We start from the raw sequence: 1,143,871 nt of genomic DNA, 5'->3' as shown, positions 1-1,143,871 counted from the left end.
ATTAAACATTTTGAAAAGCTTAACGCGATTAAAGTATGTTAAGAAAATCAATGAGATGTATGTCAAGTGTCTATGAAAGTTTTGAAGTAAAAAGTGGAACGTAGAAGTTCATGAAGTACTCTTCAAAATTCCTTAATCAGAAGTTCTTAATTGGGAAACTTTTGTTCATTATCGAATCAAGGTTACGAAATATTGTTAGGGACGAACCAAACAGATATAGATGATTGATTGTTGTAGAGTGTTCAGAGGTAGGTCTTACATTCGGTAATGAAATCTTTAATTTTCGAGAACCTTGATAAAATTCATGGTTTATTACACTTTTTAACTTGAGTTATAATATTTCTTCTGTTTATTTCGAAAATGATATCAACATAAACAAAGTCTGAACGTTTTTTTATAGGGAAAAAACCATTACTTTCCTGGCTATATACTTAGACGAATATCGATTTATATCTTCTTTGAGAAAATGTGACCTTACGTCGATAAATTTTTTTATAACAGGTTTTTTATACTTTCACACTTCGACCTGAATTTGACCTTTATCAAACTATTATCTGACATTAATAACCTTGATTTATGAATAACGTTTCACATGAATATCAAAACACATCTGACTTCAATTTATAAGACTTTAGACTTAATTTCTAAATTTACTGAAGACGAAATTAATTATAGATACTTTGAAATTAAAAAATTATATAAATTGCTTACATCTTTTCTTTTATTGATAGATTTTTCATTTTTAACAAGCTTTTATTAGGTACACCTGTGTGTTTGTATGCTTGTATGTTTGTATCTCACTTTTCAACGGTTACCAATCCAAACAGAAAACAGGTTTCTGGAGTTGGCCATTTTTATAACAAAGATATCATTACTCAGCTCTAGTCAAGTTATGTAGCATTGATATATATCTCCAGTCATTGCATATCGGAGGGAAGCAATCCAATTCTGGGATGTTCGAAACTCATTTGTTGTTTTGCGTCCAAATTCAGTTCATAGTTTGATGTTATTATAAATACATGTAAACTTAGCAGGTTCTCAATAGTTTTCAAAATAAGAGGGATATCCATTAATTTATGGTTGTGCACGAATGTGATGATGCCCAATTAAAAATATAGTTTAAAAACACTTAGAAACATGCTTCTATAGTTAATTATAATAAAAAGTAAAAAATAAAACTGCAAAACACGGTTTCAACAATAATCAAACTTGAAAGTGAAAAATAATTCTTGGCTTAAAAATCAAATTACGGATGAGAAAATTAATGTCACTAATATATAAAAGCATAGGGTGCTTTGTATGATATTTATAACAATAGTTATAATAGTTTCATCATTACCATATCTATCTTCCAAAATAATAATCACATAATTTTTTAGGTAAGATAGGATCGCATGAATTGAACTCAAATATGTAGCTGATTTCTACGTTCAAACGTTCCCAGCTTTGAGAGAATGTTGACACAGGTTTCATCTTCTCTGGAACAAAATCTGCAGGTAGCATAATCTGCTAAGTCTAGCGCCTTAAGATGTCTATTAAGGCAACAGTTTCCCGATAGGACTCCTGTTAGTATTCGTAGATTGTTCTTAGTTAGGTTGATACATTCAGAAAATCTTCGTTGGTTATAGTTTCTCAGGAGAGTCTTTGCCTGTATTAGCCCCTGTAGGTTGTCCCAATAATTGGTTTTGCTCCTATACACCTTCTTTTTCTATTGTTTTGTAGCTGATACCACAGAAGGTTTCAAGTCTCATGAAGGGCTTGTCTGCTCCCGCTTTAGCGACCTTAACAATTATGAAGCTCAAGAAATATATGGGCATAACTTTGGCCTATATCAAAATTCTTGTTTATGAATTGTTGGTTGAGTGGACTGTATTTTTTCGTTCTAGCAATGTAAATAACTGAAACGTAAGTTTGTATTCCAATTGAAAAGAAAAATCGACTAACAACGCTATCACTCAATCAAATATCAAATAACGGTCAAAGATACATCAAAATTTTAAAAAGCTTTCTGTACACATTATTCATTAAAACAGATAGGTGCTCCGCGATTGATGAGGGTAAAAGAAAAATCAAAAATATTTGTTAAGACTATATTTCTAACGACAGTCTGCATAGAAGTAACAAACTTTCTTATATATCTAAGGTTGATATAAATAAAAAATATTCAGGAATTGCTATATCTGACAATTCTCAATTTTGTGGCGCTGACACCTACTGAACATAAGAGAATGTGCCGCTGAAAACAATTAACCCCGATATACAGTAGTAATAAGTAATTAAAAGTGGAAAAATATCGCTACAGATCATTATTAATCCAAAGTTATATTCCCTCTATTGGGTATTGGTCTCGATTTCCAAACCGATTATTATGAAAGTATATGAGTAGTATTGAATTGAATTATATCTTCTTCCATTCTGTTGGCCGGTGTCAGTTACGATTTTTGAAAAAATTATCAACTGTTTTACGAGTACGCTCGCTCTGCTGGTGGTTATGAAAATGTTTAGTAACGGTCTATTTGATGAATGCAGTACAAAATATTTTTCGAATGCATCATCTTATTACGCATATGAAAAATTTCTCCATAAACTACTTATTGACCTGGTAATATATGAGTACAATAAGTAGGAAATTGGAATGGTGATTAGAAAACGTGAAACAGTTAAATTCAAAAACACTTCTACTATGGTTTTTATTAAATTTAGTGGGAAGGTTCATAGCTTGCGTTCTCGTCAAATTATAAACTAGCTTGTTCCACTGTATTTCCCTGTGTACTAGCGGATTACTAGTATTTCGTTTTCTTTACCTTCATTTGTGAGTTGATTGATTTTATGGCCACTTGATTTTCGGAAGACTGCTAGCAATTAGTTTCTATCCAAATAGAACCACTCACACCTTTTGTAATATTCATTTGGCAGTTGGTACTGTTGCCACTGATTAAGAGTATTTGGTTCTTGACCCTTATACTCATACCTCATTTTATATTAAGGTTTTGGAAGCAGATTGAGAGTAAATTATCTTCAATTCAGTCGGCTTCGAAATACACAAATAAAATATTCCAATTTGAGACACTGTGTTGACTTAGAGGTAGTTTCTGTATTACTAGCGATAATTATATAGATATTCTATATTTTCACTGCATTCGATTGGGTTCATTACTATATTCAGCGGCCTGACTACTACTATGTTTTCCATGCAAATTAAAGATTAGATTCCAAAACATCACATATTACACATATTAGTTTAAAACTTATTGAATAGACAGTAAGAATATATCTCCAGCTCTCTAATTTGAATAAAACATTTGATAAATAAATCTGAACTATATACAGGGCGGAGTATTTACTCTATTACATATTAATCTAATTGAAGAAAACACACATATCTATACATTATAGATATCTGAGTATCAGATGTGACACATATTAAGTATATTTTTACTGAAAGTAGTATTCTTTTGGACTTTGAAAAGACGAAATTGACTAGTACCTACTACGGGTTTCATTTTCTCAACATATAAAAATGGATAGTTATCAAAATAGCTAAAATTACATTATCTGATTTTATAAAAAGTACTTAATATGTCACTCTTGATTAAAAATTCGAAGACTTCCTTACCAACAATATTTAAATGACAGGAGTGAACTGGTTAACTCGTAATAAATAAAAACTAATAACTATGTAAATATGTAGATGACATCTCGTTTTTATTATAGTTGAAGAAATATTTTATTATTTTGTGTGTGTACGTTGCATGGAACCAACTGGTTCCAAGTAAAGTTAACGTTTGATATCAATATATGGGTGAACAAAATGGAAGGTTCACATAACAATTATGCAACAGAGAAGAAGAAGAACCAATTCGGAACTACCTTTATTAGAAAGGGTAGATGTCCTTAAGTCCCACATTTCGTGCGGAAGTCAAGGCTAGGACGGATGTTTTATTTCGCGATTTCAGATTATTCCATTCATTTAAAAGATAAAAAAAACTTTTGTCGTCGAATATTACAGTTTAACAACTTTATTTAACAAGAATAGTATAAATCTACATATTTACTGTAAGTTTTCTTATTTGCGCTCACAAATATAGTAATATGTTAATATACGGTTATAACCAGATTTCTCCTGAAATCATTAAACAGATGTCTTCATTTTTTATGATATATTCAGACATCTCGTACGTCTGTTAACATATTCTTCAAAAATGGTATATAGTTAGTATAATTTAAAGGGCAGTGTTAATAAGACGCTAAAACTTTATAACTTAGTTTTTTACAATTTGCTCAACGATTAAGTATTAAGTCAGATACTAGTTAACCAAATTAGAACTGGTATGTAAAGGAGTGTTGTATTGTAGGATTGGCTGGTTGACATATTTCTTTCATTATATATTCATCTACCTAAACTTTTGTTAGGTTGGTGTATATTTTGCCAAAAATAATTGCTGTATATTAGAAGTAACGTTTAGCCCATTTAATTTTTTGTGAAATTTGATAATTACATTTATGATTAATAAGAAATATTTTATTATAAAGCGAAATTTGCTTTTCAGTAATAAATATCATCAAGAAAACTTATGTTGCAGAATTTCAGCGACTTGAGTCATATTTGAAGAATGTGTTATCAGAAATGTTAGCAAACAATTAAATCTTAATTAATACACGACAATTTGCAGGAACTATTCTAATTTTTTAAATTTTAAATGAATATTTTTGTGCTTATAAGTATCTTATATCGCTTAGAAAACATCAAGTAATAAATAAATACCTGTACATATTTTCTGTTTATAGATATGTTTGGTATATAATAGAATTGAACCTTGGAAAAAATTACAATATGCCTGCTGTATAACGTCTCCGGGTCTTTTGTTAGTAAACTTTTTCTAAAATAAATTCCATTTATATTTGCAACTTTATAAATAAATAATTGCTTGACTAGTATTTTTAGTATATAAAACATCTTAAAAATATATAAATATTTTTCTTCGTGAATTTTCAACTAAATATCTTAAAAATGCGGAGGTGAATAAAATATGAATGAATGAATCTGTTCATTTAAGGTAGAGGAGTGGTGCCAGTTTTGGGAGCTGTAAGACCTTGAAGTTGGTGGAGTGGCTCAGTAACTTCCTCTCTTCTCGTGCCGTCTTGACGGACTGGTGGACAGAAGTGAAGCTAAGAAACAGCTCAAAAAATCCAAAGGATTAAGTGTTGTACGCTGATGCAATGACAATTTGTTGTCCTCCCGGCGTACGACACTCCCAAGGATTGAGGAGGGTGGTTTAGTGGGTGAGAGTCCCACACAAACTCACAGCATTTGCACCCGCCCGTTGTGAGGAAGGCATTAGCTTCCACCTCACCTCTGGGCAAAAAAAAGGTAGATCAAAGTCTGAACCACTATCAAGTACAGAATAAAAACTTCTCACATACGTCTAAATTTGCTTTCTCAGAAAGTATTTCTATTTATACGTTTAGCAATCAGGCTTCTCTTAATTGGCTTCCCTAGCATATTTGGTTCGTATGCGACGGCGGTGCTGAACTCGTCGTACTAGGTAAAATGGTCGCCGAATTTCTATATCGGAACCAAAAAAAAAAACATTTGAATTGATACTAACATCAAAACTTCGTCTTTTTACATACGTTTCAATTTTCATTCTTTTAACTTCTTTCAAGAAAGACATATATGGATAGATCTGTTACGTAAAAAGAAAAATTTAATTTTGCATGAGAAGATTCACAATAATTAGTCGTTCTTGTAACTATAGCCCTCTTTCGCCCACATAATAGGAGGAAAGTTTGCGTTTTCAACGGAATATATTTTCAACAAATAGTCACAAAGTTCACTTTCTGGTTTGTAATTCTGATTCATAATCAGAACAGATCTTAATTGTTCGATGTCATGCTTGATATGAATAGAATCGGCAACCGCTGATATTTACACCTGGTCAAACCCAGCTAAATGCCTTAATGCTAGGTGGATGGCGTTTTCAAAATAAAAGAAAAACTGCCTTGGATCAAAATTGAGTACATACTTTTCATAACTTTTGCGTATAGTATGTTTTATAGCAGTCAGTTGTCTCACTTGTCAGCAAATAAAAACTAGTGAATTATCATAATGTCCATTTTGGAGTCCGTATATAGTGAAAAACTGTAAGACCTTTACACAAAAAGAGAACGTTTCGTTCACATACAGTATATTTATACATGCTTTTACATGCATGTAAGGAAAATGATATTTTTTTCCATAATGTTAATAAACAATGTTATAAAATCTTATGAAATTTCATTAGAAGAGCCAAAATGAAGCCTATTTGATTAAATTGTTGATAAATAATGTTAAAATAAACATCATATGCGAATGCTCGGTTTATATTTTTATGAATGATGTTTGTTTCGAATCGATCATCATCTGAAATTTATTTAGTCTAACATTTATTAGACACCTACTGGATATTTGAAGAAGTATATTTATATATATATATATATATATATATATATATATATATATATATATATATATATGTTATAGAATTATGTGAACATTTACGGGCTCCTTCCTCAATTGAACAGATCCAATAGTGGTAGTAAGATAGTGTATTAGTAACATGTACAATGTACATAGGTTGCAAGCTAAAGATAGAAGTTAGATAAATATTACTTTTCGATTATTAGAATTCAAAATACTATCTCGTTGTAGCCTTGTCATAACTATATATTTGCTACTTTAGTTTGTTTTATATTTCCTTTAATCCTTGTAAATTGATTTTTTCAGTCACTTCTTAATTTTGTTGGTTTTTCTTTGAAAATTTCATTTACTATTCTATCATTTATTTAATTACTTTCCTTATCGCTCTCAAGACTGGTATAATTCTTCATTTTAGAAATTCTTCCCAAACACTTTCTAAATTACTGTATCACATTTGCTATTTTCCTACACATTTCTATCAGTTTTTTGTTCCTTGATACAAATGGTACTATTTCCAACCATTTCTTTTTGAACTGCTTTTTAATTTCTTCCGACCAGAAAAATAATTCTTTACAAAAAACCTTATGTACATGTACATTATATAGAAAAAAATGGCTAATAATCTTTAAATATATGCCTATAAATCTATTGAAAGTAAAAAAATAACACTATAATACATACAGGAGGATTACATTTAAACAGTACTTTGAGCAAAGAGAACGAAGAGATCTGAGTTAATAAAAGGCAAAATAACCCACAAACGATTTGATGGTGTGAATGTGCTTAACGGTAAAGGTTAGTAAAATTGGTCTCACAGTAAAACATTGCATTGTCTAACTTACATTTTTCATCGCCAATTTTTTTTTGTATAAACAGTCGAAAATAGTGTCGGTAAAAAAACGAAGGATCACATTACTCTCGTGTGATCTCAGCCAGCAAACACATCTATTTTATGAAGGAAGCACTACTTTTTTTACATTTATCCACCTTATTATATATAGTAATATCTTATTTTCTAATATATCAATAAATTTGAAATATATCAAAAAATATAATCGAATACAAATAATGAAATTACTTTCATATGAACGTCAAGTATTTGATTTTACTTTTTCACTTCCAATCCAGTGCAACAGATCTTGGCAATTTTTCCTTTCAAAACTAATCTACCATGTTTTCCTGCTCATTTAGGGTATTTTCTTCCAGTTTGTCATTTTCAACGTCCTAAGTTATCTACTATTGTTTTCTTCTCTCTTCTTTAGCCATAATGGTTTATGTATAGGGTAAATGTAAATAAAATGAAGAAGGTAAAATATCCGAAATTATTCCATATTTAATATTAAATATTTTCAAAATTCAATATTAGGAATGAATGAAATGCAGTGTTATGATATTGTGGAAATTAGGAAGAATTTGCAATAGTTATCATCAGTGTGTATGATTAAAAATAATTATCCATCTTTTTTAAATGAATATTATAGAATTCCATGCACGTTATGATGTAAGAATTATTTATGGAAGAATAATTTCTTATTCTGAATTATTAATATAGAGCTGCTAATTGCTAAAATGATTTCAAAATGCTCGCTTTTCACCTTTGATGTTATTTTGGTTGTGCAATAATTTCTCTTTGTCGTATACTTTCCATTTTGCGTTCATTAGATACCTTTAACCTGCCCGGGTTTATCTAGCTCTACAAATCAGTTAATTATAAATTTCTACAGCCAATATTTTGACACAGTGTTCATGAGGTCCATGCTTAATTTTTATCTTGATCGTAAATATACAGCGGTGTCAACAGATTTGATAAAACTATTATTTTATTAGTAGAAATCTAGTCTTTAATTTAATGAAATTATTTAGTGACAACTTATTTACCAGTAACTGCTTAAAACGCAGCTACTATGTAACTGAACATTCTTACCTTATCTCTATATATTTTTAAATACACCATCAACATAATACGATTTTGTAAAACACGTATTTCTATAGTTTATAATGTAAATCGTTATATATAATTTTAAATGTCTACTTAAATTATTAGTGCTATATCTCCACCGATGTGTTTGCTGGGAAATATTTAGCTCGAGTTTGAAAAAATGTCATCATTGAATTATTAATCTAAACTTTCTCATTCAAGTCGTGGTTTATAACTAGTTTTCCAAATTTCCGCTAATGCTACAGCTGAATGGAATCTGTGGAAAATGCAAAGTGGCAGTGTTAGTCTTTGAACCATGGCCCATGTCAAGTACCCGTAATATTTTAGTTGGACCGGATTCTCTTCAACTTTTTTCATTTCGAAAGTATATATTATCCAAATGGTTATATTGCAAATTAATAAGAACGTGACAACTTGACGTCCTGGTTTGGACCTATCATGTTCCGGTAGGTGAACTCGACGACGTGATACGTCAGCGATGAAGAGCAGCTGAAGAATCACCTGAGTGTATAAAAAATATTATCCTTAATTTGTTATATTATAATAATGGGAGTAATAAAAATTTTAATGAATAATGTTGGGCATATATATAAAACTATAAATAGCAGAAGAATGGAGAGTTATGTAAGTCATGGAATGGACCTTTTATTTCAGCATACTTGGTTACTTTCAACATGAAGAATATAGCGGCTTCTATTCCAAGAACTTTCATTAAACGATCGCTAAGTACGAAATTCAAAATTAAAATTCCAAAAACTATTTCTGTAGTAGTTACAGTAAATGAAGTATTCATACTTGAAAACTTATGAAAGCAGATAACCAATTACAAATTATTACATTAGACTGAACAATTTCAGGATAATATTTACGTAACTTTCCTTCAGTTTTTTTAAATGCTGTGAGTTTTAAAACTAATATGTCATAGGTGAGTGAAATTTTGACTTGACATCGGAAATAATTATCACCTCGCAGGGTGTACAAGTCTAACAAACTCATAATAAACTCGTCTTATTTGTTTATTATAATTACAATTGGAATATAATTTCAACTTACTTGAATAACTACTAGAATTCCTGTAATCATTGCTAATAAATTAGCGTCTTGGGAAAATGCATGTAAGTGTCCTGCGATCACGCTAAAAACTGCATAGAGAAAAAGTCCAAATGCTGAAATTCTTAGCAATATGTCATTTAAATCACTTTGCTCTTCTTTTTTGAACTTCAATGATTTCACTCTAAAAATTATATTTATGAAAATTTGAAAACAATGAATGAACTCTTATGTGATATATGTCTAGGTTATATATTCTTTCATAATCTGTGCAATGAGTATATATTCATAGATATTACTAACCGTATAAATCCAATCAAAATTGCTATGATACTCAATACCAATAGAGCGCAATGGGAAACTTCGGCCAAATACACCGCTAAAACTCTAAATGTATTGTTTGAAACTAACACAAAAAACAGAATAAGACATATCAAGGATCCCACTAGCATCAACAATCCGAAGAACAATCCTTTAGAAGCACCAACACAATCGACACGACCGTGCTGTTGTGCTTGGGCTAATGCAACCGCTCTTCTAGATAACATAATCTCCAAACGATGTTCTAGGTTCTCCTGATTCACATATCTAAAATAGTGAAAATCATCTTAATATTTGCATGATATTAATTATTATTCACAACGTGTGAAAGGCTAGATATAAGGAATATTTTTGACTGTACACTGAGTTCTATGATGTTAACTTACGAAATGATAAAGGGTGGTAAATAACATAGAACAAGTAAAATCTATTTGTGATGCGCAATGGACTTTTTTATCGAATTATTGGTTTTGTAACAAAATTTTTCTCAAGCGGATCGGACAATTTGCACTTCTAGTTATGTTATTGAAAATAAACTATAGCTTAATTGTTTATTTTCAAAGCTTTGGACAAAAAACTGTTAAAATTTAATCCCAAGTAGTTAGCTATTTCTGAAGATATACATCGTCTAAGAAACTGTTATTATGTACTAATAAATTCTGCGATATTCAACATCTGACGATAGTTCTTTAGTTAGTGAGACAGAGGAGAAAGAATTTATATGTCTAGTTATGCAGTAAACATAGTTGAAATCACTTTTTTATCCTATGTTCTCAAATAATGTAACATGTGGAAATTTTTTTTCACTATTTGAGAGGCAGTTGCAGAATCCGACTGTAAGTATTGGAAAGCAATATAATCCACCTGAGTTGCTAGCCCAAAATAGTACAATAAGAAACCCATTTAGTTATTGAATGAACATTATTTGGGTAATAGTTTTGGATATTTAAAATAGAATTTGAGCAAACGGAAATAATTTGGAAGGAACTTTCTACATTATTATATTTAGATACTATAATTTATGAAAATTGGTATGAACTTATTCAAGGTTTTTGCCGTTTTTATAGTGGAGTCGTTCATTGTTCAACGAACAATAAAATAGTTGTTAGGTAAGATTTGAGGTGATATAAATTATATATTTTCTCACTTTGGATTTCGTCCAATATGCTTCCACATAACAAAAATGACAGCTGCTCCAATTAGAGAAAATTCTATAATAAATGGATATAAATAGGGTCCGGAATCTTCAACAATTGTTCCCATTATATTCAGTCTACCACAATGATCTGAATTATTAGATGTTCTGTTATACAACGACGTAAATGTAAATGCTTGTGGAATTATGTCGTTCAAAAACTCCGTTTCATTGTTTGTATGTGTATTACCAATTTCTGGAAATAGATCCGCTACATTATTCTCTGAAATTAAAGAAACAATCTAATTAGAATGATTTCACGTGAAGCCATTAATAAAAACTATATACACTAATTGACAAGTCTTAAAATAACTTTTTATTGAAGCTCATTAGTTGCAATTTAATGATTTGTAAATAATGAATTAACAATTAATAATTTATTGTAAATAAACAGTCGAGTTCAACTAATATTGTTACTCCACTCCTATTATACAAACTAGAAGATTTATTAATAATAACTTCAACAACTTTACCAGAGGCACTGTTGATATTGTCAGCCGTAATACTTCGAACTAGACTAGAATCGAATAAATTGTGAAAAGAAATTGTGGTAGGTAACGCAGTAGTGGTTGGAGTAGTGAAAGTAGCTTTTGAAGTAATAGGAGGAGTAGTACTAGTTGTGGTCGTAGTAGCACTAGGAGTGGCACTTGAACTCAAACTTGTTGTGATAGCTCTCCAAACTCTAGCTACTGTTGTTTTCGGAATGATTCTAGTAGTTGTAGGGGAAGGCGTAGTTGTTGTAGTTGTAGTACTGGTTGTTGAAGTGGTAGTAGTGACCATTTTCCATAAGTTTCCAGGACTGTTCTTAACAGTTGTGGTTATTGGAAAATACCCTAATAAATGTAAATAATAAATCAACAATTCAGAAAAGTAATAAAAACACACCAAAGGTATTTTCTTGACACTTACATGGATTTGGATTATGTGGGGAAGGTCTCAATGTCGTAACTATTTTATTGAAGAATGTTGCTACGGTCGTAGAAACTGGAGGTAACGTTGTAAAGGAAGTGGTTGTTTGCAGTACCTTATCTGGTATTGCTTTGTGACTTCCTAGAACAGTGTTCACATTTCGTAAGTTATGTGCCTTTACACTTTCTGAAATAAAAAAAAACGCAAGCAATGAAGTTGGTCATCTTAAGAGAAAATATTATCGTGATATTTATTATGTATATCAACTTATAGAAGTTCGACTGTTCAGAATAAACTTTCCAATATAGAATGTATTTTTGAGGATTCGTAAATTATTTCCAATACCACCAAGATTTTCAACATTTACTACCGGTCAAAGTTTTTTGCCCACCCCATAATCTATTCATTAAATTTCAAAATTATACACTTCAAGAACTTTTTCTTTCACGCGAAGGTCGAAACGGTGTCTTACAAATCAAAGATACTAGTGTCCGTCATTTGTTCACTTTATAAAAGCTCATGCGAATGCTAGATCCATGTGTTATCCCGACTACAAAACATGATGGAGGCTCGGTAATGGTTTGAGTATATTTTGAAGGAAGGGCGACTGGAGACCTGGTAAAAATTGGGAAATTTTGAAGAAATGCTATAAAAAATATTAAAAGAAAATGTAGTATTTGGAATATGCTGAGAAACGAATGGAACCAAATAGACGATAATTACAGGCTGTAATTATATTATTACTATATTTTTATCTATATATGTTTTTCTAAATATAAATATCAAAATCAAAATCGACCGTATTTATTTATTGTGTATCACGCAAACTATAGGGTGAGCAAAATCTTTTAACCGGTAATGTAATATATTTTCGAAATATGAAAAACTTTTATATACTATGTATAATTATTTTTGTACAATCGTAATTTATTATAGTATATGTAACAAGAAAAGGGGCAATTGATAATTCGTTATTGTGCTATGGTGGATCGGTTAAACAGTATGAGAAGGTCAAAGAATTAAGCTACACCAACATAGGATCCCCTTGCTCAACCGTCGGGGAAAAACCAAACACAAGCATTTTAGCGCAGGTTCTCTTACTGTAGTGTGACAGCTAATTTTTCGTCGGGACTGATACACATTGCTTTGACCACTCAACTCCTCCTTTATACCACCAAGAAGATAATCAAAAGTTTCTCTATTTATTCATGATATTCTTTGAATTTAACATTGTTATTCCTCCTTGTTGTAATAAAATCTCCTGTAGATCTATCCAAATTAAAATCAAGAACCCAAGGCTTCCTCTTACGACTCTTCAGGATGACCTTTTTTCTAACCTAACACAGCACAATAACTTGTCGCCAGAACCACTGATCTTGACTCAACCGTGAGCTCCAAACTAAATCGGATCGGTCAGGATTGGAACCAATGTAGGCACTCACGTCAGACGACGTCGGCCGTGATAGAAGCCAGATAACGGATCGGATCGGGGGGAATACGGATCCGATGTAGGTGCAGCCTAAGTCAATCCAAAAATGGGCAGAACAAGAATATTGCCAATTGACGTTACTAGGCCTTAAACAGCAGAAGATCAGTGGAAATATTTTTCTGGTAGAAATGTACACAGACTTATAGTGCTCCACATACGCACTTTTGATTTGAAGTTTTATTACCTAGTTAATTCTACCTTCAACAATTTATCACCATGCTCGCAGTATAGGATAAATTTCTTTTGTCAGTTTTTATATTCGAGAGATAACTTATATCTACCTTACCTATGGGCATTCAATAATACATTTTTCTCTCCTTTTCTGCTGAATCAGCAGATACATCGCTTAAAGAGCTTATTCAGATATGAGTAGATAAGTAAGTTCTCTACCAAACTCCCAATGACTTTGGCACAGCCAATTGATCTCGTACAATCAGCTCGAATTAAATTGGGGCGGATTCATTCAAATGATTTTTACTTATACACAATCGTCTGTTGTTTATGCGTTAAGTAATTATTTATAATTAGGAATACTTCCATATATTTTTGACAGAGAATAGACATTATATTTTTGAGATTATTGATAAAAGTACAACTTCATTGAAATCATTTCTTCATGAGTAAGAGTTTCCGTTTGCTTTAATTAGTAAGTAAACATTCTTACCTGAAAATGCTTCTTCGCTGGACAAGTTTGTAGAATTGTTAAATTTTAAATGATATTTTGTAATATCTTTCAAATATTCTATAAAGAATGTTCGAATCCATACACAAATATTCGTAGCGACTATATGCATCAATCCAAACCGTGCTATCACTTTAAAACGATGTATATTGAGCTGAAATAAATAAAACAATTTAATCAATACAGGAGGGTATTATACAGAGTATTGTAGTACATATGCCTCATAGTTTTTAGTATTTCCTATGACTTTGATAGAATAAATACAATATATTTGCTTTCTTATAAATTCCCTATTGCTATTATCCAACCTTGAAAAATATCAATTGTTTGTTAAGTACCATAACACGTTTACCTTAATTTATACTGTTCTAGTATTACTGCGGATACATATGTTCTAGGTCCATCGAAATATTATTTGTAGATGACTCATTTACCCACTGAAAGAATTATGATAGTTACTTACTATACTATTGGCAGAGAGAATTGCACCTAGACATCACAAAATTACATATCGAACTGAATCCATAATCTTAAGTAGGTAGATTTCTTTCACACTTAAGTATGCTTCCCCTTAATTTGAATATGTACTGTACAGTTTTTAAGAGATGCATTCACACACTTATAAACGAACAATTTATTTTTTAATGATCTAATAATGAACTTTAGGCCAATTTAAACGAACGTTACAAAGGATCAAAGATCACAATCCATTTGAAATTTGCTTCAACAAAAATTCAACGAGATGTCAGAATAGATTTAGTTTGTGATACTAGTTCAAAGATCTTTTGGAAATATCTGCACTGCTGCACTCTTTATTCACTAGATATTCATTCTTTGTAATTAAAATCTGCAGTTCTCTGTTGCTCTCTCTCGTCCTTATCTATTCATTAAAATTACTTTATGACAAAATCTCCAAATGAAGATTAAGATGAAATATCTGTCAAAAATAGTGAAACAATAAAGTTGAATTACAAAGACCACTGAAAGATTCAACCAGAAAGAATGAATACTATTAGAACCAAATACGAAGAACATATCTAAAATTACAGCTATGATGGTTTCCAACATCGAAAACGAGGATCTGTATGAAACAAATCTTGTCAAATAACAACGTATCGACTTCCATGCTCTCAGTTTTTACTAGCAGGTTTAGTAAACTGATTCCGTATTAACAATATCTTTATTGTGCTTTATTGCGAGTAATTGAATATTATTAATTAAATGTCAATTCATAATTACCCGTGAATTCATAAAAATGAAGTACATTTGCATAAAGGTAAATATCATCTGCAACGTAGGATTTACCCCCTTTAGGATCATGTAACATGGAGAGTTGAACGGTACCTCGAAGAATACTCCAAACTCCAATCCGATGTAAATCATAGTTCCCAACCCAAAAGCTGAAAAATAAGAATACGTCAATGGAAAATAAACATCGAAAAAAACTTTTATTTAGGTTATACATGCCTTCGAGAATGATTTAATTTTTCTAAATTTCAATATTTACATAATTTAAATTATTCATATAACAAGAGAGTTTCATTCAGTAGTAGTGTAATTGAGGCTAAATCCAATTTATATGAAAAAAAGAGCCAGGAAATTCCATATGATACAAATATGATCACATGTTTTTAAATGTGTCATTCAAGATTTAAAAGTTTCATAGATAGTCCATTTTGTTATAAGATTTTTCTATTTTTGCTATTTAAAATTAACTTACCTATTGCACCAATTCTCAAGAAAAAACTTCCGTGACTGTGATCGTTCTGTGAAGTCTTGCGCTTACATTTGATCTTCGAATCTGAACTGGATTCTATGGCTACGGAATCGGCAGGTGGAGTAGGCTGACGAGTAGTTTGTTGTGCAGTTGTAGCACCAGGAGCCGCTGGAGCTGCTGGAGCGACAGGAGGCTGTTCCTGTGATACAACAGTAGCAGCTTGAGATTGAGTTATTTCTTCTACAGGCACAGGCACGGCTGCCAGGCCTGCGTCAACCACCCCTTCAGAGTTGCGCCGGTAGGTGCTCTACCCCCACAAATTAAAAGTAAATAATAAAAATGGTGAATAATTTTAGCAGTCAGGAAGAAGGGTCCCAGAACTATCATAATTTAGTAAGTATGGCCAGTTTGACTCCCGTTTTTCAAACCTGCATTTTACTGTGTTTCATTTAAAATGTATTACGTAACAAATATCTAATAAATAGTAGTTGAATTCGAATTTTTCTGTTATAGCAGAATACACTAAAATATATCCAAGCAAAAGTAACATACGTAAAAGCAAAGGCAGTGATGAATGTCTTAACTGCGTGTTAATATCATTTTTTTTAATTCAAATTAAGCAATTCTTCTCTCGAGACTGATCACCTATGAATTAGCGGTAGGCTTATTGGCCGGAATAGAGAATTATCCAATAATAAAGTTTTATTTTATTTTAGGAGTTTGATAAACAATTGTAACTACGTCATATTATTGTCGAACAATTATAATTTTCGTATTAACTTAAAACTATGGAAACAATTAGCCTTAAATACAGTGGAATTATTCAATCAATATAAAAACCTACCAACCAAAAAGTTTTTGTTAAGAAACAATAAGAAGTACGATATATAAAAGAGTATATTACATAGAAAGATGATACAACTCGCATGATATCTTGCGTTTCACAATAATTATCAGTTTTCTACAATCTTTATCGTGATATTGTGTGATATATTATATGTGCTCCCTAGCCAACCATTTAAGTTCCTTTGATAGGAATCCATAATTTAACACTTGATGCTAGCAAGTTTTACCACACGATTACGAACGATTACGTGAATATCTTGTGAATTATGAATAATGCTCATAAACTCTACCTTGTTGCGACATCCTCGAGAGCTTTATACAGTATGTAGGCCTTGTGTAAAACTTGTTAAATGTTAAAAAGTTGCTGTTAGTAAAATGTTTTAAACTTTTAGTTTTACGTCTAAAATAGGTTTTGGATGAATATTGTCAAATATTTTGGATAATATTTAATATGATGGAAATAGATAGGTCTTGTTGATAATAATTTTTTATGCATATACAAGGGTTCATTGTTTCCAAAATTGTGTTCAAAGTTTCGTTAGGTCTAGAATACGCCAACAATAAAGTAGGTGTAAGTCATATTTTCATAAAAATTTTTTTTCGAATCACAGATAGATTTTTGAAGTAATGAGATGAGTATAATTTTTAAAATGGGTAGAGAAAAAGTTATTGATGAAAAAATTCGATTAATCATTTAATCAAAGTTGTAAACATGTCAAAATCAGTGTTCGAAATATATTTCGCTTGTATAAAGCAAATGATTCGATTGTCCCTAAACGCCGATACGTAAGAAAATCGAAATTGCCAGACAAAGATAAAAAAGAATAATTCAAAAAAACAGACGTGCTAACTATGGTCAACTAAGTGTACTTTGGAGTAATGCAGTGAGTAGGCGGATTTCAAGATCCACATGTCACAGAGAGGCTCAAAAATTAGGATTTCGGACATACAAGGTGAATTTTGTAACACCTTAGTTTAATACACATTTTTCTAAATTTAAATTTTCTTAACATAGGCCAAGAAAAAGCCATTATTGACTCAAATCCAATAGAAAAATAGACGTAAATGGGCCAAAGAGCCAAAGTAGAGTTATTCGACAAAAATATGAAGCTTCTCCAGATTGTTTGAAGCGGAAAATAAAATTTCCGGCATCTGTAATAATTGTTGCTAACAATAGAAGTATCTTTAACCGCTTGGAAAGCCTTTATTTTTCAGCAAGATGGAGCAGCATGCAATAAGTCAAACTTAAAATGGTTCTCAGACAACAATATTCCACTTTTAAAGTGGGTTTCAAGTAGTCACCAATAGAAACCCTTGAAATGAAATGAAAAAGCAGTTGCGTGCAAATCCAGCTAGAACTGTCATGGAATTAAAAGAAAGACTACAAGAAATTTGAGATGATTTTACTCCCGAATACTGCTAGAATTTAATAAACACCATGCCTCAAAGAATTACGGCTGTTATTAAAAATAAGGGGATGTTATACAATGGTAACTTTTAAAAGTATATTTAATATTTAAGCTTTTCTGATTACATTATTTGGTTTTTGTTTTTTTTTTCATTTGTAATTATAACATATGTTAAGACTTGTAACTCCTATAAAAGTATCTAAAATGTTTATAGAAAATATAAAGTGCTCAAAACGAAACAATTTGTCGGTTTTTAACAGCTGAAAAAGCAATAATTAGTAATTTTTTTCAATTGGGCCAACTGAAATGGGACGGGGCTCGTATATATTGATTGATCCTCGCATTATTGTCTCCTGCCATTGATATTGGAAGAACTGTGCTATATACCTATACAAATAAGAAATATATAATTACCATAAAATGTGCAAAGAGGAGAAACTCAAAGGCTTTTAAAGAAAACTGGGATAGAATATAGATTAACAAAAAAGCAGACGGTAAAAAAAATTAACGTAGTTAACAGGAAAGAAAACGGAACAAAAGTGGAAGACAAACACCTAAACCTAATAATATATTGGAAATATGAAGAGACGAACAGAATAAAAATTGAAGAAAAAATTGGAAAAATACAAATAAATATATCTTTAGTGAACAAAGAAAGATTTTATATTGATATCATTGACAGACAAAACTTTTCCTAGTTTTATCTTGCCCAGAAAAAATCTGTGAAGTATATAAGTTGAAATTAATGGAATAAATGTTTGACTTTCAACCTAAAACCTAGTTTTCACAGAAAACATTTGACAAATTGTAGCGCCTTGGTATCTTTTTTTCCCAGAACTGCACCATTTTCCCGTACATTTGTTTGATTTTTGCTTTAATGAACGTTTGTTGCTTGTTTATACTTTCTAGCTAAAGGTTCAATTTTATACTTATAAAAATGAGAAAAATATTTAATGAATCACTCATGTCAAAATACTAGGAAATTTCTTACACCTAAAGCTTACCGCTACTCCACTTCCCTAAACTCAACGATTTGAAGGCCCAATACTCATTGTCTGCTAAAAAATTGTAACCAGAGTTGAGTACAAAAAATTTTTATTATTGATTATGCTTGTGAAAGGGGAAAACGCTGCCCCTGGAGGGGTAGTAAATATCTAAATTTTGTCTACCTACTCTTAAAATTTATTTACAGTATACCGATCACGAACTTTGAATTTTCAAATAATCTTACCGCATCAAATTGCCATTGTACAGAAATAGGCTGGTTGGATTCCTCTGGCTGTAAAAAATTACATTCGATGAAAACAATAAATGATCAAATACTTCCAATCTTAAAAGAATCAAACTAAAATTTGGTTTGGGCCTCTTCCAACAACTGCTTTGAAAAATCATAAATAATAGTATGATGAGTAAAAAAGTAGACCAGTATGTATATCGTGCGTATAAGTTGGTTAGAATATTATAGATCAAAAGCCATTGATTCTCTTTAGTATCATTTCAAAAAGTCATGAAAATGTTTCTCACGTGAATAACTACCTTGAAATTTTGAAGAGAGAATAGTTTGATGATTCGCGAAAATATACCAAACCCATGAAAAAATTTTAAAACATTTTTATTTTCTCTAATATTTGATATAGGTACATATTACTAACAAAGAATTCATACTTTCAGAATACTATAGCGAACTATCTGAATATTATTATTTACCCTCTTAAAAAATGTAGGGAGTTAACCCCGACAGGTTTTCAATATTTATTGAGAAAGTTTGAATGACTTTCAAAATGATAACTGGAAATATATGGCTCTTCTTCTATTAGCTTTATATCGATAATTCAACACATGGTTAAAACGCCACTGTTTGAGTATAATTAATGTTTCAATCATTTTAGTTTGTCCTTGTCTCACATGATTTGTGATTCTCTTTATACCTGATGACCTTATGACGTAGAAATCATGACGTGTTATATAGTTATATTAGTTATAAAATAATCGATTGAAAATGAAGTTTTTGATTTAGAAAGACAAAATTTTTTTTTAAACTTGTTCTGGTTTTGAATGAGAAATGAATTGAAATCTTTACAATGGTCCTAAAGTTGTATTTTCAAGAGTATTTCTTTCCATCTGAAGCTTTGACTGAATAACATCAAAATCAATTATTAACAGTAGAAGGCACTAATCTTACTGGATTACTACAAAAAAATAGTCTGTGAACTCTGTGATTATTAAACTTCATCTTAAAAAATTTTGGTCCACCTACAAATCAAATGAACCATTCCAAAAGACTATTCTAAGCTATAGAGTTTTAATTTTGCGTGAAACGTAATTAGATTTTTACTTACGTTCTATATCAAGTTATGGCACAATTGCTGCTATTTCAATATATACGCCGAAGCATTAATTACAACTCTTATTTCCGAGACTTTATAACCAAATAGTGAAATACCGACAATTAATCTGAACAATACCAAGAAATGTTATATTTGGCCACTGGATATATTATTACACTATATTTTTCAAGATAAAAATAAATGGAAAATAAAAGATGCAATCAATTACCATTTTGAAAATTCGATATTTAGACAAATAGGATTAAACATGTGATTAATTCTCCTAAAATTTGAGAACTTCTAGCAAAACGAGTGTGAGAAAATTTGTTTTTAGATAATCAATGATTACAGAGAGAAACAAAAGTCTAAATATTTATATACTGTTTGATATAATTCTAAATTTCTTTCAATAGAAAGATGAGTTTGCCAAATGTAGTTAATGATAATAATAAGTATAATGAATAATTATATAGGTGGGAGGATAATTGAAACATACATTATTTATATAATAAATAAATTGTAATAAACAGGTTTTAATATCTTGAAAACTTACTACAATACAAGAACTTAATTTTGAAATATTCAATCATTTTGTTTCGAATATTCAGATGAACTCTAATCAGAGCCAGGTCACAGTATTTTCTTTTTTCCTCTATTATATTTCTATATTCGTATATACATGAAATTTTCCATGGCTCCCATTTCAAAAGTATTTCTATATCCTGCTATGTACAAATCCTTTTACATGAGCTAACGCCATTTGGCCTGACTCAATAGTAACATTTTAGTCCCTCACATGACACAGACAATTCAATTTATGAATTGGTCTATGTGTTATTATTCATATTATATAAGATAAATAAAATTTTACTCAGAATAATATTATTATAATGTATAATAAATACTAACTACAAACAAAGTGATTCAAGTTTATTCAAATTACATATAAATTTTTGATACCTTAAAATAGCTTTTTTGAAATTAAATTGATTTCATCTCTGATTTTCTAATACCTAAGTATATGATTTTTTTATTTTGAAAAGCTGAAACTATTATAAAAAACAATCCAAATTTTTCAGTTGAAACAAATAGTAACAAAAATAATTTTTTCCCTAACAACTTTGGAAAACATTGATACTTTTCCAATTCGATATATGTGTTTGTATAAAATAAAAATTCTTTGTAGGAAGAAACACTTTTCTAGATGTTGAAAAATAGGCATGATAATTTTTGAAGTGGTGAGATGAAGAACATTTGGAGCACCATCCATGGCATCTCTCAGGTGTTTGAGTTATATATTTACCTGTTTATAAACCAGTGAAAGTCTTGAAGAAATATTGGATTGCATTATATGAATAACAAATATCGCATAGTTACTTTAATATATCAAGAAACCAATTTTTTCATAGGTTTCTGTTTCATGAACGAATATACAATTCTTTTAGGGTGTAAATACTTTTTAAATACTATGAGATCTACTTTTTTATTTCTATTGATTCGGATGAAAAAATATAGCAATAATTTCTCCAGAAATTCTCTTGGGTTATTTTTTCTAGATTATACATTTAGAAAATAAGAAAGTTGTCATTTAATGTAGGAACGCTTTAACAAATAAGAAAATAGAACATAATATTCAAACGTATTTGGAGTATAATTTTATAGATAAAAATAGAAGAAAATATCCACCAAAAACTCAATTCAATGTACAATAATATTCCACGATTAGACGAGGAGCTGGCTACAAAAAACAGGGTCGATAAGGTGCGCACCATCGCCAGACGCCACTTCTTAAGGTCAGCACAGGTTTGATATGAAAATGCTAGCCGGTTTTCCCGAACGAAAAAATTGGCTGAAAAACCTCATAACGGGCGCGCGTGAAACCTTTTGTAACGTGGGGCTTAAACCTCAAATAAGAGCGGTGTAATAGCGCAAGAAGTTTTGCAGGCCGGAAAACCCTCGTAAGAAGTGACCGAAAGTGCCGGACAACTCATCTAAAAAACCTCATAACGTGCGACAAAGAATGTGTGCAAAAAGTCTGTGAAAAACTGTTTGTGCCTTATTTTGCACGGTCCGTCAAAATGTTTCTAGCCAAGAAAAGCATTCTAGTGTTAGACCATCCACCTTGTTCGCTAGAGCTTACATCTTGCAACCTCTACCCCTTTCCTAAGATCAAGATTTGAGTCTTATCTGGCATTAAATTGGAGATGATAATAAAGAAATATACATAAAATGAAAATAAAATATTTTATATCACCAGTTTCATTATATAATAGCCACACTACATAATACTCTATATACATCCTCCGATTACTTTATAAATCAAAACTAAACTTTGTTCAATCCAACATACCTATAGGCCACGAAAATTAAATAATTTGCGCACCATCCCGGTCCAACATATAAAGAATTAAAAAAGGTATTTTAGCTAACGTAATCAAACATTAATAAGAACAGATAGAAAAAAAGGCTAATCGATAACTCAATATCTGTTGATAAAAAATGCAAATCTGAACAAGTGATTAAAACAGCCCCTTAAAAATTGTGATGCTCAAAACAAAATCACCCGTCTCCATATTATCATGAATTGTCCTATAAACTAAATCAGAGGAATACTTTTTCTATGAAGCATTGAATTTTTTAAAGTAAATATCGTTTTTATATATGTTCAAGTCTCAAATAAATAGAATAAAGAGAAAAATAAATACAATTTTATATAATTCATTGTTATGAGAAACAACACCCATATTTTTTAAAAAGTAATCACCCTGAAATTTACTTGGCGTGAAATGAATCAGTGCTTATGCTTAAAAAATTTTAGTTCACTTGTAGAAACATAAGCATAGACATGCCATGTTTCAACGTCTTTATAAGGTTTTTAAGCAGGTACATATTATTACGTTAAAAGAGGATCAATACTAATACCACTGCAATCGCAAACATATTTAACTACTTACATACTGCGGATAATAGAAAATAATTTAGTCTTTCTCACCTTAATCAACTCATTTCAAAAAATGGAAAGTTTTTCTACACGTATATGTTTGAAATAATTTCTTAGTTTATTTTCTTGTACCAAACTGAATTTTCAAAGGAAAAGAAAATCAAAGAACTATCAAAACAAAAATATCTGTCTTATAAAAGGTTTTTTACATTACGATTCCCTCGAAAAATAATTTACTTGAAACTTTGTGAAAGTGTAACAATTTAAACATTTTTTTACTGATAATGTGTACTTCTTAACTATGGTTGTTACAATCTCCGGTATTGTTAATTTAAACAAATGAACTAGGCCAATTACTCTCTCACGGTAGTAGTAGTAATGTGAAGAATTCTCGGTCTAGTTATCTCAGTCTTCCTTGACACTCTATAGTTTGCTGCGTTGTAGTTGATGGAATATAGTCGTTTACAATTGTTTTTTCTTTATCTTATATGTACTGAATTTTTACAATCGACTGAAATACAATCAGAAGAGTTGATTATGGGTGTACGTCTAAATTATATTTTATAGTTTTTATTTGATACGTCTCCGCAGTACCTACATAAAACTTTATTTTGAATTAGAAAAATATCTGAAAGTAATAAATAACAATTCTAAATCCTGTGGAATATTAGACAATACCCAATAAAGCAGAAAAGAGAGAAGATTGAAAAGTTTTGAGAACTGAACGAAATAAAATTGAAAAATGCACCAGTACCGTTCCAGATATATCAAGTAGATTTAAGATGACACAGAATGACAAGACTCCATGTTAATTTATTCGCCATTCTGTATGCATAATTTTTAGAAACTTATTCATTTAGCTTCAGCTACTGGTGCTTTCAATTTGATCTTAATTATCTTTTGTAGTTTAGTCTAAATTGTTCCTGTAAATGTAAGACAAAATGGACGTATCTTTAATTTCAACAAATTCTTGCAACGTTTTGTGTGTGGCACTACTGACTACGACTGAAATTTCAGTCCAAATAAACAGGCTCCAGGAGACTACTTTATTCTGTACTATATTTTTGTATCTCTTCCTATCCCATTATGACCTGCGTCAAGAATTTATTACCCAACCAATATCGAATTACGCTGCTTGGTCGCTTTATTTGTAAAAACTGTTGTAAAATCATTGTTAGTGATTGTTCCTTGTATCCATACCATATCATACTATACTTTAGATCAACTTTTCTTAACCTTAAGTCCCGATACGAAACGGGTACCCAGAGGTATTAGAATAGGTCGCCAGAATTTTTAAAAAACGTTGTGAGCGCCATAATTCTGACTGAGAGCTGGAAAAGTTTATATGGCAATTTGTATGGCAGCAATTCAGTGTCGTTAAACATCAATCGCTTAAACTCAACAAATCAGACAAATTCATCCTAGTCACAAAAATAAGCCACTTGTCTTTTGAAAAGAGAAAGAAGCGCAAGCAAAGCGTTCGAAACTTGATGCACTATCCAGTTTCGTTGGAAAAACTATTTGTCTGTGGAGACGGAATAGCTAAGAAGGTGGGGATGGTGTCAATTTTGAGCTATACCGTAAAATTAAACTAGACTTAACGCCATTAGATATTTTAGAACAATTAATAACAGATATCAAAACAGCAATGAAATTTTCTATTCAAATCGATAAATCAGTAGATATGTATGTGAGATACAGAATTCAAAATTTCAATAACAAATTTATTTTGGTAAAAAGCTTTTGTACCGAAGTCAATGAAAAAAATAACAAGAAGTCTTTCTTCAAAAACAGAAATAGATACAGTTCTGACTGATAGAGAACAAGGATGTGGTTTCATTATAAGTGGATGGCGAAATTAACATATTTAAGCGATGTTTATCACTTAAATCAGCAGAACATAAAGTTAAAACCACACCGTAATAGACACGTGTGAAAAAATTATTGTTTTTAAAAATGAAACAAAACTATAGCCATAAAAAATTGTAAATTCGCGCCATTTTCTAAATTAAACTTGTTTTTCAAGATCTAGGTGGCAATCATATTTTTCAAAACAATATCCTTCTATTTTCAAAACGTTTCATCATCTTGAAAGTCAAATTTCACAAAGTGTCTATATCGACTAATACAGATGAGTAAGAAATTCCTTGGGTTTAGATATAATAGGGGTTGGAAATTGTACTGCTAAATTACAAAAAGAATATCTAATAATTACAAGGTCATATGGTATTAAAAGGAAAATTTGCAAAGTTTTGGACAGAAGGAAGCTGGGAAGGTTCTGCTATCATTTACTACTATAAATTTTTGTGAAGCATGATTCTCATCCTTAGCTCTTTAGAAAAAATACAAAAATAGATCTGCAACATGACATAAGATGTGCACTTCAGTTTACATTTTATACATATTTTTTTGTTAAAATAAAATCATAATTTCCGTTCATGGATCATATTTTTAGTAATACTTAAAAATTCAATAATTAAGGCTTTTAGGTCACTACGTCAGTTTACTAGAATAATATAACGTCTGGGTCGCAAATTTCAAACAAATTTATATTTTGGATGGCCAAATGGTGACAGTATTTTGGAAAGCAGTTGTAGAGGCTTGAAGAAATGAAATAGTAGAACTGGAAAGTATGGAAGAACTAATATAAATGTGATAAACATGATATAATTATGAAACGATAATTATTTCGGAAAAATGGTGACGATTGACAGGTAACCAGAAGAGCTGATGATAATATAAATACAGTAGTCATACTACTGAATCATAAAAAACCAATTGTATCAAAGTCAGTTAAAACTGTCTGCATGTGTTGTTCTTTTGACTTTATTAGTATTTTTTAGTTCTAAATAAAAATTTAAATATAAATTTCAGATATCTTTCTAATAAAACCAAACAATTAAAACTATAAAATCAAATACCAATGATTTCATTTTTTCTTCTCTCACACAACAAAACAAATCTGTAAAATTTCAGTAACGTACTATTAAAATTACAATGCAAAGATATTATCTTGTACGCATACTTTATTGAAAGAGCGGTGCACCACTTTAATAGACTAAGACCTTGCTGCTGAGTCGTCCAGGTCATTTTCATTCTATTTTATCTATTGCACAATAATCCCCACCCGTGGACAATTTAGTTCTTCAAACTTTCATTTGATTACAGTGTAATTTTCTAACTGCAATTGTTTCCGGTCTACAAAAATTTTCTACGAACATTAAATATATTTTTTGTTACAAACCCATCTCATTTGATTACTGGGATGAATGGATTGTGCATTCTATACTTCTATTTATATAATTATCATAAATGAAAAAATGATCTGGAGAACCTGCATTTCGTTCTTAATCCGTCAAACTTTCAGGTACTACAATAAAAAAGCTATTCTAAAAATCCAAAGTTAAAAGAGAAATAATAAAGTTAAGAAGAAAACAAAACAAATATTCGAAACTGTTTGATGTAACAAATGAATTTAAATAGCAGCTAGACAATATTGATAATTTGTGATTCATAATTTGTCAACATCTCAGATATCATAGAAACAGGTCAATATAATTCCCGCGTTTGAGTAAATTTCAGCAATTAGGGCTACATCCAAATGGATAAAAATGAAAGAGAGGATGGATCCCAACTAAAAACGTAAAAGAAAGAAATAGATAGTCAGAAGAATTATGAAACAATGATAAGGAAATGTCTATTCTGAAAATATATGGAAAAATAGTGATGGATAGCATCAGAGAAATATAATATGAAGCAGCTGATTGTCGTATCATGGACTAGGTACGTGGAACAGAAATGCAATCAAACAAGTAAAATAGACTATAAGAATTTTGAAATCAAAATTTGAATAGACCTAAACAGATACTTCCAAATTATACGTTCATTGAAAGAAAAGAGAGAGGACAAATTAAAATACCCAAACATCAAATAAAACCAATTGTGATGAAATTATATTAGAAGCAAATATGAATACAGGCATAACCAATAAATGAAGAAACAATAGAAGCAAAAATGGCTTAATATAATATTATGAGAATCTATAGCAATTATCAAGATAGGGCGGTAAAAGCAGAGAGATAAATTATGCAATGAAAAGTATCATGACGAAAAAATGTCTAAGATATATATTCAAAAAAGCATAGAACGAGGATAAAAGAAAGAAATTCAATAATTTAAAATCTCCAAATATCTATATAACTTAACACATATTTTATATTGACTCGACTTCACTATTGACTTGGGTTGTAATATTCATCATATTTACTTCCATTTGTTGATCTTTCAAATTTGAGAGGACTTTTATAATTTATTGTCAAATCCAATTGCTGGTATTGTTAATAAATTGATTGTACCGTATTCTGGTGACAATAGATCCCAAATTAATATCAGTGGCCAAGGAATTCACATATATTTTCAATTGAAAAAATCTAATTTTACACGCACTCTGCAATTCAAACCCAGATAGGAAACAAAATTGTGATATGATGTTATGAAGAAACTAAAACTGTTTAAATGAAAATCAAACAAACTGCGTTAAAATAAAGCTGGTTAGAACAAACACCGATCTACTGATTACAAACATTGCAAGAATTAGTAGCAATAATAAAGTCCAGATTTATACAGTTATGTCGTAATATTTGAAAATTCAATGGTGTGTATTAAATCGAACATAAATTCTTACATTTCTATTGATAAAGAAATATTTATAATATCCGAAATTAATTTAGAAAACAATAGATGTAATGGAGATCGAAAACGTTTATTCAGGCACGTTAATATAACAGGACGGAAGAATAAATTACATTATTCATGTGCACTCTGATAAAAACCATTAAAAATACTCGATACAGATCAAATGATCATGAGATAGAAACGACGTATGTTGTTTATACAAATGTCACACAGACTTTATAAATGTGTTATTGCATGGTTTCAAGCTACACCAGGCTCGATTCGTGACTATTAAATCCATATTTTGTACTTTTGTCAAATTCCTATGTACCATAGTAATAGATTGGGATGAAATATAATTAGTAATAAATTTTAGATAAGAATAGACCCGAAACCAGAGGACATAGAATAAGAAATGAAGTGTGCTGGCAAAACGAAACGTAAATTTTCATAAAAAGGTATTTGAAACGATAAATAAAGAGACAAGTAAGAAATGAAGAAATAAAACTACAGCTCTAACTTTCCCCTCACGATGATAAAATACAAATAATTTAATAGAAGTTGCATGAAGCTCTCAAAAATATGATCTTGTTTTCAATATCCTACCTTATTTACCTCAAATTAAATTTAAAACATCCAAATTCAATTGGTCTTTATATAATTATCATTTTTGGTTAAATGGGAAATAAATAATGATTAAAAATAACTATTTTGGGATTTAATTTTTGTTTTGATTAATATTGTTCAATATCCAAATAGAAGACGTGAAAATAATGCTGTGACATAAAAACAAATTCTCATACGACCCCTCCTTTCTGAGTTAGGCATTTAAAGTTGTGCAATCACAACTATTTTTTAAAGAATTCATTCGAACATTATAAATTTTTAATGGATGGTTACGTATTTCAATTTAGTATGTCTGATGGAATAAATAATTCTACACTACTATCTGAAGGCCAGGGGCGGCTCATGACCAATGCTTAATAACTTTTACAGGGAAAAACTGTACAATTTAAAGATAGCAAACATGAATTTTACGCTATAAAAGTTCAAAGACATATCCTTCGAAGAATCCAGGAATGTGTAAAAGTGCAAGGTGCCCACCACGATTATTAAGTATTGTTTTTATTTGATAAGTTGTAGACTGACCAACTAAATTTTTCTAAATTTATTAAGAAATTCATCTTTGGATTGTACAGGTTATCCCTGTGAAAGTTACGGATAGTTAACTATTGGGCATGAGCCGCCCCTGGCCTTCATATAATTGTGCAGAATTATTTATTCCGTCAAGCTCACTACATGGACATACGTAATCATCCGTTAAAAATTCATACCTAATGTTCGAATGTATAATTTAGGATATATACTAAAAAATACTCTTATTATTTACTATTTCTATTCGTGGGGTTAATTTGGAAACACTTTTTCTTACGTTCTAAATTTATTTAAACACTCTACACTACACTTAACTAACTTAATAATAATTAACTTATCATTAAAATTTAACTAACCTATATTATATATAATTTATTTAAATTTTTGGGTTACTTTTCTATTTCGTTGTGTTCACTATGTTTAATTATTATAAACTAAACTAACTGCGCTAAACAAACTCGTTTATGTATTCAGGGAAATTCTCAAAAGTTCTAGAAAATAAACAAACAAAACAAATAAATAAATGGACTTTCCTATAAATTAGTTCAAAACAAGCAATGTATACAAACATCAGACGTATTCCGCGGTCTAGAAAAAGAATTTTAGAATTCTACTATAACCGGATAGGACCGGCTCCAAGGTCCATATAGCGGACTTGTTCCTAATAATACGTTCTGATTTTGCAATATCAAAAGCATATAACTCAGAAACGAGGGGTCTTAAAAGAAAATTTTTTCACAGTCACTCCTGTATAACGACAACTAATTAGCGTTAATTCCAAAAAAGTGTCTATTCAGAGATCTGCGTTATTTAATAACTGATCAGTGCGTTGGAAAAATGTTGCGGGTTTACTAGCGTATTGTCGCACGTAGAGTAAAAACAGATAATTTATAAAGACCAATTATCTACATAACTGTATAAAAGCAAACTTCAAACTCAAACAAATATAGTTTCAACAATTCTACCTTCTCCTGCTTCTTATCCTTTTTATCTTTCTTTTCTTTCTTCTGCTTTTTTTGTGCTTCGGCTTCTTTTTTCTTTTTTTCTTTATCATCTTTTTCCTTTTTATTTTTAACTTCCTTGTCTTTCACATTCTTTTTCGGAACTGGCTTTGGTTGTTTTTCATTTCCAGAACAACAAGAGCTTTCTTGCAATAAAAAGCAGAAAACGTACAGTAAGAAAAGAATGCTAAAACCGTAAAGGTAAGTGAAAAATCCTTCATAGTAGTACGGGGGTATGTTGTGCGTCACTATATCCGAAATGACGTAAGCGATGCATATTACGACTAGAAGTTTGGCGTAGACGAAACTTGTTACAATGAACAGGGATGTCCTGAAACAAAAATCAAAATTTTAGTATATATAAAATAACAAAACATGATTATCTAAGAATTGAGTTGTTCAAGTTCGACAAATTCATTATTTATTCTACTTCTTAATGGAATTTACACATCCAACTTCCTACCTATTAATTAAACACGATGTTAGTAATTTTTAAATGCAATTTAATTCTTATCTAATTTCTGTTGGAAGTTACCTAACAATTAAAGTTCTTGAGTTAACTTATGCACGTGATAAGTTCAAAAGATAACACCCATGTATCAAATAACAGTTATTTTTTAAACACGAAAAGGGAACCGGCAGAACATTTGTCATGCTCTAATCAACTAACTAATCCTGTGAAGTTTTATATTGAAATATTCTCATCGCACTCCTATTCAGATCCAAATGAAAAGCATTCATTTCCGGTGTATACGAGACTTCTCTTTATAATGCCGTTAATCATATAAAAGCTCTTGCTTCATTGCTCGATATTGCTCTTGAAAGATTGTGGAAAAAATGGAATAATACAGTTGTAATAGGTATTTTCTATTGGATATTTCAGTACAATTAGAGTATATTATTCTAGATAGACTTAATTGATACGACGTAACTCAACAATGAACTGTTTTTGGTTTTCGGTATCAGCTACAATGAACCAAAATAAAATTACAACAGTTTATTCATTACAAGTTTAAATAATTAGCTAGTTATTTAAAGCTACGTAGGGTGTACTGTCAGGGAAGTCAAGGAAGGTGATAAGCTGTAGCAATTTAGAATAAAAAAGTGTTTGGAATAGCTAGTAATGTAGAGTTTTGAAACGAATGTTAAAGATCGAGATTCAATATTTGAAGGTCTAAGAATTGTCTAGATAACATGCAACAAAACCTAGACACATCATACAAATTCAGGACGAAATTACAAATTAACATCTAGTGGAGAATTTTGTATCCCAATAGGAAAACTTGATCAGTATTGAAAAATACATCCAACCGCGACAGGAAGCTGAAACATTGGAACCTACTGAGTTAACGGTACTAAAAGACCACATAAGACAAACAAATATGCAGCATATACAAAATTCATATTATAATGAACCACAACAACAAAATTTCCATGGAAATCAGTACCATGTGCAAATTCTTAATGGACACTATAGATGAAGATGCTGAAAAAAGGATACGTATATGGGAAATTCAAAAAAGTTTCGAGTACCGGCAAAGAAAAAATAAATAAAGAACCAATGAATATATAATCTGAAGGAACTCTCAGTTAAAGCGCATGTACAGGGTGTCCCAATAAGAATGGCTCTCGGCCATATCTCGGGAACCGTTTAACTTCCATAATGCAGTTTCCCTGTGACAGCATAAGTAATATTGACATAATAATTGGAACTATTATTAATAGAACAAGGAAAGACAATTTTGAGAAGTCAAAAAATGTTAAAATCCGTTCAGTTGACCCGGAGTAATTTATGTTTAAAGGAAAATCCTTAAAATTTACACATTTCTTAGGATATCTAGTAATACGAAAAAGATTTCGACAAGCGGTTTTCGCTATTCTGTTGCTAATTTGGTCTACTTTTATATTTCTTAATTAAAACTGCATGTTTCCATTTAACATTTTTCAAGGATAGCTAGATTGAAAAAAATAAATAAATACCTCCCTCTAGCGTATACGTTACTCATTAGGTGGTTTAGAAATTATAACTCTTACATTTGTAGAAAGGAACTCTCTTCAAAAAGACCAAGTTTGCATAGATAGGTTAAGTAGAACTGGACTTACAGACGTTTTTTCATAATAAAGTTCCCGCTTCCCCCCACCTCTTACTTGAAGAGATAGACTAAAACTTGTAAAATCAAATATACGCTGAATTTCTTGAAGAATACGATAATCATAGTTTAAATGCATCTTAATCCAGCAAAATTTGTAAATTATTCATTTCATAATTTATGGTATTTAATTACGCCCTCTAGCGGTGGACCTACAACTCTTTAAATAATTTCCAGGTTTTTCTCGAGGTCACTTTTGTTGTAATTTTTTTTCCGAAGCTGTACTATAAACGGTTCCCGAGATATGGCCGAGAGCCATTCTTTTTGGGACACCCGGTACACTGCACGTAAAGAGGTAATAGAGATACTAACAGAAGTAATATTAATTTCCTCAGTTGTATTTAAAGAAAGAGGAAAAACTCTCGTATGGCTCGATAGAAAATTGCTAAAGAGATATTCGATTTGTTGTTACACATGTATATCATTATCATAATTTATACTATATTCTTTCTTTAGAGCATAAATATTGGGAAAGTAGATTCGGCCAAATTAATTACCTGACATATGATTTGACAAAAGTCGTTTCGAATTAATCGGTAACTTCGGTTTGTCAAATTGGTCGCTTGGTTTTATGCCGTGTAAATACAGTTATATACTTCACAGTGTTCAGTTTTTATTTGGTTATTTTTAAACTTCTCAAATTTTATTTTATTTGTATGAATATATGTACATTTTTGAAAATATAAATTTACGTATACCTATCTGATAGTTGTATACTTCAATTTTCCTGACTCTGACGAGTTTACATGTACAAATTTGGCTCCCAAATTTCTCTGGACGAATTTACGACGGCCCCGATCCTTTTTTTGAATAGACAATTACATACCTATTATTTAAATTAATGTTTTTATAGACGTCCCCTTAAATTCATATTATAACAATGCCTCTATTATAATATTAAATTAGTATCGAGAATCTCTCGACCTACACGAAAATTTTTTCACACGCAGGTTAACATGAGCTATGTAATAAATGTTTTCGATTTACAATGCAAAGTGTTTTAATAAATAGAAAGTAATAATGAATCATAACCCTAATATGTAGCAAAGGTTTGTGGAATAAGTGTAATTTTGAAGGAATCCGAAAATGAATTCTGAAAATTGGAGTAGACAAAATTCAAAATTTTGAACAAATACCTACCTATTATTAAGGTGCAGTTTCCTGAAAAATAATAAATAAAAATTCAAATGAAGTGCCCATTTCCAATGAAATTATATATAATGGAGCACAATCCATTAACTGACTTGTTTTGGCTACCAACCTTTATCAGGTCAAACGTAATGCCAAGTACTCGTCAATAATACATTGAGATCTGTTTGTGAAAAATATTAAGTAAATAATATTAACGTTAAAATGAGTTATACATTGAAGTGCAAAGGTTACGGCTAACATTTATTTTTGGATATAATGTTGCCTCAAATTTTTCAGTTAATTCTTTGATAAGATATTCTTGAAGAATAGTCAAGAAGAGTGAAATGATTGATTTGTAATCGTCCATTTGATAAAAGCATCTAAAGCAGGATTATAAAAAGTAATCATGTTCTGGAGTGTTACTCTTGGAACCCTTAAGACACAGTACGTCTAAGTATTTCCACTATTGACAATAATTGCTCCCTAGCGATTATATACGTGGAAGTTAAGTACCAATATTCTCTTCTCCAAATACTGTTCCTCAGATTATATTTGACGAATAAATGAAGAGGTAATGGAATATTTGTATACTAAATATTCATCGTTCTACCTTCTGCTCCTATCCTATTTATCTTCTTTACTTTGTCTAGCTTGTAGTGCTTTGTTTATTATCTTTTCCTTTTTATTACTCACACGTTTTTCACATTCTTTTTCGAGTCTGGATTTAGCAACAAGAATTTTCTTGTAATGGAAAACATACAGTAAAAATTATCCTAAAACGGAAAGGTAAATAAACAGTGATGGAAGATTTGTACTAGATCAAAACTTACACAAGAAATCAGAACATAAAATATTACCAGACGGAGACATATTCATTGCAAGAAGGATGGATACTGAACATACTATTTACTGCTACCACTAGACCAACATTTACTGACGGCCGTTTCGACAACAAAGCTATCGTCTTCAGAGAACGTGATGTTTTGCTCTATTTAATACGCAAATGTAGTGTATTTGCAAACTATAAACTCTAAATGAAAAACGGGAGGAACTAATTCTAGTACCTTTAAATCATTTTTATAGAAAAGAAAATAAGACAGTAGATTTGAAATTGAACAATCATTGGGTATTAGGTAATTGATGAAATACTAGATTTAGAACAGGGTGGTATTTATGAAATTAGCCGTAATGATTATGACTGAAAGTACGTTGGACAATATATGTTGATATCCTGTTTAAAGAGCATTCATATCATTTAAAATATGGATAGTTCAAAAAATACTCATGCAATGAGTATCAATAATGTAATTTTTTTCAAATGTATTCAACAATAGATGGTTGTATACATTTGGAAGTATTGCTACTATTGTATGCAATAAAATGTTAATGTAAAGAAATACAGTACATATTCCTTACGGTCTACTTCATAGTTTAGTCAGTCATAATCAAGCAATAAGTAGAAATAATGTGTAACTGTTGAAAATGTATCAAAAAATAGATTGCTGGATGCATTTGAAAGTATTAAGATTGTTAGATATGGGAATAGTTTGAATAGAATTCAAGTATTCCTCGTGGTCCACTTATTAGAGAGGAATTGAATGTGAAAATCATCACTAAGGTAGATTTTCCCGCTGTAATCGTTTCTCGTGGGAAAATTTCCTTCACAGGAAATGTAGTATATAAAGGTTATCAACTTAGTAAGTCATAGTCTACCTTCAATTTCTGAAGAGAATTCTAAGTGTATGTGTGAGTAATGGTATATTGTGTTCAGTATAAATATCACCACGGGTTGCAAAAATTCCAACGTAATTGATTTGTACGTCTACACTATACAAAATATTATTTTATCACTCATATTGACACAATTAATGCATTACTACAAGTATATTATTATTAAAACAGACTTTCAATTATTGATACTAGTTTTCTCGTTAAAATTATTTACGAGAAAAAATTTACATTATTAATGAGTACAGAATTGTATATTTGCCTTAATAATTTCAATATTTCCGTGATTGATGCTTTCTTCTTCATTTTGAGAATTTTCTTTCTTTTATTCGATTCTGCTTTATGAGCATTATGGGAAATAATTTGAATACGATTCCGATTACTTCTAAATTTTTCTGGCTTGTTATATTGCATTGCAATAAGTCAAAAAATGAGAAAATTTCATAATTCTTCAATTTTTCCCTTTCACCTTTTCTTTCTGTTACTATTAAATAAGAAACGAGAAAATTCTTCCAAAATAAACAAGTTCTCAATTAACGAAGAAGAGGAATAATATTTTTGTAAACACTACAATAGATTACAATTGAAAATACTTACAATTGATTCATTATATTTTAAATGAATATTAACTCAAAAAAATATATTTTTCTGATTCAAAACATAAACATTAGTTAACACAGATGCACAGTCACAGACACAACTAAAAAAACATATGTTTGATCATGAGATTTCAAAACATTCAATTCTCTAGTTGTTCTAATTTCGTGCCTATTGCAAAATATGAAATATCTGGATACTATCAATATTTTAGGCGAGTAAAATTTAAGTTCACTAAAATTGTTAAAATACGATATAGTGATAAAAACGTTGAGATACTGAAATTTACAATTTCACAAAAAATGCTCTTTTGATTTGCTTTCCTTTCATGTTTCATGTTTTACAAATAGTAACGAAGAATTTTTATATACTTACTCAATAATATCAACATAATATAAAATCCGACTTGCAGTAATCTCTTTCAAATACCTATGCTATATAAAAAAATTTATTTTAATTAGACGACAAAAGGCTCACATGATAAATTAATAATAAAACTATATTTTGCCACAAAAATTTATTAGATATTTCATTATGGAGACTTATTGAGATTGATTATTTCTTATTTTGGCAGTATAATACTTCCATGTGTTTGCTTCACGACAAATTATAAAATCTAGTTTTTTATGGATGTAGAAGAGCCTTGGACTTTGAATTATGCTTTTATGGAATATAGAAACGATCTTAACTCTCCAAATTTGTCTTTGGAATTACATCATATATAGAATGAACTTCGTAATATTATTTATTCAGTGCATAGAGACCTTTTTTTCCAAAATAGTATAGGAGGAATGACAATAACTCGGTTGTGACATGTTTATTTTATCCACAAATACAAGAAAAAACAAATGTGTGTATTCTATTATTAAATGTCTATTAATCATTATAAATGAATACCTATTTAAACATGCCACGACATTGTTCGAAAATGTTTATAAGAAATTTATGATATATTTTTGCCTTCACTCATTTTAAGTTTTATTTATTGCTCTTATATTTGTCTATGAATCTATATTTATTATGTTGTCCAAGATATTACTTGATAAAGGATCAAAAGAGAAAATTAGAGTAGATTAGACTTTCTACAAGCCTAAAAATGATATCGCTAGGAACTCGTTTCAATAAAATCCTTGGAGATCAAGAATTGAAAGACTTGCACAAATAAACGAAATACAAGCGAAGAGCGGATCAAAAAAGAAGTCAGAAAAGTTAAAAATTGGACATGTTCGCCTGATCTTAGATTCAATAATATATTTTTTAATGGTAGTTAAAGTTGACATAATTAACTTCCACTAGGAAAAGCGGATGTGTACATGTTATCTGTAGTCTGTAAGGACTTTCATAACTTAACTTTTTTCAAGTGGAATATGTAGTTGTGTCTAATTTAATTTAACTTTAATGTCAGTTTAATGAGATATTAGTTTTTCTACAGTTCTTGACTTCTGGTGTTTGTGTTTACTTGATAATGATGAAATTTCTCAAATCTATAAGATCTGTTTCTTCTCATGTCCTGCATATTTCACGCGAACAAGATCAATTCAATGGAGCTAATCACGAGCCATAGTCAGATTCAATAAATTGAATTTAGTTTTTGAGTAAATGGCTTGCAGTTTTCTGAAACAGTAATTATTCTACCTATAATACTATTATCATGTTCTCATTTATTAACAATTCATTTTATTGAAAAGGAAATCTGATTTTGTAGACTCCATATACCAACTATAAACCTGATCAAAGTTCTGTTCATGTTATATCAAAACAACCACCGAAATCAAGAGATACCTATTTCGCAAATTTTTGTCTTAAGTTATTAGACAAAAAATATATATACAGAATGTGATAACTATCCATGATCCATTTAAAAAATATGCATCTGCCTATGTGTGACAATTTTGGATCTATGTAAGAATAATTTAGGTCAGAATTTTATGAATAATTGGGTAAAATAAATAATTTCGGTTCATAAACCTGTATCTTATTACAAAGAAAACGTAGTAGTAATAAAGGCCGGTTCAAATTCCGTAAATTTTGATGTTTGAATATTTAATCTTTCATATACTTTTCTTCTAGCAATATAAAGTATTTCGCTTCGAAACTATCTAGATGTATTCAAATTTAATCCCCGCTATCTAATTATTTCGTCTTAATTCGTTAAAACTTAATTTCTGTAATGTTTTTTATAAAAAATAGAGCCTTGTTAACATGCACAAGGTATCGCGGTATATCTCTTTTTGCGCACCGTAAATAAAATATTTACATCCATCCTAAGCAAAAGACTATTCCCATATGTAGAAGAACTCGTTGGCGAGTACTAAGCGGGGTTTCGGAATGTGAATTTGTTATTATTATTATTATTATTATTATTATTATTATTATTATGAAATTTACATAAACTTTGTTTAATAATTCTATTAATTTAATATAATCACGAGCTAAATCAAAAATACGGCCGCCGTATAGTATTATTGTCGAGAAAGGCGCTTGATTCCAATTTTGAAGGATTTAGGGTCAATTGCAAGAGCTCGAAATAGGTGGCAAGAAGAATTCGCAGAAGATGCAATCAATCTTTGTAAATACACAATTGGAAGAGGGCAGCTCTGGACAGGATCAACCGGGGAAGAAAACTTAGGATGGACAAGTTCTGCAATGGGCTGTAGAAGAAGAAAGAGATCATTATAATTTTTCGTGCAATATTGTTAAAAGTAAAGATTACATTGTTAAGACCAATTGTGGAGATCTTCTAATAGCAATAGTTTTTCCATTCTATGCTTCTCTCTTGTAACTTGATGACGTCGTAGACGCTGCAAATATCGTCGTGCTCAAATCGGTAGATTGTTGACTATACAAAGCACTCATATTTGAATAAATTTTAATTCTTTTGGTAGATCATAGGAAGAGTTTTGAGTGACTAAATATTTCAGATTCTTGAAATTCTTTGGAAAAGCTTACTCTGTAATATGTACACCCAGCAAATTGAAGAATCTTAGATGTATCCTACTAACATTATTCGGTAACTTGTATATTTCTACCTCAACTTTTCACTAGCCACCCAAAGTGTTGTATACTAACCTTCTAGATCTATGGGATTCGGCAAATACCACTGTGTACAGTTTAATCATTTATTTGTTTTCAATTTTAATGTTGCACAATCCTTTGTCTTGTTAACTGTAATAAATAGACATTATATTGATTAGCACTGGGCACTGAGAAATATTTTGCCAGTTGCTTACCACAGCCAAATATAAAATTGAAAACTGCCATAAAATGTTTTATCACATATCACAATTTTTATCAATAACGTATAATTGTAATTTTTCATTTAGTTACGCGACGATAAATATTGTTAATCTAATTCCGTTTCGTAAGCTCGAAGCAAGAGTTGTAACCAAATACTTCAGCTAATTATTCGTTAGGTAATTAAGGGAAGGTAAGTCGCAACTAATTATGGGGTATTCCGAGTTATGCAAATTATGTCAAGAGCACGCCCACTTGACAAAAAATGCTTATATTTTTCTAGAAAAAAACAAAAGCACAAGGATAAACTTAATGAAAGATATACTCGTAGTATTATAAATATATTATTTTTAGGAACTGAAGATTTTTTGTGAACTTATGTGGCTTCAATTTTTTTGTCGTAGCGATGTTCACTTCCGGTTAGGAATTGAATTAAGAATAATCATACAGTCATACCTCTTATCTGGTTTGGGCTGAACGTGTTTCAAATCCATATCCCTAATTGCGTTATTTTTTTCTGCATCAACATCGTTGTAAGTCTTAGATACCGGAAGTGTTGCCGTATTATCCGTGGACTCCATCTCGACGGTGGCAACCTTCATTTCAGTTAAAGTCATTACCGAAATTCTAAGTATACGATTTTTTCACAAAACACTAAATTTTGATTACACTCGTTGCATTTGTAGCATTATTATGCGTAATTTGAAAGAAACGTCGATGTGCTGAAACATTGGATGGAATCCTGATTTTCACATTTAATTGAACTATATTTTTATAAATAAATAAAAAGACTTTTTATCGCGACTTCGTTTTTTCTCATTACATTATCCTCCCGAATTTAACAGCAGAGATTCGACGAGAGGGCTTTAGAAGCACTAACCGAATCTCCTCCTCTTGGTATATGAGGAAGGGAAGCTGCAGAAAATCACATGGCCTTTTTAGCAGCGACGCTATTGGTTCAAATGACAGCTTCCCGGGATTTTGACCTAGTAAACCCTTAAAATTCAACGACCTCACCCAAAATTTAAAATTATTATTTCATTTATTCATTTCAATCATACATTTAATTAAATAAAAAATAGCAATTAATTATGTGCTAGACGATTCATGCTTTCATAACTGCGAAAATACCTATTTAAACCCTTCTATAATCTCAAAAAAATAACACTTATTCAATTAACAGTCTTAAAGATTGTTTATTAATTTGTTGCGAGAAAAACCTTTACCGAAAAAAATGTGGAAACCCAAATAAAATCGGTGATGTGTTAAAAATACAGTAGCTTATTGATCCACTTCAGCATCCCTTCCAGAGTTAAGGGTGGTGCAATCGTGGGCTATTGGATGCTGGGAAATGTACTCGTCAATGTTGCCACAACACTGTTTTTCTGTATTATAGGGAAATATCTGTATGTTTTGTTTTGGGAAACAGGATATTTAAGAATATATATATATATATATATATATATATATATATATATATATATATATATGTTCTTGATTTCAGGTTTCTTCTGTTACAAAATTAGTTTTTTTTTGATAATTCTTAAAGGATAAATAAAATTTGACGCTCCGACTTTTCTTTAAGTCTTTATCAAAATATGACTTAATAACCAACTTTTGATGTATTAGATGGTTGTGTGTATGGAGAAGGTGGAGTCTACAAAAAATGCCAAATTTGTTGATAATTTTGACAAGCATTCATAAATAACCGATTTGTCGAATAATGAACGATCCACACCACATCAATATATAGTTAATTTTGATAGTGATGATGTTGACTATGAAGTGCTTTTTGAATCCACTCTACTTGCTTAACATTTATCTGTGATTTCAGACAGACGTCTGTGATTGAAACATTTAATGGAAAATAATGTATATTCTATTTTTTTACAGTTTATGCTCTGGATTGTTATATACATTAACTATGTCAAATTTTGCTACCCTCTGTTCTTGGTAAGGTAGTACTGAAGCTGAAAACATACTGACAGATTTCAATCTCAAAATCTTAATAGCATATATACCTATAGCTTTTATCACATCTATATCTTCATGATAATCCCTAGTCTTACTACAGAAATCAATGCAATAACCTTTACTATCTATATGAACAGTGCTCTTAACCATTTTGGGCAGAAATTCTGCTCATTTTAAAAAATCTTTCATATTGTACGTAATCTTTTCGTTATAGGCTAGTAACAGCATCGTAATTGTTTTAATAAACCTCACAAGTTTCCTATCATGTCTTACAGCTTACGTCGACTCAACTTCGTTTTACTATACTATATACAGTGTTGCCAAAGACCAACAAACATATTTCTGTGAAAAATACGTTAATAAATTACAAACATACATACAAAGTTCAGAAAAGCATAAATATAAAAAAGTTATATAGTGCTCTTTCCCAAACTCAAAAACAACTTAAATACTTAAACATATCGTTTTTTTTAGTAAGTGCACATTAGTCATGTCAAAAAGTTTTTAAAATAAATATCTAACAATAGGCAAATGTGCATGCACCTGTTTTGTTACGAGTACAATATATATACTATAAATATATACTATGAATAGTGGAGATAAAATATAAAGTTTGGTCGAAACGTAACATCATCAAAATACATATTATTTATTCAAATAGACCTAAAATCAAGAACAGGTATTAATAAATATGAATATGAAGAGGCTAAGAAGCAAAAAATCGACTAAATTTAGGTGTATATTGATTTATTAAGCCTTTTCCATCTGATTTCCATCTACCTATTATGTTCTCAATTTAAATCAAACTTATCTTCTACATCGATAATTTCTGGAATTAATCTTTACAAATCTTTCAACAAGGTCGTTTATAATATTTTCAAGTCACGGACAAGGAATATTTTTGCTTTTGGCAACACAGAAATTCAATTTGGAATTCATTCCGTAGCTATGTTATCTCTTTGTTCTCCATAAACATAGCTAAATGACTAAATGGTTCCAATTATATTAATTTATAAAAACAATAGTACGTATAAGAACCCGTTGCTTATGTAATTAGTTTCAAATTATTGTATAATGCATATAAACATTAATTTTATTAATATTAAATAAAAAAACATTAAAAAATAAGAGAATACGAAAATAGAGTAGAAAGTTCATAATGCAAGTAGAACTGCACCTAACCCATTTAATCATATTTAATAACACTGTTGTGAGTTTATACTGTCTATTTTTTGATAATTATCTATTTTATCATATTCCAGGATACAATATGATCGAAGCAGGTTTTGATATAATCTTCCAACACTTCTAACGATGTGGTCTCTATCTGCTCTATCAGCGACAAACGCTGTCTCTAGGGTCTTCCATCATAGGTCGATTTAGTTTTGAGGAAGGAAACAGTTGCAGTGGAGCTAATTTCGGTAAATATGGTGGCACTGTTATTTCTGACTAGCAGTTAAGAAAAAAAAAAAATGTCTGGGCTCGTATTCTATCACCATGCAAAAGGCATGAATTTATTTGCCACAAATCCAAAAATGATTCATTATATATTCATACAATATTTAAGCTCATTTCTTTCATGAATGTATGACTATCTGACAAGAGCTCAAAATACACCACACCATTGAGGTAAAAAAATTAGTGAAAAACTTTTTCGACCGCGTTTTTCGACATTGGCACTTCTGGTTTATTCTTTTTAGATATTTGAACTTTGACTTCCACTTTCTAGTTATATATTCATGTTTTGGTACAATCATGACTTTTTTTGAGAAAACATGGTTCGAATTTGACGTCATTTAACAGATTCTGAGCGATGCTCTGATCGAGATTAACATTTTTCGAACAAATTTCGAGTTTTTATCATAAAACCCATAATTTATATGCCAATATGATCAACTTTCATAATAATCGTTTCTCGGACTTCTGCAAAAGGCATTTGTTCGTAGTAGAATTAACAGATTTTACATTCTAAGGATGTCAGTGCCCCTAATTTCATTTTGATATGGATAATTGAATAAATATTCTTCGATCAATTTTATCGCCAAAATACTTCGCATTTGTATGTTTCAAGAACAGAAGAATTATGCAAAATAGCTAAGATATACGAGTATGTAAGTACCACCATATAAAACTAAATCCTGCAGGAAGCCTACATATGTCAGATATTTTTTGATAATATTAATTGTTACTTAGTGTGAGAAATTATCAAATAAAAGTTAGTATCCATTCTCCTGCTTCTACTAGTGCTAAACGTATCAAGGAAAATGTTTTATTAATGAAATATACTTACTTTGCATTTTTTGGAAATATCTTCTGACAAATGGGGAAAAACTTGCTTTCCGGTTTCTCGGGCACAAGAGGGGTCTGATCGGCAGTGCAGTGCGTTGGGGTAGTGTGTGTTAGCCCAGCATTATCTATCTGGAAAAAGTAAAACAAAGTTAAGGTTATGTATCTAAATTACTAGATTGGATCCAATTATTCAAATGTTGTAACCTATGATACTAATTATATATTTTTCAAACAAAAAAAGGACAAAATTCAGAAATCATTAATACTGCTTAGTCAAACTATTTCTCTAAATGAGTAATCCACTCATTTTTGCAGATATAGAATGGATCTATACTGAAATCTTATATCAATTCAGATTACTTCACGGAATTTTACTTTGGTATGAAAGCATGTAGGAAAACGTTTCTATTTTCATTTTTTCGGATAATATAATACGAGGGTTATTCTATGTGAATATAAAAGATCGGCCACCTGTTGCCAGTCTCTCACTACGCCGACATTATGTTTCACATCTCTACATCGATGTACCGGTTTACATCAATCAACTGTAAACATTGTTCAATTATTTGGTTTCTAAATGAAAAAAAAGTCCGTACTTAAGGACAAATGTTAAAAACAAAGAACGATCTAGACGTCATGACACAAAAAGTTCAAGCGGTAATTTGTCCAAATAATCGTTTCACTATAGACGTGAACCTCAATCTGTGAGCGTTTGAAGAAATTGTCATGAAGGTGTTTGAAGGAAACGCGAATAATGGAGATCATTGATTTATCGCTTTGTAGATCCTGAACAAATATAGTACAATTGAGCTGACAATTTCTGAATACAGACGGTTGATTGCTTTTTCCCACTTTTCATTTCACCAATTTTATCTAGGTCTTCCTCTTTTGTTTATCCTAGCAACAGATGAATGAAAATGAAGCGTTTAAAAAAAATATGGATTTGTGGCAAAACAATTCGCCTTACAACATAGACTATAAATAAAGTCGGGAAGATATTAAAGCGATTTGGAAGATTAAAATAGTGCGGAATATATTCGTAGCAGGCAAGATAAAGCAATGAATTCATATGAGCAGAATATAGGGAAACAATAAAAAGTATTGAAAACGCAAAGATAAAGATTTAAATAAGTTTCGCTAAATCAACAAAATTAAAACAAACACTGGTAAATAAATAAATTAAAAAAAACGGAGAGAAAATTGTGAAATGAGGTAGATCGAAATACACATGAAAAAAAGTGGAGCAAAGCACTTAAGCCATGAGCCAAATAGGTCTGCAATAATTTATTATTATAATATTTAAAAAAATATATATCGAAATGTATTCACTCAAAAATAATTTTTGTTATTTATGAGTAAATAATATACAGTTAACCTTCACATCAAAATCTTGAAATCAACATCAGTTATTAATTACTTTTAAAAGACATAAAAATAAATTAAAATAATGCTCGATGTTGAAATTTGAAAATAAACGAAATCAGTTGTATGGACTCGTTCCAATAACTTTTTGTCATGGTCTCAAAATAAAATTTATTAAAAGCTAGTACAACTTTTCGCGTGTTTAACAAAAACTTTTTATTGCGATTTCAAACATTATCAAAGGATTGTTTGTAGATATGGAAAATGTGATATTCTTATACATTTTTGAATGTATGGGAAGCTGAAAAACAATAATTTTGAAACATAAATTTGAATAATGTAAGTTTTTCTTGAAACAACTGAATATAATAAATGGTAAGATGAGATACAAGTGATGGATCTATTGTCTAATAACAGAAATAAATTAAGAACAATCTAACAAGATCTGATTATTAAAATTGGTAAAGGATGGTAAAAGCTAGAAGCCAGAAAACTCCAAAAAAATTTCTCGCCATTTGCTTATTTGGAATTCACTATCACACTATAATATGTTATGTAATACTTGGTATCTCGATTGGATAAATAACCTGTGATACAATGAAAGTTTTTGTAATTTATCAGAACTGATTCCTGAAATCTAATCAAGAAATAAATGAATACTTCAAAGTAGCAATACACACAGTGTCCCAACGAAAAGTAGCCACTGCAGAGCAAATAAAAAATTGAAAAACGTGAACATTGATTTCAAGGGAGGCATATTTTACCATAATACATAAGTTTAATTCTCGATCCTGCACAGTCACATTTAAAAAAATTTAAATTGTAAATAGGGTTGAATGGTACCTGTTTCAATCGATTATTGTTATAATTTTCCGGAATTTATGAATGGGTATATAACTGGTTCTAATTTCACATTTTAACAATAAAAACACATAAAATAGAATTTGTATTATGCTATAAATTGATTAAAATGATCTCCTTTGATTACTCCCGTATAATAATATAATCTATATTCCAATTCTCCCTTTGAGCACTTATGGAGATTATTAGCGACATTCTCAAACTAGTCGTTGACGTAGATATTCTAGAGATTCAGATTGTATTACAAATGATCCCAAAGGAAACGATCTAAAGGGTTTTAATCGGGTGAAGAATAATTTACCTCCAATGCATAGACCAGAAATGTGATTTTTCAGAAATTGGGGGACCGTACAGAAACATGTTGTTTTGCACCATTTGGTTGAAAAAACAAACTCCAAAAAGTTATTGTCGTACCTAGGAAATGGGATAATTTCCTGTTGCCATATAGGTTATCTAACATCAATAGCGTTCCCACAATGTTGGACTTATAAATAACCAATCGTACTGTACGTATATGATTGGGACTTCTAGCAACTACTTTGCGATTTTCCTGTCTTGGTATTATCCATCTACAAATGATTCACAACTGCCGCAGCGACTGCTTCATTACTGATACCTTTTAAGATTAGTACTATTTGCTTTCAACAGAAACCTTTCACATATAATAGAGTGAGTTTCACCATCATAATAACTTTTAAATAGCATATGGTTTCTTGTTATAATATATTAATTTGGAATTTCTAACAATATTAGTTTATTGAACTATTCTAGAACCGATTATCTCAACATAAATATTATTGAAAGCTATTACTGTTCCCATTAAAATTCGTATAAACACAAATTGATTAAAACTCCCCTAATTAACTCCTCGATTTGCAAAAGCGAATGAACTCACTGTTTAAATATGATGAAATACACACACCTGAAATAAACTCAAAACTAAAATTATATTTTAGAAAATTCAGAAAATAGTTCGGAACTACAGTTTCCTGAAAGCATCTGTTCATGTTAGAAAAAATATATATTATTTATATTAACTCATTCCAATAAAAATCTTCTGAGTAGAATCTGTATTTCATAAACTTCTATAATTATAAACACCGTGTGTATTAGTCTAATGGAATGATTTGATTAGCGTGACCATGTTCTAGTTAAATCACATTATTATCTAACATTTCCAGTTGTTTTCATACTACACTCTTCTATTCGTCTAGTCAGTATAGTTTTATGGTAATGTATTCAAATTTTTTTGTTTTGCAATATCTCAATGTCTTGATTAGAATTACGTTAACCTCAAAATCAAAACGACAACTTAAGGAAAAGATATTATAGAGAAAAGCATACAGAATGAAAGGATGTAGAAAATAAAAGCATGGAAGATTAGAGGACTAACCGGAAAGAAAAATGAAATGATACAAGAATTTGAAACAGATGAAATTGAAATTGAATTAGATGGATATTTGTTAATATTCAATGGGGTAAATACAAAAAGTAGAGCACAGAAGGAATTGAATGTATATTAAGAAAAGAACATGAAAAATATTTTGAAAACTGAACTGCAATTAAAGAAAGAATACTTAAAGTAGAACTGAATTCAAGGAAAAACAAAACAATAATTATAGTGTAAGATCCAAATGAAGATACAAGATCAAAATGAAAGAAGCATTTTGGGACAAAACGAGGGAGACAATTGAAGAAGCCGGAGCTAGGTCATTAATAGTGGGAGATTTTAATAGAAGATTTGGGAAATAAGACGAGCAAAATAGTGACGTAATTAGGTTAGAGAAGGAAAGAAACGGCAATGGAGTAAGGCTAATAAATTTATGTATATTAAGCCACCTAATAGTGAGTCAAAGGTGTCACCAAAAAAGGTCGAATAAGAAACGAAAAGATAACAGAAGACTTGATTGTACAATCTGTGATTGAAACAATTAAAAAGCAACAGCTTAGATGGTTAGGACACCTTTGTAAAAAGAAGACAAACAGACTGGCAAAAAGTATTTGTAAGTTAAAGAAAAAAAGGACGCCCAAAGATGCTATGAATAGAAAGGAGTGGCAAAAATTTGTGTATCAATAAAAAGAAAGACACACACATCTGACGCCTATAAAGGATAATTTATTGTTATATATGTGAAGACAGGTGAAAATTTAACGTTCAGTCTTCATCACAATATTATTTGACACAATTTGTGTATTTATATTAATCAATAGATCACTTACATCGTGATTATCAAAATAAAATAGATTTTTAAATTGATTTTGATATTCAAAGTAATCGAAACGTCAAATTTTTACCTGTCTTAAAAAATATAAAAAAGAATACAGTTTAAATCAGAAGAGATATAAAATCAAGAGGATTTAGAAACTAGATTCACGAGTTAAACAGCGTTGAAATTTTGAAAATTCCCGACGTTTCGTCTCCCACATTGAAGCCATTATAAAGAGAGGGGTCGGGGCAGGGTGGTTATTCGTTCAATGGCAATACCAGCAGTGATAGTAAAAGTGTCCACGGTGTTCTCAATAGTAAGCTTACTGTTTATTTCTATTTAAACATTTTATATTTTTTTGTTTCAGCTTTTTATTCCCTCACTGAAGTAGGGAAATTGAGGCCTTGGAATCAACCAAAAAGAAGGTGATTTGTTACGTGTAGTGGACAGATTGATTTTTTTATGAATAAAAAGCCTATATAGACGTATTCGAGCATTTTCATTTTCATAGAATTATTCCATATTTTGTCTGTACAGATCATCATTCATTTATTTCTCTATCCTTGGAAACGAAAAAATTGGTTTTTGAAACTAAATTACTGCAATGAATATATTTCTCATTTATCACTAAATACACCATAGAATGATCTGCTTTTACAAACAACCCCATACTAACCATTTTATACTTCATATCTTCCTATAAACACATTGTATAAAAATTACCTAAAAAGAAGTATGGAAGGGAGTGTATATAATCTATGTGTTAGTTAATGAGTTCACAGTAAGAGAATTCATGATGAAAAGCGATTATAAAAATTCTCTGGTTAGATAACATCTTTTATAAATGTGTTACCTGAATACTGAATACATATTTTCTTGTGAAAGTTTCATAAACAATCATTTAGCCATCAGGTTATCTCTTTTATTTGCTTGAATGTTCTAAAAATACAAATATTTTGAATTGATAGCCAAGAGAAACTCGTTCAGACATTTTAATTAAGTTCTTGATTGGGTATATATCTCTTAATGACGTTCTTCACCATACTAGTAAATCTGAAATTGGTACGTGACGCAAATACATGAACTTGAAATTGTGATAAATATCTCTCTAAGTATTTCACGTAAAGATCAACTATTACAAGCCCAATGTATCCTGCATGCATTTATACGCAAGATACTAAAATTTTCGAAAAATTTTAGAAGATTTTCTTCAAGTTCAAAGAACTTGAAACACAGAAAGAGCAGTCTAAATTCTTCAAAAAGAAGAATCCAAACCATGTTTGAACAACCTGAAGAGAGCATTTTGTAAAATAGTTGGATTATAAATTATTACTAACAAACTCCGTTGTTAACCTGTATTAAGTATTTTTAAATGCAAGGTCACGTGACGTGGTCGCCACGAGTCAATTGAAATGTTAGACACGAATTTAAAACAAACAGCAAGATTAGACGTTAAACAGTCACGCTATGTTACTGATCTTGGTACTAGGCAAAAATAATTCATTTAAATGCTATTTCCAATAATAAAAAAATGATGTAAACTAGACAATACTTTCTCTTTTCCATATGTTTCAATTGCTGTTATTATATATAATAATATAAACGCTCTTGTTTTTGCTTGATTCACTTTAGCAATCGAAACGAAACCTTTAGACCACCATCCATCTCAGCTCTTACTGCTATACAAGCTATTTGTTTCACAAGAGAAAAAGCTTATGCTTGAATGCAGTCTGACTATTCTAATAAGATTCACAGAATAAATTGGTAAGTAGCATAGAAAACTAATTCCGGAAAACAAAAGTTTTCGTCCCTGACAGTTCCAGTTCAAAAAACTCCGTTTGAGGATTTGACTGATAAAGGATGCTTAGTATCTGAAATTTATTCAGCTTCAAAGCTGTAAAGAAACTAGCAAAATAGATGGTATTGTTGGATAAAGGAAACGTTTGGGACGATAGTTATAATCAGCAGGATAATATTAATTATGGACTATACGCAATTCTGTCATCTATACTAAAACAGCTAAAATCCAAATTTCATTAAGAAATAAAACATTTTATTTGTAATATTCTCCGTATCGATAACATTTTTATGTGATAAGTATAATAATATATTCTTTTTATATTAAAATATGGAAAATATTATGTAGACAGTTCATATGTCTATTGGTAGCATGAAACTTTTATCTCCATTTTCAATATTATTATAAATCAGTGGAGATTGATTATTTTCAATATAGAGGTTGAATCGCCGGTAAGAAGCTCTCACAAAACATTTAGGTTAAGCCAGCTTCCTAAGTAAACGATAAAATTACACATTCTTTACATATTTTTTTTAAGCGATTTGTATAATTCCTATTGTTTTATTGTTCCAATGAATACATATACTATATTGATTTTTTAGAATTTAGAGCTGTTTATGCCTGTTAAATAATAATTATTTCAGCTACTTTTTCTTCTATTCAAACAAATTGTTTGTTACTCCATCCCTTCAGTGAATGTTATTTCCTACCCTCCAATAATCGAATTCCACGAGGTTAATTACCTTTTCGAACTATGATTATTAATGTCTGTACTTTAGGTAAGTTCTGGGTATAACATAACATTTATATTATATATTTATAGCTTATTTATAAGCTCAAGTATGGAAAAAGTATGTTCAGGTTAAACGAATTACTAAAATGAGCAGACAGGAAGAATAATTCTTAATTCCTTATAAAGTAAATAATAGTAAATTAAAATCAGGATATTTTGATGTACTGATTAATAGCTATCTAGAGCAGTTGCATCTTCCTTGTTTCAAAGGTTACCAAATGTAACAATGCTTCCGTCACAAACGTAATGTTCCAACGTACGATGTTGGATTATCACCCTTTATAATTACCCCCCTTATTATGAGAATGTACTTGTAAAAGAGTGTATGTCATATATGAAAGAAGGTAATTGCGTGTGTTAGGGGGAGTTGCGAAGCAGAGGTATTTGTGTGTCTACTTCAACTGTTCTAATCTATTACAGGGTTCCTATTGTTAGAAGTGACATTGTATTTCCATAAGTAGCTTCATTGAAATACGAAGATTTTTGTCACTTGTATAATTATCAGTTAAAGATAATTAAAATAAATAGCGACTAGGTTCAGACGAAAAGATAATCCCAAATGTATTTAATACATTTTTCTTCTATTATTCATAAATTGTTGCTAGAAATATAAAAGGCCAAATTAAATTTCAAAAATTTATCAAGGTCTCAATAACTGTTAGCTTAAAATCTTCAAATAATCAGTCCATTCAAGCAAGTGACGAAATACTCAACCAATTTTTTTACAAAATTATTTTCGAATTGTCTGTATACTAATTTGGTATCTAATAAAGGAAATCTATGCTCAATAACAAATACTGATACAAGATACAAGAGATATGAAAAAATAAATTTCGAAGTTTTTTATTTTGTTCATAATTCAGTAATCTTGAATACATCTAGAAGATTTGGTATTTATAAAAGATTGATTAAATATATTTCTTACTTTGACTATAGTCGCAACTGGCTTATGCTGAACGATGAGTGGTTGTTGGTCCTTTGGTAAAGGAGGGCATGGTGGTGGAACTTCTTTGGGCATGATTATTTTCATAGGAATTGTGTCCTCGAGCAGTCTTTCTTTCATCTCGTAGAGATACGGGCAACGCTGCATAGTTGCACTACGATTCTACTGAAACCAAAATTCATTTTGGAATCTCAGTCATTTCATAAAAAAATGGTTTCATTTAATCTGAAAAAAAAATTCAAAAAACGTTTAACCAAATAAAAAGGTCTCTAATTGTTTATAATAAGTTTAATGTGTGAATAAATTATATTAAATATATTGAAATGTTTTTTTATGTGGGTAAATATTTATATTTCAATTTATCTGGAAATATGAAGAAATTAAAAAAATATCTTAGAAAACATAGTATGTTAATCAAAAATTACACATAACTTACTAGAGTAATGAGTAACAAGAGCCATTCCAATATACTTATACCATAAGATTTTTAGGAAACCGAACATAGAAAATCCTGTGCTGCCATTTAAACTAAACTATATGTTGAATTTAGATCTGCCACCTGCGCTGGTGATCCCCGAGTGCCCCCCGACGCTCGACCCTTTCCGGACCTTCTGTGTACCTGCTTTTTATTACTGTAATTAAGTACTCATTTAAAAAACAAGGAAATATGTTTTTAAATGACGAAAATCAGAGCAGTTTGAAATTTTTTGTTAAATTTACGATGATTTTTCGTGCAATAATATTTTTTGATCAATAACTACGCAAAAACAATAAGTAGGGCATAAATAATAGTTTATTCATGATATTGTATTTCTTGTGAAATAGTAATATTCTCAAAGTGCTCCGATTTTTGTCATTCTAAAACGTATTTCCTTGTTTTTTAATCAGTACTCATTATTTGCTGTTGTAATAATTTGAAATTGTTAATAAAAAAATTGTTTTTCCCTGTAACAGTTACACAAAAGGTACGGAAAGGATTGAGCGTCGGGGGGCGCTTGGGGTTCACCAGCGCAGGTAGCCCAGTGGCCCACTATTCGGTTTCCTCAAAATCTTACGGTATATTACAATGTCAAACCGACACCTTAGAGGAGTTTGGCTAACCATAATAAAAAGCCCAAGGGTAGTTGCAAAAAATTTTGTTTTTTAATCTCAGAAAAAATGACTGAAATGGGCATCATATCTATTGAAATTCCGGATATAACTTTTGAGTGAATAGGGGCCAACAGCCAAAGACGAGAATCTGTTTGTAGCATTCAAGATTCTCATCACAACTTTGCGATTTTTTATTGATTTGGATTTTTATATTCGGTTTCCTTTATATTTCCAATCACTCATAATATCCTTTCCATTATAGCATTTATGCTTTCACATTTACCACTGATCTTCTTCAAATTCTCTAGCAATTATCAGAACCAAGCTTTGCAGACGAATATTGCCGAGGCTCTGACTACTGTTCTGTGTACAATATTGTTTTCAATTTTTTAAATTTATAACCGTTTTATCTTATTTCATGGAGCTGATACTAACAATATTTTTAAATCAAGCTGATGATATTGCAGATGAGCTGCTATTACCAGTTACGAGCTTGTATACAAAATTGGTTTCAACACTTAATGCAGCTACGAACAAAGTTAATCTAATAATATTTTTGGTGGCTAAGTGGATAATTGATATGTATTTTTGTACTTCTCATAAAGTTATAAAAAAATTTTCTTTAATATCTAAAATAATAGTACTTTTATAGTTTAGGGTCTTCAAACTAAAGTAATTATGAGATTGAAGTTCATATTAAAAAAATATGTTTGTTTAAAATGATTAAAGATCCAAATACAATATTCGAAAACTGTTAAAAAACGTAAGAAATACCTCTCTGCGTCAAATTAATGATGAAAAGATGGAATAATAGACGAAATTTTTGCAATATTAATACTTACATTTCGAAAATCCTTATATAAACGAATAACTGCGACTAATTTTTCTGGTACAAGATAAATAAATACACAATAATGCTCAAAAACTTTCAACTATTATTTTGAAAGTATAAAACTACCCCATCCAGGCAATGACTCTGTTTACATCGCGAGGCCATTACTCTACTTGGCAACAAGTTTGTTTATTTTGAAAACGCACTGAAAAAGTCCCTAATCCGTTGACTAGAATTTATTTGTCGATATATAAAAAGAAACTATCATTATCTTAAACCTTTTAAAAATTCGAGTTATTTCTGTAAACACAAAGACTCTAGATGCGTCCGAGAATGAAAGCAGAAACTGCAATCGTAAACACTAGTGCACACACTACTGCAACTTCAAAATAATCACATCGATTTGTAGGTAGCAGCTTTATTATTATTCTGAGACCGCACAGAAACGCTTACGTTACTTTTTACACCAAAACAGTTACAAAATAGAATGCAGAACTATTTTAAAACAAGGAAGTGTCGAAAAATAACAGGAAGTAGAAGTAGTGTTGCAGGAAGATATACGCGCCTTAAGAATTTATATAATAAATATACAAAATATATATGTACTTACCGTTTTATTTTTTAAAGATATGAACACATTACAAATCACAATAAATTTATAGAAAACACTAATACAGGTACGTATGTATCTACATCTAGAGATATCTGTAAATGGAACGCTCTACTTTGCACCGAAATATAGAATGAGTTTTCCTGATTTTCATATCATGCTACTGCGCGTGTTTGAAACGATTTCGACCCTACATCAATTCTATATAGGGTGTAAGCCAAAGGCGTACGAAAAGGGATTATATTCAAACTGTACTTATTTAAATATTTTTCAATAATAACACATCAATTTTCCTATGAGGTAATACAACACTTTGTTTTAAATTTTGCGCATTATTGGATGATACAAAAAAGTTCGGAACCTATCATCGGGTTAACCCGTTTATGATCTGAATGTTCGAAAAGTAATCCGGATCACGTTCTCTGTTGTTCGGAGATTGATTTATATAATTGATTGATAGCCATATAATCCTATAATATTTTCTACCCTAGAATACAAGTAGGCAAATCACTGGCAGGTTGTTTTTGTTACTTTGAACTTTAGTACTTATTAATTCCCTATACGTGGTTATGCTTAATTGTGAAATTGCTCAATAACTATTATTTAATAAATTGAAACTATTATACAACTGAAAAAAGTTTCAGTTGTAAATGATTACAAGAAACTAGAGTAAGAAAAATTTGTGATTTTCATAGGTTGAATTTTAAATATGTAGCTAAAATCGAATGCGGAAATTTTTATGAAAATCTCGTTCCAGGTTCAGATCCATAATCAGCTGATAGTAGATCTATAGCACTATAGTTTCTGAAAAGCTCTAAAATAAGACGTAATAAGAGTACATAGAAAATGTGGATTGTTTGTTGAAACAGGATGTTTTCTATTACATATTTTGTAATGAATTACTGTCCTTAGTAGTTACAACATAATTAGCGAATAGCTTTTAATACCACATAAAAATATACAGTAGGTTTCCTTCAATTGACATCATATGTAAAACTTATAGATACAAAGATATAATTATAATTAAATTTTCAATTATTTCATGGATTATTGTCTCTTTTTTAATTATTTGAATAATATCCTACATGAAGTGCTTAATAAACTCGTGTCTCAGTTCTGGAAGAGAATCATGAGAATTATTTTTTTCTTCATATCGACCATATTCAAAAAGAGAGAGAAAGAGAGCGAAATGCTTTATTGTCAAAAAATTGTTACAATTTGTAGACAAAAGCTTGTAAAAACAAAAAAAACATAAAAATAACTAAATAAAGATACAAATAAAATAAATTTTCTATATACACAATGAGTAATAAAATTTTAGGTAATAATAAGTACATAAGTCGTATATAAGTCCATAGCAAAAATTAAACCTGTATGCTGCATGCCCGAAATCAAATATTATTATTAGAATACAGAGTAGAAGGCATTTTCCAGTAAATATGCCCTCATATTATTGCGGAATGCGGGAGAAGATGATATCGATTTAATTTCAATTGGCAAGTGATTGTGCACTTATTTGTATTGTAAAATATTGAGCCCTTAGCTAATTCTGAACGTTGAGTAGGTAGGTAAAGGTCGTGTCCCTGCAGTGATACCTGCTGTTTGATACGGGTAAATATCTAACAGCTCTCTTTTGTAGTTTGAAGATTCACTCGAATTGAGTCGCACCACACGTGTCCCAGAAGGGAAGATTGGAAATACAATTTTCTCAAATATCAAGCAACTTACCTATTGCGATCAATCCTTTGAGAAGATATTTTTTCTAATAAAGAATATACTTGCATTCACTCTTAAGAAAAAATTAGAAAATAATAAATTTTGAGCAGATCAAGAATATAGTTAGAAATACGAAGGGGACTATTTTTTATTACTACTTCAAAATTGCGACTAAAAAACGAAGCCATGAATGTGATATTATATGTTCCAAAGTAAATCGTAGGCATTTTGAATACCTACTTTGAAGATTATCAATTGTTATTCACAAACATTCAGAGAATGAACTTGTTGATACATTCAAAAAGCATTCGAAAGGCATTAAATTTTTGGAAGCAAATAATGCCAAAACTTATTGAATCAAACCCATTGATCTGTTTTTTTTTTCGAGAATTGAACATAAATTTCGTAATATTTTGATCATAGTTCAGGAGAAATAAAAATATGATTATTCACATGGTGCATTATCCATTAACATAATCCAAATACATAAAATTTTCGTGTCAGAGTACAATATATGAAAAATTGAGCTTGTTTCAAAATGATCCCTTGAAAATCTGGAGATGTTACCACCCTGTAAAGCAGGATTGTAAAAGGAAGTGATGTCGACGTCGCGGGTGTATCAGACTGCTGGACGCCTTCAGTTGCATGGATGGGGCTCGCTTTCAACAAAGACGGAAGTTAAACTTCCACCTGTATGTATGGTCACGAATTATATTCAACTATTATTTGTTGTTGAAGGGATTGTATATTTGAGAGAATTTAAACTTCATAGCATCAAAAGTAAGTAGTAGACGATAATCCAATTGAAAATATGATAAAGTAGTCATTGGGTTTTATGACATTCTTATTCCAGTGGGTTGGAAATTTTAACTACAAAGCTTATATTTATAGAACTCAATTATGAATTGATATTTTTAATGATATTCACGGAAATAAATTTGATTTGAAGAGTTACGTAAACAGAATTGCATTGCTAATTTGTTCGAAAAAATCGATAATTCTGCTTATGAAATAATAAAACAAAACATTTATTGTCATGGAAGACGGAGCTCATTAACAATAGTAAATAGAATAAAAATAAAGACAAAAAAAGATCTCAGTTCCTCAAAGTTTACGAAAATGTAACTTCCAATTTTGATTTATGCAAAACTTACAATGCGTAATTCGCAAAACAGATTTCATTAAAAGATTGGTGATTAGTTAATCAACAAACTAAAATGATTATTTTTTCCTAGCTAATTAGCAAATTACGTATATGCTTTATTTAGAAAATATTAAAAAAGGGCTATTTAAAAACAACAAAGCTGCAAAGCTACTAGCAAACTACTACAGTGACATCTGTTCAAGTGAAACTATCACCCAGCGCTAAAACATACCAATGAACTTATAAATGGAAGATTTGACATAAACAACACAATATACAACTTTGAGTAGGTATTAGGTATGTTTTAAAAAAATACTAATAAATAGATGCCACCGCCACTATAGGTGATATTAAACAAGCTGGTACAAAATGTTATATATACGGAAAGTAGAGACAAGGAGAACAATCTGTATATATGAAAAGTGCCCGTCGAAATGTTTAAAAAAGAGTGATGCCACATTAGCATCTGGGTAAATTTTAGAGAAGATTATTTGCGCCCAAGACAACTTTTCACACTTTTGTATAAAGCAATTAGTTGAAATTTTCAGCATACTTCAATTCATCTACAATTGCTACATTCATACCATACCCTCTGCTCACAACAGCGCCATTCTGGAAGGTTTTTGAGCTGTCATGTATCGTATACAGCTAGATACTTCTCAACTTTTCTACCATATGAAATACTCTTCTCTCCCTTCTCTCTACCTACTAGAGTTATGTAGAAGACAGATTTTTATAAATTAAAAAGGGTACAAAATTTGGTAATTCTGAGCACTAAAATGCATTTTGAAAAGTGTATCTGGATTGGTCAAAAAATGAAAATAATACCGGAAATGCGTTCAATTTTACTACTCGGGGAATTCCGAGATTACTCAACACGAATATCATGATAAGAGAGGTCTACCAGGTACCTAGTACCCAAGGTGGTCGACCTCTTCGTCATTAAGTGGAATCCCGTGAAAATTCTTTGTGAAATTGACCGAATATATGCATCCTGGGAGTTTTAGAGATATCTGAGCACGAATATAAAGCCTGCGATGACCTCTAACGCACCCCGGAATGTATATATTTGGCCCATTTAATAACGACTTTCACCCCTGGCACCAGGTAATCCGAAGGTCATCGTTATGAAATTGGCCAAATATATACATTCTGGGGGTTTTCGAAATCGCTGAATACGAATATCACGACAAAGATGAATACGAGGTACCTGGTGCCTAAGTTGTTTGGTTTATACGATGTCTCTTACAGACCCGTGGAAATTCGTTATTAAATTGACCAAATATACACATCCTGGGGGTTTTCGAGGTCATCGTCGAAATGATAATCACGTTCAGAGATTTTTAAAACACCCCCAGGAACTCAGTTCCGATGATATTTTTTATCACTTATTTCGTCGACTAATTCTTGTTGAATGTAAAGAAGCAGTTCCAATGCTTTAAGTATACACGTCGTTTTAACTAGAACTGCCTTTTTTTAATATACGAAATAACTTTGACGGTATTTGGGATTAAACTGATTTATTAATTAATTAATATATAATTAACGAATTAAATTATCAAAATGACTTAGGGTGACCTTCATACAAACTACGTGCTAATTCTAATTAGCTGCATAAGTGCTAACATCAATTCTTTGATTTAAGAATTGTAAATGACTGATTGATCAAATAATTGTGAACGCTTATGAAAATATATTCTTATAACAAAAGTTAGAAGTTTCAATCCACAAGAGACGTTAAACACAAAAACTGGGATAACTAGGCAGTTGAAGTGACGGTATTGAGTTATTTACAAATGAAAAATCGACAAACTATCTCGAGCATTTGGTGTATCAGCATATTGTGTTCATCAAACTGTAAAATCCCATAATTTCACCCTTATTAAATAAAATTAGCACGTGAATAAAATAAAGATAATCCTGATCAACGGCTTCAATTTTGTGAAACATTTATTAGCTTATTTAATCACAACCGATGGTAAAATACGTGTTTTCCGAGGACCGTACCTTTATGTTAAATTAAGAAGTTTATAGACATAATTGTCATTATTGGATTGAGGATTATCCTCATTTATTCATAGTAACACATACCCCTCAGAAATCCAAACATTATTGGAATATTTATGATTGACGAAAATCTCAATAGAACTATTTATTTAAATTTTTTGAAATGATTGAACCAATGGAACACGTTGGAATAAGAAAATAAATTTTTAGATTGCCAACTAACTTTGCAGCAGGACTTTTCCTCATTATAATAGACGCATAAGACTTTGAATTGACAGAAGGGTAAAATAGAGTGTGCCCAGTAAATATTAATGCAGAGTAGTGACAGAAAGTTGTTACAAATTACTAATATCGGAGATATTTGCGTAAGAAAAAAATTTCAATGTTGTATCACTATACCACACTTGCGGTTAAAAATTGGGGTATGAATTTTGTATAAACTCTTGGCTTGTGAGTTTCAGGGAGAAGGAGGAGATTTCGTTGTCACATCGCCTATGTTCTCTGTTAACAACTTAGTGCCCTCAATTTTAATGCTGACGCATGATTGGATCCTTTGCACATAAAGATGATTTTTTCTTGTAAAATACTGGATATAGTTAGTAAAACTCACAGAGCCCGAAGTGACCATTAAAAACTGAAATGCAACGAACTATCACAAAGATAACTCTGAATAACTCTAAAAATACTACGAAAGTTCGTAAATTAACAAACGGGGGTAGTTAGTTCAGAATTCCATATTTATCAAAGGTACCAGAGCAAATTTTTCTTGTTTTTAATTTGGATTTTGGAAAAGGTGGTGTCACATAGAGATTTCTTAAACCTACGACGGTTAATTAAGCTATTTACAATTCTCTTATAACTGCTAAGTACAGCCAGATCCTCAATAAGGAAAAAACGTTTATTGATCAACGTTTCTCTGCTTCTCTGCTTACCAATGAAACAAAAAGTTAAACCCGATATTCATAAGAAGGTTACCGAAAATAGGCTCGTATTTATATAACCAATGCTCTATAACAATTTCCATTTGGACGAATTCGAATTCCTCCTAAAAATGTTTCTTTTATTGTATCTAGAAGCAACAAAATTATAATTAAACAAATATGGAAATACTAAATGGATACACTATGTATGAGTGAGTTTTTAAATGTGTTTAAGCGGTTTCCTGAAACTTTTTTTATTATTAGGCCTGTAACCGTCCCTGGAGGACTATATATAAACATGATTTACCCTCGCTTGTTGGTGATCAAACACAAATTGAGGTTCAAAGGGGATACATTGGATAAGGGTGAATTGAACTAGGCGGAGTCGCGGGGAATTTAAGATATGTGCTCTATCAACACTTAAAAAGGTGTTTCGTTTAAGCTCATCTCTGTCGCGACTATGGTAAAAAAACTTACTTGCTTTATTGCCGATGGGGACTCGGTCAAAAGTGAATGCCATCATATCATATTTGAATGGTTTTATTTGCGTGTTATCTACCTTCATACTTTGTTGCTCTTATAAGGTGATTGAATATTTCAACATTAATGAACAACTCATTTTATTTATTAGTGTGCATATTTTTAATTCGTCAACGAGGTTGAAAATCAATCAATTTTCAATACCTCTTCGGATTAACTAATTTCACTTATCTAGTTTTGATACTAAGGTGCAACTTTACAATTTAGCGTGAAACTAAAGATTAAACTAAAATTTTGGCTTCGTATTAAACTCTAGTTTAAGTCAAGAATAAACAAAACTGTTCTATTTTACAAATCACAGTTGGACCCATATTTTTTGTCAGCTCTTACCCATACAGAAATAAAACCTAACTTTTCAAATTCTATAGTCTATTTCAGAAAGGTATAAAGTAATAAAATGGGGAATTCCGTCCAGTTCGGCTCCATTTCGGTGTCGGCCATAGGTGTAGGTCTTGAAATAGTATTGTTTGTAATATTAAAATTTCAAGTAATTGTGTTGATTAATGAAGGTTATACAGTACCAAAAATGTGGCAAGACAAAAATATAACCAGTGCTCGCCAAGCTTTCATTGAAGGCCTGTCAACGGGCATTAAGGTGCCTTCGGGTAAAGGGAAAATACTGATAATCGTCCATATTGGAAGCGAAGAGGGATTTTTAAAAGAAGGTTTACTATCCTTTCAGTCGTGTCATTCGGGAGATTACCACGAGAACATGGATTCGGATGTTTTTGAAGACTATTTTGGTTAAATTATAAAATATCTTCCGGCTGATAGTAGTTATGGATAACGCAAATTATCATTTTCGACGCATAGAGAAGACTCCAACTTCATCTTGGAGAAAACAAAAAATTATTAACTGGTTAATCACCATAAGTATTGAATTTGAAGATAATTTGATAAAAAAAGAACTATTAGCTATAGCAAATTTACACAAACATCGTTTTATGTGATAAGCCGTGGAAGATTGAGCAGAAAAACATAGTGTAACTGTGCTCCGCACACCGCCATATCATTGCGAACTAAACCCTTTAGAACTTATATGGGCGCAAGTAAAAGGATTTGCATCAAGACACAACACAATAATCAAAATAAAAGACGTTTAATCGAGCCATTAAGGAGGTGACACCAGAGAACTGGCGAAAAGCAATCCAGCATGACATTAAAGAAGAGGAGAAAATGTGGGATCTTGACTACTTGATCGATCAGACCGTCGACCCGTTCATTTTAACGTCAAAAGGAGATAACAGTTCTTCAGATGACGAAGAATATTATGATTTTTCATAATTTAATTTCTGTATAATATATTTTTTGTATAATGTTCAATAAAAAATTAGTGTACCTAATACTATGTACATAATACCTAATTTTCATTCTGTTAAAATAAAATTCTTTCCTTTTTTACGAGTATCTCACCGACATGCCTTTGGCATACTATTTTCAGTATTTGTGATTGGATAACAATAGGATAAACCCATTTATTGACCCCAACCCGGGTGGTACTACCTGCACTTGATAAAAAGAAAGAATTTTACAATGAAATCAATGCCAAACTATGAAAGTGGCTTAAATATTCGTTGGGTTACTCTGTGGTCCCTTTGCATACCTAATGAGCTTTTATTACTCTATACCTTTCTAAAATAAACTATATTTTTTTAAGAAAGTGTATGAACAAAAAAAAAATATACAAGTTCTCTGACGAATACTGAGAGTTGAATTCATAAAACAACGATGAAGTGAAAGGATATATATTGGAAACATTTGGCAAGGAAATTTAATTATATGAATTAGAAAAAAAATTCCTTTGATAGAATCACAACAAAATTATAAAGTGAATGTGATTGAATCGTAAAAATCTTGTAACCGAATTTAGACAGCTGCTACAATTAACTTGAACTAACCAAAACTTTATTTACTTGTTTATATTGTATCAGCATTTACTGTATCGATAATGTTGATAATTTCTTCATCTTCGTGGAGGAGTTCATCAAATATGAATATATATATATATATATATATATATATATATATATATATATATATATATATTCAAACCCTAAATCACGAATTTTTTACATGGCAACATGATACCTATTTGTGTGCAAGGGCGTTGTCCTGCAAAAACAAAACACCTTTAGAGAGCTTTCCGCGTCTTTTCTCTTTAATTTTTTCTCGTATAGTGGTCAGTAATGTCGAATACTAATCTCCAGTCATTGTTCTATCCTTATCCAAAAAATCAATCATGATTACTCAATGACAATCCCAAAATACTGAAGCAGGAACTTTTCCATTAGATTTTTGGAAACGAAACTTCTTAGGTCTTGGAGAACCAGAATGTTGCCATTCCATCTATTGTTGGTTTGTTTCTCGATCGTAGAAATGTACCTAAGTCTCATCCATAGTAACAATTCGATTTAAGAAGTCTACATCTACAACATTCAAACATTTGGGGATCCATCTTGTAGCAATTTTCTTCATGTCCAAATTGACGTGGACTATGTGATGATCGCGTTCGTATGATTCAACATTGATCACCAAGGGTATTAAGCATATCGTCGTAAATCTGCTTACCTCTTAACACTTTTAAGTACAGGTACTTGATGATGGTTCGATACTCCAATTTTTCGATTTTCACAATTTCGCTGGACATATTTTTTCCTTTAATTTATTACCTAACTTTGGTTTACTTTTTGGACGTCAAACTTTACACTGGCACTTCTAATAAGTTATTGTTCGTATATGGTAACGCAATATTTTGTTTATACATGGAACTGGTCTAGGCTAACTAAATATCAATTGATATCTAGTGGAATGGGTTCTTAGTAAATCATGAAGTGTAGTATGAACGTGTTTCCTCAAAAGTTATTTATATTTAAACCTCAAAACAATCACACAAGTTTCACTACACTCTATATATCAATGATAGTCCACCTAATAAAATTATGCTTGTACGTTTTTTTAGTAAAAATGTTTTCATTTAAGCGCGATAAATCAAAATAATTTTACAGTAGATATTATATATAATTCTACTTGTAGACATCTAGCTATAGATATTTATATCATTTACTGTAATTACAGTTAACTTTAGAATTTATGGTTCCAGATAATGTCAATAGATGGCAAAAGCACTCGTAATAAAATTTGTAGAGTTAGTTGGTCAATTTTGAATTATCAAAGATAATCGGCTATTGATTTTGACTTTTAACAAATTCTGATACAACTTTATGCTCTGTAATTGTAATTGGACGTATATTTCATACACGTGCCTTTGACGTAAATGTCAAAGCAAACGTCATCGATCTGCCATATGAAAAACATCAAAACAAAACCAGTTTTTTACTTAGTGTCAAGTCAAAGTACTAAGTGCAAATTATCTAAACCTCATTAACTTGTGGAACAATAAACTAATTGTTGATGTCCTCGGACACGAACCTCCCGTTAAAGTCCGCATGATTACCTGGTATCTACTGAAATTTATCATTTGTTGTCGGAATGAGCTAGCAGTCAGTGAGTGTGTGATAAGGTACATTTCATTGTGATAAATTCTCGAGTAGTGTATTTTGTTAAAGTTTCCAATCCAATAATAGTCATTCGTTCATTGATTTTTTAACGTATTTAAAACGTGAAAAAGTTTTAAAATGGCGCAAGAAGGACTATTAAAAAATTATAAATCTCCACATGTGAAAGTGCAAATATTCCCTAGTCAAACAAGAAAATTAACTCATCTTCCACAAAGACCAAAGGTTGATTTAGCATTTTCAGATTTAGAATACATAGTCAAGCAAGGAAAAAGTAAGTACACAGCCATGGACTAAAGTAATGTAAATTCATTTGTAGAAGACTATTCTACAGGATTGTGACATTATTATTTTACACTTGAATACAATCAAAAGTACCTTCGACCCCAATAGGTTAACTTGTTTGAAAAAACAATATTCATTTATGTATTTTCAAATTACCTATTGAAATAGTGAGTTTCAGTTTCTCTTTTAAGCAATATAATATGTGTAGAAATTGTGAAATTATATATGCTTTACCACAAAAGTTATAGGTTCTATGTAATTATTTAAACATTGGTCTTGTCTAATTACAAAAAGCTATCATGTTTATTAATAACAAAGTTGGTATGAATAAGATGCTAAAAATTTTGTTACAATAATTTTTCTTGTAATATTTTAATTTTAATTTGGATAGGAAAATTTGATTGGAACTTTGTAGCTGCTTTCCCTGGGAGATTTCTAATTCATAAATTATTTATTTATATTCCTCAGTAGTTATTTATCACATTGTTATAAAACTACCCTTCATGATAAAATACAGATCCCATTTTTTGTTAATGATTCATTATTTAGCATTACAAATAATATATAATGATTAGCCTACAAGTAACAAAAATGAAAACAAGTTTAAAGCAGAACTTAAGTAAAATCAAGGTATAAACTATATCAGAAGATAAGGGGTAATAATATAGAGTTTCTAACAAGTTTATAAAAGAACTTGTACCTAAATAAATGACACAGTATGAAAGAAAAACCTGAGGTAGTTTGATAGAGGGCGATAGAGAGAGAGGGAGAGATTCGTTGGTTAAAGTTTGGTAGGATAAGGAGGATTTTTGTAAGGAGGGGGGTTTATTGGAATAGGCTCTGATATAGGAACAGCTCATCTACACAGCTGGGGTTACAGAGGTTGCATTGGGTTGTGTTTGTCTAACTATTTATTTTTTGAAAATTTTGTGTTTTTTTCTGTTTATTTTAAATTTAAAGGAGGGCGGGCGGGTACAGCTGCGGCTGCATTATTCCATATAGTCGGTCATTTGGCTGGATAACCGGTTCACCAGGTTGCAGGGAAACCTGCAACACCAATGATTGATAGAGTATTCAGATGCCATTTATATACATTGATACATTCATAAGTGAAAGGTAGGAGAAAAAACACTAGTCAAATTAATAACAATATGATGATGATATTACATCTGCTGCATATGAAAAGGAGTACTAGAAAATATTGTGAAAATAATAATCCATGATCCAAATAAGATTATGAGAATTATACAAATTATATTTAAAATGAATATAATCATCTTATGAATATATATATTAGGAAAGTTTGATGTGAAGCTTTACTATAACGTTACCCCCAGTCAATATTAAATTGATATGCAGAAAGGTTAATTCCTTTAATAAGATTGATAGCAGACATATGTATTTTCCACCCATAAAACATGAGTTAATGAAGAAAAAATGGAACATGAGGATAAGTTTCACAACAGAAGCAAAATAGGCAAATAATTGATACAATAGTTGATAAGAGAAATAATGAAAAAACACCAAAGCTACCAAAGTAAGTGTATCAAACTGTTGTCTGACTTACTATAAGCATGGATATGAACATAGATACTAATTTTATGTAGATGGGAACAAAAAATATTTGTAAATTTTTTTGCAGGAATATATTCACAAACACCATATATAGACTAATTGAGAGTCTCGTATAGCTAATATAGTGGGATATAAAGGAGATGTCACAATTATATCTTGGGTTTATAGTAAATTGCACTCTTTTAAAGAAAGGTTAAATGAGTACAGTATATTATTCTTAGATTTTGAAACGTTAATTTGTTTTGAGAAAACATTAAATGTGAAATACCTATATCAATTTGAATTAATGTGAACATTAGTTTTTTCCCAGGCATAATGACAGAAAATAATATATTTTGTTATAAATAGGTATTCTATGTTCATATGTAGTTACATATTGGATATTTATGTATATATGTACACATTTTGTACACAATTACATTGATAATATTTATATATATATATAATATTTGATCCTGATTCTCATTAAGCTTGTTGCCTAAATCCATGGAAGCCAAAATGTATTAACTTTTCCATTTATACACATTATAGATTGTGTAGTTTCCATTTAAAAAGCTATTTAAAACAACTATTTATCTTCATTACCTGTAAATATGAAAAAAATATTTTTCTTGTGATAAGTGGAATTTAATTGCTCGCTTAATTACCATAAAGTTTGAAGTAAACATTAAGAATCACTTGCTTAATTTATACTGTACTGTGATTTTTACTTTTGTAATAATATAACCTTTATACATTACATATATACATTCATAAAAATACATTCTGTTGATTTTGAAACTTTGGCTGATTTCAACAGTTTTTCATTTTGTTGATAATATATTCCTGCATAGGTCCATATATTGGGATAGTTTATAAATTAGATAACTACTTATTTAGTTAGTTCTACAATATGTCTATTATTAATTGGTTTTCTTAATTTGATTATTGAATGAGAAATTTGCTAAGATGGGAAATAATTGAATGTAACTTTCACTCAGAATTTTAGTATAGGTACTTGTCTTATTAATATATCTTTTTCCAAGTGTCACTATTCCAATACACTGATAAACAAATAATTTAAAAAGAATAACAAAGTTCTCTCCTAAACATTTCAAAGAGGAGACAGAAATTATCTTCTAAACCTATGGTGTCAACTATGATTTCATGAAAAATAAGAATAATTAAGAAATTCGAAGTAAGACACTGACATATAGTGTATTTTGAGATCTAATCACCTTTATGTTTATTAAATCAAAATCAATGAATATGCTTCTTTGGTGACAAATGAGTACTAATTTAAGGATTTTTTTTTAAATGATAAATCCTCCAAAACAAATGAAAGTAGTACGCACATAATTGTGCTCTTGTTGATTATCTGTTCAAATTATTCAGATTTTTTACATGTTAAAGAAATAAATTGAAAACTAAGAAAGCTAGAATCACTATGAGTCCTTCAAACTTTCATTTTTACAATTAAATTATCAACAATAAGCTTACCAACTTTCCAACTCAAATTTATTTTTAAACCATTTTTAAACTTTGAATTTAAGGTAGATTTTAATATTTTGATCATTGTTAATATAGAAAATATTGTTCGGCTAAATTTTTTATGTCAATACATATATATTAGAATAATTGTTAGTCATCATAACCCATCCATACCGCTATATAATTCAGTAGATGTTTAAATTTACTTTGTAAAACCTTCTTAATAAGAAAAATTGCAGTTTAATAATACACATTATATGTAGTTTGGAAAAATATATTTACATAAGTTTCCAATAATGACTTGATTGGCAGAACTCAATAAACTTCCACGTATATATATATATATATATATATATATATATATATATATATATATATTTGTTTTTAGGTTTCTTCTGAATTAAAATTATTTTTTTTATAATTTTTTAAAGACAGATAAAAATTTTACTATTAGACCTGTTGGGGTCTTTATCAAAATATTTAAATATATCGATAATATATAATTGATAATGGATATAAAGTAGGAAAGTGCCTATGGATGGAGACAAGATAATGAAAATTATCGAGACATTAGCTCAAATACCAAAGAGATCAGAGACGTATTAAGTAAGATGCAGAGGCTTACCAAACAGCTTATGGGTCATGAAATACAGCGGGTACTGTAATGTACATTTGAACAAAAAGCTTGTAACCATAAAACAACAAATGAAATTAGCACGTAAACGGAAACGGAAACCAGAGTGTACAAAAACTACCCAAACTGAAGAATAGGTTTCGAAGGTAAAGTTTTTACTCTTTGGCATAAAGTATAGATTAAAGGAGAACCTCGATGTAGAATCACTAAATAAGCTTGTAGAAAACGAATGGGAACCAGACGTGTTTACCAAAAACGGATTAACAAACAGCATCTTGAATTTGGCGATTAACAAAAGCGACCTTGTTGCATTTATAGACATAAAAGAAGTAGAAAAGTCTATACTAGTTAGGGGACTAGGAGAAAGAGTGGTACAAATTGGAAACTTTATCTAAAGAAATATGTCTGAGCCAGGGAAAGTAATCTATTCTGTTTTTAGTGAAAAGCTGAGAGACATTTCGTTACAAAAAAGAAGACACCAACTGTCGTGTGTATTACGAAAGAAATGAGATCAAGTGCAGATGCAGAAAAATAGCATATTGCGCATATAAGGGTTCTGAAGCTGTGGTTGAATTAATATTTCGAATCTCACAAAAAGAATCAATAAATATGAAACCAAAAACTACCTTCGAGGCTGTACTAATAGAGAAAGTAGACAGAACATAGGCAGACCCTCCTTAGACTTGTTAAGAAAGAAGTAGAAACAAAACAGCTTAGTGGTATCAATTCTGCGAGATAAACTAAAGATGTAAATCTGATATTAACAGTGGACAAAAAGGACAGGGACAATTAACATGCCCTAATAGGTATAAATGGAGATGCATTAGTCAAAACCACTGGAAATGGATCAAGCACCTTACAACATATACAAAATTTGGATGCTATGTACAGAAGATATTGAACTTGCCTTAAATATTCATGTTGTCAGAAAATATAAAAACTAAAGTTAGAGTTAGCAACATAAATCACTCGTATGGATAAACTCATGCGACAGTTACAGTCACAAATGAGGTAGCCAAATCACTTACGCAAATGGGAAAAGTTAGAATTCGACTTTCCAGTTGTCCTATACAGGAGAGGATTCAAATTAAAACATGCTACCGTTTCTGGGGTATGAACTATGAAGCTAAGCAATACCGTGGCCCGGATAGGACAAAAATTTGTATCAACTGCGGCGAAGAAAATCATCACAGAAAGGATTATGTCAACAAAGAATACTGTACCATAAGATCATAAACATCTAAGACTAAATGTTCAGTCTATAGGAAAGCAGTAAAAACTAGAACACTGCTAGTACAGACAGAAAATAATTAAAAAATGTTTAAAACTGGACAGGTAAACCTTGGGAGGAGATATGCAGCTCACGATATGCTTCAATACGTGATAAAAAGCGAGGACGCCCGAATGGTCATTCTCAGAGAATCAAACCAAAAACTGGTTATCAAAGAAAAATGGTTTGTTGATGATAACGTGGATACTGGAATATGGTTACCAAAAAACGTCGGAGGTATACAAAATCATGTGGACGACGAAGGCTTTGTATGGTTGGAGCATAAGGACATGATCATATATAGCTGTTATATATCACCAAATACAGGTAATGAAACCTTTAATAGAATAATTTCTGACATCAAAACCAGCATTCAAAGCCTAAAGTAACAATGTCTAATATGTGGTGATTTCAATGAAAATTCAAGGATGTGAGACTCTCCTATCACAGAGGAGACAATCTTTCAGAGTGGGTCCCTGACCTGAACCTTCAGGTACTCAATAGGGAAACAGTAGCGAGTCTTTTATTGATGTCACTTTCGTAAACAACGGTCTTACAGAAAAAAGTCTGTACTGTCTGTAAAATCTGCATCATCTGCACAACAGTATCATCGGAAACAGTAGTACTACAAGCTGACTTGATAACTATAGACTTGCTGCTAAGGGACAGAACCCTGATCTTATGTTTAAACAAATGTTTTTCATACGAAAATACTCGAGGTATAACATGAAAAAATATTTTAACTGTCCACTAAATATGATACGTGATACGCTTATGGCTTACGAATGCTTCACCATTTTATTACTCCCTTATTCATAAAAATATACTATAACGTACAATGTGATAAAGATAAAATTATTTAAAAAATTGGTGTAATATGTGAACAAATAGTTAAAAAGTAAAGTATACAAAGAGAATAGATATAGGAATGATCAAGTTTCTTAAATTTTAGGAGGTTTGCCAATGTTAATATATTGTAATTTGAATCTGTACTATTGATAATAAACCATAATTATTGAGTTCATTTAAATTTATTTATAAAGTAACTTTTACAGAAAAAGGTATTTCATTGAATATAAATGTTACGACTATGCTAAACTTGCATGAATCACCTCGAACTTTGAAATTTGAACAGTCTATAATTAAATTTGGCTTTTCTTGTCATTTTTTAGAATAAGGACACGTATAATTTTATGTCATAGCTGGTTTTCATATAATATCTACATAATATTTGTCAGTATATCATTGCATTTTTAGTTTCTCCTACACTTATGCATCGTTAGGAAACAGAGTATGTTAATGGTTAATGTATTCCATGAGTTAGACTATGAATGATTGGCGTATACCCATAAACAACATAATATTACAATAATAATATGTATGTATACCATATTTTTTGTAAATTATTTTATGATCATTAAGATGATGACATACATAGAATTTTATCAGTTGTAGTTTAAAGTTCAAAGTATAAAATAGAACCATTTTGTTTTAAGCGGAAAATTACACACTAATAAAAAGTTTAACATCATTGAATCTCCAATTTTTAATGAAAAGATTCTAATATTATTAATTAAATGAATGAAGACTTATTTTGAATTTTCTCGATTGTAACAAAGTTGTTCAAAGTTTAATAACAGTAATAAAACTAAGTTTGTGTTTTTTTTTTGAAATAAAGAAAATTTCAAAGATTTCAGTATTCAATTTTCTTGTCTGATAGTGTTTATAGCTAGCGTGGGTCATAACTATGAACATCTTATAAATTACTTAGTTGATTGTTGATAAGCCCCATTCTTCTGTTTTGTTCTCCTAATAACCTATTTCTAGTCCCTTTTCAACCCTCAGCCAAATAACTCCAGCTCTCACTCTGTCTTCTTGGTTAAAAATTTCTATATGTAGTCCAACGTCATGATTCTTATATTATTTGAAACTCCTGGGGTCACATTTATCTACATTATGGAACCGAAGTTTATCATGGCTGGATATATTCCATTGGAGACATATGATAGACTTGCCCATATGTTGATATAATCTATACAAATGTACATATTTTTAATCGCTTCCTTTTGTTAGTTCTTTTAGTAGATATTTATATTTTTCTCTTGTTTCCTGCGATTCATATGTTAACCATAAACTTTTCTGTTTCCTATTATTTCTTAGCTGCTTTAAACAACACCTCCTCAAGATGACTATACTTTTCTTCAGGAGATGCTCCTTTTTCTACGTAAAGTGTTTTAGTTGTCTTGTTATCTGTAGCTTCTGTTTTTTATTATCGCTGCATGGTACATATTACATATAAGACTTTATGACTTATTTTCTTCAACTTTATGCTTGTCATACATTTTTCAAGTCAACTTCATTTGATTTCCTCATTACTTTAAGTTTTTTTGCAAATTTCAAATTTCTGATAGGTTTTTGTATATCTTCACGATGAAAGTAACTTCAATGAAGTATACAAAAAAAATTCAGGTATTTTCTTTTGTCTTTTATTCAAAATAAATTCTTTCTACTTAATTTCCTGTAATAAGATTGTTATCTCTTCCAATGATTATTCCATTTCTTTATTCAATTGACATAAATATGTGTCCCATTTTCTTGTTCATTATTGTTAAAGTTAATGTTTCGAAACTCCACTCCAAATCTTCTTCGTCTCAGTTAATACAATTAGTTATTGTTAAATGGAATAATATTTTTGCTTTTGATCATACAATTACAATTTGACCTCCTATTTATGAATTAATAACTTAGTTTAACTGATTATGAATATTCTTTATCTGTATAATAACCAGTATAAGTTTACTGAATTTTGTTGAAGTACAAAGCCAAAGATTAAAATACTCCAGAAACCTTATCTACAGATTTGAAAATCTAATTCTTAATAACAATAGAAAATAAATAATTCTTAAGTACTTGGAAGAATTACGAAAAAAAAGATAATTTTTAACTATCAAATTTAATATATTACTTAAGTATTAAAACTTGATAACATTTGCTTAAAAAATACGAGTAATATATACAGGATTCATACAAAAGTTGTATGCATTTTGTGAAATTTTGCTGAAAATCGACTCGAAGAACAGATCTGAAGGGGTAAAAAATATGAGGGAGACCTTGTATATTATCACATTTTGAACAAGGTTTCACTCGAATAGTTACATACATATTCAGTAGATCTTGATATTGTTTTGTATTTATATATTTTTATCTTGTTTTGTCTTCAAAAATGCTTTTGGCCAAGGGCGTACCCAGGATTTCAGCTAGGGGGGGCAGCTCATACCTGTTTCGAGAAGATGGTCGGTCGGGTATATTGAAACAAAAAATTATTTTGACTTTTATTAGTTTGATTATGATATATATATATATATATATATATATATATTAATTTAACAAAATCTTCTTGGATTTGTCGAAAATTTGTTTATGACAGTCTTTTCAATAAACTCACTGTTTTCTTTTAAATAATTGCGATGTACGCTCATCAGACATACAGACATAAACTTCTAAGCCACGTTTTAACTCTTCGCAGCATACTGAAGGACCGTTCTACGGTCGCCGTGGTGCTTAAAATAATCAATGCCTTTCTGACAGCAGGGTAAAAAATGTTGTAAACAGATCAACTACTTCTATGTCCCCTAATTGATCATATGATAAAGCCTTCTTCACACATAAATTATGCCAAAGATTCAGTTCTCCGATGATATCCAGGTAATAAAATTCTTTGAAAGATTCTGCGTTTTTGTGTAAGTCTGTAATGCTGGTTTTGGTGATATACAAGGGATGTAGCTTACTTAAAGCAAACGCCGGAGTATTTTCTTGGGAGAATCGAATATTCAACGATGAAATGAGTGAATCAATGTATGGTATTATCAGATAACGCCGCCAATAATCGTTATCATTTTCTGATGGCGGATTACTTCTATGTGTTTGCTTGTGAGCAAGACATGGAACCGAAATTTCTATGTTGAAATCCATTGCAACAGCTCGCGCTGTTCGAAGCGTTTCATTACTTATTCTATCAGGAAACTCGCGGTCATTTTTGAGAATGTCCTTGATACTTTTGATGTGCTCCCCCACCGAGATCATGTCGATCGATTTAGTTTGCAGTGCGTTACCTACTGGTTCAAAAACTGCTGAATATTTAGCTATTGTTTGTAGAGCAACAATAAACACTGGTTTTGTAACGACTGAATGCAACTGATATGCAGATTTTCTGGTGGCATAATTTCCCTCTACGGATAACGTTTCTATATATTTCACAAGCTCACAAGGGAAATGTTGAGAAAACTTTATGATTGATTCATATTTTTCGGACCATCTCGTCTCACACAATCGTGATAGGTTTGGAGCGTAGTTTCGACGTGTAGTCGATTCTCTGGAAAACGTTATAACATCCTTTACAGTGGCGACAGTATTTCTAATTTCTGGCACTGCGTTCCTATCATTCACAACAAGGTTGAGTTTGTGACTTGAGCAATGAAAATATAAAACACGAGGATATTTTTATCTCAAAATGGCTTGTACGCCACCCTCTTTCCCTGCCATTGTAGAACAGCTATCGAATCAAAACCCTACGCAATCTTCTGTTGGGAAGTTAGAACTAATTAAGAAATTGTCAATTGCTTCGGAAATTACTGAAGCATTTTGTGCTTTTAGTTCGACGAAGCCTACAAATTCTTCTCGGATTTTTCTTTGACTTAGAACCGCACGCCTATTGACAGCTGTTCCTTCCCAGCTACGTCTGCTGTTTCATCAGCTGAGACTGCGTTAGCCATGGTCTACTGAACCTCACTTATCATTTTCTCCTTAATAACTTCGCCACATAAATTTTATCGATGTGTAAACTACATTGCGATGGCACTTTTCCAGGTGACTCTTTAATTTGTCGTCCCCTGATATAATCTCAACTTCAATAAATCTAATAAAACACCTTGACTGTGGAAAATTTTGACGAACCCACCCCTCACCTTACTTCATATGTACAAAACATACATCCGCCTCATAATCTAATATAGAACAAACGTCTACAGCGCCCATTTATCTCCTTAATAAACTCCTGACTTGCTATCAGTCCATTCTCAGATACTGCCAAAACAGAGTTCATGTCAATTCAGACATAGCCACCTAAATAACCTCCAAGCCCGCTATATGATTCGTACCATCGAATCAACAACTCCGCTGCCAAAGAACCCCTTGGCTCATCGATAGACGGCCCTCTCCACAAAGCCCAAAAAGAAACTTTCCTATCCGCCCCTCCGGCTGCTAATAACAGTATTCGAAAACCTCCCTGAAATCTACCTCAACTTCCTAGACAATTTTCCCATATACATCAGATAAAACCCTACCACATACACTTCGTCGATCATCGGTGTTGCAGGTTTTCTGCAGGTTTCCCGGGTCAGAAAAATAAGTCATTGACAGTCACAGAAGACGAGATTTTATGTAATTCTGGGTGCTATGTGAAGTTACCAAATAAAAGACTGTATTTATTTAAAATAATGATGTGCCGAAAATTCTTGCAGAAAGGATAATATGTACATATTTGAAGCGATACTTCAAAACGTACATTCCAAAAACATTACGGTCGAGATGAGCATTACAGTGTCGACGAAAGCATGATATCAGGGAAAAGTCCATAAGATTTGGCTACAAAAATTGGGTTCTGTGTGCCAGTACTGGTAACATGGCGGCTTTTAGTTTGTATACAGGGAAAAGGGAAATTAGCCAGCCCAAAGTGACATAAATATATACTTCAACATTTTATTCACGTCGTTGTCATACGTAGCAATACCCCAGCCTTCATTGATTGTCAGCTATAAGAAGGCACGATGGGTGGGTAGATAAGTGTGACGAAGTGTTAGGAAAGCGTCTTATAAAATATTGATGGCCATTATTTGCCTACATGTCGTTGATGAACAGTTGCTTACTCGCGAGAAAAAGTGGATGCAATAGACACACTCTTCACATATGGAACTACATCACACCAAGGACAAAAGCCTGCCAAACCCTTACCCACCGCACGGTATGTCGGTAAACAGCATTCCCATTAGTACAGAACGTCGATGTTTAAGTCAATATGGAGGAAAAGCCAAGTTCAAGTGCCTGAAATGCGGTGTGGGCCTGCATTCTAAGTGTTTTATGAACTACCATGTAATAGGCTGTTCATCATAATATACATGTTTTAGTCATTCAATTACTTTTTAAATAAACTTTGATATAAATTCAACTGGTGTGTTTATAACTATGGTTCCGCTGTACGTTCGATATATCGGACGGGTCATAAAATCATAAATATAAATAAATGCATCATTTTTTTATCAAATAAATCCTTAATTTGACCACAACTGTTCATTATTTATCATAGTAATCAAATTAAGATTCGATTAAGATAACGCACAAATGGTTAGTGATCAATGCGAATTGATGAAGGATTTTCGCCAGATTTCAATAAAAATAGAGTTACGACATGTTGCTTATGATTGAATGACACCACTAAAAGAGATTCGTAATGAAAATACGCACTAAATACAAACCAAATGTATTATTCACTTTTTATGCAGATGTAGATAAAGTGACGCAGTTCCTGACCTATCACTAAATTCCTTTAATTGAAAAACGTCGTTTAACATAAAATTTGGTTTATAGTCCATGTCTGACAACTAAATTTTGTTCTATATTTTCCGCTTCACAGCCCAGTTATGAGGTAATCAATAATATGCAATTATACTGTTGAAATCTTTTTTAACTTTATGTTCATTTCTCTTTTTTTGTACTTAAAACGTTTAACCTAGAAGATGTGTTATACAAAAGTCTTTATCACGATCATTCTATTAGTTTAACAATATAAGATAATTGAAGTCATACTGACCTAGACATCCATTTTTGTTTTCTTTAAACGGGTCGGGGTCAAAAGAGCAATTGTAAATTGTTTATTTTTGTGAAAATATTATTGTTGTATCGTCAAAACAATTCTCTTATTCAGTTAAATAGAAAGAGATCATGCTCCAATAACGGGAAATGCTAGATAATAGATGTTTTGCAATGGTGAAAGTTGTTCTTGCTAAAAATATTTTAGTTAACGAGATGATTTTCGCGAATTGGCAAAAAACGTGAAGACCACTAGTTTATTTCAGTGAACAATTTTCATATTCTAAAAATTAAATGAATATAGATAATCAGTTAATTGCCCGTATTCCATAAAATTTTAGTTTAGATAATTGGAACGAGAAGAGTGACGAATACAAATATTTCAATACACCTTCGCTAAGACGCAGAGTCCCTGGTTGTAAACTATAGAACGGTCTACTTTTATTAACCCCAATTTTGTGCGTTACAAATTATAGTAAGCATGCTGCCATCCTATGGATGCCTTCATTTTGGTGACACTGACAAGAACAAAGCTCATATTAAGTCTAGATAATATTTCTTCAATCTTTTGATTCGACATCTTGCTCCGTTTCAATTTCTTAAGTACGTTTTTCATGAATGTCTTATAATTTTTTTCATACTTGCATTTTATTCACTTTATAAAGTGAGGTTTGCATGAAAGAAACCACAGTATTTATTATTATATTGTTTGTTCGCATTTTATTATAAAGTGAGGTAATTTCGAGTAATTTGTGGCGTCAGGAGACAGTCTGACAGGTTTGGTTAGATAAACCATCCTATTATTTGTGTAAGAGTCCTTGGTCTACAAAAGTGTTTCTTAAACCTGGAGTCGAGCGGTATTAAAATGAGTCGCAAAAACTTCAAAAAAACGTTTTGAGAGCCATAATTGAGCACACCGATCCAAAATTGTGTCTTCACAGAAGCAACACCAGCAACGATAAAAAATCGCAGAAGTTTTTGTGTCAAACTTCAAAAATTCAGAGGTTGTTACACAGAGAAAACTTCAGGTTATATGCAGCCCGATCTAGGCCAAATATCAAAAAATATTGTAAATTTTATCGGGGGCCGCGCATTGAATTCCCGGATTTCGATTGATATTGTCTCATTAAAATACTCGATGGTTCTCACGCAGTATTTTATCAAGAGTGAGAAATAGTTATATTTTAGTCCGATAAAAAAGACGAATAAGTGGATAAACAAATTGACACATTTAAGCGATATTCACCACTTAAATAAGTTAAACTCATAAATGCAACATCAAAATCTGACACCGTCAGACATATATGAAAAACTACTATTACTATAGAAAAAAGCTATGGAAATAAAAAATTTCTCTTAAGAAAGCCCTGTAAAAGACAAGTAAGATTCCTGCATCAGCTCCCTATTTTGTTTTAGAAACAGTTCGAAGAACATTCAAACCTTTCTCACATTTATCTTTCACAAATCTAACTTGATGAGACCAAAGCAGTTTTTTGTCTAAGACAATACCTAGATATTTATAATAATCCACTATAGGAAAGGAGGTGTTATTGATTATTATTGTGTCTGCAAGATGAAGCCGGTGTCTCGTAAAGCACAAAACCGCCGATTTCTCTGGTATACAAGACTAAAACCAAGATTGTATAATCATCCTTTGATACTGCATGATGGAGCTCCCTCACGCATCGCTCATAAGTATTATGGGAGATGTATATGCATATATCGTCCGCGTATTGAATTATTTTTATATTATCGTCCATAATGTCATGCAAGTCTGTGGTATAGATATTAAAAAGAATAGGGTTAAGAATAGAACCTTGAGGTAAACCATTATTCACTATTGTAGGGCCGTGTAATACATTACTGTTATCGCGAATAAATATCGGTTTTTAAAGAGTTCCAAAATATTAGTACATACCTTTTTGTTTATACCCATCATATTCATTTTAGAGAATAGGATGTTAAGATTTATAACATTGAGGTCCTTTGAAGTCAATAAAGAGAAATAACAAGTATTCGTTCTTAGAAAAAGATAATTGGATATCTGAGACAAGTTGTGCTAGAGCGCCTACAGTTCCTTGACTTCTACGAAAATCATATTGACTTTTTGGTGCCAAGGAGTTACTTTCTATAAAAATCTCCAGCCGATTCTTAATCAAACGTTCAAAAGTCTTTGTTATGCATGAGAGTAAAGAAATAGGTCGAAAAGATGTCGGTGAATCAGGTTTTTTATTGGGTTTTAGTATTAATGTTAAATAATCTCTTTCAATTTATCTGAATAATCCGATTTTGACTGAATGAAAAATTATAATTTTCTGTTGACAAAAATGGAGGGCTTAAAACTGATGGTGGAGCTAAGGAGTTTAAATTTGATCTATTAATTCTGGAGTTAAGTTTGGTTTTTTAGTTTGGTGATATTTATTATTAATACATTTAACTTTGATCTATATATTAGACAAACGAGTTATTATTTAAATATTCAAGCCAACATTGCTTCTGCTTTTTCTTGAATATTAATGTTGGCTTGGCGGCAACATTTTTATAATATAGATAGTTTCTCTAAATTAGCCAGACGTTTATATTTATTCAATGCCTTTTTCCGTTCTATAGATGCTGATGAACAGGTAGCATCCCACCAGTATGGTCTAGGATGAAACTGTTTGTGAGATTTTTTTATGGGCATCGCTTGATTTGCGAAAGTGGACAGTAGTTCAAAGAATAATGATAGTTTGTCCTCATTTGAAGACAAATTTCGATCACAAGATTTAAGTTTTGATTCGATAATATTTTTGAAAAGGTGCCAGTCTGCACGAGAGTCTGTCCATTTAGTTAAAGGGTTGATTAGAGTATACAAAGATACGGTTTGCAATTCCATAATTATTAGTAGTGGTCCGATTCCATTGTATCATCAATTACTTCCCAGTGTATTTTATTTGCTAGAGAAGGGGCTGTTATAGTTAAATCAACTGCTGATTTATATTGATTCGGGGGGGTTACTCTAGTGGGAGTACCGTCATTGAGTATCACTAGATCTAAATTGTCTACCACGTCGGCTAACATTATTTCTTGTAGAGTATCCGGATGACGACTCCACATACTAAAATGTGCATTAAAATCTCCACAGAAGATCGTAGTCAAAGGGAATTGTTGAAATAATTGTTCCCAATCTTTATTATTCGCATAAACATTCGGTGGTTTGTATATTGACACAATGGTGAGATTGCAGTTAGTTAATTCTACTGCACAAACTTCGATGTTTTCATTGAAATAGTTTTTTACTTCTAATTGCTTACAGATAATTGAATTTTTGATAAGAATTCCGACACCGCCATAACCGTCACCTCGACATTTTTTTAAGAAGTTATAACCTTTCAATTGAATTGTACTTTATGGTTTCCACCATAATTCTGATAAAAGAATAATTTCAATATTCTTCTCGTTTAGAAATTTTTCGAGGCTTCCTTTGTTTTGAAGCAAGAATCGATTGTTCCATTGGAGAATTTTCATATTATGGTTAGTACTCATCCTCGCTATTAATACTTATGTAATCCATACTATTCTCATAATTTGTATCTACCTTGTTGAACGTATTGCTTCTATTATAAAATATTGAATATAGATGATCTTTAATCTTAATTTCATCGGTTGATTCTGGTTTTTGTATTAATTCTTAAATAATGAAATAATTTGGGCTATGATTTGATTGGAGTCGGGAGTAGTATTATATATGGATGAAATGGGGGGTGGGGCAGATTTGTTGGTCATGTTGGAATGATTTTCATTGGAATTAGGTGAAGTGGGTTGTGAGGCCTGTGCATAATGCCCGATATGAGTAGATTCGAGAATATTGGAGTTTGGTGACAGTGGAGGGGAAATGCATTTTCTTTTCTTGGATATTTTGGAGTTAATTTTAACCGAGGAGTTTGAAATTTTGGGGTTTCTGAGGAGGTTGTTCGCACCTCTAGATGACATTTCTGGAAAATTTTCATCGTTTTTCAGTAATTCGAATTTATTATACGTGGTTATTTTTGCATAAGATGGGTGTTCTACTACAAACTCATCTTCTTTGAATGTTGCATTCTGGTGAGCCATTGTTTTTGGAATTTGGGTATAAATGCGATTAGGTTATTTTTTATCAAATTGTGATTGATTAAAGAATTAGCAATCTGATATGATTTGAATTCTATTCTGACTCATACTTATGGATTTGATATCTAAAATATCATTTTTAAATTATAATGATTCCCTCAAAAAATAGCCTATTTGATAGGAAATAACCTGTCTAAGTTCTTATCTACATGTTCAAATAAGTCGAGGCACCATTCACTGGGATTATGCTCAATATCATTTCTTTTTCTAAAGGTCGTAATTTTTGTCTCTTTGGCTAACAAGTTCTATTCCTTAAGACGGGAAGCAAGAAGTTCAGACTGTAGCTTTGATAACTCCAAATCATGTGCTAAATTATTCAACTCACTTTGAACAATCAAATGTGGCTTGCCGAAACTGCTACTTAGAGCAAAAATAGGGTTGGTGCATTGTTCTTCAGAACTTCCTGATGAGTCTTTGTCACCAGTATCTTCTAAAACAATATTTTGCGGATCTAAAGGCGCAATCGATACTGGTAAATCTTCGTTATGGGGAACAGGTGGTATAGAAAACGGCAAATTTGAATACTCGTTCTTGTGCTTTCCTTTCTTAGATTAACCTTCAGTCTTTGTTAGTCAAAAATAGCAGTCGTCAAAATGGTTAGTAGGTTCCCGCAATACTTAAAGTACCAAAAGAACTGAAATAGGGTTTTTTTCAAATTTTCGGAAAATGGACTGGCATGCGATTTCACCATAAATTCTCCACAAACGTAGCAAAATTTGTCAGAAGAAGTTTTGCAACTACGGCGCGTTTGACTCGACATTTTCGTCTTTATAATCACTTTTTTCACTATGAACAGAGAACCACTTACCATGAAACTCAACAGAATACTAAGTTTTAATGTTATTTTTATGTTTATTATTCTGAATAATACAGTGGAGGTATTTTTTGGGCCATAAAATTTACCGATATTAACCGCCCCTTTATAAAATTACCTACCTGCTAGTGTAAACAGGGATAATTAAGCTATTGAAAAGTGGTACGTGTTAGGGCTTAATATTTTTTTTTTTTCTATTATTGGACAGGTATTTCCATTTTAAAAATAAAGATCTCGCCTGTGTTACGCAAATCTTGTCGGCCAGTGTTATATGTAGTAATAAAATCATAATGTTGTTTTTAAAAATCTTAAAATCAAGTGAATACAGCCTTTTAGTCAATCTTTCATATCATTAACAATGAAAGACAAATATAACCGCAGATTCCAATTTATATTATAGAACGCCAACCAAAAAGGTCAAAAGGCACTAGGTATTCTTTCAAATTAAGCTGATTTTTGTTGCATTTTTTCCCTTCTACATCAGTTTATTGTATGAAAAATAAGATATTCTAACAATAAAAGTATTCAAACAAAAAGTCTCGTGATTATGTTTTTTGATTGAAAATGCGAATTAATAATTAAGAATAGTAGTATAATTTAGGTAGAAGAGAAGTTTCTTGTACTCCTAGAATATTCAAATGTCTCACCCATTTTACTCATATATAATTTTAAAATTAATATACCAATAGTATGGACGTAGACATTCAAAAATTCAGTGTTTACGTGTTTCGTGTACTTTTAAAAAGGATTACAATCAATAACCGCCTCAGCGAAAGTAAAGGTACCTCTACTGACACTGCCAATATCAACTAGTCGCAATCATAGAAATAAGAATTCTTAATCAAGAAATGTGCATTATTTTTTACTGATTTTTGTGGAAATAACAATTTTTCGATATCGTGTAAAACCTCCAACACCAATTTATATAGAATAAATACTGCCGAGAACATAACCTCTTATTTGCCTCTATATTAGCTAATTAGAAACATTCACATGAAAATATTTCGTATATTTTAATCAAGTACATCAAAAAACAAATTTTACTTGCATGCATGCAAAAGTATATTGATCTGAATGGAGAATATTTTGAGAAACAATACAGCCATATCCAATTTTAAATATTTGCTTTTATTTGTATATCTTAAAACTTAAACTCGTGAAAGGCATACTCGAATTTCATTGATTGCTTTCGTGACTCATCATCAGACATTAATTTAAAGAAAAAAATTAGATCCTACAGAGACAACCTCAGAAGGGTTAAGTTAAGTTAGGTTTGTTTCAGAATAATTATGACTTATTATGGTATCCAGAAACACTTTATTCCATAGTTTGAAAAAAACATGCTCTAAGTTTATTCTTCTCCTGAATTATCTCTAGAAATTTCTTTATCGGTAAAAACTTAAAATCTCATAATAGAACCAACCTGATCTGAGACATTAAGCAACAAATATAACGGCACTTGAAGTGTGGGAAAATTATTTCTAAATTGATAATTGTCTTTATATATATTTAAAATAATCAACTGTATAATATGTAATGTAATAGTTTGAGATGTACGAAAGACAATGTGAGCATAGTTAATTATTATTAATTCTACCACATTCTTTATATATTTGTTGCTACTATAGAGACTATTAAAATTTCGAGCATGCCTTTCATTTTTTTTTTATTGAATTAAATGTTTCTAAATTCCATAAACTGGTAACAATTATTTTGATTTGTTGATTTTGTGACATCTAAGTTTTTTCGATAAATAAATATCTGTGGAGGTTTCAGGAGAATAATCAATAAGTTTTGAGCATGCCTTATATTTTTTTTATTGAATCAAGTATCTATAAGTGCTAAAATGATAAAAAAAGTTGAAACGAAATATGTCTTATCAATCGATGTTTTCTAATCAATATCAATGTAATTCGAAAATAAGATACAGACGTAATTAAATTTTTAGCATATTTTGACAAAGGCCTTGTTTCTGCCTTGGGCTCTTTCGCTTCATGTATTTTGAGATACTGAGAGCACTTTTATGTCAATTTAAATCCAAAATTACATAAGGCGATAATACTGGGAAAGTTTGGTAAAGACGGTCTCTTGCATCTGTTTAACGCACCCAGTAACAGATCTCCTATAGCACAGGCTTTCAATAACTGTACATCCACCAGCTTCTTCGGGATGGGCAACCAACAATAACCAGCTGTTTCTAAAAGTTAAGGAACACTACTTCGGGTAATGAAGTCATATCATATAAATGATATTATATATATTATCATATACTCCTTTCGAGACGCAGTAGAAATGATAGAACATCGATCGGAAAAATGTTTTAACCTTAATGGATACTATATTGGAAAATAAAAATATTTTTGTAGGAATTCGTAATATTGACCTTGCATCGACAGGAGATAAACAACTAACTTTTGACTAACCTATAATTAGTACGTTTATCCCTGTCATTTTTCTTATTTTATCTGATTAATTTATTATTAATAAAGAATGATGAGATTTTTTGCTTAAAATCGCTTTTAAATACAATACATGAAGTGTCATTTTATCTTTATCCGATCTGTTGTGAACACAACATATACTTATATTTACTGATAACAACGAGCGGTCGCTGGCCAGATAGGAAACAATAGCTATGTTTTTAAATAAAGTAACCTTTGACCATTAAATATTAATATTCTAATTTGGTGACTAATAATAACAACGCAACAGAATTATTTTTTCTCTGCATGGATTTCCGTCGTAGATTATTTATTATTGAAAACTATTAAACAATGTTCGTATTATCAGAACTATTTTATCTAACTGGATGTAGTTACTTCCCAATATCAGCCTCGTGCATACAAGAAGATATTTTTTTGTTCGTTGTTGAATTTAATGCAACATTCGACCTTGGATCGAGATGAGCGATTGTATTTAAATATTAAAAGTACTTAAGATAAAAATGTAGAGGAATCACAAACTGAATAAAAAACAAGGGATGTTATAAAAGAATATTATTGTTGTCTTTTCAAGAATCTTGAAACAATACATCCTGAATTATAACAAATTTGTAGATTCTCAAAAAATTCTAGACAAACTTCTTATTGGACAATGGCACAACTTTCTGTGCTATTGCAAAAATCAACGTCAAGATATTATTTAATCATAGTAATCACACTACTAATTCTAAAGGATACTTTTTATTGCTTATTAAAATAAGAGACCAACAATAATAATGTCAGTGTAAGAGGATGCTAAATAAACTCTCATCACGAACGTCTTGACGACATTGTTATCTCAAATAGAAATATTTTTAACTTATCAACTACGATCAATCAATCAGAAATAGATTTGTCAACTAGTTACAATTTGAAGCGACTCCGGAAATATTTGATAATCAATTCAGCATCACATGATCAATTATGAACCAGTTCAAGAATTAATTTTACCATGAATGCTTTGAAGACCGTATTCATTTATCGCCGAATTGATCTATTGAAAGGAATTTGCACTGGTCCAATTTTGATGAACAATCCAAAGCAATCTAGAGTGATTATTTTTTAACTTTCACTACGGTGATTATATTATAATGTTTCTGATCAAAAGCTCGATCGCATTGTTTGCATACCGTCAAACTTTAAAGTCGATATGTCACAGTAGATGAAAGTCCGGTACCCATTATATTCCAGAAACAAAAATACAGTCGTAACAATAGACTTCTGCCAAGGAAAGTGTTCCCAGAAAGCATAAAACCGTTTTTCGGTCAATAAGGTCATGGCTACAATGTTTTTGTATTACAGAATTAATGTGAACTCATTGTTTTTGCAATGGCTGTCTCAGTTTTTTAACAAAACGTTCGTGGTTTAAAATTGAAACTTACGCAACATTTTCAAAATCTCTTTAAATTGTGATACATGGCTTGATAAAGTAGTTGCTTCTGCTGAAGTTTTGTATGATTTCTCCGCAAATTTCACAGTCAATCGGGAAGATTCCGGCACTACCCATAAGAAGGAGTGAGAATTAAAAATAACTTTCACCATGTAGTGTATTTTGAGAAGTTGTCTAATACTGAATCTGATATCTATATATTCCATGTTGGTACGTTCACTTTTTCCAATTTGTTAAAAAAGGTTTTGGTGTACTATTATCAATCTATATTGTATTATTGTTTGTGAATACTGTATTTGGGTCTGTCCCGTTTGTATTCCCTTTTATAATTGTTCTTCAATTTTGAGAGTAGCCATTTGCCTACATAAATGAACGTTCTACCTCTAGTGGCGTCATAGCTAGGGCTGCCAAATTTTTTTACAAGAAATAAAATATATTTAGGTCCATGAAAATTATTAAACAGTATTTTAAAAAAATGAGCAGTATTTTATTTATTTATTGTTTCAAATATCTACATATTTTTAGAGCTTTTCGCACAACCTACTATAATACAATCTTTTGTAAAAACTTCATACGCCCCACCATAATTATAACTGAAATTAAAGTAAATGAAGATCTCATTTTTTATTCAATTAATAGATGCTCTATTTCTATCCTTCCGCCATTTAGCATTAATTACTCAAAACAGAAACGGAAACAGAAAGCAGATATGAGACAATTTAATTATGTTCCTCAATTCTTCTGAGGTGTTTACTAATAAATGGCTCCTCTTTTGGCCAGTACCCAGAAAGTCTTCTGATATGTTTGCATAAATTACTTTGAAATTTGTTAATTCCGAATATAAATCATCCATACCAATATTGAGTCTATACAAATTTAGATTATCTATAATTTTCTCAAGATGATAAAATGTGAACTAAGACTTTAATGACAAACAGCTAATTGCAGAAAGCCAGTTAGTCTGACAGAAATCGAATTATTTCTATAAATACAAATTTAGCCTAATCAATGAAAAGTATGAAATTATTAATAGTCTACTGAATACAATGTTTACACCAACACTCATAATTACACTGTCTGAAACGCGTTTCGATAACCAAGTTATCGTCTTCAGAGACTGAAGTTAAACAGTTTTCCTTCATTGTGAGTGTTGGTCTAAACAATGTATTCAATATGAATATCGCCAGCGGTTCCAAAAATCCCAACTTAATTATTAATAGTTCTTTTAAAAAAACTTCTTGGGAATACTCTGTAATAGTATTTAATACTTTTTTGTCTCATGGCCAAAATACTTATCATTTTTTCATTGAATAGGCTCAGTCTTTAAACCAGTCATAATGTTATAAACATCTAAAATAGTTACATTATTTCCTTCTTATTTTTTGATTGTTTTATTGAATTACCGGAGGATTGAATTTAATGATTTTTTATTGGAGGCTTCAGTTTGTCGACAGTAAAATACATTGTCTTTATTTAATGGTCAATAACGGACTGCAAAGAGTGTGGGCCAAGAACTTCGGTCTAAATCGGTCACTAAATAAAAACTTTACATATATATGTTTGCGGAGCTATAAGTATGTAAAACTTTAGTCTACATTGCAAATACATGTTTTATTATCGAATATATTTCATTAAACTTCTTCCTGTGGAGGTTTTTGCTTAATATTCGAGAATTTACAATCAGATAATATTGTAATAACTTGGTTACCATATTAAATCAACAAAAAAAAAACATCTAAGGAAAAAAACTTCCTTAACATATTCAGTTTGCGTCAATTCTAAGATAAAAATTTCTTTGAATAGCATATTTAAACATTAGTATTCAACGAGAATCTTAATGCCTGAATATTAACTGTAATAACCTTGCAACTATTATTATAAAGACAAAAAAGTGTATGCTTGAAAAAATTTGCATATAACAATACAGATCTCAAATACACATTTACAATAAAACTATGAAAAATCTATTGGTTCTTTGCAAAATATTATCAAGGATGAATATCAAATCAGACGACTTTATGCAGTACTTTATGCAAACGAATAATGGATACTAAATAAATCGGACGAAAACAAAATAGACATATGGGAGAGGAAATTAGTTAGGAGGGAAAAAGAGACATATGGAGAAGACTAGGATAGCAGGGAAACTTGGAAAAAATGCCGGAAACAAGAGCGGCAAAGTAAATATAAAACTGGCAGGAACACAAAAAAAGGATTTCAGGATTGGAAAGAGAAGACATTAAATAAGAAATGATGGAAAAAATATCACGCTATAGGCCTAGATGGCATATGTGTAACAGAATATATCAAATGTGTATACGGAAAATTCCAGGGAGTTATATAAATAAAATTTCGGTTACTGAAACAAGCAAGAATGACACACTCTGTTATATTTTCGCATAGCCTGAATCAATTGATCTTGTTTCTTGTTATTATAAGATTCATTATAATTTTTGTTAGATGATCAAGTAAGAATATTTCTAGAATTGGGCTAGACAAAAATACAACGAGCTATATCTAGCAGCTACACGGTCGGAGCTATTTGGTTTCTATTATAACAGCAATAATAACGTTTATCCTTCTAGGTCATAATAATAGTCAAAGTGAACTGGAACTACTCTGTTCTTATTTTCTAGAAAACTGATTGATAAAAGTCGAATACATACGTTACTAACGGAGGGCTAGATATGTCAAATCCCTTAACTACTAACATAACTTTTATGAGTTCTTAAACAAAGCATGTACGATATAAACAACTAGCATTGCAGAAAGGATAACTACAGAAATGGGAATATTTTCCATTCGTTCTAAGTGACCTAGCCATTGTAACCTTCTTGTATTGATAAGCGCGCTGATTGGTGACTCACTGAAAAGTGTGTTATTTTCTTGATTTGATCTTCTCTCCCATTCTAACTCTGTCTGCTTACTTCCAAAAATTATTCTCAGTATTTTTCTTTCTTATATTTCCAATTTCTATTCAGTTTTATTTGTCATTATCCAGGTTAGACAGGCGTCAGGGTGGGTCTGAAAATTGTTTTATAAGTTCGAACTTTCGTAGATCTGGATATCTCTTTTGATGTCAATATTCTTCTAAAGTTGCCAGCTGTTACTTTTGCTTATTTCGATTTCCTTTTCTTCTTGCCATTTATTATCTAGTAGTACACACAAATAAAGAAATTTTCAATTTCCTCGAATTCTATTAACGTCTCATCGTATTTATGTACTCCGAAATTGTTTTTTGTCTTGCTTCCACATTTATTCTTTGTTTCCATAAACTTTGTTTTATCATTATTAAAGTGTATGCCTATCTTTTCTACTGCTGTTATTAGTTGTTTAGTGGTTTTTTCAAGTTTTCTTCTGTTTCTTGCTATCAACGTCACATCATCACAATAAGCTAAGCATTGATGACTTTTCGGTTTCGGTTGATACTGGCTCTTCTTATTATGCGTTCCTTGTTGTGTTTTAAAAGGTTCACTTTTCTTGTTATTAATTTTTATTATATTGGTTGTGTCCTCTAATGTCATTTCAACTAGTTGAATTAGTTTGGAATTTTTAATTCTCGTAATATTTGGATTAACTTTTTCTTCACAATATCATAACTTTTGAAATCAATAAAAAGACTTATAAACCAAAAAATATTGATTGAATTTTTGAATAAAAAAAAGTTCTTGTCCTTGGAATCTAACATTTTTTTATATTTCATACTGAACCAATTCTTTATTCAACTGATCTTCATTTCTCATATAGCTCAATTTTCGAAAAAAATAAAAACATTCTCTGCTTTCTGAATAATTTTACATTTGATTAGAAACGACTCAGATATTATCATTATTTCAAAATTTATTAAAAACTTCACGTGCCACCAAATGTGACAATTTGACATTCTCTATAGATTTAATTTTACAATTCGTTAGATTTTTTTGTCGTTTTCAATAATATGCATTCCTTCTTTACCATGTGGCTATTAGGTTGAGTATTATTTAATTTGTAGTTCATTTTCAGACTGTATAATTCTAGTTTTATGTCATTACTTTTCTCGTGATGTGATTCAAGTTTCCTAAAATGGTCCTCCTAATTTAAAAAAGGGTATAGACATACCAGGTTTTGAGCATTATCAATAAAAATCGAAGTGTTTCAAATTTAACCCTGTACTTACCATAATAAATCATACGTATTGAAGATCGTTCCATTAAAATTAAAGAGTGTATTATATTATTAAAAACAAAGTATAAAGGTAACATTAAATTTAAGTTAATCTACTTCAAAGTACTTGGTAGCAATTCACTTATCCCAACGTTGATTATCTGACTGTAAAGCTTCTTTTGGAATGCCATTAATCTGCTCTGTCGTGGACTGCTCAATATCAGGAATGGAGACGAAACTTATCACTTTTAGTATACCTTTTTTCCCGGAAGGGTCAGATCCAAAAACACGTGGATTAAAAGGGACTTGTGATCCAATAAATTGTCTTAATGAAGAAGAAAATCAGATCTCCTTCATACATCGTTTCGCAAACGTTCCCGTACAATAATCGCTTGTTTACATGAACAAGTTTCTCCATTGCTGCACATTTTCTTCTTTTTTGAGTTCGATCTAGGTTGTTTCTAATATTTAACTGACACATTTTCACTTTTAAAGTGCTTTAAATATTCAAAAACCTAAAATGTATTTTTGAAATTGTTGTTTACAATCGATAATCATAAAAAGAGGTTTTAGTAATAAACAAAATAATGCTGCATTATCTACTTATTAATGCTTTAAGTATATATATTGAGACTATAAAAATAATCAACATAGAAAGTTGTTTATTCAACACAAGTTACAAATTCCAATGTTCTTTTACTATCATCAACGTAAAGGTTATAGCTACGTAGAATTATCAAATAAATAGTAAAACTAAAGACGGGCAAATTTTGTTTGATTTGGAGAAATAAATTATTTTTCAACCTTGACGGCAGCCGTTGGCAAATATGAATAATAATTATTTAGATGTAATTTAATATAAAAATATGCAACGACTACTCCGAATTTGACTAGATGTCATCACGTACCGTTGGACAAATATATATTATTCATTTTAATATCCCTATAAATATTCAAAGTAACCCCATCTATATTTTTGATTTGTATATATTTTTATGAGCAACTTTAGTGAGTAATATAACAATTTTATTACAGGCCAGAAAACTATTTTGAAAAATGTCAGTGGCCGACTTCGCTCTGGAGAATTATGTGCTATTATGGGACCTTCGGGTGCGGGAAAATCCACCTTACTTAATATTCTCACAGGATACAAGTGAGTTTTTTATTATTATATTCAAGGCAATCTTCTAGTAATAATAAAACGTATATACTATAGTTACTATGCACCATTGAACACCAAATTAAAACAAGTTTAGTTATTTTAATTAGGGCAAAATCCATAAATAAAATAATAGCCTGTGATCCATATTAAACTCAGCTTAAAGGGGAGGCTAGTCAAAATAATATCGTTATATCACCGCCATTGTTGCCATATCCTTTTGAGTATTAATTTTTAAGAGGAAATGCTCAGTAGAGAATCCTCTGTTCCCAATGTATCCTTTCCATAGTATATATCGTAAATTTGGTGGTTTAACCTGCTAATTTTTCGTTTTTCCAACTTGCTATCGAATAATTGAAAATACGTAGACACGTGTACTAGTTTATTTAATAACAATAAAATTATCATTCTAGTACTGTACTATTTGTATTTAGAACAAAAAAAATAAATATATAATCAAAGCCTTTTCATATGTGTCTATCCAAAAATATTTATAAACAAAGCAAATAGGATATGCAGTTAGTTAGTTAGTTAGTTAGTTAGTTCTCAAAAACTCTAGCTTAGAGAATCTAAGCTGAAATGTTTTTATCGGAATATCAATACGCTTTTAATGAAAAACGTATATTTCCATTTCCTCTCTCAGTTCACAAAGTTCAAACTATAAACTAGTTGCCAGAGAGAAAAAATGACCTTCAATTTGTTACAAAATGATTGGCATTTTTTATAATACTATATGTGGCAGTTTCCGTCGTTATTCTATTTAAAATCCTTTCGTGACTCTTAAATCCAGGCTACTTTTTTTAATAAGAATATGAATTATTAATTAATTACTGATTAAAAAAATATCAGATGTTCTAACAAAGTATACAGTATGTCTATCTAAACGGCACCACCTCAGTTTTAAGGTACGTTGACACTTGTATCAAAACATAAGTTTCAAATGTCTGAGGTAAAATTGCATTTAATGTTTACATTAATTATACACATTACTCGACATTTATAGCTTACATATCTATTGGACATGTATGGTTACGTTTGCAATAAATGTATGAACAGTTTCTTTAGGATATCTCTCAAGGTTCTCATACTATGGAAATATCAAAAAGAAAATGTGCAGCAATGTGATTATTATTATGAACGGTTAAAAAAATAAAAGAAAAAAGAAGAATAAAAGATCCGTGTGGGTTTGAGAGTGAATTTTAAGACTAGAAGTACATGCTGCATAAAGCCAGTTAATGCGTTTGTGCAATCTCATTTAGTGACTCTATTCAGGTTTATTGTGGTTCATATTAATTAATTAATTCATCAATTCACACTTCTGCAAATGTAGACGACTAGTCAACTAATGCAATCATTTCGTTTACATTATAGGTATAGATATGTAGGTACTCGTACATATTACCCGACACCGATACATCTCAGAAATATTTTTTTTACTATCTACATGAACAAAAATCACACCTTGACACAAACGTTATGCAATAAATGTCAGATGTAAACGTACTTTTAGTTTTATTTTTTATCAGCCTAATTCCATTCACTAAAATGTACCTTCAGCATATGCTCATGCCTCTTCGCGGTAAAATAGTAAACTACTACACTTCAAAATTGTTTAGAATCAATTAAATAAGCTGAATCCAAAATGTCATTATTACAAACAAATTTTTTTTAACTTACGAGGGCGAAAATATTTTTGTTTTTCAATATAGCCTCCTAACCACTGATTTACCGCACGTACGATATCGTTACCACGGAAGTATTTTTCAAGTTTCGGAAATTGCCAGTAATTAAAGAGTGCCAAATCTGGGAAATATGGATATTTAACTAATTCGAAGCCTGCTGTTGCAATGGCGAACGTGTGACTGTGAACGTTATTCTGATGCAAGAGAACGTCTTTACGCAACTTACCCGGTTTTATTTTTTTTTGTCTTTCGTAATTATGGATCGAAATTGACATAATACATAATAATGGATCTTTTTTGTAAGTAATCTAATAAATATACGCCTTCAGCATCTCAAAATAGTTATTATAAATTTCCCAGCCGAATGTTGAATCTTGATTTTTTCGAAGCTTCCACTCCTAACTCTCTATTCTATCTCTACACCATACTAATAAATCCATGACTCATCCATTGTTATTAATCTAACAAAAAAAGTTCTATCTTGTCTACACTGCATTAAAGGACAACTGCAAATGTTTTTTTCAGTTTGTGTGCATCTGTTAATATTCGTGCATAACCATCGTGCAGCCAATTTTTCCATGTTAAATTCGGCAGTGAATGTACCGCATGCTATGACAAACCACTTTCTTCAACTGTTTGTCTCACAAGACTGCTGGTACATGTGTATTATAGAAGAGTTTAGTATTTACTCGAATAGGTTAATTATCATATATTTAGATCAATATAGACAATTCTTCCTGCATTGGCTTTCCCTTTGCTCCATTATAATGTTCCTGCAAAAAAATTTTGTTTGTCTTGTCTATACGTGGTAGTGGTTCATCAGGTTCAGACTAGTCAGTTTCTATCGAGTTTGTACATAATAGGTTATAATATGATGTGATGATAAACAATTGTTTTGATTTATAAATGGATCGGGGGCGAAAAAAAGGAATCAGAATATAAAACCTCACACTGATGAAACAAATTATTTAATCGTACTGGAAACGTGACAAAATAGGTTACAAGGAATTATTTCATGAAAACCCTACATTTAGCGTATGAAGCATGCCCTATGTTTAAAGTTTTTAAAGAATAAAATTTAGAGGTGTCTTCGTAGACATAATAAAATACTTTTTAAGCCATAATTTCTACATACTTTAAAGCTTGGCCTAATGAAAGGCGGTGAGAATATTTTTCAGGGAATTCTTCTTTTCCCCTTATTGAGTAGTTTCATCTTAAAATTGTAGATGTTGGTCTGCAAATAACCCACACTGAATAATAAATTGTAAACACCAATAAGCTCTCTTACGTAATTAGACTCTTAATTGAATCTAAAGAGAGTTTAAAAAATGATAATTGTTTCGATATTTATTCCTCGTCACACTACGTGTTTCTTGTCAAAATAAGAAGTATATTTACATAGTAATATTGCATTAACTATTTAATATGATCCGTTAGCTTTCACTGAAAAAATGCTCAATCCATAAGTAAAAGTAAAAAACATGAAAAAGTAAAAGTATTGGTAGCACATTGGTTTTTTTGTTATTACATACTATGTACTACTTACTGAGAATAAATCTTTTGATTTTATTTTCATAGTTATCTTTTTATTTGTTTTAGGTTGCGCTTATTTTTTTTTTTTTATTTAACATAATTTATTGTTATTTTACGGACACGAAATTATGAGAATGATTATTTACTTTAAATTGATAAATAATGATCAGCAATATTGTGGGAAGTGGGGATTATTCGTCAGTCACATATAAGCTAAAATTTTTCGACTTCAAAGTGATTTTTGCAGCTGAAGCAGCGGCTTAAAAATACCACGTGCTCATTGTATCCAAACGTTTGATCAACTACCTGATTTTTACGTTCACAAACATTCAGGTCACCAGGTGGCGATGATTTATATTCCTGTGGATATGAAAATTATACTTTCTGTCAATTCCAATAGATTATATTACTTACCTTACCATCCGACACTACAGCCCTGCATAACATTCTGTCCCTTGACTTAGAGCTTCTGTAATTTGCATAGTTCGAAGATCTCCCGTGACATTGTCCAACCATCTCATTATTGACCTCCCTCGTCTCCACTATTGTATACTTTAACAGTCAGAACATTCGAACATTCATGAAACGAACAATGTCTTGTTTTTTTACTACCATACACCAATATACACTGAAGACATTAACATGGTTATCGCGCCTAAGCCAGTGTAATTGTAAGTGTTAGTGTAGAGGAAATGTGAACAGTGTGTTCAGTTGGTTTATTATTTTGTTTTTCAGTAGACTCAGATTTGCATTGTAAACCCTGAATCCAGCTTGTATTTGCTCGTTGATAGATGTTGAGTAGTTTGGATTGTTGTCTATCAAATGCTCAAAGGTATTTGGAGTTTGTTACTCCCTAAAAGGTTCTGTTTTCTACCGCAAGGTTTACGGTATTGGAAGCTGTGACCATATACTGCGTTTTACTTTCGTTGATCATGAGTCCTACCTGTAGGTTTCTCTTCTATACCTTCGAACAACTCCACTAGTCTTGTTCAGATATTATATCAAGCTATGGATTTTTGAACTGTTTGTAAACATTTAATCACTGACTGCTTCAAAATATCTGATTTTTTTCCTTTTCTATAGAAAACGGTATTGAAAGGCATAAAATCCCGCATAAAAGGTTGTCTTCATATAATTCACTGATCTGATCTGACCTTAATTCATATTTTCATAACTAACATAACATAACCTGAAATGATATTTTTTGGTAACTCTAAATTGTCCATAACTTTTTAAATCGTGTTTTTGAAAATCATTCATTTCTATTCGCATGTTTGCTTATTGCGTCGTAATAACTGCGGTAAGTGATATTTTCTCCTTCGATCGATATAGTTTTCAGTTAAACGTCCAGAAAACTAGTCCTAAAAAGTTTTTTCCCGCCGGATGATTTTTTAGACTCTTAAGAGTGAATATACAGTGCTTCTCAAAAGTCCCCTCCTCCCTCTTTTCTTGTAAACGATGGTATTTAGACTGATATTTGAAGACTGATAATGAAATATCATTAGAACATGGTCTCTTAGAAACTATTTCAAATACATATACGCCAACATCTCATTCTTCGTGAAGACTAACTTGCGAACTTCAAAAGATATGCCTTCTCTTATTTTAAGTGACTCTCTACAAAATGACATAGCCACTTCTCACGCATATACTTGAAACTGTCAGTCATAATACCGATTCATAGAGAAATAATAAGGGACTGTAATTTGCTTTAGTATTGTGAGAAATGCAGCTCTAGTTCAATAAGATAGGCAAATTATCACCATACAGTCGCCTCCAGATAGTCATAGCATTCAGCGTTGTTTATCAACGTGTATTTCATAAATTTTTCAGAACCGAAGGAGTAAAAGGGCATGTTTTGATGAACGACAGCGATAGAGATTTGAGCCAATTTCGTAAGTTATCTGCATATATAATGCAAGATAACCAACTCCACGCTAATTTGACTGTCGATGAAGCTATGGCTGTTGCAGCTAAACTAAAAATTGGTCCCAGTGGCATAGAGCACAGAGAAGCGATCGTAAGTTTACTCAATTCAAATTCACATCAAATTATAACTCTTAAAATTTATTTTATAGAAAACAACCCACATAATGTTGGGGGTATCTTTATAATTTCTTAATATGCTAGACTTGTTTGGTTTCTCGATATGGAAATATTTTGTGGAAAACATATTAAAGAATAACATTTTTTAGATAAATGAAATCTTAGATACACTTGGACTGATAGAGCATAGGACAACAATGACCAGTGGATTATCTGGCGGACAAAAAAAGAGATTATCCATAGCATTGGAATTAGTTAGTAATCCTCCAGTTATGTTTTTTGATGAACCTACAAGTGGTTTGGACTCATCTTCTTGTTTCCAATGTATATCACTTTTAAAAACTTTAGCGAAAGGTAAGTTCCCATGTTTATTTTGTTGTGTCTAAGTAAATATCAAAAAAATAATACAACGAAATTTTTCAAATTAGAAGAAGTTGTTCCCCAGTATTTAATTGAGTCCCTTTCAAAGCAATCCTTAGTTAAAAATATACTTGTCTCACCCCTTTCCTGTTCTAAAAACACTTCTGATTTACACTTATCAATTATGGAAAAACTCTGCCCTTCATTAAGTCAATTATAAAAACAGAAAATAGTCGCTATAATTCTATTGATATATTAATTGAGTCATTATTATCATGATCTTGACCAAAAAATCATCACGAATCAGTGACCATCTATGCTTCTTTCAAAAAATCTCAATCTTCATTGTCTGAAATTATGGATGCTCATACTACTCTTCTTTTAGTCCAGATTTATTAATTTTCGAACGAATTCCGTTCCCACACGATTCCTATTCAAATCATCGAAGTTCAGACATAAGTCAACCGATTTATAGGCATAATTAGAAACTCTCTGGTAGTGTTTTATAACAGGCCATTATTCTTTAATGGTTCCATCGCTTGCTGGGTGCTGTATTCGTCAACAATACTTTCTTGGTCTTCAGTGAAGAGCTTATCACACTCAATATATTTTTTTTCAGAATTGCAGTAAGTCAATGATCAAATTCTATTATACAAAATTTCTTGAAAAGAGCAATAAACGAAATGGTTTATAACCTATCGACAATCTGGATACAATTTACATTCAAGTAAAGTTTCATTTCATGGCTCCTGCTCTCATTGTATACTGTTTATACTATATTCATAATACTATTAATTTATTAATTTTTCAGGAGGTCGAACTATAATATGTACCATTCATCAACCGTCTGCCAGATTGTTTGAAATGTTTGATCAACTTTACACTCTCGCTGATGGTCAGTGTGTTTACCAAGGTTCCACCACTCAGTTGGTTCCTTTCCTGTCACAATTACAGTTGCAGTGCCCATCATACCACAACCCTGCTTCTTATATAATTGAAGTAGCTTGTGGGGAATATGGAGACAATACGAAAAAGTAAGTTTTATTATATGCAATGTAGAAGTCAAACAACTGTTAAAATTAAACGAGTACAGAAAGATCAAAAATGAAAGTAGTGCTTATCAAAAAATTTACTTCTACCATTTACTAATTAACTTCTGTGGAATTATAATTTTTTGAAATTTTTCTAGTAAACTTATGATGAAGACATATTAAATGCCATTTCTCAATAACCATATATTAATGAATAATCGTTTTTTTTTTCAAGATTGGTGCATGCTATACAAAATGGAAAAATGGATATTCGTGATGACAAATCTATGAGTGAATTTAAAATAAAAGATGGTCTAAACAATGGATTTCAGTATGGAAATGACAGCGTAAATACCCTTATTGCCGAAGAATTAAGGAAAGAAACTAATACTTTCAAAGATAATTCAAACGGAAATCCAAACGGAATTAATGAGGATACGGGTGTTGATCTAAAAGATGTGGAAAAGGCGAATGTTAACAGTGCATTATTGGAAGCTACTCCTAAGGTAACTGTTAGACAACCCAGATATGGAAATACGCAAATTCAACAATTCTTCATTATTCTGAATCGTGCCTTACTCTTTAGTAGAAGAGATTGGGTAAGTATGTTTTGATAAAATAACTTTTTTGGGGGAATTGTTAAATGTCATATTTGTTGTGATTTTAATTTTTAACTTTAAAAATATGCGAATTCATGAAAACGCCTGAAATATTTATGAATCACTCTTCTCTTTTTTTTTGAGTCAGATAAATTTATCTCAACAGTTTCAGATTAATAGTAATTTGAAAAAAGGTCAGTGATCACATACCCGTGGAAGTACCATTTCATCAAAATCAAATTAGTCACATAAAATTAATTTTACTAGAGAAGGAGAAATATGCTAGGGGACTTGGGTGCATTGAAATAATTTGAAAAAATATCAATTGGCTACAACTTAATTAGACATAATAATCGTACCAATAATGTAAATTTTTATAATTATATACTACTATCAGTAAACTGAACAGAAACCCGCAAACCAAATGCAATGTTTTATATGAAACAATACAAAATGTTTGCTATTATCAAAAACCTACAAGGATAACTTTGATTTGTACTCCAGTTTTCGCAATAACTTGAATTTTTTATACAGCTATCTATAACTTTAATAGAGAAAAGTAATTCTCCACAAAATACATTGAAGCTGTACTACCAAATTGTAACACATAGGCAGAAAAACAGAGTATAATGACATAACATTAAACCTCAATGATTCCCCAAAATCACCAAACGTACGTCTTAAATGCAAGCATGGAATAAACTAGTTTTTAACATTATCAGAAATTTTGTTGAATGCCAAAATTGAGCCAGAATGTAAAAAAATATTTTTATGAAAAACACGGCATTGAAATAGGCCAAATATCAATTTAATCATGAAATTCTTGTAGAATAAATTGTAATTATTTATTTTTCAGACATTGATGTATTTACGTTTATTTGCCCACGTTTTGGTTGGATTGCTTATAGGTGCCTTATATTTCAACATAGGTAATGATGGTTCCAAAGTACTCAGTAATCTTGGTTTCCTATTTTTCAATATGTTATTTTTGATGTACACTTCCATGACTATTACCATTTTATCTTTTCCATTGGAGATGCCAGTTTTATTGAAGGAACATTTTAATCGATGGTATTCCTTAAAATCCTATTATCTGGCAATTACGATATCAGATATGCCGTTCCAGGTAACAAAAATTTAATACATATTATCAACGATTATCTTCTTATTTCAATTTATCTGCTGACTTGTGTTTCACAGATGTAAAATCATACTGATTTAATCTTTCATATTTTTTAAAAATAAACCAAGCATTATTGCATGCTCATACAATTGATGTGTAATGTTTCTTTATATATTAATTATAACAGCCCGAGAATTTATTCATAGGTTGGAATATATTTTATTCTGATTACTGATAAATAATAAAAACAAAATTAATTAATTCATTAATATACCAAATTTTGTGGTTTCAGACTATTTTCTGCATTCTATATGTGATAATAGTTTATTTTATGACATCACAACCATTGGATCCTGCTAGATTTGGAATGTTCTTACTGTCTTGTATACTAGTTTCCTTTGTGGCACAAAGTGTTGGACTAGTTGTTGGTGCAGCTATGAACGTTCAGGTGAGTTTTACCTTATATATCAATGAAAATCAAAGTAGAAATGATTGATTTGTAATATTTATTTTAAGTCCAATAGTTGTTGGTAAAAAAACAATATATACATTTCTTTAGAATCAGGAACCAATTCCTAACATATTCTACATCTATCAATAATATATATTGGAATCGGAAATAACTAGACTTCATGCTATACATTTATACTGATATTAAATTACATGAACAACTTTAATAATAAATCTCAGGAATTCCAAAGAAAAATTCAATTGAATATCAGTTAATAAATCTAAGATAACAGAATACTTAACTTTGAATGATGCTATGAATTGAATTGAATTATAAATGAAGTTATGATCATATTACTGTCGTCTTGTAATAGTTACGAAAATGGTGAACTTCGATCTGATAACTTTATTCCACCAGTCATTAATCATCACATAATTATACTATGAGGACGGACTTGACGGACTTTTACCACATTCAGTTGAGATATTTTTTAGATTATCTCAATTTCCTGGAAACCCTCATCAATGTTTTCAAAAATTTTACATTTTTGTTTCAATCTATCCATGTGCAATGACTTTTATCGTTTTATTATTGTGTCAATTTTTGTTTCAGAACGGCGTGTTTTTAGCACCAGTGATGTCAGTACCATTTCTTCTGTTTTCTGGATTCTTCGTTTCTTTCGACGCCATTCCAATATACCTTCGCTGGATAACTTATCTATCATATATAAGATATGGTTTCGAAGGTACTGCTCTCGCTACATATGGTTTTGACAGGCCCAATTTGGATTGTTTCATGAAATATTGCCATTTCAAAAAAGCAAAAACAACTCTTGAGGAGTTGGATATGGATAAATCAAGCTATATGATTGATATTGTAGCACTACTTGTGATTTTCTTTGTTTTGAGAATTTCAGCCTTTCTATTTTTGAAATGGAAGCTTAAATCTAATCATTAAGTTCAATTAGAGGCTTTAGTTAATTAGTTGTTATATTCAATGAATTTTTGGAGGTTTTTAGGACATATTTTCATTAACATGAACTTTTGTGAAGCAAAGATTTATATCTCGTAGCCTCAATAATAAAAAAACTTATTACAGCCTTAAACCTTGAATAATTAGCAATATCAAATACTCCGAATTTAAGAAATTCTTGCCAAAAAAACCTACTCAATTATTGTTTCCATATAGTATATTATATTTTTCAAGAAATTATTCCAAGAATAAGGTGACCAGTTTGAATTTACTTATGTTATTTAACTTAAAAGTTATATATTCATATATGTTATACATTTATTGAATCGCTTATGTTTAAATTTTTTGTAATGTTGGTATTTGTATTTTAATGTTAAAAATATTTAAACCTGAAATAGCCCAATCAAAAATATGATATAAATATTAACCACTTGACTTCTAAAAGTATTCCTGATTATTTTCTACGCAATAACTAAAACATTCCATAAATCCCATTTTCCCATTGTTAATATTTCTTTTATTTTATTTATTACACTCAAATATACCAATTACTTTATTTTTAACCCTAACAAAAAACAAGTTATAAGTACAGTACCATATAAAAAGATAGTTGATTTGAAAAGCTAAATTTTACAAATTGAATATTGTACCACATGATTGATAGCAGATGACAATACAGTAATTGATAAATTATATAATAATATTTCTTTTTATAGTCTCCAATTCCATTCTGGCTGTATTTCTTCTCTCTTTGTTTCAGTCTCCAGACTTTTTTACATCCCTGGCCATTTAATATTCCAACTCTTAAATCCGTTCAATATTGAAACATAAGGTTTCGTAATCATATGAAAGAACACACTGGTCAAGATGTTTTAGTGTGATTCATAAATCATAATTCTTTTAGTACATCCCGAGTGTTGATAAAATTGCCTCCTAAACTTTTTCTGGATAACATATGCGTCCAGCTATGCTATATAATATTCCATTCTCTCGACTAATTTTATAGCATGTTTATTGAGTGAAATTAAGTTGTTACGAAGTCTGATATGTATAATAAAAGCCTGAATCTGTACAGTTGATCAAATTAAACTCTAGTGGACTTTCAATATATTTCCAACTGCCGTAATATTCCCAGCATTTAAACAATGTTTGTTACTATTTTTTATATATAAAATGTGTGATAAACAATGATTCAAGTTTCCTAAAACCTCTTTATAATCAGTGAGATATTTGTTTACAATAGTGAAAGGAGTGATGATATAAAATAAAAAAAAATTGGGATATTTCGGGTTAATGACCTTAACATGCAGTAGGGTGGTCAGTTTTAAAAAAATAGTTTTATAGAAATAGTAATTTTGTAAACATAATCATAGATTTTTTTTTAATTTAAACAAGTTATTTTGGACAAATAATTTGTGTTGGTGCAGTGATTTCAATATTTCAGAAATAAATATTTAGAAAGTTTAATCATTATTTTCTTTTATTTAAAGTTTTTCCTATTTATCATCAGTAAAAACAAATCAATTCAACTGAAATGATCCCATAAATAAAATTTTTATAAGGCAATAAAGTTTTAGAAAATGGTATTTTCAGAACAATTTACAACTCCTAGGGGTCTATTCTGTAGCTTTTCCTTATTTGTAACATTGGGCTATTAATATATTTATAACTACATCGATATAATATTAAACTGGTTGAGTATTCCTCATTGTTCAGTTTTAACTACCTGGTTAAGTTTCAATTTTCAACGATACGGTTATATTTACGTACCGAAGGTACAAGCCTTGCAACGCTACAAAATATTGAAAATGCAATAGCTCTGTGTTCTACGATCAAAAACCATCCCGCCACCTGTCAAATTAAAACAACATACATAACCAAACTCAGAGGCATAATCACAATTGTTTAGTTTTATTTGTGATTAATATTGAGAAAAAAAGAGATAGGTCAACCAAAAAGCAATTATTGGCGTTAATAAATTATGTTGAAGAACATGTAGATATGGTTTACCCTCCAAAGGAAGCTGCAGAATATCAACTGTACAAAAGAAATTGGGAGTAATCGAACTACTTAATTCAATTGATGGCCGGTAAAAAATGCCAAACAGTGGAAATTAGTAAGTTTGTAGTAATTAAATAAAACTTGTCATTGAACTTAAAACATGTTTTAGCTATTTGCTGATCTCGAATCAAATGCTAAAAAAAATCCGAAAAATTAGAGTAGAGCATATTCAGACTGGAGGAGGGACCAGCTAACTGCTTAATACAGTTGTGGTAAATGGGTTAAATATTCCTGAAGCTGGGCTTCAGTGTGAGCAAGAAGAGTTTGTGGTCAATGATGAACAATTTTTGGAGCCAGTTTTAGAAAGTCGTGATAGTACAACCAACATTTTTATTTATATTATAATGGCAAAGACAAATTGTATGAATGAAACCTAAAAATGGAATAAAATAATAAAAATGAAATACCAGTTAATAGGAAAACAAACAAAAATACAAAGAAAAAAATGGAGTGTATGGGCAAAAGCTTTAAGAGAAAATAATGAGTGAAAGATATGTAGTGATAATAATACTGAATGTAATAGTATTTATAGCTTTTTATTTCCTGACCGATATAGTATACAGAGCAATATTACATTACAAAAACAATGAAGTGAGAGTAAATTTAATATAATAATTGTTTTCTTGTACCTTGTATATAAAAATTATGATTCAATCACCATCTTGTGCAATGAATACCTCTTCAACAGTCACTTTTTCATCAGCAAGGACAGCATTGAAATGCAATGCCATATTGTGTAAAACACAAGAGTTGACCAATCTAAATCTACCTTTTAGAATTCCACTAACATGTACTGTGATAACTCAGGCTATTCTTAAATGTGTATTAAATCTTTCTTCTGGACATTCATGAGGAAGTTGGCCTGGATATTGTGTTAATAACCAAAGTGACAAAGGATACCCTTCATCTCCAATTAAATGATATTGCAAATACACTTGTTCTAAATGTAAATTTATGCTTGACATTTTCCATATTGTTGTATCGTGTACTGATCCAGGATACCTAGCGTTAATATTAATTATTTTTAACGCAACATTTGTAATTTTCTGAATATTTATACTGTGAAAACCCTTTGTTTTAATATGGACCTGAGGGATATAATGGATAATGGTTTGGTTGTGAAATAATGGCTATATGAGTGCAATCAATACACCCAATAATTCCAGTAAATCGATTCTGATTATAAAACATTTGAATATTTCTATTAAATAGTATCTGTTGCTGTTGGAAATCTTACCCACTTATTTCATAAAACATTATAGCATTACACACCTACAACGACTAACAAAGGGTTGTCTACTGTGGAAGTAAAACTATCCATTTGATAGCATCCATGTCCCAAGAAGTTGAGTGTACATAGAACTTTCAAATGTGTGGGGATACATGTAATCTTTATACCTTCATGTTTATGTGCAAAAAGATTTTCAATAAGAAAATGAACGGCACCTTTAATTAATTTCAAAAGTTTTGAAATGTTAAATTTTGAAAAACATCGCTCATATCTCACAAATTTCTTTTCATTAGGCGTGTTTCGTTGTTAAAAGTTGATGTGGAAAATACACCTCAAGATTATATACATTATAAAATTTATTATTTTTAGTCGTATCTCCCTCAAAATAAAATGATACTGTAGTTAAATATTATATATTCTTACACCTTGTTGATCTAAATAATACTATAACCAACACTATAATTCCTGTTGGTTTAATGTACGACCACAGTTTAGATTATAGAATACGAACAACGGTTATACACTGCGGTTAAATATAAACATTGGTTATTTTTAACCAAAAAAGTTCAGAATAGACTCCCTAGAGTTTTGTGGTAGACAACCGACACCTATTCTTAATAGACTGTCTTAAAAGCTAATTTTTCAGTCTGTAAAAACAGAGAAAATCTTGCAGAAATGTCTATGAAAATTTATTGTTACGATAGGAAGAAATAAAACTGCTACATAATCTTCAAAGGATCGATTTATTTGTTCCCAAATAAAAATAATCAAACAGGCAAGCTTAATATTTTCTCTCTTCTTTCGAGATGATTTACATAGAAATATATTTGCATTTTAATATCATTAATAATTCATTAGTAATTGTTTCTTCGAATATAAGGAGTATCAGCATAAAAACCTTATAGAATATCGAAGGCAATTTTGATTTTTTTAAGTTGAGGTAGATATCTGAAGAGATAAAAAACAGAAGCCACATAATGAAAACAGTGAGGAAATTCAAGCGTCCCATAAGCCTTGATGTCATATAGAATTTTCACAGTTTGTACTTAACTTATTTTACTAGTTTATTCCATTGGAGACAAATCGATCAACTTTTACAAACGTTCAGAGTTAAGGGATTAATACAAACTGAAGGTAACTTTTAATTCTCACATCTCCAAACAGGGAACAAGCCATTATTTGTACATTAATTGATGATACTCTCCTGCCAAATTGAACCTAATATTTGACACAAGATGCATCAAATGTATTTATAAGTAAGTCCGGGTGCAATGGTGTCCTCCAGTAGATATAGTAGAAAATCACCTATTCAAAGAAATTTGGAACGCAACAATATAGAATATCAGGCTTGTGCTGATTAAAATCATGATTTAAATCGCTTGATTTTTATGATTTAAATCAATTTTTTTCTTTTTTATTCAAAACCAGATAACAACATAATGTAACATAATGTAAATGTTTTCTCAAAAATCAAAAGAAGTATCTGCTTTTAGCAAAAACAACAAAAAAGAAGTACATAATTCCAAATTCTTAAACTAAACGTAACACCTCAATTTATTTATTACTGTATATTTTTTGTCTATTGATTTTCGTTATACAATTTAAAAAAAAACAAGAGTTATTCTCCCTTTTTGTATGCTTAATCTGTTTCTAATATCCGAGTGTACAAAACCAAAAGAGATAAATACGGTTCTACTGAAGCTGAAGAAGCAGTTGCTCATCATTTTGTGATAACCACCATGGTAGTCCGTTTACATTTTTTATTACTTCCGAAAACATAACTTGCTTAAATGGAGCACTGCGGGCATTTAACTTTATTACTAAAGGTAACAGTCCAGTGTTTTCATATAACTCGTTAATTGTTTCTGAAGCTATATTCTTTTCTTCTGATGTTAACTGGTATATTGTTTTTTGTGCATTCAACATATACGCTATAAAATAATATGGCGTTAGTGCTTGCTTACATCTATTATTAAATTGTTGTGTTTTTTGTAATGGTAATTCCACAGATTCATCAAAGATATATCGTAAATGTTTCCCCTGCTCTATAGCATCTGCGATAGTAGCATTTTTCCTCTACACAGTATCAAGAGCAACTGATATTTTAAGGTTTTAAAATATTTAAATAATCTTGCGCTGCATGTTTAATCGCAATATTTGAAACTTTTTGGTAAATAGTGGAATCAATCTCCTTTTTATTTTCTTCGCAGATTTGATGATGTCCCATTGAGTAACATACATCTCTAAGTAGTCGTCAAGGCTATTCCATCGCACATCGCTTGGAAGGACTAAAGCGCTGTCTCCTGCTTGACTGAATTTAGCTCTAGCCAAATGGTTATTTCGAAAATAGTTAACAATTTGGACCCAACCTTCTTTAACGTCTTTAACTTGAAAGCCCTTGCACAGTAAATTAAAAATATGTGCAGAGCAGCCATAAGTTATAACTTTTGCGTTCGTTTTTTCTTCTGTTTTTCTCATAAGTGTCATATTTGCGGCATTGTCTGTCAAGATTTTACGGTATACTTGTATTTTAATTCACATGAAGAAATCAGGTCACAAACTATTCGAGTTAAATATTCTGAAGTATGTGGATTTCCTGATGTGTCTATAGTTTCGTATAGGAGGGCTTGTCCATCTTCAGTGGTTATCACTGCACATATTCGCTGGTTCGTTGTGCACGTTTGACCACCCATCAATTGTCATATTTACGGACTGTCCTGACCTGACAGGGACGAGAAACATGTTTTTCCTCTTCATAGATTTCGTCCAAAAGACTTGTTGCTACCGTTTTCTCGAGGGCGGTGTATAACCAGGCCTTAATAACTGAATGGCTTTTTTTTCACCTCTAAATTCTCAATATATCTGAAGCTCGAATTAGTAGCAAAAATAGCCTTTGCTATTGGTTTGTCAATTTTATGTTTTTCTGCAGTTGAAGTCCGCATTACAAAACCACTCATGGTAGGCTGAGTTTCAATCATAGAGATATTACAGATAGAGTAGGCATGCTATAGGCGCCCATACAAGAGGGAGCGTCTGGCTGATAGAAAGAGAGAGAGAATAATTTATGTATTGCTGTCTCTGTCTAATGGCGCATGCGCGTTGATTAGATTTCGTGTAAGCACTTTACCGTTGCCCGTTGAATCAGAGACACGCATGCGCAGTACGCAACAAAAGAAAGAGATAGAAATACATAAATGATTCTCTTTTCATTCGCGAGACGCTCTCACTTGTAGGCATGCCTACTCTATGGTAATATCTCTATGGTTTCGATTGCTTTCTTTTTTTGGACTGGCTCAAAAGTTGTTGGACTTGTTGGTACTTTCGGTGGAGTGAACTATCCGTCATGAGTGAACTACAGCTTGAGGCAGATGATGTGCTAACAAAACTGTCAAGCGACATTCGACTCTCTGGAAAGAGAAAAAACATAATTGAAAATTGATGATATATTGATATAGTATTGAATTATTGATTTTAAAATAAAGTGATAATGTTCAATAGAAATGTAATAGCAAATTTATTTTTTTAAGTTGAAAAAAATTAAAAATTAAGTAAGTATAGAAGAGTAAAGATGTCGCATTACAAAAGTTAGATTAAAAGCCACGTTTTAGATTTAACCTAACATTTAAAAACAATCCTAATGCCTAAAATCTATATCCTAAATATCTATAAATGAATACTTAAAAATTATATTACCTTTGTTAAAAATAATATCTATCAAAAAAATTTTAAAATTATCTCAAAAATGTATCTTATTCTTCTCATTGCCTTTCAGACCTCAAAGTCTCCCTATGGGATTCCAAAACTCATTTTTCCGGCAGCGGTCGCCAGCCGCTTGGCCAACCCTACTGCTTTAAATCAGTAGGTAGTTTGTAAATTCGGTGATTTAGTTTCTGCTCTGAAGTCTGTCCTTTGCTTTTGCTATTCTTTTCCATTCTAACCGGTCTTTTGCTTTGTTCTTCCCGTCATTTATTCCAATTTCTTGAAGATCTTCTTCTACATCATCCAACCATCTAGTTTTCGGTCGTCCCCTTGCTCTTCGTCCTTGTTTTTTAGTTTGCTGTATTTTCTTGACACACCTTTCATTACCTAGACGTTGTACTTGTCCTGCCCACCTTAATCGTTTACTTCTTATTTCAATTGTTATTTTTGGGCTATTGAATTTTTGATTAACTTCGTAGTTTCTTAATATTCTTCATACTCCATTTTCTTTAATTGGGCCGTACATTCTCCGTAGTATTTTTCCTTTCCCAGATTTCTAATGTGTTTTTCTTTTTTTTTTGTATATTTTAATTTTTGTGATGGTAGACAATATTTTTGATGTGTTTTTTAATGCATAGACCCTGTTGTATTCTGTTATTTATAAAAAATGTATCTACTTATAATATAATACGTATTTATTTAAAAAATATTTCAAAATATCTGAGAATATATAATTAAAAATAACACTATGTTACTAAACTTATAATTAATATTTACGAGGATGTATTGATATCTAGTTAGCCTAGACCAGTTCTATGCATAAAAAAATATTGCGTTACCATAGCAACGAACAATAACTTATTAGAAGTGTCAGTTTGTGTAAAGTTTGACGACAAAAAAGTAAACCAGAGTTACGCAATATATTAAAAAAGATGTCCACCGAAATTGTGAGTATCATCAAGTACCCAGAAGGGTTAAGAAGTAAGCAGATTTACGGAGATAGGCTTAATTCCCTTGGTGATCAATGTCCTTCGTATGCGACCGTGAAAAATTGGACTGCAAGTTTCAAGAGATGAATTTTCCATTGAAGATGATGACCGAAAGGTGTTTTGTTTTTGCAGAACAACGCACCTGTACACAAATCTCATCATTTTTATGCAGAGCAAGAAGAAACATTTTTTTAAAGGTCTAGAGACGTTGCAGATTTGCTGTAATATGTTGAGTAATAAAATATTGAAATTTTGTTTGGTTCTATAGTAGGCTAATAATTTTTCAATATATCCTCGTATGTCTCAAAACAGTTACTAAATTACCTTAAAAATAAAATATCAACTGCCTGGAGAATCAACAGAAAACAAAAAATCTAACCACGCTATCATTCCCGGGTTAATAATAAAAATATTTATTAAATATAAATAAAATTAAATTAATAATTTAATTACCTGCATTCCTCTTTTGATAATTACAAACATCATGGTGCGCTTTCAGTCTTTGGACTAACCCTTGAATATATTTCTTACACTTTCTACAAATAGCCCTACACCCCAATTTATTTTTTATCTTAGATAACTGGCAAATTGGGTCCTCTTTTCTTCCACTCATTTTACTTTATTTATATGTTTTCACCTCACTTAACTAACCTAACTAGCGAAATGCGTGGAATTGTTGGGCAACGTCAATTTATGGGTTGAGAAGGAAAACAAGCCTCGACAGGAATATTCTTGCAAAAAGCACAACTAACGCGTTCGTACCTCACTCGACAGTACTCGGCACTGTATAGTGAGTGTATAGGATAGAAGGAAAACAAATCGCGACAAGATTTTTCTTGCAAGAAGCGCGACAAATGCGTTGTCACAAGTATTTGAGCCGCAAATTGTATTATAATTTTTAGACTTTACATATACATTATAATAAATAACAATAATTTCAAAGAAAAAAATGTGCAAATTTTATATTCAAATTTAAAAAATCAAAAAAAAAAAACAAATAAATCGTGATTTTAAAAAAAAATCAATGATTTTAATAAAAATCAGATTTTGCCTCACCCTGAAAAATATACCAATAATTCAAAGGAAAAAGCAACTGAAATGAAATATGTTAAAACGAAATAATTATATTATTGTCATATAGATAGTAATTTCCTATTATCTTAGCTATGCACTTTTCTAGGGACTCTCCAAACGATTTTAAAATTGGCAATGTGATTCAGACCCCGTACTTTTTTCAAAAGAAATTCCGCAAGTTTCCTGGTACTTTTAGGGTAACAAAATCTATGCCTTTTTCATAACAAAATAAATTACCTGTATGACATATTTCTCAGAACTAAACCAAGCAGAACAAATGGTAACAATGATATTAACAATAATTATTTGTTACATTTGATGTAACTCTTATTTCAGAAAAACCTGGTGACTGGTTCACCAGCTAAATGGTCGACAACAGTGAATAATAAAGCCATATCTGTATCCCCTTACTCTTTCATTTTTCCTTCTTTCTTTTGCCCTTTCATTCCCTTATATTTGAACTTCGTTTATTAAGTTATTCCTTTAGATTAATTATATTGTTCGGCTCTTTTATAATATGCTTTCAAATAATAAGCCAATATTGGAAAACTACTTATAGAAACAATGCAAAACGCAATTTAATAATTAATTTGATAGCTGTCCTATTAAATTCGAAACTTCTGTCATGAGTAGACATAAAAGATGAATTTGTACTCGATAGTTCAAATTTTTATCTGGATGTTATTTATTCAGGTACTACTAATAAAAGTGGATACTTAAAATAGATTTAACCCATTACAATCTATTTTTTCAATGCTCTCCATTTAAATATTGTGGAATTGAATCCAATACATGCTAAAATATCTAATCAACAGATTTGAATGAAACAAAAATTCTCAAAATGGGTATAGACAAACCCTTTTGTAAAATAATATAACTATTACTTTTGTCGGAATTACTTTTGAGGAAATAGCTAAAATCGGGATCAATTTTTTTCCCAATTATAAGCTTGTTACCTAGTGAGTTTGAATTCTCGACATTGGTTATTCAAAAAGTTTTCCAAATCTATTCAGTCGAGATCAAAAACCTCTGGATAGAAATTTTCAAGATGAAATGTCTGTCCCAAAGCTTGAACGTTTTCGTATACAATAAAAATTCACTACATTAATGGGATATACCTCGTAATCAAACTAGCATAACTAGGAAAAAATCGTAATTTGGGATTAAATTAGTAATAAATGTGGAAACTTGAAAAAAAAATTGCAAGAAAGTTTTGTAGCAAAAAAGCTATTTAAGGTTATGTAAACTTAAATAAATCCTGAAATAATGAGCCAATTATAAGCAAGAACAAAATCATATTTTCCTGAGCAAATTGTTATATAGTCTTAATTATATCAAAGATATCAAGTCTCGTATTGGGATAATATGCTCAAATTTCACTCAGCTTTAATTGAGAGATGCATATTTGCAACAGAATTTTGTAATCTTGAGAAATTATTATTTTGTTAATTACAATAATTTAATATATTCAATATTTGTAAATGGTACAATACAAATTCAGGTAATACAAACATATATATATATATATATATATATATATATATATATATATATATATATTATATACATATATATATATATATACATATATATATATATATATATATATATATATATAATAGATATATATGTTAAAATTAATGTATATAAACTACAACTGTATATAATATAAACAACAACAGTTGAAAAATTAGTATTACAGACATTATTATTTAATAAAACAATTCAATGATTGTTGGTTAGTGCAAACAAATAATGATGGAAGCAAACCTTTTCCTTCATAAAAGAAGAAAAGGCAGGTTATTTTGGTTAGTTCATTTTAGTGTTAGTTACCACTATTTATTCCAAATTTGGCGCGGGTAACTCACAAATTATTAATCAATTAGCAAAAAATAACATATAATGGTTCACTGTATCTGCTTTATTAAATAATAATTCGGGAAACCTTCTTATTTTTTAAATTGGTTGAGAATCCAGTGTTAAAAATTATTAATAATTAAATGTTATATTTTTTGTGTATCTACTTCATATCAATTATTTTTTTTTCAAATGTGACTTCTAATCCTATGATATTTAGAATGAATATGAAAATTGAATTTGTATATTATAAAAAACCAATTTCTTACTACTTAATCCAAGCAATGAAATCTTAAATTTGAAACCATACAAAAAATTTAGGTATATGGGAAATCCATAGCTGTATTTTTGACATAAAATTGTGAATGACGAACTTTGTTTATACCCTTCATTTGAATACCAGTTTTTTTAATAAAAACTAAAAGTAATCACCAAAAGAATCATAAACCGTTAACCAATATGTTACACCGGATTTTAAACTCAGTACATTATAAACATAAGAAGGTTTTTTATTCAAAGTGGATGTCCTAATATTTTATTATATAAATATTTGGATAAAGATTATTGTAAAGGTCAATAGAGAGGTCGATTCACGCTTCACTTTCTCCTGCCAGTTGATAATGATGTTTTCTGAGTCTGGAGAATCTATAGCGTTCCTGTTCCAATTCTTTTTCTAATTCGAGCACTCTAACTTGTGAATCCATTTCAAGTCGCTTAGCTTGATGGAGAGTCAAGTTTGAAACATCCAGATCTTCTGTAAAACGACAAGTATATTAAATATAGGTCTAATTTAATGAATTAATTTTTATTTCAATTAATACAAGTAGGTGTAATGATTCTTTATCCAACAGATTCTCGTTTTCAAAAGATTTCCTATATAATTTAGAATATGGTACAAAATAAAATGTATAACATGTGTTTCAGAGAAAAATATGTTTTTAATACGATTATTTTTGTCAAGTATTATATAAATACATTAAGAGCTGAGACTGATAACAGATATACTAAATAATGAGTTACATTACACTGCAACTTTAAGTATTATCCTCCTATTAGAGTTGTTTTTTACATGTACTGCTCGCCTTTCAGTTTGAAAATTTGAATGAACACCAGTAATTCCTAGTTGGTGTATAGATTCATGGGGAGACGTTCTGGATCCATATAAACTATCTACTGAACCTGCACAGCTTTGAGTTGATAATACTAGAGCTCAGTGCATTGATAACTGTTTGCCTCTCAAAATAAATTTATATGTCATATTTCTGAGTATTTTTATATTCACTTCCATGTATTTTTCAATTGTAAGTATTTCTATGTATAAAACACTCAGACAGGAGCCTAGCGTTAGTGAGTATTTGGTACTAGTTACAAATACTCCAATGTCAACTCCTGTGGTAGTTCTTTAGCCACCTCAGACCCTTTATATTTTTCTCAAGGTTTGGATAGTGTATTTTTTTCCTGCCTTCTTTCTTCTCATTATAAATGTCTTCTTTATGCTCATTGTCTGGAAGAACAAGTATAAGGCAATGTCTAAATTACACTATTAAATGTTGGCGTTAACATTTGAGTTGCTCTGACGATATATGTATACTATGGATCTACCCTATTACATTATAAAAGATCTTTAATCAGATATTGTGTAACATACATTTCATTACTTGGTAAGATGATTATAGTGAAAGAACACTAATAAAAAAAAAATTAGATGAATTGGTTATTATACCTGATTCGTCGATAAGTTGACTACAATCTTTAACAGTAGCTAGAACAGCTCCTGTCGCTGTGGTAACACTTTTAGATGCTTGAGTCAGTTGCTGTAAATTTTGACTATTTCTGTCTGCTTTAACTCGACTGGCTACAACTAATTGAGCTGTGGATGCTGCAATTTCTTGAGCCGCTACTACTAACTGTTCTAATTTTCCATTTGATTGAACAACTTTATCTGCAGCCATTCTGGAAAAGAAAATAATTACCATCTTTTAATTTCATCACTGCATTCCAAGATATTAATGAATGATTTTATGAACAATTGATTCCTATGGATAACCAAACAAACAAGGTGGTCCAAAATAATGTACATTAATTTCAAGAACTAATAGAATATCTAAAAATAAGGATGCTTTTATATATATAAATATATATATATATATATATATATATATATATATATATATATATATATATATATAAGATTTAAATTTAAAAATCATTTTCATCTAATATCTGCCAAAAAATTGAGCTCATATTATAGGAGTGAGTAGAAGACATTAGGATAATTAATTTCATGTCACCACCATACAAGAGAATTTTTCAAATGGCAGAAATATAAAATTTAAAAGTGCTTTTTGCATAAAAGTGTCTAGGAAAAACTTTTTCTACATAATTTATTCAAATAATATAATAAAAACTTGGACGTAATAGGTGTCTTATTATCACTCCCAAAAATGAACTGTATAATCATTTAGTAGATATTTGAAAAAAATTAGAATTTTCTTCTTCTCCTGAAGGGTTGTATCTCCCTTAAAATCAGTTTTAAAAAAGTAAAATCACGTACTATTAGCTATACAAATTAATATACAATAATCTTAGCCACTTCATAAGTAAATTAACTGTCGACGTTTACAGTAAAATTAACTTCTGTAAGTAATAAAGGAAATGAAGTCACAAAATTTATTTTGCGTTCTATCAATAAATTTCTTAATGAATGTAAAAGAACCAAGCAATAATAATAAAGCATTAGGTACATCTGTGAAAATAGAAAAAAATATTTCAACTATTATTATTCATGAATGTAGAATTAGGAGCAAGACAGAAAAGAGAGGACAATTTTCAAATATTCCAATATTATTATGAATTTTTGCTTAATCTGCCAACAATTTTAGACTTACAATAAAAATTTTGCTGCAAGTGCTACTGCTTTAGCAGCTGATATAAATCCATCAGTCCATTGATGATTCCTTTTGTAAAACTCTTTTGCACTTGCCGTTCCCTGCAAAATACAGATTGAAAATCATGAGAAAACTACTAAATAATATACTATAATTTTAAGTGATATTGGTCATTCAATATCTATAATCAAATTATACTGAAGCCATTTATAAGGTATATTGTAGATATTATATATTATTGATACTTTAAAAAAAAACTAAGGAGTACTTAGTTTCTAATATATTAGGAGTTTTCAGTATATTGGCAGACAATAAAAATATTCGATAGTTTATTCAAAAATAAGCTGCTACTCTACTAATTAGAAATGATTGGATCAAAATATATTTGCAGTGTCAGATTTTTATGTCAATAGAACTATAAAAAGTAATTTAATATTGAGTTTAACATATCTACCTTCAATATAACTCTATACAGTTTTTTTATAATTATTATTATTATTATAGGTGATGTTGGTAAAGGTTTAGTTTATCTATTTAAATAGGAATGCAGCAAAGTGGAATCAAACACTAAAAATAAGCAACTTACTTAATACCCATTAACGGCGTGTATCTAGGAAGTTTTTAATTTATGGATAAATAAAATCGAGAGGAATTAGCATCAGTACAAATATTGTGAATTATACCCAGCATATTTTTATATTAAAACTCCTATAAAGCAAAACTTCTTACCCGGCCTTGAGCAACAATTTCGGCTTGTAATAATTTCGATTTTTGAACCAAGATTCTAATAGCTTGCATCAATGTGGTACAAGAATCTAATATCTTTTCATTTACTTCTAATTTTATACCAGAATCGGCAGCCCTTGAATTAGTCAACATGTCCTAAAATATTAGAAATATTGAAAATAATAATATCGTCATTTTAGTAAAAATGAATACCTGAATTCGATTGGCCGCTTCTTCGATGGCCTTGTCCATTGCTATCATTTCACTTTCAAGCATATCAACTAGATTTTCTGCTTTTTCTCCAAGAATAGATATACCTATATTATCAGCTAACGAATTTAATTCTTCTAATTTGTCTTTGGCTTCTTTGACTACATCTTCTGTATTTTCGTTCAGTTTTAAAACATCAATAACTTTTAAAATTATTTCACCCAATTCTTTACATGCTTCTGCTACCTCTGAAAATTATTTCATTCACAAGTTTTTATGTCATGTTTAAGTCAATGGAATATTTTTAAATCAATAACAAATTTCCTGCGCAATTTATTAATTATTTTTGAAAAAATATCTTGGTATGCTAACGAACTTATTCACATTATAGAAAATGGATTACCCCCATGAAAGTTGTTAGGGGTGGATTAAAAGTTATTTGGAGGCATTACTATTAGAAGTGCTTATTCCCATCAATGATATACCTAATTCGGAAATAGAAAGGTATTCATAACAATTCTCCCCTATTATGCCATAAATCATATCAGTAACTGTAAACAGAATTCTTAAAGAAATTAAATGTTCATATCCTACGGAAATTCCTGATGTGGTGAACACCACCTAAACTTAGTAGAAATAATGATCCTGAAATAAGACAAAAATTCAGAAAACCCTTCATATTTACAAATAAGCTTGCTACAAATATTGTGAAAGGTATCAAAGAATAAATTCAATCCAAAGTATTGAGCAATGCATAAGATTACCAGTTTGGATAGAAGAAAGAACATTTTTCAGAGACATTGAAATAATACAAACTATTTATACACAAGATTTCCATAGACATATCCATAAAATAATAATATGTGTTTTTATTACTATGAAATAATAATAAAAAACTTACTTTCTCCAAATGAGATATCAGGACTTGTATTGGAAACAGCTTTTCCTTGTAATATATAATATGTAAGCCTATGAACAAGTTTGTTTGCAACAGTGATAATACTAGCATAATCCTCTTCTGCAATGTTTGAACAATCATCTAAAGAACTTATACATCCTTCTGTTAAACCCCTAAAATAATCTGATGAGCAGGTAACTGCTGTTAAAGCGGGATTGTCAACTTCATGAATGGCATGTCTAATCAGATCTTTAAGATTTTCTAACAATTTCAACACAATATCTTTCAAACTATTTTGCGACTGATTCTGTTCTAAAATGAAGAAACAAGATATAAGTTTATAAGAATGAACATTGACTGGTCGTTTAGTAGGATATGAGCCAATAACTTATAGGGGGAGTTCAAAAAACCAGACAGTGTAATTGTGAGTGTTGGTGTAGTTGTACTGAACAGTGTGCTCAGTTCAACTAGAAGTATTTTCATTTGAGTACCATTTTGACCATCTGATGACGACTAAATCTATAAACCCAATAAATTACTTGATAAATAATTCGCAAATTATGACAACTAAAGACCCTAAACTATTATATTTGATAAGATTCTCAACATTTCTGAAATAAATTAATATATGCTAAATATTTCTCTTTCCTGCAACAATATATACTTTTGTGATTGATTTCCTTCAAACAGAAATCGGCAATACTGAATACACTATTTACTACCCCTACATTAACATTACTAAGTTGTAATTTCTGGCTATGGCGCAGGTGTAAAACAGCGTAAATAGTGTGTTCAGTACATTAATATTCACAAATACAAAACTTCAATATGTGACTGTTTCGCGTGTGACGCGTTTCAATAATCAAGGTGTTTTTAAGACCTAAGACAAACTCTCTAAACTTGGTTATTGGAACTCACGTCAAACAATGTAATTGTGAGTGCTAGTGCAGTATAAATATTACCATGGTTCTAGAAATTTCAAGGCAAATACGACAATAGTGGATATTTAATTTTTCAAACATGTTAAAATATTTATTCACCTTTAGTTAATTGACGTTCCAAATCCAACAATTTGTAAGATAATTCGTCAGATGTTTTTTTAAACTCATCTTTTTCTTGAACTGTCATAGCTAATTCATTTTTGACATCATCTCTTTCACGACATGCATCCATCACACTTTTTTTGAGTATCTACAAAGTTTAAAATTTTGTATAAACATTTGGTTGAATTTTAAAGATGAACCACTTACTTCTGTTTCCATAATAAAAAGTTGTTTATCCTTTTGCAATGCAGAGAGCTCGGTAGATTTTTGTTTGGCATCTTCTTGTAATTCTTCATTTAGCAATTCTAATTCAGTCAATCGCTGTATACTTTTAATGGCACTTACTAATTTTTTCTCTATTTCAGCTTTCTAAAATTAAAAAGGTAGAACATGAAAATAAAAGGAATAGAGTAAATAATCTAAAAATATTTATGAACAAATTTCTCTGTTTACAACCATCAACACCATTCTAGAGAATTTGAACTAGATCATGATCATACCGACATATTAAATCAAAACCAAAAAATTTAGGACACAACAGGAAAGGCATAGACGTATAATAGAAATAATATATTTATTTTAAAAAATCAACTATTTCCAATAATATTAAATTAAGAGAAACTATACAAAATTCAAAATCAGATTAGAAAGACAGACAGACAAGTATGATGTAAATTTATTAGGGATATATCACTGGAGAACAAACTGCAATAACATAAGTGACTATGAAGAAAATACAGATTTTATTCATAATCAAATCAACAAATTTTAAACACGAGTATTTGGATAAAATAATTGGTTGTAATAGGTTATATTGTGACTAGTTTCCAATTTCCAATGGAAAAGTTTTTTTCTACATTAATAAACACATACCACATAAATTCTTTCATAGTTACACAATTACTTCTTTAAAGCTACTTTTAATTGACATAAGAGCACACAATAGTTGGATACATACCTCTCTAATTTTTTGAATGTGTTCATCTCTCAATTTAACATAAAGTTCTTTAAGTTTGTCGAATTTTTCATTTTTCACTTTTTCTGTAAACAGGTTAATAAAATTAGTAACTTTAGTACTTCTATGAAAAAATGGGCTTTATAATATAAGAATGAATTCGGTTTTTTAGAAAAATACTGAAAGAATAAATTGCTGTGAACCACCACAATCTGAAACAAAACTAAAAAACGTTTCACCTGAATATTTACTATTCATCTTAGGATTTAATTTTTCTGATATGATTTAGAGTTTAAACTAAATTGATTTCTGGATTTCAATTTTGAAAGTAAACTTTCTCTAATTACTAATAATTGAATACTGTTCTACTAGATTTTGAACAATAGTTTGAATATTGCAAAAACTTTATATATACTTAATTTTCTTTACTCAGATAACATTTACATATGAAGGGTTTGCAATTTATAGTCATACAATATTTCATGTGTAAACAAAAAATATCTCAATTTATTTTTAAAAATTTTTTGATATCACTTACGTTCAGAATCTTGTGTCTGAGCCACAGTAAATGACTGATGTAATAAATCTTCTTTTACTTGGCGTTCTTGTAATAGTTCGCTTTCTTTGGTTGCAAGTTCAGTCTCTAATTCCACTATTCTATTTTGTAATTTTGTAACTTCTATTTCATTTTTGGCCATCATATCAGTTAATTGTTGCCTGTTAATTATAAAGTTTAATAACTAAGCATTGACAAAATATCTATTTTTTTTATTACATTAAGATTATGAAATAGGCGAATTCTTCTATATCTTTTTTTCAGTCATTGTGTATTTATACCAATAGAGATTCAAAATTTATTCATATATACCATAATAATTTGTATCCTCAAAACTCCTGCTTACAATACATGTATAGCATAGATTTCAATATATGAACAATGAATAATTTTTATGTATCTTTTCACATGTTCTATTTTCCAGTTTTCTACAAGTACAATATTTAATTTTAATAAATGTGGTTGGAATAGCTAACTATAATTAGCTACCAATGCTAATGCAGCACAGACTAAGTTATAATACAGAGCAAAAATTGAATTTCCAGAAAAAAATTGTAGAATACTAATTGGCCACAATATAAAACAGATGTATGTGAATATAAATAGTAAAATCGTTTAGCTAACAGTTGCAATGAGGTATTCAAATACCAAAAATCAATAAGTATTCAATATATCTCAAGAATTCAAACTAGAGTATGTTAAAGTTAGGTAAATATCATAATACAATTAGTATGTTTGTTCCAAGTTGTTGTTTAACCCCCAAAATGTAGTAGATCATTAAAACTTTAATACTTACTAGTAAAATCATGAGTGATTTGATAAATACCTGTTTTCTTAAAGCCTAGTAAGAAATAGGAGAATTTTTATTTTATGTCCTAATTACATAGAAAATGTAACTATCAAAATAGTTTTTATTATAAATGCTGATGAATACTAAAAGGAAAGGTTGGTATATATTTTAAAATCGTAAGGGAAGGATGGGCAGAAACGTATTCTGTTATGTAGTAAGTATCACAAAATAATTACATTTACACTTAGTAATATCAGTGGCAGATATATTGTGGACAAAAAAACATATTGTTTTATTACCGTATCAATTCCCGCTGTGATCTTAACATTTTTCTTTCTTTCATCATTTCTTCTTGAAGTGCTGAAATCACAGCATCATTACGTGCTTGTATACTATCGATTTCTGATGAACTCTCTTCTGTAGTATCAATCAAGTTTGCTTCACTTAAAGGTTCTTCTTCATGTTCTGGTTCTTGTGGAACCACCACTTCTTGTGTTACATATGTTCTAAAATCGCCCATTATTAGAAAATTTGGAGGATTCTGTAAAAAGTTTATTATCTTTGATTTTATAGTCGATATATGAGACACCGAGTTTGTCAAATAATATACAAATATTACTGGAAATTTGTACTGTTTACTTTAAAAAATAGTTTGTACAAAATTGAGGCCATTCTAAAGAACTAAAATTCACTTATACGTGTCCAGACATTTTTATACTCACAGTAGATACTATAAACTAATATATTGTTAATTGTATTGTGTTCAAATAAAAGTATTTGAGAATCTACATAAATGACAAAATGTGTCCATTACGAAAAATACTTATGTGATTAAGAGATTACCAAGAAGAGATGAGGTAAATGTTTTCAATGTGATATATGTCCCAATATACTCAGTTGGAAGTGAAACATGAAAAACTCATCAATAGATTTAGGACATTCAATAAAATTAAAAAAATATCGTTTCAATTTTTTCAAATAAAACAATTTGTGGGTTTTCACATTTCAAGATTTGATATATAATATTGATCCAAATTTGTTATCTAAGTTCAATTGTTTTTAAATTATATTTCATTAAAATTTTTAAAAACTATAGTGTTAAGTTGATCAACAATCAGAATATAAATAAAAATTTATTGACATTATCTTTCAAGAATTAAATTCTTAACATAATTAACAATTTTCTGACGTAAAAACATAATAAGAATTATTTGGGTACACAACATGATATTGATGATCATTTTATTGCACTATATAATGTTTGTATAGTGATGGTAATTCTTAGTTCAGATATATGATTTAAAGAGTAGTGATACTTCATGAATATATCTCTTAACAATTGAGGCATTTGGTGTATTAATAAATAAAACTAGATCAGTGACTCTTTAATTTGTTACGTATATTTGTCAGTCTAATATTTTTCAATTATAAGCGTATATGCTGAATGTACACTAAAGAATGATATGAGATTTGAAAGGAGTGTAGCACGAGTTACAATAAATAGTCTGTTTTCTGGACATGGAAAAATTCAATATTCTTATATTCCCAAACGTCTATTAGGGCTACTTTTAATTTTTTACATTTGTCTAATCTTGTTATTAAGTTATAAATGTTGCGTTATGACGATTAAGTAAGTATGTTTTCTACTCAACCCATTATTAAATTCAAATCAAGACTTCACAATTGCCACGAGGATTCGAATATTAATTTCATAAGGTTTCTCACTGTACTTATAGACCAAATGTATTAAATGATTTGAAACAAACACCTCCACATAATATTTTTTATCCAAAATCGAATATTTCCTTTTAAGAGATAGTTCTAAATTTGTCCAATGCATGATTCGTTGTGCAATAAAATCCCATATGGTTAAACTAGCTCTATTTCAGTGCCTAATAATGGTTGGAATAGAAATTCAACTTATGAGAGTTGATCTTAACCTGTAATTTTTTATTTCCCAATGACTGTATGTGAAAGAAAATTTGACTCCTGTCTTTATTCTATTCTGATCCGATTTTCAATTATTTCAACATGAGACTAAATTATGTCTGATGATAACTTGTTTCATATTCTCTCCATCTTCTAGGTTTAAAACGCCCATTATTGATAAAATGGCGTGTCTAATATATAGTAATATTAGAATATCATTCCATCAAACCCATTCATAAAACATTGAAAAATGTGAAAACTAGTTATAGGATTTAATTGGTTCCACACAATTATTCAGATAAACAACAAATCCAAAAATTTCCCTTCAACTATATACCTATATATAAATATGAGAAGTATAGAAACTAAACTGAAAACTATTTTGTCTCCAACAAATCGACCTCCATATTTTTTCGCTATTTTGTTTCAAAATTTTTTTCTAATAAATAATTTCTGAGAAATGACTGGTAATAACTGTTTTTCACGGACAAATGTACAGTAAAAGTTTTCCGGAGGTAGTGTTGATGATAAACAGTATATTATAAAAATATGCAAATATTGGCATGGACATATTTATATTGTTTACCAAATGTCTGGCACAAATAAAACCAAAAATAAAGTAAAAAAAACATTTTCCCAATAATATTCATATATAAAGGTTTATTTATTATGTAATCAAATAGAGTCCATATAAAAACACATGCATTGAAATAAAACTTTATTACTATAATTCATACATTTGAAAAGCAGTTATCAGAGTAAGCTGGAATATATTTGTGGACTATTTGTCATCATTTAATTTTAATAAGTTTGTATAATTATAGTCATCTCTTACAGTACAGAGTGTACCTTTGGTGAATTCATTGTGTTAACTAAACAGAACAAAGCTAGTGCTACAATTAATCAATAAAGAAAATTTTATTTCTTTTTGACACTAATATACGTCCCAAAGTTAATGAAATGGAATGATAAATCATTTATAACAATTTATGAGATTATTTTGGAAACGCCTTGTATATTTGAATATTTATACAAAGCTTTCTAAAAATAGATATTTGTTGTATCTTAAATGTAAAGAAATGTTCTGTAGCAATTTCCACTTTTGTTTTGCTTTTATAACCAAAATGAATTTTAAAAATGGGCTTGAAAGTTTCAGCTTTCTTGAAAAATCTAAAAATATTATACGATACATAGGTGCCGTTTGACTAAAAAGTTACAAAACTACATCTCCACGTCCATTCTATGAAATTGTCAAAATTAATAGCCCACAATGTTGGGCTTTACCCCAAAAAAAATATAGGAAAATAATACATTGATTCCTTTATACCTGAACACTTGTCTGTCAGGTGTTTTTTTGTATTTAGAATAAAATCAAAATTTGTATAATCATATTCCTTTATAAACAACACAATTAGTATTCAAATTCATATTTTAAAAACACGACAATTTTTATATATGCTTTAATTATTCTAATCAAGATCTATCAAAACCCCAACATGTTCATCGTTAGTCTGCTCTGAATTGCTAGCACTATTATTTGTATTAATATTATCTAGTTCTACTACTTCTATACTATTAACATGCATTTCTTTCAAATATATACATTTAATTAAATCTTCTTCTAAATCCATTACCTCTGGTAAAGGTGGGATCGCTATAAGATCCTTAAAATACTGCATATTACTGGTGCTTTCATAAAATTTCTTCAATGACCTAAATTGCTTCAAAAATCTTTCCCTGTGTCCAGATAACGTATCGGGCGGTAACGTCATATGTAGTTTAAACATAATTTTTACACAGTAATCATACAATTTTGATGCATCCTGTATACAGGGTATTAGAGGGGAAAGTCGACACTGTCCTGCACTTGTCATTGAATTGGATCTAGCCATATTCAGCGAGCTAAACACTAAAACAACCAAAAACTAGCATTATCAGCTTTTGCATTTAAACAAATGTGAAATAAATAGGGTTAATGAACACAAAGATTCTAACACAGATTCCTTCATTTAAACTTTATTCTCATTTATAAATTTCAATTGTTAATGACAATTTGTAGGTGAAAAACATGTTTTGGAAAAAAGTTGTACTACCGAAATAAACATAGTTTATTTTAACTTTTCACTTGATCTCTTTTTATACGTTTTTCGTGGTGAATTGTTTTGATTTTAGGTCTCTTTTCTATGAAAATAACAGATAAAAATTTGGCGTTTCGACCTAATTCAGTCTATACTGAAGTAAGTAGCAATTGTCAATTTAGCATTACTTGTTGGATTAGTATCTCTGCATTTTGTCCAGTTTTAAAATTTGTCAAGTTAGACTTGAGGTTTTCACTTATTTGTTGAGAACTTTAAGTATATAACACACTATCGCAAAGAACTTCTGTTTAAATTAGATAAATTCGTACTATTCTTTGTTGAGGAAGGAAAACTCAAGTGTTACTATTATGTGAAGGGAAAAAACTAATTTCTGAGCGAATGTGGCACATTACCACAAGAAAACGCTATATATATTTATTTACAATCTTACAGGATGTTCCATAATGCTGTGATATATCAAAGTTTTTCAAACGAATTATGTTTCATTATACAGGGTGAGTCGGGAGGAGCGCGCCAAACTCTAAGAGTGTATTAAACACGTGAAAATAATGTAAAAAAACTCATATGTTCTTATCCGATTTGCATTTGTTTTCAAGTTATGGAGTAATTAAAAATGTTCATCTAGCTTATATCTGAATTTTAACATTATCAAAGTATGCCATGTTCGAGGCTTAAAGGCATTTGATCATTCTGACGTTTTGATGAACTGTCAGTGTACAGTGAATAGTAACTGAACGTTTAATTTCGAATTTATGTGAGTGTTAGTGTTGCAAAATGCCAGATACTTATTCAAATTTAGAATATGCAAATATAGTGTTTGTTTATAGTTTCTGTGATGGAAATGCTACATCTGCTGCTAAAGAATATCGTCAACGTTTTCCACACCAAAGATATCCTGATAAAAACGTATTTATTAGAGCTTTTAACAAATTGTGCGAGACTGGTAAGCTTCCCAGTGCTAACATATCGTCTGAATGCGCTACTCGACAAGGTTTGGTAAAAGTAAAAAATATTCTGCAACTAGTAGAAGAAGATGCAACTACTATAGCTCACAGAGAATTGTCACTCAATTGGGAATTGCATAAAAAAGGGTGATAAACACACTGCACAAACAAGGCTTATATCCTTATCACGTACAGAGAGTACAGCACCTACAACTCTCTTTACGAATGAAGTTACATTTACCCGTGATGGCATTAATAATACTCGTAACTATCATGTATGGTCGGACGAAAATCCCCACGCAACAGTCGAAAGCAATTTTCAACATCGGTTTTCTGTAAACGTGTGGTGTGGTATGGTTGACAATTATTTAATTGGCCCTTTCATTTCATTTTACAAAATTAATTACAAGGCCTACTAGAGGATGTTCCTGTAAATATTAGAATGCAGATGTACTATCAGCACGATGGAGCTCCTGCACATGTGGCTCGTCAGGTCAAGCAGCATTTGGACGAACGTTTTCCAGTGCGTTGAATTGGTCGTGGAGGTCCCATTAATTGGCCTGCAGGATCTCCAAACCTCACACCACTAGATTTTTGTTCATGGGGCTGGATGAGAAATGAAGTCTACAAAATAAAAGTGGACACACGGGATGCACTAATTAGACGAATTGAGTATACTGAAGCCCATATTAAAGAAGAAAGAAATGAATCAATTGGGAGAGCAACAAACGCTCTTCGTAGACGAAGCAGAAAATGTTTAGAAGTCAATGGCGGTATTTTTGAACATTTAATGAAAGAACGCTCTGATTAAGAAAATTTTTATGTGATAATTTGTTTATTAGTTAATATACTATAACTTGAAAACAAATAAAAATCCGATAAGAGCATATGAGTTTTCTTACATTATTTTCACGTGTATAATACACTCCTAGAGATTGGTGCGCTCCTCCCGACTCACCCTGTATATTTGGAATCGGCTTGACTTCCCCACTACACTAAAATTGGGTTGTGATGTGTTCTAAGGGATATTTAAAAAGTTATAACCAATTTTGCACAAAAATCGTAACAAGTTCAATACCCTGTAGAATATAAGTGAAATTCGAGAATAAAGATCTGTTGCTGCCTAAGCATTTGAATAGAAGTTAAAATTCTGGAAAATTAATTATTTCGTTAATATCAATTGAATATGATACAGGGTGAATCGAAGTACTAATACATTTTCAAGGATTTTTCGCAAAGTACTGCCTACTTTTTTTATCTAGCATTCCCTAAAATTATTACTTCTTGAGGTATTTCGATTTTATGTCATTTAACAATTAATTATGAGTTGGCTATGATTTATTTCTCAAAAACTAATATTTGACAATGATATGACAACAATAGGAACATTATTACTTTTTGATTAAGCGATTTGGCACATTTTTTAGTGTTTTGAAGAATAATTGATATGACTTTGATATTGGAAGAATGTAATAAAAACATACGATGAACGTTTTCCAGAAAGACGGTAATTTACAAAAGCACACTTGGAGAGATTGATGGAGCAGTTTAATCGCACGGGTTCAGTTAATTATGAAAAGCTTGAACGATTAAAAAATGTGGCAGAAGAAAATGAAATTAATGTTTTATTGGCAGTTACTGATAACCCACACACAAGTGTAAGGTGTATTTCCAATAAACAAGAGCTGAACTACTAAGGCGTGCAAAGAATCATTGATAAAAACAAATTGCAACCTTACCACATTTACTTCCAACAGAAAATGACGGAAGTTGATTTAAAAAAAAGACTAGCATTTAATAGGTGCGCTTTACAAAAAGTTGTAATCAACAAAGAGACTTTTTCTACTGTTTTATTTGAAAATTATTCATCAACTAATCCATATCACATAGTCTAACTAGATGGTCGTTTTTAAATACCCCGTAGAACACATCATAACCCTGTATAATTGTAATGGGGAAGTCAAGTTGATTCCAAATATGCAATAAAATATTGGGTATATCATTTTAAAAAATGTAACTCGCGACTAACTAGTTAAAAAACAATTTTCTGCAATACAAAAAACAATTTTTCAATCATGGGGGAAGCAGTTATGGGAGAATTTTTTTAATTTAGTGAACTTTTTTTATATTGTACCAAGCTTTCGAACAGCTTTGTATCTATTTTCAAGGCTGTAATAGATACCAAAAGAAACTGGTTAAGAAAATAATAATTTTCGAAATTGTTAAAACTCACTAGTATATTAAGATTATGAAACGAAACTAATATCGCGAATTTTTACAGGAACACACATAATTTAAATTTTCTTGTGAACTACATTATCTTTGTAGCAATTCTGAAATTTGGTTTTGGATGGAAAAATTTTGTCCTTCTGAAGTATTTATAAAAAGTGATATTACTAGTTTCTGTCGATTTATTGCACACAATTGAGTTGATTTTTAACTCGTATACGGGGGGTAATTAGAATTTAAAATAAAAGATTGGAAGTTTGATGTCAAAATTTAAATGATGTGTGTTCCTGTGAAAATTCCCAATATTAGTTTCCTCTTAGAACCTCTTAGAACCTTAATATCAGCAATTTAGAAAATTAAGAACCAGTTACCTTTGGTATTTATTACAGCCTTGAAACTTGAAAATGGATGCAAAGTCGTTCGAAAGCTTGGTATAGTATAAAAAGAGTTATTACAAAATTACAAAAATTCTCCAATGACCGCTTTCCCCATGATTGAAAAATTGTTTTTTGTATTGCAGAAAATTGTTTTTCAGTTTGCCAGCAGCTGTCATTATTTGAGAGCTAGTTCGAATGAAGTTTAAATCTTTTTGTATTTGTTCAATTACGAGTTTGATCATAACCTTTTATTAATATTATTTTTTATTGTCGAAGTAGAAACGAGATTTTTTCATATTAATCGGAGTCTTTTGGTCACGGAATGTCAGTATTTATCTCAAAATTGTTTATTCTATACAGGGTTTTATATAATTAATTTATTAAACCCTGTTATTGAAAAATTACATTTTATCAATATCTTATATTAACAGTATATAGTTAATACCAATTTAAATTCACATCACAATAATCATATAAAACCAGTTTCAAATTCCTCAGACACCAATAAAACTGTTGGCTTGAATAAAAAAGTTTTATGTATCTTTGTTTTTGTTTTCAAATATTTGTGATTTACTACTACCATTAACAATAAAATTAAGCTCGTAGAATTACAATAATCAATAAACATAATCTAATCAGTTTAGGATTGCTATCTCAAATAAAAAATATTTACCAATTTCACTTACCTGCCTCTTGTAAATCTAAAATGTGATCCAAATAATCAAACATTTCAACTGTCATTTCAAAACTGAAAGAGAAAAAAATTAAATAATTTTCTTCACATTGACCTACAATGATTAAAGAATAAATTATCCCACAATTATTCACGAAAAATTCAATGAAAAGAAGATTTTCACCAAAAATTGCTTACCTCTTACATTGTACCAATTTATAGAGAAGTGAAAGTTGAAAATTGTTACGTTCGAATATTACTATGGAAAGTCCCTCTGTATCAATCCTGTGGGCGATGTAAATTAGAAATACTTCTAAGGAGTGAACGACCCCCCTTTACAATGCAAGAAAACAATATATCAAAAGATCGGTCATCTCAACCGAAAGAAGACATTTATTTCTTTGTAAAATAGGACAAAAAATTCTATCAACATTTTTTTTTATGTAAAAATCGAACACAAGAGAGTAAATCCCATTACACTCGAGTAGTTCGAGTGTTGCCCGCCATGTGGAGATGCCTGTGGATATTGATCTTGAACTTCTGTAGGTTGTACTGTTCAGGAAAGACGTGCCTTGGTAACTGATTCCACAGGCTTGCATTTCTGCAAAAAAAGTCCGATAAATTGACGTGCTGGGCACCTGCGGGCGAAATACTGCTCTAGGTGGTATAATGTTGAACAGCTCGGAAGAGCATCTGCGTAGTAGTATTAATAAAACAGAATCAGGTCGAAGACCTTTCTTCTAAGCTGACGATGGATGAATATGAGCGTTGTAGAGGTTTAAAATTGTAGCAGAGTATGTTGCTTTTTGGTCTTAAAGAGGGCTTCAAGTTTTTGTGAAGCTGCCTTAGCAGATATTGCTAACAACCTCAACACCCAACAAGTGAATTTGCGATGATGGTTATATTTTATGTCCAGAGAGGACCAACTCCTGAGCTGCAGTACCAGCCTTCTTTGTAAAAACAGCAGCCTGGGTCTTTGCTGCATTAGGACTCAATCATATTGCTTCCACCCCACTCTAGAATGTTTTCAAGATCGGTATTGATGATGGTGATCAGTTGCTGCCTACGTATTTGTGTGTTAGCCGAGTTTATTGGGGCGGTAGATTTGAACGGCGACACCAGTGAAAAAGGAAAGCAAAGTAACAGATGATACAAGAATCTAAAGAAAAGTGAGAGTCTCATAAGAAAGGGGAGATGGATTTTACATATTTGATATCGAGACATTTTGATTTATTTTTTGGTATCTGCTAGATACCACCGCGTATCTATATGTATATAGCCATTATGACATAAACTTGAATAGTTAGAAGGCGATGAAGGATACTTACTAGTTATTTATATCATTTCCAGCTATGGATTCCAATTCTTCAGCTGTTACACCCAAATGCCCAGGAAATCGTGGATTTCTCATGTGAAATTCCAGCTTGTTTATCAACAAATAAGTGTATAAACGGATCATTTTTCCGTAACCTTCTTTCAAATGCCCCCATAGTTTACCTATTTCATCTAAATCGTTTTTATGTCTCTGACTGTCGACTAAACACAATGGATGTCCTTCTCGTAGCACTTTGTGAATAACATGACATAATTTCCATGCTACAATCCTGTCATCCATAGCTGGTAAGCGTAAAGCGTAGGCCCAAAATATTTTAGCGCTTTGTGTATGGAAAGTACCAATAATTGCTGAACGTACATGTTTTTGTTTGACAGGAGTTTCATTGCTATTTATTGCTTTTTGAAGCGCTTGAGCCTAGAAAAAAGAAGAGACCTGTTACCACTTTTAAGAGGATTTGAGCGTCCCAGAATGTTCTTATTAATTTTTGTTTTAATCATAGGCAAATTACTAGCAAAATTCACCTAAGAACCTCAACCTTTTATCCTTTCATATAAAACCAACACATTTGTTATGTGCAATTCAAGTAATGTAGCACTTACTTTTTTTATCATTTTAATAGTGACACTTGTTCTTCATACCTCTCACATTGTTTGAACCCTTAAAACTCTATGGTATTCGATTTTACAAATAGAATGCTAACCTCAAACTTATATAGTTGCCGCAGCAGCATTTTGCTCATTTTAGAATGATTTTTATTTATAAAATTATATACAAGATGAATGTTTAAAAACGTGGTATTACAATATTGTGGCATGATAATTACGAATTTGGGTTTCAATTTAGGATTGTTAATATAAGGCGCTTGTTACACCTTGTTATTTCAGGAGACCTAAGCATATTCATCTTCGTTCAACTGTAATTAAATATGAAGGAACGTTCAATTCAATATAAAAAGCACTATTCGAATCAAGCCGACATTAAAACATGAAAAGTTATAGTGAAATCAAAAAATATGTAGTTTTAATAATGGATATTTTTCAATACTCCTAGGGTATATTACAATAACAAAAATATTCAAGTTTCTTTTATTTGTTTATAAGGTCTTCAAGGATAGAGTAATTGTTCAGTAATCAACAAGTGCACACTAATTATTTCCAGTTTATGCTAAAATTCACTAATAGATGTTGCCAATATACTGACATACATTTAACTTCTCAAAGTTTTTGTACAAGGAAAGTGTAGGAATTTCAATGAGAGAAAAACTTCATTTTCAATGTGGCCCAATAATTCCATAAAATCAGTGTAAATCAAATGCGAACGGCCTTTATCAATTTTCAATTGAATTTATTTGTGGAAGTTTAGCGTTGGTCATTAAGGATTAAACTATTCTGAAAATAATTCGAAAATCAATCGAGTTATATGAATACAAAATAATTTACATAACTATTAGTTATTTTAATCATACTACATTAGAAAAAAGATTATTTGGTATGCCTCTTCTTCTTGTTCCTTCTCCTTACTATTTGTTAAAATTATTATTGACTTATACCTTCTTGACTTGTGAGTTTCTTCTATTATCCTTTAGTTTATTTAATTCCACCATTCTTACAGATTTTCTCTGCAAACTGAGTCAATACTAGGTTAAAATCCATATAAAAGACATTCCCTACTTTTTCACATAAGTGTTATTTTACATCACTTTTATGGTAAGAAGGTTTCTATGGTCTATTCTCATTTTGATAGAATCTTATCACACATGTCCTTGTAATTGTTGTTCTTGCTAATGTATTTTAACAAAAAGAGTTACATTTGAATGTGATGAAAAGACTATAATGAATGTAAATATTAGATTTCGGGTTGCCCACACTGTACTTACCTCAGTATTTAAAGGGATAGAGATAGAAAAATATAAAAATTTCATAATAACATATTTAACTACAGTAGATAGAAAAGTGAAGCAATAAATGACAATAGCGAGACCAAACCAGTTAAAATGAAGTTATTCAAAATACACCTTATATACACACACACCTGTTTTCCTATATCCCTTAGCAACACTGAACACTTATAAATTGTTTACACAACCATGATATATTCTAAAATAAAGCAATCCACCTATACAAACAGATAACATTAAACAAATGAAAACAACCAAGATTACTCACATATTTTTCTAAATCTCTAGGTGAATACTCCTTTGCCATATTTTTGTAATGTCTCTCTTTCAAACATACATGCAACTTGCAAACTTTTATAAATCAAAGTTGTTAAGCGCTATAATATGCATGCAAAATCTGAAACCAAAATGTTTGACGGGGCAATTAGATTCGCTTATTAAATTATGATGACAAGCTGATAATATTGATAACAAAATATATAACAGGTCTGGAGTAAGATATATCATAATCCCATTAATATGTTTTCTTTTATTTTCAAAAATTCTCTTTCAGAATGTCTAATAAAATTTTTTCTTCTATTTTTTTTCAAGGTAGGAAAATATTTAAAGAAAAAATTATTACAATGATATAACATAAATCAGCCAAAATTTAAGTATATTTCATAAGACTCACAGCCTTAACAAACAGAAAAGTTTAAGGAAAAAATTTTTAAAATATTTTTTGAATAATTAATAAGTTGGAGAAAGGTGGCTTATCACCCTCACTCACTCTTCAAAATAAACTGTATTAATATAGGACGTAGAGGGTAATTAGATGAAATTAATTACCCCGTTGTCTTATAACCACTCCCAAAGTATGAACTCCATAATCAAAATCACTCGGCAGATAATTATATAAGTTTAAAAATTGTTAAGAGCCACTCACTGGATTATTATTTTAATTTATTTTCTCATTTTTTTATATAGAAATACAATTGTATGTTGTGTCTCAAATAGTAATTTTTCCTCAAGGTCTTTAGCTAGAAGTTTTGATATGATTTCTTTAGGGGATCTGTCTAGCATTATGTGGCCTATAGTACCTCTCTATCTTGCATTTGAATTTATTACTTTTTAGAAAAAACATTTATTTTTCAATTTTCCCAATAATAGAATCGTTAAACTCTGAGCTACCAGAGTTTCTACTTTGAGATTTTTAATAATAATTAATAGAAATACTTCTCTGTAACATTAATAGCATTTCGATTAGATTATTTGATGTGAAATAAAGATGTTCTTTAAAGTCCACTTAAATTTTCATTAACAAAGGATTACAAACTTACCAATACCAAAAAATTACACTACAGGATTTAGGATTTACTGACCACCGACATAGAAACATAGAACTGTTGTAAGATGCAGAATTTGAAACATCCAAGAGAGACAAATTTTGATGTTTCGACTTTTCATCAAGTATATATATATATATATATATATATATATATATATATATATATATATATATATATATATATATATATATAGCAAGGTTCTCTAATCTCACACTTATCATTACATTTCAGGCTATCAGCTGGAAATGTTAAAAAACATTTACATCTGTAATAGACACTGAGACATTGAGATCTCAGATTAAAACATGAATTATAACTATTTCTATAATTAATTTTTGATAGAGACGTTTCAAGTGATACCTACTTATATAGTATGCAAAATTAAAGTGTAAGTTTATTTTTACCTCTTAGAATGTAAATAATTGTATTAATTTTGATATCAAATCTAAGATAAAATGTCCCATTAGTTGTTATTTTTCATATACATTTGAAAACTAGTTGATTATTGTCCTATAAACAAAACAACTAAATGATTCCTTAGTATTATACAAATTATTATTGGGAAGTTTCTAGTATATTACTGTAAACATAGGAATATTCTTTGTTCTTTATTATAAAAACTATGTTTTACTAAAGACAACTATTCTATAGTTTATATTAAATTCTGTTGAATACTCTACATTCAAATATGTAATTAGATCTAACACATTATTCATATTTATAAATGAGGTCGATAATAAAGTAATATATATAAACATAAATCTAGTATGAGTAGGTATGAAACTGATTAATTTCCAAAAAAAAATTAATGTAATTTTTATAACACATCAAAGTTCAAACTCGATGAATCAGCCTAATTATAAACAAAGGATACATATAGTAAAAAAAATTATTATTCGCAAAAGTATAACATCCTTTTCGGGTGGGAATTACATTGACATTATCAATAACAAAGTGTTTCCTGCTAACTTTTAATATAGTAACAAGTACGTTTACATGAAAGTATAGTTATTTGTAAATATAAATACCTGTGATTTTTCGAAGATTTCTCTTTCAATTTCTAAGCTCGTTTTTCTTGGATGAAGCACTCTAGGCAAAGAAAGAGAAGCCATGTCAATTAGACACACTTTTGCACAAAGTTTATCACATGTAGGATTTTTTTACGTACTTTTTTATCCAGTCTTTGAATAACTAACTAAAACCTTGAATGTTGACGTTAAAACAAGAAAATCAGGAAAAGCATTCAAAACAACACTGACAAACCGACAATCAAGAAAACTCTCATTTCATTTAGCTTATCGCACGATTTGAAAACGCGTACAGATATGTGATATGCATTTTATTTTCAACCAATAGAATGATTTGAGCACAAATAAGTGGTTAGAATCTTCATAGACATCTGGCATTGTAGACTATAGAAAGAAGAAGAAAAACATGTAAATATAACCAACACGTCACAATATTTGTATCTTATCTCAATATTAACATATTTATATTGATAAATCATCATTTTTCATCAACATTTTCGTACGTGTAATATTCCAATTGAAAACGTGTATAAAATTATAAAGAGATTTGTAAGTTTTATTTAGATATTATTACGCATAAAAAGTTTTCGATTTACCAAATTATAAGAATATATTAAGATGACAGAAGGCCAAAGAGCGTTGATTCTAGTTGGTGGATATGGTACAAGGCTAAGACCTTTAACTTTGAGTAGGCCTAAACCTTTGGTGGAATTTGCTAACAAGCCAATTCTTCTGCATCAAATTGAAGCATTAGTCGAAGCTGGTGTTACAGAAGTTATATTGGCAGTTTCGTACCGTGCCGAACAGATGGAACGAGAGTTAAGGAAGGAAGCTGAGAAGTTAGGAGTTAGTATTCTATTTTCCCATGAGACTGAACCTTTAGGAACAGCAGGACCAATAGCATTAGCAAAGGATCAACTTTCTAGGAGTACTAAACCTTTTTTTGTTTTAAACTCTGATATTATTTGCGACTTCCCATTCCGCGCTCTAGCCAAATTCCATGAAAACCATGGAAAAGAAGGTACAATTGTTGTTACAAAAGTAGAAGAACCATCTAAGTATGGTGTTGTTGTTTATGGGAAAGATAATTGTATTGAGAGCTTTATCGAAAAACCTCAAGAATTCATATCAAATAAAATAAATGCTGGTTTATACATTCTCAATCCCAGTGTCATTAACAGGATTGAATTGAAACCAACTTCTATAGAAAAAGAAGTATTTCCACACATGGCAAAGGATAAACAACTATATGCCTTTGAACTGGAGGGTTTTTGGATGGATGTTGGACAACCTAAAGATTTCTTAACTGGAATGTGTTTATATTTGAAACATCTACGTCAAACAAATGAACAAAAATTATATAAGGGACCTGGTGTAGTAGGTAATGTTTTAGTTGATCCTTCAGCCAAAATTGGAAGTAACTGTCAAATAGGCCCCAATGTTACAATTGGACCAGGAGTTGTAATTGAAGATGGTGTCTGTATTAAACGTTCTACAATTCTCAAAGACGCAACAATTAGCTCCAATTCGTGGTTAGAGAGTTGTATTGTAGGCTGGAAATGTTATGTAGGAAAGTGGGTAAGAATGGAAGGTTCTACTGTATTAGGTGAAGATGTGATAGTTAAAGATGAAACTTACATCAATGGAGGACAAGTTTTGCCCCATAAAAACATTTCAACATCAGTTCCAGAACCTCAAATCATTATGTGAATGTGGCAACTAAATATTCATATATAACTATCATAAGATAATTCACAACAAGTGTATTGTTATTATAGCAACAAAATATTGTGAATATATTCAATTATTGTGCAATATTTTAGAAGTAAAAATGAGTGGTAAATTTATAATTTCTCAAGTGAAGGTATTAAAGAACAAGTATCATATTTCAAGCTCTTGAAATTTATGCTGTATATTTGTACTAAGTCTGTGTAATGAAAAATTTTTATATTTTAATATATCTGCCTTTATCATTAACCTTTATTTTATAGTTGAGTCAAATCTTATTAATAATTAACAAATTAATTCAACATTTGATTCTAAAAACATAAAATAGAAATGGCACAATAATTACTTGGAACATACATAGTCTGCAATATTCAATAGAGGTACAAACTACTATACAGCAAAACACTCCATTTTTTCCAAATCTATCATTTTGTGAAACATTTAGTAGAAAATATGAAAAGTTCAATCTAATTCCATTATGTTTAATTCTTAAAAAAGGTAAATCATTCAAACTGTAATACACATGTGAGATCTTCATATTTAGTTTTGTTTATTTCCTCTAATAGCATTCAGTTTGTAATAGCAACTAATTCTTGTTTAGTGTGGAATTCTCATTTCATTATATCTCATAAATGTTCTAGCTTCAAAATAATATTCTTACCATTATCTGTAAAAAAAGCAAACACCTACTTTGGTACGTACCATGACATACATTACGTTTTCTCATAATTCATATAAAGATCGTACTTATTGTGGATTCACACAATCGTTTTTCGCTTGAAATCAAATGGAGAATTCATCACTTGTAGACTGGTTTCAGTGTAATTGCCTCTCATCAGTATAACGTATTACTTTTTGATTGGGAGTATAATCTCAATAGAAGACAAAAATAATATATACATGAGACAAATTGGTCAAGACTCGGGCCAATCCCCTTTACTGCGAGTGACTGAAGTTTTTTTTTAAATAGGAGGTTGCCATTAGAAACGTGCACTTACTAACGTTTCAACAACAAAGAGGTATATTGCAAAAGCTTAAAACATTATTTTTTAAAATTATGGATCAGTAGTACATACGAAAACTATGGAATATTTTTCAGAGAAATAGTACATATTTATTAGCACTCCCAAAGAATAAGTATGCAATAAACTATCTATTTTCTGTTCACGAATTCGTACACAAGAAGTTCCATTGGAGCTATACTATATCATTATATTTTGTAAACCAACTTTTGATTTACAAACAAAAATATTTATATAAAGTGCACATTGATAAATGTAAATTTAGTATGAGGCGACCCTTTCAAAATTTCTGGTATTATTCGCTCATATGAAGAAGTGTTAGCTTTTTTAATATTCGTAGTATTATGACGTAATTACGTTGACGTAATTAATTGTCAATGTCAACGAAAAGGTCATGTTTTGTAATTCGTCCAAATTTTTATACTTTGTCGTTAAATTTAAATAATTTTTAACGCAACTTGCCAGTATCGAAAAATCAGCGGGAGTGATAGGTAAGTGTGTGTTTTATGAATGGAAGTTTGTCTTATTTCGCTTTTTAATTACTTGATATACATTGTTTTTATTGATAAAAACAAAAAGGATTAAATTTTGACATTATTTATTGATTTTATTTAAACTACCTTACAGCCAAGTATAATTCTCAAGTTTCATTATTAACATGCTTCTTCTATGGACCAAAGTAAAGACATATTTGGATTAACTTCTAAATGTAGTATTGATTTCCATGAAGTTTTACGATTTCCTAACGAAAAAAGAGTGGTGGCTCGACGTCGTTGGGCTATTTTGGCTAAAGCCCTTAAGGTACATCGTTTTAAAACATAGAAATATACAATTTTGCTTTATTATTTAATAGCCCCTTTGCATGTGCTTTTTTTTTATTCGTTGATATTTGCTTGCTTTATTTATATTTTGCTCTATATATTTCGCGCACAACTTGAACAAAAAAATATCAACATTAATTTTTTTTTGTAACACTAAATGAATATATTAATAATTACAAATATAAATTATATTAGCTTATTCAAGTTTTTATTCAGTAGGTAGATAATCTTCGATTTGTTAAAAATATATTTTCGCAATCCAAACTTTTTCCATATGAACATTAATTTTGAATTAAAACATTTGAAAAATTTTGAAAAAATCGGCATTTCCTTTAATCTATTTTTTACTATTCAAACAATGAGAAAACACTTTTATCATATCTTTGAAGCTCATTTTATAAATGTCTGCTTTTTCGAATTATTTTTGCTAGAAACGTTTTTATCGATTTTGTTAGAATTAAATTTTGTAAGATAATAGAAAACTAGTTTTATAGATTTATATTTCGGAGGGAGATTTTGTGTTTTGTTGATTATCGAAAGTAGTTTTATTCATAATCAATCGAGGATATTGACGGGTGATTTTGCTACCTGCAAGTAGAAAATGAAGGGAAGATTGTATCGAGAATTTTTTGCGGTTTGGTTCGTTTGATTTTAGAGAATTTCTTTTCAATTTTAGACTATTTCAATAGATATTGAAAGAACTGTATGGTTCAATAACTCGGGTCATGATATTCTTATTGAAAAATACATATCATTAGTCCGTCGTGATATTAATCATAATTATATTCGGTTTTCGGTAATTATGCCGTTTATCCCTCTCACCTACGATTACCTTGAAATTTCAATATGTTAAGACGCAGTTATACTCATACTGATATATATATATATATATATATATATATATATATATATATATATATATATATATATATATATATATATATGTTGGGAGCGGAAAATATGCCTTCACATAGTTTTTCAGCTTTGAAACTCTGAGAAATATGTGTGCGAAGAATTTGCACAAAATATCATATCCCAACCAAACCTAACCTAATCTGTGTTAAAAAACTAGTCAAATAATCATTTTCCAGACAACTTTTGAAATCTTCTACCAATGCCGCCCGCCCCTACTTACAACTTCCTTTTGCATCAGACATTCGTGAAGTATAAGTGACACACTAACATTTTTCAACCATAGAAAAAATATGTAAAGTTAACGTTTCCGTGCTCAACTTACTACAACTAACTTCAAAGATTGCAAATGGAAATGGAACATTAAAAAATGTCAATAGTAGACTTATCCATTGTGATTATGACTATACGACTACTTTAGTTTATATCAATTACTGAACAGATCAATAAAATATCTTTTTACTCAAGATGCTTGGTTTTGATATATATCCGCTATTAAATGTCAACAATTTTTATTTTTGGATTCATCGATGGTTATAAATTTATTCGTTTATTCGTTTCCTTATTATAGCATAGTTAATAAATCGCGTCTGATTTTTATTTGCATTCCATCAAAAATATTGTATTTTTTTTTGTCTATACCTATCCTGCTATAATGCTTCTTTAAAATTTTTAAACAGAGTTTGAAAATGTATTTTGTACTAGCAACATGATGTTTATATTATTATTTAGGCGATACCGTTTATAAAACAAATAATATACTAGTTTTAATATTCATTTTTACTTTTAAACTTGAGATTGCATTTTAAAGAAAACTTCGATAAGTAGAACTTGAGAAATATACCACATAACCAAAATATGGTAGAACAAACAATACTTGTTAATGTTCTAGATAATATTAATAAAAACATTTTAGTATCAAAAATTAGCACCGAGGAAGAAAATGAGTTTCCTCGATTTTATTTTCATTACAACTCCTTATACCTTCTATTTGGTTTCTCCATCACCCTCATGATTTTCTCCAACGTCTATTCCTGTCTCTTTTTATTTACATCATTTTTTGGTATCACGTTCTTGATAATATATAATTATTCTTCTTAGTATCTATTTTTTTGAGAACTTTTTTTGGTTTTCTTATGCTAGTTTTTCTCATTCTAGTTTTCTTCGCCGATCCTTCCACTTTGATTTTTGATTTGCTTTGAAAAAAGTAACCATACTAGTTGCCCAGTCTTTTTTCATTGATTAAAAAATTTCAGATGATGAAAACTTCAAAAAACAAATTTTAGGAAAGATTCAAATCAAAATTTAACGGTTTTAGTTTGAGAGATGGTACTTCACGAAAAAAATATAATTTGTCATATGACCTTTATCCGTCAGACCGATTGATCGAAAATATATATTTTCAAGATTTTATATATTTATAATATAATTTATTAGGTATAATTTTTGTACTCTGCTTTGTAACGTAATAGTAGTCTTCTTCGTATAGGATTATGCAAAATTAGGATAGAAATGAACAAATGGAATATAGGAAAAATGATTTGGAATCTAACAGTACACTTAAATATGCAATAACAAACTAGGCTTCTCTGTATAACGAGGGTTGTTCCAAAAGTAAGGTTTCCAATAAGCTACAGTGTCGAAAGAAGGTGCAAGGCTAAATCCGACAACGGTTCCTTGCGAAGTGGTTTTCCCCCTCTGAGCCCACTACAGTGTTCGCTCGCCGTCAGAGATGGAAATGTTGATCGCTGCTCCCGCTATGTGTAAGGTTCGAGCAGTAATCTTCATACAAGGAAGTTACCGCCCGTGGAGATTCATCGGCAATTGACAGAAGGTTATGGTAAAGAGTGCGTACCCGCAAATGGTGCAGAGCTTTTCCTAAAAGTTGCAGAGAAGTTCACGATGAAGAAAGGAGTGGAAAACTACCGGTTTTGGATGCGATTGTCCAGAATTTCAACAGTTCAAAGACAGGAGGGTTGCTATCCCTGGATTTGTTAAAAGCATTCCTAAAGGATTACATGGGACAATTGAAAGAACTTTAACAAAAAACGTTGGGTTATCTTGAGTGCTTGCTGGGTCCCCGGGATGCGACTGATGGACACAAGGATTAACGTGTTGACTGTGTTTGCAAGTTTTTTTTAAAAATGTGAGGAGTAAATAACAAGGAGAAGTTTGTGATGAAACGTGTTCCATTAAACCCCCTAAACACCGATACGATACTAAAGAAATTCAATCAAACGCAGTCGATAGGAAAGGTTATGACGATTGTGTTATGGGATAAGAAGGGAATATCCTCTTCGATGTGGCAATCTGACAAAATACACTCACATAGATATTTTGAAACATTCCCAAAACTCTGCCGAGCAATCCATAATCGCCGGAGAGAACGACTGACGGAAAAAGTACTGCTTCTTCATGACAATGATGGATCCCACTTCGCTCATTAAACACAGGAGCTTTCGAAAAAAATTAAGTTTACTATTATGCCCCATCCCCCGAGTAGCTCGGTCTTAGCCCCAAGCGATTATCACGTCTTCCCCAAGCTAAAGGAACACTCGGTGGTCGATCAGAGGTAACAAGCTTCCTCAACGGATTGTCGGGAGACTTCTTCGACTTAGGAATACAAAGCTGAAGTACCGTCTTCAAAAGTGTGCCAAAGAAATGAAGACTATGTTGAAAAATAGAAAACCGTATAAGCTTTTTAACGAGGTATAAATCAGTAAAATAAACAGAGTTTTTTATTATAGTATAGTTAGTTAACATAATTTAGGATTTTAATAACTAAAAACTATATTTGCAATACAACATGTTATTGCCAATTTCAATTCTATCACTCTCTTACATCAGGAAACATAGTACCTATAGTTTTTTTTCAATTACATGATTTTGTGAAGTGATAGGTTTTAAGTTGTTGAATTGAAATAAATCTTTTCTCTATTAGCCATTCAATCATTTTATCTTTTTGTAAATCGTTTTTAGGTGGTGGATTATAATCTTCACTGAATTATAAGATGCATTGTCACAAACGATTACGGTGTTAGCAGGTGGATTTGGTATCAATTTGTCTCGTATCCATTTGCTGTAATTCACTGACCTCATTTTAGAATAAACTAATCTCTTTTTGGTACCTGACTTGAATATCAAACAATCATTAGAAATAAATTTGATTTTATTTCCAATATGAATTATTATCAATCACTGTCCTTTTGAAATTGAACAAAGTCTAGATTTGTTAGACCTACAGATAAGTCTATTTGGTACCCTAATATATTTGATTTATCTTAAACATTTTATTCTTGAAGCCCTTATTCAACTTTTTCCAATAAAAACTTTGTTAATGAAGTGTCCAGTCACCCTTATTATCTGTGAAATAATTAAACACGTGGAGTTCTCTAATAACCTCTCGCTTTTTCCACTCATATTGTAAATACTTCGGCCTACTGGTGTTAACAATATTAAATATGGACGGAGCACGAAATATTTCAGGCTCTGTGAATTTCTTCCTAGTTGGCGTATGCTATATCTACGTTGAAAAAATGTGTGAAATTTTAATCAAAACTCTTCATAAATATTTCAGCTCCTTTAATTTTTTGTGTACCTTGAAAACTTGTTTGTTCTAGTCCAAAATTGTTGTGATTTATTATATTAGAGTGAACTACTAATGAAATCTATTTTTAAGTTTGTTTATTGTTCGTCTGAAGTCAACTAATATTGCTTTTCGTGAATTTGACAAAAAATATATTGAAATGAGAATTTATGTTGAACTATTTTTAAAAGACATTGAACCAGTGGAGTCTTTCTAAAGCTATTAATTTTTGAGGTCTTTTGACGGAGGTTGGTCATAAATTAATATTGATTATAAGTTGTATTTGTACTATTACAAATAGGTTATAGGTATTTTTGATTGTATACTTTAAAATTACGTTGATAAATTTTCCTTTAAATTATAAGATGAAAATAATGGAATACTTTAAATGACTACTAATGATGATGGAGCTGTAACCGCACAGTTATTCTAGAAAAAGTTTTAAGAATGTGAGAGGACTAGTTTTTTTTTTATTTTTCGTATTTTGAATGAAAGGAATACTGCTGAAGTTAAATGCGAAGAAGGAACGAGGCTTTGAATTTTCTATAGTTTGTAGATTATGACACCAATATTAAAATATTAGCATACCTTTGTATCATTTTAAAATGTTAGTTATAGATCGGTTTATCGTCAGTGTTTCGTAGATTGAATTGAAAAAGATTAAATTTAAATGCTGGTCCACTGGTATGAGAATCTTCTTCAGCTTAAATCCTATATTTAGACTATGTAGCTGTTGTAATTTATATTTCTTCTATGTTTTTGTTCATGTAAACCAATGATCTTGTTGGAAATCCCAACCCATAATTTGGTAACGATTCAGCTTATAGATTTTTTCAAAGTCTAGTTAAACAGATTCATTTTTTGACGTGATATGGAATTTGTATCCAGTAGGATATATTGCCAAATTAGTTAATTGTTTCATCAAGGCGGCAGTTATTAAACCCACATAAATTTAGATAATAAAAGCTTTCATTCATACATAAATATTACAATTATTCATTTTCCTTGAGTTTATTTAAGATTAATACAAAAAATAAAGAACTGAAACATAAATCTTTTTTAACTTAATTAAAAATTCATATGTATAAATTGAGACATATGAAATATAACGTTGCTGTAAGCATTCGACCGATCTTTGAATGTCTCTTCTGGAGCATGCGATAACATATACGAACCCAGTCTCAGCGAAGTTTTACTATGAAAGCTATGATTCACCTATTAACGAAAATTAATTGATAACTGTCACCTATTTCTGATGACAGAGCTGATAAACAAACCGTTCAACTGAAGTTATCACCTACATCTATTTTGTTACATACTAAATTTTTTAAAGACCATTTCAGCATGAAAACTCTTCTAAATCACAAGTAACGCTCACATCATGGTGATTTATGGTGTAATATTCAAAAAAAATGAAAATTAAATAATGTAAGAAGTTTGAATTGCGTTTGTCAAATTGTTTCTGCGAGTTTACCAGTGGTGAAAATAATATTCATATCTCTACTTTAGTTGGAAACACATACGTGGAAAAGATTTTATTATTAAATTAAAATACCTCATTTTGGAAATACCGATAATTATTATATGAAAAAGTAGATCAGAATTAAATGGTTCATTCAGGTAAGCACTAATTTCCATTATTAGTATTATAGGAGGACCAATCTCTTTGTTTCAAAGCTTAAAATGTACATCGTCGTAAAAAAGTTTTAATCATAATGAAGACTATATTGTAGAAGAAAAATATGTTTGCCAATTTTTTATTGCTCAGGGTCAGTTTCGGGACAAAGGGATCCGCCCTCGTATATACATTTCCATTCATTTTATTTGTTTAGTTAATAACGCAGCAAGTTGGAATCTATTTTAATACTAACCAACGTGCAATAACCAAAACGTTTTGAGGTTCATTGTCAAACAATAACTTTTACTCCTAACATTAATAATAAAAAAGTTACGATTCCAACTAAAGTAGACAAGCTATATAATTTTTTATGCTTCTGTAATTTATTTGAGAAATGTTGGCACTCAATCAAATATGCTTTAAATAGTTCTATTCTAATTAATATTTAACACAGGATATAATCCAAGAACAATAAATCAGTGATATAAGTGGATTCCAAGAGATTTAATTGCTTTAAATATAAATCCAGATATTAGCATGCTAAGCGGATACTCCAGATATGAACACACATGAATTATTTATTACCATCATAAACTTCAGTAAATTCGACAATAATGTATTTTATAATAAATTCATTTGATTTTAACACTCTCCAGGTTTATATTCAATACATCGAATCTTTTACAATAATAGTGAATAACACTAGTTTACAGTACATCTGTTACCTAAGAAATCTTTACCTGGTGCTGACTACATATGATTTTCTATTTTGAAAAATATAATTACAAGATTTTTATCTTGTTTCTGAATTTCAATTATGTAGGTATAAAACCGAAAAAACCATGTATTTACTTAGACAACCTTTACGAAAAAATTGTAAACATTTAGTTCTAACAACCTCTGTTTTAATACTCTTCTCCTATGTATAAACTTTGGAAAATAACGTATCAAAGACCAACAATACTCAGACATCATTTATTCGAATCCCCGAAACCCTGGTAGCATTCTTCCATGACGCGTAAGTCCTGATGTTTACTATAGAGGAAGTGGAGTTATATGTTCATATTGCACTCAATATTTTTTAATTGTAGCAAAAGGTTTTCTTAAAGTTCAATATAATTTTAAGATTGTTCATTTCCGATAAAATTCTGCTTCACAGAGACAAAAAACTGCCAAATCCTGTAGTTCTAGAGTTTCTAAATTCATTATCTTTCATAAGTTGTTGGGCCACCAAAAATTCTTGCTTAAATCTTTTCCATGGCGAGCTGAGTACATTTTTGGGAAGAGAAGCAGTTCCCGTTTTTATCCAGTGATTTAACAAACTGTTTCATGTAGCCCAGTTGTATATGTAATGGTGGAAGGATAATTTCGTCACAAGCTACTAATGAATTCTGGACCATATGTTTCTTTCTAGACTCCATATTTTCTTTCAAAGGCTGGTTTCTTCGAACCCAATGCACTTGTTTAGCTCTACTGTCCCAAAGGGATAAAAAACAAGGAAATTAGTTTAACCACTTGGTTGACCGAGAAGAACGTTCACTATTTTTAAATCGATTCAAATTTGCCATTCATGGTCATTGTATTTTATTTTGTTTGAGAGTAGCGAAATGTTACAATATTTTTCGTTGGGCAATAGGTGCCTCAGCGTATTTATTTCCTTTATGTAATAGAATACATTTTAGGCTAAGTTTTGAGCTGTCAGTGAATAACCGCTAGTCGTTTGGTTCGTATTGTTTCAAGTCAGTTTTTATTAACAAGTTTTTTGATATTTGAACAAATTTTTTTTTCTTTCAGTCTTGAGATTATCTAACCCTTAATTGTCTTGTCATAAGGTTTCAGATATATTTTTTGGTATTGAACAGTTAGATGAACGCTGCACTTGCCGTTTAACAATACTAGTGCTTGGATACTATCATTTAGCTGGATTTTTAGTGTTTAAACCGTTTACGTTCATACTACAAAAATAACAGGCTTCGAGATGATTTCGTCATTTTCGCCAATTAGTATTCCAAAGGTATTTTTTACCACTTTTCTATAATCTTCAACACATGATTTACAAACACAATGAGAAGCCCAAGACTTTTCATTTTTATCAAAGAGCATCCCAAAATCCTCGAAATATATATTTCTCACCAACCCTGATACAACTTTTCTACAATCTTTATACACATATCCTCTGCATATATAGCAGAAAGGATCTGAATTTAAACTACTCATGACGAAAAATTTTAGATACCAATCTTAACACAGTAAAATACTCCTGTTAGTGATTAATAAATTGGCTTGAATGGTTAAACTCAAAAACAAAGTAACTCGAGCTATTAAAAAAAAATGATGAGGGTAGATTTGACAAAAACAAATCAAAAGTGAAAATAATCAACTAGAAAATTGTTACAGACAAAAAGTTACATTTTGTAAACTAGTTACTGAAATTAATTGACAAGTTAGTTAATTGCTGTAAAATGGTTACAATTGTGGGGAGGCTAAATCATTTTTTATAATTTCCAGGAAAAATTTGTACTTCATGGAAAGTCCTTCATTTGTAGACCAGTAGTCCTCCTCCGTTTATTCTATGACTTTTCAACACAACAACAGAAAAGATATAAATATCTCATTTAACGAACAAAACAAAAGTAAAAAATCAATGAGATCTCGACTTATTTCCAAATAAATTTTCCCTCACAAACTGAATGACGATAGTAGATAACCATTTCTTTCTTGATATTGCAGCTAGGTACACAATAGTCATTGCGCGAGGACACTATTTCGCATTAATAGATTAGAAAATTTGAATGAAATTTGAAAGCAACAAACTAAGCATCGAATAATGAATATCACTGTTATTATTACAACTTTGCAAAAATTAGAAATTATAGTACCTAAATGAGATAGATCAATCAGAAATGTCATTTCACATAATCATATTTTTCGTATTCAGACTTTTCATTTGCATTGTAGAAGAAAAATCTCGTCTATTTAATTTGTAATAGAATTTTTAAGATTTTTTAATGTTTCTATCCTAGTTATTTTGGTACTTTTATTAAAAAATATTCTTTGGTGAGCAAGAAAACCTAGTGTTAGCATAGGTATCAACGTTCCCTGGAATTTTGTGCTTCCATGCTTTGGTGAAATTAACAAGGACATCGACAAAAAACATAAATAACGCCAATGTACACCGCACCAGGAACATAAACAGAACATTATTGTGTTTTGTTATTGCTCTTGCACATGTGTGTGTACCTGGATACCTGTTTTCATTGACGAGGCGCTGGAACGCGTGCATCGAACTTAAATGTTGGCCATCATCCAGCGCGAATTTGAACGGAGTCGTTTGTAATTAATTTATCTTCTTAATTTGTTTAATTTATACTTAACGCGAACGAAGGCGTTAGCCCGGACGCTAGTGTTGAAGTTTCTAAATTGACATTTAAAATTCAACATGTATTATAACCAAATGATATACTTCTATAGGTATGGACAGCTTAAACGGGAAGTCATGTCCCACTATTAAGATGTCGATAATATACTATTTTCTCTCTCGTTCCTGATACCTCGTACAATTTACGAATTACGAGAGTCTTCAAATTTATAACTTAATCCTGACGCGTTGGAAAGTGAAAAATACACTCCTAAAAACTTATATCAAACTCAATACTAACATTGATACTTTTAGCTTAGACGCATATTGAGCTGTGTGGCATGGTCCGGGCAGCGCATCACAACACAGGGCAGCATCGGGAAAAGTTCTGCGTCGCACAGTTTATCGCGCATATTGGAGCACAATGTGTCGTGCACGCACCAATTCAATCAACTTTTTTTCTTGATCCATTGCAAAACTCTATGAACAATGTAACTTAGTTTCTGTGCCTCGGCCACAAGTACGAAGCAGTCCACGTGCTGGACTGCACTGCTCCGCTCTAACCTGCGCCACAATTTCTGTGCGCTTTAGCAAACACGTAAGTTTCAAAAACTACCCTGCCCTGCGCTGCTCTGACTGCGTCTCAATATGCGATTGGCTTACCGTCAGTAACAACGATCTTGGCTTTCTATGAATCACCACAGCAAAAACTGATTCATAGATTAAGAATTGAACAATTTAAAAACGATTAAGTATTCATGAGAATTTAGGTATTATAGAAAAATGTGAGAATATATAGGATGTTGATCATTAATATGAACGTGAGATGGTTGATTATATTATTTTTGATTGGTTTCAAGAAAACATTTGTTGGAATCCTTGTACACATTCTTTCGTTTATACAAGGGTTTTTCTGAAACTATGATCCGGGATCAGGTAGATCACCTATCGGCTTAATGCAGAGCCCAGAGTTTCCGAACGTCGCGATATGTTTACGTGATTTCAAATTTGAAACTCAATAAAAACAAACCTTTTAAATTTCATCATTTAAGTTTGGTGCGTTAATCTTCAGCTTCATTTTTCTGTGTTTAATTCAGTTGTGTAATAGATTTGATGTTATTTAATTGTGCACTTATCAGCGATTTTGCAACACATGCGTATTTTACAACAGATTTTTATGTTAATAAACCATTTTCATGAAGTAAAGCCTCCAAATTGTGAGTTTCAGTAACCTGTCAATTACGCTGTTCATAAGAATTAAGCAAACTAACCACATACGGGAGATTAATTATTTTATGGAATCAAAAAAAAAAACAGAAATAACTCGTCAGTTGATTACATTTACCTTTGATATACTGAAGTAGAAAGGATCCTACCATATGGCTATGATCCGATTACTTTGTTCAGTTTTCTAACGACAGTGAACATTCAGATCGGGTTATCTCCATCGTAGTTTCCGAAAACCCCTATAATCATAGACAATACATTAGTGTTGTTAAGTAGAAAGTTAATTTAGGTCAGTGTCTAGAAGTATACAAGATTGAGAATAATGTGAATATAAAACATAACAATCGCTGGGATCAAGATCAGGGTGTATAATCAAACAACTCCCAGTCAAATTCCATCAAAATAGCGGCTGTGAATCATGCCATATATAGACGAGGTAAGTTTTGGAGACTTACAGTAAATATTCCACGCCTCGTCGCAATTGCCGCGGTCTTTGACGTAATGTTTTGTGCATTTCAGAATTTTACGTGGCGGTAGAAGGAATAAGAGCTTCCATTTGTCCTCTGTCATATAGTTGATACATCATGGATTTGTTATTCTCATGAATTCTCTCTCATATTCTGAATTCTTATTCTATTCGTTATTTCCATAGTTCAATTGTTCACTTCATGATAGAATTTTTCAATCGTGAAGGAATCTCCGAAATACAGTAACACATGAATATTCATATATTAAATTTGATTTTTCTGATATACCTGCTAATAAATTTATGTAATTTATTCAAAGTATCTAATGTTGGGTAGTCGACTTTCTTTTTTTTAGCATTTTGTCTTTCAGTAACATGGGCTCTGTTATTTTTTGGTCTCCCTTATTATTCTTATACATTTTCATATACTTTTCTTCCGAATATATACTTTTAATGTGCTATCATCTCATTTAGCTTATTATTTTTGATCTTGGTCTAAAATATTAATCGTTATCCAATAAGAGTAAATTTTCATTATTGAATTGAACGGAAAATGTATTTTCAAATTGTTTAGTTATTTTTTGAATAATTGATGCTGACTGTATAAAGTTGGTAACGGTTTTCACTGAGCAACGTTGATCTCCACTGATATTGAATGTACATCCTTTATATTAGTGATTGATAAACATTTATTTGTAGCAAGCTGATATGCACAAAGAATCAATAATCCGCGAGGCGAGTGGCCGTTAATATATAATCGAATATCTCGTTCAAGATGAATATTATCTAATTTTGCAATAATAATGAATGTATAGAAATTGAAATTTCCGAAAAGTGTAGTTGATGCTTATATTTTGAGATATTCATTTTCAATTACCAGCATTTCTCAATATTTGAATTGATCTTATAATGATCTGTTCATTTGTATAAACTTACATATTACACACTCTGTTTCCAATTGCGAGAGAGTGATGGTGAGACCTAATGAATACACCATCCACTCCACATTTCATTAACTAGCTTATGTCATTCATTTCATATTCAACTAATGGCTTCGGAATGATACTTTATTACTCTGTCACATTAGGAAACAGATAATGAATAGAACCTCAATTTTTGACTTCAAAATAGTTTTTTTTTAATTTAGAGCCCCACAGAAAGTCAGCCTTCCAGTCCAACTGATGAATGTTCCGTACGTCGAATTTCCTCCTTCATGCTATTGAAAACACAGGAGCTTACCTCATTGCCTCTAGTAATTAAAGAAAACCAAAACATTGACCAATTAAAAAAATATACATGGTATAAATATTCTATATGTATAAATGGTAGCGACTATTTTTTAGATATAGCTCATAGAAACCGCACTTTTTCCGCTGAAGATTTAATGGGATTTAACAACACTGGTAACATTTGTATATGGCCATCTGAAGAAACATTAAGCTACTTTGTTTGCTCAAATTTAGAAATATTTAGAGACAAAAATGTGATAGAGTTGGGTGGGGGTATGTCTTGCTTAGCGGGACTGTTCGCTGCCAAATATGGTCGTGCTAAAAGTGTTCTAGTGTCCGATGGAAATAAAGTATCCGTAGAGAATGTTCAAATTACACTCAAATGCAATGAGTTTGGAAGTGAAGTCAGCTGTGCGATTCTCGAATGGTCTTCCTCCGTTATAAAGGATCAGTATGACGTTGTTCTTTGTGCTGATTGTCTATTTTTTGACGATGCGAGAACTGATTTAATCAATTGTCTGTGGTGCTGTCTGGCCAATAACGGTACTGCGTATATAATGGCTCCACAAAGAGGTACTACCTTAAATATGTTCATCAAACAATCTGAAGAGAAAGGCTTCACTTGTAAAATGATTTTAAGATATAGCGATGTTGTTTGGGACAAACGATTAGCACTTCTGGATAATTGTGATTTTGATGATAATATTCATTACCCTATACTCATAGAAGTGACCAAAGAATAAGTGTCCTTAGTATTTGGCATATTATATATTTATACCAATAACGGTAATTTATTATTATTATTATTATTATCATTATTATTATTATATAGACGACCATATTCCTTATATATATCTAGTCTGATATTTACCTTATCTGTGATAATTAATACCAATTTCCTCTGAATGTTAGTATTTGTTAGAAAACTATATGTTAATTTATTATATTGTCAATATATTTACATAAAAATTAAATTATTCACCATAAAAGAAACTCTTTTCCTTTAATTTTTAGAATGTGACAATACTGAATAAGAAAATTATCCAGTAGCATTTCAACTATAATGTACTTACTATTTTTATTAGTTCTGTGGTACTTTTCACATAAAATTGTAGCTTTAGTTAACACAAAGTGAACTCAAATTAAATTTGAGATAGGTTACAAATCGAAGAAAGAAATCTTTATTAAGCTAAATTTTGGGGTCCTCCCCATCTCTTCAAAAAATTTTCAATAATTTTTCTTCGTTTTATTTGTTTTATCGACGCATTTGAGATAAAAATTAGCTCCAAGCTTAGAAATCAAAATTTCAACAATTTTTTGGTTGTTAAAAAAAGATGAAAATTATTAAGTATTAAGTATATTATTAATCGTACCATTATTTTCATTAACAAGAAACAAATTGTTATACACTAATTAAATCATTATGGGATTCACGCAACGTTACAAAGAAAGCATGAAGAAAGAGAATCCTAACCTAACCTAAAAAGTTTTTAATAATTTGTAAAAATTCTTTAAATTTGGACATTAAATTGTTTTTTTTAATTGTTCATTTTTGCACATACTTTCCAAAAACATACCGATAAAAATACAGCTTTCAGACAAATGGCTCTTGGATTTTTTATCTTTAATGTACCTAAAAATAAAGAAAATGAATTAGGGTGTACTCCACTTTTAAATAATAACCTCAACATGATCACCAAGTCTATTTATAAGAATTTCGTGCCAAGTCTGGACTGTATGGGGGGTAACTCCGACCCGAACCGTCTCAACATTATATTATTTCTTAGTCTTTCTATGACACAAGGGGGTCGCCAGAATTTTTCCACTTGTAAATGGGTCGCAAAATCAAAAAGATTGAAAAACACTGCAGAAAGATGACAAACTCATTAAACATGATCTAGACACACTCTAGATAAGACCTGAATCCCAGAAAATAGCTGCTACAACTTTACCGGTATTTTTATAGAGTGCTATTTCAAATTTCATTGTCATTGATGGTTTTGGGTGTTCCGTGCCGTGTTGATTTCTTTTGTTGAATAACTTGGCCGGTTATGGTCATCCTGTCTGCCTGATTGAAAATAGCTACATAATTTCGCTACATATTGTTTGCTCGTTGCTTCTTCGTAATGAACTTTCACGATTTGATAGTAAATATATAGTAAATTTGTAAAGCGGACACATAATTTTTCCATAAAAATGGAATTATGCATCGCACTTCCATACTAGACCAATTTTTTAAGCGTTTCAACATTTACAGGGTCTGAATCGGCAACTTTCACTACCTACCTCACCAGCTGTAAGCACTATGTGCCTCCAATTTGGGTTACCTTTTTTTTTATCATCGCTCATATTTCGAGATTTGCTTGCACGATTTCTAATTTGGCGAGATACTATATAAATTTAAAAACAATCATAAAAATCGTGTATGCAAAATAATTAGGATTTCCATACTTTCTACTAATGATAAAACGCAGTATATTAGAAAATTAAAGGAATATACCAGTATGGACACGATTTTGGGTAAAGGTGACGGATTATCAGAATTAGTAACTGGTAACAAGTGTTCTTTTGCACTAATAGAAATACGTCGATTTGTCTGGCCTATGTAGAAACGAAGGCAATCTAAGCAAGGTCTAGATACTTCTGGGACCATCCTGGTAACTGTTTATAGAACGTCGTGATAAATTATTATAAACTTTACTGTTTGACAATCCTACTTATTAGATTCGAAATTAATCACTATTAGCATACTCGCCGTTGATAGCTTTTCCTTTTTCACGTCAATGAAAACTATCCCACGCGCATCCCAAAAAACCGGTATTTTAGATCAGTTTAGTGTATCAAAAACCCCATACGTAAAATTTCTATATCTTAGTTATATTGGAGGAACACGTTTAAAAAAATTGATTTATAAGAGATGGAGAGAGAAAAAAAACAAGTGGTCATCAGTCGTTTATAGTAGCATTTCCTGTGACCTTTTATATTAAAAATTATCATTACTAGCACACAAATTAATGAAAAACTATTAAAAAAATAAAAATTCTTGGAAAATGCTAGGTCACATAGTTTCTCATTATATTAGTGACAAATGTATCAGAGCAAATATTCAGGAAATGGAATATGTTTCTTTTGTCTGTTTATAGCAGTTTTATTTGTCTTTTCAAATTGACCTCTTGGGCATTGGTTACGAGAATTTCATATATCAATTTACTTTGGTCATTTGAATTAATTCAAGAGATTGAAAAAATTAGAGATCAGAACCTACTTCAATACATAAAGATTAATTGTGTTAAAAATATATAAGTGGTATTAGGACGCGTACACATTTTTAGTCCGTTTATTTTCTCTTATACTGTAATTCAAATCATATGAATTAACTGCTAAATTTACTGTTTTATAGATTGTTTTATAATATAAATATTTTGATAGCTGAAATATTTTGTTTAATTTTTGTTCTTTACTCGCAGGTTATTAATTTTTAAACGTCGAAAAAACTAACACAAGGGAAAGAAACCCAAACAAACCATCACCTTTGTATTTATAAATTTTATATACATTCCGAAATTATGTAACAAATATAAATGTATTGATTTGAGTATAGAAGTGGCAATACATAGTTTTATTTTAACATATGTTATAAAAGTGAAAAATACAAATTATTTTGATGGTAATCGTTCCTTTAATATTAATTGCATTTGATGTTTTCAAACCTATGTGAAAAATTTTAACATAAACGTCTTTAATGATTGAAATATTCATAAATACTCATTAAAATGGCGAAGCAAGTATGTTTTACTATAATCTTCTTTATCACTAATAATCAAGACTTTCTATGCTTTTTATTACAAACCATCAACCATATACTGGTTATTAGCGTATATAGTACAAGTTGATTAAGCTATGATCAAGATTTGTCTGAGGTTAGTTATATTGTATTTATGTATTGTTCCAAGTGGTAAATTGTCCATCAAAAGATGGACACTGTGATTATGTGTTTTATAGTCAATTTGCATGGTTTTAGGGAGTCATTTATGTGGACGTTGGCCATTTTTTCTCCCATTTATTGAGAACTTTATGCTTTAGAGTTGATTTGATATCGGCACTAGTAAGATTTATAGATTCCTTAGCGACCAGGTCTGCAACTTCGTTTCCTTTTATTTTAGTATGTGAGGGGATCCAACAACACAATTTTTTTGTTGTTATCTTGTAGATATTGTAGTTCCTAATTTTGATTGCCAAGGAATTTGTGGTGGGAAGAGTTTGGATTGAGCTAAGGGAAACGAGTGAGTGAGGATGAGATGATTAGGTCCGTTTAACGAAGCAGCGATGTGTAGCTCCATATATAATTCAGTAGAGAAAGTGTAGATAGGATTGGAGGAGCTTTGAGCACATATTTCGAGGTTGGTGTGATAATAGCGATACCCTTACCATTTTGAGATTTGGATGTGTCTTTTTAAATAACTACAAGTTTTTGTATTTGACGATTATGTCACTAAAGTGTCTTTTGATTAGCGTATGGTTGAAGCGATGTTTGTTGAATGAAGTAAACTGGGTAATAATTTTGATACTTTTTATTGTACTTGTTGGATTCTGAGAATATTGGATAGGAAAGCATTTAAGAAGGAAGAAATTTCCTTCTAGCATAAAATGATTCTGGCTGTATGTGAAAAAAATTTGGGAATTTATTAGAGAAGCAATTTTGGTAGGTAGAATTGAAAGGATTGGATTTTAATTTGGCTGCGTACGTATGACTCAAAAACGTTCTTGTGTTCCTCTAATTCTCAGTACAGACTTTGCACTGGTGTTGTTTTGAATGCACCGGTTATCAAACGTAAGGCTGGATTGTGAAAGCTGTCGACTTTTTTTAGAAGGGGTTTGTAGCTGTTAAATATACAATTGATTTATAGGCTAGTTTTCCTGGAATAAGAGTAAGAATACATATTTAAAAATTTTTATTTTTAGTGCCTTGATTACGAAAACCATTTATGTCAATTAAAAGTGTGTTCATGTTATTACTGTTACTATTATTCACTATTATTCATTAGAAATTGTTCACGCAATCAATAAATTATAATTAATATAATGCAATTGATAATAATAAATATAATTAATTCATTGCGTTATATTTTATATAGTCGCCTACCATTTCCAATGTTGTGTAGAAACAGTATTTTCTAATTCATAATGAAAAAATGCTCTTAGATATAGTAGTGAAAAAAAATTACAGAATGAAGAATGTAAATGTAAACACCAACCAATCTACCACAGAAAACTTTGTCGATAAATTACTATAATGAAGTTACTTTTCAAAAAGAAAACATGACAAGCATAATAGAAATAATTTATTAAATTCAATAAAGCTGCTAGGTATTTTTACTCTGATAAGAAAATTAAGTAGATTCTATAAAATGAATAGGAAAGAACAATAATTTAAAATAAATAGAGATAAAGAAACACCAAAAAACAAAATTATGAGATAAATGTGGTCTTACTGGAATCTAATCTCCTCAAAGTTAACAGGGATTGATAGAACTGTAGGAACTATTCAATTTTGTTAATATTTTTAGTTTGAATTAATCCTGAATAGGCATACAATCTAATTCTCCAAAATTTCTGTCCAAGCGTTTTTGGGTTGTTGTGTCCGTATCATGATGCTCAGGTAATTATATTTCGGTGTGAAGAAAATGTTTACAATCGATCGAAAACGTAGATTCTGTGAACATATATATTTTTTATTAAAATTTTCATTTTTATTTATCACCATAGATTAAGAAAATTCCAATCATTCGGTTTGTTCTCTTGAGTTGTTTCTATTTTATAACCATTTCGAAATATACTGAACAGTTCCTGACGTACACTTCCCTCTTCTTCTTATAACGGTTGATTTCGATTCTAATAAGTATGTTTTATTATTTAGATAATTTATCGCGAAGTTTTATTTAAATTTACACAGGTAAATGGGAGTATATTGAAATTTTATGTTTCGTAAGTTTTTTTCCAGTTTTGCTTTCCGGATTTGACAAATGAAGCACATACAAATATGGATTTCCATTATAGGGCTTTTCTATCTATTAGTTATCATGAAAAATTTTCTAAAAATACAAAACGCAAACCTTAGTTATATTATTGACATTAGCTTCAACAAATGATGATTGCATGAGCCATACAAATTTTCAATAGTTTTGACAATATGGAGAAAAGTGTAACTTTAATTAGATTGATTTTTCTATAAAATCTAGCAGTGATAAAGTTAAAAGAAGTTGTATGAGTAATTAACATATGTTATTAAAAGTTATAGGAGAAGAGTTGATACATTGTTCAAAATAAACATATTCAATTTTCAAATTTTAACAATATTAATCTAATGAGGGTTATTTCAAAGATATATATTTATACAATTATAAAAAAACCAAATTCTACATATCACTTTTAAGATAACTCTACCAAGTCGCTAATACTGCAAGAAGTGGAATAAACAAGCAATCCATATGTTCCAGATTAAATTTTAGTTTCCTATGTGCGTTCCACGATTCCACCAGCTTCACAACATAGTAGACTACAAATATCTTGTTATGATATATTGCTCCATTTCTCGATTAGAGCTTCTTGTAGAGTCTAAAGCTCCGATAACGTCTGTCAAGCATATCCTTTTGAAATTCCATAAGTTGAAAACAGTGCTCAATCGGTGGTGGTTTAAATTTCACCGTTCCGAAGGAAAATGATACTTTATATGCATAACACAAAATTAGATCGGACGAAATAAAATTATGATTAATATTTATAACAGATATTCGTGCGACTCTTCTTGATCTCATGTTGTCTTTTCTTAATCTATTTCAACTGTAAGTGGCTGTAAGTCCTATTCGAATATCTTTTCTATCTATCTATTCCAATGCGTATCTTATGTCCCCCGGGGTTCCACTTAATATTTTCAAATTCGATAGATATAACGGCAGGGGTGCTGTTGAAATTACGTACCATTTGTCGAATGCTGGTACTATTTTGTAAAACTAGCGTAAGTCTTAATAATTTATGTGTTTCAGAAATTACTTTTCTGAATTAAAATTTTTATTGCTCACCCCACTGCAGTTCTTTCGTATTGTTTATATTTACAAAAAACATGTATGTGTTCCTCTGATTATTTTGAGCAGTGTATTTGTAATGAATTACGTTTAGTTTCGTAAGTTCGACTAGTAATCATATCATTAAATTAGTGTCTACTAGTTGTTCTTATTGTAGAGTAACTGAGAGAATTGATTTTACTGTATTTTCATAACTTCAAATGATAAGTTTCGTGTGAAATAGTAGTTGTAAACAGCTGCAACTATCCTCAATAAATGAATATTTACTTGAGTTTCTTCAGTAATGGTTATAATTTTATGATTTTAAGGTTAAAAATAACTACGAGTTGGAGAGTCGGAGAAGGCTTCAGATTTAGTAGAATTTTTTTCATCAAAAATTTCAAAATGTTCACTGTAATTCCAATCAAAGTTAGTTCATAATTATATTTAACATTTATTTGAGTATCTAGGTACTTACTCGTGTATTCTCTATAAACTGTGCACGGTGTGTCTGAACCAAAGTTAAATGAAATGGCTCAACACTTTGGAACTTGCTTCAGATATCGAAAGTAGATTACTTATAGGTAATAAAAAATCTATTTCCAAAATAATCTGTATAGCACTTTTCAAAAAAACTGATTTAAAGAAAAAAATTTTTTTTTTCGTTTTATTGACCAGAAATAAATAAAAAACTAATGAAATATGAAATATCTATCAAAAAATGCTTATTATTATTATTACGTATGAAAACTATAAGTACAGCTATTACTATTCTCTTATTACATGGTTAATAAAAAATTAGAAAAAGTAAATAGTCTTTTTCAAATATGAAATGCATTATAACTACATAGGGCACTTAACAGTTTTGTAGAATACTGAGGGTTTTGCACATCAACTTTAGTTTTGAGCCACCAAGCGTTGAAATCGAAATGCACCGATTCCATTGCTTGTTCACTAAAAAATCCAAGCCCAGTTTGAGTTTTGCGGCAGAACTGTTCAACGTGAAAAAAAACGGCATGAACCTTGGGAGTGATGTTAATACCTGAAGATATATAGCTGTTTTTGAAACTTTGTATGCACTTCACGTAATTTTCATCTAGACTGTTTCCAAAACATGCAGAAACTACATTATGGAAAGTAGCGAACACTCCAGGAATGTTTTATCTCCAGATGCTGTGATTAGAGGGGGGTGGATGCCATTAAAATAATTTTTTGCCAGGCTCTTCAATCCTTTTCCTTCAGTTAACCACTTTTCATAATTATTTAAAACATTTTCCCCAGTTCTTAAATCACCACAGGTGTGAAGCTCATTACTTTTTGCATAACAGTACGTACATGGGTACGTGCTACTGTGTGCCATAATACCTACCAAAATATTTGCCAATTTTAGATCAGTCGCTATGGTGCCATTGAAAGTACTAATATTCAATTCTGAAAAAAGTTGCTGCACATTTTCATAATTTTCTTGAGCTTGTGAAACGGCTGCTAAGATAAATAATCGCTTAACACCAGAATCCTTGAATTTATTTGCTGCAATTTTTGTTTAAAAATAGACTACATCGTCATATAAAGCACTTTAAATGGAGTTGAATTTCGTACCGTATAAAAGTAAATAATACCTTCAATGTATTTTGCTCGCTTCTTATTTGCACTTTCAAATTCCATATTTGATTTTGATTGTACTGAAAGGCATATTTTTAAAAATCCATCTCCTCCATCAATACCTAACTTCAAGTGGTCTTCTGATAAATTGCGCTCTTGTCTCACATACTCAACAAACCCTGGCACATCATTGCAATAAACTACAACTAAAGGAGTGTTCGAAACTTCATCACCTTTCACTTTAACAAGAGGAAATTCTTTGTAAGAAAAATATTCATCTAGTGAATGAGCTTTGGTAGTGAGCTTCTTTTTCAATCCTGGTTCAACAGCTTTTCTATTCTTTGTACCGGCTCGAATGGAAGCAGCCAATTTCAATGTGACTATTTACTTTTTCTAATTTTTTATTAACCATGTAATAAGAGAATAGTAATAGCTGTACTTATAGTTTTCATACGTAATAATACTAATAAGCATTTTTTGATAGATATTTCATATTTCATTAGTTTTTTATTTATTTCTGGTCAATAAAACGAGAAAAATATTTTTTTCTTTAAATCAGTTTTTTTTGAAAAGGGCTATACATATTATTTTGGAAATAGATTTTTTATGACCTATAAGTAATCTACTTTCGATATCTGAAGCAAGTTCCAAAGTGTTGAGCCATTTCATTTAACTTTGGTTCAGACACACCGTGTGTGATAAAAGATTGAATCTCCTCTGTAGGTATATAATTTCTTAATTCTCCAAGAGTTGGAGCTAGCAGGAAAGAACGTCTTCGACTATATTGTGTTCATAATCCGGTCAATTTAGAATATTAAAATAGTGGTCAAATAACAAAAATTCCCAACGGGAACGCCAAATATAGGTGGAGACTTGTGGTTTGCTATTTCAAATAAGTTTTTAAAATCCCAATGGATCATATATGTGTCCTACAAAAGTTACTCAGTGTTAATGATCAAAATATGAGGTTTTTTGGATTTTTCTCGAAAACGGTAAGTTCAATTAAAAAAACCTCAAACAAAGTTATACAAAAAAATGGTCCCTATGATTTTTTCCAGAGAGTTACCATTTTTTCGCGATTCTAAGAGTCACATTATACATGATATGCACATATATAAGCCACGTATATACATTTTAGGCACTTAAGACAAGTATAAATGTTTATTTGTATATTATACTATTCTAAAAACATCTATTCAAAAGATAGTCAGTCCCTAACTGAATCCTCTCTACCCATGTGGCCTTAGAAAACAACTAAAAACTATTCTGTTGTCCGTAGGTCTCGTTTTATTGTTTGTTTAGTGTTAAAGGTTAAGTTTAAGTGAATATACGTACTTATTACAAGCGTCTGCCATTTGTGCTATTTTATAGCTCGAAAAAATTGAAAAAAAAAGATTTGACTGACTGCACTAAACTATTTACAGACATTTATTCCACATCTCAAACAAAAATTACGAAAAGAATTCTCTTTCTTCTTGCGGTTTATGGAGCTTACTTGCATTGATAAATACCGAAATTTAACTTTTGTAAAAAATAGGCGGAACAAGAAACAAGTACAACTATTATGTCTCCTCCAACATCGGCATCAGAAAAACTTCTCACTAGTATTTTTTGCAAATGCAAAAAAGGTTGTAATGCCAAATGTCGCTGTAAAAAAGTCGAATTGCTGTGTTCTCCAGCGTGTACCAATTGCCAAGTTCAGTCTTGCTGAAATGTCCAATTCAGTTCAATAAAGGAAGATTCCTCTGATTTTAATGAAAAGACCAATGACTCAGCCATATTTGAATAATTTTTGAACATCCAGCAAGAGGAAGAAGAAGAAGAAATAACTGTTGAAAGTAGACATTCAAGATTATGAATCTGATTAAAATATCTAAAGAAACCAAAACAATATTTTACCCAATAATCTAGCTAGCAATATTAATAATCAATATCAATATCAATATCGAATATCAAAATCAATATCAATATCAATATCAATATCAATATCAATATCAATATCAATATCAATATCAATATCAATATCGAATATCAAAATCAATATCAATATCAATATCAATATCAATATCAATATCAATATCGAATATCAAAATCAATATCAATATCAATATCAATATCAATATCAATATCAATATCAATATCAATATCAATATCAATATCGAATATCAAAATCAATATCAATATCAATATCAATATCGAATATCAAAATCAATATCAATATCAATATCAATATCAATATCAATATCAATATCAATATCAATATCGAATATCAAAATCAATATCAATATCAATATCAATATCAATATCAATATCAATATCAATATCAATATCAATATCAATATCAATATCAATATCGAATATCAAAATCAATATCAATATCAATATCAATATCAATATCAATATCGAATATCAAAATCAATATCAATATCAATATCAATATCGAATATCAAAATCAATATCAATATCAATATCGAATATCAAAATCAATATCAATATCAATATCAATATCAATATCGAATATCAAAATCAATATCAATATCAATATCAATATCAATATCAATATCGAATATCAAAATCAATATCAATATCAATATCAATATCAATATCAATATCGAATATCAAAATCAATATCAATATCAATATCAATATCAATATCAATATCAATATCAATATCAATATCAATATCAATATCAATATCAATATCGAATATCAAAATCAAAATCAATATCAATATCAATATCAATATCAATATCAATATCAATATCAATATCAATATCAATATCAATATCAATATCAATATCAATATCAATATCAATATCGAATATCAAAATCAATATCAATATCAATATCAATATCAATATCAATATCAATATCGAATATCAAAATCAATATCAATATCAATATCAATATCAATATCGAATATCGAATATCAAAATCAATATCAATATCAATATCAATATCAATATCAATATCAATATCAATATCAATATCAATATCGAATATCAAAATCAATATCAATATCAATATCAATATCAATATCAATATCAATATCAATATCAATATCAATATCAATATCAATATCAATATCAATATCAATATCAATATCAATATCAATATCAATATCAATATCAATATCAATATCAATATCAATATCAATATCAATATCAATATCAATATCAATATCAATATCAATATCAATATCAATATCAATATCAATATCAATATCAATATCAATATCAATATCAATATCAATATCAATATCAATATCAATATCAATATCAATATCAATATCAATATCAATATCAATATCAATACCAATATCAATATCAATAATAAGGTAATATCTAAAACGGGTATTCTTCCCTTAAATTATACTAAAATTATCATGACAGTTAGTGGGGTAGGGAAACCACGGTATGTGCATATCATGTTACTATGTGACTCTTAGAATCACAATATTTCAGGAATGGTAACTCTTACAAAAAAAATCATGAAGACCATGTTAGTACAGGATTTTAAGATCTACAACTTTGGTTTGAGATTTGATAAAACTTGCCGGTTTCGAGAAAAATCCAAAAACCTCAAATTTTGATCTTAACCCCGAATAACTTTTGTAGCACACATATGATCGATGGGATTTTTAAAACTATATTTGTAATGGTAAACCCCAGCTCTCCACCAATATTTGGCTTTCCGGGACTTCTTGTTATTTTAAATGTCTATATTGATAGGACAATTAGATAAAGCCAACATTTTTTTTGAAAATATCGTTGTCATAATAGGGGTTGAATTTAATGCAAAAACTTTTAATTACTAAGCGGTAGGTAATTTTAAGAAAACTGATATTTATATGAAAAGATATTTTAAACAATCGGCTAGTTAATTTTTACTTATCGGAGGGTATATTGCGAGTGGGATTGCACTTATATTTAGTTTTCTACTACCATTTTAAAAATATATTTGTTATATAAAGAGAAATTAGATTACATCACCTTCTCAATCATAAGAAAATATCTTCTCTCAGATACTCACAAATAAAATCAAAGAATTTATTAGTGGTAGTGGTTTGTCATGTGCCTGGAGATCTAATTTTTTGAGATTTTTAGATGTTCTTTACCTTGACCTATATCAGTTTTTAGAATGAATATATATGTTTGTTTCTCCAGAATATCAACTACTAGTAAATTCTAGATATTTGATTAATATTTGTATTTTAATATTTTATTGAATTTAGATGAATGTAATGAATTGCACTTTTCAAATCCCAAACAGAGCTGTGCTAAATATATTTAGTAGAAAGTCGTTCTTCCTAGATCAAAGGGTAGTTCTAATATTATTTTCCTTTCTTTCACTTTTCGGGTTTGTATTTAAAACTCAATATATTAGTAATTGGGAATAAGAGAAGCGAATATCGGATTCGAAAAAAAGTACACAAAAATAATTTGAAACTCGACAGTGATACAACACTACATTGAGTCTGATTTTGATTTACATTGGTACAGTAGCATTACTGGCATTTCACTGGCACTGGAATCATCTCATTTACACGCGTCCAGTAGCCATTTCTACTTTGTTGAGGTGACTACAGGTTTGCCTCCTTAAAAAATGGGCGTTTCACATAAAAGAAGGTAAATTGAAATATTTTTTAAAAATTTGCGTTATTAATAATCGAGCTGATAGATATATGACTGAAAAACAATTGATTCGGAAGAAGCCAATATATGTGAAAAAATGGATAAATGACAGATATATTTTACCCATGAACCAGCTTTGATCAGAAAACACCAATGAGTACAAATCCACTATTGGACGTCAGTCCATTTTTTAGATGAGATTTGATTGTTGGACAAATAAAACGTGTGGTAACTATACGATTTAAGGTACATTTCTAATGCAATTCGTGGGCGAATTGGAAACACAGTACACTTGAGTGGCATACGAGAAACAGTGTTAACATTTATAATGCTAAAAACCTTGCTGATTGTCGACAGAGGATGCAAACTTCAAGGTTTTGAATTTCGTGCCATGCATGGCACATGCGCACCAGGTCGGATTGTCATATTTCGCGTTTTGATTTCATATAATCTGAAGAAGAAATTCAACGTTTATTTTTGTATCAATAACAAATAACAAAAACTGGTGCAAAGGCGCATATGCAAGCACTTTTTGCAAAACCGTTGACAAAGTTTATTAGAAATGGGCTAATTTCACGTCAAGTGCGGTCCATCTCGCAATTCGCCCACGAAGTGCATTATTGGAAATGTACCTTTACTGAAGCTCACATTTCTAATCTGTGTTCTTTTACGTACTTGTAATTAAAAAAACGTGGCAATTACCTTTGTACTTACTAATTTTAACAACAATTTTGCGATATCAAATAAGTTCATAATTCTTAGAGGAATTCATGCTCAGAATATATTCTGAACAAGAGTGCGCATTTGAAACGTTCAGAAGATATTCAGAATGTGTTCAAATTAACTACCGCCAACAAAGTTATTATTAACTCAACTGAGATATTAGCCTGATAGATCAAAAGCAGCTTAACAATTTCGGTGTAAATAAATTGATTGATGAAAAGTTTTTTAAATAAACATAATTAGTATTGTTATACCTTTTTGCATAGACTGACTACTACCTACGATATTGATCGCGAGTCAAAAAATATTCACAAATTATGGATTCGAATCTTACCCACCTATTTTTATTATACATTGTTAAGTCAATTGTAACAGCCATGATTCTAACAAATTCATCTAAATTTCATGTAGATTATAAAACTAAGGTAATAAATCTACAGCGTGGTTTTATTTTTAACACAATACCTACTTAATTACATTTACTTGGTTATGTTTGGATTGTTATTATTAATTGAAGATTTCTTCTGTTAACTTGCCAAAATTAATAAATAAGTAAGTTAATAGGATTTCTAAATAGTATTTCACACATGCGTGTCGTCAAATTTTTACAAGATGTCATCTACAATGTCAGGTAGCTTTTAAATTTATATGTAGTAAGTGGATACCGATGTGTGTTCAATTATTAACTAATAATAACTGCTTAATAACATAGAACCAGAAACAATAAAATATTAAATATGTTAAATCTTCAATAAAGATCAAAGACTCCGGTAGTTATATTTTATTGGTTAGAACAAGTATAAAATGAATTCTGACGCCTGCTAATTTTCCGCACGAGTAATTAATTCGAACAAATGTGGATATCTTCTTACATCAATACAATGTAGTTTTAACTTAAAATATTAGTACCAAATAGAGTTTATAAAACTTTTCCTTGGGAGCACTCAAAACTTGTAAAATTAATGGAACTCGGTCTCAGTCGTGTGATTGTATATCACATTTTAAATATGTTACTTTTTTGCATGATTATTCATAGTAATTGGCATTTTTGAACGAGGATGAGTCAATAAAGTACTTTACTTTTTGAATGAAACGCAGATTTATAGATAAACAATTATTTTATTTTTCTCCTTTGAGCTCTATATACCTTTTCCAGCTTTTACCAAAAAATAAATTTTGTCGTGGTAATCAAAATAGATATTATATGTTGTAGTCACCTTTTCTGTCAAATCTTTTCTTTACGTTTGAAATTAAATAATCACTCGGAGCTAAATCCGCGGAATTGAGTGGTTAAGGGTACAATTCTTAGCGTGATGCATGAATTTTTTCTATAGAAAATGCATGTGTGTGCTTGTACAAAAAAACTTTTTCTTGGCAAAGTGTGATCATTTTTTTAGTTCCTCATTAAATCAACCTTTCAAATTCAGTTGATAATGAGCATAGGTTATTTCACTAATTTGAAGATAGTCACTGTAGATTATACCATGACCTTATTCGTGGTGCCTATTCACCTGAGAAATCACTGTTTTGACTGACCTTTAATTCCGGTTATGTCATGGTACATCCACGGTTCGTATAAGGTTGGTTACACAATGGTTCAAAGTTGTAACAAATTTGTTTTGTGAGCACCTATCCTGCGATAGCTTTCTCATTCTCAATTTAAACAGCCATGTAAGACGACTTTATGTTCCACCATCTCTTTGACATCTTCCGGACTTATACGGCAACAATGAAATTCCCTTAAGAATATTCTACTCAGTAGCTATGACATGAACACGATCAAAATGATTTTTTATCTAATCACACATGAAACATCTGTCAATTTAGCAAAGACTATAAAAAGCCATTTAGATGTGAATTTTAGTCAGACGTTTGGGATGATATAGTGTGAAATGTATTGACATTTGTTGATAATATTTCTTTGGCTACTAATCATGTTCCTATCGGTGTTCACTGTCTACATAATAAATTAAACATAGCACCTTATTGAGGTATTAGCTGGGATTAACATTTTAAAATCATTTCAGGCATAAGGCAACCGCGACGATTCTTGATAAAACATATGTACGAACAATGTTGCCCTCGAAATCGTCAATTGTTTCTGATTTATCAACATAAATTCGTGACTTCATATGACCCTTTAGAAATAATTGAGAAGTGTCAAATCGAAAGATCAAATGATAGGTCCATTACACAAAATAAAATTATCGCCAAAGTTTCAGTCCACGTAGTGCCGTGCTGTTGAAACCCCACTTCACCAGGATCAATGTCATCTATATTTTCCAACGAAAAATTATTGATCATGATACGGTATCGATCTTCACATTGCCAGTAAGTTTCGCCTTTATTTTTAAAAAATCAGGTCCAGTGATGCAACCAGCGTGTAAACTGCACCAATTGATACATTTTTTAAATATAATAGAATCTGTAGAGTTTGCTGCGATAATTTTGTTTGTTAAAAAGCCCGCTAAGCCACAAACACTTCTCTATCTCACACCATTGGGTCATTTTAGCCTAATCAATGAATAACGAACGTATACGACGGTCTCGTGGCTTTAATTCTGCACCAGCTGGATCTCATATAAATGTAGGCAAAGATCATTGCTCAAAATTTTCTATATAATAGACAGGCAGATTCCCAATTCCTAGGATACACGACAGATAGATAAAGTCTTCCACACTTTCATTCACAAGTTTGATATTGTCTACAGTAAGTACATTTTGACATTAAGTATAATTCAGAGAGTATGTGGGATAAAGTTCGACGGATAGCTCCGATAATTATATGTACCGTAAGTCTAAATAATTTGATGATGTAATTAGTTAAAGCCATACGATGTTAATACGATTCTTTCTACTCCAGTATATCGTGGGTAAAAGCAATCAGCTGATTCGTTTGTTTTTGTTTTTATTAACTTGAAAATATTAATCCCCTTATATGGTTACCTATGATTAATTCTTGTGAGCAGAGTAATAGGCAGATTACTAAAGCTAACGATTTTCATACTATTTTGGCAATTCAGCATCAGAATATCTTATCGGTATAAACATTAGTTTTGTTTATGTATGTATGTATGTGTGTAAGTGTGTGTTTTTTTATTATAAAGGTTGGTGTAAAAAATACTGTTACGTATCTTCAGGACTTGATGTTCTGTCTAGAATATAGGACTAGGGACATTTCCCTACCGATTCAAAAACCTTTATGTCTGGTTTCTCATTCCTCACCGGAAACGCCGTTAGGCATTGAATCGCGGTGAGGAGGTCTAGCTATACAGCTCTTCCATCAGTTGCTTCTTGTGTCTCGATTTTGATCGTTCCTCCTTTTATTCCCTTCACAGCGAAATTTCCTCAATACCTTAGCATTGAACGTGCTCGTTGCTGTCCTGGTAGTCTCTGTTGATAACATAGCCTTAATCATATTTTCATGCGTGACTACTCATATTTCAGCTTCTCAGGTGTGATGATGATGAAGCATGCTGAAGTGTGGGCATACGAAGAATACGTGCTCAGCACTTTCGTTGCTTCCTGCATAGATAAGGTAGGAACATGTAAAAGTATTCTCTGAAGCATCCGTGTGCAGAGAGCGTTTGGTTCAAGTAGTCATCTACCTCTCCATGGGAGCGGCTAACCCAAGTGTTCACTCGCGGAATAAGTCGGTGGGTCCATCTTTCTTTAGTCGGGGCATCCCATAACATTTTTCAACGACCTATGCTGTTTCTCCGTTCATCTCTTCTCAACTCTTCTTTCCTCGCTGCAGTTGATTTTCTCTGTCGGTGGAAGAATATTCTTTTCTCTGCTAATGCACAAACAGGCAGCACTCCGATGATTACACATACTGCCTCCTCGAACACTGTGCTGGCAACTATCGAAACACTGAACAATGGACTGAAGCGACCCTCCTTTCTCTTTCCTGTTTCTTCTCTGTTTTGAACCTCCCAGTTCCGGCATAAGCCGAGATAAGCAGTTTCCCACTCCCTATCCTTTTTCGCTCACGAGCTCTTCTTGTTTCTTGAAATTCAGTCTGGCATCAATCAGCACTCCCAGGTTTCCCACTTTTTTATTGCTAGTAATCAGTACAGCCTTTATTTTGTGTTCCGCTGTTTTCAAACTTCCTGTGTCCATCCACTTGGAGATCTTTTCCAAGACCATATCAAAAGTGAAGTTGATCTCTTCTAGGTGCTTTCCCACAATTACTAAGGCCACTAAGGCCAAATATTAGCTTTACTAGTCCATCATACATGTTGTTCCACAGTAGACAGCCTAGGAAGGAGCTGTAAGGTACCCTCCAGTGACTTTGTACTCTTTCGGACCATTCTATGTATCGTATTTGAGGATTCTGTCTGTAAAGTAACTAGCTACCATCTTCTGTAGGTAATTTGGTACGTGTATTTTGCGAAGAGCCCCCATAATGCAATCTCATCTGGCTGTGTTGAAGGCGTCTTTTCTGTCAAGCGTCATCACTAGACAGTACTTATTTGTTTTTCCCTTCCATCTGACTCATGAGATCGATTCTTTTGCAATGCCGATGACGAGATCAATGACATAAAGTGTGGAGCGACTTTTCGAAAGCCGTATTGACTTTCTTCTAGTAGCGCTTCTCCTACTATTTCTATGCTTCTATGGAGTATATGTTTAAGGATTTTGCCGGCGGCTTTATCCAGCATGCAAAGGGGACAATAGAAGCCCCATTCCTGCAACTTCCACATGACAAGAAAGGTTCCTGTTAATGGGTATGATGTGTATATGTGTGTGTGTGTGTGTGTGTGTGTGGGTGTGTGTGTGTGTGTTACTTAATAACAACAAGAAACTGAAATAATAAAAATATGAGTTATAAGTTGACTTTCAAATTTAAAACTTCCCAACGAAATGGAACACTATATTTGAAAATTGAAAATTTGAAATCTTGTTAAATGTTTGGATCCGCAATCAGTTAATAGATTGTCTATCTGATCCTAAGTTCCAAAAAGTAGTAAAGTATATTGCTCATAAACGTCAAAAAGTGATGATGGCAGTAAGCTAGTCCGTTTGACATTCAACTATCCAAACGTATTTCTGGATTATTTATAAATATTTTTTCTAAACAAAGTTGATTTTTTTAAATTTAGAACATATTCAGGTTAGGTCGTGAATCAATTACTATTACTTGTGACTATTAAGTGTAGCAATTTTTGTATTTTGCAACCTTGGTATACAAATAACCATTAGATTTGAAATAAATATATCGCACATAAATTAAATCTAAAATTAATAGGTTTCATTTTAATGAAATATCTAACAAAAAGCAGATCGTAAAGTTTACAATTCATTTATTTTTGATTAACTATGTGATTATAAAACTTCCTGTTAAAATTCCTCGAATTTATAGACCATTCGTTTATTTGTTATTGAATTTCATATTTATCATTAGTACATAATATGATTTCACATGAGTTTATATAAAATAAAGAAGAAAATTTCTAAAAACCTGATACCACGAATAGGTATTGATGAAAACTAGATATTAGTCTAAAAGCCCATGAATGGCTACCTTTATGCATTTGACCAGACCTTGTACGTTGACACCCCTATACCGATCATGCATTACGTCGTAGGGACTCACAAGCTGTAAGTGGTGAACGTGACAAGCACTCAAGTAAGAGAGGTATCGATTTTTGGCTAATTTAAATTTGAAACTGCCATAAAAAATACACAGATACACAAGTCTACTTGTGAAGAGGAACTCTCTAAAAATTGGAGGAAAACATCAAGAGATTGAGTTAAGTGATTTTTATTCGGAAGTTTGCTGGAAAATTCTATGTACAACCAAATTGACGATTTAAAAACTTTATCGTATCCAATATTTCCTGTACCTCTTCCTCTTTGTCATCTAGATTGTGGTTTTTGTAATTGTAACAAAGCTGTTCTGTAATGTTATGAACCGCCTCATAAAACAAATGATACTTAATTAATGAATTTTCCATTCTTCGTTCAAAAAAAGAGATTCCCAAAACATTCGGAAGTATTTCAAAGAAATTTCTTCAAATGATAACAAAATTTTCGGCCGAATTGATGTCTTGTTTGACCGATATTCTTTTATACCTTTATTGAATATGATTTTAATCCAGCTTTCCTCAATAAAGTGGAGAAAAACTTCTTATTTTGCTAAATAATACTAAATATCAGCATTTTTTAATCTTGGTGAAAAAAATTTAATAGAGAACCAGCTACAGGGGTATTAAAATCATTCAACATTTCACATGTCCGTTATATAGTGCCAAAAAATCTAATAATGTAGATGATGGCAGGTTCCAACCATTCGTTAGCAACTATAAAGCCTTAAACATCTTTTGGAAAGAAAATGAAAAATGTTAACGTGAGCTCAATACCATCGTGTAAGAGTGAGCTTTATCAACTTTTGATGGCCCACTATATTTTTACTTTTTGGAGAAATGCGTTCAAAAAGCAACCTATTGGAGTATGGTTGAATTGAGTAGGACAACTCATATGCTTCTAGATAGTCGCTATAATTTATGATTATTCCATGAAAAATCTACTTCTTTATTGTCTTATGAGTTCTCATCCTAACATAGATAACAAAACACACTTTTCAGAACGTCTGACTGAAGCTTCTATACCACTCTAGAAATGCGTTTTATGGTTAAAACTTTTGTACATCGCCTGTTTAATTTGATCTTCGCTGTTAAATATTTTACCCCTTAACTGGACTTTTATCTTTTCGGACAAAAATAGTCGGCTGGGGCCAAGTCAGAGCTATATTGTGGGTGCTTAATCTCTGTGAAACCACATTCGTGTATAGTAGTCTTGGAAAGCAAAGCTGGACTGAGGTATTATCATGAAGTAAGCGCACTGTCTTAGTAAATCAGAGTAATATGCCGCGTCCAAGGTTTTATGTGATTTCTTGTCAATCAACAGGATATCCTTGCAGCCCCAAAATATTATTAAACTTATTTTTGTCATATTCAAATGCTCATGTAGAATCTATAAAACATTTTTATTGGACATACCGGACTGTGCTCAAATTTCTTTTGTTTTTGAGCGCCGGTGACAATTTCTTACACTAATTTAATGTTTTCGTAGATTATCTTCTAATGTTTCTCGTCCCCAGCTAAACAACTTGGACCAATTTTGAATTGTTGAAAATGATGGACACAAGTCACTCTAAACAACATCTATTCTGTTTTTGATTTGCGATGGTGGTAATCTTTCTTAAACTGGATCGGAGCAGTGTGTTGAAACTTTATGTAAAACTTGTCGAGACTTGTCACTGACGAGTACATAACGATTTTCGCGAACGCATTCTATTTACTATTTGAGGCCAAGAACTCATGGACCGCACAACGTACATTTGACCAGGTAGTAGCTGATTATTCCATCATTTGTTAATGTTTGTACGCAATATAGATGTCTGCCGTGATCAAAATTGTTTTGAGACTATAATAAATAAAATATATCAATGGTAGATCTGATCAGTGACTTTCAAAATTTTATTTTTTTAGTATTTTCAATTGTCAATTGTCTGCTACAAAGTAAAATTCGCGATAATGGTCTGCCATTATTATTTTGCGATAATATTTAATAAAATTTTTGAACGGCAAACGTGGTCAAATGGATTTAAAACTAATCAAAAATCGATACCAGTCTTACCTAAGCACTTGTCGCGTCCACAACTCTGATTTTAATGAGTCTCCATCTAATGCAACGTAGGTATAGAAGTCTCAACGTACAAAAATCAGGTCTAGTCTAATAGTAGTACGTGCTAGAGATAATGGTTATTTTCGTTTAAATGTAACTTTTGTGGATAAGTTTCTATTATAAATTACATAAAGAAATACAACGTATATTTACAAAATTTTTTTATTGGGAACTATAACTCTGGAGGAACATGTTTTCACCATATCTACTTTCGGTTTCCATAACCAAACTTTATTTCTCATGTTTTTTTTTTATAAATTATACATATTTATTCCATAATTCTTTGTATTATTTGTAATTGCTAATTATTCTTTCCATTACTAACATTAGAATAGTTTGTAACAAGCTACAATGTCTTGAGAAAATTTATACACATTTCGAATGCGCCATTACACGTGAATAGGAATTAGTTTATCGAAAATATGAATTATTTTGATAACAATTAGGAATTCATTGTATTTGTAAGGCACTGTATTCTCATCTTCCGATAATTTACTAAACTTTATAAACGCCTATATCTCAAAATACTTATTAGTATTGATGACCAGTGGTAATAAAAACATAAATCCGAAGCCACATTGAAACAGTATGCCATCACTATAAATTCACTTAGTTTTTTAATACAAATCCTAAACTCCTCTCTAACAAAACAGGAATATCTTTATAAAAATTGACGAAACTACTCCTTCCAACCCAGAATACCATAAGGGTCAGTATTATCATCTTTAATATACTCTGACCACGCTGGACGACACTTGTTTTGTAGCATAGTTAAAGAATCCCGATGGTGCTCCAAACACTTCACAAGAGCATATAAACAACAAGTTCTCCCATATTTACTAAATAATAATATTATCAATAAACAGAATACTTGTTACTCAGAAAAATCGCTGGGATAAACAGCTAATTGCAGTCGCATCTTTGTATCGAAGGGCAAGTTACCCCTAGTAGTGCAACAGATATAAACACCAATGTACGTATCACTGAATAAGTGCAAAAGCTGAAATTGCAATAGACACATTATATATTCCCTTTTTTGCAAAAATAGCCAACTTCATATAAAACACAAACTGATTTTATACAAGCAGATGTAAAACCTATTTTAACTTTAGCCCAGTCGGTGGAGGCAATTTTTCACCAAACGAATAAGCAAAAAGGTTGATTTTTTTACAAGAGCTCCAAAGTATATCGATTGATGTGAGAAAAACTTCAGAGGTCTATCGAAGTCAAAACAAATTTCGAAAATCATTTTGATTTTCAAAATATCCCATTATTTCAGTCTGTGATGAAGAAGAAAAGAAAAAATACCACCATACCAAGTTTTTCTCGATAAAAAAAGGCGCTTAACTTTTTTTGTAAAAGCTATAGTTTTCTCAGAAAAAATTCGTAAATCTATCAAGTCGTTTTTCTAAGGCAATCAAGCTTATAAATTAATACCTCCTATAGACGCCAAGATTATCAATTTTCATTGAATCATTCATAAAATTACTTTCGTAGAAATTATTATTTCTGTCTTTTTAAGTAAACAATTGAAAATTTTGGAAAAATTTCGAATTTTCCGAAAAAATTTCAAATAATTTTTGTTAAATTAATTGTAGGTAATATGGAAAAAATCAATACATATTAAAATTTCTTATTATGTAATATTTTTTTGAAAACACAGAAAAATCATCTAGAATCTAAAACTTCATCAATGTCTGTATCAGAATTTGATTTTTCACTCGCAGATTCATCGTCACTTGACTCATTTGAGAGTTGTGGAAAATTATGGAGCATCAGTCTGCTACACCGGTACCAAACACAAATTACTCTCCCTGCAGGTGGTACAAAACAAAGTATACGAATGACAATAGATTATTCCTGGTATCAGAAAATCCCACATTACTCTTGGTTATATGAAAAAGCTGCAAAAAATCTTAAGCACTTTTATAATTATTATCTGGTTTCCAAGATAGTGAGAGGCTTTTGCATAGATCGCTTAATAAGATTGTTACAATTGAATCTCCCATTAACTTCCAACAAAGGTAAATTCCATCACGGCTAATCAACGGATTTGCACTACCCCTAATCAAACAAAACCAACGGTAACATTCTCGAAAAATTTACACGTTCGATCCTTAAAATAAAGTTTTTCAGCTTGTCAGGGGTAGCCCAGTCAAAATTAAAGTATCACACTGAACTCGTGGATTATTTTTTGGTTAGCCAAGAGCCTCAAATACTGCAACGGACGCCAAGAATCACCAGAACATCGACATACTATGTATTCTTAGCTAAGTTTGTTACTAAGTAACAAAAAACTTTGATTAAAGACATTTTTAATAATAATAATAATAGTATGCTATCAAATTTTACAGGTGAAAAAAGTGTAAGTTTTGATCATTTCGACACATCTAATAAATGAAGAAAGTAACAATTAAATGTGTTGATAGCATAGTTCACATCAAATCAACAGTATAGCGTCGATTAATAATATTATTACCACTGGACAATATACTAATATAAACGCAACAGCTACTGTATGTTTTCAGACAAATCTCAGGCTATTTATCAATTAAGTTAATTAATCTGAAGGTGAAAATAAAAACCCTAAATGGATAAAATCAAACAAATTGCTCAAACATGTAAACGTTTTGTTACACTAGCACCGCTCTGTTTTATAGCATAATTTTTCTCTACAAACATATCAGAAATATAACTATATTAGAACGTTACATGTTTTTAAGGTATTATTCTTGAAAGTATTTTCATTCTCAAGTTCTTGCCAATTATAAAAGGTATTACTTGTTAGCCCAATGTAAAGCAACATCAAGTAGATATTAAATTTGTTATAAAAACAGTTTTGTTTCATTTCCTGTTTCCTCTTTCTTTGCCGACAAAACGTTTAATATAATAAAAACTTCAAATAAAAAACAAATAAATAGCTGATATAAAATATTGATGACTTAAGCCTATGAAGTGGACGTAAAAGAAGAATTTAATGGTCTCAAAACAGACGTTGAATATATATATATATATATATATATATATATATATATATATATATATATATATATATATATATATATATGTTCCATGAATTTATCAATAAAAAACAAACAACCAAAGTTTCATATACATTTTTATTATTGAACTTTACAATAGTTGGAATGTATTTTTTACCAAAACTCTTGCACAATCAATGGTAAATGCGCTAATTCAATATGGATATGCAATATCTACCCAGCTTGGCGAGTATGAGTTGCACGCGGAAAATCGTCCGCTCCAAGACGCTATTTAATATATTTATATATATATTTAACTGTACAGTCATTATTTATTTACTATGTTTTATATTTCTACCAAAAATATACGTTTTCCGAGGCATGGTATTTTCTTCGCTGTTTTAGGGAAGCGCAAATTATTTAAAGTATTTACTGGTAGTACAAATAAAAATAAAGGTAATCGTGTGCAATTTTTGTATAAAATCAAGTATTATTCTGCCAAGGTCATTCCGATGAGCTAATACCTACTATCTGCTTTAATAGTACATAAATGTTTTGGTTACATACCACTTGACGTCACACTTAAGACCTAGGCTTAAACTTGAGAATATTTACATTCTACTATAGGAATAAAATATTATACTAATATATAACACAAGATTTGTTGAATATTTAGTGTAATAAGAAGAAATGTAAAGAGCTGTTGTTTTTTGGATATTCAAATGGCTCAAAATAAACCTAATATTTGGAACTAATTTTTTTTAAATTGATTAAGCTTACTGCAAGTTATAAATTTTAGAATTTGGTCCAGACTTATCACTTTGCACTCGAAAATACACACAAATATTGTTAATATCCAAAATTTAGATGTAAATTTTTTATTTTGCAATAGTTTACACAAACCCATAAAAAGTAGAGTTACTCCATGTCTACGTTTACCCAGATTTGTCTTATTTTAGAGGGCATCCGGTAGCGTCCGAGTAGGGTTTCTTTTGTAGTCTAGGCTAGTGAAATTTGGAACTAACAATATTTTTCACTAGTTGAGAGAATATCTAAACTAAACATGGTTGGTGAGGGATGCTCTGCACATGTTTTTAACAACGTAATGCATCAAGGATGTTATTCACTGCCAGTAGATGTAGAATCCATTATTTTAAAAATTTATAATTTTTCTGCCACTTACACAGTGTAAACCGAAGCTCTTAAAGAATTCCGTGAAATGGCTGATGATGAAAATTTAAAGAAGATAATTGTTGAGTTGAATAAATTATAAGACTTAATACTAAAATGATCTAAGGACTTTTGAGATTTTTGTTTCAGAATTTTATTGGATTTTGTTATGTGCAATCTTTTCATGAAGTTTTGTTCTCATAACGGAGTATATTAATAATTTATTTTTGATTCCAAGAATAAAAAACTCCTATCTAATTATTAAAACAATTCATAACGAACTGTAAAAGTTTTTAATTACATAGTGGGCGGCCAAGGAGCCTTTAAGCACAAAGGCCTTCAGATAGGCGCGTCGTGCCCCACTTGACGTTACCAAAGGCCAATTTCCTTCGTGAAGCCGATCAGGCGCTTTGGCTGAACCCTTTGATATCATTAGAACAAACAGAAAAATAAAATTCTGTTAAAATTTCAACTGTTTTTTATTGCACCGACTATGTTTTAAAAACTTGTTGACCTGTCCGGGTTCTGGGCTCTAAGTTCGGAAATTTTCAAACGTCTTGTCCAGGGTGCTAAATTTTACAAATGGCAACCTTATCCGTGCTCCAATATCATCCCATATTTTGTATAGGCAATACATTTTACATATTTTTCGCAAATTTAAGCAAATCAAATATCTCAGAAAATATTGAAGAAGGAGCAAAATCAGAATGACTATTAATTTTGTAGTTTAAATAATTACACTTTAGTTATAAGTATAGTCAATATTTTTCTACCATGAAACTCTCTCATAATTTCACCTCTAATCTATCTGATAGTCGTGAACAAAGTATAATGTTCTACTCGCATTTAAACTACCCGCCAGCGGCTGGTCTTGTGAACTGATCGTTAAATAATATACTTACTTGTTCATAACATTGAAGTTTTAATTTTTTTGTGAATAGATATTTGTTCAAATTAATTTCATTATCTAACAGTATGATTTAAAGTGCTACTAACTAGCACAAGAGTATGTTTAAATAAAATAATTCAAAATGAATAATTCATATAATAATATATTAAATCTAGAAATTTTTTGTAGTTCCACATATACATTTTCCTAATAAATTATAATAATAATTGATAATCACAGATGTGTGTATCAAATTAAAAACAAATGGTTTGTTTTTTAAGGCCGCACATATTGTATTTTTACTTTTCTAAAAATATAAAATCAAAACCACACCTATTCAAAGTGCCGTTCCAATTTGTATACAGATTTATAGCAAATTATTATAAAGTTATTCGAAAAAACTTACAAATATATAGTCCATGTAATAGACTTTTATAATGAGCAAATTACTATTTACTTTTATTTTAGTACTTTCAATCGTTGTAGCAAAAACTAAGTATCACATTAGAAGGCTAAGGGTTTAGAAAAAATATACAATAGAATCACCAATCCTATTAGCATCGCTAATTTTAAATTTATTTCGTGCCAAAATGAGGTATTTTCGTAACATTATAATACGTTGAAATGACGGTATTTCAGTTAGTAAAGAATTCTAAATCAACAAAGTTAATTAATTATACTTTTTTAACTTGTAATACGGTCTTTAAAATGGAAGTATTAAGAGTAAAAAAAACTTGAAATTAAATTGAAAAATTATTAGAAGTAATTATATTATAATTACTTATTATCTAAAATACTATTTACTACCACTTAGGCAGCTATTTAATGGTTACAAGAAATATTTTTAAACATCTTACCATGTCTTACAAATAAAGAAATGCATCTAACCAATAACTTTAGCAAAATACTAAGAAGTATCAATTAAATCACCAAAAAGAGAAAGAAAATATGGATAGGATATTTGGAAGATCAACTAAGATGACGTAGAACAACAGTTTAAAAGCTTAAAGCGAAAGCAGGGGTAACAACCACATATGTAGTGGAGAAAAGTGAACCAACATACCAAACAAAATCATAAGAAATAGGTCAAAAAACACAAATTAGAAATATGTTAAACAAACTATACAGACATTATGTAAAAAGAAAGGGAAACGATTCAACAACGTTGATAGTAATTAAAATTAGAAACGAGTGGAATTGAATATATAAGTATATTAAAAATACCTTATCATCCAACCCTGCCTAACACTGCATACTTGCAAATGAGATTGAGGAATAAGTAAAATGGTTCAAAATTATTATCACTATCTCTGCAGAATGAAGATTCCTTAGATATAACCCATGTTTTTTCAAGAACTCTTGTTTTGGCCCCAAATGGAAACTGGAATTCCAGCCATCTGTGTCTGTGTTGTGAAATTTATCACAAATTATTTTAAATATTTTCAACTTTTCATATTAAAATAGTAGTATACTGCAGGGCACTAAAATCCTAAACCCTTGAAAACAGTAGCGACTTTTTATTCAAAAAATCATTTGTGCTACTGCAGATACCAGAATAATAGTTAGTCCAATATATGTTTGTAATGTTTTCAAAGTGTTGGTATGGCATGTGGTACTTTTGGTAATATCGCCTATTTAAATTCACTATGTAGAATATGACACATAACATGTGTACAAATATTTAATATATCATTATTTTGAATCTTAAACTCCAATCAGCTTTTATATAATAGTATTCAATTTTTATCATTTTTTGTGATTCTGCTCTATTTTTTGATAATTTGAGTAAGACAAGTACCAATAGATTTATTGGATCAAATTCTAAAATATATGAATATACTTATATTTGTATTTAAAGAAAAATAAACATAGATAGACAACACTGTAAAGTGAACACAAACGGGAGACCGCAAAATAATAAAAATAAACAACAAACGGGTTTGAAATTCAAAAAATAGATTCACATAATGGGTGCTTTCGATTTGTTATTTTACTAATGTATTAACCACATCCCACAGATCAAAATTGGTAGTTTGTGCCAAATTCGGTGCGTACCTATGATGTCTTCACACTATTGTCCTATCAAATACTAAAAGTTATTTCACCACTAATTCCTAAAACTTTACAACAATATTTATTATTTATTACTTGCTGTCTAAAATTATATATTATAATATTGATCAACTTGATGATACCATGGTGTGTATCTATGTAAGTTGGAATACCCAGTATAACATAATAACAATTGTTAGTAAACAGTAAACAGACCCATTAAAACTGAAGTTTACATTTTTCATTTATTAATGAGAATGAGTTTTTTATCACTGTACTGATAATGAATCAATGTTTTTATTTTACTGATTCACCTTCCATATCAGTAATGAATACTAATAAAATATTTTGGAGTTGATAAAAATAATTGTATGTGTTGGTATTTAAATAAGCTGTTAACATTCTGTTCACTTTTGTAAAATAAAATTTCCTTAATTTCCTTTTGATGTAATGTATTCAAATAAACAATAATTTTATTAAGTTACAAAAGAAGTATATAAAACATTTAATATAAATACAAACTTGTTCTGACCAGGCATTTTGAATATATGAATCATGTGTTGCTATTCTTTTTAATAAGAATATAAAAATTTTTATTGTATTCAAGAGCAATCTTTAGTTAATACCAATTCAAGTCAGTTGACCTAAGATCATTTTAGATTAAAATTTATTGAAAATTGAAATTTCACAAGGCTGAAATAAATAATCAGATGACGAGAATAAAACCAAAAGTATGCAAATATAATAAGTTGAATGGAAAAAATGTGCACATTTTAAAGCTTCTTAAATCTTTTGCTCAGATTATCCTAGAAAAACAAAAAAATGCCAATTTTCCTCTGTGCTGCCTATCATCTTTACTCCAAAAACTGTCAAAAAGGAAAAGGAGTATTTTCTTTATAGTCTTCTGTAATAGTTTTTTTTTAAGGCAGCCATCAACTATTAGGTAACATATGAGCAGAGAATATAAAGTTTGTCTGTTGGTTGCACCTTCCTTTTTTAGGAAATATGAGGACATTATGTTGATTTATTAGTATTTACATTCTCTGTTCATAACTTCAATTTCAAAAATAGAAGTTGGTGGATGCTCCCAAAAAAATTCATGTCATGGTAAGCTGTCACAGAAAATTGAGAAGAAAATCCTCTCCTTTAATTTTGATTGTTTTCTTAATAATGAGGATAGACGGAACGGAAGAAAATTCACATTGTTTTGATAACGTGCTCTAAAAGATACAACTTTTTCCATTTATCACACTCTCTATCTCTTTAGTTTTTAGATCTAGAATGTTATCTATTCCTACAAATAATTTTGTATTTTATTTTTTTTAATATTGACTCTATTTTTAAAGCAATACCTGATTCATATACATTACACACATATTAAAAAGAAATATTACAGAAGTAATTGTGATGTAGTATTTAAAATAATATTATGTTTTTTTTGCATGTGCATATTTAATTTGGTTTTCATACTGTAACTTTTGTCACAAACAGTACAATAATGTCTTACAGGTGTACCAGTGTGTTTTTCTGATATATGTCTTGTTAATGTAGTTTTATTTAAATAGGCTACACCACATACGTTACAAATGAAATCCTTGGTTCTATTAAATGTATGCTTACGTGTGTAATGTTTATCTAACCAAGATTTAACTTTAAATGTTAGATCACACTCTGGACACGGGTAATTTCTTTCATTGGTATGTTTTAATTTTATGTGAGTTTTTAATGTACTTTTGGCATTAAACCCCTGACCACAAGTATCACACATAAATCCTCTGAAGTTTATATGAATATTCCTATGCACAGATAATCCATTTCTATATTTAAATTTTTTCCCACAAATATCACAGGGATACCGTTTTTCTGATGTATGAACTAAAAGATGATCTCTTAGATAAGAATTCTTTACAAAAGCTGCTCCACAATGTTCACATATATGATTCTTGTGTGTATTATAATGTTGTTTCAAGTCTTCAGCTGTTTCCAAAGATTCTCTACAAACCTGACATTGAAAATCATCTAGTGTTTTGATGTGCTTTTTGGTATAACTTTTTCTTGCGAAATTTACAGGATCTCCAATAAGTGGAGGTATCTTGATAGTTATTTGGGTACTATACTTTTCGTACATGTGATTTTCAATATAAATGTTGTGTTTTTGAACCATATGTGAGCAAAAACCAACTCTAAAAAGAAATGAATCCCCACACTCATGACACGTATATTTTACAGAAGAAATAACTTCATTTCCCATTTCATCAATAACTCTGGGTTTTGTTTCTTCTTGAAATTTTAGAGAACTTCCTATATAATTTGGAAATGTTGATATACCGTTTTCTTGGTCATTTTCTGGCCATTCGGGGGAATGACTTGAATTTTGATTGTCTTCGTGATCACTGTTTTCTTTATAAGACACTGCTTCACAGTCTACATAATTGTCATAATCTTTTTCTTCTAAAAAGAATACTTCTTCCTTCTTGTCAACATCGGTGAATAACGTTTGCCCTGCTTTATATCTTTTTACCAAATTGTAAAAACTTAATATTGTATTTGTACATTCTTGACAGACATTTGGAGATGGTACTTTATTTTCCTCTATCTAAAAATTGTTAAAAATGTTCAAGAGGACTATATCTTGAAAATAACTAGAAGTATAGAGTAGTTTATTGTGAAATTTAAATTAACGGAAATAAAACATTACCTTTAATGTTGAAATAGAATTTATCATATTTGCCAAACTCAAACCATCAAATATATGTTGAAAATATGGACTCATTGTCAGGATTTCGCCTTTTTGAAAACATGTTAAACATACTACAGACATATTTTAAAACACAGCTAATTTAGACTTTTTCTTCCAAAGTTATTTGTAACAAAATAATATAATTACTGATGTCAAAAATTTAACTATAATTTTCTACTTCTTTCCGGTGTTTGCTACTAGCCTACTTCAACTTTGTTATAATATAAATTATGTATATATGGTTGCCTACTATAACGAAAATAATTTGTAGCACCTATTTCAATGTTAAAACAATTCAATAACTATATTTATAACACGTTGGAGAGTTATATTTAAATTATAATTTTTATTAAATTTTCGGGCGTCGCCAATCTAAACAGAAAATTTGCTTTTGTATGTGTTGTATCTCACTTATCACAATAAATAAACTCATAAGCTGGTCTTTGTCAGAAGAAATTCTACTGATAATAAGAAATGTATACAAAACGTTTCAGCCGTTTTTTTAAAACATATTTAGAAAATGATAGAAGAAATTTTATAAAATTGCCTAACTTTATCATTTCATAATATTTAAATGAATTTTCATCTCATAAGGTAGCAATAATACAAAAAAATTCATTAGACTAACATGTATTTCCTATATTACAGCAAATATTGCACAGGTACAAAATTGACCTTTCAAAATATAATTATTTCTCTATAGAATAGGTGTGAGTTTTAATGGTTTTTTATCAATTTCAAAGCAAAAACAAATATAAAATGCTACTCAATCATTTAATATTTATATGTATTCACGTTTTTCTTATCGTTCATTCGGATTGGATCACTAAAACTGTCTGGCATGGAGGAGCATCAGACACCTCCAAAACAACAAAAAAAAACCGTTGCCTATGGGTTTAGTCGTTGAGTGAAAGAACCAAGATAAGGAAAGGTTGTACCGTATGTCTAAGTGAGAAGTGTTAGTAATTAAACTCAATTCTTGGTATACATTAATTAAAGCATCTCGTTTTAAATGGTAAGTTGTTTTAATTTAACATAATTTAGTATACTTGTGGATCTTCTTTTGGACATGTAAGTAACTAAATTTTCTTTTCAGATTAACAATTTTTACCTGATTGTGCCACTTGTTGCAAGTTACTAACAAATTAGATACTTCCTGTGTAGACTAGTTGAGATGTAATCACATAAGACTTGTTTATTATAAAATAATGTATAGACCTCCCATCAATAATAACAGAGTGAAATCAATTCGGAAAAAGTTTGAAAATAGTGAAAATAATAAATCCCCTGAAAGAAAAAATGGAAAAAACTGTGATAGTGGTGACAGGAATCCAAATAAAAATAATGAAAGATTATTGGCCGATGAAGGAACTAGATTACAGGTAATTTCTTATCCTAAAAATGATTCCAGACTCCTGGCTCTGACAATTTGATAGTTTTGGTTAATGCCACATTTGCTTAGTTGCGATTTGCAACTGTGTAAAAAGTAATAGGTACTGTAAACAATTATTAAGTGCACAACCCAAAATCAAAGCCTAAATATTCTCCACACTCTAATTTCAATTTATCAAAGAGTTGTATTGAAATATTCAATATGTTATTGATAGTATAACTTCCAAAATTGCATATAAACATTATTTATTATCAGTAAGACATGATTTTGTGGTGAATATACTATTTATATCACAGAATTGATTATACCATTTGTACCTTTTAATATGTTTGACCAAAAATGAAAAAACCAATTTTATCAACAAATGATAAATCTTGAAGGATTTAATCAATTGATTTTAAAATTTGAATTTGAAATTTCTTTTTACATGTTATCATTGCAAAAAAATATAGAATTCTATACCATGGAACCATGTTTCCATTGTTCGGAATTTCCTAACAAGTTTTTATAATTGATCGATGTAATTAATTCATAATTAATATAAAGCTCTAAGACTGATAAGATTGTTATAAATCTTTTCAGTATGTTAATTTTATAATAGTCGTATCCAGGTTTCGCATAAAGTATTAACATTAAGATTTTATGGTGCAGTTGAAATATTTTTATTACAAAATGTAAATTGGATGAGAAATTACCTGAATCTTTTATCTTGTAGTTTAATAACAGTGGAGAAGTTGTTGAGAGAAAGCAAATTGAAAAAGACCTTCTGCAAAGGCAATTGAGTGATCCTGCCAAGAGAAACATTAAAAGAACACCCGCCTTTCGTGTAGATAAAAGCGCAGAGCGTACCAGTGCTTTCCAAAGAAATAGCAATCAAAGTACCTTATATGAAAGTAAAGTTAAACAATTTAGTGCCGTTAAGAATAACTGTGATAATAACAGCAATGTTTTGACAAAAACTAGCGAGATTAAGCCTTTACTAAATATTGAATCTGATAAGTCTAATAACATTAAAAAGCCTGTGCTTTTAAAATCTCAAAGTTCTATTGAATTTCAATCTGTCAGAAGCAAATTTAGTAATGATATTACAAAGAATCTCTGTAATGATTGCCACGACAGTACAAAAAATAGTCCTGAAAAATCAATGGATATATCATTGTTGTATACTGAACCTATTCCTAAAGCATTACGTAGAAATAATTCAAATTGTACAGATATAACTAGTCTTCCTGTTTCTGCCAAAAAAGATTGTATTTACAGTGTTAGTACAATGAAAATTGAGGAAAAGCTATTAGATATTAAAAAAAGAGTTTCATTGACTGATTCTTTGAAAGTAGCATTAAGTAGACCTCTGCCTAAAGGACCTGCCCCTAAAAAACCACCTAGAACATTCCAGGCATTAAATATACAAGAATCAATTGAATTACCTAAAAATATATCATTTTTACATACTAAACAAATAGAAAAAAAGCCTCCATCAAGAGCATTTAAGAAGGCAGATCCAAAATATATGCTCATTAGGCTTGAAGATGCTGTTAGGAATAATAAATTAAAAGGGCGAAAGCAACTAATAGATAAATCTTTAACGTCTGGGGAAGATAGTGATGATAGTATGATTGTCCATACTAAATCAAATAGAACTCTTCCAAAATTACCCTGTTATGAAGAAAATTCTAATACATCAGCACTTAATTTTAATTGCTTGAAACCTCTGAGATTTGCCGTTACAAATTATGAGAAGATAAGGGAACCAAATTCTTGTTTTTTTGTTGGGAATCCTCATGAACCTGTTTATGCAGAACCTTTTCACTACAGAAAAGATTCGCTGGATTCTGTTCTTCTAAAGAGAGAGGGGTCATCCAGGAGTAAACAGAGTGCAAGGAATAGCCTTTACTATATGGTGAGTACACTGATTCAAATAATAGATTTGTTTTAGTTTTCCTACTTCAACTTATGAATTCTATGTAAAGTTTGTTCTTTACCATATATTACAAAAGGTGTTAATATTTTAACAAGAAAAGTAGGGGAGGGAAGTGTTCATATTTTTGTCTTGAAATAAAAGATATAAGATTATAAGAAGAGCTTCAGAATTATATACAAATATGTTGGTGGTTAGCCAGGAATTAACAAAAATAATCATATAATCTTATGAGCATATCAGAACTTTATTTAAGGAAGACCATGTAATGGTATTTCAATCAGTTAATATTTTTACTTTGAGATTAACTGGCCGGTATGGTGGAAAATATTGTACATCTCATGTGAGAATAGTATGCTGCTAATTGTAAATTAGATTAATTTGCAAAATGGGCTTATTTTCTGCAATGGAGTAAACTTGGCAGGCAGTTTACTCTAATTGCATCAGAACTGTTCTTCAACCTATCTTTGTAGGATTGAGAAGAGAGCTGAATTTTTGAATTAATTTGGAAATAATCTTGAAGAGCTGTTACATTCAAATTGAGTCTATGATGCTATCTTATATGTTCCAGTTATACAAATTCAAATTCCTTTTATTGATTTCACAGAAGTTATCACTTGTAATGTATGTTATAAAAGGTTAATTTAACTGTAAGAATCTGTAATTATATTCAATGTACTACATTGTTATAATTAATCATAACTTTCTCACAATTGTTGATAAGTAGTAATTAACAAAGTTTTTACTGCTAAGATTTTAATGATATGCATATTATTACTGGTATTCAGATTTAATTGTTTATTAAATATTATTTCAATCAGATAATTATTGAACTGCAATATGTGATAATTCAATTTTTTTTATTCACAGTAATTTGTTACAATGCTTACCAGCAAGTATTAAAAAATTAATACAAATTATATAAATAAAATTTTGCTTTTGAAACTAACACTAAAAGGGGTCGAGAAATGGAAATATTGAAAAATTAGTGGTATTTCTTTTCATTCAGTTTTATTAATTAAATGTGGAGTACTTTTTGAAGAGATAAATGTTCTGAAGCACTAGAAATAGATTTAACTCCAACATAACTTTCATTATCGTCTTCAAATATATTTTGATTGTAATTGGCTTAGGAACAGACTGAACATATACAATACTCGCATTATTTTTTGTATCGAATCATGATTTCGTAACACCAAAAGAATTGTCATTCATGATTGCTAGGTTCTCTCTGTATCATTGGTGATCAAATAGAAGGTATACATTATATCCGGCTGACCATTTTAGTAAAACAATGCTATAGCTTTCACAAAGAACATATGGTACCCACTTTTCATCTTAATATGCAATAGGAAATCCAAAATAATATAAAGTTTTAAAGAATCTATGAAGGGTTTTCTATTCTTTGAAAGTATAAACTTCACAAACATAACAAAAACGATCAGAACTTTCTACTCAACATTTTATTTAAAAATGAGTAAAGTATTTAAACAAATTAATTAATACTTCTAGGTTTAAGGAAAATATTTGTTTTGTGGTATTTTAAAAAAATCCGAATATGGAAACTCGTCTAATTGACAGATTAGTTTTAATACTAACACAAAGAAAATTGTTTTCGTTAAGTAAATATAGAGACATATTTCCAGTTTTTATTAAATATTATTTTTTACTTGCTAAAACAATTGAATAAATTGAGGAAAAGTTACATAAACATTATCCTGAAGGTGCAGAGTTTCATGGGATGATTTGTAAGTGGCTCTCTGATTTTATGAACACAGATGATGTATAAGTATAAGTAATTTCTTTTTAAAAGTTTCCATAGTATGCTGCGACTCAGTTCATCTCATCAGTTATCATCTCGAGCCGTGACAAGAACTTTGTCTACTGTTGGAAATTCTCTACTAAAGAAGAATGCTTCATATGTATTCTTCGATATTAGCCAATTCTGTAAATATTTTCTCAACCACTTAGAGTGGACAACTTTTCTTGAGTTTCTTTAGTTTCTCATTTCTTTCATAATTCTTAGGTAATTTCTTTTCCATACTACAATATAGTTTCTTTCTGGAACGCTTTTACCAGCGAAAACCTATTTCTTTTCAAAGTTTTTATAGTATAGTGTCGGAAATTATTTTCTAAATAAGAACGTATGTGCTTTCTTACGAAGATTTCCTTTCAAATGATTATCTATTTTGAATTTTGGTTTTCCTGGAGCTTTACGTGCTGTTTGGAACCCGCCACATTTCTTATCAGTAATAACTCTGTAAATCCATGTGTCATCCAAGTATCATCAACACTATTACATAAATGTTAGTCTGGAAATGATTCAAAACAATTAAATATGTTTTGTTCATTAACCGTTAAAGGCCCTATTTTTCGGCGACTACGCGGCCCTTACAATTTTCCACAATCACATTAGAATTCACTATAGATTGCACACTGCACTATGCAAGTTGTGACTGAAAATATACAACTTGGACCTCCTTACTATATGAAAAAAGCTGAAATTGTAATTTCGGTGAAATTTTTTTGGAATTAAATTAAAACAAAAAAACTTTTATTGGAAAATAGATACCTATAAATCTTTAATAGATATGACTTTTGGCCACTCCAAACTTTTTTCTATTGTTCTGTACAGCTTATGGTTATAATAGGCCGAAAACTTGAGTAAGCTTAGGAAAATTTAGGAAAATTTCAGGAAGTATTAAGATTATTCTATAATATTTGAAATTTCTGAAATATTATTTTTCGGTTTGTTTGCAAAATTTGGAAAATCGGTAGATATGGTATAGAGTTAGAAGGATATTATATTTTCCAACGAAATATTTGTACTATAAATTTTGAAAAGTTCATATACAGTGATATGTATCGAAAAAATATTCATGTTAATTTGGTTCTTAGTAGTAAAAGGTCATCATTTTCAAACAAACTTAATATTTATATTAAACCTAGCATCGATAATTAGTATCTAGTTATTTCTTTGTCGTAGATCTCATAATCATTTTTTAGTAACAACATCTAAATATAATAGGCACTTACATTAGGAACCCAACTCAAACTAATCTATAGTTAACACCTATTTTTCAAAAATTTGCTTGCTGTTCTTCCACATTTACAATACCGTTTCTGGTTATTTTAAACAAATGCAACTTATTTTTGTAACCCCTCATTTTCGGACACATTTTCTTTTGTACTGTTCATTGTCTATTCTGATTTTCACGGTTTCAGCTCTCCTTCAAATTGATAGATTTATAAGTGCCTTGGTTAGATGCCGTAAATTCTCAAAAATATAACTTTTCTTTGATAATGAACACTGCACTAAACAAAAATATTTTTTCAAGCATTGTACGAGGTTAGTGAAACTAGAACTTAAATACACCGATTGTAAAACTCTTAAAAACGATTTACAAAATTCATTTTAGAGAAACATTGAAGTTGTTGTGCAAAAATAGGTATATCTCGATGGTCCATTGTATATTTTTTCACAATTTTTGAATGTTAAATATGTAATTAATACTGGCTAACATTGTTTTAATTGAACCTATGATTACTAAAAATATTTCAAGATATTTGGGACACCAATTGATTGAATCTCCCTTATATTATCAGATTATGAAATAGATTATATTTTGGACTTTGCAATATATGTTTTACCCTTCAAAGTATTCTTGATTAAAAAGTATGTAAATGACATAATGTTATCCCTTCCATATAATTAAATTGATAATTTACTATTTTACTTCAATAGTTTTGATCCTCATATACAATTCACTATAGAAAAGTAAAATACTGAAATATCGTTACTTTTCCGAATTTTCTGTCACATATTTATACACCTTACCATATATAAGTTTCTTCTAAACTTTCTGAAATGTTTAAACAACACAATATTAAGATAGCGTACAGTCAAATCCTTAATATTCAATATATTTCTACTAGAATAAAAGATAAAAGTCCAACCAATAAATTGCTTAACAGTATACGAAATTCCTTGTTTAAATTGTGACAAGTACATTGGTCAGTCGAAGAAGTCACTCACCAGTCACTCAGAACATAATATGAATTATGGATCTGCCAAAATATCTAAAACTGACAAAAATGACAAAAAACGTCTATTTTTAGAAACAACATTCATTATTGTTATATTTTTATATTGTACTTTACCATAATTTCAGTCCCAGAAGATGAATACATACATAAGTATTCGAAAGCTCGGAATATATTACAGTTAGTACACTTTGGTGTTTCGGTGTTTCATTGGCCACATGCCCACAACGAAAATGCTAATATATATACTTATGAAAAGCTGCAATTCCGCCTTTTTTTAGCTCTGAAATACAAGAGTCATTATGAAACTGAATTTTGAAATAAATTATGTAAACGTTTTACAGTGGTAGTATTCTTCAATTTTAGTTTTAATTATCTCAAAATATAACATTTTTTACGAAAAAACATACGAGGCTATAGTTATGCTCCTCAGTTAATTATTTCAATATTGTTCAATATTTTAGTTAGTAATTAACGTGCAAATGAATGGTGAATGTTACTTCTATTTGTAAAACAGTAGTTCTCTGATTCATTCTTGATATTTGTTACAGAGCACACCTGTTTTGACAGCAGGCTGCAAATTTTTTGACAATTTCACCGAAACTTCGGAGAAACAGGTAGGATTTTTTTTTGTTTCTGATAAAACATTATTTCCGTTAAAATAAATATTTATGTGTATAAATTATTATGTCTAAAAACAAATATAGATTTTGAATGCAGGTTCACTGAATGTATAAATATTTACGTTGATTTTGTGATAAAAATTTAAGAAAAACTAAAAAACTAAAGTTTTATTGCGATACTTCGTTTATATTGCTTGTATAATTAAAATTCCGCATAACTTAATAAGGATTAAGCATTGAAATAAGGTTGATATATTTATTTTGAATAATTGCTTAAAAATTATATTAAAAAAATCTATTTATCTATCTACAACAAAATGTTGCGTTTAAGCTTATACGATATCCTATTTAATTTGATAGTGGAATAGCTGCAAGCAGTTCTATAAATAGTTGTACCCTTATACAATTTACATCTTCTTATTTTGTTTGTTCTTCCAATTTTTAATGACCAAATTAAAATTCGATTATAATATTTGGTCCCATGTACATATATCGTCTTTACTTGGTGTTAAGTTTTCCCAAATGTTATCAGACATCTATAGAAAATTGAAAATCTAACTGTGACATCACGCTCTTATAGCGAACTACCAAATTTGTTTCTGTGCGATTTTTTCGAAAATTTCTGGCTAACAAATGCTGATGTACCGTTCTTAATCGACCGTTCTACGTTGCTTTAATGGAGAGGACTTGTCCAGACGACAATTTCTTTTGAAGTGCTTCGTGCGTGAACAACTTTTGTTGTATTTGGCTCGTTTTGATTGTTGTTTAACTTCGGGTTCATATGGATAGATCCATGATTCGTCGCCTGTCACGATCTTATAGACGTCTTTTGAAGCACCGCGATTTATTTTTTCCGTATTTCTTTGCGCCTATCAACACGAGCTTTTTTGGGCGATAGTCAATTTATGCGGTGTCCAACGCGAATAAAAACAGAAATGTTTATGCAATATTGAATGTATGCGAATGAAACTAATACTCAAGTATGCCTCAGTCTCACGGTATGTCACATAACAATCTCGCAATATTAGTTTACGCAGAGCATCGATGTTTTCTGGCACAACAGTCGATTCACAAAATTCATCCTGTAGCGATCGGAAAACCGGCGAAATACGGTGGCCCCAGGTGGTGCTACATCACCAAAAGTCGAAACGAATTGATCGGCACACTGCTGTTGGTTTAATCCACGTCGAAAGTCATAGAAAATTATCGCACAAAACGTTCTCTTCATCTGTACTAGTTCATTCGGGTTTAGTTTGCAATGGTATGGTGGAGATCTAACCACCATCATTCCACGATTTTCTGCAATTTTATCAAACTCATATTTTTTGGATTTCTGTTTATGAAAGTTGCATAAAGAATACAGTTTTTTTTTGTCACCATACCGGGATGAAACTTAATACTCTTCATTAGCCTATTCTGTAAACCTTTTTTTAACCACTTTTCGAAAAGTTTCGGGGGATAACTTGCATTATCCATCACTATTATACAGTTCTGAGGAAGAAGATATATCATTAATCTAACCATTATTCAAAAACATCAAAATTTATGCCCTCATGGTAGTTACCGGAAGGAATTCAAAATTTAATGAACCATCTTTAACAAATAATCCAGTCAAAATAGACAAAAATAAGTCATAACTTAGCCAAAATTCGCATAGAGCTGAAAATTGACAGAGACGTTAAATATATCATTATAAATGAAATGTCAAAAGTCCCCTTCGATCCTACTTCTGCAAAAATTTTATTCAAGGTCAAAAGTACAAAATTAAGGTTTTTTCCATTTTTCTCGAAAATAGTAAGTATTATCGTGAAAGTAGGTCAGACAAAAGTTGTAGATCGTACAATTCTCTACAAAAATGGTCCAGTCACTTTTTCTCTTACGACTCACCATTCGTGAGATATCGCGGTTTTAATCATTAGAAAATTCATATTTTACATAATATGCACTAAAATGCCGCCTGTATACGTCACCGGACGTTAAATATAAATGAAAATAAGAAACTATTGGTTTGTGTTACTTACACAATAAAACTTATATACATTAAATGAAGATTTTAAAATATACTCCGAAATTGATAACACAAATGCTATCTACATTATCAAAGGAGGGTATCTATTACACCGTGTTGTATGGGATCGAGATGAAACATTTCATACTACTTTTGAAAAATATGTTCAATATGTACAAAGACATTTTGGTTATAACAGTACGACTGTATTTGATGGCTACTAATCATACGAAAAATATTAAAGCTGCAGAACAACGTCGTCGGACTACAAAAACATCTTCATCTGTTGATATCGTTTTTGATCGATCTATGAAAGTTCCAACAAACCAACAACAATTTCTTGCAAATACTCACAATAAGTCTCGCTTCATTTTAATGCTATGTGAAGAATTTACAGCTGCTGGTATATCAATAAAACAAGCTGATAATGATACTAATGTTGTTATAATTGAAACAGCAATAGAACAATGGATAAGTTCAAATACAACTGTCGTTGTTGGGGAAGATGTTGATTTGTTGATATTACTGACTGCACGGACTCCAAATGATAAAATTATTCACTTTTTAAAACCGTGAAAAGCTCAAATACAATCAACAATATATTCATCACAAAGTCTGACTGCATATCCGAAAGTTCAAGCTCATATTTTATTTTTACATGCAATAACTGGTTGCGATACTACATCAGCAATTTTTAAAAGAGGTAAAACATCAGTATTTAAAGTGTTTGAGAAACGTAATGATTTAATTCATTGCGCAGAAGTATTTACAAAGATTGACTCTTCTCCACACGACATCGTTACAAATGGAATTCGTTTTCTTCTTGCAATATATGGTGCTCCAAAAAAATTTATTCCATAGACAAATATAGATATTTGAAGTTTGTAAAATCTGCATGGAACAATAAAACAGTACAATTGTCTTGTCTGCTTCCAACATCTGCTTCTGCCTTTCAACACTTGTATCGGATGTATTATCAAGTTCAAGTGTAGATAGGCAATGAGCTGGACCCAGAAGAATAGAATTGGAAATTAACAGATAATTATTTGGAGCCTGCTCCAGAAAAACTGCTCAATACTATTTTTTGTAAATGCAAGAGGATTGTAGTAAAAATTATGGCTTTCAAAAAGTGGGATAATTTTGTTCGCCAGTATGCATTAATTGTCAGGGTCAGACTTTCTCCAATATTGAAACAAATACAGCAGATGAAGATATTTATGATATTAATGAAGAGACTATTGATGAATCCCTTTTCTTAGAACAGTGAATAGAAATTTTGCAAGAAGAGAATGAAGACGAAGAAATAATTATCGAAGTAGAATTAGACAATCATCTTATATAATGACATGTAGAAAAAAACAACCTATTCCACTTTAATCATTAGCAATATTACTATTCTTTCAGTAAATAGGATACGATCTGATCAAACTTTCTTTATTGCAATAGATCATGGAGTATACCTACTGGGGAAACCACGTTAAAAAAACTAAAAATCGTGAACTGCCGTTGTGCACTATTAACAGTCTGCGGCAGTTTCCTGTTGATTTAACTAGTAGTTAAATTATTTGAGAATGTCTGTCTTCGACTTGTTTCATCTTGCCAATATTTTTTTTTTGTGTGTCCCTAGTTAAAATATATTTCCTCTTTGCTCTTTCATTTCTTTTATAGTTCTTTATAGGTAATTTATTGTCCAAACTACAATATCGTTTCTTTCTGAAATGCTTTTTCTAGCGAAAACCTTTTTCTTTTAAGAGTTTATTTAGTGTGCTTCAACTCAGATCAGCGTAATCCTTATTGTCTGGAACCTTGAAAAGAACTTGGTCGAAAATTCTTTTCTAAACAAGAACGCATGTATTTTCCTTTCCTTTCAAATGATATTCTATTTTGAATGTTTAGAACCCGCCACATTTCTTATCTTTAATAGCTCTGTGAATCGTAGATTATCCATGTCAACCAAGTATCATCAACACTTTTACTTTGTTAATGATTTAAAATAATTTAATATTAATGTTTTTTCATCAACTGCTTAAGGACCGATTTTTCGGCATCCTGCTTACTGTATGAAAAAACTTAAAATCGTATTTTCTGTGAAATTTGTCGGGAAGAGATTCATAAAATAAAACAAAATTTCTAACTTTTATTGGTAAATAGGTACTTATACATCTTATGATACGGCTATGTAATCGGCTAATACACAGGGCTTTTGACCAATCCAAACCTTTTTCTCATATTCTGTTCAGCTTATGGTTATAAAAGACCAATAGACGTTTTGAATTAGTATGTAGGTTTTATTACTCTCTCATACATAAAATAGACTATACATGATGCTCTGCTTACTAATTGAGCTAGCCCGGGCTCAAATCCGTGGTGCCACCTATCTGAAAGCAATGGTAAACTACCGACAGTATAATGCCTAATATGGTAAATGGAGAGCACAACACAGGTAGGAGTGGGAGGTCGCCGTCGCCTTCGGCCATGGATATGGAACAAGAAGAAGAATGGTTCCACATAGTACCATTAACTTACTTCCATTAATTCAAAATTGTCTTCAAATGCGAAATAATATGTTGTCCTATCGGTTTTCATCATTGTAGAAGTAGCTTACCCTTGTCTGTACGGTTCTCTCGGATAGTATAATTTGCGATCGAAGTTGAGAAAGAAATATTTGGATTCAATAGCTTGAATCCAAATCGCACGGTTCTTCCCTATATACATATAACATTTTGCACAACTATTTCCTAACTTATGGTACCTTTTTGTAATTTATTGAAAGATTGTGGGAAAAAATTTCTAATTGAAGATTTTTCCCGTTGACAAGTCTCAGCTTTGGAAATCCATCTTTATTCAATTGATTGTTACCAGACAACACTTTCTTCCAACACCTTCGAAGTCATCAACAATTTTTGTTTCAAAACAAAATTATAGCATAACAAGTTTTTAATACCTGGAATAAAACACCGAAATAGTATATTTCTCGATTTTTCAGGACCTTTCAATAGAAATTGCACCTAAGTTTAGTTGATGGAAAAATAATTATGTTGAAAAACCAGTCGTAGTGTTTTTGTAACTACATGCCATAACAAATTAATTAAAATTTTTAATTCAATGGCATATCTGTAAAATGTTACTTAGATATATGTGCATTTGGTAATTTAATTTCTTCTTGTCAGTAAACAATCGAGAAATTGAAAAGTATGGGTATTTTATTAACTAAATGGAATTTCTGGAATCGTTAGTGATATTCATAATGTACACAATGTTTTCACTACCACCACACCAACACCAAATTTTCCCACCAATGAAACTTCCTTCCGCGAAAAAATAATTCCAGCGGGAAACCCCTCTGTCGGGAAATTTCACATTCACTCCTCAACCAATAATCTATAGACTGAGATGTAAGGAAAAAAGCCTATGCCCCCATTTAAACTGCTATTACATTTAATAATCTCAATGTTTTCAAATGCATCCAACAATTTATTATTGGATACATTTTAACAATTTTACATTATTTATTTCATGATTATGATTACCCGATTTTTCGGTTTATACATGTTTAAATGAGCTAGGAAATCCACTGATATCTTAGTCTAGTTTTAATAGGTAGTCCCAAGGATAAAATACCAGATCTGGAAAAGTATGATATCAATGAAATTAGCTGTAACGATTGGGACAGGAAATATTTAGACAGACTAAGAGATCCTTTAATATCCAGTTTTAAAAGCACAGGTAGATATGGACAGAGCGAAAAATCGGGTATCTCCGAGGACACGCTACCAGTCATGTTATGAAGTAAATATAATTAATGTGAAATTGTTAAAAATGCATCCAATGTTAAATCGTTGGACGCATTTATAGCATAAAATAGGTAGGTTATGTTAATAGGTTCCAGTTTACCTTCAGCTTCTGAAGACAATAATTTGGTTATCTAAGCGCGCGTCAGACAGTGTAATTGTGAATGTTGGTGTAGTTGAAGTGTAAACAGTGTGTTCAGTAGGTTAATTTTATATTTCTGAACACTTTAATTCATTATTTGTATCCCTCTTATTCTATTGGTACCATGACTTGCTATTTTTCTATGAAAATTTCTCATTATAAAAATTTCTAAAGTTACAACATTAACTATAAAGTTTGCACTGAGATATATTACTATATGTTTTTAAATGGTTACTGGAGTTGGTGGCACCGTTCCAAACTTTGAATACAGGAATAAATCTATACTACTCATCTACATAAAAGCTTCGTTAATATTGATTAAAACACGCCAAAGAAAATTATAACACAGAGGTACTTTACTCTACGTTATTATAACAGAAGATGACTGACAAAGACAATTAAAATAACTTAAACATATGCAATTATTATGAAAATTTCCATTGAAAAACTTAAAAGAGTTAGTGGGAGCCTCACAAACCGGGAAACAACGGGAATATTCAGTAATTTTGAGTGAACCAATCAGACATAGCAGGTTGGTGTTGGTAAAGGTCAAAAACCTTCCGAATTATCTGGAAAATCGCATCATCCAATCGAAACAACATGTTAAACTTTCCTTGTAACTGCTTTTTTACGGGCCCACGTATCTATGATTGCCTAACTTGAGGGCATGTTTCTATTTGTTCAAAAACAGGAATGTTCTTATCCATTATTGGTTGCTCTGAGCTCCCTTCGAAATTCTGTTCAGTACGATGGCTAGAAAACATGCCTGTTTATAAAAAAATTAGTTGCTATATCCGCACTTGAAAAAATTCATATCTTCTCCGCAAAACACGAGGAGGAAGCCACCATGTGAAAGTTTTAAAATCGTGGAAAAGTATCTGGATAATAAATTATCATTTACTGAACTACCATTCTTTTAGTCCTTATCCGAAGAACTAGAGCCATTCCTTAAAAATTGTAATTGGACACTAACTCATTGTCTTTACGAAGACCTGATTTCGGTTCTGAATAACTTAATGAGGCAGTTCATTGCAGGCAAAATTCTTCAAAGCTCTCATATTTATAAGATAGACATTTTCAAAAAAGTGTTTATCTTTCGCAAGGATTCTAAAAACTGTTTGATGTATTCGGTTTCCAAACTTTTAGAAAACTGCCCCTTAGCATTCAAATTAACGAAACCAGTAAGTTTATCTAATCCTAGACTGGCAACGATACATAACAATTGATGTCTGAAGCATTTGACATTTTGTTGACTACAAACAGATGCAACGCCATTACTTGGAAGAAGCATACAGGGCTTTTAGAGATATTTCGACAAATTAGATCACTCTAAATAAGATGAAAAATTATTCGAGATGTGATAGAGTAGATGATTTTCGGATTATCGAAAACGATAGTTTAAAAAAAGTGTTGCAACTTCTTCTAATAGCTTCTCACGCCAATGCGACAGCAAAGAGAGAAATGTCTGCCAATAAGAAGATTTTAATGTAAAATTTAAAAGAAGAATCTCTTATAGGCCAAAATTAGTGTACGGTTCTCTACAAAAAATTGGTGGACTAAAAACTGTAGATATTTCAAAATCTATGATACTCTGTATGACGAATGCCTACTCAAGATATGGCGCACACAAATCACAAGATTTGTTGAAAACTGAAACAAAAAAAAAAACAGAGCGAAAAACTGGAAACAAAAATTACAGAGAAGACTCTCAAAACAGCTTGCAGCAGTGGAGCTTTTGTAAAATAAATATTCATCATCATGAACTAGTACATTCATGAAATTTCAACCGGGAAATTGTGAAAACCAACCGGGAGGAGTACGGGAATTTGATTTTCAATTTTTACCAGATACCCTGGATACATGAGAAATGAACTATCTACCCATAAAAAAATAGGTGAAGAAGTAAATAATTGAATAAATAAATGAGTGGAAATAGTAACTAAAAGGAGATGAAGGGTATCAACAAATAAAGGATGGCCTAAAACAGAGTAGTATGAGCGGAAAGATGACACCGAAAAAAGGTGGGCAAGATAATACCAATCAATGTCAAATCAGGGATTAAAGGGTAAATTTCCATAAACATAGTATTAAAGAGAAACATTCTATTTTATTATTCCTCCATTAACCAACTCCACATATACAAGCTAATTAATTGAGAATTGAAGTTGTGCTGTAAAGTATTGAGATACGCTTACAAATTTGAATAAGAACTTGACCTTATTATTCAGTGATTTGTTACCTGTTTGTTAATGTTTATTGTCATTGTTTTTACACAACTATTCGTTTCAAATTAATTACTGTATTAAAATAACAGCGAGTTAAAATTGAACGGTGCGGCATATAAAATATATTTATAGTAATAATCCTTTTCATACAACCGGCTAGATATGTATGATAAAAGTATAAAAAAAGTACTTGTTAATATCATAGGTCTTTTCATTAACCCCGCCTATGACTCTATTAGTGATAACTGTCCGCCATAATCCAGTGTTTTTGTTTAGTCGTTTCCTTTTAATTATGATATACCATTTATTCTTGACCCGTGCCAGAGTAAATAGTTTTGTAAGATTTGTGAAGTGATGTGATATTGAACGTTTCAACGACTGAACTCCTCTTAGTTCAATAGCGGCGGTCCTCATTTGAAAAGCTTAGATTTTGTGATTGCCATTAGAATTTGTCTTACAAAAATTACAGCAATACTTTGTTTAAAAAATTTTAGAACTTCAAATACAATTCCTCTTCGCCAGGGGTTCACGGTCGTTTTCACTTTTCGTTGTCATCGAAGCACTTCCCGCCAAGATGTTGTTTGAAATACCAATGAAGAAGTGGTTATCGTTTTCACAACTGCATGCATCAAACCAACAATTATTACAAAGGACCCGCCTGAGCGTTCTTCGTTATGGTAGTTCGTATGCCCATCTTTAAACTCCCAGCCATTTTTGGACTTCACTATCACTCTTGATTCGGTGCCGTAAACTTCTAATATCTGGTAATGCGTATCGCATACTTGGTAGGCAATTCAAGAAGTTTCTACAGTTCAAAGACGTATAGCTAAGCTTACACGACTGCTGCACAGCTGAAAATTTATTTATGAACGTATATGCCTCGTGGTCCATCTAATGTCATCTTATGGTCCGCAGACCTAAATCTTCTAATTATATATGCCGACACAAAATAACTTTAAATAGCACACGTGCAATATCAGTAACTAATAAAAATTCTTACAGTAGAAATTCCATCAGGCTGGCTTGGAATGGTTACGAAGGCGGTTCAACGCAAGTGTGGCTTTTCAAATTCTTATCACACTTTTACTACGATGATTTGTCAAAATTTTACTTAAATTTGGCAGATGGATTAGTTTTGATACTCATGTAGAGAAAATTTGATATGAATGATACTCAAACATTTTGTACTTGGAAAAGCAAATAAACCGAGAAAAAGTTAATATTATCCTCAATGTGCTTCGTCCTGTAGAATGATTTTTAAGTGGTTGTCTGTTTTCAAAAGAGGCCATATTATCACGGAAGCTGCTGGATGGCCTGCTGTCTTTACTGTAATTAAGCCAAAAACGCCATAAACTAGAATATTTGAAAAAATGGACTTCATCCGAGAAACACTGTTTTTTCGACCAATAACGTCATGGTCACAATGTTTTGGGATTCCAAAGGTCTTACCTTTATGTATAAGGAGGTAAAATAAGAACTAACCAATATTATGCTGATTTGCTGACATGTTTTGATGCCGACCGTAATAATTCGTCCGCTAATGTTTAAGAAAAATTTGCCGCCCTCCGTTGCGATTAATTCACCACATTCACGTACCATCAACTTGTGGAAATTAACATTGATGCACTTGGTTCTGCCAAACTTTGTTAATCATATATCTTACCACTTGGAATTTATCCAAATTAATAACTTAATTTTTACATAGCTTAAACTAGCGTTTCCCAAAATGTAAGACATGGCACCGGGACGCTGAAAAATTTAGTTGGATCATGGCAAAAATTATACAAACAAAAATATCTATAACATTTTGCTCTAAATATTTTTCGAAACTTTTTGGTAACCCATTACTACCGTTTCCTACCGAATCGTTTAAATTCGGAGGCTCTTTTGGCTTATTTATAGGAACTTCATACTGGTAAGTAATAAAAATACTTATAAATAATTAATTAACAAATTCTTTTTCTTAGATAGTTGAAGTAGTAGTAGATAAATGGTTTACTAAGATTTAAATGATGATCAACGAAGCACAAGTAAAGCTTATCATCATAATTGTGAAGAAACTGCACCTAAAACAGATATATAACTCCAAAATAACATGCGTAAAGCTATTTAGACTATTGTGACGAATATTTATCCCTTTGTTTTGCTGGCGACGGTCAAAATAATTTACCACTATTTGTTATTAACAATGAGGAGCAACTTTCAATGAATTTATGAAACCGTCAAAATTGAAACTGCATTTAAACACATTCCACTCTGATAAGCCAATTAACTTTTCACTGATAAAGAAAATGAATCGATTGCTGCTCAAAAAAAGTGAAAAAAACACTTTTCAAATTAATAGCTGAAACTGCGTATCCTCATAAAAATTAATTCGCTTTAAAACTTGTCGGCAAATTATGGAGAATAAATAAAACATGTGTTTTTTGGCAATATTTTTATCAAATGATACATTTGAACGCAGAATTGATTATGCGCGAAATATTTAGAAGAACTAGTTACTCAAGTAAAAGAGCAAGTTTCTTTCTTTGCAAATAGATGGAAGCACAAACATCGAGTATAATGTAAATCATGTTTCATAAGATATATTGGCGAAGACACCATGCCAGGAAATTTGTTGTTTTGTAAAAAGCTACCGAAAAGAACGTGGGTCGCAAAAATATTGTAAATTTCGTACAGAGCCGCGGTCGAAAAAGTTTGGGAAGCGCTGGCATATACAATACTTGTAATTCACACATACATGCATTTTCGTCAGCAAATTAACTAAATATTATGATAAATATCGAAGCTATTCGATTTCTGTTATTGTGAATTTACTCAGGTCATAACTGTATTAATTTGAAATGCACAAATAATGAAATATTATCTCTCAAAAAATTATTTATTTTCCTATTTACGTGTCAACTATATAGTACAGGTAAAATAGAATTAAACCCGAAATTAAATTGGGCGGTACTGATTTGCTAGATTCTTAGAGGTTTTCGGTTGTTGAATAAGCCTAGCAACTCTTAACAAAATGACGGGCACGGGTTATCAAAATTTTGGAACTTGTAACTGAAAAAAGGTGTCCAGTCATTTTTTCGTTGGAGCTACTGTTTCTAAGTAAATCTCCCTCAACTCCGAAAGCCGGAGCATCCGCTCACCAATTCACGCCAGTGCGAATTCAAGGCAATTTACGTTCTAAGCGCACATGAAAACTGCTCTAACTCTTGAAAAACTACTTTGTTTTCAAAAAATTAAAATGCATCATGATGGTTAAGATTTCTATTTTCTACTTAGGGAAGCTAACATAATTTTGGACTTTTCGAAAATCTTGCGAGATGAAGAAGTATATTGGCCACATAAACACTTGAAGTTTCAATGGATATATTTCATCACTCGCCATATACAAGCAAATCCAACGAGAGATCTGTCGTTCGTGTTATTATCAATATTTTCTTCATGTATATAACACACATGAACTTGGTTTGAAATGAACTAACTTTTAAAAAACGTAATCATGAACACTATCTTAGTTCTTGTGTCGAAATCCGCATAGTTTTCGAGTTATCCGCAAATCAAAATGTTTGTGTACATGAACCCATTTTAGGATGATAATTTAAGGTTAAAAAAATGTTTAGAAACCGATTTGTAGAGAATATTGTGATGTATATTTTTTGCGAATGCCTCGGAGTTTTCGAGTTATTCGCAGTTAACAATATTTTTGAATGTATAAACCCATTTTAAGGTGAAAATTTTGAGGTTATGAACAAATACCTATAATTTTTTTTGTAGAGCATTTTGTTTTCGTTTTCGCGTTTTAAAATTTTTCTCGAAAATCCATACCCGTTATTTTGTTAAGAGTCACTATCCCAAAACCTACCAGTACCTGTAAAATCAAAACCGCCCAATTTAATTTAAGGTTTTAGCTCCAAATTCAGACTTTGCCCGATTTATCTAACTGTGGACTAGTCAAAATATTGTAAGATTGCAGGAGTCCTTCCGAAATAATTAAAGCGTTCCATACTTAACACTCACTCGGTATGTGATTATAATATTAATCTTATAAATATTTGTGACTTATTATTGAATATTCCAAATAGTTTTATACTTTATCATATACATAGTTCTGCAAATTGAAATGCGTCAGAAAAAATCTGAAAAATATTTCGTTGGTATACGAACACGTGCTTTTTTTTCGTGAATATTTCACATTATTTTCATAGTTCGAATATGTGAATGTTTCAACAGTCAAGGTTAAATCTATATACAAGTGAGTATTATAATATCGATTTCAAATAGTGTAGTGTAGTTCTAGTTTTAGATCTTCATAGATCCCTTTCTCTTTCTATATACATTCGCTAAGCAACAAAATTTGCATGTTCGATTTATTTACATAATAATATTTACGAGGATGTATTGAAGTAACTAGTTTCTATAACATACCAGAACGTATTAAGAATGTTACAATAATTTTCTACTGTCAAAAAATTCATTTAAAAAAGAGAAATTTAACTCCAAGTAATACAAAATACATTTTTGTATTATCAAAAATCAATTACTGAGATTTATTATCAAGGACAACAGTAAATGTAATATGGTACGGTATCACATAAAATCTTGATTATGTGATAACTTAAAAGTTAGTAAATCCTACAAGCTGATATTTAAGTTCCTTTTAATAATAATCTCGGCATTAGAAAAGTTTTACGGAACATAGTTATTCAACAGTTTAACCAACTTACCTACAATCTATCAATGCAAATTTCAGTAAATAATATCTAATAAACCCAACTGTTCCACTCGACTCTTTGAGTACTCTACTTATTATAATCAATATTAATAAGAATAAAAACAAGAATGGGGAGGTAGGTCAAGTCCACAAAAAACATTTATTTAATTGAGAAGATTATTAATTTACACATTTTGACTTTTTTTATATACCCCAAAACAAATTTTGCACCACGTCACATTTTTTATTTCAACCAAATTAACTTTTTAATCTACGTGGTTTTATGGAGTAGAAAGTACAAAGTTCTGATCTTTTGTTACGTTTGTGATGTTTATACTATCAAAAAAGAGAAAACCTTTCTTAAATTCATTAAAAACTGCATATTATTTAGGATTTCTTATTGCGAAGCAAGATAAAAAGTTGTCAGCAGAAGATAACGTATACCTTCCATTTGGTTTACCAATGTTATGGAGAGAAAAATTTTCTCCTGACAACTTAGAAAGTATGAGTGACGAACAGGGAGAACGTTAGAGAGTTAGATTTTTGAAGAAAGTTATAAGGAATTTTAGGATGTTGGTCAATAATAAGAGAAACTGACCCAAAAAATATAAAAATTTCCGTACATACATAATCCGTGTTTACTTTTCCGAGAGCAATATCTTGAGTGGACGATGTGTAGAAAACTTTGATTCATCTACAAATAATATATTTTTTGGAAAAAATTCGTTTTCGTTTCAATTTTCTATTATAATTTCACGAAAATCGTGTCTACGTTGACTGACACATTTTCAATTTTTTATTTTTTTGCCAATTTCTCATCAAATATATCTACGAAAGAATCATTCCTAATAATATCTTTCAATTACTATAATTTCAAACTGTTATGTACGAAACAAGTCTTAATACTTTCTAATACAACCTCGTAAAAAGTTAGTTGTATTAACATAACTGCTTTTACTTCCTTTTCTTAATACATTAATAGTTACTTGAATATAAAAAAAATAACTTGAAATCCATGACACTACAAAAATAAAAATTAGTTTAGTTTAGCCAATTTCATGTAATTAAAATAATAGTCGCGACTAACCTTCCTATTTATATACAATTTATTTATAAACCTTATTATGTTACTTAACCACAAAAAAATCAAATATACTCCTTTTACCTTTTGATATCGGTTTTGGAAGATTTGAATTCCTCATTAATTACCTCCAATCTATACTGTTTTCTTCCCCTTTTCGTTAAGTAGTTTTTACACTTTTTCTTTGTTCTATTTTATTGCTTCGAACATTTGCTACATAATTACGAGTTCAATCAGAAGTTTAGAGAACTTATAAATAAAAAATAAAAAATTTCATTACCGGCATTCACAATAGTCTTAAACTATTCCAATGTTGCGCCCACGATTCAAAGCATCCTTGGCAATTGTCAAAAATTAACCCGTTTAAAGCCATGGAAGCAGTTTCTTTTATTTCCTCAACATTATCTTGAATTGAGTGTAGCAAGGTTTGAAGGTCTTTTTTGCCAAAAAATTTTGCGCAATCAATGAGGAATAGGTCGGTGCGTTATCGTGGTGCAAATTCCAGCCTGTCAGGTCTCAAAAGGAAAACGCTTTCCATCAAATTCTCCCGGGTTATAATGGATGGATATTAAAAAAAATGCAGGTCTCAAATCCATAGTTAAATGCCCAGGACTCATTTTCAGGGTTAACCTACTCATCTAGCTTCTGCCGTCGCTCGGGATGCAGCAAATCTTCGCAGATTGCTTTTCCCATTTGATTTTGTTGGTAGATGAGAACTTTTGACACTATTTGCATAAATCTCTCACACGAATTGTTATGCGCCGATCAGATAAGATCAACGTTAGCGAGAGATCGAAATGATGTTCCGATTATTGAATAAATATATTATTTCCTATTACCTCTTTTTTTATCTTAACTCAGCAAAGAATGTGTGAAGATGATAGAGGCATTAGTGCCTTGTCATTAATGAGCAGAATTCCCAAAATAGTGAATAGAAGATATCATGGATAGGAAAATAAGGGAATTTCAAATAGGCTTCCCGATAAGGAAATATTTTATAGATATCAAATACACAAAACATTTTACGGCTATATTTTCGGCTTAAAACAAAAACTAACCAAGTCAAAAATTGAGATTTTTTCACAAATTGGGATTAAAGTTTAGACATAGTTATACAATCAGACACAACAAGTGTATTTTTCTTTATGAATATAGAAAACATAGTAGTTTGTAATGAATAAATTAGGTTTTTTCTCAGTGCCGGATTAAGATTTATAAGGACCGGGGCTAAAATAATGACGGGGGCCCCTTAAGGAATTCGAAAACCCGGAAAAATTCACAAAATAATATCAATACGTTAGATTTGTGGTATCAACACATCAAAAAATACAGAATTATATCCAAATGATGGGGCCCTCTTGGACCTGGGACCCGGGGCTATAGCCCCCCCAAGCCCCTAGCTTAATCCGGCCCTGTTTTTTCTGTTTTTCGGAAAATTTTGATGTTGAGGATTTTTAGACTAGAAAATCCGGAAATTTAAATTCTTCCACGTGATAAGAACTACTCTTTTGCTGCGCAGTCTTTCAGGACGTACCAATTTAAAAATGTTAAATAATTCATTCACAGTATAAAAGGCAACATTATTGAGGCGTTTGCTTCATTCCTTCGCTGTAAATGCTGCTCAGTTTCCTCTTATTAGTTACTTGGTCATATTAACTCCAACTAGCTAATTTTTGACTTGATCGGTTTTGGTTGTAAGCCCTTGATATACAGGAGGACGAAAAGTGAAAATAATCCAACGTAAAAAGAATTCCTTTTCATAACTAGAAAGTTGCTTCAACGCCGATTGAAAAAAGAATATAGAAATATAGGAACATAAATGACTACCTGGTAACATTAAGTTTACCAAACGGCTAGGTAATTACCTCTAAGGATGAGACTTTAAAAACAGAGAGTTAGAGAAAAAATTACTATACATAAGCACCCTCTATAACAAATTCAGTCAGCCCCCAAAATAATTTACTAATAATATTGCCGGTAGTTTTTTAAAAAATTAGTATAATTTTTTTAATACCTCGAAATACACAATTGGTAAGCTACAAACTATCCGATAAATATATACACTCAATCGTCACCCTAATGCTGAACACAAAATGTGAGTTCTTCGAAAGAAGATAAATAAAAATTTGATGCTGTGAATGCATATTAAACAAAATGAATTCATAAATTGACAATTTTAGTTAAAAATTATTGTGATTGGTCGTCATAATTTTTATGGCTACCAAAAATCGAAAAAAAATCACTTAAATTTATGGATTACTTTCTGATAAAAGCTAAGTTTTTCATCCAATGTCATTTTGAAGTTCAGATTTCATGCAGTGCGCGATTAGCGTAAATTAACGGTTCCTTTTTAAAGCTATATATCATTGCTATAAATTAGTAAAAGCAAATTACTTCTTATGGATTCCAATTCCAATAATTAATTTTCAAGAAAAAATGATGGAAAATGGATTTTTACAATAAATAATTAATTTATAGCAAATTCACACATCATTGTATTTGTAGTGAAAAAACTTATCGGAATCTGCGAAGTTTTCATTAATAACTATAACTAACAATTTTTAATTGCAAAAAAATTATAACTTAAATTTAAATAATGATAAATTGACGAAACGAATAACCTCTAGTTTTGTAGGTTTCTTTGATATCTTTAACTTCTTGCATACATTCAAGTTTATCTGAGCTTTAGTTTATCTAGTTTTTTTCCAAAATAAGAAAAACGATATTTTAACCATTTAGTAAGTGATATAAATAATTCCGCCAAAAGTTATGACCTTCATTTTTCACAGTAGCTCTGTATTGGCGTATTGAACAAAAATAAAACGTAGCATCCATTAATATTCCTTTGACTGGACTAATAATTTTATGTGGGGTAGAGTTGGGCATTGGTATTAGGATGAAAAATTGGCATGTTTTTGAAGATACAATAGTTCTGCATTAGAGTAACGATATACTTATCTATGTATTGTATACAAACTAATAAAGAAATTGAAATAATTACTAACTTTAATAGATTTGAAACAAAAACTGACCTCATTAATAGTTCGCTTAAATTATTTTTTATAATTTTATTTCATTCATAGATCTTTCTAATTTCATGCATGTAAATTAATATTTAACAGATCTTATGGAATTGGTTAATAAGTTCACTTATTGTATTCATATTAAACATTACGTTTTGTTGCAGGTTTCAAGCTTGAGTACGTCTTCATTATTGTAAAGTCCAGAAATAGGAATTGACGGAATATTAATTGAAAACGCTATAGTGATTAACGTTTATTGTAAATTAGATTTCAGTGTAGTTATTAGTTTCCAGATTTATTGTTATTGTACGTAAAATCACATGCACTATTTATTTTACTTTGATTCGACACAGGTTTATTCACCTATTAGCCTAATATATCACCAAATAAGTACCAGATCTGTTACTCGCTAGAAGTATTCTTAAAAGATCATTAACGTTCTTGATAGTATATGTATATTAGGGTATTATGTACACTGCGACCCAGAGGATCTATTGTGTCCCCCTTTCTTGCTGCGGTACAGTGTTTCCAGCTGATCTATTAATCTCACTCTTCTTAGAAAGTTCGGAGTATGGGATGGCTGTTTCATACGCTCCCAAGTGTAGTGCTCTAGAATTCCATAATGTTTTCGAGAAAATGTGCATAGAGATTTACTTTCCTGCGCAGTAGAATCTGAAGGCTGCATTATCTGCTATGTCTAGCGTTTTCAGATGTTCATTGAGGCGACAGGTTGCTCTTACTTAAGGTGATATATTCAGCAGATCTTCTCTGGGTTTAGTTTTTCCTATCTACCTTCTTTTTCAATGCTTTCTTTATTGTTCTGAAGCTGATACAACAAAAGGTTTGTCAATGACAACGACGACTCACAGATATAGTAAAATGGTTATTGAACCAATTATTTTGAAATTTGCGAGTACAATTGTCAAAATTTCGTTTCAGAATGAAGTAGTTTGCCTGTTATCCAGACATTAACTGCTTAGAACGTATTTTGACCGTAATTTCTTGACAAATAAACATCTTAGAGAACCTCATCAATGCAATTAATGATTTAGCAAAAAGACGACAAGAAATAACACAACTAAAACCATTCACGAATTGAGAAATAGTTTATCTAAGATGAGTCCTGGTTCTATCTGAGTAACTGCAATGGACGTATCCTGGTATGGATGTACCTTGAAAATTGCTTTTTATAGACGTTTTAAAAACTTTTTGGGGCGAAATTTATTTAATAGTCTTGGTAGCATAAATCATTACAATCAATAATCGCTGACAGATATAGAATCGGGGTTATTAATCATGGTCAAAAATTTCGTTTCGGTTAATGACATTACAGATATGAACTGTCTAGAATATCTCTTAAATTGATAGAGATTTTAAAAACTTTGAGGTGAAATTTTTTAATAGCCATCAATAATAATATCAATCAATACCACGGAGAAATAGTCAGAGTTCTTCTCAACACAGAATGATTTGAAGGTATTGGAAAAAATTTTATGAAACTGGAATTTTATTTCAAAATCTTAAACCAACTTTCAGATGTATGTAGAGTCCACACGAATTTTTCGTACTTAGTGATATGTCCTCTTAGTTAATTCAAATACAGTCCACTTTTGATTGCCTAATAGTAGACGACCTATGATTTCGGTGCTACTCAAGAATCTCTGTAGACTCTCGAGTGATGGCAGGAAGGAACAATGCGTCGAGAACGAGCACGCATGTGAAGAGAATTTTTTGAGATATAACCGTATTGTTTCTATATATAAATCACGTTCAATTGAATAAAGTATTTTTAGTTTTCTCAAACAAAATAATCGACGAATGACTACAACCACCACACCGTATTTTACAGTAGTCTCTGTTGACAGTAGATTAGTTGTTGGTTAAAGTGTATGCATTGAGTTTCCTATGTTTCATAAAACTTTTTCTAATACTGTATGTGCTTATTGTCAATCTGATGTTTACATTATCTATGTATGTATATAAGTTCAAATTATTATTATTATCTAATACAGGGCAGGCAGCCTAAGGCTGTTAGCGCCCCCTTAAGATTAATGAGTACAATTAGTTTATTATTGTTAAAGTTTTATATATATTATACGTATTGTTATTATAGCCAGTAGTTTATATCACAAACGAGTGCGCAAATATGAGTCAAGTCTATTTTTGAATTGATTTATTGTTTCTGAGTTGATGACTTCTTCAGGTAGCATATTCCACTGTTCCACTATTCGGTTGCTGATGAAATGTTTTCTAGGATTGGAATGACATCTGTCTTTTGATAACTTTGAGCTATGGCCACGCAGGTTGGTGTTTTGATTAAAGGCATAAATATCTTTTAAAGCACTACTCTTGTATATTTGTTTCACAATTTTAAAAGTTTCTATAAGATCTCCTCTTAAACGTCTGTCTTCTAGTCTAGGTAGATTCAGTCTGATCAACCTTTCCTCATAGGACAATCCATAAAAACCAGTGGGTAGGATTTTTGTGGCCCTTCTTTGCGTCTTCTCTAAAAGATCAATATCTTTTTGGAAGTAAGGTGACCAGATCTGGAATCCAAACTCCAAAATAAGCGTATGTAAGATTTGTACATTTTGACGAAGAGCTCTGTTGTGATGTGTACAAATGCTTTTTTTATTAGATAAATTAATGAACTGGCCCTTTTGACAATTTTGATGATTTGTGACTCCCACTTTAAGTTGTCGGTAATAGTGACACCTAAATCTTCTTGAACAGACACCACCTTCAGTGGGCTACCATTTATTAGATATTCTATATTTGGATTGGTTCTTCCAATGTGAAGCACAATACATTTTTGTATATTTAGGTTTAATAGCCACTTTTTGGTCCAGTTGAAAATGTTCGTTAAATCATTCTGTATGGTTTCACCACTTGTAAGAGAATTGTTAGATATCTTGGTATCATCGGCATATGAGCTTTTTGTTGACTGAATTAATGACAGCAGATCTGTGGTGTACAAGATAAAAAGTACTGGGCCGAGCACTGAACCCTGTGGTACTCCGCTAACAACATTTCCAAATTCTGATACTTTTTGCCCAACTCTAACGTAGAATTTTCTGTCAGTCAAAAATGACTCAATCCAGGATAACAGTTTTCCTCTAATTCCAAGATGCTCCAGTTTTATCAGAAGTCGTTTAATTGGGACCTTGTCAAAGGCCTTCTCAAAATCGAGATATACAGCATCAATTGGATTTCCTTTGTCCCATTCCTTAGTCCAAACGTCTAAATTAAGAAGCAGATTAGTGGTGACTGACCTTCCAGGGGTAAAGCCATGTTGTTCGGCAGGCAGAATATTTTCTTCATCCATGAACTTCAGTAACTCATCCACTATTATTCTTTCCATAATCTTACATAGGACTGATGTAAGGCTAATGGCTCTGTAGTTGGAGGCTATCTTTTTATCACCTTTCTTGTGTATGGGGGTTACTGAGGCCATTTTCCAATCTCTTGGTAGTTGTCCAGACTCAAGCGAAGTCTGCATTAATAAACATAAAGGATGGGGCAGGCTCTGCCAACAATTTTTTAGGAAATATGGACTGATGCAGTCTGGACCTGGTGCTGAGTCGCTTCTTAAATTCTTCAAGGTTTTTTCCAATTTTTCAACTGCAAACTCGATACTGTCAAAGGACCTCTCTACTCTTGGCAGTTCATCAAAGGCTGGAAGTTCATCTAGCGCTTCAGTAACATACTGCTTACAAAACCGGTCTCTGAATACATTTGCGACAGCTGTCGCGTCTTGTACTGTATGATTCTCATCAGAGTTGATAACGCAAGGAACAGATGATTTTGAACAGATTTGTTTCCTGATGTGACTGTAGAATGTCTTTGGGCTTCCAGTAGCAATGTTTATTTCATACTGTCGCCGAGATTGTCTTATTTTGGTTATTATTAAGTCTGTAGCGAGCAAAACTTTCTTCTGATCTGATTCTGGCATCTTCGTCCCATAACCTACGCTTTTCTTCTATGACTTTAATTATCTCTCTAGTTATCCTAGGTTTGTTAAGTGACTTTTTACTTCTTGATGCCCTAAAGGGTATATGCTTATCTACTGCCATGTCAATTATTGTTTCCAATTGATTCCACTTATCTTCGACCGACTCTGCTACTAGAATATTTTCAGGATTGTAATTGCTAATAAATTGATTGATAGAGTTAAAGTCTGCTTTCCAGAAATTTCTTTGTCGCTGTTGAGGCAAAATTCCTTTTTGACACTGCACTTGTAGGTTGACGAGTAACACCGAATGATCACTTTTACCTATTGGTGGACAATATTCAATTTTGGTTACTAAATTTTCGTCGTTACTGAGAACTAAATCCAGTAAAGAGGGTTCTTGCATTCCTCTGTATCTAGTGGGCCTGTCAACATGCTGGAACAAATTACTTTCAGTATACATAGAAGTAAAGAGACTGTACGTTTCATTTCTGGGCTCACCTAGTATTGGCCAGCTTAGGTTTGGTAAATTGAAATCCCCCATGACAAGGATGTTCTCAGTAAATGATGCTGCCTTAATACTTTCATAAAATTGCCTATCATTTTCTAGCAAAGAGTTTGGTGGTCTATAAACTCCTACCATCATAAGCCTTACCTCAGCTATTTGAATTTTAATCCATAGTGCTTCGTATGGGCTTAAATTTTCAGTGCTGTCATCACTCGAAATAACTTGGTAGCATTTCGAAACATATATGGCGACCCCTCCATAACCATCAAAGCGATCCTTTCTGAACAAAGAGTAGTTATCAACATTTACTAACGTGCCTGGTATTGATTGATTTAGCCATGTTTCTGTGAGAACAACTACTGCTGGTTTTTTTTTCTCTATTTCTACTACTAACTGATCAAATTTAGTCATAAGTGCATTAGTATTGGTGTATAATATTGATATATCCATAAGTTTCTTTGTGATTTCTACAAGTTTTTTGAGACTATTTTGGGCATGCCTCTCACATATTTAATAATAAGGTTCATTTCACCCTCCTGGATTCGCTCTTTCAGACTTTCACGCAAGTCCCTAAGATACTGCCTTTGCGCTGGGGTTTGGTCGGAGTATATACGTAGTCTATTGTTTTTGACCTTGTTCTTATTCTTAAGTATTGAAATCGCTTGTTCTTTTGTTTCCAGCACAACTTTTAGAGGCCTTACCTTATTGGCTTCAGAAGTCTTCCCCAATCGGAAGCACTTTGTGTTTATTGTGATGTTACCTCCAACGGTCTCTTGCAATATTTCCTTGACACTATTAATGTCTTCCTCTTGCTTAGCTTTAACATCTCTAGCTTTTGATTCTGGTAAGTTAAATATAACAATGTTTTTGGCACGCTCTTCGCGCTCCATCATTTCATTGATGAGCTCTTCTCGATCAAAGATTGATGCTGGTTGCACATGTTGGCTTTGAGATGTTTTTGAAGCATTTGTCTGAGGCTTTTCATCTCGTCTTGCAACACAACAATCAATTGTTTAAGATCCGGGATCTGGCCGATATTTGCTTTAGAAGCTGGACAGTAGAACGTTTGATGCCTGGTTCCTTTTAGGGCCATGCAGCGAGTCTCAGTAGTAGATAATTTCGAGCAGGGGCCACAAAACTTTGTGGCACAACCATCACACTTAAAAATTTCATCCTGTCCATAAGTTTTGTTGCACTGGGAGTAGTTATTCAATTTGTCCTAACCTCAAAACTACAAACTTCTTTTGCCACGAAAATTGGAATTTTTTCAACAGAACTATAACTGTTTCGAGCTTTAGAATGCAGTTATTGACGGTAAACTTCAAATGTCTCTTTTAATAGTAGTTACAACAGTTGTTTTTTGGAATTGCAATTAAAACACGTGTACTCATGTAAACATAACCTAATAACAAATTAGATTTGTTATTAAATTCTAAGAGTATGTATATATTGTATGTATATATGTATGTATATTGTCTGTACTCTGGATTTTTCGGAAATGTCTATGCTTTTATTATCATTTTATGAAGTGCAAATTAAAAGCTTTTATATTTTATTTAACCTCTCAAAATCATAGATGTATTTCTGCTGACAACTGGTAAAATTCTTTTCGGTCTGTTTGTTAACTGCTATTGTTTTCTCACAGTGCTTTTACTAACTAAGAAAAACGTAAACCCGGAGTAAAGATTGATTTTATTCTGTCCAGTAGATATTCGCAAATTAGTCTGGAATACCATATTTTATCCCGAATGTAGAAATATGAATAAAACTAAATTGTAGTTAGTCAATATTATTGAAATTAACTTATTACCTTCCATATCGAATATTTATAACAGCAGAGTTATGGTTATATTTTCGTCGATATCTATATCTTTTAAGGCGGTGTACCGTGAAGCGATGCAAACAAGCTTTAACGCAAGTGTGGATCGGTTTCACGTGTTTATCCCTGTCCCTCAATAAGACTTGGTATCTTATCCTGCGAAAAAGAGTTCGCGCTGCACCGTGCAGTGCCAGTTTACTCGTGACCAAAGACATGTACCGACGCCTGCAGTAGCCAGTACCTTATAATTTGATATAACAAAACTAGTACACGTCAATTATCAAATATATTGGACTCCAAAAATCCTTATTACAAATCTTTCATCCTAATATTTATCACATGGTTTCCGCTTCTATCGAAGACACCTTCAATACAGATTAGTAACCAACCATCCATATAACACAGTTTTAATGTTTCTTTTCTATATACCTTAACTTCTCTTTTACCTCATAATTGTTTAATCCATTACCAACACGTTCAATAGTGGGCTTAAGATATATCCACGTTTTACCTCCAAGGTTTCTGATTACACAATTAAGATAATTGTGTGTTGTTCATATTTTCCGATAAATAGTCTATTTTTACATGCCCAAAAGCTTTTGTTTAGGTCTATCAAGCAGCAGTTTATTCGTTCTTTTAATTTGCTTTTTTTCCTGTCTCAAAATGAAAATCGCGCCAGTTGCCATCTGTTTATGTCCCACTTTTTCTCTACCTTTTCTCCAAAATTCCGACGTACCCTTTAGCCTCTGTGATGTCTCTGTAAACTCGACATTTTCTGTATTTTCTCTATAACGAAATTGATAAAAATATAAAGGGAACCCAAAAGAAATGTCGTTTTTACGCATATCAATAATTGATTGCCAATTTTGTACTTCGAAGTCGTTTCAAAGACATTTTAAGTTTATTGTGACCTTCCAAATAATTAAATATTATACTTTTTTGCAATTACCAAAAAAAGCATGTCCGAGAGGGTACGCTTTTTGAATTACGATGGTTATTCAAATGCATTAAATGCTGGTAAGTTCTTAACATGGTTCTCCAAGTTTCAATCCTGTAATTTTAATCTCACTAACTCCTATCGATCAGGGAAACTAACATTAGACAACGGCATACTAAGGGCAGAAGTGGAGGTAAATCCATGTTGAACAATCGAGGAACCCTTAATCAACTCGATCGATAATCCAAGAACATTTGCAGCATATTGGGAAAAGAAAATGAACGGAGAAGGTGATTGGTTACCCCATAATCTGTTCGAAGAGAACAAAGCCAACCGATCCATTGTATGCAACGTATTGCTTCGAAGTACTGAAACATGGACAAACCGTTATTGCGGATCTTTAGTTGGAACAATCGTAAATTGAAATAGGACGATGCCTGACGGCACTGTGGAAGATGAACCTATCTGAAAAAATTAATGAGTTAGCTAGGGAGGTACTGCCGTACCCACCACATACGGATTTCTATTTATTCTGATTGGTACAACATTCTCTTGGTGGCAAAAAGTTAGAAATTTGGATGATGTCCAAAATGCCATCTCCTAATATTTTACTAAAAAATCAAATTGATTTTTATCGTTTCAGCATTGAAAATTTGAACACCAAATGACAAAATGTTGTTGTTAACGAGGTTAATGAGATTTATTATTGATATATAATAATAATTTCAGTCGATTAAATACAGGTAAAGAAAGTGAAATTACTTTCCGGACCCCCTTTGTATGTAAAAAATAATACCTCCGATGTACATTAGGAAGCAATGCATATTTCACTATAATGTATGGTTGGTTGTCTATATCAAAATGGTTTGTTAACAATATTAATATAAAAATGATAAGTTTGTCTTTAGACGATAGAATTGCGTCTGTTTTTTTTATAGTCCAGGAAGAATCGGCGCATGAGTACTGGAAACTATTCCACCTCAATTTTTTCATGCGATGGTTTTCAAAATTGCCCTAATAATTATATAAATGCCTGTTGCGAAGGGGCAACATCTTGCCATATTGCTTAAACAATTGCAATAAATTGTTATTTTTCAACCGGACAAATTTTTTTATATGCTTTATTGAAATACAAATAAAAAAGGCCTTATGACTTTTTGCAATAAGGTTAATATTTTTAGAGGTATAAAGTTATCGACAGAGCTCAAATTTGGGTACTTTTGACCTATGAAAAATATATTGAAAAAAAGGATAAAATGTGAATATTTTTTCTGATTCTTTATATGATAGTTAATAATATTCTTACTAGAGATGTAAGAAAATTTCATTGGTTGTACATGATTTTAATTGTTAATTTCGCGTGCTCACAGGTATGCCTTCAAGTATCGCCGTCCCTCTCTGACTCATGCGCTGCATCAAGATTGTTGAGAAGAGCAATGTTATTAATAATTAAATTGTCTACAATATTTTTTGTCTGGAATCAATTGTTCCATCAAGAATCGGAACATGTAATTAAAATTACTATCAATTCATCATTTTTTTGTTACTTTCATCGTAATTTATACATTTTTATCAACAATACTAAGATATAATAGTATTTGAAAAAAGTTATTGATACGTAATTATGAGCGCAAAAAATTAACGATTAAAAAAACAGGTTTAACCATTGAAATGTTCATAAATTTCCATTTTTAACTATTGTACGAGGTCTGGCTATTAAATAACAAGACTGGTTACGAAAAAGGGTTTTATCATAAAAATTATCGTACCCTCGAATGCTCCCCTTCAATATACTCCCCTCCCCTCGACCCACACCTTTCCATACGTTTTTTCCATTGATCGAAGCAGCGCTGGTGAGGGCCTTTAGGAGCTCTACCGTTTTTTGCTTTATCGCTTCCATCGACTCAAATCGGGTCCCTTTCAAAACAGATTTTATCTTCGGAAACAAAAAAAGTCGCACGGTGCCAAATCTGGTGAGTACGGTGGGTGTGTGGCTGGCAAAATACTACTTCACAGATAGCGCGTTATGGACAGGTGCGTTGTCCTGGTGCAAAATCCACGAGTTGTTCTTCCACAACTCGGGCCGTTTTTTATATTTACGAACTTTTTCTCGCAATGTTGCCAAAACTGAGTAAGTCTGGTTGACAGTCTGACCCTCTGGAACTTATTCAGTCATCACGATACCGTTAATGTCGAAAAAAACTATCAACATTGCCTTGAATTTTGATTTGCTCTCTCGGCCCTCACTAAAGCTCTTACACCACTCATAAATACGCGCACGACATAAAGAATTGTCCCCATAGGTATCTTATAGCACTCAGTCGCAGTTTTTTTCAATTTAACAAGAAGTTTGAGATTGATACGTTGCTCCTGTTTTTTGTCACACACGGTTTTTGACACGAGAAAAAAACACGTTCGTTTCAAACCGCTACTACACAAATACTATAATAATGACGGAAACGTGCTTAGACAAGATATCTAGATACCCAAAGCTCTACTCGTTTTTTACCCAACCCGTCTAGGGCGCCCTCTAGGCGCGCAGTCTCATTATTCAATAGCCAGACCTCGTATTGAGAATTAGAAAAAAAGTAAGATTTATATTTTATTTTTTTTTAAATATATTTTTGATGGGTGAAAAGTACCCAAATTTGGGATTTTTCGAACGTTCAAAAATACATATCTCTAAATATATTTCGGTTTTAACAATATGGCACGGGGTTGCCCCATGGCAACATACGTTTATATCATCAGTAGGGCAATTTGAAGAGGATCACATAAAAAAATTGAGGTGGAATAGTTTTCGGTACTCATGCGCCGATTCCTTCTGGACTATTTATATATTATTGTAATAACACCTGCTATATCTCTAACGTGCTGTAAAAATTATAATTTTTAACATTCATCTTCTCTTTGTTGATTTGATCAATTTAAATTTCTACCGGGATGATCACATGTAGTTACATCTATTACCAAGGATTTGAGGAGTCACTGATGATGAAATATTTTGATACGAAATATTTAGAAGTTTACTAGATTTTATAATTGAATTATATAATTATAATAAGGATTTCCAACTTGATTAATCATAATGTTTACCATTCTCGCATGGCACTAACCGTATTGTGAGGATAACTCAGTGGTATTTCCCAGTGAACATAATAACACCTTCAATGCTTTTTAAAAAGATATTCTGATATCGCTCAGTCGTAAAAATATCTTTATCCGGTTTGCAAGTACAGTACTAAATAAATGTACGGTGCGTTTTTTCACTTTTTGTTTTATATAAACAAGTTATAGCTATTTTCAAATTTTCCCATTCCCAGCAAATTTTTTTCGAGTATTGCGTTTATCTAATTTGCTACAAAAGCTGGGCGTGTGTTTCTGTGATTTACAAATCATCTTGTTTCTTTCAATGCTATGGTGGAGTCAGTCCAAACAATTTATGTGAATCAATCGTTTGGTTTATCATCCAAACATGTGAGTATTTGAATACATTTGATTTCTTGTTGGAGTTTTTTTTGTTCTAAATGTGTTTTATCTTAACAGGAAATGTTCTGAAACATTTTGATAAATATATGTGATTTCAGTTCTTCTAAAATATCAGTTGAAATATTATGTTTGTAGGTAATGATTATATTATTTCGCATACATTTTTATATAATAAATGGGTAAGTTAAATATGTGTTTAAGCAATTAAACAGTCTGTACATTGTTATATTCAACATTAAGAAGATCAGAGACAATTATTATACAAATTGGTATAGAATAATATTCATACATTAATTTCTATATAGAATTAATGCAGGAGAAACTTTTTTGTGTATGATAATCTAAGGAAACTAACTCAAATTAACAAGAATAATCATAAAAATATAACGTAATAACTCTTATTTACACCGAAAAAATACTGTCTTTATGTGGGATGAGTTAACATAAAAATGATTATCCAAACGAAGTGAAAATCTTTTGGTAGATATTTAATATATGTAGATAATTCTGGACCACCTTGTACTATTAAACTCTTGAAAACTATTTGTTTAAAATTCATAATTCGCTTTTAACACAAAGGGATTACTCATATATAAAAATAACCTTTAGTAAATGCGATAATTTCATAAATTTTCCATATTTTATAAAAAAATCTTCATACAGGGTGTTCCTCATTTCACTTTTTGAATCGCCTCAATTTTTTCTGTGACATAGTATCTTTACTTCATTTTCATGTGCTATACCCGGAAATTTTGTGTTTCTAAAAACGAGTCCATTCATATTAAGGCAAACAGACATTGCAGTATTCGCGAGTATTCAACGATAGCTAGTTAATTTTTTGGTACAGAATCCGAAATAACCTTCAGATATATTACATCTAGTATTTTTTATTTTCAACTTTTGTATTTTTCCAGTTATAAATATTACTACAGAAACCCATGGATTATTTCTTTTTCTTCTTTCATATAAAATAGGTTATTTTCTAAAAAGGCAGCAAATTCTTATCTCTTTGACGACAAAATTTGAAATAATTATTAGTACGTGTATAAAGTAATTCATTTTCATTTAATCTAGATGCAAGTACTTCGGCGAACTCGTTTGAGTTTTTCATGAGTCTTACTAGATTGTCCGATTCTTTTTATTTGATACATTGTAGAGTTGTTGAATGTGTCTCAAATTCTTCAATGTCAAAATTTTTCAACAATTGCACAACGGTTTCGTCCGCTGAATGCGACCAAAACTTCTCAAAAACGATCATCTTTCGGCAGGCACGGAGGCAACGTTTCGCTTGAATGTCGATTTATTTATGTAGCACTTTACGAAAACTTTTTTTTATATTACATAATGGTTTTAATTCGCGGTCTACGGTATCTTTAGAAGGTCCAAGGGGGTCTGATAATCGACGAGTGGACAACCTTATCAAACGATTACACAATCGCTGTGCCGTTCGCTCATTAACTGTGTCTTCTCATTCAATTTCAAATATTTTCCTTGATATTTATCGTTCTCTATAGTATTATAATAACGTTCTGCTTCGTCAATAAAGAAAGAGAGAATTATTATAAGAAAATGAAGCGGCTGTTCTCTACATAGAATTAGAAACTAGTCTTATTTTAAATTGAGGCTTAGAAATTTTCACATATGAAAACTGACATTACTTATGAAACACCTTTCGTAGTTCAGTTCTTTAATATATATAAATTGACGGAAATTCCCTCAAAATAATTGCAGAGCTCAATAGCGGCTCGTGGTAAAAATATATGGTTGCTATGCAATATTCTGCCTTATTGGAATTTTGCCCTCTTTGTCTAATTTCTATTTATTTTATTGGCCTCATGCTTTTCTACTTCAACTTTTATTATATTATTTGCAATGTTTCAATTTGCGAAAATATCCGTAACAACTGAAACAGATTTAACACTTTAACACAATATAATGCATGTTTTACTACCACAAATCATTTTCGACATAAATATCTTAAGTGAATTTTCTTCTATAGGTTTTTCTTCTACTACTTACAACAGTTTTTTTGTAATAATATATGGTAATGGCTGACCTTCCATTTTTAATTCTATCTTTTCTTTGTATGAATTTTTAAAACATTTCTTCGAATACGAATAATAATAATGTAACAACGTGAATCGGAAAGTAGATGGATTATTTATTCAACTGGTCAACTGATTCGTTTATCAAGGTATTCCAAGAGATTTCGAAGTAATAATATGTAATTTTTGAAGTTCTTAATCGATTTGACAGCACTTCGACCTTTACGAACTATCTGCTCCAACACAATAAAATACTAATTCCACTACGACCAACGATATACTGACTTTCAAGTGGGCTTTACGCAGATACGGAAAGGGAAGTGATAGTTAACGTTTTTTTTGGTTCTAGTAATCGTATCAATTTAGAGGACAACGTTGTAATAATTTAAAGTAGCTCCGGCTTTCTACCTATTACGCTTAAAATTCCAAACCATTCAGAAGCTGAAAAAGATATTGAAATATTGACAGATAAATATATATTGAAATTTTATTTATTGTACTAAATCCCAATAGAAATTCTTAGTTCTACCATGGAAGGTTAGATTAGGTTAGGTTAGGTTAGGTCACTGACTAAAATTAAAAACAAGTAACTTTCAAAATTTTAACCTAATATTTTAACTTACAATTATACGACTAATATTAAAAAATTAGCCTCGTATATGGGAACCTAATAATAATTTATAGCCCGAAAATATGAATTATATAAAATTTGAAATTTTTAATAATTAATCACCATTAAATAGTCTAGTTTATACCCATAAACCAAATTGATTTGCACCCCTTAATGCAAACTATAAAATGATTAATCCAAATTCTAGTCTAGTTTATCCCCATAAACTAAATTGATTTGCACCCCTTAATGCAAACTATAAAATGATTAATCCAAATTCTAGTCTAGTTTATCCCCATAAACTAAATTGATTTGCACCCCTTAATGCAAACTATAAAATGATTAATCCAAATTCTAGTCTAGTTTATCCCCATAAACTAAATTGATTTGCACCCCTTAATGCAAACTATAAAATGATTAATCCAAATTCTAGTCTAGTTTATCCCCATAAACCAAATTGATTTGCACCCCTTAATGCAAACTATAAAATGATTAATCCAAATTCTAGTCTAGTTTATCCCCATAAACTAAATTGATTTGCACCCCTTAATGCAAACTATAAAATGATTAATCCAAATTCTAGTCTAGTTTATCCCCATAAACCAAATTGATTTGCGCCCCTTAATGCAAACTATAAAATGATTAATCCAAATTCTAGTCTAGTTTATCCCCATAAACCAAATTGATTTGCGCCCCTTAATGCAAACTATAAAATGATTAATCCAAATTCTAGTCTAGTTTATCCCCATAAACCAAATTGATTTGCGCCCCTTAATGCAAACTATAAAATGATTAATCCAAATTCTAGTCTAGTTTATCCCCATAAACCAAATTGATTTGCACCCCTTAATGCAAACTATAAAATGATTAATCCAAATTCTAATCTAGTTTATCCCCATAAACCAAATTGATTTGCGCCCCTTAATGCAAACTATAAAATGATTAATCCAAATTCTAATCTAGTTTATCCCCATAAACCAAATTGATTTGCGCCCCTTAATGCAAACTATAAAATGATTAATCCAAATTCTAGTCTAGTTTATCCCCATAAACCAAATTGATTTGCGCCCCTTAATGCAAACTATAAAATGATTAATCCAAATTCTAGTCTAGTTTATCCCCATAAACCAAATTGATTTGCGCCCCTTAATGCAAACTATAAAATGATTAATCCAAATTCTAGTCTAGTTTATCCCCATAAACCAAATTGATTTGCGCCCCTTAATGCAAACTATAAAATGATTAATCCAAATTCTAGTCTAGTTTATCCCCATAAACCAAATTGATTTGCGCCCCTTAATGCAAACTATAAAATGATTAATCCAAATTCTAGTCTAGTTTATCCCCATAAACCAAATTGATTTGCGCCCCTTAATGCAAACTATAAAATGATTAATCCAAATTCTAGTCTAGTTTATCCCCATAAACCAAATTGATTTGCGCCCCTTAATGCAAACTATAAAATGATTAATCCAAATTCTAGTCTAGTTTATCCCCATAAACCAAATTGATTTGCGCCCCTTAATGCAAACTATAAAATGATTAATCCAAATTCTAGTCTAGTTTATCCCCATAAACCAAATTGATTTGCGCCCCTTAATGCAAACTATAAAATGATTAATCCAAATTCTAGTCTAGTTTATCCCCATAAACCAAATTGATTTGCGCCCCTTAATGCAAACTATAAAATGATTAATCCAAATTCTAGTCTAGTTTATCCCCATAAACCAAATTGATTTGCGCCCCTTAATGCAAACTATAAAATGATTAATCCAAATTCTAGTCTAGTTTATCCCCATAAACTAAATTGATTTGCACCCCTTAATGCAAACTATAAAATGATTAATCCAAATTCTAGTCTAGTTTATCCCCATAAACCAAATTGATTTGCACCCCTTAATGCAAACTATAAAATGATTAATCCAAATTCTAGTCTAGTTTATCCCCATAAACTAAATTGATTTGCACCCCTTAATGCAAACTATAAAATGATTAATCCAAATTCTAGTCTAGTTTATCCCCATAAACCAAATTGATTTGCGCCCCTTAATGCAAACTATAAAATGATTAATCCAAATTCTAGTCTAGTTTATCCCCATAAACTAAATTGATTTGCACCCCTTAATGCAAACTATAAAATGATTAATCCAAATTCTAATCTAGTTTATCCCCATAAACCAAATTGATTTGCGCCCCTTAATGCAAACTATAAAATGATTAATCCAAATTCTAGTCTAGTTTATCCCCATAAACCAAATTGATTTGCGCCCCTTAATGCAAACTATAAAATGATTAATCCAAATTCTAGTCTAGTTTATCCCCATAAACCAAATTGATTTGCGCCCCTTAATGCAAACTATAAAATGATTAATCCAAATTCTAGTCTAGTTTATCCCCATAAACCAAATTGATTTGCGCCCCTTAATGCAAACTATAAAATGATTAATCCAAATTCTAGTCTAGTTTATCCCCATAAACCAAATTGATTTGCGCCCCTTAATGCAAACTATAAAATGATTAATCCAAATTCTAGTCTAGTTTATCCCCATAAACCAAATTGATTTGCGCCCCTTAATGCAAACTATAAAATGATTAATCCAAATTCTAGTCTAGTTTATCCCCATAAACCAAATTGATTTGCGCCCCTTAATGCAAACTATAAAATGATTAATCCAAATTCTAGTCTAGTTTATCCCCATAAACCAAATTGATTTGCGCCCCTTAATGCAAACTATAAAATGATTAATCCAAATTCTAGTCTAGTTTATCCCCATAAACCAAATTGATTTGCGCCCCTTAATGCAAACTATAAAATGATTAATCCAAATTCTAGTCTAGTTTATCCCCATAAACCAAATTGATTTGCGCCCCTTAATGCAAACTATAAAATGATTAATCCAAATTCTAGTCTAGTTTATCCCCATAAACCAAATTGATTTGCGCCCCTTAATGCAAACTATAAAATGATTAATCCAAATTCTAGTCTAGTTTATCCCCATAAACTAAATTGATTTGCACCCCTTAATGCAAACTATAAAATGATTAATCCAAATTCTAGTCTAGTTTATCCCCATAAACTAAATTGATTTGCACCCCTTAATGCAAACTATAAAATGATTAATCCAAATTCTAGTCTAGTTTATCCCCATAAACTAAATTGATTTGCACCCCTTAATGCAAACTATAAAATGATTAATCCAAATTCTAGTCTAGTTTATCCCCATAAACCAAATTGATTTGCGCCCCTTAATGCAAACTATAAAATGATTAATCCAAATTCTAGTCTAGTTTATCCCCATAAACCAAATTGATTTGCGCCCCTTAATGCAAACTATAAAATGATTAATCCAAATTCTAGTCTAGTTTATCCCCATAAACCAAATTGATTTGCGCCCCTTAATGCAAACTATAAAATGATTAATCCAAATTCTAGTCTAGTTTATCCCCATAAACCAAATTGATTTGCGCCCCTTAATGCAAACTATAAAATGATTAATCCAAATTCTAGTCTAGTTTATCCCCATAAACCAAATTGATTTGCGCCCCTTAATGCAAACTATAAAATGATTAATCCAAATTCTAGTCTAGTTTATCCCCATAAACCAAATTGATTTGCGCCCCTTAATGCAAACTATAAAATGATTAATCCAAATTCTAGTCTAGTTTATCCCCATAAACCAAATTGATTTGCGCCCCTTAATGCAAACTATAAAATGATTAATCCAAATTCTAGTCTAGTTTATCCCCATAAACCAAATTGATTTGCGCCCCTTAATGCAAACTATAAAATGATTAATCCAAATTCTAGTCTAGTTTATCCCCATAAACTAAATTGATTTGCACCCCTTAATGCAAACTATAAAATGATTAATCCAAATTCTAGTCTAGTTTATCCCCATAAACTAAATTGATTTGCGCCCCTTAATGCAAACTATAAAATGATTAATCCAAATTCTAGTCTAGTTTATCCCCATAAACCAAATTGATTTGCGCCCCTTAATGCAAACTATAAAATGATTAATCCAAATTCTAGTCTAGTTTATCCCCATAAACCAAATTGATTTGCACCCCTTAATGCAAACTATAAAATGATTAATCCAAATTCTAGTCTAGTTTATCCCCATAAACCAAATTGATTTGCGCCCCTTAATGCAAACTATAAAATGATTAATCCAAATTCTAGTCTAGTTTATCCCCATAAACCAAATTGATTTGCGCCCCTTAATGCAAACTATAAAATGATTAATCCAAATTCTAGTCTAGTTTATCCCCATAAACCAAATTGATTTGCGCCCCTTAATGCAAACTATAAAATGATTAATCCAAATTCTAGTCTAGTTTATCCCCATAAACCAAATTGATTTGCGCCCCTTAATGCAAACTATAAAATGATTAATCCAAATTCTAGTCTAGTTTATCCCCATAAACTAAATTGATTTGCACCCCTTAATGCAAACTATAAAATGATTAATCCAAATTCTAGTCTAGTTTATCCCCATAAACCAAATTGATTTGCGCCCCTTAATGCAAACTATAAAATGATTAATCCAAATTCTAGTCTAGTTTATCCCCATAAACCAAATTGATTTGCGCCCCTTAATGCAAACTATAAAATGATTAATCCAAATTCTAGTCTAGTTTATCCCCATAAACCAAATTGATTTGCGCCCCTTAATGCAAACTATAAAATGATTAATCCAAATTCTAGTCTAGTTTATCCCCATAAACCAAATTGATTTGCGCCCCTTAATGCAAACTATAAAATGATTAATCCAAATTCTAGTCTAGTTTATCCCCATAAACCAAATTGATTTGCGCCCCTTAATGCAAACTATAAAATGATTAATCCAAATTCTAGTCTAGTTTATCCCCATAAACCAAATTGATTTGCACCCCTTAATGCAAACTATAAAATGATTAATCCAAATTCTAATCTAGTTTATCCCCATAAACCAAATTGATTTGCGCCCCTTAATGCAAACTATAAAATGATTAATCCAAATTCTAATCTAGTTTATCCCCATAAACCAAATTGATTTGCGCCCCTTAATGCAAACTATAAAATGATTAATCCAAATTCTAGTCTAGTTTATCCCCATAAACCAAATTGATTTGCGCCCCTTAATGCAAACTATAAAATGATTAATCCAAATTCTAGTCTAGTTTATCCCCATAAACCAAATTGATTTGCGCCCCTTAATGCAAACTATAAAATGATTAATCCAAATTCTAGTCTAGTTTATCCCCATAAACCAAATTGATTTGCGCCCCTTAATGCAAACTATAAAATGATTAATCCAAATTCTAGTCTAGTTTATCCCCATAAACCAAATTGATTTGCGCCCCTTAATGCAAACTATAAAATGATTAATCCAAATTCTAGTCTAGTTTATCCCCATAAACCAAATTGATTTGCGCCCCTTAATGCAAACTATAAAATGATTAATCCAAATTCTAGTCTAGTTTATCTCCATAAACCAAATTGATTTGCGCCCCTTAATGCAAACTATAAAATGATTAATCCAAATTCTAGTCTAGTTTATCCCCATAAACTAAATTGATTTGCACCCCTTAATGCAAACTATAAAATGATTAATCCAAATTCTAGTCTAGTTTATCCCCATAAACCAAATTGATTTGCACCCCTTAATGCAAACTATAAAATGATTAATCCAAATTCTAGTCTAGTTTATCCCCATAAACTAAATTGATTTGCACCCCTTAATGCAAACTATAAAATGATTAATCCAAATTCTAGTCTAGTTTATCCCCATAAACCAAATTGATTTGCACCCCTTAATGCAAACTATAAAATGATTAATCCAAATTCTAGTCTACTTTATCCCCATAAACCAAATTGATTTGCGCCCCTTAATGCAAACTATAAAATGATTAATCCAAATTCTAGTCTAGTTTATCCCCATAAACTAAATTGATTTGCACCCCTTAATGCAAACTATAAAATGATTAATCCAAATTCTAATCTAGTTTATCCCCATAAACCAAATTGATTTGCGCCCCTTAATGCAAACTATAAAATGATTAATCCAAATTCTAGTCTAGTTTATCCCCATAAACCAAATTGATTTGCGCCCCTTAATGCAAACTATAAAATGATTAATCCAAATTCTAGTCTAGTTTATCCCCATAAACCAAATTGATTTGCGCCCCTTAATGCAAACTATAAAATGATTAATCCAAATTCTAGTCTAGTTTATCCCCATAAACCAAATTGATTTGCGCCCCTTAATGCAAACTATAAAATGATTAATCCAAATTCTAGTCTAGTTTATCCCCATAAACCAAATTGATTTGCGCCCCTTAATGCAAACTATAAAATGATTAATCCAAATTCTAGTCTAGTTTATCCCCATAAACCAAATTGATTTGCGCCCCTTAATGCAAACTATAAAATGATTAATCCAAATTCTAGTCTAGTTTATCCCCATAAACCAAATTGATTTGCGCCCCTTAATGCAAACTATAAAATGATTAATCCAAATTCTAGTCTAGTTTATCCCCATAAACCAAATTGATTTGCGCCCCTTAATGCAAACTATAAAATGATTAATCCAAATTCTAGTCTAGTTTATCCCCATAAACCAAATTGATTTGCGCCCCTTAATGCAAACTATAAAATGATTAATCCAAATTCTAGTCTAGTTTATCCCCATAAACTAAATTGATTTGCACCCCTTAATGCAAACTATAAAATGATTAATCCAAATTCTAGTCTAGTTTATCCCCATAAACTAAATTGATTTGCACCCCTTAATGCAAACTATAAAATGATTAATCCAAATTCTAGTCTAGTTTATCCCCATAAACTAAATTGATTTGCACCCCTTAATGCAAACTATAAAATGATTAATCCAAATTCTAGTCTAGTTTATCCCCATAAACCAAATTGATTTGCGCCCCTTAATGCAAACTATAAAATGATTAATCCAAATTCTAGTCTAGTTTATCCCCATAAACCAAATTGATTTGCGCCCCTTAATGCAAACTATAAAATGATTAATCCAAATTCTAGTCTAGTTTATCCCCATAAACCAAATTGATTTGCGCCCCTTAATGCAAACTATAAAATGATTAATCCAAATTCTAGTCTAGTTTATCCCCATAAACCAAATTGATTTGCGCCCCTTAATGCAAACTATAAAATGATTAATCCAAATTCTAGTCTAGTTTATCCCCATAAACCAAATTGATTTGCGCCCCTTAATGCAAACTATAAAATGATTAATCCAAATTCTAGTCTAGTTTATCCCCATAAACCAAATTGATTTGCGCCCCTTAATGCAAACTATAAAATGATTAATCCAAATTCTAGTCTAGTTTATCCCCATAAACCAAATTGATTTGCGCCCCTTAATGCAAACTATAAAATGATTAATCCAAATTCTAGTCTAGTTTATCCCCATAAACCAAATTGATTTGCGCCCCTTAATGCAAACTATAAAATGATTAATCCAAATTCTAGTCTAGTTTATCCCCATAAACTAAATTGATTTGCACCCCTTAATGCAAACTATAAAATGATTAATCCAAATTCTAGTCTAGTTTATCCCCATAAACCAAATTGATTTGCGCCCCTTAATGCAAACTATAAAATGATTAATCCAAATTCTAGTCTAGTTTATCCCCATAAACTAAATTGATTTGCACCCCTTAATGCAAACTATAAAATGATTAATCCAAATTCTAGTCTACTTTATCCCCATAAACCAAATTGATTTGCGCCCCTTAATGCAAACTATAAAATGATTAATCCAAATTCTAGTCTAGTTTATCCCCATAAACCAAATTGATTTGCACCCCTTAATGCAAACTATAAAATGATTATGCTTTATAGTACAGTAAACTAAAAGGTTTTTTAAATTTTTAAAATAAGCGAAGAGCAATAATAATTGAAAAATTGTTTTAAGCTTATTTTAAAAGTTATTTCTAACTTTTTATTTTGTGCTTTTAATGCGTGTTTTTTTAGTTTTATTAACTATATATATTTATCAATTTTTAGTTTAATATGATATGAAAGCGTGTTTGGATTTTTTAAACTATATTCAATTAATTGATACCACCCTCGTATAATGGCTTCGGTGCTTATATACCTACATCTCCTCCAAAGTTGTATAGAGCCGTAAAGGTTAGATAAGTAAGGTTGTCCAAGTGCTTGATTTCCAACACGGAGATCAGAGGTTCGAATCTTTTATCGAACGAATTTTTCATTAAATCACCTGCATTTTAAAAAATACAGCTAATGACACCTTTGAAATCAACCTAATGAAAACATCCAACAGTTCGGATATCCAGCAGCATTTTTCTCATTTTGTTAGCCTCTCTATTGTGTCCATAATGTTCCTGTTCTTCGCACTTATCCATGTACAAATACAACCTTATTTCTTAATAGGTAGTGTTGACACTGTTGTAAATATTTATTTTAAGTATAATTGGGGAATGTTTAACAATGAGATAAATTAGCTTGACATCTTTGAAGCTTTTGTATGTATCAGAGAAAATTTGAGATAATTTGATTTGTATCTTTGTTAGACCCATTTACTTGATTGTCTTCTATATTATTAGCTTCTATACCAAAGAGACACCAGTGACTATACTTCATATCACTGTCAAATACAATCAGCATATCAATTTTCGTTTCAGAAACCAGCTCTTGCAAAAGAGCCTTTTACTTACGTAAAAAGCAAGGAATCTACGGAACGTGGATTCCAGGTGAGTTTTTGGTCTAGAATTATTTCTAGATACCTGGCGCCCTGCGAAAATAAGGTTGTATGATCGGTCGTTAACAATAATATAACTAACGTAACTTAATTTATTGGCTACCGTTATTCTTTTTAACACATATCAAAGAAATATACCAGCATTTTCAACAATCTATCATTCCCCCAAACTTAATCGCACCCCATAGGCATTGGAAGTTGAATATTAGATATAGAACTCTGTTCCGTACTACTTTGACATATTCAGTAGGTTCCCATATTATCATAAATTCGAAAATAATGTTCTATTATTTACGCTAATAAAAATTAAAATAGAGACATACAGTAATTGTAGAAGCTTAGAAACGATTTACATGATTTATTATAGATAATATCAAAATCTGATGCAAACTATAACGCGTTGACTTTGGTGCGAAACGAATAATACCATTGTTGTTATTAACTATACCAGCCTCGTGACAGTCAGATGAAAATCCCTGCTGGAACTTGTTTTTCTGAACTAGAAAAAAGTGAAATTGAACGTTTCTTAAGGAAGGGCCGAGTCGACAAAAACAGTTCGAAGAAAAGTTGTATTGATTATTGAAGAAATCTCGTTCAGTATAGACCAAACGGAGAAGATTTCAATAACTGAAAAAATAATTTTTTTCTTGAGAAATCAATACCTTAATATGTTGTAAAATAAATAATTGCGAGATGTGAATATTTTCAATAAAGAAAGGTCGGGTATGTGAGACACAAACTGTATTCATTTATCTTATTCCACAGTTGGGAAAAAAAACAAAAAAAAATATATTTAATGAAAATAGTGAATAATTGATAAAACTTGAAAAATTCCGGGAAAGTAAAAAATTTTTATCATTTACATTTACAGTAAACAGTTTAATACTTTGTATGACCTTCCCTGGCTTCTTTTGATGCTGTCGCTTGGGAGATTCATTATTAGAATCATTGTTAAGGTTTTGCTTTCCACAATGGTTGCAACTCATTAGCTAGTTGTGAAGTTTGGGAAGGCTGTGGAATTCGGTTCTACTGTCTGAGTATTTCAGCCCAAAATGCTCAATGCCTAGTCTTCGTAATACGAGCTTAAAATTCTCGAGTCTGGCTGGCTATGAAAAACTATGGAGCAACGGTGATCAAACTCATCAAAACTTGTTTTCTCTCTTTAAACAATATTTTTTTTAAATTTTGTTAATTGAAATAAGACATTTTTGAACAATGACGATGAAATTTGTTGCCCTGCTCAGCCTGCTGGTAAATTCATCACTGAAAAGGGTGAAACATTAAAAAAAACAGGTAGTGCTACTACAGTTATTCTCCTCAAATCAGATATGGTCAGATTTATTTCACATAATCGAAGTTCCGGGATCTTACTCGTCTGGAATATTAAATAAGTATATTTAATTTTTCGGAGAAATAATTTTCTTCCTTCATTTTGAAACTTACACATGAAATAAGTGTAAAAAAATCTACGTAAAAATAATATGTTATGTACTTTATTGGAAGTCGTTTCTGAAATGCTGATATTTGGGTTGCACTGATCATACGATAATTATTCTGGAAGTCATTTTACCTATTGGGTAGGTATGACTAATACAAATTTACTAAGCTTTAGGTATTCTTGTGTGACGAGTTTTTATATAGTGATTCATCGACGACCGAACTCATGGTTGGTTGCAATGTATCGTGATCCTTCGATCTTATAAAATTTCCATAGGTTCGCGAAATAATAGGACCTGTGCGTTTGAACGTACCAGTTTCAGTGAAAGGAAATTTAAAATTATCCCTTATAAATGCCCAATCGATATTTTCAATATTAACTCAATTTTTAATATAATAATATTTTTAAAAATGTCGGATATTTCTTTTGTTACTTACCTTTGGATCATAATTTTATGTGGTGTTTGCCTCAATTTCAATTTAAGTGTCTATGAAAATTGTGTATGTACTTAAAATTAAAAATTATGCTGTGGTTCTACAGGTTTCGACGACAGGTATGATATTAGTATAATAAATTTAGTTTTAATTAAAAGCTTTTCGTACGAGGGCGGTTTGACGGATTGACAATTCCGCTCCGTGCACTTGTACTTGACGATCTTCGAATAAAAATAGTAATCAAGTAAATATAGAGGGTGTCTCATAAATAATGTCAGTTTCCAATTTCCACTCTGTTTATTGAACAATCACACAAAAAGAAAGCATTAATATTCGAAGTATAACCCATCGTATTCCACGATTTTAACCCACTGCACATTTCTCCAATTAAACCCAATACATGCTAATCAGCTGTCCACTATATAACTCAGCATTGATAGCTATACCATATGGAATGTTTTCGAAGTACATTTAACCTTCATAAATTCCACCAGACACATAAGACTTTCCGCTTGAATCGACCTCTCTTTGCGAATAGTTCTGATAATTGTCCTTTGATTTTCTATGTTCTGATTGTTCAGATAGATCCATTTTCCATCACAAGTAGCCATGCGTCTAATAAAACGATCATTCACGGCAGGGCAAGAGAATATTTACACACCTCAAGTCAACGTTTTGCTTGAATCTCAGTTAATTCGTGTGGTACTATTCGACAACTTTTATAGATCTTAGCTAAGGATTTTAACTGGCGATGTATGGTATCTTTGAGGGTCCAAGGGTGTCCGATAATCGGCGAGTGCTGATATATCCTTAATATCCCACGCATATGGATGACCTGGGCGCGATCTTCAAGCGTCAAATATTCACTATTAAAACGATTAAACCAACGCTATGCCGTTTCTCTCAATAACTGTGTCTTCCTCTTGAATTTCACATATTTCCTTTATTGCCTCGGCTGCTTTAAACTTTTGTTTCCAATACAAATTTAGACAAAACGTTTCACGTTTCATTCACAATCCAATACTATTTAAAAGCGGCTACACTATTTTCATCTTCATTAACAAAACTTAATTTGCTTTTATGGAAATTAGGGGAAAATTAAAAGAATCCATTATACCAACTTATTCACAGCAACGCGTGGCTGTCCAGTTAGTTTAATTACGTAATAATAAGTTATGAAATTTAATCTAGGCTGATCAAAACAACATCTGAATTATAGCCTTCGAAATGGGTTCCTTTCGAGCCAATTCACACAATCCAACGCTTATTTCATTTTTTTATACTCTTGTAACTTTCACACAGCTGACACATGTGACATTACACTGTTTCGCCTCCCGAGTAACATGACCCACGAATTCCAGCCCATGGACAAAGCTATTTTCAAAGCTTTGGATCTTACTAACAAAACAAAAATTCCGCTAGGGGGATATATCCATTTAATCTCGAAACGATTTCTGATCTCGCTTTTGCTCAAAGTACTTTAACAGAATTACCAATTGAAGAGATTTTTTTAAATGAACAGCTACAAAAAACTTGAGAACAAACAGGGTTTTTGAAAATTAATAGCAGGAGACTAATTAATAACTTTGAAGATAGTTCACCACAACCAGGGCCCTCAGGATCATGTCAGCGAAAGAACTACCAACAAGGTTTCAAAGAAAATATACCTCCAAAGCTAGCAAAACAACAAAAACGAAAACCTGAGTAAATGTGGACCTCATTAATTAGCAATAGGGACAGTGCAAGCGATAACATATATTTGTATAGTGCCACGTTATCTGAAACATTTACATCAGTGGAAGAGAAACAAATGGTAAGTAAGGAGAATAATATTAACAATACGGAAGAAATAACTCGGGAAGAAGATGAAGTTTAACAAGGAATCCTAAAAAAGTGGTACAGTTGAAAAATAAACAAAGTAAGAAAGATTTTATAAAACAACAAGATGATGATGATAAATTACATGAAGAAATAGCAAAGAGACGACATGGAGCTGTGCTCAGTTTGCTTCATCTACGTTCAAGAGTAATGAGCAGGCCTTTCCAAAACTGTTAAAATTAAGTTTGTTTGTCCAGACTATCTATCAAGAATTGAACATTTTTACGGAACAAGCTCTACTTTTATTTAATGATTTATGTATATAATTTGCAAGATACCTTTTCAAATATTTGTATTGATCCACGATTTTATTCTGTTTCCTACCATATCGCGAAGTTGTAAGCAATGTTATAGTACAAAAAATATTTACTATTTTCTACAAACTTTACTAAGTATACTAGGAATGCATTTTGAAATTCGGTGCTTATCACCAGATTAAATTATGGTCAACATAGTCGATTTTTTTCTTCTGCATATAAATATCTGTTCAGCTATAGTATAATATCCATCGTACACTGTTGAAAATTTCTGTGGTAATTTCACCAAAAATATGTAGTAAGTATAGTAAATTTACCAAACAAAATAATTCAGTTTGAGAGAATCACAAAACGTTTTATAAAATTTACTAAACAGTTATATAAAATTTGATTAGAAATTTTACTATTTTATTTTCTAATTTTAGTAAAATATTTATCATAAGAATACTTAGTTAATTTGCAATGCATAGTTATAACTACACCATTCGATTAACTTGAACTTACAAAATATTTTTTTTAATTTAGTACGCAGTAAACAAAATATCTTTTTTATAATTTTACATTAAAACAGTATATCAAAATATTAAGTTTTGTGAATCTTCCAATTACTATCCAAGTGAGATTTGTACACAAAGATCGTAAAATTAAACCTCATCTTAGTTAATTTCTCAATTGTCAAAGAAAACTACTTAAATTGTATTATAATTTGAATTCGTAGTAATTTTTGCCAGCATATGTTGTGCAAAACACTGGCAATTTTACAAAACCAAATTTTTTGTATGGGTTAATTGCAAATGCTATAGACTTTGCATCCGTAGAAGTAACGATAGCCAGAAATTTTCTTTGTCGAATAATCTCGCACAATGAATAGTCGTTCTTTACGTGCCAGAATATACCGAGAGCATGTTTCTTCTTCTCAATCATGATGGCGTCTCTAATGTTATTTTCACATAAGTTTATTATATTAGTTTCAATTTGTTTTTATGTTTTCTAATGCCCTACCAAAGAGAAGTTTCTTGTTCTCTATGCATCAAGAAGTAATGGCATATTTCTTTACGAAAGCTGATCATGTGGTAACTGTGAGATGAAGAGGAAAAGTTAAATCATTTCACAGAATAAAAAATACGCCACAAAGCGGAGTTTTACCACCAAATAATTTCTTTTTACTACTACTAGTTGAAGATCGACTTTCATCCCCCAAGAAGCGGTTAATTCATCCAAAAAATGTATATACCTCAAAGGCTGACATTTTGAAAAGCAATAAAATATTTTTAATCAAAGGTATTTGTTTATTTTTCCTATTCATCATACACGAGTAGCAATCCTCGGAGTGAATATTATGAAATTATTTAAAATTTTGTTATATAAAATAATTTATACTTTTATTTCTATTTTTCATAATTGATTTTTTAACACAATTTTTTGAAATTATATTATGTATTTAAGATGTCTGCTGAAAATTCGTCCCTCTCATCGTTCACATCAGATGTCGATACATCACCCACAGAAGAATCACCTAAAATTAGAAGAATCATAGAATGTTACGAATCAGGAGGCACGACTTTTCTACATAACGGTCAAATTCCTTCAAATAGAGTTGATAATTTGAGAAATTCACTTCAACAAACATTGGATAACACTTTTAACAATATCAATGCAGTGAGAGATTCGGATTCCGAGAATTATGAGAATGAAAAAGTATCTGAAATTATTAGAAAATTTGAAACATATCGGCAAGCTATGCCAAAGTATTGTACTACTAAAATTAGTAAGGATTCTCTATTTTATTGTTGTCTAATTATAGAAAAAGGAAAGGATATAGCAAGGATTAAATTCAAATACCCGTCCAATGTAAGTTAATTTTTTGTATTATTATTAGATTAGGTACTTTCATATTACAGCGAATTCCGATATTTCTGGTTTAACTGTATTAACTAGGATGGTCCCAGAAGTACCTGGTCTCTCAAAGAATACACGAAAATTTTGGAAATATATTTATTTTTCAACGTAATATCCTTTTAGCTCCATACACTTTTCCCAGTGATGTTCAATAAATTCGATACCATTTTTATTAAAAGAATCGTCAAGCTGCCCAAATAGCCATTAACGGCCAACATCAACTCTTTATTGTTGGAAAATCTTTTACCACTGAACCATTTTTTCAAGTCTTGAAACAGAAAATACTTCGGAGGTCTAAATCAGGTAGCAATTCAAACTTTAATTCATTAATTTTGGCCATTGCAATAACAGATTTGTGAGCTGGTGTATTGTCTTGATGAAACAACACTTTCTCCTAAGCCAAATGGGGTCGTGTTTACTTGATGTCTTCGCTCAAACGTTGCCATAAGTTCGCATAATACTGACCGTTGAGAGTTTTTCCTTTTTTAACATAGTCAATGAACTATGATTATCAAACGCGCATCCCAAAAAACCGACGCTATTACCTTGCCTGCAGATGAAACTATCTTTCCCTTATTTGGAGTCGGTTCTCCCTTTTCTAGTCAATTGTTTAGATTGTTCTTTTGTTTCGGGTGTGAAGTGATGGACGCACGTTTCATCCATGGTTATGAAACAGCGCAAAAATTCGGCTTTATTAAAACATTGCCAAACACTCGATGGAAACATCTTCATGACGCTGTTTTTGTTCCATTGTGAGCCAACGCGGCACCCATCTTGCGCACAGCTTTCTCATATCTAAATTTTCTGTTAATATGCGATGTACCGCACTTTTTGAAATGCCTACTATGTCTGCTAGCTCGCGCACTTTTAGTCGACGATCATCAAGTACCGTTTTGTGGATCTTCTTAAACATTATTTCTGGAGTCTTCATATTATATGGTCGACCACTGCGATGCTGGTCTTCGCAGGTCGTACGACATCGTTTAAACTCTGCTACTCAATATTTTACTGTTGATAACGATAGTAGCAGTCTCACCTAGAGTAGAGTAGAATCTAGCTTTTATATTGGTTGGGCTAATGCCTTTCAAATAAAAGTGTTGTATCACATTAGGATGACCAATTTCATCGATGTTTACAAATTCACTAAAAACGTTCACTAGTGATAGCTGCCAAACAAATATTAAACAACGTGGCGTCTTCAAACTTGAAACATATGATGTATAGATTGTGTACTTTCTAATACAGTGGTATTTTTCAAGCAACTACCGCCATCTCTAGGTAAAGCCAGGCGCTTCCGCTTCTGGGAACATCTTTGTAATTTCATTAACTATTCGAACAAATTTTTCTGTTCATTTTAGGCTGTTATCCCTCAAAATATTGAACATCTATGTTTTCCCGAAAGTGACAGCATACCCTTAGATATGTCAGATCTTTCACAAAATTATTCACTACTCATTACCGATGACAAAGGGGAACGTACATATGGCTACTGCAGAAGAGTTCTCCCAGAAGGTTCCAATTGTTGTTTGCCATTGACGTACTGCATTCTAAGTAAATATAGAGCTCCAAGGTAAATTTTTTTTTCATATTTTGGTAATATGATAAAACTTAATACACTAATTCTAATAGTAACGGTAATAAGTAAAAATTAATATTATATCGACGTGAAAATAAATAAACCATTAAATAGTTTGCTTTGGGTAATTCAACAGTTAAAGATGAATAAGTGGACTCACAATTCTTCATAAACAAAACGACCAATCAGATATTTAGTAAACATATTATGTTTTCTAATGAAACCATAGTTTACCTCAATGGCTCGACCAACCGTCTAAATAGTAGATACCAAAGAAGGATAATCTTCACTGGATGACTGCAGGTCATATTTAACATACGAAAATTAATATCCGGGTGGGAATAATTAGTGACACAATTGTTAGTCATTAGTTTTTCAAATAAAATCTTATAGATTAATGTAACTTATGTCTCCAAACTCGAACAATCTTAAATTTAAAAAAACTTCTAGTAACTGGTTAGAACAAGATGGTACACCTACGCATGATGCACGTGAAGTTTGCGTTAGATGACCATCCCGATTTCACACTTCTACTTTAGATTTTTTTCGATATTCAAAATCAAAGGTTCATATAGATAAACTGAAAAATCTACAAGAATTGCAAGACCGAATTAGACACGAAGTTGTTCGTATTGTGCAAGAAGAAAGTGTTCGTCAATTTGTTCATTGTCAAGACACCCGTAGATGACATTTTGAGCATTTAATTTAGCTGAAAAGTGTTTTATATTAATTAATTAATAATGATTATTTCCTCTGTACAAGCATTAGTTAAGTATGATATTGCTTATTACATTATTAAAAGACCTTTTAGATGAGGTATTACCAAACCCACATTTCAATTAAAAAAAACACCGATTACATTAAATAATGAATTTGTTCCATAATTTAGCCGCTCGCTATATAAGAGGTGTGTGAAAATCTTCCCACCCCAATATGAAAATGTCCCCACTCACGTTGGGAAATATATTTACGCATGCGTTGAGAGCAGCGATTTTGGGCGCTTGGTTTCTAACAATCATGTGAATCGTTGTAAGGATTTTTCTATAAGTGAAAAAATTCGTTCCTTTATAAGCTTGACTGACGACATGCTTTTGGAACGGTAAAAACTGCGACAACCAGCGATATCATCAAAAAATTTCACTAGTCGATTATAGGGTCAAGGTTAGAGGCATATCATTCAGCCATATTGACATGGTTTAAGCAAAATGAGTCGGATTTTTTACATCGATTCATAACTGTAGATGAAAAGTGGATCCACTACTACACTCTGGAAACCAAATAAAAAACTCATTGGATTGTAAAGGAAGAACCTACTCCGAAAAAGGCAAAGACATTTGTATCAGCTGGAAAAGTGATAGCGACCGTTTTTTGGGATAGTCATAGAATTGCCTTCATCGACTATCTTCAAACAGATGAAACAATAACAGGGGAGTATCTCGCATCATTGCCTGAAAAACTAGGGGGAGAAATTGCAAAAACCGACTGCATTTAAAGAAAAAGAAAGTGCTTTACTGCCAGGACAACGCACCTTCCCACATTTCGGTGATTGCAATGGCTAAAAGTGACAAATCGCACTTCGAATTGATTTATCACCCACCAGATCTGACCACAAGCGACTCTTTCCTAGCAACTATTATTTGGCAGGCTTAAACATGTGAGAGCATCGGTGGACTAAGGAAGCGTTACACTTAGAAAAGGAGGGGACTATAAGAAAAAAAGAAAATGATTATGAAAGAATGTCTTGTTTCTTTAGGTCGGAAACTTTTCAGAAAACCCTCGTAATTAATATCATTGAAAATAAATTGAACAATTATAAAAAGAAAACATAGTATCGAATCGATTTAAGATACGAATGAATAATTAAGATAACAATAACTTCTAAACAAATGAGTTCATAATTCATAATTATATTTTTACACACATCCTCTCCTCTTTAGTGACAAATTCAATGTATGAAATGAAGTGTTTAATAAATAGTTATAATTTAGAAAAGTAAAAAATCGAACAGTGATGGTTCTCCATTATTAAAACATAGCTAGAATGAGACAAATCAGGATGCGACTAATAATTCGCTAGCTTCGGGGAAAATGATCATTCCTTTCCAGTCATCAATTCAAATCTGACATGGGAGTGCCAAAGAAATAAGAGAAATAGCAGCTTATCTCAAGATAATGCAGGAATCAGAGGAAATGTATTCACCAGAAAATTTGTGGCATAAAGAAATTATTTTTTTAAAATAGAAGGAAGAAACCAAAAAATCGTGCTGGAGACTCAAAAAATTTCCTTCTTAAGGATCTAAGAAGTATTTGGATTTTAGCAAAAACAAACTACACCCCCTCACTTACTTCCTTACAGAACAATGTATCATCATAAAGCATGAGATTAGGAATAACAACTGTCGTGGTATTATTAGCATACTTATGCAAAAAATTTTCCACGGAGACCACAGCAAATAAATGTTCTATCATCATTCATTTTGAATGTAACATTATACTTATTGACACTACCTAAAGGTCACTTGACATGGATCAAGGCGCAATATGCAATAGAAGCATCCGCAGATGAAGCTCGACTGATTGATTCATGCAAGATCTCTTGATGTTCAGTTTGATGCCATTTTTATTCCACGCCAGTTATATTTCCACGAAGAAAAGTCTAGTTACTTTTAGATTAACAACCAACTATATGTCAATTAGCTAATCGATTAAAGCGCTTTTGTAAAACTAACTTGCTCGCCTCGAATCTATTTGGTGCTGGTATTTATGTACTTTTAAATCTGGATGATTGGTAACTACTTTGCAAGAAGTTGCATGTTGCCTTGCTCTTATGTTAAACAGTTTTAACAAATTATATATTACCTCAAATATTACACCTTATGAAAATCAGGGTTTCTCTGGAAGAATTCTGGAATTTGGCCCTCTGTTCTGGAAGTTCATTTTTTGTCCTGAATTTATAATATTTGGAACTTCAATTCCTCTATTAAAATTTTAGGATTTACAGTTGTTCTAATTGCAAAATTATTTCATAATATCTTACCCCTTAGGTGCCCAACAGAATTAAAACAGTTTGTTTTACAAATCAGGTTTTATTTCAAACATAGTTTATAAAAAAGGCTGAGCATAATTCTGTTGCTGTAATGGTTTATAGTTTGCAGCATTAAATTAATTTCTATTAGAGCAGAAGATTGCTTAACCTTAAGCATATACAGAATTTCAATTCTTAACAAAAAACTATGAGACTGTTCCAATTTTTATTTGCTTAAATACTTTTATGGTTAGTATTTTCTTTTTTACATAACAATAAAAAATTGATGATATAATTATTTTATAATAATAAATGCTAATTATGAAGAGATCAAAATTAGAACGAATATTGAAAAACACCTTGGAAAAGTTTCTAATTCGTAAACTTATTAGATTAAAATTCTGAGACTTCATAAACAAAGTTAACTTTTGAAAGGTTATGTCAGATTTTAAAAACTTATATTTAATTGTTTTTTATATAAAATAAAAAAAATTAACAAAATAATGACTTTCTCATTCTGGCATTACTGTACTACCACAATTGTCTAATATAAAAGTTGATGTTATTGTTGTTTTTAGGGTGGGTTCAATAAGGCTTATAGTAATATCAAAGAAATGACTCTCCTCTCAATAAATCAGCTAAAAGTGGACAAGAATATTTAAATGTAACAATCGATAAAATTTCTAGTTATCATGAAGCCATAAATACAATTGTATAATTAATTGATGTCATTTATTCTGTCGTCTATTATTCTTGATCAAATGTTGAAAAATATTTAAAAATGGTAAAATATTTGATATTAAATCCTTGTTCTTATACGGCTTATCATAATTGAGAATTTTTTAAAAAATTAAACCACATTTATCAATATGTGTACCAATAAAATAATTAAATTAAAAGTAATAAACTTGGAATTTTAATTGGTTTAGGAGTGGAAATCATCATTTTGTGCTGGAAATATCATGGAATTGTTCTAGATTTTTTTTTCAAAAAACCTGTGAGAACCCTGCAAATGATGCACGCTCAGAAAACCCTATTACTAATTAAAATTGTTACAAGTATGTCGCTCTGCGGTTGTGTTTATTATTTATACTAAACATGCACATTTTTAGATAATATTGTATTTTTATCAACGTTTTCAATGTAATTAGCAATATCCGCACAACTGATTATGTTGTCCTTATATTCCATAATGCATAAATCACGAAATCAAGACGTGAGTGATTGAATATTGAAAATCTGCATTTTCGAATTAAGTTATAAAAAATCACAATTCTCCTCTTAAGGTTGAGCATATATTGATTTTGAGAACATGGAATGTAATAACGAGTTTATTATTTGAGGTTCATACCAAGAAATATACACAAAGTTGAAAACGCATGGAAAACTGTTCCATTTCATTATTATTAATTCATTATTTATTGAATAGTTAAAGGAAACTATGACATATTTTCAATAGACATCAAATTACATATAATTCAAATGCTTGGTAATTGTACAAAATAACAATGTCTGTAGATTATATAGAAAGCTTTTAGACGATTTCGATAAAATTCTTGTTTATTGGACTGGCAGTGCCACACTAGTTTAGGATGAAAGTACCACCATACTTTGCACATAAAATTCAAAATTCCTAGGTGTCTTCAAAACGGAGTAAGCCATGATAGAAGTTGAGGTTTATGAATTATGATTCATATTGAATGTGTATGTTGTAATTTTTAATTTGGTTAAAAATTTATGAATATGTAAAAATATCTAAAAATATGTAATTAAGATTGACATAACTGTTAAACAATACACATATTGGTTTGTAACCACTGACTAGTTTCGACTGTATTACGTCTCATCAGAGTGGCATAAGAAACTGAAGACAACGTAATAGAGCGCATCTATTTGGTTCTTGTAGTTGAACATTTCCTATCCTGACTTCCACCTTAATTCAATTACGTAAGATTTTAAGTGTGTAGTAATTAGAGTTACCGCGATTTGCCAACGCACACTGATTCAAGACCAAATTTTAATACCAACTTAGATGTCGAAACATCAAAAAAGAAACTGCTGGTCTCAGCAACGAGTCAAAAAGTCCTCACAAGCCAATGAAATTGTGATGAGCTGTGATCAACTGTAAACATTATTTATAACTGTATATTTTTTTCCATTTTCTTTGAAGAATTCGGTCTCCCTGTAATGATATTCTAAGAGCCGATTAAAAAGTGATATTGTGTTTATTTAATTTTTGTAACGTCTCCTGATAAAATTTTACTGGTCTGGAAGACGTTTATTTATAATTAGGACAATTTTTTAACCTATAATTAGATCTATTTTATGTTTGTATAATATACTTCTTTTTTCCATTTACTTATCTAAATTTCTGTTTTATGTTGAAATTTAACACAATTGGAATAGAACTAAATGTAGGATATCAATTGTCAACCAATTTTATAAAATCTCACTCACTATTAATGTTTTTTGCAACCCAGTTATAGAAAATATTCTTCAAATCCATCAACATTTATGATAGTCTTCAGTCATTTTTTATTCAAATATTAATGCGCCATCAACAAATCCTTTTTTGCTACCAATCCGATTAGTTATATATAGTTGACTTTTACTTAAAGGTAATTTTTTTCCAATTGGTTATCCTTTTGATCAAAGCTTTATAAATTTTGCCATATTTTACCAACGATATATCCTTCGATGGGCCAATTACATAATTCCATTCAGACGTTATTTTGTCAAAGGTATTTCTGTTTTAAGTAAAGTTCATAATTTATGGCCTCGTATGCAAGTCACATTTCGATGTTATTCCATCAATCACATTTTTACTTCTATGAATTTGAATTTCATTCTGTTAACAACTACCGGAAAGTTACTAAACATTTTAACAATAATATCGTAAAATTTAAAAATCTCGAGAGTAATTATGTATTATTTGCAGATTTTATCGCAAAATTTTGTACGAATTAGAATCAAGACATGGAATTCAAACCAAGTATAGAGATGAATTGATTAGTCAGTTCTATAATCAAAAATTTCCAAAACCGGGCGAATCTATAAAAATAAATCTCACTAATATAGAACCAAATATTTACAAGACTGATGATAAAGAAAATAGTATTAAAGATATAGAAGAATCAGTTGATGTCGGTTCTTTCGTTCCAGTAAATAGGACAGGTGATTTTATACCAGGAAAGAATCATCCGGAACAAATTTTTGTTAATAAAACTGATATTAAAACTAATTGTACAATACCAAGTTATATAGTACAAAGTAAAGAAAAAAACGAACTCATTTTAACACTACATCCTGATACTAGATTTGAGGATTCTGATCTGAAAAAGTTACATCAGTTGCCTCCAGATATTTTATTGAAGATATTTTCTTCAATGTTACTAGAAAGGAAAGTCGTTCTTATCAGTTCTATGATAAGGTGAGCATTTTAAAATAATTAATGAATTAGTATCTCAGATCATGAGCCAACTGTTCTTATCATAGTTTCCCTCTTAATACCTTCTTACCACTACTTTTGGAAAATATAGATTTATACCACTGATAATAACAATACATCTGATTTATTTTTGACTAACAAGCTTCCGTTTATTCTAGCAATCTTTCTTCGTGTATAGATTCCCTTCAAAGTATACTCTATCCTTTTACATGGCATCACACTTGTATACCAGTACTACCTGAGCCGTTATGGGATATTGTTGAAAGTCCAACTCCAGTACTTTGTGGAGTACTATCCAATGCTGTGACTAAAAATTACCAAATTGAGAATGTAAGTTTTTAACATCCTTTCCAGATTTTTTATTACACTCCTAAATATTCAAAAGTAAGCCAAAATTGGAAAATAACTTTAAATTGTTTTAGGGCATTGTGGTAGATTTAGATTCAATGACCATTCAAAGAGAAGAAGGCGATGAAAATAAAATTTTAGCACAAAGTATGAAAAAAGTATGGAAGAGAAGTCTTGATTTAGCAAATAAAGCAGCAACTTCTTTAGAATATGTTCATTCTGTTTATTTGAGTGACGCATACCTACAAGTGTTTATAATGTGCTTTAAAGATTACAAAAAATATTTTGAGGATGGAGTCTTTCATGTAAGTCTATAAACCACTAAAAAGTGACTAAAGCGGAAAAACAGACGATGTTTGTGTCTTAACAAAAGAATCAGTTTTTACAATTAACGCAATAAACATTTCACAATGCGTTAATTAATTAGTGGAATCATGAAAAACATGTATGCAACATACACATTAAACAATCAAAAAATAATAAGTAACAGGTGATATTTTTATTTTAAAAGAATTCAGATTGAAATCTCCACTGGTAAAATAATGTTAGTATACCATTATTGCCCAAACCTGTAGGACGTTGTAGTAGTTAAAAATAACTATTCATATAGTTCAGCATTCTCTTTGACCTTTGATATATCAAACTCAACTAGCGATTTTCGATTTACGAGGGTTTTCTGAAAAGGTACCTCAACCTAAAGATGACAGCACTTAGCAATAGAAGTACGGAAATATATTTGCGTTTCTGTTGAAAGATTCTCACTTACATTTTCGCCATTTTGAACGCTTAGCTTCTGTTTGACCATTGTAGAAATGAATTGTAAAGATTTTTCTGAAAATTGAGTATTGAGCTTTCATTAAATATTTATTCTTGAAAGATAATACGTATACGCACCATCATTTACGACCGTAAAATTTTCAGTAGTTGGATTCAAACGTGGTCGTATCAGCTTGACTGACGACAAGCGTTCAGTTTGGCGAAAAACTGCGATAACAAACGACATTATGGAAAAAGTTCACCAAATGGTACTGGACGACTATCGAATTAATATTAGAGAGATAGAAGAGGCTATAAGCATATCATTTGCCATACACTAACTGAAGAATTATTTAGCTGCACGTTGATTGCAGCGTTTGCTCTTTTTGGACCAAATGCGCATTCGAATGAACATTTCCCAGGCCTTATTGACATGGTTTAGGCAACATCAGTCGGATTTTTTACGTCGATGCGTAAATGTAGATTGAATCTGGGTCCACCACTACACTCTGGAACCGAAAAAAAGTCAAAGCAGTGGATCACAAAAGGCAAAAATCGTTTTATCGGTCAGAAAAGTGATGGCGACCGTTTTTTGGGATAGTCAGGGGATTCCTGTAAAAAGCCAACGGTATTTGAAGAAAAGAAAGTGCTTTTCCATCAGGATAACGCATCTTCTCATACTTCGGTGATTATCAAGTCGAATATTCACGAATTCACTTCATATTGGATGACCACCTACTGTATTCACCACTATACTGTATAGTTGGTCCAAACTTCAAATTTTCACTAGCTTTAAAGATAGACTAATTAGACGAGGACGTTATCGCAAACGTATACGTCTATTTTGAGTAGAAAGACGGCAACTATGATTTGGGAGGGTTGAAAAGGTTAGATTAGATTAGAGCACCGCTGGACTAAGTGAAGTATATATACTTAAAAGGAGACTTATGTTGAAAAATAAAAATTATTATGAAAAATAATGTCTTGTTTATTTTTTAGGTCGGAAACTTTTCAGACAACTCTGGTAGTGGTGATTACCTACTATAAACTAATATTCTAGTGCGCAGTTAAAACAGACTTTTCCTTTAACTAAAACTGCGGTTAACAAATGTTTTGGTTGGCCTGTCGAAACATTTCATTCTCGCATATAGATAGCAAGTAGAGAAACTGTTAATTTTCCTAGAAAACTATTTAAATGCCATATATACATCTCTAGAGTGAAATGATTTATTATACGCACACAAAACAATTAACAGTGCAAAAGTTAAGGCTGGCAGTTATCACTTATAGAATCATCTGTAAAAATGAAAAGACGTATACATTTTTTATAAACAATGTTACTTCATATACTCTGAAACTTGAAAACGTCTTCATTTCCTCATTTCAAAGATATTAAATCATAATTTTAGTATTTAAAAAGTTATATCATGCAAACCGTAACAAATTCAGCACTCTATATAATTTAAAAAGAGCTGAAAGTACAGTGAAGTGTTGCTGCAATACTTTCAATTAATTGTCAAAATTAAAAAACATTATATTTAACTGATTACAGGATCTCAAATCTAGTTTTATCAAGTTTTTTAATAGAGCAGTATTTTTTTGTTATTTAATTCTATAATAACTTCTTTTTGTACTTGATGTTCCATTAATTTTAAAGTCTAAAGACGAGAAAATCCCCATAAGAACTCACATATTGATTTGAAAAATAAAAGTGCCAATATTCAGATCCGTAATCTCATGATAATAACATAAATATATTTTATTTCAGAAAGAAGAATTCATCAAAAATGGAAAAACGAAGGGAATCAGAAAATTTTTGAATATGTTCACAGAAACTTATATGTTCCTTGCTTTTATTGACACTGTTCTTAATACTCCCGAGAATCTTACGGAGTTTGATAAGAAAATAGAAATGTACGGATCTGAGGATTCAAATGTTATATTAGATAAACTTTTAGAATGGAATAAATAGTTTATACAAACACATGTTTGTATTGTTATGTTTATGTTAAATGTAATAGTTATAAAAATTGATATTTTTGTATGTATTTTTAATAAATGCTCTTTTCTAAAATTGAATCCTTCACTTTTGAAGTAATAATAAACGTTCAATCTAAATCACATATGCCATTTAGAAGTCAAATACATGCGATACATTGCTGAAAAATTAGGAAAATTAGAAAGAAGATAATGAAAACATTGAAAACCTAAATCCAGTGACGTAGGCAATATGACAAATGACTTCATTATTTTGACTTTTACGAGCGTTACACTTGTATGGTTGATCTCATTAAGTGGCCATTGTAACCACCTTCAAAGTCGACGAACTTTGAAACAAATAAATGCTTCGGTAATGCAACTTCTCCTACATATATGTTAATACACGCTATGCTTCTTCTAAAACTGATCTGTGTATAGAAGTTTTCTTATTGCACTTACTCATCTCTAATGCTGGTTATACCTTTCCCTATTTCTGCAATAATAAATCGAAATCGAGCTATGAATTCCTCCCCATTCCATTTAAAAAAATGATTTACTTTGTTTCTAAAATTCCGTGGAATTCTTAGAAATGGTGCTACTTATGGTAACTCTATAAAATCTTCGTCGTCGGTGAATTCCAATTTTTGAACATCTCTTTGTAAATCCATTTTGACAATTATTATTTTAGAACTTATGATTACTTATGGCAGGGTTAACCTGATCTTGATCTGGAAGTTTGGAAACTAACCCGGATCACGGTCATTGTTGTTCGGGAACTGATCGAATTAATCGGGCCGAAGTCACCAGGGAGTAAATGCGAGCAGCTGCCGGGTTGTTTCATTTGTTTACAGTTTTTTTTAACTTTAAAAGTTACTTGTTCTCCTTAAACGACTGTCTACTATTTGTTCTCATGAGCAGCGTCATTGATAGTTTACTGAGATTTGCGGTTTTTATACTTTTTAACTTATTAATATGCTTTTCAGCTTATTAATATTAAACTTTAATGCAAAATTCATGGGTAAATAATTGATAACTACTAAATAACAATTATTAAACATCTACTATTATTCAACTAAATAAATATCAAGGAAGAATTAACGGACAAAAAATTACCAAACATTAAAAGTTATTCGTTCTTATTTAACTGAAATTCTAAGACATAAGTTACATCCACAACAACATGCCACATTGACATCAGGAGCAAAAATTTAAGCATTCATAATACCTACATCATAAACTAGTTTTACATATCAGATTACGTATTAACTACTTTTATTCATAACAATTAATTACTTATCGAAATAATAACAATCATTATCAGGTTAATACAATTTGGCACCGTTAAACTGCATTGGGCATGCACTTGTCCATCTCTTGATCACAACGCCGCCTTGGCGGCCACAGAGTGAGATAATTTAGAGCCCGTGAAATAAATTGTTTCCCTCGTTTCCTGTATAAAACACTGTGTTCGGCACTACGTATATTTATTTCAGTCTATGTTTCTAAAATGTTCATTCACCTGTTGCAACATTTGAAACTGTTTTATTTCCACATTTGTGGTATTTGTTAAATTTGTACTAATCTAATTAATTGTATGTTTTAAATTAACATAAGAAACGAATTGAATTTTATTAAACACACTAGAATATGAAGAAAGAAACTCCATATAATTTCCTATAAGCATTATAAAAGAAAAGTTGACACAACAATGAAAAAAAATCAAAAATATTATATGCTTAGTTTGTACAATAACATTAAATACAAATAAGCAATTGAGGGCTACTGTCTTGATGCTCACCAGTTGGAACTGTTGTAAGTAAAATATATCTCAATTTGTTATTACGCTTATGAAAAGAGTTCAAAAATAAATAATTTCCTGATAGCGTAAGACTGCAGTTGTTTGGAAAAAGACTTCTGAACGGTATAAATTTTGTTAACCTAAGAATAATAGTTAATATTATTTCTAAGAGTAATAAATTGTTATAAATAAATGTAGTTAATAAGTAAAAGTTGTTTATGATGTAAGTATCCATCCCTAGATAGTAGCGCCGCGCCATGGATATTTCAAATGCATAAAACCCGGACAACACGAGAACCACGCCGTTTTGTAGAAATTGGTTCGTTTATGGTTTCAATATCGTTGTGGTCGCGGCGAGAATGTCACTCATGATATCATGACTAACGTTCACAACGACCCTTGTCAAGAGATGGGTCGAAGTGAACGTTGAAATAATTAGAGTTTTCAAAACTCAAGCAACGAAGATTGCAACCATGAGAATATCTTATTTGATGCGGTTTGGAATATTATAAGTACTTCTGAAGAATTCTTGTGATGCATCACCAAATATTTCACTATCGCTGCAGAAGATATTTTTGTTTTAGTTTATTTTAAATTTAATAACTTACAAATTATAACATAACCGCTTTCGCTTTATTTTTTATCTTTTGCATTCTTTAATATTTATCTCAACGTCAAAACGCCTAGTAATACACTTGGGTTTACGATTATAACGCTCTTAAATAAGTGGAACGGGAAGATCCTGGTCATGAACGTTATTATCGTGAGTGCCTAGTGGAATGCACCCATGGATAAACTTAATTGAATCTTACAGTGACATTTAACATGACACCTCAATCTACATCAGCTCCTCTAGCGACAAATGCAAAGGTGGTAGCCCTACGTTACGGTGCCGACAATATTCATTTTCTCTCTCGTTCGAGACACTTTAACTATACTGCGCATGCTTGAGAATGCGCAGAACCGAGCTGGAACCTTGCAGGATAGAAAAATCGTTGCCATTCTATCTTTCTTAGTCGGAACGGCTTCCACTTATAGAAACTGTCCTTATAGAAGTATTACATATATGTTCCATATCAGCCATGGAGTGAACTATGTCAAAAATGCATCTACGGCTTAGCATAACATAAGGTAACATAACTATGGGCATAGGACATAATAAGGAAAGCATAGATTATCGAATGATTCCTTTCCTATATATAAGTAAATGCTAAGAGCCCCAAATACAGCCGAAAGCTTTAAAGACTATCCCATTTATAGAAACCACTTCAAATGCCACACTCTACTCGTCGATAATACAATAAAATTTGAAAAAAATTCATAAGTAATAACGGAAAGATATAGGCATAAAAATGCAATCTACTGGTTGCCTGAGATAAAATCACAATTATCCTTATGTAAGTAAGATATTGTAGATTAGTAATCATTTGAGTATGGTATTAAGTAAGGTTTGACTTAGATTTGTTCAACTTTCATTTTAGAGTAATTTATTGTTTATCACGTTAAAAAGCTCATTCGCACACACACATGTTATAGTTTCAAATATCCGATTGATACATTGAAAGTGCTATAACAATTTTATATGTGGTTAAGATTTGTTAAATTATTATTGTTCTATGGTTGACATAGATATTTTACTTTTTATATAGATGTTAATTTTCAAGGTTAGAGTCCTTAACCTAAATGTTTAGGTATTAACTTTTGTGTTTACCAACCTAGTTGACAAAGAAGATAAACAAAAATTTTCAAAAATTATTTATAATAATATACCAACTCATTAATTTTTACTGAAAAATGGATTCGCACAAATCTCGGTAAGGAAATAATACTATTTTGGATCTTTCTGATTCCTGTAAAAGGAATGTCTCTTAATTCAAATTAATGTGAACATTTTCTACATTATCGTTTAGTGGCAACAGTAGATTATCTAACAATAATAAGATAGGTAAAATTCACTTGGTATTTCTGTAGAATCTACTGATTTTACTATGAAAGCTGTGGCTACAAATTTTCTTCTTTGAAAATAAGATTTAGTTGTCATATAAAGTAAATAACTTGTTGATAGATTCAATCTTGAATTATTTTTGGTTTTCTTCTATATTATTTGGAAGTAATAGCAACTTTTTTAGAGGTTTAAAACATGTGAAAGATAAACGAAAGTACAAAGGTAATAGTACTAAAATTTCAAAGTATGTCCCTACAAAATTACAACCGAATTTAGAATCAAATTGGCATAGATATGAAGATGATCTAGAGAATGAAGTTGGTGCAATGGAATATTCAACTCTTGCCGGTGTACCGATATCTAAAGTATGTGGAATTCCTAGATATTATGACAATGTGTAATTCCAATATGTTTGGTAAATATATATGTCATTGTTTTTTAGGGTACCCAGTTTCAAACTAAAAGTGATAAATTGTTGACTAATGAAACTGAATCAAGTACTTTTGATGGATTGTTCAGTTTAAACTTGGAAAAATTGGAAGAAAATTTAATGACTATTCCTTTTTATAAAAGAGTAGGAGTTGATGAAAATTATTTTTCAGTAAGTCATTTCAATTTATAATGCAGATTTTTCTCATGAATAATATGAAATATATATAACTATCAATACAAATTTGTCAAAAACGTCTAATCAAATTCTTCATGCAATTTTTCTTCAGAAAAAATTTAATAAGTTTTCAAAAATACTAATCATCTGTTCCAATTATATATTAACAATTTGTCTCCTATGATTTCTTCAGTCAAATATGTACATTGCAAGAAGTAGTTTGCCTAAGTTCAATCTGGGACCTTTGTTCAACACATTTATTATTTATTTAAGCTCAATAATTCATTTCCTCAGACCAATAAGTAGTATATTTACATGTCACTATTTCAAATAGTGACAAAGGTATTTCACTTCAAAAAAATTATTTACAGAATTGGTTTATATGTAATTATGAGAGAATACTTTATATTCAGAATATTAGTTTATACTTATTATAGATTACATTAATGTTACCATTTATTTTTCAGAATCGTCAAATTCATGATATGAATAGTGAATCTGAAAATTTTTTGAAAAAGTGTATAAAACCAAATGATGGATGTAGTAGTCCGTCGAAACAAAGTCATCAAATATCAACAAATAATCATACAAAATCAAAAGATGCTACAAAAAGTGAAACTACACAAGATATAGCAATTTCAATTCAGGAAAACTTAATTCTTGAAGAAACTCCAACAATTGTTGAAAAAGAGAGTACTGAAACTTCGGAAAATCATGAAGAACTGGAGAAATGGTTAGACGATTTTTTAAATACATGAGTTTGTACCTCCCTTAGTTTAAATATATTTTTATTCATTTGTTTAATTTTGATTTTTTTCATCTTTACCTTTTATATACATTCAGATAGAATTTCTCAAATATCCTGAGACAGAGCCACCTTTTTAGAAACGCTCAAAAAAATCGATTGGTTTAAGGTCTGAAAATCATGATGGTGACTTACAAAATGATACACTGTAGTAAATTGGCTCAACAAATGTATATCAGTTTTAATACACATAGTAGTCGAAATGTTTGATGTAGTTACCATAGTATTTAAGTTTCGAATCATAGAAGTTTTTAAGGCCCTTGATCCCTAAATTATTAGATGTTTTTCTACCCTTGCTTGAAACTTATGACTCTATTCTTGGACTTTTGGGTGACCAGACGCTCTCAAAAAGTGCAAGATAGAATTTTTACATCCAAAATATCATTTTTACAACATTCCCAATTATATTGGAATTTTCATTTCAATTTTGCAAATAATTATTTTATAAATTTTATATTTAATATTATCATATACTGCTCTACCAATTATATAGAGCATAAATACTTTTATCCTGTTTGGTTATGAGTGAATTTGAATCTACAATATTTCTAAGTAACCAATAAGGTCGAGTGATTTAAATCTCGATTATTTATTCCCCATTTCATAGTTGCCTTTAGATTTGTTCTATCCCATCCTTCAGAGCCCTAAAATCATTTTCAACATTTTTCTATCTCGAACGCTCAATATTACTGCTCTTTTTTCCATTTTATTGTTTATACTGAATTTCTTCAGCATTTAATTGTGGAAATGGGCCAAAATACCTGACTGGTTATGTAAGTTTGCCTTTAGTATTTATACATATAATGAAAGTAATAAGATTTACCAATTATGAAGAATATTCCTGGAATTATAATTCATTAAACATTTTTAGAATTTTTGGAAAAGCTCAAGAATTACAGTATTACTATGCGATACATTCCATCTGTAAATTTTTGTATTGAATATGTTTTTTGTTCATAATCTGTATCAATCAAACAATGATGAATGATAATCTTAGCAATGAAAACTGGGACATGCTATAGTTAAGCAATGTCTAAGTCCACAAATAAATATATTTTCAATTTGACTCATGCCAAAATTAACTTATGAATTAATAGAATATTATATTTTTTTGAAATTTAAAAGATGAGGTGATCAATTAAAAAATAAACATAAGGATTACATAAAATAAAATTACTTGTCAATATGTGTATATTAGTTATTTATAGTATACTAATTACACAGATATTTCTGGTATATCTTTTGATGCTTGTTTTATAAATGTACTTGCCATAACTTTTGTTTTTAAACAACAAAATTTAACATAAAAATAATATACATATGTAAAACTATTAGTAATAATTAGTGGTAGTTCCTATTCAACAATTATCACTCACAATACTTAATTTCAGAGAAGATGGTTTTTCACTATTCTCATTTCTCACTTTCCAGTTCCACTTTCTATTCACATTTTACCTAGGTGGGTATGTGTTTACCCTACTTTTGTCATATTCCTTGTCAAAAAATATAATAAAATTTGCTAAAATTATTTCCCTTGTACTCAGAAATAAAATAATGACAGCGAATTAAAATGATTGTATTTAGAGTACTTTTGTTTTTTATTTGTTGAAAAGTGAAGTGCAAAATAAAATAAACTAACTCTTAAAAAAACTTGATATTATATAAGTATGAAAATTTACAACTTGCTTATAGAAAACGTACATTGATACTTCGTTTTGTTTATATCATCTTCCAAAATCTTCATGTTTTGTTTCTGCTTTGTGCCTTCAAGGTTTTTCTAATCTACATTCGGTTTTCTCCGTATATTCGTATGTGACGTCACGGATGACGACGGACGCTGCGTCACGACATTTCTTCCGGAGTTCTCAAGCCAATGATATTAAGGGATTCAATCATGTGATGGTGGCCGGCCAATGAACAAATAAACAGGTTTTATTAGACAAGAGAATTTCTGACAAGCGTAGAAAAAGTTTCAACAGCCGCCATTTTGCCTGTTTGAAGTCGCGTAGAAATTCAGATGATTTTCTTCTCTCATACTGTCTTATGTTCATTATAAAGGTTCGTTTTTGTAAAATCAGTGTTAGATAATATAATAGTGTTTTAATTTTGGTGACGATTTTTGACAGTTAGTGAAAAAGTTGAAAAACTTGCTTGATTAAATTAGAGATCATTGTGCAGTTCCGATGGAAGATGGAGAAAGGCAGTCGCGAAATATAGTCGACCATTCGCATTAGTCGATACTCATAATGACTGATGGTTGACTTTTATTCGATAAATATGTGCCTTGTGAGATGCATCGACTCTCGAACACTCGGTACATCGACTGTTTTGCTATGTTTCTTTCATATTTTTGCCCACAAATCATGCATTTGTTACTTGACTTACAGTAAATAGTGGATTACAGTGCTGCTAGTTTGGTCAGCCGTAGCATTGGGCCAGTGCTCGGTTTTGGCTTGGTAAACAGCAGAGTGCACCGATTTTGCCATGGCCGATCACCTTGTAGATGGGCCGCCTAATGCAAAAAGGCAAAAATTGGACCCTTTTCAGGGGCCATCGGATTCATCCGGTAAGTTTTTCAGATTATATCTTTCCAACATAGTACTCTACTTGTGTTTATTTATATACAACAGCATGTTTACGGACGAAAGCGGGAGAGGCGTTTCTTTCTTAGTTTGACAATTAAAAAATTTTTATTGTACTTATTTTTATTATAAAAGAAGTGTACTAATTGCATGAAGATGTTTTAACCTGCTCCGCATGTCATATGTAAATGTCTTTTTGTGTTGATCTCACAAAGAACTATTTGCCCATTCCATCATTATTTTAAAACTTCGATATTTTAGAATTTTCTATTTATTTTTACTAGAATTTAACAATTTTGTACCTGTTTCTGTATACATTTATTGTAACTAAAATGAAAGCTTAGTAATAATGTTTGGAATTGAGCCTTAAAAATATTAACAAAGATGTAATAGATACTACACTTTTATTATTTTATTATTTGTTGAAATACTTACATACATGAGCTATCAACCTGTTGGTACCCTTTTTAATATTAAGATTATTTTTGAGCTTAAGAGTTTTTTTTGAGATTCTATCACAATCAATCTTCTTTGATTTTGAGAGTACCAAGTTACCAAATAACAAAGATTTTTGATGTTATTAGGGAAGTTTACTGATATTTTACGATTTTTAGATGTTTTATCCAATATGGACATGCTGGACTTGGAAAATGATCTTCCAGATGAACTTATGTCATCATCACCATGGGGAAGTATTTCTGATAACATGACAAGTACTAAACCACCTGCTCAAGGTCCAGGACCAGGTAGTTTACAAAATGGTATAGATAACACTGACAGTAACAACCTTAGACAACAAATGCAGCTCAATCATCTCCTACAACAGGTATGTGATGTACTTATATAAAACTAAACTAAATTTTAAGTAAATTTCGCTATTTTTAAAATTCTGAAAGGTACTTCCTGCTGTTTTGTCTGAATTTGATTAATACCAATTTCTTACTTCTAAAATATATTTCCTAAATATTTACCTTGTTCCTGAACAAAACTTTCATGCTAGACATTATATTGTGATATGACTTGATTTCATATTTTATTGCTGTTATTTATCAACAAATATTATAAAATTGTTTCCTCTTCACTATTCAATTTTTTCATTATTGCTTTTTTTAGTACTTGAATATTCACAATCAATAGTTGTTTATAAAAATTGTCTGTCTTTCTTTATAATAGTTCTATTGTTTAATATTGATTAGGTTGGGGTTACACTGTATATACATTGTTGCATATGAAGTTTGATAAAAGAATTTGGTGAATGAACTTCTTTAGCAGTAATTACTTAGACTTCATCTATTTCAACTAGTATGTCTCATACTAAGACTAGCAGAGAGAAGCTTAAACATGCTCTGTCTTGCCAATCTGCTATTATAGCCTTCTCTCTACTGTTATCATGTTTGCAGAGTTTTGTTGTAAAACATTGATCTTGAACTTCAAATTGAAAACACTGTTAAAGAAGCTCAAAATGCTAAAATCTTTCCGTGGTGATATTGTTACTAACTTGGAAGACTGTTAACAAGCGGTATTACCAATTTAAAAGTGGAAATGAGTCTGTTAAGGATGAAAAACAAATTGGATGTCCTTGGTCCAAAAATTTTTAATGGAGATGCAAGGTGGCTTTATGGCAATGCTGCTGAGATAAAAATTTATAATTATGAAAGGAAAACTAGTGACTTGCATATTTCTGAAAAATTCTATCAATCAAAGTTGATCATTATTTTCTTCAAGTGTGGGGGCATTATGCTATAAGAATTTGTTACAAAGGAACAAATATAAACTTCGAATTTTACAAAGAGGTAGTGGAACACTTTGTTAACGATTTGCAAGGAAACATTTGAAAAGTAGGCATTGGTAACCAATGGCAGTAATTTGAAGGAGATAATTCCAATTGTTGGTACCTTCTTATTCTGTTTTTAATAAGATAATTTGCCTTTTTTATACTAGCTATTATTAATATTTATCGAATCCAAAAATCTTTTGATATAAAGTGCATTTATTTTGTTCCAGAGCAATAAGAGTTTAGCTGGGCCACTCCTACACACTACTGGGCCATTGGGTAATAAGAGCCCAAATCTTCAGTCACCACCTAATGTATCGGTAGCAAAGGGTGGTGTAGTAGAAATGAATCTAGGTAGTTTACCATCCAGCATCGCAACTAATACAGGTCTTCAGTCTATGGCAAACAATGGTAATTCTACTCAAGTTATGAGTTCAGTTCAAGGTAAGTAATATTTCATCATATACTAGCAAATATCCAGCAAATTTTTTCAAATACTATATACACTATAAACAGAATATTTGACTAAGGTGATATTTTGGTAAATGTATAGATAGGAATGTTTTTCAATGAGATAGAGCTTGAGAGGAAATTGTTTACTTGATTAATGAAACCATTGTGTAATACCTACATTAAAATTTCATAACGATACAAGTTTATTCAATTTTATTTGCTGTAGAATACTAGTCAAATCCTCTGTCTAAGTTTTTAAATAATAATTAGCTATTATGATTTCTTTCTGGGGAATGTAATTTTTGAAATTTCTTGATACCAGTACTTCCCTTTCATTCAACCACATCATTTGAGCTATATCCTTAATGTTTTTATTTCAGTACATTCATAGTAAAAGGTTTGTTAAGCATGCTAATAGATCCAAAACTTTCAACAGTATAGAATCATGTAATATGTAATGATTCCATTTGTGTTTATCAAATCTTCAAAATTCTTAAATTTATAATCAACATATCAACACAGAATGTGAAAAAGTACTGAGAACAAAATGATAATTGACCAGTTTCGAAGATATATGCTTGCTGTTCATGCCCTGTAATGGTCTAAAATTCCTTTATTCTATTATGAAACTGTTTCTCTCATATCATTGCTCCTTTTCTACCTATCATTTCCCCCAGCTATTTTATACTCTTCAATTTTCCTCAATCTGGTCCCTTTTTTTTCTTTAGTTCTATTGTTTTCATACTTTTTCACACTGTCCTTATTTTTCAATTAGTTTTCTATCTTGCACTTCTGTCTCCCACTGCTATTTCTATATTCCATGTTGTTCTTTTCTATTTAGGGATATTACATAAAAAATTAGTTTTCATATATTTTATCATTATTTCCATCCAATTAGTACCAGTACTACTTAGTAGGGCTAAATACTAATTATTAGATTACTACTGGATTTATTGAATAAATAGTTTGTCGTTGAATTGTGAGATCAATGATTGTCACCATGATCTTTAGGCATCAATAACAGTGGTGGTAACATGATAATGACAAGTAGCAATATGAGCACAATGAGTGGAATGGCAGGAGGAGGGCTGGTTGTGAGCAGTACCATAAACAAACCACTGGCAAATGCTAACATGTTTGCACCTGGTCATCCTCAACATCCTGCCAATCATAATGTAAATCAAGTTTTACCAAATGGACCCATGATGAATAGAGTTGGTATGCATTTAAATCAACGTGGGCCTCCAATTCACATTGGTGGACCGAGACTAGGGGTTGGACCACCACTATGTGGACCTCAGGGCATGACTGGCAATCCTCAATATGCCCAATATGCAAATCAAAATTCTGCTAATCAAGGTGTTCCAGTAGGTGAGTATGGTAAGAGTACTTAATTTTTATTTATTTACCGTAATGTTGCTGAAATACAATTATCAGGAATTTAACATTTCTGTTATAATGTAGTGGTTAAGGAATATTTGCAGTATTTCATAATGTAGTAGGTTAGTACTATTTGTCAGCTTGAAAATGTCCAAATACACAGTTCACCAACACTCACGATTACACTGTCTGATGTGCGTTTTAATAACCAAGTAAACTGGTGTTTACCTTCAGTCTCTGAAAACGATAACTTGGTTATCAAAACGCGCGTCAAATACACAGTTCTCCTTAATTAGTAGGAAATGAAAACTTGATAGAGGCGCAATTCTACTAATTTTTACCTCAGTGCTTTAAAAATATGTATTAAGTTTCTCTCATATTCTCCTTTTTGTTCCTGAAAAGCCAGTGTTTCTAAACTTACTGCTAGTTAATGGATTTCGTAAAAAGTAGATAATTTTTATTTTTAACGCCCTCCATTAAAACATGAACAGCTTGAATTAGTAAAAGATCAGAAAAATGGATAATTACTTTTCAATTGGATTAGCCATTTTCATACAATTTCATATAAAACATCAAGTGATAAAATCATCATATTTAGCCACAAGTCTGGATAATTGAGGGAGTTATGAGAACTTAATCCATTTTTTGTTATTTGAATGTTGCTAAAGCTGTAATTCTACTAGAGAGAACATATTCTAGAAATTGTGTGATTCTTCACCTCTATTAGTTAATTACCAAATAAAAATTTTAGCGTCACTAAATCTCCTACTGCATAGAAATTGGTTATTACATTACACTAACAATTGAAATAATTAATAGTTTAATAAAGAGTACTAAAGATTCCTCAGTTCCTTGTACTCAATAAATGGAATCACTGTTTAGTAAATTTGCAAATCCAAGTTATTAAAAGTTGCAAAAGGTGATTAGAAGTATTAATTTATCTGTAAAGTTATGCAGACTTGCTTATTGGTTATTTAGTTTTCATTATTGGCATAAAACTTTAAATAATAAAAGTTATCAACGTATTTTTAAATTTACTTATTAAAAACAGATTAAATATTCAATTTGTTAAACAATAAAATAATGATATATTCAATAGCAAATATAACCTGTAGAAATGCAAACACTTCTTAGAATTAAAAATGTAATTTAATATCTAAGCTACATAAAATATGCTATCAATATTCAATAAACATTGATAACTATATCTTACATTCAATATTACATACTAAAAAAATTCAAACCTTTCACTAATAACCAATAGTTTTCTAAGTATTAGAGACAATCTAAAATAATTAATCTCGATATTCTGTAATAGATAAAAATCCATTGATATTACTTAATTCGTTGTCTTATATTTTTTAAAAGTAGATGTTAGATTGACCTTTGTTATTTTTGAACTAAAAAATCTACACTTTGTAGGTGTAGTAACTCCACAACCAAAAATGAATCTTCAAAATCCATGCCCTCGGTTTGGCACTACTCAGACAACAGCAGGAACGGGAATTGGTCCTCCTCCAGGTTGTGGTGGAGAAGGTGGCATAGTTCAAACCCAACCACCTGCTCCATCACCAGCTCAGCCACAATCTGGAGCTCCAAGTGGTACTCAACCAGGACCCCAACAAGCAACTCAAAACCCCAGTGGACCTTCTGCACCGCCTCCTCCAGCACCTTCAACTGGTAAATATTGTTGAATTATCATAATATAACTGACTACCGTGCTTGAGCTCCTCTACTACTTTTCATTATTAGGTATATACAGAATAGTTAGTAAAACACTTGATAAATTATTATTGGTCAATTCTCCTTTATGTATCAGTTAATTTTTTTATATGGAAAGGGCTTCTTTCAAATATTTATTTCAGACATATCCCTAACATAATATTTTTCTAAATCAACCTTCTGATCTATCATTTGAGGAATTCAATATAAATAAGATCAAGTTACTATTTGTTCTGGTTTAGATTTATAAACAAGTGTATTATCAGACTACTCAAAAAGCTGTAGTCATCATTTTTGGCTACTGTAACATGAGAAGATTGGTAGTTATCATGAAATAAAATGCTATACACAATATAAATTCAATATAAACAAACAGTGTTTGCATAAGATTATGCAAGTTTACAAAATGGTCAAGTATTTTATACAGATTGGAAGAATATGGGAAAGGAGGGAAAGAACTGCTCTTATATTGCTCTTCCTTGAGAGATTAAATTTTAAACCAAAATTATTGCTGAGCAAGATACAAATAAAAAATTGAAGAATTGTAACTGAGTACTTCGTCACTAGATCACAAATAAAATGTCACCAAGTTCATGAAAAGTTCTGAAAAACGACTTTAACACCATGATTGTTGAGACTCGTGAAGCCAAAGACCTTTGAGTAGGTTAATTTGTTACAGTGATATAGTATATTGTAAAATTACTTTGCTAGTGTTAGTGCTCATTTGTATTGAAATTGAATAAGCATAGATTAGTTCACAGATTAAAATTAAACTTAAACAAAAAAAATTCTGGCATCACCCATATTGCTTTACAGTTAACACTCAAGTTTATTATTATGGCTATAACCAGTGCTTGCTACGTTTGACAAAGATTAATTCAATTAACCATTTACATCCAGAATAATTGAATATATATCTCCGTTGCACAAATTTGAGAATAAACTTTGAATGTTGTTAAAAGTGTAGTTTCAAATAATTTTCTATATATAAAAAATTAGTCACATGAAAAAAAACTTCTCTTAACAATGTTGATTAGACGGGGCTTCAAGCACCAATTTTAACTTAAGCATTAAATCGCTTCATTAATTAGATCCAGAAAAACGGAAACTGATACAACAACAATTAGTACTTCTACTTCATGCCCATAAATGCCAAAGGAGGGAGTCTCAGGCAAATGGAGAAGTGTGGTCTTGTACATTACCCCATTGCAAAACCATGAAAAATGTTCTCAATCACATGACTACATGTAATGTGGGGAAAAGTTGTTCAGTGGCACATTGCAGTTCATCACGACAAATAATTAATCATTGGAAAAATTGTGTGAGGACGGATTGTCCTGTTTGTTTGCCATTGAAACAAGCTGATAAAAATCGAAATAATCCAAATGGTAAGTTACTGTCAAAATGTATATCACATTTTTAAGGCTTAATTCATTTCCACTTCAATTTGTCTGTAGACTGGAATTATTAATGCAATAAACAATATATATATATATATATATATATATATATATATATATATATATATATATATATATATATATATATAATATGTGGGGTTGTGAGCCTTAAAACTGTATTTTAAATAGTTGTCCTATTTTTAAGCTTAAATTTTAATTTTTTATCTGCAGCTGCTGCAACTGCTGCACTAAACAATCAATCTTCAAATCCTTCCGCAACAGATATGCGCAGAGCATATGATGCCCTTGGTATTCAGTGTCCTACAACAGCATCAGGACCAAGTCCTACAGGTTTGATACCAAATCCAGGCCAACCAAGATTGAGATTATCTGTTAATTCCGGGAATGCTTTACCAAATATTGGTAATAACATGCAAGGTGTTAGGGTATTAGGACCAACAGGACCTGCTGCACCCAATGTTTCTCTACCCTTGAATAGTGATCCTTCCAATTCTGCTCAAGCTCAAGGAATTAGTCAAACAGCTGCTAGTATCCAACAAAGTGTTAATAATGTTATGTTTGGATTGGCTAGTGGTGCAGAAGCTGCAAATCAAGGTTTAGTGAATCAATTACCTACAGGTTTACAGCCAGGACAAGTAACAGCTTCACCTGTAACAGGAACAAAAGAATGGCACCAACATGTTACTCCAGATCTCAGGAACCATTTAGTGCACAAGCTTGTGCAGGCAATATTTCCTACGCCTGATCCTCAAGCTTTATTAGATAAGAGAATGCATAATTTAGTGGCATATGCTCGGAAAGTTGAAGGTGACATGTATGAAATGGCTAATTCAAGGTCAGAATATTACCATCTCTTAGCAGAAAAGATTTACAAGATCCAGAAGGAATTAGAAGAAAAAAGACTGAAAAGGAAAGAACTGCAGTTGCAATTACAACACTCATCACAGCAGCAGCAACAAATTAGACCAAATATACAAGGTATGATCTATTTTATATTTTATATTAATATTGGTCATAAACAGGATTCTTTAAAAATAGATAATCAGCTTTTTATGCTTAACTTTTATTAGCAGGTATTGTAGCGCGACCAGGTGTGCCTGTGAATGTTATGCCTTGTCAACAACAACCAAACCAGCAGCAACCGGGATTAAGGAGTGGTTCGCCTGCTCTAGGTGGGCCACCTATTAGTGGTCTAGGAGTATTAAATGCACCAGGTAACCGACTCATGTTTCCAGTTCAGCAGCAAAATACTCAACAACAAAATCAACAACAACCCAATGCAGTTGGTTTACCTGGACCAAGTCCAACGACATCAAATCCAGGCCTTTCACCATTCGGAAATCCTCTTTCACAGGGTAGCACGCATAACAGTACTTCAAATAGCCAATTCCCAGCTACCAGTAATGGACCAGTTAGTTTGCCCCAAGTATCCCCAGCTGGACAAAATTCTCAAGCAAATCCATTTAGTGATATGTTAAAACAAAGTCGAATCCCGCCATCACCTTCTAGCTTTGTTCAACAACCACAACAAAATCTCTCACAATCAAATCAACAGAATGTTGCTCAAAACAATACCTCTCGAATACCAACAACTTCATCTGATTCTTCAACAATGCCTCTAAATACTAACGCTGGACCAAAATCTGTTAGCTCCTCCAGGGGTACATCACCTGCACCTGCTACTCCTGTACAAGCTTCTCCTTCAGCTTTAGCAGCTAGCATGGGTGAGTTTTGACTATTTCAGTTTTTAATTAAACTAAGATACAATTTAATATTTAGTAAAGGTTTGGTGTAAACATACATTTTCTATGGATAGTTTCTTTGTTACATAAATACATTATTATATTTCTTATTAGGTAAAGGTATGAGTAGCTCAGAAAGAGCTGCATTGAATGCTCCCAGACAGAGTTCATTATCTTCGCAAATGGCGGCTATTACTGCGGCTGCAGGACGAGATGAGGATTCTCCTTCTCCACCAGCAGGGGGTAGTAAAGGGAAACTTGATCAAATGAAAATGGAAACAGATATCAAACAAGAAGAACCTGAAGTACATGAAAATTTCATGGAAAATCACAGTGGTAAGACTATGAAACAGGAGATTAAACAGGAAATTAAATCAGAATCTATAGATGGATCAATGTCAATCAAAGAGGAACCTGGATTAATCAAAGAAGAACCAAATATGTCTGAAAATTCTACTGATATTAAGCCTTCCATCAATGACACTGCCAATGCAATTGCTACAGGAGGTGATAAGAAACAGAAAAGTAAGTAGAAAATTGTGATTTTGTTAATAATTGTTTGCATGTCATATCCAGCATGTATTTATGCCCAATTGAATTTTCAGTGTTCAAACCGGATGAACTACGTCAAAAATTGATGCCTACTTTGGAAAAATTGTTCAGACAAGATCCAGAAAGCATACCATTTAGACAACCTGTAGATCCTCAAACACTGGGTATTCCTGATTATTTTGATATTATTAAGAGACCAATGGACCTCTCTACTATTAAAAGAAAATTAGATATAGGTCAATATGCCGATCCTTGGGAATATGTGGATGACGTGTGGCTAATGTTTGACAATGCTTGGCTTTATAACAAGAAAACTAGTAGAGTCTATAGATACTGTACAAAGGTAAACTAAGTTTGAATTTCTCTTTTCTAAATATTTACATTTAAATTTTTCCAATTTTTTTAGTATTTTGATTTGTAAATTGTCTTATTAAGCAGTTAACTATTAAAAATAACGAATTTTTAGGACTGCAAACAAAATTTAGTGCTGTCTTTGTTATCTCATGAATTCTTTACAAAAAATTTAATTCATTTGAGTTATAAATTATATTGTCAAATGTAAAACTTCTTAGTGACCATGATAACGTAAATCAACTTTTCTATAATTTTCAATATGATAACACTGAACTAAAAAGCCTAAAATGAGATGCTTTAATAAATATCAAGAACTATTATTAAAAATTTCAGTTATCAGAAGTATTTGAACAAGAAATAGATCCAGTGATGCAATCAATGGGTTATTGTTGTGGAAGAAAATATACCTTTAATCCACAAGTTTTATGCTGCTATGGAAAACAACTTTGTACTATACCAAGAGATGCCAAGTACTTCAGTTATCAGAATAGGTAAAACGTTTTAATGAATTTTGCTTATTTTAGTATTAAAAAAAAATAAAGCATTGTTACACCCTGAAAGAGTATATCAATCTTTTTATTATCAACATGTAATCACCAAAAACTCATTGTTTGACTATTTGGTCTCCTGCATGATGCTTTGTCGATCAAGATAAGAAATTTTCCTTCTAGGTGTAAAACTTTGTCACTGAGTATATACATGAAAGATATAATTTTAATACATTGTGGATACATTTTCAAAAATGTTATTTTTTGTTATCTTACTTCTGCTTTGATTTATATTGACGTTATTTTTATCTCCAATTTTAGTAGTTTGAAGGCATATGGATTAGCTTCTGATAGATACACTTTCTGTCAAAAATGTTTTAATGATATTCAAGGAGATACTGTTACTTTGGGAGATGATCCAACTCACACTCAAACGTAAGTACACACCAACAGTTTTAAGAAATTTTCTATCATCTTACGTTCAATTACTAGTCACTTACTCAATTTTTTTGTAATGAAGTCTTGAAACTTGATAATTTCCCTTTAATTTTATTTTTTTTATATGCTAGGTGTCAGATTCAGTTTTACATAAGTCTGCAATATACCATGCAATCATTATTTTATTTATCATTAGGCACACATCAAGATAATATACAGTTCTTCTCAATGTTGATCAGTACCTCCCTTGCAGTTTGTGCACTTGCGTAAAACGAATCATGTTCTTTGTAATGCTAGTTAGACGGCTGCTGAAAAATGGAAATTTCTTCCATTTGAGAAAACTGTAGCTGTAGAGTATTAATTATTAATAATTAAGTACCAGATACAGTTACATCACTATAAAGAAAGAAGCATGAGGTTTCTGCTAGATAATGTTACAAAAACCATTCAATTTAGCTGAGTTTGGTTGCTCTTATACCACCCCGTGAAGATTTTCTAAACCCCAGATCCGCTCATTATTAATAATAAAATGTACAGTAATGTGAATAGTCAATTCATCACTGAATATTAAATGATCCATAAAATCTTTGTTACGGGCGCAACATTTTGTTGGAAAGGTTAGCATGTAAGCTATAGAGGGCCTGTAACCAATGTTCAATATTCTCTTTACTTAAGCTTCATGCCATACTCTTATGCTGAAAGCAGCCAATATCTTCAAATAATGATGGCATCTACGGATGCTATTACTTTCTTGAGAATTACAACTGAACAACACAAAAAGCTTTCTGTTCTCTTGTCGTCACATTTGCTACTAGTGCTCTCTAACAGATAGTGTCAAAAACATTGTGTGCGCATATTCATTGGTGTTAACCTATAGTATTTATTTGATTAGATAGTTTTTTTTTGTTACCACATTTTTCTATTTTTTTATATATTTATTAGCACTGTAATTTCTGGAACTGTCGGTAATATTTGTAATAAATACCACTACAACTCTCAGATGGTGTGTTAGTGTTGGAGTTGTGGTAGTAAACAGTGTGCTTAGTAGTTTCCACATTTCTAGTATAATTGCTTATTATTTTCACCCGATTGTGGATCTTTTATTCTATAATTTGTTGTCTTCTGATCTATATATTTGATACTAATTTGAATGTACTATTTACAAATATAATTTCTTAATGTAATTTTGTTACTGCAGTGCAATAAAGAAAGATCAATTCAAAGAAATGAAAAACGACCACCTAGAGATGGAGGCATTTGTGCATTGTACGGATTGTGGGCGAAAACTCCATCAAATATGTGTTCTTCACATAGAAGCAATTTGGCCGCAAGGTTTCACTTGTGATGAATGCTTCAAGTTTAAAGGACAAAAGAGGAGAGAAAATAAGTTTACCGCGAAACGTTTACCTACCACAAACTTGGGCACATATATCGAAAATAGGGTTAACATATTTTTGAAAAAGAAAGAGGCCGGCGCGGGTGAAGTGTCGATACGAGTAGTTTCTAGTTCGGAAAAAGTTGTTGAAGTTAAACCGGGAATGCGTGGTAAATTCGTAGAAAGTGGTGAACTAGCTGGGGACTTTCCTTACCGAGCGAAAGCACTTTTTGCATTTGAGGAAATTGACGGAGTCGATGTATGCTTTTTCGGTATGCATGTGCAAGAATACGGTTCCGAGTGCCCACCGCCAAATACGCGACGAGTTTACATTGCGTATTTGGACTCTGTTCACTTTTTTAAACCGAGACAATTTAGGACTGCTGTTTATCATGAGATTTTATTAGGGTATATGGACTACGTTAAACAATTAGGTTATACAATGGCTCACATTTGGGCTTGCCCTCCTTCGGAAGGTGATGATTACATCTTCCATTGCCATCCTCCGGACCAAAAGATACCAAAACCTAAGAGATTGCAAGACTGGTATAAGAAGATGTTAGATAAAGGAATTATTGAAAGGATAGTTATGGATTATAAGGTTTGTGAATATTAATTATGATTAGAATTTTATTGCAACAGCCAGATTTTCGTTTTTAAATAGTATTATTGTATTATATTATATATACATTATAATAAATGTAAAACATAATATTGTTTTGTTTAGGACATTCTTAAACAAGCCATGGAAGATAATTTAAGATCGGCGGCAGATCTTCCATATTTTGAGGGTGACTTTTGGCCAAATGTTTTGGAAGAGAGCATAAAAGAATTGGATCAAGAGGAAGAAGAGAAGAGGAAACAGGCTGAAGCTGCAGAGGCTGCGGTAAGTACAAAGAAAAGTCAAAGAATGCTTATAAAACTATCCCCTATTCATTATAGCTTGAACAAAATATCTCAGTAGGAACAGTTAGAGCACAACAGATACCTCAATTAGGGTACATAATAAGTACTATTCTTATTCTCACAAAAACCTTGAAAGTAGTGCTAATGATTCGAGTATGAATAAAAAACGGGAATAAACAGCAAAATAAATAGGAAAAAGATGTGGAAAATGTTATGACAAATTAAAATATCACTCATTGGAAATAAACTGTAAATGTCTGAAAAAGATGGAAAAGAGTACATGAAAGGGACAAATTATCAGATGAAGGCGAGCTCATAAAACCTATTGTAATCTAGTCGCAATATATACTGAATAAAAAGTAAAATGTGGTATTTAATAATAATTCAAAAAATGAAAAACCAAAGTAGATACAGATGTATACAATTAGAATGTAATCCGATAAAAATGGTGAGTGAAATAATAGAAAAATACTGTCACGAGAGGAGATAATGAATGGATTATTAGATTCAGGAAACACGTGATGGAAAAAAGAGAAAACTGAAATCCAAAAAAAAACGGGCTAGCACTGCACTTTAAGGAAATATAAAGCAATATATCTAATCAAAAATATTTGCATATAAAACTGCAGCTTTATTGTAGGAAGTTTTGTTGCATTTACCATTCTTTGGGTACTATTATTTATCTAAAACTGTTAATATTTGACCTCAAGTATATTTAAAGATCAAAGCATCAACAATTTGTTTACTTAATCTCAAAAGTACGTAAAGTACAATCATATTTTGACAAATTTGATATGTACTGATTTGCTACATAGATATTGATAATTTGTCTGGACAAATTTTTTTGTATTTATTTGTGTTTGTGGTTCATGTTTTCATTATCTTTCAGATATTTTCCTCGATGGAGGAAAGTGAAGTTGGTCCTGATGGCAAGAAAAAGGGCCAGAAGAAAGCCAAAAAGAGTACAAAATCAAAAGCAAATCAAAGAAAAAACAGCAAGAAATCCAATACTCCCCAAACTGGCAATGATTTGTCTGCCAAAATTTTTACTACTATGGAAAAGCATAAAGAAGTTTTCTTTGTTATTAGGTTACATACTGTACAGTCCGCTGCTAGCTTAAAGGTAAAGTGTATTCAATTTTACAAATTTGTCAATGAATTTTGTCATTATAACATCCTATACTAAAATTGATCATATTTCTTTTTAGCAAATAATGATTTTCACACTTATAATGTTTATAAGAATATAATGAATAACTACTTTTTGCTAATGAACTTAGTTGATTTTGTATGCAAAAATGTATCCACTCAGACCATTGTAATTTCTTTCAAAATCTCACTATATCACATTTATGAAAAAACAAAAATCTTTCAAGAATTAGATATGCGAAGAACATATTTTTCTTGCTCACTATGTTACTTATCCTTAGAAGAAATTTTTTTTATACATTAAGTGTATGTGTCCCCAAATTTTGAGAATTTATCTTGTTATTACAGCCAATTCAGGATCCTGATCCTTTTATAAACTGTGATTTAATGGATGGTCGAGATGCATTCTTAACGCTCGCCCGAGAAAAACATTATGAATTCTCTTCATTGAGAAGAGCCAAATACAGCACTATGTCTATGTTGTATGAATTACATAATCAAGGTCAAGATAAATTTGTATATACTTGTAATAGTTGTAAAGCACATGTGGAAACAAGGTATCATTGTACCTTATGTGAAGATTTTGACTTATGTATACAATGCTATGAAAAAGAAGGTCATCCTCACAAAATGGAGAAACTTGGTTTGGACATAGATGATGGAAGCTCCCCAAGTGATAGCAAAGCCAATCCTGGAGAAGCACGAAAATTATCGATACAGGTAGATAAAGTTTACAATTATGTGTTGTTTCAAAGAATAATATCTGTTACTCTGGAAAAATTCAATTTCTAGAATAATTCTGATACTAATGCGTATGATTAACTCCCTAGTATTATTATCACTTATGTGATGTTTTTACATAGTAATTTTACTCGTTAGTATTCAATGTTTTTCAATGTTGCAAGTAAAAAAATAAAGGATTTTATAATAATAATTTTATCAACAATGTTTCTGTGAAAAATGTCCTATATAGTAGAGTTAATAATGATTTATACCTTTTTTCAGCGTTGTATTCATTCATTGGTGCATGCTTGTCAATGCAGAGATGCAAATTGTCGATTGCCGAGCTGTCAAAAGATGAAACGAGTAACAAATCACACCAAATTGTGCAAAAGGAAAACAAATGGTGGTTGTCCCATTTGCAAACAACTTATTGCTCTTTGTTGTTATCATGCTAAACACTGCCCAGAAACCAAGTGTCCTGTACCATTTTGTTCTAATATTAAACATAAACTCAAGCAACAACAATTACAACAGAGGTGAGTACTATATTTTTATGAAAATATATTATATCATTGAAAAGTAATTCATTATTCAGGGAAAGGTATCTCATAAATTTAATGTATTAGTTTAAGTAATTTTTATAATTTCTCAATAGCTGAATATAATTTTTTTTGTCAGTTATAGTATTACATACACAATTAAAAATCATTTGAAAATTATAAGAATGCAGTAGTTACAGTGATTTATTTTATTACTTATGTTTGTCAAATTAATTTCCATAATTTCAGGTATCAACAGGCGCAGCTACTTAGGAGAAGAATGGCTGTGATGTCAAGAACAGCTCCAACAACGAATCCATGCCCAGGAGCGGCTAATATCGCAATATGTGTTGCTGGAGTACCATCGGTGGTACCTACTGCTGTTAGTCCAGCAAATACTTTGAATGCCGGTGAGTATTTTTATAATAGTTTCATATGTTTACAGTGAATTACAATATTCAATTAGAAATCTCCATATCTCTTATTTTTTCCAATTAATGCTTTCTTTCTAAATTTAAGCAGTAGTGCTTTACCAATAACATAATTTAAATAGAAGAATATTTTCATAGATCTCATCATTTTTGCTACATTGTTAAATTTTTTTTTAAATATTTTTGGAGATGATCTGCTTGAACTACCATTTTCACAATTACATATTTTTTTAGTTTACAATTATTAGTTGAATGTATAATTTATTTCAGGTTTACCTAATCCTGCAATGGGAATACAACCTCCACATCAACCTGGTATAGGTTTAAAACCAGGTGCTCAAACTCCACCAGCTAATGTACTCCAAGTAGTGAAGCAGGTTCAAGAAGAGGCGGCCCGACAGCAAGCTCCGCATGTGAGTTATGGTAAAGTCAGTCCTGGTCAAGTGCCTGTACAAAATATGCCTCCACCTCAAATTAGGAGCATGGGACATCTCGGAGCTGGGCAAAGTGAGTCACTAATTTGAGTTCTTTTATAAATCAATGTATAGTTTCAAAAAGTTTACCTTATTGTAGTTACTGGATATCCATCTGAAGGTCTATTCGGTTTTTACTAACACTATATATATATATATATATATATATATATATATCCTTTCTACTATTTTGATTGTCACTCCAAATAACATTTTCTTATTGGTCTATTTACTAGTTTTTATGGACCTTTGTGCATTTCTCTTCTATTTTTCTCATGTTAAATTGCTTGTTTCAGGTTTTAATATTTTTCTTTAGAGTTGTGATAATTTGATTTAATTACATTTTAAAATGTTTAACTTCTCCATGTATATTCTGTTCCCTTACATGAAGTAAAGCGTCCAACATGGAGTAAGTAACAAAACATTAATCATCAAAATAGAGAAGTTTAAGTTTAAACTTCTTGAATATGGAATATCCCTCATGTTACCAGTTAATTCTACTAGACAAGTATAATAATCTTATCATTAAACCATTTGTAACATGAGGCAACAAAATTAGGAGAATAGAGCTAGAAGACTAGAACCTAAAAGAAAATCTATCTGGATTTACCATTATAGTTGGAAATCCAAATAAAATAAAAGGAAGTGAAGAAGCAACTACTCCTGAAGAAAACAGTTCACAGTGCTATTGTCAGGTTTTATTGTTAGACTTAGTTGTTATTATCCATTGTTCTCCAACTGTTTCTTTAATTGTTTAGAAAGAAACTGAGAAGCTCAAACTATCCTCCAGCAATGAATAGATTATTCTGCTCTATATTTGACATTTTGGTTTCAGGTGGTGGTAACCTCTTACCTATGGAACAGTGGCAACCAAGGTATCCAAGTGCGGTAGCGCCGGGTATTAGACAACAAGGTCCACCTATCATGCAACCAGGTCAGATGGGTCAAACTCCCATGCAAACGAATCAAGCTGGTGTTCGACCAGGTGCTACACCCATTAGTGCACCAGGAAACATGATGCAGAAACAAGCGTTACAACAGCTCATGCAAACCTTAAGATCGCCGCAATCTGCTGAACAGCAACAGCAAATTCTGACGATACTTAAGTCAAATCCACAGTTAATGGCTGCATTTATAAAACAGAGACAGGTAAATTTTATTGAATATTTTATTACTTTTATTTGAACATGATACTTTAATTATTGACATTTTTCATCAAGAATGACTTATTTAGCTGTAATCAAGAGTTATTGTGTAGGCGTCTGTCTCCCAGATAAAAGAATGGACAGATGAAGGATCATATTCAATAAAAGAAATTGCTAGAGTAAATAGATCCCTTTATTTACTAGGTTTCTACATCATTTTATTGATGAAGTAGTAAAAACTTACTATTAATGGACTGAACAAAAGATGCACCATTCATAAATAATACTTTGTAAAATAAAACTTATTTATGTACCAGAGCTGTATGTACAAGATCTGGCTTTGAAGCTGCTCAAATTCCAATTAACACATGATGAAACATGCATATTTAAATACTTGAAAAGAAAAGTAGAGTTTCAGATTTAAAAAGAACCAATTAAAAATATATTGACCTATAGGCATTACATCGACTTGTGGAAAACATGATCCAACGTTTCGTTATGTTGAACTATTCTCAACCAATTTTTCAAGAAAAAAGATAATTGACCTATAGGCCTTGCATCAACTTATGGAATACATGATCCAACTTTTCATTATGATGAACTATTCTCAACCTGTCACAATGTTTAAAGTTAACTTAGATGCATCTGCTATACGAGGTCTGTGCGCTGACTTTATGGAACTTTAGTCCAAAGTTGAAAAATCATTTGGGATTGTTTCAAATAAACTGAGGTTTTGTATATGGAATGTACAAATTATGAGATTGTTAGTTTTTCTGCTAATATATTACATAAAGATGAATGAGGTAAATACTGGAGAATTTTGTATTTTGAATTTGAAATGAAAACAAATTTAAGTACAACAATATAGATTATGAAGATGGTAAATGGAATAATCAAACCTCCTTACTATATCCAACCTATAGGCACTGAATTGAGATTTTTGGTTCATCTGAGAAGTACAACTTGTGGATACCTGGATATTTAGAAGAATTTATACTTTGTATTCTAAGTGAAGAAAAAACCAAGATAAATACTCATCTTATGATTTAATTGTTTCAGAATGAAAATGTCGAGTTACAACATCAGAGTTTTATAGTTTTGCCCCAATTCCTTCAGATCCTATTGATTTTCCTTCCTTAACATGTAATTTGTAAGGTAAAAATAACCAAACTTGATTTGTTTTTTATTATACACTTTGGAGCATAAAATTGAGTCAGTTATTTTTGATTTTTTTTCTGTTACATATTTTACTAAATGATTGAAGAAATTAACTAAGAATTTTTGCCAAAAGCGTCATAGCAGGAGGGCCCCTCACATAAATTCCTGAAATCTATCATCATAGTTTTTAATTACGTACTCATAATTTAATAAATAATTATTATAATAATTCTCCCTTCCTTTGTCATTGCAAGTGTATTGGGACTGGTAGAAAACCTGTTCATGAATTACAACTTATTGTGGCTTGATGATTAGCACGAAACATGTCTCTCAATGGAGTAACTTGTATGGCAGATATAATAAAAAACTGGTCTGTTAGCTCACCACAAAAACTTCAAAACTTAACAAACAGAAGCGAGAACTTTTTCGTTAGCAGTGATTGTGTTATGTAGGATGTTATGATGGATGTAGCTGAGAACTTTAGAGATTTACTATGTATATTCATACATATGTTCTAGAAATTGTTATTAATACCAGAGAAAGGAATATTAGCCCTTAAGAAGAGAACATTTGATTCAATTTTCCCTCTGAATAAAACTTCACCAACATAAGTTTGTTGTAAGAAACAATCACTTAATAAACTATGTTGCAACAAAAAAGATATCTAATATGGCTGACTCTAATTTCATGTTTTTCAGTTATTATATCTTGAGATGACATCATATTCATTTTTCTCAAAACTGTATATTCCGCTTATACAAATTTTTCTTTTGCTATTTTTCGACAACTATCATGTTTGGAGAAACAATAGTTCATAAAAATAAATCCACACTATTCCATTCAGGAAAATGAGAGGTGGGTATTTAAGCCGCACACTATTTGCTACTTTTGTGTGGTCTCTTGATTTCTTATGTTCAATTGAATAAGTTAAGTAGTTTTAACATTTACTCTATGGGTAGATAGTTAATGTCTTAAAAATATGTTTCTCAAAAAATGATATTAAGACTTTATCCTTTGCTAATTTTTCAATATTTATACATCACAAAATTTTTAAACAAATTTTTTGAATCACTGGAATAAGTTATATTCATAATTTTAATTTTTAATAATTTTTTGTCTCATGTTAATTTCCTAGTAATTTTCATACAATTTTACTAGACACTTTATTAGATTATAAATTAAATATACTAAATTCAAACTGAAAGGGTTGTTTCAGTTTTAGTTCAGCATAGTTATTTTATACTCTTTACTTACAATTTGCAGTATTGTTTCATATTTGTATTTGCGGAGAGTTTCAGATTAAATGGGGTGATTGCATCTCAATTAATATGAATTTTTTATATAATGAAGCCTTAATATAAGATAAAATACAAAGTATAGCACAAAAATAAGATGGAATCTATTAAACGTTTTTTTAAGGTAGCTAACTTTTAAATTATGTTTTGAGACTCAGTTATAACTACAGTAACCACCCGTTTTCATTCCTAAAATGAGTACCACCTTCAAACTTATGAAAATGGTTAAATGTGAAAATAATAGGAGTGGTACCATTTAATGGCAGTATCATAAGCTTCACTGTAGCATTCATGTTTTTAAATTATTCTAAAAAGAAATACAATGTAAAATGTATTGTATCTTAAGGCTTTATTTATAAAAAGAGCTAATCAATTAGTTAATTTATTGAAATGTCAATTCTTTTCTAGCAAGCACAAATACAACAAGCAGGTGGTGCAACTCCTTCCCAGCAGCAACTGCAACATATCTTGAATCAACAACCTAATGCAACCCAACATCAAAACAGGGTGCAAATGCAGGCAGGTTTAATAAACCAAGCACAACCACAGGGCCTCAACCCAGGTCCCGGACAGGGCCAGCCCATGGCGCAACAGCAACAATGGTTCAAACATCATCAGATCCTCGCCATGAGACAACAGGTTAGATTATTACTCAGCCCTTTTGTATAGTTGATGTCTATTTTTTCTTTCTAAGGACATAATCACAAATATTATTCACTAATTTCTCCCATTTGTTAAGAAGTTTTCTCTTACTGATCTATAAAATATTTTCTTAACTGCTCATCAAGCTGATACCTTTATAATTATTTAATTTTCATTCTGAAAACCACAAAAGACACTCCATGATATTCAACACCTGTTTGTTCCCTTATAAAAAATCTAGTTCAAAATTGATAACAATTTGGAATCTTTTTCTTGCTGAAAGGTAAATTCAATAACCTATACACCACATTACTGGAAAAATTTTGTTGTGTGTATAATTTCCAAATAAAAACTCTTGAAAGCTACTTACCTTAAACTTTTCCATTTTATTAATTGAATAAAATATCCCAATATTACTAAGATTTATTTGTTTGGATCCCAGTCACTAATAACTTTATTCATCCTGTATTTAAGTTGAAAAAACTTGTGTGGATCATATTATATTTCAAAAGGACTGTCTTAAAAACTTATGTACGTAAATATAATCAATATAGATATAGGTTAAGCTGTTCTAAACGGGATGTTTTTGGCTCATAAGGTATATGAAATCGTTATTTACCATGAATTATTTTAAGAATTGAATTAAATTGATGTACATATTTTGCGATAGGATGCAAATGATGAATATGCTTTTACAAGATTGTCCAAACTATAACTTGAACCATCATTCTTTTTAGGCGGCGGCTCAACAACAGCAGCAGCAGCAACAGCCTGGTTTCCAACAACCTGGTGCCTGTCCAACTTATCAGCAGAGGCTACCGGGTATCAGGCAACCACATATGGGCTACAACAATTCGTTTGGTGACCAGCAATACCCACCCATGCAAGGTCTGAAACCAACGCCATCACCTTTACCATCGCCACAAGGCGTAATGGGACCACCTCAGGGACAAGGCATATCTGTGCAACAGCAACAACTGATGCAAAGTGTTCGAAGTCCGCCTCCGATAAGGTATAAATTAGTACTAACTACCTGATTTATTTTAACAAAAAATAGATAATCTTTTTTGGAGGATTCACACAAAGGAATCACTTTTGTCGCAGAATTTATAAAATCTCAATTATAATTTTTTTTGCCATTACAAATTTTCCTAATTTTAAAAATATATCCTTTGCAACAAGCTATCACATATTGGCTTTTTAACAAAATGTCACTGATTTCTAGTCCCTGTTCTCAACATTTACAATAGGTACAAAGTTATAACCTCTTCAGTTGTTTTCTACTTGTAAATATCGAGGAGAGTGGTGTCATCTGCAAATATGGGGTAATTTTCACTAAGTCCAGTATATAATAAATACAGTACTTATTTGTCGTAACTTCCCAATTATATTTTATAGTTCAGAATAACCAGTCCCTTAAATTTTAATTTCATATTGTAATCTTATACAATTGATTTTCTGTCACCAGTGCATTAACCTTGAAAACATTATTCAGATATTCTTCTATTGTTTTTGGACCACCCTAAAATCTTGAACACTTTATTAGTAATACTTTTTGTGATTTGTGTTAATTAAAAATATTTTATTTATTTTCAGGAGCCCTCAACCGAGTCCGTCTTCGCGCACGGCACCAAGTCCTCGAAACCAGACAGTAGCGAGTCCACGAGGACCTCAACCTTCTCCACACGATCTCGCGACAGCGTCTGAGATGTTATTGAGTCAAAATCACTCGAATTCCCTTCATCCGCACGCCTCGCCCGTTGCAGCACCAAACCAAGACTCAAATAACGAAGTGCCGACTATGACTCCACAAGACCAGTTGAGCAAGTTTGTGGAGCAACTTTAGTGGTGCAATGTACTTCTTTCGAGACGGTTATCAGACTAATAAAAGTGATAAAAAATATATTTATATATCTTATATATTTGTACATACTGTAGATTGTCAAAATATGAATTGTATTATGTTGTAATGATTATATATATACAAAATTGTACATATGTTTGATAGACAAACTGTATCATATTATACATATACATATTTAATATTTAGTGAATTACTTGAGTGAAAAAATTGAGATACCTTAAAGTATTTATGGCTTTGCGAGGCTGTGTTTAAAATTAACGGATTGTTACCTAGTGAATGGTAGACTTTGGCATAGCTACGCATCTGTTAATCATTTGTTTTATTTTTCCTTTTTTATTTTTACAATTTTCAAATAAATATGACTTGTTAGGATAGTCGAGATGTATAAAAAATGAAGTAAATCAATTTTACCGAAAAGTATAGTGTCGCGTCGGTAGCTATTGTGATGGTGGTCTTTTTAAAAAATAAAACTCCATTTGTTTTTTATATACATATATAATATATTTATAATTTATAATCTTTCGTCTTGATTTCGTATGTTACACCATTCCACGAAGTGTGGGGTGCGGTGCTGGCACAAATGACAATCCTGACGCCCACGCCAGTGCAATAACTTATTGAAAAACTCCCTCCTCTAATTTATTACTGAAAATAAAGCAACTAGATTACTTAGTGTTAAGTATTATATAAAAGAAAATAAACAGTAATTCTGAATATTACATAACTTTTTTTCCTTCAAAGGTAACCTTAAAGGTTTAAGTGAATGTCTAAAATTTGTTTCAATAATCATTTATTAATTTCCACAAAAAAATTGAAGTCTACTTATCTTTTTGATAACAAAATCAATATTCCTTGAAATTCGTTAAGTTGTATTTATTATATATTTTAAAATGGATAAATCACATGTCTGAAAATTGTAACTCCACTACATTTGTGAAGAAGCACATAAACAAAAATGTCAATTATAATCAGTAATAAAAAGTAATTTTCCAGAATGACGATTTGTATTCACCTATGTTTACTCAAAATTCATAGTCATCTTGGTATAGGATCAAAATATAACTGGTTCATTACATTCTCACCATACAATTTTCACATATATTTTGCAATCTTAGTGATAAACTGATACCATCTTGATTTTTTGATTATCAAATCTTGCTGAAATGTAAGTAGCATGATCATTTGAATCCCATCAAATCTGTTATAAACCAGTCACAGTTTAACTAATTAATAACACTATTGTGAAACTACATTACGATGCAAAATTTCTTGATTCCAGAGAACCTTTTCCCAAATACTAAATTGTATAAATAAACAGTACCTGGATGACCGAGTTTTTTCCGGTATTTTATGTTTCTTAGAAATTATATTTAAATACGAATTACATACTGATGAAATATGAATATTTTCGATCTTGTCGACATAATATTAAAAAAATTGAACTGGTTATTTAAATGAAAAATCACTAGTGCAATAATATTTTTGTCATCACAGTTTTAATTTTAAAATCAGTTCTTAATCTAATACTTTTTCTATACTATATTGCGGGTATGTCGAGGATTTTCATTTGGAGGATAAACTTTTAACGTAACTCGATGCTTACCTCTAAAAAAAGTCACATAAGCGTGTCATGCAAGAAGACCGGACTTGACTTTAAATCAATCCCAACAGATTCGAAAGTTTGCCCTTAGGATTTGTGGACCGTCGTGGCAAATGCAGATCTGGCGGAAAATTGGTGACGCTACATGGTACATTCCAGTTGTACTTTGGATGGGTTAAAGATTATCGTTGGTATATGTACTTTGCCGGATTGTTCACCAGTAACAATTTTCTCCTTTATTATGTGAATACACAAACTTGTTACTCTAAGTCTTACACCATTGCATAGTCCTTATGATACATCTAAATTACTCAACATTATTAACGCATTTTTTTTCAATCGTATGTTGGCAAGTCTGAAATGTAAACACTTTTGAAAAATTCTGTTGTAAATTCAACTGCTCCTTCAGGTTGATCTTTCAGTGAGTCATGGATAAAGTAGATTTTGTACTCTCCTAGAAGTTGGGCAACACTATATCACTAATTTTTTTAACATAATTGTTAACGAGGCGCGAGTATTGCTCTGTCTTTCATCCCCTTATAATTTATATTGGCTAAGCAGTTACCAATTAATTATTAAATTGATGCTTGAAATGGTATGCTGTGGCGATTCAATTTCTTTCATAGTATTTAGGGACAGCCTTGTCTAATTTTAGTAACTAATCAGCAAATTATGAACGCGCATATTTTCTTCTAATTTTTAAAAATCTTGAAAACGGAACCAAACTCTACCTTTTTCTTGTTATTTTACTTCCAATTATTTTATTTTCATTGCAATAAAAAAAGTTTATGCTTAAGTCTATTATTGAAAACCTGAATAAACGACATTTTCTAAAAATAAATTCTAGCTAGGTATAAGATTAAGCATCTTTGAAAATGACATAATTATCTTCTGAAGTTATTGAAATTGATGTAACTAATGAGAAGTCCTAAACAAACATTAAAATGAAATTAGTATGATTAATACAATCCGTCTTTTCAATGATTTCATGTATCTAGGTAATTTTCTAATTATTGTGGATATTGTAATTTAGAAGAATATTATTAATATAAATTAATGACAAAGGCTTTACCTTCTCACTTTTTCAAATACATTAAAAAACTTGTTTTTGATTGAATGCTTTTTAGTATCTGAACAAATATTAAAAAGAATCGTCTAATGTTTCTATAATACAGGAAATGTCCATTCTCCTATGTATGCAGTAAGGATGAGTGAGAAAAATCAATTTTGTACCTCATTAAGAACACAAACCTTAGCCAGGGTTATGGGAAGAAATCAATAACCATTCGACGCTGCCTAATGATTGTTAGAATTTTAGCTATCTGCCGCCGATATTTTGAACATCTTTTATCAATTTCAAATTCATTTTTATACAGATTGTATAATTATATATTATATATATATATATATATATATATATATATATATATATATATATATATATATATACATATAATTCACCTAAAAATAATGTGAGATTAAAGCTGAATATTTCAAATTTAATATATATATATATATATATATATATATATATATATATATATATATATATATATATATACATATATATATATATATATATATATTATACAATCTGTATAAAAATTACATATTACGCGAATTATTACATGTTTCGATATTTTCAATATTAAATTTGAAATATTCAGCTTTAATCTTACATTATTTTTAGGTGAATTGTGTTTTATTTTTCAATAACATGAATAAGACTACCACCAATTCCCCAGAACTGGATTTCTCTTTCTACTAAACAATGTATTGACCAAACCCCATTATTAACATGATTCTAAGGAGTCTCTAATCCAGCTGTTGAAATAAAAGAATCAAAAGTTTCTATTCACAAAATCTATCAGTTTCTAAAGAGTGATTTTACTTAGAATAAATTTGAAATACCAAAGTCGTACCGTCCGATTAGCCTTCTCGCTTTTTCATAAAAATTATTAAGAAAGCCGTAGAACAATACCTCAGAAGCACGGTTCTCGCAAGAAAGCCACTTCACACAAAACAATTCGCTTATCAAAAAAGCAAGTCCACTATATTGTCTAGCTAAGATATTGCTCTAGTAGCCTTCATCAACATAGAACGTACTTTTGACATAAATCCATCAAAATGGCGTTAGAAAAACGGTAGATGGAAATCCCTATTTTCAACTGGACCGAAGCGATGCTACAATAGTGTATAGTAACGGCGGAAATGAAAGGAAACACTTTCGTTATAACTACATTGACGGGCTGTCCGCAAAGCGGAGTCCTATTACCCCTACTGTGGTCTTTGGTACTGGAGAAAATTATTACTTAGCATAATATCTGCTAGAATGCAACCGGCCCTAAACACAATTAAAAACTGGGGTGATGAAGAGTAACGCTCGATCATCTCCAGTAAAACACTATAGATAGTCCCATTTACAAGGAAAAGAAAGGCAAATTACGCGCATCTTTCTTTAATGGAACTCAACTGATACTTTCCAATGAAGTAACATATCTAGGAATCATCCTGGATAAAACACTTACTTGGAACAACAATTTAGACTTCTCAAAAGCCACAGACCCATGATCACACACGCATCGCTTATTTGGTAGTCGAAAACTGAACAACCAACAGCTCTATGAAAACAAAATTCAAAGACTGATCTACCTGTGTATCATAGGGTCCATGACAACCTGTCCCACCACAGCCTTAGAAGCGCTGCGAAACCTGCCTCCCATTGACCGTATAGTGAAAAAAGAGACAGGATAATCCAGATAAACACATTGAAAACAGGAAATCTAACAGGTCACCTGAGAATTCAAGAATTAATAAAGCTAGAAAGTAGTGACATGGACATAGGCATCCCATTCGAAGTGGTAATTATCGATTCCTAGTCAGGCATCAATAACGATCAAAATTTATATCTATACCAACATGAGAATCACTCATCATTTTCAGGTACAGTTACTGGCAATAAAAAAATGTGCTCAGCAGTGTTCAGGTAAAAACCTCACTAGAAAACACATTCTCTCCGATAGCCAAGCAGTCTTGAAGGTCTGAAAGCTATTGAATGCACGTTTAAGTGCAAACAAACTCTAAAAGCACTAGCTAACAAAAACAAAGTAACCTTAATGTGGCTAACACGTCATCAAATTATACCAGGCAATTAGGAAGCAGACAGATTGGCCAACGTCTCTATACTTCTCATCTCAATGAATAGCTCAAGAATGAGATGGAGTCTCACTGGAGAAACACTACAGGCCCAGGAAACTACATCAAACTTAAGATAGGCATGGCAGATGACAAAAAAATGCGGATTTTGTGAGCAAGCATAGACGAATGTCCTGTTCATTTCATCAAAAGGCTTAAGTACCTCGAAGGAGTAGTATTAATACCTTAAGAACTAGGACACAAAAATCTCAGAAAATTGCCTCATTCAAGAGGAGTCTACGTACTGTAGAAGCATAAGAATGAGATGTAGCGTCTTGTACAAAATATATTTTAGGTATAGGTCAGAGTGGCTGAAAAGCCAAAACGACATCCCAAACAATCTAATTATAAAAATGGGTGCTTTAGTTTTGTAAAAATTTATTTAAATCTGGCTTATACCTTGTTGTATGTAGGTGATTCCTAACATTACTATTAATTGTATTATTCGTACTTGCATTTGAACATCGTCAACTCTCGAATGTTTTCTCAAGTTAATCCTTCGAGTAAGGTGTGGGTTGTTTGGTAAATTGTTAATTTGTCAAATTGGCTACTTTCCATTTACATCAAAACTGATTATTCTCAATTGTGACGTCATGACTTAGTTTAATCCACATTCCTCTTCAGTCTCACAAGTGAGGCCTAACTGATTTTTTACCAGCAATCTGCACAAGCTTGCTGGTAAAGTGAGGTTGAGGACATCACTTTGTCAGATTTTGTCATCAAAATTAGCAATTAAGTACACACTACTAAATTATTGTCATTGATGTAAATAATTCTAAATAATATTTAGAATGTCTTTTCTTTCGCTGCGAGTAACAGACGGTCGGACCACCAATGATAATTGTAAATTTTATGTGGTTATTGAGAATATTAATTCACATTACGGGTTCCTTTTATTCACTGAGCAGTGACGTCATTATCTGAGTATGATACATAACATTCTCAGTTCACTTGAATGTAAATTGAAAGCAGCTATCATCTACCATGAAGGTCTTTTCTAATTTGCGAGGTTCTAGACTTGTCAAAGATTCTAATCCATGCTGAGAAAATAAGTGATTGTGAAATTAAGTACTTTTCCCTTACTTTTTAAGGATTTCGATATTAGATCATAAATTTTTTTCATGTGAAACTATGGAGCCGCAAGTTGCCGACACATGTTATAATCTATCGTGCGTCTAACTTATTGGAAGATTCGATAATTTCTTCAACATTTCCAACTGATTAACAAAACATTCTGTAAATATATCGATTTGGTGAATTAACAATATTTGAAGTTTGTCGATGTCCGCTACAGATTAAAAAATCAGTTTTGGACTGCAGAATCTGCGTTATTTCCTATATAATATTTTGTATCTAAGGTATGGGATATGTTTAGGACATGATGTGTTAAATAATGTCACGTTTTTGATAATATTTTATTGACATTAAAACAGTAAAATTTAAATAGTATATAAACAACCCAAAATATCTCATTTTTAAATTCCTCTTAATTCTAGAGGCAATCAAAAAATAGTTAGTCGGGTTAGCAAACTATTCATATGTACCAATCCAAGTAGATAATAAATCTATGAACAAATATGTACGACAGTCATTTCAAAAACCCATAGTCCATTGGAGCAGTTCACAACTGGTTCGTTTCATAACATTGAAAAAGATTTGGATATGAGAAAATGCTATTTAATATATATTATATTATATATTGCAATATGATAAATAGTAAATAAAAGTATGCATGATTCAACCACAATATATAATTAAAAAATCAATGCTTGAATAAAAAAAAGTATACATATATATATATTGACACCCTCATAATAAGCGCCTTTAAAAACATAACAGACTTGCAAGTTTCGTTATCAGATTGTGATTATAAAATAAAACAGAAAAAAATAATTATTTGTCATCATTATACTCACATGCTTAAAAATGCATCTTGTGTAACTTGATTAAAAATTAATAAAAGCCCAGAATTTAGATCTAGTACAATATTTCAAAAAATGCCTTTCCACTCAATGTAAACATATAAAGTGAACACAAATAAAATGATGACAAATATTTCAATTCCCTGTAATATATAAACTTAAACAGGTTTCATAAACAACAAAAAATGCAAGTTTGATGTGTTTATACATTCAACTAATAAGAAAAATATTTAAATGGCATCAATGTCCACATCATCCTGTCCATCATCTTCGGCCGGTTTAGGTGCTGCTTTCTGTTGAGGTGTAACTTTCAGTTGGATTTGTGCTCTGTCGTTATATTCAATTTCCACTTCATCATCATCGTATTCACTTTCATCCTCATTTTCTGAATCTTCAGATTCAGCTTCCTTCAACCATTTTATGAATGGTGCTGCCTTATCATGAATTTCTTGGCTAACATCTTTAGCTACGTATTTTTTAGATACCTATAAAAAAATATTTTATCAGATATCATGAATTATGAAAAATAGAATACTTATATGCCTCTTACATGAATTTCCATTACATAGATATTACAAATATAACAAGCTCTCGAGAAGAAAGAGAAGAGAAATTAAAATATAAGTCAAAAAGATCATAAAACTGGAAATACTACAATAAGACGAATAAAAAAAAACTTTCAAAGAAATTGAAATAGGAGAAACTGAGAAATATATTACCTTTTCTGACCATTCGATAATGCATTCTTCTCCAAGAATGTCCATATCATACAATACTTTCAACAAACCTGGAACTTTATTCATCAGTTTATCTCTATGCAAAGCAATGACTTGTTCCAATCCGCCAATGAGATATTTCTGTGCCTTCTTATCATTCAACATAAAACGCAAGAATAGCGTGCGGTATTTTTTAGCTTGGGCCAGAATATTCTGTAGAAGTAGAACAAATTAATGATAATATGTGCAAATCAAATATATTAAAGTTACCTGATCAAATAGTAGTTCTGCTAGAATAAGAGGAGCTTTGGTTTTAATCTCCAGGCGTTCAGCTTCATTCAAAACTTCCTTTTGAGTCTGCACATTTTCCAAAAGACCAGAATCTCGCTTTGCTTTTACCAAATTATATAAAATGTCCATTCTTTCTTTTTCGGATTTTTCAAGATCATCACTAATGGTCATATTTTTAGCACCATCAGTAAGATCCTGCATTCTAGCTCTTACAGCTTCCTCAGTTACATCCACTGCCCATTCTGTTTGGTCATCATCACTGCCATCCTATTAATAAATATTTTATCGCAAAGTGAAATATTAAATTTTAAAGGAGCTTACATTGTTATCAATACTGTTTTCTACAGCAGATGATTCAAGTGTTGTATCTCCTTGATCTTCTTGATCACCATTTGATTCTCCATTACGTTTGCTGCGCTTAGAACGTTTTCCTTCAGTCAGAGATGAGCCCTGGCTTGCGGGATTCGAATTTGGTGGGTTTTTTAATATAAATGTCATTAGTTTATGATTGGATTCTAATACACCATGGTAACCACAAGCCTTACATCCCTGGGAAATTGTATTTCTTTTTAGAGATACTAACAAATCAGTTTCAGGATTGTCACACTCTGGACATAACACAAATCTAAAATGGTAAAATAATTCCTTAATAAAGAATATTTTTCAAAATTTAACTAAAACAAATCAAACACTTGAAAATAGTTTTATCAAATTTCATAATTGGCAATGCTATTTGTCATGAATAGTTGACTTTATATGGAGTATTTTATTTATTTACTTTTATCTGTGATGAAATAATTTTGCGCAATGTTTAATTGTCATATAATACTTACTTGCGTATAAACCCATCCAAAAGATCTTGAAGTTTGGAAGCATCATGAGATCCATTTACGATGAAGCGTTCATTTTTGAAATCAAATTGAGTTTGGGCGCCCAATTCGCAGCCAAAGTATTTAGTTGGGTAGGTTGGAGGTCTACCTAGTGCTTTAGCAACCTCAGCCATATTGACAATGACGGTTTTTATACCATTTCCTTTGCCTATTATAATTATAATTTTTTATTTAGTCACACAATTAATAACATGCAAATAACAAAACTAAATTAATAATTTAGGGCAAGTTTCTAATTTATGTTTCAACATCCTGTAAATGATTTAAATTAAAACTTAAAAACTGATTTTTGTAATTTTTGACAATCATTCAAAAGATCATAGTTATAATTTTTTCGTTAAAAAATGTAACTTAGACCTGACAGTGTTTATAGAACTAATTGCTAAATGTCTCAATATCACTAACGTTTAAGTTCAATACTTCAAAAGACATAGATGAAAATCATGTATTACCTTCAACTTTGGCCATGATTCGTGGCATTTTATAGCGATAGAAGACATCGCTGACATTTCTATTAACGTTGACACTCATTATGGAAGTTGCACAGGAGCGGTAGGATTGTAAGAAATATGATGTTGATTATTTATTTGGATGATCTTCGATATTGGATTAATATTACGTGAAATCTCAGTAGCCAGTCACGTTTCTCTAAATGGTTGAAGTTTTCGATGCCTATTGGATGAAAATTTTGTAGTCCTAAAATGAAAGAAAAAAATTTTTCAAATTACTGTACAATTTAGTTACGAAAATGAATGGTAAATAAAGATTTTTTTTGTTATTTTTAAATAAATTGATATTGATAAAATAATTCACTACTATAAAACAGATGTAATATGAAAAATTTTACTGATCTAATACTATAATAAATACTTTGCCTAAGATATACATCTTTCGACTCACCTATAACAGTTAGGCTCACGTCGCTGCGAAGTCATACACCTCGCTTGCTCGGGCCCAAAATTCCCAACTATGCTTTTTGCTAATAATGTCTCTGAAAAGAAAAATAAATATTTAGCTAATAAAAAATACGATCTATCAGCATAATTTGTTTTTAATAGTTAAAAAAATATATCATATTTCTCTTTTCTAAAAAATACAAGGCGGGCAATATAACCATAAATGTAATCATCATTTTCAACATATAAAACAAAACTAAATATTTTCATGAATAAAAAAAAATATTTGTGAAGATACAAATTACCTTTAATAATTGTTCCTTTTAAAATTATCACTCTTATAACACGAAAATTTGGGGCACTGACAATTTCAGTAGGGTTTTAATGTATATTTGATATTCTTGATAATAAAATTGCCAGGAAGTGACAGATGTGAATAGTAAAATTTTATAAATAAGATTTATGTCAAATCAGGTGTACCAATCAATGAACATTTTTAAATTAATATTCCTAAACAACTTTGTTATCTTAGATTCATGTTTACCTGAGGTAATATCTACACTTTAGAAAATTTGGACCTTTTCACACATGTAGAATGGATGTCACAAAAAATAATCATAATTCAGCTTTGATTGATAAATTATACAGTTCAATACAATGTATTACTCATAGCTTTGAAATGTCCTCGTACATAAGTCAGCTTTTTCAGGTGTAAAGTACTGAATCATTGTAAACTAATTTTATGAATTCAGAATAAATACCTTGTTGAGTTGTCCACTGTGTTTAATATGATGCAAATTCATATTTGAACATTTGCTTACATGAGAAAGAAAAAAAATATCAATAATAAAGAACATGTTACCAATAGATATTTAATTGTTAAATATTTATATATCAAAAGCAATGAACGTACCTAGTAACTCAGTCCTTTCAATAAAAAAAAATAAAATACTAAAAAGATATACGTATTTGTGAAAATTATCATTTTACTTGAATGGTATAATTGAAATCCGCAATTAATTTAGAATGTGTACTTAACAATAACAGTAAATACCGATTATCATTCTATGTAAAAATATCAAGTCAAGTCATACTTGTTCGGAACATTATAGATTAAAATTTTCGTTAGACTGCGTATATGTTTAAATTTTTCTTTTTCAAAATGAAAATTCATAATTAACAAACTGTTTTACATACTGTAGCAAACATTCCTGTGTAAAGTGGACACCATGAGCACTGAGGAGGCCTGGTGCCCCTTCAACACCACTATCACTAGCACGGTTATGTTGAGGGTCTCTCGTCGCGCTGTTCTACCTCGACGACTACGGGTCGCGATAATTCATCATCTACGTACACCTACAACGCTACCTCAACGACGCGTTGACGGCGTCGTAGTAGATAAAGCGTCGACTCTTTCAAAATACAGAGGCGTAACTGCGAATAGTCGCTGTGATATTTTCACGAGTTGAGTAGGAAGTAGGAAAAGTTGAGGTTGAAATATAGCTGATATGAAATAAACATACAATCATACTTGATTTTTAAATATTAAATTCACATCAAATCATTTTTTTTCAAATTTCTCTGTATTTCGAAAAGTGAAAATCAACATTTCAAAGATTTTTAATATTGGAAGTGTAGAAAAAATGTTCATATCGGAAGTAATTGCATTTATTAACGTATGAAATGAATGTACATTTTTACTGAGGAGTGTGTGTTGATAAATTTATTCTAATTTGAAGTTATATATGCCATCAAAGCCATCAACGTTTTGAATAAATCTTGAGGTAGACATCTACCAATTTACTCCAGATAAGTTGTCGGTCATTTTCGAATATCAAATTGGAATACTAAAATTTGTATTCCCAATACGGGCATCTAAAGTAACGAAGTCTCTAATATATTAAACATAAATTTATTCCGTCGAAAACAAGAAAATGTTTATGTGTTAATAGAATTATTTACGATTAACACAATCCCTAATATTATAAACAATCATGGAAGACTTGGTGGAAGAAGTGGTAGAGTATGGATTCTGCTTAGAAAATTATTTCAAGGATTATGGGGAACAACTTCGGCCCTTTTTACCGAGTTGTGTTATTCATAGGTTTATTCATATTTATGTATATTTTTTTTATATTATTTTATTTTGTGCATTGAAATTAATTAGCGATACTCTTTCTTTTTACTGTGCCTGATGCAAAAATATTAAACATTGACTGTTACACGAAAATAGAGATATGTTTATAGGCTTTTAAGTCTGTTAATATATTTTGCAAGACAGGTAAGAACATATTTTTCAGTAGTTCTTTAAGCCGTTTGCTTGAATCCGATTTTTCAGTACTTAAATCATGTTACTGTGTTTAATAAATACTATTAAACACGTAAATTATAAAATTAAATATTATTAGTGTGCTTATCACATGGGAAAAGTCAAAGACAAACAAATATAATAATATAAATATCATCAAATATGTTGGATATAAAACAATTGGAAACACTTATACCTTATGAAGGTATATGACCATTTGAAATTGTGTCTAATCAGCAAGCATGTTTTTATAATCTCAACAATCAAAATTGAAGGTAGATAAAAAGAGATGCGTATCCATTTCAAAACCATGTCTTGAACCTATTTATAGAAATATAAAACAAAATCAAGCTTAAGGTAAAACAGACGGGAAAACACATCTGGAACAACGAATATAAATTTTATTTGGCGGTATGTAATGGAAGGTCTATGATGGTTTAACGTTACTTTACGAATAGAAGGAATTAAACAGAAAAAACCAAGAGTATCCAGTTCCTTTTGGACACATTAGACATATATAACCATACAATCAAATATATGCTCATAATTGTAGTGTATATCCTAATATAAAAAATTCTTGGAACGCCGCTGAATACTAGTCATATTTTCTAAAATCGATAAGGTCGCGCAAGACCTCCTATTGCAAGTCCTGATTTTCGATCGATCGGTTGAACCGCAGCAGGAATCAAGAAAAATAATTGTTGCCGCTATGGCAAGAGATAGTTTTATAAAGAGAATAATATTTGATATTAATTTTACCGCTTTTTTACGTTTTTTAGAAAGAAAATAAAAAGTGAATTAACCAAAATTGCAGGACTTCTTCATTCCGTTACAAAAAACTTGTGATATATTTGACTCTTAAAAAATCTCTTCCTTTGTTTTCACCTACATATCTTCATTTTTTTGACGCTTCTTCTAGACCTTCCTCTTTATTTCTTCATTGCCTGATATAGAGGGTGACTCATGAATAATGTTCACTTTTTTTATTAAATTCGAAGTATAGCTCATCATATTCGATGTTTTTATGGTTTTAATCCAACGTTCAGCAACTTTTTTGAGACCTTATTCCGCGCAACTTTCGCAATATGTGGTTTAGCATTGTCTTGTTGTAAGAGTACCCGCTTTCGGCTTACTAAACTTGGATATTTCTCCAGTAAAACTAATACATTCTCATCAGTCGTCCACTATATTTTACGGCATTTGATGGCTCATCCATCTGAATTACATTAAACCTTCATAGTTCCACCAGACACACAACAAGACTTCTCGTTCAAGTCGACCTCTCTTTGCAACTGGTTCTGTCCTCTGTCTAACCAGTGATTTTTCATGTTAAGGTTGTTTAGATAAATCCATATTTCATTGAAAGAAACAAAGCATCTAATAACACGACCACCTTGAGGTATGGCAAAGAGCTGTTTACACTCCTCTACTGGACGTTTCGCTTTGATATCGGTTAATTCGTGTGGCACTATTCGACAACTGTCATATATCTTACTCAATGATTTTAAATGACGATGTGTGGTATCTTTAGAAATCCAAGCGAGCCCTTGTAACCTCAATATTTCACGCAGGTGGACGACCTGAGCGCGAACGATCTTCAAACGTCAAATCGCCAGTATTAAAATGTGTTAACAATAGTTATTATAGAAACGTACTGCGTCTTCATTAAACAAAGAGAATGATTAAAATAAATAGGCTATACATCACACATTGTCCTTTCTATTTGTAAGTCCGCAAAACTTGTTGTAAGCCAATTATTGATTAGGCTGTAAAAGGAATCTACATACTGATCAAAAAAATTAATAACGAAATTTTTACTACTTCCTCTATACCCACAGTTACTCAAAATAATTCATAAATAAGGAACAGAGGACAAAGAGTGCCAATTTCAATGGAACAGGAAAAATAATAATAGAAATGATAGTAGAACTAATAGTGAAAATTATCTAAAGCTGTGTGTGTGTGATCCACGAAAACCTGATTCACTAATCTGTATATAACTTTTGCTTCAAAAGTACAGTCATATTATTGAGAAATCTAATGTTGATGAGAAATAGAGGAGATACTATTGAACACCATTTCAGAGAGTTATATAAAATACGGTTTTGACTCTAATTATAAGCTTATTATCACCAATGGACAAGTAAAAAATGACCAGCTAGGTACTGTAGTAGTAGACATGGATGTTACTGTGCGCAACAACAATGTTGAAGACAAATACAGATAAAGTAATAAGTATACTGATATTGCTATTAAGATAGGGCAGATTTGGCATATACAGAGAGTGGAGGTGGAGGCCAATCATCATATGATATTGAACACACTATTTACTATCACTACACCAGCACTCATATTTACATAATGTACCATTTCTCTCTGAATACGACAAATTTTTTATTAAAATATGTGCCAGACAGTGTAATTATGAGTAGATCTAAATAATAATAGTTAACAGTATATTCAGTTTTAATATCACCAATGGGTCCCACAATTCTAACTTAATTGTATCATATTGGACAAATCTCATCTGCAGACTGGCTGCAAAAAACCAACAAAACAAAAAATATAAAATGATTAAAATAGAAAATAAATATAATGGTCTTGCTTTAGTTAGCTCAAGACCAGCAGTGCTTGTGTTAGTGTCAACAGTGTTCTTGATGGTAAGTAATAAACTGTACAGCACATGTAAAAATCAATATACATATAGAATACTCACTTTGATGTTTTACTAAAGTCATATAAAATATTAGCGCCCTTATGGACGGTAACTCTCAAATACCCAAAAACCGCTTTTTAAAGGTGTCTTAGTAATTACTTCACTAATATTTCAACTTTTCTACTGGAGTAGACTCTAATCTGAAACGAAATATTAAATTTATTTCAATATCAGTATCAGTGCTTATGAAGATTCAATTTCAAATTTATATTCTAGTGATAATAAAGGTCACTTTTAAAATTAGTATATGGTAATTACAAGTAGAGCCAAATTCAATAAACTTATTATTCTAGTCATAATATTTTTTTAATAGGACTAGCAATATCTATTTCTATCACAAATTGAAAAATTCATTTATTTTTAAATTAGCATTAAAATAAACAATCATTCAAATTGATATGGAAGAAAAAGTTGCCAACTCTACTTGCTCAAACTTAAACCTTTTTCAGTTTTGTTTTTTTTTTTTAAATTAATAAAACATCTAAAAATAGAAATAATTATTTCTGTTAAAATTCTTTGTAATAAAATTCTGCAAAGATGTACATTCTTTTGGATAAACTGTAAATTGACATTCAACTTCAAGACTAAAAAATTCATAAAGAGCAGATACATCTTAAGAGTGTTTGTCAAAGACCTTTGAAAGCATAGAAATAGTAAAATTGTGAAATATTTTAGTATTCTCTACTTGGAGGATTGTATTAATGATATGTATGTATTTGTAAATATGTATTGTTTACGAGTACTGATCTACAAGTTTCTGTGATCTTTTTGAATTTCCTACCTCGGCAGCACTGCATCCTGCGCCTGTTGACAGTTTACTAAATTCTGTTGTGACTTTACAGGCACAGATGATGAAGAGCATTCTGAACACCTTACTGAAGTCTATGTACCAGAAAAAATTGAAAATATTCAGTCTAGTGATAGGAGATATAATTGTAAAAAAATGGCTTGGATATTAAAGTTTGTTGCCACACAAGATGTGCTTGGACATAATTAACCACAAATGCATTTCAGTTTTTACGTCATGTCGTAAGCGTGGATTCATCACAACATACCAGGGACCACAAAGAAAAAGTGCACGTGGTATAATAAAAGGTTAGAACAATCAACAAGGAAAATGTTGCCAACTTCTTAGGTCGTTTCAATGAAGATTTGAAAAAACTACCATGTGACTAAGAAAAAAGTTCTTTCACACCCAAACATATGCATATATGTTCAGTTTCCAAGGTAAAGATCATGCATTTAGCAATGGATGTCTCTCTCATTTATCCTTTTATCGGGATGTATCCCGTTTCAAAACCTGAAGAAATTACTAGACACAGAAAGTATACAAAACAATGAAATCATCTCACAAATACCTATTTTGATGATTTCAATAAATATTTTTTGGAAAAGAAGAAAATTGAGTGAAAGTTGCTATATGACATTATTCTTTATCAAAAACCTGTGTTTCATTCAAAAAGTGACAGGTTTATTATTATTATTGTAGTACTTAATTAATTTTATTCAAGAAATTCAAATACATATTTTTTCACCAAATTTCATTTATTGATTAACTGAATTGGAAAACTTGTATATCGTTTTATTACGAGTAAAAGTGAAGCTTTACTGATGAATATATTTTAATGCTATTTTCAAATTTAAGTACTCAAATTTTTTTTATTTTATAAATATCAGTTAGCATCTTTTGAGATAATTTTTTTGCAGAAAATAATTTGGCTGAAACAGCTAGTATGTGAAGAGCTGCATTTACCAGATTTAAAAAATGTATCAAAATTACTGATTTATACTTTGTTCACATTTATGAGGACATTAATCAATCTTATTTTTAATAACAATATCAGGGGAAGTAAAAATACTATTATTGATGATGCTAATATTTTTTCTCTTTATAAAATTAACAACAATAAAAATCTAGTTATAGAAGATATATAGAAGTCTGAAGATCATCATCTTCTATGACCTGTTTTTTCTTCTTGGAGTAGCACTTTTTTTTGGGGCTACTGAAATTGTGTTGTAACATCTTGTTTGTAATACCAATAAGGACGGTCAACAATGGATCAAGATTTTTAATTATGATTGTTGAAGTATTACTTTTCTAATTGCGCTGGTCTCCAAAAAAATTTGATATTAAGAAATAAGCTATAGGATGCTAATTGCACTCCCTCATAATAAAACAGGAATGTTGAAAACCTACAAGTAGAGAATCATTTTCAAATACAACGAAACTATAAAATTTTAAGTGTCCAACTTTACTTAGGTTATTTGAAAAAAAATATTCAATATTTGCTAAGTTGGTAATAAAAATGATACCTGTGGGGTTGTTGCAAAACATACCACAATGTACTCTTCAATATATATTGGGAGCTTTCGAATATTTATATCATCATTTGGGACTAAAATATATATAAATATAGATGAATTGTAAAGAAGTCTTTGCCAGCTATATTATGAGTAGTTTTTTATTGGGAAGTGGTAAGGAAACACCAAAGTGGACTAATTTCAATATATTTTCCAAGCTTTCAAATACTTATGTATTCATCATCTGGGACTGAAATTATGGTCAAATACAATATAAGAAATATGTATAAATGTGTAATGTAACAATAATAAAATTAATTATTGTATGTAAAATTAAAATTTTATTATTGTTATAATATATTATATATATATATATATATATATATATATATATATTTATATATATATATATATATATATATATATATATATATATATATATATATATATATATATATAAATATGTAAAATTAGTTTAGTTTAATAATTTTTGTAAGATAAAATTTGACGTTTCGACTTTTCTTCAAGTCTTTATCAAAATATGATATTGACACTGACAATTTGTGCATTAATATTAATAAATAGATTACCTACATCATGAATATCAAAATAAGAATAAAATCACAATAGAAAATGTTCTAATAAGAAAAATTAATTTTTCCTTAGTCCTTATAATTACTGCTACATATTTAAGATGTTAGGGGTAAGGAAAAATTAATTTTTATATTAGAATATTTTCTATTTTTTCAAATATATATATATATATATATATATATATATATATATATATATATATATATATATGTATAATTATCATTTAATTTGGAAAATAATGACGTAGACGAATCTATTTTCTATGAAAGTTATAGAGATTGATTAGCCATTTCGAGTTGTGGGGTTATAATAATCGTAATCAAGTTAGTCTATGGGGACCTTATTTACTTGATGACAATTGAATTGAGGTACATATGTGGTGATGGCACTTACCACGTTTTTGTAGCATCCAGTTACAGTTCAATCACTTTTATAGAAAAAAAATCAAAAGATCAAATCATCAAAAAAGAAATTAAAATAAAAATGTTTCAAAAGTAACAACTGTTAGAAATAATTCAGTAAAAATATTGAAATAGTTACTGATAGTGTAATTAATCACTAATCTCTTCACGTCCTCTCGTAGAGTTTTGTGTCAACGTCATGTAGTAGTGCTCTGTTCTTGTATTTTATGCTGTACTTCATAGAAAAATTTTACTTCTCGTAGCATAGCAGCATCTATTCTGTTCTGTCCTTGAGAAACTATATATAAAGCAAATGGACAGTACATTTGCACTAAAGGTGTAGGTGATCTGTGGTTGCACAAGTCTGAAGTTAAAAAGTTATTCGAGAATAATTTAATGAATAACAAACTATATTGGTGTTATTTTAATTGTTCCAATTTATTACATTATATAATTATACAGTATAATGTAGAGTATTAACCTGTATAAATACTTATAAAAAGTATTCTCTTGGTATTTTAAGTCTTCCAATCTAGTGCAGTGGGGTACACAGAACGAAAGTATACCATTAAGTAACTGTCTCGGTCTGAAAGACCATGGTGAATCTTAAAAATAACATTGGTATGTCCAAGAGAGTAGTGAGCATATCATATTTCACTCTCTTCCAATACTACAATTTCACTTACATGTCACTTTCTCTATCTTCAATATTAACTAAAGTATACAGAATAGTATAAAACTTTTGAATTATTCAGAATATGACAGCCATTATTCCAACAATCATTCTTATGATATTACGAAATACTACTAATTCTAGATTATTGAAATTTGATCTGGACTTGTTTGACAATACAGAACATAATTGGTACTAATTTCAGAACTAGGTTAGCTATTGCATCAAATCATTCTATACTTATACTCTTATACGCTACAACGACACTTTTAGTGCAAAGCCAGTGTAGCAGGTAAAACAAACCTACTCCCATTACGCTTTTTTTCTGTACATGTGTAGCGTAAAAGAACGAAAATCAAAATATGGCGTAAATTGATGTTTTAAATGTGAGATGGTGTGGTAAGTGACTGAACGAATCGATTGACAAATTGGATGAAAAGTTGTTGAAATTTGAATTATTAGACATTTCGTTGTAAATAAAGTAGTATCCTTCTATTAACTTATAGATAGTAGTAAATGTGCTATTTGCTAGAAACATGAAATCCAATGATACTAAATCAAATGAACAGTCGTCAGAAAAAAGTACTAAGAAAAAGATAATTGATGAAGAGATATCGTTGAATAATGAAATGAAAGCAGTGCCATTGAGCGAGGATGAAACAATTAATCCTAGTGGCTCTTCTGTGGAGCAAAAACCTGTAGAATATAACACAAATGCACAAAGTGCCACTGAGCAAGCGGAGACAGATAAATTACAATATTCGACTTGTGACGTAGAAGATGAGGATGATGATGTTCCTGGTGATTTTTTTGATGACTTCTTAAAAGATGATTTCATGGCAGCATTAGATGTTATAGATGATGATGATGATGATGTTGAAAATGATGGGGTGTTTACAAATCGTAATGTAAATTTAAGTCATAATGATACGGAGGTATCTACTCTCAAAATGCAGGATGATGAAAAGAAAGAAAGAATTGTAAATACAAAATATAAAGAATCAGAACGAAAAGGTAGAAGTAAGAAATCAAATCCACACAGAAGAAACTCAAATGACATTGGTATTCATAGAGATCCAAAAAAGACTAGAAGGGATATTGAATTAGATAAAGCAAGGTGTGAAAAAAATAAAGAAATGAAGAGAATATCAGAAAAACTCAAATTAGTTGAAACAGGTATGGTGCCTCCTGGGATGGAAATGGAGACAGATATTGAACTAATACAAAAACAAAGGGTCTTAGAGAAAAGTGATATTGATTTACCAAAGGGCCTCTCTTCAAAGAAAAAAAGTAATTCTCTTAAAAGTGGTTTCACCAAGGAAAGCCTCAGGTATAGATCCAAAAGTCCAAAGAGATCCCATAGAACTATGTCCAACTCTAGAAGTCCTTTGGGTACATCTAAAAGGTTAATACATAGACTTAGAAGCCATTTAATACATAATCCTACAAGAGATAGGAATAAATCTCCATTGAACATACATGATAGACATGCATCTCCTTTAAAGTCGCGTAATAGACGAGATTCCCCGCGAAAATCACGAGATCATCGTGGATCTCCATTGAGGTCACAAGATAGACGTCGAAGTCCTCGAGAATTACGCGCTAGACGACATTCTCCTATGAGTTCACGAGACAGACATGAATCTCCCAAAAGATTACATAGACTTGATTCACCACTAAGATCTCGTGATAGGCGTGAGTCTTCTAAAGAAAGAAGAATTTCACGAAACCATGATGGCAAAAGATCTCAAGAGCGATCTAGAAGTCGTAGCCATGATAGAAGACCCAGAACATCTAGATCATCAAAAAGAAAAAGAGAACAAAAGTCATTTTTACAGGAAATTGCTGAGAAATTAAGGAACCCACGTCCCTTTGAATCACAACCAACTCCAGCATATATACATCCTACTGGCACTCAAGTTGCATCATCTCTATCTGTTCCTACACCAGTACCGGCACCTTTACTGAGCACACAATATCCTCTACAGACACAGAGTTACAATCGGGGCTTCTTTATAGGAACTCCACAGGCAAATATTTTACCAACACAATCTGCTCATTATCAAGTGGGCTTACTTGAACAAATTCAAAATCCATTACACCAACAAACTGTACATCAACCAGATTATGGTACATCTATGCCATTTAATTTCAGCCATTCACAGATTCACAACAATTTAGGACTGCATGCAATGGTTCAACTTAAAAGTGAATTCAAGGCAAATGATAACTTAAATAAAGTAAGAGAATGGTTAATTATATAGTAACAGTATTATTATTAATAAAAACCTTGTCCTTGTTTCAGTTTTGCGAAAGTAAAAAAATCACATTGGCTGATTTCTTGTCCATTACTGCTAATCCAGAAGGTAATCTATTGCTAACACAAATATTTGTAGTTGCACTTGTTCAAATTCACTAATCAAATATCAAACTAATTACCAGAGCAATCTGATAGTATTGATTCTGATATGTAATCAATTGAAATAAATAAGGAGTGTGAATGCAAATTCTTAAAAGTTTTAGTTTCAACTCATTATTTCAAGTGTTTTCTATTTTTTCAATGTTTTCTTCTTAATGTATACTTCATGTTAGTATGCTTGATCCACTCAGTTTCATAGGACTGGTTCCATTAGTTTTTTCCTCACTCTATTATCATTTTAGGATATCTTCCGGTTCTATTTTCGGTAAGTCTTCCTGCTCTATTCAGTTCATTCTCTGGTGTCAAACCTTGTGATTGAGTAGTGCCCTCATGTTAGTTAATTTTTTTTTCTTAATAAATAATTTTCACATAAACTGAAAACCACGTGATAGTTTGCAATATTGAGATCGGTTTTGTATTGAAAATAGAAATATTTTGTATGAGTGGAGTCATTTCAATGACTAAGGATGACTATTAACTATGTTATGGTATACGTTTCAACTTACTTTTTATTAACAAAAAACGGTGATCCTTAAAATGTTCAATTGACCTACAGAAGCATTTTGATATTACATATAGATAGAATGTATAGAACAATTGAGAAACTGTCAGAGTGAACAAAAATGTATTTATTTGAAATTTTCTTACAAAAACATTTTAAGTTTCAGAGAAACATGTCTAGAGTGAAATGCACTATTTTGTGAAGGGCAGTCATCAATAAGTTAACTGTGGAAGTCATTGAAAAGATCTTTATTGCTTTCTGATGTTCATCTAGTAAATATACAATTTATCCAAAGATCACAAAAAATATATATAAAGTTCCCTAGAATTATAAGCTTTAATTTCTAGAGTTGAGAGTTTGTCCAAAATAAGGGTTTCCACTTATTGTCCAAATTTTTATTTGAACGGTTTAACATGTTTTTTAAAATATCTACCAAACGGTTTTGATAACAAAATTGATATATTAAGACTGATTCTAAGACATTAATATGATTTTGGTACTTGAAGGGTAAGGGTTATTACATCTCATTTCTCCTCAATTTTCACTCTGTTTTATCTAGTATGTAATCTGAAAGTCTCCAACTGGAGACTCTTCATCTAGATAGTAGTATCCAGCATCAGATTTTTTTTCATGTAAAAAGCAAACACTTTATTGCCCTCGAGTAGTTCAAGTGGTGCCTGCCGTGTGAAGATGCCTGTGGATATTGATCTTGAACTTCTGTATATATATATATATATATATATATATATATATATATATATATATATATATATATATATATATATATATATATATATTTGGGGTCTGTTGGGTCTCCCTTTCTTGCTGAGGTGGACATGGATAGAGGTTTTGTCCTCTGTGAAACAAAATCTGCACGCCGCAATATCTGCTAGGTCCAGCGTCTTCAGGTGTTTATTGAGGCGACAGTGCCTCGATAGAACTCCTGTTAGTATTAATTAATCTTACTTACGTTGATACATTCAGCAGATCTACGTCCCTTTGAATCGCACCCAACTCCAGCATATATACATCCTACTGGTACTCAAGTTGCATCATCTCTATCTGTTCCTACACCTACACCAGTACCAGCACTTTTATTGAGCACACAGTATCCTCTACAGACACAGAGTTACAATCGGGGCTTCTTTATAGGAACTCCCCAGGCAAATATTTTACCAACACAATCTGCTCATTATCATGTGGGCTTACTTGAACAAATTCAAAATCCAATACATCAACCAGATTTTGGTACATCTATGCCATTTAATTTCAGCTATTCACAGATTCAGAGCAGAACATACAATGGTTCAACCTCAAAGTGCCACGATAGAACTCCTGTTAGTATTAGTTGATTGTTCTTACTTACATTGATACATTCAGCAGATCTATTCTGGTTATAGTTTCCCAGAAGAGTCTTTGTCTGTCTCAGCCCCTGTAGGTTGCACCAATAATTTTTTTCTATTGTTCTGTAGCTGATACCACAGAAGGACTCGGTTCCCATGAAGGACTTGTCTGCCCCCAGTGTGTCCCGGAATCCATTGTAGAGTAATTTTATTTTTCTTGCTTAGCTTGTTCAATTTTTTTATGCAATTCCAAACGTGTTTGGATTCTATGATATTGGAGGTTAGAGCTCTAATGGTTGCTTGACTATCGGACAGGATGATGATCTCCTGTTTGTGATAGTTCTTCTCTAGATTGAACTAAACTTGTAATTCTGCTTGAAAAATGCTTGGTACGTTGCCCAAGCTTTCAGAGTGTTTGGTTCTGGCCCCGTACACTGTTGAACTTCTGTATGTTGTAATATTCGTGAAAGACGTGCCTTGGTAGCTGATTCCACAGTCTTGTACTTCTCCAAAGAAAGAAGTCCCGATAAATTGACTTTCTGGGCGTCTGTAGGCGAATTTGGTGTTCATGAGCCACGTATGCCTGTCGAGTAGGTCTTGTAAATACTGCTCTAGGTGGGACTATGTTTGACAGCTCGGAAGAGCCTCTGCCGTGGTAGTATCGGTAAAACAGTTGGGCAGCGACCTTTCTTCTATGCTTTAAGTCGTCCAAGTTTCTGGTCAACTCTGGATCGCCTATAAGTCGAATTGCTCTCTTCGAAAAGCTTGAACGACCTTAATTTATTAATGACTATGAATTGGTGAAAATGTGTTTATTAATTTGAATCAAAAATTAATATTGACTATATTTAAAGAAGATAACAAATACAAAACAGTTATATAATAAAAATACAAATATAGGGCAAGGAAATGGCTAGCATCTTTGTAGCTCTGTAGCTGTAGCTATGTTGTAGCTCATGAGGATTAAACAGCAGTAATCTACCATTGAGTTTGTTATGTTATGTTATGTTATTTTTTTGACGTGGTTCAGCAATTACAGATTTCAAAAAAATATGAAAAGGAATACAGATGAAGTACAATTAAGGAAGGAAGGAATAGATTGAATAGATGTGGGTAAGAAGGAGCACACGCTCTAGCGCATACAAAAACTGAATTTATATTTTTAAATTATAACCACTTAGAAATCTGTTAAATTCTATTCGTTCTATTTTAAATAACAGAATTTGATTCATTCTATGGTTGACATAAAATATCAATTTTGTAAGCATTGCCTAAGGAAAACAAAATAAGAATAGATAAAAAGATGTATTGGAAAAACTTACGATTGTGAAACAATAATTTTTGTTATGGTTGTACCTTTGAGTAGATTCCAATCAGCGCTGCCAGTTTTTTTGCCAAGTGGGGATTTTGGAACATTTTGGATTTTTTCTTCAAAAGCGGGACATAGTAAAAAAACGGATATAATCAAAAATTTTGAAATATTTATCTCTTTATTTGAATTAAAATTATGTTTCCTTGATAATAGATAGCAAAAGTAGCCATAGAAAATGTAATGTAATAAAAATATAATAATTTAAATCAGATATATCCTATCATTAAAAAGTTGAGTCTTATTCGTTTTTACAATAAAAAAAAACAGAAATCAATATCAGAAAAGTTTTATTCGTCAAATTGCAATAAGAGAATAATTTTCATAAGATTTACTTATTCATGATATTTCTGTGAAGATCTATTTCTCTTTAATAAAGATGAAGAACTCTTTACAGGATAGCTGTAGATTAAATTGGATGAGTAATTCAGCTTTCATTAAATTTACATAGCATTTATTTCTGGCATCCGACCTTTTCAAATTCATCTTGTTCAGGAAAGCAGTCTGATGTTGGGATTCTTAATCTGAAAGACACTAGTTAAAACATATTCCTGGTATCATTGTTTGGAAACTGTGCCATTTCTATGCGGTGGTTGCAGTGGTGTCTTTGCAATTTCCCATTAATATGTCTGAGGATGATTTTAACAAGTTAAATTCGTCATATAAGTTTATTCTGAAATATTGCCTCTCAATTTTATTAAAGATACAGCATTTTCAATCAATTAAGTTTAAAAAAATATTTTCATCTGAAAAATTATAACGTTTGTCTATATATTGTTGGCAATTTGTGTAAAAATTTTTGAAGTCTGATAATTGAAAAACCCATCCTTGAGCCTTTGAGTCAACCTTGAGCGGAAGAGGCACAATGACTCATGTATTTCTGTTAAGGCAATATCATTTCCCTGAGACTCTTTTATTAATGTACCAAAAACACTCATCACATTATGAACAAAATGCAAGTAGGGTAGAGCTTTTGTTTCCTCTGCTTCATAGTAAAAAATATTTTCAATTGCTTTCGCACATGATTCTTGCTTTTCAAAGCAGGCTAAATCTTGTTTACTCTCTCAACAGCAAGACAGATCGACATAAATCTTGTATTTACCTAACCTAATAATTCTAATTTCCGCAGTTTTCCTCACGACGTTTAGCTGGATGTGAGAAATGTCCGTATACTTTTAAGATTATAGCTTTTACATTGATGTCATCTATCACATGCAAATTTGCTCATGTTATACAATATGTGAACTGAACAGTTAGCTTTTAATATTTTTTCGTTTTTGTCAACGAGATTCATGAAAACACAATGATTTGAACCTAAGTGTACATTTGCATTGTTATTTGCGATAATCTTAAGTTATTGTTTTCCAATCTTTCACAAAGTACCTTAGTTATTTGGTCGACACTTTCGTCATTACTGAAATATCGTACATATATTGGAAACATTTTCCGGTTTCCTTTATTGTCGGAATCCGTAGGAAAAAAAAATATTTTTTTAATTACGTCCTCCAAAGCCTCTTTTGCCAATAGTTCACAAACTTCTGCTTCACTTTTTATTCTACCACATTTAACGTCCTTAGCTATTTTAGAATCGGCGTACATGAGAGGTAAAACTTTTGGAAGCAATCCATACTGTTGTAGCTTAACGAATTTTGTACATAATATCATCGCTCTCACGATCAGATGTGGGAGTACCTGATGCCTGGAAATAGAAAGAGAAGCTGTCGCGGTCGCACGTACCTTCATTAAGCGCCGGGCGGGCGGCCTGTTCACACTTTTCAGTGACACCCGTCGACGCTTTCTCATCACGCTGAATGCACCGTCTAGTTATCCCCGAAAAGCGGGGCTAAGCCTGTCCCCTAATTTAAATTGATTTAAAAATCGGGAAGTCTGGCAACGCTGATTCCAATTGAACTATCCAATATTTAAGTTATCTACCCTGTTCAGTAGATTCTCCTGAAATAAATTTGTTTTTTTTGTAGTTTATCTACCGGGCTCAGAACAGATGAAGCACAAAAACGATGGTAAGTTTCTCATTTACTTTTATCCAATTTATATATCAATAAAACGTCTGGAGAATTAATATCTTTTTATTATTCTATAGTCTCCCTTATATATTCTTCAAAAAGTGAAGTTCTTGAGAAGTTGTAAGTCGTTTTTAAATAATTTTCCACGCAAAATCCGGCTTTAGAATTGATCAATTGTGTCGAGGTATTATTTATTTCTAATATAAAAGTTCAAATATACCATATTTATTATGATTATATATCTGCAATAATTTTTATGCAATATTGCTTTAATCGACAAATTATCAATTTTTCATCGATCCTGATCTAAGTAAATTGATCTTAGATTGACCTTACCTTATGTATTTGAATTCTTCGACATTGGCAGTTCAATCTTTAGTGTCCTTGTTTCATACTTTTATTCAACGACCTCAAAAGATTTTTAATATAAATGTCACGGGAAAGTGTCCAATAGTAACATGTCTGCATTGAGGGAAATAGTGCAACACAGTCATTGAAGTAATATCTCCTAATTTCAAATTAGCTTAACAGTAATTCTGTGATTTTCAATATTTTAAATATAATTTTAATTCTGTATTCAAAAGTGACAGAAGAACGAAAGTTTTCATTACATAATCTCGATTATCTCAAATTTCTAACTTTACGAGACAATTTTTATTCTCAATTTGGAGTCCACGTAAAAAATTACTTCGGAAACGACCGATGACTTTCCAAGAACAAAGCAATGTTGAACTGTGTTATTTTTTATTATCACATTATTCATAATAAATCTGGCTTGCAGTCATTATACGTTGCCAACAAGCTATTACATATCTGGAAAATAATAAAAAGCGTTTTACTGGGCCGTTGATACTACGCAAGGACGACAATATATCGAACTCGCAGCAAGAAAAATTCAAATCCCCCTTATTAAAATCTTGGGACCTAAAGCTACCGTTTACAGAGATTCCTAATACTACTGAACACAAGATCAAGTTATCTGCTTACATTGATACTCTTCTTCGAAATCAGGGCCTTTTGAACGAGGTGATAGTGATCGATGATGAACTGGAGTTAAATAGTGAATTTTCAGAGTCATCTTCTGTCCCTCCTTCTGCTCCAATAATCTCCTTAGATAACGACAATACTCGGAAATCAGCAAGAGATGGTGAAAATATTTCAGAGCAAACTGATACAACAAGGTGTTTAGTTTGTGAAAAACGTAGTAAAATTGTAACTAAATCAATTGGTGTGCAATGCGGTAATAATTTAAAGTTTTCCATCGGTACTCAAGTTCGAGAAGAAGCGTTTGCTCCTACAATTCCGAAAATTCAATCTCTAGCTTCATTAACACCTGCTCAATTATTAGCTGGATCAGTTGTAGGACCATCTAAAATTCATGACGTAGACGATTACAATAAGAACTTCAGAAAGAAGAGCAGACCATTTGATTATGCAAACCATACGATTTCTCCCCAACAGGCTCCCCCGCCCCCAAGAAATATTTTCAATAGACCTACAGGATCGGACACTATCAATAAATATAATTATTATTAAGGATTCTGTTTTTGTGTTCACGATACCATCTTTGTTCAACGCGTTTCCTTGTTTGTTAGAATTAATTTTATTTCACCTCACATCCAAGTATATTGTACAATTTAGTGTACTTTGGAAAATATTTAAATACAATTTAATTTTATGTATTATGTCTTTTATTTAATCCAGTAACGAACAAAAAAGACATGATCAAAAAAGACCAAAACATTGAATTAGATAAACAAAAAAAAATACTTTTTAAAAAATTCAAGGATCCTATTATGATTGTAATTATATTTTTACTAATTTTTGGCTTAAAGTTTCATGTTACGAACAAACACTAGCTCATTTTTTCTACCTTCACATTTTCTAATGTATTGTATTTATATTATCTTCATTCATCTTTTTATTCTTTCGTCTCATTTTTCGCCTGGTTAATATAATATTTTTATTCTTCTCCAATCTATTATTCCTAAAGTTGTGTTATCCGTTTATGTGTTTCCACAATTTCCTTTCTAATTGTAGTTTTTACCAATTCCATCGTTATATCCGATCTGTTATGTTCATCATTTGTATTTTGGTCCACTAATTCTTTAAATATTTCCACCTCTGTATTATTTTCAAAGACCATAATTTTAATTACTACTGTTTGCAAAGGAAAGTAGAAACTTTCTAGGGAATCTGAAAGATGCAGTAAGTTGTGTAAACAGGTACAACTTGGACTATTATTTTAGTAAATTAATCACACGTAGTCAAACTAGATAACCTTTTAATGCATGAAGAGGTATTGGTGGTAACTATGTTTTGGAACCATATTATGTAAACTTCATTTAAATATTGAGATCTTTTAGGCAGTCACTAACTGAAGCAGATTACATTTCCACCATAATCTATTAATTCAAGGTGATCAGTTTCCTGAAAGGTAAAATTGAAGACATAGGCTAGTGTGTTGGCCGCCCAATTCATCAGAATTTCATACAACCAGGAAACTAGCGAATGAAAAACATAAATTTAAAACTATAATTTCAAGGTTAAGGCAAAATTTGTTCTGTATCATAAGATCCTTAATTATTATTGATGGAATCCCTTAGGGTTCAGTACTATTTTACCATTACATTGTATATATATATATATATATATATATATATATATATATATATATATATATATATATATATATATATATATATAATGAGTAGTTTTTTATTGGGAACGTGGCAAGGAAACACCAAAGTGGACTAACTTCAATATATTTTCCTTTAAACTCATAGAATTCAATATTCAATATGACGTTGATAGAAATATTTCTATCTAAATTTTTACAAGCTTTAATAATATCAAAAATCACCGGCAATCTTAATTAATTATTTTCCAGACGATGAATACATAAGTATTCGAAAGCTTTGAGAAAATATATTGAAGTTAGTTCACTTTGAGTTTCCTTGTCACATTCTTAATAAAAAACTACTCATAATATAGCTGGCAAAGACTTCTTTACAATTTATATATATATATATATATATATATATATATATATATATATATATAAAATCATGAAATTCGAATAGGTGTAGATATTATGTTTTTTATGCAATATTTCCATGAATTTCTGTCATTATTCTGATTGGCTTTAACAGATTTTCTTATATCCGATTTCTGATATCGCTTTGTGCCAACTACCAGGAAAGTATTCGGGCATGCGCATTGTCTAATTTCTTTGTGATATTTACACGCTGGAAATAACTGAGTTACATGAAAGTATCAAATTTACTTGTTTGTAACTAAGATACTGTAACTTGTTGCTTTGTTAAATAGAATATAAAGTAAATTGTAAAGGTTACTTTAGGAAAAATAATTCGAGTAAAAAAATTACTTTAAAGATCAATCAAATTATTACTACGAATTACTTTTTTATTTAAACATGAACAAAATTTTAATAATTTAACACACTTTTCTTCTTACATCCCTATAATATATGTAGATAATATTTTAAGTAGAGGAACGGACGTAAGTCGGTGAATCGAATATTGTTTTAAATTTTGCATTGCAAATGGATAGATCGTGTTTCGAAGCATTAAAAATATATAAAGCTTAAGAATGAACCGTATTTGTGGCAAACAACTAACACATCCTCTTTTTTTTGTTCCTGAAATCCAAATTACCATTAATTTCTCGTTTTCAGTCCGTAGAAAACACTCGTGGTGAGTACTGAAGTCATTTCCTGAATATGCTTTTACAAATGTTTCCATTAATGGATTATTGTTGTGATAAATCTTTTGGGGCGTATTTTATAGCGATATAAAAAATAGAATAATGTATAGGATTTGTCTTATTAAATGAATTTTTTATAAGTTTATTGTTTAAAAATTTCAACTATTTTTTTTAGGCAATTCCACTTTTAGCTTCCTATGTTATGATTGGATTGTTATCGCCTCTTTTCACTGTATTATCAACTAATAATTATTCAGTATTTTTTAATACGGTGTTATGTAAATGATAGGTAAGTGAATCAGAACTCGTGTTTGCTATCTAAAACTGGGAAGTGACATTATTTAAATTCTGAGAGAATATATCGCGATGAAGGAACTTGGCTCAATTCCCAGACTTCTTGTTTAATATTTTCAGGTTTTAAGTGATGGTTATGTTCCTTATCAAGAAGAAAATAGGTCATACCATAATATGGGACCCCGTATGAATCAATGACTTATAAAACAGCAATGGTACAGTCTATATAAAAGAATAGGTGATAATTCTATCTAATTTATATAAAAGAAGTTTTATTTTTGTATTTTTTAATAAAAAACTATTAATAGCTTGCATTTTGTTTTCTTGATTTTTCTCACTTTTTCACTGAAACTTAAAGGTGCGATTTGCTAATTCGAAACAATTCAAGTGAAAATGATAAATCGGTGACATAATCAACACTGAATTTGGTAACTATGATAAATTATTTCATATTTATCAAATTCACCGATTAGTTTATAAAATCCCAATTCGTAATGGTAAAAGGAATAAATATCATGACTTATTAGCAGTGTTCGTGATATTTTTGATTTGAATCGGATTTTTTAAGATGTTTTCAAATTTAAAGTTATTTATTAACCGGTAAATTTGATAAATTTAAAATAATGTATATTTACCAAATTCAGTGGTGATTTTATATAATCACCGAATTCGTTACTTTTACCGTAACAACAACACTGATTCGGAAACAAGTTAACAAAATAATACGTGATTCTAAATGCTTATTCTAGGATGTTTGAAAATTAAAATACGTATGTCTACAATATTTTCGGTATTTTGCAATTTTATTCAAAGGCGACCTTGTTTACTGAACGTATAATTCTTTCAAATACACTGCAACATGATGTAAAGACAAGTCTTTGCATCGTGCACTACAAGGCGAAACTAAGTCAACTGACTCACGAAAGGAAATCGAGTCATATTTTGATTAGACGATAGAATATACAACAGAGTTGGAGGTCTGACTATAATAGGGACTAAGGGACATAATAGATCCTTAGGATCGCATATGACACCCTAAATAATTAGTAGCGTCCCTGTATAGGAAAGTCCAGACACTATCTATAACGGCTATGTGTAAAGGCCGAACTTGACTTTTCGTTTGCTGTTACAAAATTAAAAAAAATGAAATGCATAAGACCATTCATAGTTGCCATTTGACGGCGTCTTCTGCCATTGGTGACTTTCAACATAAACGAATTTTATTCGTTCCCGTCGTCCGTTCCTAGCAATAGAAAAGATACCCGATCCAGTAAAATATTATGCAAACAAAAAGCAGTAAATATGTCAAAAAGAATAACAAAATATTTAGGTTACCGGCAGCAACATCAAGATTATGAATAGGATCAATAGACGGCAAACGGAAAGTCAAGTTTTGAAACGTCCTTAAGAGATAGCTCTGTGTCCTTTTCTATTCTCTCCTCTCCAGAAATTCATGGTGACCAAACTTGCATTCGCTTGAGTTGTATTTTATTTAAACATTGTCATTTGACTGGTCTCTTTTTGTAATTTCATTATTTATCTCTATAAATGTTATTTTCAAGAGAGCTTTTTTGTAAAGTGTTTCATCACTGTTTTTAGCAATTTTATATACAGTGTAAATAATGCCTTTCCAATTTTCATTTACAACTTTCCATACGTCATGACCAGCAGACCATCGTGTTTTCCATAGATTTTGTAGCTGTAAAGGGTAATGCTCCCTTAGAATGGACCACCTATGTGTCGAAGTGCAGGCCAAAAAATGAAACTGCTTCCGTACAAGATTCTGTAGTATAAGAGCGAACTAAATTAAGAGAATGCGCCGCAAAAAGTACATATTCCGCCAAGCTGTCCAAATCAAATTTGTTAAACAGTTCAAGACAGTGAAACTAATTAGGTCAGCTTTATGTCCGACAATTGGGACAAAACAAATAAACCTTTCTATCCGTAGCCTTCTTTATCTTTATCAATATATCTTACCTGATGAACACGTGGAATGTCCGGTCTTGAATCCAATAGCAAAATACTTTGCTTCGCGAACCTCTAGTAACAATTATTTCTTCCAATGAATTTCAAAATCAGAATGCTTTATTAGCCTGATTTTTTAATAAATTCAAAAAAATGTTAGATTATGGCTATTTACTTTTATTTCTAAATATTGTTTTCTTTAGTGCTCCTCGTGGGAACTTGTCCGGGAAAATTGGGGAATTCAGCACTTTGGAAGTTTCCGGCTATTCTCTTCTTCTCTTCAAGGTAGTACCTTGCAATTCACTCATTTTTTCTTCAGTTCTGGCGTTCACGTTGGTGGACGTTTTTCACATATTCTAGGAGAGCAAGACTTTAAACAGTGAATCCACTTGTTAAAGTTGCCCATACTCGAGATCCCTCAGAATGGAAGAATCTCTAATAGAAGTTCCCTCTTCTTTATATGCTCATTTATTCTATTTACATGTTGATCATCGTCGAAAGTGTTTAGTCGGCTTTGGAGACCTGGTGCAGTCTTCTTTTGTGTATTATGTCAACTCCCTCAACTGGAAATTGGAGTCATCAGCTCTTGAAATCTTCTAGCGGTTTCCTGCATGATTTCTCCTATCTTCTTTTGGTCTTAATATTGGTACATCTGCTGTGTTCTAATGTGCCAAGGAACTTCTTTTCGTTTATGCTGATCAATTTACGAAACAAAAAGTTGAAAATGTAGAACGTTAGTTTATAATGAACGTTTCAACGAAATTATTTCTGAAAGCTTTTACACATTTCAATGATTTTAATTTGATTGGACATATAGCTTCACGTGCTTTTTTGAGTGTAATGATGAGTACTCTAAACTTGTAGAGCTTTATTTTACGTTTTATAAATAGTATTCGATGCAGCCACCAAATAATGATTTGAATAAACAAAGATTTGATGTTTTCCGTTAAACTGCAATTTTCATAAGCATTTTTTAATATAAAACTTGCGCCACGTCGATAATCTATCTTTTTATCTATGAAAATCTTTTAAAAATCAGTTAAATAAAACGACCGTAATTTGTGGATTTTTTATCCACATAAGCATAAAAATTCTGAATTTCAGGGCTTAAATTTTCCAAAAATTAGTAACATGCTCAAGTACAATCTAATTATTCAAAAAAGAATACAGATCGCGAAGATTTGTACCCTATGCTATTTGACAGAGACCACACGTGGTTCACAAAATTTAGATTCTTAAATTTGAAAATTTTACAGGGTTCAACTTGTTGTGACAACATATAAAAAATGTACTATGAAACTGAAACGACGGAATAAATGTGATGAAATAGAACCTACAGTACACAAAAAAAGGTAGAGGTGGGTGTAGGAGATTCTTAAAAACGTACATCCGTTCGCCGTTAATGTACAAACCGAAAAATGAAGGACACTCGAACGAATCGTCTATAAGCGCTTGCAAAACTACATAGACGAAATCAAAACTCATATATACATTTGATTAAAAGTGTATTTGTTAATAACACCACTTACCTTGTTGCGACGTTCCATTTTGTTAGTAAAAACATGGTATTGTTTTTTTCATCGAAAATTAGGTGAGTATTATAATTATAATAAGTCTCCATTTTACTAGCTTTTCTAACGTCATGTAGGTTCTTGCTGTAAAGCGGTACGCAGAAGTAACTCGAGCATGACGCGCTCTAGACGTTCAAAAATGTAAAAATTAGTTCAATTTGTTGAGAAACTGTGATAACGCACATAATGATCGTGCTTGTACACGCTCTTGACGTCGGAGTTCACAAACTTTCTTATATACGTGCTGATCGTCGGCTGAGTACAAGAAAACTAAAAGTTGGTTTAATATAGAGAATCATTTTCCCATTTGAAATTTCCATAACAAGAACTGGTGATTAACTTCCCGATCTAATCGACAATCGGGTTTTCTTATCGAATGTTTTGTTCTCCGCTCAAAAAGTTCAAAAGTTGATTATATAAACCCTGATTTATTCATTTATGTTTGGAAAATTCGTTTGAATCTATTTCGTTCATTGTAAAATATTCGTAGTGAAGTAACTGTAGATATTTTTATTCAAATTGAGGGGTCTCTTCACAATCGTTGATCACCGTTCAAATATCTTAATAAACATGCAATTTTACGGTTATGTTTAGTAGTGAACCAGCGTCATGTTCATTCTGTGCAGTTTTAAATTTGGGGTGTATTTTTAACAATTAGAAACATTTAGAGCGCGACATGTTCGCGTTCATTCTGTGCACCGCTTAAATCACGGGACAACAACGAAAACGACAGATATTATTCATATAAATTTTTAATGAAAACAGGCTTCAGGGATTTATTTTAAATATATTATCTATATATATAATAAAACTAAGTCGATAAAATGTACGTGCCGATAAAACTTAAAAAGGAGTCCCGACACGATAAAGGGACTTATGTGGTGTGATAGCCCTTTATCCCTCCTCGAACAAGAAAGTTCCCGTTTTAATCTAAAGGGCATGTTTTTAAAGATATAAGGGACTTTCCGACCCTTCAACTTGGAAATTAAGTCCAGTGGCGCCATCTGTTATCGAATGACGAGATCTTCAATGAAACACTCATTCGCTTAGAAGATAAATGTTTAGCAATAAATAATCAGGCCTTAGTAGAACTTGGAATGCCAGCACCACAAAGAAATGCTTTTAGTGTGCTAAACTACGAAATTATGGAGGAAAAAAGTTACAACATCAATGAACTACTTGAATACATTGCTCACAACAAACCACTTCTCAATGACAATCAAAAAAAAGTTTACGACGTTATAATGAGCCGGATAAATAACAATATTGGTGGAATTATTTACTTGGACGCACCAGGAGGCACTGGTAAAATGTTTCTCATAAATCTAATACTGGCGAAAATACGTGCTAAAAAACTCATCGTACTGGCACTAGCATCATCTGGCATTGCAGCCACACTTATGGAAGGAGGACGAACTGCCCATTCTGCCTTACAACTACCATTGAATATAGCCGAACAACAATTCCCGGTATGTAAAATTTCAGGAAAATCTGGACGTGGTCAAATTTTAAAACAAGCTAAAATTATCATCTGGGATAAAAAATTTATAGAAGCCATGGACAGAACATTACAAGAATTGCGAAAAAACTCTGCAATAATGGGAGGAGCTCTACTCATACTCCCAGGAGATTTTCGACAAACACTTCCAGTTATTCCCAAGTCAACATCAGCAGACGAGATCAATGCATGCTTGAAAAAATCACATCTCTGGCCACAAGTACAAATACTGCAATTAACAAAAAACATGAGAGTTGAATTATCAAGAGATGAAACAACAGCACAATTTGCTAAAATACTTTTACAAATCGGCGAAGGTACATATCCTACTGACCAAACGACCGGCCTCATCGAACTTAATAGTGATTTCTGTAATATAGCCACTACTGAAGACGAACTAATCGACAAAATTTATCCAAATATTATTCAGAACTATACTAATGCAGAGTGGTTATTTCAAAGAGCAATTTTGGCCACTAAAAATAATATTGTTGACGATATCAATTTTAATATTCTAAAGAAAATACCTGGTGAAGAGAAAATATATAAATCGATCGACACGATGGTATCCATTGAAGAAAAGTGTCAACTTCCCCACTGAATTTCTAAACTCTTTACAAGTACCAGGAATGCCATTACACTGCCTTCGTCTGAAAATTGGAACTCCAATCATACTACTCAGAAATCTCAACTCCCCAAAATTATGTAATGGAACTAGAATGATCGTAAAACAGCTATCGAATAATATCATTGAAGCTGAACTTATTTCTGGAAAGACCAAAGGACAGACAGTATTTATACCTAGAATACCTCTGATCTCTTCGGAATTGCCATTTCAATTTAAAAGACTGCAGTTTCCAATAAAATTAGCCTTTAGTTTTACAATTAACAAAGCGCAAGGACAAACTTTAAAATATTGTGGCATTAACCTCAAAGAATCCTGCTTCTCTCACGGTCAGCTATATGTAGCTTGCTCAAGAGTAGGAAATCCAAAAAATTTATGTATATATACTCCGGACAATAAAATGAAAAATGTTGTTTATAAACAAGTATTGTAAATAATGAGAAAACGTTTTCAATAAACTTTTTTTTTACTTTTTACGTCATAGTTTATTTTTTATTTCGACTCTACCACGTCATCTCATATCAACTCCCGGGCGAAGCCGGGTTTTTTAGCTAGTAAAATATAAATTTTACCACCACTATCGACGCACATTAACAAATTGTGGTGTGAGTACCTGTATATCTACAACAGTAGAAGACCAAGACAAACCACAGAACCATGTAACGCTATCTGCAGTTCCAGTCGCCCAGACAAGTTTCGCCGAACATAAATAATGCAATAACTGCACCTTTCGTTAGTTTTTGTTCTGTGGTTGTCTCTGGTGATTGACGTAACTGTCATATTTACTGAATACCTTGAAGTAGCGATACAATATCTTATGAACCTTAAATTTGAAAATTCTGGAATACAATCAACAAAAAACTGTATTCAGTATAGTCCGGAAAATATTCACTTAACTGATATATAATTTACTTTCTGTAGCGTAATCTTGGTCTACTCCATGGTAACAATTCACTGATGAATTTAACTTATAGAATTAAACAAAGGCAGATCAAAAACATAAGAATAACTACATTGTAAACAAAAAACTCTCATCATCAGAATATTGAATATTCTCTTGCGATAAAACTTTTGTACAATTGTTTGGTAAGTTTTAAATAAAACCAGTACTTAATCAATAGTATATATAAAAATATATTGCTGAAAATTCTGCATCACTATTTAATTTAACTAGCCATAAGTACACACATTTTATTCCTTACACTTTATAACAAATACCTAATTTAAAAGAAATACTGAAGCTTACAAAAATTTTTATGTTTTCATTGTACATAAAAAATTAATTATATCTGTATGAATAGCTTTTATATTTACCTTTTTCAACATTTGACTAGTTTCATAATCATTATTGTATTTGTTCCAGATTATAAAATGGAGAATTCCGATCCAATTAAAAAATCTAGAGTTGATTTATCTTCATTGCCCACAAGGCAATATTTGGATCAAACCATAGTGCCTATATTGTTGAGTGCCCTTTCATATCTTGCTAAAGAACGACCTGATGAACCCATTGCTGCCTTAGCATCATTTCTAATGAAGAATAAATCAGCTTATGAAAGTAGTTCCGAAACATCAACCTCAATTAATGAAGCAAATAACAGTGAAGAGAAATCTTGAATCATAAAGACATTCATGTGAAATCTAATACATTTCATTTATTCGAATGCTTAATGTTTAATTTTAAAAGTTTATAATCTGAATTAAAATGAATATAAAATGAAGAAGCAGTATTTATATTTATTATTTACACATTTATGTTGAATCTTCAATGGTGTTTAAAGTGACAGGTATATAGTAATAATACCAATATCAGAAAGATGAATTAGAAATTAGATAATTTTTATATGTATAAACATATATTATCGGAATCTGCTATACAATTTATCATAGGTTAGTAAATATGTATATTCTACCATGATAAGAATAAAATAAAACTATATCATATAAGTGTCATACAAATTTATATAACTAGCAAAATATATTTGTCAAAGAAACTCGATAACATATCAGGAGAAATTTGTGCTTTTTCATCCTTAGGGCCGGTTTATCAAATGCAATTTATCTGTGAGATAACTCTTAACTAACAGTTATATGGAAAGGACAGGTTTATCGATAACAGAATAACTCTTATCCAACAGTTAAACTGTCAGATAGATTGTCGCTGTGAAATCAAAGCGATATCTGCAAAATGCATATTTTTCATCAGAGCACTTTAAAGTTTTCACATGTGATATTTTCCTTTGTACATCCGTTTGGTTCATCTCAAAGCCACCTTATGCATGAATACAATTTACTCAAATACTGCTTATTGAGTAGTAGTGAAGTAGAATCAAAAATTGCTTAAATTAAGAGAAATATGCAGATATGCCGGTATGACTTTAAAATTACTGTAATATATGCTTTTGTGTCACAATGGATTTTTCTTTGGGAACCAGTGTTTTAGATAGAAAAAAAAAAGATAAGTTTGTTAATGAAAAAATAATTTATTGTTTACAACTTTTTTTGAAGAACAACTTCAAAGTTTCACAAATTTTTATAGAAATCTGAATAAATTGATGGTATTATCCCAACGGTAACTAACTTTAGGATACCCTGTTTCTTCTTCTCATCAATGGTAAGTTTCTTGGAATAAGCTTGCATCAAGACAGAATTCACGTTCCCATTACCCCGTTTATACCTTTTCTTCGCCTCCTCTCAGGCATTTGATCAGTAGGATGTTTTGAAGTAAAAGTCGCTGTCGTCTTTAATTACTTTAAACATTCGAATGTCTGACATGGGTAAAATTACTTGAGATTTCTCCAGAGCTTTTATGTCAAAAAAGTCCTTATGACTCAACTCATGAATCAAGTAAGGCTTGCCACTTTTCTTTGCCATTTTCATGGCCATGGCGTATTGGGAAGGTAAGTATATCAGTCCGCTTCTGAGTGCTCTTTTAACTTCTTTTTCAATGGTTGAGTGAGCCGAATCCCCTTCGTTTTGGGTGCGACCCTTTATTAAAAATTTGTGTTGGATAGATTCTATGCTTTTTAATGTTGAAACAGCATATTTGTACATTGCCATCATAAAGTTGTTTTTTTGTTGTCCACAACAATTATCGCTGTAAAAGACGACGTCTATTGGAGAGTCAGCTTTGTCATTTAAATCTTGCATATATTTCAATACACAGCCTAACCCAAGTTTTTACATCCATTAGCCCTATTGGAACTTCTACAGGACAGCACTTGTTGATGCACTAACTTCACATCCTAAAAAATATAATATTATAATTATATTATGGTTTTCCCCGTTTGAAAATGATGAGCAATGAGTGAGTGAGTTCTCTCTATATTAGTATTGACTATACCAATTCTCTGCAATATTCTTTTTTTATTTAAATCAACAGACCCTAAACTTACCAGCAGGTGGGGAAACGTGGTTTTCAGTCTCTAGTATATAGTTTCAATAACAAACCTGTACGCTTTTTCCTTCAACAAACAACAATATTTATAAGTATTAATCTGATGAAAATATTAAAGCTATGTCATAGTGATTTTAGATCACAAGGGTGGATTTTGAACCTAGGAAGCAGTAAAAAACATCTTGCATAACGATACGTAAAAATAAAATAAACTGGCATATCTTTACTGAACTGAATTATTGACACATATTTTGGTATAATTTAACATTTTGCTTTATTCGCTGGGAGAAAATTTACACGGAAACTGACATTTTGGCATATATGCTGGTTTGTTTTAATTGAACTGCTATAAACGTATTAATATTAAGTGCAAACCGAATTATCTACCAATAAGTCGTATCTGGGTAATAATAAAAATGTATTGAACATTCTCAGACAACAGGAAGAAGGCGAACAAATTAGAAAAAATATTTTAGAATATGAATTAAAAATAGTAAAATTGAAATACAAAGTGTTGGCTCCTGAAACTAATTTGTAATAATCAATTGAATAAATAATTTTCGCAATTAATTTCTTTATTAGTTTATTCTAATTTTATAATTAAACTATCCTGAATGATGAATGTAATATTTTTCCCTTACTTATATTCTGTAAAATTGAAATACAAAGTGTTGGCTCCTGAAACTAATTTGTAATAATCAATTGAATAAATAATTTTCGCAATTAATTTCTTTATTAGTTTATTCTAATTTTATAATTAAACTATCCTGAATGATGAATGTAATATTTTTCCCTTACTTATATTCTGTTCATATGTGTTTTTACATGACACTTTCTAAATAATTCCACAATATAATGAAAACTTTATGAAAATTCTTAAAAATTGACAGTTTAATATTGAAAAGTTTCTTTCTTAGAATTCCTTCATTATAATGCTTCATGTAATGAAGCAATTAGTTTCATTTAAAAAAGTAATATGAGTCGATTCCATGAAGTTAGAGTTGAATATAATTTTTGTTTTTTAGATTTCGTATTTGTTGTGAACAAGGTAATATAAAGAAAACTCTTTTATATAATGTCTTTTAATAATTATATACACTTAACTATAAACAATTATTACATTTCATTATTGTTATTGAACAATCCTGGAATATATCCAGCTAAAAGTTGGGCCCTATCGTTAACAAAATGTTCATGGGGATTTCAAAATTCATTTCAAAATCAATTTCATTTTGATTCAAATCTGGATCAATTGGGGGAGCTTCCTCTTTTTTATCAATACAAATATTATGCAGAACAGCTGTTGCTATTATAACAGCCATGACAGTTTCCAACTTCAACCGTAGCTTCAGTGCCAGAACTGGAAATTTTCTTTTCCAAACCCCATACTGTCTCTCAACAGGATTTCTAGTTCTGCACACTAACTCATTATACAATTCCTCATATTCGTTATGTGTATTTATCAAGGGTGTATTTGGTATTAGCATAACCACTGTCCCCAACTAGAAGGGCATTACCAAACTTGTTATTCTCAAATCTAACTTTCAGGTTTGAATTTTCAGATTTGTAGATGATACTGTTTGGACATTCAATAAGAAAAACTCTTTTTGTAGGTGTACCTCAGCCTGAGGTACACCTACAAATTAATATTTTATGAAGTTATTAAAAAAATTAATGTGTCAGTAAATACCTGGTGATAAGATGCCAACATGTGCACAATCAATACTTCCAATAACCCTTGGAAGTCTTGCCTTCATATAGAAATTTCTCTGCGCTATAGTAATTTCTTTTCCTTGTGGCATTCATATATATCTTTGTGACAAAGATGCAATAGCATGATACACTTTTTTTATGATTTTTGATGCAGAACTTTTGCTTACATTGCAGAAGTCTCCAGAGGATATAAAAAATTTGCCAGTTGCATAAAATCTAAGTGTTAGTAAGAATTGATGTATGGGTCTAATACTATTATTTCTGAAAATTAAAAATATTAAAGAATTCTACTTATTATGGTGGTGGGAATGATTACTTACCTATCAGTTTGGGATACAAGTGATTCCTCAATTTGCTCTAATATAAACAATACAGTATCTTTCTTCATTCTGAATCTTGCATGAAAGTTATGCTCATCCCATTTCTCAAAATTATCGACTCTTTCCCTCACTACGTAGGGCCTTCGTTCATGTTGAAGGATTTTCACAATATCAAAGTCCTCATCACTATCTAATCCACAAAATCCATAATATAATCAAAAGAAACAAATACACTAACCCTACAACTATTCTAAATAGCCAACAAAGACTATATACTCGATAGATCTGCCACTTTGTATAAAAATTTGACGACAAAGTTCGCTCCTCTCCATCTCTTGGACTGGCTCCGTACCAAGAAAAAGATTTCTATAATCGAAGGTTTATATCCATGCTAATTTCGCGGGAAATTTGAAAATAACTCGAGTAATTTTAAATGCTCGAAGCTAGTTGTCTCATCAAATTGTGAATGAAACAAAAGTATTATGCAAAATACTTTCATTTTGCTAACATTTCAAATTCAAATATTGTTTTTTACAAGAAAATATAAATACCTGAAACTAAAATGCTGTTTAAATAAAGTATTTTGTAAAATATTTTGGTTTCATTTACAATTTATGTGACAATTGGGTCGGACCATCTAAATTTCAGTATTAAATGGTTTATATTAGATATAGGTAGATGGAATAATGAAACACAGGATTATTATTATAAGTTTTATTTTGTTTTTGAAATTTTGTAACTATATCCACAAACAAAAAATTTTCCTTCACATTTTAGCAGGTTTAGGACTGTCAACTTTGAAATATTGGCGTGTTTAAAAAATGTTTTGTACATGGTACATACAATGGTATATAAAAAACTGATTTTATAACCATGGTTAATTAATGATTATCGTTGTCTTTCTTGCAGCTTTCCCTATATTTAACACATGCCATATTCATCACAACATCATAGTCTTTATATTGTTGATCTTTGACCTTAAAAATTTTATTAATAATACATATGTAATGAAAGATGCATATGTTAAAACTAATATTTACAAACATATTTACATAATCCTGAACAAAATATTGAGGATATGTCTGTCAAATCCTCCAAACGAAATATTTGTTTCTTTATGCCTAACGAATTGATTAACTAGGGCAATCTTTTGAAAATTTTATCAGAAAAACTTTTAAAAATATCACAGAATTTTGCTGAAAGCACACATAAAACATTTTTTTATGTTCCCTAGAATATATTAATGAATTCGTTTGACTATATTATATTTTTACACAAGTGGCATTTGAGACTTTCTTCGATACTGAACCTACCACATAAGGAGTGACAAGATCTAATCCTGTATATTTTGAGCTTCTATTGAATGGTTTACAAATTGAGACATTGACTATTGGAGGAAATAGCAATTCTTTTTCTCTGCATAACTTTTCACTAGGATTCATAAGAAATTTATTGTCACAGTAAATATAAGTACTTACCAGGTAAATATAGAGTTGGCAGTGAAAGTTTTTTTAACCTGCCATTGGGGTTTCTACAAATTGGTTCAAAATGAATATCACATATTCTATGTGATGATAATACTGTATCTGCAAGCATTAACTTGGGGTTATTTATTCTTGGCAACCAAATTCTGCAAACGTCTTCATTTGTAAGAATGGAATGTCTATAAAAAAGTAAATAAGGATAAAATCATTCAACAAAATGACTTCCTAAATAAAAATTAACGAAGTTAGGAAGAAAAGAGTTATTCTCGTATAGATATGAACTTGATTTCAATTTAAATATTTTTATGTTCATAAATAGTAAATATTACTCTCACCTTATCGCTTGCTTATTCGTGAATCCTGGCACACAGCAGGCCTTTACTCTTATTGAGTAAGTAAACACGACAGCACAATTCGCAACAAATAATAACTTTTAAATGCACAAAAATGCAAATAGCTAATAAACAAACAATATCAAACACCTTTGCAAAGAATTTATACACCTCTGCAAGATGGATGTTGTTCATTAAATCTAAGATTATATCATTCAATAATTTTGGTTGTTTCTCGATGCTTGATTGCAGCTTAGTTTCAGAATCCAGTTTGACAAACATTCAAAAATAAAAACACCAAAAAGAAAACTTATAGATGTGAGCCAGTAACAGAGATGGCGTTGGAAATTTTCCTGAACTTCTCCTATTCCAGTGCACATGCCCTGATCACCAATGACAGAAATATTCCAATGAAGTATAAAACATAGATATAGTGAAGCAAACAACCAATCAGATCTGTTATATTTATCATCCATCACAATTACCAACATTCTTTATCTGACAGTTGATAAACTAGTGGATAAAAAATACCTTAAAAACCCAACTGGAACTTTATATGCAAGTTACTTTTATCAGACAGATACCTAACTGCTGGATAAAAACTGCAATTGATAAACCGGCCCTGAGAATTATAACCTTGACTACTAGTATTTCACCCTTTATCGGTAGATAGCAGCACTAGTGTTATGTTGCCATGTTTTGTAATAATTTAAAATATTTTTTGTGACTTTATCATGTGATTAAGTGAACTGTTAAAGCGAAGAATGATTAAAAAGATCACGTTCAAAATTCTTGAAAGGAATAATTTAGGATAGTATTTAATATGGATTTTTAAGTTGGTTGGACGCTACGAACAATGGCAACGCTGGTTCTACTTAGTTGCGAGTTGCCATGTTGTTGCGTTTTAGGGGTGTGCTACACCATCAAAATAAAATTATTTATTTAATTTGAAAGTAATAAGCGGAAGTTTGTGAGAATTATACAGTTTCATACAAGTTAGTTTACATATTTAACTGTTAGTGTTACTTTTAAGCTGTCGGGAAGTGAGAATTTAACACACGTGGAGTGGAAAACAGCAATAAAGGTGAATGATCCAAATACCTACATGTGGGCCTGAAAACAGTATTTTTAGGAGTTTAACCATATGAGTGATTTATTGTTAGGCATTAATTTAACCTAAATTTGGTTTAATTTATGAATGTGCTATGTGTGCACACTTGTTATTGTTTTGCTCAGTGGTGCTTCAGAGTTTTTTCTTGTGTACAGTGAAGTGCTGTGACTGTCTTGTCGTCAATCGAGAGCGATCAGTCCATTTCAGGAGACGAGGGGAGTGAACTTTGATATATTCAATCGTGTTTAGCTTGCGGCTTTTCAGTTCATAATTAATTAAAAATGTTTATACCATGCGGCCTAACCAATATACCCCAATCGTGCTACAATATTTCCTGAAGACTCAAGAGTATCCTGTAGTCGAAGAATGTTGTGCTCGTCAGATTGACTGGTTGTTGTTTTTCTATCTTCGTCTCTCTCGAAACGGAAGTGCCTGTGTCTGTGAAAGCATAATATCGGCTGGCCTTGGAAAGCGGGAGGTTAGTGGCCTTAAGCACGCGGGATTGTTTACCCAGTGACAGCATGGGAGCTGGTTGTTATTAAGTTGGATTATTATATGTTAACCCCGGCTGCATCATACAATCAGCCGTGGGTTGAGAAAAACAAAGAAAACCAGAATCATTTTTTTCCATTTTCTACTGTCCATGGCGTGGCACAAGCAAGAACACGTAATGCTCATGGATAAAAATAAACCAAAAAGTAGGTATCTTTCATATCTTAAAATGATCTCCCCCCACATGAATTTATCAATCTTAGATATCTCATATATTTTTAGAAAATTGTGGTTAAAAAAATCTAGATGTGTCTTATGTACCACAAATTCAAGCTATAGAATGCAGTGCATTTTTGGCACAGTATTTTTAAATGAAATAAAACTGATCTGATATATATTTTTGTATATTGACTCCCACTTTCAATTTAACAATATAGGTTAAAGGATAACATTTTAATGATTGGGGGATAACTTTTTAGTGTTTCCCTGCCAACTTACCAATGATTTTTATAATAGTATTCCTATATATAAGATATATGTATATATTTCAACTTCCCATCATTGTGAGATTGGAACTAAAACACTAATTTTGTTTGGAAAGCTACTAATATATTTCATTTAGTATTAAATTATAAGAAATGAATAAAGCAGGATTATATGAATTTAAGCCAATCAATTTTGAAATTATATATGATATCTTCAAGGGAATATCAAAAACATGGAAGACTTGGAATCACATTATAGTATGTATACTATTGCTACTAAGTACTTGGTAATTAAAATAAAAATCTTTTTAAAGTAGAACAAATAATGAAACCTAATCTAAATTTCTCAATTTTATCTTTGTTTCATTTTACCATGTCTCACAATTTTTTCACAAATATTTTGTAAATTGAGCTTATTGTCACTCCTTTCTATCAAGCTGATCCCATAAAAACTTTTTCATGCCTCAAGTCCAGGCAATGTGCCATGCCATCATTTTTAGTGCCTGATGTTTTCATTCAAAAAGCTTTTTCACAGTTTAAAGATTATTGGGTGCCACAAAAAACTGCAATATTCTCTACTCTGCCTCCTTAGACCTCCTATTGTGTTTAACTGAATCTCTTTCACATTTTTGTTTGATTATTACCAGACAAAAACATTAGGATTAGAAATATATTCATAGTTTTATGTGTTGATCCTTGAAACATTTTCCCTATTTACAACTTATTGTGAAAAAAAATCTAAAATAATGATATATTAATGAAGTTCATGTAAACGACATTTCTCAAACATTAATGAAACTTTACTGTTGTGCTACATTGCTTTTAGCTTTGGAACAGCATGAATTCTTATAGACATTTTATTTATAACTTGAGAATAATTTTGTGCTGTAAAACCACATTTCTCAAAGCCCGAATTTGAGTACCTCCACTGATCTTGCTGGAGTCTATGAGGGGTGGGTTAGGACTGCTTGAGATCCATTCAAACATTGGAATATTGAACTTAAACCATTTAAATGTTTTTGATGAATGGCACACAGCCCCACTTGGAATATAAAATCCTCCTCTATAAATATTTATTTGTATTGACAATACCATCTATAGAATGTATCTACCAGACACCTTTGGCATTGATGTTTATTCCATAATGGATTCCAGAAATTCACTCTTCATTTCTGATTATCTCATTGAACTCTTATTTCTTTCATGGTTGATTCTACTTTGCTGTTACCTATACATGTCATTTTTTACTACCCAAATTTAAGTTTCTTGATTTCTCTGTGGCATGTGGATCTTGTAACATATCTCCCCATTCCATAGTAAACTCAATTAGCCATATGTAATTAACATACCAATTTTGTTTGATTATTCATTTAAAAGCTCTTGTATCATTGTGAGTTTGATTTTCTTTGTATTATTCACTAAATCGTTTTATTGTAACATTTTTTCACATTTCTAGTACTATACCTTTATGTATCTAACAGTTTGATAATATGAATTCCCTTTATTATATAGTGTTATAATAATTGACCTACTTCATTCAATAACTTCATTATACAATAATAATATTCACTGCCAATATAATAAACTAACAATAAATTGATAAAGTTTTGACATATTTCATAATTACCTCGATTTTCACCAATTTTTATCTATTGAGAATATATGAACAAATTATTATGGTTGCTTGCTTTTATCCAATATATCTTATTTGAAGCACATATTTAACATATATTTTCCAACAATTAAGAATTTTATAGTTTTATTTTTCAATTAAAAAAATAGTAACCTCTTTTCAAACAAGTTTAGGGTGAAATTGAACATTTGAATAGGTGTCCCAGTTAAAAATAAGACAGGATTCTTATGCACCTACATTAGTGTGTAAATACCTTTTCTAATAAGTACAACAAATATTTACAATTAAAGTAAGTCAATGCCACAAATTTTAGGAAGTTGATACATGAGATATGTAACAATAAAATTTTTAATTTCATAATACCCAATGTTCACATTTAATTAACAATGAGATGGTTAAAAATTATTAGGTATAAGTTCTTTGAATTAAATTAATGAAATAATTCAAAACATTATATATAACTTGACGAGACTGTGATTTGCTAGATTATAGCAATACATGTGTTGAAATAATAAAACAGTGCAAAAGCTATTTGAATTCATTTGTGTTGATATTAAAAATTGAGCCAAAACTAACTAGATAAAAATCTAACATATGTCCTGAGATAATAAGTGTCAGCTTTCATTAATATCCTATCCTACCAAAAATTTTTATAAAATATTCTTCATCTAAGGAGAAATCTGTTTTTTCTTCTCTTAAAGCAAAAATTGTTCTGGAGCCACTTGAATCCTAGAAAAAAATGTCCAAACAAAAACATGTGATTTTCACAATAGGATGTTATGATTGACAATATCATCTCTCCTTCCTTTTTATAAGTGATTGATTCATTGTTACCCAAATTGGGTTTTTTAATGGGTATGTCCTTGCGAATTATTTTTATTGTACACAGTATGCCTCATTTTGTAGACTTATTCGGGTTGTAGGTTATAAAACTAATTCTACTTTTGAATTTTATTACCAATTTGTCGACACATATATCTGATCCTGGTATAAAATATTCTTCAAATTTTAAATTGATATATTCATAAAATTGGTGATCCGTTGAATTCGTCTTCTGATTTACTTTTTTCAAATTAACACACAAAATAATCGGTTAAATATTCTTCTAGTGAAAACATTAGAAAAAAATGACATTTTGATATTTGCACCAGAAGACCAATAATCATGTACATTTGGTAAAACCATAGTTCACATATTCAAAATTACACCCATAAAGGCCAAAATGTTTCCTTATTTGTGTCGTGTTATATATGCCATATAAAATCTTTGAAAAGAGTTTTATTTGTTTTTTTTGTATAGGAATGTCGTTTCCCGTGATAAAACTCTATTGCTGCCTACAGGTGGTGTATCTTAATCCTATCAATTAGATTCAATAATTCCAATTGATCTGACTTTTCTAACTACTAATACGTTACTATCTGTTCATAAATGATCTTCTATTAGTATTTCACTTAAATCGTCGCCAAGCAATGCAAAATCATCTTCCAAATTACTTATTTCACAATTTACAACAAAATTTTCGCCTTCCATCTTCACTGCAGGAATGATTATAACGTTATACTTATGAGGAAAAGAAATTGAAATCATTAAAGCACTTATCATAATGTAAATTTATCATGAACACTTTAGATAAATCAGTAAACAATGTTAACATTTTAATGTCGCAAATACGGCGACAACGGAGTGCAAATGATTAATTATTCCAAAACTAGCACAGTCTAGTTTAGTAAGTGTACTAAAGGTCTTTTTAATGACTGATGAATGAATGCAATTATAGTTCACTATAAACTTCAATTCAGGTATGCACTTTTAAGAGATTTTCTTTCAATGAACAGCTGATGCAATGGATTATATTTATTATTTCTATAATAACAACTTGCTACAAAACACATCAAAAAGTAATCATAAAATCAAAGCTGTTTTATGGAGTAATGCTGAGAGGGGTGAAGTCGTTGACCTGTTGGAAACATTTCCATCTCACATAGGTAGAAACCATTTTAGTGCCACAGCTTTAATCAGAAAGTTTATTTAAAACTCATTTATTACTATACAAATAAAATAACTAACAATGCAACACTAGTTTATAGGGCTAGTTATTAATAATAGAAGGGGGCGTAACTTGCCCTAGATGTATCCTATATCAAAAGTTGTTATGGGCACTTCAACCCAACTGCAGAGAAGCCCAATATTTTTCACAAAGAAACAAAAGCACTGTTGTTGAACAATTAAAACATTTATTGAGTGCTTCTTATTACTTACAATAAATGCTTCTAGAAGCTATTGAGCAAAACAATTGAAATAAATAATCTTCTTGCCTTTTTTGGCAAATTTATTATTGAATCATCCATAGCAGAAAACTATTTCAGTTGTTCAAGATATTTGGCCTCTGTAGGCTAAATAGAGTAATAATTCCGTGAATTTTCTGAATTTCTGATATTAAGCATGTTTTCAAAGCAATTAATTGTTCATGCAGATCAACTGACATGTCTTTACTGTATTTAGCTGTCAGTTTTTCAGCTTTTTTTAGTATTTCACTTGAATAAAACAAGGGTTTCTACTATGTAACACTACAAATGTATTGCTCAGATCACAGAGGTTTTGAAATCTTTGTTTAGTTTAAAAAATGGAATAATTTTTTATCCCTCACTGTTTTGCTAGACCTTGGGTTTAGCAAATCTTGAAATTAATTTTGATTTCTTACTTCTCTTTCAAAAGATTGCATAGTAAGATACTAAATTTCTGTAAGTCAATATTTTAATTCTGTAGTGTCTTGAAAACAGAGTTAGTGATTTCAAATAGTGAAGGAAATAAATGAAATGCATTAAAAAACTCTAAAATGCTATTGTCACATTTGTCTTTTTTTGTAGAAGTTGAATTTAGTTGGCACACAGTTTTCATTTTTAACGAAAAATCTTTTCTAATAGTCGACAAAGCTCGTTTCTAGAAGACCATCTAGTAGAAGATACTTTTAGTAGAGTAATTTTATATGTTTGAGATCAATGATTATTTAACATTGACTTTATACTATTGGCAAAAAAAGTATATATTTTTTCCAAATTATGAAAAAATTTATTGAGATTTCAGGAACACATTTAGCAGCATTAATTGAAATTGAATTTAATATATGTGTCCCACAATTAACATAATTGGCATTTGATACATGCTCTTTTATCAGAACTTTTAACCCTCCATATACACCTGACATAACATTTGCTCCATCATAACCCTGTTTTTTACATTTGTACAAATAAATTCCATAGTCTTCAACAGTATTTTAAATTTTAGTTTTAAGTCCTTCTCCACTACCATCAACTACTAATGTAAATCCCAAAAAGAACTTGCGGATTTTCAATCCTATAGGTACATAAACATTACTTCCTATTATCAAGATGTCTTGAAAAACTACAGAAAGTTATTAAATTTTTTTCAGGATTAAGGCTTTTTAAATTTCTACAATAATCTTTTTCCTAACTGTGGTACTAAGTAAATTAATTATCTCATTTTGAATCGTAGGGCTTAAACAATACATTTTACCTTAGGCTTTAAAAGTTATTTCCAAATAGGACCAAAATTAGATAGTAAGCATGAAATTGTTTTCAAATTTCCAGATTCAGAATCATGGCCTCTTAAAGGGAAATTTCATGATCCTAAATTATAACATTAATTACATGATGTAATAATAATAATAATATACATCTCGCTTGAAAGTGATTTTGTTGTTGATTCCACTTTGCAATCAAGTATCAATGTATCAGACATAGTGTAAAATTGCTTCTAATGGAAACATCATTAAACCATGCGGAAGAGTACAATTTTTTCTACGATCTGCTAACAACCAACAGAAGAGGCAAAATGATTTGTTTAAAATATTAGAATAACATTGCCATGCTCTTGTTCATTTTATACCAGCCTTATTTAAATATGAGTAATGAAAATACTTCTAGCTTAAAATTATTTTTCGTTCGCATTCAGTACAGTTGTTATCAAAGTTTCCTCTATCTGAGGAAAATTTATTAAATTCTTCAAACTTCATAGGATCATTAATGTGGTATGATTCTACGAGGATATATTGAAAAATTCTTAGCCTACTATAGAACCAAACAAAATTTCAATGTCAAAATATTTTATTACTCAACATATTCTCCTATTAATTGTATACATTTATTACAGCGAACTTGCAACGTCTCTAGACCTTTCAAAAAAAATGTTTCTTCTTGCTCTGCAAACCAGACCTCCGCAGCTTTATTACTGTTGGAAGAAAATTTACGACCTTTAAACTTTATTTAAATTGAGGAAAGAGATGATAGTCGGACGGCAATCTTCAATGGAAAATTTACCTCTTTTGAAGCTTGCAGTCTAATTTTTCACGGTCGCATACGAAGGACATTGATCACCAAGGGTATTAAGCATATCTTCGTAAATCTGCTTACCTTTTAACCCTTTTAAATATAGGTACTTGGTGATGGCTCAATACTCCAATTTTTCGATTTTCACAATTTCGGTGGACATCTTTTTACTTTTAATTTATTGCGTAACTCCGGTTTACTTTTTTGACGTCAAACTTTACATTCTCACTTCTAATAAGTTATTGTTCGTTGCTATGGTAACGCAATATTTTTTTATGCATGGAACTGGTCTAGGCTAACTATATATCAATACATCCTCGTATTTACAGGAACTCCTTTGAACAGCTTGCACTGGAAGAATCTAATAATATAAATGAATAAAATTAATACAGCATGGATTTCCTTGGAAATTATTTGAACTTAAGGATTCAAAATATCAATAATATAAACAAATCTTAGAAATTTTTATTAGTCTTTGAGTGACGAAACACTTATTTTACACCAATAAACCAAACGTGGTACCAAAGTTTCTATGTTCAACAACAAATTAGTAAATACTAAATAAGAATTATTTTCTCAGTGTAAATAGGAACTTGTCACTGCTCTGGTTTTCAACTGAAAAGGGTAAATCCCACAATAGCTAATGTCTATTGACGCCGGCAGTGTTGCCAAAAGGTTGCTAAATTCTACAAAAAAAACAAATTTTCAAAATTGCAGGTAATTTCAGAATGACTTAACAATCAATTATATGTGAATAATAATTATTACCAATTATTCAAGAAAGTTTTATATTTTTAATTACGCTTTTATGAAGTCTTTCGATTTTCACAGAATAGGATGTCTTGTTTGTTTGTTTATTTTTTAAAAGAAGCAAGTTATAGATTTATTTTAATTAAAATAATTGGTTTCATCAACGGAGGTGAAAATAAATAAATAAAAAAATCAATCATTTTGCATTGGAAAGGACTATGAAAGATAAAAAAAAACGTTTTATTTAAATTATTTAGACTATTTGCAGATCCGCGATTACATTAATTTGTGAAACATTATTTGTTTATTTATTTTTTCTTTAAGGCATGAAGAAATAACTTTGTTGTTTCAATTTTTTTTCTTTCTTTGTTTGATCTGTTGTAAAATGAAGGGGTTTATGCTTAATATCAATTTAAAATTCTCTCACTGTCCAACTCCTAATTCGTCAAGAAAATATCTTTGTAACGCATATATTTTATTAGATTTCTTTGCTTCAGTATCGAAAACTTTTATGTAGCAAGTGATATGGTCAAGTTTGAGTGATGATGTGGGTAACATTTTACGAATTTCTTCTTAAGTGGGTTCGGGGTGCTTGTAGTTGGGGGATCTCATATTTTTGATACGGCTATAGCTACGCACCTGCTAATAGAGTCATCGAAAATACCTTATTTCAAAACACGTAAAAAATAATTTACCACTTTTAATCCGTTGAACACTTATTACCATGTCATTCACATGATAAGTAATGCTTGGTAAATCTTTTGTTGACTTATCACTTTTTAAAAGTATGCATTATGACTTGAAATATTATCAGTTTACTTCAAATATTCATTGGAATGATTTTTTTATAATGTTAATAATTTTTTCTAATGTGTGACGAAAATATACTGATTACTGGATATCAAGTATTTTGTTCTATACATAAATCAACATTCATCCATTTACTTGATACCAATAATCATTATGACGAATTAATTATGTCAAATTCTGATAATGCTTGAATGAATATTGAAAGTATAACTATTATTATATTAGCTTGATTCTGTGAATTGCAATTACCAGTCCACATCTATAACAAGTTTTTAGTGATAGGGCGACCCCTTGGGCCAGCATGTGAAACAAAAGTGGGATGTAAGCAGCCTTACAAACTTGTACATAGCTAAATTATCTCTGCGAGGTTGCTGCTTTTATAAACTAATTGTACTGCCCAAAAATATGTAGAGGAATAAATATTAATATTCTATTGATTTCAACCAAATAAAAATCTAATAAAACTTGAAAGATGTATATTTTTTCAGATAAATTTACAATCAACAAGACAAATATTAACTCGATAGTACTATAAAAATTGAAGTAATAGGCGCAGAAACATCAAGACTTCTTTCTTATATAGATGTCTTATTTTGTAAAATAATATATTTTTTTGTAAAATGAGCCATCATTATCTTGTAGTTTTTCTGAAATTCATATTAATTTTGTTATTATTAGTTTTCCAGTCTTTATAGTAACAGAAAACAATTCTTTCAAGTTAGATTAGATTTTCTATTACAATAAATTAAATTGTTAAGACATACAGATTAGTTCCTCTAATTATTGTCAGCAATGTATTTCGCGTTTTGGAAACCCCGTCTTTCCATAGAAGGATGGGATTATGTACAAAGAACATAATATTGATATACTTTTTCTACTTTATTTTTATAAGTATAAACAAGTTAAGGGCAGTTAGATAGATTTATAACGGCCAGCCATTAAAACGTTTAATATAGACACTTCTATTAAAGCTATAATCTTGTAATTTTATATTCTTTCTTAAAAATCAAAACACAATTCCATTTTGCAGCACAATGATTTGAATTTTTATATTACTTAACTTTAATTGCAACATGTTGAAATAACATAATCAATTAATTGAGCATTAAAATTCAATTTTAGTGCCAGCAACTCCTGGCGGAGGAGGAGACATGACTCTTACTCAAAGACGACATATTCCTCTATATGGTCGATTGGTAGCTGAAGATACTTTAGGAATTCCACCCATGACTAATTCATCATCTACTGACATTCAGGCAATGCAGGCGAGAATACCACCTACCTTTAGGGATTCTTCTTCAGCTCCCCTTAGGAAACTTAGTGTTGATTTAATTAAGACTTATAAACATATTAACGAAGTAAGTTATATTTAATTGAATCATTATTTTGGTGCTTCAGTAGTTCAAATGCCCTACATTTCTTGCGCTTCCTGAACTATAATGGATTTTTATTTGCTATTCGCATTCCATTTTAAACAAACCCTTCTGTGACACATCTATTTTTATGAGTTGAATATGTCAAAAATTCATATCAATCTTTTACTTTTTATATAATGATATAATCTTCCTAATTTTCTTTATTTTATTATTGAATAATACTGTTACTAACTTTTTAAAACCATAATGTGGACTGTCTAAATTTTGAAGTTTGACTAGATCAGTCTGTTTATCTGAATCTAGATATTATCTATATTTTTTTTACAAATTAAGGTTTAATTTCATTTGTCCTCACATTTTGGTTTGATATTGTTTCCAATTTTCAACAGCTACAATTCGGATGGTTTGAAACATATGCATATTTATCTAGATATTACTAGATATATTTAAATTTCTTTGCTTTACAAAATATGGTCTAATTTTAATTAAATCATCCATTTCAGTTTGATATTGTTTAAATTTTTAGTGAGATTAATTTACTAACTTAACTAGTCTCTATTTTGTTATTATCAATTATGTGAAATGACCTTTTATCTGTACAAACTAAACGCCATTATTAACTTGTTGAAGATTTGAGTGTAATGAGCATCTATTAGGAAATTTATGTTTTTCTATCCAGAAAAATATTTATTTATTTGTTGTGTATATTGAAACTTTTCTATTTATTTTATAAGTGGATAGTTAGGATGTTCAGATAAATTTTTTTTTGTAAAACAATCTGAATTTCAGGTATACTATGCTAAAAAGAAACGAAGGGCAGCCCAAATCCTAGGTGAAGACACTTCTCATAAAAAAGAACGGAAGATTTACAATGATGGTTATGATGATGATAACCATGATTACATAGTGAAAAATGGTGAAAAGTTCCTGGAGAGATACGAAATTGATTCTCTCATTGGCAAAGGTTCTTTTGGTCAAGTCGTCAAGGCATTTGATCATGTGGAAAAATGCCATGTGGCTATAAAGATTATAAAGAATAAGAAACCTTTCCTTAACCAGGCTCAAATCGAAGTTAAGTTATTAGAAATGATGAATAGAGCTGACGTTGAGAATAAATATTATATAGGTGAGTGTAATATACTTTTATTTATGAATATTTGTTATCGGTTTTTTTCATTTCAGTTAAATTAAAAAGACATTTCATGTGGAGGAATCATTTATGTCTAGTATTTGAACTTCTATCGTATAACTTGTATGATTTACTTCGAAACACCAACTTTCGTGGTGTATCATTGAATCTCACTAGAAAATTTGCCCAGCAGCTTTGTACAGCCTTACTTTTTCTTTCTACTCCTGAACTGAATATTATACACTGCGACCTTAAACCCGAAAATATACTGCTATGCAATCCGAAAAGGTCAGCTATTAAAATCGTTGACTTTGGAAGTTCTTGCCAATTGGGTTCAAGAGTAAGTAACATTAAGATTATTTAGATAGAAAATAATAGATAATTTTTTAAGATAATCAATGTATAAAGAACATCCCTATAGAAATATAGATTTTTTATTAACTATATAGAAATAAATTTTCAAAAATGTACTCTCTTTATAATCATTAAACATAAATGCTCTTTCAGTTTCAGTATAGTTGTTGGAAGAATCTAACATTCAAGTTTCATGCAAATAAACTTCATTCTTATTAAGTTTGATTTTAAAATAGCATTTCTTTATTATTTTTAATTTCTTCTTTAATATCTTGATAATATAAAATAGTCCTCAACTCTTCTACACATGATATTTCCTATCAATAGCACCAGCCGGTATTAATTTTAGAAAATATTTTCATATGTACAGCTGCCTGAATACAAATTCCTCCTATCAATAGTATAAATGAATCAGTTCTTCATTTTTTATGGTAGCAGTATGGAATTAATACTAGCTCATCAACATTAAACTACTGTCTAATTCCCCCCATATTTTATTAACAGTTAGAATGTAAAAATATTTTTTCCTCTATTTGGAACTTAATGTTGTAGTAAAAATATTTATAAATCCTATGAAATGAAGTTTACTTAACTATAGTGATAACATTCTCTTTCTAATCACTCTGGTCATCTGATGTATTTATCTATACATAGAATATGATATTTCTATAAAAAAAAATATTGAAAAAAATATTTAATATTTTAGTTCTGATTTTTATCAGATTATAACAAGAATTTCATCAACGAAAATACAATATTCTGTAGCAAATTGTTTTTTTCTTAGTGTATTTTGTGTTTGTTTTAGATATACCAATATATTCAATCGAGATTTTATAGATCACCTGAAGTACTCTTAGGAATTCCATATGATTTAGCTATAGATATGTGGTCTTTGGGGTGCATTCTGGTAGAAATGCATACAGGGGAACCTTTATTTAGTGGTGCCAATGAAATTGATCAGATGAACAAAATCGTCGAGGTTCTGGGTATGCCACCTAAACATCTTTTAGATCATAGTAATAAAACTCGAAAATTTTTTGAAAAAATTCAAGGAGAGAGAAGGTAAGTTTAAATATCCCCCACATTGTAATAATAAAAAGTTGTGATTTAAGTCCCTTCTAAATGATTTTAGTGGAGGACTCATCAGTGATCATTCGCTGCAGTAGTGTTTGCATTGTCTGGATTGTTGTTATTTACGTGCATAAAATAAATCAAGTTAGTTCAATTTCGTCACATTGATTTTGTGAGAGAATTATAAATACATTTATTTTTGTTTACTACCATCAAATGGTATTCTATAACTTCTATATGTGAAAATAAAATCTTTCAAAAGGCCAACCAATCCGTTTGAGTACCGCTGTTTTGGTTAAAAACAGTACCTAGTTAATGGTATCTTACCAATATCACTATTGGATTCCTCCATCAAAGTCATAGATATTTGAATTCAATTGGAATATAATTTTTATTAGCAAGACATAAATATTTGGAAGAAATTGATTGAAAATAAAGTAACACCAACAGTAGATGATGTTAATAGATTGTTCTATCCCTAATAGAAAACTACTGATGTGAAAATATTAATAATTTTGTTGGGGACAACTTATTTATAAAAAAGTTATCACTTTAGGCCACATATATTTTCTAATTACTTTCCATCAGTGTTGTAGTTGTATTATTCAATGAAGATGTAACTTATAGGTACATACTGAAGAAAAATAAAGATGGAAAAAAATATAAAATACCAGGTACTAGAAGACTTCACGATATCTTAGGAGTTGAGACGGGAGGTCCTGGTGGTAGAAGAACAGGTGAAATTGGACACACCATGTCTGATTATCTCAAGTTTAAGGATCTAATTCTACGCATGCTGGAATATGATCCTAAAACAAGAATTACACCATATTATGCTTTGCAGCACAATTTTTTTAAGCGTACTACAGACGAGAGCACTAACACGGCAAATAGTACGAGTTCTAGTCCCGCAGTCGCTTCTTTGGATATGTCGTCTCTGACGAATTCAGGTAGTCAGCATGGTAAGTAATACAGACGTACTACTAACTGTCATATACTATGCAATTGTAAATAATGTATACTTCAAACGATTTTATTATATGTATATATTTACTTAATTATAACACATAAAAGTTATACATTAGCTAGAACCAACTAGGAAGAGAAAGCTAAGATTGACAAGTAATTATCAGTAATAGTTTTTAATTTTTGTGCACCTTAGCAGTTGAATCCCAAAGATTGTTTGTAGCTTTTAAACTAAATTTTATACCAATTTCTAATTAGTTTACATAAATTATCAATAAATGTTATTGACAGCTGATGAATAATAATTAAATAACTAAATTTAGAATAAGAACAGTGTTTTTTTACTTTAGTTTATATATAATTGTTAATAAGCTTGTTTTCATTAAAATTAAATAGCATGAAATAAGACTTTTTATTCATTTTCACTGTGTCCACAGATAAAGTGCCAAAGGAAAAAATTGTTGCTATTCTTGACGAAAGTTTTACTTACTACAAATTTCTGTGAAAAAGATTTGACGACCTGTCTTATTTAATAGTTGATTTTAAGTAGTTGTAGCACTCAGTTCTAAAGCGTAATGGTGATCTAGTATCCTTAAAACAATCAAATATAGTATACTATTTAACTAGCTTATTATAATAACAATACTTCTATATTATGAAGATTATTTCCAGATATAATTCATTATTATTTTTAAAATTAACAGCACATGCTTGTTACTGGTGCGTTACTGACGAATCTGGAGTAGATAAAACAGTAAACCCATTTCACCGTTACAAATATCACTCTTCATAGCTGGCGACTACTATACCATTTATTTGCTTTCTAAAAAAAATAACTGGTTATTGAAATATGTCAATGTTGGTGAAGCGGTAGAAATTATGCCATTGGGAAAACTTTACACTAGTTGATAATATTTATAGAATTCAAATTATCTTTCCAGTAATTTTATGAATGCGTGATAAACAAGTTAATAAGAATGAAAGAAAATATGTAAAAATTCATCAAGTTTTTATGGAACTGCTTATATGATTTAGTTAGGGGGTATGTCTGCTATCTTATTCATTGTACATATTAAAGCTGTTTTAGACATCTACAGTTCTCCTTCCAATTCCAGCATTCTAATTAACTCTCTGCTACATGTCTCTTGTTTAAAGGATTTTGTCCATATACTTGCATTATAGAATTAGGTGAACTAGACTTTATTCCTCTACCCACAGAATCTGCAATTCTGCTAGACCTCTTCTCACTGAGTGCTTCTTGTCATTATCATATGATGAAGCCATTGAGGAGGTTGAGTTAGTTTACGTTTATATCCATTTATTAGGTGTGCCTGAGATTAATTCAAAATATACATTTTGCATAATTATGCTGCCCTTAATTACAAATCACTTTTAAACCTGTTTGGCTATAAAGCAAGTTTGGATTGGATCTGATTTTGCTGCTTCTAAAGTTCTGCCCAGTAGTCTATAACATTTTGTTAATTAAAAATGTATTTTCTTTTATATAAGTGATAATTTCTTTTTTATAATTACCAATGTTGTTACTGTTTTCCCATTGACATTGCTTGTAGTTTATTATGAAGTTCTTGATACCACGTATTTTTGATAAAATTAAGGTATCAATGATTTTGGAAATTGGAAATTTATTTGAACTATTTTTAACAAGAAGTTTTTTGACAATTTCAAAGCGGATAACAATGAATATTCTACAACATTTCGAGGTTTTTGTGTCTATTTATTAATGAAATATCCCTTTTGCAAACGGTTATAAATTTTATTTTTAGAAAGTATGTCTAAATGAATATTGTTTGTTTCAGATATTGAGATTTCTAATAATCAAAGAATAAGATATACAAAATCCCGCTATGGTATTTTGATTATTGAAAGCAATATATAATAAAGTCTTAGAAATGTCCTGGATCTTAACAGAATGTTATTAGATTTGATTACTAGGTAAATGTGACAGTTATATATAAATTTTAAATCATTACATATAATATTGTACATTTGAGCTAATTGTTTCATAAAAAAAGTATAAGTTGTAGATAATAAATGAAATTCGAGCAATTAACTCCTAATATAAAAAAATTACATATTTTCACATTGAAACCAGGTTGGTGTTGAATTTTGGAACTTTTTCAATTATATAAAGATATTTAATATAAATATTTTAATCAAAAAGTATAGAAAATGAGGATCTCTAATTTTTCAAATTTATTTAGAGCCTCCAAATGATTATTCTTGTATTTTTCCCCTTACCAATTTGATGAAAGAGAGTGATAAAGTGAAAATTTACAATAATAGGAACCATTTAACAAAGTGGACGAATAGGATGTTGTATTGTAAACTTGCAATCATACTTTTTGAAGTCTGTATTTCAATTTAATACAAAAAATTCTGAATTGGTAACAAGAGTAACATGAAACTAGAAAATACAATGTTGATTAAAATGCATTGAGAAAAAAAGTGAAAGAATTTTATCGAACATGGATTTTTGTGATTTTATCTCATTTTTGGTCGAGAATAAATTCTACATTCACAAAAGAAAAGATACAAATGTTTATCATGTGACAAATTGTTCTCAATGCTGTTACTCTCGTATTTAGTTTATTATAAAAAATGTATGGATTTTATTCACAGATATATAGTGAAAAGGGAAGTACTGGATAGAACTGATTTAGTCGAATTTACATTCTCTAGTAGCTCTTTTCAGCATATCTTCGTAAAATTATTGAAATGTTTTCTTTTGCGTTTCTTGAGGTGTTCATGAGGCCCAGGAGGAGTAACATCGATTACCTAAGGGATTCTTCAAAAATATTTGTTATATGTTATATCTACATTGTTTCATTCACATCGAGGGGGTCATTTCCATAGCTACAACCTTGATTTTTAGTTTATTGCATAATACCTAGCTGGTTTTCACTTCCAAATTTAAATATTATTAAAAATGGTATATAATTTGTTTTGTGATGAATCTGAATTATTAAAATAAAATATATTCTAATTTTTGCAATCTTTGATAGTTTATGAAGATTTGGTTTTCTTTATTATAAATGTACTTTATAAAAAGAATTTCTAATGGAATCTTTTATTTCTCTAAATAGGTCATTCATAATACCTCAATTAACATGTATGAAGTAAGTTTTTAGACATCTATCGATACTTTGCTCAAATAATAACTAGGAATGTTAATAAATTTGCGATATTCTTGGTCGAAAGACCTGGGGTATTTTTAAGACTTTATAAATCTCAGCCTATCTGAATTAAAAAGTTATTAAAAACTGGTATATCTTGGAATAGTGCAATAGGATGTTCTCATTAATGAATAGGAATTGGTATATTATAAATGCTTGAGTAAATAAGTCAATTCTATAAAATGAGTAATAGTAAGATCTAGAAATGATCTTGCAGGCCAACGTAATGGACCCCCCCTCCCATTTGACTCGTTAGGAAATTCGTCATCAAGATAATTTCCACAATTTTACGTTAATAAATATTGAAGTCTACAATTGGATATTTAATTAATATTTCTAAGAGGTAAGTTGTAGAACTCTCATGCCAAGCACGTAATTCAATTTTTACATTTTCAAATTTGGGTAGTCCCCATTTTATAGATGCTTTATTTTTTTTATCGTTATTCCTTTGTTGCATAAGAAAATTTCTCATAGAATTTTGATTTATACATTTTATTTCTAATAACGCATTTTCAAAATAATTTAACAAATGCTGGATCTTGAATTAGCTACATTCAATCAAAATTAAGAGATAGAGTTGGCTGAAAAAAATTGCAGTGATTTAAGGTAATTTACACTACCATTAACTTTTGTTTTTAAAATATAGACCTATGTAGTACTTTGAAACTATTGATATTTTCGTATCTTTAATTTCCATGTTCATTCTTTGGTTTTAACAAGATGTTCATAAACTGTTTGAAAACAGGATTATCAATAAAGATAGAAAAATATCTACTGAAAATGAGTCTAAGGTGCAGCTTTTTGTTTTCTTTTCCTTTATTCTATTATATCTGTAATTATTCTCAGATCCTTTGTTAACTTCATTTTCTAATATATGCCTTCTTCCTATTTTTAAAGTTATCCCTTTTCAATATTGTTAGTGCTATAACATTAGTTCCTTTCTTAATTGATTCTCTTCAATATCCTTGATAATCTTCTGTTTTACTTTTCTCATTTTTATTTCTCTATACCAGTTTCCTTTTCTACTTTTTTCATCGCAAGCTATGTTTTTTCATTTATTTCAAAACGCTTCTTAGAATTTGTGTGTTGTTGTTTGCTGGTTTTCATTGTTTGTAAGTCACTTATCCATGTTCTAGGTGTTCCTTATTATTCTCCTATTATTAGATTATAGTATATCTGCTTGACGTTGATGATAATTGTAATTCATGATAGGCGCCCAAAGAAAATTATTGAATAACCCTCTTATTTTTCTATTATGTTTTATATGTATATGTACAGAAGATATTTGAAGAGAATTTTTGATGAATACTGAAGGCAATGCCTAAAAATATGCTTGGTGAAATATTTTCCTGAACATAAAATTAGTATTTTTTGTTTCACTCCCAATATTTTTTTGTATGCTCTATTAGTAATCTCATGTAAACTATATCACAGATATTTGGATCGTAACCAGTATATTATTACAAAAGTTTTATTATGAACTTCGGAGATTAATTGTCATCAAATAAAATATCGATATTTACCACAGAATCATGAATCTAGAAGCTAGTTTTTTACTTGTTTATAATGTGCTTAAACCAAAAGCTAATTTGGTGTGTAATGGCGTTAAGCACCAAAATTTGAGTAAGATTATAATTGATTTACCATCAAAATAATTTCATTTTCGGACTAATCAATAATTTTTTTGTGTTTCTGAAAAATAAAACATATTGATCCTTCATCATGTGTTACTTGGATTTGCTATTTTAGTTTGTTTTCTGACATGTAAGAATAATAAAATGTTTTGTTTGCATTGTCATAACATAGGGTGAACAGGCTACACTGCAAATTTGCATAGTATTTAAAAAAAATCCGTTTTTCAGATTAACATACCACAAGCGGTTATAAATTAACTAATTTGCATGTCATAGAAGAAAGTAGCTATGAATTTAGTTAGAAAACACAGCATAATTTAAAATATGAAAATTAAGTTGGTGTTTTATGCATGTTTATATTATCAGTAATTTTATTAAATTATTTGCTAGTTTTCCATAACAGATATAGTCATCAACTTCTTTTATAGGTATTCGAGATCATCTAATTCCAATTAAAATATAAAAGCGTCTCGCTTTGTTTTTTGTAAAATTTTCAGGGAAGCTCAGCTGAAATTTCTAAGGAGACAAACCAGAACATTTATCAATTCAAATAACTTTAAATAAAAAGTTACATTGAATGCTTATTTTCTTTCAGGATTAAACTTGGTAGGACGTTCTAAAGATTTCTCCGAGCAAAATTATATATCATCCGCTTACACATCAATGGAATGTGATATGTCGCCATCTCGGTACATCCATCGACAGCGGTTTCAATCCTCTATGTTGAACCACGGCCCTCCATCCCTACAATATGTACCCTACCCAACAAATAGAATGGAAAGCACGCCCCCTAAGCACAACCCCCCAAACAAGACTAACGAACAAGAAGACAGTTCTATGGTTTGTGTTCAACATAGTCCAGTGGCTATACACTGAGATTCTACGTCTTTTCGGCCTTTTATATTAATAAAAAGAACTTGAAAATACTAACTTGAAGAGTAATTCAATTACTTATTGTGATTTGTGATTTTTGAAATGACTGATTATTGATCAATTGACATTTTCCAATTAGGCAATATACGTGTTAAGTGTTGTTCATGTCGATTTAATATGAAAAAGAGAAGACGAGATTGCAAAATGAACTGTTCGCTCGAAAGTGACAGCAACAGACATCAGCTTGAAAGTGCTTGCTCTTTTGGCATTCAGCAAAGCTAAAACCTGTATGTGTTTTATTATACAAAAAGATTTTATTACATCATTTAAGTCAGTCAAATGAAGAGTAATTTTTGAGGATTATTCGAATATATTCATAATTATACTTCCTATACATTCTTTACCGAATCTTTAAGATCCCTATTTATAAAAAAATCAAGTTGCCTACGGGTGAGCGAAATTCGTATCGTTTTTTATTGTGAGTTAGTAAGAATTGGTCAGCACTAAAGTAGATTGTACTCTATTTTCAAATCTAAAGCATATCATTTTATTTAAGGGTGGGGAAAAAATGCGAGAAAATGTATTTAAATTTACATTTTTTATGGTAAAATAGACGCTTCAAGGAATTATTTTAATAACTTGTAAAATGTTGTTTGCTACTTCTATTTTAGTGTGTTTTCGTTTATAATTTTTTATATTGTATAAACTTTCACGGATTTCTCTTCTTCTTGGTTTAACATTTCTTTTCACATTTTGCGGTCTTGGCTCTTCTAACTCCGCTAAATTACTGATTGTCATGATGTCATCACATACATTCTTCTACCAATTGTGACTCTTGAACAAATCTACATCTTTGTTGACGTTAGCTCGGGAGGGATAGTTCTTTGGTGCAAAACTTGGTAATTTCGAAAAAATATCCCTACCACATGCTTCATGTTTAAAATGTTGGAAGAAATTGCTTAGCAGGAATTAACCGAAATTGCCACACTATCAAAAACTTCACTAAAAGTAATTCCACAGTTATCTATAATTTATTATACACTACCTTCTTACCAATTGTTGACTTGTGAAAAAGTTGATAGCATTTTTTTCTGTTTTTCGTATATTTTTAAATTTATTCATAGATTATTTACATTCAGTGCTAAAAAAATAAAGGAAACAATTCCATGATCTTACTCCATTTACTACTTGAACAATTTTTTTGCTCGAATGCTTTATTGTGGTTCTCAAATTTTTTTTTGCTGGGGTTGAAAGAAATTTTAAAGATCAGATTTGCAAACTTATTGCTTCTAAGAACGTAGCTTCATCAATCTAAATTAAACAATTTTTAAAACAAAAATAATTGACAATTTTATATAAAACAAATGTCTTAATCGTGAAAATACTTTTTTGGAATATTAGTAAGAGTACTTTTGATCAGTATTGGCCAGTTCTCCTGTCAAAAAATTAGCCATGCATTCTTTATATACATCTTGTACATACGTTTGAATCAACTCTAAAACATAAGTGATCTTTTTTTGATGAATGTAGGTATTTTTAAATTCAGCATTCAGTTCTATAATATTTTTTTACATTGACACATGTTTTGTACATAGTTTTCAAAGTTGTACTGAACATAATAGATTTAAAATTTTATGTCATTGATAATTTTGTAAAAAAATATACTAAAAAACACAAACTTTTTATTCCAATTATACACGTTATAAAACAGGTACAAAAAGCGTTTATTTGAAATGCGTGTTTTATGACGGAATTAATCATGTTTATATTAATTTGTTTTTGAGAACTAAGTTACTTTTGTATACGAAGGCTTAGAGCAACACATAACATACAAGTCGGTGCTCTAAAACATTTCTCCTAAAATGAATCAGATGGAGTAAATCATAACAAACGGTTACCATCCATCTGATACCTTTTATGATGAATATTTTAGGAAACAGACTGTAACTAATTTTTTTGTTTTGACACCAGAAATGAAGTATTAATACAAAATATTGTGTCAGAGTAGTAAATGGTTAGGTTTTAGCCAAATTATGTTAATAAAAGATATTGATAGAAATTTTTTATTTTTTTTTTCAACGAGGTTTACCTTTCGGACATTTTCCTTTTCCATTTCGATCAGTTTCAATTCTTCCTTGGATAATTAAAAAACTCTTATAACATTCCACCATTGCGTCGGCCAATAGCTTTCTTCGCGTATCACAAATAGAATAAAATGATTTATATGTAAACCGCGAACAAAGAGCTGAATGACCATGAAGTACCATTCGAAACAGCAAATAAAGCTACTTTTCTATGACTACTAATAGATAAAACTTAAGGCTAAGGAATGGAGTAGGAATAGAAGCAGTTTAAAGTGTAATATCACAATCGTAACCAAAAACTTTTAGCACGATGTATTGTTTATATGACAGATCACTTCCTTTTTATGTGATAGGCCCATATTTTTTAAATTTTCTCGTTCCAATCAGTTGGAACGTGTAGTGATCAATATTGAATATCTTGCATTTTCAACATAGTCGTTTAGCGAAATATTGTGCGCAAACTTAAAATACAAATAATCTTAATTGTTTTCACAATCTATCAATTGAGACGAGGATTGCATCATAGGTTCATTTACACATAATTCTATATCTCACGTTTCTAGAGTAAGCTCAATTATCAGTCCACGCAAAATACATTTTGATTGGTCATTTAGTAATATGGCCGTCACCGTCCTTTTCATAAAATACAAAGAGTTCGATCAACGGTAAACTGTCATGGGCAAGATTTTTATAACGTTCTCATCAGCTCACTTTTGTGTGTTTGTTAGTTAAAAATTTTATATTTGAAGCATTTTCGTTAGTCGTATTGAGCTGAAACTTTTTATACGGCATTCTGTTTTCTAACAATACAATATTCGATGCTCACTCACAGCTAATTTGTTACAGAAAGTTTTTAATAAAATTCATACAAAATCTTCAATGTTGAAAGATAGCATTGGAAAGTGAGATGAGTTATGAGTAAATTTTGTTAGTCTGTTGTATTTTAATTATACAAATAATTGATCTTATCATTAAAAAAGTATGTGATACTTTTTAGCGATAGCAACACTGATGGGAATCACATACGTTTAAAGAAATCTAAAAGTTGAATTATTGAAATTTCTATGACAGCTGCAACTATACCACTTTCAGATTTCTGGGATTTCTTTAAACGAATGTAACCATGGCTAAAAAGTATCACATACTTTTTTGAATGATAAGACCAATTATGTTTGTATATTTGGGTATCAAGTACACCGCGACCCAGAAGATCTATTATGTCCCTCCTTTTCTGTTGTGTTAATGGGGTTTTTTAGTGTTTACATTTGATCTATTAATCTCACTCCTCTTAGAATGTTCAGAATGTGTGATGGCTCTAGCTCTTAGAGATTTTCGTCTCCTATTTCATAAGCTGCCAGGTGTAATACTCTGGAGTATGTCACACTTAGAGAATGTAGATAGAGGTTTCGTCCTCTGCGTAGCAGAATCTGCTCGCCGCATTATCTGCTAAGTCAAGTGTCCATTAAGGCAGTACCCCCTCGGGACTCCTGTTAGTATTCGTAGGTTGTGATAAGACCAAACTACAAATTAGCTCTCCCAAAACAGTATTTTGTCATGAACTTTCTACAGTTTTATATTAATTTTGCTTTATTTAAGTTATCTAAAGTTAATAATTTTCTTTTAGAATAGCTTGATTGCTTTTTGGCTGTTTTTCCAATTTGTGAACCTCTCTTTGATACTTATTCTCATAATATAATGAAAAACCAGCATATGCTTATCAATAAATCAAAGGATTTAAAAAACTTCAACTTACCTTCACTAAAGTAAATAAAAAAATCTATGAAAACTAAGTAAGCTACAATACATGTTTGAAAATGTCTTTAAATACAAAAAAGACAGCAAAAAGCACAATAAACCCACCAATATAGGTGACGTCAAAGACATAACCTCGAAATGCGAAAATGTATCCTATGTATTCAGCAGTTCCGATTGGTTGATTCTCATTGCCACCAGTGTAAAAATTTATACAAAAAGTGAATATTATTTCTTTAGGTTGGCAATCATTTGAACAATGTCACAACTATCGTTTTACTAACTATATTTGAAAGTAAGCACTATAAATTTTCAGTAAAATATTCATTTGAACGAACGTATCAATTGTGAAATATTAGATTAAAGGTAACAAATTTTTGACACAATCCTATAAATTATGGACGAAATTAAAACGAGTGAAATGGAGGAAGAAGTAATTGTATCACAAGAATCTCACAATGAAGAAATATCCATTGATACCGCAGAGAAAACAGGTATCCTTAATCCACAATCACGTGAAAATGTTGTGGTTTTATCCGCTGAAGATGAAATGAAGAAAGAAAGAAAGTCTTTGAGATCACAAGTTGAATTATTAAGGTAATTTCATCCGCTTCCTGGTAATATAACTAGTACGAGATGTAAGTGCCAATACAATTTGAGCTATTACTGTAAAAATATTTAATTATATAGGATTTACAATTTTTTTTATAATGGTCAATTAGATTATGTTTGGCGAGTAGAATATCTTTTTAGTGTGCTCATTAATATTTATATTAAAAATTGTTAAGATTCTTTGATGCCACATGAATTACATAATTTCTTCAAGTAATATAAAAAATTAATACACTGAAAGTTCGTCATGGATAATTTTCAACTCTTTATCTATGATGCTGACCATGCATCCTTAATGTTGAGATGTCAGGACAAATTCTTTGATTTAGGAACGAATTTTATTGTTTCAAAATTGCTTATGACATTTTCTACTTAATTTATTGCATGTAGTTTAGCCAGAGATGAATAGATAAAAACATGAATAAATGTAATACGGAATACGACCATCAAAATAACCAAGTAGTCACCATAGATTAAAAATAATGGAGTCAGTTTTCAACGCTTAATTTTTATGACACAACGTACGAAGCTGAACATCGGTTAATTAACACGTGACTACACTTTCGCGCTCTTTCTCCTCCAATTAATAAATTTCGCTAATATGGTAGATTCCCTCTAATCACATCTATTACATTTTCATAGTAACGGAATATTTATTCATTGACATATGTGTTATAGACGTGAAATAAATGATTTTATGGTAAATTATGTAAAGGAAGTAACCAAATTGAAAGATAAAGTAGCAGAATTAAAGATTAAACTTGCTACTAAAAAAAGCGAACTAGCACAAGAACGCCATTCAAAAGAAAATCTATTTCAACAATCATTTGTTATGGAACAATTTGAAGATTCTGGACGTAAGTAAAATTAATTGAATTCTCTAAATTTCATTTTTTTATAATTTATAAGTATTTTTTAAAGTTTCTGTTGAAATCTGGTGTTATTAAAATTAAAAAGTAATTTTTACCAAGAATTTTTTACTATTCAAACTATTCGTTATCCTTTAAACGTTCGTCAATTTCAGTCAGTTATAAAAGCAACTGACTGATTTGTAACTGCAGTCATGAAAGTTTATACTGTTCGAAATGCGCAAGTCAGATCCACGAAAACTGATTGTTATACCACTCAATTGTATTATTTCAGCAAACAGCTTTGTACAGAAACATTTAAAAACTCTTTCTAATACATTTTTAGAAAAAGACAAAAACGAAAAATTCCTTCGAATTAAGCAGCTATATATTAAACTGAGAGATGAACACATTCAAAAAATTCGAGAGGTAAGTATCCTATTCCACATTCATTATTCACTATAGAAGTTTTCATTTAATTGCGAGTACTTTTGAAGGAATAATTGTGGTTTATCTTTACTAATAGAGAAGTTTCTTCTATCGAAATTGTTCACTTGTTCAGTCATAACCTGTAATAACGAAATCTAAAATTTAGCTTATAATTTCTCATGACAAATCTTCCATTCAGTTACTTATTGCAGTTTTATTTCTATCTATTGATATATTTCCATAGCACTGATCCACTACGTTTATTTTCATTGGCTCTTTAGTTATTTTCCTTTTTTTGTTGTTTTGTTTTGTTTTCTTCAGTTTTTGAATTCTACAATTTTAGTGTTACTTTTAGATATTAAATTTTTTTCAAAATTTTAAATTTTTATATGTGCGCTCTTTGTGGAACCTCTAAATAAGTTGAGTATTGTTATGGAATAGTCTGCAATTTTCTTGAATTCCACTATTTTATGTTTTGTTTATTATACTTTTGGTGTTAATGGATCTTATAAAATGTTCTCAGTAGAGATTATAATTTATATATACGTTTTATATCTTCTTCTGTATCTACCTCATTATATTGATTTAATTAATTTATATTTGAAGGAACTTTTAGTTATATCTGCATGGAGGATAGTTAATGTTACATGTGTTGAATATATATTTTATTTCATTGTGTATTTTATTCTTTTTTAGAAAGCTGGCATAGAAAGGAAATTAGTAGATGCTCTTAAAAATTTACATAAATTAGAAATGAAGAACAAAAAGTTACAAGAAGATTTTGAACAAAAATGTGTTGAGATTTCTACATTGCAACAAGATAAACAACTTTTTATGATAGAAACACAAGTAAGTAAATTTATGGTTCCAGTTACTGCAATATAATGTTCCATTATAATGAAGCTAATTTTTATGTGAATTATTATAACTTGTAACTAAATTCATGTTTTAAATTTAACCCGAATATTTACATAAATTTTATAGATGCTCGATCAAATTTTGATAGAGGCTTATTATGAAAGAGATGAAGTTAGAAATGATTTAACTTTCATGTCTCTAGAAAATGAAGAACTTAAGAAAACATCTGAGCAGATGTTCTACAAAATATTGGATTTAGAACATAAATTATCTGAAGGTAAATCTTGTATGATATTTGAAAAATTAAAATTCTGTAGTAGTATAAGGAAACTATTCATAAAATAATAATTTGTATGGTCAAGGGTTTGATTTCAATTCAGACTGTGACCATAGGAAATTTCTATGTTGATCTATGTAAACTTCATAGTTAGTTTATATTACTTATTTTATAAATATTTCAGAATCCTAGGAATTGCGTTACTTATGTCTTTTATCAATATGTAACAATTTTATGGTGCATTGTGAAAGAGATTTTTTTCTTATGCTGGATGTTTCTTGACTGAATGTTTTTGCTAACTTCTGACGTCTTTCACCAGATCTAGATGAATTTATTTTGTTTTTGTTCTATAACGAAGAGAAGCTAGATAAGATATTTTATACAAGAAATATCTTTTTAAAAACGAAATTCATTTAATGTAAAATTCAAGGTAACAAATTTAGAGTTACGAATAATAATAATAATAATATAAGGTTCTTCTATCATTAAAAGCTGACACAGATATTTTTATATAATGTGCGCAAAATAACTCCACATAACTCCTCCCCCCTTTAGTTAGAATGACACCATCAAAGGGGTTGTTACCTAAGTTTCTATGGCTAATACAATGAATAGTAGATGTTCCATATTGCGGGGTGTACTGTTTGATTTTGTATTGGTCCCGTTAATTTAGCTTGGAGTTTCTTTGATTGATTGAAGGTTGATTGTTTCTAATTTAATGGGTTATTTTGTATATTTTTCTGTTGCAGAGGATTTCCAATCAAATTTTGGAAGTATCAGAGGGTTATTTCTTGAGTATTACCATTGTATAAAGAATAGGATAGTAGAACAGTGACAATGTTAAAACCATTTGAGGCAATTTTGCATGCCATCTAGTTACTTTTACGCTCGTTTTTCATAAAAATGACCCTTAGCTTAATGTCATCTGAAATAAACAGCACTATTTTTAACAACTAAATTTTTTTAGAAAGATCCCAACTAAAAGTGAAGTTTTCTTTATCTTTGAAATTCGAACCGACAGTACATTGATAGATAGGGCGTATTTTGAAATATCATGTTTCTAATAATGTTATGTATTCATCTCGAATTTAATCTCATTATTAATTATTTGTCACCAATTTCAATGTTTAAAAAAAAGATTTTTGTAATGAGTTCGTGTAGCACTAGCAAATGAAACAAATAATTTTCCATTAATCTGTTAATCACTTAAATTTGGGATAGAAAGAACGATCCTTGCACAAAGGTATATAAAATATATTTACTTTCCTTTGATGACTGAAATAATATGAATTTGAATTTTTTTCGAAATTGTAAGCTATATATTAATTGTAATAATATATCCACTTACCTTAAAAATGAAATATATATCCAAATTCAAAGATTCTCAAATAAAAAAATAATCCAAATGCACAACCAACGAAACTCAACAATAACACAACGAACACAATACAATAATGAACTCAAATTAAAACTTTGCTATGGTCACCCAAAATAAGAAACTTTGCAATAGAGCTTAATGGTTGAATATAATATTTTAATTAATTTTGGCGCCATCTGTTATTGGGGTCATTCGGCAACCAAAGCTAAGGAAACGCGTACAGTAAGAAAAGACATGCTGTGTATGATATCTTCATAAGGTTAACCTACTATCTTATTCTTTATACAATGGTATTACTGAATGTGGAATTTTCAGCACTGGCTTGACAGCCTGTAGGAATTTTGATTTGATTGAATATTTCGTTTAAACAATAGTATGTGTCTCATCGCAGTTTAATCCGATTTTGACTGGGATGGTGGTGATGCTAGTATAAGCTTTTCGTCGATTCTTTCAATCAGCGAACTGGTCAAAACTTCTGGGCTCGCTTGACAGGTCTGTTTTTCGGCTTTCAATAAGGGGATGACGCAAGGGTCTGCACTGATGTCTTCATGATTTTGGCACAAGTAGAGGCTGTTCAGCTTCGGGCACAGAATTTCCTCATTCTGGTGGCTGCTTGTACCAGGTATCAAAAAACATTTTTCAGGAATAATCATGGAATTATGATAGGGGAAGCTAATAAGATGAAAGGTTTGGTAATTATCATTTTTTGAGATAGGTAAATGTATTGCAAAGATTATATTAGTTTCTTTGATTACGTTTGTATACAGGCAAATTCATAAAAATAAAAGAGATTTTTGAATCTAATGATTTTGTTTTCTCCATAGATTTTACTTAAATGATCTACTAGTTACAATAGTTCGTTAATCGGCATTATTGAAGTATGTAAAACTCCTGAGTTAGCAAACATAATGGCATTTTCTAAATCTTCTAAAAAATTGGTTATTTGATCTAAAGAAGCATTGGACTTTTTGATATGTTTATGTTTCTAAATCTTCTTGATTTTAGGTTTTGAAAGATATATAAAATTGACTTTTCGATTTTTTTTTTAAGTCTTTATCAAAATATAATATTGACACTGTCAATTTGCGTAGATATTTATATTGATTTTATACTTTTTCTTTGAAATCCCCTGTGTTTTTGACATAGTATTTGTTTTGAATTAAATTTTTTAAATTAGTGATAATATTACAAATGAAATAAAATCAAATTGGGTCGAAAAATTAACTGATAGTTAGGTTAGGTATAAGTATAAAAGTTTCTAACGAACCATTAAATATCAAAAAAAAACATAAATTCAATTATAAAGATTCAAAAATTCTTGAAACGGAATCTAATACATGAAAAAGAGAATTTTTAGAAATTGTCCACATTCATAAGAATGCAAAAGCTATAATTGATAAAAATGACCTAAATAATTTAAGTAAAATTTATAACTCTTTTGTAAATTCTAATAAAACTACAAATAATTCAATTGGCTACTGCTATATATTTGAGATGTAAAGACTAGGGAAAAATTAATTTTTCTTATTGGAACAAAATCCTAGTTTGACTTTATTCTTATTTCGATATTCATGATGTAGGTGATGTATTGATCAATATAAATACGCAAATTGTCAGTGTCAATATCATGTTTTGATAAAGACTTGAAGAATAGTCGAAACGTCAAAATATATCATTCTTTTAAAAACTATAAAAAAAACTAATTTTAAAATAGAAGAGACCTAAAATTAAGAAGATAAACATATCAAAAGGTCTAAGAAATAAGAAATTTATTTTTCAAAATTCAGAAAAATGTTATGAATTTGTTTTGAATTAAAAGTTATATTCAAATATGTAATTATAGCCATTTATTATGAAAATTCAGGTTTTGTGATTATTATTATAATAATTTATTAATAATATAATAATAATATTAATAATAAAATTATATATATATATATATATATATATATATATATATATATATATATATATATATTATATAATTTAACTTTTAATTTAATTTATAATGTTTATAAAATTTAGGCTTGCTTCTTATTCATTTTAGAACGAAACCAGTCTCGGAATTGTTTGACAAATGTTGTATTAAAATCATTAGAAAGTCTTGAAGATATGATGAGACATGCCATCCAAGAAGTTGACAACCCTGCTTTAACAATAGTTATCTGCTCGACAGATTATTTTAAACGTTTATCAAAAGGTTGTATTAGCTCTTTAGAGTACTGTTCAAATATTGCAGAAGACGATTATGCTAGTATTATTACTGTTGCAAATAAAATTACTCACAAGCATGTAAATTATATATTACAAGGCAAAGCAGTGTGCAATACAAGTCCTGACATTTCATTTGGTGAAAGTAAGTTCATAATAATTCTATCAATAAATTAATTTGTGACTTCTATTTTTGTTTAATACAATAATAAATTTTCTTTAAAAGCTCTCCCTCGCCCAAAATAAAGAACGCACTACCTAGAGGTATCACATTGGATATGTGATGTTTTTGAATTTACAGATTGTTCAAGAGTATTTCTATACAGTAGTTCTTAAGATAATACACACAGTTCATCATTCCATATTTCTTAAAACTTTCCATTTTATCATAATTGATCTTTATAGAGTAAAAATGATCATTTTCAGAGGTAGCTGATATGTGTAAAGAGTTAGGTGCTATAATTTTAAACATCCTTGAAGCTTTAAAATATAACAAAAACCCCAAAGCAATAGTTAAAGAAGCCAAAGAAAAAATAGGAGAATTAAATGCTTCAGCAGATAATATAGATATATCTATTCTTGGAGAAAAAGAAGATACTCTAGTTAACATGCTTGAAAGTGAAATGACAGAAATGGACAAGGCTATCGAAGAAGCTGCTAATCGAATTCAGGTATTTATTTTCACAAAATTGATAATTCTATTGTTTTCAATCTTCATAATTTTTAGGATATGTTGACTAATTCACGGGCTACCGATTCTGGTATAAAATTAAAAGTCAATGAAAAGATATTAGATTCTTGTACCAAATTGATGCGAACTATTAGAATTTTGGTTAACAAATCGAAATTATTACAAGCTGAAATTGTTGCTCAAGGCCGGGTATGTATATTTGCTCGATTTGAGGATTGACCACAAAAAATTCAATTTAGAATATTTGCCCTAATGCCAATACAAACTCTTTAAATAAATAATTACGAAACTGTTTTGATTAGGAAGCTCATATTTTGGAAACGATTATGAGGTTAATTCATTTCATATCATCATTTACCCCTCTTCAAATGAATAAAAGTTACTTAGTTTTGGAGGATAAATGAGGGTTATTAACACATTTTCTCAAATAATTTGAAGAAATTATTTTTAAGATTGTTTCCTTACACCAAACAATGCTGTTGTAATATTATAGATATTACCGTTTTCGATTTAAATAAATAAAAAAGGTCTCGTCTCATATAAAAACTCATGGAATATGAACTCCACAATAAAAATCATTTTACAAGTGTTTCAATTCTCCCCTTTGAAGGTTTGTATCTACCTCATTATTCCGTTTTCGGGTATATATTTTTTTGTTTTATTGATTCTAGAACAATTTTAGACCGCTTTATATATTTATTAAATATTTGGACATATTTGGACTAGAATGGAATGCTTTTTTTATAAATTTGGCTATTAACATAGATATTTCATAATGTTGCAAATGTTCATTTATTTAGTGGTGTTTTCATGGTTTTCAATAGTTGCTTTTGTAGGGAACAGCTAGTGCAAATGAGTTTTACAAAAGGAATCACCAATGGACAGATGGATTTACATCAGCTGCTAAAGCAGTAGCACTTGCTGCAAAATGTTTAATGTAAGTTGCATGATTTTTTTAATATAATTACCAATGATACTAGGGTACAAGGTAAGTATTAAACATAATTAATGCTTTCTTTATTTAATTTTTGCTGTTAATTGAAATTAACTAATTTTTTACATTAAAAGTGTTTCAATTTTGTTTCAAAATTCGTTTCTTATATTTTATTTAGGTTACTCCTACATATGTTACTATGAACGCGTTTAGTCTTTCTCATTTGTTTATGTTCTCATAATCTATTGAGAAATATTAAAAAATTTATCGCTATTTTGATAAATAATAAGATTTAAGTTGTTAAGTATACAAATATCATTTCCTGACCATTTAGTTTAAAATATAATTCTAATTTTTTTGTTTATTAAATTGTTATTTATTATATTTTTGTTTCATAAAGCCTATAATATATAATCTTAAATTAGCCAAATGTGAATTTCTGTAACCTTTGATAAATATCCATAACTGACAATTACAACAAATAAAAAACTTCATTATCTTTTGTTTATAGTAATTTTATATTATTTCACTTGGAAATGACTGATCCAAATTGGATATTGAAAATCATTAATAATATTTTCAGAGTGGCTATAGATGAAGTTGTTCAATCGAATGGAAAATTGGAACAATTAGTAGTAGCAGCTCATGAAATTGCCACAACTACAGCCCAATTAGTTGTAGCCAGTCGAGTTAAAGCAGACAGAAATAGTCAAAATTTACAAGAATTGACTCAGGCGTCTAAAAATGTTAGCGAAGCAACTGGAGCTGTTCTAGCTTCAGTTAAAGATTGTAGTCAACTTATCGACGAATCAGGTAAAGTACATTGATATAAATGATCAAAATGTTCTCCACATAGTTTTTGGCAATACTCTGTCTAGTACAACTACATATATTCCATTGAAGGTAAATCTCCTACTTATATGATCACTTTTTGAGGGTTCTGATTATATTATACTCAACATATCTCATCCATGATCCCTCCTCTCCCAATGTAAATTAAATGATTTCAAAAAAATAGCAAATTACCATTCTTCCATTAATCATCAGTTAGTTCATGTACAATAGTCAATTTATATGATAGAAGTTTCCTTTTATAGATACACCTTAAAACGGTTGTACAGGTCATGGCTACTAAACATTAAGTATACATGTTTTTTATAGAGGATATGGATGTTTCAAACTTTACCCTCTATGAAACAAAGCGACTTGAGATGGAGTCACAGGTACAAGTGTTGGAATTAGAAAAAAAATTGGAACAAGAACGTTATAGATTTTCCAAACTAAGAAAGCATCACTACCAATTGACAGGAGAAAGTGAGATTTGAATTAACTTCCCCATAAACTGTTTATTTTATCCAAATTTTTATAAGGGATTCACTTTGAGAAGAAAATATTATTTTGGTTTCTATTTCTAGAATGTTCATTTTATTTTATAAATATATTTTTTTATTATATTCTTTTAATATTTTTTTCCCATGAAATTTTCTTCTATAAATTTACAAAAAAAATAAAGAGCTAGGTACATTTTTTATTTAGGATTGATATTAGATCAGAAATTATTGTAAAAGAACCATTGACCACATGATTAAAAAAATTAGTATACATAGTGTTGGTGAGTCAAAATAAATTTTTTAATGAATAAAAATATATTAGACTCATATTATCTGAAGATTCCGCAGTCAATATAATATCGCTCATGCGTTTTGTTTGCTTTTATATTTTTTAAAAATTTCATTAAGTATCGGACAAAAGGGAAATCTATTAAAAGCAAAATGAAAAATATTCCACTGAATGCCTCCTACTTATTTTAAAGAGGCAACACACATTCCAAGTCAGTATGAATAAAAAGCTCATCACAACATCTTAACTGGTATTCGAAAGCTAGGAAGGTAATGTGAAAATTTAAATTAAAACAAAGTATTTATAAAACTCGCAAATCTGCAAATTTTTCTAAGCAAATCATACACACCTAGCATCTCAAAAATTTTGAATCAATGAAAACTTGCAAAATATGCAACTTTTTCCATTCAACTTTCTATTTCTTCCGCTTTCTAATATTGCACTTCAATTTAAAACAATTATTGTACTTTGTTTTCATACATTTGGACTGAATAAATCAAATTCAAGTAAATTTTGTAATTTATTTAAAATAAAATCCATATTATTTATCAAAAATGTATTACTAGAAACTTGCTACAATTTTTAACGCTGTAATCTGCTGCTTCAGTTTATATATAAAATCACCTATTTATTTAATTTCAAGAAACTATATAATTTCAAATGTAAAATAATAACAGTAACTCATGCATATGCGTTTGAAAGTATCAACTCATTTATTCTTATTTTTGTATGTGAATTTAATGAGGTTTTTGGATCGTTTCGGTGCGATTATGTGGATTGTAAGGAATCTGGGAATCTGCATTTTTGCATAAGGAAAAGAAAGTATTGTTTCTGGTAATTCTGCAAGGTTTCCGTTAAAAAATGATACATTGGAATCATTAAGGATATTTAAAATCTTGATTCGGTAACATGGTTATGGTAACTTTATTAGTACATATAAGAAAAAGTTGCACTACAAATTCTTCATGACGGTATAGCTTATAATTTGATCATTAAATAGTTCGATTCTCCAAGTTTTATTCTTATCAACGTGAAATAATTTTTTTTTTTTTTTTCGATAGAAAATTTTTAATTTTGAAGCAAAATCACCAATTGCGGTATTCACAATTCCAATGGTTCTATTGGATAAATTTTCCAAAATAGTTAATAAAAACTGATAGATTTTTTATGAATGGTCGACATCAGCTGTTACATCATAATTATGTAATGTTATTTTTTCTAAGTACTCCAGTAAATCAATTGAATTTAAAATAATAAAGAGTATATATAACATTGGCATATTTTATCAATACTGAAACAGCAGGTTTTACAAAGACTAGACTACTTCAAATAATTCACAGTTTATATATATATATATATATATATATATATATATATATATATATATATATATATAAATATATATATACAGTACATACATTTAATATGGTATATAAAACAATAGTAGTTTCTGGTAAGTCGAAAAAAATAGCACCAGTTTTACACATACTGAAAAATTCGATGTTATTTGGTCTGTATCAAATCAAAAAATGGCCTTCAGTTGTTACAATGTTTTTTCTTATTAATGGAGAAAAACTACAATGTATTGAAGAAATTACAATTTTAGCTTCAAATGAAACTAACAAATATTAAACACAGACACAAAGTAAACATTTAGTAGTCAGTAAAGCACATTAGAAAATAATCTACGGAATCATAAGAATTATCAATTGTATTGGCTAGTGTGTTAGGTAGTTCTGATTAAATCTACTTCTTATATATTAATATGGGACTGACAAATTCAAAAATGTAAAATAACTAAAAAAATTGGATGAAAGCAAATTATAATAGTAATGATATATTGTAATCCAAAATGAACATAAAGAAACAGTGAAATGCAAAAAGGTAAAACAGAATATTTAATTATAAAACAAACCCTCATAAGGTGCTATTCAGAATAATAATAATAATATTATCAAGAATAATAAAAATCATACTAGGTAAAGTTTAAAAAAAGGGTCAATCAATGATTTAGCAAATGTTTTCCATGTAATACCAAATACCTTTACATTCTTAACACAAATTGACAAAATTCTTAAGGATTTGTGATTCTACAAAATTTTATAGACAAAGCAAATTTTTTTTAGTTTGCATTAATTTTTAAAAATAGAACTATTATTCATTCATATTTGTTCTTAAAAATTTGTAGTACAATAAAAAGTCTGCAATTTCTCAACACGTTGATTGACAAAATAACAAGCGATTACTATAAATATAATATAAAGAAATTAAGGTAGTGAGTGTTTGAAAAAATACTATTTTACTCAAATTTTACAAATTGAAAAGTTATTTTATTCAGATTTATTTTTCCTGACTAAATTGAACATTATAGTAGCTAAGGTGTTTTTTGCTATAGAATATCATCTTGTGTACTTTACATACATTATTTTAGAAACCTCTAACTTTGAACAAAGCATAATAGTTGTACAAACATTTTTACAAATACATTGCAGTTATTACTTTTTAAGAAAATGATTTATATTCCTATTAGTAAACTACATTTTCGATCTTAAAGGACTTTAAAAGAAGTTAGCTTGTGTCCATTTACGTTGATTTAGCTAAAATCATTGAAGATTTTGGTAGAAATAAAGTCTATAGATTGATTTAATACTACCAGACAAATAATTCCATGGAAATCAGATATTTGACTCGGTATTTTTGTGAAAAAATTTTCCTTCTTGAGAGCAATGTGTTAATAATTATTTAGCTCATTTGTGCAATTGTGGGAACATCAAAAAACTTAGTTAAGTGATATAAACCATCCAACTGTAAGTATAAAAAACATTCTGTTTATAATGATAAGAATAATTAATTATTTCGAACCCGGATGTTGAAGTACTACAGGACTCTAGTACTAGAAGTACTAGATGTAGGGAAAATGTGAAAAAAATAAATTAAGCATCTCGGTGTACAAAATTTAGTACTTTATCGCACTATGGTTGCCTAAAAGACGTAAAGAACATGAAACATATGAGTGATGGAACAGTGATTTGGTGTGTAGATATAGAGAAAAAGATTAAAGAAGTAAAATATACGAAATCAGATCACGAATTGGGTGGACTGCCAGACAAGATCACTATTAAATACCTAGAAGAGATAATAAAGCAAAAAGATATGATAATTAAAAATCAGGAAGTTGCTATTAAAAAACAAGATTTTACCATAAATTGTCTTAAGAATCAACTATCTTTATTTATAATTATTACCATCGAAGCAGTTCCTTCGCAATCAAATGTAGAGTTACCGAAAAATCCATCACAACCCCTACCATACCTTCTACCCTATCAGAAAATGATGATTCTTTAGTTATAAAATGTAATAATCCCAGGAAGAATCAGCCAGTAACAACTAATGCTACAAGAAGTACACTACATAATGAAGTACAGGTTTTGTCATGATGTAGTTAATCTGAAAAATAGCGATGCCCATTGAAGGCAGTAGTATGCTTTATAAACAGTCATAGACATTATCATGTGACGAATTTTGAACCCGAAGTAGACCCAAATGATTTGAAGGATTATTTGAAAAATTATTAACCCAATGTTATTGTTGTGAAACTAAATTCGGGTCAATCTAGTGCTTATTCATAATTCAAAATTTCGGTGACTGTCAACGCAGTGGACAGCATTCTTAAAAAGGACAGGGAAATGCCACACCCAGTTCACGTGTTGATACAAACTTTTTATGAAGACAATTATATGTCCATGGATAAGATGCTTTTTGGAAAATATGAGTACTCGGTCTAAATGTCTAAATAAAGTAAATAATTTGACTGTATTCTTGAACTAGTATCAATTTGATATACTCTGCATTAATGAGCATTGGCTCGATATAGATAGTTTAGAGAGTATCAAATTGAGAAGTTACTCATTAGTATCTAGTTACTGTAGATTTTCTAGAAAATTATATGGTGGGGTAGCCATATTCACATCTCATCTATTGATATTAGTGAATTTTGTGAACCTTTCCATGCGGAATTCTGCGCTGCTGAAATAAAACACAGACATTGTGCCTTGTTAGCCATATACGGATCAACCAGTAAAGGCAAATTAGATATATTTGTGGACCAGCTACAGAATATCGTGGATAAGTTATACACAAGATACAAATCTATTATTATCATGGAGGATGTAAATATACGCTTGAAAGATGATAGTGAGTACTCAAAGATTTTGAAAAACATGTTACGTGCATATGATGTGATACAATAGGTTCGTATGCCGACTAGAGTAACTTCCAATACTAGTTCCTGATAATACTATAACAAACTTACATGATGATAATGTGTATGTAGGAGTATACGAGCGAATAGTGTCAGGTCCTGTTGGTACTTAATTAATCGGAAATACTCGATTAATCGAGAATAATCAATTTATCAAAGATGGATTCTTTTTCATAATTTTCACACTTTTGTACTTTTTTGTGGTCATGTAACCTGTAACTCAATATTCTGTTCTGTAGGTATACTAGATCCAAAACTTGACATCGTCAACTTCTTTTTTTTTTCTTTGCAGAAACTTACCTATTAAGAATACTCTCTCTGAGAAAAGAATAATAAGAAATATTTCTATTGTTTAGTTTTATTTTGGTGGGAGTTCTCGATCTCTTTGGCCCACATTGTATTAAATGGATCACAATTATTGATTATATTAATCAATTACATAAAATTAAGTTTGAGTCCACTCCCTTTTAATTAATCTCTTTAACCAAATACCTACATATTGATAATTAGATATATAACATTTAAGTAAGTAAATCTCTAAATTTTTTACAAACCTATAATAATGGACATTACTAAAAGCTGATACTAAACGCTGACTTTACTACTACTAGAATTACTAACTCCAATTCAAAACATTTCAGAAACTCTGTCTGGAGAAAATTATGTAACGGGATCTACCATTCTACCTATTTCTTTGAAATTAGATAAAAGATTGGTAGATGAATACGATGAAACTGAAACTTGCTAGCCTAAATCTAAAACTAAAGAGTTTATTTTGAAACAAGCCCAATAAGAGCTAGTGACAAATTATAACTTTTAATTAATAATATACAAAAGAGATTGTTGCGTAAGGTGGAGCTTGTGGACAACATCCTGTGAGAATTTGGTTTTATAAAATACAATGTTTCTTGCCTATTTTCATTCTCAAAAATGAATAATGGTTTTGGTACAGTTTAATTAAATTTAAAAGAGTTTTTAAGTGGCTTTATTACAAAGTAAAAGACTGAAATAGTTATTTGTATGCTTAGGCCGCGAAATATCTTTTTAACGTACCGAAAGAACGCCGAGACCGCTTGCGGCCGAGATAAGATAATCTTGAGGTCGTTAAAAAGTTTCGCGGCTATGGCATACACACTATTTTTCGTACAGTCGTTAAAATAATATAATAATCAATTTAACGATTAAAAAATTTATTTTCTGAATTATTATTTCAACATAATTCAATATCAGAATCTTACTAACCAAATATCTTCTGTAGGTTCATTATATGGTTTGTTTTTATTGGGAATCAAACAATAATGTCTTCTGTATGTTCCTAGTGGTATACTCGCTCTTTATCTTGTTTTTTGTAGGAATCAAACCACAATCGTTCTTTTGAAGCTTTATTTCCGATTTTCGATTACTTAATCGAAAATAATCGATAATCGATTATATTTTTTGATAATTGCCCAGCCCTACTTAACAACCGAGCTGGTAAACAAGTAGATACTGTAATATATAAAAGGTAGAAACCAAATACATTAGTTTAGAAACCATGATGAGATAACAGTTCTCTATGCTATAAGACCAATGAAAGTAAAACGGAAGTTTTTAAGAATATGTACAATAGTGAAAGAGGAAAATCAATGTATAAGAGGAAATCAAAGAAATAAAATTAATCTAGAGGGGACTCACAGTTGGAGAAATTGATTTGTAATAGTCAACATAAATATATAACTACAACATATGAAAGATTGAAGGGGGAAATGGATAGTAGTAAAAACGACCTAGAGGGAAGAATTTTTTCGATTCTAAGTCCAATTTACTGAAAACCATGTTTATATAAAATATATTGTTACATTTCGGCACTATTTCTGCCTTTTCAAAATTATATTTGAAGTTGACAACTTAGACAAATATTTATTCAAATATTAGTAATGAACATAAAAATCATGTGTATTAGTTCGTTCGTTCGTAAACATTGGTTATAGAAAAGGCACCAGAAAATGTAGTTGATAATATATTTTACAACAAATGGACACATGCTTGGGTTTATTTTAGAAATAGTATGGCAAAACTATCTTAAAAATATATTTCTTTAATCTTATTGTAAGAAACAGCTTGATAGTTTCAATTCTTTGGTCCAACAGATGACCTGCACTTGTAGCTAAAGATTCATCTATGATCTACCATAAGAAACTGCTTAAGGTAATTTCAAATTGTTTTAGTTAGATTAAGCTAACATTTTAATTTACATACTAATACTTTCTAAATCCATGGACTTTTATAATGAAAAGATATATTAAAATTCTATGCGTAGTACGAGAACAGCTTAATTTGAAAATATATAAAATGTATAATATCAATGCCAATTATTTGAGTATTCAATTTCTTATAATTAGCTGCCTCTAAAGGAAGTCAAATTGATCGCTTAAACGTATTCTAGATAAGAAAAGAGCTGTGTACTGATATATAAAAAATGCCTTTTTTTCGATCATACTTCGATCATACTTACTACTTAAGTGTTTACAATATTAGATTGCGATAGACCAATTATTGAAGATACTTAATATCCCCGGATCAGACTTTTACATAAAAAAATGAACAGCTTGATTAGGTCTAACCGTCAATTGAATATTTTCACGATTACAAGGAATTTGTAAATTAATCGTAAACATGCATTTTGCTTTATAGGTTTCTACCAATCCTGGTGTTAGACCATCCTTTTTATTCGCCAAAAAATGCCAATGAATAAATATAAACCTATGTTGTAGCACACAACCTTCAATTCACTAATTGTATTCGAAGTGAGTGAATTTTTACAAATTTATAGAATTTATTTTTGGCAGTACAGAATGTTCGAGTGGAAAGTTCTTTAAATATATTAAAATCGTTGATTATTACCTAAATGAATTTGTGGATTGTCCATATTACATTGATATTTATTTATTTTCATGTAAACTGTCATTAAAATAATTATATTTAGTTCAGTTAGAATTTGACAGATTTTATCTGTGTATACAAATGTTTTCTAGATACCTATGATTAAAAGTTGAGCTTGATGAATATATTGATCTTAACAATTATAAATAGACCATGATTCAGGAAAGTTCAATAGTTCTGGATTTGGAAATTATAAAAATTGGCACAATTAATTAAGTGGAGTAGTCTATACTACCATTGTTTATAATACACTTTCTATATCATCTAAAAATGGTTTGCCTACAATATGAAAATAGAAATTACAAAATATGTTTGAAAGATTCACGCCAATAAAAAATACATTATAGGAATATTCAATAGGGAATGGATAAATATACTAATAAAAAGTTTATACACTACATTATATTCTTAGTCCTGGCTCTGTAAAACTACTTCCAATTTGAAATTTATTTCATTCACAACCATTATGAAACGTATAAAGTAAAATATCAAAAAGATTCAATACAGAAACTATAAAAACCTGCATACTATTACGGCAGTTCAGTTTTTATTAATTAGATTAGGTAATCGATAAGCATGGTTCATTTTCCAGTTGAAGCCTACGCATTATCTGAAAAATTATTGATACAGTTGATTCTCGTTTAAAAACTTTCACAACAAAATCTCATCAACATTCTAACAAAAAAACTATCTACTTATACTAAATATTCAATGTCTGACTCGAGCTGTCGGATAATTATCCACACTAATATAGAAAAACTAATTTAAATCCCAATCAATTTATAATGAACATTTTGACTTTACAACAGCACTACTATCAGCAGCCAAGAAATAATACTTAATAGTGAGGATACAAACACCTAAACCAAGGAGCTAACAGTATACCAACAAACAGTCTAGGAATCTGCAAACTTTGAATAACAAAAATATCGAGATGCTTTCAAAACATTACTATTTACCCATTCATAAGACACATCACCAGAAATTGAAATTGCATACCAGAGAATAATTGAAACAGTTTCATCAAAATAATTCTCGACTCATTACAAATGTGTTGTGATAGTTTTTGCAATGTTGTAGATTGTGGTGATTGGCAGAAATGTGACGTTATTTAGATACACTAATGGAAATTTCAACCGTAATTACCAAAAAAGTAATAGTGAACATACTCTTTACACTACCACTACACCACCACTCACAATAAAACGCGCGTTTCGATAACCAAGTTATCGAAACTAAGAGACTGAAACTCCTTGGCAAGAAACATTTATTCCTTGACTACTAAACTATAGAGTGGGCTGTAAGAAATTGCCCTTTGTCCTTACTGAGCTTTTCTAAGATTCAGCAATTTCACTGATTTCAAATGCATCTAACAATTTATTTTTGATACATTTTTTAACAATTTTACGACATTAACATTTATGCTACAAACGGTGATAGGCCGTTTATGGCTGAACTGTTCATAACTCATTTTTAAAAGCAAATCGTAGACGAATTCATTTTGGAACTCTATTCAAAATATCCATCTATAAAGTTCACCTATGAAATAGAAAATAATGGACGGTAACCATTTTTAGATACTTTAGTAATTGGAAATAGTAATAGGCTGGAATTTGATGTAATAAGCAAAAACACCGCTACGTGCAGTTACATCCTGGCTAATTCTTTTCATTGTATCCCAGATAAAGTGGCCAGTCTCCATTTCTTGGTACATCGCACTTTCCACTTAACATCGGAAGATACAATAAGGAAAAGATTTTCCTTGAAAATGTAGCTGTACTCAACGGTTATGATAAAAGAATTGTAAATAGATTAATTAATCGTCATACGTTTAAGAAATCTCTCTGTGAAACCACTATTTTCCAAACTCAAAGTGAAAAACAAGAAAAATTTGTTCTGTTACCTTTCAATCCTGTTTATACAAAGGGATTGGAAGGAATATTTAATAGAGTGGGTTTTAATTTTTTTTATAAATCCAACAACACATTAAAACAATTGTTGGGTAATCATAAGGATAAAATACAAAATTTGGAAATATATATATATGATATATGTATATATGAAATTAGCTGGGGTGATTGGACGGGAGGTATATTAGGCAGACTAAGAGATCCGTTATTGTCCGGTTTAAAGAGCACATAACTCATTTAAAATATCGACAAACCGAAAAATCGATCACGCTGCCGGTCATAATCATGACATAGATGTTAATAATGTAAAATTGTTGAATTTCAACGCATTGAAATTGCTAAATGTAATGAAAGCCAATTACTTACAGCCCACTCTATAATTTAGTGGTCAAGGAATAAATGTGAAGATTCCCATCAAGGAGGTTTTCACTGGAATTAATTTTCGCGGGAGAAGGTTTATTGTTGAAAAAATAGAGTATAAAAGAGGTAAGTCAAGTTAATAAGTTCTAGTTCACTTTCTGTCTGTGAAGACGATAACTTGGTTATCGAAACTTGTGTCAGACAGTGTAATTGTGAGTGTTGATGTAGTGGTAGTGTGAACAGTGTGTTCGGTATGAATATCACCTACAGTTCCAAAAATTCTAACTTAGACCTAAACAGTAACGAGAAATTTAGCCTGAATAATCCAGAAAGAAATATCGATGTTTTGGCAACACTAACTAGAAAAACCAATGGCCAAATTGAATATAACATTTACTTCGGTCATAAGATAACTGTTAAGGAATTCACGACTGACAAATCGAAATTTGTGTCGGCAATTTAAAATAATTCACAATTAGTTTTTTGAGAAATCAACAGAAATAATGATCATATTCAGATTGGAATAAATTCCAATAAGATATAACACAGCGTACATTGCACTACATCCTACTGTACGTACATTAATTTTGTGGGCAGTAATACCGGTAGTGATGCAGTATAGAACCATTTTTTATGAAGTGAAAAATATGATTAGGGACAGGATGGCTTCCATAATCTTATCTTTAAAAACATATGCTATCGGTATAAAATCATCAATACTATTCGTTTAAAATTAATTTTTTACCCAAGAACAAATTCAATAAAACATGTAAATGAGTACAATAAAATTGAAACTAATAACTTCTATGTGTCTTACAGAGCATAACTAAATCATACAAAAAAAAACAAATCACAGTGAATATAATAAAATTACGCGAACGTTACGAATTAGGATTCGGGATTTTTTTCAGTACTTTCCGAAGTATCATTCTCATTGTGTATTCCAGGACATGAATAACCTTCAACAGGACTTTGTACATCCAGTTCTTCGCGGCGCTTAGGCCTTTCCAGACTTCCTCCTAAATCAAAACTGGAATTTAAGGAACAAATTGTTGATTTTGGAGGTATGGGAGGAGGATTTTCGTTTTCTGCTTTTGGACTTGGACTGTTATTGATATTCATTTCAGCTTGATGTGTTCGAAAATCAAAATCCTCATAGCTAGCAGTATTAAAATTATTCATTGCAGGTTCTGTCATACTTATCCCAGAGTCACGAAGATCGTGACTATCTACATGTGTACTAAGACTGTTGTTTGACGTAACAATGTTAGTTTCTTGACCAGAATCTTCCAATGGAAGATACTCTACACTGCACATAGATTGTGTTGTTTTCTTTTGACCTCTCTTAGGAATGTTTGGAGGCGTTTCGTTTGGTAAGCTGTGTACTCGTTTATCTGGAGCTGAAAAAAATAATTTTCATTACATGAATTTAGGTAACTATCTTTTCAACATTCATTTGAATGTTCATATAACGTAGTTAAGATCAAATCAAAATTTTAACACTTACTGTGTGATCTTGGCGGAAGTGGAGGTGCTTCTTCTGTGTTACCACTTTCTGGCCAAGAATTCCTTAAATGTTGGCTATCTGTAGGAGTCATTGATAACGCATGTCTAAGCAGTCTTGGAGACGGTGGTTTTGTCAGAGACCTTTCTCTTGAATGCGTCGGTTTTGGAGGAAGTGGTAAATCACCAGATTCAGCATCCCTAAAGTGAATTCAGATATCATAATGCTCCAAGTCGATATGAAAGTGCTTTACAATGCCTATTTTAATCAAATTGTAAATTTGTATTTGGTCTGTCATGATTATTCAGAATATCAATTGGTTCTCGTTCTAATAGTTTTGATATATTTATACACAATTCATTAGGAGAATTGACGTGGAAATTATCAAATTGTATACCATAAATGATTCAATTGTATATATTTTTTTAAACTGTAATGAATAATTTTTCAACCACCATTATGTATCACATAATAGTATGAAATAGTTAAAAACAAACATAGTGAACTACAAATATTTCATTTAAGAAAATTACAAAATAATAAAATATAATCTTCTTAAAATTTCTTAGTATAAAGGTCAATAAATTCACAGAAAAAAAATAGAAATGGATATTTCATTATCGAAAAAGTCTATAAAAAACAAAAAGATAGAATATTAACATACCAAATGAAAATGGAAAATAATAAAGTAGCGAGCAACTATTCTTGAAGATTAGCAACCCTAGAAACTATTAGTCTGTCAATGACCCAATCTTCCCACTTATTTTTCAATCACAAATTTAGATAAAATCTCTACTTTTCCTGTCACTTGTTTTGAAAGCCTCAATGCATAATTGTTATGGTTGACATGTTTTCAACTAACACGTAAATCTTTTGAATATAGTAGTTCCTGTGAACCACTGCTTTAATAGATTTTTGTCTTCAGAAACTTATGTTCTCCTTTTTTCTTTAATCGCACTTTTATATTAATAAGAAATTATTTATATTATATATATTGTTTTCAGGCGTGTAGTTACAAATTTCAACTGCTGTACTCAAAGAACCCAATCGCTGGTGGCGCCAAATTAAGAGCACAAAAACGGTCATCTTCATTGGAATAATTTTCCAATTTGTAAACCAAAATTGACATATAACTCTTTGCAATGGTAGGTAAATACTGCTGCTACATATAGAAGTATATGTTTTTCATTATTCACTTCATAAATATTACTTGAAACGTTTTCAATAAATTACCTAGACTTCATAGATGGTAGACTTCCACTATTATATTCGACTGGTCCTCTTGTAGGAGTTCTTAATTCAGCAAAACTCGGATTGTTGAATCCTTGAGATCGAGGTCTGCATTCCCTTTGTGGTATCGGTGGTGCTATACTATTAATAGGCATTGGTAAAGACAGATTTTCTCTATTTAAAGTTGATCGTTCATTTTCCTAGAATGACCAAATCGTCGTTTTAGTTTCTCACATTTCACTAGAACTAGATAACTTACTGCGGGTTTTGTATAAATATTATCATATTCAGCTGTATGGTGGTCTACTAGATGTCCATAATTACCACTGGACCCTGAAGATCGGTTGCTTCCATTTTCCATTAACAACCTTTTTTCAGTAGGTACTGGGGGAAGAGGAGTACTAAAAAGAAAATTATTTAATGTGAATTATGGTAAATGGTATTTTGGTGAAGTTGTTTAGGAATTAATTGATATTATTCCCCAAACTGGGTAAAATAAATATTATTTTAGAGATATTCCAAATCTTTGAAACAATATGTTCAATTGTGATCTGTAAGAATTGCAAAAACTTACTTTACAATACTATTGGTTGCTTGTTGGTTGAAAGAGCCTAGACTTTCTTTCAACTGAATAAATCTCTCTAGAAGCCTTTGATGTAGGGGTTGAACACTCTGGGGTGCTAATTTGCCATGCAAAATCAAACCTTCTTGAATGACCTGTAAATATATTGAATTATCATTTTGAGCTGATGATAATTCATTAATACTAGTAATTCATTAATACTAGTAACTTACGCTAGTTGCGTTAATAATCAATTCTCTTAGAGTTTCAGCATACACTTTATGTTCTGGATATAGTTTTGCAAATTCTTTGGTGAAAAATGCTTGTTGGTATTTGCTTAATCCCCCTTGTACATTAGCATCTATTATACCCTGTAGTCTCATTGTAAACGGATTCAAATTTCTTTTCGGGTCCATAGAATGTATAGTTATCAACTGTCTCAATTCATTTTCCACGTTACGCATTGTTTCACAAGCATATTGAACTGGAGGAATTTCTTCAGTTTGACGATCAATAACTTCAAACCAGCGCAAAATTCCAGGAAGTACATTGCTGATTTCTAAAATTGTTCTCTCTATCCAGAGAGTCTGAAAATAGACAGTTTGTATACTTTGGAACAAAATATCTACATCCACGTTACGACTGGTATAGAAATTTATGAATACACCAATGGCACTATAATACTGAATTGATAAAAAATATATATACTCACTTTAATTTCATTATCCTTGTCAATAATACCCTTATGGACTGGACGGTCGCATTGAAATTTGCGCACATCGTTGTAATGATAAAATCTAGAAATTTTTTCGGGAATATCGGACGCCAAAATAATAGGATTCGGTTCAGGTATTGGTTTCACGTTACAAATTTGAATATCTATAAAACTGTTAAGAAAAAAGAATCTTTAGATATTAATCAGACAATGCTAAGTTGGAATTCCAAGAATTGTCGGTGATATTTATTTTGAATCCACTGTTTACTATCATTACACTAAACTAACGATTACACTCTCTGATACGTATTTTGATAATCAGTAATCGTCTACAGAGATTGATTTAGTGTAGAGGTAGTAAACAATATTCATTACAGACCATGCTTTGCTGAAATTTACATTTAATTACATTCAACACATTTATATAGGACAAAAAATATTTAAAACTGGTACAAACTCGAATACGTAGATTCTAAAGCTATCAAATATATAAACTCAAACAGAAACACTTGACCAAATCCATCTATTCCACAATGCATCTCTTAAAGAACAAAGCATTCAGGACCTATTTCTCTGAGTATCATGGAAATGTTGGGCTATCCTAGTCTTTTGGTCAAGGTAGTACTCCTTTTTCTTTTTATGACGTTTTGTTAGTTTGGTTTTTGGAGACTGTAGCAGGAGCAAATTCTTAGCAGAATTATCAAGTAAAATACAGAAATAGGATCAAAGTGTGATAACTAATGATATTTAAAAGGATACATTGTGCATCAGCATTCATAATTGTATCATCTGGAGGAGTATTTTTCATTAAAAATTGAGCGGATGGAAATTCTGTTTGTAATCTCTGTGTGAAGGCACCGATTCGTTCGTATTCCAGTCCTCTATATACAAATTGCTTATTCTGAAATCAAAAAAACAAAAAATTTTATAAAAAATTTATAATTCTCTTTTATAAATTTTAATACAACAACTTAGAAAAAAAACTATTTAATGTAATTGACAAAAGATTTTATTTTGATATTTATGTTGTAGGAGATCAATTGATTTATATAATTATGAAAATTGTCAATGTCAACATTTTATGGTTGTAAATTTTGCGAAATTTTAATTAGAAGAGACCTAAAATTAAGATAATTTATCAACAAAACCATATAAAAGAGGTCTAAGTAGTAACAAAGTAATATGTTTATATAATAAAGAAGTGAAAGTAAACTTACCCTTACAAAAAGTGGAAAACTTAAACCATAGAATCCTACTCGAAAATATTCCGGTTCGGGACGGAGTTGTGTTAAAATGTTATCATAAAATTTAGCCTGATATCTCAAAATATCACTTAATAATTTGTAGTCAAAGAAAATATTTTCATATAAATTTGCCAATTCTTTAAGTAATGGTATCCCCTTTTCCCAGCACTAAATAGAAGATCAAAATTATATATCATGAATATGGATATACACAATTAGAATATCTTACCTTTCCTTTATCAAAATAATTAATAATTTGCCTATAGAGCAATTCCTTGACTTGACATTCAGAGTGTCCAGGATAGTTAGGATCAGAAATTTGATTATTACTCCAAGCAAGTTGGTCGGCATATAATTTTAAAGTAAACGCGGCCTCGGTATAATTTTCGGCAGATAAATGTAAATCGTGTAATTTTTTTATATACCGGAGATACATTTCTTTTCTGTTTATTTCATTTTTGTAAAAGTTCTGAAAATTAATAAAAAATATATTTTCTCAATTTCACAGTCATATATTTATTGAACAAAACGAGAATACTAACCAATAAATTGAATGTACAAGACATTCTTTTATCTCTATTTTTATCTCCTTGGATTACATTTCGATAATCAAGAAGGCGTTCAAGAAGCCTTGTTATTGAGCTAATGAAAGCAACTCCACTTTCTTTCCAAACTGGTTCTTCAGATTGTACTCTGTCCAATAAACTGAAAACAAACAAAACAACTATTGTCTCGTTGAACTTTTCATTGTTATTTGAGTAAAGTAATAATTTGTGGCAAATATAAAATACTGACCGAAATGAGACAAAAAAAAACATTTTTTTCACGTTTTAACATACTGTTTTTTTGAAAATAATTTGTTATTAAAATTGGTCTAGAAGGATCAGGTTCTATCTTGTATATAATTTTATGAATTGATGAATGTCAGATATTTCAATATCATATTGAGTTTTATAATGATTGTTTTTCAGCAATTTAAATATGTTTAAAGAAGATAGAATTTCATTAGATAAATATTTGATAGCTCCTTTGGTATGCCTATGACTGATATATTTCTCCTTCTTTATTAAAAAAGAACATAAATTTAATTACTGTTTAACAAATATAATATCTAGTACACCAAAAATAATTTCTCATATCAACAAAAGAAACTAATAATATTCTTGAAATATGTGGAAGAAATTATTGGAAACATTTTCCATTAAAGATTTCAAATATGTACAAAACTTTTAATACATATGTTAATTTGGAGTTCCGATTATCTTTGAACTTAAAATCAATTATGTAATAAATATTTATAAAGGGATTAAATATAATAACCACCAAAAAATAAGTCTAAAATTACAATAATCCTAGATGATTTTGTGACGCCCGCACTTCAAATTGAAAGAATTAATTGTGCAGTAAATTAATACAGAAGACTGATTTTTAAAATGTTTATTATTAGTTTTAAAAGGACTGACTTTTACGTTTGTTTTTAATAAAGGATTATTGAAATTGTAAGAGTTTTTTTTTGGTAAAGGTTAATTAATTTAGATACATAAAAAGATCGGCGTTAGTAAAAAATGGTAAAGGGTCAAATTTTAGGAATTTTTTACTATGTTTGGGCAACTAATTATTAACCTAGAGTAATTTACTTTAACAGGATAACAACATGTTACATATTTGCATGTGATTTTAAATTAAAATGTGGTTAATAGTTTGATGTTCATCAACTATTTTTTGAGTTAACAATGGTTTGTTTGGAGTCATTTGATTAAATAGGATGGAAAGATGTAAAAATTTTGGTTATAATTTCACATAAAAATGCGATTTTAATTTTGGTGCTTATTTACTATATTTGGCTGTTACATTTTACTATATCTAGTGGTTAAACATAAGCAATTTATAAATAGACATATTCCGCATTGTGTTAGTAAAAATTGGACCATGCATACAAGAGACAATGAAAATATAAAATATTCAAGTAATTTTTTTCTCGAAGCAAAACATTTATTTGGTGTTATACTTACACTGCGCTCAAGTGTTCCCTTTTGAAAGCGTGAATAAAAAAAGAATGAAATTTGAATACATTAAAGTTGTATTAATCACTAGAAGTAAATAGAAGTACACTTTTCTTGCTATAAAAGAGCATAGATCCAAGTAAAAATTTGTTGTTAAAAACATATTTCTGAACGAAATATTACTTCCTATATCCTGACAAACTCTAACTCTAATAAATATTCTAATGATATATAATTTTATTATTCATGAGTATGTTGAGAATACACTGTGTTTAAAAGTAAGGCTACTCTATTTTATCCAAAATATAATATTCTATTTTATTAACCAAAAATTTAAATGATAAGGTGAAAAATGAGATTTTTATTATCTACAATATTTATATTGCGTCAACACTTTTGTCAATCTTGAAAATAAATCGGATGTGTTCTTTTTGGTGTAGCCTTGGACTCATGTCCTACCCTTATCTTCAATTGTGGCAAAACGTCAACCTTTCATAGATCTTTTTAATATTGTTAAGAGTCCAGTGATACCTTATTTGAGTGAGGAATGATTCGTTTTTGTGGCCAAAATATAGATTGTTTTCCAAAAATTCAGGTATAATTCTGTATTGACTCTATCACCTTCTAGTACAAACTCCGCTTCTATTGATTTGCTTGAGCTTTGGGTACAACGAAATAACAGTTTTCTTATATTTATTCAGTAGTTATGAGCCTTTTGAGCAACTCTGCATTATTTGACGTCTTTTAATACTCCTTAAGCAATAATTTCAGAATAAATCTGTACATCACATATTTCATACTCAAAACTGGGCAAATTTTAAAAATATATGAGTAAAATAGAAGAACTATTAAAATGGTATTACAACTCATAAATTTCAATTTAAAACGTATGAATCTGTAATTCTGATTAAGTTCTAGTGAAGTTAATCTGTATGAATACATAATTATATATAAATGCAATACTACTTACATTGTATTAAATAATCGTCTATATTCGTCGTCGCCCTTATTTTCTGAGATCAAAATATCTAATTTGTCGATCAGTTCGCATTCTACTTGCTTAAAATTACCTCTGGCTCGTTGTTCACATTCCATCATATCAAAAAATATGTGCAATGTAGCTTTTCTTAACTCTATTTCAGGAACCAAGGTCACTTCAAGAAATGGCCCTACCATTGAGGGAATAAAATGAAGTTTACACTCACCTAAAATGTAAAGATAGGTATGATAATCATATCCATATATATATATATATATATATATATATATATATATATAGTTTAGAAAATTACCTAATTGGGACCACATAGACAAAATTTGAAATCCCATTAGAACTCTCATATCAGCATATTTCTCTATAATCTTTTCTCTTTTAACATCAGAAAATTGTTCCAATTGTAAAGACTCTTGGGTCAGATAGTCCACACTCAAGTTGAAATAATTGGTCCATAACTAAAAAATATAAAATGCCATTTCGGTTTCTTAAAAAAGGGAATTCAAGTTTTCAAAAAATTGATTCCAATTCATGCATTCCTATTTTTTTGCAATCGATTATCAAGAGAATATAAACTTTTCTTTCTGATTTTTGTTCAGAATTCATAATCCATCTCAATTCCTTGAAAAGAATAGAAATAATTTCTGATTATTCTAAAATAATTAAAAATGTTTTCAATGCTTGTAAAAAAATTTAAAGCCATGTTCGAACCATAAAGAATTGAAAATGCTTTTAAATTATTTTGGGGTCATTAAAAGCAGCCAAGGGAATATAGAATCGACATAGTCGTTATCTATTGAATTTAGTTCTCATAATAAAATTTTTCTCAACTTATATTTGCTAAGAAGGGTAGAATGTTTCATGGAGGTTAAAAATTATATTCTTATTAGATAATGTGTTACCGAGGTACCAAAACAATTATTTAGTTCGGTACAAATTGGTTAGATTTAGAATTTCAGAGGCAGCTTTATCACAATTTGATAAATTAAAGTCATAAATGACTACTAACACTACCATATATAAGTCTCCTTACAACTCCTCATAAATCAATTAGAAAAATATATCTTACTTCTTTATCAAAATATCCAGCCCGACTATCTAAAAACTTAAACGCTAAAGGTTGAGCAAATTCTTGCAGTGCTTTCAGAATCACATTGTTTGTCAACATTTTGATGACCAACCAATCCGGAGGAAATACCTCCATCCTCACTAGGTTCCTAAAAACTAGAAAAGCTCTAAGGAGGAAATCTTTGAGAGGTTTCCTGTCCTGATGAGGTCCCATTACTACTTCCCATAACCTTTTGTAATGAAATTCGTCAAGAAGTTGCAGGATACCAATCAAACAAGCAACCAAACAGCCCTAAAAATAAACTATTAGAATAGATAATATAAACGATTTATGCTTTTATTTTTATTTAATTTTCGTAGCAATCAGAATTTTTAAAGAGTATGGTTATAATTTGATCATACCACAAAATTCCATTACTTGTGTATAAGTGAAATATTTCTGAAGTATGAACAATAAATAAAAAATTATGAGTGTACTTACAAACACCTTCACATCTTTGTCAATACTAGTGAGTATAGTTTGTATGAGGACTTCAAGTATAGCCAAACACAAGGTGTCCACGTCATGATGGATACAATTGTTGACCTTTCCTGGCTCTTCGCTAGCTTTCCTCTGTTTAAATAAATAACTCAATATTTCTCCAAGGATATCTGTACAAAGCTTCAGTTCTTCTCTTCGCATTAAGTGGAACCTGAGATGCTTACAAGTTGTTACAAGAAGAATGTTTCGAGATTCTGAAAATAGATTTTTATTGGTGTTAATGTATCAAGACGTTTCAAGTAATAAATATATAAATTTGTGATGTGATAGGTGGAAGTTGAAAATATAATAAATACGTGAAAGATTGACCATGGCAATATCATTTTTTAAACCAATATTTTATATTCAGAATCCAATATTAAATTTAAAACAATTGAACACATTTTTTGTTATCTCTGCCAATGCCCGGTTACCAAAAATTTATTACTACTACTATTGAGTCAAAAACCTTAAAAGCGTTAAGAAAAGCTGTATGGTATATATACTACCAGATACTTTACAATGACCTCAAATCAAATCGTTAAATTGGCAAAACAAAAGAAAAGGCTATAATAGACAAGGTCAGAAGATGTAAAAATAGATGAAGAAGAAAACTTTTTCAATACAGAAAGCAGAAAATAGGGAAATAAAAGATCTAACCAACTAATCTCTGGTATGTATGCAAAAAGTCCCTTGCACTTAATTAATACCTCTTAATTGATCCAAAAAATTTTTATACACTAGTATCTTAAAATAATTTTCCAATGACAACAACATCAACTGTTGTCGAAATTGGAATCATAACTTGCCTTGTTCCAGTAGTTTACAATAGCCTTGGTACAGAGAATACAATCAAAAGCCCTTAGCATATGTTCCAAGAAATATATCTAAACGGGACTTCAAATAGTGATAGTTTTAGGGATAATACAAAGAAATGTTAGTTTCACGAAAAGAGATTAGAAAAGCATACCAATGATCTAATACAATTCTTAATAGGAAAATCAAATTCTATAACTAAAATGGTCAGCAGACTGCAAATTGAATGAAGAAAAAACTTCTCAATAGAGATAGCAGAAAATAGAGCAATAAAACTCAAAATAACTAATATCATAGCAGAAAAATAACTGAAAGCATCCAAAATTCTGATTGGTGTACGCACTCAATTTATAACTTTTAATTGATTCAATAAACTTCAACTTACCATCATCTTGAAAAAGTTTTCCAGTGACGATATTTTTAATACATGAGAGTTTAGCTTGAATTAATAATGAAGGTAAATCCCGGGGTAAAGAATCCAACATATTTGTTGCAAGCTTTGTAACTTCTATTGTCGGAAGAACATCAGTTAATTGTTCATATACAGAACTTATCGTTATTAAGAGTGCAACCTGTAACGAATAAAAAATATGTTAGTTAATCCATATATACTCAAGGATCCGATAATTTGTCAAGAATAAAGCTTTGAAGGGAGTAATATAAATATACTAAAGATTTTTTTGAGAAAAATGAATCTTTCGATATACTCTTGAAAAAGAACCACTTATGAATATTGAAAAAGTATTTTATGTACCTGTGTGTTGATGATATGGTTATCACTTATTCCCAACATTTTATTTAATGATACAAAAACACTAAACAGATCCCTACGAAAACTATCTTCAAAGTGACCACCTGTGGCCCGTGAGAATAGAAGTCTACTTTGTATGATTAGTTTAAATATATACTCCAAACTTTTGAAGCACTTTTGAATTGGTTCTTGTTTTTCAAAAGATGACACCCAGTCGGCACAATGTTGCACGCTTGTTAAAAGGCCCCTACAAAAATATATAATATGTAGATGAATAGTGGTTACATAAAATGAAGTGAGGAACATATAACTTACTTATACACAAGTGCAGCTGAAAAGTGATTTTTAATATACGCCTCTAGTACAGGTTTGAAGTACTGGTATTTTGAGCCATCTAATAAATTGAAAATAGATACTAAAACGTGGAATACTGGTCCACTGTACGCAGTCGAATTTCCATCTTCAGTAGAAAAAAGTGCAAATAATGCATCTAAAACATCTTGCAAAAACTTTATGAATTCTTCGTCACCTAAGTTTAAGACCCTATGTAGCGATTCAGGTATTCTTTCAGGATGAGATTTCCATCTAAGTAACGCCAATAAATCAACTAAAATCATCAAAAATTATTGATCTGTTAAAATACTACATATTCATAATAAACTCTTACCATTCTGTGTGAGTTTTGTTGAGCACAATAGTGTCTTTATGGAAACTATTTCTTTGTGACTTCTGGAGAACTGACCGCTAGCTTCATGATTACCTTCGAAATCTCTGGCAAACGCCGGTAGGGAGAGATAACCACAATTTTCTAATTTAGGAGGATCTTCACATTTGTAAATATAAAGGTCGTGATGGCCATCTTGAACGGCAGCGCCTTCAGTATCCATAAGACGAAGAAACGAAAATCCAAAAAGCTTTTTGTCGTTTTTCTCTCTTGCTACAAAAATATACAATTTACTGTGTCTAGTTTTAAGTGGTCGCGTAATAACCACTGATCAATTTCCATTCTTGTCAAGAGAAAATTCAATGAGATTTGCAGAAAGATTTCTCAATCCAACAACTCTAACTAACATACAAAAACTCAAATATTATCATTTATAGACTTACTGAAGTCACAAATGATGTTTTCAGTTATTTCTAAATGGCTCCAAATTTATTGAGCTGTTTGAATTGTTTTTTGAATTAAATAACTATTACAACACATCAGTCATTTCTTATGTAATAGCACAAAAATTGGGATTAACAAAACTTTTGTGAGATGATTCCAGTTCTATTTTAAATTTTTTGCTCTTTGAATTGAATCTAAATTCATTAAAATTACTCTAGCATAGAAGTTATAACAGGTTTTTGTGAAAATTTCTTTCGCCACTTTACTTATGATACAGGAAAATAATTTGAACAAAAATTAATAATATTGATATTTTTCCAATGTCAATTATGGGATATAATTCAATTGATAATTCAGCTTACTTGAACAATGCCGATATTCTAGCCGAACATGAGCTCCAGCAAATTTGTCGATTGGTAGAGTTAGTCTTACATTTTCACCCCAAACAGGAGAATTATGATGGTAAATAATAACTGAATTATACTCGGAAATAGGTTCCATTCCCGAAGCACCCCATAAACAATTCTAGAAAAATGAATAATTTTTTTTAATTTTGCATTTACAAGTCATACATACATTTTATACTATAACATCCAAATATTGAATACATATAGTGAATTTGAGATCTCTATATGTATACTGTTAGTAAATATAATGTTAGTTCAGTTCTTGAATAATACAAAACTAGAAATATTCTTATTTAAAATTTGGAAACACACGAGGGATTTTAAAACACACAGATACAAACTTTACTTGATTATCCGATATTAAAAAAGTTTAATCATTAGATACTATATTCAGTTTTCAAACGTGAGAGAGTAACAAATCATCCTGCAGTTTTGCAACGTAATTGGAGAAACCATCTTTGGAAATTTTCATTAGCAACCATTCTGTTATATATTTTTGTTTGGAAGCATCGTACAGTGCAAAATATATTTCTAAATCTTCCCGATATGGTGATAGAAAGCTCCCAAGCAAAAATTTAAATGAGTCAGTTTTTTTGGTGGGCCGAATATTTTGATAATTTATTGAATGACAACAGAAAAAACTTCCATATCATGGAACCACAGGCAGCAGAACACAATGATGGAAAGGAAGTAGAAGAACCTTCGGACCCAAAGATAAAACGTGAAATATGGCAAATAGAAAATAATCATAGTGGAGAAGAAAATGGTATAACAGATTTTGAAAATAGGTGGGCGACAACTGCATAAAAGGATCTGCAGATTGATAAGAGAAATTTGGAATAAAGAGTGGTAACCAAATGATAAAACCCGCTGCAAAAACTACAGAGGTATAACACTGCTGGATGTAACCTACAAAGAAGCCGGTGAATATCAAGGTCGCTTTAGGGATGATCGAAGCTCGACAGACCAAATTTTTATCTTAAAAACAATTCAAAGCCAAGATCAAAAATTGGAACTACATCTACTGTTCATTGATTATAATCAATTCAATACAGAGAACAAAATGTAAGAAGCTTTAGAAGTTTTAGGTGTCACAAGAAAACTAATAAGAATGGCAAAATTGACTCTAGACGGAACTGAGATCAATGTATTGTGGTAAGGAAAGATATGAGAAAGTTTTCAAGGAAAAGGAGGGCTGAAGCTTGGACTCCTAATTCATTGTATTTTTCAACCTCACATTGGCAGTGATCATAAGGAAAGTACAAGGCACAGACCCAAGGTTTAATTTACCACCAGAAGCATAAAACTTTAGCCTACGAGTCGATATTGTATTAATAGCCAGATCTCGAGGTGAATTAGAAAAATTATATAGTAGATTGAAAGAGTAATCAAAAAGATTCGGGATCAAGGTAAGTGACGAGAAGACTAAATATATGGAAATGCCAAAGCAAAAAAAAAGAAGAAGGCGAAAAACAGACCTTTCAGGACGAAAAATGTGAAATATCATATTGAAAAAAAGTTGGGTCCTTCGACTATCTAGGAATGCTGATAACGAATAAGGATGATGATGATAAAATTGAACAACAAAGTGTTGTAAAGCAATGGGGTGCCTGAGAATGTAAAGAATATTCTGAGCAGCAAATATACAATTGTACAGAACGAAGATTAGACCGAGAGTGAGTCCTGGGTACTAACCAGAAGAGTGCTGAAAAAGTAGAGGTGTGGGAAAGGAAATACTGCAGACGTAAAAATGAGCAACGATACATGAAGAAAAATAACGAATACGGAACTGAAAGAAATATATAACGAGTCTAATATTGCACAAGAAGTCAGTGTCTAAACACTCACGTGGTTGGGGTGTATGTAGAGAATGAATGCAAACAGAGTTGCCAAGAGAGTACAAATGGAGGGAGAGGGAATCAGAAGAAGAGGGAGGCCGAAAAAGAAATTGATAAGAGTGGTGATATCAGATTTAAGAAGAGTGGGAATAACTCAGTGTAGACGCATTGTGAAGAGAGTAGAGGAAGAAGAAGAAAACAGAGCCTAAACAGTTTGCTTAAGTGCTGTAATATATGTATTTAAAATTTGGAAATAATACAATAATAAACACCACCTTTGGTTAACTATCTGTAATAAAAAAAAATCCATCATCATTAATTTACACATTTTCCTAATATGACAGTAATAAATCATTGTTGAACGATAAAACGGAGGGATTTTCAAAGTTTTTCATATAGTAGGAGCTTAAAATAAAAATTGATATATTTGGATAGCAAGATTATACTTATGTCAATAAGGTATATTAAAAATTGATTTAAAAAGATAAGAAAATATTGTTAAAATTGCTCTAGCCTTTACCTTAATAATTCTCTTTTCACTATCTAGCACAACTATGGAAACTTCGATATTTTTTCCTGTAGATTTTCCTCCCCTTTCAAATTCTCCTCTATCTAAATATAAATAGAGATCGTTCCGTACATCCCCGGGCATTATCACATCTGGAAAACCTAATTTACTAGTTAAACAAACATTGTTATATAATAACGGATTTTCTTCAGTTATTGTTCTTAGTTCACCATGTAACATTTTAACACTTATCATAATTCCGTAATTAATGTGACCCGACAGTGAACTGAACTTTCCAGATTGCTTTATTATAAATTCGTGGAGTTGATGGAAGTCTTTTTCCTCGGCTTGATATACCTGAAAATATAATCAGTTATCACACAGAACGCGAAATAATTATTTCTTGAATGTTATAATCCATTTACTTACCTTCATATTGAATTCTCTTTCATCAGTATCACTTTCTTTACTAGTTAAAGAATCACCCAAGTTTTGCACAGCTACCCCATGTGGCCTTTTAAATATCTGCTGTTGAGCTGCTATTTTCTCAGTCTTTCTAGAGCTATCTGAGTATAACATTCTTCCTATCCTCATTATATGAGCAACTATATAAATATCTTTGTTCAATTCTGCACTACCCAAATCCTAAAAGTTTGAATTTAATTATTTTAATTTTAAAACGTCATTTTGCATTAAAGAAAATGATTAATAAAGAAAATAACGAATGTATTCATGAAATAAATTAATTTAAAACAATTAAAAGCACTCCTGATCTCGTTATAGTTGCGTGGTAGCTGTTTATAATAAATTTTCTCAACTTTTCAATGAATGAACTGTATTTATGATTTATACGAGTACGTTATTTACTTACCGTAAAAATTGTGCAGTTACTATGTAGTTTTTCAACGTAGTTGGAAAAACCATCTTTGGAAATTTTGACTAGGAACCGTTCCGTTATATATTTTTGTTTGGAAGCGTCGTACAGTGAAAAATATATTTCTGTATCTTCACCAATGTGGTGACCAAAATCTCTCATGCAAAAATATAAGTGATGAGTCAATGTTTTTTTCTGTTCTTTTCTTTTAATTGTACCCCTAGCCTGAAACACAAAGAGCAAAACTTAAGAGAAATCTACTTTTTAGAGTCTTAGTTAAAAAAAAAAATGTATACAATTCTGCATACAATAGTTACTAGTTTCCCGATATACATTCTGCAGGAATAAATCTTTCGGGTGATCAATATTTTGTAAAACTCTCACTGAGAGTCTACAATTTTACTTAACACAATGAAAAATAGCATACGGGGAAAGTTATAAGATTTAAAATGACGAAAAAATATCTGAATTGTAGTATTTGGTAGGTAGCAGTGGCGTAGCTACTACAAAATTTTATTAATAGTTGGCCTCTCAATATATCGCTGAAGTTGGTTGTATGGTTAAACTGCTTCGTTTGTTCTCATATTTCTCAGTAGTCTTGCCTCCTGTGAAAGTAGCTCAGTTATTCCCGTCAACTCATTGATATTTGTGGTTTAATAAAGGATTTAAATGTGCGTAAAAGGTGTGAACTTCAATGAAGAAAAGACAAATATTCGCGTTGAAGAACAATCTGGAAGGCCTAGTGTCATGAATAAAAACTAAATACAAAAAGTTGATGAAGAGAGTTAAAACAAGCGCTTAACTATTGTCAAACTTCAGTATAAATTTCTAAAAGTTTCAAAATTAATAATTTATCAAATTATTACACTAGGAAAATAAAAAAACTATTACTAACTGGTTCAAAGGTTAAGCGGCACAGTTTGTTTGTGATACATTTAACGTTCATAATTAAGTCTTCTCATAAAAAAGTTTCTCGTATTAAGACTGCGAATACTGAAAGAGCGACTATTTTTCCTTAGTGCTGATAACGCCACCCTGCCTCCTCGGTAGCCTCAGGAAGTTATCGTCTTGTTAGAGTCAAATCTGTTATGTAATAGTTTCTAGTAACGTTGGGTATCTATCGATTATCGTAAATATTAATTTTTTTGTAAATACCCCACCACACGTTTGTAAGAATGCGGTATTTACAAACATAATCTGTATAGTTTCGCTTAAACATTGTTAATACTATATTTTAGTTTTGTTCACATAAACAACTAAAGAATATTTCGCTAAAGTACTTACAGAAACGCCTTGGATATTTTCAGCACTAGCCACATGTACATGATATAATTCGACGACTGACATCGAATCGGGCTCTACCATATTAGCACTTTGTCTGGGAACCAAATCTAAACCCAATTTCCTGGAAAGAAAAATGTGTTTTATTGCTAGAGATGTCAATAATTCAAAATTGTAATTTTTAGTTACACCAAGTTCAACTAGAGTTATAGCGATTCTTTTATATTTATCAGCAAAAACATTTGTAGAAATAAAACGACATTCATATCGACAACATGATTGAAGTTATTTTAACAAAACATATTTGCTTTGGAAATATTCAAAAACCATTATACATTAATAATAGGAGAACTGATCCCTTTGTTTCACCCTTGAATCTTTTTTATCAAAATTAATATTTACTATAGTATATAAGTTTTTTAGTTATCAACGGAATACTGTCATCCTGGCCAAGCTCCATTAAAATCTTATCTAGGGTGGCTATTTCTTTTTTAAAATAAAAAGAGTAAACTTTTCTTCGAATTACTCTGTTGATGTCTTCATCAACGACTTTTACTGTTCTGCCTGGACTTTTCTTGGGAGGTTCCACTTGTCCTGCTATCTTTCTCCCCCGCAATAATTTAAAAACGGTGGACTTTCCAGCCCAGTCATTCGGGAACATCGGTCGACAGTTTCTTGTACAGTAAATTATCGTATTTTATGCAATCATGTACATTTAAAATAATAAAATAAAATCATTCACTGATAGTGGAGAATTTTTTCGTTGGTGTGAATGTCAACATTTTATTACTAATCTCATAATACTGTGAACACTATTTACGGCTTAACAGCAAATACTGATGCGTTAAACTAAATAAATATACTTATAAAGGTCTAAAAATTTTGGGTAAGGCACCATTATGCGCTTACGGCGCATGGTTAAGCCGAATCTGAAATAAGGTTGGAATTAGGCAGAGGTACTAATAGAAGGTTAAACGGTACCTGTTAAACATAAAATGTAACTGTATAATCTACTACCTAAGTAATCCCTACACAATATTTCGATATTAATTGACACTTCAGGTCAGAAAACATACTTTCCTAATTCTTTTACGCAATTACTTGAAATTTTAATATTACAAACAATAATATTTCAAGACCTACACCTATGGCCGACACCGAAATGGAACCGAACTGGACGGAATTCCCCATTTTATTACTCTATACCTTTCTGAAATAGACTATAACACGTCACATTATCAATCTATTATGTATAGACACTATAAACGGATAAATTTGAACATCTTGCATGAATACAGTAGAAGTTCGGAATCCAGAGAGTCATACCTCATTATTAACTCGAAACGTGTCGCGCAAAACGCGATGATGAAAAACTTGCCTTTAAAAAAGTTAATTTCAACGCAATTTTACAAAGGTTACATACATACAATAGTGGATTCTGCCGTGTCATATGACATAGTGAAAAGGTGGTGTCGTGACTTTAAATGTGGTAGAATGTCGTATCAAAACATACATGTATGTGGAGTATCTGCAACCGCTACTCTTTCTTCAGTAATTTCCGGCTATGTTCCCGTTTCCTTCCTCATTCAATTTTTGCCCGCAGTTCTACAGCTGCCAGATTGGAGTTTCAACCACGCCCAAAGGACTCAACCGGTACACCACAAATAAACAAATTCAAATCAACTCCAACAACTGGAAATTCAGTTGTTCTTAATTTATAACTGCTTTTAAAGTTGGTGGCGTCCAATTTAAAATTAATTGATCACACAATCTGAGTACCAGTTATTTAAATACTTTAACTGATGCCGAATACCACTTCCTGAGGAAGAGCTTACTGTCGGGGAATTGAAGTTATAAATTGGCTCTAAAATCTTAAAAACAATGATCGACGTGAGACTATTAGCGAAGTAGTTGAAAAAAGTGGTCTTATAACATGTGGTACATAATGTACTTACTGCCGAACTGTGCATAAAAACATTTCCTGCACGATGGATACCAAAGAAACTCTATAAGATTTTTGCAGTTAAGACAAAAGAAAAATAATTTCCGTTTAAGATTTGTAACAATGGATAAGGCATAGGATTATCAAATTACAGTGTTCAGTAGGAAAAGTCATACTAACCGTATTTTGGGATATTGGAGGCATAATTTTAGCAGATTACTTACAAAAGGGAGCGACAAAAGAAGAAAAACGGGCGTTGCAAAAATGTGTTCTATTGTATCAGGTATATAACGCATCCGGCCAGAGGTGCATCAATGCAACAGCCATTCAGGAAGACTTCAAATTAGTTGAGCATTTCTGATAATTAACAAATTTGGTCCCCAACGATTTTTTCCAAAACTTATAAGTGTGGTTTGCAGAAGTTGAACAATATTTTTTTCGAATTTCAATTAGAACTGGTAGAAAATCTATGGAATAAATAGGATAAACAGGTTTTTCCAGAAGTACCTGGCCTGATCTTGAGATAACGGTAGTTGCTTGAAAAATACCACTGTATTAGAAACTACACAATACATAGAGCATATATTTCAATTTTTAAGACGCCATATTGTTTAGTATTTGTTTGGGAACCATCAATAGTGAACGTTTTCAGTGAATTTGTTAACATGGAAAAAATTGGTCATCGTTATGTGATACAATACTTTTATTTGAAGGACCAACCAACATAAAAGCTGAACTAGATTCTACTATGGGTGAGACTGCTCCTTCAGTATAAATAAAATACTGGGTAGTAGGGTTTACACGAGGCCGTACGACCTGCGAAGACCAGCATCGCAATGGACGATCAAATGAGGTGACGACTCCAGAAATGTTGAAGATAATCCACAAAGCGGTACTGGATGATCGTCGACTGTAAGAGCGTGAGCTAGCAGACATAGTAGGCATTTCAAAAAGTATGGTACATCGCATCTTAACTGAAAATTTGGTCTTGAGAAAGTTGTGCGCAAGATGGGTGCGTTTGCTCTTAATGGAACAAAAAAAGCGTCGTGAAGATGTTTCCATCGAGTATTTCGCAATGTTTCGCAAAAATATCATTTGCAGGCAAGGTCATGGCGTCGGTTTTTTGGGGTGCGCGTCGGATAATTTCCATTGACTAATTTGAAAAAGGAAAAACTATCAACGGCGAGTATAATGCGAACTTATTGCAACGTTTGAGCGAAGAAATCAAGCAAAAACGGGCGCATTTGGCTTAGAAGAAAGTGTTGTTTCATCAAGACAATGCACCAGCTCACACATCCGTTATTGCAATGGCCAAAATTAATAAATTGAAGTTTGAATTGTTATCTCATGCATCCTATTCGCCAGATATAACCTCCTCGGATAATTTTATGTTCTCAGACTTGAAAAAATGGTTTGGTGATCAAAGATTTTCCAACAATGAAGAGGTGATGTTGGCAGTTAATGGCTATTTTGAGGAGCTTGACGATTCTTATTATAAGAAGGGTGTCAAACATCACTGGGAAAAGTGTATGGAGCTAAAAGGATATATTAAAAATAAATATATTTTTTCCAAAATTTTTGTGTTTTCTTTGTTGGACCAGGCACTTCTAGGACCATTCTCGTAATGAGGAGGTTCAGGTTGTGTATTCAGTTAAGTTTAGGAACTATATGAATTACGATAAAGAAAATAAATCTGCATTGGATAACAAGAAAATACTTGTAAACATTCAAAAATCCATGATATAGAATCAAAAGGTGTTGCGTATATATGAAAATAAGAAATCTATCGATGATGAAGAACCAAACAATTTTTATAAATTCCAATGTAATGTGAATGATATTCATGTGGTACGTGATCTATTTATTCATATATCTGAGTTGTCAAAGTGAAGCTATATTTTGATATAGACAAATGGTTGGAATGTCAACAATATTTTCTTTGAAAAATCAGGTTATTTATTAAAATCGACCTAAAATAAAAAACATTTATTCAATAAAACTAATATGGATAGATCTAAGAAATTACAAAATAAAGAAGATTGTGATAAATATATCACATCAATTTTTCTTAGAAATAAGTATTTTTTTATTCCTGACCTAATAAAGGAAAAAATGATAGAAGTTGTTTTTATTGTTTTCAAACCAATTTCTGAAGAACTTTTTCTATTCAAATTGACGTAACTTGATGATAGTTGATCACGTATGTACATAATTAGTTGTGTTTATACGAGAATAACATGTGAGAGTCTCCTATTCCCCAAAAAAATTGATTGAGGGCACATTTAGCACTTTAAAAGTTTTTCTAGAGACCATGAAAAACACACATCAGCGCGAACTAAGAAATAGAAAACTTAACATAAACATTCCATTTAATATTTCGAAAACGGATTGAGATGTCATCAATAAAATTGTATTTAGTAAACAAACTTGGCATTTGATTTTAAAAATTAAACGCGAAACGGCGAAACAGACGACAAACTCCAGAATATGCAAATATGAAGACTTCATAAGATGTGATGAGGTGGTGATGGAATTTTTTTCTCAATTTAATCTCAATTTAAGAAAATTTCAATGTTGGGTTGGGTATTTTAAATGTTATTTATGGGTTTTACTTTGTTAAAATGCATTGAAGTAACAAGTTTATATTTCGAAGCAGTAAAACCATTGGATTGTATAGCTGATGTATCATTTTAACAATAAATTTTACAGTTATTTTTACCTGACACAATACCTGGTTTTACGATTTGTGTACCTTGTATTGAGAAATTTCAGAAACTTTATCGTTGTAATTATTGAACACATGTCGTTCAAACATTTTTTTATACTAAAACTTTATCGTATTTTAATACAAAACAGAATCATATTTTGAATAGGTTTTCCAGAAACTCACATTAGGCGATTATGTGGGACAGAGGACAAAACTCCAGTTCAACTATTCCTAGAATGCAAACATAGAGAAAATTATTTGGAAAAAAATGTGGAGCCAATTATCCAACCTACTTATAGCCAGCACAGATACTGAAGATCATTATAACTTTTGAACTGAACAGACATATACACAAAGTGACAGTTGTTATATGTTGTCAAATTTTTATATTAATAACGCATATCCATCAGTCAATTTGTTATACCTATGTGTCAAACCACTTCTTTTTACTGCCCACAAATAAGGGTTACTAGCCCTTGAAGATTGTATTAAATGAGGGCTATCATGTTTTAGATTTAGATGGATTTATTTCTTTATTTACACCATCCAATAGCCCAAGGGCCAATTAAAAGGTAAGTACGTAAGAGTTAAAGTTTAAAACTACAAATAAACAATTATAAATTTACTTGAAACGTAAATAATACGAGTATATGTATATAGTGAACCAAAATAATGATCAGTGCATGATTATCACATGAACATCCTGGGCTAAACGGGGTGCGGCATCGTTATTAGTCCAAATCAGAGGCCGCATTGCTGAGAAAGCCGCTAGATCAGGTGTAATATACGGACGGAATCATATTATCATACTGCAGTGAGATTGTTTGTATTTGTCTGTTGCGTAATGTTCTCAAACATGCCTGACACGGATACAGCTGATGGAGTTTATGACATTAGCTATACTCCGCATAAGAAAAGAGCTAAAAAGCTTCATTTTAATGCTAGCGAAAAACAAATGATTTTGAATATTTACAAAAATGAAATGCAAGAAAATGATGACAAAACTGTTGATTAGTTTATTTCCAAAACAGCAAATATTTCGGAAATATATTCTTCAAGTGTCTACAGAATCGGTTGTGAGCTAATAATTCAGTGGCAGACCAAAACAAATATCTATCAAGAAAAAAAAAATTAACAGTTCAATTGATGATTTCGACAGGAGCGCCATCGCGAAGAATTGTGCACAACTTTTTCTTTTAAAATGAATTTTTTCATTTATTTATCCACTGTAGGTAACTTTATGGGAAAAGAAAAGACAGGGCTAGATGCAAAATTTTACGGTTAATTCGATGGTAAACAAATATATAAATATATTTAAAAAAATTTTACATCATGTTGTCACGTTTAAGCTGAACAATAATATACCTCAAAATATTTTAGAAATGTGTATCTATGCAAATATAACAACTTTTATTTAAACATTTTTTTTGTATATTTTATCATAAGTTATTGCACTTCCACACACACTAATGGGCCACCCCGTATACGACCAAGACGTGCTTCAGTCTGGGATTGACGTATGAGTCATCGACCTATAGGTACCGAAATGGATGATGGACTGTACATGAAATTTGTAATTAATTTAAAGGTTATATCGTAAATCCGCATAGTTTCTTGTTTAAGAAATACACTTCTATTTGGTTTATACAAAAAAGACCAGTTTATGAATGTTAGTAATGTGACAGCAGTGTTAATTCTTATTTACTGAAGGTAGTTGAAGAAAGTAAAAGAAAAAAATCTTTGTTACAAGATACCGAGCCGATCAGTGACGTACGCAAAATTGCGAATATATATGTCTAGCAATTCAACTAAAAATTCACATTATTTATGATATAAAAGAATTTTCAATGATAAAGCGAGAGTCAGTAAGAACATGAAGTATGGTTAACTCAAAAATTAAACAGGGCTTACTAAGTCTTGATCAAGTGTTCGTACTGATCAACTTAAAATGGTTCAGTTTTAGTATGTTTTAATAATAGTGAAATAACAAATAATTTTACAATTGATCAATATACATTGAAATGTTTCATTTATTAACATTTCAATGTATATTGAGAAATTGCAAAATTATTTGTTTGTTTAAATTTAAAGGCCGCAAAGGTACCGAATAGTATGGGCCGTACTTGTTCGAGGTAACGAAATTTTTAATTATTATTGGAAGTAACTCCAAATTTATACACAATAATTTGCGATAGGCTTACAAGAATTTCTATAATAATAACTGTAGCATTAGATACAAAAAAGTGTTATCTGTTAGAGTCTAATTTTCTCAAGTTGAGGTGAGTATATTTGACATATATGTTTCCAATGTAGAAAATGCAAATATATAATATAAAAATTATAAATATCTATATCTTAGTCCCAAAAGTTCATCGTCGTCGTCATCCAATGATGGTGGTTAAACCGTTGTTTTTGGAGGATGTGAGGCCTGAAAACTGGGAAAAGGCAGCAAAATATTATGATTACAGGAGAAAAGAAAATGTGGAAGTTGGACAATATTACTGATTTCTGAATTCTGATTTAGATATCTCGTAGTTTTATGATGAGTTGTTATCTTAAAATCAATATTTAAGATCGTTTAAACCCTTATACCTATAGAACCAGTATGACACTGTTCTCTGTATACCTTGTGGAACAATAAAATCTCTTAGAAGAAATTGCATATTTTTATCTTCGGCTGTTTGGAAGTTATAAGCAAGTTAATTAGGTGAAATATAAGTGTACACCCGATATATTCATTATATTTACACAAATGTTATTTCATACGAAAATACTAGAGGTATAATTTGAAAAAAAAATTTGAATGTCTACTAACAGAAGTGATACGCCTATAGATTACATAATTGTAATACTTTGTCAATAATAAAAATAGACTATAGAGTCCAATCAAATATTTTTCATGAAAATGAATAATCAATACATTGTATGCATAACATACACAAAATATAGTCTTTTTCATAATAATATTTTATTTTTTGTTTTATTGTTTTGGCTTGTTACATAACAAGATTACAAAATTCCGATGTTGAGTTAATTGTTTAAAAATGGTCTTACATTATTCAAAGTACAACCCTGGGCAAATTAATTACTGGGCACCTTGTTCTTTATTTTACACCATTTATCTATTGCTTTTCATTACTAAACACCGTCGCAGCTGTTGGTAAAATGGTAGAATTACCGTTATCATTTTTTACTGGTATTCTGACTCTCTCTTTTGTTCTCGACATCCATCTTAATGCACTATGCACCTAGGTTTTAAATAAAAATTTCTGGTTAAAACATTAAATTTCAGTCGGGATTATCAAAAGAATTCAATAATCTATAACTTTATTATGTAGTATTTGGAAGTCAGTTCAGATTGTTGAGACGCGTTCAAACCAGAAATAAAAATTAAATAAATATATGAAGCAACAGAATAAAAGAAAGAAAATTATGAAAAACAAGTAAGGAGTAACTCGTCTTTACCAAACCCTAACACCGAAAGGTAAAGGAATCAATTAGTAAATAAGTAAGGATTTTTCTACCTGAACATACCCATAAAATAACTCAACGAACCTATTTGGTGACTTGTATATGAGAGTTTAATTTTTCTGAGAATAAAAGTAATTTTAATGATTGTATGATAGTATGCAGATATGTCAATAAATTTGAATTGCAAAAACCCTTCATTCGTGAGTTGTATTTTCGAAATATTCCGAATGAATTTAATCATAAACACAGTACGCATTTCTCAGTCGAATTCAAATGTTGTCTTAAAAAGTGACTATACCATATTAATATTAAATAAATAAGCGTTCAAGCAATGTTTTTTAGTCTAGACAAGTAAGCCAAGTCCTAGTACTACCTACCAAGCTCAGGTAAGCATCTTCACCGAGTGACAATAACCTGAGTTAAAAGAAAATCCCGAAATCCAAGAACACATTCCGGTGCTCCTCAGAGACGTAACAAAAAACATCACAACTAGTTACGAACTTTTGAAATAAACTTGGTTCTACCGTTTATTGGTTATTAAGTTGAAATTCCTCTGCCACTGGTTACACAGCTGTCGCTTACTGACCTTCTATAGTATATAAAGTCTCTGATAAAGAAAGAGAATACTAAAAACGTTCAATAAACAGAGAAAGCTGTTTCTCCTTCCTACGGCACTTTATGATTAACGAAAAGACTGGTTGTACTGAACACAGTGCTCTTAGTGGCATTTTCAGTGTGGTGTATGATGTCGAAATAGTTTGAAATAATTCCAAACTTGTTTTTAGTTATATTTAAAAAACCGGTGTCGTGTTTAAATAGATGTGTCAAATATAGGATATCGATAGAAAAACTTATTAACTGCACTGGTTCAATAAAAGGTAATATAACCATATCCTTCTTTTTCGAATCCTCATCTTAAGCGTACGTTGCATAATATTACTATTAAATGCAATTGTTTATACTACTTACAATTAAAAATATCAGATTATTTGATATTATCAACATTTTAAATATTATCCATTGTATTTGTAATGTATGCGTGTTCTATTTTGAAACAGACAAGTCTTTGAATACTAATTGATAGAAAAAACGTTAAATACAAAATTAGGTGAATGAACTATCCAAAAAATAAAAATGGAACTAATATTAGTGTGGTTGTTGGAGCATCAAAAGAGAAAATTTCAAGACAAAGACCGTTTCGGTAGGTCATCGTTATAAATGGTAGTCGATTCCAAATACTGGTTTGTGTCCATCACCGACAAACGATAAAATGTTTGAATATAGAACATTTTATCGACAAGTGTTTTTTTTTCGGAAATCAAGATAAATAGTTGTTTTGTATTTATCATTTGAATACATTTTTGATTTTATTTACATTACATTTCTATAACATTTAACGAATAATTCATTGTGTTCAAGTTTTAAAATGCGCGAATGTGTCTTTTAAAAGTTATTATTATTAGTTGAAAATCACTCAAAAACTGGAATTAATATGAGAACGACATAAAAATACTTTTCTTGAATAAAAATCTGCGGTACACTAACTGTATGGTTTGAATCTTGTGAATTTAAGATTATCCATAATTAGTTGTAAATCAAATTTCAACTTTTATCAATTAACGAGTTATAATAATTATGATTTTATTATGATGCATATGCGTTTCTACAATAAGTTAACTTTCACTTACTGTTACTGTTAATGCCCCCCATTATTTTTCATTTTGTCGGTTTGCACAACAAAATCTAGATATTTCAGGAATTCGTATGAGAGCATTTTCCAACGATTCAACTCCATATCTTTTTTATAAACGAAGTAATTCTGAACTTTTACAAATATATTTTTCAATCATTGTCAATTGTTTATTTAATGGCTTATATCCGCTCTCTTCCAAATTTAAACAAATTCAAAAGTAATCATTAAGCTGTTTAACCCCAAAAAGCCACAATTGAAGTGCAAGGAGATAAAATGATGGCTTCTTCAAACATTTTAATAGATAGAAGTAAAATTCATTTGCTCTTATTTGAGTGCCATATATTAAGCCTGACATATTTATTGTATGAACATAAAAAAAATAAGAATACAGATAATGCTTTGGGTAGTTTATGGCGTGCAGTCAGCATCTGTCTGAAGATCTTTAGCATAAGTAACCTTCTCTCATTTGAATCATGTCTATAATGATTTGAATACTATTCTCATTAACATCTTTTAGAAATCCCAAAAACATTTTTTCTGCAAACTCTGTTGTCTTATTATCAGTTATTCACGCAATTTTTACTTGTTTGACATGACCAGAGAAAAATTATTGTAGATATCTGCAAATGTGTACAAAACAAATAAAAAGTATAGAAGAAACAGTTGAAATTTCGTGATTCTAGAGTCTTAATGCTACATCTTATTCCAATTTTTTGGCGCCTGTTGATTTATTAAAGGCATTCTGCCAAGATATGCTTTGATACTTCTTATGAAATTTCAGTATTGGCAAATGGAAAAACGGTCAATACCTAATCGGTCATGCTCTCATAACTATACATAAAGTCAGATTGATTTCAGGTGACCCTTATAGCTTGATTGTAATTTTAGATAAGTAATATGAAACACATGAAACCCAAGTTTTTTAACAACGTATCTGTTAAGGAATTCGGGTGAAGGTGGCATTTGAAAGTTTGGAATGATTAGAAAATGGATAGAAGTATAATTGAATTTTGCATACTACTAATTTTATTATAATAAAATGAAATAAATCTAATTCATTAATCACTGGAAATCCGACCAGATTTATCGAGAATAGCTGGGATTGAATTGAGATTGTGCGGTAATATGAATCATATTTCTTAATAGGTAATATTCAATTTTCATTTAAATCAAATATTCAGCAATTCCCGCATATATTCTCAAAATTTTTTTATAATAGTAAATAAAAAAATTAATATTTATACCAAATCAAATTGCGAAAGACCTCGTTATTTCCAACCGAGTTAAAACCATTTACGAGGACGATTTGACGGAAGAATAGTTTTTCAAAGGTTGACAACACTTTAGCAAAGGTGATTGTTAGGTGTTTTTGATTTCATCTGTCAAAATGTCACATAAATCTGACAGATAGATTAGCCTCTAGTCTCATATAAAAAAAACTGTTTTCGTTGTTAAAATTAGAGCAAAAAGAATTTCGAGTATTAAATTGTAATCCTATGAAATGATTTGTAAAAGTGGATGTATGAACACGAATGATGCTTAATGTCCGGGACCGACTGATCCAAAAGAGGTTAATAAAATCCGTGTCCCTGTACTGTACGATAGAAACGGGTACAGCACTTACCTCAGAAACAAAATACAGTCGAAAACATGTACTTAATCCGAAAAACGTGCTCCCATGAAAGCAAAAACAGTTTCCTTGTCCAAAGTATTACAATATATAGTTAATAATTGAATAGTAAGAACAAGGAAAAACGATAACTGGATTTGCTGACACGTCTTGATGTCGAATTTAAGAAAAAACGAAATAAGGAATTCTGTTTCATTACTATAATGCGCTTGCCCATTCGTCCGCATTGTTGCATGGACATTATTCAAAACTATTTATTGCTTCATCCGCTACATTCACCCGATCCCATTCCATTCAATTTCTTTTGTTAAAAAATGACTAGGTGACCAAGGATTTTAAACAAATAAGAAGACAAAGGCGAATTTCGCGAAATTTCCGAAATATTATTTTTAGATGTTTTTAAAAAATTAGAAACTCGCTGGAAAAATTGTGAACTCCGAAAAAGATTATGTTGCTAAATAAAATATATATTCAAGTCGAGTAACTTTTTAATTGAAAAGTAGCTCTTACGTCAAACCGCCCTCGTAATATCAAATATGTTAAATTTAACCTTGCTAAAATGTTGTAGCGTTAAATGCATATCTGGCGTACTTTTTATTAGTTAATCTGCTTCCATCCTTAACGTTATGAATCGAGACGCAGAATATTGTAGTTTGCTCAACATTTCAATTACAAGATCATGAATTTTGAAATAACGCAAATAATATCGTTGATTGATAAGAAATTGTCGTTACAAATCATTTTAAATATGTTAAGAAAAGCGAAATGTTATACTCTCACTGTACTCCTTGGATACTTTATTAGAATGGAAATCAGCATCGAAACAAGGACATTCTAAGTAAAAATGTTTGCATACAACAAAGACGGTTGCCTCTATGCAATGTATTCAAGATATCTTCAGGGACAGAATATCGCTAAGAGTGCGGTAACGTTCAACAATTATGCAGATATCTAAATTATCTCCGAACTAAGTCATTAAGCATCAGATCTTAATGAGAACATTATTGCGGCTCCATTCCCTTAAAATTTTACCAGATCAAACATTCATTAAGCTGTAAGTTTCTCGAGACAAAACCTATCATGAGATCCCAAATAATTCTTCAAACTCAACCGTTTTGTTCCTTATGTTACTTATTAATTAGATTTAATACATTTCTTTCCTGATAAATATGTTCTTGGTATCTGAACGTTTTACGGAAGAAGTACAAATTAGTAAGATTTTTTCATCACAATAAAATCTTGATAGAAATGTGTCTAATTCAAAATTAATGTAATTAATTTTTAATCTGCTTGTGTACTAGCGGTATATTACTGGAATTTTTAGAGCTTTTCTTATAAATAATGTGGGTTTCCAATGTTCACTTTGTTTATCGAATAATCATACAAAAATATTCTACATATTCACAGTATAGACAGACCCCTTCGTATTCTTTGGTTTTAACCCATCGTCCAGCAATCTCTTTGAGACGTTGGTAAAACCATTCTTTGAGCTCAGATGCAAAAAAATGTTGCTCTTCTTTAGATTTACATTTTTCCCGCGCAAGAATATCTCCATGGATCTCAATAAATAGTAATCTGCAAGGTACTGACTAAATGATGGATGTGGTAGGAATTCAATACAACCAACTTCTTCTATCTTATTTCGCGTATCTTTCGCAGTAAGTGGTTTATCATTGTTTTGTTGTAAGAGAACTTGTTTTCGGTGAACTGAACCTGAATATTTCTCCGATAAAACCTCATATAGTCGCATCAGCTGTCTACAATATACCTCAGTATTGATAGCTCGAACTTTTATTGATGTTTTTAGATGTCTTTAGAGGTCCAAGAGAGTCCGATAAACGGCGAGTACAGGTACTCATTGCATAGTAGATAAAGTTGACTTTCTGATAAATTGATTTTCAAATGGAGATCAAGCATCTAATATATTTAAATCTATTAACTACAGATTTATTGAATGGCTCCATAAACTACTTTCCGTGTATGTACATAAAACAGAGTTTCCATTAACTAGTTGTGTTACTCTGACGGCCCGTAGAAACGTTTCAATATCACATAATATGCGAGATTAAAATTTATATTAAAGACAAAAAAATTAATATTTTTCAAGAAATTATTCAGGCTCTATAAGAATTTAAACGCGGCAGTTTGACCTAACACAAGTCTAGAGTAAAATTATTTATTTAATTATTTATATATAAAAACCGTCCTTGGTATGGTGACGATTCTGCACAATAGAGTTATACTAACGAATCTGTTTTGTGTTCCAACCAACTTAGGTATCTTGTAACTTGTTTTTTCGATACTTAGTTGATCGCAAGTTCTCTTACCAGAACCGTGCAAAGCCGGAGATTGCGCTGAAAATATTATTTAAACGCTTCCAATAACCGTACCAAGAACGGTCCAGATAAGCAGGTTGGAAAAAACCGAATGCTGACAAGACCTATATTAATGAAAACACCTCTATTATTATTTCAATCAATAAAAATTTTCTGTATGAAACAAAATACGCCTTTTTCAAACAAAGAAAACACAAAAATTTTGGAAAAAAATATATTTATTTTTCAACGTAATCTCCTTTTAGCTCCATAGAGTTTTCCCAGCGATGTTCAATAAGTTCGATACCCTTCTTATAATAAGAATCGTCAAGCTCCTCAAAATAGCCATTTACAGCCGACATCACCTCTTCATTGTTGGAAAACTTTTGACCACCGATCCATTTATTCAAGTTTGGGAGCAGAAAACAATCCTAGGGGCTAGATCTGGGAAATAGGGTGCATGAGGTATCAATTCAAATTTTAATTCATCAATATTGGCCATTGCAACAACAACGGATGTGTGAACTGGTGCATTGTCTTGATGAAACAACATTTCTTTTAAGCCAAATACGGCCGTTTCTTAGATTTCTTCGCTCAAACGTTGCAATAAGTTCGCATAATACTCGCCGTTTTTCTTTTTTCAAGATAGACAATGGAAATTATCCCACGCGCACCCCAAAAATCTAACGCTATGACCTTGCCTGCAAATGGAACGTCTTTTGTCTTCTTTGGAACCAGTTCTCTCTTTAAATTCCATTGTTTTGATTGTTCTTTTGTTTCGGATGTGAAGTGATGGACCCACGTTCCATCCATGGTTATGGAACTGCGCAAAACTCGATGGAAACATTTTCACGAAGCTGTTTTTGATCCATTGAGAGTAAACACGGCACCTATCTTTTGCACAGCTTTCTCAAATTTTCAGTTATTATGCGATGTACCGCACTTTTTGAAATGCCTATTATGTCTGCTAACTCGCTCACTTTTGCTCGAAGATCATCCAGTACCGCTTTGTGGATTATCTTCAACATTTTTGAAGTCGTCACCTCATTTGGTCGACCACTGCGATGTTGGTCTTCGCAGCTCGAACGGCTTCGTTTAATCTCTGCTACTCAATAATTTACTGTTGATAACGAAAGAGCTGTGTCAAAAATTCACAAACGTTCACTATTGATGGCTGCCAAAGAAATACTAAGCAACGTGGCGTCTTCAAACTTGAAACATGCTGGATAGATTATGTACTTTCTAATACAGTGGTATTTTTCAAGCAATTACCGCCAACTCTAGGTCAGGCCAAGTACTTCTGCGACCATTCTCGTAAACAATTAATTCAAATAGATGTATTTTGTTATTTGTAGTAGTCTATTTTTTATTTTATTAAAAAGCTCAATTTGGATTGTTAAGCACAAATACATAATTTTTATTCTTTATATTAAGCCTTCAACTTGATACTTGATATTTTATCTGTTTAGGATTAATTATACTTTGAGGCAACTGACATTTTGAATATTTAAAAATTCATTTATGAATAGTGTTTCGTTAATTAAAATGTTTCCAGTTTACATATGCATACGAGAGAGCAAAATGACTAAAATATTGTTTTACAGATTAATAAATATAAACTATAATAACCTAATAGAAAATACCTGGAAATAAAACATAAACAACAACGGAGTTTTTACTATAATAATCTTTCTTGGTACTACGCAGCCAGCAAATTCTTGTTAATATAAATGACAGTGAAATCAGTCAATAGAAAATAACTGTGTGCTGCATTTTAACTAGAAGTATCCACCGTTTCTTGGATTCTTATATATTTTTTAAAATATAAATTAATTTTAAATGAAGAGGGAGAGAGGGAGTAGAACAGGGCTTCGTGATTTTTTCATATACACCTTAATTTTTCAGTTCAATTTGTACTTACAGTTAAAGATGGTGAGTGTTAAACATATTTAAAGTATTAAACATTATTTACAATAACTAAAAACCATACAATCAAACTTGGCCATGTTCAATATTGTCAAAAATAATATCCCATTACTTACGAATAGAATACTACACTTTGTCTACAACTATCAGGGAAAAACCATCATATATTATCATATCCTATTTTTGTCAACCCAGAATGTTCATACAGCTTTAAAAGTTACAAGTGAACTTTCTTTGCCCGTTATAACTAGTAGGTAGTTGTGCTTGGATGTATTTTGTATTGTGTTTCTTATAAAGTACTTCTACAATTTTTATTCCTTGTAACTTATCTATATCGTCTAAGTAACTTTCGGTAACTACTATTAATTTCCATTCTACTAGTTTTTCACAGCTGTGATATCACCACCCCCGTTAACACAAATTGTTGCCGATCTACTTGCGCCAAAACAATGCATTATAATTTAATTTTGATGTAATTTTTGACATGAAGATTGAATATTATATCATCGAATTGCCAATTTATTCAGTCGACAAGAGCCAGAAATGTCATTACTTTTCCATATTCTTTTAATAATCCATAGATTATGTGACATTTTTAGATAAATTTATTCACAAAAGTGAGTGTTGTTGCATTTTTTGGTGTAGCTACAATTTGTTGAGACCATATATTGTCAGTATGAAGAAAAAGTTTCTTTCGAAAAATTACTATGCCGGAGCAAAAGTTTTCTTTTTAGTATGAGTATTGTCGACTCTAATAAATTTATTTGTTTAGTATGTACGGTAAAGTTAAAGTTGCATAATCAGAGTATATAATGTTTATTTGGAAATACCGGATTCTATTTTTTTTTAATAAAAAACCTGCATCTTAAATACATCGTATCTCTTAACACGATCATTTAGACGAATTGGAAGTAATCGATATGAAGAAAGTTGTAATATTAGTATTTAATGATCTTTTTGTACTTTGTTTATCTTTATCATTCAAGAACACGTGTTAATTTCAATATAATGAGTATGTGAATTAGACAACCTTGACTATTCATACATTATGACATTGTTTGATGTCCCTATCAAATATTGACAAATTATCAAAGAAAATGAGAACAAACATTGTAAACAATTTAGTATCGTTAAGAAATAGATCAATGAGTGACATTATAGTAAAAACCATAATTAAATGAATTTACATACAAGATATGACGATTAACTAACAAGACGTGTTAAGGATGAACTTTGAATGAAGTACTTCAAACTTCTCTAAACATGGATATTATTTCGCTAAAAAAATAATACAATAAATTAAGGACCCAGATTTCATTCTTGGTACAGCCGAAAGTATAGTTACCAAATCGCTGAGAAGTCTACTCATAAGATAGTCTCTACGGAAAGAATTGAAACATATAGCGTGAGACCAACTAAGACACACATACATCGGCCTTCTGCCCGTCTTATCAGTCTAAGACACTATCTCCTTGCTATACCATCACGGACGATCAGGATGTCGCTGGAGCTTGGAAAAAGAGGAAGAAATTGCAGACCACGTCATCTGTGAATGGTTTAAGTCAACGTGCCTGATTGACTTTTCCAAGGACATCGGCCTTTGGTAGTTTTTAGTGGGTCACGGTCTGTCAGAAGACTTATTTACGTAACGGTTCATGACAAACCACTGTTGCAACAATGTCTATAGAATAACGAATTGATATTACACAAAAATTTTGTAAAAACCTCCAGCTAAACTTATTTCGATTCCTACCTGCCTCCTAAAATATTTTATTAACCGAGAAAGAAAAATCGGAAGAAGTGCATGAGCTCCAAAGGAGCTGAAGACGATAATATTTACAGTGTTTCAGTATGAATATCACTTATACGTAACCCATAACGATTTCATACGATTCATTTGAATATATAGCAAGAAATGTGTTTTTTCTTTATTTGATTAATGGTATCAAAAATATTTGTGCGAATTGAAGAAGCGATACGAATAAATCAAATTTTTTATATATCAATCATTGTTGACTGAACGCAAAAGCATTTGCAAGTGTGTGTATATAATGAGGAAAGGGAAACCAGACTTCAAATATTATCACACTTTATGTACCGCAAACATTTGATTTGATATAAAAGTAGATTATTTGGATCTAAAAAAGCGCAGACGAATTTATTGTAGTAGTACAAGAAAAATTGAATATATACCAGGATATACGAGGGTGGTTTGACAAAACAAGAATATCGAGTGGTAATGAAACATTATTTTTCACGTAGTTAACCAAATAAACCGAGGAAAAGTTGGGTGAATATTATACTGCAAGTCCCTTGAAATTATTTGTAAGTGGTGCTCTGCTTTTAAAAGTAGCCAAATTAACAAGGATGGTGTTAAGTGTCCGGAACCGTCATGTACTGCAACTACTCCAGAAATGTTTAATAAATCCGTTCCATAGTACTCAACGAGCGTTTATGTTTTGCATAAAAGGCTACTTTTGGACAAGCTATCCGCAAAGTGGCTGTCGCGATTGCTCAATGCATCAGAAAATTATAGCAACATTAGAATTATTATTCTGACCTCCGCAGGTAGTGGAATTTAGTATGACAAGCTTAATATCCTCACCCAATGGCGAAAGCAAAAGCAATTTTGTTCTGCTAGAAGACATAACCGCACCCTTCTGATATATCCGTTAATCCACTATATTTTAGCTCGAAAAGCAAAGTATAAGAAAAATTATTGTATATTGTCTACTTAAATATACACAAAATATATAGTATGTTATCTCGACATTTCTCTACTCTCACAATTATAAATTAAATAACTCTTTTAGTACTATTAATTCTAAAGCACTTTCGGTTGAATATGTATACAGTTGTCTCCGTTTGTACAACACTGATGAAGAATTGGGATGTCGAACTTATCTCATTTCACACTTTTCTAGACTTGCCTCCTTTTGCACGCGCAGGAGCGAAATAAGCAAAAAAATAATACACAAAACAGGTTAATGACTATACCCGCCTTGGACCCGCCAACAACCCATAAAAAGTTGAGGAACAAATTACCGGAATACTATTAGAAAAGCTATTAATGATAGGCATATTGACTGCCAAACACATCTTTGCCTAAACCAGATATAGATTTGATTCTAAGCGACTCTTTTTTTAAACTTTGAATACTCGAAGCGTTTTGACACGATGTGAATAAAGTGTAGAAATGTATTATACCTGGAAAATGATTATTTTGATGAATAAGTGACAAATAATCTAATTTAAACATACATATTCAAAATTGATAAAGATTTTTGTTCTAAATGTATTTTTCTAAGTAAAAAACAAGATTTATCAGCACACGAAACATCAGATTCTTAAAAAATATTGTAACTTCTTCTCCGTATCAATCCAGGAATTTACATTTGTGCGCCTTTTGATTTTTTAATATTTAATATTCTATATGAAATCTTAATTTTGTTTCAGGCACAACTACTTACTAATTCAAGATGTCTGTTTTTGGAATGGTATCAGCCGTAGCGGGCTTTGTCAAAGTCCGTTACCTTGTAGACAAAGCGTTGATTGACAACATGGTATTTAGGGCACATTATAGAGTGACTTCAGCTATATTGTTTCTGTGTTGCATAATTGTTACCGCTAACAATTTAATTGGTAAGTAAATGTTCGGTTTCTATAATTAATAATTTTTCAACAATTTGCTCAAACTAGTATTCTTGATACCTTCATATGTTGAAAAAAGCACAGATAGATTTGTCAATCTGCTACTACACCTGCTTTAGTGACATCGTGTTCGCAGCGTATGTCGTGAAACATAAATAAAGTTGATAAAAATTGTAAAAAAAGCTCACGAAATGTTTTCAAGTTGTATAAGAAATATGGAAATAGAAATGCATCAGTTAAAGAAGAACATCCGGGACATACATCGACTCTAAAAATCGACAAAAAGTGTTCGATCAAACAGGCGATTGATTTTTCAAAATATTAGTGAACAATTCGTTGCTAAAATATGTGCGAGGAAAGGAATCTTAAAATGAACCAACAAATTCGAGAGTTTTTGGCCGAAAATGAAAAAGGTTTGACATTAAAAACACCACAACGGAGCAGTTAAAAGTCATTCCGGAAGAAGCTTTCGTAAAAAGCAGTAATGTATTTAACGTTACTTGCATTGCTAGACAATCAGACGAAGGAGATTCATTCAAATTTCATGTTACCTTTTTTTTATTGAAATAATTCACCGTATTTTTATCACACCTTGCGATTTTTAGTAAGCAATCTACAAGGTGTGGTAATCAAGTTCCGGGAATTCAGCAATAAAAAACAAGCAAATAAAGTTTCACATAAAATTTTATTATCGGACCTTCACACAACACCAGCACCATCATTTCAAAGCATATTTGGTAGTCACCTGAAGTTAACTTGTTAGAACCACGGTAACAACTTCTTCGATCTCGTCTACATCACAATTATGAATTCGTTTCAGATGTAACTTCATCTTGGGAAATAAACATGTAGCATATATCGGGAGTACAGGGTGGATGTGGCATCGTTGGAATACCAAAAATTCTTATACAAACAATGAGAAATGAGCCAGAGCGTTCTCGTGGTGCCAGATTCAGCCGTTTTTCGCTGTAATGTGCATCACTAATTTTCACGGCACCACTAAAACAGTATCTTTGAAAAAATACGCTCACACACAAACCAAACATGTATACTTAAAGCTTGAAGTAAAACTGAAATAGAGATCTCCTTTGCTAGGCAAATTTTAACGAAGTGACGCGATATACTAGTTCCTAGGCCGTGATCAAATTCCTAGAATTGCCACATCTTGAATTGATAAAAGTTGAAAATTTTCAAAAATAAGTTACGTAAATTGTAAGACGATACGATACCGTAATCGTCATAAAAAATATTTTGTAGAGGTAGTATAATTTCATCTTATCTTGAAATTAATGTATTCAGCTTTTTTTATATTTTTGTAATCTTTTATTAGGAGCGGTTATAAAATTAATTGTTTTACATGTTTTTCAAATTGCACCAAAATGTGTTCGAATGGAAACGCTGTAATCACAATGAAGTTTAGTTATAATAAAAAATAATTACCGAATTAACTATATAAAGCAAGTTATGAATATTTCATTTAAAAAAATGTAACTTTGATATGGCACAGCATTCTGGAATTCTAAGATTGCGAATAAGTTTAAAATGTTAAGACTAATATTGACTATATGTATATATCAAAGGACAAAGGAACCACTGAAATTTATCTCATTGATCAATCACTTTAAACTTTGTCATCATCCGTAACCATCATTTCAATTATTCTTAAAGACTAAGATAAGTATTTATCTCAAAAAATTTGTTTCGATTGCATTTTAAATCAAATGTGGTTTTTAGAAAAGTTTTTTTCCTTTTCCTTTCTATATCTGTTTTGTGTTCATTTGTCGTCTTTGAATCCATTTCTTTCCTTTCATCTAGTATTAGTCAGATTAGCCAAAATAATTAATGATTTCCCTAGAACTTTTGTAGAAAATATTTCTCTTCAGGTGACCCAATCCAATGTATAAACGACAGAGGAGTGCCCGGTCACGTTATAAATACGTTTTGTTGGATAACGTATACTTTTACGCTGCCCCACGAACAAGGAAAACGAATTGGAACTGAAGTAGCCCATCCGGGTCTAGGAAATGAAAACCAGGATAAAAAGTATCACAGCTATTACCAGTGGGTGCCATTTGTTCTATTTTTCCAGGTAAAATTGTATAAAATATTGGTAAAATATTAATAAATTTCACTACATACTTAACAATCATCAATATAAAGGACTTGATAGAGTGTTTTATAATGTGTTCATTTTTACTAGGGCGTTCTATTCTACGTTCCTCATTGGATATGGAAAAATTGGGAACAAGGCAAAATTCGCATGATCACAGAAGGTATGCGAGGTTCCATGGTAGGCGTAGGTGAAAAAGCGGAGAGAGAACATAGACAAAATAGATTAGTACAATATTTAATAGAAACGATGCACATGCATACTTCCTATGCATTTGGATATTTCTTCTGTGAAGCTTTGAATTTCGTCAACGTGGTGAGTGTTTTTATTTCTCAAATATTTTTAGCTTTCTTTATTTAGGATATTAACTGAAGATATAAGAATATTTTTTAATTGTTTGTAATTGTTTCTAATGAGTTTATACAATCCCTTTGTTTCGCCCTCAATCTATCACTAAAGTTTAGAGTTTATCCTAATGCAATTTCACAAAGATTTGGTGGATATATGAGGGAAAGCTGAAGTATTATATGACATAGTGACATGTGCTAAACTTGATGGAGACTATATTGACCATATTGAAAGTTTTTTTGCGGCGGAGCAAAGGAATCAGTTTTTGTTAATTTAAACTTTACGGGAATGTCTCAAATTGAAAAAGAAAATATTAAAAATTCTTATAGTGCTATGCTTAGGAAACAAAACTCAATAAAACTTTCATTAAATATGATTGCAAAGGTAAAAAAAATAAACTGTAATTATCGTGGGGTCGTAAATTACAATAACTATATTGTATTGACTATTAAAAAAATATTGTTATGATTCTTTTTAGTTTTTGAGAACGTTGGTTTATAGGAAGTTGATACGTTCATGTTAATTACTGGTTATTTAGTATTTAGATTGTTTCATTGTTTGAAAATTTCAGTTATTATTAGTCTGGTATGTGGGTTCCAGTTCAATTTCAAGACGACAATACAAAATTAATTATAAATATGAATTAAAAGCGTTTGATCTTCTTTATTTCTTTATTCTGAACCCAGTTTTTATTTTTATATAAAAATATTTGCTAAGAATACTTTTATCTCGAGATTATGAAATAAATATTTTTTTGATTTATACCGAGTAATTTACAAACGTGATGTGTTGTATAAATTAATGGTTAAAATGATGTTACAGAATTGTTATTTATAATTATAGCTGAAATTCACGTTGCAATATTCCGAGTTCTAGAAATATGTAATACATTGAACAAAGAAAGCAACAGAGACCATTTTTTCGAAGAAAAACACTATTTCTACTGATGCAATTAATATTGAATTCGTGTTTCTGAAATAAATGTTGATATAGCAAATTGATTGAGAATTCGATAGAACGAGTGTACTTGGTGAAGATTCTTTTGAATAATGATCTTATAGTAAAGCTTTATAGTAGTTTATATATTTCAAGTTTATATACAGACCATGGCTTGGGTAAATAGCAGTCGACATTGGAAAATCTGTTCCCCCGAGGAAAATCATTTCCATTTTAGCAATTTGAACAGATTTACATTTTTAGTAATCACAATTCATTCTAGCATCGCTCTTAGAGATTTCAACAATAAAAATTTTGAAAACACTCTTCAATCAAAAATCCCAAAATCTGCTTAAAATGGTTTACTTTACCAACTCTTAAAACCCGCATTTAATTTTGAATTCCCAATGACTTATATATCTTTGATTAGCGATGTCCAATATTCATGAATATTTGTCAATAGTTTTTTAATGGCACATAAAGGGTCAAATTCTGACAATCTCTTAAAATTTTTAGCGATATTGAAACTTCATACTGCGTATTTACTTGTAGTTTTTGATGTATGCGAATTTTTTCAATTTTCCAATAGTTATTGTTTCTTTGTACAAAAAATAATGAATTTGTACATTTCTAAAAGAAAACTACAACTCATTCTTCTAACTACTGTTATAAAATTACTCATTCTCTTCCTTATCTGTTATAAAGTTCGACAACCAAGTTCAAAGACCCCGCTTTTATGTCGAACCTTTTGTAATTGCTGCAAAATTATTGGTTAGGTACTACTATAAAATTTAAAAAAATTACAAAAGAATATTTAGAGTAATGAAAAATATTGTAAGTACCTGAATCTGATGTTACTAGAATAGAATCGAGTATACGTCGTGAAATCATATAAAAATATAAATAATAAATTTTCTCAAACCTTTATGTGAATTAATTTGTCTTGCGTAATTTTTAAAACATGTTGCAATTCATGTGTTTTTAAAGGAATTAAGCTCCAGTGGTTTCGTCGTTATGTCTTCGTAGATTTGTACTAGTTTAGGGATAATTTTACTTAATAAGGTCTTAATCAAAATATGTTGATAAAGATAAAAGTTAGATTTAAACGTGAAACATAATTTCTATAAAAAATTAATGATTTAAATCGAGAACATATATAATAAAAGTATAAAGATATAAGAAGATAATGGTTTCTTTTTTTTCCAGATGTTGAATATATTTATGACTGATAAGTTCCTTGGTGGAGCATTCCTCACTTATGGTACTGACGTCGTTTCATTCTCAAACATGAACCAAGAAAATCGCACGGATCCTATGGTAGCCATTTTTCCAAGAGTGACAAAATGTACTTTCCACAAATTTGGTCCATCTGGTACAATTCAAACACATGACGCTCTGTGTGTACTGGCGTTGAATATTCTTAACGAAAAAATTTATATTTTCCTTTGGTTCTGGTTCATCATTTTGGCAATACTCTCTGGTTTGGCTATAGTGTACTCCGCCGCTGTCATTTTACTGCCTAATACTAGAGAAACAATTTTGAAGAGGAGGTTCAGATTGAAGATACCAAATGCCGTACAAACTATAGTAAGAAAGACACAGGTATGTATTTTTTCCTATAATTTTGTTGTAATTTATAGACAAACAAATAGAGGTGGATTCAAAATTTTTTCTTAAAAATTTATTAAAAAAAATTATTAAATCAGTTATTATAGAGTGACCCAAGTAGAAAATGAATCAACTATGAGTAAGTTTTATCCATTGTTTGAAAAACTAAACGAAGAAGAGGAAAATATGAAATTGGAGACTGTAAAACAATGCATACAGATCCACGGCAATAAACAAATCTAGTATAATGAATATGTTTTAGAAAAAAGCAAATTTCGAAACTCAGTTAAGCTAACATAAATATCAAGAAGCAGACATTTCCATAACAAAGTGGTTGTAATTTCAAATATTCAATGAAAATAATGTAGAGAAGTAAAGAAATATTTTTAAAAAAGTTCCAATTCTTATACTAAAGTAAAAAACCAAAAAATCTCATACAAAAAGCATAGCTGTAGATTATCAAAAAAGGAAACTGATTAAATAATGAGTTGGGTTTTCAAATAAATTCTTCCACTTGTTTCGTACAGAAGTAGTATAAATATTATGGAGCATTTCTTAAAAAAAATCAAATCGAAAAATTGTTTTTGGAAGTACGGCAAATAAATAATCTAACCAATGAAAATTCACAATAATTTGAATAGCAATCAGAATGAATAAACTCAATATTTTTCAAGTGTCAATTTGAATATTGATTTTTGAATCCTATGAAAATGATAATTAAAATAAAAAACAAAATTCGAGATACCAAAATTCTCAAGAAATTAATGTAAGTTACTTTTAATATTGTTATTCTTTCATACATATTGTTACATTGCACTTTAACCATAATCTCAGACCCCGATGATTAATACATAAGTATTCCAAATCTCGGAATACATATCAAATAGAGTACACTTTGGTGTTTTATTTGCCACAATCCCAAAACTTAAACACTTATTTGTAGATAAATAATTTTATTTACTTCGAGAAAGAGGCAAATGAATTGTGGTAATGAAAAAAAAATGGAATAATGTCAAGATTAAAGTAGAAATTGAACTGTGCAAGATTACCAATAATTTCCATTTTTAATTTAATTTATATAGACATAATATTTATATTTATATAGACATAAATATTATAAAATATCATTTTATTAATACCTTCATGTTTTTGGTATGTGGCTGTGAATGAGTTATTTTTGATAACAAAGCCTTGTTTACATGATAAAAATATTCTTTAATAGGTTAATAAAATTTATAATATATTAATATAATATTCATTAATTTTAGGTTGGCGATTTCCTCCTAATTCATTTATTAGGCCAAAATACCAACCAGTTAGTATTTAGCGATATTTTGGATGAATTTGTAAGAAGACTTAGTTTTGGAACTGATGTTTTACCTTCTGCTCCCAGCACATTAGAAATGAGTCCTATTTATCCCGAGATTGGGAAATATAAGGAAACAGAAGCATAGAGCTTTTTTGAATAGTTAAATAAACTATACTGACAACGAAGTAATTATTTTTAGATATAGGATTTATGATTGAAATTTATTAGTAATGCAACTATTTTTTATTCGCCATCCGTAAATTGCAGATCTCTGATTCATATATTCTTATTTAGTAATGTGATTGTTGTGCTTATTGCGTATTTTTATACACTTTTTAGGGACCATTTTTAATATATACAATTTCATTAAGTGACCTACTATATATCTTTAACTATTAATTACAATATTTTATTAAATATAGATTTAGAGCCTTTCAATAAATATTTTTACAACTTTATACTATATTATATGTGTTGTCAATTATCCTCTAAACTCAATTAAACATTTGGGTATATTGCTAATTAATTCAATACTCGTTTCAGAGGTGTCTGTATCTGGAAATTGTGATGAACCATAAAACTTGACAACTCACTGGGGCAGTGGTGGGGAAACTTTTATGAAGACGGGCCATTTGTAATAACTAGACAATCGTAGCGGGCCAAAGAATAATGCTTAATCGTTAAAAAATTTATGTGTTCTATAAACATATACATATATTATTACAACATACACTTATTATTTTAATAGTAAAAAAGCTAAAGGTAAGAAAATTATAAGCACAAAACATAAAATGAATTTAGTGTAGTTCTTGATGTGAGGTATTATCACTTTATTTTCTGGTGTCATTACTGGTTGATGGTGTATGAGAAAAATGAAATTGAGACTGTTTCTTCAAAATTTCATCATAGTCCGGTTCCATTTGCGAAGCTGAAATTCTTAAACTGATGAAAGGTGCTCATCTGTAATTCTGTTTCTTAAAGAAGTTTTCCTAAACTTCATTGTTGAAAAGATTTGTTCGCATATATAAGATGAGCCGAACATTGTCATTATCTTCATTGCATGAGTAATTAGATTTGGGAAATTATCTGGACTTAAATTTTTATAAAATTCTAGTAATGATACTGTATGAAAAGTTTGTTTCAGGAGAATATTACAGTTCAGTTCTATTAACTCAAGTTGAAATTTTGCATCAACTTCTTCGTATTTAACGTTGAATGGGGTCGCAAAAATACTAAACTCTGGTTCCATTTTTCTAAAGTCCTGAAATCTCCTTTCAAATTCTGAAGATAGTTTTCTCAATTTAATTTCGCATTTTTAATCTTATTGTTTGATATAAGTAGTGAATTTTAAAGATTGTATTCTTGGAAAATGAGAAAAATCAGATTCAGAGATCTGATTAGCAAAGAAGAAACTGATTTTTCCCTTGCAATTTGAGATTAAGTTTATTCATGTGTCCGAGGAGGTCTGTGAAAAAAGCAAAATCAGAAAGCCACGTTTCGTTTTCTAAGACGTCAAATTGATTATAAATGTCTTTATCAAGAAGAAAATTAACAATATCGTCTTTTAAATCCCAAATTCTTTCAAATACTTTTCCAGCACTTAACCAACGAACTTTTGAATAATACAGGATATCAGAATGCTCAGCATGTATGGACTCCAAAAACTCTTGAAACTGGCGATGTAATAATCCTCTGGAACGAATCATATTTACTAGTTTTACAACAATATTAAGTATATGGTCAATATCTAATGCCGATTTACAGAGAGCATCCTTATGTATAAGGCAATGCAAAAAAAGAACATCATTTTCCGAATACTTAGAATTAAATTTTCCAACAAATCCTTGATTGATTCCAACCATATTAGGAGCACCATCTGTAGTTACATTACATAACTTATGAATAGGTAAACAAAGTTTATCGATGCAATTTTCAAATTCACAGTGACTGAAAATCATTTTTCTTTTCAGGTCACATAATATCGCACACATCTATAATGCACTGCTTTATAACTTCACCATCTGAAAATGCTTTATTAGATTTAGCAATATTATAAGCCAAGACATAACTGGCTTTCGTAGCGCAAGTTTGAGAATGATTAGCTCTCTGAAATAATTGTTGTTGACTTGATAAATGTTTTATTAAATCTTTCGATTTAATTTTTTTCACCTCTTCACTTAACGATGAGTAGAAGTGGTTTTCATGTTTGCTCTTGAAATGGCGTTGAATATTTATTCTTTTAAAACTGCAACAGTTGTATTGCAAAGTAAGTACACAGGTTTTCCTTTAAATAAAGTAAAGAAATATTTCCACGTCCATTCTTCTTTAAAAACTCGACATTCTGAATCCACTTTTCTTTTTTTAACATTCATTTTAGACGTTACCTACTACGGAGAACAACACACAGAAACGCAATTGATGAAAGCTTACTGCTAACTAATGCTCTTGTGCGGGTGTTTGTTGAGGCAGTGGGAGTTTCGGGGATTACACAACCAATTACTCGAGTGACAGCGGGTCGTTGACTGACTAAGTCGCTAACTAACTGATCTTCGGGCGGCCTCACTTGTATTTATACCTACCTGCAAGGATTGTTCGGGAATTGGATTTTTCCGGTTCTTTCGAGAAAACAGAACAATGAATCGAAAATGCGAGAGTGCCTGGAAGTAAGAACGCGTTCAAACATTCTCATGACGGCACTCTTAAACGGGCCGGATTAAACCTTTCCGTGGGCCGTTAGGGCATTCAATCAATTGGGTTAAATAGAAAATAGAAAACAGCACAAGACTAATATCAATACTATAAGATAACATAATCATGGACATTTAACATTTACAGTTTAAAAACTGCCTAGACGAAAATGCTATTTCTCTACTAAATTTTTTGCACAAAGTTTATATATTACTTTCAGAAATATAGCCCCTAACAATGGGAACAGGTAAAAGCTCTAAAAGCAACTGAAATGAAGTTTTAGAAAATGGCAGTGAGAAAATCGAGAAGATACAAAAGAACTAAGAAATGAAGAGATCTGGCAACAAATAATTACTAGATACTCTAGGGCACAACAGAAAATAACAAGTAAGCTCATTAACAGTCCTGAACTAGAAGAAAGCTATATATCTGTTCAATTTCCACCTACCAATTCCCATTTCCTGATTTAAGATAAAGGAAAATGGTTAACAAGCCTAAATATATTGCTAAGTGGTCTACAAATGGTTAACATAAAATTTTTCACTGAAGATATACTATCCAAGCATCTCACTAGGAATGCTCCGAATGCGGAAATTATGAGATCGTACCTCAAGAAATACAAATCTTTTAAAATTGCTTTGTCTTCTGATTAATTTCAAGTTATTTTAATCCTGAAACTACATTTAGTGGTTCTATTAAGAACTAACTATTCCAATAAAAACAACACCTGCATTTAGCAAATTTACCATTCTGCAACTGTTGGTGATATCACCGTTTAGAATGCTTGTTAGTGGTTTTATTGATGACTATGACTAATATAAATATAAGCGTTAATTCTGATATAAAAAGCGGTCAGGATTTGAACAATATATTGTTGGAAGATGTAGTTAACAGTATAGTACACTCACAACAATGTGATACCAAACATTCCTCCGACTTCAGGTACTGGTGTTTCCGAGCCATTGGAAACGAACTATCATGCAGTATACCTAATTACATACTTCTAGTTAACAATAACACTTTAGATAATTCTCCAAATGGTTTAATTGAAATTTAGCAGCAGAAATTTGAGTTCAAAAACTTGACATACCCTGTAATGGTTAATTTTTATTTTGTCATTGATGTCCATATTTTCTCAAACATGATGTCAAAACATCAATGAAATCAGTAAAAAATTCTGAAGGTAGTGTTTTATTTAGTGGTGACTAATTTGTCATTTTGACATCCTTTTTTATCTCCAATTCTCCAATGAAAATGCCCATTCCTCATAATCAAACTACATTTAGTATTCTTACTTAACTTTAACGTCTCTCCTGTCGTAATTATTAGGTATTGTTGATACTTGAAATTGAAACATACATGAGTCTTTTTGGTGGAGTTTCAACTGAAGAAATAACAAAAAATGAGAAAAATTCAATTCCATAAAAAGCAATAAAGCGTTTTTAAGTTGATCTGTCATTCATATATTTTGTCATTAATTATCTTGTTATAAAACCCTCAAATTTTTATTATGCGAAGAAATTTTCTCATAAATAATTTTAATCAAAAACTGAAATTTGGTAATATCACTTGCTTTTGATTTTGCAAAATTATTTCATTTCAAAAAGAAATTTAAATGAAAAATGAAATCTTGTCTTTTATTATTGACAGAACTTTTACAATTGTTGAAAATTTGTTAGTATTTCAATATCTATTTCACAGCTAAATAACTAGTTTCTTTTCCACCAACTTTTTCTATGTTCTCCTACCTTTTTTCCAATAAATAATGCTGAATATAGAATAAATGTGAATAAAATAAGAAATTCTATCATATTTAATAACTTGCACAACATGCATTCTATTAAAAGAATTATTGATAAAAATAGATGTTTATAACATAATTGAAAAATATGCTTATTTGATAAAATAATATGACACATTCATCTTTATTTCATTATCGCGAGTCAAAATAAAAATAAATAAGTACACTAAAATTAATATTTTATAGTAAAATAGCTCATTAATCATTTAAGCTGTTAATTAGAGATAGAGAGGAGAAAATACGATAATCGCAGAATGTAAGGAATACTTAACAGGTCTTGCAATAGTTCTGACTTTTGTATTAGAATATCCTTGAAATCCTTGTTTGACTGTTGATCCAAATATGTATATATATATATATATATATATATATATATATATATATATATATATATTTGATAAATGAGAAATACTTGAAAATTGAATCAATATATGTGTATAATTTAGTTACTTCTTCAAATAATTTATATATCAATATGACATAAAATTAATCAGATTTAATTGATGCTATAAAGTTTAGTATTTTGTATTATTGAGTATATTCTAGTAATCATTTAGCTTCACATTATAAAATTGGTTCAATTCGTACGTTGTTTTCCATAAGACAGTGTCAGATCAAATTTAAATTTTTTAATGAATCTTGTATTTTTCCTTAAATTCAAAACCCTATTCACTTGTGACAAAATATAAAATATGAGTCATAATAATAACTATTCAGTTTTACCAGAATTCTAAATATATTTCATGCCTTTTTAATAAAGTCCTTCAGTACCACTACACCCAAAATGATGGTAAATATATTTATTTAGTTATTAATGGTGCCAAATGTTTTGGTTCTGTTCAGTCTTTTACTGATGCTTTCATGATGCTCACGATTACGAGGATATATTAAAAAATTCTTAGTCTACTATAGAACCAAACAAAATTTCAATGTTAAAATATTTTATTACTCAACGTATTCTCCTCTTAATTGGATACATTTATTACAGCGAACCTACAACGTCTCTAGACCTTTCAAAAAAATGTTTCTTCTTGCTCTGCAAACCAGACCTCCATAGCTTTTATTACCTCCTCGTTGGAAGAAAATTTACGACCTTTTAAAGTTTTTTTTCATTTGAGGAAAGAGATGATAGTCGGACGGAGCCCAATCTGGTGAATAAGGGGGTGTTCTAGTAATTAAAACCCTAAATCACGAATTTTTTGCATGGAAACATGGCAAGGAGCGTTGTCCTGCAAAAACAAAACGCCTTTGGATAGCTTTCCGCGTCTTTTCTCTTTATTTTTTTTCCCGTAGAGTGGTCAGTAAGTCAGTATTTCGAATAGTAATCTCCAGTAATTGTTCTACACTTATCCAAAAAATCAATCATGATTAATCCATGGCAATTCCTAAAAACTGAAGCAAGAACTTTTCCAGCAGATTTTTGGACACGAAACTTCTTAGGTCTTGGAGAGCCAGAGTGTCGCCAATTCATCGATTGTTGGTTTGTTTCTGGATCGTAGAAATGTACCCCAAGTCTCATCTATAGTAAGAATTCGGTTTAAGAAGTCTACATCGTTTTCAAATCGAGCACAGATCGAACGCGATGCTTCTACCCTTGCACGCTTTTGGTCAACATTCAAACATTTGGGGATTCATTTTGCAGCAATTTTTCTTATGTCCAAATTGACGTGAACTATATGATGAACGCGTTCGTATGAAATGAAATTCAGTGCATCAAATATCCGTTTTAGCCCAATTCGACGGTCTGATAAAATCATGTCATGAACTGCATCGATATTTTCGAAAACTCACACAGAAACTGGCCTTCCCGATCGGTCATCACCTTCAAAGGAAAATTTACCTCTTTTGACATTGATCACCGACGGTATTAAGCATATCTTTGTAAATCTGACTCAATACTCCAATTTTTCGATTTTCACAATTTTGGTGGACATCTTTTCACTTTTAATTTATTGCGTAACTCTGGTTTACTTTTTTGACGTCAAACTTTATACTAACACTCGCAATAAGTTATTGTTCGTTGCTATGGTAACGCAATATTCTGTTTATGAATGAAACTGGTCTAGACTAACTAGATATCAATACATCCTCGTACATCTATATTTAATTTTGTATGTCAAGTTTTGTATGTACCTTGACAATGATTTTTTTCTTTTTCATACTGTTCGTAAAACTGGTTAATTTTCAAATGCACATAAATTTCATTTCGTGTTGACATCGTGTGAAATGTACACAAGTGAAAATAAAATATTTTCATATTGTCCAAAAACAAGATGATGAATATCATCTTTCCTGTTCTCGATGTCCTTAAACCATAAAATAGACAAATTTCCAAGGTATTCATGAATACATTAAACAAAATTTTTATTATAACGGAATTTTGGGTAAATTATTATGTTCGTTACTTATTTCCAGTTTAAATATAAAAATGATTAAATCCTCTTAAAAGACATACATGTACTGACTACCAGTACACCAAAACTCACAATAGTACTGACATGTATTATTTTCAATAACCAAATAATCGTTTGAAGGTAAACTCTGAAGATGATAACTTCGTTATCGAAACGCGCGTTAGACAGTGTAATTGTGATAAAGAAGTATTTATTCTGTGGTCCTTTATTTTTTAATCTCGGAATGATTAAATAAATCGAACATCAATTCTAATGATGGGATAAAAAATAGCAAAAAGCGTAATTTTTCAATGTTTGTAATAAATTTTTTTTCCAATTTACATCTATATACAAACAATTAAAAAGACTTACCGGTTGCCCCAATCTATTTTCTGAATAATTTTTAGTTTCAAATCAGTGGTTTGATCGTGAGTTAATGTACCCATGACGAGTTGTCTCCTCCATTCTAGAAGATCCCGCATTACTTTACCAACGGTTTCAAATTTGTAGTGGTTCCTCTCCTGAAACGTAGAATTATTATGTAATCCATAATTTTTAAATAATAAGGGCACAATTAAACTAAAATTCGTTCCAATGAGTTGTGATTAATTTTTTATAATTTAGGTTAGAAAAATCGGGTACGAGGTAAAAAAGGCTTATAAACATCGGACTTGATGAACAAGTAGTTGATCATAAGACAGAATAAAAGCACTTTTCAATATGATACAATAGGTTCTATGAAAAATTATCATTTCAAAATTAGTATTTGTCACCAATATTCGCAATATTTTTTAAAGTCACTTAATTAGGTACATTTACAGGGACCTGGCCGTAAAACTAAAATAATTTTTTCGATTTTATTAAACTTATGGGCAATAAACAAATAAAATCTCGAATATCCACACAAAATATGTCATTCCATTAGAAAACATACCATAGTCAATATTTTTTTACTATGTATATGTATTTTAAAAAAGCCTAGAAACAATAGCAAAATATTTAGGCTCAATGCGCGGCTTTCATAAACTTAGCAGCAGCAATAGTGGAATTACAGAGCTGCAAAATAAACAGAAGCAAAAAGTGTATTTTAAGAAATTGCGATTCAAGGAACATGTTTTAGCAATCATAAAAATTGATGTTTTACTATATACTATCTAAAAGCGCTCAGTACATTGTGAACACTTCTGGAAGGTTGTTTTAATTGGTGTCTATAATGGTTTATGTTTGCTTGGATGGCTTCATCATAGGAGATCTTGTTTCTCGTCTCGATAGACAAATGTATTGATGTCAAAACGTTCATTGACACATCACCCACATTGAGAAGACAGTACTGATGTAAACCTTTCCGGAAGAAACCTTCTAGAAATGCATCCAGCCATGGATTCAATATTGTAATCAATACTGATAATCAAGGACACACAATAATTAAGTAACCCGGATTTCAAATTTCAACACAACAAAACAACACCTGCTGACGATTTTCATAGTTTCCAGACTTCAATTCAATAAAATTATAATAATGTAACTTCAGGAAGATCCAGTTTTATTACATAGAACAGATGTTCAATGTATGATTCCGGTATATCTTAGTTCAGGTGTTGTAGCTGTATGTCTATGTCTAATATATTATCCTAGTAGTTCTTTGGCCTTATCATATATTTTGAAAATTATCGAAATGTCTAAATATCGGTACAGCTTTATGTAATGCCTGATATTTTTTGTCAGTCATTATACCCTATATTGTTGTTCTTTCCCTATCTCTACTCCATTATTTGCATAATTTCTTTTAACGCTATGAATTTGCGTGCCTACGAATTGCGGGTTATTTTATTTCCTTGTTCGGCAAGATTTTTATTTCAACCCTTGTTATGGTTCGTTTAGTTTGTCGATTATGACTTTTCTTCTTTACAGGATTGTAATGAGACTGTATGTCAGTTCCTGGTTCATTTTTTACTATTTTCCAGATGTTTGGGAAACTTTTTTTCTTGAACTCATAGGTACCAAATTTTGGTTACATATCCATCTATGTCTTATGTAAATAGTGTTCTAACAGTGAGTTTTGATCATAAAATGCGGTCCATATGTATGGAATACATTCAATTTTAGCGTCATTATGCATTATGTGAAAAAAACCTGAAAAAGGTCGATTTTTATTCCCAAATTGGCAACTTACAGTATGAAAATATCATTCCCCTTAATTATAAGTAACCCCTCGAAAATTTTAAATAAGAAAGGGGGCATGTTGCACCTTGTTGGAAATGGATTTTAGTCATCTGTTCAGCAATATAGTTTTTTTGAAATTTGGTGCAATCACAACTAAGAAAATTAATTTTAAAGATGTAAAATTTTGTAACTGTATCACCAAACTTTACAATTAAATTAAATGTTCAAATTGACCACCTTTCACTTCTTGACAATAACCGAGGCGAATTTGGAATTCTCGTACATTTCGACAGGTATTTTCGTATCTGTTCTGCTAATCAGGAAAAATTTTTAGAAGATACTTAAATATGAATCAAAAAGCCAAATAAACATTTCTTATTTGAAATTTTCGAGGGGTTGCTGAAGAGAGATAATATTTTTATATTGTAGATTGTCAATTTAAGAATATAATGAGACCTGTTTCAGTTTTTTTTTCAAATAGTACATAATAACGGTAAAATTGAATTTATTCCATACATAAGGACCACATTGTATATTTGGTATTGTTAATTCATGTGATTCTGCGAAAAAAAAACAAGTTTTATTTCTTTAACAAATTCATAAAATATTATCTACTTTTTGCCTTAAAATTACACATAATTTTTAAAAATGATCGTTGATTTACTGAGCGGTAATGTATCCTTTGTTTTTTTTTGTCCTTTTCAACTAATAATTGCTTTCTTCACCCGTGTCCCGGCTGTTTCTATTTAAAGTTTTAAATCGAATGCACGTGCTACTACCACCAATAATTAAAATTGTTTTCTATATAAATCGTTCAAATACTGAGGTGAAATTTTATTTTCCTCCAATTCTGCTAATATTGACCCGTGTTTTACATGAATTTTTGCTTCGAATATTTTTATCTAAATGTAATCCATTATTATTTTTATCTTTAGGTTTTTTTTTTTACAATGTTTTACTATTCTTCAACTCGATATACAATGAAAACGACCAGCACCAAAACAGCCAAACATCATGTTTGTAATTTGTATTTTGTAAGGCAAAAAAAGATGAATATTTGAGTTTCGCAGATAATGTCAAGAGTCAATAAAGTATCTAAATGAAAAATATCTGTAATATACTAATTGATTCCTGTGCGTATTTTTGAGAAACATTATCTCAATGAAACTTAATTATTTAATATATTGCCAGTTACAGAGTTGATAATTACTCAGTATGCGTCAAATAACAAAGGGTAAACAACAATGAGGTCATTTGGCGATGATTAACAGTGTAACGATAAATCAACAAACTTTAATTTTATAAGGTGACAATATACACAATACTTTAATAAATTATACAACTCAACTATTGTTTCTAGATGTAGAAAAATGAGAGATAATTATGGATTTATTTAACGTACTGAATTTTCATAGCAGGTTTTATTGAGAAAATCAAAATGAAAACAAGTTTGACTTGACATAGTATCAAAAATTATCTTCCAAGCATTTAACGTAATGGAAACACAATTCCAGAAGTGCGGTTGAATATTTCACGTTTTCAACTGTGTGAAACAATTTTCAAGGATTTATGATAGGAACACATTATATTTTACGCGAAGGGGATTCAACGAAAAAGCGATTTCGCTACGGTGATTATATCGTAATTTTCTGCCACGTTTCTTTAAAAATTCTACATAAATTTGGGGGAGGGATTGGTTTTAATACTCATAAAGTAAACTACTTTCGTTGTTGACTACATATCGAGAAAAATGGAGAAACCGAGGAAAAGTTACGTGAATGTTATCCAGGAAGTGCTCCTTTCCATGGAGTGCTTTGTAAATGCAAAATTGTGTATGGAAAAGCTATATGCAAGATATGTGTTTCTTAATGTCGATATAAAAAATCGCTCGCATTGAAATTTAAATGCAGTTCAAGTGGATTCATCTCGGTAGATGAAACTTGGGTTATACCCCACGTAGAAAAATACAATCGCAACTATGGAGTATGTTCATCCGGGGAACATACTCCCAAGGAAACAAACAGTGTTTTGGGATACCAAAGGTGTAATCTTAATTGTTTATTTAGAAACTGTTACTGATTTGGTTACACGTGTTGGTGCCGAATTAAAATAAAAATGATCGCATTGGGTTAAAAAGGAGAGTTTTCTTTCGTCATGTCCATTAGTCCTCTATTGTTACAAAACATTTATTGTTACGATTCATTTCCCCATCCACCATACTCACCCGATCTGGCTTGATGGATGCGATTTCAGAGTAATAAAGAAATGATGGTGATTTTGCGAAACTTCTAGGAGATTATTTTTTGGTTAATTCCAAAAAATTGGAAACTCTTCGTAAAAATTCAAAGGAAATATGTCGAACCATAAATTTTTTACAGTAAAGTAACATTTTTATTGAAAAGTCACTTTTGACCTCGTAAATCGACAAATACTTTCCAATAATTAAATCGTCAAGCGAATTTTCTACAACCTATCCAACGTATGGTACGAACTAGTCGTTTTCTTCGATCTCTTCAATAGTGAATTGATTGTGATTCAACCTAACGGATCAAATAAAAGTAACAATTGAATCAGGGTTTCAGAAATTCAAAGATACTTCTCCTTAAAAACAATGATTTTGAACCTGCTTTATTCTCATGTATTTGCCCCTAAAATTGTTTTTTCTTAATGGCATTTTCAACTTTAGAAATACCTTCCTCAATAGTCTTGTTTGTCAATACCATCAATATCCAAAATACTTTCTATACTGTTTAAAAATCAACACCTGAGTAGTATAAAGTACATCCAAGGTCAAAGAAAACTACCTACCCAAGGTGTCTATTTTTGGCTCACAGTTGTGTGATATAATTTCTGCTGTGTCTCGTTTCTACCCGGTGTTTGCTGACAAACTAACAGTTTCAAATAAAGCTTACTTTTTCGGAGCACATAATTCTAGAAATTCTCTAAAATAAGCCCGTAGGATTTTCCTAGTATAATCTTGAAAAATTGCTGAATAATTTAGTCTCTAGGTATAGGTACTTCATTTTTTAAAGTTTCACTATTTGCTTATTTCAATGTTATTTGCATTGAATGACTAAATTGTGAAAAATCGATTGTTAAAGATTGTATTTTTAACACGTTATCCCTTGTTTAACATTAAAACGATCATGTTATTGGAAAACAGAAGAAATTTTGATGCTATTGTCCCAGAAACTGAAAATCGTTAATTGAATGTATGACAATTATACACTGTGTCCCCGGATAGGTGAAACGTGTCTTGTAAAAGGTAAACAATTTTCGCTTTAATTTTTCATTTTTTAGAGTTTGGTTTGGTTTTGTTGAAGACTAATTTCCAACATAATTTTAGTATTTGAAGATTTTGAAATAACCTATTTCTCTCTAAAGTGCCTTTTATGTGACAAGTTATTGGGGTAGTTGTTTAGACCCCTATACAGAACTTCAAAATTATCGGTCAATTTTAATTTTTGAATGTTCATTTCACAAATTTGAGAATGATATTTGTAACAAAAACTACCATAAAAAAGTATCCATAACACTATTAATATGTTAAAATGAAGTGTCAAACCCTACTTTATTGAAATTGAACGTCTTCTAAATATAACGCTTACATTAGAAGAAAAAAAAAATATGATTCAGATGCTTTGGTTGCTTTCAATTCAATAGATGCAGATCCCAAAATGTCTCTTAATATCGAACCGTAATTATAGACATAAGTGAAACACTTACAGAGAATTTAAGTAACAGAACAAAGTCAAAATTTGTTCCATATTAGAAGAAGAGATTTGTAGTTGTTGATTCGAAATGGTTACAACAAATCCCAAATCTCTAAGAGCATCCACAAATTTTTATCTCTAACTCCTCAACCCTCATCCACTGGTTTGGAGGATTAATTGAGGGTGTTACTTCCATACATCAAAGGTGTAACAGACAGAATTTGCAGAGTCTCCAAACTCCATGGTATTCGCACAATATTCAAACTCAATCAGAAACTCTCCGATGCAATCAGATCCGTCGAAGATAAAATATCCAATGAATACTATGGAGTGTATGAAATCCCTTACTCAGATTGCCCGTTCCTATATTGGCTAGACAAATTATCGTATTTCCATCTCAATAATTGTTGTCTGTCACTGATTCCGATATTTCCTCCACCCTTGCCCAACATAGTGTCCATATCGGACACACATCGATTTCGATAGAACCAAAACCATCGCCCCACTCCGCTCATTAATTCCAGGATTATTCGAGAAGCTATCGAAATAGAGAAACGTCCAAACTATCCGAACACAAGGGACGATAGCCAGAGATCACCGGCAGCTTGGAAACACCTTCATCCACTTCGCGTCAATACCACTCCGGCCAACAATAACAACTCTTCTAAAACAACTCTCCGAGAAGCCAATCTCCACACATTTATTACCCCTCCCGATAATATACTCCCCACGCGCGCCAAAAACTCAAAACCCGCCAATAGGTCCCCTATAATTACAAGGTCCAGGCGACTGGCTCCCCAGGTAGCTCGGGACCAGCAGTGAGTTTCTTAGTGTCAACAGTATGTAAGAGTATTATTTTTATTTTATATTCCAATAATTTTTTGTTTCAGCTTCTCATTTTCTCGGTGAAATTCCAAGGAGTAGGAAAATTGAGGTCTTGGAGTTAACCAAGAAAAAAGAGTGATTCGTTGTGTGGAGTATGTAGATTGAGACCACTGAATCAGATCACTTGTTACCAATGAACGAATAACCACCTTATCCCCATCATTCTCTTGATAATGGTTCTAAAGTGGGAGTCGAAACTTCATACTTTTTTGGCATTAAATGGTTCGTTTCAGGTTAGGGTTGGACTTAGAGATTTGAGAACGATGAAAATGAACGGTTATGAAATTCATGTTCGAATATGTGTATAAGACAAACTATTCACTCAAATTGATCCCCATTTTATGGAAGGTTTTTTCACTACACCCTGCACCATGTTAGTTCGACTGTGTGAAATAAGTGGTTCATTTTTCGACCACAGCTGCTTCAATCGTGTAGTTGTGGCATGTATTCAGATAAGTTTATTGGTCTGTTATTTTTATATTATGTATTTTATTTGGAGTATTTCTATTTGAAAATGCAGTTTACATTTTATAAATTGGCGCAAACATAATACATGAAGTTTATTGTGAAAAATCTAGGCTAACCTAAAATAATTTGCATGTGGTTAGTGAATTTGTGATTGACTCTATAGAAATTTCTAATTTTCTTTCAGAATGCTTTATGTGCTTCCGGTTATTATGCAAAACTAGACATACATGTTCTTCAATAGTTTCGTCTTTAGGGGTTTCGAAATCGTATTGATAGTGTTTCCGATATCTCTGAAGAAGAAATGTATGCAGATACAAAGCAGATGTTTCGAACAAATACACAAACGAAACTTTTTCAGAGAAATTCGGACCAGCTACAAATGTTGATATCCCATCGCCATTTGTAATTTTGAATATTAATGTGTATGATCTAATTTATATTTACACAACTGAATTACAAACCATTAGATTTGACTTTTGAGTTGCAAGCATTCGTAAGTGTGTTGAGAATCATGGAGTTTCATAAATTTCCGAAAATTAGATAATATTGTTCTACAAATCCAAATTTCCAGAATTCTATACTTCATGCATTCATAATTTACAAGGCTACCGAACAACAAAAATCGACAGTCTACGGTGCAGTTGATATTGATTGGGGAATTCACTGATAGCAAGTTAAAGGTAAATGTCAGAACCCCTCGCCATTGAATAACGTAGAAAATAATTGACCAAAAAAGATACTTCATGAAGATGTGCCTATTGTTCTACTAGAGGCAAATCTAAGAGAACATGTCCGGGGCACGGCGTTTGTAATGTAGGACTCTATACCACACTTTGCTCTATATAACAGTAATGTTTAATTTTTCAACATATTTTTGAATTATACATGTTTTTTACTTCAAACACTAAAATGTAGACAATTGTCAAATAAGAGCTGTGTTTTTGGTTTATAGAAACCAAATTTTTTTAAAGATTGTGGCCCATTTTCTTTATAAATCAGTGTATAAATAATGCCAATTAGAAGCTGTATTAATCACCCAGATAGTATTTAATGTAAAAAAACATTTAGTAATAAAACTGGTTCTGCCCTGCAAGGGTTTATCATAGCAAATAAAATAAAGTCATACAAGAAGAGGGGGTTGACGTAAAAATGGCTTTTCAATCAAAATTACTTTACCTCACCCTAAAAAAGCAAAACTTTGATTTAGCTGATGCGGGTGGTAAATTGAAGGGAAAATTGTATATTGTTTGGGGAGTTGTTTTGGCTTTTCAGCCATTCTGAGAGTAGGCTACTTTTCTGAGGTTTTTATTTCCCACTTCTCAAAGTCTAAGTACTATTCATTCAAGGTCCTTATTCCTTTCAATGAATGGGCATGACATTCGCAAAGTAGATGGTCTGTTGTTTCCGTGGCTTTCTCGCAGAATCTGCAGTTGTCGTTCTCTGCCATGCCTATCGTCTTAAGGTGGTATTTGATGAGGCAGTGACCAGTTCTTCACACTTCTAACCTGATATGGTTATTAAACTTGGACTGCCTAAGACCTGGAGTGTTTCTCCAATGAGACTCCATCTGATTCTTTAGAGATCCGTTCAGTTCGTTATTGATGTGGTATTTCATAAGGCCAGAGTAGGGCTATGGTTCTAAGTATAGTGTCGTTGCCCCTGGTAAGGCTATCCCTCCCTTATTGCCTAGTATACCATAGTGGCGTGGTAGCCACATTAGGGTTACTTGGTTTCCTATAGCTAGTGCTTTTAAAGTTTGTTTCCAATTTGAGAGTATTTATCCTTGGCGCGACTTATCTGTCTATTATTATTATTCTGAATCAGAACTTTTCGCTAACGGACTATGAGGAAAACTTTAGATTTTACAAAAGAATCACATTGCTGGAAGAATATATAGTGATTTCAAATTCTAGAACAAATCAATCTCATCTGTATCATATGTATTAGTCAAAATCAACTTCACCAAACATACACCGTCACCTTTCATGTTTTCCAAACTTGGCAATGTACATTTGTCTAGTTTATAAAATCCACACTAATAATTATTATTCATGTTCAATACATAGTATCTCGTTGCTTAGAACTATCGATCGCTCTATTACTTTTAGGACAGTTAATAAAAAGATAAAATATATTGGTACTTACCACAAAAATTCCTTTCCAAATTCTTCCCCATTCTCTCAACACAAGAGTTACCTCACGAACAATAGGATCCTCCAAAGGAACCACACTTTCGAAAAGACCTTCATTATCAACTTTGCAGGGTTTGAGGTGTATGTAAGACTGTGGAAATATGCCTTTGTGCGATCGATTTTTTGTAGAAAAACCTCGATACCAACCCTGACATTCTTCTAAAATTTGCACGGTGTCGCCGATTTCCAAGGGAAGGCCGAATTTTGTGCCTCCCTTCCAATTATATATCGCTGTAATAAACAATAGTACATTACATTTCTAATTTGGAATTTTACCGACTGCGTGCCAAGAAACAACCACAAGAAATAATTGTTCTAGTTTTGTTTGTTTTATTCAGTTCAGTATGTAGTGTCTCTAATGAGTAGGGATTACCGCGAAATGTGAAAGGTTAAGCCCAATCTCCTCAATAGTTTTTTTTTAGAATTTTTGTGAACAGCTTCAGTTTTTTTCAAACATAGGGAGGAAATAATTCCATATTATTAAGCATTGTTTTTTTAAACTATGAAAAATAAAGTCGAGACAAAGACCTGATCTGAAAAGTATGATCGTGTTGATAAAGTACTAGACGGAAAAGAGTGGTATTTACGAAATCAGCTGTAATGATTGTTTAACGGTTTAAAGAGCACCTAACTCATTTAAAACATGGACGGACAAAAAAAAAGTTGTGTTCAATATGAATATCACAAAAGGTTCCAGAAATTCCAAGTTCATATTATCTTGATTCTTCTCCAAGAAAATCAACCATTATTGACAGTTATGTAGAGTTTAAACTGGATAAGCTCCAATGATATTCAACAATCAGAACATTCAAAAGTCAGTTATATTAGAAAACATAACAAAATAACGAATTTGATCAAAATAAAACCGTAACAATAATAAATTGATGATTCATAAAATTTTTGTAGCTTTTTAGGCCAAATTCTAAGAATTTTTTTTATATAAAACCTGGAGTTACAACTATCAAGTTTAATCAAATCACCTGAGTAGCGGAAGCCGTCTGAAGCGTTCAAAAATGCTACACTTGGTTGATATGACCTTAGTACTTTAGGATACACACGGCATATTGATCATGGACGTTTTGAAAACGAAAAAGATATAATAACAGTGTATTATTGTACTTAATTCCTTTAATTGGAAATGAAATGGACCTATATGCAGAAGAAAAATGATGCCGCCAAAATAATATCAAAAAAATGATGGTCAAATTTAATAAATTAAACCTCGAATTTCTTTTGCAGCTACCATAATCCCCAGATCTGCCCCCCAACGGCTACAGGTTGATTTCAGACCTGAGAAAAAATGCTTCAAGGAAGTAAATAACAATTAAATAAGGAAGTCGTTGTTGCAATTTATTTATCACACGTTGCACTGTACCAATCAGATTTTGGTTGTGAATTTGGTGATCCAGAGAAAAGGTAGAATTCAGAATCTGATGTTTATCGTTGTTTGACAAGATGGCCAAGACGATTCGAGATATATTTAGGAACATAATTCTACTGATTAACCAGCCGTTATCCAAAGAAGAGTTTGTTTCGACAACAGACAATGATGACTTTTATCAAATCCATAAAAACAATAAAAAAAAATATTTATTCGCTGTTAAATTTGAAAGTTAATAAGGAACTTTGAAGCAAAGTTGAATAAAAAAGGAAAATATACTTTTTATACTTTTCACGATACCACAGCAGAAAACAACGAAGACATTGAAGATCGTTTAGTAGAACCCAATAAATTATTTCAACGTAACATGACATTAAAAATTCACTTTTTATCCTGAGTGCCAGAGACGTGCAGCGCATTCACAAAGATATGATTAATGACATATTGCTGTTAGGCCTTAAAACGAGATGTCCACGATAACACGAAGAGGTTTTATGAATTATATTTTCTACACTTCGGTAGTATCGTTTACTCATTGATTTTCATCAAGTCTGCTATAGTATCGATATTTCAGTGTACATATATAGTAAGTGTAAACGCGTTAATTTCTCAGCAAATCAAAGTTGAAGATCAGCGGGAGTCAGTTATAAAAGGCAGCCTTGGATGTCTATTTAAAAAAAACATTATTTCCAACGTTTAGAACATTGGTAGTTATAAGTTCTGATGCATTTAAAATTAGTAAACAACCTATTTGAATGAAATTCCTTGAGCTAAAACTGAAGATAAAATAATACAAAACTAATTTTTGAAATTCACATCAACCATTTAGTTGCTTTACATTACCAGCATAGGGAATTTCTTCGATAAGCGCAATGTTATTTTCAGGGATAATGTTATTTGACAACAAATAAAGATATTTTCCATTCCTAGACTGAGTGTGAAAAATAATCATGTTTATCAAATGTTAGTCGTACGGAAGGCACCGGGCTATGATTTAATATTATGCCAAATATTGAAAAAACAACAAGCTTTTTCTATCGTCCTATTGTCCAATAATATGGAAATTTGTCGAAATTTCCCAAGTAAACGGCCCTATATACTAACTTCTCACCGACCCATCAGCCTACTTCAGACAGTAAACAAAGTTTTTGTACGGTTACTCTTGCAGAAGATTTACGCAGACCATGATTTCTCAACATTGCTACCAATACATACAGAGTGTGATTTTAGGAAAAATTACCATTTCGAAGGCTTGAAGCGTTCGAAAAAGTCTGGCACTAAGGGCTGCTTTATAAATTGAAAAGCGCACAACCCAGTAACAATTTCCTTCTAATTAAATCCTACGTAACAAATAGACACTTTTTTATCAAATTCTACGACCAACAGCCAAACCCCTGCCCCAATAACTCCGGTGTCCAAAAGTTTTTAGGCCCCTGCTCTTCCTACTCTACCGCTACTTACTTTAATTGAAGCTTGCCAAGACATGTAACATCATCTTGATATACTTTACGAATGGTACACACGATGGTGAACAAAAGTAAACAAGACAAAATTAACCCAAATAATATTTATCACTCAATACAACACCTGCGAACCTGTAGCAAGGGATAACGTACGCGTACCAACAGTAACGGACACAAGATGTCTTGATCTACATTTTGATCACCTTACAAGGAAGAAACATATTCAGACTAAAATATGACAGATTGACATAAAATACCGGTAAATATGATAGCTCTTAGGATGGAAATCAAAGTTGAATATTATCATATCATACAAAGTTGTCAATTTAAAGTGTTGAACGATGAATATTAGATGCACAATGGTACGTAAGTAATAATCAGACAGTTCACTGTGATTTTTAAGTTTCTTTCCATAAAGGATGCAATCTAACGAGACACAAATGTCACATAATGAACGCCATAACAACAACAATGGTCTCGCCAAGTATTGTGCAATGCGGGAAAAGATGATATTGATTCAATTTCAAATGGCAACTGATTGCATTTTTGTTGCATTATAAAATATTGAGCCATTAACAAATTCTGAACGTGGACTAGGTAGATAAAGGTCGTGCCCCGCGTTCCTAAGTGGATAGCTGTGCAATGATGATGATTCAAAGATGAATAAGGAACGGAGAGTCAATATTTTGAATCTTTTAAAGTAGTCCCGGTAATGAGCCCCGCTGTTTAGTCTCAGTAAATATCTTACAGGTCTCACAGCACACACAGAAAGTATACATGTCAACGTCAGATATTCTGTAATTACAAACAATGTAGAGGTCATAAGTTTTGCGGAAGACGATAGAAAATTCGAACACTTTCTCAGATATTAAATTAATTAACTGTGTGAACTTAGTACCTCCAAGAGATAAATTAGTTCTATTAAATCTGGCTACTGTGGTATAATTCTGGAAAAAAACTGGCTCATTATTATTTGAACAATCTACAGTGATTGCGATAATTTCTGGAAAATTTAGTTCCCCAAGAAAAAAATATAATTCATCTGTTTGGTATCTTAGGGCCTCAATAATAATAAGAAATTGACCGAGCATACTATAGTTCAGTTTTTCAGAGGGTGCTTGCTCCTCTGATCGTGTTATTTTAACTAAAAATTTGTAAATTTATAAGGAAAGCCACTGAAATAATATTTGCTATAACCTTCCCTAATTTTTTGAAGCTATAAAGTTTCTCCGTTGAAAAGATACACCTGAAGGCGGAAAGATCTTCGTGTGCCCTTCGAAGCACACACTGGATGGTTGGTCGTGAGATAGGCGAGGAATAGCCTAAGAGCTTTCAAGATGTTGCTATCCCTCAGCTTTTGCTGCAACCGAATCTCGTGATAGCCGTCCTATAGGTGGAGTCATCGGATCCATATGCCATCTCCATCTCCATCTTCCAAAAAGCCATTCAGTTTATTGAAACGTCTAAGTTGTTAATGTTGCTGTCATAGGCATAGAAATATATATTTTTTAAGAATTTCGAAAAAATTTGGTGATATGATTGAGAGTTTATAATATTTCCAGAAAAATTAAAGATCTGATAACGATGTAAATACCATCATAATATCGGTCATAGAAAGTTTTTGCGATGTACAAATGTCGAAACAATATACTTATCACAACAAAATTAAAATGTTTGTAGCGTCAATATGATAACGTATATTGGCTAAAACTTTACATGTTTATCTACGTCCTTGCAGGACAAAGTGTGGGTGCGGCAACTAATATTTGCAATAAAATGAAAATTGAATGAAAAATCATAAATAGCCGAGTGTTGAGTTGACCAACATTCTTTGAAGTTGCCTCTTATTGAGATATCTCTACTCTCCCGGTGTTCTTATTAGTGATAAATTACAACAGATTGAAATGTACTGTGGTAATTTTTAATTCACAACCGATATTTATTTGTTGTATGTTTCAGTCTTTCCTATGAAAACAGTAATTTTATCTGGTGGATTGATACTCATAAAGCCACACAAACACAAAACTGATATTTGTAAATATAAAGAAGTATGTAGTTTTAGTAATACAAATCATGTCTATGGCTTGTAAAATATATCAAAACCATCAAGTGAAAATCAGTGTTCGTTCTTCTTTCAAATTCTTTTAGGAGCAGTGCAAATTGGGATATTTATTTTTACAGTCATACACTAAATTTTAACACATTCTAAACCTATTTTTTTTTAAATTAAGTACTTCAAAATTCATCATATTTATAATTATTTTCTGTAAGTAATCGTAGTCGTATTAAATATTTATTTGGGTTAATTTTTCAATGACAACAGTGAAAAAACTAGTCGTAATTATTTTATTATTATTATGAATGTAAATATAACTATATTTGTGACAAAAGTTTTCGAAATCTGGTTAAAATCATAGCATTGAAACATTATCTTCTATTTAGCCAAGCAAAGGAAGTAGTTCAGGACTCTTCATAACTTTGGATTCTTCCTTGTAATCTTTCTCCCTATGAATATTGTAATTTGCAAGTTTTACAAATTGGTCTTTCACATTCAGTTGACATACTGAAAGTCTTTGTTTCTAATAGTATTATTTTAGTATTTTTCCCTGAAAGGAATCATAGATTATATTATAGGTACTTTATTTTCAATATTGTTTATAGAAGAGGGATTTCTGAAACATAAAACAACACAGAAGCCAAGTTTCTCAAAGCATGTTCGAATCCATTCAGAAACCACGCCGATTTCAAAAATTATTTCATGACAAAAATAATATTTCAAATATTTCACAAGCAAGTTAATCAGTTTCTGTTTATTGGAGCTAATACCGTGATAAAGATCTTCAATAGTTAGTTTAAAAAAGTGAAATGTATGTTACAAACCAGATGAATATGGTACAAAATTGTTAACCTTCAAAGCATGAACTACATTACTAAATGAAACACTGGAAAGCGGTGGTAACCTAATAATCTATGAAATGAGTGAAGCTGTTATCAATTTCCAGGTTGGGGTTTAACATGCCTTTTTCAAAAGCCAAAATAAGACTAAGCAGGGGTACTAGTCATCTGATTGAAGTGATCTGAGAGTTTATTATTAAATACTGTATTTAATACCATGGGACCACCAACAACGAGTAAAAATTTAAACTTTATATTTGTAGGTACTTCAAATCACTATAATTTTAAATATCCACTGCTAGAGGAATATTAGAAATTGTAGGAAGCATTAAAACAATAAAAATAAAAATTGTTATTATATCTTGGTTACTTAGTAAATCAGATACCAATAACGTTACTTTCTCAATTATTTTAGAAACGACATCGTCGATGATGTATTTGTAGATTTTATAGTTTTGGATGAATTGTTCATAAATAGTAGGTAGGTATAATAAGACTAGCAAACAGTTTTTTAATAAATATTTGGATCTTGCTACATCAAGATTATAGGAGAGTAGCTTCAAATATATTTTTTTCGGATGGTGACAAATAAAAAGTTACACAAGTGTTCTGTGGGTCAAATCATAGAATAGAAATTGTGACAAAGAAGAAATTTTTATCAGTATATTTTTTCATATACTAAACCCACTACACAAATATATTTAGTTAGTTTATTTGAGCACAAACTTCTAGTTATAAAAAATTGCTAACAGTGTAAAGTAATAATGCAGATATACAGAAATGTATTTTCTTTAGACAGCATTTTAATGATTTCATTTTTTCTAACAAAAGTATCCACTACAAAACTACATAATAAAAATGACAACTTGATTATTGGTAATCAACATTTAGGCTATTTTTCTTCCAATTATTAGAAGTTGGTAGTATCTACATACTACATACATCATGGATATTTGGACTAACTAGAATAAATATAGCAATTTAAAAATGTTTGTTTACAATAACATCTTAACACAGCTAAACAAACTTTAAAAATCGAGAGAAATTATTGAATCATATACCCAATGTAAAATAATTTCTTCAACTTAACACACATGTTTTCTAATTATAAATTCCAAACATGCATCAAAGAGGAAACTACAGTTTTAAATATTGAGATGGAAGGACAGGACAGGAAGTTGAAGTCTGCAGAGTCTATCAAAAGTAATATTAAATGCAGAGTACCGCTCCATTAGTTTAACAATAAGAAACATTACCTGCAGTTTATTCGCCTCTGAAAATTACGCAAATGTTCTGTATTTGTATTATCAAATGATGATAACAATTTTAAAAATTTTGGAAATTATATTAATAAGCTCGGTTTAGTATGTAGTAAAATTTCTAGATAAAAATAGAATTTGACGAAAAAATGTAACATTGATGAGTAACAAAGTTGTAATTTACTACTAAACAAATAATAATAATTGATAGCAAAAACACTAGATTTCTTGCCAATAATCCAATAATGATTAAATTCAAGGTAAAATCTCATTGACAGTGATAACAGAATCACTTACCAACTCCATATTTCTTAGTACTTGTTGGAATCCACATTTTGTTTATAAAAACGAAAAATTACATTATAAAACACATAAAAACACTAACACTCGCCTCAAATCGATAGTATGCTCTGACAATACGCGGCCATTGTTTAGAGTGTTTAGGTTGTCAAATATTGGACTACGAACGGGAACTGTTAAGAAAATATGTTCAGATGGTGTCTAAAGTATCCAGTGAAATCCTTATTATAGCTTTTCAAAAATAGATGGCGCGTTTCAATCAAATTATATCTACTTCAATATGTGCATAGCAGTAGAAAGTGCGGAACTATACAAGTCGTATTAAGCTTATTCTGTATTCTTTCTAATTCTTAGTACAGTTGTAGATCTGTAGCACATTAATATTGATAAAGGGAATAACGATCACATAATTAAGATTTCCTTTGACAGAGTTTAAGTTTCGTATAATGATAAAAGGGATTTTTGTTACCCGAAAACTTCCATATATTTCGACTCACTGAATATTATATTAATTATATTCCTGATATTATTAAAAATGATTATACTTGACGATTACAAAGAATATTTTTTTCTTTCAAGAATGAGCATTATTATAAAGATAATGGATAAACTTAACACGTAAAAATTAAACTTAGAAACTGTATTACTGGAAATGAATTTTAATGTCCAACTTTACCATTACATTTACCATACCAAACCACATTCAGCATATCTTGAATAAACACACCAACTAGACATAAAAAACACAATTGAAATGTTTGTCGATATTTGAAAATTATGAATTTTATATTTAGTTTTCAATTGATTCCTTCACATAACTTCCTCTATTCAGAAGTTGAACATGCTCTACTATATTTTTTGTATTTGGTACCAAAATAGACACAACCACCTGACCCTTAAAATTCGTCAACCAGTGAACAAATTAAAATAAATAACGTGAAGAAAGAATGTAACTTAACACAAGAAAACTCATTTAAGTAGAGTAAAACTGTTAAAATAGGTTCTGACAGGGAGGCTATAGCTGCTTATAAGTCCCGGGAGATAGAAAAATCTAATATATTTATGAAAAAAAAAAAAAAATTCGAAGAGAGATGATCTCCAGCATATGGATCCGATGACTCCACCTATAGGACGGCTATCACGAGATTCGGTTGCGGCAAAGGCTGAGGGATACCAACATCTTGAAAGCTCTTAGGCTATTCCTCGTCTATCTCACGACCAACCATCCAGTGTGTGCTTCGAAGGGCACACAAAGATCTTTCCGCCTTCAGGTGTCTCTTTTCAACGGAGAAACTTTATAGTTTCAGAAAATTAGGGAAGGCTATAGCAAATATTATTTCAGTGGCTTTCCTTATAAATTTACAAATTTTTAGTTAAAATAACGCGATCAGAGGAGCAAGCACCCTCTGAAAAACTGAACTATAGTATGCTCGGTCTATTTCTTATTATTATTGAGGCCCTAAGATACAAAACAGATGAATTATATTTTTTTCTTGAGGAACTAAATTTTTCAGAAATTATCGCAATCACTGTACATTGTTCAAATAATAATGAGCCAGTTTTTTTCCAGAATTATACCACAGTAGCCAGATTTAATAGAACTAATTCATCTCTTGGAGGTACTAAGTTCACGCAGTTAATTAATTTAATATCTGAGAAAGTGTTCGAATTTTCTATCGTCTACCGCAAAACTTATGACCTCTACATTGTTTGTAATTACAGAATATCTGACGTTGACATGTATACTTTCTGTGTGTGCTGTGAGACCTGTAAGATATTTACTTAGACTAAACAGCGGGGCTCATTACCGGGACTACTTTAAAAGATTCAAAATATTGACTCTCCGTTCCTTATTCATCTTTGAATCATCATCATTGCACAGCTATCCACTTAGGAACGCGGAGCATGACCTTTATCTACCTACTCCACGTTCAGAATTAGTTATTTACAAATTGAAATCAAAGCTATAACATCTTTTCCCGCATTTCGCAATAATTTAAAGGCATAATTACTGTAAAGTACTTTCTACTCTATAAAAGACTTTTATCGTGATAATAATACTTAATTCGAAGCATGCTACGCACTGGTTTAATGTTGTTATTGATTTTTTATACAAATTATTACTTATTTTAGGATTGCAGTATAATTAGTTTTATCAACTGGTTTAATTTTGACAATATATACATGTAATGTATATTACATATAAAAGTGTTCATGTTCAAAAGTAGTTTTGTTATTTATTGTAATTTTCCTGTGTATACTTTATATTTAGATACTATTTTGTTTCTTCATTTAATTATTTGTATGTTTGTTTCTTAGTTTTTAAAAGCTTTTGCCTACATATTGTAAAAAATGTTTTGACAATAAAGCATTTTTCTCTCTATATTAATGTCAAAAATTAGTTTCCATTAGAAGTATTTGCGCTAGCTACACTTTTGATACTTTATAAATATACACTAGTATAATTTAGTATCTAGAGTAATGGAGCTCATTTTTGGATAACAAGTCACTAAAAGTATTTTATAAAGAATAGTTTAGTAGAACAGTGACAATGTTAAAACCATTTGAGGCAATTTTGCACGCCATCTAGTTACTTGTACGCTCGTTCTTCATAAAAATGACCCGTAGCTGAGTGTCATCTGAAATGAACAGCACTATGTTCAACAAATAATTTTTTTTGGAAAGATCCTTCTAACAGGTCAGAGGTCGGTTGGGCAATAAACATCTTATGCCATTACCTAATGTTTGGACTTTCAATTAAATTGTAAACAGACCGATTTCAATATAAATAGAGTAGGATGAGTTAAAATTTTGTATTTTCAATACAATGTGAAGCTATGAAGTACATTATAAATAAATTGAAATAAATGAGTGTAAATAAAAAAAATGTTTGATTTTGGCATAAACGTCAGGAATCACGGATTTTTGCTCTGAGGTAATTGCATCCTTCATATTAGATAACTAAATAAAACACTCAAAGTTTTAGTAAATGAATTTATTAGAAAATATCGAACAGAAATATTAAATAAAGTAACAATAATAACTACACTTTTTATGAAATTGTTGATATAAAATTATAATAATTATAGACTGAGCGTTTGAAAAAATTATCAGAAACTACAAGTAGTACGGTCCTGTATATATTCCTTGTGCATTTTACAGCTACAACATTGTTAGTGGGAAATTCGAATGGCCAACAAATTGAGTAAATTTATTGTAATTTTAAAACTTTTTCAAATTCTCAAAATGTTTGTTAAAAAGTATGATAGTGTTGCTTCGGAGCATTAATCACATTCTAATATTTTTGTTTTCTGGAAATTATTTTTTTTATAACCAGTACCCGACCCATTTGGACTATGTGTTAACAAGAAAATATAGACAAAGTAGCTCTTAATTTTGACCACAGAAAGAAATGAACAAAATCCACTAAACAACCTGAATCTCCGTTAAGAAAACTGTAAAGCCCCAAAAATGTAGTACATGTAGAATCTACTCGCGATGACCTCTAGATATTCTTGGGTCAAGTAATCACATTTACTATTGTAACACCTCCTATAAATAAAAACGTTGATTATTATTGGTACTACTATATAGTTTGACTATATTGTCTTTACTATAAAGGTGGCTTCTAAGTTTAAATTTAGGTATGATTCAAGTACTTTTGATAAGTTTATAAGATTGAATGGATTTGGAATTTGTAGTAAATCATTGTACTTGTATAATATGCAATGCGACCATAATACAAATAAACTCATTATCAGAAAAAACTCTTGGGCGAATTATCTTTTATTTGACGATAATTAAATATCTACTTATGTTTAGAGTATTGAGCATTTGTAAACAGTCATTTATTCACATTCACTATTTTTTATTCCTTTATGAAAAATAATTGTCTTAAGAATAACTGACCCCAGTGTATGATCCATTTTTGACATCTGGTAGGGTCATTCACAGGAAATCGGTACATTTTAATTGTAGGATCTGATCTCTTACTTAGTCCACACTTAAAATAAACACACTATTTCCAGCCATTTCTAAAAAATTGAAAAGAAGAAGTGATTATTTGTTATATAAATACATTTTAGTGAGTAGTTTGCTAAATATACAGTTTTTTTTTAGAAATTGTAAGCTGTAGCATTTTTACATCTAGCGCCTCTCATAATTTGAATATATTAACTAAGAGAGTAGTGATGTATATTAATTGCAATAATATCCACTTACCTTAACAATGATATATATATCCAAGTTCAAAGATTCTCAAATAAAAAAATAATCCAAATGCCCAACCAACGAAACTCAATAATAATACAACGAACACAATACAATAATGTACTCAAATTACAACTTTGTTATGGTCACACAAAATAAGAAACTTTACAACACAGTTTAAGGGTTGAATATATTTTAAATAATTTTGGCGCCATCTGTTATTGGGGTAATTCGGCAACCAAAGCTAAGAAAACACGTAATACAAGCTACGACGTACAGTAAAAAAAGACGTGCTGTGGAAGCCAACTCTCCACTGCCATCTATTGGTGGCGTCCACCTAGTCAAATGATATCCTCATAAGGTAAACCTACTATCCTATTCTTTATACAATGCTAAAAGCCATTCTTATATATGGCTTTCATTAGACTTTCCAGGGGTAGATGGTCTGTCGGTTTTATTACTTGTCAAAATAGTGATGGTTCATGATATATTTATGTTTGGTAATGTCGCCTTTATACTCGGAACGTCTGAATTAGAATTTCCTTAGGACCAAGGGTGCATTGGCAACAGATAGTTCAAATTTCAGGTTCTATCAGGGGTCCAAAAGCGTTAATGATATCAAGGTATTTGGTGGAGCTGAATAAGTTGCAAAGCATTAGCGACTTTGTAAATGTTTGGAATATTTTAATGTAATCGGCCTGTACAATCCTAGATATAAGAAATATCTGGTATGATTCAAATTTGTATCATCACAAGTCGTAATTGTGATTGGCACAACGATTTTGGTGTACTAAATCTGTTCCTGTATAACTAAGGTTAGCTTCTTGTTCAGCATTAATGAGAATTTTCGAGCTCAAAGAAATAAAACAATCAATAATCTCAAAATAAATTTATTCACATTTTTTGTACATACCAGTGTTCACAAGTTGTATACTTTGCTTTAGATAAAAATTGATTATATTAATAATTTGGATATAGAAAATAAATAACTGAGGCACATTCTTACATAACTAGTTGAATATAGAAAGTGACTGGCTTATTTTGTAAGCTTTTCATAGTTTTGAATCAATAGACACTCACATTAAATGCATTATTCTATTATTCCAAAACACTGAAGTGTCCAACTAATGAAAAGTAGAATCAGGCAAATATGTAGCAAGCACATTTGTCTCGGTGAAGAATGGAAAGTATTGTAACGAACGCGTCTCGCCGGCCCTGTCTGGAATTCTAACGATCTTTGATGTTTGTTTTTATAGTTTTTTATTATAGTAGGCGGTTTATTTACATTGTTTCTTTTTAATAATTTCTAGGAAGGTTTATTCATTTGTTTTGTGAGTGTAACGCAGTTTAGTTTAGTTTATAATAGAAAGACGTAGTGAATAGACCGAAATAGAAAGTAATCGAAGAATTTAGATAAATTATCTTAGTTAAGTGAAAGTGCTGAGTGAATTATTATAAATTAGTGTAGTGTATAGTGTTTACATAAATTAAGAATGTAAGACATCTATTAATTCACCCCACGAATAGAAATCGTATAAATAAAGAAGAAAAACATTTTCAAAATCATGGATTAAAAGTTTGAAACGCCACAAAGTAGCGAACACAGTATAAAGATATCTTGCAAAGTTTGTATGTTTCAAACACATATCCTAGTTTCGTTTATTTAGCCCTAAAACTCTTTCTCAATTTACTATCAGTATGCCCACAATAAATGTATGTAATATACATCAAGAGTTCAAAGTGACAGGTGCTGATATTAGTTTACACTTAGAGCTAAATTGAGTGTTTCTGAAACTGCGGATTTTGTTATTCAAGAGGTTATATTCCAGGAAAATGCTTAAAAACACACCAAAACTCTTTTTGTACGAAGAAGCTTGCAGATCTTTACTAATTCGGGCGTTGACTCTAAGAAAGCACAATATGCATAAAAATGCCGCGAGCAAACTAAAGAAACTAGTAAAATCACTGCAGAGAAGTTGGAAGAACTGAAGAAAAGTGGTATCTATATCTTTACTTTGAAAAGAAAACAATACTACATCTTCAATCATACTAGAACTTTGCACAGATAAGCTCAATCATTAAACACAAAATTAACTATTGGTTAAGTTAGGCGCAAAAAGAACGCATGAATTTGATTTGAGGAGTGGAGCGGAGGGGAGGGGGCTGGTTGTTTTGTAGGTTAGCGCATCCAGTGGACCGTGGCGCATTGCGTTTTCGCTGTTGAACATTTCTTCAAAAGTGATGAATCTGTTATTACGACTTTTACGCACAGAGTTCAATTTTCCATGAAATGGTTTGATACCTGATCGCAACACAATACTACATTGGGTTGCCTCTTTTCGCACAACTGGATCAATTATGAAGCAGAAGTCGCCTGGTCGTCCTCACACGGCGCGAACTCCACAAAATGTTGATAAGAGTTAGGGCGTCGGTTCTTCAAAGTCGTCGCCACTCCACTAGGCGGCGCGCTCCAGCTCTGAACTTGTCTCGACGCTCGCTGCAGCGTATCCTGAACGATGATTGTTAAAAATAATGGAAGACTTTTGATATGTATCGACGCGGAAGGACGCCATCTGTCTGAAGTAATCTTCTAAAAGTGATCAGTTCACTACAAACAGTGCATATCGATATTCCAATGAACAAAGTCAAACATTGGTTAGGTTAGGTAACATTGTATTCGTGTGAGTCCATTTTGTATGTAATCAAAATAAAGCAAATTATACTGGTTTGAAATTCATGCGTTCTTTTTGCGCTACCTTGTACAATGAACGTCAAAAGAAGTAAAATTTATCTTACATATTCTTGACGGATAAATGTCATCTAGCACACGCTTGCACAACTTCTTCAAGGAATGGAAATAAAAGGAAGCTGGTAATTTATATGATCACCAGACTGGTTAAATTGCATTGTCCAAACTATAGAGTTATGTTTTTGATTATTATGGTAAATTAGTGCCCAGACTCTCCTTTTTCTATGTTATATTTTAATTTTAAATAAAGCAAAGTAAGTCATAATTTCTCTGAACTAAATATATTTTTTGAATATCACTTCTTATATAACTATATAACCTAGAAATAAACATCCACAATTTTGTCAAACTCAAACGGAAAAATATGTTTCTAAAGTAATCATTTTATTTCTAATGGATTAGCAAATATACTTAAAAAATAGTATACAGTGGATTTCACATGAAGATATTTTTTTAAACTATCAATTTTTTAGGGAACCGTACTTATAGAAACAATTGTTAACCAGTTAATTGAACTGGTGTGTAGAAATTAATACATAATATTACAATTAAATGCTTGGTAATAATACTTTAACATAAGGTGACAAAAATTAATATTACAATTCCTATTCTAACAAAAAAACTAGAACTCCTTGCATGTTATGTAAGATCCCTAGATCTAGGGTCCCAAATTTTAAATTATAATTTTTACCTTGGTATTAGGCTTCACAGTATACATTTACTATTATGTTGCTTTGTAGATATTTTGTTCTTACAGATTATACTAAATAATATAGTCATTTTTTAAGGAAAGCTATTTATTAGCGTCACTTCGAGTCTTGAGGTTCATTCGAATTTGGAGCAGTTCTTTATTTATGACTTTGTCATCTTCATTCTGTAAGAAAAACAAAATTTAATAAATACACCCTGTAAAATAAAGCTAGATAGGATATTCTTCTTTCTCTTTTGTAACTGGATTATTGAATATTCTGCAGAGTTCTTAAGTAAGAATTAAGTTCAAAAAAACGTCAAAATTAGAAGTAAAAGATTATAAACCTTGATTTCTGGAATAAATAATTAAAACCTCGGTGTGTTATAAGTTTAATATCAGTACCTCAAATCATTATACTGCCAAATTTTTCTATATATATAATAAAATTCCACAATTCATGTACATTTTAGAGCATATGGCAAAAAGTAATTTTCTCTTTTAGGTTATACAAATAAAATTGTAAACTTTGATTTCTGTGTGCGCCTACAGAAAACTTTTGAGTTTTGTTCAAAGTTTACAAAGAAATGAACAAAGTATGCAAAATAAGAAATATGAATAGCCAGCACTCTTGCAGTACAGTCCTACACTTACCAAATGTAGCGAATCTTGAAATATACCAGGGCGTTTTTACGGAAGGGTTTTCAGAAGTTGACAACACTTTACCTACGGTGATTATATTTCCATTTTCCGTCATGTTTCTGCTGGTATTTCACATAAATATGCAAGGTAGATTAGTTTCAATACTCAAATGTAAAAAAAAACTTTTTGTTATTGGGTAAATTTGGCAAAAAATAATTTCGAGTGTAAAACATTTTTTTTACTTGAAAAAATGATAAAAGGAAAAAAAATCGAGGAAAAGTTATTTGGGAATAAAAATACTGTCGAAACAATGGATTGCATCCAAAAAAAGTGTAAATACTAACGAATTTTGTCAATCCAAAACCATTATATAGCGTTCCCACAAATGTATAACCCTTAATTCCATAATATTTATAATTCACGTTGAGACAGATTTCGACACGTTTTTTTTTCCGTAAAACAATCATTGTTGTTTGATGGAAAGTAATGTAAATACTTTACAAATTTAAGACCAACAAGTCCACATTTGCTTACTTATTTCGATGGCGAAATTAGTAAGGAATTAACTGTATTTGTTGAGTAAGAGTTTTGTTCCATGGCATTCGTCTGCTAATGTTCCAGAAACAGTAGCCAAACTGTGTAGATTTATTGCTTCATCCACCATATTCACCAGATTTGGTTCGCTCCCCTTACTTTATCTTCCCAATATTTTTTGAAATTTGATGGAGACCAAATTGCTCTCGTACACATGACACAATCAGTATGGTTTTTACAACTAGCTCATATCAAACACATTTGAACTAATCTACAATCTTGGGAATAATGTTTTTTCCCATGACTTTACTATGCTAGTATGTTTCTACATAAACATGTTCTTTAATTAGAGAATTCTCCTAGATATTTTCCGTCTTTGTAGTGTTTGTTTTCTTGGCAACGTTTTTTGAGGTAGAATATGTAATCCATATTTATTTAAATCATCAGCAGTCCAAAATTCAGCTACCTTATCGAACAAAATCGATTGGGACAGTATTCTAATAGCCTTTAATTAGTCTGCACTGGCTCTTACTTTTTCGGGTCTCGAACCAATTTTTCAGATAGATTCTTTAAGATGTGCAATGTAGTTGAACATCGAAAGACTGATTGTGAACATTTAAAAGAAGTAAGTTTGTGTAAAAATGGAAATCACTCGTGAAGGCTTACTTTTGATGATTTTTTTTATTTTGAAAACGGCCTTACAATGCATAGAATCGCATCGTGCAACTTTTGGCAATGAATCACCATAAAAGAAGACTATTTATAATTGGTTCGAAGAATTTCGTCATGGTCGTGTGTCCATCAGTGATGAATGTCGAGAAGGTCAGTCCGAGAAATATCGATGCCGTGCGCAACATTATTAAAGATCGGCATGTTACTTACACACAGATAGAGAATATCGCAGACTGCCATAAAATCGATTTTGCTGCCAGATCTCCTAAAGCAAGTCAAATAACTGAATTCTTGAAGGAGAGAAACATAGAATTCATATCCCATTGCCTGTATTCACCCGATTTATCTATGACCTAATGACTGTGAAACAAAAAATGCGTGGACAGTAGTTTTCATCACTTTAAGAAGCTGTTAAAGACTTTCAAAAGGAAGAATGTTTCGAAAAGCAAGAAAATAGTTTGGTTCACTTAAAAGGTGTGTTCATGTTCAACAACTTTGGTTGTAAATGGTGTTCATTATTTATTTTGAATTAATGCGATGTTTGATATATACTTACTTTATCTTCATGTGAGCTTTGAAGACGTTTTGCCCTATCAGCAATCACTTTTTCGAATTCAGGGGTTTGGGCTGCTATATGGTCCTCAAGCTGCTTCTTAGCAAGATTGTCTTTTTGTTTCTCTAAGGCTCGTTGTAATTCGGTTTTTTGGTTCAAAACATTTTTACCTCTGAAAGAAGAGTAGCTATTTCAGAAACACCATAGAAAAATAAATTTTTAAACATCCTTTCCTCCTAATAAGTGAGTTGAATGAATTGAAATCGCTTTTTACATTGTAAGAAAATATTAATGATTCTGTATTATTTAACACAACATCATCAGGTCAGTACAGAATTACTATTCAAAGAAGTAATCTCCTATCCAAAGTAAAATACCAGCTAATAAGTATACAAATCTCTATAAACATTCAGTTTCGTTTCTTTTTTGTAGTCAAAAGAAAATGTATTAATCGATATTTAGTGAAAACCAAAAGTACTTAGTGAAATTGATCCTAAACGTATGATATATATAAGTGTCGAATGTAAGAGAAAACAAAAATAAATCCACTTTAAGTATCTGTTTGGAAAGTTTGAGGTGTTTAAGAATCCCAAAAATCGAATCAAAATTGTGTTGCGAGATTGCGGAATCACTCCCAAACAAACAACGAGTCAATAGGATGTAATAAATGAATATTCAGTTTGTTTTGACCATGCATATTCGATATTCTGTTAGAGATATTAAAAGTGGCTTTTTGATATAGTCCCATAAAAAGGGTGGTAAGCAATCAAATTTATCAAACTTCTAAAATAACTTTCAAATTACTCTAGTGGCATTACAATCTCATTTGTTTTATGAGTTGACGACTCAATCATTGTCTTAAACGAACCTTTTCGACAACTATCAGAAAGCGATTTCAAAAGACTACCCAAGCTTGTAATTGTTTTTAAGAAAATTCATCATTAGTGAACTTGATCATACTAATGAATAGTAAGTATAAAATTGTAGTTAAACAATATAAATGTCCAATGTATACCTAACTGATATTATGGGAAGTTCTATATGTTTTATTTACGATGTCCATGAAGTACAAAAAGACCATAGTTCAATAATGAATTATTATTCTCTCTCTTATAATAATGATGTGAGTAGTAACGCATTTAATAGCGAGGGCAGTCGACATCGAATTAATTACTGTAAACCCTGTATAACGTTATTTATAACTAAACTAGTTACTTCAAATTAAAGTCTTACATAATATACAAAAAGTGTCTTGGGTACTCAGTTTTAATTGACTTAATTTTAACATCTGTTTGGTTAAAGGGAAATAATGGAAATTTTCTCTGCCCGAGATGCAAGATCAATGCGCCTCTGTTTACAAACAGTAATTAACTTCATCTGTTCGTGTTCATACAATTTAAAATAAACAATATTTTATCTTATTCATTTTTCGGAAATACGTTTAATATTTTATTTGATTAGATCATAAACATATTTACTATGAAACAAAGCAAAAAAATTTGGAAAGAAACGTTCTAGTTGTATTATATGTTGAATATTAATGCATAATAAATTAAAAACAAGGTTAAACTAACAATTTCATCTATATTTTTATAATTATAATTCACATGAATATTTATAGGTGGGAATATTATACCCATGTGTTGAAAAGTTATGTCTGTGAAAAGGGACCAATAACGAACAGTAGAAAGGTGAAAATTGTAGAATGGCTTTACATAAAAAATATGGATAAAACAATGTCGAATACGAAATACAATATTAACAACAATGCAATGAAGTGGCGAAAGAAAAACAGAAGAAAGAAGAAGACTTTCGCCTTATTATTGCGATCCCTGTTAAGTTAGTTTGAGCTTCTAAAAATACAAGTTCCAAGTTTGGAAACAGCAAAACATTATTGCAAAAGGTAGTACATACAAAGAGTTACCGCAAAATGTAGAAAAGAAATTGTGGGAAATCGATAACATCATATTAATAAAAGTGGAATCAATTACCATAAATAAGGAAACCCAACTATATGTGTATGTTTTTCATACTACATATATGCATTTTCAGGCCGCTTGACATGAGGCAAGACAACGTGCAATACAATGCAAGACGCAATATTTCTTGATCAAAAGCATTCGAATATTAAGCTCAGCTGCAACAGATTAGCTAACTTTCGTGAAGCTTTATTTTCGTTGTTAAGATAGGAACAAAATATCAAATGAAATTATTTGAGATTAGGATTTTGATTAAGACTCTTTTCTGTCCATACACTTCAAAAGTAAAGTAGCGGAAGTTATAATTATTGCTAGTGCTGCACTGAACACTTTTTACCTAGTTTTGTTATTTTTAAATCGCACATAAATAAAATGCAATACTTATCTATGCAAAATATTGAGGGTGCAATAAGTTGCATGGAATTTCTAGCACGTTTTCTTGCATAATGTCAAGCGGCCTAGTTTAACAATGAAAATAACAAAGCTAAGTTTTTCGAAAGTCAGCTGATTTGTTGAGCCAAAAGTAACTAGATCACAACTTGTACGCAATAAAAATGGCACAAAACCGATAATTTCAAGATCTTACATGAAAAAATCAGATGAACTTCATTTGCGCATGTTTTTGATCAACAAATATTGCGTCTTGCAATGCATTGCACGTTGTATTGCATCATGTCAAGCGGCCTTTAATGTTAAGCGACGTGTAATATTTTGATCTGGGAGAAATTGCATGCTATTTCTTGCACGTTGTCTTGCATCACGACAAGCGAGATTTAGTAAATAGCTTTATAGATCTGCTATTCTGAAGCAATTATTTTTATTGCAGTTCTCAAGAAACTAATTTTAAAGCAGGTAGTCAAACGGTTCAAAGAAAACGTATGGGTAGTTACAAACTGAAATTCAGTCGTTTTAAACCCTTAACCCCGAGTTCTGTTGAGCGGTCTATAGACCAATTCGTTTTGGCTCTTATTTATTTGGTGTTATTTTATTAATTTTTATTGGTAAAATCCCTAAAGTCAGTTCGGCTTCAGTATGGATAAATCTAATAAAGAACTACGTTCCAGGTGAATCAACACTACGAAGAGAGGACGTTAGTTCCTTATATACGGAGATAATTTAGGAATTAAGGCAAAAACTCGGTATAAAGATTTTTGCATGTTTTGTGAAACCATTGATTCTAAAGGACGTTATATTGCTTATTCAATGTTAGGTGTTCTTAGCAAAGACATTCTGCCATAATCTTATCCCATTCTAGAGAGTTAGAAAAAATAAATGCATTGGTTATGGCCAGATTTGTACGAGAGACTCTTTCAACATTTTTTTTTCCTACGCCTGATCCTGGAGAAAATTTTTTACTCATTTTATCAGATGACAAAGGCTGGGCATAGGTTGCTGAAGAGATTAAGAAACATTTTCCTCTTATAATTCAATTTCAGACAAAAAAATCTTCCTTAAACCTATAAGGGTTCAGTTCTGTAAAGAAAAATTACCAAACACTCCTGTTTCACCTCAACCTATTATTATAAGTGGTTGGAAGCCGCTCTTTTTTTATTGCGAGAATTTTTCTTAATTAAAAGATTTAATTTGAAAATTTTCTGACGAATCTTCCCAATCCCTTACTGATGCTAAACAATTATTCGAAAACACATAAATTGAACAACTATTTCCGTTTAAAAAACCAATAATTGCTTTCATTTTAAAACAATAACACAAATAGGTAGAGGAATCTAATTTGCCATTAATCTGAAGTGTTAAATCAATAAATAATCTGAGGCAGTCACAGGCAAAACGGGAGGCACAATTTTTCAAAAATTCAAAATTGTGGTTTTCAATTTCTTAGTCATGTAGCTAATATTTTAGATGGAGAATTTACTGAATCCATTGATTTGCATCCTACAATAATCAACATTTATAAAAATGGTCTTATTACATCAGTTGATGTGGAGAGAAGTTTTTCCATTTATAAATTTTTATATTTAGACAAGGGATAAAATTCCTCAATTGATAACTTCGAAAAACATCTAGTGTTTTATCGTTTTTATAATCTTATACATATATTAAAAAAATTGATGATTTCCATTCAGAGTCCATTCAGGCGTTCTATCCAACCGATTTGCTTAATTTTTTTTTTCAATGAAAGGTATTGACGCACAGATCAGCCATCAACTATCGGATTTCATCTAATTTTCACCATTCTCAAGTTATACTCAAAATCGATTTCCCCTTGTACATTACTTATGGGAGTTTTTCACATACACACATTCTATCCTCAATATCTCAGGTTCTATTCAAGATAGAGACTTCGTTTTGGTTTAAGAACACTCGCTGAAACATCCTCTTTCTTTTGAGTTTTTGAACACTTAAATCGGTTTAGTTGGAGAGGAGCTAGGCGCGGACATTCAATGTGGAGTTATGGATTTTTGTAGGTTTTTGGTAATTTTTCTAGATTCAAAGATCTATATCTCAGGTTCTAATATAGCTAGAGAGTTCGTTTTGGTTTAAGAACACTCGCTGAAACATCCTCTTTCTTTTGAGTTTTTGAACACTTAAATCGGTTTAGTTGGAGAGGAGCTAGGCGCGGAGATTCAATGTGGAGTTATGGATTTTTGTAGGTTTTTGGCAATTTTTCTACATTCAAAGATCTATATCTTAAGGTTCTAATATAGCTAGAGAGTTCGTTTTGGTTTAAGAACACTCGCTGAAACATCCTCTTTATTTTGAGTTTTTGAACACTTAAATCGGTTGAGTTGGAGAGGGACTAGGCGCGGACATTCAATGTGGAGTTATGGATTTTTGTAGGTTTTTGGCAATTTTTCTACATTCAAAGATCTATATCTTAGGTTCTAATATAGCTAGAGACTTAGTTTTGGTTTAAGAACACTCGCTGAAACATCCTCTTTCTTTTGAGTTTTTGAACACTTAAATCGGTTTAGTTGGAGAGGAGCTAGGCGCGGACATTCAATGTGGAGTTATGGATTTTTGTAGGTTTTTGGTAATTTTTCTAGATTCAAAGATCTATATCTCAGGTTCTAATATAGCTAGAGACTTCGTTTTGGTTTAAGAACACTCGCTGAAACATCCTCTTTCTTTTGAGTTTTTGAACACTTAAATCGGTTGAGTTGGAAAGGAGCTAGGCGCGGACATTCAATGTGGAGTTATGGATTTTTGTAGGTTTTTGGCAATTTTTCTACATTCAAAGATCTATATCTTAAGGTTCTAATATAGCTAGAGAGTTCGTTTTGGTTTAAGAACACTCGCTGAAACATCCTCTTTATTTTGAGTTTTTGAACACTTAAATCGGTTGAGTTGGAGAGGGACTAGGCGCGGACATTCAATGTGGAGTTATGGATTTTTGTAGGTTTTTGGCAATTTTTCTACATTCAAAGATCTATATCTCAGGTTCTAATATAGCTACAGAGTTCGTTCTTTTCTATTATAATGATTTCTGATACTTATTTAATGGATTCGATGCGAGCGAAGCCGCGGGTAAAAGCTAGTTAAATATAATTTGTTTTGTGTAACAAATGCATATTTAGGTTTAGTTTAGCACCCATGTAAATAATTAAAATGTCTTTATTTTGAGGTGAATCAATAAGTTTTTTTTTTCCTACTTTCAGCATTTTTGTACTTATTGCATATTATGAGTCTTACATATTTTGCATCCAACAGTAGTAGATTCACCATACGACTTTTATCAATATCATTTTCCTAATCAGGTAAATATACACATTGTATATTTTTTGGTTCAGTAAGAGTACATGATTTGATTAAAGCATCAACTGCTTCACTGGTGACTGGTCTTTTAACCGGACAAGGTTATCTGAGACATCAGCTCCATCTTATAGACATCAAGAACGCCGTGGAGGAGGAAGAAACTGCAGACCGATCCAGGACACGTGCGAGATTAAAAAACATGGACATGCCTCACAGTTTGCTCAGTCACGTTAAGAGATTCAAGCCCAGGTGCCTGACCAGTTTTTCCAAGGGCATCGACCCTTTGATAGTTTTGAATGGGACACGTCCGAAATATCCACTTAATCCCATTCTACTTTTTAACTCGGAACAGTATTACAAGCAGTGCGGTGTACGTAGAGTAAAAAAATTTTTAATTAATTATTTTTTTATATAAAAAGTTCATTTGCAACAACACGTGTCACAAATAATTTAACTTGACGATAAACAATATAAAACAATCCACCTCTTTCAGTTAATGTCCAAACAATGTTCAAATCTATTACCAATATTTCTTAGCAGTTTAGCTGTGAATTTAACAAAAAGTTGTATAATTTTGCCCATAAGATCGTCCAAAACATTTTGTTCTAAATAGTACAACAGAAAGAAAATATGGAGATAAATCTTTTGACTTCGGTGATGTCTCAACCTTTAATGTAAATAATAGAATCGTTTTGCTGCAATCTCCTTAAAGATAACAGGAGGTGATATAGAAATAATTTTATTTTGAAATAGTTCCAAACATTCATATTCCGTTAAATTTCTATTAAACCAGAAGGGGCCTACGATATACTCCAAATTCCCATACAAAAGTTGTTCTGTACTATCTATAAAAAAGCCATAGTAATATTTCGTATTTTCACTAGAATGTGATTTATTATTTTTTGTCAAGAACTTTTTAGTTTAGTTAGTTTAGTTCTTACTAATCACAGTAAAAAGAAAAATTACGCAATATGCTCATACCATTTCATTTAATTAATGCTCATCACGGTTCAATACGTTTTAATTTAAATTTTTTCTCATATCTGCAGTTTTGTTCATAGCTCAATAAACCAGTTAAATCATTCAGAATATTTAATTCTTTCTGCTATTATTTATGAGATATTACAGAGAAAGTGATGGAAAAAATGTAGATCGATTGATTAACTATTTCATTTTAGCAGGAGATACATGGACAACAAAAAATCAAATGTGTAATGTAATTTATTGTCGAGAACAAATTTTCAACAGTGTGATTGTGGAATTCAATATACATTGTACTTTATTAGGTAGACATTTATAATCATATCCTATTCTACTTTTAAGTCTAGATGTTTTTATATTTCGTTCATAGCATATTCTATTTTTTTATTTGAATCATCTCATAAATATTCGACCAAAATCCATAGTTGGTTGTTTTAATGCGAAGAAAAGTCACAAAAAATTGCTTGTCTTGGAAATATTAACGACTAAATGGTGACGTGTTTTTTGACGAAAAGCTGTCATGTAGTTATGTCCCTCAAAAATCAAAAGACGTTTACTTCACAGTATTGTCATTTGCTTCTCAGTGGATGGAAACAATCCAAAATGTCCAAACATTACAGAAGCCAGTATTTGGATATACAAAATATAGATGTGATGGGTAATCCGCCTCACAGCTTCTACTTGGTTTTCATTGATTTCTGAAGCATGTTTAAGAGCTCTACAAACTATATCGATCTTAAAGGTGACTAAGAAGCAAAAATGATAAAACTCTCCGTTTTGTCGTTAATTATCTTTTTTTCAAACTCGTGTATACCGTTAATTAATCATTTTATTTTAAAGATTTGCTAGATCACAAATATTTAAACTCCTTTTCGTTCTCATGTCTTATTTTTTCATGGAGATGTATTTGCTTACTATAATACACATATTTCAATAATATTTAAGATGTGCTCCAGATATTTTTATCAATCATCAGCCGAGCGTGAGTTATATTAAGTCACGCTATGGAATATTCCGATTCATAGAAATATCTTCATATTTAATAGATTATATAAGGTTTTTGATTGGAACGTAAATGTACAATGAAAATTTATATTTTTTGAAACAACATTCAGTTAAAATTATGAAATATATTCGGCTGCGACCATGAAAAATTGGTTAAAATATTTGATATAAAACGCCATAGTGAACATTACAAAAAGTACTTACATTTTTTTATTAAATAATAATTCTCTATGAAGATTCTGTCTTTCAATATTCTCTTTAACAGGATTTACAGGTTTTTTTGGTATGATTAATCCATCTTCATTTAGTATAGGTTCCGAATTGCGGTCAGCATTGCCTATTGTGTCTGGTATCATTTTGTCTGTTCTTCTGAGATTCACTGGAAAGAAAAGAGTTTGTTGAAAATATCTAAGTTTATACTGATATTATGCGAAGATATGATTATGGATAAAATAAAAAAATACTAAACCAGTTTTAAAGTTATCGAAGGTATCAAAAAATTACTTATTCAAGTCATTATTCGGTGCGCCTTGTTCAAATTTTTAAATGAAAACACATACAGGATCGAAAAAATTGGAAATTTATATTGTGGTATTATTAGCTAACAGCTAACTAAATAGTTTCATTGATTATTCGAATAAACCTGTTGATCGAAGGTGGGTATGATGAAGTCAGTATCAGCAAATAAGCTATAGTTTAGTTACATACTAATTGAATTATTCTTAGTCTATTCCAGAAAAGTATAGAGTAATAAAATGGGGAATTCCGTCCAGTTCGGCTCAATTTCGGTATCGACCATAGGTGTAGGTCTTGAAATAGTATTGTTTGTAATATTAAAATTTCAAGTAATTGCTTAAGAGAATTAGGAAAAGTATGTTTTCTAGCCTTGTCAATATCGAAATATTGTGTAAGGAGTAGGAAGTGTAGGTAGTAGATTATACAGTTACGTTTTGCGTTTAACAGGTACCGTTTAACCATCCATTAGTGCCGCTGCCTAATTCCAAGCCTATTTCAGATTCGGTTTTCCTTTTTACCAGTATCCTACCAGCGTGCGCCTTTGGCACACTATTTTCAGTGTTTGTGAATGGATAAAAATAGGCTAAACCTATATATTAACCCAACCCGGATGGTACTACCTGCACTTGATAAAAAAAAAGACTTTTACAATGAAATCAATGCCAAACTATGAAAGTATTAAGTAATAAGTAATTCCGATACATTGGATCCTAAAACATCGGAAATTAAGTCAATAAAATTTGAGAATTGCAGTTTACTAGTGGCAAATAGGGAAAGTGTGTCTAATTGACGTTTCCCAAATTATGTTGGCACATTGCCAATTCATTTCAAAATCTATTTATTGTTTCAATAAAACTGAAAACATCGGGTGTCTCTTTATAAGACCAAATCGTCAATATTAGTCAAATCCCTAAGAAGAGTTAACTATCTTTGAATCTTCATTCTGCTTCAATCAGATGCTACACGAGTATATTTATTTACTGCAAACGGGCGTGTGTAAAATAAAACTTGCTTTTCAACCCTAATCATATTTATAATTCCAAATTTTCAACTTTCGCTGGTTATAACAACAGTATACCTGAATCTGTATTTGTAAAGGTCACGTTGTATATTTAAGCTGAGATACGACTAACACACCCATTTATTTCAAACTTGTGAATAATATTTTAAATAGTTCAACGTACAGGATATGAGAGATTATTAAGTTATATCGGACTTCCCGATTTTCGGATGTTGATAATAAGATTTAATATTCAATTTATTTGTACAATGTATGTACGAAATAAAATCTGAAGTATTCAACATGATTAACAATAATTAAAAATAGTTTGATACGGCGCTAAATTTGTTTCTCTAATTTGTTGTAGATTTTTTATTTTGGAAACTAAAAAATTCAGTTATATCGTATCCAAAATCATTCAATTCCGCCGATCTACCGAAACGGCTGCATAAGATACTAAAGCTGGATCTGCGGTGCTAACATTAATATGCTCTAGATAAAATTTTTATCAGTCAATTACTTCCTTTTAATATCAATATCAACGTAGAAAACGAATTTATTATTTACTTGTGGATAGTGTATATACGGCATTGGAAAAATTATATGAAACACAGGAAAACTCAACTGTTTCACTTGATTCCCACTTTACTTATTATAAAATTAATTGCAATGTCACAAATAACTCTAGAAATTTTGTTCTTTCTGTCATAATGACTTAAAAATGAAGTAGATTCTAAAAACTCGCGTAGATTTGTAGCTTTTTCAAAGCATTGTCCCAATCTGGTGATTATGGGACCCCTTGATGGCATCACGATAAGGAATAAGCTTTTGGTCATTTTGGATCTCTTCAAAATGATGTAATACCCCCTTGGTTCAGAAGCTCTAATCCAAAATGAAGACAACAAAATTCGAGGGGATGATTTTAAAATGCAAGTATATATAACATAGACAATTTACATTGAATTTCTCTTTTCCTCGCAACTTAACCATCTTCAATTTCAATCAATCTTCAAACACAGCTGGCAACAATTCGGTTGTGGTAAAGCAATCATTCTTGGCAGTTATTACATTGCATCTTTATTTTAACCACAGATATAAGATATAATATAAACTACTTAGTTCTGTGTGTGCCTGACCTCCTTAGTATATATTAAATTGTTTGTTTAGAATACTTGTGTTACCACGAATTTCCGCCGCTTCCGTATACAAATTGTAAATACTGATTTTAGTCTTAGGTATAAACGGTTTTCTTGGTAGAAATCTATTTTAAAATGCTGTTACTTATTAACAAGGCATTGACACCAAGTGTAATGATGAATTAAAAATATTAGAGCGTTCGAGCAAAATAAACATTTTTTTGTTTATTTAAAAAATGTAGTAACAACGAAACGTTTATTGATATTTGATAAATTCAAGTAAAATCTACTACAGAGTGAATTTTCAAACTCTCAATCATATACCTAACTTTTCATGATGTCCAAGTAAACTTACTGCCACGACCCAATTCAACGACGAGGAATTTCAATCACACCTTTGCACTTACATAACAGCTCGCCACCTCGATGTTTTATGAATAAATAGAATAAACTCTTATGAAAATGAAATCAAAAACAGGAACTACCCAGGAGTGCTATGAGAAAATAATTAGTCAAATTTATTCATGAAATGACTTGTGAATATAACACTGGAATTAAAAACAGTGCAATCATCCACATAGTTTAAAGACTACAATCTCTATTCGCAATCTTTTTTGGTTTAGATATGGAGGAAATAATGAGAAACAAGGGAATGAGGCTTAAAGGCTCAGGGTTCCCTGAACATAGATGACTCAGGACAATTGAATTGCCGTCGACCTAACCTTGCAGCCATTTAGTTGCTGGTAGGATCCGAACCTGCAATAAGAAATACAAAAAGGCAAGTCTCCAGTTATGGTTGCAGATATACGAAAACGTTTATAGGTAAAACAAACCCCCCAGACTGGGTGCCGGAAACACTGCAGCTAAGTGAACGGGTGGCAATAGCTCTGGTGGGCCTAACCACATCCTCTGTAAGCTCTTAATAACACCTAGTGGAAAGGATTACTTTCAAGCAACGCCGGTCGAAGGGTTCTCCAATTCTAGAGAGCTTTCATGGGCTAGGGCAATGCTGCAAAGAGGTTACCCAGGTAAGTAGGACCAACAAGGCCTTCCCATTTATATTAGGAAGCTTCAGAGCTTGGATCAATAAATTTGTGGAAATGGAATGAACAGAAGAAGTATGAATCCAATCTAGAATAGCTAAGAGTACTCAATAAATGATATGAGATGCTGAATATATTATTGAGATAAAAAACGTCTAAAAGAAAAGAAATGTCAATCATTGGTACTTAATCAAATCGAAATTACAAATAGAACAGTGGGAAAAGGATATTCTGGGGAAAAATAAAATATATTTATAATAAAGAGGGAGGAGAAGAAGAATAAGAGCTGAAAGATATATGTATAATGGGTTAAATGTGTTTTTTGAGCTTGCAAAGAATAAGATGGTTGAGGTACATGAAAAACTCTTGGAAAAAGAAATAATTCCGAAAAAACTTTAAGCTACAACAAGCAAAGTTAAACAAAAGAAAGCTTTCGAAAACTTAGTTGGCACGAATGTTACTAATTGTAATGAAAGGCGAAAATAGAGGGTAGTGGACAAGAATATATAAGAAAGTTAAGTATTTATGGGAAAATTATGTTTTTTGGGTATTAATTAGTCATTCATTCAAGTCTTTTTATTATACCATATTGTTTGAATTAAATACGTATAATAACTCTACCTTATTCATCATTTGGAAATATATATATTCAAGATTAAGATCGTGAGAAACGTTTAGAAAAACATTTGTGTGAATAGAAGTGTTAACATTACCAATAAAATTGTAAAAGCAGTAAATGGACGCCTGAGATTAATGAGTTGCAATTGGTTGGGGTAAAAAAATCTATTGCTGCACTCATTAAAATAATAGGAATAATATTCATAAGATAATGTATGTTAATAACATAGGGGTAGTTGGTTGAATCTTTTTTCCTCTATGGTACTAAGTACATCTTTTTTACCTTTAGATAATTAGATATGGTAGCATTAGTTATACTGAGTGGATGTACGTAATGCAGTCCATGAGTTTTTGGCCTCAAATATTAAATAGAGCGCGTTCGCAAAAATCTTTGTGCACACGTCAATGACAAGTCTCAAAAAGCTTTACACAAAATTTCAAATGGCTAATTCGATCCTTTTATTATGGTGAAGCTCGGACGACCACTCGAAAAATGTCTCAAATTGGGTTTCGCGTTGTTATAAAATGTTTACAAAATGGGGCTGTTTACGGTGACTTGTGTCAATAATTTTGAACAATTAAAAGTTGTATCGCTGGGGACAAGAATCATTAGAAGATAACCCACGTGTGGGAAGTCTTGTGATGGCGACTACTCAATTTTTCCAAGTGACCAGGGCGTAAAAACAATATTTCCCGTTCCACTTAGTCCAGAGCGTTATAATCGTAAAAAATAAAGCAAAAGCTTTAAGAAGTTGTGTTACAATTTGTAAGTTATTGAATTTTAAATCTTTACAGAATAAATCTGTGTTTTGTTGTGTTAAGATTAACACCTGTGTATGTTTACTCCTGGGAGGTCTTGCGCAAACTACGTTCTCTTTAAAAAAGAATAATGTGGAATTCAAATAGTCAACCACCCATAATTGGAGATATTGAGAATGCATAGATTAAAAATGTTTCGTTTGAGTATACTGCACGAGAAACAAGTTGGTAATAGCCAGCGCTATAAATTAGAAAAAAATACACTCGTACTTTTTTCCATGCCTTCAGCGATTCTTTCAAATATAAGCATAAGACATCGTCAATGCACTTAGCATCAACCATCAAACTGTTTGGACAATAATTTTAAAATGTCTCCATATACAAAACTTGATATTTGAGTACCACATGAGTTGGCTGCACGAAATTCAATTGATCCATGGAAGTCTGAAACTATAGGGAAACCTGGTTAACTTATGGTCATATTATGGCGTATTAGTCTTGACTAGTGTTTGTACAGATCACATCATGTAAAAAGATATTTAACTTTCAGTTTTCAACTTAAAAATCAGTTTAGTGTATATTTGTGGTGTTTTAGTGAGTTATTGAGAAATTGCTCAATTATTCGTATGTTAAAATTTAATGACAGGGAAAATTATTGAATAGTATGGGCCGTTCTCGATCAAAACTTACGAAATTTTTAATTATTTTACGCGTTATAATTATGTTTGCAAGAATTGCTGTAATAATAATTGTAGTATTGGAATCAAAAAAGTAATATCGTAATGAAATGAAGTTGTTTGGTTTCTCAATAGTTTGTGCCTGATTCCAGATGTTATGTCTTGTTTCGATTTCGTCAGGCTTCACATTCACATTCTGAAATTATTGTATTCTTACTCATAGCAATGAAATAGTACAATCGTGATTTTCATTCTCGATTACAAACTAGAACAAACTGATATATTATGAACGGGAATGTACAAACTCATTTTTAACACACGCAAATTCTCATACATTTCATTTATCGTTAATCCAATTTGCATAAGATGTTCTACTTTTATGAAATTAAATAATGAAACCTAGTTAGGAGGAGACTATCATGATATATTTTGCAACAGTTATAAAATACTTTGTATATAATAAAATTTTTCGTATCTAAATGCATATCTGTACCTGAGAGCCAAACTGTAGTAATACCTAAAAATTAAATCTAAGATCAGGACAATTTGGAAATTTTTATAGATCAAATTAATACAAAATATGTATTTAACAACAATCGAAAAACAAATAAACTCAATAATAAAATATGGATGTCCTTAAATTTTCCCTTATCTAATTTTGGAAAATTTTCATCATTTTTGCTAAAAAGTTAACATAATTCTATATGGCCCTAATACTTCGATTAAAAACTGTACTACTAAATGGAGTTAATATGGGCAATACTGTGGGTATATTATATTATATATTTATTATTTTTAATCATTGCACGCTCAAAAAAATGTAATAATAAACTAAAGCTAAACACAGTTGATTATTAAACATCGTCCGTCGCCTTATTAGAATGAGGAAAATTTTTATACTCGGATTCTAGAGCAATAAAGCCTTTAGGTGGTTATATTTCATTTGCTAGCTCACGAATTTGAGGTGAAAGTTCAGGAAAAACCACACACCTGCCATTTCTTTTCAGATCGATACATTGAAACGTGGTTGCTTCAAAATACAATACACCTACTCGTATATTTTTACTAGATGCTCGTAGGTGCACCACGTCTGACATAAGAAAATCTTCACTTTCCTCGGTTTTCTTACGTACAACAAACGGTGAACTATAAGAAGTGTACAAATATTTGAAATCGCGTACTTCCACATTAATAACATTAATATTTTCACCGACTATATAGCCCTGCGAGTTGCTGTCAGTAGCAGGGCATCATTACATTTGAAAATTGGGTTCGATTACGTTCTCTGTCAATTAAAGAATTATCACTTCAATATGCGTATGGCCTTGTAGCAGGAATTTGTGATCATTATTTGGTATATTTGGATACTTTTTCAAGATTCAAAAATATGCCATTACCATAATCATATTACGGATGTTCATTTGTTCCACGTCCTGACTTGAATTCGTCCTACATTATACACGTTTTAACGTTTCTAGCAGCATCTGATATCAGGTTTGTTCCAACCCATCAAAAAACCGTCCTCGGTACGGTAACGATTCTGCGCAATAGAGTGCGTGTTCCAACCGGGCGGTTACCGTTATACGAACGATTCTGTTTTGCGTTCCAACCGACTTAGTTATCGTTTGTTAACCGTTTCATGGACGGTCTTTTCGATACTTGATTGATATCAAGTACTGTTACAAGCACCGTGCATAGCCGGAGATTGCGCAGAAAATATCTATAAACGCTTCCGATAACCGTTCCAAGTACTGTCCCGACTAACAGGTTGGAACAAACCTATTGTGTAGTTTTATGTCCACGACAAGTTTGTAAAACCTTTGTTTGTTTGTTAGTAGGGGTGTTGGGAGACATTTTTGTAGATATACAGAACAAATTCTAGTTTTCCATTTTTTAAAACGATTTCCAAAAATTCTGCTTGCATTATTTGTTATTCATTGGCTAAAATATAAAACATACGTGCACTTCTGCACAATAATATATATGCACTGAAAACTGTAGAGTTTCGTTAATATTATTAATTATAATCGTTTATTCGGAAAAGGTTAATGATATAATATTGTTCAACTTTGGCTAACTTCAAAAGTGAATTAAATAGAATTTTATTCTATATTTCGTGTGAAAAAGCGAGTGGCGTTTAGTAGGAAGAAGTTTGGCTCTCAGGGACAGACACAAAGAACCACATTAGCGTAAATTTTTGCCTTGGCAAACTTATTTTTCAAGATTTTTATTAACTCGTTAGGAATTTCAGGTGACATTTTTTCTTCCGATCTTGTCTCAAAACATGATCGTACTTTGCCAGCAGATGCATTGATTGAAAGAAATTGGTATCTCCTTAGTACTAGTGTCATATTTCCTATAGCCATGTTTGCCAGAAATTGTTGAATATCAAACATTCTTCACGGAATTTGATTCCATTCCTCCAATTCCCTTGCCAATATGTCTTGTTATTCAATATCGTTTGTCTTTGTGGAAGTCTATTTTATGATTATTTCCTTATTATTATGCACTTGATACACAACTACTTTAGGATTCAATTTTCACAAAGTATTTCATCCATCAGAAGACTAAAATTTTGATTGATTTCAAACAAACTACAATAGAGTAACGATTATAAAAACCACCAGTATCGTTTCATCTAAGGTCCGTGTCCGTCGCAAGAGAACGATACCACAGTTCGCAACCTTGTCGCCTACTCAATATTGGTGGATCAGGAGGGCTTTCATCAAATCGTGACAGCAATTCAATGATGACTTTTTATAATCCCGAAATTACGTTGTAGTGGCAGCGCAGTCAGGTTTTTTTTTTTTAAACGCAACGATAAATTAAAGGGAATCCATGTTGAATAAAATTTTATCTTAATCCAAGTGAAACATGTCTACCAAACGGCACAAGCAGCCATATTAGGAGTCTACAGCCCTCAAGATATGCGTACTACCTATAACTTTCGCCTAAAATGCCCGGGGCCTATTTATGTTAGTGGAATGGGAATTTCACCGGACGCGGACAGTATGAGGGTTAAGTATGTTACCTGGGGCAATGGCCTCTCCTGCCCTCACACTCCACCACTGCTGGTGTAAAAGTTATTGTAGTATACGAAAATAATTTGTATTCAAATTTATTCCTAATTATGTATAGAAATAATGAGGTAACACTAATTAATATTTGGAAGTTATATAACTATTTTTAAATCTGGGTGGAAAGTGAAAGGTACATTACAATCACAATTTTTAAAACTACCACATTTAGTCCAATAAAGTGTTGACAGTCCTAAAGAAACTTTAGATAACTGATAGTTTGAGGTTTATAGAAATGATACGTTACATGGAAAATCAAAGATCTTATTGTTAGAAAACAAGTTGAAATTATGCTGTGTCGTGAATCGTAAAAAAAATTGAATCAATTAATGATACCAAACAAAAATATGTTCATGAATTTTCTACTTAGGTAAAGGGTGGACCAGAAAGGTTCAATTTTAAAAAAAAATTCAAACAGAATTTCTCGCACTTGAAGTGAAAAGATGTATTTGAATACTAGCAATATATATTTATGAATTCTATACAGTGTGTCGAAAAGAGAATTAAATTAATGATAATGTATTTATATATGTATATACGATTATTGCAATACTGCAATAAGCATATTCAATTATTGTGATTAAATCTCGTTTGACATTATGTAATTTTCGTAATCTCTTTACGAATTTCATGTTTATGTATGATTTCAGACCTACATACATAATAGATAAGCGAGACCGTGCCAGAAAAAACATTCGACTGGGGTTTGGTTGGGTGGAACAAGTGAAAAAAATTGTTTGAGTGAAAATGATATTATTTATTAGAAAACCATTAGAAAAATTTCAACACCCTGTTACAAAATTAAGTTGAGATTTTTAATTGGTTCCAGGACACACTGGAATGGAGGTAAATAAAATAGCAGCAGGTAAAGTAGGGGCGGATTCATAGGATTTGAGCTTTACGTGGAACTGGCTATGAAATAATCTACAAGGGTTGAAACAAGCAAATATATTTTTGAAATATATAACTAAAGAAGATCTATTGAATGTATCAACCTAAGGAAAAATAGCCTAGAATTGTATTGGCAGTCTTTTCAGGGCATTGTCACGTTAATGGGCACCCAAAAACGCTATGTTTAGCTATAGTTTTGTGTTACGTAAAGGACACAGCCTCTAGCCTCATTACCTGGTAACGCGAGAGAAAATGAAGACCTTCAGCAGCTAGAGCTATACCACATTATGAACTTTCTCAATGTAGAAGGATTGATACATCAGTTATGAACACTGAGCAGCCACAGTACGACACATGACGGGAAGAAAAGGGGACACAATAGATCCTTTAGGCTACAGTGGCAGTGTATCGATATCAATTCTACAATAATGACATTTAGCCTTTTTGAAGTTTCCTAAGTACATTTTGATGCGTTTTAGAGAAAATAAAGGCCCCTCAAAGGAGAACTTACTAAAAGAATATTTTGTTTCATATTTTTTTCGCAGTTAAGTAATATGATTATATATTCACTCAAAATTTGTACGATGATATCAACAAATTACTTTGGAAAATTTCGGCGTTTAATGTATAGATTTATTTAAATCAATTAGGGTCATTCTACACGACAAAAACGCGACCTATTAATAGCCAATCGTTACCGTAGTTCCACTTAGGATAAGCTTAGTTGCGTCCTAGCCGAAATATCAACTTTTGTTACCTTCCACTTGATTAAACAGTGTGCCTTTCTGAATTGTATAAGTTAACTTAAATAGCTTTTAAAGCGAGTGTTATGTAGACCAACGAACAATTTTTAGAGAAACAATGACGTAACTGCACGTAGAAATTGAAATTAGGGTGATTAAATCCTAATTCCATATAAATCACAATATAGTCTGTATTTTACATACTCTCAATATATAGTGGAAACAAGGAAACGTGGAAAACAAGTGGTCAGGCAATTACTTCCACCAGTCGCAACAAGAGAGGTCGATCCGAGCGGAAAGTCTTACGAGTCTGGTGGAATTATGAAGTTTTAGTCTATATCAAAATAATTCTTGATAGTCAAGCTATTAATGGTGGACTTCATATATATTGGACAGCTGAAGCGATTGTATGAGGTTTTATGGGAGAAATATCTAGGTTTAGTCAACCATGGGTTCTCTCACAACAAGACGATGCTAAACCACATACTGCGAGAGTTAAGCGGAAAAAGATAAAAAAAATGGTGGTATTGAACTCCTACCACATCCAGCAGTTAGTCCGGACCTTGCACCGTCAGATTAATATTTGTTCAGATCCAGGGCGAAATTGAAGGTCTCGAAGAACATAGGACACTACCATTATTTATGAAACACCCTCTATACCATTTACGTCACTGCTCTTCCAGAACAACGATGTGCATTGAGATGGTATCGATCGTGAGAAAACTTTGGATTTATTTCATTATAAATATGTAAACAAGATACATTTTTTGTTAAAGCGATCAAGATATTTGAGTATAGATGATATTATTTGGAATAGTTTCGAAATGTTTTGATCTTTTTTTGTAAACAAGTTATTTTTATACCAAGTTATTTGTTTTTATTTGTTATAAAATATGAATGAACCAGGTGGTTTCAAGCTGTTTTTCCGAACACATGTTTCAATTTTATTTCCAGTAGATATATTATGAACATTCGCAGTAATAAAAATTCCGAGCATTTACTTTCTTATATAGAAATAATTTTATTATTATTCTATGAATTCATTCAAGAATATACTATGTGTATATTCGCAATTATTATATATACATATTTCACTAATCTATTATAAAATTACTTTTATAATGAGTTGTTAGCGTTTTAAGTTAATCTTTAAATAATGTCGAGTAACTCGGGATACTTATTATAATCGAAAAATTATAGTTAAAGACTTTATTTGGCGTGCGAAGTAATATTCCTGTTAAAATTGTATTCCTTTTATCGTTTTTTTTTAAAATTATTTGATGAAACACGAAAAGGATCGATGATTGTATTTGTTTCATGATATTAATACGTCTAAATACGCATTTATCTGTGCTGTCACTACACTTTTGTGAAATCTCTACCAATCAAACTATATTTTTAAAGTTTGGCCATAATTAAACGAGGCATAAAAGTTGCGCAACCAGTCGCCAGTCTGGCTGTCGAAAATATCAACCTGTATAACAACCATAAAATCACCAAATTTGAAGGAAGGCACGAAAAAGGAGGACAATGCATATATCCAATCCTTTCTTCAAAAACATTAAAAGGATTATATTATACACGTCTTGATGTGCAGATGACAATAAATTTTTCAATTACTTTTGCATGTCGAAACAAGTTTTTTCGAGCTGTTAGACTTAATAAGAGATGACATAATTGAGAGAGATACTCAAATGAGAAAATGTATCTTACCAGAAGAGAAGCTTGTATTTACTTTAAGGTAAGTATTTAAAATTCATTTAGGCCCCAATAGCAGTTTTTTTAAGTAAATATGTGATTGTATAATATGAATGTATTTAAACATGTTTTTAGAACACTTGTGCACGTATTGCAAAAGAACAGAAACAACGATAAAGAGCGTAGCGATACGTACTTCTTGAGTAATGATTTGTGACTGAGAGAATTCCTGTGTGGCGACGGACGATTGGTTGCCCAGAGTAATAAGATCCGTATCCTATACAGGAGTGCATGCGGTTTCCCTGTAACCTGGTGAACCGGTTCACCAGCCAAATGGCCGACGATAGGGAATAATGCAACCGCAGCTGTACTCGCCTGCCCCCCATTGGAATTTTTTCAAAATTAAAAAAAAAATTTCAAAAAACACAATAAAAACTTTCCCAAACCGAGAAGAGCCGTTTTTGCTAAATAGGCTTTCTTTTCTTTTTCTTATGGTCAATTGTCGTTAGCTCTTCCTCCTTTCCAGCCAGGAGCTAACACAACTCCACGCAGCCTTCACAACCCTTCTGCAGAAGAGCAACTCCTATATTATGGCCAACTCCAACAAACCTTCCTCCTATACCAAATTTCCCTTATCCTACCAAAAAATTTTTCCAACGAATCTCTCTCTCCCTCTCTCAGGACTACAACCAGTGGTTGTCAGGCTGAGCAACCATTCGGAAGCAAAAACGTGGCTGCGCGACTGGCTGCCCTCGTGTAATAAGCTCCATATGAACCAATGCACGATAACGGAGTAAGAGACTGGCCTTACTGTTAGATAAGATAAGATAATAAGAGCCTTGATGTCAAACCAAGACTAGACACTGCAAGGTCAAGATAACATATGCAACACCAAGACTAATCTGGTAGGAGTCTTGTGCTTACCCATCCATAGCATGCACATTTTCGCGGTGTAACCAAACTTTTTCCTTCAACAAATAGACTTGTGTTCGGCATCAAAACGTGCCAGTTAACATGCACGGTCGGCTCTTCGCAAAGCAAACCAATCTAAGAATATCGTTTAAAAATTTTTGGATATCGTGCCCATGAGAGGCTGGCCGCGTTGCTAGTTCCAATATATCTTCTGAACTTAGTTTTCAAATAGAATAGAATTGTTAGTTTTCCCAGCGACCGATTTAGGATGATTTCCTTCAACATTGTTCGTAAACAAACGGTTAAATTCAATCTACCAATAAAATATAGCGGTCTGGTTGGGCCATCATTGAAAAAAGTTGATCGAAACATTTCTCTTGAGTCCATGCTGTTAATTCAACTAAGTCAATATAACATTTTTGTAAACATTACGAATATTTCCATATATGACAGATTTTGTTTGATATAACACTAGCGTTATACATTCTCAATATATAAATAGCGATATTGTCCTGATAGTCCAGAATTCATTAATAAATTGGATTTTCCTATGAATGAAATCGTGTTTAAATTGACACCATAATTAACGAATTAAATACATAAATAAAAACAACTTGCCTATATCATGATTTTCCAATTTGGACTTCAGGTGGTTAATGGTATTTGCTTTTATGTTGAGTTCGTCTTTTGTTAAATCCTGAAACGAAAAATATTCGTAGTCATCATCATTATTAAACTATTGGATGAAGAAAAAGTCATTATGATTTTTGTAGAAGATCCAAATGCTTTTCATTCTTCTCGATTGTCAGACAATATTAATTGGAATTATGATTGCAGCATTTTATGTACCAGAGGTTATACATTATACATGGTTATATTAAATTATAAATTAAAAACACATCCGTCATCTATTCAGAATATAGAATTGTGGATTCTAAAAATACCAAAAATTTTATTGTACAAATAAATTTCATGTTTTAAAATTGAATTTATCATTGTTTTCTTCATGAGGTTTAAGAATTTTAATGAATCACTGTATATACTATATTGTTTCCTATTAACGATTTGATTTATTTTGATAATAATTTGATACAAAGTAAACTACTTTAAATCTAAATTGAGTCGTTATCATTGAGTAAATATACATATTACAGCAATGTCAAGAATTACTGTGCATTAATCTGGTTTTTTATTTGATTAACTTGAAAAGAGTGTACTTACTACGTGGCTTGTATTTTAAATCTAAATATCAACTATTTATAGGAAATCCCATAAAACATTCAGTACGGCTTCTAAGTTGAGCCAGTTTAATAACAAACACGCATTAAATAATGTAGGGTATCAAAGTAACGGCATTTAGCAAAAAATTACGATCGCAATTTTACAGATGGCTGGTATTATACATACAGTGTATATTTACATTTCGTTATTTATAACATAGATTTGATGATTTAATAACAGTAACTACTGTCACTATAAAGTATCGGAAATACTTTTGCAGAATTCCAGTTGAACCAAACCCATTGTACCAGTGTACATTCCCAAAGAACGTCGCTATAATTTATGACAAACTTATTACGTCACTCAATAATTCGTGTGACTGACACACAGATGGCGCTGCCATTGTTAAATCCATATGACGTTCATGAAGTACCAAATTTCAACAGAATATGTGTAAAATTTCACATCAATTTTTGGCAAAAAAATGTGTTTTTCTTAGTTAGTCACACGACTTATTGATTAATGTAGGAACTTTTCCACTGGATTCTCACTTCACTTTTCCAGAGTACGAGAGTTGCTTCTCAAGTTTTAAGATATGGCAACACTGTTGTGAATATGTCAAATCTGATAATGCCATCATAAACTTTAACATTTTTAATGGTGAACGTACTCAGAACATGTCAGACGATTGCTATTGGAGTTGTTACAGATACTTGAAACATTCATTTTGGTCAAAAAATGGAATTAAAGCGCGAACATTGTCGTTCGATGATTTCTATGACATTCGACGTGGATTAAATTAACAGTAGTGTGCCGATAAACTCACTTCGAATTTTAGTGATGGAGCACCATCTCAAGCCACCGTGTTGCACTTCGCTTCAGGATGAATTTTCAAAATCGGCTGCTATGTTAAAACATCGATGCTGTGCGTAAACTGATATTGCAAGATATTCGTGTGAAATACCATGAGATAGAGGCATACTTTTGGGCATTAGTTCTACTCGCATACATTCAATATTGCATGAATATTTGGCTATCAAAACGATTTGTTCCCGTTGGATACCGCATAATTTGACTACCGCTAAAAAGTCTATTATTATATTATTTTAAACTTTTATTTAGTTTCTTTTAACTATATACATTTCGTGATATAACAGTCTCTTTTATTTGGATTCCATCGCACTGGAAACAAAACTGCAAATCTCAAAGCCAAAGAAGCCTCTACAAACTCTTCACAAATGCTAATTCAGCTGGCGAATGATTTCAATCTCAACTTCAAAAACTTCATCCAAAATTCTCAGCGCTATCTATAGCTATAGCCACCACACACAGTCATCTACCTACTTCTCACCTCTTCGTGAATTTGTTGAATAGGAGAGAAGCTATTACAATAGAAGGAATAAAGTAAGAATAATAGAAAACTTCGTACTCCGTATCAAAGTTACTCTTAGTTATTTGATATTTTTAGAGAATCGCTGCGTTTGTCAAAATGGCCATGTTCTGGTCCGTCAAACACATTATCACAGACCAAAAATTTGATCAGAAGCATAATCTCAAGGAAACCCTCAACTGCCACCAAATAGATTCAAAAAATTTTGGGGTTCCTCAAAGCTACCAGCTATACCACAAAATATAATATAATTTATTTATGCAACACATTATGTTCTCAATGCCCCGCTCTATCGAGGCACATTAAATTTAATTTAAAAAAATATTTGTGCTCCTGCTGAAACTGGTAATCCTTGCTCAAGCAAACAAACAAGTCATCATTCACTTTTTCCATACATCGTAAAACAATTCGTCAACCAAGTATTGATCTTTGGAAACAAAATTTAGTTGCCCTGTTAAATTATAATTTAAAAATTTTTATGTAAACTCGATGTAAATCTCTGGTCTCGTTTTGATACTAATCGATTCTAATGAGAACGCTACTCAAAGAGTGAAGTGGAACATAACTTATCCTGACATTCTATTGAATTTTAAATTAGTAAAATAAGTGTTGAAATTTTCTTGTAACTTTTTTCCATGCAGTACTAATAATATGTTTAATATTAATACATATATTGTACCTCACAAAGGACGGTTTTTGAGGTAATGAAAAAGTTACACAATAAACAGTGAGAGGATTTAAGTATTTGTCAGCTGCGAAAAGACTTGAGTTACCCTCATTTTACGGATCTATATCAAAAAGCATGTGGGCTCAATTTCTAAAACAATTCAAGAGATTTATTGAAGAATAAGCTTGGGTAAGCAGTATTGTTCAAATAAACAAGACACACAAAATGATTTTAATAATGTAAAACGGGATATCAAGTTTTTCTTCAAGAAACTAACGGTTGACAAAAAATTTTTTGATACTTCACTTCAGAATTTAAAAATCAACCGAACTAATACTATCTATCATATTGAATAGAACTGAAAGATGAAATAATACAAATTTATGCGTATATTATCACCACCTACAATATTTTGAGGTTTTTACGATTAAGAAATAATCACGATAGTGGTGAATTTAAAAAATGTCATTATCTTTTATTATTGTTATCATTCCGACAACACACAAAACTTTCAAAAATAATATTATAAGTAGTAATTTAAACATGTCTTTTAATCATTCTCTCTTTGTAAATATGTGAAATTGAAGGGAAAGACACAGTTGATGATCGAACGGCACAGCGTTGGTTTAATCATTTTAATAGTGTAGGTTTGACGCTTTAAGATCGTTCGCGCTCAGGTCATCCACCAGCGTGGGATACTGAGGTTATAGGGAAGCAGTAAGAAACCAACCTAGTACCAGAACTCGTCGATTATTGGACTCTCTTCGAGTTTCTAAAGAAATCATAAAGCGCCATTAAAAATTATTAAGTAAGATTCATAAAAGTGCCACAGGAAATAACCAAGATTCAAGCGAAACCTCTGTCGACTAAAGATGTGCAAACAGTTTCTTGCCCTTCTTAAAAATGTTGTTTTATTAGACGTATTGCGGTGAAAAATAGAGTTGTATAAACTACCCGAACTTGGAAAATCAGTCGTTAGACAATTACTAGAGCCCGTCGCAAAGAGAGGTCGATTCAAGTGGGAAGTCTTGTTATGTGTAGAATTATAAAAGTTTAGTGTACTCCTAAATCATTTCACAGTGTTTAGCTATCAATTTCGAGATATTTAGTAGACAGCTGATGCGAATGTACAAGGTTTTATCGGAGAAATATCCATTTTTAGTCAACTGAAAGCGGGTATTGAACTCTTACCACATCCAGCATGTAGTCCGGACCTTGCACCGTCAGATAAATTTTTATTGACATCCATAGAGAAATTCTTGCGTGGAAAAAATGTGAATCCAAAGAAGTGCGACATTTCTTTGCATCTAAGTATTGAGAAGTACTTAAATCTTGAATAAGAACTGGATATCCAAAGAAAATAGCAAAAACATAATTACAAACACAAATGTGATGGAAAAAGTGATAAACAAAAAATAAAATGGGGTAAATGCACATTAATTACAATACCTAGGGCATAACGACAAATAACAATGAAGAAATAAAGAAAAATAATAATAATAATGGAGGGGAAAAATAATAATAATACAAATATGGGTTTCCACCTAAGGATACGGAATAAATAACCAATTCCAACAATGGATACCGTACAAAAAAAGGAAGAGAAATAGTTGAAATATGGGAGATGACCATAATTATAACTGATAATAATGAAAACTGGAATAGCCAGATTGGAAGAGCAAACGGAGAATAGCTACTTGGATTAAGACAGGGTGAAGACTAAGGAAAAACTCGAAGGTATTAAAGAATATGGAAATTAAGTTATGTGGAGAAAAAAGTAAACAAACATGGAATAAGGTTACGAAGGAATTAAAGAAATTAAAAAAAATCATAAAAAGGTCAAGATATAGAGTTGTAAGAATTGAGGAAAGAAATTTGGAACTGAATACAGGGCAAATAAGTAACATTCTTGAGAATAGTACCATCCTTAAAACGAAATAAAAGCAATACGATAAAAACGAAACAAAAAAAAAAGAAAAATACAGGCACAAGTATTATCAATATTTGATAGTAGTAAATTTTTTTAAAAAAAGAATAAGAAAATTAGAAAGAAGTGTAAGAATTGGGCCAGAAATTATATGATAAAAGAGAACAAAATGCGACACGAATATAATCATTTCATTTAAAAAATGAAAGAAGTAAATTAAGAATTAAAGAGCTATATGTTTGACTTTGTATAGAAATGTGAAAGTAAATTACATTGAAGCCTTTCGTACTTTTGATATCTATAGCGTTTTTTTCAAATTGACAAATATCATTTACACAAAAGTATGACAAACAACGTAGTTAAGTGTTTAATATGAATACGAGGGTGTTACGACGAACTAATTAAAGTTGTTAGCTAATGAGGCGATAGAAAACATGGGATTTGGCTTTGTCTACATTTTTATTGCGATAACATTTTATTGAAAAGGTGAAGGTCGCATAAATACAAGGAGTTCTTATACCTGCGAACAAGACGTCTCGAGAATAAAAAATAAAACTAACAATTTTTGCAATATTATTATACAATCCTTCAATTTCAACTTTTAAGAGCCATTTCGTATTATTAATTTTAATAATATTAATTAATTAAACTAAAAACCTTGGTAGTCGAACAAAAAATATATCCACAGAAACGAAAATAAAATCGTAAATTGAAATAACGAGAAAAGTATAAAATACCCATTAGGAAAAAAAAACAAAGAAACAAATATACAGGGCCTATAATTTAGAATATATTTAATACAATTTATCATTTATCATTTAGTATTTCCAACTGCGATTTATAAATACAATTTCAAATTAAAAAACATTACATCATCGTGGATTTGTTAAATTGCAATGGTAATTTTTGTGGAGTACGACTGCGCATAACTAATAAATACCAAATATTTATTATTAATGATATTAATGATAAAACAGAGTTATGAAAAAATTGAAATCAGATGTGAATGTAATTATTTCAACTGAACAAATGCAAAGTGGTGTTCAATGCCGAAATGCGAAATGAATCCATATTCATGCCTTATTCGTGCTTAAAAATTTCTAATTTAGAATATTGGCTTCTGTGGAAAGATGTCTAAATGATTAAAATCAGAAAACTCAGTGGCCACATCTATTCATGTGGCTGGAAATACAACAACGAGACACCAGTTTTTCCGAAATGTGAAAGCGTACCATTTCATTGAAACCAGGTTACAATCCCTGTACGTTGACCACAGCCTTCCCTCATCCAACGTGGATTCTTTTCCGGCTGATATCGACGATTTTGCCGATTTATTTCACCATTTAACATAGACGAAGATTCATCATCAAACAGAATGTTCTCTACTAGTTGATATAACAGCATCATCTAGTAATTCCTGGAATACTGTTACTTTGTAAGAATACAATTTTTGGGTTTCTAGAATTCACAGTACTACCAATACTGGCTATTTCAACATCGTCAGATATCTGCCTGGTACAAACACTTCTATTTTCTTGTCGATTAGTACACCCACTTTATAGAAGTTCAAATGATATTCGTAATTTTGTGTGACTGATTTATTCACAGTTTGTTGTACTATCAAATATAATGTCAGGTACTTTACTTACTACGTAGGCAAATGGAAACAGATCCAAAGAACTAGATGAAGTACAAAAATAGCTTCAGTAGAAATATGTTTTTGGTTGTCTTAACTAATTGTGAATGTAATGGTGGTGTAAACGGTGTATTCAGTATAAATATCGCCAACGGTTCCAGAAATTCCAAATTAGTTGCGTTAACTAGATTACATTGTCAAGGATGTCTGTATGATGCTGCAGGAGTGTTAAATGTCAAAGAAATATGAGCTTGTACAATGCTAAAAGCTTATTAAAACTATATATATGTTAATGTGTCGTGAGTAGGCTGCTGTTATCAGATTTAATTTTATTTTGATATATTTATGACATTAATTATAAGATTTATGAAAAATTACTTTAGAAATAAGTAACATATTGAATTTAATACTGAGAAAACAAAATGCTAGACGATCTTGAGATAGATAAAATTTCAAAACTTGTTATATTCTATTTTGTGTTATTTACAACAAATATACATAATTTAGAATGAATTTTAGAATAAAAATAATTATTTTTAATATTATTGCTTCAGATATCGACAGCAACATGGAAGTAAGTCTTTATTAATATAAACTTCAATAACCGCAAAAATCTCTCGAGTAGAAAAAATCATTGCGATCGAAATGAACACAATAAAAATAGAAGCGTTTTGTAATGTTGGGATATTTAGTTACAGGACTATAAAGCAGACAGGTAAAAATAGAATTCTCGAAATTTTTTATGGGGGCAATTTCACCAGGTAAAAAATAACAGGTTTTCACTTGTAGCAGACGGGCCGAGGATCCCCGAATATCTGATGTAATAAAATATATGTAAATGAGTGCAAACCACAAAATTTTATCACAGCAGTTGCATATACCACATGTCCAACCAATGAATTTGTATAATTAAAGATATACAAGATGTTGAAATGTGGAAAAAGAAATATATCATGTGGTGTGGAGTTAATACGTATGTGTACACACAAAAAGAAATGAGAGAAAAACTGAAACTGGCCCAAAACTGTGTCTCAATGAATTTATAACAAGTTGAATTCTCAGTTAAAATTACGTCCGTTCATGTTCCACGATTCGCAGAATCCATAAACAAGTAAATATCACTATGCCTAAATGCGAATTTATTGATATTATTCTATCAGTAGGACATTCAAGACTTTGGAAAGTACTTCCAGTGGTCAAAAGTCTGAGAGTTTAAGTTAATATTCATAGCTTGTATCAGCCTCAAGCAACTGATACCAAAAGGGCTAAATCGTACGCTTTATAAGATGTTACTTGCTCTTTCCCTTCTTTTATTACGATATATGAAAAAAATTTGATAGTTCTTGCGTTGTTGTTGGAAACGAGCATTGTAATGATGCCAGGGGCCTTCGTATTGTAATATCATCGAAAACAGTCGGTAGTTACTTTTTTTGTGGTGTAGCCGTCTTAACATAAATGGGAAGAACGCAGCCGCAGTTTCCTCCTGATAATAGTGATACAATCAAGATTCATCACCCATAACGAAGTTAAAAACGTTTTTGCTACATCAAATTTTTCAATCGAAAATTAGCGTAATTCACCCTGGTACACTTTTTGGGTGCATCAGTAAACAAATGATGATCTCGAATAACGTTTGGTTAGTCGCAGGTGATCTTTAACAATTGTCTGTGCTGCTGCCGATCCAATATCTAAAGTCTTCTTAATATTGTCATAATTCACGGTGGGTAACCACAGTTGGCGGTCGACTAGGACGAGTTTCGCCCTTTAATGTTGTCCTCTTCTTTTCAAATACTGCCTACCAATTAAACACTGTTGGTCGCGTAGGGGAAGACTGGCCAAAACATTTCACCCAAGACTGGTGATATTCCTTTTGTTTTAGGCCTTTTTAGAAATAATGCGTGAAATTCACGTCTGCAGCGCCGTAGTGAAACTAGTGCTGAACTGATAAAAGAGATGGACACAACAAAGGTCAAGCTCTCCGCTAAAAGTACGAAATTGTTTTAGTAAGCAATGTTGTCGCGTGTTTAAAAATTGCCAGCATTACTCACGTACCTCAAGATTTTTGAAAACTTTGCGGTAATAGTGCTGCAATACATTTTCTCGCCAAAACAAGATCGATTCCATTTTCCTGTTAATTCTTAATATTTAGTGACTCTCAAACTTTCAAGTTTCCAGAATTTGTGAAAAATATTTATCAAACATTGTAATCAAGATAAAACTTGGACCCTGCGTAAAGATCTAAGATAATGCTCAAAAATAAAGAGAGCAGTTATGATATTATTGGTCATAACTCGAAAAACAAGAACGTAAAAATCTACCCCAACCCATTACATGTATTACTAAAGATTAAATGGTGTACTCAGAAAGAGCTTAGAAACTTGTCAAGTATCTGGGCTAATCGAAAGGAAAAGTGGAATTACTAGGCTCTAGACTAAAAGAACATAAGTCGTTGGTGGCTCGTGACAGCATTTATGTTAATAGGAAGAGTACACCAATTTTTGAATCTAGAGAAAAATTTAGTTTCCAGTCTGATGAATGTATTTGATATTGAATATAAAAAGGAAGACTAAAGACAATTTATAAATTCCTTCAAAACTAGTTTTAAAGCTGTTTGATTGGAAAATGGTAACATATACATTCTATTCTTGGGTAATTCTGTCCATAGAAAAGATTGCTAAGAATAGTGTTAAATCAAATAGGTGAACTCCTTGGTCAGCAAGGTGTTACCAAATTCCTATCTTGTATGAATGAGACATTAGGACTAGGGCACATCATTAATGCAGAAATAACTGGCACGCGAGGAATTTTTATAACAAGGTGCCAACAATTTTATCACTTCTAAATATAAAGTCAGCCTCAATGTTGTAAAGATGGACCTTTCACGAGTCAAACTAAAAGAAGGCATCAAAAGACTCAAAATATGCTGCTATAGTTGCTGACGTGTTGAAGTTTATAAATTTAGGATGTTTGATCAGCCTGTTTGAACAGCCCCCTTGATTACTGCCCGGACAATTTGGGAGATGTTTGTTTCACATTAAGATATTAAAGTGATATAAAAACATTACCAGGACTGCTGGAACACCAGCATGTAGAACTTCCATAGCTACTTCAACAAGCGTCTATCAAGAGAGATAATTATATAACATTAATCCACCTTATAAAAATTTCATACTACATAACTCACATTAAATTTGAAATTTAAGAGAATAATGAATAGTGCAAGATTAGTTTCAGAAATCAGGATGCACAATAAAGATTCTTCTGATATCGAAAAAGAACATCTTTAATGAATCACGGACTACTAAATTTTATTGAAGAAGACACTTTAATTAAATATAAATACAACATTAAATTATTTTGCTCGTTGGGTTATAAACAATTGCAAGTATGTAATCGACAAGAAGCTACCAGTCTTTGTCGTCATGTCCTATGGAAAAATCCGTAATGTGAATGTAAAATATCTTTAACTTTCGATGTAAATAAATATAAAAGGATTTGTAGGAAGGAATAATACTGAATAGTCTTTTAGAAAATAACTACAAGTAGAGTTTTTAACATATTCTGACCGTAACATCTGTTAAGTACTTCAACAATCGCTTGATACATTTAACTATAGTTTTTGCCCATCCCATAATCCATTCATTTAATTTCCGAATAAAACACTTTAACAAATTTCTATTTCATATTGTCAAGTGAAGGTCGAAACGTTTTCTTGTTTATTTTTATCGGTGAGTGCAAAAAGTTAAAACTTGCAAGTATTTATTATTTTTTAACTGTGATTTATTTCTTCGATGGTTATGATTATAGTCTAGTCCTAGTTAGTCCTGTGAAACGCAAGAACGTACTGTGATTTATATTTTTGGTACCAAGACCTATTTTTGTGAACTTCGTATACGAATTGTTTTCGTTCTGGCAAATTTGGACTTGTAAGTTTTAAAATGGGTGAAACCAAGAAACTATCGGTTGAAAGTCGTGCGTTAATCATGCCACTACAATGTGGAAAAATATATATCCACCATGAACTTTGGCGATAGAAAACGTTCAAGACAACCTCGAAAACCACAATCGCTGAAAATAAACGTACTGTATTGATCAGTAAACGTGATCCGACGACTCATGAGCCCAGAAATAGTAGCTCAGATGAATTAATCTAGGGATCTCAGTACATCTACGGTAAAAAGGAGATTGGGAGAAGCTGGCCTTTTTTGGAAAGGTGGCAGTGGAGAAACTTCTTCTAAGACATCAAAATAAAATTAGGAAGTTAAAGTGGGCTAAAGAACATAAAAATTGGACGTATGAATAGTGGAAGAGAATTTCGTGTAGTGATGAGTCAAAGTTTAAGGTTTGAGTCTAAGAGAAGAGTGTTTGTGCACAAGGCAAAATAAGAACGGATGTTCGATCCATGTGTATTCCAGACTAGAAAACATGCCACGACTCGGTGATTGTGTGAAAATGCCTAGTGAAAATTAAAAGGATTTTGAAGAAAGAGAGCTATAAAAAAATTAGAGGAAAATGTAGTATGTTATAGCCAGCGCCTGATCGGGATAAAACTTATCTTCCAGCATGACAACGATCCCAAGCATTTCTCGGTGCGAAGAGTATTTGAAATAATTGGAAAGAAACAAAGTACTAAAAGCAATGATTTAGCTGTCACAGTCGTCTAACCCAAGTTGTTGTGGGACAAATTGGACAGGGAAGTCAGAAAGCATATTTGAAATATCCTGAAAAACAAATGGAACCAAATAGACGATGATTATTTGTGGATATTGTTACAGAGAATGTCAAAATTATGCATAAATTACAGACTGTAGTTTTATTATTACTATATTCTTATCCATATTTATATTCTTCAAAATGTAAATATCGATCTTATTGTTTTTATTTGTTGTGTATCACGCAAACTATAGAATAGGCAAAAACTTTTGACCCGTGGTGTAGTATAATATAATTTAGAAATATAAGGTAGGTATTGTCAGTAAAAAAGTTTTTTCATCAGTAGCCTGTGTGATTAGATAGTTAACTACCACACTTGTCTGAATATGATATACAAATATAATTGAACCTAATTTGGGATCCATTTTGTTTCATGCTTTCATTGAATACAAAATTCAAACCACCCATGTCACTGTTTCATAACTGCAATGGAGAGATTACATTTGTTATTAAATACGTCAAAAAATAAATACATGAAGAGTATGATTGTCATGAATGACCTTCACACTAAACAATCATGAATTATTTACAGCACAGGTTAATGTTGGAAATCTAAAAGAAGTATAACAATAAATAGCAAGTCATACCATGTGGCCACCACTAAAAATAGTAAGTCGGAATATAAAAAATAACTTGAAACGCACAGATTCAACACGTGTATAATGCTAACTGAAGGCATATTCCGGCAGTAGCGTTTTTTTCTTAGATAATGATGTAATTTAATAATTGGTGTTTGAAAAATGATAAAGCTTTATGTAAACAATCACATATGCCGTGGCTAAAGTATGTCAATATTAAAAAAGGTTTTTAATAGGGGCATGTTCCTACGTAATATACGGCTAATTAATTTCTGGTATAATTTTTAATAGATTAGTAAACATATTATCTTTCCTAGTGACGTATACGCTGTTAGATTCAATTAATATTGGCATGGTTAACAAAATTAAGCAACATCTAACAAATTTATCAAAAATCTGAACGTTACTACGTCGAAAAATTATCAACATTATTTAAATTGAAGCGTTAAATGGAACGGAAAAATATGTATTCTTACTAGGGTGGTTTAACGCAAGAGTGACTTCATCGAAAGAGTTATTTTACTGTAAGAACAATATTATATTTTTCTACATATCGTGTTTTAATTCAACACACTTAGTCTAGGGAGTTTTCAAATTTTCCAAACAATCCCAAAATCATTTTTGAAGATCCGCAAAATACGTGTTGTTCTCTGTCATCTCTTCATGTTTGACTGAAATCGCTTCCCACTAAGTAAAGTTTAGAGACAGCAAGTAATCATAGAGAGCCGGATCAGGTGAATATCGCGGATGAGGCAATAAATCGTATTGCAGTTCGACAGACGCCCTATATAATGGAGCAAAGCTCTTTTTTTCAACCAATACGTTAGTTTTTTTAATACCTCTTAAAAACATGACAGCAAATTATCATAATATTGGCAGTTTATCGTTTTCCGTTTTTCTTAATAATTCAGGTCTAGTGCTTCGAATGTTTTTTTGCTTTTGGTTACGTTCATTCATTCGAATTTCAATACCTTCGGACTTTTGATCATCATTGAGCAATCACGGTACCCACCCTGCAGATACATTTTTGCCAAATAGGGCATACCCGTTTGGTTCAAATATTTACCTCATTAGCTATCTCACGTACTTTAATTAGTGGTTCGCTTAACATGTATGTTTTTTTTCAACCTTCAAAGGGCTATAAATAAAATACAATAAATTATTTTATTTCATGGCCATTGACGTTGTTTTAAAGATATTTTTTTATTTGGAAGCGCCTCCTTCTAACCACCTCATCAATTCTGGAAAAAGTTTTAAGTCAAACGGTGTGTGGACGACCGTTCTCACTATTCCAAAATTAGTTTCGAATGGCTCTTGACAAAAGTCGTTAATTTTCACATTTTTTATCAAATGACGTTCCTGGACATTGAACATTACTAATTCTACAAATCATTTCAATTCATTCGGGATAAAAATTACTATTTAACTGATACTTCCAATATAAAGTAAAAAATTAAATTGTTATTTAAAAACAAGTCACATTGAATAATTGAACAAAATAGATACAAATAAAATTAATTTCAGAAAAAAATATTTCTATTAGTAGAAAATAACAATTTTGAATTTCCACAAGGAAAACACAATATTTTCTTATACAAAACAATGATTAAACCCTCTTCTTTGATATTGTCCAAATTTTTACAATGTCTTCTTTCAAACAAATGGTTAAGTACCATTGAACATTGAGCGTTCAACATCGCTTTAATATCACTGCTATAACAAGACTGGCATCACCAAAGAAACGGGCAACATCGACGTACTGCGAACAACTTTTGTTGAATTTGAAACACCTTGAAAAACAAAGATCCTGCAGAGTTTATTCATGATTTGTTTCGGGATCAGATGTAAAGATACATGATTCGTTACATGTCCAGATGTTTTACACAGCCTTTGTTGATACAACTTATAAATATTTTTCTAATTATTGGTTAGCTTAAGCAGGATCCAATGGAACAATTTTTTTTATTACCAAATAATCATGTAGTCTCATCTCAACTTACATGACGATCTTGTTTAAGCATTTCATCAACGATAGATTTTGGGAATGAACAATTTTACTGATGCACTTTTGTGATAATCCGAATACTTCTTCCTTTATTACCTTCTTCGATGGCTATTAACAAGGGTATTCTTATCTTGTTTACTGCGTTTCTAAACAGATCAATAGAAGACAGTATTTTTCATGTTTTAGTATTTGGCTAAAATACTCCAGTTTCTGTTTTTTACTTCTCTTTTTCTAGTCCTTGCATAACTTCCATGTTGATGATGTGCTCCGTCCAGGATATTTTCAAAATACGCTGATGTATCCACATTTCGAAAGATTCCAAGCTTCTACACCATAGAACAAAACAGAAAGTATGTAGCACCTGACTAGTCTTAATTTTAGTTGCAGAGAAATATCTTTGCTGGTATATAGTTTGTTTTTTTGATATTTTCAAGGAGAGTCCATATTCTTCACATGCTGCCTATATTTTTTGCCATAATATTTTGTATCTCTTCATTGTTATTTGCTATAATTACTGTGTCGTCGATATATTTTATGCTGTTGATAGCTTTTTCGTTAATTTTAACGCCATCTGTTACTTCTGCCAGTGTTTTTCTAAATATTTCTTAGGAGTAAATGTTCGATAGTTGCACTCCACCATTGACAGCAATTACTCCGCTGAGTGAATCACCTACTTTTATTTTTACAGTTTGACTCTAGCATATATTAGTGATAATACGGATATTTTTCCCGTCAATGCCAGTTTGGCGATAAGTTTTTCGTGTTTGATGTTATCGAAAGCCTTAGAAAAATCGATAAAACACAAGTGTACGTCTTTGTTCATATCTCTGCATCTCTGGATGAGAACCTGTAGGCTAAAGATGACTTCTCTTGTACCTAGTGCGCTACGAAAACCAAACTGCGTTTTAGAGATGTCTGTTTCACATTTTGCGTATACTCGATTTTGAACCATTTTGGTAAAAACCTTCGACGGTACTGTTCACAGTGCTTCGCATCTGGTTTTTTAGGGATAGCGATAAAGATTGACTGCAGCCAGTCTTTCCTCTATCATAGATGGTGCTTAAAAAGTGGTCAAAATATCAAAAAACTGATATTCTGTCAATATTACACCCTGTATGTTGTCAGGACCCATTTTTTTTCGAGCAAAAAATACTAGAGACTGCAAACTCTAATTTCTTTCAAATGAAAATATGTTGGTTGATGAAGTTAAGTTCAACAATTTGAAGTTTCCCTCTGAATGAGGCAGTTACATTTTTTTGTTTCCCAAAATATTCAATTTTTATGTCAATTTGAAAAAAAATACCTTTTTCGCTGAGTAGAGGGAGAGATATAATCAATGTTACGCAATTCACAGAATTTAAACATTTGACGGACGTCAATATTAAATGGTTCTACCATATGGGTTTTATACATTATGCTGCCAGACATCAAATATTTTCACTTTTGATTAACGATAAATAATGATTTCTATAGTTTATATAGCGTCATTAGAAAAGCATTACAATATAAATAAATCACTGTGCAATTTGAAAGAAAAGAAAAACTACGCAATAAAATATCTCCATCATATGGTAACTATAAACGTGTGAATGTATATTATTACGAGGATGAACCAAAAACACTTCAATGAACAATCAGCTGTTGAATTTCGTTTCGATTATATAAAACGATCAAATTACCCAATATTATTGCGTAGAATAGAAAATATGAACATAAAAAATATACACATAAATGGCTTGATAACATGTATCTAAGATCTCAATTTAATGGTAATTTGGTCCTTAAAAGTTAACCCTAAATAGTACTTCTAAAGTATATTTTTCATTTGTGTTGCAACAGCAAAGTTATTGTAATTTTTTTTTAAAAACAGCATGTTGATTAATATATTAATTTCGCATGGAGGCAATTACTACCCTGTACATTCTATTTGAAGAAAAAATTACTATTACTCTACACAATAAGTCATAAACTTAATTTATGTGAATACGGATTTATTTATAAAACTTAATATTAGCATTAAGGTAAATAAAACTTGAAAAACTTATTTTATCTTAATAATTTAAAAATGTAAGTGATTCGGTTGTTACATACCATAAAGCAATCAACGTTGCCAGATCTGGACACGAAATTATTTCAAAATGTTTTATATACTTCCCAAAAAATTAACGTATATTTTGTTGTTGGCCAAAAGATTTAGAGAAAGAACTTTTACTGGCTTATATTTGTCCTAAAATTGATATTCTCAAGAAGTTCAATCTGATTTTGTGATCATTTGCCGATGTTTTTGAAACGATTCCAGTAAATGATCCTGAAACTGGATAGACAAATTTGCGCCTATTATGTACGTTCTGCCATCATTCAACTTAATATTCAGATTTGATTTTATTTTCATAAAATCAAATTTTATGACAAATATTTCGATTGAAGATGATTTAGAATTAGAATTAAATTATCCTAGAAATGAAAATTAACGACAGTAATCAAGTATAAAATTAGTGATAAAACAATATTTTCATATAGTTTTATTTAATGCTCTATACTTCTTTCATCAACTAAACAACAGTCATAAGACAATGGAATCGTTTGAAAGTGCTATGAAGTCTGAACCTGCATAGTCAATAGTAGTTTCTGACTATCAAAATTTTCGGTAGGAGCAAACCTTGAAACTAAAATAAACCGTACGGTCGGCTACAATCCTTAGTGTACCCCTCGAAGAGAGTGCATTCATTGGAGAAGGCTTTTCACAAGTACACGTGACGATTTGTAGAGAATTTACATGGTTCCAAGAGACGGGACAAAGTGTAAGAAGACCACGTCCAGGCCTTGTGCGTATCGCTAGATATAATTCGGACTATAGCCGAATATAATATTCTCAGACGATTTTAGAGTTTCCATATTTTCCAATGATAGACCAGATGATAGATCAGTAATATTATGAAGGGGCAATATCGACATGTTGATAATTGAAATGCATCGACTCAAGGGTACATTATTTACTGTTATTGATCGTACCATTCGTTCGATTTGTAGAAAAGTCGTAAGAATCGTCTAACATTATCCAAGCAATTTTTTATACTTATTGAAATATGGAATTTTATTGACCAAAATTGTCAGACATAAGTCCCAAAACGTGCCCAGACTGTTAAGCTAAAAATTATACCAAAGAAGTGATTAAAATACGCCTTTCCATTATTCTTTAGATTTTCCTTCAAACATTAGTTGTTTAAATTTAAAAATCAATTTTATATTTGTTTAAAGACGTAATAAACTCGATGAAAAATACCACTCCAAGTAAATTCGTCAAAAGCCATCCTCCAATAAGAAGTACACTATTTTATATTCAAAAATAGTGTACTCATATAGAATAATACGACTTCACTAAAACATCTACGAGAACAGAAAACATTAATTTCCTCCGGCCTCATTCAGATTGTGACCACAATTTGAGGGCATTATTAGCAAAAAGAAAAACTATAGTTAAAGTCAAAAGATCTTTTATATAGAGCAAACTACTATTATTATAAAAAAAATATATTGAACAGCTTGAATATGGTAGAAATGTCTGGATATGAGAAGGATAAAACTGAAATTCAAGAACAGACCAATATAGCCACTATAATTCAATTTGGCGGAACCAATATATGCGAACACTGCAGAGACGAGAAGACTTCTAATGAAGGCAGACCTGTGATGTTAACGAGAATCACTGAGAAGATAGTGACAGACAGACAGACAGAGCGAATCCGGACAATTAGGAGAACATGTAAACTGGATGTTGTGAACAGATTGATACTGAATAGAAAATAAATAAAGAATGGAACAGGAACTTCAAGAGAAGTATTCAACGACCGAAAAAAAATATAGTAACAACTTGAGACCGGAGTGGCCATGAAATCGAAGAAGCAACAGATACCTTGCCAAAATTGGAAAATGAAGAAGTTAGGTCACTGACTTACTCCAAATTCTTAAAAATTTCAACAGGTATTAATACTGATAATTTTGTTATATTACTGTAAAAACAAACTATTATTAATCCAATGAAATAATGACGATGTCTTGGTCCAAAATTGATATTATCCAAGATGATATCGTCTACAATTAAAATTCTATCACCCGGTTCGATTACCATTCTGGACCATTTATATTTTAGAACTACCAACACTTCTTAACAAATATCAAAAATTAGAGTAAGAGATTTTTTTAATTGATGAGGCATTAGAAAATTAAGCAAAATGAGATCATTTCGAGTTGTATAATGATGAATCAGATGTACTCGTTTGTTGTACAAACCAAGAAGCCTGTGAAAACAAGCTCAGTTAACAATTTTAAACTTTGTTAATGTATCTAAAATATATAATTGAAAGCATATAAAAGTTAGGAGTAGGAATAGCTAAAATAACTGATAGTACTTTCAAGTGGAAAGTAAGGAAGTTACATTTTTTTTCTTTTGACATGCTTTGGTCGCAAAAAAATCAGTATACAAGGCTTAAAATTGAGCATAGTTCACCTTCAGTCAACTTCTGATGATGGAAGGAAAAGTAGTGAGAAAATATCGTTTCACAATGTGAGAACGGCAACGATAAAAAAAGAAATGTGTGGCAATTATAAATTTTCCAATGAAAAACATGCAAATAAACGTTCATACACATTTTGTTATCGATCTTACAGAACTCTTGTTGGAATTGCTTTTGATCATGGGACTTTTGGCAACATCTTTGTGCAAATGTTTCGCGTGCTTGAATCTTCGTGTAATAATTTACGGACGATTTTTTTGTTGATTGACATCAGAAAACACATTAATAGTTATGTGATAAGCGTGCGTAAATAGTCCCGATTCACGTCGGTGCGCGTGTTTTGATACATACAACTGCAACTTGCGAAGGACTTCCGATGGGTTTTTCGCCAAATTTCACTAAAAGTTGAATCATAACACGTATCTTCCAATATTAGTTTTCATTTTCACCACACCACCAAAACATGAAACACCAATCAAGCAGAAAGAGTCCCTTTGCTAGGCAGATGAAGATGAAGTGACGCATTGTTGCCAGTTTGCGGTTATGACTAAATTCCCGGAAATTAACGCTACACCTCGTACACTGATATCAATCCCATAGATTGAAACGTGAGAAACGCAGAGATATGATTGATATTATGTGAATTTTAGCACGTACGGATATAATTTCAATGGCAATTATGCTCTTATTCACCGTAGTTTCATTTTAACAAAGCAATTCTTTCAATATCTGTCGTTGTTGGACGAAAAAAATGCAAACATAAACAAGTATGTACTGCGTTTCATTAGACAATGATATTTCACAGTTCAAAATAAATCCTCTTCGTTACACAATTATTTCGTGAAACATTTTAAAAAAAATGTGATAAAAATAGATTTCCTATCAAAAATCGAGAAGGCCTGTTTTATAACTTATAAATAACAAGTAAAGAAGCTTTAGCACAAAGCAATGAAAAATCTAATTCCTAGGAATTCTTCTGAATTTTATCGTGAGAAGACTCAAAGTCTTGGGCCTGTCACTGATCGCGATTTATCATACGACCAAGAACTGTAAAGAGAGTGATGTCACGAAAGTTAGCAGAGCAATATGAACAGACAAAAAAAAACAATAAACGGGAAATTAAGCGCTTATTAACTGCCACATTTCGAAATTTTCCACTGTGCAAGTTTTTGAGAAATTGCAATGCAAGTTAAATGTGCAACATCAATAGATAATGAAAGTAGAATGCTTCCATAATTAAATGCTAATATAATACTTCGTTGTTCAAAGATGTTGCGGAAAATATGAATTTTCCGGAGACGTGACGAAAAAAATTACTTTTTCCGAGTTTTCTCAGCAGAACATTATCATTGGCGAAGAATTATAGACTCGTGTGGCCTCGTTAGGGCTTGTTTAATGCTCGCCTAATGCCAATTAAATGCTGTCATTATCTCCCGCAAAACAAACAAAAACAACAAAAAAGTTGCCAAATTTTTTATGCTTTCGTAAAAAAAAGTATCGTATGCACATCGGAAGAAATATATTTTTGAGTCTGGGACGACAGTTGCTTCGCTCGGGAAAAACATTTCTTTCTCGACAAAAAATACCTTTTTTTTTAATTAAGTCCATAATATACTATTTTCTCAACGCACTCATAAAAAAGATAGCAAATCTTGCTTCTTTTGCGAAGCAAATTCGCTTTATATACTACTTTTTCGTGTTACTTGCGAAACATTCATTAGCATTAATGGAGCATTTAATTATTAAGAACCTATCTAGGCCAACCATCCTCATAACTTCGGCAACAATAGTGTTCTACCGAGAAAACTCGGAAAAAGTCTTTTATTTTTGTGAAGTCTCCGAAATTTTTTTCCACAGTATTTAATTGGCATTTTTCTTTATAAATTTTTTTTCTATCTATTTTTTAAACAGCAGAGAATATAATTAAAAAAGCATTCTACTTTTATTATCTATTGATTTTGCACATTTAACTTGCATTGCTCTGCGAACTTTTTTCTGAAATTAGGTTAGGTAATTTTGGCTATCAAGAAAACTATAATACAAATATTAAATATTTGGTAGAAAATAATCCGATACACTATATATTTTGAAATAATACCTATTATTGTATTTTATTATGTTTATTTATTTTTCCATTCCAAAAAACATATCATAATTGAATTACGATATTAATATACGAAAAAGTTATGAAGAAATGACAACTTGTATTGTTACTACAGAATTAATTTTACCACAAAATAGTGAACTTAAAATATTAATTCTGTTTAAATCGTTTTTTTACAACCTAATAGGATTTTTTCCTGTGTTTTAGATATAAACAATGTCAGTAACAGGAACATTATAACTACATTTCAAATAAATTAGAGTTAATATGAAATAGAGGATGTTTGATATTTCAAAGTATTATACTAAACGACAAACGATTAAATGATTTGTAAAAACCATTTCTATTTTGTATATTATTACAATTTAGCTCCTCTTTGACCAAAATATTTTAATTTTCAATTTAGAGACAAATCACTTTAGTTTTTTAATCTAAATATTAGATTAACCCTATACCTTATAATAAAACCTACAAAACAAACTAATAATTTATTAACGTATATGTAATGTGAAGAATTTCAAATCATTTAATTCGTAATAATATTATATGGGTACATAGTTTCATATTAATATTTGCAAGTTCAGCTATAAGATTAGGTGGTCATACATAAACCTTATAATATGCATGTATCGGATATTGTCTGAATTTTAGAGACTGTTGCTTTAAATTAAGTATTATATACATTCTGATAACTTTTTTCATTTCTACCTGAAGCCTCTATTAAATTGAAATATTTGAGGAATCACGTCTTCAGGTAGTTTAAATTTTTTAACCTAAGCTTCATTAGATAATGTAAATTAAAAATACGTTCATAACACCGAGTGCAATATTTATATACTATAATCAAATTAATAAAATAAAATTGTACCAATCAGCAGATTAAACGTTATTCAAAAATCGCCGAGTGGCTTGGATGCTAATGAACAATGCGAAAATATTTTGAGGTTAACTCACCAACATGAGACTACTGTATTCCTTGAACTTAAAACACTGAAAATATATTAAAATCTACAACAAAACGCGATTCACATAATACTGAATACTAAAATAAAATTATTGGCTGCGTTTAAACGACTTTCAATTCACTACAACGACAAAAACCGTACAAACATAACGAACGAAACGACCTGCTGCTGAATGCTCTTCGCGACAATACATCAACAATCCAACAGGGACGGATTCGAGCACTTTTGTATAACTGAAAATTATCTTGGATTTTTTCAATATTTTTTGGTAATAGTATTAAATAACTTTTAGTTATATCCAACGTTATATATAAAATACATTTAGTAAATTAATTTTATTTCTTAAATCAAATAATATTTAATTGAATTTAATTATTTGTATATTATTAATAATATAAAATTCAATTATTTAACATTTCGCCTTTATGCAATGCTGCGAAGATTATTTGTTACTTTATTTTTATGTATATAAACATAGATCCATGTACTTTTTGTGGGTGTCGGGTAGTATTTTTAACGGTATATAATTGAAAATCCTACTAAGCTCTTTCTTAAAATTTTCATTATATTTTTATGATTGTTAATAAGAAAAAAAATTATTGAAGAAAATGATATAGTTTGGGATTTTATTGAATAATATGAACATGTGAAAAATTAATAGTATTTTTAGTATTATTAAGAAAAATTAAAAGATCTGATATAATATACTGGAAGAAATTATTCTATCAAGATAAAGTTATGGCTGCAAAAAGATCTACAGATGACTACAGCGTTAGCAATGAGCAAACATTGCATTTGACAGGCTTTTATATGAAAAATATGCTATGCATTCGATAATACAAATAAGAAGCTTTTTCTTCTTAGCCATATTTTCAGCTATTTTAGAATATCTGTTTTATTTTATTTATTTTATTACGAGAAAAAGATACTGAACTTATTGTTTACTATTGCCACTACACTAACACTCACAATTATACGCCTGAGGCGCATTTCGATAACCAAGTAGTGAACAGTATGTTTGAATTTGTAAGAAAATCTGGACAGTTTTAAAAATAGATTTATTAGCTAACTGGCATGTTTACCAAAGGTAATTTGCAGTTGCAAGGTGACGATCTCATTTTGATTGAAACAAAATCATTAACGGCATTTGTTAGTAAATTTATCCTTTACAAACAAAATTTTCATAGACAATATAACATTCACAGTTTCTGTATTTGTCAAAATTACCAGAAATGCTCAAAGACGATGTTATTTAATCAGAAGGATTTTACTAAGAAATTTGAGAATTTTTCAAATTATTAAATTCCTCAATGAACAATTAATCCATAAAATAACACAGCAACAGAAAACGTCTTAAAGCAGCTGGTCACTTCAAGTGCACTTTGGAAGATGTAATATAACCTAAAAGGCATGTGTGGTTTTTCTTGCTGTTTTCATGTTTTCTTTTGAGAATTTTTCAATTATTAGCTGTTCATAAGAAAAACTTAATACACGAATGTGGAACGAAACTAGTGGACGTTCTCGTTCAAGAGAATGTACCATTCCCAAAACGTGTCATAAAAACATTACCTATAGAGGTGTTTGCAGAAAAAAATCCACGACCAAGAAGGGCTATACGATTTGTTAAACGGACGAAGACGACGCGTTTTGTACCTGCCAGAATCAGAGGATATTTTGCCTATAAAACTACTCAAAGAAGTTCTATTTTCTTCACAGATAATTGAAAAAAAGTTATATTTGAATGATAATATATCTGCAGTCATGCAGCCAAAGTATACTCGGTATTGCTAGTTGCTTATATGCAAGAAGAATTGACCACGGTAACCACAGGCGAGAAGTTTAACCAAGGCTAAAAGAAGCTCTGGTTGCAGCGCAATATTGAAACACAATTTCCTACATCGTCCAAAATTGCTGAAAAATATTTTATTCATTTTCCATCATTATACCTAGACAAACAAGGTTTCGGTGTGGTTACAAAAGAAAGTAACCGTTTGAGAATCGTCAAACGCGGAGGTTTAAGGCAGCAATTCACTAATATCGAAACAGACTTTGACCAAAATGTGATACCATTGGCTAATTGAACTGAAATCACATGAATTGACGTGAATAGACATCAAAAAATATCGATCAATATCGAATGACAATAGACTTTAATTAATGTCATTTGAGGTAATTTTTCAATTCACAAACAAATTATTATGAGAATTGTTAAGAAATAATGAGGGCAAAATTATTAAATGAATGATATTATTGATATTTTTCTTGTTTTATTTTTCATGGAAACTTAGGATTTTTTTTAATATCTACTGATTTTATCTCAAAATAATTGCCCATTCAAAGTATTTTCACGTAATTTCTATTAATGATTATTAAACATATTTGATATTTATTGACTTTATGTCTATCTATTTTGTTAAACTTTGGAGTTTTCAAATTGGTAAATATTTTCTATCCATATGGAAAAGAAACAGAATAAAATTTTTTAAGTCATTGAAGCTATGGAAATCTGAGATCAGCGCATCTTGGAACTTTCACGCAAAATAGCATGGGACTCCCTGGCTTGGAAAAAAACATACTACATCCAAAAAGGAATTTTCAATTTTGCTGAAAATGTAGGATCATAATATTATATCAAATACATCTACAGCACAATGCGACAGAGAAGTTTTATTATATATAAAAAGATTATTTCATCAAATGATTACTATTTTTAATAAATTTGTTGTATTTATTGGTGGGACGAAGAATTGGTATATAGAACAGACTTTTTTATTTTTTCTCAAATACATTCACTAACAATTCTTGGAAAATTGGAAGTGAAAGCGAAATATTTCCTATATAAATTAATTATACATATTACACTAGTTTTATTTGAAACATACATAAAAATGCAATTTAGTCATTAAAACTATTACATTACGATTCATTAGACATAATACTTGAAGCATTTAATATGCATTATGTTGAGGAACTAATATATTTTTATGTACAATAATTTTCGAGTTTATTACTCGATACTTGCAATAATATTTTTATGGCTTTTTACAATCTACCAGAGAAAGCTAAGAACGAAAAATACCCTAACAAAAGTAAAAGTTTTCAAGAAATTGAGGATTACTTAATTCAACGATACTTCAAGTACTAAAATAATATAAAACTATCATTATTCCGGAAAGTTGCATTTTTTTGGTGAGAACCAACGACAAATTGGAAAAGATATGAATTTTCTGCACCCATTTTCCACCACAATATAAGAAAAAAAGTTGATATACTTTACGAAGTGAATCTACCATTATCAGCAATGACTCATCACGTGTAATACTCGTAAAAATTAAATAGTACAATACTTTCTTCCAGAATGTAATAGATATTTAGAAGAAGGAGAATAAATATTGTCTAATAATTGAAAATACGAGGATGGTTCTAGAAGTACCTGGCCGAACAAAAAAAACACAAAAATATTGGAAAAAATTTTCTTTTAGCCCCATACACTTTTCCCAGCGATGTTCAATAAGTTCGATACCCTTTTTATAAGAATCGTTAAGCTCCTCAAAATAGCCATTAAATGTCGACATCATTTCTTCATTGTTGGGAAATCTTTGACCAACGAGCTATTTTTTCAAGTCTGGGAACAGAAAATAATCCGAAGAGGCTCAATCTGGCGAATGGGGTGCATGATGTAGCAATTTATTAATTTTGGCCATTGCAAATGTGTGAGATGGTGCATTGTTTGATGAATAAACACTTTCTTCTAAGCTAGATGCGGCCGTTTTGCTTGATTCCTCTGCTAAAACGTTGCAATAAGTTCGCATAATACGCGACGTTGACAGTTTTTCCTTTTTCAATATATATAGAAAAATTTAGTTGGTTAGCCTACAACTTATCAAATAAAACCATAGAAAAAACTATAATAAATGTTCTAAGTGGGAACCTTGCATTTCTACACACTTCCGGAGTCTCCAGAGAATATTTCTTTGAACTGGAAGAGCATTCCAAGGATTTGCCTTATAGCGTCACAATGGGAATTTATTTTATCGATCATTCCGTTCCTTGTGTGCATATACCAAGCTTTTAAGACATCCGCGAAAAAATGAATCTATTGTATTAAATCAGGGAAACGTGGTGGCCATGCAAATGGATCTGCCCGTCTAATCCACCTATTATCGTGCATGACTACATGTATAGTAGTGTAGAATTATTTATTCCGTCAAACACATGGACATACGTAATCATCCATTCAAAATTCATAATTTAGAAAATATATTTAAATATAAGTTCTGATTTTGTAGCTTTGGAGGCCTATAACTTAGAAAAGAGGGTTCGTATAAGAATTTGTTTATGTCACAACATTGTTTTTTTGTTTTTATGTCATTTCATTTCCGAATTTTTTGCATTAAGTCCCGGAACTATATAATATCTTGAAATGTCGATTTATAGTAGTTCTATTTCTACTGAATTCTGTCGTATTTAGCGATGGTTCATTGTTAAAATAACTAAGTTGTATTATAAGAGACAAAAATAAATATTTAAAGCTTAAAAAAGCACTTTGCAAATTAAGAAAAAATTATAAACTCGAACTAATTTAAACGTCTCTTGGAGATTTTAACATTGCGACAATTTTAAGTTCAAAAAATGGCTTTACCAAGATCTCTAAGGATTTTCTGACTATCGGGTTAAAACCATTGAATATTTTTTTCTTTATATGATCATTTAATAGACAAAGTAAACTTGGCAAACCGACACTATATATTTCAATTAAAATAAATAAATTAAATTAAAAATAATTTTAAAGGGACGCACTGTTTGAGAAAATCAGGACAATTGTGGAAGGTATCATTTTATTTTTCACATAAAACCTATTACCGCACTTGATAAAGAGCTTGTAATTTATTCTCTTCCAATTAAGATGTGAATCATTCAGCGGAGCGTGAAAAGTCGACGTATTTTGCAGTTTGAACAAGGCACTCCTGAAATATCTAAGAGTGTATACGGGAAAACGGCTGTCATGTCACGTTTACTGATTTTTAAATAAAGCTTTGCAAAATTTTTTGTTGGTACTATATAATAAAATTGCTGAGTTTGGAGAAGGAGAAAAAACGTATTCGACTAAAATTCAAGTGAGTAAACAGCATGAATAAAATTGTAGACATGAAACTATTTGAAACTTTCCGAGTGGAAATGTTTAATTGATATTTTTTTAGAATATTCTTATATGATATGAATATATTTATTCAAACCGTTCTATTTATGGAATTGAAAAATGTGTTCGGTTCAATCTAGAGAGGAATTATCACAAACAGGAGATCATCATTCTGTTTGATAGTCAAGCAGCAATTAGAGCTCTAAGCTCCAATATCATAAAATCCAAACACGTTTGAGATTACCTGGAAAAATTAAACGAGAAAAAATTACCTTACAATGGATTCCGGGACACACCAAAGAGAAGGAAAATGAAATAGCTAAAGCGGGGACAGTCAAGTCTTTCACGGGACTCGAACCTTTCTATAGTATCAACTACAGAACAATGGAAAGAGCACTGGAAAAGAAGATACATAGGAGCAAAATCAATTATTGGGACAACCTACAGGGCCTGAGACAGATAAAGACTCTTCTGGGAAACTATAACCAGAGTAGATCTGCTGAATGTATCACCGTAAGTAAGAAATAGCTAAGAAGCTCGCTAATGCGGGGGCAGACAAGTCCTTCACGGGACCCGAACCTTTCTGTAGTATCAACTACAGAACAATGGAAAGAGCACTGGAAAAGAAGGTAGATAGGAGTAAAACCAATTATTGGGACAACCTACAGGGGCTGAGATAGACAAAGACTCTTCTGGGAAACTATAACCAGAGTAGATCTGCTGAATGTAAGAACAATCAACTAATACTAACAGGAGTTCTATCGAGGCACTCAATAAACACCTGAAGACACTAGACCTAGCAGATATTGCGGCGTGCAGATTTTGTTGCACAGAGGACGAAACCTCTATCCACATTCTCTCGAAGTGCGAAGCACTAAAGAGCTCCAGAGCACTATACCTGGAGACGTATTAGGCTAAGGTCTCACCGCTTGATCTTGCAGGTATCTGTTTTTTTGATGAAACCAATTTTAAAGGAATCTTGAGGGTATATGGAATGGATTAAGGATAGGTTGCCTTGTAAAAATTAGCCGCAATTACCTGTAATTAATTTTAATGTCGTTAAAATACTAATATGATTTGTAGCTATATGCTTTTTCAGTCAATCTTACACCATTTGAAAGTGCTGTTAACAATAGTATAAAATTGTTAAAATTGAGTTTTATTATTTTTTCACTTATTATTAATTAAACATAAATTTTGAAATGAAACTACGAAAAGCCTAAACTGTGTAAGTGTCGCATCTGCCAAGCTTTGTCCTTATTCATCGCACGTAACAATGCGTGCATCTTCTCTCTTGCGCACAAAAATCATGGCAACCTCTGTTTGCGGCTATTGTGCAACTGGCAACCATGGATTTTCATGTTCAGTGTATTTAAAAATTTAAAAAAACCGGTGAATGCAGTTAATTAACAATAATATACTTGTTTACACCTGGCAACCCTAATGCTGCGGCCGACTGAGAGCTGACAACCATTTTTATTTTGATTTGTGACATAATTTTCTTTCAGATGCTGTAAGATTGATTGAAAAAACATATAGCTGCAAGTCATATTAGTAGATTAATGATATTAAAATTAATTACAGGTAATTGTGGCTAATTTTTACAAGGCAACCTATCCTTAATCCATTCCATACATCCTCAAGATTCCTTTAAAATTAATTTCACCAAAAAAATAGATACCTACAAGATCAAGCGGTGGGATCTTAGACTATATGAAATATAAGACGAAGATCTCTGGCAATTAAAGTCATCCCACATTCTAGACTTTTTAAAAGGAATGGGGTTTTCCAATATCGCAGCAAAAAGGGGGCACGATAGATCGTTTGGGTCGCAGTGTATACGATACCCCAAATCTATACATACATATATAAACCTTTCTTGATAATATAGAACCATATCATTTTCATGTAACCTTCTGCAAATAATGAGTTAGAAAAGTGATTTTCGCCGTATCGGCAATTATTATTAATAAAATGAAAATCATTCTGATAAACAGTACAATTTTCTATTTTTTAATCCTAAACCAAGAGAATGATTTGGTAAAATTTATGAATCAGTTTACATTTCTGATTAATTGGATTTGATAAAATGTGATATATTGTGGTAAAAATATCATATTCCAAGTTACCGAATGTGAAATACTTCATATGTGCATTACCTACAAAATCGTTAAATATTTGGAATAGTACTATTCATTACAATTTCATAGTTTTATCATTTTTATCCTTCCAATAGAAACTATAATAGTTTTTATTAGAATTAAAATTTATTGCCTTCAAATCATTCCGTGATGGAACAATAATTATTTGATTTATTCAATAATTTATTTCACAGCAATTATCTTTATTCAATCAATTTATATGGAATTCCAAGAAGACTCGTTTATATAGGATGATTCATTTCTAAATGTGAATAAGGGATAATTGATATTTATCAAAAATATTTTATTTCCGGAAGGACACTTTCACTCATACACGAGTGTTTACTTGGATAAATGAAATAAAAAAACTGCAAAGATATATTATTCGATATAGTCTCCATTAAGATTAACACATTTTCCATTTGATGCATTTCTAGGAAAGAAAGATACGTGAACTTCTGATTTATACACATGTGACTGTATATCAAAGAAAATCGTTTACCACGGAAATGTTCTTTAATTTTTGGAAACAGCCGGTAATCGCTTAGGCAAAATTGGCATAATACGCATCTGTAATTGTGGTGTCTACATCATAATGATGGATTCATCACTTACTCATAGTTACTGTGTTGAAAAACAACAAATGTCTTTTCGAGATTGCTTGTATGCATCTGCTAATATTCCTGTGAAGACAATTCCTTCATGTTAAATGTAGCAGTTAATATATTATGTACCACATGGTACCGCACTTTTTGAAATGCCTAAAATGTGTGCTAGGTCGAGCACTTTCAGTCTACAATCATCCAGTATTGCTTTGTGGATTTTCTTCAACATTTTTGAAGTCGTCACCTCATTTGGTCGACCACAGCGATGCTGGTCTTCGCAGGTCGTACGGCCTCGTTAAAACTCCGCTACCCAATATTTTCCTGTTGATAACGATGGAGCAGATCTTTCAGGATTTTTAATCTTCTTCAAATTCATTTCATAGCAACGCACCGCTCTACTATAAGACTTTTTTCTGAGTATTTATTATAATTTTTTATTAGTCGTATTAGAACTCCAGACACTCTGTTTTAATTTTGGAACGAAAAGGACTCTACAATATGTTTAATTTATGAACATGCACCCCTTGTAACGGAAGGTTTTGGTCAGCCCAGTAACTGCAATTATTCCGATAGTACGATTTAGAAAAAAGTATTTTTCATCCCAAAATTGAATATTGAAAAGAAAGTTTTCATTAGTATTCATTTTGTCGGTCATAGTCACAAAATTGTAGTCGCACATGTTCTTCGGCCAAGGTGCTCATGGTTGTAGGATTCTAATCAATGTGACCAAAAATTGCTTATCTTATTAAAGTTATGAAATGCCCGTTTTTCAATAATATAGGAATAATTCTAAATTGTTTTACAGGTGAAAATACGATTTTCAAAATTTTCACAAATTGTGTCGAGAAGCGGTAGGTGTCTCTTTGAAATAAAAATATTTTAGCAACTTAAAATCTAATGAACACTGCCATATATCGGTTTGAACTGTTTTCTGTGATCACTCTGTATATGCCAACTAGGAAGTTAAATATTATTTCATTAAATAACTTTCCGATGTGTTGGGAATAGTTTTACATAATTTTAACGGTAAATATCACTAATTCAAACAAACAAAAAACATTTGCATATAATTGCATTTGCTTCAGCGGAATCGAATAAAAGCTGGCACATTTATCTATAAATTGATTGAGTGAACAACATTTTTTGTCGCGATATGTAATTACTATACAGAGTTTTTTGATAAACTCACATAAATAATAATCGTAATAACATACTTGTTTGTTTGGTTATTTGTGATGAGACGCTTTGTCTATATTTTTGGAATTTGGATTAGTCCGTGCAATGCAAATTTTATGAATGCATCGCACATGAAATATTCAAAAATCTCAAGCAAAAAATGTGATAAAGAGGACCAAAATCATGTAAGGTTGATTGTGTTTTTGTATGAATTGAAATTGGTGAGTTGCAACTGATTTTCGATGATGAGCTTGAGCTTTCTCATAATATAGTTTTCAAAAATAATCTTCTTTTTAATAGTTGTAGAGCAGTATATGTATCCTTCCATTATTTATTTTTTCCGTCATATGCATGTAGTGTTGAATATTTGGTTTTATTATTATCCAGCTGAAGGGAAGGAAGATGTATTAGGCTGCAAATTGTAATAATAGAGTTAATTATTATGAATTGATAATTTATGACCCCAGTCATCCCATTGAAACAGATATGTGCAATTAGTTATTTGTATACTTACAGTAAATTATTCAAACAAAATGTATCACTGCATAATACCCACAATAAATGTATGTACAGTGCAACCTCGAGATAACAAATCGTAAGGGAACAAGTAAATATTCGTTATATCAAGTAATTCGTTGAACTGGGGTTTGTTATGTTGAGGTTAGGTTGGACTAAAATTCGTTATAAAAAGGTAAAAATAGTTTTATTCGCCTCAACATTACGTACTTACCTTGTTAAAAAAAAACAACTACTAATAAATGATAACACATTTTTATCAATGTATTTTCTATTTAAAAACAATTAGATAGGTAATTTTATATAAAGGTTTTGAGTTGATAAAATTCGTTAATTAGAGGTATTTATACTTTTTCTTGATAGTTGAAATTTCGTTATAAAGAGGTGGTTCGCAAAAAATGTTCGTAATATAAAGGTATATTTTACATTGACTCTTATGGACAGTTCAAGGGGATTACGAAGAATTTGTTAAATCGAGGAAGTCGTTATATTGAGGTACGTTATATTAAGGTTGCACTGTATATGCAGATTGTAACATTGGGTAAATTTATCTTACATACGAATTTGTTTATTTTATTTTAACTCGTCAAGCAAGTAAATCGTAAATATCAATTAAAAAAATAATATTAACGATAACATTGGTTGTAATAACATTAGAACATTTAAATTATGGCTGCTACTAATTTAGTATTTTCATGGTGCAAAGTTTTTTATCCTTATTATCATCCTCCACCTCCACCTCCATATGACTCCATATTTGTTGATTTCATTAACAAACTTTCCATACAAACGATAAATCTAATAGAGAATTTGTATTTCTAATTGGGATAACTATGGTTACATAACGTTATTGCAAAAACTAATTATTCACCCAGAGGAGGATTTAAACGAAACTGTTAAATAAGAATTTGTTAAAAATAGTAGTTATGTAAAATATATATTTATTTGTCAATTGTCATTTGTTTTTTGTTTATGTTATCGATAAAAATTAGGTTTTATTGTCTTTTAATGCCGATTGAAATTGAGCGAGACAACTCAATGCATTATATAAGGCTTCATGTTTACCCCAACCAAAACCAACACTTCCTTTTCCGTGTAGTGTAATAAACACGGATCTATTAAACAATAATTTAAAAAAAAAGAATTCAAATAATAGTAATAATAATAATTTATTATATTTATAAGAACTGTAACTATACTGTAGCTATAAATTTCTTTTACGCGTTAGGAAACTTAATCACAGAAATTTGCATTCGAAAAGCAAATTTGAACAAGTACCTACGTATTGTTAGTTGTTTAATTAATGTCATACAAAGCTGGACCCAAATAATCTATCAAGATCAGAGGGTTTTTACAAATTCTACACATCTACATATTTATGTACTTTTAAAACCATCCAATTAAATAAAACAAGCGACCTACATACGATGTGGGTCCTAGTCGACACAATGAAAAATTCGTCGATTTTGCGACCCGAATTCGAGTCGCTCCGCGGCCTCAAACGAGTCGTCTTCCTACAGCCTATGTAGTCGGGTACCCATGCAAATTTAGCGACGAGGCAAACGAAAGCCTCGAATAGTAGTGCCTTTTCGGGCGAATTGTGCCCAGTGGGTAGAGGAAAAATTCGAAAAAAGTCGAAATTTTTTTATGACAAGTTAGGTTTTTCACTGATTTAACGGTTAGAGCAAGGTTTGGTTTAATTTCATATATACTTATTAGACCTTTTTATATGTTTTTCGTAATGAATATTCTTTATTTTAGCTGTCTCTTAAAAGAAAATCAGTTTAAAATAACAAGTGAAAGTTGACGTATCGACCTTTATCAAAATATTTTGACACAGTCGAAACGTCCAGTTACCACATTAGGACGCCGATCAAAATAAAGTTAATAAATACCAGCAGCAAATATCACGAGCCAAAAATTAGGTTATATTTACCACAAGTTTTACAAAAATGTCCCAATCAATCTGATGATCTGACTTATATTTGCTTGGTTGTCCATCCAAAAGTAACTAGACTTCTCCCTGGAACTAGAATAAAAATGACACCAAAGCTTCCTCTACCGATCAAAATAAATTGCGTCTTGCATTGCACGATATGTTGCTCCATGTTAAGCGGCCTTTAAGAGTTCCTATTTCAGTCAATAAAGACAACCACTCAAATTTTCTTTATTAATGCACTTTAATAATTTACTCTATGAGTCGAGTAATAAGTAAATAGTCACTAAAGTGAGTCAGGAACCATCCATTGACGGTACTGTGAGATTATTTATTGTGGAAGATCTTCTTCAATCTTCTCTCTGCTAGTGGCTGATTGAATAGATGATTTAATTATTCAATGTTGTATATTTATTCAATTCAATGTCGTTGGATCGATTTTTGCATCTTATGGAATAGTTCTAATCTTCGATTAGTGGGATGTTGTTTGGTTAGAAACGTACCAAGGGGCTTCACTTAACATACGGAGTATTTTGGATCGAAATGTTTGAAGTATCTTCATATTTAACGGTTTACTATGGCCACATAGTTCTATTCCATATGACTACATTGGTATATAGTTTTGTAGATAAATAATTTAGTTTAGAGACTTAGTTGAGACCTTTTGTTAAGTAACCAGTGCATATTTTCAATTTCAGATCTAACTGTTTTATCTTCCTTTTGATATATGTCTTCCATATAAATTTTCCATCAATATGCAAACCTAAGTATTTGACAATTGGAATATTATTGATGCACATTTGCGGACAGATTTTCTTGTGGTAAATGTTATTTGAACTGATTTACTATTTCTGTTTCTAAAGAATACCAACACGATAGACTCTGTCGAACGCCTGTTGGATGTTTAGAAGAACACACTATTTTTTAGAGGGTTTTTTAATTATGTTTACTATCCTGTGGAATTGTTGAATTGTAGAGTGTTCGCGTCTGAAACCGAATTGGCGCTGTGGTATGAGTTCGTTTATGGGAGCAACTGTAATTTATCTAGTTTTTTTTGATATTATTTGATATAAGTGAGCTTATAAAGCGATATGAAATAGCTTCTGTTGCGGAATCATAGCCACCTGGGCATGCTTCCATTACGAAATACTGTTATTTATTTATCTAAAACCTTCTACAAGTAGTGTATCATCAGTAAAGTTAACAAAAATGTTTACGCCTCAATTTAAACATGCCGTAACTTGTTAAGACTAGTCTCTAATTCTGTGAGGAGTACTATGACTTTACTTCCTTTTAATAATTCTCTCTTTGTTTATTGACTATACGTTTATATAAAAAATTAGTATTAGATTATTGGAAACAAAAGTTTGAAGCAGCCGTGGCAGTAAATTGAAGGTGCAGACACAGTTAATGATCGAACGGCACAGTGTTGATTTAATCGTTTTAATAGCGGATGTTTGACACTTGAAAATCGTTCGTGAAATAATTAAAATACGCACTATTATTTCCACGTGGAAATAATTTTTTTTTTCAGAAATACATACTATTTAAGCTTGATCTTAAGTCTTTTATATGTGAGACATAATATATATCATAATATGTTCAGGTTAAATTCCACTTTCTTTTTCATTTTTTAATTAAATATAAATTTTCTTTTCACTGCGAAAAAATAATTTCACAAATTAATAATAGCATAACATTAAATTATTTTATGTCAGACTGGCAAAATGCTGTCAGTTTTCTCTCTAAATTCGAATATTCTCGGATCGTTTTTAAATTTAGATTTAATTTCTAGTGAAAAACAATAAAAATTTATAGGATCTTTTTCCACAATTGATTGATTACTTAAACGTCTTAAACTGTCAGTTCATACCTAATCTAATTATAGATTAGGGTAATTATACACTTTCACGGTCACCTGGTTTTTTGGCTCTAGATAATCGAAAAATGGATGGATTTTAATGATCTTGGTCTCAAAATGTTCCATTTTACGGCGGATTTATAAAAAAAAATTAGTAGAAATAGCTGGAATGAAAATTTCTCATAGTTTTACTGTTTTAAATCGTAAAAAAAACGGTTTTGCAAAAAATTATGGTAATTATACACTTTTGCGGTCACCTGGTTTTTTGGTTAGGTTAGGTTAGGTTAGGTTGGCTCTAGAAAATCGAAAAATGGATGGATTTTAATGATCTTGGTCTCAAAATGTTCCATTTCACGGCGGATTTATAAAAAAAATACGAAAATTAAAAAAAAATAAATATTTTTTACAGTTTCATGACTTTAAATGCAAAAAAAATGACTTTCTACACATACGTAACTGTTTCTGACGTCGTGGAATCAAGTTCGTATATTTTTTTTCGCAATTTACATTTACATAAATGAATATTTTGAAAAAAAAAAGTTTTTCTCCTATTTAAGGTTTAAAACTATTAAAAACCACAAATTCAGCCACTACCCCCGTGTTTTTCATAAATTCGTCGTAAAATAGAACATTTTGAGACCAAAATTATAAAATTTATCTATTTTTCGATTTTTAATGGTCCAAAAACTATTAACATTGAAGAATATAGTACAAAACTATTCACGAAAATTGATTGTTTTTCATCGATTTCATTTTAAGCTATAAAAACTGAAAAAATCATTCTTTTTGGATTTTTTTTTAAATTGTTTATTAATTTATGTAGAATACAAAAAAAATATAAGAACTTTATCTGATAATGAGATAATTTTTTGTAAAGGATTATTTTGCAAAACCGTTTTTTTTACGATTTAAAACAGTAAAACTATGAGAAATTTTCATTCCAGCTATTTCTACTAATTTTTTTTATAAATCCGCCGTAAAATGGAACATTTTGAGACCAAGATCATTAAAATCCATCCATTTTTCGATTTTGTAGAGCCAAAAAACCAGGTGACCGTGAAAGTGTATAATTACCATAGATTAGAGGTAAATATTGGTGTATATTTGTACAAAAAAATGTCGTTTTTTAAATATTTCAATATGAGACTGAATTTAGAGATCGATAAGTTCTGGAAAAATTCTCAAATGTAGAAGGTGAATTCAATTTATTTAACTGACGCACTAAGAGAAAAGAATATTTAAAAAAGTTAATTCAATAAACGTTATTCAAACAAATGAGAGAATACCGTATGAGTATTAAGTAAGTACGTCCATGAAATTAATGTTTTGATGTGGGCGAGAAGAAATAAATTATTTTCTTTATAAAGACTAATTAAATAAAAAAATTAAAAGCGAAAAATAGTAACGTTATACAATTGATCTATTTCCATTAAACATTAATATTCAAAGCGTAATTGAACCCTTCAATATAAGGATGTAAATGATGAATGTCGTTTTAAGTGAATCAGTGTATGTATACATGATATCATCGTTGTTGATAAAAATGGTGGTTTATGTGGGATATACGGGTCGAAGAAGTAACATACGGGTCTTTCTTTTTTTTACATTGCGGCTTCGCTCGCATCGAATCCATTAAATAAGTATCAGAAATCATTATAATAGAAAAGAACGAACTCTGTCAACCGATTTAAGTGTTCAAAGACTCAAAAGAAAGAAGGTGTTTCAGCGAGTGTTCTTAAACCAAAACGAACTCTGTAGCTATATTAGAACCTGAGATATAGATCTTTGAATGTAGAAAAATTGCCAAAAACCTACAAAAATCCATAACTCCACATTTAATGTCCGCGCCTAGCTCCTCTCCAGCTCAACCGATTTAAGTGTACAGAGGGAAATCGCATTTGAGTATAACTTGAGAATGGTGAAAATTAGATGAAATCCGATGGTTGATGGCTAATCTCGTTGCATGAATTCCTTTCATTGAACAAAAAATTAAGCAAATCGGTTGGGTAGAACGCCTGAACGGACTCGGAATGGAAACCATCAATTTTTTTAATATATAAGATGTACGGGGGGCTTTCTGGCTGAAGCTTTAATACTCAATATCCACAAAAAATTGTAAGGATGTGAATTCTTAGCAAAATATGCATTTTATTAGGTTCTATGGTCTTTATTCATAACGCAAGTGTATTATGTACACTGAAGGACGTACGGCGAAGGATTTCGGACTGTAAATTCACAAACACCCCTCCCCTCCCCCCAAAAAAACCTTTAATTTTTTTTTTTGTTACATACAACGATAAAGATTTAATGTAGACTCAATGTTAAACTAATATGTGATATCATATGTACGTACGTACGTAATTAATGAAAACTTTTGAGGTTAAACAACATTGAAATAGTATTTGAATTGCTTCATTATATAATATTTTGCCCTTTTAGCCTTCCCTATCCCTTTAAATAAATCTTGGATGTACCGCTGATTTTGTAAATTAATATATATATTATCTTTAGACTTTAGATAATTAAATTACTAAACAAGTTGTGTGGTATTAACTTGTATGTGTTATGCAAATAGCATAACACATACAGAAAGTTTCCCGATGTTTAATCTTTTGAAGTCAAGTAATTAGCTGTGTCAATTACGCATGTATAACATATCTATGACGTATCAATCGTGTGCCTGCTGGATAGGTCCCGTTTTATGCCAGTAGGGTGGTAGTCGTGGTGCAACCTGGAAGCTCTTATTCCTTCTGCCACCTTTGAGAATCAGTCGGTTACCGGTGACGAAGTTCTTGAAAGCACAAAGTATTGCGTGAAACATTGCCAAAATTGCGATATGTCATACAAAACAAGAGGCCTGGAATGCTCACTGTCAGTGTTGTGCTCGTCCACAGCAGCTGTTCAGAGAGAATTTGGCTAGGGGTTGTTTAATCTCATCCATTCTATTGCTATGATCTTCCTCAAGCGTTTTCTTGTACTTAAAAAATCCTTTTCTTTCCACGAGCGTTTTGATAACGAGGAGCTGTCATACGCAATAGCAAAGTGCTAAGGCAGAGGATACAAAAGTTGATCCTCCAAAAAGTGTCACGATTCTCGTGGTAGCTTTTTTGAAAAATAGCCGAAACATTGCTGTACTTATTGCCAATAAATATGTACCTGAAAGTCTTTTCTTTACATTCTGGATGTATCTCGTATATTGCGTCCTAGCCGTTGAATCAAACGTTGTGATGGTGCTAGTGAAACTTTTATTGTAATTTTTAAAACAACGGGCAACGTTATAAGAACAATATTTTGGAATGCTGTTTGTTGTACGAGCACCTTGAAGAAGGTGAGATTCGATCATTCGAACGAGAAAAATGCGTACAACCATATGAAGATGAAAATTGTTCATAACAAAAGTTAAAGTCTGAGAGATATATTCTTTCAAATTCCTCTGCTTATTATCGTGAAAAAATTGTCTTACTAACAATTCAACAAACCGTTATATTCGTCTGACATGACTAGGACATTGTTCAGCAACTTACTCAATGCACTCGTATTTGATGGACGAAAGAGATAAGATAGAAAAAATATAGAAATAGAAAAATGAAAATGTATACAACAACAGTTTAAATAAATAGATTGTTTGAAAGAGGAATGCAATTAAGATAAATAATAAAGATACACTGAAATGGGAAAATCAATTTTAAAGAAGAAGTGAATGCAGCAATAAAATCAGCTCGAAATGGAAAAGCAGATGCCTTAAAGCTAATTGAGGAACAATATCTAGCTGAGATAAGTGTCCTGTTTAATAAGATCTATGCAATCAACGTTCGTCACAATCCAAAGACACATAAAGCCCAAAAATGCGAAGAAAATCACAATATTAGTCTGATGAACCGCACGTTAAAGGTCTCTCTTGAAGTCATCTACAGTAAGATTTATAAAAAACTGGAAGAAGAGTTTGGATTTAAAAATGGTTTCGGCACAAAGGAGGCTTGGTTTACCTACAATGTCTTGATACGGTTTGTGGTGTATGATTAGAACGGAAAACCCTTCTCATAAAGAATATATACAATGAATTAAATTAAACTGCTTGTTCGAATTCAGACCAAACTGACGAATGCAGTGAAAATCAACCGAGGAGCCAGACAGGGGTCCTCTTAGAGGAAATCTTCACCAAAGCTGGGGAAAATGATGCCAGCGAAATAAGAGTTTACGGCATTCAACTAAATAATTTGCACTATGCAGATGACACTGTACTCGTCGAAACTATGCAAAATTTACTATGTTGAAAAATGTGGCGCTGACGTTTGCGGGCGTTTGTGTTTATAAATCACACTTCGCAATCTGTTGAATTTATGTTAAACGCGAACGAAGGCGCCAATACGATCGCAAGTGTAAAAGATTGTAAAATTAACTAAACAGAAGAATATAGATAAATAATCTTCGATTATAAGTTCACTTTTTGCCCGTTCTACATATTGTCGGTTACGTTTTTATCGTTTTGCTTACACTTTATTAAAATACATATACCAATAGTGAACAAGACATAAAACGAATGGGTCAGATGAAATTTTTATTTGATTTTCATTTACTCAGTGGATAACTACCTAGTTAACACAATATGTTTAATCCTAATAACCACATCATTAAAGTTTCTATTTAGTTTCTCTTAGTAAATTCAACCTAACAAATATAAAGTTGATTGTTCTCTAGTTCGGTTAACATAATTAATAAAATTATAGCATCATCATACTTAAAAAAGTATTTAAAGTGCACTAAAAATGATTCAATGAATTCTCGCGGTACAACATAATAGTTGCGTCTGAAAATCTATTTTTGGTATATTAGTGAAACAAAATATATTTCAAATATAATTATAAAACAATTGAGTGCTATAAACCTTGTTGCCGAAATATGTAAAGAAACAATGCCAGTGTCGACAATACGAAAATTAAGCCGACAACAAATGAAACGCTATTCAAGAGAGTTTGGAGAAAAAACTGTTGAGTTGGTGAGTGGCATCAATAACGATCTAGATTTGTGCAAAAAGTTTATAATGTCGAAACCAAAGTCCAATAATCCCAATGGGCCGCCTCGATCTTAAAAAGTACGTTCTCACATATGAAAGTATTTTTCGCTGGATTCTTCTAAAAGTTCAATAACAAATATTGATTTGAATTTTAACACCATTTGAGTGGAGCGCCACTTTGAGAATACTCGGTAGTTTATGGTTTTAAATCACGGTAATGCATCATCTATGCTTGTTCGTTCGTTTTTCGCCAAAAACCGGATTCCCATACACAACTACTAAAACCGCCGCAACCTCCAATTTCCAAAAATTTTGTCCAACCTCCATTTTGCCATGATTGATGAGATAAATATAGTATCCTGAGAAGAGCTCAAGAACATATCAAAAAGCATGCTTCAAGGATTGCAAAAAAATAAAATAAATGAATATGAAAAGGCGTCCTATTTTTCAACACATCATGTATATAAATAATGAATGTTTTATAAAAAAGTCAATTATCTTAACCTATTCTATTTAAATATAACATAAACATAAAAAATCGTGGAGTAAAATTGAAAATTTAAGACATATATAGACATGAATAAAAATGTTACTCACTGTATAAAATATAATCATTCCACTAACTACATATGTCATAAAAATAGAAATAAATTACTCACCTTTATTCCAACCTCACGGAAAGTATGCACATCCATGAGAAAATAAGTCGCAAGGTCACTGAAACAATTTAAAAAGCAAAACAATAGGAATTAAGACATGTAGAAACGCGGCAAAATACCACAATGCATGACAACGAACAAAACTATGCCTAATAGACTTACCGCTACAAATACGTAATTCAAATAATAATTGTAATGTACCGGATACGCGATTCAAATCTCAAACACTATACAACCGTCGAGTGTCAATTATTATTAAAAGTGCAATCTATGGTAGCCATCCACTACGTGTTACGACTGATCCTCTACTAAGGCGGTGAATACACTCCGCTTGCTGATTTTGTTTTGAAAAACATTCTTTATTATGATGACTGGATGTTGTAGCTGTCTTGCTTACTTGTTTTTAGAGCGGGCGTGTAAATCAAGAACTTTGAAATCGTTTATGAAACGAATGCACTTTCATTGTTTAGAAGAGCATGCGAGAGAACTCAACACTCATTATATGTACATAATACGCCACAAAGGGTGCATTGAAAAATTTAGGGAGATAATACTTGATTGGGTTCGGAATAAGAACACCATGAATTAATTTCAATTTATTTCATATTTTTTTATTTATTGTTCACTTATTTGTAACAATAAGAGAGAATGAAGCGACAATCTCACAGAAAAAATCAACAGCAAATATTATTTTATGACTGACGCAGAATATACGAGAATATGGTAGAAACTTGATTTTAAAAAAATTAAATACAAAGTATTATAAACCTTGGTATCAGCATTGTATAAAGAATACTATTCTTTATACAATGATATCAGTTAATAAATAATTAAAAATTATGTTTTAAATACAATACATTTTGTTTTCTTTCTGTGTACCTCGTTAGGTTCAGATCGTTAAGTTAAATCCCAACAATAATAAATTCTTCTGTTTTTGTTATGATTAAAATGTGATACCACAAATTGTTGAAGCAGCGTTTTTATCATAAAATTTGGTAAATATACTTTAAAATTATTTACGTATCCGGAAATCAATAGGACAATCACTGAGACACAGACTGTTTGGTTCTTCTCGAGCCGAGATTTATTTATATATTTGATCCGTTTTTCTTATTTTTTTTTTCAACTATTGACTATGATTTTGGCAACCAAGATCACAGCAATATGTCTAACCTTCCCTCACTACTAAAAACCAATCCAAATATTAACTCTCCACCAGCTACCTCAGCAAAATCCCCACCCCCTTCTATGCCCTCACGAAACCAGGCATTCTATCCCCAACACTGTACTATTTGACTACATTAAATCAATAGGTAGCATCGTCTCTCCTAAAAATGTCATTTTCGCATCCAGAATATCACACGGACGCATATGCATTTATTTATCATCGACGACTCAAGTCGACGAACTTCTAAAAACCAACCAAAGTATCCTAGTTAATTCCAATTTAATCCCTATACTTCGGCTGATATCTCCAACCAAAAGAATACTCATTTCCAATGTTTTTCCATCCATTCCCCATTCCGTAATCGAGAAAGCACTGCAAGACCTAGGGTTATCACTCACCTCTCCTATATCATACGTCAAATGTGGCTTACCTGATGACGAGTACGCACATGTGCTCACTGCTCAGCTTCCGCCGAGTAACTTACGTATTACCAACCAATAATGATTTTTCTCTTCAAACTTCGACTGTCATTAGTCATGAAAATACAACACACAGAATATTCATTTCTACCGACAAACCTTCTCTGCAAACAGGCTGGGCACACTGCTGATTCATGCCCCAACACTCTCATCCGTCAAGATCCCTCTCCCAAATGAAATGATTCGGTCAATCTGATCCCCACCTCCTGTACTGACCCTACTGCCACTACTAATACTTCGGTTATTCCCGTAGTATCCTCGGAGGACACACTTTCTCATTTTCCCCCTCTAATTTCCTTATCAAAAACTAGCGAAAAACGTCCCCGTTCAAATGACAGCAGCCTTGACTCTCCACAGTCTATATCTCCTACTGATCTTCATCTAGATCCAATGCCTCCCCCCGAATTTTCAACATCCAGCTCCAGAAACCCTCCAAAAAAGAAGACCAAAAAATCTAAACTGACTAAAAACGATTGTCACATCATAAGCCCTGAATCACGCTCCGTTATACATAAACAATTCAACGATTCTCCTGAATCGTTTTCCCTTACAGGCACCCAATTTATTGCGTTTCTAGAAAACACGTATGGCATCAATGACCCCCTCCCCGAGCCAACAAATTTATTTCCGACACAACCCTTCTTCTGAAGGATTTGTTCCTAATTTATCCTAACATAAAAGAAAGATCTTTAAATCAATCAATAGAATTAACTTTAAACTTCACCCCGAGCAAAAAACTCTGATGTCTATTACTGATGATGGGAATACCACTGACTCCTCGACATTATCTCAGTAAATACTCTCTCCCTTCTTCCTAAACAAGTACATTCTCCCTGATACAGTGGAACTGCGTTGATTTTATCCTCGACTAGAAAGAATTCAGAAAATCATTTCCTCCCATAAAACTGACTTCCTTTGTCTCCAAGAAACCAACTTCAAAATTTATCATAAACGCAATTTGAGAAACTTTGAAGGATATCATTACATCCGTACCAAATGCATAAGAGCCAGTTTCGGTACTTCAATATTTGTATCCAGCGACATATACTCATCCCACCTCCCATTATGAACAAACCTTGAAGTAGTAGCTATAACTACTTGGTGCCCCAATAAACTTACCATTTGCAAACAGTCCAGCAGGCCACCCCCTTGATGAAAAAGAGTTAACAGACCTAATTCGTCAGCTTCCCCAACCATACATTCTTGTTGGAGACTTTAATGCACATCACACTATGTGAGGCGCCACCCAAACTCGCACTAGAGGCAACACAATAGAAAAAGTCACACATTCAACTGGTATCTGTTTGTTAAATACTGGATCCAAAACTCACTTTAACATCTCCTCCAGGTTCCTTTTCTGCTATTGACCTCAGCTTCTGTGACCCTAAAACTGAACTTTCTCTTTCTTGGCAAGTTTCCGATGACCTACATGATAGCAACCACTTTCCTATTATTATATCCGATCCCTATATTGAAGAAACTGTTGCCAAAAGCTTCTGGCAAATAAAAAATGCAAACTGGCCTGAGTTAACCTCTCTCTCCGAAGCATACTTATCATCTTTGATCATTTCTACGAATATAAACGATACGCTAGATATGTTCACTAAGAGCATACTTGCGGCTGCCGAGGTTCACATTGATAAAACGGTCTTTTCCTCGGCATGTAGGGCTGTTCCATGGTGGAGTCCGGATTGTGCGAATGCCATACGTGGATGAAAACATGCTCTTAATAGGTTTAGGCGTCACAAACACAAGAAAACCTTATTGTACATAAAAAGCTTAAAGCTAGAGTTAAATTTATTGTCAAGCAAAGTAAGAAATTTGCTTGGCAAAGTTATACTTCATCCCTTACCCACAATACAGACCCCAGTTAAGTTTGGAAAAAAATTGCACAAATTCAAGGCAAAAAAACTAATATCAAAATTCCTTCTTTATTATCTAACGATCTGCTTATCACCGACAGCCAAAAAATCATCTCTTACACACTCGCACAACATTTTAAAGAAAATTTCAGCATCCATAATCCGGCATCCGATTTTCATAACTCACATATTCAGCCCTCCTCCACACTACAGCTAAATCCTCTCGATATTGCGTCTGACAATGCTCCTATTAATTTAAATGAACTAAAATTCGCGCTATCGTCCTGCAAAAATTCTGCTGTCGGTCCTGATGATGTCCTGTATATATTTCTCAAAAAACTATCCGACACGTCCCTCCCCAAACTCCTTGACATCTATAACATTATTTGGAATACTCACCAGTTCCCTGATGCATGACGGAAATCTATAATCATTCCAATTAAAAAAGCAGGTAAATCCACATCATCCACTGGGTCTTTCCATCCAATCTCACTCACTTGCACTGCTTGCAAACTCCTTGAAAAAATAATCAATAGAAGAGTCCAATGGTTCCTTGAAAAATACAAACTTTTTCCCGACGTACAATCGGGTTTTCGACGTAATCAATCGATCGACATACGACAACCTTGTTCTCTTTCAAACAAATATTTCCTCTGCATTAAATAACCATCAGGACGTCATTGCAATTATTATATACATGGTAACATATTATCATTCATCCATAATTTCCTAACTGATTTTCTGACTGAATTTTCAGGGTTTCCGCAAACGGTAAGCTCTCCCTTCCTCATCCTCACAATAAATGAGCTATGTGACAACTTCCCATCTCCCGTAAAATATGTCCAAAACGCTGATGACCTAATCTTTTATTGCCATGGCAAATACGTCCCCTCTACATGCCAACTGCTCCAAAACGCAATAAATCTACTACAAGAGAGATTCACCTACCTAGGATTATCATTTTCCCGAAACAAATCCATGCTGATAAAATTCTCTCGAAGAACATCTATTCACTCACCTCAAATTTTCTTTGATAACTCCCCTCTACCTATTGTGAATCAGTGCAAAATCCTTGGTATGACTTTTGATTCTCAACTCAACTGGAATCACCATATTCATGATGTAAAAGGCATTTGCCTAAAGAGGCTGAACATAATTAAAACCCTTAGCCACCTTCAATGGGGCTCCAATGAAACTATACTGCTAAGAGTTTACAGAGCTCTCATACGCTCAAAGCTTGACTATGGTTGTTTTATCTATATGACCGCTTCCAAGTCTAAAACTGACTTGTTGAACTCTGTACACAACACCGCTCTTCACCTTTGTCTTGATGCCTTTCGCTCAAGCCCCGCCGCTAGTGTCAATATTGAAGCTAATAAGCCACCACTATTCTTAAGACGACAATCTCTTCTCCTGTCATATGCCGCTAAAGTATCTTCCAATCCTTCTAATCCTGTCCATTCGCTACTTACCACCACTTCCGTACCTATCAACTCACGAACAACTGTAAATTCAATTCCTCAATTGCTCGCACTTCTACTCCAAAATACCAACCTCTCGTTGACCTTTCCACTTTATTTGTCTTCTTCTCCCCCTTGGATGAAAAATATTCCCATAGTAGATACCTCACTAACCATCTACAATAAACACGAATCCTCTAGCTTCCTTGTAGAGAATGCATTCTTGGAAATTCTGCATAAAAAATCCTTCGACCTAATTCTCTATACGGATGCCTCCAAAGCTGAATCCGGTGTGGGTTGCGCAGTCACTACAAACCACGAACTCATAAGTTCTTTCCGCTTACCCTCGACGTGTAGTGTTTACACTGGTGATTAAGTTCAAACACCTCATTAAAAAATCATGGCTCGATACATGGAGCAAGAGTACTACATCACTACATCAAATCCACCCATCTACTTCTCACATTTCCCTAAACTTTTTGAATAGGAGAGAAGCTGTGACAATAAGAAGACTTCGCATTAACCACACGAAACTTACTCACGGCTATTTGATGTCGTCAAAAAGTCGTCCTGTCTGCCGAAGTTGTCAAGTTCCTGTGACTGTTAAGCACATTCTCACCGACTGCAGAGAATATTCTACCGCATATCAACAGTTTGATATGAAAACCAACCTCAAGGAGACACTTAACTGCCCGACGGAAATAAGGAAAATCGTGCAGTTCCTTAAAGCCACCAAGCTGAATAAGAAAATATATTTTAATTTATGCATTGTAATAGATTTTGTAATAGTCCTGTATTTAACTTATCATTGTTTTTGTGTGCCAATGACCAGCGCTGTAATGATTGGTGTATTACTACTATAAATTTTTGTACTTAATTAATTCATATCAGTTTTATCTCCCCAATTTTATTTAGCATAATAATAAAACATACTCATTCGGAAGTATTTCCTCAGATATCTAAGAAATGAATAATTTGCCAAAGTACAAGTGATCAAAACTATTGAAATGTGTATATACTGAACACACTCTTTACTTTCACAACACCAACACTTATTTTCCCATCTTTAATTTCCGAATCCACATATCATAATAAATTCTATTTTTAAATGAAAAACTATCTGGTTTGATCATAAAAGAAGTCAAAACGGCAGGCAGAGGATACAGAATGGGAAAACATGAGTTTAAGATAGTTTGCTACGCTGATGACGCGGTTGTGATATCCGAAGATGAGGATAATCTGCAAAAACTGCTACACAGATTTGAAACAGTTGCAGGAAAATTCAATATGATCATATCGACACAAAAGACACAATCCTTGACAATAGCGAGAGAACCAAGAAGATGCAAACTGGTAATTTATAATAAAAGTGTAGAGCAGGTTATGTCTTTTAAATATTTAGGGGTTAACATCACGAGCAATAGGAACTTGAAACAAGAAGTCAAAACGCAAACAACAGCAGCATCTAGGATATAGAAACGAGGGCGGAGACTGCAACTACTAAGCGGATTCTTAGAACGACCGAGATGAAGACATTGCGCTCAATCACAGGGAAAACACTAAGAGACAGAATAAGGAGCAATGAAATTAGAAGAATGTGTGACGTTCCGGATATAGTGAGATGGGCCAGAACTAGAAGAAGAGCATGGAGAGATCATGTCAATAGAATGGACGACGATCGACTGACGAAAATCGCAAAGGAAGAGAGACCCAATACAAGTAGACCGCCTGGAAGACCACCAAAGCGCTGGTATAAGAGCTGGTCCTCAGAGTCACAGCTTAAGCTGCCTCTTTGAAAACACAAGACATAGTCTTAAAATAAGAAGAAAAAGAAGAAGAAGAAGAAGAAGAAGATCTGGTTTGATGGATAAACTTACAAATTCCTTTGATAACTATTTCAGAATATAGTTATGCATGGAACAAGATTCATTTCAGTACAAAAATGAATTTTATAAACAAAATGTATGAACAGCTATAGAAAATTGCTTATCACCGTTCATAACTTATCTATTCATGAGTCATTTCGAGAAGCAGATTAGTTTCCCATGGTGAGGTAATAGGATGTCGAATATATTGTTGTGATATTTGATACAAAAGATAGCAAAGTAGGTAGAATTTTATATGTTTGGCCGTTATATGCAGATATTTTTCATATTGTAATTGTTGCAATAACCTAATACTGAACACACTGTTTACACTACCACTACACCAACACTCACAATTACACTGTCTGACGAGCGTTTCGATAAACAGTTATCGTCTTCAGAGACTGAAGATAAACTGTTTCAAAAATAGCTCAATATTGACGACTTATTGTTTTCTTTTTTCTAAATAATATAAACAGACACCCTCTGAATCTCAAAACACTGTGCCATGACATTATTGATTGAAAAAATGTTTTTGTTAAGGTTAACCTATTTTACACAAGTAAATTAACCAACTGACTTTTAGAGGGTATTCCTGGGAAAACTCCTATCTAGAATATGAACAAAAATTTTCTATTAAGACAATTTTTAAAAAATCAGACATTCTAGTTAGAACCTGGTGAGAAGGTCGGAAGGTTGGAACTTTTACCTTCGTCTTGTCTCTTCTGATAATGAATTCATAAGGTTTCTTGCTAATTTATTGGGATATGATGACACTTTTTCACTATTTGATTAATAAAACTAAATAAGCAAAGTTTTAGGTCTTTGTGGATCTCAGCATTTTTTACGCACCATGGCGAGTTCACTATTATGGGTAATATCTTGTTTTGATACCTCTGAATGATATCAATGTTCGAGTTACTAGCAATGCCTCTGAGTTGTATACCATATGACCAAATTGGTTTAAATATCACTTTACGTATTATTTGTTTTCGAGTCTATGTTGTGATTTCTTTCCAAGAAGCCAATAGTGTTGTTCGCCCTTTTGGCGAAAGTGTGCTTTTGTCTCCGATCTATAAACATACTTAAATATTTGGCATGATCGAAATGATGAATTATTGTCCATTTAGAGTAATCCCTTGACAGTTTCACAGTGTATGTCACGTTAACAGATTTACTGCTATTGGCTTCCGTGCGCTTTGTTTCTAAACAACTTTGTACTTTTTCTAAGGCTATTTGAAGATTTCTTGAAGCGATTTCAATATAGTATCAGACGTTAGGAGGGTTTTATCATCAGCGTAGGTTGCTATTAAAGTTGACTTAGTTGGTAGTAAATCAGCAGTAAACAATAAGTATAACGTTGGCCCCAGGATTCTACTCTGTGGTATTCCAGCAGATAGTAGTAGTATTTCGAAGTGGAAATCTTTTATCTGGACTTGAAAAAATAAGATTTGAAAGGATATGGTAAGTTTGGATTGGCGTTGAGCCACACTTAACAAAATAATTACTTATGTTAACTACACGATGTATTTGTTCCCAGATACCGTACCTACTTCGAAATTCGAATTGATGATTTGGTATGGGTCTTCTTCCGCTCACCTTTTCTAATAATTGTTTGAGTATGATCTATTCATATAATTTTGAATGTTTTGGAAGCAGACTAATAGGGCTGTATGAGTTTACATCTTCAGAGTATTAAATATCACCAATGATTGCAGAAATTCCTTAACAAAAATAGTCATCATGAACATTTAAATATGCATAAAATTTATCGAAGTTAATCAATTGTAGCAGTTGAGATAGCAAAAAAATCAGTGGAAAGAATCATTGAAGCATTTTATTTACACAATATTCATTCATGGAAACCACGATTCCAAGATAATATTCGTCCAGTAATTAAACGATACATATATAACGAATATATATAATATAATAACTGCTTTCAGAAAGATAAATTTCAGCCTTGCTGTGGGTGGATATATGTCTATGTCACATGTCGAAACAACTAAGGCAAATTTGTATCATGTATCTATGTCCGATTAATTATACTCCAGAATCTATTTAAAATCTCATAAATATTAACCATGTTCCTCCAAACAATGTATGCTGTTTCTAGCGAAAAGGAAAATCTGTTTTTAATTGTAATCATAAAAGTCGTTTGTGACTGATGTGATATTTCCAAGTTATATTTTTCCAACTAATTAAAATAAATAAATTTCAATATTAAGTAACTCTAAAATAAATAAGAAACATTATGTATAGCTCATATTAAACCTTTTGTTTCTTCTTTAAAGAAATTCTCTTCAGGATGGTGGTCAAACGATAGTAATTCGACAAAACTTAAATTCAATTAAAAGCAAAATAATTTGTGCATTTTCTGGCCCAATATTTTATTACTACAATGTAACGGAACAGTGTGATTCATCCAGCTGAATATATTATAAATCTACTTCCCTAAATTAGTAGGTATTAGATGATAGTTCTCCGAAGAAATTCTCGACTTTCGAAAGTAAAGTGATGGTGAAAAAGTTGTTGTTTTACAACAATTTGCTCATTGTTTATAAATGATTTAAAATATTTTCCACTGTAATTTTTCATTTTTTTATTCATGTTCTTTGAATGAAGTGAACTTTAGTAAAAACTTAGTTGTTCAATTTAAATTCGGAAAAGCTATTTGTTGACCTTCCGATGAAGAATTGATGGATTGTACCCATCCAGAAAAACTACAGGCTGCTCAAGCACACGGGTTGGTACTAAAAAAAATTAAGCATCGCTTCCTTAAAGCTATTGAATTATATAGGAAGTGGTGCGAAGAAAAAAAAGTGAAGAATGCCAGTTCCGAAAGTGTACTCTTAGCATATTTTGAAGAACAAACCAGAAAAAAGAAGCCGTCCAGTTTGTGGGCAATGTACAGAATGATTCGAACGATGCTATAAATTGAAGAAAAAACTCATATTTCGAAACATGGGAAACTGTTGGCCTTCCTAAAACTACAAAATGTGGGCTTCAAGCCCAAAAAATCGGATGTATTTTCCAGGAAAAATATAGAGGATTTTTTAAACAAAGCTCCCAATGAATTTCTACCCATAAAGGTAATAAATTTATAATCTTTAAATAAGTAGTTTAAAAAAATAGTGTTTGAGCTTATAGAAGGGGACGTTATTATGGATGAAAAGAAAACTTTTCCAATTTTAATCCGGAAAAGCTATGTCCTTACAGCATAAAATTTAAAAAAGTCCAGTTTTTTCCAAACTAGAATTTGAAAAGACTTTTCTTTGTCTCAGTTTTGAATTTGGAAAACAATTTTTTATTGAATAAATTTGGAGAAGCTATATTTTGTCCATATAAAATCTGTGAATTAAAATATTAATCTCAAACATAATTATTCATTTTAGAAAAATGTAACAGCCTTCAACAGCCTTTCATCAAATTGTTTAAGTCAACATTGCAAGAAAAGGAGAAAAATTCAAATTCATTTTTTGTTATTCCAAATGATCATATTCATAAACCTCTTTGGATACGCCATTATGGAAAACAATGAAAACTATAACAGATTTACATGTTTCAATAAAACTTTTATAAAGTGGTGTGTCTACAAGTAATAACTGATATCTTTAGTCACTTATTTTAGTATTTGTTCTCTATAACCGTGCATACAGATTGAGTGAAAATGGTAAGATAACTTTATGAGCCCCGAAGAACTCCGTTTTTTAGTTTACAGACTGGGTTACTCCCATTAAATTAAATAGAATGCTTCCTACTGATAAGGTGAAATATAAGTTCAATGCTATGCCTCTAACACCAAAGGGATAAACTTGCATAATACACACTTCATCTCAGAGACGACTGATCGTACAAATTTGGTATAAAAATTCACTAAAAATTATTTTCAATTTTACTATCATTTGAAAGGATGCGCAATTTGATTATATAAAATTCACAAATTACTAAATTTTAAAGTGTGATCTCATAATATACCTATTTTACCTCGTATCTTTGTTTAGAAAATAGATATTTTGTGAGAGTTCAAAGAAAAAGTTTAAAAAATATACACAATAATAATATTAATTTAATTAAACACACTCATCAGCAAATTTCCTTACTTAATACATCTAAATCAGTTCTACCTCGATTGAATTAACACAAATTCTGCGATGCCGGACCTGGACTATAAGCAAAATTAATTCTTAAGATAGTTGCCTATTGGTTTGTGGTTGTCATGGAAACGTACGACGCCTTGTGCCACGAGACAAGAAAATGTGACTGTTGAAATTATGATTATGACAAATTAATAGTTTATAAAAATTGAAATGAAATTTCATGTGGTACCAAATCATTCATAGTTAAATGCATAAATACTACTTAATAGTGATTAATGTCAATATAAAATTGTTTAATGCTGGAATAATTGTAGTGACAGGTTACATAACCTAAAATAAAATCATGCACAAAATTTTTACGAAAATCGTGAGAAGTTGCAAAAGTATCAGTAAATTCCACTCTAGTCAAAGATATGTAGCTAAGGATAATACGAAGAATACTCCGGTAAGAGCTGGGGTTAGTATATTATTTAGCAAAAAGTATTTATTACTTTCAAACACTGTTACCTCTGGTTTATTGATGTTCATTGGAGATTTATGTCAGCAAGAGATAGAATTTCGACAAAAATTGTTAGAAAAACGTTACGATTTCAAGCGATTAAGTGAGTATCTAATTAATTGAATGTAGAGTTTTAGGAATAGTTGCATATTTGGAGTAAAACTGTTGTATCAACGAAAAAGTAGCTGCTACTATATAAACAGTCATAGTTTGTTATTTCCTAATAACAAATATTTTCAATTTAAATTTTTGTATTCTCTCAATTGATTTAAATGGTTAATTTAGAATATTTTTCTTGTTACAGCCCATATGTTCATAGTGGGATTAGCCCTGGGCCCCCCTCATCATTACTATTACATTGGAATTGCAAAAAAATGGCCACAAAGGACAACAAAGATTATATTGTGGAAGATTATGCTTGATCAATTTGTAATGTCCCCATTGTGTATAGTAGCATTTTTCTTTGGGTTGAATGCACTTGAAATGAAACCATTGAAGGAAGTAGTTTCTGAATTACAAAATAAATTTTATACTGTTTATTTAGTAAGTATATTTATATTAGTTTATTATTGCAGTAATAAATGAATCTTTCATTTTATGTCAGTATTTTGAGGCATAGATTTTTGTTTTCAAACAATAGATGATATAGTTACAATGTATTTAGTATAAAGCTTGAAGGGCTAGTCAAAAACATCACTTTAAGCTATAGAGTATAGTGCATCACTTTTGATAATTTTTTAATGAAAAAACATGTTTTCAAAATTGCACAATGAACAACTACTTTGAACTTTGAATATCTGCTTCTGGAAAATTAAAGTCATGTTGAATGCAAAATTCTTATACATCTTTTTTGCCCTACATTTTTGGTTTTTTAGGTAGATTGGATAATTTGGCCACCTACACAATATCTTAACTTTTATTTGGTACCAGTTAAATATCAAGTGTTGTACATAAATGCAGTAACCATGTTGTACAATGTATTTTTGTCTTTTATGAAGTACAAACCTGAAGATATGCTACTCAATACAATCAGCGAAGTTCCTGAAAAAGTACGAAGAGATTGAATTTTTGTTAATTTTTATATATTTTATATTTGTTATGGAATGACCAGGGAAATTAAATGATAATGACTATTTCAAGAATATATATTTTTTATTTACCTTCCTTATTTGATATATAAAATTGGTGGAGCATCATTAAGTTCATTCCATACACTTTCATTTTTTTTCAGTCGTCCCTATGACTACAATAGATTTGTTATGTTTCCAATAATGTGAAATCATGGAGTTTGCTCCATGTTTCAATTTTCTAATAATTTTTTTAATTTTCATGTTTTAGGGAAGTATGAAAATGAAAACAGGGTGCTGTAATGGTAGATACAATATAATTCATTATTGTGATTACAACATGCCACTACTGTAAATCTTAACACACGTGTTTATTCACAAAAATGAACTCTTCAGTGTAATTTTTTATTTGTGTATAACTTTAACCTTAACAACTTTAGCTTGGATTTTCTAGCTTAATTTTATTCCTGTCTCATATTTCTAGTCAAATAATTTTGCCATGTAATTAATAGTTACTAACAAGCATTAAATCTTCACAATATACACGAGAATCTTATAAGCTAATTAAAATGTGAAAATTTATGAGTGAAAAATGATCAGAAATGAAATTTGAATCATGCCCATATGCTGTCAAGGTATAATTATTGCCATAGGAGATATTTGTTATAAAAATAAAATCTGCACTGATTTCAAACTCAATTTTAGGCGGCGTTCAAGTATTACGTAACGCAATTTGGGGGAGGGTCTGGTAGGTAAAACGTTACGATGCATTACAGACTGCGGGGGCGGTTCGAACAATGCGTTACGTAATACTAATTTTTTAATTAAATAAAATAAATAGGAAAATGACATATTTAAAGTTAATAACCTTTTTCATTAATGTGTTATGGAGAATCTTGGTATTGTCAGTCACTTTTACTTTGCTCTCCCAAGTTGGCAGGCAACCCTTTTCGTTTACGTTTTACGGCGAATCCCTGGACTGTATTGTACGCCATTTTTATTTTGTTTTCGTTATTGTTTCAATGCAACTATGAGTGATTTAATAATTCCGGAATATACACACATATTGCAAATTAGAAATCTCTTGTTTTATTTATTATTGCCGCAAACGCTTTTAAGACAATAACAATTCATTTTAACAACTTCCAGATGCATTATGTAATATTTTTATGACCCCTTACACATTTTTAAAAAATCTGTATATCCTAGAATAGTTGAACTTAAAACAGGGCATTTGATCGTTATATTTCACCTCCCTATTGTAATTTTTTTATCAAATGGTTGAAAAATATATAATTACTTTTCATATATATATATTATATATATATATATATATATATATATATATATATATATATATATATATATATATATATATTAATTTATTTAAGAAAAATTTGCAAGAAGTTAACAATAGTAAAAGTTTATTCAAGGTAATTTGTAAAACAGTATAAACATATAATTTTAAATACAACTTTATCACTGTGCTATTTGACCCATTGGCTTAAGATGTTCAGCTACCTCAAAGTTACAACCTGTGGAAGCCAAAATATCTTCTACACCAACACCTTCAGCAATTTCAATGAGTTTCAGTCCAGCTTCACGATCTACTGTAAACACTGCTTTTTCTGTAATAATCATGTCCACCACTTGCTTACCAGTGAGAGGTAATGTACAATTTTCTAATATTTTGTGCCCTCCATCTTTGGCACAATGTTCCATACAAATGATAACTTTACTTCCAGGAGCAGATACTAAATCCATTGCACCTCCCATACCTTTTACCAACTTCCCCTATAAGAATATAATTTATAATATCAATAAATATCATTCAAATGTTTTTGAATTGAGTGATTGTGTGATTTAGCATGCTACCAAATTAAACATTACAGAAAAATGGCACTCACTCATAGAGAACAACTAAAGAAGTTATTTGAATGATAATATCCAAAACTTAGGGAAGAAATCATAGTCAAAAACCTTCACTTCAAAAGAAATATCTTAATCGCAGTATATGCAGTAGTAGAAATCTGAATTATGTTATATAAGCTGATATGTGCGATATTTCTAGCAGTTTTTATGATCACATACTAATTTTTTTTTTTTCGAATTTGAATGTAAAATCTATTTCATCTTTCAGAGAAAACGAGAAAACAAAACATTTTCATCCCTCATCACACTATTCAAAAATGTATTTATCAATGATGTATTTCTAGCATTTGGATAAAACAGACTGCAGATTATGTTGAGGACATGTATGCTAATATTTCTGAAAAATACTCCCAGCAAATGATAGATCTTATATCTCCTGTGCTTGTTATGGTGATGGATAATTACAATTCAATGCAATCCTATTGTATTGAAATGCTTCAAATTTAGAAAGATTAATAATAAATACTAAAGACACCCATACAATATCACAGCTAGAAATCGAAAGAATACATTTTCTTGTTTAGAAAAATATAGGAATGCACTTACAGGGATCATCCAATTTGCAAGATCTCCATACTGTGAAACTTCCATTGCACCTAGAATAGTCAAATCGATGTGCCCCCTAAAATTTAAATAAAAGTAGAATAATCTGGTTCATAACATTTATCAATTGACTCACCCTCTGATCATTGCAAAACTTTCATCACTGCCAAAGAAAGATGCACCAGGTACCACTGTAACAGTTTCTTTTCCAGCGTTAATAAGATCTGGATCAACTTCACAAGGATCTGGGAAGGGACCAAGACCTAAGATTCCATTTTCTGATTGTAGGAATACTTCTACATTTGGAGGAATGTAATTGGAGGCCAACATTGGCATACCTATACCTAGATTAACTGCAATAAAACATTAAGAAAAATGATATCTTAGTTATTTTGTTTTAGTAATATTTCACTTTTATTATTTCAGTATTAAACTGTTTCTGTTGGTGAGTAAAATGGAAAAAAGTAAAATTAAACGGAAAAATCAAAATTACAGCTCATCACATACACATTTAGAAGAGATAAATGGTTAATTTTAGTTATTACACATAAAGAAAATATTTATAATAATCCAATTTTAAAACCATATTTTTATTTTTTTAAAGGATACCATACATTCCGTCTTTAAACTCTAGTGCAGCCCTCCTTGCTATCCTTTCTCTATTAGCTGCTGCCGGATTTTTCTTTATTACAGAATCTGTACTACTCGCCTTTTTTTGAACAGTTACTTTTTCTATTCTCTTCTCATATTTTTCTCCTTGTATAATTCTGTCAACATATATACCTGGTAAATGAACTTCATCTGGTTGAATTTCTCCCAACTCTACTATTTCTTCTACTTCAACTATTGTTGTTTTTGCAGCCTTCGCCATAGGATGGTTGAAATTTCTAGCAGACTTTCTGTGAAACATATGTACTAATAAATATTTATCTACTTCATTGAGGCCCATGGAACAATTCAAGATATTCACTTAATCATTCAAGTTTAAGGGAGACCAACATTTCCAACGATATGTAATGATTGAAATAAGTCTAAAAATATTTCAAGGATTACAAGAGCAAATATTTTAGAATGATAAATATTATAATATCACTTTAATAGTTTAATCAAAGAGTTTATATCTGATACAAAAAAATGAACCAACAGAAAGTGATAAGGCTGGGTTAAATATACTGGCAGAATTAAAAATACTGAGGGTATATGGACTGGAATGTATTCAAATAATCTTGAAATGAACCACAGTTATACTTTCATATGTCCTATATTTACTGTTACCTTTATTTTTAGTAATCTTTACTCTGTTATATTATCAGTTTATGCCAAAACACTTTTAATTTGTCACAACCTGGTCCATTCTTCTATATAGATAGAATGTCACAACAACATTCGGAAGCAAATCATAACTCACCTATTTTTCAAATCAATGCTGCTGTTTCTGATCCACATAATTCTAATACTACGTTAAGTACCAAAACTGATGAATACGAGCCAGCAACTGTTGCCGCCTTTCGAAAGTGATATTACTGTGGAAGATCAAAACATCCTCAAAGTCAGTGCTTGCAAATAATTCTTATTGTGGGAAAAAGGGACACTTTAAGCAAGTATGTGACTTGAAAAGTAAGAAACAGACTAGCAAAACAAAAAATGTCAGCGGCTTTAACTGACATGATTTTTGCTGCCTCTCCTGCTTGCCTTTTGAAAGCTGTAGCTAGCATACATGTTAACCATATCCATATCCAAGACCATAAGAACTAGTTGACAGTCGGTTGCTCCGACAGTTACATATCAGCATTCTTTGTTACCAAAAATCGAATAAAAACATTTCCCCCTAAACTAAATATTAGCAGCTTATGTACTCAAGTCATCTGTCAGTGGATTCTGTTTAGTTGATCTAAAGATCCATACTAATAAGAACAATAAACTCTACGTCCTAAAGGAATTATGATCTTATTATAGGCCATGGTATTCTGAGACAAAATTATCTGCAGTTTGGCTGCGGCAAATGTAAAGCCATATCCTCTATTTGCACTGATATGAATTTCATCAAGTCAGAAATACAAAGGATGCTAGAAAAAAAACTACTGAGTAATTTTTCATGTAGAACTCAAGTTATAGTAACAAGCAAGGAAAATCATAAAAAGAAAATGGTTGTAGACTATTCATTGACAATTAACAAATTTACCCCATACTGAAGATATGGTGCACAAAATTTCACAGTATGAATATTTCAATATAATAGATCTTAGCAGCACCTACCACCAATTTCTCATTCAAGAAGAGCGAATTTATACAGCTTTTGAAACATGCTGAAATTTGTGGCAGTTTATCAGGATTCCTTTTGGCGTCAACAATGGGGTTGCTCGGTTTCAAAGAAATATTAACTCTATTATAAAACAAAAAACTTTGGAATACACTTTTGCATTTTCGGACGACGACACTATTTGTGTGAAAGCGATTTAGCTTGTTCTGAAGTCAAAAAATTGAAAATCGGAAAATGGCAGTGAGTTCCGACTGAATCACTTCATTCAATCAGGTCACTGATATGTACTGTAATAAACTACACGCCATATGAACATATGTTCAATTATCCTCGAAGATCACCAAATAGCTCTTCAGTTCATAGTACCTAACCTAACACAATCAGAATTTACAACTGGGAAAGTTGCTACTATATGCTGAATACAGGTTAGAGATATCAGTACAAGAATTAAACCTTAAAACAGATCAAGGATATTCAAAGCATTGGTGACAGATGACCAAAATTCCAGATTGCATCAGGTTTGAAAGAAGCTTTAAGTATTAACAAAGAGGCAGTGTGTATCCAGAAAGTCTATAATCTATGTCCATACCAAATGGTAACTTGGCTTTAAGAAATTATTATTGGCACTTTCTAAGGCCAGTTAACAGTTCCATTTAAATCCTCTCCTTATAATCACATGAAAGGAACATCGCACACACACAAATTTTTGAAAAGAAATATGTATGTATGATATGTATTATTATTACCTAAATAAAAGGTTTCCTACAGGATCTGCCTTCCACGCCTTAATAAGTGCAAAATCACCAGTAATTGCTTCTTCCATGATATAAGGTTTTCCATTGAACATTTGAGATTCTTTCTGTTTGCTAGCTAATTCTACTTTACCATTTTGGTCATATTTAATAGGGGCTCCACCCTCATGTACGAGAGTTCCATAAGCTGTGGGAGTATAAAAAGCTGGAATACCTGCTCCACCTGCTCTAACTCTTTCAGCTAAAGTACCCTATTAAAAAATGAGAGTTCAATATAGTATAGAATCTTTATTTGTACTTTCAGTAGTTAAATGCATTTTTAGTAGTAATTTTTATTTTTAGAATTCTTAACATTGTTTTTATATAAAAACTAAAATATGTTATCTTGCACACTAAACATAAAATAGGTGTAATAAATAGAATTGGCTATTAACTTTTAAATCAGGATGTTAATAGCAAAGTTAATATATATAAATGATAAACTCATTGTATTCAAACTAGTGCTAATAAAAGACTGTTAGTTTAATCAGTAATTATATGCTGATTCAGACCTTGAACTATAAGTAGTACTGTAGATTAACAGAATTGACCTATTAAACTAAACATATTTCTAAATACCTGTGGCGTGAGCTCTACTTCTAATTCTCCTTGTAAAAACTGTTTCTCAAATTCTGCATTTTCACCCACATAAGATGATATCATTCTCTTGATTTTTTTTTGCTTCAACAGTAAACCTAATCCAAATTTATCTGTCCCTGCATTATTTGACACAACTGTGTAATCCCTAGATTCATGTTTTAATAAAGCAGCTATAATATTTTCTGGTATACCACAGAGGCCAAAACCTAGTAGTAAATTTTAATAAACATGTGTTTTCCGAACATCATATTATAAAATATATTTATTTTGTCATATTCTAAAGCTTACCTCCAATAAGTAATGTAGATCCACTAGGTATATCCTTCACAGCTTCTTCCAATGTATATATTTTTCTTTTGTTGGGGCATTTTGTAGCAAAACAACAAATGGTAACCTATAAAACAAGCTATTAATGTAAATCCTGTATTTTATATCATTTCTTACCTTCGTAACATCTTGTGATACACATGAACTTTTCCAAATTTGTATTCCTAAGGTTTTTGTGAGTAGTCGAGATTTGAACATTTTTGTAAATAAATAACTCTTATCAGGTAAAATCTAAAACAAACTCGAACAAGTTACGTTTTCAAGAATCGCTATAAGAATTATGAATTTACAATTTGATTGAGTACTTAATTATTAATTAAATAATAAATTCAAAGGTTATCAGTATTATTATTAAAAATTATCATATGTTTTTATTTTAAATAGAAATGTATACTTGTTGTTTGAGCGTAATTTTAACTAGATATATTCACAGTACTTATGTCTAATTCGTATAAAAGTATTTTACCTTACCGGTTTTTATTGACTAAGAAATTTTTCGTACTATCCTACTACCATAATTTTAGCAAATAATTATACGTAATCCCATTCATGTTGTGGAATATTAGCCAAAAATTATAGTCAAATTTTTAGAACAAGAAGAAGAAGTCAAGGTAATGCGAGGTTAGAAGTCAAGGTAATGCTAAGGTGAAGATTGGAAATGAGAAAGTAAATAACTAGTGGGTGGAACTAAATTAATTTACAAAAGAAAAGAAAATAATACTGCTAAAAATGTGTTTTGTTAGGCAACCAACACTACAGTAAACTTTTTTGACACTATGTAATTGTCAATTATAAGCAGAAAACCTAATGTGGAGATATGTATATGGAAAGTAGAGAGGAGGAGTATCTCATATGGAAGAAGAGTTGAAAAAGTGTTTAACTAAGAAATAACAGTTTAAAAACCTTCCAGAATGATGCTAGTGTATTAAAAATTTCAATTATTTGCATTGTACAAAATTGCAAAAAGTTGTTCAGGGCATAAATAATATTTGGTGCTTCCTTTAAAATTTACCCCGATGGTAATGTGGCGTTATCTTCATCTAACGCATTTCGACGGACACTTTTTCATATACACCGATTGCCCTCTTCTCTAGAGAAGGAAAAGTTATTGAAGATGATGATAGATGTTTTGTTTCACTAAGTCTTATGAAATAGAAAACATAACGTTCGACAAGAAAGAGAAATTATAATAACTATAATCCTTATATAAATTATTCAGTTCACTTTACATTTGAGCCCGAGTAACAAACAATATCTTCATCGGAAACCCTTAGGTAGGTACAAAGAGAACTGTACTATACATTTTTGTGGACAACCGACTTTCCTTCATTTCAGTAAGATTATGGTGTACTATTTTAACAAAAGTAGTTGTGTTTTGTCTCTCCAGAGTGAATCTCTCCATTTACATAAGATTATTTACATAAATATCATGATTACAGTATTTTTTGAAACGTCTAAAACAGTGCTTAAGTTACCATATACTTCTATATGAATTTCATTAATATATAATTTTATTTTCTATTTGATGCATATTTAGCTGCACTATTCTGTATCCATATTCTAATTGTTAGAAAAAAGAACAGAATAAAATTTTAAACTCTTTATTAATTACATATAACATTCATTAAATCTTCACAATGTAATTCCTAATTACTAATATTAAAACAACTATTAGTTTAGTCAACAAACATTTGGAACAATGTTTTCTTTTTATAATATTTATTCTACGTATTTTGAAAAATGTATACTGCTTATTTTCGAATAGTAGCATTTTTAATGATTTTAATGTCAGCTGAGTAGAACAGAGTGCTTGCAATAATATGGCTTTCGTATTTCGAGTTGCATGGGGTAATTAGTTACAGAATCTTTTAGTAAAAAGCAAGTCAATAGTGGTCAGATTGTATCATGTTAATCACAAAGTTACATTTCATATTGCCACTTTATCCTCTAGAGATTTTTATCCATTTGTGTCCTATAACAAATTTTAGCAAAATATATTTAGTCCAAATGAGAAGATAAATTGGTCTTAAATGAAAGCGCTAGAATACTGATGGGGAATTTTCGGACAGACAAATTGGTTTTCTTTGTAGGATCGGAAGCTTATCTACTGATGTGTCATGATCTGAGAAATAACATAATCCACTAATCACAGACACAAAAGACTTTTTCACAGTTTTTGTCATTTAAATCGACCTTCTACATTGTTATCGAATAAAATTTGAATGATTTAATTAACCAATTTCCTGGTTTACTACGAGTATATTGTGAAATAACTTTTGTTTAAATTTGTTTAGACGGAATATTGAAAATTGTATTGTTAAGTTTAGTTGATGGTCAACGAGTAATGACCGACTATGCGGTAAAAAAACTTGTATTTGAGCTATTGTAAATAATCATAAAGTATTTTATACATAGGTTACGTTAGGGATTAATAGGGTTTAAGTTCCTATATCTGCTCAGAAAAAAGACTCTCTTTCAGTTTTACTTGCAAGTGAAACACGTTTGGTTTGTGTTTCTAATTAACTTTTCAAAGGACATTGGTAGTTCCAAGCGGGGCACGACGGGTCTATTAGAAGGCCTAAGTGCGCAATGGTCCCTGACCGCCAACAATCCTGAAACTATTGTTTGATTTTTGTGTGTATTTTTTTACAAAACTGTTTTAGTGTTGTAAAAATGAGCGACTCGTATTCAATTTTTAGTGCCAAAAAACACTCAGAAATCCTTGATAAATGTCAAAAACATGTAGTCGGAATGGGTAAATCATTTCCAAGAGGAACGTTAATTAGTACAAAACGATCCACGTGAATAAGCTCGCGTTACCACTCGTAACTATGCGATTGTCGAACTTTTAGGCGCGATGTTCACATCTGGCTGGTACTCAACCATTCGTGCAGCTGAAGAGTTAAATATAAAGAAATCGTCCGTAAAATGTTATAAAAGGAATCAAACACGCGTTTGCCGTGTTCGTTCTGAACCAGCCTCTTCCTCATTGAATATACAAGAGTTTAAAGTAAAAAGCTCTCCAATGATGCGGCAATCACCCAATAGTCTCGTTATTGCCCCCTACGACTTGTTTTATTTACCAAGATGAAATCACACTTCAAAGAAGGCTTTATCACAATGGTGTAGAGGAGATCAAAGAACCAGTAATCATGGTTTTGAACGAATTAAGTTCAGACGATTGCCAAGGATGCTTTGAATAGAGGTGGATAATAAAAGTCTGTGTGAAACTTTATTCACTTGTTTTTTATTGATAACTTCTCGGAAATGAATTGGCATCGTATATCTAAATATTATGAGTAACATTTAATTTTTATTAATGAATAGTTTTAGGATTCCGAAATGTATTTTCCAGTTTTTCATTTAATCATTCACGCCACACCTTACCAGTACAGTTCCATTGTAGTATCGTTTATTTAGAAAATGATTTTTTTTACCCCAAAATTGAAAGCGACTTACAATATATTAATTTTACTTCCAAAATTTCGTTATTGCTCAGGGTTGGTCGAACATAATCAAAAATATTTAAATGTATACTGTTTCAACAAGTTAAATAATTATTTAGGTACATGTCAACAATCAACAATAAAAAGCATTAATTAATTCGTTTGTTGACTAATCTAAATTATGATACTTTTCGAATTGCAGTACAAATATTGTTCCTGGCACATGTCTCACTTCAATCTTCCATGTCTTGCATCAGTGATTGCTCCCCAAAGCTCTATGATAATTTCATCAGTGAATTCGAATGCAGCAAGGTCTGAGTCATCAATCGATTCGGCAAAATCCATTGAATTTTGTTTGCCTACTGATAGTTCCCAAATTTGCGTTGCCAACTCAGAATCGTTGATACCCATGAATGATTCTAGAATGTTATTAATTTTTTCAACTCCTGCGTCCATCACACAATCCTGCAAAAACAAATGTTATTATTTTGTGTAGCTCTCACCACCATTATTAAAAAACTCTAGATATATCGGACTCTAATCTAAGTTTCCTGTCCAGTCGAGAAAAAGAGATTTCTATTTAGGTGATGTGAAAATGTTTTCTCATATATAAAATTTCGATCTGAATACTGAAAACTTGATAGAAGAAGTCATTCTACCTCGATAGACTTGTGATTGTGATGTACAGGTAGATTACCCATATAATTTTAACCTTGACTGATCATCTGAAAAATCTTTAAAATGGTTTATTGACTCGATCAATTTTACTCCTTAATTCTCGCCAAATGTCAGTAATGTGTTGAAATATACGGAACTTGATCAATTCAGCGTTCCCAAAGATATGAAAGGATATTTTTGGAATAATTGTCATCTGATGGTTCTGTGCAAAGCTTCTGTATATTCACCTTTTGCACCCGCTTGTTCAAGTTTGAAATTTAACTGTTGAGGCTTTAGCATCAGTAGAAATTTCCAATACTTGGTACTTCGTGAATGCGATACAAATTGCTTCTCAGTTGAACAGAATCACATATTCAGGTTATTCTGGTTTTTCGTTTCGTTTTGTTGCACCAACGAAGATAGATCCATATATCTTAGTTGGTTGAAAGTTGGAGGTAATCGTAGCAGATGGTTCAATAAATCTCATATTAACTTTTTGTTGGTCAGGTGAAAATATCGCTATTTCATATACATGTTTACTTGTTCATATCTCAGTAATTAAATACATATATCATTTCTAAATCACAATCAATTTTTTTATGTCTTCAATGACATTTTTTATACTTCCCTTTACTAAAACATTGTTAAATACTCTTACAACAACAATGGTGGCCTATAAAAAATATAACAGTGTTTTGTACAAAACCCACTCAAATGACTGTGACTGCTATTATACTATAAATTTAGCAATTTCCTCTCTATTCTAAGACCAAGGTTATAGACGTGAAAACAAAATCAGGTTTATTTGTATAATATCTAATTTTTAACAAAAAAAGTCTATATTCTATCCATTGTATTCAATCTAAAAAATGACCTTGTATATGCAATACAATTTAATTGTCATTTAAATAGAAATTGACAAATCAGAAATAGGATAATCACACTTTTTATACTAGAAAAATGTTAGAACCCCGTCAAAATCATACGAAACAATCTACAAGACGCATCATCACTTCATATTTCTTCATAATATTCATAACCTCAAAAAACCTAATAAAATCGTCATTTTGAACAATCGCTAATATACAGTCAATAAATTTTACTATTATTTTATATCTGAGGCTTACCTAAGCCATTCAATAAATTTGAGTTCAAACTAGTTTTAAAGTAACTTATATTATAGAGCTTACCTGTTCTTGTATTTCTGCTTTACCACCTGCTTTGAACCTTAAAGTTTCTTTGCCACTTCCATATCCTTTCTTATTTCCATTGACTTTACCCATTTTTGGAGCTATATTCGTGAATCCACTTTTCATTGATTCAACCAGTCGAATTGTAAACGTGGCTCCTTTTGGAATTTCTTTTAGAGCTTTTGCTACTTCGAAATGGCGCTTCCCAATCATATTTTCACCATCTAATTTTTCTATGTGGTCCCCTACCTAAAAAGGTAGAGACAAAAAGCATTAGGAAAATGTATATTAAATAACCTAATCCTAAAATGCTATTTTTGAATTTGCCTACAAGGATCATCTGGAGAGCATCGAATCTCTAAAACTGAAAGTAATTTCTTTTAATACAAATCTAGATGAAACAAGTAATCTCAAATCTCAAAACAAGAACTCCTTTTAACTTTACACACTTGGTCCAACAGACTTCTAATTTTTTGAATCCAATAATCTTTCAGAAGATCCGCGATCGCCAAACAGAAAGTAAACGATGACGGGGCAGATCAGGTGAATATCGCAAACAAGACAATCATAATGAAGATGAAAGTATGTCATTAAATCAACATAATGTTGAACAATTTCCATGGTTTTCCGTTTTTGTAAATAATCAATAGAGATTAGACCTTTGCAATGTCAAAAGTCTATGGCCATGACATTGGGCGACAAAAAAGTTTCTATGGAACTGTGACGTATCGACAGAAAAATCCACTTGGATTACGTCAGAAGATATCAAAACATTCGTTAAATTTATAATGTGAGCGAGCTTTTGATCAGCATCAAACAGTCGCGGCATCCACCTTGCAAATAAATTTTTCAAATGTACTCCATTAGATTTCTAACATACTTTCAATCGAGTCAACGGTTTTATCAACCATTCCTAGAATAGTTACAGTAAATGACGCTACCGAACGTTCAGCATAATCGTATTCATACGGCCACTTCTAAAAGTAGATCCGAATTATCCCTATTGTATAAAGTTCTAACTTCTCCATCACACTCGCTAGAATTATCATCTTATCTTCAACTGAATCCATTTTCAGACAATCAATGTCTTAATAGTAAAATTCCACATCCTAGATTGAAGAGCAGTCTTAAAATGTATCATTCCTATTGAAAATGGAAGATCTTCTACTGAACAATACCTTGTGGATCTAAAGAAAAATACCCTCATTCAATTTTTTTCCGATGTATCTATAAAAATCATAAAATCCTGAATTTCAATAATTTTTATCACTTCTAGAAACTACAGGTCAATAGAACAACACTTAAAGCAATCTTAATCGGACATTGCTAATTTTGTCAATATAATTTTGGACGCTACTGGTTTTACAATGTGCGTTCTAATTTACATACCTTACCTGTATATGGGGAATATTAGATACGACGGATCCGTCTTTTATTCGTTTTATAAATGCATATCCGGCTCCGTTGTCCGTAATTGTAAGTCCTAAAGCGTCTTCCGATTTCGTTAATTCCACTTCTTTGGGTCGACCTTTAAATAAATTTGTATTACAATAGATCTGACCTTCTGCCTATGTCTCTATAATTATCACAAGATTTATGAAACATGCTGATCAAAATATGCAAGATAAATAAAATAAAACCGGTTTCAACAGTTTATAATGTGAATGATTAAGAAATCAGTTATAGGCCAATTAAATAGTTCAGGGTCTCTCTATAAACTATTTAGAATAGAACCGATTTTTCAGACAATTATTGTGACTTGAAACTCTTTTTAAATCATAACTTTCCAAGTTCAAATGTACCGAGGGCGGCTTAAAAAATGTGGTTATTGCCGAAATATAAAATACTTTGCAACTTTATCAGCGAGTTTCAATCGGTATGATATACAAAGAAAAAACGTGTTTTTGTTTGTTTTTAAGTGAAATAACTCAATAAGTGGAACATTTATATTATGTTGACTTTATAAATTTCATATTTGAAAAGCTACTTCCACAATGTGTTTCCCAAAATTCAGCAGTGTTAGCCGTAAGTTTCGTAAGCTTGGGATATCAATCAGGCAGCACGTCTAATTCAGTTTCAGTTCTTTCTTAGTAAAAGGTATCTCAATGTACATCACATAATTGCAGTTAAAGGTCTGCTCTGCTCACATACAAACTGAAGATGTGAAAGGCTGAGTACTGAAATCTGGATTTACGAATCTTTCTACAAATGTGTTAATATATTTCAGGTACTGTAAATGTGAAACTTTTCAAATATCCATCATTTCTTTAGAACTTGAGGTAAGCTGTCTGCTGAAAAGTTTAACCAACAAATGCCAGTGTGAGGTAACAGTTCCCAACATCTACGTCAACTGAAAAATATTTCTTGAATGAAAACACCATCACCCCCTAATTATATTATTAATTTAAAGAACTACTTTCATGGCATTCATTTGAAGTGATGATTTTCCACCTACGGCCTCTTGATGAACACTTAAATGTATTACATAGTTTCTTATTTTATTTTGGGCTGTCCTGATATAAATCAAATGAAATATAATAACCTGAGTTGCTCTTTTGCTACTTTTTTTGAACCATAAATCGATAATTCGTAATGGAAAATTAATGCTTTCCAAAGATTTTTCTCGGAAAATTAACATATAAGTATAATGAAAATTATAAAAAGGAAAAGTTCAATTACTTTACTCTCATGTAAGGACAATGGTGTTAAAAGACACAAGATTTAAATTCAAAGCACTCGTGTGAAATAATTTGAAAATATCAGATTTTCTCTAAATATATCTGATAATAATACCAAAGCACTTTTAAATTGAAAGTTAATGAAAAAATAAAATTGATGGTGATATTTAAAAAAAAAATCCACTCAAAATTAAAATTAAAGCCAATTGTTTAAAAATGTACTTCATTTAGATACTCATAATAGTCCCAGAGACTACAAAAAATAGGGTTGATAAAGTGACCTCCGTTTCAGTTTGTGAACCGGAAGAACAAACTTGTACATCACCAAACGGCAGCGCAGGTCGGCCGATTTTCTAGGACGAAAAAAATGGACGGAACATCCTCATCAAGTTTGGACCAAGAATGCGCTAGCAATAGAAGAAGTTTTGTAAGTCGGAAAACCCTCGCAAGTAGTGTCAGAAAATTCATACGAAAACCCCTGAAAATTTTCTAGTTTTGGGGGTCAGAGCGATGTAATTGTGCAAGTTTTGTAGGCCGGAAAACCTATAATTGAACTATTGACCAAAATTAAAATAAAATCATCAGAATACGATGGAAACTCGCTAATTTTTTATTGCGCGATAAAAAAGTTTATTCATATGAATGTAACAAAACTAGGTTAGATTCACTAAAACATAAATAAATGTAATAAAGCAAAACATACATCTACAATCTACACTTCATGTGTAAGAAATATCATTTATTTGGGCCACGATATAATTCTCACAAATTACTTTTGAAAGTCGATAATAGAACGAAATATTCGATATTCTTGACCAAACAAATATCAACTTACCTTTCCTATGTGCAAATATAAAGTCTTCTAACCCTATTTGGCCACCCAAAAGTTTTTTCATATCCACTTTGTATGTATTTAGTGTACAAAATAGTATCTGGAACAAGAGATAATATTACAAAGGCGGATGATACGTTTTATTAATTATAGTGACATGAGGTGAACGAACTATAGGTAATGAAAGAAACATGGATGCTGCTGTTACATAAATACATGGGAGTAAACGAATATCATTAATATGAAAACATTTGGTGCATCCATCTACTATTAGTATAATATGGTATATGTTTATGAAATCGTAAATATCTAATCTGAGTATTATACATGTAGATGATGAAAAATTAGTTGGTACTAATAGTAAGATAATCGTCTCGTAGTTTTTGACATTTTTACAGTGCCATACCCCATATCCGTGGGTTTGATTTTATAATCAAGTTGTACTAGAAAGCATATTGTAACATACCCGGGCTGGATTAAGCTAGGGGCTTGGGGGGGCTATAGCTCCGGGCCCCAGGTCCAAGAGGGCCCCATCATTTGGAAATCATTCTGTATTTTTTAATGTGTTGATGCCACAAATCTAAAGTATTGATACTATTTTGTGAATTTTTCCCGGTTTTCGAATTCCTTGAGGGGGCCCCGTCATTATTTTAGCCCCGGGCCTTATAAATCTTAATCCGGCCCTGTAACATACGCATTGGCTGATACAGAAATGCGCGAAAGTCACTAATGGAGTTATATGTTATGGGAGAATTGTTTAATTCACTAAAAGATGAGGTTTCATACCAGAAATTATAAACAATCATTGGTAGTTTAAAAGACGGCTGTATACATACCAATAATAAACCAAAAACAATAAATCGACAAATCTCAGCGTAGTTTAGAGTGATTTTGATGAAATTATGGACATTTTTTCATCCACAGACAACGATAGAAAACATTAAATGCAATGAGACATTGTTATTCGTTATTGTGCTCGTGTTATGATATTCGTACAGTTTTCGATTATCGATTGTTTTTTTAAGTTAAAACGAAATAAGTTCCAAGTTCGATTTGCAAATAAAAAATGATTTTTTTATAAACATAATTTATCGTGTTATACATATCCGTACGTATCCATATTGATTTCACAACTACAATATAATCGCAATCTTAAAATTTCTCACTACAGTGGATTTCGTTAAAATGAGGACATCATCACTGGAACAAAAATCTACTTTGTTGCAAGAGGTGTGGAAATGTATTATTCATGTTTAAATTCACCGTACTATAATGTGTACCGTTACTCTTATTGTAATACAATTGCATCGCGGTGTTGTCATAGAAACTAGATACATCCTTTTAAAACACCTGTTGGTTCTGACGAGATTTCACGGTTGTGGGTAGCTGTTTTTGATTAGTTTTTCATTTGAAATATCAAATTACACCCAATTTGCTAAAAACATTTTACGGAACAAATATGTAGATACACATTCGAACGAAAAATCAAAGTGTGTAATAAAACCTATTTACTAATGGAAAACTTCATTACGGTCAGTTCAAATATTATTATAGAATAATCTAAATATTTCCTAAAATTTCCATTAATGTACCTGAGCTAATACAAGTTTTCGGGCTTTTATTGGTCTTTTATAACCATAAGCTGTACAGAGCAATAGAAAACTGTTTGAACTGGTCAAAAGCCCTGAAGATTACATTGCCGTATTATAAGATCTATTTAGGTACCTGTATATCAAAGTTAGACATTTTTTTATTTCAATTCCAAGAATCTCTTCCCGACAAATTTCACCGAAAATACGACTTTATTATGGTTATGGAAAATTTGGAAGGGCCGCGTGAACACCAAGAAATCAGTACTTTAACAGTTAATGAAGAAAATTTAATATTCAAGTGTTTTAAATCATTTAAAAACAAGCATTTATGTAAAAGCGTTAATGACACAATGGATTTAGCTATTGGTACGCTTGTTGTTGGGGAATCTCCGATTTACGAAGTTATTAAATAGCGTGAAGCTCCGGGAAAAGCAAAATTTCTAATAAAAAATAATTTGAACGGAAGTCTTTGTAGGTAATTATATGCGTTCTTCTTTAGAAAAGAATTTATGGCAGTAGACAAAATGCTTGTCACGGTTCGAGATGATAACGATTACTCTGAACTGAGTCGAAGCACACTATTGACATTTTTAAAAGAAAATAGGTCCTCGCTGGAAATGGCATTCCAGAAAGTCTATTTTAATAGAAAAAAACGATATAGTAGTAAGGAGAAGAAATTACCCGAAGACAAAGGAACTGAGAAATCAAAGAAGAAATATATTCTATCAAGATAGAACATGGATCAATGGGGGACATACATCAAATGAATTTTGGAAAGATGAAACTATTCGAAGACAAGCTTTTCCAAATAATTTATCTACTGGTTCAAATCCACCAACAGAAAAGGGGTGCGGAGTAATAATAGTAGACATCGACAGTTCAAACGGTTTTGTTAAAGATGGTTTATTGATTTTATAATCTTTTCGTTCCGGTAACCACCACGAGGACATGAATGCTGATGTTTTCAAAGAATCGTTCGAACAAATGATAGATTTCCTTCTCCAGAACTGAATAATAATGGATTATGCAAGTTATCACTCTAGACTTTAGGAAAATTGCCCACAACAAAGTGATTAAAAAAATTGCAGATTTGGTAAATTCAAAGAATATTGAGTTCCATCCCAGTTGTGGAAAAAGAGCTGCCTGGAAACCGTGAAAAGGCAGTTAATCATACGATTGAAGAAGAGAAAATGTGAAAGTTGAACAATATTACTGATAAAATCTTGAGCCATAATTGTGTAATGGAAACATAAGGATCGAAAGGAAGGATCATAATACTATTTAAAGAAGGAATTTATGATATAAGCTATGATATAAGAGAAAGTCACTTGAGAATTAAGATTAAACAAAATGGACGAGGTAAAGCTTCTTGCAACCCCAAAAGAAGAGGCGATAAAACTGATATTATTGATCAGGGGCAATAAGAAATACTCAGATAAAGCAAACTACTGACACATATAAATATGTTGATATTACAGCAAAATGAATACTGAAACGTTTATTTTCTAAATTACTTTAAGAATTGATATTGATTGATCATTTCGGAAGATAGGAAGCTAATTCCCTTCTCTAATTTTTTTTCATCTGATAAATGTTACTTATATGTAACCTATAATTAGAAGAGAGTTCTCGTTAGAGATTCGCTATAATCATGACGTATTTGGTAAATAGGTTATTCTCCTTCATCATTTAAAACCGATCTAAAAAAATTGAAGCAGTTTATGTACCACAAAGCAGTCTGCGAACCCAAAGTACATAAAAATTTCAAAATTACAACAATGTAGAAACGATTTTATGCAAAACCGTTCTACCCACATTCGCGAACATTCCAGTGCGAAAGTTGGAATTGTGAATTATCGGTCTTCACGAATGTTTTCAACCACAACATTGACGAAATCATCTGTGATCGCTGATGATTGTCCAGAACGCGGTTCATAACATCTCTGTCCTTGAAAGCTTATCGAGATAGAGTTTTTATATTATTGGTATAAGCATACAAATTTCACTTGTTCACACTATGGATCATTATAAATATTAACGTTTTGGAAATTAAAATAAAATTAATCAATCAAGTTCAAATTATTCGAAAATCTAAAGATGATACGTCAAATAAAGGTATGAATTGAATCTTAAAATGAGGTAATAGTTCAAATTTGGGTTATTAGGTATCTTTAAATGAGACAGTAGTGATTCATGAAGTATAAATGAACCTGTTTTCATATGTTAACCCACAATAATAAAAAGTAAACGGTGTATATATCCCTGTTTCCAGTAAATAGCTTGTTTTCTAATTATCTATTGGTGTTGTCGAGCCGGAACGCTCCGGAACGTCGTTCCGGTACTTCCTTTTTGGACAGATGATTTCTGATAACGAGAATTGGCTGACGTATTGAAATATTGAAATCCTGAACGTAATCCTATTTGGATAATTTTATAAAAACCATTGGTGTTTTCATGTATTTTTAAAAATATTTATGCAATATTGTTTGAGTATCTACTATGCGTATTTTATCATTTGTTACCCCCCCCCCTGTCATTAAATTTGGGACATGAGACCGCACAGAGCGGCCGCCTACCCAGGATCTATATAATTATATATACGCGTTCCGGTAAAAAAAATTAGCACAACACCACTGGTCACTACTGTTCTGTTTTCTTCTTCTATATAAGACTTGAATATACCTCCTGCAAATAAGGTAAAACAAAAATTTGTTATTAAAAATCTTTATGCACAAATGCAAATCTACCATTAGACTAAGAAAAGTTTGTTGCTTATATAATTAATAGTCTTATCTCATGCGTTAAATTCTTATATTGTTGATTTTAGAACTTAAATAAAACATGTGAGAAAAGTAACTGGAGCTTGAAAACTGCATTTCAAGTATATAATGATTTATTAGTATGTCCGTGATAAATGATTTTCAAAACTTCATATAAATAGCAGAAAACTTTTGATTTGTAATGTTTATTCAATTGCATTGGACATTTTTGAATGCCAAAGATTATCTAAGTTCGGATCCAGTAATTCTCTATCTCTATGAATGCTATCGATCAGAAAGTGAACAAAATTAAGACAACAACTTGCTAACGGCAGAATTGGGAGTAAATCGCCCATGAAAGAATATATGCAGCGGATTGGGAAAATAAGCAGTACAGATGTTAAGGTCCTTCATAATTTGCCTGAACAAATTATTGCCAAATGCAACGTATTACATGTGATGGGCACCATACAGAAACGTTTTTTGAGTGCTTGATCACTGAAGACGAAAAATGATATGATAATCCAAAACGCAATAGCGCCACTGCTCTCCAAAAGCATCAATACTGCGAGGATAGGTTTTCATAAGAAAAAGGTGTTTCTGTATGTTTTGTGGAGTATACGCGAAGTTGTTCATTTCGAGGTGCTGAACCTTAACAAGTACAGATCTTTACTGTAAACGGTTAGATAGAATAAACCCCTATGCAAATGATTGATAATGGATAATTATTGATTAACTATAAAAACATTTTAAAAATATATTCACTTGAATTTAATTCAAGAAAGCAGTTTCCGGTTTCGCTGTATATAATATGAAACTGTGGCGATGTACAATCCTTCTGCCAAAATGTTATTGAAACTATTTATAACCTACCTGGTGTAGGATCACAGGAATAATTGTCTTCAATATAACACCTGCCGCAAACATTACGTCATTACGCATCTTCTGTACAATGGTTGAATTTTCTCTGAATTAATTAAATGGTGTTTTAAAACGGATCCCGTAGAAACTAATGAGTAATGATTGACAACTTTTACAGCGATTTTAAGTCAAAACTGTATATATATATATATATATATATATATATATATATATATATATATATATAATATTCTTCAAACGTTTAAAAAACTGTACAATAAAAATTCTTTGAAACTATTTTTCATCTTATCACTCCCATTTGTAAATCTCGTTTTATATTACTTTAGCAAAATATTTTTGATCTTTATCATGTATATAAACATTATCGTTAAGTAGATATTTACAACTTGGGTCATTAAAAATTAAAACAGTTTATTATAAATGCATGTTTAATGAGGTAAAAACCATTGAAATTACATGGATGTGGCTTGTGTGGAATTATGCTTAACTCTACTTTTAATAATAAGATAATCACATTAAACTACATATCAGTTTCTCTGCAAGAGATAAAAACGTGATTCTCTCTGGTTTCCGGTATGGTTTCAATCCTGGTAAATTACAAACATTACAACACGTCAGCAAAGAAATTGTGAATAACCTTAAGTCAAACAAGTTTGATCGATTCTGAGAATGTCTTTTTCTATAATCCGAATATACAGGAAGTTACAAATAAGAAACTAAGTATTTAAGACAGGCTGAGACTTGGATTGCCACTCGTTTTTTAAATATAAAGTATTGTATTTTATTTCCGATTATTCTACTTTATGAGAACACACAATTACGCGAAAATACTTAATTTCGTAATTTTATGGCGAAATATTCTTTATAGTCAGATATGTACCTCTAAGGAGTTTGCAGAACTATCAATTGTACAAAAATGGCAGGAAGTATTTAATAACAGAGTATGATAATTTTTTAAACTTGTATAAAGCGACTTCACTTCACAAAGAGTTTTTTTGTGTGATGGCGAGATGAACGAAGCAAAGCTTATCTGAATTTGAAAAAAGTGAACTACTTATTCAGATACTTTAATTTAAATAAAGCCTGTGAAGATGCCGTGCGATTGTTCAGTAGAGGTACAAATTTAATGCAATCAAAAAAAGACAAAAATATGTTCAAATATAATGATAAATAAAAATAAATTGTATTTTATTTTGATACTATATACTTTTTTCTTACCTTTAACAACCAATATACTTTGATTGCAGAAAAAAATATGGCAGCCCTAACTAACTATCAAATTGCCATTTATCGTCTGCGGTAACACATCAGTGAGGCCACTTTTTTTGGTTCCTGATATAACGACCTCGCAATCTCATTTTAAAGGGTCTTCTTGAGATACCCATAACCTTTCAAATTTATGTGATTCTTTTTTCTAGCAAAGAGTAATGAAATACATTGATCTTATATGGTTAAAGTATTGAGTAGCTTACATTTACATTTTACTCAGGATCCCTCAACCACAGGGCTGTTGGCGAGGCTCTACATCGCCCACGCCTTACTACGCCATAGAATATAGATAAAGGTGTTGAAGGAAAGTAAGAAACATACAAGTTACTTTTAATATTTGTTTACGTTTATATACTCATTAGGAAATTTTTCGCTGGCTGAAATTTCAAAAGCTTCAAACTCTAAGATATTATGTAATATAATCTCTATCGGTCATGACATATGCAATAGAAACTAGAGCAGAGAACACAACCACTAAACGGCTCCTAAGAACAACAGAAATGCGGACTCTGAGATCAATAACAGGACATACGTTACTCGATCGGAAGAAAAATGAAGAAATAAGGGACATGTGCGATATTCAGGATGTAGTAAGATGGGCAAGGAGCCGCAGAAGAGAATGGAGAGACCATGTTGACAGAATGCCAAATGAATGGTTAGCAAAAATTGGAAAAGAAAAGAAACCAGACACAACTTGACCTCCTGGACGACCACCTATAAGGTGGTATGAAAGCTGGTCCTCAGCATCCCAACTACTCCTGGCAAACCCTTGATGAAAATACAGGACCTAGTCCTAACGTAAGAAGAAGAAGAATCTCTATTTAATGATAATAGGCATCTTTGATACTCAACCCATTTACCAAGAGCTGAGAGCCACTACCAAGTTTACGGAACACCATGCTATAGACCAATGTAATAAGTGGCGATTATATTATCATATCAACGAAAATGTCAATTTCATATCAATTGTTTATATACTTGATTATATTATTTTTCAATGAATAGGCTATGTATACTTTCTGTTTCTAATATTTTGTAACAATTGGTATATAAGAACCGTTTATATTGTTGATCATTACTCAAAATTTCATAAAAGAAAGTTCGAGAATATTAATAAGCATTCTATATCAAGCAGATGTTTGAAAACATCAATCAAAGCTAAAGTCAGTAATATCTACGATCTTTGTAATTAGTAGTTTTAAATCAGAAATTGACAGTCAACATTTGCTGAGATTACTAAAAACTTTTTGTTATTCAAATTTCACCAATAGTTACAAAACGCGAGGTATTGAAATGTAATATTTCTCATTGCTATACATTCTATTGAAAGAAATTAAATCTTGAGGACTTCACAGCTTTTTCATCCTTTGCAAATGACAAGGTATATTTGTACCATTGCTACATCATCATAATATATTAATTCTACCAATATTTGGATCAGATCTAAATCTGGACTACAACCAGACCATATTAGTATTACTCAACACATGCTGTATTATGTTTGATTAGTTATTCATCAATTAATAAAATTTATGTCATCATTTTATCATTGAATCAACAAAATTATATCATATATTGTTAATTATTTATTTATTTTTTGATTATACTAATAGTTGAAATTCAATTTCTTATTTTGAATGGAAGGATCTGTATATTTTTACAATTTTAGATTTTATGTTTAATGATAGGATTTCATATTTTGAAAATATTCATTTTTCATAACGAGCTTTTTTTTGAATGATTGTCTTTTTGACAGCCAAATGTTCATACCATATTAAGTATGCGAATGGAAGTAATGCCCTAGTATGGATCTTTTGTTGAAAATTGGCTATTATTTCGCGATACTCCGTCTTGGCCCATTCGAAATTTTTAAACCAGCCCTCCCTTCTTCCACTCCTTAATCGATGGTATTTTTATTATGTCGTGAGATATATATTTTATTCAGCAAATAATCTACATGGTTGTGGTTCTGTGGTATTGATTATATGTATGATTATAGTATAATGTTGACATAATAATTCTTCATATTACAAAAGGAAAAATCAATCAAATTATCCAGATCTAAAAAGGGCTGAGTCATCAGATTTTCAGACCGAAGCACGTACGTCGTGCGTTAATGTACAAAAATATTTTATCTTTACTATTTACTGTTCAAACAATTTATGTGTTGAAAAATTTTAGTTTACTCCGTACAAATATGAAATCTTTTGCTTGTTCGTTATTTTTTCGCCAAAAACAATAATTTAACCTTGTATCAGTTACCGGACTTAGCAGTTTGTGACTTTTTCTTTATCCCAAATCAAAAAAAGGGTCATAAAACGAAAGTGTTTGTCACGACATAAGAGACATGAACCGCATCTCTTAAAGAGTTGAAGGCCAGATTAAAAAACGCAATCAGAAGTGCTGTGAAGTTTCTAAATATCGCTGGCCTCTGAAATGGATTGTTTTTGAGCGGATAAAACAAATATGGATGAATGTTTTAAAGTCACCGGAACATAATACATCAATACATGGTAATGGCTATAGCTTTAGAACATTAAAGTTCAGTAGAAAATATTTTAATGAGTTACCTCTGAAGGTGGTATATCAAAACATTCTCCAATTTTGTCGTATAACTCCTTAACATTAGAAAATCCGGATACAAAAGCTGTCGGACTACCGTGAGCCAACTGACAATAAAATTGCAAATTGTTTTTGGACACTGGATTGACGGGAACATTATTCTCCATTTGGGAGAGTTGAGATTCGCCGTTTTGGGCAGTAGGACAACTACTTTTCGGTTTCTGTCTTTTAAACATTTTTTAACTATTATTTTAATCACCAGCACTAGCACACGCGACTGCAATATAACATATCGCAGTTATCAATATCCGTGGATGTAATGTATCGTGGAATTAATCAATTGTCGGAGGATGCGTTAACACCGAACCAAAAACTGACATCAACTGAAACTAAACATACGGGTACCGGTTGAGGTTGAGTGAACCACTAACTAAAGGTGGAATTCACTTCACAATATGAGAAAGCAGTTTTGATTACATGACTTGGTAGTACAAATAAAATAATAAAAACAAGCATTATAAAGTATTACAATAAAAACTGCAACGTGAAAAATTGATATTAATTAATAATAGAATAAAATAACGCATTGCAAAATAGTTGCAGTATATTTACAAATAATTTTATTTACATGGTGAATATATTACACTGAAAATAATAATAATAATAATAAATAGAAGCAGAAAATATAATTTATATAATAGTTCAACTGTATTCTTAAGGTAAAAGTAAGCAAAGCTTCTTTTTAAGCAACTACATTTACACTGATTGTAATAAAAGTTTCATTTCTAACACTGCACCATGCAATCGAAATATCATTTACAAACAAAATTTTTCCGCTAACATTTTAGCGTCGATGTGTCATTTATAAATAAAGAAAAAGTACTGGGGCTAAAATTTGCCTGAGAGACTCATGTTCAAGATTATTCCAGTGAATTGATACAAATTCTTTCCTGTTGTTAAATTCAGATTTAGTTTATTTTCAAAAATTCGCAAACATGAAAATGAGATTAAAAAGTACACACAACCCTGATATAGGTATTTCTCCGAAAGAAACATATGAATACCACCGTAACAGTACTTTCAAAGTTCCTCCGGTGTGTTTAATTAATATTGACAATCAGTCAAGTATTATAAAAATTGTCATAACAATTTTTACTATATAGTCAAATTAAAACTTTTCTTCCATTTATAAAATATTATCAGCTGACAGATTTTCTGATCATTTCTCTTCAACAAACTCATTCTAACCATAATTTATTCAAAAACTATTGGAATCTCTTTTATTTATTCTTCAACGAAAATTCTGAACTCGAAATATCTTCTTTCTACTCCAGTTCAGACCGGTTTTACGTAATTTTTATTGTCATTTTTTCAAATTGATTTTTTTGTTTTTATTTCTTTTTTCTCTTCTATTAGCCCCGATTTATATCCACCTCCCGAATGTGCTTCATTGCCATCATCGTTCATGTTCAATTCTCTCTTTGTAATTTACATATACAGTACTTTGGCCACGTAATACAAAACGAATCTAGATATTCTCCAAGCCAGGCAACATATTTAGAAAAAGAAATCCAGGAAGAAGAAGAGCATCCTGCCTTAAGAAATGTAGAACCTGGTTCAATAACACCTTCTCTCAACATTTTTGCATTGCTGTTGACTTAATAAAGATTGCCATGATGATCGTCAGCTCTCGCCACGGACTTAGTTCTATGCTGCTCTCTAAACGATCTTCATCTTGAATGTCCTCCATGTCACTTTCACTGCTATTGTCCTCCACTTGAATTTATGTGAAAAAGTATATTTTATTATCTTATACTGCCTTTTGCTATTGTTGAGTATCAGATATTTGTTTTGTATTGTATTTTTCCCGTTTTCTATACCATAGTGAATAGTTCGAATGATTTCTTCATCTAATTTGTTATGAAAATGTTTATCTGACAAGTGCTCTTCTTGAAAATAAAGCTCAATAATCGGCCTAAGTCCTGCGCATAATTTGTTGGTTGACGAAGATATCATGCGATTGTTGCAACAGCACGATTGCCATCATCATAAAAGCACCGATGCCGGTCGTGAATAGTGCCCCACTTTAATTGAGGATAGTAGTTTTGTGTCGAGCATTATTCGTTCGTGATGGAATATTGAAAACCGGATTTCAAGTCGATAATTTTCAGATGAATTATCAGTCTTTACTGAATTTATCCATGGCGACCTTTCTAATATATTCCAGAATTATAATAATTGTTTCCAAAATTGTATATTAAAACAGTTATTGAATTATATGTACCTGGATGTTATTTTTAATAAAGAAAGGCAAGGTGTGATTACTGTGAATCGACTAGTCTGAGCGTAGAGTATTGTTAGAAATTGGGAATGGTTGATGAAAAATAAGGAAGCTATAGTTGTAGAAGTTATACATAACTCTACTAAGATACTTGTTTTTTATTTTTCACTTGTAGAACTCATTTATTGACGTAAAAAATCACAAACTGCAATTCTTTCCTCTACGGAGTCTGACGCTCAAAAGGCTTGTGACTAAATGCAACGTCCAATGACTTCCAGTAGTTTACGTGACCTTTCTACTGAACTCTAAGCCGTCACCAAGGACACAATATTTTTGAGAGTGAGTGGACGCAGTATTTATGGACAATTAGTGGCCACCTTAGTGCTAGGGGGCAGGGGGCGCTACTATCCCCCAAATTATATATAATTTTTAATCAAAAAATTTATAAGGCAAATTGCATTAAAGTTGATTCCTTAAGCTTAAAATCTCGGTATTCATAAAAGTTTTTTATAATGCAAGTAAAGAAAATAAATTATTTAGTAACCAATATTCTTGCCGTCTCTTCTTGGTTGTTGTGCCATAACACATTTTATGACCTTCACACAACTGTGCTTCCCTCATATATCTTCACGGACTAACTGAAAAGCAGTTTAAAAATAAAACTGATCTATAAGTAACTTTGGAAGTTATTCACTCAAAGACGGCATAATCAATAATAAAATAAATAATCTCCATAATTACAAACATTCGATATAAGCGATATTTCGCACTCTTTCTAACACACATCACATGGAAGGAAGGCTGTTTAAAATTTAGGGGAGCTTAATAGTTCCATTTACAATGTTAAATATACTTAAACAATGTCTATACTGACATCAAAGTACATCTAACCGTTGTGAAAATATTAAAAAATAATGGAAGAGGTTTTGTCCAATAATATTCCTAAAGATTCATGTTCTTCTACTTTGTCACAAGAATCGTTTTACGTAAAGTTTGGGAATGGAGTAGACATAAATACAATGGAGTTGATATCGACTGAAAGAGAATATAAAAATTCTGAACCTGAAGTAAATCTTCCAAAGAAAGAAAAAGTGAAATATCCTCCTGAGTAAGTAATTTTTGAACACATAATAAATAATAATACAATTGTTTGTTATGAGAAACCAAAACTGAATTTAAAATCAGATTTAATATATTTGATTTCACAACAAGTTTACCCCAAAAGCATATGATTTCTGTTCAACTTGTCTTCTTTCCCAAAGTATATTTTTATTAGAATTCAGTCGGATCTACATTCGCTCATCACGTATGAATTGTGAAACTATTGGCTGAATTTTGAACACAAATTTTTGTACAAGTCCAATTCGGTAGTAATTTTTTCCGTAAATTTTATGATCTGCCACATTTCGCTGCAATATGTTACAATGCTTCTGAAGATCGTGTTATATATTCGTTGTTTGTTGACTTTTGATATTGTTTGGTCTCATAATATTCCATTCATTCTAGATTTCTTACCCTCTACATTTCTTTCTTTGACTGCTGTGTCGAGTGTTCTTTTTTGTGTTATTTTCATTCCTAAACTTGTATTCCTTGCAGTATTTTATTTGTTTCCCGTCCTCCAGGACGATGTCTGCTGCTGTTGCTCCGATGTATATGCATTCAGTTTTTTTCACGTATACCTCGAAATTCCATTTCTTGTACTCTTCTTCTATGAGTTTCCGAGTCATGTAACATTGTCTGCGAAGCAAAACGTGTATAGTGTAGTGTTTTCACTGAGAGTTTTCTTCTCAGATGCCTGTAGATTTTTAATAGTGTTGGCGACAGGCACAAAATTTAAAACTTTATTTCGGTTTTTTCACTTCAATTACATCGTTTAGTACTAGTTTCACTCAACTTCGATATTGAGGAGTGAGTAACAACCTTTCTTTTCCAAATTCAATCGATTCATGACCACTAGCATTAATCTCTTTGGTACAATAATTTTTCTATTCGGTATTGCCATTCGAAAATCTGTACCGAAAGGTTTTTGAGGTCGTTGAGTACGAATATAAAACTTAAAAACTACATCCTGAATTTCCAATATATCGGATTCACAAATTAAAAGTCCGCAAACATAACCTAACCTAAGCATATATTCTAAGCCTAGAAATTCCAATGCAAGATCAATCGAGACAAAGTCAGAATCAATTGAATGATGTCCTGTTTGGACTAAATTTGGAAAACTATTTGGATACATACGAATTGCATCATCAAGAATAAGTTTTCAAAGGTTGAAAATGTTGTAGCTTCGTTGATAATATGTTTATTGTTGGATATGAATTTTTCCGCTGGAATGTCACAGTATATGAAACTTGGGTACACCATTATACCCCATAAACAAAAATACAGTCGAAACAATGGACTTCTACCGAGGAAAGTGCTCCCAAGAAAGAAAAACATCGTTTTTTCGGCCTATAAGTTTAAGACCAAAGTTTTCAACGGTGTAATCTTAATTTAGAGAACTGGTAATATTTGGAACTTAAGAAAAAACGACATTTGGTGAAAAAAAGTGTTTTGATTTATCCTATTGGTTTAGAAAAATTAGCTGGATTGCGTCAGGATTTATAAGCCATATTCACTTCATCTGGCTCTCTACTCTATTCTTTTTTGTTCCTTCTCCTTAAAGAAATGGCTTAGAGGAAAGTGTTTCCAGACAAATGAAACTGTGATGACAGTGTAGTAGCTTTCTTATTGAAAAATCACTTCCCTTGAAGCTATGGTTGGTTCTATTAAATTAATAATTATCTTTGAATAATTTCTAAAGTACCTCACAATGGCTTCATTTGTTCAATCGGAGCCTAGAGTAATTTCCATGTAATTAATAAATGAAAAATTAATGTACATCTTCCTGTTGTCCATTCAGCAATAATTTTAGTATATATTTAAATGTAATCCAACTAAACTGATACACTTTTAGATTATTTTTTACTGCCCTTACGGATTACCGACATCAATGTTATTATCAACAAACGCAAAATTTTACTAGGAGACTTTCCAGAGCTGAAAAGCAAGAAGAATGGAAACAAATGGGATCGTAAGAACTTTTAATGTAATTTGTATTCATTCCATATATGTACATTCACAATCTATATAATGTATAACCTATGAACTATTTTAATGTATTGTAATGTTTTTCTTATTTATTTGAACTTTTTTCTAACGGGGGGGAGTGAATTTATACACAGTGTCTCTTACGCACTTAATTTTTTACATTTACTTTACTATTTACAATATTTTTAATAATTAACTCTTCCCTATTTCTACTTTATAATTTATTCAAATTCACCTGTTACTTTTTAGTATTTCGATCGAATTATTACAGATAAATTTAATTTGCTTATGATATCGAGATAAATGCTTTCAACATCTAAGATGAGCATTCAGATGAAATTTGTACTTGAACGTATCTACATTCGATTTTTAAGGAATTCTCCAGAATATGTGTTATAGCAATCAAAATTGAGTTTAAGTTAGTTCAGTTTAAGTATAAATAAGTCGGCAACTTATAATAAATTTCGATAAATCTAAGTAAATATTCCCTTTTCAATATTTGAGTATTTCATCACTACCACCAGCTTCCTCAACATATTTGCGTCTGTATTTCGATTCTATACGCAAATACAAACCAACAATCTTGGTATTGACTAACTCGTTTTCATTGTAGCAGCTTAATAAGTTTATCATCTAGAAACTGTTCGTGGTCAAACTAGATTAATGTTAATCAACTCACGTTCCTCATGTACATTCATGTGATTTTTATATCCTGATCAGTTATATCAAACGATTTCCATGTTACATGAAATTTTATACATTTTAGGGAAGCTTTGGCTACAGCATTATCAGCTCTTTATGGAAAACTTTTGGTAGTGATGGGGACAGCATTTCCAATGGCTGAAGTGATCTCTACGTATATCCCACCATCATTTTACGAAGCATATTATTTATATCTTTATATTGGCAGTATGTTTTTTCTACTATACATGTATATCGTATTAGCTAATAATAAACGGAGGATAAAAAAAGAAATGAAACAGGTTCCAGGTAATTTAGTTAAATTATTCAGCAAATATATATAATCATTTTTGATGTCACCTTCATCCTCCAATCACAGCACATCGGCTTATTAAGTTTTTGTTCTATTTGTGGAAACACAACTTCTGATAAATTTGACTTTATTTATCAAGAGTTCCTAATAGTTCAATAGTAGGATAGTGGGCGGCCATGGACCGTTAAGCACATAAGCCTTTTGGTAGGTCCGTCGTACCCCACTTAAAATTAGTGGTTCGATAGGTAGTCGATCGGGCGATTTGGCTTGAAACTTTTGATGTCATTAGGCTTGTTCAAGTGGTTCAACTGTGCCCGTGTGAGTGCTGGGCAGTTATTTGATAAGAGGAACTGAAGGCCCATCTATGTGCTTCTCTCATGCTAGGTGGCTCTATACATCTCTGCAGAGCCAGTCTTGCAAAGAATAGCTACCAATGGGTGCCGGGCCCATTGGTAGATTTTCCGATCCCAATCCGACGAGCGAGTCCGCTTCGTCGTTGCCGTTAGAGCTACTGTAAGTTCTCATCTAAACTCTATACTTTTCAATATATTCCGAGCAACAGCGTAAAATTTCTCAAAATAATTATTATTCATAATAACTGTGCATTTGTATCATATTGTAACATATCTGCATTGGCGATGTATATCTCAGTACCATCTGTCAAATTTTCCAATCGTATTGTTCTTATATTGACATCGCGGCTCTTCCTCCTCGGAATATATCGAAGTTGAATATATTTGGAGTTTGAATTTTATATTTTACTCTATATATATAGTTTTTGTCACGCGGTCAATTTTAATCTAAAAGTTTTTGAGCCATTTTTAATCATTCTCAAAGATATTCATATTATGACTAGTATTACTTACTTAGCTGAATTTTATATTTCACTGTAGGTATTTAGAAAAAGAAAGTAACGTTTCAGTTTTTTTGATTAGTCCTAGTTAATTCCAACCAAATATATTGCTCACATGTTTAAACTATCAAAACCACGCAAGCAAAATCGTTTCTGTTTTGGTTTCGTTCATTAACTTAAAAAACTGTTATAAAAAAATGTGTGGATTGTTCATCACCCTGTATTTCTTCAGTCGTCCGACATATTGACTATAAAAATTAACGACGTGAGATTCCACACTAGTGATTGCCAAACCTCACATACCTACACTATCCGTACTCGTTAAAGGTGAATTAACTTGAAAATGATTGGGACGACGAGTTCACAATAGTTACCTGCCATAATATTGTACCAAATGCCTCGAGAACCGTTTCTATTACAGCCTCGGAATTAAAAATTAAAATTTATCTAATTGAGAGACCTTGAAATTTCGCTACTGTCTTCTGCACAGCTACTGTATATACTTAGTTTTTCTCTCTAAACCAAAAATGGGAAAGTGTTAGAGCCCCACTATGAAAAAACACCAGTAGCTCTAGTTTTGTCAATTTTGCAAACTTGACATCTGGAATCTATCTACCGGCATTGATTATGTATGGTATGATCAACTGAATGCTCTTTATTTGAAATTTTTCCTTTCTAAAAAAATTAACATAACTAAAGTTAGTTATTGGTAATTTTCAAATAAGATCTTAAACTCCAGTAACGAACGATCACGAAGAATTTCATTCAGACGAAGATGATGACGAAGATAATGATTCCAATGATACAACTTGTTCTCATAATCGTAACCCGTACAGAAATAGGAGGATTTCGTTGTCAACCATTCATAATAAGCAGAATCATTATGGAAGTTTTTATCTTAGAATGGGTGCAGTGGGTAAGTGTTAACATTTGATCTTATTTGACTATATCAATATATAGAGGGTGTCTTATAAATAATATCAGTTTTCAATGTTCACTTTGTTTATTGAATAATCATACAAACAGAAAGTCTTGATATTAGAAGTATAACCCAACATTCAGTAAGTCCTTTGAGATCTTAGTAAAACCATTATTTGGGCTTAGAAGCAAAAAATTATGGCACTGCATTTTCAACATCTCCTTTGGATTGAATTTTTTCCCACGCAAGAATTTCGCCATGTATCTGAATATCGTAATCTGACGGAGTAAACTAGACACTAAATTCTGGATGTGGTAGGAGTTCAATACCACCAAGTCCTTCGATCTCATACCGCGTTACTTTTCCAGTTTGTGGTTTAGCATAGTCTTGTTGTAAGTGAGTCAGCTTTCGGTTAACTAAACTCTCAGATAAAACCTCATACATTCGCATCAGCTATCCACTATATATCTCGAAATTGATAGCTCGACCATCTGGAATTATTTCAAAGTACATTAAGCCTTTTTAATTCCACCAGACACCAACAAATAACAATACGTGTAATAAAACTATAACTTTTCGGCAGGGTATGGGACTCTACTCGACGTTTCGCGTGAATCTCAGTTAATTCGTGTGGCACTATTCGATCACTTTTAGAAATCCCACCTAATAATTTTAATTGGCGATGTATGATTTCTTAAGCAGGTCCAATAATCGACGACTGCTGGTACTAGGTTGGTTTTCTAGTGCTTCCCATGTAACCTTAATATCCCACGCAAGGGGATGACCTGAGCGCGAACGATCTTCAAGCGTCAAATCTCTACTATTAAAATTCGCTCATTGTGTCTAACCCTTCATTTCCACATATTTTCGTTTGTGCCACAGCTGCTGCTTCAAACTTATGCTTCCATTATCTTAACAATATACGAATTTTATATTTATCACATTCCAAACTATTATAAAATTTCTTCATATAATTAGAGACTAGTCTTAACAAGTGTCGACTTGTTTAAATTGAGTGGTATATTTCTTCTGAATAATGTTTGGGACTATTTTTATATAGGGTACAATGTACAAGTACATCCAGTTCGTATCAATGCCCACCTTAACTGGTCTTACTCCTAGCACTTTATATTCCACGCTTTCACGGCCCTTCTTGAATATTTTATGCCAACGAAACACTTGTGCACGCAGCTAGAAGATATATTTATAGTTAGAACAGGTTTACCATAGTATAAAATTTTCGTTGTTCCAGGGTAACCATAAGCACAGCAAAAAAATGAGTCTCATTACTCAACTATCAGACCTTGTATATTGCATTATCTAACGTTTGATACAATCCATTCTTTGTTTGTTTTTTTAATTTTTTAGTTTAATGTTTTATTTTTGTCCAGTTTTCTTATTCTCTTTTGTCGTTTTACTAGGTTTACCTTTTCTAGTATTTTTATTTCTTTAACCTGCTCTATAAAATAAGTAATTTCTACGCAGATACCCAGTGTCAACTAAGTTGGAATTTCTGAAACCGTTCGTCATATTCTTACTAAACACACTGTAGTGGTAGTGTAAACAGTGTGTTCAGTATTCAAATATAAAAATTAACACTATAGATTTTTGATATTTTTGACGTTAAATAGTTAATAAATAGTATATTTAGCTACTTTTGAGGTTAAATACAGATCAACAGGATTTTTTGGGTCATTATTGTAATATTATAATTTTTAGGTACATAAGTTTCTATTGAGTATTTTCTTTTAATTTTTTTAAAACAGTTTAACTTAAATGATTTAACTCAGTCTATGTCACTAGGATAAATTCTAGATCACTATTCAAACGATATGTTTTTGTAGCTTTTGGAATAGGAAGTATGATATATTCTGGCTTGGAATTTGGTCAATACTTTGAGTTAGAAATCGATACAAAATGCCATAACGTTTTACTGGCTCTTACTCCTGCAACTAGAATGGCATTCATCTTCATACAAATGTATTTTATATTCTTGAACAATGAGGTAATATTACACAACATTCGTGGTGGACGTACAGGAATTTAATCTTTTTATTTTAGCAAATTAGTGTTTACAAACAAAAATTAGCTGCAAGATTCGGTTTAATGCATATGATTGGTACTAATTTGTCTGTTTGGTTGAACGTGTTAGTGCAAGAAACAAAACATGAAATTTTAACATTTTATAATCCTGAAAATAATACTTTGAAAATATCACATCGTATCCCTTATAAAAACAGCGTCTTAGGTGAGTTTTTGTTACATTTGAAGAAAACTTCTTATCAAATATAACTTTAAATGATTGAAATAGTAGGTACACAATTTTTAGAAATGATGGTGACATTTCAGCATTATTCGGTGTTTCCCAGAGGCGTAATATTTCATAAAAGGTCCAAACAAATCTTATATAATAACATAATCGTACACTACCTCCGCCCTTATCAGCATGAGCTGAATCCAATTGAGCTGATATGGGCTCATGTAAAAAATCAATTGGCAAGAGAGAACATTTAAATGGCTGAGGTCATAGGTCTACTAGCTAAAGCAATACAAAGTATCACACCTGAGTCATGAGAAAATTAGACATACTATAAAAGAAGAATACAAAATGTGGAATCAAGATACCATAAAGGATGTTGATGTTTTATAGATTGAGCCATTAATTATCAACGTGAATACTTGACTCACAACGTTTATTGAGAGACTATTGAAATGTAGAGGTGATTTTGAAAGAATTTATATTGATATAATATTCAGGAATTTAAAAACTACAATTTCAGAATGAAATCACAGTTAATATAATATAAATTATATTCTAATGACTGAAATCAAATAATACTACAGAACCATTCTTTCAATCTAGAATTTGATATTTTACATTTAGAAAATAATCGTCAAAAAATAAATCTTGTGAGACCCGTTGAAATAAATTCAAATAAATATAAATAGAAATTCTACATGTTTAAATTTACTGTACTAGAATGAATACCACGAGGAACAATCTCTCGGAGTTACAAATACTGGCTTGCTTATGTGCAGCTGGGGCCATGAAATTCTATCCAATAGCTGCACTAGAAGTGAGTCCAAATCTCTCACCTGACCGCTTAGTTCTAGAAAGCGAGTCAGAAAAAATACCACTTAGAATATTCAGAGATGGAGTCATAAAAAAACAGTCCCTAAATAATGGCCAAACCTGGGACATACCTCAGGAAAATGCATCGAAAAAGTTTAGCTTTGAGAAAAGAAAATTTACCTCAAAACTAAGCTGTAGAAGTAAATGGGATCATAACACCATACAAGGAATGAAGAGAAATACCAAATACTATGATATGATATGATACTACTCTTCAAAATTATTTTACCGATGTTATAATATCAACTTTTCAACGTATTCCAAATGAAGCAGTGGAATTTGGACTGAATAGTTTATATGTTGTAATAGATAACCGCAGCCCATGTACCTACGATCCAATACAAATTACAAACAAATACAAACTGTAGTCTTAGAAGTGGTCGCTAAAAATACATCGCAGGAAGTACAAACATCTACATCCTGACACTGTGAGTCATAGTTTTATAACAACTCTCGAATATATCTACAAATAATTTATAATGATACGCAAAATCCTCAAAGTTATATGCTACAGGGAGTTTCGGAAACTATAATCGGGTTAAATCGATCTTGATGAATGTTCGGAAAGTAATCCAGATCAAGTTCATTAGTGTTCGGAACTGAAACAATTAATTGGGACACGAGACATAAGAGAATCCGAGACACAAAAGAATCAGTTATACACAAATATAGCAGAGGGTGAATAAAATTATCTGGCGGTCTGATTCGTTTGTTTTTGTTTTTGTTTTTTGAATTTTTAAAATTAACAATTCCCTTATCTATGATTAATTATTATGGACAGCGTAATTGACGGGATACTAATCTTGCGATTTTTGTACTTTTTTTTGGATTTTTGACATAAAAATAGCTTATTGGCATAAGAATTTGTGTGTCTGTGATAATAAATCGCTGATAACTGTTCGATTATAATTATTAAAACTGAAAACCGAAAATTTATTACACCACTGAATTAAGGGTTAGAGAAACAGAAAAAATAAAACGTTATGAATAAAGGCATGAAACCTAAGTTGTAGAAATAAAAGGTTTTTCTAGGTCGAGTTTTGAGTTTCCACCGAATCGGTGTTCGAAACTCTAATAAAAATTTCGTTTTGGTTACTTTCCAAAAAGCATTTACTATGTAATTCTTTCTCTGAAATAATTATTAATTTTGGGGAACCACTCTGGATGTATTATGAAACACAAAATGATGAAATATCTAGAGAATTTGCAAATAAAAAGTAATGACAGCGCTCTCACTATAGATTTTCTCGACTTAATCATTTCAATAGTTAAATAAACATGAAATCAAATAAGTTGAGACAATAACATCGAAATCGGTTATAATCTATAAATTATATTTTCAAATACTTACAATTGTTCAGAATGAGATTTCATCCAAATAGTTCTTTTTGTTCAGTTTGTGAAGCTGAATAAATTTCAGGTAATAAGCCCAAACCTCAAACTGAAATTGCCAGGGGCCAAAACTTATTTTTCTCCTGAACTAATTTTGCACACTGATTACAAAGTATTTTTTTGTTTCTTCTTATAGTTTAGCTTGTAAGTATTATGCGAACAGATTTCCTCTTTCTAGATAACCACAATCACTTGGTTTTCAATAGAAGACCATACACTAGTTTCCGCATAACTCTATGATTCAAAGTCAGGGATTCATTTGAATATTTTTAAATGTCTACCGAATTATATGTCCGTTTTAACTTATTTAACAAAGGTGGGTTGTTCTTGGATATCGAGGGTAATTGAAGAAGATATTAAATTGACAAGAAAAATTCATTCATATCAATGTTTTAACTTCCATGATACCCATCCTCTAGATTTGTCATTTTTGTTTCAGGCCATGGTCATCATTTTGACCACCGAACGGAGAATATTTCCCATCATATATCTACAAGGGGTTTAAAAGGCCCTCATCATTTATATGAATGCAGAAGAACAAACATAATAGGATCTTTAGTCCAAGACGCCGCACCATTTTTATTTCCTTGTACCATAGAATACAGCCTTATATGCGCAGCTATCCTCTATGTTATGTGGAAAAGTATATCGAAACTTCCACCTGTCGGTTCATCAGCTGCAAAATTCAAATTAGCAGAAATGAATAAAGTGAAAAGAAGCCCACATCTTTATTCGGTGGATTGCGCCAGAGCTCACAAAGGATTATTTGTAGGGATTCTATTACTTGTTCTCACTATTATTTCATTGATATTATTCTTTGTGCTAATATCGCGAGTTGAGTTTATAGGATTAGCTGTAATAGAAGTAAATATTTGTGAGCTTACGTTGTATGCATTGACAACATTGGCATCTATTATAGGAATGTGGCAGATGAGAAATTTAAAATATAATTTAAGTAAAAATTTACATTTAGATAACATACTTTTAGTAGGTGCCCAGACTGGCATGTTTATCTACAGTACGTTCACTATAATAGGAGGACAATTCACTATACAGAAAACTACTGTATTAGTATTAATAACGGCTTTGAGTTCTCTATTACAAACGACATGTCAAACAATTTTTATCCTAGATGCTTCTAGAAGAACGTGCTATACTCCTGAACAAATGAAAAAGAAACCAGGAAGGCAAATCGTCACATTTCTTCTTATTACAAATTTGGCTATGTGGGCAATTAATACTTTGGAAAAATCTAGAGCGGAATCCCATCCGATCCAATTGCACTTTTATGGTTTATGGGCTTGGACCATTATCACACACGTTTCTATGCCGTTAGCTATATTTTATAGATTTCATTCGACTGTGTGTCTTTGTGAAATTTGGAAAAGGACCTATAAAATGAAACCTGCTTATCTATAATGTGTAATAAACGCAAAAAAATTTAGCAATGTCGCATACTATTTGCTGCAAATTATGTTTTCATAATTTTTATTTAAATTTTATACTTATTATAGGCATCCACAATAATTGTCAATAGCTCATGTTCATTTGACTCAGTTCGAGTCAAATATAAAATAGTATATTTGTAGTTTCTTCTTTTTCTATATTAAAATTTATTCCTTGAACTTATCTGGAAAATTTATTAGAAGAAACTTCATCAATACCTTGAACATTTCTACAAGTTCTTCCACAATTTTAGGAAAACTTTTTTATTCGACTCGGGGACTTGGAAATATCTCTTTTGCTTTTCCAATATATTACCACTGGAAGTTCATGAAAAGAACGAAATAAAAACTGCATTTAAATTTTCCAACCAAATTCAGTCAATTGTAATCAAATATGTGTGTGGTGTCTTTATGGAACACAACATCCATTATATTGACAAACTAGGTTCGCTTCTATTCATTTTTTTCCTGTAATCTACTCCTTAATCGCATAGTAATTCCAATCCAATATATATTGAAACATGACTTCATTTTATTGTGTTTTAACAAAGTACCGCAAATATTTATATGATTAGTTAAAAGTTACTCTATCGGTATTACTGGATATTTCGCCACAAACACCATTTACTGTGAAAATTGGAGAAAACTTTTTAGATTCCTATTATTTATAAAACAAGTTTGTTTATTTAATATTAGTATTATTTTAGTATTAAACTTATAAATTAAAATTGATACTAATAGACTTCTATATGTACTAAACTAGTTAGAAGTTATGAATGTTTTGAGTCAGAGTAAATAAGCTGTATTTGGATTTCATGTTATTAGGTACTGCTGACATTCGCTAGGTTGCTAGTTAGAAATCGTTTTAGTATTAGATAATGAATTACAGCAGAACAAGAGTTAAGTTACCAGGAAAGCTATGAACAATATCATATACCTATTACAAACTTGTTAGTTGTCTGAATAAATACATTAAAATTATAGTTTTAAAAAAATCTGAAGTCACTTCCATAAAGATGAGAACTAAATAATAAATTCCAAAGTTATTTCTATAAGCTTAAAGTGAGACTATTAATTACAAAAATTATGTCAAAAAGATAGTTGACTTTCAACATTTTTTTGAAAACTATAATTTTATGTTCATTATTTTGGATAAAAATACAGATAGAAATTGAAGAAAATAGTTTATGTCAATAAACAATATAAATAAAAAGTAAGGGGTCTTTTCTAAAATAAAAAAGAATTAAATAGAATAGTTGTAATTTTGATGCCTTATGAACAATGAAAGCCATTCAAAATAAAATTTCATTTTAATCAAAACCTAAATAGATCGTTCCATTTGGAATAAATAAAATTGAAATTTTTTATTTTTAATCTTAAGGTGCAGTTTAATACACGTTTCAAATTGTAGAAAGAAAAACAAAAATCCCATTTTTGCTTCTACTCTGTTCCTTTAGAATATTAACCAATCAAAAAAGAAATTTAAGTTCATCGATAAATCTATAATGAGAGCTTTTATTTTACAGAGTACTATTTGAAGTACTTATTACTTTTTTAAACACATAACCATAAGCTACATTTTTCTTTGCTCTCAAAAATTAATGAAAATAAAATTTAATGTGACATAATTTAATTATTACTGTTTATGAAAATCATTTTGTGTCTCTGTTACACCAAAAAAAAATGTTCATTATAATGTCATGTAAATTTCGTTTAATTTCAGCATTAATATTTTCTCAAAATGTTCTCTAAATATTTGATCAATAATACTAAGTGATCATGCCAAATTTAAGTAAAATCACATTAACAAATTTGAACTGATGATGAACAATTTCAAAAATTTTATTTCTAGTGCACAAGTAGCAACTTTGAACAAAGGTAAGTTTACTTGAATTGGCTTATTTTGGTCAAAGGATTGTAGTAGGCTTTTATAAACACATATATATGTTTCACAGTAAATATACCAACAAAAAAGTGGAATTGAATTATATTTTTATGATCAGGTAAAATAAATAATGACTAAAATAATTACTGATAAAGTAATAACGATTCCCAAAATCAGTATCACTTTATCTTCCCTTACTCTTTTTTCTATCAATCTCATTGTATGATTACTAAGACCCAGAGTATTTGCCATATCCATTATTTTTCTTTGAGCTCCTTTCAATGTAACTCTCTGTGATCTTAACATTTCTAATGTATTACTTCCAGTGTAAATCATTTCATCTATCCCTCGATGAGAATTTTGTAAAGAATTTTGATGCTGTACTGCATAATCTATATTGATGGCAGTTACTTCTGGATTGGGTGCAAACCTTCTATTTAATAATTGTTCTCTTTCACTAGCAGCTGCCTCTCTTCGAGCTCTTTTTTGTTGGGCCGCTAATAGACCAGCTTGTAAATGCTTGCTATCATATTTTAATTGATCACATCTCATTTTAACATTTTGTCGTTGGTCAAAAGGTAGTTTTAACACATATAAATCCAATTTACTACAATTACTGTAACAAACCACATGTTAATTACTTGTAATTTAAAAAAACATATGGAAAATATTACCTATTTATAACATCAAGATTTTGTTGTATATCAGTTTCTATTTCTATGGCATTTTTAACGTTACCTTCTAGCAATTGAAAACTGGCCTGAGTCTGTTGAATTAATTTGTTGGTTTGATTGTATAAAGAATCCATTATTCAATATCATTTCCCTTTTCACTGATTTTAAATAATGATTTGTCAAACATCTGTCATCCAGACGTTTAAAATATATTTCAGTAAATACATATTCAGGTTACTTCTTTTCTTACGATATATTTGTGGGCCTCATGTAGTTGTCAAACAAGTGAGGTTGGTATCGTCAAATATAAAAAAACCCAAATTTAATTCTAAATGATCGAAGTTTTATATTTATAACAAAGCATACTATTAATGTTAAGAAAATTGAGTTTACATTTTGAACAATTGCATGCTTTTTACTTTAAGGAAATTCACTCAATATAAATTTGACATTTATAATGTGAAATATATAAAAACAAAAAAGTGAGGTTATGTAAATTTTGTATCATAAATAATTATGTTTAAATAAGTGTTCTACAAAATATGCACAATGAATTCTTTAAAATGGCAAAAAAACATGAAATGTATTATCAATATGGGGTATCAACAGAATTTTGGAGTTTCTATTTGGTCCCCTTTAGCTGAGGCATTCAATTCAAGACCTTCCTATAAATTTAACTATCAAAAGCATAATGTTGGCTTATTTGGTGTTCCTGAATTAACTTCTGCTGAAGGTTTTAATATTGTGGAAGAAATCTGCATCAGAAAAACAGATAGGCTGATAGAAGAAGCGCTAAGTAATCATAGACATAGGAAAATGGTTGAAATTTTTGATGATATGTCTGATTCTTTGTGCAAAGTTGCTGATTTGGCAGAATTTATTAGATTGGCTCATCCTGACCAAACCTACAGAATAGCAGCTGAGAATGCTTGTTGTGGAGTAAGTGGTGTTGTAGAGAAGTTGAATACAAATGTTTATTTATATAACGCTTTAAAAAAAGCTGTTATCTCAGATATTGAAAATACTAGTTCAGATAAACATGTGGGAAAACTTTTTTTAATTGATTTCGAGCAATGTGGAATACATTTGCCAGAAAAAGAAAGGAATAAAGTTGTCTTTTTAACTGACCATATTCTTAGCTTAGGCCAAGAATTTGTAGCAAATTCTACTAGACCTAGAATGGTGAAAAAGTCTGTATTGCCTCACAACCTTAGAAATATTTTGGCAAGTGATGGTGATTCTATTTTAGGTAAGTTCAATACACCTTAAAAATTAATAATTATGATATATTTATTCTAAAAAAATATGTCTGGTTGAAATTGGAAATTTCAAGTTATTTAAGATATATCACTCAATATTCAAAACTAAATAATTTTTTAATGTCCTGACTATAGTAGAGAATGCAATGAAAACTTCAAACTGCTGATTTGTGTGATTTGTCTCCTATTAATTTAATTTTTTTTATTCTTCTACACAAAGTAGTACAACTGAATAGTAATTTTTTATTTTCTCTTGAACTTCTTTTACTATAAACATTATAGTGAGACATGCAAATGCTCATATGCATTGGACATCATGGGATGGTAGTCAGGCTAGGACAACAACCTTTTAATATTGACATTAATTTTACTATATAACCCATGGTGCCATTTGTTTTAGTATCTGGTTTGTGCACTGATTCAACTGATCCCACTGCTAGAGAAATGGCTTATAGAATATTTCTACATCCTGATGAACATCAGGATCAAACTTTGAATGCACTGTTGACTGCAAGACATGAATTGGCAAATACATGTGGATTTGAAACATATGCTCACCGCGCCTTAAGAGGTTCCATTTCAGAATGTCCAAACCAAGTAATGGAGTTTCTCAATAAGCTTTCTCAAGATATATGGCAAAAAACCCAAATAGATTTTAATATTATGAATCAGATGAAATCCATTGAAAATCCTCAAATAGGGCCTTTAATGTCTTGGGATGTACCTTATTTCACACAGAAAGCTAAAAAAGATTGGTTTCGAATTTCAATGAAAGAATATTCTCCATATTTCTCTCTGGGGGCTTGTATGGATGGATTGAATAATTTATTTTCAGCATTGTTTGGAGTACAGCTAGTTAATTCAGATCTGTCCCCTGGTATGTATTTTTGAAGTACATAAATATGATAAATTTATTATTAATTTTACTTGTATTAATTTAAGGGGAGTCTTGGTCACCAGACATATATAAATTATCAGTAATACATGAAACAGAGGGTTTCCTTGGTTTCATTTATTGTGATTTTTATGAACGTACTGGAAAACCGAATCAAGACTGTCATTTCACTATTAGAGGTGGTAGACAACTAAATGGTGATTATCAACAGCCAATTGTGGTACTTATGTTAAACTTGCCAACACCTCGTTGGTCAAGTCCCTCATTATTAAGTCCAACCATGGTGGATAATTTATTTCATGAAATGGGTCATGCAATGCATTCTATGTTAGCTAGAACTAAATATCAACATGTTAGTGGGACTAGATGTAGTACTGATTTTGCTGAGGTACCTTCTATCTTAATGGAATATTTTGCTTCTGATCATAGAGTTCTTCAAACATTTGCTAGACATTTTCAAACACAAAAACCAATGTCAGAAGATATGTTACAAAGGTAAATGATTACACTTTATACTGGTGGTGTAACAGTAATTTATTCTGCTTTCAGACATACATTTACATTTTTATAGTCTAATTGTACTAATATACTTCTGGTTGTAGCCATTGTATCAAGTTATTTAATATGAATAAAAAAATTTGTTGTAGATTATGTGCTTCTAAACGTTTATTTACTGCCAGTGAGACTCAGTTACAAGTATTCTATGCTGCAATTGATCAAAAATACCACAGTAAGCATCCCTTGGAAGGTTCCACCACTGAAGTATTGGCCGAGACTCAAAAAGACTTTTATTGTTTACCATATATAACAAATACAGCTTGGCAGTTACGATTTAGCCATCTTGTGGGTTATGGTGCAAAGTATTACTCATACTTAGTGTCTAGGGCTTTAGCCTACTCTATCTGGAAGAAATATTTTGAAGCTGATCCTTTCAGCAGAACAAATGGAGAAAAATATAGAGAAGAATGTCTCAGCCATGGAGGAGGTAAACATCCAAGAGATTTAGTAACAGAATATTTACAAGTAGTTCCCAATCCAGAAGTTCTATCAAAGTCTTTAACAAATGAAATAGAATTCCATCAAAGCCAAGTTAATATAGTTTTAAAGAAGCGAAAATTACTGCCAAATTAATTGTAATTTCAAAATTTCCTTTTGTACAAATTGTAAATATATACTCTTTTTGGTTCTTGCGTTTTTCTTCAATATAGCTCAGGTGAGTTTTAGTCACTTTCACCTTCAGCATGATTTGTCTGTTACTATACTGTATGTATGTATTTCAAGTTAATCATGCGCAAAAAAGTGGAAAAGATTTTATTATTGTTATATCTACCTAACTCTCTCTGCTTATTTATTTCTTTTTCTGAAAACATTACCGGGTGGTTGATAGAAAGTCTTATCATTATTAGATTCATTTATTCAAAATTGAAGTTATATAAAGAAAATGAATAAATCAAAGTAATAAATATAAAGAGTACAAAAATTTAATTATCAACAGACCTGACTACAACAAAAAATCTGATGGAGTTTCTTGTAGTTTCAATAAAAAATCTCTAAAATAAATTGACAATAGGTACCAAAAATCGACAAAATATTTTTAAAAAATAAAGTTCTTTCTACTCCCGCTGCAACAGTTCTTCGGGAATGTTATAGAGATTAAGAACAGGATAAAAAGTTGGTGGCTGTTCTACAAAATTTTCTTGAACTATGACTGGTTGAGGTGCTGCTAGAACAGTTCCAGGAGGATTTCTATGAGGCATCCCTGTAGGAGGAATGTCTTGCCGTGTCCTACATGTAACGCTTGTGTTGATACCATGTCTCCGTTTCATATGTTTGTTATAGTTAGGCCAATTCGTGAAATGGTGTTGGCATTCATTGCAAGAATATGGTCGTTCCCCTGAAAAAGAAAAATAGAAATAAGAAAATGGAAGTCAACATAAATATAAGCAAAATCATGATAATTAACGAAAATCAAAATAACTGATAAAATAAAGAATTAAAATATGAACAGTATTTTGAAAAGAACCACAAAATACGAATATCTTGAAAGTATGTTGACAGAAGACAGGAAAATAGATGTAGAAATAGCTAACAGGGTGAATAAATCAAGAAACATTTACTACACAGAAAATAAAATATTGTGAATGTGAAAATGATAATATATACCTTGATAGTATAACCATCTAAAATATAAAAAAACAAAAAATTGACACAGATGACAGAATACATTGGAATAAATGGGTACAAGACGGACTAGAGCTTTCATGCGACACCCAATTTATATATTTATTATCAATTTCATATTTACTTTAGCATTCAATTTTTTTAAGTACCTTGAATACCCACCTGTGTGTTGTCTTCTATGTGTAGTCAATACACCCTTAAACCTGAAGCATTTTCCACAAAATTCACAAGTGAATGGCATTGCACCTGTGTGTATTCTTTCATGTTCTTTGAGAGTACCTCTTTCTCGAAATTGACGACCACATATATTGCACCTGTGAGGTTTTAGACCGGAATGTACAGAGCTATGCTTACGCAAACGCACCAAAGTCTTAAATGTCTTTTCGCAAACAACACAAGTAAATGGACGAGCTGCCGTGTGTGTCAGGAGATGGTTATCCAAATTACCTGTAATAAGTGTTCAAGTAAGAATTAATTTCTATTGTAATCAATAAATCAACTTTTTAGAAATTTTAAGTACAAAATTTTTATTCTCCCCTTTTCAAATAAAAAGTTAAGAATGATTTGTGTAGTTTATAATAGAAAAGTTTATATATTTTGCACTATCAAAATAAACACCAATCCTAAAAATGTATTTATTACATATGGAAATTAAGGAAATGTTTTATAAAATATAATGAATGCCTCTTATTCCCATAATTGTTTCAACTGGTAGTTTTGCGAGAAAGGGTAGAAAATAGTTTTCAGAATATATTATTCCTTCTCGAAAATTTGTATTAGGAAGATTGGTTGTGAAGTCACAGCTTTTACTTTTACTAACTCACTTTTAAACTACGACTAAACCAATACTCACAATAACACTGTCTGAAGCTCATTTCGATAACTAAGTTATCGTTTTTAGAGACTGATAGTGTAATTGTGAGTGTTGGTGTAGTAGTGGTACTGTAAACAGTGTGTTCAGTATGAATATCACCAATGGTTCCAGAAATTCCAACTCAACTTTTATTTTTGTTTCAAATTCTCAGTAACTTTCATAAAAATGATCTTAACGTCTGGGAGATTTTAAAAATTCAACTACTTTATGTTATTCTAACTCTTACAAGGAAGTCATTCGATATTACCTTTTTGTACAAAACTTTTTCCACACTGATCACAGGTATAATCTCTAATTCCACTATGTATCCTTTTATGAGCCATTAAATTGGGTTTGGTTCCAAATCGTTTTGGACACTGATCACATTGGTACTGATTCTTTAATTCAGCAGGCAAGTGGGATCGTGTGTGTACCTATTTCAATAAAATAACTTGATATAATAATTTTAACATGAAACAGTAAATGAGAAAATTACTAGGCTCAAACATTCAAATCTCTACAGACGAGGAAGACAAATCTCTACATGAGAAACCCACTATCATGATTTACAACTTATTCTTGGAGATCATATGACAAATAATGTTTCTGAAACTAAACTTGAGTGAACGAATAGCAAACACTTTTCTGATCACACTTCCACAAGCGATAGTAGACAGACACAAGCAGAGAACTGATGTCCACCCCTTCTTAAAACAAACACAATCCCAACAATGCAAATCGAAAGTATTCTTATATCAGGCCCACTCATGAAATAAACCATATCATAGATGACAATATTCATCTTACACAAATAAAAATACCCCAACGAGTCTTGCTATCTCTCTCTTTTTCATTTAAAAATTAACTTGACTCTATGTTAATATTAGATCAGAACTGGAAAAAGAATAAAATATGTTTTTACACATTCCTATATAAATATTTCATCAATTACAATCGTAATATTGGTTTTTTATTAGCTTACTTTCGTCTCTGGTTGTATATTTTTATATAGTTTCGACATTTTAATTTTTAAGCTCTTCCATTGGTGGATTGAGCTGAAATTTTTTACACAGCCAGATTTCTGCTACCTAACAAATGGATATTCGGTGCATGAAGGATTTAATGTCATTAATACAAATTATAAATATTGAAAGTCAACTCTTCAAAGTTTGAGTTATGTGTAAATTTTGCTGGTCTGTCACATCAGAATTTTACAAAACCGCAAACAAAAACTTTGAATTTATGAAGGGTATCAATTATTGATACATTAGCTTTGCTGCACAGGTACATTGTTTTAGAAAATTTTTCATAGCAGGAATATGTAAGACTTTTGTTTGTACTCTGCAATGAATAAAGTTTTCTTTCATTCCAATGCATTACTGGTGTTCAGTGAGTGTGGATGACTGTTATTTTTTAGGGTTGAAAAATCACAGTGATTTTGAATGTCGTTGTTTTGTTATTATAAAAAGACATGGTCTTGGTTTTTCCATGTCTTATGATATTCTTGTGCGGATTTGAGTAGGTTATCTATCTATATAAGATGAAATCTAAGGTTAGTAGGATAAGGGATGGTTGTACATAAAAGTGAAAAAGTATCATGTCAATTGGCCTAGTTTGTTAGGATTGCCTATTGGCAATGTCAAAAATAACTGTGGATATACAGATATAGAAAAATTAATGGTAAAATTTGGGAAACTTGCACTGATACAATTTAGCTTTAGGAAATATTGTAATAAACATATTTCACCGCCTATTTTGTGTGAGATTTGAATATAATGAAGCTAAAAATTAATTTATTGGATATTATTGTGGACATAATCTCTCATCTTAAAAATAAGAGTTTAATATTGAATGAATGTTTGCAAACATGGAAATCAAAATATGGAAATATTAATAGGTAGCTAATTTCTAATACGTTACCACAAGTGATGACTGAATTCGAAACTTTTTCCCACAAGTGTTACAAATATGTGGCTTCTCTTCTCTGTGTTGAGATCTATGCTGATTTTGTTCAGCAGCTGTTGGAAACCATTTATAACATAAATCACAGCAAAGTTTTAGTTTAGACCTGTGTACTCGAGCATGTGCTAGAAATACACTGTATTTGGAATACCCCTTTGAACAGTCTGCACAGGAATATCGAGGGGGTAACTTATGAGCTGTTGCATAATGGTCTTTGAGATCATCAGGATTTCCACAAATTTGCTGACATTCTGCACAACTAAAAGGATATGTATTCCATCCATTGTTGTCATCTTTAGGTGCCATTGTTCCATCTATTCTCACTTCAAATTCTATGTTTTCCAACTGAGTATTTGAGTTAAATTTTTTTCGTAAACCTTTTCGTACCTGAAATAATCAAAATAACATGATGTATAATTAAATAATTCCACAGATTAGTGTCATTCAGAAAATACTTGCTAGTCGGGGATGAAAATAGTAACTAGATACATAGCTATAAAAAACAACAAATAAATGAGCAAAAAAATTCATAGTATTGAAAATGCTGATAATTTACACCTAAGACATTCTGTATTTCTGAAGCCTCTAGTAATACTTTTTATAATATTCTTCTCGGGAGAATCTCTGTATCTTCTCTTTTACTTTATTACCATTTGAGATTTTGGTGGATAATTAATTTTTTGTAAGAAGTATTGTGTACCATAATAACTAATCGCCCTATATAATTATAAATTGTAAATATACACACAGGAACACCTGGAACTATTCTGTGATATGATTTTATTTCCATCCAACTTAATTTAATTTCACTGTATAAATTTCCTTCTTTAAAGTTGACACTATTTGTGTAACGTATAAACCTGCAATGGCAAATTGTTTATTTTAACCCATCTTGAATGTGTAATAGGTACAATGAAGATTGTATAGTAAGCAAATAATATGGAATGCCAAAAATACAGAAAATTGAAATTAATTCTTCTGAAAAATGCCTGATACTTTTTGAATGCACTGAAAATTCACCTCTTCCACTGTGCATGCGTGTAACAGAAATAAAAAAATTAAGAGAAACAATTTATCGTTGCAAGTTTATTCAGTGTACCAAATTTGTATCACTTTGTTTCAGATAGACTTAAAGTGCCATCTAATATAAATTATGTTGGATGGGCATAAAATTTCTCTAGTATGAGGTTTGTAATTGACAGGAAAATTTATGGACACTCTGAATATCCCTAATTCGAGAAAAGTTCAAAACTAAATTATTATCTTCTGCTTACCTCATTTCTTGAATTTCTAACCTTCCGTTTCTTCCATCCAGTGGCATTTTTTATTGTTGGTTCACTTTCCGATTTTACTGAAGTTACATCAAATATGTCCAGATTATCTTCATTTAAAAACTGACTTTTATTATTTTCACTTATGTAATCTAATTCCACCATGGAACCAATATCAGAATGAATAACAACTGAATGATCTATTTCACTATTAGTAGGTACTAACACCATGTTTTGAATTGTATTAAGGATATTTGCCAAAATATCCTAAAATATACATTTATCACTTACATCACAGCTTTTAACAAAATTTTCAGTAAAATTTAGTAACTACAGTAAGTATAATAAAATTCAGTTTGTCATAATTCTGTATAAATGTCTGAAACCAAGATAAGACAATTTTTTAAATGGTATAAGTTTAGGAACATGTAGAGTTTTGTTATTCTAAATTCAAATTCGAGTAAATAATTTTCTAGCTTTAACTAGATGAACAACTTAGTGTCTTTATAATCATTTCATTAAAAAATATCTATTTTTCTTGTTGATAATATATACCATAAAATTGGCTCTCTCTAGAAGTTTCTTTCAAAAGTATTTGATGGATTCCTCTTATATTTACTTTTATAATATAAATCGAAAGTTTTAGATACTAAAAACAGAAAGAGTTGGGGTTTACTTGGCTTTCTAGTGACTGGTATTTAATTTGTTACATCTGCTCTGCATGCATCTATAAAATTTTACTTGAATCAGATACTAGTATAATTTGAATGACAGATAAATTTTATCAGTGATAATTGATAAAGTTTTGTTGTAAATTATAATAATAACTCCTACAGTAAATATTCTTTCATTGCTCATGTGTAAGTATAAAAATTTTTTAAGCCTATTTTATTAAATCTTCTGAAGTAAAGCTTTATAAACTTTAGCTTACCTGTGCCTTTTGAATCCTATCGTTAAAACTCCATGTTTTTTCCACCATTTCATAACATTCTCTGCACACAAATGTTGGTAAATGATCAGTAATAGATACTTTAATTTGAAATAATTGAAAAATTTTTAAGCAAAAGACAGCATCTTGGAGAATAGAAATTTGCTCCGTTGTACATTCTGCGCAAAGGCGACACCTTGAATCCATACTATTTATGAAAGTGTAAGTTTGTTTAATTTATCAAACCTGTATAGAATGTGAAAATATTTTTTGGAATTAAATACATTTTAGGATTGTAAACAATAATATCAGCATGGAATTCTAACTGTCAAATGTTAAATGTCAGATTTACTTTGACCCACGGTCTTTGATCATGTTAACCAGTGAACTAATCAAATATTTTACAGTCCTAAATATTACGGTTCATCAGCCACTTTTTAGTACGAAAATATTTTCTGTGCAGTTATTATATCTATAAAATTCAGCGTTACATATTTTCAATGTTCCCATGAATTTCCAGATGATTTTCAAGAATTCACTTGGTTCAGAAATAAAAAATGTGGAACTTAAAAAAATCTATTAATTAGTCACGTTGATTTATATTTTTAGTTGTTATCAAATATGCTAAAAATTCACGGGCAACCACCTGAAGGGACAACCGATTTTAACGTTTTTTCATCGATTGAGCATCTACAAATAGCTTGTTATCTCTTAGAAGATATTGAAATTTGAAAAGTAAAAATCGAGAGTAGATTTTTGTAGACTAGCATTAAAATATAAAGAATAAAATAATCTGATCTATGACTATTTTATTTATAAAAAAATATGGAACTACAGAAAAATATCAATGAACATACCTGGAAGACAAAATAATGATGGCCAGTAAAAAATTTTCTGTATAGGTACGATAATAAATGGATAAGTTAGCATTAACCTAGTGGACCGAAAATAAATGTATGGAAAATAATAAACAAATTCAGAGAATTTATACATAAATAAATATATATGGCACAACTAATTAAAAAATATTTAATTGGAAGTAAATATTTATATAACTAATCTAGCTAAATTAAAAAAGAGATATAATAGAAAGTAATCAAATATGAAACAATAGGAAATGAGAAATTAAAGGCAGGATAACTTAATTAGACTAAACTGTACACTAAATAAGAATATTGATATACTGGATTATTTATATAGAGCCGAAAATGAAAATATAATATTTAATAATGTGTAATAATTCAATAAAGAAAATGATACCAATATAATTGAAATGGAAATAAAGCATGGTGAACAGTCAGTAAAATAAAAAATGAGAATAACAAACTAGGAACTAAAAATTTAAAGAAAATAACAATTAAAACAGAAACTATGAATGAAAGAGGAGTAGGTAATGGTTTTATGATCAGCAAAAGAGGAAAAGTATGGAAGTAATGAAAAGTATAGTAACAAATATGAAAAGTATAGTACAAGAGAATGTAAAATCCTCATCATTATATGAAAAATTGGTAAGAGAAGAAATACTCATTTGATTCACACACTTTCTGTTAAACAGCATAAAAATGTTTTCCTAAGTATCCAATTTTTTTTAATAAGAAGCTATTCCATCATTCACATCACTTTTTTATGTAAAACAGAGGCTGATAGGCTTAATATAGCTTGTTTAACACGAAATGCATCCTTAGTGTATAGATTTTATAGAGAAAATCGTAAAGACTAGTAATGCTGTTTGTAAAACAGTTTTCCTATGCTATAAGTATGAATCTTTCCAATTCTTCTTTTCCAAAACTTCCTCCTCAATTTTTAATAGCCCTGTATAATGATGTTAGAGAGTGATTGATACAGTTCTTCAATAGAGCTGTGTAAATATATGAACCTGCTATTATGAATAGTATTATTGTAATTCGTACAAATTGTTTAAACTATGGAAATAAAAAAGTCTCGACCAGTTATTATCATGATTTACTAATTCTGTTGGAAATTATACAGGCGAGAATACATGGAAGTGGTGTGTACAGGAAACCAGATATGTTGATTTTAAAAATGATTTTCATGTTAAGTATTGACCGTCTAGGATAAGCCATATAAAGATACTTAATGTATTGTATGTTCAATAAAAACACCCAAATAAGATACTTACTCTTTGGATAGTAGATCCTTTGTCTCTTCAAGAGACCGTTTCTTTTTAGATCTAAATGAGATATTTGTTCTAGTACCTTTCAATAATGTTTACAGAAAATAGTTAGACTATATTCTTAATACAGTTGGTTTCAAATTACGAGGATGTATTGATATCTAGTTAGCCTAAGACCAGTTTCATGCAGAAACAAAACGAACAATAACTTATTAGAAGTGTCAGTGTATAAAGTTTGACGTCAAAAAGGAAACCAGAGTTACGCAATAAATTAAAAGAGCAAAGATGTCCACCGAAATTGTGAAAAGGCCAGTTTCTGTGTCAGTCCCCGAAAATATCGATTCAATTCATGACCGTCAAATTGGGCTGAAACGGATATCTGAAGCACTGAATATTTCATACGAATGCGTTCATCATATAGTTCATATTCAATTTGGACGTGAGAAAAATTGCTGCAAAACGGATCCGTAAATGTTCGATTGTTGACCAAAAGCGTGCAAGGGTAGAAGCATCGCGTTCGATCTGTGCTCGATTTAAAAACCATGTAGACTTCTTGAACCGAATTGTTACTATGGATGAGACTTGGGTACATTTCTACGATCCAGAAACAAAGCAACAATCGATGGAATAGCGACACTCTGGTTCTCCGAGACCTAAGAAGTTTCGTTTCCAAAAATCTGCTGGAAAAGTTCTGGAGATTACTATTCGACATTACTGATCACTCTACGGGAAAAAATTAAAGAGAAAAGACGCTGAAAGCTATCCAAAGGTGTTTTGTTTGTGCAAGAAAACGCGCCCCTGCACACAAATCTCATGTTGCCATGCAAAAAAATCGTGATTTAGGGTTTGAATTACTAAAACCCCACTTATTCTCCAGATTTGGCTCCGTCTGACTATCATCTCTTTCATAAACTGAAAAAAAGTTTAAAAAGTCGTAAATTTCCTTCCAACGAGGAGGTTTGCAATGCAAGAAACTTTTTTTTTGCAGGTTCGCTGTAATAAATGTATCAAATTAAGAGGAGAATATGTTGAGTAATAAAATATTTTGTCATTTAAATTTTGTTTGGTTCCATAACAGGTTAAGGTTTTTTCAATATATCCTCGTAAGTCTAACACTATTTTGAAACAAAAATTTGGTAATCCTAATGATTTCGAAAAACGTTAAAAGTATGATGGAAAGAAATCTTCTATTTTCTGTTGATCTCTCATTTAAGCAGCACCTAGCTAATGTAAAGCATGGACAGATAGTTAATCATACAATAAGTATAAATAATGTAAAATTATTTAAATAAATTTTTAGACTCAAGAATAGTTTGAATATAAAACTATAATCTTATGGTCCACTTTATGATTTAGTAGATAGGTCTTAAATGTGTGAAATTCCCGTTGAAATAATTTATATAGTTTGTGATTGTGAATGTTTGTGTATTGGAAGTGTATAAATATCACCAATGATTCTAGAAAGTGCAAATGAAGTAAACAACTACCAATAACCTATGCAAATGATTATTGGACGACAAGAAAGAATAATAAGGACAATATTATCACAATGGAAATATTCCCAATGAAGAATAGCCGGCAAAGAAGTGTAAAAAATAAAAAAAATAATAGCTAATAATGATAAAAAAGGAGGAAAATACAATGTAATTGAAACAGAATCTGATAAGAAAAGGAAGAGAATATGGCGAGAGAAAGTATGAAAAAAATGAAAACAATAACAAGGAATAAAACAGGTATGATACAAGAGTATGCAATCATCTGGACCAATTAATAACAAGAAAAAACACTCTTTTTCATTTAAATATTTATTAAAGCACACATTTGAACAATTAAATTTTGAAAAGAAGCTAACAATCCATTGTATATCAAAAAGAGATTCTATTTCTTGATGTTAGTGCTCTCCAATTTTTTGATTTCTGCATAAAGACATTTTCCAAGATATCCAAATTTTTTCGAATACGAAGATTTCCCATCATTTGCATCTTTCATTTTGAGTAGAACAGGAGCTGTTACATTTACTATAGCTTGTTTAACTTGTTTTACTTCCATAGCGTACTGATTTGCTTCGCTTAAACGTCGAGAAGAAAAAGGTTTTTCAAATAATACTTTTCCTAGATTATTGATATGAGGCAATACAAATATCTTTATTACTTCTTCTCCCAAACTTCCCAAACCTTTAATAGCTCCGTATAATGTTGTTAGAGGATAAATCTTACAGTCTTTCAATGGTTTATAATAAATATGAATGACCCTATTCTTAATGTTGTCAGCAGGATTATTGTACTTCTCACAAATTGTTTTAATTAATGAAATAGAAAAATCTCGTAATGGCCAGTGATTCTCATAACAGTTTCTACTAACTTTTCTGGTAAGAATACAAGAAATAACGGCTGGGAATAGATCGTTTAGAACGGGAGTCAGATTTAGATGCTCATTATTTATTAGATTATCTACCATTCGTATTGAATTTGTAAATAAAATCAGATCTGGATTACCTTTGTTCATATCTATTGTGTTTCTGATGAAAGCGCACAAATATGGTACCAAGTCTTTGATGGTGCAACTTACGGACAGGATTTGTAGTTTTTCTTCTTTTACTTCCTCGTCAAGTCCAAAAATACCTTCAGTAAGAGATAAGAAGAACCTTTGCCGATCTGCTGGAAGTGGATGGTTTACAGAAAAACTTGTAGGGCTGATTGTAACTAATTGTTGGGTGGTTGTACCCCCTGTACTATCGGTATTTTCACTTTGTAATTGTTTTTTCTCCATATTAAGTTTTTTATTTTCACTGAAACACTACTTGTTTGTTCAATTCAAAATGTCAACTTTGACTTTTATATTATTATGAAGAATTATACACAGCACACTTAAAATTTCTTTGAACCCAAGGTTTACTGTATAGGGTGTGATTATAAGAAGTGGCATAAAACTGCTTAATTAAACTTTTCTCAATACAACTATATGTATAATAATTTACAGCACTATAAAGTTGCAAAGCAAGAAAAATTTTGTTCCCATTAATTTCTTTCAAAAAGAAAAATTTAAGCATAGGATAAAAATTCATCTGAACAACCCTTCTCAATTTGTATGTATGTTATAATGAAATTTTGTGGTTTTGCGTATTAAAAAAGCAGGGAATACTGGGAAATCCCTCTGACCAGGGCAGTATAGAGAAAACAACCATTCATTGATTGCAGACACGTGATCTTCTTATGCAATCCTTACAAACGATTGCTAAAAGGCCCGCCGTAAATTGAAACCAGCCCATCCACATCCATGTGGTTGAAAGCCAATCCATGTACTTTGTACATGTTTTTTAACAGCGTATTGAATTTAGTCCACACGCGCCATTCATATATACAAGATTACACACTTCTTCTGGAATTTAAATCTGAGAATGAAATATTTATTGTTACAATTACTTATCTGATGGTACTTCAGAACTAGGTTGATAATTTTTTATTTTCTTAAAAATAGTTGGTACAAGTCGATCCCACAGGAAACAGATTAGGTTGAAGCTGGCAGTTCGTAGCTTCATTATGCACTAAATCATCTGCAGCTATGTTTTACAAAATAGTCAAAACCCGTGCTGTCTGTGAGTCCATGTTGACCGGCTTTAGGCTTAGATCCAACCTGTTGAGTTTAGTATAGAGTTGTGATGGCAAATTATCTTCATGGGTACTTGGGAAACATTAATTTTTCAAGAAAATCGAAAAACTTTTGAAAATTAGTATGATTATACTCGAGAAGATTATGTAATAGCAAATCAAGGATTATTTCTGGAAGAAAACAGCCATACTAATGGTAAGTGATTCTATTTGTAATACTTAAACTTAGTGGTAGTAACTAAATTTTAAATTTAATAAATTTAATTACATAATCTTTCTTTTTATGTCGATAGTCAATAAAATATCTACTGATAGAATTGAAACATGATAAAATTTTGTCTAATAGAAACCCAATAAAACTCCTACCTCGATTTCGTGATAAACAACTAAAATTCTAAAAACTGGCCTTCAAAAAATTGGGTAATTATACACTTTCACGGTCACTTGGTTTTTTGGCTCTACAAAATCGAAAAATGGATGGATTTTAATTATCTTGGTTTCAAAATGTTCCATTTTACGGCGGATTTATAAAAAAAATTAGTAGAAATAGCTGGAATGAAAATTTCTCATAGTTTTACTGTTTTAAATCGTAAAAAAACGGTTTTGCAAAATAATTCTTTACAAATAATTATCTCATTATCAGATAAAGTTCTTTTATTTTTTTTGTATTCTACATATATTAACAAACAATTTAAAAAAAAATTCAAAAAGAATGAGTTTTTCAGTTTTTATAGCTTAAAATGAAATCGATGAAAAACAATCAATTTTCGTGAATAGTTTCGTACTATATTCTTCAATGTTAATAGTTTTTGGACCATTAAATCGAAAAATAGATAAATTTTATAATTTTTGTTAGGTTAGGTTATATTGTTTTGTATCACTGAATATTGTAAGTGCTTCAAATGTATTCAATTCACAATTGTTGCAACTCATTGTCAATATATTTCAATTTATTATTAACAAAATCCCACAACTCACAATTATTCAAAAAAATTAACTTTTTTGAAATTTTTTTTTCAAAATATTCATTTCATATTCAATGTAAATTGCGAAAAAAAATATACGAACTTGATTCCACGACGTCAGAAACAGTTACGAAGGATTATATGTAGAAAGTCATTTTTTTGCATTTAAAGTCATGAAACTGTAAAAAATAACTATTTTTTTTTAATTTTCGTATTTTTTTTATAAATCCGCCGTAAAATGGAACATTTTTAAACCAAGATAATTAAAATCCATCCATTTTTCGATTTTCTAGAGCCAAAAAACCAGGTGACCGCGAAAGTGTATAATTACCAAAAATTGTCATTTATCAGACAATTATGAAGCACAATTGTGGACAATATTATTCTATTCAAGGTATCCAATTTGTATTCAAATAATCTTTTATATACTCAAAATTTAATTTATGTGTTTTTGTTTTGCTTGGGGTAATTGACCTTCGATAATTGCCAGTCGCTTTCCCTTAAAAAACTACGAGTGATATCAATATTTTGTCTGGTACCTAGTAGTTTGGCATTTTTCCTAACAAGATATTTTCGAAAATATTACCATCGCAAAACCTACGCATTGAACCAACGTTTCCAGTTGTAAAATGATAATTTAAATGTTTTTATTACAACAAAGACAACTAAAAATATTGGCTAAAACTAAGAGAGTATTAGAGAAAATCTTTGAAGGCCACAAAAAGCGTGCAACTGGCAATGGACCTATTAGAACCAAATAGACTTTCTGAAACCTCGTATGGAAAATCATAATTCAGTTGGATGTCCTAAAATACTCCTTGAAAGTCAGTGAAGAAGAGTGAAGATAGTTTAATATCTCAAAAAGTTGACACAAAAAGTTTTGGCAAATCAATTAAACTACCCCTAAAAATTTTAAAAAACCAATTATACCCAAATTTTAATGTTAGGAGAGCTAAAAAAGGATGAATTGATTACGAAGCTTTTATGAAAACGAAAAAAAAAAACAAGAGACAATGCGCTAGTTCAAAAAACTTCCAGGCAACCACTATACTTTCTTGTGCTATAACGCAAAAATCCCCTGAATTCTTCTCATTGAGTCAAAGAAAATGCTCGAAAATATTTTCTCTTCATAAGAGTTTGTTCACATTCACCAAATACCAATTATTAAAAAATATATGAATATTCACTTTTTGAAACATACCTCAGACACACGGCTATTTTTTCTTCATTCCCAATAGTTTTTTGTTCATATCTCTTTGTCTCAAATACTCATTTATTTTACTATTTTTTTCCTTGTAATATAATAAACATTTGTCATCCTCGGATTAAAATTCCAGAAGTTTTGTTTTGTTATTTTGTATACTAAAAAGCAAATACATAGGATTTCAGTCTCACGTGGAGCACGCGTGAATGCGCATGTGCAGGGTTCAATTTGAGACTGAAATTAAATACTAACATTAATCACCGTAATACATACTTGGGTTCAAGAAACAATTACTGTCTATTTTCTCACTATTTGTAACTATGAACAGCTCGTTTTGGTATTTTGTTTATGGAGTGGGAACAGCTGTTAAAATGGCGCGATCACGTGCAGACCAATAACCAATAGAAACGAACTATGCAAAACATTTAATAGCGTTTCTTTCGACTTGTCATGATCAAAGAAATTTCCTACTATACCCACATCTCCGATGTACCGCCAACCAAGTACCCCTACTAATAGAATAAAAAATTTTCAAAACACCGTTTTGGATTAATAACACAGTAATAATTTCGTTATACGAATAAATCTTAATCGATTGGATAAGTTGCTCCATTTTCCATTGAGGGATAATTTTAAAAAATGGATTTCTATTTTGTAACGTTATAGGACTGTAATGTTTACTGAATAAGAGCTTTAATACACTTCTTATATTTATTATTACATGTATACTAAGATACCGTGTTTGTAAAGAACTTTCAAGTGTGCTGTGAATGATTTATTTATCATTTTCCAAAAGAATATCAATGTCATTGTTGACATTTTCAATTAAAAATCGGCGAACAGAGAGTATTTGAAAAGAAATTTCCAATGGAGGAAGAAGACTTGGAAAAAGTACATTCACTTAGTAAATTGAACCTATCCTCCGAATCACCAGATTTACCTCTCACACTTAGTCCGACTGAGAAAGAATTTTTTGAAAAGATCTTAGACTGTATTTATGGCCCAGATGATGAAGAACGAGAGAGGGCATTTCATTTATTAAGCGAAAATAAACACATCGAATCCTTAGTACCATATTTATGTGCTGCTGTAATAGATTTTATACATTTGAACATGGAGATGCCAACTATGGATTGCACTGTACGCACATTAAGAGTGATTAAACATCTTGTAACGAATCAACATGTAAATATAGCTGACTACCTGCACCAATTAATTCCAGCAATTGTTACCTCTATTATTTCCAACAAAGTTACTGAATGCAGGTATGAAAATCACTGGTTTGTACGAAATTTTTCTCTAATGGTACTTAAAACCATTTATGACAAGTACAGCAAATCAGAAGAATATGTTAAGCCAATGGTCATTAATATTTTCTTAAAAATATTAAAAGACTGTGGAAATCACTCTCTATCAACATTATATGGAGCCATTAAAGGTATAGGAATTTTTGGGGAAATGGAAATAGAAAAATTCATACTTCCTCACATTTATAACATAGGAAAAATGGTGAAAAAGCAGGATACCACTTCTCTACGATTTGCTCAATATAATCAATATGCTCAAGAGGCAAAAAAAGTTAAACAGCTTATAATAAGTCTAGTAGCTCCCATTTTACTAAAAAAAAGAGATGCGAATGATGGAACAGCTTCATATCCAAGAAAATTTGGATATCTCGGAAAATTACTCTATGTACAAATGAACAAATTGGAAAAATTGGAAACACCTAATCAATGAATTGATTTTTTTTGACATATTTTTTTATTTAAGGGTTTGACATAATTTAATTGTTCGCATTTATAGTTTAATAAATGTTTAAACAAGACTTAGTATTTCTTCTTGATTAACCCATAGGGTACTACAGTTTACTCCACATATATATATATATATATATATATATATATATATATATATATATATATATATATATATATATATATATAGTTATCCTCCGTTAAGTGAAAAATAAAATCAAAATTAATTTCAAATGCTTATTTTAATAACTTTAATTCCTACCTTCCCCACCAAACTATATATTTTTTAAATTCTATTTACAGCTACAGTTATCAGCTTCCTGCTGTCTATGTTACTGTATCACTAAGGATGATAGAAAAAAAGAAAAATTGAATTTTATCTTTTTGTCTTTATAAACACTTCGATTTTAATATAAATTTATATAAACTTTTTTATTATTAATTTACATAAAAACATTATTCTTCACTAAGTATTGCATTATTTAATCCCAATAATGTAATCCTAATAAAATTTTAGAAACTTACAGTTATAAATTACAATGATTATATAAAACAGTATCATTTGATAGAAAAGTTTACAGTATCAGGAATGAGTTCCTGTATTTCCTTTGATATTTGTTTTGAATTCCAAATACTTGAAAACTTGTAACTGTTCATATAATAATATGTATTATGAATATTATTAATTGCAGCAAAAACTTCTGATAATAAAGTCCTTTGCATATTTTCTCTAATTACAAGTAAATAGGTAACTAATTGAGAGGCATAACCTTTATGTATATCACTAAGAGGTCTCTCAGCCCATTCGGAAATACTGATTTCTAATGCTTTTCGTAAATAACCTGTAGGAAAGTTCAGATAATCAGTTAATAGATCAGACAAATCTCTTATTGGAAGAGGTACATTTCCAGTTTCTTTCTTCTTAATAATCAGATCCACAATCTGTGTGTCAAATACATTTCTCACCAAAACATTGTATTTCCTATATAAAACATCTAAGAATGGTCCAGCTTCATGTATTACTTTACATATATACTCAGATTCTAAAATCATTTTCAATTCGGGGTAGAAATAATTTTGTTTATTTAGAAAATCAAATATATATATCTTGTCCCATACACTCACTGCAAGTAATTTTATTGAACCTGTCCTTCTTTTTTCCACACCAAGTCCTATGACACCCAATGTTTCTGCTCGGGTCAGTAATTCCATTGCTTGAAAGTAGCGCCAGTCGGGTTTATCTATGTATATAAAGTTTCTGGACATTGTCCTTAGTCTATCGTATTCATCCTTTGTTATTAATAGTTTAGTTGAATCCTTCTCTAGGACAATTTGTTGTGAAATATCTGGTTTTTGGTTCACTTGGACCTTAAATATTTGTATTGATTTTATTTCATTTCGGTAAAAGGAATATATTCCATTTAAGATATTTGCATTATTATGTTCTTTCACATTTGTTAAATCAATTCTGTTGGTTCCAAGATCGGATATATCTCCTTCAAAAATGTTATCTGAGTATAAGCTTATAAGGATGTGGTCACCGATGATGTACTTCTCTATAAATGAAACTTCATCTTCCATATTAATTGGAATTATTTATATTTTTTTGAAGTAGTAATAATATATTTATCTGTAAACACAGAAACCCATGGTACAGAACTGCCATTTGTCTTTGGCGACAACGCTACTGACATCATGATGTAGGTGTGTTTTTCCCGAGGGCTCATTTTCGACATTCTGCGCATCTCTCAAGAGCCAATGAGAATTCGCTTCCAAATTGGCGCGTCGTTTAGGGAGCGAATTCTCATTGACTCCTTCCCAGCTGGTGCGCAATAGCCCTCCTTCTAGTCTTCATCATGAATTCAATTCAAAGATTTCAAATTAGCGCGTCGTCTTGGGAGTGAATTCTCATTGGCTGCTTTCCAGCTGGTGCGCTATAGCACACTTTGTGGTCTTTACATCAAGACTGACATTTAAGTTTAGTTATGGTAGACCAGATCTATGCAGCTCTATAGATCATCGGTTATTGTTATTTAGTAAAAACTTGAATGAAACTGAAGATAACCGATATTTTTATTCTAATGTTGTCCGTAAGTAGAACTATTTTCTGTATCTATATACTTTTTGCGTTTTATTGATATGAACATTGAGAACCGGGCGGATTGTTTGTACCCAAGGACTATTCCATAAGGCATTCTTTGTGAAAGAGTCCTTGGTTTGTACCAAGCTTTTTCATAAGAAACGCATATTCATTCAATTTCAAGTTTAAAAACAAATTTAAATATTCAGGAATTCGGTATAAACCTTATCTATGGAAATTGGCAACAATGTTTCTTCCAAATAAATAAAAGTTAATTGTTTTGTAACTTAAATGATGTTTCATTAAGTGGCCATGTTTTAAATAAAAATGGGTTTAATAAATTTGTGAGTATGAAACATAAGAAATTGAACGTTTTAAAGCAAAATTATTTTTAGAGATAAAAATATAACCAATACAACCACCTGCCAAATTTGAACTAAACGGTAACCTAGCAAGTGCGCGATACAGTGAAAGCGAAGTGAAGACGTCAGCAGAGAGGATTTGATATTTGAACTTAGTGGAGTTCGTGGAAAACTAGTGTGTATTATTTCATTTGGAAATAGCTTTGGATAAAGGTAAGTTTTTTCAATTCATCGTATTTTATTTATCAATTTGCTCAATATTCTAGGACATATATTGTTCTAAACAATGTTTTCAGTTATAATGTGATTTTATGGTAGCATATTGTTCAAATTATGAAATTTAAATCTATATCTCTATAAAATTTTCGTCAAACGGTCATAAAAAATAGATGCAATACTTTAATTATAATGTTATCTGAATTTTATTAAAGTAGGTGGAATATTACTAATTGCATTATTTTAGTTTTAAATGACAGGAAAGTAGAATATATACAATTAAGATCCAATTAAGTGTCTTTAGTGCTGTTTCAAAAAATAGTTTTGTACAAGATCCTTAAGGTTACTACATAACCTTGAGAACTTTCATTTGGATCTTACAAGATATATTTTCAATATGCCAAAATTTAGAACAGTACCTTTAATTCAGCTTTTTTTTGTTCCTTCACTTCCGAGTAGTTCTTGTCTCATGACATTGTTGTGTGTTTGATATAAAATGTGCTTTTTAGTATACATGCTTCATAGAAAATAATTATTTAGTATATACTATTCACAATAAACTTCCAAAAGCTTCATCTATCAATTTATCATTTCCAACTTTTTTGGTTAGGAAAATTTTATAGTGGGTCAGGAATATCTCTCATATTTTACATGATTAATTCTTCTCACACAATCTTTTCATTTTTAGGTTGTTTAAATTGTTTTGAAATGAAATATTTTCATTGCAGGTGTAAGAAATGCGTCTAAAGACAGGAAGAACAAAAGAAACTTCTAAGGAAAAGAAACAAAGGAGAAAAGAGTTTCAAGAAATTCAAAAACAAATTAAAACCATTGTATTACCTGGATTAATAGCAATTGCTTTGTTAATAACTGTCTATGTTTACTTGAAAACAAGGCCAAAAAATAGTTATGTGGACTGATACAAACAAGTTTTGAGAAATGTAAATATTCAAGTTATTTTTAAATATATTAAAGTTTATTCTATTTACAAAATATTTTTTTTATTTACGAAATTTTTGATGTAAAAATAAAGCACAACCCTCTTAATATCTGGAGAGCCTCTGAATTTTATCAAGGATTGATCTAATTAAGGAGTTACGGATTAATTTAAAAACATATGAATAAATTAGTCTCTGAATTTGGAACATGGCAAATAATTAAAAACAAAAATAGATTTCCAAAACCATATATGCAATATTGACATTTACTAAGCTTTAACTTAATTGAAATACTTGTCTGAAAAATCTTTGTGTCTATGCTATATGTTTATTTCAGCTTCACTTTTTTTTACATGCTATGTTGCAAAGAAATATACAGGAAAAATAGGATTAGAAATAATAAAAACTGTCGAGAGTATCTCTTTACTCATAAATACTATCACAATATTACATAAATATTAAAAATATCATTTCACTCAGTGCATATCTGGCTAAGTGGTAGCCAACATCAAGTCTTCTTCTCTTCCAAACATGAATGCCACATTGATACAGTTCTAAAGAAATAAAAATTGGGGTCCCTTTTAATTCACATTCAACACTTTTTATGTACAAAATATGGTTGACTATATACAATAAAAATAAGAACAGTTAGAGATATTTTCTGTTTTCACTGGTACAATTCAAAAGTTTGAATTTTATAAACAAAAATATACAAATGATTTATTACAATTAAAATTTTATCAGAGATATATTGTTTGTTATATATTTAAAATATTGACTCATATATAAGAATTGTGAGAAGTATAGCTTAGTATATAATTATTATCAAATTATCCATTGAGAAAAAATTGCAGATCACTTTAATGAAAACACATTATTTTTTGCGACTTCCTTGGAATATACACCATTTCTTTTTTAGTATCCTTCAAAAATATGTACACTACTTAACAATTGATAGGTATCAAAGTAATCTTATATCTCAGGTGGTTTAGAAATTAAAAAATATGGTTGTATATTCGCTTCTTTATCAGTTTTGCATAATGAAAAAATTTGTTTTTGTGTATTTCTTTTTTTGCTTGCGTTCACCTTTAAGAAATTAAAAACCAAACTCTGATATTATGTTGTTCAATTGTCTTAGTTTTGATTTAGTTACATTAAAAGGTAGTTGATGTGTTAGTTATTTGTAAGAAATATGCCTCAAAGACGTTTAGATCCCTCCTACATGCATCAAATTATACAATGGACTACTGAATGGATTACCATAACGTTGTTGTTCAACCTTTGAAATTCACACACAATGTAATGAGTTATGGTTTGAATCGCTATATGATGAATGCAGTCTAATATGTTAAGGTGAAGGGCGATAACGCAACAACAAATCAAGCTGAGGAACTACAGAAATTGAAACAACGGCATTTCAGATACTTAAAGAAATACTTATGATTTTTCCTAATTGTTAAGCATTATATTTTAAATTTTTGTTTCAGATTTAATAGTTTAGAAACAAAGGTGTGACTTTTATTCCAACTCTGGCTATATGCCAGGACGAATATTGAATGACATATTCTCTAAAGATATACGAGTGATCGATTTTTGACAATACAAACATCTCTATGGCAATTGCAAGGAATAGAGCTCCTGAATAAGAGATTATTACCCGATTCTATATTTAATCTATACCAGTCAAGGATTATATCTCTCTCCTTGTAGTTTTAAACCATTAGAGATTGCAATATCGACCAAAAGGTCAATTGGCATACAACTGGGCAAGTAGATGGGGGAAATATTTAAACATTGTTTGAATTATTACATTCGACAAAAAGTTGGAAACTAAATAAAAAATATAGTATTGGTTAAGTTATATTTAACTATTAGAAAAATATTGAGCTAAGTACCCCCACAAAACTAAAATTCTCTAAGAGAAGTTGTTGCTAATTTCACACTTATTATAATTGTTTGGTCCTAGTTTCCTGATCTAGTCTATAATAGAGATACTATATGAAGCTGTAGCTCTTGAAATAATGTGTATTCAATTTAAGAACCTTTGAAAAAAAGAGCATACAAGATTGAATATCAATAGATGGAAATTTGAAATAACTGTACTGACTCATTGAGATTTTAAGACATTGTTTTACCTGTCAACCAATATTATAAGTAATAAAAGGGTACATGTTTGAATAAATAATTTTTGAATATTAATTACATTCATTACAAACAGATTGATTCTTGTTAAATACATTAAAAGCTCTATAAACTAGATGAGAACAATATTACATCTTTCAATTGATCAAAAACTTTTTGCAAGTAGCTTTGAATGTTCTTAACAATGAACATATCCAGAGACACATTGTTCCTGTAGGATTAGTTGTATAAAGAATAAACATAAAAAATTCAAATAATCTAATGATATAAAAAGAAATTCCAGTGATACCAGATCATAAGAATAACAGTATTCTATATGACAATTTGATTAAATTTCAATATTCTTCACAAGTTTATTAATCAATTTCAAATAAGAGTTTATTAATGGTTGAATAAACTGAATATGATAAAACCCAGCAGCATATAACATTTATTGTAGAATAAAATAGAAAATTAAGATTAATAATTTTATGGCAAACCAATATACAAAAAGGTACAAATAGATTTGCGGGTTTAAATCATTGGTAAATAACTGATACCAATCGTTTTGAAAGTAACAGTTAGTAAAAGGCTATCGTACCACCAATAAAAGTGAATTATTTACAAAATAATCTAATAGTAAATCAATTTCAAAACAATCATTGAAATATTTCAAGTTTATAAGAATGTACAAAAATAATTAAAATTTCTTGGTTTTACTAATTATTAGAAACGACAAAAATCAACCAAGAAAATAATATAGACATCGATATTTACAGTGAAAACAGCACATTCTCAAGCACAATATCTTATTATAACCTATCACAGCAAGTTTGTTATGGCACCACCGAACCACGCCATTATCATTGGCAAAAGGTAAGTTATCAACGCTCTCGTAAGCGTCATATTTGTATTAGAATTGCCACTCGATGTCCTAACCACTTCTGGTTGTCGCGTGCTACTTGGTGTTGACGTTGGTAATGCCCTGCTATCTTCCTCATCTGCTGAATTAGTGTCGATAAAGGTAATGCCTTTGTCATCTTCCATCTGAAAAATGAAAATAAATTTATAAAATTGAAGATTAATAATTTTTGTAAACTAATACAAATTTATATATAAATAATCAGAAATATTTTGCAAGCAAATAGATGACTACAAAAAATATACCAAATATGAAAAGAAAGATACTGAGCAAAGGCTCCGATAATTCAAGCTATGAATGACATTTAACATTTGAAATAATCTGGGTAACTTTTCTTTCAAGAAATTTGATTGCTTATTAAACCATATTGCAATTTGAATACCGATTTTCTAGACTAAGAAAGCATTTAGTAGCACTAACTACTTCTGAAATATAAATGTTTGTAGAATTACAATTAAAAGGCCATCCTACTCAGTTTTCTTGAGTAGTCAAAGAAGTACGGGTGTACAAGATTTAATTTGTAATTCAATGTAATGAAACTCCAACCCATACAGTAATCTACCAAGGTAACTTCTTTAGCCCAATTTGATTTTGTTTGGAGAAAAATCTTTCGAATGAGTTCAACTACATTGCCTGATATGCTTTTCAGTCAGTTATTGTCTTAAGAGACAAAGGTGCACGGTTTACATTGGTTATCAAAACAAGCCTCAGATAGTGTAAATGTGATGGTTTAGTGGTATTGCTGTATTCTGAACTTTCAAGGTTAGTTTACCGAATATCAGTGAAGGAGTCTTCAATGACATACACATGGAAATTGGGAAGAGTATCAACAGAGATTTAGCGCTGATTAGTAAATATACAATAATTGCCATACAAGGAAACTAGACACTGATTGTAATATCACATTCCGTTTTTGAATCACATTTGCGTTGTTTCCTTTGGATCTTCTACACTTAATATATATCTGATTCAAAAATTACAAAATCAATCACAATTTGATTAAGTTAATAAACGGTGAGACTCAATACAAAAAAGAGTGACGCATATAGATGTGATTTTAACTGGATAAGAAAAAAATCGTTTATGATCGAATTGATATTATACCCAATCTGGTAGAAACTGTACTACTCAGTATGATTAATAGAATATTAGTAGATAAGTTATTATTAGGTTTCTAATACCTTTGGTTCTTCATCTTCACTTTCTTCCGAACCGTCTCCAGATCCTGAACCACTACCATCTAATATTTCTTCAGTATCATCCACCATTTCTACTTCTTGTCCCTGATGTGCTTTTCTTAGTTTTTCAGTTAGTCCTTGAAGGATATATATTTGTTCATTCACAATAGGCCGATCACCGACACTACTTTTCACTTGATAAAATGTATTAGTATCATTCCAACATTGAGAGGAAGATGTCGTGTTGATCGAGTTTAATATGGATAGGTTATTGCAGTATTGATACGGAAGATTCATCCAAAACAATTTGGTTTCTTTAATTTTCTGAAAATAAATAAGTGATTATAGGTACGCTGAATAATCAAATTGCGAGGCGATTTTTTTAAAAACTATGTTATATTTTGCAATAAAATCTTTACTTTATAGAAAATTCATCTTTTAACCTATTGAGAAAAATAATTGTCCCATTTTTAAGAAGAACAGCTCTATTAATATATTCTTCAATCCACACTAGCTTTTTTAATGGATGAGCATTTCCAACAATTTCCAGATAGTAATCAATATTTCTAATTTTGAAACAATATCATATCTACATAATGCGAACGCCCAATATATTCTTGTATTTTTGAGTAATCCAGAAAATTCTTCATATTTATGATTTCCAATTCGTCATTGGGCAGCAAGCCAAGAGCTTTTAAGGACATTAAATTTTGATATAACCCTTTTCGTCGGTGGAATACCAATAATTGTCTTGACTTTCATGAATATTAGTACGAGAAAGTTAGGAAAACCACATCTATTTCTATGGAGTTGGAATATCATGTTCCTAATCGAGAATACAAGTACATCGACCGCAAATAATTTTGCTGAATTCTACAATAAATTCCGGTGGAGCTGGCAAGCACAGCTTAGGACACCTCGCAATTTTAGATTTTTACGCTGATTACGCTCTTTCATATTGGCTCATACAAATCAAAATGGGGCAAAATTTTATGCCTACAACATGATGAAGCTATATAGATTTATATGAAGAAAAATTACCCTCAATTTTTGGAAAATTTATGAAAAATTTTAAATTTTCTGCGGTAAGTATAGTAAAAATAACATCAACAAAAATCATATTGATGTTTACGCAGCCACCATTATAAGTTTTCAAAATGTTTTTATAAACATTTCCTCTATATTTTTATATATTAAAAAAAAGTTGTAATACGATCCTTAGAAGCTGATATTACAAAAGACGGCAAGGTATTGAGGAATTCTCGAGTTGTTACGTTTTTGAATCAAATCTGTGATTGAATTCATTCTTTCATCTTCATTGGACCATTGGATATGTTTGAAAATTTCTTTTTGCGTGTGCAACGAAACTATAGTACGACAGCGGTTAGGTTCTATAGTGTGGGAGCAAAGCAACTGAGTGGATTTAATTATATGTTATAAGGCACAAAATTTCTGAAAATTTTGACGCGTTTACTTTTTTCGAATGAACAAAAATGGAAGATATATCGGCGTAAAATACGCAAATTTCGAGTGCCCTAAACCGTACTTGCAACCTTCAGTGAAATTCATAAAATAATTCAGGACAGTCATATATTCTCAAATGATTTCTTTTACGCCCTATTTTCCTGTACTATATATGGAAGTTTTAAAGATATGGGTCATGGATATAGTCAAATACATTTTGAAAAAAATATCAATATTTTCTTACAATGTAGATTCTGTACAATATATTTCTATTTCTTAGTTAATCTCCTTTAGTACATTAGCTTGATCTAAATCTTCTTCGTTACTTTCCAGATGTGAAAATAACAGTTTCACTATTTAGATGTAATATCTAAAAACGAGATATTCTATTTCGTATCTAAAATATTCCAGTTAGTATCATAAATGCGTTTCATAAGTACACTCCTATGTAAGTAGAGTAATATGTACATCAACAGTGTTTGTTAGTCTTAAAGCAAACAAGTACTTTAAAAAATGACCCTGAAAATATCATTGGCACCAATTAACAGTAGTAAGTTAAACGTGGAAAGACTTATTTATAGTGTAAACATAATTTCTCCTCCACTTTATAATTTTCATCTGCTTATCATTTAGACTAAGAATAAACAAATATTTAAAAGTAAGTTTGTGAAAACAAACATTATCGCATCTTTTTATAATCAGTTTATTGAACTATCTGCTTTTAGATCAAAGGCCTCCATGTTTTTATGCTAAATAAACGGATTTGAAAGAATTTGCAAAAAAGTTGCTTATAATAATAGTTGCAAATAATTGATTAGAGGTTCCTTTCATTTCAGTTTTGATATTTTACTTGAAGGTAATTTGAGTAACGAGAGTAATACGAGGCTTTGAAAAAACATTATAAGAATTATTGATCATTTTTCCAAAGTGAGAACCAGGGTCGGATGTAGTCTTACGAATTTATAAACAAAACGAAATATAATAATTTACTGGATGATAGATAACTTAATTTAACAAAAAAATTAAAAGGCCTTTATGAGTTTATGCTAAAGTTTAATTCAGTACCATTGCAAATATTTTATGAAGGAAATGTCCTGAAAAGCGCTTTCTTTTTAAGTTGAATTATATTTACATATAGAAAACATTTTTTGTCTAGCCTCAGTGACGTGTCATGTTTGTAATAATTAATTAAATCCGAAAGTTCACCGAACACATATTTTCGCCCCAAATTACTTAAATACCAATACCAAGCTCAAAAATTTGATCAGTTCGAAAATAAAAATCTAATCGTTGATCAAGTGAAGATTTGTGGAAAGTAGTACTTTCTAATAGAGCGCAGAATAAACATGGATTTCTTATCGTACTAGTTTTCAAGTTAAGTTTATGAAGGGACTTTTCGGAAACAATGATCAGGTTAACGGTTAACCAATGATCTGAATTTTCGGAAACTAACCCGGATCACTATCATTGTTGTTCGGAAACGGATCGAGTTAATCGAGTCGCAGTCACATGATGTGATCCTTTCTTCTCCGGTAGACCCTTAGGGTATGTTCTGGGGGTAGAACAGTGGGTATTTGTCTATGGTTTTAAAATAAGCTTTGAAAATTATTTATTCCTCTTAAATGGCAGTCTACTATTAATTCTCATGAGGAGCGTAATTGATAGGTTATTGAGGTTTGCGGTTTTTATACTTTTCGGCATTGTAGGGGTACACTTTAATTGATTAAGAGAAAACTTACATAATTCAGTGAACTGTAACACTTTATTTTGAACATAAAACATAATTCTCCGGTACAACACTCTACTTCGCTGATCATTTGTGGTAAACTGACTTTTATTTCTAAGCGCTGTTGCCGCTTTTACACACAATGTTTTATATACATCAACAGCATAAAAATAGCTTATTAGTATTAAACTTTAGTGCAAAATCCGTGTGAATGTGTGAAAAATTAAAATACACAAAAAAATAATTCATTTTTCGATCCGTTCTATTGAAACGAGCCCTCCAAAGATAGATTTAAAAAAGTTGGTTGAAGTGTCATTGTCATTGCAATTCGAAAAACCGTCAAAAATTAATGCTCTCATATATATTTTTTTTCATCTTATGTAAACTATTATTAGTAATATTGATGTCAAAATAAAAAAACAATTATGCTCACCTGTTTAATGTCAATAATGATCTTCTCCAATGGGGTCGATTGATTTTCTGCCGAAGTCATAGTTTTCTTATGTTTCTTTCTTCCGGGGTTTTTCATCGGTTCAATCTTGATTTCCGTCGTCGGATTCGTATCTTGCGTCGAGTCGTAATCAGAATCTCTTTTCGGCCGACTAAACGTAGGTTTACCGCACAGGTTGTAAATTTTTTTCGAAACTTCAGTTCCACTTTCTTGAAAGTTCATAATTGCTTCAGATATTTTTATGTTAAGGGGTTCCACGACTATTTCTATATTATATGGTCCGAGGAGCCGATCTCCAACTTTATCAATGGCATCTACAAAAATTACACAATATGTTTGGTTGAAATGTAATAATATGAAATGACGTTTTTGTTATTAGTTTTTAACAATTTCTGCATATCAGAATGTCCGGGAAGATCTAACATACATAGACCTCAGAGAGCGACTTTTGATATAATAGACAGCGGGGAAACATGGAAATTCTTAGAAGAAATCGAAATACCAAAAATAATAGTAAAAGTAATCAAAAGCCCACACAAAACAGCAAGATGACAGATACGGATAGGAAGGAAAATGCCTAAAGTAAGGAAAAAATTTAAGCCCATTGATATTTATTTTGGTTGGGAAAGATAAGAAGAATAATTTTTTTAGTACAATCCTTATGTTTTCTTATATAGAATTGTTGTTTAGCACGGTATAATAAACTACTTACCAATCAAGTTATCCCAATGATTAGATACTTCTGTATGATATCTCAAACAGTTCTGCATTGTTGATATGCAATACATTGAACAGGGAATACCCCCATCTTTACCCTTACATATACCACAGTATCTCATTTTAGCGCTTTCCTTGTAACAATCTTCTCCCACTTTCATTTCTTCCAATCTTTCAGCCACTTCGGCAGCTTTTGTTAATGATTTAAAAAAAGTTCTCGTTGCTACAAAAGAACGTCGTAGTTGTACACTAAGCTTATAGGGTACATCTCCAAATGGTTTCATTTCTTGCATATGACTCGATACGCAATCGAGATAGCTGTCATCAAATGTATATTGAGCATTGATAACGGTGAACATCCTTTGGTATAAGATGCCAAAAAAGGTGTCCATAGTTTCGGAAAGTCGAACTGAACCTTTTTTGTAATACGTTTCCAATTCGTTAAAAAAATCACTAAAGACATCTGAGTTTTTGAGGTAGATTTTGCCGTAAGTACGTTCGAACATCTCGTGAAATTCTTTTTTGGAAGTTTTCATCATACCCTGAAATTGGTCTGAAAAAATAAAAGTATTGAAAACATAGTACGTTTCAAATAAGTAATGCAATTGTAACTTATGCTTTTTTCTTTTGAATAAACAACAATCATGTTTTTAAAAGACGCTGTTGTAATAAATCTTTCAACGGGCTAAATTCCAAATATTTAGAAAATTTGTAGTATAAAATTAGCAGAAATTGGTTAATGACTCGAAAAATTTGTATTTTTACTCATTTTTCTGTATCGCCTTTTACTCTACAAAACATATTGTTTTTGTTTTTGTCATAAACTTCATTAAACATATTTTTTGCACAAAAACTTCATTTGCTAAGCAAAACTTGAGCTAGATTCATTGTTCCATACTACTTTGGATGGACAAAGTTGCAAAATACACTAAGATGAATTGACAGAATGGAGCTGAATGAACAAATTAAATAGCAGATAACTGCTCTTCCGCGTGAATTTGGTATAGAATAATTTTGACAATCTCTTTAAGCAGCAATTTTGTACCCTGAATAATGGGTCCTGTTATTACAAATTTGCATTACTTTTTTCCATTAAGAAACGCAGTAGTGGAAATCAATAATCAATACACAGTGATATTATCAATTTAACTGAACGTGCAAACCCCGCCGTACGAAGAATTTATTTGTCGTTTTTAGTTATTACTTATACAACAAGCGAAAACCTAAGAATTTCTGAGCAGTAAGACAGATCAGGTTGCGACACAGTGCATATGATTCGAGAGACTTTAAGGAAATTATGAATGAAAAATGCATTTTGAAAAGTGCATCTCGAATAGTAAAAAATGAAAAATTTATAACTCGAAAACTATTGCCGGAAATGAGTTTAATTTTTCTTCTCGGGGGTTTTTTAGGTCGCTCAACACGATCAACATAATGAAATCTTAACGTTTCGACTTATTGCGGTCTTTATTAAAATATTATTTGACATTTTTCCTATTTATATCAAAGAATAGATCATCCACAACATGAATTCAGAAGAAAAATCTTTTTTTAACCACATTATAGCTTGTAAAATAATTTTTTATTCTTTTATATTAAAATAAGTAGTAATATATAATATTCAATCAAACTATTATAGTTACATTGAAATTATAAATTTTACTAAAATTGTTTAGGTCTTTTTTATCAATGATAACTATTTTGTGTTTATGTATGTGAACTTTTGTTTCATCGTATTGTTTTTAAACAAAGTTCCAATCCAAGGAGATATAAAATACAGGAGACGACGTGGATGTCGACCCTCACCAGGCACGGCCAACAGGTACCTCGTAAACCTTTTTTTTTTTTTCATGATATTCGTTTTTAGCGACTTCGGAAACCCAGAACAGTGAGATTGAACTCATTTCCGGCAATGTTTTCTACTTATAATAAATAAATAATAAATTTTTAATTTTTTAACCATTCGAAATGCACTTTTAAAAATGCGTTTTTCATTCATAATTTTTGTTCACAAAGTTTCCTGAGGTTCACCCAAATTGAATGTTGAGAGAAAGATTTTTGATTATTTTCACAGCATTCATTTTAAGCTTAGAAAATTTTAATCATGTACTAGTAATATTGATACATATTTTTTGTTACACCGTTTTACATTAATAAAATAAATACTTTTTCTTGATTATCTGTTGGTATTGCTGTTTACGTGAAATTATATGAACATTAGAATAAAGTTTTGCGGGCCTCTGAATTTACAATATCATGATATAATAGAATATTTTTCAAATCGATTAGCAATTATTTCATGTAGAAACGTGGAATATTGAGTATTATACTGCATATAATACTATATTCCAATTTTTATTAAATTAATTTTGTTTCTGTAAAAATTTCGAAACTCCTTTTCTTCGTGTGACTAATAGTTTTTTTAGTTTTGTACGTTAATCGTAGTTAAAAAGTTTTAAATAAAATTTGCTGCTCCTTGAAATCTGCCACCAATCTATTGTAAATTCGCCACTGTACAGTGTATAATAAAACTATTGTATACGTTAGTAACCTTACGCATTCACCAAAATTGACACATTAATGTAATATTTGGTGGACGCGCCAGAATAATATTTCGGGTTATTACTCGACAAACATAGTATTTATTACTAATACTCACCATCGAACTTCTTAGCTCTCGTTTCAATGATAGATGATATTTTCGAAATAGAATTTTTAACATATTTATCTACAAATAATTGATTAAATTTGTACGCTTCTCTTTCTACGTCTTTTGTACAACAGGATTCACCGCATAAATCACCTGGAACAAAAATGGAAATAGTTTAATATCTCTTGATAATAAATTATTATGTAACATAAACGTAAACCATTCATTCATTAGTCTTTCGTTCACTAGTAGTTTATTCCTTTTGGATGTTGCAATTGGGTTTATGTGTTGAGATTTTTGGAAAAAAATTGCTGCAAATTCTTTAGCGAGTTTTTTACCTTTACCTTTTTGTTGAAATATAATTCGTTTCAATAGCTTTATAAATTCGTTGAAAAAGCGATAGGATTTGAAGTCTGAGCTGTTGAAATAAAAAAAAATGGAAAATTATAGAAAAAAAATATCAAAATTATAAACTGCTACATTTTTATAATATGCAATCAAATTACTTTTCCTAATCATAAATATGTGTTAAAATATTATTCACTTCGTATTCACTTTTAAAAAATATCTTTGTTAAAAACAGTTACAAAGAGCCCCACCTAATAATAATTTTACTACAATACTCCTATAGTCCATGCCCCCATTAAGAAGACCACCCGTAGGTCTCGTCCGAGTTTTTTTGACAAAATGTTATATTGTGACTAATCAGCTGTTCCATTCAATCACATTGTAAATTGAATCGTTCCTCAAGAGCCGTATGCTTGACTAAAATTCTTTATACGGATTAATACGGAATAAGCTGTTTTCTTTGTAGCTTCCACAATGACGATTAGACTCGAAAACTGTTTATATTTGTAGAAGGCAGGCACCTCCAGGTAACATTTGGCATTTTATGAATGTGTAAATACCTGTGATTCATTCAGAGCCGTCACGTATGGTAGAAAAACAGGAGATTCGCATAATATTCAATTCGATGTACTTTGTTTTTCCAAAGTAGTCTTTTGGAAATATTAGTCTTTGGTTTGTGATATAACAAAAAAAAATAATTGACCAATAATTTTGAAGTTTGGTATGGAGATCTAAATATTTAAATAGTATTTGCCACATATAAGGCATTTTTAAGTAGAAACAAATAGGGTTTTTGAGAATGTCCAAAACTAATGTTATATTAGTATTATAAGTACTAGTGTATTTAGATTTTAACTAAGCAGGGTTGGACTCTAAAAAATGAAAAGTTGAATCGAGGACTTTTTATCTTTAACATGAGTCGTTTCACCTATCCGCGGAGATTATGTAGAAAGATGAAGAACTTGATGATGAGGTTACTGATTTATTATGAAAAGATTTGTAGAAAATTATTGTATATCCATTCAGAAAACTGCATTACAACTGAAAAAATCTAGAATGTTTTATCTTTTCCCTATTTGTGGAGTATATAAAGAAATAAGCAGAGAAAGCTAACTTATAAAGTGTAATTTAACAGGCCACATTTGCAGACTACATCGCCATATTAGTTTCAAACAAAGATCCTATTATAGCATCAAATACACTACAGCTTAACCTTAACCTCAAAATCAAAGGAAATGATTTGAAATCTGTGCAGGTAACTTTCGACAACCGTGAAGGAAAATGTCCAGGAGTTATTCTAAATAATCAAACTTTACCACTACGGGACGATGTCAAATTCTAGGCATGCACCTAGATAAGCACCTAATCTGAAGAAAACACATGATTATCAAATTTGATATTAAGAGATTTATACTGGCTGGTAGGTTAGAAATCTACAAAGCAATCATCAAGCCCATTTGGACCTACGGTATCCCACTAGGAGGATCAGCAGTCAATTTCAATATTGGAATTCTAGAGCTATTGCAATCGAAAGTGCTAATAATTGTTATAGATGCTGTTTGGAAAGCAGAAATAACTAACGCATTCATAAGCTATCAACCAAATAGACCGATTTCCAGCCTCAAAGAGCAACTAGCAACCTAGCGTAGACTTAACCGACATTACCTCTACGACTTTATTATAAACAGAACGCTCTGGTCATATATCGAACTTTGATGCAAGACCCAAGAATGGCTCTTGGAACACAAACTGTAGGGAAAAGAAGAAACCCTTCGTTTGTTTTTATATAGTTTCACTGAACCATTCACTTTCTTCGCCACTACAGAATCTGGAATATGTAGTGAATCATATGTTCTAAAATTTATTCAAAACATATTGGCTCATCTTGAACTAGTCTTGAACAAGTTCAAGTTTTTCGCTGGAACGTAAAACTTTTTGTTCATAACTTAAGTTTGATAGTAGACTAATTAACCTATAAAACATGTACTTCAATAAGATTTGTCTTTGTTTCTATAATAGACTCCACCTTTGCCAATGACTTTATTGAAGTCAAATCTCTTTTCTTGGGGACCAGATATAGACTGGGTATTCCAGAATTTGGAAGCGCAATTCGTTCAATTTTACTACGATTTTTAGCGATTTGTGACAAGGTACACTGTTTTGAGTTTTTCATTTCTGTTTATTACCGATTCAATATGGTTGGTTCTAGCTTTATCAAGATGATCATAGAAAAAAATACCATATACGCCCTAAAATATAGAAGACATAGAATTTCTTGCTGTTATTTGTATTTTTGGCGCTTTGGGCGGCTTTTAGCAACTGCTATACTCAGCTGAAACTGGATTCTTTTAGCAAACCATGAAGTGAAGCAGTAGACCATTGCCTAAATTTTAAAAGCAATTTGCATGGACAATAGAAATACTTTTTACGGCGACAGTTGAAAACGAGCAAAAACTTGAGTCCCTCATTGTGAAACAGAGAGTTAGATGAAAAGGCAGCAGCTCGTGAGCCTCGATCAGACCGACCAACAGCTTTATATGCAAATAATTTTTCGTTTTCGGTCACATACCTTTGGTTGCATAAAAGTATGCGCCACATTTTTTTCACAAATATTCTCTGCTCCAGCTTCGGCTACAGAAACTCTGAAACCAGTTGGTAGATATTGAAAGGGCTCGCCGTAAGAGTAGATCGAGTAAAAAACATCCTGAAATAAATTTCTATCAAGAAAGCAACCGGTTTCTTCTTTGGATTTTCAACTTATTAGCCAATATATTTGTCGCTCTCAGTGTTGTATAGCTAATTTTCATTTCTAATAGCAGCTGCTTATAAAATTTAAATACGCATTACATGTGAGTATTTTAATGTTATTAAACCAGGATACAATTTTTTAATGAATTTGTCGGCTTTACTGCAAAAAATATTCTTATAAATTGACTGAGCTCTTACCACAAAGAATTATTAGTTTACTTGGGAGCCAAATGCAATATTTTCATTGAAGTATCAATGGAACGTTACTGGGGAGAAAGAATGTATGAAACAAATAAAGGTACACAATTCACCGCACCTAAAGCCATCAGAAATATCCTGCTGAGGGATAGCGCTGCTTGATCTCAAGAAACTATTTGTAAATTGACCACCCACTGAACAAAAAGACGTTTATGTTTTACCAAATGTAAGAATATGATTCCATTTAAAGATTATTATAGAATATTCCATAGTCCTTTAAAATAGAGTAGGTTACCCATAAGAATGTTGGTGTTACAATAAAATTTCAATTCCCCATGAAAAATTTATCCAACACACTTATGGACTTGCATAGTAGTAATCTCAGAATACGGATTACACAGAATATCAAAGAACACCGATATTTACAACCTATGGTATTCGGAGCTTTAAAACTTTTGTCTTCTCTGGATACTTGTGAAAAGGATGTTCTTTATATTTTAAAACTCACTTTTCAAAGTTCAACAGACGGATCTATTTTTATTATCTTGTTAAATGATCTTGATTTTTTAATTATATAACCCGTTTTCATAATTAGTATCGAGTAAAACAGTTAGCTGTTACGTGCTAACGAAACTATTTTATGTTTCACTTTCAAAATAGATTCATTCAAAATAATATACTCGCCATAATAATTACTACAATCGTCATAAAATTTGAAACACCGTAATATTCAATTTATGTCTTCTAATGATGGAAAACGTGTGCTTAGAGGTGGCAATTTGAATTTTGGGAAGAGAAAGATTGTTGACAAGTTTTGTTGAGTGTTTGATAATTAATTTGTTAACAATGATGATGAAATAAACAATGATTTTATTTCACTCACGTGTTACATTAGATATATGAAATATATATACCGTCGAATCATAATAACATATTTTACCAAACAGTACACCCTGTATACATATTTAGTTTGAATAATCTGTTAAATTACAAATACATGTGTCAAAACCACATAATTCTGAATTCAATAGTTCCAAAGTTACAGTCATTTAAAATGAAAATAAAAATTATTTGAGTCGGAAAAGCTGACAAAAATTATATTTAAATATCATGAATCTCTTATCGTCATTAGATACGTTTCAAATTAAACTATGTTTACCGTACAGGTAAAATGAGAGGTTACGGTAATCGTTACAGAACCTGAAGATGAGGCTCCTCACTAATTACCGTAAAAAATTCTTGGATTTGTAGAAAATGTTTGAACGTCCATCTGTACTGAACATTATGAAAAATACTAAGTTCCATCATTACAAAGTAATGCTACTACAAGACGATAATGTCCATAGAATGGAGTTTAGTGAAACTATAATGCAACATTATTTTCCAATGAAATGCTACCAACACGTACCCAAAAATTGCTTCTGGAACACCACCTTTAGCACAGGTAGACAAAAGAAGAAAATCTCCAATTTTGATTTTATTTTATGTTTTTCTTCTTATTAAATCATGACATTCAATTATTTACTGACCTCCTCGCTGATAAACAAGCGTATATTTATACAACAAGACGATTTCTCGATTATTCGATTTTAGAAAGTAAACAAAATAGATTCTATAAAAACAATATAAACAAATCGTCTCTGTATATAAGTTATAAAAAACAATATCAAAGGTTTCCGCTCTATTTCCCCGAAAATTTTACTTGGTACGCCCACCAAATTTTCGATTCTATTGAAATAATCGAACGGGACCAGCTTCACGGTCATGTCGTGCGGATCCATATGTTCAAAAAAAATTTTTGCTCGTCTCGAACTATTACTGAACAAGCTCAATAACTTTTCAAAATTTTCAAATTCAATTTTCAAAAAATATCTTTGTAAATCAACAGTAAACAAAATATTAGAAATGATACTTTATAAACACATTGTGTAAAACCCGAAATTCGATATACGTATCTGACGGATTCGAAAATATGGTGGAGAGTTGTTTGGATACAATACTTTATTCTTTCTTATTGTCATTGTCTTGTTAATCGGGTACGGAAACGGGTGTACATTCGTAGACACATCGGTTCAGATTCAGGTATTTGAAAATGAGTCACTCAACATACTTAACACCTATAGTCATCACGAAAATACCTACTGATGCACCAAACAAGTCGAGACTTCTTCTTTATCCGTATTTCAAGAATAAACTTGCAGAAAAATTAATTTCTACCGAGTGGTTTTAATGAAAATCATGGAAATTATTTACATATGTAAATGTGTTATACAGTGTATCCTAATATGAGGGAATGATCGAATATAATTTGTAATAAATGGAGTGGACAACTATAAGGTTGTACTATTAACTTGCAATAATGATTTTTAAAAATTCCTGTTTCCAATTACTTAAATTCTATACACCCCGAGTCAGTCCTAATTTACATACAATAGAAAGACGAGGTTAGTGAATGAAATTAATGTAACAAGCTTTAAGTTGACATTTCTTGGCGATATTCATACTGAATACACTGTTTACACCACCACTACACCAACACTCACGATAACACTTTCTGACGCGCGTTTCGATAACCAAGTTATCGTCTTCAGACACTGAAGGTAAATTAAAATCTAATGACTGTATTCAGTAACACAATTTATTGAAGGTAGTTCATTAGAACAATAAATATAATAATATATGGCGAAGTTATAAGAAAAGTTGGAATGTAAATGATTAATATTCAATTATTATTAACTTAAATACATTTTCTACATCCGATCTTCTTTAGAAAAGTGAAACCACCATTGTTACCTGAAGCTATGAGTGTCATATCAAACTTTGGGAAAGCTGAACAAGTATTTATCTGTAATATCAAATAGGTTGAAAATTTTACTATTTTACTTGACTTGTTTGTGTAGTTGAGAAATATACAGTATCCAAAACCCATACTAAAAATAATTTGAAATTATAACCTCCAAAATCCTTTAAAAAATGTTTGTAGAGATTTGACATTAACACGATTTTTTTTTATAAATCTTGGCTAATATCTATACACACGGCAGCGTGTCAAACCAAGTTCAAGTAACAGAACTGGCGAACAGCTCCGTGTGTGATATTACACGAACCATTTGGAACCACTTTTTACCCCTTCGTAACTCAAAAACAATTTCACATAAACGTGTCAAATTTGCCTCATATATTGAGACTTGAGAATTACATATGCGTTCCTAATTTCATAAACACATCTCAAATGGTTATTTAGATATTAACGTCCAAAAATAGTCATTTTCATCACTGACTGACCTATAGATCAAAACTCTAAACCAGTTCCATATTACCTAGAAATTTCAAATTTGGCATGCAGATAAATAGATAGGTAATTATGTGAATACAAAGGAATAAATCAGAAACTAGTGAAACTTTATAATTTTATTATAATTTTTCATTCTATTGATTCTATTAGGAACACTTAATTTATACTTAGTGGTTGTAACTGTAATCGACGTAAGAATCAGTAATCTCCTATCAAAACTTATGATAGCCGATCTTTGTGTAGATTTTAAGATCTTCACGTGAATACCTATATAACGAATTGAATGCCACTCTTAATATTTTTGATCCAAATATTTCAATTTTCATATTATGTACAAAAAGTAATGATACTCTATCAAAAACATAAATGTGAAAGAGAGCCAAATTCAATATTATGATATATGCCTTGGTTGTTGATTTCAACGACAAAAGAAGGGAGATCCAAATGGGTGCCAAGTATATGGAAACTAGCCAAGTCAGACCTTAGGCTACGATATATTATCCTAAGTTATAAGAAGAAATGATATTTTATGAAGTTATAAATAAATTTCATGACTGACCATTGAAATTGGCACCCATTTAGATCTTACTTCTCTTGTCGTTGAAGTCAACAACCAAGGCATATATCATAATGTAAATTTATTGACTCTATTGTTGTTAAAATAGTTATGATTTACAATTAAAAATTCAATTTACTATCATACTCTAATAATTTCTAGCGCTGTTTTAAAATCTTCCCACTTGCTACTAAAGCGCCACCTTAATTTGCTCCCTTTCAACGGACACTTTTTGATTCATTCAAGTGGTTCTCCATATATCAAAGTAATACCAAAAAAATCAAAATGAGGTGTTTCACAAAACTCGGTTGTAGAGTAGATCAATCGACCTCATGCTTCTTCTCGTAAGATAGCAGTACTATTCCGTTTTTTTATCATATATTTCAAGAAAGTACAGAAAAACAAATTGTACCAAACTCAGTTAGTCCTCTGTGCTTTCAATAATTTGATTAGCATATAATTATTTCTCGTTGGTAAAGAATTTAATCTGGAGGATTATTGCCACGTTTAAAAAGTGTTGAAAATATTTTTTCAAGTAATTTTTCAAATTTCTGATGGAAGATTGAAAATTATACGCTAGAACATTACCGCCTTATAAACTTAAGTTATTCATAGAAAAGCCCCCTTCTTACGAATCACCTCACTAAAGAGAAAAAAGTAACCACCGAAGATATCTTTCTCCAAATTTAACCCCTGCTCAAATATATCAGATATATCCAGAAACAAAAGGATCCGCTATCTTATTTCATTTTACAATAAACTTTACAGAATACAGAATATAATTTGCAATTTCATCCTTCGATCCGACATTCCAGTGAATCTAGAAGACACCAACTGAAATGTGAAGAAAGAAAGTCGGTTATGGACATATTGCTACGGTAATCATGACAGGAGCACTTATAACTCATTCATGGTTATATGTATTATAACTTTTGCGTCTGAAGCCTTTCAAGGGGTGGGATCTTGCATTTTGTTCCATATAAAATTTTTGTCAAATCGAACTAAACGGAATTACAATTACATTACAGCTTTTCCTCACTTTATTGTGAAATAAGTAGATCAAAAATTTTTATATATGCCTTGTGACTAAGATTTTGAACTGGAACAGAAAGCAAAAGCATATCATCCTCATATCTCTATACCTAAAAGTGACAAGCAGTTTAAAAATAAAAGAAAGAAAAGTTACTGAATTAAAACCATTTGAGTTTAATACGACAAATTTACTGGAGGCTACCATAACTAAACATAAAATTTTTACTTTCAATGTCAAAATCGATTGGCTTAAAGTAGTCGAGGATATAATTGAATTAAATTTTACCAAACAGTTAATGCTAAAGAGATTTAAAAATTTCAGAAATTTTTTAATTTATTGATGTTTCTTTTCATCATTAAAGTTTGTATTCAATATTTGTAATGGTTACCTAAATACATATTTATTTTCTTACTATTCAAATCGGTTTAAACGGAATTTATTGTCGACTGAATTCCTCACGTGTCAAGTAAATAAAAAAATCGAGGGAAATTTAAACAGAAGTCTACAGATAAGTAGGTAGAAAAACTTGTGAAATGGTTACATCAAGTGAACAGTTAAGATCAACTTATAAGGTTAAGAAGTACATTTAGAAACTCCGAGGCGATTAAAAACGTACTGATGAAAAACTATATACTCATTAAAACGTTGTTTTTACGTAAGAAGAATATATACGTTTTTTTATGTATCAGCAACTGCCTATTAAGATCCCACCTTGTTAAACGTCTTTATATGGGTTAGTTATATTTATTAGGCTGCAAGTTTGTTTGTTAAATAATTGGATAAATAGCAAACAGACTTTTTATAATTATTTATTACATTAGCTGATATGGTGTCACAAACACAGAATTGTTATTTATTTTTAAAAAGCAGCTCCAGCAATTTCATGAAGATCTAATATTTAATTCAAAGATAAGCTGTGGTTTTAATCAAGTAGTTTTTTAACAATAAGAAGACAAGCTTTTTATTACTAATATATTGATTTGTATAGTTTCTCTGAGTGACTATTATAGGTTAGTAACGTGTTTTAGACTTTTACTGCATTTATGAAGTGGGTCAGCTTCTCTACAGCTTTATTATTAGTTTGTGGAGAACTATTTCCAATATTTTCAAAGTGACTTTTAGAATATTCTCTTAGTTAGATTTTGTGAATGGTTAACACATGAAATGCGACAAAATTTTTAAATAAAGCATTGGGCACATTTTTCAAGAGTATCTAGTATAAATTTTCACAATAATCACGTATGGGAAGACGAGAAACCCCATGAGATTATAGAGCACCATTTGCAAAATGAACATATTGATTGGTATTGTAGGGGATAACTTAATTGGGCCGAAGTTTCTGCCTCGGCCATTAAATGGAAATTTGTTACACCAGTTTTCTAGAAAATGATCTCCCTAATTTACTTGAAGACATCGCACTCAATATCAGACAAAATATGTGGTTCATTGTCCATTATATTCCAGTCGGACTGCTAGGTAACATACATAGATGCAACATATTATCCCAACGGTTGAATTGGTCTATGAGGGCTCCAACATTGGCCTCCTTGATCTCCAGAGTTAAATTCATGTGAATTGTGTTTATGGGGTTACCTTAAATTATTAGTCTACACGACCCCCATAGTTGATATCAAAGATTTGAAGAATCGTATTCAAATAGCGTGTTACACAATAAGAAATAAACCTCAAATCTTTGAACGTGTAAGGCAATCCATAACACCCACATAAATCCTACATTTATATTTGATTTCCATAAAAATTCACTGGATGAGAGATAAATTTGCCTTATAAGGGAGAAAATCGTTCATAAATCTATAATTTTCACTTTCATTTCAAATAGTAAATCTAATTTCATACCGGTTGAATTCAAGTTAATTTCAAACCACTTATTTCACTTAGAAGTCTTGAAAACATTAATTTTAGTATCTAATTTTTTCCTTATTTAACAAACGTATTGTTACTTTGTAAAAACCCTAGAGGAAGTTCTGTTTTTTACACGTCTATCTAGACTTTCAGCATCTCTTTACTATTCACAGTATTGCACACCGACCAACATTTCGCTGATGTTGATACTTAATACGCAATTATGTAGAGTAGTTCTGGTATAAAATGGATAGTACAAAATGTGTCGAGAACTTGACTACACAACGTCTCAAATACTTGCTTGCTTTCAAGCTTTTTTAGCGATTTATATATATATGTTGTGGGCGTTTCAACTACCTAATGGGCTTTGATTGCAAATATCAAACTTTGTCTGGCAGCATATAGGAAATTTTATAACTTTCAAAAATATTTCAGAAGGGTCTAGCTAATGCGTTACTGTTTATATTAATCAACAGTTCAATTGTTTACAATTTTTATCCATTAATTGGAATTTGGTTTGTGGGTTGGGATGAATAAAATGATAAATAGACAAGTTCAAGTTATATGTTTCGATCTGAGCAACTCAGTACGATGTTTTTTTATTTCATATTACTTCAAAGCTGACAGTTACATCAGTTTTCTACCTATCGAGACTCTTTTTATGATTCACACAATACGAGAGCTACAAAATCAGAGACACACCCGAAAGAAAACACTTTGGTCTAATACCACATTTTCAATGTCTACAATAATCTGAAGGATTATGGCAAGAAATTTCTTGATTTTATACCTAACGTTTGAAACAACGGTTGTTATGTTTTTGTGGAACAATGACTCATTCTTAAACTAAAATAAATATAATAATAAAGGAAAAAGGGCTCAATTCCTAGATAGATACGAGTATACGATATCACAGATGCTCTAGGCACGGCTTCTTACCCATTCTCGTGAATAGTTTGTGTCCACCTAGAGTTGATCTGCCCACATCCATCCGGATTTCAGCCTAGTAGTCAAAGTGTTATCCATCAACAGATTATTTTGGCTTTCAATTTCAGTTGTATGTGAGGTGCAATCCAATATGAAAATTTTAAAATAAATTTCCAATTTTGGGTTCATTTCTGATCATTACAGAATATCCGATTTTGCAGAGATATCTGTTAATATACCTAATGTCTTTATAAGACTATAATAGTGGTGGGATGAATAAGTCCACGGATGACTCAAGAGTGTAGCTGAAAATACGGCTTATTCTATACATATATTACTGTTAAAAACTAACAAGTTAAAACATGTCTATGAACGTTATACAAAAGCATGAATCTGCTAATGCTACTACCGTGTATATTGTCAATAAAATTCTACCTGTAAATATCCAAATACCAGGTCTTTATAAAGAACGACTGAAAAGATTAAAAGTATCATGACAGGTACTCGGTTGTTAAAAATAAAGTTATTAAATGCCGCTTTTTTATAGCGTCACATTTTAATCCGGAATATTATCTCCAGTTGCATTCATACCAGAATCGTTTGTTTTTGTGTTATCTGAGTGTTGTTGTGAGACCGCCTTTCAGTTCTTTTATCACAACGAATTACTTGGAAAACTGCTTTTGTCAATATTTAATTTTGCTTTTGGCGGCGTCAACGGAAACTATTACATCACTTAAAAACTTTACTCACAAATAGAATTAACAAAGAAATTTAATTATACCTTCTAATTAAACGTTTATTGCGGATTATTTATTACTTACTAAATGTCTATTTGGCAAAATAAATTAATGTCGCACTTAGACGAGATGTTTTTTGCTTCTAATTTATTCACTTACTATTTATTTTGATTTGATTTGATTTTGATGTTGAATTGAATATTTCTCTATTAAAATTTTTGTATTTTGCTGAAATCTATTGAAATATCCACACTATGATAATACACTTGTTTCATATCACCTGCAATTCAGTTATATCCTAGTATATTAGCATATGTTCGTAGAATCCTGTACAATTTCATGGGAATTATGATTTTTTTTTTCATTGAATGGCTATATTTTTGCATACCTAAAATGGAGAACAGTGACATTAGCCCTTTCAAGAGATGCCGAAAAATTAAAAGATAAGGTCTAACTAGCATTCTTTATTCAAAGCGGATTTGGAATCCAATCTCCATTCCAAAAAACGTAAAACGACCAATCAGTGTGTATTTTATATGCCTGTACCACTTGTGAGCCCTGCAGAGCTGAATTATCCTATTTTGGGGCTCAAAATGTACATTTCATCAGCATTCTTTATGAATTTTTGAATATTAAATAAAATTTGTTCGCGATAGTTTAAATATGGAAAGAAGTTTTAGATTGCAGCATTTTGAAGTATACCTATTCTCTTTGAAACGGAACATTTGTCATGAAATTTTAAATTCATTCGGTTCAAAGAACAACCTTCAAAATGAGAATAAAACAGAAATATGAGATTTATTGATTTTAATCGCTATTCATTTATTTTTTGAAATTGAAATCCGTCCAATAGAAGATTATGTTAGTTTAGGTTGTTACAAATGAATAAAAGATATGCTTAGATTGAACTAATTATATTTGAATCAGTTTTTTATTAATATAATAATTAATATTATCTGTAGTTATTTTCAGCAGATTCATAATCTATAAAGTGAGTATCTGTCAGGGTCTAATTTGCTGCCACACTTTGGCGAGAGGTAATTCGATTGGTGAGCGACTAACAAATATATTCTTCATCACAATAATTTCATAAACCATGTAAGTCAATTCAAGTAAAGGGAGATTGGATTGTGGCTACCTTTATCTTTTGTTGTTTAAAGATTAGTAGATTTAGTCGAAACGTCAAACTTCATCTTCCAAAAATTATTAATAAGACCTGAAATCAAGAACATTTAGATTTAGATGCATATATATATATATATATATATATATATATATATTGCATATACAATAGTCAAGCTGGTTTACAATCTCCGTTGATGGCGGCACGGAGTATAATATAATAAAATAAGACTAAGGTGTGTCTATGTCTATATATATATATATATATATATATATATATATATATATATATATATATATATATATATATATATATTACGCTTGCGAACATAAAAAAATCTGAAACAAACGTGATTCTTCACGGGATACTAAAGATGGTTTTTGTTACGATATTTGTTCATGGGGAAATTAATGCATAAATGTCAAAATGATTTTCTTTATACCTCTATTGGCAATTAGAATGTTTATTTTTAAAGATCAATCCATGAATTAAACATGTTTAGTATTTTATATATTTTGTTTAAGGAAAGTTTAAGAAGAAGAAATAGAAATTCAACCTCTACTTTTTTTTAATTCGCTTATTTAAAGCCAGTACTACACGATGCGTCCAATGTTTGCGCCAAAATTCGTGATCCAACGTATGGCTGAACATAAAAGAACGCTGGATGCAGTGCTGCATGTAGACGATGCGTTCCACGTTTGCGCCGACATTCACTTTTCCAACGTTGGATGAACATTGGATTAAAGCTAGGTGCCAATAAAATTGAAGTTTTAAACTTATCTATAGAAAAGAAAACGCGGTGAAAAAGAGATATAATTTTTTTTAAGATAAACTTGATGATACTGGCAACTTTGGTTTTTCATATAAAACATATAGCATTCACACGCAAGAGGACAAGAAGTGTGTGTAGTTGTACATCTAGTATTGATTACAGCTTCGTTCCATTGTTGGGTACTCCTTTCACACGGGTTAAGATGCGTCCAACCATACCAGTGTCGACGTTGGAAGCATTGGACGCATTGTGTGGTACCAGCTGAATTAATAATATTTTGTTTATATAGTATGAATTCAATTTTTCGATCCATAATCATAAATTAGACTGGATATTAGTAATGTCTCCCACTGAGACTTTTATTTGATTTACATTGATTCATCAGAAATTATTTTTTTATATAAGTTCAAAGTAATTCTAGCTATATTGATTGCTGTTAGTGACATTTACACATTCACAAATGGTTTTGTACACTTGCGTACTATCTTAGCTACCAGTAAGTTCTTGAAAAGATTGAGAAAAAGGAACCTCAGCTTCCAGACTAATATTTTTGTCTTATTATGACCTACAATATATAATGTTGGTACTTGATGTTTTAATGAGTGACATAGGGATGTATGACGTTCCGATTTGTTTTTTATCTTAGTCCTTTTATTCTTTAGTTTTATTTATATCACAATAATATATTCGAATTTAAGATTACCGTTTTTTATTTAGTTCCTTATTAACAAAATTATATTTGAATATAATTCTTGTTTTGAGTTCGATAGTTAGATGTTAATAACCATTAACTTGGACATCACGTTACAAATACTCCATTATATATGTAGTATTTCATTGTTCTCGTATTTAAATGTTTTTAATAATGTTTTTCGGGCAGCTGTTTTCTCTAAGTCTTTCATGTACTCGAGAACACCTGGACAATAATCAGCCGAAATTGAGTGTTATTTTAACGTTTACTAATTACTTGCAACAAAAAAATAGAAAAAGGGAAAACCATTTAACTCGTGGATTCATTTTTAACTGATTTTAGTGTCACTCTGTAAAATGATCTTATATTATATGGTAGTAATTAGTAACGTAAATTTTCCTCTCTTAACAATTTATAATCTTAACGATTAATTTTGAACAGTTCTCAGGAAGCTTTAAACATTCTTGTGATCCGGTTCTTGGAATGGTTAATATCAAATCAAACATTCCATTTTCGAGATCCAGCATGTATGGAAAACAAGCCAAGAGAAATAATGTATTAGAAGCTATTGTTTTGATGACTAAACCGAGGAGTACTATAAATATTTATGAGTTTGTTTTTGATTCGATATAGTTTGAATCTAAAATATTTAGTTAGTGAGCAACAAATCTTTTGTCACACTACGAGTTTGATAAATAATGAAGAACATGAGGTGATTGTACTTTTTTGAATTAAACGTTTTTAAAAGAAATTAAATTTTTTCAGTCGGAAGGTAGGGATTATACGACTCTGGAATGAATCACGAAATTATTGTGTCCATAGATAAATACTGACCATTTATTTTTATGTAGCGCTTGATAAGGACCTGGATTGTGCCCGAAATTTTTGCCCTTTTCTGCCGATGTTTGAACATCCTAAATCCTGCAAATTAAATTTTTCTCCAGATTACTATTAGGTGGATGGAAATGGAGTAAATTTGAGCTGAGTAATATTAGTATCTTGGTAGGCAATAAAAACGGTGTCCTATTATAAGATCTCATGAGTGACTTAACGACTTTTTATAGAAAAATAAGCTGGGATGCCGTAGATACTTAATCAATGTATATTTGGAAAGTTTCGAAGGAACTTAGACGTGAATTTGGAAAAATAATGATTAGAAACATCTTATTGGAATATATAGTATGTGTCATAATTGAGTTTCTAGCGTTCATTTTGTTTATTAAAAAATCATACAAAAAGAAAGCTTCAATATTAGAAGTATATCCCATTATATTTTATGGTTTTAACCCAACGTTCACCAAGCTCTTTGAGACCATGGTGAAACCTATATTTGTCTTTAGATGCAAAAATTTTCGCACTGCATTTTCAACATCTCCTTTAGTTTCTAATTTTTCTCCACAAGGAATTTCGTACTGGGTCTGAATAAACAGTAATCTGATGGTGTAAGGTCTGGAATAAATGCTGGATGTGGTATGATTTCAATACCACCAAGTTTTTCGATTAATTACGCATAAATTTTGCAGAATGTGGTTTAGAAATTGTTTTGTTGTAAGAGAACCCGCTTTCGATTAACTAAATCTGCATATTTCTCCGATAAAACCCACCAAACACACAACACGACTCTCCGCTGGAATTGATCTCTCTTTGGACCGGTTCTGGTCTAACTACTGATTTTCCATGTTCGGGTTGTTTAGAGCAATCCAATTTTCATCGCAAGTAATAATGCGTCTAATAAAACGATTATCTTTCGGTAAGGCAAGGAGCTGTTTACACACCTTTTCTCGACGTTCGACAACTTTTACAGATCTCACCTAATGATTTTCAGTGGCGATGTATGGTATCTATAGAAGTTTCAAGGGGGTCCGATAATCGGCAAGTGCTGATAGTCGGTTTAAAAATGTACCACGTCGTCAATTATTTGGAGAGTTGAATAAAACAACGATCAATAAATTTATATGTCATACATCAATAGACAAGTTGGGATTTTATCCCAGGATAATAGGCAGTTGGCTGATGACGCGCCACGTATGCCTATTCTCCCGGAGTATTAGCTAAATGCCGAACAATAGATTATTTGTCGAAAAATGACCAAGCGTTTGTCTATTCTCCTGGGACTGGGAAAAATTAATATCATTACGAGAAGCATCTTCTATGGAGTCAGCCTTGGGAGGACAAGGGTTTAAAAAATGGATGCAAGCCCGCAAATTAACAATGTGTAACAAATCGGTGTTCTTGTTTTAAAAATAAAATAAAATGTGAATCGCAATGTCACCAAGCCTCCACGTGTTGCAATAAACCTAACCTAACCTAATCTAATCTAATCTAACCTAAACTTACCTAACCTAATCTATCCTAACTTAATCTAACCTAGCTTAAACAAGCCTCCACGTATTGCAGTAAACGATTGATTGACAATAGTCTGTTGATCGAATTTCATTTAGCTAATACTCCGGGACAATAGGGACCATCAGCCAACTGCCTATTATCCTGGGATATTAGCTAAAATCCCAACTTGTCTATTGACCAACGACATATATAATTGAATTTATACACATAAACACCAAACTGGTTGGAAAAAGTATTCAAACATTTTTTGGCGATCTTTTTTTACTAGTAATATGTTAACCATTAACGGTGTTTAGCTATAAAGAGTTATTGGTGAATATATAGATATATTTGTCATAAAGTTTCACAAATTCTCAATTGGTGAAACTATATTTTCTGTAAAGGTCACATTGGTAAATTGAGCAATACTTGAATTTTTCTTTAAAGTTTATCCGTAGGGTATTATTAAGAAACGCGAGATGTGCTTTGAATAAACAATAATAGCTGTTTATTAAATAATATCGAGTTAAACACAATTTCCTTGCCCACACAAGTATCTTAGATGCGGTACCGTTTATCGGATTACAGAAATTGTAGCTTTATTGACAAATGTTGCGTTTTCAAGATAATTTGATCTTTCATATAATGAAGATGATTTAGGTTGCGTAAATGATTTTGCCATGAAAGTACACGGTTAGGTATTACATATATAATATTTTAATTATAATCTAAATTTTAATTATATAGATCTATTTTCACTCGAAATTAATCATATGCAACAAACTATAATTTGATAACACGAATTAGTCAACTTTTTCAGTGATGACATTTCTTTCCTTGTTTCACAATGATGTTAATAGTAGTAGAATTCACTAGAATACTTTTTTGTTTAGTTACTCTACTTTTGTTATGCACACTGGGGCCGAATGGCCAAAAAGCGAAAAAATTCAATATCTTGGAAACGAATTAAAATAGAAACCTGAGTTTGATCTCATTCGACTCAGAGTAAAAAATACCACAAGTTAAACTATTTTTCTTGGAATTACGAAGAAAATTAAAGAAGTAATGAGGAGTTGAAAGACTATTGGCAAGGTAAAGATTTCTGAAATTCTAGTAAAATATTGTTCTTATCCAAGCAAGTTGCAACAAGTATTTAGAGTGAATTATGAGTATGAGTATTTAGAATGAAGCTTCTTAAAAACTGGAGAGTTTTGTGAATGAAACGGTGAACTTTCCATCTCCAGTCATTCGGGAACATCGGTCGACAGTTTCTTGTACAATAAATTTCGGGTAATCGTATTTTATGCAATCGTGTACACTTAAAATAATAAGTTTTTCATTCACTGATAGGGGAGAATTATTGGAACATCTTTTCGTTGGTATAAATGTCGCCATTTTATTACTAATCTTATAATACTGTGAACACTATTTACGGCTTAACCGCAAATACTGATGCGTTAAACTAAACAAATATACTTATAAAGGTCTAAAAATTTTGGGTAAGGCACCATTGCCCTTACGGCGCATGGTTAAGCCGAATCTGAAATAAGGCTGGAATTAGGCTTAGGCAAAACGTAACTGTATAATCTACTACCTAAGTAATCCCTACACAATATTTCAAGATCTACACCTATGGCCGACACCGAAATTGAGCCGAACTAGATGGAAATCCCCATTTTATTGCTTTATACCTTTCTGAAATAGACTATAGCTATCAAGCAAGTATTGAAAAGACCGTCCCGAAAACGGTTCTCAAACGATCTTAGTTTGTTGGAAAACAGAACTTTCGTATAACGGTAACTGCACGGTTGAAACACGTAATATCTATTACTCAGAATTTTTGATGGGTTGGAACGAGCCTATCGCGTGAGAATCACAAAGTAGATAATCGAAATCAGCGCTTTCGAAAATCGAATTTTTTCCGCTCTGGTACTACTGTGTGACGTTATTAACTAACTTGTGTCAATAATTCGATAGATTCCTCTTATGTCATATGTAGACAGACCTATTTATATAAAGGAAGATTAGTTGAAAAACTTTTTTTTGTTTTCATACACACGTTTTTGTTGTACTTATTGTGATATCGTGTACGAGTACCTGAAAAACCTCTGGTATTAAGATGCTAACCTATTTGGAATTGATATTGTGTTATTAGTACAGTATCCTGCTTGAACCTATTTCGTTTAATAAATAGTGTTTCCTACTCGTGTGAAGTTATTCACGGATTTCTATCACGAATATTTTTTTACAAAGTAAACTGAACTTTCGCATGCCAACAGAGGAGACATATAATCACGTTAGGTTACATAATTTTCCTACCCAAAATTGAAGATTAAATGCAGAAAAAAATTTTTAAACATTTGTTTTCGTACATATTTCACGATTCTGACCCAACGATCTAAAAAATAAAAAGAAAATATTCAATTATTACAAAGTTCACCTATTTAGAAAACAATTGACTAAAAATTGGGATGTAAGTATTATGTAAGCACCAAAATTTTCTCTATTTCTCTATTTCTCTATTAAAAAACCTAGTAAGTATAAATTGTGCTGTAATTATTTACAACATTTTGGGACTTCGATTTCAAAACGAACGTAAATTTTATGAATTTTTTTGGTGTTTAAGAAATACTTACATCACAATAGGTTCCTTATTAAATATCTTTTGCAGTATTTGAGGAAAATTTGCAAAATTTCAGGGCTTCGATTTCAAAACGAACGTTGCGAGTCAGCGCCCAAACGTAAACTATATGAATTTTTTTTGCCTAGAAAAAATACTTTTTTGATAGATTACTTTTTTTAAGTTTCTTTCACAATAGTTTAATCATTTCTTGATATTTTTTAGGTCTTCGGTTGAGAATCGTGAAATATGTAGAAACTTTTTTTGGTAGTATAATCATGTAACAGAAATCCATGGATAACTTCACATTGGTTGTTATCCTTATAACCTTTTTATAATGTCAACACACGGCTTGAAAATTTGGGACTTCTTTCTTTATAAAAATTTATTTTCCAAACAAATTGTAACATATTTTTGATCCGCTCGTGAAATCAAAACACTAATGTTCAGGTCTGTAAGGAGAAATTAATGTTGTGCGTAAAGCGATTTTTTTTCTTTGTTTTCGTAAAAAAATGAAGATTGATTCAACATATAAGGATGCAATACGTAAATATATCTTTTAATTACCTATTTTATATAGTTCACTGCTCAAATTTTACTCTAAATATTTATTTTAATCAATGAATTTATGTTTGAATCCACAAAATATTTTTTAAACACATTCTAGCCTTCTGCTTCATAATATGCGTATAGACAAGATCATTTTATTAATCTCTTCCGATACATAAATGTTCAAAAATATACTTTATGGAGGTTTAAAACATGGGTCCAACAACGAATCACCGTATCACATGTTCCAAAACAAACGAGATCGTAAAAAACAATTTTATTGATAAAACTTGGCTGTTAATTGTACGTATACATGCTTCCGAAATTGAAATGTTATCTATCACTGGATGTCAAATTATTTCCAGTCATAAATTTTTAGGTATTATCTTTATCACTCTTTAAATTAAGAAAAAAATATAGAATTACAGTTTGATGTATAGAATGGCACTTACTATTAGACAGTGGCTTACAGAAATGATTTTATGACCTAAAAAATCGTTTCAAAGAAAAATTTATACCTTAAAGTGGTACATACAGTTTTTCATACACATATATATTCGCCAGCTTCCGTTACTGAATCATATTTCCCCAAAGATACAGGTGAAAATTGTTTATTTATACTTATCTTGCACACAGTTCATTACAGTGGGATAATTTGTTTAATTTTCCGAGTTCTAATCAAGTTATATGTTCAATGCAATGAATCATTTTTCACACCAAGGTGTTTTTCAGTGAGAAAATTGTATCACAGCAAAAAAGCTTTTTGTCCATTTAAAAAACATCCCACTTGAATGGGTTTATTTGAATGAGAAATATAATCGAAAAGGTTGATTCTAAGGGTCAAATTTGGAATTGATTATTGCTTCGATTCCATTCCATCTCATTAAATTAAAAAAACTTAGATATCTTATCGTTGTATTGTGAGTCTCAGGTTATATGGAATAGTTTTCTGTAAAAGTAACAGTAAGAAATGATGTAAACCCCAATTAACATCATAAATTATTGACAGAATTTTTAAGATAAAATCTTTGCATTTTCGTCCTAAAATTTATAAAAATACCAATTTATTTGAATGCTTGTGCAAATAAGGTTAGCAATCTTTACAGGTAAAACGATTTACGATTCAAGATCATTTTACCTTACCTTACCCTTAAGGATTAAAATTGTAATCGGCCGGTAATTATACAGATTTCAAATTATTTTTGTTAAGATTCACATTTCTGTTTATGTAGCCTTGTAATTGTAATTCGATAAAACGCGATAAAGACAAAGAACTAACTGTGTGATGTATCATTCGGACTATAGTTTCTAAAGCAGGGTCCACACCATGCCGGGCGGCCTGAGCCGCGTTGATGTAGACGCCCCGGGCGGCTTTGCCGAGTTAGAAAATGCCGGCCCGGGCCGTGCCGATCCCAACCCGCATAAAGTAGGTACAGATCTAAGGAAGCCGAGCCGAACAAAAATATAGAGTGGGGACGTGCCGAGCGGCTTCAGTTACAATTAAACCTTCGACCGAAAATCCAAAATCTTCTTTGACGTCTTTTTGGGGGCTGATTTAAAGCGAGTTTCACCACAGCCATGGTTGACAAAGCGACGTCATAGTCGGTAATCATTTTGAAAACACTAACACTTTAAGAACACTTCTAAAAAGTACTTTTCAACGAAGTCACCAGTCTTGGTGTTGAAACTATAATGTAGGTAGAAATAACCCGATCGGCTTCGTTTTCGGTGTGGACGTCGTGCCGGCTCGAACGTACCCGTCCGGCTTAGCCCACCCGGGCTACCGCGGCATAGTGTGGACCCTGCTTAAGTGTTCAAATTTGCCCGGAGTTGGCAACGATTTACAGATTTTTGAAACACTGAAAGAATAGAAGTATGAAAGTAACATGTAAAACGTTTGTTGTGAGAAAACCCATTCAAATAGACTATGTACTATGAAATAACTGATCCGGAAAAAAGTGTACTCATTCTATTTACAAAAACAGATACTTAGTTTAGACAAATTTTTATTAGACATTAATTGAGTCGAAACTCAGAAGTTGAAGAGATTTATCACCGACAAATTCTGTTGGATTTATGGACAATGCCAGTAACCATTCAAATTTGAGGAACCGTTACCTACGTGAAAAACCAAAAACTCCATCGATCGGTTAATAAACAAAGAAATAAGGGCAATAGAGGGATTACTCTTTTGCTATTGCGAAATTCATCAAATATTTTGTAGGTAGATTGAATGTCAAAAACACATGGAGTTAGTGTTGTGACGGTGAACCTTATTGAACTAATATGGGCCCTAGTAAAGTGACATGTCTCGAGAAATACTGTGTTCAAACATCAAAATATCCATTAACTATTATGTGATTCCATATCAAAAATTTACACTATAGGATATATCATAGCAGAGGGAAAACAAATTAATACTTTAACAGAGGAAATAATAGAACCATTTATTTTTTCTTTTTGGTATGAGGGTTGATTCAATATAAATTTGGTTGTGTGTATATTTATTATTACACTTTGAGAAAATGGTCTAAACTGAAAAGTATTATACCATTTTTATATAAATAAATTTGGTTAAAGTACCTCCATGTTTTCCATCACTGAGATGTAGAATTATTAGTTAATTCTATTTGCAATTTATGATGTTTTGTATAATTTTATATATACCTTTACCATAAAAACGCGTATTTTCAAATAAACGTTGGACATTAATTGTATATTGTACATTATTTTCTGTGCTTAATATACTATTTACCACCTATAATACTATTGTTTTGGCTACGATAACCTGAACTGGATACTCCGGCTGCAAGAAATCAGGACAAACATATCTCAATGAATCTAGCGCCAACTATAGTCGAAGGATTTAATAAATTGCTTTATTCATCGAGTTATTATGGACGCTACTGACCTGGAATCTTTTTTTTATTTAGACGCGACTCTTTCAAGAATCTTTTTCAATTAATTAACGCTAATACACTGTCCGATGTGTAATATAACGAAATATGTTTCATTAATTTGTTGGAAAAATTAGAGTGGGTTTCTTTGATTTACAAGGATTAAAAGAATGTTAATTTCGTGAAACTGTAATTTAGCTATGTCTAGTCTATTAGAATTTCCTGTAAGATAATAATTGAGATAAATTAAACTTTGATTGAATTAGGGTAACAAGAAAGAATTGATTGTTCAAGAAGTGTGAAGAGTTGGTTGAAAACTAGCGGTTCAGTTCGAAAGACATAATTAGATAATATAGAAAAGAGCAGTTAGTTGGATATTTTGCAAACATTTTGTTTAACTATGATATTTATCATCTGCTTATATTTATTTTCGTTTTATTTCAAATACCAGATTTGCTTAATATTCTCACAATTTGTTATAATGATGGTATAAGAATTTCTTTATATCCACACTACAAATAATAGAGTTTAAAAGGCACTCTTGTGAACAGATTGAAGCGTTTTAAACGCAATATTTTATAGACATTTCGATTAGTGTCATATGTAAAATCTTTGTCAGATAATCTGAATATGGTACAGGCAATTGTATAAGAAAAAAATGTACCAAAAATGTATTTTTCATTGGACCGAAGCTCATCACCATAAAGTTTATTCATTTTCTCACTAAGAGGTAATTCTAGCTACTTAATTTTCTTATTTTATTCAAATTAACTACCAATATCATGAAAATTGCATTCCGATGCAATAAAACTTATATTTTCCAAGAGAAAACCAACAGCATTATGTAGGTATATATCACAAAAATAATAATAATGCGAATATCCAATATATCACGATTATTATAGCGAACTCATCGTATTACACAAAAACGGTAACCACTTTCTAAGAACTACGAATTCCTCGACATTGCGCCAACCTCGAAAAGAATGATGATCTTGAAGATGAATGGGTAAATGGGTCGATAGTCTGGTCAACTAAATACCGACGAAGACGGCCCATACTCATGCCCATTGAATGGAATGCGAGGTGTCTAAACGGGTTCCTGCTGCGTATGCACGATCATTGGCGCACATTTTAAATGGGCTCATGATGATAATAAATTTTTGCAGTAACTATCGCACTTGAATTAGTTTATCTGCACACTAAAATCATATTTCAATGAACTCTACACAACGAAATTGATAGTTTTCGAGATATTTCCATCTTATTATGGGTATAAATATTTACCAATTAGCTAGCCATTATTTCTAAAGATGATTGCAATAGTAATTATAGCCCGTCATGTTAAGCATACTTTCTTTCGTCCAAAAACTGCAGTATTTAAACGATCTGGCTTGAATTTTTTTCAGTTTACGAGTTATAGTACTAAGTACCATAACAATTGTCTTCTTTCCTCAGTCCTCCATACTTTGTTGAAGCGCTACTTTCCATAATTATATTTTTCTTATTCTTCGTTTCATCAATAAATAAGTTGTGACCTGACATGATTTTTCCATATTCAAGAAAACCACCACCATACAACTTTAAAAGTTCACAAAATCGAAGCTGACAAAGATCTAGAATTAAATGATTTATTATATGCACATAAAACGTCTAACAATCGAAAAATTAGTAAATGGTGGTGGGTAGATTTCACTCCGTCAGAATCGATGAAAAGACCTATGAATATAAAATGGATGTTGGGAGAATGTAATAAAATTATACGTGTATACATTATCTGTTTCTTGCGATTAATGACGCACCTTGCAATAATAATGAAAAACATAGAAATCGAGCTGAAATGTTCTATTTTTCCAAAATTAAAAAGTGGGATAAAATATTTGCAAAATTTTTATGATAGTAGAGAAATAAAGATAAACTGGCGCCAGGAACGGTCAACAATCAAACATTATCATAATCTGTCTAAACCAGTTCCTACTTAAAATATTCTGACTTCAAAAAGGTATTCATGGAATATATAATCCTACTACACAAACTTAAGTACCTCCTATATTTGGAAGTTTCTTTTCATTTTCACGTTTTATGTACCTATTCAATATCCTTTTTGATGTAATCAGCTGCAAGATCATATTTATAAAGGTGTACATAATAATCTACAACAAATATATTTTTTGCTTATTATTTTCGATACAGGGTGATACATTCACAAGGCTATATATTAGGCTATTTAGAATTGTAGCCGCTAAAATTGAGTTTTTTTGACCCTATATTTTTGTGGATGGACAGTCCACATTTAATCACTACTTAATTACAGCTTATCACATGTTTTTGAAGCATCGACTATTCTCAATTTCTTTCTGTCCTTCATCTGTTTGTTACAGTCACGTACTCCTAGACTTATATCTTGTACAATCTGATCTTACCATCTATTTTTTGGTGTTCCTGGCAATATTTTCTCGTTTGGTCTGTTTTTCAATCCTTTCAATGTGTCCGTACCATTGTAATATTTTTGTTTACTCTGTTTACTATATCATCATTTTTAAATATATTTTCAATTTCATAGTTCATAAATCTTCTATACTCATTATTTCCAACTTTCACTGGTCCAATAATTCTCCTTATATGTCCTAAGTTGTTCTTTGGCCATATTTGTTAGTCTCATAGTTTCATCGGCGTACTAGTTTTATGGCAGACTCTTAATTTGGTTATTCGGCTAATTCTCTTAATCTGCATTATAATTTTGTACTTTATATGTACTTTATAATTATGTGCCCTATATCGTCCATGAATTCTTTGTCTTGTCTTATTCTTTGTGTCATTTTTGTTGCTTATCATTGTTCTTAGGTACTTAAAGGTTTCGACTGCTTCGAAGATAAAGTTATTTATTTATTTCTTGTTTGTGAACGTATTTCTTTTTTCCAGTTTCCATATATTTTCTGATTTCTTTTCATTCCTCCTTTTCCTGCCTCTCTTACGAGTTTTTCTAATGTGTCTTCAAGATTTTTTCGGTCCCTTGCTGTTAGAGTGAAATCATCAGCATACGCTATTATTTGTTTTGTGTTATTAATAATACTTCCATCGATATTACATTCCCTTATTATGTCTTCAATTACAATGTTAAACAATACCGCTGAGAATCCATCACTTTGCCTTACCCCAGCATTTATTTCAAATTTCTCAGATGGTCCGTTTTATGTTTTTATGTTATTACTCTTGCCCTAGAATTTAGCATAGTCATTTTCACCAATTGTATCAATTTTTGGGCTACTTGCAGTTCTATTTCGTCTGTACTCACCGTTTTAATGTGCTTCAGGTTGTTGATTATGTAATTACGTTCCACTTCCGACGTTTTTTTTTCATTTTCTTGTATTGTACCATTATCAATTATATCATCTTCTTCGTACTCATTGTTTTCTTCCGTTAATCATTTTTTGAAATACTAACTCTTTCTTTTTCTTTTCTTTCTTCTGTTCTTTTCTAATATTTCTATTTTGTTTATTTATACGTTAATATAATTTCACATTATTTTTATCATCATTTTGGAAATTATCTATACTATCCTCAAACCATTTAATTCTCTTTGTTTTCATTATTTTTGTGCTTATTTTTCTATATATATCATAATCATCTTGTTTTATAGATACATTCACATATGTATTTTGAAACAAAATGCAGTCCCAGCCTCAGATCTCGAAGCCTTTTTGAAGCCAGATCTGCACTATAATGCTTTTGTAGATCTTCAATTGACATTTCATTACTATTGAGTGATGTGAAATTCGAATTCAGTAGGTTGGTTATTCAAGCATTTATTTACTTTCTGGTTTTTATTCGATAGAATACAATCATTATCTCTTTAGAAGAGAGTTGAAAAGGTTGAATTTTTCGTGATTCGTCATTATACATCATTTTTGCAATTCGGAATTCGTTTTTCAACAGAATTTAATAAAAACCTATGTTTTCGGGAACTTATTTACCTTCTTCCATCCTATATTTAGAGATTTAAGAATTAAATTAAAAGAAGAAAGAATTATTTGAAAAATTCAAAATCCCCATCAATACGCCTCGTACTCAAGTTCCACAGCACGAGAACTTTATAAACTTCTTTCAAGGCTTTAAATACTTTTATTATTAATAATAATATGTTTTTCTGAACATCTCTTCTTTGTTTTAGAATGTTAATATATTTTTTCATAATAATCAAAGTATCAACGGAAAAGATCAAAGAGCGATTTACTTTTTGATTTAATCCAAAAAAATTGAGGTCCAAGAATGTTAGGCTAGGAACTCAGCTCATTTCTTTCTACAGTTCTGGCTTGTATTTGTTCCAGGTAGGTTCCAGACATATTGGAATCATTATCGCCATGTCGATTATATAAACTAGTAAGCTAGTAACAAATGTACTCTTCCGTCATTCCAGCAATATTTGATATATAGGTGTAAAGAACAAACCAAAACACAAAAGCCTCGTAACTGCTCGTATTATATTTATTAATTGAAAACTACGATAAGTAAGGTAAAGTAAGTACGATTGATGACACATTTAATAATAATTCGTTAACAGACTTTCTTATTCTCCATAGTCCATGCAGGACCTTGGTCTCCTTCATCACAGAGCTCTTTCATTCTTTGCAAGTCTGGTTTTATTCCGTCCAATCAACTTCTTCTTTCATTTTAATAATATGAAATAAATGAATTGACTATAAAGAAGTTGAAATTATATCTTATTACTTCGAACAATTCATCAAAGTGATTCATAAGATTTTTAACCTTGAAGATAATACCCAAAACTTAAAATCAAATTAACATTGATTACCAATTAGGTCATCACCGTTTGTGTTTAAAAACAGTCTAAATATTTACACGACTTAATGACATCTACAGTATTATTAGGTGTCAGGTTATACGTATACTAACTAGGTACAATAATTCAATTTCTGTATTGAAATATTGACAAATGAATATCACATGGTAGATGAAATATTTTGCAATTAAATCTTCAAGTAATACATATCGCACTCCTATTTCATTAAAGTAATAAGATCATAATTGCTAATTTTACAGGAAAGCCAAAACAAAAACGATTATAAATGAAATGTTTTCTGGATCAGTTAATTCGGTACTTAGGCGTACCAAATTCGTTGCACATACAGTTTGAAGATATCTTCTCTGCTTAGTGATGTAAAATCTACTGAGAACGAGAGAAAGAGAAGAAAGAAAAGCATCAGAAGAATAAAATAATATTGTTCAACATGGAACAAGGATTTTAAATTAAAAATAATTTCTTAAATCTAGCATAGCCTGATAAATAGGTAGGTACGGCATGGGTATTATTCTTGCTTCGAATAAAGATATTTCTTTTAGTTTGCGTCAATCTTTGGCTTAGTTATGGAGGCGGGGATTAGAACCAAATTAGAGTCATTTTTCTTCCTCTTTCTTATATAACCACCTCTTGTAAATCTCCACTGTTCTAGGAGGTTTTCACATGAAAGGAGAAGGGTCTGCCTTCTCGTATTTCACGACTTTTATATTTGAAGATAAAACTTGTACCATTTATATCTCTGTCAAAGTTGTTGCCGATCTGCATCTGAAGATTCTTTACATTATGAATATCAGTGTGAGTTATGGCTTTTATTATTGTAACATCTCTAGACGAAATGATATGACATACTGGTTTACCGCACTATTCATGGTGCATGCAGTCGCGAGTAACTCATTGGAATCTGTTAGTACTATTAAATCCTGTATACACCATCTTAAAGTATACGTTGGACGGAAAATGTCCATTTTTAATATTGTTGGGATTTGGCACTATTGAAATAAAAGTCCGATATATTAGATATAGCGTGTGTCACGCATAAATTCTTTATTCACTATTTTTGAAAGAAACAAGCTATAATACAGGGTGAATAGCTTTCAAGCAATGATGTTAGCACCAACTGACATCTTTTTTTTAATTCGCGGAGTGAAGAAAAACGCATGAATTGAGTTATGTGTATCGATACCATTGTTTATAATTTATTTCAATACTACTAATTCGATCACCAAACATAAAAATTTATCTGTGAGTAGTTTCGTTATATACGTATATCTTCAGATTCACTGTTAGATATTTAATTGAATAAACAACTTCCCAATTTGATGTATCTAATACCTAGGCTGATCCAAAAGCTAACATATCAATAAACAAACAATGAAAACAGTTTGACGTTTGCAAAAGTGTTCATCATGTCCCGTTTAGGATTTATTAATGAAGATTATTTCAATTTGCTGGTAATATACGGGGAATGTGATACACTTACACGGCTCATTCATAATTGTTAAAAACGAACCTTCTCCCATACGATAGTGCGCTTGTAAATAACTTTTTACAGACTCATTTTGAGGACTGATGGATAGCACACGATGGACAGCATCAATGACCTACCCGTTTACCGGATATCACCCTATTAGATTTTTTTCTTTGGGGTCCTATAATTGTGTATGCTTCGTCGCTAACTACAAAAGAAGACTGTTAAGAAAGAGTTCGGTATGCATTTCGAAAATTCATAAATGTTTGGAAGTTGGGGGCAACCATTTCGAACATTTACTTTAGTTTAATTTTTAGTTTTGTTCTTCTTCTCTTAGTGTAGTGTTTTTAAATCTTTTTTAATTGAATAGAGTATTTTGATTCTTGATACGTTAGCTTTTGGTATTTGTTGTTCGACCACCATCAGCAGGTGACAATTAAAAACCATGAAGATTTCAGTAACGTAGAATCCAATGGTAAACAGAAAAATGGGGGTTGCATTTGAAAAAATTAAGTTTTCGAAGTTTTTAGATAGCTATATTCGGCACCATTTTCTGAACAACCTATATAAATTTTTGTCAAGGTTTTCACAAATTTTGAAAGCTGTAAGTGTTATTTGTCCAAATCCCAAAAATATTAGACCTGACTCACTTCAACTTAGAAATATAATTTTTTTAGTGGAGGGCTGCATGTGTCCAAAAATTTCGAAAATGTGAAATAATTAAAAAATGGTGGACTTTAGGCATACGATGCCTTATATAAAGTTATATTATAGCACTTATATAGCACTCCGTTTAAAATAACGAAGTTTGGGTTCACTTCCGGTATAACCGGAATTTTCAGAAAACTGAAATTATTTTAGCTGAATCGAGTATTTCGGAAAACTCATGCAAGCAAATTTTCAGAACACTAGTCCCAGTACTTTCCTATATGCATATCGATTCAGCTCGTCGTGGAGGACCCTGTATAGACACTAAAATCTAAACCTATTGAAGCTTACAGTAGAGAGTCACATCTCAATATCAAGATGGAACGTTCAAGAGACGCACTTGGATTAAATACTTGCATTTAAAGGAGTTGTCGCCAACACGAATTCATCAAGATTCGATGGTTATATCTGAAGTATCAGATCAACTAGTGAAAATGTGGTAGATGACAGTCTTGTACGGACGAACATGCAGGTAGAGCACAAACATCCACACACGAAAATATTAGGATTGTCCATTATTATGATCTTGCGTTGAAAGATAGATGTGTGACTATTAGACAGATGGTTGAAGATAGTGGTATATAATATATTAACTGCCGGACTGAATATGGGTACCACAAATTTAAGCAGATGCACATAAGCAAATTCGAAAATATAGTTGCAGTCCTATTTCAACGCGGTATAAGCAGGATAAAGAAGATTTTTTGTAAGATTAGTAACAATGAATGAGTCATGGATCCATCACTATGATATAGAGAATAGAATAAAGAATAGAGAGTGGAAATATTGAAATCAACCCATCATGGTAACCGTACTTTGGTATAGCGAAGGTGTAATTTCAGTTTAAACGATTACTAGCTGTGTTAACCTAAAGAGAAAGAGATATATTTCCCAATTTTTTCAAGCGCATTAGGGAAGGAACACATGCATAAGCCCTTGTACTTAAAAAATGAGAAAATGGAATCTAAGCTTCTTATTCTTATTAGCTTAACGTCAAAATGATATTGATTACACATAACGCTTCGAATTAAAATACTGTTTTATGATATTTGATATCGCATATTTTCCATTAAATATAGTGTAAACCATAATCACTCGGAATTTACCAAAAGTGGTGATCTAATGCACTTTTTCCTAGAAGGACCATTAGAATTTCTCTCTTAAACCCACCACCACTAACAATGTGTACAATGCTGGTAGACGCTAACTAAAAGTAGTTAAATTTGTTTCGATTTCATTTTATTTTTCAAATCAACAAGATTTGTCGAAAACATTTTTACTTTGCAACAATTTCCGCGAATTTTAATGCATCCCGCTATATAATTTGTTAACTGGTTTTAATATATAATTATAATTCATAAATAAATTGCCTTATAACGTAATTTTCGGTATATAAACTAACTTAATTACAATACTCGTGAGAATATTCTCTAATAGTTGCTTTCTAAATTGTTGGCAATTTTCTTAACCGCATCTTCTTTGAAGTTTACCCGATCGGTAAAGTTACTTTGATTAATAACTTGTTAATATTTGTTACAGCAAATTTTATTGTAGCGTACCAGTTACACCACAAATAAATCGTAATCTCGAGAAATTTACGGGGGCACATTAAAATTATAACAGGAAGTTCCTCGGTTTTATTGCAAACAGACAATAAGAATAAACAGGGTATCAATCTTTAAACATCTTAAACTGAATATAATAGTGAGTGAAAAAAGTCTTCAAATTAAAAAATTTATATTTGGGATTACTAAAATTTGTCAATATGAAAGTCAGTATTTCGTTCTGTAATTTATACTCCACTATACACTTTAACATTTTTTCATTTGAGTAATGAAACTTATCTAGCTGTGAGATTTATGCTTGACAGATGATACCATGATAACACTGTAGCGAAAGTCACATTTGTCAAACCGCCCTCATATTGCAAGTTTATTTAATCGGTACTGTAACTACAAATTAACCTTTCAAACTTAATATCAAGAAAAATGAAAAAAAATATGAACTTATTTTGGCAACAGCTAAAATCATGACTAAATTCATCTTAAGTTACCTGATTCTTGGATGTAGCTAATAAAAATGCGAATGAACATTACATTTACAACACTATAAAAGAAATAGGAGTGGTGTTTGCAGAAGTATTCTTAGAAAATAGGTAGTTTTGTGAATGTTTGAAAACAAAAGAGCATCCAGTGACTCAAGTTGTTAGAATATCAGTCAAAACAAGCTTCCTTGACTTTATTATACCTTTGAAATGACTATTTAGATGTACAAGAGAATGGTTTTCACTGAATAGTGATATTCAAACTTTTGCTAGCTCCCAGTATTTTTGTATTAAGTTACAAAAAGTACTTTTACCTTCTGTCACTAGATAAAAGGTTGAAGAGAATAATGAATAGTGCATAGGTTATTGAAATTGTTGAAAGAATGAATTTTCTGGTAATATTCTACATAAAAAAATGACTTCATCATTAAAATTGAATTTGGATATTATCCGCTTAAGTTGGAATAATACATCGGTGAGGTGCGAGGAGCGCACAGGCACATATAGAAAACATTTCATGCATCTAGCACACACTACCGAATCCGAAAAATCGTTCGACGAGCGCACAAGAAAATTTGATCTGCCGAAGAGAGTTCTAGAGATGGGTAAACATACGAACTTTTGAATAATTATTATCATTAAGACAAAACGAAAAACCATCGGCAACATCTTTTTTCCAAAATGAGCAAATTTTCAATATTACATAAAATATTGAAGAAAAATCGCTTTTTCTGAGAATGAGTGCATTTTTGGTATTAGGTTAAGTTAATTGGATTATCAGAGTACTCAGAATACAGTACTATTTCAACTTTGGTAGTTTTTTACATTCATTTCATACCACCCAGCTGAATTTTTGTTATAGGGAAACGATGTTATAGGTTTTTTTGATAAATCACTATTATATGTAGTAGTAATTATAGGATGCCTATTGTTGAGTATGTATTTTAAATTTATGTTTCTTTAATCGACTTATGAATAAAAGTATAAAAACTTTTTCAAGTTTACTCACGAGTTATAATAATTACTATTATGAAAACTTCACTTTTAACAAATTTAATAGTTATCATTATTCATGTAGTTTTACTACAAGCTTTTTCCACTCACCGTCTCCGGTGTTAACACTAAAAATAAAAAGACGGATTTTATTAATTACCTTTTTCTGATGATAAACGTTTTTTATCATTTTGTTAGTGTGCGCTTTAAAAATCTGGCCATTTTTTGTCAAGAAAACGAATTCTAAAAGTAATTCTAAAAACAAAGTTGTTTAAACCCGAAAGGCCGCAATTAAACTAAGAGTAGTTTAGTCGTTGAGTACCATAGATTTTCCCGGACATATGTCTGGACGATAACGATTTATTATATGTTCGTAAAACGAGTAATAATGCAGACAATGCAAACACTAGTTTATGGCGACAGTTATCACTAATTGACTGATCTGTCGGAGTCATTAAAAAGACCTATTTCACTATAATTGCAACAATAACAAACTTTGACGTGTTAATAGATTATCATTGTTGGTGTTCTGAAAATCATAGCAACACATCTTATTTATTCTAACAAAAACAAATGAACATTATCATGATATTAGGTTGTCGACAACAAACATATAATATATTCAATTATTAACAGTGAATAAATATTTTTAAATAAATCGGGATGTAAAAAAATTGTCTTCCTAATTGTCACATTCGACGCTAGATGTGTGGATTCCTCAATCAATATCCAGAAAATTTAAAAATATGGGTTGGAATTAGAGGTGTCCAAATAATTGCTTATTTCATTAAACGAATTTTGATTGGGCTTATTTAAACTAATTAACAATAGTCTGATATTTGAGCGGCTTTGGTTATTATTCCAATCCATCATTTGTTACTTTCAATTGATAACAATATCTCAAGCAATATTTACCTGCCAAACTGCCAGACACAACGATATTTTACTGGGATATTAATTTTTTAAAGACACGTTAGAGACAGAACAGGAAATATCTAATAATAATATAAAATGAAGACTATACAGGGCAATATGTGAAAATAAAAATAATAATATGAATTCGAAATATTTGCCCTTAAGTTCTATATATGTATTTGTACGCTCAAACCAACTCTGAAGCTGATATAGTAAACAATGGTTTTGAAAATCTTTAGCAGCTACTTGAGGTAATGAAAATCGCTGTTAGCGCATCTTTTATTTAACAGTAAGGAACAAGAAAAAATAATTGATCGTTTGAATAATGCTTTATGGGTGCTGGCATACCGAATCCATTTGGAACATATATTTCTCATACCTAAATGTTCATGCAATCTTGATTTTATTGCAGACTGCGATATCTCAAGAGACACCTCTATCTGTCTAAAGTCACATGCCGATCTTCTTCTATCATGTTGCACACACCATTGATGTTTCTCGGAATGTCAACTGACCTTGTTAACAGTCTTTCTGATGGTGCTTCATTACCAAAAGGTCAGTAAGGCCTTTTTTAAAATCATTAAAAATCATCCAATGCAAGCCTTTAAGTGTGAATTCCATTTTTGCACAAAAATGTTTTTTTAAGGTTCAACATCAACAACACACTCAGTCAATGTCTAAATTGCCACTGCCTTGGCAATAACAAACGTCAATGTTCATAAATACAGTGTACTCATTAACGCCACCTATTATACGGATGTTAAAAAGGCAACCCTCGTAAAACACCTTAACCGACCAAAATTTATGAGAATAGTGCTAGACGTGTACGACATATATAACTGCATTGCTCCATGCTTGAGAATATTCCTGTATAATGGCTGTTATGAAAAGAGAAAGAACAAAACGTTCAAATTCCTCTTGATTCCTTTGAAGAAATATCGATTTCGATTGTGTAGGTAGGCTTTTTTATTCCTAATGAACCACTTAAAATATACGTGTTCAAAACTCCAACAACAAAAATGCTTCTGTCAATTACTAACACATAATTCATGAAACAAAATCATAACGACCTCCCACAATATCTGATGATGTACACAAAATATCAATAAAAACTGGTTATGTAAAATATTATGCGAACCTATCAATACTTTTAGAGCACTTCATTTTGGTATGCGATAGGCCAGTAGAAAAAAAATTACTTTAAATAAATTTGAATATTTATGTCAACGAATTAGTTCATTTCAGGATTATAGTTTTCAAGCGCATTTTTAAGAATTGATTTCAGGAATCACCTTGAGTGTTCCTTTATCTCAATTGAGTGAATACTTAACGTAACACGAAGTTTGGAAGGAGCCGAACTTAGTCATAACAGTAAAATATGTTTTTCTCTATTCGATACCACAAACGGCAGATCCCGTTTTAGAATTATAATAATTTAAAACAATAGAGTTCAAAATTAGTTTAATAGAATGTTGTACAAAAGTTATTTCAAATAATTCAGGCCACCTGCATAAAACGATTAGAAGTATACATGGTCCATCATTATTCTAAAATAACTTATTGGCATATTTTCTACAGTACATTCTATATATATTTCAAGATCTACATCGATAGTTTCAAGTTACAGTCGTTTGAAAGCTATCCGAGGCGGTTAAGAAAAAAGAGGCGGATTTTATGCAACGATTTATAACTATAGATGAAATCTGGATCCACCGTTACCCTCCTGAAACGAAAAAACAGTCAATATAGTGGGTTACAAAACGAGAACCAGTTTTGAAAAAGACAAAGACAGTTTTATCGGCTGGAAAAGCGATGGTGACTGTTTTTTAGGATTGTCATAGGGCTTTCATCACCGACTATCTTCAAAAAGGTAAACCAATAACAGCAGAGTAACACACTTAATAAGATACAAGAAGAAATTGCAAAAAATTGACTGTTTTAAAAAAAGAGTGCTTTTCCATCTGGACAACGCATCTTTTCACATTTCGGGGATCGCCATAACTAACATTTACGAAGCGCATTTGGAATTGGGTGACCACCCACTGTATTCAACAGATTTGGCTCCCATCGACTTTTTCCTATTTCGTAACTTTAAAGTTTCATATGCAAGATAGATTTTCATCAGACGAGGAAGTTATCGGCAACTTTTATTTGAAAGAGTTAACAATGGTAGATGATCGCTGGAAAAACGTATAAACTTCAAAGGAGATCATGTGGAAAAGTAAAAATGTCTTGTTTCTTCGTTAGGTCGAACACATTTCAGACAACCCTCGTATGTTGAAGTAGCTTTCGAAGAAGTGAGTTCAACCAAACATGCTCTAAAGCCGGCAAACTAATTGTATTTAAACATAATGAGTGTAAGATCCGTCTGTAATATTAAGAAGAGTAATTGTTCTCCTTATAAAGTAACGCTAATACATTACCCTCATTTTCGAGTTAGATAGTATAAAACCACGTTCATGATAAATGGTATAGTTAATCGCCACGTACATATATTAGAGTGATATTTATCCTAGATGGATGCAGGAACATAAAGGACAAGGATTATCGGCACCATTGTCATCGGACCATTATTTGTACTGAATTTGAGCGCATATTCAGATCTCTTAAGCAATCGAATAGTTTCTACAATAATAAATGCATTTAGTAAGAATTTTGAGGACATTTTCTTTCAGTAGGATGGTGTTGAATGAAGTTTTCCAAGACAGATGGATTAGAAGAAAGGGTACAGTATACTAGACAGCCAGATCTCTCGATATATCGCCTTTAGATTGTCTCTGAAAAAAGTGTACAACATACAATCTAATAATCGGGATGAACTGAAATAGAATGCTGATAACAGCCCGTCAAATAACAAATTAGAAATTATAAACAAGTTATAAAAATTAATAAACTAAACATCAACAGTTCTTTACAAAGCCTCAAACAGTTGAAGTACGAAGTCTGCAGGGGGCATAGAAAGAACCCCAATTAATAACGAACCAGTCAGAAGCACGGGGCTCCACTGGAAAGCAATATTAGAAAACATTTTAGAAAGCTAGAATTACAAAATAATCAAGTCATCTAAAACCCACCAGAAACTGCACCGTTATGGAATCATGACTGTAGTGACTGTTGAAATATACTCTTTACCAGCTACTAGATTCTGCAATTCAAAAACTTCAGTTGCCCAATGTTTCAAAATACTGAAAAGGATGATCGGTATTCAATACTAATAATATTCACTTTCTCATTTTAGCTTACACTTGATATTCTTTGAATGTAATAATGTTTGGTTTGGTTCTATTACAGCCACTCATTCTGTGAAGTTTTAATTGAAGTCCGCTCCTGTACCAACTTAAACTGATTCTCTGGTGCATCATATTTATTCTTCTGCAAGTATCAACCAATTGACTATCGCTTGTGAAATGTTTATTTTTTCGAGTTTAGTAGAGTAGATTATTGATTGGTAACAACGAGAATGCCAATTATATTTATAAAAGAGAATTGATTCCATATTTAAGCATACGATTTCGTTTCGTTTATTATATATACCTGAATTATTTTTTTCATATTAGAGTTCTAATTTCTTAATCAATAGCAACTAGCAATTTTTATTGTTTACACAGGGGAACTTTTATTATTATACCAATAATAGAAGTTGGTTCGACGAACGTACATAATTACAATTTTATTCCGTGTACCAGTGATCGATAACAATAGGTCACAATGTTATTGTTTAACAATACATCAATTAACCGAGGTTACAGATCTATATTTATGCATGGGATGTAATATATTTGAATTTAATTGCCTTTATTTATAATGTATGAAGGAATACAAATTCTTAGAAGAGATAATCGATAACATTAATTATTTAATTAGGGATATCAGTTAATAGAGAGGAATATTCCTTAAAAATCATATAATCAAATAATATAAATTCAGTATGTTTAACTATAAGATCAGAAACAAATTACAGGGCCCATGAAAAAATTAATGAATTAAATCGTATAAATGAAAAAACCCAACGAATAAACGACTGGAGTTTCGAAAACGGGAAACCACTGATTTGCTCCAACTTTTTACCATATACTCTATCACACACTAGATGATTGTAGCTACAAGGATTTTTGGTGTCTCGCAAGGGAAGTTTTGAACGCACGAAAAAAATATACATGGATTATTATTAAAACTAATTATATCCTACCCCTACTAGTATCTTTCTCTCTATAAAAAAATAGTTAATGGAGTTTACTCCTTAAGAATCGATTTGCATATATAAGGGGCCCGGTATGAGAAAGATGTGAGGAGTAAAATCTATCGATGAATGACCTCGTTACGTTTTTGGTGCGTACCCTATGATGCGCAACTTTCTAATTTGTCAGTGTCGACATACTTATATTGCTGTTTTTATTATAAATATTAATAATTAATATTGTTATTGTGAAGTTTTAATTTTTATCATTGTGTTCCGCTAAAGTGAACTGAAAGTATTTTCAAATAACTATGGCAGAAAGAGGTGTAGATGATATTGCCGGAACATCTAACAAACACGTGGTTGCAAGGTACGTTATAATTCATGTATTATATGTATGAGCATGTGCAATTTGTATTTATTAAATATTTTAATAATTATCGATGTAGTTCATATAAATATATATTTGAAAACAACACATAAAATTAGATAATCAACCCAATATGAATTATCGAAATTATTGACTATTGTAAAAAGTTTAATGTAAAATATTTCGTCGATTAGTTATAATAAATGTATATGAAATGAATAAATTGAATAAATATATATTTATATATGTATATTATTTTCATTAATTAACAAATTTACCCTTTTATACAGTATCAATCTTTTTTAAGTTAAATAAACTCTTTTTGCGTCTGGTTAGACTATCGAACTTAAGGAGTAAACTCCAGTCGTGCGTCTTAAGGAGTAAACTCCAGTCGTGCGTCGGAGCTGACACACACAATTTTTTTCGTAATAGCTACAGTTGAACTATAATAAAAAAATCATTGATTTTTGACATAGGCTCACACAAAGGTAGCAAAAAAAAACAAAAGCCACTCATTTAACATTTCAATCATCTAGTTATAAATTTCACTTCTGAAACTTTATTCACAAAAAAAAAATGTTACAATTTTACAAATTTTGAATGAACTCAATTAATTCCAACGATTGAATTAACAAAATGCATTAAAATGGTATTTACAATTCTTATTTATATTGAAATAAATATTGATTAAGTATGTATGAAATATCTTTTTACGTTTTAATTTTTGAAGGCTTTTTTAATTTTGAAGACTTTTTCTAGATGTAACTATCTTGACTTTTTTAGTTCAATATTGAAGTGTAATAAAAAAATATTGGTTGTTTAAATTTTTTTAAAGCGTTAAAATAACTTTATACTCATGTGATTTATCAATCATCGACAACTTTTAAGGATTTTTAGCGTCTCTAAGGAAACGGGATGAAAATAATTTTCCCTAACATAACCTAACCTAACACGTATTTTCATTACTGATATTTTGTGTCTATATTTTTTATCGCACAAAAAGAAAAAAAAAGGAATTTGCGGAGTTTAGTTGACCGAAAGCGGGTAATATGCTTACAACAAGTCAGTGCTAAACCGCATACTGCGAAAGTGACGAGCAATAAGATCGAAAAACTTGATGCTACCCTATCCAGCATTTAGTCCGTACCTTGTACCTTCATATTATACTTGAATGGAAAATAATTTTAATCCAAAGGAGATGTTGGAAATGCAATGCGACAATTTTTTGTATCTAAGCCCAAAGAAAGGTCTCGCAAAATTTACGCCTAAAGGTTGGTTCCGTAGTAATCATGCTTCGAAACATAAACCAACCAAAACTGTGCAACGGTACGCGTTTGGTGGTTAGAAAATTGATGAATAATGTAATTTACGCGACGATACTGAAAGGAAAATTCAAAAGTGAGGAAGTTCTCATTCCGAGGATCCCGATGATCCCAACCGATATTCCGTTTGAATTTAAAAGACTTCAATTTCCGATCCGTCTTGCATTTGCCATGACCATCAAAAAATCACAAGGCAAATCCTTAAAAGTTTGTGGTTTGAATCTAGAACAACCATGTTTTTCTCATGGTCAATTATATGCGGTATGTTCACGGGTCGGAAGACCATTTGCGTTGTTTGTTTTTGCGCCTGATAATAAAACAAAAAATGTCGTATATCACCACAAGGTACTTAAGTGAAGATCAACTTATGCAATAAAATACAGAAAAAATAATGAATGATTAATGTACTTAATTTTTTTTATTTTCTAATAAAATAATTAACTTAATAAATTCGAAAATCGGCTTATTTATTGCCTTTAAGGCTGAACAGCTAGGTCACTGAATTTTTATATATTAAGATGACTACGCTTTCTTTTTGTATGATTATTTAATAAACAAAGTTAACATTTATGAGACACCCTCTATATTTTATGTCTCGTCCTATGCTCCTTATATTAAATACTCGTAATTAATCATTTCCCATTGCTTTAGTTGGATTCTTCTGATTTTTCCTTAATTTCAATATCTTGACATTCATTAAATTTTTTTTATGTAGGGTTAAAAGGATTTGCTTTGGAGTGTGACGAAATCGTTGGTTCGCAGTGAACACTCAAGTGGATATGTTGTTTTCATTAGGTCATTATATACAGAAGAAGTTTTTGTACAAAAAATAAATAAATGAGCAAGTACGGTGCCCTTTATGAATGACTCGTAAAGTGGTACTTAAAAGATAACAGCCGTTAAAAGGTAGGCATATAAGATCCTGCCCTGAAGTAGTAGCGCCATTCAGGTAAAGTTGTCTGTTCATGTATACAATGTTGTCAAGTCTATCTATTTAAATATTTGTAAGAAGCCTTTTACCGTTATTATGAGTCTTCTCGTTATAAAATTCTGCGATTTAATAGAATGAATTATGATATTTAAAAAAAAAATTAAAATGATAATAACAAAATGGAGAAAAAATTAAAACTATAACAATTTTAAATAAAAAAAAACTGGATGTATATAACATATTTTTGTATTTGATATTCTAATTTGATTATGTAAATTACTGAAACTAAAACGAAATTAGCCAGCAGGATTATCGGTAGAAAAAAGCATTCTAATTGAAACTCCTGCAAAGGACCAAATATTAAAGTGGGTAATGGTAATAAGCTATGTGTAATGTTTTGTTCACAATGTATTGCTATATTTGTTAATTATTTTCCAGTGAACCATTCAAATATTTGTAAAATCCATCCAATAAGATAGAACCCCAAGTCGGAACAGGTAGTAAATATAAAAACTCATTGTGTGTGTGTCGTTGTGAAAATGTGTTAGGACTCTCTTCGGTCAATATTAATAGGAATAGACAAAACTACGTAATTTCCAAAATATGAAATAAACAATTGCACAAACTTGACTTGACAAAAAATAGGCATTGATAGAAAAACAAGAAATAATCATGTGGGGACAGAAATTACATCGTTAAATGGCGCAGAATGTAGAATCGACGATATTTTTTGAACTAAAGTTTAAGCACGTAGAACTGTTATTGTTGAGGATAACATTTCCTATCATTGTCTCCAGTAAACGTATTTCCACTTCAAACAATGAAAACTCAAAAATGAAACAATGGCTATATGGAAATTCGATTGAATACGATGATACTGCACTTGAAGCTTTGTTAATGACAACTATCAAACTACATCAGGCCAATTATGGCTCTTGAATGTGATATTACAATTTTACGACGGCCACCGTACCATTACGAGCTAATTTCTATAGATTTTATTTGAGCGCAGACAAAGAGTTACGTGGCACTCACAATGTAGAATTGTAGATGAAGTTGCCCCATTAGCATGGAAGAATGCAATAAACCATCTTCTAACAGATGAGGATACAGCTGGGATTTATGTCTTATTAATCAGTAAATCTGTGGCTTATTGTCATATTTGTCAATGTGTGTCACTCATTATATTTTGATTTATACGGTAATTAATTGCCATTAAGGTAATTTGAGGTATTTTCTTGGAATTAGTTAATGTTATATTTGAATATAGTTAGTTGTATTCAACAGTTTAGTATAAATTAGGACGAATATAAATTATGTATGGATTAATACTTCAGTTTTGAAACTTATCACTTCTGATTAAAGATCCAAATTAGCTGTGCTTCTAACAATTGTTTTTGGGAACAGCTCAGCTTAATTTGAAGTCTTTCTACAGTTTCGGGTGTGAGTTTTTTTGGAAACAACCCTCCATTGATACCTATGTAACATCCCCAGTTCAATGAAATTATTGATTACTATCTTAGGTTAGGAAACAAATAATGTCATTGTATCTAATTACAATTATTTGTTTTACTGATCTGAAGATATTCTTTATGATCTTTATATCGACTTTTCTCCCAAATTATTTAACCGTTATTAAACATCATTTAATTTGTAGTTATTAAATTTTATAAATAATTTAATGGATTGATGTAGTAATATATCTATAATAATTTTTTTCTTATAAAATCAGAATACGTACATAAATTTGGCAACGAGGACGTCCGCTCATCGTGGGAGAGAAACCCAGCAAAAGGAATTCGAGGAATGCGAATGTCTTAACGCTACCTTATTAGTTATTATCAATAAATTGATCCCCATGCAGGTCGTTCGCTGTGAAAAGTCCGTTGTGCTGCACTATACATTGCAGGTTGCGAAGCTGCAGGTCAGGCGACACATGCGGTCACCCAAGTGCAATTTTTTCAGGGGCGTATCGGTAACGTGAGGAGTTCAAGAGGGATAATATGAAGATTTAATTTGATAAAATATGTATCACAGTTTGTGGTAGTGGAACAAAACTCTTTTTTAACTAAGGCGGTAATTTTTTATTATGTTCGACATCAAAACGTTTCAACAAAGCAGCAAATATTGACCACTCATTGTTATTTTCCCCTTTTTCTAAATAATTAAGGAAAATTACATCTCTGAAATCCCAAAACTGTGGACGAAAAATGGTTTTTACATTCTTCGGAGTACAGTTCATTGTTTCCATTTTATTTTTGTTTATATAATGCTATACCCAAGTTCCATCTACTGTGGCATATGCAAAATATTTATAAATGTTTATAATACTTTTATAAGTTACCTCACACACCTTCAACTATTACCAAGTACAATGGCATAGATTTCATCAACTATTTCTGGAGCAATTACAGTAAATGACGGTATCGGACGTTCAATTTCATCCGTATTCATTTGGAGAATCAAATCATTTTCATGAAAATATGTACGTAACTTTTCCTTCAATTGACTTTCCATATAATTTCTCCATATGCGCCCCACAACAAAAACAGTTTTCTTCATGTCAATATTGAAACTTATCTATGCGTCAAATTTATATAAAATTTCGACAAATGACATTAGAAATATGGAAGAAATTAAAAATTCAGTCAACGTAGCGAAAGAGCTTCCTCTGAAAAGCGGTTCTTCTAGGAAACCACCCTATAGTACACTATACAAACGCTGTGTGCTAACCACCAGTAAAACTTATCATACGAAGAGCTTGCAACAAATAATCATAATATCAATACTCTAATCAGAGTTAGCTTCTTTATTTGGACACATCATGTGATAGAAATCGATTATTATAAGCAGTTACGTTTATTCACAAAAAAACTTTACTTAATTATGTGTTGAAATTTTTTTCGAGTCTTATGCTTATCGAACGACTATTTTCAAAATCGTAGAAGGGAATTGAAAATAAAAACTGATTGTCTCAAGTTGATTTTCTGCAATCTATTTGTTTTGTACAGATTGAAGCTGCTTTGAGAGGCTCGATTATCAATGTTTCTTATTGCGCTTTCTAAGTACGACCATTCTATAAATTATCATTATTTATACCAGAACTTGTGTTTCAGTGAAAGATGAATGTTTGTGAGCAGTAATCAATAAAATGTGTCAAATGTAAGTAATACAAAACGATAAAAATTATATATTTGTTTACGTCAGTTGTACGGATAAAAAATATTTTTATACTTGTAGTAACGCCGCTGTCTTTTTATACGATTAAGTTGTTGTTTCGTATGAGTCGATGAGAGAAAGAGAGAAGAAAAACATATCAAAAAATGGAACATTCAAAGCAGGTTTTTCAATACCAAATGAACTTGCAGATATTCCGGTTCTCTTACATGCCAATAAAATTATCATTATTACTGGTATAATATGATGTATAAGAACCATCTTTGCTATAATTGATAAATTCTGTAGTGACTTTCCGTATAAAAACCATTAGTATTACTGAAAATATATACATGAAACATGAAAATGGGGTGAAATAGCTTAGCCGCAAGCGGAAATTTAGTGCCGTAACTCGTCATCAGAATGAGAAATATAAATATTTTTTTTGTAAATTACCCAAAACTATCTGTTTGGAGATCAATTGTATCATTGGAGAATTATTACTATCCCATCTCTATTCACATGACTCATGATATGTTTATTACCATAAAATAATCAAATGTGAGTTTTGATAGTTCATATTTATTGGTATTCAAGGTTAATGTTTTGTTATTATACTTTTTATTGTGTGCAACACATTCATAATTTTGAATCTGTTACATAAATATATTCACAACTATATAAAATTTGAGATAATAAATAATAATAGTAAATGGTTAAATTGAAATATCAAATTTTATGAGGTCGTTGTGACAGTTGATGGATTTGGGAAACGGTCAGAGTGTTCACAGTATTTTAACGATGAGTTTCATTGAATTAAGCCAAAAAGTAGTAAAACTTTTTTAATATCCCTTTAACTGAACATCCTTTCACCGGAAAGTATTATTCGTTTTATTGTGAGCTGGATCGTTCAAATCATACAATGAATGTAAGTTGATGCGGTGTTTTATTAAGTTAATCAAATTTAAATTGTTTTATTTAACGAAAGCTGATTTAAAAACTATGTTTTTTAATGAATAAGTTTGCCATTAATAAGTCCGTGTTTCTGTTACTGAAACATTGAAACATGAAAGTAGCAGCGAAAGTCGCTTCAAAAGAATCGGTTTTCAAGTAGCAGTCGTATCCACGATGCGAAAAAAGCGTTTAAAAGTTACAAGTTGTCGAATTCCGAAAGAGGCCGTCGACCTCTACCATTTATTCTGAGGATGAACGTTTGATTGAAAATGGGTACAACGATAGATATATGGCAGAAGCACACAGATAGTAAGGTGATTCCATTAACCGATTGGTAGCAAAGTAATCATCCAAAAGGCCAGATACTTTATTTTTTGAACATGAAGATGGAAAAATTTTCAGATAGAAACGGAAGTTTGATACAATGTATTGTTAAATTGATTTCGAGAGATCCCCATATAACCACGATATGACTTTGAACGAAGACTGATTCAAACATATACATATCATCGAACTGTTTCGTTTCAGACTATCAATGCCTGACATCTTTTTCAGGATGACTAACAAACCGATCCCGTTAGAAAGGTATAACTCGACCATCTTAGCTTGGCATTATGTATATGCGCGATCCAAAAAGAGTGCCTAAGGAGAGATAAAAAACTATTTTACGAAGGTATGCTGCTTGAAATACCAGTGGCGTATAAATGGAAAAAACCCTAAATTTTTAATTGTAACCAAATATTTATTTCGTTAATTCAATATTTATTCGCTTCAAAATTACATTAACATTTCTTTAACATCCATAGTTTTTGAGGTATTTACTGGTTTGATAGGTAATAGAAGTTATAAAACAAAAAAATATAACCAATTTAATTTGTTCGAGGTTTAAAAAGGGTTCATATATAATGGGTGATGAATTGAATGAAATTAAAATTTACATATGTTTGGAAAGGTTTCCACGGTCAGGATTATGAACAAAGGAACTAAGTTCACGGATTGAATCGCGTTGGAATTTTGAAAATTCTTGATGTTTCGGCTCCCACGCAAGAGAAGGGTGGGGATAGGGTAGTTATCTTGGGTAAGAATTGATCCGATTCCGTGGTCTCAATCAGCCTACTCCACGCAACAAATCAACCCTTTTCTTGGTTGATTCCAAGGCCTCAATTTGCCTATTCTTGGAATTTCACCGAGGAAATGAGAAGCTGACACTAAAACAATAATCATTTTATATGACTGACTAATTTCGACGTTATTACGTCTCATCAGAGTGGTATAACAACCTCTCGTTCGGGCTGGAGACCCGAACTGAAGACAACGTCAAAGAGCTTCACTGTTTGGTTCATGTAGTTAAACATTCCGAAGCGATCGCTATTTGGTGCCATCCTCACTTCCATACTGAAGCTCCCTCTTTGTGGAGTTTGTACCAGCGTTTTTCAAAATTCGTCAAGTACCAAACTGGGATGGTCGAGATATATTTGCAAGTTATGTCAATCGTACGAGGTTAGTTATATAGGATGATGCTTTTTTTAGTTTAAACTACTGTCAATCACATATTAATTTGTCACATGCCGTTTCTAAAATAAAGTATTATAGTCTAAGTAGTATTATACTGTTGAATATTCGAAATAAAGTGTTTCACTTAAGATTCCAACTTTAGCATGCACTCTGTATATAAATATTATACTATTCAATAATCAATATTTTTGTAGACAAAATTTTATAGACATGATTCATCTGTTCAACTATGTTGTTTCCAAATGTTGCAGTGTTTCGTTTACAATAGATAAGGTAAACCCCCTGACATAAAATCTTTATCAAAAACAGAAGTTGAAGTATTTGTATAACTCAACGTCCCTTGTGTTGACATTGTCTGCATCCAACAATCGAAGCTGATAGGCTATCTCGAAAAGATTAATAAATCTACAACTTGATAAGAAACAAAATCGATTATAAGCATTATCGGAACATTATTTTTAAAAGGTTTTAAGCTTTGTTTTCCATTTTTCTCTTTCCCTATACCTTAATTCACAGTTTTCGACACGTACGTGTGACGCGAATACAGTTAATAGTTAGAATCTAAACTGAGAGGAAATAAATTCTTCCAAATCTGTCGTTCTTATTTGGAATAATAAATCGGGTAATTTTTACCTATCGCCCACATGTTGAAGCCACATCTTCATCAATCGATCCTCCCTATCATTTCCGTCTATGATATCAATTTTGATACATTTATCGCTTAGGATGTATATGCTTAAATATTTATTTTACCTTATCGCATCAATCACAAATGACAGACCAGTCCATGTTAGTCATTTTTCAACCGACAATCTAAAAACCTTTTACAGTTTACCGCCGAATAACATATACGTAAGCAATTAATCAAAGTTTTTGGAAGAAACGTGTTCATACCTTTATCAAGATTCAAAAAAATCAAATATTTATTTAAATCGCCTAGATCCTATTTTGTTGAGACTCTTCTCGATAAAAAGTGATAGTAATTAATTGTCAAAAATTTTATCTCGAAAAATATTCAAGAAATGTCAGCTACAAACAATTGTGATATTGTAGAATGTAAATTTCTGTTCTCGCGTTCACAGATGCAAAAGTCTTCCTTCTTCTTCTTCTTCCTTCTTGTATGGTAGGTTCAAAAGCTGTTTCTTCTTCAGTTTCAACCTCCTGGATCCAGATTGTTACACCATCTCTTTCTCGATCAACCAATACTTATTCTGCTTGTTGGCGATTTATCCCTTGTCATTCTGCTAATGTGACTACTCCATTCTTGTTTTTGTTTTAGTATCCAGTCAATTACATTTTCTACCTTGCACGTATTTCTTATGTTTTCACTTCTTTCTCTATCTAAAAGGGTTTTTCCTGCTATTTTCCTGAGTACTTTCATTTCCGTTATCTCTAGTAGTCTTTTTGTCTTAGTTGTATCGGGTCTTATCTCTGCTGTGTATGTCATTATAGGTCTAATTGTTGTTTTATATATTCTGCTTTTTGTTTCTTTTGTTCATTTTCCAAATAGTGCTATTGAGGCATCCTGCTACTTTATTTGTTTTGACAACCTGCTGTCCCACCTCATTTTCGACATCTCCATAGCTCGTTATGTATATTCCTAAATATCTAAATTTTAATACCTGTTGTATTACATGACCATCCACCATCCACCATTTCTATTTTGCAGCGTATAGGTGCCTTAAACGTTGTCATGCATTTTGTTTTCTCAGCTGAAATAATCATATTGTACTGTTTACCTACTGTGCTGAAGATGTGTACTAGTTTCTGGAGATCGTCCTCGGATTCAGCGAGGCAAAGTATTTTAAGTTGTTTGTTACCCATCTGGTACCCTTTGCCCTGTCGTATTTTTTTATATAACTTCGTTCATTATTACATTGAATAAAAAAGGGCTTAATGAGTCACCTTGTCTGATGCCGCTATTTACAGGTACACCATTTGTCAACTTGTTATTAATTCTGGCTTGGACTTTGATTGATTTCTAAGGCTTCTTGTGTAGCAGATTGTATATTATTCATTATTTTATTCTAACTTTCATTTACATCTTTTGTTTCGTTCATTGGGTTCTGATGTAGCTTTTGTGTAATTCTGTTTTGGTATAGTTTTTTTGTGGAACCTTCCCATAGTGATTCTATATTGATTCTTTGTCTTTAGTGTTATTTTCATGCGGATTTTCCTTAGTACCAACCTTCACCACCCACGTCTGCAGAATTTAGAGTCCTAACGTCCAGTATCTGAGTTGGGTGTATCTTTCGATTTGTTACTATGTAATCTATCATTCACCTGTGTCCTCTAGAATTTTCTAACCTATATTTCTATTGGCTTTTGTGTCAAAGATGCTATTATTTGTTCTGAGTTCGTTAAGAGAGCACAGGTTAATCATCAGTTCTCCATTAGCATTAATATGATCTTCGTTGAATTTTTGTTTAACTTTGTTAAAATCTCCCATAAAAATCAGGTATTCATCAGGAGGTATAATATCGAGAAAAGTCTGTAATTGTTCATAGAAATTTTCTCTTTCATCACGAGGATTGCAAGCTTCGGGACTATATATTGAGAGGACGTTGAGTTTTTTCTTATCGGTGGTTTTAACACATACTATTCTTTCAGAGACATATTGGCTGTTTTCTATGTATTCCTTAAATTTCTTATGCAGAAGTATCCCTACACCGGCTCTTGCGCGTTCTTCTTTATATATCAGAGTGTACATGTTGTAATTTCTGTGGTCTTTGCCTTTTTTGTTTCTTGGATCGCGCATATGTCTATATTTTTATAGATATTTCGCACAAGATTTCTTGTTCTTTATTGTTGAACCATGTTGTGTTCAAGGTGGCTACTCTTATTATGTTTTTGTTTTTGAATCTCGCTACTCTTTTTCTCGCATGGGTCATTAACTTGTGATCAGTCCAACTACGAGGCTGACTGCTGGGGCTTTGCGCATGTTGCTGTTTTACGATGGGTAGAGTGCTAGCCTGGCCCATCAACACAACCACTGGGCTACTCAATCCACCCAGAGGTCATGCAGCAGAAGTCAAAGAATAAAATTTCTTAAACATGGCAATATTATTCGATTTAAAATTCATAGATATTGATTCTTACATGGGTTGTCGTGATATAACTTAAGAAGTCTTTATATGAACAAGCAATGTGAACAGTCATTCTATCGACACGTCATTCTACCAATTTGAAATAACCCTTTAATATATTTATCAAACCTCAGTCACATCGTGCAATGCTTTATCTAGTTCCAAAAATGATCAATTTACTTGAACCATTCAAAGATTTTATGCAATAGATTCCCAAATTGTCACTCATGCTTGTTCACCATTTTGATCCTAACGATTCACCTACTAGAAACTGCTAAAAACAGACAGCTGCTTCATGAAACAGGGGATGGTCCAAGAACTAAAAGAGTATTTGCCGGAGCCACACAAAGGTCAGTTCTAAGACTAGAGCTTTGGATCATATCCTATGACAATAGTTTTAGACTAGAGCTGTCCGATGGATGATACCTCATAGGCTATGCCGATGACATTGCTGTCGTCATCACCGGAAGGAACAGAGAAGAAATCCAAGATAAGCTATCCAGCGCCATGTGGATCCACACTAGACACGAAAATAAGTTATGAACATATAAGAAAAGGGGCAGATAAAGCATCAATAGTCACACAATCATTAAGCCGACTAATGAGAAATATCGGGGGTCTGACTGCCACCAAAAGAAGATTGTTGATGTCCGTCACAAACTCAATACATCTGTATAGCGCAGATATATAGAGAGAAACTGCGCAGATGAGATCCATCGCAAATCCATAGCCGAAGCAGTGCATACTGCTCTGTATCAGAACCAGCAGTACTAGCCATTGCGGAAACCATTCCAGTAGACCTGCTAGCACTCGAACGCAGGAGAATATAGAAAAAATACGCAACGAGGAAAAGGCCAACGGAATCATCGATAAAGTCGGAAACGCGAAGGAAGAAAGATTCGTGATAATGGACCAATGGCATTTGAGGTATGATGCGGATTGCGTGCCCATTACCATATTTCAAAGGCTTATTAGAGAGAAGTTACGGAGGAGAGGTGGACTATTACCTCACCCAACTACTGTCTAAACACGGTTACTTTAAATTCTACCTGTTCAAGAGAACTGGAACGTAGTTGCTGAGTACATAGAAATAATTTTACGGATGAAGAAACGGGACGGTTTGATCGTTGACTAGATCATGCCAAGCAACAGATGAAGATATTACAGAACAACGAATGAACAAAACAAACACAAGGCGAAGAACACGTTCTGTGAAATGCTGACGCGAGTCCAGAATGGAAAGATATAAATATTGTGTGTTTTTTCATACTCGTTAACGCTGTAAGCCTATTATATAGCACATGGAATGAGAGACGATTATCTTCCTTCAATTATTTGTTTAATATGCACACGAACACGAGATCATATGCATTTTTAACTAAGTGGTAGCGGTATGGTTGCTCCATCTGCATGTTCGTGTGCACAAGACCATGAATCTACCAGATTCAAATTGAATTTATAGGATGAATTAAAATTGGAGAATTCTTGCTCATGCTCATGCAGCATTTTCTCAAACACGTGTGGATATTGTCAACGAATTCCGTAAGACTGGCAGCTTGGATTTTAAACACCATTTATTTTTTTTTTGAGTTTCCCGAGGGTAGTCACGCAATAGTTCCGACCAAAAACATTATTTATTCAAATGCATTAGGCACTCTTGAATGCCTATGATGGTTCTCTAAGTTCAGATCCGGTAATTTTGATCTCATTCGCTGATACTCATTTAAACGCAAGTATTCAATCATCGCCCGTTTCTAGTGATGATTCATTTTTATCCTGAGATGCGCCTCTCCTGAAAGTATGCCTGTTTCAACTGGTTCTAACTTGTCAGTAGCTATATAAAAGGAGGAGGGGTGGGGCAAAAGCATGAGCCCTCGTACAGTAGCACATGCACGAGTGAAAGACTACAAATAACAAAATGAATGGATATTTTTCAAGAAAAACTTAAAACAATCTAGTAACTAAATTTACCTTGTTTTTAATTAAAAGTATGTTTTTAGCGGATATCACATTCCTTAAAATATTCAGATATTCAGATAAAAGCGGCCGCTGTGGAGGTTTCTTTCAGAGCGTTCTAATGTATTCTACCTACATCGAAGTTGGTGGGAAGCAATATCAAGTCCTCTTCTCCTTTTACTATGACTGTAAGAGTAACATGGCCTACAAATATACGAGAGCAGCTCTTGTACTCTTTTCCTTACTATTAACACCAAAAGTAGGGTAAAGAAATCAGAAGGGTTACGACTCATTTTAGTATACTTTTAGACTTATAAATTGTATTGAACGTTGAAAATTTTTTTGGCAGAAACATATTTTATTAATTGATTGCTTCAACACAAAAATAGTTGTTTTTCTATTAGTATTTCATCAAAATGGGACACTTGTTTTAAAAAATAAATATTGCACGTATAATTAAGTTTTAAAACAACATTAAAATAAGTTGAATGTATTCGTTCATTAATTAAATGATATTTTTAAACTCTAGAGATAAATTTATCTATTTATTACTTTGCAATTTTGTTGCCATATTAAATTCTTGCTTATGGTACCCCGGGTTTAATTTATGGAGTAATCGACTTTACTTCTTGAGTTTTTTTCATATTTAAATATCTTGACGTATATAAATCGATGTTAATAGACTCAAATAATGAGGATTTCATCACTTACTTCATAACATACATACATAGTAAAATACAAAAGATATGTGAGTATATTTACTACAACTCGTAGAAGTTACTCTTCGAAATCATTTGAAAGACTTGGAATTTTAGATGATGGCATAATGGACTTCTTACGAGGAGCGTACTGATTTGCCGAACTTACGAAAAAACGAACGCATTTGTTGAAGAAACGAGTTAGCTCCATCAAGGCGATGCGCCTGTCCATTCGTCCGTTATTGTTACAGAAAAATTAACCGAACTGCGTTACGATTTATTGCTATATTCACCTGATTTGATTCCCAAGAATGGAAAAATGACGGGCGGAAAACGATTTTAAACATAAGAGTGATGGCAGACAAACGCGAATTTGCAGAACTGTTAAAACGTAAAAACTCTATAACAAACGAATTTTGATAATTTGTTTCTTTAATTTTTGATTACGAATAATTCAGAAAATAGTTGGGTGTTGCCTTATCCCTTCAGACCGTATAATCTCTATTATAATACGGTTCTATTTCGAGTGAACAACGACATAAATAATTGCAAGAGCACGACTGCTCCGTTGTCAGAGACGGCCTGTGGGCGAGATTTTTCATCTTGCAACATTCCCGCTGGGAATATGATGTTCATGTTAAAAAAGGTACATATGTGAAGACAAAACTATCATTTTATGCATTTAATGAATAATAGATCCCTACGTCAGCAGAAATTTGCGTAAAATACAAATATCATAGATGTGGCAGTGGTATTGCTATTTTTTTATAGATTGTTTTTGAATATTTCACACCTTAGTAAATTACAAATCCGCAAAACATTATTTCAGGTGCTATTAGATTGGTTCTTAAATTACCCATGGAATTTGTATTTTTACATCTAAGAGTCCTTATTAATCATTTTGCCATAATAACCGTTTTTTGATTTGTCTAATATTGATTTATGGTAAACTATTGTAAAGTGTGAGTGTTTATTAATTTGTAAATAAGTACCAGCATATAAAGTATGATTCAAGTGCTAATTTATAAATTAAATTCGGCGCGTTATTAATCATTTCATATTTAGTACTTCGTTATCGTGATTTGCTGCAATAAAATTATTAGTACATGAATATAGTAATTTAATTTACCGGGCACTTCAGATTTACGATGAGTTTATGAAAATGCGAATAGAGGAAAGCGTTATAAAAACACCCCTTAATGAAAAAATCAATGGTAGAGATTGGATCTTTAAATATGTCTTGCATAAAGGAACATTCATCATTGGGAGTCGTTTAACATAAGCGATAATGTGCCAGTCACGCTATACCGTAAGGAATTCCTAAATTAATAAGATTGTAGCTTTAATTTGACACAATTTTAATCGCTATGCCTAGAAAAACAAACAATTTACGTGATTTCATCAATTTAATTGTTTGTTTGGCTAATCATTCTAATATATAGATTAGAAAACAAAACTAAAAAATAAATAAATCAGTAAGTAAGACAGTGTGCTAAGTCATTATATTACATGTGATGAATCCTTCACTTTGTATAAATAATGCTCTTGTCATTGCTTCAATAACTACCACTAACTAGAACTGATTTTTTTATTCTCTGTCATTTAATTTACACAGTTTACACACTTTATCTTCTCTTAGATTCAATAAGGAAAATTATGAAATTTCCAAATCAATGGAAGTAACCAAAATCAATAGGAAAATAACTACGACGAAATGATTACTTTCAGAAATGTGTCTTCTAAGTTCATGACAAGCGGCGCCTCAAGAAATTTACTAAAATACGAAATCCATATGTATTTCCAACGAAAAAGAAAATGACGATACCAAAAAAATGATTGTAAAAGAAATAAAGACTAAAATATAGACAGTATCCCATGGATACTATTGGTTTTCAATGTTCATTCTGTAAATCAATAAAAAAGAAAGCGTTAATATGAGAAGGATGGCCTATGGTTATCTAGGGTTTTAACCCAACGTTCAGCAAGACCTTAGTGAAACCATCCCTTGAGCTAGGATGCAAGAACTTCCGCCATAGACCTGAATAAATAGTAGTCTAACGGTGCAAAGTCCGGATTAAATGCTGAAAATTTCACAATATGTGGTTAAGCTGTCCACTATATACCCCGGCATTGCTAGCTCGACCGTCTGGACTGATTTCAAAGTACCTTAAACCCTAATTATTTCTCCAGACACACAAAAAAATTGTCGCTATAATCGAATGATTTTACATGTTCGGTTTCTTTAGATAAATCCATTTTTCATCGCAAATTAACAATGCGTCAATTCGTTTGGCGCAATTCGACAACTTTTATAGATCTTATCTAATGATTTTGGATAGCAACGTATGATAGTTTTAGTATCGGCGTGTGCTGCTAATCTCAATATCCTACGCAGGTGGACGACCTGAGCGCGAAAGATGTTCAAGCCTAAATATCTACTTTTAAATCAATTAAACCAACTCTGTGTCGTTCGCTCATTATTTGTGTCTTACCCTTCAATTTTACATATTTTCCTCCCAGCCACGGCTGTTTTAAACTTTTGTTTCAATAAATGTTTTAACAATACACTGATTTCATATTTATCGCACTTACTATTCATTATAAAAACGTACTGCGTCGTCAATAGACAAAAAAAGAATATAGAAGAAAGTAAAGCAATTGTACTTTTCATAGAATTAGAGGTTAGTTTTAAGAAGTAACGACATATTTGAACTGAGGTGTAGGAATTTTCACATATGAAAACCGACATTATTTATGAGATAACAGAATAGCGGTTTTACATAAAAAAAAACCATGACGGACGCAATACAGATATATGTCTATGCAGACCCAGAAACAATAGGTAATTGGAAGAAAAAAGTGCGAAAGGTAATCATCAAGCTACGAAAAAAAATTACACTCCAGATTAGAAATAAATGTAGAGTGAACCAATTGAAAAGCTAACAACGTAGCACTACTAAAACTAGTGCATTTTTCTACTGAATATTCCTTCTCAGATTCTTTTCCACACAAATTCGAAAAGTATTCAACTGTCAAACAAATATATTCACCTAATTATATAACAAGCTTGCGAGCGATTAATAGATTCTTTATTCAAATGAACTGCTGATGTACCAAACTTATTTAAAAACCTAATGAGCGCTTCCATTCTCAATTATATATTTCAAAACATCCATCATCCGACTCCATCCTATCGCATCTTCTCACATACAATAGTTTTCAATTTCATTACGCTACAAAACATATGGTATAAGAAATAATAGGATCAGAAACGTTTGTATTTGTTCGTGTAGGTTCAAAAACTTTGATTCTTCATTCTTTAAGTGAATAGTCGTGCCCACTATTTAAACATAAGTGAACACAGACTAACGAAAAGAATTCAGAGACTGTTAATTAAGTTGGTTTCTTTTTTATTATGTCTTATGGTAGAGCTTTCGTATCAAAGAAGAGAGTCCATATCAGAGTGAGTGTAATCAGTGGCGCATCTTCATGTCCCTGAGATGCCGACGACAACTTGTTGTGTTAAGTAAGTTACGTTAATATAATATGTTATCTATCATCAGCGGATAAAACTTGGATTAATAAGAAAATGAGGTAATAAAGGATATTGGGTTTATTAAGAATTCTATTTCAAAAAGTAATGACAATTTCTCCTTGTTCATTTGATTTAAGAAAAATGCTGAAGCCTGTTATCAACCTCTCTTTACGATTATTAGAATTAGAAGAACGAATAGAATCTTCTTTTAATATGAAGCATTTAATGAACCCTTACTTTTTTCGTTTATATTTCCTATTTGAAAAACTCCTATAATGTTCATATATAATATATATTATGATTTTTGCAGAAAATTGAAGTTTAGTGGAGGAAAGGTATATATTTGTTTTTATATTTAAAAATCGCTTGTGTCATGGCATCGCTCATGGCGTCGAATTTGAGTAAAGGGGACGTCAATACGAGGGTTGCCTTTGAAGTTTTCACAATCGAGTAAGAGATGGCGTTAATGAGTTGTGGCACCACTTCATTTGTGAATATTCACGTTTAAAAAACGCAAGTTTGTTCAAAAATGGAAATCACTAGCGAAGGCATAGAATCGCTACGTGCAACTTTGATAATGAAGCACTATAAGTTTGCAAAATTTCGTCATGGTCATACGGCCGTCAGTGATGAATGTCTAGAAAATCAGATGTCATTCCGAAAAATGTCGATCCTGTGCGCAATAATGAATAAAGAAGATCATTTTGTGACTAACAGACAGATAGAGATATCTCTTAGGATATCGCAGACTTTCATACAATGGATTTTGCATGAACATAGTTGTGAGATATTTCCAGATGGATTCTGCTCCTTTAAAGCACGTCAAACAACTGAATATTTCGAGAAGAGAAACATCGAATTAATATTTCATTGACTGTATTCACCCGATTAAACGCCTAATGAATTGTTTCTTGGTCCCTTCTGTCAATCAAAAGATGCGCTAACAGCGATTTTCATGATTTCAAGAAACCGTTGAAGAATTTTAAGAGAATATTTCGAAAAGTAATTAAATACTTTAGCATTAAGGCTTCGTAAGACGAGTTTTGATTTTTTAATTAATTCCCAAAGTTTATAGGTGATATGAGGTCATTGATTGTGGTAACATATCAATAAAAATTCCAAATAAGTTATTTGTGTTTGTTTCACAAAAGAAACTAGTTGACACAAGTGGCTTGAAGGCGAGATACAACAAGGGTATTATCTGATACTCACCTTTATTTTTGTTTCATTATTCAAGTAATTGCGAATTCAAATATTATTATTATATCAATATTTGAAAAATAGGTACTTAGATGGAAGTTCACAAAAGTCTGAATTTTACTGAACAAAAGTCTTGTTTTGATGCTGAAAACTCTCCTTGCATCTACAATATATTGATTTTAGGCAAATTTGAATTATTTTGGTAATCCTCGTTCGGTATTATAAATATACCCACGTTCTTCACTCTGACTGGTGACTAGTAAGAACAATTTAACACCTAGTGAAATGGTAATGTATTAAGTTCATCGGAATACAATAGCCAAAATATCATATAATTGTATAGAAAGAAGTTTAAATAATGTAACGAAAGAATTCATTAATTCACAGTTAAGAAATATTCATGGACAAGTTACAGCAAAATTATGTACTTTACAGAATAAAACTTTTGCTCATTCTTAGTACCGTAAAAGTCTCTACAACCTATTATTTCAACTGTGATATTCTGATATAGTTTAGTCATTTTTTTAAATCCCAAAATGATAGTACCTACTATATCATTGTACTTCTGGTTACTGTCATTTATATATTATAGGTACTTTTCACTTTATTTGTCAAAAAATCTGTATTTTAAAAATGTATGTGAATATTATGTTATAAATTAACGTGACCCAGTTCTAAGATGTTTTTTATCGTGAATTTAGGAAATTGCAATATCAGAACTGGGTGGAAATGTGTAACTTAGAATATAGTAGATATTCTGGGTTTTAAATTCAAATGAACCGCAAAAATAGATTAGTTCTGCCCCGTACCATCAATGGCACTAGCATAGAAAATCGGCCATGTTGTTTCCACTGAATTACAACTGAGTTTGCATTTCTTCTTAGTATATATTCTGTGAATCGACCAATGTGTAGTTTTTATTGATGAATTATGTAATGTTTCTTTACTACTTAATGCAAACATTTGGTTTTTGAATTCAGTACAACAATAAAAAAACATGACAAAGCTAGCGTAGCGCCACTGTAGCTCAGTACCTTTTGCGGTTTCTTTTTACTCGTCATTCTCCTTATCGCATTTCACAGGTAGAAAGTGTCTAAAATAATTTGTTAGATGTTTTATGACTTAAATTTTATTTAATGATATATATTTTTTTGGGACGGAATCCTATGCTTTTCTACTCCACAATAGAATTCTTTCCAACTGGCGCCGATTCTACCAACAGTGTTTGATTTATGGAGAATTTTATGCAAATTATATTACTAGATTTATCATTCTTGAACTGTTTGATGTGCAAAGTACATTTTACAACTTGAGGGATAAAATATAATGAAAAAAATACTGGAAAAAAAATTGAAACACACTGTACTCCGGAAACTATCAATGTATAAAGCATACTGAGCTGAATCATCATATTTTGTTAACCACATTTAAATATACTGCACTGCATCAAATTAGGGTCATCCCGTAATTTGAAGTTATTTAATACCTTCACGGTATGCGGGTGTAATAGTTTATTAGCTTTTCGCAAGTATTTTGTCGTGTTAGCTTGAGAAAAAATTATTATTAACTATGCTTTTAGTTGAAAAATTAATGGCTTCGGTAGCGAGTGTATCCTCCTAACGTCGAGATAACTGCTTGTAATAGATAAAGCGAGCTTTGAATCAGGTTCTGAATGACATCTCATCCCAAACACGTTCTATAGGATTTAAATTTGTACTAAGGGTAGATAGCAAACAAATTGTGTGATTGGAATATCGTCAAGAGTCCGAGTGCGTGTGGCTACATGAAGTGGTCTTTCAGAACCTCTGTCAGATACTTATGCGCATTCAACGTCCCATTTTTGGTAAAGACTAAAACCGTGCGAGCCTCTCATGTCTTAATCGATCCTCCATAAAATAGGCATATTTCATGCCTTAATCTGGTAGATCTATCTGATCCTGTAACGCAATCGCTGCTCCGATTCTCTATTACCGACCATCTCGAGTAAACTTCAATATTGTTTACAGAAAAGCGGTGGTCTAGTAGCTTTGATTCGAAAAGATAAACCAGCTGCAAGTCGCTTTATCACTCTTCAGTTACTTATGTTGACATTTCCCACTTCTTGTGAATAATTTTGTCGGAAAATTGCCATGACCGTACGGTTTCCCAAAACACCACAAATACAAAGGAGTCATATATAGCTATTGCACTTCTTCCTGATCGTGAACCAAATCTTTGAGTTAATATACTAGTCTTTGCGAACCACTGAAAAACTCGTTGCACATTAGAGAGACTTCAAAAACTTTCAATGATAACAAACTATTGTACTAAATAAACAATTTGCAATAGACGGATAACCACAAGAACAAAAATTATGCCGATACCGGGTTTGAGGAATGGGCGAGAGAATTAGATTGTCATATAAAGCTAGAAACCATGTAAAGAAGGATAAAATAAGAAAACACCAATTTTATGTTCAGTAGTGTATATTAAAACTGAGGATGAATAGCGAAGAGACTACAAAACAATGTTCCCCAATTTGTAATCGAACTTTCTTATACTGATTATTTTGTTTTTGGGTGGCCACTCAGCAATATTTATTCATACTCAATCATAGTCCAAATTCAAATAAAAATTGGTTTCACTTTTAATTTAACACGTATATCGTATATCCAAGGAATATTAATAGCAGCTAATTCGAATTCTGCGAATAATATATTTAGACTTCAATATTCTATAAGTATGCAAATACAGTTTTAAGAGTTCTTTCCACATTTTTTGGCAGTAATAATTAAGGAGTTAATCGTCACCATGTTTATCGAGAATTAATGCATATGAGGCCGTTGAAAGTGCGATCATGTATGCAATAAATGTTAAAATACGTAGAACGACATAAAATTTTATACTATTAATTTTTATTGATTAAAACGCAATAATTTATAATTAAAATGTTTCTGACAATGAACTAGATAAAAATATCTTCGTCTACAGTGAAACTTGGTTAAGAGAGAATTCAATGAACCGTGTTTTTTTGGCTTATAGACGTTTCTCACTACTCTGCGTTTCTAGCTCGTAGAGGTACTGAAGTGGCCTGTCACACTTCCAGACGTCTATAAATAATATTCAAAACATTTAGTTATAGACAAGATAAATATATAATTTGTTTTATTGAGTTCTTTTGCATTTGTGACTTTATATTCAGCTTGCGTTTTTCGAATTCATAAATTTTGTCAATTATTGTCTTATCAGCAACTGCTGAATATACAACAAAACTTGTAGAGCGTCCCCAAAGCTTCTTCTCCTTCTTATGCCTTTGTGTGGTTTCCCCACAAAAAAGTTTAGGAGTCTTTTTTTATGAGAATGAGAATAGTTCATTGCCACCCAGAATATAAAAATTCTATGCGGCAATGTACTGTGCTCGTCACCCTGAGATATTAGTTGTTAAATCTCTAGAGAAATTATATTCGTTCTTTTCGTGATCTACACAGATATAGCAATTACTGAAAGAGAAAACTGGAAAAAATTTAAAACGTTTATCAGATTCTCGCTGGAGTGCTCATTGCGAGTCAGTAAAAGTTGTAAAAGAAAACATAGAGTACTTTGGAACATTTTCCAGATCCAACAAAAACAAATCTAGATACAAGATCAGGAGCAGGCCTGCTTCTGCCGGCTGTTTGTGATTTTACCTTTCTAATCTATATACAATTATGGCTTTCTGTACTGGATAAAGTAAATTTAGTTCAACAATATTTGCAGTCTCCAAAAATGACTGTGGATACAGGAATCACCAAACTAGAAGCTTTGAATGAGTATTTAGTGACCGAACGAACCACGATTGTAGACAATGCTGTAACTTTTTGCATAAAAAATGCAATGACATTGACATCAATATCGAGAAACGAGGAAGCCAAAAATAACTATGCCGGGTTGAATCAGCTCATGATACTGGATTATCAATTCAAGAAGAAATATGTCGGTTAATATTTGAATGCATAGACCGATTTATACAAGAATTGTCGTCACGATAAGGAGCCATGAAACAAATCAATAATATTTATGCTAGAAGCTTTAGATGACGCTCTAGCTGTAGCAGTTGACAATCATACAAATTTATGGTGAATTTGACAATGAGCAAGTTTTTCAAGAAATAAAAAGGTACTGCAGGCATGTAAAAGCTACCGATACGAGTATGGACGTTGCTGCCAAATGGAGAACCCAAGAAATCCTTCAATTTATAATAAAATGGGACTTTAGTGAATCATTACCCTGTATATCGCTTATACTTCAATACTTTTTGACCATTTGCATCTCGGTTGCATCATGCGAGAGGAGTTTTTCGAAACTTAAATTATCTTCGATCTATAATGGGTCAAAAACGACTGGCTAATCTAGCCGTGCTTTCTATAGAAATAAAAATTTCAAAAGAAATCGCTTTCACAGAAGTTATTGAGGAGTTCAATAAATTGAAGGCACGAAAACACATATAACATGATACAAAAAACTATCTTTGATTTATTTTATCTAATTTTTTTTGTCGATCGATTCGTATTTTATTTTCTTCACTTATATCCATTCCATATTGTAGGTAAATATGCTTATTTAGCATAAATAATTTAAGTCGAATTCAAATTTCACTTACCAGATTTTATCGAAATAATCATATTATTTATACATACAAATGTGAACTGAATAAAAAGCTTGTAAAACTACACGTTTTAAAGCTGGGGGCCTCATTCAGCTTTGCCGCCCCGAGCCTCTGACGGGCTTAGTCCACCACTGGTAAATTTAATTGTTTCGATTTTTTGCTATAGAAAATTGTTTAGTATAGTTATCAATTAAAACATTTCAAGACAAATAAAATGAAGTATTATTATATATTTGCGATGACCAAATTATTTATTGTAAATTCTATTTTATAATTAAAAGCACTTTTTCTTTAAAATTAATAATTGTAGGAACAGGATATGGACATGGGGTGAAGCTCATTTTCTTCTTAAAGAGTTGTACTTCGATTACTGTCTCGCGTTTATTAGTTTATAACTGTGAAAAATGGCTTTTAAAAAAGAACTCTTAATTTACGCTAATTAATAATTAATTTAGCAATTAGATATAAATAAACGATTTTTGTCAAAGTTTATTGCCATAATTGTCATAATGTTTATGCCCACCACAAATCAAAAATTAATCACTTAAATGGATTAGTTACTGAGAAAAGCTAATGTTATTTTGAAGTAATGAAAGCCATTTTTCATGGCTTTAAACTAATAAAAGCAAGATACTTCTATGAAGAAGTACAACTCTTTGAAAAGTTCGATATGACCTCCCATTCCTACAATAAATAATTTTAAAGAAAAATGTTTAGTTATAAAATGAATTTTTGCAATAAATCATCAAGTTATCGCAAATGTATAACACATTATTTTAATCATCGTGGAAAGACTTATCCGAATCTGCAAAGATTTGATTAATAACTATAATAAACAATTTTTCATTGCAAAAAATCGGAAAACTAATTGTTGAAACTTAATTGATAACCTCTAGTTTTGTTGGTCTACAAAATTGAAGTCCATCGGAACTTTAATTTTTCAAAAAATAAAAGAAACCATATTTTGACCCAGACAGTGACAACAATTCCGCCGTGAGTTATGACCTTCCATTTCACAATACTGAACAAGAAAAAACATGGCATCCACATATCAACTTTCTTTAACTGACTGTTATTTAACGAGATATCAAAAAGTTATTTCAAATACAGCCAACTTTTGTGAAGTTAATTTAAAAAATTCAATTTCTTTGGATCTTTTTCTTGATTTACATACGTTTGTTAGCATTTCTTGTGTAACATTTTGAAATGCGTATCAGTTCTTTCCCTCGTATTATCACTAGCCGCAAGAGGTTTTCAGTACACTAGATATTTAATACAATCCTAGAAGAATTTTACTTTAATTAATTCTGGTTATCTAGCTAGCCAATAAATTGATCCTTCTCTCTCCGTCCGTCCACTATGAAATTTGTCATTTCAGTTCACCATGGTGCGTTTTAATGATCTTTATCTATAATACCAATCCAAATATTATTCAAGTCTTTGGAATATGTGCTATGAAAGTTATCCTGATTTAATCTGTTCTGAGCAACAACAAAATTCGAAAAAATAGCTTTGTTGTTATGCTCATCACATAAAGCTATTGTTTTGTCAAAATCAATGCTTGGTCGAACTGGATGTAGTGTTTCGAAAAAATTTTCTGAATGTATCTTAACAAGTTGCTATTCTGAAATATATCGGATACTTGGTATGTACTACATTTAATTCAGTTTCTACTATTATAACCATTTTTTTCTCTAATCTCATACAATACTGAATACCCATAAATTTATGAAAAGATTTTTTATTGGCTTGCCGATAATCTGGATATAGGTTATGATCGATTCTTGTGGCAAATTACATTAACCTAATACCATATCATGTCTAGCATTTCTTAAAGTACAAAATTCATCGTCATATACATTGATAATTTTCGTGTATATCTAATAGTAAATTTAATAAAAAAAGAATCTGTATCTTGGTAAATAATTTAAAAATGTATATTTCAAACCACTGACCAATATATATGTATATAATTTTTTGACAAAAGTTAACAATCCTGTGAATTTTTTACAAAAAAAAAACAGCTTAGATCGTGAGTTTAAAAATCTTATATAGTTTCCATCCATTGATCATCACAGAATTCAACAGAATACTGCATTCAATAGAATAAATACTGCGTCAAACCTACAATGATTTTACATACATAAGAATTTTTCCTGGAAAGCTTCACTTTACCAGTCATATTCTTTTATTACTTACAGCTATACTGAAATCGAAAACAACCAAACAACTACTATATCGAAAGTGTTAAAATAGCCTAGTGATAATCATCATAGTGTTAATTAGTGTTTCAGAGAAACCAAATTTCAATAACCGACAGGAAATGTTGTCAGAAAGCGCTAATGCAAATTTATAAATAAGAGTAGATTCGTAATAATTCAAATCGACTACGGATCCTATTGTATGTATATGCATCCGCCAGTAAATGCGGAGATATTTCTGTTTAAAATAAGAAATAATCCAGTCAAAATAGACAAAAATAAGTCATAAGTCATAGCTGAAAATTGACAGAGACGATAAATACATCATTATAAATGAAATGTCAAAAGTCCCCTTCGATCCTACTTCTGCAAAAAATTTTATTCAAGGTCTAAAGTACAAAATTCCATTTTTCTCGAAAACAGTTCGTATTATCGTGAAAGTAGGTCAGACAAAAGTTGTAGATCATACAATTCTCTACAAAAATGGGCCAGTCACTTTTTCTCTTACGACTCACCATTCGTGAGATATCGCCGTTTTAGTCATTAGAAAATTCATATTTTAAAATATACTCCGAAATCGATAACACAAATGCTATCTACATCATCGATGGAGGGTATCTATTACACCGTGTTGTATGGGATCGAGATGAAACATTTCATACTACTTTTGAAAAATATGTTCAGTATGTACAAAGACATTTTGGTAATAACAGTACGATTGTATTTGATGGTTATACTAATCATACGAAAAATATTAAAGCTGCAGAACAACGTCGTCGGACTACAAAAACATCTTCATCTGTTGATATCGTTTTTGATCGATCTATGAAAGTTCCAACAAACCAACAACAATTTCTTGCAAATACTCACAATAAGTCTCGCTTCATTTTAATGCTATGTGAAGAATTTACCGCTGCTGGTATATCTGCTACAAAACAAGCTGATAATGATGCTGATGTCCTTATAATTGAAACAGCAATAGAACAATGGAAAAGGTCAAATACAACTGTCGTTGTTGAGGAAGATGTTGATTTGTTGATATTACTAACTGCACGGACTCCAAATGATGAAAATATTCACTTTTTAAAACCTGGGAAAGCTCAAGTACAATCAACAATATATTCATTACAAAGTCTGACTGCATATCCGAAATGTCAAGCTCATATTTTATTTTTACATGCAATAACTGGTTGCGATACTAGATCAGCAATTTTTAAAAGAGGTAAAACATCAGTATTTAAATTGTTTGAGAAACGTAATGATTTAATTCATTGCGCAGAAGTATTTACAAAGATTGACTCTTCTCCACACGACATCGTTACAAATGAAATTCGTTTTCTTCTCGCAATATATGGTGCTCCAAAAAAAATTATTCCATAGACAAATATAGATATTTGAAGTTTGTAAAAACTCGCATGGAACAATAAAACAGTACAGTTGTCTTGTCTGCCTCCAATATCTGCTTCTGCCTTTCAACACTTGTATCGGGTGTATTGTCAAGTTCAAGTGTGGCTAGGCAATGAGCTGGACCCAGAAGAATGGGGTTGGAAATTAACAGATAATTATTTGGAGCCAATTCAAACTTTACTTATATAATGACATGTAGAAAAAAACAACCTATTCCACTTTAATCATTAGCAGTATTACTATTCTTTCAATTAATAGGATACGATCTGATCAAACTTTCTTTATTACAATAGATCGTCAAGTATACCTACAGGGGAAACCACGTTAAAAAAGATGCGCCAAGTATATTACCTCATAGGTGGTGCGGAAATGTATAGTCATATATTTTAAAATCTTAATTTAATATATATAAGTTTTATTGTGTAAGTAACACAAACCAATAGTTTCTTATTTTCATTTATATTTAACGTCCGGTGACGTATACAGGCGGCATTTTAGTGCATATTATGTAAAATATGAATTTTCTAATGATTAAAACCGCGATATCTCACGAATGGTGAGTCGTAAGAGAAAAAGTGACTGGACCATTTTTGTAGAGAATTGTACGATCTACAACTTTTGTCTGACCTACTTTCACGATAATACTTACTGTTTTCGAGAAAAATGGAAAAAACCTTAATTTTCTACTTTTCACCTTAGGATCGAAGGGGACTTTTGACATTGCATGATGTATTTAATGTCTTTGTCAATTTTCAGTTTTATGCAAATTTTGCCTAAGTCAAATGTCTATTTTGACTGGACTAAAAGTCTTATTGTTAACTTTGTAAAGGCAAAGATCTAATTATATCTAAGAAAATAGTTACTATATTTATGTGCAAACGTACAATACTATATTATTAGTGTGTTAAGAGTGTATAATGAAGGTTTCGAGGTGACGAGCGCCAACGAGTGGCATAAATCACCGAGGGAATAATAACTCATTATACGCGGGTAGAATACTATACTTTATCCATGACTACTAAATATTTTTGTACTTGAGAAGTTTTTTATTGGAAAATTTTGTTACAGTATTACAAAGACTATTATTTTATTCCAACAAATATTTCAAAGAATATATCATTGTTTATTTAAATGTAGTACATAGTTGACGAAAATTATGATAATCGTATAATATCTCCATAATTATCAACACAAAAATCTATGTATTAGTATAACAGATATTAGGTATCTAATGTTACGAGAGTATTGTGTTTATTTAGTTATTAATAATCCCCCTTGTCAGTTCAAAATTCATATACCATATTAAATACTTTCCTTGACTTTTCCGGCAATAAATTTAATGAGGCAACTTCAACAGCTCCTCTAATGTTTGATGATGTTGAAGAGGTTATTTCCATTTTCTATATCCTTTCAAGTTGATTTCTCAACATAATTTGACATAAAATATTGAGAAATCTGAACATACAATAATATTGACAAGTTTGAGTCAAAGTTATATTGTTTCAGAAGGTAATTCAGTTTATAAATTGTTGTAAAAACTATGGTACATTAAGAAACATAAACGACAAACACATTCAAAGTCTCTGATAGCTCAGTATTAATGCTACGTTCATTAAAACTGCAGGTTACGGGTTCGAGTCTGGACTAGGAAAAATTACTTTCTAAAATTTTCGTTATGTGTACAGTACTAAATTGGTAATAATTAGTAGTGTTTTACATACTAAAATTATAAAAACCGATTTTTTGTAGCAAAATAATATAATATAGCTAAATGAAGAAAGTATCCGACAGCAGTGATTAATGATTCATTCATCACCGCCATAATTAATGGGTGTTATTAAAGTCGAGCTAGCAGACATATAATGGGTACATTATACAACAGTCGTACATAAACGTAATTTAAAATGTAGAAAATCTCCAAAAATATGACAAACAGAAGAATGTGGTTTTTGAAAAAACATATTGTTATGTTGACACTCAAAATCAGGCGCTTTATCATTATTTTAAAATTTTATTTTATTGCTATTAATTTTCCTTAATAATTCCATTTTAAATGAAATGTGTAAGGCACTTTTATTAAATATTTAGAGACTAGAATTCCTTTATGAAAATGAAAGGAAGCGATAAATTACATATGTTTGTCATTTCATGTTGATGTTAGGTATTTAATCTGTCATTTTATTAAATATTCTGTGAGTATAATACAAAATTTATCAGTTTGTTCAACTATAAAAAGTATTGAATATTTTATACCGTCTATCAACACATAATGGCAAGTCATACAAATCACTGACGGATGGTATATGAATCAGATAATTTTAAATAAAAATGCACTTTGTTATAATAAATTTTCAGATGGATATCTGAAATATTTGAGTATATGGGACGTTATTGTCCAAAGAAATGCAACTATATAAAAACCAGATATAGAAAAACAATAAGAAATGAGTTTGGTAGGGGACGAGAAAGACAACCGAAAAAACTGGGGTATAATTATGTGTCCAAATTTCATCTAAGGTGACATATCGATGAATTACACAGATCCGAAATTTTATTCAGCAGGTATATTCAGAATGAAGACTTATCATAGGAGATATCCCGCCCATCTTGTCAAGCTTGCTATCATATAATCATCAGCATATACGAGCAATTCATAAAACAAACAGTTTATTACAGTCACTTTTTAAATAAAAAACTCACACATCTTTTAAGCATAGATAATTGTCATATTTTAGATCAAAGATATTAAAATTAATATTTAGGTAGAATGATTAGAAAACTTCTGTGGCTGATGGACTTACTTCTAGGCCATTTCTTGAGTATTTATAGTAAATGATAACGCTGATGATGATATAACTTTTTCTCGATTTTTTCAATTGTTTTTCCACATGGAAAAAGTAGTTATCAACAATCGAAATTATTTTTTCTCCATATAATGAGCGTAGTCACTTTTCTATCACATCTTTCTTGTATAATCAACCAAAAACCGATAAGTAAAATTTAAAAATAACCCAAATTATAATATTCAATGGTCCCAGAAGAAAACACAAAATTTTTTTAATAAAATTTCAAAGCAATATCCTTTTAGCTCCATACAATTTTTCCAGCGATGTTCAATAAGTTCGATACCCTTTTTATAATAAGAATCGTCAAGCTCCTCAAAATTGCCATTAACTACCGACATCACCTCTTCATTGTTGGAAAATCTTTGACCATCAAGCCATTATTTCAAATCTGGGGAACAGAAAATAATCCGAGTGGGCTAAATCTGGAGAATAGGGTGCATGAGGTAGGAATTCAAACTTTGGTTACTGGAATAACGGATGTGTGAGCTGGTGCCTTGTCATGATGAAACAACACTGAATTCTTAGCCCAAACGTTGCAATAAGTTCGCATAACACTCGATGGTTTTTCCTTTTTCAAGATAGTTAATGAAAATTATCCCATGCGCATCCCAAAAAACCGACGCCATGAGTTTGGCTGTAAATGGAACTCCCTTTTCAGTCCATTATTTTGAATGTTCTTTCGTTTCGGGTGTGAAGTGATCCGTTAGGTTCACGTTTCATCCATGGTTATGAAATGGCCAAAAAATGTCTGTGAAACAGTGCCACACAATCGATAAAAACATCTTCACGGCACTGTTTTTGTTCCATTGTGAGCAAATGCGGCACCCATAATGCGCACAGCTTTCTCATATCCAAATTTTCAGTTAATATACGATGTACCGCACTTTTTGAAATGCCTACTATGTCTGCTAGATCGTGCACTTTCAGTCGACGATAATCCAGTACTGCTTTGTGGATTTTCTTCAACGTTTCTGGACTCGCCACCTCATTTGATCGACCACTGCGATGCTGGTCTTCGCAAGTAGTACGGCCTCGTTTAAACTCTGCTACCCAATATTTTACTATTGATACAGAAGGAGCAGTCTCTCCCAGAATAAAATCTAGTTCATCTTTTATATTGGTTGGGTTACTGCCTTTCAAATAAAAGTATTGTATCATCACATAAGATAACCAATTTTTTCCAAATTCACTAGAAACGCTCACTATTGATGGCTGCCAAATAAATACTTAATAACGTGGCGTCTTCGGACTTGAAACATATGCTGTATATATTGTGTACACTGTACAGTGGTGGGACCATCTTTGTAGAAGGTTTAAGAATACAGAAATATATATATATATATATATATATATATATATATATATATATATATATATATATATATAAGTAACGAAATAAGTGAAATAAAATCAATTTCAATTTAGAATAGCGCTATAAAGATGTAAGGTCATAGATTCACAAGAAAATAGAGACGTATACATTCGGTTTTTTGTACAAAGTTATTAGAGTAATACTTGATGGTTTTATTTCTTGGAAACCAACTATTACCAACATATTAGTTTTGGGTTTTGAAATTAGTTTTGATTAACTGTTAATTTTGTTCGACTACTAGTTTTTTAATTGTAATTCGCGTATAATACAATATAGTATTTTCTGAAAGTCATCAATGCACATATTAGTTAGTAATACACTAGTCCGAGAGGTGTAAAAAGACAGTTTCAGTTAATTGATAATAAAAAAATTTATGCTCGTTGTAAATTGTATGTTGAATCTAGTAAGTTTTAACGATCACCATTTTTTTCTAATAAAATGGGGAAAAGTGGTTTTATAAAATCAAATAACCGTATTGAACATTCTACTCCTCTGCAATGTTGTTGTTTTCTTCAGTTTATAGCTAATTATTTTGATAAACCTAATATGAAATAAAAACGAAAACATAATGATAGAATATAGATACGATAATGAATTTGGAGAATCATATGGTACAGAAAACAGAAAGTAGAATTGAAGGTGCATTCAAAATTTGAAATTGATTAAACTACAGGACGAAACAGGGATAGAATGATGTACAAAAATATCAAAGGAGAATCAAGTACCAGATAAACAAGTTCAGAAAATCAACTTATGAATACACAAAATGAAAGAAAATTTACAAATCACTCTAGTAAGTTAAGTAGACAAAATTTTTGCCAGAACAGCTAACTAATACTTGTTAACGCATTAGTTTCTACGATATTTTGTCATTGAACCCATGTCGTTTTTTTATCAGGAAAAGATTAAAAATTCGCAGGGAACTACGTCGAGATTGTAAGGACGCTAGTAAAATTATACAGCTTACTGCTCTTCCAAATATTGCTATGAAAGGTTCGCCAATTAGCCCTTACCCAAAGTTTTGGTTAGGTTAGTGATCATGTGTCTTATTGGAGTATATTCTTAGGGCACAATACCTTCATAATAGATAAGAAAACAGTCAGAAGCATTATTTTGCTTCGATATGCTTTTTTTTGTTTTGGCAATTCGGAATGCTCCATCACCCGTGAAAATCTAACTAGTTTTTCAAAAATAAAAGCAAGTTCATTGATCTAAGTTTTCCATCATTTGTTAAAATTACGCCATTAAGACTAGTGGCACCCATGTCCCACAGGACGGGCGGATATATGGTAGACTTGATAATTTCGGAAAAAATCTCGTTTATAAATACTGTCGAAAATAGAATTGTATTAAATATATCATTCACAAATCTATTTTCATAATACTAGTAAATTGAATTATCAGCGAGTTAATTTCATATACAAGAAATTATAAAGTAATTGAATTACTAAGGTCTTTTAAAAATGTCGCATTTTGTGTAACTTACTCGTTATGTAGCTTATAAGACTATTTATTGACTGCAAACATACCTGTAACAAAGAAGAGCAGTTTTTTAAAAGTTAAAAACATGAAATATAAATTTTACCCTCTAATAAAAATGTTTTTAAAAAACAAAACAGGGTGATTTATTCAACAATACATTTCAAGTCACAAAATTTGATGATGCGGCCTTGAGGACGGATATAAATTGGTCGTCAAGGTACTCCCTTTACCTGCAAGGGTTGCTACTAATAACATGTAAATTTGACGCCGGCGGTCTCTTGAGTATTGGGTAAACATAACTCAAATTTGAAACAAAAAATTTCTTGTCATTTTAATTTCATTCATTCTTATCTGTACCTTTGAGCGAATGAAATATAGTGAAAAATGTCGGTGTTAGTTATTGGAAGTGTATGGGTGAGGAGTTTGAGTGGCCAAAGAAAGCTGCATTGTAAAGCAAGGTTTAACACTATTGGAAAGGAGAACCTTATATTCAGGAGGCACACAATCACGGAGCTTTCAAGTGAGCAGAAAAGCTATTTCAAGGGAATGCAAGAGAAAGGCAATAGAAGATATCAGTGACAGGCCTTCAAAAATTGTGTGGAGCTTTACAACAAATTTTCCACCGTCTCTTACAACTACTGATGTGGGCTGAATTAGAAGAAATGTATCATTTATAGGAGCATAAGGCTAAACGCTTTTAACCAATAAAGGTGAACAATTTCTTTATTCCTTTATTAGAAACATAGAAAAAATATCATTCTGTTTACATTTGAAAGCAACATACGTTCTTATTCTTTGCACAGTTCTTGGTACAGTTTTTTAATATTCACGGACTCCCCAATGGCCATTGTGTTTCACTAGTTTTTTGTTTGCTACCAAGTAAGACAACTGACTGCTATAAAATATATGCTACAGATTCAGCTTGACACAGGCTACTGATTTATTTTATACACATAAAATGTTTAACAATGCAGGCAATGCAAATACTGGGTTTATGGCGGACAGTTATTAGTAATAGTCATCAGTCGAGGTCATTGAAAAAGCCTACTTCGGATAAACTGAATAATATTGTCAGAATCCCAAATTATAAATTCCAAAGAGTTGATTTGGGGCTAAAATCTTATCAGCGGAACGTGTGGGTGTTTAAATTAGAAGCAACATAAAATATACATTTATGTCAAATGAAATTAAACAGATGTGGTTAAAGCTGTTTTGTAGATCACAACATATTGCTCTTGGCTTTTTTTAGTGTCGCAATGAATTTATGTATTTAACGTTTTTCTGTATAGGGACTACCGTTGATTGTTAACAACCTACTACAATTTAAAAATCCATAGCTATAGTTTATTGATCATAATTTACAGGGTTGCACATCACATATCCAAAGTAGATACGTTCCTTTACAGTGTTGACTATTTCTAAAGTTTTGTTCATACGCGCAAAAACGTTGGTATTTGGACTCTATTGGACTCAACCTTTCTTTAAAATACGGCGTAAAACCACATCTCAAACGGTCCTAAATGTTCCATGCTTCTGCGCCGTATAAGGGCAAAGAAAAGATATAACATACTCATACGCAGATCATGTCGGATCATCACGGATTTATTTTAGTTTCATAAAACATGTTCACGCCTTGGCAATTCTTACCCGTATCTCCCATTTATTATTTATTACAGTTCCCAAATACATTAATTTTTCTACTAGATCTATTGGTAAGTTATTAGTTTTCTTTGTGTTAAGATTTCACTTTGAACTGATGCAGGTTTGAACGTGGTATATGTGACGCGAAAAGGGACAACTAGGAGAAATGCATCGAGCATGTCATTAAAAAGAATTGTTTCTACGAAAGATTGACAATATTTGTGCTGACCTGTTTGAAAGAGTTGTTATTAACGTCCTTAATTGTTATGTCTTGATTTTGACGCAGATTAACCCTTTCAACGCCATATTAAGATAATATTACGTAAGCAACTATTTTTATTGCTGATTTAATCAACTCATTGTAAATACTAATCATTCTAGAATCATTTTGAAACTCCACTTACCTTCAAGCATTATTTGTACTACCATACGAACTAAAAGTGTCATTCATACAAATTGTATTTTTTGTATTTGAAGAATATCCGTGCTTCGTTTACATTTCAGGTCATCTTTTGTTCAATTTACGTTCAACTTCTTGATAATAAATTGAAATATTTCGTTGTTTGCTTAAAATGAAAAATGAGCCAAAAGAGAAACAATCAATCACATTCAAGATTTATTTAAAACATTCATTTCCTTTTCGGACTACCGAAATAATTTACTTTTTTACAGGTTTTTTTCGTTATTTTGTACTAAGTGGGGCTAATATCACCAATTTTGTTAGAAGTATTGTAACTAATTATTTAATTAATCATGAAATAACATCTATAACATATTTTCTCACTCAAATTCCAATATATCCGACAAATCAATTCAAACAGTTTTTTTCCTTCATTTTTATATTTTTTCACAGGACTCACTGTTGTTATTTTCATAGGATAAAAACAATTTTTTCTTCGTTCTCTTCATTGTCATGTGGTGAAGGCTTGCCTACAATAACATTTGGATAGCTTCGTATATTACTTATTTTTTATATGTTAAACAAATGAGAATTAGGTAAATCCGCTTTGTCATACTACGATGTTTAAACACTCACGTTTCAATTAAATTACCTAACCAAATAAATAAATAATGCAGTGGGTACATAATAGAATGATATCAGTAAAACTTTACCCATAAGGATATTATTCAATCAACCTATTGGTTAATAATTCATAGATATCTGATATGACTACCAAATTATTAATTATTATTCAGTATTGTTCTTTTTTACATTATTATTCTTTCGGAATTACGTATTCTTATTTATCTGTACGTTGGATTAACATCATGTTAAAGCTGTGACTGAACAAGTTAATGTCGGATTATCTGAATTTACATGATGTTTTTTGGGCAAACTTTGTATGAATTTTTCTTCTTAATTTGTTTAGATGTTTTAATTTATCAAAACAAGCACATAGAAGCACAAATCTGAGATGTATCACTTCTTTTAGTAGACAGTTAAAATATTTTTTGAAGTTATACATCGAGTATTTGCGTATGAAATTATTTTTGTATAATATAATGAATATATCTGGTGTGCACCTATATTTCCACCCAATTAACATGCTTATAACTACAAAATTTTAAAATTTGACTTCTAAAGAACGTTATAGCATAAAAACTCAACAGTATTATAAGTAGAACTACTTCTTACAATTCCAAATCAGAAACGGAATCAGAATGTACCAATATTTACAACGATCATTCTATCAGTAATCTTATCAAATTTCCACATTTTCTTTTTCCTTTAATAGTATTATTTACTCCTTTTTCTCAGCTTTCAGGTTTCACATTAATCACAGACTCCAGAAACATCATTCATTTTGAAAGATGCATTTTTCTTGAAACTCCCTTAGTCTGTGGATATGGTGGTAATCTAACCACCGTTATTCCGCGATTTTCTGCAATTTTATATTTTTTGAATTTTTTCTTATGGAAAGAACTTAAAAAATTTAGTTTTTTCTCTAAGAACCGGGACAGAACTGAATATTCATTAAATTTAACCAATTCTGTAAATATTTTTTTAACTACTTGGTTGTAGGCAGTCTTTATAAAAATCTCGAGTGGTAACTTGCACTATCCATTTCTATTAGGTATACAGTTCTGAGGAATCGGATCTATCATTTTATCTACAGAGTCATTCTTGAAAAACATCAGCATTCACGTCCTCTTGGTAGTCACCGATATGACTAGATTCAAAAGTCAACCACTTTTAACAAAACCTTTATCAGTTTGAGCCCCTTTCCTGCTGGTGAATTATATGAGAAACCCTGTTTTTGACTTGTAACAGTTTTATTTTGTAGCAATCAAAATTTATTTGGTGTATGTCCATGTTACATCTAAATACAATGTATTTTTTCTTTGGCTTATCATTTTTTTATAGTCATTTCGTAACCATACTAGAATATTTTTTTTCTATGAAAAAAGACTTAATGAAATGCTTTTTCCAGTGAAAACTTATTTCTTTTAAAAGATTCCATAGTGTGCTTATCGTCTCGAAAAGTGGCAAGAAGTTTGTCTACTGTTTATTTTTTAAAGAACGCATGCACGAGTTCGAAGTCTTTCTTCAAATTATTTTCTATTTGAAATTGTGGTTTTCCTGAAACTTTACGTGCTGTTTGAAACCCGCCATATTACTTTTCTCAAATGACTCTAAATCGTAGATTTCTCCACTCCAAGCGTAATACCTACTCACTAATTACACTATGCCATTAACAATTTTATACAAATCTTTGTCTGTAAATGATTAAAAATAATTAATATTAATTATTTTTCGAAAACTGTTAAAGGATCGATTTTTCGGAGTTTACGCAGCCCTCCCAAATTTTCCATAATGAAGGACTTCTTTTTGAATAGTTATTTCCACCTTTATTATCTTTCAAAATTGAAAGGATTAACACCTCTATTGCATTTTACGATACCATACATTACTATTTATTAATATAGCAAATAAATGCAAAAGGAGAGGCAGAAAATTATCGATTGCATTTATCATACAAACAAAGTAGGTATTTAATCAAACGATAAAGATGTCGCTATAAATATAATCTAGTAATTAATATCAACGCTTTAATATTTGATGAATTTAGAGATTATAAAGCTATTAACGACTATGTTAAATAGTTAAATTTATCAATAAAGTGTTACGAAATATACATATAATACCTTTGTGTTACTGAATGTATTAATTGATATTCAGCTTAGTTTATTACTTAGAAGGATTATTTTCATTCCTAAATTATATCTATACCTACTACGGGATATTTCTAGACCTCTAGCATACAATTTTTCAGAAGGTATTTCAGAAAATTGTATTAGGTATAAAGAATAACAAGACATTTAGTAAATTCGATCACAAGAATATAAAACATGAGTTAAAATGTTACTTGATGTTGTATTAATCACTATTTCTCGCCATTTTTCAGATTGAGGAACAGAAAAATTTTATTTATAGTTTTACATACTCAGTATTCAATAAATAAGTTACTGAAGAATTATATTTATCGATGTTTTTAAACCTCATTTATAATAATTAGTGTCTTCACACTTGTTTCTTTTCAACATGAACAAATATATATATATATATATATATATATATATATATATATATATATATATATATATATATATTCCACACATCCATTACAGTCAATACAGTGTTTTTTCTTAAAAAGCCGACCTTATTAGCCAAGAAGCTAAACAGATGTCATTGCACCAGATCACAGATAAAAAAATCAAGTTGTACATCATCAGTTTGCATAAAAATCTTGAATAAATCTTTTAAATGCTAGTAAATACCAGAGACATAGCACAATGTGGTAATTGATGAGTTAATGATGATAATTAATTATTTTTTGTCATTTTATGTATCTGATTTTTGTATTTATGTACACGCAGTTATACGTGGTTAGTAATATAAAACAATTTTATTACTGCCAATCATATTTAAAAGCCTCTATTTGTACTTTGAATAATTTTGAAATTTCAAGTGTGTTATTCAATTAAATTGATTTTAACATCCCAGTTTTGTAATTTACTAGGTCACATTATTAAAGACTTTTATTTATTGAATTCATTAATGAATGTATATATTTATACTAAATTTTATTTCAAATTAAGTTTACTTGTAGCTTTTAGGTAACTAGGTATTTAATAAGATATCTTCACAGTCTGTTCATAATAATTATTTAGCAACTAAACATTTTTTCATCACTAGTTAGCGAGCTAATTGGAAATCATTTTAAGCCAAGTTCTAGAGCATTTTTGCGTACATCAGCAAACCTATTCTGTGATTATAAGAGTTACTTTACTGTAGACGAAGTCAAATAAATCTCATTTCAACTGTACACACTTAGTCAAGCAAATTATCAATTTTTTCAAACCGTGCAAAAAAATCTCTTAGTAGTTCCGAAAATAGTCGTTTCTCTCTCCTATCACCTCTTTATTCGTCTGAAGTTGCTTCCGCCATTTCTTTTTGGTAAGTTTGCGAAAAATAATTGAAGGCAGCCAGATCAGGTGAATATGGCGGATTAGGCATTAAATTTATGCAGTTCGGCGAATTGTTCTGCAACAGCCGACCAAATGGTAGGTAAATTGTTCCTATAGAACAAAGCTGTTTTCTTCAATAGTTTTTTTTAAAGTTCGGCATCGAAACGTGTTAGCAAATTAGCATATTATTTGTCAGTTATCGTTTTGTTGAAAAAAATCAATACACCTTTGGACTCTGTTGTTTTGACCTTACTAACCAAAAATCGGTTTTTGTTTTTTTAGGAGCACGTTCTTCAAATTTAATCTAATGTTTAATGTATATTTGTTTCAGAATTATAATGGTGTATCTAAGTTTCATCTACTGTAACATATCGATGGAATATTCACACATTATGTTTGTACATATGAAACATTTGCTTGAACCTACTAAAAGAACCAATTCTTGGTGTAGCCAAAAATGTTGCCATCACATATCTCAGTAGTCTGCTCGCAAAGCGGGCTTTACGGAGATGGATGGAAACACCTGGTATGAGACAAGGTAAGGCACATATTGATGGACCATCTGACTCTCTTACCAATCAAGTCTACCACTCAAACGGGCGTCAATTTCGACTAATGTCTGGAGTTTTAATCGGACACGGTAAAATAAAGGATATTAGCATAAGTCTTAAGATATGAACACGAGCCTATCGAAATGCCTATGTGCGACACTATTCCTAACTGCCCACAATACAACTATAAACCAAGAGACTTTCAGCACTTTCACGATAATATTCACGTGAATTTTCCTTGGCTTCATTAATTGTTTTTCCACGTCAGAAAGAATATTTAATTAATACTAATATTGCTTTCCCATTTTAGATTCTTATTTATTGTTAAAAACAAGTTAATTTATTGCAAGAAAACAGTAGTTTATCTTTTTTGCATACAAACACAGAGCAATCGTAATTTTTCGTGTTGGTGTAGGTAGTACTAGCAGTAAATAGTATCTTCAGTATCATAGGAAAAGTACACTGTAATTTTTTTACGTTAAAAAATAGTTTATTAATTGTTTTCGCATACTTTCAGGCTTCTGAAACATTTATTTTGTAGTGTAGAATATCAGTTATTTTAAATTATGGTCTTACGGTAACACATGATGGAGGTAGGCCTTTTTGAAAAAAAAAACCTAATTCTTCGTTTCTTTCCGAATAAATCGGTCAACATTTCATTTCGTAAGTATTTTCATTTTCTACCATTTGATTGTTTTTTTTATTATTAAAATACGGACCAGGCATGCGAATTCAAACTAATCGCTTTACTACCGGTATGGCCAAAATCGTCAAGTTTTATTGTTTAATGTGGAAAATGAATTGAATTGTATCTCAGATAAGATAAAATATAGACTATGATATTGGTACTATTATTCCCGTCTTCTACATAACACTGCAATTAATTTTCTAAGCGTTTGTGTGATCGTTTCTCAAATTGTAGTTTCATTTTTAAAATTTCAGCAATATGTTGATGGTCAATCTTTATTGGATAATAACCACTAAAGGTGTGATTTATTTGAAGTTTTTAAGGAAAATCCGATATATTTCCATCGGTCAACGTCCTATCATACTCATTAGAACCGTAAATAAGCCAACGATCTTATATTTATTCATGAGCAGTGGCGGGATGAATCTATAATCCACACCAATTAATTCTAGTTCAAGATAAACTCTGAGAGAGGTCAAATGAAATCCAGAGCGTACGAATCTATTCAAGAATTGCTAATTAAATATTTCTTCAATAGATATGAAAAGGATAACCAAGAGTTATTTTAAATGCGTTGAATATAGTTAAATTATAATTATATTAGGCATATTTAATGACAAAATTATAATTATCCGCTCAAAAATCAAAATGTATTCTCATTTTTGTTACATTAATTTAAGAACTATCAATTGCGCAACATTTTTTTAAACGAATCAATTGGTAACGATATTCCTATTTCTGAATATCCCTAATGATTTTATTAGGGGTTTTTTGTTAACTAGTGTGGGTTAAATTGTTTCAGACATCAATTTTATGCATTGCAATTAGGTAAGGTCAGGTTAAAATAGCGGGCCCATTGTGATAGCACAAGAAGATCTATATAGTACTGATGTGACCTTTTCATTAAACCAAATGGATCGATCGATGACCTTAGCTATATGTCTCATTAGGCATTCACATGAGAAGTTTTGTACCATTTCAACTTCTTCCTCGGTTTTGAAACCTAGCCGGGAAATATGGGCTCCAAATAGACATAAGTATACCTATTTTTTTGGATACTAGGACTGCCTTTTTAGTTTTCATAATCGAACAATAGTTAATGAGTTGTGGCACAACTATATTTGTGAACATCAGTTGATACTAAACGTTTAAAAGACGCAAGTTTGTGCAAAAATTGAAACTACCCGTGAAGGCTTACGTTGGATGATTTTTCATGATTTTAAAAAGGCTTTACATAACGTTTTAGGCAACTTTTGATAAATAAACACCATTAGAGAGTGTTTAAAATTGGTTTGCATAATTTCTTCATGGTAGTCCGTTAATAATGAATGTCGAGAAGGTCGGCTAAAATCGGTTGACATTCCGAAAAACATCGATGCTGTGTGCAATAAGATCGGCAATCTGCAATACAAACGATTTTGCATGAATATGAACACAAAACGTCGCATCCTTCTGCATTACGCACGTCAAACAACAGTCTCCTTGTCCGTATTCCCACTGACGAACTAAAGATGCACGGAAAGCGATTTTCAACATCTCAAGACTTTCAAAAATATGTTTTTACGATATGAACTTCAGAGTGGAAAAAATGTTTCGTATACAAAAAAATATAGACCTTCAAGGCCAATATTTCGAAAAACATCGAAACAATTTGTTTCGAACTTGTTCGTTTCTATTTCATTTGTAAAAACTGAGAAGGCAACTGTCTTAATTTTGTTCTATTCAAGTTCATCAAGGTACGTTCTTGTTGTAGGAAGGCCAAGTGAGTTCCGTAGTCCTACTTGTAGCAAGTTTTTCAGATTGCTCCCGTGCAAGGAGAAGTATTTGCACTTAAGACGTTGACATGCGTATACCAATAAGATAATCAAGTGGAAGAATGTTAAGGGTCATACATACTGGTATGATCTCGAACCCAATTAAAGAAAGTCCTGAAATGCTTGGCCATCTCGTGAAGAGATCTGTGGGACATTTTCCGATAAAGACAAATTGTTGCTTGAATATTATTATTGATAGAGAATTTGTTTTTTAAAAATGAACCTTTTTTGCTGTTTTTATCTCTGTTTTCTATATTTATCATTATCGTTCTTTCCATTGATTTATTACAGATGGAAAAACGATCATTACAAAAGTTATATTGTATAATACTTGTTTACGGCAATCCAATGGAAATGCCAAAAATTTAGTATTCAAAACATAAAATATATGGAATATTATGTGAAAATTATCACTTTAGGCGGATATGAATCGGCCGCCACTGTGAGAAGTTGTTGGGTCGGTTAACTTCCCACAATGTTATCTATCTATCGAGGTTGAATCCGTATCTCATCTCTGGAACCCGCAACTAGGTACGAGTACAAAACTTTGAAAAGAGCAGAGGGAAGGTAGGAATGGAATGTTACGTTTACAGTTTACAGCTATTGCTGTACAAATCCAATAAAGAAATATATGTTTGTATTTGCAGAGTTACTTACTTTTCTATTGAATGTTGACATTAACAGTCGAGTTGTTTAATTGTTCCATCTTGAAGAATTCGAATAGGTAATGAATACGAGGAAAAGAAAATTATAATTTACCTGTTTATTGTTTTTATAAATTCTCTGGTGTTGGTTATGAGTAATGAGACTGAAGGTAATTTAATAATAAATTATATTATTTTTTGGGACATGTAATTAAGAGAATGACTTATTTTTAAAAAAAATCTATTCTAAATTTCGTCATCGTGTTCCGATTAGGCCGATGAAAACAAATACTTTATATACTTAGTATAATAACAAAACATATAGGAACTTTTTTTTAGTAGTAATGGTTCTTATTAAATAAACCTATAATAACGAATTTTCTGTTAAGACACTTTGAAACAGAGTATAGCTTGGTTAATGTAGATAGTTGAAGATGTACTATATATTCACTATTTCAAATGTTCCCCGTAACAAAATAATGCAGGAAACGAAGGGAACGTCAATTCAAAAGGAACAAATCTACCTAAAAGAAATTTTGATTTTTGCATAATTTATTTTTCGTTCAGACCTTGCTAGGATTCATGTTCCATTCCTATATGTTTTTGCTCGTTGAGTAGAAGCGTTACTAAGGACTAATGAAACAGAAAACTTACAGAACTGGAAAAACGTCAGTTAATAAAAATGAAGCCTGCGGAAAAGCAAATTCGAATTTCGAAGGGTGGCTTTGTTATATATTTTCGATGGGATGACATTGGTTGATAGATAATTTAATGAATTTTCCACGTTACGTGGCACTTAAAAGAATAAAACCAGAAGATTAAATCAATTGTTATTTATAATGGAAGGAAGGAATTTTTTTACATTTCAAAGTCTTTTAGTATCATTGCAAAATAATATTTAAAACTAATCAAAGCGTTTTGTAGTCATTTATTCCAGTCCATTGAATATTTCCACGGCACAATAGTTTATAATGTAATTATTCATTTTAAATTTAGAAACAAATATCAGTAATTATTTCAAGTTTAAACTCAATATGACAGTGACAGTTAATATTTCTAATAGTTATAATTATATATGTATATTAGGGGTGACATTGCACTGCAAACTTAAGGTTTATTGTATTCTTTATCAAGAACTTAACATTTACTGCTTGCCTTCTAATGAACTCTACTACGAGTTTCTCATCTGAATCATTTTGTTTGAAAGAGAAGCCCAGAAATACACCAAAAATTCCGAAGCTCTGAGTCAATAAAAGCGTTTTTAAATTATCTGTGTACCATTTAATGGTAATTCTTTGGAAAAGTTTGGTTAGGTTGTGTTTTTCCCAGTTTACTTTTTTATTTAGTACCGTAGAGAAGTTCTTTTAGTAGTTACTTTCTCAATTATTTCCTTACTACGATAAATCGTTAATAAAATCGAAGTTCTTAATTAGGCAATACCATATTTTCATTTTTCATTCCCTATACTTTTCTATAATGATCATGGGGTGTTATACTTTGAAAACATCAAGTGGCTTAGTTGGACACTTTGGCATATTTCTAGTGATGCAGACATAAGCAGATGTTCAAACTTGCTTTGGCATTCCAGACTGTTGACACAATATAATTCGCAGTATATAGGATACTTTTTATCATAATAATGAACAAATTATTGTATAATTATTATTTAACACTTTATTAGTAGTAATTGAGTTGTGGATTTTAAAGTAATACAAATTATTCAATTCGGTACAGAAAATAATTAGAGATTATTGAAGAGTGACTCTACAATTTGAGGTGGAGTAACCATAAGCACACCGAATTTAACACTGCGCAAAGTTTCCAGGACCGACACCAATGTGGGTTTGGGAGAACTGTTTAAAGAGTCCTACAGAACCACCCAAATTGAAAAGGGATTATGGATATATACTCGGAGATATAAAAAAGTCCATATTTATGGTCCAAGGAAAACATTTTTACAATATTACAAAATACAATCAACTGAAAGGTGAAAAAAATAATTCCAAATTGTCTGTTATTGGAAAAGTATAAACATAAGATACCGTTATACAATAATATCGAGTAACTTTTGATTAATTGTTTACAATTACAATAATGAAGAAATGTGAATCATATCCTATCAGTAGCATTAAACATGTGGTTTCTAGTAATTCTATGTAAGTGTATTAAAACAAATGCATCATGTTGTGGTTTTTCTGATGATGGAGGAATACATAAAAGGTCGTATGATTAATTTTTATAATAGTTTAAGAAACAACAATAATTTTCTCCTAAAATATTAAATCTAAGGAGAATTAAAAAATGTAGATAATTTAAATAATCTCAGAAAAATATAACGGGGATGTTGATGATATTCCGATTGCATGTAATTTACAATATTTCACATCTATACTTAAATTTGAAAAAATATGGTTACTATCCACCTCCGAAAAAGTTGAGCTGAAGAAATTTTGTAATGGGATAATGAAATATATTGAACCGCGCTAGAAATTTCAAATATCTCTTCGTTTCGACTTCTACTAACCCATACAGGAGCCCCCCAGAGTTGGACAACGGGACCAAGCCTGGCCAGTACTGGGAAGCCAAGGTTAGGTGTGCCAATGGAGTCACAGCCTTGGCCAAAGACTGACGGCCATCCAATGGGAGCCCAGACTTGGGCCATTATTTGACATGCCTTTTAACGAAGAAAATAATTCATTAAGTGAAACAAGTGGGATTCTATTAATAACATTTGTGTTAGTGACAATAGTGATTCTTCTTATTCAGAACCATATGATTTACCGCTTTGTTACAATGATTTTAATTATGATAAAACTAACTATTCTGATACTACTAATCCTAGTGATTCTAGCGGCGACAATGCATTTATTTACGATAAAGATGACAGTGATGACCCGCTCCCTAATGAAGTTCTTCAAAGTGTAGAAGAAGTTATGCATCCAAAAATAAACTGGAGATCATCAGTTGGGTTAGTCGCTTTTTATCGGGTGCAAAAGATCGAGAAGGCGGCAGTGCTCAACGTGAAAATAAAAAGCCAGTAAATCGAGAAGAGTCATAATTCACAATTACAGTAATTACGATTTTGATCATCAATACTATATTTTAATTTTTTATGATAATACTAAAAAGTATAAAGTTTTAACAACACTTATAGTTTAAAAATATGTTAACTTTTTTACTACTTATTATGGATTATATTAAAAAAGAAGGTTTTAGAATAATTATAAGAATATTTTATATCAACTATTAATAAACTAGTATCAAAGATTGATCTCACGTAAGCTTGTCACTGTGGTGCATAAAAAAATAATTAAAATATAATTTACATCTTTTTTAATTATGACTTTGTAAGCATATGTTCAACTGTGATAACAACACACGGTTCAGGCCTGTGAACCAAGAATGGCTCTAATGATAACAACCAAGCCTCTTAACTGTTATCATCCCAGTCTTCAACCAAGGTTGTACCAAGAAGGGCTTACAAGCTTGGCTCAGTCTTGACTAGCACACATGGCCCAGTTAAGGAAACCAAACATGGGTCAGCCTTGGCAGTGGTAGTAATCAAACCTGGCACACTGCTGTACAGCCTCGCGTCAAGCTGGTCATGTTGTTTCTTCTTGTATGAGAAGTACTAAGTTCATTAATCTAAAGTGTTCAAATTCCTTGCTCTCAATCTGCCTTCTACAAACTAAGAATAACTACCTCTTTCGACTTCAATCTGCACATTCCCTAGAATAGGAGTATTTTCGAAATAGTTTCCACTTTGAACCAAAGTGGAAGTCGAAATTTCCAATTCAAACTCGGTTTTGTATTATATCATATATGGAAAAAGATGTCCTTCAACTATTTTGTATCATTTGTTTTTGGATTGTTGTTCTTTTTCTTCCTGCTTGTTCATATCCATCATTTGTTTGTTGCTCTGACATCTGAATGTCTTATTTTTTTTATCTTATTATTTTGCTCAGCTCCGCTTCTCCAAATAAATTCTTAAGTTCGTTATTCAATCTTCTTAGTCATAATTCTTTCCCTTTTCACTACATTCCAACGTTCCGTTTATCTTTTTCATTAGATAAGTATCCTCGTTTCACTTCGGTAACGTACTGATCATCTTATGAAGGCGTAGCTTCGTTTTACTGAAGACATGCTTTGAATTGATTATTTTACGTAATATTCATCTTTCCATTTGTATCTGCCTTACTTCTATTCCCTCTCTTTGTCGTCATTACCGATAACCACACTAAGAGGTACATAGAAGTGCATACTTCTTACTTTTCGTTGGAAGGTTCCGCATTGTTAATTGTTTTTGTCCTATATTCACTGTTTCTGTTGTTTCTATGAAAGGTCTTGCATATTAGTGTCAGTTTGTTCTTCTATGTTGATAGCAGTACTACGCCGTCCGCTTGGCGCTAGTTATTAATAGCGTTGCCCTTATTTTTTATCGTTTCTGTTTATATTGGTTTTGCATTTTAGTACAATAATAAACAGTGAGGTGAATAACGACTTTTTGTTTTAGTCCTGTGTTGGTGTAGAAACTTTCTGATATTTGTTGGTGTTCATTAACTTTCGTTTATGTGTTGTCGAGTATCATTTTAGTGGTAAGTTTTGGAGGTTTAAATCGTTCATTATCCCAGTCACTTGGAACTACACAAGTTTGTTTTTCCAAAAATATTAAAAAAAAAAAGATTTACACGACCTTTAAAATAAGGTATCGGCCAATCCCCATTTCCATTTGAGAATTAGAGGTTGTGTCCGCTCCCACTACAGGGTGGGTGTGATTTAATTGAAAACTAACCTAAGAAATGTGAGTGTGACGTGGCTTTACATTTTTTTCATTTTTTCCAGGTGGTACGTTTTCAAATTGATGAAATATTATTAACTTGTTCAAGTTATTAATACACTAAAAAACCTATAAAATAAAATACACTCCTACCGTGTATAACATGTAAAATGCAATTTGACCGTGTTGCTGAGTCATGTGGAACGATTTAATAAAATGTATTTTTTACTACAGATGCGCCGTTATGGGCGAGCGCGCTCATTCATAATCTAAAGTTTGATTAGCAATTTGTTCAGACAACCATACTGTAGTGTTATCATACAGGATGTAACAAGAAAGTTTCTCATAAATTGAACAGAGCCAAAAATAACTCGATTAAACATAATTTACCTTGATGCTAATATGCATAATGTGAAAATTTTTAATAACAAAAGTTATAACTGAGTGTACATGTTTCTCTAGTTCAGAATGGTATCGATTCTCCTGAATACACATTCGTTTTAAAAACGAGAACCGAATTTTATATAGACATAGTTTGATTCTAACGAAATACATTTGAACTTTTAAGAATTTTTTATTTCAACTGTTGTTCATTGATTATTTCAAAAGAATACACGTCCTCTTCCGTAACAATCTAAGAAGCCAAAGTCAATAGGGTTAAGATCTAGATTTCCACCTGTTCAAAACGTAGGTGAATCAGAGTGCATATTTTTCCGCATAACGCCTTATGACTGTTGTACTACTCCCTTGGAATTCACCTGTAATTACCTAACCACAAGATCTTTCTATTTTTCTATGTGAGGCTTTTGTAACCTCGTACTTTTGTTTTAAGAGTCCTCCTACAGATTTATCAAATGTTCCCGTAAAAAGTTATTTTTCTGTGAGACTATTCTTCTGATTACTATCCTCATTGCTTGATTAGTAATTCTTCGTAGTTAGTTAATTGAATTAAATTGAATTGAATTGAATACGCGACAATAAAATTCATTTTTCATCAGTTGAAAACGTTGTCTACCCCTTGTCATTGTGTCACATAATGATAATATTAATCTTTCTAAAAAATATGACCGAAAAAAAAAATACAGGAAATGCAAGCCACTTCCATCCATTGAAATCTCCTAGAACAGCCCGTCGATTGCAATTACTCATAATTTAAAAGGGCAAAACCTTTCAAACACTCCGACCAAATCGTGAATAATCAATTTCGAGACTCCAACCCCACATCTCACGACGTAATATGATGAATGAGGGTGTGAAATGACACACGCACATCTGCTTGACAGGGAAGTAGTTTTTTTGTAAAAGTAGGTGGATGTAGAATGTATCTATGAAACTTTTATAACAATAGAAGTCCCGCATTTTTGGTTTAAAACACAAAAGGAAATAGTAGTCGTTTATTTCTACTTGGTAGGTTAGTCGGTATATTTATTGGTATTGTTCGAATGTTATTCCTATTTTAGTCCTATTACTAATGGTAGGGAGTTTCTGTATAGACAGGTAACCCCATGAGAGTGTTTTTATTGCAGTACACAGAGGAGCAATATGTCTTTATGGTACAGTACTATCCCAAACATTTTCAAAATATTAAAAGACTATGCAGATATTATAAAGAAGCTTAGTCCCTAAATCTGACGCCTAAAGGTTTGTAAGCTTAAACAGAAGAATTATAGACAACCTTGAATTTAGATTTATATTGTACTAGTGACAGTCCTGTAATAACTGTATAACAATGTTATGTATAACAATCATCATTGGTCTGGAAACTACTATTGAGAATAATTCCGGGTACTCATTTTTAGTGTTCATTTTTGGTCATAATTAAATTTCAATCGAGGCATTTTGAAAAGAAACTAAAATCGTGACGTTGTGACTACCACTGTATGCATTCACAGAGTTTCCTTTGTAAATATGGAGTCAATAAAATGATATTTATGTAGGTAAGTGTTGAGTTTCTACACGATAATAAACAAGATTTTCTTCTGTGGTATCACTTACCTCAAGAATTGGTTAATATTCAGAGCCGTATTTAGTCTAAAAAGATAATGAAGAATATGCGAGGGTTATTCGGAAACTAAGATCCCTTTACTCTCATATGCGCGTACCGCCTGCATGGATAACTAGTTTTATACTGCTTCTTTCTCCTCGTCATCTGTGACGAAGCTCTTGCCGCCGAGAAAATCTTTTAGGCAACGGAATAAGTGAAAATCAGTCGATCCCAAGTCTGGAGTGTACGATGGGTATTCAATCTCTTCCTATCCAAAAGATCTAATCAAGTTTTAGAAGTGAATAGCAAAATGAGGTGTAGCGAAGTCTTGTAGCAACCAAATTCGAGACGCCAGAACAAAAGTCGCTTATTCAGTATTGTATATCAAATTTTAATTGAAGTAGCAATTGTTACGTTTTCATAATAAATACTATGGAGTACAATAAATAAGAAATTCGTGTTTTGTTAAGACGTTATTGGAAATAAAAGTTTAAAGCAACCGTGGTAGCAAAGAAAATATGTAAAATTGAAGGTGAAGACACAGTTAATCAGCGAACGGCACAACGTTGGTTTAATCGTTTTAACCGTGGAGATTTTAAGCTTGAAGATTGTTCACGCTTAGGTCGTCCATATTCGTGGAATATTGAGATTACAAGGGAAGCAGTAGAAAACCAAACTAGTATCAGCACTCGTCGATAATCGGACTCCCTAAGATCTTCTAAAGATACCATACATCGCCATTTAAAATTATTAGGTAGGACCTATAAAAGTTATCGAAATAGTGCCACACGAATTCAAGTGAAACGTCAAGAAGTGGTGTGTAAACAGTTCCTTGCCCTGCCGAAAGATGATCGTTTTATAAGACTCATTGGGTCAAGTGGAATTATGAAGATTTAGTATAATTCGGAATCATTCCACATGGTCGAGTTTAATTAACCAAAAACAGCATAAGTCCGGATCTTTCATAGACAGATATCTATTTATTCAGATGCATGGCGAAATCGTTACGTGGGAAAAATTTTGAAGCCAAAGAAGATGTTAAAAATGTGAACGAGCTTGATGAACGTGTGGTTAAAACCATAGAATACGATAGGCTAGATTTCTAATATCAAGACTTTTTTGTATGATTATTTGATAAATAAAGTGAACATTGGAATATATATAGTACGTTTTTTATAAGAACAAACCCCTTTCCTTTCTGTTTTTTCCAATTACTCTATTAAAATTGTAGAATGTATTTTGAAAAAGAACAAAGTTGAAGTTCAAGTTTATGTTGTATTTTCTATATCAACTCATCAATTAAATTGGAAAGAAAATTAAACATTCTTATAAATCGAATCATTAAAATATTTCTGTGTGATCTCATGTTCGCTTCAAATATCCAAAAAAAAAACAAGATCTCAGGAATAAAAACAGAACGTCGACTTCTCGTTAGAAATAATACACAGAAACTCACAACTCTCAACACACCATCCGTCAATGTACAATTAAAACGAGCAATTTTCATAGGTGTTTGTCCAAATAAACAAAACAACGTCAAGAAACACGTGCCAACGAGATCAGAGCCAATTTTAGAAAACGGAAACGGTATGCGACTGACGTCTTACTACCCCGGAGCCTGCACGATCTTACTTGGGGTAATTCCGACATTGACGGTCCTCCGGGATTTGATAACACGAACTACGTAGTCAACTGCAATACTATTGGAATTTGTGGAATAAATTATAAACATTGTGCTATTAATATTATTAACGAAAAAGTATTATTTTAAATTTGCTATTTTTTCTTTATATTAGAACAACCATAAAAAAGAAATTTTTTATAACGTGCTCTAAAACATGAATGTGGCACATGAATAACTAATTACTACAATATTCCAATAATTGGTGCCATCGAAGTACTATTCATTACTTCTTCATGTTTGTAACTCCAACGAAATACGTGCCAATATTCAGTGAACGGTTTCACTATTGATTTTACGTTTTCGTATATAACATTTATTGAAAAGAAGTTACAACAACATATTTAACTGATTTAAATAACGTTATTGTCATTTATGCATATCATAGATTTTGAAAAAACAAATTCTACAAAATTCGTAACGATATAACCCATCGCAATTCAACGTCATCCATAACTAACTGAACTAACATATTCAATTTGACGGATTTCAATATAAAAAAAACATTCGAACAACCAACAAACTCCATATTCATCTTATTGTCATTTTTAGGGCTATTTTTTGAATCAAATGAATTTCAGAATTTATCAAAAATGTTATGTACCCAAATTTTCTTTTAATTAATGTAATTATAAATGTTTTTTAATATCTTCATGTTCCATAAACAATCTTATATATTAAAAAAATTGATGATTTCCATTCAGAGTCCCTTCAGGCGTTCTACCCAACCGATTTGCTTAATTTTTTTTTCAATGAAAGGTATCGATGCACAGATTAGCCACCAACTATCAGATTTCATCTAATTTTCACCATTCTCAAGTTATACTCAAATGCGATTTCCCCCTGTACACTACTTATGGGAGTTTTTCACAATCACACATTCTATCCTCAATATCTCAGGTTCTATTCAAGATAGAGACTTCGATTTGGTTTAAGAACACTCGCTAAAAAATCTTCTTTCTTTTTAGTTTTTGAACACTTAAATCGGTTGAGTTGGAGAGGGGCTAGGCGCGGACATTCAATGTGGAGTTATGGATTTTTGTAGGTTTTTCGCAATTTTCCTACATTCCAAGATCTATATCTCAGGTTCTAATATAGCTACAGAGTTCGTTTTGGTTTAAGAACACTCGCTGAAACACTTTCTTTCTTTTGAGTTTTTGAACACTTAAATCGGTTGAGTTGGAGAGGAACTAGGAGCGGACATTCAATGTGGAGTTATGGATTTTTGTAGGTTTTTAGCAATTTTTCTACATTCAAAGATCTATATCTCAGGTTCTAATATAGCTACAGAGTTCGTTTTGGTTTAAGAACACTCGCTGAAACATCCTCTTTCTTTTGAGTTTTTGAACACTTAAATCGGTTTAGTTGGAGAGGAGCTAGGCGCGGAGATTCAATGTGGAGTTATGGATTTTTGTAGGTTTTTGGCAATTTTTCTACATTCAAAGATCTATATCTCAGGTTCTAATATAGCTACAGAGTTCGTTTTGGTTTAAGAACACTCGCTGAAACATCCTCTTTCTTTTGAGTTTTTGAACACTTAAATCGGTTGAGTTGGAGAGGGGCTAGGCGCGGACATTCAATGTGGAGTTATGGATTTTTGTAGGTTTTTGGTAATTTTTCTAGATTTAAAGATCTATATCTCAGGTTCTAATATAGCTACAGAGTTCGTTCTTTTCTATTATAATGATTTCTGATACTTATTTAATGGATTCGATGCGAGCGAAGCCGCGGGTAAAAGCTAGTTATTATAGTACACCATTCATATTATTCCATATGGAAACAATCAAGTCCCTCCAAATACATCCAAATTGTTATTTATATGTTATGTAGGTAAAAGTAATTTCCCTGTGTGGAAAATACATTATAAGTACCCTTAGGATTTACAATATTGTGTGGCGCTTCAATTACATTCGATGTACCTGTCCGGCACAGCAATCGAGAAAAAAATTTCTTCTAAATATTTCTTTCTAAATTCTATTTTAAAGCACTAGGAAACACAACTTCCTGACGAATTAAATCCACAGGCATTTTGTTTATTCTGTAAGACTCTGAGATACTCAGGACACTATAGGGAAACCACTAATAACTTAGCAAATTTTCAAAATAACTCAATCAAATAGCAACAATATATCGTTTCCACACAGTACCTAATTAGCTAATGATTAACTGGGAAATTTTGTATATTCTGAATTACTAGTGCATTCATCCATTGCTAGAATTGCAAGAGCTATTTTTGAAAAAGTCGACGTGTAGCTTGAAAACTCGCTCCTAGTACTTGAACCTTTGTGAAAGATTTCTAGACAATAGTGAATTTTTTTTCCAGTAATATATTTATTGATTTGAATGACAGAACAAAAGTAATTAAAATATGTATTGTATCTAAAGTTTGTTGCAAATAATACCCTTTAGTGAATTGTAGTATGTTCCATCTCTGAATTTTAGTCACAGCTGGTAGAAATCTCGCGCCAAACTAAAATAACAAATATCCCAGTAAGGTTTGTTTTTTTTTTTTTTATTTTTCGGTCTGTTGGTTGGTTGATTGATTTGTTCAGGCTATGAAGTCAAATAGGCAAACCGGAAGACACGACACGAGGTATTATTTTTATGGAAGTTATCAGTTGACCAAAACTAGTTCAATTTTTGTCGAAACAGGACCGCCTCTATGAATGCTATTTTCTCGAAATATGAATTTAAAAAATATTTCAATAAATACAATGTCTATGAGTTCGTTTGGTATAAATAACAATTCTCATTTATAATTATACAGAGTGTTCATGCAGTAACATTTCGATTACAGTTATATTTTCAAAAATAAATGTTGAATTGAAGTTTTTTTCGAATAATTTAGGTCACCATATAAGTCAATTTGAAGTATACCGTTACTCCAAAATAAGATTTTAACATATATTTTTCCAATATTACATCTACATTCCAAAGTCACAGTGGTATGAAATGTTAAAAAAATTGTTTATGTCAAAAAAGCAGTAGGTTTTTCTGTCATTAATTATTTCTCATTGCTATCAGTGAAAAGTGTACTGTAATTAGGTAATTCTAAAATTTATCTTTGTTTAACGAACAGGAAAGAATAACGATTCTTATGATGTGAGGTTACAGTGATGGTAAGGATGAGACAGCTAACTTATTTAATGATACGATCCAAATTACGAAAACTGCAATTTGTAAGATTGTGGGTTGAACTAAAAATCGCCTTGAAACTGGCTAACCGATGACCATAACTGATGATAAAAAATTCTTGCACATTATGCAAAGGTTTCTAGAAAAACCTCATACATCCCTTTGATAATATAATATTAGAATACAATCTGTAACATTATTGATAAGAAGATCAAATCAAATCATTTATATTGATGGGGATGACATTTTTGATGAAGATTTAGTAAAATCTGAGAGTGAACTCGACGGTAGTGATTTATATACATCGAAAAACGTTATAATTAATTATAATCGAAATGTTAATTTGGCATTCGGCCGCAATGTATAAACCGAAAAAAAAATAACTAGCAAGGATAAAAAGTGTTAAAATCTGCAAATGGTGATATTGTAATAACATTTAAAACTGTGTGAGTGTGGGTAATAGGGATAATTTTATGTGGGATAAGGTATATTTTAGGAATGGTCCTGATATAGCAGAATTTTTCCTATAGGGCTTGTAATGGTTTTTTATGTGTTGCACTCGCTCACCGTATCTGCGATCTTCTAATATCGCGTGACCAAACGACTTGTGGAGTGTATTGAGTAGTTAGTGTGTGCAAAGGCGGCTACAGATGTATTATTTCCTGATGAGCTGATGAGCGAGTTGCTTGCCATAGGTAAAAGCTATTTAAAAGTGGAAATGAGTCGTTTACGGGTGAGTATTCATCGGAACCTTAATCGATCCCAAAATAGATAAACATAAACGTGGACAAATTTGTTCAAACAAGCGATTGTGGTACTGGAAAGGTTGTGAGGCAAAGTACAAAGAAAGAGACCTGAAAAATTAGTTAACGACTGCCTTCTCTATCATGACAACGTATCAACGAAAGTAGAAATGAGTTAAATAAGACAAGGTACTGTCGTGTCCTCCTCGATCTCAGACAAAAACTTGACAAACTGATTTGTTCAAATAAGCGATAGGGGTTGTAAAGGAAAGTGTGAAGAAAAATACCTCAAAAATAGGCTAAAAACTCATCATAAAAAGGGGCCACAAGCCGGTTTCAATCAACAATTTTTGGTCCGTTAAACTTCTTCCTTTTTGTCTACTTCTGTCTCACTCACTAGATTTAGCACCATGTCAGGACGAAAATGAAGAACATGCTGAAAGGAAAATATTTAATATTGACAAGGCCACTAAGAGCAGTCGGAAACCATTCAGAAAGAAAAACTAGAAATGCATCCAGTTATGGATTCAAAGTTAGGATATGTGTATTGCAAAGATTGTACTCTGAAGAAGATCAACTCAAATTTTATGTTACTGTTTGACTTTTATTTCTTGAATGAGCACCAGCGTTCTCGTTGGTTAATTACTTCAGCATCTGCTATTATAAATAAATAAAAACCCATCCACTCAAAGTTTGTCACATTTTTCTCTTTTGAGTTTTAAGAAGGCATTTTTTAAGTAATTCGTCTCAAAGAAGTCTTGTGATCATTATTTGTTACAGTATCTGTTCTAAGATACTGTTTATCAGTAAAAATTAGCCATTTGCAATAAAGGAATTCTCTTAGTAACTGCCGGAAGGTCACTAAACATTCCAAAATAGTGAGACAATGACACTGTTTATATTGTAACAAGGTTAGAGAGGTGGTTCTATTATTCTTCTTTGCCCTTGTCCTTTTACTACGCAATTATCAAATATTCTGAATGTGTTCGGAAGAATATTTTAGGAAATCGGCGGTAGAAGAGAAGTTGACAAATGTGAATATTTGATTCCAAAGAATGACATAATTGGGAGTATTTTTGATGAATTTCACTGAATAAAATATAAGTACTTTGACATTCACATCACTCATTCGCGTATGTGCATCAACACCCGCCTTTCTTATAAGGTACTACTTCAAATCGAAGTCGAAATTAGGTTCTAGGACGACAAAGAACAAACTACAGCTCAAAATCCGCCCGCTGTTTTGAACATAGTAATGAGTAGTTGTAAGATTTTGGTCGAAGAAGACTGAAAATCACCTTTTTGGTCACGTAGTTAAATTTGAAGAGTGAGAAACACAAGTGAAATAAACAATATATTCATTACTGTATTCTTTGTTATAAAACCTCTTCTAATTTTAAAACAGAAGAGACCTAAAATCAAGAATATTTAGATGCATTAAAACCACTTCTTCCTTATAATTTGACCATATTTACATTTGGTAGCCATTTTATTTAAAAATTGTCACTTCTTTGCGGTTGATTAATATGTACATTACATTAGAGATTGTGTGAGATCGTTTTTGGTTAGTGACGTTTTCAATTTTATCAACTTGAGACGAATTTTTTTGTTTTGCAATATCAATTTTTATGAACCAAACATGGATTTCGTGCTAGCAGGGAAAACATGGGAGGGAGATGAAATTCGACAATTTTTTTGACGTAGAATCTATGAGTGAATGAAATATTCATGAAATACTATGTAACAAATAAGTTGACTTATTTCAATATTTGTAATAAATATTATAACACATAATATCAACCAACACGTCGGTGGTAAATCATAAAAAATAATACAGTGTTTCAGCAATTAAATAATTTCAGGTTATTTTAAAAGAGTTCCTCATTTTTTTTTGTTCTTCAACTCTTTAAAAATTTTTCTTCGATACGTTTTGAGTACATGGGTAATCTGGTATCATAGGTAATTGAAATATAACAAATTTTTATTATAGTAGTTATTTTGGATGGATTTTTATATTACAAAAATGTTTTAATGATTTTACTAGTGAACAAAAATAATTATTTCAAATACTGAAAATAAAACGAATAACAGAGATGGGAAATTAGAATATTAACATACCTAATTGAGGTGTATCGGGAATTTTTGTAAATTGTACTTTCAATTTCTCCTCGATTCCCTTTTTCGCTGATTCACAATTCCTAGTTTCTTGTGAAGTTACAATCCCGCACAATAGGAAAAACATAAGTATCTCAAGTAAACCCTGTTGTTGATTCATTTTTTTAAGAATATATATTACAGTCCTATTTATCACAGCCATAACAAACTATTTTAATTCAAAAACTAGCCTTATTCATTCTTTTTAGATCTAAAAATCCATTTCTAAGGCACTAAACACCGTTTTATTGACTTCGGAGCCGGCAAAGTAAGAAATTTACTGATAACAACCTATTGCTTCTTCGAAAGCTGAGATACGACTGAAAGGAGACAGAACCGTATACATGCGCACATTAGCATTGCAAACAGTTTTATTTTTTATTTACCTTAAATTTTTGAGATAGTGTGCATTAGTAAAATGTGCGCATGCTTCAATACAACTTTTAAGGAGGGTTAGGAGATTTGGATGTGAAGAAATTTCACCTGAGTGGGGCAGATTTTGCTCTGTATTGATAAAATCATGTTGACACGTTTCATAAAAGTCTTGCCATCCGAGATTCGACCGTAATATAAATTTTGTTGGAAGATTAGTCAAATTAATCATTAAAGAGTGAAATACGTTAAGAAAAAAATAATTGATAGCCTAGTAAAATATGTTGACTTTGTCACAACGTATTAATACATTTAAAGATGATATAATACTTTCTGTTTTTGTTTTAATGAATTTTCAGCAGAAATAAGAATTGCACATTAGTATACATACATAGTTAGACACCATTCTTGTTAATTATACAAGAAAATATGTGAAAAAATTACGTTTCCTCCCTATAAATGATCTCCACAAATATAATTCTATTGAAATTTTTAATTCTGTTTTGCAACTTGTAAAGTTGAGAATGATGAAGCGCTACATAGTATATATTTTAAAAACACTTTTTGAATGCAATTTACCCAAATAATATATACTACTTAACTACTTCTGCACATACTATGTTAATGCAAACATTGAAATTGAATTAATTAGTAAAATATATACTCAGATATGGCAACGTTATTTACCGACAAGTGGGGTGAGCATGACAAAAGGAAAAAATATATGACAATGACACGTCCTAAGTGACCGTGAAAATATAGGTTAGGAACATAGTGCAAGTGTTTGAAATTTTGTATTATTTATAATAAGCAATAATTGATTGAAAAACAAAAAATGAGTGCCTGCAGACCATTGAAACGAGTTACACATGTAATATTCGATATGGATGGTGTACTTTTAGGTACTATTTTTGATACTTCATGTGAGATTGTGTAATTTTTTTATAAAATTTTCTTACCTTTTGTTGGTATTTTTCCACAAATAAAATGTGTGCCAGTTATTTGACAACATTCATTTTACTCATAGTTAATACAAAAGTTCTTTCAAACATGTATGTATCAATTAAATTAGAAATTGATGAATATACTCACTTAGTGAAAGTATGAATAGATATATTATATGTGTTATCTAACAATACTTTTCAGATACTGAAATATTATATACAAAAGCCACACAAAATATCCTAGATAAATATGAAAAAACATTCACATGGGAAGTTAAAACTCAAATGATGGGTTTACACGGTTCTGAAATGGCTAAAAGAATCGTCGACGTTTATGAATTGCCTTTAACTCCTGAGGAATATTATAGTCAAGCAATGGAACAATATAAAATCATCATGCCTCAATGTCAATTAATGCCAGGTAAATATAGTATTTTATATTTTCAGATACGGAGATTTTTTACAAAAGAGCCATACAAAATATTGCAAGTAGATTTGGGAAGGTATATTCACCACAAATACAGTGTAAAGTAATAGGGACTCCTGAAAGGGATTCTAGTAGAATCGCTGTGGAAGAAATGAAGCTACCAATATCAGTTGATAGTTTTCAAAATGAATTTCGAACAACAGCACATAAATATATGACTAATGTTCAATTAGTTTCAGGTAAATCTGATGCTTAAAAATTTAGTAGTATTAAACTAGAGTTGTGTTTGTTAGATAAAATTTGTATCCATTCATTGTTCAAAAAAATGTACTCAGCTATATAGTGATTTGTTCTGTAGTATTATAGAAATTTATATTGAGTATTTCAAGCTTTTTATATAATGACTAATATAGATATGATCATAAATTAATAAAAGAAACATTATAATTATCGATCTGAAAACAAAATGAAAAATGCCTTAAACATTTAAATTTCCAAATAATTTAATATAGAGATTATTTGGTCTGTTCTGGGTTTTGGAAGCTGTAGACTAACAGAAACTTAATATGAGTTTTAGAGAGTTTGTACTCTTTTAATATAAAACTACTCCCTACACACTACTGACAGAAAGTTTCAGGACAAGCTTTTTATTGAAATAGGATACTTAAACACATTAACTTGATCTATAACAAAAATGCTATGTTAGTTTATAAACAGTGTATGATCCTGTGTTCGACTTCCACTCTGTCCCCATGCACTGTTTGTGAAAAACAAAATAAAATCGTGAATTATTTTTTTCTATTTGTTATAAAAATTGGATTATTTTTTGCACTTTTTCAATCTCTAGTAGTGATTTTATTATTTCCACACAATTATATTATTTTCAAGGTAAGTAAATTTTCTTGTTTTTATAGCATTACTTCCAGTAATCTTGTATCAATATAATTAATTTTTTTTTTATTAATTTATCTAAGAAAATATAGAATAACTTGTATGTATTGTTGCTCTTCACAATGAAGATTTTACTCTGCGTTATATTGCAAAAAAATTATATATACCAAGTTCTGTTGTCGGAAATGCCATCACTCGTTTTGAAAAAACCGGAGCAAATCAGGGCAGAAAACGCAGTAAGAAGCCCCATTAAACTTCTAAAGCAGAGGATAAGTCCCTAATCATCATGATCAAAATGAATAGGAAACTTCAGCACTGGAAATTCAAATGCAGTTTAATGAAATTCACAATAAACAGATATCAGTAAGTGTAGTAAAGGAACGCTTACAAAAAGGTGGCCTAAATGGCAGAAACAACTCTTGCGACGCAGAATCAGACAAAAAGACTAGAGTGGGCCCTTGCACATAAAGATTGGTCTGTGAAACCAGTCCTGTGCACTGATGAGTCCAAATTCGAAATGTTTGTGCAAAAGCGAAGAATTTATGTTCGTCGCTGATCTTCAGAAAAAATACACCCTGATGCTATAACTCCAACTGTTAAACATGGTGGTGGCTCTATGCTGGTGTAGAGGATCTCTACAGAATTAAAGGAACCCTAGACAGAAATGGTTACTATTACATATTAAAAACGCTTGCTAACCCTTCAGGGATGCGCCTAATTGGCCGTGGGTATGTGTTATAGCAAGGTAATGACCCGAAGCACACATCTAACCTGTGTCTCAACTATTTAAACCATAAAGAAGATAGTGGCGAGTTAGAAATAATGAAATGGTCCCCGAAATCTCAGTATCTAAATCCAATAGAATTATTGTGGGATGAACCGGAAAGTTAGAAAATTGAATCCCACTTTTTAGGATGATCTTTGGAAAGCTCTTAAAAAATCTTGGGATAATGTACCAAAAAGTGTGTTAAAAAAACTTGCCACCTGTAGTCAGAGATGGTTTCTTGGATGAAGAGAAAATGTAGCAGTATAAAATGAAAGAGATAAAATATGTTCATGGTTTTAATCTTAAAATGTTATCTTTTAATATTTTTTAAATAAAACTTTTTATTTTACTTTTAATAAATTTTCTTCTTGTCCAGAAACTTTCTGTTGGCAGTGTAAATAAGGTAATCAGTACTTCCATCACAGTGCCTCTTATAAATAAGACGTGCATCCCACTAGAACTTTTTTGCAACATGCATATATTCGATATTATCATTAAATTTTTGTCTGAATAGTACTCTCAGTCTAGGAAGTGGTAAGAATGATTATGTTAGAAATATATCAATTAGTTCCAAATTATTTTTTCCAATAGCATTGTTTCTTTTCGTTACTGAAAAGTTCGTTTTCAGCTGTCTAGTTTGTGACTGGACATTTCACTACATTGTATTTTCTTAATTCAGTTCTCCAATTGACGTACTCCGAATTTTTTTTCACCATTTGTACTAACATTCAAATATCTAGAATTTGATACCTTTTAAAGTTTTATTTTAGTTTCTACTAATTTTTTGTATGTCTTATAGAGTAAATTAAGTATTTTGTCTTCTGGTTAATTTCTAGCCCACTTTCTCTGTTAGAATTAATAATGCGCGCTGAACCATATTTTGCGAAATTTGGGAATAATTCTATCAAAATTTTAACTATAGGTGAAGGTCAAAATAGAATTATTATTAACTAGATATTGAAAATATACTCAGTGACGTGTATGCAACTAAAAATTAAATTGGCAGTAGAAGATATTTTTTTCCAATAATAATATTTATATTTCAATTTTCAGGTGCTTTTAAATTGGTAAAACACCTTCATTCAAATAATATTCCAATTGCAGTAGCTACCTCATCATCTCAGGAAAGTTTTGATCTAAAAACCCAAAATCACAAAGATTTTTTTTCACTATTTAGTCATATTGTTTGTGGTGGTAGTGATCCTGATGTCAAGGCAGGAAAACCAGCTCCTGATATATTTTTAACTTGTGCGAAAAGGTGAGTAAGACTTTCATCACGCCACAGTTTATTAATAACAAGTTGTTTATGTACAACATGTTTATGCTTAAGAACAATAACCTCTTACATTTTACCAATATTGTACTTAATATAAAGTGTATTTAGTGGTAGCAGTGAACATTGTTCAATACATATCACCAATGGTTTCAGAAATTCCTACTTTGTTCAATATCTATATATTTGTAGATTTTCAGATCCGCCCCATCCAGAAAAGTGTTTAGTATTTGAGGACGCTCCAAATGGAATTCTAGCAGCTCTAGCTGCTGGTATGCAAGCTGTGATGATTCCAGATGCAAATGTAGCTCCAGAACTTAGGAAAAACGCACACGTCGTTATAGACAGATTAGACAATGCTCCCTTAGAACTATTTGGTTTACCAAGTATCAAAGGTTGTTGAATTTTATTAGTAAAAAAAGTTGATATAAAATTTTCCGATTTATTAATTTGTATGATTTACCAACGGCACAAATATTTTAGATCCAAAATAAATATTTGAAAAAACAAACTAATTGGTTTAATTACCTTTACCATTTGTTGAAGTTCAAGGAGAAGCACAAAGCTGAGTTAATCATGGAGAGCATACACATTTAAATCACATTCAAACATCTCTGAGCAAATTTAAAATACAAATTAATGAAATAAAAGCCACTCAAGTTACTTTCACTCTTAAGAAACAACTATTGGTCAATTGAACAGTGCATATACAAATATTTGGGTATGGAGATAAGTGCTTCTCAAAGGAAAATATAATTAAAAAGCTACAATACATCAATTTCAAATTATATTGAAATACTTTATATAATAGTTTGTACACTAAATAAAAAATTGAACATTATTATTAATTTAGAAGTCTTCTCTTTACCTTTCAGATGTCAGATGAGGGTTCAAGGTACTCATTTGTCATTTTCCTCAACTCCTAAGTTTTTCTCTTTTTGTTCCCAATTCCTTAATCTGCTTTATCCATTATTATTCTTTGTATCTCTCTTGTTTTTTCAAAGATCCATCATTTTTCTTATTAAACTTTCATGTTTTTTCTTTTGTTTCAATTGTGTTTTTTGTCTCACCTTTTCTCTTTAATACATTCTAGATGGAAGAAAAAAATTTGGCAATACAACCACAGAATGGCCTATCCTTGGAGATCTCTGAATCTATTCCATTAGTTTATAGTACTGCATGTTTTGATTACTAATAAAGGAATAATTGTGAAAAATGAATAATTAGCTCAACTTGTTTTAAAAGGAATAAAAAACAACTAATTGAATAGTTATAAAAATAATTTCTATACAATTCAAATAAAAAACAAGCAAATAATTATACTGTGTATATATATACACTTAATTTTTTTATTTCGTGCATTTTTCCTTTTCCATATCTAGAAAATATATATGATAGAAATGAAATATATATTTGATTCAGTGGAAAATATGTAATAATAGAAACATATATGTAAGATTATAAATTACCTAATTCAATTAGGTTAAATACACAAAATTAAATTCAGGAATCAATATTGCTTGCAGCATACTATTAGCTAATTCATAGACATTTTTATCATAGCAGATACGGTACTATTATTGTGAATGTGGTTGTATCTAATACAGTTAAACTTATCACATTTGGCCCACAGTTTCAGTTCAACTTTAACGTACACAGTGTTTTTCAATAAACCTTTTGAAATATAGTTAAAATATAATTACATAACCTAAAAATTTATTTTTTACCTGACTCCTTTGTTGGTAGCTACAGTATTACATAAATAAAATCTAAATTCCTATAATTCATTCCCAAAGCCACAATATGTTCTGTAATAAAAACGGACATCCATCGCTTCTAAATTTGGATTTGACGAGTTTATTTTATAAGATGTTCTGGCCTTTTGTTACATAAAGTAAACAGCTACCATCAATGTTATATGGCATAAGTAAAAGTATTTTAAATGTATTGTAGATCTAAGCAAGTAGCCACTTTATAAACAAGGAAAGTGGTAGGTATAATAAGAAAACTTAGAATTGAAATTTAGTAATTTTATTAAATAACAGTAACATAACTAGCTGGAGTACTCCAACTCATATGTGTATTATCAAATAAATACTTTGGAACCGCTGCCTGGCTAAATAGAGCCAATTTTGCTGCAGCAAATCCCACAGAAATACTAATTTCTTCAGATTTATTGGATACCAATGATGCAATAAAACCACTTGCGAAACAGTCCCCAGCGCCACTTACATTGATTAAATTAGTTATTGATGTAGTTGGATAATATCTTGCCGAAAATGTAAAACTTGTTGATCTCTGTAGAAATGAATCCGACGCCAATCCTTTTCTTGCTATCAAAATTCCTTGCGAACCCATAGTTATTATAACATTGTCCACGTAATTCACTACTTCTTGAGACAATAAAGCGATGTCTTTCAGTATTGAAGGTTTTTTATGTTTAATATTTAATGAATCTGCGATTTCATAAAGTTCATTTAGGTTAGGTGTTACAAATTTTATAGCTTTTGCATGTTTAGATTTGAATGGTTTCCTTGCTACTGCAACATCTGTCGGTTCGTAAAAAACTAAAAAAAATCAAGTTAGTAGACTATTACCGTCAAGACCACATAGAAATACGTTTAGTTTGGTTGCGCTGCCAACAAGATATAAGGCATTGGTTGAAACGGATAAAAATGTAAACAGAAACATATAGATGGAAATTGTCATTAGATGTAGAAAAGTGGCATACAAAAATGGCGATGAAATCAAAAACTGGTATTTGTGCTATAATTTTAACAACAATAGCATGCATTTTTGTTGTTATTTCTTTCTGTACACCTTATTGGTTAGTGAACGATGGTCAAATTGAAGATCCCAAGTTTATACGCATTGGTAAGTATTGAAAAATTATACCTCAAAGGAGTGGCTCTTGTTATGGTGAAATATTAATGACTAATAATAGAACCACCTGCCTTTGATTTTTATGCATTTTTCTCTAAACTCTAGAGGTTATGGTAAATACATAAATTATGTGAAATAGTTATTAAGTTTTTTTGGATCGAAATTTGCCTCTTATTGTTTACATTTTAGTTTAACAATTGAGAAGTTTCTTGAATTTAATAAATTTTAATCGTATGGTTTTCATCAATCATCTTCATTCATAAACTTTTACTTAGTTAAGTACTTTACTTAGTATAAGTTATCATTTAATTTGCTAACTTAAATCTGAAAATTTTTATAATGTAGTTGTAGTATAATGATATATTCTAAGAATAGAACTCTTATTATCTGTAACAGATTTGTTTCCATTTACATCTGTACAATAAAAAAAGTTTCTTTTCTCTCCAAACACCAAATAACCTTACATAAATAGCCCAATACAAATTAATCAAAAAAGCCTATCAATTGTTTCTCATTATTTATTTAACAGTTTTTCTTCTAGAATTCCAGTTATTTAATTGCCTTATTAATAAACTAATCTTTTGATTTTCTTAGCGTGAGGAATATCATATTTTGTAGATAGTCTTGAATGTTTCAAAATTATCCTTTAGAGCTCTAAATTTAACCTCTTAACTATGTGAATCTGTTGCATTTGTGGCATAAATGTAGGCAACTATCATATAATTTATTTTATTTTCTATTTATTCATAAAATGAAAATATAATAAAATAAGAATAATTGTAACCCAAAGATTAAGTTGGAACGGGTACCAAACAGAGATGGAAAACACAAACTCAAATACTGTGTTTATATATGAAGTCACAGATGATTAGACCTAGAAAGTTTTGCAGGTTAATATGAGAAAATCACATATGCATTGAAAGGAAACGGCAGAAATATATGGTTAAGACATTCAACTTTCCTTCTGATCCAATTATTTTTTTGACTTCTTATACTTCATATGATGTATAATTTCAAGGAAAAATAGTAAATTATTTGAAATAATACCTATGTGTGAAAAACTCATCTTGTGCAAATTGTTTATGGATATTAGAGATCAATTGCCAGTTATCACACTTGCAATGGTTAAAGAACATTGAAATTACTTTAAAAAATAATCCATATATGTTATAGAAAATAAAAAAAAATAAAAGTTTTTTGTTTGGCAATGTTGTAGAAAATAAAAGAGAATTCAGTAGCCCCATTCTGGTGTGTGAGGAAAGTTTAATTGCTAGCTTATGAACTGCTCAGGAGCTCAATGTGTTGAATTTTGTGTATCAAATCATGAGCTAACTTGTGGTACTTTTTATATTTGTGTTTATCATTAGATAACAATTTTGAAACTACCAGATTGTTTCCAGAATACAGTTTTCATTGTATAAAAAACTTTTCAAGTTTTGAAAATATTTTGATAAAACACATTTTCTTTGAAGATAAAAGTGGTATATCTACAGATTTCAGAACATTCTTTGATTCATAAAATATATATTTGATTTTGTTTGCAGGACTATGGGAAGTTTGCTTCAGAAACTTTGAGGACTTTAGACATCATTATGATTATCGTTTTACTGGATGTTGGTGGGTTTTCGAAGAAGAATATTACATAATATTTGACTTCCTTCTCCCTGGCTTCTTCATAGCAACTCAGTTTTTCTTTACTCTTTGTCAAACTCTGGTTTTGGTTGGTGCCTTTTTAACATGGATGTACTGTTTTTGCAGTAGAGACCATGACAAGTACCTGCTCTTATTGCTTAGCAATGGATCAATATTAATATTAGCAGGATTCTGTGGATTTATTTCTGTATCGATATTTGGAGCTAATGGCGATAATAGAGATTGGATGCCACACTGGCAACATAATGACTTAAGTTGGTCTTTTGCATTTGGTTGCATTGGATCCCTCTTATTAATTCCTTCAGGTGCCTTATTTTTGGTTGAAGCTAGAAAGGCTAGGTATAGAAGATTTGGTGGTAGTTCAAGAACTCCTCCTGCTCAATATACAATGGATCCTTACAAGCCAACTGCTCCACATCATACTGATATTTAAATATTTAAGTTAAGTGATTAAAAATGAATCTCATGTTTTATGCAGTAATATTGCCATACATTTAAGAGCAACTCTAGAACTTTTACTTATATTGAGAGGCATGGCTTTAATAGACAATATAGTAGTTGTTAAAGTTGAAATTTTTCAAAAATACTTTGTTCATGCAAAAGAATTTTAGTTAATATATCTGCATAAAACTAATGATCTATATTTTCCCTAATTTTTAAAATATAAGATTGAAAATTTTTTCAGTGATTTACAAATACACTAATTTCTTGGAGCAGCTGTTGCCAGTCTAATGGTATGTTGCATTATTGTGCAAATAAAATTAACAAGTTTACAATTATCTGATAGAAACTTACAATTTGTTGGTAAAACTTCTAGTCTAAGATGTAAGTTAATATAAATGTTAATTTAATAATTTGGGCATTTAGAGAATGTAATATATATATACAAGTAATTAAATTGCTTGGCGAAACTGCTTTTTCCAATAAATTGGTGCTTGTTTATTTCTTATTATGGTTCAGAATACTTCTGAAGAGAAATATTTTTATTTTGGCGACTTTCGTTTTTGTTTAATTGTATAATAAACCTATTTATGTAGTGCATTTTATAAAAATGTAGACAATTTACCAAATCGAACATAACTTATTCTAAAACTTTTAAAGTTTGAAGCTTTTATAATCTGGTTTTACACTGTTTAATATATATTTACAGCGAAATAGGGTGTTAGCTAGATTTTTTAACAATTTAATTTTATTCTGGTAGCTGCTACTAACTTATGAAAAACATACATTTACACAACAAATATGCTTAAAAATGATAAATCATCAATTGAAACATTTATTTTTGTATTGTTTATTAACAGTCTCGAAGAGTTGATTTTGAGTGAGATTTCCAAAATGTCAAATGTCTTTGGTGGCTTCAGTACCTATTCGTTAGGGTTGGAACTTTTTCAAAAATATGCTAATGTTTCAAAGAGCTGAAGTTTTTCTTATGAATTGCTAGTATACCACTGCTTTAAAAAGCACTTCAAAACAAAAATACACATTACTGCAGTGTGTCATTTGTACTCTAATATTATTAGGAAATGATTAACTATTATACTCTGCATGCAAGTGTGTATTTAATTTTGACATATATTGCAAGACCTCATTTGCCGGTGAACTGATGACCATAAAAACTGCAACTGCAAAACACATTTAGAGAATATTTTTTTGTTATTCACGCACATCTGGCCAAAAACATATTCCATTTAATTGAAAATGAGTTTATAGTTAACTTCTTTATTTTGACATGATACTGTTTTTGGGAAAGATGAAACAACTCAAAATATAACATATATAATCTCTTTAAAAAAACTCGTTTGGCAGCATCCAATATGTTGATAAACACACCTTACAAATGGATGTACTTGCGAGATGTTATAATCCTTGCAAAGAAAACAAGGCAGATAAGGTTATTATGTGAGTGAAAAAACCATTAACAAAAGAAGCTCAAAATAAAAACCTATACAAGTGTAAATAATTATTTAATGATTCCTAAGAAGATAATGGAATGAACTATACTGTCCCAAATGAGAAAGGTATGGTTAGAAGACATACAAATAGTTGAAGTACTGACAAGGGATAATCGTAGGCATTGGAGAATCAGTATCAGACAGTATATATATATATATATATATATATATATATATATATATATTTGTCAAAGGAATGAAGAATTTAATAAAAACCTAAGAAAGGAGTCTAGAAAAATATTGTACATGAATATAGTGAAAATTTGTAAGAATATACAATTGTGTATTAATGACTTTCTTGATTGATCCTGTACCATATTTCACATCAAAATTAAAATTGAACTGCAATCAAAATATTTATGTTGCATATCATCCTACAATTACCCGCACATTAGAAAAAGTTTTACTTGGACAACAGTAATTTACCAGAGTTTACTTTTAATGCACATATGATGCATGTAAACATAGTATAAACCAAAAAAAAAGTCTCATAGGTATTTTCATGCTTTTTGAAGTAAATATGTTAGATGGCAGACAATAATAGACAGTTTACATTATCTGACAATTTGTGCTGTAAAATATAAATTTTAATACTTCTAATCTTGATCTTGTACTTTATAATGTAAAAGTTTTATTTAGCCTGTATTCAAAATCAAGCTGAACATTTTTTGTAATAACTAAAACACTGATAAATGTATTTATGTGTTACTTAATGTTTACATACCAAAAGCACTGCCAGATATTTTTCATTAATATTGACTATATTAATGAATATATTGTATAAAAATACTTATTTTTACGTGCACATTTAAAGTGTTTTTTGTTAAAATATTTTAGTTAAATTCGTATTGCACAATGTATATAGCCATTACCCAAAAAACGTTCAATTAATCCAGTAACAATGTGAAACGAATTTAGGTCATTGTTGCTTTTAGTACTTTGTGAAAAAATGATATTGTACGTACACAAATATTTCTTCCAAATCCCAAATTCAACTTAATATACATGTAAAATTCAACATTTCTCCAATATTTCCATTTTTCGAAATTTACATTTTTCAGTAATTCAAAGTTTCAACTCTTTAATAATCTCGTATACTATTTCATAATCTCTATAGAAATCATCATTGATTTTTTCAATAATAGAAATATATATGGTTCATAACTTCTCTAAAAACCATCTAGCAGTCAAAATACTGAAATTCCAATACTTTAATAATTATCTGCTAGTGTTCAAAAGTATTTGTCCACCAAAGGCAATTGTTTACAAGCAATTTTGTACATATTTTAAAAATAGCATGCTATATTTTACTCACAAACTCTAATAGGTTCAAGTCCGGAAACTGCATAGGTCATTACACATTTTTTGTAACGTACTGTTTTTTTTCTTTAAAAAAATTCGAATTATAACAAAATATTGAAAGCAGATGATCTTCTCGATTGTCGTTTTTACTTAAACCGCATTGAACGAATAGATATATTAAAAGTACAACTTTTCCGATGTCCTGATTGTTTAGTTTAATGTTATGCCTTAGTTGCTTACTCTTTTGTGAACAGCTGAATCTCTGATTTTTGCCCGATTGTTTTATATAAGTTTTTTTGCATCTTTGAGGATAGCGATTTTCCGTCCAATTTTTTATGTATTTTAGAAAGTATTATGTTTATTATTGATTCAACAGCAGTTTGTATTGAATATCTGTTTTCAAGCAGATACCAATTGTTAATTTTTGTACAAAATAAAGTATTTTTATATTTCAACTAATGTATTATTTCTTTTATCAAAGTAGTTCAAGAACATTTATTACATTTCGCTGCGTCCTAAACCTTGAAAATAATGTCTTGTTTCCCAACGTTCCCAGAGAATATTAACGTGAGAAGTTGAATGTTCTATTTTCTGATTGTTTGTCTATATGAATGGTGATTAAGATATAATAGTTCATCATAGGCGTAGTACTATGTCATCTCATTAGTCTTTTTACATTTGTTCATTATTTTATGATATAAGTAGGTACTCAATTAACTCTGCAATAAATTCGCCCTTTTCTAGAATTGGACTTGGTTTATGCAGTCAAAATTAAAAATTACCATTACACTAACAAATGAAATTACTAGTTGAAAGACAAGTTCATGCAGAAAATTAACAGTAAATTTAAATTAAAATTAAATGAGAATTCACAGACTTTTAACTTCTTAGTTTAATTTTATTGTTTTTGTGAGGTTATGAGCACAGAATAGCACAGGTCAGTCTTGAAAATTACCATTAAACTAACAAATTAAATTACTAGTTGAAAGACACTGAAATGCAAAGAATTAACAGTAGATTTAAATTAAACTAAGAGTTTGCCAACTTCTATCTTTTTAGTTTTATTCCTTAATTTTGTGAAGTTATGATGAGCACATAACACATTAGATCAGTCTATATTGGTGGTATTGTTTTGTTTACAACATCCGTATTCTTAATAAAGTTTAGTTTAATTCAGTTTTAATTTTGACTGCATAAACCATGTGATTTTATTAAGAATTTCATGATTTTTAAAACGCCTTATACTGTATTCATTTATCATTATACTATCAACTAAAAGTGGGTTATACTATCACATTTAAAATGTTAATATTCAGCATTGTAATTTTAACAGGTACACCTATGTTCAAAAGTCTTTTTTTAAGTTTAGAATTTTTTGTTATGAACTTTATCAACGTAATATAACAACGGTAAACTTGATGATTTCAAACTAACATTGAATGAATGAAATTACAGCTAAAGTCTGGGAAATATCATAAGACTTTTTTCATAGCATTAACAACACCAAAAAACGTAAACTAAACTTAAGGTTAATAGAGGAACTTGACAACAAAATATTCACGTCACCATTGTATCGAAAGTAACGTTATTTTTTTGTGGTCGAATCTGAATTTTGGAGGTAAATATTTTCTTGAGATTTGAGTATGTATACAATTAATGTGATGACTTTTATCATCGATTCCTTTTGCCCAGAAATTATTATTTTCTTCTCAATGTTCTGTAGTCAGATAGTTTTGGACACGGTGAGTACGAAAATAAAGTTAGGAAACTGATATTTGAATTCCGGTTACGGTGGATTTAAACCACAAGCTTATAAACTTTAAGTTCACATTCCCCATTGCGGGAACAATTGAAGAGCCAAATACCAAATCGATCAAACATCAACTACATCTAAATAGAACATGTTTTCCCAATTTGTAAGTGATCCTTTGAGGTGACAAACCATGTATTTGAAAATAAACTTATTTACAATATAATATCATCTCCAGTATTAAAAAAACTTGTTTTTTGCACTGAATTACACAAAAGCTTCACTTGATAGTGGCATTCTGTGACACAATTTGGATTCTAATAGAATCATTTTCTACTATTGTGTAGAATCATATAGAGTCATATTTTAAAAATTATCAAATTATTTCTTTATTATCAGTACTATTTTTTTTAAGTCATAAGAATTGTATCGACAATTCTCAGCCTTCCATACAGCTGTGTGGTTATACATTTTTTTCATAGTAAACTTCTGTTTTCTATCATGTCTGCCTGAATGCTGTGTGAATACCACTACCGCTCAAAGCCACTATCCTTGTTTAAAAACCCTTCAAATAGTAGCTCTATTTATTACAGTTGCCCCTAATAGAAGCTGAGATCTCTTTGTTTGCCACTCTCTCAGTTTTAGGTGGTTAAAAATATTAGATAAGCAAAATATTGCTTGAAAAAAATTTTTTGGACCCATTGAGCATTTACTCGTGAACATCTTCAGTGATATGAATGTTCTCCCTAGCCGTTGATGCAAGTGATAGACCTTTATCTTGGCCTCAAGCATTTGTTGGATCAGTGTAGTTCTGCACATTTCACATAGTTTATTCTTAAGACAGGTTCTATGGTAGTATTACTTGTACTGCGTCAGTCATTTCATCTACACCTTATTTGCAGATATTGGAAATGTAAAATGTTCTTAATCTTCTGCTCCTTTACTACTTTGTAGACTGGTAGCTGTCTTTCTATGCCTGAATTGAATCAGAAGAATGCTGCAATTTTAATTCTTTTTTTTTCAATTCTTCCCAGATGATTTACAAATTTTATTTCTATTCAATCCTTTCTATTAGTTTCTCGTCACATAAATCTCTCATCCTCAAGCTCTTTCAGATAGTGATGAATCTGAATTTACAATGTAATCATGTATGTCTCCATACTTATCCCCCGATATTTTTTCTGATAACAAAACCCAAAAATATCTATGAATATATTTATAAGAACGAGCACACGGTATCGTTGAAAGAACTCGCGGCTTTGTCAAAAGCACAATATATCCAAAGTATTTTGGAAGGGGCAAAGTAGATATGAATAAATAAATATTTTTTAATAAAAATAAAGTGATTTTTTGTTGTTATATGTTGCGACTTAGATATTTTGTTCTCAATTGCTCAGGACAGAAGGAATTTATTTCATTTAAAGATCAATTCATGAAGTTTTGACAAAATAAACTTATCAGTACCTATTACACGCAACGCCACTGCTCATCTTAGAGGGGAAAGGTAACCGATGGCGACTATAGCGAGGCAAAACTTTTCTGTTATGTGGCTGTGGTCTTTACAGGTGTGGTCAATGAACAACAACCATCCATCGCCGTGCGCTTGTCAGTTGACACAAAAAGTTTATTCGTGGTTTCTGTTTTGTTTGTATTTACACGTTTTTAAACGCAACGCTTACAACATTTGTGAGAAATATAGTTTTCATATAAAGTGCAGTACCTAATTAAGTACCAGTTAAGAAAAACATTGTGAAAACTGTTGATGACTCAATGGGTGACTCTATGGAGGAGGTAAACATGAGTTTAAAAAAAAATCTTTATTGTTTTGTTTTATTTTCATTATTTATCATTATTAGTGATAAAAAACATCTTAGAATGCATTGTTTATGTATTTTCCATTATTATGCACGTACATTCAATTATAATTCATAAATAATAGAGATTGGTGAAGTTTAAATGGACTAAAATGCAATGAGTCAACCTATTATTGTTTCATATTTACCAATTACTCATTTTTATTTCTACGAATTAATCAAATTTGCTGGTGCACCCGTTCCATAACATTTATGGCTGACTGTAGAAAATAATACCTTTCCAAATACTCATAAAACGATTATAAACTTGCACACTTCCATAACTTTTAGGTTGACCCACATAAGATTATCATACAGATAGACGAGCCCTAGGAGCTAATTGGTATATAACGTTTTTTTATTCATTTATTGTGTTATATACTTGTTTGAAAGTACAATAATTTCTAAACAGTTCCGGACTAACCTATTGATATAATTGTAAATTTTGAAAAGACTACAAGTTATTTTATATATGAAAGTGGGATTTGCTTAAAGATATTTCTACTTGGCTTTTTTGTTTCATTTTCAAATCATCTCTTGAATCCAGTGGCTCATTATTGGAAGTTTACAAGAGCGTGCAAGTGGTCTATCGACTTTAATTGATTCTAAGTATTCGTATAATGTTTTTAAAATTACTTACAACAATCCCAGTCAACTATATCGTATAGTCGAAAAAAAACTGCTTTCCGAGATTAGCAATTTTTTTTGTTAAATTCATTTTTTAATATCAATCACACATTTCCATTTCAAATATTGGCCTGTTGGTCTAACGATGGCAGTCATTACGTTAACAAATACGTAAGTAGCTAACTGAAATGTCGAAGTAATGGTGAAAACCACATGATATATTTTTGGGCTAAAAAATATATCGGGATACAGTTTTGGTAATTCTGTTGGTATTTCCATATAAACTACATACTTTTCCAAGAAAATTGTGTTGAGTATCTATTTATCTTAACAAGATAAAGTTTGTCAAAAAACCTCGTTTTTGCGTTCGTCTTTGACGTCACTTGGTGTACTAATTGTATTGTTAAATTCAGTTTTAGTTCGCGTATGTCGGCTTTTCATTATAATTTAAGTAAAATTATATAAAAAATGTGGATGATTCCCAAAAATTATTAAAGAGAAGTTTGAAAATAACAGCCAAAAAACATCAACTCTAGTTAACTCGATTAGAGAAAAATTTCGAAACATTATATAAAAATATAAGGTGTCTCTGTAGGGTCTCCAGAGTCCACCTTTTTCATTAAATAATAAAAAAAGCTTTAGTATTTATAGTATAGCCCATCATATCCTACAGTTTCAACCCAACATTCCGACCTTGGTAAAACCATTCTTTAGGCTTAGATGCAAAAAAATTGTCGCACTGCATTTCGATTCACATTTTTTTGCACTCAAGAATTTCGCCATGGATCTAAACAAATAGTAATCTGAGGGTGCAAGGTCCGGACTAAATACTGGATGTGGTAGTAGCTCAATACCACCAAGATCTTATTCCTGTAACATTCAATGTATGTGGTTAAGCATTGTACATTCGTATCATTTGTCTATATATTATATGCATTATAATTGGACAGCTCGACTATCTGTAATGATTTTGAAAATACAATAAACCTTCATAATTCCACTAAACACACAATAAGACTTTCCGCTCGAATCGACCTCTTTTTTGCGACGGATTCTGGTAATTGTCTTTTGTCTAACCACGGATTTTCCATATTCATATTGTTTGGATAAATTGATTTTTCATAGGAAGTAACAATGACACTGCGTCTTATAAAACTATCATCTTTATTCGGCAGATCATAACTTCCTAACAATCTTCAAGTGTCAGATCTCCACTATTAAAACGATTAAATGAGTCTTTCCCTTCAATTTAATATATTTTCCTTCCTGTTACGGCAGCTTTAAACTTTTATTTTTAATAATGCCTTGACACTACACGTATTTCAAATTTATCGCAATCCAAACTATTTATTAAAAGAACGTACTGCGTCGTTAGTAAACAACAAAGAGAGAATTTTCAAAAGAAACTTTCTATCTTTATAAATTTTAGTATCGTTTTGTTTATTAATGAACAAATAAAAAACCAATATCATCAAAATTTATAACAAAAAATGAAACACAAACGTATAAAGACCTTTGTTTTTGTATTTTCTCATCGAAAACTTTTTAAAAACAAAATGTGAACAAACCAATCAGTACGTCACAAATTTAACCTAAAAGTACGAACACAGATTGAGTACTTGTTTGTTGATTTTCAAAAATATGTACTTAATTTTTTTTCGTAGAAACTCATTACGTATTACAATAATCTCTAATTAAAAAAATTTTGTTTTTTTTCAAGGCCGTTTCTGTTAAACAATTTTTTTCTCGAAACTATGCTATAACCAGTTTTTAAGATATGGCCGACAGCCGTTTATATTTACCCAACCGGTACTTCCTTCCGTCAATTTATCTATTTACGAGTTGCCAATGAATGATCAGGCTGAGAGACAAACTCTCCGGCCCCACTTATACATTTTTTTAATATGAGATTCTTGAAGTAGTAGGAACTACTTGTGATTTGTAACTATAAAAAGTTTACATTTCAATGTTTTTTTATTTGCCTAAGTATCTTTTATAATTTTCAGGTAAAGAAGCGTTCTCTGGCTGGACATGTCGCCATAGGCTTTTTCGTAGTTGCTTTTGTAACAATATTTGTTGCCTTTGCCACTCCAAGCTGGCTAGTGTCAGACTACAGGATAACAGGTGCTCGATTAGATCGTTTGGGGTTATGGGTCCATTGTTTCAGATCACTGCAAGATCCGTACCACCAAGATCAAGCATATAAACGATTTTTTGTCGGCTGCAGGTGGATTTACGATCCCTTTACAACAGGATATGATAAAATACGAGGATTTCTAATACCCGATTTTATGATAGCCACTCAATTCTTTTTTACAATTTGTTTTATATGCATTCTAATTGCAGCCATTATAACATTGATTTACTTTTTATGTTGTGGACCAGATCAACAACATTTCATAATACTCATAATAATCAACTCTTGGATTCTACTGATAGGAGGAATAACGGGGGGTATAGCGGTAATCGTTTTTGCGTCATTGGGAAACAGAAATGGTTGGATGCCTGGCCATGAAAATAATTTCTTTGGCTGGTCATTTGCGTTGGCTTGTATTGGTGTAATTGCGTGTTTGGTAGCTTCGACGCTGTTTTTTGTGGATGGTCATATTCAAAAAAAGAAAAAAAGAAGACTTACAGAATCCCAAAGCAGGTTCGAAATGGAACCTGAACATAAAGGCTGGTAACCATCTTTTTTATTTTAGACGATTGTTCACATTTTATATGACTTTATCATTGTTGAACTTATTATCAACATTAACACTACATTATTCTAGGTTGATACTATTTTTTTAAAGGAAAAAAATATAAACCATATATATATATATATATATATATATATATATATATACGAGGAGTGATCACAAAAAGGTTGACTGAAATCTAAAAACTGTATTATGCCTTCTTCATTCAGTTTTCTTGGACTATTTCTGAAACGTGCAGCTCCTTAATTTCTTATAATCCTTCAATAAATAATTCATAACATTTCCTGGCTTCCTGCTCTATCCAGTATGCTAATTGCACGAGATTCTGTGTTTCTTCACAGACCTACAATAATCATCGCCGATGTTGGTCTAGTCTCGCTTTATGTAATCTATGAGTCTGAGAATATTGTTGACAAACTTTACCGTCATAGTGTGTAACTTTAAATTTCTTTGACGTTGGTAATCTAGGGTGTTTGAGGTACCTTGGCACGAGAGACACGACTCGTACATGATATACGTACTGCTTGGTGATCCGCATATTGAGCCACGCGTTTTCAAATAGGAAACGGTGGCGTTTGGTGTTGATTGGCAGTTCGCGACTAGCTGGCATAAAAAAGTCTGATATTTTTGACAATTGTTGTTATTGAACTTCTGAAAGTTCTGAATCAGAATCGGATGATGCTGAGGAGGAAATATTGTTTTATTCCTTGACGAGGAAGAAATTCAAATCACCTAATAAATCTATTCTAACGAAGAGAAAAAACTGGAAAATTTATAATTACAACTAAAATTAGTGATACTGATTTTGCTAATTATTTCTGAATGAATCGAAACCAGTCTTCTCTCTGTGTTCCCCTACCGCCTCTATTAATTTTTCTTCTGTCATTTTTTCGTAAAAAATTAAGGAAAGACTTGCTAGTCACCAACACATGTGGCAAACTGTGTCCGAACTACAGCGGAGCACGTCTGTGAGCTCGCGCTGCATAGTCAATTTGCGTCAATGTCAATCTTGTAGGTTATAAAACTACGTGCTGTGCAGCGTCACCCCACACATGCTATACGCGTCCCGATTTGTGTCTTACCTTTTATTTTTGAGGACGTGTTGAAGTATCGTCCCCTGTAATGATGTGATCGATGAAATGTTGTCATAACAGCAACACAAAGAAATGTGCACATCAATCGTGTGGCTTTGTTCTTATCGGCTAACGTACGTGGAACCCAGAAGGACAGTATGCTGCACGTTAGCATAACTCAGTCCTGCTCTGACGAAATTTCACGCAAAATTCTCCATAAATCATTTTACATGATCACAAAATCTACGATTTGACTGTGAATATCAGAAGCGGGCATACTACCATAAGCGACCAATATTTGAACGTCTTTTCATTTCATTCTCCCAGAAACGAGTGGAAACTTTTACTACTTACCTGTGCACCAACTGTGCGACAAGTACAAGCATCTGTCTCTACTCTAGGGAAACAAAATTTCTCTACAATAAGTAGTCTTCAGATACAGAGAATTTTAATTTTTTCATGACAATTCCTCGTATATATTTATATAAATACGAAAAATAAATGTGGATTAAAGGACGATACAAATAATTTTGTATTATTGGTAGAACTAATCGGTTTATTAAAATTTTAGAAGTCGTGAAATGTCTTCCAAGCGAATACACGAATTAACGTTTAAAATAAATCAATAGAACTGTGGTGGATTTACTAGAGGAACAAGATGAAAAATTTCTTCAAATCTACCTTGATACTTCTATTTTTCTCGTAGCAAGCCATAGTTCCTCTTTATTTCAAATTGAGCAAAACTGAACGCGGTTGCTTGTCACAAACGAGATACTTGGTTTTGTAATGTCAATTCTGTCTACTTATCTTCACGATTCTTTTCGACAGTTTCTGATTTTCACCCTATAAATTGTTTATAGGGTGTTTATTTATATATACAGAACTATAAACTTTGAACAGTCAATAATATGTTCTTGAAACGAATTTTCGATCAATCATATGAAAACGTAAAATTTAATAGTGATACTATTCACTAAATTTTAGCACGTTTTTCGTTGGATATTTAATTATTGCTATAAAAAATTGGGATTCATAAAAAATATAAATATTAACATTTACTGACTGTAGTTATTTACTTCATAATTGCTATAAAACACCAATGTGGCATGTATAACATACAAGTTTTCATCTACAATATCATTGTATAAATTTACCTTCAATATAATTATTTTAATATTAAAAACAAATAGTGACGAAGTTTACATTTAATTAGACTAATTCCAAAGTCATTTATGCTAAAAATACTTGCGTTAATATCATCAAGGTAGGTTTGAAGAACAAAGACATATCTCGAAACGTTATAAGGGTTACTGATACGACCATACCAAAAATTTGGTAATATATTAGTTGAACTATTATAATTTAGTGTTAATTATTATGTAAAATGTTTCGTCCTTTTAATTTGTTTTTTATGAACTATGATTACAATGAATTAGTTTTAGATTGCGAGTTGAGTAATTGATGACATTAACATCAAAGTCACATGCGACTTCACGTTTAAAGAAATTGACCCTGACTTCCTTATTTTAATTGATGAAATTTAATTTGCGTTTAAACACTTTTTAAACAAAAATTTCAAATTCAATAGCACACTTTGTTCATTTAGTCAAAAAAGTTCATGTGGTAGATACTTTTTCAAAAATTAATTGCTCGGTTTGGCATTTTTTCATAAAAATTCTTTCAACAGTGTGATGGTTAAAATGGTTGCTTTTATTTCACAATTTCTACCAAATACACGAACAATTCAATAATATGTTGTCCATTTTCAAACTATAGATAATTCCTGTGGAAAATGAGAAATTTGAACATTACTTCGACATTAATGTTTTTTTATTTATTAATTATCAAATAATACACAGGATAACTTAGTTTTTTACGTAATAAATAAATTTCCTTCCAAATATTAAACCGCAACTAAAAATACCACTTTAGTGGTATTAGAACGTCTCTTCCGTAAACCTCTACAGCAAAGGCTCCCAAACTTAACCCATGGCTCCCTTTCAGTACAAACATGGCATGGCGGTACATTTTTAATTTCTCTCATAGTTAATTGTTAATATATTATTACATAGCAAACATTGAAAAAGATTGTTGCTACTTTTATAACACACAATTCAAGGTTTCTAACATTTCTCACAGATTGGTCAGTTGCTGACAAAGTTTACCAAGTTCACTTTGTTCTTACAGAGGTCAAGAAATAACAATTCACAAGAGTTGTAATAATACACGATTTACTGACAAAAATTAAACTTGAAATAAACATTAGGAAAACAGAACTAATTTTCTAAAAATCTAAAACATAACTGAACATAAATGAAGTGCCAACTTGAAAAAGATTATACAGAAATTAACAAAGTCCATAATTTTTTGTTTCAATGGGAGGGATGTGCTTGTTTGTCTTTTATAAGTTCATTATACCTAGGAGTAAATTTTGATAGAGCAACCCGAATTTCTTTTTCAATGTTAAGCTTTGTTCTATACTTGGAATTCATCACTGCAACAGCAGAAAAACCACATTCGCAAAGGTAAGAACTGGCAAACGGAATAACAGCACGCAAAGCTTTCTTGCTCAACACTGGAAATTCGTTTTAAATACCACTTCAAAACTCAAACAGGGATTGGGCTTGAAATTTTGGTTTCAAAGACAAGTCCGTTGAAATGTCAATCATCTGTTCTGCTTCTTCATTACTTAAGTGCTCAGGCATTTCAGTTTGAAAAGGGTCGTTTACCCACTGCTGAGCTTTTATTTCATCTTTCGGCAGGTAGTCTTCAAAATAACTCTGTAATTTAGACAAGTGCTGAGTCAATTTTTTTCTTCTTTCAGGGTAAAATTGTTTTCTTGTAGAAACTGGTTTAAAAATGAAAACATCAAACAATCTCCATTCTTCAAACTTTTTTTCCAAAGCATAAGCTTCTTCTTGAATGCCTCAACTTTATTAATCGTTTGAAGAATATCTGTATTGTTCCCCTGCAAAGACTTGTTAAAAATATTCAAATGTCTGTCAGAAACGCCAGATTAAGGGGAAAACTTAGAAAATGTTTGCACATAAAAGGTATGTAAGATAGTTTGAAAATTATTGTCATAATAAAAAAAATCACTTAAATCCATGGATTTGTTGCCGAAAAAAGCTCAATAACTAATCTTATGTCATTTTGATGTTACTAATTCAGAATTTAAACAGTGCGCCAAAGGCGAATTCTTTATTTTCACCATTTTTCATAGCTTTATAATAAATAATTAAAGCGAGGTATTTCTTATGGCACAATTGAAGTACAACTCTTAAAGAAGGGAATAAGCTTTACCATTACTGCAATAACTATTTTTAAAGCAGAAGTGTTTTTAGTTGTAAAATGGATTTTTGCAGTAAATTATTAGGTTACCGAAAATGTATATACACCATTTTGATAGTCGTGAACCTATCGAAATCTGGAAAGTTTCAATTGATGAATATAATTAACAATTTTTCATTGAAAAAAATCGAAATACTCAATTTGCGACATAAAAAATTGACGAAACTTGCTATACATTAGTTTTCTAGGTTTTTTAATACCTACAATTTCTTTTATACGTTGAAATTGATCCCAGCATTAGTTTTTTCGTAAAATAAGAAAAACCATAATTTGACCCTTTATACTGTCATACAATCAATTCGGCCAAAAGTTATTGGCGTACTAAACCAGAAAGAACATGTGGCATCCACATATTAATTTTTTTTGGAAATCATCTTTATTCGAGCAAATTTGACTGGACTATATATTGGGTTTATCAAGTGTTAGCAAAATTGAGTCTGTACTATTATATTAATAATAAACAGCAAAAAACGGCTCTCAGATTTTGCTCTTTCACTTGCTCCAAGTATTCGGTAACAATTCTGGTGATATGTTGACGAGTATTATCCTGCATCAAAATATATTGGACACCAATAAATAGAGCAAATGAGATCTCACCATCTATGAGTACTTTCTCGGTGTACTTCCGAGCAGCCCGAGCCCCATTAATGAAAATCAATAGAAATTTATTCTACCCCAAATCATAACTGATTTTATTTTGAATGAAGTGATTCGCGAAGAGTACATTGATTAAATCGCTTCCCTGATAGTCGCACACACACCCTCTCGATCCTTTTAGTGGTATTTACTTAATCGATACTCATTCGTGAATAAAATAGTTTCCTGTTGTTCTACAGTCCAATGAGAATGCTGATCGGCGAATAATCGCCTCTCTCTATGAAGCCTTTCTAGGAGTTGGAGCCGTGTCGCGGGTCGCCTTGATACAATTCCATGATCCCTCATTTTCGCGCCACTTCAAGTCTCTCTGGAACCTCAAGAGCCGTTAAATGTCGGTCTCTCAATACCGACAGCGTGATAAATGTATTTTAGATTCTGGTCTTCTCTTGCCAAGGCATCATCTCCGGATAAACCTACATTCGTAAGAACCATTATTGTGGATCGAGTTAAAAAAAGACATATCTATTAATAACTTTTTTAATAAATTAAAGATATGTAAATGTGCGATAGCTGAAAGTTCAAATTCCGAAAGGTAAATCAACTTCAAGACAAAAAAATCTGTCTTTTCTAATGGTCTATTATTCCTGAAGAGATTAGTTCAATAGACTTATATCCAGTACATTCTCTGTTATAACCAAATTATCCACAAAAACACATTACTGACAATTAGCTGTTAATTCGAAAAATATGAAGTGTCCGGTTTTTTGCTGTCGAGTTAATATAACCAACAAAAAAGCAAGTACCAGGTTTCCCAAATCCAAGGCTTATAATTGTTGTGTTAATCCATGCATCTCCAATAACTACCAAAAAGGCGTCAGTGACGTTTACACTCAACGTGTTTAGGTTAGATGGATATAAAATTGCCTTTAGCATCTGTCGTTTTCGTTAGATAGAACACAAAGACACCCTGTATATTTATTTATTCATGGTTAACATTGAATATATAAGCAATTGAGACAAATATTTCCCAATATTTTTCCCCAATATTCCCCAATTGAAACAAATAATTTTATTGGGAAAATATTTTCGATATATTTGAATAGACCAAAATTTTATATATGAAATTTTTAATTATATAACACTATATTATATAAGAATTTTGTTTTCCAAAAATCGATTATATTCATCAATGTAATCTCCTTCAAGACCAATACAATCATATCAACGCTTCTCTAACTTCTCGATGCCTTACTTGTAGAAGGATTTGACTTTTGCCTCAAAATAAGCTTCAGTTTCAGCAAATGCTTCTTCATTTGAGCTGAATTTTTTACCGATATCCAAACGGTGGATTTTGAAGCAATTTCAAAGTGTAATTCGTTCAATTTAACCATCGTTGCCATCGACTTGTGAATCGGTGCATTATCTTGGTGAAACAGTGGTTTTTTCTACGACGTATGAGGCCGTCCAACAACTCTATATACTATTGGCTATTGATTGTATCTCCCTTTTGGAGATAGTCGATAAACAATATTCCATGCGCATCCCAAAATACTGAAGCCATAACCTTCCCAGCTGACTGCCTTTGAACGCTTCGGACGTGGTTCACCGGCTGCAGTCCACTCAGATGATGATCGTTTTGATTCGCCATTGCGACGCAAAAAACCTGATTTATTACGTGTAAACATGGTCAAACACTGCTCTATCTCAAGCAATTTCATTTTATTATTAGATATAACCAATCTGTGGACTTTTTTGATGTTTTCTGGAGTAGCCACCTCAATTGGACGTCCAGAACGTTCATCATCGGTGACTGTACGACCACGTTTAAATTTAACAAACCAATAGCATGGTTCTTTTCGATTGAGTTGAGCTTAGAAAGTTTTTTTTTTTCATCGAGAAGCAATGTTAAATTAATACACGAAATTGTTTTGAAAATAACAAAAGTAGCTTCACTTAAATGGCTCAATTTCACACATGGTCTTGTCTTATGTATAATAGATGTATATAAAAAATCGTAGCTTCCAAAAATGGCCAACAATATTAGTTATTGATATTGTTAACAACGCTTTTCGATTTTTGATTGCCTATTTAAAATAAGGAAGAAGCGTGATTCAAGTTCGAATGAGAACTGTGGTTTTAAAACATTAAGCTACTATTGAGATTAAGAAATAATATCCTTTATTTTTAGGATTGTATAGATGTCATTGGATAGATTTAAAATATAAATTAACAATGAGAATTGTACCCAATAAAATAATGAGTACATCTTATGATCAAATGTTGAACTGCCTTTTATAATATGTATTTTATAATGTACCTACATGATCATTCCTCCTTATATAGAATCTCCATTTTGATGTTTAGTTTATAATTAGCTTATAAAGTTGAATTAAAAATTCAAAAATTATTTGGTAATGGAAGTTAATAACAAAAATAAATTTACTCTCTGCCTTTTGGAGTATTCTACAATATTACTTATTCTCCGTCCAGTTGTATTAGATATAGCATTTCCATTTTGACATTATTATTTTTACTTTGTAATAAGACTAAAGGAATTGTAATATAGTGCCTTTGTAATTGAAACTCACTAAATTAACGTTCAAATAATGTTTGTAAATGTAAATTAATTGTATTACTGTTTGAAAATGTTATTCGATTTTAATTTAAAGTTTATAGATTCATCTAAATGGAAATTTCAACTAAGCACTAGTTTATATTTTTAAAACGTCAAGTGTGGCCAAAGGAAAGGTTTGTTAGTTATATTAGCTTAAATAAATCATGTTTTTCCGATAAAATGTTTAAAAGGACATTTACTATCTCGACATATTCAAATTTCTATTGTTTTTACAATTTTTTTCGTTTTAAATTTTTCAATTCGCCCCCTCACAATTAATAAACAAAGACAGGAATCATTCCTATAACTATTTTTGTTTAATTGAAAACCAAAATAGAATGATGACAAAAACTGTGAAATTTGAAATCAATTTATATCTAATTTTATTAGCTTGACGTGTTTGACGGTTGCATTCAAAGCATTGTTATTGAAAAAAAAAATTGCTTTATTCCTCGAAAACATTTTTGGAATCTCGTGTACTGTTCTCCTTTTGTCTTAAACATTTCACTTTCTATACAATTAATTCTTCACAAACTAAATTCAATCCTCCCATTGAAAAAACTTCTATTGCTGTGTTTTCATTGTTCACACGTTTCAGAATTTCATATTGTAGTCTATAAACTGTAAATTAGAATTGTAGTATATAATTCACATATTATTTTTATAGATAATATTTAATTTTGATGTTTTAGTTGTTTACTTCAAGAAGATTGTTATAATCAAAAAAATAAATTGTTTTGTTCCCACAATTTATGGATTCAACGAGTTATATACTTCATTTTTGTATGGTTTTGATTGTTAATTATCTTGTACTTTTGTAAATAAAGTTTTTTACTGTCATTACTCTCAATGCTTCAAAATTTCAAATACACCTTTTTATAAATAACTGAAAGTAATAATCCGTTGTTATGTTAGACATAATCGATACTGTGCATAAGCTGATTAAGAGTAAGATCGCCATCAGCCAATTCTAAATGGTACCTACATGTCTATATTTCACTTAAGCCCCCAATGCCAACATGGTTTTAGCATTGATTAAATTAAAAAGTAAAAAATAATTCTTGGTCTAAAGAAATTACTGATGAGAAAATTAATCTCACCATTATAAAAGCGTCGGCTGCTTTGTCTGACACTTTTGAAGTAACTTTGCGTATTGTAACAAATAGATTATTCGTCGCGTAGGACATCCCTTTCCATTATTTATCTCTTTCCCTATTTTCCTAATAAGCTCGAAATGGCTCTCTGCGGTAAGATGGATGGTATTGTGGGTCTTTTTTGTACGTGACTCACTAAGTAGGTCTTATCTTTCCTTCATTTTCCATTTCCCCATTGATCTAATTCGCTCAAAATGGCGATATCGAAATTTAGGACTCGATATCCCGTGTTATAATTTTTTATTAGTTTCATTTCGACTCGCAGCTATAATTTAGTTTTTAGTATAATTCACTCTAAAAACATCTTTCTCAGTGTTTTGAAACTAAAATTTATTTTTTACTTTTTAGCATAACTAACTCTAGAAGCGTGTTTCCATGTTTTATTTTTTACTTTATAGTTGAAATTACTGTTTTAAACCCAGATGTGTTGATGGTTGTAAATCTGGGACTGCGCGCTTACGTAGATCGTCCACGAGCCACTTTCTTAATCTCAAAGGATACAAAAAGAGCTTTATGATTCCTGGCGAATATAATCAGAAATTTTGATCGAATTATTGCATTGTCGCCAGTCGATAGTTATACGAGTATGTGGAAGGTTGTGATAAAATTCAATTCAACTTTGATTCCCGTCACTTTATTGTAGCATTTTTAAAAAGACAAACGCATTTTCACTGCAACGCCAAGTTCGGGATTGTAAAAATGAATCTTTTCGTCTCTGTGGTTAGAATGGCCGCCATGCTTTGAAAAAAATCCGGCGTTGACCCATCAATATTTTATGGGAATGGGCACTACGCGATCGAGGCGAGACTATCGAAAATAATCGATCAATCCAAAATAATCGATAAATCGGAAATAATCGATTAATCGAAGATAATTAATTTTCGATTATTCTAAAATCGGAAATAAAGCTTCAAAAGAACGATTGTGGTTTGATTCCTACAAAAAACAAGATAAAGAGCGAGTATACCACTAGGAACATACAGAAGACATTATGGTTTGATTCCCAATAAAAACAAACCATATAATGAACCTACAGAAGATATTTGGTTAGTAAGATTCTGATATTGAATTATGTTGAAATAATAATTCAGAAAATAAATTTTTTAATCGTTAAATTGATTATTATATTATTTTAACGACTGTACGAAAAATAGTGTGTATGCCAAAGCCGCGAAACTTTTTAACGATCTCAAGATTATCTTATCGATATTTTTATATTTGCCGATTAATCGATCTTTTTCGATTATTTGATTATTTTCGATTATTCGATTACCGATTATTTTTAAAAATATATATCCATTAGCGATTATTTTTAAAAATATATATCGATTAATCGATTATTTTGCCCACCCCTAGTTGAGGTAAGTGACATCAACTATAACATAGAGAGAACGTTCACTGCGTTACGACCACCAAGGCTTAGGTAGATCGATACAAAGACTGTAACAAACCTTGTGAGCGTTAAAGAAAATTCCTAATTAAATGGAAAAATCCTAAAAAAGCAAAAGAACCGATTCTTTCTTAGTAATGAATACGTGGCTCAAGTATAACTTCAGTAATCCACATTAAAAACTTCCATTACCTCTATCTAAATAAAATTTCGAAAATTCACTTCTCATTTTTCAATTAACAAATGACAAATGATTAAATTTCACTTTAGCTGGGTGAGAATAATATAAGCATTTTTTCATCAACTTTAAGAATTAAACTCCACGATTCCATACTTATTCTGATATGCCTCTATGCTTATTCATAATCAAGTGATCAATATTCTTCTGATTTTTTAAGTGTCCTACGTTTAGGAATCAGATGAGGTTACAAAATTTCTTCAATGTATCGATGTGCATCAGAATGCCCAACATAAAGACTAAAGGTGATCTTGAGTCATAAGTAAAGCCATCCCCTACCGTAATTCCTCCAGTGTGATATACATGCCCATCAACAAGAAGTTGAGGCTTCCGACGTCGCCTCGTCTATTTCTCATCATCACTCGACTATAATAGATTTTTAGACAGAACCGGAATTCGTCGATTCGATATCTGATTGAACGTTAGTCGTTCTTGGTACCATTGAAGTAGATTTCTTCGATGTTCAATGGAGGTAAAATTAACTGGGGTTGTACAAAAAAAAGCCCAAACTGTCTTATCAGACTATAAATATTTCACTTTCCAAAAAACCATTTCATATTCTGCAAATCTCTGAGATGCTATTTACTTGATGATGAGAAACGATCTCTTAGAGCTTATAACATTAGGCGACGATTTAACTCCTCGTTGTTCTGCCTAGTCGTCTTGTTCTGGCTCATTACTATTAATTTAACCTTCATGTACGATTTGGCCTACTTTATAAATTCATAAATATTAGAATATAAGATTATAAATGTTTATTTTTCGAAAAATAGCTAGAGTTAACTGAGACATTAAAAACCTGGACGTCTCAGAAACTAAGTTATGCTACTGGCATGACGTGTTTTGTGTCAGTCGGTAATATTTGCATAGTCCAAGTTAGTCATCGTTGGTTTTTAAACAAAGAACTATTAACTAAAGATGTTTAATCTGGAAACTAAAGTGAGGTGGTGAAAATCTGTTAGGGCGTAAAATTTTAAGGTGGAGGAAATACAACAGAAAACACCGAAAAAGTTTTCAATATGTACACTGCAATGAAATGTGTAACTGTAAATGTGTAGGGAAATATAAAATACCCAATTTACATGGAAAATAATGAAAATCGACCAAAATAACGGAGCAAACGCTTATATGCATTTAATAATTTTTTTCTAAAGAATATGGCTCTATGATAGGAAAAAGCAAATATTTATATTTTTCAGTGTAGCGAGTTTTAGCTCTTTAGCAGTATTTTACGTCAAATGACGTTACGATTTTGAAACCTATTCCTTTTCGAGTTGCTTCTTGTGTGGTTGTATTTCTCTGTTTCAAATGTCAAAGTTAACTCGGCCAGAAGAAGATTTGTCATATGTCGGTTCTTCAAACAGTCTTTAATTTAGACAAACACAAAGGGCGTGGAGTGGTGAGTAATTTTTAATTAAGTAAAAATTATTGTTTGGAATTAGATTTCTTCCTTTTAGATTTTATGAGTGATCAATAATGAGGGAGGATCCAAAAAATAATTACCCAAAGGCTTCAAGTAAGTGTAACTGTTGTGTTCGAATTCCTAATTTTAACATCTGTCAATCGTATTTATTAACATAAACTAAAAATGCACTTCTTACTAAAAATACAAAAAAATGTTATATAGGTTGAATAATATAATGTGCTATTTTCTTTTTAGAACATCTAGTTAATGGAGCTCTTCTTACATACATTGGAGGGATGTTTCTTATGATTGCTTTTTGTAGGTATGTGTAGAAAATTATTTACATTTGAACTGTCAAATATTTATAGTTCAATTTGAAAAATGTGTTGCTCTTGAGGCTACCATTTATTTAGAATATATGTAATGGATTTATTACCAGGTTTAAAAGTGAAATAGATCTTAATGTATTGCTTCATTTTCAGTCCATACTGGGTGAAATCATTTGATGACACATTCTCTGAATTCAAGCATATGGGTTTATGGGAATACTGCTTTGATGGTTTTCGCTATCCTTACTACCAATTTGATCATCTGTTTGATGGTTGTCATCATGTATTCAGTCAAGAATTTTATGTTATCAGGGAGTGGTTATTGCCTGTATGGTTGATGACGGTTCAAGCGTTTGTCACCATAGCATTTTTACTGAGCTTTGGTGCTCAAGTTGTTATGGCGTTTCAGTTAGTAAGATGGCCTCTGCATTTTATTTTACAAAGAGAGTACATATTATCAGCGATTAATTTTGTGGCTGTATCAGTTGTGAGTAAGTATCACATTTTCTTTGATTTTCAAGTAATTGCTTAAATTAACAATTGTATACATAATTATTGGAAAACCTTTATCTATAAAATTATATAAATATAAACTTGAAACTACTTTTCTAAGAATATTGATACTACTTCTATACATGAGGTTATCTTATTTGAACAAATCATGGATATATGCTGTAAACTATTATTACAGCCAGAATAATTGAATACCTTCATAAAGAATGCATTAGAAAAATATAAGGCAGTATTTTGTGATATTCAGGCACTTATTAACAATCTAAGATAATAAGTCACAGAAAATGGACTAAGAACTACTGAAAAAGATTATATAACATCAAAATAACACAGGAAACCATAGAATTATAAATATATAAAGACAGATCATTAATATAAAATACTTTTCATTTATTCTTGGGGGAATCGTAAGAAACAGTGAAATATTTATTACAGGAACCATATTTGCTAATAACACCAATGTATTAAGTTTCCAGCTAACTTAATTCTGATGACAAGAACATGCAGTGAGTTCTAGAATAAAATTTTGGAGGGTTTAGACTCAGCAAAAATAATATTTTTCAAAATATGAATGAATTTTAATTCATACTTTGTTTTGTATATTTAGAAGAAAATAATGAGTAGGAGAGTTTTCAAAGTATAGCTGTTCTATAATTTGGATATATTTTGTTTTTTTTTCTGTTTTAGCTGTATTTATGTTTTTGGCAATTGCTATATTTGGAGCATCACATGTCAGAAGAGATTGGCTAATGTATCCAAATTTCAATTACCTATGTTGGTCATATGGCATGGCATGTTTGTCTTTCTTTTTTCATGGTTTTGCTGCTTACTTCATGTACAAAGAAGCATATTTCAGTTATGAAAGAAGAAGAGAATCTAAAAATTTGATCATGCAGATGCAGCCAAATCCTCAGCATCGGTTGGGATGGAATGTTTCATAAAGAATTTACTAAAGTCAAAAGTTATAATTTAGTAGGTATATCTAAATGAATGGAAAATTTCTTTAGTTTCATCAACAGACTTTTTTCTGATAAAGTATCTACCTTTTAACACTTACTGGCCATTATTTTAGTTTTATGCTACATTATTTTATGAAATACTATCAATAGTATGTTTTATTTTTGTTATTCTTAAGTAACATCTCTAACAAGAAAAAAAGATGATATTTACTTGTACTACAAATTCTCGGGCTAAAAATAACTTACATCAGAGTACAAATGTGTTACACTTTTCTACAATTGCTAATCACAAATTGATTTTTTAAGAGTGGTTGGATACATTATGAAATGAAAATTGACATTGACAGAAAACCAAATATTTTGGAAATCAAAAACTTCCAAAAACATCGATTTGTAGCCTGAACTGTTAAATATTTTGATATTTTCTTAAATATCTAAATTTAAAATTGGAAAAATCCTAGTATCTCTAGGAGTGACAGTAAAAAATGGAAACAGATCTAACCAGTTGTTATTTTTCCATTTCTAGAGTAAATATTGTAACAATTATACAAATTAAATTGATAGTATTTGTTATACTGACACAACCAATGGTTATTTGAAAATAACAATGTAAATTAATTGATGATTACTTGGTTTACTTCTTATAATAATTATTGATGAAATCTAAATTGATATAAGTGCCTCTATACCATGGTATAATAGTTTTAGAAAACACATAACAGGTAAACATAATACATATTTAATTTTTCTGTTCCTGTCTATATTTTGCTATTTTTTGAATTGTTAAATGAAAATTTATTTAGTTTCTGTTCTCATTTTTATTGTTACATTGAAATAAATATTAATTTTTTAGCTACTTAATGTGTTGTTAAAACTTGTTATTTTTTTATTATTGATAAATACCTATAACACTTGTGCCTATGTATTCAACAATCGCTGAAGCATTTCTGTTAGGAAATAAATATAGTTACGGCCTTAAGATTTCAGTGATATTTTTCTTGATCACTCTATTTTAGATTTTTATATTAAAGCACAATATTATCTATAAACGCACATATATGATATAATTTAAGTTTTTTATTTATAAAGCTGAATTATTCTAATTCTAAGGAATCTCAGAACCTAAGCCTAAGAAAATGACATTTTTGGTACATATTTTTCTCACATCCTAAAACATTACACAGGCCTACAATGATTTTGGTGCCGTTAAAAGTAAAACAGATTTCAAATACGTTCGGTACCCTGATAAAAATTGATACTTACTTTTTTAATGCTACATGCAGTTTTCGAGATTTCGCAAGGGTAAATAAATCAAAAAACATTTAATAAATTTATAAAAAAAAACAAATTAAATTACTCATTATTTTACAGGTTAGAAGCACCTCTTTTTAGATTTTCTCCGGTTGATGTCTTCAGGACATTCCCGTATAATACTCCAGTAACAGTAATCTGCCATCATATGCTCATCCCAGCGACCTTGGTATCTATCTTCCATCTATCTTCTCCTTGTTCTTCGTTATACGCTCCAAGATTTTCAGGAAACTTGTCTAAATGATTGTCCAGATAGTGTACTTTTATTCTCATATTACATCCAACATTTTTAAAACGAATTAAGAGCTTATGAACTAATTCTTTGTAATTCTACAACACCAAAATAACAGCTGTCATCAATGTGATTTTTCGTTTCTGTCCAAATCACGGCACACTATACTTTAAATGATTACGTTTACCGTTTGCCCACTGTCTTAAATGTTCACTACACAACTTGCACACAATGTTTGGAACCCACGGTTTGTCCAGAGCTTTCATCTCTATATTAAAATAATCAACGTATGTCTTTTTCACTGCATCTGTTAAAGGTTTTCTAAACTTTTTTACTACATATTTACCACAAATATAACAAAATGTATTTGGATTATTTACACAACACCTTCTCGACGACGGCATATCGATATTATCATTTAAAAAAAGAAATTAATTAACTACAATGACATTAAGTATAATAAAATACATTTTTTAGGTTATGATCGATCGATACAAACCTGAACGTAGCTTCGCGATTTTGAAAGCTTACCACGACGTCTTGCGGACTAATTAACCAAATTATAGCAGAATTAGCGGCATCAAACAAAATTTTTTTTGTAGACCTGTGTTATTATTGTAATGGTTATTGTTATAAATTTCATACAATGCAATTTTTTTGGTTTTTACTAAGTTAATTCACGTTTTACGACAAAAGACAATGGAGTAAGAATAGTTTTTAAAATTATTGAAAAACCAAATTAATATTCCATAGTTATAGTTTTAGAAAAACTTGTGGTTTTGAACCATGATTATCGTTCACAAATGAGTGTCTTATATGCATCCGTCCAATATGTGTTTTATATTTTGTATGAATACTGTAGTTCAATAAATCTTTTGGGACACATTTTTATTGTTTTTTTTTCTGTAGTATCAATTGGTAATATGGGTATTTGTATTTTTTTCTAAACAACATATTTCTGTAAAACAAGCTTTTCTAGTTGATTTTGAGAAGGAGAGAAGTTCTCAAAGAAAAAGCCACATTCTTCTACGGTAAAATAATTGAGAAATATGATTTCCCAGCCAGTGAAGGATGGCTTGAAAAATTCAAAAAGCGTTTTGGAATTCGTCTGCTAGGTATGACGGGCGAAAAACACTTGAGCTCTTGAGATGATTATAATCGAGATGAAGTGTCTGCTGTTCATGTAGTTATCCATTATGCTGCAATGGGTGCTTTTGCTACTTCCATAAGGGGCAAAAGAAAATTATGTTTCCGCAAATGATATTGTTGTTTTAAAGAGGCTTCAAGAGATGTGTTGAAATGCCGTTTCAAGCCAAGAAGCAAAAGAAAATTGATAGTTTCTTTAGTCCAATGGAATAGTCCACCGGAACTGTAGGTTGAACTTGGTATGTTCACGTTTCTGTTTACAATAGGCAGAGCATTAGATGATTATTATTATTCTTAAAAGACTGTTTTTGTCTGTAATATGTATTTTTTACTTAAAACTTAAAAATAAAACTCGACTCATTTTGTAGTTTTTTGTATTTTTACTATCATTTTCCAGTAATCCGGAGTTTGTCACTAATTCGGTACAACCCTAGTGTGATATCTGCTGGATTAACAACAGTCTACTGTATGATAATATTTGGTTCCTACAGTACTAATCTAAATTTAAAATTACGCGGACGAAACAAAGGGAATATTGTTTGTATATCTGTTAAAGGTATTATTTACTGGTTAATCTCGAAATGGCTTTTGATTTTAAATTAATAGTTATGTTAAGAGTGGAATTATTGCCACGGACCATGAATTCTAGAGAAACGTTGTCTCACTATCAATTTGTTTTAAAGATAAAATATGTATTTATTTATACAACATATATAAAAGAACTGTACCTTACTGGGTGAGACAATTGATATTTATTTCAAAAGTCTTAGTACCGTTGAGATACCACAAATACATATAAACGTAGAAAAATTTATAGTTATTTTGTCTTGGTAAAATAGCTCATGGGTATTTAAAGCGACTATATCTATATAACTATTTTTTGCTCTTTTGTATATACTTTTGGAATTACAATATCACAACTTAAACACTCAAAATTGATAAATGAAAAACAGTATTTACATATTCCCACTAGTCTTTGGTTAGTCTACTGGGAATCCAGTAGAATGGTTTTTTTAATTTATCTCGATGTACATTGGTATTGAGCTGGTTCTAACGATTTCACAAGGATATTCCTGTATATGCTTTAGAAATTGGAGACATATTTCATTAGTAACTTTTATGGTGTTTTTTTTCCTATCAAAGGCATCTTTTGTAAATAATTCATAATGCAAACTTTGATTTCGATAGTCAAGACAATTGACTTCATTTTGTTCCATTGAAACTATGACCCTAAGATATAATGTTCAGTTTTTGGTACAGGAAAAAGGCATAGGGATCTAATGATTATTGACTGAGACATGATTACACTGTTTATCACCAAAAAATTGCATAGTCTGAGCTGAAGCAGCCAACAAAAGCAGTTTTGCCACAAATCAAGGCATTGCTATCGTATTGTTTCATGAAAAGTGTGTGTTCTGGACCAAAGAAAATAGTAAGGAAAACTTCCTCGTTTTACGGTGTTAGCTTCGCTTTTTATTAGGATGATTATGCTTAGTATTCGATGTCATACTCATACGATACACATATTTGGCTACCCAAAATATTCGAAAAAAAATTTATGTGTATGAGTCAACCAGGAAGCCATATGGGTATAGAAATTTTATTCATAGATTTCCAGCTAGCCTAATAATAAATAAAAGGGCGAGAGAGAAATATCCATTATCAGCAACACTTTTTATTTTGTTCTTCGACTATGTAACAAGACATCTCAAAGAATAAAATAAAAACAGAGGGGGTCAAGTATCAGTACGCTGACGATATAGCTATAGTAGCAAAGAATCAAAATGTAACGGAAAAAATGTTGGGAAAATTATTGAACGAAGGCCACTAAATTGGTCTAAAGATCAGTACCAAAAAGACGAAGTATATGAAATGTAGCGAGGAGAAAGACGAGTCAAAGTAAAAATTGGAAGATGTGAGTTTAAACTGGTGAAGAAATTCCAGTACCTAGGTGTAGGAGATAGAATAGAAGACAAGCAGCGAATGGACCTAGAGTATTATTAAGGTACTGAAAAGAGAAAATGACCTATACAGAAGAATAAGTGAAGAAATAAAAGAAGAAAAATTAAAAAATCAAGAGTAAGATGGATGGGAGATATATGGAGCTAGACTATAAGCTGTGAAAAGAGTTATGTTGGAGTGAACGCAGAGTGGGAGAGGAAGACCAAGGTCGAGAAGATTCGATGAGGTGGAGATGAATTTGGAAAGAATGGGAGTGAGGGATTAGAAATAATGGCAGATAAGCAGAAATGGAAAGAGTTGGTGAAGAAGCCAAAGTTGTAAGAATATGGCACGATACCTTCTCTGAAAAGGTGGCTGTGGAGTTTGAAAGAGCTGCTAAGTTCCATATAAGGGATGTTATACCATTATATATATATGAGTCAACTGATATATCGACATAACTAGCATTTTAACCCATAGCGAAGAAAAACAAGAGATGAACCAAAGTTTATCCTAGATGTACATAGTAGAGATTTTTTCCAGTAAGCATCTTGATTGTAACAATAAATTTAAAGAAGGCACTAGGGACTTACCAGGTATGTTTTGTGTTTCAGCAATTCTCAATATTTCTTCCATTGTTTCAAAACTTAAATTGCCATCCATTATAACTAATGGCGCTCGTTTTATGGTTGGTTCTTGTTTGAGAATCTATAAATAAAATTTATAAAAAATATTCTGAAATGAGTTTTTATTAAAAAGTTAATTCCAATCTTAAAAAATTTTAACATCAAAAATAGTTGTAAAAATAATGAAAGGAATTGGAAATGAAGATTAGGAATATACAACCTCTAGTTCAAATAGAGATAGTGCTAATTACAGTGGTGCAACTACGGGATGGTAAGTGAGCAAAATGTATTGAAGTTTCAATGCATTTGTAGAAAAAAATGAGATTTTGTACTTTGCTAAAAACTTCTGAGTGGACAGTGCGGAATGAGGCACCAGTTTTGCACACACGTTTCGCATGTTAAAGTTTCTATGTATTTGCTTCACACATTCTTTGTCAATTCTTATAGATTTAGCAATCGCACGAATGCTTGCCGAAGGTTAGATTGACCAAAATTACCGACATTTTCGATATTTTAATCCGTTTTTGACGTGAAAGGGCGATCCGAACGTGAATCATTTTCAACATCTCGGCCATCTTGAGAACGATTAAACCATTCAACAACACCTGGAAGTGACAATTGCTACACACTTGTTTCAATATATAAGTTTCAGTACTAGTTTTTCCAAGATTCATGTGAAATTCAAGAACAATTCTTGTTCTATTTTTACGGCAAAACAAAAAAGTAGCACCCATTCAAATGGCTACACTGGTTTAACTACAAACTCGGTAGACATCACATTGGAAAGAGTAGGCTTCAGACTAAACAACTGACAGTCGCTAATCTTTTGCGCATGTGTACTTTTTCTATAGAAGCGCTAGTCTCGTTACTAAATAGCCACACCTCATACACCTGAAACATTTATATTCGTTCGGCATATATCGGGGTGTCTGGCCGAGAGTATATGGCAGGCATTGAGATTTATTTTTGTAATAATTTATGTTTTCGATTTTCTTTTGGACAAGACATCTAAAAAAGAATTTGCTAACTTATTTAAGTTTTCCTGAAGTGTGTAACGTATCTCTGTTATTTCTCACAATTTCTGGCATTCTTAAGTAACTTGACTATTCCATCCATTGAAAAATCTATGGCCCGAAATTTGATCTTAGATGTAATTAGCTCTTTTGCTGAACAGAAACTCTGAGGAGAGGAATTTCGATATTTAAAATCGTGTACTTGGACTACAATTGTAATTTCAATTCAATAGATACTTTTAATTTAAAGTGAATTATTAGAAAATCAAGTAATTAAAAAAATTTGTATGAACCTACTTCATGTAGTGATTTATTATTAAACTCTTACAAGTAAAAGTGTATGAATAAGAAATATAAAATAAAAGTTACTATTTTTGTTAATTCAGTCTTATTATATTGAGACTGTTGATGACTACAGGCCTTTTACGGTATGGTTACGCCACTGGCAAATTTTTTATTGTCATGAGATATTGACTTTAGTTTTATTGAGTTCCTTTAACTTTTTTCTTTTTAGACTTTTTAAGTATATGTTTTTCTTGATAAATCGTTTTGATTTTAGTTTTTTTTAGATAGAAAATTAGTTTCAATAAACAGATAAAAATTGACGTTTCGATCTATTTTTTAAGTTTTACTGGGCAGGTTCATGTATCTTCCCTATAAATTCTATTGTTGTATCTCTCTTTTCCACTGAAATAATTTGTGGTGAACGCAAATAGTCAAATCATAAAACATTGCAAATATTTCCATGACAATATATGATACAAGTAATTTTGTAAATACTTGTTTATGAGCTAAATGATTCTAATTTTAATGATATGTAAAGCTAGGTACAACATCCGAAATTACCAACGAACATTATGACTTTTATAACCACACAATTGACAAAAACTCAACGTATGTAACGACTAAATAACTAAATGAAGTACTCCTTTGATTTTCGGTTGGTTATTTAGAATATCAATATCGATTATTCTATAAATTTTTTACTGATTTTCAGTTTTACCAACGCCGGGTATTGAATTGATAACGACATATGCCGTGTTCAACTGCGGTTTGACAAGATTGTATTTGTCAACATAGGAAGGAAGCTTTCGTTGAAATATTTTCATTTTTGTTAACTTCACGTTTTTTCATTTATTTCTCAATTTATTACTTCTACAACTCTCACTTCACTCCTAGCTTGTTAATTTGCTCGATAACCAAACCTAGACGGTATTACACTATATTCCACTTAGGAAAGCCTTACGTATCTGAACTAAATTGTCTTTTTAAGACGCCTCCGAAAAAAATCAAATTAGCTTATGAGTAGGTTTTTTGTAGTTTAGAATATTTGTTTTTCGTTCTGTAACAATCAAGGGGATCTATCAATGAGGTGACGTTTATTTTAATCGAATTTTCGATCGTGTCATCGCTTAAAATATACATCTTGTGGAAACCTTGTTTTCACAGAACTCGATTCCAGCAATATACTGTAAGTATGTACAGCAAACTTAGCGGGAATTGAAAATTAAGATTGTATTTATTGAGATGTAGGGTCGAGAAATTGTCGACTACGTTAAGCACCTCATTAAGAGAGATACGTCAATATGTATATGATATATAAATAAATAAAATTAATAAATCATATTTTATATATATTTTCTGAATCTCATATCACGAGACTAATTTAGGGTTATTAAAAAAACTTACCAACTCAGGAGTGATTTCTTTGTGTATCGCCATATCTCCCATCAGCACTTTACAGTCACCTGCTTTATCGAAAACTATTATACAATTAGCAGTTCCTTTGGTTTTATTCACGTTCACAAAACGACTACATTCTATAGGAATAGATGCCTTTATCTGAATCCCATGGAAATCATCCCCAACCATAGTTAAAAAATTTGGAGGACAGTCTAGTTTGAACATAGCTTCGCAAATGTTTCTACCAACTCCTCCAGCGGTATACATAAATTGCGTTTGGTACATTTTTCCATCTAACTGAAAAAAATATCAAATTGAATAAAAAGTTTCTTAAGTTCAATTAATAGAAGAAATCATAATATGAATTGTGTCATGGTAGTAGATACTCGATTATTCTAAAAAAAAAAAAAATGAACAACACACTATAAACAAAAATAATGTAGGATAAACATGATAAATGTAACCGACATGGGGATAGAGAGAGAGAGAAGATTGTTGGGCTTACATCTTGGTTGAATAAGAAAAATTTAAAGTGGGATATGGTTTTATTTGAGATGATAATGGAATATTTTCCTCTTCAGGGCTGGAGTTGGAATGTTCTTTTGGGATTGTATTCTTATTGTGCGTACACCCGCTATTTCACGTAGAAAGTAAAATGGCTCGCAAAGCGTAGTTAAGTGAGACATAATAGGCGAAGGGCGGCTGCATTATTTCCTCACTTCGGACATTTAGATGATGTACTAATTCACCAGGGTACAGAACACCTGCAACAGCGACGAGTGGTGAGGTGTGGTTGGAGTTTTGGATGTCGACTAACAGTAATAGGGACACCGTCGAGAAAGGATAGTACGTTTTTGGGAGGTTGTTGGTAGGAGGTTACTTATAGCTGAAGAAGTGGATAGGGTATTTTGTGCTTAGAGGGAAGGAGCTGTCTAATATCCCAGGTGGCGAGGAGGCTAATTTTTTCTATAGTATTGTCTGATAGTATGAATACTTATAGGGCTAACAGGTCGTTCAGACGGTTAAGTATCGGAGTCATGCCTATACGAGGATATATTGAAAAATTCTTAGTCTACTATAGAACCATACAAAATTTCAAATGTTAAAATATTTTATTACTCAACATATTCTCCTCTTAATTGGATACATTTATTACAGCAAACCTGCAACGTCTCTAGACCTTTAAAAATATATTTCTTCTTGCTCTACAAACCAGACCTCCGTTGAAAGGAAATTTACGACCTTTTAAACTTTTTTCAGTTGAGGAAAGAGATGATAGTCGGACGGAGGCAAATCTGGAGAATAAGAGGGGTGTTCTAGTAATTCAAACCCGAAACAGAAAATTTACCTCTTTTGAAGCTTGCAGTCCAATTTTTTATGGTCTCATATCTTCGTTAATCTGATAACCTTTTAACCCTTTTAATTACAGGTACTTGATGATGGCTCGATACTTCAATTTTTCTATTTTCACAATTTCGGTGGAGATCTTTTTTCTTTTAAATTATTGCGTAACTCTGGTTTACTTTTTTGACGTCAAACTTACACTTACACTTACAAACTACACTGACACTTCTAATAAGTTATTGTTCGTTGCTATAGTAACGCAATATTTTGTTTATGCATGGAACTGGTCTAGGCTAACTAGATATCAATACATCCTCGTATTGATAAAACATATGTGGCTGGTGTAGAAGCGTAGAAGCGGCACTTATATTGGCAGTTTATGAGAATTGACTATTAGCGAGACAAGATATTTTACTGATTAGATTTCGTAGTTACATTTTTCAACCTACTTTTTACTCTCTTTAACTCCCTTCTAATCCTTGCATGTTGCCATTGGCTAGATATTGAATACACTGGTTACACAAACTTTGTAATGATTTTTAATCATGTTGATGCACCCTCATTAACAATATATAATAATTTTATTTCAATCATATAAAGTTTTTTGTGATATCATCTTTAGAGACTATAATTTTTAATAACTTCACTTAGACGACTGTATTATTATTGCATTTAACTACTTTACATCTTATATACGTTTGTTACATTGGAAACATTCCGAATGTGTTTTAATAACCCCGACAGCTTTTGTTATGTGTGTAAAGAGTTAACTTTTACATTCTAGCGTCGAAACAGAAGATTATGTAAGTAATTGTTATTTTTGTTTGACTCGAACAAAAGTCTAATTACACTAACCATTACCTAACGAGTGACTTAATTTATGAACCGTCATCTTCAAAATAACTGCACTTTTGACACAAAGTAATTCACTATTTAGCACCTGATTTGATTCTACCTAAAAAAGAGTGGAGCTTTGGGGTTTAGATCAAAAGACTGGTACTTATTTTCTCCTTAGTTTCGAGATGGTGGTGATGAAATGAAACTTTTCTAAAGCAAGTTATTTAGACTATTGTAATAACGATCTCGATTGGTGAATTTATTAAATTTGGAATATGATCCATAGCACTGGTCATTGTTCATTAACTCCTCCAAAACTAGTTTGAAAGTAGTACTGCTGTTTAATAGAAATTACCTTCCTTCAGTCCCAATTGCTCATTGTTGTGATATGAAAGTGACTTATGAAAATATGTGAATACGCTTGGAAAATTTTTGGCGATTTTAAAGTTATTGCACGTTTGCTTGGACAACAGCTTGTTTATTCAAAATTTTGCTGTTAGGTCAGGCAAAAAATGTATAAAAGCTATGACTAAAGATGGCAAATCTTAAAGGATAGTTTCGTTATCAGCCTGGAACTCGCCTGGAATGTTTTGTAAGCGTTGTCCAAAAAATTCTAGGAAACCATAATATAATTTATTTTCGTCAATTCGAAAAGCATTTCGGTTTGAGACATAGTTCTTATAACATTTTTATTTTAAGTATGAATAGTATTGTTATATCCTATCTACCCAAAACTGTCGCTGTGTTAATCAATAAATATCTTGAATTATTCATACAATTTTTCGTGTAATCTGTGAGTTTTTTGCTTAAAACGGACCTGCTTCTACCCTCACCAGTCATTCAGATATTTGAACACGTTCGATAGGAAAACGTCGTCTGTTACATCATCACATCACTCCTAATAGAACTAGTAATCCTTTTTTTAATCTGGAAAATCCTTTGATGCCTGCGTTGGCATTTTTCGATATATTTTCATGATATTTCCATTGAAAAAATAAGTGGCAATTTGTAAAGTAAAATTGCATTTCCTGGCACAATAATTAGCTAAGTTATTATTTTAGAAAATGATTTGACATTTGAAATTATGAATTGCAAGTTGAACTATTCAGATTCTTTTAACGAGCAACATGCTCGGGTACTGGTTATAAAAAAATAATTTCCAGAAAACAAAAATATTAGAATGTGAATGATGTTCCGAAGCAACACTATCATACTTTCTAACAAACATTTTGAGAATTTATTTACTCAATTTGTTGGCCATTCAATTTTCCCACTAACAATGTTCTAGCGTAAAATACACAAGGAATATAGACAGGACCGTACTACTTGTAGTTTCTGATAATTTTTTCAAACGCTCAGTCTATAATTATTATAATTTTATATGAACAATTTCATAAAAAGTGTGGTTGTTATTGTTACTTTATTTAATATTTCTGTTCGATATTTTCTAATAAATTCATTTACTAAAACTTTGAGTGTTTTATTTAGTCATCTAATATGAAGGATGCAATTACCTCAGAGCAAAAATCCTTGATTTCTGACGTTTATGCCAAAATCAAATTTTTTCTTTTATTTACATTCATTTATTTCAATTTATTCATAATGTACTTCATAACTTCACATTGTATTGAAAATACAAAATTTTAGCTCATCCTACTCTATTTATATTGAAATCCGTCTGTTTACAATTTAACTGAAAGTCCAAGCATTAGATGTTTACTGCCCAACTGACATCTGACTTGTTAGAACCTTCATGCTAAAAAATTATCATCTAGGTATCTTTAGAATTATAAGCAACAAATAGATTTAGTAAGTTCCGAATATCGACGACGGCATTTCTTCAAGAAAGGACAGATTGAACAATTGAAGAATTCTACAATGTCATTAATTGAATTATTAGTACGATATTGTATTATGATACATTTAGTATATTTCATGTTGTTACGTTTAAAATATTAGTATAGTTAGAACTTTTTACAAGTTGTTTTTGATTTTATCAAATATATTAACACAGTAGGTACGAAAGCGGAACAAAATCAAAAATATTTTTCCCAGGAAGAAAGGGGAAAATGGATAAATCATATAAATCAACTGAAAGTTAAAAAAAAACATACAAAATAGCCAGGACTCATTTTTTCGCCTCTTCAAAATATCAAAATATAAACGTTTCAAAAATACAATCATGACCGAGGTTCTGAAATCGCAAATTCATATTATTTCAGTTACCAAAGGAAAGTATATATATCTTATATAACTTTGTGCAATATACCAATTTTTTTTATATATTGAAATTGGTGACAAATAATTAGTACTGAGATTAAGTTCATTTTCGGTTCAAGATGAATAAATACATAACATTAGAAACATGATATTTCAAAATACGCCCTATCTATCTATTGTAAAGATTCCGATCGAATAGGTAATTTGCGTCACTTTCGTAATAAAAAGTAAAATCGGCAACAATGTACTGTCGGTTCGAATTTCGAATATAAAGAAAACTTCACATTTAGTTGGGATCCTTCCAAAAAAATTTAATTGTTGAAAATAGTACTGTTTGTTTCAGATGGCACTAAACTACGGGTTATTTTTATGAAGAACGAGCGTAAAAGAAACTAGATGGCGTGCATAATTGCCTCAAATGGTTCTAACATTGTCACTGTTCTACTATCCTATTCTTTTTACAATGCCTGTATTATGTATTCTTAAATGCGATGGTACATGGCGTGGTCGCCACAAGAGTAACTGCCGTGCAGTCTTGGATCTGCGATCGTTGCCACATAAAAATAAAAACGGAACTTTGACATATATTGCAGATGAATAATTTAATTTATTCGAAGTATATTTTTTGGTAAACGTTAATGTCGAATCTAAGGACGACTCATTATATTTAGAAAAACAAACAAGTTTTCTATAATGATATTTTCGACAATACATTTTATTTTTCATTCACACTTTAATCAAATTATTAAAATATAAACACGTTTGTAATTTCTAGAAATTAATCTCGAGACGACAAATTTATTGGTTCCATAAAAAAATTTGAATTTTTGAATATTTTGAACATTCTGTTTCCAAGTCACAGTATTTTGGATAGATCCGTCATGAATTTATTACGTGACGCATTAGTGCTAGTTATCGATGAAACTAGTGTGATATCGTACAGTTCGTATTCCCTTAATTCATTGTAGTAGGATACGATTAAGATTAAAATTTTACAAATATATCATAATATCTATTCTTATTTTGTGCATTGTTTACATTGGAAATTAGTTAAAAAAATTTCTAGGCAAAATTCCGTTAACACTTAGTTGGGAAAATATTCACACCAGACAAAACGTTGATATGCGTTTCCCGGGGTCTCGTTAGCACAAAAGGTAGTTTTGTCGTTCTATAATGAATAACGAAGGATCATTAATCATTCTTTAATTCTGTGTGAATGAAGTTCATCCATATAAAGGGAAAACAGTAGGGCTATTTTCAAACTGTAGTGAGTTGTGAAAAGTGCCAAATAATTAGAAAATTAGGATATTAGAACACTTTATCGCATTAATAATCCATAAAAGATGATTAAATGTTATTATCGAGTACAAAGGTATGAAAAATATTATTAAGGAACAAATGGTTGGATGTTAATTGTGTGTTTATTTGCTCATTATGGTTGAAGATTGAAGTCACTTATATTCAAATGAAGATTTAAAAATATTCACTAAGCAAACCATCACTGAAAGAAAATACTGAGCAATGGAAGAGATCATAGAGCTCAAAAATAATCAGTCAAAATAATGAGTAGAAGAAATAGACCGTATAGGCATAAAAAAATCAATTTTAAAGTAAATTTTAAGAAACAAGCGTGATTTTGTTGGATAAATATAGCAAACTAAAAATGTTGGAAACTACATGCAAGATATATTTGAAACCAAAAAAAAACTTGACTCTTGAAAAATAACAAGAGAATTGACGAGCCCGAGTGTAACGAAACGAAAATACACGAATAGTGAGAAACAGCAATGTAGTTGGCTCAAATAAAATCCGAAATTTGTGAACTCATACCAGAGTTCCAAGACCAGGTTAAAATATTTGTAAATATATCTAATCGTTACATAGCAATATCTGGAGAATAATTAATTATTAGTTTTGTGACGTCGTCGTAGTATTGCACAATCAGCCTGACGATTTCCCAGTTATTGGCCTCATAAAAGTTATACTTGAGTTTATTGAAAATTTGAGCACTATATTGCATCAAAATCGTTACAAGAGGGACACTATTTTAGAGTCAATTTGAGAATAAATCTCATTTATTCGAGTTATAAACTTGACGCTTAGTCGACTATTATAAATGATTAATTGTGTTTTCATGGAATGAAATCAATAAATGAATAATTAATTTTACATTTAGCAAAACATATATTTAATTTACAAATATGACAAAACATTTATTGTTTTGCTGAATAATAATATAATTGTTTTTTCTTGTTGATTAGAACAACAAACTAATCAACGTGCAAAGAACAGTACCGAATCTTGATATCCTCAGATTCTAGCGTATTTTGTAGTATAAAATTCCAATATATAGTCTTAAATTTTGTGAAACTTTTCAAACAAACTGCATTCTATCGAAATCTTGAGTGGATGAAAGCTCTCATTGATGTTCGACCGACATTTTTGATGCTCATGAATATAGAGCATGAAGTTTGATGTTTATAATAAAACAGTATGAAGTATAAAAATGCACATACGCGGTTTACAAGTTTTTTATAGATGCTATTTCATATTTGCATCAGTTGGTTAATTTTATATTTAGACATCAAAAATTGTATTGCACATAAGTAATATTTTTGTATTGAACAATTTTATCACATCTTACATATTATGCTGTTTTTGTACTAATCCAAACTTCGCAATAAATATGGCACATTACTTCGAGCTGTTACAAAATCAAGGTGAAGTATATCTAGATATCACATGTCTCTAAATTTAGATCGTTCATGCCACAGTTAAGAAAATCTTTAAAATATATTTGTATCGGTAGTAAATCAAATTTCTTTTGATGTTAATAACTTGTAGGGGGTTATCTCAAACACATGCCAGAAAATTATTTGAGATGTGATAACAAATACATAACCAGCGTGTTATATTTATCTATGTGTAAATCATTTATTCTATTTATATTTTATTTATTATTTATATTTGTGTGTTTTTATACGAGTATAATACTCTAAGAGTTTCAAGATCTTTAAGATTTCTGTAGCTCTTGCCTTAAACTAAGTACCGATTTTATAATACTTAGTCACTATCACTCAATATATTATTTAATTCTATTCCGGGGTGCGAAATAGAAAAATATTTACCTCCATCTTAATCATAGCAAAAGTTAAATTTGTAAAATTGAATCATTACAATCACAATATTTTGAATAAATTATTCCAAATACAGCTAGTTTGTTAATTTTATTTGCCGTTTTAAACACCTGAGGCTTCATAATTTGCTTTGGAAAGCTTGGGAAAGTAGTGAAATGTAAATTGAACGAAATTTGAACATTCCGCCTGATAAATAAACATAAAAAAGTTATTTTTTTTATATATTGAAACGAATATCGTCTTGTCAAAAATCTCTTTTAGTATTACACTAGGTATTCTCACTACCTGTTTCATTTGCGAAAACAGATATTGTGTCGGGAAAATGATGGATGGCTTCGATATTTTGTGAATGCATGTAAGAAGGGTGTTTATTTCCATAGTCAGGACTGAACCGCCATTCTCATACTGAGAATTTGAGGTGCCCATATTTTTGTAGAGTAAGGTGACAGTGATATATAATCCAGTTACAATAGAGTCTGATGAATGCCCTCTGTCCGTTCTTTGAATTCATAAAATTTAAGCAATTTGTATATAACTTGTTTATTATGAGGTAAACTCGATATTCTTGCTGTCATAATTCCAACGAAGACACTTCTCTTTTGAGATACGATAGATATACTCACACATATACTTTAAAAATTGAATCCTGAAGGCTTCTGGAATCAAACATTTAGTATATGCATCGGATGCGGCGAACACATGAATGGTTTATTAAATTATACTGCAAACACATTCAAAACCATTTATCGCAGAGCAAATGCTTCAATTGCTTGTTTCAGTTTCTTTATTTTCCATCAATTGAATATTTAAATTTTCCCAAGACTAACGTTGGCAATATCATCATAAATTTGATATACTGAAGTAGCTTGTTAGATTCTTAATCCTAATGAAAACAAACACTTCGCCCGCACCATAAAACAAAATTTGTTTACCTTTTTCAAAAAATAAACTTATAGGAGGTAATAAAATAAGCGGGTATTTTGAAGCTTTGTAGATGAATCAACAAAAACATTTTAAATTTCAGCAATTTAAAAGTTGTACTTTTACTGTAGTGAAGAAATAATAGATAGTAATGAGTAATTATTTCGGAAAGTGGATATGTTTTATTAGAGTAATTCATATTCGGATTTTTAAATGCATTTAATTAAAATTGAAAAATCTTTAAAATCAAACATAATTGATTTGTTACACTTGGGAACTACTAAATTTCTGGGTTTGCAGACAGAACCGGCATTTGGAGTAAAACTATTGTAATGGACTAGAACAAGTTTGACTATTAACTGTTTTTGACATACATTGCATGAAAAACATTGTTTTGGATGAAGAGACAAGTATGAATAAATTTTAATGTCCTATTGTTAATTCAATAATCATTTGCATTTATGATTGGTTCTTTCCATAACGTCACTGTAGATTTGAATTTTCGATTGGATTGGTGCAAACAATATTACCAGTTTGTTTCCAAATGAATATTCCAGGTTATTCATTAAAAGTCTTCTGTATTATTCCGTTAGTATCCCTAGCAATAGTATTATGCTCAAATCAATCTTCTTCTTTGAAGAAATCAACTAATTTGATGACGTTTTAACTTCTTTGAAACTATGGTTGTTCTATTAGGTGTTTAGAGTAGAGTGTTTTCAAAGAATTAAAACTTCTTATCAAATTTTTGGTGTTGTAAAAGAAAATCATTGATATGAAAGCATAGAAGATGGTATAGTGTTCCCTGAATATGTGATACAGGAAAATATTATGCCATGAGACTTATTTGGTGACACCATTGCTGCACTTATTCTAGCTAGTGATTTTGAAGCTTCCGTGTAAACTTGAATAAAATTGTTGTAGTTTTTCTGTTTAATACTGTGAATATATAAATAAGGTCAAGAGGGCAGCTCGAAGACTATATGGTAGGCAAGGAGGAAATATTGTTGGGAATTTTAAATTAAATTTTTAAGTTGTTTAACGTCCCTATATCTGTCAGTGTTATCGTAAATTCGTTTTGTGACATTAGTTGATGAAGCAGCTACATAAACAGTGACGGATTTAGGCTTGCTGCCGCTCTAGGCCCCATTCGATACGCCGCCCTTGTTAAGTTGTAAGCCCTTTATTATTAATCAATTTGAAACTTTCTTTTTCCTGAATAATTTGTAGCTGGGATATTCAAAAAAATTTGGAGACAATGGCCATGTAATATATTTCATATTTTTTGTGCAGAGCGTACATCTTCCTTTTGTGCTTCTTTGAGTTGATTATGGATATAAATAAATTCATTGCCTAACGTCTCTTTCAAATCGTCAGTTACTAACTGACTAGTTTATAGGTAAGATTGTTTAACTAGTTTGTATCTATTTCAGATGAATCATCAAAATAATTGGAATTTTTGTAAAGGTTTTCAAATGTACTTTTACACCAGGATAATTGTAGGTACACTTAGAGTGTCTAGAATAGGGTAGTGAATATTTGTGCGCCAAGTTTTTTTGGACAAAGAAAGGTGTTCTTCCATTCACTAGTGAGTCATATGGATGAAATTTCCTATTTTAATGATAATAATCATCCAGATCCAGATAGTGCGTTAGCTTTTTATTCCTATTCAGAAAATGATCTGTTTCTCATGTCTTGAAGAAATAAATCCAGAAAACTATAGATCTGTACACCTATGATAAATCAGCTTGAGATTTTTTGAGCTAACAAAATTACATTCCAAGCTATGATTAGAATTGCTGTTTCTAAATGTTGCAATTTCCGCTACAATCCCGTATCTTCAGATCCCATAGTCGGTTTTTCATCTCTGCTTTCGGCAATAAATTTAAGTGCATCAATTATAGCAGACTACTTTTTTTCTAATGCATTATGTCGAAAAGACCAACGAGTTTCAAAAGACACTTGACTTTAAATTTGTTCGCCGCACCTATATCTCCCAACGATGTGTAGATATAGTAAATAAATTGTGTAGTTCTTGTGAAGTAGAAGTCAAATACCGATTCAAGTGCACATAATCCTACCAAATTTCAAGAATGGGTGGTACAAGGAACATAATCTGCTAAAAGTTTAATTGATTTGATTCGTATGTGGCTGCCTGAGTATATATCTGACATATTGCTCGCATTTTCATATGATTGACAATGACAGTTATCATTATCATTAAAGACTATATTTGATCTATTAAAAAATTAATATTTTATCCACAGATTAAAAACTAAATTAATGAATTAAATTATAATGTACTGAAAAACTATTAGCATCATTCAAGGTAAAATTTTTGAACCAACAAATCATTTTGAGAGGAAAAAATACTTGAAATAAAAAAAATTTTTTCAGTGTATTCTTCATAGAATTTTTTGTATAAGATAGTTCACAAAGAAATTTAAATTTTTTTCTTTTTTTAACCTTTAATATTCTACTTTTTCATTCGACGAACTTGAAATCTAAGACTATAAGCTACAAATGATACTTATGTTAAGAAATCGTATTCAATAAAATTTAAAATTCCAGATACTCTATTTTCAGTAGAAAAAAATATTCTTAGATTAGAAATAACTATTATTAGACTCGATATCATTAGGACTACATTCCACAGTAGCATTTTCAACATCGTACTCCTAATTGCTGATTTAAAATATAAGCTTCTCGACTGCATAAACGAACAGTTGACAACCCAGCATAGCCAGTTACATGCATATACATATATCATTCAATTATTGTATTTATGTCTTCTCATGTAGTTTTCTCATACAATATTTTTTCTAACTAATTTAATTTGTTCATATTTCTCTGATATTGATAAAAAATATTGTTGTATTAAACAATTATTCCTATGGATGTAACTAAGTCCATACTCTTAATTATTACAATATCTGGATTGATACCTCAATATATTAAAACAATAAATATTATCAACAAATTTGTTAGCTTCGTTTTTAGTGTACTGTATGTTTTTTAGATTTGTTGGAGCAACTGTTATTCTACGTTCTCAATAAGTTATCGAAATAATACACAGGATAAAACTTTTTCATAACAGGATACTATGAAATCAATTAGAATCAATTACGATTCATGTATGTATTAGGATGCCCTGTACACCGAGACCCAAATGATCTATTGTGTGCTCCTTTCTTGTTGCGATAATGGGGATTCTTAGTGTTTACAGCCGATCTAATAATCTCATTTCTCTTAGAAAGTTCAGAATGTGGGATGGCCCTAGCTGCCAGAGATCTTCGTCTTCTTTTTCATACGCTTCCAAGGGTGAGTAGAGGACTCGCCCTCTTCGCAACAAAATCTGTACATTGCATCAGATCTATGTATCAGATCTTTTCTGGTTATAGCTTCCCAGGAGGGTATTTGCCTGTCTCTACCCCTATATATTCTCCCAGTAACGGGTTTTACCCCTATGAACATTTTTTTCTTATCCAGTGCTTCCTCTATTAATCTGTAGGTCATACCACATAGAGGTTCAGGTGCTATGAAGAATTTGGTCGATTCATTTTCCAAATGCATATATTTCTGTTGGAAATATGCTTGGTGCGTTGTCCAGGCTTTCAGACTGTTTGATTCTAGGACTGTACACTCCTATTCCAGTTCTATTGCTGTTTTAGAGCTATACCATTTGATGGCATTTCTATTCATTTATCGTATACTATTTTGATCCCATTTGCTGCTACATCTTAGTTTTGAAGTACATTTTTTCTCATAGCTAAACTTCTTCGGTATTTCAGCCTGTGGCATATCCTAGATTTGATCATTTTTTCCGGACGATTTATCCTTGTTGATTCCTTCTCCGAACATTGACTGACTTTTTACCGCCACGCTTTTAAATACTGTATGTAGAGGTGGAAGATTTATTCGCACTTCTAAAACAGCTGTTGGGCATGATCTCATGGTCCCGGTTGCACATTGCAAGCTAGTCTTTGTATCTTTGAGAAATTTCCTGTTATGTTGAGACTAGTTCTAGTACCCTATACGTGGTGATGATTGGCCTCACGATTGCCATATACGTTCACAGTAGTATCTTTGGGTTACAGCCCCAATTCCTCCCTACGAAATTTCTGCATACCATCAGGCTTTCGTGGCTTCAGTGGTTATCTCCTTTCCATGTTCATATTATTCATGATATAGTATATCATGAATATATTGATATGTACGTTGTGTATAAATTTTTCGTGAAGAACACTCATTAAATTCGTTATCACCGAAAGCTGAACACACTTTTTGAGGCTTTTAAGTTATAATTACTTCGCCCGTATCTCTATATTCTCAACTATAGCTGTATAGCTTAAGTTCAAACTGTCTTTTTTTGCGTTTGTAAAGAAGTGTATTTATTGATCCGAGGAAAGCTTTGAAATATGTTGGCTTATGTCTCTTGGAGGCAAATTTTGCTGTATTGTTTAGATTTTTCTTAAGTCGTGAGATGGTTTTGCATTTATTTGTAGGTTTATGACAAAGTTTTTACCAAAAGATCAGTGTGTTGAAAACCTCATAAATCTGATTATATACTGATAATGTGTAATGAATTTATGATATCTGCCCCTCAGTTTTTAGTTTTAGTCCAAAATATTTCTCAAGTTCAAGCATGCATTATTTTTTTGACTCAATATTTTAGGAAAGAAACCGCTTTGTGATAATGTGACTTACTCCAAATAAACGCGTTCGAAATTGACATTTGTGGCGTAAATGAAAAATATCCCCATTTGGATATACATAATATCCATGTCACGACTTCACCTTTACAAAACCACGCGATACCTTACTCATGTGCGGTAAGAACGTTTATGGATATATTAGAAAAATACATTGAACGTTAACGGATAGAATCAGAGTGTTCATTTGAACCTTGAGTTATTCTTGAATCTGATTTGGAATTTTAAGAAGCGTAGGTGATATCGATACTAAAATATTTATTTTTAATAGACATAAGGCTAATAACGTATATAATTAAATTGTCATGATAGAATAATTCTCCATTTTTCATTAATTTTTAGGCCAAAATATTATACTTATATTTATTATAATGCCTAGTTTGTCGAATATTTGACCCAATACAAAGCAATTTACTTCATAAAATGATTGAGCCTACTCATTCGAAAAATGGTTAACTTCAGCTTCTGCATGTTTTCAATTTGGATTTAATTCAATTTTGTTGAATACATATTATTTTCCACTGAAAAATATATACAAAGCGTCGTATAAGAAACACATGTTTTAAAAGGTTGCTCAAATCAAGAAATATCTGAATTTATTTAATCCTTGCAGTTCCTGTTATGAACAATAGATGCCATTATATACATATCATCTGATTTTTAGGCGTATCGGGAATAAATTTGGCTTGACAGAAAAGGTATATTCCGATACAGCAGTTTTTTTATAACCAATCAAACATTTTAATATTTTAAAACGCCGCGCGCCGGCAATAAGTTGAGTTTGAAGCGATGCTATCTGTAATACAAAATCTGCAGGACTAGTTTTTTCTCTAGAAATTTAAGATGCAAACGTTTGACGTAGATAAGGCTTGAAGGCAATTTAAAAACAGTCAAGTATCGCATGAACATTTTAGTAAACGCTTCCGTCATCAAGAGAAGTTTTCCTAGATAATTTCACCTTTCATTGAGTAAAAATTAGTTTAGTATACTAATAACTATCAATTGAGTTTCTTACAGGATAATTCTTCAGTTTGGAAAGAGTAAAGAGAATAAGTTCAATAACAACAAGGAGAAGATTATGTGTTCTCCTTCGAAAGATTATGGAGCTTCATAATAAAAAATATATGATGATGTTGTGGTATCTTAATTCATCATAATTAATCAGAATGAGGCTTGGTAGATGTTTTTGCCAGAGTATGCTAGATGTTGTGAATGTTAATTGAGGACCAAGATATTTGGAGATGTGGCTTTCTGCTGTGGTGTTATGGAAAGCAAGAACAATTGAAATTAATATATGTTAACGTCGCTCATTTGCTTAGTTGAATTTTGGAGTTGGTTTTCTAGATGTTAGTGGTTTCGCGATCTGATCATCTAAGGCTGCGGTACCGAGCTTGTAGGTTGTTAAGACGTGCTGGAATGTATTAACGGGTACTTGTATTAATAGAGGATTGACTGTTTGGAGGAAATACTTTTTCAAACCATGAAGAAAGGGTGAGACTTAAAACCTTGCCTGAAGGAAGCATTACGTTGGTTGATAATGCATTTGACACTAACAGCAATTTCACTTCAAAATAGACGATCTACTTCGAGTTATTCTTACTACGGGTAGAAATTAAGAAGAAGACAAAAAAGACAGTTAATATTTTTGTGATTGATACCTTCAATTTTCAACATAGTGGTAAAAAAGATGTATAAAAGTAGATGAGACAGGCGAATAGTGATCAATATTATTCAGAAAGAGCATCATACCAAACCGCCAAGAAAATGTAATAAATATAAGTACTATGCAAAATCTGGTTATAGAGGAGCCGATGCGGATAGTGAAAGCTGAAACAAGATAAGCTACCTAGAATTAAACATGGTAATGAAAACCGGAAAAAATACGATTTGGGAAAAGTACTAAGCCACAGAAAATCACTTCTAACAAGAAATAAATAGAGAACTAAATTTAAAACCGTGCGTCGACCACACAATAGAAAATGGTTACAAAGTAATGAGATATGTAACAGGAAAAATATTAGGAATTATTGAAGGGAACAAACAAAATAAATGGTTTGATAAACAATGTAAAAGGGTTCCGGAAAAAAAATGAAACCAGACCAAAAGTGATTAGTGAAGAAAACATAAAGGAATATAATAAAGCGAGAAATTATTAATTATGTAGAGGAAACAAAAGAATTTACTCTGAAACGAAATTATTAAAAATTAAAGAAGTGTACAAAAATTCTGAAATGAGAAATTTTTATCAAATCAAGGTGAAGGCCAATTCTAGGAAGAAGAAATATAAGACGTCGTAATAAGACGTAGATGTATAAAAACTAAAGGTTTCATTCATAGAAATAAACATCAATGTCTGCCATATGCGGACGACATAGTACTCATGGCAAGATCTAGGAAATTACTTGAAAATGTATTTAAGCTATTCGCCTGGTGATCAAGGAGAAAAATACAGAATAAATAGTAATGAAAGATAATGAGAAAACCTATATTACTATAAATCGTAATAGAATTCATGGACAATGAACGAAAAAGAGCAAAAAAACTAGAAATAAGGGAACGTATAATGCTCAGAAAGATTTAGGATAGAATTGAAGAAGAGGGAGTGCATAGAAGAATAACAAACAGAGAACTGTCAAAATTGTATCAGTAACCAAGTATAACCCATATAATTAAAAAACAGAGAGGGAAATAGTTGGGACATAAAGATAGAATCACAGAAGATTGATGGGTAAAAAAAGTACTAGAGGGTGGAGAAGTTGAAAAAAGAGAAAGACCAATGAAAAAGTAGCTGGAGGAGGTTAGAAGAGATTTGAGAAGAGAATGGGTGTGAGGTACAAACTGAGGCAAAAAACAGAAGAAAAAAATGAAAACATATATAGGCGTCAATTAATGAAATGCTATAAACAGACTGTGCCAGATTTATCGATTCAAGAGATTTTTGAAATGAGGCTATCCGAATTAACACAAATTCCATAATCATTCATGACCAAAAAGTTATTATAGAAGATACCCATAGTCATATGCCAGACCGGTTCTGTTGTCGATGTCCCACCCCTAGCCACGGTCGTCGGCGCCGCGACGTCGACGTATTCGCGTTTTCAGTTCGGCGTTTTCCTTGGTTAGCGCGTGCACGGAGTCCCTAATGTTGCTCATGCGACAATATGCTCCGATGTTACGAAAAAAATGTTGAAACGCCCCCATCGGTGAATTCCACGTACCTACCGGCTCTAAAACTTCACAATTTACCAAAAGAACATAAGAGTTTTTGATTGAAAATGATAATAAGTGACTTACGTCTTCTGTGATTGCCGATTACCGTGTACCTACTATTTTGTTTTTCTTGTTATTTGGTGTCTGTTGAAGAAGTGCTGGAATATACGTGTGCAATAGGGTTGTTTGAAAGACAGAAGGTTAGTATTTTCCTGTTTTTCTAAAAATCGGAAATGTTATACAAATTGTTTGAATAGAGAATCAAGAAATATTATAGAAAGTATAGAGAAAATAGATATCAATCACATAACAAAAGCACGCTTAGGTTCTTTACATTAAACAACACAATTTCAATCATTTGATCTGGGTTGATAAAAAATATTTTGTGTTTACAAAAAATCTTAAGGAAAGTATTCCATATTTGTATTTATACTTTTGTCTAAGAGAAATTTAGAAATAAATATTGAAGTATATGTGGAGAAAATATGAATGCTCAAGCAATTTTTGAATTTTATAGACACCAATTTACTGAAATGTGCGAGTCAAATACATAAATTTATGTGTTGGGCTTGGAAATGTTTTAATATTAACATATTATCTATGCATAGCTTCCTATTCTCACCCTGTCCATTTTAAATTTCAGTTAAGTGATTTACCAACCTGATTGTCTTTTAACTAATTTCATTGCATATCAGACAATTGTCCTCTCACACTGATTTCGCGGTTATCTCTCATTTAGGTTTTAGCTCCATTTTGAAATTCATCCCAAGTATGTTTGGCGATTTTTATGAACTATCTTTATAAATTTTGTGTAGAAACGCGGATAATCTTAAAATTTTAATTAAACATTAATTTTATGAGCACCACGTGCGAATGAATAGTCAAGATGTAATAGGAAATGTTCTGACATCAACAACTTGAGATACAACTTGAAAAAATTTAATATAATGTCGAAAAGAAACGGATATTGAGAATATAAATCGACGTTCAAATTTGAGGGAGACAACTTCCGCTGAAATTTTTGTTCATTCATAAAACTGATGAGACAATTTTAATAGGCATAAGTTTGGGGATGGCGTTTTCCAGAGGTCATTGGTTTTTGAGTATGAAGAGATTATTTATTTATTTCATTATTGAACACTAAAATATGGTATTAAGTGGAAGTGATGAAATCTCAGCACAAATATTTCTCAAATAAAGATTTATTCTGTATTTTGTTTTCCTGGACCAAAAAAAGTTATGAACATTCAGAATTTCCATTTTCAATTATGAGGGATCTTTTCTTGTGAAATTATTTCAATTATGTAATGCATGAAAAGCAATCTTACAGATTGTGTAATAAGTAATGTCGATTCATTAATGCATGATAAGTGGAATACCAAAGTGGATTGAATGTACACTGCTATAATGAGTGGACGCCTTCGTAAAACAAAAATAATGTACAATAGGGTGTTAAATCCTATTATATGCAAGCGAAATATTGTTCCGCGATAATAACCCAAGAAAATTAGTCTCAGAAATTATATGGTGTTTGTTGAAAATTAAATTTTTTGCGAAGACTTCTAGAAAGCTTCTTTCGATGAAAAAATACTGGGAATCCTGCCTCTATACGATCTAAATTAATTTTTTGGTAAAATCATTTTTTCTCTGAAAGTATCTTATGAAATTTGAAATAATTACACCTTCAGTTTCACCATTTTTAAGTTACAAATTTGTAAGAAGCTTAATATACTTCGTCATTCAAGCTCATGCTTCAATTTTTCTTCTATTGATAGGTTTTTTATACGTATGTGAGCAGTTACTTATCAGTTATTTTCATGAAAATGCCTTAACAAAATACCAGATCAACCTGATTTATCAGAAAGTAGTAAGAACTCAGGTTCTACGAAGGCTGTAGTATCTCGTTCAGATGTTCCAAAAATACTTGAGAAATGGTTAGATCAGTTCATTAATGTAACTTCCATCATTTGTTAAAATTAATTTGGACTAAATACAAGCTGGTTATATGAAAATTAGGGGAATTGGTTAAAAACTTGTCAGTAGTGAACGATGTTGTAGAGCGAACCGGTAGACTAATGCAAGAGTACAACGATTTGTTTACAAAAAATGAAGGACAGAAATAATTCTTAATTCTATTTTAGATAAATACGAGCTTACTTAGGGTTTTGAGTGAGGAAATTTAAATATTAAAATAACGTTTCTACTTATGTAATTTAAAAAAAAATATGAATTTGAATATCTTTCATTTTTTCATTGACTTAGGTCTTTATTGTTATTTTGATCAAATATATTTTTTTTATTGATTTTTGGTTCATAATTTTCCATATTTTGAAAAAAATTATATTTTATTGCATTGTATTTTACACATCGTAAAAAGCACGTATTGTTCTGAATTAATAATAAATTCCCTGTGTTTTTTCATCAGAAAAAAGGCTTTTTAGGGGGTGTCGCACGACATTTAATTTTTAATGACTCCTTTTGTATATATATATATATATATATATATATATATATATATAAATAAATAATCAAATATATAAGCAAAAATGAATAGGATGCACAACTGGACTATTATGAATCATGAAAAATTTATTGACTCACGTTCATTTAAGTAGCAAACAAATTTAGCACTGTAGCGTAATAACATACAGGTGTGTATTTCAACTGCGAAAGCAAAGTGCGTGTAAAATTTCTCCCAAATAAATTTGCGATTATCAAAGAGAAACGTATAAACATACTTAGCTTTCGAATAAGATTATTCTCAGAAGAAAAAACGTACTATTAGTTATACATTCCTTTATAGTGAAATATTGTTTATTTTTTTAAATTTAAGATACCGAATCGCTTCTTTAAATTGAGAAGTAGTTGTAGGAAAAAACGAGTAAATAAACCAATATACCTGACCTGTTTGATTTACTCAAAGAATTTTCACTGATATAAAATTACTTAATTTTTTGTATTTTCATATTTTTAACAAACTATATGGATGACTGCTCGAATGGAAACATGGTATGCGTTCTTTTAGGTTTTTAAAATTACCTTTCTATTAGATAACAATCACGAAAATGAAATGTCAGAATACAGGGAAATTTGTTGCAGAAAAATAGGAGAACCATGTTTTCATTATTGATCGTTCATACAATATAATATCAAAATATTTGAAATGAGAGAATTGTGTCCAAAGTAATCATTAAATTATGAGGTATTTCTAAATGTATGTTAAGTCTGAAATATAAGGAAACAATCACGAGTACCCTCTAAGTTATCTTAGTGAATTCTGAAATGCTCACTGAAGTTGAGAGACGTAAATGAGCCTATAATCCAGTGACTCTTAACGATGATAGATAATTAAACCATAACAGTAATCACCAAAATCGGTACTCCACAAATCGGTGTAACGTCACCACAACTATGGAGCCTAGTAGTAGATGAACTTAACAAATTAATCAAGCAACCCTAATGACGCCAAAGAGCTAATCACTAGATACAAATTCGTGGTACCATGTGTGACATCATCTAGAAATCAAACAAAGAAATCGTGAAAATTCGAGATTCCATTCACGTGGCTTCATAGGCTTCAAAAATCCACTTCGTCTAATTCTCAGGAGATTGAGAGTGAGAATTTCTCAATATTGCTCTGTGATAAAAAGAATCTGAAATGACATAGTGTACTGGTGCTTCCAAAACCACAGTAGGAATAGGGATTGGAGTATAAAGGCAAAACCAAATACTGAGAATTAATAGCAAATCGCCATAGCAATTTCCAGCAATTGGAAAGTGTTCTCAAAACAATTTAGACAGGAACTATCGAAAAAGAAATATAGCCAAACGGGCAACTTCGAAATAAGCAACTCGAAGTTGCTATGTAAAGTCTAGAGACATGGCAAAGTCAACAAAGTTCTCCTAATTCGAATGCCAGCCATAGGTATTTACTGGGAACTGAGGCAACCAATAATGCAACAAGAGCCGATCTTTATCTTATGGGGTAATTTCCTAGAAGTAGAAATGAAGAAAATAGAAAAGGTAATAAGAAGAAACAATCTACGCGTTGTCATATTGAAAGTAGAGAATTAAAATTTCAAAAGCCCTTTCAGTCAAAGTATGCATACATCTAAAAATATTTAAGCATAATTGCCAACTTTCGCAAGAACAGATTTTTTTAGGTCGTATAAACCACTTCGATTTTCATTCTAATCTTATCGGACTATACCTATGTTTCGAAAATAAGCAAATCAATATTTTTGAAGCAAAAAACCACTTTTTGATAACTATATGCGGAGACGAATATTTAATGTATCTCAAAAACCCTTACGGTGACATGCTCTGCTGTCAATCCACACCATCTCTTCCAATTTAAAATCAAAAGGAGAAATATATAAACTCGAACTATGATAGTGATAAAAATTAGATCTAAATCTAAGGCCTGCTAAAATTTAAATTTTAGAATTACGAGAAACTTTACACCAAGCTAAATACTGTCTAATTCATCCTGCATAAAGCTTCAATGGTCGATTGGCTATCAGAGTATTTGAGTAAGCAAACAGTATTTCGAATCCTAATTATGCTATTGGTAACACTACCACGAAACGTGTGTATTTGTTACAAATAAAATGAAATATGTTAGCTCAATATACTTTCCCTGTATTAACAGTAAGGTGGGCATGAAATTCTTACATAAATATAATTTACTTTTGCTGTAAACAGTACATACAGATTACTATCTATTATTACCGTCCCGAGATAACTGAATGTTATCATCGGGATCGCAATTATAAACTGAACTTCACTGCTTAATCCTGGACAATTGCCAGATGTTCATTTGAAGTTTTTAATTACAACTTACCAGGAAACATTCCTTAAAGTTTTAATTATAGACAATAGAAGAGCTTATAAGAGCCAAACCATTCGAGATAAATTACGTATCTACCAAGTATAAAGGAAAATAGGTATTTAAATTCTGAGAACAAAGTGTTAAATGAATATTTATAAATCATATATCTCTCGTATAACTATTTTATTGATTTTATTGAAGTTCAGTGTTTTCTGAAACACTGCCTTTATAGCGTTGCGAACCATCTTAGTCTGACTTTGCCAATATTATTTCTTGAACTGGAGAAACATACCTAATAACGTGTCTAGCCATCTGAGGTACGATAACAATATAAATTATTTGAGACAATGAAATGAAGTTGGAGAGTTGTTGAATTAAAATATAAATATAAATTGAAAAATAGTTGAAGTGTGATAGTGAATTATATAATAATAAATAATATATGATATAAATTGAATTATAGCAATTGCAACTACAGATACAATGTATTGGAATTTGTGGTTTCTTTAAATCATTTTTTGATCGATTAAATAGAATACCGGCTATCAGAAATGGAAAATTGAAATTATTTTCTTTATATTTCAGACATTAAATATTTTTGCCATCTCCTTTCATGAGGTATGTAATTTATGTAAGTTGGATAATTTTTTTACCTTCATTTGTTGAGAGATTTGGCTTTTTCTAAGCCAAATCGATAAACATTTTGTTCTAAATAATCACCAATAAAAAGATTTGGAGTAAATATTAGGATTAGGAAGACCAATTGATTTTACCAAATTAACAAATAGTTTCTTTCATAATTAGAATATTTCCATTTCGCAAAGTTCCATCAGCTTGATATTATCTTTGGGAAATACTTCAAAGCAGTTTTCGACGTATACTTCCCTCCCTTCTTCTGATACTGATCGATTTCGATTCTTATAAGTAGACTACTCAAAAATCGGAGTGTAAATTTAATGAAACAGTTTGTATTAATTTATCTATGCAAATTCCTGTGTACCGTACAAAATTCCACAGAAACAAGAACATAGTAGCGCTAGCAAGAACTCATTGTAATTGAACAGAACAAGCTACGTCTATATTACAAACGGCACTGCACTGGACTAGTATTGAATTGCTCTATTTTAAATATCGCGGAAGAAATTCCTACAATAAAAGCTCCGCCGACAGCAATGTTATTGGTTATTAATGAGTCCTTGTAATATACTAGTGGAAGAAGATTCAATATAATAAACGACTCCATCAGATTTATATGGGTTGGATATTGTTCATGTAGAAAAGTTTCTTCTAAAAGGTACTACGTGATATTGGATGGGACGATTTGTAATTTCGTATATTCAAGAATACTCTTAACTACTTTTTTTATGAATACAAAGTAAAATGAAAATATGAACAGAGAATGTGAATGAATGAAATATGACAAGGATTCAGTTAAGAAAACATTATACCCAAATTATTTATTACAAATACAGTAAGTGAAATAATTTAATTCTCCATATTTTGATTGTCGGTATGACAAAAAAGGATGTAAGGGTAAAACTCGGCTCTCGTATTTATGATTTACAGGAATACAAAATATCCCTCGAATTTGCCCTTGACGTTTGTGTTAACGCTCAATGAAACTATAGTCGATGATAAGCCAATGTATCACAGATCACTGTCGGATCCTTTGTATTGCTAATGAGGATGAACCTTAATGAGAACTTATGCAAACATTGTGATTAAACATGTCCTCTATTTTTACGCTACAAATAGATTTGTTACTGGAATAATACCCGTAATTGATATTCCAAAGGTAAGGCGAAATTCATTATCTGATAGGGATTTCTTGGAACATAATATAGTCTTTTGTAAAAGTAATTTATCCATTTAAAGAGTACAGAAACCAATTCAATACATAATAAATTGACAAAAGACGATTAATACAAGTATTTTTGTTATGAATTTCATACAATTTGTACGCAAACCAGACACAATGTACTCTTATAAATATTTTTCCCAATAGCCACAAATGTGATGTGATATTTTCAAATAAATTTCCCTCACAGTTCTAATTTAAGTTAGATGTAAATTGATGATTGATCTTAAGATCAGATTGTAATGTTAACACATTGCCGCGCAAGGGTAATTGTTATATATTATATATATATATATATATATATATATATATATATATATATTTAAATATTATTTAAATATATAAATTTAAATAAATTTCTTATTTCCTTTTGCCTTTTACCTTTTGATATATTAATGCATCTAAATGTTCTTGATTTTAGGTATCTTCTGTTTCAAAATTAGTTTTTTATGGTTTTTAAAAGAAATATAAATTTTGACGTTGACTTTTCTGTAAGTCTTTATCAAAATATTTTGATAAAGACTTAAATATTAAATATTTATAAATATTTCAATTAATCAATATTTCTATTAGTCAATTTGAATATTGAATTTTGAATTCCATGAGTTTAAAAATTTTTACAAGCTTTAATAATATCAAAATCACCAGAAATCTTAATTAATTATTTCCCAAACGATGAATATATAAGTATTCGAAAGTTCTGAAAATATATTGAAGGTAGTCCACTTTGGTGTTTTCTTGCCACGTTCCAATAAAAAACTACTCATAATATACTACTCATACTGGCAAAGACCTCTTTACAATTCATATATATATATATATATATATATATATATATATATATATATATATATATGAATTGTAATATATATATATATGAATCTATTTTCATTGTCATTACGGTTTCAATTTTGCAAGAAGCAAGCAAGCCTTATTTTGCTAACGATGCCACCATATACATCGCACAAATTTCCAATTAACTCTAATATCCAAGATCAAGAGCTCTGTTCAAGTTTTGTGATTGATAGGCCTTGTGCTTCATGCAGAAATAACGCCTGGTCCACAGCTCGGACTATTTACACAAAATGAACATTTGCCAATTAAAAATCCACTATCAACAAACTTTGCTTCCCCAATGGAAGTTTTTCCATTTCTTAAGAGTTTTCTAAGGGTCAATCTGCAAACAAAAAGTCAGAAAAGAGTTGAAAATCGAATTTTAACAGATCTGAGAAACTAGAATTAGAGGTAAATCAAGTAGATCGCGAGAAGAAAGCTTTAAGTGTGACAAAATTTTTACAAAATTAGTAGAAAAAATCCAAAAAAAAATCGAGAAAGAACTGAAAAGTGAGACCTCAGAAGATGAAGAAATTTGGGGTAGCAATGATGTTAGTTCAGATGACGTAGACTCATTTTCCGCTTCATATAGGGTCAGAGATACTTCTGAAGTGGAAATGGAAAATTTCTTTGAGAAAACTATTACTCAAGTTGCCGACTTCGTATTAGTCTCTCCCTACGAGAGAGATCAGCCTTCCTGTTTGAGATATAGTTAAGATAACAAATAACCAGTTTTTATATAGTACAAATACATTTGTTTATTAGAACTTAGTATAGAATGAATTCAAAAGAAACTAGAAACATTTTCTATGCTGTGAATTATATTTATGATTCATGATAAAAACTAAAATGAGGATCAAGTATCTCTACTCTCCCAGATTAAAAATTAAAAAACAGATATTTACATTCTATATTCGTGTTTTTATAGTACTACACAGGTTTTGAGAAATAGAAGTTGATAGAGTCCCTGGAGAAAGAAAATAAGTTTATAAAACGGAATATTGAAGAGACTAAAAAATTCCTTTCCCGCTTCTTTGATATTCAAATTGATTTAAGCCACTCTAATGTCTCCAAATATGCAGCTTTTTCCAACTGTTATACCTGGCCTTGCTTATGTATAATTTATGTTTCGTACTTATAAATCCATTGGTGTATTTCATCTATCCATTTACACAGGCACAAATATAGGTTATAAAATATAACTTGCCTTCAAATTTCGTTTACATTCGCCAGTATAAATTACGATGGAAAGAGTTTTACTTTTCTCTGTTGAATTGCAGAATTTGTTTTATAGAAACATTAGCTAAAGAAAACTTGAAAGTTCTCAAATCGAAAAAATTTTATTAAAAATTCAATGTTACATGAATGGACTATAACTTTCAAATAGAGTTTATGTTTCTTTTAAAAAAGTCATGAAATCAATTTTTGACCTATGAAATAGTTTGAAATTCATTATTTTTCTGTAGGTATTATCGATATTGCATTTAAAGGATTTAAAGGAGGCATTTTCCAGCGATACATGCAACGTAGAGTAATAGTTGAAAGCAGAATGCACTAGTGTCTTACACTATTTTGATGAATTATTTATGAGGAAGCATGGTTTTACGTGATCGGATAATGCCGTCTGAAATTTCTGACTCACGGACCGTATATTCAGTAGGGAAACATTTTCTTTTAGAAGGGATTATCAATACCAAAGTAACATGAGTCTGTGCATATATTCTAGTATTAGCAACAATATTCAATCATCATTTGAATGAATTGAGTGCTGTCATCATCAATATATTGGTACAGAAATAAAAAAATATATATATATCCCACGTGTCCCTGCTGTGGATGTCGGGTGTGTCTGTGCCTTTTTATTCATGCAAAATCTTCCGCCACTAATTCTACTTTATTCATAGCCTCTTTCCATTTTATATTTCTTTCTCCTTAAATTCTGGCATTTGTGTTTTCCTAAGATTTCTTTGGACGTCTTTTGCTTTTCTCTAGCTTGCCAAATATTTTTTATCTGCCTGTTGTCCCCAATTCTAAAAGATTTCCAAACAAGCTGTTGTTTTCCAATTGTTTTAATCACAGATTCTATATTCAAGTCTTTTCTGTCGTTTCGTTTCTTATTTGATCTTGATGGTATAATTCTAACTGTGTGTAAATAGTTCATTTTTGCTGCTTGAATTTTGCATTTGAGTGAGTTAGTGAGTACCCAGCTTTCAATACCATATATAAGAGCTGGTCGAATTATTCTATGTATGAGTAACAATATAAGATGATGCGTGCTCGTCACGGTTAAAAAAATTATTTAAGTGAAAATACGGAAGATACATTTAACAATGTAGAAAGATCTAAAACGCTTCATAGCATTCTAGAGTAATTGTAAAAGTAATTAAGTGATTCAGCTTCACATTAAAAATACAAAATTCTTATCAATCGATTAAAATATTTTTGGATATTTCAAAATAATCTTATGTAATTTAAAATTATTCAGAATGAAGATCTTGAATCTATGTGGATAGTCTAGAATCCAGAGGGATGTACGATAATCATAGTTTACATGCATCTTAATCAGGCAAAATTTGTAAATTATTCATTTTATAATTTTTGCTATTTAATTACGCCCTCTAGCGGTGGACCTACAACTCTGTAAATAATTTCCAGGTTTTTATCGAGGTCACTTTTGTTATAAATTTTTCTTTTCTCGAAGCTGTACTAAAAACGGTTCCCGTGATATGGCCGGGAGCCATTCTTATTGGGACACCCGGTACAAACACGACATAAAGTTTTAATAACAAACAATAATTTACGACCTTACAAAACCTAGCGAATTGCTAGTAATTTAATAAAGTTCAGTATCGTTTAACACGCTTTTATTAGTTTTGATTGTATCTATGTATCTTTCAACTTTATTTTTTTGTACTAACAAACGTAGGAATAATTTTATAAATTGCTACTATTATCCTTATCAAAATCTTGCAAATTTTTCTTGTTTTTCATTTCGATTATGGAAAAAGGTGATCTCACAGAGAGATTTCTTAAATCTATGAATGTTAATTAATCTTTCTACAATTATGTTATCATAATCATTAAATTTGAATCCTAATTATTAAGGTATCTAAGTATTAAAAAAATACCGTTACGTGCATCTATTTGTTGGTAAATTGTTTGATTCATTTTCCACTTAAACTCGAAAGATACAATGAAGACAGAACTTTTATTTAGTATGGAGGATTGCTTAACGGTTGTGAGTGTTGGTGTAGTGGTAGTGTAAACCGTGTGTTCAGTAGTAGTTCAGCCACAGACGGTATATGAATAAAAGAACTTGATTGTTAGGAATTAACTATATAACGGTGGAGTATTAGATAAAAGACTATTAGATATTCTAGTCATATATGATTAAATAAATAAATTATAGTCCAAAAACTCTTTTTATCGTTAATCAACTTAAAAATTAAAAAAAATAGTTTTGTATATAAGAATAGAATGAACGCCAAGAAAATTGATTATTCTTATGCATGGATAAATATTGAACAATCTTGAGCTTATACTTCTTAGTTTGATAAACTATAAAAGTGTTTTTTTAGTGAGTTGAAATTTTAAATTTATTCAAAATTGTTTCAGTCAGCTCCCTATACAGAGTGAGTCATGAGGATTTTTACTACTTTTACCATATGTAGAGTCCCTCAGGGAGGCTACTAAATCGTGTCAATCCTCTTCTTCATCAATTTACTGGATGAATTGTAAAATTGACCACAAATTTTAATTGGCTATGGTATTTACATAGCTTATCAGATTTTTTAATTTTTTTTGATCAAGCGTTCGATTGGTATTACCCAAAACTAGATATTTCAGGACCGGCTTGGGGAGAATCAGTTTGGGAATTTTCAAACTACATAAATAATAAATGAAAGCGATGTATCTAGCAATGTTGTCGCACTTTTATCTAATTTTTAGAGAACGATGAAATCTTATCAAACATATAACAACCATAATGACACATCATATTATGAGATATTAATTTGAACAAATACTATAAATTTCGATTATTTTAACTGATGAGTACATACAATATAATTTAATAAGTAGGTTTAAATTGAACTACATCTTTATTGTCATTTTGCATTATCCCTAGGGACTGATCAATTGTTTTTCAATTTAGAATTTTAAGACAAAAATCGCATTGGGTCATCATTGAAAAGTTAAACCTCATGCTTCTGTTGATTGTAAATGATTAAAATTATATATTGGATAATACTAAATTGTATCAACTGTAGCAAATGAAAATAACGAGCAACTTCAAAAAGTTTTAAAATCAAGATTAGCGTTGACCGTTTGACGTTTCTTTATATTTTATATCCTTTGTCATTGTCATTGTCTAACTACACTGCGTACTATTGTATTGGCTTTGGTAGAGCTTTCGTTCAAAATGCTAAATCAGTTTTCGACCACAGAATATGAAGACATAATTTTTGTTAATGGGTTCTGTAATGATATTAGTTCAGCTGCTGCTAGGAAATATCACTGGAGATTTCCTGATAGTCCTCGAACTCTCAGTTATCCAACATTTGGGTCAGTTTTTAATTATTTGCGGGAAAATGACTCTTCTCCTAGTGGAAAAACAGAACGACATGTAGATGGAGCGCAGGAAGATGATAGTATTGATCCTGTTATTATGAACCTTATAATAAGTTGAGAATTTAATGTTAATCAAAATTACAAAAAAATCATCTGTACCCATATAATATTCAAATGGTTCAACGACTACACCCTGGAAATAAAATCCATAGGTTGATATTTTGTAGATGAATTCATTGACCAATGCTGTACAGGATACTATTAACAGATAAGGTTATAACTTAAGGTTAAATTGTCATAAATGACCAATTAGTAGGTACTCACATTTTTGATAGTCATTTAAGAAGACAGGTCTGTTTGGACTACATAATATTTTGACAAATTTGTTACGACGTGAACTTTATTATCCGAGGAATGTATTTTCAACATGATGGGGCATCCCCCAACTTTTTACTGGCAGTGAGAAAACATTTAAATATTCTTTAGAACAGCAGGTGGATACGACGTGGAGATGCTATTCTATGACCTTCAGAATCCCCTGACTTAAATCCCGTTGATTACTATATTTGGGGACGATTGGAACAACTACATTACACAGAGATTATTAATAACCAACAACAATAAATTGATAGAATCTCACTTTTTTGTGATACTATTAATAATAATTCCTAGAGTATCCATACTTCAATAGTGCAATTAATACTACAACATTAATGTGTAGATTCTGCTGGGTTCCCTTTCGAGAATCTACTCGATTATTTTTATTTTTTTGCAGTTATTGTATTTATTTCAGTTCTTATTTAATCTTCTTAACTACATAATTCTAGTTATTGTTTCAAAATTGCTGCTCGTTATTATTATTATTTACTGTTTTTTGTTGTTTAGGGTTTGTCGTTAATGTAATTCGATACAGTCGATATCATTTTAATTAAAAGACTCGAAATTTATAACATCTGTTAAAAATAAAAAGTGCAATATTCAATAGGAATCCCTCAATTGTTTTTGCCGAATAGGGTCCTGGAAATTCCAAGTTTATATCAGTCGAATGCTTGATATGAGTCTACCCTGCATCATGAATACATTTCAAAAATCAAATGAGCTGTCTACATAACAATATAGTTAGTTAAAATTTATGGTCAATTCCACAAATTACCCTGAAAATCAATAAAGACGAGTGGAAGCTTTTTAGTAGCCAAATGATATCCTTTCTGAGGGACTCTACTAATGGTAGAATTATCTAAAGTTCCTCATAACTCACCCTGTATTTTTTCAATTATGCTTCTAGTTTTAGGGGGTATAATAATATTAAATATAAACTATATATATTTTAACGAATTACTCCAACAATAAATTACCGGATGCGTCCACTGTTATATAATTATGTTGTCACTTGTATAATGTAATTATGGTTTCGACATCTTGAATCAATCGATATGGGATAGCTAGGTTATATATCAAGTAATTCTTAATGTATCGATTAACATAGAAGCTAGATAATATGATAAAATTAGTCATTCCACTACAATGGACATCAATTTATATCAGATAGTTGCTTGAATTTTTAATTAACCGATCGCTTTTATTTTATTGTACTCCTACACCTCTTTTCTTTATAAAGTCGATTCATAACTTCATTCCATTTACCGTCGGCCTTGCCGACCGCCGTCGTTCGTCCGCCTACATATAAAATTGTCCTTTTAAATCCTTCTTCGTGTGCTCTACTGCTATGTATTTAAATTTTCTGTTCATATTATCTTCATTAATATTTCATATTTTCAGTATATTTGGGTTTTTTTTTTCTAAAAATGATTGAAGATTAAAAAAATTCATTGCCTTTTTGTATAAGTGAATTATTTTATGAATAAAAAATAGCTTAAAGCACTAGAAAAACACGCAAACTAACAAACTATAGAATATTTTTTTAAAACTAACAATAAACCTGCTAAATGCAGTATTCAGGCTTCAATACGTATCAATAATGTGGAAAACAGCTGAAGTGGTAATGATACCTAAACCAGGAAAACCAGTGCATAAAGTAGAATCCTACAGAGCGATATCCTTTTTACCAAGTATTCCAAAATTATTTGAGAAGATACTATTAATAAAAATACAAAACATACTTGATCAAAACGAAATTATTCCATCACATCAGTTTGGCTTCCGTAGCAGGAAGTCCACAATAGATCAAGTACATCGAATAACAAATACAATAGAGACATCTCTTGAAGAAAATAAAATATGCTCATTTGTTCTTTAGAAATTGCTAAAGCATTTAATGAAATGTGGCATAAGGGTTGGTTACTGAAAATCAGAAAATATTTAGAAATATAACTCCTACCTGAATATTCAGAGCTCCGACTAATTGAAACAGGGGTTCCTCAAGACAGTGTCTTGAGATTAATACTGTACCTGTTACATACTTGTGACATCTCTGTTACGGACGATGTTGAACTGGCTACATTTGCAAACGCCATTGCAATACTGTTGGAGAATCAAGTAAAGAGGTTGTCAGGATTCTTCACAATTCAAGTAATAAAATAGATGTCTCCACTGACAAATAGCGTATTGGAATCAATGATGGAAAATCTGCCCTTATCAAGTTTACCTATAGGAAGATAAATAATCTCCCAGTAAGCCTAAATAATAAAATTATCCCATATAAGAAAACGGTCAAATATCTAGGACTATATCAGAATATGAAACTAAAGTAGCGGAAACATATCAAAAATAAAACAGAGGAACTGAAATTCAGATATAAAAAACTATATTGGTTACTAGAGAGAAGCTCACAACTTACTGTTAAAAAAATAAGGTACTAGTATTCGAACAAATTCACAAACCGGTATGGGTTTATCGTTTACAACTATGGAGCTGTACAAATGGAAGTAATGCTTGCCGTCAAAGAGTCCAAAACCGAATACTAAGGAATATAGTTAACGCCTCGTCATATGTCCGAAATAAAGATCTACTCGAGAACTCTATATAAAAACAGTCAGAAAAGAGATAAAGAAAATTGCTGGAGGTCACGAAGAACGACTTCATAACCACATAAACAACGAAATATTGGACACATTCCGCAGGCTCAAACGCACTAAGCCTTTTGAACTTATGTGAAAAGTGGAATTGCAATAATTAGTGAAGTGCGCATAAATGCCCATTTGTTAAGTGAACCATTGGGAATGCTTAGGACAGCAAAGTACTTAGTAAATTAAGTTAAATGTAAAATCTCAGTCAATCGTGAGAATAGACGCATTGTTTGTCTCATAAAAAAACTAACATAGAGTGCTTAATAAATGATATCTCTTTCATGATATTCCCACATCCCGGACCAAATTTTTTCTCATTATTAGAGCTTGTTTAAAACACATATATGAACCTCAGTTTTTCAACAAATCTTTAGAATTTGGAAGGTTCAAATAAAAAAAAAATCCGAGATATCTACTAAGCATTTATTGATTGGATTCGTGTGATTAAAATTTTCCTACCAAATAATCATGCAACATGAAATTTTAACATTTTAATTTGATTAAACCAACAGGAAGCTTCATCTCTTGTAGAGATCCATATATGTGTGTTTGTAAACACTAAATAATTTATTGTATACTTGGCCTATTTGATGTATTAGTGGTTTTATGGCTCTTATTCGATTTTCCCATCTCGTGTTCCTGAGTGATTTTATAATGTATTTTAGTGATTCCACAGAATGATACAAGGGTCTCCCTAAGAATATAATAGTTCGTAGATGCAAAATATTACAGAAAATTACTGATATCATTGTTTATAGGGTATACCCGTTAAATATAAACATAATGCAAAGGTTTCCGGTTCAGAACGATGGAATTGGTAACAAATTCATGAACTTCCGATAACTTATTTGCTGATCACTAAAATTTTTTATATTTAGATTCACCTATATTTAAAAATATAGGGAAATAGGCTCTCCGCCCTCAATTTGGCCGTATTTTATGAGCATACCAGATAAAAAGCAACAAACTAGAATTTGGAAACAAATCGCATTTATGGTACTAGTGAAAAATATAATTCTCAGAGAAATATATGCTTGAATGAGGAAGTATATTTAGTTTGGTCAGAACAAAATAAAAAAATACATTACAAATTTTTCGATGTTGTCGTAACCAAGCTTGTGTTTTCAAATTGCTTTCACCCTTATATAGATTATCGCCAAATTGTTGGACGTTATTTTCGAAATGTCCCATGGCAAACTGAGAGTTTCGAATCCACATATTTGTATCTACATACCTCTTTCGATCTTCTGTTAGTTATTCTGATTTAATCATCTCGGCTAGTATTAATTGTACTAATTACTTTGGTGGAGAGCCCTTTCATCCTATCACCTGAATAATATAGAGAAATAGGTGTAAGTTCGAAGTGGATTGGACATTTGATCGATTTGGTTCTAAGATGGAATACAAGTACAATATATAAACGAAAACGAGTTGACAGAAGAGTGATTTGTCAGAAGTTTTCCGCTAAGGTGATTATTGTTTTAGTTTTCGCCTTGTTTCTGATGACATCTGTCAAAATTTCACGTAAATCTAAAAGATGGATTAGCTACTCATATCAAAAAACTGTTTCCATTGTTGGGTGAGTGTGAAGTAAAAAATGTACGTTGAGAACTAAACATTATGTTTTACGTGAGTAAATAAAGAGACCGGGAAAACGTTACGTAATATAGAGTGACCCGTCCCATGAAATGATTTGTAAGTAGTACTATGCTTTTAAAAGTGGCTACATGAACACGAATCTTCGAGATTTACTGAATCTATTCCAGAAATAATTAATAAAATCCGTGTCCTTGTATTTAGTGATCGTCGAATGGTAGTGAGATAGCGAAGAAAGTAATTATTTATACCGAACGGGTATGCAGTATTTTGCATAAAAGATTACACACGAAAACGCTGGTTGATTGCTTAATGCCGATTAAAACCTCGCTCTCATAAAAAATTTAAACGAATGCTGGATAGTTTCCATCGTTATCCAAGTGATTTTTTCCGTCGATATGTTACAGCTGATGGAAATCGCACAATATTCAATACATATAAAATTATAGTGGAAATGACAAATATTGTTTGTGTATACGAGGATATATTGAAAAATTCTAAGCCTACTATATAACCAAACAAAATTTCAATGTCAAAATATTTTATTACTCAACATTTATTACAGCGAACCTGCAACGTCTCTAGACCTTTAAAAAAAATGTTTCTTCTTGCTCTGCAAACCAGACCTCCACAGCTATTATTACCTCCTCGTTGTAAGAAAATTTACGACCTTTTAAACTTTTTTTCAGTTGAGGAAAGAGATGATAGTCGGACGGAGCCAAATCTGGTGAATAAGGGGGATGTTCTAGTAATTCAAACACTTAATCACGAATTTTTTGCACGGCAATATGAGATTTGTGTAAAGGGGCGTTGTCCTGCACAAAAAAAACACCTTTGGATAGCTTTCGCGACTTTTCTCTTTAATTTTTTCCCGTAGAGTGAACAGTAATGTCGAATAGTAATCTCCAGTTATTGTTCTACCCTTATCCAAAAAATCAATCATGATTACTCTATGGCAATCCCAAAAACTGAAGCAAGAACTTTTTCAGCAGATTTTTGGACACGAAACTTCTTGGGTCTTGGAGAACCAGAGTGTCACCATTCCATCGATTGTCGCTTTCTTTCTGGATGTATGAAGAAATGTACCCCAGCCTCATCCATAATAACAATTCGGTTTGAGAAGTCTACATCGTTTTCAAATCGAGCACAGATCGAACGCGATGCTTCTACCCTTGCACGCTTTTGGCTAACATTCAAACATTTGGGGATCCTTTTTGCAGCAATTTTTCTCATGTCCAAATTGACGTGAATTATTTGATGAACGCGTTCGTATGAAATATTCAGTGCTTCAGATATCCGTTTTAGCCCAATTTGACGGTCTGATAAAATCATGAACTGCATCCATATTTTCGGGGACTGACACAGATACTGGCCATCCCGTCATCCCGTCATCATCTCCAATGAAAAATTTACCTCTTTTGAAGCTTGCTTTTCACGGTCGCATACCAAGGACATTGATCACCAAGGGTATTAAGCATATCTTCGTAAATTTGCTTACCTTTTAACCCTCTTTAAATACAGGTACCTGATGATGGCTCTATACTCCAATTTTTCGATTTCCACAATTTCGGACATCTTTTTTCTTTTAATTTATTGAGTAACTCTGGTTTACTTTTTTGGCGTCAAACTTTACACTGACACTTCTAATTAGTTATTATTCGTTGCTATGGTAACGCAATATTTTGTTTATGCATGAAACTGGTCTAGGCTAACTAGATATCAATACATCCTCGTATAAGTCCTAGATCTCAATTTTTTTACGAGGGGGTAAAAAACAGAAAACTACGGTTCGCGTTTGCTTATATTTTTACCTTATCATCATTATTTCATATATCAGATTCCCACTGAAGGGCATATTCCTCTCGGAAAGAGCTGTTATTGCTTTTTTTCATGTATTAAGTTTATCGTTTTTAAAATATACATACGTGGATGCACAGGATCGGGACTAACATATATCAACTATATTATTGTATTGTTCATTAAATGTTACTGGCCCAAAAAGACTTGGAATTGACGCACAGCGTAGCAATATGAATATTTGGAACTGCATTCTTGGTGGACATTTGGAATGCACAGAGGTTATATCTTTCTAATGAATTTCGTTATTTTCGCGGGTAATATTTAACCAAATTATTAAATTCAATAATCAATAAGATGAACTGTCTCGTACTTATTTTACAGCATGAATTCCACTACTTTGAGCAAATTATTCAATATTATATTTACACTGTCATGCTTCGCTAACTACTTCTTCGTACTACTTCTTTTGAAATTAGTTTAAAGATAATTTCCTTGATAAAATAGTGGAGCCGACAAAAAAGCAATATAATTTTTGAGTTGGTTCAAATAGGTTCCTAGATTCCAGGCATGAGGAGGAGGAGGAGGAGGAGGAGGAGAATAAAAACCTTGGACACAGCATTTAATAAGTGAGCCAAGAGATAGCTGATTCCTTTTTGCAATGTAATTTTGTACTCCTTCATAGGAACTAACCATATTGGAAATGACATTGGCCACTACATTATTCAATATCTAAACTATTAATGTTTCTATAATATGTTAACAAATGTACTGTCTTTCCATAAGCGTCGTTGGAATGAATAAAAATCTCCTTTGATTCATACAAATCACCAGCTCTTCTTAACATTAGGAGCTACCTGACTTATTTATTCGCTATAAGATGCATCTTGAGTGCAGTCGAACATTATTGTGTAATTATTCTAACTGTGGCAGCGTAGGTTATAGCGTTAAAGGGAATTGCACATATAGGAATCACTAATAATTATTTGTTATCATTATATTATTATTTACTTTGACTGAAATAGAATTGGTGCACTGACTATCAATACCGCATCCGAATAAAACAAAAAGTTCAAATGGCAGAAAGCTACACCACCACCCTTATTTGAGGAATCTTTACCTAGTGTAATTTCCAATTAGCACGAATGCCACTAACAAGTTTTATCACTTACCGTTACTGATTCGAATTATTTAGCAACTCTCGAACGTTTGTTTACTAAGGGTATCTTACATTTCTGGTCTTTTATCTAGGGATGTCTCTCTATATTTTAGCGAATTGAGAAGATAGAAACATACACCTGTAGAATTCTCTATTCGATTAAAACCGAGGAAATAATTGGAACCAATTAACAATTGGTTTTTGTTCATTTTAATTTTCAGCCATTTACTTTTGGTGAATTTATCATTGTATAATTTCTGTTCTTCAAATTGGGCTTGTTACATAAAAACATTTCGGAATTTCTCTACACATACAGACTTCTATAAAAACACTGTCGACTCTCAATTTTCACACATGGAAATATGCGAGGAGCTATTGTGAGTTGAATATTGAGGAACCTAAGTGGAAAAAACGTCATGATAAAGTATCAGCCTCCAAGTTGAATAACAATACGGATTCTAACGAATCTAAATCGGTATTGACCTTTAGACTATATCGAATTGGAAACACATAAATACAACGGCTCAAGCTTATGATCCGATAATAATTGAGAAATGTAACACAAAATTGTGGAGAAGGGGGTAAACGTAAGTATAAGAGACTCGGGAGAAGTAAAAGATTCATATACTCTTGATTATCTCCAATCCGTTTTGGTTCAAATATCAATAAGTCATTTATCCTCCATTATGCCCCAGTTTCAGCGAAAACCTTCCATCGGCGCAAAATTTTTCTCTAACAAATATCCTATTGAAGTATAAGAGCCGTAAAAAGTCATTGGGTCTAGATCTGGAGAATACAGTGGATGCGGAAGCAATTCGAAGCCGAATTCATGTAGTTTTGCCATTGTTCTAATTGATTTCCAGCACGCTGCATTGTCTTGATGAAACAGCACTTTCTTCTTCTTCTTCAAATGTGATCCCCCTTATGCGATTGCCAATAACGGTATGTAATAATCGTTATTTATGGTTTTTCCCTTTTTAAGATAATCGATGAATCATACCATGCTGATACCGAAATATTGCTAGTTCACTCGGCTGAATATAGACTGGACTCCGGTGTGAAATGATAGAGCCATATTTCATCCATTGTCATATCTCGATGCCAAAGTTTAGGATTATTACGATTGAGCCGCTTCAAAGATTGCTTAGAATCATCATTTCGTTGTTGTTTTTGGTCGATTGTGAGCTCGCGCAGCACTCACTTTGAACAGAGCTTTTGCATATTCAAATATTCATTCACGATATGTCCAACAGGTTTCTTTAATATCATTAGGGCCTCAGCTTTTCCAATCAGCTTCACTTGATCGTTATTCGAAGTTATTTTGATGTTTTGTCGGTGTCAGCTTCATTGGGACGGGTACTGCGTGCATCGTCGCCGGGGCTCTTTTCGCCTTGTTTTAACTTAGCAAACCCCTTCTCAGCCCCTGATTTTTCCAGCGAAAAGTCTGAATAATGTTTATCAAGCTAAGTATTGGATTCAATAGCCAGAAAGCGATACTTTATTTGAACACTAAATTCCTATTTATCCATTTTTTCAAATTAACAAAAGTTACTTCACTCAAAATGGTACAATTCACCAGCTTATAATATGATAGCTGTCAAGTTTATACACGTATCTTTCGAAGATTAAGGTTACGAATCAAAGTTTAATACTACTAGCGTCAACTATGTGTCAGCCTACGAACTTTTAAGACAATCTACTACTAACATTGGGGAACTCATTGGGGAGCTCAAAACATATTTACATATGTTACATATATATTATATATACATAAATATACATTTGCCTGTAGAAATTCACGTTCATTTGAGTTTTTTTTGTAAAATATTTTTGTAGGAAATTTTGGAAAATATTTATTGAATTAAATTTTTGGAAGATTCATGAAATGATGAGCATATGAGGCACTCAAAATGTTATTTTTTAGTTTACATTAGGAGTTAATCAAGATCAAGTTAAAGGGCTAAATATACCTATACCTCTAGGTGTTTTTCTATTTAATTATGCAGATTATCCCTTTCCTGAATTTGACCGTGCCCTGGTTCCGATTTTTGCGTTTTTTATCTATGCGAAAGAATAAACTTCTTTAAGGAAACGACATAACTGAGTTTTTGTTCTGCAGAACACAAGAGGCCGACCACAGTCTTACTTTTTAATATTTGGATCTTGAAACAAACCTTTTTTGAAGAGGGCAATCAATTCTGAAGCAATGTCAATCCCCTTTCGACCATGCATGCAACCTGACTATACAGTATATAGCACAATAATCCCGTTTGTTCACATTACAATGAGCTGTCAAATTGTACGTATTCATTTTTTAGAACAAAAGAAGCATGAAAATTAAATCATTTTGTCTGTATGTTGGCAGTACAATTTTCTTGTATCTCTCTTGCCTCTTGCACTGTATCTTATTGTGTCTTAAACTGAGATGTGCTGAACTATGATGTCCTATCTGCCAAATTCCGTTAATTCCATTACCAAAAATAGAAGATATAACAATTTAAAAATCCATTGTGAAGATAGAAAATTTGCGAATAAGATATGTTATCGAAAAAACGATTATTCATTCAATTCTCTCGATTTTATACTGTAATGGGATATTTATTCAGGATATAGATAATTTTTTTATTCTTTCATCTCTTTATTCTTCTTTCTCTTTGTAACACCGGGAGCCATAGTTACAAATATGAAGTTCTTGAAAAATTCCATGTCAACTAAACGGCTCTTGCATTTTTGGTCATTAGTAGAATAAAATTGACACTTCCTTGACTTTTAACAAATCCTGGTTAATGTACCGCATCTGGAAATGAAAGCTACTCTAGAAAATAATGATACAGTTTATTTCAAATAATTGAAAACAGCTCTTAGAACTTGTTAGTTATATTAATGACAAACAAGTTGTTTGGAGTTTTTATTAGAAATTTCTATTACAGACCAAAAAAAATTTTGTACTTAGGAATTATTTATAACTTATCACTGTGAAATTTATTCCGCATATAACATTTTGGGCGGAGGAAAGATTTTTCAATAAACCAGCTAGTTCCGTGTATTATTCGGAAATGCTGTCGTATGCATATATGAATATAGATACTCAGGATGTTTTAGTTATCAAATTATTTTATTTAGAATCAAGTGAAAAAAAAAAGAAAATAAAATAATGAAGAAACCTTAGCACGTTCGTGAGCAGTTTATATGAAACTAATTAGAGAATGGTTTTGGTTTCTTAGAAATTTTGTAGGGAAATATATAGGATGCTTCCAAAGTACGTTTCGTCATTATCTATATAAATAGAACAATTGAAAATGGGATCATACCCCAACATATAAAAATCGAATATTGCTGAATAGAAATTGAGACCCTCTTGAATATATTATTTTTTTCAAAGAATATTTTATATACAGTAATCATCAGACTTCGTACATTTCCTTCAAATTATTATCTGTGATTTCATTGTACTTTCAGTGTTCCGATTGTCCACTCTTGTAATCTCGCGGCTCTTGGATGTATTTTTGGTTCCTAATGTTGTATTTTTATTTAAATACCTCACTTTAGACACAAAATGGAAAGAATGTTTGAAAATTTATTGTTATATGGGGTGTTATTTTATATTGTCAGTCTAAAATCTACTTATTATCTTGGTACTTAAGAGATATTATAAGTATGTTACAATCCATTGTAACCAGGCATAATATATGAAAAAAAGAGTTACTATTGTTGCAATCATATCCTTTTTTATGTAAAAAGCAAGAACAAGAGGGTTTATAAACCCTATTACACTCGAGCAGTTCGAGTGGTGTCTGCCGTGTGGGAAAGACGTGCCTTGGTAGTTGATTCCACAGGCTTGCACTTCTTCAAAGAAAAGAGTCCCGACAATGTGACGTTCTGCCGTCTGGAGGAGAACTCGGTATTAATGACCCACGTCTCCGCAGAGATCTTACAAATACTGCTCTAGGTGGGATTATGTTGGACAGCTCAGAAGAGCATCTGCTGTAGTAGTGTCGCTCGGCGAAGTTTTTTGTTTAACTCTGGATCGTCTATAAGTCGAATTGCTTGCTTTTCTGTATTGCGTCGAGCATCCACAGGGTATATTTATAACTAAATAAAATAAAAAATAAATTCCAACTATTTCAATAAAAACTATTTTTATACACACGTATATTCCATTAAATATGTTTTTAAAATTTTTGCATTCGACACAAGCCATTTTATTACCTGGTTTATTAGTCATTTCGGCCGTAAATTTTTCATTTCATCTCTCTTCTTGGTAAGTGATCGAAATAAACATGTTTCTCCTCCAATTCGTCTCAAGATTTTCTCATAAGTAACCTTATCCTTTAATTTTCCCTGTAGCATTCGAGTGTGGTATCAAATTACTTTTTCGCCTGCTTTCAAATATTCTTGGACTGTTAAATGACGGAACTAGATATCTCCAACAAGTATATACATCCACAAAGTATTTATTTAGAGAACATAATTGTAATATTGGTTTTAATAAATATTTTTAATGATTGGAGAGTGTCGATGAATGACATAATAATTTAAATACATTATTTTGTCATAGACTGGTACTAGAATATATTCTTTCCTCAGCAGATGGTTGCATATGCTTGGCATGAAAAATCTAGTTGTTAAGCAAATCTAATTATCCCAACTTCTCTTTGAACTGTGACTCTTAAATTAATTTGGTTTTATACAGTCGTAAGCATACATAATAATCGAGTAAACCTCAGTATTCATCGAAACACATAAATCTCAAATGTCAACAAATTAAACGGATTGGAAATGACGGAAAATAGAGGAAATGTCCGATGTTTTTGCAACTTTATATAAATAATGAATAAATGGAAAGAAACATTTCTTGCTTCGACAAATTGTTTTCAATCGAGGCAGGCAAATTTATAAGTTTTTTTATTGATTATACTTATAACTAACACAAAGAAAATATAACAAAATACGTCACCGTATTCCAAGGTGTTCGCTATGATGAAATGCAGACGCCACAGGAACACAGTAATCTCAATCTGCTCAGATAGTAGAGCTACCATACAAGCCATAATGGATGTCAATGTGCGCTTTACGTTAGTGCTGGAGTGCAAGAGAATCCTACAGAATCTGGTGAGTGATGGCTGCAAGATTTAGCTCCTTTTGATGCCCGATCACTCGGGCAACGACGAGGCGGACTCAGGCGCCAGATTGGAATCGGCAAACTCACCGATAGGCCCAGAACCTCTCCTTAGTCTGGCTAAAAGCGTTGTGTCGCGTCTCTCAACGATCTCCTCGCAAGGCGGGCTCGGCAGAGGTATATAGAGACATTTTTCATGAGACAAGCGAAGGCACATATAGATGGACCTCGTCCGTTTCACACCAAACAACTGCTAAACAACAACTAAACAGGCGCGAAATTCGACTAGTGACTGGACTTCTAACCGAACACTGCCATCTAAGACGCCATCTCCACACCATGGACATCACGAACGATCCGGAGTGCCATTGGTGCATGGAGGAGGACGACGCCATCTGTGAGTGACCTGCACTCATACGAGCGCGGTTTAAACATTTGGGCAAGCCTTACAACTTGCCCAATGATATCAAAGGGTTCAAGCCTAAGCACCTGATCGGCTTCTCAAAGGACATCGGCCTTTGGTAACGTCAAGTGGGGCACAACAGCCCACATTTAACTATAAATATGAACTATGAATGGTGAATTTTTCATTTAAAACATCTACCATCACTACCAACATTTACATTGTGACACGCCGATCATTCCTCACCAGTTAGTATACCTGGTCGATGAGTTTAGTGGTAATCACTGTCTTTGTCTGGCCTAGTCTCGGGTCCTGACGGGACTTTACCAAAAAGGGCTTCTTCTCAGCGCCTTGTCGGATACTCAGTCTTTCCCGTAAACAGCTATCATTCGGCGATTAATCTTTTCTCAGCTAGAGATTTGCTAATTCCTTGCTGTTTTCAATCGTCCAATTCTGCAATGTTAGCTTCATGTCTACTGCCTTGTCAATTGAACGGAACTATGTTATTCCAAAGCAATATAGTTGTTAAGATGTTTCCTACATTGACATTAAAACACACTTTATATAATCTAGAAGTATCTGTTATTTGAAAATATAAGGTGAAAAAATTCCTTCCTAAACAGTTTTTACTTTATTGGTGTTACATAATTTGCATATTTTTTGTTGAATATCTACAAAATAATTTTTTTGGAAATGCAAAAATAGCTGTTAGCTTAGGAACAGATACATTACGGTTCATAAATATCTAGAATAGTCGGGTAATGCTTGCGTAAACACTATTGAGGGAAAATGGCAGTCGAACAAACAACCGTTCCACTGCGGTTCATCGGCCAGATAGAAGAGACACCGTCTAGTTTATTTTTTATCTCTATAGTCACGCATTACAATACATATTGAAGACGCAAATTACCTTATGAAAACAATCAATTTAATTGTAAACAAAAAACAACGCCGAAATTAATTGATTGATTTTTTTTTCATAGCAACAATGAGAAAATATAAAACGATGATTAATTTTTTTAAGCGTAGATTCAAATTCCAGAAACTAAACACAAAAATTGAGAATAATCAACATCTCAATGCAGGTACAAATTAAACTATGTTCTTGGAAAAGTTACCTGTAAAAATAATAGAAACAAACACGAATAATATACCAATTTATTTCAAATTTGATTATCTATTATTAGCTATAAAAAAATTGTACATTTTCCGTACCGTAGAGGTCATTTCAATCAACGGAGTGAACAATAAGACATTATATTTGGCTCGAGAATATCAGCTACTGAATATGCATCAATTTATCAAACAAACATTGATTTGTCGAGGTATAAAGTAAGTGCAAACGTGTTATTAATCAACATCATCCGACGATTATTAATAGTAATTCCAAATTCCAGATTAATACTAGAAAGTGTACGGCTCCACAATATCTCAGGATATCATAGAACAAGAACTTCTCAAACGAGAATTAAAGGCCTTTTATCTCACCTTCCCTTTATTTTACCTCCAAAACAAGAAGTATACAATTAAACTCAATTACCATGAGACGTCTGACGTAAATACCTTAACGAACAAACATCGTCTGAAATGAATTTGACTTAGCACTATTTATTCTCACTGCATTAACAGAGATATGACATTTTTGAGATCCGGAGATCATCGTACAAAATAACGGTATCATCAGAGTAACGAATGGTGTTAATTAGTTTACCGTTGATTTTTACACCGAATATACGACTGCTTCAAAGATTTTGTTGGAATATAGGTTGAACGACTGCCTTCTGTCACCAGTAGAGGTTCTTAATTGTACTTAGGTCTTTTCCAAGACCAGTATCTAAATATATTTATAAACTTTCTGTGTTAGAGTCCGTCGCAGGCCTTTTCATAATCAATAAAGCACACGAAAAGATCATTACGTTAGTCGCGAAACTTTTGGAGGAGTATATTCAGAGCAAACATTACTGGTACCAATGGCATTTTTAAAATCAAACTGCAGGATATTTTTTCGACCCTACATATCTCATTGTTAATACTTAGTAGCATTTCCTTTTACTTCTTGACAAGTTTTCAAAGTATCTTCACAGTTATTCTATCAAATTTCCGGTGCTTTACAATCACTTCGCTGTGTATTTTCATTAATTCATTATTATCTTCATATGTTTTTTGTTCTTTCTTATGATTCAATCCTACTTTCTCTGTTGTCTAATCATTATTGGAAATATTCCTCGCATCTGTCCATTATTACTGTACCTTACATAATTCCTGTTTTCCACATTATTCATAATTCCCAAATTTTGTAATTTAGTTATTTTTTGCTCCCAGTATTTTGCTCTATTCTTTCCATTGTTGCTTGTTTGCTCTTAAAAATTTTTGTCAGTTGACAAAACAACAACGTTTTCAGTATATTTAACAGTACGTCACTGCTTAAGCAATATAACGCAACATTCCATGTTTTGTTTACAACTAAATTTCGTTGAGCCCAGCCAAGCTTGAAACCTTGAATTATCCAAAAGGTTCTTATGAGGTTTTTCTTAGAGCGTACGCATTGTGTTCGCCTTTTTTAGGTCTTTAGGGGGTATGAGTCAATCTAACTATTAAGGAATCGGCACACGTTAAGTCACCAAATCGTCCATGGAATTAGTTTTTTATGAACGAAGAACTGGAGAACTTTTTATTCAATCTCATCTGGAAATCATCTGTGCCGAAAAATAAAAACAGGGCTGGATTGAGCCATTGATCACGTGTTAATAGTATTGCAGATATCATCAGAAATGAAGCTCTTGCTCGAAATATCGTTAAATTTTCTCAACTCCTTATCTCACGTACTTTCATTTGTCAATTAGACAGATATACTTTCAACTAAAATTTATTCAATTACTCTAGGTGTTATCGTTTGTTGATAATATTAACAATGTGAATAATATTGCAACTTTTTCATCATTATTGATGATTATCTGATTTATTCAAATTGAAAATACTGGAGTGAATGTCTTAATGTTCTCATTCCTGTCCTGAGTTTATTCTCCTGAATATTTTTCCTTTGTTGTTCACCTTGTCGAGATAACATGACGATATATACTGTCATCAATATTGGGAATCGAAAAGAAGGCGGTTATGCTGATACGAAACTTTGTATAGAAAAAAGTGTTGTATTCTAATGAAAAAATTATCACAAAAAATGTTGCATACTTTTGGATCATCTATCCTTGTTAAAATGCACTGAATTTCAGTAAGTTTGTGAATTAATAAAGTACCGCAAATTTGGTAGATTTTTGAACTTTTACAATAATACCAATAGGAAAAATAAAGCCATGAAAACTAAGGAATCTTTAACATTCATAAGCAAACCTCTACCATCAGATATTTCTCATTAAATTTCGCAAGAACAGGCGTTAATCTAGAAATACGCGCAAGTATAGTGCTAATTAATAACAATGCTTAGCGAATTTTTTTGCCGCATAAAAACTATATAAAATTTTTAATGATTTTGAATGTACTAGGGCCACCAAGCAATAATATGTAAATGAAAAAAAAATGGCATGTCAAGTTTCTTTATAACATAAGAACTATATTATCGTAGAAAGTACAAACATTAAGTACATTTAGAGATATCACTGCTTGATATAGAATAAATAATTATAATTTTCGTGATTATCTGGCTTCTACAAGTTTTGTGAGTCTCCAACAATAATCTGCTGTGAAATTTCTCTTTTAGGTATACAAATCCACTGCTTTTACAATTTTTTTCATCAAACCGAGCTTTGAGTGCAACGGTGGCATTTTCATGTGAATTGTGCTCGGGTTTTGTATAGTAATTTTTCCTATCCCTACCGTCCCATTCGCAAATGAAACAGCAAAATTTTGTGTAACTAAGCTTTATTCCAAGAGTCTCTTTCATATCAGAACCATGAGCAATAGTTACTGAAGGAAGTTTATTCCCATTATGCAGCAACATTGCTCTCAAACTAGTTTTTGAGACGTCAATGAACAATAGCCAGTGCTATGGATAATATTCCAATTCAATAAATTCACCAAACTGGATCTTAAGTACAATAGACTAAATCATTTGCTTTAGAACAGTTTCATTCCATCGTCTCTAATTTAAGGAATTTTAGTATCAAGAGTAAGTGTATTCCAGTCGTTTAATCAAGACCCTAATAGCTCAGCCTGTTTTGTAGATAGAATCAAATCACTTACATCATCTTTTGGTTCGGTTCGAATCATTGGTATAACAAATGGCATATGTCTGGGTTCTTGTTAAGCCCAACCTTATAGCAGTCTCATATACGTTACACCACATTTATGTGAAACACAGCTGTCACAAAAAATTGGAGGTGATTGAAATATATTGTTAATGAGGGAATACCAACATTAATACAAATCATCACAAAGTTCGTGTGTCTAAACCAGTGTTTACCAGGCGTTGTGCTGTCAGAATTTGTAAATACGATTTCAACGAGCGAAGGCTTGCAATTTAGTAATGGTCCAAATATCGAATAGTCTCGTGTGTGGAAATAATGGAAGCGTTTTTCAACTAATTGTAGCACGCATGAAGTTATATACGCATATGCGTATAACTGATATATTTCTTACGTTGTTATGCAATTTTCGCCATTGAAATTGCATTGATGACAAATGCACCTATACCTATTATGATCTCAAATAATCAGTTACGTTTTCAATGCATTGTCTTCATCTTCACTCATTGAGTGACGATTTTCCTAGACCAATAGGGACAATTGGCGTCACCGTGAAGTGTAAAGGTACATTCATCAGAAATCAAAACAACAGCTTAGTGTTTGCGACAATAGTAAGCAAAAACATGTTATTGTCCCGAACTAATATAAAAGAATGCTGAAGTGGTTAATGTGTCCATTTTCTCAAAAAGGAAAGTATTGATTATCAAGTCATACTCAATATATCAGTCGTATATGTATGAATTTTCAATTGAATATTCTCATTCTATTAAAAATGAGGGAGTTGTTCGTTTATACAAGAAACCCTAAAAAAGGTTTTTTGAATCAATAGAAAACTTTTTATACAAACATACAATGAATTATTATCTTTTCTTCCAAGAAGAATTGATGTTTATATATCATCATAAGCCGTTTAACTGAGTTAAGTAGTTTAATGTTTTTGTGGATACGCCTTTTGTAGATATTCAGAAAATAAATCGTAGAGGAGAAGGTATATTTTTGCCTTGTTTAATCAGATTTGTAGATTTTTCGGAGAATATCCGATACAAAAAGTGGACGCAAAGCACACTGCTAACCACTTAAGAATTCAGGATAAAAGTTCAATAATTCCTTATTAACACATATAATCCTGTTAGCTGAGAGCAAAAAAAAAGAGTTGGACTCCTCTGATTTTGAGGAATTTGTTAATTTATTCGATTGTATATACAATCTGAAACTATTTATGGTTTCAGATCCATGTTTTAAGTATTACTGAAAACATTTTCAGCTTTAGCATACCAGTTCAAATTCATAAAACACAGTGTAAGTATCCAGTACAGTTTTTAAGAATGAATGGATTTCATGAGTTTGTTGATGATTCTCTAGTTACTTCGGTCGAAATTATGTTTTTATATACCCTTCTGGAACTAGCCAAATGTCTGTACGTTTCCTGAAACGTGTCTTTCATGAAGAATTGATATTTCAACCGCACAGATCAACCGTTGTCCAGAAACTTGGTGCTTCATTTTTAACTCGATAAAATTTATGTGAAGCGCTTCTGGTAATGCCTGATATTGTTCTTAATCTCTTCCAGTTTTTCAGAATATAACCGTAAAACCTTTAGAGAAACATTGGTCAAGATATATTCATCAATATGATGGAAAGATTTGAACGAAATTTAAAAAGTAGACCAACAATAACAGACATAATCTGTTTTACTGTTGAAATGTTGTACTTTATATTGATCACAGAAACACATGTACCTTTGCATTACTCTTTCTTCGCAGTGAGAACTTACACATCTGATCAGATGAATGTGGCCCTTAGATTGTCACTCCTTGTTTGTAATTAAAAATTTGAATTATTATTTCTCTACCTTTTCTATGTGGGAGTAAATTAATATTAGAAATAGAAAGCATGGAAAAACAGAGCTTTATAATAGTAATCACGCACTCCCAGTAAGGGGACTGCGTGAGTTGCCAACTGTCTAATTTATTTTGTGAACATTCGCCGCGACCTAGTTCATCCCTAAAACAAATATTAATTAGATGAATAACAGAAATAACGGAGAAAATGGAAACTACCGTAATATATATCATTCATATTTGGACTATAGTTCTGTCAACATTTAATCCAAAATTTCAAATAGGATTTTTTTATATTTAAATCAATTCTATTAATATTCTTGTATTGAGTACGCCTAGAGATAGAAAACTGCTCTGTTGACAAAGAGGTATCAAAACAGTTGAAGCAAGTAAAAATTAAAACATTGGAAATTAACGACTGTGATTTTTTAGCTATTAAATTGAAAAGAGGCTTACAAAGAAGTATAAAAGAATGAAGGCTTAAAAAAAGGTTTTTGACCAAAAGCAAGTTAAAGTTCTGAGTATGTTTTCCGTCACAAATTTGTGGAACTCTAGGTATGAGACATTGTGTATAATTTCCTACTATTTCCAACGTCTATTTTCATGGAATGAGTTTGAGTAATTAAATTCCGTAAGCCTCACAATCTCTGGTTCTTGAAACAGCAAGATTACAGAAAATTATTGAATAAAATTCGTGGATTTCGGAGTTTTTAGCGAATTAACTCACACATGAGACGTTAAGTTAGAATGTTTTAAATTTATTTCAGGATATTGCCAACACGTCAATAGCGAACATCTTGGTGGTTATTTATGATTTTTTTAATATGGAGTTTACACATTATCAATTAATAAACAGTATCATTTATTAGTTTTGTTAGTTTTGTTATGCGTTATATGGAGTTTATATACCCAACAAATTTAAATATACCAATGTCAATTTTTGCAAGGAATCTGAAAAAATATTGTCATATGTCTTTAATTTTGCAGATATTAGATTTTAGGTGACGTAATCCATTCCATTTGTTCATAAATACTGTATATGAATATTAAATTACAAATGTAGATAGAGGCCCTTTGTCAATTATATCTACTCTCATTCCCGACTTCTTTTGGTCGAAGGTGTAAGCCTTTGAGTATTGTGTGAATGAAGCTTTCAAATAAACACCAAGACTACAGCGAAAAGGGTCAAGTGTTTTAAAACTTAAGGATTTTCATTAAAAGGTGCTTTTGCTTGCTATACACAACTTAAAACTTACTGTAGGTCTATTTGTACGTAGAAACAGTGATTTTGTTGATATGTTCTATTTTATCATTGTATTGATATCCCAAAATTGATGACACTTCGCTTCTTATTATTTTCCCCTCGTTTTTTACAGGAAAATAAAATAAGCTCGAAAATTGAATTCTTGAAATGACACATTACTCTTTATTTTCGGAAATTGTGTCGTTTTTATTTCAAACTCACATACCCAAATAATAAAATATAACTTCATTTTCCAAGAGATAAATATTTTTTTGTATGAAACTTTCAATTTTTTTACAATGTGGCTGTTAATTTTCAATCCGAAACAATATTCCAGTGAAGAGTAAACATAAAAACTAAGCAAAACAAAGATAGATTTTGTTGGATTATTTCAAGTTCAAGTTTAAAGTGATCCGGCGCTGCCTGAAAAATCAAATTATCTGTCTCTGTGTAATAACCACTTGCATTTGTTTAACCATCTTTGTACCTGAGTTAGTTATAGGTGTGACATCAGCTCACTTAGTCCTTACTCGAAAGTTCTCAACATTGCGTTACTTTATTCCACCAATGAGACTGTCTCATTCATTTTCACTTTTAGCCTGAAGTAGCTAGCACATTGGTTTGTGTTGTGTTCATTCATTCAAATATACATATATCAAAAACATGTTTGTTTAAATAGGCGAAGAAGCGGTTCAAACAGAGGCCTGATTGAGTACAATCACGAGAAGGACTTTCCGTTACCACATGTACTGATGCGAATCTTGACCGTTTGCCCACGTTTATCACATTTAACTGGCGCTTAACCACTCCTGCTTTGTCTGTTGGGTTAAATATTAACAAAGAAACTGTCTGTAAGATATTACACGAATCATTTGTACCAGGATGGTGTCAAAAGTTCTCAGCCAAGGACAACAAATGGAAAATCGATTTGCAAGAATTTGTTGTGACTCATTTATATGAGTTGGATATTTAAGTATGATTTCGCGAACTGAAAATGAAGTCAATAGTAGGTAGCCAAAGGCTAGGAAAGCGAAGATGTCCGGGTCCTAACTAAAGGTAACATTCATTTTCAGTCTATATTCACGAGAAGGACCTTACGTTACCACGCGTACCGACGCGAATTTTGACAGTTTGCCCACGTTTATCACATTTAACTCGTGCGTTTTCTGTTGGGTTAAATATTAACAAAGAAACTGTCTGTAAGATATTACACGAAGGTTTGAACACACATAAAGGTAACAATGATTTTCAGTCTAAATTGAAAATATCTCACTGATTGTTAATTTTTCATAATTGAAAAACACAATACTACTTGATCTTTATTTAAGTGTGAAGATTTCACTTTTGAACGTATAATATGGTTTGTTGTGAACAAATCATATAAATATATTACTTCCAATCATATGAATTGAAAAGTAAATAACTCCAAACACGTGGTTTCAACCTTTTCCTATTAAATTTATTCTAGTTAAAATTGATCGATAGTTGTTCATATTTCTGTACACATGAAATATTTATAATACATCCGTGTTGATACCAAAATTATGAATTCTTAATAACTGCTGGTAGGTATTTCTCCTATTTAATATTTTCATATATATATATATATATATATATATATATATATATATATATATATATATATGATTGTAAAGAAGTCTTTGTCAGCTATATTATGAGCGGTTTCTTATTGGGAACGGCAAGGAAACATCAAAGTGGACTAACTTTAATATATTATCCGAGCTTTCGATTAGTATATAAGTCACGCTACGCGCTCGTGTCCGAATTTGAAACTCTTGCTAGAATGAAAAGCCTTCTGTCACTTATATTTAATAATATACTATTATCAAATGATATCAACATCTATTCTGTACCAATTAACGCTCTCTATAATTCTCGGAGCGTATCGCTTTCAGCTTTTTCAGCGATGCGAACTCTTCTCAATGTTTGTAAAACGTTGTTCTCTTATAAGTTTATAAGTTGTGGAAAAAAGCTAAGGTATAATAACGTTTTTTTCGCGATAAACTCTGAAACTACTGGAACAATTATTATCAAATTTTGTAAGCATCTGCAATTTGGTTCAACTTAGAAGACAGGGTAGTATTTATCTCAATTATTGATCTCAATTTTTCTTATTGCATATTGAACGACTTTGGTGTGTATTTATCGGTTAACTCTATAAAATCCTAATAGATGTCAGCTTGGCTCTAAAATGCGTAAATAGTAGATGGAGCTGTATTTCTATTTCTAATTATAGATGAGGCGTTTATATATATATATATATATATATATATATATATATATATATATATATATATATATATATATATATATATATATATACCATGCTTATAATATATTTGTTTGGCTTCACATATTTTTCATCTGAATTATAGAGTCTGTTTGATTCCATGTCATTTTCGTTTTTGTTCTTACATAATCATACGTTATTTTCGTTTATATTATCAACATAATCATATTATTACAATTTTTCGTGAATGATTTTTATCATTGTATTTGTATTGTGTAACAACATGTAAGTATTTCTTGATTGCCTTTATTTTATTTTATTTTGATTTTATAATTTGATAATAGTTAATATATTCAGTCGTGAATTTTTACCTAATTTTTTTATTCAAAGTTCTTGAGTTTTTTTTTCAATTTCAGTATAATGTTGCGGAAAAAATCTAACCTTAACAAAAAGTATAGTAAAAATGCTATTTGCCTGTCTATGTTTATCACATAGACGTGTAGGAAAACCATTAAATCCATAAAAATTTCGTGTTAGCGAAAGACAGGTTAACCAGAAAAGTTGTATACAACATTTTTGTTTGTTCAACAATTGATTCGTGGGTAGGAGCAAAAACACATTTGTTTTCTTATTGGAGTATTTTTTATACAAATTATTACAAATAACAACAACGTATTTACGCATTGTCTTTCAATAACAACCTGATTAAATAGGTTTCACTACTAATTTTTAGTTTTGATAATTTAAAATTGAAAAAAATAATAGTTCAATGTTATTGTTATCTACCTTATTTATAATAATTAATTGTTATATGTTTTTAATTTATTTAGTATATTTTGTAAGTAAGTCACTGATTACAAACTATAATTTAATATAAGATGAATAAAATGTAAATTCAAAAAATATCTATTGGTTTGTGCTTCATTTCAACATTTTGATACTTTACTTATTAATTTTGGCGGAACTTTTTATTTTCAATTCCATATGAATGAATTCATTTTCTTTTTTAGAGAATATGAATTTGATTGTATCAAAAGAATAAGTGAAAAATTGATTCAATCTATCATTATTACTGAGCCACAGCAACACGTGGCTGGGTCAGCTTGTTTATGTATATAAGTTTATTCAATTTCTTATTTCTTAGACCTTTTGATATATTAATGCATCTAAATGTTTCTAATTTTGAAACAAAAGAGATCTAAAATCAAGAAGATTTAGATGCATCATATATATTGATGATGATTTCTTCAGTTTATTGTTTTTTAGTCACTTTTATATGTTTTTGTTGCTGAAGTGTCTTGATTTTAGGTCAGTTCTGATTAAAATTTGGATTTTAAAACAAGTAAAAAATTAACGTTTGGACCTATCTTGGTCTTCATCAAAATCACGGTCTTACATACAGGTACGAGGGTAGCGGGGTGGGTTCAGTAATCTTACTCTGTGGCCGCCAAGTCAGCGTTGTGATCGAGTGATGGATAATAAGCTCATGTGCAAGGGAGCTCTAAGTTAACTAATAATATTAGTCATTATTATTTCTATAAGTAATGAATTATTATGAATAAAAGTAATTAATATATAACGTGATATGTAAGAGTAGTCTATGAGGTAGTTTAATATTTGCTCCGGAGGTCAGCGTTTCGTGTTTAATATTTGTATGTTGTTATGGATGTGAGTAAAATAAGAACAAACAATAATAGTTGTAAAAACTATAAATAGAGATCTCCAAAAGTTGAAATTCACTGATGACGAAGATTTTTTGGAGCTACTAGAATCTGTTCCAAAGGACTCCACGGAATTTTAACAACAGAGAAAATCATTTTTTTAAATGGAATTCGGAGGAATTCATAGCTCGATTTCGATCATCTGGAGAAACAGTTCAATTTATTATTGCAGAAATAAGGGAAGTTGATGAGGGCTCCATAGTATTCTACACAAAAACATAGAATTTTATATTATTATTTTATATTTACAGAACCTTTTAGTGAATTCCTTCATGCCGCTGGTAGCAAAATTTAATTAGTAATGAAAATGTATGAGATATACCCTTTTTTTAAGTTTATTGTAATAATCAATTTTTACTTAAATAAATTCTAACAAAAAAAAAATAGCAGGATTGTAGATTCTCACGATCCGTAACGTCAACGAAAGGCTTTAGTGTTCGATTTCGATGTGATTTACATTCCGTTTCATCCATTTTATTCTTATACATTCTTTCTCGGCAAGAAATATATTAGAATATTTGAGCGTTTGTAAGATTTAAAAACCATAAAAATGTTTCACCAAGAGTTACACGCTATGTTCTTGGATACAGAAGCATAAAAATTCAAGTGTAATGGTAGGTTAAACAAATTGGGTAAAATAAACAGCTTAATGAATTTTATCTATTTTTAAGTGTGTAATCGACTAAAAATAGTAGTTTTAGATAAGCAAAGCACTAAAAAATATATTTGAGAGTTAATGAAAACATTAAAATATTTATGACATTGAGTAATTCAGGCAGTCAATATCAACATATAAAAAGAAATTTGATATTCGAACAAATAGAACAAATAGAAATTCCACTATATTACCTGTCGACTATAATAAATACCATATGTTGTATCCAACCAACGAATTATTTCTACACATATTTGTTAGAAGTTTGATATACCTTCAAATTATATGTAGATTATTCACACAACTAATAAGAGATTTTTCCCATCTAATCACATCAAATTGGACTTTAATTTTTTCTAATTTTCTTAAAAAAGTTATAAAGAACAATTGTAGGAAATTTTCTAACCCTTCTATGAAAAATGAAGGGGGTAAAACGGATTTTACTCAATATTTCAGTTAAAACGGGATTATTTTAGAAATATTTTTTTAAATACAAGTTTTCTTGTATTAATATACAGGTTGAAATTGAACCTGTTTTGACTGAAATATTAAGTAGAATTCGGTTTCACTCCTTCATTTTTAATAGGTTTAGGAATTTTTTTCTCTACGACAAAAAGTCCAATTTTTCAATGGATTTTCATATTTTTAGTATTGCGACCCGTCGTAGTGAAGAAAGGGTGCGTTTTGGAAGAAAAGTGGTCTAGATGAAGCAGACCTAAAAGTTTATGCTCTACAACTTTTATTTAAAACTTTTTTTTTGGAAATATAACTAAATAATCGTATTTAGTGGTGTTTTTTAACTTTTATTACCCTCTTCCCGGGGCTTGAAAACTTTTTCACTTTGCCCACAGTTTTGTACGTATTTCGATTATTTCAATATAATTTCAGCCACATTAAGCAAAAAGCCATTTTCACGGTCTTTTTGGCTGGACTAATATTGGAATTGCTACGGGAAAGAAAAATATATACATAATTTCGTATCTAAAATCTCTCGACTTACTAATTATTGATATTGATGTTTACATAGGAATATGATTTATATATAAGTATTTTTTTATCTCTCTACCTACAAGAATCTACAAAAAATTCATTTAAAATTATTTTGAGACTTGCCGTATAAGCAAAATAGAGATAATATAATATAAAAGTGTTGATAGTAATTTAAGTATTCTTCTGTACCATAGACCAATGTAAACAGGTCGCTCGATACTCATTATCAAAATATAAATTAAATGTGTGTATTTATATACACAATATTTCGTAAATGGCTGCCACAGCCTTCGCGTCCGCCACTGCTGTGGTTTGCGAGGATTAATTAATGGACAGAAAATGGTTTAATTATCTATTTTCATAGATACAACATATGTTCTTTTGAAACGAATATTGGCTTAACTTTTTATTATGGGTATTAGTGTAAAAGATATCTCTCAAAACAAATGTTCACATCCGTAAAAATATTAGTAACAAATTATAACGACGACAAGCTTAACCGGAAATGTAAGAATACCTAAAGGAAACGAATCTAACGGTAGAAACAAAAGACTGTTGTGAGTAGAGCGGTGCAAAGAGCGGAATGGTATTTGCTTACGCCCTGCTAACGAGTTTTTTCTCTCGTTGTGTAGTAAGGAATAATTAAATACTTCTTGTTCTTCTACTTACCATTATTTATATTTAACCAACAATAAACACGCTCTAGCACTTTAATTAAGAACTATGCATGTATGTAATGATAATGTGGTTTCACAGATACGTATAAGTTTGTCGAAAATTGAGCATTAGAAAATGTTTTCTACCAAGTTTAAAGATGGAAAGAGAAAAAATAAGTTGAGAAAATGAGCATGAGATTATAAAGGTGAGATTAGATTAGTCGCGAAGTTGACGTGAAATGAAAGTCGCATAGGTAGGGTTGTAATCCCACAACTGCTTTCAAGCAATATCATAACAACAACGATCAAGCATACTTTGGAAATATCAGTACTTAACATAAAACTAGGAATCTAGAAAAAGGCTAGGAACTAATGAAAGAAAGAGAGTAAAAGAGCATTACTCGAAATTGGATTCCACTATAGCTTTGAAGAAGGAATACTATGGTAAAGATGTGTGGATAACTTAGTTAAATATATAGAAACAATCAAAATACTGTGAAGAAAACAATATTGGAATAGAAAATCTGAGAAAAAATGTTTGTCAATAAGTTTTTTTGTTCAACAATTGATTCGTAGGTAAGAGCAAAAACAGATTTGTTTTCTTATTGGAGTATTTTTTATACAAATTATTACAAATGACAACAACGTATTTACGCATTGTCCTTCAATAACAACCCGATTAAATATGTTTCACTACTAATTTAAATGTTAGATTTCCATGTTCTATTATTATGCTAAAACAACAAGAATATCTAACGACGAATAGAATGTAATAACAACCGCACATTACGTTATTCTAAATCCCAACAAGCTTGTGAGCGAGCTGTTATTTTAAATATAATGTATGTATGCAACAGTTATAAATGAAATATTTATTTGAAACAAATTAACGCAATTATATGATGTTATTTCTAATTAAGCTACAAATAGTTTTGGCATCTAGGTACAGTACAAAGTGCAGATAAAGTCAACTTATATGTATACAGGTTATATGTTCTCATTACCATATAAATAGGAGAATCAAATATAATATGCTTGAATATGCAATAAACAAACCAATGAAAGATTCTACATTATATAAAACCATAAGTTAATTTTCATTAGTGTCTTTTCCCTTTATCTTTCTTCATTTGTACCAATGTTTTTGTCGGTATTCCTATTTTTTGTTATTTTGTTATCATCCTGTTTGATTGTATCCTTCAATACCAGCTAAATTGCCTCTTTGCAATTATTTTGATTAATCTATAGCGTTTTATTCTCACTGATATCGTTCCTACCTATTGTTGCAAAATTTTCTACTTTCTATATTCGAATTATTTCTACCTTACATTATGAGAAATCTCAAGAATACTTGGAGCCGTTGAATAGGTAAATTTTTTCACGAAAAATGTCTTTTTATAGTATGTTTCTCTTAGTATTAATTACAACATTCTTTTTGTTAGTGTAATGAACAATCCTTTCGACAATTTCAACAATGAAACTTCATGTACAAGAATATTTCGAGTCGTAGTTTTGTGGTGATCTTTTAGACCAAAGAGTAGCAGTAAATGTCATCATCTGTTGCGATGATTCGACACTTTCAGTCTATTCATCATCATTTTCGTTTGACCCAACTTGTCACGATTTTCTACTGAACACGGATGTATTAACTGAGTTATTACAATATAATATTATAGCAATTATTTTTTATAAATATTAAAAGAAATAATATTACTTACCGTATTCTCTCTCTAATAGGTATGACACAATGAATCACAAAATATTTATTCTTTACTCCAACCGCCAATCAGTTAAGCTATTTTTTTATTAAAGAGTAAATATTATAAATGTATAGTACTCAAAGTACTAAAAAATGGAATGATATATACATTTTAACGTTTAAAACGGCAAACAGTGCCCACAAAATATTCAAACGTCCTTTCAAGTCTAGTATGACACTGACTTTTTAAGTGATGCAATCTCAGCAGCTGCAAAGAACGGTTATTCTTCTAACTTCCTTCCTTTCCAAGATCAATATTCTCATAGAAACATAGTTTCTTGGGTAGTCAACGACTCCATTGTCAACCCTTATGAGATGCGTTATAATGTGAGATTGTACATGTATAGAAATTCGTTCGTTTATATAAGGGTTGATGCCATTTTTCCTCATTTAAGAACATAAATATAAGTTCAACCTTTAGTATAGTTAATCAGTTATCATACAATTTTTAAAATAAACATTAACAATTACAAAAATTTACTATGAACCAATTAATTAAGAGATAGAATGTTTTTTTCTTGATAAATATGAATTTCAACCAAGATATTCTCTATTTTAGGAATAATAATAATATAGATCGCGATTTGCATAATCATGTTTGAATATTAGTACATCTACGGACTAAATAATTTCTAACGTCTGCAACTGTAACGGCAAACACAAAGGTTCCTGAATAAGTAGCTGTCATCAACAATTATTAATGTGTCAACTACCAAATAAATGTTTGCCTTTATTAAAATGCAAATTTCACTGAAACTATCCCGGACAGCATTTAATATTGGATTTTTGTTCTTCTTTTGCCGTTACAACTCTTTTCCACATCTTAGGAAGAATGTTATAATAAAAATAATATATTAATGAACTCAAATATTTGAAATGTGAAGAAAAAAAATGAGAATTTTAAGTAATTGTTATACAAGTAACAACTTTTATTATTATTACTTGTATAGAATGATAATAGTTCCATCTCATTCAGTATAATAGCAAACAATTGGAATGAATCTCAAATAGGAAATTTTATAATTTTTCCCTAAAATGTTTTGTAGTAGTAGACAATTCGACATGTAATGAATATTGAACAAGATTTGGAATTCTTCGTGCATTTCATTTTGGAGAAATTATCTGACATACGTTGGTAGTACGAAAAACAGTGTTTTGGAAGAAGAATTAGTAATATTTTTATATGGAGGAATTGGAATGTATTATATCAAAATATTTGATATTTCAATCGTCAGTCAATAAAAACATTTTTTAATCATTATTAAGTATACTTATAAAATAGATTTTGGAACATTGGAAATTCCAGAAATTATCATTACATGTTTTTAACATTTAAGTCGACTAGTGTAGTAGGTCCAAAAAATTGATTTTTTCCATAAATCGTAGAGGGTGTTTACATATCACATTTGATTTTTAAAGTGTTTTTAAGATGCAGTACACTACTATCAAGCGTTCGACTGGTATTAGCTAAACTTAGAATCTCCAGGACCGGCTCCGGATTGCATTGAATATTACACCCTATATAATATTTTTTTCAAACTATATAGATAACCAATGACAACGATATATGCGACAAAGTTGTCGCATTTTTATTGAATTTTAGGTGAACGATCAAATATGGAACAACTATAATGACGTATCACATAATAAAATATTAATTTTTATCAAATGTGTCGAGCATTTCAACTAAAATGATAAACTGTATCGATTTACAATAACGACAAACCCCAAATAACAAAACACAGTACCTAATAACAATATCGACCAACAATTGTGAAACTATAACTAAAATAATGTAGTTGATGCAATGCTAAGAACTGAAAGAAATACAATGAGTGTAACAAAATAAAAATAATTTGAAGTAGATTCGCGAGATGGAACTCAGCAGCCTCTACAAATTTTTGTTGCCGAATTGATAATGGCCGTGTTGAATTGAGGAAACTCTGGTGATCGTGTCTAAAAGCATTACAAAAAATTATAAGTTTATTAATTAATTTTTGCCGGTTATTAATATCCTCTAATATTCTTCAATCGTTCCCAAATATGGTAATCAACCGGATTGAAATCAGGTAATTTTGAAGACCATGATATAGGACTCTCAAATCCTATTCACCTGTTACCATAAATGTTATTTAGATGTTGTCTCACTGCTAGCAAAAAGTGGGGGGATATCCCATATGTTTAAAATACATCAGATACGAGGCATATTTTTAAGTAAGTACCGTTTTGGAATTAAAAAAATAAGTGCAAAGATATCACAATAATTTTATTTTTACATGAAAGCCTGTACCTTAATCTACTTTTCTATATAATTTCCGTGAATATTGAGGCATTTGTTATAACGTGGCACCAGTTTTTGTATACCCTTCTCATAAAATTCTGCCGCCTGACTTGTTAACCACTGTATCACAACTGTTTTGACTTCGTTATGACCGCCCAGGTGTTTCTTCAAGTGCAGGAACAAATGGTAGTCGCTGGGCGCCAGATCAGGGCTGTAAGGAGGATAATCTAGAGTTTCCCATTGAATAGATTTGATGAGATCTTTGGTCCGATTAGCCACATGTGGACGGGCATTGTCATGCAGCAAAACGATACCCTTACTCATCTTGCCACGTCTTTTGTTCTGGATTGCACGACGCAGATTGTTCAATGTCTCACAATAAGACGCTGCATTGATTGTCTCAATACGAGGCCGAAACTCCACTAGCAATACTCCTTTTCTGTCCCACAAAACTATGCACATGATTTTCCGGGCAGAAATTGTTTGCGTAAACTTCACTTTTTTGGGTGATGATGAATGTCGCCACTCCATGGATTGTTCTTTCGATTCTGGTGCGACATAGACCGCCCATGTTTCGTCACCAGTAACAATTTAGTCTAAAAAATTTTCACCTTCATTGTGGTACCGCTCAAGGAAAGTCAATGCACTGCCTAAATGTTGGATTTTGTGCAAATCCGTCAACATTTTTGGAACCCAACGTGAACACAATTTCCGGTATTTCAAGTTCTCGGTCACAATGCGATACAAAACACTACGAGAATATTGAGGAAAGTAGTCGCACAATGATGAAATTGTAAAGCGTCTGTTTTCTCTCACCCATTTCCTTACCATTCCATCACTCATAATGTTTTGTCCGTAAACTTCACAGATCTCACGATGAATTTTGATCGGTTTTACGCCTTTAGCACTAAGAAATCGTATAACAGCCCGTACTTCACAATCGGCGGAACTCACGATTGTCGGAGGCATCTTGAACACTCAGTAAACAACGTACACAATGAAGAATCAGACTATAATGGCGTCAGTGCGTAGACAAGATATGTAGGTAACCAGCGCGCATGTGTGGAACGCCAACCTTGGGGCTGCGGCGGCGGAATCGCAAAACGGTACTTACTTAAAAAATATGCCTGGTATCAAAGTGTGCGTTGGCAAGGAAATTCGGCAAAATGCTCTGTAGAAAGTTCAAATAGATCTGTCCTCGTAAAGGAGCATCAAAAAAGTGAGGATATACTAATTGGTCATTAATGACACCAATCCACGTTAACCAAAAACTTCAAATGGGAACGACATTCTCGATTAGCATCGAGATTTTTTTGTGAATCACGAGAATTATTTATCCCATCTCTTGTGGATTGAGCTTCAGCCTACATCTCCAGAATGTATGCCTACAGATGATTGTTTTGTAACACTGTACTAACTTTTTATTGAATAGCATTAAGTTCTTGACTTACTTGTCTAATGCTTACTGTAGAATTTGTAACAGCGTTAGTAATGTCATTTTTCTGCGCTGTCTTTCGACATGTTCTTGCACTTGGAAAATGCCATTTTCTCATAACACTCACAATTACACTGTCTGACGCGCGTTTCGATAACCAACTTATCGTCTTCAGAGACTGAAGGTAAGCTGACTTACGCGTGTTACACAGTGTAATTGTGAGTATTTATGAAGTGGTAGTGTAAAAAGTGTTTTCAGTAGCTCTACCATTACCATTACAGAGCCCCTAAACAAAAATTATGTTGGCATATTTTTTGGTCGAAAACGGCATTTTGAACAAAAGTATCAAAAACTCTACCAAAGCTTATATATACATAAATATTGATAATGACAAAATATGATAAATATGATCAAATATCAAGAAACGTCTAACGGTCAACGACAATTTTGATTTTAAAACTCTTTATTTTTATTTGGTACAGTTGAAACAATGTATCATTATCTGGCGAGAATAATGCCTCAATACGATTTTTGTCTACAAATTCAAAATTATTCATACAATTAATTCTGTCTTTAACAAAGTGACAATAAAGATATAGTTGAATTTATACATTCCAATTGGATGATTTAGCAGGTACTCATTCCAGTAAAAAACTCGAATTTTATAAAATTTGTTCAAATTAATACGTTATTACGTCATTATGCTTGATTAAATTGATTAAAAATGCGACAGCAAATCAAAAAGATCTGTGTTAACACTATAGCCAATTAAAATTTATCAATTTCACAAATCACCCTGTAAATTAATATGAAAGAGTGGTTGACAACTTTTAGTAGCCACATGATATCCTACATGGTAAAATAAATTACCCTGTATATAGACTTTCAAAGAAGATGTAGGTAAAACCATTTTCTGAAATTTGAAGACGTTGAAAAATTACAGTCGTGATGTGGATCGCGCTGGGCACGCTCAGCGGGATGTAGCGGTGCTGTTTTCTTAACTTACTTATTGGAGACCCTTCATTACTCAAGTTCACAAACTAACTATTCTGGACTTTTGATCTGGCGTATTTTCATTTTGGTGTAAGAGTCGTTGCCACATTTCTTGCGGTCTCCATCTCCGAACGATTCGAGTCTATTGTCAAGGTGATTGTGTTCATGGGAGTGATCATTGGCCCAAATGTTCAAGCGCTCGTCCATCAGGGTGACAATTCGTCAATCGACCGCTCCAGCAATTTCGTCAAAACGAGAACAAATTTCGCAGAAACAAAGAGTAAATTTTTGGCTTCTTTAAAGAGTTGTGGTAAATGATCCAGCCACAGCTGATGAATTTTGTACAATCACTTTCAAATGTTTCTCTCTCTTAAGTCAATTTTTCCAAACTGCTGTCATGATACCTCAAAAACTGGTCAAATTATTCTGCTTCAACTAATAAAGCAACTTTAGTATATATGTAACTACAAGTTGAGAGAAACAAATAAAGATTAGATATTAAAAGTGCGAAAAAAATTACTTTTAGGAATACTGACTTTACTACCATATCTAATGCCAGACAATTGAAATGGTTTTCGGTTTTTTTATTTCAGAACAGTACAGAACGGCCAGGATCTTAGCACCTTTTTACAAACGTGTATTTGTTATGTGGTGTAGCGCCTATGATAGTCAATATATTGACCTAAAGAAGTTTGTTAAAATACACATTCATAAATTATTTTGTATCAATGAGGAAAACTTTCTACAAAAGCATAAAACCACAATCTTCACACGAGGCGACCCTCTGAACTTGTTAAAATTGTTCCGATAAGTTACAGGTTATTGAAATATGTAGTATGTATTCCTAATTTCTAAAGCAAATACTGACTATTTTCATATTTATTTGTCTTCATGATTATTTTGTAATAATTAATTGTTTTCTGTTGCTTGTGAGTTCCCATGTGGAATTCTAAAATAGCTGAATAGTACCAAAATGTTCTCTAGATTTTAATGTCCCTTCAGCACGAAGAACTGTTTTACATAAAATAGTAGTAGATAGTAGAATTAAATTTGGAATGTTAAAATCGTGTAAGTTTTATTACATCTGCATTGTGTTATTCATATAAATTTATTGTTGTTCAGTTCCCTAGATTTATTGTATCTTACTAAAATTTAACGTTATTCGTGATGTCTGTTTTCCGTGAACGTCAGTAAAATGATTATTAAGAAACATTAGACTTATCGCAACATCGTTTATCTAGTTTTTTATTCCGACGATTCAAGCTTTTCATATTTTCAGTTTATTATCAAATAAACTTGGAGCTGCTTTTTTCCAAATCACAAGCCCTGACTAATTGGTAATATCAATTCTAGGAAGACAAAGTTTTGATTCACGTTATTAAGACTCTACTAACAACTATAAAGTTAATGAGTGAATAGACTAGTAATGTAGTGAACGAATATGTTAGATTTAGCTGTTTTATCTGAAGATTAGAATTTTTTATAGCTATTAGCAAAATTTTTACTGTAATACTTTGCAGAGGTATATATAATTTGTCTACTTCATCTAATAAGCGTTACTTATTCATATGTTGTGAAATATTGAGAGAATAATAGAGTCCATTGAATGTGATAAACCATTCAAATTCATTATTGTTCACTGAAACTGTACCGTTCTAAATTTTAGTAACACAATTTTTTTTATAATCTCTTACATAGCCAATTCAAATTTTATAGGAGTTAGGTTTATTATTTAAATTTTTTTAAATGTTCATTTCCAGTTTCGTTTGGAATTTTTCGTAAAGACGATTGATTGTATTGATCAAATATTTGGAAACTATAAATATCACGTATTTCATACTATTTGTTTACGAAAAGTCACTTTAAAAGAATACAGAACAGTTGGAATTTAGGTTTACTCTTAAGTTTAAACACCAGTTTAATCTACATAATTAAAATGAGCGTCTGTGAACAGAGAAGTTGTTCTCCGTTCTAAAATTTCGATATGACAATAAAAACATTCGTTTTTTTTTTCAATTCTTTGATACTCAAATTTATTTTACTCAACGTATCATCCTATAACTAGAACTAGAGCTTAACGCTTCTTTTTCAGTACAAAATAAAGCCGGAAAAACAGTTTTTGCTGTTAACTCAAATGAAAAAGATCCACCAATTACAGAACTCGTTATCCATTTGTAAAGCCAATTTCTAGAAAGCGTTGCAATTAAAACGCTGCTTGTTTGTTGATAACTAATCCTGTATTAAGCGCATCGATTTTCTAGAAAAATGTTTTATTTTTATATTTAGTCCTACCTATCCAAATATTATGTTATATATATATATATATATATATATATATATATATATATATATATAACCGGTTTTTTTATTGGGAACGTGGCAAAGAAACACCAAAGTGGATTAACTTCAATATATTTTCCGACCTTTCGAATACTTATGTTATCATCGTCTGGGACTGAAATTATGGTCAAATACCGCTCTTGTATATATATATATATATATATATATATATATATATATATATATATATATATATATATATATATAATATTTATAATGTTATGTACTGTATGAAGTAGTTATTATACTAATGAGTTGCTGATTTTATGTCATCTATTATTATCAATTTTTATTCACTTTTTCTTTTTTTTCGGCTTCTATTATTCTAGATTTGCCGTTATAAATTATTTAGAATTCTATTTTATCAATCGCCCATTTTAATTCTTCAACAGTCACATTTTTTCATGTTTTCTTCTAGTTCCAACCTAATCTAATTTATCTGGTATTCTTCTTTTAAGCCATATATATTCGGTTTTAATCTCTATCATCTTCGCATATAGTCCAACAATAGAACACTATATTTTCCCCAATACTATGGATCTTCATTTATATCCTGATTAAAAGAATCTACTCAATTTAGTTCTTGTATGGTGTTTGCCATCTTTTAGATATCTAAAGGTTCTGCAAAAAAAGTACCTAATCCATCATCCTAGTCATACTGCTTAAGATTCCTGCATCCCCTAGATCTACATATACATTGTTTTTGTTTGAAGTTAATCTTTAACACCCGTTTGTCATATTTCTCCTTCAGTTTTTTTTATCCCAAAAGCCTTGCTTTCTGAACATGACAAAAACCACCATCTTATGCTTGTCTAATTTCTTACTTGTCGTACTTCTACTACCTTCTGTGTTTCATTTATTGTCTCTGGCGATGAATATTGTCTAATGATAATTGTTATAAGGAATTCAAACATCAATTGCAATCTTACCACTGACGAAGTAGACAATAGAAAAATTTCCTAATATCTATTTTCAATTTTGAAAAATTGTTAGGGAATCTTAAAAAAATCTACATCTTGCAAATATCTGGATACATACAAAATAATTGAAAGAATACAAAGAAAATTAACAGACTCGAAAATAAGTGAAGAAAGCAATAAAAAGCAAAAGGACGAAATAGAAGTAATTCTGCGTTACGCTGAATAGAGAGGAATTTAATGTGATAGACACAAAATATATTGAGTAATATCTGTGCAAAAAACGCAAAGAATAATACAAATACTTAAATACAAACATTGCAATTTCTGTGAATACATACAGACTTGAAGGTAGAGAAAACAGCAGGAATAGATAATAAAACTGGAGAAATAATGATTTCATCAAACAAAAGCAATTTTGATAGAAAAGAGATGAGAAATACACAGATAATACGTAATTAGTTTAACAAGAATGATAAATATGAGGAAACTATATAGGGATTGAAATATATGAAGGATAATGATAAGTGATTAAGTCAATGACATGGTAGATTTAGAACTCGAAAACGCATTGAGAAATATGGAAATGAACGATGGCAAAACAAAACAATAATTCTAACAAGCACTTCAAAAGAGATAAGATTTATTCAATTTTTATTGAATTCTCCAGTCTCTAGTCAAAAAAATTATCCATGGCTGTAGAAATATTTGGAATTTAAAGATTTCGAATTTAACTTTAGTGCTTAATATGCACTACATTTAATTTTTATAATGAAATGTGTTTCTTAATATTATTTCATTAAATAATGGTAAATGAAGAAAAAAACCCTTTCTTAAAAGATTCTTTACATAAAATATTTTTGGTAGTTTAAAAAGTGAATTTTTGAGAATATTTTTACGCAGGATGCATTTAAACAGGATTAACCTAATAATAATGCTTTGGATCGTTACTTCCAGATAAGATAGTGTAAAGCTGGTTGGCAGAAGTTCGTCGTAGTTGCTTTGCAGTCCATAATAGTCCGTAAAGATCGACCAAAAGATTCTTTCTATGGACGTGACATTATTTGGAATAAAATTTGTTATTTTATATAAATCACGTATTTTATGGCTGCCGAATTCAAAAGAATCGATAGATAACAAACTTTCAGTTTTGTGTTTGTTCACTTATTATTATGATTTGATCAATTTGATTATAACAGTAATGGAAAGATGCATACGTTTTGGTATGTTTTTCTTCATACTTACTTTAAGATATTCATGAAGGAAATGCTATATACAATCTTTTGACTTGGGCAAACGACCTCGTCATTGTCGTATAATGTCAAACTTTCCTACTACTACAAAGTTGTTGTCAATTTTGATCTGAATTGGTTTTCTTGAAACTTTTTAACTTCTTAAATTTGCATAGCATTTACCGTATTGTTGTCTCTCATCACTAGGATGAATTTATAGCTACATAATACGAATACCCAGTATATTTTTGTGTTTTTGGAACTTTACTGGAAATCCTGCATATTCTGTTTATGATAATTTATAACTATTACATTCTTTCTTAAGCTATATAATAAAATCAGCTTTAGATTTTTGCTCCTACGACTATGGAAAACGACGAAGACAGGTCAATGATGATTTATGACTCTCTCAGATTAGAAAACATGGTTTGAACGATTAATTTTCTCAATCGTTTTTGTAAAATAAATAAATTTATTTACAAAAATACTTGTTTGTTAGAAGTTTTCTAACTTTCACAACAAATATTCCTATTTATGAATAATAGTCCAAAAAAATTTTATTATTACGAATTTTTGAGTTTACTCCAGTAATCGAATCAGCTTGGAATAAGACGTTTATAGAAGACTTCGTAATAAAATATCCAAGATGTCGACTTTCCTCCTACATAACTACTTCTCGTACAGTCTATTGATCGAAATTAAGTAGACGGCAACGTTTCGCAGACACAAAATATATAAAAAGAAATTTCTTGGAAGTGAACCCTCTAGTGGTACAAGGGTAAAAAACTTGGAGAGTCCTACAATTATTATACATAGAAATACTTACCGCTACCTTATTGTCCGCTTTTCTTCGTTTTTTTAACGACCTTTAAAACCACTCTAGACTGTAGTAATATCAGCATTGTTTTAAAAGAATAAGGACTTACATTCAGCATTTGCCTCAGCTTATAATGAGTAGTCGACGAGGTAATATAATTTCACAAAAAAATATAAACCTATCTTTTTAAAATATGTGCATATCATGAATGTAAATAACAGGAAAATATTATGTGGGAAATATGGAGATAGCATGAGAATTATTACAGTTTAGAAAAAGTAGTGTAGCGGAGGCTGGCAAAGAAGGATCGTAGTTTTTTTTGAATAATTTGAAATCGTTTTCTATGTTATGTTTGATGGTGAATTGATTTTGTGCTTAAGGTTTCTGCACTTGGGGTTCGAATGGGCCATATCGAAATCTTCCCAATGAGAATTTTCAAGATGACATTCCTGTTTAAGGGCACAAAATACTGGATAATATGAGAGGAGAGTGAGGAGAGAACGTAAAAGCTCAATATTATTTGAAATATGAATTCTTAAACACTAGTAGAATGCTAGAACTTTATGATAAGTTAGTTATATAAGAACAGAAAGGACATGTTATGGCGACAAAATCAAAATGTTGGTAACATACTCATATCACAAAGTAGCTCAAAACAAAAAGCATAAAAAAAAAGATCAAGACTATTCAAGTGAAAACTTTTTATGATAGGATCAGAATAAAAAATCTAAAGAATCAATGAGGCATACAAGATGTTGGCAGGCGGACATGATACAGAAGATTCTGGAATAAAGATGCCGTTCTTTCGATTGTAGATTAGATCATAGTCCATCGGGAAAAAGTGCAGATGTCGAGCAGAATAGTAACTAATAGCTCTAAATATATAAGAGCATGAATAGACATTAGCAGAGCCCGCGCCTAATAAAACAAAATTTAATTAAACTGGAGAAGTTAGTATACCCTGCTTAAAATTTTCTAGGCTGGTTGGTTGATGGAAAATATAATACGATTAGGACACTATGTGCGAGAAATTACAAAGATAATATTATAGTGTTTCACTTAGATTTTTAAGAAAATAAATATTAAGTTCACTTTTAACGATAAAAAAGGTCGAACAAAAAGAAGAGCCTGAGGCATTTTGTTTCTCTTTGGATGAATATAGAATGCAGACAGAAAGAGTGAGAAAAGAAAATCTTTCACGAAAGTTTTAATTCAAGCTGGAGCTGTTTTAAGAAAAATGGATATAATTAGATAACTGCGAAAAATTATCCAGTCTCAGAAATGTAAAAAGTCAAGTTTATAATTAGTCTACACTTTTTATCGGAAACAGTCACAAGTTCTTATAATTTATCACTTGCAAGAATCTTTTGATCTAATTCGGCTTTGAAACTAAACTATTCTCACATTGTGTACTTTTTTTTTGAAGATGAACTTATTAAAAATACACCAATTGTGCAAGTTGGAATGAAAACTGTGCTACATCTTAAGGCGTAGAAAATAGTATTTAAGACAATTGAATAAGTATTCTTGTTTCAGACATGTTATCCGAAAATAAAACTTTTCCTCCAAAAACTGAAGTGAAATTCCGTTTTTATTTTCCAAATAAGAGCTTGTATATTTTATTGATAATTTTTTCATTAAATGAAATATATTGTTAAGTTCTCTTTCTAGTACCTTTCCTTAGATGTGGATAAATAAAAAAAAACATGAACATTTAACTTGTTCAATCAGATTCATAGATTGAGCAGCAGTTCCAGTATGTAGGAAAACTTATACTGAAAATGTATATTATCAGTTTCATTATAAATGAAGTCAGGTATATATATGACCAACTTGAAAGTGCTATAACAAGTAAACAATTAGAATAGGAATTTCAAGTTTGTTTTTGGGCTGGATTTTAGTGTAATTAGTAGTGTCACGAAGAACAAACTTCACTAACACCCATGGTTTATTACAACGAATTTCACACCCTGTATAACTCATTTCCAAAAAGACAAATAAGCCACTTTTCGAATTAAAAGGGAATAACGTATCGCCCGCCACACTTTCGGATCATTACAAAAAACACTTTATATGAAAAGTACAATTTCATTCATGGAATCTGAATGATGTTTTCCAAGTCACGTATTATCTTTATCTTTATTAAAACAAATCATCCAAGACTTAATACCTTGTATTTATGCATGAGTATTTTTTGCGAATAAGCGTCAGACACCTAAACAACCTAATAAATTTGTAAAAGGTTTTGGAACTGCTCTTTGAAAATGTTTTTTGCATACAAAACCCTGCTTTCGATGGCACAAACTAATGAGCATGGTTAAGACTAAATAATGTGTCTTGGAAGTAAAATCTAATAGGGTTGTCATTAAAATAACATTATTTTTGACTTTTGCACTTTCAAGAACTAACTCGATGAACATTTGTTATTAAATTATCCTATACTTCGTGAGGTATTTATTGTTATTTAGAAGTATGTTTTAAATGTCATGAGAACTTTGTTTTGCTACATGAGTTAGTTAATTACATATATAAACGATGAATTTTCTAATTTTTTTCAACTCTTCTTGATATTTTCAGAAATAAACACACCACGAACCAAATGAAATTTTTGCTATACGATTGAAAGATAAAATATTTAGGACAAACAGGAAAAGATGGATATTAAATATTTTCAATTTAGCAAACACTAATAAAATAACCAGAGACTGGTGAGAAAATTAATTGATACCATTACATAAACAAGGGAATGACCTAAAATGTACGAAAACTACCTTGCAATATGCTTGTCGTCAGTTGACTTAAAAAACATATATGAGAATAATCGAGAGAAAAGGAAAACAAACGATGGATAACATATACAGATTAAGAAGTTTAATAGAACAGAAATTAAGCAGGGAAAAGAATAACATATTACATTTATCGATTTGAAAGCTGCATCCGACTCAAAAGATAGAAAAATATTATGGGATAGTATGTGGAAAATGAGAATCCCTAGAAAAATAACAGAGATAACAGAAGTAATATATTCAAACGTAAGAGGAGAAGTTCAAATAGACGGAAAAAGATGGACTATGGACTTTAGGATGGTTATGGATGCAAAACAAGGAGATATTCTTCTACTTATACTTGTCATGGATAGGTTGATAAGAACAATAAAAGAGAAGAACTATAAACTGGAGACAATGATTGAGAATAGAAACCTAGAACCGGTAAAGATAGACCGATTAGTTATGCAGACAAAGGAAAGAAGAAAAAGTAAACATATGGATAAAAAAAAAATAGAAGACCTGAAAATGGAGGTGAATATCAAGAAATACAAAAGAATTGTAGTGAATCAAAAAAGAAGATTTAGGGAAGATTTAATAATGAAAGGACAAAGAATAAAAACAGTGGCTACTTTTGAATATCTGGGAAACATTTTTACAAAAGATGAAGAAATAGATATAGAATTAGCGAACAGAGTAAGAAAAACAAATCAAACATACTATGCTCTGAATAAGAAAATTTTTGGTAGTTGAGAAGCAACTAAGGAAAATAGTAGAGGGAAAACAAATATGGACAGGATAAGGTAATTATAGAAAAGCTGAAACAATAACCAATAGGAAACAACATAGTTAAAATATGATACAAAAGACAAGAAAATTACAGAGGCTAATAAGAAAAGTGACAGAAGCAAAAAGATATAAGAAGATGGAGGGGAAGACTCAGGAAACCTTGGCTACAACAACTAGTACAGGAAAAGGAAAACAATATAGCAGCAAAGGATCGGAAAGACTGGAAAATGGATTGGAAGAGAATGAAAACTAAAATATCAATACTCTGATGCTCGAAAGGGCATAAAAGGTTCTAGAGAAGAAGAGGAAGCTATAGCACTGGAAACATTTGACTTTGAATTGTTATAATATAAACGAATCATTATAAGCCTGCTTCGGGATTTAATACCTTGATTTCAATATCTTAGTCAGATTTCCAAAATCAATAATAAATATTAAGATAAGTTGTGAAAGAAATTCTGAAGAGGCGCGAAAATAACAAGAAAAAATTAAAGGGTGGACTGTTCAAATTGAGTTTACTAGATACTAATGATAGCACAAGTCAAGGAGTGATTTACGGTTTTACAAGCTAATATCAGCTGTTATCATCGTTGTTGTAGAAACAAGAAAACTACGGAAACTGTAAACTTGAAGATTTTCATGATTTAGACGTGTTCAATTTAAGCAAGATAAAGAGAAATGCACAACATTTTTATCTACTAGAACCTGAGAAACATAAAATATTTTCAACTACTCGTATTGTTCGAAATACTTAACTCATAATTTGATTTGTTAAAATATTGCTGTAATGAATGGAATCGTAAGGTGTTTGGCCGTCGTACCCCTTTTATCAGATAAACTCTGGGATAACTATACCCTTACTCCATTAGCTGAGTGAATTAGATGGCGAAAAATTATGACCAGTAAATCAAAAAGTTATAATTCGATAGAGTGTTGCGAAAGAAAAAGAACTCTCTGCATTGGAAGGTTTATATTGAGAAAGTTCGAACGATAATGGTTTTAGAAAAAATATCAAATAAAGTATCCAGAAATTTCCAAGATGAAAGTTTTTGGTGGGACAGTCTGTTATTTAATAACTTTAAATGAAAAAACATGAAAAACTCATAGTATTAGTCACAAGGAGCGAAAAATTATTATTAAAATCGTAAATGACCTATTTTATTTGCTTAATACGCAAAAATAATACAGTGTTCCAAAATGATTGTGAGTATGCGAAAATAGAAAAGAAGAATAAACTCCACAACCTTGCTAACATAGATAGTAGTATCGTTTTATTTGGCGTAAACTACTTCTCATATCATGTCCCTGAAAAATAATCCTGGAGGAATGTTACTGAATTTATTCAATTTCCTAGATGATTTTTCTCTTTCCATCCATCCATCCAGAAACACAGTTTGTTTCATAGAAATTGCCTACATAATCAAAATTGTCATTTTTCAAACGAAAATTTTACAAAGTACAACTAAGTATGATTTCCTAAAAATTTACATAAAATGTTGTTACTGCTTGTTGATTTTTTAAGACACATCAAATAATTGATACAGTATTATAAACATTTTTAGCAATTTAATGATACAAACTACAGTTATGAGGGCTCTAGTACCACATTCCATAATAAAGCCCGTGAAGAATGAAATGCTCCATGGTACATCTGAAATGACGAACTAGCTACAGAACAAGAGGACAAAGCAGCTAAAAAATTTTGAAACAAGACTTTTTCCAGCTGAGTATTGTCCTTGATCGGCATTACCACTCATGCCATCTGTACGATGCGGCTTCTGGTGAACTGTACACAGAATGCGATCTGTTTGCTGCGATTGGTACTATGCGGAACAATAAACGGCTACCTTAAGGTGATGTGCCATTTGAATGCGCGCGAATTGTAAATACTCTGTCGGTTCCAATGGGAATATTTAGATGAATTATCCATATGGTAAGCTTTAATTTGAATTCGCAGATTTGTTGAACTATTGAAAAAGTATTTTGTTCGGTTCCAAAGAATTTGTACGTATGTATAGTTTATTTTTTATTCTGTTCCCGTGAAGGTAAATTCTACCATTTTACAATGTACAAAATTTTACTTCACTCTAAAATGTCGCATAATGCTATTTTACTTCAGGATGTTTACTCAACAAGTTTATTATTGTGCATATCTTGTTAAATATGGTAGGTTAAGGAGTATTAACTCAAACAATAATAAACAAACTTTGCTCGTAGAGTTTAAGCTTTAAATAGGTTGGCAAAGGGACCTATGGAGTAGATCATTTAAAATATGTAGAGTGCCTTGAAAAATTTTTTGCAAATATGTTTGCTAATTGAATTCCATTTAATATATTGTCTGTTCCTATTCAATTAGTTTGATTTGATATTATATCATGTTATACAATATAAATTTTGATGTTATTTGAAGAATACTCCCAGAAAATGCCAAATTATCATTTTCATTTAATATAACACAATTATGACCAAAAAGGAGGCTTTTGTAGTTTTTCAAGCCAGTAGGGAAAAATAAATGCTGAATTATTGTAGAATAATTACATCCACTCCTAACACTTATTAATGTTAATAATATTAATTAATACATGTAACTATCGAACGCAATAGAACAATACAGGCGTGGCAACAACGGTGAACAGCAGAAAAATCAGGAGAATGGAGGCGACGACTAATAAAAGGCCTTAGACTGTGGACCGATTGGAAGTTCGGGAATCTGAACTTCTACATTACCCAGTTTCTGGATAGGACATGACGTCTTCCGACGGTATCTCCACAAAATGAAGAAACTACAAACGCCTAAGTGAAAACGATGATGCCGAACACACGTTGTTAGTGTGTAACTACTGGAGGAGTTTGAAAGAGGAATTAAAGAAGACTGTAGGCAGCATAAATCCTGATAATATCGTTCAGGTGATGTTGTGCAAAGTAGAATGGTGGCAACAGGTTGCTACCTACACAGGAAGAATTCTAACGCAAAAGAATATAGTCGGCTGCCTGGTATTACGATATCATAGAAACGTAACAACATACACGGACAGACCCACCAACCAGAAGTAATATCACAATAGTTCCTGGTTGGACGGAGATGACAGAAGATGGCGGTTTAGTGGATAGGCCACATATCCATCAGCTCTCCTGGTGGAATCCGTTACTTAGATTCTGCATCTCCTTAAAAAATCTTTATTTCCGTATTAAAATAGTGAAATGGTTAGAGATTAAAACACATTGGTGCCCGAAGATTACTTTTATAAAATCTGTTGATATAAGCCACGCAAAAATTAGTCACTAAATTATCAATTTGGCAAATCTCCTCATCGGACGCAGGCTTTTATATTTCATCTATTTTACTAGACGAACTGCAGAATATTCTAATAAAAATAGAGAGAATTTAATTTCAAAAGTTATTTTGTTTCACATTCATATTGTACAAACGAGCTAAATATTTGGAAAAATCTGAGAATGCAAATGTTAGGATCTGTACGAATTTGTTATCTACGACTTAACTTGATTAATGTTAAGCATGTGAAAATTTGTTCACGGAACGGAACGTGTATTTTGATATTAATATTCAACTAAACAGGATAAACGTGATATCCATCTATAACATTAATTTTGTTAGTTGCTTTTGGTAATTTTCTTCATAGAATTCTGATTTGGCATCAGAGCTGCTCTGAAATGTTAATCTTTCAAGTAATAACAGTAGTATAAACGTGTAAAAGCACTATTTTCGCTAAATTTCACATGTTTTCTTTCCAAATACATTGAGTGTGAAGCTATTTAATTGGTTTTACCATAGGTGGCTGAACCTTGGATCTCTTCTTAGATATCTGGAACTTGTCTAGCGGTCTGTGGGCACAAAGTACGAGGGCTTGAAATTTGTAAGCTTGGAGATAGATGTATATACCTGTATATAACTTCAATATGGTATACATTCGAAGATAAGTATTGTATACAATATACTCAAAAATTAACATCATATTTCCAGCAATTGGAAACAATATCACTGTTTTCTACCATTTCTAAAACTCAATTAATTGTACAAATAATGATCTTTTTAAAAAATGTATGATTATTGATCATTATGTAATTTTATTGCTTTATAATATTGTAGACTATAATAGTACATAAAAAAACTTACAAACTATAGATATGAGCGTCAACTTAATAAATGAAGAACCGTATTCCGTATATAAAATTTAGTACATTAAATAATTTCCTGAGGAACGACCCCTGAGAAATTCCTTGCTTTTAATAATGAAGCATAATTATTCGTGGAAAATTTGTTGTCGGGGAAATTAGAAAGGGGTCGTAAAGTGCCAATGGAAGATAGAGAGGGGAAAGTGTTTGTTTGAACATTCAATTATTGATGTATCCCAAATCCAGCAACAAGCAGCAAAATATATCAACGCTAAATTTACTTGGGAGTTGATAAGGTTATTATTTTCCAGTCTTTATTCTTGTGGTCAATGTATTCAATTAATAAAAATTAAATGATATTATTTATTATGTCAGCACTTTTCCTCACTGCATATTAGATGTTGCGCCAGGTCTAAATAACTTTCTAGCGTCATTTTGCCACTGATAATTTCATGTTTGCACTGTTTTACTGCATAATTGACCCATTTTGTATTCTTAGCACCAGCTAGTATATAGTTTGTTTGTAAATTGACTGGGGTTTGGAGTGAAAAGGGCATGTCTGTTCAGCATGTCTTCAAATGATACAAAGCTTTTGCCGGGGATCGCACCGAAGTTCACGATGAAGAACAGAGTAGAAGACTGCCGGTTTCGGATGCGATTATTCAGAAAATCAAGAGTGATCTGCTCAAACATCGGAGGGTCACTGTCTGTAAACTTGTTGAAAGCATTCCTGAACATTTCCAAGAACATAATTGGAAGAAATTTAGACAAGTGCTCGTGGTGTTTTCCAGATGCTGACTGACACATGGAGCAACGTATTGACTGTGCTCGAAGTTTCTTAAGCAGCTTAACTTTTATTACACCTCTCTAGCAAAACAACAATTTTTTCAGTGACGTTACTTCGGCTCACCGCCACCAAAGAAATTCACGACAACGCTCGTCAGTACGTCGCTTGTCAAATACAGAAGCTTATGAAGAAATTTGGGAAGACTGTTTTGCCTAATTCCCCAAACAGCCAGGACCCCGAGATAAAGGAACACTTAGTTAACAAATGCTTCAATAGCGATGATGAAGTCCGAAGACTATTCCCGAAATTCTCGATGGATTGCGAGGATACTTCTTCGACTTAGGAATACAAAAGCTGGAGCACCATCTTCAAAAGTTTGTCGAAAAGCAATTGACACTATAATGAAAAATATACAACAGTGTGAGCTTTTTGATTCGTATTTGAATACAATCTTAGAATAGTGGTTAACTATGTTCATTTAATAGTCAAAATGAGTGAAGCCAGAATAGATGAAGAATCAGGTTTACTGTTAGAATTTTACACTTAAGAGGAGCATAAACAATATAGGATCGGATAATACATAAAGACTAATATCTAAACTCTAAACAAGAAATAAAATTCTTTATATATGTAATGGGTAATCTAATAAAAAATGATATATGGCTGGTACTGGTAACAACTCTAAGACGATATGAGAAAAGTGCCTTTGTAATCTTATCTGTGTGATTACAAGTGTATTCGACAAAAATTATATCTGTAATCAATCTGGAACATACAAATAGCAAACCTTTGATGAGAAATAATTTCAGTACTACTAATTGCTAAGAAATCTTAATAGAGACATTTGAAAACAAACTTCAGAATATGGAATATGGAAATTACAAAAATATTCTCGCGAATTTTTCCTTTGTTTCATATTTCAGAGTTGGTAGAATTATATTATATTTAAATTCGAATTGTAATGAAACCATTTGAATAATCCAGTATTGTGAATTTTGATGAGTCATTAACTTTGTGTACACTTTTGTGACCTTGAGTTTATATTCCGGTTATATTCCCGCTCGGTTGGTATTTCCTGGTCTTGGTAAGCAAATAGTGCAAATAATTTATTTAACTCTCGAAATAATTCTAGCTTGGAAGAAAAGAAAATGAAATGTAGTTCTCCAGAAACCTCGGAAATGAAATTGACAAGTGAAATTATGGTTAAATCAATGAATAATTAGAAAGAAATTCACGTTTTTCGAATTCAAGGCGAATAAAATTATTTATTTACATAGTTGATTTATTACGAGTACGTCAAATTGTCAACTAATCTCAATTCAAAATTTTGAAGAAGACGATATTTTGGTATAATGGGGGTTATCTTCTATCGTATCTAATTTTTATCCCAAATACGAGATATGCTCACTCGTCAACACTGTTCTTAAAAATGTAGAAAACCCTTTTTTCTATAAGATATGGTTTATTTACTTTTAGTGACGTAGATGGGTGGCTATCGATTTTGCATTAAGTAGCGGGGTGAACGATTTATGTTGCTTGTGAGTTTAATGCATATGAACTTTGTACCATTTTTAGAATTAAAATTTTAATTCAGTATCCAGGTCTCATTGTACTGTTCTGTAATCTATAAATTATCATTTGTTGCAACTTTTTCATCACTTTCATGATAGGTACGGTTATTTGCCACTTTTTATTTTATTGAACCAGCGAACTAAGCAATTTTGTCAGCCGTTGCATCCATAGATTCTGCTTTCCGTCTACCTAGTTCATTTTTTCCCACGTCTCCAGAAAATCTCCTAACATCAACTCACTGACACCGAGTATCCAATTTAATACTATTTTTATAAATGCAAATTGCTTCTTCGCCCATGGAAGATGTGAAAATATATATTTTCCAGTCAAATTATTTTTTATTTCATCTAACAATCGTAACAAGCATATTTGTAAATACAATGTTGTAGATATAATGAAAATATTGTATTTTTGCACTTCCCTTTCAATATTGTGATTTGGATTCAAAAATTTTTTCTTGCTTTCAAAAACAACTATTGGCTCTTTATTTTCCTAATAATTGTGAGCTTTATCCATTTTGTGAGAGAATCTTGTTTTGCGGTATATAATGTTTTTCATACTATTTTTCATGTCTGACAATAATAATAAGTTGTACATTTAGTTCTTAGATTTAGTTGTCTTGAAATCTTCTGCTGGGATCCAGGATTTCCACCATTAATGTGGCATAAATTATATATATTTTTCCCACAAATTTGGTTATGTATGAGGTAGGTCTAGTTGTTCCTGTTATTACAATCTCTGGATACTTCCAAACCTATAAATCCAGTCTGAAAATCCAACAACTGATTTAAAATTTTCTAATGTGTTACTTTTAAAAGTGCTACCAGATGTTTCTTATTTGATCTAGTTACTGAGGTACAGGTTAACTGATATCTACCCTCTCATATCTTCACTGAGTAACCTCTTTTTCTTGCCCATTCTCGATTAAGTGTATCATTAAATTTTTGTGAATTTATGCTATAATTATGTATAGTTTTTAGTTTTTTATAAATAACAAAAGAGTAAACTAAAACAATATGATACAAAACTAAACATAGTGTATCTCACACAAGCATTGAGTATGTACATTTGCAGAACATTTGCCTTAGGAAAAATTGTAAACAAGAACGGTCTTAAGTTCGGTAATAATGGTTTGTAGATAACCTCGAAATCATAATAATGAGTGTTATTTGAGTCTGGATAATATCAAATACAATAGAAAGAATAGGCTCAAATAGATATACCCTAATCTAGATTCTGTAAGTAGACCTATATTACATTCATAAGACCAACTTTCTGAACTGAAAGACAAGTTATTTGAACTTCTCAAAGGTATTTATTTAAATACTTGTATTCTTGCAATTAAGAAATAACTCCCTTTATCCCGATTTAAATAAAGTTAATAAAGAATAGTTGTAAAATCACGGATACCAAAATGTTTGTTGGTCTATGGACGCGGACTCACTTGAGGAACTTTCTTCTCTTGGTGGTATATACTTTACCTTGAATATAATATTGTGCACCTTTCGACGTAACTAGAATGAATGTTAATGTTAATCTTATTTTAAAATTCAGGTAATTTCAAACCTTGTATTATGTAACAGTAAGCCTTTTATTAATTATCTATCATTAGATAATTAATTTTTTTCTCATTGCAGTCATATGAAAATTATTATAATTTTCATTTAATCAGTAGATAACCGTACGTATATAAGAATATAAGGTAAATATTTAGAAGTGGGGCTCCACCCCAAACTTACTCCAAAAGAGTGCAGCAAAAAATTTTTGGAGTAAGTTTGGGGTGTAGCCCCACTACTAATTATTTACCAAAGATAAAATTGAATTGAAATAGATATATTTCGACGTAATTTATGTTTCATATTACATATATTGTTTGACAATTAATAATTTTTACACGTTTTTTGATATAAATATTTCCTTTCATTTGTATCCAAATTTGTTTTCTAAAACTGGAATTGCTTGTTCATAGTTCGTACCACTCATCCATTCTGTTGTCGTAGTTTCAGAAATAGGATCAATTTTGGAAAATGTCTAACCAACTTTGATATCGTGCCAAACCAGAGACAAGGAGTAAACAACGTGATTATAGAACTATTAAAACAGTGATTGCAGTATAATCCTAATTATACAATACCGCATTTCGTTATAAATGTAACGATGGAATAAATAATAAATAATTTTCGTGTATTACATATTCATACATCTTTCATTTCATTCAGTGATAAACATTGTTTTTCTTCTATTCTATAACTCTGAACCTTTTGTAGGCATCGAGAGAACTAGACCTTATTATTATTACCTATGTGTTATAAATAATAAAATTATAGTTACGGAAAGGAGGAAGTTATTTTTGACATAAGATATACTCATGAAAAGTGTATCTGATTCTAGTAAGAAGATATACACAGCTTTCTAGTGTATCCCATAATTTAATACTCCATTAAGACTTTTTATTTCCATAATAATTTTTTACTTCGTACACGGGTCAATAAATCCGCGTCTTCTCAAATAACTTCTTAAGGGAAAGGCTCCTGTCGATAGACATATATCATTGTAATTGTATCAGAATTTGAATAAAATGTATTATTTAATATTTGTTTGATGGTCATTGATAGCAGAATACCTCATAAAAATGGGAAAAAGTGATATTTGTTTGCTCATTAAGCACAATTTTTCACTGAAACTAACATCGTTCAAATCTTGGCTGTTTGATGGATACTATCGATGCCTTGCATTATTCATTTCAATGATAAAAAAGGCTACCGACACACTTTTAACATTAAGAGAAAACAGTTGTACCTTCAGTCTCTGGAGGTTATCCAAACGTGCATCAGACATTGTCATTGTGAGTGTTGGTGTAGTGGTAGTGTAAACATTGTGTCTACATGATTGTCATTAACAGTTCCAGACATTCAAATTAAGATAGAAAAGTAGTTTACTCAATTTCGTTGAGGCCTTACAAACACGGAAGATGTGGAACGTTCTGGACACCAAGTTGACATCTGTAGTCTCGAAAACATTGGAAAAATTCACAATATTGTGTTTGCTAATTGGAAATTGAAAGTGCGAAAACATAGGCAACCTCGTAGCTATTTTGATAACCTCTATAAATCTCTTTTTTTAAAAAAATTTTGTACTAAATGTGCTAAATCGAACAATTAGGGACTTACGCTGACGTACATTGAACACAGAATATGTTTCTTACGTATCTACTGTACTCAAGGAGTCTTTAACGGATATTATTTTCTTCTTCAGAATATTGTAGTTGATTTGAACCATTTATCAATTTTCTCTACTATTGAATAGGATGTTGTATCGTCGGCCTCATTTCTCCATTTAACATAATACGTAGTTGCTGCAGTTTTGCGTTCAAAATACGGAAACAGCAGTTTCCTGAATGGACTTGTAGAGCTATAGTATATTCGCTATTTGGTCTAATTTTCTCTTCAAATGATTATAATGTGAATAAGAAACTTAAGACCCTTCACGCCAAAGATCACTCGTTAAAAAGTATGTTGTTTGGCCATTCCTTCTGATGAAAAGGCTCATCAAAAATTTTCCTTTGTTAGTATGTGAATTTTGAGAATGAATGTTTCACAATTAAAAATTTTTCATAATTGAATCAAGTTAAAAATAAAATATTGAATAATTCTTTTATCGAATTCCATCGTTACTATCGATACCTGGGTATCATATCATCAAATCATCAAATCATATTGTCACTATCACTTTTGGCAAAATAATGATAGTTATTAGCTTATTTCAACATACACAGTAATAAATGTAAATATGAAATGAATACCCTTCGATTAAAATTTTAGAAAATGCTCTCAATGCTTAACCATCTAACGAAATGAATATTGATGAGTATGAATGAGTATTTTGTGTTTTCATTTGTTGAAAAACGAACTATTTTGTCCATGTACCGGAATAAAAAATTATAGAAAGAAATTAGTTTTCCAATTTCACGTTTGTAAAATGGAATTTTCGCGATTATAAAGAAATGAAAATTGTAGACGGCCGCTTTACGAATTGAATTGAATTTTTGATTAACTCGGTTTTGAAAATCGCATCCGACTTTATTTCAAATACTCTGTTTCAGATTCATTTATGTATGTAATCTTCAAGGATTATTTACCGAGATATGTGTTCACAGAAAGTGGTGTCTGAGAGAAAACCAATTAAAGCTGCTACTTCCGACACTTATTTGAGTTTATTCATTTAGAAAGATTTAACTTGGTAGAAGATCAATTCCCTTATCAATTCTCGAATTAATAGATCAATCAACAAATATTTTTTCTTTTGTCGGGAAAATATACTTGAATCCACTTTTGTTACTTTAACCAAATTTTTCAGCAAACACATATGATATGGAATATGAGAAATACCTTCAGCTAATTGATATACTCTTTCAAAAATATAACAAATTCACAAGAGGAAGCATTGTAATTTATATCTGTGCAGCATTGATTGTAACATTGATAATCTTAGGTTTAGTTTGTATCATAAGTTTTTAATGAGATTAAATAATCATTTATCGGTTTAAAGATATGGCTTGATTTAAAAAAGCTCTGATTTTTTTTTAATAGAGACATGAGTTATTACATAACTTAACGATAATTTGAAAAATGGTAATCGAAACAAATATCAATATTGCAAAAGATCCTATTGATATAAGGGCTTAAAAAGTTCAAATTTTCACTAAAAAAGAATTGAATCTATCTAGATATAGTCTAACATTTATCAGATGTTCGCGAGAGACTATAGCGTATTCTTTACAGTTAGCAATCTGTAAATATCTTAGTTTCATGAAAACTATCAATAATTTCATTTATTTAATAATTTTTTCGATTGTCATCAATTCATATCATTTGAGGTTATTTGGCTTATGGGATCACATTTTGCTTGATTTAATGAATGGTTTCCCAATAATGCAGCTATACAGGAATTAAATACAAATAACATGTTTCCTATGAGGAGATATCAGTGCTACAGTTAGACGGCTGGACAGAAAAAATGCCGATAATAGCGCAATTTTTTTTAAATGCTCTCAAGAATTACTTGACACGTAAAGAGATAATTATATTATTAAAATTATTTTCCAAAGAATTCTGAACCTCACTTTTATTATTCAATACAAATTCCAAATATTTATTTTCCGTTAATTTTTATGATGTATTGAAACACTAAGGAACTTCAGAGCACTACTACTACTACTACTTGGGTATCAGTGTATACGAAACCCCAAATCCATACATGCATACATACATACATACATGATGTAGTTTCCTAAAATAACCGTCTAAACTTGAAATGTGTATGAATGCTCACTATGAATTGAGACCCTAGATTCATCCGTAAACAACTTTTTAAATGAAATAATCTAATTTTTGTTTTGGTTTTTATAATTTCCTCCATTCGATGTTGTCTTTATAAAATATTTCCTAAGTTGTTTATACTTTGAAGCAATGGTAAACATTTGACTTCAAACTATTCGATGCAGTTCACTCACGTTAACTTGTTCAGCAATTTATTTGCTTAAATAAGGTTCATTGGTTTCAGCAGCAGTACAAACTTTTGTTTCCTATTTTTCCCGAATTCCATTGATTGCTTCTCACATATATATATATATATATATATATATATATATATATATATATATATATATATATTTTATCCGAGATTTGTTAAAAGCAAATAACGAAAAACTTTAGTTGTTTTCCTAATTGTAAATTGTAAACATATGGTCCGTGTCTGGCACAATAGAACAATAGCCAAGTTGAACGTGTTTCTCATCTGTTGATAATTAGCCTAGTTGTAAAGTTGGGACAAGAAACTTTGGATTAGGATACCCATGTAACCTAATGCGCTCTGCTATTTCAGTTTTGTAATAACATAATAATTATGTTATCTAATATCCCTATATATAGTTGTTTGGAACTCGAGGATTTAATTTACTTAAGCTAGAAATTCCGATACAGTAACTTTTATAAAATGAAAATGAGATATGTAGCATTTATCATTGCAAGAAATGTCAAATGTAATACGGGAAGTTATCTACATTTATTATTCTTCTCTTTACATAACTTTCATCTATTATGTTATCATTCTTTTCATTCTTTCATTGTGCGTATGCACTGTGTCAATTTTTATTTTATATGTGTACCGAATATATTCTACACTGATTTTTCATGTCTTTCCTCATCCATTCCAAAACCCTTTTCAAGAGTTTTTTGTTTGTAGGCGTTTTCTATCATTACCTATGCTTCTATACTTCAACTCATCCTAATTCAAGAGACTGTATTTCATCAGTCATTAAAATTTTTTGTCCAAAATATTGAAACTTCAAATTTCTGTCAGCAGAGGTTGCTGATCGGAAATAGATAGAAATAAAACATTATTTTAGTGTGAGAAACAAATTTGGTATTATTCCGTTTTATATCTAGAGCGTCAATTTTTTAAGAGATTATTTTTAAGTTGATTAATTTGAAGGTGAGTAATAATCTGATCAATACTTGTATGTCTGATAGATGATATACGAAATTGATATTACTTTGAGTCTCCCGGAAGTTCCACCCACGCTAAGTTAGAATTTGGAATGAAACATTACAAGATTAGATATTGTTTCAGGAATTTGAACATAAAAATTAGATTAATAGATATATTTATCATTACTATAATGATTTATTAATTGGCTGGTTGCGTGGGAAATATTTGAAAATTCTTTCGAAAGATCAGAACAGAACAAAAGTGCTTGAAAACGTATTTAAGACATAATATATTGGAAACTATCTACTTTGGAATCTTTGAATCATATCTACATAGGGTAGTGTCCATTTTAGAAACAAATAATAAATTGGTTTATTAACAAAGAAAATAGCGGTTACGTTTATAATTTCGAGAAAATGTCCACTATTCATGTGTTGCAATTGTACTGCAGATTATTAAACAGAGAAAGGATGTCTTATATTGATTTAGCATCGTTTCCAATAGCGTTGTAATTATAACATGTGATAATCGTCACGATATTCCCAATAATTTTCTTTTATTACTGACATGAGACCTGAAACTGAAATGAAACGAGGTACGCAGCAAATTATAATATTTTCTCATTATGTTTCTGTTTTTTAATTAATCATTGACACTATCTGAATCCCTTTCCTTTCAGACCTCCACTAATTAGGATTGCCCGGATATTTCACTCTAAGACATTCAATCTTCTTCTTCTGAACCCCTAAATAAATTATTCTTTCATTATACAGGGTCCGGAATAAATTATGCTGTTTAGGCAGTAACTTAAAAAAACTCTGAAACACGTGAATTCATTTTACGTTGGACGTATTTGTTGCCAATAAAATGAAATTTATTTCTTCAACCCCTTAACTGTAGCCCTAACCAACTTATTTTTCAAATACAAAAGTATGTCGTCATTGAAAAGTTGGTGAAAAATGAAATTTGGCTACACCTTTGTTAATTTTACTTATGCTATTGACATATGAAAAAAAGTTGTAAATACTTTTTTAATGCCATTAACGGCTGAATGTAGTAGAAGTTCAAATAGGGGATCGTAAACTCAAATACCGGTAGATTATCTCTAATTCTGAATAAGTTTCTAAAAAAAACAAGCGAGCTTTAGTTCTTAAACCATCAAATTTTCCCAGTTCAATCCTAAGTAATTATTGAGCTGTGTATTTTCAAAATAACAAGGATAGGCGTTGCACGAGCTCTATATCTATTTTGAAATCATATATCAGTAAACTTTCAATATCATTTTGATGTTGGAATTGAATGAACGAATCAACGTACTAAGATGGCGTACAATAACTTTCTTGTTGCGATTTGATGAAACTCAACCTTATCTTTGAGATACATCTTGTCGTGGTTAAATTAATTGCCATTTACTTATGTTAATGAATAGTTGTACTCTTTAGTCCCTTTTCTCTAAAGCTCTGTCTGTATTTCTGTCGTCCTCCCCTCTAACCATCAAAATATTATGAAATTTTAGCTGTTCACACTTTATTGAGATTTCAATATGTACAAATATTCAGTTTTGCATCAAATTTTTATCTATTCATCACGGGTAAGTATTTTCTTTCATATTTTGAAAATATATTCAAATATTCCCATTTAAATATATAGTCCATTATTTAAAGATAAATACACCGAATATGGGCGTTCTTTGAAAAAAAATATTAGTTTGTACTGATTCAAAACTTTGTTCTACAAGAATGTTGATCAGAGATATTTATAAAGCTTCGGATAAGTAATTAACTAATAGGGCTATTATCTTTAACAAAGGTCCAAAGAACGCCAATAATTCAAAAGATTAAACCCTATATAGCGGGGTCCTTACTCTAGAAAAATCTGAAATGCTACAGCTGGCTTCTTTCTATAAAGCTTTTTCTCAATTAGGAAAAGGACAGATCTTAAAATAAATCTTCCGAGTCTATACTTTATTGGTAATATCTTTAATAACCGTGAAGTGAAGTGAAGTGATTAATAGGTTTTTTCAAAGAAAGCATACCACTTTAGCTTATTAATACACGCAAACTATGTTTGATAATAGAAAATATGAGAAAAAAACCAATAAATGGTGGTCTTTCGGTTGGTAAATAAAAGTTTGAAAATTTCTTATAGTTAATTCGAAGCTAAATGAATATTGAAAATAATACACAACAGGAAATGTGGGAGAATACAATGTCACCAATAAATAGGAATTAAATTCTCGGTTGAAATAAGAGAAATCACAATAGAAAAGAGAAAGCACAGATATAGTGGGTAAAATACATAGAAATAAAATGAATAATATATAAAAATAATAATATTCAATAAACAGCCTTTAACACCTCACTTTCTCCGTCATTACTCTAATAGATTTCGTTCCAAAAAAGCGAAGCCGCCACGTTTTATCCAGCCTTCATTAGAAGGATTAGTATCAGCATCGTCGACGATTCCGTAGGTTTATAAAAACCCTTTTGATTAATTGGCAGCTCTAAGATTGGGTTACTTCGAGCATAACAAGGTCTTCGCCCTTCATCCCATTTCGTTATACGTCCTTCCCGATTCGCAGGCTACAACTGAAATCGATATTTGGATTACAAAGTGAATTCCACTATGATAAATAAAGACAAAAATATATTGAATGTCACTATTGAAGAACCCACATTTATGAAAAGAAAAAGTAAAAGAAACATACTTTTAGATATTTTGATGAACCCATTACTTTTTAATCACATGTTTACTGAATACTGATAAAAAGTTTCAACAACATACTAAAATGACTATCAGTCGTTAGTAATTACGCAACTAAAATGAATTTTTTACCAATCCCATTTGTTTTTGTGTAATATGAAGTATATTTGTTGTTCGGTTTTATAAGATAATGTTTTTCTAAACAAAATTTTTGGGGTTACTGAATAATTTACATATTTACCTTCTTAAATATTAAGACTAACAGGTTGTTTTTTCAGTATCGATACATATTTGTTTTGTATGTCGTGTTTCACTATTCTCTTTCGTTTAGATCTCATGAGGTTTTTATTATACTCTAGTAGTTCAGTATTTGCTCCATTTATCTCTTGCCATGAAACACCCTTTTGTTTTTCCCTTCAGCGTATTGTCCAGCTAAAATTCCAACTTCTGATTCTTCTAAACGCTCTACTAGGATAGGAAATAAGAAAAGATAAATGTCTGTAGATTATATCAATTGTACCAAAACACAAAAATACAAAAAAGTCATTATATTTTATGGTGATTATTTCAACTGCTACTTTATGGAATATAAACTTTACAAAAAATAACTTCAAAAATTCCTTCTATAAATTGCGACAATGAAGTAATCTATAAAATTATTATTTACATTGATTTCAAAGTAAATGTACTGGTTTCCAAATATATAAATTGACAGAACAGTTATCATAGATTTTTCAAATGTAATTCCACATTCTATATAAAAGAGCAGTGGTTCACTTCGTGAGAATCCATAAGTTGAAAATGCCTTCAAACATTGACGAACTGGTTCTTCATTGTGTATGGAGCTATGTTGAAAGCAACTCCCTTCCTTTAAGATTCTATAAGTATCTGGCTCAATAACACAAAAATTTAAAAAAAAAATATTTATTTCTTAACGTTATCTACTTTTAGTTCCATACAGTTTTCCCAGCGATGTTTGATCAATTCGATACCCTTCTTTTAATAAGAATCATCAAGATCCTCACCGCCGATATCACCTCTTTCTTAATTGTTGGAAAATATTTGACCACTGAGCTATTTTTTCAAGCCTGGGGACAGAAATAATCTGATGGGGCTAAATCTGGTGAATAAGGTGCATGAGGTAACAATTAAAACTTAAATTCAATAATTTTGGCCATTGCAATAACGGATGTGTGAGCTGGTGCATTGTCTTGATGGAACAACATTTTTTCTTAGCCAAATGCGGCTGTAATTGCTTGATAGTCAATGAAAATTATCCCACACGCATCCCAAAAAACCGATGCCATGACCTAAATTTCAGTTAATATGCGATGTAAGGCACTTTTCAAAATGTCTATTATATCTGCTAGCTGGCGCACTTTCAGTCGACGATCATCCAGTACCGCTTTGTGGATTTTCTTTAACATTTCTGGAGTCACTTCATTTGGTCGACCACTGCGATGCTGGCCTTCGCAGGTCGTACGGCCCGTTCAAACTCGGCTAGCCAATATTTTACTGTTGAAGATGAAAGAGCAGTCGTCTCACCCAGAGTAGAATCTAGTTCAGCTTTTATATTGATTGCGCTAACGCCTTTCAAATAAAAGTATTGTATCACACAACGATAACCAATTTTACAAATTCACTGAAAACGTTCACTTTTGATTGCTGCCAAACAAATAATAAACAACGTGTCGTCTGCAATCTTGAAACATAAGCTGTATAGATTGCATACTCTCTAATACATTGGTATTTTTTAAGTAACTACCGCCATCTCTACGTCAGGCCAAGTACTTCTAGGACCATGTTCGTATAATAATAAAATATGTCATAAATACGAAAGGAAGCGTAAATTATTGCCGTGAGATTGAAACTCTTATTATTTATCATTTATCAGTAGACCAGGTTCTTTAGCAACTTGCAATTAAATAAAAGTTTTGGTGGGAAATGCAGTTTTTACTTGTTGTTTGAATGGAACGTTCCTACAGGTAGATTCAATGTACCTAAATTGCCTTGAGAGCTGAGTCTTTGATCTTACTTTAGGTGGTTGTATATACGATGTTGTCTTACATCAATTCTCTTTGTGTTGAAACTTACAACATCATGTAAATTTATATTAAAGTGATCCAACTTTATATTCTGTAGGTAATGTAGCTCAACAAGTTGGAAGAAAACGGCCTTGATATTATTGAGACATAGCTCGTGATGCCCTGATGGAGTTTAATGGAATCTATGACATTGGAAATTACTCTTCACCTTTCATTGACAAAACCATAACAAACATCATAGGTATTTGTCCTGTGTTTGTACTACAAGAAAGGATTTTTTGGATTACGAGTAGTTTGCTTCATTTCAAGCAAAATATAATATTCATATGAACAGCCACATCATTGTAACCATCTTTACTCACAGTTTTGTTAAGATTTGATCATCGACTAAATTCTCACCAGCATTTCAGCCATGAAATACAGTGTTAAATATTTTTTAATTATAAATTTGAAATAAACTATTTTTGCGTACTTGTATTATTGCTTATTTTCTAGAAAATAAGTGCTATGCTCATAAATAAAATACTTCATTTTCAATCATTCATCAGCTCGTTTGTCTATAACTTATTTTGTTAATTTTGCCTCTTCGTAAATTATAAGTCGTCAGATTCTCTCTGCTAAATCTTATGCAGGCAAACCAACTAAATGTTGAGTTATCAACTACCAGAATCGCTTTCGCGATTATTCTCTTGGGAACCTAGTTCTGTCTGAAAGCCAAATGACAGTACAACAAATTGATGGCTTCGGATGGATCCTAGTCTTCTATGCTCAACACTCGGTTACTAAAATGTTTGTCATATTTAATTTAATTTTAATTTACGAATATATCAGCTATAGATATTTACACGCTATTTTTTGAGCTACGTCAATATGAAGTGACATTAATGAAACTCAACCATTGATACCAAATTTATCTGTAAAGCATTATGTCTCTTTCAAATGAATATGCAGATTTTCTCTCGCCAAAGAAGAATAATAACAAACATTTACATTTATAATTACAAATACCTCGACTTAAGACCGGAACTGAAGATAAAGTCAAAGTGCGACGCTACTTGGTTCATGTGGTTAAACATTCCCCAGTGATCAGTAATTGGCGCCATCCTCATTTTCAACTGTGAACCACTGGTCAGCTAGAAATCTAGCGTAGTCGTTTATATTATAGATTCCAATGGTAAATGAGGTGTGTAAAATATATCAAAATAAATGATTTCTACTATTCACCTCTGAAATAATTTCTAAATTTAATATTTCGAAAATGTATTCCGCCGTTCTTCACAGAAGAAAACAACTGCTTTTCTGGCTAATGCCTCGACGAATATTGAATTACATCTCCTGTGAAGAGCGTGATGTCAATTGAGTTCAAAAAATATGGTGACTTTTTCTCGAAAATAACGATTTATTCACTTTATCACTTACAAAAGAATTATACACTTTTGTTAGTGCTTTCTTCGATCCCCAATATACTATTTTTAGTATATTCTTGAGATCTTCCAGCTATGCGATGCATCTTTTCAGTAATGGCAAACGATAATTTTTTTTTAAGAAAAACTAGTCAAGGGTTGAACCCGGTAAATATTGGTAAATATGGCGCATGAAGAATGATAATTGAGATGTTATTAAAATTGCCATCCAACAAAGATGATTCATGTAATGTTATATTTAAAGTTCCTTGAAATTATACCCGATATGCCTTCTTTGGTATAGTCTTGAGGTGTTCTAGGTATAGTAATCAATTGTGATGGCTATTTTGGTACTCGAAACAGGAAACAATATCATGCTTGTGTAAATTATACCAAATATATTAGAGTATTGCTTTCTCCGATAGTGACTAACTGTGTAAGAATTATGAGTTTATTTTGCTCTTTTTTGGAATATGTGTCATTCCACGACAAAATTTACCATCTAATTTAAGTTTTCCGATTCCTATTCAAAAACACATGACCTCTTTCATAGTACGTCAATGATCGTCTCTGCATATTAAATCAGAAAATCGCGTGCCCATAGACATTTCCCAAAACCAGGGTGAAAAATGTACCGGTAAAATTAATGTTTATTTTTATTAAATAGATAAAGTTTATTAACTATTAATTTTAGTAGCATAAGACATATAGACTGATATGTTGAAAACTACAATGCGCACCATAAAATTAGAAGACCTGTAGCTATTCAAAAAAGTGTTATTCGTCCTTTCCTGAACGAGTTCCTACAAATTCTAACACCTATTTTTCGGATTTTGTATTTTCTCAAATTGTAGAATAGAGTAAAATTTTATTACGTGTAAATAGTCTAATCAACATTGGATTGGATTATAGAGGTGCATTTCTACTATATCATTGTATTAGATAATTCCATGAGGATATTATTTATTGCCCTGAAACTTGAATTTTATAGACGAATTTCTATCTCATTTTTATTTTCTACAAACAAAATTAATCGACGATGAATATATCAGGATGAGAATAAAAACTCTCAAAAAATGAAAACGTCTGTTTTGACTGACCATCAATCAAACCACCTACATGTAGTGGTGATCCACTGGCGCGTCATCCCCAATCTTAACTGAAACGTCGGTCGTGATGATCCATGACGTGATGCCGTGAAGCTATAATCATTTTTAGTCGTCGGTCAAAGACGCAACAGGATATTTTGTGGAGGTTTGAAGGTAGATAATGCAACAAAGCAGAAGCAGGTTTTGAAATATTATCATATGATATGTGAAAAAGATGTATAATACACATATTTTAAAATAGAACGTTATGAGTTGGTTAGACAGGTCCAACTTTGAACAGAATTAACGATATAAGACTGAAACTTCAATTCTAACTTATTTCGACAATTTTTAAATTTACCATCAATAATAATATTCAAAATCCACACAGATCTGAAGGTTTACAGGTTTCACAAATTACAATCACATTCATTTTCTTCCATAGGAAACAAAATATATTTATCCAAAATAGTCTGGAATATTCTTTTGAGCGATTTGAAATTGAAAATTCCTTACACACTCGTAGTTTGACTTTTTTATGTGAAAAAAGGTGCCAATTGTAACTGAATTTTTTATTCTAAATAGATAGTCTTGATTATCATTTCCATATTGTAATTCTTAGGAATAAGTGATGTCAAACACTCTTTGTTCATATAAAATTTTTGAATGCGTTGTTAAATACTCATTTATTATAAGATACAGTATGTTTATTACAAACATTACATTTGAATAACATACAGCCATTTGTCTAGTTTAGTGGCGTCTCAATATGCTTGTATTACCGTTCGATATAACTAAAACAGGAATTATATGCCAATAAAATCAACATCTTATTATGAATATCGAAATAAGATAACATTAAAATATCTCGGTTTTAATATCACTTGATATTAAAACCTCGCATAAGATTATTTTATAGTTATTAGCTAAAATATTCTGAATACTTTCCCGAGTCTACGTTAAACAGTATTTTACCTACACTTCTGCGAGCGGTGATTGTTAACCTCTGCAATGCCGTAAATAGGACATTTATTCAGTGGCGTGGTAAATTGATGAGAGTTCTACGATAGCTATCAGAACGAATCGGTTATGGAGCGACGACCAGCGAGCGTCGAGACGATGAGAGATGGCGCGGTCAAGGATCTAAACATCGTTACAGTGCAATATATCATTTATTTTGCTACACTAGTTATAGTTTATTAAGTAAGCAAAGGGACTACAAAGTGACCCAACGAATATTTAAGCCACTTTCATAGTTTGGCATTGATTTCATAATAAAATTTTTTTTTATCAAATGCAGGTAATATCACTCGCGTTGTGGTCAATTTATGGGGTTAGCCTATTGTTATCCATTCACAAACAATGAAAATATTGTGCCAAAGGCATGCCGGTAGGATACTCGTACAAAGGAAACAATTTTATTTTAACAAAATGTATATTAGGCATTATGTACAAAGTATTAGGCACACTTATTTTTTATTGAACATTATACAATGAATAAATTGTACAGAAATTAAATTATAAAAAATCATAATATTCTTCGTCATCTGAGGAACTGTCATCTCCTCTTGACGGTATAATTAACTGGTCGACGGTCCGATCGATCAAGTAGTCAAGATCCCACATTTTCTCCTCTTCTTTAATGACATGCTGGACTGCTTTTCGCCAGTTCTCTGGTGTTACCTCCTTAATGGCTTGATCAAACAGAAGTTTAACGTCTTTCTTATGAATGTCGTGTTATATCTTGCTACAAATCTTTTCACTCGCGCCCATATAAGTTCTATAGGATTTAGTTTGCAATGATATGGCGGTGTGCGCAGCACAGTTACACTATGTTTTTCTGCTATATCTTCCATGATGTATTTCATAAAACGATGTTTGTGTAAATTTGCTATATCTAATAGTTCTTTTTTATCAAATTATCTTCAAATTCAATACTTTTGGTGGTTAATCAGTCAATAATTTCTTGTTTTCTCCAAGATAAAGTTGAAGTCTTCTCTATGTGTCGATAATGATAACTTGCGTTATCCATAACTACTGCTGAATCAGCCGGAAGAAATTTTATCATTTCACCAAAATAGTCTTCAAAAACATCCGAATCCAAGTCCTCGTGTTAATCTCCTGTATGGTACGACAGAAAGGTTAGCAAACATTCTTTTAAAAATCCCTCTTCGCTTCCAATATGGACGATTATTAGTCTTTTCCTTTTACCTGAAGGCACCTTAATACCCGTTGACAGGCCTCCCATGAAAGGTTGGCGAGTACTGGTTATATTTTTGTCTTGCCACATTTTTGGTACTGTATAACCTTCATTAATCCACACCTCATCAAAATAAAAGATTTTATTCTGTACTGCTTTATACTTCTTACGTATTTTCATCGCCAGCAAACAATTTCATCGTTTTCCAGTAAAAGTGCTTTACGGTTATGCTTTTCCCAGTCAAAATCCATATTTCTCAAAGTGGTCCATAAAAGTTTTTTAGTTATCAACGGAATACTGTCATACTGGCCAAGCTCCATTAAAATCTTATCTAGGGTGGGTATTTCTTTTTTAAAATAAAAAAAGTGTACTTTTCTTCGAATTACAATTTTGGTGTCTTCATCAAGGACTTGTCCACTTGTCCTACCATCTTTCTCCCCCGCAATAATTTAAAAACGGTGGATTTTCCAACTCCAGTCGTTCGGGAACATCGGTCGACAATTTCTTGTACAGAAAATCTCGGGTAATCGTATTTTATATAATCTTGTACATTTTTCGTTCACTGATAGTGGAGAATTATTGGAACATCTTTTCGTTGGTGTAAATGTCGCCATTTTATTAGGTACTAATCTTATAATACTGTGAACACTATTCACGGCTTAACAGCAAATACTGATGCGTTAAACTAAACAAATATATATATATATATATATATATATATATATATATATATATATATATATATATATATATACTTATAAATAAAATAAAAACATCAAATATATACGACGTGAGTCAGTACAACTGACGTGAGGGAAAAAACTGATATTTTATTAAATGTATACTAATGATGGGAAGAGGTTATGACGATCGAGATGTTGATTTAAACTTTAAGCAAAAATGGAAATTCGAAAAATTTGAAAAGACAATTACACAAAATTATCGTAATTATATACTTTTTTTATAATTGCGGCAATCATACCTTATACCTCTATAATTATGGCTGAATGAATACAGGTAAAATCAATATGAAACACTAAAAGTTAAATGCTTGCTCCATAAATTTTTAATAGGAAATACAAATATAAAATTATATAGGAACTTCTAAACCTGTGAATGCTGAATCTTCTTGAAGTTTACTAAAACTAACAATCAGCTAACGATCCCCAACAACTAATTTCTAAGCCTCCACGTCCATGTCCTGTCCATGCTGGTACACCATAGCTCCCCCATCTCGATATGCCATCATTTATCCATCTTGGTATGCCATTGCTACCCCATATTGATGGAATACCGCCTCTCCATCCTCTTTCGATTACTGGACTGGACCAAGCACCGGAAGTCCAACTTAGATGAGCCATAGCAGTTGATATAAACACAACAATGACAACAGCGAGTAATACGGATTTCATCTTGATTTTTAATTTCAAAGTACGGATTTGAAAATATGAGCAACAGAAATTATTCATTTATATATATTTATTTTGCGTGTTATTTTTAGATTGAACATTTATTATGGATTTTATTGCCTTATGGTAATTCGTTATTCAATTTATTCAAATCATATTTTTACACATTAAATATATCAATTTTTTTATATCTCATCAACTACAGATATTTATAAGCAACTTAAATCAATCAATTCGACTCAAACTGAAGCTCTCTCAAAATTTGTTATAAATTACATAGTTTTCATTCCATATTTGATAATTTGTAATAAGATCGGTTTTCACGGAACTAAACTTATCCACCTGTTTAACAGTTTATTAATATTGACTCTTCCTTCCTTATTCTTCTTTGAATCCGTTTACCTAATCCATGAGCAAGATTCGCGGATTACGACTACCTACTCCACGTTCAGAATTAGGTAAGGGCTAAATACTGCACAATGAAAAAAATGCACAATCATTTGCCAATTAAAATCAAATCCATAACGTCTTTTCCCGCATTACGCAAGAATTTGAAGGCATATTTTCTGGAAAGTGCCTTCTGCGCTATAAATGACTTTTATTCTAATACTAATATTTAATTTGAAGCATACAAAATACTGGTTGAATGTTAGTATTGATTTTTAATACAAATTATTACATATTTTAGCATTAACATTAGTTTCATTATCTGGTTTGTGTCATATCATGTAATCTATATTACAAATAAAAATTTTCATATGATTCAGTTTAAATGTTAATCATTGTAGTTTTTTGTGTATACTTTATATTTAGATTTTACTTTAACTATCACTATTAAGTTGTTTGTGCGCTTCTTAATTTTTGTCTACAAATTTTTGACAATAATGTATTTCTCTCTCTTTTATATATTTAGAATGGTAGTAAATACAGGACTATTTGCTAGACATTTGTGTAGCTTTGTCCCATATTAATAATTATTAATCACTAGAAATATTTTTCATTGCACTATATAAATTCTGGAGCTTAAGATTCTAGGACAACAAATTTGGAACTTTCAACTATGAGAAGATTACATACACAGTTTTCCCATCGAAAATATCACGTTGATATAGAGGTAAGTTTTTTGTTAACTCTTTGGTCCTGATCGTCCTGATGCATAACACACTGTCCTCATTTGGTCCCAAACAAAATAAAAATTACGAGAAAGATTTTCTCCTGGAATAGTTTCTATTTCTTCTTAAATATTTGGCTACAATTGTCACGAATTTGTAAGTTTACTAGCTAATATCTTGTTTTAAGCTGTTTGCATAATAAGGAGTCAGCTTAATTCGAATCGAGACTATATGGACTAACCTCACTGTGTTTCTAAAGAAAACACTGATGAAGATGACGCTTTATTTCGATGAAAACAAATACTTTGATTAATGGTTGTCGTTCGGCTGTGATTCTCTTCGAAAATAATATAATTTTAGGTAAATTGAACACCTTCTGGTCATTTGGACATCCAGTCTTCCACTCACAGAAAAACCAATGTAAAAATGTGCTGCATGTTATATTGAAATTCTATTGCTTTTGTACATAATTTTAAAGTGTGCAATTTCAAATGTAATTAGATGTAATATAAAAGACACCAAACGAATAATAAAGTTTACAACTTTACATTCTTGGATTCGAATTTTGATGGATAGTCGATGCGGCTCACTTTTTTGAAACCTTGACGTGGTTTAATTAATGCAGGGGCACTAACTGCCACGCCTTAATTTGAATTTAACTTAAACAAGACATCGTATATTCACATGAAATCAAAATCTTTCGTAATAGACACGAACGCATATTGTCGTTTATTTTTAAAATGTAATTACTCCTTATTAAACTGCAATAGTCAAGATATACACTAAAGCCCGCTCCTTCTACGTTATAGGATTGGCGCAGTTTCAAAAGTGAATCTTTTTCTGGGCTATAAATAACCTTCCATTATTCACAATTTCTGCAATTTATTCGAAGGACGGATGAGAAAAGGGTCCCGCAGGGTATTACATAAGATGTTATAAAAATTTAAGAACAAGGATTACAAAAAACGATAGTAGATAACCAAAGCAATCAGGGATAAAAAAGCTCACTCAAATTACCAAAAATTTACAAGCAATATTATTATTCTGAGCCTGCGTATATGAAAATATTAATGATATCCATAAATTTCGTTATTTACTTTGACCTCTAGCAGAATTACATCTAATTATTTATGAATAAAACAAGGATATTATGGATAAGCGATTGCAGTTTAATATTCATAATAAATTTATAACGATACTTTTTTAGCAACAAATAAAATCATTAGGAAATAGGGACCGAATCAAGGAGTGACGTAAACGTTACTTTTATAAGGTGAATACGATCAAATTATAGAAAACAAATATGTCAGCACTCAATAGAGATCACAGATAAAATGACTGATAGCCAGAAACCATCTATTTTATAGACGTTTCACAAAGATTGCCCAAATTCGAATAAATTTTCTAATTAAGGTTCAGAGCCCTAGATGGATCTGCCAGTACAGTAGATATGAAGTTGGTAAATTTGGCACATAACTGATTGATTTAGTGTTGGTACGCTTTATTCAGTTTCTTATTATTCTATTTTTTACTTCTATTATTGCTAAAAGAATGTTTTTAAGTATTTTGAAACTGTATGTTATTGCTAACTCTGTACATTCATTTATCAACCGTGTGTTCTACTATTCTGTCTCTAGTTCGTAAGAGAAAGCTGTTTCTCAATTATATCGGCTTTGTAGTTTTTTAGAAAAGACTTATTCTTTTTTTGTTTTCTTTACCTAGTCCTTTATTTCCTGGCAATAGTTGTTACATATTTTCTTTTTATGCTTTTCCAATTTTTCGATTGTTTTGATGACCTCCTATTTGTTATGGTTAACATACTTGATCTTATTTAACAGTCTAAATTAAATGTCGCAGTATCTTCTCGATTTATATAAAATCCCACAAAGACCAAGTCAACGAGAATTATTTCTTATTACTGACCTGTGTATATGATGTACTTTTTCTTAATAAAGAATTAACTATCTTGTATTAATGTAATAGTTTGAATAAATATGTAACTGAAGCTATTAATTATCATACTGAACTTTAGATATATTTTCAAATTATCATAAGGTACTAAAATGTATGATAAATGTTGATCCATCAGAAAAATAAGTATAAATATTGCCTGAGTTTCTGTAACTACCATCAGTCTATTCACATCTTCTAATCTGCAATTTACAATTAGAAAAATCAAGATGAAATTTGTAATAGTGGCTGTTGTCAGTATTTTGATCATATCAAGTGTGGCGGCTTATCCAGGAGGTTGGACAAGTGGAGTATGGTCACGTCCACTAACCGTAACAGGATGGGAAGGTGGTATTCCCTCAACATGGGGTAGTCATGGCAGCTGGGGTACTTATGGCTTACCAAGGCTTAGTAATTATGGAGCTCCAGCATGGAGAGGTTACGGCCTTGGTGGAGGCTTAGGATTCGGCGGATGGAGATCATTAGCTGATTGTTAGTATTAAATCGAAATATGTATTCATTACTAACTGTATAACATGCTCCTATTCTTAATCAAGACCTAATATACTATATAATCATTTATTGTTTTGTTATTTTGAATGAAATTGCTCTTAAGTACCTAAATATAATGAGTGTAAATAAAATTAGCAGGTTCGCATCAAAGTAATGATTTTATTATTATAACCCCACATGGGGAAAATCCGTAATTCGTGAATTGTGAAACACACATGGAAATCTCGCACTATTTCAAGAAATTATCTCAATAAATTCTACTCATTAGAACGACGTACTTGTCAGATTGAACGTCGACTGTCCCTAAATAAATGTTTTATCCCCTCATCTATCATATATTCTGCTTAACACTCAATAACTGCTAGTTTATCACATCTTGGATATTCCTATCTATTTACTATAATCAAGTTTTTATTCAAAGTTTAGACCACCCTGCCTACATAAACATACTACATTTTAATGAACATATTAACCAAATAAGAGCTCGAAATCAGCAATGACAGACTCCGATTGAAACCAGGACACCAAATCATATTTCAAAAAACAATGATTTGATACAAATGTGTATTATTACCAATAGCGGAAGGCCGTAGAATTAACTGATACAATTTTTTTGTTTTTCCACCAATTTGGAAATACGGTGGGCAGTTTTGACACTGTGTCTATTCACCACTACTATTGTCTTGAGTAAACACTCAGGCAAATACAGTCTCAATGATTATTCTCTATTGTACAGTCCGTTTCCTAACAATTTGCATTGTCAAAACAAGTAGTTCAACCATGCTCACAAAATATACTTTGAAATAATATTGTAAACCAAGAGGATTTTAATCGGATATAAGGAGGGTTTGAGTTAAATTAAATAGAAACTTAATGTGGATTTAATATTTAAATTAAAATATTTAAAAATTTCAATTTCAAGCTGGCAATTAATTTAAATGATGACAAGACAACAAAAGTTGGAGGTGACAGCACGAAATATGTTGGCTCCTACTTCTTACCTTATAAAAAATGAATATTTATTAGTATAAATAATAACCATATATATGGAATCCTACTTCATAGTAAATATACATGTGCTTTGGATTGAAAGAATTGTCATAAAATTTATATTTTTTTTCAATTTTTCCAATCGTATTCTCAAATTGGAATTTGGATATTGCAATATAATTTTTATTTTCAATATTAAACAAATCACAATTACTGATACACGACTTTGTAGAAGTAAATTTCGTGTTTAAAAAGTTATTTAGTATCACGGTAGGTGCAGACGTTGTAGAATTATTAGATTAGTAAAAAAATGCTAATAGTATTGAAAATAAGTTGTGTTATGTATCTTTAGGTGATATATTAAAATATTCTAGTCCACCAAGTTAATAGAAAAATTGATTATCTCTCTATTTGTAAAATTAAAGAGTTATAGTACAGTGATTTTTGAAACTACGTTTTTTCACTCAAAAATGGTTTTTGGCAAATATAATATTATATCCCAAACAAAAATGAAATTGTTACTCATTCAAATATTTTCCAAATCTAGGTACATTTTATAGAAAATATGATTTGCGAATGAGGCAATAAAACTTGTTTTCGTTTTTCGTAAGCTCGGCATAAAAATATGTCAGTAGATCAGCATAATATAAGCCAATTATCGTTTTGCACTTTTCTTAGTGATCGTACCTTTGGAATATTAACTCTTTCGTCAAACTGACCTCGGAAAAATTTTTAGCGTAAAAAACTATGAAACTAGTATAATCAATTAATGTCTTTCACTTTTCATCTCTATCTCTAGTAGAATCAACCTGACGCTCATCCACAATTGTTTTATTTTGTTTTTGAGGAGATCAATCATTATCTTTAGAGATTCTTGCAGCAAAGTATCTAATGTTTCGCTTCACAATTTCCTATTACTCACTACATTCCGCAAACCTTCCTTAACAAATAGACATTCAAAATATAGCTCGACATAAACCTCAATCATTATTAAAAGTCAATTAATCATATTTTGATTTTGTCAACTTGCGGACAGTTATTACTATTTTTTTTTCTAAAATCAATTTGTTCGATAGATCAATAACGAATTAGCTTACCCAATTGTTACTGGCAGACCTTCCAGATCCAGATTTTTTCAATGTTTCATATTACAATTTGACCACACGAATATAGCAAGTAATTTTAAAAATTGTTGACTACTTATTTTCTATGAGATTCACCAATTTGCGGTACGAGACATCCACATCTTTTAAATGCTTGCTATCACTTTTCAATAGAAAATAGTGATGAAATATTCGATAAAACTTCCATGATGAGTATATTGTCCGCAATATTAGTTTTCTGAATGCTATGACGCGACATCTTAGTCGTTATTATATAATATGAAGTACGAATCTAACGAATTGTCAAAATCAGCAAATGTCTTCGTTGTAAGTTTTTGTGGTTTGTGAAGTTTTAATGTGAAATTGTTTCTTAAAGAGTTGCTACGAAAAGAAGTCCGAATTTTTCCCCCGGAAAGTGGCTTTGTCGATTTCAACTTTACAGTGTTGTGCTCAGTGTACGCAAGCGTATAATACGTATAATAAGAAACGCAAGTATATTGGAAACTTGTGGAAAATGAGTAGGGTTCCTATTAAAGCTCTTTGCATCTAATAACTCCACCTACAGCTTAAGTTTCTCCTAGTATCTTTCAGCAGCTACTGGGTTATCACTTTGCAGCCTACTCATGGTTGATAAACTTGAGAGCGCATTAATGGCAATTAACAACAAAAAAAATCCCGTGATTCAAGCACTAAATTAGTACAAGTGTCCCAAATTATGTAAATTGCTTGAAATCTTACATCCAGACTAATTAAAAAAAAACTACAATAATACTAGGTTTCAGCTGTAAAAGTTTTAGTAAAATAGATGTGAAATGTATCTATGGAGTCTTCTCAACACTATAAAATAATACAAAAAACTCACTACCGGAAAAACTAAGAAAAATTAACACGGGTACATATGAGAAAATCAATTGTTTACCACACGGCTGCCAGTTTGACGTAGATTAGCTATTTTCTTGGTTTGCCTAATTGAATTTAAATGGCATTTAACTTTTTCATATTTACTTATTTCAAGATAATGATGACAAGTTCTTTTCCTCCCTGTTCGACGTCATATCTTTTTATGTCCTGTGATCCTTTTTTTAGATGAATTAACTGTATAAATGAGTGCAAAGTTCGAATCATAATTCTCATTAATAACATAACAAATCCTAACGAAATCCCGTCCTCAAATGCATCCTAAAATTGTCCCATTCATTACCACGCGTTCTCTTGATTTATGTTGTTTGAGTTGGCAATATTTTAAGCTACTTAAATTTTGATTAAATGTAAATTTCTTTTGTAGAACATATTGCATGTCAAAGCAGACGTCTGGTCTAGTAAACTTATAAATAAGTGATTGAGTTGGTATATTATTTAGGATTGATGATTTATACTTTTATATTTATATTTATATTTTCTTAATCATTTCATTAAGTGAAATGAAGTAAATATCTTTAAAACCACAAGATACATATTCATTAACAGTGATTTTTATTTTTTGAGAAAGAGGATAGAATAGAAACCTGAAAGGAAGTGGTACTTGAAAAATTTTCTGTAATGATAACCGTGGTCAATATACAGGTTGTTGTGAAGAATACATTTCAAAGCTATGAGTAATCTTAGTATCGTAGTTGTATTATTTCATTTTCGAACAATCAATGGTTTTTCTGTAATATCTGTAATCATTAATATCGTCGGTAGACGTCTTAAGAAAATATTCGATAATAAAGTCAAAATCTCATACCTAGACTATATACAAAACATATCTGAAAAGTTTCCTACTTAACAAAGAAACTAGAAATTTTTCTCGTAAATTTTAGCTTTGGTGATCACCGAAGTTTAAGAAAGTGCGTTGAACTGATGGAAAAGCACTTTCTATTTCTTCAAATGCATTCACTTCTTGCCATCTCTTATTTTATCAAGCACTGTAGCGTAATACTCTACTGTTATTGTTTCTGTCGATGAAAACAATTCCAAGAGTGACACAAAAACCGATCGCCATAAAGTTTTTACTTTTTTCGGAGCATATTCGCCCTTTGCAATCCACTTTCCTTACTGTTTTTTAGTTTCAGGAGTCCAGTTGTGGAACCAGGTTTATGAATCTACACAAAAATTTTGTTTTAACGTCGTGAATAAGGCCTGGTAACTGTTCATGTGAATGCGTCGAACTTTTTCCATGATATTGTTGGGTGTCGCAGTTGTTAGCCGTCCCGAACGCAAGTCGTCAGTCAAGCTGCCCAAAATTTTACAGTCATAAATAATCGATGCTGAATTGTTACCATATTTGGAAACATCTTCACAATGACTCACTTTTACGATTGTCAAACAGAAACTATGCATCCAAAATGGCTAACATTCTACTGAGAATCTCTAAACGCATGCGCAAGTATATTTTTCAACTTATATTGACCACATTAACATCTTCAAGTTGATGACAGAGACTGGAATTGAGAATTTGAAATCACTGATATGAGGTTACTATAATGAAGAAGATTTCAATTTGATAATTATTTATTATACATTAATAGCCATTATTGAAATGGATAACATTTTTACATTGAACATAAAAAGAGTCGCATGTTTGAAATAACTTGTTATATTGTTCATTTCTCACCACCTGTTTCAGTTATACTAGAAAATGCTGAGTCTCAGTTTTCTCTTTGACTCGTTTATATTAGCTTGACATGTATCTAACGGAATCTTTGAAGTAGATTGTTGAGTACTCTAAAATGTCGGATTTCTTTAATATTTCGTAACCTTATAAAGGACCGATGACTGTGAAGACGATAACTCAGTTAACGAAACGCGCGTCAGACGGTGCAACTGTATATATATATATATATATATATATATATATATATATATATATATATATATATATATATATATATATATATATGTATGTGTGTGTGTGTGTGTGTGTGTGTGTATAAGCTGGGTTATTTTCTCATGAGGTATTCTCAAATTAGCCTAATTCCATTATTCAGGCACATCAATATCTGCCTCATCATTCACGAATAAGAGCAGAATTAAATTAAATGAAAATGAGTCTTCAAAATCCACATGAAGGCCGGTGCGTGCTTTTTATGATGAAGTGTCTCTCCATTTTTGACAGCACGCTTGAATGAATATTAAAAATTGAAAATGTATTTACCTCATAAACATTTTATTAAGTTTGAAATAAAGTCTAATCAAAAGTATGAAGAAACTTTATCAATTTAAAAATACTATTGCCTAGGATAATTTTTCAGGATTTGTTTGTTATCTAAATATTCATTATTCTTAACATTGGTGAATTATTTAAGAGTTCATGGAGAGAGTGAGTTTTCATATTAAATTATTTCAGAAATAGCTTGCACGATTCTTATAAATGTCGCTTAACAAGTGATTTTAATATGATTTTATCCACATTGTTATCTGATATTCTATTCAGTATTTATATTAACCTCTGTTATATGAAATGAATCAATCTGTATATATATTTGTTTTTTAAACGGTAATGCCATCCTTTCGGATATATTCTGAACAATAGTACTACTTACCCCAATACTGAATGAATTGGTTATATATATGCACACTTAATTGAAAATCAGGATGTAGGATGCCAAAGATATTCATTTTCTATTTCATATGCTCCCCGGTGTAATGCTCTAGTGCTCCGTAGTCTATCGCACTTCGAAAGAATATGAGTACAAGTTTAGTCCCAACTGCATGTTACATCCCCGAAAATATTTCTGCTAGCATTGGTAGATTCTTTGTTATAATGTCCCATCTTTGCTAGCCTCAGTGCCTGTAGATTATTCCAGAAGCTGCTTTTCTCGAATCAACATCCTTTCCTGGCATTTTATTTAATATCACTGTAGTCGATTATACAAAAGGTTACACGTCCTACGAAAGTAATTCTATCTGCTATGCCATTTCTCTCCATTCCAGTGTGTTTCGCATACTAATTGGATTTTATGATATTAGAGGTTGAAGCTCTTATGGTAGCTCGCCTATCGAACCATGAGAAAAATGCAAACGTATTGGGTGTATGGAGGTCTATATTCTAAGACTCTCCGTATATAAGTTAGCTACATACATTTGAAATGTATAGAGGATAGAGTGATTTATTATTGTTGTAATTCAAAGACCAGTGTTGATACGAATCAAGGAAAAATGTTTCGATTGTATGAAAATTACAATAATTTGTTCAAATCCTAGAAAATTTCTGCATAGAGCTATAATTTGATATTCAATATGCAATATGATTCGTTTTTCAGTGTAACAGATCTCGAGGATCCTTGTTAGCTCAGTTCATGTGTTGCGGCAATCATATGAAAATGAAGACTTCGCAAATAGGTATGTAATTTGAGACTGAAACGATGCCGCTTTCAGCGATGCCATCGATGGAGAAATAAGCGTGTGCTTGAATGTAAACTCAAATTAGTTTATTTTCATCTAAACATTTTCATATTTGAAATTTCTCGGGCTTGGAAGAGTTTGTAATGTTCATAATTAAATTTCTTTGAAACAAATATTTTGTATTAAGTTCATGGAAAAATCTTTTTCTACAGTTTTTCTTTGTGAAATTGATTCCAAGGTTATAATTTTTGTAGAGAATCGGTTCGTACTGCCTCAAAATCATCAAAACGTATTAGTAGAAGTTTTTCTCTACGAATTAGTTTATTAGTAGTAGGAAGTTCTACCTTTTCCAATTTCTTTGTGGAAACTTTTAGTTAGATTTATTGATAGGAGATGTGAATGTCTTCTGTTCAATGGATTTAATCACTAATAAATTGAAGTGCTATATTTCAAATTACTGCAATCTTATTGCTGATTAATTATTCTAAATGTTCTTGATTTTAGGTCTCTTCTATTTTAAAATTATTTTTCTTTAATTTTTTGAAAAAAATATAAAAATTGACATTTCGACTTATTTCAGTCTTTTTCAAATTATCATATTATATTAATCAATAGATCACCTACATAATAAATATCAAAATAAGAATAAAATCAAATAGAAATTTGTTTTAATAAGAAAAATGAATTTTTCCTTAGTTATTTGTAGTTTTATTTGATTTAATTAATCAAGAAATTAGACATGTATAAATCGTTTCTATATATATATATTAATCAATAATTTATCAAAATTTCAATTGATGGCTGCTTGTTTCCAAAAGTATACTTCCTATTCAAAGAATATTGTCCTGGCTATGTCATTTTTTTATACGGAATTCAAAAATCCCACATTATTCACATGTATCTTAAAATTGATTGTAACAGAATTGTAAGATGCGAAATTTTGATATGAGATAACTCTTTTATCCACAACAGTGGAATTGACTAAAAAGAATCACTCATGCTGAAATCTATCTAAATGAAGAAGGTAAATAGAAGTGAGAAGAGTAATTGGGGTGAATCAGAAATGAGGGATTCATAAATTCTAGGTTTACCGTAGGATATAAAGCAATACACTAGTTCCATTGCTTAACTAGCATAATAAACTGATAATTCAATTTAAACCATTGCATTCAATGAAAAACGGCGCATACCATACATTCAAATCTGAATTATTTCTCCTTACATGACGAAAAAGACTTCCTCATATCTGAAATGAACTTCCAATTCTTACTTTCCATTTTAGTTTGGGTTTTCTAGTTCAGCTATAATGATTTATATGTGTATTAAATACAAATCAATTTGAATTTAGAAATAATCATTAGAAATTATTCATAGCGAATGACGGATATCAGTGAAATATTTATTACAGTATCTACAAGTTATATTTCGTGACTTAATATTGAAACATGGTATGAAGGATTTATAATATAAACTGTCTTATATCAGTATGGATAACGATGCTATATCGCATGAGATAGACAGTTTAATGGAAAAAAGTAACATAAATCAGTTTAATACGAAGTAAAAGTGACTTTCGGAAATTAGAGAATTTGTTTGAGTTTTTGGAACCTTTTGTAGATATATTATATTAACAGTGTTTATTAAAATGTTTCATCGGCCCATATAAAAAACTAATGGAAATACTGGTTGAAGTAAAGGTAACATCATCAGCTACCATCAATATGACTTTCGTAAACATAAATCAACTTGAGATCTCCTGGCGTATGTCATACACATATGGATTGAAGCTATAGAGAAATATGGAGAATCCAGATCAATCGCACTGAACATATCGAAGGCTGTTGATAGGGTTTGGCATACCAATCTTCTAAATAAGTTGAAATTGTACGGTTTGTCGTCCTTGCTAATCAACTGGTTTAATAACTTGCTCAAATACCAATTTATCCAGATCGGTATCGATGGACACACCTCAGAGAGGTTTGAGGTCAACTCTGGTGTTTTTCAGGGATGCATTTTACCCTCAGTCTCCTGTACATCAACGATCTACTCGACAAAACTGCAAACCCGATATATCACTTCGCCGACCATAACACATTGGTGTCGTTATTTAAATCAGTCCCCCAACTCGGTTAACACCCAAATCTGTAGAGAGTAACAGATCACCATCATCAATACCGATCTTGAAAAACTTGAAGTACTCTGATTGAGTCTAATGCATCAAAGACCCATGCTGTTGTGTTTCCAAAGAAAGCTAGTACTGCAGGTTAAGATTCGCTTGTTGGGTTTTGAGGTTGGGAACAATATGTCCTAGCATAATCACGTAGCTGAATTAGCAAGGACAGCTTAACAAAAACTTGGAGCTCTATTTAAGATCAAAAAGCTATCTACATCGCCACAGCCTCTTGGATCTCGGCTCTCAAGCATACTCTTAGGATGCTCGACTCAATACAGAAGAGAGCAACTTGACTAATAGGTAACCCAGTGTTAACCAGATACTTAGACAGCTTAGAGCATAGACGAGGGTCGCTCACTCTGCTTTACCGATACCACCAAAAGTGAACACCAAGTTCGCTTGCACATGCCAAGAACATTAATTTATCGGGACTCCTTTCTTTACAGAAGTGCAAGTCTGAGACATCAGCTATCAAGGCACGTCTTTCCCGAATAGTACAACCTGAGGCATCTCCACTCGGCAAGCACCACTCGAACTACTAGAGTGTAATAGGCTTTACCCTCTTCTGCTTACTTTTTACATAAAAAATACAGTAATACAGAATCATTTGGCTTTGGTATTTAGTATTAAGCTTTTTTTTTACAAAAAACTAACAGATGAAATTATAGACAGCCAAAGACGTTCGATTAGAGAAACAGATGGAAAAGCTCTTTCAATATCACTCTAGATAGATTGAAAAGTTCTATTGCATAACAAAAACAAGAACGAGCGGGAATTGCGACATGCGCCAGCATTTCAGACAAACAATCGAAGTTTTGAATTTTTTATAAGGAAAAGTAAATTTTCTCGTATTTTCAACTGCAGCACTCCAAGTCTCAATCACGGCCATGTTTCACCCTAATGTATTTATTGACATAAGAAAGGACAATGTGGATCTCAATTCTTTTAAGAATTCTCAATAGCTATTCAAAGATTTGTTTGATCGTAGTAGAATTTTTTTTGTCGCTATGATCCTCTTAAGTTGGGACGCTTCAACAATTAAATTATACATCTACTTTAGCATTTTTGGAGAATATTGCATTATTAAAACCTTGTAGGCTACATAATTTGACATTTTAATATTCCAGTATACATAAGACAATACGAAGGAGAATAATATGTGTAATAGTGCTGTTTCGAACACGGTTAAGAAGAAGCATCCAATTATAATTATAATCAATGACTATGAATAAAGTCAGTAGGCAGTTAAAAACAGAAAAGATTTAATTTAGTCCCAAATATAATTTATTTAGTTTTTATATCAAATCAGTTTAGTCAGAAATTTATTTAGCGGCATATCTGAAATTTCTAATTGTGAAAATAATTTTTATCAAAAGGTTTATGAGTCATTGTTGGTTTATCACTATGTTTTGTTGATATCAATTGTGGACCAATCTCTAGACATAATGACTGATGCAAAATATATGCGCGTACCTCCATTGTGTAAATAATTTTTGAAAATATAAGTTCAATTTTCCTTACTGAAGTGAAATATTTTTATAATACCTAATAAAGTTTTTTTCGATGACTTAGGGATGTTTATATTTTATTGTATTGCTCACCGTTTCCGTTATTGATTATCCGGCACTTTATGTCCAAGAGAATTATTCAGAGAATCAGAATAGGTATTATGTAAAGTATCTGTTAATTCAACTTTATTACTAATGATCCACTATTCTCTCTCTTTTTATTTTTTTGAAACTAAAATTAATAAAGTGTCTTTACACTTGACATTGTTTTTCTAGTGCTCTTCACACATCCAAACAACTTGAAATAACTAAAATGTCAAGCGTTCTTGCGTTCCGTGGAGTAATTTCCATTTAGATAGATTCAGTCGAGATTTATAAAAAGAGAAGTTTCTTCCAACTTATGAGACTATCCCTAGCTTGTATATTCTCTTCATTACTTTAGTTGACATTCCGGAAGTAATAATCCGTATTTACCTCAAAATGTACCATTCTCTATCTAGGAAAATGCAGTTATAATCCAGGAAAGTGATTTTCATATAACAAGAATTGGCACATCTTTATTGGAGATTCATTATACGATAAAACTTACTTAATCAATTTATCAGTAGATTATGAATATAAAGATTTGATCAAAATACTTAACAAATTTCATGAAATTTGGCATAATATGTTTCAGTGACTTCTGTTCATGACTTAAGGTTGATATATGACAATTTATGTAGTCGGTTACACTGCGAAGAGTTAAACACGAATTAAACAATGACATTAGAATTTGCTTTCAATTCATAGTTAATTGTTGTATGTATATTATATCATTTATTGTCCCATCACTTCCTATTTATATACGAAATAAGGATAAATTTTCAGATTTGGTGTTCACTCCTTTAAAAGATTATTTCCTAAACTTATCTTAACGTCCTACTAGTTCCGGTAAATGCTAAACTTAGAATTAATGTTTTATGTGAATGGTATTGAAATTACAAATGAAACTTCTCATGGTGTATTATCTTGATTGCAAGTATCCACAAAAGGACTCTAATAACAGAAGGTTAGGAAGGTTGTTGATAAGTCAAAATACAACGTTTATTATACAGACACTCTCCCGCCTATCCTACAATGAAATTTATTAATATCGAAACAAAATCCAGTATTAATTGAACACAATAAGAATTTAATCTACACCAAATGTCAATTTCATATCTTGTAAAAAAGGGGGTTGATGGAAAAGTATACAAAAAATATATAATAGTGTCAGGGCCGGATTAAGCTAGGAGATTGGGGGGGGGGGCTATAGCCCCGGGCCACAGGTCCAAGAGGGCCCCATCATTTGGAAATCATTATGTATTTTTTGATGTGTTGATACCACAAATCTAACGTATTGATATTATTTTGTGAATTTTTCCAGGTTTTCGAATTCCTTAAGGGGGCCCCGTCATTATTTTAGCCCCGGGCCTTATAAATCTTAATCCGGCCCTGAATAGTGTAGATAAATGAGTTTAAGCCCATTTCTATTCATGAATGAAATCATAAAAAGAAGAAATGTAATAAAGTTTCTGCATAACATAAGAATTGAGAAAAAAATATCAGAATTTGCATACGATATTATTATATTATCCGAGTACATTTAAGTATGTGAGTACATTTAAGTATGTGAAATTGAAGAAACACATGTTATTATTGCAGAGAAAAAAGAACTTATATGAAACTTGACAAAGGTTTGGAAAATAATTTGTATAATTCTAGGGAAAAATAATGCGGTGGTAAGAATGGAATTTTAAAAGCTATTTGTGTTCCAAAATTATATTGTAATATTAAGTTTTCAATTAATAGCTATATTTCCCACGCCAATTTTTATCTAATATTCTTATAAACATGTTGACGAATAATCAAACTATTGAATAAATTGAGTTTCACTCAAATTGCATTAGGTTTAATAGCCTTGAAACATGTACTGTATTGTTTCAGTGTTTCGAGCGGCTTTTAATGTTCCACATATTGCGAGATGAAAATATTTGACACTTTATTACAGATCGGAGTTAGTTAACCAACGATGAAACTTTTATGAGCTTACATGAGGGAATTCGCAGTTTGTTTTATTCTTCTATGGGATTCACGACTGAAATTAATTACCAATTCACACATTATAATTTAACGAAAAATTGGTTGATTTGTATACTGGAAAGTCATGGAAATAGGAAAGGAAGAGAACACGAGTAAGTGAGTTTAGGAGCACGTGCAACTGAAGCGTGCAGTGCGGTAATGGGTATCAGCGCCCTCGACAAGCTACTCTTCTTGATGACATATCCGTACCTTACGTAAAAATATAAAAACGTAATAATCATTAAATATATTAATATATTTATTTTATTAATAGATCAAAACATGCTTTATGCTCAATACATTGAATAAATAAATGATCTCAATGTCCCATGAAAAGCACTATTTTATTACAGATCTATCTTTTTGTTTCTCAAAATTTAGTTTCTTTTGCAATAAAATGAAATCTAATAATATCTATAACGTTTTCAGAAATAGCTTTTATGAGATCCGATGTGTGATTTGTCTTGGGAAAGCTATCTAATTGATGAATTCGCAAACTCGAAAAAATATTACACCTAAGAAATTTTTTAGAACCTGTTATAGAATTTTAATCCATTCAAATATGTTTTCTACAGATAAATTTAAATGATATTTGATTATTTCTCACAAAATTTACAAATTTAAAAACAATGCCGTGGAATAAATCAAATCTATATTAAAAAATAAGTTGAGTTGATTTTATGGAAAAACAAGCTATCAATGAACTGATGATAATTTCAAAGGTATTCATTTGGAGGCTCGAACAATATTTAGAATTAATAATTTTTATAGTTTATTTGCATTTTCTATATTGGAAGCATATGACAAATATTCTCACCTTAAATTGAAAAAAGTAAAATCTTTTAGATAATCTATTGTCAATCTAATATTATAATGATTATTATATAAATTCTTGTAAGCATAATACAAGTTATTAAGCAAAAATTTTAAGTAACTTGCAATAATAATTGAAAATTTCATAACCTCAAATGAGTAGATTCCTACTATTCAGTAACTTTTCCGGGCTTTGGATTAAAACATATGAATAATTAGGAATTTCTTAATAACTAACCTACGTAAGATAAAGATAAATATGAAATATTACATTAGAAGAAGCTTTATCTATTACTTCACTAAAACCGATAACTGAACCATTTTCATAGTGAAAACTGAACGTTAAATGATTTTTACAAGATGTAATCTGTACAAATACTTGATTAAGACTAATACGCTCTAATATATCTTACCATAAGTTAACAATACTTCAAGCTTCTCTTTAGAGTTCAAATTCTTGTTCCTCCTTTTTTACTTCCTTGGTTTAAGTGGTAATTTAGCCTAACATCATAGCTACGTTGCTGATTCGAGCTGCCGCTTATCTCAAAAGTTAAAATATCTATACGTAGTCCAGAAATGATAAAAATAAATCAAATTTATTTATCTGGAAAGAACCTTCCACCCAGGTAATGGGTAAGAGTTTCTCATAATAAAAGAAATAACCAACAAAACCACAAAGTTAAGAACTTCCAGAAAAGTAAAAACTGAATGGACACAACCATCAATAATCTAAAATATGATTTAAGAGATCCTAAAAAAGTTACTGGGAAATTAGACAACAAGATGTACCTAGTCCTATAAAAAATATTGTGAAGTATAGCACTAATAAGTGCGCCTCATATACTGAGTTTTATGAAAGTCGGGAATTAATTTATTACTGTTCAAGTTGAACATTTTTCTCACCAAAAAACACCTTGATTGCAGCCCCAACTTTTTTTAAACATTCGGGTATGTCGTGTGTAGCTGTGAACAGCTCGTAAAAATGGTAACTGTGTCAAGTAAATGTTGGAAGTATCCACCATTCTCCACTTCTAATCGCCTGGAATCTGGTTAAGGAAGCATTTTCAATATATACGTTAATACACAGACAATACATCGATAGCAGTCAAAAGATATTTATGAATTATTTTCTAAAAATTTTTTCTCATTTGTCAATAACCACGTGAGCAAAAAAGGGTATGGTGAGATTCCAATTTTCAGAAGCAGCACATGTAATACAGCCGTGAAGACAATTTAGGCGTTATGTGTTAAAAAGTCAAATCATAATTGAACTCGAATATTCAAAATTAAAAACTTCAATCTCAAGACGAGGAATGAGATGCCGTGTTTAATTTCCAGTTAAGTATTAAACATCGTTATAATTCTCCATATTCCCAAAATTATGAAAAAAGTACGAATTGGGAAGGAATTAATTGAAATTCAAGATTTCTAATCACTTTCTAATTTTCTCGTTAATGTTGTAAATGGTTCTTAAATTGGAGCACTCCTACATTATACTCTTTACGTTTATTTAGAAATAATTTATCAATTTTGAATATCCAACTAAGTATAATATAAATTCACTTTGCTACGACTACTCCATTTTTAATTATAACAGTCTCGCTATTATTAACTTTACTTTCCACTGTTTTATCTGATCCTGATTAAATAAATGTGGATCGGCATAATTTATAATGGATTATTCTGAGCCTAATCATCATGAAAAAATCGTTACCCTCGCCATTAAGTTATAATTTATTCAAATATTTATCTTTAAAAAAATTTTTTGCATCTTTTTCCCAACCAGAGCTTAATTCATCCAATTTTATGAACGAAAGTTCAATCGTTTTTAGGTCCAATTTACCTAAATGGATTTTTCATTTTATTCCCTAACATTTGAAGACAGTTTTTTATAGTTTATTTATGATCTTTTGGACCGCTTAACCGAGTTGCTATATAAAATAGATCTTGAGAAGCCGAAAGCTTTTTAAATGCTTTATATCAGCTTCTCCTCTATGTATGAATCAATTTATGTAACAGAATAGTTAAACCTGATTAATTTGAGATTTTCACACTTATTAAGAAACGATGATCATAAACTCGTACTATGACCCACAATGAGATAAATTAAAAATTTTGCATACTTGTCAGAAAAGCTGATAATACAATCCATAATTTCGGCCCATAATTCCTATCGGGCTCAATAGGCGGAGTAAATGGGCTCTATTAGCCATACATGTAATACTTCTGTATGGACAGTTTCTATAGTTGAAAACTGTTCCGACTAAGGAAGACAGAATGATAAAACTTTCTCTATCCTCCGACGCTCCAGCTCGGTTTTGCGCATTCTCAAGGACAGTAAAGCGTTAGATGAGACTATTATATTGCCAATTATAATGAAAATTATACTTTTATAGTTAAGCTAACCAAAAAATAAATTATGATTGAGAAGCTATTTAATGGAAAAATATTAATTTTGTATTTGTGTCATCTGTATTTCAAACGGTTTATACTGCGACTTAATATATCACTACATTGCCAGAAACAAACTAAAAGTGTAACGACTTTCAATGTTTTTCATATGTTTTATTTCATCTCATTCTATGAATTACACGTTTGTGTATTGTTATAAGAAATATGAAAACTTGACAAAAGTTAGCTTTTTACCTTCAATTTCTCTCAATGTGAAAAACAACACAAGTGACGTGTTCCAACAAAAGAATGTAACAATTTGTACTAAAACTATAAAGCTGAAACTTTTATACAATAATTGTATGTAATTGGTATAAAGAAGTTTTGCAATATTTCATTAACGGTATGAAAGCAATCACTTTTGTAATGTCTTTGGCATCCATCCAACTCTTAGCGTGCTCAATATTATCAAAATAGTTTCGTACAGACAGAATGTCTTATCAAAAACCATCCTATACTTATTAACACCTCGTCTAGTGAATTTTTTGGAAATGCATTTTTGTAATAAAATTAATCAGTGTTTATTCATCAAGTTTCGTTATTTATATCGCAAGTTGAAGATTATTCGTTGCAAAACCAATTTCACAACTAATAACATTGCTTTTTGAAAATTAGTTATTACGGAATATCTATATGGGGTGAAGCTTATTCACTTCTTAAATAATTGTATTCTAATTGGTCCGCTTTTAATAATTAATTAAACAATTGAATATAAATCGTTTTAATTAAAAATTATTGTGATACGTCATCATAAATTTTATTGCTACCCTAAATCAGAATGAGATTCATTTAAATCCATGGATTAGTTTCTGAGAAAAGCTAAATTTTTCATGCTATTTCATTTTCAAGTAAGTAATTCAAATTTCCAGCAGCGCGCGATTATCGTAAATTAACTGTCCTTTTTCAAAGTTAACATAAGAAAAACCATATTTTGACCCTTTGGACAGTGATATTAACCTTCCGCCAAAAGTTATGACCTTCATTTATCACAGTATTAGCTTACTCAATATAGCGGTTGATATTATAAACAGTAATCAATCAAGAGTGTTATAGAATAGTAATAATGGGTCGATGTTTAAGGGACACACGTTTAGATCCACATAAGAATAGTTAGATAATGTAGTCACTTAAATATTACAGCAATTTCATATATGGAATTACTAGTTAAAGACAAGTGATTTATTTATATTCTGTGTATACATAAGCTTGACGAATATAAAGCGTTCGCATGACTGTATAAAAAATAATTGGAAATTACAGCCTACCATCTATACCTAATTTGAGTGAATGAGGTTACTTACTAATAATAAATACAGTATCAGTATAAGAAATTTCTGTAAACCAATCTAACATTCACTTTTATTGGTGACTTGCAGCAACTCATGAAATTAGTATTTGTTACAATACTGATACAATTAAAATTATTACCATCTCAATTATTGATGATAAAACATTTAAAATAATAACCCAGGGAACATACTTTACGAGTATAGTACCTAGTTAAAGTGACTGTTCTGTTGATCGGTCAGGTCAGTTTGAGGAATTTGAGCATTCCGATAGGCAAAATTTGATACGAATATTTTTGATATATTTTTGTCTGGCCAGAAACTAAGATTGCCTAATGAGTAGTGTGTAGCAACATACGAAAAATATATTAAGTTATTTTTTTTATTTGTACTTGTTGAAAAAAAGATTTCGTTACTATAAGACCGTCATACAGAAACAATTGAATGTATTATATTATGAATGAAGCTTGTAAGTTATATCAAACATCCCTCGAAATTTATTAGTGAAGTATAAAATGCAGGATTTGTGCATTAGAAAACCATTAAAGTTATCAGCATCGCGGGTTATGACGGTTTTTGTAGTTTGTCAGGAAAATCCAACCAGGTGATAGGTTTTCCATCAGTAGATGCTTTTATGTAATCTAGTACGGATAAAGGTTTTCATATACAGATAAAAAAAGTCATACTCATTTGGGAGGTTACAGTTACTGTGAACTCGGTGGACTATAGTCGTTTCAGAAATAAGGAACCATTATTCTCATGCATTGAGTTACAGAGACAACAAAAAAACGACTGCATATAGGTAAACATTTTGTCTTGTAAATTAAGTATGGTATTTTGAACGATTGTCAATAAAAAAATATAAAGGATATGCATAACATATTACTTGCTACCTGCTTTTCTCCTTAGGACGAATTCTATTTTTGTATAGCCACGGAATAAACATACTCAGATTAAATACTCACTCGACTAAAAGTATTTTGGTATTGTAAATATGTTTATCCTTCGCAAAATGTCAGTCGCACACATTCCATCACAATATATAACAAAACCATGTATGTCAACTATGTGCGTCAAATACATAGACCGATATTCGAAATTGAGATTAAAAAAGGTACAAAATGACGAGTATTTCAGATTTAGGAGAGTGTATTTGATTGGAATGTAATCCGTTCCACGAATTTTAAATTTATATAAGCTGTACTTTTCCGAATGAAATATTTCTGGTTCCAAAAAAGTTTCAAACGTAATTTTTCATTGTATCGCTAGAGATTTTTTGAGAATTTAATTCGCTTTTAACAGATTTAAATTATATTCCGGAAAGCCGAATTTCATCAACTAAAAACAAAACTTTAAAAATATTCCATTAATTTATCAAGATAAGATATTTCGCGGAAATTTTTACATGTGATGTTGTACTCCTATAAAAAATAGATTGGTTCAATTGTTCTTATAGTCAATACATGTGAAGAAGCTGGAAAATGGAAACGTGAATCAGTATTAATGTAGATACCAGTCAATATACATTAGATGCGTCAATTTCGCACAATATCCAGAAAACCCTCTTGTTCTCACTCTCTATCTGCAATTCAATTGCAAGTTATCGTGATTCAACCATCTGACAAATAATGTACTATATATTTCAAAGAAAATGCTAATTTCAATAATGTGGAATAATCATCTACCAAAATCAATACAGTCTACCTAATCAGTACGACTGAACTAACACTCTCTTATTAGATACAATTTTCGGAACGAAATAATTCAGTGGAAACTGTCCTACTTCAATTACTGGTTAAGTGTATTGGTTATTTGTGATGTCCTCGTACATAAATCAAGATAACCATATGAAATATAGTATTTATGGAGTTCCAGTTGATGTAATACTCTTTTGGATAAACTATGCTCACCGAAAATTATTTACTCTTTTGTAATATATTCAACCAATTAGATAAGACAGTGAGGTGAAAATAGATAACATGACCTATTTTAATCCTGTAAGCAAATTCATAAAGAAAAATAAAATGCTTGTTCGCAGTCGGGTGGAGAGAAACATGAAAATTTAAAAGGCTTGTCATTTATCAGGAATGATTGTTCATCAATTTAATAGTTGAATCACCTCATTTAATCTTACTTTCAATTTTTAAAGTAATTGGCGAAAAATATTGTTTGATGGAGAACAGCCGGGTGATATGTACTAGATAGTGTAAGATTTATTTGTACGCGTTTAAACTATTATATTCGGTTCCCTAATATCGACAAGTTTAGCGTTATTCCAAAATTATATTTAAATTAAAACGTGAAAATATGTATATAGAAGAGTTTCACTAATTTTAGATTATGTAAGACTTTTTGACTACACAATAATAAAATAGTTAACGACACAACTTTTAATGGTTCGCATCATTTGAAATTTAAGCGTACCATTTAACTAAGCATACTACTAGTAAAAAAAGCACCGTACGGCAAGGAAGTACACGGTCTGAATCCTTAGAGATTCATTAATAAAAAACGATAATTAAATTCATATGCGCAAAACATGCTTTCCAGATTTGCAGCGCAAACAGAACAATCTCACTTGTTGCAGTGTAAGTAATTTCTGATGTAATTCCAATTGATATACTGACATAAAAGCTATAAGACATTGACACTTTGTCTCCATTTACATTATTCCAAGATTTTTTCAATTAGTAGGCGTAAATAAATTTTTCTTTTAAAAAACACGCTTTAGCACTAATCAAACAAAGAATTATTCTTGAATTACTGACGAGAATGTCACTATTGTATGACATTTTCAAACTAACTTAGCGTTTTGTAACCAATAGATCTGAATATGATCCCTGTTCCGTGAACTGTCCGAATGATTTTTTTGATAACTCAGTTTTCCCGTTTTTTTAATAAGCTCGAAATGGCTTTCATCGGTAAGATATCGGAACCTACTCCTTTTAGTGTTACTAAAATATAAATGCGGTACATGTCTCTAGGATAGCTCAGCTGGTAAATCTTCTAGCACATAACTAATAGATCTAGGTTTGATTTCCATTCCGGGTCGTTTGAATTATTTTTCCGTTACCGAAAATTATTAATTATGTATGTCGTCCCTTACCTTTATTCCCAATTTTCCCATTCACCTAACTCGTTCAAAATGGTGATATCGAAATTTAGGACGTCACTCGTAATTTTATAGCAAGCACCCCGCGCTTTTATAATAGTGCAATTAATTTTCTCAGCAGAGATTCTTTTCTTTCGCCAAGAATAATTTGTCACTGCTTCGTTTGATTATTGCTAAAAGCGTAATTTCTTGTTTTATAAAATTTTTTTCACTTTTTAGTATAACTAACTCCAGAAGCTTAAATCTCGGTGTTTTATTTATAATTATAATTTATTTTTCACTTTCTAGTATAACTAAAAGCGTGTTTCTCAATTTTTTTGAACTGTATTTTATATTTTGCTTTCAGTTCAATTTGCTATGGTTGAATCTCGATTTTGTACCGAAAAGTAATTTACAAACATACAAGCATAGCTGAAACGTACTGGTGAAACTAGAAAAAAGTGTTAAAAATCTATTTTTGATCTAATTGCTTACTTGCCGGAATTAATTTTGAAATTATAGATTTCTCCAATTATCCAAGTCACAGTATGTTCAATTGTTATGTGACAACAGAATAAGATATCAATTATCGCGTTGTTTATAGCCGATTTTAATAACTAATAAAGCACAGCAGGTACTTTCCTTGCAAAATTCTCTCCTGGAATAAAGAGTAGAATATACGAGTGAAATTGATTCTCTAGATATTTTATTACGTTGATTTGTTGGGTTTTGGATTAAACCGAGTTTAAAACGGAAATTCGGTAATAAGTCTTTTCTTCGCTAATTGCCTACAAAATTTTATTTAAGAGGTGAATTAAGTGCGTCAAATTTCTTAGATACACGAAATCAAATAATTGGAACAAATTAGGTAGGGATCTGATGTCAAATGCCTTACTCATCCTTTTGACGTATATTTATGATATTTTTGCAAGCACAGAAAACATTTGAATGGGTATATATAGTGGATAGTAGCGATATATAAACAAAATACTTGGGGTCAAAATATGAAGATCAAAACGAACATGGAATTACAGCTTAAGGATTCGAAAAAAACTAAGTTAATAATAATAACGAATACGTGGATACAAGAAATGAAAACCAGAAAAAATAGATATTTAATAATCGTTAATTTATTTGGATAAAGACAGTTTTGATATTATTTCTATCAATCAAAGAAGTTATTACAAAATCATTCGGATTTATAATCTTGAGTTTTTCCCCAATAACTTTCACCAATATTTTCTATAAAAGTCAACAATTTATATTTTATGGTGGATGGTATCCAAAAAAACATTTCAGATGAAGTGAAAAATTGCATTTTTTACATAAGTTTGAATTTTTTTCATAATCAAATAGTCTAGCGACACCAAACCAAGCTTATCTCCTCCTCCATAAGCTTGATGTGAATTCATGACTATAATTCTAAAGAATGTACAGAACACATTCCCTCTGGAATTGCAAAAGGTTTTTGTTAGAACCTAACCGAGTATGCAATATCCATCTTTGATCCATACAAACCAGACCATATTCAATTTCATATTGGAAATCGTTCCCTATTTTCACAGAACTTTTTTATTAAGTTTATTGAAGTTATTTTCTCAATATATCAAGAATATATAATTTTTTTTACATATTTCCGTTGTAAAATTTAATTCGGCCTCTTTTTCCTGAGAAAAAGCAGCAACTTTAGTTGCATCAACATTAGAGAATAATTTTTTACCATAGTAAAAGAAAGTATTACATGAGTTAATAATTTTTTGTTGTGACCATCAGTTTGTTTTTCAATTTTTATTGTTACTAATTACTGTGTCTACGGTTATTGTTTCCTTGGCTCTTCCCAAATGGTTTTGAAGAAATTTTCATTTTCCCCTGCTCTAGCAGTTGTAAGTCTGTATAAATACACCTTCATTTTCACATTTTCTCTTGTTTTTCAACTATATAAGTATTTTACCAGGAAAAATTCTCAACCTTATTTGAAATAAACTATAGTTACTCGTAAGAAATAAAATTCTATCCATTGTGCAAAATTATAGTTTCTCCTTTCACAGCTGTTCACTTATAAAAGCCAAATTTGATAATTTCCGCCTGTATTTTGTTACATTCTATTAAAGTATTAATTCGTAAACAAAAACTATAAGTGCCTAAAGAAAGTTGGATGGGTTAAATTGCTATACAAGCAAAACCTCTAATGGAGTTCTAAGAATGAATAATTTATTAATGAATTTATAAATAATATCAATTATTACCTCGAATTACAAATAAGTTGCCCGAATTTGATTATTTATGAATAATTGAAATTGGAATTTGGAATTGGAAATTGAAATATACAATAAAATATATTTCGCAAAATATACAAGTACCAAAATCTAATTAGTTTACTGTTGAAATTCTGTAACGACAACCAAAAAAAGTAATACCCAAGCTTAACACTTTAAAGATTTTATTTGGTATTCATTCATTCATATTGAAACTTATCATTTGTGTCACAAACTTATATAAACATAAACTTGCAGCCTTTTGTAACAAATCACAAACTTTGCAAAGAACAGCTACATCAACGTAAGGTAGTATAAAATCCGAGATCATCTGAAAAGAGGATTACGTTGGCGTATGTGTCCCAGTTTGAATTTCAACAAATCTAAATAAATCTATTTAAATACCATGAAATTGTTAAATTACTACCTTCACCGCATCTGTCTGTAGAATAATCCCTAAGCTAGTGAAAAAATTTTCATGTGAATTTTCTCAAAAGTTAGAGAGGTTTATGCGAAAGGTTTGAGTGTGTGATTTGGTTTTGCATAAATTAATTGAAATGTGATGATAATTGTTGCCAATGTCGGAGAAGAACTATCCTCCTGAGAGTTTCCATCAAAAACGCTGCTTCTTTAAAATGTAACATCTGATGTCTTCTCATGATAGTTTACATTAACCATTATCTAATAAGCGTAGATGCGGTAACTGGAAAGCTATTCACATTCATATATCTAAATCTATGAAAAGTACATTTCCTTTTGATTATTCTCTCTTTGATTATTGATAACATAGTACGTTAAGACATTACGTAAGAAGTAAACGTTTCAAGCAGCTGGGAGAGCAGAGAAAACATGTGAAATTGAAGGGAAAGACACAGTTAATGAATGAACAGCACAGCGTTGGTTTGATCATTTGAATAGTGAAAAATTGACACGCTTGAAGATCGTTCCCGCTCAGGTCATCCAGGAATATTGAGGTTACAAGGAGCAGTAGAAAACTAGTCTAGTATCAGCACCCGCCAATTATTGAACTTCCTTGGACCTTCTAAAAATACCATATATATGGTATTAAACTCCTAGCACATCCAGCATTTAGTCCGGACCTTGCACCTTGCGATTCATATTTATTCATACGAGAGAAAAATTTGAATCTAAAAGAGATGTTGAAAATGCAATGCTTCAATTTTTTGCATTTAAGCCAAAATAATGGTTTTACTAAAGTCTCTAAGAACTAGTGATGAATAAAAGAAGACTAACAGTAACTTATTCATAGTTATTGAGTTGCTTATAACAGCTATATACTATAAACGATATGTACTCAAAGTATGTACGATGAGCTAGTTAATACTCCAGATTATTTTCGAGTCTTATCATTTCTATTATACAGTTGTTTTTTAGTCTTATAAATTATTTGTCATATATGTGAAAGTGCTTCACTAACGACTATTTATGCATCCATGAAACAGCAAGTCAAATCAAATGATCTCGTTGACCATGAAATATAATCTTTGTTTTATTATTATTGAACATATAAACAAATGTTTTAGAATATTTTTGCATTATGAGATAATGCACGTCTTGATAAAAGGTTCCAAATTATCATGTGTAAAAGAATACTGTAACCTACAACTCTAGCTATTAGACAAAAGCGATATCTAGTATTCAGGTATAGAAAAGAATAAGTTTTGTAACTATTGAGAGTTACTGAATACGAGTCAATCTTCAAACAAAGAGCTCCATACCTGCATGTACATTTCTATAAAAGGGAGTGATTTCTCTATTTCCTCAATAATTAATATTGATATATATTCACTTCTTATAGATTCTTTTCATTTCAGGTAATTGATGTTTAGTGGATTTTTTACTTTTGAAGAATAAAACAAGTGAGGTAAGTAGAAATAGCAAAAAAATCATACGCCGAATTGAAAAGCTTATTTTCTCATATTTTAAATCAACCAAAACTTGTTTTTTTGTGATATGTGTTGTATTCACGTATCTTAACATTTCCAATGAATTTGTAAATCAATTTATAAATAGAGCCAATTGAAAAAATGGTTCGAAACACTAGAAAAACGTTTATGATACGATAAGGTATCAATAACAAAAACCTATTTTCAAGGAAATTTACTTATTCACTCAATAATTTTTGTTAAAAAATTTAAACTGTATACGATATATATAAGGATTTGAAAAGAAAGGTAGATTGCCATTTTCATTGACGAAATTCACTCTTTCGTTAAATATTTGCTGATGAGATATAAATTATAACAAAAATCGAATGAATGGTTTCTTCATAAATTCATAAAAATTAAAATTAGATGTGAATATGTAGAGCTGATTTAGAAAGAAATTATATCCGGAATAAATCCTCAATATCCCATAAAAATTATGAAAATAGCAAAAGACACGTATTTGAAACTCTCTACAGACTATTAATAAAGTTCGATTGTGAAACCTGATTTATGTCAAATGATAAAAAAAGTTTAATCCTAGGTTTAGAAATGGAATACCAAAGATTATGAAGACAAAGATGAAAGTAGTCTGGAAAAACAAATAACATTAACGAATGCCCATTGAAAGACAAACAGGATAAAAACGTCGTATTTGACTGTAGCTCTGATAAAAAATTTTCTGGAGATACCTTAACTATTTCGTTTATTTTGTACATAGTTATTGAATTAAATTCAACATTTGCTTTTCTCCGGTTCTCTACATTTTGAGCAGTTCCGTGAATTCGTTCCTAAATTACGATCAATGATTTGGATTTACCATCGTATTATTATTATTGGGATCGTATATTTGAAATGTTTAATTAATAAGCATGACATTTTATCGTGATTTCAAAATTTGCCATCTAATATCTGTTAATCGAAACTAATTGAGCAATTAACAAATCGACAATACCGATGTATTCGAATATATGTGCAGCAATAAATTAACAAAAAATATATAGACAATAATTATTTTATAGCTAATAGATGAACTTTTTACCGTAAATACATGTCAATACTTCAATTTCATTGATTTGTTTGAGAGATTGTCCCATTTTAATTGTTAGGCTGGCATAAAGATTATGCTTGAAAAAGATAGAAGACAGATTATAGAATCTGGTTTTCACCATGATTCGGAAAATCTGAAGAGCTCGGATGTGGTTGTGTATTTATGGATACTAGCTATTTCTCCACATTTATTTTTCCAGAACATTTCTACTTCCTTTCGAGATACAATAATGACGCAGAATGAAGTTCTGGATTCTAATGTCATCGATAATGTCGTTTTTCCTCACCATTTGTCTCATGCTGTCTTTTTGCATCCTATCTCCCCTGTTTTATCTTACACTCCTTTATGGAAGTCTACCTCTCCGTTAAATACAATCATCATTCCATTCTAGATTCTAGTTCATTCCGTCATATTTATCATGCGATACTTTTACCATTTATATTGCTTTTTTGTATACTGAAGTTGATCTTTTGATTTCCTATTATTTTTCTTGTATATTTCTATCCCCTTTCTAAGCGTAGAAGAAAAAGACTATGGGTTTGCCAGTAAACAACTTCAAGAATCTTGCTTATACAGAACCTTTCTTTAGTCTTACTGTTATAATTTTAAAGAATATCATCCCACAGAATTTTTAAAGAATTATAAATGTAACAATATATTTCAGAATATTCGACTCATTAGACATTATATTTTTAAATCTGAGGCGTTTCATAAGGTATATCTAACAATGATGACACATTTTGTTGAAACTGGTGAAAATTCAGTCACTGTTATAAATCAAAAACTCTATTTTTAATTAACATAAATATTTGTGGGTACTGCTGTTGTGAGCCCTATTAGTATGGATAATTCAAATATTTCCGATATGGGAGTTGTAGTTAAGTTCTAAGCAGAGATTTCAACCATTGAAAATGAAGAAAATAGCAACTGATTAATGTTGTCCATCTATTCCAAACGCGAAATCGAAATGACTCCTAATATATAATTTAGAACGTAACGTAAGACAATAAGCATTAACGCTAGAATTCTAAAAATATTGCGTTAATACAAAGTGTGATAGGGTGAGTGATAAATCGAGAGAGTGACTGACAAAATACGCGTTAACGTTATGGCGTACATTAGAACAAGAGCACGTAAACGTTAACGCAAATAGCATAAAAGAATAAGAGTGAATGGTTAAGTATGTTGTATCTTAGTCATAAAGTGAGAGCGAATAGGTGCAAAATAACATAGCAAATTATAAAGTAACTGTTTATGCAAAAAAGTAAAACACGCGAAGGTACTTTTAACTACTTATTCAATTTTGGTAGGACTTTTCAAAAACAAATAAAATATTTGAAACCAAATAAATTAGCTACATGTATCTAGGATATTTTTTTTTATTTTTGTTTAATGTGCCTCGGAAGCTCTGGTTATTGGCACACCTAAAATATAAAAGTTACTTAAAGAGCTGTAATAAAATTATATAAATTACATGAATTGTAGTCTCCAACACAAATTGGTATCTTTAAGGAACTACAGGAATTCCTTGATTTCTGACGGGCAGTTGAGTACTTCCCTAAGGTTAGGTTTCAGATTAAACGGATAGTATGTAGTGGAGTATTATCTGAAGTCAGTTAGGATGTGCTGGATGGACACTAGAACGTTACATAGTGTTACATAGCACACAGAACGACTCTCTGATGACATCAAATAATCTTGAGTGGGTTTCGTCAGGTTAATGTGGAGTTATCCTCACAGTTCCTCTCTCACTAAAAAAATTTATGGGCAGATGAGAAGTAGATGGATGATTGTTGTGTGGTGCTGTCGTGCTCTTACTCCATATGTCGCACCAAGATTCATGGAGAAGGTTTTTAAAGTAAGTTTATTATAAAGCTGAACTACGATTTATAAAGTATTGTAGGAGACTTCTTTAGCGTGATGGACTATTAGCTAGATTGGGATACTAATTATAAGAATTTATAATATAATAATTTCAGTTAAATATGGGATAATACGATATTAGAATTATCGGGAAACAGATATTCATTCCAATTTTTGTGAGTCAGATTTAAGTTATGAACAAAAACATAAATTTTTACATATGTGCGTTTTGCTTAATCTTTTTTACACCCAAAGTCATTCCTAATAAAATTCAAAAATATATCATCTGAAGTGTTTGGGTTAATCTAATATTGAAGTAATAATAATTCTATATCTCTTCTGTTATCAACAAATATAAAAGAATGGATGTATAATTCGAAACACTAGTCGTAGTGGTCGGCTAAATAAAAAAAATGAACAATATCTTTTTCAATCAGGACAATAATAGATTCAAAAGTTACAAGAAGATTTGATAGGTGACCAATCTGTTTGCTTAAACGATTGCACTAATCAATTATCGCGTTTAAATCAACATAATGATCAAAATTTTCTATCAGTGGAAGTTTACTTTGGATAGTGGACCGACCGATTGCTATGACGTCCCTAAAGGATCAATAGTTTGAGCAATTCAAATTTTCAATAGATCACTGCCAGTGCTCGCTTCAGCGTCAAACAAGTTTCTAACAAACAATCACTCCTGATATAAATAATTAAATGATGCTTTTGAACAAAATTATTAAACTTCCATAGTCCTTGATAACATAGATTTCTTAAAATAGATTATTACTTTTCATATATACCCAACCCTACGTATTCATTATAAAATACTTCTGTAATCTTACTATGAATAGGAAGACCCACCTTTATTGATATCATATACGCTTATAACATATTACAAAAAATCATTATATAGTAATTGCAGTCAAAACAAAAAATAATTATTCTTTTATCTTTTTTTTAACACAAAAATAAAATTAACGAACAACTAACTTTTGTAATACTTATCCTTAAGGTACACTATCAAGTTTGATGAAATTAGGGTCTGTAACGAAAGTTGCTTAAGCAGATATGTTTGGCTATGCTATTGTTAAAAAGTTTACCATGAAAACAAAAGCAACAATATTAAGGTTTTATAAAGATATGTACTAAAATTATGAAATATTGGAATGACTCTACTACGAGAATGTATTGATATGTAGTTAGCCTAGACCAGTTCCATGCATAAACAAAATATTGCGTTACCACAGCAACGAACAATAACTTATTAGAAGTGTCAGTGTAAAGTTTGACGTCAAAAAAGTGAACCAGAGTAAAGCAATAAATTAAAAGAAAAAACCGAAATTGTGAAAATCGAATAATTGTAGTATCGAGCCATCATCAAGTACCTGTATTTGAAAGGGTTAAGAGGTAAGCAGATTCACGAAGATATGCTTAATACCCTTGGTGAACAATGTCCTTCGTATGCCACCGTGAAAAATTGGACTGCAAGCTTCAAAAGAAGTAAATTCTCCATTGAAGATGATGACCGAGCGGGAAGGCCAGTTTCTGTGTCAGTCCCAGAAAATATCGATACAGTTCATGACATGATTTTATCAGACCATCGAATTGGGCTAAAAAGGATATCTGAAGCACTGAATATTTTATACGAACGCGTTCATCATATAGTTCACGTTAATTTGGACATGAGAAAAATTGCTGCAAAATGGATCCCCAAATATTTGAATGTTGACCAAAAGCGTGCATCGCGTGCGATCTGTACTCGATTTGAAAACGATGTAGACTTTTTAAACCGAATTGTTATTATGGATGAGACTTGGGTACATTTCTACGATCCAGAAACAAAGCAACAATCGATGGAATGGTGACACTCTGGTTCTCCAAGACCTAAGAAGTTTCTTGTCCAAAAATCTACTAGAAAAGTTCTTGCTTCAGTTTTTTGGGATTGCCATGGAGTAATCATGATTGATTTTTTGGATAAGGGTAGAACAATAACAGGCGATTACTATTCGACATTACTGTCTACTCTACAGGAAAAATTTAAAGAGAAAATTTGCGGAAAGCTATCCAAAGGTGTTTTGTTTTGCAGGACAACGCCCCTGCACACAAATCTCATATCGCCGTGCAAAAAATTCGTGTTTAAGCGTTTGAATTACTAGAACATCCCACTTATTCACAAGATTTGGCTCCGTCCGACTATCATCTCTTTCATCAACTGAAAAAAAGTTTAAAAGGTCGTAAATTTTACAACGAGGAGGTGATAAAAGCTGTGGAGGTCTGGTTTACAGAGCAAGAAGAAACATTTTTTTGAAAGGTCTAGAGACGTTGCAGGTTCGCTGTAATAAATGTATCCAATTGAGAGGAGAATATGTTGAGTTCTATATTAGGCTAAGAATTTTTCAATATTCAAAAAATGCACAATATTCCTCACTCTCATCGTATTAATCCATATAATATGTTGTTTAACTAAATATTGTACCGAACGCTCTATAGATTTATTTTTTTGTGTCTGCCATGCTTGTTAACAAGTGTTGTCAATCATCGTGTTTACCAACTGTTTGAGCGCCTCTCTGGTAACTACATGAAACAATTTATGTATGGGTTTAAGGGATCAGGAATGGGAGAGTGCAAATAAGGCCTTATCCCTAGTTTTAATTTACAATTTTTTTCAGTTGATTTGCCTCCCTGTTGATACAAAAGGAGCGTAGAAGCGTTAATTTTTGTCAATTACTGTTGAATCCGTGAACTTCATAGGACTTTTAGGATTTTTTAAATTATTAACGACAGAAACAAGCAGTTGAACAAATTGACGAAAGAAGTATTTGTCAAGAAATATGTTGAGAATCAACTCAAGAATTATTAACGTTACAATTAGTTTCTTGATGAAATTATTCATTTTATATAAAAAAACTTCATCCAACTATCAAATCGATTTAAAAATTATTTTATATTTACCGTTATGAGATTATATACTGAACGTAAGAAAGTAATTAGGATAATAGCTCTATGATACATTGAATCAATTTCTACAATTTTAAGTGGAAGAAATAACGTTGAGTGAAACGGTTATTCTAAAACACCACATTAACTGTTAAAATCGCATTCGAAACAAAATTTTGAGCATTCCTAACACACAAACGAATGTTTAATAATAACTTGGATATTACGAAGAGATTAAGCCAAGATCAAAATTTGTAGACTTTACAAATTGTATACGAGCTTCCATTTATATTCCAGAAACTGATACACAAAACAACGTATATGATTTATTGCCCAATTTTCTTCCAGTTTGGAATTAAATAAAATTACTTATAATATATATACAGTTTGCTTATGATAGCAAGTATTTTTGATAAATTATTGTTAAGTAAAGCTATTCGACAATAATACTGAACTCACAAAGTGATTTATCTTACCCCTTACCAAAAAAATTTCATTTTCAAGTATCTTTCTCTTTTTCTTTCTCAATCTAACATCAAATAAATAATCTGTTCTAGATATAATTTTCATTAAGTGAAAATTTGGCATCTAATAATTAGTAATGACAACGTTCTTGATTAGAAAATTCCATTGAATATCTGAGTCTTGCCCGAATGCTCAAAGTTGAGGGTTGGTTCAACTTAAATCACAAAATGTACTCGTAGTTTTCTACCACTTATTATGGTCTATTACATCTACTCTACACTACACCTACACTCACAATTACACTGTCTGATGCACATTTTGATAACCAAGTTATCATCTCTGGGTCTGAAGGTAATTTTCAGTCTCTGAAGATGTTAACTTGGTTATTGAAACGCACGTCCGAAAGAGTAATTGTAAGTGTTGGAGTAGAGGTAGTGTTTTCAGTATAAATATTCCAGCTTCAAAGGACTATTGTGACTTTTCAATGCATATTTCGTTGCAAATTTAGATTTTATTATCTGTGTTAATAATCTTCTGCCATAATTTTCTATCTTTTTGTTGCGCATTGGCAAATCTACATTGTTTAAAGAAAAATATTCATAGGTAATATATAGTCTATACTTCATAAAAGCCCGATTTGTTACTAAAGATATCCATTCTAAATGTCTTAGTATCAACACCCGATGAAGAGTTTGAGGTAATGAACTTATTTTATGAACATAGCTTAGGATTTCTTAAATGGCATGATGAACGATCCAGATTTGCTTAAGAAAGTGTCATAACTAATCAGATCTCAAAATATACGTTGTTTACTTAAAGCAATTTTGAGAAAACGTTCGAATTTGTGGGAAAATAGTTCACAGCTTCTGTGTCATTATGCCGCTCACACATATTTTTTTATTTATATCCAAAAAATAATGTAATTGTAATGAGTGCCGCGACACTCATCCTAGTGACTTCCTTTTGTTTTCAAAAATTGGAAGACTTATGAAATGATAAATAGAAAGTTTGTTCCCGTCATTTTTGAGACTGATCATGCTCTTCATTTCTCTGAGTGTTATTACATATATTTTTTCGTCTTACTTTTCTAGTAATATATCACTTCTTCAAAAACTTTCAGCTAACCCCATTATAATGTGAAACATGTCATTGATTTCTATGAATTCTTATTTTACATTACTAATAATTCGAAAAGAAAACACGAATTGTATCCCAAATTCTCCTATTTCTCCAATCTGCTATGGTTGTCTCCTTCTACTAAATGTAAAACTTGAATCCATTTATAAACTTGGTTATTGTTTTCCTACAAATAATCACTAAATTGAATACAACTTCGAATATACCTTTAAGGAAAAATACATCGAAATATGTACCTACATGTAGGTTTTGTTAAAAAACTAAATTAGACAAAGTTTGTATTTGTCCAATGATGGAATTTGTGTTTCGAAAATAGCTACTAGGATAAAAAAATGTAGATAATCAATCTATTGTCTTTCTTATCAAAATATACTTTTATGCTATGTAATGGTGTTTCTTTTATTAATTTATTTGTACGAAATTTTTATTGATAACATTACATCAGATTAAATAGAATAGCACATGGACTTCCGTTATATACCAGTGAATTAAAACCCATAGAATGGATACGGGTGCATGTAGCAAGAAGCTATATAAAGGCATAACATAACTACCAAACGAAACCGAGCCATATTGTGATCTTTTAAAACTCTGGATATTTATTATAATGTAATACATATTTTCCCAATAATATTAAATTAAGATGAACCTCATACCACTATGGAATACAGCGAAAATAATTTGGTTTTAAAGTTAAATAATCATTTATTTTTATTTAATTTATTTCTTAGACCTTTTGATATGTTTATGTTTGTAAATCGTCTTGATTTTAGGTCTCTTTTGATTTGAAATTATCTTTTTTTATTTTTTAAAGATAGATAAAAATTTGACGTTCTGATCTGTTGCGGTCTTTATCAAAATATTTTGATAAAGGAGAGACCTAAAATCAAGACGATATAGAAACATAATTATACATTATACTCTTCTTCCTACCATATCCTGACTTCTTTGGCTCGTAATACCGAAGATAATTAAACTTTACATCCTTTAGCTTTTTCCAAATTTTTTCAGAGCCTTTCAGATATGCGACTAAGTTTTCCTCTTGCTTTTTTCCTATTATTATCCATCACAGATAAGAACATATAAATGTTGACCGAGAAGCATACTTTTTTATTATTGAACAATGTTCCGGGCTGTTATTAAAATTCCATAACAAAGGAAATTTTATTGCGTATTTTTTCCTTTTCTCGGAAAAAAATAGAAACGAATTGCGTAATTTCACGTCTATACTGGCTCTTTCAGGGAGCGAAAAACTTTTTAGTTTACACTTTAGAGAAAATGCGCTCACGTAGTGCATATACATTTACGTTTAGGTATTTTTCTTTTTCCTTTTCACGCGGCCGACGATAAATAGCGATTGCTCTATTTTCTCAGCTACACCATTTTTTCTGTGTTATGTGGCTATTAGGTACAAGCGTTTTTCGTTTCAAAAACAATTACATAACAAAGATTAAAAGTTAAATGGAGGAAAAACAACTTTTTAATCTATTTCAGTACAATTGACGCACAGGATAAATTGGGAAATTTAGCGCAAAAAAAATCAATAATGAACGAAGACAGCGGCTTTATTTTTGGTTATGAGTAAAAGATGAAACAAAACTTAAAATAAAAATAAATAGAATTCATAATATACTAGGAACTTGAAAAAAATATCATTTATTTAGCTTACTCTGACTGATGAGTCGTTCCGCAAACCTAAGCTGTAGATTTAACGTTGAAAAATATATTCTCTGTTCTCAATTTTTATTTAGATTGATTTAGGATAAAATAGAACGTTATTTGGCCTCCTGTCATATCATAGTGGATTAAAACTTATAGAAGGGGTGGGCGCAGTTAATAGTGTTTAAGCACAGCAACAATTTCCTTATGGGTAGATTGTTCATGTTTGGCCACAATCTTATTGAGTTGAGTTTTTACATAGCTTCACAAATAATGAAATGAGATCTTCGAAAAAAGTACCTTCTCTTCCTCAAGATTGCGACAGTGAACGGAAGAAACCGCAGATATGAACACAAAAAAGTCGCTGTTTTCTTACACTTCTGATAATCTCTCATCATTTTGTATTTGTGCCGAAATTGATTTAATTTACTTCCGCGTATAATCACGATAGTTTCACTGACACAGTTTCACTGTCTTCTGAGGTAAAAGATCACATCACCCCCTTACTGGTTGTATATTTCTGGAATAAACTAGCGCTATGCATTACCATAGTTACTTCCATCTTTATAATTCGAAGAAAAAGCAATATAGTGCGTTTTAGTGATAGTGAAATAATAAAGAAAGAAAGCTTCTTCTGATTTAGCATTCCATAAGTAAGTTATTAATAAATTAATAAAATATTCGTATAATTGAATCCAAAGTCTGAGATAGTGACTTAATAGAATAGATTATGATATTACGAAAGTTTTAATGCAAGTTTCTTAAACTTGTGATTAATAACTTGTACTATTATGCTTACAAAAATTTCGATAATAATAATTGTAATATTAGATTCAAAAAAGTATTATCCAACTGACTGTCCCAAATAGGCGGCATCAAAGAAAACATAATAATCCAAAATATCTCATAAAATATATATGAGCATTCGTAAGTCTTTTAGTTTTCAAGGTTCCCAAATAAAGATTTGTTTTAAGAATATGTAGATTCATTCTACAGGAAGAGTTGAGTGTGATCTACCTAAAAGAGCTGGCATCTGTTATATTCACTTGTTTTTTTTTAATACTTCTAGTTCACCCGCCATCCAACAAATAAATAGAAGTACAAATAATATTTATAATATCCCAGATGATTGTTGTGTGTTTGAATTGCTCGATTTTGTCAATTTTCCTGAAGATACAAGATTATTGTTATTTATACAGCGATATTTGTATTAAAATACCTCTTACATTATTATCAGTGCACTGATTGCTTGTTTTCTAATAAAATCAACTCAATATATTTTTAATATAGTTGAAAATGGGGGTAATTTGAATTCTCCCTCTGCAAGTGTTGTGAATTTTGTGAGAAAGTAATCAAATATCACTTAATTAGGTAATTTTCCTGAGACAAATCTCAAATCGATTATGATAAAAGCTATGATTGAAAAATATGTAAACACTATCAAATTTCATTTTATCGCAAAATAAACTAACTTTCAAGAAACAGAAAGAGATGTCCATAATAAAATGTTACTTTTTAGGAGACAATGAAATTTGACGAAGTTTATTAAATGTTTTGCACGTTTTGATCTTTCAATTTTTTCATATTTTTACTGAATGTAAGTGCGGAGTGGCTTGTTGGGGGTGCTGATACATATCTTAGTTCCATAGTATTGGGAGTAATCTTTAATATCAGAGTTGAGAATATAATTAGCTACATTCACTGGTGCTACAGCGATTATAGTTTGTTTGGTCAAAATCGTCCTAGGGTTCACAATTAAAAATAGATTCGCAGAATTTCCTATCGATCCTATGTGTGCTTGTTGTTATTCTTATGTTAAACAATAAATTTCACAAAAAGAAATGAATCTGATAAAAACTATAGATCAGAAAATTATCTATTTCTGAAATAAATGAAATGAAAATATTTTGATAAAGACTTAAAATTAGTCGAAACGTCAGTATTTATTTTTTTTTTTTAAATTATTAAAAAAATAATTTTGAAACAGAAGAGACCCAACATCAATAACATTTAGAAACATATAAAAAAAGCCTAATAAATAAGAAATTAAAGCAATATATATATATATATATATATATATATATATATATATATATAATGTTGATTCCAATGCCTCCTTCTTGGTGGTCTTGATCTAACAGATTGAAATTTTAAATCATAAAAAGAACCTTAAAGTACTTAAAAGTTTTTAATGTTAACTCATGTCCTTCATATCTTCTGAAACGAATTCTATACAACACATATGACAGACACTTTGACCAATATCACCTCCTAACGTTAATTCTGACATTTTTTCCTCGGCTATTTATACACTTTCACCGTATATAAAATCACTTACATCTAAACTTTCCGGAATCTTTCAACAAAATTAAACAAAGATAGTATCCAAAAGATTACTAAGTTTGCTTTGTGCTTCGAATGATTAAATTTGAAAAAAATTATATCCATTTTTAAAACATCATGACTTATTCATTCTTTTCTAAAGTAAACTGTTATATGAGTATATAATATAGTATAATCTCACCAACCATTCCCTTTTTTTGGAACAAATAATCCACCTAAAAATATATTCGGGAAATAAAATTTCATGACATTCATATAAAGTCGAAATAAAGAGTTCTCCCGCAAAGTTCTTTCGGAAAAAAAGTTGATGGACCTATATTTCCGAAGCTGCCTGCGATATTCGATGCTTTTATAAACTCTCATTCAAACAATAAACAAAGGAAATGAAATATCGGATGATAAAAACTTCACGTTTGTTGTACTTTATAATTTATATGTTCAAATTGACAAAACTTTGTTTACTCTTTCATTTAGATGCAGTATTTCATGATTTCGTGGACTCTAATGATCACAAAATAAGTCCGATTGTGATCAGGTCCGGATGAAGATAAGGGTGGAACTTATTCTCTGCAGTATGATCTGTCAGTTGCAGGAAGATTTTCAGTTGAAGTTTGGTTAGGATTTGGATACGTGACAAAGTACCGAATTAGAATAAACACCTTTTGCTAATAGCATTCAGAAATAATTGACATTTAAACACAATTAATTTCAGAAAAAAATACTACTTTTATTAAACTTATAACTTTTTATTGATTACAGTTTCCAATAAATGTGCTTTTGGAATTATTGAATATAGAATTATACGGTCTTAACGGTTGCAGTATTTGCAATTCAGTAGATTATGAAAAACTGAAAATATAATCAGGGTGTAGGATGCATACTTCTAAATGACTTTGGCAGGTCCGAATTATTTGAAAAATTTGACTTATTTTAGTTTACACACTATATATGAATAAAAGCACCAGTTCTCATGCTACCAATAACTGATAATCTAGCAGCAATTGCACATATTTTTCTCCTCTTATCTATTACTTGGAGAAGTTTTCTTTTGCACACAATTTGTGTGCATCTAGATAAAAGTAATTGTCTCTGTGACAGTAAGAATAGTTTATAACAGTGGTGGTTGATTTGAATATTCCAAAACCCATAATCTTACCTTGACCTGAGGTGTTAACATTTGAAATTCCTAACATTGAACAAACCTATAATCTCTCAATAGAAAGCCGACAAACATTGGAACATCTTGAATTATGGAGAAGAGCTACCATTTATGACATATTTTCAATAGTAATTGAATTATTTGAAGAATTAAGAAGGCTCAAATATTTATTGAACAGTCTAAGATGAATTTCATCCCTCGTACTTTACTAAATACATCTGTCGTTAGAGTATATACTCTTCAAATCAAACATCAAAACATTTTGAATATAAAGTGAACATATATTTTTTCCCGTGTGTTTGAATTATACCCGGCATAATATTTTCCGCTCTTCCACGGAATGATGTGTATTTTAAAAATCTCGCATTTGTTTTTGTAATATTACGTTTCATTCTATTTTCTTTCAATGTATCCAAACAGTTGAAAATTATTTCTACAGAGAAATCGCTGAAATGTCTTGGAATATTCACAAAAATGCGCAGTCTACATAAATTTGTGACTACTTTTACTATGAACAGAAAATAATCGAAAATATAATCGGTTCATTTGTGCATTTCTCGTATGCCATTAAGTATGAGCAAAAGCAATTCTATTATCTTAAATTTTTGCGATATTCAGTTTTATTCAAGATTTGTAGCGCCAACTAGTTTAGTCTTCTCATCAGAAAGTTAGTTAGGGAAAACAAAAAAGTTATAGTTGTTTTCTTCTTTGAGGAATGGCGAGCCAACATTTCGAATAATGAAATTCAAATGGTTTGCAGTTGGAAGTGAAGATGTCGCCAGAAGACATCTACTGAGGAATGTTTAACTACATGAATCAAGTAGCAGCGTTGATAGAAATATTTCTATCAACGTCACTTTGAATATTGAATTTTGAATCCTATGAATTTAAAAATATTACAAGAATTTATACAACTCAAAGCCACCACAAATCTCAATTAATTAATTTCCCAGACGATGAATACATAAGTATTCGAAAGCTCGGAAAATATATTAGTTAGTCGACTTTGGTCTTTAATTGCCACGTTCCCAATAAGAAAACGCTTATATACATTTATTTTTCCAAATGTTCTTGATTTCAAATAAGTTTTTTTTATAATTTGACGTTTCGACTTATTTCAGTCTTTTTGAAAATATAATATTAACACTTACAATTTGTATTGTTAGTTCCTACATTTCAAATATGTAGCTTAAATTATTTGTAGTTTTTCTACAAACAAAATAGAGCTATAAGTTTTACTCAAATTATTAAGGTGTTTTTTATCATTTATAGCTTTTTCGTGGATTAGATTCCGTTCCAAGATTTTTTGAATCTTTATAATTGAATTTATGTTTTTTTGATATTTAATGGTTCGTTAATGCAGTTTATTTCTTTATCGTATTTATGACCTTTTAGTCTATTTTCCAAATACTGAGAGGTCTGCCCTACGTAGACTGCGTCACAATTAGTACAAGGCACTTTATATATAATATTACTTCTTTTGTTTTTTGGTATTTTAGATTTTAATTTAGTGAAATACTTGGATAATGCCTAATGTCCTTTATGACTTACGCTAAAAATTATTTTTTCAAATAATTCAATAGCTGTTGGGAAACTCCTTGTACATATGGTAAGGAAAAATATTTTATGTCAACCATTTGAGTACAAAGTTGTTTTTTTTTCCTCTCTCTAATTTCTTGGGTTCGTAGGTTGTTTGGATAAAATAATAAAACTTCGATCAAATAACACATTTATATGTATAATTCAACGTTTCGCTACAATGCTACCACAAAAATTGAGACATACTTACATCACAATCTTGCATACAGATCTTGAAACGAAGGCGCTTAGTTATTTAACTCTGTGGATGTCAGGTGATAATAAGCGCAATATCCTCTAAAACATACTATCCAATTTGATTGAAGATCAGCGTCATGAAGAAATATAACTTTATCACTCATATGTATTAGAGCTAGTGAGAAAATTGAGTTAAAAAAGGGAAATATTGTTAGACTGAAATGACAGAAGTAGTAAATTTCGGTTATATTAATTTACATCCTACAGGAACAAAAAATAAATGAAAATGACCCAAACAAACAATTACAGTTTCGTAAAATTATAACATTTTCGGATACAATTTCCTTTTCTATATAAATGAAGTGACGAAAATGCTATTACTAGACTGACGAACATCCATTGGTATTTCATGAAACACATTATATAATAATAATATCTCTAATTATTTGAGGGAATCTCGGCAATATCCTAATGGTATTGGATTGAGAAAAAAATTTTTTTTTATTTATTATTTTATTATATTATTTACTGATTCAACACTCCTGGATTTTTGTGGTTTAATTCAAATATCTAAATTTATAAAACCAAAACTGCTTGAAATTCTTCGAAACGTTCGACGTAATTTCATCGACTACAAATATCTAATTCGTTAATTTATTATTAACTAAAATGTTATGTATCATAACGACTAATTTATTCAATTTTCGATGAATTACAATTAATTATTATGTTGTTTCGGAAAAATTTGACAATAAAAATAAGGCCCTCTTCTGCATATACATTATGAGTATTTTTATTTCTATCATATTACGTTTAACAGTATTCATTAAATGTGATGGGTAATTATTTTAAGTAGCTATCTATCTAATGATGTTAACTTTAGTACTGAAATTACTTTTGTTAATTGGAATTGAGACATCTGTTGTTCCCTTAGTATATAATGATAGAGGAGACATAAAGTAAATTGAAACGTGAGATATGGCTACACCTGTGTCTCCTTGTGTGTGTTTTATATTGAAATAATTATTATTTCACGGTTAAAATCTAAGACAACTTTTTTTCACCCAGCTATTATCATCCAGTCTGGTTATATGCTCTATCCATTGGAGTCTTTTTGCTCTGACCACATATCCTATCTCGGCTTGATCATAAGGTTGAGTGCTTTGATCTCTGCGTTTATTCTTCTCCTCTCGTCGTTTTGCACCTGCACTTCTCCAAAAATCCTCCTTAGTACCTGTTTCCACCACATTTTTATTTGGTTTTCTTCTTTTCTGTTAATGTTCTAACATTCGCTGCCATACACCACCTTTGGTTGTAAATGCGTAACGTGGCGGCTCTTGAAATATCTTTTGATCTTAATAATATTCCTAAGGTTCCAAACGTTCTGATCCCTCTCGCCAGACTTTTAATGATTTCTCTGGTTTCATTCCCTTAAATTTGTCACAGTCACTCCCAGGTATTTCAGCTCATGTATTTTATCAAATCTATACTCTTTCTGTTTATCTCTTTTGCTCTGTCGTCACTTTTAATTGATTAAAGTTATTCAAATCTCTTACCTTCTCTATATATTTGGTCTTTCGTTTATTCATGTGTGGTACAAATTATTCTCCCCTTTTTTCAAAGAATAGAAACATTTTCTAGCTCCTTTTTAGTTTTACTTATGAGTACCATATCATCTACATAGATAAGAATTTGTGTTTTGTTATTGTGAAGCATTTCCTATATAGATAGACTTATAGTCAAAAAAAGTGCTCATTTTCATTACTCAAGTCATACTCGCATTTTTCCTCTATGGCTTTTCTATGGATTTCTCATTACCGACCTTAGAATTGAACCCTTCAATTATTGATTTGAAATAAATTTTTGCATTTTATTATAAATAGATTTGATATGATCCTAGTCGTAGAACTCATTTCTTGCCTCCTGATTTTTCTTCTCTGATGGAGCATGTACATTTAATATATTTGACTTTCTGTACTTGCCCCTAAATAAGCATATTCTATCTGATAGGTTTCAAAATTCACCATCAAATCCGGGATCTTTCTACTTGATTCTTCGAAAAAATATTACAAAAAAATCAACTAGTCACTTTCAGGGTAAACTATTAAAATTCAAGCATGTAGAGCTTCAGAATTTTTTATTTCTTTTTCAATTTACAAAAAAAAATATTAATTACAGTTCATTCATAACAAAACTCTCAATTTCTGTAAAAATACTTTTATGATATAAAAAACAGTCCCAATTAATAATAGTATAAAATATAAAACAAAAATCAATAGACGTCTTTTTTCAGATAAACGGCCAAATAATTCTAACCGATTTCCTTTGAATATGTTTAATGACCTTTTAAAAGATTAAATTAATTCATAGTCTAGTGGCTTTTCAGCAGGTGTCATTTTATCACAAACGCGCTTTCTATTCATGTTTCCATCCCAAGTACAAATTACTAAAATGAATACCTTTTGTTACTTTACAATGAACATATTGTACTCTGTTAGTTTCCAAAGTTTTTGATAAATTATAATGCACTTAGGTGCTATAAAAATGCTAACCTGGAAATATGAGTGAAGTTGCTAGTAGTTTTGAATACAAGACAAGAACATTAGTATTTAAGCCGGAATGCTATACTGAAACAGAGTACAATGATATTTAATTACCCCAAGAGAACTTCAAAATGGATGTTTACATTCTACAATTAGCTGCAATGATAGGAAAAACATTCCAATTTCAATATACAGAAATAATTAGTGATTGGTTTTTTTATTGCTCATTATTACCGCACGTTCATGGATTCTAGCTAATAGGCATAATTTTTATCAGATTAAGATCAAGTGATTGAAATTAAAATTAAGATTAGATCGAGGCTATACAATAAAATAATTGTGTAGTAAAGATAACGACCTTGAAATGATCGGCTTTCTGTTCTTCATTTTATCAGAGCTGACAGGGAGTAAAGATGAATGTATTAATGGTACAGTATATTAAAAATTTATTGAGATATAGTAAAGGATTGTCCTCCTTCTGTCCACCCATTAGTGTCTTCAACTGATCTTTATATATGAATCCTGTTATTGTAGCACGAATTGTAACAGGTGATGGAGAATACCTTTTCTATTGATTATTTATTATCCTCATACGATCATTAATTTTAGTAGAAATGTTCGTAAAATTTTTGGACTCAATCTGCTGTTTTTTTTTATTGAAGAAATGAAAACGTGTAGAGACATTTCGTCTAATTAACATATTGGGCTAGTGCAAAATGTTCACTAGAAGTGGACGAATAATGGAAGTAGTGACTATGTAGAATGGATACAATTTTCCTGGATTCAACGAACATATCTAGTTTACAATAGTCTAGGTATACTTATGATTTATTTTCTATTGAATTACATGTGATGGGAAAACTCTGTCATTTTTACAAAAGACAGAGACGACATGGAAGACTATAGAACGGCATAATAGTTATGCTTGTGAATTGGTTGTAAAGCTCGTGGATATTTATGGGTGAATTTTCTATAAAAAATTATTTTATTTCTAAATATAAACTAAACTAAATCTATAAACTTAGTCAAGCGCGTTTCTACTCTTAATAAAGCTTCCCAAAATAATATTTCGGAAGTTCCGTTGAATAATTTATCTCCGCCTCTCCATTTCTCTGGAATTGCTTTCCACCTCGACATTTTCTTGAGTTTGGGCATTGTAGAAAGAATAGGATCCTATTCTTTATACAATGGTTTGGGCAAAGAAAGTAATCATAGGGAGCCAGATCAAATGAATATGGAGGATGAGACGATAAATCGTAACGTGGTACGGCTAATTTTTCTGCAACAATACCAGACGAATGGGCAGGCACATTGTCGTGTGAACGTTACTTATATTCATACTGAGTATACTATTTACTTTTAACATACACCAACACTCACAATTACATTGGCAGATTCTGTCGCTATCTGAAGACGATAACATCGTGTTTACTTAAATTAGGTTTGGAAATATTCAAACATTAGTTGATTGCGAGCAACCCGTTCGGTTGAAAAATTTACTTCACCAGCTTAGTGCAATGGTACTATCCGGATTAGTTACAGTGAGTGATAGTCAAGATAAATTTTTTAATTATTTATTATATGAATAATATTAACGTATTTCTTCCTCAATTTCTATAATTGTTGTTTCACGTATGTTTAAGTAACAGTACAATCCTGGAAATAATTAACAATATGATCCTCAAAGGGAAAGTGTGCGAACTTCTGTAAAGTTATTCCTCTGACAAACCGCTCTCGTATTATTGATAACTATTTTTTAAGGGTTTTAAGGGTTGACTGATACAATGCATACATCAACTGGAAGGATCATAGCTTAGCTGAAATATTTTCAAGCCATCCTTGATCCACCCTGCGCTTTTATAGATATCATCAATAATCATATCCGACGAAGCTCCAGACCAAAAGTTCTGACAAGAGAAAAGTTTTGGGTCGTAAATAAATCGAATTCGTATCCAGTTATTGAGAACATGATTTTGCTCATATCGTGCAAATATAAAATCACAGACTCGCTATAAAAACTATCTATTCGTTAGAAAATATCAAACAATCCTTTCGAAACATTTAACATACAAGATTTGATTTTCAATTTTTTTTTTCATTTTAAATATATTATATATATATATATATATATATATATATATATACAGGGTGATTCATTAAGAATGTCCAATCTCTGAACATGCGTTATGCAAATATTGCTAGTTTCCGAGATACGAGGTGTTCAAAGTTTAAATTTAAATTTTGATTTTCGCAATAATTTTTTATGTTTTCACAATTTCTCTTTGAAAATTGACAAAAAATAATAAAAAAGATATTAAAAAGCGTTAAGTTCTACAAAAAAAAAAGTTACTCTTCTTTGATTCGTGTAACTCAATCGGTTATCGAGTTATTTGCTTCTAAAAAGTTTAATAAATTTTAATTTTTTCACAAAAAAAATTTATTATTCTTTAAATATGTAACAATAACAAATTTGTAAACAAAAATAGTAAGCTTCAAAGCAAATGCTTATAATGCCCACCATTTACTTCAATACACTTTATGATCTGCTTTCGTAAAGATCTCTTAATATCAAAATCACATTCGTGAATTAAGAATAATAATTTGCATTCTGCAGAAAATCTCACAAATTATTTCCAGCCTCCAAAAATCAAGCCAATTTCGTTTATATACAGTTAAATGTTTAGTTTTTTTCTTCTACTTACAGCCTCCTCTAAATCCAGCGAGTAATCTTTGTTATTTTTTCATATTGGCCTTGAAAATCCGTTGCAGCACAGAATATGAATATTTTATGAAATTTAATTGTTCATAAAGACTTAAGCCGAAGAATTTTTATGCCTCAGCAAAAATTAAATTGGAGTAAATCTTCACGAAACATAAAAGCTGTACAGTAATTAATTTTGTGTACGGTGTCTCCGATATCACCATCTGATCAGTACCATTTAGGGCATTTAGTACATGTCGCATTGTTAGAGGCTGTAGAGAAATCGTTAACCTATTGAATCCCAAGCTCAATATCAAACATCAAACAATAGAAATTTTGTTTTATTTGATATTTTGTATTTGTATTTTTCAAAGATAGTCAATCAGCTCGTGACTCAGAGATAAAATATTACAATTTGAACCTAGGAAGTAATAATAGTATTATAAAAAATATTTTTTTATTCGGGAGTGGTTTTTTTCGTATTTTTATTTAGAAATGAGGCAATTCTGAACACGTCGTGTATATTGTTCTACTCAAAATAAAGGTTAAGTTGTGTGTTAGGTGTACTTAATCCTCTTTTCCAATCCCTGTGCAAACGTGCAAACGTTTTGAAAGTTGTTCGATGTCCTTCTACAAATTCTTCATTTGTAATGATAAGGCGGAAGACATTTCGTTTTGAAGCAATTTCACACAATTTAACAACACAATTTTCAGTAGTTCAACAAAATATCATTTCAAATGAATCAAGTACTAACTGTATTATAAAATCTATCATTTGTTGATAGAAGTATTCTCCGGAACCATCAATGTGTATGCCTTCATAATAATTTGTTTTGATTAAAATCCTAGTAATAAATACATCATCGACGAATAAACTTTCACTTTTTGTATGAGGCATCCTATATATTACTCCTGTCATATGTGAACATTATTATATCATCAATTTAACGTAGTTTTATTCAGATAATAGATATTGATGTTTTATTTTCGAAGCTGTCCCGCTGACCTCAAATGTCGTCAACTACACTACAGAAAGTAATACAAAATTTATAGCTCAGTTTAAAGTCCTCAATAGAGAGAGTTTTATGTTATTTTGGGGTTAAGGCGAGGTTGTTACCGGTCTCCTGTACTGTTTAAATTTGTTTTCACAGAAGCTTGAGATCAATAGAAACAGGGTATGTGAGGCTATAGAAATACAGATAGATAATGGAAAATCAAACCAATTTTTTAATGGTCAGTTTGTGCGTTATACAAATGACAAAGACATTGTTGAATGCATGACTAAAAATTTAAAAGACGAGTACACAGGGACGGGAGAGTATTATTTATTTCTATACGACAATTAAACGTGCAAACAATGCAAATACTATTAATATTTAATACATAAATGCTGAATAACTACTTCAATAGCACAGACATAAATGATAAACTGTGAAAAATAAACAGAAATTCCAATAATATAAGCTACCTGTGGAAAACTACATACTTTACAGTCCAGTAACAATCTATTCTTACACAAATTTATCATTGACTGAACTTCGCCTACACGAAATCAATATGTGGTTGGATATTTGCCTGTCTAATTTACGTCGGTAATGTAAATGAAATGATGACCGAAAATCTCCGCTAGTCTCAGAGAGATTGAAACTGAAATGTCTATGTGTCACGAATCGATTTGTATCTTTCTAGTATAGATTTCGGACCGACAATGACATCACACCTCACAAGGTGTGTGTGGTAAGCGAATTTCTAAGGAAATAATAAATATGAATAAACTTTTCTCGCCCAAAAATCTGAATTATTACTCATATGTTTTCATTAGATAGAAAAAATAAAAATAATGCACGCCGAGTATAAGTCGATTGTGGAAAGTTAACTCGAAAAAATGTTTTGATAAAGGGATTATTCTAAAAAGGGTTAACCGTGACAGTTAGACCGGCCTAACATTCTTACATAATAAAAATTAGTATTATAGGCATGGAAATTCAATTTGTATTTTTTGTTTAAAAAATAAAATTTTGCTACCCCTACTCGTGTTCTCGGAATAACGAGGCGCAGGTCTGCCTAAACAGATTTTTGGATGCATTGCTAGAATCATTTCTAAGTCTATTTATTTAATGTGAAGGACCTAATACAAAGTAAGTAATGTGATTTTAATGTAACTTAAACATTTTCTATTCGTAAAACATCGAACAACGATTTCTATATAATTGAAAAACGGGTTAACGGGTTTTTAATTTTTACCTGTCAAACCAAAATAGACTACAGGAATCAGTTAGGAGTTTGTTATTTATAAAATTTCTGTATATCACACCTTTTAAGTCCTAAAAAATCAGTAAATAGCGCCAAAGTTCATCCTTACACACACAGCATTTTGCTCTCAGGCCGGTCCTGCGTAGGAGATGCAGTAAATTTCAGTTGTAAATGAATATTTGCTAATTATTACTTGGTAAGTTTTGACCTTTTTATAAAATAGTGCTTGTCTCATACTTGAAGTCATATTGCTAAATAACAATAGACTTTTTATAAATCGACAAATTTGATTGATACATCGATAACGATAACGTCGATAAACTTAAAAAAAAACTAAAGTATTCAAATAATTTACTCGTTCCGAGCTTTAGTCAAAGTAAACCGCTCTATATTAACATTGTGTTGAGGGATTTTAGCGATGGAACATTTAAATTAAATTCCAGTACACATATTTTCGACAAACAAATTAAAATTTTTATAGGGTATTTATATAAACTGCAATGAATCAAATCCGCTTTTTAATCTTACTGATTTTGTTCACATAAAAACTATATAGATATTTATTATTATATTCGCGTTAGTTACCTACAGTTGAAACTTAATGTACAGATTTGTGTGTATAATAAAAAATATAGATTGAGTTTTAAATGTGCCAAAAGAAAAGTAAAAAAATATTAATAGCGTGAAATTGCATCTTCTGAACGAATTGGATTCATACCGAAATAACTGATTTGGGAGGAAAACATTATTTTTCCTAAAAATCAAATACAGCATGTTCCTGCAACATTTCATAGATGTTTTGTCGTTGATATTAGTAGTAGTTACTGTATCTCCGACCTATTTTCCAGTAGATAGGTAATCTCAAAATAATTGCGAGTCGGTCGACAAACAGCTGGATTCCAATGACGTGAGTACTTGCGTGATAATTATTGGTGTAAGACCCAATTAGAGATCCTCACTGAGCTCTAAGTTGACATAATTAGTCAAAATTCCTCGAAGTACGAAAAATCATCTAGGTCTGATATTAGATAAGGGAACAGATTGGCTATCCAGTTGACAGACAGTTGATATAAGTGACAGTGACATTCGAAACTAAAATAAATGACAATCTTTCTTAATAGGAAAAATAACATGTCAAATAACTCAGTATCTAATTATTGTAGTTATATCAATATTACCATATATGTAGAAAGTGTTCGAGTTATGACCCAAAAAACAATAAATATACAAATCAAATATTCAATAAGCCAGCCACTGAAAATATCCAATTTTCAGCAAACATCAAAGTTTTTGATTCGTCAACTTATTATAACATTTTTTTCAAGCAGTGACATTTCAATTTAAATTGATGTTCATATTGGTTGCTTTTCAAGCGCCAGAAAACTGTGGAAATGAAAAATATGGTATATAAAAAATACGATTTCGGTATATATAAAAAATAGTTCAAGAAGGCTTTTTAAGGTTTGCCAGAATTTGCATAAATGTTTGACGCTATTTTTCGAAATAGAATCCAATTGTAATTTTTAGTTTCTTCCTTCTTTTTAATGTATCTTAATTGATTTCTCAACAAATATTCAGTTTTTCTTCTTTAATATACATACATTAATTACTTAACACCTTCTCCAAGATTTGATTTTAATAAATTAATTGAATTATCAATATTACTTCCAGCTTATTTATATACAATCGTCATTCAGTTAGTCATATCATACTTATGGAAAAGTAATAAAAATATTTCCTACTTTTATGGAATCCTGATAATAAGTATAGGAAATGCTACGCTGTTCTCATTATTTCCCTTCGAATGTATTTTTTTTCAAGTAAAATATTTTTATAATGTGAATGTAATATATGTATATTAAAAATTTCGTGTTAATCATATAGAAAATAATGATTACAAATCATTGTATTGAATCTTTCTTCTCCTTCAACTGTTTCTCTTTTACACAAAGTTTCTCGCTTAACCTGAATAAATATTTGCTTCTATGGAACTGGTAACTGAAGTAGAATTGTTACAGTGTCCTCTGTTGATTTTGTTACCGTATCAGTAGAAATTTTTCCTTGGAGACTAAATTTCAACGTCCGCAAAGTTGCTGTTGAAGGAATTTGCCAAAATATCATAAAATATGCTTTGTTCCAATCTTTCATAATAAGTTTTAAATATTTTTTAATAATTTGAATGATTGAACGTACAAAATTCATTCCTTGTGGTAAATGAAACTACATGAACTTAACTTACTTTATATATAGTATATCTAAATGAAATATACATTTAAACCACGTTTCTATGACGTCAAAAAAGAAGAAAATAATTTTTTTATTTTTATAAATATTCAATGCTTAGTCACATTCCTATTGCAAATATGAAATTTTATGTGTTGCGGTAACTTAAAATGTCTTCGTTCATATATTTTGATCATTTTGAAATAGTTTTGAAAAATCTAAATTTGTGTATTTTCAATAAAATATATTTTCCTATTTTCAGACGTCATAAAAACGCATTGGCTGATGGGCTGGACTGCTCATCCCAATTATCTCTCCCGAACAAAATCCTTGTATACACAACTATTATAAAGCCATTGTTATCGTATGGAATATAACTCTGAAGTTCAGCAAGTAACACGATCATCATGGAGATACAGTTTTCAATCCAATGTCTTCAGATCGCTGACTAATGCTCCATGGCATATTTCCAACTACGTGCTCCACGGAGATCTCAAAGCCCTCTGGTTAATGCTCCATGGCATATTTCCAACTACGTCCTCCACGGAGATCTCGAAGCCCTCTGGCTCATGTTCCAAGGCATATTTCCAACTACGTAGTCCACGGAGATCTCAAAGCCCTCTGGCTAATGCTCCATGGCATATTTCCAGCTACGTACTCCACGGAGATCTCAAAGCCCTCTGGCTAATGCTCCATGGCATATTTCCAGCTACGTACTCCACGGAGATCTCAAAGCCCTCTGGCTAATGCTCCATGGCATATTTCCAACTATGTACTCCACGGAGATCTCAAAGCCCTCTGGCTAATGCTCCATGGCATATTTCCAACTACGTGCTCCACGGAGATCTCAAAGCCCTCTGGTTAATGCTCCATGGCATATTTCCAACTACGTCCTCCACGGAGATCTCGAAGCCCTCTGGCTAATGTTCCAAGGCATATTTCCAACTACGTAGTCCACGGAGATCTCAAAGCCCTCTGGCTAATGCTCCATGGCATATTTCCAGCTACGTACTCCACGGAGATCTCAAAGCCCTCTGGCTAATGCTCCATGGCATATTTCCAGCTACGTACTCCACGGAGATCTCAAAGCGCTCTGGCTAATGCTCCATGGCATATTTCCAACTACGTACTCCACGGAGATCTCAAAGCCCTCTGGCTAATGCTCCATGGCATATTTCCAACTACGTAGTCCACGGAGATCTCAAAGCCCTCTGGCTAATGCTCCATGGCATATTTCCAGCTACGTACTCCACGGAGATCTCAAAGCCCTCTGGCTAATGCTCCATGGCATATTTCCAACTACGTGCTCCACGGAGATCTCAAAGCCCTAACAATTATTTAAAAATGTGCCAAATTAGCGGAGAGTTACCAAAACCAGTTAAGAGTCCATTTAACAAAGCTAGTAGATCTCCTTACCCATCAGCCAATGAAGAGACAAAAAAATATGATCTACTATACCTACCATATAGACGTTAGTGTTGAGCTACTGCTTGTGTATGTTCATACAAACTGCATAGCTGTAGAAAATGGGTAACAATATGTTATCATATTAATATTTAATATGAAGTGGCATTGGTGGATATCTCTTCTCTATGTCATTTGTCATACGCTATACCAAATTCTAATTGTCTTGAAAAAGACAGATTGTATTTTTTATCAAGGATGTTTTAAAAAAAGTGTTGTTTGAAAATGCAGAGACAATTATTAAACAAAATAGTGGATAAATTAAAAAATTCGACCTGCCCCAAAATCCCTATAATCTCTTCCTCATTTATATATTTAAAAAGAAATTAATGAAAAGTTTGTTGAAAATGGAGATTCGTATAATTTCAAGAAACCTATTCTTTTGCTTTTTGCATATGTTTTTTAATTCGATGTGTTCATTTGCATTTTATTTCAATTTAACGTGTCTCGACAGCGCTGGTCATTGGCATACAAAAACAATCATAAGTTAAATACAGGACTGTTACAAAATCTATTACAATGCATAAATTAGAATATATTTTCTTATACAGCTTGGTGGCTTTAAGAAACTCCACGATTTTCCTTATTTCCGTCGGCAGTTAAGTGTCTCCTTGAGGTTGGTTTTCATATCAAACTGTTGATATGCGGTAGAATATTCTCTGCAGTCGGTGAGGATGTGCTTAAAGGTCACAGGAACTTGACAAGTTCGGCAGACAGGACGACTTTCTGACGACATCAAATAGCGTAAGTTTCGTGTGGTTGATGCGAAGACTTCTTATTGTCACAGCTTCTCTCCTATTCAAAAAAGTTTAGGGAAATGTGAGAAGTAGATGGGTGGATGTGATGTAGTACTGTAGTACTCTTGCTCCATGTATCGTGCCAAGATTTTTTAATGAGGTGTTTGTAGTTAATCTTCAGATCATCGGCCAGCTGAACTGGTATTTCAGGATGATTTTTTGTGGCTTCTTTGGCATGGCGATCGGTACATTCGTTTCCGGCAATTCCAGTGTGCGATGGAAGCCAGATGAGATAGACTGTTATATCAAGAACAATGAGAGTTTGGATGAAAGAGAGTCAGTACATATGGCGATATGTTTATGGGGAGGATTTTTTATGCAGATTTGCCAAGAATACTTTCTCTAGGACGCTAGGACGCTAGGGGATTCGTGTTTATTGTAGATGGTTAGTGAGGTATATACTATGGGAATATTTTTCATCCAAAGGAGAGAAGAAGGCAAATAAAGTGGAAAGGTCAACGAGAGGTTGGTATTTTGGAGTAGAGGTGTGAGCAATTGAGGGATTGAATTTACAGTTGTTCGTGAGTTGATTAGGTACGGAAGTGGTGGTAAGTAGCGAATGGACAGGATTAGAAGGATTGGAAGATACTTTAGCAGCATATGACAGGAGAAGAGATTGTCGTCTTAAGGATTTGGGTGGCTCATTAGCTTGAAAGGCACCAAGGCAAAGGCGAAGAGCGGTGTTGTGTACAGAGTTCAATAAGTCAGTTTTAGACTTGGAAGCGGAGCCCCATTGAAGATGGCTAAGGGTTTTAATTATGTTCAGCCTCTTTAGGCAAATGCCTTTTACATCATGAATATGGTGATTCCACTTAAGTCGAGAATCACACCAAGTCATACCAAAAATTTTGCACTGATTCACAATAGGTAGAGGGGAGTTATCAAAAAAAATTTGAGGTGAGTGAATAGATGTTTTTCAAGAGAATTTTATCGGCATGGATTTGTTTCGGGAAAATGATAAACCTAGGTAGGGGGATCTCTCTTGTAGTAGATTTATTGCATTTTGGAACAGTTGGCATGTAGAGGGGACGTATTTACCATGGCAATAAATGATTAGGTCATCAGCGTATTGGACATATTTTACAGGAGATGGGAAGTTGTCACATAGCTCATTTATTGTGGGGATAAATAAAGTAGAGCTTAATACTGAGCCTTGAAGGATACCAGTATTTTGTGGATGAGGAAGAGAGAGCTTACCGTTTGAGGAAACCCTAAAAATTCTATCAGCTAGGAAATTATGGATGAATGATAATATGTTACCATGTATATAATAGTTGCAATGACGTCCTGATGGTTATTTAATGCAGAGGAGATATTTGTTTGAAAGAGAACAAGGTTGTCGTATGTCGATCGATTGATTACGTTGAAAACCCGATTATGCGTCGGGAAAAAGTATTTTTCAAGGAACCATTGGAGTTTTCTATTGATTATTTTTTCAAGGAGTTTGCAAGTAGTGCAAGTGAGTGAGATTGGATGGAAAGACCTAGGGGATGATGTGGATTTACCTTCGTTTTTAATTGGAATGATTATAGAGTTGCGCCATGCATCAGGGAACTGGTGAGTATTCCAAATAATGTTATAGATGTCAAGGAGTTTGGGGAGGGACGAGTCGGATAGTTCAGAAAATGATTCAGGAGAATCGTAGAATTATTTATGTATAACGGAGCGTGATTCAGGGCTTATGAAGTGACAGTTTAGATTTTTTGGTCTTCTTTCTCGCAGGGTTTCTGGAGCTGGATGCTGAACATTTGGGGTGAGACATTGGATCTGGATGAAAATCAGTAGGAGATATACACTGTGGTGAGTCAAGGCTGCTGTAATTAGAACCTGGACGTTTTTCGCTAGTTTTTGATAAGGAAATTAGAGAGGGAAAATGAGAAAGGATGTCCTCCGAGGATACTACGGGAATAACTGAAGTATTAGTTGTGGCAGTAAGATCAGCACAAGAGGAGGGGATGAGATAGACCGAATCATTTGATTTAGGAGAGGGATCTTGTGAGGAATGGAAGTATTGAGGCATGAATCAGCCGTGTGTCCAGCCTATTTGCAGAGAAAGCATTCAAGTTTGTCGGTAAAAATGAATATTCTGTGTGTTGTATTTTCATGACTGATGACAGCCGAAGTTTGAAGAAAAAATCATTATTGGTTGGTAATAAGTAAGTTACTCGGCGGAAGCTGAGTACATGTGCACATTCATCATCAAGTGAGCCACATTTGACGTATGATATAGGAGAGGTGAGTGATAACCCTAGGTCTTGCAGTGCTTTCTCGATTACGGAATGGGGAATGGATGGACAAACATTGGAAATGAGTATTCTTTTGGTTGGAGATATCAGCCGACGTATAGGGATTAAATTGGAATTAACTAGGATGCTTTGGTTGGTTTTTAGAAGTTTGTTGATTTGAGTCGTCGATGCTAAATAAATGCATATGCGTCCGTGTGATATTCTGGATGCGAAAATGACATTTTTAGGAGAGACGATGCTACCTATTGATTTAATGAAGGCATAATGATGGACTGATCTCGTGAGGGCACAGAAGGCGGTGGAGATTTTGCTGAGGTAGCTGTAGCATATGATAAAGATGGAGAGTGAATATTTGGATTGTTTTTTGGTAGTGAGGGAAGGCTAGACATATTGCTGTGATATTTGTTGCCAAAATCACAGTCAATAATTGAAAAAAATGAAAATCGGATCAAATATATAAATAAATCTCAGCTCGAGAAGAACCAAACAGTCTGTGTCTTAGTGATTGGCCTATTGATTTCCGGATACGTAAATAATTTTAGAGTATATTTACCAAATTTTATGATAAAAACGCTGGTTCAACAATTTGTAGTATCACATTTTAATCATAACAAAAAGCGAAGAATTTATTATTGTTGGGATTTAACTTAACGATCTGAACCTGACGAGGTATACAGGAAGAATACTCGTGGGTTTTCAAAGAAACTGAACATCAAAAAATTCTACTAATTATATATAATTCGACTAAAAAGTGGATTTAATATACTTAAGCAGAAATCTATACAATAGAATGCCAAACTATTAAGTGAAAGTGATGGATAAAACAGAAACACAACAATCTATATAGATAGTCAAGTAGCCTTAAAAACAATAGCATCAAAAAAGGCAATCAAAAGTGGTAATAAGCTGTCGCAAAGCACTCTCCTGGATTGTGCTTGGTACCTGGACACTATGAAGTGGAAGAGAACTCCAAGGCAGATAGACTTGCTAAAGTGACACGAGTGGATAGAATGCTGAAGAGACAGCAACAGTGCTACCACCGATGGAATTGTTAAAAGATGGCATTGACACAGGAATCAGAGTCAATGTATGTATGCATGTATGTATATTGGGATATCATATACACTGCGACCCAAAGGAACTATTCTGTCCTCCTTTTTTGCTGCGATACTAGAGAACTCAGTGCTTACAGCTGATCTGTTAATCCCACTCCTCTTAAAAAGTCTAGAATGTGAGATAACTGTTGTTGCCAGAAATCTTCATCTTCTATTTCATACGCTTCCAGGTGTAGTGCTCTGGAGTTCCGTACTGTTTCACACTTCGAGATAAATCTGCACGCCAAATTATCTGCTAAGTCTAACGTCTTCAGGGAACAATTTTTAATAGTAAATGCTTGAAAATATGCTAAGAAAGGAAAATAATAAGAGGGTGATTAGCTAGTTTCCAAATTGTGGGAAATAAAGGGTAACACAATAGGCCTTATGCCTTCAAGTGAACCACGACCAATTAGATCGAGATTGCCCATACTAACTCGTTCCATTTAAATGTGAGAGCATAGGGAATATTAAATAGTGGGGTAGCAAAAGGCAATGTAAGAAATTTCGGCTTATGGAAGGTGCTGCAAATTATAATGTCAAATTTTCAATGAAACAAACGAGCAGACAAAAAAAATTGATTAATGAAAGCATGATAATAAAATATAAATGCATAGAACACGAGCATAACATGAATTGCTGGAAATATAATTCATTCGTAATTAATATGAAATTTTATTTTCGTAGATTAAATAAAAAAATAAACTAAGCTTTGAGCTGACTTACTGACAAAATTAATTCAATTTTCTAGGAAACTCTATTTTTCTCAATAATAAATTCAACAGAGAAATCTTGCACTAAATATTCTTTCAAGATCTATATTATAAGTTTTAATGTCAGTTTCGAAAGTTTTTTGATGAGTAACCTGACAACTCTAGTTTCTAAATTACTTCACTACGTGGGAATTTCTCTCTATATGGAACAGAAGTTAGATCAATTGGAAGTTTTAAGCTTGTTATAACATTGTTTCTGACAGGTTGTCGAAAATTTTCAGTTGTACGGTGATGGAAGTAGTAAGTATGGAAACCGTATGTATAAATGATTTTATTTCATCTTATACACTTAATGATAAGATATGTTCAATGATTTGAAAATGGAATGAATTAAGTAATTATTGAAACTTATTACACAGTAATCAGAGGAAGTCATTACTTAATAAATGAACAATTACTTTCTTGTTTATTTTCAAATTAGAAGCAAAATAAATATTTAAAGGAGTTTATTTATCATAATCCAATTTCCATTTATCATAGTAATTTACGTTTCCAATACCTCTTCGTATTTGATACTAAATAGAGAAAATAATTTCAAATATTGAACTATGAAATAAAATACTTAACAACAGCACTCGTTATAGGAAAAATTTACGATTATTCGATAAAAGCCAGTTTCCTTTAAACTTATTCTAGTTTCTCGAAAAATTACATTTGTACAGAATGTATAAAAGTTGGCGTTATGGTCGTTGAGTTTAATTCCAATTGAATTGAGAGTTCTAAGTTTTAAATTTGGCAACAAAAATGTAGAAACAGAAGTTAGTGGACCTGTAAATACTTCCGACGTGGTGAGAAAAATATTAAATGGCAACAAGTTCAACAAAGAGAACAAAAATGATCAATTTTATTTTTATGCATTGAAATCCCGGAATTTACGGAAACTCAGCTAGGGAGATCTCATTTAGTAATTAGTTATACAATATCTTTTTACAAATTTGGAATAATTGATATTGATCTACTTCCTTCAATAATACGGCAAAATGTCAAAAATAATGAAAAAACTATTATCAAAAAAATTATTACAAATCAAAGCTGAGGAGTTCCGACCACCAATATGGTTTTAAGACTCATCACTCCATCATTGAACAAGTTCACAGAATGGACAAGGGGATTCATAAAGCCTTTGATGCAGTTTTCCTTGATGTTAGTCAAAGTCTGGCATAAAAGATTACAATATAAAATAAAGAGAAAGTTACCAGAAGCTTGGCTACAACATTTTAAAATCACACTTGACTGGAAAAATTGATTCATGTAGAATACGAAAACAAACAAACTAAATTGTACTCCATAAGATCGGGAGGCCGATTCATAGAGATGTTTAGAGCCTCTGCTATGTCGAAACGATGATTTTCGAGCACCATTTTTTGATATTTCGTCGTTAAAAGACGTGAATAGATGATTTGCATGGGTTGTCTACGACCTCCCGACCTTAATGCTTTTTTACCATCAAATACTCCCCAATACATTTCTGCAGCATATTCAAAAATTCCATAGTCATATTTTCATTGGAAACACAACTTTTTTTTTTCGGTAGTCAATATCACCTGCAAAACTTTTCGTATCGCAAACAAACAGCTAATAAACATACTTGTACACTAATTGCGATATGGCGCTAAAACACAAACATCAAAAAAAGTTGTACTAATTTAGGGAAGAAATGTCACCGATTCAATTTAATCGTTATAGATCCTACTAATCAAAACTCACTATCATTTTGTTTTAAATTCCTTCCCGGTGCCTTATTCAACTTTTCGAAATTACCTTCTCCTTCCGTATTTCTTTTTCATGTGCGATATTTTTCTTCTTTATGTTTGTTCTTACTTTCTTGCTCCAACATCGTATTATGTATTTGTTCTTATGCTTCCATTTATCATATCCTTGGTTCAATTTCTAGTTCATAGAACTGTACGGATGCATTGTATTCCATTCAATTCCATAAATCAATATTTAACAACTTCAATGAAGAAAGCGAAATTGAAAACTTCGGCAGGGTTGACCCTTTGCTCTTGATAAGTTAGGTAAAGTTTCTTGTCGACATTTACCATTATTTTCACCACTTCCTTTTTAACAATTTATTTCTTTAGACGTTATGACTCCATGTCCAGGGCAAATAAAATTTGTCAACATTACCGAAATGTGCGCTCCGTTAGTTAAAATTAAGTTTCCACAAAGGCCTTTTGCGAATTTATTACATTAGGGCAATCGTACGTTTCCATCAAATATTTCAGGACCGAATACGCCTTATGTGTTGCACAATATCCAAATAAACCTGTAAGTATCGCAATCTCAGATAAAAACAACCAAATACGTATATAAATAATTAATTGTGCTATAACGTAATTTTCAAATCTGTATTTTTAATAGACGTAGATCAGTGCTTTTCATTTTTTTTTTATTATTAAATTGAAACATGTCGAACACTTTCTTTCTCATATATTATTCAAATACGTGAGGGTGGAATTATTGTCCTGGATTAGAATTCATAACAGAGAATTTTAATATAGAATGATATCGCTCGTCACTTTCCAAAGACATATAAGTTCGCAGTAGACAAATATGGAACATCTACATAACTTGTTTAAAATTTGAAAAAATGCAATGGTCAAACTTGATTTTCTCTGAAATTCAATCATTGAAATTAATGTGGGAATATTATTTTCATATGTCTATCTAGTATACAGAGAGTATACAGGGTTACTTACCTGCATTTATACAAGCTTAACTGGAGCATTCGGGGTGGACAAAAATTTCGATAACCAACGATATCATTGAATAAGTTCACGAAATGGTACTGAATGTTCGTCAGATTAAGGTTAGAGATATAGAAGTGGCTATCGGCATATAAAAAGAACGCATGTGATATATTCTGATTTATGCCTGCGTCGAATTAGATGAAACCTACATCCACCACTATATCCCTAAAACAAAAGCCAAGACAGTACATTGCAAATGAGGAAATTATCTCAAAAAAGGAAAAGACGGTTTCATCGGTGGGAAAAGTGAGAGCAACTACCTTCATCATCATCATCATCATCATCAAGCCTTCCAATTTTTTGGATTATTGCTATCACTACTACCTTAAAAAAGGTAAAACAACAGCATGAGAATATTACAGATCATTGCTTCATAAGGTAGAAGGGGAAATTACGAAGAAGTGAGCGCATTTGAAAAAAAATAAAGTGCTGTTCCATTAGAACAACGTACCCTCCCACACTTCGATGACCGCCATGGCTAAAGTTCACGAATTGCACTTCGAATTGGTTGACCACCCACCATTTTTACCAGATCTGGCCAACATATTTTCCTATTTCCTGATCTTTTACGTGCGGAAGAGAGATTTTGGTCAGCCGAGGACGTTATCGCATACGTACATGTCTATTTGGTGGAGAAAACCACCCACAACTACTACTACTTACTAATTCCAGTGTTATTGAAAAATTAGTTTTGAAATTGCTCTGGCATGATTTCATGTTTCTAGGATTCTTAGAGAACACAAATCATCTATTATTGCAAAAAAGTTTAATATAATTCGTGATGTATGACGACACTAATCATATTGACCAATTAGTGATTCAATTATACCAATATCCAGAATTGATACAAGACGCGTTGATTACACATTACTTCAGAACCCTCGAGCACTTTAATAGAAAACAAAAAGTGGATTGAAAATATATGGGGTATTTCATTACAAGTAACGTTGGAACGTGACTTCCAATATTTTTCACCCTTTAACACAGACTTCAGTTTTAGTCGGACGTATGCGTATACCTCGGATGATTTTTCCGCGCCTTTTTTTTAATTTTTTGACACAACTGCCTTAGTACGTCAGTGTAATATACTGCGTTCACGGATGCGTTTGATTCCTTGCAGTCAATCACCCCTCACAGTTGATTGGATTACACTTACTTAATCTTCGCAACAAAATTCTAAAAATCGCTCATTCTACTCGACGCTGCTTTTGCATTGCACTGAGACGTCGAAGCACCCACCTTGCAATGATGTTTGTTATATTAAAATGCTCGTGTAGGTTCCTTAGAATACTTGCTTTAGAAATGCAGGTCTGAGCTGCAATTTCTTTTGTTTTTAGGCGCCGGTCACTTGGAGCAATTGAAAATGATGGACACAAGTCACCGTAAACAGCCTCCATTTTGTTTTTGATTTTTGTTGATGTTGTTAATCCTTCTTTAGTCAAAAAAAGTATAACAGCTCATAACTCAATTTGACTGAGGGGTCGTTCGAACTCTATTATAATAAAATATATCGAGGTAGCAAGTTGAAACTTTTTGTAAAGCTTGTCGAGACTTGTCACTGATGCATGCATAAAGATTTTTGCATATATGTGAACAGCTCATGGACCGCACTACGATCACGTTAGATAGTTCAATGTATCCTGAATCACTGTTGTAAATTTTATTTGTCAATAACAAGTTATTGGATTCATTGGGATTAAACTTGTAGACAAAGTCTTCTTGATTGGTTTAACTTCTTTTGGGATATTATATACCTATGGCTGGAAATAATTTTATATTCAAGCCGTATTTAATTCCATGAAACTATGAAAAATGACCTAACCCCAGCTGTAAATAGACATTCAGTGGTTGCAAGATCCTATATTCACTCGTTATTGGCCAAAACAAAAAAAAACACTCAATATATAGATTTCCTTCAAAATTTCTGTTCATAATTTGAAATAGCGTGAGAGATTGAATTCATTAATTTTCTTTCTAATTCTTGGTAGAGAAAACATTTGCGTCAAAATTATGAATGTTAGTTTTATAATTTAATGAATGTTATCGGGAAGATTGTTTTACTTTCAAATTCGTAAATATATTGATAGTCAAAGATTTTTTGTTCTTCAAACAAGTAATTCATTATTTTATACAAATACTGCGGTATTGAACATCAACAATATTTTACTCGACCCGTAGGTCGAGCAATATCAGATAATTTATGGATATTATTTATGGAAATTTTAATTAAAGCAACACAATCATGTAACACCTGAATGCGAAAACATGCGGTGTAAATCATGATAAAATAAATAGCTCTGTAAAATAATCTACCCACCTATTTCCAAATACTTATTGAAAAACCAACATTTTATATCTGGTTATCGTTGTCGGTATAAAAAGGTACAAAAACAGTAGCACCGAAAACTTTTTATGTCAGCAAACATACATCTATGCTCGTTAATTGAGTCGAAGCAGGTGTCAATACAACTGTTGAAGATATAAGTTAAAAGTAGATATTCAGTTCATGATAATAATTATGTAATTCGTGTCAAGATATCCAAATACCGACCAAGACCATCAATTCATGTCATTAAATGCAATTTTGATACTTTTTTATTTATGAAGTGCAAAAAATATTTACGGAGTATATGGTACTCAGATCGTGACACCATCGATGTTCATATGGCAACCAAGCCAACTTTCATTACAGTTGTGTTTTTTTTAGTAAACCATTAGCAACAAATTTATTTTGGTACCAATATGAGTAATTTCAATTCTCTTGAATATGCTTCGAATATCATGATTTTTGCCAATTAAAATGAGTATATGATTTTCCTTATGACAGTCTTTTCATGCTCTTAATCACTGTAATATCTTCCTGTACTTTTCTTTGGTGAATTGATGGCTACGCGATTCAATTTGTATGTCAATTACCACCATATATTTTTGGTGACAAATAGCGTGATTATATTATAATATATATATATATATATATATATATATATATATATATATATATAAAATTATTCGAATGTCTAGAGTCTTACTTATCCTTATCTCAGGAATACGAACGATTTTCAAGAACAAAACTAATCAACAACTTAATGACTCTTGTACTTGTACTATTAGTTTTTCATAAGTTTCGACAAATACGGGTACATGTCCAAATTTGGTTTGTATTTGTTCAATAAATTCCCAAATCTGCCAGTTGCAGTACTTACTAATGAATTGATCGAAGTATTTTTTTCTAATTACTAACTACTTATACTCAGGAATTCTGTGAATTAGCTCCTCATCTACAATTTAATTTTGATCAAATATATTATCAAGATTTAGTTGAATGGATAGGGCGTAGAAAAAATGCAAGAACGGCATAATGAACAAATAGTAGGCTTATAAATAGAAAAAACAATGGAAGCAGAGCCGATCTGACCCATTTTCATTATCTGATTTGATATTTTATCTACAAAGAAACTGGAAAGAAAGACACTTGTTTAGGGATAAGAAAATAAATGTATCAATAACAAGATTACTTAGTTTGAATTGATGAATTTTATTTGCATAAGTCTGGAATGAAATCGACAATAAATTTTTTATGAAGAAGAAAACGAAGCTTTCAAATTAATAGAATCTTCACCAATGAAAAATGGCTTCTATGCCCTTCACACTTTTTGCATCAGAATTTTTTGTTAGTTTGTAAATTTGAAATTCACTGAATCTTTTAAAAGTAAAAAAACTGAATAGCTGAACGAAGATATTTCATTTATTTTCACTTTACAGTTCATAGTTACATGCAATATTGGATTTGAATCGAAATTCGCATTTCTCATGTAAAAAATATAAAACCAGCGAATCATAACAAATATACACACACGAATATAGAACCACTTTTCGGACAAAACAGAAAATGTACATTGTACCTATATAACAAAACTACATTATCTTATATATTCTTCGTTGATGCAACATTATTGAATCAGTCACTTAATAATAATACTATTTTACCGTACATTTGTTACTGAAAAAATTTTAGCTGTTGCTGACTACATATTATATGCTATTTTCAAAAATATGATTATGATTTTTATTTGCTCTAGTTTTTGAGCTATAAAACAGAAAAAAACATGTGGAAATTGAGTTCTATGTTCATATTGCACATTATAATTTTTAATTGTAGCAGAAGGTCTTCTACAAGTTCAATATAATTTTCAGAATTTCATAGTTTTTTTAAATTGGGTATCTTTTTCATTAGTTGTCTAATTAACGGGCCATCAAAAATACCGGCTTCAATCTTTTCCATAGTGACCTGATTGAATTTTTCCCAAATGTAAGAAGCAGTTTTAATCTGCATCCATTGATTTAAGAAATTGTTTCGTGATGCCCAGTTGTATATGTAATGGTGAAAGAATAATTTTGCCAAGAGCTAGTAATTAATTCTGGACTATATTTTGTTTTCCAGGTCCCATATTTTCTCTCAAAGGCCAGTTTCTTCTTGCCAAGGACGTTCTTTAGAACGAATTAAATTTCTCACAAGATCATCTTACTAATTTTGAGAAAAGCATTTTGGCTCATTTGGCATACTTTAAAAATCAGTATAATTTTGTGATGAGTTTGTTCTGTCAATGTCTTGTACTTGGATACTGTCATTTATCTCGATTATTAGTGTTTAAACCGTTCCCGTTGACGCTACAAAAATAATAGCCCCCGATATGATTTCGTGGTTCTCTTCTAAATATTCGATGTTACAAAAAATTTCGACGTTAAATTTGATAAAAATAAGTCATAAGTGAACATTATCAACCACAAACTTTGCGGCAAAAAACAAAAACAAAAAGTTATATTTTGTAAACTAGTGCAATTAACAAAATTCTTCAATTCTCACATTAAAAAATTTATACTAATTTATTTTCAACGGGTTCTATAATTGCTGGACCCGAACTACATTTGGAGATGCTATGCTTGCTGCTCCTGTCTTGGGATATCAAGTAAGTATAAAAAACAGCGTCTCTGTTCATACTACTACTCCACTTCTTTATTTAGACTCACAAATCCAAATTACAATGTTCCTTCTTCAAGTTACAATAGTCTTAATATATAATATATGTATGTATTTTGGATGTTATGGGCTATTTTTTCATATAAACCAGGCGGATATTCTCCTCCAAATTTCCCATTCAAATCCTGTTTTTGGGACACTGTTTAATACGAACTTGGTAAACTAAAGTTTGGATTCCTAATATATCGCATTTGAACCCTAGCTGTCAGATTCTATGCTTACAAATCAAAATTCAAAATTAAGGCCTTGCCAGCTAAAGCAAGATCGTAGGTACAACTACCTAGAACCTACCAAAGACTCCCAAGCAAATCTTCGTCTTTTTCAAAAATCCCTGAATTATTTATGGGACAATAACTATTTGATTGGAAGTTTGAACTTGTGTAGGTATACGTTCGATTATTTTCTGGATAATTTACCCTGAAATAATTTCATGAATGTAAAATTTATCCAAGATATATATTTCAAGATATATGCTGAATATTTCGTACGTGTAGAATGAAATCAGTTGCAAATTAATTCAAATTCTTGTCACAAGTTATAACTTGTTTGGAAACAATGCCGTTATTCGCTCCGACGAAAGCATCCACAAATTTGAAACTGGAAACTATGAGCCAAATAAGCTGATATTATCATAATTATTCCCTCGTTTCTCTCCTGATTCACTACTATTTTTACTGTTTGTGAAAAATTTCTGTAATTGGTTACATTACAGTATTGAATGAGTTTATAAAAGTGAAATGAAAGTGATTTTCGTGAAAAATTATTTTATACTATAAATGTTTGAATTTGATTCAGGATATGTGATTACCGCGGCTGACGCGTACATCGCTCAATCTGCATTTTCAATAAATGTTGAATTGAGTTGGAATTTTTTTGGAATTTAATGAAAACCTAAGTGGTACGGAAAAATGAGTAACCATTGAATTGTCGAATGCAACATCAGTACACATTTATCCACTACGACTACGACCCATAAAGTATATAAGGCGACGACTATTTGGATGTTATAGATTCTCTACAATTACCTGTAGATTATCTCCACTTTATATGCGACGTTTGTTTGTATATTGAAAAACGCTGGTGTTGATTTAATCTTTATTCTCCAGTTTCTGAATTGAATATTTTCTATGTTTACTAGAAATGCAATTCATTTTTAGTTGTAGGGTTCCGTATCTCAGAAGACAAAACCGGAACCCTTATAGGATCATTTTGTTATCGGTCCGTCAGTTCGTCCGTCTGTCTGTCTGTCATCCAGGGAACGCTTAAAGGTCTCGAGTAGAAATTAAAATCTTGAACTCAGATCTACAGCCGGCGCATGTAAAATCAGATCTTTGATTAGTCTTCTAAATGCAAAGAAAGTTGAACTGAGTAAAAGAAATCGGCAAATTCCAGTGATTCAATGATTAAAATATGGGTCAGACACTTCAATGAACTGGTTCACGTAATTGATAATGAATAAGTTTACAATTAGTGCTGTTGCTATTGAATTTCCGCAAACACGTTTAAAGAACATCCGACCAAATTGGTAAAGACACAAGCGGCAACATTCGATGGAGTAGGCGTATATAAACTTGTGCCACGCTTTGACAAGTCTTTACAAAATTTTGAAAGCTATCTGGTAAATTAGTTTGACAGCTATAGATTTTTGTAAAATAAATATTTCTTTTGTATCTATACACGTCTTTTTCTTACAACCACAGAACTTACTTTGTGGATATACATGCGGTATGTACCTACGACTTTGTACGGAACTCACAGTCCGACTCGCACTTTTCCAGTTTTTATTTATTGTTAGAATTGTTCTGCGTCACTTCAACAGCCTTACGATTATTATTAGCGTCGCAAATTTTATAAGTTGAATTAAATCTTCTAACAACCTTTATTCATCACACAGGCCTCAGTTAAATGATCTGGATAGAATTTATGCGCATATTTAATAAACTTTTGGGAACGTTTCGGTCTCACAAGAAAACTATGTCACTTTAATAAATATGGTTATCAGTTATGAACGATAGAAAAAGCTAGTGAGAAATGGGAAGTCTACTTCTTCTACCATTTTAGTCACTTCTAATGCCGACAGAAAATCAGAAATTTATTGTTTTCGTGGTGACTGAAACAAGCCTTGGTAGCGATAGGTAGTGATTTGTTTATGTCTTTCGTATTATTCATGGTTTCTGCTTACTTTTTTTCCAACAATTAAGACTTTTAACAAGTTAACATTAAAGCTTAGATACAACTATAACATGGTAGTTTGTAATGTATATGGTCAGAAAGCACATTATTTCACTTTCCGAAAAAATATGACTTGATCACCTTGTCTTCTACAGAAAAAAAAACATTTCACTCTCGAGAATAAGTTAGTTGAATATAGTTGAACAAGTTTAAAGGGCTGTTTATTCTCTGATATTGGTATACAATGGTGGAATATTTTTGTAATATGAGCTGATTTCCTCTATCATAAACTCGTAGTGCATTATGTGCAGCATCAGAATAATTGTACTGAAAGAATGTGCAGCCAGGTTTATTTTTCTGATACCGCATAGCTTCGATTATTTTTGTTTTCCAGGTAAATAATAATACTAAGGGAGTTTATACTTATAACATAAGGAGTTTATATCTAGAAAATCCGCAAATTTCAATTTTTCAGCATTATAGCTACTCTTTTTGTTGCGCAGTCTTTTAGAGTTTTCTATACTCTTTTGTAAATGTAGACGTAAATATGGAGTTAATACAAAGTCAATTTTTTTGTTACTTTAGTTCACCCTTATTACTAACTATCATATTAACTACAAATAGCTAATTTTTTATTTGGTCAGTTTTGGTTGCGAGCTGTTGATACATTCTATACCTATATACATTTTTTTTACAATTCAAACGTAAAATTCCTGTATATTTGCTTTTCATTACGTCTATTTTGATATTGTATAGTATACTTTAATATTTTTGTTGCCAAATTTGTCCTTTATTTTCAATTGTTATGGTCTTGATATTTTTTAATGTCTTCAATCGTTATCTGAAGGATCTTGTGCTTAGTTGCAATGTGGATAGTATTATTTGTGTGTATCTGTTGATAATCCTCATTGATTGATGCAAAGAATCTATGCCATACTAGCAATTAGTAGAAAAGTGTCCATATAGTATTAATGAAACCTCGAACCATAAATATATTATTATGCCACAGGATTCTATGCAATAACTCATATCTATTTATATATACAGTTCATTATCTATTTGGAATTTCTGTGATTTATTTATGTAGATATTAAGAGTAGGTTTATGTTATAACATTGTAACATAGTATGATTATTGCTTCGTTAAAATTATATGGATCTAGTATATTAATTATACCATGTAAGATTCTCACAATTTTAATTTCTATTCCATTAAAAAAATTGTTCAATTATTATTCGCTGTTGATGTCTTGATAATGATTGATTTCATTTCACACTGCTTATTATGAACGATTTGGAATTTTCAGCAGTCATCTCCATGTCTATTTTTGTAGCTGAATTCGTAATATTATCGCTTTATCTAATACTTCTCAAAATCTACATGTCTTAAAAATATTTGATACTTCAATTCTAACGTATTCTCGAATATCTTCAAGCTCCTCTTGTCTATTATTTTCCATACTTTCCTAATTACAAGATGCCTTTTCCATATGTCCAAAGAATAGATATATTTCATTATACATCTTCTCCAGGTTGTTTCCTTGGCTTGTTTCGGACGAATGTCGTAAATTTGAAAAATTTGAATCTCTAACACAAAATAAAAAAAGCTCTTTGTTATAAATTTTACGAAACAATTAAAAGGAGAAGTTTATCCAAGTCGACGAGATAAAATAATTTGTAGCATGAAAGAGATATACGCCTGCAGATAATTCTATTGTAAATTTTAATTGCCACCTAGGGGCTTTTTGCTATTAATTCAATTATTTAGGAGTTTTGATTATTCTTGGAAGTTCATAATTTTTTACTACTCATTTCAATAATAAATTTCTACTGTGCAAACTATTTTCTTCACTTTCCAAGTAGTATCTTAAAAAAACTATAAAACACGCGATTAACATTAAGATTTTGCTTAAACCTCTTAGCTGCAGCCCTACCAAACTTTTTTCAAATGCAAAGATATGTTGTGTGTATGGTCATTAAAAAGGTAGTGGAAAATGGAATTCCCACGGTTAAGTTTATTTAATATAATTTTAATTTTATTTCCGTACCATAAATTTTCAAACAACACCCGCTATATAGCCGCCTTTGGTGTATATTTTTCGATTGTCAAGTCTCCGTTTAACAGGACCTTATTATATGTATTAAATCAGTTGAAATGTATGTAAAAAGCTATTTTTTCGATATCGCCCATGTAAGAAGAAAGCAGTTGTAAAGGAAAAGTTCGAAAAATATAGAAGTGATAGTAGAGTTAGGTTCGTTCGGTTTTACTGAAACAATTAAATCAATAAATCATAGTACATCACAGCAACAAACATAAAATACAGTTCACGAAGCAAATCATCACTTTTTTTTCGTTTTCTTTTATGATTATTGAGAACTAACTATAGACATCTTTTTAGTGTTTCAACGGGTGAATTAACGTGAAATTCCGAATAGCCTCATCATGTATGTTATTCAATTCCACTTTGATTTTTATTTTTAAATCTTCAATATTAGTAGACCTATTCAATAAACATTTGAGTTATTCCCAAAAATATGCAAATATTTCATAGAAATATTCTCTGAAAATGATACCAAAAAGTGGGCAACGTCAAAATCAAATCAGGCATTGATTTGAAGTGTTTCTAAGTTATATTCAGTTATGTAGTATTGCGTAAACCAAATCTGCCCATACAGTTAGTTCGGGAGGACGGTGGGAATAAACTGTGCGTATCCAGTGGGTTTTTCCGATTTCACAAACTATAATTGTACCTGTTAACTACTTCAAATTAAATCAAAAGTATATTCAGGAAATAACTACTATTATCACCCCTTCACTTCAAACTTTCTTTACAAAATTGTATACGCTTTTCATAATCAACTTATAAAAGCTCTTGAGAAATATATACCTACTTTGGGTGATATTTCACTATTTTCAAAAACATCTCAGAGAAAAGACAATATCCAATCTAAAAGATGTGTACCTGTGAAATATGAACTTCCAAATATTTTGCATTTAATACAGTGCACAGTTTGAGTTTGCATTCTATCCCTACATATCAATTAGGTATATTGACTTCGATACGATTTTATCACTTAAAACTTTCGCAATTAATTTCTGAGGTTTCAAGTGATATGGGTATATTACTGTTCCGCTTCCCATTACTCTATATTCTTATTCAATTTATTCACCAAAACTTCTAGTTTTATTTATTAACGTGAAAGAGATTTTATCTTGTTATACATTTCACTGAAATAAGAGATTAATAATATTTTTGGTGACATTAAACACCAATCAGAAAAGCGTGACGTCACACCTCGCGAAACGCTATGTTGTAGCTGTCATTTTCGTATAAAGTAACCAGGTTATTTCGAGTTTTCAGCAATTATTGTTAAATTAATAAAGTTCGATTTCAGTTTAATGTTGGAAGACAGGTATAATTTGCCATAGAATCAAGATTTAGCAAAGGAAACTGCAGTAATTTGCCCAAAATTGACGCAGTTATGCTTGACAAATTTTTTGCTTTGACACCTAGTTTTGTATATCGAAAGTCCGCTGTGTTAAAACTTATATGTAAGTATTATGTGAAAAACAAACAAAGTCTTATTTAATTAGCAGTTAACAGTCAGAAATTCGCATTTACCCACTGTGGAATGAAAATTATTAACTGATTTTGAGGTTAGCGAACACAGCGTTTCAATAACTTTAACTTAATTAAGTCATAACATTTTATATGGTATGTTTGATATTACGGTAGATTTTGTACATTTATAAATAGATACATCGAGTTTTGTGGAATTAGTTGATAAAGTAAGAGCGTATTGCCTCCTTGCCATTTTTAACCACTTTCTTCGTATTTCTTTATTGTTTGGAACGTATGTGAATAATTTGTCTGGCGTTTTTATCGTTGTAATTATTTATTAAAAAACACAATTGACTGTCATAAACAAACACAGCTATTTCGCGAGGTGTGACGTCATTCAAGACGCCATGACAGTCTTGGCTTTTTTTGCGATCAATTTTAAGTTCATTTCTAGAAACTCAAAATACTAACGTAAAAAACCTTTTTTTCTTAAAATAATATATTTTTGGGGTGAAATAGATGCTAAGCTATAGTTTTAAACTAATTTCCAAATTTTGTGGACTAGCCTATTATATGATTGCTATTGGTTAAATTTATAATGCGTTATAAAGTCTTCAATATTTTATTGAATAGGGAATTTTCATCAAAGCTCGTCAGGTCAAGCTCTCCTATTTATATACTTTAGAAGTTGTAATGACCTCAAATCGTATTCTGTTTTATATGTACAGGTATCTACCACGATTAATCCATTCATAAGTGAATCAATATTACCTATAAAATTTTAACTCTCGATCTATACTTGATTGAAACTAATACACAAATCCCGTTGCACGTCATCATTAATTGCCATACTTGTATAAAGTATTTCTCGTATCATAATGGATAATTTCGCCATATTCAGTACAAAAAAGGCAAACGTGGACGAATTCATTTTGGAACTCAATTCAAAATATACATTTATAAAGTTTCTTTATGAAATGGAAAATAATGGACAGTTACCATTTTTAGATACTTTAGTAATTAGAAATAGTAATAGGCTAGAATTTGATGTATTTAGGAAAAAAACGCTACGGCTGATTCTTTTCATTGTTCCAAAATAAGATGATCAGTCTCCATTTCCTGGTACAACGTTTAATTCACTGTCCACTTAACATCGAGAGATACAATAACAAAAGGACCTTCATTGAGGATTTAGCTTCAATCAACTGTTGTGATAAAAGAATTGTGAATAGGTTAAGTAATCGTCATAGGTTCAAGAGATCTCCATGTGAAACCACTTTTTTCCAAACTAAAACTGAAAAACAAGAAAAATGTGATCTTGTACTTTTCAATCCTGCTTGTAGAAAGGGATTGAAACGAATATTTAAGAAAGTTTGTTGTTAATTAAACTCTCTTAATTTGTAATAAATATGAAAATTATCCGTCGACCCAATAATAAATAATAGTAAAAAATTAGAAACAAGCTTTTATTTAAATGAAGGGCTCATAATGTGACTTTAGAAATTGAAGAAACTCAAATAACTTGATATTAACAATTGGACAACGAAGGGAGAAATTAATAAAATGAACTTCTTAGATTTGATTACATACATACATACACAGACATTTGACACTACATAAAAGCTTTTAAAACAGTTTTTTGAAACATTACCTACTTGATGGGTATTTTAAGCCGTTGGAAATTCCATCTAAGAATGTTTGCCTTGAGGATTGTATGAAAGAGTACACCTAAACCTTATCCTTAGTATGTCCAGCGTTTACCCATGTTTCATCCAGGTAATGAATTTTTCTATTTTCTTCAAGCAATTTCTTAATTTTATCGCCGTCAAATAATTATTTCTGCTGTTTCTAATAGTGTACTGTTCCTTCCTCGTTTTTTTATATTGAAATCCCATTTCTATTAATAAATTATAAAATGTTGATCTTTTAAAATCCGGCAAGTCTTTATCTTCGTTAACTACTCTGAGAACTTTATCCACTGTAGGTAACTCAGTTTGAAAGAAAAAATTGTCCTCAATTCTTCTGATGGCGCTCCTGTCGCAATCATCGATTGAATTGTTAATTTTTGTTCTTGATAGATACTTTTTTGAGTTGGCCACAAAATGATTAGCTCTGTGCTCACGAAGGATTCGGTAGACATTTGAAGAAGATCTTACTCCCGAAATAGTGGCCGTTTTGGGAATAACGTCATCAACAGTTTTATCATCATTTTATATTCCGACGTTAACTTTAGAGTAAGTGGCTTTCATATCAAGTTGCTTCGGTGACAAATTTAGTCAACTTGCTACTAATACGGTTTTTTTTGTTGTATTGAGGTAATTTTTAATGATATTTGCTAGTTATTTATCGAAATTTTTAGTTGATGGTAAGTTGAGTATTTTTCATTCATTCCTATTCCATCTAATGAAATAATGATGCTTCTAATAACGTTAACTGCTTTCCCCAGAGTTGAATCTTTCTCCTGAAGGATTTTTAATCAAATATTGAAGATATTTAATACATCGTCAAATGCAAAAAATCGAATTATGAATTGGGTTCATCCAATGTCAGATATTATCTAGATGATTGATTGTTTATTTATCATTTTTAATAGAAACTTCGTTCTGACAATATCAAATAGGTTTATTCTGTAATAAATATATAGTAATTTCTGCTCTTTCTATTTAAAATTGAAGAAATATTGAGTCTCTGTATATTAACTAAGTATAACTAAAACTAACAACTTTGATGCAGTCGATGAAGACACTTCTTTGTTCGACCTAGTTCTTCACAATAGGTTTGATAAAATTTCTCCACATTCATAAATTCTACATAAGCCAGCAGTCTTGAAATACCAGAAGTTACGTATTCATTTAAAAAATATTAACATATTTGCAGAATATTTCAGAAAAATTTTGCTCTCTGTGAAGGTTAAACTGTATGCTCGAATGTATCTGCTAGGTGCAATAGATAAACATTTCATGAAATACATTTTATACGAACGCCATCAAAAGTCGTTAATACTCGCGTTTCGCTAGTGGAAAGTACGAATTAAAAAGTCGGATAAACCTGTCAAAAAACGTATCTAAATGTTAAGTAGTTTCTACCCAATATACCACAGACTAAATTTGATTCGGAAGTATCTGATATTTTGTAATGGATTAAAGATCATTTTTAGCAATTTTAAAATTATTTTCTTATTCTTTTAGGTGTTATGTAGAGATTATTTTAAAATACAGTTTTACGTTTCCTATTTTTATATCATGTAGAAAGTTAAACCATCATCATATAGATGCTCGATCAGAAATTCTTGACAGGACTGTACTCAATACTCTCGTGAACTTCAAATATCATCTGTATGTAAAATAACGGTATTATCTTCTATTGGATGGTTATAACAAGGAATGTACCAAGTGGTTATATTACTTATTATTTCATTATATTAACCATATGGCCACATATGAAATAACAAGATTTCACAACGATGTTGTTTTTTGAAATGTAGTCTAGAAATTATTTAGAAATTTATTTCTAGAAAGAGAAGTCGTGATTGTAAGAGAACAATGCTAGTTTATTGAAGCAATGGAAGCTTTGATGACAAATTTCAACAATTTCCACTCTAGCTTGCTTGTTAAATTAATTGGACAGTCCGTTGCGCTCAATTATTTCCAAGAGATTTCGTTAATTGCCAAATTTTTACTTTTGCTTATAATTAAATTAAAAATATAAAATATTTAATTAATTCTAACACTGTGTATAATTGTCAAATTATGTACTACATATCTACACTATACATTATAGAGTTAAAAGTAACTCGAATCATTTTAATAATATTACATTCCTTCTCTTTTTATCTAGTTTTCACTTTTCTAGAAAATTTCTCCTGGTGTGCGGCCTCTTTGTTGCACTGGGTGTAACAATAGCCATTTCTCCATATATTTTATATATTTCTGTATAGCGTTGAAAGTAAGGGGACATTCTGTTTCTATATTGTGGACGAGATATATTTAATTCTGAAGAAAATATGCATTATTAGTGAAATTGATTCGCGTACCAGTCTTATGAACAAGATGATTTAGTGAATGTGAGTGTTGGCATTAGGCTTGTATTATAGCTGCATAGAATAGGCTAATATACTGAAATTTATATCTTAGATAAGTTTCTCTTGCTTTGCAATTCAGACTTTTATGTGGTTCAAGTACTAGTCATGGATAATACCAAGAAACCATATTAGAAAATACCAGCGGTGGTCTTTGCGTTGTGTTTCTTTTTGAAAATAGCTCACCTTTTTTCCCGCTGCTCATAGTCATAACTAATATTTTTGACTCACTAGTTCTGGTATTATGTTCCTTCTATAAATAGAGCTTGTACAGGTAATCACCTAGATGATTTGTCTATAATATCAATAGGAAAGAAGATAGGACTTGAAATTAAGTCTTGACATGTTGTTGGAAGAATCAAAAAAGGTATTGGAAGTATTGAATCATCATCATTTCAAAGCTTCTAGATAATCTGTTTCATAATATTCCTTAATAGCAAAACAGTGTTAATACATAATTAGGTCATAAAAATTGGCAATCGAAGTATTTTGAAGAGCGGGTCGAATTCTTTATAACCTCTTATATGAATTAGCGAAATATGTTAATAATTATAGATGTGTTTATGTAACAATTTTCGTTAATTACCCACAGGATTCATACTATAGAGGGTCCATATGTCCAAATTCCTATGCCTCAATTTAAACTTGTCGTAACTTGTTAAGACTAATCTGTAATTCTATGAATTAGAGATTAGAGTTACTTTCTTTATACATTCTTTTTTTGTTAATTGACACAGTATGAAGTGCAATAAATATGAATTCGTGTATTGTCAAGACATTCCTGGCAACCAAAGTTTAAAGCAGCCGAGGTAAAAAAAATGTATGAAATAGAAGCGGAAGACACAGTTAATTAGCGAACGGCACGGCGTTAATTAAATAGTTTTAATAGTGGAAATTTGATGCTTAAAGATCGTTCAAATTCGTGGGAGATTAAGGGAAAACACTAGAAAGCCAACCTAGTACCAGCAGTTGCCGATTATCGAACTCCCTTAGACCCTCTAAAGATACAATATATTACCATTTAAAATGATAAGGTAAAATCTATGAAAATCGAATAGTGCCTCACGAACTAACCGAGATTCAAGTGAAACATCGAGTAGAGAGAGATGTGTAAACAGCTCTTTTCCATGCAGAAGATAACCATTTTAGTAGATGCTTTGTTACTTGCGATGAGAAATGGGTTTATCTAAACAGCCCAAACATGGAAAATCAATGGATACACAAAGGACAATTACCAGAACCCGGTTCAGGGAGGTTGATTCGAGCGGAAACACTTGTTGTGTGTCTGGTGGAACTATGAAGATTTAGTGTACTTCAAAATCATTCCGGATATTCCAGCTAACAATGCCAAGGTATATAGTGAACCGTTGATGCGAATGTATGAGATTTTATCGGAGAAATATCAAAGTTTAGTTAACCCAAGGTGGGTTGCAACAAGACAATACTAAACCACATATTGCGAATATTACGCGGAATAAGATCGAAGGACTTGGTGGTATGGAACCACATCCACTAATTAGTAGATTATTATTTAATCAGGTTTATAGCGAAATTGTTGCGTGAACAAAATTTGAATCCAAAGGAGATGATAAAAATGCAGTGTGATCATTTTTTGCACCTCAAGCTCAAAGAAAGGTTTTACCTACGTCTCAAAAAGCTTACATAACGTTAGGTTAAAACTATAAAATACAATGGGCTACACTGGGAATATTTAGGCTTTCTTTTTGTATGATTATTTGGTAAACAAAGTGAACATTCGAAATCGACATTATTTATGAGACAATTTCTATATTTTGGAATAATAAAACTATTTGTTATGAGAAATTTCCTCAACCGAAAGTTATATAATAATATAAATTAAAATTCAGAAAGAATTTTTTCCGAAAATATTAAAATTACCATTTCTTTACTAAATTTTAATTTGCTATTCTGTTCCATTCCATTGATCAGTCGACTGTTAAGATATTTTCCAATTGGATTTTCCCTGTTGGGATAACGGCACAATATAAAACGTGAAGTTTTTGTAGTCAACTAGATATAAATAAATCTTTCTTGGCTATATTTCATATGAAGATACTTTCACAAAAAAAGTCGCTAGGAAAATGAACAATTGATCCAAAGACTCGTGAAACTATTGAAAGAACACATTAGCACTAACATTATTACATTGACATTAGGGGCGAATCCTTATTGTTTCCGCCAAAACTTATTTTCTGCTATAGAATAAGTTCTTTGTGGTACAATCGAGCGTTCTTCTAGATCACCTGATTTTTTTCAAATTATTTTTTCTTCGGGATTATCTAAGACAAATTGTTTCTCGCCATGACTTTGAAAGAACTAGAAATTTTAACGAATTAGGAAGAAAAAAAATCTAAGTTTGTAGAACAATTTCTTATTTCAGTTTAATGTACCTCAAGAGCGCTGGTTATTGGTACGGGAACAATAAATTGAATAAGGAATTATCAGAAACAGTCACGATAAATAATTATATTTTGTGGAAGACATTGGTAGATTTGAAGAACCTACAAAATTCTTATATTTCAGATATAATTGTTATATCTGTGTTATAATTTAAGCTTGACATAATAGCATAACAATTATAACAAACAGGACGACTCTCTGTAGACATCAACATTAACAAGTTTATATTGGTCATGGCTAATATGAAGCCTTTTTACTTTCGGAAGTTAGCAGGGCAGAATAGAGAGTGGTATTGTGAACAGAGTAACTCAAGTGAATGTAACTGAGGATCCAAATTATGTTTGCTATCTTGAGAAAAATGACTTTGAGTTAATGGATATGAAGTTTCCATTTGAATCGTGAATCGACGGTCCTATCGAGGACTGATTTATTACAGGTGAAGGAGAGTTTTTAATTTAGGATGTGAGGATGGAAGTTTTCTATAGTTTATTACTTTGTATTTGTTTTGAGAAAAGGATATTCCTAGATATGAAATTCACTTTATGGAAGGATCATTGAATTTCACGGAGGTTTGCATTTGGAGCAAACAATGAGTTCATCGTCGTATTGGAGATATTGTATTAGAGCAGGAAGTTGTAGCATTGTCATTTATTGTTAGTATGAAAAAAGTAAAACTTAATGCTGTTTCTTTATAGATACTATCTTGTGAATGAGGAAATGGGAGCTCACCATTAACAGAAATACCATTTACACATACAAATACTAATATATTGTTATGAATATTTTTTTAATTCAATAAATTACCGCTCAAAAACTCTCATTTCTTTGGAGTTGACGTTCACCTCCCTGCTCTTGTTTTGAGATTGATCGACTTCGATTCTAATAAGTAGAGTCATCAAAGAGTGCTGAGGAACAGTTGAGTGTATCGTAATTTACCGCGATATTGTTTTGAATCTGACATAGATAGATTAGAATTAAGTTGGTTAAAATGGCTACATTGAAGTTCTCGCAAAAATTATCACAATACCGTATGGATTAAATTCCAATACTGCGATTATTATATGCTACAAGCATCTAATCAAGCTGTATTGTATTTGTATTAAACAATTTGTATCGTTTATTGCTAGTGAGATTCGATAAATTCGTTCCAGTTTTGGCAATTTTTTTCAATTTTAAATCACTTTTAACAAGTATTTATGTTGAAATCAGATAAAATATCAGATCTGCTACTAATCCATTCCATTATATAGTTACCATAAATATTATTGCTGGAAATGAACTCTTAACAGGTAAATGGAAAACCGGAAAATATAATAAAATGGAATGTGGCGAATTCAATACGTTAGATGTTTACATTTATTCCAAATTTGGCAGTAGGACCAAAGATCAAACGCGTGGAATATTAGATAACATTTCAAGGTTTATCTATTACACACAGGGCCGGATTAAGATTTATAAGGCCCGGGGCTAAAATAATGACGGGGCCCCCTTAAGGAATTCGAAAACCCGGAAAAATTCACAAAATAATATCAATACGTTAGATTTGTGGTATCAACACATCAAAAAATACAGAATGATTTCCAAATGATGGGGCCCTCTTGGACCTGGGGCCTGTGGCTATAGCCCCCCCAAGCCCCTAGCTTAATCCGGCCCTGATTACACAGGGTGAGTCATTAGTACTAGGCCAACTTGTTTAAAGAAAAAAATATTGATAAATATATATAACGAATTTGGTATTATAAAGTATTATATTTGATTGATTGTATATATCACTTTAAACTAAATAACGTTTTAAATTAAATGATTTCCTCTCACTCATGGGTCATAGGAATGTGTGGAGAGCTTTGAAGAAAATAACTTCAGTTATGAAAAAATTACCGAGAGAGAATCAATTTTGAAACAGAAACGAGAAATCATTAGCTGGCAATGATAGTTGAAGTGAATTGTACAAATTCACATTTTACGCCCCCACAGTACAAAACACTAAATTAAATTAGATACACTGAAGTACTGATATCCATTGAAAAATAGTTCTTCAACACCCTTTACAAAATAACGATTTTCTACATAGGTTCAATTTATTTTCTCACTTTATGGAGCCTCTAACTTATTCTGACGAGTTGTTAGGTAAAATATTGTCATGTCTGTTTTCGACGTGTAATTACAATTTACCTCATCATTCATGTTATAAAATATATTTTCAAAACGCATATAGCTGAGAAAGTTTTTCCACGGGATGTTAATTAAATTTTGTGAAGGTAGGAGAATTGCCGCTTTGTCAAACAACAGACTAATATTGTAATAATTAAGGTGTACATTCGTTGGCGACACGCTATATCAATTAAGCATGAAATAAACCTTTTTTAAGACGTTATGGCCATAAACCGAAGTTTAACAATACAAAAAATGTTATCCACTAACAACTAAATATAATAACAGATAATTTGTAGTCAACTGTATTACAAATTAAAGCCTTTTATATCTAGATATTTCAATTGATCAATAATGTTTTTACTGACGTATCATGAGAATAACATGATATTTAAGAATATGAACATGTCCGAAATTGTGGAAATTTGATAAAATCATATCAATATTAAGTATGTTATATATGTTGATTTTAGCACATCCATAACTATGTACCTGTTAGAAAAAATCATTGAAAAATGAACAATTCTACTCTCAAACGGTTTGCATAATGTTTATTTATTCTACGTATGAACAAATAATAAATCATTTTTCAATAAAGATACTATAAATTGTAATAAAATGCAGTTTATTACCATAAAATATGAGGATAAAATAGTAAAGTAATAAATAAGAAAACTGGAGAAATGTAAAAAAATTGAGTATAAATTGTGCAATCTTTGATTCATAAATTTGAAATAATACTGTTCGAGTGCTGTAACTGTATCTGTTTAAAATGCATACCTGAATAGTAATTTCTTGCGACCTATAATTACTAGACCTATACTAATATTAGGGTCCCATTACTGCTCATTTAAAAATGGCATTTGACCCAAATAAATGTACTTGATTTGTGAAGTCATATCATCTAAGTATTTTTTGAATAAATAGAAGATACAATAATCAAGATATTGAAACATGTGACGAAGTTCAAATTAAAAATTAAATTAAACAACTAAATCCTGCCATACGAAAATATATTACATACCTAATAACTAATTGTCCATTCTAGAGCTAGTAATTCAGTGGTACATACAGAGAATAAGGGATTTAATTTGATTTAAAGTGATTTATTTCTATTTCGGCAGAATATTATACATCTGGTTTTTCAAAAGCGATAGTTGAGCTGGCATAGTAGTGGTAGTATTAGATGAGTTAACTAATACTAGAATAATTCAATATCAATAAATTGACTACTAAAATTTCTAATAATCTCTTTCCAATCATGAAGCAGGATTAACAAAATTTTCGGTAAAATCCAATACTAAAAATGCTTCTCGCAAATTATACCGTATCTTTTTGGATTTTTTTGTTTTCAAAACTTCAAGCACCGTTGTCAAACAACTGACTGGAACATGCTCTCTGGTGATTTTCTTTCCGGGAATTTTCTAGATTAATAAAAACACTAACTATTCTGGAATCCAATTCTTTTCCTCTCTCAGGTGTATTAAAAATAAGCAAAATAAACCCTGGACCACCATATTTCTGCAAAGAACATGCGATCTTTATCTCACCTAAGGATATTCTAGGATAGTGTCTTTTCCAAAAGTTACATGAAACTATACAGAAAAATTTATCATAAGATAATAAAAGCTGCCAAATATATTTACTATAATAGGAGACTCGCCAAGTCTATTAATGTTTCTAAAGAAGCATGGCCCATTGTGAATGATCTAAGAAATAAGGCTTCTTCATCGAGCATAATCTCTACTTCACCTGATAACCTCAATAATTACATTGTGAATGTAGCCAAAAATTTATCAAATTCTTAACTTAAGCAGTTTCTTCTTTATGCGCATAGTTTTAGGAGAGCTTCACAGTACAATTAATGACATCAAAAAATAAATACTCATTTTGAAATGATGAACAAAAATTTTTTCAAGCCTGCCCGATTGCACATTAAATCAACAAAACCCTTTAATTAACTTTTCATTTCAGAATGGCACTTCCCCCAATTGCCTTAAGATGTTTATAATTATACCTCTAAATAAAGGAGATGATAAAAATCAAGCATCGAATTATCGCCCAATTGCACTCCTTCCCATGTTATCTAAGATCATAGAAATATTGGTCAAAAAGAGGTTTGTCTCATTTCTGTTTAAATATAAAATACTTACTACCCATCAATTTGGGTTTTTAAGTAACAAATGCACAAATAATGCTATTTTGTGATTTTTCTAAGGCTTTTCTGATTTCACAGCACTTCATAGTAACATATCTGGTGACCCAGTCATGGTGAGATTCTAATCTTCTCTATCCCAACGTTTCTAAAACTAAAGTTATATCATATAAAAATACATTGCTGTCTGTTTTATTTGATAACACCATCATTGACGTTGTTGAATCTGTAAAATTCTTAGGGCTTGTTGAGGACAATTCCTTGAAATTGGAATCTCATATCACCGCCTTATCTAAAAAATTAAGATCCTCCTGTTATACGCTGAGATCAGTTTCCAAAGAACTGAACTAATCCATCTCATTAACAGTTTATTATGCCCTTATTGAGTTGCATCTCCGATATGCCCTTTCCTTCTGGTGTCCATGTAGTGTGACTCAATTTGAGCGCAAATCTTCAAACTACAAAAGAGAGCTGATAGATATTTACTCGGAGTAAACAGCAGGGCTCACTACAAGGACTTCTTTGAAAGACTAAAAATTCTGAGTCTTTCTTCCTTATTCATCTTTGAATCCGTTTGCCTAATTCGTAAGCACGCTTCTCCAATTTCAGAAAGGTCGTTGCACGGCTATCCACTTAGGAACGCGGAACACGACCTTTACCTACCTACTCCACGTTTAGAATTGGTTAAGAGCTCAATATTTTCCAATGCAAAAAATTGCACAATCATTTGCCAATTGAAATCAAATCGATATCATATTTTCCCGAATTCTGCAATAATTTGTGGGCATATTTACTAGAAAGTGCCTTCTACTCTTTAAACGACTTCTATTCTAATAATAATATTTAATTCCGGGCATACTTCATACTGTTTTAATTTTTGCTATGGACTTATATACTAATTATCACTTATTACTATTACCTATAATTTTGTTCCTCATTGGAGATTTCTTCTGTACAATGAAATTTTATCTTATTTGTATCTGTATTTAGTTATTTTTATGATTATTTTTTTTAGTTTTTACAAGCTTTTGTCTACAAATTGTAACAATTTTGTGACAATCAAGCATTTCTCTCTCTATTTTTCTCTATCTCAGATTTAATAAAGGTTGTTAGGATTGTTAAATTAATGTAAACGTGAAAAATAAATGTTGTTGGACTTTTTTTTTCAACTAAAATTCCCCTTCTCGTAATTTTTAAGCATTGATCAAAGTTAGTCTAGTCAGTAGATCTCAGTAATTCTACAACTGATTGTATAAACACGAGGAAAAGATTCCATTTGGAAACGTAATATTATAAAAAATTTAGTGAATCCAATTGTGCTTCGGCAATAAAAGAAAACAACATTTCTCATAAGAAAAACATGGTTTAAATCGTTTTAAAGGAAATTGGTTCTCAAAAACTTGTACCATAAATCGTTTAAAGTTTACTACCGCAATTTAATATGTCGGTTAAAATATTGTGATGAACATTGCATAAAAAATAACATTCAAATGTAATACGTAAAATCAACTATTACTGTAAGATTAAGAACTCAGCTCGCCAAATCTCGTAAATAGAAATTACAATGGTGGAGACACTTACAACGGATAAATGAAAAACGACCTGTTAAAACAATATGAAAAGCAAAAATTTGGGAAAACAAAAAGAGAGGTAGACCAAAAAATCGTAGGATAAAGTTATAACAAGAATATTGAATAAACGAGGGATAAACTGGAAACAAGCAAAGGACCTAGCTCATAATATGAAGAAAATTTGCACAGAATTGTTGCTTTATATACTGGGTGTTTATTTGAAAACTACTCACCCTTCCTCTCTTTCAATTTCATTTTCATAAGAAACAAGATCAATAGAAAATCAAGCCTAGAATACCCCTTTTATTTAAGAGCTAGAACACTTACTGCCACTTACTATTCTCGCCATAAGTTTGGAAACTGCCCATAGAATAATAATAAGTGAGGATATAAGTGGAAACGCCATCCAAATGATATGCTAGCTATTGACGGGGGGACAGTATTTAAATCGACACCCTGTATTCAATTATACTGAGATTGGTCGAGGAATCAACTACAAAGGAATGATTTTAATCTGGTAATATTAATACAAAAAAGTAACTAATTGTACGTAAAACAAATTCTCATATATCAAATGAATGTACTTATGTAGAAATAAATTTTATCTGATAAATAAAATGGATTTAATGTTCACCAATATGTCATTTCCTTATAATCCCTTTTATTTCCGCTTACTGAAACTGTGTGGTATCCATACACATTTTGTAATTCAAAACTAAGATATATAAGATGAAACTTCAGAATATTCTATACAGGCATATAAAATAGACATTCCATCTAAATTATTCGGCATCTTTGAAATTACTCCGCATATGCCACATGTTTGAGAAGGTGACTCGGCAATGACATATATATCTGTCTATCATTGTTAACATGAATGAATGATTTATGTTCACTCCCTGCACAGATTACATCAATTATTGGGAAATGTTTTTATTTGGTTTTCACAGATTCTCTCTCAAATTCTTAGTACAATAGGAATAGCGAATTGATGTTAGTTTCTAAGAATTTCTTTTCATCCATCATAAAGCTTTTGTGTATTAGTACACCATTTGCATTTTCTTCGCATTTCCACTTAATAAAAATCAATATAACCGATATAATCGTAAGTTTTTGTCTGAACAGTACTCTGTTGTTTTTCGAAAGAAGTTGCAGAAAAAATATGATTCTGATTGATAATAAAATGTCCGAATGTTTCTTTTGATATAATTAAAGAAAAGACTGAATATTAATTGTATCAATCTTACAATAAACACATTTGGCGTATAATTGTTAAAGAAATTCTAGCACTATTTTAATACACGGTAATAAAGAAAATGTTTGTTATTTATTTAGTACAATTTATTGTAATAAATAAAAAGAGTGGTAGATACCACATATTCACATACAAATATTATGTTACAGGTGCATGGGGGGCAATGGGAACTGGCACTGGGATTGAGGGGGGGCTACGGAGGCGAATGCCGTTGAGCAGACGAACTGGCGGAGGCGGAGCGGCTGCTGGTGAGTCAATTTTTCTTTGTATTCATAACAATCATTTTGTTTGTCTTAGGTGCCTCAGGTGTCAGCGCTAGGGCGATGCGCTACTACCGCCTCTGGATTTACACTTGCAACACAGCTTTGTTGGCGGGAGCGTTGGCGTTCAGCGGGGCGGCCGCCAGAACTGTACTCTTCGATTTCCGTCGATCACTCATCCCATCACTCACGCTGTACCAACCATCGTTCTTGTACGCTTACTTAGCGCTCCTCACACAAGGGGGCGCGCTACAATTGCTAGGCTGCGTTGCTGCACTTCGATTATCCGAGAAATTGTTGAACGCTTATTGGTTATTATTGTTAGTACTGTTGTTCGGAGACGTAGTGTTGGGCGCCTTTTGGGCGTTTAGATTCGAAAGAGTGTGTCAAGAACTTAGGCCGGCACTGCGCATCAAGTTTTATCAGGAGTACGGGACCAACGGAGAGTTTACAGAAGTGTGGAACAGGTAATTTTACTTATAATAAACACGAAGGTTCGAGAAACTACTAAATATACAGAGAATATTAGAATAAATCCATTCAGCTTATGATCGTCATCAAAAACATGCTATTTCTATCTTAAGTATATTGCTATGATGCCATCACTACATAAACTATAACGTTTTAAGAATTTTTATTAAAGCATTATTACGTTAGGTTTATAACATCCAACAATATTGGCAATGAAGACCTTCTAATATATCCCTAAATATCAGTAGTTTTCCATTTAGGCGTGTCAATACCGCAATATGCGTTATTAAAAGTTGTTCAATTTTACACTGCGACATTATTAACAGTTCCTTATTTTAAATTGCGCATTACATACGCAAGCAAAGTGGTTGACGGTGCGAAGTGCTGCTTTAGATAAAAATACTTGATGCTGCGGATAATTCCGCATTGTAGACCCTGGTGCTGTAATTGTAAAACTACCATCTATACACCGTTAGCCCTAAAACCACACATTATACGATTCAAGGTACTACAGGTCGTACGACACCAAGATCTAAAACAGGCCTTACATTACACGATTTACGTGAGGAAATACAGCATTCTTAAAATCTGCAGTACAACGCAGTAGTACATACGACAGGTTTGATGGTAACTTGTTAATTGTTTATATTTTTCATTGGAAATAAAAGAATGGATGATAGTGGTAAGAATTTATATATCATAAACAAACATATTTGTGTAATGGTAAAAGTAAAAGGGACACTTAAATAAATAATAAAATGCAAGTTATGAAAAATTGGAAGAAATTAAAGAAAGGCTCTTTAGGAGTTCTTGAAAAAAAATTAATAAGTTGCGAACAGCTTTCAGACGTGAACTAAAAAAGTAACTAAAATGAATTGTACAAGTTTTTTGTTCATAATTTGTATTCATGGTTGCTCAATTGCTTCATTAGTACTTTTTGTTTCTTTGGGCTGTTCTTCGTCATTTAGCATTCGATGTCATCGTGAATACAAGAAATGCAAAACGACTTTTAGGTATATAACAAAAACCAGAAAGTAATTTAATTTAGTAGACAAAAGCGAATCCGATCCGTCTTTTTAATGGCAACGGTAGTATCGAATTGGTGTCGTACGACATGTACTTCAATTAATCGTATAATGTGTTGTAGCCCGTTTAATGTTCATGATGTAGGTGATCTATTGATTAATATAAATACACACGCAAATTGCCAGTCGATATCATATTTTGATAAAGACTAAAGTTAAGTCGAAACGTCAATTTTTTATCAATCGTTCAAAAATTATTAAAAAAAAACTAACTTGAACTTTTGGAAAATAATAGTAATGTAACAGTAAGTAAGATCCAATAATTACGAACATGGTTTTTCTCCTCTTACCTTCAGCCACCAATATGTAGTGAGTAATTGAAAAATATCTTTTTAGCTAATGTTCATAATAATTTACTGCTAATTTCCACTATTCGAAATAGGCAAATGAAACATCACCCTTTCTTTATAAATAACCCAATATATTGTACTTTTACATAATACCGTAACCTCATTTTCATACTCATATGCAAGATGGCACTAATCCCTGTTTGACGTACAAAATTCCTGCCCTTCTTTATTTACAGCCAGGACTTATGTTTTACCACCGACACAAAATAAAGTAAAATGTGATAACGTAACCGACGTTATTTGTAACGACGTCGACCCTTTTTTTGTTCGTTGAATTCACTCTAAAAACTTTGCATTTTGAATCTCAAAGGAATCGTACTTCGTGAATTTACTACCTCTAGAAATATAAAAATCCATGTACATGTTTTTCTTCTCCACATAAGTTTAAAATCATGTATCTGCATCAAGAACACCTAAATACTATCATCTGATATGATATGGAATGTTATAGTACGATTACATAAACAGAAAATCAACAACAGTAAAGATCTTGCTTTTTTTAGTTATCTTCCTCCGATGAAAGCATTCGCTGTTATCAATTAGGTTTCATAATACACTTTAATTTGAAAACGGTACATATGTATATATAAAATTTCAGAATGCAATCGGACCATAGTTGTTGTGGGGTAACGGGTCCCGACGATTACAATAGCAGTGTTCTCCAAATGCAGATCCCAGTGAGTTGCTGTCTAAAACCACCAAGGAACGTGAACAGCACCTGCGGGGACGCAGAACACCTGCACCATACGAACGGTTGCGATGAAAGACTGCTAGCGTATTTAAGATCGACTGCATCATTGCTAGCCATACTTGGTTACTGCGTATTAGCCTTCCTCAAAATGTGCTTCCTAGGTAAGTTCAACTTAAGTTTCTTTAATCTAAACTCTTCGTGACTCGTAACATGACATTTTCAGTTTGACTACATATCTCCATTGTTACTTCTCTTGAAAACTATCCGAATAAGCAATTTGATTGCTCTATTAGAATTTATTTACAGGTCACTACGTATCTTGTTCTTTTTGTAAATACTGACATATTCCCCCCTTTGCTTATATAGCCTCTTCATTTGAAAACGAGATAAGCCATTGGTATTGTAAAATACACTAGAAACTGCAGCAATAAGAAAAAAAGAAAAGTTATAACTATCAACATCAACCCAAAATTTATATAACGTATCCCATTGTTATAAATTCAAATATATAAAAGTTTGCACAACAACGAACTGTGATTGGAATTGAATTTTGTACCTTATGGTACGTCTAAATTATTTTAGAACTGTTAATCTAAACACATTTTTTGTTATCAAATATAAAATTTCAGGTATCCTGCGTTACGAAATCCGCGAAATGATCCAAAAGATTCGCATACTTCGAACAGAGCTGGAGCTGCCTAACGTGAACGGCGTCGTCCCAGGTTCACTTAGGGCGGAAAGTGCCGAAAGTGAGAGGGAATCTCTCTTGGTGCGACCCGAGAGTGCCGCTTTACTCTCTTCACCTCCAGCTCAGACAAAAAATCCTAATGGAAACAACAACTACGAAATGAGAGAATATAGGTAAGAACAAATTTAGTCGAATTTGAAGTATTAAAATAATCGTTTCAAAATTGAAAAATATATGTTACCGTTAATTTGCGTGAACCACTTAATGTGCATATAAAAAAGGTATTCCGTGGATTGCCTGGCTGAGTTAATTAAATTGAAAAAAACTGATTCATTCAAATTTTACATCAACTAGATAATCTGTAGAATATGAATATCTATGTAATCTACAGACTAACGACTACGCATACGATAAATTTAATAAAACAGGTTCTGGTTTGAATCAAATTTCTCAATAAGTTATAGTTAATTATTTATCATAATTTTTGAGTCTTATGAAGAAAGGACTAAACAATCAATAAACTAAAAAGTTACTCTACTGATAAAATATAACGGACGAAATCAACTGGAGTAAAATCAATAAAATTGCAAGAGTCCACGTCATAGAATTATTTATTAGTGCAATTTAAATATTGGTGACATTTCAAAATTACACAAAAACTTATTTTTACAAGCACTATTAGTTGCACATTTAGATTTGCAGTCATATTTCCTAAAGACCCGGCCATGACTTATTGACTGCTTTGTCGCCATTAGAAACATCATCTCTTGCTATCAACTTTTCTTGACAAGCACTTAATTGATATTTTGCATATAATTGTTTCAAAATTTTAGTTTTAGTGCCAATTTTGTAAATTGAAGGAGGATCAGATTTTTTTATTTGTCAACTGCAGGTATTGTTATTATCACTATAGTTCCTTCTTCGACTATAGGATGACTAGCATCAGAAAAGGATATCATTTTCTTGGCTTTTTCTAAACGTTTTGCCGTGACCTTATTTTCAGACTTCATATCACCACAAATTGCATGAACCAACAGATTATATTCAATGCACTCTTTAGAGTGAACAGGACTGATTCGACAACATATTTATTATGGATTAGAGCTATATTAGAATTGATATACTCTTTAGCTATTCTTGATTTTTTGAAGGTAATTGATGTGAGATTACTGGATCTTGAACAACAGTAACATTACTACTGTCTTTACTGAGTTCATTTGTTTGTGGTAAGCAATTCAGTGAATTCGTCTGGATCATCCTGAACTGACACTACATTAGATTCCTCAATAGTTTGAATTGATAATGACTGCAATTGTGTATTTTTGGACACATACTGTTCCGCGTCGTCTAGTTTTCCAAGATCGAAGCGTAACAAGAGTGTTTCGTTCACTGTCTTCCGCATTTAACGATGTACTATTCAATGTACTAGAAAATTTGCAGATTACCCTGAATTCTAATGGTAACGTACGGGTATATACAATATCTAGATAGAATAATTGTTTATGAGCATGTCCAAGCCCATTTAATTATTGGCACATCTAAACGTCAATATTATTTACGAGATTTGTAATTTGATGTTAATTTTCCTGCATCGATATATTAAATATCCAACATTAGTATTCAAAAAATAATATCAATTATCGATTCATTACTTATATATAAAATGTATAAACTTTATTTGGCAATCATAATTGTATTTTTAACATAAATATGAGATATTGGAGTGGAAATGAACAAAAAAAGCAACATATTAACGAGAAATGGTAATGTACACTGGTGGAAGAATTGGCAATAATGTGTATGTAGTTAATCAAAAATAATATGAATATAGGTAAGAAGGAAAAACATTTTATCGGACGGATAAATAGTTATTGAATATCTTAACACGAAAATATCCACTAGCCTGAAAGAGAGTGGGTATCCATGAATAATAGCCCATAATATACGAAGTAGTTTAACAGGAGACGGTTTTTAAAAAATTGTGAATATAGTTACTCTTGTCAAATCAGGATGGTTATAGCCGTCCTCTGACATGATGACCCAATATTGGAAAAGCAATAGCTTAATTTGGATGCACTCGCGGACAAAAACAATGATTATTTTAAAATGTACATATTGACATCGGTAAACTTTCATCATAAAAAAATGTTTAGCTTAAATTTAAGTGCTACATCCAGTTATTGAATTGCTGCATTCATTGTTCTTGGTGTACTACTGAGAAGTTTGAATGAATCTTGAGAAACTGTATTCTCTTCGTATTAGAATGCAAGCCAAAGCTCCTCTAGTATATTTGTATTTATCTTTATGAGGCGTTTTTTGTCATCCCTCATGTGCTCCATGTTTATTGTGTATTGATACAAATCTCTTATATGCAATATGGCCTATATGCCAAATATGATCCTGAAGGATATTCTCATAGACGTATTTTTAGTGATTCGTTTAATGACTGATATTATAAGTTTCCATTGGACGGTCAACCCCTTTCATACTTAGATTCGTCTCGTCAGTTAAAAGAATTGACCAGTTGTCGTTAGTCCATTGAACATACATTTTCGCAAACTCTAGTCGACGATTCTGGTTATTTTAGTTTTCAGAAGAACTTCTATCATCTTGTAACCGTTTTCGAAGTCACATTAGTGTGATTTTTCGCGGTCTTGATATCTTCTCAAAAACTTGGAAACAGTAGATCAACATATTCTAAGACGTTGCACAATGTCTTTTTGTGTACCTCCGTCGCTGTGTAGAGTTACAATTTGTATCGCTTCAGTCTTATTGTCTAATGGGTAGAATGTGAAACGGGTTTGAATCAAGAGCATGCAATATATGAATCACTACAACTTGCTTGATTCCACAAGAGAAAACTTTAGTGACAATTATTTTTCACCTATTTTTTTTCATACGAATTATGTCAGTAAAATCAATTCCAATTGACCAGAATTATTTCAAATTATTTTTGAATGCCCGCGATACCAAAATATTCCATTCTATAGTATCGAAAACACTATTGGGCTTATGCGTGGACAGATTAAAATTGTGCTTGCTTTCAGAAGATTTTTTTATTTCGACAAACTACATTTTCTCGCTCTTTTTTTTAAACTCATATTTTTCTCATCATGCTTCTCTATTTTCCAGAAGTCGTGAAAATATATGACTAAAGTACCGCCTAGAGGGTCTGTTCAACCGCGGTAGGTGGGGCCGCGTGAAGAAGGGTCCTCTGGCTACGCCACTGGAGGATATATTCAAGCGAAAACCGAGGTCAAGGGTCAAGGATGATCCCTGCTGAAATTTCAGGAATTTGCCATCGACCAGGGTGTAAAGCAGGGCATGCAGAGCGTAGGGTAAAATGAATTACGAAAGCGAAGTAGGGTTCACTGTAAAATACATCTGCCTGTCGTAATTGACATTTTCATTTGAGAACTTTGCTTTAGAAGATATTTTCCTATCTCAAATCGAAACAATTAAGATTTCCATAAATCTTACCAATATTTTGTTTACAGAATGAATTGGAAAAAAAGTTATTAGCTTATTTCCTCCTTTCTATTATTTTCAAAGAGCCGTAGACGTTTTAAAAATTCTAATATATTGTAAACATTTGTATGATATTGGAAACCATAAAATTTGTTGTGTACATATTGTTCAGGATAATGAACAGCTAAAATAATAGTCGAAATTTAGATAAGATTGATAGGTTTGCTGTGCACTCAAAGTCAACATTCAAGTGCTAGAACTATTGGAATCCAAGTGACATTAATTTTAATTTCTGTTGTTGGATAAAACAGTTCATTTAACTAATATTTAATTTCTGCTGACGTGTAGGTAATTCATATTTCACAAAAATTTTCAAATCGCATTTGAGTTTTCTGAAAGAAAATAACTGGGAAACAAATGTTCAGAGTTTGTTACAATGCTAGAATTGTGCTGCGTAAAAACATAAATTTGAATGGTCAGTGTTCAAGCAATTTTATAACACGGTTTATTATGAACGTCAGCGTTTTGTTTTTACAGAAAACACTTTGAACATAGAGTAATGAGTAATGAGTATTTGTTCGTTATGCTTTCCATAGTCTGTTAACTGAAGCGGTCCTGTCAAACCGATTCATCAATCTTCAAAAGCTTAATACATTCGTGCCTCTCGGGAAAACATGAGTTGTTTAAATGTCTCGATTTCTATATATTATCTATCATCTTTCTCGCAAGTAAAACTCATTTTTTCAAGTTTAGATTCTTTAAAATAGGAGCAAACATCCCAACTAATTATTTCATAAATAGAAAATGTTCAACGTGATTGGAAAATTCAATATGCCCAATTGAAAAAAAAAGCAGACAAAATGTTTTGACTCATGGTGTAATCGTTGCAATGAGTATTAAAATATTATTTTTACAATAATTGAAAAGCTACTGTTTTAACCAAAAATTTAAATTTCAAATTATACAGGTCGTTGAAGTGGTTACAGTTTTAATAGATACAGATACCACTTTTTAAATGCATCGAGTATCACATTACAACTTCATATTTTTGTGCTGAGAGATAGAAACAGGTTTTGAATTCAAGTAAAATAGAAAACTTGCGTTACATGTAACTTATTTTAAAATGTTAAATTTTGAGGATTTACTAATGAACCTCCCTGCGAATTTACATATTATTTAACACATATTCTGTTTTTGGGAACTAACCTACCAAAGTAAAAATCAAGGAAATGCTTCTCGATCTGTATATACGAATATAATTTCTTACTTTATCTTTAAAGGGATGATTGTAAAGGAGATATCAAAATGCTTGAAACCACTCCTTTTTCATCCCCAAATTTCAATATTCATTGGAATATTTTATGATTAAATCGTTTGATGAGAGTTAATGACATTGAAAAAATCGAATCCGAATAAAAAGAACCAATGAAAAGTTTTGTACTTCATACAATTCTAAATAAACTATTTTAAATAAATGACCAAATTCTAACAGCATTCTGCTTCTTTCTATAATGTTTTAATGAAACCTTTCGTTGTGTCGCTGAATGTATGAAGATTTGATAGATTTAATTAATATATGTATTTGAAAAAAATATTTTCATGTCGTCCTACAAACTATCTTCATAAAATTATACAAAATTTCGATATATAACTGATGTGCTTCCGAAAGTACCTACTATTTTAAAAGAAAAGTGAGCATGATTTTCTAATATTTAAAGCTGAAAATGGGATAGAGTCGGGAATTCTAGCTTTTATCAATAAAATTCTAGATATGAAGTAATACACTCAAGACCCAAACTAGAGTTTTTTTTTTAACTAAAATATAAAGATCTCTCTCTATTCTATATTTGTGACTTGGTAACCTTTTCCTTTCCGGTTTATATTACCTATATACTATGAAATAAACAATTTCTCTATGACCATATTTATAAAAAAACAATTTATTTAGTCAATCTATAAGCTAGTGTTTGTTTCATAACAATTTTTTGACAATAAAGCATTTCTCCCTCTCTTGCGAATATGCATTAACTGAACAAGAATCCGTGATTGTCAAAGTACGTATCCAGTGCAACCGCAGACTATTTGTAATCAAGTGTTTTCAATATGTTCCCTGTGACCGCTAAAAATTCCGTCACAATAAAATAGAGAATTTAAATCATAGTAGAGCGTTATGTAAAATATTATTAGTCCTTATAATTATTAGTCTGTTAGTTTCTCTCGAATACAATATTTAATTATCGGGTAATAAAGTTATTATCAAATTATATACTAAATACACTAAATTAATTGATATATAAGATAATATTTTGCAGACATGAAAATAAAATATAAAACAAATTAAGAAAGTGTCGCTATGGTACGGAAATTTTAGATTACAAAAATATTAATGGGCATACTTTATAAAGACATATTGCTATTAGTCACGAAAAAGCTATAAAAAATTTCACCTAAATGTAAATGTGGAAAGCTTTATTTTCCAGGTAAACTGAAAAATAGGAATTTATCTTCCACATATTGATAAAACCGTATCTACTAAAAAATAGAAGAAAAGAACGCCCGTTTATATTATTTCATGTGTTACTACCTATCCTCACGATATTTGTAAAATGCATAAAAATTCCTAATTTGTTCCTATTATGTAATTCCAAAAAATCGATAAATGTGGAATTTTGTATTTTGAGGCATTTTTTTGTAGACTGCAAGTCTTTAATTCAAACCACATTTAGAATGAATCATTGACTTCAAATTAACCATTTTATCCAACAACCAAAATTAAAAGCTTCTCTCAAAAATTTTTAACAGTTTCACTTAGAACCTTCTAGTTTTCAGTGCTCGATTTTAAAATTCATAACCAACACCTCATGTACTATGTTGATTAAAGAAAATTTCAAACCCAAACCACAAACTTAAGATAATTATGGATTCAATTCTGCAGAACTCTAAAAATGGACCCTCCCTCGTATGTTTGCCTACGTACACTGCACGTCCTAGTTTTGGATAGAAAACATCTCCACCACGGTCTAACGAGTTGCATTCACTTATATCAGATGTTCCAAAAATTTTGAAAAGCCTTAAATTTTTTTGGAAACTTTCACATTCAAATTACAAATATACATATTAATACTGAGAAGTCTCTGGATTGAAACTTATATAAAGTATATAATGAACTCACATATTATTTAGCCGGTCTGCAATATTGAGTATACTCATGAAATTATTGGAAAATAACAACAATATTCAAGCAAGATAATTCATTTTTGAACAAAGGTATGAAACAAGTTACTAACTTTTCTGATTTTTAAGAATATTTCTATCACTTCCATTTTAAGTTAGAGGGATCACTTTTTAAAACAACTTGGAACAATACAATGACTCATCAAAAATGTAGATTTTTTCCTGTATACTATATTTTGGATCATGAATATGTATTTAAAGTCTGCCAGCTCACTTTCCGTGTTCAAAATATCTTGATCAAAGCGCTTCCCATGTTCGTCATTAACGTATTTCAAGTGGAAAAGGAAAAATCAAACTGTGTGGCCAGATTGTGAATTTTTTATGGCATGTTACAGTGAAATTCTTCATAGGCTTCTAGTTAACGATCTACGATATGATTATTTGCCTTGTCATTTCCTAAAATGTTTTTATTATGATTTCATATACATTATTATACAAATTTCAGTCAACTAGATCCTAAATAAAAAAAATTCATAAATTCCTATTTGTCATAGTAATACTCAATAATAAAAATATTCAAGAAGGAAAGATTCAAAAAACATTTTTGGAACAATTGATATCTAAACAACATTATGTACAGTGTAAATAGCAGAATAAAAAATGCATAATTAAAATTACAAATTGAGTGATAGAATTAGTAATATAAAACAATAATATACATTAAAGTAGTATAGTAATTATAGAAATAAAAATGGTGACTGCAACTCGAAACATTGGTCCAGTACATAGTGAACTATTTGATATTTTGTTACTAAATCTAAAAAAAAATATGTGTCTTAGGAAATGATAAAATAAAGGTTAACCAATAGACAGTTGAAAAGAATACCACAAACATAAATTAATTTCTAATTATCTGCATAAACGAAAAGTTTTCATGAGAATGGCCATAATGGATAATCGGTATCAATTGTTTTTGAAATTATATATTTGACTAAGAGTTTTCCTCAAATTATTTGATCTATCAAGTAATAGTAATCACTTATTTGGATTTCAAAGAATTTGTAATCACAACGATTTTTGAATTATTTCTATCTAAATGACACAAATGTTAATTGCACATAATTCCAGTATAATTTGGGAGATGTGTACCCATTTATTTTAATAAAATCCCGTCGAAATTATCAGAGGTCTGCCAATGCGTTACTGGAAAATGAGTAACTGAATTGCAATAGTAGAAACAAGATGAAATGGGAGTTCAAGTAAACTGCGTTTTTCTTTTTCTCTTGTTAGCCAAATAGTCACTTTTTTCTCATAGTTACTGTTCAGTGATTCTGCTAATTTTACACTAGTACTACGGAAAGCATTTATAATTTGGTTGGACAGATATTCTAAGCCTGACATAGTTCGCATTTTTCAAAACCAAAATATTTCGCGCAGAAGCATTTACAGGGCTATAGCCGAATGTGAAGAAGGAATACCATGTCTGAGCCTCCAAAAAAATGATGAAAAACCACGAAGTTTCGCCCAAGAAAGAGCAGAAACACTAGTTAAAGAGCAAAAAATATACTCTGGGTTTTCGTAAGAAAATTAGCATGTAAAAATCATACTTCAAAGAGTACCGTATCGCGGGAAATAGCAAGGAATGGTCAAAAATGCCAAAAAAATCTTAAATATATCCCAAACCAATCAGCATGGATACTAAAATACTGTCGTCAACTAAGTCGAATATATTTTGCGAATGAGAGAGTCATTGTTATAGACGATAAAAATCATAGAAAACAATGGTTTTTATATGGGCAAATCTAAAATATAAAGAAATGGCAAAATTCGTATTTCAAAATAACATGCCTTTTGTACCAAAGCATCCCCCCTAATTTACCTAATACCCGTCCAATTCAAGCAAGCTGAAAATGAGGAAAAATTATGACTTAGAAGTTTTAGAAAACTATTTTCAAGTCGTCCAAAACCTAATGAGAGATTTTCGCAAAAAGTTACACTTAGTTGACGAGCACGGGTTCCTCTATTTAGTTTGAGTCATTAACATTGTTAATTACGAAGCCCGTAATTATGGCAAATAAGAGAAGTTTTATTGAAGACACTTGTTATCAAAAATATGGTTGAATATTTTGTGCCAAAACTATTGGGACATACGTCAATTCAGTTATTTCATCTAATGATAGACATGCCGTCAAGGTAGAAAAAATAATTCTCAAAATTTATCAATTAATTCTAAATATCTCCTGAAAAATTCATGTCATCCCGAGTGCGACTGATTAATTAGTAAATTATTCGAAAAATCATTTGCTTGGGGAAAATAGAATGGCGGTCCAAATCGATTATTCCTCATTCAACTTTCTACTCTTTGAACTTACAGAAAATGTACTCAAAAATCACGGAATGTTTTTTTTGTTTAAGCTCTTCAATAAAATTCATCAATAAGCGGTTCAAACAGACTAAAAGTAGTCAGAACCAATTTAAAATGAATGCAAGCATTCAAAATCGTTTCAAAGATCTTTCTAGCGTGGCAACCTTTATTCTACAAAATATCTAGGTAAATTATGAAATTTTCATCTATTATTTGGTTCAACTTTTCTGGTCTTTGAATTAGATTGATTTTTCTGTTTATCACTATTTTATCATCTACTACATTCGCTTCTATCACATTGTTGTTCACTCAGATTATGACAATTAAGATACTAACTTATTGACATATTTAATTCAGACATATTAAGATGAATGTTCTCTTTATTTCCGATATCATGAAATTCATAAAATCGTTTGTCTATTTGTCTATGGTGGACCTTTTATGGATTCTAATGTATGTATGTTATAACCAAAAATATTTAATGATAAATAGATTTAACGAAAATAGTTCGTTCACTTGTGTTGGTACTGGGACCTATAACATTGATAAGGATAACATTGTTACTGATGCAAATATAGAAAACTGCTTGAATTTATTTTGCAACCGATGTTCCATTCCACACAACCTACCACTCAGCACTTGAAGCAGTTAACAAAAATAACTAGTAAGTACCGATTTTCACTGATCACAGATAAGAGAACTTTCCGGAAACTATGATCAGGTTAACCCCATCACGATCTGATTGTTCGGAAACTAATCGAGTTAATCGGGTCATAGTCATGTGGGAGACCCGTGGGATTTGCATGAAATCGGTAAAACCTTAGCAGGGTAATGATTGATTGTTCAATAAAATCGCACATGGTTATTTTTTTTATTTTTATTTGTTTTACCAGAAAAATACTATCAAATAATTTGCACCCTCCCAAAAAATGAAAAAAAAGAGAATGCCGTGCTGATGAAAGTAGGTATTTCATTAAGTTGTTTTATTTATAACTTTAAATTTGACCACAGGTTGAATTGATTTCATACAATTAAAAGAACCATAAGGTTGGTTTCCATTACAATCTAATTTTTTTCTGTAAGAATAATAATTTTTTAGAACGCACGTTACTTTGATATTTCAACTACTTCACCTGAGGGTGCAAATTAGGATTTTCTACCGCACATGCCCTGAAGGTACAACCATTGGAGCAGCCGATAGGCCCTTTTAAAATCATTTTTTTTTCCTTCGATTTAATCAAAAGCATTCATTTTCTGTCAGAAAGACACGTTTTTCGAGAATATTTCTTCATTTTTTTGGGAAATTTAAAGTATTTAATAGTATTTTTTTGGTAGTACAATAAAACAAAATAAATCATTATTCTGTCAGGGTTAATCCGTTACGATCAGCTGACTGGTTGTTTCATTTGTTAATGTTTTTTCGAACTTTATTAATCCACCTCATATGGTTTTCTATTATCAGTTCTAGTAATTGAAAGGTTACTGAGTATTACTGTATTTATAATTTTTAGAATTTCAGCATAAAAATAGCTTATTGGTATTAAACTTGGCTGCTAAATGGTAGTTATTATATTATTATACAACTGAAAACTATCAAGGGAAAATTGATACACGAAACAAGTAATAGAAATCAGGACGTTCAAAAACTATGATCAAAATCTCGTTTTGGATTAGAATCCACAATCAGCTGATAGGGTGATCATCTATCAAATCCAGGGTCATAGTTTCCGAAAAGCTCTAAGGTTATATTGAAATCCAAATTTATTCTCTATTTAAAATATCTCATTACATTTGTGCGAGATATTATTTAGCTATCCATGTCATCCATATATGTCTCAAATATTTAGATTATGTCATGTACATAAGAAAAAAATTCCCGAACTAGTTATCAAAAATAAGAAATGGTGTCGATCCTGTATGTTCATTTATCACGGCTTTGGATTGCAAATTCATTACAAAATAGTTGATTGTTTACTTATTTTTTTAGGTCTGCTTCGAGTGTTGGATGGTACTAATCTTCCTGGAAACTCCTATGACTGCCAGTGAAGAAATATAACATTATCAAAAGTAAAATCACAACCAATTAACGTAAAGACGCTTTAAATATAAGTGTGTCGGTATGAGCTTAACTACAGATTTACATAGTGCCTCGCCTTAAAAGTAAAAGTGCATTCGGTAAAGAAACATTATGGTAAAATAAAGGACAAAATTTTTGATTTAATGCTATTGGTTTCTTATTATTTTGGTTTGAAAACCCTCGCATAGCGTAACTTTTTTACCCTTTAACCTACATATAGGATTTAGTTGAAAAATGTGATCGGTGTAGTCAAAAACTGTACAACATACTTCAAACTACATTGAACTTGAAATTAAATTTTAAAGGTCTACTATTGACTTTATGACTGTTCATAAATCAGCGATAGCGATAAGAATCATGCTTGCTATAGGTCTAAAATAAAGTTACGTCTTTCGCTCGCTTAAAATTAAATTAAAAAAAAAAACTTAAAAAACCATATTGTAGTTTACTTAAAACGAAGAGTCACCAGCGGAAAAAAGACACAGTGGAAGATAGCTGGAAATAATAATGCTCTTTTAAATTATACAAATGAAATTAAATCGTAGCATTCAATTTTTGTTACAAAAAATAAGGATATGATACCATTCCAAACATCTCCGTCTAACAACAACATTCAAAATAATAAAAAAACTATAACAGTAGTTTGTTCGAAAAATTTGGATTCCCCAAGCCAGTTATTTTATTTCATTTATACTATGTTTTCTGCTAGCAACTAAATGTTGATTTCTCTCATAGAGCATTGAAAAATAGTAAAAGGCTGCACAAAAAAGTATTCATTTTGATATATTTTGAAAGAACGGTTCCTCTAAGTACAATCCTGCTATATATAACCATGATATTACTGTTCACTGTTCATGCCAAATATGAGTGGATTTGGTGACTACACTGGAATAACAGAGGCTGTCTCATAAATAATATCGATTTCCAATGTTTACTTAGTTCATTAAATAATCATACAAAAAGAAAGCCTTAATATTATTTGGATATTTCTCAGATAAAACCTCATACATTCGCATCAACTGTCTATACCTCGGCATTGTTCACCAAACCTCCATAATCCCATGAGACACACGCAAATCAATAATGCGTATTATAAAACGATTATCTTTCGGCAGGACAAGAAACTCTTCACACTCATCCACTCGACGTTTCGCTTGAATCTCGGATAATTCGTGTGGCACTATTTCGATAACTTTTACAGATATTACCCTTAAATGACTAAATGGCGATGTATGGTATCTTTAGATAGTGTCTTAACAATACACGACTACATACTATTTATATAAAAACGTACTACAGAGAGAATGATTAAAAGAAAGTAAAGTATTTGTACTCTCCATACAATTAGATACTAATTGTCTTAACAATTACTACATGTTTAAATTGAAGTGTAGAAATGTTCTCATATGAAGCCCGATATTACTTATGGGACACCCTCTATGCATGAAATTAAAAAAAATGTAGAAATCCATGAAAACCGTTGGTACACAAAATATTCAAGAATATAAATGTCAATTTATAAATATCAGAAGAATAATCAGCGCAAAATATTGTCGTTATGCACATAGAAACAATTTAGTTTCTTGTATGTTACAGTTTTTGACGACTTACCCTTAGTACTAATATTAATCAAAAGATATATAAGACCCAAAATACTAAAACACTAACTGTAACATTAAAAACGATTTATTGATATTTCAGTACGCTTTTTGTGCCTAGAATTTCCGTATAAATGAATCGGAAATTTTCACTTTTTCACCTACATAAATATCATTCAAACCTATGAAACGTAAACATATGCACAGAGTTCAGTATTAGGAAATTAAATATTGCCTAGAGCTGTTTTAAGAGAGACACGAGGGAAGATGGCAGAAATTGGGTGCGCTAAAATGCTGTTTCATCATATCATTTACTAATTAGTCTATTTCCAGAACATGAATAAACTATGTAAACGATGTTCAAAATAAATATAAATTTACACAATTTCCCTTCAAGTTACAGTTCATTTTTTAAAGAGAAAGTACATTAGTCAATTGATCTTGATGTTCACTCGACACCTTTTAAGAAAGCCTATGCTGATAGATATAATGATATTATTGACTACAAACATTATTTATGCTTAACATTTATTGTATTCCCATAACGTATTTTCTGAATATGATCCCCACTTTTTATAGCGAATAATCTAAAATATATAGGGTTTCGTAAAGAACTGTCTATATAATAAGTGAAAAAATTTAGCACAAAAAACAAAGGTTTAAAATAAAATAAAATATTGCTGAAATAATTATTCTCAAAATGGCATAGATTCTAAAAGTATCTCTTGCCACAACATGCCTCTGGTAATAGAGGAAAACTACCACTTAACGCTTTTCAAACTACCTCAACATGAGTAAACTGCTTCAACAAAAAATATTGGAAGGTGCTGAAACTAAAAATTTTAATAAAACGCTTGGTATCTAGAGGAAAATATTATTTGGCGTATATTATTCGTATTTTTTATTAAAGTTTATCCAGTTACTTTATGGACAATTCTCAATAAATTACCGTATATACTGTCTATTATGCGGCTCAACTTATATTAAAAAACAAACAATAACAGTGACATTCTGAAAATAATACGTTTGTGGTAGAGAACACACCATAGTTGGAAGTAACACACAAAATATTTTTTGATGTCTTCTATTCAAATTCAAAATTCACTCTCAATTATGAACTCACATTGGATGACATGACAAAATGCTGAATATAGTTACACATAAACAAACTGGAATGTGTAACATTACGAAGTCAGAAAGCATTAGCAATAGGGAGACGTACGGTTATTTCAATGTTTAGAGATTATTTGGATCTTCTGACAAGCGATAGAAATCGGAACAAAGTTGTAGAACATTTCTATTTGCAATCTGGTATTCTGGGTTAATTCGGTTGCATTTAGTTTATTTACAAACTTTTGTATTATTTGCAGAGTTTTAACTTATGTAAAGGAAAAAATTGATTGCAAAATTTGGCAAGGAACTTTTTAATAAGAGAAGAACGTGGTTTCAACCAGGTCACGAAATATATAAGTTTTCTCTTTATCTATTTATTTTTCACAATGAATTATTCATTTGAGAAAATAAACTTCAATAGAAAAAGAAAATGGACCATGAATTACACTGAGAAATCAATAAGGTGGAAAAAAATCTGACAAAATCCAAATGAGATATATCAGCTAATAGAAGATTGAGAAATGTTTTTATAGTTTGATGACATAAAAATGAAAAGACGCACACGAGAATTTGATAAGATCGCGAGACAAAAAAAATTAATTTCTTAAGCTTTAATTCAAATAATAAATTTTTTCAATGCTTTCAGAATAGTACTCGAAAATTTTATATGCAAAACAACATCGATTATATTTATTCATTTATTAAACATGAGTTAAGATAACATAATTAGGCTTTTAATAAACCCGATTTGTAGCCACCTTCGTGAGTTGTGGGATATTTTTATAATTAAATTTTGTTCATCCTCTAAACTCTGTGAAAACATTTGATTCATATCGAATTTTCCATTTATTTATCAACATTTAAATAAAAAGGAGACAACAAAATGTGTTAGGAATTTGCTTTCTTAGTACAGGATGAACTACATATATTACCATCTTACTAAAAGGACCTTCTATATTCCCAACAAGAGTGGTAGGTTTTTAATCGAAATACCACACTGAACACTCAGCATGTCGCATAAATTCAGTCATTTACTAAAATATGATTCCCCGACCAAAATATCTCGAATTTTCAAGCTTCCCGATTTTTTTCGCGGTTTCCAGCGAGACTTGAATTGATTGTATAATTGTTATTATAACAAAAGCTACTCCATGTTAACAAACGTGTGCAAGATTATATATATATATATATATAGATATATATATATATATATATATATATATATATATATATATATATATATAAATAATTATATAAATATTTAATAAAGTGTACTGTTAGTAAGTCTGGAAGTTTTTTTGAAGATTATGATTTTGTGAAAAAAATTAATTTGAGTCCTTACCACCGAAAACAACCTTCATCATACTCAGGATGATTTAAAAATATCCAATATCTGAACTGTATATGATCCGCTTAATAATATAACATAAAATTCTTCATACAAATATTATTAATTTTTAAGATACGAGGATATATTGAAAAATTCTTAAACTATCCAAACAAAATTTCAATGTCAAATAATTTTATTATTCAACATATTCTCATTTTAATTAGATACATTTATTACAGCGAACCTGCAACGTCTCTAGACCTTTCAAAAAAAATGTTTCTTCTTTCTCTGCAAACCAGATCTCCACAGCTTTTATTACCTCCTCGTTGGAAGAAAATTTACGACCTTTTAAACTTTTTTTCAGTTGATGAAAGAGATGATAGTCGGACGGGGCCAAATCTGGTGAATAAAGGGGGGTTTTAGTAATTCAAACCCTTAATCACGAATTTTTTGCATGGCAACATGAGATTTGTGTAAAGGGGCGTTGTCCTGCAAAAACAAAACACCTTTGGATAGCTTTCCGCGTCTTTTCTCTTTAATTTTTTTCCGTAGAGTGGTCAGTGAAGTCGAATAGTAATCTCCAGTAATTGTTCTACACTTATCCAAAAAATCAATCATGATTACGCCATGGCAATTCCAAAAAACTGAAGCAAGAACTTTTCCAGCAGATTTTTGAACACGAAACTTCTTAAGTCTCGGAGAACCAGAGTGTCGCCATTCCATCGATTGTTGCTTTGTTTCTGGATCTACATCATTTTCAAATCGAGCACAGATTGAACGCGATGCTTCTTCCCTTGCACGCTTTTATCAACATTGGGGATATATTTTGCAGCAATATTGACTTGAACTATATGATGAGCGCGTTCGTATGAAATATTTATTGCTTCAGATATCCTTTTTAACCCAATTCGACGGTCTGATAAAATCCTGTCATGAACTGCATCGATATTTTCGGAGACTAACACAGAAACTGGCCTTTCCGATCGGTCATCATCTTCAATGGAAAATTTACCTCTTTTGAAGCTTGCAGTCTAATTTTTCTCGGTGGTATTCGAAGGACATTGATCACCAAGGGTATTAAAAACATATCTTCGTAAATCTGCTTACCTCTTAACCCTTTTAAATACAGGTACTTGATGATGGCTCGATACTCCAATTATTCTATTTTCACTATTTCGGTGGACATCTTTTTTCTTTTAATTAATTGCGTAACTCTGATTTACTTTTTTGACGTCAAACTTTAGACTGACACTTCTAATAAGTTATTGTTCGTTGCTATAGTAACGCAATATTTTGTTTAAGCATGGAAATGGTCTAGGCTAACTAGATATCAATACATCCTCGTATAAGATATTCTAGGAATAAATATGGTTTTGAACATTCCAATTTCAATTAAACTATTTACATCGATGTTGAAGAAATATAAGTACACCCCTACAAAAAATAGTTACATTTTGACTCACCTTGATTTCTTCTGTATCGAGAGTTGCACTACAATCCATGTTAGATCCACCAATAATAATCTAGAAAATTAATCACCAATTTTAAAATGAATATTTATAAAAAATAAACAAACCTTACATTTAACAACATTGTGTAAAAACATCGTGAAAATTAATTATGAATTGTTCCAAAAATTTTAAGACAAATAAAATATAGAATAAAAGAATAGTTTGGAATTTAAATAGATATACATAGCGCGGTCAATGAATTCTCACCCTAATTTTTCAAAACTTTCTCCCTTTATTTCCACACATCTTCTAGAACATCTAACTAAGCTTCTTCTAAAGCAAAATGTTAGTACGCGCCTGTTTTATTTCATCATCACTGTTAAATCTGTTACCCCTTAATTCATTCAGCATTCAGCTTTTCGAACAAAAATTAGTCGCACGGGGCAAAATCTGTGCTATATGGTAAGGGTTCAATCTCTGTGAAACCATATTCGTGTATAGCAACATTGGAAGCGAACAATATGGACTAGACCATTGTCATGAAGCAAGCGTACACCTCGGCTGATTCTGCCGCGCATTTTTTCGATAAATTTTTGACGCAACTGCTTTAGAAAGTTAGAGTAATATGCCGCGTTCACGATTGTATTTGATTGCTTAAACTCAATTAAAAAAATACCCTTGCAGTCTCAAAACATTGTAGCTATCGCTTTTTGGGCACAACAGGACATCGCCTTGCACTAATTTTTGTCATATTTAAATGCTCATGTACGATCCTTAGAACACTTGTTTTGGAAAATCAGTACCTCCCACACGTGGGTTATCTTCTAATGATTCTCGTCTCAAGCGAAAAAACTGGGATAAATTTTTAATTATTGAAAATGATAAACAAAAGTAAACGTAAACAGCCATTATAAACTTGACTGATGGATCGTTCGATTAACTAAAATAAAATAGATCGAAGTAGCAAGCTGAAACTTTGTGTAAAGCTTGTTGAAACTTGTCACTGACGCGTGCATAAAGGTTTTTGCAAACGCACTCTATTTACTACATGAGGTCTAGAACTCATGGACCGCACTCCGTATAACATCATTATCTACTAACAGGTCTTCTATAGATGTTATCAGTCTCGGTGGAAGATGTTTCATCGTGTTTCAAACTGTCCAGCTTCGCTAAAGACACGGCAATCTTAGCTGCTACTTTGGCATTATTTTTAATTAGAGCAATATCTATAATTCATGTTAAAGAAATTGCGGTAGCTATTTATGTCAAATAGAAAAACAAAGTATATGCCAATTAAGTCTTCATTATTTATAAAGTTAGATGTCCGCTGAACTTAATAATGGTAATATTATTGTCAGTTCATTTCACATTTATTGAAAAGGATACTGCTTTTAAGAGATTTTCCTCCCGTAATATCAGAAATTTTTGATAACAAGAATGGAGTTATTGATTTTCCTTGAATATTTTTTTGTTTTGCCTCCTCAAGGGCTTGTTCAATAACGTCGTTCATAATTTCTGGATCTAAAGCAAACTCTTCGGGTACAGGTACTCCAAAAAGCATACCTACAAAATATAGTTAATTTAAATAATTCACACCTTTTAATAATCTGAATGATTTTAGTCAAAAAATGGACTTTATGATAAAATGCGATTCGATAAAAAACTGGTCACAGTTATTCGTATTTAATAATGATGATCATCCCTATGGTAAGAAGAACTTTTTTATTAAGTTCTTTACTGCTTTTTTTCATTATTCGATAATTTTAACGATTGATCAAAAAGTTTTTATTGTAATCCATTTTTTTATGGAAATAGAAGGAATGTTTTCGTTTTGTTGAAGTAGGGACTGTATTATAAAAAAAATTATTTGTGTACATAACTCATGGAAGATGTTGCCACTTACTTTACTTATTGGTAATTTTGGACCCTCAGCAAATTTTCCATTTTATATATTAAAGATATCTAAATAATCAATATAGTCAGTCAAATAAAGTGAATGGAAAAGATAAATATTGAGGTATTACCAGATTTTATTCCCAAATCTCTGTTGATTTTGATAACTTTAGCCGCCTCCTCTGAATTTTCGACGAAATAAGGTACCTTTAAACCGCTTTTTCTAGAATAAAAAGCCGGAAAATCATTGGATGAACCAAAAGTAGCGACAAACACCCCTTGGGTTTCCAAGAATTCTAATGTTTTTGATATATCCAAAATTGATTTCACTCCACTAGATATTACTGCTACACTGGATTTTCCTAATTCTATTAAATCAGCCGAAACATCCAAAGTTTTTTCAGCTTCTCGGTGAACGCCTCCGACACCTGAAATAATATGGATGTTATCAATTTAAAGAAAAAAACAGCAAACCCTAGTTTCTTATTTCCACTATCAGTATGGACGTATAAAAATTAATTATGTCAATAATTATTGAGTCTTGAATTAGTTCTTATACCTCCTGTTGCAAAAATGGGAATATCCAATTTATCAGCTACGAGAAGAGTTCCAGCAACAGTGGTTCCTCCATTTCTCTTATGACTTAATGCATATGACAAATCTCTCCTTGAAATTTTGATAGGTTCACTAGATTCAGTGTCACTAAGATAATTTATTTCACGTTCTGTCAATCCAACTTTAATTTTACCACCTATTATGGCTATCGTTGCTGGTGAAGCGCCCTAAAAAATAAATTTGCTAAGATCTCTTCGAAAGAGAAGAATAAAATATTAATGACTAGAATTTTAGTCGCATTAGGAGTCGTATATTTCTTTCAATTACCATTTACATTGAACCTGTCGAAAAATTAATTTCCTACTGGGTAATTTTTTCTCTTGTAATTTTTGTAGTTGTTCGCCTCCATAATGCGTATTTGAACATAATACACACAAACCCTGAGGCCTTATCCCCAAGCCCACCAAGCACAATTTCAAGATTTCAAATATTAAACTAGAATTGCGATATATTTTTGAAAAATAGGTTTTCTGCATTTGGAAGGAAGAGTTCTAGTTAAAGACGGCATAATTCTTATTTAGGAAAATGTGATAGAGTAAGTTCTAATATCAGATTAGAATTTCACGGAAAAAAGTAGAGACCTGTCTTCTTGACAATAGTGATGTCAATTTAACTGCGGTTGTGGGAAGGGTTTTATCAGGGAAGCTATAATTTTTCACCAAAAATTTCTCATAAAACAAATAACTTTATTAATAGTTTTGATTTGTTCTATTATCAGAACCCAGTTACGACCAGGCATTAGTCTAAATCTGGACGACCTTAGTATAGACATTATCAGTCAGCCCAGCCTGTGCTGCTGTTGTTCAGACAGACTATTCGGTTCAACTGCTTTGACGTGGTTGACTATTTCTTTCTATTTAGAAAACTATAGAATGGTTTATGCCCAGGTATAAACCTTTTCCATTTCTACTCCCGATGTAGCTGAGTTGAGTTTAAACTCAAAATGATGTGGTGTTAAAAGTGTTTCGTCTCAAATTTATTCTGATCGGTGAAAACTTTTTATTTATTCAAGATGCACGTTCTCCCGAATAATTAATTCTATATTAGGATGATAGAGGAATGGTGATTTCTTCTTCCTCTTCATCCACATCATAATGGTATCATTCATTCTGCCTTACAATATTAGTGAGATTGTAAATAAAAAAAGTGAAAAAACATTTATGTGTATTATTAATTCAACTTCTCTTTCTATCTCAGATGCTAAAGACGAAGCTATAGGTACCTATTATATGAATTTCAAGAGGTTAACAGAAAAAGAAAATTTTTATAGTGCTTTATATACTAATATTTTACCTGTTGCCTGACAACATTCTCCACCTCTAAAGCGCATTCTTTATTTTGAGGAAACGACATTCCATGTGTAATAATCGTGGACTCCAATGCCACTACTGGAAGTTTATTCTCTAAAGCGTATCTCACTTCTTCACTTATCTGGATGCAATTTTGCGATAGTTGCCGATGCACTATAGTTTCACGCAAACTTTTTGCGCTACAGCCTATTTTCCGAAAAATGTTCATTTTACAAGAAACCGATTGTAAAGTATTCAAATAAATTGTATCCAAATTGTTGTTAGTTTATTTTGTAAAGATAAAATTGGTTTATCAATAACTATTATTAGATTAATTTGAATGGTAAGAATACTGATAAAGCAATGAAAATATTAATAGCGAGTGGCGTGCAGATTAAAGTTGGAGAAGGGAAGATGAACAAGTAAACGACTGAAAGGTTTCCTAACACAATGATCATCTGGCTTTATTACAGGGGCAAAATAAGCTCAACAAATACCAAATTATTGAAAGGTAAGTTGGTAAGCAACAAAACATATTATTTGTACAATATGTTACTTAATAACTCTTAACTATTATTCTATCATATCCGCATTCACTTGTATTATTATCCTTTAATTAAATCTTTATCTAAACCAATTTCATTGCCTACTGTTTCTCCGTCTGAGTGTTCTGTAGTTAAAGAATTATCACCAAGGGTGTTAGTAGTGTCAGTATATCGTGTATGATCAAGATATGACTGTTGGAGAAGCAAATTATTTTCATTCAAATAATTTTAATTGTACATTACATGTACGTATTTAGAAGCGTGATTATTTTTGAGTCTGTTTCTTTTTCTTTTTAGTGGATATCTACATATTGCAAAAATGACCGTTCTATGCTAGTAGTCGTAGGTGGGCAACTTAAAATTTCTGCAACAACTTTACTATTTTTTGTAAAATCACAGGCTAATCGCTACCATGTGACTGCATTAATTTTCTTATCTTTTAAACTCTCAAATAAAATTATGTTGAAAATCTCCCAGTTTTTCTGGAGCAACTTCTCACATTACCATGCCTATATATTCTTTCGGTATCAATGTTTCACCTACATATTTTGTTAATATCTATTAGAACCTGTAAAATACGGTTGTAAAGAACCGTATTGAATATTTCGTAATTCACTTTGTAATTAACTCAGTAAATTATAATTCAACATCACTGATCAGTTGCCAAAACTTCCCAGTTGTCGCTTTCCAATTTATTAAGCATTATGTGCAAAAAACCCATGGGCTAGACGCTCATGAGCTTGTCACACAAACAAACTTGGTATGTTTTGTGTCAAGTGTCAAATTTGAAAACATTTTTTAAATTATTTATTTATTTGGTTCTGTGTCTGAAATACAAGGTACTTGATTAATTGAGTGAAAAATACGAATAGATACTCTATGGAAACACTTCTTTCAAACAATACTTTTTACTATATATACCTTCTAAAGCCCTTTTATAGTCTTCTATTAATGTAATAATGCATTTTCTCAATTTGTTTGTGTACCCAATAACATAAAAAAATTTGTTTGAAATAAACACAAATGTTAATATGTTAGTTGGTAAAATGTTGGCAGCCAACTTCATGTATGTCATATGTCAGTTGTCTAAGTTGTCGCTGAAAATGATATGTAATGTAGCAAGCGTATTTTTCTTTATATATTACCAAGAACAGATACAACCTCTAGCTGGAGAACTGTGAATATGCCAAAACTTTTTAATAAGTACGAGATTTACACAGCCTACTGTCTAATATCATCAGATAATGATTCAGTACAATATGAAGATGCAGTGAAAGTGAAAGATTGGAGAGATGCTATGGAAAAGGAGTTGAACTCGCACGAAAATTTGAAAACGTGGTCTGAAGCGAATCTACCTTTAGGAAAAACAGCAATTGAAACTAAATGGGTTTATAGAACAAAGGAAGATGGAACAAAGAAGGAAGAGTGGTGGCTAGAAGCTTTCAGATGAAGGAGGAGCATCTATTTGAACCTGTCTACTCACCTATTGCTCGTATGTCAACAATAAGATTAATTCTATCAATGGCATTGCAACAAAATTTTAAAATAAGACAGTTGGACATTCCAACGGCTTTTCTTAATGGTTATTTGGAAAATGAAGTATATATCTATGCCACCTGGTCTAGAGTCAAAATCACCAGTTTTAAAATTAAAAAGATCTTTATATGGATTCAAAGAGTCTCCTAAAATATGGAATGATACATTTAATGACTTTGCAAGTAAGAACAAATTTGAAAGATCAAAATATGATTGTTGTTTGTATCATAATGGAAAAGTATGGATCGTCATTTATGTCTATGACATGTTGGTAGTCGGAGAAGAAAAGAAAGTGGAAACAGTAGTCAATTTATTGAAGAATTTTTTAGGTATGGATATAACAAGGAAAGAAAATAAAATAATAATTAATCAGAAGTATATAGAGAAGCTGCTAGACAAGTTTAACATGAAAGAATGTAAATCAAAAACAACACCTATGGTCAAAGGATTTCAATACTTAAGTGAAAACGAAATAATAGAAGTGCCTTATAGACAAACAATAGGAGGACTTATGTACCTGTCCACAACCACCAGACCTGATGTGACTTTTTCAGTATCTTATTTGAATAGATTTCTAGATAAACCTACAGTTGAAGTATGAAACGCAGCGAAAAGAATCTTACATTATTTGCAGGGAACAAAAGAAATGGGGCTAATATTCTACAAAAACACTACTGATGAAATTAAACTAGTGGTATATTCAGATGCTGATTGGGCAACAGATACAACTGACAGGAAGATTGTAGTGGTTGCATAATACTGTATGGAATGAATCCGATATCATGGTTTTCAAAAAACCAAAACTGTAGCATTATCTACGGCAGAAGCTGAATATGTGGTAGCGCATAGTTCTGCTCCAGACATAATGAATATAAAGGATATTTTGAATGATTTTAATATTATTATCAGCTCAGTTCTTTATTGTGATAATAAAAGTTGTATTTCAATGTCAAAGTACAATGAAAATTCTAAGAGAGCTAAGCACATAGAAATTAAGAATCATTTTTTAAAAGACTTAGTTACGAAAAATAGAAATTGTTGTAAGTTATGTGTCAACAGATCAAAATTTAGCTGATATATTAACTAAACCTTTAGTTAAGGATACTTTCATTTAATTAAGAGGAAAAGTAAGTGTAGTCTAAGTTTTGTTTACTAATTAGTTGAGTTGCAATTTTCATGTATCATTGTATAAAACATTTTAATCGGAGTGTTAGTTGGTAAAATGTTAGCAACCAACTTCATGTATGTCAGCTGTCGCTGAAAATGATATGTAATGTAGCAAGCATATTTTTCTTTATATATTAATAAAATATTTAAACTTCTAGAAAGTAATCATTTCAATGCAAAAAGGCTCTTCCAAGTAATAATCAAACAAATTGAAATAAATGTCTCCAGAATGTCAATTCTACAATTTGTGTTTAAAACACATTTTAAATGTCATGGAGCCCAAATATTTATCTGGTCCTTGAGGGTCAAGGGTAAAACGTAATTGTGCTCGACACACAGATCTTGAAAACGGGGGTTCGAAACCATGGGCATCAAGTAAATAGCCTGGGATATTATCCCTAAACGAAAAGAAAAGAAGAAGGACATTTGGAAACTAACCTCAACTTTATGAAATAAAAGTAAATAAAAAGACATAGCTGATAACTAATTACCACTATTTAATATAGTTCATTAGAGATATTTTCATTTTACTTAAATTATGACTGAAAGTAATGAAGATTTTAGTTTCGACATTGATGATGTTTCTATTAATTCGGAAGAACAAGTTCAAATAACTCCTGCAGAAGTAATCGAGTTAATTGAAGAAGCTTGGATAAATGAAAAATTTGCCCCAGAGATTCTTCCTCACAAATCAGAAATAGTAGAAATTATTCTAGATCAAATATCTAACATGGAAGAAAATATAAAAAATCTATGTAGCACAGATTTTACGAAAATTATTTACCAACTTGAAGTGGATAGGCTTCGTTTTTTAGTTTCTAGTTATTTAAGAACAAGACTAGAGAAAATAGAAATTCATGTAAACCATATATTAGGAGAAGAAGCTAAAAGAATAGATAAAAGGAGTGATCTGTACTTAAGTCATGAAGAACTTAAGTTTGCAAAGGAGTTTTCATTCAGTAAGTATTGTATAAAGATTCATTATGTATCCTATATTATTTTGGATAAAATCTGATTCAAATTATTTTATTGTTATATAGAACTGCTACTATAAGTATTAAGTATACTTGTTTGTCAACATTGGTCCAATTCATTGATAAAAAAAATGGTATTTGTATTTCATATGAGACTTATTGTAATTATGAGATGACTACTTTTTCAAATTTTTAATATAGATATAGACAGGTTATCATATTTAAGGGTGTCTACTACTACTAACTTTTAAAATTTTTTATATAATAAGTTTCATAATCTCTTTGAAAATGTGAAAACTTGTGATTTAGAGTTTGGAATTTTATATGTAAAGATTAATGTACTACAATGTAGACCGTACCAAAAGAAATATATAACTGATTTGTTTGTATAAATTACATTTCTATTCGTGTATGATAACTTTGATGTAAAATATCTAAAAAGTTATTGAGTATTCCAGACAATTCTTTATCTTAGATAAGCTATGACAATGATTATATAAATATATTTTGTTTAAGATTTTTATTTCCCAATTCAAAAGAATTAAAAATCCTTCCCTTTTCCCCATCCTTTCTGGTTAGTAGACATTGCAATGATACCTGAATATTTCAAGAGTCATCATATAGAAATATATTGATTAATTAATCAACAAAAGATCAGTGAATATTATAGCTATGATTGCTCCATCAATATATTATATAATACAAAGCAGCTACCAATTGGTTTTCTTTTGCAGCTATGGAACAGTACTTTGACAAATTAATGAGGTTCTATCCTGGTGTACCATCAGAAACTTGGTCAAATCAAATTGTTGAACCAAATAATAATAGTTTTGTATTTTTAAAATCAAAAAATAGGGTAGAAGGGGTATTGATTGATAAAAATGCTACAGACAGTGATTTGATTGATTTTGATACTGGATCTCAAATAATTATTTCATATAACAGTGTGTCTGATTTAATAAAAAAGAGTGATGTTCAATTGATTTAATTTTGTTAGTTACATGGAATTATTAACTTAAGTATAAGATATAATGCACACTAAAAAAACACTATTTATCAAGGAATTCAATTAATAATGTTTGAAACCTAGTTCCATTATTTTAACTGTTAGCTTATTGATTATGTATACTATTTTATAAATTATGTATGTAATGTTCAATGTTTGTCTTTATAATTTAATATGTATTTCCATTGTTATTCAATTAAATTGTTATATACATTTGTTTTCATAAATTTTTGTTAGTTCTTCATACTTTTACAGATATAAATTAAGCCAAACCTAATTTTTGCCTCCTCACACCTCCACCATATACTATTCATTTCTATTTTTGTTTATTAAGTTGAAAGTTCTGAAACTGTTTTTAATGTTCTATATTAAACACTTTATACTACCAACGCACCATTATAAAAATACAACAGCTTAAGAAGATGCTAGTGAAAATGTTTAGGGTAGGAGTAGTAGGAAATGTGTTTGGTTCATCTACAATTATGGACTTCTCCTATGTTGCTTAAAATGTCCATGGTAAAATTGCCTGAGAAATTATCAAGGGAGACTAACAAATTATTTTAGCTTATGTAACAGTTATCTGTATCAAAACTTACAATGTGATTAATGAACAACTAATAGTTTCTGTAAAAAGCTTTTTATTTTAGTGATGGTTGATTGATGATCAAAACATGATCATTTCATTATTACACCTCGTAACCTCATTTTATAATGTTTCATGGGTAAACAACTCCAAGTAAACTGGTGATAAAAGATGGTACCTGGTCTTCCAAGACACCACAAAACATTTACTTGGTAATACGAAGTTTTCAAATACCTCAGATGCTCTGCTTAAGAAAATTATGGTGATTTTTGATTGTGTTTTTATTTTTTTAATTGATAACGCTCACTTCCATCTGGGTTACAGTTATAATTTTTGAACCTATAGACAACACACCCATAAAGATGCTGAATTGAACGGAGCTGCAGGAGTAAATAACACTGTGTATTGAGGATATCCTACTTAAAGCTAAATGAATACTACTTATTGAACTTTATATTAGTGGCAAAATAAAATATACATCTGTATTTGTTAGTAATTGTACAGCACCACATTCTTCAAAAACTGTTATTCATAATTGTTTTTTATTATCTGCTTCAGCCTTATTATCTGTATTGAATGCTTTAATTATATCAAAATAGAAATGTTTTTCAGTCTTCATTAATTAATCAATTCCAGTTTATTGTACAGTTGTGTTTTAGTACATGTCACATGCATTCAAATATATTTGCATTTGTTGTAATCAAGGTAAACCCTTTTATAAATAAAGTAATCAAAGGGATATTGTCCTTGATATTAAATTTTCTGTTATAGAATAATATATATAATTTATTTTAAATTGGGCCAGTAACAACACCATAGTTCACTTTTCAGCAAGAGATGTATTAATAACTATTAGCCACCTCGTTCCAGGTAGTCAAAAGAAGTAAAATTATTGGAGTTTAGAAAAATAACAAGGTGACCTACAGAAATTTTTTGAAATGATAAGCTTCCTCATTATTTCTTCTAGTACAATGTGTGTTAAAAATATCCGCATAGTTTTTAATAATGACCGCTACATCTAAGGGATATGGCAAAAAAACAGATATATATTTAGAACTGTTCGAATTAGGTATGAATATAGAAATGAATAAGACTTATTTGAAAAGTGACGCCTTAATTGTTTGAGACATCTGAAATGATTTCAACAAAAACAAAGAAAACACGTTTTATTAAAAATGCATTTATTGTCAGATACATAATTACATTGTGATGTTGAATAATCTCATCATAAATGATATATCTTGAAAATATAACAAACCAAAATTATAGTCCCTAGTCCATTTTAAATAATTTTTTATTTTCTTAAAAATTAAAAAACACAGGTAGTCGTTTTCTTTGGTCAAATATGAATAAGTACCAAATTGTCATAAATTGACTATCCCTGAAATATGCAATTTAAAAATTGTCATAACCGTTTATGGACGGAATATTTATATGTTTAATATTTAAGAATGAAACAAACATTCATCACTTGACAAAAATACTATAACCATATGATACAATTATTGGTAATATTCATTAATAAAAAATATTTCATTTGATCTAGTTTTGCAAATCAACATTAAAAAGTTGTCAAAGTAATAAAAGTAAATACAGTGAATAAAATATATTTTTTAATTGCATATCTCAAGGTTCAATCTATACAACTGCTAAGATTGTAAAAATAATTTTATAACAATCAACTACTTACAAGGACGTTCATTAATATGATTAAGTTCAGTATTTTGCATGAACTTTGAAATATCAAAGTGGGGGTTTCAAAGGTAGTAGCCATCAATTAACTTCATATTTGCAACTCAATTACAATATCACAGTGTGTCCCGTAGCGCCTTGGCAAAAACGTTTTCAAATGGAACACCCTGTATTTCACCTCAATTGGTATCCACTTCACTTCCTCGTTACAAAAACATGCTGTGATAGAATAAAACAAAATAAATAAGAATTAGTCTCAGCATGTAGATACTTCAATGGGTAAATTTTTAGAGCTAATGCAACTTGCAGCTCGTTTAATTATAGTCTGGTTATGATTTCAATGCAAAATTAATTACAATTTGAATTCTTGTAACGTGGTTGTTTGGTACTTTCCAAATGTGAAAAAATGAACTTTGATCTGGTGACTTCGATAAACTGAAGAGAAACAGATACTGAACTTGATAATACTAACTATACATTATTAGTAAAATATATGTTTAAGTAGCAAAGCCTTAAACTAGCACCAGTTTATAAAAAATACTGGTAGCATCATAAAAAACATCAAAAGCTTAAGATTACAATTGTCATAGTTATAATCACTACAAACTACAATAAAAATAGTTTCTGAAATTCCATAATCGAAGGCAATATTTCACTTATTTTAATCTGAAGGGCACTTATGTCTATAAAAATATCTTTTAATATAAAAGTGTAAATAACTAGATTTTACATTTATTCTTACAACATGTACCAACTTATTTATATAAATATTCACATTTGAATTAAAATTGATAAGAACTAGGTATATGATAATGATTTTATTTTTATAAAATGAATTTCATTTTATTTTTCATTGAAATGTAATTCATCTCAAAATTATTCATAAATACATAAAATTCCATGAGTTTTTAAAACAATAAAACTACAAACAAAAAATTAAGTACATTATTCAATTCCCCAAATTAATGAATAATGAATAAGTTGATAACATTGTAATTATGAATGTAAATCAAGTATCTGAGGTAACACACTAAAAATTCATTTTCTTTTTGTGATTAACTATACCTAATATAATCACCCATACCTCATTTTACATGAACATACCTGAGGTAAATTTAACCTACAAACAATGTGTTTTATTATATAGTCACTAATAGTTATCACCTGAATAACTTGTTCGGAAAATACTGGATTATAAAATACCCATGTCATGGAAGAAATGGGTTTGTGTAATTCTCATTTCCAAAAAGGTGCGACTGTCGTTTTTCTATGTTGCATCAAATAAATTTTGGGATTTTGATTCCTTAAAATAAGTATGACATTGCATTTTAAAGATCCGTTATAGTTATCAAAAAATGTTGTCATTACATTATTTATTTTTATACATAAAAATGAGAACTACTATTATCACAAAAAATTAAGAAAGATGTTTATGTGATCTTAGTAAAGGTATTGCTTGATAATAGATAATTCAATTGTACATGTAAATAATTTTAAAATGGAAGATAAAAGATCTTATAGTTTCGGCATTATCATTTTGTTTTTAAGCACGTAGATTGTGTGGCATTCAAGCAGATTTATATTTCCTAAAAACTTTTAGACAAATTGATAGATTATTAAACATAACATTCAAGGGAATTGTTCTGAAAAAATATATCCCATTTTGTAAAAAACCCGCCTTAACTAATTTATATCTAGTTGTACCATGATATTAGAGGAAAGTATAGTAACTCAGTTTTTAATCATTTTGAAGTTTGTCTATTTTAAACATAGACAGAAATTTTAGTAGAATGTCTTGAGGAGGACTAGATCCGTCAGAGAATACCAATTCAAAATGTTCAATACCAATTCTAGTGATCTTTCCCCGACGGATCTAATCCTCTTCGAGACATTCCACCAAAATGTCTATCTGCTATAGCCGTACACCAATAAACAAATATGTAAAGCCAAATATACATACTATAAGAAGAGGAAAAGTCACGAACATAATAATCGTTGCAATAACAACCTAATTTTTTAAATGGCACTAGAAAGTAGAGATCAAGATGAACATTTTTTTATAAGTACGAAAATGTCGCAGATAATGCATTTGTTAATCATTAATGAATTCGATACCTCACTTTTAAAAGATCATTTCATCTTGAAATAAATTACTTATTAATTATTTTGTTCACGATTCTAACGGTTATCCTTGCTTTCCATTGTTGGTGTGTCAAGAGATGCAGATCCGTATTTCTTCTTATAGTCTTCCTGAGCAACACTTGTTAGCATTTTTGACATAGCTGGCCCAGTTTCTTTAACCATTTTACTAAAGTAACCTTCGGGATTTTGTAAAAGTGTATAGGGATGATCGAATTCCATTGCTTCACCAGCGTCCATAACTAGAACTCTATCAGAATCCATAATGGTATTTAATCTATGAGCAATAGTGAGCACTGTACAATCCTTAAATCGTTCACGGATAGTTTTTTGAATAAGACTGTCAGTACTGAAAATAACGATTTTCAATTAATTATATCAATTCAAAACATCCATAAACTTAATTTGTATGAATATTACAATGATTAGAGTATTTGATTCAAAAAGTCAATATAAAATTTTCTCTCTCTTTTCTTTTATTTGTTCACTAATATTATATGAACACCTAATTTAAATGTTTTATAACATTAGTACTTACTTTGGATCTACGTTAGCAGTAGCTTCATCCATAACAAGAATTTTGTTATTTCGGACAATAGCTCGAGCAAGACAAATTAATTGTCTTTGACCTGCACTGAAATTAGAACCTCCTTCACTGACAGCTTGATTTAGATCTGTTATAGCATTTTTCAGCTCAACCTAAAAGTAAACAGTCATTTTTCTCATGCATTGTAAACTTATATGATGTCAGATCACAGAAAGTTAATAATGAATAAAACTTGAAAGAATGAGAATTTCCACTAAGCATCGCTAGTAATGAGGAATAAACCAATATACAAAAAAAGGTGGAAAGAATAGCAATAAATATACCATTAACATTAGTTTTTCAGAACTGATGAAAGCAGTAGATCTTTGCAAACTCAATTGGATCAAAATACCATTTAAGTATGTAAAATATATTTTGGTCAAAAAAAATACTGAATGAAATAACTTACGTTTTCTATGGCTTCCCATAAAACCTCATCACTGTATTTCTCAAAGGGATCCAAATTATATCTGATTGAAGCCGAGAATAAAACTGGCTCCTGAGGAATAATTGATATATTTAGTCTCAAATCCGTTAAACCAATTTCAGCCGTATCGATTTCGTCTATTGAAATGGTTCCTTCAATTGGCGCTAATCGGAACAAAGATGCGATAAGAGTTGATTTTCCTGCTCCTGTTCTTCCCACAATGCCAATCTGGAATTATGTACAACATATAATTTTTCTAAATGTTCTTGATTTTAGGTCTTTTCTGTTTTGAAATTAGTTTTTTTTTAATACTTTTTGAAAGATTGATGAAAAATTGACTCAGTAAGCCTGAGGAAAAATGGATTTTTCTTATTAGAGCAAATATCTATTTTGCTTTTATTCTTATTTTGATGTTCATGATGTAGATAATCTATTGATTAATATAAATACGCAAATTGTCAGTGTCAACATCATAAGATAGGAATACATAAATAAGTATATATCAAAAAAGGTACATTTTGATTGTAATAATACACTGGGTGCCCGGAAGTATATAGATAATGTCCTCGAGATAAAAATATCAATGTGCTCGGGTTAGTTTAACAAGTGGAGGATCTATCTAGAAAAGTGTACATTAGTTACTGTGTAAGCACGCACAGTAGTGTGCTTTTTAGACAAAAAGCATTTTTTCTACTACCGTACGTAAAGTACGTACAGTTGTGCGTAAAATAACATATTATTAAAGTCTTCGTAGTATAGTGGTTAGAGTACAAGGTTCACATGTGGGAGGTCCCAGGTTCAAGTCGCGTTGATGTCATTTTTTATTTTTCTACTTATGTAGTAATAATTATTTTTAGATGGCATTTATACATGCCGAAAAAAAGTTGTTAAATTTAATAACACAAAATCGTCTGTTGTTTTATTATTTTATTCTAATCTTGATTAAAATTTTCAAAATATTAATAAATATATAATAATATTTTATAAGGAAAATTAGGATTTCGATTTCGATAAAATTTTCGCTAGTAGAAAAAATATTGTATGCAATTCATATGTTCTTTTTTCGACTCATGTGATCTTGTTTACTAACAAATAGTTTTATATATCCAAATATGACTATAGAAAGGTATTAAGCAATATAACAAAGTGTGTATGAAAATAAAAGCGGCCCTAACCCAACCAAAAAGTATAGAAGTGTTTTGAACTGGAATAATAAAAAGACCACCATTGGAAGAAAAAAGACAAAACCAATACAAATAACTATGTTACTCGGCAGTTGAACGATTTTGGATAGAAAACAAAAATCTATTATACCGGCAAGGCAAGTTTTATGGAGTGGCACTGAGAATGCTAAAAAATAAATTGTTTCATGACTACGTACTAATTTTTGAATAAAAAAATATGCTAAGAAGGAGCTTCAAAAATTTTAATTGACCCTTGTTCATCATTTCTATACACGTATCTTTAATTCAAATATATTAACATATTCAGTTACACATCCACCAGTATTATTGAATTAGTTGAATATAATATTTAAGAAAATTATATAATATGGAAGGATATTACATTACATTCTCAGCCAATGTAGGAAAAACCAAATATAATTCACTATTTACCTTTTCTGCAGAGTTGACTTCTATATTCAAATTTTTTAACACAGGAGGCAGTTCAAGTGCATATCTCAAAAATGTATTTTTGAAGATAATTTTTCCTTTTTCGGGCCATTCTCTAGGTGGTTTCTTTTTGGACTCAAATGGTCCCTCCTTTGTTAACTTTGTATATTGTAAAACTCTTTCTACACTAACCATGTTACTGGCAACTTCAGCAGTTTGTCTAACACCAAACTGTAACATTCCTGTTAAAATTAAACTCTGGGATATTACTAGGCCTACATTACCACCAGTGGTGTTTTCTGAAATAAAACATTGATTATTATTAATAATTAATTTGTGCGCAAAATGGTTTCAATCAATATAGGATTATATACTATTTAAATTTTTATTTTGTATTTTCTTTTGTCTTATCCAAAAAAGTTCCCTAGGGCAATTATTTGTTTGTTCTCCTTAAACTTAAATTATCCATTACATATTTCATATGCACGTAATAGGTTGGCAGAAAAATTAGATTATTGACTATTTTTGTTTTCTGCGTTTCCTACAATATGTCATTTTCATATTCATAAGTTAGCAATTTGTTGGATTCTATTGAATATCAGATATCCGAGATGTTTTGCACAACTGTGAAAGGTTGTGAATATAAAATTTTTCAAAAGGATGGAAGGCTATAGAAAATCAAAGTTAAAAACTAAAAGAAAAAAAATAATTTTTTAATTAATGGTGGATAAAGAGGGCAGCATAAATTTGTTAATAAAATGATCTTATAATTGAATATTTGATTAGAATTTTTTCTGTGGTCTCACAAATAAATAATTTGGTTCAAGAGGTTTCAAAAATAGATCAGGCTAAATGTATTTCAAAGTTTTTTGCTCAATCAATGTTAATCATAACAATAATTTAGTAAAGTTTTCAAGAGCAAAAAACTCAGGCATAAATTCTACTAGTCTTTTCAAAGTTTCACAATATCAATAATACCATCAAAAATATACTCACCATTCCTAAAGACTAAAAACTGGAAAGTGACCAATATTAAAAATAATGTACTGATAACATCTAAGTAAAATCCAAATGCTGTGCTACTAACAATAAATAAAAACCATGTACTTGTATGTTGATCTTGTAGAACATCGAATTCTTTAATAACCATTGATTCAGCATCTGAAGATCTGATTGTTGATATACCATATAAGGTAGCAGAAACATGTGAAAATACTGGAGCACGTGCTTGAAAGAAAAATTTATATAAAAATTCAATCTTGGTCAATTCCAATATTATAAATCTTTATCATTTTCAATCATTGAATTAACTTTCTGAGAATATGAATTACAAGAAGTCTAACTTGATAAATACGACTATACAAGGTGATTAATACTATAAAGTTCAGTATCTCCTATATCTCATGTTTACTAAAAGAAAATATTGATTATGTGTTAAATGTTAAACTACTTTTATTGTCTCTACATTCATTTGTTAAATAATAATTCAAACTCCAAAAAATCAACTTTTTTGTTACATCCTGATAAACACATGTATCTAGGAAACTTTTCCTTCAATCAGTCAAAGTTTGATTCCATAGGTTTATGCCTCTATGGTAACAGACCATGATAAAGTCTTGCTGATAACAATACATTTTGATTGCATTCACTAGTATCCATAATAATAATTGCAAACAAATGAATGTCTTAAAGACTTAACAAAAATATATAATATTTCATTTGTTCTGTATTTTCTATAATTCGATAATTAAATAACTTACTGACGCCTTCTAATCTTTTAACAGCTTGAGCAGTCGCCAAATATATTTCACGAAAATAATAAAACATGAATCCAAGTATAATTGTTGGGATAATCATCCAAGGAGTCACCACAAATACCATTATTAATATACCGGCCATAACCATGAATATCTGAACAGCATCAATTTGAGCACGAGGTAATAGTTCGTCTATTGCTCCCATGTCTTTCGAAAACCTATTCAATATACGACCTACAAAACAAAAACAAAAATCCATTGTTAGGTATTTTAGATGAAACAATGTGTAAGAAAATATTATCTAAATAAATATTGAGTAAAAAATCAAAAGCTGAATTGTGTTAATCATTAATTAGAATTAGATATAATAATTAATAATATGAGATCCTGTCTTTGCAAAGACTATTTGAACTTGAAGTTACGAACGTGAGTAGAGACGTGGACTCTAAAGGTCAGAACGATGAACTACTGATGGCACTTGAAATGTAACTTCACAAAAGAATGCTTCGTATTTCATCGAAAGTTACAAAAGAGAATGTACTACAAAGAGCAAACGTCCAAAGGCAACTCTTGACAACTGTGAAATACCGAAAGACATATCTTAGTCATACTTTGAGAGGTGATAAATATCGTGTATTACAGCTCATACTCGCCACGCCGCGAAGTTGGATTAAAGTAACAGTCATGGCTCAGAAATATTCGAGACTGGACTGGCATAAGAAGGGCTGGTTTCGTTTGGCAGAGGACCCTATATGCCATAGTGATGGCCAAGTCAGGGAGACCAGAAAGCATATGAAAGGATAAAAAAGAAACAACTAATATACATCATGTTTTCTGTGTTGAATAATTTTATTTATTAACAGTTACCACAATAGTAACTAGAAAGCCATTGGGATGGATTTAAATTTTTATTTTTCTTATTTTTTCTTTTATAATTTATCGACATTAAAATTAATGAAAACCTTTTATTTCCAAAACATCTTTAAGGAATATTTTAAACTCATTTCTGTAATAATAACTTCTATTATACCTCGAAACATCAACAATAAGAAATGTTCACATACTAACTTACCTGAAGGATTTGTGTCAAAAAACCGCATTGGAGCTTGGAGCACATTATGGAACATATGATTGTGTAAAACTTTAGAAGCAGTCATACAGACATAATAATACAGAAACGATCTTAAAGTTAGCAATACGATAGAACCAATGATCAAAGCTGTGTAGATCATAATATAGTAATTTTGATCAAAATCAGTTGTTGAGTTCATTGGCAGGGTAGAATTACTGTCCAAAATAGGTAGTAATGTAGTCAGTGTAGTTGAATTATCCAATAGTTTAGAGTTTCTAACATTATCATAATCAATGTATCTTTCTGCCTCACTGTTAGTCCTTGAAAACAAATAAACAATTTTAGAATATGATAAGTATCTTAAATGTTTAAAAATGCTGTACTATAGTCGAGTATCTGCTCAAACATAAAATAGCAAGATAAGGCATTGATATAGAGTAAGAGTAATGTCACGGATTCAGAAAATAGCTTAAAAGGTGTATGGTGGTATGGTGAATTTTACCCATATTATGACGTTTAAACTGGTGTTACTTCTGCACTTGAACCTCAGAGGTACATTTAGAAATTGTGCAATACTTAAAGATGAAGTTCCAAAAGTATCTAGTGACAGTAATTTTACAAATGCGTTTCTGTCTAGAACTGACATAAAACAGTTTCTAGCAATTACCTAAATACACCATAAGGAATTTTTTTAAAACATAAAAATTTTCTTGTTATTCTTGATGAATTATCATGAGCAGTGAAACTTACAGGTTGCTGAGGCTTACAGTTTTTATACTTCTGGGCTCATGCTTGTTTTTATTAAAATTTGGTGTAAAATCCGTATATTTATAATTGAACCCACAATAACTACTCCACAATTATATACCGCCCAAAATCCATTATACCACTGAATAGAGGTTATAAGCACAGAAAAACTATATATAAACAAGATAACTAAAGTAATATAAATTAGTTTTTGTAAGTTGAGTTTTAAATTTAAAATTTTCAAGAAAAAAATTTACACTAAAATAAAACCTTGTTTTGAGATTCACAATCTGCTGATGAGTGATGTATCCAATCGTGGATCATAGTTTCTGAAAAGCCTTATAGGATAGTAATTTTATTATTATTAAAACCATATAAGAATAATTTTAATGAATCGCTGTAGCCACAAACAGTTCATGATAAAACTTTCTATTGAAAGGTAAAATCTGTACATACCAGTAAGTCAACCATAAATCCGAAGCATTGGTTACCATTTGAGCTATGAAAAACATAAGAAGGGTGATAAATAATAATATTATGCTGCCACCAGCACGGAAATATTCAAGATAAAGTTTAGTTGATACACTGCCTCTTTCTACTTCTTCTTCGATTTCTGGCGGTGCTCCCTCAGGTACCATAGAACTCTAAAAATTAAATAGTAAATAAAGTAAGAATCACTAAACTGAGAAGATTCTCAGAAAATATCATCAAAGTCACTGCAGAAAAATTTGATCTTATTTTTAAAATCAATACAGATTGTGCAAATATTTATATTATTTTTAGGATATTTACCGCCAGTGATGTATTGGACTGGTATTGACTAACTTTCTTGACTGAATTTATTGATACAGTACTTATCATACTTTCTTGTTTGGCTAATACTACTTCTTTTTGCTTCTCCTTCTCTTCATCAGGTTCTTGTTGTAAGATATTCAGTTCCTTTTCTGACAATTCATTGAAATTTCCTACTTTTTCTATTTTTCCCTAAAAGCAATAGTTATATTCAATATATATGACATCAATGATGGGCAGAATGTTTGTTTTTTATGTTCCTTCATTTTATTTACATTACACAGTTTTGTTGCTTAGAAACGCGTCATTTATTTTTCTTTGAAAAAGATAACAAGTCTTTTTTTACATCAATATCACTATGATATAATAAGTTCACTAATCAAATACACCCTATTTTTTTACAAACTATTACCTACTTTTAAAATACAGAAAGAGCGATATAGATACAAAATATTGAATTTACTCAATGGAAGTCCGTGTTTTTCACCAAAAGGTAGAAATAAGCTGGCTAACAAAGTAGTATGCCGCAGAAAATATTTTTGAATTTCAATAATTTAATGTATAATTCCAAAAAAGACAAATTCCTCTACTGAGTTATGTAAAGTAAAATGAGGAGAGAAGGGAATATCAAATGATAGATCGATTACAGAAGCTACCAAGGGTATGTGGCAAAAACAACAATAAAATAACCAAGTTCGAATTTTTTGAACCCTTGATGATATTTCATACGGAACACATTGTTTACTCTACCACTACACCAACACTCACGATTATACGATGCGCATTTCGATAACCAAGTTATCGTCTTCATGATTGAAGATAAAATGGAAGAAATACATGGAAACCTTTAAAACAATAGGAAAATTAAAGAATAATCAGTGGTGAGGTAGGTACAATAATAAGAATGAACACAATGTAGGATTCGTAACAAATAATATTATTCATTATATAACAATTGAAAATAGAAGTTAATATGAGCAAGTTTCGTTAATCTAACCAATATATTTTGTATTATTGAAAAGAATTTGTCATATTTATGAGTACAATTTGAAATTTAAAATCAATAAGATAATCGACGTTTAATGTGATCTAACTAAATTCTTAAAAAAATAAAACATTCAAAACTTACGTTATTTAGAATAACAATCATATCAGCCTTTTTCATATATTGTAACTGATGTGTTACTAATATTCTTGTTTTTCCTTTTAAATACTTTACTATACATTCATCAAATAAATGGCGTCCAACTTTTGTGTCAACTGCCGAAAGTGGATCATCTAATAAATAAATATCTGCTTCAGTATAGACTGCTCTAGCTAAGTTTACTCTTGCTCTTTGACCACCACTCAATGACGTTCCTCTTTCTCCTACCAACGTATTTTCACCATATGGAAATTGTTTCAAATCTCTTTCCAAAGAACATACTCGTACAACATCATCGTACCTAAAAACCAAACAAATAGGTCTAGGAAATTTACACATTTCTTTTTTTTTATCTAACATTAAAATAATGAATATTTATGGAAAGAACGGAAAATACTTATATTTTGACAGAAAACTAAACAAAACCAAACTTCTCTATAAAAATATAAGGTATCTGGTTATATATGGTATGAAGTCTAAAGTTACTTACATGGAAGGTGCCTACTACATTCAATATAGAACGAGTCAAACAAATTGGCCAACAGACTTACAACATGATTTAAGACTTGTTAGTGGAGATCTCATCACACCAGAGTTCAAGCCATACACTCAGAAGCCATGCAATTATCTCATAGAACTGTGTATTTTTAATTTCATTTAAAGAAATAATGATGAACAATATGATGTATTTCATATAAAAGTTGTAAAAAGTAGTTATCTATTTTGTAACATGTAAGATATGAATCATAGCACTTGATGTTTTCTAAATTTTTTATTATTATCGACATCTTCAGAGCAAAATTCAGAAATGAAAATAGAATTTTGAATATAGAACAAAAATCAGTAATTCTAAATGAACAGATGATACCTACACCAATCAGGGTAAAATACAATCAAAATTTTAATAAGATTGGCATAATTTGAATTTAGAAATGACTTTCAAGCAATAGCGAAAATAAGTTATAAATGGAATATGTGATAAAACTAAACAGGGAAAAAGACATATATTTACCTATTTTTCAGGAAAGGTTTTCCAAACAATATATTATCTTTCACACTAGAAACGAACAGCCAGGGTTCCTGCGAAGCATAAGCTATACTTCCACTAACATCCATATTTCCATGTGTTAGTGGTAATTCCTTTAGTAGCAACTGCAAAATACTGCTTTTTCCAGAGCCTACATTACCAACTATACAACACAATGTTCCTGGTTTGATATGCAAATTCATATCAATCAATGTTGGTACAATAGGATTTGGTGACCAACTAGCTGTAACATCTGTAAATTCAATATTTCCCAGTTTCTCACTTGGTATAATACCATTCGTTATTTTGTGCTTCTCTGCATTTTCTTCTAAAAGGAGGAAATCTTCTATTCTACAACAATAAAGAGGGAGATTTTCTAAATTGATTGGGATTTCTCAAGTGAGATCACAAATATAAAATATAAAATTCTGTGAAGATGAGTAAACAAAAATTGAAAATGTTCATATGGACTCTCAGGACCTTTTACTATTGAAATATTTTATAAACCAAAATATTTTTTAGTAGTTTCTATTTATTTTTTTAATCATTGATTTTATCATTCCAAATCTATATATTTTTACCAAATAAAAAACGAAATTCTAAAAAATATTCAGCTTTGAATACATCTGTAAGCACACAAACGTAGTTATGGATGGTAATTAGATACTAACCTTTTCATGGAAACTTTTGCTTCAGCATATGACCATAAAGCTCTAGGAAAACATATAGCCAAAATCAACTGTATAGTGTTAACAAGCTGTGCCATAGAAAATACAATATTTCCAGATATTCTTTGTTCCATTAAAACAAAAGTTATAACTGTTACATATAGGGTAAGTCTTTCTGTAAATACAGCCATAGCAGATAAAATTCCTTGAATGTATGAAGTTTTTGAAATAAGGTCTATTTCTAATCTAAAAATATTCGAAATTAAAAGAAATAATTTTTTTATAATATGGAGATGGTTTACTTTCTAGATAGTTCAACCATTTTCTCAAAAGGCTTTTCCCAAGCATACATCTTTATGACTTGAATTCCAGATGTTATTTCGTCCATAAGTTTAATTCTTCTGTCAGTTTTCAATGCAATTTTGTATCTCAATTTTCCTTGAAATTTAGACAAGATTCCTAAAAAAAGCGATATAAGTTTACTGGTATTTCTTAGTACTTATTCCCCCTCTTTAAACTAAGCGGACCGATTTGAATTTAAGTTACCAATTCTGTAGATTCCTGATCGGTATAATCGCAGCCAGTTTTACACAGCCCTTTGATATATATTATGATTGACAATTGTATAAATTTTAAACAAATAATGTACATTTTGTGTTTCCTTGTGGTTTTGTTATTGTTTAATTAAAAAATAATAACATTTTTTGTTAGGATTCATTTAAAAATGGACTTAATTAATTAATTACTTATAACTTTATATAAATATATTTAGTGTTTCTTAAGTTGATAAATAATAAACGATGTAATACAATGTGTACTGTTTTTAGAATGAGGATTAACCATAATAGTTATTTTTTGAAAAATAGGTAATTTTTTATAACATTTGAAAATTTTTTATTCTTTATGGGTATCTAATCTTGCTATGAAATATTCCAAATAAGAAATTTATGGATGATTTATTTCTAGAACAAACAAATATTTGTTGTTTTCTTAGATCAAATAAATTCTTGTACTTACAATGGAACATTTTCTTATATTTCATACTCACTCAATTTTTGATTCAATTTATCTACATCAATCATATAGTTTAATTTTTCGAAAAATAAACATCCTCTGCTTTTTGCATAATGAAATTTTCGTCTATTGTGGTTCCTTTATTCTGAATTATTTACATTTACATATTTACCGTTATTAAACTTCTTTCAGACGTAGTCACATATCTTGAAATTCTTTATAGATTTAGTTTTACAATTCGTTGTATTTTTTTCCGTTTTCAATAATATACATTCGCTTTTTTGCCGCATGTCCTATTGAGTTAATTATTATTTATTATCTGGTTCATTATTTCCAGACTATAATTTTAGTATGACTAGTATTGTCATATCTTTTAGTTATTTCTAGTGGTTTTCTAAAATGGTCCTCCTAGTTTAAAAACCGGGTATAGAATAGAATTATAATTATTAAGATCATTTGACTAAATGGAAAGAGGTAACCCAATTCAGTAAATTCTATTTTTAGTTGTTATTCATATGAAAATTAAATAAACGTTGTATATCATAATGCGAAGTGTTATCGTTTACACATAATTATGTTGTAAATATAAAACAACAAAATACATACCTTGTAGAGGAATTGATTCTATTATTATAGCTGCCATTCCTATAATCGCTGCAGTTACACCAACTGTCCTGAACATAACGTAGAAAGACGTTACACAAACAAGAGGTGTTAACCAGATATAGTGCAAGAACATAGATGCAAAATCGAATCTCTGGACGTCATTTGATAAAAGATTAATTAGCTGCCCTGCAGCTGTTTGTCCTAGGGATGTGTGATTTAACTTTAAAAGCTGCAAACAAAAAGATATCAATATTGCAGAATATCTTTAAACAGGGACGACTAATAATTTTGATATTCATATCAAACATCAATTGTAGTTGAAAAAACTTTAACTATATCTGCTCATTAACGCAAATCTATACAAGGTGATTGACTAATTAACAATCAATTGACGTGGAAAATTCCTCTCGAGCAGAGCGGTAAGTTAATATAAAGTCAAAACTTAGAAGGCACTAAAATTATTTACGTTAACACAAACTTTCCATTGTACTGAAAAAAACTTAGCTTATCCGTTAGTGAACTACCCTCTTTCAGTCTCTTAATAAACTGGTGGTACATACTTCACCCATAATAGATTTCAACGAGTTCAATGAGCAATAAAATCATGAAGAAATTTTTTGTTATGCTTTCACTTTCGAATATCGAAACATATGATTCATACATATTCAATTTCATAAATTCTTTCCAGAACTTTTATATGTTCTACCTAATTGTTGATTTACTTGATGTTAATTTTTAGCATATCTTAAATTTATTTAAAATCCAATTCCTGGTACAACGATAATCATAAAGAATTAATATTATAATTAACAAATGTTTATTTAAGTCATTATGGATTTAAAATTGGCATTTTTATTTATTCTGCATATCAATATTTAATTTTATCCATTCCATTTGAAATGTATTTACAGTCTTGTTGATTTGATTGTCACGACCTTAATTGATATAATAATCTCAGGACTTCCCAATGTAACTCAACAAACTTGTTATCTAGAACATTTTACATTCCATAGTAATGTAATATACCGGATATTCATATTTGTCATATAAGATATGCAGACTAAACAATGTGTTTACTTTATTTCAATTTAATCTCGTTATATATTGTTGCAATAATATACAGTGCATCCACAAAATTCATTTTAGATAAATAAACGGATACGTACATACATATCATCTTGTACGTTGAGAGCAAAGGGTTTTATATCTTTCTAATTTTCTTTTTTTTTTACAAAATTTCCTATTAAAGTTTTGACTTCTTTTATTATTAGTACTCTTTGTGAAATTGGTTTGGGTGCGTTTACGCCATATCATTTTGCATATCCCTTTTTTCCTACTGTTCCACCTGTTTCATATAATTGTTTGACTGATTTCTACCTTCACTTCCAGTCTAGTCATCTCTTATAGTTTCATTTCTCATTATGTACGTAAATTATGATTACATTTGCAGCTAGTCTTAAAAATTTCATTTCGTTTATATATAATTTTTTTTTCTAGTTTCTTAGTTATTTTTGTAGTTATGTTGGGTATGGAATAACTTCTTTTCTGTTAACGAGGCCTCTTTTTATGATTTATACTAATCTCGTCTCTTTTATTAATTTCTTCTCCTTAACTTCCTGTTCATAACATCATGTACCTACCCTGTTGCTTTCCAAGTTGCAGTTTTTTCAAAGAAAAGCTATTATTGTTTAGTAGAGATTGGTGTTTGTCATAAAATCAGTACTTGAAAGAATGTGTTAGATAATTTTCTTTGAAAAATTAATAAATTGGGGTAAACACATTGAAGGAAGGAAGTTGAAGAATTTTAGAAATTAGAACCAAAAAATTAAACATTTGTTCTTAATTGATGCTTGATTGGATATGTGGTTCTCAAAAAAGTTGAAAGTAGCCTACATCTCCTCAAATCATGGATAAGACAGAAATAATCAGAAATACTAGATATTGAATATAATTAATAGACGTATTGGAGCAATCTCAAGAAGCTCAAACACCAAAGTAATAAGCTGTGCAGTATAGAGAAACTTTAACATTGCTTCTACGTCTGACTGCACAGACTTACACTTAACGATTGAATTCAAATGATCAATATTTTTCATTTTACTGATAATAAATAAAATAATTCATACTTTATGGATACTCTGCATAGTTATCTTAGATATAAGAAGGTGAAAATGTCATCAACTTACTTTCCTGTACATTAAGGAACAGACTGAAATCCTTACTCTCATCCCTATTCTTTGAGTATTTAGTGAAGTACTATGCATAATAACAACATTAGTAAACGATATTAATATTACTAAGGAGGCCCATAGCCACCCAATTCCTTCTTCGGATTCGGATTTTGTTCTTTCAAAATAATTTATATATTCAGCAAGAACAATGGGCTGTACCATTCTGGAAAATATGAAAATTCATTTCTATCGCTATTTTAACAAGTTAACTATGAAATGAAATTAATAATGAGTATAAGAAAATATCTGCAGATTGAGTTAAGTTGAACTTTTTTTAAGTTTGTGGTAGATGTGACCTACTCGCATCGCCCAGTGAGATACCACCGCATCGGATCTAGACGGCGTGAATTGGTTCCACGTTTCGTCGCTGGGCAAATGCGACCGGTTTCCAGGGTAAAAAATAAGAAAGAAATGGCTTGATGGCACCTTCTAGACCAAAATATTCCGGAGTTAAAACAGCCTCGCGTTCGAATCTTAGAGTGGCCGCTGAGCTAGAGGGTCTATCAGGCAAAAATATCTTCAAGGTAGATTTCTGCAGTATACGAGGTCTTAACACGAGTATAAACGCTGCACACCAACATCTGCAGTCGAAAAAACCTCAAATTCTGGCTTCTGACAGAAACAAACGTGAGCTCAACAACCTCCAAGGTTCACCTTGTATATTTTGGATAGACTTACACACTCGATTCAGGTATAAATTTCGACACGCCGTCTTTGTTTGGGACGACGTATCTTGCCAGCGGGAAGAGAATCTTGCGCTTTCAGAATTCTCTTGATTTGTTTTAAAACAACGACTCAAAGAACAACAAAATTCTTTTGCTTCCTATACAGACCTCCTAATGATACCCACTACAGGTAGTTATTCTCAAACCTTGCCGATAAAATCAATTACCTACAATCAAACTATACAAACGCAGATATTGTTATTGCTGGTGACTTTATTGTTCATCACATCAGCTGGTTGAATTTTTCCAATAGAACTGACGATGACGGGCGGGAAGCTGAATATTTTGCCAACAGTCACAGACTGACCCAGCTTATCAATGGTGTGAACTAGAAATTAGAATTTACCTAGCCCACTTGGTAGTTTGATATTATAGATCGGCCAAAATGAGGCTTTTAAAGGATTGCCTTTTTATGTTTCCTTAAAATAATGTTTCAATTCAATGACCCCTAAGTGTATACAAACGAGATTTTGGATGTAATCCTGGCAGGTATAGAAGCCTATACTCCTTACTTACTTCTTCAAGGACTTTGCAGACAACAATCCATAGTTTGATAAAAGCTGCATTAAAGCAACCAAATGCGGCCTATCGCAAATCGCGCTCAAATCCTAGTGCCGAAAATCGTATAAACTTTATCTCGAGAAATATCTGCAAGCAGACTATAGATGTTTGCAAGGATCGATATAATGAAAGAGGGAGAAACAAACTTCTCAATCGCCCAAATGGATAAAGGTCTTTCTGATGTACAAGAGAAACGGTCAGCTAAGCCTTTGGAAGGTCAAAAATTGCATCGTTGACTGGAGAAGAAGGGTTAATCGCAGTGAGCCCAAAAAATAAGGCGGACTTGTTTGCTACAAATTGTACTCTTGATTCGCGAGGAAAACTACCACCTAGCCTACCTAGAGTTGGTTTATCGACACCAGTAATAGAATTTTGACACCAAGATGTAGCAACTAATCGTATTTAAGAAATACGCAGCTGAACTAAGGCCTAGGTCTGCAAACCCGATATATAGCTTTGTCGACGATAGCACACTGGTGCTGTTGTTCAAATCAGGCCCAGCTTCGTCCATGTCAACGAGTATTTCTCGCACATTTGGAGCTAGACTCCCAAGCATATCCTTATGATGCGTAGAAGAAAGATCGCTGACCTGAGTCTGTTTTATCGATACTACCACGGAAGATGATCTTCCGAGTTGTCTAACCTAATCCCACCTAGAGCAGTATTTGCAATATCTACTCGACAGGCAGACGTGGCTCATGAAATCGCCTGCAGACGCCAAAGAACGTCAATTTATCCGGACTCTTTTCCTTGTAGAGGTGCAAGCCTGTGGAATCAGCTACCAGGTCACGTCTTTCCCGAACACTACAGCCTACAGAACTTCAAGATCAATATCCACAGACATTTCCATAGAGCAGGCACAATTTGAACTTCTCGGATGTAATAGGTTTTATCCTTTTGTGATTGCTTTTTACATAAAAAATTTGTATGAAGGAAAATTCAGTGAAAGTGGTATCATGTTACCTCATATTGTATTTTAAATTCAAACTAATTGCCTCGTCACTAACACCTTAATAAATTATGAGATAATATTAACAGTGATGGAAATATAAGGGTCAATTTAATTATGAAATTTATATGATAATAACACCACACATGATTTTTATGTATCTTAAAATAGTTGCCACAAAACATAGTAACAATTTATATGGTAATATTTTTAATAGTGCTGTATAAACAAAAAATTTCCAAAATACAAAAATTATTATTACCGAGTTTATTTTACAGACAGTGTGCTCAAAATGCAAAGTAACTGATCAAAACTACTATTTCATAGTTTTACAAGAAAAGTTGATTAAAAACAATATATACCTAACCAATGTCTAACACGTTTCAACAAAACAAAATTTTTACTGAACACACTGTTTACACTACCACTACACCAACACTCACAATTACACTGTCTGACACGCGTTTCAATAACTGAGTAGGTTTGAGAAGAGCATTTATGATAGCAATGCATATTTCAAGACCTGTGTCAACATGTCTCTTTTCGGCTATGGCTACATTGACAACTGTATCACAGGCCACATGTGTGATATTTTAAAATTTACTTACCCACAAGAACTTACTACATATAAATTAACATAAATGAGAATTTCGACATAACTTTACCTTATGAAACCAAACTGGAAAAACATAGCTACACCAGAAACGGAGTATGATTTAAGGTACGCTTTAACAATAGCGGATTTTAAACTTGGCCTTTTCTCAGAATTTTTGGTTTTTTTAACTTCTTCCTGCCAAAATCTGGAAAATCAAAATTATCAACAATAACTTAGTAAGAATTGAGAATTATTTTTCCAAGTTATCACATATATTTATGTGATAAAGAAAAGGTTTTTACTACCTTAGTATTTATTCACCAGTTTCCTATTGGGTGATTATTCTGTGCCAGGTTTAGTAAAATTACATATTCAACAATTAATAAAAACAATATCAATTATTTCGCATTTGTGATTACATAAAAATTATAAATAATATATTAGCATCAAGACTTTTTCAAAAAAGAATATTTATAAATAAAGTTGGTGGTTCTGCGGGCCGATTTGACTTAAATAAGAAAAGTTGCCTTCATTAAATCCATCTTACGCGCATTTCGATAACCAAGTTATCGTCTTCAGAGACTGAAGGTAAACTGTTTACATTAAATCCGGACTTATCAATGTGTTATGACTAAACATATTGAATCATATTTATTGATCACTTCTTATTTCACAAAGAAATGTTTGTAAAATTCCATGACATCATTATGAATAATATGATGATGAATATTATTGCGATAATTTCTTTGCACTGATTTCAATTTTAAATATATAAAATATATTTAGACCTAATGCCGCACTTTTCTACATACCACATATTTATCATCAGCCACTGAATTGCTAATTATACTGTGAACCTTATCTTAAATAATATTTTCTAATGGGTCAAGGCCAATGATATCACTACATGGTTTTTGTTTTATTTATATTAAACTGATATTTGAACTAGGAAGTAGAATATTTCCATGTAAGGGTAGTAATTGTTCACTATCAACAGCAATATTGGAGGGAAGCATTGATTACATAAGATATTTAACGGAGAAAGCATTAATACTACACGACTGTTTAACACATTCAAACTCACATCAAATTTTTACTGCCATATGATACTGCAGATCTGCGTTGGGGTCAACTTATTCTAACTGAAGTATTTAATCACAGCGCGTTGCTAGACACTATCCATTTTGTTACAGGTTTAGAATGCGAGTTTCTAGCATGAGTCTATACATGATATTTTACAAATAGTGATAAATAGTTGTTTTAATTTATAAATGGGTTCCAGGGAAGCAAAGAGATCGCCTTATGTAAATGTTTCTTACAAGTATGCTTAAATAAAGTTGCTCTCGGTCTATCAAACGATGATTGTTTATATTAACTTAGTGGAAAAAAAAATTAAACACGGTCTAAATGTAATTTTAACCGAAAAAGTAATAGACCTTTTTTTAGGAAAATGATAAAAAATTGGTTTCAGAAATATGTACGTTCTAACTTATATACACAAGTTGTTGATAAAACTGAACTTTCTAGATATCGTTTTGTTTTTTAATGATGTTGAATCTATTTTTAGTTCAAACAGTTTGCAAACATCCAAGCATGAAAAAGAGTTGGTGGATTTCATAAATTGCATAAATGTATATATAACAATAACTTTTTTAATACTCTTGTATCAAGTTACTAATGAGTCAAGATTCTTCATTTGATAACTAATATTATCTCCCACTTGTAGTAGAAATGTTTTTGAAATCGTTTCAATTTTCAATACTTTTATTTAATTTTTTAATTTTAACAATTCTGTTGTAACCTACTTATTTTACACTTATAATTACCTCTCCAATTTGTCACCCAATCCTCCAGATAAATCTGGTTTGGAAGCGTTGTAAATATCTTGAATTTTAACATCATTTTTATAACCAAATTTAAAATACGGAAGGAACCACCTGAAAATATATATTTTGGTTAAAACATATTATGTTACTTTAAGAGATGATGTTAGGAGAATGAAAAAACAAACAAATAAATTCAAAATATTGTCATTGCTTTCCTTATCTGTACAATTTGCATGTGATTGAACAATTGTTTAAAAATCCGCAGTTAACATGTCTGAAACATATTTTTTTCAAGCATGGGAACAAACAGAAACCATTACATCACCAATTAATTCAATATTAAGTTAAATTGGTTGGTTATTTTAATGAACAACCCTGTAAACTGAAGGTGATATGATACATACCTCGTGCATTGTTATCTATAGTATTATTGTTTGCCTTTTGGCAACGTTTACCAATCATTTCAAAACTTCCAATATTTATCATGCGATAATGATTTAATATACTATTTTTTAATATTTCTGGTAATTTCCAACTATTTATATACGCGAATAGCAACAAATGATAACCTTGTTTTAAACATAGTGTATTTCAATTTATTTCACTAATCAAAGCTCAATAACGTCATAATGATGGCAATTGGTAAGCTTGACATTGATTAAACCGAAAAGATAACAATTGGGCCGGATTCTGAATCTACTAATAGGAATTGGAATTATAAACGACAATATAGATTAATTGGAACGATAGGATACATTTACATTAAGTCGGTTATCAAGTAGTTTCTGATAGATAACAAAATATCTTTGAATTGGCATTTAAAAACAATTATGTTATTACATTATATAAATGTTTCTAGACTAATTTAATTCAAATTGAATATACAAGTTTTCTTTACATTTCATGCTGACTCTGATAAAGAATAACACAGAAATATTTAGTTTTCTTGAAACAATTTATTTATTAATGTAGTCATCAAAGGCGTTACAGTCGTTCCAATTCTTCTCCAACGAAACTTTTCATGAAGTTCGATTTATCCTTAGCCTCATAAATAAATCATTTGTTTTAACAATGACTACCTCATTCGAGCAAAATATTTTTGCATTTGCATTTCTTGAGTAGCGAGAGGACAAATTTGAAATGTAATGCATGTAATTCTATCATAGTAGCCATACATTTTCTTTACGTATGGTATCGTACCTTCTTGTTTATACAACAAGATTGGAGATTAGTGAATTAACAGAATACCACTATCCACACTCTCTTGAAGTGTGAAACACTAAGGAATTCCAGAGCATTACACCTGGGTGCGTATGAAATAGAAGACATTCTTAACTTTCTAAAAGGAGTGAGATTAACAGATCAGCTTCCTCAGGTTCCCCAGTATCACAGTGTATATATTACCCCAATATCTACATACACACAAGGCAATTAACAGAATACCGAACGAATCTTAAAATATAAACACCCCTGGTTCATTAGAATTTCGTCCATAGTTAGGTACATAAAGGTTTTGACATAGAGCATCAAATATATTTCATTTCACCGGATTTTTCTCAACACATGAAATACTATTTTGTCCACAGTTCTTAATATAAAAAAGTGAAAAATATTCAAACAAACAACCCTCTCGGAGTTACAAATTCAAATTCAAATTCCACTGAATCTACTAAAAACAACCGCTCGGATATCAGATTTCTATGGGTAAAACAAGTAAAATACCCCGCAGAATTAAAATTAGTACTCAATGGCAATCTGAGTGGTGAAAATTATTCCTAAAATACGGCAGATTTAGTAAAGTCTTCAACAATGACCGCGAATATGCAGTAACTGAACAAACCATGTTGTACTGACTAGACAAAGAATATGTCACACCAAAACTACGCATGAATATTTATAACGTAAAAGTAACACACCGTTACATATACTATTAGATTGTACATTCCATATCTCATAAAACATGTAATTTTCCAAATAATATGAAAACCATACTAGGAAAGAATTGCGATGTTGATAATATTTATTAGTATTTAATCAATAAGTTATTATTATATTATTTAAGTCATCGCTAAAAAGAAATATAATTAATGAGAAAAAAGTATTTCAAGTATATGTAACTTTGAACCCCACGTCAATGTTTTATTAATAATATAAGTATAATGTCGATGTCGCGCAATCTGTGTGGTTAGACCGGAAATCAGATGTAATAAATTCAAATCAATGTACATGGCAATGATTTTTTTACCTATGAATAAAGATGATGTCTACGGAGGTCAAATTAAAAGTTGTCGGACTTGAACCTTATCGATAATAGCTAGTTTATCACACTTGTTATAGTAGGACTAAGTATATAATTTCAAATAACTAGAAGGCTCTCAATTTTTTGTAGCATAGACTTTTGTCATTCAACCAATTAATTGGGTATGGTGAATATTTAACAATATAACATTTTTTCATATAAGTAGGTAATTAGGATCGTTTAGTTTGTAACAACGGCCATTAAAATTTATCTGTTCCAAAAATTTTACATAAATGTGTGTATTTAGTATGAAACCTTATCGGCTACCTACCTAACACTAAGTAGGGACTTCCGTTATTTGTTTTCTTCAATTTCATGGGATACTTTTTGAACTACTGCTTTTATATATTTATTAGCTTAGTGTGTAGCTTTAAATAAGAAACAACCAAACACACATATAACAATTTGTTTGCATGTAAATTCATTTCATACATTTCTAAGCCATTACTTACATTTTATGCAGAATTAACTGTGACGAACAAAAGCTTACCATGAAAATGTGAAGTTAGTGGTCAAGTCAAATAAATGAAATTTGTTATACTAATGATGTAAAGAGAGACTAATGATGAAACTATGGTTGGTCAACAGACTGTTTCACAATTTCCGGTATCACAACATAATCAGTATATTTCATATCAAGCACTGGAATCTACCTTGAGCTGTAAAACTTATACCAAAAACCAAAACCAAAAATTATTAGTGCATTTATGCTTTCTATACCAATTGAACTTTAGACTACTACAGCAGTAATGGATGAACTTATCTGTGGATCTGTGGACTTAATTTACTTTGTAGGAAGGTTTAAATAAATGACAAGATTGTAGTAGTGAGTAATAGTAGAGTTCTCACAACTAATAGCATTATTTTTCTAGTTTCAAATGGCTCTCCAGATACAGATCTAGAATCTGAATCAAATATCACATACATCGCACTGTTTTTAAATCCAACATTAATCAAGAGATAAATAATATTACAGTCAATTATTATCAATAATGCAGTTTTGTATAATGAATAAATTAAAATGCTATTTTGTCTTTTGGGAAGTATTATAAAAATATTTTACCGATTTCTAAGCAAAGTAAACATATAACACTTTATATTTTATCTACATTTTTTACATAACTTGGAATTAAGTAAATTGAAAAGCAATTGTGATATGAGAAACATTTAGATACAAAATGAATACTTTGCATTTCAAATTTAAAATATATAAACTATAATAATTTTGAGTGAAGGAAATTCTTGACAAAAATAAATTATCAACATAAGTGATTGAAATTTAATACTCTGAGATGGCAATGTCTGTAAAGTTTATAATTGAATTGTCTCACACTCGAACAAAATTCGGTTGAGGTAGATAAGAAGATAATAGCAAATTATCAACTACAAATAGTTGATATGAATGTAATGTTTAATAGACTAAACCGAATGGATGGGCTAATCGGCCACACAAGAGTATAAACCTAACAACGAGCTTGAGAGGCATATGTGAAGAGGGTAAAACGAGAAAACCCCAAATAACTCTTTCAGAGATAAATTGACCAAATAAAATGAATTTAAAAACTATTTGTCGCATGACTCTAATTGCTACCGGGCAGTTGATTGTTAAATTTAATAATGTTGTGTTATTATGGTGTATTCCATGTGAAATTAATTACAGAAAAAAATAGTAAATGCCCGTTTTTTATTAATACACTTATTAAATTAAGAGATGCGGGCTATTTCTACTAAAACATTCCACATGGCGACTACGGTAGTTATGGTGGCGGCGGGAATGTTACTAATAATGTCATAATTAACGTTAGCAACGATCCATGTCAAAAGGTGGAGCGATGTGAGCGTTGAAAGAATCACTGAAATTCTCAGAACTCAAAACAACAAAGATTGCATCACGAGAATATATTTCATTAAGGTACATTTCTAATGCAATTCACGGAGGAATTGTGAATGAAATTGACCCATTTCCTATGAATTTTGCCAACGACTTTGAGAAACAGTGCTTGCACATGCGTCTTTGCACCAGTTTTTCGGGGTCAAGTTAATTGAGTCGTCTTTTGATTTGATATGGATTCAATAATGTACGATGAATTTCCTCTCCAATGTGTATCCAATTACAAACCGTTTTCGATAAATTAGATAAAGGGTATACATCTGTGTTAAAAATACAAAATTATTGAATTCGACCTAGTGCGCACGTGTCATGCACAGCACGAAATGCAAAACGTGTCTGCACAGTTTTTAGCCTTGAATTGCATCAGAAATTCTAACATTGTTTCTCGTATTAATGTACTTTCGGAGTATTTTTGTGATGTATTATCAAATATCTTACTTTACTTTAATGTAAATTAGTTGAAACGATTCGAGAATACTGTAAAGAACATTTGTAATAGAAAATGTTGGAGTTTTATTTTTTACCTTGGAAAAGATAGATTTGACTGTTATAATTGTTTCATTTGCAATTTTAAATTTTTAGTTATGATTTAAAAGTTTGGTGAGCCTAAGAGAAATCTCTCTTATATATAGTAAAGAAGTGAAATTTCTTTGGATTTATCTAATGTGCAAATAAACCGCATATGCAGGGTTGGTGAATTGGACGTAAGGATCATAACTAATGAAGGTAGCAAGGATTTCGTCTAAGCCATTACTAGGCACTAGAACTATTGTCCATGACATAGGCCAAAATAGGTGACATGGATGCACTCATTCGTGTACCAAAGGTTTGTTCATGAAATTTATTATTTAAAAAAATATGTATTATCAAAAAGGAATGAGACTAACTCTAAAAACAAATCTTTATTCATATTGCAATAAATTCTAATCTGTTCTCAATGTTTGTCTATGATTTTTAAACAAGCATTCAAGTATACATTACTGAAAAGTGAAACCACATCCAGGCTAGCCAAAACATAATTGTCAGGTAATTTTACTACTACAAACAGTGATTTAACTAAATTGTTCCCCTTTCTAAGAATAGGGGAAGTGGGATCAAATGAAAGTTTGAAGTAAGCACCATTATTAGAAATAATATCATTTGAGAAGTTCAGATATTGAGATATCTCCAGTTACGTCTCCCTTATCTGAGAGGATTAAGATCAGATCTAATTTTTTTTTAAAGAAATGTTTTTGATCTAATGAGTAGATTACGATTATCTAGAAAAAAAATCAAAGGATATTAAAAATGTTTAATAACCTATTTTTCATTTGTTTAAACAAATTCACTTTCATAGATTGTTTGTGGTATGAATGGTAATTCATGTATCTACCTGGGCCACCTCAAATCCAGAATTGGTAAGGAATTATCGTTGTCTTTCACTTCTATTGTGAATTGGACGTAGGGATCATAACTAATGAAAGGTAGCAAGGATTATCTGGAATGATATTTTATTATGGGGTTTGAAACTATGAATTATTATATATAGATATCAATAGCCATAAAAGTGTAGTAAAGTGCTATTGAAAAATTGAGACAATACTGAATAGTGTTTTGACTCATTTAATTAACATCAGTAGAATCAATAATTTTTCTAAATTTTGACAATCACAGAAACCCTATGGCTGCAACAGACTGATATTCTTGTACCCTTTTCAAATTATAGAAATCTGGTCATAACTTTTTGTAAGCCCAGTACTACATATTATAATTAAAAAATTTATAAATAAGAAAGTGGAATGGGTTTCAAAGTAAAAAACGCCATCTTCAATTGTTATTGATTATTAATGAATACGTTTGGTATAATATAAGCACATTTGCAATCAGCTTGTACAAAAATGGTGGTTAAGGATGTATATGACAAGAAAGTTATATTCTGTAATGTTTTTATAAAGAGATATCCTTGAAAACTGTTCTACTTTGTTGACAGCAAACAATAAAACAATATATCTTTCTATTCTGTTTATTATTGTATGAGTTAAAGTAATATTATTTATGGTACTTGCTTCAACATTTCTCCATGTCAAATATTTCAATTTCAATGACTAAAGGAGTTTACAAAGGCATTTCTCAAATTTATTATAAATACATATTTCTAAAATTTTTCCATGACTTGACCTATTCTAAAATACTATTTTCCTCAATTTTCTTTTGATCAATTATTATCGTGAGCATACAGATTCCATACTACTACAAACAATAATTCTTCAAACTTTCTCCATTCTTTAAACTTTAAAAAAATTGCATATTAATGTTATTTGTATGGAATTTCAAAATTGAGTGATAAAACTTTTTCAGTTACATATACATTGCCAATACATTTCTATACCCTTTCAATATTCTCTACAGTGTAATAACATTTTTTGTTCCTTTTACATAATGACCTAATTGTCTACGATTCTTGTTCTACCGGTTATTGGCCTATTATTCTTATTTTCGATATCAAAATATGTGAAATTTTGATTTTATTTTCATGAATTTTCATTGAAATCAATTTTTTAGGCGGTTGTCCTAGAATGTCAAAAATCTCTTGTAAATATATGTATTGCATAACTAGGTAATGAATTAAACTTAAAATTCAAACAAAAACTTCAGAATGAATTACTCTCCCCCCAAACAATAAGTATTTCCAAAAAAAATCTGAAATAACACCGAATAAATATTGAAGCCATAGGAATTAGTCGTCTGTGAAATAAACTTTAAAAATGGATAATTCACTTACCAGTAGAATAACTTTGAGAATACATTTGCATTTTCCTCGGGAGATTTTTTCACGTATTTTTTGGATGAATCCATATTTATATGTTTTACTGAACGTTTCGATATGCTACAAAGTTTTAATAGCAGCGAATAATTGTTTAACGGGATAAATGAATAACAACACTCATTCCCATTTAAGGTAAATCTTCAATAATAAATTGAAACTTTCTCACAGAATATCGGTAGTTAGAGAATCACAAGTACTATTTGCTGATAATGAACAAATTACATTGTAATATTTAAACTGTTATCTATCACTAATGAAATTAAAAGGATTCACAAAACTATGGTTAGAATAATACGACCCGAAGGATGTATTCTCTACACCAACTTCTATCCACTATAACAGGGGACATAATACTGAGCAATAGAGAGAGATAACAGTTTGGGTTGGTGGAGCGCAGTGGCGGGGGTATGAATAATATCAAGAGGATAAAATATATATGTTAGTAGATATAAATACTTCCCTGATTTTATTGTAATAGAAATTATCACGGGTCTTTTGGATATTTATCATGAGATTTGTTTGGAATCAATTTACATCTACTATTTCATTTAATACAAATGATTGTTTTAAAATGTGGACATATTTAGAAATAAAAATCATTTAAATTGGCTATATGGTTCCTATATTTAAAAAGCAATCGCATCAAGAATACTAGTTTTTAATTGGTTTCTTATTTTTTTGCGACATAAAATATAGGTACAATGACTCGCAACCTAATTACAGACAATATTAAAAAAACAATAAATTTTTCTCATTAAAGTTAACATAAGTCTTAAAAAAGCATAAACAAAAGTTTTTTCTTTAGATAATAAAAGTAATCAAATAGTTGGTATGTCATTTTGATGTCGCAACTTAACTGGCGTAGTTAACATAATAATAATAATAACGGTTTAAACACAATTGGAAACTCGCTAAATAAGCGTTGCCTTAACAATTATAGCAATTGTCTTCTTAATTTGATATGAATTTTTAAAACGACGGTATTCAGAGATCTGAGACAAGATGATAGTTTTGGAAGAGTAGTTGAATTATTCATTATGGTAATAACTTGAAAAAAATATAGTTGGGCCCTATTTCTCCTCTAAAATCATTCTCACACTCATAAAATTAAGCAAATTGATTAATAAAATGTCGTTTGACAAATTACAAATCAATTCTAATGTAACTTTGATCATTCAGCAATCACTACGGTGTATTTGTTTCTATAATAAATTTACGCAGAGAAAATTATTACTTAATACTATATATTAATATTTTATTTTCTGAATACATAAGGCTATATCTGTAATAGGCAAGTGTTTATTTTTTTATTTGAACGATAAAGCAAATGTATGCAATTTATTTCAACAAGTGATATAATTAACGGAATGCATACACTTTAAATGCAAATTACAAATTAAATGATAACAATGATTTCTAAAGTATAGTAATACTAATCATTTTACAGATTTTATGATATTACGTGAGTTTTTTTCACCGGTAAACGGTCATTTGTGACATAAAAACTTTTAGGTTTAAGTCCCATTTCTCTCTGCCTAAAACTCATCAACTTTTTGATATTAACACATAGATTATTAAGCAATCGATATATTATGACAAAGTAGTTAAAAACTTCACTGCGAATAGAATAGTTACAATGGTAGTAGCATGTTTCCCCATAAATCCAAGAAATTCTATTCGAGAACGTTACGCCTATGGTTTGTTTATGTTATGTATGGAGGTAACTATTATTTTAGATTGATTGTAGATACTATATATTTTTAAACCTTTATTCGTTGATAACGTTGAATAAATATAACAATATTTGGGTTTATTGATTTTTGTTATCTTAAGAAGGTGTTTAATATTGTACACGGGCATTTCAGAAAATATAATCGGTTTTACCCGATTGCGATCTGAATGATCGGGAAGTAATCCAGGGTTCGTTAACTAATTGAAGTGATCCGGCTCTAGCCACATGATACAATTTTTTCTACTTTAGTATACCAGTGAGTAAATATGATCAGTTGAAAGGTCTATTCGTTTTTTCTTTCAATATTAAAAAATAGATTCAGGTTGCTGAAGTTAGCGGTTTTGTATATTTCAGTATAATAGTGGGTCTACGAACACAGAAAAACTATAGAAATATAAACCTTTAGAATCACGGAAAACAGAATGCAAATTTAATCATTGACCAAATTCCAACTTTCTTTTATTGGTGATAGTTAAATTAAAAATGATATTTTACTGATATGTCCTTTGACATTAGACTTTTGGCCCAAATCAAATACTACAGATGCTTCAGTAAGACGGAGAATCGAAGAGATGAGAAAGATGCAAAAGGTATTAAAAGAGACAGCATTGCAAAATCCACGCACACGATTATCGATTGAAAACAGATGTGGAATTTACTTTCACAACCGGATAATAAAGCAACGCTGTACATATCCGATTTAAATGACCGAGGTAACGGAGGGGTTTCGAGAGAAATGAAAGCAATGATATATCTGTATATTATAGTATTTAATCTGTGCTTCTGATACATTCTATTAAGCGTTCACATTGTCTGAAATACTCTATTGGGCGTTCCACATAGCGACGACGATCGTTGTGGTCAAGGCAAAAACCTCACTAATGACTAACGGTTACGACGATACATGTCAAGAGGCTGGTCAAAGTCACATCAAAATTTTTAAAACTCAAAGCAACAAATATTGCAACCATGAGAATCTATCTCATTATTTGATACAGTAAGAGATATTGTAGGTACTGTTATAGCATCATAAAATATCTGACTCTAGCTGCAGAAGACATTTTAATGTTACTTCAATGTAAATTATTTAAAACCCTACAGTAAGAAAGTCAATGGTTGCATTCAGCTGATGTAGGGCATAGCAATACGGCTACCTGTCGGTAACGGTAACGAATGGGAATATGTTGAGCGTTCGCTGCCAAGACTTTTTTGTTTTCTATGTCTTTTTAGTTCATCATAAGTATATTTTCAAAATAGACGTTGTTTTGGTTGCTTTTATTGAACTCAACAAGTGTTACATTAAGTGGTAAATGTAGAAGTCCTTTGTCTAGAGAATAATTCACGCAGTTCCAATTAATATTTCTTATTTTTGTTGCGAATGTCTCACCGAAATATTTCACATAACATTTTAAAGCTTTTGCTTTATTTTTTCTGTTATACCATTTGTTATTATTTATCCCAACGCTCAAAAGACTTCAAAATTTATTCCAGTTAGGTTTACTATTACAATGCTCTGAACCGTAAAATTTTACTTTAAATTCAATGCTTTGGATTAAGTGGGACGGGAGAGACCGTGGTCGTGAATGCTTAGTGGAATGCACCGTTTATAAATGCGTTCCTTTTGCATGAAATCTCAGATAACTTGACTCATTTGAGTGTAGCTCATTAAATTCTTTGTCCCATTTGATTTTACTCAAATCAGATAAATTGAGATATTCTTACCGATGCAGCATCAACTTTTGTTTCACGGAAATAACTCAGTTCAGTTCTTTGGAGAATCATTGACAAGTTAGAGGATATATATGGATTACTTGTTTTTTTATTAGTGCCTAGTGAGCCTGGCGATTAAAGCTGTACACAGAATGAATGCAAACATGACGCGCTCTAGATGTTCATAAATATCAAAGATAGTTCAACTTGTTGAGAAGCAAGCGTTCTTGATGTCGAAGTTAACAAACTTTCTACTTTTTACACGCTGATCGTCGCTGAACGTCAAAAACATAACCTCATTTTTCTAATATAGTTTGTAGTTGCATATTCCATTAAAAATGACTCCTGTGAGTAAAAAGCTGATCGAATTTGTAGGTGCTAATTAGTGTTTATATAACAAACAATCGGCTGGGTACAAGAAAATTAAAATTTGACAAAATATAGAGAATCATTTTCCCATTTGAAAATTAAATGAAAAGAACTGGTGACTTCTTGATCTAATCAACAATCAGGTTTTCCTTTTGAGTGTTTTGTTAAGTCTCTGCTCAGTAAGTTCAAAAGTCATATAAACCTCGATTCATTCATCTATGTTTAAAAAATTCGGCTGGATCTATTTCGTTCTTTTTAAAATATGTCATAATAAAGTAATTGTAGATATTTCTATTCAAATTGATGAGTCCCACTCACCAATGCCGTGTTAAATGCCGCTGTGTATACATTTCTCTACACATTTCATACAGTAAAATAAGTATATAATACATTATAAATAAATCAAAATCGTTGATCACCGTTCAGATTTCTTTATATACATGTACATTTCAATTTCAGGTAGATAATGTTTACTAGCGAACCAGCGTCATGTTCGCTTTTTTTGTGCAGTTTTAAATTTATGAATGTCTAGAGCGCAAAGCAAAAAGTTCACGTTCATTCTGTGCATCGCTTAACATGCTTAACATCGTGGTTAAGATTTGCGAATTTATTTTTATTTTACTTTTTTATTGATAACTGCATTTTGGATTAGAATACAATGAACTGAATGAATGCCTTAGTTTGTCATTCCATTTGATCCACCTTATCAAAGTGAGAACAGGTAAGTAGATATTAGCTGCTTTTCATTTACACCAAAACTCAGATTATTCTCATTTGTCACATCATAACTCAGTTCAATGCATGTTTCTTTTCAGTCTCATAAGTTAGACCTAACTGAGTTTTTACCCGCAATCAGCACAAGCTTGAGACCGCGTGCTTTAGTGAGTTTTGTGATCTCAGATTGAACGTGAGGTTAAGGACATCACATTGTCAGATCTTGTTATCAAAATAAGCAAGAAATTACACAATACTAAATTATTGAAAGTAGTCATTGATGTAAATAATGTTATTTTAGTTATGTTGTTTCTATCATTGCGAGTAACAGACGGTTGAATCACCAATGATAATGGTGGGTATTGAGAATTGTAACTCACTAATTACACATTCCTTTTATTCACTGAGCAGCGACGTCATTATCTTAGTATAAGGTACTCACGTAACTGAGTGTCTCAAAACACTTGAATGTTAATGGAAAGCAGATATTATCATTATTGTGCTATAGAAGATGGAATCATGTTTTACTATTTGTCTCTATTACAAAGTTGAAGAAAATGTTCTGTGGGTAACAATAGTAGAATTGCTTTCACCATACACACGGGAGTGTATTTGTTTTCATCCGGTATTTTCGACTGTAATATAGGTGGTGCTGACCAATGGCTTTGTGGTTTCCATTTCCTTCCAATTTGATCTGTTTCACTTCACTATCTATTTGTTAGATTTATTGGTATTAGTCTTTTTAGGCGACAGTTGTCTTCATAGGTAATAAATGTAATCAAATCACATCTAAGAAGTTTATTGTAAGTATCTAGGATCAAGGAAACAGGTGGACAACGTGAAAGCATATAAACAAAGCCTAGATAAATTTGATTTACTCATTTTCTCAAGTTGTTTTATTCCCAAATCAAAGATAAACTTCTGGAATGGGGAGTGGAGTATTAAATAAACATAGTGGCCCAAAAATTTCGGTTTATTTTGATTAGGACACATTTATAGCAAAACAACATTTGATACAATTTTAAAAGTTATCAAAACGAATAGAGCTAATATTTACTGACAACATTACGAATCTTTTTTCATATGATATGCGTTTTTAGCTACTGTTCTCAGAATATCTTCCATAGCAGATCCCGTTTCTTTAACCATTTTTGTAAAGAAGCCGTCTTGGTTTTGTAAAAGTAAGTAGGGGTGGTTGAATTCCATAGCTTGACCAGCGTCCATGACTAATACCCTATCAGAATCCATTATAGTATTCAATCTGTGAGCAATTGTTAATACTGTACAGTCTCTGAATCTTTCGCGAATTGTTTTCTGAATTAGAGCATCAGTTCTAAAACAAACATAATTGGATCAATTCACAGATAAGAGCATATCGAATTAGCTTTCAAAAAGAAGAATTCCAGTTGTATTGGAAAATATACAGGGTATTCATTCACAATATCCTATATCTAAATTTGTTCAATCAATTTCTTAAAAAAGAAAAAAATGTATTCTAAATGGCAGGAGTTTGGAATACGTACTTTAGATATTTTTAATTTTGTTCATAGAATCGTTTTTTGTTAATTGTTATTCATTCTTTTCACCTATGACATTAAGGTGTGGCTACATTATTTTAAATCCCCCTAAAATTTTAGTCTCGACATCTATAATTATTCTTAGGCGTCAGTTCGATTTGAACTCGCTTTAGTACTGATTTTATAGATAAAAGTGGAATTTATAAATGGGTATTCAAATTCTAAATATAAATATGGACATTTTTTAAGACAAGTCAAACCATATACCTACATATATGCAACACATTAAACTATTCAACTAAAAGTATGTATACAAACAAAATCTTTTCAATTTAACGTTGTAGTTTCGTAATAATTATGGAAAATCAAAAGGTCGAAGAAGTAATTTTTAACTTCAAATATTTCTTTTTGTTGTTTGACGCTACCCTATCAATTTGTGTTATATTTTGTTTTAAAATACTAACATTGGTAAATCGTCTGTAATTACTTGTTCTACTTTCGATACCTATAATTCATTTGTTGCTAGCCACCTAGAGAAGAGTCGTATATGTCTTGTAATGCGTTTAATAGTCTAGAATTATGAGGAAGAGAGGAAATCTATTTCTAAGCATATGAGGCTTCGAGTATATCGAGAAGATAGGCAGAAATAATAGAATTTTGATGAAGTTTCAATTATGTGAGAATGTTTAGAGAAACTAGCAAATCCGACTCTATTGGGTGAGTCAAAAATCCTACCAGCACAGTATCAAAAACTTTATGACTATCATAGGACACAGAGGACATTCACAGAATACTACATATTTAGGACAACAAAATCACTCAATATGACAGGATTCCGGGGGCGTCAAACCCATACTCAAGAAATCAAATCCTTTTAGTCATATCTTTATGACTTCCCCTTCAAATTTTCCTAATATAATACTCACTGAGGATCTACATTTGCTGTAGCTTCATCCATTACGAGAATTTTGTTATTTCTAACAATAGCTCGAGCAAGACATATCAATTGTCTTTGTCCTACACTAAAATTGGCACCCCCTTCACTTACAGGTTGATTTAAATCTGTCACTGAATCCTTTAATTCTACCTACAAAAGTTTGAAATAATAATTGTGATATTTCACTATCTGATTTAAAAATAATCAGAACAATTACATTTTCTAAAGCTTTCCATAAAATTTCGTCGTTATGTTTTTCAAATGGGTCCAAGTTATACCTTAGTGGCGCAGAGAACAAAACTGGTTCTTGTGGTATAATCGAAATATTTAACCTCAAATCGTTCAAACCAATATCTGCTGTGTTGATATCGTCTATTGAAATAATTCCATCAACTGGAGCTAATCGGAATAGGCAAGCAATAAGTGAAGTTTTACCAGCGCCAGTTCTCCCCACAATACCAACCTAGAATTTGAGTATCATAAATAATAAAAGTAACCTTTATCAAAAGATTCACGTTCAAATAAAGTCAAATATATTACGCTACTACAAAATTTGGAATAAAAATAGTCAATAATCGGTTTAAATAAAATTCCAGGTAATCTCATGATAATATATATACTAATCAGTTAAAAATTTTCAGGTCTAATTGTAAATCAGAAATTTTCTGGTTCAAATATATTGTTAGCATTTTTATTTGCAAATATTCGTTTGTATTCTATTCTATTCAAACCAAACCTGTACAAGACATATTAGGTCTGATGGTAAAATGTAGGAATATAGAATAGGTACTTTCTGTGCTGTTTCTAGGTACTAAAATAAGTTTTTCCTCCTGATTTCTTGAATGACTGTAATATAAATTTTTTTCATACTGTACTGTAAAGTCGAGTTTACAGTTCTAATTTGAGTCCGGAAAATGACACTTTACGGTATCATTTTCATCAGCACTTTTTAACTCTTATTTCTTACGCCAGTGGCAAAACATCGCATATTCTTTTTCATACCTTTTCGGAGAGTTATTAGAATAATTTGCCCTACTGCTTCTGTACTTTTCTCAGCAATTTTATTTGAATTATCATCCATACCTTCGGAAATTATTTTTGTATTTCCAAAAATGTCTGCCTTTGTTTACAATCTTACCTTAGTAAGTTCTGTTAATTTTTATTTTTTTTTTTAATAATAAGAGAATAATCAAAGGAGCTATTTTTCAGTAAAATTGTAAACTATGACATTTCTTATTTTAATATAACTTTGCTTCTCATTTAAAACCGAAAACAGTATGAAAAAAAAACATATTACGATATACGTCTGTGAAGTTATTATTATGGTACTTGATTAGATATTATTCACTCGGGTCCTTCGTCGCCTCGTCCATAAACATTATCTTGTACAATACTGAATCACTTGGCGGACATATAACGTTAATAATAGGTTTATTTTCATCTAAACATAGGCAACACTTCTTACGATAAATTGAACCATATACCCATGTATATATGCAACACTTATAACTATTGAGCTACATAAACTTCATTATATTCACACATAAACTTACTTTTTCTCCTGATTTAATCTCAATGTTTAAATTTTTTAAAGCCGGCGGCAGATCATCTCCATAACTGAGGTAAACATTTTTGAATGTTATTCTACCCTTACTAGGCCAATCTTTTGGTGGTCTCTTAGTAGGCAATGATTCAAAGGGACCTTCCTTATCTAATTTTGTGTATTGTAAAACTCTTTCTACACTTATCATATTACTTGCTACTTCAGCTGTTTGCCTTACACCAGATTGTACCATGCCTGTCAAAATTAGACTTTGGGATATTACCAGTCCTACCGTACCACTCACTGTGTTTTCTGGAAAAATGCGTGAACTTTTTACACATTTGTTTTGGTACTGATCTTGTATAATAAAGCTAATGAAGACAATATACAAATTTTTGCAACATTCTCGATACTTGAATTTAATATAATGGCAGTTTTTCTATCACTATCACATAGATATGTTTGAATATGAAACATCTTCAATTTGAAGTTTGGAATATTTCTGACTTACCATTTCTAAATATAAGGTACTGGTAAGTAACTATAGCCAAAAAAATACAACTTATGACATCTAAATAAAAACCAAACGCAGTGCTGCTTACTAAGAACAAGAACCATGTACTAGTATGTTGATCTTGTAAAATATCAAACTCTGTGATAATCATATTTTCAGCCTTTGAAGCTCTTATAGTAGTTATTCCATATAAAGAAGCTGATATATGTGAAAAGACGGGCGCTCTACCTAAAATTGAAAAGTATAGTATTTGTGTAAAATATATATCTACCACTATCATTTTTATCAAAAATCAAAACATTAGCTAACTCATATTTCATAGATGCAGAATAAACTAAGTAGAAACTTGGGAATTTCATTATACTAAAGAATACTTACTAACTCCTTCAAGTCTGTTTAGAGATTGTGCAGTTTTTAAGTAGACTATACGGAAATAGTAAAAAAGTGGTGCAAATATTAGTGTAGGAATTATCATCCAGGGAACATTTATAAACACCATAATTAATATTCCACACATGACAAACATAATTTGGATAGCACCAAGTTGACAACTTGTTAATGTTTCGTCAATTGCTCCCATATCTTTCGAAAATCTGTTTAATATTCTACCTAAAACAAATTGGACAATAAGACTATAGTATCATACATTGTTAAATATAAATAAAATTTCTTTCTAAATTATCAAGTGTTATGGGCGATCTACAGTCGCATGCGAATCGCGGATAAGATTACAAACAGTCCACAGTCGCTGGTTCGCGTCGGGCTCAAATTATAGTTCGCGCTTTTGTCTCGTATGCACGTCTTGTAATTTTCTATATCAAAGTTTATTTGTAGTAGGTATGGACAGTAAAACACTACAGCAGATGCTTTACTACTTTACGATTGGCAATTTATAGTTACACATTAAATAAAAAACGAAAAATTCAAAAGAAGCACAGAAAACGGATGGGTGATGTCGAAAAAACAACCATTCGAGGCAATTGCTACTGAGCGACTGAGCAACCCGCGAATGTGGAGTCTTCTCGTATTTGCCCTTTACCGCGGGACAAAAACCAACAATTTTAGGGGAAAGAGTCACGAAGAATATCCACATTCATCCTTCGCGCCCGAGTGTGTATGCGTCTTTAAAGTATCCGTGTGGAATAACGAATTAGAACTCTCACTTATTCAATGGTTTCGTGCTGAGTATATTTATATGGAAATGTTTGTTTTCTTACCTGAAGGATTTGTGTCGAAGAATCTCATAGGAGCCTCAAGAATATTGCTAAACATTTTTTTATGTAAAACCTTGGAAGAATTCATACATATTTGGTAATATAAAAAGCATCGCCACGTTAAAAATATGACTGATACTAGTATTAGTGCAGTATATATCCAAATATAATACTGGTGACTTTCAATTTTTTCCAATTCTTCCAAAGTTGAGTTTGATATAGATTTTATACTGTTTGTCACGTTTTCAAAAGGTATAACTGTAGTCAGAGTATGTTCCATTAGGTTTCCAGAAATTGTAGACAATGACGGAATTGTAGTAACCATTTGTGTAACTCTTGAAAAGATACTTGTGGAAGATTGAGAAAGTAACGATAATAAATTGTATCTTCTTGCTTCAATATTAATCCTATAAAAGCATAAAATGAGTGCTATTTTTAAATATCGCATGGACATTTTCAAGTTGGGGACAATACGTTTATGGGTACAAGGACCTACCAACTTCTATTTCTATAGCAAAGGATATTTCTAAAACAAAATTTCTATCATGTTCCAAAGGAAAAAAACCATACTTCTGCTTATGAGCCAAAATTAATCCATATACTCCTCTTGACTTGTAATGAAAAGATCAAATGCGTATTTATAGATCAGTTTCGGCCTTGTTCAACCTTTTCCTCGATATAACGTAAATGTTTCTATGTTCAGTCATTTGAACAAAAGACGAACTGACACATTTATGTTCTTACCATTCTCATAGTACTAGTACTAAGTCATATCCAACAAACCATAAATCCAATTATTGTGGGTGTAGCAACAAAGTCTAAATATATTTACAAACTTTAACGTGCGTTCTGAAACTATGCAGATATATGGGTTCTACTAACAAGCTAGTTTTTGAAATGAGCTAAATAAAGATAATATGTAGTATAAAAGAGAAATAACAAGTTATTAAATTACTTACCAATATGTCAACCAAAGATCTGATCCATTGGTGATTATTTGGGAGAAAATAAAGATAAACAATGTGAACAATAGTAATGAAATTCCTCCACCAGATCGCCAGTATTCTTTGTAAACGGAATTAGAGATAATCCCCTTTTCAATCAATTCTTCGGTTTCTTCTGGATCTTCAAAATGCATCGAACTCTAACATAAAAAATTAATAATTAATAACAATGCTTAGTTATTACAGTTTTTGCATGGTAATATACATTTTTTATATAAAAAAATTAGCTTACTGCCAACGAAGTTGCTGACTGATATTGCGCGGTAACTGAAGCTTTCTTAACTCGAGTTTCAGAATTGTCCGGCATTTTGCCTTTTTCTTTGTCGTCTGTTTGAGATTCTTGTTGGAAAACCATCAATTCATTTTCAGATAATTCTTTGAATCGTGCCACTTTCTCTATTTTACCCTAAAACCAATTTTATTTTATATTTGTTATGTCACAAATTAGTCTATAGAAACAAAAGTCATTGGATAAGTGCATTAGATTGTTTTTTCAATTTCTTTTAACTTTTAAAAGAAAATGAAGTTCGTTCAGGACTAGATTTTTGACGACCATTGTAGAGAATCCGTTGTTGATACTAAGCATGTGAAACTTATTCCGATTATTTTATCTAATACGTTTCTCGCTCTTTGTTGGGTATTGTATATTAATTGTACCGAAATCTTTCAGTTTTCATCAGATGTATATTATGAAAACGTATAAAAATGTACTTACATTATTAATTATGACAATAACATCGGCTTTCTTCATGAATTGGAGTTGGTGAGTTACCAAAATCCTTGTTTTTCTGTTCAAATACTTAACTATACACTCGTCAAATAAATGTCTAGCCACTTCAGTGTCTACCGCTGACAATGGGTCGTCCAGTAAATAAATATCTGCTTCAGTATAGACTGCTCTAGCTAAATTTACTCTCGCTCTCTGGCCACCACTCAAAGATGTTCCCCTTTCCCCTACTAATGTCCTGTCTCCATATGGAAGTTGTTTGAAATCTCTTTCCAAGGAACATACTTTGATAACATCTTGGTATCTATGCATGAAAGATATTGCTATATTTGAGAAATGGAAATATTTGAAAGAGTTGTTGAACTGTTTCTCTAATGTCTCATAAATTTCAATTTGTAATAACATTTCTGATGTCTCAATTATATTTATAACCAAATACTAATTTATTATATATTCAATATATTTATTTGTTGTTTGATTGAGTATTTATAAAACTATTGAAACCAAATGAAATCGTCTTAAAATGTTAATTATATGATTGTATGGCCATCCCCAATTTGCTCAACATATGAATATAATTATGAAACATTTAGCTGTAATGTTTTTCAGAAGTTTATTTTTTGTTGTAATTATTATTTCTAATTAAGTTGTTCAATATCACCCGTAGTAATTCTTGATATTCAGTTTATTTGTTCATTTCAAAATACTGAAGAGTGTGAAACAAATGACTGTCACAATCGATGAAAACTTTTGGAAGTGGTATATTAGATTTTTTATGTATTTTAGAAATAAAACATGACAGTAATTTTATTTAGACCATGACTTTACTATGAATATGATTGACTTTTCAAAGTATTTGATGCTTACTTCTTTTTTATATAGGACTTTCCAAATAAAATATTCTTTCTAACATTCGACACAAACAACCAAGGCTCCTGAGAAGCGTACGATATTTTTCCTGGCAAACTCATTGTTCCCCTGGAGGCAGGTAGTTCTCCTAAGAGCAACTGCAAAAGACTACTTTTTCCAGATCCTACATTGCCAACAATGCAGCATAGTGTTCCGGGTTCAATGTGCAAATTTATATTCATTAAAGTTGGAATAATTGATGCTTCTGTCCAGCTTGCGGTAACTTCACTTAGTTTAACATCACCTATCTTGCATTCTTCATTTACGACAGCTATTTGGTTTTCTTTCATGTCTTCTAAGATAAGAAATTCTTCTAACCTAAGAATGTTTAATATTCATTAGACGAAAATAAAAATAGTGATCTATGAATTTTTCATTTAACGTGGAATCTCATTTCCAACAGTAACGAAAAGTAGCATTCATTCATTCAGGTTATTTTAACTGTATGGAGAATGGAAAGTTTTTACAACCTGATGGTGTAATTTACCAAATTTAATTATGAATATAAAGTTTTGCAGATAATTTTGACAAAAAGTGGTAGTTTTTTTCTTGTGTCCACCCTCTATCCTAACTCACTCCACTATTTAATAACATAAATATAAAATTAGCCAGATTTATAGTTTTTGGAACAGTTTTAGTTGAAGATATATTATAGTAGTACAAATTTATGATTTTTTTCTCATATTATAATTAACTTACAGAACTGACAAACAAATAACATCAACAAAACAAAATCTGAATATAAATGGTCTTGTAATAATTGTATTTATGAGACAAATAACAGATGTAGTGGAGTTATCAGGAATATAATTTACAAGCTTTTATGTTTCAAAGAGGTTGTATAAAATTATAATTCTAAACCTTAATTATGAAGTTATATATAGTTATACAAACCTGGATATGGATACCTTCGCTTCAGAGTAATATGATAACGCCTTTGGAAAATTAATTGCCATAGCAAGCTGAATGTTGTTAAAAAGTTGAGCCAAAGAAAAAGCAATATCTCCAGTAATTCTTCCTCCAAGTGCTATCACTGTTACCAGAGTTATATAAAGAATCAGTCGTTCTGTAAATATACTCATTGCCGACACAACTCCATAACAGTATGACGTCTTTGCAATTATGTCTATTTCTTTTCTATAAATGATTATAAAAAGTATTTTCAAACTGTGGATAGTGATTCATATTATGTTTATGGAATATATTATAAATAACAATAAGTGATTTTGCTGGTGGCATATTAGAAAGTACTCAGGTTAAAAAATAATTAAATACGATGGAAGTAGCTTACTTTCTTGAAAATTCTATTATTTTTTTAAAAGGTTTCTCCCAAGCATACATCTTGATAACTTGTATTCCTGAAGTTATTTCACTCATAAGTTTAACGCGCTTATCTGTTCTCTGCGCAATCTCAAATCGTAACTTTCCTTGCCAATTAGATATTATAACTAAAAATAATTATGGATTCTGGTTAAATATAATGCCAAGACATTGGTATTTGATAGAAAAAGCATATCAGTAGTGTCATTTAACTGAGGATACTCTATTAATATTATAGCCTTAATTATGTTGAATCCTTCCAACCTATAACGTGTAATAGTGATAATAAAATTTACAAAAAATTGTTACACTATGATAATATTACAAATTACTTCTCATTCATTAGGCACGTCCTCACAAAAGCAAACAATATAAGTACGATAGTAGCATTTTTGAGTGCAAAATACCTACTTGAGACCTTATTTGAGTTATTACTAACAGCATCTATATTTATGTACAGAAAATATTAATATCTTACTTGTAAATATATAAATACTTTGATAGATATGTAAGAAATTTTCAGCAATTTTCAATAATGCAATTGGGACAATATTAAAAAATTCCTAATTGAAATACAAGTTCAAGTCCCTAATTCAAATTTTTTTTTCAGATATATAAAGAAGCAACTTTCCTGAAAAATTGACGGAAATCGAAGTTAAGAGGAAAAAAAATTGATATCTGGAAAAGGTTTTTTAAGATTCGATTAGTTGTAGATGGCTATAACTTTACTAAAGAGAAAGAATCAAGCAAAACTTTAGTAAATTTGATTAAAATATGCCTCTGTACATACAATAGTCATAAACAGTGAAAATTCAACCAAAACAGTTGTGTGTATATTATAATTAATTCCAATGAGTTGTGTTCTATGAAAAATATTTGCAGAATAAATAATTTTATCCAAAAATTAGTATGCATCCAATTATGCTTATATTAATACAACAATTTACAACACACTCATAAATAGACAAAGTTTTGTGAAGGGTTATCTATAAATAATAATTAATGTTTTCCAATTGACTATAGAAGTAATGACTGAAATTAACTGTGATTTATATTCTTGGTTAAAATCCTTGATTATCATGAGGTTTGATTTTTTTGTCTCGTTATTAGTGGCTTACTAGAGATTAACAATTATCTTCTTTTGACATATTCATGTTCATTTGCTAATTTAACAGAAATATAAGCGAAAAATCACACCTCCAGACTGTAACCACTACTACACTAAACAAACAGTTTTGAACTGATTCCAGTGATTCTATTTTCTTGATCTCAAACAATTTATTGTATCACCAACGAAGCTAGTGTTTCATACGTCCATATCAGATTAGGCAGCTTTTATTTAGACCACAGATAAGAACATTAAATATTTGAAGTACAAATATTAATGATTATCAAAAGATACAATGAAATAATAAGGACTGAGTGTACAAAAATTTTTTCAAAATTCCCAGTGGCTAAATTGTATAAATTTGGAAGTGCACTTTATAACTTCACATTATGATGCTAAATAACATGACACATAGTAACTTACTTTGTAAAGGAATTGATTCTATTGTAATAAAGGTCATTCCAGCTAGAGCAGCAATGAATCCAACATAATGATACATAACGTAGAGAGCAACTATAGCATTAATAGGTGAGATCCAAATAAAATGTAAATATGGCGATACTAAATCAAACCTTTTAACATCATTGGATAATAAATTCACCAACTGACCTGCAGCTGTCTTACCAAGTGATTTGTGACTTAGTTTTAAAAGCTGAAATAGAAATACAACTTATGAAAATGTTAATAATTTCATATTCATTTTATTTACTTACATAAATACCATCATTAAAAACTTTCTTATAAAATAAATTATTATTAAAAGGATTATCGAATAGGGTCGGATCGATACTCTATAATTCGTAGTGAGCTGCTTATTGAAAGTAAAATGCTAATTAAATGTGAATAATTACAAATTATTGTAAGAAACAGTATGCTGCCATCCATTGATAATATCCATATATTGGATATTTTTTTAATATTCCTCTGCTACCACATTTTTGATATGAGAATAGGAGACAATATTTCTATGACTATTAGCAATATATCTAAAGAATTTGATTGATGTTAATCACAAGATTTTGGAAACAAATATTATTATGAAAATGAGAAAGTATGTTAGGGGTTAGGGTATGTTAGATTCTTTGTCATATCTTCTATCATACTAAATACTTATCAAATTTGACCAATTACGAATAACACATCTTTTTTGAACAATTATTGTTCTTGCTCCATAGCTGTGACACAAAATGTAGATGGGAACTTTGTTAAATATTTCCTACAAATAAAGTTGCTTACCTTTCTGTAAACTAAAGAGCACACTGCAATGCGGACCCTCATACCAATTCTTTGTGTAGCTAAATTAATATTGTGAGTTATTGCCACAGCTCCAAATGCCATAAATACCACACCAGATCCCCAAAGCCATCCCAAATATGATTCATGGTCTGTATCAAAAAAGTTAATGAATTCAGCCAGAACTATTGGTTGGAGCATCCTGCATGTTTAAAAAACTGTTCTTTGTATATTGAACTTGTAGCTTGGTATTAAAGAAAGAAAATTAAGTTTTACATTTAAAAATGAAGCTAGACAAATTAAGCTTAGCACTAGATGGATATTCTTGAACAAGTATTAATTAAATAGGAAACAAAAATTACCAAAAGCTAAGTATATTTGTTAGCATTGTTTTGTTGTGCAAAAAGCAGTAGGATAGGGAAACCCCTCAAAGAAGTATCTATAATTTTTCCAAGCTCTCCAGAGCTCCACTATACAAAACCTCTTAGGAGGATTCGTGAACTATCCAATTTGGATAGACAACAGTGAGAAGTCCACGAATTTTTTGAGCAGATTGTGTATATAAATGCATTTATTATTATCATTAGATAATGTAAATATACTATGGAGTCAGTTATGCTGTATCAAAATGTTCTTAGGTCAAGTTAGGTTTGTACACTACACATAACAGATAGAAATTTACAGTACATGTGACTTACCTTAGAACAATAAATTGGAAAAACAAGATGGCTCCATACAGTGCATAGGTTTTCCAAAATGTTTTAAATATGGCTTTCTTTAAACTGGGATTCAAGTTTTTCATCTTCCTGCATTTAATGAGTTCTTTCTCCCAATTCCTAAAACAGATTCAGGTTAAAATATTTCAACAATTGAAAGTTCAATGACTGAATTTTCATTTTTATTATTTTTTTGTCAGTTGTAACATATTTTCATAAATAATTGCTTGAATAAACTAAAAATTGTTTTTTTGGAAATGCTTGACACAAAAAAGAGATCTCACCTAAATTCCTTTGAGCTAAATTATATCTGTAGTATATTGCAAAGAGTATAAATCCAATTTTTAAGAGATGAATTTTGATAGTTATTGTAGAAGATTGCCTTGCATTGAGAATGTGTCACTCTGTAGAATCATTTAGAAGAAATCGAAAATGTATACATAAAGAATGAGATAGTGGAATATAATCTAAAGCACACTGAAGTTTTCATTTTTTTTTCTAATAAAAAACATAACATGAACCATTTTTAAAAATTCTCTTGTATTTAGTTGCTTTTGTTTCAAGGTTTTTTATCTGTTTTGCACGGTTTATTATTGCAGTTCTGTTTTCCAAATATTGAGATGTCTGTTAAGCATAAATATTTGGACAACAGGTTAAAAAGTCAGCAATACCATAAAAATACCACTTACAAGCCATGAAATAACAAAATATGCATTTAATAATAAAAATACAAATCAGAATCAATTAAAAATAATGAAACTACTTATAGAAATTGTTTGAACATATGAAAAATATATGAATGATAAAGAAAACCTAAGCAATTTGACCAAAAGTATGGCAACTTAACATTTCAAAGTGGTTAATATCAATAATTCACGAATATGAATATAAAAAATATAAAACAATTTTACCTTTGTAAAGCATCTCCCAATAATCCAGATAAATCCGCTTTGGCTGCATTGTATACATCTTGAAGTACAATGTCATTGTTATATCCAAATTTAAAAAATGGCAGAAACCACCTAAGAAATAATTCCGAATTTTTACTTTTATTTAAACACGTTGAAACATCTGATGCTAGAGTAAGGAATATTCATTTTTACAATACAGACATTCTTATTCACTTACAGATGACAGCAGGTTTTTATATAATACAGGATTTATATTTTTCTTTAAAATTAGTCTGAATACTTACTTCTTAGCATTATCAAATACATTAGCAAGAACACAGAAACATTTACATTAATACTAATAAATATATTTATTCAGTTTTCCATATCTTTAATCCTAATGACCATTGAAAACATTTGAACTGTCAGTATTTGATTTTATAAACGTGAAACTGGGTGATTATTATAACTTCCTTAATATTTTCTTTAAAACCTCACAGTTCATAGAAGATATTTAATTTTATTGTATGATTCAAATGATACCCAAGCAAATTGTAATGCACACCCAAATATTTATATTTTTTATACCTGTTCAAAATAAATAACAATTCAAAATAGCTGATTGTCAGTGCATGTAAGGATCAAGTGTACCAACAAAAAATTTAAAATTCAGTGGACGTAGTCTACGAAATTGGGAAGCTACCTTAAGTGTGTGAGAAACACACTTAATTCCTTATTACTTTCAGCATTTACGTTGGCTAGGGCCATGATAAATAATATAATTAAGCTGAGCAATAGAATGGTGAAGTTAAGAAAGTCTGAATTACAGACGAACTAATATTGTAGTGTTTCAAAAAGTAGGTATCTCTGAATTTTCTGACGGTTAGTATAGATAAACGGATATTATGGGTTGAAAATAACTAAATAAGAAGTACCTATTATATTAATCAATTACAAATGCAAATTAGGAATAGGATCGTTAATACTTGCAGTTAAAATATACCTGAGAATTAGAAATAATTAAAAAAAAACTTACAAATACGTTAGCTTCGATAGAAATCCAGCTTTATCTTCTGGAGACGCGTTCACGTGTTTTTTAGATGAATCCATGTTTTGAACAATAATTCCATTCGACTATTCAGCTGTTGATTTCCGTTTTAATCTGAAAACAAACCAATAAATGACTAATGTAAGCTACTTATATTCATAAAAATGGAACAAAATCTCTCGGCACTTCAAATCACATAATCTATTATCAATGCTAAACAAATACTTAATTTAGATAATATTGTTCTTATATGTATATTGCGATTTTTGTTTCAATATGAAATGATAACTATATACAGAAAAATAAACTAGTGGAGGTTTCATAAAAGTTTCTGATGAATGAATCGAAAAGTGAACGTAAAACATTCAATTAGAAGAAAACAAACAGCTCGATAACAACAAATATTTTGTATTTATCGGGCGATTGAAAACTGATATAAAAAAAAGAATCAAATGTGATTACGTCCATGACTGTAATGGCACGGCAAGCACATCTAAACATGAAAAAAAAAAACAACTACTAGTGAGAAGGAAATTCTCATGACCTTGGCTTCAAGGTTTCCGATTGTAAAATTTGTGAGTGAAACAAAGATAAATTTAATCTGTCTTTTGAATTATATGGAAAGTTTTCAAATTAAATTTCTGATTGCTAGAGGGCGTAATTGAATGGTAGGGGAAAGTTGACATCTTATATGTATATATAAGATTATTATTTTAGTACGATAAAGTTCATTATCTTTTATATTTATTGAACCTACGAAATACAATATACCATAAAGTAGTTCCAGATTGAGGCTGTATCTGTATTATACTTTAAACCTGAAATCTATTAACCTTATTGAAAAAAAATATATAAAGTTGTAATACTTTGTAATATTTTTTATGAAAATCGTAGCAAATCCGGAGCCCGGTGTAATTTGATGATTACAAGAACAATCACATTTGGCAGGAAAGCAACTTGTTCACACATATTAAAGACAAAACACTCAAACTCCAGCATTCCAATTATAAAATAAACTGTTCAGACTGCAACAAGAATGACATTAGTATGACTAAACAGTACTTGAAATTCAGAATATACCAGCATGAATATGATTTTCGAGAATATAATAAGAACAAAAAAGATAAAACAGCTCTAGCGCAACATCATTTCACAGAAGGTCACAACTTCTATTTGCATGATGTGAAAATTCTGTTAATAACCGTACTGACTAGTACTTGATGGATGATTAGAATAATTCCACCATATATTTTTAGTCTGGATAAAGATCAAGTAAAAGATCGAAACGTTGTCATTTTAAAAAACTCTAGATAGTTTTGTGTCCTCAACCCGCAACACAATTCGAAATTACATACTAGACGTTGTTATTCGTAAATTCCTTCGTCACTCGTCATTGCCCAAAAGATATTCATTTTCATTTCCTCGCCCACAAAAATTTTGCTTGTTTATTTTTGAATCTAAACTTAAATACAATTAAAAAAAATTGATCCGGCGCAACATTGTGAAAAAGAAGCATGTACTTGAAATGTAAAGCTTAACTTACAACTTGCCTTTTCCCTTTGAAGATATCGAACTTCAATATACTAATCTATCGATTCTACTTATAATAAGTTTTTACCCACACATTATATACATGGGTAGTTTGCATATCAGAGTTTGCCAAAGCTGAAGGTGACTATTTTGTGTATTTCTAATAGACATCACAGAGACGGGCGGAGCTTATACCGACTCCAAACAATTTTGTTGATAATAGTAAATGCCCATAAGCAAATTTTCATTTAGTGTTTTCGTGGTTTATGTGATAAAATAAGACTTTCCGGTTGAATATATTGTTAAAGGAAAGTACTATTTAAGAGGTTTTTATTAGTTTTTCACCAGGGGAGTTAATTTAACATATTAATTTTGCTTTAAAACTTGTTGAGGTTATGTCTATTTTATTTTTGCAGTAAGTTTTTGTTTGATTTTTTTGCAGATCTTTTTGTTGTTAAGAAAATAATGGCTTTTAAACATGTCCTAAAACTTTTATAGATGACATAACAAAATTATAAAAAGGGGTGAAAACGCCTTAGAGTCCAGTCATGTGAAGAAAATGGACTTTGACTCTGATTTGCAGGTAATATGTAAAATCAACCGTTCACGGAGTAGAACGCAAATAAAACCTAAAATGACTGGACTATATGACGAAACTGGACACCATTTGTATACAGTCATCAATTACGAAGGTGCTTCATTGCTAGAAATTGCAAAAAGCGCTGATTAAGTTTTGAAAATCATAAAAAATCAACCAACGTAAGCCTATTTCCACGTAAGCATAACCATTAGTCCAGTCATTTTAGGCATTTTAAATCACAATCCGCGAAAAAAATCCTAGTGAGCTGAATTTTTGTATAAATCTTCATTACGGTGTTGCAATGATTATGGGAAAAATTCCGATCGATATAGTGTCGGTTAAAAAAGTTATAGAGGTCAAAAGGTCACGAAAATCAGTTTTTCGCAAATATCTCGCGATCTGTTGCTCGGAAGTCAATAGTGGTTATTATGAAAATTGTTCCTTGTCAAATTATCTACAAAAAATGTCTCATACATTTTTCTGTAAAATCAACCGTTCACGGAGTAGAACGCAGATAAAATTTAAAATGACTGGACTATATGACGAAACTGGACACCATTTGTATACAGTCATCAATTACGAAGGTGCTTCATTGCTAGAAATTGCAAAAAGCGTTGATTAAGTTTTGAAAATCATAAAAAATCAACCAACGTAAGCCTATTTCCACGTAAGCATAACCATTAGTCCAGTCATTTTAGGCATTTTAAATCACAATCCGCAAAAAAAATCCTAGTGAGCTGAATTTTTGTATAAATCTTCATTACGGTGTTGCAATGATTATGTGAAAAATTCCGATCGATATAGTGTCGGTTAAAAAAGTTATAGAGGTCAAAAGGTCACGAAAATCAGTTTTTCGCAAATATCTCGCGATCTGTTACTCGGAAGTCAATAGTGGTTATTATGATAATTGTTCCTTGTCAAATTATCTACAAAAAATGTCTCATACATTTTTCTGTAAAATCAACCGTTCACGGAGTAGAACGCAGATAAAATCTAAAATGACTGGACTATATGACGAAACTGGACACCACTTGTATACAGTCATCAATTACGAAGGTGCTTCATTGCTAGAAGTTGCAAAAAGCGTTGATTAAGCTTTGAAAATCTTAGGCCGGGTTTCTTCACTTTCTAATAAAGTCCCTATTGACTATTATTTACCGAATAACCAAAAATTCGGTGTCTTCGCCTACTAATAAAGTAAACCTCCGATTAAATCGAGTTATTTGCCAAATAAGTTATTAGGCAGTCACAAGTGTCAATTAAAGAGTTTAGTAGAAACTTAATCTTTAATATATATCAAAAGTGATTTGTTTGTTTATTATACCTATATTCGATTAGCTCATTTTTGGAAATATTTGTCATACAAATAATTAAATATTTAATATGGATGCTCTTCAAGATTTAGAAGATTTGTTTCATGAAGAATTGATTGAGGAAGTACAAAAAATTTCATAACAAGCTTATTCAGTTCGTCATAAAATTGATCATTACAATTTTCTGTCCGATGATGAAATTTTTTGACCATTTAACTGCAAATTAAAGAAATATTTTAACCTGGTATACATAAATTTTTCAGGTATTTTGTAGCCTGATAAGAAGGCAATTGTTTATGATACTCGTAATATGAATTTATATATATTAAATATAAAGCGCACAAACAAATCTTTTCAAATATTTCTCCATAAAGAATATATTCCCTGATGTTAAAACAATGTTCATATTTTTGACGGACAACTAAAAAGTTGTGGGAATTATAAATGTATGGGAAATGTACATTTAAACATTAATTGCAGACTCTGTCTATATTAGTTTTTAGGCATAGACAACTTACTTTTTATTGTAAGAGTGTAGATAATCTGATAATTCTTTAGGAGACTGTATTTGCTACGTTACTATTGCAAACAAAGCAAAAATGATTCAATCAAAGCTTCGTGAGAGTACCAAATTTTAGAAAATACGCCCTTAAAAGTTCTCTGTAATAATTATATCAATTGGTAGATTTTAACCACAGATACGACAGAAATCCCAATATTTAGAAAATAGATTAAGAAATCATCCATGTGGTTAAAGGAAATGAAATGAAACTGCAATAACATAATTATGAAACGTTAAGAAACATATTTTTAATTATTACGGGTCAAAAATCGTTGGAGTAGAGTCAAATACCAAAAATTCTTAGAAACGGTTTAATTACATCAACATGAGAAGTGTATCAATGATCAAGATATCTGAACAATTTAAGCACAATTCATAATACTATTATATAAATTTCAATGTAATTGTAAATAATTTGAATTGATAGTTGCGTCTTTTTCAAATATTAAAATTTAATTTTAACAATTGAAAGCTGGTAACAGAAGCAGAAAAAGAAATTTTTGATTTTGAGCTGGAAATAGAAGTAGTAAGGGACGTAAGGGTGAACATTCAGCAGTGGAAAAACATTCTTAAATTAATAAGGGATTCAAATAAAAGCCTCTTTTTTGTAATTGTTTGATGGGTAGAATTCTGCCTTTTTTAGTTTGACAGTTCGCATCTTGCTATTATTTCTTGCATTTCATTGATACCATTCATGTTTTATGGTTTCTTTAAATATGTGACAAAATAACTTTTCCGCCTTTTCCCATCTCATGATTCTTTTATTTGTTTTACATTGCGATTGAATTAGTTGAAGATATTTATCTTATTTAATTATTATTATGATCCTTATTGCTGGCTAGTTTAATAGCATACATACAAAAATGATTATTTCAGAAATGTATTCCATTCCACGGATTTGCGGGAGGTCCCGATAACTCATGCTGGTCCGCTCCTTAAATCTTACGAAAATAGTCTCTTTATTTATATTAAAAAACATACAATCATTGTTTATATTTTGACAAGCATAAAATAAAGCTCCTTTCAATAAGTGATGTTGAAGACAGGAAAAATAAGGTATACATAAAAAGTATCTTCACAATTTCAAAATGTTTGTTTAATCATTTTTTGATACATAATTAACACTAAAAGAACCTACTCCAGTTCAGATTGATTGTAATTGTTCTTTTTTTTGTCATAATCACTTTTTGCTATGGCTCTCAGTGTTTCTTCCATGGCAGCACCAGTTTCCTTTACCATGTTACTGAAGTATCCATTTGATATTTGTAGCAATTTATGTGCATGGTCAAATTCCATAGTTTCTCCATTATCCATTACAAGAACTTTATCTGAATCCATAATAGTATTTAACCTATGAGCAATGGTGAGCACAGTACAGTCTTTGAATCTCTCGCGAATGGTCTTTTGAATAAGATCGTCAGTCCTAAAATATAATTGAATTTCTTGGAATGTCTTAGAAAAATATTGCTCAAATATGAAGGATATCCATTTATGAAATATAACCAGTATATGATAATACGTTTATACTCTTAAAATGCTGCAATTCAATTCTACTTCTCACTGGGAAAACAACATTATTATAAAATGATTTATAAATTTTGAGATTTACTTATAATATTTGTAGATAAAAGATATTACTATTACCATTTTCGACTATTTTTCCACACCGTGACGATAATTCTATTTCCATTTCTGTCAAACGTGAGATTGGATTGTTTTAAAATAAAAAGGAGTATTGTAATGGAAGAGGTTGTTTTTATGACGATTTCAAGTTACTTACCGTGGATCAACGTTAGCAGTTGCCTCATCCATAACAAGAATTTTGTTTCTTCTAACCATAGCTCTAGCTAGACAGATCAGCTGCCTTTGACCTACACTAAAGTTGGAACCTCCTTCGCTAACAGGTTTAGTTAGATCGTTTATCACATCTTTCAATTCTACCTTTAATGGATATAATATAAAAAACATAAAAAAATGACACAATTTAATTGTAAGGTTATCACATCATATTGGACAAGTATCAGTATAATAACGTACATTTTGTATAGCATCCCATAAAGTTTCATCGCAATGATTCTCAAGGGGATCCAAATTGTATCTAATGGATGCTGAAAACAATATTGGTTCTTGGGGAATGATGGATATTTTTGATCTCAAATCAGTTAAGCCAATCTGGGCAGTATCGATGCCGTCTATCAGTATTGTACCATCTATTGGGGCCAATCGGAATAGTGAAGAAATTAGTGTTGATTTACCTGCTCCAGTTCTTCCTACGATACCAATCTGAAACATATTAAATTTGAAGAACAAAGCATATTAACAACCTCAACCAATAGTTCATTTCTAAAAACTTTTTACACTGTCATACATTAGCACTAAATCTTTTATTACTGTATAATAATTCGGTGGTAATTATTGGTGTTAAAAGAGAATGGTGTGTATGGTATATCTTTCCGTAAAATGGATATAGTCTATTAAATTTTTTTTACAACAACGTCCATTTCATTTGTTAATTATGAGCAGTGGTCTTCTGTAATTGCTTTTCCGGTATAAGGATTTCTATATTCTGGCTAATCGTCTAAAACCTTACGTTCAAATCCAGTTTTTCAGCGCTCCAACAATAATGTAATTGGTCGTAGACTTCCAACTATTTTTTATGTTTATGAAGGTCCGTGAACCTTCAAGATCTTTATCGTTATTCTTTGCATGTCTAAAATGAGGTATGCCACGCGATCAGAAGTATCATTATTTTATTCATTTATAATACAGTGAAGTAGTTTGTAGATATTGGACAACAAAATGTTATCACATAGTCTTAATTATAATTTTGAATGGCGTTGAAACGATACAAATATAAATATATTTCAAATATACCTTTAATGGATATTGTGCAAAGTTTATAATAGGACTTCATAGTGCTTTATCATTAACTCTTCAGTGAATTCATTCCACCATTAAAAATAATTTTTTTATCATATGAAATTCAGAAAATATTTGTAACAAGAATTGGAATTTAATTTATTATATTCTCGAAGGTTATTAACCTGGTATTTTATATCACTGCAAACAATAAATATCGCATAATCGATATGCTTGCAATAAATGTTTACATTACCTTCTCTCCAGACGCGATATTGATGGTTAAATTTTTTAAAACCGGCGGTAAATTCATAGCATATCTAAGGTAAACATTTTTATAAACAATTTCCCCTTTATTTGGCCAATCTCTAGGAGGTTTTTTAGCTGGTAAAGACTCAAATGGACCTTCTTTTTCTAGTTTAGTATATTGCAACACTCTCTCTACACTAATCATGTTATTTACGACCTCTGCACTTTGAAGAATTCCATATTGGACCATATTCGTCAAAATAATGCACTGAGATATTACCAATCCAACGTTACCACTTAGTGTATTGTCTGAAATGAAATTTGGTAGTGTATTTCAGTATCTTGAGACATTTGAATCTATTGAGCTTACCTGTTCTGAATATTAAAAATTGAAACGTGACAACTGTTAGAAAAATACAACTGAAAACATCTAGATAAAAACCAAAAGCTGCTCCGCTCACCAACATTGAGAAATATGCACCTGTATGGTTATCCTGTAAAGCATCAAACTCTTTAATAATCATGTCTTCTGCGTTTGAAGCTCTGATTGTTGTTATCCCATATAATGAAGCTGATACGTGAGAAAAAACTGGGGCTCGTGCTGAAAAATATTTAAAATATTTACACTTTAATAATTTGTTATTCACGCGAGACAAATACTTCAACAATCATCCAATCTTACTTCTATTTACGATTATTATTTGTAGAGACCTAAAATCAAGAACATTTAGAAACATAAAGATATCAAAATGTCTAAGAAATAAGAAATTGATACGTAATTGAACGATACGTTATCCTCATCAAATGGTAGACATTAGAAATATGTCTAAAAAATCTTATAATTATTATGTTAGAATAGAATATCGGTTTCTCTTGGGCAAGTTTGGCCTAATTTTTATTCCTTAGGGACGTATGACTTTGAGGCAATCCTCAAACATGATTAATTATTGTCGATGTTTTGCTTTGATCACATGATCAGAAAAGGCATTGTAAACTGTATCAGTTGTGCAAATATGATAAATTTTTAGTACCGAGAAAGTTTGTAATATTCTTTTGATCTCAGCCATCTCATCAGCCAGAATTGAATAATGTTTCAAATTAGGGAGTTGTTATTGTATTGCAAAATTCACAATGTAGCTTATTGTGATTTCTGGAGTGATTATGTAAACTTTGGGAAGGCCGAGTAAACGCCGAAAAATTGGCCCTTTTACAGTCTATGATGACACAGTGGAATTAGTTCGCAGTACGCTTGGTGTTGGGAAATCTACGAGTTATTAAGGAATGGAAATATGGCGAATTTCAAACAGTACGTAAAGCTCCAGGAAAACCAAGATTTTAAATAGAAAATTATATGAAAGAAAAACTTCCAAAAAAAATTAGAAAAATTAACAAAATTGGTTAATTTCAAAAAATATTAAGTTCCGTCTTTGTGTTCCCTTCATATAGAGAAATTAAAAAAATATGAAATTGATGTAATTGCAGAAATGACGGTGGGTAGATCATTAGGGCACAGCTAAAGGTACAAGTTTAAAAAAAAAAAATAATTCTTTTGAATTTTGATATGAAACAATTATTTTTGGAGACTATAAATAATGTGAAGCTTGAAAACTGAGAAAAGGCATTAAAAATACGATTAAAGGAGAAGAGAAAATGTGGAAGCTGGACAATATTACTGATGAAAGGATCGAGCCACTCTTTGTAAATATTTGATGCGATTCCGATTCTGTTTTGGATTTTTTATAAGTAGCTCCTTTTATACTGGTCAGCTTTATATTGAAATTATGATTTAAGAACGTAACGTTGTTTACAAAACAAATTTAAAACCCTTAAACCTGTATAATCAGTATGACACATTGTTTTTAACATACCTTGTGAAAAAAATGAATTTTTCTCATTAATTGTTAATTAGGTGAAAATTTAAGTGTCCACCTGATAAATTAATGTTATTTCAATACAAAATACTCGACTACAGCTTGTGAATTTAGTATATTTTTGGCAAAGTCCTTTAAATTCCGTTAAAATGTAGTCCAACCTAACCATCTCACGTCTGTATGTATCACATTCTTTCAACATAACCCGGAACTGACGACGTGATAAGCTTTTAGATCTTATAAGATAGCATAATCGAATTCCAGCGTTCTGAGTATATACTGATTACCAATTATTGCAAGAGTCCATCAGTGGTTATAAATACCAACTTGCAAATTTGAAAATTTATATGTGCTACATAATTTTTAAATATATCTTGACCTCTTGTACGTTCTTGGAATAATGGTTAATTATTCTTCTATGACCAACATATCATCAAAAACCATCTGTATAAAAACACACAATTGTGCAGTGGCGATATAGTCGTGGATTCATCTAACATTATTGACAAACCATGCATTTATTATTTTTTCATGTAAAATTTCTTCAATATTTTGACTAACTTCTTCTTTTGTACGGATAACTATATTTTGCGATAATGACATTTTTTTTATAGATGCATATTTACTTTTGAAATTTTGTAACAAACCTTCTCCAGCTCAAATTTTCAAGTATACTTGCATTCAAACATATAATTTGAGCGTAAGAAAAATTGTTTTATTTTAGATCGAGTTTTGATCATTCTTCATATTTTTTAGATTTAATTTTGTTGTATCTGTTGTTATTGGCTTCCAAAACTTTAAATGCGATCATTTTGGTTCTGGACCCAGACCACCAACATTTATTTTCGAATCTGTAACTGTTTAATCGAACTAAATTTGCTTCATTCCATTATTATTTGCTGTACGAAGATAAAATATACAAGCGTGGTTAGATGGAAGAGTTATTTTTAATGAAAAAGTTACTTTACCGTACAAAATTATTAATATTCAGCATAATCTCTTTGTAACTTCACGAACTGCTAGTCTAAATTTTTTTCAAAATATAGTCTTTTGGAAGTTTCACAAAATACGCGTCTACCATCACGTCGTCATTTGTAGTTCATCAAGCCATTTTTTAAATTTGGCGTCAGAAAGTAATCGTAGGGAGCCTGATCAAGGCTGATAAGACAATAAATCAACGCAGTTAGGATAATTTTTCAGTAATAATACAAATGTGGTCTTTTCTTCGTTCTTCGGTATCCAAATTTGCCATCAAATCAGTAGACTATTATATAGTTTTTTCTTTTCCAAAAAATTAATAAAGATATACACACTTTAGGTATTCCAAAACCTTATCTTAGGTGCCAAAAAAACTGTATTTGCTTTCTTGGAAGCCTGTTCATTCGATGGAGTTCAATGTTTTGACTGTATTTTTTTTTTCCAAGGATAATGACATCTTAAGTTCCATTCACTGTGAGAAAATTCAATTCGATTACGTTCGAAGATATCCAAATATCTTTTAGTGTGTGTAAGTGTCCATGTGATCACCATTACATAATCGCGGCATCCACTATTCCATATGAAATCTTACAATCAAAATATATTCATCAGCTCACGTAACAAATAATGTTTAATTAACACTAGAAATCATCATGCTCTTGAGTTTGTAACATGAAACTATTACCATTTGATTACATGACACTGCTGCAAATGTTATTTTGTCGGTTGCTTCTATATATGTATATTGTCAATACATGTTTATCGATTCTTAGCGGAATCTAGATTATACCTACTGTTTATTATACAAGTACCATGAAGACACCCTTCTTGATAAATATTTAAATTATAAGCTGCAATAGTATTAATACTTAAAAGTAACCTACTGACTCCTTCCAGTCTCTTTAGAGCTTGACAACTTCGTAAGTAAATATTTCTCCACATGTAGTAAAGAGGTGCTAGTAGTAATGCTGGAATAATCATCCAAGGCGACACAATAAATACCATCACTAATATTCCACTCATAACACAGAGAATCTGAAGTGTTTCGATTTGACAACGTGGCAGTTGTTCATCGACTGCCCCCATATCCTTAGAAAATCTATTCAATATTCTACCTAAAATAAAAACAAATTAAAAATATAGATCATTGTTTGCTTTACTCTCTTGATATCAACTGTATTTCATAAGTTCTTATTTACTATGTCCATATAAGTAAGAATAAAAATGAAAAATAGTATTATATAATAATAAAAAATATTGTTTTTTACTTTATTCCAAAATAACAAATAAGTCCGTTGAAGTAGAAGTTTTTAACAGGATATAATTTTTGCACCATTAAAATCCTCTGACCAACTCTTTATATAAGGCTAGAAGGAGTTAAGGTAGATTCACACTATTCTTTCTGATCGAACTACCTTAATTAGTAATCATGCTGGTTATACTAACATGTTTAGAAGTTTTGAAATCATTGCCATAATAACCGTTCTTTCAACACACTTATCTATTATTTAGTAGAATTATATTATGATTGAATTTGAAGACTTATTCTTCTCACGACTAGAATTTATTCTGATGTATACACAAATTGAATCCAGCATATTGTTTCATTAATAGAGTGCCAGAAAGTTAGTAAACTTACTATCTATCTTTCGACAGTTCTAGTTGCTGGAAGATATGCACAAATCAGTTTCGATAGGACAATCAAGCAATTATAAAAGGAATTAACTATCATATTGATCACACTGTTCACACTACCACTACGACAACACTAACAATTACATTGTCTGAAGCACGTGAACTGTTTATTTGTTAAATCTGGTAAACTGTTTATCTTCAGCCTCTGAAGATGATAGCTTGGTTTTCGAAACGCGCGTCACACAGTATAATTGAGAGTGTTGGTGTAGTGGTAATGAAAACAGTGTGTTCAGTATAATCAAGTCTAAGTCAATCATGGAATGTCTAGAAATACTGAATAGACAATTTTCTCCTAATCTGGTCGTCTCCTTTCACCGGACTCGAGCAGTTCTCTTTCCCGAGAAAAAGCATTTGAAATCCGGTCTTAGATACTTGAAAGTTAGGTCTTGTGATGGGACACTATGGCTTAAATGAACACCTTAAGATAATAAAAATTGAAAACACCAGTGATAGCAGGTTCTGTAAAGAGGAACATATAATTTTTGAATGCACCGAGACAACAGACACCCCTGTTCGGTATTCTGTTTGACCGAGATAAAAAGTGGAGAGTTAACATCCCTGAAACGATTCTAATAATAGCATTCTCAATACTCAGAGACTGTTTGAAGAGTTGTAACATACATGTCCAGTCTAGCTTTGCCAAAGGAGGTATACAATAGATCTTTAATATCGCAGTTAAGCGTCCACTACACTATTCACGAAGTTAGACGTGCTACTTTGCTTCGCCTCGCTCAATTTCCGATGATTTTCGGTTTTTAGTCAGAGTCAAAGGATTTGAAGTGAGACGAAGATTCAACACAATAAGTACCTCGCAAGATTATACGAGTGTATGGACAGGCACTTCTAATTTCAGTTTACTTCTTCGAAGAATCGAAGCGAGGAGTATAGTGGAGTCTTTACAACTCAATCTAATGTACAGAATGTAATTATTTAAAGTAATTTACCTGAGGGATTTGTATCGAAAAATCTCATAGGTGCTTGAAGGATGTTGTTGAACATCTTGTCATGTAATACTCTAGAAGCGGTCATGCATATTTTATAATAAATCATCGATCGACATGTAACAAATACTATTGAGGCTATTATCAACATCGAATATATAGAGATGTAGTGTTCTTGACTTTCAGTTGCTTCGGAATCTGCTACTGAATTTAATATTGTTTCAACAGTCGAATTATCTGATACTGTCGAGGATCCATTGGTTAATAAATTAATAAAAGACTCTTTTGTTATGATAGAAGGCACTTTAGTCGACGGTGTAACTCCAGTCAATACTAGATTGGCGACATTGCGTTTATTTGCTTCACTGTTAGTCCTACAAAAACATTATAAATATTTGTACTCGTTTGTTACGAACATTAGTTAGTGCTCTAGAATTTAGATATGCATAGAATAAACTATCTTAAACTATGAAATGCTAGTTGGTTACATAGAGTTAAATATTTCACTATACTATGAGGCAAATTGAAAATCGATAACCAACCAAAAAATATTAAAAAGCTCTTAATTATTATGTTATTAAAGTTATATCAGAATATACCGAACAATAACCAGCTTCAAACAAACCTTCTTTAACACTTTGACTGCCAGGGCAATTTTCAGAATTTGATTTAATCATATTATATCATTTGAAGCACTAATTTGAACAGAAAAAAGAAAGAAGTATTTCGTAGTTGACCAGTGTCCAAAAATTCTTTGGGCAAGTTAATTACGAGTCATTTAGTAGTTGGCAGTTAACGTAGTAAGACCTGGATTCATTCAAGTGCGGATATAGCGTGGAATATATCAAATAAGAGTGCAATACAGTGTGATCCGGGAATTAATGCAAAAAATTCGGAAGACGTGAAAATAATGTTTTGACATAAGAAAAAATTTCTCATACGACCCCTTCATAATGTTCCAATGTAAAATTTAGAAAATATTCTGATTTCACAACTTTAAATGCTTATAACTCAGAAACAAGGGGATGTATGAGAAATTTTTTTTATATCGAAGCACTATTTTCACGTCATCTACTCACTTATTTGCATCAAATCCCGGAGCAACCTTTAGATACAAAAGGTGACATTTTGATTGTTTTAAAACTTAGTGTAGATTTATATTTTCTATTTACCATTTTGTTAACCAAAGGTCGGTTGCATTAGCAATTATTTGGGCAAATATGAATATAGCACACATAAATAATAGTGAAAATATGCTACCCCCATTACTCCAATATTCCAGATAGGTAGATGTCGAAACAGTACCTTTGGCAATTAATTCTTCAGTTTCTTTTGGCTCTTCGAAACTCTGAAATAAATACAATTGACACAACAAAATTTCAAAAAAATTATAAATTATAAATGCTTGGCAAGAATTTTATTTCCTTTCTATACGAAATAACTTAAATAGTATCTATTTTTATTTTATTTATCCCTTATAAATTTACTATCGAAACTAAAAAAAATAAAGTTTCACTGATTGAATATAACTAAACTAAAAAAGTCTACAGAATTATTAATAGTGCTTGTTTGCGATGTATTATATCTGTAATTTTTAGTGTAACTATTGTGAAGAAAGAAGAATTACTAACAATCAACGAAGTATTTGACTGAAATTGAGAATCATTCAAATCCAATTCCATTTTTTCCTTGGGAGCTTCTTCTGTAATTTCTCCGTTTTCTTGATCATCTACTTCAGAGGTGAGATTCAGAGTATTCAATTCGATCTCAGATAAATCGTTTACTGTACCAACTCTTTCTATTCTACCCTAAAAATATGTTTTCCACTTTCAGTTGACAATTCATCTATAAATACTTGACTAATTAAAATAAAGAGTAATCATACTTACATTGTTAATCATAACTATTAGATCTGCTTCTCTCATATATTGGAGTTGATGTGTAACCAATATCCTAGTTTTTCCAGATAAGTATTTCATTATGCACTCATCAAATAAATGCCTTCCCACTTTCGTATCTACAGCAGAAAGTGGGTCATCAAGTAAATAAATATCTGCTTCTGAATAGACGGCTCTTGCCAAATTCACTCTTGCTCTTTGACCTCCACTTAACGAAGTGCCTCTTTCACCCACTAATGTTTTGTCTCCATGAGGTAATTGCCGAAAATCTCTTTCGAGGGAACAAACTTGAACTACATTTTGATATCTAAATGTAACGAAAACCGAATTATCATTTCTTAATCACGCAATGACTTCAAACTGATCCGAATATACATTTTGATATATGTATACCTGTTTTTGTCCATTGGTTTCCCAAAAAGAATATTCTTTCTCACACTAGAAACAAAAAGCCATGGCTCCTGAGATGCATATGATATTTTTCCAGATATTTCTAATTTTCCTTGACTTATAGGAAGTTCCTTAAGTAGCAATTGCAGCAGACTACTTTTACCACAGCCTACGTTGCCAACCACACAACATAAAGTTCCAGGCTTGATATGCAAATTAATATTAATTAATGTAGGAACGATAGATTTTTTATTCCATTTTGCAACCGCATCAGTTATCTTAATATCCCCCATATCACTTACATTTGCTTCTTTTTTATCTTTCTTTTCTTCATTTTCTTCTAACATTAAAAATTGTTCGACTCTGAAAAATAAAATTGGAATACTTTAGTTATTAAGCTGTTTTTATTTATATGTTAATCAAATGCCGTATTCTGTTAACTAATTATTTTAACCTTTGTGGGCATTAGAGTTGCTTTCTTAAAGAAATTTCGAGAGCTATAAAAATATGTATCGATAATCTAAATGATTTTTTACACAATAACAAGGTTTCTATATCAATTATAATGTTTATTGTTTATGAATTAATTGTCCATAGCGCGTGTTTTCAATATCTACGTTGGTCAGATTTTCGTCAGAAGTGTTACAAAGTGCTGTAGGTTATATTTACCACCTGTGCCGAGTTTGTTCTGAGCGTGATTGAAAATTGTTTCCTTAACTATAGATATTCGTTTCCGTAACATATCTATAATTATCTTTATGTTAATTGAGGTACAATTTATAGAAGAGGTACGAAAGTATGAGTTTTTGTACAATTTCCGAAATAAGGACTACTGAGACCAACGAAAACGACAATCTCAAACCAATACTTATGTTTCAGAAAATACTCAAGGAAGTTCCTTTTCCAGTACATTAATTAATTTTACAAATTTATAGAATGTTAATCTACTTTTCCAAAAAATATTATGTGTAGTTTTATAATAATTTTAAACTCGGCTGTATTTAAGAAAATATAATATTGTATTTTGTTGTTTTCTACCTTAAAGTTATTAAAAGTCGTTCCTCTGGAGATATTGCTTCTCTAAAATTTGTATTTTGCTTCTTTAATTTACTTTTTAGTAAATTGTAAACCACGTCGAATTCCTTCCTGGTCATCCTGTTATACATTTTATACCTGTCATCATCATTGCTAATTTCGGGCCACAGAATATGATATTCACCACATTCGTGCCTACCCTGGATTCATATTGTAGCACAAACAATGCTGCAGTAACCTCAACCATTTCCTCTTCTTCATCCAACCAATCCATCTCTTCTGGTAGGTGCTCCATTATATTATAAGCTTCGAAGGATTGTGGATATGTGTTGTGTGAACGTGAAGGTTGAGGATACTACTTAGTTTAAAAACGTTAAAATGACAACTGGCACACACGTTTTACAACATAGATATGTTATATATGACTTGTCGTGTTGATACGTGTTAACACGGCACGTGTTAAAAATATGTCCTTAGCTTTAATGGCACGCCGAAGACTTCAGGGGAAATTAATTTTCTTTAAAATAGGTACTATTTTATTGTGAATAAAGTAATTTGTGAATACCAACCTGGTGATTGATACTTTAGATTCTGAGTAGGCGGATAAACCCATAGGAAATAAAATGGCCATAACGACTTGAACAGTATTATACAACTGAGCCAAAGAAAATGCAATGTCGCTCGTCAATTTTCCTCCAAGTAATACGTATGTTATTACAGTTACAAAAAGAATGACACGTTCTGTAAATACACCCATCGACGAGATAATTCCAAAACAGTAAGAAGTTTTTGAAATTACATTTATTTCATACCTACAATTATTCAGAATAACATTAGCTTCATTGTTTTAAAACTACATTCCCAAGTAAAATATCATTTTCAAAAATATGCGTGCAAATGTTAGATTCTGTTTTTGCACATGAAAATTATTATGAAACTTACTTTCTTGAAAGCGCAACAAATTTTTCAAACGGCTTCTCCCAAGCGTACATCTTGATAACTTGTATCCCTGAGGTAATTTCATTCATGAGTTTCACTCTTTTATCAGTTTTCAGGGCAATTTTGTACCTCAATTTTCCTTGCCATTTAGACAACATTCCTAGAAATTCAGAAAATAACAGAGCATATACACATGAAAACGTAAGAAACCTTTCAACAATACCTTTGGACTTTACATTTCGTTGCAAAAATCCTTAATTTATGAATAGCTAAGTTGAGTTTTGTAAATTCCTGGTAATGACTTCGATATATTACTCATCCACACTATGTGGTTCTTAAAACTAAATCATTAAACTACATCTACGATTTTCTGAGGAATCAAAGAGCTCAATACCACATTGAGGGGCTATTTTTGAGAAATTTGGAAGTAGAACTATGGAAAAAGCCTTTTAAATAACCGTATGTCAAAACTAATTTGAAATATATAAAATATTTTGTACACCCCAGAAGATTATTTATAGACAACCAGTTCAATTAATGCCATTAGCTATGCAATCGTCAAGTATGGTATAATGAAGACTTCATATAATGAAGTTCATAGTTACAACTAAAAAAAATATAGAGTTTATGAAACTCAAACTTTCAATTTTATATGTTCCCTTTATGTGAAAAAAAATATAAAAACATTTTCCTACGCCCTATCTTCAAACTAGCACTTAAAGAGGTTGTTTATGGTTAGAGTGAAACATGTAAAAAAGTTGAAGTAAATAATAAATATGTAGTACCCCCGCTTCGGCGCTCTTGGACCAAAATATTCAAATAAATCGTTTTTTTATCTATTACAACCCGAACCCTCGCCCCGTGCCACCCACTTACTTCAGTCACTTTAAAGTTGTTGTTGCAAGGAGTGTTTATAGGGAGGGAGGGACTTCAACGAGACCGTAATATAATTAAGATCGAACATCACTTAAGGTAAGTTTGTTTGATCTATTAATTATATTACGGTCTCGACTTGTAAATAATAAATATGTAGATGTTTAAAGTTTATTGCAACAACAAATAAACTCAAAATTTTTTATTTTAAACAATATGGTTAACAGTGGTAACTAATTAAATATTTAATCGTAAACTGACAGTTAAGAAGCTAGTACAGTTTTCGCAAACTCAGAATTATTTATAATAGGGCGATTATAAAAAATATGCTAATCTGAGACCGAAAAACGCAACCAGCAACCACTTCTTTCTATTATATAAAAATGGGAAATGAACAAAACAAGTTGTTGGCATAAACACCTTTTCGAAACTTTCATCTATAAATGTGCCGCCATATATAAGTTTATCCCATCCGGAAGAATATACATGTCATACGTTTCAACGTACTTCGGCATCTAGTTGAAAAACTAAAAAATGACTTCGACGCGACTTGAACCTGGGACCTCCCGCAAGTAAGCCTCGTACTTTAGCCAAAACACTACGCAGACATTAAAAATACGCTATTATACGCACCCCTGCTTAAGTACGTACTTGCACGGTATTAGAAAAATTATCATTACGTTATTGTTTTGATCAGAGGAATCTGTCACCGACAACTATTTGAACATAAAATTTCGCATTTTTTACAAAGTCCAAGTAATGGGATGTTGATGATGGTAAGTTTTTAAGTAAATATGAATAAAAATTGAATATTTTAATACATAATGAATTGAAATATCTTAATATTGTCTAAATTTTCGATAACATACCTTGTAAAGGAATTGATTCCAATGTTATGAATAGCATTCCGGCCACTGCAGTTATAACACCAACATAAAAACATAGAATAGTGAAAGAAATTATAGCTAGTATGGGCATAATCCAAATTACATGCATATATGTAGATGCAAAATCAAATCTTTGTACATCATTGGAAAGGAGATTAACCAGTTGACCAGCCGCAGTTTCTCCGAGGGAACAGTGACTTAGCCTCAATAGCTGGAAAAGTTATCAAACAAACGATAAGAGAAATGTTATTTAAAATAATTGCAAACTTTAATATTCATTTATGTACATATGTATCTATTAAGTAGTAAAATCAACCATATGTTCGTAGAAAATATAAATTGTGCAAAGCAAAATATTAAGTATGGCTCAATTTCCAATTGTAGAAGTTGGTTATTATTAATTTTATTCAAGTATTTAAATATTTGCAAGAACTGAAAAAATATGCTACATGCGGAGAAGTTGTATCCTATCATTAGACACGCGGCTAATTGGACGACGTTCTGCGTAAATAGATCAAGCACCTTTCTCCAAAATGAATCACCTAATTAGATTAAATAACTGAACATAAAATGAGAAAATGGACAACAAAAATTACCTACATATAAGGGTGTTCTGCTTAAACCAGATACTAGACGTGAAGTGAGCACTCCTTTGCCATTGTACCATCCTTAACGATGCGATAATCACCATCACCCCCCCCCCCCCTACGAGTAGTTGTGTAAATTTTTTAGTATTATTGTTTAGCGGATGCCCTGAATACTTTTTGTTTGTTTATGGCCAATCAGAGATATCTAGGAAAGGAAGATTCTAGAATGTGATAAATGTGACTCTAGGAGTTGGTAATAGTTATTACAAGCGTAATATTTGCCAAGACGAGTGCACGCGAGTTGAACAATATCGCCCTTTTAATAGAATCTTCAATTACAATGAAAATATTAATGTGGAATCAAATGGTGTTAAAAGTTTGTTACTAAGGTCTTGAAGTCTTGTTACTGTGGCAGTAAACAAGCAAACAACGATTCTTCAAAAAAGTCAAAACAAGTCAGAAGTAATACATGAAAGGGACTTATGTAGTCGACTTTGTGGACTACATATTCAATGTTAATATCTGAGCTTACCGTGTGCAAAAATGCCTAAATCAAGAAGTACACTATGCTTTGGGTTGGCTGAAGAGACAGTCAGCAGGATACCATGCAAAAAAATCGTAGATTTTGACGAAGGAGAATGATTTATAAAAGAGGTTGAAGATTAAATATTTCTATTTGCAAAAATACGACTTAATTTACCATATTTTTATAATTTATTATTAAATAAATCTGTTCCTTAGATCGAAATGATAATAGGGATTGCGGGAGCCTGTAGGAAGGCTGAACTGACGTTCTTACGAGGAGATGTACTTGATGAAGACGCATTTTTTAAAATTACAATTCCAAATAGGAAAACACACGTTACCCGCGAATTTGTGGTCATTGCTGGAAATATTGCTCTGGTCAATCTTGTTGACCTCCTCAAAAAGTAGAAATATTAGACCTCCTGCTTTAAAACACAACAGATTTTTTGTGCGATATTATCATGGAAAATGTGGAGTACAACCCGTGGGCTTATATACCATTGGACAATATCCAGCAAAGAATGATCAGTACCTGGGTTTACCCAATGTTAGGACATTGTTTTAGAGGCTCGTCAGCGTTTCTCCTGGCAGATTCAGGAGTGGACATTCTGAAAATAAAGTCAACACGGAGGATGGCAATCCCACAGTGTAGTGTAGGTTATGTTGAGAGTTCATTAGAAAATAAGCGAAGAATTTCAGAAAAAAATCTGGGCTAAGTCTCTGGCTCACGTGAAATCAACATTAGACAAGAAGTTCAATAGAAAATTCACCCAGAAAATGGACTTACTTTCAATAACTGTGTCTTTAATAATGTTGTTTTCAATGTTTATTAATCTTGAAATACTATTGAATTAAAATGATAAGTTAATTGTCAATTTAAATAATGAAATAATAGTCAGTTACGTAATTTTTTACACAATGTATTGAATCCATATCTGATTATATATATTTTTAATTAATTACATAATTGATAAGTAATTTAACAGTTTCATAAGATAATTTAAATACTATGTTAACGTAATAAACACCCAGTAATTTTTGTATGTGAAGATGTTTTTATTATTACTGTTCCTGACCAAATACCCCAATAACACAACAACTACTTTTCATAACTGATATATGAAAGTTATGAAAAATGCGACGTGTCCTAATGTCAAGGAGTGACTTAAAGTATCACATTTGATAGTGGAATTAGATGAACAATTATAGTGAACACATCGGAATAATGACAAGTAAATCAAAAGGTGTAGGTATTCAAATGAATTAGCTGTTAAGTATTATAAATATTTAACCGTGGAAGTGTTTGTGAATAGTTTAGTAAGTTATTGTGTAAATAGATTACGTAAATTGCACCTATTTTTGATTGAAAACTGTTTTAATAAATAAAGAACATTTCAGTATGATCCACAACAACCTTGATAATTGTTTATTAATTTTGTAATCCCTACTGTGATTTTACTATCATACTGGCGAAAATTTTCCTTGTAAATACAAGTATTTGTATGTTTTCCAATGAAACATAACACAATTAAATAAAATATACATACAGACTCACAAACACTACAAAGCATACTCCACCCTCTGAGGCCCTAGAAGTTTGAGATTATAAAAAGATGATTTATTACTTTTCGACATAATATGCTACTCAACCAATACCAATTCACTGTTTTAATCTTTGAGCCCCGAAGATTTTGTTTATACTGCATTTGCGGTCGTGTTGCGAAGCAAGTTTTCAATTGCTTTTTATAAAAATAGCTTCTGCAACTGTAAATTGAAGAACTATAGCAATGTGTGCTCCGTTTTTCCTCCTTATTGTAAATTAATATTTTTCAGTGATCATTCTTGTCCAATTTTTTAAGTATAATTATTAACCGATTCAATAAAGTATCTAACAATAAAGGGTGGAAGTATAATAAATAAAATACAATTGAAAATGATAGTTCTAATATACGTACTTTTCTGTAAACTAAAGAGCAAACCGATATGCGCACTCTCATTCCAATTCGTTGAGAGGCTAATCTGGCACTATGAGATATAATAGCATGGGTAAATGACATTAATATTACTCCTGATCCCCACATCCAGCCTTCATGAGGGTTTTTCTTTGAGTCGAAGAAGCTTATGAATTTGGCCAATACTAAAGGTAACGTCATCCTGTTGAATGCAACATTTTAAAATGGATTCTTGTTCTATTTATTCTATTTCAGAATCCAAGTATTTATTTGAAATTACCAAATTTAAAATTCTCAGTAAAAAATGATTTTTTTGAAGAGCTCAAACAATAATATATTCATTTTTTATTCTAATTGTGAAACTCTATAAGCATATCAATGGTTAATAGTATGTTATTGAATACCTTAAAATTCCAAATTGAATAAACATTGCAAAGCCATAAAAGGCAAATCGCATCCAAAATGTCTTACGGATGGCGTTTTTCAAACTAGGTTTCTTCTTTTTTTCTCCTTTGGTATTACGTAATTCCGCCTCCCAATTTCTGGAATGAAACGATTCATAAGTTGATTTTGCCTTGAGGTTAATATACTTAGAATTGGTAAATCCAAATTAGTATAGATTAGAGTAGAAAAATAATAAGTAAAAATACATATTTTCCGTACATAACTCCAAAAATAGTCAGAAAAACTGTTTCGAGTACATATGCATACTCAAAATTTTCCGTAACAAATGTATCATTAGAAGTGGAAGGAATTGAATTCAAAAATATGGTAATTTTTTTTGAAACGCTGTCTGTGTAATCACATCCCAAATTGTAAATAGTAAGAACTTATAGCAATAGAATCACAAATATTTTAAATTTGGAAGAGGATATGTTAGTAAATCAATATCACATTTTGAAACCATGTGAGAAAATTTATTGGCTTTCGCCCAAAATACTTAATTTTAAAATGAAGAAATCATTGAAAATATTGAATAATTGCGAGTCATCTCCCTAAAATTCTAAAGAATGGAATAAAAACCCCGTTTCCCTTAATAAGAAAAAGCAATAGAGGAATGTTGTTATAGAAAGAAGAGAATTGAAGAAATATTCAGAAATATAGATTATAGAAAAGCTCCCAGTTTCAATTTTCACATTTGAATGTGGCGGAAATAGTTTGAACGGGAATACTATTACATGTACCTTCCTATAGGTTAATAACACTGCTATCTATAATATTAATAGGAGAGCTGTTTACAGTATTTTATGAAAATTTAAAAAAATATCTGTTAGGCTTTCAATAATCATTACATATGAACTTGCTAGAGTTACCAATATCACGAAAAAAACTTCTAGAAAAATAAGCATTTCACATACTCTCCTTCGTGAACTACATTCTAACCTTTCAAAAACATACACAGACTTTATTGAATCGTGATTGCCTAATTCATATTTCAGGAATAAAGAAAATGTTCAATCTGTTTTAAAGCCAGCATCCCACAGGGCTTGGTTCCATAGGTTTCATATATTCTTTGAACCTGTGTGAATATGTGAGAATATAGTAACCATAGACTAAAAATATGAAAAATACCATACGTAGCTATCACAAATAATTTGAATGAACTTACGTAATTCTCTACCCTAGACACATTAAAACTTAGCACGTCCTCATGCAGTGGCCGGTGCGGTACGGGTAGGACTGAAGCTTCTATACGCTATTAAATCTACCTAAATAGTTTTCTAATTAGGACGCTAAATGATTTAGTTAGCTAGAAGCCACCCTTCTTCCGATTTAGGATGCTAATTAGGATCCTGAATGGTATTTTACTTACGGAATTGGGTTCTAAATCATTCATGACTTCTGAATTTAGTGAGATGAAATAAGCACTTTAATTTCAATGGTAGAATAATTAGTCGAACGTAATGGATTTCAACTTACTTTTGTAGAGCATCACCAAGAGGTCCGGACATATCATTTTTAGTACTGCTGTAGACATGCTTCAATTGAATGTCATTTTGGTAACCAAATTTGAAGAACGGCAGAAACCACCTTTACAGTAAAAATTTAATTAATCATTATAAAAAATATCTTCAATCCAATAACTATTAATAGAATAAGTGGCGGAAACAAGAGTGAGCCAAGTGGATGAACTTCATATAATGAAAAATCCTCTGATAAAATGAAAAGAGTCGCATTATGAGAAAATAAAAAACTAGAACACGAATGAAGTTTTTCATCTCCATCAACGGTAGTTTTCGAAGAATCTCGATGAGTAAAAACAATAAAATTTATACTGTACCTTTCATAAGAGTAACTTGAGCTCCAGATCATTATAACATATGAAAACAAAAGTAAGCAATGATGCAATAATTACAAAGAGATAATTATGTACTGTTAATGTTTAAACCAGAGGCGCAACAACGAGGGATGTCCATGGTGTCTTGGTACCCCCTAAAAATAAGTAGACACCTCCTTTTAGGGTGTCCACTCAATTTTTCCTTAAAACAAAATGACCCATTTTAAAATTAATCAAGCAGTAACTTAGTGAATCACTGACTTCAAATGAATGTTATATATTCATAGACCTAAAAAAGTATTTTATTTAAAATATTTTGAACTCACGCTCGGCGGCAAGTTGCAAGTCTATATTTATAAATGTAAATGATTACAGAACGACAGTTTTTGGTAAATTTGAGAAAAGATAAATTGAAATTAAGTCCAATCAAAACAAACTTATTCAATTTTCTCACAATCATCCATTACTTTCCATAAAATATAACGACGTTCAAAAAGCCAATTGCAGGTTTAGATTGTAGGTTGTTACGCCACTGTTTTAATGAATATGCTAGGCAATTTTCAAATCGGACAGATACTATTCAAATAGTTGATAGATACGAGATAATTTCACAATAATAATCAAACCTAATATTGTTTGGAGAAGTGGTATCAAATTTGAAATTTTGAAACTGATATAGGGTCGTTTCAACCGAATCAGTAAAACGAGAAAGAAATCTATCGTTTATTTAAAAACCTCACTGTAAAAAAATATTATTTTTAGGAATAATATCAACTTACACAAAAAAAAGTCTAGAAATCACACCGGCATTTTCTTCTGGAGATTTATTAACGTATTTTTTTGATGAGTCCATTCCACTGAATGTTTAAGTAGAAACAATAGAAATAATTTATTGGTTGGTAATAGGTGTAATTGTTTTACGTCCTCTAGGGAATGAATTTCTTACTAGACGTAGTTCTAAAATAAAATTATCAGGTATGTATTATAGTGTTATAAATTTTATCATTTTAAATAAATATGTGTAAGTGATGCAAACGGAATTAATCTACCTATTAAGTAGAAGAATACAAATATTCAAAGTATGTACATAATGTCAGTGCAGTACATGCTGAACAGTTTTATACAGTATTTGTTTAGTTGCATAGTAAGTAACTAGATAATTCGTATCAATACTATCAAGGAACAATTTATGAGTAATTATAAAGGTGAGTAATTTAATTAAACTTGTATTCTTTAACATATGCCAAAGAAGTAGCAACAATCAACAGATTGGGAGTTATTCTACCAATAAGGGCGGAAGAAAGCAAATGACTTCAACCTCGATAGAAAAAAATTGATAAGTGAATGCATTTTTCAATTTCTCGTGAGATTTGCATATTTTGTCACAACATTCTTTAGAACCCGCCAAGGTATAATTAAAAACGTGTATATATTGTGGATTCGCTTAATTGACCTTGATTTGTTTGGGTGGTAAAAGATGAAGATAAATGTTCGGCACCCCTTTACAAAATATCTATTCTATTAAACTCGCTACATTCAGGATCCCGGTTGTTCATTATGTGTAATCTATTTAATCCTAAGAAAATATAATATTAAACCGGTAATTACGTAAAATTAGATATCTGCAATTTGTACCTACCCTTTTCAAATTTCAGCTTCTATTTATATTTTTATGAATTACTTTTAATATATTTTTATGACTAACCTGTCACTCTTAAAGTGATCAAATTTTATTTTTTAGAGATAAACGTTTTTCAAAACAGCTGTAGTCAGTTAACATATTCATCACATTTTGAAGTTTCATAAACTTTTTAATAAATTCTACAGTTTAAACTGTTTCTGTGCGAGACAAGGTTGATAGTAAATAGATAATAATATCGAATATACGAGCGCATAATTATTTTTATTCAAATGAGGTTTAGATAAAATTTGTTTCAAAATAACATTTCACAATATTTCTTTATAAGTAACTCGATTTGATTTCCAACAAGAATCTAGTTAATTGCTTAAATTGTAATTTTTAGAGATAAGCATTTTTTAAAAACAGTCGTAGCTAATTAAAATATCTTTATGTTAAGTTTTTTAATAAATCTACAATTATTTTAAACTGTGTACAAGGCGAGAATAGTAGTCCATAAATAATAATATCGACTGTTTGAGGATATTATTATTGTTCAAATCAAACTTGTCCATATATATACAATAAAAATATTAATTGTCACCTACAACCAATACAACAAAGACTAGAATAGGTATTTATTGATATGATTTGATGGTACATGCTAAAAAGGATTATGTAGATTTTCTTATATATAGTATATAGTAGTATATATACCGTTTTAAAGAAACGTATATTTTCATATCTTTTGAATAAATATTAGGATATCTGCATTATTATGAGAAAAAATACTCACTGGAATAGGAATAAATTATCTCAAATCAATTGCAACAACATATAATTGAAATTTTTAACTCTAGGGGTTGAAAGGCGTAAATCTATCTTGTATGTATTGGAATAAAAAACACTCAGGGGTGGTTAAAGTACCATTAACTGTTGTATAAAATAAAGGTGTGAACTCATAATAAGAAATATTTCAATAGTATTACATATTTTCTTACCGATAAAATCATTGAGATACTTAGTAAGTCGAGATATGTTAAAGGTTATCTAAATCTTCACTGGTAACAAGAACTACTCCGTGCTGACGAATATCACTGAACACAACAAAAATATAAAATTTTTTCAAAAACTAAATCTGGGGACATAGATTACAGACAGATCAATCTCATGAAGTGACATCTAGCACAAAAAATCTTGTGCTAGCATATCTTTTCATAAAACAATTTAACACTAACATGAACTTTAGTCATTTGAAGCTATGTACCGCCGCGGAGTGCAGATTGTCGTTAACGAGATATAAGGTGTTTATTTTTTTTTTGTAATGATCGAGCTCCGACTTATGTGAAATTTATCTCGACTATAATATGAAGTTAATAGCCGGCTTGCATTGATTCCATTTTGCTGTAACTCCCAGACTCTCGTTGTTAATCACTATTAGTGGTTCATGTTTTTGGTGACAACTGATCTTGTTTCTAAAAACGTTGTTTATAAAACGTTTAACAACTATTTTTCGGTCAGGATTTTTTGGCAGGAAAGTATCCGTAACTTCCAAATTATATGCTTTCTACGCAAAGTATTAGACAACAAGTGGCATCTTCAGATTAATAAAGGGTAGATAGCGAATGCAGATATTCTTTATCGCTGTACCGTCAGCTATAGGACTATATAGATCCTGTGAATGATGTAGAAAAAACACCGAAGTTACAGATCATTGGTGAAAACTTCGATTCAGTTACCAAAAACCTTCCACTTCAGGACTTCACTCACTATATATCGTCGTTCAATAATTAATAACTCAGGATATGAGACAGATACTGAAATGAATATTGAACAGCAGATAACACAACTGTCTATGGATAATATATATGGTACTCAAGAAGAGATCGAAGATAGGGACAGTTTTGGTTTTGATGACAGTGTACCTTTGGCTAACCTTGAAGCTAAGAAATTTTGTTCTCCATTTCAAGAGCAACTCCAAACTACGTTGTATTATAGAATAGGCCTAGAAGAGAAGCTATCATAAAGACTAACGGTGACCAAAAAACTGTTTAAGGAACAAGAAACATTTAATGAAAATGAGAAGTCAAAGAAAACAGCATAAAAATGGAGATGGATAAAAACAATGATCTCATAATAATCAAAGAAAAAGAATCAAATTATCCTCGGAAGAATCTTTTTTTGCCCTGTTTGCAAAGAAAATCGTATATCGGATATGAGACAGTATGCTATATGCAAAATATGGTACCACCAAGAATGCGTAGGTTTGACCAAAAAAGTATCGTTATCATTAGGAAAATTAGTACGTATTTTTTCTTAAAGGCTATTTTTAATGCGTATAATTGTTGGTTCTAAGAGTCTAATTCCTAAAGATCCTAATTGAAAGTCTGATTAAGAATATTTTATTTATTTATTAACAGGAGAAATGTTAACTGAAGAATTCCATAAATGTTAAGTCTCGTTGATTATTTCATGAGAAAAAACATTATTTTTGGGCTTTATTTTACCTTCAAATAAACTATATTTTTTATTTTTCAAAGACTAATTCACAAGTTTTTTAGTTTTAACATTAGCTGGTCTTTATTTTCGCAAGTACATTAATACTTTTAACAGGAAACAAATATTCTGTTGAAATATTTGATTGGCAATGCTCATGGGCTTTGTGTTCGCATACAAAATTTTATCATGCAGAAGTAGGCATATATACACAATACGTATACGTGTGTATAGTTGAACTAATTCAAATATGAGTGTATATGAGTATATTCTATACAATAAGTTATCTTTCCCTTTTACGTTTTTGATATAAAGGATGATTCAATTATGCAAGAACATATAATATTTCTAATTTGAAGAAGCAAAATAGCTAAAAAATTGAAATTAAATTTTTCATCTCACCATTTTATAAACTTCGACATTTACATATATGGATCATTTTAAGCATGAGCACTTTGTCTCTTGATGAAACTTTTCTCAAATTGATGAATCTAAGAGAAGAGATATTAATATAATTTCCTTTAGATTTATGAAATCGGTCATGAAAAGCTGTTTACAAATGTTCCATGTTTACCTTACTGGTTCATAATATATTGTCCAAAATTACTCATGTGAAGAGGGAAAAATTGAAATAATAAGGATTATATTGGAAATATTATCTTGTTTACCTTATATATTAAAGCACTATTCACAAGTAAACACTTTCCTTCAGTGTACCGTCAATATCGAACTGCTCAAAAAAGTCACCATGTTCATGAAACTTTTGAAAGCATCATTTATTCGATTTAGTTATGTAATTAACATTTCTAAGTAACCGCAGTTTATATAAGTCGAAATGAAATTAACATGTCAATATTGATATTATTATGTATTATATTGTTTAAGTGTCATTGACTTTTATTCATCAAAAACCTGAAATTCAATAGAATATGTGACTATTTATTATAGATTAATATATTTTCTATAAATAAATATTCTACTCAATATTTGGAATATGTAATGAGATAAATTTGAAATATGAATTCAAACTTTCTATTCCAGCAAAAGTACCTCGAATCCTTTAGAATAAACAATGTCAGTAGCTTTGGTTGATAGGTGAAAAAAAATTTCTTAAGAACACAATTTCCATTCTTTCTAGAATGGGTGTAATGGTGATTCAAACTATCAATAAATATTCCTTAGTGTTAATGAAGCAGCTTACTTTTATGTCGTGTCAGTCGTTGAAAATAGTGGCTAGAAGAAAACGCAAGAACACCATATAAACAGAAAATCAGTGAAACATTACACGTTCTTATCAACTGGTAGTGGTTCATACGATTTTTTGCAAATTGGTATAAGTGCCTTGTCCACTCATGTGAAGCTTGAGCATGATGTGCCATAAAATTTTGTGTGATTATTTAATTATGTTTTTCTGTTTTCATAATGGATCGACCAAATTATTCGTCTTAAAAAACACAATACTTACGAGAAGGCTCAACGAACTCATTAATCAGGTTAGAACTGATTAATCGTTATAGAAGACCACCATATCTCAATGATATGGCTCTGACAGTTTTTTTTTAATTACTACTCAGAGACATGAGTTTTTGGTTGATATCTAGAAGAGGAAGAGGAGAATTAAAAGCAATTTCTTTTAAAAATGTGTTGAAAGATGATTTGGGTTTTCACTTATTCTGTGGCTGTTGAAAGGAATAAAAAACTACAACCATTATATTATTTCCCTGATTCCATGAAATAATAACGACTGCTTCAGGAGAAGATATTGATAAATGTCTCATTTATCAAACATACTAAGAATTATTTATTGACTGATGTATTTAGGACACGATAATTGATATCAAACAAAAAACCTCTTGTCGGATAAATAGACACAGTGACGGTGCAAAGTAACAATTATCTATATGGCTATTCTAACAACAGCTTGTACAAAATTAAAATTTTTATCAAAAAAATGAGGTAATTATACATTTTCGCGGTCACCTGGTTTTTTGGCTCTAGAAAATCGAAAAATGAATGGATTTTAATGATCTTGGTCTCAAAATGTTCCATTTTACGGCGGATTTATAATAAAAATTAGTAGAAATAGCTGGAATGAAAATTTCTCATAGTTTTACTGTTTTAAATCGTAAAAAAAATGGTTTTGCAAAATAATCCTTTACAAAAAATTATGGTAATTATACACTTTCGCGGTCACCTGGTTTTTTGGTTAGGTTAGGTTAGGTTAGGTTAGGTGGGCTCTAGAAAATCGAAAAATGGATGGATTTTAATGATCTTGGTCTCAAAATGTTCCATTTTACGGCGGATTTATAAAAAAAATTAGTAGAAATAGCTGGAATGAAAATTTCTCATAGTTTTACTGTTTTAAATCGTAAAAAAAATGGTTTTGCAAAATAATCCTTTACAAAAAATTATGGTAATTATACACTTTCGCGGTCACCTGGTTTTTTGGTTAGGTTAGGTTAGGTGGGCTCTAGAAAATCGAAAAATGGATGGATTTTAATGATCTTGGTCTCAAAATGTTCCATTTTACGGCGGATTTATAAAAAAAATTAGTAGAAATAGCTGGAATGAAAATTTCTCATAGTTTTACTGTTTTAAATCGTAAAAAAAATGGTTTTGCAAAATAATCCTTTACAAAAAATTATGGTAATTATACACTTTCGCGGTCACCTGGTTTTTTGGTTAGGTTAGGTTAGGTGGGCTCTAGAAAATCGAAAAATGGATGGATTTTAATGATCTTGGTCTCAAAATGTTCCATTTTACGGCGGATTTATAAAAAAAATTAGTAGAAATAGCTGGAATGAAAATTTCTCATAGTTTTACTGTTTTAAATCGTAAAAAAAATGGTTTTGCAAAATAATCCTTTACAAAAAATTATGGTAATTATACACTTTCGCGGTCACCTGGTTTTTTGGTTAGGTTAGGTTAGGTGGGCTCTAGAAAATCGAAAAATGGATGGATTTTAATGATCTTGGTCTCAAAATGTTCCATTTTACGGCGGATTTATAAAAAAAATTAGTAGAAATAGCTGGAATGAAAATTTCTCATAGTTTTACTGTTTTAAATCGTAAAAAAAATGGTTTTGCAAAATAATCCTTTACAAAAAATTATGGTAATTATACACTTTCGCGGTCACCTGGTTTTTTGGTTAGGTTAGGTTAGGTTGGCTCTAGAAAATCGAAAAATGGATGGATTTTAATGATCTTGGTCTCAAAATGTTCCATTTTACGGCGGATTTATAAAAAAAATTAGTAGAAATAGCTGGAATGAAAATTTCTCATAGTTTTACTGTTTTAAATCGTAAAAAAAATGGTTTTGCAAAATAATCCTTTACAAAAAATTATGGTAATTATACACTTTCGCGGTCACCTGGTTTTTTGGTTAGGTTAGGTTAGGTTGGCTCTAGAAAATCGAAAAATGGATGGATTTTAATGATCTTGGTCTCAAAATGTTCCATTTTACGGCGGATTTATAAAAAAAAATACGAAAATTGAAAAAAAATAAATATTTTTTACAGTTTCATGACTTTAAATGCAAAAAAATGACTTTCTACATATAATCCTTCGTAACTGTTTCGTATATTTTTTTTTTTCGCAATTTACATAAAAAAATGAATATTTTGAAAAAAAAGTTTTTCTAATATTTAAGGTTTAAAACTATTAAAAACCGCAAATTCAGCCACTACCCCCGTGTTTTTCATAAATCCGTCGTAAAATGGAACATTTTGAGACCAAAATTATAAAATTTATCTATTTTTCGATTTTTAATGGTCCAAAAACTATTAACATTGAAGAATATAGTACAAAACTATTCACGAAAATTGATTGTTTTTCATCAATTTCATTTTAAGCTATAAAAACTGAAAAAATCATTCTTTTTGGATTTTTTTTTAAATTGTTTATTAATTTATGTAGAATACAAAAAAATATATAAGAACTTTATCTGATAATGAGATAATTTTTTGTAAAGGATTATTTTGCAAAACCGTTTTTTTACGATTTAAAACAGTAAAACTATGAGAAATTTTCATTCCAACTATTTCTACTAATTTTTTTTATAAATCCGCCGTAAAATGGAACATTTTGAGACCAAGATCATTAAAATCCATCCATTTTTCGATTTTCTAGAGCCAAAAAACCAGGTGACCCTGAAAGTGTATAATTACCAAAAATGATTCTCTGCCGCACTCAAAATATTTTATCTTTGAAGTGCATAATTGATTTATCACTAATAAATATGCTTTGAAAACAGTATAAAAAATGGATGTTTATCAATTTTTATGAAAAAATTTCGTAAAGTTCACGAGTGATTGCAACAAATCGATGTACAATTTGACATTTCGAAACACCATATTCATCGGATCAAGTGATTTGATTCATAAAAAAAATACGTACTTGAATTATAATCACTAAAAACTAAAAATTTTTGATGGGAAGTAGCCCGCGTACTTCAGTTTGTTCATTCAAAATTTATGTTCGATACTTTTGCTCCAAAATATTTATATTTTACACAAAATAATCGTATAATTGCTTATAATATTATCAGTACAAACTGCGTTTTGAATAATTAAAAGGTACGTGATTAACAGCAAAGTCTCCATTTTTATGTCACGATTCAATTCGAATATTGATTTTCGAATCTCATGAATTTGATAATTTTGTTTAAAGAGAATAAATTTCATCATGCCACAATCTAAGTACTACATATCTGGAAAGATATATTAAAAAAGTTTTTAATTTGCCACACTCAAAATATTTTGTTAAAGACTGAAAGTCATCGAAATGCCAAATTTTTATCTATCTTTCAAAAATTATAAATAAAAAACAATTTTAAAACAGAAGAGACCTAAAATCAAGAAGATTTAAAAATATAAATATATAAACTCTTGGACAAAATTAACGCACCCCCCCACATTTTTCTCGATATTCTTTATTTATTGATAACTTACTGTACGACAACTACATAGACCATGGACCTTGTTTGACAGTGATAGTTGTTTCTGAGTTAATTTATACTTATAGTATCACACAATCTTGTTTTGATAATAATTCGTATTAAACCTCGTTTTAGACTAAAGCTGTGCTGATTAAAGCAAAGTTTCTTTTGGAAGTAAGCTGTTGATCGGAATTCTTTCTATTACATGCATGTTTGGAAGTTCATTTGGAAGTGTATCAAGAAAAAAGTGAACCGCCAAAGAAATTCGTCAATGGAGGAGTCAGTGAGAGCATCGACTCTCCTGAATGAAGGATTTTCAATGCGATATATTGCTGGTTTGTTAGGAAGACATGATTCTAGCGTTAGCAACATAGTGAGGCGACATAATGACCACCATCTAGGACCAGGTCAAGGGTGACAACTTTGCACTCATCAAATTAATAATAGTGCTCTAAGAAACAGAAGAGTCACCAGCAATCTGATAAAAAATGAATTATCAGATGTTCGAAATATCGATATATCGTCTCGAACGGTTAGAAGATGTTTACATGAAACAGGGCAAGCAACAGAACACCAGCAAAAAACCGTTGCTTACCAGAGAACACAAAATTCAGAGATTAAATTTTACAAGACTACATCAGAATTGGACCATCAATGATTGGAAACGGGTTCTGTTCTCAGATGAAAATAGAGTTAGCCTTAAAGCTCCAGATGGAGGTGAGTATGTCTGGCAAAGGAAAGGAGAAAGGTTTGCCAGCTGTAATATGTCTCCTAAAGTACCTTTTGTTGGTGGCTCTAAAATGTTTTCGGGAGAAATTTGCTTCAATGCTCGTACGGAATTGGTCCCTATACGTCCCTATGAATACAAAATATTACTAAGATAAAGTTATTGTCGAGCATGTAAAGCCTTTTGCTCCGTTTGTTGGACCTTTTTTATTCATGCAGAACAACGCTCGTCCCCACGTGGCTAGACAGGAAACATTTATTTTTTATTGAACATTATACAAAAAATACATTATACAGAAATTAAACTATAAAAAATCATAATATTCTTCGTCATATGAGGAACTGTCATCTTCTCTTGACGTTATAATTAACGGGTCGACGGTCCGATCGATCAAGTAGTCAAGATCCCACATTTTCTCCTCTTGTTTAATGACATTCTGGACAGCTTTTCACCAGTTCTCTGGTTTCACCTCCTTAATGGATTGATCAAACAGTAGCGTAACGTCTTTCATTTTGAATGTCGTGTTGTGTCTTGCTACAAATCCTTTCACTTGCGTCCATATAAGTTCTATAGGATTTGCTATAGCTAATAGTTCTTTTTTTATCAAATTATCTTCAAACTCAATACTTTTGGTGGTTAATCAGTCAATAATTTCTTGTTTTCTCCAAGATAAAGTTGGAGTCTTCTCTATGCGTCGATAATGATAACTTGCGTTATCTATAACTACTACTGAATCAGCCGGAAGATATTTTATCATATCACCAAAATAGTCTTCAAAAACATCCGAATCCATGTCCTCGTGGTAATGTCCCATATGACACGACTGAAAGGTTAGCAAACATTCTTTTAAAAATCCCTCTTCGCTTCCAATATGGACGATTATTAGTCTTTTCCCTTTACTTGAAGGCACCTTAATACCCGTTGACAGGCCTTCCATAAAAGCTTGGCGAGCACTGGTTATATTTTTGTCTTGCCTTATTTTTGGTACTGTATAACCTTAATTAATCCACGTCTCATCAAGATAAAAGATTTTCTTTTGCTCTGTTCTGTACTGCTTTATACTTCTTAAGTATTTTCATCGCCAGCAAACAATTTCATCGCTTTCCAGTAAAAGTGCTTTATGGTTATGCTTTTCCCAGGAAAATCCATATTTCTCAAAGTGGTCCATAAAAGTTTTTTAGTTATCAACGGAATACTGTCATCCTGGCCAAACTCCATTAAAATCTTATCTAGAGTGGGTATTTCTTTTTTAAAATAAAAAGGGTGAACTTTTCTTCGAATTACACTTTTGGTGTCTTCATCAAGGACTTTTACTGGTCTGCCTTTCATTCACTGATAGTGGATAGTCGTCATTTTATTACTAATCTTATAATACTGTGAACCATATTTACGGCTTAACAGCAAATACTGATGCGTTAAACTAAACAAATATATACTTATGAAGGTCTAAAAATTTTGGGTAAGGCACCATTGCACTTACGACACATGGTTAAGCCGAATCTGAAATAAGGTTGGAATTAGGCAGGGGCACTAATAGAAGGTTATTAACGGTACCTGTTAAACGCAAAACATAACTGTATAATCCACTACATACAATATTTCAAAACCTACACCTATGGTCGACACCGAAATTGAGCCGAACTGGACGGAATTCCCCATTTTATTGCTCTACATCTTTCTGAAATAGACTATATACAGAGTGAGTCGAGATGAGCACACCAAACTCTAGGAGTGAAAATAATGTATAAAAACTCATATGTTCTTATCCGATTTTCATTTGTTTTCAAGTTGTGGAGTAATTAAAAATGTTCATCTAGCTTATATCTGAATTTTAACATTATCAAAGTATGCCATGTTCGAGGCTCAAAGGCATCTGATAATTCTGACGTTTTGATGAGCTGTCAGTGTATAGTGAACAGTAACTGAACGTTTAATTTCGAATTTATGTGATTGTTAGTGTTGCAAAATGCCAGATACTTATTCGAATTTACAATATGTAAATATGGTGTTTGTTTATGGTTTCTGTAATGGAAATGATACAGCTGCTACTGAAGAATATCGTCAACGTTTTCTACACCAAAGATATCTTGATAAAAACGCATTTATTAGAGTTTTTAATAAATTGTGCGAGACTGGTAAGCTTCCCAGTGCTAACATTTCATCTGAACGCGCTACTCGACAAGGTTTGGTAAAAGTAAAAAATATTCTGCATCTAGTAGAAGAAGATGCAGCTACTAGCTCACGGAGAATTGCCACTCAATTGGTAATTCCACAGAAAATGGTGATAAACACACGCCACGAACAGTGCTTATATCCTTATCACGTACAGAGAGTACAGCACCTACAACCAGAGGATTACGCTAACCGTACGTAGTTTTGTCGGTGGATAAATAATAATCATCGTGTTGTATCGAGTATACTCTTCACGGATGAAGCTACATCTACCCGTGATGGCATTAATAATACTCGTAACTATCATGTATGGTCGGACGAAAATCCCCACGCAACAGTCGAAAGCAATTTTCAACATTCGTTTTCTGTAAACGTGTGGTGTGGTATGGTTGACAGTTATTTAATTGGCCCTTTCATTTTAGAGAATCGTCTCACAGGAGACAACTACCTAAATTTTTTACAAAATTAATTACAAGGCCTACTAGAGGATGTTCCTAAAAATATTAGAATGCAGATGTACTATCAGCACGATAGAGCTCCTGCACATGTCGCTCGTCAGGTCAAGCAACATTTGGACGAACATTTTCCAGTGCGTGGGATTGGTCGTGGAGGTCCCATTAATTGACCTGCAACATCTCCAAACCTCACACCACTAGATGTTTGTTTATGGGGCTGGATGAGAAATGAAGTTTGTTTTGAATATTCATGAGATTATAAGATTAATACTGAGATTTCCACAAACTAACGACAAAGTCAAATACACTATTGAGAGTGTGACGTAGACTTTTATAAAAAATTTGCAATTTTTGCCTTAACGGCATTCTCACAATTTTTTCTGGTCTTGTCAAAACGCACTCTTGTATGAATATGATAAGCTCTCCAGTTTTTATTATGCAACGATAAATTTAGAATAAAAATGCATGAAATTATTCTATAAAATTATATTATTCAAAATCAAACATTGATAATGTGATAAAGTTTAAAAAAATAATACTAATTTTTGTAGTTAGTTTTAGCTATACTTCTTAGCATCGTCTCCATTTCTGGACCCATTTCTCTAACCATTTTATTAAAATATCCATCTTGATTTTGTAGAAGTATGTGAGGATGATCAAATTCCACGGCTTCACCTGCATCCATTACCAAAACTTTATCGGAATCCATGACAGTATTTAGTCGGTGAGCAATAGTTATCACAGTACAATTTTTAAATTTCTCACGTATAGTTTTCTGAATAAGGATGTCAGTTCTGAAAATATTATCAAGTATTATTAAAAGGAATAATAATATTAAGTCTATTCAGTTAAATTAATGAAAAAGTATTTTTCGAGTTAATGTTGTGTAATAGTTTATCAAGTTTGGTGTAAGTGCAGACTTTCAAATTTGCATTGATTCTTCAATTTCTTCCAGTTTAGTATGTATAATGCAACTACTTTGGATTCATCTTACAATTTATAATTGTTGTTTGTTTATAGTTACGAGATTGGATTGTTCGATAATTTTTGCACAATGCAATGCACATGTTCCAATTGTCAAGTGTCGTAATAATAGATTTTGTATATATACTGACCCTGGATCAACGTTAGCTGTAGCTTCATCCATCACAAGAATTTTGTTATTTCGAACTATTGCTCTAGCTAAACAAATCAATTGTCTTTGGCCTACACTGAAATTCGAGCCTCCCTCACTAATATTTTGATTCAAATCAGTTATTACAGTCTTTAGCTCTACCTAAAATAGAATCATAGATGTTACTCATTTGAAATATTTAAGGCAATATTTCAATTTTACTCGCGGTCATTTCAATAATGTGCAAACTGGAATGTTGTCTTTTACTCCAGTTGAACCTGCTTCGACAGTTCGACAGCTATAGTCATTGGCACAGGAATAAAATTACATAAGTTTATTCAACTCACAATGCCTAATTAGATTTTGTCGTAGAAGCTGGTAGCTTGGAGAAACTTGATCATTGTGGGGCAGTTGTGTGTCCTCAAGGCGCTAAACTTCAAATCAAATTGTTGGTATACGGTGGATTATTGCCTGCAGTCGGTCAGTATGTTCTTGATGGCCATAATAGAAAGTGAGACAATTTTGCAATCAGAACAACTTTTGAATGAGATGTAGCTTCTTTTCTACTTGAGAAGTACAAAGAGGTGAGAAGTGGATGGATATATGTTAGAAGATTCTTCAGCATGATGATATGCACTTTCGTTTCCGGTCATTCTAGTTTAAGATGGAAACTAGATAAGATAGATTTTTACACTATGGGCAAAGATGTAGTGGAGGTAACAGAATCAGTACATATGGCGATATATTTGATATATTTGGGGATGGAGAGAAATATTTGAACACCTGAAGGATGCTGTAAATATCTCTACACATTAACAAATGTGTGCCATGAGTTTGTGTTTTGAAATAATTGAGCAATCGGAATAATTTCTAGATGTAACAGGATGGAATCATTTTGTTTTAGAATTTTTAGAAATGCTATTTCCACCAGTGTGCAAGGATAATCATATTTATTGTGAATAATGTGTGAGGTATCGACTATAGTAATAGTTTTGGTGCAAAAAGAATAGAAGATAGAGGAGGCGGGGAAGTCAGAGGAAGCTAGGATTGAAGCGAACATATGGATAAAGTATTTATAATCAAGCTGAGAACGTAAATTTTGTCTATAAATTGATAAATAAAGTGATATAATTTTGTCAAAATTTCAAAGTAACTGAATGTTTAAATTATGTTTAGCCCTTTTAAGCAGCTGTCCTTGAGTTCATGGTTATGGTGTTTCTAATTGAATCGAGAGTCAAAAACCAACTCGAGGATATTACACAATATAATGTGCAAAAAAATGGATATCTTCTTTTTATAGCTAACATTTATTTGTTCCATAATTTTTGTTTCCAAGTACTAATGTATCCTCTCAACTAGTGGATATAGAATTGAGAATGCTAGGGATCTTGACACAAAATTTTCTATGCAGAATTGAAGCGAGGGAATTTTTGGTTATAGGTAGTTAGTATCGATAAATGATTTTGTAAAAGGCTGTATTATTTTCTCAGCTATTCAGAGGACTAACTGTTTTCATAAAGATGTTTAAAACTTTTTTGTTATCATTATAAATAATTATATTGATCTATTTGTATTTTGTCACTTCGTGAGCGTAAAAAGTGAAATAAAAATTGAAAACCATTTAAATAAAATCACACAGTTGAATCACTGGATACCTGATAGGAATTAATAGTGGAAATTGGATATACAGAAAATAATAAACAGCAAAATAGTTATTTGTTAGTTCATTCCAATAAACTTACATTTTCCAAGGCTTCCCATAATATCTCGTCGCTGTGCGACTCAAACGGATCTAAATTGTATCTTACAGAAGCGGAAAACAAAATTGGCTCTTGCGGAATGATTGAAATTTTTGATCTCAAATCATCTAATCCGATTTCGGAAGTATCTATATCGTCTATAGAAATTATACCATCTATTGGAGCCAATCGAAACAAAGAAGCAATAAGAGTCGATTTTCCTGCACCAGTACGTCCCACGATACCCATCTAAATATAAAAATAAATAATTAGTACTAGAATATACTAGAATCTATAATATCTATCTTAAAATCCACTAAATTTTGTTGGAAAACTTACCAATCAGGCAAAACTGGTTAAATATATAAATTTTTAGTTTATTACCAACATTTCTATCTATTTACCTTTTCTCTCGATCTTATATCTATATTTACATTCTTCAAAACAGGTTGCAATTCATGAGAATACCGAAGATATACATTTTTAAACATAATGTTCCCGTTACTTGGCCAATCTCTGGGTGGTTTTTTGGTGGCTAATGATTCAAATGGACCTTCCTTCTCCAATTTAGTATATTGAAGTATTCTCTCAACACTTATCATATTTCCTGCTACTTGTGCTGTCATAAAAACTCCATATTGCACCATTCCAGTTAATATTAGGCATTGGGATATCACTAAACCCACACTACCACTTAATGTATCTTCTAAAAAAACACAGAATCTTGAAGTTAGTGAACGTATAAGTCCAAGCATGAAAGAGTTTGAAAGAGTTTCTAGAGCTTCAGCTTTTAAAGAGTTTAAAGAAACAACATACTATTTGCCTGTAACTTATATATCTTACCGCTTTTAAAAATAACGAATTGGAAAGTAACTATGACTAAGAAAGTCCAACTGATAACGTCTAAATAAAATCCAAAAGTTGCACTGCTCACCAAAAATGATAGCCATGTACTAGTATGTTGATCTTGCAGAGTATCAAATTCTTTTATAACCATTTCTTGGGCTTTAGAAGCTCTGATAGTCGTAATGCCGTGCATAGACGCTGATATGTGTGAAAATACTGGAGCTTTTGCTAAGACAAAAATATATTCAATTTTAGAGATTTTACAAATATATGAGTAACATAAAGTGTGACAATTAAGTGATGAGACTGTTTTTTAGATATAATAAGTTTTAATCGAGTAGACTAACATTTCTTGTTGTCTCATTCAAAATAATTCTTTAGATAGCCACGCCTCATAGCAATGCTAGAGTTCGGATAATAGAGGAGCCTTCAGCTGGTTGGTCACAAACATTTGATTATTTCTGTTGTTCGAAAAGGACGTTCCTCTAGATGAGGGTTCAATTTATGGAAGAAAAAAAGGTCAGGACGATACTCTTGAGGTGAGTACGGAAGTTGTGAAACCAGAGGAATGTTTTTATCCACCAAAAACTCAATGCCTTGAACCACCGGAACACCTGGGATCTCGACACAACACTCTCCTTTAGACTGGCTGAAGTTTTGCATAAATTTTTGTTCCACTAAGTATGTTTGAAGCAAAACCTGATAGCACGATAGTACAACGTTGCTCATAATTAATGTCATTCTTTTTTAGAACGTACTTTAAAACAATGAATACATAAACTCTATTGACTCGATCCAGTTCAAACTCGTACTAAGCGTCTATAGTCTATAGCATGTCCACCTGTCGCTCCTTAAGTGCTTCCAGTGCTACCGTATAGAGCACTAAGTTGCGAGTCTCATCACTTTATTTACTAACCTGCTATTAAAGTGTTTCCAGTCATTCACTTCGTAAGTTGCACTATTGTAGTGAAAATTAGTTAATGGCTAAAGAATAATTGCCAAACATTATGGTTACCGTAGGTATATTATGTATGTACTATTAGTTTAAAATATGCGCACAACTTTGTCAAATTTTATATTGCAAACCATACTGAACCGTACTGCGGACTTAGACGAATAGAAAATACTATTTTTTCTATGCAAAATAAACTGATATGGGTTGAATAATACTGAGAGTTGGTACAAGGAATATATTTATATATTTGATGAGGGTCGAAATTTAATCGAAATGTCAAAAGTTAGTTCTATATAGATAATTTCTTAACACTTACCAGCTCCTTCATGTCTTTTCAAAGACTGAGCTGTTGCCATATATATTGTGCGCCAAATATAATAAATAGGTGCAAGTAAAATTACAGGAATTAACATCCATGGTGATACAATGAACACCATTATTAGTATACCAACCATTACTACCAAAATCTGTATGGCATCCATTTGACAACGGGGTAATAGTTCGTCAACGCAACCCATATCTTTTGTAAACCTATTTAGTATTCTTCCTAAAAAAATTGTTGCAAAGAGAAAATTAGTTCCAAAATATTTATTATTTGATTAATCAAGCTCCATAATGTTCTATCGACTGGTTTACGAGTACTATAGACACTATAACAATATGAGCGAGTGAAAGAATCTCTTCTAATGAATATAATTTAAAATCTATGGTAATACACATTATTATAAGCTGTAAAAAATATGGAAGAATCCTTTCCGTAAATTGATACGGGAAATGTAAGTATCTGAAGAGCAAAAAATTTCATAATGAAGTTATGATTTGAGCAAACTATCAGTATTGAATAGAAATAGAATTCTTTACATATAGAGAAACGTATAAAAATATATTTATATTATAATAAATTATTGATATCTCATTTAGACTTCAACGAAAATTCTCAATGCGGATTTCCGGAATACTTCCAATCAACCAAATTAATACAACTCACGCCGACACAGAAGCCGTCCCACACTTCATACATACATACTTCATACTGCTTGGATTGCTTTTTATAGCTCGCCACATATCTTCAATATTCAATCACTATAAACTTCTACCTTACAATTTTGCAATGTTGCTGAACATGGTAGAACCTTCCAAAGTATCTAGTAATAGCTTCATCGGGCTCAAACATTTAGAGATGTAGTTTAATGGTTACCCAATATATACCGCCACTCACCATTTAGTCACCATAGTTTCTTCACCATCCCATTAGTTATGACCGGTGTGGGCGGATGGTATGCTACTGTCTCCTTGTTACAATATTTTTATTATTCAAACTCGGCTTTTACACTGTCATACATGATGTCAGATCCCATTTTCAATCAACCTCATCGAATACATCCGCATCTTGATGATATTGACAATATGTTAGCAACACTTTGAGCAAATCAACAAATCTTTATCTTGATATTGTTTTTTTTTTTGAACCAGAAATTTTATATGAGCAAATAGGAAGGAGAACTATGGCTCTCGAGATTATCTCATACCTCTTATAACTGGTATGGTGGAAGATAAAATTCAAATGTGAATTTTGTCATGAACATGAGGTTGAAAATATGCATTTTCAAATGTTTTTTCTATATCTCTAACGCGAAAGAACACAGACACTCGGGGTCATACTGAAAAAAACAAATTTTATCATCCGTTATCATGCGATCGATAACCTTGGATCACTCTCTTAGTCTTCTGCGATTGACATTCGATGTTGTTGGTGATCTTCCCAAATATTTTCACACAAAGCTTGAGTTGAGATCTGTTCGACAGTTTCGTAATATTATTTACTTTTTTTACTATTATTCAAACCGTTAACAATCTTGATAAAGCACGTTCGTTTCAGTTGACACCTCGACTGGTCTCTAGACGCTTTAAACAAATAAATTCAAAGTGGTAACAAAATCATTGATTCGAAACTGGATTACAACTGAAAGCAGCGGTTAAAGATGAAGTTTCAACCATTTGTAGATCACAACTTCGATTTTTTAAAATTCTTCAATATAAAGGAAAATCCAGAAGAAATAAAAATTGACAATATAAAAACACGATGACAATAACAAATCACTGGCATTGGTTTGTAGAATTACTGCAGTATTACTGGAAACCAAAGCATGGAAGTGGTTTCACAGATTTTCAATTCATCGCTTAGACTTAATTTTCAAATAAATGAAAACTGCCCGAAATTGTGAGTCAGTAGAAATCAATACAAAATCACATCCAACAAAACTTATTTGAAGCATATAACTTATTCTCTTACCTGATGGGTTGATGTCAAAGAATCTTATTGGTGCTTTCAGGATGCAACTAAACATTTTATTATGCAAAACTTTAGAAGCATTCATACATATACGGTAATACAAGAAAGATCTAAAAGTAAGAAATATCACTGATCCAGCTATCAATATTGTGTAAATCCAGATATAGTAATCTCGATCTCCAGCATTGTTGAAATCATCTGTTATAATATTCACTTTACTAGTTGAATTCTCCAAATCTGATAATGCAGTAACAGTTTTATTGAATACTTGATTTGTAAGTACTGCAGCTTCTGATTGTGTATCTAAAATAATTGTGAGTGGTGTAGAAAACATATGAGGGTCACTCGTCCAGTTAGATACGTGTTCAGCATCAGATATTTTCGGTGTCTGATTGGAAGTAGGAAACTTGTATCTTCTTGATTCAATATTGGTCCTTGAAATCATTTTATTTGTGAGTAAATTAAAGAAAAGAACTTTTCACAACTTAAACTTGAGTATTAAAATAAATAGTATTGATAGGCCTATTCATTAACGTGAACTTATTTATTATAGTTGTAAAATACATGTTCAGCATTGATCATATCTGTTAGGGCTCTCAGGGGTGGATCCAGAGGTCTGGTGACAGCCAAGAATTATAAAAAAAGGTTACGAAAACGAAGGGAATATAACTGTGTGATTTAATAAACGAGAATGTATAAATGAAGAAACGAATAAGTAGGTTTAACTCTATGTCTTGATGAATACTCAATAAAGCCTTTCTGTAGCATTCCCATTTTGAACGTTTTTATGACATGAGGACAAAATGAGATAAAAGACTCGACTTTTTGTTTTGAGAGTTAGTTTTTTCTGTAGGCCCTTCTTGAATTGTCACAATTATTTCACTCTTCATACGAAAACAAATAGATGAATTACTATAACTTACTTATAATATTATTTATCAATATGTTAATATTGTTTTGATCTAAGGTTGATTCTTTGATTTTTATTTATTTATTTATTTTTCGTTCGGGATGGTTGACTTAGGGGGTGGGCGATAGACCCCATCGCCCCTCCCTGGATTCGCCCCTGCTATCTGTACGATGCTGTTGAATCAATTAAGGTAAGGCTATAAAATTATATTTACCAGTGTGTTAACCAAAGATCTGATGCATTAGTGATAACTTGAGCCAAAATGAACATGAGACAAGTAAAATTTAAAAAAACTATTCCAGCGCCAGATTTCCAATACTCGAAATACGTTGAATTGGAAATGTCACCTTTTTTTATCAATTCTTCAGATTCCTCTGGATCATCAAGTTGTGCGGAATGCTAATGATAAAAAATAAAATTTGGTATAAATTTTATTATCATATTTAAATTTAAACTAGGAAAACAGAGTTCATAGCTGTTCACACCAAAATATAAGTGAAAATAGATTCTCTAAAAGAAAAATTCTCATTATACACTCAGAAATAAAAAATGAAAACCTAACAAAAGAAGTAGGTAGCGGGTATTATAGTGAACAAATCAGAGATGAAGATATAACAAACAGTAGAGAAAGAACTGATGAGATTTACTTCATATATGAAAAGTTACTAGAGGAGCAAAGCAAAAAGTATAATAAGTTATGAAGGAATGGCATATATTAAAAATATGTGCAAAACATCGAGATAATGATGAAAAATAAGGCAAAAGAAATATGCAGAAGAATAAATCATAAAATAAAAAGAAGAGACAGCTGGACATTCCCGGAATTGTGTGCTCTATATTGATAAATGACCTCTCAATCATATCTACTATTCAACAGTCCGTAATCTTTACATATTTTTATATTTCATGATTCATTATGCATTTCATTTCATCTTGTTCATAATGTAAGGATCACTATTCCTATACATAAATATAGTGAAAAAGCATCGACGAATATCCTCTTTTAAATCTGTACATAATAAAAAAATGAAAGCGATATTTTTTAATAATAGTAATTCGCAAAAAAGCTTGGAGGCGATGAAAGATGAGCATGAGCATGAAGATGAAGATATTTGTAGTTTCTTTTTGATTTCACATTAAGGGCAACATTTTTGAACTTCATTTAAAAGTGGTAAAACACATTCACTTACCGCTAGTGAAATAGAAGATTGAAGGTCAATTTTGTCAGTTCGATAACCAGATTTAATGTCTTTATGTTCAATAATATTCTCTTCCTTCGTCATGTTGTCGTTATTAGAATTATGCTGTAAAGTATCAAGATAATCTTCTGACAAGTCACAGAATTTTCCCACGTGTTCTATTTTGCCCTAAAATTGATTATATTCACTATAACGTGAAATAATTTGAAATAAAAACAAAAATTATTACATTACTAATTATAACAATAAGATCAGCTTGTTTAATGAATTGTAGTTGGTGTGTTACTAAAATCCTTGTTTTTCCAGCTAAGTATTTCAATATACATTCTTCAAATAAATGCCTTCCTACTTTCGTATCTACTGCAGAAAGTGGATCATCTAACAAATATATATCTGCTTCTGTGTAGACGGCTCTGGCTAAATTTACTCTCGCTCTTTGACCACCACTAAGACCTATTCCCTTTTCCCCAACTAAATTTTTGTCGCTATGGGGAAATTGCTCAAAGTCTCTTTCTAAACAACAAGCGTTAATTACTTTACGATATCTAAAATAAATTTTATTTTCATTAAAATAAATTATAGAATAAAACAACTGAAAAACGTTTAATCAAACCAAAAAAATAACCACACTATAATTTATTCTCAAATTTTAATTCTACACTTTGTAGACAAGAGCTTGTAAATAACTGAAAAACAAACACACAAATAACAAAATAAATACACAAATGAAACGTAATCTAATTATACAGTGTACGCACGTAAACTACAGTGAATAACGATATTTCTTTAGTGGATAGTTGTGAAATGAAGCTTCTCAAATAGAAGTAGCGTGCTTACGATTAGGCTAATGGATTCAAAGATTCAAATTGAATAGCAGAACACGTACCCCAAAAGGGAAGAGCCTATTGGAGATGCGACTCAAAAAGGGCATAATACTCGTAAACTGCTTTTGAAGTGGATAAGTTTAGTTCCTGGAAAACTGATCTTAGCATAAAATAGACAGAACTTAAATTTTTAGATAAAACTGCGATATTTAACTCCCATTTCAAAGAATTATCTAAAACAAGCACATTGAAATTTTACAGATTCAACGACGTCAATGATGGTGTTATAATAACACTGTTATTTAATACAAAAGACTGTAACGTAATTTTGTATGAATCATTGAGACACAGAAGATTAGAATCGCACCATAATTAAAAGGTGATTAGTTCCTAGATATGGTAATATAAAGTGTCGGAACATCTGGGCTGATCCAAGGGAAATTAGTATCATCCGCAAAAAGACATATTTTACCACTGATGTGAATATAGGCAATGTCATTGATAAAAAGAAGAAAAAAATAGGGCCTAATACTGAGCCTCGAGTCATTCCACATTCTATTGGCTTGCAATAAGACAACGTTGCATCAACCCTTAGAAGCTGACTTCTGTTGGTAATGTATGATTTTAACCATGCGAGAAGTGTTCCCCTGAAACCGTAGTACTGCAATTCGTTATTCGTAAACTAAAATGTTATGATTTAAACAATCAAATGCCTTAGAAAAATCACAGAGTTGTTGCAATGGAGTGATGAGTGTTTAGGCTAAAGTAAACATTATTTAGGAGGAAGAATATAGCATCATTTGTGTATTTGTTACTTAAAAATCCAAATTGATGGGTAATAAGTATTTTAAATTTAAACAAAAATGATAAAAGCCTTTTTTCACCAATCTTTCAATGGTCTTATATAACGTGGGAAGGAGTGCAGTTGAGCGATAGCTAGATGCTTGATTTTCATCTCTTTCTTTATATTGTGCAATAATTATTGCCGTCTCAAGGCAATTTGAAAAAGTGCCATTTTTAAACAAAATGTTTGTTAAAGCGGTAAGGTGATATAATGTTCATTCCACCAGACTCGAAAACACTTTGAATGTAAGCTTATCGGTATCAGATGAGGATTTCTATTTGATGTTATTAATTGTACTGCGAAGCTTTGCTTAAACCACGACATAAAGAAGAAACTGTGTAAATTCACATCTGCATCAGGGTAATTTTTGGCTACATTCACAAAGTAATTATTGAGGTTATAAGACCGGGCGCTGGATGGAGTTGAGTGTGCAAAATGTGACGACCGCATTCGGTGTATGGTTTTGAACTCAGAAAAGCATGCAGATTATGATTCTGGATATTGCCAAGAGCCATAATGGTCAATTTTTTTTACACCCCACCCCCTTAGACATCTAGTAAATGGACTGAACACATACTTTGATATCATTATAACGATTGTTTTAGTGAGAATATCCAATTGATTTTTGTGATTAAAGATACTTACAGCTAGTCAAGTGAAAAAACAACAGGAAAATCAAAACTAAAAACAATTATTATTGATAAAAAAATTTTTTTAATTCAAAAAAATCAAATTTTTATATATTATAAATGAAAAAATGATAATTATCAATCTTTTTTATTCTGACAATGAATCTCGAACTATATTTTTAGGAATAAGCAATTTTTTGTCGTATATCTTCACACACAATTAACGTTGTTACTTCGAGGTTTTTTAATGCTTTGTAATTGATGCAATGCCCACATTTATTCAAAATAACGATTAATTGTTTCGATCGAGTCAAATGATGTACAGATTGAGCTAAAGCTATATGCTTTGGAGTCTGTTTTTCAGTAATCGTGTAATACACATCATAAAACACTGACAACGCTCGTCGATTATAATTCTGACTTAATTTATTATTCTTTGCACTGAACAATGCTTGCATAAACATTTGCCAAGTATTCGGTAATTGACCTGTTTGTAAAAATTGTTCAATTAAAATTTCATCACAAAAATATCCATCTGGTATCACTTTAGTATTTAATAGTTTTTTTCGGAGTTATTTAGCTACTTGAACAGTGTAGTTTGTTGAATTCACGGTACGCATATATTCAATGACTTCATCCAGTGGTATATTGCCCATAAACAACAATGATGATTTTGATCTGTCACTCGGATATGAAAATAAAACATTTTCACCATACTTATTAATGAGCAGCGATTTCATAACGCGATTTTCTACAATTGCATCTTCTATTTCAGTGAGTTCAGCTAGTCGCTTGGCCAAGAATAACACTTCAAAAGAGTGGGATGTTAATTGATGTTTCAGTTCATCAATCAGCTTTTCAAATGCCTCTATAAGTATGTCATGTGGTATTTTAATTGAAGGTCTGCCTGCTGGATTGTCAGAATTTCTTGGTAGTAGCAGATAATCACGATAACAATGTTTATGATACCTCACTTCCATTGCAAATAAATCAGCTGGTTGTTCGCAAGTGTGATGAATTTTAAATTATTCTGGCGTTCTGAATTAAGGAGAAATCGAGTCCAAAAATTCCTTGACATACATATAAAGCGTGTAAAAATGATAACTAATGCTACAGAGATTTTAAGATTGTTCACTCTATGATTTAGTCATTAAATTTATAATTTTAACTGAATTGTTAAATGCTGACCTTAAGTTTTTTTCTAACTTTGTTATAATGATGACTAGTTATGATGTGAATGGTATTTAGCAATTATATCTATATTATAGTAGATCAGACCTTTCGTTATCGTACGGCTTTCCAAATAAAATGTTATTCCTGATATTCGATACAAATAACCAAGGCTCCTGAGAAGCATACGCCGTTTTTCCAGATACACTTATTTCTCCTTTAGACGGTGATAGTTCTTTTAATAATAACTGCAAAAGACTACTTTTACCAGAGCCCAAATTACCAATAACGCAGCATAAAGTTCCTGGTTTGATATGTAAATCGACGTTAATTAATGTGGGAACAATGTTCTTGGGATTCCAATTTGCTGTTACGGATTTCAATTTTATTTCACCTAACTGCTGAGTATCTGTTTCCTTGTTTGTTATCGCTTGTTCAGTATTCTCATCTAATGTTAAAAATTCTTCTAACCTGAAAATTTTTATCAAATTACCTACTTCAAAAAATTATGTTATTAATTTGTTATGTACCAACACATAAGAATAGATTCTATTTTGTACTGACTACGTTAAATTTCCCAATTAAGAAAAGTTAGATTTTGATGATACACTACTCGATAGGTATAAAATATAAAGACAGCATACGTCTCGACTTAAAGAACATTATCATTAAGTACTTCTGCTTTTTTATCCTCCTGGCGTCCGATATTAGCATTGAAGTCAGCCGTAGTTTTACCATATCATTTAAAGCCAATTCATTGTTTATAATTTGGAAGGTATCTTACCTTTTCAAAGAAACTTTGGCTTCAGAATAGGATGATAAAGCATTCGGAAATGATATTGCCATGATAGCTTGGATGCTGTTGAAAAGTTGAGCCGAGGAGAATGCAACGTTGCTCGTTAATCTTTGACCAATCGAAACGAATGTAATGAGTGTTACATAAAGAACTAATCGCTCAGTAAATACACTCATTGCTGATAGGATTCCATAACAATACGCAGTTTTAGATATAACGTCTACTTCTAGCCTGAAGATAAAAACTACCATGAAGTAATTGAATCATGTTAAAGTTTATGGCAAATGTTTGTTTGTACTAGGACTACTATTTGTTTGGGTAACTAGGAATGAGGGATATGCAAGAATATGGCAATCCAGCCAGACAGGTTTTGAAAAAATAAGCTGCAGTCCGCAATTTTGTACCATAGTGGGACCACTAGCAGCTGTTTAGACACCAGTGGAAAAATACTAGCTTTTGAGAATCTGACTCAGTCAAAATTAGCAAAATCTCGAGTAGGGAGAGCTTTAGCAAGTGGATGCAAGGTAGTTTTTAGACTAATAAGTAACAATTCATTTCTTCTAGATACTGCACAAAACACGTCACAATTGAAGAGAAAAGAGTAATGTGCATGGCACTATTCTCGGCAAAAGATAAGGGTTGTCAAACCCTTGGAAAGCATGAAGGAAACCAAACACTAAGACATCAAAGACAGGGCTCTCCCCATCGTTCTTTGAGTGGTGCATTCTAGAAGAGCGGCTTTGAACTATGTGTATATTGAAGATGGAATCATCTAACCTAACAGAGTGATACGTTATAAAATTCTTTTGAAAAACAAAATTCATAAATTAAAAACGATCGTAATCATAATTGATCATTCTAAGCCAGTCTACATTGACTGGCATGTATATGTGCAACCGGGGCCATGAGATGATGTCCAACAGCTGCATTAGAAGTGATTCTGGATCCTCCGTCTCTTCATATAGTAGTGGAAAGCGAGGCAGAAAAATATCACTCAGAATGTTAAGAGAAGGAATCAACAATCACAAACCGTCCTTAAATAATGGGAACATATCTCAGGACATACCGAAGAAGTTTAGCTTTGAGAAAAAATTTACTTCAAGACATTAAAACGTTAAAAGTTGTAGAAGCAAATAATATCAAAACACCATACGAAAAATGAACAGAAACTCCATCAAATAATATACGGATAGCTCCAAAACATTAGATAGAACTGGAATAGGAGTGAAAGGGTCTGGAATCAAATACTCTAAAAGCTTTGGCAACACACCAAGCATTTTTCAAGCAAAAATATATGAACTAAAAAATGTGTCCAGTTCAATCTAGAATGGAATTATTGCAAACAGAAAACCATCTTGTCCGATAGCCAAGCACCCATTAGAGCTCTAAGCTCCATTGTCAAAAAATTCAACTGGTGTGGGAAAGCCCGAACAAGCTAAATGAGCGAGATAAGAAGAATCAAGTAACCCTTCAATGAGTCCCAGGATACACTGGAGTGGAGAGAACTAGCTGACGGACTCGCTAAAGTAAAGGGGGACAAACTCTTCATAAGTTACAGGGGGTTGAGAAATGCAAAGACATTCCTGGAAAGCTATAAACCCAGAAGATATGTTGATTGTATCAAATTAGGCAAGAGCAACCTACGAACACCACCAGGAGTCTTGTCGGGGCTCTATCGCCTTAAAGGACATCTGAAGGTCTAACAGAGAATTCAACCTGCAGATTTTGTTTCGCAGAGAACGAAACCTCCATCCACGTTCTCTCGAAATGTGAGACACTAGGGAACTCCAGACCACTATGCATGGGAGCGTATTAAATAGAAGATTAAGATCTCTGGCAGCTACAGACATCCCACAATCTGAGCTTTTTAAGAGGAGTAAGTGAGCAAGGAAAGGGGACACAATAGATCCTTTAGGTCGTGGTGTACATGACACCCTAATACAAACATACATAAATTTCTATAGTGAACATATACTTTAAACATAATAAATTTCTTACTGTCTTGAGAGCTTGACGACTTTCTCAAATGGTTTTTCCCAGGAGTACATCTTAATTACTTGGATTCCCGATGTTATTTCATTCATAAGTTTCACTCTTTTATCAGTTCTTACTGCAATCTTATATCTAAGTTTCCCTTGCCATCTGGAAATGGTACCTTGAAATACGTTAATTATAGCAATGTGAAATTATTTTTGTAGTATTTGTAAGAAAAAAGAACAGAGTGGAAAAATTTGTAACAAAATAAAATCGGAAATCGTATTGAATACTATGTATGTTATTAAAATAACATAAGTTGGAACAGTATTTTTAATATAAAAACTAACTACCACGAGGGCAAACTTATGAAAGAGTAGTAAAATGAAGACTTGGTATCAACTAGAGCGAAGGATTCGTTGCTTAGAGTAGGAAAATTGAGACCACGAAATTGAATCAATTCCTAGATTGAATATGGGATCCAAAACACCGAGAAATACCAAATTTCTGATATAGTTCATCTGTGAAACTAATACGTTTGGATGTGTTCAGAGCAATTTTAACAAAAAAACGTCAGAAGCAGTAAAGACACAAAACTATTAGTGATGCTTGATTTATTGAATGTATTTGAAAGAAAAAGTCTTTGATCCGAAATTAAGTAAATACAATTATTTAGAAATGTAACAAGTATCATCCATACATACCCAGGTTTGTTCAAAAATTAATATAAATAGGTTATGGTACACAGTTTGAATTGATGATAATAATTTAAGTTATTTGACAATAATTTTCAATTGTGCTCAGTTTTTTTCACAATAAAGGTCAATATTCTTAAAAATAAAGGTAACCTCTTGAGTAGAAACTCATACTTTTAAACAAAGCCTATATGCAGCTCTAAAAACTTCGGGATTCAGGATTCAGACCATGCAGAACTTTTTATGAAGGATGATTTTTTCATAAAACTAAGAATAAACAAATTCTCATATGGTTCTATAATTGGACATTTTATATATCCTTTACAAAGGTCCAAATTATACACATTATTCATTGAAAGAGATCGTATTTTTTTAATAAAATACATAAACGAAGTTTCAATTAAAGGAGGCCAAATCTTATATATAAAATTCTCGCACAATTTTAGTTACCATACTTCTCCGAAACGGCTTGACCGATTTTTATCAAATTTTATATGCATATTCAGTAGGTCTGAGAATAGGTTACTATCTATTTTTCATACCCCTAATTGATTAGGGTTGTCCACCCCTAACATTCTGAAAACAACTCTTATATATAGCGGTGATGGAAAAGTTACTATAGATGAAACTGGATGCGTAAAATTACCGACCGATTTCTGCACAATCATTGGTTCGCAAGATGCTCTCATTGAACAAATATTTCCCGATGTACACACACAGTACATAAATCATGAATGGCTTGCAGAAAGAGGAATTTTAGCGGCAAAAAATATGGACGTTGACGATTTAAACCTGAAGATACAACAGTGGTTGCCAGGGAACTTGGTATTATACAAATCTATTGATACAATTTGCGATGCCAGCGAAGCTGTAAATTGGATTTGCCAGGCATGTCACCATCTAATTTACAATTGAAGGTTGAATCTCCGATTATTTTGCTTCGTAATTTGAACCCACCACGGCTGTCCAACGGTAGGCGATTAGTCAATCAAAAATTGATGAAAAACGTTATCGAAGCCAGCATTTTAAATGGCAAGTTCCGAGGTGAAAATATACTAATACCACGAATCTCTATTATACCTAAAGATGTGCCAATTCAATTTAAACGTATTCAGTTTCCGAGTTTCCAATTAGATTGGCATTTGCAATTACTATCAATAAGTCCCAAGCCCAAACGATGTCTGTTTGCGGCTTAGATTTGAGCACACCATGTTTTTCACACGGACAATTATACGTGGCTTGTTCTCGAGTGGGTAAACCATCCAGTTTTTTTTGTGTTAGCTAAAGATGGGCTAACAAAAAATATTGTTCACGTTATAGCATTAAGAGATTGATATTGTTTGTTAGTGTTCCTGTCGTAATTAATTAATTTTCAATCAGAAAAGTCCTAAAATCAAAACAATTTAGCAACAAGAATATATGAATGAGATAATGAATGTTGCAAAGATAGAGATGATTTGGCATTGGCAACTGCACAAGAGATGAAAATTTTCAAGTTTCCATCTTGTAGCTTAAGAGAATTTTGTTATGGGAGAGACTGAAATTTCTTGATTCAAATATATTCACAAATAGTGTTTACCTGGCAAAGGAAGAGATATCAAAGTTACGAATAACATTCCAGTCAAAGCTGCGACAGCTCCAACATACTGATAAAGAATAACAAGTCCTACTAAAGTATTTATGGGCATTATCCAAAGATAATGTAAATTTGCTGCTGCCGAGTCAAATCTTTGGACATCGTTGGAAAGCAAATTCACTACATGCCCAGCGGGAGTATCTCCAAGCGATTTGTGACTAAGTTTCAGAAGCTGAAAACAAAATAGACATATGGAAACAGTTATTTTCATTCAATTTTCCATAAAATGTGTCACTTAATTAATTTGGAAAATAATCTAAACATATCAATTTCATGAAAATAAATCCTTGTCTTTTTACTCACTTTTCTATAAATTAATGAGCTCATTGCAATCCGTACTCTCATACCAAGTCTTTGTGCCCAAAAAAAAGAATTATGCGTTGTAATGAGATTGATAAATGATATCAAAATTAGAGTAGATCCCCAAATCCATCCTAAATAGTCTTGATCTTTTGTATCGAAAAATGAGATAAATTCAGCTAGTATTAATGGTTGTATCATCCTGTAAAAAAACAAACGAAATGACCTGAATTTGTGGAATTGCCTATTTCAGAATGGAGGAAGAGTATCACCCAAAATCAATATAATATACAGTGAGTTATAGCTAATGAACAATAACAATAACATTACGAAAATAAATTATTAAATAAATATATACTCAAGTAATATCATAGAACAGATAAGAACATATAGGAAAGAGGTAATAAAGTAGTGATTAGGAATCCCCTCACAACAGTTTACAGTTACACTAGTCACATAACTACTAATAACAGGCCCTGAACATTTTTCATCAATTAAGAAAATAATTAAAATAATATACCTGATAACAACACATTGTGTAAATATTCCAATACCAGGAAATAAATACGTCTTCCAAAATGTTTTAAACACGGCCTTTTTTAAGCTAGGTTTCTTATTATTACGTTTCCTAACAATTTCTATTTCTTCTTCCCAGTTTCTAAAAGATAAAAATATTAGATATGATAGATATTAACTTTTCCATTCTCAATTCATTATATTTTTTTATTAATGGCTAAGTTGCTGCTTGTTTTCGACCATTGTTTAAGAAACTGTATCGGGTATTTGAAAAAAAATTCCACGTTCCATAATAAAATTCTAAAACTCATTAACATTACCACAACTTCTTTGATTTGATGCTAAAAAATTCAAGAACCTTTTAATAAAATCCTTGTGGATAGTAGTCGCAGTGATTTTTCTAATATCAGAGAAATCACAATTAGAAAAACAACTGAATTGAATAATAAATGCTATTTTTGAAATCAAAGGAGATATAAACTTGAATGATCATATATAAACATTATGAAACCAGAATCAGATGGTGAGAAGGAAAAAATAACAAAGAATCTTTGAATAATGAAGAAGAATATAGAAGAAATGATCAATCAGTAAATGTAGACCAACATAATAAGTCACAAGACAATAATAAAACTGTTTAAATCTTTCTCGTTACTAATGTTTAGCATTCCTGCACAATTTATTTTAATTAGTAAAAGGAAAATATATCCTCATGATCACGTATCTTTTGATCTGTATCAACAAATAAGGATGTGATGAGGATATTAAAAAAGAAATAAGAAAGAAGGCATTACCGGAATCAATGATTGTAGTAGAGTCTCCATATGCAAATATATTTGCACAGATTTCAAGGCATAGATAGTAGGAGTAGGAGCTGATGAACTTACTAAAAATATTATTTTGAAAAATATATTCACATTGATATCATATATAGCAGAATAAATGAAATTTGAACGAAACAACAATATACATACCTTTGAAGTGAGTTAGTTAGTGGACTTGACAAGTCGGAGGGGACAGTATTATATATGTCCTGTAATTCTATTTGATGTTTGTATCCGTATTTAAGGAATGGCAGAAACCAGCTGAAATATATTAAAATGTAGATAACAGAATGAAAATATCCTTTGTGTGGAATTACGAGAGATCAATCCAATCAAACAATCAATCAAGACACGCAGTAGTTTCTGGCCTAATTGTAAGCATGAGAGAGTTGCCGCACATGAGAGAAATAGGCAGTTGTGTGCTTCGTTCAAGTGAAGCGGCAGCAGAAAAGGTGATGCTCACGGTCACATGGACTGTAAAACATATTGCAACCTACACAAGTCCATCAACGATCTAGGCTACTTATGCAAGGAGTGATTTTGCCCCACTGCACCATGTATCCACACCTCTTTTGGGGCTCACAAATTATTCTGGTCAAATTTAAATGGAAACAGCTTTTGAGCATCCGCTCTACAGCTTGAGCTTGTCGCCCTGTTTTGGACTTGTACGATAATCTAAAGAGCATAATAGAAGACTGGCTCTTGATACAGCCTCGTGAATCAGTGATATATCTGTGCTTAGGCTACTGGTGATTTTTTTAAACGAAGATTCCAATTATATCCACCTTTTTATTTGAACACACACTCGTATTTCATTTCGTTATAGTTACTCACCAAAAAAAAAGTCGGGAAAGTATGTTTGCATTTTCCTCTGGGGACACCTTAACATATCGTTTGGAAAAATCCATATCACTACCAATTTTCCTTATGTTTATGTAATACTCTTAGAAAATTATTGAAAATTCTGTGTTATCGTTAATAATCTACTACTGCATCGTCATATCTGTAAACTATAGGTAACATATTTTTATTAACTAACAAAAATTAGTTCCAAAGTCAGAGATTTTATTCGTGTTATGAAATTCAGGGAATTCCAATTAAAACAACATCATAGGTTCTAGTTTCCGTCTTGTATACAAATGAGAAAATAATACAATGAAAATAATACAATTACTCAAATACACAGATATTGCATCATATTAAGTAACTCTGTTAGGCAGTAATCTAGGACCGTAACAAAAGCTCCAAAAAAATGGGATCAATCCGAATTTGATATAATATACAGGGGTTATCAATTGAAATATGGTATTTTTGCTTTGTTACAGTTATGCAACACTATTTATACTTCGAGATAATATGATAGTTTTTGATATTTCTTAAAACAACCGAGCATACGAAAGTTGGTGTATAATGATTTTTTGTTGAATAAAAACGAGACAAATAGACTTGTAATACAATTTTTATAGTCTATATTTAAGCATTCGAAAGAACAGCATGACATCTGTTTAAGTCAAAGCTATTTGTACTGAATTTTTGAGCATTATCTAAATAACGATAATGTAGATACTTAACATTGTGATGAGAAAAATTAATTGTTCCAAATCTCCCCATAATAAGGTAATCTTACAATAAATAATTGTAGTTTTGAATTCGTTTACTTATATTTAACAAAGAAGAATTAACACAATAAAACATAAAACAATTTTTTATAATCATCATTTTGTTCCAAAAAAATATTTAAAATCGTGATGCAGGTGCTTAAAATATCTGTAAATAACGCTCAACGCCTACAAAAAGGTACAAAAACATAAACATAGAAGCCCAGAACCACAATTGTAAAACATCAGAGGTTTATTTTGTCGCTTTGTTAGCTCGACCGTTATATATATTAACTAAATAATTTAATTATCAAACTAGAATAAATCGTTGACCTCTATGAGATGCACAGATAAGCTAACTTGTTTACATATTACTTCAATAATAATCAATCAGATCCGATCATTTTTTAATTTCCTTCAGAAAACAAAATTGCTAACATTCGATTAATAAATACATGGTCTTGTTAAAAAATAATACTAATATTTTGCATAGCTTTCATTTATTGAAACTAGTATTATTTCCGACTTTACTATTATAATTTTTCAAGTATTTTATTATTGCCGTACCAATTTGAAAAACGTGTTATTTTCATGACAATATCCGCTAACCAAGTAAGAGTTATCATACCAATAAAACATACCTACCTAACTTCCGAGTTGAGCCACAAATTGTAATTTCCAAAGACTCTCAATGGAACAGGGTATTTTGGATATAGGCCGTTATATATTACAAAGGCTGTTTTTTCGATAGGTCTTAAATAATACACACATTGAAATAATTATTAAAAACATTTATATTGAGATATTTTTTGCAAAGTAACTATTCGGCATAACGACCAGATTCTCTTCTTCGGTATCGAAGCGTTGGCCACCTAACGACGCGAGCATTTCTCAAAAGGGTGAAAGTGACTGGGTTCTAGATCAGGACCGTAAGATCAAATACTTCCCACTTGGATTTTTGCATAAGTTCTTTTGTCACATGACACTATGCATTTGAGCATTGCCATGGATCCAAACCACGCCTTTTGTCTCAAAATACCATTACCATTGTTTTCCATGTAAGAGCTATCATATCAATAAAACCAAACATAACATTTATACCTATTTAGCCTCCGAGCTGAACCACAAATTGTAATTTCTGAAGGCGTTCAATGGAAGAGTCATTTTGAATATATGCCATTATAGATTACGAAGGCTGTTTTTCCGATAGGTCATAAATAACAAACATATTGAAATAATTTTAATAATGGAAACATTTATATTGAGATAATTTTTTTACAAATTAACCATTCGGCATAACGACCAGATTACCTATATCCTGCTTTTCAGTGTCCCCAGCTACAGTATCATCAATCTCTTCTTCGGTATCGAAGCGTTGTCCACCTGACGACGCCTACATTTCTCAAAAGGGTGAAAGTGACTGGGTGCTATACTCAGGACATCAAGATCAAAGAATTCCCACTTGAACTTTTAGGATAAATTGTTATGCCACATGGTACTATGGAGTAGTGCATTGTCATGGATCAAAACCACACCTTTTGTCTCAAAATACCGTTACCATTTTTTGCCTCTTATTCCAACTGTTTGATTTTTTTTGGTTTGGTAGGGACCCATTGCTTTATTCTTTGATTATTCAAGTCTCATCTCCAATAACAACAAACTTCAGAAAAATGTTTCCTTCTTTTTGTACTATGTGAGAATTACTAGGACTTGAGCCGTTCGCAACCAACATTGTAATAACGATTCTTATATTTGACCACCTTCCTCATGGACGACAAATTTCCTACATCAGTTCCTACATCACCGTAACTTAGCCCCCCTTCACTGTTTAATACTAAAATTGTTCCACACATTCCAGAAAAAATCTACTCTCCATTAGTAAATATTACATCCACGTCACTACGTAATTTATTTTTAGAAACAAACAATTTGTTTGTACATATTCAAATATATAATTATATATCTTTTTCCTTTCACTTTTTGCCATTTTTTTATATTCAATTTATTTCGAGTATAATTTGTTGAATCACTTGTTTTACTTATATATTTTTGATTTGACAGCACAATTTTGGCTTTTTTCAAAATGTTATTCGAGATTCACAACATTGATATTGAATATTACTATTTGGATATCAAAACACATGTTGCCACTGCTTATATTACTACAATTTTTCGTTTACAATTATTAAAAGTCTTGAATTATTTTTTTATACGGAAATGATGGGTGTAATTGAGAATATAAATAATTCATAAGACAAAAATTCATTAGACAATTGACAAAAAATATTTCATAAAAAACAAACCATATAGTTTGTAGCATTCTTGCAATATATTAGTAGGAAAAATACATACGTGTTTAATACGTTTTTAGTCAATTTTATTCAAAACGGCTTTCCGTTCACGCGATTTTTATGTCAGTAATATAATAAAATTGTATAAAACAAACTGGGGTAGTGTATACGACACTTGCGGTTGATAAAAGCACGAAACAATATACAATATATCATATGTATATCTTTGAACTCGTATTATCATAATATGTAAATAAATTATCGCATTTACAGGGGCGTCGTGTGCTTATTGTTAATGAGGATTGTAATAAAAACGTAGTACTTCATGTGAAAAAAGAGTTAAGCTGATAAGTTTTTGATATAATAATGAAAAATTTTCCTATCAAATTGAATTTTATTTGTTAACGTAGCCTCTCTATTTTGTTCTATCATCTTCTTATTTGAGCTAAACATATTTGCATTGCATATTTTTGTCTACTAATTGATGTATGTTACTGGGTATTAGACTTGAAAATAAAGTGTAAGTAAATACAATTCTAAACCAGACAATTTTGCCATTGCAGCCAGAGATTCTTATGGTGTCTTGGTAAAATAGTTATAAATTACTAGTTTTATCTGCACCTATGACCTTTTTCTCGAAATTTCCTTGTTCAGAAGATTCAAATGATCTATATAGCTATTTTAAATTCTCCAGAAATATCTAGATAGTTATAAATTTTCCTATGGGAAGTTTGGGGCCACTACCTTATATAAATACTATTCGCTTGTGGTGTGTAATTTTTGCTTACCATTTTCAAGACGAGACTTTCAAATCTACTATAGAAAAATAGAGCAGATGCCTTTGACCGTTGGTTTTGTAGAATATTGTACATCATTCAAAGTAGAGTTTAGAGAATCAGGTACTGCTGGTACATATAGCACCAACATACATTGACATAATCTATTATTTTGCATTTTTTGTTTGGTTTCAGCAGAAGTGTGAATTGATTGTTTTCTAAGTATTTTTATGTGTCTTTTGCACCGATGAATTTAAGTATAGCTAGAACAAATGTGGCGTTTAAAATAATCCTCTTATTTGCATCACATTTTAAACAATCCTTGAAGGCATATTAAAATAAGCTGCCAAGAAAATCAAACCTACATATTCATGATGGAACATTTATTCAAGGGCGATATGGTGATCTATGGTTTCCATATTCATTTTTATCATAAATGAATACAGCAAACTTCTCCTGAAATAATGACTTCTAGTTTCGGAGGAGGCATACTACCACTACGCAAAAGCTTTAATAAGGCTTTTCTCCGTGGTAAATAATTAGAAATACTTTGGCACTTCAGACTATTGTACTTAAACGTGTAGTATTAATCATTATAATTTACAAAAAAGCTAAGTACTAGATTCCCTAAATTCAAGGCGTTTGGAATTTAGTAAAAACTAGAGATAGAGAAACAGTTAAATTATTGCCAAGTTGTGCATTCAAGGAAACAATTATTAATCGTGATCAGAGCTCAACCCAGGCTGTATAGATTGAAAACATCAAATGATGCTCGGTGGTATCAACATAAAATAGACACTGCTTGCATCTTATAACTATCTAAATGGCGTCCATTAAATATTTAATACAAAAAAAACATCAAAACTCGCATTACTCACTAATGACAACCTCAAATATCACATACAAAGTGTGGTGATTAAATTCCGAGAATAAAGTCATAACTTATCAACTGACAACAATGCATTAGCTTCGTCTACATCTGGCTATCAAAAGGGTCTCCTTCTTTCAGTTTTATTTCAAGTCCAAAATCGATAGCAAGTTTCTTTTGTGCAAGATATATATGCGAAAGATTTGCACATAGGTGATGCCAAAAGTTCTCACCCATGAACAAAAAAATGCGATCTTCAATGATTTGTTGTGCCACATGTAGAACGACGCTAGAAACTGGATAAGTCAGGTAATCACTGGAGATCAGACCTTGATATTTGAATATTACCCCGCAATTTGTAAACCAAGTCAGCAGTGGGTAGAAATGGGTGAGGAGGGCTAAACATCTACTGAACAGTTCTATGTGGCTCAACTACTCATTTTTCATGTCCAACTGCTATTCTTTATTGATTGCGCAAGAGTTTTTGGCCAGAAAGGATAAAACAATACATCCACCTTATATTCTCTCTGGACCCCTTTTACTTACAAGAGGAGGTCAAAAAAATTGTAACTGTGGATGGGTTAACTACATACGATTATCAAGGATGCTTTGAATCATGGAAGCAACGTTTGAATTGTTGTGTAGAAGTTAGCAGTAGCCTATTCAGAACATACTTGCAACACCTCGTATTTCTCAAATGCAACTAAAATACTCTCTGTTTTGCTTAATGATCTGCAAATTTGGTATGTATCATTACCATGCAAAAAAAGAATTAATCAGAATTATTCTTAATTTATCGGCCTTAATCAATCATTAGTGGTAGTTAGTGATCGTATTCATCACCCTTTAATAAGAGCTCAATGCCCCATACCTGAAAGCACATACCAACAGTTTTTCGAGCAGTGCAAAAACGCAAAAGTGTTACATTTTTTAAAAATGTTTTTTTTTAAATTTGACCTTATGGTCTGTTTTCACTTTGTAAGCATAAAATCTGAAATAAATGTACTATCAATAGATAAGAATTATTATGGAAAAAGGGATTACTGATATTTATATAAGATACTTGCTTCATTGTTTGAAATAAGCGTAGCCAAGGTGAACAGTCTGTGGACTTTGTACACCCCTAACTTTATTACAGAAAATATATGGAAATTATAATTAGTTTCCACTGAATCGTGTGGTCGTAGTGCGTATGTTATTCGACGAATGTTTTGCTTTTCATCGTTGACATTGGAAAGTTGACCACTGAAAGTCGGTTTTTTTTGACCCGCGTTGTAGGACTACCCAGCATTGAAACAAAGTTGGAACCAACATTTGTGATACAACAACACAAACTTCTTTTCCTCTTGCGCCTGAATGTGTTTTGTATGAAAAACCAAAGGTCCCAGTTTATTTTAAAATAATTTAAATCTGTTGTATGCCACATTTTCATTTCTTTCATTCATTTCTTCTTCATGCGTAAGTTTAATGATACAATTTTATTTTAATGCGTTTATACAGTACACACATTTATTACGGTATTTACATTAGATTTTCCATGTTATTTTATGTTGCCAAGTGAGAATTTATCGACCCGTTTCAAGAACTAATTACCTTCTTATTTACCTTGAACTTTATTTTATTTATAGAAGTATGGAGTGGAGTAACGAGCAAACCCTCGAAATTATCGAACTGTATGAGAAGTATCCTATACACCCAAGCGATAGGAACAAAAATCTTCTGCCGGAAGCTTGGAAAAATTAGCGAGCCAATTTAGTACAGAAGTAACTTTGATGACATTGAAGAAGAAATAGGAATCGCTGTCGACATACTGAGACTTGAGAAAGAGAGTCACTGAGTCAGAAATAACTAGAAGCGGAACGGAGGATGTGTACCGGCTAACTGGTTTGCATACCACCTAAAGATCTAAGTATCCCACGAAGAAACAATCTTTTTGACTTTTATTCAAATGCTAAAGGGTTCCTGACCAAGGGAACTTGTAATGAGGAAACGAGCGAAAGTAGTTCTAATTTATAATTTTTAATTATATTCATATTTGTATACCTCTCCATTTGTAATTCTGTTCATTTTTATTTGGTATAATAAATAGAGTAATATTTATGTATTCTTTCTTACTTGTATTTTATCTTTTAGCGTATCCATAATGGCCTAACAAACATTGGATACAATAAGGCTTATCGTCTGCAGTGATATCTTAAACTGATATGCAGGCTAGAAAAAGAATCACCACTAGCTAAGAATCGAAGAGTGACTACTAACCATTCTTGAATTGGTAATGCCTTCCTCATGTTGTAATCTTCTTTCCTTATTTTTGGTCCAATTTTTGAGAGGATAATTTCGAAATCTTCTGCTGATCTTCGACAAAAGCTCACGAATTTTCCCGATTGTTCTTTATTCATATCATGGATCATGTCTGAGCCATTGTACCTAGCAAATGGAATATGTACTTGAAAGCACTCTACAGTAGATTTGTCATATTTTCGAGATTGTGAACTTGATCTTACCGTTATCTGTTGTGGTTGAACGATAACATCCACCATCTCCTTGCACGACTCTTTTTTGTTACTGTATGTTGCATGTAATAATAATGTATACGCGATAATACAACTACAGTCGCCACAACTGCAAATGTTTCAGCATCCATTTTGTTGTTATATGAAACTTTACTATTCTCAAAAAACGTCAAAAAAATTTATGGAAATTATTAAACTCCACATCAATATCAGCAACTCGCACACACCATATTTTTTCACACTTCTCTGCAGCGCTGCGTCCAACCTTAAGTTCAGCCAACGTTGGAAGGTGAATGTTGGCGCAAACGTTGAGTGCATCGTGTAGTTTCGGCACTGCATCCAGCCTTTTTTCCAGCTATCGGTCAACATTGGAGCCTAATGTTGGAATAAATGTTGGAGCATCGTGTGGTACCGACTTTATAATAAGTATACAGTGGCTTGATAGAAACATTGTGGCCATATGATATTGGTCGCCATGTTTAATCCAAACTTTGCTCATTTAGCATTTGTTCTTCTCACAGTAACGCTTATAAAACCTTAATTTATAGTCTCAAATACTCAATCAAATCCATTTCAAGGGCTCAATAGTAATTTTAACTATAAAATAATATATTATAATGTATCAAGTACAGTATTTTCGAACGTTTTAGTTCACCTATGACCACACGAAAAATGTACTTGTCACAAACATGTCTTCAACAACATGTTGTTGAATTTGCACACTAGCGGTAAGCCATCGGAAGCCATAGTAAAGAAAGCTAATAATGAACAATGTTAAATTGAGGGAAAAGAAATAAAAATAGAAACATGAAGATAGAAAAGGAACCACTTTGAAAAGACTGATCCTCAAAGTCAAGGAGTAAAGATAGAGGCTCTATGGGGATAAAATGGAATACATCGCAATGCAAGAGTGTGAGTTCATGATTTAAACTTCTTTAGATCATACTCATATTCGTATTATAAAGAAAAGTATTGTTTTTTTTTGTAATGAAGGAGATTTTTTATGGATTCCAGCGAATACGACATCTGTTTGTCAAACTATGATTATAGTTACAAGGAAGGGTTGTTTTTTATGAGATTCAAGCATTATACGTATAAGATCTACAGATATTTCAGAAGCCGTTTCGTTCCTTCCAGTGAACAATATTATATGTAATCGCTTATTACATTTGAAAAGAAAATGTATCTCGTGATTAATGAACACACTGTAACTACATATCTGCAGCATGGGCGACATTCAAAGCCCATTTTACTGGCAAAATATGTATAAAAGGAAAAAATCTCACCTGATTCACTCTTTAATATCAGGCTACTAAGATAGCTTTTCAATAAATAGCACTGCTGTGTATTCTATGTTGCATATATATATATATATATATATATATATATATATATATATATATATATATATATATATATATACAATGTGTCCAATTAAGTCGAAACTTTTTTATTTTTAGTTTTACGAAAAAAAGTCATTCTTCATAAAAAGTTTTGCATGGTCTAAAACGTAGAATTCAACCATCAGATGACAACTTTCTTTTATCAGTCATATACGAGGTTTGTCAAAAAACATGATTTTCACCCAAGAGTAAAGTACTTTTATTTTTTACAAAATCGAAAATTGTTATTAAAAAAAGTTGATCACGATTAAAAACTATTGTCAGATATCCAATAATGCCCTTCTGCCATGAGAAAATATTTTTTTGGTCAAATAAAATACATGCATATGTATTTTGTAATCTTGTAATCTTGTAATCTTGTAATCAGTTATTTTATTGAAGAACCAAGTATGTATAGTCATAAAAGCAGGTACTTACTAGCAAATAAAATTATCTCTTGTTAAATGTGTTTTTTGCTATATATATATATATATATATAATAAAATTGAAACTAAAATTCATTTTTATTGAATTGTTTCTATATTCTTACCCTTAACAGATACAAGGACAAAAATGAACAATAGACAAAAATGGTGATTATATTATGGAGGGACATTACATTGGTTAAAAAAGTACTTTTTTATATCGAAAACATCAGTTAATGTTTAAAGTAAAGCTCTCAGTACATTTTTTGACAAAATCAAAACGAGTATCTACAACAGAAACGTATTTAAGCATAATCATTAGTGATGTTAGTTATTCGAGGTAAAAGTGTGCTGTATCGCTTAAATTGACTAATAATTATAATGAATAAGCACATCCTCATTAAAAACCTATATGTTTGCTTCGTGAAGGCACGAAACATCGTATCGAAAATTTTTTGGTACATGTCTATAGTAAATTTGTATTCAAATAAAACTAGTATTTGATATTATTTCATTCAAACATTCTATGGTGGATAAAACAAAAGCATAATTTTCATGTATAACTTGAGAATGGAGGAAATTATAATTTTCTCCCTAATTGTTACTATTTTGTCAGTCTATTATAGCATAGAATACAATATTATAACCATATTATAATATGCGATAAAAAAACAGTCTATATACATTTGAACAGGTGAAATTTTTGTCTCATTGACAGGATAATTTCCAAATATAAACACACAGACAAACTACATTATTATTATGTACTATTTCAATTTTTGTGAAATATTAAAGTTCAGACCTTTGTATGTTTTATTCTATTCTGTTTGTCTTTACTATAAAGGTGGCTTCTAAGTTTAATTTTAGGTATGATTCAAGTACTTTTGATAAGTTTATAAGATTGAATGGATTTGGAATTTGTAGTAAATCATTGTACTCGTATAATATGCAATGCGACCATAATAAAAATAAACTCATTATCAGAAAAAACTATTGGACGAATTATCTTTTATTTGACGATAATTAAATACCTACTTATGTTTAGTATTGAGGATTTGTAAACAGTTATTTATTCACATTCACTATTTTTTATTTTATTTATGAAAAATAATTGTCTTAAGAATAATTCACCCGAGTGTATGATCCATTTTTGACATCTGGTAGGGTCATTCACAGCGCCTCTTATAATTTAAATATATTAACTAAGAGAGTAGTGATGTATATTAATTTATTGTAATAATATCCACTTACCTTAAAAATGAAATATATATCCAAGTTCAAAGATTCTCAAATAAAAAAATAATCCGAATGCACAACCAACGAAACTCAACAATAATACAACGAACACAATATAATAATGAACTCAAATTGCAACTTTGCTATAGGCACCCAAAATAAGAAACTTTACAACACAGCTTAAGGGTTCAATATAATATTTTAAATAATTTTGGCGGTCTCTGTTATTGGGGTAATTCGGCAACCAAAGTTAAGAAAACACGTAATTCAAACTAGGACGTACATTAAGAAAGACGTGCTGTGGACGCCAACTCTCCACTGCCATCTATTGGTGGCGTCCACCTCGTCAAATGATATCCTCATAAGGTTAACCTACTATCCTATTCTTTATACAATTGTAGTAGTGAATAATGAGCGGTTTTAGAAGATGAAATTTTTTTTTACAATATACTATTGCAGAGCCTTAAAACAATATATTTCTTTAAGAAAAGAATCTTTAAGAACCCATACAATCCCTTTTAGCATTTATAAAATTACTAAGAAAGTACCACTCTGGAAATTTTTTACATAAATCATGCTCAAAAACCAAGAACAACAATTATACCCAAAGATTCTAAGTATTGAATTTATAACGAAGAGTCTGTGATATTGTTTCTATATCAGTTAAATATTCTATCCTATCGATGCAATAATTAAAAGAAAGCTGATTCACAATGTACCATGAAAATAATCCATATAACTGAAATAAAATGATTTAACGGCAAGCTGGTGATTTGACTTATCTTCATAGTGAATGCTTAAAAAATGTAAAACGTATTTGTAATATTAGTAAATTACTCTTAGGAGAAACCAGAGTGTATTTTCATAAATTTTTATAAAACGTTGTCATTAAAAAACCTATTAAAAAATATCGATAGTCCCATTGGACCAAATTTGTATTGTATTTTACTTGTAAATCTACCATAAGTTAAAATTCCTATGAACAGTGACTTTTACACCACCTGTCAATATTATTATTGTCAGATTTATTAAAAGTTTTTACAATGAACTCTCAAACACATTCAAAACACCAAGAAATAGTTAAAAAAAAATTTTATTCTCAAGTATTTCAAAATGTCACTTATACAATGCATAAATGTAAGTAAATTTATCAAATACTTTATATAATTTGTAACCAATTCATTATGAATTGATATTTCCCTCCAAAATTCCTATTTTACTGTGTCACTCACAAAAGTATTCCACATGTCAACATTTCTATATTTTCAATTTATCTTTTAGAAACTAAATTTTTTATTATTTTCAGGTCCATTGCTATACGATTTATATTTGAATTGGTGCCAATTGTCTTTAAAAGGAAAAATATTTTTAACTTACATATCTCGCTATGTATTAGATACAGAACAATATGATTTATACACACCCATTATAGGGGGCTTAAATTATTGGACTGATGCTATATACTCAAAAGAAGACTGTGGAGCTAGATATTTGGATTTCGAATTCGATATAGAGCTAGAAGAACGAATATTTCAGACAACTGAAGTGATTGACAAGGTGGTAACAAATTTGCTTTTGAGACCAATATTGTGCAAAGAAATTCAGAGCCTCCATTTTCATAATAATTTAGATAATAACGATTTAATGGGACAAGGAGATGGACATCTACAAATTTGATTTTTTTTACCTTTGAATATATTCTATATATTATAGTTTTTATAAATTTTAGTTGCATAAATATTTTTGTTTTTATCTTTATTTATCAAATATCTGCCAAATATATAAATATAGATGGTGGTAAACAATGGTAGGTATCTTCAAAATACTGCATTCACATTATATATAAATCATGAAAAACTGGATGGCTATTAAAATACCATCAATGATGTATAGATGGTTTAAAAACTGCTAGCTGGAGCTGACATCAAATGTTAACTACTACTAGGATTCTATGTGAGCACCTTTCAGGCAGAAATACTTGCCATTGGTTAGATAATGAACCTGGAATAAACATCAGAAATATGAAGTAGTGACCCATTCTGAGAATCAGGCTGCTATCCAAGCAATCAGCTTAAGGAAACTCAATGATCCAGGTAATTTGTGGAATGGGCTTCTGGTTATCCAGAAATCAAGGTAAAGAAGGAGGTCATTATTATTGAAAAGGGATTTAACAGTCTTTTAGTGGTCTCAACCTATGGAAAATGCATTTACAAGAAAAAATTCTAGGAGATGGAAGCATCTGAAAGAAAACTTATCTGGATCTTAGTAAAAATATACTACACCCTCTCACTGGCTCTCTTACAGGATACTGCTTAATGAGACTAGCTCTAGCAGAAACGGACGAGTGCATGTTCTGTGGAGAAAAAGAAGAAACTCCATTTTCCCAACTTATAGAATGCTTTGTCAGCAAAAGTAAATGCAGAACATCCTTTGGAAGAGAAACTAGCTCAAAAGTCTAACCTGATTGAAGAAAGCACAAGTGCTGAGGTTTATAATATAAATCTGCAGCTAAGAAAACATGTATAGATAGCCCAATGAAGAAAGCAGCTCTGATGGAGCCTTATAGGTCACAGTGTAACGTTACTCTCTATATCATCTAATCGTATATTATTAAAATTTTATGGTTTTACCTCTGTTTTTTGTTAAACCTGTATCTATATAAAATAAGATATTTGTAACCCATCGGTACCAATTTAACAAAATAGCCATACTTTGTGACGAAAAAGCGGGACTCTATACAGTTTCTTAATTAGCTTTACACTGACAATTCTTATACGCTAAAAAATCCCACGTTGGATCCACTGGGCAAAGACGTCGCTTGCAAAGGATCCCAAAGGATCCAGCGAGATATTTGTTATTTGAGAGAATTATATAACTGCCAACAACTTTTTCTGTTCCAATATTATTTTAGATGTAATCATATTAACATTGATGACCTGTAGAGTAGGATTTGGAAATTTAATAACCTTTATTAGCCTAGAAGAAAATAACTTACAAGTGATTAACTTATTTTCTCATAATATACAGCTTTCTTTAGAATGGTTCTCTTTATAGAATATGAAAAAGAAACATCTCTGCCTATCTTCTATTATCTAGAAATCAAAATGCCTCCTAAGAAAAAGGAATAGACAATATACTTATACAAAGTTTTGGTTTTGAGACTATCGTTTTCGTGGACGCTGTATACAAACTCAATTCTTATGTATATTTCAAAGTTAAACTAAATTTTGGTGTTTTAAGTCGAAACACAGTTTCATCTCAGCATTCCAAAAATACTTGTTAATAGTATCACCGAAGTTAACAAACCGAAACATATAATAAATTGGATGATTACATAAATCAAAGAAAACCAAATTGGACTGAAGTCTTGTGATTCATTAATAAAAGTAATTGTGACGAATAAAAATACATAAATGTGTACATTTAGGAATAGAGTAAATAGTTAGTCACGATTTGTTGTACTTCTTTGCACCATGGCCCACGAGACTAAAAATAAAAGGTTTAATCGAATATTAACGTATTTAACTATACTAGGAGTGGCATCACCGCGTTCACATTCGAAATTTTGGAAATATAACACTGCATTTTTAATTTTAGTTCTACTTTTTGCTTACGGCTATTCCGCATATATGAAACTTTTTGTGGTGGCATATAAAAAACTAAATCTCATAATAGAAATCAGTGATCAAATCGCTTGTTTTTTTTTAACAGTTGCTGTTGTTATAACAAAAATCGAAACCATATTCATCCATCCCCGAAAACTTCAAATTATCTTGAATATTCTGAAAAGTGTCGATAGATTTGGAAACACCCACTTAAGTGTTACTCGATTAACAATATATCTATTAGCTGCTCATGTGGAAATTTCAGTAATTTTAATTTTTGATTGTTATTCCTGGAATATAGCCGAATCGCCAAAAACATATCGACAGTACTATATAAGGAATTTGATGTATTATCAAATCACAATTGCAATGCTGTTTTGGGTATGGCTGGCAACAGAAATTGAACGAAAGTTTGCTACTATAAACAGAATGTTGAGAAAAATAAATGGATCACATTATTTTTATAATCCTGCTAAAATTTATGATTCGAAGATTGTTTTGTTAACACACCTAAGAGCTAAAATAGATCTAAAAATCATGAATAAACTTTATAGTGATCTCTGTCTGTCGGTAGATTTGGTTAATGATTTGTATGGAAACTCTCTACTCTTTTTCGTTTTATTTGTTGTGCCTTTTTGTCTCGGATATTTAATGGTAATTATATTGGTTGTTATTACAAAAAATGCTTTTTTGGACGAAACGAATAAAATGTTGGTATTTGTTAGCGTTATGTGGATTACTGAAAATTTAGTGAGTATATTTCTGTTTTCGAAATATCTTTATTTTAAACATATATTTTGAATTTTTGACACAATTTTAACCTTAAGAATTTTCATATGTATGATTTTTGGTCATGCAAAACTTTTTATGAAAAAGAACTTAACAATTTACTACATATTCGAATAAAAATTTTGAAAACATTTTTTTTTTATTAAATAATCAAAACAAAATTATGTGTCTGCTCTTCATGAATGAGCTTATTTTTGATTGGATTTTGTGAAGAAAATACTCTGAAATTCAATAAGGTGTTTTCAAATAGTCGAAGACTAAATTACCCAACAATTGCTGTGGTTGAGCGACGTCTTCAGGAGACCAGTCACTCTACAATCTGCAATTGCTGATTATGGAGCGCAGCATTTTGTAGGGATTTCTGAAGCTGAAAATTTTATAACGTGTAGAAGAGGATCCAGAAGTCAGTACTAGATGAATGGGTAGGGAACTAGTCCTGATCCACACCATAAATAGCAGCTCAAGAGCTTCTAAGCATGATATCTTAATGCGCCGAAGATTTTGTCGCTTTATTAATGATTAAGAAAATCAGATCTGACAACTCTATTTTGCTTACGGATGAAAGTTTGTTTCACAAGGACCCATTTCTATAATAAACTCGTTGATGCAATTGAAAAGCCACAAGACATGAAGTTAACTCATTTTCAACACTAATTTAATCTTAATGGCTGGATTTGTATAATTAGCAATTTGATTGTTGGACCTATTCTTCCACTCTTCCACAAAGATTAACGGGAGACATCTACTTACACTTTTACCAGATTTGTTAGACGAATTACCTCTACAACTTCGAAGACACAATAATATGGTACATATAATATGGAGCTCCACCATATTTTTAAATAAATGAATAGATATAAGTAATGACGCTCCTCGTTCTCAAGACTTAACTCCTGCTATTTTTTTTTGTATGAGGACATCTTAAGCCCGTGGACTACAAGAAAACAAGTTCTAACGAAATATAACTATGATTATTATATATTCTAATTTCCATGATACTGACTTCTTTATTTGAATCTTTCTCTTTTACATAAAATGAAGTATGTGTAGATACTTAGTAAATGTAGTTGAGATATACTTACCCTTATAGATTAGAAAATGAATCACTGATAATGAATTTATAAAATACACAATTAAACCGCCAATTAATACAACTAGCAATTGTTTTTACAATTTTTCCTTATCGTAACGAGCTGTACTAACTACAGAAATAGCTTGTTTCTAACAATTTTTATGATAAAAATGACAAATAGTTCATATCTGTATATTTTAGATCAAAATTGCGGCCTTAGCATTAGCAGGTGAAAACTTATCAAAAGAAGCCACCAAAACCATTACAATATGTTACGGAATTATAAATTGCTTGGACAATAACGCTTTGCAGAACATAGACGCTATAAGAGAACTGAAATTTTTAATTGAACAAGCGGTGAATAGAAAACCATATTTTACAGCATCTGGTTTTTTCGTGGCCAATTCTACTATGATGGGTTTTATCATTGGAAGCATAACATCTTATGTCATTGTCGCTTTGCAGTTTTTCAATAGTTAAGTGAATTGATATAAATTTTTCTAAATACATTAACTAACAAAAGCGGCTTCTCATGCATCAGCGGAAAGTTTATCAAATGACTTTCAATTTTGTTCTTTAACGCACTCTTTACTTCTCAATCTCAAAAAATAATAAATTAATATTGAACCATAAAACATAATTGTTTTATTGATATCATTTGATAGTTCAAAACCATAATATGAAGGTGTAAATAAGTACACTAAATAATAATGTTTGATATACAGAATACAATAATATACTGGGTATTCCTACTATGCAGAACTGTTCGGATATAAATCTATCCCTGCAATAAAAATTTACAGATTAAGTGTTCACTTTTATTCATTACTGTCTCTTTTGACATTTTACATATTATATGCTTTGTTTAATTTTTATTTTATGTTCTCATTCATCTTTCATTTTATGCATACATTTTCTTTTCTTTCTATTCTGTAATAGTGTTCTAAGTAGAGTTCCTCATGCACTTATTCATCACATAATGGTAAAATTCATCCATCTCAATCACATTTAAACATAGTACAAGGCTCTAAAGCGTATAATTACAAACTTGCTTCTCTAGCGACTCTAGAGGCATTTTCCAAGAGTTTTAAGGGATGGTACTTATATTAAAGATTTGGGAACCAACCTCGATCTTTAAATCTTGACCATTAAGTGTACTACTTATGTTTTTTTTATTATCTATTATCAACATTATTATTTTCAAAAGTTTTAAACACCAATTTCGAGTAGAAATGCCAAACGAATAGATTTGTACGAGTATTAGTTTCGGGGGCAGAAGTCGGCCATCCGGATTAAAAATGTCAAAGCTGCACGAATTGCATCACAATCGAAGAGGGCAGATTATGTATGACACATAACAGATGACAAATAGCGAAGAAATAACCGAGATTCACTTCATTCAAACCTCTGGCCACTTTGTCCTACCTAATTAAGATGGCTAACTTTCGTCTCCGTCTACTATTATATATTTTATACTATACCCATTATGATCTTCAGAAGTTCAATACACTTAATCATCTCATGTTGGTAATGTGCTCAATTCAAAAGAGTTTTGAGATATACCTAGATTGAAATGGATAAATTAACACGCTTAGTGTCTGAAATCGGTTGGTATATAAAAAAATACTCTTGTCACAAAAACATGCACGTACAGCGGGAATAAATTCTAATAGATGCAAACAACAAAAAATAAATTACAGCAAACTATCAATATATATTTTGATCTGCCTTTTGCAAGATACTTGATTCATAAGTCTACAAAGATAGAATAAAACCGGGTAGTTCAAACATTTTAAGGAATGTTAATATTAAATTTAACTACTTATTAAATAATATATTAGACGTTATGACTTATATATAGGACGTATAAATATGTTACTGTTCAAATTCGTTTTCATCTTTACCGTGAATTAAACGATATTTTTTGATAAACTTATATGCGGATCTATATATCTTCACTCTACTTAAACCTTTCTTAATTTTAGTACTTTTTTCACTCTTCTCCCGCAATGTGTTAGAATACAATGATTTTTAGAGCACTGAATTATTTCTGTTACATTTGTGGTAGTCGGGGAATAGAGTTCACAAGATTAACTATTTTTATTTTAAAATTATGCTAGGGGATCAAAAAAGTCTTGTTCTTCTAGGAAGTGTGTTATCACACGAGATTATATCAAAGATGTCGAGTATTGACAAAAGTACTGGCTGTGTTCCAGTCTTATCGGAATAATTCAAATAACATCTACTGAGCTACATGGTTTGAAATTTCAAACAAGCTCCGAAAACTTTTGGATTAAGATGTTCTTTCTTGATTATATATAAATTTTAAAAATATGTTTCTCAAAAAGATGATTAATGATATTTTCTAAAAAAGTCTTGCTTTTATATAGTTGACTATCCCTCGATTCCTCTAAAGGACATTTGGATAAAACATTTGTTTCAGTGCATATAAGACAGTCAGTAAACTAATAGATGCCAAATTTCTACAAAAAATCAACAAAATTAATCAGTAGACTTCAAGGAAGATGGTATCCGTTAATATTGCTGGGCGTATATTAATAATTAGCTAAGCTACTCAGCCTACTACGCTCATGTTTTAGTTTAGTCATGCATAATTTATTTCGGTGGTTGTGATAGCCTCAATACATACAAAGAGAAGATCATGTTAATCTTCATTCCATTATGGCTCTTTCAAAATACAATATCGATTCAAAATATTTCCTTACAGTTTTTCTATATTTTTCTCTATGGGGTGTCACAACCATACATGCCAATTCCAAGATATATAAATTTTATGTAACCGTTATTATATCAACATTAGTATTAGTTATCTCGACAATTATCACTATCTTGTGAAAGTTGTCGATCAAGTGACAAAGTTTTTCTTTCCATAATTGTAACATTTGTCAACACCGCATTTGTGCATCCCAACTTGCACGTACTGCTGGATCACATAAGAACAGTTGATAAATATTTGGATAGAAGATTTTGTGTAATATCCATGAAATCTACCGTTATAATACTATTGGTTCAGCTTGAAGTAGTTGCTGTTTTATTATACATTGCTTATGGTTGGATTATAATTAAGGGTTTTGAATTGTATCAATATTTGATAATAAGAGATATTGGATATTGGACAATTGGTTACTATAGTATGTGTCTGGATATGGATGGTCAAAGAAATAGAAATTCAATCTAGGCCCGACAATTAATGATATTAGAAAAAATGTTTATCATTATAATCAGTTATGTAATACTATTGATATAGTTAATAGTATGTTTGAATCCACGCTACTATTCTACCTAATTTTTATTATCGTGACTGTTGTTGGACATCTTAGTACTTTGATTCTTCTGGCACTTTCAGAAATACCTGTTCATACTACAAATATGTACACACTCGCAAATATTGTTAGCTGCACAGGGATTTTAGAAAATTTTGTAAGTACCTATATATTCTAATTTTTTATTAGACTAGTACTCCAATGTAACCAGTGTGAAAAACTAACCGTCGATAAAGTTATTGGCAGTACGTAGATGAACTGCTCCTCGGTATATTTTGTGGATATAACTGTTTTTAGTTGCGGATGTTAAAAATAAAAACCAGGGGTAGAATTGCTACCTCGACTGTTTCATTTTTGATCGACCACCAAGTATTGTAACGTAATTATTAGTTGTGTGCTGACTTTCAAATTGCAAAATTACCTCCACAAACCCGTTGATAAATTGTTTTAAATTCAAAGATAAAAAAAATGTACTGCTCGACCCCCCTTGCAATTTAAATTTATGAAGGTGATTAGTGTATAGGTAGGGGGGTGACGTAACGTTCACCTATTGTTATGAAATTGCACACTTCGGCAACATCGAGAATAAAGGTATCACCATTCGAATACTGACAACAAGTTGCGTCAAAAGATTCAAAACAAAATTTTTGTTTAGTTCAAAAATCATTTTCAAGAGAACATCGATGGTGGATTTAACAGACAGCTGAATAAGCTGAAACCTAGGGCGGTAGATTTCAAAAGGAAGCAAATTATAATCAAATTTTTTTTCATTTATTTGCAAAATTAAAAAAGTATATTGTTCACATGAGGAAGAGGAGTTCTAATTTTTTATAGAAAGAAAAGTAATTTGCTAAACGCTTTGTAAAATATGCTAAGAATTGTGTTATTGAACAACTCCTTGCCGTGATATAACAAGGACTCTCCAATTCTCCGATTGTAAAGTTTAAAAAAAATATTCAATAACTGGAAATTCAAGAAAAAACAACGAATACAGAGGAGTTAAGAAAACGAATCTAGACTTCTATATGTCAAAGATAAAAAAAAGGAAACTTGTTAAGTACAGCTGGGTTGGTTGCAGCACTCAACTGTGGTCTATATTAGTAGCTGTAAGTGATGGTGTAACCGTTGGTAGTGATGTAGCTGTTAGTGATCTGATGTTTTTAATTTTTTTTACCTGACAGCTGCAGAGCTGTTTTACCGATACTATTAAGGCAGATGCTTCTCCGAGCATGTCCAACATTATCCCACCTAGAGCAGTATTTGCGATATCTACTCGACAGGCAGACGTGGCTCATGAACACCGAGTTTGCCTGCAGACGCTAATAGTGTCAATTTGCCGGGACTCCTTTCTTTGGAGAAGTGCAAACCTGTGAAATCAGCTACCAAGGCAGATCTTTCCCGGGCACTACAGCATACGGAAGTTCAAGATCAATATCCAGATGCATCTCTACACGAAAGGCACAGCTCAAACTACTCGAGTGTAATAAAGTTTGCCCTCTTTTGCCTGCTTTTTACACAAAAAAGTATAATTTAAAAATATCTATAAAAGTATAACAACAATAAAAATTAATAACACTAATTAGTTAAGAATTGCGAGATTCAAATTTTGTTGTTCTTTCAAAAATCATTAAATTCGCCGAAATCCAAAATCAATATTCCAATTGAGGCTTAATATTAAGGTTATTGCTTATGGTACTTACAGAAATCGTTATTAATTTTTATTGGTTAGATTATGATTGACACTAAATTTTCATGGGTTAGGTCATTATGAATGATGTTGAATATTAAATGGTTCGATTATGAATTTATAGTTCTATTTAAAAATTTCAATGCAATTATAAATAATTTGATTGATGGTTGCTACATATTTTTGAGATGTGAAATCTAAACTTCCTTTCTGATTTTATTTTGATTTTGATGTAGTGATATTTTTAGACTGAAGGAGGTAGATATTTTAAGATTTGATGCTTTGAAACGAAAGTTTAATTAAAAGATACCTAAAATCAATATAAATAAATATAAAATGACCACCATTTTACTTAAATCATAAATATAAATACTATGTTGTGCAATAGATTGTAAGATAAACACCGTTTGTCAATATTTATTTATTCTACAAAAGCTTTAAACGTATTTACAAAAATAATGGAAATAAACCTATAATTCAATATGATTGAGTAATAAATTTCTTTTAATTCATTTTTCTTTTGTATGAACGCTCCACAATATTATGTTCATTCCCTACAGCCGTCTACCCATTGGAATGATTGATTTCTAGACTTCCTACATTGTTTGGTTACAAACTCAATAATTTAACAACTGTACACTCGGTTTCCAAGTATTTGAAGTTTATCGATATGGGAAAAGTCGTACATAATTTAAGAAAAAAATAACATACGAGTTACATTTTTAGAAATTTAGTACAAAAATTGAAATATCTATATTGCTTTAGAGCTTACCTAGGTAACTGGTTTGATTGCTCTCACTTTATTTAGAGACAGAAACTTGAAGTATCCAAAAAAAGTTTCCCAAACGCAAATATAATCATGGCATTAATGATTGTAATTGTAACTAAGTTAGCGTGAGCTCAGAAACAGTTGAATTTCAAGAACATAAATTAATTCTGTACACACATAACCTCAATGCTAATATGTGTAATGCAGGGTTCCTTGTAATTACTTTATTAATATTTTTGGCATGTTTGCTCCGGAAATAACAGTTGAAATGGAACGTCCCAAATAATCAGAATATATAAAATATATCTAATCTTAGATATTACAAAATATATCGATACCATAAGTGTCGATATCAGTAAAAATTTTAATTATAAATTGCTAACCAAAAACATTGTATTAGTCGGGAAAAAGGCATTTTGGTTTGTGTATGTTATTATTTAATAATTCAGTATGTTCCAAATTTCAATTCAAACAAAGCTAAAATATTTGCATGGTGCATTAGTATTTGTCAACGAGAGTCCAAAATGCTGAACGCTACCATGCAACGGGATTTCCAAGCTAAAGTAAAAGTGTAAACACATTACTGCAGCTTTAATGAAATTATCTAATGCTTTCATTTTTAGGAGAAAGAATATTTCCAGATTAATTTAGTTGAATCCCTTTTTGTAATATTTTAGGTTCATGTTATCAAATGGATAATCTCGATCTGTTTCCGATCATTTAATTGTTCATTTTTAAAATGAACGACATTCTTGTATTAACGAATACCCTACCAACTTTTGTATCCAAATAAATTGTACTTGTGATTTTCTTTTAAAAAGAAATTAAAATTCAAAAAAGTAGTTGTTCCTTTGTTCTTGGTCCATTAGGTACGCTGCCATAATCATTGCGTGAGGACACTGTTTCAACTCAATAAAATCGAAAATTTTAATTTGGAATTTAATTCAAATAAAATTTCAAAGAGGACTGGTGGCATTACAAACTGGAAAGCAATAAACAAAGGATCCATTCCAGTTAATTGAGCCTGGATATTTCTTCGATAAAACCTCATGCATTCGCATCGGCTGTCCACTATATACCTCGACATTGATAGTTCGACATCTGGATTGATTTCGAAGTACGCTAAATTTGCATAATCCCACCAGATACACAACAAGACTATCCGCTCGAATTGCTCTCTCTTTGCAACCACTTATTTTCCATGCTCAATTTGTTGAGATAAAACTATTTTTCATCGCAAGTAACAATGCAACAGGCGTTAAATCTCCACTATTAAAATGATTAAATCAACGCTGCGCCGTTCTGTCATTAACTGTGTCTCCTCCTCCAGTTTCAGGTATGTTCCTTGCTGTTGCGGCTGATTTAAATTTTGTTTCCAATGATGTATTAACAATGCAAAAATTTCATATTTATCGCACTCAATACAATTTATTACAAAAACGCACTGCGTCCTTAATAAACAAGGAGATGATTGAAAAAATGGAAAGCGATTGTACTCTTCATAGAATAAGATACCAGTCTAAACAAGTTCCACATGTTTAAATTGAGACGTATGAATTTTCACTTATTAAAACTGACGTTACTTATGAGACACTCTCTGTACAATGGAGATGTTTCCAGTTGTTCAATTTGTAGTACTTTTTAGAATAGTTCTTATCAGAAACATTTCATATCTACTAATTAAAAGCGACACTTGAGAAACTGTTATTATTTATTCGTATTATTTATTAATTTTTGTAAATTCAATAGCATTAACAATATAAAAACGGTTCTTAGACAAGCAAAAACGTTTGTTATAACATAAGTCAAATTCATAAACAAGTAATTATCATTTTATACCGAACAAATATCAAGTAATAGTAAACACATTTAAACGAAAATTAAACACATGGATTTCCGGTCTTAGATAAACCATGGAAACTGATAATTTTTGCGTAGAAACCCGTTCAAAGAATAAACGATAAATAGCCTTGAAACAATTTACTGAAGTTCCAATATATTGCAAACCAAAGTTGTTAAACTTGTGATTATAAATTAACATGTGGAATGATTTTTTTGTTTTTGAATTATTTGGTATGTAAATTTTGACCACTTTTCATTGAATACAAACCGGTATCTTAAGGTCTTTCTTACGTCAGACTGTCTAGATCAAGTTGATTAAAAATATTTTATATTATACAATTTAGTGGGTTAATTATGCTTGAGCAATCGAATTTCATTCATTTTATATCAGAATATTTCGGAATTGTAAGATAAATTTAAATCGTATAGTCTGCCAAAATGTTCCGAAATAATTAAAAAAACTGGTTAAACTTGAATAAAACCATAATCTGTATAAAATAACCTCGAACACAATAATTTGCTTATACACATTAATATATTAATGGGACGGTGCTAAATAATCTAATTGTTTTATATAATTGAAATTGAATAATAAAAAAAATTAGAATAATAATATTTATCTAAAAATGCATGTGGTGCCTTATTATAATTGCTCGCAATCATGTAATTTCCTTTGCCAGCTAAAACCATATGACAGGTAGTTTGAATAGTTAAAATTATTGACAATATTTTTTTAAATGTTTAAAAAAAGGAAAATATTCAGCAATCTGATAATGCAATCATAATAAAAATTGCTGAATTAACTAGAGTAAATAAATTTTCTATTTATCGAGTAGTCACGAAAGGGGTTGCTGTCGATCATTCACAGAACCGAAAAACATGTAAAGAAAAACTGTATTAGTTGACAAAGTTACTCATGATTTTAAACGTAGGACAATTTATAGTTTATATAAGGAGAACAGAGCTGCCACATTATCCAGATAAAAAACTACCGAAGTTCTAATAGACACATAATTTATCTAGATGAAACATGGTTTGACAGTCCCGATGTAGTAAATTTCGGTTGGGTTGACAATAGTTAAAATTGCTATTTGAATGGGCCATTTCTTAAAGGGAAACGCATTATAATAGTAGACGCTGGAAGCAAAGACGGTTTCGTGTCTAATACTTTATTAATATCATACAATATAACAGAAGAATTATTTGAAAAGTAATTAAATGAACTGCTTTTACCTAAAATTCCACCTCAATCAATGATCGTTATGGAGAACGCATCCTACCACTCGCGGCAACTTCCTAAGGTACCAAATAGTAGTAGTAACAAAACTCAAATTTTAGTATTTAAGTCTGAAAAAACTATTTCTATTGCTGTCAGTGATCGTAAAAAAGACCCAACAAACAAAGAATTACTTGTGAGGCAATTTATTATATTGAAAAGCTTTGCGAAGTACAGGGTTATACTCTTGTCAGATTACCTCCTTACTATTGCATATTCAACCCTATAGAGCTAATATGGGCAAACGTAAAATCAGAATTACGAAAATGTCAGTCTCCAAAACTGAGGAAAGAGGTTGTAGAACTCGTAAAGAAAGTTTTTGCAGCAGATCGCCAAGATCTTAGGAAAGCTTTATAAAGATACTTTGGAATTGAAATGTTTTTTTTTCTTTTGTTTTATTTCCAAAGAATTTATTTTCCTTTATGGCTTTTGCTTTGATGCGTTGATCCGTTTTACAGAAAAAACGGATGGATGGGGTACAAAAAGGGCTCAATTCACGTCAGGTACCCTGTTTAAACCAAACTAATGATTTTTTCCCAAGTTCCAAGTAGGACTACAATTAAGTGCATCTGTCTAAATAACGGCGTACAATGCCGTCCAGTTTATAATGATTCGATTGCCATTTAACGAATACTTTCTCCCATAAGATATACATATTTTTAAAAGTATTTATAAAAATAATAATAATTTATAGAATAAGGTATCTACGCTTATGGTAGATAGAAAAAACAAAATTGTCGGCAAGGGTTTTTATAATCTGCAATTGATATTGGAAGAACTATATAGAGGGCATCTGATGGCGAATGTATGAGTTTTAATCGGCGAAATATCTAGATTTAATTAATTGACAGTTATTTCTCTCACAAGAACTAGTGAGCTGCTTCCACATGGTAATTAGGACAATAATGAAGATGCATTATTATAATAATTTTACAGATAAGCAAATCATGTAGACAGAAATTATTGTTACAATTGACATTATTATTGGAATGGATTATATCACCAATACAATATTATATTTAAAATTTAGCTGTAATGTTCTAACTAACTCTCACTGGGGACCATCTATGCGATAACTGTTCAAATCAGAAATTCATCTTTTTCTCAATAATTTCATCTACATAACGTGAATTTCAAATCAAGTTATAACGAAATATAGAATTTCAATAAGCAACTTGTCCATTTACACAATGGAAGCGATGAAACCAGTTGCGAATACATTACCTATTGACGATAACAGGTAAAGTGGACGAAATTAAAGAATTCGACAAGAGATTGGGGCAATAAAACATCTGGAGCTCTAGGAAACCTCAAAGCTAGTGAAGCTAACAATTTACAGGACGGTTATACAACTTAGGGTGTTATATGGTAGTGAATTCTGAGCCATGAATAAGAAAGAGGAGAACAGGCTAAGCGCATGGGAGAGAGGAGTATTGAGAAACATTTTTAGAGGAATACGAGTTGAACAATGGAGAAGAAGAGCTAATGCAGAGAAAGGGGAAAAAGACTGCGTTGGTTGGGGCATGTAGCCAGAATGAAAGAAAACAGATGGATGAAAAGAGAAGGAGTGGAGAAGGCCTAAAAAAAAGAAGAGGGCATCCACGTCGAAAATGGCTAGATGCAAGACTTATAGAAGTTAGGGACAGCGAACTGGCGCAATGCAGCTGTGAACAAAAGGAGTTGGAGAAAAGGTGTAGAGAGATTTCAAGCTATAGGCCTATAAGGCCTGCTACTACATACTGCACACAATGCAACTGTGCATCATTAAACGTCTATAATAGTTTTCTTGTAATACATAATATGCAAGAATTTAAAAAACTGCTACCTTTTTACCCTCCGAAACCTAGTATTTCTCTCTCCAATTCAGTGATCAACTAATCTCACATAGTCATTCCGCATAGGATAGTAGAAATTTTACTGTGTTTTCTGCTATTATAAAGAACCTCTAAAATTTTTTTTAAATCTCCAATCTCTTAACCTATCAAAATCTTAATAAGACCTCGACATCATTCAAACGAAAAGCAAAATAGTTTGCACAAAATGACGCAACTAGTTTTATGAAAACAATTCAAGGCAACTGGTCACTTGTACCCAGCGTAAATGGACAAGCCTTGGTAAGACATTTCAGCGATTCAAATTTCAAATTTTTTTAAATCAAAACTTACTAAATAACCTATAAACAAATTAAATGTGGAATTGAATTGAATAAGATACAAGTTACGTGGCTACCTTATAAAGATAGCTCCAGTAATATGATATATATTCCAGTTCACGATGAAACCATAGCTTATACTTATTACGTAGAATTAAAATTTTTTTCTGTTAAACATTCATCCTTGATTATATGAGTACCTTATAAAAACAAACTTTTGTTCTAGAAGTTTTTAACTCACATGTTTATGAATAAATTGAAAATATTAGCGCAATAAACAGATTAGTAAGTGATATAATCGCCTTCATTCTGTTTACAAGTTTATCGCCATCTCGAACATTTTGAAAAATCGTTTCTCTTCAATTTTCTTGCAGATATATCACTTAATAATTGCTCTTCTACAGATTAAATGTTTTTCTTCCATTTAGTGCCTTGTGTAAATGTATGTTCTTCTTCAAATTGATTTTTCAATAATCAAAAGAAGGAATTAGAGGTGTATGATAGAAGGATATTAAATACCACGAAATACATAATTTTTCTAGTCGTAATATTTCATCAAATATATTGAAACTGATCTTGGATTCTATGATAATTATTAGCCGTTCAATTAACACATTAACCAGTAAACAAAATTTCTGTTATGCCATCGAAATATTCCAATGCTTTCTAAGCCATTACGCCAGAAATGTTGCTTATCTGTTTCAAAGAAGTATGTGTATTAGAAATCAGGGATGGAAAATCTACTAATCTAAGTATTATTTATTTTTGACAGATTATTTATTAATAAACTTTAATAATTTTTATGTAGTATGTAATTCTTAAATTGAGTCATTCATTTATTATTTCCAGCATATTTTCATTCACATATTTTCAAGTTTGAATTTTTTGACTTATGCTTAACCCTTATGTCTAACTACCCTTATGGGTGTAAGACGTTGGATTAAATTTCTTTTTTTCATCGAGCCTTTCCATATCTTTTTGTTTGTGGTAGTACCTATTGTAATTTCTGTCCTTTATTCTCAGTCGCTTTGTTGAGTTCGTCCATCCAGGTGTATCTTGGTCTTCCTCTGTTTTTCGCTCTTTCTGCTCTGGCTTCTATTATTCTTCATGTAATTCTTTTCTTGCTCATCCTTTTCACAAGTCCGAACCGTCTTAGTTGATTTACTTTTATGTATTTTTCTGCAGATATTTAATATATGCCTGTACGTTTCACTTTTGATGTGGTCCTTAATTTTCCGGAGGAATCTAATTTCCGTCGTCGAATGTGTCGCGTTTTGTGTCCCTCTAGTGGGACGAAATCCAACCTGAGTTTCTTCTAATTTTGTGTCTAGTTTTCCCCTAGTGTCTTTTGCATGATTCCGGCAAATATTTTCGCTACGTTATAATTCCTATTTGCGAATCCTTGTTGCTGTTGTTGCCGATTTGCATAATGAATTATATTAGATCTTCAAGCTTCAACTCGTGACAAAAAAGCACTAGAGAAGTGCTGCTATTGATAATAGCAATAATTTCAAAACTACAACAAATACTGCTACCATAAAAGTGGATTTAACTGAAAACAAATTCAATTATCATAAATCTAATAAATAAAACCAAAACAAGGCAATTCAATAGATCAGTGCTAAAAATAGTATTCATTCTCTTGCGTCGTAAACAAATTTATAAAATTAAAAACATGTAGTTTTTTTAAATAAACAATTAAACAAATTGTATAATTATATTTAGGCATTGACAATGACATAAATTGATGAATTGAAAGTTCATATTCCACTTTTTATATTACGGATTAAAATACCATATTAATTATTTATTATCGTCCAGACATCCACTCGTATTCTATAATTATTTAGTATAAGAGACAGTTATAAACTTGTGAGGTGTATTTAAATGCATATTTTGGTAATATTTTTCTTGTTTTTCCTTGAAGAACAAAAAGCGTCTGTGATACGACATGATTTGGTATGCACGGATTTCATATCGTATCGAAATGCCAACAATAACACCAAATGTTTCTACAATCCGGATTTGGATTCCACACCAGTAAGTGCTCATTGTTTTATTATTATAATTTATATGTTGAGTCCAAAAAGAGCGATCTACCAAATTTTAGTTATTTTGTTTATAAATCATAGGGACTTGGCTGCAATTAAAAGAATCTTTTCAAGAGGGGTCCGTCCTATAATCGCCGTTAACACGATAAGCAATGATCAGCTGTTTCCAATCAGTACATTAATAATATTTCAATTTTGTTTACTAAGAATTTGTCAGCGAATCGCATTTCTTGCAATGGTCTCTAGTACCTAGTAGATAGTAGTACTCTAGATATTAATTCGTCATCACACATATCCCATTAATATTGAAAGTTCGAATGATCCCTTTGAGACATTCAACGGTCCAATTTCGAAAAGTTAGCCACCCGAAGCTCGATCGAAATATTTATAAAACGAAACTTCAATAGACGATATTTTTGATTGGGGATAAATTCCTTTACCATGTAATATAACTCATTGTATAACAAAAATCGCATTGAAAACGTAATGTGTCTCTTGGATTGGGAATCTGAAAAATCAATGTAACTATTATAATTATATTATATAATAGGAGGTAATTCTTATTCACATTAATTCTATAATAGCATAAACTTTGCCAACAATATTATAAGGATTACGTCATTGACTAGCTGTGGCAATTGGTCGCCATCAAACCAATGAAATTGATACTTGACTGGGGAGAGTTTTCTGGTGAGTTCACGGTGAGCATTCCGCCAAATGTTTGTAATGTAGCAAGTCCTTAGAAATTTTGAAAAATATCTCGTACATTTTTGGTCAGACCCAGAGATGTTGTAGCTACATTGTTCGAAGCCATCCCGCAATGCATGCTCGCAATCCTTTATGGACGGTGTGGGATAGGTATCAAAAAAGATCGTGATGTTTTATGCATTGAATCGTACTATAATTTGGAATATTTTTTTTACTCTTTCTTTTGGTTTTGGATATATAAGTTTCCATGATTATTGCTGCTGACAAAGATGACCAGCAGAAATTTAATCTTTTCTGTATTTTGGTGTTGGTTACTCTGTTTTCTAAGCAAGGGTAATAATCAGCCCAAAATGATGCATTTCATAAAAATTTTGGTCATTTTCACAGTTGATGATTTAGGGGGAAGTTTAGAAAATAGAACTTTGAAAGTCTTCTAATAAAACCTGTGTGATAACTAAAACACATTCTGTTGTTTTTAGGAAATATTGAATGATAGATATGGATTTGATTTAAAAAAGCACACTGTTACTACAGAAGATGGGTATATCCTAACAATTTTTCAATTAAGCTTGCAACATGATAACAAAAATCAAAAATCACCAGTGATATTACAACACGGAGTTTTAGTAGATGGTAGATCTTGGTTTATTTCTGGTCAGAATTCATTAGGTAAGAATTGCCTTACAGTAAGCATTTCATTAAGGAAATGTCTATTCTATATACTTTGTTTAATATGTTAATTAAACAATGCGAATACGAATGGCTGTTAAGAATTGAGTGATAAAATTATTTTCCAAAAACGGCTTACACGATTTTCTTAACTTTTGATTCCTGATTAGTTAATGAAGGTTATGGGGGTTGATAGATTGGATATTATCAAGGATATATTGCGTGTTTGATATACAAAACTGCATCTTATAGATGAGAAGGTTTCAGATATGGGCGATGGAGGATGCAAATTAACTTTTATATGAATCCATTGGGCGGGATATTTTGACTTCTTATGTCCAAGTTATCTTTAGTAATTCCAGATGTCTATTGAATATTAATCTTGATTGATATATTTAGATACTAGAGGTTCATTAACTTATAGTAGGTTTTTTTGTTATTAAAGTACATTTTTTTCATCTAAAGGAAGTATCGTAGAGGGAATAAATGAAACGCTTTTTTTACTGTTTTGTCAATATCCCCAATTACATTTAATATACTGCTAACGTTCAATTTATGCCGGGTATTAGTTTAACAAGGGAATCCTTCAAGGCATATTACTAAATGTAAATGGGATCCCTTACATTTTTTTTATTTTTCTGTCGTTCCACATAACCCGTACTTTTGGTGAATATGAAACGGTAAAAAATTTCTATTGAATTTTTATTGGATGTCATCCTTGGTTAGTATAGGTATATTAATTAGTATTTATATCCATTTTGGACATTTTTTTTACACTTTACGTTCCTGCGACTGAAAACCAATCTCCAAAAGAGAGGTCTACATCATGTAATAAATAATGGTTGTGAAGCAGTTTAAATAAAATTAATTTACCATGGAAACTATAATAGTTTAATTTAAAAAAATATTTGACATTATAAAATAAAATAAAATACCTATTCAAACACAACAAAAAATGTAAAACTCAATAAATTACTTATTCTTTGGAATACAGACAAAAATTTAAAATGAAGCTTAAGAACAAAAAATGACAGCCTGTCAAAAAATGTTTCTGTATTTAAATCTTCTTCTTCTTTAGATTCAACCTTTCGTTACAATCGTCCTCATCTTCACTTTCAACAGAAATTAAAAGGATTTTTTCTGATACGGTAACTTCTCATTGTCTATGTTATTGGAAGTTTTGGATAGTCAAATATGGTAAAGTCATTTTAATGCACCAATCTTCGAAGATATCTCCATCAAACCGCTTTGAAGAAGACCGATTAAATTAAGTTCCAGTTGACCCATTTTGTATCCACTCAGGATACAAATTATTAGCCTTGTACACCACATATAGTGCTAATATTTGGCCGTCTCTTGTAACGCAAGACAAGACGGTCGTAGAGGCTTTGGATGAATCCAAAATTCGATGCGCATGCTTAGATCCTCTTCTCACTAAAACCTTTTGTTTTCCTGGATAATCGCTTATGTTATTTTCATCAAAATTTATTATGTTCTTTGGAGATACGCCTTCAAAAGTTGTTTTCAAATTCTCAAAATCCTTCACAATTGTTTCTGTTGTTACTTGTGCCCTTGAGCGTTTTATGTTTTCTGACAACTTTCTTGCCAATTAAGGATTTGTCTCCAAAAAAGCTAAATACAAATCCTTTCCAGGTAGATTGTTTCGAAATACAGGAATATGAACACCATTTCGGTTCAAATACTGTTGAACAAATTCACATTGCACTTGCAAGGTGAAGGGGTAGCCAAATAAAATGGCAGCAAGTAAAGCATTCACAATAATGTTTTCCTCCAATATAGCACAGGGGGCCGTCCCAACATGTCTCCGTTCTTCCCAAGGTAGTTTTGAGCACCCCAAACGTGTCTGCTACTTGCTGGAACGATAGTTGACGTTCTATAACACCTTCAAGGGCTCTTTTTATGTTTTCACTTGAATAATTTCGCCGATACGGGGCTTGTACTTATGAACGTGTTTTCGTGGCATTGTACTATAGATCTCCTAAAATAAACGCTTTGTGCATATTTTAGCAATTTTTAAAAACGGGTAGTGTTTTTGACAAGTTGTTTTGATCACGTAAAAGTTGAGGTTAAGAGTAAGTATTCATTAAGTTGTAGCAATAACGTACAATGTTTTGTGTAGTGACAATAGGTGAAACTTATGTAAGACGATAAATTTTTTACTTAATTATTACTAGCATTTACCCACGGCTTCGCTCGCATCGAATCCATTAAATAAGTATCAGAAATCATTATAATAGAAAAGAACGAACTCTGTAGCTATATTAGAACCTGAGATATAGATCTTTGAATGTAGAAAAATTGCCAACAACCTACAAAAATCCATAACTCCACATTGAATGTCCGCGCCTAGCTCCTTTCCAACTCAACCGATTTAAGTGTTCAAAAACTCAAAAGAAAGAAGGTGTTTCAGCGAGTGTTCTTAAACCAAAACGAACTCTGTAGCTATATTAGAACCTGAGATATAGATATTTGAATGTAGAAAAATTGCCAAAAACCTACAAAAATCCATAACTCCACATTGAATGTCTGCACCTAGCTCCTTTCCAACTCAACCGATTCAAGTGTTCAAAAACTCAAAAGAAAGAAGGTGTTTCAGCGAGTGTTCTTAAACCAAAACGAACTCTGTAGCTATATTAGAACCTGAGATATAGATCTTTGAATGTAGAAAAATTGCCAAAAACCTACAAAAATCCATAACTCCACATTGAATGTCCGCGCCCAGCTCCTCTCCAACTCAACCGATTTAAGTGTTCAAAAACTCAAAAGAAAGAAGGTGTTTCAGCGAGTGTTCTTAAACCAAAACGAACTCTGTAGCTATATTAGAACCTGAGATATAGATATTTGAATGTAGAAAAATTGCCAAAAACCTACAAAAATCCATAACTCCACATTGAATCTCCGCGCCTAGCTTCTCTCCAACTCAACCGATTTAAGTGTTCAAAAACTCAAAAGAAAGAAGGTGTTTCAGCGAGTGTTCTTAAACCAAAACGAACTCTGTAGCTATATTAGAACCTGAGATATAGATATTTGAATGTAGAAAAATTGCCAAAAACCTACAAAAATCCATAACTCCACATTGAATGTCCGCGCCCAGCTCCTCTCCAACTCAACCGATTTAAGTGTTCAAAAACTCAAGAAAGATGTTTCAGCGAGTGTTCGTAAACCAAAACGAACTCTGTAGCTATATTAGAACCTGAGATATAGATATTTGAATGTAGAAAAATTGCCAAAAACCTACAAAAATCCATAACTCCACATTGAATCTCCGCGCCTAGCTTCTCTCCAACTCAACCGATTTAAGTGTTCAAAAACTCAAGAAAGAGGATGTTTCAGCGAGTGTTCGTAAACCAAAACGAACTCTGTAGCTATATTAGAACCTGAGATATAGATCTTTGAATGTAGAAAAATTGCCAAAAACCTACAAAAATCCATAACTCCACATTGAATGTCCGCGCCCAGCTCCTCTCCAACTCAACCGATTTAAGTGTTCAAAAACTCAAAAGAAAGAAGGTGTTTCAGCGAGTGTTCTTAAACCAAAACGAACTCTGTAGCTATATTAGAACCTGAGATATAGATATTTGAATGTAGAAAAATTGCCAAAAACCTACAAAAATCCATAACTCCACATTGAATCTCCGCGCCTAGCTTCTCTCCAACTCAACCGATTTAAGTGTTCAAAAACTCAAAAGAAAGAAGGTGTTTCAGCGAGTGTTCTTAAACCAAAACGAACTCTGTAGCTATATTAGAACCTGAGATATAGATCTTTGAATGTAGAAAAATTGCCAAAAACCTACAAAAATCCATAACTCCACATTGAATGTCCGCGCCCAGCTCCTCTCCAACTCAACCGATTTAAGTGTTCAAAAACTCAAGAAAGAGGATGTTTCAGCGAGTGTTCATAAACCAAAACGAAGTCTCTATCGTGAATAGAACCTGAGATATTGAGGATAGAACGTGTGTATGTGAAAAACTCCTATAAGTAATGTACAGGGGGAAATCGCATTTGAGTATAACTTGAGAATGGTGAAAATTAGATGAAATCCGATGGTTGATAGCTGATCTGTGCATCAATACCTTTCATTGAAAAAAAAAATTAAGCAAATCGGTTGGGTAGAACGCCTGAACGGACTCGGAATGGAAATCATCAATTTTTTTAATATGTAAGATATTTTATTCCAATACTTACTAATGAATTTCATAAAATGAAAATATAACAATTTGTAGCATCAAGCTTTAGGATGATATTAATAGGGATATTTAGTCAAAAAAAAGTCTGCCATCTCTAATAAATGGGAAATCAAAAATGTATGTTGCACCAGCGATCCATATAACTCGACGCGATGATTCTATATATCCTCACTGAACGTATTGGTTTTAATCGATGTATTAATAAATTTTCAGCATTTGTAATAGCAAGGAATGGTTTTGATCTGTGGATTCCAAACTTTAGGGGGACTAAATATTCAAAAATGCACTTAAATTCATCAATAAGTCAAGAGGAGTATTGGAATTTTAGGTAACATATTTTTTCTATTCACAAAACTTATAATATGATTTTTTTTATAACATATCTACTGCATAATGAATTTTGATAATGGATATCGAACAAATACTTTTTCTGGTGATAATTCGAGAGTTAATAATAATTGGAAATGACATTTGTTCCTTATATAAATGTTAAAATTATAAATTTTTTCCTCTAACAAATCCATGCCAGAAAATTCTTTGGGGTTTGCAAATAGCGCAGACACAAGTGTCTTATATCGTCTACAACTATTGCAACACCTGTTGAATTAATCCATCTGAATCCCGTGGAAAGTCGGATTAAGCTTCCACCAAAATTTGGAAGTTACTCAGAAAAGTGCTCTATTCTGTATAGTCTAAGGCTGACGTTGCATTGCTAGTGGCGTCAGATTTGTCAAAAAGCAAAATTCACTGCTGAATTCAATTGTTCCCCAATCTGTACGAAATATTTATTCCAAACTGCATGTATTTGCCAAGCTTACAATGATCATGAGGTGTGTTCCACCTATAATTTTCTCCTACAACGCCCGCGGTATTTACATTAGTAGATAAGGAATTTTAGTAGTCGTGAACTAGAGCATTATGGGCATTAAGTGGAACGTACCCTATGGAAATTTTCTCAATTCTATTCTTTAATGTGCTTTAAATGATGCAATTTTCATTCAATTAGTATTAACAGTATATGTATGAAATATTTTTTTAACCATTTATTTTAGCTTTCACGAAATGGGTTTGTACGATTTGCCAGCAATAATAGAATATATTTCTAATAGTACAAATCGTAAGGATATTCTTTATATAGGACATTCAATGGGCTGCTCCGCCTTCATGGTTTATTCATCCCTGAAAATGGATCATGCACAAAATCATATAAAGGGAGCACTGTACTTAGCACCCGTAGTTTATTTCGATAATCCTCCACCAGTATTACGAGTAATACTTCCTTTTACTAATTTAATTAAGGTAATCTATTTTTTATTTTTAAATTGGTATCAAGCATTTTTCCATTGAAAAGATTGGCCATGAGTTTCATCTAATAAAAGACATGTAGCATTTATGTTGCAGTGGAACTATCTGTTTAATCGACGATGAATATATTTGAATGATAGACTCGATGTTACCCGAAACACTTTGAGACTTTCGGATCGTATTGTAAATAATTGTTTTATCAATAAAGATCAACTAACCAGGAATGTTCAATACATAAGACGTTTCCAGGTTATGGTTTTGACGTCACTTAGTTACTAATTTTTTGTTAAAAATAATATTAAATAGTTTCAGTTCGATCTTTTTTATTTTGATGATTCTTCTCATGTCACTTGACATATTTTTATCACTAAAAATAAATTGGTTGAAGATTTAAATTTCTGTATTCGTTGGAAAATATTCCAATTTTTAGAAAGAGGCATCAAAAAACGCATTTATGCTTTCTTTTGTTTTCTTCTAGCAAATGTATTGTGTCATCAAAAGATCTGGTAGGCCAGAAACTATCAAAACAAATGGGAACCATGGACGCATCGTCAATCAGATTTTGCAATCACGGGAGCGAAATTGAAAACAGCGATACGTTCATTTTGTATTTGTTAGAGGATTTCCGTAACGAATTTGACATGGGCACCGATTGACAAACCAAGATAAGAATGCTATGATTGTGTATGGTGAACAATTTTTAACGAAAGTCACGTTCATTTGGAGGTTTATATTGATAAGAAATCAACTCACCTTATAATCAAAAAACTGCTGCATAGTGATTCGCTGACGATATGATGTGTTGTGTCAGCACACAGTGCAAATGGTCCGTATTTCATTAAGGATAATTATGGCAAACCTGTTACTGTTACTCAGAAACGTTATAGAAACATTGTGGTGAGGCTATTTGTCCGGGATCTCAGAAGGTTTTGTAGTTCCAGGAACATTCGAAAGGAAAACCAATAGATTCAATAGGACGAGGGCGACCAGTCACAATGCTAGACAATCTATAGCATTTCTCAAAAACGCATCATTTTCTGAGGTGTCAACATAACATTGGGGTATATTAAAGAAAAAAGTCTTCAGTGGCACAAACCTACCCAGAAATGTTTATGATTTACGTGAAAAGATGGTTTCATTTTTCAGGAACCTGCGTTCTCGATTATGTCGGAAAAAACGTTATGAATATTGCATACAGCGCAATTACATGTATTCTACTCGTATAGAAAATATAGGAAAAATAATGTAAGAGTAATAAACAATGCATTTCAGTATGCTACATTTTTGCGTATACGGTATCTTATTAATTAGCTTTAAGGGCCTTTTTCTACATCAACCTCAGTTCAGCGAATTTTTCAAATCATCTAACTATCGCTTTTATGGTAAATTTGGATGAAACAAGGAAACGCAAATACGTATTTAATATGAAAATATATCAACACATGTGCATTGCTACAGATGTTGAAGTTTTATTACAAGTACAGGGCCGGATTAAGCTAGGGGCTTGGGGGGGCTATAGCCCCGGGCCCCAGGTCCAAGAGGGCCCCATCATTTGGAAAACATTCTGTATTTTTTGATATGTTGATACCACAAATCTAACGTATTGATATTATTTTGTGAATTTTTCCGGGTTTTCGAATTCCTTAAGGGGGCCCCGTCATTATTTTAGCCCCGGGCCTTATAAATCTTAATCCGGCCCTGTATAAGTATGTTTTGTAATATTGGAATAGGTAGTAATTTAATTGAATTTTAGAACACCCTCAATTTGCTTCACATATATGCTATAGGACCAGAAAGCAAAAACTTATTGAAGGGCTTCAACTGTTCAAGTTACCCTAGCGTTGTCGCATGTCAGTTTGGACTAGCAATTGTAAGTGGATTTGTAGCCGAACAAGTTAGACCAGTAAGTGAAAAGTCATTTCCCTCAACTCAGATATATATACTGTGAGAGTTGATGTGAAGATAGTAAACAGTGTGTTTGGTATGAGTATCAAAAACGGTTCCACAAACTCGAACTTGGTACTAGTATACGCTAATTAATCAAGCATTCATGGTATCTAAAAAATTCACACTATTTGTATGATCGTATTTTGGTGCGCAAAATTTCAGAGAATAATTAACCACCCTATATATTATCATGTATCTCGATGAGTAAATATTTCTCCTTTAGTTAAATTTCTATTAGCACTTTCTTGTTGTTAATTTAATTTTTCTATATATAACAGGAGCTGCTGCCGCTGATTATGAAGTATTTTCCCACAGGATTATCTTTAAAAACTTTAGTACATTTTGCTCAAATAATTATTAATCACGGTAGATTCCAACAATACGATTATGGAAAAATTGAAAATATGGAAAAGTACAAATCTGAGCTACCGCCAAATTATGAAATAGAAAAAATTAAGATACCCATCTACATTTTTGCAGGTGCACATGATCTTCTATCTGAAATAAGAGTGAGTAAAAAAATTATATACCATATGCTAAATAATATTCAGTAAAAGATCCTCTTAAATTCTTTTAACAAAATGCTAGTTAAAATATATACTGTGTGTTCAAAAAGTTATGTAACTTGCTAATATGTATTCCGATTTCTGTTGGTTGGCGAGAACAAGCGACAGGAGTGCTAACCATACACGCTCTCGTCATACACTTTGTTTTCATCCTCAAGTCCTTTGACTCGCACCAGAAAAACTGACATTTATATTCTTCTTCTTCCTGCTGTTTATAGGCATCATTGCCTGTTTTTCTTCACATCATTGCCTCTGCTCAGTCACCTGGGAGGTTGTCACTCCATCTTTTCCTAGGTCTTCCAAGGCTTCTTTGTCCTGCTGGTGATTTGTCCCTTGATATTTTCACATTTCGTTCTTCCGTCATGCGGTCAATGTGCTCATTCCATTTTATCTTTCCATCCAGTACCCAGTCATTGATGTTATCTATCCCGTATGTTCGTCTTATGTTTTCACTCCTTTCTCTATCCATTAGTGTTCTTTCCGCTACTCTTCGAAGTATTTTCATTTCTGTAGTCTCCAATATCCGTTTCGTTTTAGAGGTCTCAGGTCGGGTCTCTGCTGCATAGGATAATATAGGTCTGATTGCGGTCTTGTATACATTTATATTCGCTATTGTAAAAAAACAATCAACAATAATTTTTTTTAGGATGTGAATAAATTATATCGGCATATTAGAGCACCAAAGAAGATACGTATCTACGATCTTTCACATGTGGATTACATATATGGAAAAAATGTTACCAAAGTGTACAAAGATATTTTAGACACACTCAATTTTTTTGTGAATGATGACCACAAAATATAAATATAAAAAATGGACTCTTTTATTTTTATGAAAACCTACAAACTGAACCCAGAATTAATAAGTAGTATCTAACTATAGATAAATGTTAACCATCAGCTTTCAAATAATATTTTAGAAACAATTTTTTTTATAGATTTGCAACAATATTGCGATCATAGCGAGTAACTACCTACTATAATAGTCGATTTTCTCATCATCAGCCATGTGCAGAATACAAATTCATGCTTCGATCATCTTCAACTCGCCCTTTTAAAACATTAGTTTAAATGTTTTGTAATTTGTAAGGCCAATTGAATAACTAGGGTTTACAAATTTTGGATTTAAAAACTATTCCTCGGAAAATGTAACTTTCTATTTATTGATAATTCTAGTTTAAAACGCCCTGTTACTGTATTTTATTACTTACTAAGGGGATGAGTTGAATTATGTTATTGAAAACCAAGTAAGGAGCATCGACAATGGCTCTCAAGAGTTTGTTTTCAAACCTCGTTGGTGGCAGTGCCCTATAATTGTATGTCATAGGTCCACACAGGTTTCAGGATTGTTTTATTAAGCAGCACGTTGTTGTCTTGTAATAGTCTCGATTTACGATAAATAAGCCAGTACATTTGTCTTCGTTTAATCCCAAGTTGTTTACTGTTGTCAGGCGTCTATCTAAACGCATGCAAGGTATTTAACATCCTACTCTTGCTGTGGGTAGTTACTAGTTCTTCCTGAGGGACATGTATGAATGTCAAGTGAACGGACTTCGTTTCATTGACTATAATACCTCATATTTTTGGCCAGTCTCGTGTTTTAGTTATATTATATTGGAGGTTATTTAATGCCGCAATTGGGTTTATATAGAAAGATACTAGAACCAGATCATCGGCATATGTTGCCATAGTTGTGGTCCTTGTTACTGGCCGGTGTGCAGTGTACAGAAAATATAACAACGATCGGAGAACACTTCCCTAGAAAACCTCAGAGAGAATGGAATATAGATTGCTATATTCACTATCTATCCATTAAATATGATCTAGGCAACTGATAGTAGGAATGAGGAAGGAACTGGTTTAGTTTCACTTGTGAACCGCTGTGCCATCCCTTATATAAAGGCATGAGATATGTATATTTTGTCATTTAGATCTTTATTGATTTGGTTAACTAATCTACGAACTTCTATTGTTCCATGTTTATTCCGGAAATCAAATCGATGTTGGGTATTATTTTCCTATTTACTATTATGCTTAGTTTCTTAGTATATCTCAAACACTTTGGAAATAATTGGTAACAAGGTTACAGGCCTGATGTTTCGAGAAGACTTTAGCTTTTTCTTTATCATCCCTGGCCCAGGTACTGTCTTAATGTTTAGATGGAAAGTTATGTTGTTAGAATCTTCTCAGCCTCCTTGAAGCCAGAATAAGTACTATGTGGCCTCTGTTGGTGTAAAACTCTCCAGATATTCTTAGAGATCTCGATTCTGTTCTTTTTATTCAAGTATTCAAGTATTTTATTTCTTTAGTGGTTCTATTTAGCTTTGTTTCATTTTCCTCAGTTCCATTTGTTAGCATTGTTTGCTCGGTCATAGTCGTAACTCTAGATTTAAGTTTATTTTGATTCAGATTTAGGTAGGTATGTAATAAAAGAACGTACTTAATGGAGTACGACTCTACATGTCACCAACGAATCAAATCTTTCCCTTGCTAGGCAGATTGCAAATCTCTCAACTTAAAATAACGTAGAGAAAACTAAAGGATCTACGGACACTGAGTACATTCTTAATATTGGAAAATAAAACAGCGAGAGCGAATCATAACTGTCACAATTAAATAGAGCACGATAAATTAAGCTGAAAACTATTATACGAGAGTTATTCGGGAAGTAAGGGACAACTCATTCATTGCCCGGTCATCATAACTGGAGCATAGCTTTTTATTAATATTTCGCTAAGTTTTCCACAACTTTTACGGTCTTTGTGGTTTTCATTATCGAACAATTACTAGGCTATCACCCATTTTAATAAAAATTGTTATAACCTATATTATATGCAAATGCAGGTGAGTTAATTTAACATATTAATTCTGCTTTAAAACTTGTTGAGGTTATGTCTATTTTATTTTGCAGTACGTTTTTGTTTGTTTTTTTTTTGCAGATCCTTTTGTTGTTAAGAAAATAATGGCCTTTAAACATGTCCTAAAACTTTCCAGCATCAGTGCTTTTATAGATGACACAAGAAAATTATAAAAAGGGGTGAAAACGCCTTAGAGTCCAGTCATGTGAAGAAAATGGACTTTGATTTGCAGGTAATCAGAGGGGAATTATTTGCTACTATGAAAGACAAAAGCTACAAGGTATCTATAGGTAGGTTATGCCTTTGTTAATGTAATATGGAATTAATCCAGTTATAATTTTATTGTAGTGTTGGAAAAGAATGGTGACATTAAAGAAGTGACCTGCACTTGTCCCATGGGTATAAAATAGCATCACATTGCGGCGTTGACACTTTTTGGGCATTACAATATATCTGTAACAGATAAAGCGTGTGCATGGAAGGCACTACCTAAACCGAAGGTTGGGCCAGTTAAATCTGCAGAAGAGATTTACCCACCAAAGCCCTATACACCTCTTGAAGGTGGGGTACCAGAAGCATCAAGCAACAGATTGAAGGAAAAATGTGCTGTTGATGATCAGCTAATAAAAGAAATCTCTGTCACCACTACTGGCCAGGTGTACAAATGAAAAATGGTACCTCGTAAGAAAATTTAGATTAACTGCTACCAACTTTAGTGCTATTATTGCAGCATGCAGGAGAAACAGATCCCCAGTGAGTTTGGTCAACACACTCTTAGATGAGTAATAAATCATAAATTTATTACATAGTTTAGTCATAGATGTTATCAATAATTTGCTTATCGAGTCTGTAAGATTGATTTTTCAAAAAGTAGTCTTTTCAAAAATGGTATTTTATGTAGCATTTCCTTACTTTAGTTTAATTTGACATACATTTTTTATTGTAATCAATTCATTATTTTTCCAGGTGAATACAATTTGGATGGTATCATAGTAATCCAGTGGGGTAGAACTCGTGAAAAATATGCTCTAGATCATTTGAAGCAGATTTATAATTTAAATGTTGGCCAACTGGAGTATGGCTTACAAATTCAGGACTTCTTGGTACTAGCCCTGATGGAATAACTGATGAAGAAGAAGCCATTGTAGAAGTGAAATGCCTATATTCTTTCAGAAATGATAAGTTACCCGAAAAATTGAGGAATTTTAATAAATATAGTTTTTTATGACGATGAGGGTAACTTGATCTTAAATACAAGTCACAATTATTATCACCAAATTCAAGGAGCTTTACATATTTTAAAAAAAGAAAAAATGTAACATGTATTTATACCTTGAAGGAAATAAAAATTTTTGACATGTTTTTCAATGTGATTTAGGTTATTCCACAGTATTAGCAGATAGAATATACAGTTGGAAAACTTTACTATTTATTTTAGACTGAAAAGCCACTCTATACAAATTTTTGTTTGCTGAGGATATCAGGAAATTATGTTTTTTAATATAAATGTACACCGCTATTTTGTCAATTAAGATTTTTAAAACAAACTTTAGCTATTTTAAATTGCTGTATTGAATGTACTATAGTTGAGTGATTTTTTTTCTGTACAAAAAACTTTTGAAATAAACTAAAACACTGCTTATGGCTTAATAATTTATTTGAGGATTGTAAAGACTACTATCAAGAAATCATATTGTATTTGTTCACTTTATGAAAATTGTGGTTGGATTCACAGGCTTTTATTAAATTAGAAAAACAGTATTATTATTACTTTTAACAATAATTGTATCAAATCAAGTCTACCAATAATACTCCCTTAACCTCTTTAATTGGGGGATATTGCAAGTTTGTGAGGGCTGCACACAGTTGAAATTTGTGATATATAATATGATTGATGTTGCTACAAAATATAATACTTTTTTCTTCTGATGGCCCTTTCTACATGAATTCTAGCCTTTGCAATTTGTTGAGTTTCATATACTTGGGATTCTGTAAGCTGTGGGGTTGTTAATTTAAAAATGGAGGTATATTTAATGATAATCCTGCAGAGAGAATTTCCTTAATCAAGAAACCTTTATCTGCTAATATCAAATCTCCAGCCACCATCTGATCTAGAACCTTACTCTCCTCAACAATTTTTTTATCAGATGTAGACCCTGGATAAACCTTGCTAACAAAGGTGATTACCCAACACCTACCAACATTTTTCATGTGTTTCAGTGTTTGTATGAACTGTAGGTCAATCTCTGGTTTTCCATGCTTGCTGGAACTGCTGAATAAATTTCGGGGCAATCCAAAATTATCCTATCAATTTTAGGAATGATCTGAACATTCCATCCAGCATAATATTTTAATTTAATGCTGTCCATTAGTTTAAAAAGAACCATGAACAGCTCATTGGTTGGAATACCAGTATACATTAGTACATGAACAACTTTGTTCTTCACAATTTCATAGCTGAACCTTGTTAATAACTTTTCCAGCTCCTCAGTTAATTCAACCACCTGTTGCCTCAAAAAGTAATTCTCAGCATCTTGAAATGCAGATTATGGACTCAGTAGTGAAGCAACAAGTTTAATTTGAGTCACTTCATGATCTCGTTTTGAGACCCTGGCAGTAGTTTGGTTGAAGGACCTGGTAGTGGTTCGGTTGAAGGTCCTGGTAGTAGCTCGGTCACAAGGTTTTTTACAGTTCGCTTCCTAAAAAAAGTGATTTATTAGACTAATGGACTTTCTGCAACAAAATGCATTCCTTATTTCTGGTGATTTTATATTAAACTTCTGAATATTGAAATCAAATAAAGTTGACCCATCCTTTTTTTCTTTATTTGAAAAGTGACAATCGCACACATATTTTCTTTTGTAATAATAATAATAAATTTAAAACATAAATCTTTGGAAAGTGAATGTTATCATTCTTTTACTTTATGAGAGAAATCCAACGATTCCTCTAAGTCTTGTTTTTTTTGGAACCAAAAAAACTTACATGGATGCTTTGAACTGTAATGTTTACAGTCTGGAACATAGCACATACCCATTCTGAAGCAGTCCTAGATCTTAAAAACCTAAAAATTAATTTATTTATACTCGAAAACTCATGACTATTAGTAGATGATAGGATTAACAACAAAAATAAAATAGACATAACCTCAAGTTTAAAGCAGAATTAATATGTTAAATTAACTCTCCTGGGGAAAAACTAATAAAAAGCTTTTAAATAGTACGTTCCTTCAACAATATATTCAACTGAAAAGTCTTATTTTATCATATAAACCATGAAAACACTAAATGAAAAATTGCTTATGGGCATTTACCATTATCAACAAAATTGTTTGGAGTCGGTATAAGCTCCGCCCATCTCTGTGACCTCAAGGCTGTCTATATAGTATAGCGACAGGGCTGAGGGTTTACCAGCCAAGTTTCACTAAATTATAGGCAAACTGCAGTACAATTCGTTCAAATTATCGCTAGATATTTCAGAAAAAGAAGAAATATTTTGACATCTACTTTTCTGAATTTTTGATAAATATTTTACTGAAATTAATGGCAAGGCTAACGTGATGAACATAGTAAATGTTAAAAGTAAAGAAATAAATTTTTAAATAATTTACTGTCTCTTAAAACTTGTTAACTTGTAACATTATGCTAGCATCATACTTTGTGACTATGGTCAAGTATAACCAAAAAAGTTAACATCTTGGATGCAGACTGATAAGTGTAAGTTGCATTTTCTAACAATGGGCTTTTATTTGCTTACGTAGTTCCCTAAGGTTGTAAATATTTACAAAAGCATGATATAGACCTTCAAATGATTACTACAAGTTTGAACTAAGTTTTGATTGGGGTGCTCCTTAGAATTATTTTGATTTTGCTGTTTTACTAAGTTTCCTCCTCTTCCTTGTCTGATTACCTCCTTCACTAAGCTCTCTTTCCTCCCTTGGCTGATTTTCCTTTTCACTAAGCTACCACCCTTCCTTTATCTAAGACTTCTCAATAAATGTATGTTAGGGGAATGGTATTAGCTTTTACTATTTGCTAAATGTAATTTTTTATTTGTAAAATGTATAAGCAATAGTCATTAGTCATAACATCGTATTGGTAATTTTTATTAATTTCATGATAAAATCATAAACAGATGTTTCGTTTATTGACATTGCTGAGAAAACACTGAACGTTGAAATCCAAACGAGTTGAAAGTTCTTCATTAGGCACAACATGATCAACAATATAATTTTCATTTCACTAACAATGAGAAGCTACTTATGATTTTGTATTTACTTGAAATGGATCCAGTAATTAATCGATTGTTCTCATTGTCAGGATCTACAATTTATCCAACTTTTTCCCCATTATCTCATAGGATTACTCCATTTTAGAAATTTTCTGTTAAAGGGAGATCTTTTGATAATAAAAACGAAATTGACTATTAGCTGAGTGTTTAGTTTGTTATAGTATATTGAGAATTTGTTGAACAATTACATCCTGGAAAACATGTTTGAAAACCATTTTCTAAATAATCAAAACAAACATTAATAAACCATTAGTTTTTACATTTTTATGATGTTAAGAATCTCATGCATTTATTTTTTATTATAATATAGATTAATCAAATTTGTTCTTCTATATATTCAAAATAAATTCTAAATCATTGACCTACTTTCAATATACTTTCTTTTTTAAGAGCAATATAATGGCATTTTTTAAATCAAGTATAAGCTATAATTTGTCTTGAATATAGTAGTTCACAATTTATTTATGTATTGAAATTTCATTCTAATAGTTAACCTAAATCAAACAAATTCTTCAACTATTTAGCAACATTTATTGAAACCAATAAATAACACGATAATTTATTCACAGCACAATGTCTTGAATTATTTTAACTCCCTCTTCTTAATTCATTCTAACTTATTTTCTTCAGGAGAGGGGTCTTCTTTTTCTTTCTTCAATTCTGAACATTCTCTCCCAATGTCTTCATCAACATCGTCTTGAATTTGGCCCTCACCCGCATCAAATTTTCTTCCAAGTATAGGTCTTGGCTTTGTTTCCAGAATAGGTTCTGGTGCGCAAGTATCAGCAAGTTCTGTTGACTTTTCTGGTGGACTGGAACCTTGAGGTTTCGTGGGATTTTGATCAGTGGTGGTTTCAATTGGCGCCTCTGCATTTTTTGTGGTTGTATTCCTCGAAGATCGAGGAATAAATATTGGTGCATTTGGATTTAAATCAGATTGCATTGAATGTTTTTTGCTAGATATTTTTGCCCAGAAAAAATTCTGTATTTAAGTCAAAATGACGTTTCTAAAACTTTGACATATATTGCTGATCAGGTTAACCTATTTGTATAAACCAGGCTTCTCATTACACTTTCCAGATGTTTTGATTCACTAAAGCTATTTTTTTGACCAATCATCATCAACCTTACATCAAAAATGTCTGATACTAACAATTTGCGTATTCCTTGAATAGGAATTTAAGCATCATAGAATATTACTTTGTATAATTTGAGTTTTATGAAGTGTGAAAATATATAATATTTTTTCCAAAATTTAAATATATTATTTAAATATAATATAATTCCATTAAATAATAACATTGCATTAAACTGACTGAAAAATATTATTAAACAGCTGAAAATGGGGTCAGGATTTGCTGATTCATTTTCTCTTTGATAATTTTAATTTGAGATGAAACTTTTATAATTCTGAAACAATATCATATTTATCTTAAAAAATCTTTAACTGTATGCCCTGTTTAAACACATCAGTCTTTAAAAGATCTCAATATGATTTTTGATGCTTTAGTAAGGGGAATAACTTTTAATTCCATATCTAAAAGTATTTATTGTATAAAAATTATATTTTCTGTTGAAATGATGAAACACTGACTGTTAAATATTATCAGGTAGCGAAAAGACATGTAATTAAAAAGTTTCCTCATATTTCAGAGAATTAAGACTTTTCCTGTACCTTTTGATTCATCAAATTGTCTCCTAACATGAAACAAATATTAAAATATTCAGTTTATACATTTTTCTGTATTCTAAATTGGGTGGGAATAGATAAAAAGCATATATTGTATACCACAAAGTTTGTATTGTGAGTCCATTGTATGTTTTGTTGATACATTTAAAGCTGACTGTTACATATTATCAAATAGCAATGAGACATCTATAGATAGTACATTGAGGGTGCAGTGGATCTTTCTCATGATTTGAACGTGAGTAGCTACCCAAATATTTTTCTGTCACTTGAGTGCAGATCATTTTCTACATGACACAGATATCAAAATATTCAGTCGATGCAATTTTTCTGTGTCTTGAATCTGGTAAATCTACTACTGCCTTGTAGAATTTTACCCACCGCTATCTAGCAATTATCATTATTTTAATCAAAAACATAGTAATTATTTATTGTATATATATATATATATATATATATATATATATATATATATATATATATATATATATATATATATATATATATATATATATATATATATATATATACATTAAGATAACCCTAAGAGTCATCAAAAACATGTAAAAGAAGCTTAATCAGCTATGTAATACTATACATTAGATGGTGGTTGATAAATTTGAGTCAGTAAACACTTATATTCCTTACTAAAAGTATAATTTTAGTATTATTTCAAAAAGTATTGGATCGAGATTCTTTTACGATATGCCTATTAAAACCAATAAATAACACAGTGCTGTTCCTGGATTTTAGTGTAAGGAATAACAATTTTATAGACAAATAATTTTAATTTTTAAATACTTAGCTTAGTCTGATTTTTGATAAAAATAATACAACAGAAAGCTAATTATATTTCTTGAAATCCCCAATTTGTTCAAAGATACACCCATCCATTTGTCCTTTCAATGTAATTCTCTTCTAATATTTGAAGCATTTAAGTTATTTTAATGATGAGGTTTTAGTATCTCTAATCAAGGTAAATCACTAACTTCCTGTTTTTTTTACAGTAAGATGGTTGGTGAATGCACTCGAATGATTACTGAGTGTTTTTAACTAAAAAATCACAAGCAAAAATGTGTGAGCTGGACCCTGTTGCAACAATCATGCCAACCTTATCGACTTGTGATCTAGCAACAATTCACGATGTCCCACTCCATCATAATCCAAAAAACTAGCGAACACAACCTTCACATTTGACCAAACTCCATATATTTCTTGTTTCCAGTTTGTACAGTCAGTTCCATAGGGATGATTGGGTGTCGATTAAACTTGAAAGTAAGTCAAGAAAAAAATAATTGAGATAAATACATGAATAGAAACTATTTTTGATTTACCATCCTAATTGTGGTCTATATCATCCTATGTATGTATATTAGGGGACCATGTACACCAAGACTCAAACTATCCATTGTGTCCCTCTTTCTTGCTGCGATACTGGAGAGCCCAGTGGTTACAGCTGATATATTAATCCCACTTCTTTCAGGAAGTTCAGAATGTGGAATAGATGTAGCTGCTATAGATCTTCGTCATCTATTTAATACGCTACCAGGTGTAGTGCTGTGGAGCTCCATAGTGTCTCAATCTTCAAGAGAATGTGGATAGAGGCTTCATCCTCTTTGCAACAGAATGTGAAGACTGCATTATCTGCTAACTCTAACGCTTCAGGTGTCCATTGAAGCGAAAGTGCACCGATAGAATTCCCGTTAGTATTCATTTGTTGTTCTTACTTATGCTAATACATTCAGCAGATCTTTGTTTATTTTTTCCCAGGAGTTTTTACTGTTTCAGCCCCTGTAGATTATGCCAGTAATTGGGTTTACCCCAATCTACCTTTTTTCCATTATTTTTTTCTATTGTTCTGTATATGATATTACAGAAGAGTTCAGGTCCTATCAATGGTTTGTCTGCCCCTACTATAGCGAATCTATCAGCTATTTCCTTTCCCTTCACTCCGATATGTCCCTGAAACTATTGCAGGGTAAATTTATTTTTCTTGCCTAGCTCATTTAACTTGTCCAGGCATTCCCAAACTAGTTTGGATTCTATGATATTGGAGCTGCTTGAGATAATTCCTCTCTAGATTGAACTGGATATATTTTTCTATTGCATAAAATTCTGCTTGAAAAATACTTGGTGTGTTGCCCAGGCTTTCAGAGTATTTGGTTCTGGGCCAGTACACTTCTATTCCAGTTCTGTTTGCTGTTTTATAGTCATCCTTGTACCATTTGATGGTATTTTTGTTCATTTCTCTTATGGTGTTTTGATCCCACTTGCTTCCACAGCTTAGTATTGAGGTTGATTTCTTTCTTATTATTCTCTTTATCATTCTAATTTTGGTCTTTATCAAAATATTCACAAATTGTTTCTATTAAAAGGACCAAGATATTTATGAATATCAAATAAAAATCGTTAGCATTCATTTGAAATTTTTTTTTAGATATATGAGGTGTATCCAATATGTTTTTATATATATAGAGTTTCTATTACCAACTGAAATTTTACACCATATAGATTCATTAAATGTTTCATATTTTTATCAACTTTTTAAAAATTAGTTCAAAGAAAATACAAGAAATCAATAATACGATATAATTTTTATTGCTGTTCCAAAATTACAGTGATGAATAATCTACATTTAATTTAATATATGTAGTCATATAGACTTCCTAATTACGTTTGGGAGCCTTTTTAATGCTTCGAGGAACTGGAAACTTATCTTGCATTTGTCTCGCTTTCTCTTCATCTGAAACAGTAGCCGAAGGAAAAAACTTCACTGGTTCTGGGAATGGATTAGCCAGTTTAGACGTTTTTAATGGTAATACTACACTCCGTCTCGTAGATGAAGGGGTAAATGGACTGATCTGTTTACCAGTTGGGAATTCTGGCAAAACATTCTTAACTGCTTCTTGTTGCTTCTTATCTTGTTCAGTTTCCTTATTATCAGCAACAGATTCGTTTTTGACTGCTTCATTACCAAAAACAAACTTTTGTTTCGGTAGAACGTGCTCCCTACAAACATTGTACCTTATGGATGTTGCATCTTGTTTCTTTATTTTTTCTTTTCCTGCTGCTTGGATCAATGGTGTATTTATTTTGGTGCTAACGTACCTCCACTTATTAATTTTGATGAAAGAGCTAATATTTCTGAACATTTTTACAGAATCTTTTCTCTTTCAAATAATATAATGAACTTCACTCAAATTTTTTCAAATGAAATGTTTTTTGTCAAACTTCATCGTTTCTAAGGAAACGGATTGGGATCCAAAAATCTACCTTGTTCAGATCAATCACCAGCGCACATCAAATCTCGTGAAAGATGGTTCGTAAATCATAGATCTAAAGTTAATCATAAACTTGCTCTACTTTGGACAGTTGACATAGGTCCCCTGTAATATAAATGTCAAATATTGTTTACATAACAAACCAATATAAAGAGTAAAAGAAAATCTTAAAGAAACTTTTCAAGCAAACCTTTAAGGAAGTTTTTAAATAATTATAATACGAAGAAAATACTCAGAGGATATCATCTTAATAACTAGGTAAATTCTAAACATACGAAGGAAATATTTTTTTCTTTGTTTGCAAATTTACTTCAGATCTTGAAGCAGATAACATTGATTAATGGTTTACTTAGTTAATTGTGTATGGTTAAATTTGGAATGTCCACTAACATTCGCAAAGTTTTGTAATGAAATGACTGAAAATTTTTTTGTATTTGGAGGCTTGCTCCATTTCCAGAGCTGTATTCCATATGTCCATAGAGGTATGGTTTTGTATATTAGAATTTTACTTTTTATCGTTAGCTATGACATTCTATTTATTAGCTAATACATATTTTTAATTTTTTTGTCTAGCTGTTTTCTGTGGTAAACGTAATTTGATTCGATTTATTTGTGTTTACTTGTTTTTTTCATTTTTCACACCACGATTCCAGGGGTATTGAATAGTTTTTTTAAGATTTTCAGATGCTTCAGTTCGATTTTTATATGGTGAAATTAATGTTGTATCATCTACAAACGTTGCTGTGAGTGTTTTAGGAGTGGATGGTATATCAGCTCTAAAAAGTAGATACAAGAAGGGCCTCAGAACACTGCCTTGGGGGTACATCTAAATTTATTTCATGATAATCTGATAGTTTTGCTTGAATTTAACTCTATCTATCTTCTAGGTATGATTTGAGGTTAATATACTTGATAGTGCAGGTGTTATTTAATTTTGTACAGAGGTCCTTCATGCCATACTTTATCGCATACTTTTATGTCCAAGAAAACTGCAGAGCACATTTCCTTCTATTCTAGGCTTATCTTGATTCTATTCACATTGCTGCATTGTTGTGCATTCCTTTCCCAAACCAAATTGATAGTCTGGTATAAGCTCTTCAATAGGAGTCACTGTATTATTCTGTCCAATAATAACCATTCGAAGACTTTGGATATTATAGAAAGGAGACCCTTTGGCTTGTGAGGGCTCGTTTTGGTTGGAAGTTTTCCGTGTTTATTTATCATTATATGTGTGTGAGCTTCCACTGGATAGGATAGTAATATAACCTTAACATGCTTTTGAATTAAATAGTTAATAATATTATTGATATTCTAGGAAGGTTCTTTTGAACCACAATGACAAAGGAAATATGAAATGATCTGCAAGTCAAAACTGAAGATCGATGAAAGTAGAAAATCTAGATATGTAAAAAATTTGTTAAATAAGAGATATCAAAAAGGAGATAATAAAACTGATACCGTTGAAATATAAAATTAAAAGAGGAAAACCCCAAATGAGATCAGCAAATGAACGTAAAGATAGAATTGAAAAATTGAACCCTTTATATAACCCTATAGCTTAGCTCAAGTGTTGACATCGAAATTTTCGAATTGGTACAATGTACAAGTCTGTAGATAAGAAGAGAGCAGTGGAAAAAATATCAGAAATTTCTTTTATAAGAAAATTATTGTAATTGCAGGTTAATGCAACATAATATAACAAATATACCTGTAAACATGGCCTGTGTTTTTATGAAGTGTGTTAACCAGTGCACATTTTGAATTAATTTTATCTTTATAACCTAGAATCAATAGATTCAGTGCAAAAAATCCATTTACTGTTTTCCACTCTCAATAAATGTAGTTTACTGAAAATCATGATGTTAATGTTTCATAGCCTTTCAAAAAGAACATTAAATTATTTTGAAAATATTTGTAGATAAATGAATTAGTAAAATATTTTATTGCATTTCCATCTACAATTGTGTGAACTGACCATCGCCTACAGGGAAGGAAAAGCTTATAGGGAAAAAGTCAATAGGAGAACACATTATAGTGGGGCCCTGGACGTGGTGAAAGCTAACTACTCTCAAGACGCCTCAACTATGAAACAAAACTAGAAGATCGACTGGCTTGGCTCATTCTGTCTTGTAAAGAAAAACCTGGGCCTATGTTTCGAGGTGTCAGCTTAATATTGGTACATATTGTTATCAATTACATCAACCAGACTAAAGCCAAAAAGGTCATCCATTAAAGCTATTTTCCAAACAGCCTGTCCCATAAAACACAGAAAAAACTGTCGTGTATCGGCATTCGAAACAACTTCCCAGCTAAAGAATACTCAAGTCCACTGATACAAGCAAAAACTATGTGGAAGAAGTAAGATTGATTATGCTAGCAGCGAGGCTTTAAAAGTTAAGAGACTTCATTATTGATTAATCGACTGGGAACAGTAAAACTAGCCAAAGACGATAAAACCGCAGCTCCAAAGACTGCGCCGAGCTCTATAGGTGAGTACGCACGAGCTAACTACTAACCTAAACAGAAATGATAGCCATTTGATGCCTTCAAATAAATCTCTATCACACTAAGGCCGCAACTATGTGGCCACTTGTAGATTTATAAGATAAAATATTGGCGTCCTCTTTATCCATGAATCCTGGGTTCTAGATAATGAAATCAAAGGCATTTCTAATAATCAAAAAAAATATTGATTATTTTCCTATTTCTAGGTTTATACAATGCGACGTCGCAGCAGTAAAAATTGACGCGTATCTGCAATGAAAAAGGTCGGGGTAGTAATTGCTACAACCTACCACCATGTAAAAGATGTGTAACCACTGGAAACTGTCTCTACCTTCATAAACTATTGCAAACATCACAATCTACAATATATCTTAGGTTGTGACAACAACGCGTACATAAAAGCTGGGCGAGCACAAACATCAACAAAAGAGGTGAGAATCTTTTTAATGATTGAATTACAGAAGAAGTAACAGTTGCAAATGTAAGTAGCCAACCAACCTTCTATAAGGCAATTAGAGATAAAGTCTTAGATCTCACTCTTGTAAGTCAGCACTACAACATAAAATCGGCCATTGGCATGTCTTTCCGACCATATGTACATTCGTTTCGATCTTGAAGCAAATGTCTAGCAATAAACAAAAAAGAAAAATATGAGGCGCACGAACTGGGACCAATATCTCGACCTTCTCAGAGTCGATGAGGAACACCCAAGAGAGTTTGTAGTAAACACTACTAAGAAATTGAACCTAGTATGCAAAGAAAATACTCAACAAAAATTCTCAAAACCAACCGAGATGTGCCCTGATGGAATCACTACCTGGCACGTTTGAGACAAATGGCCAGATCTCTTTATTACAGATTTTCTATCTCCAGGAAAATGAAGACTGCGTATAGGGTACCAACCAAGGAATACTTCAAAGATATGCGTGACCTCTACGAAGCCGTGGATACACCAACCGTCACTAGAGTACAGAAAGGAATGGTTAGGTATGAAACAGTCTCGCTACTCTTAGATACTCTTTTTCCAGGCTCTAATGTTATAGAAGGAAGCCAGAAGGTTGAAAAGCCAAAGCAGGACTCGTAAGATCGTTTCCCAAACCTTTACTACAGAAAGTATCACATGGGCTATAAAATGTACCCTATTCTACTCCAAAAAGGACTACCAATCTTTATAAGAAGGCTTATAGTGCTTTTTCGTGCTAGCTTCACATGAAGTTACATAACTGAGTCCTGGAAAGATGTTAGAGTTAGCTTCATCCCCAAATCAGAGAGAATACCTAGCTCAGAAGCTAAATTGTAAAGTCCGGTCAGTCTATTTTCCTTCCTTCTGAAAACGATGGAGAAAAATTATTGATTCCTACATCAGAGAGAACTGATTACAAAGATACCTACAATTTGCATTCCAAAATGGTAAGTCGACTGCTTCTGACCTGTATAATCTAACCAGGAACCTGAAAAAAGCCATGGATTATAAAGAGATAGCGCCATATGCCATAGATATTAATGATGTCATCTCCAACACACTAAGACATTCCATCCATCAGGGTAAGACGAGGAGTTGAATCAGTTATCCTGGCGATAATTGTGCTGGATCAGCTGGATGATTCTGTATTGGATCAAATGCAATCTGCCTTATCAGTCGTTCAGAGTTGGAGTTTAAATGAAGTTCTGAACATAAACCTCTTTCACTTTAAAACTTTAAGTTGTTCAACTATGGAAATAAATGTGAAATTTAGTTGATTAATATACAGGGTACCAATTTGAATATGTACCAATCACTGTGGTTTGGTCTCTAAAGAGACTCAAACGTATGCAAAACCCCGTTATTTGGGAGGTAGTTTGTGAGTTGATTTTACACAATCTTGAAACGAAAGGGGGCTGAGTGATACCTCACTATTTTAAGTACCTTTTCAAAAAAGAAAATACTTGATTTTACTTTTTAGTACTCTTGGAGAAATCAATAAAACAATATATATTTTATGTCACAAGTGTTTTGTAATAAAATTAGTTTATTTTATTAAATTTTCAAAATGTCGATTATTTTCTAAACAGTGATAAAGTCTACTCTCATTCTCTGAACTACTGAGCTTTCTGTATGTTTCTGTTATTCTTCTCTTCAAATCTTGTGTGATAAACAATCAATTTTACATGCCCTCGTAGGAAAAATGACCAAGAGCAATTGCAAGAACAAGTTACGTGATACGGATGACATGCTTCTACACGAAGGATTTAGTTTAAGCCTTGAAGAAAGTACTTAGGATAGAAATAAGATTTAAGGTAAATATGAACACGAAGTTCAAAAACGTGTTTCAGTTGCTCCTTTTGCAAAAATGAGAAAAAGTAAGAAATAAGTTTTAAATGTTTCCAACAAAAATCATTTCTTAGAAAACCGTGCTAGTGAAATATCTCTTACATATGTAATACTGCTGAACGCAAGGCGAATAGTTCTGGAACTGCGGATACGCAGTTTTCCTGGCGATAATTGTGCGGGGTAAGCATAATGATACTGTATTGATACAAATGCAATCTGCCCTAAAAATCGTTCAGAAATGGTGTGTCAATGAAGGTCTTGACATAAACCCCTCAAAGACCTAGTTCCATTCTCTATGAGGAACAAATACGTTCCAAACACCCTCAGAATGAGCAGGGTCGAACTAGCCCTCAAGTGAGATATAAGATATCTCCTAGTGATCCTCATTCGGAGACTGACATGGAGATAACATCTTCAAGTAAGCTGTAAGGCACGAAGTGTTTTATACATTTCTGCAAAATGGTTGGAGAAACATGGGGCTTGAAAATCAAAATGATAAAATGGATGTATAAATAGAATATTTTTGTTGTTATTAAACTGGTTAAGATGATCTTATATGGATTCAATGATTCTCATAACTGTTTACCACTTTTTATCGAAGAAAACAAGTTTAAACTTGTGTTATTATTTCATAACACAGGTTCTCAACGGTTACGGAACATTTGGACATTATAAATATTTAAAAATCAAGGACAAACTATATGTGTAAATTTAGTTCTGTAGTAAATTATGTCGAACACACTTCCTTTCACTATTAAATTTTGGACACACAGTTGCACTAGGTTGTAGGCTAACCACGGAAGCAAGGCCGAGCCGTGTCGGGGGTGCAAGGGGTGCATGGCACCCGGGCGGCAAAAGGCAAAATGTCTCTAAAAAAATATAACAGAACCCCATCATGCAAAAAATATTTAGTCGCAAAGCTTAAAGTGCATTTCGTTGATAAATAGGTAATAATAAAGAATAAGCCGCTTGCTGCAAAAACTATCCGGCTAAATTTACCTCATATCTCGCCTCACTAATCAAATTTCGACTAAGTACGCTAATAGGGCGGCATATATTGTTCTTGCACCCGAGCAGCGGATACCCTAGGCTCGGCCCTGCACGGAAAACTTGAGATTGGGCAGATTCTTGAAAGCTGAGTCATGGAAAATTGATTCAAATCTCGCATGAGATATATTTGTACAGGAAAGCAAAATTGTTTGCAACTGTCCATAGTTACCACTAAGGTGTTGCTGACAATCCTGATTGTGTAAATGCGTAAATACTGACCAGGCGTACCTGAAAGTGAACTTTTCCTTCTTTTAAAACTGAATAAGTGAAATACAATAGTTTAAGGGGGTGAATTAGGAACCATATTCTTCTAAATTAATTCTAGTTCTTATGGACAATAAATTTCTTCTCACCATCCAACCCAATTTAATGATAAAATTATTATTGTTAATTGTTATTTGAAGGTGCTCCTGTAATCATAGCTTTTGATTTATTTATTTATTTTAACGTGAAAGTAACTGTACTAGTTACATTTGTACCCAAATATTGAATAATATATTTAATTAAGGGCGAAAATAATGTTTTACAACAATTTTAATTTATTAATTACATTATATACTTCTTCCAGGGAATTACCCTGCATTATAAATATATATATATATATATATATATATATATATATATATATATATATATATATATATATATATATATATATATATATATATATATGTATTACAGTGATTAAATTCTTATTGAATTATTTCTCTTTTTCAGTTCCATTCATAATTCCTTCTTCATCAGCAATTAAAAGATTTAGAAAAGTAATAAATAATATTTTCGTTTTTTATGGCTCAGTACAACTTGAGATATACTAGGTACTATTATTACTACACTATTTATTTTCATTCAAGATTTATCTGTTTCCTCTCTGGGTGTACTATAATATCAATTTGCAAGACCACTACAGTGCAATTACTCAACATTGTTGATTTATGAAATCAATATAAATCAGCATGTAACTCATTAAATTTATTCAAATGATATTGATAAAATTGCAATATTTTGAACTCAATATTATATGTAGTTTTCAATTTGATGGTTGTTGTTAATAAAACTAAAAACAATTAGAACGATTTATTTAACTGAAATGTAGAAAAACTACATCTGAAAATTGAAACTATCAAAAAATAACAAGAATTCAAAAACTTCTTCAAAACTGTACGTGTTTAACCGTCTCCTTGTCCCGCGATATCGTCTTTTTTGGTGTGAACTTTCTGAATGTCCTTGCATAACATGGGTCTCAAAAGCAAATTCATTACCACCTCATCAATTACAACAATTGTTTCGAATATTTGCTCTTCAATTGCTGTATCAAATTTGAAATTTAGAGGATTTGCATTAAAACCGCAGGCTCCTTGGGTATCTTGGACATCACTCCAATATTCTAAACCTCCTATAATAGGTGGATACAAGTCAATTTGATCTCTGTCTAATATGTAATTAGATAAATAATTCAAAAATGTTTTTTCCTTTGGCGACAATTTGCACCAATTCAAAAATAATCCCCGGAGCACTGGGCCTAGAAACAATTACAAAATGTTAGAATTTTATGAGAAAATAGATTGATCGCAATATATCATATACAATTTATTTTATATACTTACACTTGTGTATTGTATAAACAATATTTTGATACACTTGGGAATAGAATTCTTCGTCCGTATCATCGCTGGCTACATAGCTCTCTTCACTGTGTTCATCCATTTTTTGTCTGTATTTCAAAGCTCGTTCTCGTTTTCAAAAATTCTGACAGTTATAAATTTGACAAGTTTACTTGAAAAATTATAAGACGTGCTTTTTTTCTAAGGGAGGTTCACATGTTGAATACCAAACTAATTTGATCCAATTAAATTATTAATTTATATTAATAAATCTTTAACTGGCTAAGGTTTATCTAACGTTCACATAATATTCTGTGTAATATTTTATTTCACTAATTATTGTTATAGCATTTTAAAATATAGTTTATTTAAATAAATATTCATTAATATTTATTAATTATGTCTTTTAGGCAATGCTTGGAGCGTTTTTCAAGAGTCCACCATCTAAGATTAATAGTATTAGTTTCTGATGTTTTTATTTGATAAAGTTTATATCCAACAATTCCGTCATTATCTATTCATGTCAAACACCCTATTTTTTTCTTATTATAAACTCATATATGGGAACCAATATAAACCAAATAAAACTATGTCTTCAATTCATTATGATATTTTGTTTGAATAATTCTCATGAAAATAGCGAATTACGTTTATAATATTTGTGCTGTTTTCATACCTTTACAATCTTTTCAACTTCTTTTAAAAGAAAAAGAAAATACTTGAATCACATATATTAGAAGAGTATGAACTAATCTTGAAATTGATAATTTGTTCTTTACTGTGTACTTCTTTAACTAGTGCAGGTACTACCATAATTAGTTTCTCTTCTTCAATTTCCAATAAGATAAGAATAACAAGAACAATTTTAGGTGGAATAGTAGATTAATCGCATTTTTTTGGATGTGATTAAGCTTTACAAATCTACTTTATGCAAATGCTATGGATTGTAATATCTTCAAATGATTTCATAAATGTATTTTTTGGTGAAAATTTTCTATTATGATGATGTAATGTCTCTGGAACTTCAGAGCTTATTTTATTGTATTTTCTTTTAAAGTTTTCGTTTAATCCTGTCTATAAGATGATATTTAATTTTTGTTTTGAGTGGATTTCATTATATTTAGAATAATTTAATAGTTACCGCCCAGATAATAAACAAATTCCTTCATATTCTACACGTTTCTTTTTTAAACATAACAATAATTATTATTTATATCACTATTACTGATTAATAAAATCTGAATTCCTAATAAAATTTATCTTCTTGAGGGTTTAAATAAGCATAATCATTTGGTTATTCGAATGGTTGCTGCGTGGAGAGTATGTTTTATTGCAACTACTATAAGTAAAGTAAGTTCAGACGATATATCTAGATCAGCATTTTATTAAATGTTCTACAAATTTGTAAATTCTATTTTAACCGCTCATAACCGAAAACGGGAATAATGAAATTTATTAGTCATCTTAAATTTTCAGTTCTAAAAAGTATTTGTGGCTAACTTTAGAGAATATTAAAAAATTAAACTAATGAAAAAACCACCTCATCTAATTAGTTAGAATTTTTCACTCAAATTAAGCTATGGGGAACCCAATTTTAAGCAATCTTAATTAGTTATAAACAGTCTGGATATTTCATTAAGAAGTTTTAATTCAGTTGAAAAGTAAAGAAAAAATACTAAGGGTTGTATGAAGCAAAGACTTTCTTTAAACAATTATGTACTTATTCAGCATCATTTTAGGTGAATTTAATTAAATTTACTTTGATTATCAAATATCCCGATATTTTTTTCATTTAAATATCGTCATATAAAATTTTGGTAGCATTCGGTGGTAGTTATTTTCACCGCGCTTTACAGGTTTGCAGAAAAAGGCCAAAATAAGCACGTGTTCTTGAATCGACAATTAACCTAAAAATAATAAGTTTATATTATTGCTATAATAGCACATTATAACATAATGAAACGATTATCTGATGAAAGAACAAAAATTCTTTTTGAAAAGTTAGCCAAGTAGTAAGTATATTATAACTATATGTTGTTATCCTAGTGTATCATTATAAGCTGAACATTTTTTTAGTATTGGACCTAATGTGAAACTTCTAGTAGAACGTCCAGATGGGCTATATTGCTTTAGAGAAAAAAAAGATAGAGTATATTATATTTCAGAAAAAATATTGAAGCTAGCTAATACCATTCCTACTGATCACCTAGTATCTGTTGGAACATGTTTTGGAAAATTCACAAAGTCCAACAAATTTAGATTACATGTTACTGCTTTACATTATTTAGCTCCGTATGCTCAGGTAACTAATATGATTTTGTGTTTTTTGATTCCCTATTATTTTGCTCTCTACATAAAGGAAATAACAATATAATTATGTCGGAAGTAGATAGGAAATCTTTAACAAGATCAACATCAATTAATATCTAAATTATTTATTAAAACACATTATCATTGTTATAATTCTAGTTTTTTATACTGAATATTTGGGATGATATAGTTTTTTGATTTCCAATAAATAAGCATCTGTCTAAAATATCAAGAAATTTTTTAAAAAGTTTAAAAGTTAATCAATGGAAACAGCAGAGCATCTCCTCTGTGAATGTCCTGCCCTTTAATTAAAAGGCTTGAAGTACCTTGAAGGAGTAGTACTAGCACCTTGGGAAATTGGACACAACCACAGAAAAATAGCCTCCCTTGGGAGAAGTCTTTGTATTTTGGAAGTAGAACAATGTATATATATCCTCTGCACCTATACGTTGTATGGGTGCAGAGTGGCTGAAAAGTCAAGAGAAATCCCCAAATAATTTCCAGTCTAATCAATATCAGAGCAGTTAAATTTTATAATTTCAATTAATTAAATGATGTCAAAACATGTTTTTTGGGTAAACCTTAAAATCTTCTTTGATTATTGTAAACATGATATGTCACCAAAACTAGATAAAGGAGATAAAATTATATGTTTTATTTCCAGAAATGATTGAAATAGGTGGAATTTTCGGGAGGTGTAACTTCATATATTTTCAAAAACAAAATGTATGACAGATCATGGTTGTACATTGTGTCAATTTTTAATGTTAGACATTTTTTACCACTTAGAATTGCCCTTATGAAATTTTTAACTTGGCCCATTGATAATTATCCCATTTGGAAAAAACTTTAATTCAATTCAATAGTTTAACACTGTTAAACTCTGCTCAAATATTAAAAATGACTGAAACAATATTGAATTATTATAAACTTACAGTATTCAAATTTACATTGGTTGAAAAGCTGCTATATTCCAGTTGTGTAAAAATAACAAAAAGGATTAACTGCAAAGTCTTTTAAGGGAAATTTAGGCAAGATTAAGTTGAATTATTAGCCTCACCTTCAATACATCGCTTACATAATCACAAAAATGCAATTAATAGAATTTTACTATAACCCAAAAAGCGTTGACAAGTTTTTCTATGCTAATGCATGGCAGTTATGTACTTACTGTTTTTACATGAGAAAGTCATATAGGTTTAGCTAGTATTTGTATCATGTGATATTTAGTTTTCAGAGAAAAGGGATTACCAGTTTAAGGTGAAGACATAACAATAAAAAAATAAAGGCATTTTTGATACTTCAATTACAACTTATGTAAATGGTTTTTAGAGTAAAATTTGGTTAAAAGCTTCTGCTGAACAACAGTTCCTGTATGGAAATCATGTAGCAAAATCAGGATTGGGACGAATAAGTGAAAATACAGAAAAGTACCAAGGAGTAGTTGTTTATAGTATGTCAGATTTACCATTAGGATTTGGGGTAGCTGCTAGATCAACTGCAGAGTGTAAGCATGCTGAACCTCTAGCTAGTGTTTGTTTCCATCAAGCAGATATTGGTGAATATATAAGATCAGAAGAGGACCTGTTGTAGAAATATGAACTAAATTACTTTTTGTATCAATAAAATAAACTGAATTATTTTTTTTACCAATAAAGCCAATGTAAGGATAACATGTATATAAATTTTATATGCCACTTAGTTTTTAGAGATAGTAATGTGTGGTGATCAAAATTACTGACAGATATAATGAAAGTGTGTGTTCGCATAGTGACAGTGTAAAGTGTGTCTTGAAACTTCACGAAATGAAATTACGGTGAAAAACCTAAATTATTAAGTAATTGTAACAATTGTAGACAATCTAAAGAACCTTTTAGTGGAAATTAGGAAGGTTGACTATTCATCTATATGTAATTGCAGCTTTATTATGTCTTGTACACAGAACTTCTAGATGTACATGTGTTCCTTACAGAGCTGTGTTTAAGAGTGGGTGTGCCTAAGCTTAAAAAGACTTTCTGAAAAAATCCAACCTTTCCAATAACAGTGAAGGTCATCAACTTGTGTGAATGATTCTGATCAAATAGAATTTGATTAAGCAAATGAGGAGACAATTAAAATAATCAACTACTCAAGTTTATGTTTACCAATATTATAATTCACGACTACAATTGTGTTTCAATTAAAATTGTTACCTAGATATGGGTGAACCTACACCTGTGCAAAGAGAAAGAAAATGCCATATACAATTAACGGCTAGAGTAATCAGATGGCTTGTAAATGATCTAGATCAATGGCTTTTATGAGGTATCGCCCGTTAGTGGAAAACAACTCACCCCTGTCGCCCCCCTTCTCTTAGTACGATATGCATATTTAAATGTAAGAAACTTGTAAAAATAATAGACTGAATTATTCTGTTAAATGATTTATTACTATATACAACAAATAATTAACCAATGTAGATGTATCCAGAATTCTTCCTCTCATCAGTCTCATCTCATGAGTTTGAGCTCAATTTAAAATTTTGGGTATCTTGTAAACCTGGTAAAGAAACAAATTTTTGATAGTTATTTCAAATTAAATGAAGAGTGTAATAATTTGGTGGTTTTGTGGGTATTTTTAAGGCTGTACTGTATTTCGAGTAAAAATTGAAAAAATCTGTTCTATCAAAAAACTGCTTTTACGATTTTGATGAAATTTAAGTCTTTTTGGCCCCGAAATAAATTACACCCCCAAATAGTACAGTCCAAAGTATTTTTTCTTTTAGCTACTCATGCTACTAAAACCTAAACTTAATCTGTAGATTGTGGAATAAGAGTAGAAAAGTTGCGTCATAGAATTCGCTACCAATTTTACAAAATGTTTATAATTTCAATTTAATTTATTTAACTTTTTAATGGCTCCCTTGCACAGTCCACGAAGACTGCAGTCAAAGTTTGAATATCCGGCTGTATGTTGGTCAGGTGAAGGTGCAAACCTTCAATTAGTTCCTTTGTTTTGTGAGGGGCTGGACGACAGAGCTGAGTACTTTTTCCACTAAATATGTGGATGGAAATGAGATTACAAGGGATTCAATCATTTCCCACAGTTTTGGATAAGAGTCCATGAGATTTACCCAGGCTTACCAAAATATGTTCAAGGGTGTCCACCGCGTCAAACGAAAGTGGATCAAACACTCAATCTGGAATTTGAAGATTGACAATATCTTCAAATCTTGATTCCATGTGACATTTTAGCTTGTCAAGGTGGTCCGTGAAAGTGAAGATGAGGTCATCTTGAAGATGGAGATATTCTGAGCATTTTTGTAAGGATGGAAACTGACACAGTTCACCACGACCTATATTACCTTTGAAAATGGTAAACTTGGCAACGAACGAACTGATAAGTCCTTTTGCTTTGATAAGATTCATCTTATTTCCTTGCAGCTTCATGCAGGTATGCAATCTAGAATCTGCTCTCAATGCTTGACTCAATTCAGTGAGTCGAGAAACGCAGTCACTGTTTCGAACAATTCAAAAAATCACCGCAAACAATTTCATTTTGAAAGCCACCTCACGGCCGTGTGAAGAAGCAGCCGCTCAAATTCCTCATCATTTTCGTGACATAGTTGTCGGAAAAGACAATCATTCAGGACACTGGCTTTTATCTTATTTACGCATTAATTACTAGTTGAAGGGTTTCATGCAATATACCACTTAATTTTTTGCTGCTAAGTGTTTGCGATGGATAACGCAGTGTATAATGATAACGCCTGGAACTTCTTTCTTCGGGTAGGCCAGAAACTCAGACATGGCATGAGCTCCGTCTGTAGCGCCGGCGCTTACGTTTGATAGGGGAATATCCTTTTTCTCAAAATACTCTTTTAATACATTAAAAATGGATAACCCCTGCGCATCAGTGATCAAACTTCTTGCTAACATTTCCTCAGTAATTTCCTTCTGCTCATTGATGAATCTCACATAGGCCAACAAAATTGCTTTGTTAACAATTACAATAGATTCATCTATATGTAAAGTAAATTTCCTTTTTTTTAGCATGTCTGTAAGTTTTGATTCGACGTCTGCAGCCATTTCATCAATTCGCCTGGAAACAGTATTGTTATTTAAAGGCACCGATTGGCTTATTTTGTTACTAGAACCCTCGCCTAACATATTTTCAACAATTTTTTTGCAGCAGGTAAAACAAGAGTTTCGCCAATCTTGTGAAGTTTACACGTTTAGCGATCAATAATGCTACCTCGTAAGAAGCAAGAAGACCTTTGTCAACATCGGTTACTCGTTTTTTAAATAGTTCACTTAAATCGGCACCTTTTTCTGCTTTAGCTTTGAGCTCTTGAAAATAGCTGACGTCTTTTGTCTCTATTCATTTTGTCACTGTGTACTATTGATAAATGTTCTTTCATCCGCGAAGGTAAATGTTTTATCACACAAAAGACAATGTGGAAACTGCACATTTTTTGGTAATACAATAAAACCGTATTTCAAATACTCAGCTGAGCTACTTTTTCTTCGAATCCATCATGCGCGGTTTTCCGTGCTTCAAAACTAACGAACGAATACTATACAGATACGCACAATGTAGTCACTGGCGTAGCCTACTAAAGACATAGAAGACGTATGACAAACTGGAGTGAGTGTTGTGATTGACACGAAGTCTAGATGTGTACGCACTAACAACAACACACCCGCAACACTAACCTGTGATGGTGGTGCCAGTGGAGGGGGTAGCGCTGTGACCTTGCCAGCTAAAATTAGCCGGTGACTCAACTACTTCGCGCCAATTCCCTTACCGGCGCGTGACCAACGAGCCCTGAGGAATTACGCAACTCTATCACTCTATCCTGCACACTTGCATATTTTTTTGCCCATAATTTTCTTTAAAAAGAGTGAATTTGTTTTTAAAACGCTACCTTGTTTCTACTCTACAGGAAAGTTACGTTAATTTTTTCTACCTTTTCATACTGATCGCCCCCAGGTTAGGAACCACTGATCTAGATAATAGTAATATATATCCAATGCTTTATAATTTCTAATTCACTTCTCAATAATATTAAGTATTATTTATTAGGGTGATTTAATGTTCGAGATGTTTCCATCCATCTCCGCAGAACCTGCCTTGCGAGCAGACTACTGATGGATGTAATAGAGATATTTTTGGCTGCACCAAGAATCAGCCTTGTAACAAGGTACTCAAACGAACTGAACCTCACTCGCCATCTCTTGTAGGACTTTTTATGTTCTACCACAAGCGCATAGAGCACTATTTTACTTAAATAGCAGCTCTGCTGTCTATACACATTGAGATTACTGTGTTTCTATGTTGTCAATTAAGTATCGCAAGCCTACATTCAATCACAGCAAATACTTCGACTAGGACATTCTCAAAGTGAGAAAAATTCACTTATTTCGTGTTCTCCGTAGAGGCTTGCTCCGATGAAGCCATCTGGCTTCAATATTTAGTATTTCGGGCTTAAAGTCGCCCGTCCACTATTCTCTCTCAGTGATGTGTGCCTCTAAACCCTTATTGTTAAAAGTCGCAAGACAATTATTACTATTGATAGCCAATTGGAAATATCAGGTCTATAGTGAGACTATTATTCAATTCCTAGATTGTTTTTTATTTTTTTTAAATATCAATAGCTATTTTTTAATAAAAATTGAAACTATTATTTCAAATGCAATTGTAAAAACTTTATTACTATAAAATGTTAGATTAAAACATACATTGTTCTAGTGGAACATCATTTTTTTAATTCTTAAAATAAAGATTTTATAAAAAGCACTTGATAAGTGTTATCCTTACTGTACCAAAAAAATCGACCACTATTGACATGTTTGCTAAATCCTAAGAGCACATAAGATGTGCTACACTTGCCTCCTCCTAAAAGCGGTATTCCACAAAATGGAATATGTAGAATTTTCACATAAAAGTTTATCTGTTATGAGAGCTGTGTTCGAAATGGGTGTTATGTAATAAGCTAAAAAAGTTAATTATTATGGCTTTTGAATCATTAAGCACGCTTTTAAATTTGTAAGGTTCTTTATCGAACGTAAAAGTGATGAAATCAATTCATATTCTTTAGTAAAGTGCAATGTCACTGTAGTGGTGTTCCAGTATAACTCCTGTTCAAAAACATTCAATTGAAACAGGGATTTTGTAACTATGCCTTTGCAAGTAAAAAACTGATTTATGTACATTAGTCTAATTACTGTAATATATTGTTGGTTGTCGTTTATCGAACACCTTGTTGTTGGAATCATATAGGAAAATCTCTTCAGACAACCAACCAAGGCACTGCTGATCATAAATAAAATAAAAAATAATTTTCAGTCTTACTTTGTAACATACATTAATCAATAAAACAAGTAAACATGTTAAAAAATTAATAAAACAAGTTTGAATAGGTACATATTAAAGGTATGAACACGATATAAAGAAATACTGAAATATAATAAATTTATTTTCTTCCTATCGAGGTGTCTGCATGTATTTTGTTCAGGAATGAGTCCACGTCTAATGTTCGTAACATTTTTTTGCAGGAGTGTTCAATCAGGATTTCATCTGATGATCTTCGTTTCTTGGAAACACTAAAAATGTTATAACAGATGTTAACTGTAATTTTTCTATTATACATCGAAGGCAATGTATCATACATTTTAGTAACAATAGTGTTGCATCAATATATTCTGTTCCAACAGCTTATTGTGAGCAAGGTAGAATATATATTATTTTTGTGAAGCTTATTTTCATATTTTTTCAATTCGTCATTTAAATATAGGAACATATTGGCTGCAGTGAAAGCCAGGGTGACATATGACATTCACCCTAAAAAATTAATATTAAGAATTCAGTAGCGGAGTTAAAAGTTACCTTCCGTAAATAAAAGTCGTCAAAATTGTTATACTACAAAAAATTGGGGTTAAGTATAAACAGATAAGGCTATATCAAGAAATTGAAGCATATTGGATTGGTGGTATGAATAAGATGGTGTTAAAACCTAACATGTGATAAAACATAGATTTATGCATAAGAACTCTATGGACTCAACACGAGTAAAATCTAATTAAAGTCATCAGAGAAATTTCAAAAATGAAAGGAATCACACCTACATATAGGCCCAAATTAAATTTTTGATCACGAAAAACCTCAAATTGATGTGTCAACTCATCTACAGCACCGATTTTACGCTTATCACTTTTATTTCAACATAACAAAATTTATTATAGATTTTTCGACAGCCAAATAAGCGCTGGTGTTGAATTAAATTTTTTGTACTGTATTTTATCGGATACAGTATTACCTTAGAAGAGAAATATATTTACCTTTTAGATAAAGCATCTTCCTGAACTTTACCAGTCGAAGCAAAATTCATAAGTTCATCTTCAATATCTTTTTCGAGACTACAATTCCTGTCATTTGAATTTGAATGCATGCTGGATATATTTTTGGTCTCCTTACTTTCTATAGTCAAATGATCAGATTTATTTTTTTCATTTTCACTTGTGTTACAAGTACCTCCATCGATCGGTAATTCCATTTTACTTTCCGATAACGGGTTATCTTTTTTATTATAATTCGTTTCATTCCCCTCACATTTCTGTTTCGTCCTTTTATTATCGGACGAAACTCTATCTGTTGTTTGTTTTGCTTCATTGCCATGTTTCTTCATTACCTCTTTTTTATTATCTGAATTCTTCATGAGTGATTTGGTTTCATTTACCTCTGTATTATTTGTTGATTGTTTGGGTTTGTTTACAATATTCGATTTGGATTCTGACATACGATTTTCTTTCTTTACTTTTACGTCTTTAGATTGTGTTTTATTCAATTTACTGCTTGTCAATAATTCTTTTTCAATTAATTCCTCTTTGGATTTTTTTTTACTACTTTTAGTATCTAATTCACTCGTCTGTACTTTTTCATGTTTAGTTGATTGTTTCTCATTTAATTCGATGTCATCACTACTTTTTTTGTTAGTTGTGGAATCAATTTCTGAAGTAGTACTCTTAGATTTACATTTAATTTCTGATAGCTTGGATTCTTTTTTGTTTTTTTTCAAGTTTGTTACCTTATCACTTATCCGTCTCTTTTTTTTCTCTTCATCTTTTGCTTCTTGTTTTTCAGTTTTATTGGGTCTATCTTGCACATTTTGAGATGGAAGTTCATTTTTAACAGAGGGTTCTATGTCAATTAATGTATAGAAATCAGTTTGTTTCAAATGTATCTCTACTTCTCCACCAATTGATTCTAAATAAAGCTGTCCAATGTATTCTACTTTTTTTGTGTCTTTTGAAGCAGCAACAGACATTTTCCTACTTTCATTTTCTTCTTCGTTGTGTGAAATTTCTATACACTCTTCAAGGTTAACCAAATCGAAAGAATTTCGATCTAACATCTCCATCTGGGTACCACTTGTATTTATTTGATATTCATGATTAGCATTAATTTTTTTAGAGCTTTTATTTTGAACTAAATGAATCCCCCTTTCTTTTAAATTTTGTATCAAATTTTGCGCTTCAGCATCAGACGCAGTTTTGTCTGCTTTTTCAGTTTTGTCGTCATCGTCGCTATTAGTAGACATTATGTTTGTATCAGAGTCGTCAGATGTTATTAAATCTTTCAAAACAATATCAATGTCTCTTTCTCTTTTCTTTTTCTTGGGCGATTCTGACTTTTTATTCTTTTTTGTGGTATATACCTTTGCTATTGGTTTAATTTTAAATTTGCTACTCTGAGGTTTCTTAGTTTTATTTGATTCAATTTGTGGTTTCAAAGAATTTACCATTCGTAGACGTTTACTTTCGAGATCTTTTAAAACTGTCAATTGTGAAGATGAAACTCCTTTCACGTTTGATTTATAAATGTCACTCGATTTGCTTTCCTGTAATACTTTTGAAATATCTTCAACACTATTTGTCGTACTTGAAATATTTTCAGTTTTTGTTCCCTTGTTTGATATTTTTGTGGATTTATCGCTTTTTATTGGAATTTTTGGCGCTTTTATTTGTTCCAGGTTTTTACTTCTGTTTCTTAAAGGATATGTTCTTTTTAGCATATCCTTGTTTTTTCGGAATATAACTGTATCGTTACTTTCTTTATTATATTCATCTGAAGAACAACCTTCTTCAGTACTGGAACTATCAAATGAATCGTCGCTTTTCATATTTGTCTTCATAAGGTTCAAGTTTTTCTTTCCAATAACGTTTTTATTAAAAAGCTGTAAATGGTCATCGACTGTTGTGTCTGCAGCTGGAGATGCTTTTTCGATTTCTCTTAAATGCGCTTCGAGATTTTTATTCTGTTCATTATCTGATGGTTGATAATAAGAACTACCAGTTGAATAATCAGTAGGTCTACTTGAATACGGTGAATTTGCATTAATTCTTGGTGTAAAAGGAACAAAGTTGGGAGTTATTGGTAAATTTGGAGTTGGTATTGAATCTATATCTATACTTTTTAGATCTAAATTCGCTTCCAACATTTTGGTGAATGGTGTGGTAGTACTTATATTACTCATGTTTACATCTAATGGAGTAGATATTCCTGGTGTTTTTGGTAATTGTACCTTTATTGGAGTTTCTAATATAGGCATAATGTTTCTTTTAGTTGATACAGAAGGAACTACACTTTCTTTAAGCATATCTGGCGTAACAAATGTTTTTGAGTGACATCTTTCATCAGATTTTGCTTCCAGTATATTTTTACTAGTATTGTGTAGTTTAGAGGGAGACAGTATGGTTTTCACTTGAGACTTAAATGTCTGGTTATTGTCTTCAAAACATTCTGTAACTGATTTATTTTCGCTGTTTTTGTCATCATGTTTTATTGGTGTCTTTATTGCAGTCTCTAATAAACGCCCCTCTTTTTCAGTCATGTCTTTTGAATTCATTTTAATTTTTTTTCTTGATTTTTTACTTCCACTTGAGAGCTGTTGCTTCTTAGGTGCTGAAACTTCATTATCTTGATTTGGTATTACAGCTCTAAGATCTGCGTCCCAGGCTTTTGTAAAAAGTGTTTTCACAGCTTGATCATTTTGTTTTATGTCAAAATTCGATTCATTAGATTTCCTTTGGTTTTTAGGAGGCGAAGAAAAATTCAAGTTACGAACATGTGAAGTACTTTTAGGTGTTGACATTTTATTATTATCAGAAGATGCAGGAGTAACAATAATTTTCTCTTTTGAACTTATAACAATGGCATCCTCTGTACTGCGATTTTTTTCTTCAAATTCAGTATTATTTCCGACAGTTGGATCGGGATCAACTTTTTTAGTTTCGGTAGTTGTTATATTTCTTTTTTTCGGCCGTGGGGATTTCCTGGGTGCTTTAGGGTAAAGTACTTTCTTCAAACCTGTCTTTCTTTTAGATGTAGAATCATCTGGAATTGCACTAGAAATTTTCTCAACGTCCAATGCCTCAATGGATTGATTCTCTGGGGGTGTAAAATTTTTAAAATAGTTTTGTAGGTCTGTAGATGCTTCTGGTACTAGTTGTATTGTAGGCTGTGGTAATATCATCTTTGGCTTTTTAGGACCTGAACAAAAAATTAACATTAGTTATACGCTTGGAACAGAATTTATTGTGTAATGCTTATTAAAGACAATATATTATTTGTTTTGCAGTGCTAGACATATGACTCATATGCTTAAACTCGCCTAGTAGTGACAATGGGTGTGTAAAGTTATCGTCAGAGACCAAAGGTTATCGAAACGCGAATCAAACAGTGTAATTGTGATGAAGTAATAGTAGTAAATAGTGTGTTCAGTACGAATATCACTAACAAAAAAATTTCAACTTATCTGATAAATTGATTGAATATAAAATTCTTTCCAGGGGTATATTTGAAAAAGGTAGGATAAAAGTTTCTCTCTGGAAATAATAGTGTCCATTTGATAATTATCAAAGGCAACGATCCTGTAACTTCATCTATATTAATTACACAACCTATCAACACTAGCAGGCAAGTTTAACCTGCCAGTGTTCAGTTTTAAAATTTTCCTAGTTTATATTTTTTTATTTTGTATTTCTATACTGAATACACTGTTGACTAAACAATTACCATGTTCAACTTACATTTAATTATTTTTTGAGGATCGAGGTAAATAGTTTACCTTCGGTCTTTGAACACAATAACTTGGTAATTGTAAAACTTGTGTCGGATAATGAAATCTAGAAATTCAAACTTAGTGTATTTCCCGTTAAATTCAAAATATGTAACTGTTATCTGTTGAAATGTATAAAACTGAAGGATCCATTAATACCTTTTTTCTGTTTTCCAGTTTCTACAACAAGTGGTACCATTTCATCCTTTTCATGTATAATTATTGGCATCTGCATAATATCTTGTTCCGTCAAAGTTGTTGTAGTGGTAACAGGGGTAGGGTTATTGAGCAATATCAGAGGTTTGGTAGGGTTAACAGATGTGGAAACAGAAGGTATCAGTAAACCAGACACTGTATTTATGAATATTGGATTTTGCACACATGGGTTTGTAGAGGCGAGACTGCAGTTATTTGAAATAATATAATTATTGAAGGAGTTATCGAAGGACATAGTCTGTAACAAATTAATAGTACTTGAGAAATATTTTTAAAAAAAGGTATCTTCTTTACTCAACATAGAAATTTATGGAATTCATTTTAATGAAATTGCTTTGAAATTTATAAATATGATCACTTATTAAGAAAGCATGGATTTTTTATATTTAATGTTGAATACACTGCTCTATACAAGTGGATAGACCTTTACCTAAATATGAAATTATTATATTGTAGGTTCTGTGGACATCGAGATATATTATAATTGATTATACCCAGAAATATGCAACATACTGCTTGTTTTTTTTTATTAACAAGAGCTTATCTGATAAACCTATATGTCAGACTCGTCGAAATTCATACAGAGTTTTTCAAATTTAGGTTAGCAAAATGCACATTTTAATAGAACACTAAAATTCAAACTCAAATTCGCCAATGAATGAAGAAAAAGTTTCAAAGTAACACATTTAAACTTTCTTAGTCTATTTAATACAATGATAAAATGTTTTCCAAGTTTTTAATTATAATTTTAGTATCTATATTTAGTATACTCAATCATAGCTGTCCAAGAAGTTCTTAAAGATATATTTAAAATATATCATCATTGGTTGCAAAAATACTTGCCTCTTTATCAGATGAATAGTGATGAGGAGCTTTAATATTATTAGAAATTCCTTGTGCTTGATCACTTTTATTTCCTGATTTCGATTTAGCCAGATCTGTAGTATCTTTTTTATTCCCTGTGTTACTAAAATATTAGTTAAGAATTTTTTTATGTAAATTTTTAAATAGAAAATATGTACCTTGTAGTATGTGCAACTTCTGAATGTTTATTTGCTTCAACCATATTTGATGATCCTGAAAGATGTAATAATCTACTGAGAATACAATTTAAAAAAAATCAAACTGTATTAGAAAAGGGTGTGGACATTATCAACTGAACCTAGTATGTTCCAAACTTTTCCATATAACTAAAATTAATTAATAAAAAAATGTTACAATCTAGTTTATTTCAAATGTTGGTTAAATAAATAAATTATAAGATTATTTTTTATTTTATGGATGGATTTTTACCATTTTCAATACTGTCGATGCTCATACTGCATTTACTGTCTAGATTGATTATGAAGACCTTAGCATATAGTCAAGATAATATTTAAGATCTGGTGAATTGAAAAATTGTTATGTGCCATTTGTCATCTCATAATTTCATAACGCCCATTATCAATGTTATCACAAGAATTTAGAAGCACCCTATATATTAAAAGATAGTAAGAATTGAAAAATTGAAGAATTATATATATTACCCATGATTTCGCGCAATAAGTCATCAAAAATGGGATCAGCTTGCGCTTCTTCAACAGCAGATTTAATTGTTTTATCAAGTTCTTCCGGATTTCTTTCTTTGTACTGCCTTTCAACTACTTTATTAATTGTATGCGCAATTTTTTCTTGAAATTCTTTATTTTCCATCAAATTCTGTGCTAGAACCTACAAAGAAACATGAATATTCCTCTAAATCTTTCAGACCTAGAAAAATAAGGAAAGCAAATATATTATAGAGCTTAGCGTAAGTCAATAAACCTCTAATTTAATGAATATATATTCTTGAAGATTGTAAAATAGTGAAAACTGTAATTAACTTAATTCGGCGAAGATCTAATATTTTTTATATTTGGAAATGAAAAAACAGTTACAGCATTTACTGACAGTTTACCAGAAACTCATAGGCTTCATTATGTATTACTTACAACACTGTGCTCAGTAATGTTTCTCCTGCAACATTCATGTTCTCTACCTATTACAGGTAATGACCATTACCTGTTACCAAATCTAAAGAAATGGCTCCTGCTTAGATTTTATTCGAATGTTGGAAGTAAAAACTTGATTAATGATACTGTTTACACTTGAAAGATTTTTGTAATCAATGTATCTAGCACAAAGAAATAAAACAGATTTTCATTAAGAATTATAATTAATTAATTAAAACCATGTTTCCATTTGAGTAAAATAATTCATCAAGGTTCACAATATAAATATTTAATAATAAAAATTTGAATTTGACATATGCCTACTTCATTTTTATAACTTATTTTCAAGTATATTTTTCACTTGTGTTCAGGTTATATATTTTTTTATTTTCGCAAATTCAGCATAGTTATCCTGATAGATTTGCAAATTAACAAATTTTTGTTTATGTTGTTTGATATATTTGACATATCAATTAAATTGGCAAGTCTCGATAACGATCATTAATCACTGCTGAATAATATGTCATTAAGTATATGCATTATTAATTATTTGATATATATGGAAAACATAATTTCCAATCTCCTGAAGTAAAAACAATGATAAAAAGTGTGAGGCATAGGAGCTTTGTAGATTTTGATTCTAATTAAACATTTCATAAAATGCAAAAATAGAAAAGAATAAATATGTAGGAAAAGTAAAACATATTTACCTCAGTATCAAACACTTCAGTTCGGGTTTTTTCATTGGGTGCGATTTTTTTTTCATTGGGTGAGATTTTAGATGAAGAAAGAGGCTGTTCTTCATTTTTACCAGTCAACTTTCTTTTTGAACCTGTGTGTGTATTGAATGATTCTTCACTCTCTGCATTTCCAGGAAGTGTATGTATAGGTGTTGCATCCAAATCACTATTATTAGGACTCATACAATTATCATAAGACCCATATGGAGTACTAGAAACAATTATTTGTGAAATAACATACCTGTAGTGCTGGATGCTGCAATAGTCAGAACAGTACAGTATCTAATATCAATGTTAACTACATATAACATATATTATCTGTGATAGAAAAACCAGTATAACAACTATATAATATCCATGGATTGGCCATTACATAAGTAGACTTGTGATTTATAATAATATTATAAGAGTTGATTTCACACACATAGAATGTGTTACTTTGTTTCTTCTTTTGATTGACTCAATTTATCTAGGAACTTCTCTGTCAACCCCAACAATTTTAGATTCCTATTCAGCTTACAGTGCCTTAACAGTTGACCAATTTTGATAATTATTCCTATGTTTAAATGTTTCTCTAGTCTTCAATCTGTTGTACTATACCTATATTTAAGTGTTGTTTCAGTTGTCCCTTGTGGAATGCAGCAGAAAGTTTCTGATATTGACACATCAACTAAACTCTGGATAAGTAAGTATTTTATCTGTGTTTATTGAGAAGTCCCCCTCCTTGTTTACCACACAAACTCTTGATCATTTGGTCTCTATATGTATCCAGCATTTATAAACTCATGTGTATGTTTTGCTGTTTTAATCAATGTTTTCACTATTTTACTTGTTCCCTATATTCTATTTTTCTAAATTTTCTCATCTTGTTTGTAATATGTTGGTGTATCAAGAGATTTTGGTCTGGCATATCGGATAATAATCTTTAATAGGGGCAATATTTACATTAATTATATAACAAATAAATTTTACATCATTTTGTTTTTTTTTCAAATATCAACAGACAAAAAATAAACTATTTACTTCATTTGAAAATAGATATATTTTTTAATGTCTATCTTGGTATAAGACTCTAAGATCAATGAAAAAAATGAAGTTACCCCTCTAAGTTTATTTGCAGAATGTCCTCAAATAGCTAATTTCACATATTGTATTGTAAATTTTATAAAAACTGAGGAAAAAGTATAGCTTCCACTGATTTATTAATATTAAATGTTTAGGTAAGTGCACAGGCTCATTTGTATAATACAATTTAACACCCGTACAGAAATCTTGATGATAATAATAATGTAACACTTTTTATCAAGAAATTAAGATTACCTGGCAATAGGTGTGGATGCCCTACTTGAAGGGACTTTGTGATTGAGTAAATACAGAAGCTGATTTTGTAATGAGCAATTTGAATGATTCTCATTGTAGAAATCGGTAGCTTCTAATCTCCCTTGTACTAAAAGATAAGTCTTATTAAAAGGATACTCTTAAATACAGGTAAAAATGCTCATACTAATTTGAGATATTTGAAAATATTCTACTAAAATATCCTCGAGTGTTTGACCAAGGAATCTAGTTGGCATATATTTAGTTTTTGTAGAATCTAGATGTCTGAGATTAGACGAAGTTCTAAGAAACTCTCTATGTGCTGTTATACATTTTGCTGATTTCAAGTATCCTGGAATTAAAATATATTAGTTTTGGTATAAATATTTGTTTCCCGGCAAAATCAAACCTAACACAAGTTTTGCTGCAATTAAATCTAATGGTTCCATATTTAATTTGAAATAAAATAGTGTATTAAGAAATTTTATTAAAAAAGAATATTTAAACTTATATAAAAAAACTTCATATTCGAATACAATACTGAAACCTCACAGCTATTGTAACTAATTTTTCTATATACAACAGTGCTGCCACGACAAAAAACAATTGTTGCCATTCATCGTTTGAATTGGATCACAGAATTTGAGAATTTAAATTCTCTGCTCACTGCTTGCAACGTGTAAAACGGCCTCTTTCTATTTCTTATTGCTGAAAATAACTGAATCAAATTGTTCTTATATTTGTCTAAACTATATTTAGGTTTTTAACTCCAATACCGGAAGAACATATCCACCACAAAAAATGGCATTAATTATCACATCGTCGTATACATAAAGCTACACAATTACTCGCGCTAAAAAAGCTTTTCAGAAACCATGATCGAGTTCATCCGACAATAATTTGAATGTAGGAAAGTAATACGAGTCCCGGATACTGTCGTTCGTAAACTGAACAAAGTAATCGGGCCATGTTTTATGACAAGACCCTTTAATGTAAGCGGTTAAATGCTTCATTTGCTTGAAAAGTTATCAATTTTCTGTAAATGGTACCTATGATCAATTCCTAAAATTAATACATGAAAATATAGTAATAAAAAACAAAAGGTTTTTGTAGGTAGTCTTAAATTTGAAATTTCTACTGAAAATATATCGTTCTAGCTTAAGATTCGCAATCATCTGATATGTGATCTCTCTGATCCTGAACTGATTTATGAAAGTTGTATTCCCAGCCTTAAAATGAAATATAGAACTCTGACATTCAGGGTGTTACAATCTTTGTGATTGTTAACATATATGTAATACTAATTATATGGACAGTTCCCATAAGTGGAAGGTGTTCCGACTAATAGAAACAAATAGTGTATCGTTCTTTCTCTCCTCCGGGTGCTTCAGTTAGTTCTGTGCATCTTTTGCACGCATGAAGCATGCGCAGTAGATAAAGTGTCCCGAACGGGAGACAAAATGAATATTGTCGGCAACGTTACGTTTTTCCCATACCAACTACCCATATAGGAGTATTACATAAATGAGCGTTAAGTGGAAAGTACCCTTTGTAAACCTGCTCCAGATTGTGCAAATAAGAAGAATTTAGAGGTTTGCTTTTGGTAGCTACGCTGGCAGAACTAGTTCAGGAAGTGTACACTAAAGCGTTCTTTGTAGCAGAACCAGCGCAAGTGTCGCTGTTCTTAGTAGCAGTGCAACGGAGCTAGTTCACCAAGTTCAGTGGGTCTAGAGTCAGTTCAGCCAGTGTAGGGAGAGACAGTGAAATAAGTGTAATAGGAATACAAAATATCAAGAAGTACTAAATCGTTTTTCATTATTGTTATTACTACAAGGCCTGAATCACATTAAATAACCTCAAATACAACAATCAACAAATGCTCCATTGCTCTCTGCACTATACCGTTCTTTGTATCCTATCGATCTAATTCTATACACTCATGAGCTGGTCTGCACTGGTACAGTTCCAGTACAGCTACCAAGAGCAAACCACAGTACAGTTCCAGTGCAGCTACCAAGAGCCATTCTCTATACACTCATGAACTGGCCTGCACCGGTCCATTTCGGTACAGTTCCAGTGCAACTACCAAAAACAAACCTTAGATTTATATACTTAACCCAAATTTATGTAATAAATATATACTGCTAGAGTAAAAAAAAACGTTTCCATGCTGCCAAGCTAGATACCTAGCTTCCGTATTTTGGAGGCTGGTAGCATGGAATTTTCCAAAATAGGCGTAACAGGTATGATTCATACACAAGATATAAGGTGGGTAACAATTGAACAAGAACCAAGTATTGGATGGTCAGATATTAATGCAAAAGTGTCATAGCTAATGAACACACTTTTCAGTAACTATTAATGTAGGACTAGCACACAAAAACAACTAGAAAATACACTGGAAGAGTTGATGATTCACTGAAAATGCAGTAATAAACAATGGGACATTAAAATTATACAAAAAACCAAGGACATCTTCACATACTTCAAATATGTATTCCTAAGAGGAAGCATTGTTACTAAACTTACAATAGAAAAAAGGCGATTGACATTAAATAAATATTTTGATTAGTTGAAGAGGTGGCAAGCATTGGATCAAAATTGGAAAAATATACTACGAACAGCACAAATCTTATAGATATAAAATCTGGTTTATTAGAAGCAATTGAGGCCAATGTAGTGATTAGTTAAAAGTACAGTCAAAACTCGATTAACCGGACTAATTGTTTTAGGGATTCCGATAATCGAAAGTCCAGATAATCGAATATATGAAGAAAAGCGGGTTTTGTGAAATAAAAAGTTTAATAATAGTAATATTCATTAATAAATAATATCAATCAAAAATAATAATTATTTAATAATAATTTTAATTTGGCTTAAAATAATTGGTAATTGGCATTTGAGGTAAACTACTTTTTCTCTTCATTGCTGCTATATCATGAATTGGTTTCAACTATAGTAAACTCACAGTATCACTCTCCGTTTGTTTATCAAACCATTTGAGACCTGTTTCCAGCCCCTGAAGTGTTTATGTTCATTTATCTGCAATATGTTTTCTACGATTTCGTCATCCAACAAAATCTGAGAGCCTTGATCATTATTGTCACAAGTGACCCACTCTTTGATATCTTATATTTTGTAACTTATCTCAATACTACTTAATTATTTAATTGTTCGCAGTTGATAGTCCGGATAATCGCGAATCCATATAACTGAGGGCCGGATAATCTAGTTTCTACTGTATTTTATATTTCAAAGCATAACCATACAAATATAATTAACATTTCAAAATAAGAATCAATCTAGAGGACATTTAAGAAGATGAGAAATACACTAACACAGGATTTAATGCAAACCAGATGAAATCACATTTATTGCATTGAATATAGATAATTTATCACAGATGGTGATTTATTTATATTCAAGTGCAAACATCCAGATATACATCAGATTTGAAGGAATAGGAGCAAAAAGTTAAAATAAGCCAAGGATTTTTAATGTAAAGAAGAAAGATACATATAGAGCAATTTTTGTCAAAGATAAATAACTAGAAGCATTGTTAGTTGAAGGTATGTGAAATTATCTGATATAAAGATGAATTACTTGAAAGAAGACAGTTATTCCCAATATAGACATTTCAGAGTTAAAAAGCATTAAAAAAACTGCTGTTAATTTCACTATTGGAAAAACTGGTGATGAATTTAATTTTGAGTAATCCAGAAAATTGAGGAATGGATGTATCATTTGGGCAACTTGGGTCAATTTATTTATCAACAACCATGCTAAATATAACATTTTCAGTGTACTACTTAGCAGATAAATCCTATATAAACAAACTTTAAGCACAGGCAAAATTATTTGACACTATATATGAGAATTGAATGCAAAAATTGGATAAAATTTATTATTTTTATTTCCAAAAGGCAGAATTGTGCAGTTCTACAGATAGTATAGCATGGTATTTGGCAGGGGCTGTTGGTGTTGTTGACTTCATAAATGAAAAGATTTTAAGTAACCTTAAGATCTTTAATCAATTTTATTGTTAAAAAGTTGTAAAAGTGTGAAACATTATTTTTTGTGTTAAATTTGTTTACTTAATAAACTTTTATTATACAATTCTGACAAATATATTATTTAGATTTTTCATGATGTATCCAAAACTTCTGAAATATTCAATAAAAGTGAATAGATGGTGAAATTTCACATTCATAACATTAACATTCGTAAGTCATTAGTCTCAACTACAAACAAAAACAGGCTGAATGTCGGGATTTAATTGTCCAAGTTATAATAAAAATAAATGTAAAATATTCCAGTAGGTTGATGAGTTTGAGATATTTACCAAAAATGAAATGGCAAAAAGATTTATTACTAGATGTTATAACAGTAGAGATAATATTTGTGTGTACACACAAAAAAAAAACATTGAGATTTTTTTTAATATTTATCCTTTCCTGTTCAGAAAAAGCACCAGCGAAATAATAAGAAATTGTAATTATCTAGATTAGGTTAGACCCTTCCGATTTAGTAAAAATTTTAGTATGTTATAAAGAAAATTTGCTGAAAAATTAAATTAAATCAAAGAATTTTAATTCCCGATTATCTTACATTTGTAACCTTGAAACTATGTATAATTTTTTTGAAGAAATTTGTTTTCAATTATTAATGTCTTATAAAAGATCATTTATTTTTTCATGAAAATCAGCTCTCGTTAATCACAGTTATTGTACAATTAGCAAAAATTCAAAAATATTGTTATTCAGTTGTAGATTAAAGAGTACACATTGCTGCTACACTTTCGGGAGACAAATTAATTGTAAATGTCTATGGTTTGAACAAATTTTAAACTCCTATGTTTGCAGCACTGCCATTACCGGAATTTCCTTTACGCACATCAGTCATTTTGACGTTATTTGCTGGCATTTCTCTCTTGTAGAAACATGGCATCGGGTAAGAACTTCAGTAATCTTTTTTTTGTATTATTCTAAGTTCTCCTAGTAATTATCTAATAACAATTTTTGAATTAAAAGCTAGTCAGTATTTAATTAATTTGGTTATTGTATTGGCAGTAACAAAATATACATAATCGAACCTCACTTTATCCTCATGTTTAAAATACTTTTACAGGAAAAAAGGGGAAGAAAACCAAAGGAAAAACTTTGGCTCTAACTGATTTTTTGCAAGAAACTACAGGATCGATTTCTGTACAACCCATTCGTAAATCAAATCTCAATTGGGCAGATGAAGTAGAAGATTACGGTAAGGTACTTCTGTTCTACCAATTTATTTATTTTTATGTCTGCGTTTGTATATATGCATAATTTAGTAACCTTAAAAGTTAGTATTTTTAAGTACGTAAATAGTGATGACTCTTATCATTTAGTAGACATGTAAAAAGAGTTATGTGCTATTGGCATTTTTCATGATGTTTTTACTGTTTTAATTTCAATTTTTGATTGAATATTTCTATATATACCAAACAAATATTTTTGAATTGTTAGAAATTGTGATACCATTTAGGTATTGATTTTTTATCATTTATTATTAGGTTAAAAGATTTCCCATTTAAAAAGCAAATGCAATGCTCATATAGTTTAGTGGTTAGTGAAAACTAATTAAGAGTGATAATAAAAAATGTCACCACAAGAAGAGGATATAAAGTATTATACCCTCTCAAATCTTTATTAAGGTGTAACATTCCAAAAAGACAATATAGAATAATCTAGGGGTTAATCATTTGCCCAAGAGTTATAGCTGTGGATACTAGACATTCAATAACCACCTTTGTGTGAATATGAATAAATAACTGAATATTAATTCTTCTGTATTTAGTTATCCATTTTCCATGTGCTCTACTAAGGCTATAAATACAATAAAACTATCTCCATTTAGTGCAAACATATTAACATTGCATCATTACTAAAAAAGGTAATAGGAAATAACAAATTATTGGTAAGAAAAGTTCTATATGTTAATACAAACTATTCATATATTGAAAAAAATTTTATACAAAAATGGAAGCTTTTTGTATTATATAATAATTACACATCATCACACAAGAATTGTTATTTATGTTTAATCACATAGTTTTTTTATATTGTTTGTTCAGAAACTACTTTAGTATAGTTTACACATTTTGTCCATATGTTAGGTGTTATCAGTTCAAAAGCTTCATCTCGCAATTACTAACTTATCACTGACATTTTTCTACTGAATGGGTTTTGAATTTAGTAGAATTTAGAATTAGCCCAAATTTGTGGCATTACATTAAGATGAAGTTTCAATTAGCCTCAAAAAAATTAAAACCAAAGTCTTTATCTGGTCCCGATGGGTTACCAGTCTTTCTATTATGAGACTGTACGTCTGTTCTTACAAAACCATTGTTACCTTTTTAATCTCGCTAAATTATGGTAAATTTCCGGTGATATGGAAAACTGGACAAATTTGTCCCATTCTTCAAAAAGATAAGGTTGTTATTGACAACTATTGGCCCATCACAAATATTTCCAAATTTTCTTACAAAGTTGTTTTCCACTATGTGAAACTATCCATATGTAACTGAACAGCATGGTTTTTATCCTGGTTGATCTATGTTCTCGGATTTAGTGTGCCTAGTGCAGTATACAGCAGCACAATTAGATAGCAATAGTCAGGTTGATGTCATCTATACAAATTTTTTGATTGCTTGGATCATGGCATTCTTCTGACTAAGCTATCCAACATTGGTTTAACGGAGTCATTTACGAACTTTATTATGTTATACCTCGTGGATAGACAACTTACAGTTACTTACCAAGGTTTTAACTCCATAGAAATTAATGCGTCTACTGGAGTGCCCCAGGGCTCAGTACTTGGCCCAATATTATTAATATTTATAAATGACATTGTCTCTAGGCAGTTTACCAAAGTTGAAACTGTATCTTTACTTTTCAATGCATTTGTTTTTCCAAAATTAGAATATGCTACTCTTATATGGGGCCCAAGCTACAAAACTCATCAAAAAAATAAATAATATTTACAGAAAGAATGTTAAATATAAATAGTTCAGTTCTGACTATATTTATCCACCACAAGAAATTCCTCAGAATACTCTGTTTAATGGTTTAACATGAATAATCTAGCGAATAGATGTATATGCTGTTATTTGATATTCATTCACAAAATTGTGACGAATAAAATACTGTCCAGAATTACTAGGTCGTTTAAGAATACATACTCGCCGAGTTGCCAACCGGTCCCACTCTATTCCATTTTCCAGTTGCTAAAACTGATGTTCTCAAATTTGCTCCTTTATATCGAATGAATCACTGTCAAATGTAAAACTCTCTGGATATTTTTTTTGCAGCATATTTCTAACATAAAACAGAAAATTTTCACTTTCTCAATATTCGTATTTGGCAGAGATATCATGGAATTCTAGAACTGCTTACTTTTTTGTATTTTCATGTGTGATATTTACACTTCATCTAAATGTACCATTATTTATTTATTCTTCACAACTTTGTTTCAATTGTTAACTCATGTAATACTTTCCCACCTTTTAATTGGCCCTTGTGCTATAGAGTTGTGTGAATAAATAAAAAGATTACAATTGTTACCACATCAAGCCATGTCTATATATTCTCTTATTTATCTATAATATAAATATTTGTCTTTCTTATTATCTTTGCTGTTTGTAATAATTTTGGGCTAGTCATCTATCATTATAATTAATGTGGAGGGAGAGTATATTCATAAGCTGTTTTTTTAATTCAAGTGTTTTGTTTGTCCACTTTATGAATATTATATCCACTGTTGATAATTTTGAACATGAGACTTGCTTCTAATATTTTCATTATAACAAAACCTCATTTTCCTTTGAAAATTTTTCGCCAAAGAAAATTAGTACTCTTTGTGAACCATGTATTGAGAAGTCCTATTTTTTTAGTAAAGTACAATATACTGCATGTAATGTCCTTGATCTTTAGTTCATATTTTTATGTTACTTGTAATTTTCCCAAAAAACTAATTACTAGTACTACTCCTGTAAGTTTAATACAAGCTCTTGTAATTCAAGCATTTTTCATACATGACCTAAAAGTGAAAATATTGTCAAGTTTACTTACAATATTAAACACAATATTTCTGTTACATAAATAATTCATAGACAATTTTTAAAAAAACTGATTTTATAGAATATATATGCAGTAAAAACGATTTGATTGTTCAAAATGACAATTTAAAGTTTTTTAAAAATGTTAGAAGAGATTAAAATAAATCAATATAATCTAATGATCTACATTATGAGATCATAATAAAGCATCCCAAAGAACATATTTCAATTATATGTATAATTATAAATTGTGGGTTTTTGATTTTATATTCTGTGCAACTTTCCCTATAACTGTTTATGTTTGCGTTAATAGTTTGATAATAATGTTCTCTTAATTTCTTTATTCACTTTTAATAATCATAATTGCCTCAGATTATCAGTCTCAGTGTCTTTTTTTAAATTATAGGCCAAGTCTTCAGTTACTTTTTTCTAAAAATCGTTTCTTGCAACTATTGTTCTGGTGCATCAATCCCTAGCTCTTTTATTTGTATTGCCCTTTCATTAATAATTTTCACTTTCATATTTGGTTGCAGCTGATCCAATCTGGCTGATACCAACCTTTAGTTGTACAATGAACATTTTTTATCTCTTAAGGGTAATTAGATTTCAACATCGACAGTTTAGGTAGCTCACCCAGAATTTATAGAAATTACACATTTATTAACAGAGTTCAACATTTAGAAATATAATTGCAATATTTTTTCCATAGTGGAATGTGCTTCCATCAATTAAGTCAAGACTCCCACTCAAATAAAAAATGTTATTATCATGAAGAATGATAATTATTTTATTGCTAAGGAATTAAATAATCTTATTCTTTTGAAAGTGTTTAATTGTAGTATTAATCGTACATTATGATGAAATGACTCATTACAAAAGGAAATATTGGTCTGCGGTAATCCTGCATCTGGCGCATACACACAGAGTACTAGTTACTAATTATTGCTATGGGAAGGTCTGAGAAAGGTAATTACCCTCTAGCAGGGGGCTTGTGGCAACACAAGACAAGGGTACCAGAAATATGTTGACAACGAGTTAAAGCCTAGGATTGCTGATAGCATAGGTGCCACTCCGCGTCAATTGAAAACTCTTGTATCTGGCATTTTGAGTACAATCTGCAGGCTGGAAAAATCAATTTGTTTCCAGAACTCAATTCAGACTAATCTGTCGCAGATCATTTATTTCTTTTTGTTGAGCAATTACTGATCTAATGGTTTTACTATTATTGTCAAATCTGTAAGGAACATTGAAATCCTAGTTTTTATTTCTTCTATTTTTAAGATGATGTGAGAAAACCTGTCAATGTAGTATTACCCACTGCTCCCAAGGCTTCTAGAGATTATGATGATATTAGTGATAAGGTTCCTACAGAGCCACCGTTTTGTGCTTACCTTTCCAATTTGCCTTATGATGTAGACGAAGAAGAAATTACAGCATTTTTCAGTAATATGAGGGTAAATCATTATGTTTTTTTCCACAAATATTAATATAGTGTTTGTAAATTGTTGCTGTCTTTTGCAAAACAAATATGGACTATTCAACAAAGAGATATTTTCATTTTAGGTAGCAAATATGCGAATACCCAAAGATGACAGAGGAGGTGAATCAAAATCTAAGGGATATGGATACATAGAATTTGAAGATAGAGAAAGTCTATTAGATGCCCTTGTTATGCGAGACACTGTGAGTAATATTTGAGGGTGAAACTATAAATCAATCTCATTTTATTATCACAACTTTATTTTTTAAAGAAAGCGTTTGTATTTGACTAAAGCATGGAAACGAATTTTATCTGCATTACTTCTCTTATTAGTAAAAGTGATTACTTCAGTCATATTTGATTTGTTCTACAGACTCTCAAAAGTAGAAGAATGCGGATAGAAGTTGCCTCAAATATGGAAAATGACAGGCGGAGAGGTGGTCGTATGGATATGAATCGTGATAGACAGACAGATCGTAGTGATTCATTTCCAGATTGGCGATCTGGACCGAGAACATCGGAAATGGACGATCGTCGTTCTGGATATAATAGGGACAGAGATGGAGGAGGTGGTGGTTTCACCAGGGAAGGAATGCGCGATAGAGATGATAAAAGTTTTACGCGAGAAGGAATGAGAGACCGAGAAAGCAATAGAGATTATGGACGGGATAGGGAGAGTAACAGAGATTCATATAGAAGGGATAATGATGACAGGTCAGGTGGTTGGAGAGATGGTGATAGACAGAATAATGATAGAGGTACTCGATGTTATTTTTGTAGTGCTTTTTATTTTGATCATTTTGATGAATGGAATTCAATCATATAAAAAGAGTACTAAAATTAATGAGTTTGGAGATGTTTGGCAGCTATAAGCTAATCTCATACCAATTTAATTGGGTTGAAATCTAGAAACTGAAGGACAAGTTAAGGTTTCAAATCATAACTTTTTTCACTTTCACTGTATATTTATGATTTTGTTAATATTTTCTTCAAACAGGAATAACTGTGAAATGAAAGAAATAGCGGCTATTTTTAATAATTTGGACGAAAATGCTTAATAAAATATGTTTTCAATATTTCATTTACTCCTATCTGGATTTATGTCAGTCATTCGACAGTTTCTCAGCTTAAGTGTTTGTTTGTTTTTTGTTATATTTTAGCTGTTTTTGATCACAGATGGTATGTTTTTAAAATTTTGTTCTATAGGTTTAAATCGTGATCGAGCAATGTACCGTGATACAGACAGAGGGTCAGGCGGTAGGTATGACGATAGAGATGAAAGAAGAGGATATGGTGGAAGAAGGTTCGACGATCGAGATAAAGGATTTACGCGTAGAGATGATCGAGATTCAGAGCTGCAATCTTGTAAGTTATGTTATTTTTTTAATAATCTTCTGACACTTTGCGAATTTTCTTTTTTCAAGTCTTTTATTTTTTTCATTTAGCTACATACAGGGTGTTTCTAAATTCACGCGACAAAATTCAGGAGGTGGTTGCTCATATGAATTTAAGATATGTCTTTCCTATAACAAAATTTCCTCAGTACACTCCTCTCACAGATATCACCCTTAAAAGGTGGTGAGTTCTTTTTTTTTCTATTTCAATAATGCTAAAACTTGAAATTCTGTAATTTTCATCGACTCGCACAGGACTAACTACAGGTATTTTTTCGATATTCCCGTTACCCATACTTTATTTCGTATCCAACTTTCAAGATGAAGTATCATGAAATAAAATTATAAGTTGGAATCTTTGTTTTATTTAAAAATATTTGTTTTTCTCGCCTCAGACTAAAAAAACACCATAATTTATAATTTTTTGATAAATTAAGTGAAAAACAAACAGTAAAGATGTAAAATGTAATACGATTCATAATAAATGCTGGAAATAACCACCTCTAGCCAAAATAAATGAACGTAGCCTACGTGTCATGGATTACCTCTTAAGGGTACTGAACACACTACACCAACACTCATCATTACACTGTCTAACCCGCATTTCGATAACCAAGTCAATACACGTTCATATTTTGAATAAGCTATGTGATCTTTCAACCGGACAATAACTGATTTCTGCCCAATATACTTCAATCACAACCGCCACAGCTAATTTCATATATACCACTCTTTTCCAAATTTGGTATTTTATCCTTAGGATTATCCAACAATTGTTTTTATGTATTGTTGGATATATAAACAAATTTATGACCCACTCTGTTGAATATTCCTTGCAATCCTTTTGTATAAATGGGATTGAAAGGTACCAGAGCAAATTTTTCTTGTTTTTCATTTTGAATTTGGAAAAAAGTGGTTTCACATAGAGATTTCTTGAACCTATAAAGGTTAACTAACCTATTCACATTTTTATTATAACCGTTGAGTACAACCAAATCCCCAATAAAGATCTTTATCTTGTATCTCTCGATGTTGAATGGAAAGTAAATTAAACGGGGTACCAGGAAATGGAGACTGATTATCTTATGTTAACAATGAAAAAAATCAGCCTGGATGTATCTGCACTTAGAGGTGTTTTTCCTAAATACATACGTAGCTAATTCATTATCTATACCAATTGACAGAAAATAATATTTTTTATCAAATCTGCTACAAGAATTAATTTTTATGCTTGTCTATTCAAAGAAAATTTCTTCTCAAGGAATAAAATGATTGAATAAATAAAAATGAGAAAGTTGATAATAATATTTGGAAATGACATTGAACATTCAATTTTGCAAATGCAAAGACTGAGAGTCTGGTAGTTAAAAGGCGTTTATAGACAGACAAAAAAATGTAATAGGGCCTAACCAAAGAGAATGGAGTGGTAAATAAATACAAATTTTAATTGTTGTAGCTGAGCCACGTGAACGACCAAAGCTGGTGTTAACACCGCGTACTAAACCAGTAGAAAATGTACCTGTAAATAAAGAAACAGTGCCTTCAGCTTCAATATTTGGCAGTGCAAAACCTGTAGATACAAGCCAGAGAGAAAGAGAAATAGAAGAAAAATTAGCAAGAGAAGCTGATAAACCACGAGAGAATAGTAAGGACAGAGAGAAAGAAAAAAAATTGGAAGATACCGAAAGAAAAAATGTAAGTAAGGTTTTGAGGATTTTTTTTTATAAAATTTGAATATAGAAATTAAATGAAGTAGTTTCTGAACTTATAGTATAATTTAGTAAAAAATTGATATATCAAACATGCAATTGAAGTGTATCTTAAATTGTGTTAATGTTATTTCATAAGCATGGAAGCATTGATTAACTTATTAACTAAACTAGAATTTGCAAATTGTTCTTCAATTGAAAGCGAGAATTTTCTGTAAAAATTCACTACACTTTTCATACATTGGAGATAACAATTCAAAGCTTAGTTAACTGGAACTACAGATAGTTCCATATTCCCCTAAAATATCAGGAAAAAAAATGTGTGGAAAATTTTTAAGTAAATTAATTTTACACATAAAAACTTCCAAAGTAGTGAGACGAAATATTGAAATTATTTGCTTTCCATATAAGTTGAAAGCAGTTAAGACAATTTTGAGGGGAAAATAATATATATGGTATAGCCAAAGTTTGGTTAAAGGATGAATAATATATGACAAGGATAAAACATAATTAGGAGCTTCCTGTCATATAATTGAATTTGTGAGAAAAGGCAAGGCACATTTTTAAATTGAAAACTTTATAAAGAAATAGGTATTGAAATGAAATGAGAAAATAAATGTAGCTCTACAATGTTATTTTTTTGGATCCCAATGAGCAGATATAAATTTAACATTTAAACATCCATTTTAACAATTATGTTCATTTCTGTAGTAATATTATTTACAGATTGACAAAGAAAGAAATATAGCGCCACGTAAGGTAGAAGATAGTCCTCATAGAGAAAGGAATACTAAGGATGGACCTCCAATGAAGAACTGTAAGTTTCAATTATTCAATTTCTCCATTTCAAGCCTTGAAATGTGGAATGGGTTAACATATTTCTTCAACATTTTCAGTTGACGACAGAAAATTGCCCAATAGAAACGATCAAAGATCACCAGATAAATCTGAAAATAAGCACAAACAGGATAAGGCTGACAAACCTAAATGGGAGGAAAAGAGGTGAGATTATCTTCAAACAATAATAAGCTTTTAGAACAATTTAATGTATTCTTCATATTACACGGGGATTTATCAAAGTCAAAACAACTTCACTAATAATTATAGCTTATTGCAGTATTCGGAAATATTTTATGGTAAATACAAATATCAGTATCAAAATAATAAATCTTTATTTTAATAGGAAGGAATAATTTGATGTACAAGCTTCCAATTATTTTTTTGTTAAATTTTTCATTTTCATCTGATACTTAATACATTTTCACAATTTAACCAACAATAGTTATTCTGTTTTCCCCTATCAATAAAAAACAAAATATTAGGATATTTTTCACCCTTTTTTTATTCGCAGAGAGAGACATGATAAAGAAATGCCAAAATTGACTGAACCGGAACCTCCAAATTTCACCGCCAATAATAAGTTCGCTTATCTGCCGACAGATTCCGATTAACAATATGTGATTAAAAAAAAGTGGTGTACATATTCAATAAACATTCTTTGAGAATGGAATTTTTAAAGCAAAATGGATGGAATTTGTAAAGCAACGTGGAAAGATTTCACATATTTATTGTTTTAGTCATAGAATATATTTTTTGTTAATTACAAGACAGTTTGTATGTGTAATTTTTTGTTGAAAGTTTTATTGTAATTTGTGTATAATAAATTACATATTTATTTCTATCTTTGTGTATTTTTTACCCACTTATTATTAAATTAGATATCAACAAGAAGCAAGTTCAGTGGATTTGCAGCAATGTGCTGAAGTGCAAATTTTTTATATAGGGGTGTTAACAGAATATGCTGAAAAAATTTTTCTATAAATACTAATGTAATAAAAATAATACAGATAATAAAATATGAAATACTTAATTTTGTGTACAGAACTAAATTGGTAATATTTTTCTTGATAAAATTATAAAAACCAATTTTTTGTAGCAAAACAATATAATATAGCTAAATCAAGAAAACATCGGACAGCAGTGATTAATAAGTATTATTAAGATCGAGCCAGCAGACGTTACATTATACAACAGTCTTGGATGAAAATAATAAAGCATTAACTATCGATAAAGGTCAAAGTCCGACTGTTTGACTGGACGGAAACTTTGCGTAGAAGTGTTCTGAGTGGTGGTTACAATGTAATACGTCGAGTGTAACAAGCCTGGACTGCATAATAGGATTACTTGCGTCATATAACCGACTGCAATCAGAGAAATCAATCACGTCGTCGTATTAATCGAGTTCTTTCGATTATGTGTGGAATACAGAACATGTTGATCAGAAAAGTGGCTATAAAAAGAAAGTTTGGCAAAACACGATCCATCTTTATTCAAAACTGATTAAATAATACTCTTACGCCGCCATAAAATTTCCCAACAGAGTTGGCATTGAAATGTTGTTTTGGGATCACAGATCGGTAGAAATTTATTGAAGAATCATGGAGAGTGTGACTGATAAGGGAAAAGAGAGGGTTACGGCGTCTTTGAGACGAATAAACAAATAATATAAAATTTCAAATGAAGACATAAAACGTCAAAGAAGAAGAGTGGGATTTACTTTTACGAGAGTTGAAATATATTGAAGAAATGAGGGAAATAAAATAATAGGCAAATTAAATAAGAATAGAACATCAAGAATATACAGGAGTTGAAAAAAAACGAGAGAAGAGAACAAAATTTTAAAACTCGAACAAGAGAATGAAATAAGAAAACACGAATTAAAAAAAAAAGATTTTTTGGAAATTAGAGACACTTTAAAAAACTAGGAAAGGCGAATAGAGAAAATAATATAATAAAAAGGTATTGTTTTACAGCGATCGACAAATTTGTGAAACAATACTGACAACTAGAGGTCAATACTAAAAAGACTCATAGAGTGAAGGTAAAACTTGTCTGGTGGAATTGAGTGCACATGAAAATGTAGCCATTAAGAGAAACAAACATAAGATGGTACAGATAAAGGATACTCGCACATTTAATAACCATGACTTCACTAGAAGGTAAAAAGAATTACAAATTTTTTTAAGAAATGAGAAAGAGAAGAAAAACACAGTTAATATGGGACATAGTAAATAACTATAGATGCTGAATAATGGAGATACAATAAGAAAATGGACACACTCGAAAAATCACAATAACAATAAGCAAAGGAGATGAGATATATAAAAGAAACAGCAATAAAACAAGATTAGACTAATAAAAACAAATAGAGGCAATAAATAAGAGCTTAAAGATCATGTTTACAAAAGGCAAATTGGTAAACATGGAGAAACCACTAGAACTAGCAATAGAAAAAGATTACTACTACTTTTGTGCACTACATAATTTGATTATAACTAATGGCTTTTCTGAGTAAAGATATCCTTAAGTTTACCAGAGAACAGCCCTGCAAAAATAAACTACACATTGGTGAAGAGAAAATAGAGGAATAATAAAGGATGTCAATGTTAAGCGTAGGTATAAAGTAAACAGAGACTACTTCTCACTCTATTAGAAATAATAACGCAAACAGGTACAAACTGCTACAAAACAAATAAATATAGAAGAGGCAAGAATCTAGAAGTGTGGCAGCTCTACATCAAAGGCTCTGCAAGAGACGTCTGTGAGACAATCAAATAAAACGGTAAAAAAACAGGCAGCACGTTGAACTGATAAGATAAAAAAACAAATTAAAATAAATGACAGAGAAAACAAAAATTATAAAAGAAATATCAAGAAGGATGAGTATCAAGAATTTTATATATATAGAATAAGAAGATATAGTTTTGATAGCAATATTCAATATAGACGTATGAGCTAAGCAAACTCATACCTAATCTTTTCAAATTAGTTCAAAAAAACAACTAAAGCCAGGTCACAGAGCAGTAAATACCTTAAGCCAATTGTTTGAGCAGTAATATAACCCAGCTAGTCTATCACTATCACATTGCTTGTTTACAAATTAACAATGACAAAACTATACTTATATAAAAGTACACAAACTAAAACTAATGCTGAAAATAATTATTAGGATAATTGTATAAAACACTAACAAAACAACTTTTAGAATATATATTATAAAATGATGATTAGATTTTAGGAACAAAAAATATTGAATTTCTATTATTTCATGAATTAAATTACATTTATTTAACAGATTTTAATCATGTACACATACCTAATAATTAAAATAAGAAGAAGATATCCTTTCAATCATGTGTCGAAACTGTTTTTTCTGATTCTATATCCATATCTTCATAAAATCTGGGATCACTTATCCTCAATGCTGCTCTTTTGTAGTAATAATAATAAACTGTTGACACTAAAAAAAAACTAGTTCCTATAATGTGAATTTCAAACATTGGGAAATTGTATGCCTTCTTAAAATTTTCAACTATTATTAATTATTGACAGTTCAAATCAGTAATATGGGCAAAATGAGGCTCTACAACAAAATAGTTCGACAAAAGTTGCCCAGGATTGGAATCTCCAACAGAGGAACCATGACGTGCATGACTCAACGAAGTTGAAATGTACACTCCATTTAGTAACTGAACTATCATATTTAAATGAATATTTTGTTGAATGTTATACTTACTGAATCTTTGTATGATAAATATAATCATGAATAAAGCATTCCAGGAATTTCTCTTGTTATTCCATTGCAATATCATCAACCAAACATTAACAATTGATGTAAGAATGAAATAAAGCATACACACAAGTAATGTTGTGCGGAACCTTTCATACAATAAATATATAAGCCCAATCTAAAAAATGTTCAGTCATTTATATATAAATAAATAAAATTGAAATGATGAATTTCATTCTACTATAAACTTGAATAGTGAGATTTGAAAAGCGTTTTTCACAATTTTAAAATGAATAAGTGAATCATTTTTTATTTGAGAAAAATCAACAACATAACTTTCAACTTAACAAAAGCCCATTGTAATTACAAAATAATTACTTTATTAGAAGTTTATTGAAGAGCTAGCGAAATAATTTCCCCTACATCTCTAACCTACTTATCTTTTGTTAGCTATCAGAAAACAAGGTTTTTCTATACAAAATACAATTAATTGAAATAATACACTGGTTTTGAAGATCCTTAGTGTACAATTTTTATAGATTTGATTAAAGGAAGACTTCTATTACAATAATAAACAAATATAACACAAATCAGAAAAAATATGATCAAGCTAAGTTTTAACTCAACAATATTTTGAGAGAATTAGATTTATATTTTAATGCTTCAGAAAATTGCGATTTTTTAAAAGCGAATTGAGTTTCCTAAATATTTAACCACATAGGTGTATAATATCTATTACAATCTTTTTTTCATTTATCTCTAACTCTATAGTTGAAAAAAATAATAAAAGGAAACAAAATAAATATTTCTTGATGAGGGAAAATAAAGTTTATGATTAAGAGTCATGATAAATGACAAAACAAATATATACTTTGATTATTTCATGGTATTACAGCAAAAATAATCATTTTATTGCAATTTTTGTGGGTGGAAAAAACTAGACAATTCTTGAGTTATCGTCCATTTCTGTCAACTATTTTTATGCAGTAGTGAATCAAATATAGTTAAATAACTTATTACATGACATTTTTTGAGAAAATGGCATTTTTTAGGTGCTTATTAAAAATTAAAATACATGATTGATGGTTATTTTTCATGCAATGGTGTGTAGGGGTGTTAATTTGCAGAACCCTGTGTGTATTTAGATTATACATTGATTTTTGTTTAATATTATTTTGATGAAAGCTGAACTTATATAATGACAAATAATAATGATTGGAAGGCCAATGAAAAAATTCATTCTATTAAAAACTATTTGTGATTGTTTGATGTTAGTAAGTCTACATAATCATCAGTTATAGAATTTTGGATATAATATTAAATGATGATAGATGTACCTGTATAATCATATACTTACTTGGAAGAGATATGTCGAAAAAAACGTTAGTAACAATACAGAGAGTGCTAGTATGAGACAAGCATTTTGTGTGCTAAAAGTAACATTTTATAATTAATTAGTTACAAACTTTTTAATCCATATATTGCAACTTACATGAACATTATTAGCATTTTTGCATTACTATCTCTATTGAATATTGAAAATATGTTTATAAACCAGTCAATGATTATCAATCCTATTTGAATGGATAGAATAACAATATATCTTGTTGTGTGTAATTTCATTATTATAATTATTTCTTTTCCTCCTAGTATTTCATTTTTATTTTCAATTTATTTTATTTGTGGAATCACACATATTGATTCATACACTTGACATGCGCAATTTGAGAGTCTGATTCTTCTTTTCTTCTATTAGGACCATATTTTTTTGTACTGAGTTTTTGAAATACAATTAAAACCTTTCTTCTTCTGTATAACTCTAAAACTGTTATGTAAATGTAAAAATTTTAATATTAAATAAAGTTAATTGCTGTTTACGAGAAATGTTATAATTTTATTATAAAGCAATTTGTGTAATTTGAATTTATAAAACTTTGAATATATCTTTGTTCTGGTAAAAGTCATTAAGTCCAATTTAAGCAACTTAATATATTTACACAATTCGATTTCAAATTAGCCGATCTAGAGACTGACGAAACTCACAAAGTCTTACATGTAGTTGTTTTTACATAGATGAGGTTTAAAAAACGAGGAGACTTGTAACTGTTCTGAAGGAGAAATTAAAAAAGCGGTTTAAAAAACAAAACTGTGTATTTTGTAAAAAAAGGAAACTTCAAAATATGGAGGGTAGAAAAATTGAAATAATCATTTTCTAACATTTTTTCTTTTCCTCTTAACAAAAAATTTTAAAATAATTAAATCAGAAGGTCAACTTCCCTTCAGCTTTTCGGTTAGAGTTTCAATCATTTTGTATGTAGAAACGTAATCGCTCTAAATAACCAACCTATTGATTTATTCTTTGCGGTTTATCTATGGTTGAAAATGAAACACAAGATATTCCAATATTCTATTTATTTTTGTGGTGACTAATTTTTATCAATTCTGTTTCGTTCTTTCTCACTCGATACGTTTCTTATTTATTTAGTGTTGTTAACCACTACGAAACTTATTTGCACCTACATCAATTATATGGGGTTCAAATCACAGTAATATGGTGTATTTCAATGAGTTTACAATATTTGGTAAACACAAAGTTAGGCCAACATTTCGTAAGTAAAACTAAAATTTATTCAGTGATTTTACACTACCCATATACAAACCATTGAAAGACAAAAAACAATGTCCTATAATATCAAACGATTGATTTCAAGTCACGTAAACATACTTAATAAAAAATTAATGAATCAAACATATTTGACTAATATGAGTTTCAATATAAGGGAGAACAGAAACTCAACAAACTTTCTGCACAAAGTTCAAATCAATAAAAATTCACCTTATTCTCCATAATTAAAGGTAATTTTCATATGTGATGAGGTATGTGGTGACTTGAAATTACTTCTGTTTCGAAATCTTTAGGCAGGTGTTTGAAAAAATGAGGCTTTCAACGCACCTCTCAAAAAATTGTACCTCCCTTATTATGTAGTTTCATATACCATTACTTTTGGACTTGCTACAATCTCTAGACATTAATTTAAATAATTATGGACCTGCTTGTATACATAATAATCTAATTGGACAGAAGTAGTTTAATAGTTTAATATTTTACATGTGAACCTCTTTTGACAAAAATTCAAATTCATTGACTTCTTAATTAAAATTGTCAAAACTGCAAATTGTGAAATTTAAAAAAATGAATTCTGTAACATCTGTAACACAAGGAGAAAGTGAAGAAATTGATAAAAAAGAATTTCATTTGCAAGTGTTTCAAAATGTTGCTTATTTAATACACATAAGTGAGTAAATGTTTGTTTTTTTTTTCAAGACAATATTAGCATTTTGAAATTATTTTTAAGCCCAGTGTTCCAAAGATTATTTTTAAATTGGTGCAAATTGTGTCCAAAAGAGAGAACATTTTTAAATTACCTCTCTCATTACATATTAGATCCAGATCAATTTGATTTGTATACACCCATTATAGGAGGTCTACGATATTGGAATGATGTTCAACATAGCAGCCTGTAGTTTCAGTGAGAGTCCTTTAGATTTTGAGTTCAATGCAGCAGTTGAGGAACAAATATTTAAAACAGTTATAGTGATTGATGATGTGATAAGAAATATGCTCTTGAGATCAGCACTATGCAAAGATATTCATAAATATTTAAATAATGATGATTTCATGGGCGAAGAAGAAGGATGAACGTGTGCAATTTTGGAAAAGTTTTGGAATATTTAAAGTTTAGATCCTTTTTTAAAAATTTCAGTGGAATATATTAATGAGAGTGTGAAATATGTAAATAAACAGAACATATCAATCACAATTTACTTCCATTATCACTGTTTTATAGATTTTCTGTTAAAAATGTTTATATTGGTATAGTTACTTGTAAAATCTGTAGCCAGACACTTCAAGGGCCCTAGTTGGGGAGATACGCATAGATCCCGTGATACTGACACATACGAGCCGCTGGACTCTATCCTGTCACACTCTTGTTTTTGCTTTGTCCATACAGGGCAACTACACAATGGCCCCATACGTGAGAAGGGGTTTAACCATTGAGGTATAAATCTAGTGAAAGATCTTAGGCGAAAGACCCTATGAACAACTAAAAGCCCTTCAGGGTGCAAGTGGCCTTTGTTATTTTCTTGTCCACATGCCAGAGCCGTTTTATAATCAGAGTTACTGCCACATATTTTATGGCACTAGAATATGTAATAGTCACAGCTTGACTAATGACATCAAAAGGTTCAAGCGAAAGTGTCTAATTGGCTATTCAAATGACATCGGCTTTGGTAATGTCAAGTGAGGAATGACGGGCCTATTAGAAGGCTACTATGAGCTATAAGAACTAACTTCTCCTAGGAAAAATAGTTTTAATTATCTCAATCCAAAAACAGTCCTCTGTATTCTATGGGCTGGGCTGTTAACTTCATTCTAATATTTGCTAAATTGTTGAAGAAATTATGATTTTTTTTTTAATTTCTTGGCTATAGTTTTTGGCAGTGGTTTATTAATTTTTACTAAACGCCTCACCACTTTTCCTCAACTAAGTGATAGATGGAATTCATAACATTTTTACTGAGAATTAATCAATACCGTAGTGCAACTACTTGATTTTCTCCTGCTACTTTCATCCACATCTTTTCCTATTTTTGTTGTTCATGTTTTTTTTTACTTTTTCTTATTTGATTCCTCTACTTGTTTGTTTGTAAGTGTATGAATGTGTTATTACATAAGCTGGGTTTACACTATATAGCTGGAGAGCTATATAGTGTATGGAGAGAAACCGGAGTGTTGTAGCAGCTATATAGTACAGAACGATTTTTGGTCATTGAATTTCTAAGAAAATTTTTGATTTGATTAAGCGTTCAAACACATTTGGCCTCAGAGATTTTCGTGGAAGTTGTTAATAATGCCCTGAAATCATTTCTAGATTAAATAACAGATTAAAGATAGATTAAATTCTTTATGAAGTGTGGACTAAAAGGAACATTCAGAAGTGAGTTTATCCTCGGAAAATTTATTGTTTTCCAAATAGAAAAATTATGCAATTACAAGATTTCTTTTAAATTTAATAACTTTTTTGTACAATTTAAAATAACTTCACACACCTCTAAATTTTTAAAAAATACACATACTTGCAAATTTGTAAAAGCAGTTTTAGACCCATCTAATCTATGTAAGAATGTACAAAGGAAGCAAAAAGACATTTTTTCTAATTAATACTTGAACTCCTGCAAATTGTCCACTCATCTCCACTTCTGCATTATATCTCTGTACAACTAGATTAATAGGTGAATTTTGAATTAAACGATCTATAACAGTTAAAACTGTTTGATGAAGCGCTTCTGCGTCACATCTTTCAGAAAATAAGAATTTCCAAAAAAGTTCCATTGGCTCACCATTGTGGACGTACCAAGTATGCACTGTTACAGATTTTCTGTTTTGAATTAAGGTTCCTTTGAATATTGAAAAATTTTCCAAGTTCTCACTTTGAGTTGATTCTAATTCATCCAAAATATTTAGGAGTCCAAGAAAAATGACACAATTATTCGAAGTATCACTTTCCTGACGGCCACAGAGAGCCAATATGAATGCTCCACAAAATGTGATACAAGTAATAATTTTTGATAATATATTCAACCAATAATCAGGATGTGAGTGAGCCCTAATGACACAAATACTGTGCAATTATAACAATGGCTTCTGGTGATTTCATATCATTTTATCTTCAAACTCAAGTGTTTTAGTGATGACCCCTATTCCTATCAAAGCTTCATCTTTATTAAAAAGTAAGTTGGGAAAACAATAAAATGCAACTGCAAATCCAATCTTAAGGAAATTGTCTAGTGTAGCTTTTCCCCTACTTACACCAGTTTTATCTATCATATTAGGTAATGACCTTTCATATTGTTCATAGGAATATTTACAAAATCTCTTGGTATTTATTAGGTTAGAAACAACTTCCATAGCACAAAATCACTCTATTATATTATTATTCAAATCTAGGCAGTTCGAAAAGTGAAGAAAAAAGCCTATTTACTATAATACTGCAACAAACTGAAATTGGGAGGTATGAGAATTACTCAACTAGTCGACTTTACTGAGCACATTTCGCTTGCAGTTGTTTATCAAAGTGTGTTACAATGCTACTGCAAAGTAGTAAACATCTTATTTTAGATAAGTAAGAGAGGAAAAGTTTAATTGAAATTATGAGATTATCATTTTTTATTTTCTGTATTTTTGCTCTTCTCCTCTTTTTTATATCGTTTCTGTAACTTTGACTCAATTTTTTAAATATTAGTTGCAAATTATTTCAAATTTCTGGGGTAGATCATGTAACACATCAGGGTTTTTGACCTTTCCATTTATTACTTCTTCTACCTCTACATATAGAGCCCAGTTCTATTTGGCCCATATATTTTCATTCAACCTTCATATTAACTATTATTGATCCTATTATTTCCACTTTGTTATCAATATTCTTGAGATCATCTTTACTATTGCAGGAGAAGAGCACAACCAAAATACTAGCAAGATAATTGGCAACAGTAAACCTTGAATATATCAAAAATTGTTATGGTTTTTCAGTCAAGGTGAAATAGTGATAGATATATTACATTATAAACATTATTAATAGCAAAGTATGATTAATATAAGTTAAATGAAAATATATGAATTAATGGAAGGCTGAGTGCTATAAGTGGAGAAATTATAAACAGAAGTAACAGAGCATGATAGACACCATAGTCTACACCAAAAATGTAGAGCAATATATAACTAACATAGCCATATGGAATAATGACATTGAGAAAATAAAAAAAAGGAAGACAGAATCAAACACAGAAAAGAGGTTGTTAAAAGGAAAAATACGACTTGCACCAATTGTGTATTAAATTTTGATCTTGGTTTACCTTTTTTGTCTTATGTTGTTCTCTTCTTATTTTTTTTGTATCTTCTCTTTTGTACCGTGATCCTAACTGATTTCTCAACTACTCCAAAGAGTCTAATTTTTTCAATACTATTCTATTTATAAATGCCAATTTTTTTAGGTCTTCATACAGAATATTCTGTCTACTTCAGTTGATATCTGTAAAACATCAGATTTGATACTATTTTACTATTTCGAAGGTAAATTTGCATATATTCCATACTGATATAAAATATTTCTAAATGATCTGATTAAAAAGTTATAGAGACGTTGTTACTCAAATTATTATATTTGTTATGTAAACCATAATGTAAACAATAACTGAAATTAACATAATGCCAAACATGAGTGATATTTAGATATGTCAATTGTCCAAATTTAAAAAAGAAGATTCATGGAGTAATACTTGTTTTGTAATCGTTCGACACTGATTAATAAATATTAATAAGTATCCTATCCATTATATTACATAGTTATTCTTCAATATTGTACCTATTCTTAATGTTTACTCAATTATTTTATCGTGCTTTAAAGGTACACGTAATGAAAATCTTTCACAACAGTGGATGTACATGCTACTTGTTTATCTAAATGCATAATCCAAAAACAGTTTCCATAGAAACGACAATGTTTAAAAAATAGTTCTTTACAAAAAATTTGACAGAAGTTTATTGTATTATTTGAAAGAGAAAAAAATTCCGCAAAAATGTTCAGAAACAATAACTCTTTCATCAAAATCAATCAGTTGAAATGTCTAACAACCAAGGTGAATAATGCACCATTAAACCATGCAACAGGAGTAGAAAAACCACCAAAAAATCAAGACGCAACGTCAGTAAGATACAACGTATGCAAAGAGCACGTTCTGCCGAAAAAAAAGTTTGCATTCGATAATGAAGTTATGAAAACCAACCCTGCTTCTGAAAATGAGGAAACTGAACAAGGTAAAAAGCAGCAACAGGCTATGAAGAATGGTTTGCCTAAATTTTCAACTGACAAAAAGGGACAGAGTCCGTTTACCCCTTCATCAACGAGACTGAGTGTGGTATTACCATTAAATATGTCTAAACTGACCAAACCGTTCCCAGAACCAGTGAAATTTTTTCCTTCTTCCACTGTTTCTGATCAAGAGAAAGCAAACCAGATGCAAAAGAAGTTTTCAGTTCCTCAAAGTACCAAACAGGCTCCTAAACAGAATTAGAAGATTCAGAATGAAATATTTACATCAAATTATATTTACCTCATTTATATCTGTGATTTTTTAAATAAATAAACAAATTTATATTGTATCAATAACTTGGTAGTTTTTATTTTTCAATTAATCAATATTTTGATAGTATTCAAATCAAATTATTCACATTAATGAAAGGATAATTTAGAAAGCTAAATAATATTAAACTAAATCTTACTGTTAATAAGGGCTCGAATTGTCCATTTCTTTAAATGAATATCTTTATAACAAAGGGACAGTTATTCTGGAAAGAAATCTCAAATTTAATAGGAAGGAATAATTTAATGTTGTACAAGTTCCAAATATTTAATTTGCAGTTAAATTTTTTATTTCCACCTTATATACATTTTCACAAATAAAACCGAGACAATATTGTACTCTAGTACTAGCCACAATTGTCGTAGCTTGTTTATTTCCCTTAATATAAAATACAGCTCGATTAATACACATTTCGAAAGTGAAAAATATGACGTGAAAATAATGCTAAGACATAAAAAAATTTCCTCATAGGACCCCTCGTTTCTGAGTTATAGGGCTTTAAAGCTGCGAAATCAGAAAATATATTTTCTAAATTATACATTCGAACAAAATAAGTTTTTAATGGTTGATTACATATGTCCATGTAGTGTGTTTGACAGACTATCTGAAGGCCAGAGGCGGCTCATGCCTAAAGGTTAACAATCCTTAATTTTTACAGGGACAAGTTGTACAGTCTAAAGATAGCAAAAATGACTTTATCAATAGATTTTTTAAACAAAAAGGTACCCCTTGTTTAACTCTATAAAATGTATGGTTTAGTAGGTATTTAGATCGTTGTACATGCCAAGGAATTCGTTCGCAATAGAGAAACATTCTAAAAAAATCATCATAAATTGTAATTATTTATTGAAAAACACAATCAGACATATCCAATTGAACTGCATACAGTTGAAGATAGTGTTACTTGCATAAGGAAAAAATTGAAATGTAGAAAAATTTAGTTTGTTCGCCAACAACTTATCAAATAAAACAAAAAAAACTATAATAAATGTTCGAAGTGAGCACGTTACACTTCTAGACACTTCCGGAATCTACGGAGGATATTTAAATGTTTACTGGTGAAGCTGGTTTCACACGAGACGGTTTTATTAATTTTCATAATTTCCTTTCAAGGGCAGATGAAAATCCTCATGGTACAATTCAAACAATGAATCAACATCGATTTTGTGTGGACAGGAATAGTGCTAATAATTTAGTACGTCCATATTTTTTTGGTAATAACCTGAATGATCAGCGATATTTACAATTTCTCTAAAATGATTTTCCACCCTTGCTATGTGATATTCCTCTAAATATTTGCAGAGACATGTGGTTCATGCACCATGGAGCCCCTCCCTACTTTATAAATTATGTAAAAAATCATCATAATAACATTTTTCGAAATAGGTGGATGGGTTGGGGAGGTCTATTTGCATGGCCATCAAGTTCCCCTCAATTAAAAAATTCAATGGATTCATTTTTTTTAAACATTTTAAAACCTCGGTATATGTAACACCAGTAAACACAAAGAACGAAATGATCTATAGAATAACTATCCATTGTGATGCTATACGGCTGAATCTTGGATTGATCTTCCAAGTTCTAAGAAATATTCTCCGTAGACTCCAGAAGTGTGTAGAAGTGCAAGGTGCCTACTTCAAACATTTATTATAGTTTTTTTGTTTTTATTTGATAAGTTGTAGCCTAACCCACTAATTTTTTTTACATTCAAATTTTTTCCATATGTAATTAATATGATATTCGACAGTATGCACTTCAATTAGAAATGAAAGAACCATACATTTTATCGAGTAGAGTACCTTTATGTTAAAAATCGATTGAAAAATTAATTTTTGCTATATTTCGATTGTAAAGGTAGTCTCTATAAAAGTTACGGATTGTTAACCATTGGGCATGAGATGCCCTATAATTTAGAAAATATACTTAAATATAAGTTCTGATTTCGCAGCTTTGAATGCCTATAACCCAGAAACGAGGGGTCGTCTGAGAAAATCTACTTGTCACCTCTTATATTATTTCGAATTTCAATAATTCGAAATTATTGTTTGACATTCTTCAAAGGAGAAAACAACAGAAGGAATAGAATAGAACAGATTTCTGTCTGAGAGGATTCTGACTCAAGAAAACAATGGCACTGAGAAAACCAGATAGCAGCTTCAAAGAGGATGAGGAGGACAGAACACAGCTCTTCCTAAGGACTCACTTTCCGGGACGCGGCAGTTCGGCCTCAAAAAACAAAATAGAAAAACTTAGCAAAGCTACAAGAGACACTGCAACAATGGCTAAGCACTTGTGCAGCAGTGAACGAATAAAATGAACTATGAACAACTTTCAACAGTTCAAGTCGCCAGGGGTGTCTGGAGCTAGGGAATAGCTAAGCCTTGGAGAAGGGCCAAAATAACCTTGATACCAAAAGTAGGAAATAAGGACACCACACAGCCTAAATCTTTCAGATCAATCAGCCTAACATCGTTTTTACTCATAATTATGGAAAAAGCTGTCGATAACTAAATTAGAACAGAGACTCTAAGCGGAAACCACTTCATCCATGTCAATATGTATGCCAAACAGGAAAATCAACATAGATTGCATTGGTACCATTGACAAAAGAAATTCATATTGCTTTGAAGAACAAAGAAAAAGTAGTTCAAACATACACCTAACTAATTACCTTGATTAGGAATAAAAGTCAACAGAGATAAATCTTTATTAGCTTTAAGAAAAAATTCGCCTAAACATTAAGCTTTAGAAGCAAATAAGATCAAAACATCATATGAGAAATGAACATTAATGCTATCAAGTTGTATACAGATTGGTCCAAAACAGCAGATAGAACTGGATGGGCCCAGAATCAAACACTCTGAAAGCTTGAGAAATACACGTATTTTTCAAGCAGAAATATATGCAAGTAAAAAATGTGTTCAACCTAGAAATGAATTATTGCAAACTGAAGATTATCATCCTGCCCAAGCCATTAGAGCTCTAAGCTCCAATGTCATAAAATCCAAGCTGGTTTGGGAATGCCTAGGCAAGCTAAATAAGCTTGGAAAGAAGAATAAAGTTACCTACTAGTGGAATCTGAGATACACTGGAGTGGAAGCAAATGAGATAGTTAAGATACTTGCTAAAGTAGGAGCAGATAAACACTTCATAGGACCTGAACCTTTTTATGGCATCAGCTACACAGAGAAAGAATGTAAACAAGGGTTAAACTAGTTACTGAAACAATCTACAGATATTGAAACTTGCAGAGATACTTGGAAACTAAAACCAGAAAATATTTGTTGAAAGTATTAACCTAGGTAAAACAATCTATAAAGTCTAAGTCTTGTCAAAGCATTGTTGCCTCAATGAACACTTGAAGATGCTAGGTTTAGCAGAGACTACAACATGCATATTCTGCTACACAGAGGACAAAACCTCTTTTGAAATTCTCTTGAATTTGCCAGATCATTATAAAATCTTTATTTTTACTACAAAGACTTAATCCAAAATATACAACATTTACATATAGAAATATATCAATTTAATGTCTATATTTTTATATGGTGTATAAAGTTACTAAGTAATTGGTAATATAATCTGCAAATCTTGTTCAGTATCCTTACAATTTTACATCTTCACTCCCATTTCAATAGTTAAAAACTTTCTCGATGATCTGAATAAAAAGATTTAGAGACGTTATTACTTCCCTTTAATAGTTATTAATGAAATTTAGTAGATCTTATAGTATATGCTGTGAGAAAATAGAAATAAGTTATGTTATAAAGTGCGTTGTGCGACAACTTGACGACTGTTATTTAAGTCTTGAGGCCAGAGCTTTGAAGCACTGATTTGAGATTCAAACAATTGCTAATACTTTTGTAAAGTGTTTAAATAATAAATAAAGTTGTTTCAAAAAAAAACTTACACAAATTATTAATATTTTTGTTGTGTAAACAATAACTGAAATTAACGTAATGCCAAACATGAGTGATATTTAGATATGTCAATTGTCCAAATTTAAAAAAGAAGATTTATGAAGTATATACTGCAATCGTTCGAAACTGATTAATAAATATCTGTATCTTATCCATTATATTACATAGTTATTCTTCAATATTCTATCTATTCTCAATGTTTACTCAATTATTTTATCGTGTTTTAAAGGTATACGTAATGAAAATCTTTCACAACAGTGGATGTACATGTTACTTATCTAAATGCATAATCCAAAAACCGTTTCCATAGAAACGACAATGTTTAAAAAATAGTTCTTTACAAAAAATTTGACAGAAGTTTATTGTATTATTTGAAAGAGAAAGAAATTCCGCAAAAATGTTCAGAAACAATAACTCTTTCATCAAAATTAATCAGTTGAAATGTATAACAACCAAGGTGAATAATACACCATTAATCCATGCAACAGGAGTAGAAAAGCCACCAAAAAATCAAGACGCAACGTCAGTAAGATACAACGTATGCAAAGAGCACGTTCTGCCGAAAAAAAAGTTTGCATTCGATAATGAAGTTATGAAAACCAACCCTGCTTCTGAAAATGAGGAAACTGAACAAGGTAAAAAGCAGCAACAGGCTATGAAGAATGGTTTGCCTAAATTTTCAACTGACAAAAAGGGACAGAGTCCGTTTACCCCTTCATCAACGAGACTGAGTGTGGTATTACCATTAAATATGTCTAAACTGACCAAACCGTTTCCAGAACCAGTGAAATTTTTTCCCTCTGCCACTGTTTCTGATCAAGAGAAAGCAAACCAGATGCAAAAGAAGTTTTCAGTTCCTCAAAGTACCAAACAGGCTCCTAAACAGAATTAGAAGATTCAGAATGAAATATTTACATCAAATTATGTGTACCTCATTTATACCTGTGATTTTTTAAATAAATAAACAAATTTATATTGTATCAATAACTTGGTAGTTTTTATTTTTCAATGAATTCAAGTAATAAATATTTTGATAGTATTCAAATCAAATAATTCAAATATCAGTGATATTGGATAGGAAGTTTAGTATTAAGATCAATAGTTACGCTTGCGTATTACTGTGACAGTAAAAATATTAGTATGTCATTCAATTACAAAGTGTTGTGTATCGTTTATGTACGTTATATGCTAATAAATTCACTTTGTTATCTAGCAAAATCATTCAAAGGCAAAAAAAAATATAAGGATCTATAAGGTAAAAAAACATTGGTATTTAGAGGTTAAAAATACAAGTATATACTAGGTATAGATGTGTATTAATATTTAGGAAAACTTTGGATTGATAATTCTAATTCATAATTGCTATATTTTATTTTGATAAATATTGTTTTCACATAACTAAAACAGATTAAGATATTAAAAAAGCAATGCCCAGAATATTCTTAAAAATGTGAGACTAATATCAAAGAGCTTTATTTACATAAAAATATTTCTTTTCTCTTTATAATAATGCATAATAAGGGAAATGCAACCCTTTTAATGGGTCAATTTAGAGTTTCATATTTGGAGTATATTTCCAGTTATTTTCAGAAATTATTCCAAAAATTGTTTAGTTTAGACTTTTTAATGGTATTCTTATTATAATTCAGTTAAACTCAAAGATGTACATGTATTCTACTGTAATTGTTGCATTTCTGCAAACAAATTTTGTTAAATGATAATATGTGTAATCAAAACTGTTTCACAGATATTCACAGATATATATATATATATATAATACAAATGAAAATGTCATAATAGTGGAATAACAATTGAGTTAAAACTTAGACCAAAGGCTAGAAAAGAATAAGATTGATAGGATAAAATGGGTTTGAATCATACTGATACAACTGAGGAAACTAAGAGGGTACAAGTATAGAGATTAAATTTTAAAAGAATCTAGTAGCTTGTAGAGGAAAGAATCAATTTGGAATCGAAGGAATCCTAAAACAGTAATTCAGTTTGCAAATACAATTTTTGTTGACTTTTTTAAAGGAACAGACAGATTTTATCTGAAAATGATTATATTATATATAATCAAGACAATTTATCAACAATTTAAGATATACGGAATTGTGAAAATAATTAATTAATCCACAATTTTGGAATATAAATTGAAAAGAGTACAATTTGATATTTTATCGCTACAACCAAACAGTAATCTGTTTTACAGTATTACCAAGTTGCCAAAAACTTTCTTTAAATATTTTCCTTTTTAGGATGTTTTAAGCTATAGGAAGCATTAGTTAATGACCTTCCATATCATTTTATAATTATTTGGCTTTAATAATGTAAAACATGAGCTATCTTTGGTAATTATCTAGATTAGGTTACACCCCTCTGATTTTGGTCAAATTTTAGTTCTAGAGAAAATTACATTGAACCAAGAATAGAATAGAATTAGAAACCCATAACATAATGTTTCGCTCCTTCTTTGGGAGCATTTTCAAAAGAATAATTACTATATCTGTGAGGATTTAAATATTTGTAGGATAGATAAAAACATATCAGTAGATAGGGAACCCCTACAAATTAATGTAAAACCTTAAGGGGCACATACATTATCCTCTTTATAGGCTCAAAAAAAGAGGGAAAGATTATTTATGGACAAGGCTAAGGCAGAACAAGAAAAGGTTAGATGCAAAAAACTAATACAACTGAGGAAGCAAGAAGGGAAAATGCAACAATAGGGATAAAAATTTAATAAATCATATAAAGAAACACCTAAAATTTTAACGAAATCTGAGGGGTGTAACCTAATCTAGATCATTATCCTATTTTTGGTACTGACCTTATATATAATTTAGGAAAATGGGCTTTATCTTTCCTGATATTTTATTTATTCCACTACTATTTCCAATATTCAACAACAAAAAGAATAATGATTAATCAATAATAATCAAAGTTTTTATTTATAGTAGGTGTTTCAATAGTAAATGTGACCCAATTTGACCCAAGAATATCTAGAGGTCTTCACGAGTAGATTCTACATGTACTACATTTTTGGGGTTTTACAGTCTTCTTAACGGAAATTCAGGTTGTTTAGTGGATTTTGTTCATTTCTTTCTGTGGTCAATATTAAGAGCTACTTTGTCTATATTTTCTTATTAACACATAGTCCAAATGGATCGGGTACTGGTTATAAAAAAAATAATTTCCAGAAAACAAAAATATTAGATGTGAATAATGTTCCGAAGCAACACTATCATACTTTTTAACAAAAATTTTGAAAATTTGAAAAAGTTTTAAAATTAAAATAAATTTATTCAATTTGTTGGCCATTCGAATTTCCTATTAACATGTTCTAGCTGTAAAATGTACAAGGAATATATACAGGACCGTACTACTTGTAGTTTTTGATAATTTTTTCAAATGCTCAGTCTATAATTATTATAATTTTATATCAACAATTTCATAAGAAGTGTAGTTATTATTGTTACTTTATTTAATATTTCTGTTC

At 31.0% G+C, this 1,143,871-nt stretch overlaps 47 protein-coding genes and 5 long non-coding RNA genes across 97 annotated transcripts; 27 read left to right on the top strand and 25 right to left on the bottom strand.

The window, feature by feature from the left end:
- Nucleotides 1-2,076: 2,076 nt before the first annotated feature.
- Nucleotides 2,077-54,106, bottom strand: LOC130451212 (proton channel OtopLc). 11 transcript variants are annotated; one of them, XM_056790082.1, is made up of 14 exons: nt 53,117-53,681; nt 51,165-51,407; nt 43,220-43,347; nt 30,080-30,446; nt 19,249-19,296; nt 15,766-15,961; nt 15,285-15,445; nt 14,028-14,199; nt 11,875-12,060; nt 11,439-11,798; nt 10,918-11,188; nt 9,753-10,037; nt 9,453-9,633; nt 2,077-8,900 (listed from the first exon to the last, which is right to left on the bottom strand). In XM_056790082.1, the coding sequence occupies exons 2-14, from the start codon at nt 51,327-51,329 to the stop codon at nt 8,592-8,594; spliced, it is 2,829 nt and encodes a 942-aa protein (XP_056646060.1). In that variant the 5' UTR covers nt 51,330-51,407; nt 53,117-53,681; the 3' UTR covers nt 2,077-8,591. The 11 variants fall into 11 exon arrangements, with proteins under 11 accessions (XP_056646060.1, XP_056646056.1, XP_056646058.1 ...); XM_056790078.1 differs by lacking the exons at nt 19,249-19,296; nt 53,117-53,681 and adding an exon at nt 53,717-54,106 and having other exon boundaries at nt 15,766-16,069; XM_056790080.1 differs by lacking the exons at nt 19,249-19,296; nt 53,117-53,681 and adding an exon at nt 53,717-53,891 and having other exon boundaries at nt 15,766-16,069; nt 51,165-51,344.
- A 9,084-nt stretch (nt 54,107-63,190) lies between these two features.
- LOC130451579 (ATP-binding cassette sub-family G member 4-like) lies at nt 63,191-101,059 on the top strand. The gene is made up of 9 exons (XM_056790679.1): nt 63,191-63,832; nt 89,668-89,785; nt 94,840-95,026; nt 95,202-95,406; nt 96,224-96,446; nt 96,679-97,042; nt 97,899-98,168; nt 98,458-98,613; nt 99,229-101,059. The coding sequence occupies exons 1-9, from the start codon at nt 63,679-63,681 to the stop codon at nt 99,571-99,573; spliced, it is 2,022 nt and encodes a 673-aa protein (XP_056646657.1). The 5' UTR covers nt 63,191-63,678; the 3' UTR covers nt 99,574-101,059.
- A 9,489-nt stretch (nt 101,060-110,548) lies between these two features.
- On the bottom strand, nt 110,549-132,733 carry LOC130451666 (huntingtin-interacting protein 1). Of its 3 annotated transcripts, XM_056790826.1 has the most exons (16): nt 132,406-132,697; nt 130,318-130,446; nt 128,145-128,566; nt 126,830-126,891; nt 122,129-122,403; nt 118,865-119,106; nt 117,758-117,936; nt 117,223-117,305; nt 116,472-116,633; nt 116,262-116,412; nt 115,225-115,533; nt 114,327-114,571; nt 114,117-114,269; nt 113,388-113,488; nt 112,223-112,452; nt 110,549-111,253 (listed from the first exon to the last, which is right to left on the bottom strand). In XM_056790826.1, the coding sequence occupies exons 2-16, from the start codon at nt 130,354-130,356 to the stop codon at nt 111,090-111,092; spliced, it is 2,817 nt and encodes a 938-aa protein (XP_056646804.1). In that variant the 5' UTR covers nt 130,357-130,446; nt 132,406-132,697; the 3' UTR covers nt 110,549-111,089. The 3 variants fall into 3 exon arrangements, with proteins under 3 accessions (XP_056646804.1, XP_056646802.1, XP_056646803.1); XM_056790824.1 differs by lacking the exon at nt 130,318-130,446 and having other exon boundaries at nt 132,406-132,733; XM_056790825.1 differs by lacking the exons at nt 130,318-130,446; nt 132,406-132,697 and adding an exon at nt 130,029-130,291.
- A 41-nt stretch (nt 132,734-132,774) lies between these two features.
- On the top strand, nt 132,775-135,797 carry LOC130451664 (mannose-1-phosphate guanyltransferase beta). The gene has a single exon (XM_056790821.1). It carries the CDS (start codon nt 133,024-133,026, stop codon nt 134,113-134,115), a length of 1,092 nt encoding a protein of 363 aa, XP_056646799.1. The 5' UTR covers nt 132,775-133,023; the 3' UTR covers nt 134,116-135,797.
- LOC130451665 (calmodulin-lysine N-methyltransferase) lies at nt 135,519-150,589 on the top strand. Its single transcript, XM_056790822.1, has 3 exons — nt 135,519-135,646; nt 135,783-135,956; nt 148,291-150,589. The coding sequence occupies exons 2-3, from the start codon at nt 135,825-135,827 to the stop codon at nt 149,113-149,115; spliced, it is 957 nt and encodes a 318-aa protein (XP_056646800.1). The 5' UTR covers nt 135,519-135,646; nt 135,783-135,824; the 3' UTR covers nt 149,116-150,589.
- A 27,022-nt stretch (nt 150,590-177,611) lies between these two features.
- LOC130451663 (zinc finger protein 578-like) lies at nt 177,612-180,222 on the bottom strand. The gene is made up of 2 exons (XM_056790820.1): nt 179,875-180,222; nt 177,612-179,772 (listed from the first exon to the last, which is right to left on the bottom strand). The coding sequence occupies exons 1-2, from the start codon at nt 179,995-179,997 to the stop codon at nt 178,567-178,569; spliced, it is 1,329 nt and encodes a 442-aa protein (XP_056646798.1). The 5' UTR covers nt 179,998-180,222; the 3' UTR covers nt 177,612-178,566.
- Nucleotides 180,223-180,774: 552 nt separating this feature from the next.
- LOC130451662 (uncharacterized) lies at nt 180,775-244,149 on the top strand. Its single transcript, XM_056790819.1, has 10 exons — nt 180,775-180,931; nt 181,013-181,298; nt 182,025-183,209; nt 187,823-187,888; nt 232,424-232,828; nt 234,235-234,446; nt 240,415-240,906; nt 241,083-241,254; nt 241,347-241,577; nt 243,797-244,149. Exons 2-10 carry the CDS (start codon nt 181,125-181,127, stop codon nt 243,998-244,000), a joined length of 3,141 nt encoding a protein of 1,046 aa, XP_056646797.1. The 5' UTR covers nt 180,775-180,931; nt 181,013-181,124; the 3' UTR covers nt 244,001-244,149.
- A 3,086-nt stretch (nt 244,150-247,235) lies between these two features.
- On the top strand, nt 247,236-249,162 carry LOC130450930 (uncharacterized). The gene is made up of 4 exons (XM_056789665.1): nt 247,236-247,620; nt 247,936-248,116; nt 248,194-248,352; nt 248,826-249,162. The coding sequence occupies exons 1-4, from the start codon at nt 247,601-247,603 to the stop codon at nt 249,114-249,116; spliced, it is 651 nt and encodes a 216-aa protein (XP_056645643.1). The 5' UTR covers nt 247,236-247,600; the 3' UTR covers nt 249,117-249,162.
- Nucleotides 249,150-275,040, top strand: LOC130450928 (CREB-binding protein). Of its 8 annotated transcripts, XM_056789664.1 has the most exons (24): nt 249,150-251,729; nt 252,360-252,571; nt 253,750-253,963; nt 254,984-255,352; nt 256,775-257,032; nt 258,166-258,462; nt 258,706-259,473; nt 259,566-260,219; nt 260,352-260,573; nt 260,625-260,762; nt 260,843-261,132; nt 261,477-261,634; nt 261,953-262,066; nt 263,268-264,045; nt 264,172-264,330; nt 265,240-265,473; nt 265,848-266,219; nt 266,505-266,758; nt 267,011-267,171; nt 267,463-267,699; nt 268,501-268,814; nt 271,672-271,902; nt 272,643-272,917; nt 273,502-275,040. In XM_056789664.1, exons 1-24 carry the CDS (start codon nt 251,648-251,650, stop codon nt 273,749-273,751), a joined length of 7,041 nt encoding a protein of 2,346 aa, XP_056645642.1. In that variant the 5' UTR covers nt 249,150-251,647; the 3' UTR covers nt 273,752-275,040. The 8 variants fall into 8 exon arrangements, with proteins under 8 accessions (XP_056645642.1, XP_056645641.1, XP_056645640.1 ...); XM_056789663.1 differs by having other exon boundaries at nt 254,984-255,343; nt 256,781-257,032; nt 260,352-260,762; nt 273,502-275,039; XM_056789662.1 differs by having other exon boundaries at nt 254,984-255,343; nt 259,569-260,219; nt 260,352-260,762; nt 273,502-275,039.
- A 4,925-nt stretch (nt 275,041-279,965) lies between these two features.
- On the bottom strand, nt 279,966-291,833 carry LOC130451157 (eukaryotic translation initiation factor 5). Of its 2 annotated transcripts, XM_056789985.1 has the most exons (9): nt 291,592-291,833; nt 288,304-288,443; nt 283,284-283,374; nt 282,836-283,079; nt 282,327-282,531; nt 281,815-282,118; nt 281,473-281,760; nt 281,206-281,415; nt 279,966-280,971 (listed from the first exon to the last, which is right to left on the bottom strand). In XM_056789985.1, the coding sequence occupies exons 4-9, from the start codon at nt 282,912-282,914 to the stop codon at nt 280,717-280,719; spliced, it is 1,341 nt and encodes a 446-aa protein (XP_056645963.1). In that variant the 5' UTR covers nt 282,915-283,079; nt 283,284-283,374; nt 288,304-288,443; nt 291,592-291,833; the 3' UTR covers nt 279,966-280,716. The 2 variants fall into 2 exon arrangements, with proteins under 2 accessions (XP_056645963.1, XP_056645964.1); XM_056789986.1 differs by lacking the exons at nt 288,304-288,443; nt 291,592-291,833 and adding an exon at nt 284,477-284,670.
- A 721-nt stretch (nt 291,834-292,554) lies between these two features.
- Nucleotides 292,555-302,555, top strand: LOC130451156 (uncharacterized). Its single transcript, XM_056789984.1, has 4 exons — nt 292,555-294,512; nt 294,578-294,638; nt 299,885-299,926; nt 300,711-302,555. The coding sequence occupies exons 1-4, from the start codon at nt 292,809-292,811 to the stop codon at nt 301,463-301,465; spliced, it is 2,562 nt and encodes an 853-aa protein (XP_056645962.1). The 5' UTR covers nt 292,555-292,808; the 3' UTR covers nt 301,466-302,555.
- A 6,075-nt stretch (nt 302,556-308,630) lies between these two features.
- On the top strand, nt 308,631-309,692 carry LOC130451837 (ATP-dependent DNA helicase pif1-like). Its single transcript, XM_056791143.1, has 2 exons — nt 308,631-309,433; nt 309,611-309,692. Exons 1-2 carry the CDS (start codon nt 308,631-308,633, stop codon nt 309,690-309,692), a joined length of 885 nt encoding a protein of 294 aa, XP_056647121.1.
- A 2,379-nt stretch (nt 309,693-312,071) lies between these two features.
- Nucleotides 312,072-315,314, bottom strand: LOC130450902 (uncharacterized). The gene is made up of 3 exons (XR_008910641.1): nt 315,039-315,314; nt 314,696-314,979; nt 312,072-312,853 (listed from the first exon to the last, which is right to left on the bottom strand). It is a non-coding gene; the product is annotated as an uncharacterized LOC130450902 (long non-coding RNA).
- A 423-nt stretch (nt 315,315-315,737) lies between these two features.
- LOC130450925 (uncharacterized) lies at nt 315,738-317,161 on the bottom strand. Its single transcript, XR_008910647.1, has 3 exons — nt 316,858-317,161; nt 316,517-316,701; nt 315,738-316,015 (listed from the first exon to the last, which is right to left on the bottom strand). It is a non-coding gene; the product is annotated as an uncharacterized LOC130450925 (long non-coding RNA).
- Nucleotides 317,162-317,528: 367 nt separating this feature from the next.
- On the top strand, nt 317,529-339,234 carry LOC130451675 (serine/threonine-protein kinase minibrain). Of its 3 annotated transcripts, XR_008910775.1 has the most exons (8): nt 317,584-318,663; nt 327,604-327,839; nt 328,647-328,983; nt 329,040-329,326; nt 330,146-330,402; nt 331,039-331,373; nt 334,789-334,914; nt 336,801-336,938. XR_008910775.1 is itself a non-coding variant. In XM_056790847.1 (7 exons), exons 1-7 carry the CDS (start codon nt 318,609-318,611, stop codon nt 337,079-337,081), a joined length of 1,788 nt encoding a protein of 595 aa, XP_056646825.1. In that variant the 5' UTR covers nt 317,529-318,608; the 3' UTR covers nt 337,082-339,234. The 3 variants fall into 3 exon arrangements, 2 of the variants coding, with proteins under 2 accessions (XP_056646825.1, XP_056646826.1); XM_056790847.1 differs by lacking the exon at nt 334,789-334,914 and having other exon boundaries at nt 317,529-318,663; nt 336,801-339,234; XM_056790848.1 differs by lacking the exons at nt 334,789-334,914; nt 336,801-336,938 and adding an exon at nt 333,195-333,472.
- Nucleotides 339,235-341,311: 2,077 nt separating this feature from the next.
- LOC130451836 (huntingtin-interacting protein 1-like) lies at nt 341,312-350,604 on the top strand. The gene is made up of 11 exons (XM_056791142.1): nt 341,312-341,511; nt 342,205-342,383; nt 342,721-342,803; nt 343,500-343,652; nt 343,788-343,938; nt 347,364-347,672; nt 347,954-348,198; nt 348,255-348,407; nt 349,055-349,155; nt 349,736-349,965; nt 350,314-350,604. Exons 1-11 carry the CDS (start codon nt 341,312-341,314, stop codon nt 350,475-350,477), a joined length of 1,968 nt encoding a protein of 655 aa, XP_056647120.1. The 3' UTR covers nt 350,478-350,604.
- Nucleotides 350,605-351,316: 712 nt separating this feature from the next.
- Nucleotides 351,317-427,029, bottom strand: LOC130451673 (dedicator of cytokinesis protein 3). Its single transcript, XM_056790845.1, has 27 exons — nt 426,893-427,029; nt 419,551-419,828; nt 410,549-410,697; nt 377,652-377,772; nt 376,365-376,592; nt 375,923-376,138; nt 375,506-375,850; nt 373,103-373,265; nt 372,300-372,569; nt 371,948-372,239; nt 371,636-371,879; nt 371,267-371,453; nt 370,027-370,280; nt 369,547-369,837; nt 368,776-368,935; nt 368,454-368,688; nt 366,023-366,185; nt 365,710-365,949; nt 365,454-365,648; nt 364,996-365,137; nt 364,234-364,400; nt 363,755-364,108; nt 363,534-363,676; nt 363,219-363,360; nt 362,963-363,159; nt 361,733-361,929; nt 351,317-361,625 (listed from the first exon to the last, which is right to left on the bottom strand). The coding sequence occupies exons 1-27, from the start codon at nt 426,927-426,929 to the stop codon at nt 361,114-361,116; spliced, it is 5,922 nt and encodes a 1,973-aa protein (XP_056646823.1). The 5' UTR covers nt 426,930-427,029; the 3' UTR covers nt 351,317-361,113.
- On the top strand, nt 386,442-403,819 carry LOC130451674 (innexin inx3). Its single transcript, XM_056790846.1, has 6 exons — nt 386,442-386,646; nt 396,789-396,974; nt 398,867-399,072; nt 399,184-399,408; nt 401,584-401,979; nt 403,254-403,819. The coding sequence occupies exons 2-6, from the start codon at nt 396,812-396,814 to the stop codon at nt 403,437-403,439; spliced, it is 1,176 nt and encodes a 391-aa protein (XP_056646824.1). The 5' UTR covers nt 386,442-386,646; nt 396,789-396,811; the 3' UTR covers nt 403,440-403,819.
- Nucleotides 427,030-431,978: 4,949 nt separating the features above from the next.
- Nucleotides 431,979-498,937, bottom strand: LOC130451260 (actin-associated protein FAM107A). 2 transcript variants are annotated; one of them, XM_056790167.1, is made up of 6 exons: nt 498,622-498,937; nt 498,460-498,517; nt 458,310-458,388; nt 444,826-445,000; nt 436,946-437,114; nt 431,979-434,727 (listed from the first exon to the last, which is right to left on the bottom strand). In XM_056790167.1, the coding sequence occupies exons 2-6, from the start codon at nt 498,493-498,495 to the stop codon at nt 434,647-434,649; spliced, it is 540 nt and encodes a 179-aa protein (XP_056646145.1). In that variant the 5' UTR covers nt 498,496-498,517; nt 498,622-498,937; the 3' UTR covers nt 431,979-434,646. The 2 variants fall into 2 exon arrangements, with proteins under 2 accessions (XP_056646145.1, XP_056646146.1); XM_056790168.1 differs by lacking the exons at nt 498,460-498,517; nt 498,622-498,937 and adding an exon at nt 479,401-479,603.
- Nucleotides 498,938-509,505: 10,568 nt separating this feature from the next.
- Nucleotides 509,506-511,072, top strand: LOC130451259 (mpv17-like protein 2). The gene is made up of 3 exons (XM_056790166.1): nt 509,506-509,995; nt 510,197-510,435; nt 510,768-511,072. The coding sequence occupies exons 1-3, from the start codon at nt 509,737-509,739 to the stop codon at nt 510,954-510,956; spliced, it is 687 nt and encodes a 228-aa protein (XP_056646144.1). The 5' UTR covers nt 509,506-509,736; the 3' UTR covers nt 510,957-511,072.
- A 1,294-nt stretch (nt 511,073-512,366) lies between these two features.
- LOC130451723 (succinyl-CoA:3-ketoacid coenzyme A transferase 1, mitochondrial) lies at nt 512,367-518,167 on the bottom strand. 3 transcript variants are annotated; one of them, XM_056790927.1, is made up of 9 exons: nt 517,879-518,167; nt 517,530-517,643; nt 517,374-517,479; nt 517,065-517,291; nt 516,441-516,697; nt 514,044-514,333; nt 513,571-513,787; nt 513,438-513,513; nt 512,367-512,753 (listed from the first exon to the last, which is right to left on the bottom strand). In XM_056790927.1, the coding sequence occupies exons 2-9, from the start codon at nt 517,608-517,610 to the stop codon at nt 512,439-512,441; spliced, it is 1,569 nt and encodes a 522-aa protein (XP_056646905.1). In that variant the 5' UTR covers nt 517,611-517,643; nt 517,879-518,167; the 3' UTR covers nt 512,367-512,438. The 3 variants fall into 3 exon arrangements, with proteins under 3 accessions (XP_056646905.1, XP_056646903.1, XP_056646906.1); XM_056790925.1 differs by having other exon boundaries at nt 517,884-518,167; XM_056790928.1 differs by lacking the exon at nt 517,879-518,167 and adding an exon at nt 517,807-517,861.
- Nucleotides 518,168-518,997: 830 nt separating this feature from the next.
- LOC130451724 (PDZ domain-containing protein GIPC1-like) lies at nt 518,998-535,707 on the bottom strand. Its single transcript, XM_056790929.1, has 5 exons — nt 535,288-535,707; nt 526,219-526,315; nt 524,100-524,233; nt 522,706-522,954; nt 518,998-521,323 (listed from the first exon to the last, which is right to left on the bottom strand). The coding sequence occupies exons 1-5, from the start codon at nt 535,513-535,515 to the stop codon at nt 521,087-521,089; spliced, it is 945 nt and encodes a 314-aa protein (XP_056646907.1). The 5' UTR covers nt 535,516-535,707; the 3' UTR covers nt 518,998-521,086.
- A 2,658-nt stretch (nt 535,708-538,365) lies between these two features.
- LOC130451720 (proton channel OtopLc-like) lies at nt 538,366-550,740 on the top strand. 2 transcript variants are annotated; one of them, XM_056790920.1, is made up of 7 exons: nt 538,366-538,668; nt 540,517-540,633; nt 541,417-541,640; nt 543,237-543,413; nt 545,261-545,421; nt 545,478-545,664; nt 548,381-550,740. In XM_056790920.1, the coding sequence occupies exons 1-7, from the start codon at nt 538,475-538,477 to the stop codon at nt 549,358-549,360; spliced, it is 2,040 nt and encodes a 679-aa protein (XP_056646898.1). In that variant the 5' UTR covers nt 538,366-538,474; the 3' UTR covers nt 549,361-550,740. The 2 variants fall into 2 exon arrangements, with proteins under 2 accessions (XP_056646898.1, XP_056646899.1); XM_056790921.1 differs by lacking the exon at nt 538,366-538,668 and having other exon boundaries at nt 540,609-540,648; nt 548,381-549,360.
- Nucleotides 540,631-552,208, bottom strand: LOC130451725 (probable Golgi SNAP receptor complex member 2). Of its 2 annotated transcripts, XM_056790930.1 has the most exons (3): nt 551,946-552,167; nt 551,470-551,887; nt 540,631-544,607 (listed from the first exon to the last, which is right to left on the bottom strand). In XM_056790930.1, exons 1-3 carry the CDS (start codon nt 552,077-552,079, stop codon nt 544,404-544,406), a joined length of 756 nt encoding a protein of 251 aa, XP_056646908.1. In that variant the 5' UTR covers nt 552,080-552,167; the 3' UTR covers nt 540,631-544,403. The 2 variants fall into 2 exon arrangements, with proteins under 2 accessions (XP_056646908.1, XP_056646909.1); XM_056790931.1 differs by lacking the exon at nt 540,631-544,607 and having other exon boundaries at nt 549,416-551,887; nt 551,946-552,208.
- On the top strand, nt 552,143-555,484 carry LOC130451719 (mitochondrial intermediate peptidase). The gene is made up of 4 exons (XM_056790919.1): nt 552,143-553,194; nt 553,605-554,081; nt 554,147-554,594; nt 554,747-555,484. The coding sequence occupies exons 1-4, from the start codon at nt 552,495-552,497 to the stop codon at nt 555,228-555,230; spliced, it is 2,109 nt and encodes a 702-aa protein (XP_056646897.1). The 5' UTR covers nt 552,143-552,494; the 3' UTR covers nt 555,231-555,484.
- A 13-nt stretch (nt 555,485-555,497) lies between these two features.
- On the bottom strand, nt 555,498-561,651 carry LOC130451722 (zinc finger protein 501-like). 3 transcript variants are annotated; one of them, XM_056790922.1, is made up of 6 exons: nt 561,298-561,651; nt 560,370-560,633; nt 559,054-559,482; nt 557,402-557,567; nt 556,443-556,727; nt 555,498-555,993 (listed from the first exon to the last, which is right to left on the bottom strand). In XM_056790922.1, exons 1-6 carry the CDS (start codon nt 561,499-561,501, stop codon nt 555,713-555,715), a joined length of 1,629 nt encoding a protein of 542 aa, XP_056646900.1. In that variant the 5' UTR covers nt 561,502-561,651; the 3' UTR covers nt 555,498-555,712. The 3 variants fall into 3 exon arrangements, with proteins under 3 accessions (XP_056646900.1, XP_056646902.1, XP_056646901.1); XM_056790924.1 differs by having other exon boundaries at nt 560,370-560,745; nt 561,298-561,339; XM_056790923.1 differs by lacking the exon at nt 561,298-561,651 and adding an exon at nt 560,922-561,056.
- A 3,655-nt stretch (nt 561,652-565,306) lies between these two features.
- Nucleotides 565,307-566,197, bottom strand: LOC130451835 (transcription initiation factor TFIID subunit 6-like). Its single transcript, XM_056791141.1, has one exon. It carries the CDS (start codon nt 566,195-566,197, stop codon nt 565,307-565,309), a length of 891 nt encoding a protein of 296 aa, XP_056647119.1.
- A 3,875-nt stretch (nt 566,198-570,072) lies between these two features.
- Nucleotides 570,073-570,942, top strand: LOC130451831 (transcription initiation factor TFIID subunit 6-like). Its single transcript, XM_056791131.1, has one exon. The coding sequence runs from the start codon at nt 570,073-570,075 to the stop codon at nt 570,940-570,942; it is 870 nt and encodes a 289-aa protein (XP_056647109.1).
- A 391-nt stretch (nt 570,943-571,333) lies between these two features.
- Nucleotides 571,334-572,798, bottom strand: LOC130450778 (piRNA biogenesis protein EXD1-like). The gene has a single exon (XM_056789401.1). It carries the CDS (start codon nt 572,538-572,540, stop codon nt 571,518-571,520), a length of 1,023 nt encoding a protein of 340 aa, XP_056645379.1. The 5' UTR covers nt 572,541-572,798; the 3' UTR covers nt 571,334-571,517.
- Nucleotides 572,799-572,936: 138 nt separating this feature from the next.
- LOC130450779 (single-pass membrane and coiled-coil domain-containing protein 4 homolog) lies at nt 572,937-574,590 on the top strand. Of its 2 annotated transcripts, none has more exons than XM_056789403.1 (3): nt 572,937-573,049; nt 573,435-573,614; nt 574,346-574,590. In XM_056789403.1, exon 3 carries the CDS (start codon nt 574,355-574,357, stop codon nt 574,535-574,537), a length of 183 nt encoding a protein of 60 aa, XP_056645381.1. In that variant the 5' UTR covers nt 572,937-573,049; nt 573,435-573,614; nt 574,346-574,354; the 3' UTR covers nt 574,538-574,590. The 2 variants fall into 2 exon arrangements, with proteins under 2 accessions (XP_056645381.1, XP_056645382.1); XM_056789404.1 differs by lacking the exon at nt 572,937-573,049 and adding an exon at nt 573,294-573,383.
- Nucleotides 574,591-574,964: 374 nt separating this feature from the next.
- Nucleotides 574,965-680,882, bottom strand: LOC130450777 (glypican-6). The gene is made up of 6 exons (XM_056789400.1): nt 680,492-680,882; nt 585,794-585,937; nt 583,130-583,687; nt 582,400-582,731; nt 578,780-579,100; nt 574,965-577,723 (listed from the first exon to the last, which is right to left on the bottom strand). Exons 1-6 carry the CDS (start codon nt 680,688-680,690, stop codon nt 577,499-577,501), a joined length of 1,779 nt encoding a protein of 592 aa, XP_056645378.1. The 5' UTR covers nt 680,691-680,882; the 3' UTR covers nt 574,965-577,498.
- A 696-nt stretch (nt 680,883-681,578) lies between these two features.
- LOC130450775 (pseudouridine-5'-phosphatase-like) lies at nt 681,579-686,043 on the top strand. Of its 2 annotated transcripts, none has more exons than XM_056789399.1 (4): nt 681,579-681,801; nt 682,046-682,264; nt 684,981-685,185; nt 685,393-686,043. In XM_056789399.1, exons 1-4 carry the CDS (start codon nt 681,735-681,737, stop codon nt 685,601-685,603), a joined length of 702 nt encoding a protein of 233 aa, XP_056645377.1. In that variant the 5' UTR covers nt 681,579-681,734; the 3' UTR covers nt 685,604-686,043. The 2 variants fall into 2 exon arrangements, with proteins under 2 accessions (XP_056645377.1, XP_056645376.1); XM_056789398.1 differs by lacking the exon at nt 682,046-682,264 and adding an exon at nt 682,291-682,509 and having other exon boundaries at nt 681,602-681,801; nt 685,393-685,851.
- On the bottom strand, nt 685,975-687,070 carry LOC130450776 (uncharacterized). The gene is made up of 2 exons (XR_008910619.1): nt 686,928-687,070; nt 685,975-686,391 (listed from the first exon to the last, which is right to left on the bottom strand). It is a non-coding gene; the product is annotated as an uncharacterized LOC130450776 (long non-coding RNA).
- Nucleotides 687,071-687,215: 145 nt separating this feature from the next.
- LOC130451580 (uncharacterized) lies at nt 687,216-925,257 on the bottom strand. The gene is made up of 9 exons (XM_056790681.1): nt 924,961-925,257; nt 923,612-923,834; nt 923,184-923,480; nt 922,546-922,722; nt 922,261-922,385; nt 921,172-921,231; nt 721,504-721,794; nt 718,769-718,883; nt 687,216-687,767 (listed from the first exon to the last, which is right to left on the bottom strand). Exons 1-9 carry the CDS (start codon nt 925,183-925,185, stop codon nt 687,235-687,237), a joined length of 2,046 nt encoding a protein of 681 aa, XP_056646659.1. The 5' UTR covers nt 925,186-925,257; the 3' UTR covers nt 687,216-687,234.
- On the top strand, nt 687,794-693,445 carry LOC130451584 (uncharacterized). The gene is made up of 2 exons (XM_056790689.1): nt 687,794-688,074; nt 689,628-693,445. Exons 1-2 carry the CDS (start codon nt 687,936-687,938, stop codon nt 690,167-690,169), a joined length of 681 nt encoding a protein of 226 aa, XP_056646667.1. The 5' UTR covers nt 687,794-687,935; the 3' UTR covers nt 690,170-693,445.
- Nucleotides 696,294-708,394, top strand: LOC130451583 (uncharacterized). The gene is made up of 2 exons (XM_056790687.1): nt 696,294-696,531; nt 699,227-708,394. Exons 1-2 carry the CDS (start codon nt 696,511-696,513, stop codon nt 699,902-699,904), a joined length of 699 nt encoding a protein of 232 aa, XP_056646665.1. The 5' UTR covers nt 696,294-696,510; the 3' UTR covers nt 699,905-708,394.
- Nucleotides 711,618-715,992, top strand: LOC130451582 (uncharacterized). Of its 4 annotated transcripts, none has more exons than XM_056790684.1 (6): nt 711,656-711,738; nt 711,797-711,855; nt 712,000-712,066; nt 712,227-712,564; nt 713,274-713,558; nt 715,566-715,992. In XM_056790684.1, exons 2-5 carry the CDS (start codon nt 711,816-711,818, stop codon nt 713,525-713,527), a joined length of 699 nt encoding a protein of 232 aa, XP_056646662.1. In that variant the 5' UTR covers nt 711,656-711,738; nt 711,797-711,815; the 3' UTR covers nt 713,528-713,558; nt 715,566-715,992. The 4 variants fall into 4 exon arrangements, with proteins under 4 accessions (XP_056646661.1, XP_056646662.1, XP_056646663.1 ...); XM_056790686.1 differs by having other exon boundaries at nt 711,683-711,738; nt 711,782-711,855; XM_056790683.1 differs by having other exon boundaries at nt 711,618-711,738; nt 713,274-715,992.
- On the top strand, nt 737,766-919,600 carry LOC130451581 (tetraspanin-9-like). 2 transcript variants are annotated; one of them, XR_008910757.1, is made up of 7 exons: nt 737,766-738,075; nt 901,188-901,286; nt 901,336-901,765; nt 903,803-904,056; nt 904,525-904,756; nt 907,716-914,254; nt 915,578-919,600. XR_008910757.1 is itself a non-coding variant. In XM_056790682.1 (6 exons), the coding sequence occupies exons 2-6, from the start codon at nt 901,202-901,204 to the stop codon at nt 907,732-907,734; spliced, it is 1,020 nt and encodes a 339-aa protein (XP_056646660.1). In that variant the 5' UTR covers nt 737,786-738,075; nt 901,188-901,201; the 3' UTR covers nt 907,735-919,600. The 2 variants fall into 2 exon arrangements, 1 of the variants encoding a protein (XP_056646660.1); XM_056790682.1 differs by having other exon boundaries at nt 737,786-738,075; nt 907,716-919,600.
- A 3,465-nt stretch (nt 925,258-928,722) lies between the features above and the next one.
- Nucleotides 928,723-931,250, top strand: LOC130450821 (DNA replication complex GINS protein SLD5). The gene is made up of 2 exons (XM_056789463.1): nt 928,723-929,163; nt 929,913-931,250. The coding sequence occupies exons 1-2, from the start codon at nt 928,743-928,745 to the stop codon at nt 930,164-930,166; spliced, it is 675 nt and encodes a 224-aa protein (XP_056645441.1). The 5' UTR covers nt 928,723-928,742; the 3' UTR covers nt 930,167-931,250.
- Nucleotides 931,251-931,931: 681 nt separating this feature from the next.
- On the bottom strand, nt 931,932-960,289 carry LOC130450649 (ATP-binding cassette sub-family C member 4-like). The gene is made up of 18 exons (XM_056789156.1): nt 959,890-960,289; nt 952,939-953,049; nt 951,183-951,317; nt 948,238-948,445; nt 946,052-946,280; nt 944,734-944,890; nt 944,435-944,677; nt 943,749-944,114; nt 942,722-943,037; nt 941,593-941,784; nt 941,257-941,444; nt 940,054-940,373; nt 938,985-939,215; nt 938,221-938,451; nt 937,228-937,523; nt 935,594-935,839; nt 935,137-935,297; nt 931,932-934,947 (listed from the first exon to the last, which is right to left on the bottom strand). The coding sequence occupies exons 1-18, from the start codon at nt 959,961-959,963 to the stop codon at nt 934,638-934,640; spliced, it is 4,014 nt and encodes a 1,337-aa protein (XP_056645134.1). The 5' UTR covers nt 959,964-960,289; the 3' UTR covers nt 931,932-934,637.
- A 3,317-nt stretch (nt 960,290-963,606) lies between these two features.
- On the top strand, nt 963,607-975,679 carry LOC130450648 (uncharacterized). The gene is made up of 3 exons (XR_008910605.1): nt 963,607-963,924; nt 964,205-964,466; nt 974,755-975,679. It is a non-coding gene; the product is annotated as an uncharacterized LOC130450648 (long non-coding RNA).
- Nucleotides 965,415-980,738, bottom strand: LOC130450647 (ATP-binding cassette subfamily C member 4-like). Of its 4 annotated transcripts, none has more exons than XM_056789151.1 (19): nt 980,683-980,738; nt 979,128-979,253; nt 978,113-978,223; nt 977,184-977,321; nt 976,489-976,687; nt 975,676-975,904; nt 974,116-974,272; nt 973,719-973,961; nt 972,783-973,142; nt 971,904-972,219; nt 971,421-971,594; nt 971,144-971,328; nt 970,188-970,591; nt 969,349-969,579; nt 968,968-969,198; nt 968,467-968,768; nt 967,131-967,376; nt 966,903-967,063; nt 965,415-965,792 (listed from the first exon to the last, which is right to left on the bottom strand). In XM_056789151.1, exons 2-19 carry the CDS (start codon nt 979,199-979,201, stop codon nt 965,525-965,527), a joined length of 4,029 nt encoding a protein of 1,342 aa, XP_056645129.1. In that variant the 5' UTR covers nt 979,202-979,253; nt 980,683-980,738; the 3' UTR covers nt 965,415-965,524. The 4 variants fall into 4 exon arrangements, with proteins under 4 accessions (XP_056645129.1, XP_056645133.1, XP_056645132.1 ...); XM_056789155.1 differs by lacking the exon at nt 980,683-980,738 and adding an exon at nt 979,973-979,991; XM_056789154.1 differs by lacking the exon at nt 980,683-980,738 and adding an exon at nt 979,684-979,729.
- A 3,460-nt stretch (nt 980,739-984,198) lies between these two features.
- Nucleotides 984,199-1,011,732, bottom strand: LOC130450588 (ATP-binding cassette sub-family C member 4-like). Of its 6 annotated transcripts, none has more exons than XM_056789055.1 (19): nt 1,011,590-1,011,732; nt 1,003,861-1,004,038; nt 1,002,724-1,002,834; nt 1,001,208-1,001,345; nt 1,000,807-1,001,005; nt 997,722-997,950; nt 995,983-996,139; nt 995,610-995,852; nt 994,009-994,368; nt 993,607-993,922; nt 993,349-993,525; nt 992,890-993,065; nt 991,721-992,091; nt 989,966-990,196; nt 986,603-986,833; nt 986,240-986,541; nt 985,162-985,407; nt 984,905-985,065; nt 984,199-984,547 (listed from the first exon to the last, which is right to left on the bottom strand). In XM_056789055.1, exons 2-19 carry the CDS (start codon nt 1,003,932-1,003,934, stop codon nt 984,259-984,261), a joined length of 4,011 nt encoding a protein of 1,336 aa, XP_056645033.1. In that variant the 5' UTR covers nt 1,003,935-1,004,038; nt 1,011,590-1,011,732; the 3' UTR covers nt 984,199-984,258. The 6 variants fall into 6 exon arrangements, with proteins under 6 accessions (XP_056645033.1, XP_056645034.1, XP_056645031.1 ...); XM_056789056.1 differs by lacking the exon at nt 1,011,590-1,011,732 and adding an exon at nt 1,008,661-1,008,792; XM_056789053.1 differs by lacking the exon at nt 1,011,590-1,011,732 and adding an exon at nt 1,005,701-1,006,702.
- A 4,223-nt stretch (nt 1,011,733-1,015,955) lies between these two features.
- Nucleotides 1,015,956-1,038,871, bottom strand: LOC130450587 (ATP-binding cassette subfamily C member 4-like). Of its 2 annotated transcripts, XM_056789050.1 has the most exons (19): nt 1,038,699-1,038,871; nt 1,035,583-1,035,758; nt 1,034,899-1,035,009; nt 1,033,929-1,034,066; nt 1,033,412-1,033,610; nt 1,033,052-1,033,280; nt 1,030,802-1,030,958; nt 1,028,792-1,029,034; nt 1,028,116-1,028,478; nt 1,024,770-1,025,085; nt 1,024,532-1,024,708; nt 1,023,556-1,023,740; nt 1,022,432-1,022,865; nt 1,020,455-1,020,685; nt 1,019,181-1,019,411; nt 1,018,742-1,019,043; nt 1,018,341-1,018,586; nt 1,016,600-1,016,760; nt 1,015,956-1,016,278 (listed from the first exon to the last, which is right to left on the bottom strand). In XM_056789050.1, exons 2-19 carry the CDS (start codon nt 1,035,654-1,035,656, stop codon nt 1,016,023-1,016,025), a joined length of 4,053 nt encoding a protein of 1,350 aa, XP_056645028.1. In that variant the 5' UTR covers nt 1,035,657-1,035,758; nt 1,038,699-1,038,871; the 3' UTR covers nt 1,015,956-1,016,022. The 2 variants fall into 2 exon arrangements, with proteins under 2 accessions (XP_056645028.1, XP_056645029.1); XM_056789051.1 differs by lacking the exon at nt 1,016,600-1,016,760.
- Nucleotides 1,038,872-1,050,151: 11,280 nt separating this feature from the next.
- LOC130451300 (uncharacterized) lies at nt 1,050,152-1,051,931 on the top strand. Its single transcript, XM_056790240.1, has 2 exons — nt 1,050,152-1,050,192; nt 1,051,505-1,051,931. Exons 1-2 carry the CDS (start codon nt 1,050,172-1,050,174, stop codon nt 1,051,781-1,051,783), a joined length of 300 nt encoding a protein of 99 aa, XP_056646218.1. The 5' UTR covers nt 1,050,152-1,050,171; the 3' UTR covers nt 1,051,784-1,051,931.
- Nucleotides 1,051,932-1,058,991: 7,060 nt separating this feature from the next.
- Nucleotides 1,058,992-1,074,603, top strand: LOC130450758 (lipase 3-like). 2 transcript variants are annotated; one of them, XM_056789372.1, is made up of 8 exons: nt 1,058,992-1,059,116; nt 1,064,241-1,064,353; nt 1,065,552-1,065,741; nt 1,070,164-1,070,278; nt 1,071,003-1,071,249; nt 1,073,009-1,073,158; nt 1,073,481-1,073,711; nt 1,074,415-1,074,603. In XM_056789372.1, the coding sequence occupies exons 1-8, from the start codon at nt 1,059,083-1,059,085 to the stop codon at nt 1,074,571-1,074,573; spliced, it is 1,239 nt and encodes a 412-aa protein (XP_056645350.1). In that variant the 5' UTR covers nt 1,058,992-1,059,082; the 3' UTR covers nt 1,074,574-1,074,603. The 2 variants fall into 2 exon arrangements, with proteins under 2 accessions (XP_056645350.1, XP_056645349.1); XM_056789371.1 differs by lacking the exon at nt 1,058,992-1,059,116 and having other exon boundaries at nt 1,063,625-1,064,353.
- A 3,662-nt stretch (nt 1,074,604-1,078,265) lies between these two features.
- Nucleotides 1,078,266-1,079,989, bottom strand: LOC130450993 (uncharacterized). The gene is made up of 3 exons (XR_008910660.1): nt 1,079,774-1,079,989; nt 1,079,612-1,079,690; nt 1,078,266-1,079,325 (listed from the first exon to the last, which is right to left on the bottom strand). It is a non-coding gene; the product is annotated as an uncharacterized LOC130450993 (long non-coding RNA).
- Nucleotides 1,079,990-1,080,118: 129 nt separating this feature from the next.
- LOC130451130 (60S ribosome subunit biogenesis protein NIP7 homolog) lies at nt 1,080,119-1,097,824 on the top strand. The gene is made up of 8 exons (XM_056789949.1): nt 1,080,119-1,080,342; nt 1,083,611-1,083,878; nt 1,087,200-1,088,373; nt 1,088,596-1,088,820; nt 1,090,550-1,090,666; nt 1,095,211-1,095,366; nt 1,095,431-1,095,656; nt 1,096,997-1,097,824. Exons 6-8 carry the CDS (start codon nt 1,095,311-1,095,313, stop codon nt 1,097,255-1,097,257), a joined length of 543 nt encoding a protein of 180 aa, XP_056645927.1. The 5' UTR covers nt 1,080,119-1,080,342; nt 1,083,611-1,083,878; nt 1,087,200-1,088,373; nt 1,088,596-1,088,820; nt 1,090,550-1,090,666; nt 1,095,211-1,095,310; the 3' UTR covers nt 1,097,258-1,097,824.
- Nucleotides 1,097,825-1,099,356: 1,532 nt separating this feature from the next.
- Nucleotides 1,099,357-1,099,812, bottom strand: LOC130451826 (protein FAM200C-like). The gene has a single exon (XM_056791113.1). The coding sequence runs from the start codon at nt 1,099,810-1,099,812 to the stop codon at nt 1,099,357-1,099,359; it is 456 nt and encodes a 151-aa protein (XP_056647091.1).
- Nucleotides 1,099,813-1,101,984: 2,172 nt separating this feature from the next.
- On the bottom strand, nt 1,101,985-1,111,599 carry LOC130451129 (uncharacterized). The gene is made up of 10 exons (XM_056789948.1): nt 1,111,415-1,111,599; nt 1,111,193-1,111,357; nt 1,111,009-1,111,135; nt 1,109,659-1,109,899; nt 1,108,505-1,108,688; nt 1,108,001-1,108,055; nt 1,107,822-1,107,945; nt 1,106,922-1,107,216; nt 1,102,984-1,106,194; nt 1,101,985-1,102,248 (listed from the first exon to the last, which is right to left on the bottom strand). Exons 1-10 carry the CDS (start codon nt 1,111,452-1,111,454, stop codon nt 1,102,119-1,102,121), a joined length of 4,572 nt encoding a protein of 1,523 aa, XP_056645926.1. The 5' UTR covers nt 1,111,455-1,111,599; the 3' UTR covers nt 1,101,985-1,102,118.
- Nucleotides 1,111,600-1,115,874: 4,275 nt separating this feature from the next.
- Nucleotides 1,115,875-1,125,170, top strand: LOC130451868 (eukaryotic translation initiation factor 4B-like). The gene is made up of 10 exons (XM_056791226.1): nt 1,115,875-1,115,955; nt 1,116,133-1,116,264; nt 1,120,379-1,120,551; nt 1,120,661-1,120,780; nt 1,120,951-1,121,335; nt 1,121,784-1,121,942; nt 1,123,428-1,123,666; nt 1,124,407-1,124,497; nt 1,124,577-1,124,682; nt 1,125,032-1,125,170. Exons 1-10 carry the CDS (start codon nt 1,115,946-1,115,948, stop codon nt 1,125,129-1,125,131), a joined length of 1,515 nt encoding a protein of 504 aa, XP_056647204.1. The 5' UTR covers nt 1,115,875-1,115,945; the 3' UTR covers nt 1,125,132-1,125,170.
- On the bottom strand, nt 1,124,706-1,135,593 carry LOC130451825 (transmembrane protein 138). The gene is made up of 5 exons (XM_056791111.1): nt 1,135,166-1,135,593; nt 1,129,743-1,130,075; nt 1,129,608-1,129,680; nt 1,128,257-1,128,428; nt 1,124,706-1,127,980 (listed from the first exon to the last, which is right to left on the bottom strand). Exons 2-5 carry the CDS (start codon nt 1,129,871-1,129,873, stop codon nt 1,127,868-1,127,870), a joined length of 489 nt encoding a protein of 162 aa, XP_056647089.1. The 5' UTR covers nt 1,129,874-1,130,075; nt 1,135,166-1,135,593; the 3' UTR covers nt 1,124,706-1,127,867.
- Nucleotides 1,135,594-1,143,871: the final 8,278 nt, after the last annotated feature.

Source organism: Diorhabda sublineata, chromosome X (assembly GCF_026230105.1).
Source record: "Diorhabda sublineata isolate icDioSubl1.1 chromosome X, icDioSubl1.1, whole genome shotgun sequence".
In the NCBI taxonomy this organism is placed as follows: Eukaryota; Metazoa; Arthropoda; class Insecta; order Coleoptera; family Chrysomelidae; genus Diorhabda; species Diorhabda sublineata.
The sequence above is the reverse complement of the archived record's forward strand: the minus strand, read 5'-3'. Positions and strand labels throughout refer to the sequence as shown.

What these genes read in the sequence shown, in the direction of transcription:
- LOC130451825 (XM_056791111.1), bottom strand. Translation starts at nt 1,129,873, where the DNA reads ATGAAATTACACACAACAAGATATATTGTTATTCTATCCATTCAAATA. An exon ending in AAAATGCTAATAATGTTCAT is followed by an intron (nt 1,129,681 to 1,129,742) that starts GTAAGTTGCAAT and finishes TGTTACTTTTAG; the next exon opens with CACACAAAATGCTTGTCTCA. An exon ending in TTTCGACATATCTCTTCCAA is followed by an intron (nt 1,128,429 to 1,129,607) that starts GTAAGTATATGA and finishes AACATTTTTTAG; the next exon opens with ATTGGGCTTATATATTTATT.
- LOC130451156 (XM_056789984.1), top strand. Translation starts at nt 292,809, where the DNA reads ATGAAATCCAATGATACTAAATCAAATGAACAGTCGTCAGAAAAAAGT. An exon ending in CAAATGATAACTTAAATAAA is followed by an intron (nt 294,513 to 294,577) that starts GTAAGAGAATGG and finishes TCCTTGTTTCAG; the next exon opens with TTTTGCGAAAGTAAAAAAAT. An exon ending in CATTACTGCTAATCCAGAAG is followed by an intron (nt 294,639 to 299,884) that starts GTAATCTATTGC and finishes TTTTTTTTGTAG; the next exon opens with TTTATCTACCGGGCTCAGAA.
- LOC130451260 (XM_056790167.1), bottom strand. Translation starts at nt 498,495, where the DNA reads ATGGATGTGCATACTTTCCGTGAGGTTGGAATAAAG. An exon ending in TCCGTGAGGTTGGAATAAAG is followed by an intron (nt 458,389 to 498,459) that starts GTGAGTAATTTA and finishes TTTTCGTTTCAG; the next exon opens with GATTTAACAAAAGACGAACT. An exon ending in ATTGGAAAATCATGATATAG is followed by an intron (nt 445,001 to 458,309) that starts GCAAGTTGTTTT and finishes TTTTCTTTCCAG; the next exon opens with TGAATCTCAGAAGAACAGAC.
- LOC130450777 (XM_056789400.1), bottom strand. Translation starts at nt 680,690, where the DNA reads ATGGCTGTGATAAATAGGACTGTAATATATATTCTTAAAAAAATGAAT. An exon ending in TCCCGATACACCTCAATTAG is followed by an intron (nt 585,938 to 680,491) that starts GTATGTTAATAT and finishes TTTTTGTTCCAG; the next exon opens with GTGATTTATGCGGTGAATCC. An exon ending in GAGAGCTAAGAAGTTCGATG is followed by an intron (nt 583,688 to 585,793) that starts GTGAGTATTAGT and finishes TTATTTTTTCAG; the next exon opens with ACCAATTTCAGGGTATGATG.
- LOC130451674 (XM_056790846.1), top strand. Translation starts at nt 396,812, where the DNA reads ATGTCTGTTTTTGGAATGGTATCAGCCGTAGCGGGCTTTGTCAAAGTC. An exon ending in TACCGCTAACAATTTAATTG is followed by an intron (nt 396,975 to 398,866) that starts GTAAGTAAATGT and finishes ATTTCTCTTCAG; the next exon opens with GTGACCCAATCCAATGTATA. An exon ending in CTATAGTAAGAAAGACACAG is followed by an intron (nt 401,980 to 403,253) that starts GTATGTATTTTT and finishes CATTAATTTTAG; the next exon opens with GTTGGCGATTTCCTCCTAAT.
- LOC130450758 (XM_056789371.1), top strand. Translation starts at nt 1,064,201, where the DNA reads ATGCATATTTTGGTAATATTTTTCTTGTTTTTCCTTGAAGAACAAAAA. An exon ending in GAGGAGTATTGGAATTTTAG is followed by an intron (nt 1,070,279 to 1,071,002) that starts GTAACATATTTT and finishes CATTTATTTTAG; the next exon opens with CTTTCACGAAATGGGTTTGT. An exon ending in CTTTTACTAATTTAATTAAG is followed by an intron (nt 1,071,250 to 1,073,008) that starts GTAATCTATTTT and finishes ATTGAATTTTAG; the next exon opens with AACACCCTCAATTTGCTTCA.
- LOC130451259 (XM_056790166.1), top strand. Translation starts at nt 509,737, where the DNA reads ATGCACAAAATTTTTACGAAAATCGTGAGAAGTTGCAAAAGTATCAGT. An exon ending in TTACGATTTCAAGCGATTAA is followed by an intron (nt 509,996 to 510,196) that starts GTGAGTATCTAA and finishes TTCTTGTTACAG; the next exon opens with CCCATATGTTCATAGTGGGA. An exon ending in AATTTTATACTGTTTATTTA is followed by an intron (nt 510,436 to 510,767) that starts GTAAGTATATTT and finishes TTGGTTTTTTAG; the next exon opens with GTAGATTGGATAATTTGGCC.
- LOC130450647 (XM_056789151.1), bottom strand. Translation starts at nt 979,201, where the DNA reads ATGGATTCATCTAAAAAACACGTGAACGCGTCTCCAGAAGATAAAGCT. An exon ending in AGATTAAATCAGGAGAAAAA is followed by an intron (nt 967,377 to 968,466) that starts GTAAGTTTATGT and finishes CTCAAATTCTAG; the next exon opens with GTTGGTATTGTGGGGAGAAC. An exon ending in TATGGAAAGCTTTAGAAAAT is followed by an intron (nt 967,064 to 967,130) that starts GTAATTGTTCTG and finishes AAACTTTTGTAG; the next exon opens with GTAGAATTAAAGGATTCAGT.
- LOC130450775 (XM_056789399.1), top strand. Translation starts at nt 681,735, where the DNA reads ATGAGTGCCTGCAGACCATTGAAACGAGTTACACATGTAATATTCGAT. An exon ending in TCAATGTCAATTAATGCCAG is followed by an intron (nt 682,265 to 684,980) that starts GTAAATATAGTA and finishes TTCAATTTTCAG; the next exon opens with GTGCTTTTAAATTGGTAAAA. An exon ending in TTTTTAACTTGTGCGAAAAG is followed by an intron (nt 685,186 to 685,392) that starts GTGAGTAAGACT and finishes ATATATTTGTAG; the next exon opens with ATTTTCAGATCCGCCCCATC.
- LOC130450779 (XM_056789403.1), top strand. Translation starts at nt 574,355, where the DNA reads ATGCGTCTAAAGACAGGAAGAACAAAAGAAACTTCTAAGGAAAAGAAA.
- LOC130451719 (XM_056790919.1), top strand. Translation starts at nt 552,495, where the DNA reads ATGAATTCTTTAAAATGGCAAAAAAACATGAAATGTATTATCAATATG. An exon ending in TGATGGTGATTCTATTTTAG is followed by an intron (nt 553,195 to 553,604) that starts GTAAGTTCAATA and finishes CATTTGTTTTAG; the next exon opens with TATCTGGTTTGTGCACTGAT. An exon ending in TCAGAAGATATGTTACAAAG is followed by an intron (nt 554,595 to 554,746) that starts GTAAATGATTAC and finishes AATTTGTTGTAG; the next exon opens with ATTATGTGCTTCTAAACGTT.
- LOC130451675 (XM_056790847.1), top strand. Translation starts at nt 318,609, where the DNA reads ATGGCGTGGCACAAGCAAGAACACGTAATGCTCATGGATAAAAATAAA. An exon ending in TGAGAATAAATATTATATAG is followed by an intron (nt 328,984 to 329,039) that starts GTGAGTGTAATA and finishes TTTTCATTTCAG; the next exon opens with TTAAATTAAAAAGACATTTC. An exon ending in AAAATTCAAGGAGAGAGAAG is followed by an intron (nt 330,403 to 331,038) that starts GTAAGTTTAAAT and finishes TGTAACTTATAG; the next exon opens with GTACATACTGAAGAAAAATA.
- LOC130451662 (XM_056790819.1), top strand. Translation starts at nt 181,125, where the DNA reads ATGTATAGACCTCCCATCAATAATAACAGAGTGAAATCAATTCGGAAA. An exon ending in CCGAAACTTCGGAGAAACAG is followed by an intron (nt 187,889 to 232,423) that starts GTAGGATTTTTT and finishes TATGTATTTAAG; the next exon opens with ATGTCTGCTGAAAATTCGTC. An exon ending in TTGAGGATGGAGTCTTTCAT is followed by an intron (nt 241,578 to 243,796) that starts GTAAGTCTATAA and finishes ATTTTATTTCAG; the next exon opens with AAAGAAGAATTCATCAAAAA.
- LOC130451722 (XM_056790922.1), bottom strand. Translation starts at nt 561,501, where the DNA reads ATGGATTCAAGGTGTCGCCTTTGCGCAGAATGTACAACGGAGCAAATT. An exon ending in ATAGGATTCAAAAGGCACAG is followed by an intron (nt 560,634 to 561,297) that starts GTAAGCTAAAGT and finishes TGTATATTTTAG; the next exon opens with GATATTTTGGCAAATATCCT. An exon ending in ACATAGAAGACAACACACAG is followed by an intron (nt 555,994 to 556,442) that starts GTGGGTATTCAA and finishes TTTCTTTTTCAG; the next exon opens with GGGAACGACCATATTCTTGC.
- LOC130451665 (XM_056790822.1), top strand. Translation starts at nt 135,825, where the DNA reads ATGGACCAAAGTAAAGACATATTTGGATTAACTTCTAAATGTAGTATT. An exon ending in TTTTGGCTAAAGCCCTTAAG is followed by an intron (nt 135,957 to 148,290) that starts GTACATCGTTTT and finishes TTTTTAATTTAG; the next exon opens with AGCCCCACAGAAAGTCAGCC.
- LOC130451666 (XM_056790824.1), bottom strand. Translation starts at nt 132,489, where the DNA reads ATGGCTTCTCTTTCTTTGCCTAGAGTGCTTCATCCAAGAAAAACGAGC. An exon ending in GGAAATGATATAAATAACTA is followed by an intron (nt 126,892 to 128,144) that starts GTAAGTATCCTT and finishes TTTCTCTTTCAG; the next exon opens with TTTTGAAATGACAGTTGAAA. An exon ending in TTTAGATTTACAAGAGGCAG is followed by an intron (nt 122,404 to 126,829) that starts GTAAGTGAAATT and finishes TGGTTGTTTTAG; the next exon opens with TGTTTAGCTCGCTGAATATG.
- LOC130451673 (XM_056790845.1), bottom strand. Translation starts at nt 426,929, where the DNA reads ATGTGGATTCCAACAAGTACTAAGAAATATGGAGTTG. An exon ending in GTCTATGTGGTCCCAATTAG is followed by an intron (nt 368,689 to 368,775) that starts GTAATTTTCTAA and finishes TTTACATTTTAG; the next exon opens with GTGAGTGTAAACTTCATTTT. An exon ending in TATGAATGCTGATGCACAAT is followed by an intron (nt 364,401 to 364,995) that starts GTATCCTTTTAA and finishes ACAGTTTTATAG; the next exon opens with ATATTCAAATTTGTAACGTG.
- LOC130451720 (XM_056790920.1), top strand. Translation starts at nt 538,475, where the DNA reads ATGGAAGAGGTTTTGTCCAATAATATTCCTAAAGATTCATGTTCTTCT. An exon ending in GAATGGAAACAAATGGGATC is followed by an intron (nt 540,634 to 541,416) that starts GTAAGAACTTTT and finishes TATACATTTTAG; the next exon opens with GGAAGCTTTGGCTACAGCAT. An exon ending in TTATATTCTTGAACAATGAG is followed by an intron (nt 545,422 to 545,477) that starts GTAATATTACAC and finishes TTTTTATTTTAG; the next exon opens with CAAATTAGTGTTTACAAACA.
- LOC130450587 (XM_056789050.1), bottom strand. Translation starts at nt 1,035,656, where the DNA reads ATGGATTTTTCCAAACGATATGTTAAGGTGTCCCCAGAGGAAAATGCA. An exon ending in GCCAAAGTTTCTTTGAAAAG is followed by an intron (nt 1,028,479 to 1,028,791) that starts GTAAGATACCTT and finishes AAAAATTTTCAG; the next exon opens with GTTAGAAGAATTTTTAACAT. An exon ending in GATCTTTGGTTAACACACTG is followed by an intron (nt 1,022,866 to 1,023,555) that starts GTAAATATAATT and finishes AATGATTTCAAG; the next exon opens with GACCAATATTGAATCAAGAA.
- LOC130450649 (XM_056789156.1), bottom strand. Translation starts at nt 959,963, where the DNA reads ATGGATTCATCCAAAAAATACGTGAAAAAATCTCCCGAGGAAAATGCA. An exon ending in AGAATCAATTCCTCTACAAG is followed by an intron (nt 944,891 to 946,051) that starts GTATGTATTTTG and finishes CGCTTTTTTTAG; the next exon opens with GAATCTTGTCTAAATTTCAA. An exon ending in AAACCTTTCCTGAAAAATAG is followed by an intron (nt 943,038 to 943,748) that starts GTAAATATATGT and finishes TTTGGTTTTTAG; the next exon opens with GTACGATGATGTTGTACGAG.
- LOC130450821 (XM_056789463.1), top strand. Translation starts at nt 928,743, where the DNA reads ATGACTGAAAGTAATGAAGATTTTAGTTTCGACATTGATGATGTTTCT. An exon ending in TGCAAAGGAGTTTTCATTCA is followed by an intron (nt 929,164 to 929,912) that starts GTAAGTATTGTA and finishes TTTCTTTTGCAG; the next exon opens with CTATGGAACAGTACTTTGAC.
- LOC130451584 (XM_056790689.1), top strand. Translation starts at nt 687,936, where the DNA reads ATGGCGATGAAATCAAAAACTGGTATTTGTGCTATAATTTTAACAACA. An exon ending in TCCCAAGTTTATACGCATTG is followed by an intron (nt 688,075 to 689,627) that starts GTAAGTATTGAA and finishes TTTTGTTTGCAG; the next exon opens with GACTATGGGAAGTTTGCTTC.
- LOC130451579 (XM_056790679.1), top strand. Translation starts at nt 63,679, where the DNA reads ATGGCGCAAGAAGGACTATTAAAAAATTATAAATCTCCACATGTGAAA. An exon ending in TTTAAAAACTTTAGCGAAAG is followed by an intron (nt 95,407 to 96,223) that starts GTAAGTTCCCAT and finishes TTAATTTTTCAG; the next exon opens with GAGGTCGAACTATAATATGT. An exon ending in TCTTTAGTAGAAGAGATTGG is followed by an intron (nt 97,043 to 97,898) that starts GTAAGTATGTTT and finishes TTTATTTTTCAG; the next exon opens with ACATTGATGTATTTACGTTT.
- LOC130451300 (XM_056790240.1), top strand. Translation starts at nt 1,050,172, where the DNA reads ATGTGGATTACTGAAAATTTA. An exon ending in TGTGGATTACTGAAAATTTA is followed by an intron (nt 1,050,193 to 1,051,504) that starts GTGAGTATATTT and finishes TGTATATTTTAG; the next exon opens with ATCAAAATTGCGGCCTTAGC.
- LOC130450928 (XM_056789657.1), top strand. Translation starts at nt 251,648, where the DNA reads ATGGCCGATCACCTTGTAGATGGGCCGCCTAATGCAAAAAGGCAAAAA. An exon ending in AATTAGACCAAATATACAAG is followed by an intron (nt 259,474 to 259,565) that starts GTATGATCTATT and finishes AACTTTTATTAG; the next exon opens with CAGGTATTGTAGCGCGACCA. An exon ending in GATCCAACTCACACTCAAAC is followed by an intron (nt 262,067 to 263,267) that starts GTAAGTACACAC and finishes TTGTTACTGCAG; the next exon opens with TGCAATAAAGAAAGATCAAT.
- LOC130451583 (XM_056790687.1), top strand. Translation starts at nt 696,511, where the DNA reads ATGGGTGACTCTATGGAGGAG. An exon ending in TGGGTGACTCTATGGAGGAG is followed by an intron (nt 696,532 to 699,226) that starts GTAAACATGAGT and finishes TATAATTTTCAG; the next exon opens with GTAAAGAAGCGTTCTCTGGC.
- LOC130451582 (XM_056790683.1), top strand. Translation starts at nt 711,816, where the DNA reads ATGAGGGAGGATCCAAAAAATAATTACCCAAAGGCTTCAA. An exon ending in CTTATGATTGCTTTTTGTAG is followed by an intron (nt 712,067 to 712,226) that starts GTATGTGTAGAA and finishes CTTCATTTTCAG; the next exon opens with TCCATACTGGGTGAAATCAT. An exon ending in TGTGGCTGTATCAGTTGTGA is followed by an intron (nt 712,565 to 713,273) that starts GTAAGTATCACA and finishes TTTCTGTTTTAG; the next exon opens with CTGTATTTATGTTTTTGGCA.
- LOC130451836 (XM_056791142.1), top strand. Translation starts at nt 341,312, where the DNA reads ATGGACGAAATTAAAACGAGTGAAATGGAGGAAGAAGTAATTGTATCA. An exon ending in TGACATTTCATTTGGTGAAA is followed by an intron (nt 347,673 to 347,953) that starts GTAAGTTCATAA and finishes GATCATTTTCAG; the next exon opens with AGGTAGCTGATATGTGTAAA. An exon ending in TCAACTTATCGACGAATCAG is followed by an intron (nt 349,966 to 350,313) that starts GTAAAGTACATT and finishes TGTTTTTTATAG; the next exon opens with AGGATATGGATGTTTCAAAC.
- LOC130451723 (XM_056790927.1), bottom strand. Translation starts at nt 517,610, where the DNA reads ATGTTCAAATCTCGACTACTCACAAAAACCTTAGGAATACAAATTTGG. An exon ending in ATCTACATTACTTATTGGAG is followed by an intron (nt 517,292 to 517,373) that starts GTAAGCTTTAGA and finishes ATTTACTACTAG; the next exon opens with GTTTTGGCCTCTGTGGTATA. An exon ending in GTTTAAAGACGGAATGTATG is followed by an intron (nt 513,788 to 514,043) that starts GTATCCTTTAAA and finishes GTTTTATTGCAG; the next exon opens with TTAATCTAGGTATAGGTATG.
- LOC130451157 (XM_056789985.1), bottom strand. Translation starts at nt 282,914, where the DNA reads ATGAGTGTCAACGTTAATAGAAATGTCAGCGATGTCTTCTATCGCTAT. An exon ending in CAGAACTACTATTTGATCAG is followed by an intron (nt 281,416 to 281,472) that starts GTAACTTTAATA and finishes CTACTTCTACAG; the next exon opens with AATATTCTGGCCCAAGCTAA. An exon ending in TTATCGAATGGTCAGAAAAG is followed by an intron (nt 280,972 to 281,205) that starts GTAATATATTTC and finishes ATTTTTTTATAG; the next exon opens with GTATCTAAAAAATACGTAGC.
- LOC130451837 (XM_056791143.1), top strand. Translation starts at nt 308,631, where the DNA reads ATGGAGGAAAAAAGTTACAACATCAATGAACTACTTGAATACATTGCT. An exon ending in AACTATACTAATGCAGAGTG is followed by an intron (nt 309,434 to 309,610) that starts GTTATTTCAAAG and finishes TACAAGTACCAG; the next exon opens with GAATGCCATTACACTGCCTT.
- LOC130451725 (XM_056790930.1), bottom strand. Translation starts at nt 552,079, where the DNA reads ATGGATTCTTTATACAATCAAACCAACAAATTAATTCAACAGACTCAG. An exon ending in AATCTTGATGTTATAAATAG is followed by an intron (nt 551,888 to 551,945) that starts GTAATATTTTCC and finishes GGTTTGTTACAG; the next exon opens with TAATTGTAGTAAATTGGATT. An exon ending in TGAGATTGATAGAAAAAAGA is followed by an intron (nt 544,608 to 551,469) that starts GTAAGGGAAGAT and finishes TATATCTTCTAG; the next exon opens with CTGCGTGCACAAGTGTTTCG.
- LOC130451129 (XM_056789948.1), bottom strand. Translation starts at nt 1,111,454, where the DNA reads ATGGAACCATTAGATTTAATTGCAGCAAAACTTGTGTTAG. An exon ending in GCATCCACACCTATTGCCAG is followed by an intron (nt 1,109,900 to 1,111,008) that starts GTAATCTTAATT and finishes AATTGTTTCTAG; the next exon opens with TACTCCATATGGGTCTTATG. An exon ending in ACTATTCATCTGATAAAGAG is followed by an intron (nt 1,107,217 to 1,107,821) that starts GCAAGTATTTTT and finishes AATTTGTTACAG; the next exon opens with ACTATGTCCTTCGATAACTC.
- LOC130451663 (XM_056790820.1), bottom strand. Translation starts at nt 179,997, where the DNA reads ATGTCTGTAGTATGTTTAACATGTTTTCAAAAAGGCGAAATCCTGACA. An exon ending in ATTCTATTTCAACATTAAAG is followed by an intron (nt 179,773 to 179,874) that starts GTAATGTTTTAT and finishes AACAATTTTTAG; the next exon opens with ATAGAGGAAAATAAAGTACC.
- LOC130451831 (XM_056791131.1), top strand. Translation starts at nt 570,073, where the DNA reads ATGGAGGAAGAAGACTTGGAAAAAGTACATTCACTTAGTAAATTGAAC.
- LOC130451868 (XM_056791226.1), top strand. An exon ending in CCCTTGTTATGCGAGACACT is followed by an intron (nt 1,120,781 to 1,120,950) that starts GTGAGTAATATT and finishes TTTGTTCTACAG; the next exon opens with ACTCTCAAAAGTAGAAGAAT. An exon ending in AAGATACCGAAAGAAAAAAT is followed by an intron (nt 1,123,667 to 1,124,406) that starts GTAAGTAAGGTT and finishes TATTATTTACAG; the next exon opens with ATTGACAAAGAAAGAAATAT.
- LOC130451212 (XM_056790078.1), bottom strand. Translation starts at nt 51,329, where the DNA reads ATGCAGCGTTGCCCGTATCTCTACGAGATGAAAGAAAGACTGCTCGAG. An exon ending in TCATTTTTATGAATTCACGG is followed by an intron (nt 14,200 to 15,284) that starts GTAATTATGAAT and finishes TATTTATTTCAG; the next exon opens with CTCAATATACATCGTTTTAA. An exon ending in CCCACATAATCCAAATCCAT is followed by an intron (nt 11,799 to 11,874) that starts GTAAGTGTCAAG and finishes TACATTTATTAG; the next exon opens with GGTATTTTCCAATAACCACA.
- LOC130451835 (XM_056791141.1), bottom strand. Translation starts at nt 566,197, where the DNA reads ATGGAGAAAAAACAATTACAAAGTGAAAATACCGATAGTACAGGGGGT.
- LOC130451664 (XM_056790821.1), top strand. Translation starts at nt 133,024, where the DNA reads ATGACAGAAGGCCAAAGAGCGTTGATTCTAGTTGGTGGATATGGTACA.
- LOC130451724 (XM_056790929.1), bottom strand. Translation starts at nt 535,515, where the DNA reads ATGTTTAAAAGACAGAAACCGAAAAGTAGTTGTCCTACTGCCCAAAAC. An exon ending in CTAATATTCCCCATATACAG is followed by an intron (nt 522,955 to 524,099) that starts GTAAGGTATGTA and finishes CTACCTTTTTAG; the next exon opens with GTAGGGGACCACATAGAAAA. An exon ending in AAGCAGAAATACAAGAACAG is followed by an intron (nt 521,324 to 522,705) that starts GTAAGCTCTATA and finishes TTGTTTTTGCAG; the next exon opens with GATTGTGTGATGGACGCAGG.
- LOC130451826 (XM_056791113.1), bottom strand. Translation starts at nt 1,099,812, where the DNA reads ATGTTAGGCGAGGGTTCTAGTAACAAAATAAGCCAATCGGTGCCTTTA.
- LOC130450778 (XM_056789401.1), bottom strand. Translation starts at nt 572,540, where the DNA reads ATGGAAGATGAAGTTTCATTTATAGAGAAGTACATCATCGGTGACCAC.
- LOC130451130 (XM_056789949.1), top strand. Translation starts at nt 1,095,311, where the DNA reads ATGAAACGATTATCTGATGAAAGAACAAAAATTCTTTTTGAAAAGTTA. An exon ending in TTTGAAAAGTTAGCCAAGTA is followed by an intron (nt 1,095,367 to 1,095,430) that starts GTAAGTATATTA and finishes ACATTTTTTTAG; the next exon opens with TATTGGACCTAATGTGAAAC. An exon ending in ATTTAGCTCCGTATGCTCAG is followed by an intron (nt 1,095,657 to 1,096,996) that starts GTAACTAATATG and finishes AATGGTTTTTAG; the next exon opens with AGTAAAATTTGGTTAAAAGC.
- LOC130451580 (XM_056790681.1), bottom strand. Translation starts at nt 925,185, where the DNA reads ATGAACATTTTTCGGAAAATAGGCTGTAGCGCAAAAAGTTTGCGTGAA. An exon ending in AGAATGTTGTCAGGCAACAG is followed by an intron (nt 923,835 to 924,960) that starts GTAAAATATTAG and finishes TTTATTTTTTAG; the next exon opens with GGCGCTTCACCAGCAACGAT. An exon ending in AGATTTGGGAATAAAATCTG is followed by an intron (nt 922,723 to 923,183) that starts GTAATACCTCAA and finishes TATATTTTGTAG; the next exon opens with GTATGCTTTTTGGAGTACCT.
- LOC130451581 (XM_056790682.1), top strand. Translation starts at nt 901,202, where the DNA reads ATGGGAACTGGCACTGGGATTGAGGGGGGGCTACGGAGGCGAATGCCG. An exon ending in CGGAGGCGGAGCGGCTGCTG is followed by an intron (nt 901,287 to 901,335) that starts GTGAGTCAATTT and finishes TGTTTGTCTTAG; the next exon opens with GTGCCTCAGGTGTCAGCGCT. An exon ending in CCTCAAAATGTGCTTCCTAG is followed by an intron (nt 904,057 to 904,524) that starts GTAAGTTCAACT and finishes ATAAAATTTCAG; the next exon opens with GTATCCTGCGTTACGAAATC.
- LOC130450588 (XM_056789055.1), bottom strand. Translation starts at nt 1,003,934, where the DNA reads ATGGACTCATCAAAAAAATACGTTAATAAATCTCCAGAAGAAAATGCC. An exon ending in CTTGGTGATGCTCTACAAAA is followed by an intron (nt 1,001,346 to 1,002,723) that starts GTAAGTTGAAAT and finishes GTTTCATTCCAG; the next exon opens with AAATTGGGAGGCGGAATTAC. An exon ending in TTTGTTGCGCTTTCAAGAAA is followed by an intron (nt 995,853 to 995,982) that starts GTAAGTTTCATA and finishes GAATAATTGTAG; the next exon opens with GTATGAAATAAATGTAATTT.
- LOC130450930 (XM_056789665.1), top strand. Translation starts at nt 247,601, where the DNA reads ATGGATTCGCACAAATCTCG. An exon ending in CCGGTGTACCGATATCTAAA is followed by an intron (nt 248,117 to 248,193) that starts GTATGTGGAATT and finishes ATTGTTTTTTAG; the next exon opens with GGTACCCAGTTTCAAACTAA. An exon ending in TTGATGAAAATTATTTTTCA is followed by an intron (nt 248,353 to 248,825) that starts GTAAGTCATTTC and finishes TTTATTTTTCAG; the next exon opens with AATCGTCAAATTCATGATAT.